At 45.6% G+C, this 1063336-nt stretch overlaps 1 protein-coding gene across 2 annotated transcripts; it reads right to left on the reverse strand.

Moving 5' to 3' along the window:
• Positions 1-76443: 76443 nt before the first annotated feature.
• On the reverse strand, positions 76444-807237 carry LOC143808071 (putative cation-transporting ATPase 13A4). 2 transcript variants are annotated; one of them, XM_077290327.1, is made up of 30 exons: positions 807104-807237; positions 657316-657489; positions 653773-653907; positions 562526-562596; positions 562214-562294; positions 562036-562105; positions 550131-550265; positions 479988-480060; positions 410445-410576; positions 373605-373775; positions 348718-348875; positions 341367-341555; positions 336333-336394; positions 335531-335681; positions 312443-312529; positions 311399-311555; positions 295561-295678; positions 295301-295425; positions 293908-294071; positions 181493-181597; positions 170461-170540; positions 168031-168073; positions 158755-158864; positions 158096-158192; positions 157616-157688; positions 149928-150102; positions 143058-143230; positions 119779-119867; positions 113214-113294; positions 76444-77115 (listed from the first exon to the last, which is right to left on the reverse strand). In XM_077290327.1, the coding sequence occupies exons 1-30, from the start codon at positions 807161-807163 to the stop codon at positions 76867-76869; spliced, it is 3588 nt and encodes a 1195-aa protein (XP_077146442.1). In that variant the 5' UTR covers positions 807164-807237; the 3' UTR covers positions 76444-76866. The 2 variants fall into 2 exon arrangements, with proteins under 2 accessions (XP_077146442.1, XP_077146443.1); XM_077290328.1 differs by lacking the exons at positions 168031-168073; positions 170461-170540; positions 181493-181597.
• Positions 807238-1063336: the final 256099 nt, after the last annotated feature.

A 1063336-nucleotide genomic window follows, 5' to 3' on the forward strand; every position in this document is an offset into this window, starting at 1 on the left:
CCAGAATGGGAATATAGTCTGTCAATCCCAGAATATATGTGGCAATGAGCCCAAAGCCCCCAGGCATCTCCAGCATTTATCCAACGTGGCAGGGTAAATATTATGCAAAACCTCCAGCGTATGATACCAATGCATCAGTATCTTGTACTGATTTTCCTTTTGTGTTATCCATGGTGACGATTTAGCTTCCTTAGACCATATGACCTGCCAGATAGGAAGCAGAAGTTCCCTCCCCAGGTATCTCTCCCACTTTATCATGTAAGCATGTTTAGGAGGGGGGTCTGATGGCGGAGTGAACAGTATACTATAAATGTCCGTGATCAAACCCTTTGAAGAGGGATTCCCTTTACAGAGTCGCTCAAAGGGAGTGGGGGTGGAGCACGTTGTGTTTTTATATAAAGTTAAGGCCAGGTGGCGGATTTGTAAGTATGAGATGTAGGTCCTAAGTGGGAGTTTAAACCACTCTCTAAGAGTCTGAAAAGGAAGAATATTTCTATTAAAGGGGTCTACAATATCCGCGTAATAAAATAATTGAGCTTGAAGCCATGGTTCTGTCATAGCTTCAGTAAGACTATCAGGTATGGAGGGTGTAAAAAGGAAGGAGATCTGTTGTGAATTTACTTTTTGCTCCCTCTAGTGGTTACTAGTTTTTTGACTCTGGTTTTTCTGTCATTTCTTTTATCCGCACCTGGGTCGTTAGTTAAGGGTGCTGCTATTTAAGCTCCCTGGACCTTCAGTTCAATGCCTGGCAACGTAGTTATCAGAGCTAGTCTGCTGTGCTCTTGTCTACTGATCCTGGTTCCAGTTATATCAGCTAAGTCCGCTTTTTGCTTTTTGCTATTTTGTTTTGGTTTTGTATTTTTGTCCAGCTTGTTCCAAATATATATCCTGACCTTTGCTGGAAGCTCTAGGGGGCTGGTGTTCTCCCCCCGGACCGTTAGATGGTTCGGGGGTTCTTGAATTTCCAGTGTGGATTTTGATAGGGTTTTTGTTGACCATATAAGTTACCTTTCTTTATTCTGCTATCAGTAAGCGGGCCTCTCTGTGCTAAACCTGGTTCATTTCTGTGTTTGTCATTTCCTCTTACCTCACCGTTATTATTTGTGGGGGGCTTCTATCCAGCTTTGGGGTCCCCTTCTCTGGAGGCAAGAAAGGTCTTTTGTTTTCCTCTACTAGGGGTAGCTAGATTCTCCGGCTGGAGCGTGTCATCTAGAATCAACGTAGGAATGATCCCCGGCTACTTCTAGTGTTGGCGTTAGGAGTAGATATATGGTCAACCCAGCTACCACTGCCCTATGAGCTGGATTTTTGTATTCTGCAGACTTCCACGTTCCTCTGAGACCCTCGCCATTGGGGTCATAACAGTTTGCCAGGCCAGTATTAAATGTTTAATGCATTGCAGAAGAGGGATTATAAGAAAGAAGATTCTGAGTTTTTTTTTTTTTTTTTCTTTCTTCTTCCCCTTTACCTCAGAGTGGCTATGCTTGCTGCAGACATGAATGTCCAGACCTTGATTACAAGTGTGGACCAGCTGGCTACTCGTGTGCAGGGCATACAAGACTATGTTATCAGTAATCCTAGGTCAGAACCTAAAATACCGATTCCTGAACTGTTTTCCGGAGACAGGTTTAAGTTTAGGAATTTTGTGAATAATTGTAAATTGTTTTTGTCCCTGAGACCCTGTTCATCTGGAGACTCTGCTCAGCAAGTAAAAATTGTTATTTCGTTCTTACGGGGCGACCCTCAGGATTGGGCTTTTTCGCTGGCGCCAGGAGATCCGGCATTGGCTGATATTAATGCGTTTTTTCTGGCGCTCGGTTTACTTTATGAGGAACCCAATCTTGAGATTCAGGCAGAAAAGGCCTTGCTGGCTATGTCTCAGGGGCAGGACAAGGCTGAAGTGTACTGCCAAAAATTTCGGAAATGGTCCGTGCTGACACATTGGAACGAGTGTGCACTGGCCGCTAATTTTAGAAATGGCCTTTCTGAAGCCATTAAGAATGTTATGGTGGGTTTTCCCATTCCCACAGGTCTGAATGATACTATGGCACTGGCTATTCAAATTGACCGGCGGTTGCGGGAGCGCAAAACCGCAAATTCCCTCATGGTGTTGTCTGAACAGACACCTGATTTAATGCAATGTGATAGAATCCTGACTAGAAATGAGCGGAAAATTCATAGACGCCGGAATGGCTTGTGCTACTACTGTGGTGATTCTACACATATTATCTCAGCATGCTCTAAACGTATAGCTAAGGTTGTTAGTCCTGTCACCGTTGGTAATTTGCAACCTAAATTTATTCTGTCTGTAACTTTGATTTGCTCACTGTCGTCTTTTCCTGTCATGGCGTTTGTAGATTCAGGTGCTGCCCTGAGTCTTATGGATCTGTCATTTGCTAAGCACTGTGGTTTTACTCTTGAACCATTAGAAAATCCTATTCCTCTTAGGGGTATTGATGCTACGCCATTGGCAGCAAATAAACCGCAGTATTGGACACAGGTTACCATGTGCATGACTCCTGAACACCGCGAGGTGATACGTTTCCTGGTTTTACATAAAATGCATGATTTGGTTGTTTTAGGGCTGCCATGGTTACAGACCCATAATCCAGTCCTGGACTGGAAGGCTATGTCAGTCTCAAGTTGGGGCTGTCGTGGTATTCATGGGGATTCCCTGCCTGTGTCTATTTCTTCTTCTACGCCTTCGGAAGTTCCGGAGTATTTGTCTGATTATCAGGATGTCTTCAGTGAGTCTGAGTCCAGTGCACTGCCTCCTCATAGGGACTGTGACTGTGCTATAGATTTGATCCCAGGCAGTAAATTTCCTAAGGGAAGACTGTTTAATCTGTCAGTACCTGAACATACCGCTATGCGTTCATATATCAAGGAGTCTCTAGAGAAAGGACATATTCGTCCGTCTTCTTCCCCTCTTGGTGCAGGATTCTTTTTTGTGGCAAAAAAGGACGGATCTTTGAGACCTTGTATTGATTATCGGCTTTTAAATAAGATCACTGTCAAATTTCAGTATCCTTTACCGCTGTTGTCTGACTTGTTTGCCCGGATTAAAGGTGCCAAGTGGTTCACCAAGATAGATCTTCGTGGTGCGTACAACCTTGTGCGCATTAAGCAAGGTGATGAATGGAAAACCGCATTCAATACGCCCGAAGGTCATTTTGAGTACTTGGTGATGCCTTTTGGGCTCTCCAATGCGCCTTCAGTTTTTCAGTCCTTTATGCATGACATTTTCCGGAAGTATCTGGATAAATTTTTGATTGTTTATCTGGATGATATTTTGGTTTTTTCTGATAATTGGGATTCGCATGTGGAGCAGGTCAGGTTGGTCTTTAAAATTTTGCGTGAAAATTCTTTGTTTGTCAAGGGCTCAAAGTGTCTCTTTGGTGTACAGAAGGTTCCCTTTTTGGGGTTCATTTTTTCCCCTTCTGCTGTGGAGATGGACCCAGTCAAGGTCCGAGCTATTCTTGATTGGACTCAGCCCTCGTCAGTTAAGAGTCTACAGAAGTTCTTGGGTTTCGCTAACTTCTACCGTCGTTTTATCGCTAATTTTTCTAGCATTGTGAAACCTTTGACGGATATGACCAAGAAGGGCTCCGATGTAGCTAACTGGGCTCCTGCTGCCGTGGAGGCTTTCCAGGAGTTGAAACGCCGGTTTACTTCGGCGCCTGTTTTGTGCCAGCCCGATGTCTCACTTCCCTTTCAGGTTGAGGTGGATGCTTCAGAGATTGGAGCAGGGGCCGTTTTGTCGCAGAGAGGCCCTGGTTGCTCTGTTATGAAACCTTGTGCCTTTTTCTCTAGGAAGTTTTCGCCTGCCGAGCGAAATTATGATGTGGGCAATCGGGAGTTGTTGGCCATGAAATGGGCATTTGAGGAGTGGCGTCATTGGCTCGAGGGTGCTAAGCATCGTGTGGTGGTCTTGACTGATCACAAAAATCTGATGTATCTCGAGTCTGCTAAACGCCTTAATCCGAGACAGGCCCGCTGGTCATTGTTTTTCTCCCGCTTTGATTTTGTTGTCTCGTATTTACCAGGTTCAAAGAATGTGAAGGCCGATGCTCTTTCTAGGAGCTTTGTGCCTGATGCTCCTGGAGTCGCTGATCCTGTTGGTATTCTTAAAGATGGAGTTATCTTGTCAGCTATTTCTCCGGATCTGCGACGTGTGTTGCAGAGATTTCAGGCTGATAGGCCTGAGTCTTGTCCACCTGACAGACTGTTTGTCCCGGATAAGTGGACCAGCAGAGTCATTTCCGAGGTTCATTCCTCGGTGTTGGCAGGTCACCCGGGAATTTTTGGCACCAGAGATCTGGTGGCCAGGTCCTTTTGGTGGCCTTCCTTGTCAAGGGATGTGCGGTCATTTGTGCAGTCCTGTGGGACTTGTGCTCGAGCTAAGCCTTGCTGTTCTCGTGCCAGCGGTTTGCTCTTGCCCTTGCCTGTCCCGAAGAGACCTTGGACACATATCTCCATGGATTTCATTTCTGATCTTCCGCTATCCCAGGGCATGTCCGTTATCTGGGTGATATGTGATCGCTTCTCAAAGATGGTCCATTTGGTTCCTTTGCCTAAGCTGCCTTCCTCTTCCGATCTGGTTCCTGTGTTTTTCCAGAACGTGGTTCGTTTGCACGGCATCCCTGAGAATATTGTGTCAGACAGAGGATCCCAGTTCGTTTCCAGATTCTGGCGATCCTTTTGTAGTAGGATGGGCATTGATTTGTCGTTTTCGTCTGCTTTCCATCCTCAGACTAATGGACAGACGGAGCGAACCAATCAGACTTTGGAGGCTTATTTGAGGTGTTTTGTCTCTGCTGATCAGGACGATTGGGTGACATTCTTGCCGTTGGCTGAGTTTGCCCTTAATAATCGGGCTAGTTCCGCCACCTTGGTTTCGCCTTTTTTCTGCAACTCTGGTTTCCATCCTCGCTTTTCTTCGGGTCATGTGGAGCCTTCTGACTGTCCTGGGGTGGATTCTGTGGTGGATAGGTTGCAGCGGATCTGGAATCATGTGGTGGACAACTTGAAGTTGTCACAGGAGAGGGCTCAGCGCTTTGCCAACCGCCGCCGCGGTGTGGGTCCCCGACTACGCGTTGGGGATTTGGTATGGCTTTCTTCCCGCTTTGTTCCTATGAAGGTCTCCTCTCCCAAATTTAAACCTCGTTTTATTGGGCCTTACAAGATATTGGAAATCCTTAATCCTGTATCTTTTCGTCTGGATCTTCCTGTGTCGTTTGCTATTCACAATGTATTTCATAGGTCCTTGTTGCGGCGGTACATTGTGCCTATAGTTCCTTCTGCTGAGCCTCCTGCTCCGGTGTTGGTTGAGGGCGAGTTGGAGTACGTGGTGGAGAAGATCTTGGATTCTCGCCTCTCCAGGCGGAGGCTTCAGTACCTGGTCAAGTGGAAGGGCTATGGTCAGGAGGATAATTCCTGGGTGGTCGCCTCTGATGTTCATGCGGCCGATTTAGTTCGTGCCTTTCATGCCGCTCATCCTGATCGCCCTGGTGGTCGTGGTGAGGGTTCGGTGACCCCTCACTAAGGGGGGGGTACTGTTGTGAATTTACTTTTTGCTCCCTCTAGTGGTTACTAGTTTTTTGACTCTGGTTTTTCTGTCATTCCTTTTATCCGCACCTGGGTCGTTAGTTAAGGGTGTTGCTATTTAAGCTCCCTGGACCTTCAGTTCAATGCCTGGCAACGTAGTTATCAGAGCTAGTCTGCTGTGCTCTTGTCTACTGATCCTGGTTCCAGTTATATCAGCTAAGTCCGCTTTTTGCTTTTTGCTATTTTGTTTTGGTTTTGTATTTTTGTCCAGCTTGTTCCAAATATATATCCTGACCTTTGCTGGAAGCTCTAGGGGGCTGGTGTTCTCCCCCCGGACCGTTAGACGGTTCGGGGGTTCTTGAATTTCCAGTGTGGATTTTGATAGGGTTTTTGTTGACCATATAAGTTACCTTTCTTTATTCTGCTATCAGTAAGCGGGCCTCTCTGTGCTAAACCTGGTTCATTTCTGTGTTTGTCATTTCCTCTTACCTCACCGTTATTATTTGTGGGGGGCTTCTATCCAGCTTTGGGGTCCCCTTCTCTGGAGGCAAGAAAGGTCTTTTGTTTTCCTCTACTAGGGGTAGCTAGATTCTCCGGCTGGAGCGTGTCATCTAGAATCAACGTAGGAATGATCCCCGGCTACTTCTAGTGTTGGCGTTAGGAGTAGATATATGGTCAACCCAGCTACCACTGCCCTATGAGCTGGATTTTTGTATTCTGCAGACTTCCACGTTCCTCTGAGACCCTCGCCATTGGGGTCATAACAGAGATCATAGGGGACTTGAGGGGAGATCAAAGGCCTTGCTGCTTATCCTCCAAATTTTAATTGTAAATGCCATAGAGCCCAGCAGAGGCATTGAAGGGCATGTACTCCCATCTCCCCATAGCAATGAATTGGGATGCGCTGGAGCCATCCAAAGTTTATCGATTTCTACCCATTTTCTATAAGCCCGCAAGGAGGCCCAAGCTGGTATCCTTCTAAGGTGCACTGCCAAGTAATATCTCCAGATGTCTGGAAAGGCAATACCCCTTGCGTTTTTGGAGATGTGAGGACTGATTTAGATATTCGATGTCGTCTCTGACCCCCCAAAAAATTAAGAAGCACAGTCTGAAACCTCCTCAACACCGGTCGTGCAATCGGCACCGGCAAAACCTCCATCATGTATAAGAACTTAGGTATAATAGACATCTTTATCACATTTGCTCTGTCAAAAAGTGAGAGAGGAAGTTTAGACCATCTAGAAAGTAACCCATTAATCTCTTGAAAGAAGGCTGGGAAATTATGTCTATAAAGGGAGTTGTAAAAGCCAGTCAGGAAAATGCCCAAATATTTAATTTTGGTGTCCTTCCAAGCAAATTTGAACTTTGTTTTCAGAGCGTCCACCATTGCGCACAGTAAGTAAATTGGGAGAGCTTCAGTCTTTATTGTATTTACCTTGTACCCTGAGAGTAGTCCATATTCTGTCAAGGTAGATTAGAGATTAGGGAGGGAAATGTGTGGGTTGGTGAGGGTTAGGAGAATATCATCCGCAAATAGAGACAACTTGAACTCTCTCTCCTGTACCTTAATGCCCTGGCTATCTGGATTATTCCTTATTTTGGAAGCCAAGGGCTCTATACAGAGGACAAACAGCAGGGGAGAGAGAGGACACCCTTGTCTAGATCCATTTGAGATATTGATACGAGAGGAAGATGCATGGGGAGTTTAACCACAGCATTGGGCAAGGAATATAAAGCTTGTATAGCCTGACAAAATGGACCCGATAGGCCATACCTGCGTAAAGATGCAAATAAAAAGGCCAACTCAGTTGGTCGAATGCCTTCTCAGCATCTAAACTGAGCAGAAGACCAGATTACCCATTTCTTTCAAGGACATCAACAAGATCTATAGTACGTCTAGTGTTATCACCCGCTTGCCGATTTGCCACAAAACCGACCTGATCTTTATGGATTAAATCCGGAAGAAGCAAACTCAATCTATTAGCCAGGATTTTAGTAAATATTTTAAGATCAGCATTTAGTAGGGATATAGGACGATAGCTTGCGCAATCAGCAGGGTCCTTTTCCTGTTTATGTATTACTGTGATATGTGAACTCAGCATAGAGGGGGGGAAAGGGAGAACCCGACATGAAGGAATTAAAGAGCGGTAACATAAAGGCCATTAATTCTTTCTGGAATGTTTTGTAGTATAAATATGTGAACCCATTAGGTCCTGGGGCTTTACCCTGGGGCAATTCTTTAATTGTATTCTCCAGTTCTTCGGTTATTATGTTGTTTAGTGTTAAAAGGGATTCCGCACTCAAGGTTGGTAATTGACAGGAGTCCAAGTAAGTTTTGAGTCTTTCAGATCTATCAATCTGGTCTATGGGCAGAGTGGAGGGTAATGAATATAGACGGGAATAGTAATCCTGAAATATGTTTGCTTGTTTCTGTGGGTCATATATGAGGTGTCCCTGTTTATTTTTGATGGCAAAGGGGGAAGCCTGAACCAATCTCTCCCTCAACTGAGCTGCCAAGAGAGAGTGGACCTTATTACCCCTCTCATAGTATTTTTGCTTAGTATACACCATCATTTTTTCAACTTTCTGGATAGCGAGATCCCTCAGCCCACCCCTTACCTCAACAATTTTTTTAAGTGTGCGTTTAGAGGGTTGCACAGACATTCTTTGTTCCAACATTTTGAGACATGCCAAAAGAGTCATCTGTTGATGATTAGTGTTGTGGATTCTGTTTTTGGGCTCCCTCTGGTGGTTACAAGTGGTACTGGGTGACTTTGGTGGGTTGCGGTCTCTGGTTTCCACCTGTCCATCATAGGCTGGGTGTTTCCTATTTAACCTGGCTTTCCTGTCATTCCCTTGCCGGCTATCAATGTAATCAGAGTGTCTCTGTTTGCCTCTGCTACCTGCTCCTATAATCTGCTGGACAAGCTAAGTTCTGATTTTCCTGTTTTTTGTGTTCTGCCTTATCATGTTTTTAGTCCAGCTTGCATACATTGCTGGTTGCTCTAGTGGGCTGAAATTACTCCCCATGTACCATGAGTTGGCACATGGGTCCCAGTAATTTCAGGATGGTTTTTTGAAGAAAGGGTTTTTCGCTGACCGCCTAGATCTCTTTTGTATCCTTCTGCTATCTAGCTGTAGCGGGCCTCATTTTGCTAAAACTGTTTTCATACCTGCGTATGTGCCTTCCTCTTAATTCACCGTCATTATATGTGGGGGGCTACTATCCCTTTGGGGTATTTCTCTAGGAGGCAAGAGAGGTCTGCTTTTCATCTTCTAGGGGAAGTTAGTTCTCCGGCTGGCGCGAGACGTCTAGAGTCCCCGTAGGTACGTTCCCCGGCTGCTGATAGTGTTTGTGTTAAGTTCAGGATCGCGATCAGCTCAGGTTCCATCACCCTAGAGCTTGTCCTATTTTTGTGCTTGCCCTTTTGGTGATTCCCTGCCATTGGAATCATGACAGTATAGCCGGCCCGAAAGTTTGGGCTGAAGCAGGAGAAAAAGAAGTGTTGAGGGGGATTTTTTTTTTTCTTTCCTCAGAGTTTTGCTGCCTAGCCCTTAATTGCTGTCTAGCTGCTTCTTACCTCCTCTTAACCCTTGAATGGCTCTGACCTTAGCTGTTTAACATGGATGTCCAGAGTTTGGCTTCCAGCCTGAATAATCTTGCTGCTAAGGTTCAAAACATACAGGATTTTGTTGTTCACACTCCTATGTCTGAACCTAGAATTCCTATTCCAGAGTTTTTTTTCTGGAGATAGATCTACCTTCTTGAATTTCAGGAACAATTGCAAATTGTTTCTTTCTTTGAAATCTCGCTCCTCTGGAGACCCTGCTCAGCAGGTCAAGATTGTTATATCTTTCCTGCGGGGTGACCCTCAGAATTGGGCATTTGCATTGGCACCAGGGGATCCTGCATTGCTCAGTGTGGATGCGTTTTTTCTGGCACTGGGATTGCTCTATGAGGAACCTAACCTGGAGATTCAGGCTGAAAAGGCTTTATTGGCCCTTTCTCAGGGGCATGATGAAGTGGAAGTATATTGTCAAAAATTTCGGAAATGGTCGGTGCTTACTCAGTGGAATGAGTGCGCCCTGGCTGCAAACTTCAGAAATGGTCTTTCTGAGGCCATTAAGGATATTATGGTGGGGTTCCCTGCGCCTACAGGTCTGAATGAGTCTATGACTATGGCCATTCAGATTGATCGGCGTTTACGGGAGCGCAAACCTGTGCACCAGTTGGCGGTGTCTTCTGAACAGGCACCTGAGACTATGCAATGTGATAGAATTCAGTCCAGAAGTGAACGGCAAAATTATAGGCGGAAAAATGGATTGTGTTTTTATTGTGGTGATTCAGCTCATGTTATCTCAGCATGCTCTAAACGCACAAAAAAGGTTGATAAATCTTTTGCCATTAGTACTCTGCAGTCTAAGTTCATTTTGTCTGTAACTCTGATTTGTTCACTGTCATCCATTTCCGTCGATGCCTATGTGGATTCGGGCGCTGCCCTGAGTCTTATGGATTGGTCATTTGCCAAACGCTGCGGTTTTAGTCTGGAGCCTCTGGAAGTTCCTATTCCTTTGAAGGGAATTGACTCTACACCATTGGCTATGAATAAAACGCAGTACTGGACACAAGTGACCATGCACATGACTCCCGTTCATCAGGAGGTGATTCGCTTCCTTGTACTGTATAATTTACATGATGTACTAGTGCTTGGTCTGCCATGGTTACAAACTCATAATCCAGTCCTGGATTGGAAAACAATGTCTGTGTTAAGCTGGGGATGTCAGGGGGTTCATGATGATGCACCTCTGAGTTCAATCGCTTCATCTACTCCTTCTGAGGTCCCTGCGTTCTTGTCTGACTATCGGGATGTTTTTGAGGAGCCTAAGCTCAATTCGCTCCCTCCTCATAGGGATTGTGACTGTGCTATAGATTTAATTCCTGGCAGTAAGTTCCCTAAGGGTCGTTTATTTAATCTGTCAGTGCCAGAGCATACTGCTATGCGGAATTATATTAAGGAGTCCTTGGAAAAGGGACATATTCGTCCATCTTCGTCCCCTCTGGGAGCAGGTTTTTTTTTTGTGGCTAAAAAGATGGTTCCCTGAGGCCTTGTATAGATTATCGCCTTCTGAATAAGATTACAGTCAAATATCAGTATCCATTGCCATTATTGACTGATTTGTTTGCTCGCATTAAGGGGGCTAGGTGGTTCACTTAGATAGATCTTCGCGGTGCGTATAATCTTGTGCGGATAAAGCAGGGTGATGAGTGGAAAACCGCATTTAATACGCCTGAGGGCCATTTTGAGTATTTGGTAATGCCTTTTGGACTTTCTAATGCTCCTTCAGTCTTTCAGTCCTTTATGCACAATATTTTCCGTGAATATCTGGATAAGTTTATGATTGTGTATTTGGATGATATTTTGGTTTTTTCTGATGACTGGGAGTCTCATGTTCTACAGGTCAGGAAGGTGTTTCAAGTCCTGCGGGCCAATTCTTTGTTTGTGAAGGGCTCAAAATGTCTCTTCGGAGTTCAGAAGATTTCTTTTTTGGGGTACATTTTTTCTCCTTCTACTATTGAGATGGATCCCGTCAAGGTTCAGGCGATCTGTGACTGGACACAACCTACATCTGTTAAGAGTCTTCAGAGGTTCTTGGGTTTTGCTAATTTTTATCGTCGTTTCATTGCTAATTTTTCCAGTGTTGTTAAACCTTTGACTGATTTGACTAAGAAAGGTGCTGATGTTGCTGATTGGTCTCCTACGGCTGTGGAGGCATTTCAGGAACTTAAGCGCCGGTTTTCTTCTGCTCCTGTGTTATGTCAACCAGATGTTTCACTTCCTTTTCAGGTTGAGGTTGATGCTTCCGAGATTGGAGCGGGGGCGGTTTTGTCACAGAGAAGTTCCGATGGCTCGGTGATGAAGCCATGTGCGTTCTTTTCTAGAAAATTCTCGCCCGCCGAGCGGAATTATGATGTGGGTAATCGGGAGCTTTTGGCCATGAAGTGGGCATTTGAGGAGTGGCGTCATTGGCTTGAGGGTGCTAGACATCGTGTGGTGGTCTTGACTGATCACAAAAATCTGATTTACCTTGAGTCTGCCAGGCGTCTGAATCTTAGACAGGCTCGTTGGTCATTGTTTTTTTCTCGTTTCAATTTTGTGGTTTCATACCTGCCAGGTTCAAAGAATGTGAAGGCAGATGCTCTTTCCAGGAGTTTTGTGCCTGACTCTCCTGGAGACTCTGGGCCTACTGGTATCCTTAGGGATGGGGTAATATTGTCCGCCATCTCCCCAGACTTGCGACGTGCATTGCAGGAGTTTCAGGCGGATAAACCTGATCGTTGTCCACCAGAAAGACTGTTTGTTCCGGATGATTGGACCAGTAGAGTCATCTCCGAGGTCCATTCTTCTGCATTGGCTGGCCATCCTGGAATATTTGGTACTAGAGACTTGGTGGCCAGGTCTTTTTGGTGGCCTTCCTTGTCAAGGGATGTGCGTACCTTTGTGCAGTCTTGTGAAGTGTGTGCTCGGGCTAAGCCTTGCTGTTCTCGGGCCAGTGGGTTGTTGTTATCCTTGCCTGTCCCGAAGAGGCCTTGGACGCACATTTCCATGGATTTTATTTCAGATCTCCCTGTCTCACAGAAAATGTCCGTTATCTGGGTTGTGTGTGACCGCTTTTCTAAGATGGTTCATTTGGTACCCTTGCCTAAGTTGCCTTCCTCCTCTGAGTTGGTCCCTTTGTTTTTTCAGAACGTGGTTCGTTTGCATGGGATTCCGGAGAATATCGTTTCTGACAGGGCATCCCAGTTTGTGTCTAGATTTTGGCGGACGTTTTGTGCTAAGATGGGCATTAATTTGTCTTTCTCGTCTGCATTCCATCCTCAGACGAATGGCCAGACGGAGCGAACTAATCAGACCTTGGAAACTTATTTAAGGTGTTTTGTTTCTGCTGATCAAGATGACTGGGTTGCCTTTTTGCCGCTGGCCGAATTTGCCCTTAATAATCGGGCTAGTTCTGCCACTTTGGTTTCTCCTTTCTTTTGTAATTCGGGGTTTCATCCTCGTTTTTCCTCTGGTCAGGTGGAGCCTTCGGATTGTCCTGGAGTGGACGTGGTGGTGGACAGGCTACATCAGATTTGGAATCAGGTGGTGGACAATTTAAAGTTGCCTCAGGAGAAGGCTCAGCAGTTTGCTAATCGCCGTCGCCGCGTGGGTCCCCGACTTCGTGTTGGGGACTTGGTGTGGTTGTCTTCTCGTTTTGTCCCTATGAAGGTCTCTTCTCCTAAGTTCAAGCCTCGGTTCATCGGTCCTTATAAGATCTTGGAGATTCTTAACCCTGTGTCTTTTCGTTTGGATCTCCCAGCATCGTTTGCTATTCATAATGTGTTCCATCGGTCGTTATTGCGGAGGTATGAGGTGCCCGTTGTTCCTTCGGTTGAGCCTCCTGCTCCGGTGCTGGTGGAGGGAGAATTGGAGTATGTTGTTGAGAAGATCTTGGATTCTCGTGTTTCCAGACGTAGACTCCAGTATTTGGTTAAGTGGAAGGGTTATGGTCAGGAGCATAATTCCTGGGTGGTCGCCTCTGATGTTCATGCGACTGATTTGGTCCGCGCCTTCCATAGAGCTCATCCTGATCGGCCCCGGGGGTTCTCGTGAGGGTTCGGTGACCCCTCCTCAAGGGGGGGGTACTGTTGTGGATTCTGTTTTTGGGCTCCCTCTGGTGGTTACAAGTGGTACTGGGTGACTTTGGTGGGTTGCGGTCTCTGGTTTCCACCTGTCCATCATAGGCTGGGTGTTTCCTATTTAACCTGGCTTTCCTGTCATTCCCTTGCCGGCTATCAATGTAATCAGAGTGTCTCTGTTTGCCTCTGCTACCTGCTCCTATAATCTGCTGGACAAGCTAAGTTCTGATTTTCCTGTTTTTTGTGTTCTGCCTTATCATGTTTTTAGTCCAGCTTGCATACATAGAATCTTTGCTGCTGGTTGCTCTAGTGGGCTGAAATTACTCCCCATGTACCATGAGTTGGCACATGGGTCCCAGTAATTTCAGGATGGTTTTTTGAAGAAAGGGTTTTTCGCTGACCGCCTAGATCTCTTTTGTATCCTTCTGCTATCTAGCTGTAGCGGGCCTCATTTTGCTAAAACTGTTTTCATACCTGCGTATGTGCCTTCCTCTTAATTCACCGTCATTATATGTGGGGGGCTACTATCCCTTTGGGGTATTTCTCTAGGAGGCAAGAGAGGTCTGCTTTTCATCTTCTAGGGGAAGTTAGTTCTCCGGCTGGCGCGAGACGTCTAGAGTCCCCGTAGGTACGTTCCCCGGCTGCTGATAGTGTTTGTGTTAAGTTCAGGATCGCGATCAGCTCAGGTTCCATCATCCTAGAGCTTGTCCTATTTTTGTGCTTGCCCTTTTGGTGATTCCCTGCCATTGGAATCATGACAGATTAGTGTCTCTTTTTAAGTGTGATGCTAATGAAATGCAGTTCCCTCTCATTACAACTTTATGCACCTCCCAAATTCTTGGAGTTTGGCTTTATGCATTGGATGTTTAGGTAAATAATCATTTAGCCTCCAATGACATTCCTATCTTGGTGAGGAGGCCGAGCGGAGATCCAGTATAACTGGTGCATGATCCGACCACGTAATTTGGCCAATGTCTGCTGTTGCAGTACCTCGCAAAGCCAAGAGATTGCCAAAGAAAGAGTCTATCCGCATGTGGGTTGAGTGTGGATGTGAATAGAATGTGTATTGCTTGGCTGTCGGGTTAGAGGTACGCCACAGGTCATAGAGGCCATGCTTTCGAATTAGCGCATTGAACGCCTTCATTTGTCTAGTCAAAGTCAATGGGGTTGGGGCGCCCTTACAGAAAGCCTGTCCCTTAATGCTGAAAAAATCTAATTAAAATCACCCCCCAAATATAGCGCATGTGATGGGGTTTGATGTAATTTAGCTAATACCTGATTTAGGAAAAGAAACTGTTTCAGAATTTTGGACATATACGTTACATAGTATCACAAGGACTCCCTTCAAAGTTCCCGTAAGGATCAAGTATCGTCCATTAGGGTCTGAGTCCAAGCTAATAACCTGGAAAGGGCAATTTTGAGCTACCATAATCGCCACTCCCGCTTTTTTCCTATTTTGGGTGGCTGTATATACTATTGGAAATCTTCCCCATCTTCCTGCCTTTGAAGACTTCAATTCTCGTAGGAGGAGGCGTCTCTTAACATTTGAGTTGAGCCCCTTAACATTTAATGACATGAGACGCACCATGATAGAGCCATTGTCTCCAAAAAAACAATATATACGAGATGAAGCAATATATCTCACCCCCTTCCAGGTCCACTGGCCCCCTCTCTTGATCAAGTAGTGGCCCACCAAGCTGCCCACTCCATACTGGGATAGATACATGATGCCGTTACCTAGGAAAAAGAAAAAGAAAAGAAGGAAGACAAGAAGGGAGGAGGGAGAAGGGAAGGTAGGGAACAAACAAACTCTTGGTCACATTACAAACACTCTAAAAACAAGTCCAGAGCCTGATTACTTTTTGAACCGTGGTAAAAATCCCACATTGACCATATTCCTTCTCTGACTCCAGAACTGACATCAGGAAACTGGAAATGTCAATACAGGGATAAAAAAAATGAACTAGAAGATTCTGGAGATTTCAAGTAGTCTGAGCCGTTAGAGTGCCTTCTTGCACTCCCTGCCAGCCTTGCAGTTGAGGCAGCATTATTTTATGTGGTCATATTTCTGTAGGTATAAGATGATCCATAGTGCAAGTCCCAGGGTCTGTTCATGTTGACAACACAGGTAAAATAATCCTCTTAATTTTCTATCAGTGCCTAGAAGGGTGGTGGTTTTTCTCCTGAGATAGGACCGTGGGAGGCATGCCGTTTTTTAGCTGAAACTTGCTGCCAAGCTGGGGATGGCGGTGGAGCAGGGGGGGGTCAGTTCCCAGTTTGGTAGTTTTGGGACCAGAATTTCTAAGGCTGAGCAAAACTGGTGCAGGTCAGCTGCAACTCTAAGGGTGGATGAGCGGCCATTTTTTCTGGCTGTAAGGCTGAATGGGAACCCTCATCTGTACATGATTTGGTTATCTTTCAATGTTGTTAGAAGAGGACGTAGCAGACTCCTCCTTTGCAGAGTGACCCAGGAGAGGTCTGGCAGAATCTGGAGTAAATTTCCCTCAAACTAAATGCACCATTTTCTCCTGGCATGGAACATTATTTCTTCCTTTAGTCCATAATCTGTGACACAGCATATGATATCACGAGGCAGTGGGGATGATTCTTTAGGACGTAGTGCTCTATGTGCCCTATCAAGTTTGATCCGTTGAGCAGGAGGAGCGTCCATTATTTTGTTAAAAATATTCTGTAAAATCTTAGGAAGATTTTCCTTGCCGTGAGGTTCTGGCAAGCCACGAACCCTAATATTATGTCTGCGACCCCTATTGTCCAAATTCTCCAGGTGTCTTTGATTGTCACAAATTGCTTCATGCTGCGCCATAACCGTGGAATGGAGCTGAGAAATATATGTACGGGTTAGATCATGGTCATCTTCTAGGGTCTCATCTCTGTGTGAAATAAGTTGAATATCCCTCCTTACAGTCGCAATCTCCACTCTGCATGCATCACACACTTCAGCTATAAGCAATTTAGAATTTGCTTTTGTGGGATGTTGTTTCATATATGAGCTCCATTTATCATGAGCATCATCAGGTGCTGTAAACTCAGAGTCTGAAGAGAATTCCTGGTCTGTATTCCTGGCAAATTGAGAAAGACAGGGAGTACATGATACATCAGCCTTATTCCCTTCTGAATCTGCTATACATGGATCTTGCCTGTAGTTAGAGCGCTGACCTGGCTCTGGGATGGGAGATGTCTCCTGTACTGCAGGCTGATCTAGTACACAGCTCTGCTTGGAAAGTTCCTTTTGCATGTGTAACTCTGGGAGGGGGGTCAGGGGTGGACCTGAGGGGGGCTGCAGACTCTTCTGCTCCTTTCTCTCTCTGAGGTGTCTGGCTGTAAATAAACATCCAGCGGTCCCTGGGTCACGGTGCCAGCATTAAGTGTCATCATTCTTGTCTGTGCAGGCTGAGCGGTCTTTCTGACCATAATTTATGGTCCTGGGGCTGCCTTTTCAGATAAAAAAACATTATTTTAGGGCTGGCAGGGAGCAGAACTCAGCACCATGCGTCCTACTCCATCCACTTGGAACGCCCCCCCCCGGGCCCTCTTCTTTTTAACATATTTATTAATGACATTGTAGGGGGCATATAGAGCAGAATTTCAATATTCGCAGATGACACTAAACTCTGCAGGGTAATCAATACAGAGGAGGACAATTTGATATTACAGGAGGATTTATGTTAACTAGAAGCTTGGGCTGATAAATGGCAAATGAGCTTCAATGGGGATAAATGTAAGATCATGCACTTGGGCAGAAGTAATAAGATGTATAACTATGTGCTTAATTGTAAAACACTAGGCAAAACCGTCAATGAAAAAGACCTGGGTGTATGGGGTCAAGTTCCCGCATCTGCACAGAGGGAATCTCAGGCCATCTCCGCTGCGGTCTCCCATTCTTCTCCTGCCGCAGTGGAAGCTGCTCAGCAGAGACGTTGGTCTCAGCATCTTGCTCAATCTGACTCTGTGAAGAGGATTACTGCTGCTTTTCCAGTTTCTGCCATTGAAGTCAGTGCTGGGCAGCGGCGAGCAGACGCTTTTGGGACTAAGTCCTGCTTTTCTCCTTCTGAGCATGCCCAGGGTAAGATCTCTCATTGGAGATCGAGGGTCACATGCTTGGATACTGCAGCAAAGCCCATTTGTCCTCCAGGAAGGTCCTGAAGGTGCTCAGGCTTTGTGGCAGCTTCTCATTGGTCCTTCTAGGAAGGTCTTGTTCTGACTGCAGCTATAAAAGACTTGCATGGCCGCATGGCCATGTGCTAGTATCTTTCTAAGTTATGTGCTTTGCGCCAGTGTGGTCATGTAAGATTGTGTTCAGGGACCTGGCTGAAATAAGCCCCTAGAATGCTGGCACCTCCGGCGAGGAGTTTGTGTGTATTCAGGGACCTGGCTGAAATAAGCCCCTAGAATGCTGGCACCTCTGGCGAGGAGTTTTGTGTGCATGCATGACCACTAACTGCTCTCTGTTGAGCAGTTAGCCTGTGCTCCTGTGAAGTCTAACAGGGCACAGTGCTTTGCTTTCATGGCTGTTCTGTGAGTTAACAGAGCTAGCCAATACTGCCATATAGTGCTGTCATTTGCTAGCAGCAGGTTTTCCTGCACGGTGGACCCTGGGCTGCGAACGCACCAATAGCGATGAAGTTGGCTTTCTCTGAGTGGAGATATCTCTTGTAGGGGGCTCGTTTTCCCTTTCAAGTCTTCACGGACCACAAAAATTTATCATTTGCAAACAGCTCAGCGGCTAAATTCTCGCCAGGCCAGATGGTCCTTGTTCTTCTCCCGGTTCCATTTCATTCTCCATTATCTCGCTGGGGAGAAGAACATTCGTGCTGACGCCCTCTCTCGCTCTGTTGTGTCATCTGAGGAGGAGGAAGGAAAGCCTCGGCTTATTGTCCCTTCTGAGAGTCTGAGAACCGTAGCTCTGGTTTCGCTAGAGTCTGTGCCTCCGGGCAAGACTTTTGTACCCATTAATTTGTGAGGTTCTCTCTTGGGCTCATTCGTCCAGGGTGGGTGGACACTTTGGGACAAAGAGGACATCTGAGCTGTTGGCGAGGACTTTGTGGTGGGTTTGCCCAAGTCTCATGACTGTACCATCATTTGGGTTATCACTGATCATTTTTCCAAAATGGTGCATTTGGTGCCGCTTCCACGGTTACCTTCTGCACAGGCCTTGGCAGCGTTGTTCATAAAACACATCTTCCGCCTACACGGTATGCCAGACAAAATTGTCAGTGACTGGGGTCCCCAGTTTGCATCTCGGTTCTGGAGAGAGCTTTGTCGTCTTCTCAGCATTGAGTTAAATCTCTCTTCCACATATCATCCCGAGACGAATGGGTTGGTAGAGAGGGCCAACCAGACCTTGGTCACATATCTGCAACATTTTGTCTCAGCCAGGCAGGATGATTGGGCATCCTTGCTACAGTGGGTGGAGTTTGCGCTGAACAACGCTGTAGCCGACTCCACTGGACAGACCCCATTCCTCCTTAACTATGGTCAGCATCCGCGGGTACCATTTGGGACTGCACTCAGGATGCCATTCGGGCCTCCAAGGAGATAATGAGGTCCTCCGCCGATGCATATTGGTGCCCCGCTCTGACCTTTGCTCCTGGCGACTTAGTGTGGCTTTCCGCCTGTAACATCAGGCTGTGAGTTGAGTCCACTAAGTTTGCACCTCGCTACTTGGGCCCCTTCAAAGTGCTCGAACCGGCTAACCCAGTGGTCTACCGTCTGGCCCTTTTGCCACGCCTGGGTATCACCGACACCTTTCATGTGTCCCTCTTGAAGCCCGTATATATGTCCCAGTTTTCTGAGTCATCTGCCGGGACATCAGGTTCGTCTACGGATGATTACGAGGTGAATGCTATTTTGGGGTGCAAGGTGGTACGTGGCAAAAATTTTTATTTGGTGGACTGGAAGGGTTATGGACCTGAGGACAGGTCCTGGGAGCCTGCTGAGAATATTCGGGCTCCACAGCTCATTGCTGCCATCGAGCGTAGCGAGTTCCAATGAGGGGGCCCTAGAAGGGGGGGTAATGTTAGGGGTCGAGTTCCCGCTTCTGCAAAAGGGGAATCTCGGGCCATCTCCGCTGCGGTCTCCCATTCTTCTCCTGCCGCATTGGAGTCTGCTCAGTGGAGATGTCGGTCCCAGCGTCTTGCTCAGTCTGATTCTGTGCAAAGGGTTACTGCTGCCCTTCCAGCTTCTGCCATTGAAGCCAGTACTGGGCAGCGGCGAGCAGACGGTTTTGGGACTAAGTCATACTTTTCCCCTTCTGAGCATTCCCAGGGTAAGATCTCTCGTTGGAGATCAAGGGTCACATGCTCAGAAACTGCAGCAAATCCCATTGGTCCTCTAGGAAGGTCCTGAAGGTGCTCAACATCTGTAGCAGCCTCCCATTGGTCCTTCTGGGAAGGTCCTGTACTTGCCTCAGCTATAAAAGGTTCACATGACTGCACGGCCATGCACTAGTGTACATTTGAAAATGTGTGTGTGTTGATGAGTGCAGGTTGTTCTTTAAACATCCCCTCCCTTGTGTATGACTGCTCGCATAAGATGGATGTCTGCTGTCTAGCGCCCGACTAAGCTATCAACATTAAACATACAATACAGCATCTATTGCTATGACCGCCAGTGCGGCGCCGTGCGCTAATAAAGCGCTTCTCTAACCCAAGTCTGGGTGGTTGGTGGCGTCCGCCAGTGCGGCACTGCTCGCACTCTTGTGCTTAAATATACTATTATTAGTTATAGTCTGACATCCAGTAGCGGTGTCAAGCGCAAGTGATTTAGACAAACTCTATTCCCGAGTCTTGGGATTGAGTTCTGTGACTCCTTGCTTGCGCTCTTTGTGCGGTACAGTGACCCTGTGACGTAACAGAGTTCACTTCCACCGCCATATAGTGCCGCCATTTGCCAGTAGCAGGTTCTCTCCTGCACGGTGGACACCGAGCTGCGAACGCACCAAATATCATCTCACTATTTACTCGGTGCATTCCGCCAGTCCTAACCCTATTCATTCCATTCCCGTCGGAGAAGCTCTTAGAGCAAGAAGAAATTGTGAATGAATTATCCTTCAGCCGTGAAAAATCCATCATTAAAAAAGGTCTCACTTATAGAAAATATGCTAATTGGACTATAGAGAGAGCCTTTAACATAGCTAATTCCAAACAGAGGTCAGAACTTTTAGACTCGGAAACAATAGATAACCGCATTAATGTTACTGAGGAATTGATGAGAAACTCGAAAAATAATACATATTTAGAACAACTGGTTTTAGTACTCACTTATAGTACTTTTTTCAAACCTATTTCTCAAATTGTCTCCCGTAACCTGAACCTTTTGAGAGACGATCAAGTTATGGACTCTATCTTAAAGAATGGTGTTAAAATAGTTCCTAGATGGGCTCCCACCCTTGGTAATGTTTTGTCTCCCAGTTTTTTGGATCCTAAAAAAATTGAAAAATCCTTCAAATTGGTTATCTACTATAGGTTTTTTTAGATGTGGATCGTATCCATGCAAAACATGTTCGTACACCAAAAAAACGTTTTCTTGTTCACAAAATCAAACCATTTTTTCTATAAAGAAATTTCTTAATTGTAATTCAGACTATGTAGTCTATATTATTGAATGTGTTGAATGTAAATTATTTTACGTAGGTTCCACCATTAGAAAGCTTAAAGATAGATTCAGAGAACATCTTTATGATATAATACATCCTACATTCCGCCATGTTTCTAATGTGCCTAATCATTTTATAAGAAATCATAATAGACAAACTATACACCTGAAAACTTATGCTATTGAACAGATTCATAAGGATTTACAGGGTGGGAACAGGGAAAGTAAATTATGAGATAGAGAAGCCTTTTGCATTTACCATTTGAATACCAAGGTTCCTTTAGGATTAAATCTCAAAAGAGAAATCATGTTACATTATTAATTGGTTATGTTCTTCTTTTATTCCCTTTTCCGGAGAATTATTTATTCATATATTTACAATGTTGCTTGCTTCTTCACCAGAACTTTTGAAATTATTGTTAATGTCATGTTTTGTTTTTTATAGTCTTGTGTAATGTTATTCCATTCATGTCTTTGCATGTCTCAGCGCACGATGACCATGTGACTATCTCTAACTGTATCCACCTGCTGAGAACAGTTTTAATGGTATTGCAGCCTTCCCACCAACACACTGAAGATTAAGAACACCGGAGCTGTTCGAAACACGTTCAGTGGGTTCTGGCTGTTCTCTTCCACTAATCATGTTGGTCGCTTACTAACAGCTTTTTAATATGTTCAAATAAAAGGTTTTTTATATTTTATTCCGGAGCTGGAGCCTTTTTCTATTTTGATCATAAATACCGTGTGTCTTACTGCTGTGCTCAGTCTTGCCATGGTGTATGACCTATGACATTAACCTATCTTCCACAACCTCACCTTTTTTAGCAGAATTTAGACGTTCTTCACTCAGTTTAAGCCTCTGTTTTAACTAATGAGTATGTTTAAACCTGTGTGTGAAAATTATGATCATTACCTCCTGTTTGGCATAATCAGTTATTCTGCTATTTATATATGTGTCTATACTTCTACAAAATCTACAACTTTCTGCAAGTGAACTTAGTAGAATAAATGCCTTTTTTAAGACAAAGGGCGGTCACACCAAATATTCAAATCCACATCTGTTGTTTATATTTCTCTTTTTTAAATCCATATACTGATGAGAAAAAAGGGTGGCACTCACCGTTTCTAAAACACAATCATTATTGTGACGATTTAACACATTTCAGCAGGGGGGGGGTGTAGAACGGGAAGAAAAAATCGGACGACGTCTGTTTCACGCTCCCTTGTGCTTATACAGGACTTGTAGAAGCGCAAGGGAGCGCGAAACAGTGATAACCGTGTCGTTCCAAGGTGGAGATAGTCATCACTGCTCCCTGCTTCTTTAACTGTGATTTATTAAGGATCTTTTGCGGTGGTGAAAGAAGTGAACAAAGCGCCGGCCCAAATGGTGTCCTATTTCAAGGGTAATGATCAAATATATGAGGAAATGGATGCAGGTCCATCAAACTGATACAGTACCATTTGAAGATCCCTAGTGGATGCTAAGACTTAAACGGAACATCACAGAAATGAAAATAAAAAAATGTCATTGGGATTAGATGCATAGGGAGAACAGTAAGGCATTTTCAAATAAAGAAAACTCCAAAAGAGTGTAGGATATTTTTTTATATAGGACAACAATTTTAAGGACTTCAATTTCTCATTAAGTGAATGCAGTATTTCAACAAGGTAGCAAAACGCTTGACAGGCTGCAATTCAAATCATAACCACTGGGTGGCCACACATAACCACTCATAGGATAGGCATAGTGTGATGTCTGTACTACTGTATATGAGTTTAACAATGTCATTTTTTGTTTGTTTGGAAGTTTTGTGAGAACATTCTTGGACCTGTTGAACCAAAAGGAACAATAAGGAAGAATAACACGTGTTCTTTTTCAGGCCAACAGAGCTATCAGTGCCATCGGGTTTGTGACCGCAGCTGCTGGAGCTTTCTCACTTCTTGGCATATTTCAAAATAAATCAAGACAAGGACAATATTGACATAGAATAAATAAACTGAAACTTGGCACAATAAAAACATAGAACAAAGCTGTTTTAATTGATCAAGATTTTTTTTAAGAACATCCTTACAGCTCATGCTTCTGTAACTTGTGAAGCACAAGAAAAACTTATTTTTTTTAATTTAATATATGCATTATAGTAACATTGGCTCCGATCAATTACTGAATGCTATAATGGTAGTGCCTCTCACCAATCATCCTCCCAAGCAAAGTTAAGAATATTTTCCCCTCTAATCCAACCATCATTATGACTTTTAGAAGAAAAAAACAGTATAAAGTTGACACTAATTGAAATATTTCACAAAATGTCAGTTTCTTTTTAGAGAAAGACACTATGAAGAGCCTCTCTAATCTATCTTCATCCTTTCCATTTTTTACATGTAATGCCCATTGATGTCAACATGTATTCATAAGCCCTTTCCTTTAGCAATAACATCTAATCATCAATCATCTAATCATGTTCTTTAAAAGGTCAAAACACTTTACACGTGGATGTATATTTTTGTAAATAATACACTTAGGCAACATGGACTAGATTGCAATATTACAGAAGAGACTGTACACAATGATTGGAATGCCAGAAAAATGAGCAATGCTCAGAGCGTGGGAAAATTGCACAGCATTGGTCATTCTTCTCAATACATTTCAGATCATAAAGCTCTTGTGATTACTTCAATCCCAACATAGCGATTTTGCATTTTTCCATTTTTGCTTTTTTCCTCCTCTTTTACTAAGAGTCATAAGTTTTTTTTTTATTTCTCCATCCACATAGTCATATGAGGGCTTAGATTTTTTGTGATTTTGAATATCACCATTCATTTTACCATTCAATGTAATGGAACACAAGAAAAATTACAAGTCAAGTGAGGTGAAATTCTACACACACAAAAAAAAAACAATTACACAATTGTTTTATATGTTGTTTAATTACAGCAGTCATTGTTTGGCTGTATCGCCGTGTGTTAGGAGTCAAGTTTCCTCTGCTGCACAGGGGGAATCTTGATCCGTGTCTGCTGCGGTCTCCCATTCTCCATCGGCCGCGGTGGAGCCTGCTCAGCGGAGACGTCAGCCCCAGCGTCTCACTGAGACTGATTCTGTGCAAAGGGTTGTTGCTGCCTCTCCAGGCTCTGCTATTGTACCCTGCACTGATCTGCAGTGAGCAGGCTTTTCTGGGACTAAGTCCTGCATTGCACACACTGAGCATGCCGAGGGCAAGATCTCTCAGTGGAGATCAAGGGTCACATGCTCAGGTACTGCAGCTTATATCTATATTTGTTAGCCAGCTTGTTATGCAATTGTTTTTGTTTCTAGATATTTAATTCTCTTCTGCTTGTCCTTATGCCAAGAGTTCGCATAACTGTTTTTCAAAGGGGTTTATGATCCATGTAGACCTGGACATTTGTTTATCTGATCACTACATTTATTGTGCCCTGCTGTCTCAATTGAGTTAGATTGATTGGTAACGAGAGGGGGGAAGACCAAAAAAAAAAAAAAAAAGTGAGATCTAAGAGCTGGCCACCTATAAATGTAGATATAGCTTGGGGAAGCATTCATGCAGGGGGCATTCGTGCACTATTATTCGTGTACATTTTTTTTTTTTTTCAAAGTACTTTTTTTTCTAAGTATTCAGCAGTTATAACATGGCAGTTAGACAGGGCAGGAGACAGGTAAGACAATCAAAATCTATTCCCTATTCAGTTGGCACACAGCAAATACTCACCATATGTATGTGTATAATCTATATCATGGCTGCTGCTTTCACACACAATCACCGCCCTTGCATCAACTCTTTACACTCCATCCATATTGGCCCCTCTGTCCTGGCCTCTCCTATGTATAGCACTCATGCTCTGTTCACATTGCTTAACAGTACAGATCCATTCAGTCCCACCATCCAACACAAGAGACGCTCTCACAAATCACTTAACCATCTGCTCACTCTTTCTATCCTCCTTCTCCTAGTTGCTGGAGACATCTCTCCGAACCCCGGCCCCCCATGTTATAGCCAGTCAAACCTCCCAACTGCTACACCCAGAAACCCCTCTAACCTTATTAATATTCCATGCATGCCTTCTGTCTCTTTCAATTGTGCTCTTTGGAATTCTCGCTCTGTGTGTAATAAACTCTCCTTCATTCATGACTTCTTCCTTTCTAACTCTCTTAATCTCCTGGCTCTTACTGAAACCTGGATCCAGCAGTCAGACACCACCGCTGCTGCTGCTCTCTCATTTGGTGGACTACACTTTTCTCATACCCCAAGATCAGACAACAGAGCAGGTGGAGGCGTTGGTCTGCTCCTTTCACCCAAATGTACCTTCCAAGTTATCCCCCAAGTACCCTCACTTGTATTCCCTTCCTTTGAGGTCCATGCTGTCAGATTCTACGTCCCCTTCTCCATGCGAGTGGCGGTGGTGTATCGTCCTCCCGGCCCCTCTCACCAGTTCCTGGATCATTTTGCCACCTGGCTTCCACACTTTCTCTCTTATGACACCCCCACCCTCATCATGGGTGATTTCAATATCCCAATTGCTTCTCCCCTCTCCCCATCTGCTTCTCACCTTTTATCTCTAACCTCCTCTTTCGGCCTCTCGCAGCATACTAACTCTCCAACACATGATGATGGAAACTCCCTTGATTTGGTCTTCTCCCGGCTTTGCTCACTGGATGATTTCACAAACTCCCCTCTCCCGCTCTCTGACCACAACCTTCTTTCATTCTCTATCAAGAACTGCCATCCCGCTCAGGTCACCCCCACTTTCCACACTTATAGAAACATACAGGCCATTAACACCCAGAAACTTATGAAGAACTTGCAGTCTTCATTGGCCCCAATCTCCTCCATCTCTTGTCCTGATTCTGCTCTGAAGCATTACAATGAAACCCTGCAAAGTGCCCTGGAAGAAGCTGCACCTCCTATACATAGAACAACTCGGCACAGACGGCGACAACCGTGGCACACGCTGCAAACACGTTTCCTGCAGCGGTGCTCCAGGTGCGCCGAACGTCTGTGGAGAAAATCTAATCTGCCCGAAGATTTCATCCATTATAAGTTCATGTTAAAAACATACAACTCTGCCCTTCACCTCTCCAAACAAACCTATTTCAACACCCTCATCACCTCGCTGTCCAATAACCCTAAACGTCTCTTTGACACTTTCCGGTCCCTACTCAACCCAAGAGAGCAGGCCCCAACCACCGATCTCCACGCTGACGATCTGGCCAATTACTTCAAAGAAAAAATTGACCACATTCGACAGGAAATCATTTCCCAATCTCTTCATACCAAGCACTGTCCTCCCTCCCCCACTGCATCTAGTTCACTCTCTGACTTTGAACCAGTTACAGAAGAAGAAGTAAGCAGGCTCCTTGCATCTTCTCGCCCGACCACTTGCACCAGCGACCCCATTCCGTCGCATCTCCTCCAGTCCCTTTCCCCGGCTGTCACCTCTCACCTAACAAAAATATTCAACCTTTCCCTCACTTCCGGTATTTTTCCCTCCTCATTTAAGCATGCCATCATACATCCACTACTTAAAAATCCCTCCCTCGATCAAAATTGTGCCGCTAATTATAGACCTGTCTCTAATCTTCCCTTCATCTCTAAACTCCTGGAACGCCTGGTCCACTCCCGTCTTACCCGCTATTTCTCAGATAATTCTCTTCTCGACCCTCTTCAATCTGGTTTCCGCTCTTTACACTCTACTGAAACTGCCCTCACTAAAGTCTCTAATGACCTACTAACAGCTAAATCTAATGGTCACTATTCCATGCTAATTCTCTTGGATCTCTCCGCAGCATTCGACACTGTGGATCATCAGCTCCTCCTCACTATGCTCCGCTCCATCGGCCTCAAGGACACCGTTCTCTCTTGGTTCTCCTCCTATCTCTCTGGCCGATCCTTCACTGTTTGTTTTGCTGGTTCCTCCTCCTCTCACCTTCCCCTTACTGTTGGGGTTCCTCAAGGATCAGTCCTAGGCCCCCTCCTCTTCTCTTTGTATACTGCCCCTATTGGACAAACAATCAGTAGATTTGGTTTCCAGTACCATCTCTATGCTGACGACACCCAATTATATACCTCTTCTCCTGTTATCACGCCGACCTTTTTAGAAAACACCAGTGATTGTCTTACCGCTGTCTCTAACATCATGTCCTCCCTCTATCTGAAACTGAACCTGTCAAAAACTGAACTCCTCGTGTTCTCTCCCTCTACAAACCTACCTTTGCCCGACATTGCCATCTCTGTGTGCGGTTCCACCATTACTCCAAAGCAACATGCCCGCTGCCTTGGAGTCATCCTTGATTCCGAGCTTTCATTCACCTCCCACATCCGATCACTGGCTCGCTCTTCTTATCTGCATCTCAAAAACATTTCCAGAATTCGCCCTTTTCTTACTTTCGACTCTGCAAAAACTCTTACTGTCTCACTTATTCATTCTCGTCTGGACTATTGTAACTCTCTACTAATTGGCCTACCTTTTACCAGACTCTCCCCGCTCCAATCTGTCCTGAATGCTGCTGCCAGGATCATATTCCTCGCCAACCGTTACACCGATGCCTCTACCTTGTGCCAGTCATTACACTGGCTACCCATCCAATCCAGAATCCAGTACAAAACTACTACCCTCATCCACAAAGCACTCCATGGCTCAGCACCACCCTACATCTCCTCTCTGGTCTCAGTCTACCAACCTACCCGTGCCCTCCGCTCTGCTAATGACCTCAGGTTAGCATCCTCAATAATCAGAACCTCCCACTCCCGTCTCCAAGACTTTACACGTGCGGCGCCGATTCTTTGGAATGCACTACCTAGGTTAATACAATTAATCCCCAATCCCCACAGTTTTAAGCGTGCACTAAAAACTCATTTGTTCAGATTGGCCTACCGCCTCAACGCATTAACCTAATTATCCCTGTGTGGCCTATTAATAAAAAACAACAACATAATCACGTTCCTCCATCATGTTCTCATACACTTTATGCAGTTAATAGCCTCTGTGTCTGTACTGCTACATACTTAGGCAGTTAACTGGTTCATGCAGCTTTACATGAACACCCGAGCCTTACACTATGGCTGGTCCAAATAACTAAAGAAATTGTTACCATCCACCTCTTGTGTCTCCCCATTTCCTCATAGTTTGTAAGCTTGCGAGCAGGGCCCTCATTCCTCCTGGTATCTGTTTTGAACTGTGATTTCTGTTATGCTGTAATGTCTGTTGTCTGTATAAGTCCCCTCTATAAGTTGTAAAGCGCTGCGGAATATGTTGGCGCTATATAAATAAAATAATTATTATTATTATTATTATTATTAATCTATTGGTCTTTCTAGGAAGGTCCTGTAGGTGCACAGGCTCTGTAGCAGTCTCTCATTGGTCCTTTTAGGAAGGTCCTGTATGTGATGCAGCTATTTAAGGCTCGCATGGCCCCACGGCCATGCGCTAGTATCTTCCAAAGTTACATGCTTTGCGCCACTGTGGTCATGTGTTTGAATGTGTTCAGGTACCTGGCTGAAATAAACCCCTAGAATGCTGGCACCTCCGGCGAGGAGTGTTGTGTGCATGCATGACCACTGACTGCTCTCATCTGGGTAGTTGTGTAAAAATAGGAGCGCGTGCACCACCGGATAGAGGTGCAAAGGTAGGTTCCCAAACCTTATGATAAACGAAATGAAAAAACCTTGCACTCAACTTAGATGCTCAAGTGAGAAATTTAATGTAGTACACCACAAAACGTTTCGGTCCAACATGCAGGACCTTCATCAGTTACTACAACAAAAGGTGAGACACCACCATTATATACATAAATGTAGAAACCAAAAAAGAAAGCAAATAGAACAAAAAACAAAGTATATACATTAACAGGGTTACAGTTATAGTGTCTCTGAGCAAAATAGAAATATGTCATGGTTTGATCATGGAATTTATTATATGGACCAGTCGTCCATGTGAGAAGAGAGAAACCCAATATCTGGCACCGATATATATAGGGCGTGAGTATGGGTTGAAAAATAACATACCGTACTGCTAGAGAAGTAGTGGGTAGACACGACTGGCGTGTCACAAGGCACATGTGTACTTAGCGTCTGAGATAGATAAAAAGATCGTGGTGACCTCAATTACGTGATTAACATATATATGTGTTGACAGAAAGTCAGTGGAGAGGCATACCTGTACTAGGAGGTTTAAGAGAAATAACCAGACCTTCTGTGAAGGAACAAATAAGACTTGTTATGAACAAGATCTTTAAGCGGTGTGTACCGCTGGTGGGGTGCACTTCCTAAAGCGTCATACCTGGTATCCGTAGTTGCTTGTATAAGTGCCCGAATCAGACGCGGTATCCACCGCTCGTCTGAAGTGTTTGGTGGGCGTGCGCGCTAAAAACGGAGAGGGGGCGTTCCCAGTCGCGTCCATGGGCGAATAGGAGAGTAAAAGTCAAAGCGGAAATGACGTGGAAAGACGTGTTAGTATGTGTCAGTCAAGACGCTGGGTGTATCTGAAAAAATGGCCGTACAGGCGGATGCATCAGGTCCGGACAAGAATAGTGTCCGTGTGGAGCCTGAGAACGGCGGTACTAGTTCCGCCCAGACGGGATACATACATGAAACAGGGAGGTATGCTAGTAGGGAGGTGCAGCATAGTAGAATAATGGATGAGAGTACGTGAGGCACAGTGGATGTAGGTGAACCATGCCTGTGGACCAGAGTTCATGCAGGGAGGTGACAGCGAGAATGGTGCGCAAAGAGGCTTCAGTAGAGATGACTCTAGAACAGAGAAAACAGTATATTAATGGAGAAAATAGATTCAATAAGCCAAAACTTGAATGAATTAAGTAGATAACTTGTGTCAGTCCTATAAGAAATACAAATAGAGAATATGATATAGGCAGATAACTATTAGAATAATATTATAGCAGAATAATAGCTAAGGGCAGGTTATGTTGTGGCCGGAGGTATACAACGATCCATTAAACAGATGGTTAACACAGATAAATAACATAGACACTGCGCTGGTACTGAGAGAAACTGCTGTAGGGATGTGGTACCTGGATATATAAAGAATAGTGGTGTCGAAGTCCCATCATATGGCTGGAATCTAGAGTATAGCATAGTCAAAAAGCAGAAAATCTAGACAGTTTACATGCTATTACAGAAAGGCTGCCAAATCATAGTCCCTGTTGAGGCCCTTTGGATGGAGTGTTTCCAAGGTATGAATCCAGAAAGCCTCCCTACGCTTGAGTCGGGATAGCCTGTTGCTATTGCCTGTTCTTGGTGGAGGTATGTGTTCTAAAACCTGGAATTTGAGTTGAGAGATGCTATGGCCTGCAGTGATGAAATGTGAGGGAATGGGTAGCAGTAACTGTTTGCAGCGAATAGTAGATTTGTGTTTGGAGATTCGATCGCGGACGGCCTGCGTCGTCTCTCCCACATACAGCAGGCCACATGGGCACTTTATAAGATAGACAACCCAAGAGGAGTCACAGGTGAAGAAATCGGAGACATGAAATATTTTTCCGGAATGGGGATGATGGAATGTAGGGCCTTTGAGGACATTGTGACATTGGGAACAATGGAGACAGGGAAAGGTACCCTTACGTGGGTTTTGTAGGAATCGTTGGCGTGGTAAAGATTTATTGGTGCCGATATCTGCTCTAACAAGGGAATCTTTAAGATTGGGGGCTCTTCTGAAGCAGGGGAGAAACGGCTCCCGAAATTCAGGGACCTCTGGATGGCCATTGGAAAGCAAGTGCCAATGTTTGCGTATGGATTTGTGCAGAACATAGGCAAAAGGGTGAAAGGAATGGACGAAGGGGACCCGATTAGGACTTCTGTCAGGTCTGGGTAGTGAAGGTGCTAGCGCGTTTTGGAGTACTGTAGTAGGGTAGCCTCTTCGGGAAAATTTGGACGCCATTTCTTGTAGTCTACTAGAGCGGAGGTCAGGGTCAGAAACTATCCTATTGACTCTGTGAAATTGAGACTTAGGTATAGCTCTTTTTGTGGAAGGAGGGTGGAAACTGGAAAAATGTAGTAAACTATTGCGATCAGTGCTTTTAATGTACAGATCCGTGGCAACAGTACCATCTGGTTTAAGTACCACCAATGTGTCCAGGAAGTTTACCTTATGAGGGTCATGTGACATCGTAAATGAGATGCCTGGCCAGGCCGTGTTAAGCCACTCAAAAAAGGAAGCGAGGGCTTCCAATGTGCCCCCCCATATGCAGAAGATGTCATCTATGTAGCGTCTCCAAAGGAGAACATTGGAGACAAAGAGAGGGTTCTTGTAGATGGTACTCTCCTCGAAGTCCGCCATGTAGCAATTTGCATAGGGGGTCGCTACATTGGAGCCCATCGCGGTGCCACGGACCTGGAGATAGAAGTCATCCTGGAACATAAAATGGTTGTATGTGAGGATGATGGTTAGGAGTTCTATACATAGGTTGACCTGATCATCTAGTAGGCCTGAATGGGAAAGAAGCTTATGTACCGAATTGATGCCCTCAACGTGTGGGATTGACGTATAGAGATCTTTAACGTCCATGGTGACAAGGAGCGCATCGGATGGTATAATGGGCAGATCCTTCAGGACTCCGAGGAACGCCCCTGTGTCAAGAATAATGGATTTGGATCTTTGTATTATCGGTGTGAGGATTTTTTCAAGATACACGGCCAAAGGAGAAAGGATAGAGTCTGCGGACGCCACTATGGGCCTCCCTGGGGGTTTTTCCAGGTTTTTATGTATCTTGGGGATGGTATAAAATACCGGAATGACTGGATTCAAGTTGGTGAGAAAATCGCAAGTCTTAGTGTCTAAGACTCCCAGAGATGTATATCTCAGGAGGACATCAGAGATTTTAAGGCGTATAGAAGCTGTGGGATCCCTTGGGAGTTTGTGATAGATGGAAGTGTCACTCAACTGTCGGGAAATTTCACATAAGTAGTCAGTTCTGTTCATAACCACAAGGGCACCCCCCTTATCGGCTGGTTTGATAACTATACTATTGTCCTCCTGAAGGCCTCGTAGGGCCTGTCGCTCGGTAGTAGTCAGATTCTGTGGGTAAAAAAGTCTACCTCTATCTATGTCCTCCCTTAGTTGGTGGAAGGAGTCCTGGATGAACCCTATGAACGTCTCCATGGCGTGTGAGCCATGTGGGGGCCTAAAATGGCTTTTCTTATGTAGCCCCAGACTTTGTGAGGACAGAATATTTGGAGAGGTGGTTACTGGAGTGGAAGTTTGAGCAGTGTCTGGGATGTGAGAAAAATATGCTTTTAGTCTAAGTGAACGAAAAAAACGTTGGAGGTCCATCTCTAAGTCAAAGGTGTGACACCGGTATGTGGGACAGAAGGACAACCCCTTCTGTAGGACCTTATACTCTGCCACCCCCAGAGTCCTGTCCGAAATGTTGATTACCAATAGGTTGGTACCTGAGATCTCGTGATCCTCATGGGGTCTGGGGTTCGTCCTGTGTCCATGGCCCCGCCTCGTTGTCTTCTTCTTGGAGGACGTTGTCGTAGACCTAAAAAACGGGGAGGGCCTGTAGAGGATGCGGCCTGCTCCTGTTCCGAACCGGAGGTGGAATAGTCGACTGAAGAGCGAAGAATAGGGCGAGATTGCTGTCGCCGAGTTGAGGAGCTGTCCTGCCATCTGTAGACCTGTTTAGAATCTTAGTCCTCAGTGTCTCTATTGAATTTGGCCCGTTTTCTCTCCTCAGTCTCCCGGCGATGTTTATCAATGTTCTTGGAGATCTGATCTTTGAGGGAGCGAAGTTCCTCTGGAGAACCGGTTGATGCTAGCTGTGCCTCAATGGTTTTGATATGCTCCGTACTCGTCGTGATAGCCTTCTGTAAATGCTCAATCGTCAAAGTAATTATATCGAAAGAACATTTATTTAGTATTTGTTCATACTTTGTACAATAGTCTAGACAGTCCCGAAAGAGTGTGGGACGGAGTGGTACCCGAAGACCCCTAGGGATCCGTTGGACCCGAAGATATTCCGTGAGTGTGGCACAATGTAGCTCTATGTTAGTAAAATGACGGAGCTCACGCTCTAGGTCACGTCCCCGTGTTTCCCTGGGTGGTGCCTTAAGAAAATCACAATTCAAAGTGGATCGTGCCAGAATATTGGAGGTCTCTTCTGCATTGTACGAGAAGGTTGTCATGACAAACCAGTGTGCTACGCGTAAGGGGATGCCGTGTAAAAATAGGAGCGCGTGCACCACCGGATAGAGGTGCAAAGGTAGGTTCCCAAACCTTACGATAAACAAAATGAAAAAACCTTGCACTCAACTTAGATGCTCAAGTGAGAAATTTAATGTAGTACACCACAAAACGTTTCGGTCCAACATGCAGGACCTTCATCAGTTACTACAACAAAAGGTGAGACACCACCATTATATACATAAATGTAGAAACCCAAAAAGAAAGCAAATAGAACAAAAAACAAAGTATATACATTAACAGGGTTACAGTTATAGTGTCTCTGAGCAAAATAGAAATATGTCATGGTTTGATCATGGAATTTATTATATGGACCAGTCGTCCATGTGAGAAGAGAGAAACCCAATATCTGGCACCGATATATATAGGGCGTGAGTATGGGTTGAAAAATAACATACCGTACTGCTAGAGAAGTAGTGGGTAGACACGACTGGCGTGTCACAAGGCACATGTGTACTCAGCGTCTGAGATAGATAAAAAGATCGTGGTGACCTCAATTACGTGATTAACATATATATGTGTTGACAGAAAGTCAGTGGAGAGGCATACCTGTACTAGGAGGTTTAAGAGAAATAACCAGACCTTCTGTGAAGGAACAAATAAGACTTGTTATGAACAAGATCTTTAAGCGGTGTGTACCGCTGGTGGGGTGCACTTCCTAAAGCGTCATACCTGGTATCCGTAGTTGCTTGTATAAGTGCCCGAATCAGACGCGGTATCCACCGCTCGTCTGAAGTGTGTGGTGGGCGTGCGCGCTAAAAACGGAGAGGGGGCGTTCCCAGTTGCGTCCATGGGCGAATAGGAGAGTAAAAGTCAAAGCGGAAATGACGTGGAAAGACGCGTTAGTATGTGTCAGTCAAGACGCTGGGTGTATCTGAAAAAATGGCCGTACCGGCGGATGCATCAGGTCCGGACAAGAATAGTGTCCGTGTGGAGCCTGAGAACGGCGGTACTAGTTCCGCCCAGACGGGATACATACATGAAACAGGGAGGTATGCTAGTAGGGAGGTGCAGCATAGTAGAATAATGGATGAGAGTACGTGAGGCACAGCGGATGTAGGTGAACCATGCCTGTGGACCAGAGTTCATGCAGGGAGGTGACAGCGAGAATGGTGCGCAAAGAGGCTTCAGTAGAGATGACTCTAGAACAGAGAAAACAGTATATTAATGGAGAAAACAGATTCAATAAGCCAAAACTTGAATGAATTAAGTAGATAACTTGTGTCAGTCCTATAAGAAATACAAATAGAGAATATGATATAGGCAGATAACTATTAGAATAATATTATAGCAGAATAATAGCTAAGGGCAGGTTATGTTGTGGCCGGAGGTATACAACGATCCATTAAACAGATGGTTAACACAGATAAATAACATAGACACTGCGCTGGTACTGAGAGAAACTGCTGTAGGGATGTGGTACCTGGATATATAAAGAATAGTGGTGTCGAAGTCCCATCATATGGCTGGAATCTAGAGTATAGCATAGTCAAAAAGCAGAAAATCTAGACAGTTTACATGCTATTACAGAAAGGCTGCCAAATCATAGTCCCTGTTGAGGCCCTTTGGATGGAGTGTTTCCAAGGTATGAATCCAGAAAGCCTCCCTACGCTTGAGTCGGGATAGCCTGTTGCCACCCCTTCTTGGTGGAGGTATGTGTTCTAAAACCTGGAATTTGAGTTGAGAGATGCTATGGCCTGCAGTGATGAAATGTGAGGGAATGGGTAGCAGTAACTGTTTGCAGCGAATAGTAGATTTGTGTTTGGAGATTCGATCGCGGACGGCCTGCGTTGCAATTTTAGGCCCCCACATGGCTCACACGCCATGGAGACGTTCATAGGGTTCGTCCAGGACTCCTTCCACCAACTAAGGGAGGACATAGATAGAGGTAGACTTTTTTACCCACAGAATCTGACTACTACCGAGCGACAGGCCCTACGAGGCCTTCAGGAGGACAATAGTATAGTTATCAAACCAGCCGATAAGGGGGGGTGCCCTTGTGGTTATGAACAGAACTGACTACTTATGTGAAATTTCCCGACAGTTGAGTGACACTTCCATCTATCACAAACTCCCAAGGGATCCCACAGCTTCTATACGCCTTAAAATCTCTGATGTCCTCCTGAGATATACATCTCTGGGAGTCTTAGACACTAAGACTTGCGATTTTCTCACCAACTTGAATCCAGTCATTCCGGTATTTTATACCATCCCCAAGATACATAAAAACCTGGAAAACCCCCCAGGGAGGCCCATAGTGGCGTCCACAGACTCTATCCTTTCTCCTTTGGCCGTGTATCTTGAAAAAATCCTCACACCGATAATACAAAGATCCAAATCCTTTATTCTTGACACAGGGGCGTTCCTCGGAGTCCTGAAGGATCTGCCCATTATACCATCCGATGCGCTCCTTGTCACCATGGACGTTAAAGATCTCTATACGTCAATCCCACACGTTGAGGGCATCAATTCGGTACATAAGCTTCTTTCCCATTCAGGCCTACTAGATGATCAGGTCAACCTATGTATAGAACTCCTAACCATCATCCTCACATACAACTGCGGCGCGCCCCCACACCGCCGCAGGGTTGAGGGGTACCCGGAGCCGGGCCTCTAGTTCTCAGTCTCGGGGTTGTCACGGTGGCTAGGCCCGGTCCGTGGCCCTGTCCATCAGTGGGGGACGTCCGGTGTAATAGGTGGTAGTAATGGTAGCGATGTAGCGGTGCGGTTGTGGGGTGTAAGTCGCGGTAAATAACGAGGACACCAGGTTGCAGTCTCTTTACCTCTTTACTGGAGATCTCTGAGTCCTCAGTCCAGAACACGGTTCACCAGGCTACGCAAGTCCGGCCGGTCCAATGGCACCTCCAGAGTTCTCCTCTCAGGTGGAAATCTGTGCCTTCCTTCTAGCGCTATGTGTTGTAGTCCTTCCCTGCTGTGCTCACGGAAAGTAACCCCACAACGGTTGTGTCTGTTTCTTAAGTTCCCTCACAACTCGATTTGATGTTCCTCTGTGATCCACCCCTTCCCTGTATTCAGGTTGGAATGGCACCCGTTTGTCAGGTAGGCCTGGAGTTCTTCCGGGACCCTAGAGTCGCCCCTCTCCCGCAATTGCCCCCCAAGACTTCATAGGTGATATGTGGTAGACAGCCCGCCTGAGACCGACTGTCCTGCCGCTGTTTGGAGTATGGCTTGAAGCTGTATTCTCATCCACTCCCTCGGCGTTCCGGCCACCGGTATTGCACCTCAGCAGGGTGCTGCCTCTTTCAACAAAACCCCTGCTGGTATTCTCCTTCTGCTTGATCTCGTTTCTCACTCAGCACAATCTATCTCGCTTCTAGTCCTTTCTTGAGTCCCGCCGCTTCCAGGAGCCTGCGCGGACCCGTTACATTCTTTCCATGCCAAGCCTCTGCCAGGATCCCACCCCTGGCAGAGACCCTACAGTCTCTCCCTTCACAACACCCCCTGCCACAGGGTGTTGCTCCGTTCAATCCCGTCAGCGTTCTCTCTAACTTCCTGCCTGACCCCCAGTTTACCCACCATGGTGGGGAGTGGCCTAATGAATAGCACCCTTAGCTCCCCCCGGAGGCCCAGCTGTGAAACATATTGGTGTCTGTGATACCTGATTGGAGGAACTCCTTCGGTGCCATCGAACGTACCATGGCTCCCCTTAGCGGCGAAGCCACAGCACTGCAACGACCAGGACTCTGGGGCGCTGCACAACCATTTTATGTTCCAGGATGACTTCTATCTCCAGGTCCGTGGCACCGCGATGGGCTCCAATGTAGCGACCCCCTATGCAAATTGCTACATGGCGGACTTCGAGGAGAGTACCATCTACAAGAACCCTCTCTTTGTCTCCAATGTTCTCCTTTGGAGACGCTACATAGATGACATCTTCTGCATATGGGGGGGCATATTGGAAGCCCTCGCTTCCTTTTTTGAGTGGCTTAACACGGCCTGGCCAGGCATCTCATTTACGATGTCACATGACCCTCATAAGGTAAACTTCCTGGACACATTGGTGGTACTTAAACCAGATGGTACTGTTGCCACGGATCTGTACATTAAAAGCACTGATCGCAATAGTTTACTACATTTTTCCAGTTTCCACCCTCCTTCCACAAAAAGAGCTATACCTAAGTCTCAATTTCACAGAGTCAATAGGATAGTTTCTGACCCTGACCTCCGCTCTAGTAGACTACAAGAAATGGCGTCCAAATTTTCCCGAAGAGGCTACCCTACTACAGTACTCCAAAACGCGCTAGCACCTTCACTACCCAGACCTGACAGAAGTCCTAATCGGGTCCCCTTCGTCCATTCCTTTCACCCTTTTGCCTATGTTCTGCACAAATCCATACGCAAACATTGGCACTTGCTTTCCAATGGCCATCCAGAGGTCCCTGAATTTCGGGAGCCGTTTCTCCCCTGCTTCAGAAGAGCCCCCAATCTTAAAGATTCCCTTGTTAGAGCAGATATCGGCACCAATAAATCTTTACCACGCCAACGATTCCTACAAAACCCACGTAAGGGTACCTTTCCCTGTCTCCATTGTTCCCAATGTCACAATGTCCTCAAAGGCCCTACATTCCATCATCCCCATTCCGGAAAAATATTTCATGTCTCCGATTTCTTCACCTGTGACTCCTCTTGGGTTGTCTATCTTATAAAGTGCCCATGTGGCCTGCTGTATGTGGGAGAGACGACGCAGGCCGTCCGCGATCGAATCTCCAAACACAAATCTACTATTCGCTGCAAACAGTTACTGCTACCCATTCCCTCACATTTCATCACTGCAGGCCATAGCATCTCTCAACTCAAATTCCAGGTTTTAGAACACATACCTCCACCAAGAACAGGCAATAGCAACAGGCTATCCCGACTCAAGCGTAGGGAGGCTTTCTGGATTCATACCTTGGAAACACTCCATCCAAAGGGCCTCAACAGGGACTATGATTTGGCAGCCTTTCTGTAATAGCATGTAAACTGTCTAGATTTTCTGCTTTTTGACTATGCTATACTCTAGATTCCAGCCATATGATGGGACTTCGACACCACTATTCTTTATATATCCAGGTACCACATCCCTACAGCAGTTTCTCTCAGTACCAGCGCAGTGTCTATGTTATTTATCTGTGTTAACCATCTGTTTAATGGATCGTTGTATACCTCCGGCCACAACATAACCTGCCCTTAGCTATTATTCTGCTATAATATTATTCTAATAGTTATCTGCCTATATCATATTCTCTATTTGTATTTCTTATAGGACTGACACAAGTTATCTACTTAATTCATTCAAGTTTTGGCTTATTGAATCTATTTTCTCCATTAATATACTGTTTTCTCTGTTCTAGAGTCATCTCTACTGAAGCCTCTTTGCGCACCATTCTCGCTGTCACCTCCCTGCATGAACTCTGGTCCACAGGCATGGTTCACCTACATCCACTGTGCCTCACGTACTCTCATCCATTATTCTACTATGCTGCACCTCCCTACTAGCATACCTCCCTGTTTCATGTATGTATCCCGTCTGGGCGGAACTAGTACCGCCGTTCTCAGGCTCCACACGGACACTATTCTTGTCCGGACCTGATGCATCCGCCTGTACGGCCATTTTTTCAGATACACCCAGCGTCTTGACTGACACATACTAACACGTCTTTCCACGTCATTTCCGCTTTGACTTTTACTCTCCTATTCGCCCATGGACGCGACTGGGAACGCCCCCTCTCCGTTTTTAGCGCGCACGCCCACCAAACACTTCAGACGAGCGGTGGATACCGCGTCTGATTCGGGCACTTATACAAGCAACTACGGATACCAGGTATGACGCTTTAGGAAGTGCACCCCACCAGCGGTACACACCGCTTAAAGATCTTGTTCATAACAAGTCTTATTTGTTCCTTCACAGAAGGTCTGGTTATTTCTCTTAAACCTCCTAGTACAGGTATGCCTCTCCACTGACTTTCTGTCAACACATATATATGTTAATCACGTAATTGAGGTCACCACGATCTTTTTATCTATCTCAGACGCTAAGTACACATGTGCCTTGTGACACGCCAGTCGTGTCTACCTACTACTTCTCTAGCAGTACGGTATGTTATTTTTCAACCCATACTCACGCCCTATATATATCGGTGCCAGATATTGGGTTTCTCTCTTCTCACATGGACGACTGGTCCATATAATAAATTCCATGATCAAACCATGACATATTTCTATTTTGCTCAGAGACACTATAACTGTAACCCTGTTAATGTATATACTTTGTTTTTTGTTCTATTTGCTTTCTTTTTTGGTTTCTACATTTATGTATATAATGGTGGTGTCTCACCTTTTGTTGTAGTAACTGATGAAGGTCCTGCATGTTGGACCGAAACGTTTTGTGGTGTACTACATTAAATTTCTCACTTGAGCATCTAAGTTGAGTGCAAGGTTTTTTCATTTTGCTCATCTGGGTAGTTAGCCTGTGCCTCTGTGAGAGTCTAACAGGGCACAGAGTTTTGCTTCTTCGGCCGCTCTGTGAAGCTAACAGAGCTGGTTCATACCGCCATATTGTTCCGCCATTCACTTAGCAGCAGGTTCTTTCCTGCACGGTGGATCCCGGGTTGCGAACGCACCAATCCCATCAATAAATATATTCGGTGCGTTCCGCAAACCCTAACAGTATATTAGCGCCAGGATCTGACTAAGTAATGGCGAACGAACAGCGATTGCAGGGGTACATCCAGCTGCTGGACGGTCGGTTGACGTCTCTTGAGCGTGCAGCCTCGGCGGTGGATGTTACCGCAATAGCTGTTCAGGCTGCTAGCGTGGCTGCAGCAGCTTTACCCACTGCCACCTCTGTTCTGACCATATCTCACCTCCCATTGCCTGAGAGATACTCTGGGGACAGTAAGTCCTGTAGGGGTTTCGTGAGCCAGTGTGGTATACACCTCGACCTCCTGGCTGCACGTTTTCCCACAGAGCGGGCAAAGGTGGGATTCATAATCTCTCTCTTGTCGGACAGGGCGTTGGAGTGGGCTACGCTGCTGTGGGAGCGCAACGATCATGTGGTGCGGAGTGTTCCTCGGTTTCTGGACACTCTGAAACAGGTCTTTGTAGGACCTCAAGTCACCCATGATACAGCACTCCAGCTGCTGGCTTTGACTCAGGGTTCAGACATGGTCAGCCATTTTGCAGTTAACTTCTGGACGTTAGCGTCTGAGTTGGAATGGCCAGATAAAACCCTCATTCCTGTATTTTGGAGGGGGCTGGCTGATCATGTGAAGGATGCTTTGGCTACTACGGAGATTCCCGCCACACTGGAGGAGGTCATAGCTGTATCAACTCGCATAGACCTTTGTTTTCACGAGCGAAGGTTGGAGCGAGCCCAGTGTAGGCAGAGGTTTCGGCTAGCTTCCACCTTCACCAGACCTCTGGAATCTCCAGTCCAGGCGTCCAAATCACATGAGGCCATAGAGGTGACAAGAGCGGGACCCAAGTTCCAGTCCGCTCATGCACATAAGGTCTGTCATGTTTGCCGGCAGTCAGGACATCTTGCCTCCAAGTGTCCTCAGCGGTCGGGGAAACGTCAGCGTCTAGTGGCAGTAGGAGGAGGTACACTAGACACGGCGATGTTTGCCTCAAAGTTGTCCTTCAAGGGGCAATTACCTTTGGCCCAGCCACTCTTATGGTAGAGCTATGCATGGACTCTGGGGCGGAGGGTAATTTTATGTCATCAGCTTTCACCCAGCGTCACGCAATACCCCTGGTTATGCTCACCAAACCAGTAACCGTTCGAGTGGTAAATGGGTCGACACTACCCTCTCAGATTACCCACCAAACCATTCCTATCACGCTTTCTGTGTCTCCATCACATCAGGAGATTATCTACCTATTAGTCATTCCTGTGGGAATTGATGAGGTCCTGTTGGGGATACCATGGCTACGCTACCATTCTCCTCATATAGAGTGGTCCTCAGGGAGAATTTTGGGATGGAGTAAATCCTGCAAGGGTAGATGTCAGAGGGAGTGTGTTCAGGTTGCTACAACTCAGGTACCCGCAGATCTTTCCTCTCTCCCCAAACACTATTGGCCCTATGCAGGCATGTTCTCCAAAAGTGCTGCGGAGACCCTTCCGCCTCAACACCCCTATGACTGTTATGATCCGGTGACCTTGGAGCCGCATGAGAGACTTTCTCAGGAGTAGGTGGTACCTGTACAGACCGCAAACCCTAAACTGACACAGCAACTAGAAGTAGCCGTGTGGTGTACCTAACATGTCCTAGACACCTCGACACAGCCGGAGGACTAAATACCCCTATAGGTGGAAATGGGAATTCTATCTTGCCTCAGAGCAGAACCCCAAAGGATAGGCAGCCCCCCACAAATATTGACTGTGAGTATAAGAGGAAAGACACACGCAGGCAGAAAAACAGAATTTAGCAACAGAGGCACTTCTAGCTAAATAGAAAAGGATAGGACAGAATTCTAAGCGGTCAGTATTAAAATCCTAAAAATATCCACAGCAGAAAATACAAATATACTACATCTAACTAAAGACATAGCAAGTATATCTGCAACTCCTGAGAATCCAGCATGACTGAAAAATCCAAACAAAGTCTAAGCTGGACAAAAACACAATGAATTGCACTGAATTGCAAAGCACACTGCATGTGTGCACAGAGACAAAAAAACAGACACTTAGCTGAATTGGCAGCAGAGCATGAGGAACCAGAGAGAGATGCAATCCCTCCAAGAACAATGGACAACTGGCCAGGAGTAATGGATCCTGCACACCTAAATACCTAGTAAAGCTGCAAATCAGCAGAAACACATGCCCTGATTACAACCCCAAGACAACTGCACTACCACTAACAACCACCGGAGGGAGCCCAAGAGCAGAATTCACAACAGTACCTCCCCCTTGAAGAGGGGTCACCGAACCCTCACCAGAGCCCCCAGGCCGATCAGGACGAGCCAGATAAAAGGCACGGACCAAATCAGCAGCATGGACATCAGAGGCAAAAACCCAAGAATTATCCTCCTGGCCATAACCCTTCCATTTGACAAGGTACTGAAGCCTCCGCCTCGAAAGGCGAGAATCCAAAATCTTCTCAACCACATACTCCAACTCCCCATCAACCAACACAGGAGCAGGGACAGAAGTAGCGGTCAATCAAATAAATGAAAATAATAAAGCCACAGTTGGGCTACAATAGTAATAATGCAAGGATTGTGTAGAAATGTACACTTACAAGAAGACCACTACTTATTAGATGAATGGCAAACCATTCGGTGTACGAGTAAAACAGAGAACCTAAAACTATGGAAACCAAGATATATGATAAAACTTAAAATAAATATATAAAAATCTAGAAAATTTGAGAATTAATAATGAGGAAAGGTACAATGCACTAAAATGCCTTTATTACATAGATATATATTTATACAGGGCAACAATAGGCAACTCAAAAGTGTGCCTGTAACTGGAGGACAAATTGATAAAATTTAACAGCAAAAATAGCACCAATATTGTAACGGACACAGAGAGGGCAGAGTATAAAAGAAAAAAGTAATACATATATGTAAGACAGTATAAAAACATATATATATGTATATATTATGTATATAAATAACAATTTTAATAAAAAATCTGTATATAAGAAGATGGCCGCAAAAAAAGGGGGGGATACTAGCACTGAGCAAACTAAACAAAGTACAATCATAAAATATATATGCAAAAGCGTGTATAATAAACGCATACTACATATAAGGTGCACACAATGAGTAATAAGGTGCAAATGAAAGTGCAAAGTGTAATAACAAGCTGGTTTAAACAAAAAATATATATATATAAAACCAACTAAGTGATAAAATATAAAAGAACACACAAAGTGTTGGAGTGGTGAGGGATGAACCCTAAATCACAAAACTTGCTCAATGTGAAGATTACATGCGGCCACAAAAAAATATATTATATATATATATTTACCAATGCCAGCTAAGTGTCCGGTCCTCCAGATACAGCGCACCCCGACGCGCGTTTCGGACTGTGTCCTTCGTCAGGGGGTGGCATACTGGAAGAACCGGGGGTCTATATATACACGTGGAGGGACATACCGCCGATGAGCGAGGTCGGCGCTGGAGCGGCGCATGCGTAGCCCGAAGGACCCGGAAGTGCGTGGAGCCCGCACCACGCGACCCGGCAGAGAAGCGTTGCCAAGGCAGCGAGGATGCAGGACACGCAATAAGAGGGACCCGAGCGGCGCATGCGCACGGCGACGGCCCCGTGTCATCGGAGGAAGATAAGCTGTCGATGAGGGAGCAGAAGCAGAACGGCGCATGCGTCATCGGTGGTCTCAAAGATGTGCGAACCAAGGCCCGGAACCGGCGGCAATTAGCCACCACAGTACCAGGGACCCGGGACGCACAACCACAAGAGTCACAGACAGCGCATGCGTACAGCAACAGCCCCCAACCATGGGCAGACAAGGGGTACATGCTATGTGTAGTAAATAAAAGATGGTGCTAACGGGGGAAAAATAATGTAGAAAATGAAAAAAGGGGGGGGTATGATTGAAAAAATAAAAATATGAAATAATAATTCATTAAAAACAGGACCAGAATGTGCAAAATAATTATGTACAAATAAATAAGATTATCCGTTTATGCTTGAAAGGGTTATATAGTATGCATGCAAATGCACAGAAAAATAAGTAGATGGACATGCCAAAAACGTATGTGTAAATGTAAACAAAACACCGTGCAGATATATGATAAAAAAACAACAATTAAATAAATACTAACAAAACTGATATTAATATACAGACATATACGGACAGAAACAAAGAAGGAAAAAAATAATATGTAAAAGAAAAAGCCAAATACAAATAATAGAGATAAGCAAAAATTATATGAAAATATATATGTACAAAATGGTCCAGTGAAGAAAAAGAGTTTTTTGACATCCGGCAGATCCTGGAAGAGATGAAAAATATGAGCCAGAAAGCTTCAACTGGACTGATGGCCATATTGATGTAGGTACACAGGAGGGTCCAGGATGAATATCTTGATGTCAGATGAAATACAGATCAATAGATCGCCATACGATAAACTAGATAGACAATATGGAAAAGAAAATTTAAAAAGGGGGGAAGGAAAACCGTAGCAACCATAAATATACCCTATATCGGGATAAATAGTTATTATATATAATTCGAAAAAGTAGGGTAAAATATAATGTAAAATTAAAATTAAATGCACATATGAGCATAAAATAGTGAAAAATGGAAAAATGATAAAAAATTGCATATACATAACCACATGTCCATATATATATATACATATCCATATATACACGTGCGCATAGATAATTAGAAAAACAATAAAAAAAGAGATGCAAATACATGGCCACGTGCCATAAAATATATACATACATGAAAAGAGTTAAAAGACCATACCGGTTAGATTAAAAGGGGGATAAAAAGGTTCACAGAAGGGATTCACAAAAAAGATGCAAAGTTAAAATTCTCATTAAGGCCTAATGGAGCAATTGTTTTAAGGGTCCAAATCCATTTGGATTCTAATCTCGCTAATGGTATACTCACCTTACCTTCTCTCAAAGTGGGTTTAATGACATCGATACCCATAATCCGTAGCAACGATGCATCAGATTGGTGATGTAATTTAAAGTGTTTTGGGAGAGTTTTAAGTGTAGATAGATCTTCGACTTCCTTAGCGGCACTAATTCCCAGGACGTGTTCGCGAACTCGAACTTTAAATTGGCGAGTGGTTAGCCCGATATAGATGAGAGAACAGGGACAAGTAGCATAATATATTACTGCCTTCGTAGTACACGTAATTGATGACATAATTTTGAACGTATTACGGCCGTCAGAGCTGGTGAAATTATGTGCCCTGACTATATTGGGGCATGCCACACATTTGCCGCACGGACGGCATCCTACAGAGGGTTTAAAATTAGATAAAAAAGAGCGGGGTTCACTAACATAATGGCTTTTTACAAGTTTATCACCCAGGTTGGTAGCTCTTTTGAAGGTCATATTAGGTTTGGGTCCAATATACTGTGATATAATAGGATCCGCTTGAAGGATAGGCCATGATTTTTCCAAATATTTAATCATTAATTCAATCTGTCCATTATATTGTGTAATGTATCGGACCAATTTGTTAGAAGTAACAGGTCTCGTAGTATACAGAGCCTCATGTCTGGTAGTATTCCTGGCACGATTATATGCCCTTTTAATTGACCTGTGGCTGTAACCTCTATCCAGGAATCTCAATCTGAGGTCAGCAGCCTGTTTTTCAAAATCCTCATTAGTTGAGCATACCCTGCGAAGTCTTAAAAATTGACCAATGGGAATGGAACGTATCATCGCTGGTGGATGAGAAGAGGAAGCGTGTAAAAAAGAATTCACAGATGTCTTCTTGCGATATAAGTCCGTTTGGAGGCAATTATCAGTACCCCTGTATATCCTGATATCAAGAAAATCAATTTGATCCTGATTAAATTGGTGAGTCAGTCGTATATTGTATTGATTTTGGTTTAAACAATTCATAAATTCATTCAAGGACTCTATGGGCCCCTGCCAGATCAGAAAAATGTCGTCAATGTACCGCGTCCAAAATAGGACGCGGTCCATTGACGACGATCGATCCGACAGGAAGAGGTCCCTCTCCCACAGCCCCAGGAACAAATTGGCATATGAAGGTGCAAAAGAAGCACCCATCGCCGTTCCCTGGAGCTAAAGGTAGAAGGACCCCTTAAAAAGAAAAAAATTGTGTGTTAGCGTAAAGGCCAGTAGTTGTTCCACCAAAATATTGGTACGGGTGGACGACATAGAAGACTCTAAAAAGAATTGGGCAGCCCGTAGTCCATCCTCATGGCGGATATTGGTGTACAGAGACTCTATGTCACAAGTGACTAATAGAGTGTCTGTACCGATATACAAACCATCAATTTTCTTTAAAAAATCATTCGTGTCCTTGATAAAAGAAGGTAGTGTTTCCACTAATGGCTGTAATTCGGACTCCACAAACTTATTGACATTTTCAAGGTAGTTGCCGCAACCTGAAATAATCGGTCTACCAGGAGGGGTTGCCCTGTTTTTGTGGACCTTAGGCAGCAAGTAAAGGGTGGGAATGGAAGGTTCGCATGCCTGTAAAATGTTAAATACTTCATTAGTAATAGATCCATCATCCCTAGCCTTCATCAGGATGTGCAACAGTTCAGTTTGAAATTTGGTTAAAGTATGTCAGTTTTTTATAACAGGTAGCATCATGGAGCTGACGAAAGGCCTCAGTCTCATATTGTAATTTGGGCCAAATTACCACATTCCCACCCTTATCTGCTGGTTTGTAAACCACATCCTGGAGTCCCTGAAGTCTTTTCAAGGCAAGATCCTCATCCCTGGTAAGGTTGATGGCTGACGGGTAACGAGGAATATTCTCGAAATCTTTGCTAACCGTCCTAACAAATACCTCAACCGTTGGGCAGGATGACAGGGGGGGAATTTTTTTGATTTGGGTCTAATGGATAGGGGTATCTTACCTCCTGGGGGAGTATCATGTTCGCGTTTCAATTCCTCGAGGATAGCTAGCGTCTCTTGTTCTGTCTCTGTTGGAAACAATTTGAGGAGAGATTCATCATGGAAATGTCGTTTAAAGATGAGTTTGCGAGCAAAAAGGTGTAGGTCCTTAATAGCCAAAAAATGGTCAAAATGTGCTGTTGGACAGAACATAAGGCCCTTGCACAGTAGGTTGCTTTCAATAGGTGAGATATCATGAGTACTTAAGTTGATTACCTTAAGACCATTCCTATGGTTGTCCGGAGAATATCCAAAGACCCTCTTAGCTGGAGGGAAGCGCAAGTTCCGCTTGCGTTTAGGGGTCAGACTCATAGGATTCGAGTTCAAGGCAGCGGATGAAGTATCCGACACATCACTTATAGATGGATAAGACGACATTGATGCAGTCCGACTTCTGCCAGAATCCCGTGTATTATCTCCTGGTGTTTGTTTCCGCCATTTATATACCCTTCCCTGATTAAAGTCCTTCAAATCTCTAGCGAGTTAATTGGCTTGATTAATTTGTATATCCTTGACCCACTGAGTGATTAGTTTGTCCAATTGTGTGTCAATAGAATTCAATTGTTCCATGGATAATTTAGTCTTCGCCTCCGTATATGCAGCATCCAGAGAATTGTCAATCTCCAATATGTTATTAGAATGAAATTTAATCAGGAGCTCCATCAATTTTCTTGAGGTATCATTGCAAATGTGTTCCCAGTCTTTAATAAAATTGTCGTCTTTAACCAAAAATGCAGGTGTTACCTGGACCCTTAGACCCCTAGGGATCAGTTGTCTCTGGATATAATTATCCAAAAAGGCCTGGTTCCACCATGTGCGAGTTCTTCTATATGTCAAATTCTTTATGGACTTAAAAAAATCATCTATATGTGAACCATTGGGTGTAGATACACTAATACTATTGTTACCAAATACTTCATTGATCTGGCCTTTCCAAGACATTTCTCTCGTCTTGAAATCCATACTAAGGAACAGAAGCGAGCCTGTGCAAAACACAGAAAATTAGTGGGACAGAAGTAGCGGTCAATCAAATAAATGAAAATAATAAAGCCACAGTTGGGCTACAATAGTAATAATGCAAGGATTGTGTAGAAATGTACACTTACAAGAAGACCACTACTTATTAGATGAATGGCAAACCATTCGGTGTACGAGTAAAACAGAGAACCTAAAACTATGGAAACCAAGATATGTGATAAAACTTAAAATTAATATATAAAAATCTAGAAAATTTGAGAATTAATAATGAGGAAAGGTACAATGCACTAAAATGCCTTTATTACATAGATATATATTTATACAGGGCAACAATAGGCAACTCAAAAGTGTGCCTGTAACTGGAGGACAAATTGATAAAATTTAACAGCAAAAATAGCACCAATATTGTAACGGACACAGAGAGGGCAGAGTATAAAAGAAAAAAGTAATACATATATGTAAGACAGTATAAAAACATATATATATGTATATATTATGTATATAAATAACAATTTTAATAAAAAATCTGTATATAAGAAGATGGCCGCAAAAAAAGGGGGGGATACTAGCACTGAGCAAACTAAACAAAGTACAATCATAAAATATATATATGCAAAAGCGTGTATAATAAACGCATACTACATATAAGGTGCACACAATGAGTAATAAGGTGCAAATGAAAGTGCAAAGTGTAATAACAAGCTGGTTTAAACAAAAAATATATATATATAAAACCAACTAAGTGATAAAATATAAAAGAACACACAAAGTGTTGGAGTGGTGAGGGATGAACCCTAAATCACAAAACTTGCTCAATGTGAAGATTACATGCGTCCACAAAAAAATATATTATATATATATTTACCAATGCCAGCTAAGTGTCCGGTCCTCCAGATACAGCGCACCCCGACGCGCGTTTCGGACTGTGTCCTTCGTCAGGGGGTGGCATACTGGAAGAACCGGGGGTCTATATATACACGTGGAGGGACATACCGCCGATGAGCGAGGTCGGCGCTGGAGCGGCGCATGCGTAGCCCGAAGGACCCGGAAGTGCGTGGAGCCCGCACCACGCGACCCGGCAGAGAAGCGTTGCCAAGGCAGCGAGGATGCAGGACACGCAATAAGAGGGACCCGAGCGGCGCATGCGCACGGCGACGGCCCCGTGTCATCGGAGGAAGATAAGCTGTCGATGAGGGAGCAGAAGCAGACATTTTTCTGATCTGGCAGGGGCCCATAGAGTCCTTGAATGAATTTATGAATTGTTTAAACCAAAATCAATACAATATACGACTGACTCACCAATTTAATCAGGATCAAATTGATTTTCTTGATATCAGGATATACAGGGGTACTGATAATTGCCTCCAAACGGACTTATATCGCAAGAAGACATCTGTGAATTCTTTTTTACACGCTTCCTCTTCTCATCCACCAGCGATGATACGTTCCATTCCCATTGGTCAATTTTTAAGACTTCGCAGGGTATGCTCAACTAATGAGGATTTTGAAAAACAGGCTGCTGACCTCAGATTGAGATTCCTGGATAGAGGTTACAGCCACAGGTCAATTAAAAGGGCATATAATCGTGCCAGGAATACTACCAGACATGAGGCTCTGTATACTACGAGACCTGTTACTTCTAACAAATTGGTCCGATACATTACACAATATAATGGACAGATTGAATTAATGATTAAATATTTGGAAAAATCATGGCCTATCCTTCAAGCGGATCCTATTATATCACAGTATATTGGACCCAAACCTAATATGACCTTCAAAAGAGCTACCAACCTGGGTGATAAACTTGTAAAAAGCCATTATGTTAATGAACCCCGCTCTTTTTTATCTAATTTTAAACCCTCTGTAGGATGCCGTCCGTGCAGCAAATGTGTGGCATGCCCCAATATAGTCAGGGCACATAATTTCACCAGCTCTGACGGCCGTAATACGTTCTGTCATGATCTCCATGGCCAGAGAACTAGCATAAGCCTCAATAGGAACAAGCTCTTGGAAGATGTAACTATACTGACCATGAACTAAACCTACCGCATCATCTAGAAGTAGCCAGGTAGCATGTCCTACTTTTTATCCCTATATGCCCAGCGCCGGCCGGAGAACTAAATAATGCTAGCAGAGGGAAATATAAGACCTGACTCACCTCTAGAGAAATGCCCAAAAAGGAGACAGAAGCCCCCCACATATATTGGCGGTGATATGAGATGAAACAACAAACGCAGCAGGAAAATAGTTTTAGCAAATTTGAGGTCCGCTTTCTAGATAGCAGAAGACAGAAAGCATACTTTCATGGTCAGTAGAAAACCCTAACAAAACACATCCAGAAATTACTTTAGGACTCTGGCATTAACTCATAATACCAGAGTGGCAATTCCTGATCAACAAGAGCTTTCCAGACACAGTAACGAAACTGCAGCTGTGAACTGGAACCAAAATACAAAAACAAAACATGGACGAATGTCCAACTTATCTAGTAGATGTCTGGGAGCAGGAACAAGCACAGAGAGGCTTCTGATAACATTGTTGACCGGCAAGCATCTAACAGAGAAGCCAGGTTATATAGCGACACCCAGATCTAATCAGAACAGGTGAACAGGGAAGATGATGTCACAAGTTCAATTCCACCAGTAGCCACCGGGGGAGCCCAGAATCCAAATTCACAACAGTACCCCCCCCTCAAGGAGGGGGCACCGAACCCTCACCAGAACCACCAGGGCGATCAGGATGGGCCCTATGAAAGGCACGAACCAGATCAGAGGCATGAACATCAGATGCAGTGACCCAAGAATTATCCTCCTGGCCGTATCCCTTCCACTTGACCAGATACTGGAGTCTCCGTCTGGAAACACGGGAGTCTAGGATTTTTTCCACAACGTACTCCAACTCACCCTCAACCAACACCGGAGCAGGAGGCTCAACGGAAGGCACAACCGGTGCCTCATACCTGCGCAATAACGACCGATGAAAAACGTTATGAATAGAAAAGGATGCAGGGAGGTCCAAACGGAAGGAAACAGGGTTAAGAATCTCCAATATTTTATACGGACCGATGAACCGAGGCTTAAACTTAGGAGATGAGACCCTCATAGGGACAAAACGAGAAGACAACCACACCAAATCTCCAACACAAAGCCGAGGACCAACACGACGGTGACGGTTGGCAAAAAGCTGAGTCTTCTCCTGGGACAACTTTAAATTGTCCATCACCTGCCCCCAGATATGATGCAATCTCTCCACCACCGCATCCACTCCAGGACAATCCGAGGATTCCATCTGACCGGAGGAAAATCGAGGGTGGAACCCCGAATTACAGAAAAACGGGGACACCAAAGTGGCAGAGCTGGCCCGATTATTGAGGGCGAACTCCGCCAATGGCAAAAAAGCAACCCAATCATCCTGGTCAGCAGACACAAAACACCTCAGATATGTCTCCAGGGTCTGATTAGTCCGCTCGGTCTGGCCATTAGTCTGAGGGTGAAAAGCAGACGAAAAAGACAAATCTATGCCCATCCTAGCACAGAATGCCCGCCAAAATCTAGACACAAATTGGGTTCCTCTGTCAGAAACGATACTCTCAGGAATACCATGCAAACGAACAACATTTTGAAAAAACAGGGGCACCAACTCGGAAGAAGAAGGCAATTTGGGCAGGGGAACCAAATGGACCATCTTAGAAAAACGGTCACACACCACCCAGATGACAGACATCTTCTGAGAAACAGGCAGATCTGAAATAAAATCCATCGAGATGTGTGTCCAAGGCCTCTTAGGAATAGGCAAGGGCAACAATAATCCACTAGCCCGAGAACAACAAGGCTTGGCCCGAGCACAAACGTCACAAGACTGCACAAAGCCTCGCACATCTCGTGACAGGGAAGGCCACCAGAAGGATCTTGCCACCAAATCCCTGGTACCAAAAATTCCAGGATGACCTGCCAATGCAGAAGAATGTACCTCAGAGATGACTCTACTGGTCCAATCATCAGGAACAAACAACCTATCAGGCGGACAACGATCCGGTCTATCCGCCTGAAACTCCTGCAAGGCCCGCCGCAGGTCTGGAGAAACGGCTGACAAGATAACTCCCTCCTTAAGAATACCTGTGGGGTCAGAGTTGCCGGGTGAATCAGGCTCAAAACTCCTAGAAAGGGAATCCGCCTTAACATTCTTAGAACCCGGTAGGTACGATACCACAAAATTAAACCGAGAGAAAAATAATGACCAGCGCGCCTGTCTAGGATTCAGGCGCCTGGCGGTCTCAAGATAGATCAAATTTTTGTGGTCAGTCAATACCACCACCTGATGTCTGGCCCCCTCGAGCCAATGGCGCCACTCCTCAAACGCCCACTTCATGGCCAAAAGCTCCCGATTCCCAACATCATAATTCCGCTCAGCGGGCGAAAATTTACGGGAAAAGAAGGCACAAGGCCTCATCACGGCGCAGTCAGAACTTTTCTGCGACAACACTGCCCCAGCCCCGATCTCAGAAGCGTCGACCTCAACCTGAAAAGGAAGAGTCACATCAGGCTGACGCAACACAGGGGCAGAAGAAAAACGGCGCTTAAGCTCCTGAAAGGCCTCCACAGCATCAGGGGACCAATTAGCAACATCAGCACCCTGTCTAGTCAAATCGGTCAATGGCTTAACGACATCCGAAAAACCAGAAATAAATCGACGATAAAAGTTGGCAAAGCCCAAAAATTTCTGAAGACTTTTAAGAGAAGAGGGCTGCGTCCAATCACAAATAGCTTGAACCTTGACAGGATCCATCTCAATGGAAGAGGGAGAAAAAATATATCCCAAAAAGGAAATTCTCTGAACCCCAAAAACGCACTTAGAACCCTTGACACACAGAGAATTAGACCGCAAAACCTGAAAAACCCTCTTAACTTGCCGGACATGAGAGTCCCAATCATCCGAAAAAATCAGAATATCATCCAGATACACTATCATAAATTTATCCAAAAAATCGCGGAAAATATCATGCATAAAGGACTGGAAGACTGAAGGGGCATTAGAAAGACCAAAAGGCATCACCAAATACTCAAAGTGGCCCTCGGGCGTATTAAATGCGGTTTTCCACTCATCCCCCTGCCTGATCCGCACCAAATTATACGCCCCACGGAGATCAATCTTAGAGAACCACTTGGCCCCCTTTATGCGAGCAAACAAATCAGTCAGCAACGGCAATGGGTATTGATATTTAACCGTGATTTTATTCAAAAGCCGATAATCAATACATGGTCTCAAAGAGCCGTCTTTTTTTGACACAAAGAAAAAACCGGCTCCTAAGGGAGATGACGATGGACGAATATGTCCCTTTTCCAAGGACTCCTTTATATATTCTCGCATAGCAGTATGTTCAGGCACAGACAGATTAAATAAACGACCCTTTGGGTATTTACTACCCGGAATTAAATCTATAGCACAATCGCACTCACGGTGCGGAGGTAGTGAACCCAGCTTGGGTTCTTCAAAGACGTCACGATAATCAGACAGGAACTCAGGGATTTCAGAGGGAATAGATGATGAAATGGACACCAAAGGTACGTCCCCATGAGTCCCCTTACATCCCCAGCTCAACACAGACATAGCTCTCCAGTCAAGGACTGGGTTGTGAGACTGCAGCCATGGCAATCCCAGCACCAAATCATCATGTAGATTATACAGCACCAGAAAACGAATAGTCTCCTGGTGATCCGGATTAATACACATAGTCACTTGTGTCCAGTATTGTGGTTTATTATTAGCCAATGGGGTGGAGTCAATCCCCTTCAGAGGAATAAGAGTCTCCAAAGGCTCTAAATCATACCCACAACGATTGGCAAAGGACCAATCCATAAGACTCAAAGCGGCGCCAGAGTCGATATAGGCGTCCGTAGTAATAGATGACAAAGAGCAAATCAGGGTCACAGACAAAATAAATTTAGACTGTAAAGTGCCAATGGGAACGGATTTATCAAGCTTTTTAGTACGCTTAAAGCATGCTGATATAACATGAGTAGAATCCCCACAATAGAAACACAACCCATTTTTCCGTCTAAAATTCTGCCGCTCGCTTCTGGACAGAATTCTATCACACTGCATGTTTTCTGGCGTCTTCTCAGTGGACACCGCCAGATGGTGCACTGGTTTGCGCTCCCGCAGACGCCTATCGATCTGAATGGCCATTGTCATGGACTCATTCAGACTTGCAGGCACAGGGAACCCCACCATAACATCCTTAATGGCATCAGAAAGACCCTCTCTGAAAGTAGCCGCCAAGGCACACTCATTCCACTGAGTAAGCACAGACCATTTACGGAATTTTTGGCAGTAAATTTCAGCTTCATCTTGCCCCTGCGATAGGGACATCAAAGTTTTTTCTGCCTGAAGTTCCAAATGAGGTTCCTCATACAGCAAGCCCAAGGCCAGAAAAAACGCATCCACATTGCGCAACGCAGGATCCCCTGGTGCCAATGCAAAAGCCCAATCTTGAGGGTCGCCGCGGAGCAAGGAAATCACAATCCCAACCTGCTGTGCAGGGTCTCCAGCAGAACGAGATTTCAGGGACAAAAATAACTTACAATTATTTCTAAAATTCTGAAAGCTAGATCTATTCCCTGAGAAGAATTCCGGCAAAGGAATTCTCGGCTCTGATACCGGAGCATGAACAACAAAATCTTGCAAACTTTGTACTTTCGTGGCGAGATTATTCAAACCTGCAGTTACACTCTGTAGATCCATTATAGACAGGTGAACATAGAGCCATTCAAAGATTAGAAGGAGAGAGAAAAAAAAGAAAGACTGCAGCATAGACAGACTGGCAAGTGATCCAATTAAGAGCACACTAACTACTAGAGAAAAAAAAAAAAAAAAAAAAAAAAAAAATTTTTCAGCAGACTTCTTATTTCTCTCCTTTCTCAGCCAAGGATTTTAACCCTTTAGTGGGCCGGTCAAACTGTCATGATCTCCATGGCCAGAGAACTAGCATAAGCCTCAATAGGAACAAGCTCTTGGAAGATGTAACTATACTGACCATGAACTAAACCTACCGCATCATCTAGAAGTAGCCAGGTAGCATGTCCTACTTTTTATCCCTATATGCCCAGCGCCGGCCGGAGAACTAAATAATGCTAGCAGAGGGAAATATAAGACCTGACTCACCTCTAGAGAAATGCCCAAAAAGGAGACAGAAGCCCCCAACATATATTGGCGGTGATATGAGATGAAACAACAAACGCAGCAGGAAAATAGTTTTAGCAAATTTGAGGTCCGCTTTCTAGATAGCAGAAGACAGAAAGCATACTTTCATGGTCAGTAGAAAACCCTAACAAAACACATCCAGAAATTACTTTAGGACTCTGGCATTAACTCATAATACCAGAGTGGCAATTCCTGATCAACAAGAGCTTTCCAGACACAGTAACGAAACTGCAGCTGTGAACTGGAACCAAAATACAAAAACAAAACATGGACGAATGTCCAACTTATCTAGTAGATGTCTGGGAGCAGGAACAAGCACAGAGAGGCTTCTGATAACATTGTTGACCGGCAAGCATCTAACAGAGAAGCCAGGTTATATAGCGACACCCAGATCTAATCAGAACAGGTGAACAGGGAAGATGATGTCACAAGTTCAATTCCACCAGTAGCCACCGGGGGAGCCCAGAATCCAAATTCACAACAACGTTCAAAATTATGTCATCAATTACGTGTACTACGAAGGCAGTAATATATTATGCTACTTGTCCCTGTTCTCTCATCTATATCGGGCTAACCACTCGCCAATTTAAAGTTCGAGTTCGCGAACACGTCCTGGGAATTAGTGCCGCTAAGGAAGTCGAAGATCTATCTACACTTAAAACTCTCCCAAAACACTTTAAATTACATCACCAATCTGATGCATCGTTGCTACGGATTATGGGTATCGATGTCATTAAACCCACTTTGAGAGAAGGTAAGGTGAGTATACCATTAGCGAGATTAGAATCCAAATGGATTTGGACCCTTAAAACAATTGCTCCATTAGGCCTTAATGAGAATTTTAACTTTGCATCTTTTTTGTGAATCCCTTCTGTGAACCTTTTTATCCCCCTTTTAATCTAACCGGTATGGTCTTTTAACTCTTTTCATGTATGTATATATTTTATGGCACGTGGCCATGTATTTGCATCTCTTTTTTTATTGTTTTTCTAATTATCTATGCGCACGTGTATATATGGATATGTATATATATATATGGACATGTGGTTATGTATATGCAATTTTTTATCATTTTTCCATTTTTCACTATTTTATGCTCATATGTGCATTTAATTTTAATTTTACATTATATTTTACCCTACTTTTTCGAATTATATATAATAACTATTTATCCCGATATAGGGTATATTTATGGTTGCTACGGTTTTCCTTCCCCCCTTTTTAAATTTTCTTTTCCATATTGTCTATCTAGTTTATCGTATGGCGATCTATTGATCTGTATTTCATCTGACATCAAGATATTCATCCTGGACCCTCCTGTGTACCTACATCAATATGGCCATCAGTCCAGTTGAAGCTTTCTGGCTCATATTTTGCATCTCTTCCAGGATCTGCCGGATGTCAAAAAACTCTTTTTCTTCACTGGACCATTTTGTACATATATATTTTCATATAATTTTTGCTTATCTCTATTATTTGTATTTGGCTTTTTCTTTTACATATTATTTTTTTCCTTCTTTGTTTCTGTCCGTATATGTCTGTATATTAATATCAGTTTTGTTAGTATTTATTTAATTGTTGTTTTTTTATCATATATCTGCACGGTGTTTTGTTTACATTTACACATACGTTTTTGGCATGTCCATCTACTTATTTTTCTGTGCATTTGCATGCATACTATATAACCCTTTCAAGCATAAACGGATAATCTTATTTATTTGTACATAATTATTTTGCACATTCTGGTCCTGTTTTTAATGAAGTATTATTTCATATTTTTATTTTTTCAATCATACCCCCCCTTTTTTCATTTTCTACATTATTTTTCCCCCGTTAGCACCATCTTTTATCTACTACACATAGCATGTACCCCTTGTCTGCCCATGGTTGGGGGCTGTTGCTGTACGCATGCGCTGTCTGTGACTCTTGTGGTTGTGCGTCCCGGGTCCCTGGTACTGTGGTGGCTAATTGCCGCCGGTTCCGGGCCTTGGTTCGCACATCTTTGAGACCACCGATGACGCATGCGCCGTTCTGCTTCTGCTCCCTCATCGACAGCTTATCTTCCTCCGATGACACGGGGCCGTCGCCGTGCGCATGCGCCGCTCGGGTCCCTCTTATTGCGTGTCCTGCATCCTCGCTGCCTTGGCAACGCTTCTCTGCCGGGTCGCGTGGTGCGGGCTCCACGCACTTCCGGGTCCTTCGGGCTACGCATGCGCCGCTCCAGCGCCGACCTCACTCATCGGCGGTATGTCCCTCCACGTGTATATATAGACCCCCGGTTCTTCCAGTATGCCACCCCCTGACGAAGGACACAGTCCGAAACGCGCGTCGGGGTGCGCTGTATCTGGAGGACCGGACACTTAGCTGGCATTGGTAAATATATATATAATATATTTTTTTGTGGCCGCATGTAATCTTCACATTGAGCAAGTTTTGTGATTTAGGGTTCATCCCTCACCACTCCAACACTTTGTGTGTTCTTTTATATTTTATCACTTAGTTGGTTTTATATATATATATATTTTTTGTTTAAACCAGCTTGTTATTACACTTTGCACTTTCATTTGCACCTTATTACTCATTGTGTGCACCTTATATGTAGTATGCGTTTATTATACACGCTTTTGCATATATATATATATTTTATGATTGTACTTTGTTTAGTTTGCTCAGTGCTAGTATCCCCCCCTTTTTTTGCGGCCATCTTCTTATATACAGATTTTTTATTAAAATTGTTATTTATATACATAATATATACATATATATATGTTTTTATACTGTCTTACATATATGTATTACTTTTTTCTTTTATACTCTGCCCTCTCTGTGTCCGTTACAATATTGGTGCTATTTTTGCTGTTAAATTTTATCAATTTGTCCTCCAGTTACAGGCACACTTTTGAGTTGCCTATTGTTGCCCTGTATAAATATATATCTATGTAATAAAGGCATTTTAGTGCATTGTACCTTTCCTCATTATTAATTCTCAAATTTTCTAGATTTTTATATATTTATTTTAAGTTTTATCATATATCTTGGTTTCCATAGTTTTAGGTTCTCTGTTTTACCCCAACACAGGAGCAGGAGGATCAACAGAGGGGACAACGGGCACCACATATTTCCGCAATAAAGATCTATGGAAAACATTATGGATGGCAAAAGAGGCCGGAAGGGCCAAACGAAAAGACATAGGATTTCTGAGATTATCAATCCGGTAAGGACCAATAAACCGAGGCTTAAACTTAGGGGAAGAAACCTTCATAGGAACATGACGGGAAGTGTTGTGAACTCTGTTTTTGGGCTCCCTCTAGTGGTCACAAGCGGTACTGTGTAGTGTTGTCTTTCTGCAGGTTGGCAGCATCAGCTGGTTCGTTATCCTTGGTTGGTTTCCTATTTAGCTCACCTGGATACTCAGTTCCTTGCCTGCTCTCAATGTATTCAGTGCTCTTCAGATTCCTTGTGACTACCTTGCTCCCAGTCTCTCCAAGACAAGCTAAGTTTTTGTTTGATCATTTTTTGATTATCAGCATTTATTATGTTTTTAGTCCAGCTCGCTAAAATGTGATTTCCTCGCTTGCTGGTTGCTCTAGGGGACTGAGTTTCTCCCCCCACACCGTTGGTGCGGGGTTTCTTGAAATCTCAGTGTGGATATTTTGTAAGGGTTTTTTACTGACCGCACAGACCCCTTTACTATTTTCTGCTATCTAGTATTAGTGGGCCTCATTTGCTTAATCTGTTTTCACCCCTGTGTATGTGCCTTCCTCTTACCTCACCATTATTATATGTTGGGGTCTTCTATATCTTTGGGGATTATTTCTCCGGAGGCAAGAGAGGTCTTTCTTTCTCTCTAGGGGTAGTTAGTTCCTCAGGCTGGCTCGAGACATCTAGGATTTTTAGGCACGTTCACCGGCTACTTCTAGTGTGTTTGGATAGGTTCAGATTTGCGGTCAGTAAAGTTTGCCACCTCCCTAGAGCTTGTCCTATGTATGTTACTTAGCTGGAGTAATTTGTGATCCTCAACCACTAAGGATCATAACAGGGAAGACAACCAGACCAAATCCCCAACCCGAAGCCGGGAACCAACACACCGATGACGGTTAGCAAAACACTGAGCCTCCTCCTGAGACAACACCAAATTGTCCACCACATGAGCCCAAATCTGCTGCAACCTGTCAACCACAGAATCCACACCAGGACAATCAGAAGGCTCAACCTGCCCCGAAGAAAAACGAGGATGAAAACCAAAATTACAAAAGAAGGGCGAAACCAAGGTAGCCGAACTAGCCCGATTATTAAGGGCGAACTCGGCCAATGGCAAGAAAGCCACCCAATCATCCTGATCAGCAGACACAAAGCATTTCAAATAAGTTTCCAAAGTCTGATTAGTTCGCTCGGTCTGGCCATTTGTCTGCGGATGAAATGTGGAAGAAAAAGACAAATCAATGCCCAGCCTAGCACAAAAGGCCCGCCAAAACCTAGAAACAAACTGGGAACCTCTGTCGGGCACAATATTCTCTGGAATACCATGCAATGGAACCACATGCTGAAAAAACAACGGAACCAAATCAGAAGAGGAAGGCAATTTAGGCAAAGGCACTAAATGAACCATCTTAGAGAACCGGTCACAAACCACCCAGATAACAGACATCCTCTGGGAAACCGGAAGATCTGAAATAAAATCCATAGAAATATGCGTCCAGGGCCTCTCAGGGACCGGCAAAGGCAAAAGCAACCCGCTAGCACGAGAACAACAAGGCTTGGCTCGCGCACAAGTCCCACAGTACTGCACAAAAGAACGCACATCACGTGACAAAGAAGGCCACCAAAAGGACCTACCAACCAAATCTCTGGTACCAAAAATACCAGGATGGACTGCCAACACAGAACAATGAACCTCAGAAATCACTCTACTAGTCCATCTGTCAGGAACAAACAGTTTGCCCACTGGACAGCGGTCAGGTTTGTCAGCCTGAAATTCCTGCAAAACCCGTCGCAAATCAGGGGAAATGGCCGAAAGGACCACCCCTTCCTTCAGAATGCCGACCGGTTCCAGTACCTCAGGAGAATCAGGCAAAAAGCTCCTAGAGAGGGCATCAGCCTTAACATTCTTAGAACCCGGAAGATACGAGACCACAAAATCAAAATGGGAGAAAAACAAGGACCATCCAGCCTGTCTAGGATTCAGCCGTTTGGCAGACTCGAGGTAAATCAGATTTTTATGATCGGTCAAGACCACAATACAGTGCTTGGCTCCCTCAAGCCAATGTCGCCATTCCTCAAACGCCCACTTCATAGCCAACAACTCCCAATTGCAGACATCATAATTGCGTTCAGCAGGCGAAAACTTACGGGAAAAGAAGGCACACGGTTTCATCAAGGAACCAACAGAATTCCTCTGAGACAAAACGGCCCCTGCCCCAATCTCAGAAGCGTCAACCTCAACCTGAAACGGAAGAGAAACATCCGGCTGACGCAACACCGGGGCAGAAGTAAATTGGCATTTAAGCTCCTGAAAGGCAGAGACAGCCACAGAGGACCAATTCGTTACATCAGCGCCTTTCTTCGTCAAATCGGTCAAGGGTTTAACCACACTGGAGAAGTTAGCAATGAAACGGCGATAAAAATTGGCAAAGCAAAAAATTTCTGAAGGCTCTTCACGGATGTGGGCTGAATCCAATCATGAATGGCCTGAACCTTAACTGGATCCATCTCCATAGATGAAGGAGAAAAAATGAAGCCCAAAAAAGAAACCTTCTGCACTCCAAAGAGACACTTAGACCCCTTCACAAACAAAGCATTATCACGAAGGATCTGAAATACCATCCTGACCTGTTTCACATGAGACTCCCAATCATCGGAAAAAATCAAGATATCATTCAAATATACAATCATGAATTTATCAAGATAATTCCGGAAGATATCATGCATGAAGGACTGGAAAACAGATGGAGCATTAGAGAGTCCGAATGGCATCACAAGGTATTCAAAATGGCCTTCGGGCGTATTAAACACAGTTTTCCATTCATCACCCTGCTTAATACGAACAAGATTATAAGCCCCCCGAAGGTCAATCTTAGTAAACCAACTAGCCCCCTTAATCCTAGCAAACAAATCAGAAAGCAAAGGTAAAGGGTATTGAAACTTGACCGTGATCTTATTCAAGAGGCGATAATCAATACAGGGTCTCAAGGAGCCATCCTTCTTAGCAACAAAAAAAATCCCGCTCCCAACGGTGAAGAAGATGGCCGAATATGTCCCTTCTCCAAAGACTCCTTAACATTACTCTGCATGGCGGTATGTTCAGGCACAGACAGGTTGAAAAGTCGGCCCTTGGGAAACTTACAGCCTGGAGTCAATAGCACAATCACAGTCCCTATGCGGTGGAAGGGAACTGGACTTGGGCTCATCAAATACATCCTGAAAATCAGACAAAAACTCTGGAACCTCAGAAGAGGTGGAAGAGGAGATTGACATCAAAGGAACGTCATTATGAACCCCCTGACAACCCCAACTAGTCACAGACATAGACTTCCAATCCATCACAGGATTATGTATCTGCAACCATGGAAAACCCAGCACAATAGCATCATGCAAATTATGCAACACCAGAAAACGACAATCTTCCTGATGGACTGGTGCCATGCACATGGTCACCTGTGTCCAAAACTGGGGTTTATTTTTAGCCAAAGGTGTAGCATCAATGCCCCTTAAAGGAATAGGGTTCTGCAAAGACTGCAAGGGGAAATCACAACGCCTGGCAAATTCAAAGTCCATTAAGTTCAAAGCGGCGCCTGAATCCACAAACGCCATGACAGAAAATGACGACAATGAGCAGATCAAGGTCACAGACAACAGAAATTTAGGTTGTACAATACTGATGGTAACTGAACTAGCGATTCTCTTTGTACGCTTAGGGCAAACTGAAACGACATGAGAAGCATCGCCACAATAAAAACACAACCTATTCTGACGTCTGAATCCTTGTTGTTCCATTCTAGACAGAGTCCTATCACACTGCATAGGCTCAGGCATCTGCTCTGAGGACAACGCCACAGCGCGCACAGTTCTGCGCTCCTGAAAGCGCCGATCAATCTGAATGGCCAGAGACATAAAATCATTCAGACCAACAGGCGTGGGAAACCCAACCATAACATCTTTAACAGATTCAGAAAGACCCTTTCTGAAAATTGCAGCCAAAGCATCATCATTCCATTTAGTCAGCACAGACCATTTTCTAAATTTATGACAATACAATTCTGCCGCTTCTTGACCCTGAGACAGGGCCAACAAGGTCTTCTCCACTCGATCCACATAATTTGGTTCATCATATAATAATCCTAGAGCCTGAAAAAAGGCGTCTACATTAAGCAAGGCCGGATTCCCAGATTCCAGTGAAAATGCCCAATCCTGAGGGTCGCCACGCAACAGGGAGATGACAATTTTAACCTGCTGAATGGAATCACCAGAGGAACGAGGTTTCAGAGCAAAAAACAGTTTACAGTTGTTTTTAAAACTCAAAAATTTGGACCTGTCCCCAAAAAACAAATCAGGAGTAGGAATCCTAGGCTCTAAAAGTGGAGTCTAAACAACATAATCAGAAATGCCCTGTACCCTAGCAGCAAGCTGGTCTACACGAGAAACTAATCCCTGAACATCCATGCTAGCACAAGTCTCCTCAGTCACCCAGAGGAAAAGAGGGAAGGAAAGAAAAAACAGGCTACAGAAAAAAAAAATGACTCAACACCTTTCTTCCCTGCTTTTGAGATGCATTTAACTAATTGTTGGCCAGTTGTACTGTTATGATCCGGTGACCTTGGAGCCGCATGAGAGACTTTCTGAGGAGTAGGTGGTACCTGTACAGACCGCAAACCCTAAACTGACACCGCAACTAGAAGCAGCCGTGGGGTGTACCTAACATGTCCTAGACACCTCGACACAGCCGGAGGACTAAATACCCCTATAGGTGGAAATGGGAATTCTATCTTGCCTCAGAGCAGAACCCCAAAGGATAGGCAGCCCCCCACAAATATTGACTGTGAGTATAAGAGGAAAGACACACACAGGCAGAAAAACAGAATTTAGCAAAAGAGGCACTTCTAGCTAAATAGAAAAGGATAGGACAGAATTCTAAGCGGTCAGTATTAAAATCCTAAAAATATCCACAGCAGAAAATACAAATATACTACATCTAACTAAAGACATAGCAAGTATATCTGCAACTCCTGAGAATCCAGCATGACTGAAAAATCCAAACAAAGTCTAAGCTGGACAAAAACACAATGAATTGCACTGAATTGCAAAGCACACTGCATGTGTGCACAGAGACAAAAAAACAGACACTTATCTTAGCTGAATTGGCAGCAGAGCATGAGGAACCAGAGAGAGATGCAATCCCTCCAAGAACAATGGACAACTAGCCAAGAGTAATGGATCCTGCACACCTAAATACCTAGTAAAGCTGCAATCAGCAGAAACACCTGCCCTGATTACAACCCCAAGACAACTGCACTACCACTAACAACCACCGGAGGGAGCCCAAGAGCAGAATTCACAACATATGACTGTCCTACTGACCTCTTGCCTGGTGCTGAGCCTCCCCGGGGTCGAGTTTATCCGTTATCTCTCCCAGAGATGGAGGCAATGTCTCAGTACATCCAAGAGAATCTGGCAAGAGGATTCATTAGGAAGTCAGTGTCACTTGCAGGGGCAGGGTTCTTCTTCATACAGAAGAAGACAGGTGACTTACGTCCATGCATAGATTACCGGGGTCTATCACCGTTAAGAACAAGTACCCATTACCCCTGATTTCTGAGCTTTTTGATAGGCTACGGGGAGCAAGGGTATTTACAAAATTAGATCTGCAGGGTGCCTACAACCTGATTCGCATCCGTGAGGGGGACAAATGGAAGACGGCTTTTAACACCAGGGATGGGTATTATGAATACCTGGTGATGCCCTTTGTGCTCTGTAATGCGCCAGCCGTTTTCCAAGACTTTGTGAACGACATTTTCCGGGATATGCTCACCACCTCGGTCGTACTCTATCTGGATGATATTCTCATCTACTCTCCAGATATTGACTCCCATCGGAGAGATGTTCGCAAAGTCTTCGACCTCTTACGGGCAAACTCCCTCTACGCCAAGTTGGAGAAGTGTGTGTTTGAGCAGGAGTCCTTGCCTTTCCTTGGTTATATCATCTCTGCCCAGGGTTTGGCTATGGATCCTGCCAAGCGACTGGCTGTGATGGACTGGCAGGAACCCCATTCTCTTAAAGCGGTGCAGCGCTTTATGGGGTTCATTAATTACTATCGCCAGTTCATTCCACACTTTTCAACTTTGGTGGCTCCCTTGGTTGCTCTCACCAAGAAGGGAGCAAATCCCAAGTTGTGGTCAGAGGAGGTCTCCAAGGCCTTTCTCTCGATTAAGTCACACTTCGCTAGCGCTCCCATCCTACATCGCCCCTATGTAGATAAGCCATTTATCATAGAGGTGGAAGCCTCATCCGTTGGTGCTGGAGCAGTCCTTTTCCAAAAGGATGCTCAAGGTCGGAAGCATCCTTGCTTCTTTTTCTCCAAGACATTCACACCAGCGGAGAGGAATTATTCCATCGGGGACAGGGAGTTGCTAGCCATGAAGTTTGCTTTTTCAGAGTGGAGACACCTCTTGGAGGGAGCTTGTTTTCCCTTCCAAGTGTTCACTGACCACAAGAACTTGGTGTATATACAGACGGCCCAGCGGCTGAATTCTCGCCAGGCTAGATGGTCCCTGTTCTTCTCCCGGTTCCATTTTACTCTCCATTTTCTCTCCGGGGAGAAGAACGTTCGTGCCGACGCTCTCTCCCGCTCCGTAGTGTCATCTGAGGAGGAGGAGCCTCGGCGTATTTTCCCTTCTGAGAGCCTGAGAACTGTGGCTCCAGTTTCGCTTGAGTCCGTGCCCCCGGGCAAGACCTTCGTACCAGCAAATTTGCGACCGGAGGTTCTCTCTTGGGCTCACTCGTCCAGATTGGGTGGACATTTTGGGACCAAGAGGACATCTGAGCTTTTGGCGAGGACGTACTGGTGGCCACATATGGCTTGTGACGTCGCGGACTATATTCGGGCGTGTGTCTCCTGCGCCCAGAATCGGTCTCCTCGGCAACAGCCTGCTGGGTTACTTTACACCATGCTGGTGGCAGATAGGCCCTGGGAAATGGTCGGGATGGACTTCGTGGTGGGCTTACCCAAGTCTCGTAGCTGCACCGTTATCTGGGTAGTCACCGATCATTTTTCTAAGATGGTGCATTTGGTGCTGCTTCCACGGTTACCTTCTGCACGGGCCTTGGCGGGCGTTGTTCATTAAACATATTTTCCGCCTACATGGAATGCCTGATAAAATTATCAGCGACCGGGGTCCCCAGTTTGTGTCTCAGTTTTGGAGAGAGCTCTGCCGTTTACTCAGCATAGAGCTGAATCTCTCCTCTGCATATCATCCTGAGACGAACGGGTTGGTAGAGAGAATCAACCAGACTCTGGTGACATATTTGCGCCATTTTGTCTCTGCTAGGCAGGATGACTGGGCATCTTTGCTACCTTGGGCGGAATTTGCCTTGAACAACGCCATAGCCCATTCCACAGGTCAGACTCCTTTTCTCCTCAATTACGGCCAGCATCCGTGTGTCCCTGTGCCCATGCCCGTGTCATCCACCGATTCTAGGGTGGCAGACTGGGCGGTGGAGGCACATGACATCTGGGATCGCACACAGGATGCCATCCGGGCCTCCAAGGAGAGAATGAGGGTTTCGGCCGATACACACCGGCGCCCCGCTCCGACCTTTGCTCCTGGCGACTTAGTGTGGCTCTCCGCCCGTAACATCAGGCTGCGAGTTGAGTCCACTAAGTTTGCGCCTCGCTACATTGGCCCTTTCAAGGTTCTGGAACAGGTCAACCCTGTGGTCTACCGTTTGGCTATTCCTCCACGCCTTGGTATCACCGATACCTTTCACGTTTCCCTCTTAAAGCCCGTTCATTTGTCCCGGTTTTCTGAGTCATCTGCCGGGACATCGGGTTCATCCACGGATGAGTTTGAGGTGAATGCTATCATGGGGTGCAAGGTGGTACGTGGCAAGAAATTTTATCTGGTGGATTGGAAGGGTCACGGTCCAGAGGATAGAACCTGGGAGCCTGTGGAGCATATTCGGGCTCTGTTGCTCATTGCAGCTTTTGAGCGTAGCGAGGCTCAGGGAGTGGGGGGCCCTAGGAGGGGGGTAATGTTAGGAGTCGAGTTTCCTCTGCTGCACAGGGGGAATCTCGATCCATGTCTGCTGCGGTCTCCCATTCTCCATCGGCCGCAGTGGAGCCTGCTCAGCAGAGACGTCGGCCCCAGCGTCTCACTGAGACTGATTCTGTGCAAAGGGTTACTGCTGCCTCTCCAGGCTCTGCTATTGTAACCTGCACTGATCTGCAGTGAGCAGGCTTTTCTGGGACTAAGTCCTGCTTTGCACACACTGAGCATGCCCAGGGCAAGATCTCTCAGTGGAGATCAAGGGTCACATGCTCAGGTACTGCAGCCAAATCTATTGGTCCTTCTAGGAAGGTCCTGTAGGTGCACAGGCTCTGTAGCAGTCTCTCATTGGTCCTTTTAGGAAGGTCCTGTATGTGCTGCAGCTATTTAAGGCTCGCATGGCCGCACGGCCATGTGCTAGTATCTTCCAAAGTTACGTGCTTTGCGACACTGTGGTCATGTGTTTGAATGTGTTCAGGTACCTGGCTGAAATAAACCCCTAGAATTCTGGCACCTCCGGCGAGGAGATGTGTTTGAGTGTATTCAGGGACCTGGCTGAAATAAGCTCCTAGAATGCTGGCACCTCCGGCGAGGAGTGTTGTGTGCATGCATGACCACTGACTGCTCTCATCTGGGTAGTTAGCCTGTGCCTCTGTGAGAGTCTAACAGGGCACAGAGCTTTGCTTTCTCGGCCGCTCTGTGAAGCTAACAGAGCTGGTTCATACCGCCATATTGTGCCGCCATTCACTTAGCAGCAGGTTCTTTCCTGCACGGTGGATCCCGGGTTGCGAACGCACCAATCCCATCAATAAATATATTCGGTGCGTTCCGCAAACCCTAACACCGTGTAAGGTCTGTAACTTTTTCATTTTTGGTCAATGGAGCTTTATGAGGGCTTGTTTTTTGCACCGTGACCTGATGTTTTTATTGATACCATTTTGAGGTGAATACATTTTGATTTTCTCTTATTGCATTTTTTGCTGCTTTTCAGAAACCAAAAAACTGCTATTCTGGAATTTTTTTTTTTAATCACACCATTTACTGATTGGGTTATTGCTAGTGTTGAGCGATACCGTCCGATACTTGAAAGTATCGGTATCGGAAAGTATCGGCCGATACCGGCAAAGTATCGGATCCAATCCGATACCGATACCCGATACCAATACAAGTCAATGGGACTCAAGTATCGGACGGTATTCCTGATGGTTCCCAGGGTCTGAAGGAGAGGAAACTCTCCTTCAGGCCCTGGGATCCATATAAATGTGTAAAAGAAAGAATTAAAATAAAAAATATCGCTATACTCACCCTCCGACGCAGCCTGGACCTCAGCGAGGGAACCGGCAGCGTTGTTTGTTTAAAATTCGCGCTTTTACTTGGTTACGTGAAGTCCCGGCTTGTGATTGGTCAGGGTGGCCATGTTGCCGGGACGCGGACCAATCACAGCAAGCCGTGACGAAATTACGTCACGGCTTGCTGTGATTGGTCCGCGTCCCGGCAACATGGCCGCCATTAACCAATCACAAGCCGTGACGTCACGGGAGGCTGGACACGCGCGCTTTTTAAAATGGGCGCGTGTCCAGCCTCCCGTGACGTCCCGGCTTGTGATTGGTTGCGCCGCGGTCAACCAATCACAAGCCGGGAGGCTGGACACGCGCGCATTTTAAAATTTTAAAATGCGCGCGTGTCCAGCCTCCCGGCTTGTGATTGGTTGACCGCGGCGCAACCAATCACAAGCCGGGACGTCACGGGAGGCTGGACACGCGCCCATTTTAAAAAGCGCGCGTGTCCAGCCTCCCGTGACGTCACGGCTTGTGATTGGTTGCGTCTCCCATGTGACTGCGACGCAACCAATCACAAAGCCGGGACGTAATTTTAAAATCCTTAAGGACCTGAAATTACGTCACGGCTTGCTATGATTGGTTGCGTCGCCCATGTGACTGCGACGCAACCAATCACAACGCCGGAACGTAATTTTAAAATCCTGAAGGACCTGAAATTACGTCACGGCTTGCTGTGATTGGTTGCGTCCCGGTCACATGGGCGGCACGCAACCAATCACAAGCCGGGACTCACGTAAAGGAAAGAAAAGCGCGAATTTTAAACAAAGAACGCTGCCGCTTCCCTCGGTAAGGTGCAGGCTGCGTCGGAGAGGTGAGTATAGCAATATTTTTTATTTTAATTCTCTCTTTTACACATTTTTACATTAATGTTGTTTCGATACCGATACCCGATATCACAAAAATATCGGATCTCGGTATCGGAATTCCGATACAGCAAGTATCGGCCGATACCCGATACTTGCAGTATCGGAATGCTCAACACTAGTTATTGCTATATAATTGTCTAAGGGTCACTTCCGTCTGTCTGTCTGTCACGGATGTTCATTGGTCGCGGCCTCTGTCTGTCATGGACATCCAAGTCGCTGATTGGCAAAACAGCCACGACCAATCAGCGACGGGCACAGTCCGGTGGAAAAATGGCCGCTCCTTCCTCCCCGCAGTCAGTGCCCGCTCTGTAGTCCCCTCCAGTCAGCGCTCACACAGGGTTAATGGCAGCGTTGACCGCGGTGTAACGCACTCGGTTAATGCTGCTATTAACCCTGTGTGACCACATTTTTACTGTTCATGCTGCCTATGCAGCATGAATAGTAAAAATATCTAATGTTAAAAATAATAAAAAAAATAAAAAATAGTTACATACTCACCCTCGGTTGGCCCCCAGATCGAAGAGGCCGGTTACCGATGCTCCTCGCGACGCCCCAGTGACCGCTCCATGCATTGCGGTCTCGCGAGATGATGACGTGCGGTCTTGCGAGACCGCTATGTCATCATCTCGCGGGACCACAATGCACTCTTCAGACTGGAGTGCGCGAGGAGCATCGGTAACCGGCCGCTTCGATCCGGGGGCCAACCGAGGGTGAGTATGTAACTATTTTTTATTTTAATTCTTTTTTTTAACAGGGATATGGTGCATACTATGTGGCTGGGCAATATACTATGTGGCTGGGCAATATACTATGTGGTTGGGCAGTATACTACGTGTCTGTGCTGTATACTATGTGTCTGTGCTGTATACTACGTGGCTCTGTGCTGTATACTATGTGACTGGGCAATATACTACATGGTTGGGGCAATATACTACATGGTTGGGCAATATACTGCGTGTCTGTGCTGTATACTACATGGCTGGGCAATATACTACATCGCTGGGCAATATCCTACGTGGTTGGGCAATATACTACGTGGTTGGGCAATATACTGCGTGGCTGGGCAATATAATACGTGGCTGGTAGTGTTGAGCGATAACTTCCAATACTTGAAAGTATCAGTATCGGATAGTATCGGCCGATACCCGAAAAATATCGGATATCGCTGATACTGATACCAATACAAGTCAATGGGACACAAGTATCGGAAGCTATCCTGGATGGTTCCCAGGGTCTGAAGGAGAGGAAACTCTCCTTCAGGCCCTGGGATCCATATTCATGTAAAAAATAAAGAATTAAAATAAAAAATATGGATATACTCACCCGTCCGGTGGCCCCTGGACCTTACCGATTGTAACCGGTAGCCTCCGTTCCTAAGAATGAGGAGTTTAGGACCTGCGATGACGTCGCGGCTTGTGATTGGTCGCGTGAGCGGTCACATGAGTGGCACGCGACCAATCACAAGCCGCGACGTCATCGAGGGTCCTAAACGCCTCATTCTTAGGAACGGAGGCTGCCGGTTACAATCGGTAAGGTCCAGGGGCCGCCGGACGGGTGAGTATATCCATATTTTTTATTTTAATTCTTTATTTTTTACATGAATATGGATCCCAGGGCCTGAAGGAGAGTCTCCTCTCCTCCACACCCTGGGAACCATACACTGGGAACTTCCGATTCCGATACCACAAAAATATCAGAACTCGGTATCGGAATTCCGATACCGCAAGTATCGGCCGATACCCGATACTTGCGGTATCGGAATGCTCAACACTAGTGGCTGGGCAATATACTACGTGGCTGGGCAATATACTACGTGGGCTGTGCAATATACTACGTGGACATGCATATTCTAGAATACCCGATGCGTTAGAATCGGGCCACCATCTGGTTATTTTATATTTAGATATCTTCCATAAAAGTCTATCAAATGGAGAAGAAAATCGGTGACATGTCCAAATGTGACCCAAGTGTTGGATCAAAATCAGTAATGCCAGTCTATTGGTCCATTGAAGACATTGCCTATACTCAGATGACATCCGATCCGATTTTCACAGACTGACAGACTTGATAAGGTGGGAAAACTTTTTTTTCCTCTCCACCACCAAGAAAAAATTATCCCCCTCTAATCAAACTCTAATCAGAGTCTGATCAGCATAATAGAACTGCTTTTCTCGGATTGAGAGAAAACGGTTGTGTGCCCCTGGCCTTGTAAGGGAGAAAAGGATGGTTTATCTCTTGGAAGAACAAAGGATCAGAATGATTAAACCCAACAATGTCTGATATTAATTCAGGGCTGGCCTAAAACAGATAAGCTTGCTCTACCATAATGAAGTCCGAAACATGTTAGCACTACAATTAAGAGGGTTTCAGGATCTTTATTAACATTGTAGTCACATCATAATGGTTCAGCACTGACCCAAGTGGAAAAAATGTCAATCTGTTTCTGGAGATTAGAAAAACATTGATGCAATTGCAGAACCAATGCACCAGTGAATCCCACAATGGTTTTTCTTGTTGCAGCAAACACATGCCTGTCTATTTGACCACTGTAGCCAATCACTGGCCTGTGCATGCATAGTGTATGTAGTAGGTGTGGTGTATGCTGTGTGTATAGTGTATGTATAGTGTATGCCATGTATGTTGTCTATTGTTTTTGTAGACTATGATGTCTACAGCGCCAAATAAACCGCACATTCATAAGAGACTGTGTCAAAAACTCACTGATGCAATATATAAACATTTAAAATAGCACATAAAATGATGCTTCAACCATAACATGGACTTCAAGTAAAATCATAGAACTCCCACACACAATAAACAAATAATAAAGAATGAACTGCATTTCTACAAATAACCATTTTTATACAATATTAACCTATATAAAAAGGTATACGAGGGGCGTTCATTAAAGATTTCTCCTGACCCACTTCATGTGGACAGAGAGCAATAAAACTTGGCACTGATATTAGTCCTTCTCTACATAGGTGCCACCTAGGGACACACACTTCTGCCATCTCTTTAAGCAACTGTAAACACCTCGCTTGTAGAAGTTGACAGGTTGCTCCAAAAGCCACGTTGTCATTTCAGAATTCAGACTCTCATCATCTGGAAAATGCTTGCCCTTCAAAAATAACTTCATTGTTGGTTAGAGGTGGAAGTCCGATGGTGTGAGGTCGGGTGAATAAGGGGGATGCGGTAGAATTTCAAAAGCCACAGGAGCATGCTTCCATTTAGGCAACATGCAAGTTGTGAACTGGTGCATTGTCTTGCAGAATGCGGACACCATTGATGAGCATGCTACATCTCTTCATTTTGATGGCCTCCCGCAATTTCCGCAGCAGTTAAGCATAGTATGCCCCAGTGATCATTGTACCCTTTGCTAGGAAATCCATCATTACAACTCCATTCTGGTCCCAAAATACTGTGAGAATGTCCTTGCCTGCAGAGGGTTGGGCACGTGCCTACTATGGAGGCGGTGAGTCTTGATGCTTCCATTGCATTGACTGGACTTTTGTCTCAGGAACATAGTGATGGACCCAGCTTTCATCCTGTGTGATCAGTCTTATGAAGAAGTCCTTCTGGTTTCCATGACACATTGTCAATAGAGCCTGAGAGCATTCGACTCATTCCTTCTTTCTGGAAAGGTGAAAGCAGCCAGCTGATATCTTATGCATGTGAAGATGGTGTTGGTTGATTTTTTTCCATGGACCCTACACTAATCTTGACATTTTGGGCTAGGTGGCGAAAGGTTATACAGTGACATTCCAAAATGGCGACCTCCACTGGCTGGATGATGTGTTCATCAATAGCAGAGTGGGGTCACCCTGGAATTGCAGCTGTTTGCACTGAATTCGACCACATTTGAATTGACAATGCCAGTTCTTGACTACATCATATCATGGGGAATTATCAACATAAACCTCTTTCATCTCATCGAATGGCCTTGTGGATGTTCAAGTAAAGGAACTTGATGACTGTATTCCACTGGGTCCTTTATCAAACCTCACACCACTTCAACACCTGTAAAATCAAGTTCGTTATCAGTTCTGAGTTGCAAATTGGCACGTAACCTATAGAGACATATCATTACAAGTGCAGTTTCAGCATCTTGTGATAAATAGAAGTGGGTCAGGAGAAATCTTTAATGAACGCCCCTCGTATAAAGCATGTAAGGGTCCTAAAAGCCCAAACATAAACTTGTATCTGCCAAAAAGCATTTTAATATAAAAAGGAAAGCTTTTCGGAAAGACGCATGAAACTATGGAATCCCCATGTCTATCTCTGTTAAAAGAACCTCATAGCTAAAACCAATCTTTTTTATATTGATAAAGTACAAAATAATAAAGTGTGGGCTTAAAAACTCTGCTGTGTAGGGATGAGCGAACCTGAACTAACATTCAGGGTTTGTATGTCCAAATGCAGACTTTGTACCAGAAGTCTGTTTTTCTGCTCAGATTCGGTGTCAAATTAAGTTTGTTAAAAGGCTCTAGCACAGACAATCAACACGCTTTTAGGCTGTGAGCACTTCTGGAGGGAGTACTTCGTGGGAGTACTGTGCCAAAAACTCCCTGTGTACTCTGCACCCATGTCTGTGGGAGTACTGTGCCAAAAAGCCTCTGTGTACTATGCATCCATGTCAGTGGCAGGACTGTGCCAAAAAGCCTCTGTGTACTCTGCACCCATGTCAGTGGGAGTATTGTGCCATAAAGTCTCTGTGGGACTACTCTGAAAAAAAGCCTCTGTGGGCGTACTCTGCAAAAAAAAATAGTGTGTGTGTCTGTACTCTACAAGGGTGACTACTATGCACAAAAGTCTGTGTGTGAACTCTGCAGGCATCTCTATGGGAGTACTCTGAAAAACGCCTTTGTGGTGGTACTCTGAAAAATGCCTCTGTGGGGGTGCTCTGCAAAAAAGCCTCTGCGTGTGTAATATGCACCGTCTCTGCGGGAGTAGTCTGGAAAAATGCCTGGAAAAAGTCTTGTGGGATCCACACCAGGTTCATTTTGATGAATATGAGCTTGCCCACTGTGTCTGTAAACAGTTGGATGCGCCGGTCCACAGATCACAACCCCTGCTGCGCTAAACACAAGTTCCGAAAGTACACTTTCCACAGGGCAGGCCAAAACCTCCAAGGCGTAACAGGCAAGCTCAGGCCATGTGTCCAATTTGGAGATACCAATGTTTAACGGGACAGATTCATTATTAGATTGTTGAAACTGTCTGTGGTTGGCATCTCTTTCTGCCGAGCTACAGGAGACACATGTTTCTCTGGGTATTTGGGTTCTGTTTTCTGGCTCCAGTCTATGTATACAGCAAAGACGTGAAGTATAAAAGTTAACTTTTAATAAGTGCTGCTTGAAAAAAACTAAAAAGGGGCTAACACAAGAGGCCCATTTCCCATAAAATAGTCAGATATACCATAATAGGTGTTCAGATTATAGTGGTTAATCTGAGCAACTCCTAAGCTGTCTATTTTGTGGAAAACACTATTATGCTTATGGTCAGGTACTTCCAATGTATTCTAATTATGGTTCGATAGGATACCTGCTGACCTCAAGGCTGGTATTTAGTATTTGGAGCACAGTGCGGTCCATGGACCGGATATGATGTCACAAGTTAACCTCAATGTAGGAAGCAAGCACAATGCATTCCACAGATCGAATGTGATGTCACCGGTCAGCCGGATATAGCATTTGGTGCACATTTCCGGTCCAAAGACCGGATGTGATGTCATCCGGCAGACTGGAAATAGGAGAGAGGGGTGCTTGTGAATGCACTGCATTCCAAAAGGATGATGTGGTGGCATGCATTCCAGTGAAGGTAATACATGGATTCTAACTGATCTTGTGGCTTTCCCTTGGGGATTGGACTAGCCTAAATGATACGGAAGCGTTTTTTCAAGCAGGCATTGCTGTGGGGTAGTGACACTGATGATGGCGTCATCAGCACTGGCCATGTTGGTGGAGTACTTGAAGCAACACAACACCGCACAGTTGTCCTGCTTGGAGGATCACTCTTTGGTGGTGATGTTGCTCAGCAGAGCGACTCACCCATGCATGCTGCAGCTGAAATTCCAGTATCGCCTGCTGCTGCTCAGTTTCTCCTTCATATGCAAGGTGGATTTCCCCCTTGTGGGTATGTCACATATGAGGTGGTTAGTAAAAAGGCAGGAGTGATGCTGCAGCGTAGGCAGGCGAGCAGTAGCAGCAGGTTGAGAACACCGAAAGAGCCTGCACTTTCTGCAGCAGCTCTGACATCTCAGGGTAATTTTTCAGGAAGCTCTGCACCACCAAATTCAGGCAAGGCATGTGCATGAAACCGACTAGGCCCAAACTACTACAAGATTTTGCCCGTTATCACACTCCACCAGGCCAGGCTTGAGATTCAGCGGCACCAACCACTCATCAATTGGTTTCACAACAGCCTACTTTTGTTTTACCCTGTGTGTGCAGAAGTTGGCCCTGCAGATGAGGAAACAGTGGAGGAAGCAGAGAAGGAGGTAGAGACAACATAGAGAAAGAAACATAAAAAAAAAATCCAACAATCCTCGGTGGTGGTAGGGCATGCATCAAAAAGCTTTCTACCTCAGGCCCAGCCACCACAACATTTACAAAGTGTTCAGTTAGAGAGATATAACTTTTCTGACCATGCTTACAGGTCCACGTTTTGGTGGTTATGTTGACCTTTACACTGATGGCGTTGTGCAGCACCCGATTTTGCACGCAACTTGTTCGTGATCGACAGGGATAGCCCACCTGGAAAAGTAGTGGCAGCTGGAACCACATACTGTGGTTCCCTGTGATCTCAATGTATATTTAGCCTTTGTGAGGCCACATGTAAAAAATCTAATGTTTAGAGGATGTACAGCCGAATGCTTCAATGGGATGTTATGGAGATGTTCGGTGACACGGCTGATGGTGATGCTGTCACCGTCTCTCTTTGGTGGAGCCAGGAGGCCCTGTTGCTAGGGAGAATCATTAAGAGGCTAAGACCGCAGCAGAAGAGGGAACGGGAGGAGGCTCAGATATTTCATTGTTTTCAGGTGTGTACTCCACTACAGTTCGTGCTTTGCATTCAGATGCCTAGTCATGCAGGTGGTGCTCAGGTTAAGAACATTTATGCCTTGCTTCAGTCTCTGATAGCACTGCATGCAAACCACCCATGTCTTGTTAGGGAGCTCCTTTGAGCTGGTTTGGTGTGCTCAGTTTGTCAGCGCGGTGGGCAGTAGCAAACAACACACTGGCTAGGGGCTGCCCCAGGTAGATATAGAAAAAAAACCTGAAATATAAAATGTAGATTTTATTCAAAGTTATCAAACATAACAGTTTAAAACTAATTACTATAAACATATTTTTAATATTTTTATTAAATAAATATCACAACAGTAAATGAAAACTTACACAGTACAGTAAAAAGGTTGCTCTAACACCTCGCCTCCTAATCTTATCTTTTATTCTGGAAAAACAGTTCAAATCAGTTTTCGTCAAATCAATATTTACTGACAGCTGAATGAAGAGTGTCCATCCTTTTACAGTTTCAAGTAGAACCTTTGGAGAGGGGATGAGGAGGAAGAGACACTGACACAGGTGAAGAAACAGATCACAGTTGCAGCATTCAGCAATTAATTTATCTCACTCTAGTGCTGGATTCACAACTACACTACTCAATACTGCTGTATAATATCTTCCATGCTGCTGCATCTGCTTGTGTGCTACACAAAGAGAAGAGCAGGATTATTGTTTCTGTGTGTACAGTGTATGTGAGACATCATAGTATCTAGTTTCAGCCCACTAGCTCATAGACAACTGAAAATTATAGATGGAGCATGAATATGTAGGGAAGACTGATGAAAAATACTGCTGGTAAGGGGAACTGTTATCTGTCTTGACGTGTGTTTTAGTAATTCACCTCATTTTCCACAATACAAGTCTGAAGGTTCATTTCTTAGATCTATGTAATGTTCAGCTCCTTTGTTAGTCCTACTAAACATTTATGAAGAAATTGACAGCTAAAGTGGTGGAAATAAGTATTTGATCCCTTGCTGATTTTGTAAGTTTGCCCACTGACAAGAACATGAACAGTCTATAATTTTAAGGATAGGTTAATTTTAACATTGAGAGATAGAATATCAAAAATAAAATTCAGAAAATCATATTGTATAAATGATATATATTTATTTGCATTTCGCAGTTAGAAATAAGTATTTGATCCCCAACCAACCATTAACAGTTCTGGCTCCTACAGACCAGTTAGACGCTCTTTTGCCAGTGTGTTCTTTCATTGTCTCACACTGTCCAATCAGAGCTTACAATATCAAACTTTGTGGAGACACGCCCTTTTGACAAGGGGAATGGTATCTCCTAGTTGTCATTGAATCCATTAATTTTTGAAAGGAAATATAAGAAGAATGGCACAAACCAATGTTCGAAAAAAAGATACTTTAAACTGGTATTTGGTAAAACAGTTATATCAGGAAAGCCGACAAGTCTTTTCTAACCCGCTTTGTATATGTGCAAACAGTTCCAATTGCAGACAGATTTTTGGCATTGCTTCTGCTCTGTGCAGTGTAGGCATTGATTATGGTCGATGCTCAGTTCCATTGTAAAGAGCTTGCTCTGTTTCGGCAACAAACATTGGGTTATCATATACACATTTCTGTACATCTTTTCCAAGTTCTGATTGGTTAGAGTAGTAAGTTTGGCTTATTGGGGGCCACATTGGGTCATCACACAAAGCTCTTTCTAATACTCTATATTGGCTCCTTGATCGGTAGTTAAAACATGATTTTATCCTTAGCCACAGTCTTCGGTTTTCAATAAATCCTTCCTGTAAGATAGTGGAATATATTATTGTTACCGCTTGACTTGCATCCATAGATTGTCTCTATATGTGCACAGATATGTAAAAATACATTTATCCCTATGTGTGTTTGACTAGGCTGCAACTATCCGAATACAGATTTATCCAAATCCTAGTCCACTTTATAGGGAAGTATAAATCCAACTTCAGTTTGCTCCCCCTAGTGGTAACGTTGTGGTGCACATACTTAGCTGTGTGCGCTGTATAAAGGGAACAATCTTTGTATCATAGATAGATGAGAACCATGTCACAAAATAGTATTACATTTATCTATTTGGCTCAGGTTATACATTTGAAAAAATATAATGAAAATGACACTTTTCCCATTCCCTGATATCAATTTAAGGTACAATTTTTAGTTGTTTAATATTTTCCATGGACATTGTTCATTTTAATGGAATTTGAATTAATATTTATTTTATTTATTGGATGGATGTGCTGTTTTCCCTCTCGTTCTATCATTTGCTACTTCACCGGCTGGATCTAACACCCACCTGTCACAAGTTTTCCAGCTATCTGCACAACCAGAAAACATGGTGAGCTCTCTCTTGCCCCTACAATTTTATTTGGCTTAAATGCATATATTTTGACAAAAAAATATTTTTGCAAAAGGATTTTTGACTTCTATGGCTTCTAATTATAACGACAACATACATAGCAAACTGTGGAATGCAATAACACTACCTCTATCAGAGATCTAGCAAAGGGTTTGCAACCCTTACATTCCTTCTCCTATGCTATGTTAGAAGATAATATCTGCCCACATCAAAGTTCCAGTTTGATGCGGTTATAGATCATTTTAAAATTTAAAAATCTAAAATCAATAACCTTAGCGTGACTGGGGTCCGTGCTGCAAATATTGAGACAATACCACCCTTTTGTCACAGTGTGTCTAGATGAATGAAAAAGATATATATTTGTGCTCAGATATGCCCCTAGTAAATGCCAAAACTTGAATGGAAGATACAAACACGGTCAGTGAACCTTGACAGCCATTAATGGTAGTGTGGCAATGAGCCGTTTGGCTCAGGGCACTTAGGTTAGAAATTGGTACCGCCGTGGAACAGGTATTTGTATCTATCTATTTGTAACCTAAGTGCCCTGATTTACCCAAATTGTATTTCAGACATTTATCTACGACGTGGGGCACAGGATAAATACGACTTTTACTCTTTGCTGTCAGCCAAATGTCTCATTGCCACACTACCATTACTGGCTGTCAAGGTTCACTGACCGTGTTTGTATCTTCCATTCAAGTTTTGGCATTTACTAGGGGTATATCCGAGCACAAATATATATATATGGAAAAGAAAAATTGAGCGGGCACCACTACAAATGCATAAACAAAATTAGAAGGGAGGGTGCAACTAATGCGCCAAGAAACATGCATAAAGAAAAAAAGAAGAAAAGAAGCGCAAATAAAGTGCACACACAACCCATGTAGAGTGAACATGGCTTTTATTGAGACCAAAAAGTGCTAACAAGACATAAAAAGTTTTTATATCTTGTTAGCACTTTTTGGTTTCAATAAAAGCCGTGTTCACTCTACATGGGTTGTGTGTGCACTTTATTTGCGCTTCTTTTCTTCTTTTTTTCTTTATGCATGTTTCTTGGCGCATTAGTTGCTCAATTTTTTATTAAAAACATTTAAAAATGCATGTAAAAAACATACCCAAACAACAAGAACATCCCCTGTATATGAGGATGCAACTCAAGCAGACTCAAGGAAATGAATAACCCCAAGAATGATGTCAGATGAGAAGTGATGATCCGTAAATGAGAATGAATACGAAGATAAAATGCACACCCACCAACATGCTCAAGTGAAAGAACCCCTATGGACCTTGAGGTAAAAATTTATAATGAACAATGTCGCCACATAGTGGCCATGAGAAGGCATGAAAATCTATAAACAACAATGTTCTATTTGGAAGACAATAATAGTAAGCCACTGAGGAATATATAGGTATATAGTAGTACTAGCTATTGAACCCGTTCTACGCCCGGGTGGCGAGCATTTATATTGGAATATGGTCTCCATCCTGGTATGTGCTGCTCCTATCCTGTCATATGCTGCTCCATCCTGGCCCCCATCCTGTCATGTGCTGCTCCACCGTGTCATGTGCTGCTCCATCCTGCATCCCCATCCTGTCATGTGCTGCTCCACCGTGTCATGTGCTGCTCCAGCCTCATCCCCATCCTGTCATGTGCTCCCATCCTGCGCCCCCATCCTATCACGTGCTGCTCCATCCTGCACCCCCATCAGTGCGGGCGGCTGTGCTGAGTGCGGGCGGCTGTGCTGAGTGCGGGCGGCTGTATGTGGCTGTGCTGAGTGCGGGCGGCTGTATGTGACGTGGCTGTGCTGGGTGCGGGCGGCTGTGCTGGGTGCGGCAGCTGTGGACGGCTGTGCTGGGTGCGGTGGCTGTGCTGGATGCAGCGGCTGTGCTGGGTGCAGCGGCTGTGCATGGCTGTAGGCGGCTGTGCGTGGTTGTGGGAGGCTGTGCTGGGTGCGGCGGCTGTGCGTGGCTGTGGGCGGCTGTGCTGGGTGCGGCGGCTGTGCTGGGTGCGGCGGCTGTCCGTGGCTGTAGGCGGCTGTGCGTGGCTGTGCTGGGTGCGGAGGCTGTGCATGGCTGTGGCGGCTGTGCGTGGCTGTGCTGGGTGCGGCGGCTGTCCGTGGCTGTAGGCGGCTGTGCGTGGCTGTGCTGGGTGCGGCGGCTGTGCTGGGTGCGGCGGATGTGCTGGGTGCGGCGGCTGTGCTGGGTGCGGCGGCTGTGGGTGGCTGTGCTGGGTGCAGTGGTTGTGCGTGGCTGTGCTGGGTGCGGCGGCTGTGGGCGGCTGTGCGTGGCTGTGCTGGGTGCGGCAGCTGTGCGTGGCTGTGGGCGGCTGTGCGTGGCTGTGGGCGGCTGTGCTGGGTGCGGCGGCTGTCCGTGGCTGTGGGCGGCTGTGGGAGGCTGTGCGTGGCTGTAGGCGGCTGTGCGTGGCTGTGCTGGGTGCGGCGGATGTGCCGGGTGTGGCGGCTGTGCTGGGTGCGGCGGCTGTGGGTGGCTGTGCTGGGTGCGGCGGCTGTGCGTGGCTGTGGGCTGTGTGTGGCTGTGGGCGGCTGTGCTGGGTGCGGCGGCTGTGGTCGGCTGTGCTGGGTGCGGCGGCTGTGCGTGGCTATGGGTGGCTGTACGTGGCTGTGGGCGGCTGTGCTGGGTGCGGCGGCTGTGCGTGGCTGTGGTCGGCTGTGCTGGGTGCGGCTGTGGGCGGCTGTGCGTGGCTGTGGGCGGCTGTGCTGGGTGCGGCGGCTGTGGTCGGCTGTGCTGGGTGCGGCGGCTGTGCGTGGCTGTGGGCGGCTGTGCTGGGTGCGGCGGCTGTGCGTGGCTGTGGGCGGCTGTGCTGGGTGCGGCGGCTGTGCGTGGCTATGGGTGGCTGTACGTGGCTGTGGGCGGCTGTGCTGGGTGCGGCGGCTGTGCGTGGCTGTGGTCGGCTGTGCTGGGTGCGGCTGTGGGCGGCTGTGCGTGGCTGTGGGCGGCTGTGCTGGGTGCGACGGCTGTGGTCGGCTGTGCTGGGTGCGGCGGCTGTGCGTGGCTGTGGGCGGCTGTGCTGGGTGCGGCGGCTGTGCGTGGCTGTGGTCGGCTGTGCTGGGTGCGGCGGCTGTGCGTGGCTATGGGTGGCTGTGCGTGGCTGTGGGCAGCTGTGCTGGGTGCGGCGGCTGTGCGTGGCTGTGGGCGCCTGTGCGTGGCTATGGTCGGCTGTGCTGGGTGCGGCGGCTGTGCGTTGCTGTGGGCGGCTGTGCGTGGCTGTGCTGGGCGCGGCGGCTGTGCTGGGTGCGGCCATTTTCTTGGTCCTGCTCCCGGAGTCGGCGCCTGCACAGTCCGCGCTTTCCGGCGCCATTTTCTTGAAGACACTGCAATGTGTCTTCAAGAAAATGGCGCCGGAAAGCGCGGACTGCGCAGGCGCCGATTCCGGGAGCAGGGGGACAGTCACGGCCCGGAAGCGCGTCGGTGGAACGGGTCAGGTAAGTATACTCACCCTCCGCCTCCTGGCTCGTCCCTGCTTGTCCGGTGGAGATCGCGGTGTGCGTTCAGCGCTTACGCATACCGCGATCTCCTGGGAGCGTCGCTCTGTGCGGTCCAGACTGCGCCGGCGCTTGCGCTTGCGCAGTCTATAGAGGCTTCGGACAGAGTGACGCTCCCAGCGTTATATTAGAGATAATTTACCGTCCATAATATAAATAATGGCAAATCACATCAACCTATGGCGACATTGTTCATTATAAATTTTTACCTCAAGGTCCATAGGGGTTCTTTCACTTAAGCATGTTGGTGGGTGTGTATTTTATCTTCGTATTCATTCTCATTTACGGATCATCACTTCTCTTCTGACATCATTCTTGGGGTTATTCATTTCCTTGAGTCTGCTTGAGTTGCATCCTCATATACAGGGGATGTTCTTGTTGTTTGGGTATGTTTTTTACATGCGTTTTTAAATGTTTTTATGTCTTGTTAGCACTTTTTGGTCTCAGTAAAAGCCGTGTTCACTCTACATGGGTTGTGCGTGCACTTTATTTGCGCTTCTTTTCTTCTTTTTTTCTTTGTGCAAATATATATATATATCTTTTGCATTTTAAAATATAGTTCAAGAGAAGAAAGATAAAGATTACAAACCCTTGAGATTGAGCTCATTTTTAAATTTAATTATAAACCCATTCTGCAATATGCTATGCACTGTGTGTTAGAGTTGGTGGAACGCACCGAATATATATATATATCAGAAGTAGTAGGTGCGTTCGCCACCCGGGGTCCACCGTGCAGGAAACATCTACTGCTAGTAAAGGCGGTACTATATGGCGGTATAAACGAACTCTGCTACTTCAAAGTCCGTTAGCAAAGAGAACGCTGTGCCCTGTTAAGTTCACAGAGGAACACAGCTACTTAGTAGAGCGGATAGTGGTCATGCAGTCAATAGCAAACACGCAGCTCCTCTCTGGTGGAGCCGGAATTCTAATGGCTATACGCCAGCCCTGAATCCACACACACAAAACTCCTCGCCGGAGGTGCCAGCATTCTAGGGGCTTATTTCAGCCAAACCCTGACCGCATACAAACATGACCACACTGGCGCTGAGCTCATACATAAATTGACACTAGCACATGGCCGTGCAAACGTTTTATAGTTGCAGCACTACAGGACCTTCCTGGAGGACCAATGGGAGCTTTTACAGGGCCTGAGCGTGTGACCCCTGACCTCCAATGAGAGGTCCTCTCGTGGGCATGCTCAGTGTCTGCAAAGCAGGACTTAGTCCGAGAAAAGCCTGCTCACCACAGACCAGTGCAGGGTACAATAGCAGAGCCTGGAAAGGCAGCAGTAACCCTTTGCACAGTATCAGGCAGAGCAAGACGCTGGGACCGACGTCTCTGCTGCAGAATGGGAGACCGCAGCAGACATGGTTCGAGATTCCCCCTGTGCAGAGGCGGGAACTCGACCCCTAACATTACCCCCCTCCTTGAGCCTCGCTATGCTCAAAGGCTGCAATGAGTAACGGAGCCCGAATGTGCTCCACAGGTTCCCAGGTTCTGTCCTCTGGGCCGTGGCCCTTCCAGTCCACCAGATAGTATTTTTTGCCACGTACTACCTTTGACCCCATGAAAGCATTCACCTCATACTCGTCCGTGGACAAACCCGATGTCCTGGCAGATGACTCGGAAAACTGGGACATATAGACGGGCTTTAACAGGGAAACGTGGAAAGGTGTCGGTGATATCAAGGCGCGGAGAAAAAGCCAAACGGTAGACCACAGGGTTAATCTGTTCCAGAACCTTAAAAGGACCAATGTAGCGAGGCGCAAACTTAGTGGACTCTACTCGCAGCCTGATGTTACAGGTGGAGAGCCGCACTAAGTCACCAGGAACAAAGGTTGGAGCAGGGCGCCAGTGAGCATCGGCAGAAACCCTCATTCTCTCCTTGGAAGCCCGAATGGCATCCTGTGTGCAGTCCCAAATGTCACGTGCCTCCACTGCCCAGTCTGCCACCGTGGAATCAGTGGATGACATGGGCATGGGCACAGAGACATGTGGATGCTGGCCGTAATTAAGGAGAAAAGGAGTCTTTCCAGTGGAATCGGCTACGGCGTTGTTCAGAGCAAATTCCGCCCAAGGTAGCAAAGATGCCCAGTCATCCTGTCCAGCAGAGACAAAATGTCACAAATATATCACCAGAGTCTGGATGGCCCTCTCTACCAACCCATTCGTCTCGGGATGATATGCAGAGGAGAGATTCAGTTCTATGCTGAGTAAACGACAGAGCTCTCTCCAAAACAAGACGCGAACTGGGGACCCCGGTCACTGTCAATTTTATCAGGCATGCCATGTAAACGGAAAATATGTTTTACGAACAATGCCGCCAAGGCCCATGCAGAAGGTAACTGTGGAAGCGGCACCAAGTGCACCATCTTAGAGAAATGATCAGTGACTACTCAGATAATGGTGCAGTTACGAGGCTTGGGTAAGCCCACCACGAAGTCCATTCCGACCATCTCCCAGGGCCTGTCTGCCACCGGTAGGGGGTAACATAGCCCAGCAGGCCGTTGACAAGGAGACCGATTCTTGGCGCAGGAGACACATGCCCAAAAATAGTCCCTGATGTCACGGGCCATATGCGGCCACCAGTACATCTTCGCCAAAAGCTCAGGTGTCCTCTTGGTCCCAAAATCTCCACCCACCCTGGACGAGTGAGCCCAAGAGAGAACCTCCGGTCGCAAATTGGATGGAACGAAAGTCTTGCCTGGGGGCACAGACTCTAGCAAAACCGGAGCCACAGTTCTCAAGCTCTCTGAAGTTCTCTGATGTTCTTCTCCCCGGAAAGAAAATGGAGAGTAAAATGAAACCGGGAGAAGAACAGGGACCATCTAGCCTGGCGAGAATTCAGCTGCTGGGCCGTCTGTAAATATACCAAGATCTTGTGGTCTGTGAACACTTCGAAGGGAAAGTGGGCTCCCTCCAAGAGGTGTCTCCACTCTGAAAAAGCCAACTTCATGGCTAGCAACTCCCTGTCCCCAATGGAGTAATTCCTCTCCGCTGGTGAAAAGGTCTTGGAGAAGCAGAAGCAAGGATGCTTCCGACCTTGAGCATCCTTTTGGAAGAGGACTGCTCCAGCACCAACGGATGAGGCATTCACCTCCATCCATAATAATTGGCTTATCTACATCGGGGCGATGTAGGAAAGGGAGCGCTAGTGAAGTGTGAATTAATCGAGAGTAAGGCCTTGGAGACCTCCTCCAACCACAACTTGGGATTTGCTCCCTTCTTGGTGAGGGCAACCAAGGGAGCTACCAAAGTTGAGAAGTGTGGGATGAACTGGCGATAGTAATTAATGAACCCCATAAAGGGCTGCACCGCTTTAAGAGAATGGGTTCCTGCCAGTCCATCACAGCCTGTAGCTTGGCAGGATCCATTGCCAATCCCTGGGCAGAGATTATATAACCAAGGAAAGGCAAGGACTCCTGCTCAAACACACACTTCTCCAACTTGGCGTACAGGGAGTTTGCCGTAAGAAGTCAAAGACTTTGCGAACATCTCTCCGATGGGAGTCAATATCTGGAGAGTAGATGAGGATATCATCCAGATAGACTACGACCAAGGTGGTGAGCATATCCCAGAAGATGTCGTTCACAAAGTCTTGGAAAACGGCTGGGGCATTACAGAGCCCAAAGGGCATCACTAGATATTCATAGTGCCCATCCCTGGTGTTAAAAACCATCTTCCATTCGTCCCCCTCAAGGATGCGAATCAGGTTGTAAGCACCCCGCAGATCTAATTCATCAAAAACCCTTGCTCCCTGTAGCCTATCAAAGAGCTCAGATATCAGGGGTAATGGGTACTTGCTCTTAATGGTGATGGTGTTAAGACCTCTGTAGTCTATGCATGGACGTAGTTCTCCACTCTTCTTCTGCACGAAGAAGAACCCAGCCCCTGCAGGTGACACTGACTTCCTAATGAATCCTCTTGCCAGATTCTCTTGGATATACTGAGACATTGCCTCTGTCTCCGGGAGAGATAACGGATAGACTCGACACCGGGGAGGCTCTGCACCAGGCACGAGGTCAATAGCACAGTCATGGTGTGGTGAAGTGGAAGGGTCTCCACAGCCCTTTTGGAGAGCACATCCACATAGGGCCAATAGTGCTTGAGGAGAGAGGAAAGATCTGTGGGTACCTCTATTGTAGCAACTTGAACGCACTCCCTCTGACATCTACCCTCACAGGATTTACTCCATCCCTGAGGACCATTCTATATGAGGAGAATGATAGCGTAGCCATGGTATCCCCAACAGGACCTCATCAATTCCCTCAGGAATGACTAATAGAGAGATAATCGCCTGATGTGACATAGAAAGAGTGAAAGGAATGGTTTGGTGTGTAATCTAGGAGGGTAGTGTGGACCCATTTACTACTCGGTTACTGGTTTGGCGAGCATCACCAGGGGTAATGCGTGTCGCTGGGCAAAAGCGGATGACATAAAACTACCCTCCGCCCCAGAGTCCACGCAAAGCTCTACGATCAAAGTGGATGGGCCTATGGTAATTGTCCCATTGAAGGACAACTTAGAGGAAAACATCGCCGTGTCTAGTGTACCTAATCCAACTGCCACAAGATGCTGACGTTCCCCCGACCGCTGAGGACACCTGGAGGCAAGATGTCCTGACTGCCAGCAAACATGACAGACCTTAAATGCACGAGCGGACCGGGACTTGGATCCCGCTCGTGACACCTCTATGGCCTCATGTGACTCGGGCGCCTGGACCGGAGATTCCAAAGGTTTGGCGAAGGTGGAAGCCAGCCGAAACCTCTGCCTACACTGGGCTCGCTCCAACCTTTGCTCGTGAAAACGAAGGTCGATGCGAGTTGACATAGCTTTGAGCTCCTCCACTGTGGCGGGAATCTCCCTAGTGGCCAAAGCATCTGTTAGGTGTCGAGTTCCCGCCTCTACACAGGGGGAATCACAAACCATCTACGCTGTGGTCTCCCATTCTTCTCCAGCCGCAGTGGAGCCTGCTCAGCGAAGTCGTTGGTCCCAGCATCTGGCTCGGGCTGATACTGTGCGACTGGTTACTGCTGCCCTTCCAGGCTCTGCCTTTGTAGCCAGCACTGATCAGCAGCGAGCAGGTCTTTCTGGGACTAAGTCCTGCTTTTCCCATACTGAGCATGCCCACGGGACGACCTCCCATTGGAGGTCGGGGGTCACATGCTCAGGTCCTGTTGATGCTCCTATTGGACCATCTGGAAGGTCTTGTAGCACTGCTGCTATAAAAGGTTTGCATGGCCGCTCGGCCATGCGCTAGTGTATACTTGAAAACGTGTGTGTGTTGATGTGTAAAAGTTGCTCATTAATCATCCCCTTCCTTGTGTATGACTGCTTGTGTAAGGAGGATGATTGCTATCTAGCACCCGACTGAGCCATCACTACTTAACACACGATACAGCGTATATTGCGGTGACCGCTAGTGCGGTGCCATGCGCTATTAGAGCGCTTTCCTGACCCAAGTCTGGGTGGTTAGTGGCGTCCGCCAGAGCGGCACTGCACGCACTCTTGTGCATAAAGATTATTATTTAAGTTATATTTTGACACCCACTAGCGGTGTCGAGTGCAAGTGGTCTAGATGAACTCTAATCCTGAGTCTTGGGATTGAGTTCTGTCACTCCTTGCTTGTGCTTTTTGTGTGGTACCGTGGCCCTGTGACACAACAGGGTTCGCTTCTTTCATACAGGGTGAAGCTAACCCGTGTGTGTATCCTCATTGTACAGCAATATAGTCTGTCATTACTCAGCAGCAGGTTCCATCTCTGCAAGGTGGACCCGGGGCTGCGAATGCACCTTTTACCATCTCTCTAATTATTTGGTGTGTTCCGCTAGCCCTAACAGCGTCCTTCACATGGTCAGCCAGCCCCCTCCAAAATACTGGGATGAGGGCTTTATCCGACCACTCCAGCTCAGACGCTAATGTCTGGAAGTGGACGGCAAAAAGGCTGACCATGGTCGAACCCTGAGTCAATGCCAGCTGTTGGAGCGCTATATCTTAGGTGACTCAAGGTCCCAAAAAGACCTGTTTCAGAGTGCCCAGAAACCGAGGAACACTCTGCACCACATGATTGTTGTGCTTCCACAGCGGCGTAGCCCACTACAAAGCTCTGTCCAACAGAAGAGAGATTATGTATCCCACCTTTGCGCGCTCCATGGGAAAACGTGCAGCCAGGAGCACGAGGTGTATACTGCACTGGCTCATGAAACCCCTACAGGATTTACTGTCACCAGAGTATTTTTCGGGTAGCGGGAGGTGAGATAAAATCAGAACAGAGGTGGCAGTGGGTAAAGTTGCTGCAGCCACGCTAGCAGCCTGAACAGCTATTGCAGTAACATCCATCGCTGAGGTTGCACGCTCGAGAACCATCAACCTGCCCTCCAGCAGCTGGATGTACCTCTGTAATCGCTCTTCATCTGCCATTACTTAGCCAGACCCTGGCGGAACGCAACGAATGTATATATCAGAAGCAGTAGGTGCGTTCGCAACCCGGGGTCCACCGTGCAGGAAAAAAACCTACTGCTAGTAAAGGCGGTACTATATGGCGGTATAAACGAACTCTGCTACTTCAAAGTCCGTTAGCAAAGAGAATGCTGTGCCCTGTTAAGTTCACAGAGGAACACAGCTCCTTAGTAGAGCGGATAGTGGTCATGCAGTCAATAGCAAACACGCAGCTCCTCTCCGGTGGAGCCGGAATTCTAATGGCTATACGCCAGCCCTGAATCCACACACACAAAACTCCTCGCCGGAGGTGCCAGCATTCTAGGGGCTTATTTCAGCCAAACCCTGACCGCATACAAACATGACCACACTGGCGCTGAGCTCATACATAAATTGACACTAGCACATGGCCGTGCAAACGTTTTATAGTTGCAGCACTACAGGACCTTCCTGGAGGACCAATGGGAGCTTTTACAGGGCCTGAGCGTGTGACCCCTGACCTCCAATGAGAGGTCCTCTCGTGGGCATGCTCAGTGTCTGCAAAGCAGGACTTAGTCCGAGAAAAGCCTGCTCACCACAGACCAGTGCAGGGTACAATAGCAGAGCCTGGAAAGGCAGCAGTAACCCTTTGCACAGTATCAGGCAGAGCAAGACGCTGGGACCGACGTCTCTGCTGCAGAATGGGAGACCGCAGCAGACATGGTTCGAGATTCCCCCTGTGCAGAGGCGGGAACTCGACCCCTAACATTACCCCCCTCCTTGAGCCTCGCTATGCTCAAAGGCTGCAATGAGTAACGGAGCCCGAATGTGCTCCACAGGTTCCCAGGTTCTGTCCTCTGGGCCGTGGCCCTTCCAGTCCACCAGATAGTATTTTTTGCCACGTACTACCTTTGACCCCATGAAAGCATTCACCTCATACTCGTCCGTGGACAAACCCGATGTCCTGGCAGATGACTCGGAAAACTGGGACATATAGACGGGCTTTAACAGGGAAACGTGGAAAGGTGTCGGTGATATCAAGGCGCGGAGAAAAAGCCAAACGGTAGACCACAGGGTTAATCTGTTCCAGAACCTTAAAAGGACCAATGTAGCGAGGCGCAAACTTAGTGGACTCTACTCGCAGCCTGATGTTACAGGTGGAGAGCCGCACTAAGTCACCAGGAACAAAGGTTGGAGCAGGGCGCCAGTGAGCATCGGCAGAAACCCTCATTCTCTCCTTGGAAGCCCGAATGGCATCCTGTGTGCAGTCCCAAATGTCACGTGCCTCCACTGCCCAGTCTGCCACCGTGGAATCAGTGGATGACATGGGCATGGGCACAGAGACATGTGGATGCTGGCCGTAATTAAGGAGAAAAGGAGTCTTTCCAGTGGAATCGGCTACGGCGTTGTTCAGAGCAAATTCCGCCCAAGGTAGCAAAGATGCCCAGTCATCCTGTCCAGCAGAGACAAAATGTCACAAATATATCACCAGAGTCTGGATGGCCCTCTCTACCAACCCATTCGTCTCGGGATGATATGCAGAGGAGAGATTCAGTTCTATGCTGAGTAAACGACAGAGCTCTCTCCAAAACAAGACGCGAACTGGGGACCCCGGTCACTGTCAATTTTATCAGGCATGCCATGTAAACGGAAAATATGTTTTACGAACAATGCCGCCAAGGCCCATGCAGAAGGTAACTGTGGAAGCGGCACCAAGTGCACCATCTTAGAGAAATGATCAGTGACTACTCAGATAATGGTGCAGTTACGAGGCTTGGGTAAGCCCACCACGAAGTCCATTCCGACCATCTCCCAGGGCCTGTCTGCCACCGGTAGGGGGTAACATAGCCCAGCAGGCCGTTGACAAGGAGACCGATTCTTGGCGCAGGAGACACATGCCCAAAAATAGTCCCTGATGTCACGGGCCATATGCGGCCACCAGTACATCTTCGCCAAAAGCTCAGGTGTCCTCTTGGTCCCAAAATCTCCACCCACCCTGGACGAGTGAGCCCAAGAGAGAACCTCCGGTCGCAAATTGGATGGAACGAAAGTCTTGCCTGGGGGCACAGACTCTAGCAAAACCGGAGCCACAGTTCTCAAGCTCTCTGAAGTTCTCTGATGTTCTTCTCCCCGGAAAGAAAATGGAGAGTAAAATGAAACCGGGAGAAGAACAGGGACCATCTAGCCTGGCGAGAATTCAGCTGCTGGGCCGTCTGTAAATATACCAAGATCTTGTGGTCTGTGAACACTTCGAAGGGAAAGTGGGCTCCCTCCAAGAGGTGTCTCCACTCTGAAAAAGCCAACTTCATGGCTAGCAACTCCCTGTCCCCAATGGAGTAATTCCTCTCCGCTGGTGAAAAGGTCTTGGAGAAGCAGAAGCAAGGATGCTTCCGACCTTGAGCATCCTTTTGGAAGAGGACTGCTCCAGCACCAACGGATGAGGCATTCACCTCCATCCATAATAATTGGCTTATCTACATCGGGGCGATGTAGGAAAGGGAGCGCTAGTGAAGTGTGAATTAATCGAGAGTAAGGCCTTGGAGACCTCCTCCAACCACAACTTGGGATTTGCTCCCTTCTTGGTGAGGGCAACCAAGGGAGCTACCAAAGTTGAGAAGTGTGGGATGAACTGGCGATAGTAATTAATGAACCCCATAAAGGGCTGCACCGCTTTAAGAGAATGGGTTCCTGCCAGTCCATCACAGCCTGTAGCTTGGCAGGATCCATTGCCAATCCCTGGGCAGAGATTATATAACCAAGGAAAGGCAAGGACTCCTGCTCAAACACACACTTCTCCAACTTGGCGTACAGGGAGTTTGCCGTAAGAAGTCAAAGACTTTGCGAACATCTCTCCGATGGGAGTCAATATCTGGAGAGTAGATGAGGATATCATCCAGATAGACTACGACCAAGGTGGTGAGCATATCCCAGAAGATGTCGTTCACAAAGTCTTGGAAAACGGCTGGGGCATTACAGAGCCCAAAGGGCATCACTAGATATTCATAGTGCCCATCCCTGGTGTTAAAAACCATCTTCCATTCGTCCCCCTCAAGGATGCGAATCAGGTTGTAAGCACCCCGCAGATCTAATTCATCAAAAACCCTTGCTCCCTGTAGCCTATCAAAGAGCTCAGATATCAGGGGTAATGGGTACTTGCTCTTAATGGTGATGGTGTTAAGACCTCTGTAGTCTATGCATGGACGTAGTTCTCCACTCTTCTTCTGCACGAAGAAGAACCCAGCCCCTGCAGGTGACACTGACTTCCTAATGAATCCTCTTGCCAGATTCTCTTGGATATACTGAGACATTGCCTCTGTCTCCGGGAGAGATAACGGATAGACTCGACACCGGGGAGGCTCTGCACCAGGCACGAGGTCAATAGCACAGTCATGGTGTGGTGAAGTGGAAGGGTCTCCACAGCCCTTTTGGAGAGCACATCCACATAGGGCCAATAGTGCTTGAGGAGAGAGGAAAGATCTGTGGGTACCTCTATTGTAGCAACTTGAACGCACTCCCTCTGACATCTACCCTCACAGGATTTACTCCATCCCTGAGGACCATTCTATATGAGGAGAATGATAGCGTAGCCATGGTATCCCCAACAGGACCTCATCAATTCCCTCAGGAATGACTAATAGAGAGATAATCGCCTGATGTGACATAGAAAGAGTGAAAGGAATGGTTTGGTGTGTAATCTAGGAGGGTAGTGTGGACCCATTTACTACTCGGTTACTGGTTTGGCGAGCATCACCAGGGGTAATGCGTGTCGCTGGGCAAAAGCGGATGACATAAAACTACCCTCCGCCCCAGAGTCCACGCAAAGCTCTACGATCAAAGTGGATGGGCCTATGGTAATTGTCCCATTGAAGGACAACTTAGAGGAAAACATCGCCGTGTCTAGTGTACCTAATCCAACTGCCACAAGATGCTGACGTTCCCCCGACCGCTGAGGACACCTGGAGGCAAGATGTCCTGACTGCCAGCAAACATGACAGACCTTAAATGCACGAGCGGACCGGGACTTGGATCCCGCTCGTGACACCTCTATGGCCTCATGTGACTCGGGCGCCTGGACCGGAGATTCCAAAGGTTTGGCGAAGGTGGAAGCCAGCCGAAACCTCTGCCTACACTGGGCTCGCTCCAACCTTTGCTCGTGAAAACGAAGGTCGATGCGAGTTGACATAGCTTTGAGCTCCTCCACTGTGGCGGGAATCTCCCTAGTGGCCAAAGCATCTGTTAGGTGTCGAGTTCCCGCCTCTACACAGGGGGAATCACAAACCATCTACGCTGTGGTCTCCCATTCTTCTCCAGCCGCAGTGGAGCCTGCTCAGCGAAGTCGTTGGTCCCAGCATCTGGCTCGGGCTGATACTGTGCGACTGGTTACTGCTGCCCTTCCAGGCTCTGCCTTTGTAGCCAGCACTGATCAGCAGCGAGCAGGTCTTTCTGGGACTAAGTCCTGCTTTTCCCATACTGAGCATGCCCACGGGACGACCTCCCATTGGAGGTCGGGGGTCACATGCTCAGGTCCTGTTGATGCTCCTATTGGACCATCTGGAAGGTCTTGTAGCACTGCTGCTATAAAAGGTTTGCATGGCCGCTCGGCCATGCGCTAGTGTATACTTGAAAACGTGTGTGTGTTGATGTGTAAAAGTTGCTCATTAATCATCCCCTTCCTTGTGTATGACTGCTTGTGTAAGGAGGATGATTGCTATCTAGCACCCGACTGAGCCATCACTACTTAACACACGATACAGCGTATATTGCGGTGACCGCTAGTGCGGTGCCATGCGCTATTAGAGCGCTTTCCTGACCCAAGTCTGGGTGGTTAGTGGCGTCCGCCAGAGCGGCACTGCACGCACTCTTGTGCATAAAGATTATTATTTAAGTTATATTTTGACACCCACTAGCGGTGTCGAGTGCAAGTGGTCTAGATGAACTCTAATCCTGAGTCTTGGGATTGAGTTCTGTCACTCCTTGCTTGTGCTTTTTGTGTGGTACCGTGGCCCTGTGACACAACAGGGTTCGCTTCTTTCATACAGGGTGAAGCTAACCCGTGTGTGTATCCTCATTGTACAGCAATATAGTCTGTCATTACTCAGCAGCAGGTTCCATCTCTGCAAGGTGGACCCGGGGCTGCGAATGCACCTTTTACCATCTCTCTAATTATTTGGTGTGTTCCGCTAGCCCTAACAGCGTCCTTCACATGGTCAGCCAGCCCCCTCCAAAATACTGGGATGAGGGCTTTATCCGACCACTCCAGCTCAGACGCTAATGTCTGGAAGTGGACGGCAAAAAGGCTGACCATGGTCGAACCCTGAGTCAATGCCAGCTGTTGGAGCGCTATATCTTAGGTGACTCAAGGTCCCAAAAAGACCTGTTTCAGAGTGCCCAGAAACCGAGGAACACTCTGCACCACATGATTGTTGTGCTTCCACAGCGGCGTAGCCCACTACAAAGCTCTGTCCAACAGAAGAGAGATTATGTATCCCACCTTTGCGCGCTCCATGGGAAAACGTGCAGCCAGGAGCACGAGGTGTATACTGCACTGGCTCATGAAACCCCTACAGGATTTACTGTCACCAGAGTATTTTTCGGGTAGCGGGAGGTGAGATAAAATCAGAACAGAGGTGGCAGTGGGTAAAGTTGCTGCAGCCACGCTAGCAGCCTGAACAGCTATTGCAGTAACATCCATCGCTGAGGTTGCACGCTCGAGAACCATCAACCTGCCCTCCAGCAGCTGGATGTACCTCTGTAATCGCTCTTCATCTGCCATTACTTAGCCAGACCCTGGCGGAACGCAACGAATGTATATATCAGAAGCAGTAGGTGCGTTCGCAACCCGGGGTCCACCGTGCAGGAAAAAAACCTACTGCTAGTAAAGGCGGTACTATATGGCGGTATAAACGAACTCTGCTACTTCAAAGTCCGTTAGCAAAGAGAATGCTGTGCCCTGTTAAGTTCACAGAGGAACACAGCTCCTTAGTAGAGCGGATAGTGGTCATGCAGTCAATAGCAAACACGCAGCTCCTCTCCGGTGGAGCCGGAATTCTAATGGCTATACGCCAGCCCTGAATCCACACACACAAAACTCCTCGCCGGAGGTGCCAGCATTCTAGGGGCTTATTTCAGCCAAACCCTGACCGCATACAAACATGACCACACTGGCGCTGAGCTCATACATAAATTGACACTAGCACATGGCCGTGCAAACGTTTTATAGTTGCAGCACTACAGGACCTTCCTGGAGGACCAATGGGAGCTTTTACAGGGCCTGAGCGTGTGACCCCTGACCTCCAATGAGAGGTCCTCTCGTGGGCATGCTCAGTGTCTGCAAAGCAGGACTTAGTCCGAGAAAAGCCTGCTCACCACAGACCAGTGCAGGGTACAATAGCAGAGCCTGGAAAGGCAGCAGTAACCCTTTGCACAGTATCAGGCAGAGCAAGACGCTGGGACCGACGTCTCTGCTGCAGAATGGGAGACCGCAGCAGACATGGTTCGAGATTCCCCCTGTGCAGAGGCGGGAACTCGACCCCTAACATTACCCCCCTCCTTGAGCCTCGCTATGCTCAAAGGCTGCAATGAGTAACGGAGCCCGAATGTGCTCCACAGGTTCCCAGGTTCTGTCCTCTGGGCCGTGGCCCTTCCAGTCCACCAGATAGTATTTTTTGCCACGTACTACCTTTGACCCCATGAAAGCATTCACCTCATACTCGTCCGTGGACAAACCCGATGTCCTGGCAGATGACTCGGAAAACTGGGACATATAGACGGGCTTTAACAGGGAAACGTGGAAAGGTGTCGGTGATATCAAGGCGCGGAGAAAAAGCCAAACGGTAGACCACAGGGTTAATCTGTTCCAGAACCTTAAAAGGACCAATGTAGCGAGGCGCAAACTTAGTGGACTCTACTCGCAGCCTGATGTTACAGGTGGAGAGCCGCACTAAGTCACCAGGAACAAAGGTTGGAGCAGGGCGCCAGTGAGCATCGGCAGAAACCCTCATTCTCTCCTTGGAAGCCCGAATGGCATCCTGTGTGCAGTCCCAAATGTCACGTGCCTCCACTGCCCAGTCTGCCACCGTGGAATCAGTGGATGACATGGGCATGGGCACAGAGACATGTGGATGCTGGCCGTAATTAAGGAGAAAAGGAGTCTTTCCAGTGGAATCGGCTACGGCGTTGTTCAGAGCAAATTCCGCCCAAGGTAGCAAAGATGCCCAGTCATCCTGTCCAGCAGAGACAAAATGTCACAAATATATCACCAGAGTCTGGATGGCCCTCTCTACCAACCCATTCGTCTCGGGATGATATGCAGAGGAGAGATTCAGTTCTATGCTGAGTAAACGACAGAGCTCTCTCCAAAACAAGACGCGAACTGGGGACCCCGGTCACTGTCAATTTTATCAGGCATGCCATGTAAACGGAAAATATGTTTTACGAACAATGCCGCCAAGGCCCATGCAGAAGGTAACTGTGGAAGCGGCACCAAGTGCACCATCTTAGAGAAATGATCAGTGACTACTCAGATAATGGTGCAGTTACGAGGCTTGGGTAAGCCCACCACGAAGTCCATTCCGACCATCTCCCAGGGCCTGTCTGCCACCGGTAGGGGGTAACATAGCCCAGCAGGCCGTTGACGAGGAGACCGATTCTTGGCGCAGGAGACACATGCCCAAAAATAGTCCCTGATGTCACGGGCCATATGCGGCCACCAGTACATCTTCGCCAAAAGCTCAGGTGTCCTCTTGGTCCCAAAATCTCCACCCACCCTGGACGAGTGAGCCCAAGAGAGAACCTCCGGTCGCAAATTGGATGGAACGAAAGTCTTGCCTGGGGGCACAGACTCTAGCAAAACCGGAGCCACAGTTCTCAAGCTCTCTGAAGTTCTCTGATGTTCTTCTCCCCGGAAAGAAAATGGAGAGTAAAATGAAACCGGGAGAAGAACAGGGACCATCTAGCCTGGCGAGAATTCAGCTGCTGGGCCGTCTGTAAATATACCAAGATCTTGTGGTCTGTGAACACTTCGAAGGGAAAGTGGGCTCCCTCCAAGAGGTGTCTCCACTCTGAAAAAGCCAACTTCATGGCTAGCAACTCCCTGTCCCCAATGGAGTAATTCCTCTCCGCTGGTGAAAAGGTCTTGGAGAAGCAGAAGCAAGGATGCTTCCGACCTTGAGCATCCTTTTGGAAGAGGACTGCTCCAGCACCAACGGATGAGGCATTCACCTCCATCCATAATAATTGGCTTATCTACATCGGGGCGATGTAGGAAAGGGAGCGCTAGTGAAGTGTGAATTAATCGAGAGTAAGGCCTTGGAGACCTCCTCCAACCACAACTTGGGATTTGCTCCCTTCTTGGTGAGGGCAACCAAGGGAGCTACCAAAGTTGAGAAGTGTGGGATGAACTGGCGATAGTAATTAATGAACCCCATAAAGGGCTGCACCGCTTTAAGAGAATGGGTTCCTGCCAGTCCATCACAGCCTGTAGCTTGGCAGGATCCATTGCCAATCCCTGGGCAGAGATTATATAACCAAGGAAAGGCAAGGACTCCTGCTCAAACACACACTTCTCCAACTTGGCGTACAGGGAGTTTGCCGTAAGAAGTCAAAGACTTTGCGAACATCTCTCCGATGGGAGTCAATATCTGGAGAGTAGATGAGGATATCATCCAGATAGACTATGACCAAGGTGGTGAGCATATCCCAGAAGATGTCGTTCACAAAGTCTTGGAAAACGGCTGGGGCATTACAGAGCCCAAAGGGCATCACTAGATATTCATAGTGCCCATCCCTGGTGTTAAAAACCATCTTCCATTCGTCCCCCTCAAGGATGCGAATCAGGTTGTAAGCACCCCGCAGATCTAATTCATCAAAAACCCTTGCTCCCTGTAGCCTATCAAAGAGCTCAGATATCAGGGGTAATGGGTACTTGCTCTTAATGGTGATGGTGTTAAGACCTCTGTAGTCTATGCATGGACGTAGTTCTCCACTCTTCTTCTGCACGAAGAAGAACCCAGCCCCTGCAGGTGACACTGACTTCCTAATGAATCCTCTTGCCAGATTCTCTTGGATATACTGAGACATTGCCTCTGTCTCCGGGAGAGATAACGGATAGACTCGACACCGGGGAGGCTCTGCACCAGGCACGAGGTCAATAGCACAGTCATGGTGTGGTGAAGTGGAAGGGTCTCCACAGCCCTTTTGGAGAGCACATCCACATAGGGCCAATAGTGCTTGAGGAGAGAGGAAAGATCTGTGGGTACCTCTATTGTAGCAACTTGAACGCACTCCCTCTGACATCTACCCTCACAGGATTTACTCCATCCCTGAGGACCATTCTATATGAGGAGAATGATAGCGTAGCCATGGTATCCCCAACAGGACCTCATCAATTCCCTCAGGAATGACTAATAGAGAGATAATCGCCTGATGTGACATAGAAAGAGTGAAAGGAATGGTTTGGTGTGTAATCTAGGAGGGTAGTGTGGACCCATTTACTACTCGGTTACTGGTTTGGCGAGCATCACCAGGGGTAATGCGTGTCGCTGGGCAAAAGCGGATGACATAAAACTACCCTCCGCCCCAGAGTCCACGCAAAGCTCTACGATCAAAGTGGATGGGCCTATGGTAATTGTCCCATTGAAGGACAACTTAGAGGAAAACATCGCCGTGTCTAGTGTACCTAATCCAACTGCCACAAGATGCTGACGTTCCCCCGACCGCTGAGGACACCTGGAGGCAAGATGTCCTGACTGCCAGCAAACATGACAGACCTTAAATGCACGAGCGGACCGGGACTTGGATCCCGCTCGTGACACCTCTATGGCCTCATGTGACTCGGGCGCCTGGACCGGAGATTCCAAAGGTTCGGCGAAGGTGGAAGCCAGCCGAAACCTCTGCCTACACTGGGCTCGCTCCAACCTTTGCTCGTGAAAACGAAGGTCGATGCGAGTTGACATAGCTTTGAGCTCCTCCACTGTGGCGGGAATCTCCCTAGTGGCCAAAGCATCTGTTAGGTGTCGAGTTCCCGCCTCTACACAGGGGGAATCACAAACCATCTACGCTGTGGTCTCCCATTCTTCTCCAGCCGCAGTGGAGCCTGCTCAGCGAAGTCGTTGGTCCCAGCATCTGGCTCGGGCTGATACTGTGCGACTGGTTACTGCTGCCCTTCCAGGCTCTGCCTTTGTAGCCAGCACTGATCAGCAGCGAGCAGGTCTTTCTGGGACTAAGTCCTGCTTTTCCCATACTGAGCATGCCCACGGGACGACCTCCCATTGGAGGTCGGGGGTCACATGCTCAGGTCCTGTTGATGCTCCTATTGGACCATCTGGAAGGTCTTGTAGCACTGCTGCTATAAAAGGTTTGCATGGCCGCTCGGCCATGCGCTAGTGTATACTTGAAAACGTGTGTGTGTTGATGTGTAAAAGTTGCTCATTAATCATCCCCTTCCTTGTGTATGACTGCTTGTGTAAGGAGGATGATTGCTATCTAGCACCCGACTGAGCCATCACTACTTAACACACGATACAGCGTATATTGCGGTGACCGCTAGTGCGGTGCCATGCGCTATTAGAGCGCTTTCCTGACCCAAGTCTGGGTGGTTAGTGGCGTCCGCCAGAGCGGCACTGCACGCACTCTTGTGCATAAAGATTATTATTTAAGTTATATTTTGACACCCACTAGCGGTGTCGAGTGCAAGTGGTCTAGATGAACTCTAATCCTGAGTCTTGGGATTGAGTTCTGTCACTCCTTGCTTGTGCTTTTTGTGTGGTACCGTGGCCCTGTGACACAACAGGGTTCGCTTCTTTCATACAGGGTGAAGCTAACCCGTGTGTGTATCCTCATTGTACAGCAATATAGTCTGTCATTACTCAGCAGCAGGTTCCATCTCTGCAAGGTGGACCCGGGGCTGCGAATGCACCTTTTACCATCTCTCTAATTATTTGGTGTGTTCCGCTAGCCCTAACAGCGTCCTTCACATGGTCAGCCAGCCCCCTCCAAAATACTGGGATGAGGGCTTTATCCGACCACTCCAGCTCAGACGCTAATGTCTGGAAGTGGACGGCAAAAAGGCTGACCATGGTCGAACCCTGAGTCAATGCCAGCTGTTGGAGCGCTATATCTTAGGTGACTCAAGGTCCCAAAAAGACCTGTTTCAGAGTGCCCAGAAACCGAGGAACACTCTGCACCACATGATTGTTGTGCTTCCACAGCGGCGTAGCCCACTACAAAGCTCTGTCCAACAGAAGAGAGATTATGTATCCCACCTTTGCGCGCTCCATGGGAAAACGTGCAGCCAGGAGCACGAGGTGTATACTGCACTGGCTCATGAAACCCCTACAGGATTTACTGTCACCAGAGTATTTTTCGGGTAGCGGGAGGTGAGATAAAATCAGAACAGAGGTGGCAGTGGGTAAAGTTGCTGCAGCCACGCTAGCAGCCTGAACAGCTATTGCAGTAACATCCATCGCTGAGGTTGCACGCTCGAGAACCATCAACCTGCCCTCCAGCAGCTGGATGTACCTCTGTAATCGCTCTTCATCTGCCATTACTTAGCCAGACCCTGGCGGAACGCAACGAATGTATATATCAGAAGCAGTAGGTGCGTTCGCAACCCGGGGTCCACCGTGCAGGAAAAAAACCTACTGCTAGTAAAGGCGGTACTATATGGCGGTATAAACGAACTCTGCTACTTCAAAGTCCGTTAGCAAAGAGAATGCTGTGCCCTGTTAAGTTCACAGAGGAACACAGCTCCTTAGTAGAGCGGATAGTGGTCATGCAGTCAATAGCAAACACGCAGCTCCTCTCCGGTGGAGCCGGAATTCTAATGGCTATACGCCAGCCCTGAATCCACACACACAAAACTCCTCGCCGGAGGTGCCAGCATTCTAGGGGCTTATTTCAGCCAAACCCTGACCGCATACAAACATGACCACACTGGCGCTGAGCTCATACATAAATTGACACTAGCACATGGCCGTGCAAACGTTTTATAGTTGCAGCACTACAGGACCTTCCTGGAGGACCAATGGGAGCTTTTACAGGGCCTGAGCGTGTGACCCCTGACCTCCAATGAGAGGTCCTCTCGTGGGCATGCTCAGTGTCTGCAAAGCAGGACTTAGTCCGAGAAAAGCCTGCTCACCACAGACCAGTGCAGGGTACAATAGCAGAGCCTGGAAAGGCAGCAGTAACCCTTTGCACAGTATCAGGCAGAGCAAGACGCTGGGACCGACGTCTCTGCTGCAGAATGGGAGACCGCAGCAGACATGGTTCGAGATTCCCCCTGTGCAGAGGCGGGAACTCGACCCCTAACATTACCCCCCTCCTTGAGCCTCGCTATGCTCAAAGGCTGCAATGAGTAACGGAGCCCGAATGTGCTCCACAGGTTCCCAGGTTCTGTCCTCTGGGCCGTGGCCCTTCCAGTCCACCAGATAGTATTTTTTGCCACGTACTACCTTTGACCCCATGAAAGCATTCACCTCATACTCGTCCGTGGACAAACCCGATGTCCTGGCAGATGACTCGGAAAACTGGGACATATAGACGGGCTTTAACAGGGAAACGTGGAAAGGTGTCGGTGATATCAAGGCGCGGAGAAAAAGCCAAACGGTAGACCACAGGGTTAATCTGTTCCAGAACCTTAAAAGGACCAATGTAGCGAGGCGCAAACTTAGTGGACTCTACTCGCAGCCTGATGTTACAGGTGGAGAGCCGCACTAAGTCACCAGGAACAAAGGTTGGAGCAGGGCGCCAGTGAGCATCGGCAGAAACCCTCATTCTCTCCTTGGAAGCCCGAATGGCATCCTGTGTGCAGTCCCAAATGTCACGTGCCTCCACTGCCCAGTCTGCCACCGTGGAATCAGTGGATGACATGGGCATGGGCACAGAGACATGTGGATGCTGGCCGTAATTAAGGAGAAAAGGAGTCTTTCCAGTGGAATCGGCTACGGCGTTGTTCAGAGCAAATTCCGCCCAAGGTAGCAAAGATGCCCAGTCATCCTGTCCAGCAGAGACAAAATGTCACAAATATATCACCAGAGTCTGGATGGCCCTCTCTACCAACCCATTCGTCTCGGGATGATATGCAGAGGAGAGATTCAGTTCTATGCTGAGTAAACGACAGAGCTCTCTCCAAAACAAGACGCGAACTGGGGACCCCGGTCACTGTCAATTTTATCAGGCATGCCATGTAAACGGAAAATATGTTTTACGAACAATGCCGCCAAGGCCCATGCAGAAGGTAACTGTGGAAGCGGCACCAAGTGCACCATCTTAGAGAAATGATCAGTGACTACTCAGATAATGGTGCAGTTACGAGGCTTGGGTAAGCCCACCACGAAGTCCATTCCGACCATCTCCCAGGGCCTGTCTGCCACCGGTAGGGGGTAACATAGCCCAGCAGGCCGTTGACGAGGAGACCGATTCTTGGCGCAGGAGACACATGCCCAAAAATAGTCCCTGATGTCACGGGCCATATGCGGCCACCAGTACATCTTCGCCAAAAGCTCAGGTGTCCTCTTGGTCCCAAAATCTCCACCCACCCTGGACGAGTGAGCCCAAGAGAGAACCTCCGGTCGCAAATTGGATGGAACGAAAGTCTTGCCTGGGGGCACAGACTCTAGCAAAACCGGAGCCACAGTTCTCAAGCTCTCTGAAGTTCTCTGATGTTCTTCTCCCCGGAAAGAAAATGGAGAGTAAAATGAAACCGGGAGAAGAACAGGGACCATCTAGCCTGGCGAGAATTCAGCTGCTGGGCCGTCTGTAAATATACCAAGATCTTGTGGTCTGTGAACACTTCGAAGGGAAAGTGGGCTCCCTCCAAGAGGTGTCTCCACTCTGAAAAAGCCAACTTCATGGCTAGCAACTCCCTGTCCCCAATGGAGTAATTCCTCTCCGCTGGTGAAAAGGTCTTGGAGAAGCAGAAGCAAGGATGCTTCCGACCTTGAGCATCCTTTTGGAAGAGGACTGCTCCAGCACCAACGGATGAGGCATTCACCTCCATCCATAATAATTGGCTTATCTACATCGGGGCGATGTAGGAAAGGGAGCGCTAGTGAAGTGTGAATTAATCGAGAGTAAGGCCTTGGAGACCTCCTCCAACCACAACTTGGGATTTGCTCCCTTCTTGGTGAGGGCAACCAAGGGAGCTACCAAAGTTGAGAAGTGTGGGATGAACTGGCGATAGTAATTAATGAACCCCATAAAGGGCTGCACCGCTTTAAGAGAATGGGTTCCTGCCAGTCCATCACAGCCTGTAGCTTGGCAGGATCCATTGCCAATCCCTGGGCAGAGATTATATAACCAAGGAAAGGCAAGGACTCCTGCTCAAACACACACTTCTCCAACTTGGCGTACAGGGAGTTTGCCGTAAGAAGTCAAAGACTTTGCGAACATCTCTCCGATGGGAGTCAATATCTGGAGAGTAGATGAGGATATCATCCAGATAGACTATGACCAAGGTGGTGAGCATATCCCAGAAGATGTCGTTCACAAAGTCTTGGAAAACGGCTGGGGCATTACAGAGCCCAAAGGGCATCACTAGATATTCATAGTGCCCATCCCTGGTGTTAAAAACCATCTTCCATTCGTCCCCCTCAAGGATGCGAATCAGGTTGTAAGCACCCCGCAGATCTAATTCATCAAAAACCCTTGCTCCCTGTAGCCTATCAAAGAGCTCAGATATCAGGGGTAATGGGTACTTGCTCTTAATGGTGATGGTGTTAAGACCTCTGTAGTCTATGCATGGACGTAGTTCTCCACTCTTCTTCTGCACGAAGAAGAACCCAGCCCCTGCAGGTGACACTGACTTCCTAATGAATCCTCTTGCCAGATTCTCTTGGATATACTGAGACATTGCCTCTGTCTCCGGGAGAGATAACGGATAGACTCGACACCGGGGAGGCTCTGCACCAGGCACGAGGTCAATAGCACAGTCATGGTGTGGTGAAGTGGAAGGGTCTCCACAGCCCTTTTGGAGAGCACATCCACATAGGGCCAATAGTGCTTGAGGAGAGAGGAAAGATCTGTGGGTACCTCTATTGTAGCAACTTGAACGCACTCCCTCTGACATCTACCCTCACAGGATTTACTCCATCCCTGAGGACCATTCTATATGAGGAGAATGATAGCGTAGCCATGGTATCCCCAACAGGACCTCATCAATTCCCTCAGGAATGACTAATAGAGAGATAATCGCCTGATGTGACATAGAAAGAGTGAAAGGAATGGTTTGGTGTGTAATCTAGGAGGGTAGTGTGGACCCATTTACTACTCGGTTACTGGTTTGGCGAGCATCACCAGGGGTAATGCGTGTCGCTGGGCAAAAGCGGATGACATAAAACTACCCTCCGCCCCAGAGTCCACGCAAAGCTCTACGATCAAAGTGGATGGGCCTATGGTAATTGTCCCATTGAAGGACAACTTAGAGGAAAACATCGCCGTGTCTAGTGTACCTAATCCAACTGCCACAAGATGCTGACGTTCCCCCGACCGCTGAGGACACCTGGAGGCAAGATGTCCTGACTGCCAGCAAACATGACAGACCTTAAATGCACGAGCGGACCGGGACTTGGATCCCGCTCGTGACACCTCTATGGCCTCATGTGACTCGGGCGCCTGGACCGGAGATTCCAAAGGTTCGGCGAAGGTGGAAGCCAGCCGAAACCTCTGCCTACACTGGGCTCGCTCCAACCTTTGCTCGTGAAAACGAAGGTCGATGCGAGTTGACATAGCTTTGAGCTCCTCCACTGTGGCGGGAATCTCCCTAGTGGCCAAAGCATCTGTTAGGTGTCGAGTTCCCGCCTCTACACAGGGGGAATCACAAACCATCTACGCTGTGGTCTCCCATTCTTCTCCAGCCGCAGTGGAGCCTGCTCAGCGAAGTCGTTGGTCCCAGCATCTGGCTCGGGCTGATACTGTGCGACTGGTTACTGCTGCCCTTCCAGGCTCTGCCTTTGTAGCCAGCACTGATCAGCAGCGAGCAGGTCTTTCTGGGACTAAGTCCTGCTTTTCCCATACTGAGCATGCCCACGGGACGACCTCCCATTGGAGGTCGGGGGTCACATGCTCAGGTCCTGTTGATGCTCCTATTGGACCATCTGGAAGGTCTTGTAGCACTGCTGCTATAAAAGGTTTGCATGGCCGCTCGGCCATGCGCTAGTGTATACTTGAAAACGTGTGTGTGTTGATGTGTAAAAGTTGCTCATTAATCATCCCCTTCCTTGTGTATGACTGCTTGTGTAAGGAGGATGATTGCTATCTAGCACCCGACTGAGCCATCACTACTTAACACACGATACAGCGTATATTGCGGTGACCGCTAGTGCGGTGCCATGCGCTATTAGAGCGCTTTCCTGACCCAAGTCTGGGTGGTTAGTGGCGTCCGCCAGAGCGGCACTGCACGCACTCTTGTGCATAAAGATTATTATTTAAGTTATATTTTGACACCCACTAGCGGTGTCGAGTGCAAGTGGTCTAGATGAACTCTAATCCTGAGTCTTGGGATTGAGTTCTGTCACTCCTTGCTTGTGCTTTTTGTGTGGTACCGTGGCCCTGTGACACAACAGGGTTCGCTTCTTTCATACAGGGTGAAGCTAACCCGTGTGTGTATCCTCATTGTACAGCAATATAGTCTGTCATTACTCAGCAGCAGGTTCCATCTCTGCAAGGTGGACCCGGGGCTGCGAATGCACCTTTTACCATCTCTCTAATTATTTGGTGTGTTCCGCTAGCCCTAACAGCGTCCTTCACATGGTCAGCCAGCCCCCTCCAAAATACTGGGATGAGGGCTTTATCCGACCACTCCAGCTCAGACGCTAATGTCTGGAAGTGGACGGCAAAAAGGCTGACCATGGTCGAACCCTGAGTCAATGCCAGCTGTTGGTGCGCTATATCTTAGGTGACTCAAGGTCCCAAAAAGACCTGTTTCAGAGTGCCCAGAAACCGAGGAACACTCTGCACCACATGATTGTTGTGCTTCCACAGCGGCGTAGCCCACTACAAAGCTCTGTCCAACAGAAGAGAGATTATGTATCCCACCTTTGCGCGCTCCATGGGAAAACGTGCAGCCAGGAGCACGAGGTGTATACTGCACTGGCTCATGAAACCCCTACAGGATTTACTGTCACCAGAGTATTTTTCGGGTAGCGGGAGGTGAGATAAAATCAGAACAGAGGTGGCAGTGGGTAAAGTTGCTGCAGCCACGCTAGCAGCCTGAACAGCTATTGCAGTAACATCCATCGCTGAGGTTGCACGCTCGAGAACCATCAACCTGCCCTCCAGCAGCTGGATGTACCTCTGTAATCGCTCTTCATCTGCCATTACTTAGCCAGACCCTGGCGGAACGCAACGAATGTATATATCAGAAGCAGTAGGTGCGTTCGCAACCCGGGGTCCACCGTGCAGGAAAAAAACCTACTGCTAGTAAAGGCGGTACTATATGGCGGTATAAACGAACTCTGCTACTTCAAAGTCCGTTAGCAAAGAGAATGCTGTGCCCTGTTAAGTTCACAGAGGAACACAGCTCCTTAGTAGAGCGGATAGTGGTCATGCAGTCAATAGCAAACACGCAGCTCCTCTCCGGTGGAGCCGGAATTCTAATGGCTATACGCCAGCCCTGAATCCACACACACAAAACTCCTCGCCGGAAGTGCCAGCATTCTAGGGGCTTATTTCAGCCAGACCCTGACTGCATACAAACATGACCACACTGGCGCTGAGCTCATACATAAATTGACACTAGCACATGGCCGTGCAAACGTTTTATAGTTGCAGCACTACAGGACCTTCCTGGAGGACCAATGGGAGCTTTTACAGGGCCTGAGCGTGTGACCCCTGACCTCCAATGAGAGGTCCTCTCGTGGGCATGCTCAGTGTCTGCAAAGCAGGACTTAGTCCGAGAAAAGCCTGCTCACCACAGACCAGTGCAGGGTACAATAGCAGAGCCTGGAAAGGCAGCAGTAACCCTTTGCACAGTATCAGGCAGAGCAAGACGCTGGGACCGACGTCTCTGCTGCAGAATGGGAGACCGCAGCAGACATGGTTCGAGATTCCCCCTGTGCAGAGGCGGGAACTCGACCCCTAACATTACCCCCCTCCTTGAGCCTCGCTATGCTCAAAGGCTGCAATGAGTAACGGAGCCCGAATGTGCTCCACAGGTTCCCAGGTTCTGTCCTCTGGGCCGTGGCCCTTCCAGTCCACCAGATAGTATTTTTTGCCACGTACTACCTTTGACCCCATGAAAGCATTCACCTCATACTCGTCCGTGGACAAACCCGATGTCCTGGCAGATGACTCGGAAAACTGGGACATATAGACGGGCTTTAACAGGGAAACGTGGAAAGGTGTCGGTGATATCAAGGCGCGGAGAAAAAGCCAAACGGTAGACCACAGGGTTAATCTGTTCCAGAACCTTCAAAGGACCAATGTAGCGAGGCGCAAACTTAGTGGACTCTACTCGCAGCCTGATGTTACAGGTGGAGAGCCGCACTAAGTCACCAGGAACAAAGGTTGGAGCAGGGCGCCAGTGAGCATCGGCAGAAACCCTCATTCTCTCCTTGGAAGCCCGAATGGCATCCTGTGTGCAGTCCCAAATGTCACGTGCCTCCACTGCCCAGTCTGCCACCGTGGAATCAGTGGATGACATGGGCATGGGCACAGAGACATGTGGATGCTGGCCGTAATTAAGGAGAAAAGGAGTCTTTCCAGTGGAATCGGCTACGGCGTTGTTCAGAGCAAATTCCGCCCAAGGTAGCAAAGATGCCCAGTCATCCTGTCCAGCAGAGACAAAATGTCACAAATATATCACCAGAGTCTGGATGGCCCTCTCTACCAACCCATTCGTCTCGGGATGATATGCAGAGGAGAGATTCAGTTCTATGCTGAGTAAACGACAGAGCTCTCTCCAAAACAAGACGCGAACTGGGGACCCCGGTCACTGTCAATTTTATCAGGCATGCCATGTAAACGGAAAATATGTTTTACGAACAATGCCGCCAAGGCCCATGCAGAAGGTAACTGTGGAAGCGGCACCAAGTGCACCATCTTAGAGAAATGATCAGTGACTACTCAGATAATGGTGCAGTTACGAGGCTTGGGTAAGCCCACCACGAAGTCCATTCCGACCATCTCCCAGGGCCTGTCTGCCACCGGTAGGGGGTAACATAGCCCAGCAGGCCGTTGACGAGGAGACCGATTCTTGGCGCAGGAGACACATGCCCAAAAATAGTCCCTGATGTCACGGGCCATATGCGGCCACCAGTACATCTTCGCCAAAAGCTCAGGTGTCCTCTTGGTCCCAAAATCTCCACCCACCCTGGACGAGTGAGCCCAAGAGAGAACCTCCGGTCGCAAATTGGATGGAACGAAAGTCTTGCCTGGGGGCACAGACTCTAGCAAAACCGGAGCCACAGTTCTCAAGCTCTCTGAAGTTCTCTGATGTTCTTCTCCCCGGAAAGAAAATGGAGAGTAAAATGAAACCGGGAGAAGAACAGGGACCATCTAGCCTGGCGAGAATTCAGCTGCTGGGCCGTCTGTAAATATACCAAGATCTTGTGGTCTGTGAACACTTCGAAGGGAAAGTGGGCTCCCTCCAAGAGGTGTCTCCACTCTGAAAAAGCCAACTTCATGGCTAGCAACTCCCTGTCCCCAATGGAGTAATTCCTCTCCGCTGGTGAAAAGGTCTTGGAGAAGCAGAAGCAAGGATGCTTCCGACCTTGAGCATCCTTTTGGAAGAGGACTGCTCCAGCACCAACGGATGAGGCATTCACCTCCATCCATAATAATTGGCTTATCTACATCGGGGCGATGTAGGAAAGGGAGCGCTAGTGAAGTGTGAATTAATCGAGAGTAAGGCCTTGGAGACCTCCTCCAACCACAACTTGGGATTTGCTCCCTTCTTGGTGAGGGCAACCAAGGGAGCTACCAAAGTTGAGAAGTGTGGGATGAACTGGCGATAGTAATTAATGAACCCCATAAAGGGCTGCACCGCTTTAAGAGAATGGGTTCCTGCCAGTCCATCACAGCCTGTAGCTTGGCAGGATCCATTGCCAATCCCTGGGCAGAGATTATATAACCAAGGAAAGGCAAGGACTCCTGCTCAAACACACACTTCTCCAACTTGGCGTACAGGGAGTTTGCCGTAAGAAGTCAAAGACTTTGCGAACATCTCTCCGATGGGAGTCAATATCTGGAGAGTAGATGAGGATATCATCCAGATAGACTACGACCAAGGTGGTGAGCATATCCCAGAAGATGTCGTTCACAAAGTCTTGGAAAACGGCTGGGGCATTACAGAGCCCAAAGGGCATCACTAGATATTCATAGTGCCCATCCCTGGTGTTAAAAACCATCTTCCATTCGTCCCCCTCAAGGATGCGAATCAGGTTGTAAGCACCCCGCAGATCTAATTCATCAAAAACCCTTGCTCCCTGTAGCCTATCAAAGAGCTCAGATATCAGGGGTAATGGGTACTTGCTCTTAATGGTGATGGTGTTAAGACCTCTGTAGTCTATGCATGGACGTAGTTCTCCACTCTTCTTCTGCACGAAGAAGAACCCAGCCCCTGCAGGTGACACTGACTTCCTAATGAATCCTCTTGCCAGATTCTCTTGGATATACTGAGACATTGCCTCTGTCTCCGGGAGAGATAACGGATAGACTCGACACCGGGGAGGCTCTGCACCAGGCACGAGGTCAATAGCACAGTCATGGTGTGGTGAAGTGGAAGGGTCTCCACAGCCCTTTTGGAGAGCACATCCACATAGGGCCAATAGTGCTTGAGGAGAGAGGAAAGATCTGTGGGTACCTCTATTGTAGCAACTTGAACGCACTCCCTCTGACATCTACCCTCACAGGATTTACTCCATCCCTGAGGACCATTCTATATGAGGAGAATGATAGCGTAGCCATGGTATCCCCAACAGGACCTCATCAATTCCCTCAGGAATGACTAATAGAGAGATAATCGCCTGATGTGACATAGAAAGAGTGAAAGGAATGGTTTGGTGTGTAATCTAGGAGGGTAGTGTGGACCCATTTACTACTCGGTTACTGGTTTGGCGAGCATCACCAGGGGTAATGCGTGTCGCTGGGCAAAAGCGGATGACATAAAACTACCCTCCGCCCCAGAGTCCACGCAAAGCTCTACGATCAAAGTGGATGGGCCTATGGTAATTGTCCCATTGAAGGACAACATCGCCGTGTCTAGTGTACCTAATCCAACTGCCACAAGATGCTGACGTTCCCCCGACCGCTGAGGACACCTGGAGGCAAGATGTCCTGACTGCCAGCAAACATGACAGACCTTAAATGCACGAGCGGACCGGGACTTGGATCCCGCTCGTGACACCTCTATGGCCTCATGTGACTCGGGCGCCTGGACCGGAGATTCCAAAGGTTCGGCGAAGGTGGAAGCCAGCCGAAACCTCTGCCTACACTGGGCTCGCTCCAACCTTTGCTCGTGAAAACGAAGGTCGATGCGAGTTGACATAGCTTTGAGCTCCTCCACTGTGGCGGGAATCTCCCTAGTGGCCAAAGCATCTGTTAGGTGTCGAGTTCCCGCCTCTACACAGGGGGAATCACAAACCATCTACGCTGTGGTCTCCCATTCTTCTCCAGCCGCAGTGGAGCCTGCTCAGCGAAGTCGTTGGTCCCAGCGTCTGGCTCGGGCTGATACTGTGCGACTGGTTACTGCTGCCCTTCCAGGCTCTGCCTTTGTAGCCAGCACTGATCAGCAGCGAGCAGGTCTTTCTGGGACTAAGTCCTGCTTTTCCCATACTGAGCATGCCCACGGGACGACCTCCCATTGGAGGTCGGGGGTCACATGCTCAGGTCCTGTTGATGCTCCTATTGGACCATCTGGAAGGTCTTGTAGCACTGCTGCTATAAAAGGTTTGCATGGCCGCTCGGCCATGCGCTAGTGTATACTTGAAAACGTGTGTGTGTTGATGTGTAAAAGTTGCTCATTAATCATCCCCTTCCTTGTGTATGACTGCTTGTGTAAGGAGGATGATTGCTATCTAGCACCCGACTGAGCCATCACTACTTAACACACGATACAGCGTATATTGCGGTGACCGCTAGTGCGGTGCCATGCGCTATTAGAGCGCTTTCCTGACCCAAGTCTGGGTGGTTAGTGGCGTCCGCCAGAGCGGCACTGCACGCACTCTTGTGCATAAAGATTATTATTTAAGTTATATTTTGACACCCACTAGCGGTGTCGAGTGCAAGTGGTCTAGATGAACTCTAATCCTGAGTCTTGGGATTGAGTTCTGTCACTCCTTGCTTGTGCTTTTTGTGTGGTACCGTGGCCCTGTGACACAACAGGGTTCGCTTCTTTCATACAGGGTGAAGCTAACCCGTGTGTGTATCCTCATTGTACAGCAATATAGTCTGTCATTACTCAGCAGCAGGTTCCATCTCTGCAAGGTGGACCCGGGGCTGCGAATGCACCTTTTACCATCTCTCTAATTATTTGGTGTGTTCCGCTAGCCCTAACAGCGTCCTTCACATGGTCAGCCAGCCCCCTCCAAAATACTGGGATGAGGGCTTTATCCGACCACTCCAGCTCAGACGCTAATGTCTGGAAGTGGACGGCAAAAAGGCTGACCATGGTCGAACCCTGAGTCAATGCCAGCTGTTGGAGCGCTATATCTTAGGTGACTCAAGGTCCCAAAAAGACCTGTTTCAGAGTGCCCAGAAACCGAGGAACACTCTGCACCACATGATTGTTGTGCTTCCACAGCGGCGTAGCCCACTACAAAGCTCTGTCCAACAGAAGAGAGATTATGTATCCCACCTTTGCGCGCTCCATGGGAAAACGTGCAGCCAGGAGCACGAGGTGTATACTGCACTGGCTCATGAAACCCCTACAGGATTTACTGTCACCAGAGTATTTTTCGGGTAGCGGGAGGTGAGATAAAATCAGAACAGAGGTGGCAGTGGGTAAAGTTGCTGCAGCCACGCTAGCAGCCTGAACAGCTATTGCAGTAACATCCATCGCTGAGGTTGCACGCTCGAGAACCATCAACCTGCCCTCCAGCAGCTGGATGTACCTCTGTAATCGCTCTTCATCTGCCATTACTTAGCCAGACCCTGGCGGAACGCAACGAATGTATATATCAGAAGCAGTAGGTGCGTTCGCAACCCGGGGTCCACCGTGCAGGAAAAAAACCTACTGCTAGTAAAGGCGGTACTATATGGCGGTATAAACGAACTCTGCTACTTCAAAGTCCGTTAGCAAAGAGAATGCTGTGCCCTGTTAAGTTCACAGAGGAACACAGCTCCTTAGTAGAGCGGATAGTGGTCATGCAGTCAATAGCAAACACGCAGCTCCTCTCCGGTGGAGCCGGAATTCTAATGGCTATACGCCAGCCCTGAATCCACACACACAAAACTCCTCGCCGGAAGTGCCAGCATTCTAGGGGCTTATTTCAGCCAGACCCTGACTGCATACAAACATGACCACACTGGCGCTGAGCTCATACATAAATTGACACTAGCGTATGGCCGTGCAAATGTTTTATAGTTGCACCACTACAGGACCTTTCTGGAGGACCAATGGGAGCTGCTACAGGGCCTGAGCATGAGAGGTCCTCCCGTGGGCATGCTCAGTGTGTGCAAAGTAGGACTTAGTCCCAGAAAAGCCTGCTCGCCGCAGACCAGTGCAGGGTACAATAGCAGAGTCTGGAAAGGCAGCAGTAACCCTTTGCACAGTATCAGGCTGAGCAAGACGCTGGGACAGACGTCTCTGCTGAGCAGACTCCACTGCGGCTGATGCAGAATGGGAGACTGCAGCCGACATGGTTCGAGATTCCTCCTGTGCAGAGGAGGGAACTCGACCCCTAACACTGTGGTACATAGAGGCTGCAGAAGCCAAATGGTCCAAAACTTTTAATGAACCTCAATTGCAAATATTATGTTCAGCCAAAAATACATATATTTAAGTAAAATAAATGCCCCAAAGGAATCCATATCATTTAAGCACAGGTTTCTGTATTCATTCTAGCAATAAAATAAATCAAATATCCAAAAACAAAAGAAGAAAAGAGGATTACCTCCCCGCACCCTCTCGTTTTACCTGCAGCCCAAAAGGCATGTCCTTACTCTGATACATGGAAGAATTAAGGATTTTTAATACATCGCTTGGTGAGTGCCACCTTTTCTTCTTTTCTTTTTGGATATTTAATACGAAGTACTGTTTTGTAGAGCACCACAGCGCAATTGCTGACCATTGCTCACTTGAAGACCATCTAAACCCATCTATCCTGGTGCCGTCATACTTTTTTCTTTTATATGGAATAAAATAAATCAATCTCAAATGTGCACATGTATCCTTTTAGAACTATTATTTATTTGTTATAACTGATTATGCTATTATAGCATATGAAGATTTATTTTGTATTTTTATTTTGTTTTATGTTATTTTTTTTCTCCAAGGGTGCACACATGTATTTTGTTATTGATCTAAATATTCTATCTGGCATATATATTGTGTGTCACAGAAACATGTAAACTGTGCTTATCGTTCCACTATAATAATTGAATTGATTTCATACAGCAAAGGAACAGTGGATGCTAAAGGAAGACAATAAAAATAGACCATTGCTCACATTTGAGCAAAGTATAAAGAAGCTTTGTTGAAATGCAGAAATGGAATGTAAACCTGAGCAAGGATGACTGACCATTGCTACTAATCAAAAACATCTAATCTCCAGAATACTGGAAAACTAATGTCAGTTTAAACCAGCACAAATTACTACAAAATAGCATGGGGTACCCAGGCTTTGACTGGCCCTCAGGAGAACATGAGAATCCTCTGGTGGGCCCCTGTGCAGGAGTGGACCACCATCCTCTTATATGAGCAGTACTTGGTACTATATTCTTGAATCACTATGTACAGACATAGGCAGCATCGTATTCATTTAACAATGTACCCAGTTTATTGTTAGATACATTTGAGATTGAGGATAATGTCACATTTGCATGTAGCTGAAAAGTGGGGCCCTAGACTTGGTTACTGGTGGGCCCTTGGCACCCCAGTCCGACACTGGATATACCACTAATAGACCGTGCGGCTGCTATGGGGCCCGTGAGTCTGGGGTGCCTGATGCCAGCACCGTGCCCTGTCAGCCCAACTTTCAACTGTATCTGCATCCTGAATGCAGATACAGCTGAAAACAATAATGATTATGTATCTTTTAAATCAATGAGCACTTTGTGGGGCCATCATACTATGTGAATGGTTATTTATGAGGCCATCATATTATGGGGAGGGCTATTCATGGGGCCATCATAATATGTGGAGGACTAGTAATGGAGCAATCGTACGTCATACTATGTGGAGGACTATTTATGGGTCTACCATACTATGTGGAGGACTATTTGTTGGGCCATCAGACTATGTGGAGAGAAATGGGGTTATTTATGGGGTCATCATAATATGTTGAGAACTCTTTTGCTATAGGGCCCCATGATTTCTATGTACGTCCCTGACAAAATATGTCCATTTAAGAACAACAGGAATAATAACAATAAAAATAACAAAAATAATTGCATAGTTGAACTGTGTTAAAATAAATAAAATAAGAAGTATTACCTCAACTAGATATGAAACCACAAATAGAGCAGCCACCATTATTATGGTATTCCTCCTCCAGTAATATGGTGTGCAGACAAGCTGAGTAGGAAAATAAACAAGACTAATATAATATGTTTCATTATTCTCGCAATTAACACAATTGTCACTTATGTCATTTGCTGGTTTAATTAGATGTTTGATCAGATCCTGATCAAAAGTTCACATACGCTGGTAATTTTGGCCTGATAACATGCACAGAAGTTGACACAAATTTGTGTGAATGGCTACTCAGGTAACATCCTCACCTGAATAATTCTGGAAATGCTCGGTGCTCACTGTGTAGACTGAGCACAGTGATACTCGGGCAAGTATCGAGTAGTGGCGAGCACATTCGCTCATCACTAATGAACATGTGTTCTTTTTCAGACCAGCAGAGCTATCAGTGCCATCGGGTTTGTGACCGGAGCTGCTGGAGCTTTCTCACTTCTTCGCATATTTCAAAATAAACAAGACAAGGACAATATTGATAAGGAATAAATAAACTAAATAAACTGAAACTTAGCACAATAAAAACGTAGAACAAAGCAATTTAATTGATCAATATTTTTAAAGAACATCCTTACGGCTCATGCTTCTGTACACCTGTGAAGCACAAGAAAAACTTATGTTTTTAATTTAATGCATGCATTATACTTTGTTCATTTCTTTGCTTTTCCTGCTGATCTGCCATGTTGCTTTACATTAGTTATTTTACTTCTTTTCCAGATGTCATATGAATAAATCAAAACCTTTGAAAAAGAAACCAATCAGCCAAACAAGAATTGTCTAAATGTTAATGCTACAGAGGAACAGAAAATTGCAAAAGCATGCAACATTGGCTCCGATCAATTACTGAATATTATAATTACTCGATAATGGCGATGCCTCTCACCAATCATCATCCCAAGCAAAGCTAAGAATATTTTCCCCTTTAATCTAACCATCATTATGACTTTTAGAAGAAAAAAAAAAAAAAAAGTATAAAGTTGACACTAATTGAAATATTTCACAAAATGTTAGTTTCTTTGGAGAGAAAGCCACTATGAAGAGCCTCTCTAATCTATCTTCATCCTTTCCATTTTTTACATGTAATGCCCATTGATGTCAACACTTATTCATAAGCCCTTTCCTTTAGAAATAACATCTAATCACCAATCATCTAATCATCTTCTTTAGAAGGTCAAAGCCTTTACACGTGGATGTATATTTTTGCAAATAACACGGTTAGGAAGCATGGACTAGATTGCAATGTTACAGAAGAGACTGTACACAATGCTAGGAATGCGAGAAAAATGAGCAATGCTCTGAGCATGAGAAAACTGCTCAACATTGGTCATTCTTCTCAATACATTTCTGATCATAAAGCTCTTGTGATTACTCCCTTCCCAAATGTAATGTGCTGCTGCAGTGCAGTATAGTGCGACCTCCACGGGAAGGTGCTGGGGAGGGAAGAGATGTTGCACACACAGCGTAGCAACACTGAGCAGCAGCACAAGTGCCACAGGTAACAAAAGAGCAGTCAGACAAGCCAAATCCCAAACTGTCAGGAGCCAAAGTACCAAAGATAACAGCAAAACACGTAGTCAGAGACAAGTAAGAAGTCAGAGCCTACCGGGAATGAGGTAACCAAAACGTGAGATGAAAGATGAAGTGAGGGTACAGGCCAGAGTCGAAGCCAGTCAGGGAGAGTGGTATCAGAGACGGAAAACAAAGGGCAAAGTCCAGAGATCAGGTTGAGTCATACATGGGTACAGGCAGTCAGAAGCATAAGGAAAACTAAGGTTTTCAGATTAGAGGCTCAAGCCAGGAAGCATGAACTATAGCTGACACTGGCCTGCAGGCTGCAGAGGACTGAATTAGCTCAGCCAGAGGGAGGCAGAGGGGATTAACTCCTGTATGAGGATTCCAGATACATGACAGCTGAAAACAAGCTCAGGACTGGATAATGACTCCAACATAGTGATTTTCCGTTTTTTGCATTTCTGCTTTCTTCCTCCCCTTCTACTAAGATCATAAGTTTTTTCATCACTCAATTCACATTGTCATATGAGGGCTTTGATTTTTGCCAAATGTTTTGAAATTTTTAATGTCACCATTCATTTTACCATTTAGTGTAATGGAACACAAGAAAAATTACAAGTCAAGTGAGCTGAAATTCTACACACAAAAAAAACCAATTACACAATTGTTTTATATGTTGTTTATTTACAACAGTCATTGTTTGGCTGTGTCACCGTGTTTAAAGGTCTGTAACATTTTCATTTTTGGTCAATGGAGCTTTGTGAAGGCTTGTTTTTTGCACCGTGACCTGATGTTTTTATTGATACAATTTTGAGGTAAATACATTTTGATTTTCTCTTATTGCATTTTTTGCTGCTTTTTGGCTACCAAAAAATATGCTATTATGGAATTTTCTTTTTTATCATACCGTTTACTGATTTTGATATATTATTTTATATTTAGATAGACTTTTATGGAAGATATCAAATGGAGAAGAAAATCGGTGACATGTCCAATTTTGACCCAAGTTTTAGATCAAAATCAGCAATGCCAGTCTATGGGTCCGTGGAAAACATCAGACAGCACTCAGATGACATCTGATCTGATTTTCACAGACTGACAGAATTGAGAAGGTGGGAAAACTTTTTTTTCTCTCCACCTCCAAGAAAAAATTATCCCACTCTGATCAAACTCTAATCAGAGTCTGATCAGCATAATAGAACCGGTTTTCTCTGATTGAGAGAAAAACGGTTGTGGGCCCCTGACCTTGTAGAGGTGAAGAGGATGGCTAATTTCTTGGCAGAAAAAGGAGCAGAATGATTAAACACAACAATACCTGTTATTCATTCAGGACTGGTCCTACTAGTGTGTGCCATTTACCACAAAACAGAGAACCTTGATCATGCACAGAAGTTGACACAAATTTGTGTGAATGGCTACTAAAGGTAACATCCTCACCTGTGACCTTTCTGCTTGTAATCAGTGTGTGTGCATAAAAGCTGAGTGAGTTCTGGGATGCAGAAAGACCCTTGCATCTTTCATTCAGTCACTGACATTTCTGAATTGTGAATCATGGGGAAAGCAAAAGAATTGTCAATGGATCTATGGGAAAAGGTAGTTGAACTGTATAAAACAGGAAAGGGATACAAAAAGATATCCAAGGAATTGATAATTCCAGTCAGCAGCATTTAAAATGTGATTAACAAATGGAAAATCAGTGGCTCTGTAAAAACAAAACCATGGTCAGGAAGACCAACAAAAATGTCATCCACATCTGCCTGTCGTCCACATCTGCATGTCGTCCACAGGAAAATTGTTTGGGATTCAAAGAAAAGCCCACAAATAACATCAGCTGATATACAGGACTCTCTGAAAACTAGCAGTGTGGCTGTTTCAACATGCACAATAAGGAGGCACTTGAAGAAAAATGGGCTGCATGGTCAATTCGCCAGGAGAAAGAAATTACTGCGCAAATGCCACAAAGTATCTCACCTAGAATACGGAAAACAGCACATAGACAAGCCTCAAAACTTCTGAAACAAGGTAATATGGAGTGATGCAACCAAAATTAAACTTTTTGGCCACAACCAAAAATTTGACATTTGGAGGGAGGTCAACAAGGCCTATGAAGAAAGGAACAACATTCCTACTGTAAAGCACGGAAGTGGATGGCTGATGTTTTGGGGATGAGTGAGCTACAAAGGCACAGGAGACTTGGTCAAAGTTGAAGGAAAGATGAATGCAGCATGTTATCAGCAAATGGTAGAGGCAAATTTGCACTCATCAGCTTGGAAGCTGCGCACAGGACGCACTTGGACGTTCCAACATGACAACGATCCAAAACACAAGGCCAAGTCGACCTGTCATTGGCTACAGCAGAACAAAGTGAAGGTTCTGGAGTATCCACCTCAGTCTCCTACCTCAATATCATTGAGACACTCTGGGGAGACATCAAGACTGCAGTTCATGCTATACAGCCCAGAAATTTACAGTAACTGGAGGCTTTTTGCCAAGAAGAGTGGGCAGCTTTACCATCTGTGAAAATAAAGAAGTTCATCCACAACTACAACAAAAGACTTTAAGCTGTTATTGATGTTAGAGGGGGCAATACACGGTATTAAGAAATGGGGTATGTGAACTTTTGGTCAGGGTTATTTGGATGCTTTGGGTTGTCATTATGATGTAAAAAGAGAAAACACTGTAGTTTGACAATAAATGGTTTCACCCAAACACTAACCATGAGTGGAGAAAAAGTTTTGGTGTTATCATTCATATTCTCTGAAAAACTGCCAAGAAAGCAAACATTTTGCCGGGGTATGTAAACTTCTGAGCACAACTGTATATATATTCATGTATTTCATACATAAACATATGCATATATGTATAGATTTGAACACATAGCTACAGATCTATGGAACATAATTCATTTTTCAAAAAATAGATACTATGGACAGGCTAAGCCACTCTATCGACCAGATCCCGGGGCTTGCCCTGGCCTTCACACTTAAGCCCCTGTACAGGGAGCTAGACTTACACAGGGGCCCCTGTTATGATCCTAGTGGCAAGGATCGCAGGTCGGACTAGCTAAGTAACTGAACAGACTACTAGCTCTGGGGAAGTGGTAACTAGATTGACCGCAACCTGATCCTATCCGCAAACAACTATAGGCAGCCGTGGAACGTTACCTAAAAATCCTAGACGTCTCTTCACGGCCTGAGAAACTGACTATTCCTGGAGGGAAAGAAAGTCCTCTCTTGCCTCAGTGGAATGACCCCAAAGATATAGAATAGCCCCCCACAAATATTAACGGTGAGTTAATTGGAAAGCACAAACGCAGAGATGAAATAAGATTTAGCAAATGAGGCCCGCTAATACTAGATAGCAGAAAATAGGAAGGGAACTGTGCGGTCAATAAAAAACCCTATTCAAAATATCCACGCAGAGATTGCTCGAGCCCCCGCACCAACTAACGGTGTGGGGGAAGCAACTCTGTACCCCAGAGCTTACCAGCAAAATGAAATCACATATTAGCAAGCTGGACTAGACACATCATACACAGAAATCATATTGCAGGCAGATGAGCAAAAAATATTCAAACAGAACTTAGCTTATCCTGAAGAGGCAGAAAACGGGATAATCAGGAGTAATCAGAATAGCACTGAATACATTGACAGCCGGCCACAAGTGGAAGTGAAGCAGAGCGAAATAGGAGCCTCCCTGGTGAATAACGAGGCAGCTGATCCAGCCAGACCCGCAGGATAATAAACCAAACCACCAGGGGGAGCCAAAAAACCAAAGTCACACAATACCATCTGTGACCACAAGAGGGAGCCTGAAAACGGAGTTCACAACAGGCCCCAGGGTTAAGGTCACAGGACAGGCTGCTGGTTGATGATGCATGCTGGCAGAAAGCATAGTCTGGTAGCCAGGTAAGCACAGGGCATACATGTAGGGACAAAATCGTAAGGCAAGAGAATAGTCAGTAAACAAGTCAAGGTCAGAAACAGGAATATCCATTGGAAATACTAGTAAAGCACACAGTCATTCTCCAAATTAAAATGGAGAGCAACATTTCAGGAGCTCAAATCAGCCTAGGCAACATAGCAGAGAGTAAACACTGACATAAATTAACTATTGAACTCCTGAACTCCCAGCCTGGGTGGAACTACAAATCCCAGAAATCAAATAAATAAAGTTGTTGCCCATGTTGCCCTCGATGTGAGCACAGTGCCGCCCGGCGAAAGAAAAGACAGGAAGCGCAGGGACCAATACCGATGTCACTCCAGTGTTTTAATCCTCAACATTTAGAAGATAGTGGGCAGTCAAGAAAAAATCTCTACTATTAGTTACTGTAAGTTAGTGGAATAAGCAAAAAACACAAATAGGCACATTACACTCTATATAAGATACAAAAATATTTAGAATTGAGAGTCCTCAGTGGTTGATACCTTTTAATGGCTAACTGAAAAGATGGTAACAAATTGCAAGCTTTCGAGACTACACAGGTCTCTTCATCAGGCAAAGACTAAAACAAATTCTGAAGAATCACATATTTATGCACAACAGCATAGAAAAAAAGAAAAAAAAAAAAAAGGGAAAAACCATGGATAAGACAGGTGGCATGAAGCAGAATTACCATGGGTGATAAACCGTTATGTCCATAAATATTGGGCCAGTTCTTAGATAAGGATTGTTTTATTGGGGTCTCTGTTGTGATGACCCCACATGGTCTGAGGGGCAAGTTCCTTAGTTGATGTAAAAAGACATAAATACATGCGACACATTCATTCCTGCAGTGAAAGTGTCAAAGGTCGTCATCAGTTTATATTCCCAGACTCTTCTGTCTCTCTGTGTTTTGAAGTTACCTTTCAATACAAGTAATTTCATGTCCATAATGTTATGATTTGGGAGACAAAAATGTATTGCCACAGGTAGATCCATTCTTTTTTCTCTTATTGTGTGGCGGTGAGAATTCATTCTTGTTTTAAGCTTTTGCCCTGTCTCCCCAAGATATAAGATACACAAATTTAAAAGTGGTTCTCACCTGCATATCTTGATACAAGGATTCAATATTCGCAAAATAGAGAAATAAATAGGCAATCAGTTGTGCAATCATTATTATGGTAAACACATCTACAAAAGAAAAATGGAAATATAAAACATTGAAATTATAGAATGGAGATTAGTACTTTAAATTTCAATCTAGAACAACTGTGGTATTGTTGACCTGTACAATAAGAAGATATAATGTACCTTCTGCTTAGAATATTGTAACAAAAATTCATTAGATATAAAAAGAATTACAATGGAGCCATTACTCAATATGTAAAAATAACAAATAAAATCTAATACCTACAATACAGTACTATACTGTGCTTAAGTAAATGCCATTATGGATTAACTAAATAACTCCTAATAGCTCCAATTATAAAGTAATATGTTATCAGTAGGGTTGAGCGATACGGATCGAACAATTTCAAAAGTCGCCGACTTTTGGCAAAGTCGGGTTTCGTGAAACCCGACCCGATCCCAGCGTGGGATCGGCCACGCGGTTGGCGATCTTCATGCCAAAGTCGCGTTTCGTATGACGCTTTCAGCGCCTTTTCTCAGCCAATGAAGGTGGACGCAGAGTGTGGGCAGCGTGATGACGTAGGTCTCGGTCCCCACCATCTTAGAGAAGGGCATGGCAGTGATTGGCTTGCTTTCTGCTGCGTCACAGGGGCTATAAAGGGGCGTTCCCGCCGACCGCCATCTTACTGCTGCCGAGCTGAGCATAGGCAGAGGGTGCTGCAGCTTCGTCAGAAGCAGGGATAGCGTTAGACAGGGTACATTAACCCCCAAACCGCTTGTGCTGTAGCGATTTCCACTGTCCAACACCACCTTTTCTTTGCAGGGACAGTGGAGGCTGGATTTCTGTGCATCAGCTCTGTAGCTTATAAGGCTCCCTGATAGCTGCGTTGCTGTGTGTACGCCGCTGTGCAAACCAACTGCTTTTTTCAAAGCACAAATCCTGCTGCTCCTTCCTTTCTGCACAGCTATCTTGTTTGTTTGTCCACACTTTTGTGTGCAGCAGTCCTTTTTATTGCTGCCTGCCATACTTTTCTGAGATTATTGTAGGAAGATAGTAATTATAGTACAGTCCCTTATTTATTTTTTTTTTAATATATATCTTCAAGCCACTTTCTGCCCCAGAAACTGTGTAGTGTAAAACAGTGGGCCTGTATTTTTCTGCACTGTCCCACACCTAAAAAGAGAGTTTTATATTGCCAATCAGTGCATCTGCGCCAGTCCTGTCTGTGGTATCTGTCAGTCATTTTAAGCCACAGAAACTATACTGTAATACAGTGGGCCTAATTTATCGACTAGTCTCCCATTTAAAAAAAAAAAAAAAGAGGGAGATTAATATTGCCTAATCTGTGGCAGTCCTGTCTGTGGTATCTGTCAGTCATTTTCTGTTCTGCCACAGAAACTATACTGTCATACACTGGGCCTGATTAATTCACCAGTCTCCCATATAAAAAAAGATGGAGATTAATATTGCCTAATCTCTGCCAGTCATGTCTGTGGTATCACTGTCAGTCATTTTCAGCCACAGAAACTATACTGTCATACATTGGGCCTGATTAATTCACCAGTCTCCCATATAAAAAAAAGAGGGAGATTAATATTGCCTAATCTGTGGCAGTCCTGTCTGTGGTATCTGTCAGTCATTTTCTGCCACAGAAACTATACTGTAATACAGTGGGCCAGATTTATTGACTAGTCTCCCATTTAAAAAAAAGAGGGAGATTAATATTGCCTTATCTGTGCCAGTCCTGTCTGTGGTATCTGTCACTCATTTTCAGCCGCAGAAACTATACTGTAATACAGTGGGCCTGATTTATTGACTAGTCTCCCATTTTAAAAAAAAGAGGGAGATTAACATTGCCAAATATGTGCATCTGTGCCAGTCCTATCTGTGGTATCTCTGTCAGTAATTTTCAGCCACAGAAACTATACTGTAATACAGTGGGCCTGATTTATTGACTAGTCTCCCATTTAAAAAAAGAGGGAGATTAATATTGCCTAATCTGTGGCAGTCCTGTCTGTGGTATCTGTCAGTCATTTTCTGCCACAGAAACTATACTGTCATACATTGGGCCTGATTTATTTACTAGTCTCCCATATAAAAAAAAAATAATAAAGGGAGATTAACATTGCCAAATCTGTGCATCTGTGCCAGTCCTGTCTGTGGTATCTCTGTCAGTCATTTTCAGCCACAGAAACTATACTGTAATACAGTGGGCCTGATTAGTTCACCAGTCTCCCATATAAAAAAAGAGGGAGAATAATATTGCCAAATCTGTGCACCTGTGCCAGTCCTGTCTGTGGTATCTCTGTCAGTCATTTTCAGCCACAGAAACTATACTGTAATACAGTGGGCCTGATTTATTGACTAGTCTCCCATTTAAAAAAAAAGAGGGAGATTAACATTGCCAAATATGTGGCAGTCCTGTCTGTGGTATCTGTCAGTCATTTTCTGCCACAGAAACTATACTGTCATACATTGGGCCTGATTTATTTACTAGTCTCCCATATAAAAAAAAAATAATAAAGGGAGATTAACATTGCCAAATCTGTGCATCTGTGCCAGTCCTGTCTGTGGTATCTCTGTCAGTCATTTTCTGCCACAGAATCTAGATTGTCATACATTGGGCCTGATTAATTCACCAGTCTCCCATATAAAAAAGAAGGAGCTTAATATAGCCTTATCTGTGCCAGTCCTGTCTGTGGTATCTCTGTCAGTCATTTTCAGCCACAGAAACTATACTGTCATACATTGGGCCTGATTAATTCACCAGTCTCCCATATAAAAGAAAGAGGGAGATTAATATTGCCTAATCTGTGCCAGTCCTGTCTGTGGTTTCTCTGGCAGTCATTTTTAGCCACAGAAACTATACTGTAATACAGTGGGCCTGATTTATTGACTAGTCTCCCATTTAAAAACAAAGAGGGAGATTAATATTGCCTAATCTGTGGCAGTCCTGTCTGTGGTATCCGTCAGTCATTTTCTGCCAGAGAAACTATACTGTCATACATTGGGCCTGATTAATTCACCAGTCTCCCATATAAAAAAAGAAGCATATTAATAGTGCCTTATCTGTGCCAGTCCTGTCTGTGGTATTTCTGTCATTCATTTTCTGCAACAGAAACTATACTGTCATACATTGGGCCAAATTTATTCAGCACTCACCCACACATAAAAAGGGAGATTTATATTCACAACAAGTTAACATACACCTTCTACCTTGTTTTTCAGTACCATATAACGGTTATTAGTTTGGTTACATTTTCCCAAGAATGAGGAAGGCTGGTGGAAGAGGTTGTGGCCTTGGGCTGTCATTGCCATCTGGTAATGCTGATGGTGGTGGTGGTGGTGCTGGTGGAGCTTCGGGTGGTAGAGGGAAAATCAAAATAGCACCTAAGTCTCAAGTTTTTGAGCCAGCGTCATCGTCCGGCTACACAAGGCCTCAAACGCTACCTTTTCTGGGAGTAGGAAAACCGCTGTTAAAGCCGGAGCAGCAGGAAAAAGTTTTGGCTTTCCTTGCTGACTCTGCCTCTAGCTCTTTCGCCTCCTCTTCAGATAGTTCAAAATTGAAAAGTTGCCCTGTCCCAAATGCTATAGCACCTTACACGGTGACACAGAGATAGCTGAAAATGAGATTGAAGAGGAGGTGATAGATGACCCAGTTGTTGACCCAGATTGGCAGCCATTGGGGGAAGAGGGAGCCGCTGGCAGGAGCTCAGAAGCGGAGGAGGAGGATCGTCAGCAGCCATCTACATCACATTTGCATTCATCTGGCAGGCCCGTCTCTGGCCAAAAAAGTTCAGCAAAGCCAAAACCATTTTTCGGACAGCGTGGCCATCCGGTTAAAGTAGCACAGTGTGCAATGCCTGAAAAGGTATTCAATAGTAGGAAGAGTGCAGTCTGGCAATTTTTTAACCAAGATCCGAAAGATCAGTGCAAAGTGATCTGTAAGAAATGCTCAAGGACATTTAGCAGATGTCAGAATGTCAAAAGTTTAAATACAACTTACATGCATAGACATTTAAACACCATGCACTTGCAAGCCTGGACTAGCTACCAAACGTCCCGTAACGTTGTTGCACCCGCTCACAATGAAGCTAGTCAGCAACGCTACATTCCTTCCCTCACTGTAAGCCCACCGGTTAGAACAACAACAGCAGCAAATGTGGAGGTGTCGTCGCTAGGGCAAAGCAGTCAGGGAATCACAAGTTTATTGGTAGGAAACACAGCATGTAGGCCTACATCGAGAATACCATCACCAACCCTCTCTCAATCTGCCATGTCCACCACCACCACCACCGCAAGTCCCACCATATGCACCTCGCCAGTCCAGCTCACCCTCCAAGAGACTCTCATTAGGAAAAGAAAGTACTCACCCTCTCATCCGCGTACACAGGGTTTGAACGCCCACATTGTCAGACTTTAGGGCCTACTAGGTTCAGAATAGGCATATTATATGTAATGTTTTCATTTTTTTTATATTTTTTTCATTTTTTCGTTTTTTTTATTGTTTTCTTTTTTGTTTTGTTTTTTAGTTTTTCTATTGTGTTTCTTTTTGGTACAAAAATGACATCTATTTAAGTGTATATATATATATATATATATATATATATATATATATATATATATATATATATATATATATATATATATATATATATATATATATATATATATATATATATATATATGCTGTGTCCCTAATTCCAGGAATTTGGTCCCTAATAGGGATGTTTTTTATCCAGATTTTTGATGATTATTTGTATTGTACTAGATGATTAATAAAGATTGATGGTTTTAAGGGGTAGGTTTGTTTTTTCGGTTGTTGTTTTGCTGTAGTTGTTCGCCACACCTCCTCCTCCTCCTCTTCCAGCCGAAGCGAAAGGTCATCCACAGACCGCAGTCGCACAACCACTCCATCCGCAGCTGCCAGTGTTGCACACGAGGTGTCCCATTATGGAACAGCTAGTGGTAAGCCTCAGCAGGCTGTGTTGGAAATGAAGTGTTTGGGCGACAACAGACACACCGCGGAAGTTCTGGCCGAGTTCTTGCAGCAAGAAACTCAGTAATGGCTGGGCAGTGTACATCTTGAGGCAGGCAAGGTAGTCAGTGATAACGGGAGGAATTTTATGGCTGCCATAGCCCTTTCAGAACTGAAACACATACCTTGCCTGGCTCACACCTTGAACCTGGTGGTGCAGTGCTTCCTGAAAAGTTATCCGGGGTTACCAGCCCTGCTCCTGAAGGTGCAAAGTCTTTGCTCGCATATCCGCCGTTCGCCCGTACACTCCAGCCGTATGCAGAACCATCAGCGATCGTTGAAGCTTCCCCAGCACCGCCTAATAATCGATGTTGCAGCAAGGTGGAACTCTACACTGCACATGCTTCAGAGGCTGTGTGAACAGAGGCGTGCTGTCATGTATTTGTGGGAGGATACACACACACGGGCAGGCAGTTGGATGGCAGACATGGAGTTGTCTGCTGTGCAGTGGTCGAAGCTCCAAGACCTCTGTCAAGTCCTTCAGTGTTTTGAGGAATGCACACGGCTGGTCAGTGCGGACGACGCCATCATAAGCATGAGCATTCCACTAATGCATCTGCTGATGCAATGTTTGACGCACATTAAGGAGCAGGCGTTTGCAGCCGAGGAGGAGGGAAGCCTTGATGACAGTCAGCCATTGTCTGCTAAGGGAAGTCTCGGGGACTAGGTTGCGGACGAAGAGGAGGAGGAGGAGGAAGATGGGGATGATTATTTATGGGAGGAGGAAGCTTCTCAGGGGGGAATAGAAAGTGTTGGTGGTGCAAGGTCAGGTACAGGTTTTTTTGCGGGAGACAAGTAAGGTGGATTTGCCAGAAAGTGCTCCTCAACCCAGCACAAGCATTGATTTGACACCTGGAACATTGGCCCACATGGCTGATTATGCCTTGCGTATCCTAAAAAGAGACCCCCGCATTTTCAAAATGATGACCGATGACGATTACTGGTTGGCCTGCCTCCTGGATCCACGTTATAAAGGGAAATTGCAAAATATCATGCCACATGAGAACCTTGAGCAAATATTGGCTACCAAACAAGCAACTCTTGTTGACCGTTTGGTTCAGGCATTCCCAGCACACGGCGGCGGTGATGGTTCTCACATGAGGGGGCAACATGCAAGAGGTGTTAGAGGGGCACAAATCAGAAGTGGCTTTGGACAGAGGGGTTTTATGACCAGGTTGTGGAGTGATTTCGCAATGACCGCAGACACGACAGGTACTGCTGCCTCGATTCAAAGTGACAGGAGACAACATTTGTCCAGTATGGTTACGAACTATTTTTCCTCCCTTATCGATGTTCTCCCTCACACGTCATTCCCCTTTGAATACTGGGCATCTAAAATAGGCACCTGGCCTGAATTGGCAGAATATGCATTACAGGAGCTCGCTTGCCCAGCTGCTAGTGTGCTATCAGAAAGAGTATTCAGTGCTGCTGATTCAATACTGACTGAAAAAAGGACTCGTCTGGCTACCCAAAATGTTGATGACCTAACCTTCATTAAAATGAACCAATCATGGATTTCTAATTATTTTGCCCCACCTTCCCCTGCTGTTGTCCTCCACTGAACAAAGCTAGGCCGCCTGCGTACTCCTGTAACCGATTTTTAGCTGCATTTTGCCTATTACTTTTTTGGCCCTACTAACTGTCTGCCCCTCGGTGCAATCGTCCTCCGCTGACCACACCAATGCTGCCTGTGTACCCCTGTAACCTATTTTAAACTGCATAGAGCCTACTTTTTATTTTATGCCTACTACCTGTGTCTGTCTCAGCCAGTCCTTACAGTTGTCCTCCACTGAACAAAGCTATGCCGCCTGTGTACTCCTGTTACCAATTTTGAACTGCATTTAGCCTACTTACTTATTTGTGCCTAGTAACTGTGTAAGCCTCTCATAACAGTTGTCCTCCCACGCTGAAACAAGCTAGGCCGCCTGGTTAGTCCTGCTAGCAGTTTTGAACTGCATTTAGCCACCTTTTTTATTTTAGGCCTCAGTCTGTCTGTCTGTCCGCGCCATACATTACAACTGTCCTCCGCTGTAACAAGCTAGGCCGCCTGGTTAGTCCTGCTAGCAGTTTTGAACTGCATGAAGCCACCTTTTTATTTTAGGGCTCTGACTGTCTGTCTGTCTGCGCCACAAATTACACTTACAACTGTCCCCCGCTGGAAAAAGCTAGGCCGCCTGTGTACTCCTCTTACCAATTTAGAACAGCATTTAGCCTACTTACTTATTTGGGCCTAGTAACTGTGTCAGACTCTCACAACAGTTGTCCTCCACCGCTGAACCCAGCTATGCCACCTGTGTACTCCTTTTACCAATTGTGAACTGAATATAGCCTTCCTTTTTATTTTAGGCCTACTCAGTGTTTCAGAGCCACTAATTACACATGCCCTCCTCCGCTGAACCACCCTACGCCGCCTGTGTACTCCACTTACCAATTTTGAACTGCATTTTGCCTAATTACTTATTTAGGCCTACTTATTGTGTCTGTCTCCCATTACAGTTGTCCTCCACTGAATAAAGCTGAGACTCAATTTTCAGGCTTTCGGCCTATATCAGATATTAAACTGCATTAGGCCTACTAGTGTGGTTGGGCCCTACTAACGGTGTCTGCCGCTCCAAGTTGTTCTCCAGGTTTACTTTCCTGAGCTTCAATCTTCAGGCTCTCATTAAGTAGTTGTTAATATAACACTGCAGTTGGCCTACTAGTTTGGTTGGGGCCTACTAACGGTGTCTGCCGCTCCTGGGTTTTCTCCTGTTTGGTTTTTTTGAGCTTCAATCTTCAGGCTCTCATTAAGTAGTTGTTAATATAACACTGCAGTTGGCCTACTAGTTTGGTTGGGGCCTAGTAACGGTGTCTGCCGCTGCTTGGTGTTCTCCTCCACTTTACAAAGCTGAGCTTCAATCTTCAGGCTTTCGGCCTATATCAGATATTAAACTGCATTTGGGCTACTAGTTTGGGTGGGCCTACTAACGGTGTCTGCCGCTCCTTGCTGTAATCCTCCTCTGAACAAAGCAGTGCCGCCTGTTTACTCCTGTTACCAATTTTAAACTTTATTTGGCCCACTTTATTATCTGGGCCTACTAACTGTGTCTGCCTTTCATTACAGTTGTCCTCCACTGAACAAAGCAATGCCGCCTGGTTAGTCCTGTTACCAATTTTGAACTGCATTTAGCCCACTTTATTATTTGGGCCTATATCTGTGTTTCCTCTGCATCCTGCCCATTGCCCAGCCAGTGCTAGATGAGTCTGCTGGTACATTGACCCAGACCACTACATTCCCTGTCATGTTCTCAATGGCAAGAGAACATAGCATCAGCATATATAGGAACTAGCTCTTGGAAGATGGGAACTGAGCTGACCATGAACTAAACCTAACGCACAACTAGCAGTGGCCGGGTAGCATGCCTACGTTGATTCTAGATGCCCAGCACCAGCCGGAGGACTAAATAATGCTAGCAGAGGAAAATATTAGTCCTAGCTCACCTCTAGAGAAATACCCCGAAAGGAGACAGAGGCCCCCCACATGTATTGGCGGTGAATTAAGATGAAATAACAAACGTAGTATGAAAATAGGTTTAGCAAATTTGAGGTCCACTTACTACATAGCAGAAGACAGAAAGGACACTTTCATGGTCAGCTGAAAACCCTATCAAAATACCATCCAGGAATTACTTTAAAACTCTGGCATTAACTCATAACACCAGAGTGGCAATTCCTGTTCACAAGAGCTTTCCAGACACAGTAACGAAACTACAGCTGTGAACTGGAACAAAAATGCAAAAACAAACATGGACAAGAGTCCAACTTATCTAGTAGTTGTCTAGGAGCAGGAACAAGCACAGAGAGGCTTCTGATAACATTGTTGACCGGCAAGCAACTAACAGAGCAGCAAGGTTATATAGCGACTCCCACATCTTGATGGGAACAGGTGAACAGAGAAGATGAAAACACCAGTTCAATTCCACCAGTAGCCACCGGGGGAGCCCAGAATCCAAATTCACAACAGTACCCCCCCCTCAAGGAGGGGGCACCGAACCCTCACCAGAACCACCAGGGCGATCAGGATGGGCCCTATGAAAGGCACGAACCAGATCAGAGGCATGAACATCAGATGCATTCACCCAAGAATTATCCTCCTGGCCGTATCCCTTCCACTTGACCAGATACTGGAGTCTCCGTCTGGAAACACGAGAGTCTAAGATTTTCTCCACAACGTACTCCAACTCACCCTCAACCAACACCGGAGCAGGAGGCTCAACGGAAGGCACAACCGGTACCTCATACCTGCGCAATAATGACCGATGAAAAACGTTATGAATAGAGAAGGATGCAGGGAGGTCCAAACGGAAGGAAACAGGGTTAAGAATCTCCAATATCTTATACGGGCCGATGAACCGAGGCTTAAACTTAGGAGAAGAGACCCTCATAGGGACAAAACGAGAAGACAACCACACCAAATCCCCAACACAAAGCCGAGGACCAACACGACGGTGGCGGTTGGCAAAAAGCTGAGTCTTCTCCTGGGACAACCTCAAATTGTCCACCACCTGCCCCCAGATCTGATGCAATCTCTCCACCACAGCATCCACTCCAGGACAATCCGAAGATTCCACCTGACCAGAGGAAAATCGAGGATGAAACCCCGAATTACAGAAAAACGGGGACACCAAAGTGGCAGAGCTGGCCCGATTATTGAGAGCGAACTCTGCCAATGGCAAAAAAGCAACCCAATCATCCTGGTCAGCAGACACAAAACACCTCAGATATGTCTCCAGGGTCTGATTAGTCCGCTCGGTCTGGCCATTCGTCTGAGGATGGAAAGCGGACGAAAAAGATAAATCTATGCCCATCCTAGCACAGAATGCCCGCCAAAATCTAGACACGAATTGGGTCCCTCTGTCAGAAATGATATTCTCAGGAATACCATGCAAACGAACAACATTTTGAAAAAACAGAGGAACCAACTCGGAAGAAGAAGGCAACTTGGGCAGAGGAACCAAATGGACCATCTTAGAGAAACGGTCACACACCACCCAGATGACAGACATCTTCTGAGAAACAGGCAGATCTGAAATAAAATCCATCGAGATGTGCGTCCAAGGCCTCTTAGGAATGGGCAAGGGCAACAATAATCCACTAGCCCGAGAGCAACAAGGCTTGGCCCGAGCACAAACGTCACAAGACTGCACAAAGCCTCGCACATCTCGTGACAGGGAAGGCCACCAGAAGGACCTTGCCACCAAATCCCTGGTACCAAAAATGCCAGGATGACCTGCCAACGCAGAAGAATGAACCTCAGAGATGACTCTACTGGTCCAATCATCAGGAACAAACAGTTTATCAGGTGGGCAACGATCCGGTCTATCCGCCTGAAACTCCTGCAAGGCCCGCCGCAGGTCTGGAGAAACGGCTGACAATACCACTCCATCCTTAAGGATACCTGTGGGCTCAGAGTTACCAGGCGAGTCAGGCTCAAAACTCCTAGAAAGGGCATCCGCCTTAACATTCTTAGAACCCGGTAGGTATGACACCACAAAATTAAACCGAGAGAAAAATAATGACCAGCGCGCCTGTCTAGGATTCAGGCGCCTGGCGGTCTCAAGATAAATCAAGTTTTTGTGGTCAGTCAATACCACCACCTGATGTCTGGCCCCCTCAAGCCAATGGCGCCACTCCTCAAAAGCCCACTTCATGGCCAAAAGCTCCCGATTCCCAACATCATAATTCCGCTCAGCGGGCGAAAATTTACGGGAAAAGAAGGCACAAGGCCTCATCACGGAGCAGTCAGAACTTTTCTGCGACAACACTGCCCCAGCTCCGATCTCAGAAGCGTCGACCTCAACCTGAAAAGGTAGAGCAACATCAGGCTGACGCAACACAGGGGCAGAGGAAAAACGGCGCTTAAGCTCCCGAAAGGCCTCCACAGCGTCAGGGGACCAATCAGCAACATCAGCACCCTTCTTAGTCAAATCGGTCAATGGCTTAGCAATATCCGAAAAACCAGCAATAAATCGACGATAAAAGTTAGCAAAGCCCAAAAATTTCTGAAGACTCTTAAGAGAAGAGGGCTGCGTCCAATCACAAATAGCTTGAACCTTGAAAGGATCCATTTCAATGGAAGAGGGAGAAAAAATATATCCCAAAAAGGAAATCCTCTGTACCCCAAAAACACACTTAGAACCCTTCACACACAAAGAATTAGACCGCAAAACCTGGAAAACCCTCCTGACTTGCTGGACATGAGAGTCCCAGTCATCCGAAAAAATCAGAATATCATCCAGATACACAATCATAAATTTATCCAAATAATCGCGAAAAATATCATGCATAAAGGACTGGAAAACTGACGGAGCATTTGAAAGACCAAAAGGCATCACTAAATACTCAAAGTGGCCCTCGGGCGTATTAAATGCGGTTTTCCACTCATCCCCCTGTCTGATTCGCACCAAATTATACGCCCCACGAAGGTCAATCTTAGAGAACCACTTGGCCCCCTTTATGCGAGCAAACAAATCAGTCAGCAATGGCAATGGGTATTGATATTTTACAGTGATTTTATTCAAAAGCCGATAATCGATACATGGTCTCAAAGAGCCGTCTTTTTTTGACACAAAGAAAAAACCGGCTCCTAAGGGAGATGACGATGGACGAATATGTCCCTTTTCCAAGGACTCCTTTATATATTCTCGCATAGCAGCATGTTCAGGCACAGACAGATTAAATAAACGACCCTTTGGGTATTTACTACCCGGGATTAAATCTATGGCACAATCGCACTCTCGGTGCGGAGGTAATGAACCAAGCTTGGATTCTTCAAAGACGTCACGATAGTCAGACAGGAACTCAGGAATTTCAGAGGGAATAGATGATGAAATGGAAACCACAGGTACATCCCCATGAGCCCCCTTACATCCCCAGCTCAACACAGACATAGCTCTCCAGTCGAGGACTGGGTTGTGAGATTGCAGCCAAGGCAATCCTAGCACCAAATCATCATGTAGATTATACAGCACCAGAAAGCGAATAATCTCCTGGTGATCCGGATTAATACGCATAGTTACTTGTGTCCAGTATTGTGGTTTATTATTAGCCAATGGGGTGGAGTCAATCCCCTTCAGAGGAATAAGAGTCTCCAAAGGCTCTAAATCATACCCACAGCGTTTGGCAAAGGACCAATCCATAAGACTCAAAGCGGCGCCAGAGTCGACATAGGCGTCCGTGGTAATAGATGACAAAGAGCAAATCAAGGTCACAGATAGAATAAACTTAGACGGTAAGGTGCAAATGGAAACAGATTTACCAAGCTTTTTAGTGCGCTTAGAGCATGCTGATATAACATGAGTAGAATCACCACAATAGAAACACAACCCATTTTTCCGTCTAAAATTCTGCCGCTCGCTTCGGGACAGAATTCTATCACACTGCATACTCTCTGGCGACTTCTCAGTGGACACCGCCAGATGGTGCACTGGTTTGCGCTCCCGCAAACGCCTATCGATCTGAATAGCCATTGTCATGGACTCATTCAGACCCGCAGGCACAGGGAACCCCACCATAACATCCTTAATGGCATCAGAGAGACCCTCTCTGAAAGTCGCCGCCAGGGCGCACTCATTCCACTGAGTAAGCACAGACCATTTACGGAATCTTTGACAGTAAATTTCCGCTTCATCTTGCCCCTGAGATAGGGACATCAAAGTTTTTTCTGCCTGAAGCTCCAAATGAGGTTCGTCATAAAGCAACCCCAAGGCCAGAAAAAACGCATCCACATTGAGCAACGCAGGATCCCCTGGTGTCAATGAAAAAGCCCAGTCTTGAGGGTCGCCCCGGAGCAAGGAAATCACAATCCTGACCTGCTGTGCAGGGTCTCCGGCAGAGCGAAATTTCAGGGACAAAAATAATTTGCAATTATTTCGAAAATTCTGAAACCCAGATCTATTCCCCGAGAAAAATTCCGGCCAAGGAATTCTCGGCTCAGATACAGGTGCATGACAAACAAAGTCTTGCAAATTTTGTACCTTCGTGGCGAGATTATTCAAACCTGCAGTTACACTCTGAAGATCCATTACAAACAGGTGGACACAGAGCCATTCAAGGGTTAAGAGGAGGTAAGAAGCAGCTAGACAGCAATTAAGGGCTAGGCAGCAAAACTCTGAGGGGAAAAAAAAAAAAAAAATTCCCTTAAACACTTCTTTTTCTCCTGCTTCAGCCCAAACAATTAACACTTTGTGGGCCGGTCAAACTGTCATGTTCTCAATGGCAAGAGAACATAGCATCAGCATATATAGGAACTAGCTCTTGGAAGATGGGAACTGAGCTGACCATGAACTAAACCTAACGCACAACTAGCAGTGGCCGGGTAGCATGCCTACGTTGATTCTAGATGCCCAGCACCAGCCGGAGGACTAAATAATGCTAGCAGAGGAAAATATTAGTCCTAGCTCACCTCTAGAGAAATACCCCGAAAGGAGACAGAGGCCCCCCACATGTATTGGCGGTGAATTAAGATGAAATAACAAACGTAGTATGAAAATAGGTTTAGCAAATTTGAGGTCCACTTACTACATAGCAGAAGACAGAAAGGACACTTTCATGGTCAGCTGAAAACCCTATCAAAATACCATCCAGGAATTACTTTAAAACTCTGGCATTAACTCATAACACCAGAGTGGCAATTCCTGTTCACAAGAGCTTTCCAGACACAGTAACGAAACTACAGCTGTGAACTGGAACAAAAATGCAAAAACAAACATGGACAAGAGTCCAACTTATCTAGTAGTTGTCTAGGAGCAGGAACAAGCACAGAGAGGCTTCTGATAACATTGTTGACCGGCAAGCAACTAACAGAGCAGCAAGGTTATATAGCGACTCCCACATCTTGATGGGAACAGGTGAACAGAGAAGATGAAAACACCAGTTCAATTCCACCAGTAGCCACCGGGGGAGCCCAGAATCCAAATTCACAACAATTCCCCTTGCACGCTACACAGCCAGAATCTGACCCTGCTGAAAGTCAGGTTCCCCTTCCCGCATACTATACCACCTTACATGGGGACAAAGAGGAAGGTGCAGGTGAAAGTGCAGGTTCCTTCATCAGGTGGGGGGGCATAGTCGTTGGCGACGTCACTGGCACAGGGCCCCTCATGGTACGCAAAAGTGTTGCTGCCGGTGGGAGGCGCGCACGCCGTGCAAACACACCGCCGCACTTTGAGGGGCCCTGTGCCAGTGCCAATGCGAACGAGTGGCCCCCCCCTGCTTGCTCAGGATCATAGCACTTGCAAAGTTGAAATACTTACCTGTCCCTGCTCCACCGCCGTGACGCAGTCCACATTTCCTGGGCCCACTAAAAACTTGAACCAGCCCTACCCCCCACAACTTTAGCCAAATGATCCCCAATTTCCAATGCCTAACTATTATTATAAAGTAAATTAAGATTGACAAGCTTCAGTAACAAGAATGGATGTTTTTGCCATTAAAATGGGCACTGTAGGTGTTTTCCTGGCCTCCACTCTCTGCCGACTATGCTTTCCCATCGACTTGCATTGGGTTTCGTGTTTCGGTCGATCCCCGACTTTTGGCGATAATCGGACAATTTCACTCGACTCGACTTTTGACAAAGTCGGGTTTCGCAAAACCCGACTCGATCCTAAAAAAGTGAAAGTCGCTCAACCCTAGTTTCAGCCATTTCTAAATCGAAATAATCCTACTATAATATGATTAATTTTGAAGGTAATACATCTTGGATGCCAGGTGAGCATAAATTTCACTTTCAGTTGGGGAGGTTGATGGGCTCTTGTACACATGCATGTGTTTCCCCAAAAACAAGACCTACCTCGACAATAAGCCCTAGTATGATTTTATAGGATGTTTGGAGTATGTTTAAAATATAAGCCCTGTTCAAAAAATAAACCCTAGTTACAGTCATGGCAGGCATAAGAGGGGTACAAACTAGAAAATTGCCCAAGGTCCTCACTCTCTTAGGAGGGCCCAGCATTTCTATTCCGAGGTAAAACTACTTAAAGATCTTTGGTGGCATCATGGTCATGTGACCTTCATGTCACCAAAGGTCTTTTACGTGCATGAATCTAGAGGAATTGAAGTGAAGACAGGCTAGAAATAGGGGCCGGTGTTAGGTGGGGAATTGGGAAATTACCCAAGGTCCTCACTCTCTTAAGGGCCTCCAGCATTTCTATTCCAAGGTTAAGACTACTTAAGGATCTTTGGTGACATCATAGTCATGTGATGTGACCATGATGTAACCAATGGTATTTTAACTCCAAAAGTCTAGAGGAACTGAACAGGAGACAGGCTGGTATGTATGTGCAGTGTGTGTATAAACATTTGTATGTGCAGCTTGTGTATGTATATACATGTGTATGTGCAGTGTGTGTATATAAATGTGTATGTGCAATGTGAGTACATACATGTGTATGTGCAGTGTGGGTATATAAATGTGTATGTGCAGTGCTTCCTCTTTCAGAGCAAAAATAATATAAGGCCTTGTCTTAATTATGGGGAAACGCAGTATGACAATGAATTGTCCAGTGCACAAATATTCCACAACTAGATGGTGGCCCGATTCTAACACATCGGGTATTCTAGAATATGTATGTATGTATGTACGTACATCGCCCTGTGAGTGGGCTTAAATTCTGCGCCAATATTGCGGATTGGTCACACCCGGCTGGCGGATCAGCGAAGCTTGGTTCAAATCCAGCGCCAATTCGTGGCCGGACTGCACCTGCCGCTGATTGGTCGTGGTCGGCCGGGCACGACCAATCATCAAATCGGTGTTTAAATACTGTGCCAATATCGCTGATTGGTCGTGGCTGGCCGTGCGCAACCAATCACTGAAGCGGTGTTTAAATCCGCGACCAGTCAGTGAGCGTGGTTTAAGGATGTCGGGGGTTCAGGGTGCTGGATGTCGGGGGTTCGGGGTGCAGGATACAGTACAGCCACATAGTATATAACACAGCCACGTAGTATATAGCACAGCCACGTAGTATATAGCACAGCCTGTAGTATATAGCGCAACATAGTATATAGCACAGCCACGTAGTATATAGCACAGCCACGTAGTATATAGCACAGCCACGAAGTATATAACACAGCCACGTAGTATATAGCACAGACACGTAGTATATAACGAAGTCTCTGTGTGTGAGTGCAGCTTACGTTGTAGTGTGTTCTGCAGCCACCTCCGGTTGTAGTCCGCTCAGCGTGCGTCACTGCCTCATACATTGTCCTTTTTTGCATTAGTGCTGCTCATTTTTCCTGCTTTCTCCTATTAGTGTGGTTCCATCCGATCCGTATCCAGCTAGATTGCTTGCAAAAAACTATATAGGAGTAGATAGAGGAGCCTTTCTGTAGCTTTGCAGCGCTAGTGCACAGTTCTCTGCACTGTTCACGGCTGTCTGTGAGGTCTCTGTCTGTGAGTGCAGCTCACACTGTAGTGTGTTCTGCAGCCACCTCCGGTTGTAGTCCGCTCAGCATGCATCACTGCCTCATACATAAATAGTGCTGCTCATTTTTCTTGATTTCTCCTATTAGTGTGGTTCCATCAGTATCCAGCTAGATTGCTTGCAAAAAACTATATAGGAGTAGATAGAGGAGCCTTTCTGCTGGCTTGTGCCCTGCAGCCCCAGCCAGATTAGTATTAGCCTAGTTTTTGGAGCCTCATCTATTGCATTGTAGGTTACCTTCCTGCATTGTAATAGCTACAAAAAGTCTGTGATACTATCGGTTTTACATCTTTGGGCACATCCAGTGTCTTTTTATGAAAAAAAAAGAGTTAATAAAGTTCACCAAACACTCTACTTTACAGTTGTGTAGGCCACATTAGCTCATATTAAAATCTAGTCCACACTTTATAAAATTAGTGTTTATTATACCTGTTAGCAGCTGTTCAGGAATAAGCACAGTAAGCCCTTAGTACTTTTCTGCCTATTTTTATCAGTCTACCAAGATGAAGAAGGCAGGGAGTAAGGCACATGGTCGTGGGCGTGGAGTTTTTGCAGGGAGAGGACGTGGGGATTCTGTGCCTGCTGCGAGCACCAGTGACTCAGCATTCCCCAGTTTTACCAGGGAACAGTCCTTTATGTGCAGCTTTGTAGGAGCTCGCCGTACCCCACTGCTGCGGGAGGAACAAATTGAAGCCGTTGTCGGATGGATGGCAGCTAACGCATCGACTTCAATTAGTTACAGATCCTCTCAGGTCCAGAGCACTGAAGAGCACCCATCTGTCTCTTCACCACCTGCCAAATTGCCCAGGCAGTCAGAGAGCCCAGGACAGGAGCCATCTCTACTTCTGTTCTCTGAATCTCTTGACTTGTGGAAAGAGGGGGCCAGCCAAGCAGAATTCTAGAATTTGAAGAAGAGGTAGTATGCAGTGATGCGCAACAGCTTTGTCTCTCTGAATCTGAAGAGGCGGGTGGGCCAGTGCCTATGGTCAGCACACCTCAGTACGCATCTGATGAGACTCAGGTGCCACTTTCTGTTGTGTACTGTGCTGTCAAGACTACCCAGGAGAAGCAGTTGTTTGAAGAGGGTAGTGTAGATGATGAGGTCCTTGACCCATCATGGCGTGAGGTACAGGAAGGTGGTGGGAGCGGCTCTGAGGAAGAGATTCCCCAAGCGGCCCAAAAAGGAGAGAGAGGGAGGGGGCAGACTTGGTTGCCTGTAGCCTCCACTTTGGCACCCATTAGAAGCATGTATCTTCCAAAACCCAAAACGGGCGCTCCCAAGACTTGCTGTGCCCTGTCCTTTTTTGACACAGTTGCAGATGACATTTGCTTTGTCAAATGTAAGCTGTGTAATCAGAAAGTGAAAAGAGGGAAAAGTGTCAGCAGCCTCAATACCACAAATATGTGGAAACATGTGCGGACCAAGCACGTGGTGGAGTTACAAAGACACACTGAAGACCTAGGCCAACCTACAGCGCCACCTACCACCTCTTCAGCTCGTGTTGTAGCCTCTTCCTCCAGCTCACAAACAGCTGGTTCGGCTTCCTCACAGGATTGCCATGGAAGAACCTCTGGCACTGTTGTACAGAGACACAGTGTCATTCCACCCGCAGCACCACATTCCCTGTCATCCTCACACTCCCAGGCCAGTCTACAGCCATCAGTAGCACAGGCATGGGAGAAAAGGTGCCCATACTCGGGAAACCAGCCCCAAGCACAGGCTCTGAATGTTAGCATTGCAAAATTACTGTCCCTTGAAATGCTCTCATTCAGGCTGGTGGAGACTAACACCTTCCGTAACTTCATGGCATTGGCAGTCCCACAATACAACGTGCCCAGACGCTTTTATTTCAGCAGGCAAGCCGTCCCTGCCCTGCAAAAGCATGTGGAGGGAAAATTAAGCATGCGCTACTAAACGCCGTCAGTAGCAAGGTCCACCTGACCACCGATGCGTGGACCAGTAACCATGGACAGGGACAATACTTTCCCTTACTGCCCACTGGGTAAATGTTGTGGAGCCAGGTACAGATCTTGAGAATGGCGCTGTATGTGTTCTGCCAACTCCAAGGAATCCAGTCTGTACACATTGACTCCTCCTCATACTCCAGTTCCTCTGAATCAGCGCTGCAGGAGCTGTCACAGTCTACCTCCACATGGACCTGTGAACGCTTACCTGTTACGACCGATATGAGCACAGCCGTGGCCAAACGTCAACGTCATTATTGAAATTAATTTCTTTGGGGAATCGAAGCCACACAGTGCAGGAGCTCTGGAATGCCATCAAGCAGCAGAGCAACGTGTGGTTTGTGCCAGCAAATCTCCAGCCAGGCATGGTAGTGTGTGACAATGGCCGAAATCTGGTGGCAGCTTCTGGGCCTAGGCAACCTCACTCACATCCCATGTCTGGCACATGTGCTCAACTTGGTCGTGCAGAGTTTTTTGAGGGACTATCCAGATCTTGATGCACTGCTGCACAAGGTCCGCCTAGAGTGCGCTCACTTGCGGCGTTCCAGCATGGCAAGATCGCGCATTGCAGCTCTGAAGTGCCGATTCCGCCTTTCGGAACATTGCATCATATGTGACCTACCCACCAGGTGGAATTCAATGTTACATATGTTGGAGAGGTTGTGTGAGCAGCAGGCAGCAGTAATGGAGTACCAGCTGCATCAGGCGCAAACAAGTCGCACTGTGCGCCTTTCACACTTCACCACCACTGAGAGGGCCAGTATGAAGGACATCTGCCACGTTTTGCGTGCCTTCGATGATTCCACGCGGATGGCGAGTACAGATGATACACTAGTCAACATGACTATCCCCCTTATCTGCCTTCTTGAAAAAATACTGCAACCACTAAGTGAGGAGGTTTTGGAAGAGGTGGAGGATGAGGAGTCACAAATGCCATCTGCTTCTGGACAGTCTGCGCAACGTGGTTCCTCACAAAGGCCTAGGCAGGGGACACTTTGTGAGGAGGATGAGGAGGAGTCAATGGAGGAGGAAGACATCTGTCCAGAGGAGGGAGGTACACAATGCTCTAGTAGTCAGTATGTAGAGCGAGGGTGGGGTGATGCAGAGCAGGCAGAGATGACGCCTCAAGCAGGGGACAGCATTTCTTGGCCAGTTCGCAGTCTGCAGCACATGGTTGATTTCATGCTGCAGTGCCTGAGAAACAACTGCCGCATCGCCCACATTCTCAACACGGCTGATTATTGGGTGTCCACCCTCCTAGATCCTCGCTACCAGGACAACTTACAAAGCCTCATAACACCGTTGAACCGGGAGCGTAAAATGTGGGAGTACCAAGACACACTGGTGCAGTCCATCATGTTCTCCATTCCACCCGAGAGCAGTGCTGCTAGTGCTTTACAAAGCAGCTAATTGCGTTGAGACAGTGGAGGAAGCTCTGCACAAAGAGGGAGCAGAAGCAGCGCCTCAGCACAAGGCAAGGCCAGTATGGCCCAAATGTGGCAAAGTTTTGTGTCCTCGCCACAAATGTCTACACCATCACTGACAGCTCCAGTCAGCATGAGGCAACGTTTCCATCAGATGGTGACAGACTACATGTCTTGCCATCTCAGTGTTCTCCCAGACGGCTCTTCCCCCTTCAAGTTTTGGGTCTCTAAGCTGGATACATGGCCAGAGCTTAGCCAGTATGCATTGGAGGTGCTGGCTTGCCCTGCTGCTAGTGTATTATCGTAACGCATCTTTAGTGCCACAGGTGGTGTACTAACAGACCGTCGCATGCAACTATCCTCCGATAACGTTGACCGGCTTACTTTTCTGAAAATGAACAATATGAAAATGATGGGTCACAAGGGCCCCAAAAAAACGACCACCACGTCCGATTTAGAACAATGTATAAAACAATAATCTTTGTTAATATATAGATATTGTAAAACCTATACAAATATACATCGTATTATCAAAAACAGGTGAAGTGCAGTACCACATGGTGTACATGGACACCGCATATATATCAGTACCAGGGAAATACCCATTGTCATGTATAGTTAGATATATAAAACCACCTTGCTGGAACCGTAGACCTTGTAAATCCAATGTAAATGACAATTACCTCTAAATGAAGAGACGGGTGGGATGAACACAGGCTCCGTGCGCCTTCCCCGACGCACGTTTCAGTTGTCACACCTTCCTCGGGGGGCATGCATTGGATTTACAAGGTCTACGGTTCCAGCAAGGTGGTTTTATATATCTAACTATACATGACAATGGGTATTTCCCTGGCGCTGATATATACCCCTGTGGAATAGGAGTTTAATTAACCCCTTGCTGACTATGTCTAATACGGGTGTATGTGTTCCAGGCTCCAGGCGCCCTTAATCTGTTTTTATGTCTATGCGGTGTCCATGTACACCATGTGGTACTGCACTTCACCTGTTTTTGATACAACGATGTATATTTGTATAGGTTTTAAAATGTCTATATATTAATAAAGATTATTGTTTTATACATTGTTCTAAATCGGATGTGGTGGTCGTTTTTTTGGGCCCTTGTGACCCATCATTTTCTTGTTGTATTCTTTAGCGACTTGTATGTATTCTTGGTCCCTTTTTTTCAGTATAAGTATTAAATTTCTTAACGATAGTCTAATAAGGATTTATTCTAGCTATGCTGATGTTTGTTGTGCTTCTTGTTACTCATGAAAATGAACAAGGCCTGGATCTCACAGGAATTTGCCAGTCCTCTTCCAGATTAAATAATTGGTTGGCAACAGTATCCAGGTCTCCTGTTGTGTTCATGTTTCTACCACCTGAACTGTAATCCCTGGGCTTCAACACCACCAGTTGCTGCTCAGAAGTGCCGTCTGCACAGTCAACACATGCTTCAGTGTTATTGGGGTTCAGTAATGTCAGCTGATCCCCTGCTGTGTGCCCGGCAATTTTTTCTGCTCTGTCCACATTCACACTACTACTGATTTTAAACTTGCTCCAATTAGGCCTCTGGCTACACTCTGTTTCTAGTATTTACCCTGGGCTCCATCACCGCCAGTTGCTGCTCAGAAGTGCCATCTGCACAGTCAACACATGCTCCAGTGTTATTGGGGTTCAGTAATGTCAGCTGATCCCCTGCTCTGTTACCGGCAATTTCTCCTGCTCTGTCCACATTCACACTACTACTGATTTTAAACTTGCTCCAATTAGGCCTCTGGCTACACTTTGTTTCTAGTATTTACCCTAGCAGTGTCTTTGGCATGGGTACTCCCTCCTGCCCAGCCTGGTTCCAGCACACCAGCTGTTTCCGGGTAGTGTCAACGTCACTTTGCCTCCAATACGTTGTCCTGTCATGTTGCGGTTGGGTTAGCCGACTCTATGGTGCCTGCAGTTTAGGTGCTTCCTATGTGGGCTGCGGGATCTGGCAATGGAGGCTGGTTCCGTAGTGCCAATAGGACAAACACCCCCTGTAGGACTGTGGGTTTCAGTAACTCCAGCCGGCTCGCGGCTTTGCAACTTGTTTTTTTTCATGTGTACCTTCTGCTGCCTATATGAGTTCCAGTACCATTAGCTGGTTCTTTGGAAGTCAACCTTGAATATGTCCCCCTGGGTTCCAGTAACATCAGCTGGTTCCAAGCAGTGCCTTTGGCTTAGGTGCCTCCTTCTCGGTATCCGAGTTCCACCAATGTCTGCTGGTCCTTGGTAGTGCTTTCTGGCACAGATACCTCCTGCTTAGTAACCAGGTTCCAGTACCATCAGCTGGTCCTCGGTAGTTCCATTGGCTCTTGTACCTTCTGCTACCCATCTGGGTTCCAGTACCGTCAGCTGGTTCTCGGCAATTCCTCAGCCTTCTTGTACCTTCAGCTACATTTCCAAGTTCAAGCTTTTTGAAATGTTTTTTGGTAATCACTCTGGATCTCCCTGACAATAACTCTGAAGACGACGACCCTGAAGATGATGACCCTGAAGACGACAACCCTGAAGACCACCTCAAAGAAGACGACGACTCCAAAGACGACGACCCTGAAGACCACCCCAAAGAAGACGACGACCCCAAAGACGATGACCCTTTAGACGACGACCCTGAAGACCACCCCAAAGAAGACCAAGAAGATGACCCTGAAAAAGATGAAGAAGATGAATATGAAGAAGAATAATAGTTGAATAAGAAGAATATGAAGAATGTAAATAAAAAGAATAATAGGAAGAAGGTGAAGAAGAAGAAGATGAATAAGGTGAAGAAGAAGTTGATGAAAAAGATGCTGCTGCTGAGGATGATGAAAGAGAAAGTGTGGGAGAAGTAAAAAAGAAGGTGAAGAGCATGGAAGTAATGAAACATAAATATCTGACAAAATATAAAAAAGCTTAACATAGTCAATATCTTTGTAACTCCGAATGTCTTAAAAAAATTGATTCCTGCTATTCCATTTGATTGGGCTAAACCTCTATGCCTTTAATGTCTCCTCCACCTCTCCCAATACATTCTACATTATTCTTAGTTGTTTTCCTTCATGTAGAATTAACCTACAAGGAAAGAAAGGGTTTATTTTAATTCCGATATTTGTGTCCCATTGACTTGCATTGGTTTCCGGTATCAGAATCGGCGATATCTGATATTTTTGAGTATCGGTCCGATCCAATCCGATCTGATATTTCCCGATATCGGAAGGTATCGCTCAACACTAGCCACGACCAATCAGCGACTTGGGATTTCCGTGACAGACAAACAGACAGACAGACAGACAGAAGGAAGTGCCCCTTAGACGATTATATATAGATAATTGCTTTGTCACATTTCATACTTACAGTTAGTGTAGATTGGCTTCCTGAAAGGTTTTCCTTTACAAAATACAAATTCTACAGTCATGAGATTCATCCCACTTATGAACCACATTGTGGTTGTTAAAAAATTTTGACTAACCAAGATAGCCTCATCTACAGTATTGTTCAGTGCACTGTGATTCGAAGTAAGACATCCACTGCAAAAGAGAATGGATCTCAAAATAGGTAAAATAATTTATAAATATACCACAGTGCAAAAGTTTTAGGCAGGTATGAAAGAAATGCTGCATAGCTAAAACTCTTAAATAAAAATAAATAAGTAAATAAAAGTTTTAATACTTTGTATTTTGCTAATTAATGAAAGCAAAGTGAATTAACAAAACAGAAATCTAAATCAAATCAATATTGGGTGAAACCACCTTTTCCCTTCCAAACAGCATCAAAGCATCAATTCTTCTAGGTTTACTTTGATTAAATTTTTGAATGAACTCTGCAGAGAGGTTGTTCTAAATATCTTGGTGAACTAAACACAGATTTTTTTTGTCAACTCAGGCTTGAGCAAATCCATCTGTATCTTCATTTAATAAATACAGACTTTATTATTTTGGGATCAGAGTTCTGTGAGGGTCATATCATCACTTTCAGAACTTTGTATTCTTATTTACTCTAAAGATTGTTCTTAATGACACCTGCCTAAAATGTTTCCACAGTAAAGTTTACAAATAAAATAGTAGTCAATAGTTTGGACACACCTCTTCATGCAATGGTTTTCCTTACTCTTATTGTAATGTGAGTGTTGTAGATTCAGACGAAAGCAGTAAACCACAAAGGAAAACCAAGAATTACCTTTGCTGTGGCAGATAAGTTCATCAGAGTTCCCAGCCTCAGAAAATACAAATTAACAGCACTTCAGATACAGGCCATCATAAATGATGCAAGTAGCAAAAATTTATCAACATCAATTGTGCAGAGGAGACTGCGAGAACAAGGCTTTTATGGTTAAATTGCGGCAAAGAAACCACTACTGAGGACCACAAACAAGAAGAGACAAGCCACACAAGGACTAGACATTAGATAACTGGAAATTTGTAGTGTGGTCTGATGAGTCAAAATTTGAGATTTTTGATACCACCTGCCATGTCTTTGCGAGATGTAGGAAAGGTGAGCAGATGGTTTCTCCATCTATGGGGCCCACTGTGAAGCCTTCAGTCTGTATCTGCAATGTTTCAATTATGAACACAGAAAACCACTGGATGAGCAGGTGTGTCCAAACTTTTGATAAGTGCAGTAAATAATTTTGTTAACAATGCATGCTGGCTAAATTGTATTCAGGTGATTCTCACAAAATTAGAATATCATCAAAAAGGTCCTTTATTTCAGTTCTTCGATACAAAAAGTGAAACTCTCATATTATATAGAGTCATAAACAAATACCTCACTTTATTTGTAATTTCTGTTAATGTTGATGATTATGGAATACAGCCAACCCAAAAGTCATTATCTCAGTTAATTAGAATAACTAACAAAAAACACCTGCAAAGGCTTCATAAGCATTTACAAAGATCATTTATTCTGTTTCAGTAGGCTCCACAATCATGGGGAAGACTGCTGTCTTGACAGATGTCCAGAAGGCAGTCATAGACACACTCCACAAGGAGAGTAAGCCACAAAAGGCCATTGCTAATGAAGCTGGCTATTCATAGAGTGCTGTATTTAAGCATATTAATGGAAAGTTAAGTGGAAGGAAAACATGTGGTAGAAAAAAAGTGCACAAGCAACCAGGATAGCCGCAGATTTGAAAGGATTGTTAAGAAAAGGCCATTCAAAAATTTTGGGGAGATTCATAAGGAGTGGACTGCTGCTCAATTCATTGCTTCAAGAGACACCACACACAGACATATCCAGAACATGGGCTACAAGTGTCACATTCCTTTTGTCAAGCCACTCATGACCAGTAGACAACGTTAGAAGCATCTTACCTGGGCCAAGGAGAAAAAGAGCTAGGCTGTTGCTCAGTGGTCTAAGGTGTTGTTTTCAGATGAAAGTAAATTTTACATTTCATTTGGAAATCAAGGTCCCAGAGTCTGGAGTAAGAGTGGAGTGGCACACAATCCAAGTTTCCTGAGATCTAGTGTGAAATTTCCACAATCAGTGATGGTTAGAGGAGCCATGTAATCTGCTGGTGTAGGTCCACGGTGTTTTATCAAGACCAAAGTCAGCGCAGCCATCTACCAGGAAATTTTAGAGCACTTCATGCTTCCCTCTGCCAACAAGCTTTTTGGAGATGGAAATTTCATTCTCCAGCAGGACTTGGCACCTGTCCACACTGCCAAAAGTACCAATACTTGGTTTATAAACAACCTTTCTTCTGGGTTTGGTAGCCATTGTGTATGGCTGTATTCATGAATATGCGGTTGTTGTTTTTTTTTTTTGTTTGTTTTTTTTTCAATAGCAGTAACAGCCTGTAAATATCAACTGCTTGGACTCCTTAAACTATGTCACCTAGAGTGCAATAGCTTTGGTATTGCTAAGGCTCGCAGATAACATATCGCAGGCAACTGGTTACTGTATGCAGTAAGCACTTACTGTACTTTTTTTTTTTTTTTGCTAGCTGTAAAGTCTGGCGAGGACTTTTGCCAGTCCCAGCGGTGCTCGCTGGTAAAATCTCTATCTTGCTCATTTATCTTTGTTGCACGTATCATCCGTAACTGGCTGTTCGTACTTTTGGTATCAGCAGTGTTCTCGAGCCAGACTCCTCCCTTTTGTTTTATTTGACCTTAGGTCCTCCTTCTTATGGCTTTTGTTTGCTATTACCGACTGCGCAAGCGCAATTTACTATATGGATAGATGTAGGCACAGTTTTTCGCGGAGAAATCCTTTAGTGGAACTGGGCACACCCTTATGGATTTACATAGAGCATAGGCACAACAGCTTTTTAGCTGATACTTTACTACAAGGAGTGGAAACACTCAGATCGTTATTCATGTGCCTTGGCTACCATGGTAACATGTCCGCATGCGCAGTGCTTTTTAAGTGTGTTGACGGATGGTATCCGTACATCAGGTGGCTGGAAGATACCGACTTCGCACACACTAGTGAATAGGTGCCGCGCCAGTGTGAGAATATTAGGGTCAATCTGTTGTGAATTCTGCTTTTGGGCTCCCCCCGGTGGTTGTAGGTGGTAATGCAGTTGCCCCTGAGTTGCAGCCCTGGTCAGGTGTATCTGCTGATTGCAGTTCTGACTGGGGTATTTAGGTGTGCAGGATTCATTTGTCCTTGCCAGTTGTCAATTGTTCTTGGGAGGTTATGGACCTCTGCCTGGTTCCTCCTGCCTTTCTGCCAAATCAGCAAAGATAAGTGTCTGGTTTTTTTTTCCTGTGGCACACATGCTGTGTGCTTCACAATTCAGTGCTATTCTTTGTGTTTTCTTGTCCAGCTTAGATTGTGTCAGTATTTTCTCTGTCTTGCTGGATTCTCTGGAGTGGCAGATATACATTCCATGTCTTTAGTTAGATTGTGGAACTTTTTGTATTATCTGCTGTGGATATTTTTGGAAGGGTTTTAATACTGACCGCCTAGTAATCTGTCCTATCCTTTCCTATTTAGCTAGAGTGGCCTCTTTTGCTAAATCCTATTTCTACCTGTGTGTGTCTATTCTTCTCCTACTCACAGTCATTATTCGTGGGGGGCTGCCTATCCTTTGGGGGTCTGCTCTGAGGCAAGGTATCATTCCTATTTCCCTCTATAGGGGTATTTAGTGCTCCGGCTGTGTCGAGGTGTCTAGGTTCGTGTTAGGCACACCCCACGGCTACTTCTAGTTGCGGTGTTAGTTCAGGATTGCGGTCAGTACAGGTTCCACCGACTCCAGAGAAAGTTTCATGCGGCTCAAAGGTCACCGGATCATAACATCAATCTCTGTGACAGATCGCGTTCAGTGATCTGACTTTGGGTTGGCCTGCATGGGATCTTTTACTTATGCGGGTTGCTATGGTAACTCACGTCGTGGTCTTACGCATGCGCAGTGCATAATAATTTTTGAGATCATGGCGCCTGCGCATTGGTGATTCAAACACGCCACCCCTATTGATTGCTCCCGAGCCCTGCCGCCATTTTACTGCACACCTGGTATGTATTATTGTTCGTAAGTTTGTGTATTTAAAGGGTGACGACACCACCAGTGGACTGTGGACCTTGAGGAAGACGCCTCCAGCGTCGATACGCGTGGGTCATACATTGCGAGAGTCCTTTTTGTTTACCTAGTCGGTGACCTGCTTTATGGTGGGAGGCAAGATATTGTATCCATGGGGGCTCCTTATTTGGCAGCTGCTTCAGACTAGGCCCCCTTGGACATTTTGCAAATCCACATGAGTTCGCATGGGAGTTTGCTTTATAGGTAGGCAGGCTGCTACTTTAACAACGGATTGCATTATTGGATATGCTTGGGTGGATAGGAGATACAGCATGCCTACAGTTATAACCCACATCATTTTTTGTATGGTCACAACCTAATTGGTATTTATAGTTGTTACATGACTCTGCAATGTTTTACAAGTATTGACTTTTTGTATTATATGGACCCTTATCTCCCTTTGTTTTTGGGAGTTTTTAATTGTTTTTACTACAGTTCTTTGTGTGGTGTTGTCTAAATAAAATTTGTGATTTTTCTACATTATTGGTGTGGTGATCCCATTCATATGATGCTGGTTCTTTTCTCTGTGTAGTGGTGGTTTATAAACAACCGTGTCACTGTACTTGATTGCTCAGGAAACTCACCTGACCATAACCACATAGAGAATCTATGAGGTATTGTCAAGAGGAAAATGAGAGACGCCAGACCCAACAATGTATATGAACTGAAGGCTGCTATCAAAGCAACGTGGGCTTCCATAACACCTCAGCAGTGCCACAGGCTGATCGCCTCCATGCCACGCCATATTGATGCAGTAATTGATGGAAAAGGAACCCCGACCAAGTATTGAGTGCATTTACTGAACATACATTTCAGTAGGCCAACATTTTGGATTTTACAATCATTTTTAAAGCTGGTGTTATAAAGTATTCTAATTTACTGAGATATTGACGTTTAGGTTTTCATTGGCTGCAAGCCATAATCATCAACATTAACATAAATAAATACTTGAAATAGATCTCTCTATTTGTAATGACTCTATATAAGATATGAGTTTCACTTTTTGTATTGAAGACCTGAAATAAATTAACTTTTTGATGATATTCTAATTTTGTGAGAAGCACCTGTATGTAACTTCACTGCACACTCCCAAAATGATACAACTAAAAGAATCTTTATTTTGTAATTCCACAGGGTATTTTAAAATTAATTCAGTACTGTTCGATGTTTCGACTCTCCTGAATCTTTGTCACGGTGTTGCATTTTTGGAATTGAATAAACTTCGGGTTGATTGTGGCTGCACTGATGTGAAGAGAGAGACGCTGTGCAGTGTTGGGAGATTCACAACAATTTATCTGGTCACCTATGTAACTGAATTATTTTTTATTCATCCTGTGTTATTATGAAATAAAGATCAATTTATTTGCATAATTTTGGGAGTGTGCAGTGAAGTTTCTTATATGTGTCGTGGGACCCATTCTGATCTGCTTGCACCCCCGTCCCATTGACACAGAGTGCACCCCAAATTATTCTTACTTGCTATGCTCCTCTGAGATATTAAATATGCAAATTGCCTCTTCTGAGAAAAAGAGGACTTAACTCTATAGCGCCACCTGTTGGTAGTAGCGATCCTACAAGTCACAATCAACCCTTTAACGAGTCATGCAATATGACTTCGCTACTACCAACAGGTGGCGCTATAGAGTTAAGTCCTCTTTTTCTCATTTGAGGCAATTTGCATATTTAATTTCCCAGAGGAGCATTGCACGGCGAATAAGCCTCCTTACCTTGACAAGCCAGCTGGTATGTCACTCTCCTTAAGGAGAAATGTTACCCCTTAGACCCCAGTTCAGAGCCTCTCACCTAGCCAAATCAGTTCTCATGCTTCGCACTGACGAGGGCCAACAGCCCGAAAGACCGTGTCTGCGAATTGAGAAACTGATTTGGCTTTTATCCTAAGTCATATTGCACGACTCGTTAAAGGGTTGATTGTGACTTGTAGGATCCCTACTACCAACAGGTGGCGCTATAGAGTTAAGTCCTCTTTTTCTCAGAAGAGGCAATTTGCATATCTTACTTGCTATCAATATTATTATAGAAAGTATTAGACAATCTCAGCTTACAGGGGTTATGTTTCATGTTCCATTGATTTACAGTTTAGCCACCTACCCACAATTAAATAAATGTATTATTCTTTGTGGAGAACATCAAATTTGCATAATTGTTAGTGAAAGATTAAATTCTAATACAAATTTAACGTCCAGCTTGTTCTGGTGTAATTTTAATTTAGTATCACAGAAACAACAAATGTAAGTGCCCCAAAGGAACAATCAATTCACCGACTAAAGCACTAAATACTCAATTAAATATAATACACATAAAATGTAACATTTACTAATATTTTAAGATAAAAGACAGGGTTGTTTTAGGGTGAGTTAGGACGAGTCCACGTTGAGCGGGGGCGCAATTGCGCAGGTTTCATAGGGTGCCAACCTCCGCAGCAAGGTAGGGCACAGACAGCCTATGCATTAGGGATTTAGAGCACCCTGTATCTTTATATAGCCAAACAGTAGCCTTTTTAGGTCGTGTATGTTGTCTTTTATCTTAAAATATTAGTAAATGTTACGTTTTATGTGTATTATATTTAATTGAGTATTTAGTGCTTTAGTCGGTGAATTGGTAATTTTAATTTAGCATATAATAAAGGTTAACACAATCAGTGCCATACTATGTCTCCATCTGTAGACAGGGTAATATAAATTTACCTGAAGACATCATAATCATCATAAAATGGCTGCGTCTGAACCACTGTGAAAGCAATTGTTTGCACAATCAAACAAAAGATGGTGTGCAGAACAATTGACAATAGCAAAGGTGGAGAAATGAGCTGTCCAGAAGGCCGATAAGGAGCCAATTTCTGAGCTGGGCCAGTTAAACTCACTGAAAAAGAATATTATCTGATAAGTAAATGACAGAACAATTTAATTAGAAACACAAATTTCCATCAACCATCTACTGGGTTATGGCATAAAAGTAATCGATTTACTTTTGAGGCATACAAAAAATTCAAAATATTACAACATTAGATGAGAGAATTGATTTAAAAAATGGAACTAGAGTCCGTTTCAAAAGCATTTGTTAATTTTCCTGAATCCAGTGGCAGATAGCCACACTTTTGTTAGATTAGTTGTAGGTTTAGAAATAGATAAACAAATAAATAAATATACCTCTTTCTGGCCTTCACCTGTCCTACTGTGCAGCTCCCTCTGGTTCTAGTCACTCTTCCGGACTCTTCTGCAACTACGGCCCTGATTAGGCCTCAACTCTTTAACTTGGCATCATGCAATATCACAACGTCATGAGGCCTGATTAGCGCCAGAGCCTAAAAAGCCCTGATGAGTAACTGGATCAAAAACTTTGTGCAGTGGTACAAGTGAAGGCCAAGGCCAAGAAGAGGTATTTTGCTAATGTTCTTTTAACCCTTTGTCTATTATGCGCCATGGTCTGAGTGACCTCAGATCATAATAAACGTTTGTTTTCACATCTAATCTAATTTAGGCAGATTTGCTCATTATAATTACAAATATCATAAATCATTATTAAAAAAAAAGTTCACTTTATTCCCACGAAAATTAAGATACCTAGATATACAATAAAGATATAAAATTTATGTGAAAAAGATGAATGTAGAACATATGTTTATAGCTACTGTACATTATTTTATTAAAGTGTGTGTAAGGTTGGTTGATTGCGCTAAATAAAATAAATAAAAAAGCACAATCGCCACCCGGGGTCCACCGTGCAGAGATGGAAAACTGCTGCTAGTAAATAATGATGGAATACACGGCAAGCGATTACCCGTACACACTGGGTTAAATGCCGCTCAGAGTGAACAGCAAGTGAACTGAACTCGCACACAGAAACAAAACAGATGCGCTGAGCTTAATACCCTGACTAGGGTTGTGCTTGCTCTGGAACTCTACTGTGCTAACTGCACACATGTAGGAACCAGATGCCAAGCCAACTGCTAAATGCCCCCAATGACGCTAGCTGCCTGCCCACATGTACAGTCCCAAGCTAGACAGACACAAAACACTTACAGACAGAGTGGTAATAATAATTTTATTTATATAGCACCAACATATTCCGCAGTGCTATAGAGATTCCACTCACATAGCCATACATAAAATGATACTAGTGCACCCGTGTGTGCCACTGAGGGCTTTTTATACATAAGGCTCCACCTCAAACACTTGTACCCAGTCAGGAGAGTCATCGCACGTGGGACAATCTGGAGCTGCCACATGACCAGAGCTGGAGATGTCCGACAACCAATAGGAAGACACCACATCACGGACATGCTCAGTAGGGTGATTTCTGGACTTAGACTCAAGAGCATCTGGTCGCCACTGCCTATTGCTGGTTATGATAGACTTAGCTGGAGAGCCAGCAGTAACTAAACGAGCAGCACGAGCCTGAAAAAGACACTGGGACCGACGTCTATGGTCAGCAGCACCCGCAGTGTCATGAATCCCAATGGCTAGGGATAGCACAGGACAAGCAAAGTACAAAAATATTACGGACGAGCTCTAGGATGATGGAACCTGGGCTGACCGCTGCCCTACGCCTGACAAACGCAACTAGAGATAGCCAGGGAGCGTGCCTACGTTGGTTCTAGACGCCACGCACCAGCCTAAGAGCTAACTAGCACTGCAGAGAAAATAAAGACCTCACTTGCCTCCAGCGGAATGAACCCCAAAAGATATAGTTGCCCCCCACATGTATTGACGGTGAAATGAGAGGAAGGCACACACATAGAGATGATATATATAGTTTTAGCAAATTGAGGCCCGCTGTAAACTAGAAAGCAGAACGATACAAAAGGGGACTGAGCGGTCAGCAAAAAACCCTAATCAAAAAAACCATCCTGAGATTACAAGAACCCATGTGCCAACTCATGGCACATGGGGAGAACCTCAGTCCACTAGAGCTACCAGCTAGCATAGAGACATAATAAGCAAGCTGGACAAAAAACCAAACAACTGAAAATCAGCACTTAGCTTATCCTGAAAGATCTGGGAGCAGGTAGGCAGGAACCAAACAGAGCACATCTGAATACATTGATAGCCGGCAAGGGAAATGACAGAAAGGCCAGGTAAAATAGGAAACACCCAGCCACTGATGGACAGGTGGAAACCAAAGGCCGCAACCCACCAAAGTCACCCAGTACCAGCAGTAACCACCAGAGGGAGCCCACAAACAGAATCCACAACAGTACCCCCCCCTTGAGGAGGGGTCACCGAACCCTCACGAGAACCCCCAGGGCGATCAGGGTGAGCTCTATGGAAGGCGCGGACCAAATCAGTCGCATGAACATCGGAGGCGACCACCCAGGAATTATCCTCCTGACCATAACCCTTCCACTTAACCAAATACTGGAGTTTGCGTCTGGAAACACGAGAATCCAAGATCTTCTCAACAACATACTCCAATTCTCCCTCCACCAGCACCGGAGCAGGAGGCTCAACCGAAGGAACAACGGGCACCTCATACCTCCGCAACAACGACCGATGGAACACATTATGAATAGCAAACGATGCTGGGAGATCCAAACGAAAAGATACAGGGTTAAGAATCTCCGAGATCCTATATGGACCGATGAACCGAGGCTTGAACTTAGGAGAAGAGACCTTCATAGGGACAAAACGAGAAGACAACCACACCAAATCCCCAACAAGAAGTCGGGGACCCACGCGGCGACGGCGATTAGCAAACTGCTGAGTCTTCTCCTGAGATAACTTCAAATTGTCCACCACCTGATTCCAAATCTGATGTAGCCTGTCCACCACCACGTCCACTCCAGGACAATCCGAAGGCTCCACCTGACCAGAGGAAAAACGAGGATGAAACCCCGAATTACAAAAAAAAGGAGAGACCAACGTGGCCGAACTAGCCCGATTATTAAGAGCAAATTCGGCCAGTGGCAAAAAAGCAACCCAGTCATCTTGATCAGCAGAAACAAAACACCTCAAATAAGTTTCCAAGGTCTGATTAGTTCGCTCCGTCTGGCCATTCATCTGAGGATGGAATGCAGACGAGAAAGACAAATCAATGCCCATCTTGGCACAAAACGTCCGCCAAAATCTAGACACAAACTGGGATCCCCTGTCAGAAACGATATTCTCCGGAATCCCATGCAAACGAACCACGTTCTGAAAAAATAAAGGGACCAACTCAGAGGAGGAAGGCAACTTAGGCAAGGGCACCAAATGAACCATCTTAGAAAAGCGGTCACACACAACCCAGATAACGGACATTTTCTGTGAAACCGGGAGATCAGAAATAAAATCCATGGAAATGTGCGTCCAAGGCCTCTTCGGGATGGGCAAGGACAACAACAACCCACTGGCCCGAGAACAGCAAGGCTTAGCTCGAGCACACACTTCACAAGACTGCACAAAGGTACGCACATCCCTAGACAAGGAAGGCCACCAAAAAGACCTGGCCACCAAGTCTCTAGTACCAAATATTCCAGGATGACCAGCCAACACAGAAGAATGGACCTCGGAGATGACTCTACTGGTCCAATCATCCGGAACAAACAGTCTTTCTGGTGGACAACGATCCGGTTTATCCACCTGAAACTCCTGCAATGCACGTTGCAAGTCTGGGGATACGGCGGACAATATTACCCCATCCCTAAGGATACCAGTAGGCCCAGAGTCTCCAGGAGAGTCAGGCACAAAACTCCTGGAAAGAGCATCTGCCTTCACATTCTTTGAACCTGGCAGGTATGAAACCACGAAATTGAAACGAGAAAAAAACAACGACCAACGAGCCTGTCTAGGATTCAAACGCCTGGCAGACTCAAGGTAAATGAGATTCTTGTGATCAGTCAAGACCACCACACGATGTTTAGCACCCTCAAGCCAATGACACCACTCCTCAAATGCCCACTTCATGGCCAAAAGCTCCCGATTACCCACATCATAATTGCGCTCGGCGGGCGAGAATTTTCTAGAGAAGAATGCACATGGCTTCATCACCGAGCCATTAGAACTTCTCTGTGACAAAACCGCCCCCGCTCCAATCTCGGAAGCATCAACCTCAACCTGAAAAGGAAGTGAAACATCTGGTTGACACAACACAGGAGCAGAAGAAAACCGGCGTTTAAGTTCCTGAAAGGCCTCCACGGCCGCAGGAGACCAATCAGCAACATCAGCACCCTTTTTAGTCAAATCAGTCAAAGGTTTAACAATACTGGAAAAATTAGCAATGAACCGACGATAAAAATTAGCAAACCCCAAGAACTTCTGAAGGCTCTTAACAGATGTAGGTTGTGTCCAGTCACAAATCGCCTGAACCTTGACGGGATCCATCTGAATAGTAGAAGGAGAAAAACTGTACCCCAAAAAAGAAATCTTCTGGACTCCGAAGAGACACTTTGAGCCCTTCACAAACAGAGAATTGGCCCGCAGAACCTGAAACACCTTCCTGACCTGTAGAACATGAGACTCCCAGTCATCAGAAAACACCAAAATATCATCCAAATACACAATCATAAACTTATCCAGATATTCACGGAAAATATTGTGCATAAAGGACTGAAAGACTGGCGGAGCATTGGAGAGTCCAAAAGGCATTACCAAATACTCAAAATGGCCCTCAGGCGTATTAAATGCGGTTTTCCACTCATCACCCTGTTTTATCCGCACCAGATTATACGCACCGCGAAGATCTATCTTAGTGAACCACCTAGCCCCCTTAATGCGAGCAAACAAATCAGTCAATAATGGCAATGGATACTGATACTTGACTGTAATCTTATTCAGAAGGCGATAATCTATACAAGGCCTCAGGGAACCATCTTTTTTTGCCACAAAAAAAAAACCTGCTCCCAGAGGGGACGAAGATGGACGAATATGTCCCTTTTCCAAGGACTCCTTAATATAATTCCGCATAGCAGTATGCTCTGGCAGTGACAGATTAAATAAACGACCCTTAGGGAACTTACTGCCAGGAATCAATTCTATAGCACAGTCACAATCTCTATGCGGAGGGAGCGAATTGAGCTTAGGCTCCTCAAAAACATCCCTATAGTCAGACAAAAACGCAGGGATCTCAGAAGGAGTAGATGAAGCGATTGAAATCGGAGGTGCATCATCATGAACCCCCTGACATCCCCAGCTTAACACAGACATTGTTTTCCAGTCCAGGACAGGATTATGAGTTTGTAACCATGGCAGACCAAGCACTAGTACATCATGTAAATTATAAAGTACAAGGAAGCGAATCACCTCCTGATGAACGGGAGTCATGCGCATGGTCACTTGTGTCCAATACTGCGGTTTATTCATAGCCAATGGTGTAGAGTCAATTCCCTTCAGAGGAATAGGAACTTCCAGAGGTTCCAGACTAAAACCGCAGCGTTTAGCAAATGACCAATCCATAAGACTCAGGGCAGCGCCCGAATCCACATAGGCATCGACGGAAATGGAAGACAGTGAAAAAATCAGAGTCACAGACAAAATGAACTTAGGCTGCAGAGTACCAATGGCAAAAGATTTATCAACCCTTTTTGTGCGTTTAGAGCATGCTGATATAACATGAGCTGAATCACCACAATAGAAACACAATCCATTTTTCCGCCTATAATTTTGCCGTTCACTTCTGGACTGAATTCTATCACATTGCATAGTCTCAGGTGCCTGTTCAGAAGACACCGCCAACTGGTGCACGGGTTTGCGCTCCCGTAAACGCCGATCAATCTGAATGGCCATAGCCATAGACTCATTCAGACCTGTAGGCGTAGGGAACCCCACCATAATATCCTTAATGGCCTCAGAAAGACCATTTCTGAAGTTTGCAGCCAGGGCGCACTCATTCCACTGAGTAAGCACCGACCATTTCCGAAACTTCTGACAATATATCTCCGCTTCATCATGCCCCTGAGAGAGGGCTAATAAAGCCTTTTCAGCCTGAATCTCCAGGTTAGGTTCTTCATAGAGCAATCCCAATGCCAGAAAAAACGCATCCACACTGAGCAATGCAGGATCCCCTGGTGCCAATGCAAATGCCCAATTCTGAGGGTCGCCCCGCAGGAAAGATATTACAATCTTGACCTGTTGAGCAGGGTCTCCAGAGGAGCGAGATTTTAAAGAAAGAAACAATTTACAATTGTTCCTGAAATTCAGGAAGGTAGATCTATCTCCAGAAAAGAACTCTGGAATAGGAATTCTAGGTTCAGACATGGGAGTGTGAACAACAAAATCCTGTATGTTTTGAACTTTTGCCGCGAGATTACTCAGGCTGGAAGCCAAACTCTGGACATCCATGTTAAACAGCTAAGATCAGAGCCATTCAAGGGTTAAGAGGAGGTAAGAAGCAGCTAGACCGCAATTAAGGGCTAGGCAGCAAAACTCTGAAGGGAAAAAAAAAAAAAAAAAAAAAAAATTTCCCTTAAACACTTCTCTTTCTCCTGCTTCAGCCCAAACAATTAACACTTTGTGGGCCGGCTATACTGTCATGAATCCCAATGGCTAGGGATAGCACAGGACAAGCAAAGTACAAAAATATTACGGACGAGCTCTAGGATGATGGAACCTGGGCTGACCGCTGCCCTACGCCTGACAAACGCAACTAGAGATAGCCAGGGAGCGTGCCTACGTTGGTTCTAGACGCCACGCACCAGCCTAAGAGCTAACTAGCACTGCAGAGAAAATAAAGACCTCACTTGCCTCCAGCGGAATGAACCCCAAAAGATATAGTTGCCCCCCACATGTATTGACGGTGAAATGAGAGGAAGGCACACACATAGAGATGATATATATAGTTTTAGCAAATTGAGGCCCGCTGTAAACTAGAAAGCAGAACGATACAAAAGGGGACTGAGCGGTCAGCAAAAAACCCTAATCAAAAAAACCATCCTGAGATTACAAGAACCCATGTGCCAACTCATGGCACATGGGGAGAACCTCAGTCCACTAGAGCTACCAGCTAGCATAGAGACATAATAAGCAAGCTGGACAAAAAACCAAACAACTGAAAATCAGCACTTAGCTTATCCTGAAAGATCTGGGAGCAGGTAGGCAGGAACCAAACAGAGCACATCTGAATACATTGATAGCCGGCAAGGGAAATGACAGAAAGGCCAGGTAAAATAGGAAACACCCAGCCACTGATGGACAGGTGGAAACCAAAGGCCGCAACCCACCAAAGTCACCCAGTACCAGCAGTAACCACCAGAGGGAGCCCACAAACAGAATCCACAACACCGCAGCGGCCGAAGCTGAATGGGAGACCACAGAGGCAGATAAGGCTTGGGATCTATCCCGTGCAGCAGGAGAATCCTGATGCCTAACAGTGTGAACACAGTTTATCATAAAGTACAGCAAAATTATAATAATTCACATACATGCATTCATTTTTCATGGATTTCCCTCAGCATACTTACTTGTTAAAGTGACGGCAATGGTTATAGCCACATCTTGCATCATATCAAGATAGACTCCAAGATACTTGCTTTTCTACATAAATAGAAAAAGTAAAAGGTATAAACTTTTTAGCAAAACTAGAGCAAAAAAAGATAACCGAAAGTTTGGGAGCAAGATTATTATGCAACCTATAATATTATTATGCAGAAATCTGCAATGTAAGTTACACATCTACAATGTTAGTTTTTAGTTGTAATATACCCAGTGTGCATGCCCTATTGTTGAAGCTCTCATATAAGGGCCTAGTGTTGTTTTCCGATAATTTTCAAGTTAGGAAAGTAGCAGAAATGTTAAAGGTTTATTCACTATATTGAAAATGATCACTTGTCCACTTATATGCTCCGTTCACCCTTTATTTTTAATGGGACTGTTGGGAAAAAAACAATCAATTGCCATCAAAAGATGGCAACAATTTAACATATTATAGTATATAATCATACCCAAAACAGAATCAGCGCACATATGCATCCAATGATAGCATACATCGCTATATACTTGAACACGCAGAATGATGTTACAAGGCAGTTTCTTCCTTCTCTGAAAAGAAAAATAAATACGTAACTAAATAGAAATAAGTGGCATAATTGATTAGTTTTTATTTACCAATTAATAAACTGCCATACTTTTATCTTGAAGGTAATAAACATTTTATCTTGAAGATAACTAGTGGTGTTTTGCTGAAATGAAATGCATATTGTAGACAATAGTTGCTAATTTATACCGTATATGATCTATTAGTGCTATATTTATGACTCATAATTGTATGAGTGCTATAAGTATGCTCTTAAATAAAACTTGATATAATATCATGGTGAGAAAAATAATTAATTGCTTTGTGATTCAAATAAAAAAAAATGACTAAAGTTTGCACACTAAATTTGTAGTAAGGTAAAGAAAATAATATCTATGAGACTAGAAAACATGAACTGGCAAACCTGAAACTGTATTTGTGTTTAGTCTGTTAAATTGAATGTCTACTGTTTACATTTTTTAATAGCTCAAAACAGTGGCTGCAACTCAATACAGAAAATTTGGAATGATCTTTGTTAAAATGGTACTTTCTATAGTTATTAGAGGCCTTCACTTTAGTAAAACTCACTTGATCAGTTTTGGCACACATTCAATATTGGGGATTTTCGAAGTAAATGGCGAGGCTACAGAGGCCTCCAGTTCTGATAAAGAGATTCCAGCATGAGCCACCTTTAAGGCCTGAAAAAATACAACAATGTTTAACTGAGAAAGTGAATATTTAGGTAGTGCCATATTCCTCTCACATGCTGCTCGTGCCAGTTGGTATTGAGGGCACCTTAATTATTCTTAATTATTCTTAATCTGAAACTGTTGTACTGATACATCACCCATTAATTCTCTTGTAGTTATCAATAAATGCCTCCATATTTATTACAGCTCAATAAACATCTACGTAATGTTCTGACAGTAAGAATCAACATAGCTAATAATTCATTTACTTGAAGGGGTTGTTCAGACTTTTCACCAAAGTGTTTAGTGACTCTATGTAATTGAATCCTCCCAGAGTGCGTTAGCGGTGAAACTGAGGAGTCACATGATTGTAAGTATGAGATATGGCACTTTCCAACTAGACATGTGTGGTAGCACTGAGTGCAAGTGAATTGAGCACTTCAAGTTGGAATGTGGCTGGGAGTAAACATATGGCACACTTTCATGATAAACCTGTACAACCCCTTTAAAGAATAACTGTACTTTCATGTAACTTTTCAAAATAAGCTGTCCCACATGTGTACATGAAGAACAACACTATCTTTGGCTGGTATATAACTTGAATTTTCGAAATTTTCCCTTCTGCAGGCTCTATTCCTAATTTGCTATTGACTCTGAGCTGGTGGGAGGATACAAGCTGCTATGATGTCTCCCATACACAGAACAGCACAGAACAGCGCATAGACAGTTCTGCAATGTTGATAGTCAAGTAAAATACATGTAAGAAATCTCTACATGATATTTATTTGATCTGCTGTCATGAATGTGCCACACCCTGCTGGAACCTGTGGTGCTTCTGGGATTAGAAGATCATGGCGTTTAGCTGATCACAGGTCCACTTTGGTATCAGAGTGGCCATTTATGAGTTAAACAGGTTTATGGTTTCTTGTGGTAGGAAAGTTGTTAAGAATTCCTTGTTTAAACTCTGCTGAGTTTTCCATTGGCTTCTGTCTCAGCAGCGGCATATTGGGACTATTCCCTTTCATTATTTAAACCCTCTCCTAGCTTCTTTTTAGTCCAGCTATAGAGTTTCTATCCTGTGCATTACTTCTCTGGAGACGGTGATCCTGCAGAAGCCGTTGTGTTCCTTTTGAAACCAGTGTAGTTCAAAAAATGTATAATAATAATAATAATTTGTTTGTGTGTTTGTCAATTGTCTATCTCTTTCCCGTTGTTGTCTTATCATAGTAGTAAGACAAGTGTCTTGCTGTACTTCCACTATCTGAGGCTAAGCCCAGGGTCAGCCAGGGCTTAGGCACATGATGGTGCACGGGGGGAAGGACCCATTTAGGGTGATTAGGTGAGTGTTTAGGGGTCACCATCCTTTCCCTCTCTCTATCGTCAGTGCTCGTCTTGTGCTGTTTCCCCACCTCTTTGCGTAGTACATCGGGCATCTATCAGTACCATTTATTATATATTATACAAAAAAAATTACCATTTATTATTTTATTTTTTGAGGAAAGTGGAGTTTAGAACATTTGTTGTGATTCTGTTAGAACAATGAGACTAGAACTCTCTGTTAGAGGAAATTATCATGTAATTATCAATTACTCAAAATAATAAAAAAATGGAATGAATGCCTTTTGTGAAGAATAATAATACAAATGTTATGCACTAAATTGCAGAGATGGGTTGATGATGAATAGATTTTTTCTTATTCTGTGATACTGTGATATTTGGAGTCAGGAAGGAATGTTTCCCTACAATATGTCTTCTGTCTTACTCAGTAGCGTAGCTACCGGGCGGGCAGAGGGTGCGGGCACCCCGGGCCCGGAGCTCAGAGGGGGCCCATCCGGAGCTATGCTACTGTAACTGTTTCGGCGTGCGCAACGCGCTGCTACAGTTACATTCTGCTGCAGAGCAGGGAGAATCGATCTCCCTGCTCTGCCCCTGGCCGCTATGGGGCCCCTGAGCAGGCGGGGGGACCCCGGTGCCAGCAGTGGGCCCCCCGCCATCATCGGAAGATCATCTGTACCGGCATTTAGCTGATACAGCTGATTGCATTGATGGGTGAAGAAGCGCTATGCTCCTTCTCCTATCATCCTCCTGTCAGGGTCGGCGTCTGACGTCACCGACACTGACAGCTGGCGCGATGACATGACTGCCCGTCGCCCGCTGTCAGGAAATCAGCGGGAGCAGCACAGGAACCAGGAAGAAGAGAGGTGAGTATTTATTAATTTTTTATGGGTGCTGCTGCCTTATTGCAGGGTCTGCCTATGGGGGGCTGCCTTATCACAGGGTCTGACTATAGAGGGTGCTGCCTTATTACAGGGTCTGACTATAGGGGTGCTACCTTATTACAGGGTCTGCCTATAGGGGTGCTGCCTTATTACAGGGTCTGACTATAGGGGTGCTGCCTTATTACAGGGTCTGCCTATGGGTGGACTGCCTTATCACAGGGTCTGACTATCCTGGGGCTGCCTCATTACAGGGTCTGAGTATGGGGGTGCTGCCTTATTACAGGGTTGACCTATAGGGGGCTACCTTATTACAGGGTCTGACTATGGGGGTGCTGCCTTATTACAGGGTTTGACTATAGGGGTGCTGCCTTATTACAGAGTCTGAATATGGGGGTGCTGCCTTATTACAGATTCTGCCTATAGGGGTGCTGCCTTATTACAGGGTCTGACTATAGGGGCTGCCTTATTACAGGGTCTGACTATGGGGGTGCTGCTTTATTATGGTGTCTGCCTATAGGGTTGCTGCCTTATTACAGGGTCTGACTATGGGGGTGCTGCCTTATTACATGGTCTGCCTATAGGGTTGCTGCCTTATTACAGGGTCTGACTATAGGGGCTGCCTTATTAAATGGTCTGACTATGGGGGCTGCCTTATTACAAGGTCTAACTTTGCGGGTGCTGCCTTATTACAAGGTCTGAATATGGGGGTACTGCCTTATTACAGAGTCTGCCTATAGGGGTGCTGCCTTATTACAGGGTTTGACTATAGGGGCTGCCTTATTACAGGGTCTGACTATAGGGGCTACCTTATTACAGGGTCTGACTATGGGGGTGCTGCTTTATTACAGAGTCTGCCTATAGGGGTGCTGCCTTATTACAGGGTCTGTCTATAGGGGCTGCCTTATTACAGGGTCTGATTATGGGGGTGCTGCCTTATTACAGGGTCTGACTATAGGAGCTGCCTTATTACAGGGTCTGACTATGGGGGCTGCCTTATTACAGGGTCTGACTATGGGGGTGCTGCCTTATTACAGGGTCTGACTATTGGGGTGCTGCCTTATTACAGGGTCTGACTATAGGGGCTGCCTTATTACAGGGTCTGACTATGGGGGTGCTGCCTTATTACAGGGTCTGACTATAGGAGTGCTACCTTATTACAGGGTCTGACTATAGGGGCTGCCTTATTACAGGGTCTGACTATGGGGTGCTCCCTTATTACAGGGTCTGCCTATAGGGTTACTGCCTTATTACAGGGTCTGACTATAGGTGCTGCCTTATTACCGGTTCTGAATATGGAGGCTGCCTTATTACATGGTCTGATTTTGAGGGTGCTGCCTTATTACAGGGTCTGACTATAGGGGTGCTGCCTTATTACAGGGTCTGACTGTATGGGTGCTGCCTTATTGCAGGGTCTGACTATAGGGGCTGCCTTATTACAGGGTCTGACTATGGGGGTGCTGCCTTATTACAGAGTCTGCCTATAGGGGTGCTGCCTTATTACAGCGTCTGACTATAGGGGCTGCCTTATTACAGGGTCTGACTATGGGGGTGCTGCCTTATTACATGGTCTGCCTATAGGGTTGTTGCTTTATTACAGGGTCTGATGTTGTGAACTCCATTTTTGGGCTCCCTCTAGTGGTCACAAGCGGTACTGTGTAGTGTTGTCTTTCTGCAGGTTGGCTGCATCAGCTGGTTCGTTATCCTTGGTTGGTTTCCTATTTAGCTCACCTGGATACTCAGTTCCTTGCCTGCTATCAATGTATTCATTGCTCTTCAGATTCCTTGTGTCTACCTTGCTCCCAGTCTCTCCAAGACAAGCTAAGTTTTTGTTTGATCATTTTTTGATTATCAGCGTTCATCATGTTTTTAGTCCAGCTTGCTAAAATGTGATTTCCTCACTTGCTGGTTGCTCTAGGGGACTGAGTTTCTCCCCCCACACCGTTAGTTGTTGTGGGGGTTCTTGAAATCTCAGCGTGGATATTTTGTAAGGGTTTTTTTCTGACCGCATAGATTCCCTTTTCTATTTTCTGCTATCTAGTATTAGTGGGCCTCATTTGCTGAATCTGCTTTCACCCCTGTGTATGTGCCTTCCTCTTACCTCACCGTTATTATTTGTTGGGGGCTTCTATATCTTTGGGGATTATTTCTCTGGAGGCAAGAGAGGTCTTTCTTTCTCTCTAGGGGTAGTTAGTTCCTCAGGCTGGCTCGAGACGTCTAGGATTTTTAGGCACGTTCACCGGCTACCTCTAGTGTGTTTGGATAGGTTCAGATTTGCGGTCAGTCCAGTTTGCCACCTCCCTAGAGCTTGTCCTATGTTTAGTTTCTTAGCTGGAGTAATTTGTGATCCTCAACCACTAAGGATCATAACAGTCTGACTATAGGGGCTACCTTATTACATGGTCTGACTATGGGGGCTGCCTTATTACAGGGTCTGACTTTGCGGGTGCTGCCTTATTACAAGGTCTGACTATAGGGGTGCTGCCTTATTACAGGGTCTGAATATGGGGGTACTGCCTTATTACAGAGTCTGCCTATAGGGGTGCTGCCTTATTACAGGGTTTGACTATAGGGGTTGCCTTATTACAGGGTCTGACTATGGGGGTGCTGCTTTATTACAGAGTCTGCCTATAGGGGTGCTGCCTTATTACAGGGTCTGTCTATAGGGGCTTCCTTATTACAGGGTCTGACTATGGAGGTGCTGCCTTATTACAGGGTCTGACTATAGGGGCTGCCTTATTACAGGGTCTGACTATGGGGGCTGCCTTATTACAGGGTCTGACTATGGGGGTGCTGCCTTATTACAGGGTCTGATTATAGGGGTGCTGCCTTATTACAGGGTCTGACTATAGGGGCTGCCTTATTACAGGGTCTGACTATGGGGGTGCTGCCTTATTACAGGATCTGACTATAGGAGTGCTACCTTATTACAGGGTCTGACTATAGGGGCTGCCTTATTACAGGGTCTGACTATGGGGTGCTGCCTTATTACAGGGTCTGCCTATAGGGTTACTGCCTTATTACAGGGTCTGACTATAGGGGCTGCCTTATTACAGGTTCTGAATATGGAGGCTGCCTTATTACATGGTCTGATTTTGAGGGTGCTGCCTTATTACAGGGTCTGACTATAGGGGTGCTGCCTTATTACAGGGTCTGACTGTAGGGGTGCTGCCTTATTACAGGGTCTGACTATAGGGGCTGCCTTATTACAGGGTCTGACTATGGGGGTGCTGCCTTATTACAGAGTCTGCCTATAGGGGTGCTGCCTTATTACAGGGTCTGACTATAGGGGCTGACTTATTACAGGGTCTGACTATGGGGGTTGTTGTGAACTATAGTTCTTGGCTCCCTCTTGTGGTCATTAGCGGTATGGCACTTGGAGTGTCTTTCCCCAGGTTGGCAATCACCTGCTTCGTTTGGCCTGGGTGTGCCTATATAAACTTCCTGGATACTCTGTATTGTGCCTGGATTCGTTGTTATCAGACCTTGTCTGTTTTCTCCTGTCTCCTGGTCTCCTGATTTTGCAAGATAAGCTAAGTCCTGCTTTCTTATTTTTGTGCATTTGAATTTCCCTTATTTTGTTCCAGCTTTGTTTAAAATGTGATTCCTGTTTTTGCTGGAAGCTCAAGGGGGGCTGTTATCCTCCCCCCACACCGTTAGTCGGTGCGGGGGTTCTTGGATATTCAGCGTGGATATTTTGTAGGGTTTTTTGCTGACCGTATAAGTCATCTTTCTATTTTCTGCTATTAGTCAGTGGGCCTCTCTTTGCTAAATCTAGTTCATTCTTACGTTTGTCATTTATTCTTACCTCACCATTATTATTTGTTGGGGGCTTGTATTTTACTTTGGGGTCCTTTCTCTTGAGGCAAGAGAGGTCTTATTTTCTCTGAAAGGGTTAGTTAGTTCTCCGGCTGGCGCGAGACGTCTAGAACCAACGTAGGCACGTTCCCCGGCTGCTGCTAGTTGTTTGTGCTAGGATCAGGTATACGGTCAGTCAAGTTACCACTTCCCTATGAGCTGGTTTTTTTGTGTTTGCAGACTTAGCTGGTACTCCTGAGATCCTCTGCCATTAGGATCATAACAGGGGGTGCAGCCTTATTACAGGGTCAGCCTATAGGGGTGCTGCCTTATTACAGGGTCTGACTGTAGGGGCTGCCTTATTACAGGGTCTGACTATGGGGGTGCTGCTTTATTACAGGGTCAGACTATAGGGGCTGCTTTATTACAGGGTCTGACTATGGGGGTGCTGCCTTATTACAGAGTCTGCCTATAGGGGTGCTGCCTTATTACAGGGTCTGACTATAGGGGCTAACTTATTACAGGGTCTGACTATGGGGGTGCTGCCTTATTACAGTTTCAGCCTATAGGGGTGCTGCCTTATTACAGGGTCTGACTATAGGGGCTGCCTTATTACAGGGTCTGACTATGGGGGTGCTGCTTTATTACAGGGTCTGCCTATAGGGTTGCTGCCTTATTACAGGGTCTGACTATGGGGGTGCTGCCTTATTACAGGGTCTGCCTATAGGGCTGCTGCCTTATTACAGGGTCTGACTATAGGGGCTGCCTTATTACAGGGTCTGACTATGGGGGTGCTGCTTTATTACAGAGTCTGCCTATAGGGGTGCTGCCTTATTACAAGGTCTGACTATAGGGGTGTTGCCTTATTACAGGGTGTGACTATAGGGTGCTGCCTTATTACCGGGTGTGACTATAGGGTGCTGCCTTATTACAGGGTTTGAATATGGGGGTGCTGCCTTATTACAGGGACTGACTATAGGGGCTGTCTTATTACAGTGTCTGACTATGGGGGTGCTGCCTTATTACAGGGTCAGCCTATAGGGGTGCTGCCTTATTACAGGGTCTGACTATAGGGGCTGCTTTATTATAGGGTCTGACTATGGGGGTGCTGCTTTATTACAGGGTCTGCCTATAGGGCTGCTGCCTTATTACAGGGTCTGACTATGGGGGCCTGCCTTATTACAGGGTCTGCCGCCTTATTACAGGGTCTGCCTATGGTGTGCTGCCTTATCACAGGGTCTGACTATGGGGGCTGCCTTTATTACAGAGTCTGACATTGGGGATGCTGCTTTATTACAGGGTCTGCCACCTTATTACAGGGCCTGCCTATGGTGTGCTGCCTTATCACAGCGTCTGACTATGGGGGCTGCTTTATTACAGTGTCTGCCTGTGGTGGCTGCCTTATTACAGGGTCTGACTATGGGGGCTGCCTTTATTACAGAGTCTGACATTGGGGATGCTGCCTTATTACAGGGTCTGCCACCTTATTACAGGGCCTGCCTATGGTGTGCTGCCTTATCACAGCGTCTGACATGGGGGCTGCTTTATTACAGTGTCTGCCTGTGGTGGCTGCCTTATTACAGGGTCTGACTATGGGGGCTGCCTTATGCTATAGAGTCCGCCTATGAGGAGTGCATTAAATTATATTGTGGACTATTTGGTGCATTATGCTACTGTATATGGAGGCTATCTAGGAGGCCATCATACAGTATGGAGATTACAGTGAAGGGGCCATCATACAGTGTTGGAACCATCAAACAGTTTTGGGGCTAATAAGGGGTCAGTATACTGTGTGGGTGGTACTATACAGTGAGGGGGGGCATTATACTGTGTATATGAGAGCATCATGCTGTGTATAGGGGAGCTGTACAGGGGGAGACTCGGGACATTATTAAATGTAAAGTGAGCACTTATTGTTTTAGGGGAACTCAGGTTACTGTGACTATCAAAGGGGCACACAGGGCAATATTATTTTCTAGGGGGCAAAATATGGGCACTGTTTTCTGGGGCACTTGCACCCTGCATTACTACATTATAGGGGGCTGCTTTAGAATTTAGAGGGCACAGAGAACCACACAGCAGGTGTAGTAATTGGGACACATAAGGCAGCAGCGGCTCAGTATTGGGGTATAAGGTGCAGTAATAGGGACACATGCAGCAGCAGCAGCAGCTCAGTATTGGGGTATCAGGGGCAGTAATAGGGACACATACGGCAGCAGCGGCTCAGTATTGGGTTATCAGGGTCATTAATAGGGACATACAGCAGCAGTGGCTCAATATTGGGGTATCAGGTGCAGTAATAGGGACACATACGGCAGCAGCAGCTCAGTATTGGGGCATCAGGTGTAGTAATAGGGACACATACGGCAGCAGCGGCTCAGTATTTTGGTATCAGGGGCAGTAATAGGGACACATACGGCAGCAGCACTCAATATTGGGCTATCAGCAGGATGAGGAGTTTGTGCAGGTTGGGAATAGATGGTGATGGGGCTGGAATATGAGAAGTTAAATGTGTCTTTGTTGCAGACGAGTTGTACAGGAAGAAGTTGTCATGTCGGTCTGGGCCAGATGGAAAAGACGGGAAAAATGAACGATTCCACCAGAAAGAATGTCAGCGGTAAGACATTATCTGTAACTGTGCTGTGATCCCTTATATGTTCTGTAGGGCTGGTATCTACCACTGACCATATGGCGGTAATATCCATGTTGGTCTTTATATAGAGATCATTTTCAGTAACAGCGCGGTCATCTGCTGAGGCTCTCCTCCACTATTAGGGTGCGTCACCCAGTTATAATCAAGGTTACCTGGTTAGGGGCCCACTCAGAAGTTTCGCTCCCTCTGAACCAAAACCCTAGCTATGCCTCTGGTCTTACTGAAGGAAAGAGGGGTTGTCTTCCACTGAATCAACATTGCAATAGAATAGGTTGCAATAGATGCACTTTTTTCAGGTTTATAGACTGAATTGCTATGTTTGTTATTGTTAATGATAATTTTATTCATTGCATAGTTCACTGTTAATATGACCCATATTTATTGATTAATATTAGTTTGACGAGATTCAGAAAACTATGGATCACTCCATTTAGAATGAAAAACAAATGGAAGAACTTATGGAAAATCTAAGCATAAGTTATAACAAAGAATTCTAAATGTTACTCACCCCGCAGTCATTTGCTCCATCACCACACATTCCAGCATAATAACTAAAGAAAATTGGATATTAATTTATTTCATATTTGTGTAATGTACTGCAAGTTTTTGCTAAGTTTCTTCTTTAAAATCTTAAACATATAAACCAGGGGTCCCAAACCTATGGCTTGGAACCACATGTGGCTTGCGGGCTTATATTGTGTGCATTGTGGCTGTTCTCCAGCTTGGTGTATTAGCACCAGGATTAGCAAATAATTATGAGGAACAGGTTTACAGATGGTGACTTTTGTGAGTAGCCCTGCACAGAAGGGCAGAACTGGATGCACATATACTGAAGAGAGGATGATACTTCCAGTTAGAGGGCTGCATGAAGCTAGATGCAATGGTGTGATGACTGTGCTTAATGCCAGAATGCCAAAAGGGAGCAAAGTGGAAACCCCTGGTTGTAAATATACTGCATATAAGGGAAGAGAAGAGATAGGGTTTTGTTGTGTTTCCTGTGAGGAATCTTTCGCTGTCATTATATTGGGTCTGTAGGGCTCTTGGTCTCACAATGGCATAAGTGGGAGGAGGGTTCCTGCTTAATGTGACTTGCTCTATCTACAGTTGTGCTCAAAAGTTTACATACCAAGGCAGAATTTTTGCTTTCTTTGCCTTTTTTCAGAGAATATGAATGATAACACCAAACCTTTTTCTCCACTCATGGTTAGTGGTTGGGTGCAGCCATTTATTGTCAAAATACTGCGTTTTCTCTTTTTAAATCATAATAACAACCCAAAACATCCAAATTACTCTGATCAAAAGTTCACATACCACATTTCTTAATATTGTGTATTGCCCCCTCTAACATCAATGACAGCGTTAAGTCTTTTGTGGTAGTTGTTGACGAGTTTCTTTATTTTCTCAAATGGTAAAGCTACCCACTCTGCTTGGCAAAAAGCCACCAGTTTCTGTAAATTCCTGGGCTGTTTAGCATGAACTGCGCTCTTGAGATCTCTCTAGAGTGGCTCAATGATATTGAGGTCAGGAGACTGAGATGGCCACTCCAGAACCTTCACATTCATGTCAGCACGTCAAAGAACGTCCAATTCGTAGCTTTTGGGCTGATGAGTGCAAATTTGCCTCCAGAATTTGCGTGCTGCATTCATCTTTCCTTCAACTTTGACCAGGTTTCCTGTGCCTATGTAGCTCACACATGTCCAAAACATCAGCGATCCACCTGTTTTACAGTAGGAATGGTGTTCCTTTCTTCATAGGCCTTGTTGACCTCTCTCCAAATGTAACGTTTATAGTTGTGGCCAAAAAGTTCAATTTTGGTCTCATTACTCCAAACTACCTTGTTCCAGAAGTTTTGAGGCTTGTCTCTGTGCTGATTTGGGTATTGTAGGTGAGATACTTTGTGGCATTTGTGCATTAATGGCTTTCTTCTGGCTACTCAACGATGCAGCCCATTTTTCTTCAAGTGCCTCCTTATTGTGCATCTTGAAACAGCCACACCACTAGTTTTCAGATTGTCCTGTATTTCACCTGGTGTTATTTGTGAGTTTTTCTTTGCATCCCGAACAATTTTCCTGGCAGTTGTGGATGACATTTCTGTTGGTCTACCTGAACTTGGTTATGTTTTTACAGAGCTCATGATTTTTCATTTGTTAAACAGTTTGAACACTGCTGACTGGCATTACCAATTCCTTGGATATCGTTTTGTATCTCTTTCCTGTCTTATACAGTTCAACTACATTTTCCTGTAAATCCATTGACAATTATTTTCCTTTCCCTATGACTCACAATCCAGAACCAACAGTGGCTGGATGAAAGATGCAAAAGTCTGTCTGGATCACAGAAACTCACTCAGCTTTTATGCACACACACTGAATACAAGCAAACAGGTCACATATGAGGATGTTACATTTAGTAGCCATTCAAACCCATTTGTGTCAACTTCTGTGCATGTTATCAGGCCAAAATCACCAGAAAACATGAACTTCTCATCAGGGTCATTTGGATGCTTTGGGTTGTCATTATTATTTTAAAAAGATAAAACAAAGTAGTTTGACAAGAAATGGCTTCACCCAACCACTAACCATCAGTGAAGAAAACGTTTTGGTGTTGTCATTCATATTCTCTGAAAAAAAGGCCAAGAATGCACAAATTCTGAAAGTGTATGTAAACTTTTGAGCACAATTGTATCGAAGATGAATGTGGCTCGAGGTAAAAAAAATTGTGAGCCACTGATATACACATGTTCATTTGCAGTATTATGGTACATTGATGTGTTTTAGTAAAGCTGTCTCATCCATGTAGTAATTCTTACGTCATTTGAATATGTAGCATTCATGCTCCCAGCAAAGTCATGCCTTTTGTGAATATGTGTTAAAAGGTAAATTGCATAAACATACAATCTCCTATATATCTGCTTGTTAACATCACTAACTAAACTTACTCTATTTTTTGTAATTCTTCAACAAGACTGGATTTTTGTCCTGGACTCATTCTAGCAAAAATTGTGCCTTTGAGAAGGATCTGTAAAATAATGATATGTTATACTTAATACGTAAATTATTGATCTAGCACAAAAAGGTTAAGTGGATTTCATATTTAAGCATTGCAATCATCCGGCTGAAAAAATTAAAGAGAAAAAGGAACGCACTTACCCTTGTTCAAGAATAGTTCACTTTATTAGGACATACTTAAAAACAGATTGCAGGGAGGGATGAAAGCAGCTCTGGACGAGCTGGAATCATCCGGCTGATGTTTCTGTGGATAGGCAAGAAATGCTATTTTCGGGACAGCTGATTTAAAGCGGTTGTCCACTACTTTAACATTGATGACCTATACTTGGGTATCTTGTTGTTTTTTTTCCTTGATAACCGTGATTCATTTATTTTAATTGATTTCATTAAATGTTGTATTTTAACTTCTCACATTTTGCTGGATATATAGGGATAGAAAGACATAAAAGACAGTATGATGTATTACTGCTAGAAAGTATCGGCCGATACCGGCAAAGTATCGGATCTAATCCGATACCGATACCCGATACCAATACAAGTCAATGGGACTCATGTATCAGACGGTATCCCTGATGGTTCCCAGGGTCTGAAGGAGAGGAAACTCTCCTTCAGGCCCTGGGAACCATATTAATGTGTAAAATAAAGAATTAAAATAAAAAATATTGCTATACTCACCTCTCCGACGCAGCCTGGACCTCACCGAGGGAACCTGGAGCCTTCTTTGCTTAAAATGCGCGCTTTTCCTTCCTTCCGTGACGTCACGGCTTCTGATTGGTCGCGTGCCGCCCATGTGACCGCGACGCGACCAATCACAGCAAGCCGTGACGTAATTTTCAGGTCCTTCTAGGCATTCAGTATTTTAAAATTACGTTCCGGCGTTGTGATTGGTCGCGTCGCGGTCACATGGGCGACGCGACCAATCACAAGCCGTGACGTCACGGGAGGCAGGAGACGCGCGCATTTTAAAATGCGCGTGTGTCCAGCCTCCCGTGACGTCACGGCTTGTGATTGGTCGCGTCGCCCATGTGACCGCGACGCGACCAATCACAACGCCGGAACGTAATTTTAAAATCCTGAATGCCTAGAAGGACCTGAAAATTACGTCACGGCTTGCTGTGATTGGTCGCGTCGCGGCCACATGGGCGGCACGCGACCAATCAGAAGCCGTGACGTCACGGAAGGAAGGAAAAGCGCGCATTTTAAGAAAAGAACGCTGCCGGTTCCCTCGTTGAGGTCCAGGCTGCGTCGGAGAGGTGAGTATAGCAATATTTTTTATTTTAATTCTTTCTTTTACACATTAATGTTGTTTCGATATCGATACCCGATACCACAAAAGTATCGGATCTCGGTATCGGAATTCCGATACCCGCAAGTATCGGCCGATACCCGATACTTGCGGTATCGGAATGCTCAACACTAATTACTGCAGCACTTAAGAACATACATAGAAAATGGAAGTTTTAGTCCCAGTCTGTGAATAATAATACGCAGATTAAAGTTCTAGGGAGGTGCAGGACCCATAGAGTCTGTGTGACTGTGTTGATTGATATGTGAAATACTGCATTTTAGCACCTTCATAATACAGTTTTTTTCATTCTTGATGAAGTACAGAAAAAGAGAACAATTAAAGAACTCTTAGGTTTAATTTTTCCACTGAAGAAAAATACTGAAAACAAGGATTGAATGGCACAGAAAATATTATTCCTGACTTGTGAGGAAGACAAGCCATAAGCTTTATAATGTTTTGCATTTCTTTTGCACTTTATTTGTAAAGTTTGTAAAGTTGTTTTTTGTTTTGTTTAATTTATTTACCTATTTATTTATTTAAGACAATATAAGACAAATGAAAAATCTCAACATTCCAGAAATCTAAATGTAAATGTCTACCGCAAAAATTTAAATAGTATAACAGTAAAATATTTGATTCCCGAATACAGTAGCATGTTACAGGCGCTTGCTGTTGGGACGTAAGCCTACCTAGTTTTCCTTGTCATATCCTTTTTCGTAAAGGACTAAGGGGATGTTTTTTTTAATTATTTTTAATCTTTAAAAAATTTGCCATCTTAATATTTGCATATACAGTGGGGCAAAAAAGTATTTAGTCATTCAGCAATAGTGCAAGTTCCACCACTTAAAAAGATGAGAGGCGTCTGTAATTTACATCATAGGTAGACCTCAACTATGGGAGACAAACTGAGAAAAAAAAATCCAGAAAATCACATTGTCTGTTTTTTTATCATTTTATTTGCATATTATGGTGGAAAATAAGTATTTGGTCAGAAACAAAATTTCATCTCAATACTTTGTAATATATCCTTTGTTGGCAATGACAGAGGTCAAACGTTTTCTGTAAGTCTTCACAAGGTTGCCACACACTGTTGTTGGTATGTTGGCCCATTCCTCCATGCAGATCTCCTCTAGAGCAGTGATGTTTTTGGCTTTTCGCTTGGCAACACGGACTTTCAACTCCCTCCAAAGGTTTTCTATAGGGTTGAGATCTGGAGACTGGCTAGGCCACTCCAGGACCTTGAAATGCTTCTTACGAAGCCACTCCTTCGTTGCCCTGGCGGTGTGCTTTGGATCATTGTCATGTTGAAAGACCCAGCCACGTTTCATCTTCAATGCCCTTGCTGATGGAAGGAGGTTTGCACTCAAAATCTCACGATACATGGCCCCATTCATTCTTTCATGTACCCGGATCAGTCGTCCTGGCCCCTTTGCAGAGAAACAGCCCCAAAGCATGATGTTTCCACCACCATGCTTTACAGTAGGTATGGTGTTTGATGGATGCAACTCAGTATTCTTTTTCCTCCAAACACGACAAGTTGTGTTTCTACCAAACAGTTCCAGTTTGGTTTCATCAGACCATAGGACATTCTCCCAAAACTCCTCTGGATCATCCAAATGCTCTCTAGCAAACTTCAGACGGGCCCGGACATGTACTGGCTTAAGCAGTGGGACACGTCTGGCACTGCAGGATCTGAGTCCATGGTGGCGTAGTGTGTTACTTTTTTTCTTTCAACGTTCTTTTTATTGAAAAGCATGTTTATACAAACAAAACAATGAATTTCCATCAATACAAGGTAAATGCAACATATGGAAAAAATATACAGAAAACCACCAATATTCCATTCCTTAAGCGCCACAGTAAAATGAGTAACTACATACACATATCTTCATATTAATAAATGAAAATAATAGACTAAACTGCATTCTTGGCGTACATATGACAATCATTTCTGGTTTAAAGAGCATTCACCTGTAAAATAACAGGAAGAGGGAGGAAGAAACAAAGAATTGAAAATTAGGGTCAAAGAGTAGAAATGGGAGAGGGGGAGGTGGGGGGGGGGGGAAAGGGACTACGGCACCTGTGATATCCATTAGTAGGTTTATGATATTTTTTCTGTTATTTCAGAAATAAAGGGTTGTTGCGTTCTGTATAGGGTCCAAGGTTTCCAGACGCAGTTGAAATTTTCAAGATTATGATTGACTTTGGCAGCCAATTCTTCTATGTGATACAATTGTTCTATTTTTAGAAGTAGTTGGGTATTAGTGGGTATTGTTTTGGAGTTCCAGTGTTGAGGAATCAAAGATTTCCCCGCTGCTATAATGAATTGAGCTAGTTTGTCAGTTGTTTTGTCACCTGTCGCAGTTGGGAAGTGGAGGAATACGTTCTCTGGTTCGCACATAATGCGCTTATGTAATAGTTTGCTTAATACTGAGTTAACATCTTTCCAGAGGGGGGCTAATGCCGAGCAGGACCACCATATGTGCAGATAATTTCCTTCCTCCACTCCGCACCTCCAACAGTCTGAAGAAGCAGCAGGGTTCCATCCCTGGATTTGTTTGGGCGTGATATACCATCTGGTGAGTAGTTTAAATGAATTTTCTTGAATTCTCACACATTTTGAGAGGCCATGTGAGTTTCTATAAATGTGTTTGATTTGTGAGTCAGAAAAGGAGCAACCTAGGTCTCTCTCCCATCTGGCTAAGTATGCGCGTTTTAACGTTGTGTCGATTTTGATTAATGATTGATAAATGGTTGACAAAATTTTGGTAGGGGGTCTCAGTTCAGCACATAATCTTTCGTAAGCGGTTAATGATCTATTAAGATCGGCTTGACGGGCATATTGATTGATTATATGGGAAAGTCTTCTATGCTGCAGAAATGTAAGGCTTGAAAGACCTGGGATTTTGTGCAATTTTTCTAATGATAAAAGGGCACCATCTTCTAGTATGTGCTCCAACGAGATATGCGAAGCCTGTTTTGGGAGAGATTCTAGCAAGTCTGTAAGTGCTGCCAAGGGAGATATGGGAGGAGCTAAACTATGGCGATATTTTCCCCATACTTTAATTGTGGCTGAGGTATGAATGTTTTGTATTTTTGTTGGGTACAGAGCAACATTTTGTCCTAATAATATAGAACGCAGAGGATAGGGCGACATTTCCTGTTCTATATTTAGCCATTGTTTGTTTTCAGTCGATCTGATCCAATGAATTGTTCTGGAGATGTGTGCAGCATGATAATACCTTATTATGTCTGGAGCGTTCATCCCTCCCATCTCTCTTGGCAGTGTTAGGGTTTTTGAATTAATACGTGGCTTATTATTTTGCCAAATATAACTAAAGAAGATTGAATGCACTTTAGAGAGGAAGGAGGAAGGGACTTGAATTGGGAGCATGTTAAATACATATAGGAATTTTGGCAGAATTATGCTCTTTAGTATATTTTTTCTGCCCACCCATGACAAATGTGCGTCCTTCCAGGAGTGGAGGGTTCTCGTTATATTCTTTAATAGCTGATTGAAATTAAGCTCAAATAGGTCCTTTTCTGACGCACACAGTTGTATACCTAAGTATTTAAGACTTTCTGTTTGCCAAGGGAATGAGTACATTTGTTTAAGCTTATTTACTACATGTATGGGGAGGCCTAAATTTAAGAATTCAGACTTTGTTTCATTTATTTTGAAATTCGATAGTTTGCTAAACTTTTCTAAAATTGCAAGTATGGCTGGGATAGTCTTCAGAGGTCTAGTGATTATCAATAAAAGGTCGTCCGCAAACGCTACAGTTTTATAGTGGGCTCCTTGGATCTGTAGGCCTGTTATTTCAGTGCATTGTTGTATGGCTTGTATAAGCGGTTCAATCGACAATACAAAAAGTAGCGGGGAAAGGGGGCAACCCTGCCTCGTGCCATTGTGTATTTGAAATGAGTCTGTCAAAGAACCATTTAATTTAATTCTCGCTGAGGGGCATGAGTACATTCCCATGATAGCTATAATTACTGATAAGGGGAAGCCGAATCGTGACAATGTTTCCTGTAAGAAAATCCAGTCGACCCTGTCGAACGCCTTCTCCGCATCAATACCCATTAGTGCCATTGGTAATTTTCTCCATTTAGCAAATTGTATCAAGTGTAAAATTTTGTAAGCGTTGTCCTTCCCCTCTCTTCCCTTTACAAACCCAGATTGGTTCAAGGAAATTAACTGGGGGAGCACCGCCGCAACTCTATCCGCCATCATTCTCGCATATATCTTCAGATCTGTATTCAGCAATGATATGGGTCTATAACTGCCACATTGCTCTGGATCTTTACCTTCTTTGAATATCAAAGAGATTCTGGCTTCAAGTAGCTGCCGCGGCGCCACCCCTCCTTCCCGGAGACCATTACACATGTTAAGCAAATGAGGAAGTAATAGCTCAGAATTGACACTGTAGTAATGAGTCGAAAAGCCGTCTGGGCCTGGAGCTTTCCCTCTAGGACATTTCGACAGGGTCGACCGGAGTTCTGCCATAGTAAAAGGCTTAAGTAATCGATCTTGTTGGGATTTAGATAAGGTTGGGAGCTTTAAATGTTTTAGAAAGGATTGGATATCCTGTCTCTTTTGGCTCTTTTCATTTTCATCATCTTCAGGGCGCAAATGATATAAAGACTTATAGTAGGACAAGAATTCTCTCTCTATTTCAGAGTAATTTTGGGTCTTTAAACCTGACTTCGTTTTAATAACATGAACGAACGTGCGGGCTTGTCTTTTTTTAATTAGTGACATAGTTAGCTTTGAAGCCTTATCACCATGTACATATATTCGGTTTTTAAGAGAGGCAAAGAACTTAACTGATTGCTCCCTCAGAATATCTTTTAGTCTCTGTCTCTTGGCTGTAAGTTCTAACAGGACCTGGGATAGTAGAGTTTTTTTGTGTTGTGACTCTAAGAGTTTTATCTCTTCATACAGAGAGTCAATCTCCTTTCCTTCCAATTTTTTCAAATAAGATGCTATTGATATAAATTCGCCTCTGATTACAGACTTATGTGCCTCCCAAATTATTAGCGGCGATGTTTCCGCATTATTGTTCAACTCAAAATATGTTGTTATGGCTTTTTGGATACGTTTTTTATTTGTAGTATTATCAAGCAATGAGTCATTGAGTTGCCATGATCTGCATGTGGAAAATTGTTTGGATAGTGCTAATTCGGTCACTACATAAGAATGATCAGAAAATAATGAGGGAGCTATCTCCACATGTTTAATATTGGGCAGCAAGGATCGTGGTGCGAGCAGGTAGTCAATACGGTGGTATGAGCCGTGCGGGAAAGAGTAAAAGGTATAGTCTCGAGTTGACGGGTGCATATAACGCCATATGTCTACCATATTCAGAGAGTGCAGTGAATGCTTTAATCTGGACAAGTCCCTTAAGGATATCGCACTTTTTTTCTTTGTTGTATCTATACTTGGTTCAAAGGCTAAATTAAAGTCACCACCCAATAATAGTATACCTTCCCTAAAGTCTCTTATTTTTTTAAACGTAGCGAGCAGCCATTTCAGCTGTTTCGTGTTTGGGGCATAAATATTGCATATGGTTACAACTACTCCCGCTAGAATCCCCTTCACCAAGATATAACGACCATTTGTATCTGTCATCTGATCATGAAGTTGAAAGGGAATGTCTTTGGCTATGGCCACCGATACTCCCCTTGACTTTTTTTGTGGTGAGATGGCATGAAACCATCTGTTGTAGTGGGCTTTGTCAAATGTAGGAACCTTTTTGTCTATAAAGTGCGTCTCCTGTAATAGGAGAATATCGATACCTTTTTTCTTAAAGTGCGAGAGTGTTTGACCTCTGGTTGCCGGTGAGTTGAACCCTTTAGTGTTGAGAGTCAGTAGTTTGAATGTTCTCTGGTTAACCGCCATCTGGACATGTCGGTATTTGCAGGATATCCTCACGAGATGCCTGGGGAAATAAAGAAGGGGGAGGGACCAGGGAAGGAAAAGGAGGGGAAAGCGTTAAAAGTAGGAAAGTGTTAAACAACAAAGGGGGATTTAGAACAACAATACACTCGTGTGAGTGCAACATATCTGAGCACTTGTCTTGGATTAAAGACATACTATCAGCTAGTTTGGAGGAAAGCTAACTAAACAAAAAATGCATTAAATAACTGAAACATTGTTTTAAACTAAAACAGTAAACTTGTACCCAATTAGTATATGAGTAAGAGCTCGATCTCTATGAAAATCATTAAGGATCAAGTCTTTTAAAAATATCCACTCAAATTAATGTTTTCTCAAGTAACCTGATCCTTGGTGGGAGTCGTTTTGAGGCTCTTGCGTTTAGTCTTTTGAGCTTTGGGTGTGGAGACAGACTGCCATGGCGTCGGAAGAGGAAGGGGGTGCAATGTGGAGGCCGCATGAAAGGACTCAATGTCCGGATACTGGGCCAGGGTGATGTTTAATTCCCCACAGATTTTCTTGATGTCCGCTGATGATCTGGCTTGTAGTCTCTTGTCCTCAGCGATGACTTGTATCCCAAATGGGTAGAGCCAGCGGTACTGTAGTTTCTTCTGGATGAGAGCCTCTGTAAACGGTTTGAGAATATAACGCTTCCTCAGAGTTATTGCTGATAAGTCCTGGAACAATTTAATCAGTGAGCCTTCAAATTTAATTTCCTGCACTTCTCTTGCTCGTCTTAAAATTAAATCTTTAGTACGGAAATCAAGAAACCTACATAAAACATCTCGAGGAGGGTCCCCTTGTTTGGGCTTGGGACGGAGTACTCTATGGATCCTAATAATTTCTATATCCTGAGGATCTTGATCTGTAAGGATAGAGCGGAATATTTCTGTAGCCGCTTTGGTTAGGGCCTCAGCTGCCACAGATTCTGGTAAACCTTTAACTCTGATGTTGTTCCTGCGCTCTCTATTCTCGTGATCCTCTAGAGTGGAGTGTACAATTTGTATCTGTTCCTCTTGTGTTTTAAGACAGGTCAAAATGGCATTGGAGTATTCTACGTGACTGCTTTGGGCATTTTCTAAGGACTCCAGTCTGTGGCCCTGTTGGGAAATCTCATGCTTAATGTCAGTCAGCTCTTTTCCAATGGGTTCCAGTACCTTAGACAATATTCGTTTAATAAAGGAACGCGTTACTGGCTGTTCTTTGCTCTCTGATCCCATATCCGAATCACTCTCCATATCTGTATCTGTCTCCCCATCCGGGGCTGGGTCAGAAGGGTAGTTTGTTTTAATAGCACTAGCAGCAGTTAACCGCTTTTTTAAATACTTGTCCATATCTGATTGCAAAGCGAGAGTATTTGTTTTAGTTGATCTAGGCGTTTTGGTGCTGGACCTAACCATCGTGCACTGTTTCAGGTTATAAAGAATGCTTCTAATTCCTCCTCCAGCTGCTTTAGGAGATATTATAGTTCCATTTTTTTGGGGTTTTCAACCGTCCCTAAGTTTGACAGATTTGCTACTTCAATCAGGGCGAAAGGGCACAAGATTCCTGTAGTTCTGAGGAAATATTAAAGATGATATTCACTTGTGCGGCCAATAGGTGTCAGTGCAGGTCTGCTTAAATATATAAGAGGAATCTAGTGTCTTTTGCAGAAGCTTAGAGGTTAATTGAGCTTTTAAGTACTAGTACTGAGAATTGATCATGTAGTACCAAGGAAAGACAACAAATCCCCCAGATAATGTCGCAAAAGCCCAACACTGATGATATCACCGTCTGATTTTGGCACTATATTCAGCCGACCCTTCAATGCAACCCACAGTCAGAATTCTGAGGGATTTGTGTTGAATAGGTGGGTATGGGGTAGCTGGTAGGGAGGAGCAGACTAGAGCAGAAGGGAAGGAGCGATCTTACTTTGAGTGCAGCCCTCAGGGAATCCCCCCTGCACTATGCGGATGAGTCAAAATGGCGCCGGGCTTGGCGGGAAATCCCCGGGTCCCTCGCTTCTCTCTCAGAGGCGCGTTGTCCTGTCAAGGCAATCGCAATCGCCGGGTTGCGGAGAGCATGGAGCGCCACCGAGGACGAAGATCTCCTCCAGCGGTCCCGGCAGCAGACGCGACACCCCTCTCTCACTCAAGGCACCACAGGTGGGCAGCAGCACCGGGGGCCCAGCAGCGACAGCCCGGAGCACCGCAGGAGGCGTTAGAGCCAGACCGCGCCAATACAGGTAAGCGGTGAATCGTGCGAGCGGTGTGCTGAGGCGGGGGAGGAAATCCAGGGAGAGGGCCAGCCGTACCTTCCCGGAGCCGCTGCGTTCAATAGCGCTCACAGGCTGAAGAAAATCCAAGATGGCGACGTCACTATCGCCTCTCTTCTTCCCCTCCGAAGCCCGCAGGTCCTGCGCCGGAATAAAGTGCAGCGCTCGTCCTCAAATGCCCCTAGGGCTAAGCACTGTGTTTTTGACCGCCTCTGGTATTATTAATATCTCCGTGGGTCTTATAAGTTTGATGGGGATCCAGAGCCAGGCAGGAGCTCACAAGATGTGCGACCGCTCTCTTCCACAGTCAGGCCACGCCCCCGGCGTAGTGTGTTACTTATGGTAGGCCTTGTTACATTGGTCCCAGCTCTCTGCAGTTCATTCACTAGGTCCCCCCTTGTGGTTCTGGGATTTTTGCTCACCATTCTTGTGATTATTCTGACCCCACGGGGTGGGATTTTGCGTGGAGCCCCAGATCGAGGGAGATTATCAGTGGTCTTGAATGTCTTCCATTTTCTAATTATTGCTCCCACTGTTGATTTCTTCACTCCAAGCTGGTTGGCTATTGCAGTTTCAGTCTTCCCAGCCTGGTGCAGGGCTACAATTTTGTTTCTGGTGTCCTTTGACAGCTCTTTGGTCTTCACCATAGTGGAGTTTGGAGTCAGACTGTTTGAGGGTGTGCACAGGTGTCTTTTTATACTGATAACAAGTTTAAACAGGTGCCATTACTACAGGTAATGAGTGGAGGAAAGAGGAGACTCTTAAAGAAGAAGTTACAGGTCTGTGAGAGCCAGAAATCTTGATTGTTTGTTTCTGACCAAATACTTATTTTCCACCATAATATGCAAATAAAATGATAAAAAAAACAGACAATGTGATTTTCTGGATTTTTTTTTTCTCAGTTTGTCTCCCATAGTTGAGGTCTACCTATGATGTAAATTACAGATGCCTCTCATCTTTTTAAGTGGTGGAACTTGCACTATTGCTGAATGACTAAATACTTTTTTGCCCCACTGTATGTATTACTAGGCCAATTTTGCAACTGTATGCGCAACAACAATACTGTTTGACTTTTGTTGCATCTTACTTTCTGTGTGTATGCAACAATGTAGGTTTCATGGGTTAAATAATTTTTTCAAGGGAGAAGATAATTTAATAGAAACAACAATATATGCAATGAAGGGCAAATCTCTTGGTGGGAATCAGATGGCGGGGCAAGCAGCTCCTGCCATTTTCCACAAAGAGGCAATTTTCAACCAAATCAGGGATGACTATGATGATGATGATGATTCTGTGGTGGCCAAGACTTATAAACCAGATAGGGGAACTATTTTTGTGCAGTTGAGAGTTATGTCCTTCTCTTGAACACATTTGTGGCTTTTGCCTTAAAAATGCATTAAAAACTTGAAGGCGAGAACACAGACTAAGCCAATATTTCTTTATTGAAAATAGTGCAAGTGATACAAATGTTGTTATACTCACTTTAGGAAGTAATTCATAGAAATGATTTACAATAACCTGATATGATTTTCCAGTCATAGCAAAATGAAAACTCGTTTTTGTGTCACAGATACTGATGCATGAGTCCTGGATTTCAAAATAAAAAACAAATATTATCAACTTGACAACAAAATCTGTTGAAATTGTAATTTACTGGCTTTGCTGAGGTCTTCTAAAAAATGTGATTTGTAGCAGATCAACTCACCTAGAATTACAAGTATTCAATCACCCAGAAAAGACACAAATAACACTCAGGTCCTTTAGCCCTGTGTCCAATCCCTTAGTAATGTAAAAGTGACCTCAACATATTTGCCTATGGGTAAATGGAGGGTTAGTGTTCTTCACTGCTCTGCTATCACAAACACAACCTGCACAGGTCTACCTAAGTTGACAGCAAAAGCCACTCAGTGCTGCTGAGCTCACCTATTAGGTGCAGCACTGTCGACTTGATGTCAGTGCTAGAGATAAGCAAATTTTCAATGTTTGGTTTAGATTATGATTGCCAAATTTGAAATATTCGCCAATTAATTCTTCAAATATTTGCATAACATTACCAAACGCCATTCATCTCAATGGGAGGAAAAAACAAATGCATGCACAACACCTAAGTTATAACGGCTTCAACACATGCAGCCAAAACACATCAAATGAGGGACAGACACCAGGAAAGTGACCTCAATTCACCCACAGTACAAATTGCAGCATGGCACTGCAGCATTCAGCCAGGCATGAGGTATCGGGGTCTGGAAGAGCATTTACAGCTTTCAATTGAAAGTCACAGTAAGACTAGGTCATGATACCACATCAGGGCATTACTGCTTTGAGTGGCATATGGGGCCCAATCAACAGAGGGCCTACATCAAGCCCTGTCTCTTCTGCTTCGGGCCCCAGGACTCTGCCTGTGCAGTAACTGAACCTGTGTCAAGAGATGCAGGTTCAGTTACTCTATTGCCGTGAGGAATCTTATGGCCAAAACAAAAGCTGCTGGCTATATGTGTGATCTGGTGATGGGAAATGTTAATGTGCGATTGGTGAGAAGTGGAATTTTTCAAAGAGAGAGCGGTGGGACTGTGGACATTTCGGGGGGTGGAGGTGGGGCTGGGGTGGAGCCTGGGTGGAGTCTCAAGGGGGCCCTGAAAATTTTGCCATTATTATCGGGCCCCGAAATTCCTAGTGGCAACCCTGACCACATACAACACCTCTACCTGCTTTCATGCTGAGCCACACTCATGTGGCACAAATTTCAGTTTTGTAGACTACCATTGTTAGAAAAATTTAAGGGTAGTAACATGGGTAGTTGAATCCAAGAAAGTGGAGGCTTGAGGGTCTCGGAGGCCTACTACTACAGGCAACAAGCATGAAGGAGGTCCAATGTTGTGAACTATACCTTTTGGCTCCCTCTTGTGGTCACTAGTGATTTGGCACTTGGATTGTCTTTTACCAGGTTGGTACTCACCTGCTTCGTTAGACCATGGGTGTTGCTATTTAAACTTCCTGGATTCTCAGTCCAGTGCCTGGCATCGTTGTAATCAGTTCACTTCTGTTTGCTCCTGTCTTCAGGTCCCGGTTCTTTGCAACATAAGCTAAGTCCTGCTTTCGTACTTTTGATCATTTGCATTGTTCTTATTTTTTGTCCAGCTTGTACAAAATGTGATTCCTGATATCGCTGGAAGCTCTAGGGGGCTGATATTCTCCCCCCACACCATCAGTCGGTTTGGGGGTTCTTGGATATTCAGCGTGGATATTTTGCAGGGTTTTTTGCTGACCATATAAGTCTTCTTACTATATTCTGCTATTAGTCAGTGGGCCTCTCTTTGCTAAATCTAGTTCATTCTTACGTTTGTCTTTTCTTCTTACCTCACCGTTATTATTTGTTGGGGGCTTGTATTACTTTGGGGTCTTTTTCTCTGGAGGCAAGAGAGGTCTTATTTTCCCTGATAGGGTTAGTTAGTTCTCCGGCTGGCGCGAGACGTCTAGGATCAACGTAGGCACGTTCCCCGGCTGCTGTTAGTGTTTGCGCTAGGATCAGGTATATGGTCAGCCTAGTTACCACTTCCCTATGAGCGAGTATTTATGTTTTGCAGACTTTGCGGTAATCTCTGAGGTCCCCTTCCATTGGGACCATAACAGCCCAACCAGGAGTGTTTACATTTACAAAAATTATTGACAGACAATACCAAAGTGGCATCAATTTCACCACAGTATAGATAGTATAATAGAGACCGACAGGTCTTCCACTACACCCAATCCAACAGATGGACACACAACCAGTAGCGTTCATGTTTCAAAAAATTACTGGCAGACACCACAAAAGTGGCATCAATGGCACCACATTAGAAATAGTATAACAGGGACAGACAGGTCTTTCACTTCACCCAATCCAGCAGATGGACACCCAACCAGGAGTGTTCACATTTCCAAAAATTACTGGCAGACACCACAAAAGTGGCATCAATTTTACCACAATAGAAATAGTATAATAAGGACCGACAGGTCTTCATCTACACGCAATCAAGCAGATGGACATGCAACCAGGAGTGTTCACATTTAAACAAATGTTGGCTTTAAACCACAAGTGGCTTCAATTTTACGAAAGTAAAATAGTATAATACGACTGACATGTCTTCCAAAACACCCAATCCAGCAGATGGACATCCAACTAGGAGTTTTCACATTTAAACAAATGTGGGCCTTACAGCACAGAAGTGGCATCAATTTCACGAGAGTAGAAATAGTATAATAGGGACCTACAGTTATTCCACTACACCCAATCCATCAGAAGGACACCCAACCAGGAGTGTTCACATTTTAACCCCTTCCTGCCGCGGACCATTTTCATTTTTGTGTTTTCAATTTTCACTCCCCTCCTTCCCAGAGCCATAACTTTTTTATTTTTCCGTCAATATGGTCATGTGAAGGCTTATTTTTTGCAGAAAGAGATGTACTTTTGAACAACACCATTGATTTTACTATGTCTTGCACTAGAAAACGGGAAAAAAATTCCAAGTGCGGTGAAATTGCAAAAAAAAAGTGCAATCCCACACTTGTTTTTTGCTTGGCTTTTTTGCTAGATTCACTAAGTGCTAAAACTGACCTGCCACTATGATTCTCCATGTCATTACAAGTTCATAGATACCTAACATGTCTAAGTTATTTTTTATTTAAGTGGAGAAAAAAAATTCTAAACTTTGCTAAAAAAAAAGTGCCATTTTCCAATACCCGGCCGTAGCGTCTACATTTTTCGTGATCTGGGGACAGGTGAGGGCTTATTTTTTGTGTGCCGAGCTGACATTTTCAATGATACCACTTTTGTGCAGATACGTTCTTATTTTCGCCTGTTATTGCATTTTAATGCAATGTCGCGGCAACCAAAAAAAGTAATTCTGGCGCTTCAAATTTTTTTCTCACTACGCCATTTAGCAATCAGGTTAATCCTTTTTTTATTGATAGATTGGGCGATTCTGAATGGGACAATACCAAATATGTGTAAGTTTGATTTTTTTTTATTGTTTTATTTAGGATGGGGCGAAAGGGGGGTGATTTAAACTTTTATTTTTTTTTATGTTTTTCATATTTTTAAAAACATTTTTTTAACTTGTGCCATGCTTCAATAGCCTCCATGGGAGACTAGAAGGTGGCACAACTCGATCGGCTCAGCTACATAGCAACGATCATCAGATCACTGCTATGTAGCTGAAATGCAGGTTTGCTATGAGCGCCGACCACATGGGGGCGCTCACAGCAGGCCGGCATCATAGAGGTCTCAAGGACATCTATGGTTACCATCCTGATGCATCACTGACCCTGATCATGTGACGGGGTCAGCGATGAGGTCATTTCCGGCCTCGCGGCCGGAAGCGCCGGTTAAATGCCGCTGTCAGCATTTGACAGCGGCATTTAACAGGTTAATAGCGGTGGGTGAATCGCGATTTCACTTGCGGCTATTGCGCACACATGTCAGCTGTACATAACAGCTGACATGTCGCGACTTTGATGTGGGCTCACCGCCGGAGCCCACATCAAAGCAGGGGACCCGACATGCGCCGTACTAATACGGGGCATGTCAGGAAGGGGTTTTAAAAAATGAGGGCCTGACACAACCAAAGTGGAATAACTGTCACGGGAATAGAAAAAGTATAATTGGGACCGAGATGTCTTCCACTACAGTTACACCAGCAGTAGACCAACCGTGACTGTTCACATTTTCATAAATTTGAGTTAACATCAGTAACAGCAGCAGCCACAGCAGGCACAGTAGCCACACTAAAGATATCACAGAGTGCAGTTACGTGATTAATGCATCACACTAAATAATGCAATATCACCTAGTCTGTATGGTCTGCGATTGGGGTACAAAAGTCCTTGGTGATCCATGATGTGTTCATAATGATGAAAGTTAGGTGGTCTACACTTTCAGGGGACAGCTGGCTGCACTTATCCATCAGGATACCACCAGCAGCGCTGAAGACTCGTTCTGAGGAAACGCTGGCTGCCAGGCACGATAAAACCTCCAAGGCATGTGAAGCGAGCTCAGGCCTCTAATCCATTTTGGAAGACCAAAGTGTAAAAGGGTCCAAACCCTCCCTGATGGTATTTATACTCTAGATACTCCTTCACCATCCTCTCCATTCGTTCACCAAGTGTAAGACTTGGACTCTGTTGTGCTGGTGCACGAGTTGGTCTAAAAACATGTCAAAGGACTCACAGAAATTTCTTCTTCCACTTCCACCACTACTGTTGCTGCTGCTGCTAATGTTTTGGCATTGACGAATTGACATGCTGGAGGTTGGAAATCTAGAGCTGCGATGTAAACTGTGTGCTTCACTGCTGTCTTGGGTGGAAGCTCTCTTAATGACCGCTGATACGCCATTTAACGGCGGTAGTTAAGGGTACTTAAGATTCTTCCTCTTGTTTCATTTTGGTCACTGTGATAGATCCTATCACAGTGATCAAAATGAAAAAAATAGTAAATTAACCCCTCCTTTATCACCCGCTTAGTTAGGAAAAAATAACAAAATAAAAAAAGGATATATTTCCATTTTACAATTAGGGTTAGGGCTAGGGTTAGGGTTGGGGCTAAAGTTAGGTTTAGGGTTGGGGCCAGGGTTAAGGTTATGTCTAGGGTTAGGGTTGGGGCTAAAGTTAGGGTTAGGGTTGGGGCTAAAGTTAGGGTTAGGGTTGGGGCTAAAGTTAGGGTTAGGGCTAGGGTTGGGCTAAAGTTAGGGTTAGAGTTGGGATTGGGGTTAGGGTTGGGATTAGGGTTTTGTTTAGGGTTGCCATTAGGGTTAGGGTTGGCATTAGGGTTACGTTTGGAATTAGGGTTAAGTTAGGGATTAGGGTTAAGGTTAAGGTTGGATTTGGATTAGGGGTGTATTGGGTTTAGTGTTAGGTTTGAGGTTAGTGTTGAGATTAGGATTAGGGGTGTGTTGGGCTTAGGGTTTTGATTAGAGTTATGGTTAGGGTTGGGATTAGGGTTAAGGGTGTTTTGGGGTTAGGGTTGTGATTGGGGTTATGGTTAGGGTTGTGATTAGAATTATGGATCAGGTTGGGATTAGGGGTGTGTTGGGGTTAGGGTTGGAGTTAGAATTGGGGGGTTTCCACTGTTTAGGTACATCAGGGGGTCTCCAAAGGTGACAGCCAATTTTGCGCTCAAAAAGTGAAATGGTGCTCACTCCCTTTTGAGCTCTGCCATGCGCCCAAACAGTGGTTTAACCCACATATGGGGCATCAGCGTACTAAGTACTAATTGGACAACAACTTTTGGCATCCAGTTTCTCCTGTTACCGTTGCAAAAATAAAAAAAAATTGGGGGCTAAAAAATCATTTTTGTGGGAAAAAAATGATTTTTTTTAATTTCACAGCTATGCGTCAAACTTCTGTGAAACACTTGGGAGTTCAAAATGCTCACCACATATCTAGATTAGTTCCTTGTGGGGGTCTAGTTTCCAAAATGGGGTCACTTGTGGGGAGGTTTCTACAGTTTAGGTACATCAGGGGCTCTGAAAATGCAACATGACACCCACAAACTATTCCATCAAAGTCTGCATTTTAAAATGTCACTACTTCCCTTCCGAGCCCCGATATGTGACTAAACATTGGTACCCCCACACATGGGGTATTAGCGTACTCAGGACAAATTGGACAACAACTTTTGGGGTCCAATTTCTCCTGTATCCCCTGGGAAAATAAAAAATTGGAGGCTAAAAAAATCATTTTTGTGGAAAAAAAATATTTTTTATTTTCACGACTCTGCATTTTAAACTTCTGTGAAGCACTTGGGCATTCAAAATGCTCACCACATATCTAGATAAGTTCCATGGGGGGTAGTTTCCAAAATGTGGTCACTTGTGTGGGGTTTCTACCATTTAGGTACATCAGGGGCCCTTCAAACGCAACATAATGCCCGCAGACCATTCTGTCAAAGTCTGCATTCCAAAATGGCGCTCCTTCCCTTGCGAGCTCTGCCATGCACCCAAACAGTGGTCCCCCAACATATGGGGTATCAGTGTAGTCAAGACAAGCTGGATAACAAATTCTGGGGTCAAATTTCTCCTGTTACCCTGGAAAAAATAAAAAATTGCAAGCTAAAAAAATCATTTTTGAGGGAAAAAAGGATTTTTTATTTTCACAGCTCTACGTTATAAATTTCTGTAAAGCACTTGGGGGTTCAAAGTGCTCACCACACATCTAGATGAGTTCCTTAATGAATCTAGTTTCCAAAATAGGGTCATTTGTGAGGGGTTTCCACTGTTTAGGCACATCAGGGGCTCTCCAAAAGCGACATGATGTCCAATCTCAATTCCAGCCAATTCTGCATTTAAAAAGTCAAAGGGAACTCCTTCTCTTCCAAGCTCTGTCATGCGCCCAAACTGTGGTTTACCCCCACATATGGGGTATCAGCGTACTCAGGACAAATTGCACAACTTTCGTGGTCTAAATTCTCCTGTTACCCTTGTGAAAATAAAAATTTGGGGGCAAAATATAATTTTTGTGTAAACAATGTGATTTTTTATTTTCACGGCTCTACGTTATAAACTTCTGTGAAGCACTTGTTGGGTCAAAGTGCTCACCACACATCTAGATAAGTTCCTTAAGGGGTCTAGTTTCCAAAATGGTGTCACTTGTGGGGGGTTTCCACTGTTTAGGCAAATCAGGGGCTCTCCAAATATGACATGGCGTCCGATCTCAATTCCAGCCAATTCTGCATTGAAAAAGTCAAATGGTGCTCCCTCTCTTCCAAGCCCTGCCGTGTGCCCAAACATTAGTTTACCCCCATATATGGGGTATCGTCGTATTCAGGAGAAATTGCACAATAAATTTTGTGGTTCATTTTCTCTTTTTAAACTTGTAAAAATAAAAAAATTGGTTCTGAATTAAAATGTTTGCAAAAAAAAGTTAAATGTTCATTTTTTCCTTCCACATTGCTTCAGTTCCTGTGAAGCACATAAAGAGTTAATAAACTTCTTGAATTGGTTTTGATCATGTTGAGGGGTGTAGTTTTTAGAATGGTGTCATGTTTAGATATTTTCTGTCATGTACACCCCTTAAAGTGACTTTAAATGTGAGATGGTCCCTAAAAAAATTGTTTTGTAAATTTTGTTGCAAAAATGAGAAATCGCTGGGCAACTTTTAACCCTTATTACTTCCTAACAAAAAAAGTTCCTAAAAATTGTGCTGATATAAAGTAGACATGTGGGAAATGTTATTTATTAACTATTTTGTGTGACATATATTTCTGATTTAAGAACATAAAAATTCAAAGTTTGAAAATTGCAAAATTTTAATTTTTTTTGCCATATTTCCATTTTTTTTAATAAATAATTGTAAGTAATATCGAATAAATGTTACCAATATCATGAAGTACCATATGTTATGAAAAAATATTCCCAGAATCAGCAGGATCCGTTAAAGTGTTCCAGAGTTATAACCTCATAAAGTGACAGTGGTCAGAATTGTAAAAATTGGCTCGGTCATTAAGTACCAAATTGGCTCTGTCACTAAGAGGTTAAGGGTGTGTAAAAGTGTGTTTTGATACTCCAGCATTTGCGGGTCCTTTCTAGTGTGGGAATCATCTGGCAGAATTTGGTTTTATAACGTGCATCTAACAGATGGCAGGGCTAACACTAGGAATTTCTGGGCCCCATACTGGCAAAATTTTCAGGGCTCCCTTGAGACTCCGGTCAGGCTAAACTCCAGCCCCGCCTCCACCCCTTGAACTGTCCACAGTCAAACGATTTTTAAAGCCGCCACCACGACAAGGTCGGGCCCTACCCTACTCTAAAATAGATACCCAAAGAGAAGAGGAGTACCAACCAAATATAAAATATAAAATATTTTATTGATAATATTTAAAAACAAAATAGTAAAGGGTTTACATAGTACAAGAAAAAATGGGGACAAGGCAGAGTAGCCCCAAAGCAATCCATATAAAAATTAATCAAATGCAGACATAAAAAGAGTCATACCCAGTAGGTGAAAAAGATATATAATATATAAATACGCCAGCAGGGGTCAGTATTGCTCCAAAAGAAACGTATAGGTCAATAATCCCAAAATGGTTTTAAGGAGCAGTAATGGTGTGCTGAAAAAAGGCTACACCAAAGGGAAGGTTGAAAAGGGTATCAATGTTGATACAATTATATTAGCAGTGGTAACCATAGATATACATAAAGTGCCCGTGCATGTGCGAATATGAAGCCTATATAGACTAATATAGTGCAAAAAAGGGGCTATGGGTTAACTATAGAATACCACATAAATACCTGCTGTTAGAAGGATTGCAGTGGGAAAGGAAACCCCGACGCGCGTTTCGCAGCGTAGCTTCTTCCTGGGGGTTGACCCACAACCCACAACCCCCAGGAAGAAGCTACGCTGCGAAACGCGCGTCGGGGTTTCCTTTCCCACTGCAATCCTTCTAACAGCAGGTATTTATGTGGTATTCTATAGTTAACCCATAGCCCCTTTTTTGCACTATATTAGTCTATATAGGCTTCATATTCGCACATGCACGGGCACTTTATGTATATCTATGGTTACCACTGCTAATATAATTGTATCAACATTGATACCCTTTTCAACCTTCCCTTTGGTGTAGCCTTTTTTCAGCACACCATTACTGCTCCTTAAAACCATTTTGGGATTATTGACCTATACGTTTCTTTTGGAGCAATACTGACCCCTGCTGGCGTATTTATATATTATATATCTTTTTCACCTACTGGGTATGACTCTTTTTATGTCTGCATTTGATTAATTTTATATGGATTGCTTTGGGGCTACTCTGCCTTGTCCCCATTTTTTCTTGTACTATGTAAACCCTTTACTATTTTGTTTTTAAATATTATCAATAAAATATTTTATATTTTATATTTGGTTGGTACTCCTCTTCTCTTTGGGTATCTGTGATTTTTTTGGTAGTACGCCATATGTAATTATTGGTCTATATACTTTGGATGAAAGACCTACCCTACTCTAACCTATTAAACATTAGTTAAAGTGTCCAATACAATTTAGGTATATTTCTATTTTTCAATTTTTAAAATGACCAATACCACATACGGGGACAAATACCACTGCACCATGACCAGATCACATATTACCACCACATAGTAACCAAATAATAGCACATATAAGGAACAAATACTGCCACACCCTGGCCGGACAACATATTACCACCACATAGTGACTCAATACTACAATACTGGTCAGAAATAAAAAACCCCACAATACTAATATCACCTTAAGTGCCAGTATTCACAGGAGATCTGCAGTTAGTATGCAGTGTCTGTGTACAGGTAATACAGTGATCACCGGTGACATTATACACTGGTGCTCTGTATATAGTGTATAATGTAAAGGTAATTCAGTGATTACTGGTGACTAGTGTTGAGCGATACCATCCGATATGCAAAGGTATTGTATCGGATTGTATCGGCCGATATCCAAAAAATATCGAATATCGCCGATACCGATACCCGATACCAATGCATATCAATGGGACACAAAGTATCGGAATGGTTCCCAGGGTCTGAAGGAGAGTAAACTCTCCTTCAGGCCCTGGGATCCATATTCATGTATAAAATAAATAATGAAAATAAAAAATATTGATATACTCACCCCTCCGGCGGCCCCTGCTCTTAGCGGTGCCTCCGCGCCTAAGAATGCAGCGTTAAGGACCTTCGATGACATCGCGGCTTGTGATTGGTCGCGTGACCGCTCATGTGACCGCTCACACGACCAATCACAAGCCGTGATGTCATCGAAGGTCCTTCACTCCCCGCATTCTTAGGAACGGAGGCACCGCTAGGAGCAGGGGTCGCCGGAGGGGTGAGTATATCAATATTTTTTATTTTTATTATTTATTTTTTACATGAAAATGGATCCCAGGGCCTGAAGGAGAGTCTCCTCTCCTCCAGACCCTGGGAACCATACGCACCGCACACTTCCGATTCCGATTTCCGATATCACAAACATATCGGAACTCGGTATCGGAATTCCAATACCGCAAGTATCGGCCGATACCCGATACTTGCGGTATCGGAATGCTCAACACTACTGGTGACATTTTACACAGGACCATAGCATCAGTGTACAGGTAACACACTGACTCACCAGTGATGTCTCTAGGTGAAGTCCTTCATCTTTGCCTTTAATCTTCATCCAGCACAGACTGCCGTCACTTCATCCAGCCAGGGCTCGTGTCTGCAGGAAATAGCAGTTATCTAGAGCACCGCAATCAGAACACATTATTTATTTTTTTCACCAAATTCTAAACTACAACAGAAGAAGAAAAAAATCGACAGTGTTGGTCTGCACAGTAACAGGACTGCCCCCCCCATTTAAAACAGTATCCTCAAAAGATAAAATAAATACATTACTGCAGTAATAATATCCATTAATTAGCCCCTATGGTAACAATATCCCCCTTCCTGGCCCCCGTGTGTCTCATTCCTGGCACCAGCCATATGTTCTCCTATCCTGTCCTCATGTGATGTCTGTTGTGAATTCTGCTCTTAGGCTCCCTCCGGTGGTCGTAGATGGTAATACAGTTGTCTCTAGATTGCAGCTCTGGTCAGGTGTATCCGCTGATTGCAGTTCTGACTGAGGTATTTAGTCGTGCAGGATTCAGTAGCCATTGCCAGTTGTCCATTGTTTTTGGAGGTTATGTCCTTGCCTGGTTTCATCTGCCTTGCTGCCATATCTACAAAGATAAGTGTCTGGCTTTGTGCCTTTTTGCACACATGCTGTGTGTTTAATGGTTTCGTGCTGTTCATTGTTTTTTTTTGTCCAGCTTAGATTGTGTCAGTATTTTCTCAGTCTGGTTGGATTCTCAGGAGTGGCAGATATACATTCCATGCCTTTAGTTAGGTCATTAAACTTTTGTATTTTCTGCTGTGGATATTTTTTGAAGAGTTTTTAATACTGACCGCTTAGTATTCTGTCCTATCTTTCCCAATTTAGCTAGAGTGGCCTCTTTTGCTGAAATCTGGTTTCTGCCTGTGTGTGTCCTTCCTCTCCTATTCACAGTCAATATTTGTGGGGCTGCCTATCCTTTGGGGGTCTGCTCTGAGGCAAGTTAGTGTTCCCATTTCTATCTATAGGGGTATTTAGTCCTCCGGCTGTGTCGAGGTGTCTAGGGCTTGTTAGGTACACCCCACGGCTACTTCTAGTTGCGGTGTTAAGTTCAGGGTTGCGGTCAATATAGATTCCACCTCTCCTGAGAAAGTCTCATGCAGCTCCAAGGTCACTGTATCATAACAGTACAACTGGCCACGAATGAGTTAAATGCATCTCAGAAGAAGGGAAGAAAGGTGTTGAGCCATTTTTTTTCTGTAGTCTGTTTTGCCTTTTCCTCCCTCTTTATCCTGGGGTGGCTGAGGAGTTTTGTGCTAGCATGAATGTTCATGAATTGGCTTCTCGTGTTGACCAGCTTGCTGCTAGGGTGCAGGGAATTTCTGAATATATTGTTCAGACTCCTGTATTGGAGCCGAAGATTCCTACTCCTGATTTGTTTTTTGGTGATAGATCTAAATTTTTGAGTTCTAAAAACAACTGTAAACTATTTTTTGCTTTGAGACCTCGATCCTCTGGTGATTCCATTCAGCAGGTTAAAATCATTATCTCCTTGCTGCGTGGCGATCCACAGGAGTGGGCATTTTCTCTGGAATCTGGTAGTCCGGCCTTGCTTAATGTAGATTCCTTTCTGCAGGCTTTAGGATTACTATATGACGAACCTAATTCTGTGGATCAAGCGGAGAAGACCTTGTTGGTCCTGTCTCAGGGTCAAGAGGCGGCAGAATTGTATTGTCAGAAATTTAGAAAATGGTCTGTGTTGACTAAATGGAATGATGATGCTTTGGCGGCAATTTTCAGAAAGGGTCTTTCTGAATCCGTTAAAGATGTTATGGTGGGGTTTCCCATGCCTGTCGGTCTGAGTGATTCTATGTCTCTAGCCATTCAGATTGATCGGCGCTTGCGGGAGCGCAGATCTGTGCATGCTGTGGCGTTGTCCTCAGAGCAGAGACCTGAGCCAATGCAGTGTGATAGGATTCTGTCTAGAACAGAACGACAAGGATTCAGACGTCAGAATGGGTTGTGTTATTATTGTGGTAAATCTTCTCATGTTATTTCAGTCTGCCCTAAGCGGATAAAGAAAACCGCGAGTTCATTTACCATCAGTACTGTACAACCTAAATTTCTGTTATCGGTGTCCTTGATCTGCTCATTGTCATCATTTTCTGTCATGGCGTTTGTGGATTCAGGTGCTGCTTTGAATTTAATGGACCTAGAGTTTGCCAGGCATTGTGGGTTTCCCTTGCAGCCTTTGCAGAACCTTATTCCTTTAAGGGGAATTGATGCTACACCCCTGGCTAAAAATAAGCCCCAGTTTTGGACACAGGTGACCATGTGCATGACGCCAGCCCATCAGGAAGATTGTCAATTTCTGGTGTTGCATAATTTACATGATGCTATCCGTGCTGGGTTTTCCGTGGTTGCAGTTACATAATCCTGTGTTGGATTGGAAGTCTATGTCTGTGACTAGTTGGGGTTGTCAGGGGGTTCATAATGATGTTCTGTTAATGTCCATCTCCTCTTCTTCCTCTTCCAAAGTTCCAGAGTTTTTGTCTTATTTTCAGGATGTATTCGATGAGCCCAAGCCCAGTGCTCTTCCGCCGCACAGGGACTGTGATTGTGCTATTGATTTGATTCCAGGCTGTAAATTTCCTAAGGGCCGACTTTTCAATCTGTCTGTGCCTGAACATACCGCTATGCGGAGTTATGTTAAGGAGTCTTTGGAGAAAGGGCATATTCGGCCATCTTCTTCATCGATGGGAGCAGGTTTTTTTTTTTGTTGCTAAGAAGGATGGCTCCTTGAGACCCTGTATTGATTATCGTCTCTTGAAAAAGATCACTTTCAAGTTTCAATACCCTTTACCCTTGCTTTCTGATTTGTTTGCTAGGATTAAGGGGGCTAGTTGGTTTACAAAGACTGACCTTCGGGGGGCGTATAATCTTGTTCGTATTAAGCAGGGTGATGAATGGAAAACTGTGTTCAATACGCCCGAAGGCCATTTTGAATACCTTGTGATGCCGTTCGGGCTCACTAATGCTCCATCTGTTTTTCAATCTTTCATGCATGATATCTTCCGGAATTATATTGATTAATTCTTGATTGTATATATGTACGATATTTTGATTTTTTCTGATGATTGGGAGTCTCATGTGCAGCAAGTCAGGATGGTGTTTTAGATCCTTCGTGACAATGCTTTGTTTGTGAAGGGGTCTAAGTGTCTCTTTGGGGTGCAGAAGGTTTCTTTTTTGGGTTTTATTTTTTGTCCTTCATCTATTGAGATGGACCCGGTTAAAGTTCAGGCCATTCATGATTGGATTCAACCCACGTCCGTAAAGAGCCTTCAGAAATTTTTGGGTTTTGCAAATTTTTATCGCCGTTTCATTGCTAACTTTTCCAGGGTGGTTAAACCCCTGACCGATTTGACAAAGAAAGGTGCTGATGTGGCGAATTGGTCCTCTGCGGCCGTTTCTGCCTTTCAGGAGCTTAAACGTCGATTTACTTCTGCTCCGGTGTTGCTTCAACCTGATGTTTCTCTTCCGTTTCAGGTTGAGGTTGACGCTTCTGAGATTGGGGCAGGGGCCGTGTTGTCTCAGAGGGATCCTGTTGGTTCTTTGATGAAACCGTGTGCCTTCTTTTCCCGTAAGTTTTCGCCTGCTGAACGCAATTATGATGTCGGTAACCGGGAGTTGTTGGCTATGAAGTGGGCGTTTGAGAAGTGGCGACATTGGCTTCAGGGAGCTAAGCACCGTATTGTGGTCCTGACAAATCATAAGAATCTGATTTACCTCGAGTCTGCCAAGCGGCTGAATCCTAGACAGGCTCGATGGTCTTTGTTTTTTTCCCGTTTTGATTTTGTGGTCTCGTATCTTCCTGGTTCTAAGAATATTAAGGCTGATGCCCTTTCTAGGAGTTTTTTGCCTGATTCTCCTGAGGTCCTGGAACCGGTCGGCATTCTGAAAGAAGGGGTGGTTCTTTCTGCCATTTCCCCTGATTTACGACGGGCTCTTCAGGAATTTCAGGCTGACAAACCTGACCGCTGTCCAGTGGGGAAATTGTTTGTTCCTGACAGATGGACTAGTAGAGTGATTTCTGAGGTTCATGGTTCTGTGTTGGCTGGTCATCCTGGTATTTTTGGTACCAGAGACTTGGTTGGTAGGTCCTTTTGGTGGCCTTCTTTGTCGCGTGATGTGCGTTCTTTTGTGCAGTCCTGTGGGACTTGTGCGCGGGCCAAGCCTTGTTGTTCCCATGCTAGTGGGTTGCTTTTGCCGTTGCCGGTCCCTGAGAGGTATGGGACGCATATTTCTATGGATTTTATTTCTGATCTTCCGGTTTTCTAAGATGGTTCATTTGGTGCCTTTGCCTAAATTGCCTTCCTCCTCAGATTTGGTTGCGTTGTTTTTTCAGCATGTGGTTCGTTTGCATGGTATTCCAGAGAATATTGTGTCTGACAGAGGTTCCCAGTTTGTTTCTAGATTTTGGCGGGCCTTTTGTGCTAGGCTGGGTATTGATTTATCTTTTTCCTCTGCGTTTCATCCTCAGACAAATGGCCAAACCGAGCGAACTAATCAGACCGTGGAGTCTTATTTGAGATGTTTGTGCCGCTGATCAGGATGATTGGGTGGCCTTTTTGCCATTGGCCGAGTTTGCTCTTAATAATCGGGCTAGTTCGGCTACTTTGGTTTTGCCTTTTTTTGTAATTTTGGTTTTCATTCTCGTTTTTCTTCTGGGCAGGTTGAGCCTTTTGAGTGTCCTGGTGTGGATTCTGTGGTAGACAGGTTGCAGCAGATTTGGACTCAGGTAGTGGACAATTTGGTGTTGTCTCAGGAGAGGGCTCAACGTTTTGCTAACCGTCATCGGGGTGTTGGTTCCCGGCTTCGGGTTGGGGATCTGGTCTGGTTGTCTTCTCATCATGTTCCTATGAAGGTTTCTTCTCCTAAGTTTAAGCCTCGGTTTATTGGTCCTTATAGGATTTCTGAAATTATTAATCCGGTGTCTTTTCGATTGGCACTTCCGGCTTCTTTTGCTATCCATAATGTCTTCCATAGATCTTTATGGCGGAAATATGTGGAACCCGTTGTTCCCTCTGTTGATCCTCCGGCCCCTGTGTTGGTTGATGGGGAGTTGGAGTATGTGGTTGAGAAAATTTTGGATTCCTGTTTTTCGAGGCAGAGGCTTCAGTACCTTGTCAAATGGAAGGGTTATGGCCAGGAGGATAATTCTTGGGTTTTTGCTTCTGATGTCCATGCTGCTGATTTTGTCCGTGCCTTTCATCTGGCTCGTCCTGATCGGCCTGGGGGCTCTGGTGAGGGTTCGGTGACCCCTCCTCAAGGGGGGGTACTGTTGTGAATTCTGCTCTTGGGTTCCCTCCGGTGGTTGTTAGCGGTGTTAAGTTCAGGGTTTGCGGTCAGTACAGGTTCCACCTGCTCCAGAGAAAGTCTCATGCTACTCCTAGGTCACCGGATCATAACAATTAACCCTTCATTACCCCATATCCCACCGCTACATGGGAATGGGAAGAGAGAGGCCAAGTGCAAGAATAGGCGCATCTTCCAGATGTGCCTTTTCTGGGGTGGCTGGGGGCAGATGTTTGTAGCCAGGGGGGGCCAATAACCATGGACCCTCTCTAGGCTATTAATATCTGCCCTCAGTCACTGGCTTTACCACTCTGGCGTAGAAAATTGCGCGGGAGCCCACGCCAATTTTTTCCGCGATTTAACCCTTAAATTTAATAGCTACAGCGCCAAAATTTTGCACATACACACTACTAACATTAGTAGTGTGGAATATCCAAAAAAAGGGGGATATGACATGGTTTACTGTATGTAAACCATGTCTCATATCATGTCAGGTTTAGGCAGGAGAAATGAAAAGCCGGCAATTGAATTACCAGCTTTTCAACATTATCGCGCTGAAGCAAATATTTAAAAAGTATGCTTCCCCATTGACTTTCATTGGGTTTCATGTTTTGGCCGATCCCCGACCCCGACTTTTCAATAAGATCGGCCGATTTCACTCGACCCGACTTTTGAGACCCCAAAAGTTGTTGTACAATTTGTCCTGAGTACGCTGATACCCCATATGTGGGGGTAAACCACTGTTTGGGCGCATGGCAGAGCTCGGAAGGAAAGGAGCGCCATTTGACTTTTCAATGCAAAATTGACTGGAATTGAGATGGAACGCCATGTTGAATTTGGAGACCCCCTGATGTGCCTAAACATTGAAACCCCCACAAGTGATACCATTTTGGAAAGTAGACCCCCCTAAGGAACTTATCTAGATGTGTGGTGAGCACTTTGACCCACCAAGTGCTTCACAGAAGTTTATAATGCAGAGCCGTAAAAATAAAAAATCATATTTTTTCACAAAAATGATTTTTTCGCCCCCAATTTTTTATATTCCCAAGGGTAAGAGAAGAAATTGGACCACAAAAATTGTTGTGCAATTTGTCTTGAGTACGCTGATACCCCATATGTGGGTGTAAACCATTGTGTGGGCGCATGGCAGAGCTCGGAAGGGAAGGAGCGCCATTTTACTTTTCAATGCAAAATTGACTGGAATTAAGATGGGACGCCATGTTGCGTTTGGAGAGCCCATGATGTGCGTAAACATTGAAACCCCCACAAGTGACACCATTTTGGAAAGTAGACCCCTTAAGGAACTTATCTAGATGTGTGGTGAGCACTTTGACGCAACAAGTGCTTCACAGAAGTTTATAATGCAGAGCCGTAAAAATAAAAAATGATATTTTTTTCACAAAAATGATCTTTTCGCCCCCAATTTTTTATTTTCCCAAGGGTAAGACAAGAAATTAGATGCCAAAAGTTGTTGTGAAATTTGTCCTGAGTATGCTGATACCCGATATGTGGGGGTAAATGACTGTTTGGGCGCATGGCAGAGCTCGGAAGGGAAGGAGCGCCGTTTGACTTGGAAAGTAGACCCCCTAAAGAACTTATCTAGATGTGATTTGAGAGCTTTGAACCCCCAAGTGTTTCACTACAGTTTATAACGCAGAGCCATGAAAATAAAAATGATTTTTTTTCACAAAAATGATTTTTTAGCCCCCAGATTTGTATTTTCACAAGGGTAACAGGATAAATTGGACCACTATAGTTGTTGTCCAATTTGTCCTGAGTACGCTGATACCCCAAATGTAGGGGGGAACCACTGTTTGGGCGCATGGCAGAGCTTGGAAGGGAAGAAGTGCCATTTGGAATGCAGACTTAGATGGATTGGTCTGCAGGGATCACTTTCCATTTGCAGAGCCCGTGATGTACCCAAACAGTACAACCTCCCCACAAGTTACCCCATATTGGAAACTAGACCTCCCAATGAACTTATCTAGATGTGTTGTGAGAACTTTGAACCCCCAAGTGTTTCACTACAGTTTACAACGCAGAGCCATGAAAATAAAAAAATCCTTTATCCCAGGATGCAGCCCCGCGGCCATTTTGGATCTGGGGCCTGCAGGGACGAGACACTCGGTACAAGGTGAGTACATCGCCTTGTACCGATTGTTTCAGGGAAGCTCGCAGGGAGCCCCCTCCCTGCATGATGCTTTCCTATACTGCCGGAACACTGCAATCATGTTTGATCGCAGTGTGCCGGGGGTTAATGTGCCGGGGGAGGTCCGTGACCACTCCTGGCACATAGTGCCGGATGTCAGCTGCGATAGTCAGCTGACCCCCGGCCGCGATCGGCCGCGCTCCCCTCGTGAGCGCGGCCGATCGCATATGACATACTATCCTGTCACTGGGAATTAAGTCCCAGGTCACCTTGACGGGATAGTACGTCATATGGGATTAAGGGGTTAAGCCCAAGAAGCACAATCTACTCCCTCTTTTGCTGGCGGCTGCAAAGCACCTATTCTCTGTACATTGGAGACAACCTCCCCCCCCCCCCACAGTTGCCGAGCGGTTAGCTAAAGTTCAAGATATCTACAGAATGGAGGAGCTATCAAGCTGGGAGTCGCGCTCACATAATAATTTTCTATCAACTTGGCATCCTTAGATTAACAGACCTCTCGCTTCTTGTTAGTTATCAGTTTTTGCGTCACACCTACTGTACATCCCCTCCCCCCTTCCGGGTCCAGTATTTTCTGATGCCGAGATCCCATGTTATCACAATGCCGAAGTGACGGAGCCCGACCTCAAATTTACCTCAAAGTTTTTACAAACATATCTAATCCAGTTAGTGCTAATTCCCCCCCCCCTTTTATTTATTTACCAATACTGCTTTATTTTTTGCACTCTTTACTCCTAATGTCTCATCTTTGCATGCTTCCAGAAGATGCATGCGTGTCTTTTGGAGCCGTTTTCTATATTTACCAAACTGATAATACCTGAATCTAGTTACTTATACTGTTTAGATCTATTTATTGGTTTTACTTGTTCTTATGGTTTATGCCAGTACGATTTCATTGAATTGTATTTGCTGATTTACCAAATTTGTTTATTTGCTTTTTTTTTTTATGGAGCATTGTTGATTAACAGGCTGAGCCATAATTTTCTTGTTGTATTTTATACAAAACTTTCCTTAAATAAAGAATTAAAAAAAAAGAAATATGGCTTGCTGTATCGTGTTAGTCACAGAAAAAAATTAATTTTTGAGTGTCGATGAGGCCTGTATGACAAAGAAATTATGCTACAAGCAATTTGAAAGTCAGGTCCCCTACTTTATGACACAAGGAAGAGAAGAATCATTATGTGGCAAATGGATCAGGCCTTTCTAACAAACTAGAAGCTAGAAAACTATTTTAAAGTCAGGTCCCCTACTATATGACACAAGAAACAGAAGAATTTTTATGTGGCCTATGGATCAGGCCTCCATTACACACTAGTTGGTACAAACTATTTTAAAGTCAGGTCCCCTAATGTATGACACAAGGAGCAGAATAATTTTTTTGTGAACTATGGATCAGGCCTCTATAACACACTAGATGCTACAAACAATTTGAAAGTCAGGTCCCCTAATGTATGACACTAGGAACAGAAGAATTTATTTGTGGCTTATGGATCAGGCCTCTGTAACACACTAGATTCTACAAAATTAGATTTTAAACTCTGCACCACCTCTGCAAACAGCTGAATTTCAGCGACAGTAAATTCAAAGTTGAAGTATGACATGTTGTATCATGTTAGTCACAGAACAAAAACTGCTTGAGTGTGAATGGGGCTAGTATGACAAAGATTTTATGCTACAAACAATTTTAAAGTTAGGTCCCTTACTGTATGATGTTAATAACAGAGGACTTTTTTGTGGTCTATGGATCAGGCCTCGATAACAATCTAGATGCTACAAACTATTTTAAAGTCAGGTCCCCTACTGTATGACACTAGGAACAGAATAATTTGTTTGTGGCCTATGGATCAGGCCTCCGCAACACACTAGATGCTGCAAACTATGTTAAAGTCAGGATGCCTACTGAATGACACTAAATACAAAAAGGGATGTGAAAACCACAAACAAACACGTGACCGTATAGTCCAAAATATAAAATATAAACTATATTAGGAACATTCAAGTTTAAGTAAATGACAGGGACGGTACTGCATAAAGTGCTAACACTGAAAAACATGCAACATTAAAAGAGATACCCCAGCCCACATAATTAACATGACATGTGTCGAATGCAATCCAATATTTATATAGCTAGAGTCAAAACAAAAAGCCCCTACAAATGGGCTCAACAGATGTTCACAAAGTAATGCTAGAATATCAAGGTCCATAAGGTCCATTGCAGGGCTAGTGCATTGGGGTGATGCGCTAGCCCTGCAATCCTGGTGTGCCACATTTAGGAGGTAAACATATACAGGTCCTTCTCAAAAAATTAGCATATAGTGTTAAATTTCATTATTTACCATAATGTAATGATTCCAATTAAACTTTCATATATTATAGATTCATTATCCACCAACTGAAATTTGTCAGGTCTTTTATTGTTTTAATACTGATGATTTTGGCATACAACTCCTGATAACCCAAAAAACCTGTCTCAGTAAATTAGCATATTTCACCCGACCAATCAAATAAAAGTGTTTTTTAATACCAAAAAAAAAAAACATCAAATAATAATGTTCAGTTATGCACTCAATACTTGGTCGGGAATCCTTTGGCAGAAATGACTGCTTCAATGCGGCGTGGCATGGAGGCAATCAGCCTGTGACACTGCTGAGATGTTATGGAGGCCCAGGATGCTTCAATAGCGGCCTTAAGCTCATCCAGAGTGTTGGGTCTTGCATCTCTCAACTTTCTCTTCACAATATCCCACAGATTCTCTATGGGGTTCAGGTCAGGAGAGTTGGCAGGCCAATTGAGCACAGTAATACCATGGTCAGTAAACCATTTACCAGTGGTTTTGGCACTGTGAGCAGGTGCCAGGTCGTGCTGAAAAATGAAATCTTCATCTCCATAAAGCATTTCAGCCGATGGAAGCATGAAGTGCTCCAAAATCTCCTGATAGCTAGCTGCATTGACCCTGCCCTTGATGAAACACACTGACTGTGGGTACTTGACACTGGACTTCAGGCATTTTGGCATTTCCTTCTCCCCAGTCTTCCTCCAGACTCTGGCACCTTGATATCCGAATGACATGCAAAATTTGCTTTCATCAGAAAAAAGTACTTGGGACCACTTAGCAACAGTCCAGTGCTGCTTCTCTGTAGCCCAGGTCAGGCGCTTCTGCCGCTGTTTATGGTTCAAAAGTGGCTTTACCTGGGGAATGCGGCACCTGTAGCCCATTTCCTGCACACACCTGTGCACGGTGGCTCTGGCTGTTTCCACACCAGACTCAGTCCACTGCTTCCTCAGGTTCCGGTCACCTCTTCTCGTTGTACAGCGTTTTCTGCCACATTGTTTCCTTCCAACAGACTTACCATTGAGGTGCCTTGATACAGCACTCTGGGAACAGCCTATTTGTTGAGAAATTTCTTTCTGGGTCTTACCCTCTTGCTTGAGGGTGTCAATGATGGCCTTCTTGACATCTGTCAGGTCGCTAGTCTTACCCATGATGGGGGTTTTGAGTAATGAACTAGGCAGGGAGTTTTTAAAAGCCTCAGGTATCTTTTGCATGTGTTTAGAGTTAATTAGTTGATTCAGAAGATTAGGGTAATAGGTCATTTAGAGAACCTTTTCTTGATATGCTAATTTATTGAGACAGGTTTTTTGGGTTATCAGGAGTTGTATGCCAAAATCATCAGTATTAAAACAATAAAAGACCTGACAAATTTCATTTGGTGGATAATGAATCTATAATATATGAAAGTTTAATTGTAATCATTACATTATGGTAAATAATGAAATTTAACACTATATGCTAATTTTTTGAGAAGGACCTGTAAATACCGTTGTTTATTATACACCCCCCATTTACTATGTGGCGCTGGTTGGTTGAAAAAATATTAATTGGAATGCTACACTCATGCATGGAGCACAATAGAAGCAGTGCACAACACACTTGTAGGACATGTGCCCTCCTTGCTTTGCCTGTGTACCTCAGTATTGGACAAAAAAAAATATTGCTGGAAGGTAAATTTAACAGCCACACTAGACACTAGCTAGCTGCACTATTTCACTGATATACAACCACATAACTAGCTAAAATCTTGCTGTTAACAGTGCCAGAATCAGGAGAAACCTCTTTGCGCTGTTGTAAAGAGAAGAACCGGATAAGGTGTACCTACTCCGTGACAGATCCGGAACTGTCGGGGCTGTCACCCAGGTTGCATGGGGGAAAACATAAGGCCCAGGACCAACCTTTGCATCTGGGTGTAGGGGACATGACTAAGTTAAAAGAGCTGCAGCACACGGGAAAGCAGTCAGTTAGAGCAGGAATGCACAGTGCATAGGAGGGCAATGTCAGGGCTCTTACTCTCGGACCTCCAGGCAAGGCAGACCACAATCAGATGGGTTTGCGAGCCATAACCAGACACTGCAAACAAGGTTGTAGCCAGTCGTCCCTGACCATGAGTGACAAGCTCCGTAGTCAGGACATAGACGCACGCATTTTTCTTTGGGGAAGTCAGGACACCAGCCATGAGTGTTTTCCCCCTACACGTGCTTCCAACCAGTTACTGTCTCTGGACTCTGACAAGACAAAGTACTGTGTTCCTTACTGCTCACCACTTCTAGACTCACTGATCGCAGACCGGATCACAAGGATTCACCGCCGCCAGGATCCAGGACGCCATCTTCTCCAGAACTGCATTGGACCCCTCATGCACCAGGGCTTTGGCACCAACATACACCGCCTAGAAACTGTGTTCTAAAGTCATCGGACTGATAAATTTTGCCTTACTGGAACTTACTATCCTATCCCCTACACTTATTACTCTGAGTTTCAATCCCTTGTTCATATATGCTGTTTATTATATTTTCTCCCTGCGAGGAGTATATCTGTTAAAGTAAACCCCACATTAACCCTTGCTCTGCCTTCGACCCGTTAATGCATCCCGCAACCTGCTTACACTCTTATAGTGTCAAGATGGTGCTAAAACAAGATGTCTGCTATTTATATGGACACGGACATGTGATTTCAGCAGCCAATGACACAAGCCGCTATGTCAGGACATTGGGGGTGTTTCCTGCGCCCTGATTGGCTAGCTGCAATGTGCACACATAAAGTTATGAAAAAAATGACTATTTACAAGAACACCGAGCCTCCAAGCTCTGCAAATCCCCTTCCCTCATCAAACACGTGCCAAAGGCTCATGATACACCACCATTATCAATGCTAAAATGCTGAAAATAGTTCTGTGGCAAAGCAAATACTTTCCCGCACTTTTCCCGAATTTTACTGTTTTTTCTCAATGTTATAAAATTTTGCTTGGGTTTCCGATCACGAATCCAAATGTGCCATATTGGTGCCGAATTTATGTTTGGTGATCGTTTTCGCAACAAATTTGCTCACCACTAGTCAATACTGCAAATAATAACAGTCAATTAGAACAGCTGCGAAGACTAGGGTTGAGCGAAACGGGTCGATCATTTTCAAAAGTCGCCGACTTTTGGCTAAGTCGGCGTCTCATGAAACCCGATCCGACCCCTGTGCTTGTCGGCCATGCGGTACGCGACTTTCGCGCCAAAGTCGCGTTTCAATGACGCGAAAAGCGCCATTTCTCAGCCAATGAAGGTGAACGCAGAGTGTGGGCAGCGTGATGACATAGATCCTGGTCCCCACCATCTTAGAGAAGGGCATTGCAGTGATTGGCTTGCTGTCTGCGGCGTCACAGGGGCTATAAAGGGGCGTTCCCGCCGACCGCCATCTTACTGCTGCTGATCTGAGCTTAGGGAGAGGTTGCTGCCGCTTCGTCAGAAGCAGGGAGAGCGTTAGGCAGGGTCCACTAACCACCAAACCGCTTGTGCTGCAGCGATTTCCACTGTCCAACACCACCTTCGGTGTGCAGGGACTGTGGAAGCTATTTTTTTTTTTTTTTCCCCTCAGCGCTGTAGCTCATTGGGCTGCCCTAGAAGGCTCCGTGATAGCTGTATTGCTGTGTGTACGCCACTGTGGAAACCAACTGCTTTTTTCAAAGCACATATCCTCTTGTTCCTTCCTTTCTGCACAGCTATCTTTTTTGTTTGTCCACACTTTTTATTTAATTTGTGCATCAGTCCACTCCTATTGCTGCCTGCCATACCTGGCTTACATTACTGCAGGGAGATAGTAATTGTAGGACAGTTTTTTTTTTTTTTTTTTTTTTTTTTTGTGGGAGATTAAGATTGGCATTTCTGCTACAGTGCCATCCCTGTGTGTGCCATCTCTCACTGAGTGGGCCATAGAAAGCCTATTTATTTTTTCCGTGATTTGTGTTCTAAAATCTACCTCAACACAAAAACACTACATCAATCAGTGGGAGAAAAATATTGGCCTCAGTCAGGGCTTGTGTGCCACTGCTGTGTGTGCTATCTCTCATTCAGTGGGCTATAGCAAGCCTATTTTTTTTTTTTTTTTTTAATATTATTTGGTTTCTAAAGTCTCCCTGAAAAAAAAAAAAAACCTAAAAAAACAGTGGGAGAGTAATATTGCCCTTTCAGCTTGTGTGCCAGTCTTGACTCCTGGGTGTGCCACCTCTCTCCCTCTCATTCAGTGGGCCATAGAAAGCCTATTTATTTTTTTTAAAAAATATTATTGGGTTTCTAAAGTCTCCCTGAAAAAACAAAAAATACATAAAAAAACAGTGGGAGAGTAATATTGCCCTTTCAGCTTGTGTGCCAGTCTTGACTCCTGGGTGTGCCACCTCTCTCCCTTTCATTCAGTGGGCCATAGAAAGCCTATTTATTTTTTCCGTGATTTGTGTTCTAAATTCTACCTCAACACAAAAACACTACATCAATCAGTGGGAGAAAAATATTGGCCTCAGTCAGGGCTTGTGTGCCACTGCTGTGTGTGCTATCTCTCATTCAGTGGGCTATAGCAAGCCTATTTTTTTTTTTTTTTTTTATATTATTTGGTTTCTAAAGTCTCCCTGAAAAAAAAAAAAAAACCTAAAAAAACAGTGGGAGAGTAATATTGCCCTTTCAGCTTGTGTGCCAGTCTTGACTCCTGGGTGTGCCACCTCTCTCCCTCTCATTCAGTGGGCCATAGAAAGCCTATTTATTTTTTTTTTTAAATATTATTGGGTTTCTAAAGTCTCCCTGAAAAAACAAAAAATACATAAAAAAACAGTGGGAGAGTAATATTGCCCTTTCAGCTTGTGTGCCAGTCTTGACTCCTGGGTGTGCCACCTCTCTCCCTTTCATTCAGTGGGCCATAGAAAGCCTATTTATTTTTTCCGTGATTTGTGTTCTAAATTCTACCTCAACACAAAAACACTACATCAATCAGTGGGAGAAAAATATTGGCCTCAGTCAGGGCTTGTGTGCCACTGCTGTGTGTGCTATCTCTCATTCAGTGGGCTATAGCAAGCCTATTTTTTTTTTTTTTTTTTATATTATTTGGTTTCTAAAGTCTCCCTGAAAAAAAAAAAAAAACCTAAAAAAACAGTGGGAGAGTAATATTGCCCTTTCAGCTTGTGTGCCAGTCTTGACTCCTGGGTGTGCCACCTCTCTCCCTCTCATTCAGTGGGCCATAGAAAGCCTATTTATTTTTTTTTTAAAATATTATTGGGTTTCTAAAGTCTCCCTGAAAAAACAAAAAATACATAAAAAAACAGTGGGAGAGTAATATTGCCCTTTCAGCTTGTGTGCCAGTCTTGACTCCTGGGTGTGCCACCTCTCTCCCTCTCATTCAGTGGGCCATAGAAAGCCTATTTATTTTTTTTTTTTAATATTATTTGGTTTCTAATTCTCCCTGAAAAAAAAAAAAAAACCTAAAAAAACAGTGGGAGAATAATATTGCCCTTTCAGCTTGTGTGCCAGTCTTGACTCCTGGGTGTGCCACCTCTCTCCCTCTCATTCAGCGGGCCATAGAAAGCCTATTTATTTTTTTTTAAAAATATTATTGGGTTTCTAAAGTCTCCCTGAAAAAACAAAAAATACATAAAAAAACAGTGGGAGAGTAATATTGCCCTTTCAGCTTGTGTGCCAGTCTTGACTCCTGGGTGTGCCACCTCTCTCCCTCTCATTCAGTGGGCCATAGAAAGCCTATTTATTTTTTTTTTAAAATATTATTGGGTTTCTAAAGTCTCCCTGAAAAAACAAAAAATACATAAAAAAACAGTGGGAGAGTAATATTGCCCTCTCAGCTTGTGTGCCAGTCTTGACTCCTGGGTGTGCCACCTCTCTCTCTCTAATTGTGGGCCATAGAAAGCCTTTTTTTTTTTTTTTTTTAATATTATTTGGTTTCTAAAGTCTCCCTGAGAAAAAAAAAAAAATAAATTAGGTGGGAGATTAATATTGACATTAGTGCTTGAGTGACAGTCCTGCGTGTGTGTCATCTCTGTGATTTTGTGCCACAGAAAACAGAGTGTGTAACATTGTGCCTGATTTTCCTTGTGGTCTCACCAACCTGTTAAGGGATATTGAAATCATACTGAAGTTATAGCTCACCGTGTAAGTTGTTTGACAGCAACAAATAAAGTTACTTTGGTTAAGATTTTAAAACAATGAGGAAGTCTGGTGCAAGAGGTCGTCGTGGGCGTTCATTGTCAGCTGGTAATGATGGTAGTGGTAGAGGAGCATCAGGTGGTCGTGGGGATAAAAATATTCCACCTAAGTCTGGAGCTGTGGAGCCAGTTTCGTCGTCAGGCTACACAAGGCCTCGAACGCTCTCTTTTCTGGGAGTAGGAAAACCGCTTTTAAAGGCGGAGCAGCAACAGCAAGTTTTGGCTTACATTGCAGACTCAGCCTCTAGCTCTTTTGCCTCCTCTTCCGAAACTGGTAAATGTAAAAGCAGCGCGTCGCTTGTGGATGTTCACGGTCAGGGACAAGTCGCTTCCTTGTCCTCCTCAGCAAAAACTACAACAAGAGAGAAGGATGCAGCAGGCGACACAACGGGTCACTCCATGGAGCTCTTTACACATACCGTCCCTGGCTTAGAAAGTGAAACATTTAACAGGCCATGCCCATTACAAGTATATTCTGACATGGAGTGCACTGATGCACAGCCACAGCCAGAGTACTATGCTGCTCCTTTGACTCAGACCACCACATTGCCCTCTCAGGGTACAGATCCACAATCAGACCCTGATGAGACTATGTTGCCCCGCCACGAACGCTATACCACCGACCGACACAGTGACACAGACGAAGTTGCACACGAGCTCGAAGAGGAGGTAATAGATGACCCAGTTATTGACCCCGATTGGCAGCCATTGGGGGAACAGGGTGCAGGCGGCAGTAGTTCAGAAGCGGAGGTGGAGGAGGGGCCGCAGCAGGCATCAACATCGCAACAGGTTACATCTGCCGGGCCCGTATCTGGCCCAAAACGCGTGTCAAAGCCAAAACCTGTTGGAGCACAGCGTTGCCATCCGGTTAAAGCTCAGTCTGCAATCCCTGAAAAGGGATCCGAGTCTAGGAAGAGTGCAGTCTGGCATTTTTTTAAACAACATCCAACTGATCAGCGCAAAGTCATCTGTCAAAAATGTTCAACTAGCTTAAGCAGAGGTCAGAATCTGAAAAGTCTAAATACTAGTTGCATGCATAGACACTTAACCACCATGCATTTTCAAGCCTGGACTAACTACCAAACGTCCCTCAAGGTTGTAGCACCCTCGGCCAATGAAGCTAGTCAGCAACGCAACATCCCTTCCGTCACTGTAAGGCCACCATTTTCCGCACCACAGGCAGTATCTGTGCAGGTTTCTTTGCCAGCCAAAAGCAGTCAGGGTCAGGGAATCACCAGTTTTGTAGGAGGAAATATTGCATCTAGGGCACCGGCGGAAACAATACCGTCTCCAACCGTCTCTCAGTCTGCCATGTACACCGGCACACCCGAAAGTTCCACGATCTCCAGCTCTCCAGTCCAGCTCACCCTACATGAGACTCTGGTTAGAAAAAGGAAGTACTTATCCTCGCATCCGCGTACACAGGGTTTTAACGCCCACATAGCTAGACTAATCTCGTTAGAGATGATGCCCTACCGGTTAGTTGAAAGCGAAGCTTTCAAAGCCCTGATGGAGTACGCTGAACCACGATACGAGCTACCCAGTCGACACTTTTTTTCCAGAAAAGCCATCCCAGCCCTGCACCAGCATGTTAAACAGCGCATCGTCCATGCACTCAGGCAATCTGTGAGTACAAAGGTGCACCTGACTACAGATGCATGGACCAGTAGGCATGGCCAGGGACGTTATGTGTCCATCACGGCACACTGGGTGAATGTGGTGGATGCAGGGTCCACAGGCGACATCAATTTAGGGACAGTTGTGCCTAGCCCACGGTCTAGGAAACAGTTGGCTGTAGGCGTTCGCACCCCCTCCTCCTCCTCCTCCTCGTCCTCCTGCAGAAGCTACAGCTCTTCCACAGAACGCAGTCTGCCAACCACTCCATCGGCAGATGACACTGTTGCACACCAGTTGTCCCATTATGGGCCAGCTACTGCCAAGCGTCAGCAGGCTGTATTGGCTATGAAGTGCTTGGGCGACAATAGACACACCGCGGAAGTTCTGTCCGAGTTCTTGCAACAAGAAACGCAGTCGTGGCTGGGCACAGTAGATCTTGAGGCAGGCAAGGTAGTGAGTGATAACGGAAGGAATTTCATGGCTGCCATCTCCCTTTCCCAACTGAAACACATTCCTTGCCTGGCTCACACCTTAAACCTGGTGGTGCAGTGCTTATTGAAAACTTATCCTGGGTTCTCCGACCTGCTCCTCAAAGTGCGTGCACTTTGCTCACATATCCGACGTTCGCCTGTACACGCCAGCCGTATGCAGACCTATCAGCGGTCTTTGAACCTTCCCCAGCATCGCCTAATCATAGACGTTGCAACAAGGTGGAACTCAACACTGCACATGCTTCAGAGACTGTGCGAACAGAGGCGTGCTGTTATTTATTTGTGGGAGGATACACGGGCAGGCAGTAGGATGGCAGACATGGAGTTGTCAGGTGTGCAGTGGTCTAAGATACAAGACATGTGTCAAGTCCTTCAGTGCTTTGAGGAATGCACACGGCTGGTTAGTGCAGACAACGCCGTAATAAGCATGAGCATCCCCCTAATGCGTCTGCTGATGCAAAGTTTGACGCACATAAAGGAGCAGGCGTCTGCACCAGAGGAAGAGGAAAGCCTTGATGACAGTCAGCCATTGTCTGGTCAGGGCAGTGTACAGGACGAGGTAGCGGGCGAAGAGGAGGTGGAGGACGAGGAGGATGATGGGGATGAGTATATTTTTAATGCCGAACCTTTCCCGGGGGCACAGGAATTTGGTTGCGTGTCACGGCCGGGTTCTGGTTTTTTGAGGGACACAAGTGACGTAGATTTGCCTGCAACTGCCCCTCAACCAATCACAACCGGAGATTTGACAACTGGAACTTTGGCCCACATGGCGGATTATGCCTTACGTATCCTAAAAAGGGACACACGCATTACGAAAATGATGAACGATGACGATTACTGGTTGGCCTGCCTCCTTGATCCACGCTATAAAGGCAAATTGCAAAATATTATGCCACATGAGAACTTGGAACTAATATTAGCAACCAAACAATCAACTCTTGTTGACCGTTTGCTTCAGGCATTCCCAGCACACAGCGCACGTGATCGTTCTCACACGAGCTCCAGGGGGCAGCAGACTAGGAGTGTTAGGGGTGCACACATCAGAAGTGGCATTGGACAGAGGGGTTTTCTGACCAGGTTGTGGAGTGATTTTGCTATGACCGCAGACAGGACAGGTACTGCTGCATCAATTGAAAGTGACAGGAGACAACATTTGTCCAGTATGGTTACTAACTATTTTTCATCCCTTATCGATGTTCTCCCTCAACCGTCATTCCCATTTGATTACTGGGCCTCCAAATTAGACACCTGGCCAGAATTGGCAGAATATGCATTGCAGGAGCTTGCTTGCCCGGCAGCAAGTGTCCTATCAGAAAGAGTATTCAGTGCTGCAGGTTCAATATTAACCGAAAAAAGGACTCGTCTGGCTACCCAAAATGTTGACGATCTAACATTCATTAAAATGAACCACAACTGGATTTCGAAATCTTTTGCCCCACCTTGCCCGGCCGACACCTAGCTTTCCTATGAAAAGCTCTTGCCTGTGAATTACTTTTCTAATGTCTAATTTGCTGCAGCTGATTGTACAGCATACGACATGTTTACACCTCCCTAAATGGCAAAACTCCCCACACGGGGCCGTGGTATCGCGACTTGGCGCAAGCACCCGTGAGACTGCTGTTTGTCTGAAGAGGTGGGTGTGCTCGCTTTTGGTTGACGGCATTGCTACTGGGTCCCTCATAGTACAATGTAGTGTCTCTGGCGGTGGTGGTGCGCACCCAACGTCAGACACACCGTTGTAACATGAGGGGCCCTGGGGCGGTCCCGCCGGCCTCAAGAGAGTTCCCCCCTACCCCAGCTCAAAATGTGCTCTACCACGTGCAAAATTATGTCGCACAGCTCCACCAATCTTTAGTCTATTCGCTGACATCATTCAATGTCTGGCACTGACAATACAAATTTGTAGACATCTATGATGCAACTTAAAGTAGTCTGTGTCTGTGTCCTATATTGGCACCATTAAATAGTTACTGCCAAATTACTATGTCAGAAACTCAGTAGATGAGCCCACCCCTGTACCTAAGTATGCCACCTTTTTTTTTTGTTTTGGTTGTTTTGCGAGACATTAACATCTATTTATATTTTGGGAGTACTGGGACAGACACTCCTTGCACTACTCCTCCACTCACCACCAAGCTGCCTGTGTATCCATGTAACCGCTGTAAAACTGCCATGAGCCTATTGTTTGTTATTTTAGGCCTTTGATAGCCTGTCTGCGGCCCCTACTTGCAATACTCCTCCACTGACCACCAAGCTGCCTGCCCGTGTATCCATGTAACCGCTGTGAAACTGCCATGAGCCTATTGTTTGTTATGTTAGGCCTTTGATAGCCTGTCTGCGGTCCCTACTTTAAATACTCCTCCACTGACCAGACCACTGCTGCCCGTGTACCCCTGGAACCAATTATAAAGTGCCTACAGCCAGCCCATTTTCTTATGTTAGGCCTTTGAAGCCTGTCTGCGGTCCCTACTTTAAATACTCCTCCACTGACCACCAAGCTGCCTGCCCGTGTATCCATGTAACCGCTGTAAAACTGCCATGAGCCTATTGTTTGTTATTTTAGGCCTTTGATAGCCTGTCTGCGGCCCCTACTTGCAATACTCCTCCACTGACCACAATGCTGCCTGGAGTGCCTGCCTGTGTATCCATGTAACCGATGTAAAACTGCCATGACTGCCTACTGTTTGTTATTTTAGGCCTTTGATAGCCTGTCTGCAGCCCCTACTTGCAATACTCCTCCACTGACCACCAAGCTGCCTGCCCGTGTATCCATGTAACCGCTGTGAAACTGCCATGAGCCTATTGTTTGTTATGTTAGGCCTTTGATAGCCTGTCTGCGGTCCCTACTTTAAATACTCCTCCACTGACCAGACCACTGCTGCCCGTGTACCCCTGGAACCAATTATAAAGTGCCTACAGCCAGCCCATTTTCTTATGTTAGGCCTTTGAAGCCTGTCTGCGGTCCCTACTTTAAATACTCCTCCACTGACCACCAAGCTGCCTGCCCGTGTATCCATGTAACCGCTGTAAAACTGCCATGAGCCTATTGTTTGTTATTTTAGGCCTTTGATAGCCTGTCTGCGGCCCCTACTTGCAATACTCCTCCACTGACCACAATGCTGCCTGGAGTGCCTGCCTGTGTATCCATGTAACCGATGTAAAACTGCCATGACTGCCTACTGTTTGTTATTTTAGGCCTTTGATAGCCTGTCTGCAGCCCCTACTTGCAATACTCCTCCACTGACCACACCAATGCTGCCCGTGTACCCCTGGAACCTATTTAAAAGTTCATAGAGCCTAGTTATATATTTTATTTACTATTAATAAGGCCATGATGGACTACGCTGTACCACGCTACAAGCTAACCAGTCGACACTTCTTTTGCGAGAAAAGCCATCCCAACCCTCCACCAGCATGTAGAAGACCGCATTGTCCATGCACTCTGGCAATCTGTGAGTACAAAGGTGCACCTGACAACAGACGCATGGACCTGTAGGCATGGCCACGGAAGATTACGTGTCCATTACGGCGCAATGGGTTAATGTGGTGGATGCATGGTCCACAGGGGACAGCCTACTAAGTCTGTCTGCAGTCCCTAATTCAAATTGTCCTCCACTGTCTAAATCGGAACTTCCACCTTCTGGCTTTCGGCCTATAGTATCAGAAATTAAACTGCATTTGGCCTTCAACTTTGGTTAGGGCCTACTAACGGCTTCTGCCCCTCCCTGGTGTTGCCCTCAACTAAATAAAGCTGAGCTTCAACCTTCCGGCTCTCATTATGTGGTTTAAAAAAAAAAAATGGTGGTTAGGGCCTACTAACGGCTTCTGCCCCTCCCTGGTGTTGCCCTCAACTAAATAAAGCTGAGCTTCAACCTTCTGCTCCAAATTACCATTTTAAAAAATGCAATAGGCTTTTCAGGCCTACTAAAGGTGTCTGTCTGTGTGCCCCTCCCTGGTGTTGTCCTCAACTAAATAAAGCTGAGCTTCAACCTTCCGGCTCTCATTATGTGGTTTTAAAAAAAAAAATGGTGGTTAGGGCCTACTAACGGCTTCTGCCCCTCCCTGGTGTTGTCCTCAACTAAATAAAGCTGAGCTTCAACCTTCCGGCTCTCATTATGTGGTTTTAAAAAAAAAAATGGTGGTTAGGGCCTACTAACGGCTTCTGCCCCTCCCTGGTGTTGTCCTCAACTAAATAAAGCTGAGCTTCAACCTTCCGGCTCTCATTATGTGGTTTTAAAAAAAAAATGGTGGTTAGGGCCTACTAACGGCTTCTGCCCCTCCCTGGTGTTGCCCTCAACTAAATAAAGCTGAGCTTCAACCTTCTGCTCCAAATTACCATTTTGAAAAATGCAATAGGCTTTTCAGGCCTACAAAAGGTGTCTGTCTGTGTGCCCCTCCCTGGTGTTGTCCTCAACTAAATAAAGCTGAGCTTCAACCTTCCGGCTCTCATTATGTGGTTTTAAAAAAAAAAATGGTGGTTAGGGCCTACTAACGGCTTCTGCCCCTCCCTGGTGTTGTCCTCAACTAAATAAAGCTGAGCTTCAACCTTCCGGCTCTCATTATGTGGTTTTAAAAAAAAAATGGTGGTTAGGGCCTACTAACGGCTTCTGCCCCTCCCTGGTGTTGTCCTCAACTAAATAAAGCTGAGCTTCAACCTTCCGGCTCTCATTATGTGGTTTTAAAAAAAAAATGGTGGTTAGGGCCTACTAACGGCTTCTGCCCCTCCCTGGTGTTGCCCTCAACTAAATAAAGCTGAGCTTCAACCTTCTGCTCCAAATTACCATTTTGAAAAATGCAATAGGCTTTTCAGGCCTACTAAAGGTGTCTGTCTGTGTGCCCCTCCCTGGTGTTGTCCTCAACTAAATAAAGCTGAGCTTCAACCTTCCGGCTCTCATTATGTGGTTTTAAAAAAAAAAATGGTGGTTAGGGCCTACTAACGGCTTCTGCCCCTCCCTGGTGTTGTCCTCAACTAAATAAAGCTGAGCTTCAACCTTCCGGCTCTCATTATGTGGTTTTAAAAAAAAAATGGTGGTTAGGGCCTACTAACGGCTTCTGCCCCTCCCTGGTGTTGCCCTCAACTAAATAAAGCTGAGCTTCAACCTTCTGCTCCAAATTACCATTTTGAAAAATGCAATAGGCTTTTCAGGCCTACAAAAGGTGTCTGTCTGTGTGCCCCTCCCTGGTGTTGTCCTCAACTAAATAAAGCTGAGCTTCAACCTTCCGGCTCTCATTATGTGGTTTTAAAAAAAAAAATGGTGGTTAGGGCCTACTAACGGCTTCTGCCCCTCCCTGGTGTTGTCCTCAACTAAATAAAGCTGAGCTTCAACCTTCCGGCTCTCATTATGTGGTTTTAAAAAAAAAATGGTGGTTAGGGCCTACTAACGGCTTCTGCCCCTCCCTGGTGTTGTCCTCAACTAAATAAAGCTGAGCTTCAACCTTCCGGCTCTCATTATGTGGTTTTAAAAAAAAAATGGTGGTTAGGGCCTACTAACGGCTTCTGCCCCTCCCTGGTGTTGCCCTCAACTAAATAAAGCTGAGCTTCAACCTTCTGCTCCAAATTACCATTTTGAAAAATGCAATAGGCTTTTCAGGCCTACTAAAGGTGTCTGTCTGTGTGCCCCTCCCTGGTGTTGTCCTCAACTAAATAAAGCTGAGCTTCAACCTTCCGGCTCTCATTATGTGGTTTTAAAAAAAAAAATGGTGGTTAGGGCCTACTAACGGCTTCTGCCCCTCCCTGGTGTTGTCCTCAACTAAATAAAGCTGAGCTTCAACCTTCCGGCTCTCATTATGTGGTTTTAAAAAAAAAATGGTGGTTAGGGCCTACTAACGGCTTCTGCCCCTCCCTGGTGTTGCCCTCAACTAAATAAAGCTGAGCTTCAACCTTCTGCTCCAAATTACCATTTTAAAAAATGCAATAGGCTTTTCCGGCCTACTAAAGGTGTCTGCCCCTCCCTGGTGTTGCCCTCAACTAAATAAAGCTGAGCTTCAACCTTCTGCTCCAAATTACCATTTTAAAAAATGCAATAGGCTTTTCCGGCCTACTAAAGGTGTCTGCCCCTCCCTGGTGTTGTCCTCAACTGAACAAAGCTGAGCTTCAACCTTCCGGCTCTCATTATGTGGTTTTAAAAAAAAAATGGTGGTTAGGGCCTACTAACGGCTTCTGCCCCTCCCTGGTGTTGCCCTCAACTAAATAAAGCTGAGCTTCAACCTTCTGCTCCAAATTACCATTTTGAAAAATGCAATAGGCTTTTCAGGCCTACTAAAGGTGTCTGTCTGTGTGCCCCTCCCTGGTGTTGTCCTCAACTAAATAAAGCTGAGCTTCAACCTTCCGGCTCTCATTATGTGGTTTAAAAAAAAAAAATGGTGGTTAGGGCCTACTAACGGCTTCTGCCCCTCCCTGGTGTTGCCCTCAAGTAAATAAAGCTGAGCTTCAACCTTCTGCTCCAAATTACCATTTAAAAAAATGCAATAGGCTTTTCCGGCCTACTAAAGGTGTCTGCCCCTCCCTGGTGTTGTCCTCAACTGAACAAAGCTGAGCTTCCACATTCTGGCTTTCGCCCTATACTATCAGATATTAAACTGCATTTGGCCTACTAGTGTGGTTAGGCCCTTGAAACAGTGTCTGCTGCTCTTGGGTTTGCTACTCCACTGAACAAAGCAATGCCGCCTGTTTAGTCCTGTTACCAATTTTGAACTGCATGTAGCCTACTTTATTCTTTGGCCCTATATCTGTTTCCTCCTCATCCTGCCCATTGCCCAGCCACTGCTAAATGAGTCTGCTGGTACATTGACCTAGACCACTACATTCCCCTTGTACTCTACACAGCCAGAATCTGTCCCTGCTGAAAGTAAGGTTCCCCTTCCCGCATGTTATACCACCTTACACAGGGACAAAGAGGAAGGTGCAGATGAAAGTGCAGGTTCCTTCATCAGGTGGGGGGGCATACTCGTTGGCGACGTCACTGGCACAGGGCCCCTCAGAGTACGCAAAAGTGTCGCTGCTGGTGGGAGGCGCCCCCGCCATGCAAACACACCGCCGTACTTTGAGGGGCCCTGTGCCAGTGGCAATGCGAACGAGTGGGCCCCCCCTGCTTGCTCAGGATCACAGCACTTGCAACTTTTAAATACTTACCTTTCCCTGCAACACCGCCGTGACGTAGTCCGCATTTCCTGGGCCCACGAAAAACTTGAGCCAGCCCTACTCCCCCCACAACTTTCCCCCAATTCCCTATGCCCAACTATTATTATACAGTTAATTAAGATTGGCAAGCTTCAGAAACAAGAATGGATGTTTTTGGCATTAAAATGGGCACTGTAGGTGTTTTCCTGGCCTCCACTCACTGCCGACTATGCTTCCCCATTGACTTGCATTGGGTTTCGTGTTTCGGTCGATCCCCGACTTTTAGCGATAATCGGCCGACTGCACTCGACTCGACTCTGGACAAAATCGGGTTTCCCAAAACCCTACTCGATCTTAAAAAAATGAAAGTCGCTCAACCCTAGCGAAGACTCATTGCTGGACTCGGGAATGAAAAAAAAAGTAAAATCTCCAGAATTACAGTTTATTTGTCGCCACAACATTGCATTAAAATGCAATAATGGGTGCGATCAAAACATGATATCTACACCAAAATGGTATAAAACAAAATCAGCTTGGCAAGTAAGCCCTCACTCAGATGCAGATCCCAAAAAACAGAGATGCTATGGGTCTCGGGAAATTAAGCTTTTTTTTATAACAAATTTTGGAATTTTTTTGCACTACTTAAATAAATAAGAATCTATATATGTCTGCTATCTATGAAGTCACAATGACCTGGAGAATCATAATGGCAGGTCAGTTTTAGCATTTGGTGAACACGGAGAAAAAAAACAGTAGTGAAATTGCACTTTTTTTGCAATTTCACTGCACTTGGATTTTTTCCCCCATTTTACAGTACACCATATGGTAAAACCAATGGTGCTATTCAAAAATAAAGTTATGGCTATGGGAAGAAGGAGAGCAAAAAGAAGAAACGCAAAAACAGAAAATGGCTCAGGGGTGACATACCATAAAACAGTGTGACCATAATTAATGAATTGGAAAATGCAGTGGTTCAGCGGTTGAGAGAATCTCTATGTAGAGCCTATTCAGGGATGGACTGACTTACTAGAAGTCTAGCACATCCAACATCATGTTCATATGGAGTATTTGTTAGAGTGGGTACAGAAAGTATTGAGACTAGTGATGAGCGAATATACTCGTTGCTCTGGTTTTCCCGAGCATGCTCGGGTGGCCTCCGAGTATTTATGACTGCTCGGAGATTTAGTTTTCCTTGCCTAAGCTGCATGATTTGCGGCTATTAGACAGCTTGATTACATGTGGGGATTCCCTAGCAACCAGGCAACCCCCATATGTACTCAGGCTGGCTAGCAGCCGTAAATCATGCAGCTGCGTCAACAATAACTAAATCTCTGAGCACTCACAAATACTCGGAGACCACCCGAGCATGCTCAGGAAAACCCGAGCAACGAGCACACTTGCTAATCACTAATTGAGACGCCTTTAAATTTTTCACTCTTTGTTTCATTGTAGCCATTTGGTAAATTTAAAAAAGTTCATATTTTTCTCATTAACCCCTTCCCGACCCATGACGCCACGTAGGCGTCATGAAAACCTGTGCCAATCCGACCCATGATGCCTATGTGGCTTCATGGAATGATCGCGTCCCTGCAGATCGGGTGAAAGGGTTAACTCCAACTTCACCCGATCTGCAGGGACAGGGGGAGTGGTACTTCAGCCCAGGGGGGGTGGCTTCACCCCCCCGTGGCTATGATCGCTCTGATTGGCTGTTGAAAGTGAAACTGCCAATCAGAGCGATTTGTAATATTTCACCTGGAAAACTGGTGAAATATTACAATCCAGCCATGGCCGATGCTGCAATATCATTGGCCATGGCTGGAAACACTGATGTGACCCCCCCACCCCACCGATCACCCCCCCAAGCCACCGATCTCTTGTCCGCTCCCCTCCGTCTTGTGCTCCGCTCCCCCGTCCTCCTGTCCGCTCACCCCGTGCTCCTATGCAAACCCCCGTGCTCCGACGCCCCCCCCCGTGCCCCGATATACACCCCCTTATACACACCGAGGCTCCCGGTGTCCGTCCGTCTTCTCCATGGGCACCGCCATCTTCCAAAATGGCGGGCGCATGCGCAGTGCGCCCGCCGAATCTGCCGGCCGGCAGATTCGTTACAAGTACATTTTGATCGCTGTGATACGTTCTATCACAGTGATCAAAATAAAAAAAATAATAAATTAACCCCCCCCTTTATCACCCCCATAGGTAGGGACAATAATAAAATAAAGAAAATATTTTTTTTTCTTTTTCCACTAGGGTTAGGGTTAGAACTAGGGTTAGAACTAGGGGCAGGGTTAGGGTTAGGGGTAGGGTTAGGGTTATGGCATGTGCACACAGTGCGGATTTGGCCGTGGATCCGCAGCGGATTGGCCGTGGATCCGCAGCAGATTGGCTGCTGCGAATTCGTAGCAGTTTTCCATCAGGTTTACAGTACCATGTACACCTATGGAAAACCAAATCCGCTGTACCCATGGTGCTGAAAATTCCGTGCAGAAACGCTGCGTTGTATTTTCCGCAGCATGTCAATTCTTTGTGCGGATTCCGCAGCGTTTTACACCTGTTCCTCAATAGGAATCCGCAGGTGAAATCCGCACAAAAAAACACTGGAAATCCGCTGAAAATCCGCATGTAAAACGCAGTGCCTTTTACCTGCAGATTTTTCAAAATCGTGCGGAAAAATCTCACACGAATCCGCAACGTGGGCACATAGCCTTAGGGTTAGGGTTGGAATTAGAGTTAGGGTTGGAATTAGGGCTAGGGTTGGAAATAGGGTTAAGATTAGGCTTGTGGTTAAGGTTACGGATAGGGTTAGGGGTGTGTTGGGGTTACAGTTGTGGTTAGGGTTAGGATTAGGGTTAGGATTAGGGTTAGGGTTGGAATTAGGGTTACGGGTGTGTTGGGGTTAGGGTTGTGGTTAGGGGTGTGTTGGGTTTAGGGTTGTGATTAGGGTTATGGCTACAGTTGGGATTAGGATTAGGGGTGTGTTGGGGTTAGTGTTGAAGTTAGAATTGAGGGGTTTCCACTGTTTAGGCACATCAGGGGTCTCCAAACGCAACATGGCGCCACCATTGATTTCAGCCAATCTTGCGTTCAAAAAGTCAAATGGTGCTCCCTCCCTTCCAAGACCCGACGTGCGCCCAAACAGTGGTTTACCCCCACATATGGGGTACCAGCGTACTCAGGACAAACTGGGCAACAATTGATGGGGTCCAATTTCTCCTGTTACCCTTGCAAAAATAAAAAAATACTTGCTAAAACATAATTTTTGAGGAAAAAACAATTATTTTTTATTTTCACGGCTCTGCGTTATAAACTTCTGTGAAGCACTTGAGGGTTGAAAGTTCTCACCACACATCTAGATAAGTTCCTTGGGGGGTCTAGTTTCCAAAATGGGGTCACTTGTGGGGTGTTTCTACTGTTTAGGCACATCAGGGGCTCTGCAAATGCAATGTGACGCCCGCAGACCATTCCATCAAAGTCTGCATTTCAAATGTCACTACTTCCCTTCCAAGCCCTGACGTGTGCCCAAACAGTGGTTTACCCCCACATATCTGGTATCAGCGTACTCACAACAAACTGGGCAACAAATATTGGGGTCCAATTTCTCCTGTTACCCTTGTGAAAATAAAAAATTGCTTGCTAAAACATCTTTTTTGAGGAAAGAAAAATGATTTTTTATTTTCATGGCTCTGCGTTGTAAACTTCTGTGAAGCACTTGGGGGTTGAACGTGCTCAACACACATCTAGATAAGTTCCTTGGGGGGTCTGGTTTCCAAAATGGGGTCACTTGTGGGGGGTTTCTACTGTTTAGGCATATCAGGGGCTCTGCAAACGTAACCTGATGCCCGCAGACCATTCCATCAAAGTCTGCATTCCAAAACGTCACTACTTCCCTTCCGAACCCCGGCATGTGCCCAAACAGTGGTTTACCCCCACATATGGGGTATCAGCATACTCAGAAGAAACTGTTCAACAACTTTTGGGGTCAAATTTCTCCTGTTACCCTTGCAAAAATAAAAAATTCTGGGCTAAAAAAATATTTTTGAGGAAAGGAAACACATTTATTATTTTCATGGCTCTGCGTTATAAACTTCTGTGAAGCACTTGGGGGTTCAAAGTGCTCACCACACATCTAGATAAGTTCCCTTGGGGGTCTAGTTTCCAAAATAGAGTCACTTGTGGGGAGTTCCTACTGTTTAGGCACATCAGGGGCTCTGCAAACGCAACCTGACGCCCGCAGAACATTCCATCAAAGTCTGCATTTCAAAACGTCACTACTTCCCTTCCGAACCCCGACATGTGCCAAAACAGTGATTTACCCCCACATATGGGGTATAAGCGTACTCAGGAGAAACTGGACAATAACTTTTGGGGTCCAATTTCTCCTGTTACCATTGGGAAAACAAAAAATTTTGGGCTAAAAATCATTTTTGAGAAAAGAAAAATTATTTTTTATTTTCATGGCTCTGCTTTATAAACTTCTGTGAAGCACTTGGGGGTTCAAAGTGCTCACCACACATCTAGATTAGTTCCTTGGGAGGTCTAGTTTCCAAAATTGGGTCACTTGTGCGGGAGCTCCAATGTTTAGGCACACAGGGGCTCTCCAAACACGACATGGTGTCCGCTAATGATTGGAGCTAATTTTCCATTCAAAAAGCCAAATGGCGTGCCTTCCCTTCCGAGCCCTGCCGTGCGCCCAAACAGTGGTTTACCCCCACATATGGGGTATCATCGTACTCAGGACAAACTGGACAACAACATTTGGGGTCCAATTTCTCTTATTACCCTTGGGAAAATAAAAAATTCTGGGCTAAAAATCATTTTTGAGGAAAGAAAAAATATTTTTTATTTTCATGGCTCTGCGTTATAAACTTCTGTGAAGCATCTGGGGGTTATAAGTGCTCACTATGCATCTAGATAAGTTCCTTGGGGGGTCTAGTTTCCAAAGTGGGGTCACTTGTAGGGGAGCTCCAATGTTTAGGCACGCAGGGGCTCTCCAAACGCGACATGGTGTCCGCTAATGATTGGAGCTAATTTTCCATTCAAAAAGTCAAATGGCACGCCTCCCCTTCCGAGCCTTGCTGTGCACCCAAACAGTGGTTTACCACCACATATGAGGTATCGGCATACTCAGGAGAAAATCCCCAACAAATTTTAGGATCCATTTTATCCTGTTGCCCATGTGAAAATGAAAAAATTGAGGCTAAAATAAATTTTGTGTGAAAAAAAAAGTACTTTTTCATTTTTACGGATCAATTTGTGAAGCACCTGAGGGTTTAAAGTGCTCACTATGCTTCTAGATAAGTTCATTGGGGGGTCTAGTTTCCAAAATGGGGTCACTTGTTGGGGAGCTCCAATGTTTAGGCACACAGGGGCTCTCCAAACGTAACATGGTGTCCGCTAGCGATGGAGATAATTTTTCATTCAAAAAGTCAAATGGCGCTCCTTCCCTTCCGAGCCTTACCATGTGCCCAAACAGTGGTTTACCCCCACATGTGAGGTATCGGTGTACTCAGGAGAAATTGTTCAACAAATTTTAGGATCCATTTTATCCTGTTGCCCATGTGAAAATGAAAAAATTGAGGCTATAATAATTTTTTGGTGAAAAAAAGTACTGTTTCATTTTTACGGATCAATTTGTGAAGCACCTGGGGGTTTAAAGTGCTCACTATGCTTCTAGATAAGTTCCTTGGGGGGTCTAGTTTCCAAAATGGGGTGACTTGTGGGGGAGCTCCAATGTTTAGGCACACGGGGGCTCTCCAAACGCGACATGGTGTCCGCTAAAGATTGGAGCCAATTTTTCATTCAAAAAGTCAAATGGCGCTCCTTCCCTTCCGAGCCCTGCCGTGCACCCAAACAGTGGTTTACCCCAAAATATGAGGTATCAGCGTACTCAGGAAAAATTGGACAACAACATTCGTGGTCCAGTTTCTCTTTTTACCCTTGGGAAAATAAAAAAATTGTTGATAAAAGATCATTTGTGTGACTAAAAAGTTAAATGTTCATTTTTTACTTCCATGTTGCTTCTGCTGCTGTGAAACACCTGAGGGGTTAATAAACTTCTTGAATGTGGTTTTGAGCACATTGAGGGGTGCAGTTTTTAGAATGGTGTCACTTTTGGGTATTTTCAGCCATATAGAAAATGACTTCAAATGTGAGGTGGTCCCTAAAAAAAATGGTTTTGTAAATTTTGTTGTAAAAATGAGAAATCACTGGTCAAATTTTAACCCTTATAACTTCCTAGCAAAAAAAAAAATTGTTTCCAAAATTGTGCTGATGTAAAGTAGACATGTGGGAAATGTTATTTATTAACTATTTTGTGTCACATAACTCTCTGGTTTAACAGAATAAAAATTCAAAATGTGAAAATTGCAAAATTTTCGCCAAATTTCCGTTTTTTTCACAAATAAACCCAGAAATTATCGACCTAAATTTACCACTAACATGAAGCCCAATATGTCACGAAAAAAAAATCTCAGAATCGCTAGGATCCGTTGAAGCGTTCCTGAGTTATTACCTCATAAAGGGACACTGGTCAGAATTGCAAAAAACGGCAAGGTCATTAAGGCCAAAATAGGCTGGGTCATGAAGGGGTTAATGTACACTCTGCACCCCATCTTGACTTAAAAAAAAAACATAAATTTAGTAATTTTTGCTAATTTTTAAAAAAAGAAAACTGAAATATCATATGGTCATAAGTAGTGTTGAGCATTCCGATACTGCAAGTATCGGGTATCGGCCGATATTTGCTGTATCGGAATTTCCGATACCGAGATCCGATACTTTTGTGGTATCGGGTATCGGTATCGAAACAACATTAATGTAATAATGTGTAAAAGAGAGAATTAAAATAAAAAATATTGCTATACTCACCTCTCCGACGCAGCCTGTACCTCAGCGAGGGAACCGGCAGCGTTGTTTGTTTAAATTTCGCGCTTTTACTTGGTTACGTGAAGTCCCGGCTTGTGATTGGTCAGGGCGGCCATGTTGCCGGGACGCGGACCAATCACAGCAAGCCGTGACGAAATTACGTCACGGCTTGCTGTGATTGGTCCGCGTCCCGGCAACATGGCCGCCATTAACCAATCACAAGCCGTGACGTCACGGGAGGCTGGACATGCGCGTATTTTAAAAAGCGCGCGTGTCCAGCCTCCAGTGACGTCCCGGCTTATGATTGGTCACGGTGCCATGTTGCCGGGACGCGGACCAATCACAGCAAGCCGTGACGAAATTACGTCACGGCTTGCTGTGATTGGTCCGCGTCCCGGCAACATGGCCGCCATTAACCAATCACAAGCCGTGACGTCACGGGAGGCTGGACATGCGCGTATTTTAAAAAGCGCGCGTGTCCAGCCTCCAGTGACGTCCCGGCTTATGATTGGTCACGGCGCCATGTTGCCGGGACGCGGACCAATCACAGCAAGCCGTGACGAAATTACGTCACGGCTTGCTGTGATTGGTCCGCGTCCCGGCAACATGGCCGCCATTAACCAATCACAAGCCGTGACGTCACGGGAGGCTGGACATGCGCGTATTTTAAAAAGCGCGCGTGTCCAGCCTCCCGTGACGTCACGGCTTGTGATTGGTTAATGGCGGCCATGTTGCCGGGACGCGGACCAATCACAGCAAGCCGTGACGTAATTTCGTCACGGCTTGCTGTGATTGGTCCGCGTCCCGGCAACATGGCCGCCCTGACCAATCACAAGCCGGGACTTCACGTAACCAAGTAAAAGCGCGAATTTTAAACAAACAACGCTGCCGGTTCCCTCGCTGAGGTCCAGGCTGCGTCGGACAGGTGAGTATAGCAATATTTTTTATTTTAATTCTTTATTTTACACATTTATATGGATCCCAGGGTCTGAAGGAGAGTTTCCTCTCCTTCAGACCCTGGGAACCATCAGGAATACCGTCCGATACTTGAGTCCCATTGACTTGTATTGGTATCGGGTATCGGTATCGGATTGGATCCGATACTTTGCCGGTATCGGCCGATACTTTCCGATACCGATACTTTCAAGTATCGGACGGTATCGCTCAACACTAGTCATAAGTATTCAGACCCTTTGCTCAGTATTGAGTAGAAACACCCTTTCGAGCTAGTACAGCCATGAGTAGTGTTGAGCATTCCGATACCGCAAGTATCGGGTATCGGCCGATACTTGCGGGTATCGGAATTCCGATACCGAGATCCGATACTTTTGTGGTATCGGTATCGAAACAACATTAGTGTGTAAAAGAAAGAATTAAAATAAAAAATATTGCTATACTCACCTCTCCGACGCAGCCTGGACCTCACCGAGGGAACCGGCAGCGTTCTTTGCTTAAAATGCGCGCGTTTACTTCCTTCCGTGATGTCACGGCTTGTGATTGGTCGCGTGCTGCCCATGTGGCCACGACGCGACCAATCACAGCAAGCCGTGACGTAATTTCAGGTCCTGAATGCCTAATTCTGCATTCAGGACCTGAAAATTACGTCACGGCTTGCTGTGATTGGTCGCGTCGCGATCACATGGGCGGCACGCAACCAATCACAAGCCGTGACGTAATTTTAAAATGCGAGCGTTTCCTGCCTCCCGTGACGTCACGGCTTGTGATTGGTCGCGTCGCTCATGTGACCGTGACGCGACCAATCACAAGCCGGAACGTAATTTTAAAATCCTGAATGCCTAGAATTAGGCATTCAGGACCTGAAAATTACGTCACGGCTTGCTGTGATTGGTCGCGTCGCGGCCACATGGGCGGCACGCGACCAATCACAAGCCGTGATGTCACGGAAGGAAGTAAACGCGCGCATTTTAAGCAAAGAACGCTGCCGGTTCCCTCGGTGAGGTCCAGGTTGCATCGGAGAGGTGAGTATAGCAATATTTTTTATTTTAATTCTTTCTTTTAAACATTAATATGGATCCCAGGGCCTGAAGGAGAGTTTCCTCTCCTTCAGACACTGGGAACCATCAGGGATACCGTCCGATACTTGAGTCCCATTGACTTGTATTGGTATCGGGTATCGGTATCGGATTAGATCCGATACTTTGCCGGTATCGGCCGATACTTTCCGATACCGATACTTTCAAGTATCGGACGGTATCTGTCATGGTTCTCAATGGCAAGAGAACATAGTAAAGCATACAAAAAGGACTAGCTCTTGGAAGATGGGAACTCGAGCTGACTGTGAGCTAAACCTACCGCACAACTAACAGTGGCCGGGTAGCGTGCCTACGTTTTATCCCTAGACGCCCAGCGCCAGCCGGAGAACTGACTGACCCTAGCAGAGAAAAATACAGACCTGGCTTACCTCTAGAGAAATTTTCCCCAAAAGGCAGACAGTAGCCCCCACATATATTGTCGGTGATTTCAGAGGAAATTGACATACGAAGTATGAAGATAGGTTTAGCAAATTGAGGTCCGCTAACTAGATAGTAGGAAGACAGAAAAGGGAACTTCACAGTCAGCTGAAAACCCTTTCAAAACACCATCCTGAAATTACTTTAAGACTCTAATATCAACTCATGACACCAGAGTGGCAATTTCAGCTCACAAGAGCTTCCAGCCTCAGAAATAATCAATCACAGAGTACTGGAACAAAAATGCAAAACAAACTTAGGACTACAAGTCCAACTTAGCTGATAGTAGTCTAGGAGCAGGAACATGCAACAGAAAGGCTTCTGGTAACATTGTTGGCCGGCATAGAAATGACTGAGGAGCAAGGTTAAATAGAAAACTCCCACATCCTGATGGAAACAGGTGAACAGAGGAGATGAAGCACACAAGTGCAGTACCACCAGAAACCACCGGGGGAGCCCAGAAACCAAATTCACAACAGTACCCCCCCCTCAAGGAGGGGGCACCGAACCCTCACCAGAACCACCAGGGCGATCAGGATGAGCCCTATGAAAGGCACGGACCAAATCGGAGGCATGAACATCAGAGGCTGTCACCCAAGAGTTATCCTCCTGACCGTAGCCCTTCCACTTGACCAGATACTGAAGTCTCCGTCTGGAAACACGGGAGTCCAAGATCTTCTCGACAACGTACTCCAACTCACCCTCAACCAACACCGGAGCAGGAGGCTCAACGGAAGGCACAACCGGTACCTCATACCTGCGCAACAATGACCGATGGAAGACATTATGAATAGAAAAAGATGCAGGGAGGTCCAAACGAAAGGACACAGAGTTAAGAATCTCCAATATCTTGTACGGGCCGATGAACCGAGGCTTAAACTTAGGAGAAGAAACCTTCATAGGGACAAAACGAGAAGATAACCACACCAAGTCCCCAACACAAAGACGAGGACCAACACGACGACGGCGGTTGGCAAAATACTGAGTCTTCTCCTGGGACAACTTCAAATTGTCCACCACATGCCCCCAAATCTGATGCAACCTCTCCACCACAGCATCCACTCCAGGACAATCCGAAGACTCCACCTGACCGGAAGGGAAACGAGGATGAAACCCCGAATTACAGAAGAAAGGAGAAACCAAGGTGGCAGAACTAGCCCGATTATTGAGGGCAAACTCCGCCAAGGGCAAAAAGGCAACCCAATCATCCTGATCCGCAGACACAAAACACCTCAAATAAGTCTCCAAGGTCTGATTAGTTAGCTCGGTCTGGCCATTAGTCTGAGGGTGGAAAGCAGACGAAAAAGACAAATCAATGCCCATCCTAGCACAGAACGCTCGCCAAAATCTAGACACGAATTGGGTTCCCCTGTCAGAAACGATATTCTCCGGAATACCATGCAAGCGCACCACATTTTGAAAAAACAGAGGAACCAGCTCGGATGAGGAAGGCAATTTAGGCAAGGGAACCAAATGGACCATCTTAGAGAAACGGTCACACACCACCCAGATGACAGACATCTTCTGAGAAACAGGGAGATCAGAAATAAAATCCATGGAGATGTGAGTCCAAGGCCTCTTCGGAATAGGCAAGGATAACAACAATCCACTAGCCCGAGAACAACAAGGCTTGGCCCGAGCACAAACATCACAAGACTGCACAAAACCTCGCACATCTCGCGACAGGGAAGGCCACCAGAAGGACCTAGCCACCAAATCCCTGGTACCAAAGATTCCAGGATGACCTGCTAACGCAGAAGAATGGACCTCCGAGATGACTCTACTGGTCCAATCATCAGGAACAAACAATCTACCAGGCGGGCAACGATCAGGTCTATCCGCCTGAAACTCCTGCAAGACCCATCGCAAATCTGGGGAAACAGCAGATAATATCACTCCATCCTTAAGGATACCTGTAGGTTCAGAATTACCAGGGGAATCAGGCTCAAAACTCCTAGAAAGGGCATCCGCCTTCACATTTTTAGAACCCGGTAGGTAAGAAACCACAAAATTAAACCGAGAGAAAAATAACGACCAGCGCGCCTGTCTAGGATTCAGGCGCCTGGCGGACTCAAGATAAATCAAATTCTTGTGGTCGTTCAATACCACCACCTGATGTCTAGCCCCCTCAAGCCAATGACGCCACTCCTCAAAAGCCCACTTCATAGCCAAGAGCTCCCGATTACCAATATCATAATTTCGCTCAGCGGGCGAAAACTTACGAGAAAAGAACGCACAAGGTCTCATCACGGAGCAGTCAGAACTTTTCTGCGACAAAACCGCCCCAGCTCCGATTTCTGAAGCGTCGACCTCAACCTGAAAAGGAAGAGTAACATCAGGCTGACGCAATACAGGGGCGGAAGAAAAGCGGCGCTTAAGCTCCCGAAAGGCCTCCACAGCAGCAGGGGACCACTCAGCAACATCAGCACCCTTCTTAGTCAAATCAGTCAACGGTTTAGCGACATCAGAAAAACCAGTTATAAATCGACGATAAAAATTAGCAAAACCCAAAAACTTCTGAAGGCTCTTAAGAGAAGAGGGTTGCGTCCAATCACAAATAGCCTGAACCTTGACAGGGTCCATCTCAATGGAAGAGGGGGAAAAAATGTACCCCAAAAATGAAATCTTTTGAACCCCAAAAACGCACTTAGAACCCTTTACACACAAGGAATTAGAGCGCAAAACCTGAAAAACCCTCCTGACCTGTTGGACATGAGAGTCCCAGTCATCCGAAAAAATCAAAATATCATCCAGATACACAATCAAAAATTTATCCAAATATTCACGGAAAATGTCATGCATAAAGGACTGAAAGACTGAAGGGGCATTTGAAAGACCAAAAGGCATTACTAAATACTCAAAATGGCCCTCAGGCGTATTAAATGCGGTTTTCCACTCATCCCCCTGCTTAATTCGCACTAAATTATACGCCCCACGAAGATCAATCTTAGAGAACCACTTGGCCCCCTTTATTCGAGCAAACAAATCAGTAAGCAGTGGCAAAGGATACTGATATTTAACCGTGATTTTATTCAAAAGCCGATAATCAATACACGGCCTCAAAGAGCCATCTTTTTTAGATACAAAGAAAAAACCGGCTCCTAAGGGAGATGACGAAGGACGAATATGTCCCTTTTCCAAGGACTCCTTAATATATTCCCGCATAGCAGCATGTTCAGGCACAGATAGATTAAATAAACGACCCTTTGGAAACTTACTGCCCGGAATCAGATCTATAGTACAATCGCACTCTCTGTGCGGAGGTAGTGAACCAATTTTAGGCTCCTAAAAAACGTCACGATAATCAGATAAAAATTCCGGAATCTCAGAGGGAATAGATGACGAAATGGAAACCAAAGGTACGTCCCCATGAGTCCCCTGACATCCCCAGCTTAACACAGACATTGCTTTCCAGTCGAGGACTGGGTTATGAGATTGCAGCCATGGCAATCCAAGCACCAACACATCATGTAGATTATACAACACAAGGAAGCGAATAATCTCCTGGTGATCCGGATTAATACGCATATTTACTTGTGTCCAGTATTGTGGTTTATTACTAGCCAATGGCGTGGAGTCAATACCCTTCAGAGGTATAGGAACTTCCAGAGGCTCTAAATCAAACCCACAGCGTTTGGCAAAGGACCAATCCATAAGACTCAAAGCGGCGCCAGAGTCGACATAGGCGTCCGCGGTAATAGACGATAAAGAGCAAATCAGGGTCACAGATAGAATAAACTTAGACTGTAAAGTGCCAATTGAAACAGACTTATCAACCTTCTTAGTACGTTTAGAGCATGCTGATATAACATGAGTTGAATCACCACAATAGAAGCATAACCCATTTTTTCGCCTAAAACTCTGTCGTTCGCTTCTGGACAGAATTCTATCACATTGCATAATCTCTGGCGCCTTCTCAGTAGACACCGCCAAATGGTGCACAGGTTTGCGCTCCTGCAAACGCCGATCAATCTGAATAGCCATTGTCATGGACTCATTCAGACCTGTAGGCACAGGGAACCCCACCATAACATCCTTAATGGCATCAGAGAGACCCTCTCTGAAATTCGCCGCCAGGGCGCACTCATTCCACTGAGTAAGCACAGACCACTTACGAAATTTTTGGCAGTATATTTCAGCCTCATCTTGCCCTTGAGACAGGGCCATTAAGGCTTTTTCAGCCTGAATCTCTAAATGAGGTTCCTCATAAAGCAACCCCAAAGCCAGGAAAAACGCATCCACATTGAGCAACGCAGGATCCCCTGGTGCCAAAGCAAATGCCCAGTCCTGAGGGTCGCCCCGGAGCAAGGAAATTACAATCCTGACCTGCTGTGCAGGATCTCCAGCGGAGCGAGATCTCAGAGACAAAAATAATTTACAATTATGTTTGAAATTCTGGAAGCGAGATCTATCCCCGGAGAAAAATTCAGGTAAAGGAATTCTAGGTTCAGATATAGGAGCATGAATAACAAAATCCTGTAAACTTTGAACCTTCACAGCGAGATTATCCAATCCTGTAGCTAAACTCTGAGGATCCATATTAATCAGGTGAAATCAGAACCATTCAAGGATTAGAAGGAGAGAGAGACGAAGGCTGCAGTAAGCAGAGATGCAAGTGAATCAACTAATGAGCAAACTCCGGAAAAAAAAAAAAAATTCTCTGCAGAGTTCTTTTCTCTCCTTTCTTCTGCCAATTATTTTAACCCTTGGCCGGCCAAACTGTCATGGTTCTCAATGGCAAGAGAACATAGTAAAGCATACAAAAAGGACTAGCTCTTGGAAGATGGGAACTCGAGCTGACTGTGAGCTAAACCTACCGCACAACTAACAGTGGCCGGGTAGCGTGCCTACATTTTATCCCTAGACGCCCAGCGCCAGCCGGAGAACTGACTGACCCTAGCAGAGGAAAATACAGACCTGGCTTACCTCTAGAGAAATTTTCCCCAAAAGGCAGACAGTAGCCCCCACATATATTGTCGGTGATTTCAGAGGAAATTGACATACGAAGTATGAAGATAGGTTTAGCAAATTGAGGTCCGCTAACTAGATAGTAGGAAGACAGAAAAGGGAACTTCACAGTCAGCTGAAAACCCTTTCAAAACACCATCCTGAAATTACTTTAAGACTCTAATATCAACTCATGACACCAGAGTGGCAATTTCAGCTCACAAGAGCTTCCAGCCTCAGAAATAATCAATCACAGAGTACTGGAACAAAAATGCAAAACAAACTTAGGACTACAAGTCCAACTTAGCTGATAGTAGTCTAGGAGCAGGAACATGCAACAGAAAGGCTTCTGGTAACATTGTTGGCCGGCATAGAAATGACTGAGGAGCAAGGTTAAATAGAAAACTCCCACATCCTGATGGAAACAGGTGAACAGAGGAGATGAAGCACACAAGTGCAGTACCACCAGAAACCACCGGGGGAGCCCAGAAACCAAATTCACAACAGGTATCGCTCAACACTAGCCATGAGTCTTCTTGGGAATGATGCAACAAGTTTTTCACACCTGGATTTGGGGATCGTCTGCCATTCTTCCTTGCAGATCCTCTCCAGTTCTGTCAGGTTGGATGGTGAACGTTGGTGGACAGCCATTTTCAGGTCTTTCCAGAGATGCTCAATTGGGTTTAGGTCAGAGCTCTGGCTGGGCCAGTCAAGAATGGTCACAGAGTTGTTCTGAAGCAACTCCTTTGTTATTTTAGCTGCGTGCTTAGGGTCATTGTCTTGTGGGAAGGTGAACCTTCGGCCAAGCCTGAGGTCCAGAGCACTCTGGAAGAGGTTTTCATCCAGGATATCTCTGTACTTCGCCGCATTCATGATTCCTTCAATTGCAACTAGTCGTCCTATCCCTGCAGCTGAAAATTACCCTCATAGCATGATGCTGCCACCACCATGTTTCACTGTTGGTATTGTATTAGGCAGGTGATGAGCAGTGCCTCGTTTTCTCCACACATACCACTTAGAACATTTTTTCTGATAATTCTATCTTTATCTCATCAGACCAAGGAATCTTGTTTCTCATAGTCTGGGAGTCCTTCTTGTGTATTTTAGCAATCTCTATGCGGCCATTTATATGTCTTGCACTGAGGAGAGGCTTCCATCAGGTCACTCTGCCATAAAGTCCTGACTGGTTGAGGGCTGCAGTGATAGTTGACTTTGTGGAACTTACTCCCATCTCCCTACTTTATCTCTGGAGCTCAGACACAGTGATCTTGGGGTTCTTCTTTACCTCTCTCACCAAGGCTCTTCTCCCACGATTGCTCAGTTTGACTAGACGGCCAGGTCTAGGAAGACTTCTGGTGGTCCCAAACTTCTTCCATTTAAGGATTATGGAGGCCACTGTGCTCTTAGGAACCTTGAATACAGCAGAAATTATTTTGTAACCTTGGCCAGACCTGTGTCTTTCCACAATTCTGTCTGAGCTCCTTGGCCAGTTCCTTTGACCTCTTGATTCTCATTTGGTCTGACATGCACTGCGAGCTGTGAGGTCTTAAACAGACAGGTGTGTGCCTTTCCAAATCAAGTCCTATTAGTTTAATTTAACACAGCTGGACTCCATTGAAGGAGTAGAACCATCTTAAGGAGGATCACAAGGAAATGGGAAGCATGTGACCTAAATATGAGTGTCTGAGCAAAGAATCTGAATACTTATGACCATGTGATATTTCAGTTTTTCTTTAATACATTTGCAAAAATTTCTACATTTCTGTTTTTTCAGTCAAGATCAGGTGCAGAGTGTACATTAATGAGAAAAAAAAACTTTTTGGAATTTACCAAATGGCTGCAATGAAACAAAGAGTGAAAATTTTAAAAGGGTCTGAATACTTTCCATAGCCAATGTATATCTGATGAAGAAGTTTACACTTTAAAATACATTTAAAGCTTAAAGGTACTCTGTCACTGGACTGCTTATTGTTGTTTTGATAGAATCCCTGATTTATCTGCTATAGATGTAGCAGCGTAGCAGCACTCAGAATGCTGAGCTATGTAAAACCCCTCCCACAACTCTGATTGGAAGCTGTCTGACAATGTAGAGTGTAAACAGGAAGCGGCCAATCAGTGGTGGGGGCGGGGTTACACAGATTAGTGCTACTATCCAGCACATGAGATCTATTCAGGTAGTGACAATCTAATACTGATCAAACACTCATTCTATTAAAACTACAACACTCAGCCTAATAAGTGATACATCACTGGAATCAGGATTTATTGCAGTATTTTATGTTGCTCTCAGATTATATAACAAAAACCTGCTGACATATTCCCAAATACCTGCTGACAGACCTAATTCAGAAGTCTGTGAATTTTGTCATACATAAAAACATGGACTGCAGTTTATCAGTGTTTTGGATGCGAGTTTCATCAGTTTTTGGTCTTTGTTTCAGTTTTCATTATCAGTGTTTCATCAGTGATTTTTCGCTGGTTAAAAAAATAAATAAACTGTAATGCCTCTGCTATATATTTAAATGTTAACCACAGACATCTCATTCTGTCCGTGATTTTTATGGACCCATACATTTGCATGGGTAATTGTTGTCTGTGACTTGGATTTAAAAATATATATATTTTGCTGTGAATTTTTGTGGTAACAGTCATGTGAAAAGTACCACAGACTTTAATGGTTATGTGGTCTATCAGGGAAAATCATTACTTGAAATTGTACATGATTCACAGGCATCTAAAACATATCACTAAAACATTTTTACATGGGTCAAAAATCGACCCTGACAAATGTTTGTAAGAATTCTGGTTCTGATTATTGGCTCAAGTAAAAACATCACCAAACAACCAGCAAATGCAAATCTACTTGCCAACTGGCTGATCATATCTTTTATATAGCCTTCAAATCAATCATCGGCAACAAGTCTCCCTTTTTAAACAAGGGATCTGCTTCCGACCATATGCTGTCTGGGGAACGAACAAACAATTGTAATAACAATTGTCCTGTTAGCAGCGGGTTAAGACCATCAAGAGATTTTTGTAGTTTCCAAACAAGATTCTGTTCACCTTCCTTTATATAGCCTTCAGGTTGAGTCATGTATAAGTCCTCCTCAATGTCACCATTTAAAAATGCAGTTTTGATATCCAAATGTCTGACAAACATCCTTTGTACTGCAGCTACTGCCAACAATGCTCTAAATGTTGTCTGCTTAGCGACCGGGGAAAAAGTAGCATCATAGTCTTCGTCATATTTTTGAGAATATCCTTTTGCGACCAACCTCACTTTAAATCTGTGGACTTTACCTTCAGAATCATATTTGGTTTTAAATACCCACTTGCACTTAATTGCCTTTTTATCCTGTGGTAACTCAGTGAGTTTCCAAGTTTGAAGTTGATGAAGCGAGTTCATTTCTTCATTCGCGGCATTGATCCACTTTGTTCTTTCATGGGCGGGTAGTTTCTGCATTTCATCCCATGACTGTGGCTCTGACTCAGGCAGTGTCTTCACAACGCAGGATAAATGTTTAGCTGGTATTCCTTTGTTTGATCTTGATGACCGTCTAATTTCAGGTTCACTTAGGCCTTTTGTTGTTCCTTCAGTGGTTGAAGAGTCCAGCCAGACTTCTACATTCTTTTCTTCGTTGTCTTGTAATTGTGATTGAGATTGTTGTTGTTGCTTCATCTGGACTACTGGCATAATATCATAAAACTTGGGTGACACGAAGTTTTCATCAAACACTACATCTTTACTTATTGTGAACTTGTTTGTCTCTGGGTGTAAAATTCTATAACCTTTCTGGGTTTCACTGTAGCCTTCCAGGATGCCTTCCTCAGCATGAGATTCCCACTTAGTTCGTTTTTCTTTGGGAGCATGTGCAAATGCTTTACTTCCGAAAATCCTTATGTGTTGTAGTTTTGGTTTTGTACCATTCCATTGCTCAAATGGAGTCTTCTCTGTCGCTTTACTTGGTAGTCTGTTCTGAAGATAACAAGCCATCATAATAGCTTCGCCCCAATATTCTGTAGGCAAATTTGCATCAAATAACATACTCCTTGCGCTTTCACATAGTGTCCGGTTCCTTCTTTCTGCTATACCATTTTGCTCAGGGTTGTATGGTACAGTAGTTTGAAATATGATTCCATTTTTCTTTAAAATGCTCTGTGTTTCATTACTTGTATACTCAGTTCCATTATCTGCACGTAAAGTTTTTGGCATTCTTCCAAACTTGTTATGCACTTCAGCTAGATATATTCCAAGTTTCTCTGGAACTTCATTTTTGCTGTGAAGTAAATAGACAACTGTATATCTTGAATTGTCATCAATAAATGTAAGAAAATATCTCTTCTTTCCAGGGGTACGCATTGGACCACAGATATCCGTGTGTACTAAATCTAGTGGTTGTTCTGTTCTTGTAGTACTTTTCTTAGGAAAGGCCTTTCTGGACATTTTCCCTTTGATACAGCTGGAACACTTCATTGTCTGATTACATGAATCAATTGTAATATTGTCAGCTAATTGCTCTTGAAATAACTTTCTTATTGCTTCTGGGTCTCTATGCGCAAGGCGCCTGTGCCATACATGAATACAGTTCTTGTGCAGTTCTTGCTTAGCTGTGCATGCACACTCTTTACATGTCAACTGATACAGTTCATCTCTGATTTTTCCTTTTGCTAATGTGTGACCCTCTTTTGAGATGATGCAGCTATCTTCCTTAAATGTAACTTCATTACCCTGTTTTGTGAGCTTTTTCACAGATAATAGATTACTTTCAAGACTAGGCACATATAGTACATCTTTTACATGGATCCTTCTACTTTGTGTTGCAGAGATGTTACAATCAATATAACAGTCTCCTATACCTTCTGAGTTCATATAGTGACCGTTCGCCATTATCACTTTCTCTGACTTACTTTGGTTAAGCTTAGTAAAGAAGTCTCTGTCATTGGTCATGTGACTGGTTGCACCAGAATCTATACACCATGCATGCTTTGATTTAAATGCATTGACTGATGTGAATGCAGCTTCAGTATTCACTGAATCATTGTTTCTAGATACAGCACTCTTAACTCTCTGTTGACTGTTTTGCTTTTTCAGCTGATTCATTTTAGCTTTCCATACTCTGCATTCAGCTTTTAAATGACCTGGCTTCTTGCATACAAAACATTCACGTGTCTCTTTAGGGTGGTTTCTGCTGGTGGGTATATCATGTGTTTGTAAAGCAGTTTCCTTGTTACATATCTTGCTGCTCACATTTTCTGCCTTTCTCTTATATTCATCTACAAGCTTTCCTCTGATGTACTCCAATGTCAGCTCATCATCTGGGCGTGCATCTAATGCAGTTACAAGCGTATCATAGCTTTCTGGGAGACCACTAAGTAATAGTGCTGCTACATGGAAGTCCTTCATATCTTCCCCAATGCCCCGCAGGCGCTCTACAGTCTCTAGAGTATTTCTAATGTAGTCCTGCATGTCCTGGTCATTGTGTAGCTTAGACTGATACAGCTTTCTCATTAGATAGAGTTTATTGCTTAAATTTATTCTCTCATGTACTTTCTGCAGCTGCTCCCACATTTCCTTTGCAGATTCACACTTGCACACATGCACAATCTGATCATCCTCTATACTGAGTGATATGGTGCTCTGTGCTTTCTGATCCATCTCTAGCCATTCCTGTGGTACTGGGTCAGGCTTAGGGTCCTGAGTGTATTTCCACGTACCTTCTCTTATCAGCAGCATCTTCACCTTGAATTTCCAGGATTGGTTATTCAGGCTTGGCACTGTAAACATTGTTGAGCTGCTGCTGGCAGCCATTTTACTTCGTCTCAGTTTGCTGTTGTCTTTCTATCTCTGTGCTCTGGAGGTTTGGGACTGCCTTGACTTCTGGGCCCATAACCTGTTAGCAGCGGGTTAATCAGCATGATGTCCTCAACGAGCAACAGAGAATGTTTATTTATTGACAATTAAGAACATCCAGCATACAACATGAGAACAGGATCAATCTGGTTTCTGAGAGAGAGATCTGCTGTGACTTTCTGCTTCAGCTGCAGACACTAGACTGTGCTCACAGGGAAGGAGGAGGAGGAACATCCTGTCTGTAAATGAGGACTTCTTTTTTTTTTTTTAAACTTTGTTGACATGTGAACAATATGCATGCAGATATATAAATCACATCATATTAAACAAACAATAGTTGTTGCAATACATACAGATCAATATGCATTAGGCCAACATGTCCCCATACAGATTGCATTGGACTGCATAAAATGGCTTTTAAATTATATAATCATTGATTGATGATCTTTATGTTGGCAGATATGCAACAGATACAGACTTATTTGTGTGCAGAAGGAGTTTACACTTTTCTGACAGTAGATGGTGATGTTTTTACTGTTATATGCTTAGTTGAATGTAATGGATATACTTGTACTTTGGTTTCATTTTCTCTCTGGTAAAAGGTCTTTTCAGACTACCTGTTATGCTGCATAAAGAAGTTAATGCATGTACTTCATGTTCTGTGAAGATAAAACTTGAATTATCCCATATAATCTACTCTCACAAGTTTCTTCTGGGACCAAACTATGCAACAGGTTATGGGCCCAGCATAGAAGACAAAATGGACTTGATGAATGCAAAATAATACTTCAGAGCAATTCTCTCCCCCCAAAAAATAAGACAAGTTAAAGATGAGCAGCAGTTCAGAGCTAAGACTCACAGTAACTAAGCTGAAAAATGAGAACTATCAGTTATGGAAGTTCAAAGTGGAGATGTTATGGTTTAAAGATGATTTATGGGAGGTAATCACTACAGACAGACCCAATGATAATAATCAAACATGGGATAAGAAAAACAGACTAGCAAGAGCCACTATCAGCTTATAAGTGGAGGATGATCAGTTAATCCACATAAAGAATGAGAATACAGCAAAGGGAATGTGGGAAGCATTGAGAAAGCTATATGAAAGATCCCACTTAAATCACAAACTATTCCTGCAAAGACAACTTTACAAGATGATATTAAGTGCAAGGAAAGACATGAATGAGCATATAAACTCCATGATGGAGATGGTAACACAGCTGAAATCAGTCGGTGAAGACATTAATGAAAGCCATATAGCAGCAATATTATTGTGCAGTTTACCAGATTCATACACTGCTCTGATAAATGCACTAGAGACAAGACTTGAAGCAGACATTACACTATAGTTTGTAAAGAGCAGACTTATAGATGAATATCATAGGAGAAAAGAGCAAACGATTCCACTGAAAGGGATAGTGAAAATTCTCTTAAAGTGACAGACAAGAAGCCCCATAATACAGAGACAAGAGAATGTTTTAGATGTAAGAAAAAGGGACATTTAAAGAAAGAGTGTACCATATGGAAAGCAGAAATTACACCAAAAGGAGAATAAACAGAAAGTTAAAAGCATAATTTCTAACCCTCATGCAGATCACTGGAATGGTACATTCAAAGTAACTGATAATGAGTCATTGTCAGGCTGGTTTATTGACTCAGGAGCAACAAGTCACATGACTAGTAATAAAAGCTTCTTTACTGAACTTGATGAAAATAAGAAGGAAGCAATGTATCTTGCAGATGGGAGTAAAATAACCGCAGAAGGTATTGGACAAGGAATGCTAATCTGTCCTGATAGATCTGGGCATAATTCAAAATTACTAGTAAAGGATTTGTTATATGTTCCAGGACTAGAAGGAGGATTGTTATCCTTAAAGCATCTGACAACCAAAGGACTTACTGTAAAATTCAAAGATGATAATTGTACAATCCTAGCGGTAGTTAAGGTAATAATTAATATCAAAGCAGGTGAACAATTATATAATCTAGACACATTAAACAGATGAATTTATGTACACATGATCACAAGAATTGTATTCACATGTTACATAGATGTCCAGGACACAGACATTCTGAAAGTATAATGGCGTTACAAAAGAAGAATTTGACAAAAGACCTATTGATATCTGATTGCTCAATTACCGTAAAATGTGAATGTTGAGACAAAAAGCACAAGAAAACTTGACTTGGTACACACGGATGTATGTGGACCCATGAAAGTGACCACATCAGGAGGTAATAGATATATAGTGACCTTCATAGATAACTACTCAAGATATACAGTCACGTACTTGATAAAGAACAAGAGTGAAGTTTTTGAAAAATTAGAAGACTATGTGACAGTCAAATAACATGTTTCATGGTATGTGCACATGTTCAGACTTTTTTGCGTTTTTTCGCGATAAAAACGCTATAAAAAGTCATTAGAAACGCATACATTATGCATCCTATCATTTAGAATGCATTCTGCATGTTTCGTGCACATGGTGCTTTTTTTCAGCGAAAAAAACGCATCGCGGTAAAAAAAGCAGCATGTTCATTAATTTTGTGGTTTTTTCGCGTTTTTCCCACTATTCTATGCATTGGGAAAAACGCACAAAAACGCGTCTAAAACGCGTTAAAAACATGGTAAATCGCGGTAAAAACGCATGCGGATTTCTGGCAGAAATGTCCGTTTTTTGTCAGGAAAATGTCTGCCAGAAATCCTGACGTGTGCACATAGCCTCAGAAGAACCCAGTCATCATCAGAAGTGATAATGAAGGTGAATTTACAAGGCACCAAATAGAAAACTACTTAAAACAGAATGGAATAGAGCATCAAAAGACTGTTCCATACACACCTGAATAGAACGGGGTAGAAGAAAGAAAAAAACAGAACTCTTACTGAAATGATAAGATGTATGCTAACAGACTCCAAACTACCAGAGAAATACTGAGGTGAAGCAGCAAAGACAGGTACTTGTCAGCAAAACAGACTTTTTTAAAGAAAACTAAAAAAAAACCCATGAACTGTTTCAAGGTAATAAACCAAGTGTAAATCATTTAAGAGATTTTGGTTGCAAAGTTTTTGTGTTTATTCCAGAATAAAAACACTCCAAACTTCAAAACAGAGCCATTGAAGGAATATTTGTCGGATATAGTGACAATTGCAAAGGCTACAGAATCCTAGATCCCAAGACAACAGAATCACAGTGAGTAACAGTGTAACATTCATTGAAGATCTAAATGATGACAGAACGACATCACTGGAAATGAAAAATGAGAAAAGACAGTGATATTGTAATAGTATGCACTATGCAGGTACTGAGTATGTCACCACGGAACAGACAGACCAACTGTTGGAGGGAATTTATTAACAGGGGTAAAATTCTCCTCGCAGGGAGGAAGCAGGGGGTGAGCAAAGATAAAGCAAGCAGTATAACAGTACACAACAAGTTAACTGAAGGTGTGAAACAGTTCAGCAGAATAGAAATGGCAAACAAGTGTTCTTGTAACTTATCAGTCCAGGGAAATCCTGACTGGAGGGTCCTTATTCCAATGTGGGTACAGTCACCAGCAGCACTTGAAGAGTCTGAAGTCTTTCCTGTCTTCTGAGAACTGGAGACTTCGGGGTTAAAACTTTGCAGTCTGTTCTTCTCAAAGTGAAACTGGAACCAGGAAGTAGCACAGTCTCCATCACTGCTGCAGGAGTCTCTGTATGTTTGCCTGGCAGCTTCTCTGTAGTAATGATGTCACACACACACTGGGCAGTTACTTATCACACGCAGGGATCTTTGCTTGTCACTGCGGTCACCGGGGCTGCGCTCAAGTCACGGTCTCTGCGCTGTCAGGTGAAGAGTCTTTTCTGATTCAGAAAGCTTCCGAGTCTACACCCTCACATACAGCCTTCACTAAGGTGGGTATCTCAGTCTCAGTGCCCTCACGGGGAGCACTACCTTTAGGGGAGCACAGCGCTGCAGCCTGCCCTCTCTCCTTGGCGCGCTGCCCTCTCTGCTCTCCCGCACTTTTTCTGACCACACCCCTCTCTCTTCCCAGCAGTCACCTGGTCCCCTCTGTCCAGGGCAGAAAGTCTTCCCCCCAACAACCCAGCTGTCTGACTAAGTGGTTCCAGGCAAGGAGCAGGGAAAGCAACCTCCTTACAGTATAACTGTAGAAACATCTGATGAGAAAAGTGGAAATCGATGAAAATAAAAAAAAAATGAAAGTCAAGAGACACAGCTCCATACATACGCAGAACCAAGACACTCATTAAGAGAAAACAAGGGAAGAGCACCTCAACGTCTTTCATGCAAGGCAAGTACAAATAAAATTTATGAACCTACATCTTGGGAGGACATATATCAAGAGATGCCAGCTGGAGTATCTGAAGAATAACCTCATGACCCAATATCAATATGGGTTTAGTAGGGACCGTTCATGTCAAACTAATCTGATAAGCTTCTATGAAGAGAAATGTTACAGACTGGACGCAGGGAATGCAGTGGACATGGTATATATGGACTTTTTGAAAGCTTTTTAAACAGTGCCACACAAAAGCATGTTCCTTAACATATTTCCCAGGAATCCATTTTGGTTTAGTTTTTGTATGTTTTATTGTGCGCCTGTAAAAGTGGCGTAAGACTGTGACAACATTATTCACAGCAGTGATCTGTGAGTCAGAAATGCTTCCAGGGGTCTTTCCCATGATGTTCCCATGTCATTTGAGCACTTTCCAGCGAATTCTGCCGTCTTTAGTCCATCAAAAGACCCCCGGGAAAGGATGCGGCAAAAATGCTTGAGTTTCCCATAGACATACATTGGGCTCTTTGCTCAGGTCGAGCACCCAAGCATTTCAATTTGCTCGACCTGAGCAACGAGCACCCGGGCATTTTAGTACTTGCCCATCACTACTGACAACATTAATAAATGAGTCATTACTACTTAAAGATACTAAGATATTTTCTTGAAACCTAATGTCAGCCAAATTTGGATAGAGACATTGGGTTTATACCCTTCTATGGACAGTATCTTCATCCTGTGCCATTTTGATGGATCCAATTTTTTTTCTCCAGCGAAATATTGGCTGTGGGGCATGCGCTGTAGCATCTATCGGAATGCAATAGATGCTACTGCGCAGGTGACAGCTCGGTCATCTTGATGAGTTTTTTTTTTTTCCCTCCTCAATACTATATGACTAATTCATAAATAAATATATGTATACTAGATGGTAGCCCGATTCTAACGCATCGGGTATTCTAGAATATGTATCTAGTTTATTTATGAAGATTTTAGAACAATACATTGAATACACAGGATTCGGCCGGCTGTGACCAATTAGTGAAGCGTGGTTCAAATCCTGCACCAATTCGCGGCCGGACTGCACCTGTCACTGATTGTTCACGGCTGGCCACATAGTGTATAGCACAGCCACGTAGTATATAACAGCCCATGTAGTAAATAGCAGCCACGTAGTAAATAACAGCCATGTAGTATATAACACAGCCCACAGAGTATATAGCACAGCCACGTAGTACAGTATATAGCACAGCCCACGGAGTGTATAACAGCCCACATAGCATATAACACAGCCACGTAGTATATAACAGCCCATGCACACGGCATATAACACAGGCCACGTAGTGTATAACACAGGCCACATAGTGTATAACACAGGCCACGTAGTGTATAATAGCCCACGTAGTACATTGCACAGCCCACGTAGTACATTGCACAGCCCACGTAGTACATTGCACAGCCCACGTAGTACATTGCACAGCCCACGTAGTATGTTGCACAGCCCACGCAGTATATTGCACAGCCCATGCAGTATATCGCACAGCCACGTAGTAGATTGTCCAGCCCACATAGTATATTGCACAGCCCATGTAGTATATAGCACAGCCACGTAGTATATTGCCCAGCCCATGTAGTATATTGCACAGCCCACGTAGTATATAGCAATGTGGGCATCATATTCCTATTAAAAAAAATGTAAATAAAAAAGTTATATACTCACCTTCTGGAGCCCCCGGATCCAGGCGAAGCGGTTATCGACGCTCCTCGCGCGCTCTGGTCTGAAGAGTGCATTGCCGTGTCACGAGATGATGACGTAGCAGTCTGGCGAGACCGCTACGTCATCATCTCGCAAGATCGCAATGCATGGAGCGGTCACCAGAGCGTCGTGAGGAGCGGGAAAGGCCTGTTCTGCATGCGGGGGGCCGACGGACGGTGAGTATATAATGATTTTTTTATTATTATTTTTAACATTAGATGTTTTTACTATTGATGCTGCATATGCAGCATCAATAGTAAAAGGTTGGTCACACAGGGTTAATAGCAGCGTTAACGGAGTGCGTTACACCGCGCTCCGTTAGCGCTGCCATTAACCCTGTGTGAGTCCTGACTGGAGGGGAGTATGGAGCGGGCACTGACTGTGGGGAGGAAGGAGCGGCCATTTTTCCGCCGGACTGTGCCCATCGCTGATTGGTCATGGCTGTTTTGCCGCGACCAATCAGCGACATGGATTTCCTTGACAGACAGAGACTGCGACCAATGAATATCCGTGACAGACAGACAAACGGAAGTTACCCTTAGATAATTATATAGTAGATTAGCCATTGTAACATGAATCATGATACTGCCACAGCCATTTTGATGAAATTTTTTTTTTTTCCGCACAATATTTAATCAACTAAGGTATCATTTTAATCGTATAACGGCACCAACCTGACAATATCTGTAGTTTACTGAGTAAGATTCTGCTGACAGGTTCACTTTAACCATTCTATTACCTGTATATCCATAGTAAAGCGTCCAGGGGGGACAGATTTAAAGGGAATCTATCACCAAGTTTGAGCAACCTCATCTGAGATCAGAATGCTATAGGGGCAGGGAAACTGATTCCTGCAATGTATCACTTAATAGTCTGCTTGCTGTATTTTTTATAAAATACTGTTTTATCTATTACAGATTTATCATTTCTCAGAATGCTGAGCTGTGAATAACCCTTCCAACGTCACTGATTGGCAGCTCTCTACCCATATTCAGTGTGCACAGACAGCTGCCAATCAGTGGTGAGGTGTGCTTACACAGAGCTTATGAATATGGAGGACTATATGGCAGCAGGTTTACTATTCCTCTTTTATAATCTGCTGAAAAAATTGTGATTTTATTAAAAGTATAGCAAGCAAACCATTACACAATATATCGCATGAATTAGTGTGTCTGCCCTTATATCATTCTGCTCTCAGATGGGGTAGCAAAATCCTGGTGACAGATACCCTTTAAAGTATTATAAACTGCAGTTGGCCGCTATGACATTTTTGGTGTATGAAAATGGATTTCAGGTGCAACCCACTCTTGTAGTTGGGAGAAGACAAATCCACAATGTGTAGACTACATTGATTTCTAAGGGTCCTTTTCACAGATTTCTGCCCATAAAGTGTTGTGTAGTTTGGTCGCAGAAAAATCTTGTGAGTAGATTATATGGGGTAATTCAACTTTTATCTTCACAGAACATGATGTACATGCATTAGCTTCTTAATACAGCATAACAGGAAGTCTGAAAAGATCTTTTACGAGAGAAAAAATGAAACCAAAGTACAACAAGTATATGAATTACATTCAACTAAGCAAATAACAGTAACTACATCACCATCTACTGTCAGAAAAGTGCAAACTCCTCCTGCACACAAATAAAACTGTATCTGTTGCATATCACCAACACCCTTTCTCTACAGTAAGGAGTAGGACTTATTCAGTTAAGCCTTATTTCTTCATCAGTCTTTGATGTCTTTCAGCATTCAATGCCATTGTGAAAATATCTGCTGTCATATCTTCAGTTGAGCAGTTCTCCAAATTTAGGATTCCTTGGTCGTGGTAATCTCTCAAGAAGTGAAACTTCACATCAATGTGTTTAGTTCTTGGATTAACTCTTTCAATCTGAGCAAGAACTAGACATCCTTGATTGTCCTCAGACATCATTGTAGGTCCCAATTGTTGTCTTATGTCTGTTGGCAGTTGGCTTATCAATATAACTTCTTGACTGGAATGTACTACCGCGACATATTCTACTTCTGTCGGTGACAGTGTTACTATAGATTGTTTCTTACTAGTCCAACTAATTAGTCTGCCTGAGAGCAAGAAAAGAAAGCCACTGGTAGATTTCCTGTCAATTGGATCTCCAGCCCTGTCTGCATCAACGTATCCGGTTAAAATTAATTTCTCCCTTGCAGGTAGTTTCAGTTTAACACTACTAGTCCCTTTCAAATAACGGATTACTCTCTTTACTGCATTCCAATCCATTTTGTTTGGCTTTGACACCTTCCTGCTCAAAATTCCCACTGCTGCTGCAATGTCTGTCCTTGTAACAGTTGCAAGATATAATAATTTTCCCATTACCTTTCTGCATTGTTCATTATTCGATAACGGATTCTGTTCACTCTTTATTTCCTTCAGATAGTTGGTTTCCATTGGAGACTTTACTGGTTTTGCATCTTTCAATCCAAATGTTTCGATTATTCTTTCTATCTGTATTCCTAGGTACTGTTTCACATTTCCCAGATCTTTGATCTCGAAGTGTTCATCCAAAATTTTCTCTATATCTGCTTCATCCCTTTCTTTTTCAAAACAAACAAAAATATTGTCCACATATATCAGCACTTAGATCCATCTATCTGTCAGTCTCTTTTTATATAGACAAGGATCCACTTTGCATAGTTGAAAATGCTCATTTATAAGTACTTCTGTGATTTTACCATTCTACGCTTTAGCGGCTTATTTTAAACCACATATACTTTTCTGTAACTTACAAACCATATTTGGTTTCCTTTTATCCTTGAATCCTGGGGGTTGTTCCATGTAAATGTCTTCTGATAACCACTTAACAACCGCCAATACTCATCTTAACAGCGGCAGTTAAGGGTACTTAAACCACAGTGCCATTAGTTAACGGCGCAGTGAAAGAAGTGTATAGCACCCCAAAGAGTCAGATTTTCTCCGGGGTCTCGGCTGCTGACTACCAGGTTGCAATCATAATTCTTAATCGTATAACGGCAACCGCAAAAACAAATGCACCATTTGCCATTTAATTTCTCTGTCCTCTGATGTGATCACACATCAGAGGACAGAGAAATAGGATCCCCGATCCCCACACCAATACTTACCAGTGTCTCCTGGAGTCCCTGGGTCCTCCTGCTTCCCCCACGGCCGCTGGTGTCTTCTTCTGGTAAGAAAATGGTGGGCGCATGTGCAGTGCGCCCCCGCCGAGATCTGCCGGCCGGCACCCGGCAACAATAGGAAGATTTTTCCTATTAGTTCATTTTGGTCACTGTGATAGACCCTATCACAGTGATCAAAATAAAAAAATATAGTAAATAAACTCCCCCTTTATCACCTCCTTAGTTAGGGAAAAATAATAAAATAAAGAAAATGTATTTCCATTTTCCCATTAGGGTTAGAGTTGGGCTAAAGTGAGTTGGGCTAAAGTTAGGGTTAGGGTTAGGTTTGGGGCTAAAATTAGGGTTAGGGTTGGGGCTAAAGTTAGGGATAGAGTGGGATTAGGGTTAGGGTTGGGATTAAGGTTAGTGTTGGGATTAGGGTCTGGATTAGGGTTAGGGTTGGGATTAGGGTTAGGTTTGTGGTTAGGGTTATGGTTAGATTTGGGATTAGAGTTAGGAGTATGTTGGGATTAGGGTTGGGATTAGGGTTATGGTTGGGATTAGGGTTAGGGTTGGGATTAGGGTTAGGGGTGTGTTGGGGTTAGGGTTGTGATTAGGGTTATGGTTAGGGTTGGGATTAGGGTTAGGGGTGTATTGGGGTTCAGGTTGGAGTTAGAATTGGGGGATTTCCACTGTTTAAGTACATCAAGGGGTCTCCAAACGCGACATGGCGCCACCATTGATTGCAGCCAATTTTGCGTTCAAAAAGTAAAATGGTGCTCACTCCTTTCTGAGCTCTGCCGTGCGCCCAAACAGTGGTTTACCCCCATATATGGGGCATAATCCTACTCAGAGTAAATTGGAAAGCAACTCATGGGGTTCAATTTCTCCTGTTACCCTTGGAAAATAAAAAATTGGGGGCTAAAAAATCATTTGTGAAAAAAATGACTTTATTTTCACGGCTCTGTGTCATAAACTTCTGTGAAGCACTTGGGCATTCAAAGTGCTCAACACACATCTAGATAAGCTCCATGGTGGGTATAGTTTCCAAAATGAGGTCACTTGTACGGGTTTCTACTGATTATGCACATCAGGGGCTCTGCAAATGTAACATGACATCCGTAGACCATTCCATCAAAGTCTGCTTTCCAAAACATCACTACTTCCCTTCCGAGCCCCGATTTGTGCCCAAAAAAGTAGTTTTCTCCCACATATGAGGTATCGGCATACTCATGACAAATTGGACAACTTTTGGGGTCCAATTTCTCCTGTTACCCTTGGGAAAATAAAAAATTGCAGACTAAAAAATAATTTTTGTGGAAATAAAATGATTTTTTATTTTCACGGCTCTGCGTTATAAACTTTAGCGAAAGACTTGGGGGTTGAAATTTCACATAACACATCTAGATAAGTGCCATGGGGGGTCTAGTTTCCAAAAAGGGGTAATTTTTTTGGGGGGTTACTGTTTAGGCATATCAGGGGCTCTGCAAATGCAACATGATGCCCGCAGACCATTCTATCAAAGTCTACATTCCAAAATGGCGCTACTTCCCTTCCGAGCTCTGCCATGTGCTCAAGCAGTGGCCCCCTCACATGTAGAATATCAGAGTACTCAGGATAAACTGGACAACAACTTTTGTGGTCCAATTTCTCCTGTTACACTTATGAAAATAAAAATCTGCTGGCTAAAAAATCATTTTTGAGGAAAAAAAGATTTTTTATTTTAATGGCTCTACGTTATAAAAATCTGTGAAGTACTTGGGTGTTCAAAGTGCTCACCACACATCTAGATAAGTTCCTTAAGGGGTCTAGTTTCCAAAATGGTGTCACTTGTGGGGGGTTTCCACTGTTTAGGCACATCTGGGGCTTTCCAAATGCAACATGGCGTCCGATCTAAATACCAGTCAATTCTGCATTGAAAAAGTCAAACGGCGCTCCTTCTCTTCCAAGCTCTGCCGTGCGCCCAAACAGTAGTTTTCTCCCTCATATGGTGTATCAGCGTATTCATTAGAAATTGCACAACAAATTTAGTGGTTCATTTTCTCTTTTTGCACTTGTGAAAAAAAAACAAAACTAGTTCTCAAGTAAAATGTTTGTAAATAAAGTTAAATGTTAATTTTTTCCTTCCATATTGCTTCAGGTCCTGTGAAGCACGTAAAGGGTTAATAAACTTCTTGAATGTGGTTTTGAGCACCTTGAGGGGTGCAGTTTTTAGAATGGTGTCACTTTTGGGTATTTTCTGTCATTTACACTCCTCACAGTGACTTTAAATGTGGTCCTTAAAAAAATGTGTATTAGCAACTGGATAAAATATAACCTTTAATAAGGTATCTATAAAAGCCAATTATTGGCAAGCAACAAGCAATGTTGAAAAAAACACAAATACACGCTTTCCATAGCACATAAATTTCCATACCGGGGTGAACACGAGGTGGATGGTGATAGAACAATAGCTGACGATGAACATGCGGTGAGATCTACCCAATCATATGGGTTTCATTTATATATGTGATCCCGTATTTGTCAGCAACATCCTACCTGCCTTAACCCTTTAAAGTGCCATAGATGAACCCATTCGGGAACACACATGTAATTAAATGTGAAATATATGTATCCCATAGGTATGGATGGGTAATTGTTTACATATGGCATATCTTTAGGTTGGATATATGTGCTGCTACTTATCATTGACAGGGTTCCAATCTAGAATACAACATGTATATTCCTACTGTACTCCATATGCTGTGTTTAGGTAATTGCATGAAACATAGCACTTAATGGATTATACGGCTCTGGAGGCCATTTAATAGTACACCAAAAATAGGATATTGCACATACTGCTTAGTCAGGCGGACACAGTCACGGAGAGTACCCTAATTTCATAATAGAGTCATCTGTGTCCAACACACTGCAGCTTTGAGTTGTACATATAATCATTGGCCTACAGGCAGTTAGCCTATGGAAACTATTGTTGATTGGTAGCCATTCTATACTGTCAATGTTTATTTGTCATTTGTTTTGTATTGTTTCCCCTTTTCTGTGAAGGTAATAGGGCACTGAGCACTTAGGTTTTTGTGTATTTGTGTTTTTTTCAACATTGTTTGTTGCTTGCCAATAATTGGCTTTTATAGATACCTAATTAAAGGTTATATTTTATCCAGTTGCTAATACATATTTACAGATCCATTGGATAAGCACACCACGCTAAGAATATATCCTTAAAGAAATGGTTTTATAAATTTTGTTGTAAAAATGAGAAATCGCTGGTCAAATTTTAACCCTTATAACTTCCGAACAAAAAAAAAGTTTTTTCCAAAATTGTGCTGATGTAAAGTAGACATGTAGATAATGTTATGTATTAACTATCTTGTAAATCTCTCTGATTTAAGGGCATAAAAATTCAAAGTTTGAAAATTGCAAAATCTTAAATTTTTTTAGCATATTTCCATTTTTTTCATAAATAAACACAAGAAATAGCAAAGAAATGTTACCACTAACACGAATACAATATGTCACGAAATAACAGTCTCAGAATCATCAGGATCCATTAAAGCGTTCCAGAGTAATAACCTCATAGAGTGACAGAGGTCAGAATTGTAAAAATTGGCCTGGTCATTAAGCTGCAAATTGGCTCCGTCACTAAGGATTAAGCCTCCATTCAGAAATGCTGCCTTTACATCCAGATGTTTCAAATGAATTTATTCGTTGCTGCAACTGCAAACAAAGTTCTGATTGTGGTATGTTTGAGAACTGGAGCAAATGTCTCATCATAGTCGTCTCCATGTTTCTGAGAATAGCCTTTAGCTACGAGTCTTGCTTGATATCGATCAGCTGTGCTGTCTCCTTGGTCTCTTACTTTAACCCCTTTCTGTCATTAGACGTACTATTCCGTCCATGTGGGGTGGGCCCTACTTCCCAAGGACGGAATAGTACGTCCAGCATGATCGGCCACGCTCACGGGGGAGCGCGGCCGATCGCGGCCGGGTGTCAGCTGACTATCGCAGCTGACATCCGGCACTATGTGCCAGGAGCGGTCATCAAACATGATCGCAGTGTGCCGGTGGTATAGGGAAGCATCGCGCAGGGAGGGGGCTCCCTGCGGGCTTCCCTGAGACCCCCGGAGCAACGCGATGTGATCGCGTTGCTCCGAGGGTCTCCTACCTCCTTCCTCGCTGCAGGTCCCGGATCCAAGATGGCCGCGGCATCCGGGTCCTGCAGGGAGGGAGGTGGCTTACCGAGTGCCTGCTCAGAGCAGACGCTTGGTAAGCCTGCAGCCCTGCACAGCAGATCGCCGATCTGACAGAGTGCTGTGCACACTGTCAAATCACCGATCTGTAATGTCCCCCCCTGGGACAAAGTAAAAAAGTAAAAAAAAAATTCCCACATGTGTAAAAAAAAAAATTTAAAAAAAATTCCGAAATAAATAAATAAAAAAAATTATTCCCATAAATACATTTCTTTATCTAAATAAAAAAAAAATCAAACAATAAAAGTACACATATTTAGTATCGCCGTGTCCGTAATGACCCCACCTATAAAACTATATCACTAGTTAACCCCTTCAGTGAACACCGTAAAAAAAAAAAAAAAAGAGGCAAAAAACAACGCTTTATTCTCATACCGCCAAACAAAAAGTGGAATAACACGCGATCACACAGACGGTTATAAATAACCATGGTACCACTGAAAACGTCATCTTGTCCCACAAAAAACGAGCCGCCAAACACCATCATGAGCGAAAAATAAAAAAGTTATAGTCCTCCGAATAAAGCGATGCCAATATAATTATTTTTTCTATAAAATAGCTTTTATCGTATAAAAGCGCCAAAACAAAAAAAAATTATATAAATGAGGTATCGCTGTAATCGTACTGACCCGAAGAATAAAACTGCTTTATCAATTTTACCAAACGCGGAACGGTATAAACACCTCCCCCAAAAGAAATTCATGAATAGCTGGTTTTTGGTCATTCTGCCTCACAAAAATCGGAATAAAAAGCGATCAAAAAAATCTCCCGTGCCCGATCATGTTACCAATAAAAACGTCAACTCGTCCCACAAAAAACAAGACCTCACATGACTCTGTGGTCTCAAATATGGAAAAATTATAGCTCTCAAAATGTGGTAACGCAAAAAATATTTTTTGCAATAAAAAGCGTCTTTCAGTGTGTGACGGCTGCCAATCATAAAAATCCGCTAAATAACCCGCTATAAAAGTAAATCAAACCCCCCTTCATCACCCGCTTAGTTAGGGAAAAATTTAAAAAATGTAAAAAATGTATTTATTTCCATTTTCCCATTAGTGTTAGGGCTAGGGTTAGGGTTAGGGCTAGGGTTGATGCTAAAGTTAGGGTTAGGGTTTGGATTGCATTTACGGTTGGGAATAGGGTTGGGATTAGGGTTAGGGGTGTGTCTGGGTTAGAGGTGTGGTTAGGGTTACCATTGGGATTAGGGTTAGGGGTGTGTTTGGATTAGGGTTTCAGTTATAATTGGGGGGTTTCCACTGTTTAGGCACATCAGGGGCTCTCCAAATGTGACATGGCGTCCGATTTCAATTCCAGCCAATTCTGCGTTGAAAAAGTAAAACAGTGCTTCTTCCCTTCCAAGCTCTCCCGTGCGCCCAAACAGGGGTTTACCCCAACATATGGGGTATCAGCGTACTCGGAACCCATTGGAGAATAACTTTTGGGGTCCAATTTCTCCTGTTACCCTTGGGAAAATACAAAACTAGGGGCTAAAAAATAATTTTTGTGGAAAAAAAAATAAATTTTTATTTGCATGGCTCTGCGTTATAAACTGTAGTGAAACACTTGGGGGTTCAAAGCTCTCACAACACATCTAGATGAGTTCCTTAGGGGGTCTACTTTCCAAAATGGTGTCACTTGTGGGGGGTTTCTACTGTTTAGGTACATTAGGGGCTCTGCAAACGCAATGTTACGCCTGCAGACCATTCCATCTAAGTCTGCATTCCAAATGGCGCTCCTTCCCTTCCGAGCCCTCCCATGCGCCCAAACGGTGGTTCCCCCCCACATATGGGGTATCAGCATACTCAAGACAAATTGGACAACAACTTTTGGGGTCCAAATTCTCCTGTTACCATTGGGAAAATACAAAACTGGGGGCTAAAAAATAATTTTTTGGGGAAATTTTTTATTTTTTTATCTTCACAGCTCTGCGTTATAAACTGTAGTGAAACACTTTGGGGTTCAAAGTTCTCACAACACAACTAGATAAGTTTCTTGGGGGGTCTAGTTTCCAATATTGGGTCACTTGTGGGGGGTTTCTACTGTTTAGGTACATTAGGGGCTCTGCAAACGCAATGTGACGCCTGCAGACCAATCCATCTAAGTCTGCATTGCAAATGATGATCCTTCCCTTCCGAGCTCTGCCATGCGCTCAAACGGTGGTTCCCCCCCAGATATCAGGTATCAGCGTACTCAGGACAAATTGGACAACAATATATAGGGTCCAATTTCTCCTGTTACCATTGGAAAAATATAAAACTGGGGGCTAAAAAATAATTTTTGTGGAAAAAAAATATTTTTTATTTGCACAGCTCTGCGTTATAAACTGTAGTGAAACACTTGGGGCTTCAAAGCTCTCACAACACATCTAGATGAGTTCCTTAGGGGGTCTACTTTCCAAAATGGGGTCACTTGTGGGGGGTTTTCTGTTTAGGTACATTAGGGGCTCTGCAAACGCAATGTGACGCCTGCAGACCATTCCATCTAAGTCTGCATTCCAAATGGCGCTCCATCCCTTCCGAGCCCTCCCATGCGCCCAAACGGTGGTTCCCCCCACATATGGGGTATCAGCGTACTCAGGACAAATTGGACAACAACTTTTGGGGTCCAATTTCTCCTGTTACCCTCGGGAAAATACAAAACTGGGGGCTAAAAAATAATTTTTGTGGGAAAAACTTTTTGTTTTATTTTTACGGCTCTGCATTATAAACTTCTGTGAAGCACTTGGTGGGTCAAAATGCTCACCACACATCTAGATAAGTTCCTTAGGGGGTCTACTTTCCAAAATGGTGTCAATTGTGGGCGGTTTCAATGTTTAGGCACATCAGTGGCTCTCGAAACGCAACATGGCGTCCCATCTCAATTCCTGTCAATTTTGCAGTGAAAAGTCAAACGGCGCTCCTTCCCTTCCGAGCTCTGCTATGCACCCAAACAGTGGTTTACCCCCACATATGGGGTATCAGCGTACTCAGGACAAATTGTAAAACAACTTTTGGGGTCCAATTTCTCCTGTTACCCTTGGTAAAATAAAACAAATTGGAGCTGAAGTAAATTTTGTGTGAAAAAAGTTAAATGTTCATTTTTATTTAAACATTCCAAAAATTCCTGTGAAACACCTGTAGGGTTAATAAACTTTTTGAATGTGGTTTTGAGCACCTTGAGGGGTGCAGTTTTTAGAATGGTGTCACACTTGGGTATTTTCTATCATATAGACCCCTCAAAATGACTTCAAATGAGATGTGGTCCCTAAAAACAAATGGTGTTGTAAAAATGAGAAATTGCTGGTCAAATTTTAACCCTTATAACTCCCTAACAAAAAAAAATTTTGGTTCCAAAATGGTGCTGATGTAAAGTAGACATGTGGGAAATGTTACTTATTAAGTATTTTGTGTGACATATCACTGTGATTTAATTGCATAAAAATTCAAATTTGGAAAATTGCGAAATTTTCAAAATTTTCGCCAAATTTCCATTTTTTTCACAAATAAACGCAGGTAATATCAAAGAAATTTTACCACTGTCATGAAGTATAATATGTCACGAGAAAACAGTGTCAGAATCACCATGATCCGTTGAAGCGTTCCAGAGTTATAACCTCATAAAGGGACAGTGGTCAGAATTGTAAAAATTGGCCCGGTCCATAACGTGCAAACCACCCTTGGGGGTGAAGGGGTTAAAAACTCATTTACATCCTATAGCTTTTTTTTCCTTTGGTAGTTCGGTCAGTATCCATGTCTTTGAATCATGCATTGATTTTATTTCTGTTTCCTCAGCCTTTATCTATTTGTTGGCCTCTTCTTCTGAAAGTTTTAGTTACCATAGTTTTATTTTGTTTGTTTTTTTTAAGGTTGAAGGAAGACTTTAAGTCCATCTAGTTCAACCCATAGCCTAATATGTTGATCCAGAGGAAGTAAAAAAAAAAACATGTGGCAAACAGTAAGCTCCACATTGGGGAAAAAATTCCTTCCCGACTCCACATACGGCAATCAGACTAGTTCCCTGGATCAGCGCCCTATCAAGGAATCTAGTGTATATAACTTGTAACATTACAATTTTCAAGAAAGGCATCCAGTCCCTTCTTAAATTTTAGTAATGAATCACTCATTACATTATCATACGGCAGATAGTTCCATAGTCTCACTGCTCTTACAGTAAAGAATCTTCATCTGTTATTATGATTAAACTTTCTTTCCTCCAGACGTAGAGGATGCCCCTTTGTCCCCACCTCAGGTCTACGAGTAAGAAGATCATTAGAAAGGTCTTTGTACTGTCCCCTCATATATTTATACATTAACATAAGATCACCCCTTAGCCTTCCTTTTTCCAAACTAAATAACCCCAAGTGTAATAACCTGTCTTGGTATTGCAGACCCCCCAGTCCTCTAATAACCTTGGTCGCTCTTCTCTGCACCCGCTCCAGTTCAGCTATGTCTTTCTTATACGCCGGAGTTTCAGAACTGTACACAGTATTCTAAGTGTGGTTGAACTAGTGACTTGTATAGAGGTAAAATTATGTTCTCCTCATGAGCATCAATGCCTCTTTTAATGCATCCCATTATTTTATTTGCCTTTGTAGCAGCGGCCTGACACTGGCCACTAAATGTGAGTTTGTCATCCACCCGTACACCCAGGTCTTTTTCAGTGACAGTTTTGCCCAGAGTTTTACAATTAAGCACATAATTATACATCTTATTTCTTCTGCCCAAGTGCATAACCTTATATTTAACCCCTTTAAAGCTCATTTGCCATTTATCAGCCTAAGCTTCTACTTTACATAAATCCTCCTGTAATAAAAAATTGTCCTCCTCTGTATTGATTACCCTGCAGAGTTTAGTGTCATCTGCAAAAATTGAAATTCTACTCTGCATGCCCCCTACAAGATCATGAATAAATATGTTAAAAAGAGGGCCTAATACTGACCCCTGTAGTACCCCATTTTTAACTGTGACCCCTTTCTGTACTATCCCTGAGCCAGTTCTTAACCCACTTATAGATATTTTCCCTATTCTCATTGTTCTCAAGTTATGTATCAACCTTTCCAGGATGAGATGTACATAAGGAAAAATAATTAACCAAAAACAATAATGCTCCTCCACCACTTGGGCTATGTTCACTCATAGCGTTTTTGATGCATTTTTCAACTTCAGCATTGCTTTCAACCAAGACAAATGCATTCATTGGGAAATGTCATTTTAACATTTTACAACCTTATATGGCCTTGTGAGGTGTGACACATCATCTGACACATCCTGTTTCATTTATGAAGGAGGGACTCTGAAAGTCACAAAGCCTATTTTTAGAGGGCCATCAGGTGGCCTTTACTATTCTTAAAGGCCCAGCAGTCGGTCCTCACTATTCTTAGAGAGCCATCAGCCTGCTATGCTTTGTTGTTCCCACTGTTAGAAATTGGGTCTCCTACACTGTTATTGCCTATACATTGAATGCAAGGCCTGCCCCAATAACACTTTGAACAGACATCTTGGATGGCCACCTGAAACCAAAGTTCCATTATTAGTCATTTGGTACTCCCATACTGTTTACCTATGCATTGAATGCAAGGCCTACCCAGCCCCAAAGTTACACGCACCCAAATAACCCTTTGAACAGACGTCCTGGATGGTTACATGAAAACAAAGTTCCCATTTTTACTCATTTGATACTCCCATACTCTTTGCCCAGGCTGAAAAACCTGCAGTGGAGAATTTCAGTGTTGAGGCTGAAGAAAATGCAGTGGAGAATTTCAGTGTTGAGGCTGAAGAACATACAGTGGACAATTGCAGTGTTGAGGCTGAACACCCGGCAGTGGAGCATTGCAGTGTTGAGGCTGAGCACCCGGCAGTGGAGCATTTCACTGTTGAGCCTGAAGAACGTGCATTAAAGAATTGCATTGTTGAGGATGAAGACCCGGCAGTGGAGAAAGTCAGTGTTGAGGCTGAAAAACCTGCAGTGGAGAATTTCAGTGTTGAGGCTGAAGAAACTGCAGTGAAGTATTGCAGCTTTGAGGCTGAAGAACCTGCATTGGTGAATTGCACTGGTGAGCCCGAAGAACCTGCAGTGGACAATTGCAGCGTTGAGGCTGAACACCTGGCAGTGGAGCATTGCAGTGTTTAGGCTGAACACCCAGCAGTAGAGCATTTCAGTATTGAGCCTGAAGAACCTGCATTGGAGAAGGTCAGTGTTGAGGCTGAAGACCCGGCAGTGGAGAATTGCATTGTTGAAAATGACCAACCCCTACATTTCCCATTATTAGGAAGTGGGTATCCCGTACTGTTGCCTACCGTGCTTATGCAGTGAATGCAAGGCCTGCCCCAAATTTGGACATACCCCAATACCCCTAAGAAGAGATGTGGAGGAGGACCTCCTAAAAATATTTTCCCATTACAAACATTATACGCATAATGCCCATGCAGTAATTGTATGGGCTGACAAACATTTTCCCCTGGGGGGTATACATCAACATACTGTATTAAAAAAAATTATTTACGGGCATCATAAACACCCTTTACAACACTAATGTGGGTGTTGCATCATGGAGCACGGTCAGCATGATGATCTAGTGGTGGAGTGGATGATGAGGATGAGGAGAAGGAAGAGGACAACAACAAATTGCCAAAATCAGGAAGCATATACCCATGTGTGGGTGTGAAGACCTCCCAAAAAAGACACTGGATTTTAGTTTATAATGCTATCATTCAATAATGTGGTGAACTATGGCCCAATCCGGCCCTTGTTCATAAGAGTCAGCCTGTCAGCATTTTCAGTTGACAGGCAGATGCACTTATCAGTTATAATTCCACAAGCGGCACTAAAAACTCACTCTGACAAAACGCTAGTGGCAGGGCAAGCCATGCCTTCCAAGACATAGAGAGCCAGTTCATGTCACGTGTCCAGCTTGGATACCCAATAATTATAAGGCACAGAGGAATCATAGAGGACGTTGGTATGGCCAGCAATGTACGCCCTCAGCATCTTCCAAAACTTTGCACTCCTTGTGAGAGTACACCGCGCCTCAGGGATAGTGTGATGGGAGGGTCTGAGAAAGTCTCCCAGAACTTTGCCAGTGTTCCCCTGCCTCTGCTGGATTGGAGTTGTGTCTCTTTCGCCTGTACTCCTTGGTTTTCCAACAAAGTGTGACCTCTGCAGCCAGCGCTTTCAGATGGAATTTTTTTTAATTATTCCGTAACAAGGGTTCTCTGGTACTGCACCATTTTAGTACACCTGTCTGCCTCTGGAATAAGAGATAGAAAGTTATCCTTGTAGCCTAAATCAAGAAGTGTCACCAACCAGTAATGACTGTCACCAAAAATTTTGAGAATGTGAGGGTCACGAGAAAGGCAGCATAACAAACTCAGCCATGCGTGCCAGACTGCTAACAGGCAAGACTTCCGTGTCCTCATCAAAAGGACAACCGACCATGCACTCCTCCTTTTCTTCTTCCCTGTCCTCAGACCATCCATGCTGAACAAACGGTATGACAGTTGTGCTTGTTGTACCATAGTATATAGCACATGAAACTAACTCCTGTTCTTCCTCCTCCTCCTCTTCCTGATTGTCATCCAATCCACACTAGGAGGAGATGAGGCTGGGCTGTGTGTAATCCCCCTGTATGGTTTCTTGCTCCATCTCATCATGCTCCAGCAGCAATGCACCCTCTTTGATTGTGAGCAGAGAGCATTTCAGAACACAGAGAAGCAGGATGGTGTGACGCCCGAGGAGACGGCAGAGAGTGGACCCTCTGGGTCACGGTACTGACGCACCCGAGGGCGAGCGAACCCGGGGAGCTACCCCTATACAGGGACAGTTGGGAGCAGGCCAGAGGGGGTCAAGTACCGCAACAGCTGGTGCCAAGAGGGGCGGCTCTAGGAGAGGCAGGGTAGGAGAAGACAACAGAACAGGTGGGAAGGAGGAACGGAGAACAGAAGGCAGGGCTAGGGAATGGAAGGAGGAAAAGGGAAAATAAGGGAATAAGCCTGCGAGGGCAGACCGGTACGGCTAGGAGACCGAACCAGAAAGGACCTGAGCAAAGCACTAACTGCACAATAATAATCAGGCGCCTCCATTATGGAGGAACCGCCTGATATAGCCAGAGGAAGCATCTGATTGGAGGACACGGAGGCGCGGAAGGGGTTAAGAAGAGCAAGGATCGCGCGCCCGCGTCCTAAGGTGCATGTGCGGGGCAGACACAGGACGGGGGAGAGAGGAAGCGCGGACACCACGCCAGAATCCCCGGGCAGCAGGAGGAGGAACCGGGGAACCGGTGCGGCGCTGAGAGCGGCGACTGCAGCGAGAAGAGCCGGCAGGATCAGGGGCTGCAGCAACAGGAAAAGCGGGTATGACAGTACCCCCCCTCTTAAGACTCCCCCCTCTGAGGTTGGCCAAGAATCTACTCAGAATCCGTGGGGCGTTAACGTTCTCCCTAGGTTCCCAAGACCTCTCCTCAGGACCAAACCCCTTCCATTCAATAAGATAAAAGACTCTTCCTCTAACCCTCTTCATGGCCAGAATATCCCTTACTTCGAAATCCTTGTCACTGCTTAAAGGCAGAGGGGAGTCAAGTGGTGCAGGACAGAACCGATTAAGGATGAGAGGTTTCAGGAGCGAGACATGGAAGGCATTAGGGACTCGGAGCGATGCTGGCAATCTCAGTTTATAGGCGACGTCGTTAATACGACCCAAAATCTCGAAGGGGCCGATGTATCGAGGACCCAACTTGTAAGAAGGGATCTTCAAATGGATATGTTTAGTCGAAAGCCAGACTTTGTCACCAGGACGGTATGGTGGAAGATCTCTTCTCCTCTTATCAGTGTGTCTCTTCATTTGGGCAGAGGCCCATACGAGCGCCTCCTTGGTCTCTCTCCAGATTTGGGAAAATTCAGAAGAAAGAGCATCCGCAGCAGGTACACCAGAAGGAGAAGATATAGGAAGAGGTACTCCTGGGTTTAGACCAGAGACCACAAAAAATGGAGATTTAGAAGTAGCCTCACTAGAATGATTATTATGGGCAAACTCAGCCCAAGGAAGAAGAGTCACCCAATTATCGTGATGAGCGTTTGTAAAGTTGCGTAGATAGGAGGTCAAAATTTGATTTATCCTCTCCACTTGGTCTGAGGAAGGTAGGCGGAGGAGAAATCCAGCGATATGCCTAAGAGCTTACAGAGTGCTCTCCAGAACTTAGAGGTAAATTGAACCCCCCGATCGGACACAATTCGCAGAGGAAGTCCATGTAATCTGAAAATATGATGGAAGAAAATTCTTGCCAATTCTGGAGCTGAAGGTAGTCCCGGTAAGGGAATGAAATGGGCCATTTTGGAGAAGCGATCCACTACCACAAGGATGGTTGTACACCCAGAGGAGCGAGGCAGATCTGTAACGAAATCCATGGCTATATGTTGCCAATGGGCTTCAGGAACGGGTAATGGATGCAAGAGACCAGAAGGCAATTCTCTGGGTACATTGTTTCTAGCACAGGTCATGCAGGAGGCTATGAAATCCGAAACATCTTGTCGTAGAGATGGCCACCAATAATATCGGGAGAGAAGAGAAAACGTCTTCTTAGTATCGACATGTCCGGCAATCTTGGAGGAATGTCCCCAATGCAATACCTCTGTTCTCTTGTCACACAGGACAAAAGTTCTGCCAGGCGGAACAGAGAGGAGATTTGAGGGAGCTACCATGATTAGTGTTGAGCATTCCGATACAGCAAGTATCAGGTATCGGCTGATACTTGCGGGTATCGGAATTCCGATACCGAGATCCGATACTTTTGTGGTATCGGGTATCGGTATCGAAACAACATTAATGTGTAAAACAAAGAATTAAAATAAAAAATATTGCTATACTCACCTCTCCAACGCAGCCTGGACCTTACCGAGGGAACCGGGAGCCTTCTTTGCTTAAAATGCGCGCTTTTACTTCCTTCCGTGACGTCACGGCTTGTGATTGGTCGCATGCCGCCCATGTGGCCGCGACGCAACCAATCACAGCAAGCCGTGACGTAATTTTCAGGTCCTCAATGCCAAATTCTAGGCATTCAGGATTTTAAAATTACGTTCCGGCTTGTGATTGGTCGCGTCGCGGTCACATGGGCGACGCGACCAATCACAAACCATGACGTCACGGGAGGCAGGAAACGCGCGCATTTTTAAAATTACGTCACGGCTTGTGATTGGTTGCGTGCCGCCCATGTGACCGCGACGCGACCAATCACAGCAAGCCATGACGTAATTTCAGGTCCTGATGCCTATTTCTGCATTCAGGACCTGAAATTACGTCACGGCTTGCTGTGATTGGTCGCGTCGCGGTCACATGGGCGGCACGCAACCAATCACAAGCCGTGACGTAATTTTAAAAATGCGCGCGTTTCCTGCCTCCCGTGACGTCACGGCTTGTGATTGGTCGCGTCGCCCATGTGACCGCGACGCGACCAATCACAAGCCGGAACGTAATTTTAAAATCCTGAATGCCTAGAATTAGGCATTGAGGACCTGAAAATTACGTCACGGCTTGCGGTGATTGGTCGCGTCGCGGCCACATGGGCGGCACGCGACCAATCACAAGCTGTGACGTCACGAAAGGAAGTAAAAGCGCGCATTTTAAGCAAAGAAGGCTCCCGGTTCCCTCGGTAAGGTCCAGGCTGCGTCGGAGAGGTGAGTATAGCAATATTTTTTATTTTAATTCTTTATTTTACACATTAATATGGATCCCAGGGCCTGAAGGAGAGTTTCCTCTCCTTCAGACCCTGGGAACCATCAGGAATACCGTCCGATACTTGAGTCCCATTGACTTGTATTGGTATCGGGTATCGGTATCGGATTAGATCCGATACTTTGCCGGTATCGGCCGATACTTTCCGATACCGATACTTTCAAGTATCGGACGGTATCGCTCAACACTAACCATGATGAATTTGGCAGAATCGATAATGTGAGAAGGGACCTCTTCCGTCTCGGGAGATTGCAAGGACCGGGAAAGCGCATCTGCTTTAGAGTTCTTGTTTCCGGGTCGAAAATGAAGTTTAAAATCAAAACGAGAAAATAACAAGGAACACCTGGCTTGCCTTGAATTGAGTCTCTGAGCGGATTGAATGTAGGCTAAGTTCTTGTGATCAGTGAAAATTATAAAGGGGTGAATGGCCCCTTCCAAGAGGTAACGCCACTCCTGTAGAGCCAATTTTATAGCCAGCAATTCTCGATCTCCAATAGAGTAATTGCATTCTGCGGGAGAAAACGACTTTGAGAAGAACCCACAAGGGACCAGACGACCAGAGAGAGACCGTTGGGAGAGGACCGCCCCGGCACCTGTAGAGGAGGCATCCACCTCAAGGACGAAGGGTCTGCTGGCTACAGGCCGATGAGAACAGGAGCAGAAGCGAAGGCCTGTTTCAAGGAAAGAAAGGCGTCTTTCCGGGTAAGGGCGACGAGAGGTTTAGTTACTGAAGAGAAATGCGGGACAAACTGTCTGTAGTAGTTTGCGAAGCCTAAAAATCGTTGGATGGCCTTGACTCCAAAGGGACGGGGCCACTTGAGTACAGCTGACAATTTCTCTGGGTCAATCTTCAGCCCCATGTCAGAAATAATGTACCCCAGGAAAGGCAGGGAAGTTTGTTCGAACAAACACTTCTCGATTTTTGCGTAGAGACGATTCTCCCAAAGTCGTTGGAGAACCAGACGAACGCTTCTCCTGTGAGAAGATAAGTCGGGAGAAAAAATAAGGATGTCATCTAGGTATACTACCACGCAGGAATACAGTAAGTCACGGAAGATCTCATTCACAAATTCCTGGAAGACCGCTGGAGCGTTACAAAGACCAAAGGGCACGACCAGGTATTCATAATGACCATCCCGAGTGTTAAAGGCGGTCTTCCACTCATCTCCAGCGCGAATTCGGACCAAATTATAGGCCCCTCATAAATCAAGTTTGGAAAAAATTCGGGCTCCCCTCAATCGGTCGAAAAGCTCGGGAATCAGCGGTAGAGGATATCTATTCTTGACCGTGATGGCGTTCAGACCTCGGTAGTCTATACAAGGCCGAAGGGATCCATCTTTCTTCCAGACGAAGAAAAAACCGGCTCCAGCCGGGGAAGAGGACTTTCGGATGAAACCCTTGGCTAGATTCTCTCGGATGTATTCTGACATGGCTACGGTCTCTGCTGGAGACAAAGGATAGGTTCTTCCCGTAGGAAGGGAAACTCCAGGAATTAGCTCGATAGGGCAGTCAAAGGTTCGATGTGGAGGAAGGGACTCTGCATCCTTCTTATCAAAGACATCGGCAAACGAGTGATAGGCTGAAGGAAGACTTGGAAGATTGACGGACGCTTGAGGAAGGGCTGAACGGGAAACGGACTGCAGACAACGTTCATGACAACCATGACCCCATCGGAGAATCTCTCCAGAGCGCCAATCCAGAACTGGCTCGTGCGACCTGAGCCAGGGTAGACCTAAAAGCAGAGCATGAGATAGGTAGGGCAAAACATAAAATGCAATCTTCTCCCGATGTAGAGCACCAATCTGCATTTCCAACTCGAGAGTAACCATTTTAATGGGTACAGATAATGGTTTGTCGTCTACTGCAGAGATTTGACGCGGAGTCTCAAGGTCAACCACTGGTATCTGAAACTTGTTCACCTCCTCCTCCTCTCGAATGAAATTACCAGCCGCACCCGAGTCCACATATGCCTCCACAGACCTACGCTCCAGACCTAAAAAAAAATCAATGCTGAGATAGTTAGGGGTAGAGAGGGATTAGAGTCACCTAGGAAGGCCTCTCTTACCTGGCCTAGGTGGAGGAGTTTCCCGGCCTCTCTGGGCAGGAACGCAGGAAATGATTGACCCCTCCGCAGTAGAGACACAAGCCCTGTTCCAACCTCTCTTTACGTCGCTGCTCCGACAATCTAACATGATCCACCTGCATAGGCTCTGGGGCGGGAAAAGCGGGAGACTTGATCGGAGGAGAACCGGATGCCAAATTGGTTTTAAAGGACCTCCTCTCCCTGACTAACTCCCGAGAGCATTCCTGGAAGCGTAAATCAATACGCGGGGCCAGGGATATGAGATCCTCCAAGGTAGTGGGGGTATCCCGACCAGCGAGCTCGTCCTTAATCTTGGACGAAAGCCCTCTCCAAAAAGCCCCTACCAATGCCTCATTATTCCACCCGAGCTCTGAGGAAAGGGTCCGGAAGCGGATGGCGTATTGCCCAACTGTGAGGTTTCCTTGTTGCAGGTTAAAGAGGGATTCAGTAGTAGAAGCCACCCGACCTGGCTCATCAAAGACTCTACGAAAAGTGTCTAAGAAAACCTGTATGCTGGCAACTACCGGATCATCCCGCTCCCACAAAGGGTTTACCCAGGACAGGGCCTCTCCCTCAAGATGAGAGACAATGAAGGCCACCTTTGCACGGTCAGATGGGTACTGCTGGGGTAGAAGCTCGAAGCGAAGGCGGCACTGGTTCAAAAAACCCCGACACAATTTGGGGTCACCGCTATACCTAGGGGGCTTTCCCAAACGAGGAGGGGGAAGAGGTACAGGATCACGGTGAGAGACTGAAGCAGCGGCCGTAGATTGTAGAGAGAGTAGACGGTCATCAATGGACGCCATATAGGTGAGGATATGGGACTGGGTATCTCGCTGCTGCGCAAGCTCCTGCTGGAGCCCTGCCAGCAGTGGAGCGTTACTAGGGTCAGATGGTCTGCAGGGCTGTCAACCGGGCGTCCATAGACTTCATGACAGACATGATCTGGGTCTGATTTTCCCGTAAGAACAACAACTCTTTCTGAGTTGCTGCAGAGGCACCAGCGGGGTCCATGGCCTGATTATACTGTGACGCCCGAGGAGACGGACAGAGATTGGACCCTCTGGGTCATGGTACTGAGGCACCTGAGGGCGAGCGAACCCGGGGAGCTACCCCTATACAGGGACAGTTGGGAGCAGGCCAGAGGGGGTCAAGTACCGCAACAGCTGGTGCCAAGAGGGGCAGCTCTAGGAGAGGCAGGGTAGGAGAAGACAACAGAACAGGCGGGAAGGAGGAACAGAGAACAGAAGGCAGGGCTAGGGAATGGAAGGAGGAAAAGGGAAAATAAGGGAATAAGCCTGCGAGGGCAGACCAGACAGGTACGGCTAGGAGACCGAACCAGAAAGGACCTGAGCAAAGCACTAACTGCACAATAATAATCAGGCGCCTGCATTATGGAGGAACTGCCTGATATAGCCAGAGGAAGCATCTGATTGGAGGACACGGAGGCGCGGAAAGGGGTTAAGAAGAGCAAGAAGCGCGCGCCCGTGTCCTAAGGCGCATGTGCGGGGCAGACACAGGACAGGGGAGAGAGGAAGCGCGGACACCACGCCAGAATCCCCGGGCAGCAGGAGGAGGAACCGGGGAACCAGCACGGCGCTGAGAGCGGCGACTGCAGTGAGAAGAGCCGGCAGGAGCAGGGGCTGCAGCGACAGGAAAAGCAGGTATGACAGATGGTGCTGCTAATTATGGCATCATCGCCGCTCACCATCTTGGTGGAGTCCTCAAAGTTTTGGAGCATGGTACATTTGTTTGACATCTATGTCCACTCCTGAGGTCTTATGTGTGGAGTCTGTACTGAATACCGACGGCCTTGTTGATGCTGGTAGTCAACAACTGCCCTCTTCTGCTCACAAATCCTTTCCAACATATGCAGTGTAGAGTTCCAACATGTGGGGACATCACATAACAGTCGGTGAGCAGAAAGCTGCAAAAGCTGCTGAAGCACAGCAAGGGTGGTGGAAGCTGTAGCTGATTTTCCAAAATGGGTACACAGTTAGCGTACTTTCACAAGCAGATCTGGTAGCTATGGGCAGCTTTTGAGAAACTGTTGTACAATGAGGTTAAGAACATAAGCCAGGCACGGTATGTGTGTGAGCTAGCCTCTCTTCATAGCTGCCATAAGGTTTCGGCCATTGTCACACAAGACCATGCCTGGCAGGAGGTTCAGTGGTGTCAGCCACAGATCTGCCTGATCTTTCAGAGCTGTCCACAACTCTTCAGCATTGACTGAGGCATTTGCTGCAGTGCTTTCAGCTTGATTGATGTGGTCATTTCGGATATGGAGGCTGAAGAGGAGGAGGTGCAAGAGCTGTGGTTTTTTGAGGCAACCCTGATTGACATAGGACCTGCAAGGGATGATGTGTTCCATTCCAAGGTCCGACAGGGTCCCGACTTCCACTATGTAAACCTAGTGTGTTGTCAGCGAGATGTACCGGCCCTGGCCACTAGTACTTGTCCACATGTCCATGGTTAGGTGGACTTTCCCAGTAACTGCATTGTTGAGGGCATGGCTAATGTTGTGGGACACGTGCTTATGTAGTGCGGGGATGGCAGACTGGGAGAAATAGAGGTGACTGGTTACCAAGGACCGATGGATGGCCACTTCCATTAGGTTGTGGAAAGCGTCCGTCTCCACGAGCATAAAAGGCAAGATTTCGAGAGCAAGCAGATGAAAAATGTGTGAATACAGTATTGTGGCCTGTGGGGCATTGGCTGCATATTTGTGCTTGCATTCCAAGTACTTAGGTATGGACAACTGAACGCTGAGCTGGGAAAAGGACGTGGATGTGCCTGTTAATGGTGCTAACAGGTGCAGAGCAGGAGGTATCTTCACATGCACCATGGACAGGGGATTGGCTTTCATGCACAACAGCAGAAGAAGCAGTGGTGTCACCCATAGATACTGTTCGTGGATCCTGGGGTTTGGCCCAAAATGTGCTTTGCTGCTATGTGCCTGAGCATGCTGGTGGTGGTGAGGCTGGCAGTTTTGCTCCCCTGCTGATGCTTGCCTGGCAGGTGGTGCAAATGGCCTTTTGGGGTTATCAGCAGAGCCTTTAAAAACCAACCAGACTTGGGAAGACCTATCAGTTGGACTGGCAACTTCCGACATGTTGGTGTTACGGGGAATGGTTGCCCACCTTCTGTCTGCGGCCACCACACTGCTTCTTCCTGCCTGTTGGGGTCCTATGCCTCCCTCCCTCTGTGTGTTGCTGTCTTCGCTCTGCATGTCCTCCTGCCAGCTTGGGTCACTTACTATATCATCCACCACCTTGTCCTCCCCTTCCGCACCATGGTCCTCCTCCTGGCTTCCTGGCAATTGTGTCTCATCATCGTCCACCTCTTCTGACACTTTCCCACCGTCGCCTTCGTGTCACTGTGCCTGCTCAAATATTTGGGCATTGCTACATGTGATCTCCTCTTGCCCTGCTTCAACCAGGCGAGAAGCCAGAATTTATAAATGGAAAAGTGAACAGCTCTTCGGAGTGTCCAAGTGTGGAATCATTTGTCTCCGGGCACTCAGCATTGTTGGAGGAAGGAGGATCAGGGTGAGAAATATGTGGTCCAGACCACGGATACGCAGACTTGACCATGTGGAAGACAGGGTGGTGGTGTGGTGGCAGCAAAGTGACTGGAAGCATTGACACTGCTCTGGGTTCAATAGTGGTGTGCTGCTGCGGTCCTCTTGGGACAGAAAGGTCAGGCGAGAAGATGTGGGTGTTGGTTGTGGCACAATTTCAGCTTGCCCACGGACTTGGCTTCAGCCTCTGCATGCACCAACACTGATATGTGAGGCCTGTGACTGAGATACGCCACTTTAAAATATCTAGCCTGTATTTTTTTCCAGCAAACGGATGTCAATAACTAGGCTAAGACTGTAATGATGCTGCCTGGTTTAGTAGAGAGGTAACCTAAGGGGGTACGCAGTGCACACAGGACCTGAATTAGGCAGGTCACATGATCACTCCAGAGATGATGGGGCAAAGCTACCGCACAAGAACAGAGGGTCTACCAAAAAAATGCAGGACACAGAGTACTAAGACAAAGACATATTTGTCACGATATTGTATGAAATATCATATAAGTTTAGTTTCTCTTGCTAGCATGCTAAGCCCCCCTTCTTGGAGTGATTCTGCAACAGCTTTTATGGCTTGTAGCTGCAAATTCCTGACTTTCAGCTCCCAATTCCCTCATACCCGTCCCAAAAGAATTTTTACGACCACTAAACGTAGCTGCATAGACAGTTGTACCAGCTTAAACTGGTAGAGAAGCTTCCAGAATCCATTAAAGTCCTTTGTTCTGTTTTTGTAAGACACAAGAATGGGCCCGATACCTGACACCAGGGCTGAGAGGCAAAGCTCTGGAGGCATTGGCTGCCCTCCCTCAAGAACAAGATGGAGACTATGAGGCCATCAAGCAGGCTCTGATAGCCAAGCCAGCTTACACACGAGGTGTACCGTAGAAAGTTCCGGACCCTCCAACGTGGCCCACAAGACAGTTACAGTGATGTGGTGCATGGACTGGGGACCCACTTTGACCAGTGGACCCAAGGACTGTCAGTGACCACCTTTGCACAGCTGCGAGACCTGATGATCAAAGACCAGTTCTTCCATCTTTGCCCAGCTGAGGTGCGACAGTTCGTGATGGACAGAGACCCCAAAGACGTGACGAAAGCAGCGCAGATTGCCGATGCCTATGAGGCCAACCGTAGATCGGAAGTGCGGAAGCCAGTCACCACCAGCTGGAGAGGGGGTAAGCCTGCATCCAACGACAGTACCCCTGCCAGCCAACACACCAGAGGTCCTGTCCCCGTGGCCAACAGCACCAGACCTACCACCGACCCTCGCCTGTGTTACCACTGCAAGCGGCTTGGTCATATCAGTCACTACTGTCCAGACAAGCCGAAGAACCCCCTCATCCAAGGCTCCAGGGCCTAATGCAGCAGTTCTTTTGGTGGGTTGTGTGGCTGGGAGGGTGTGTGACAATGTACAGCACGTCACCGTGGGAGGCCATGTTGCTACAGGCCTCAATGACACTGGGGCTGAACGAACCCTCATCCGACCTGAACTGGCGGCCCCTGAAGAAATCATTCCGGGGAAAGCCCTAACTGTCACTGGGATTGGGGGCATCAGCTGTCCCTTGCCAATGGCCCGGGTTTATATTGATTGGGGTGCTGGGAGCGGGGTGAAGGAAGTGGGGCTGTCTGATAATTTGCCCACTGATGTTTTATTGGGGACTGATTTGGGGAGGATGGTTGCATACTACGTCCCGGACACCCATCCCCAATCTGCTAATAATGGTAACCTTAACCCTGATGTTGATGATGATGATGAGGGGAGATCGCATGTGTTACCTGACCATGCTTTATCTTATAATGATGCATCTGATAACCATTTTTTCCCTAGGATTGATGGTGAAAATGTTGTACCTGTGCCAACTGAATCTGATAATGATTTTTCTGTGAAAGTCGATGTGTCCATAGGTACAGGAGTGCTCAGCCACGTCGCTCTGTGGAGTGAGACGGCTGAGGAACCCCTAGCAGGGGCAAGTGTTGGTGCTACAGGAAATGGGGAGATACATGGGAACCGTGAGGAAGGTGATGCCATGCAATTGACCAGTGCCACCGAGGAAGGTAATTGGCCCATAAGTGGCAATGCTCCTGAGGTAATGGGGGTGGATGGGGAGGTAGAACCCATAGCAGCGTTGGCTGATGGGTCTGTAGAAACCCCCGGGGAGACAGCCTACATAGCTGCTGTCACCCGCAGTAAGAGTGCCCGGAACGCAGATAACTGTCTGCATCCCGGACCCTCCTCTGTCATCAGTGTGACTGAACCAGAGGTGGACCCAGAGCAGGTCCAAGAGGGTTCCCGTGGGGAATGGACCCTGACGTCACTTCTGGCTTCCCCTAGCCAGGAGTTTCAGGCCGCTCTGCACACAGATGCGAGCCTAGAGAGTTTGAGACAACTCGCCAGGATGCCCTTCTCCGAGACTGGTAAGGAGAAGGTGTTCTGGGAACGAGGAAGGTTGTACCGGGAGACAGTACCCGGAAAATCGCAAAAGGGGTGGTTGAGGGAAAGACAGCTGGTCGTCCCGCAGCAATTCCAGGGTGAGTTGTTACGGATTGCCCATGAGATCCCGCTAGCTGGACACTTGGGGATCAGCAAAACAAAGGCCCGGCTGTCTCATCACTTCTATTGGCCTAAGATGGGGACAGATGTGTCAAACTACTGTCGCTCCTGTGTCACCTGTCAAAGAGTGGGGAAGGCAGGACCTGCTCTTAAGGCTCCCCTGATCCCTTTGCCAGTGATAGAGGAGCCTTTCCAGAGGATCCCGGTGGACATTGTGGGCCCGCTGGCCATCCCCAGCAGCTCTGGAAAGCGATATATCCTTACTGTGGTAGACTAGGCTACCCGGTACCCAGAGGCAGTAGCTCTGTCGTCAACTAGGGCAAATAAGGTGGCGGATGCCCTGTTGGCTATCTTTGTACATGTAGGATTTCCCAGGGAGATGCTCACTGATCAAGGGACCCAATTCATGTCTCGCCTAATGGAGGTTCTCTAAGAAAATGCAGGTGAAGCACCTGGTATCGAGTGCGTATCACCCACAGACCAATGGCTTGTGTGAATGCTTCAATGGTAAACTCAAACAGATGCTACGCATGCTGGTTGAGACCCAAAGGCCTGACTGGGAGTGGTACCTCCCACACCTGCTATTCGCTTACCGAGAGGTTCCGCAGGCCTCAACGGGGTTCTCCCCCTTCAAGCTCCTGTATGGCAGGCGAGTCCGGGGACCCCATGGGTTAGTCAGAGAATCCTGGGAAGAGGAGCCGAACCCTTCTGAAGTGTCCATAGTGGAGTATGTCATGCGCGTCCGTGACAAGATGCAGACCTTGACACAGTTGGTGCATGACAACATGACGCAGGCTCAGGCTGATCAGAAGCACTGGTACGACCAGAACGCCCGAGAGAGGACCTACCACGTGGGTCAAATGGTGTGGGTGCTGGTCCCCGTGCCAACGCATAAGCTTCAGGCAGCCTGGGAGGGCCCGTACGTCGTCCACCAACAGCTCAACCCGGTCACCTACGTGGTCACGCTTGACCACGCTCGGGGTAGGCGAAAGGCCTTTAACTTCAACATGATGAAGGCTCATCACGAACGTGAACCTTTTGTCCTACCGGTCTGCAGCTTACCCAAAGACGGGGAGGAAGACACCCTCCTGGACATGCTGGCCCAAGCCAAGGCCCGTGAGTCCATTGAGGACGTGGAGGTAAGCGCCTCGCTAACTGAACCACAGCGGTTGCAGTTGCAAACCACACTGCAGCCCTTCCGGGTCGTGTTCTCCAACCAACCTGGGAGGACTGAGTTAGCAGCCCACGAGGTGGACACCGGGAATCACGCCCCACTACGGCGAACACCCTATCGAATCTCTGACCAGGTGCAGCAGATTATGCGCCAGGAGATCGATGAGATGTTACAGCTGGGGTGATTCGACGGTCAAAGAGCACGTGGGCCTCACCTGTAGTTCTCGTGCCAAAGAAGGACCGGACCACCCGGTTCTGCGTGGACTACAGGGGGCTCAACACCATTACAGCCTCTGACATGCACCCAGTGCCGCATATCGAGGAGCTGCTTGAGAAGTTAGCTGGTGCAAAATACCTGACAATAATGGATCTGAGTCGAGGATACTGGCAGATTCCCCTGAGCCCCGAGGCGCAGGAGAAGTCCACCTTTATTACACCCTTTGGACTGGACGAGTCCACGGTCATGCCCTTCGGCATGAAGAATGCCCCTGCCACTTTCCAGTGGATGGTCAACCTCCTGCTTCAGGGGCTCCACGTATCGAGGAGCTGCTTGAGAATTTAGCTGGCGCAAAATACCTGACAATAATGGATCTGAGTCGAGGATACTGGCAGATTCCCCTGAGCCCCGAGGTGCAGGAGAAGTCCACCTTTATCACACCCTTTGGACTGGACGAGTCCACGGTCATGCCCTTCGGCATGAAGAATGCCCCTGCCACTTTCCAGCGGATGGTCAACCTCCTGCTTCAGGGACTGGAGAAGTAAAATGGATGACATTGCCATCTTCAGTCCCTCCTGGGAGGAACACCTGAAGCATCTCGAGGAGGTGCTCAGGTGAATTCACCGAGCAGGATGGACTATCAAGCCGGGAAAGTGCCAGATGGGCATGAGTGAGGTTCACTACCTGGGACACCAGGTAGGTGGAGGCACCATGGAGCCAGAGCATGGCAATGTTGATGGGTTGGCCCACCAGGATGAACCTGCTGAGGTGCGCATGGAGGAGCACCATGAGGTTCTGCCTCCGTAGCGCACTCCAAAAGGAGGAGGTGTCACGATATTGTATGAAATATCATATAAGTTTAGTTTCTCTAGCTAGCATGCTGTGGGCTAAGACCCCCTTCTTGGAGTGATTCTGCAACAGCTTTTATGGCTTGTAGCTGCAAATTCCTGACTTTCAGCTCCCAAATCCCTCATACCCATCCCAAAAGAATTTTTACGACCGCTAAACGTAGCTGCATAGACAGTTGTACCAGCTTAAACTGGTAGAGAAGCTTCCAGAATCCATGAAAGTCCTTTGTTCTGTTTTTGTAAGATAGTAGGCAAACCAATTAAGATAGGAACAGGAAAATGCATATTCTTAATCTCCCTCGGTGGATCCATCCGCCACGGTAAGCACGGGCTTCTAACTCCATCTGGTAAAGAAGTAGGGATTTCGCTGTAATTATGCATGACAAATAGGATATATTTGATCTCATTAGAATGCCAACGTTAATACGAGATGAATGCTGGGTTTGTTATGATTATGACATGTTCTGTAGCGGAGATACAGCCATTAGAGTAACTTGTGTTAGAGTTACCAAGACTGAAGAAAGAGAAGGGCGATCTTAACCCAGCCCTTTCTGTGATGTCACAGGCTGCAGGTTATAAGTTTCTGGCAGGCTTCCAGCAGTCAGGTTTTTTTACCTGAAGAGCCCTGAGCAAGTCCTAATGCATTGTGACGTATGGGAACTCCACTAGCCTGGTTGCCTGCAATGCTCTGAGAACATGTGAGTGTTATCTTTTCTCCTTTAATCCCTTTATGTTATAATTACCTTTGTACATATTTGCAATTGTCTCTTTTGTAACATCCTTGTAATATTTTTCGATAAACACTGCCTAAACTTTCTGGAGTATAATATTTAATATACTAGATTCGTTCTCCTGTTCTAAAACGTACCCTGTCTCTGGAAGGGAAATACGCTACTGTGTTGGGTTAGCTTCGGACCTGTTTAATCGAAGCTGGTGGCAGCGTACCGTGCAGGCCTTTGGGTATTGTTGTAGCAACTGCGGCGTTGATAATTATTGTTCCTGCCTGAGTGGGAGTAATTTATCGCATCACTGCAGCATGCCCAATAGCCAGTACATAACAGTCAGCCTTTCTGGCGACTAATTACCCAAGGTGCAGTACCTAATCTGATCGGACAGAAAGGGGGGCGCCAGAGAGCTGCAAGGTTTAAGTGGAACTGTACGCGGGATATTCATAGATCCCTGCAGTTCATGGTATATTGAAGAGCAGTGGGATACCTAAAATAAGCCCCTGCTGTAAACAAGAGGTCAATAGCCATGTGTGTTTTTTTATCACATTGTAGCAGTGGAGGGATAACTAAGATAAGCCCCCTGCACATGTGATAGCCGTCTGTTGGCCAAAAGTCACCCCAATCCGTGACGTAGGGGTGACGGTCACGGTGTGAATTGTGACAAATTGGTGGCAGCAGTCAGGGAATCCTGACAATATTCAAAGGACAAGCCGAGAGTCGGGAGACAGATGGGAGCGAGGTACCAAGGAGAAAAACAGCAGATTGGTCAGACACCAAGGGGCCAGAAAGCCAGGATAGACAGAGAAGTACCAAGCTGAAAACAGGGGCAGTATTCAGGGGGCAAACCAGGTCATACACAGCAAGGCACACACGCACAGATGCACAACGATTACCGAGGAATAACCTGGTGTCATGATATGTACTTTTGCCCTGTCCTGTATTTGAATAATATGCCATTTGATGTATGTAACTGTTCTATGGTTTCTATTAGCTGTAATTTATTTTGTTTTCTTGTGCTGGGAGTCACCTGTACCAATGTCTCCTTCCCCCAATACTTGCAGCCCTAAGCTATAATGTAATTAAGCTTTGTCAACTAGTGAAGGAATAGCCATTCTTCCTCTCAGCAGGTGGCTAGTCAAATGTACATACAACATAGACTAAGTGGAGCCGACCAGAATAGAATCTTCTGGTGGACTCAGCCATTGAATAGAAGGTGTGACCCCTACCCCCTTCATGGGCGGATCCCAAGAGCTCAGACAATCCATTCTTATTTTTTGAGATGAGATGTGAGTTGATGCTGGAAGGAGAAGGAGTGGGGATTCTTAGCTGAGGCAAGACCCCATGTCCATCTGTGACTGCGGAAGCGAACGGGGCGAGACTTGAGCTGAGGACATATCTCGTCGTTCGTGAGATTGTTTGGGATCCCTTAGACTCGTGTGGACTATTGCTTTGTTAGCGGGCACAAGGATTATTGGGAGGTGCCCCGAACCTGTTCCGTGGACTAATTGTGGACTCTGTAGATCTACCTGCATGTGTTGTTCCAGCGTTCTTGATAATAAATCTGTGGAATCATCCCTTGGCCTGTTGTCCCTTCTTGCTCTGCCGTACACCCCGTCACACCTGGGTCAGCTATCTCAAACCGAGTAGATGGAAGTATAACCAACTCAGAACCCAGGAACTACCAGCCGCCCCAGAACCAAAGAGAGGTGGACTAATTTAATGCAGACCTTACCAGGAAAGAGACAGAACCAGCCCATCCAGAGTGATGACAAAGACACAGCAAAAAAATGCAACGGAGCCCTGAATTGGCACAATTTTGAGCACACTAATATGTGAGGTCTGTGACGGAGATACCCTACTGTCAAATATCTAACATAGTTATTAAGGTTGAAGGAAAACTTTAAGTCCATCTAGTTCAACCCAAAGCCTAATCTAACATGCCCTAACATGTTGATCCAGAGGAAGGCAAAAAAAAAAACCATGTAGCCAAGAGTAAGCTCCACATTGGGGAAATAAAAATTCTTTCCCAACTCCACATACGGAAATCAGACTAGTTCCCTGGATCAACACCCTAGCAAGGAATCTAGTATACATAACCTGCAACATTATACTTTTCCAGAAAGGTATCCAGTTCCCTCTTAAATTTTAGTAATGAATCACTCATTGCAACATCATAAGGCAGAGAGCTCCATAGTCTCACTGCTGTTACAGTAAAGAATTTGCATCTGTTATTATGCTTAAACCTTCTTTCCTCCAGACGTAGAGGATGCCTCCTTGTCCCTGTCTCAGATCTATGATTAAAAAGATCATCAGAAAGGTCTGTGTACTGTCCCCTCATATATTTATACATTAAAATAAGATCACCCCTTAGCCTTCATTTTTCCTAACTAACTAGCCCCAAGTGTAATAACCTATCTTGGTATTGCAGACCCCCCAGTCCTCTAATAACCTTGGTCGCTCTTCTCTGCACCCGCTCCAGTTCAGCTATGTCTTTCTTATACACCGGAGACCAGAACTGTACACAGTATTCTAAGTGTGGTCGCACTAGTGACTAGTGTTGAGCATTCCGATACCGCAAGTATCGGGTATCGGCCGATACCTGCGGGTATCGGAATTCCGATACCGAGATCCGATACTTTTGTGGTATCGGGTATCGGTATCGAAACAACATTAATGTGTAAAAGAAAGAATTAAAATAAAAAATATTGCTATACTCACCTCTCCGACGCAGCCTGGACCTCACCGAGGGAACCGGCAGCATTCTTTGCTTAAAATGCTCGCGTTTACTTCCTTCCGTGACGTCACGGCTTGTGATTGGTCGCGTGCCGCCCATGTGGCCGCGACGCGACCAATCACAGCAAGCCGTGACGTAATTTTCAGGTCCTCAATGCCTAATTCTAGGCATTCAGGATTTTAAAATTACGTTCCGGCTTGTGATTGGTCGCCTCGCGGTCACATGGGCGACGCGACCAATCACAAGCCGTGACGTCACGGGAGGCAGGAAACGCGCGCATTTTAAAATTACATCCCGGCTTGTGATTGGTTGCGTGCTGCCCAAGTGACCGCGACGTGACCAATCACAGCAAGCCGTGACGTAATTTCAGGTCCTGAATGCCTAATTCTGCATTCAGGACCTGAAATTACGTCACGACTTGCTGTGATTGGTTGCGTCGCGGTCACATGGGCGGCACGCAACCAATCACAAGCCGTGACGTCACGGAAGGAAGTAAACGCACGCATTTTAAGCAAAGAACGCTGCCGGTTCCCTCGGTGAGGTCCAGGCTGCGTCGGAGAGGTGAGTATAGCAATATTTTTTATTTTAATTCTTTATTTTACACATTAATATGGATCCCAGGGCCTGAAGGAGAGTTTCCTCTCCTTCAGACCCTGGGAACCATCAGGGATACCGTCCGATACTTGAGTCCCATTGACTTGTATTGGTATCGGGTATCGGTATCGGATTAGATCCGATACTTTGCCGGTATCGGCCGATACTTTCCGATACCGATACTTTCAAGTATCGGACGGTATCGCTCAACACTAGGGTTGAGCGACTTTCATTTTTTTAAGATCGAGTAGGGTTTTGGGAAACCCGATTTTGTCCAGAGTCGAGTCGAGTGCAGTCGGCCGATTATCGCTAAAAGTCGGGGATCGACCGAAACACGAAACCCAATGCAAGTCAATGGGGAAGCATAGTCGGCAGTGAGTGGAGGCCAGGAAAACACCTACAGTGCCCATTTTAATGCCAAAAACATCCATTCTTGTTTCTGAAGCTTGCCAATCTTAATTAACTGTATAATAATAGTTGGGCATAGGGAATTGGGGGAAAGTTGTGGGGGGAGTAGGGCTGGCTCAAGTTTTTCGTGGGCCCAGGAAATGCGGACTACGTCACGGCGGTGTTGCAGGGAAAGGTAAGTATTTAAAAGTTGCAAGTGCTGTGATCCTGAGCAAGCAGGGGGGGCCCACTCGTTCGCATTGCCACTGGCACAGGGCCCCTCAAAGTACGGCGGTGTGTTTGCATGGCGGGGGCGCCTCCCACCAGCAGCGACACTTTTGCGTACTCTGAGGGGCCCTGTGCCAGTGACGTCGCCAACGAGTATGCCCCCCCACCTGATGAAGGAACCTGCACTTTCATCTGCACCTTCCTCTTTGTCCCTGTGTAAGGTGGTATAACATGCGGGAAGGGGAACCTTACTTTCAGCAGGGTCAGATTCTGGCTGTGTAGAGTACAAGGGGAATGTAGTGGTCTAGGTCAATGTACCAGCAGACTCATTTAGCAGTGGCTGGGCAATGGGCAGGATGAGGAGGAAACAGATATAGGGCCAAAGAATAAAGTAGGCTACATGCAGTTCAAAATTGGTAACAGGACTAAACAGGCGGCATTGCTTTGTTCAGTGGAGTAGCAAACCCAAGAGCAGCAGACACTGTTTCAAGGGCCTAACCACACTAGTAGGCCAAATGCAGTTTAATATCTGATAGTATAGGGCGAAAGCCAGAATGTGGAAGCTCAGCTTTGTTCAGTTGAGGACAACACCAGGGAGGGGCAGACACCTTTAGTAGGCCGGAAAAGCCTATTGCATTTTTTAAAATGGTAATTTGGAGCAGAAGGTTGAAGCTCAGCTTTATTTAGTTGAGGGCAACACCAGGGAGGGGCAGAAGCCGTTAGTAGGCCCTAACCACCATTTTTTTTTTTTTTAAAACCACTTAATGAGAGCCGGAAGGTTGAAGCTCAGCTTTATTTAGTTGAGGACAACACCAGGGAGGGGCAGAAGCCGTTAGTAGGCCCTAACCACCATTTTTTTTTTAAAACCACATAATGAGAGCCGGAAGGTTGAAGCTCAGCTTTATTTAGTTGAGGACAACACCAGGGAGGGGCAGAAGCCGTTAGTAGGCCCTAACCACCATTTTTTTTTTAAAACCACTTAATGAGAGCCGGAAGGTTGAAGCTCAGCTTTATTTAGTTGAGGACAACACCAGGGAGGGGCAGAAGCCGTTAGTAGGCCCTAACCACCATTTTTTTTTTTTTTAAAACCACATAATGAGAGCCGGAAGGTTGAAGCTCAGCTTTATTTAGTTGAGGACAACACCAGGGAGGGGCAGAAGCCGTTAGTAGGCCCTAACCACCATTTTTTTTTTAAAACCACTTAATGAGAGCCGGAAGGTTGAAGCTCAGCTTTATTTAGTTGAGGACAACACCAGGGAGGGGCAGAAGCCGTTAGTAGGCCCTAACCACCATTTTTTTTTTTTAAACCACATAATGAGAGCCGGAAGGTTGAAGCTCAGCTTTATTTAGTTGAGGACAACACCAGGGAGGGGCAGAAGCCGTTAGTAGGCCCTAACCACCAATTTTTTTTTTTTTAAAACCACTTAATGAGAGCCGGAAGGTTGAAGCTCAGCTTTATTTAGTTGAGGACAACACCAGGGAGGGGCAGAAGCCGTTAGTAGGCCCTAACCACCATTTTTTTTTAAAAACCACTTAATGAGAGCCGGAAGGTTGAAGCTCAGCTTTATTTAGTTGAGGACAACACCAGGGAGGGGCAGAAGCCGTTAGTAGGCCCTAACCACCATTTTTTTTTTAAAACCACTTAATGAGAGCCGGAAGGTTGAAGCTCAGCTTTATTTAGTTGAGGACAACACCAGGGAGGGGCAGAAGCCGTTAGTAGGCCCTAACCACCATTTTTTTTTTTTAAACCACATAATGAGAGCCGGAAGGTTGAAGCTCAGCTTTATTTAGTTGAGGACAACACCAGGGAGGGGCAGAAGCCGTTAGTAGGCCCTAACCACCAATTTTTTTTTTTTAAAAACCACTTAATGAGAGCCGGAAGGTTGAAGCTCAGCTTTATTTAGTTGAGGACAACACCAGGGAGGGGCAGAAGCCGTTAGTAGGCCCTAACCAAAGTTGAAGGCCAAATGCAGTTTAATTTCTGATACTATAGGCCGAAAGCCAGAAGGTGGAAGTTCCGATTTAGACAGTGGAGGACAATTTGAATTAGGGACTGCAGACAGACTTAGTAGGCTGTCCCCTGTGGACCATGCATCCACCACATTAACCCATTGCGCCGTAATGGACACGTAATCTTCCGTGGCCATGCCTACAGGTCCATGCGTCTGTTGTCAGGTGCACCTTTGTACTCACAGATTGCCAGAGTGCATGGACAATGCGGTCTTCTACATGCTGGTGGAGGGTTGGGATGGCTTTTCTCGCAAAAGAAGTGTCGACTGGTTAGCTTGTAGCGTGGTACAGCGTAGTCCATCATGGCCTTATTAATAGTAAATAAAATATATAACTAGGCTCTATGAACTTTTAAATAGGTTCCAGGGGTACACGGGCAGCATTGGTGTGGTCAGTGGAGGAGTATTGCAAGTAGGGGCTGCAGACAGGCTATCAAAGGCCTAAAATAACAAACAGTAGGCAGTCATGGCAGTTTTACATCGGTTACATGGATACACAGGCAGCTAGGTGGTGAGTGGAGGAGTATTTAAAGTAAGGACCGCAGACAGGCTATCAAAGGCCTAACATAACAAACAATAGGCTCATGGCAGTTTTACAGCGGTTACATGGATACACGGGCAGGCAGCTTGGTGGTGAGTGGAGGAGTATTTAAAGTATGGACCGCAGACAGGCTTCGAAGGCCTAACACAATAAAATGGGCTGGCTGTAGGCACTTTAAAATTGGTTCCAGGGGTACACGGGCAGCAGTGGTCTGGTCAGTGGAGGACTAGTGGAAGTATGGACCGCAGACAGGCTTCGAAGGCCTAACACAATAAAATGGGCTGGCTGTAGGCACTTTAAAATTGGTTCCAGGGGTACACGGGCAGCAGTGGTCTGGTCAGTGGAGGCCTAGTGGAAGTATGGACCGCAGACAGGCTTCGAAGGCCTAACACAATAAAATGGGCTGGCTGTAGGCACTTTAAAATTGGTTCCAGGGGTACACGGGCAGCAGTGGTCTGGTCAGTGGAGGCCTAGTGGAAGTATGGACCGCAGACAGGCTTCGAAGGCCTAACACAATAAAATGGGCTGGCTGTAGGCACTTTAAAATTGGTTCCAGGGGTACACGGGCAGCAGTGGTCTGGTCAGTGGAGGCCTAGTGGAAGGAGGGACCGCAGACAGGCTTCGAAGGCCTAACACAATAAAATGGGCTGGCTGTAGGCACTTTAAAATTGGTTCCAGGGGTACACGGGCAGCAGTGGTCTGGTCAGTGGAGGCCTAGTGGAAGGAGGGACCGCAGACAGGCTTCGAAGGCCTAACACAATAAAATGGGCTGGCTGTAGGCACTTTAAAATTGGTTCCAGGGGTACACGGGCAGCAGTGGTCTGGTCAGTGGAGGCCTAGTGGAAGTATGGACCGCAGACAGGCTTCGAAGGCCTAACACAATAAAATGGGCTGGCTGTAGGCACTTTAAAATTGGTTCCAGGGGTACACGGGCAGCAGTGGTCTGGTCAGTGGAGGCCTAGTGGAAGTATGGACCGCAGACAGGCTTCGAAGGCCTAACACAATAAAATGGGCTGGCTGTAGGCACTTTAAAATTGGTTCCAGGGGTACACGGGCAGCAGTGGTCTGGTCAGTGGAGGCCTAGTGGAAGGAGGGACCGCAGACAGGCTTCGAAGGCCTAACACAATAAAATGGGCTGGCTGTAGGCACTTTAAAATTGGTTCCAGGGGTACACGGGCAGCAGTGGTCTGGTCAGTGGAGGCCTAGTGGAAGGAGGGACCGCAGACAGGCTTCGAAGGCCTAACACAATAAAATGGGCTGGCTGTAGGCACTTTAAAATTGGTTCCAGGGGTACACGGGCAGCAGTGGTCTGGTCAGTGGAGGCCTAGTGGAAGGAGGGACCGCAGACAGGCTTCGAAGGCCTAACACAATAAAATGGGCTGGCTGTAGGCACTTTAAAATTGGTTCCAGGGGTACACGGGCAGCAGTGGTCTGGTCAGTGGAGGACTAGTGGAAGGAGGGAGCGCAGAAAGGCTTCAAAGGCCTAAAATAACAAACAATAGGCTCATGGCAGTTTTACAGCGGTTACATGGATACACGGGCAGGCAGCTTGGTGGTCAGTGGAGGAGTAGGGACCGCAGACAGGCTATCAAAGGCCTAAAATAACAAACAATAGGCTCATGGCAGTTTTACAGCGGTTACATGGATACACGGGCAGGCAGCTTGGTGCTGAGTGGAGGAGTAGTGCAAGGAGTGTCTGTCCCAGTACTCCCAAAATATAAATAGATGTTAATGTCTCGCAAAACAACCAAAACAAAAAAAAAGATGGCATACTTAGGTACAGGGGTGGGCTCATCTGCTGTGTTTCTGACATAGTAATTTGGCAGTAACTATTTAATGGTGCCAATATAGGACACAGACACAGACTACTTTAAGTTGCATCATAGATGTCTACAAATTTGTATTGTCAGTGCCAGACATTGAATGATGTCAGCGAATAGACTAAAGATTGGTGGAGCTGTGCGACATAATTTTGCACGTAGTACAGCCCAGTTTGAGCTGGGGTAGGGGGGAACTCTCTTGAGGCCGGCGGGACCGCCCCAGGGCCACTCATGTTACAACGGTGTGTCTGACGTTGGGTGCGCACCACCACCGCCAGAGACACTACATTGTACTATGAGGGACCCAGTAGCAATGCCGTCAACCAAAAGCGAGCACACCCACCTCTTCAGACAAACAGCAGTCTCACGGGTGCTTGCGCCAAGTCGCGATACCACGGCCCCGTGTGGGGAGTTTGGCCATTTAGGGAGGTGTAAACATGTCGTATGCTGTACAATCTGCAGCAGCAAATTAGACATTAGAAAAGTAATTCACAGGCAAGAGCTTTTCATAGGAAAGCTAGGTGTCGGCCGGGCAAGGTGGGGCAAAAGATTTTGAAATCCAGTTGTGGTTCATTTTAATGAATGTTAGATCGTCAACATTTTGGGTAGCCAGACGAGTCCTTTTTTCGGTTAATATTGACCCTGCAGCACTGAATACTCTTTCTGATAGGACACTTGCTGCCGGGCAAGCAAGCTCCTGCAATGCATATTCTGCCAATTCTGGCCAGGTGTCTAATTTGGAGGCCCAGTAATCAAATGGGAATGACGGTTGAGGGAGAACATCGATAAGGGATGAAAAATAGTTAGTAACCATACTGGACAAATGTTGTCTCCTGTCACTTTCAATTGATGCAGCAGTACCTGTCCTGTCTGCGGTCATAGCAAAATCACTCCACAACCTGGTCAGAAAACCCCTCTGTCCAACGCCACTTCTGATGTGTGCACCCCTAACACTCCTAGTCTGCTGCCCCCTGGAGCTCGTGTGAGAACGATCACGTGCGCTGTGTGCTGGGAATGCCTGAAGCAAACGGTCAACAAGAGTTGATTGTTTGGTTGCTAATATTAGTTCCAAGTTCTCATGTGGCATAACATTTTGCAATTTGCCTTTATAGCGTGGATCAAGGAGGCAGGCCAACCAGTAATCGTCATCGTTCATCATTTTCGTAATGCGTGTGTCCCTTTGTAGGATACGTAAGGCATAATCCGCCATGTGGGCCAAAGTTCCACTTGTCAAATCTCCGGTTGTGATTGGTTGAGGGGCAGTTGCAGGCAAATCTACGTCACTTGTGTCCCTCAAAAAACCAGAACCCGGCCGTGACACGCAACCAATTTCCTGTGCCCCCGTGAAAGTTTCCGCATTAAAAATATACTCATCCCCATCATCCTCCTCGTCCTCCACCTCCTCTTCGCCCGCTACCTCGTCCTGTACACTGCCCTGACCAGACAATGGCTGACTGTCATCAAGGCTTCCCTCTTCCTCTGGTGCAGACGCCTGCTCCTTTATGTGCGTCAAACTTTGCATCAGCAGACGCATTAGGGGGATGCTCATGCTTATTACGGCGTTGTCTGCACTAACCAGCCGTGTGCATTCCTCAAAACACTGAAGGACTTGACACATGTCTTGTATCTTCGACCACTGCACACCTGACAACTCCATGTCTGCCATCCTACTGCCTGCCCGTGTATCCTCCCACAAATAAATAACAGCACGCCTCTGTTCGCACAGTCTCTGAAGCATGTGCAGTGTTGAGTTCCACCTTGTTGCAACGTCTATGATTAGGCGATGCTGGGGAAGGTTCAAAGACCGCTGATAGGTCTGCATACGGCTGGCGTGTACAGGCGAACGTCGGATATGTGAGCAAAGTGCACGCACTTTGAGGAGCAGGTCGGAGAACCCAGGATAAGTTTTCAATAAGCACTGCACCACCAGGTTTAAGGTGTGAGCCAGGCAAGGAATGTGTTTCAGTTGGGAAAGGGAGATGGCAGCCATGAAATTCCTTCCGTTATCACTCACTACCTTGCCTGCCTCAAGATCTACTGTGCCCAGCCACGACTGCGTTTCTTGTTGCAAGAACTCGGACAGAACTTCCGCGGTGTGTCTGTTGTCGCCCAAACACTTCATAGCCAATACAGCCTGCTGACGCTTGGCAGTAGCTGGCCCATAATGGGACAACTGGTGTGCAACAGTGTCATCTGCCGATGGAGTGGTTGGCCGACTGCGTTCTGTGGAAGAGCTGTAGCTTCTGCAGGAGGACGAGGAGGAGGAGGAGGGGGTGCGAACGCCTACAGCCAACTGTTTCCTAGACCGTGGCCTAGGCACAACTGTCCCTAAATTGATGTCGCCTGTGGACCCTGCATCCACCACATTCACCCAGTGTGCCGTGATGGACACATAACGTCCCTGGCCATGCCTACTGGTCCATGCATCTGTAGTCAGGTGCACCTTTGTACTCACAGATTGCCTGAGTGCATGGACGATGCGCTGTTTAACATGCTGGTGCAGGGCTGGGATGGCTTTTCTGGAAAAAAAGTGTCGACTGGGTAGCTCGTATCGTGGTTCAGCGTACTCCATCAGGGCTTTGAAAGCTTCGCTTTCAACTAACCGGTAGGGCATCATCTCTAACGAGATTAGTCTAGCTATGTGGGCGTTAAAACCCTGTGTACGCGGATGCGAGGATAAGTACTTCCTTTTTCTAACCAGAGTCTCATGTAGGGTGAGCTGGACTGGAGAGCTGTAGATCGTGGAACTTTCGGGTGTGCCGGTGGACATGGCAGACTGAGAGACGGTTGGAGACGGTATTGTTTCCGCCGGTGCCCTACATGCAATATTTCCTCCTACAAAACTGGTGATTCCCTGACCCTGACTGCTTTTGGCTGGCAAAGAAACCTGCACAGATACTGCCGGTGGTGCGGAAAATGGTGGCCTTACAGTGACGGAAGGGATGTTGCGTTGCTGACTAGCTTCATTGGCCGAGGGTGCTACAACCTTGAGGGACGTTTGGTAGTTAGTCCAGGCTTGAGAATGCATGGTGGTTAAGTGTCTATGCATGCAACTAGTATTTAGACTTTTCAGATTCTGACCTCTGCTTAAGCTAGTTGAACATTTTTGACAGATGACTTTGCGCTGATCAGTTGGATGTTGTTTAAAAAAATGCCAGACTGCACTCTTCCTAGACTCTGATCCCTTTTCAGGGATTGCAGACTGAGCTTTAACCGGATGGCAACGCTGTGCTCCAACAGGTTTTGGCTTTGACACGCGTTTTGGTCCAGATACGGGCCCGGCAGATGGAACCTGTTGCGATGTTGATGCCTGCTGCGGCCCCTCCTCCACCTCCGCTTCTGAACTACTGCCGCCTGCACCCTGTTCCCCCAATGGCTGCCAATCGGGGTCAATAACTGGGTCATCTATTACCTCCTCTTCGAGCTCGTGTGCAACTTCGTCTGTGTCACTGTGTCGGTCGGTGGTATAGCGTTCGTGGCGGGGCAACATAGTCTCATCAGGGTCTGATTGTGGATCTGTACCCTGAGAGGGCAATGTGGTGGTCTGAGTCAAAGGAGCAGCATAGTACTCTGGCTGTGGCTGTGCATCAGTGCACTCCATGTCAGAATATACTTGTAATGGGCATGGCCTGTTAAATGTTTCACTTTCTAAGCCAGGGACGGTATGTGTAAAGAGCTCCATGGAGTGACCCGTTGTGTCGCCTGCTGCATCCTTCTCTCTTGTTGTAGTTTTTGCTGAGGAGGACAAGGAAGCGACTTGTCCCTGACCGTGAACATCCACAAGCGACGCGCTGCTTTTACATTTACCAGTTTCGGAAGAGGAGGCAAAAGAGCTAGAGGCTGAGTCTGCAATGTAAGCCAAAACTTGCTGTTGCTGCTCCGCCTTTAAAAGCGGTTTTCCTACTCCCAGAAAAGAGAGCGTTCGAGGCCTTGTGTAGCCTGACGACGAAACTGGCTCCACAGCTCCAGACTTAGGTGGAATATTTTTATCCCCACGACCACCTGATGCTCCACTACCACTACCATCATTACCAGCTGACAATGAACGCCCACGACGACCTCTTGCACCAGACTTCCTCATTGTTTTAAAATCTTAACCAAAGTAACTTTATTTGTTGCTATCAAACAACTTACACGGTGAGCTATAACTTCAGTATGATTTCAATATCCCTTAACAGGTTGGTGAGACCACAAGGAAAATCAGGCACAATGTTACACACTCTGTTTTCTGTGGCACAAAATCACAGAGATGACACACACGCAGGACTGTCACTCAAGCACTAATGTCAATATTAATCTCCCACCTAATTTATTTATTTTTTTTTCTCAGGGAGACTTTAGAAACCAAATAATATTAAAAAAAAAAAAAAAAAAGGCTTTCTATGGCCCACAATTACAGAGAGAGAGGTGGCACAACCAGGAGTCAAGACTGGCGCACAAGCTGAAAGGGCAATATTACTCTCCCACTGTTTTTTATGTTTTTTTTGTTTTTTTCAGGGAGACTTTAGAAACCAAATAATATTAAAAAAAAAAAAAAAAAAGGCTTTCTATGGCCCACAATTAGAGAGAGAGAGGTGGCACACCCAGGAGTCAAGACTGGCACACAAGCTGAAAGGGCAATATTACTCTCCCACTGTTTTTTATGTTTTTTTTGTTTTTTTCAGGGAGACTTTAGAAACCAAATAATATTAAAAAAAAAAAAAAAAAAGGCTTTCTATGGCCCACAATTAGAGAGAGAGAGGTGGCACACCCAGGAGTCAAGACTGGCACACAAGCTGAAAGGGCAATATTACTCTCCCACTGTTTTTTTAGGTTTTTTTTTTTTTTTCAGGGAGAATTAGAAACCAAATAATATTAAAAAAAAAAAAAATAGGCTTTCTATGGCCCACTGAATGAGAGATAGCACACACAGCAGTGGCACACAAGCCCTGACTGAGGCCAATATTTTTCTCCCACTGATTGATGTAGTGTTTTTGTGTTGAGGTAGAATTTAGAACACAAATCACGGAAAAAATAAATAGGCTTTCTATGGCCCACTGAATGAAAGGGAGAGAGGTGGCACACCCAGGAGTCAAGACTGGCACACAAGCTGAAAGGGCAATATTACTCTCCCACTGTTTTTTTATGTATTTTTTGTTTTTTCAGGGAGACTTTAGAAACCCAATAATATTTTAAAAAAAAAAAAAGGCTTTCTATGGCCCACAATTAGAGAGAGAGAGGTGGCACAACCAGGAGTCAAGACTGGCGCACAAGCTGAAAGGGCAATATTACTCTCCCACTGTTTTTTATGTTTTTTTTTGTTTTTTTCAGGGAGACTTTAGAAACCAAATAATATTAAAAAAAAAAAATAAATAGGCTTTCTATGGCCCACTGAATGAAAGGGAGAGAGGTGGCACACCCAGGAGTCAAGACTGGCACACAAGCTGAAAGGGCAATATTACTCTCCCACTGTTTTTTTATGTATTTTTTGTTTTTTTCAGGGAGACTTTAGAAACCCAATAATATTTAAAAAAAAAAATAAATAGGCTTTCTATGGCCCACTGAATGAAAGGGAGAGAGGTGGCACACCCAGGAGTCAAGACTGGCACACAAGCTGAAAGGGCAATATTACTCTCCCACTGTTTTTTTATGTATTTTTTGTTTTTTCAGGGAGACTTTAGAAACCCAATAATATTTAAAAAAAAAAAAAAGGCTTTCTATGGCCCACAATTAGAGAGAGAGAGGTGGCACAACCAGGAGTCAAGACTGGCGCACAAGCTGAAAGGGCAATATTACTCTCCCACTGTTTTTTATGTTTTTTTTTGTTTTTTTCAGGGAGACTTTAGAAACCAAATAATATTAAAAAAACCAAAAAAAAAAAAGGCTTTCTATGGCCCACTGAATGAGAGGGAGAGAGGTGGCACACCCAGGAGTCAAGACTGGCACACAAGCTGAAAGGGCAATATTACTCTCCCACTGTTTTTTTATGTATTTTTTGTTTTTTTCAGGGAGACTTTAGAAACCCAATAATATTTAAAAAAAAAAATAAATAGGCTTTCTATGGCCCACTGAATGAGAGGGAGAGAGGTGGCACACCCAGGAGTCAAGACTGGCACACAAGCTGAAAGGGCAATATTACTCTCCCACTGTTTTTTTAGGTTTTTTTTTTTTTTCAGGGAGACTTTTGAAACCAAATAATATTAAAAAAAAAAAAAAAAAAAAAAATATAGGCTTGCTATAGCCCACTGAATGAGAGATAGCGCACACACAGCAGTGGCACACAAGCCCTGACTGAGGCCAATATTTTTCTCCCACTGATTGATGTAGTGTTTCTGTGTTGAGGTAGATTTTAGAACACAAATCACGGAAAAAATAAATAGGCTTTCTATGGCCCACTCAGTGAGAGATGGCACACACAGGGATGGCACTGTAGCAGAAATGCCAATCTTAATCTCCCCCAAAAAAAAAACAAAAAAAAAAAAAAAACTGTCCTACAATTACTATCTCCCTGCAGTAATGTAAGCCAGGTATGGCAGGCAGCAATAGGAGTGGACTGATGCACAAATTAAATAAAAAGTGTGGACAAACAAAAAAGATAGCTGTGCAGAAAGGAAGGAACAAGAGGATATGTGCTTTGAAAAAAGCAGTTGGTTTCCACAGTGGCGTACACACAGCAATACAGCTATCACGGAGCCTTCTAGGGCAGCCCAATGAGCTACAGCGCTGAGGGGAAAAAAAAAAAAAAATAGCTTCCACTGTTCCTGCACACCGAAGGTGGTGTTGGACAGTGGAAATCGCTGCAGCACAAGCGGTTTGGTGGTTAGTGGACCCTGCCTAACGCTCTCCCTGCTTCTGATGAAGCGGCAGCAACCTGTCCCTAAGCTCAGATCAGCAGCAGTAAGATGGCGGTCGGCGGGAACGCCCCTTTATAGCCCCTGTGACGCCGCAGACAGCAAGCCAATCACTGCAATGCCCTTCTCTAAGATGGTGGGGACCAGGATCTATGTCATCACGCTGCCCACACTCTGCGTTCACCTTCATTGGCTGAGAAATGGCGCTTTTCGCGTCATTGAAACGCGACTTTGGCGCGAAAGTCGCGTACCGCATGGCCGACAAGCACAGGGGTCGGATCGGGTTTCATGAGACGCCGACTTAGCCAAAAGTCGGCGACTTTTGAAAATGATCGACCCGTTTCGCTCAACCCTACTCAACACTACTAGTGACTTGTATAGAGGTAAAATTATGTTCTCCTCATGAGCATCTATGCCTCTTTATTAAATGCATCCCATTATTTTATTTGCCTTTGTAGCAGCTGCCTGACACTGGCCACTGAATATGAGTTTGTCATCCACCCTTACACCCAGGTCTTTTTCATTGACAGTTTTGCCCAGAGTTTTAGAATTAAGCACATAGTTATACATCTTATTACTTCTACCCAAGTGCATGACCTTACATTTATCCCCATTAAAGCTCATTTGCCATTTATCAGCCCAAGCTTCTAGTTTACATAAATCCTCCTGTAATATAAAATTGTCCTCCTCTGTATTGATTACCCTGCAGAGTCTAGTGTCATCTGCAAATACTGAAATTCTGCTCTGTAGGCCCCCTACAAGGTCATTAATAAATAGGTTAAAAAGAAGAGGGCCCAATACTGACCCCTGTAGTACCCCACTGCTAACCGCGACCCAGTCAGAGTGTGCTCCATTAATTACCACCCTATGTTTCCTATCCCTGAGCCAGGTCTTAACCCACTTACACATATTTTCCCCTATCCCCATTATTCTTATTTTATGTATCAACCTTTTGTGTGGCACCATATCAAAAGCTTTTGAAAAGTCCATATACACTACGTCCACAGCATATCCTTGGTCCAGTCTGGAACTTACCTCTTCATAGAAGCTGATCAGATTAGTCTGACAGGAACGGTCCCTAGTAAACCCATGCTGATACTGGGTCATGAGGTTATTCCTCTTCAGATACTCCAGTATAGCATCTCTTAGAAAACCCTCCAGGATTTTACCCACAGTAGAGGTTAAGCTTACTGGCCTATAATTAACGAGTTCAGTTTTTGTCCCCTTTTTGAATATTGGCACCACATTTGCTATACGCCAGTCCTGTGGTACAGACCCTGTTAACATGGAGTCTTTAAAGATTAAAAATAATGGTCTATCAGTGACTGTGCTTAATTCCTGCAGTACTCGGGGGTGTATCCCATCCGGGCCCGGAGATTTGTCAATTTTAGTGATTTTTAGACGACGCCATACTTTCTGCTGGGTTAAGCAGGTGACACTTAATGGGGAATTTTTGTTATCACTGATCATATTGTCTGCCATGGGATTTTCTGGTGTAAATACTGATGAAAAAAAGTCATTTAGCATATTGGCTTTTTCCTCATCCTCATCGACCATTTCACCCAGACTATTTTTAAGGGGGCCAACACTATCATTTTTTAGTTTCTTACTATTTATGTAGTTAAGGAATATTTTGGGATTATTTTTACTCTCTCTGCCAATGAGTCTCTCTGTCTCAATCTTTGCTGCCTTGATTTGCTTTTTACAGAATTTATTTAATTTTCTGTATTTACTTAATGCCTCATCACTACCTACTTCCTTTAATTCTCTAAATGCTTTCTTTTTGTCACTTATTGCGCCCCTTACAGCTCTATTTAGCCATATTGGTTTCCTCCTATTTCGAGTATGTTTATTCCCATATGGTATATACTGTGCACAGGTCCTATCCAGGATGCTAGTAAACGTCTCCCATTTTCTTTGTGTATTTTTATGTATCATTATATCGTACCGGTTAGTTGCACCAAGATCCTCTCTCACCTGTTGGAAATTTGCCCTCGTGAAGTTTAGTGTCCTTGTAACCTCTACTACATATCTTATTAAAGGATATATGAAAACTTATTATTTTGTGATCACTATTCCCCAAGTGACCCCCAACCCTTATATTTGATATGCGGTCTGGCCTGTTGGTTAATATTAGGTCTAGCAGTGCCCCCCTTCTTGTTGGGTCCTGAACCAGTTGTGAAAGATAATTGTCTCTCATAGTTGTCAAAAACCGATTACCTTTGCTGGAACTGCAGGTTTCTGTTCCCCAATGTATTTCAGGGTAGTTGAGTGCCCCCATAATAATGACTTCTTCTTGAGTCGCAGCTTCATCTAGTTGCTTTACTAGGATATTCTCTGTTGCTTCCATTATTTTTGGAGACTTATAACAAACCCCTATCAGTAATTTATTATAGTATCACGCAGGATGGGTTTTAAGGACGATTTTACATTTAGACACACACCTCCCCCTCGCTTATCTGTATGGTCATTTCTGAACAGACTATAGCCCTGCAAGTTAACAGCCCAGTCATGGCTCTCGTCCAGCCATGTCTAAGATATCCCCATCATGTCATAATTATGCTCCAACAACATTAATTCTAATTCTTCCATTTTGTTGGTGAAGCTCCTGGCATTAGTATACATGCACTTTATGTATCTCTCTTATCTCTATTCTTTCTTAAATTAATTGTTCTAACCCCACCCCCCATGCCACCGCCACCCCCAACTTCCTTATTTGTGCCCAGGTCTCTATCTGCACTATCTTCCCCTACTATAAAATGAATACCCTCCCACCAATCCCTAGCTTAAACATTCCTCCAATCTTCTAGCCATTTTCTCCCCCAGCACAGCTGCACCTCCCCCATTGAGGTGCAGCCCGTCCCTAGCGTAGAACCTGTAGCCAACTGAGAAGTCGGCCCAGTTCTGCAGGAACCCAAACCCCTCCTTCCTACACCAATTCTTGAGCCACTTATTAACCTCCCTAATCTCCCATTGCCTCTCTGGCGTGGCACATGGTACAGGCAGTATTTCGGAAAATAACACCTTGGAGGTCATTTCTTGCAGCCTAATTCCCTGAAATCATCTTTAAGGACCTTCCACCTACCTCTAACTTTGTCATTTGTGCCAATGTGCACCATGACCGCTGGGTCCTCACCAGCCCCTCCCAGTAATCTGTCCACCCAATCAGCGATGTGTCGGACTCGAGCACCAGGTAGGCAGCACACCGTTCGACGATCCCTGTCTTTGTGACAGATTGCCCTATCTGTTCCCCTAATAACTGAGTCCCCCACTACCAGCACCTGTCTGGCCTGCCCTGCTCTCCTATTTCCCTCCTTAGTGTAGCAGTCACTCCTCCGGCTTTCAGAGGACACCCCTGGCTGCAGCAGTGCTACCCCTGTACTGGCACCCCCCTCATCTGCCAACTTAGCAAACTTATTGGGGTGTGCCAGATCAGGACTAGCCTCCCTGGCACTCTTCCCTCTACCCGGCCTTCTAACTGTCACCCAGCTTGCTGCTTCACTGTCCTGCAGCTCCATCCTACCCCCCCCCTCATCTATCCCATTGAGAGTCTGCTCAGTGAGCAGAAGACTCCTTTCCATATTGTCTATGGATCTCAGTGTTGCCAGCTGCACATTTCGATCCAGAATCTGGGCTTCCAAATGCACAACGTGCTCATGTCACGCCCGGGAGACCGAAGTACCCAGCACAAGATCAAAGAGGTCCGTCTCTTGAGGGGGATGTCACTAGTGGCTTGACCCGGTGCTGTGGTCTCAGGCGATGCACAGTGTAAGGGATATCATGAAGGAACAGACACTTACTTGATCAGCAGCAGGTCCTCTCAGCTGCAATGACCCCGATCCCGGATCGATGGCTATTGTCCAAATGAAAGACTTAGGCGCTGAAACGTTTAACCAGTTTACTTCCACAAAAAGGGATTTACAACCAATACTGTCACCGGAGTCTGTATAAGAACTCTGAATTGCTTTGACCCTGTCAGGATTTCCACCTCTTATTATGCGCAGTTTCTGTATGGCCCTGCTGCTGTGTGTGAACTGGCTGCCGACCCAATCTGTCTCTTCTGTGCTCTGGTTCGACGGACAACCCGAGTCCTTTTTGTCGGCTTACCCCCTCTGGGAGTACCGCTGAACTCTGTGTCTGTTGCTGCGTCTTACCCTGGTGAAGCTGATATCACCTCACTTCCTTCCGGTTGCTGTATTATATATAATGAATATAGCCCCGGATCCGGTATCCATCTCTGCGCCTATTCTGGGTAGAAATTATTGCTACCCGGTTCTCACAATGTCCTTTTTCTCTATTCCTCTTTTCCTACTATGGGTACTATGGGCCTATAATCCGTCATAGGGCTGTTAGGAGTTCAGTTATACGACCTCTCGCTTTCAGCTCCTCAACCCAACTGCCCGTCCTTTTCTCAGACCAGAATAGATCAAGGGGAGTCTCTGGAGCTCCCCCTTCTGGCCGGAGATGGTAGTGCAGTCTTGCTATTTTAGTATTTGTATTTGATGTCAATAACTATTTTTGTGGCAAATACCCCTAGGGGCGCCACACTCAAATCTCGCACAGCAGTATGCACCCTCGACCGGCTGATCAAGGACTGCATACATGTGGCAAGATGTGCACTGGATGGCATTAACAATAGTGGAGCACATTTCCTAATGGGGATTGCATTAAACAGAAAAGTTAAATGAAAAATAAATGCAAAGTATTAATAAAATACAGACAGCAATTCAGTTATTCCTCCCTTGGAAACTCCCTGAATCCAAAGTCACAGAATCACAAGTCACACACATACCGCCATTCGCACTTACGCTCAGGTCACACTCAGCTCGTTCACACTCGCTAAGCTGAAGATTTAAAGATTTTTTTTCTTTTTCCCCTCTGCAGCAATCCACCTTGCTGTTCAATGCACTTCCAAATGGGGCCTGTATGTTTTTTTTGCAGCAAATGGATGTCAATAACTAGGCTAAGACACAGCAAAAAAAAAGGAATGGAGTTCTGAAACGGCACAATTTTGAGCTCACTGATATGTGAGGACTGTTACAGAGATACTTTCAAATATCTGGCCTGTATTATTTTTTTTCTCCAAACGAGTGTCAGTAACTTGGCTAAGACACAGCAAAAAAAAATGCAATGGAGCCCTTAAATGGCACAATTTTGACCACACTGATATGTGAGACGTGTGACTCACACAACCCAGTGAAAAATACCTGCCCTCTAGTTAACTATTTTTTTCACCAAACTGGTGTCAATAAATTGTATCACACACACCAACAAAATTTTACAGTAGCACAGAAATGGCAGAATTTTCTGCACACTCAGATGTGATTGCTGTGACGGCAAAACCCGTTTAAAATAGCTGGATTTTCACGCAGTACTATGGAAAGGATCTGGCTGTATTTTGCAGTGCCAAGAAGCTAATGGATAAAATAAACCGTGTGCTTTGGATTGCTTTTTTAGAAAATAATCAGGATTAAGATACAAAAATTGTTTTTCCTGGCCACTGATACCTGGGGCTATGTATATACAGTAAATTTATGTAATAGGCAGCAGCAGACAGTAATGGAATGGACCATCTTGCTGCATGCAATGAAGTCTGCCACATACACTGCCTGTCTAGCACTGATACATATATATACCATAATTAGTCCTCAGAAGGACTTTTGGTTTAGCTGGATTTGTGTATTCTATATGGTATACCCACACTAACTTATACACCACCAAATCTGTCTGTATCTCAGCAGCACCTCTCCCTACACTGCCCGATTCCGGAGTAGACTGTGACGAGCAGGACGGCACCAAGTCTGATATAGACCTGATGACACTGTGCAGGCAGCCAATCACTGTATTTCACAACCAACATGGCTGCGGCATTACAGTGCCTGGCAGACAATTCCGAGCTACCGATGAATAAACCAGGAAATGCTCGGTGCTTGCCCATCACTAGTTATTAGTTCTGTAAGAAGACTTTGGGACTTTATTGGTACGCGAATAAGTGGTAACTTAAAATACTGGACCATACCTGTGGAGCTTTACTCTTGTCTTGGATCTTCTCACTACTTCCCCAAGTAATCGATGCAGGAGAACTTTCTTTTGGAGCATTCGCTTCTACGACAATCAACTCACTCCCTGGAGGAATCATGTCTGAAGCTTTCCCAATAGTACAAGCAGTCTGGAGGTTGTCACCTAAGAAAAACAACTGCAAGTAAATAGAATGTCCTACTTGCTCTTGACTCTGTCACTGCTGATGTGCTGTAATTGTTTAGCCAAAAGAACATGGTTTGAATGCAATCCAGAGGATAGAAACGTATCTTATTTTTTAGTCATATTATTATTTATTTATTTATATAGCACCATGGTGCCGTATATTATTTATATTATATTATTAATGTTATATATTATTTGCTTCAGTAGATAACACTTTGGACAATTGTCAAATATTACATAATGAAATATTCAATGGCGCCACAGTGAAACTTCAAGCCAATCACATACAATAATGAGCCATTCTTATAATATATACGATACGATGCGATACACTTTATTGATCCCGGGGGAAATTACGGTATTACAGCAGCAATACAAACAGCAGTACATAAGATATTAGGACACAAATCTTGCACAAGTATACCAACATTACATAACAAATAAATGTGGGTAGTTCAGGTATGTGAGTCGCTGTTAATTGAAATTAGTACACCTGCAATCAGTCATTGTTGTCTACCACTCTTAGGAAATTATTATACATTCCTGAATTTCTCCTTCTTACACCTTAGTAGGATTAGACGGCTACTGAATGTGCTCTTCTGCTTCAAGAACAGCTCGTATAGTGGGTGTGTATTATTGTTCATTGTAGCCCTACACTTCTTCTGAGTCCTATCCTCCAATAACTCCTCAAAAGAGTCCAGATGGAAGCCAATAAACGCGCTTGCCTTCCTGATAAGTTTGTTGAGCTTATTAGCATCAGATACTAGCACCATACTGCCCCAGCATATGATAGCAAAAAAATGGCACTTGCCACAAATGGACTGGTAGAACATTTCCAGCATTTTACTGCACACATTGAATGACCTGAGCTTCCAAACAAAGTAGAGTCTGCTCATTCCCTTATTGTAAATCTTCTCTGTATGATACCTCCAATCGAGTTTACTGTCAAGGTGAACCCCCAAATATTTGTAGCTCTCAACCATCTCCACCTCCTGGCCTGCAATATTGATCAGTAAGTAATCCTCCTTTTTCCTTCTATAACTCACCACCAACTCCTTGGTTTTCTTAACATTTAGTTCTGGACACTTAGTCCAGGACCAATCCGCAAAGTCAGAAACCACCCTTCTATATTCCTCTTCCCCCCAACCTCCCACAATGTCCCCCACAATCTTATTATATAGATTTGTAGTAGTAAAATACAAATGTACCAGTTATCATGACAGTCCTTATTTTTGCTTCCGTAAGTTCCTGAATCACCAGTTTTGTCTCAGGTTTTATTTTATTTTCCATTATAAGAAATCCAAGAAACACTAAATCAGACTCTACTTCTTCCCTAAGAAAACATAATAAGAATTAATGAGTAAATAAATAAATAAAATGGTATGGAAGGTACTGATAATATGTTAAGACGATGATCATTTCTGACAAACGTTAAAAGCTTATAATTACTCGTATTGTATTACTTTACCTTTCTAAGCTTTCTATGAACTCGGCATTATTTGTAGCTAGCGTCTTGTATGCCAGCGCAATCACTCGGAAACCTTGTGAAGTATAAAGTTCAAGTTCTCTGTGGTAATTTAGTGGCACTGCACAGCAAAAAATATATATTCTTGGAGTTATTAACATTAAATATGTTATTTTTAAAAAAAAAATTCTTTATTTAAGTGAAAGCTGGAAACATTACAAACACTTTATAGTAGCGTAATGAAACCATGTCCGTTTCATTAAAGACATTGAGCAAACCGAAACTAACATCATTAGGGAAGGGTAGGAGGGGGGGAGGAGAGGCGAGGCAAGGGGGGGTCAGAGGGGTAAAGTCGAGGATGGGAAAACAAGGAAAGAGGAACAAATAAATATAACATTACAAGTACGCGTGTGGATATCACTCTAGAGCAAAGAATACGATCGCATAAAATTCGCGAAAGAGCAAAGATAAGTAAGAGACAATATTTAGGTGCAACAGATCGAAATGTTCTCCAGGAGAGCCAATTGGATACAAAACGCTCATGAGCATGCATTTCCCAACTTGATAGTTCCTCTAATCTGTAGATACGTTCAATTTTGTTAAACGATTCCCCTAACGTTGGAGGGGTCTCGCTCTTCCAATGAATAGTTATTAAGTGTTTTGCAGCACATAACATCAAGGGGAGAAGACCATGTTTGGATGGTCTGAAGTTATTTGTTGGGCACGAGAGATGGTCTCAAAGGCCAACAAGTTGGTTTTAATTAGGTTTAGCTTTTTAAGTGTGAAGTTTATTCCCTCCCAGAAATTTCTAATCCGAGAACATTCCCAGAATATATGTGCATGGTTCCCTTGCGTGGCCTGGCACCGCCAACATAAGCCGGAGTCCGATAAGCCTAGATGATGGAGTTTGACTGGGGTCATATGCCATCTGGTTAGTATCTTGCATGAATTTTCCTGTAGCAGAATACAGCGAGAAAACCCCCGGGCAAACATCAACATCTTGGAGATCTGATCGTCTGAAAACGTGATATTGAATTCAGATTCCCAGGAATAAATAAAAGAGGGTTTAGAGTATTGAGAAGGGGTAATAAGTCGGGAGTATAAGCGAGATTTTACTCTATATCTGGCCGAACCCGTTTTAAGCATGAGATCCAGCCATGACCAGCTGGACGTATGCGGGAATTGTTTTTCTGAATTGCATAAGAATACGTTTAGTATGGCATTCTTGAAGGAAATTTTTTGGTGAGGTCAGAGCATTGCTAGGCCAAATATTGTTTTTAAAAGTTTTTTCATCATAAAAATTATTAAGAGAATCCATAGGGAGCTTCGACCATAGGTTATATGAATCCTTGAAGTTAGGGTTAATTAGATATGGAATGACTGCAATGGGAATTAATGATGAAGGGAATGACTCTGTTGGTAATTCATTTAAAATGGAGCGTTTGATATGCAGGGTAGCTAAGGTTATAACGTCCAGACCCAACGAATCCATCGGTTTTGAACGCGACCATAGGAATGGAATTCCCCTATTGCCCAATAAAGCCATATCCATCGTGTCAAGTGTGCCCCTCTCGAAGCCGAATGCAATTCTCAGCCATCTACTTAAGTGTATAGCTTTGCAATAGATATAAGGATCAGGAACTCCCAAACCACCGCAGGAGGTGGGATAAGTTAACAATTTGAAAGGTAGCCTGGCTGGTTTATTTCTCCATATGAATTTGGATATTAAGGACCTTATATTTTTGAAAAAAGGAAGGGGAAGACTAATGGGGATCATGTTCATACAGTATAATAATATAGGCATCAGATATGCTTTAACCCCTTTCTGACATTGGACGTACTATCCCGTCGAGGTGGGGTGGGCCCGTATGACCACCGACGGGATAGTACGTCCAGCGAGATCGGCCGCGGTCACGGGGGAGCGCGGCCGATCGCGGCCGGGTGTCAGCTGACTATCGCAGCTGACATCTGGCACTATGTGCCAGGAGCAGTCACAGAATGACCCCGGCACATTATCCCCCGGCACACTGCAATCAAACATGATCGCAGTGTTCCGATGGTATAGGGAAGCATCGCGCAGGGAGGGGGCTCCCTGCGTGCTTCCCTGAGACCCTCGGAGCAACGCGATATGATTGTGTTGCTCCGAGCGTCTCTTACCTCCTATCCCTGCAGGCCCCGGATCCAAAATGGCTGCGGGGCTGCATCCGGGTCCTGCAGAGACTACTTCCGGGTCCAGAGCAGGCACCAGTAAGCCTGCAGTGCTGTAAGTGCTGGGCAAACTGTCAGATCAGCGATCTGTGATGTCCCCCCCTGGGACAAAGTAAAAAAAAAAAAAAATTCCACATGTGTAAAAAAATAAATAAATAAATTCCTAAATAAAGAAAAAAATAAATAAATATTATTCCCATAAATATATTTCTTTATCTAAATAATAAAAAAAAACAATAAAAGTACACATATTTAGTATCGCCACGTCCGTAACGACCCAACCTATCAAACTGTCCCACTAGTTAACCCTTTCAGTGAATACCGTAAGAAAAAAAAAAACGGGGCAAAGAACAACGCTTTATTATCATACCGCCAAACAAAAAGTAGAATAACACGCGATCAAAAAGACGGATATAAATAACCATGGTACCGCTGAAAACGTCATCTTGTCCCGCAAAAAACGAGCTACCATACAGCATCGTAAGCAAAAAAGCAAAAAAGTTATAGTCCTCAGAATAAAGCGATGCCAAAATAATTATTTTTTTTCTATAAAATAGCTTTTATCGTATAAAAGTGCCAAAACTTAAAAAAATGATATAAATGATGTATCGCTGTAATCGTACTGACCCGACGAATAAAACTGCTGTATCAATTTTACCAAACGTGGAACGGTATAAACGCCTCCCCCAAAAGAAATTCACGAATAGCTGTTTTTTGTTCATTCTGCCTCACAAAAATCGGAATAAAAAGCGATCAAAAGCTGTCATGTGTCCGAAAATGTTACCAATAAAAACGACAACTCGTCCCGCAAAAAACAAGACCTAACATGACTCTGTGGACCAAAATATGGAAAAATTATAGGTCTCAAAATGTGGAGACGCAAAAGCTTTTTTGCTATAAAAAGCGTCTTTTAGTGTGTGACAGCTGCCAATCATAAAAATCCGATATAAAAACCGCTATAAAAGTAAATCAAACCCCCCTTCATCACTCTCTTAGTTAGGGAAAAATAATAAATAAAAAAATGAATTTATTTCCATTTTCCCATTAGGGTTAGGGCTAGGGTTAGGGTTAGGGCAAGGGTTAGGGTTAGGGCTAGGGTTGGGGCTAGGGTTGGAGCTAAAGTTAGGGTTAGGGTTGGGGCTAAAGTTAGGGTTAGGGTTGGGGCTAAAGTTAGGGTTAGGGTTTGGATTACATTTACGGTTGGGATTAGAGTTAGGGGTGTGTCAGGGTTAGGCGTTTGGTTAGGGTAACCGTTGGGATTAGGGTTAGGGGTGTGTTTTGATTAGGGTTTCAGGTAGAATTGGGGAGTTTCCACTGTTCAGGCACATCAGGGGCTCTCCAAACGGGACATGGCATCCGATCTCAATTCCAGCCAATTCTGCGATGAAAAAGTAAAACAGTGCTCCTTCCCTTCCGAGCTCTCCCGTGCGCCCAAACAGGGGCTTACCCCAACATATGGGGCATCAGCGTACTCGGGGAAAAATTGGACAACAATTTTTGGGGTCCAAGTTCTCTTTTTATCCTTGGGAAAATAAAAATTTGGGGGCTAAAAATAATTTTTGTGGGACAAAAAAGATTTTTTTATTTTCACGGCTCTGCGTTGTAAACTGTAGTGAAAGACTTGGGGGTTCAAAGTTCTCACAACACATCTAGATAAGTTCCTTGGGAGGTCTAGTTTCCAAAATGCGGTCACTTGTGGGGGGTTTCTACTGTTTGGGTACATCAGAGGCTCTGCCAATGCAACGTGACACCTGCAGACCAATCCATCTAAGTCTGCATTCCAAAATGTCACTCCTTCCCTTCCGAGCTCTGCCATGTGCCCAAACAGTGGTTCCCCTCCACATATGGGGTATCAGCGTACTCAGGACAAATTGGACAACAACTATTGTTGTCCAATTTATCCTGTTACCCTTGTGAAAATACAAAACTGGGGGCTAAAAAATCATTTTTGTGAAAAAAAAAATTATTGTCACGGCTCTGCGTTATAAACTGTAGTGAAACACTTGGGGGTTCAAAGCTCTCAAAACACATCTAGATAAGTTCCTTTGGGGGTCTACTTTCCAAAATGGTGTCACTTGCGGGGGGTTTCAATGTTTAGGCACATCAGGGGCTCTCCAAATGCAACATGGCGTCCCATCTCAATTCCAGTCAATTTTGCATTGAGAAGTCAAATGGCGCTCCTTACCTTCCGAGCTCTGCCATGCGCCCAAACAATGGTTTATACCTACATATGGGGTATCAGCGTACTCAGGACAAATTGCACCACATTTTTTGTGGTCTAATTTCTTTTCTTACCCTTGGGAAAATAAAAAATTGGGGGCGAAAAGATCATTTTTGTGAAAAAATATGATTTTTTATTTTTATGGCTCTGCACTATAAACTTCTGTGAAGCACTTGTTGGGTAAAAGTACTCACCACACATCTAGATAAGTTCCTTAAGGGGTTTACTTTCCAAAATGGTGTCACTTGTGGGGGGTTTCAATGTTTACGCACATCAGGGGCTCTCCAAACGCAACATGGCGTCCCATCTCAATTCCAGTCAATTTTGCATTGAAAAGTAAAATGGCGCTCCTTTCCTTCCAAGCTCTGCCATGCGCCCAAACAGTGGTTTACCCCCACATATGGGGTATCAACGTACTCAGGACAAATTGTACAACAACTTTGGGGTCCATTTTCTCCTGTTACCCTTGGTAAAATAAAACAAATTGGAGCTGAAATAAATTTTGTGTGCAAAAAAGTTAAATGTTCATTTTTATTTAAACATTCCAAAAATTCCTGTGAAACACCTGAAGGGGGTTAGTAAACTTCTTGAATGTGGTTTTGAGCACCTTGAGGGGTGCAGCTTTTAGAATTGTGTCACACTTGGGTATTTTCTATTATATAGACCCCTCAAAATGACTTCAAATGAGATGTGGTCCCTAAAAAATAGTGTTGTAAAAATGAGAAATTTCTGGTCAACGTTTAACCCTTATAACTCCCTAACAAAAAAAAAAAACTTGGTTCCAAAATTGTGCTGATGTAAAGTAGACATGTGGAAATGTTACTTATTAAGTATTTTGCGTGACATACCTCTGATTTAAGGGCATAAAAATTCAAAGTTGGAAAATTTTTTCCAAATTTTCACGAAATTTCCGTTTTTTTTTTCACAAATAAACGCAGGCAATATCAAAGAAATTTTACCACTATCATGAAGTACAATATGTATCAAGAAAATAATGTCAGAATTACCGGGATCCGTTGAAGCGTTACAGAGTTATAGCCTCATAAAGGGACAGTGGTCAGAATTGTAAAAATTGGCCTTGTCATTAATGTGCAAACCACCCTTGGGGGTAAAGGGATTACATACATTGATACGACCCATCCACGATAGAGTGGGTAAATTATACGATTTCATCAACGTGTCTAATTTCTTTTTTTAAGGGTGAAAAGTAAGAACGGAATAAGTCCATGGGGTCTTTGGTAACCCAAATTCCCAAATATTTTATAGAGGATGCAGACCAAGAGAAGGGGGTTAGTTTATGTAAATTAGCTAGCTGAAAGTTTGATAACATAATATTGAGAGCTTCCGATTTAGAGTTGTTAATTTTAAAGTTTGATAATTTACCAAAATAATTAAGTATATTAAGGAAATGCTTTAAAAGGATTAGAAATAAGGAAAAGCAAATAATCTGCAAATGCTAACGGTTTTATTTCCATTCCACCTATCTGCAGTCCCTTGACCTGTTCTTCCTGTCTAATTCTCTGTATCAGCATTTCGATAACCAGTATAAACAAATAAGGAGACAACGGCACCCCTGCCTGGTACCATTACTAATATTAAAAGTGTCCGATAAAATACCAATCACCCGGACATTGGCAGTGGGAAAGGAATACAAGGAAAAAAACGCTGTAATAAACTGTGGAGGAAAACGAAACCTGTGCAAGACCCTCTCCATATATCTCCAACTCACTCTATCAAAAGCCTTCTCGGCATCAGTAGATTGGAGGGTCAGCAGCAAATTTCGCCTTCTAGCATACATTATGGATTGGAGAACTTTAGTTGAATTATCCTTACCCTCCCTTCCTCGTACAAAACCTGCCTGGTCCGAGTGGATCAATCTAGGGAGGATGTTACCCAGCCAGGTCGCTAAGAGTTTTGCCCATAGCTTCGTATCTGTGTTAAGGAGGGATATCGGTCTGTAGCTGGAACAAAGATTGGGGTCTTTACCCTCCTTTGGCAACACCGTGATAAAAGCTTCTAAAGGTACCTTCACACGAAACGACTTTGTAACGATATCGCTAGCGATCCGTGACGTTGCAGCGTCCTGGCTAGCGATATCATTTAGTTTGACACGCAGCAGCGATCAGGATCCTGCTGTGATGTCGCTGGTCGCTGAATAAAGTCCAGAACTTTATTTGGTCGTCCGATCGCCGTGTATCGTTGTGTTTGACAGCAAAAGCAACGATAGCAGCGATGTTTTACACTGGTAACCAGGGTAAACATCGGGTTACTAAGCGCAGGGCCGCGCTTAGTAACCCGATGTTTACCCTGGTTACCAGCGTAAAAGTAAAAAAAACAAACAGTACATACTCACCTGCGCGTCCCCCAGCGTCTGCTTCCTGACACTTACTGAGCGCCGGCCCTAAAGTGAAAGTGAAAGCACAGCGGTGACGTCACCGCTGTGCTGTTAGGGCCGGAGCTCAGTCAGTGTCAGGAAGCAGACGCTGGGGGACGCGCAGGTGAGTATGTACTGTTTGTTTTTTTTACTTTTACGCTGGTAACCAGGGTAAACATCGGGTTACTAAGCGCGGCCCTGCGCTTAGTAACCCGATGTTTACCCTGGTTACCCGGGGACCTCGGCATCGTTGGTCGCTGGAGAGCGGTCTGTATGACAGCTCTCCAGCAACCAAACAGCGACGCTGCAGCGATCGGCAGCGTTGCTTCGGGTGAAGGTACCTTTAGGCTTGTTTCGGGAGGGATTGCCCTGCCAGATAAGAATTCAATAGTGTTACTAAATGGGGTAATAGGGATTTTATTAATTTTTTATAGTAGATGATTGGGAGGCCATCAGGGCCCAGGGCTTTCCCATTGGGAATGTTGGATAAAATTTCTAGTACCTCTTCAGGTGTAATTGGGGCAATGTCATCTGCAGTGTCATCTGCAGTCAATGAAGGGAGTCTCAAAGAGGAAAGGAAGGTGTCTATTGTTTCCGAGACTGTCCCAGGATCTCCCATGTCTTCTGGTATATCTAGATTATAAAGGTTTTCGTAAAAATGTTTAAATTCCCTAGCAACATCCTCAGTCTCAGAAATAATTGATCCATTCGTATCTTTTAGTTGTGTGATAAAGGTACGCCCACTACGTTTTCTCAGGAGAGAAGTCATGAGTTTACTCCCTCTATTGCCATGGAGGTAGAACTGCTGTTGGCTTCTCATATAAAGCTTAGCTGAATGTATGTTCAAAAGATCCTTCAAAGTTCCGTCTGGGTTTCATCTGTCTGAGTGCATTTGTGCAACTTTTCAATAGTATTAATCTAATGAAGGATAGACATTACTTCTTTTGACTCTTTTTTCAAATAGGAGCCCAGTGCCATAAATTCTCCTCTCAAGACAGCTTTATGGGTCTCCCAAACCAGGGGCATGGGAGTACCCGGAAGACAGTTTTCTTTAAAGAAAGATTAATGGAGGTTGAAAATTTAGTCACATGGGAACTAGAGCCTAGCAGTGTTTTGTTTAGCGTCCAAGTAAATGAAGGGAGGGGGATTGATTTGATGTTCATCTCTAAGAAAATCGGGGCATGGTCTGAGAGGGAAATAACATATATTTTCACAGATTTCAGTAGTTGAAGGTGACAAAAATGAGTTAGGAGGTAGCCTAATCTATGATAGTTATTATGGGGAGAGGAAAAGAAAGTGAAATCTTTAGTCGACGGATATAGCGTTCTCCATGTGTCAATTAATTTTAAAGATTGTAGGCTAATATGTAATTTTCTTAGTGCTTTTTGTGATATAGAAGATTTTCCTGAGGAGGAATCTATCGCTGGGTTGAAAGAGACATTGAAGTCCCCTCCTATTATTATGATCCCTTCTTTGAATAATTGAAGGGTATTCAATACCAACCAATTTGATTTTGACTTGGGGCGTAAATGTTACAAAGGGTAACTTTTGTATTGGCTAGCAGCCCTTTTACCATGATATATCTTCCATCAGCATCTGATAAGGTATCTTTCAAAGTAAAAGGAACATTTCTTTTGAGTGCTATACTGACTCCCCTTAAGCCCTTAAGCCCTGAGGGTGGTTTGCACGTTAATGACCGGGCTAATTTTTACAATTCTGACCACTGTCCCTTTATGAGGTTATGACTCTGGAATGCTTCAACGGATCTTGGCGATTCTGACATTGTTTTCTCGTGACATATTGTACTTCATGTTAGTGGTAAAATTTATTCGATATAACTTGCGTTTATTTGAGAAAAAAAACGGAAATTTGGTGAAAATTTTGAAAATTTTGCAATTTTCCAACTTTTAATTTTTATGTGTGGTGAGCACTTTGACCCAACAAGTGCTTCACAGAAGTTTATAGTGCAGAGCCGTAAAAATAAAAAATCATATTTTTTCACAAAAATGATCTTTTTGCCCCCAATTTTTTATTTTCCCAAGGGTAAGAGAAGAAATTAGACCACAAAAAATGTGGTGCTATTTGTCCTGAGTACGCTGATACCCAATATGTGGGTATAAACCATTGTTTGGGCGCATGGCAGAGCTCGGAAGGGAAGGAGCGCCATTTGACTTTTCAATGCAAAATTGACTGGAATTGAGATGGGACACCATGTTGCGTTTGGAGAGCCCCTGATGTGCCTAAACATTGAAACCCCCTCAAGTGACACCATTTTGGAAAGTAGACCCCCTAAGGAACTTATCTAGATGTGTTTTGAGAGCTTTGAACCCCCAAGTGTTTCACTACAGTTTATAACGCAGGACCGTGAAAATATATATATTTTTTTTCACAAAAATGATTTTTTAGCCCCCAGTTTTGTATTTTCACAAGGGTAACAGGATAAATTGGACCCCAAAAGTTATTGTCCAATTTGTCCTGAGTACGCTGATACCCCATATGTGGGGGGAATCACTGTTTGGGCGCATGGCAGAGCTCAGAAGGGAAGGAGCGCCATTTGGAAAGCAGACTTAGATGGATTGGTCTGCAGGCGTCACGTTGCATTTGCAGAGCCCCTGATGTACCCAAACAGTAGAAACCCTCCACAAGTGACCCCATATTGGAAACTAGACCTCCAAAGAAACTTATCTAGATGTGTTGTGAGAACTTTGAACCCCCAAGTGTTTCACTACAGTTTACAACGCAGAGCCGTGAAAATAAAAAAATCTTATTTTTCCCTCAAAAATGATTTTTAGCCCCCAAATTTTTATTTTCCCAAGGATAAAAAGAGAACTTGGACCACAAAAGTTGTTGTCCAGTGTGTCCTGAGTACGCTGATACCCCATATGTTAGGGTAAACCCCTGTTTGGGCGCACGGGAGAGCTCGGAAGGGAAGGAGCACTGTTTTACTTTTTCAACGCAGAATTGGCTGGAATTGAGATCGGACGCCATGTCGCGTTTGGAGAGCCCCTGATGTGCCTGAACAGTGGAAACTCCCCAATTCTACCTGAAACCCTAATCCAACAACACTCCTAACCCTAATCCCAATGGTAACCCTAACCACACCCCTAACCCTGACACACCCCTAATTCTAATCCCAACCCTAATCCCAACCGTAAATGTAATCCAAACCCTAACTTTAGCCCCAACCCTAACCCTAACTTTAGCCCCAACCCTAACCCTAACTTTATCCCCAACCCTAACCCTAACTTTAGCCCCAACCCTAACCCTAACTTTAGCTCCAACCCTATCCCCAACCCTAACCCTAGCCCTAACCCTAGCCCTAATGGGAAAATGGAAATACATTTTTTTAATTTTATTATTTTTCCCCAACTAAGGATTTTTATAGCGTTTTTTTATATCAGATTTTTATGATTGGCAGCTGTCACACACTAAAAGACGCTTTTTTATAGCAAAAAAGTTTTTGCGTCTCCACATTTTGAGAGCTATCATTTTTCCATATTTTGGTCCACAGAGTCATGTGAGGTCTTGTTTTTTGCGGGACGAGTTGACATTTTTATTGGTAACATTTTCGGACACGTGACAGCTTTTGATTGCTTTTTATTCTGATTTTTGTGAGGCAGAATGACCAAAAACCAGCTATTCATGAATTTCTTTTGGGGGAGGCGTTTATAACGTTCCGCGTTTGGTAAAATTGATAAAGCAGTTTTATTCGTCGGGTCAGTACGATTACAGCGATATCTCATATTTTTTTTATGTTTTGGCGCTTTTATACGATAAAAGCTATTTTATAGAAAAAATAATTATTTTGGCATCGCTTTATTCTGAGGACTTTAACTTTTTTATTTTTTTGCTTATGATGCTGTGTGGCAGCTAATTTTTTGCGGGACAAGATGATGTTTTCAGAGGTACCATGGTTATTTATATCCGTCTTTTTGATCGCGTGTTATTCCACTTTTTGTTTGGCGGTATGATAATAAAGCGTTGTTTTTTGGCTCGTTTTTTTTTTTTCTTACGGTGTTCACTGAAGGGGTTAACTAGTGGGACAGTTTGATAGGTTGGGTCGTTATAGACGCGGCGATAATAAATATGTGTACTTTTATTGTTTTTTTTTTTTTTAGATAAAGAAATGTATTTATGGGAATAATATATATTTTTTCTTTATTTAGGAATTTCTTTTTTTTTTTTTTTTTAAACAGGTGAACATTTTTTTTTTTTACTTTTTTACTTTGTCCCGGGGGGGACATCACAGATCGCCAATCTTACAGTTTGCATAGCACTCTGAGATCGGTGATCTCACTCATCACTAGTGTTGAGCATTCCGATACTGCAAGTATCGGGTATCGGCCGATACTTGCTGTATCGGAATTTCCGATACCGAGATCCGATATTTTTGTGATATCGGGTATCGGGTATCGCAACAACATTAATGTAATAATGTGTAAAAAAGAGAATTAAAATAAAAAATATCGCTATACTCACCTGTCCGACGCAGCCGGGACCTCAGCGAGGGAACCGGCAGCGTTGTTTGTTTAAATTTCGCGCTTTTACTTGGTTACGTGAGGTCCCGGCTTGTGATTGGTCAGGGCGGCCATGTTGCCGGGACGCGGACCAATCACAGCAAGCCGTGACGAAATTACGTCACGGCTTGCTGTGATTGGTCCGCGTCCCGGCAACATGGCCGCCATTAACCAATCACAAGCCGTGACGTCACGGGAGGCTGGACATGCGCGTATTTTGAAAAGCGCGCGTGTCCAGCCTCCAGTGACGTCCCGGCAACATGGCCGCCATTAACCAATCACAAGCCGGGACGTCACGGGAGGCTGGACATGCGCGTATTTTGAAAAGCGCGCGTGTCCAGCCTCCAGTGACGTCCCGGCAACATGGCCGCCATTAACCAATCACAAGCCGGGACGTCACGGGAGGCTGGACATGCGCGTATTTTGAAAAGCGCGCGTGTCCAGCCTCCCGTGACGTCACGGCTTGTGATTGGTTAATGGCGGCCATGTTGCCGGGACGCGGACCAATCACAGCAAGCCGTGACGTAATTTCGTCACGGCTTGCTGTGATTGGTCCGCGTCCCGGCAACATGGCGCCGTGACCAATCATAAGCCGGGACGTCACTGGAGGCTGGACACGCGCGCTTTTCAAAATACGCGCATGTCCAGCCTCCCGTGACGTCACGGCTTGTGATTGGTTAATGGCGGCCATGTTGCCGGGACGCGGACCAATCACAGCAAGCCGTGACGTAATTTCGTCACGGCTTGCTGTGATTGGTCCGCGTCCCGGCAACATGGCCGCCCTGACCAATCACAAGCCGGGACCTCACGTAACCAAGTAAAAGCGCGAATTTTAAACAAACAACGCTGCCGGTTCCCTCGCTGAGGTCCCGGCTGCGTCGGACAGGTGAGTATAGCGATATTTTTTATTTTAATTCTTTCTTTTACACATTAATATGGTTCCCAGGGCCTGAAGGAGAGTTTCCTCTCCTTCAGACCCTGGGAACCATCAGGAATACCGTCCGATACCTGAGTCCCATTGACTTGTATTGGTATCGGGTATCGGTATCGGATTGGATCCGATACTTTGCCGGTATCGGCCGATACTTTCCGATACCGATACTTTCAAGTATCGGACGGTATCGCTCAACACTACTCATCACTGCAGGCTTACAGAGCTGCAGCTGCAGCCTGCCCCATGACCCGGAAGTACTCCCTGCAGGACCCAGATGCAGCCCCGCGGCCATTTTGGATCCGGGGACTGCAGGGAGAAGACTCTCGGTACAAGGTGAGTACATTCCCTTGTTCCAATCGTCTCAGGGAAGCACGCACGGAGCCCCCTCCCTGAGCGATTCTTCCCTGTACTGCTGGTACACCGCGATCATGTTTGATCACGGTGTGCCGGGGGTTAATGTGCCGGGGGTGGTCCGTGACCGCTCCTGGCACATAATGCCGGATGTCAGCTGCGATAGGCATCTGACACCTGGCCGCGCTCCCCCCGTGAGCGAGGCCGATCGCTATGACGTACTATCCCGTCGGTGGGAATTAAGGCCCACCCCACCTCGACGCGATAGTCTGTCATATGGGATTAAGGGGTTAAAGCAGTGGTACCTGTATTATGATACCATGTAGGGAATTGTGTTCTTGACATATCAGGGGTCCTATCTTTTTTAAAATGGGTTTCCTGAAAAAATGCAATTCCAGAATTTTTAGATTGCAGAAATCTCATCAGTTGTCCTTTTTTTCCTTGGTGAGCGCATGCCCTTCACAATATATGAGGCCACTACTAAGGTGGCTGACTTTAAATCACTGCCGGTCATGAACTAAAAAAGAGGTTAGGAGGACATCTGCACACGTGTACCAACCTAACAAAATAACCATAACAACAGTAAAAATATTATGGAGGGAAAAGTATAACATATAAGCTTCAAAAATCCCATCTGTGGCGGAGGTAGGGGCCCAAAACATCCTCCCAAAACAGACAGAACAGTCCATTACAGGCCTACAAGTGACAATCAAGATACTTAGGTGTAAGAGGGGGGAAAAAAAAAAAAGCAAAAAAAAAACACCCTCTCATTTACATTTACTAATTCTCTAACAACGACAATGTAGGGGACGAATTCCATTGTCCAATCGAACTTTGAGCTGTACCCGATCCAATCACACCAGTAAGATCAGGTCTATTAACCGACCGAAGGTCAGGAGCAGAAGATACACACAAGCATCTCAAGGAGGTAGTTTCTTTTTAGCTCCAGTTTTGCCTTGTTTCGGGGATGCGAGTCTCTTGGCAGGAGACCATTTGCCATGATCCTACAAGGGGCGAAGACTGGAGGGAACATTTAGCATCATATCCAAGGTCAGCCAGGAAGGGACATCCACTGCCTCGATGTTGAATGTAGCCCAGACTTTGGCAAGGTCATCTGGATGGCAAATTGTAGCTTGTTTTCCTCCGCCGTGTATAGCCAGGCCAAAAGGAAATAACCATTTATAAAGTATCTTGTTCACACGAAGTGTGTCAAGAAGAGGCTTCAAAACCCTTTGTTTAGCAAGAGTCGATGGTGCTAGGTCTTGATATAGCTGAATTGATGATCCTTCGTAGGATAGATTTTTATTATCCCTGGCAGCATTTAAAATTGCCGAGGTATCCAAATAGTCCAGGAGACCACATATCACATCCCTCGGGGGATCTGCGGGCTTGGGTTTAGGCCTGAGCGAGCGATGTATCCTCTCAATGACCATTTGATCACATCTTTCTTGGGACAGCAATAATGCAAATATTTCAAGGATCTCATTAGAGACACTTTCAGGTATTCCTTTAATTCTGATATTTTTTCTGCAGCTCTGGTTTTCCTGGTCCTCTATGGATAGAGACACCATGTTTAGTTGAGACTTGTGGAAGTCTAGATGGTCCTTTATATGCTGTGTATAACAGACCAAGAAGAGGATGACGGTTTTTAAAGGGAGGATGTAATAAGGAAGCAGAGGTCTCTTCTCTCTATAAGCGGTAATAAAGCTACTAAACATTAACCTCCGTCTCATATGTGTATCTCTTCCCCAGCCCCCGTCAGGGTTAGCAAGTCTCACTCCATCTTCTCCTCCCAGGCCCTGGTCCGCTCCCAAGTGTCCTGAACCTGCTCTGTGGACACTCCCAGGATGCGTATGTTAAAAGCTGGAGCCCTATATATTCAGAGGGGGGGACCTCCGGTGAGCCGGCAGTTGAAGTGGTTTGTGCCCCCGCAGCCACACGGAGCAGGCACCGCTGTGTGCTTCCCTTATTCAGGCAGCAAGGTGGATCATGCGCGCCACAAAATGGCGTCACCGCCTGCTGCAGACTCACCCCTGGGACACAGACTCCGCCGATGCACCTCGCCCGGAAGAACTCCGCCACCACAGAAGGTGAACCCGCTCTCTCCGGTAAGTATTATGGAGCAGGTGTCGCTGCGTATCTCCCGTCCTGGGAGGCAGGTCTAGTCATGCCGGCAGGAAGATGGCGCCTGTGCTCACAGATGGAACAAGTCCTCCCCAGATAACTGAGCACCGCCGGGATCCAGAGTCCTTTGGGGTTTGCAGGGAGGATCCTCCGGTGTACCGGTAACTGTTCCGGTCTCCAAGGGTTTATTTATAACAGCTCTAATTAAGAGTAAAATGGCCTGATTCCAGGAGCCGTTCTGAAACACGTCTTTCCAAGCTGGAGTTCAGGCCACGCCCCCATTAAAGATGTTATTTCTGATCGATTTACACATATACTAATTTGCACTGTCACAGGCCCCATGTTATTTCTACACAATGATATCTGATCTTGATTGGCCTGCACAGTTCATGCTGAAGATCAATAAATCATTTATGCAATAGTTTAACACTACACTACAAATTTTGATATATTGAATTTATTAAACTGAAAGCTATACACAGATAAAACCAGAAGTTTACATTCACTGTATAAAAAGACACATGTTTTTCTCAATATCTGACATGAAATCAGAATAAATCTTTCCAGTTTTACGTCAATTACGATTACCATAATTATTAAATATTTGCCAAATGCCAGAATAATGAGAGGGGGAAATAATGTTTTAAGACATTTTTATTACTTTAAAAGGGAAATCATAACCATTCTTACATTTTTTATATTTATTGTTTTTTTCCATAAAAATAGTTTTCCCTATTTTCCTTGATTCTTTAATTTTAATCATGTGTTAAATGGGTGAGATCTATGATAAAATTGTAATTAGACACAACCTGTATTTTAGCTCATTTCTTGGACTGGGTTAGTTGCTATGAGTGGTAACGGTAAAGCTTAAATCGTATATTCAGTAAAAAGCCTGCACCTTTTCACTTTTGGATTTAAAAAAAGTGTTACTAATAAAATAGGGTTTTTTAATCTTCTGGATGCTGGACTCAACTTTCTACTTTTAAGAAAAGTGTATATTCTTGCATTCTACACAAGCTAAATTTCTTATATTGGTAAAAGTGCATTCACTGCTGTACAAAAAATGTGCTTAAAGAGGTCAATGGCTTCAGTTTTTGTTCTTGGAACAATACCTGTGTCTGGTGTACAAAACTGCGCTACCATTTCCGGAGCTCCTTTCATAAAAATGAGAAATTCATCTTCTCCCATGATCTCAACAATGACTGACATGCGCTGTAGGCTGGATGAGAAAGGAAACTGGTGCAGGATGGCAATACCTTCCACTGGAACCTGATCGATGATAATCAGCTTTGTCACTAAATATGTTTCTCAATAAGGTTTTCACAGCTTTGTTCTATTAAGTTCATGCTTAGACATGTAGAATAATATTGTCTAATCTAACCCATCTGTTAATGTAACAAATGCATTCAGACATTAGACCAGCCAATTTGTACAGCGAGACATTAATTAAAACGTGCAAAATTGTGCCAAATTTTAGTAAGCAAATAAGATTGCCAACAGGCTGTGTAAATTTAAATGCAAATGTCTGAAGATGCTCCTAGTATATCATCCTGCACGAGCCACTACAATGAATTTATATTTATTTTAAAGATAACATATGATGTCAGAAAATACCAATAACCTGCATATATGGGGTTAATCTTCAGGTTTATAGTGTTCTGAAGCTGTGCGGCCACCACACTGAAAGCCCAGCTAGCAAGAGGAAATTAACTTTATTTTTCTCCCACAAATCTTGGGCTTTCAGTCAAAGAGGTGCAGCCAGTGTGGCTTCAGTCACCCCTCAATCCATAGTGAGAGGTGGCTGAAACCATGTCCCAGCACTGACTGACCGCCAGCTCTTCAGTGCATCAGTGCAGAGACAGCTGTCAGTGCCAAGTTGTGGTTTCAGCCATCGCTCATGATCACTGAAGCTACGTGTCTATGACTGAAAGCCCAAGGCTCCCAGTAGGAATAATACTGATTACCTATTGCAATTATTAATCTTCACCATTGTTTAAATAATCTAAATAATAATTACCGTACATTTTATATAAAATCATCAACATACTATAAAACTATGAATAAGAAACAATTATATCATACTGCTATATGTACATTTGCAAAGCTATATGCAATAGAAGAACATGTTTGAACAAGGTGCGTTCTGGAGAATTTACCTTTTCAGAATCTAATCCAGGTTTAACAATTTTATATGACTGCGAGTCCTCATCTTCTTTGGTTTTTATGTCAGCATCTTGTAAAATCTAAACATATAATCACATATTATTAATATGTACATAGTATATACTGTGCTGACATCATCACACACTTGTTTTGCTAACCTAATTGTTTTATGAACTTTAAATAAGCACCCATAAATGTAAAAGCAGAAATTATGAAACAGAAGTTTTACAAAATAGATAACTTTTTTTTACATAGTAAGGATACTGAATGCTTGCATTCAGGCATTACTTTGTATGTTCCACTTTTAGGAGCAAGCAAATAAAATACATTTTCAAAATTTATACTTGATGCAACTGATCCAGGGAGACCCCATTCATTATTGTGGGGTCAGCCTTGGTTCCATTATGTGTCCCTTTTTAGAATGGAAGAAAATGTACATGTTACAGAACCTTTTTTTCCCTTTCTAAAAACTGACATAAATGAATCCAAATCCTTTAAACTGAAGTGCACTGAATCATCTGGTGAATAGAGGTGCTAGTAGACAGAGGTGCAGCCCCAACATACATAGAAATGAACTTCACTGTACAATCCCAATTGTTAATGGTTTGTTTAGTGCACTAAGTACCTATCATGAATACATAGAAATATTCAGTGCTTCAGGTGACAATGAATATGAAACGTTTTGACTCTCCTGAGTCTTTGTTTAGATGCCACATAGAAGTCCTCTATGTCTAAAATCCACAGGACCAGTGTATGTATGGGGTTGTACTGGTGTAATATGCTTTAAGCAGTGCTATAAGTAGGAGTTCCCACTCATCACCGCTTAGAGCCCATTACACCCAAACTCCTCCTTAGGCCAATTTCAGACATCAGTGTGTCCAGTACATGTAGTGACCATTTCTACACATAGCAGAGACACTTACACATGTAGACCCATTCAAGTGTAGAGTTTTGTGGACATGTCAGTGTGTTTCCATAGACCATGTATCCACTGGCAAAATGCATGTCCATTTTTTAACAGCTGCAAAACGTCCTGCACACATGCACACTGGTGACACATAGATGACATCCAAGTGTCATCAATGTGACATGCACCGGCGCCTAGGACGCAGCAGTACAGTTAGCGCTGTTACCCAGCACCAAATACTGAAGACGATCAGCGTGAGCAGGGGAGAAAGATGAGATTTATATTCATGTGACAACAGCGAGAGAAATCGGTGGCTGAAGGGACTATAACTCCCATCGGCTTACACCTGCTGCCGCTAGTAACAGTGAGAACAGGAGGCGGCTGATGGCAGTATTCATCAGCCGCTGACTGCGCTTTAAATAAATAATATAGAAATATATAAAATTATAAATAAAATGGCGTCGGTTCCCTTGTATTTTTGCTAACCAGACAGGCAAACAGACAGCTGTGGGCTGCAACCTTCAGCTGTCAGCTAAGAGGGGTCCCCACGCTGTTTTTCTTTATAATTTGAAAAAAATAATCAAAACAAAAAGGGATGTGGTACCCCCATTTTTGACAACCAGCCTTGCTAAAGCAGACAGCTGGGGGCTGGTGTTCTCAGGCTATTAAGGAGACATGGACATTGACCCCCCCAGCCTTAAAATAGCAGCCGGCATCCAGCCCAGAAAAGGCAAATCTATTAGATGCGCCAATTCTTGAGCTTTGTCTGGCTCTTCCCACTTGCCCTGTAACAGTGGCAATTGGGGTAATATTTGTGGGGTTGATGTCACTTTTGTATTGTCTGGTGACATCAAGCCCACGGGTTAGTAATGGACACCTATCCATTACTAATCCTATAGTTGTATTGTAAATAAAGACACAGCAATATAAAGTCTTTTGTTAGAAGTAAAACAAAACACAATTTTTCATTTTTGTTTAAAAATAATAAACATAGTTATACTCACCTATCACTCATTTCTATTGAAGCTCTCATCTCCTGTAATAAAATAAAAATAAAAACAACAATATTCCTCACCTGTCCGACATTCTGTCCCACGCTGAAATCCATGTCTGGGGATTAATAGCTTTCAACTTGAATGGTGTCACGATGCGACTGTCCAGTCGGAGAACCACTGGTGAATGAGCTGCTGAGAGTGCAGCATCAATGACTAGCGGTGACCTCATCACGGTTACCATGAGTCACTGAGGCTGCGTTCCCAGTCGGGCTGCAGTGCTGTGACTTCAGCACTGTGATAAAAAGTCAATGAGTTCAACGCAGTTCAGCTCAGTGAGTTCAGCGCAGATCACTGTGGGAATTTACCATGAGAATTCACGGTGATCTACGCTGAACTCACTGAGCTGAACTGTGGTGAACTCAGTGACTTTTTCTCATGGTGCTGAAGTCACTGCAGTTCAGCCCAGCTGGGAATGCAGCCTCAGTGACCTGCAGTAACCTAGATAATGTCACCGCTAGTCATTGATGCTGCGCTAAGTGCCAGGAGCGGTCACACACCGCTTCCGACACTATTACCCCCTAAATGCTGTGATCGAATGTGATTACAGCATTCCAGGAACCAGAAGAGAGATGACAGCCCCTCTGCCCTAGGATTGGAGACCACGCGATGTGACGCGGGGTCCCGATCATTGCCATGGTGATACGATGTCATCATGACGACATCCGGGTGACCAGAGGTAGGAACATTGCTTTATCATGCGCAGTGCATGATCTGCAACTTTCTATGTCAGTGCAGAGCTGACAGTTTGCAAATTCATGGGAATGCTGCTGCATCCCCATGCTGTACAAGCAATCAGCCTTCAAAAATTTACAGTCCCATAGTGGGACAAAGTAAAAAAGTAAATAAAAAGTATAAAAAATAAATGTTTTAAATAATTGTAAAAATATATATATTTTTAAATATAAAATAGTAATAAAATTCAAAAGTTATTGTATCCATAAATAAATATCTGTATGAAAAAAAATATATAAACAATAAAAGTAAACATTTTTGGAATCGCCACGTCCGCAACGACCCGACCTATAAAACTTTCCCACTACTTAGCCCCTTTAGTGAGCACCATAAAAAATAAATAAAAAACAAAGCAAAAAACAATGCTTTATCATCATTCCACCAAACTAAAAAGTGGAATAAAACGCGATAAAAAAGATGGATATAAATACCCATTGTGCCGCTGAAAACATCATCTTATCCCTCGAAAAACAAGCCACCATACAGCTCCATCAGCAGAAAAATAAAAAGTTATAGCTCTCAGAGTAAAGCAATGCAAAAATAACTATTTTTTCTATAAAACACCTTTTAATGTGTAAAAGCTCCAAAGCATAAAAAAATACAAATATGGTATCGCTAAAATTGTACTGATCCAAACAATAAAACTTATCCATTTTACTACACATGGAATGGCATAATCCCACAAAAAAATTCCTGAATTGCTGGGTTTTGTTCATTCTGTCTACCTAAAATCGAATTAGAAAGCAATAAAAAAAAGTAATGTGCTCGAAAATGGAACCAATAAAAACGTCAACTTGTCCCGCAAAATACAAGCCCTCACAAGACTGTGTGGACCAATCGTATATTGGAAAATTATAGCTTGCAAAATATGGTGATACAAAAACTATTTTTTTCAAATAAAAAGTGCCTTTTAGTGTGACAGCAACCAAACATAAAAACCCAATATAAATAAGTATCTCTGTAATCGCACCGACCTGAAGAATAAAGTCGCCTAATCACTTATACCAAAAGAGGAATGGCATAAAAAAAATTCTTCACCTGCGGTTATTTTTTTCATTCTGCCTTCTAAAGATCGCAGTAATGCTCGGCGCACATTTATCATGCACTATGCACTGAGCGCTTGCACCTGGGTTTTCATGTAAATCTCTGAAATACATCAATCAGATGGAACCCTTGGATGAAGATTCAATATATGAGGCAGATGAAGGTTTGAGTCTTTATAGGACTGCATAAAAATGCCGTCGGCCACAGTTTTGTGCATTTCTGAAAAGAAAGACACCGCTGAACAGAGGTTAGATGGAATCCAAAAGTAACTCTGGTGCCTCATTATAGTGAATGTATCCCCCAGGGGTTTCATCTGAATCACATCACTCAAGAGATTTAGATGGAAACCCCAAAGTAAGTGGTCAGTGTAGAGCACTGGATAAATGTGATCCCAAATGTTATGTAAAATGTTCCCAATAAAATCTTCAATTTAATCCACAAAAAAAGCAAATCCCCACTGAGGTCTGTCATCTGTTAACAGAATTATAGGGGGCTTCCACGTTAGTGGTAGCACAAAGGATTTGGAAAAGCGAAATGGCTCCTCACAAGCCAAAAGAAATTCAGCAAATTCTCTGCTCCCAAATCCAAATGCCCCTTCTCTTCTGAGCCCCATAGTGTACCTAAACTACATATACTGGTTATTGCAATGTACTGGTGACTGCAATGTACTGGTCATTACAGCATACTGGTCACTACAACGGCAGTTTGCAATTTTCACTAGGCAACATTAATTGCTGCCTGTTTCTGGAAAATGCCCATGGAGTCAAAATCATCAGTACACCTGTAGATACATTCTCCACGGGGTATATTTTCAAAAATGGGTCATTGAGGGGGAATTTTGCTTTTCAAGCAATCAGGTTGTCACGTGGCAGAAATAGGAAAACAGGAGATGAGGAATCTGGGCCCCTGAACTGCCCCTCAGGCTAGGGGAAGGTCTGTCTTTCCTTAACTTGGGGGTAGGGAGGCCCAAGTCACCGACCTGTCCCTGTCTCCTGTTAAACCCTAAACTAAACCCCCAACCCCCACCCCAGGAGGTGAACAGTGTAAACAGCACCACAAAGCAAATAAACAGGAATAAACAATATGAGAGTGAGGGGAACACGATACCAAAAGGTGAATGCACAAACTACAAAGAAACAAAACTCAGAACTTAGCTTGTGCACGCTGCTGCAGACTCCACAACACAGATAGTAAAGCAACAGAGCTCCAAACACCAGACTTGGCTGACACCAGGGAGCTGCTACTGTGAGGTTGGTCTCCTAAAAGGACCTGTATAAGCAACAGTCAGCTGATGCACCAAGTGACCGTATAAAGGATGGTGGGAGTGGTCACAAACATCAGCTGACCCAGCAGCAATGCAATGCAATGCAATAACACCAGCGGCCATCGGGGGGGGGGGAAACTGTTGTGGATTCTGTTTTTGGGCTCCCTCTGGTGGTTACGGCTGGTACTGGGTGACTTTGGTGGGTTGCGGTCTCTGGTTTCCACCTGTCCATCAGAGGCTGGGTGTTTCCTATTTAACCTGGCTTTCCTGTCATTCCCTTACCGGCTATCAATGTACTCAGATGTGCTCAGTTTGGTTCCTGACTACCTGCTCCCAGATCTCTCAGGATAAGCTAAGTTTTGTTTTTCAGTTGTTTGGTTTTTTGTCCAGCTTGCTAATTATGACTCTATGCTAGCTGGTAGCTCTAGTGGGCTGAGGTTCTCCCCATGTGCCATGAGTTGGCACATGGGTTCTTGTAATCTCAGGATGGTTTTTGATTAGGGTTTTTTGCTGACCGCTCAGACCCCTTTTGTATCATTCTGCTTTCTAGTTATAGCGGGCCTCATTTTGCTAAATCTATTTTTCATCTCTATGTGCGTGCCTTCCTCTCATTTCACCGTCAATACATGTGGGGGGCAACTATACCTTTTGGGGTTCATTCCTCTGGAGGCAAGCTAGGTCTTTATTTCCTCTGCAGTGCTAGTTAGCTCTTAGGCTGGCGCGTGGCGTCTAGAATCAACGTAGGCACGCTCCCTGGCTATTTCTAGTTGTGTTTGTCAGGAGTAGGGCAGCGGTCAGCCCAGGTTCCATCACCCTAGAGCTCGTCCGTTATTTATGTTATTTTGCTTGTCCAGTGCGATCCCCAGCCATTGGGATCCATGACAGTATAGCCGGCCCACAAAGTGTTAATTGTTTGGGCTGAAGCAGGAGAAAAAAAAGTGTTTAAGGGAATTTTTTTTTTTTTTTCCCCTCAGAGTTTTGCTGCCTAGCCCTTAATTGCTGTCTAGCTGCTTCTTACCTCCTCTTAACCCTTGAATGGCTCTGACCTTAGCTGTTTAACGTGGATGTCCAGAGTTTGGCTTCCAGCCTGAGTAATCTTGCTGCAAAAGTTCAAAACATACAGGATTTTGTTGTTCACACTCCCATGTCTGAACCTAGAATTCCTATTCCAGAGTTCTTTTCTGGAGATAGATCTACCTTCCTGAATTTCAGGAACAATTGTAAATTGTTTCTTTCTTTGAAATCTCGCTCCTCTGGAGACCCTGCTCAGCAGGTTAAGATTGTAATATCTTTCCTGCGGGGCGACCCTCAGAATTGGGCATTTGCATTGGCACCAGGGGATCCTGCATTGCTCAGTGTGGATGCGTTTTTTCTGGCACTGGGATTGCTCTATGAGGAACCTAACCTGGAGATTCAGGCTGAAAAGGCTTTATTAGCCCTCTCTCAGGGGCATGATGAAGCGGAAGTATATTGTCAAAAATTTCGGAAATGGTCGGTGCTTACTCAGTGGAATGAGTGCGCCCTGGCTGCAAACTTCAGAGATGGTCTTTCTGAGGCCATTAAGGATATTATGGTGGGGTTCCCTGCGCCTACAGGTCTGAATGAGTCTATGGCTATGGCCATTCAGATTGATCGGCGTTTACGGGAGCGCAAACCTGTGCACCAGTTGGCGGTGTCTTCTGAACAGGCACCTGAGACTATGCAATGTGATAGAATTCAGTCCAGAAGTGAACGGCAAAATTATAGGCGGAAAAATGGATTGTGTTTTTATTGTGGTGATTCAGCTCATGTTATATCAGCATGCTCTAAACGCACAAAAAAGGTTGATAAATCTTTTGCCATTAGTACTCTGCAGTCTAAGTTCATTTTGTCTGTAACTCTGATTTGTTCACTGTCTTCCATTTCCGTCGATGCCTATGTGGATTCGGGCGCTGCCCTGAGTCTTATGGATTGGTCATTTGCCAAACGCTGCGGTTTTAGTCTGGAGCCTCTGGAAGTTCCTATTCCTTTGAAGGGAATTGACTCTACACCATTGGCTATGAATAAACCGCAGTACTGGACACAAGTGACCATGCGCATGACTCCCGTTCATCAGGAGGTGATTCGCTTCCTTGTACTGTATAATTTACATGATGTACTAGTGCTTGGTCTGCCATGGTTACAAACTCATAATCCTGTCCTGGATTGGAAAACAATGTCTGTGTTAAGCTGGGGATGTCAGGGGGTTCATGATGATGCACCTCTGATTTCAATAGCTTCATCTACTCCTTCTGAGGTCCCTGCGTTTTTGTCTGACTATCGGGATGTTTTTGAGGAGTCTAAGCTCAATTCGCTCCCTCCTCATAGGGATTGTGACTGTGCTATAGAATTAATTCCTGGCAGTAAGTTCCCTAAGGGTCGTTTATTTAATCTGTCAGTGCCAGAGCATACTGCTATGCGGAATTATATTAAGGAGTCCTTGGAAAAGGGACATATTCGTCCATCTTCGTCCCCTCTGGGAGCAGGTTTTTTTTTCGTGGCAAAAAAAGATGGTTCCCTGAGGCCTTGTATAGATTATCGCCTTCTGAATAAGATTACAGTCAAATATCAGTATCCATTGCCATTATTGACTGATTTGTTTGCTCGCATTAAGGGGGCTAGGTGGTTCACTAAGATAGATCTTCGCGGTGCGTATAATCTTGTGCGGATAAAACAGGGTGATGAGTGGAAAACCACATTTAATACGCCTGAGGGCCATTTTGAGTATTTGGTAATGCCTTTTGGACTTTCTAATGCTCCTTCAGTCTTTCAGTCCTTTATGCACAATATTTTCCGTGCATATCTGGATAAGTTTATGATTGTGTATTTGGATGATATTTTGGTGTTTTCTGATGACTGGGAGTCTCATGTTCTACAGGTCAGGAAGGTGTTTCAAGTCCTGCGGGCCAATTCTCTGTTTGTGAAGGGCTCAAAATGTCTCTTCGGAGTCCAGAAAATTTCTTTTTTGGGGTACATTTTTTCTCCTTCTACTATTGAGATGGATCCCGTCAAGGTTCAGGCGATTTGTGACTGGACACAACCTACATCTGTTAAGAGTCTTCAGAAGTTCTTGGGTTTTGCTAATTTTTATCGTCGGTTCATTACTAATTTTTCCAGTGTTGTTAAACCTTTGACTGATTTGACTAAAAAGGGTGCTGATGTTGCTAATTGGTCTCCTACGGCTGTGGAGGCATTTCAGGAACTTAAGCGCCGGTTTTCTTCTACTCCTGTGTTATGTCAACCAGATGTTTCACTTCCTTTTCAGGTTGAGGTTGATGCTTCCGAGATTGGAGCGGGGGCGGTTTTGTCACAGAGAAGTTCCAATGGCTCGGTGATGAAGCCATGTGCGTTCTTTTCTAGAAAATTCTCGCCCGCCGAGCGCAATTATGATGTGGGTAATCGGGAGCTTTTGGCCATGAAGTGGGCATTTGAGGAGTGGCATCATTGGCTTGAGGGTGCTAGACATCGTGTGGTGGTCTTGACTGATCACAAAAATCTGATTTACCTTGAGTCTGCCAGGCGTCTGAATCCTAGACAGGCTCGTTGGTCGTTGTTTTTTTCTCGTTTCAATTTTGTGGTTTCATACCTGCCAGGTTCAAAGAATGTGAAGGCAGATGCTCTTTCCAGGAGTTTTGTGCCTGACTCTCCTGGAGACTCTGGGCCTACTGGTATCCTTAGGGATGGGGTAATATTGTCCGCCGTCTCCCCAGACTTGCGACGTGCATTGCAGGAGTTTCAGGCGGATAAACCTGATCGTTGTCCACCAGAAAGACTGTTTGTTCCGGATGATTGGACCAGTAGAGTCATCTCCGAGGTCCATTCTTCTGTGTTGGCTGGTCATCCTGGAATATTTGGTACTAGAGACTTGGTGGCCAGGTCTTTTTGGTGGCCTTCCTTGTCAAGGGATGTGCACACCTTTGTGCAGTCTTGTGAAGTGTGTGCTCGGGCTAAGCCTTGCTGTTCTCGGGCCAGTGGGTTGTTGTTATCCTTGCCTATCCCGAAGAGGCCTTGGACGCACATTTCCATGGATTTTATTTCAGATCTCCCTGTCTCACAGAAAATGTCCGTTATCTGGGTTGTGTGTGACCGCTTTTCTAAGATGGTTCATTTGGTACCCTTGCCTAAGTTGCCTTCCTCCTCTGAGTTGGTCCCTTTATTTTTTCAGAACGTGGTTCGTTTGCATGGGGTTCCGGAGAATATCATTTCTGACAGGGGATCCCAGTTTGTGTCTAGATTTTGGCGGACGTTTTGTGCTAAGATGGGCATTGATTTGTCTTTCTCGTCTGCATTCCATCCTCAGACGAATGGCCAGACGGAGCGAACTAATCCGACCTTGGAAACTTATTTAAGGTGTTTTGTTTCTGCTGATCAAGATGACTGGGTTGCCTTTTTGCCACTGGCCGAATTTGCCCTTAATAATCGGGCTAGTTCTGCTACTTTGGTCTCTCCTTTCTTTTGTAATTCGGGGTTTCATCCTCGTTTTTCCTCTGGTCAGGTGGAGCCTTCGGATTGTCCTGGAGTGGACGTGGTGGTGGACAGGCTACATCAGATTTGGAATCAGGTGGTGGACAATTTGAATTTGTCTCAGGAGAAGTCTCAGCAGTTTGCGAATCGCCGTCGCCGCGTGGGTCCCCGACTTCTTGTTGGGGACTTGGTGTGGTTGTCTTCTCGTTTTGTCCCTATGAAGGTCTCTTCTCCTAAGTTCAAGCCTCGGTTCATCGGTACTTATAAGATCTTGGAGATTCTTAACCCTGTGTCTTTTCGTTTGGATCTCCCAGCATCGTTTGCTATTCATAATGTGTTCCATCGGTCGTTATTGCGGAGGTATGAGGTGCCCGTTGTTCCTTCGGTTGAGCCTCCTGCTCCGGTGCTGGTGGAGGGAGAATTGGAGTATGTTGTTGAGAAGATCTTGGATTCTCATGTTTCCAGACGTAAACTCCAGTATTTGGTTAAGTGGAAGGGTTATGGTCAGGAGGATAATTCCTGGGTGGTCGCCTCTGATGTTCATGCGACTGATTTGGTCCGCGCCTTCCATAGAGCTCATCCTGATCGCCCTGGGGGTTCTCGTGAGGGTTCGGTGACCCCTCCTCAAGGGGGGGGTACTGTTGTGGATTCTGTTTTTGGGCTCCCTCTGGTGGTTACGGCTGGTACTGGGTGACTTTGGTGGGTTGCGGTCTCTGGTTTCCACCTGTCCATCAGAGGCTGGGTGTTTCCTATTTAACCTGGCTTTCCTGTCATTCCCTTGCCGGCTATCAATGTACTCAGATGTGCTCAGTTTGGTTCCTGACTACCTGCTCCCAGATCTCTCAGGATAAGCTAAGTTTTGTTTTTCAGTTGTTTGTTTTTTTGTCCAGCTTGCTAATTATGACTCTATGCTAGCTGGTAGCTCTAGTGGGCTGAGGTTCTCCCCATGTGCCATGAGTTGACACATGGGTTCTTGTAATCTCAGGATGGTTTTTGATTAGGGTTTTTTGCTGACCGCTCAGACCCCTTTTGTATCATTCTGCTTTCTAGGTATAGCGGGCCTCATTTTGCTAAATCTATTTTTCATCTCTATGTGCGTGCCTTCCTCTCATTTCACCGTCAATACATGTGGGGGGCAACTATACCTTTTGGGGTTCATTCCTCTGGAGGCAAGCTAGGTCTTTATTTCCTCTGCAGTGCTAGTTAGCTCTTAGGCTGGCGCGTGGCGTCTAGAATCAACGTAGGCACGCTCCCTGGCTATTTCTAGTTGTGTTTGTCAGGAGTAGGGCAGCGGTCAGCCCAGGTTCCATCACCCTAGAGCCCGTCCGTTATTTATGTTATTTTGCTTGTCCAGTGCGATCCCCAGCCATTGGGATCCATGACAGGAAACTGCATTAACCCCCAATGACCAGAAAGGAAAAAAGATTTAAATCAGAGGGAAACCAGATCTGCCACAGATCCAAACATGGATCGTGACACAGGTGCTCTGTATATGGAGTCTGCAAGCTGTTCTAGGAACATCTGCGCTCCATGAGGCAAGAGTGATCCATCCATCCCGAGTCTCTCCGTATGGCTAAGTAGTACTGTACAGCCACATATGGGGTATTGCCAAGTTCAGTAGAAATTGTGGGACAAATTTTGCTGCCATTTTTACCCACTTTTTTGTGACAATGAAAAATCCGGGGCTAAACTAAATTTTTGTGGTAAAAATGTAGTTATCTTTTTTTTCACTGACCAATGGTATACAATTATATGACACACCCGTGGTGTCAATATGATCATTGCACCCCTAGATAAATTCATTGAGAGGTGCAGTTTACAAAATGGGGTCACTTATGGTTCTGCTGTGAGGGCATCTCATGGGCTCTACCAGTGTGTCATGTTACTTGCAAACCATAACAGTAAAATCTGTTGCCTTCTGAGCTCTGAACTGTGCCTGAAAAATATTTCCTGAATACATGTAGAAAAACATGTACCTCAGTTGATTGTGAAAAATAATCATATTAGCCCTTAGAAAATGAAAAACGTGGGGCTAAAACATTTTACTGGTAAAAATGTAATTTATTATTTCTTTACCGCTCAATGGTATAAAATTCTGTGAGGAACATGTGTTGTCAATATGATCATTGCACTACTAGATGAATTCATTGGGAAATGTAGTTTGCAAAATGAGTTCACATAAAGGGGGTTTCTGTTGTTCTGGCATCTCTGGGGCTCTGACAATGTGACATGGCACCCTCAAACCATTGCAGCAAAATCTGCACTCCAATATGGCGCCTATTCCCTTCTGAGCTTTGCACTGTGCCTCAAAAGTAGTATTCCGCCACATATGAGGTAGCTGCATACTCAGGAGAAATTGCACAACAAATTGTATGGTTCAATTTCTCCTGTTCCCCTTATGAAAATGCATAATTTGGGGCCAAAATAACATTTTTGTAGAGAAATTTGATTTTTTTATTTTCATGGCTCAATGTTATAAACTTTTATGAAGCACCCTGGGATTCAAGGTGCTCACCACTCATCTAAAAACATTCCTTAAGGGGTATAGTTTCCAAAATGGGGTGACTTTTGGGGGGTTTCCACTGTTTAGGGACATCAGAGGCTCTTCAAATGCGACATGGGGGCCGCCAATTGTTCCAGCAAATTTTGCATTCAAAAAGTCAAATGGCGCACCTTCCCTTCTGAGCTCTGCAGTGTGCTCAAACAGTGTTTTTCTCCCCCATATGGGGTATTGTCATGCTCAGGAGAAATTGCACAAAAAATATTGGGGTCCATTTTTTCTTGTTAACAAAATAATAAATAACAAAAAAAAATTAAAAAAATTGGATCTGACGTAAATATGATGTGAAAAAAGTTAAATGTTTATTTCTTTTTCCACATCCCAAAAATTCCTGTGAAGCACCTGAAGGGTTAATAAACTTCTTGAAATTGGCATTGAGCACCTTGAGGGGTGCAGTTTTTAAAATGGTGTCGCTTTTGGGTATCTTCTATCATATAGACCCTTTCAAAGTTATTTCGAATATGATGTGGTCCCTAAAAAAATGTTTTTGTAAATTTTGTTGGAAAAATGACAAATTGCTGGTCAAATGATAACCGTTATAACTTCCTAACAAAAAAAATTGGGTTCCAATATTGTAAAGTAGACATGTGGAAAATGTTACTTATTAACTATTTTGTGTGACATATTTCTGTGATTTTAGGGCATAAAAATTTAAGAAATATTAACACTATCATAAAGTACAATGCATTCTGAAAAATAAATCTCAGAATCAGTGAGATCTATTGAAGCGTTCCAGAGTTATTACTTGATAAAGTGACAGTGGTCAAAATTGTAAAAATTGGTGTGGTCATTAAAGTCAGGGCCGGCCCGAACATATAGGCGAACTAGGTGGCCGCCTAGGGCGCCGACCCTAAGGGGGCGCCAGAGAAAAAATAGAAAAAATTAAAAAAAATCTTTTCAAAAGGCAAAAAGTTTTAGGGATGGAAAGAAAAGCGCACATAAATTTTTTTACCATAAATTTAAAAGAAAAACCGTTGAGCTACAATTTACGCACGGAAAGGAAGCGCTAAACTACGGATGTGAGTCGTTTGCATCGTCTGCTGACAGGTGTTTGATCCTACGCGTTTATTTTGCTCCTAAGTTTTCAAATGTTGGCAAAGCAAAGCAAACATCCAAAAATGCACACTTAGCACACACTACACTAAGGGGGCGCCCGAGAGAAAAAAATAGGTATACTTAACCCTCCATCAGGAACAATGGATCTGACAGGCGCAGCTCTTCTACTTTCATTTCTCCTTTCTCACCAGATTTTCAGGAAAGCCCCTCCCTCTAGATAGTCTCCTGGCTCTAGCTGCTGTGTGAAACCTGATACCACAGTTGGTCTGCAGAGCTTCAGGAAGGAAGATATAGCTGTGTGCTGGCTTCTCAGGTTCATTGGAAGAATAGTAGGGGCACAACAAAATAGCTTCACCTAGGGTGCCGGAATCTCTCGGGATGGCCCTGATTAAAGTGCAAGCCACCTTCGGGGGCAAAGAGGTTAATCATCAGACATAGATTACACCATGAGACAGAACAACGGAGATGTGAGGGTTATTTTTTTATTTTTGTTTTATTAAAGGAGACAAGGGTTTCAATGGAATGGACCCAAGGTGAGTATAACGGTGTTCGTTATTTTTAAATAAAAATGAAAAAGTGTGTTTTGTTTTATTTCAAATAAAAGACTTTATACTGGCTGTGGCTTTATTTACAATACAACTATAGGACTATAGGATTAGTAATGGAAAGACGTCTCATAGATGGCTCTCCATTACTAACCCGTGAGCTTTATGTCACCAGACAATACAAAGGTGACATCAACCCCACAAATATTACCCCAACTGCCACCGCTATAGGGCAAGTGGGAAGAGCCAGACAAAGCTCCAGAATTAGTGCATCTATTGGATGTGCCTTTTCTGGGTGGCTTTTGGCTGCTATTTTTAGGCTGTGAGGTCAATATCCATGGTCCCTTACCAGCCTGAGAATACTAGCCTCCAGTTGTCTGCTTTAGCAAGGCTGGTTGTTAAAAATGCGAGGACCCACATCATTTTTAAAAATTATGTATTTAAATAATTAAAAAAAAAAAAGCATAGGGACCCCTCTATTCTTGATAACTACCCTTGCTAATGCTGCAGCTGGGGGTTGCAGCCCCCAGCTGTCAATTCTGTTGTGCTGGTTCTCAAAAAAATAGGAGAACCCAAGCTGGATTTTTAATTAATTTATTTATAGCACAGGTGATGGCTGATGAATGCTCCCACCAGCTATAAAGGCACGGATGATTGACCTCATGGAGACCAAAACATCCAACACCGCGGAGACACCATCACGTGTTTCTCAACGCAGTGATCCAGAACACTGCCCCCAAATATGCAAATGCCAGTAGAGGAGCTGCGGAGACTGTTGTGAATTTGCTTTTTGCTCCCTCTAGTGGTTACTAGTTTTTTGACTCTGGTTTTTCTGTCATTCCTTTTATCCGCACCTGGGTCGTTAGTTAGGGGTGTTGCTATATAAGCTCCCTGGACCTTCAGTTCAATGCCTGGCAACGTAGTTATCAGAGCTAATCTGCTGTGCTCTTGTCTACTGATCCTGGTTCCAGTTATATCAGCTAAGTCTGCCTTTTGCTTTTTGCTATTTGTTTTGGTTTTGTATTTTTGTCCAGCTTGTTCCATATCTACATCCTGACCTTTGCTGGAAGCTCTAGGGGGCTGGTGTCCTCCCCCCGGACCGTTAGACGGTTCGGGGGTTCTTGAATTTCCAGTGTGGATTTTGATAGGGTTTTTGTTGACCATATAAGTTACCTTTCTTTATTCTGCTATCAGTAAGCGGGCCTCTCTGTGCTAAACCTGGTTCATTTCTGTGTTTGTCATTTCCTCTTACCTCACCGTCATTATTTGTGGGGGGCTTCTATCCAGCTTTGGGGTCCCCTTCTCTGGAGGCAAGAAAGGTCTTTGTTTTCCTCTACTAGGGGTAGCTAGATTCTCCGGCTGGCGCGTGTCATCTAGAATCAACGTAGGAATGATCCCCGGCTACTTCTAGTGTTGGCGTTAGGAGTAGATATATGGTCAACCCAGTTACCACTGCCCTATGAGCTGGATTTTTGTATTCTGCAGACTTCCACGTTCCTCTGAGACCCTCGCCATTGGGGTCATAACAGTTTGCCAGGCCAGTATTAAATGTTTAATGCATTGCAGAAGAGGGATTATAAGAAAGAAGATTCTGAGTTTTTTTTTTTTTTCTTCTTCCCCTTTACCTCAAAGTGGCTATGCTTGCTGCAGACATGAATGTCCAGACCTTGATTACAAGTGTGGACCAGCTGGCTACTCGTGTGCAGGGCATACAAGACTATGTTATCAGAAATCCTATGTCAGAACCTAAAATACCGATTCCTGAACTGTTTTCCGGAGACAGGTTTAAGTTTAGGAATTTCGTGAATAATTGTAAATTGTTTTTGTCCCCGAGACCCTGTTCATCTGGAGATTCTGCTCAGCAAGTAAAAATTGTTATTTCGTTCTTACGGGGCGACCCTCAGGATTGGGCTTTTTCGCTGGCACCAGGAGATCCGGCATTGGCTGATCTTGATGCGTTTTTTCTGGCGCTCGGTTTACTTTATGAGGAACCCAATCTTGAGATTCAGGCAGAAAAGGCCTTGCTGGCTATGTCTCAGGGGCAGGACGAGGCTGAAGTGTATTGCCAAAAATTTCGGAAATGGTCCGTGCTGACACATTGGAACGAGTGTGCACTGGCCGCTAATTTTAGAAATGGCCTTTCTGAAGCCGTTAAGAATGTTATGGTGGGTTTTCCCATTCCCACAGGTCTGAATGATGCTATGGCACTGGCTATTCAAATTGACCGGCGGTTGCGGGAGCGCAAAACCGCAAATTCCCTCATGGTGTTGTCTGAACAGACACCTAATTCGGTGCAATGTGATAGAAAAACCGCAAATTCCCTCATGGTGTTGTCTGAACAGACACCTGATTTAATGCAATGTGATAGAATCCTGACTAGAAATGAGCGGAAAATTCATAGACGCCGGAATGGCTTGTGCTACTACTGTGGTGATTCTACACATGTTATCTCAGCATGCTCTAAACGTATAGCTAAGGTTGTTAGTCCTGTCACCGTTGGTAATTTGCAACCTAAATTTATTCTGTCTGTAACTTTGATTTGCTCACTGTCATCTTATCCTGTCATGGCGTTTGTAGATTCAGGTGCTGCCCTGAGTCTCATGGATCTCTCATTTGCTAAGCGCTGTGGTTTTACTCTTGAACCATTAGAAAATCCTATTCCTCTTAGGGGTATTGATGCTACACCATTGGCAGTAAATTTCCTAAGGGAAGACTGTTTAATCTGTCGGTACCTGAACATACCGCTATGCGTTCATATATCAAGGAGTCTCTGGAGAAAGGACATATTCGTCCGTCTTCTTCCCCTCTTGGTGCGGGATTCTTTTTTGTGGCAAAAAAGGACGGATCTTTGAGACCTTGTATTGATTATCGGCTTTTAAATAAGATCACTGTCAAATTTCAGTATCCTTTACCGCTGTTGTCTGACTTGTTTGCCCGGATTAAGGGTGCCAAGTGGTTCACCAAGATAGACCTTCGTGGTGCGTACAACCTTGTGCGCATTAAGCAAGGTGATGAATGGAAAACCGCATTCAATACGCCCGAAGGTCATTTTGAGTACTTGGTGATGCCTTTTGGGCTCTCCAATGCGCCTTCAGTTTTTCAGTCCTTTATGCATGACATTTTCCGGAAGTATCTGGATAAATTTTTGATTGTTTATCTGGATGATATTTTGGTTTTTTCTGATAATTGGGATTCGCATGTGGAGCAGGTCAGGTTGGTCTTTAAAATTTTGCGTGAAAATTCTTTGTTTGTCAAGGGCTCAAAGTGTCTCTTTGGTGTACAGAAGGTTCCCTTTTTGGGGTTCATTTTTTCCCCTTCTGCTGTGGAGATGGACCCAGTCAAGGTCCGAGCTATTCTTGATTGGACTCAGCCCTCGTCAGTTAAGAGTCTTCAGAAGTTCTTGGGCTTCGCTAACTTCTACCGTCGTTTTATCGCTAATTTTTCTAGCATTGTGAAACCTTTGACGGATATGACCAAGAAGGGCTCCGATGTAGCTAACTGGGCTCCTGCTGCCGTGGAGGCTTTCCAGGAGTTGAAACGCCGGTTTACTTCGGCGCCTGTTTTGTGCCAGCCTGACGTCTCACTTCCCTTTCAGGTTGAGGTGGATGCTTCGGAGATTGGGGCAGGGGCCGTTTTGTCGCAGAGAGGCCCTGGTTGCTCTGTTATGAAACCTTGTGCCTTTTTCTCTAGGAAGTTTTCGCCGGCCGAGCGAAATTATGATGTGGGCAATCGGGAGTTGTTGGCCATGAAATGGGCATTTGAGGAGTGGCGTCATTGGCTTGAGGGTGCTAAGCATCGTGTGGTGGTCTTGACTGATCACAAAAATCTGATGTATCTCGAGTCTGCTAAACGCCTTAATCCGAGACAGGCCCGCTGGTCATTGTTTTTCTCCCGCTTTGATTTTGTTGTCTCGTATTTACCAGGTTCAAAGAATGTGAAGGCCGATGCTCTTTCTAGGAGCTTTGTGCCTGATGCTCCTGGAGTCGCTGATCCTGTTGGTATTCTTAAAGATGGAGTTATCTTGTCAGCTATTTCTCCGGATCTGCGACGTGTGTTGCAGAGATTTCAGGCTGATAGGCCTGAGTCTTGTCCACCTGACAGACTGTTTGTCCCGGATAAGTGGACCAGCAGAGTCATTTCCGAGGTTCATTCCTCGGTGTTGGCAGGTCACCCGGGAATTTTTGGCACCAGAGATCTGGTGGCCAGGTCCTTTTGGTGGCCTTCCTTGTCAAGGGATGTGCGGTCATTTGTGCAGTCCTGTGGGACTTGTGCTCGAGCTAAGCCTTGCTGTTCTCGTGCCAGCGGTTTGCTCTTGCCCTTGCCTGTCCCGAAGAGACCTTGGACACATATCTCCATGGATTTCATTTCTGATCTTCCGCTATCTCAGGGCATGTCCGTTATCTGGGTGATATGTGATCGCTTCTCCAAGATGGTCCATTTGGTTCCTTTGCCTAAGCTGCCTTCCTCTTCCGATCTGGTTCCTGTGTTTTTCCAGAACGTGGTTCGTTTGCACGGCATCCCTGAGAATATTGTGTCAGACAGAGGATCCCAGTTCGTTTCCAGGTTCTGGCGATCCTTTTGTAGTAGGATGGGCATTGATTTGTCGTTTTCGTCTGCTTTCCATCCTCAGACTAATGGACAGACGGAGCGAACCAATCAGACTTTGGAGGCTTATTTGAGGTGTTTTGTCTCTGCTGATCAGGACGATTGGGTGACATTCTTGCCGTTGGCTGAGTTTGCCCTTAATAATCGGGCTAGTTCCGCCACCTTGGTTTCGCCTTTTTTCTGCAACTCTGGTTTCCATCCTCGCTTTTCTTCGGGTCATGTGGAGCCTTCTGACTGTCCTGGGGTGGATTCTGTGGTGGATAGGTTGCAGCAGATCTGGAATCATGTGGTGGACAACTTGAAGTTGTCACAGGAGAAGGCTCAGCGCTTTGCCAACCGCCGCCGCGGTGTGGGTCCCCGACTACGCGTTGGGGATTTGGTATGGCTTTCTTCCCGCTTTGTTCCTATGAAGGTCTCCTCTCCCAAATTTAAACCTCGTTTTATTGGGCCTTACAAGATATTGGAAATCCTTAATCCTGTATCTTTTCGTCTGGATCTTCCTGTGTCGTTTGCTATTCACAATGTATTTCATAGGTCCTTGTTGCGGCGGTACATTGTGCCTGTAGTTCCTTCTGCTGAGCCTCCTGCTCCGGTGTTGGTTGAGGGCGAGTTGGAGTACGTGGTGGAGAAGATCTTGGATTCTCGCCTCTCCAGGCGGAGGCTTCAGTACCTGGTCAAGTGGAAGGGCTATGGTCAGGAGGATAATTCCTGGGTGGTCGCCTCTGATGTTCATGCGGCCGATTTAGTTTGTGCCTTTCATGCCGCTCATCCTGATCGCCCTGGTGGTCGTGGTGAGGGTTCGGTGACCCCTCACTAAGGGGGGGGTACTGTTGTGAATTTGCTTTTTGCTCCCTCTAGTGGTTACTAGTTTTTTGACTCTGGTTTTTCTGTCATTCCTTTTATCCGCACCTGGGTCGTTAGTTAGGGGTGTTGCTATATAAGCTCCCTGGACCTTCAGTTCAATGCCTGGCAACGTAGTTATCAGAGCTAATCTGCTGTGCTCTTGTCTACTGATCCTGGTTCCAGTTATATCAGCTAAGTCTGCCTTTTGCTTTTTGCTATTTGTTTTGGTTTTGTATTTTTGTCCAGCTTGTTCCATATCTACATCCTGACCTTTGCTGGAAGCTCTAGGGGGCTGGTGTCCTCCCCCCGGACCGTTAGACGGTTCGGGGGTTCTTGAATTTCCAGTGTGGATTTTGATAGGGTTTTTGTTGACCATATAAGTTACCTTTCTTTATTCTGCTATCAGTAAGCGGGCCTCTCTGTGCTAAACCTGGTTCATTTCTGTGTTTGTCATTTCCTCTTACCTCACCGTCATTATTTGTGGGGGGCTTCTATCCAGCTTTGGGGTCCCCTTCTCTGGAGGCAAGAAAGGTCTTTGTTTTCCTCTACTAGGGGTAGCTAGATTCTCCGGCTGGCGCGTGTCATCTAGAATCAACGTAGGAATGATCCCCGGCTACTTCTAGTGTTGGCGTTAGGAGTAGATATATGGTCAACCCAGTTACCACTGCCCTATGAGCTGGATTTTTGTATTCTGCAGACTTCCACATTCCTCTGAGACCCTCGCCATTGGGGTCATAACAGGAGACACCATCACGTGTTTCTCAACGCAGGCAGTGAATAGCCAGGCCTTTCCCCGGGAAGGAACAACCAAGGGAAGGTGTTATGACCTGGTGGTTAAGGAGCAACATGGGACGAGCCCTGAGGAGGTGGTATCTGTACTGACCGCAGTTCCTGATCCTAACACCAACACTAGAAGTAGCCGTGGAATGTTCCTGTCACTCCCTAGACATCTCGTCACAGCCGGAGAGATAACTACCCCTAAAGATGGAAACAGAAAGCTATCTTGGCTCAGAGAAATCCCCAAAGGAAAGACAGCCCCCCACAAATATTGACTGTGAGTGGAGAGGGAAATGACATACACAGAATGAAAACAGAATTTAGCAAAGGAGGCCACTACTACCTAAATAGACAGAATCGAAAAGAATACTGTGCGGTCAGTATTAAAAGCTAACAAAAATCCACACAGAGTATACAAAAAATCTCCACACTGACTCACGGTGTGGAGGGCAACTCTGCTTTCACCAGAGCTTCCAGCTAAGTTGAATATATCATACTGACAAGCTGGACAAGAAAAAACATAATATGAGCAACATGATTAAGTCCACAGTAAGTGGACCACAAATGAACAACAAGGACTTATCTTTGCTGAACTGGACAACCTATCAGAGAAATCCAAGAAGAGGTCTGAATCCAACCAAGAAACATTGACAGCTGGCACGGGCTGAAGACTAGAGCCAGGCTAAATAGCAGAGCAGGAGAGACGATCAGTGGAAGCAGCTGCTAATGCTAAACCCAAGGAGCAGCAGTTCCACTTAAAACCACCGGAGGGAGCCCAAGGGCAGAATTCACAAAAGTGCCATTTACAACCACCGGAGGGAGCCCAAGAACGGACTTCACAACAGGAAGGGCAGCATCCAATAAAGGAAAAAAATCCAATAAAGGAAAACCACCTATGCCAAGCATGGTATCCATCCACAGACAGCTGTTTCGGGGTTTTTGCCCCTCATCAGTGTGGAGTAGGAAACTGGCTATCAGGAGCAGTGCCTAGTAGAAAGACTATAAAGGCACGGATGAAATACCTCATGGAGACCAAAACATCCAACACCGCAGAGACACCATCACGTGTTTCTCAACGCAGTGATCCAGAACACTGCCCCCAAATATGCAAATGCAAGTAGAGGAGCTGCGGAGACGTGTTTCTCAATGCAGGCAGTGAATAGCCAGGCCTTTCCCCCAGCTGTCTGTGGATGGATACCATGCTTGGCATAGGTGGTTTTCCTTTATTGGATGTTTTCCTTTATTGTATGCTGCCCTTCCCTTGGTTGTTCCTTCCCGGAGAAAGGCCTGGCTATTCACTGCCTGTGTTGAGAAACATGTGATGGTGTCTCCACAGCTCCTCTACTTGCATTTGCATATTTGGGGGCAGTGTTCTGGATCACTGTGTTGAGAAACACGTGATGGTGTCTCCGCGGTGTTGGATGTTTTGGTCTCCATGAGGTATTTCATCCGTGCCTTTATAGTCTTTCTACTAGGCACTGATCCTAATAGCCAGTTTCCTACTCCACACTGATGAGGGGCAAAAACCCCGAAACAGCTGTCTGTGGATGGATACCATGCTTGGCATAGGTGGTTTTCCTTTATTGGATGTTTTCCTTTATTGGATGCTGCCCTTCCCTTGGTTGTTCCTTCCCGGGGAAAGGCCTGGCTATTCACTGCCTGCGTTGAGAAACACGTGATGGTGTCTCCGCAGCTCGTCTACTTGCTCCCACCAGCTGCCACCTGCTCTGACTATTATCAACAGCAAGTGTAGGCTGAAGGGAGTAATTTTCCCATCAGCCTACTCCTGCTCTAGCTGTTATCACTTGAATAAAACTCTCATCATTCTACCCTGCTCTCACGGATCGCTGGCAGAGCAGGGGAGAATGATGAGAGCTAACTGTACCACTGCTTCCCTGGCACCGGTATGTATGGTACTGATGTGGCTCTCGAGTGGTATACGGTTGCCACATGTGTGCCGTAAGTTTTACACATGGACACACGGACGCGAATATCTCAGTACCATTTTTTTATGGTACCGGAAATATTAGAACTTGTGAAACAGGCCTTACATTTATTGTGCTGTTGCATTTAGACAAAAACTCGGGAGAGTCAAAATGTCTCTTATTCAGTGTCTCCTGAAGCACTAAATATTTTTAGCCATTCATGATATATACATGCTGCACTAAGTATATCCCTCAGGATTGCATTTACTTGGGAGTGTGCATTGAATTTATTTTCCACATAATGGAATCGAGACAACTAGTAGCGTCCTTCTGATTTTGTTTACATCAGTTATGCAAGGGATCTATTGAGGACCTGCATTCTGTTTGTTTTTTTTTTCACAAAAAAAGAATTCAGCTAGTGTGGTGCTAGAGGGGCTTGTGCTGTAAGGGCTAAAGGTACCGTCACACTAAGCGACGCTGCAGCGATAGCGACAACGATGCCGATCGCTGCAGCGTCGCTGTTTGATCGCTGGAGAGCTGTCACACAGACCGCTCTCCAGCGACCAACGATGCCGAGGTCCCTGGGTAACCAGGGTAAACATCGGGTTGCTAAGCGCAGGGCCGCGCTTAGTAACCCGATGTTTACCCTGGTTACCAGAGTAAAATGTAAAAAAAACAAACAGTACATACTTACATGCGTCCCCCGGCGTCCGCTTCCTGCAATGACTGAGCGCCGGCAGTAGCAGGGCACAGCGGTGACGTCACCGCTGTGCTGTGGTTTCACTTTCACTTTGCGGCGCTCAGTCAGTGTGGGAAGCGGACGCTGGGGGACGCATGTAAGTATGTACTGTTTGTTTTTTTTACATTTTACGCTGGTAACCAGGGTAAACATCGGGTTACTAAGCGCGGCCCTGCGCTTAGTAACCCGATGTTTACCCTGGTTACCAGTGTAAAATATCGCTGGTATCGTTGCTTTTGCTGTCAAACACAACGATACACGGCGATCGGACGACCAAATAAAGTTCTGAACTTTATTCAGCGACCAGCGACATCACAGCAGGATCCTGATCGCTGCTGCGTGTCAAACTAAACGATATCGCTAGCCAGGACGCTGCAACGTCACGGATCGCTAGCGATATCGTTTAGTGTGACGGTACCTTAAGTGGCATAGGGAGAATATAACAAGACCCTCTGTCTTAAATAAGAAATTTAGATACTGAGCAGGTATATCAGAAAACATTTCCAGAAACTTAATTTTTGATTTTTTTTTTTTATAGAGAACATACCCAGCCTGTACCTTCGAACATTTTCAGGTCTAGTGGGTCTCCCTGTGTTTTGCCATCCAGGAAAATCAATGAATGACAACTGACCATTCCTACTAGAACCGGACTCCATGGCAAGCTACTCCCTGGTGTAAATAAATAAACTTCCTGGAAGCTACAAGACAATTCAAATGTTATCACGAAAATATTTTGGACATACAGCAAAATGTTGCATTAAATCAGTCAAAAATGATGAGTGATTGTTGATCTAAAATAACTTCTGCGTTTTTAACATTAAAGTACAGGAAAAATATTTTTATTTCCGTCTATTCTAGTCAACTACATATTTTCCAAAGAAATGTTAATGATCCAAACACTTCCCAATACTGACCCAATATTGCTGTTTCTGATTTCTAAGCTATTCGACTTACACATTCTATTAGGATATTATTTCTATTAGTTTTATTAGGCTCAGATCACAGAGCTCACTGGTTGGGAAAATACAGATGAAGAGAGAATGGGACTCATGATGTTAAGTGTTAGGCGTTAGGCAGTGGACATTCACCCTCATAGCTAAAGTAGTGATATTGAGTGGCCTGATATACTATTAATGTCTTTTATCAATGAAAATTGAGCAAAACTGATAAAGGTCAATCAGAATGTAACTCTAATGTAAGTATTGAGAAAGTATTTCTACTAATGAATGTTGTGGATTGTGTCAATGGACTTTTTCTCTATTTTACCATATTTCTTGTTTCTTCTCCCACTTACTCAAACACATACTGTATATTGTTAATCTGTGTCCTATTATGCAGTACAAACTTACCTTCTCTTATCAGAAGGAACAATACCCCATAATTCCATTCCATCTTCTGTTAAAGTGCCTGTCTGTATAAAAAAAAATCATTATCTAATATATAAAGCTGAATGTGTGTGTGTGTGTATGTATGTATGTATGTATGTATGTCCGGGATTGGCATCTGAACCGTAGCAGCTACAGCCACAAAATTTTGCACAGTCACACGTCTGGACCCCGAGAGCGTCATAGGCTATGTTGTGAGGTGAAATTTTAACCCCGCGCTTTCCAATTCACCAAACAATTTTGCCCCTATCTACATAATGGGGAAAAAGTGAAAGGAAAAGTGTTGGAGGCGTCGCAGCTACAGGCACAAAATTTTGCACAGTCACACGTCTGGACCCTGAGAGCGTCAAAGCTATATTGTGAGGTGAAATTTTAACCCCGCGCTTTCCAAGTCACCAAACAATTTTGCCCCTATCTACATAATGGGGAAAAAATGAAAGGAAAAGTGTTGGAGGCAAATTAACAGCTGCCAGATGTGAACAAGGGGGACTTAAAGAATGACAGCGATGGCACCAAAGAGTATATACTGTACAGTTGCTAAGGTGGGGCCCCAACATGGGATAATCACACCACCACGGGGATATGAACACACACACAAAATGCGCCACACACTACCACGTGCTCGAACACATATACCACCCTCAGTGCACATTTCACCACACATACACCAACCTCGCCACATAAAAGTAGAAACACAAAAGTCGCCGCTCAAAACTCGCCACGCGCAAAACTCTCCACATGCAAAACTCGCCACACGTGCAAAACTCGCCACACGCAAAACTTGCACACGCAGAAAAATTGCCACACGCAGAAAAATTGCCACATGCACAAAAGTTGCAACACATGCAAAAGTTGCCTCACACAAAACTTGCACATACTCAAAAGGCACCACACATAAAACTCGCCACGCGCAAAACTCGCCATGCGCAAAACTTGCTGCACACAACTTGCTACACTAACCTGTCACATGCAACTCGACACACAAAAAGTTGCTACACGCATGTCGCCACACAAAACTCATCTCACAAAAGTCCCTACATGCATGTCGCCACACGCAACTCAACACACACAACTTGACACACGAAACTCGCCCTAAAACACACACAAGTCTGGTATCCTTCAAAAATAAAAATCTGATTAATAAGCAGACAAACTACAAGAGCAACAAATGTACCATATAGGAATCCGGCAGCTGTCAGTCACATGACCAGTCTATTATGTGTATGTGTGAGCTAATATATACTGCCAGGGGGTGGGCTTACTGTTGGCTGGGGATTTATCAGGCTGCCATTTTAGCTTACAAATACTGAGGTAAAAATACTGACCAAATAACGTGTGAACGAGGGCTAATACAGGAGGAGATGGCATACAGCTATATACTATATACAGGAGATGACACACAGGTATATACTATTTACAGGGGAGATGACACACAGGTATATACTATATACAGGAGGAGATGACACACAGATATATACTATATACAGGAGAGATGACACACAGGTATATACTATATAGAGGAGGAGATGACATACAGGTACATACTACATACAGGAGGAGATGACATACAGGTATATACTATATACAGGAGGAGATGACACACAGGTATATACTATATACAGGAGCAGATTACCTACAGGTATATAGTATATACAGGAGGAGATGACACAGGTATATGCTATGTATAGGAGGAGATGACATACAGGTATATACTATATACAGGAGATGACACACAGATATATACTATATATAGGTGAGATGACACACAGGTATATACTATATACAGGAGATTACATACAGGTATATCTAATATATAAAGCTGAATGTGTGTATGTATGTATGTGTGTATGTCCGGGATTGGCATCTGTACCGTCGCAGCTACAGCCACAAAATTTTGTACAGTCACACGTCTGGACCCCGAGAGCGTCATAGGCTATGTTGTGAGGTGAAATTTTAACCCCGTGCGTTCCAATTCACCAAACAATTTTGCTCCTATCTACATAATGGGGAAAAAGTGAAGGGAAAAGTGTTGGAGGAAAATTGACAGCTGCCAGATGTGAACAATGAGGACTTAAAGAATGAGAGCGATGGCGACAAAGAGTATATACCGTACAGTTGCTAAGGTGGGGCCCCGACATGGGATACTCACCACACACGGGGATATGAACACAAACACAAAATGCGCCACACACTACCACGTGCTTGAACACATATACCACCCTCAGCACACATTTCACCACACACACACACCAACCTCGCCACATAAAAGTCGAAACACAAAAGTCACCACTCAAAACTCGCTACATGCAAAACTCGCCATATGCAAAACTAGGCTCACGCAAAACTCGCCACACGTGCAAAACTCACCTCATGGAAAACTCACCTCATGCAAAACTTGCACACACAGAAAAATTGCCACATGTACAAAAGTTGCACCACATGCAAAAGTTGCCTCACACAAAACTTGCACATACTCAAAATGCACCACACATAAAACTCGCCACGCGCAAAACTCGCCATGCACAAATCTTGCTGCACACAACTTGCTACACTAACCTGTCACATGCAACTCAACACACAAAATGTTGCTACACGCATGTCGCCACACAAAACTCATCTCACAAAAGTCGCTACATGCATGTCGCCACACGCAACTCAACACACACAACTTGACACATAAAACTCGCCCTAAAACACACACAAGTCTGGTATTGTCCTTCAAAAATAAAAATCTGATTAATAAGCAAACTGCAAGAGCAACAAATGTACCATATAGGAAATACGGCAGCTGTCAGTCACATGACCTGTCTATTATGTGTATGTGTGAGCTAATATATACTGCCAGGGGGGAGGGCTTCCTGTTGGCTGGGGATTTATCAGGCTGCCAATAGCAACCAATCACAGCTCAGCTTCTATTTTGCTACAGTTAATTAACCTGAGCTCTGATTGGTTAATATAGGCAACAAAGACATTCTCAGTATAACAAAGCTAATATATGTTGTGAAATGCTTCTATTTGCTTAGTTTTTGCCTTTTAATAATTACATTTCTATCTATTTGTTTTGTGGTTTTTGTGTGCAGAATAAATTTTTGTTAACACATTCTATTTTGCTAACAGCAGTCATTAACCCGGGCGAAGCCGGGTAGTACAGCTAGTTAAATATAAAAATGTTCATGGATATCTGAAAAAGGGAAGTCGCAAAAGTTCTTAAAAAGTGGGTTGACAATCAAAACCATAGCTCAAAAACATTTAATTTCATTGGTATAAAAATTAGCATTTTTTAAATTTATTGAAATTAAATATTTGCCACTATTCTCCACCTAACTTTTGGCTGTCAGTACTGGTTCTAATTCTGATGATACTCCACTTGTAATCTCAAGCATGCCTAGTGTAGTCTCAAATAGAATGCCATTACTGCCGTCAGATTTTAAAGGCTGGCTATTGCATTTAGCAGTGAGCATTCAAATTACCAGTCAGGTATTACGACATAAGCTCAGTGGAGTCACTCTCCATTTTAGTATGAAATACTCTTCATTACCAGTGCCAGTGCAGTCTGTGTCTAAGGCAGGCAGACAGGACAAAGGAGAAGAGTGATAGAAAGTTAGAAAAGTAGGCTTGACCAGACCGTACAAACACTGCATGAAAACAAGCACTTAGCTTTATGAGAAATCTGATCAATTGAGTGGCAAGAAAGCCTGTGTGTAGACAAGCTGACCTCTAACACTGATATGGAGGAAAGGGGTGAGTACAGTATAAAACGAAAACACTTTGGGGGACATTAATAAGTATCTTAGAAAATAGATTGTGGTTTTGAAAAATGGATAATTGTTTAATGCCCATTGATTTCGAGGTGGCTGTAACAATATGGTCATTTGTCCATCATCAATGTCTGAACTATAAGCTCTAAAGATCTATAAAGGATCAGCTAAGCTCACAGCTTATCTAAAATGTGTATGACTAGCTGTAGAGGCCTAGCTCCTAGCTTGTTACTTTATTTTTAAGAGCACGTTAAAAAACACAAAGAACCCTGTAAACGGCAAGTATAACTTTACATCTGGTCATTATTTAGAAAATTGCACTTAATTCTCTAACATATGTCTAAGTCAAATCAAACGAATCAGACTTATTTTAATACCACAGTGTGCATGGCTCATGTGTTTGTTTTAACCCATTTTTTTCTTGTTTCTACAAGACTAGGGGGGTTCCCACCCCTCCTTTATGAGCCATGCACATAAAAGCCGTTCTATACTACATGTCCACATTGGACATTTCCTTTCTGCATCCTACTCACACAGGTACTATACATATGACCAGGTTTTAAAATACATCAGATAGGGATTACATACATTAGTTAGGACTGCTCTAGTACGGATATGCCTTGACGTTTGGTAGAGTGGCTTAATATACATTTTTTGCAAAAACTTATTAACCAAATACCCTGTGATTTTCCATCTTTTTACTAGCACTTGCTGTTTACTGATATTTTCTGCAACAGAGTGTTTTTTGGTTTTACTGTGCCTTTTTTGTGCTTCAGTTTCTTGGTGGTGTGAACGGTGTCCCTACAGGCCTGTTCACAGTGTGAATGGCTCATGTGTTTGTTTAATTTTAATATCAGTACAATTTAAATTTTCAGCTATACAAATTGTTTGCAAAAAAAAATTCTCAAGCAACTGGTCAATAAACATACCTACATATACTGTATAGTATGCCAAACATGTACAGTACAGACCAAAAGTTTGGACACACCTTCTCATTCAAAGATTTTTCTGTATTTTCATGACTAAGAAAATTGATCATTCACACTGAAGGCATCAAGACTATGAATTAACACATGTGGAATTATATACTTAACAAAAAAGTGTGAAACACCTGAAAATATGTCTTACATTTTACGATTTTTAAAAGTTAGAATTCTGATATAAAATCATTGATGAATAGGGGCCAATATATGTTTGATCATAAAATAATTAGACAACAAAACACATAATGATAATTTACCTTATCAAAACAAATAATGTTTAGTTGTCCGCACATATTAATCCGCTGTGCACTTAGACAAAATATGCCATTCCTCTGAAGCCTTACTTGGGAATAAAGTATACAGACTTGGACAGCTGCTGGCAGAGCTGCAGGAATGCCGCCACTAATGATATTTAATGTCCAGATGACAATTTCGAAAGTGGAAGCCTAAATCATAAACATGAGACTAAATTTATCAAAATCGTAAATTAAATATCTTATACTCACATCATAATTCACATAATAAGTTTATACGGCTTTATAGCTGCAAAAACACTAATGGATGATAAAATACTAAATATCATGGCTCTACCATGTATTATAATAATACTGATAGTCAATATAGAAACTGTTTTATTAGGCTGGGTTCACTTTGCGTTCCTGGCATCCGTTAGACAGACTACGTTACACCGCGGCATAATGTGGTGTAACGTAGTCCGTTAACGCCGCCATTGAATGCAATGTCTGACGCATCGCAAGCGCACGCCCACAATGGTCGTGCGCTAGCCATGTGCCATCAGTGAGTGACCGACCCTGAGATGCGGGCTGCTGCGTTTCCGGATCCGTCACTGCTAGCACAGATAGAGCATCTGCTAGCTCTATCTGCGCTAGCGCGATGGTAACGTCGGCACTTGCGTTAACAGCAGCCCGTTAGCGTATGTGCTGAATGGGCTGCTGCTAACGCAGTGTGAACCTAGCCTTACCATTGTCAGAAATGATAGTAGGAGAAAATTCTATGTAAACTCTATAGTATGTCCTGAAAAGAAAGACGTTTGTTTTGTTATGTTATGTATAAACTTCTTCATCTACAGCCAAGTAGAGAGCAACATAGGATCTCGAAAAATGCGCCATGAATGTAAGTAAAAATAGTGTAAACTCCGTATGTCTGGACACAAGCTAAAATGTAACTGTTGGATAACTAAAAAAATTTTTTTTTTCCAGATGGAGTTTCTCCTTAATCCCTTTACCTCTGAGGGTGGTTTGCATGATAATGACAGGGCCAATTTTTTTTACAATACTGACCACTGTCCTTTTATTAAGTAATAACTCTGGAACGCTTTAATGGATCAAGGCGATTCTGAGATTTTTATGGTGGGACATATTGTACTTCACGTTAGTGGTAAAATTTCTTTGATATTACTTGAGTTTGTATAAAAAATGGAAATTTGGTGAAAATTTGGAACATTTTGCAATTTTTAAATTTAGATTTTGTATGCCCTTAAATCAAATTAAATATGTCACACAAAACAGTTCATATATAACATTTCCCACATGTCTACCTTACATCAGAACAATTTTGCAAACAAAACTTCTTTTCATTAGGAAGTTATACCGGTTGACCAGCGATTTCTAATTTTTACAACAAAATTTACAAAACCATTTTTTTAGTGACCACCTCACATTTGAAGTCACTTTGAGGGGATCTATATGGCAGAAAATACCCAAAGTTACATCATTCTAAAAACTGCACCCCTCAGTCTGACTAAAGCCACATTCAAGAAGTTTATAAAACCTTCAGGTGCTCCACAGGAATTGATGGAATGTGAAAGGAAAAAATAAAGATTTAACTTTTTTCACTAAAATGTAACTTTAGACTAATTTTTTTTATTTTCACGAGGGTAAGAGGGAAAAATTAACCCCAAAATTTATAATGCAATTCCTCCTGAACATTCCAATTTCCAATATATGGGGAAAAACCACTGTTTAGGCACATGGCGAAGCTCAGAAAAGAAGGAGCGACGTTTGACTTTTTCAACGCAAAATTGGCTGGAATTGAGATCAGATGCATGCATGTCGCATTTGGAGAGCTCCTGATGTGCCTAAACAGTGGAACGCCCCCACAATTGACCCCATTTTGGAAACTAGACCCCCTAAGGAACTTATCTAGATGTGTGATGAGAACTCTTAGCCCCAAGTGTTTCATTAAAGTTTATAATGTAGAGTCGTGAAAATAAAAAAATCATACAGCTCTGGCAAAAATTAAGAGACCACCACATCAAAAACCTGTCATTGGCAGCCCAATCTCCAGACCTGATCCCCATTGAAAACCTCTGGAATGTAATCAAGAGGATGATGGATAGTCACAAGCCATCAAACAAAGAACTGCTTAAATTTTTTGCACCAGAAGAAGTGTGAGACTGGTGGAAAGCATGCCAAGACGCATGAAAGCTGTGATTAAAAATCATGGTTATTCCATAAAATATTGATTTCTGAACTCTTCCTGAGTTAAAACATTAGTATTGTTGTTTCTAAATGATTATGAACTTGTTTTCTTTGCATTATTTGAGGTCTGAAAGCGCTGGGTTCATTTTGTAATTTTGACCATTTCTCCTTTCCGGAAAAAAATATCCAAAATGTATTGCTTGGATATTCGGAGACATATTGTCAGTTGTTTATAGAATAAAAGAAAATAAATTACATTTTACTCAAAAATATACCTAAAAAGAGAAAAATCAGACAAACTGAACATTTTACAGTGGTCTCTTAATTTTTGCCAGAGCTGTATTTTTCCACAAAATATGATCTTTTAGCCCCTTTTTCACAAGGGTACCAGGAGACATTTGAGCCCAAAAGTTGTCCAATTTGTCCTCGGTATGCTGATACTCCATATGTGGGCGAAAACTACTGTTTGGGCACACGTCCGGGCTCGGAAGGGAAGTAGTGACGTTTTGAAATGCAGACTTTGATGGAATGGTCTGCGGACATTATGTCGCATTTGCAGAGTCCATGATGTGCCTAAACAGTAAAAAAAATCCACCAGTGACCCCATTTTGGAAACTAGACCCCATAAGAAGCTTACCTAGGGGTGCCTAAACAATGCCCAACAAGTGCCCCTTTTTGGAACTAATCTACTGTTTCCTGGTATGGGAATTTTCTAATGTAGTGGAATACGTGAGTTGTGCAGTATTTGTCAGGTTGTCATACGTCAGTTGTGTAGTGTTTGTCAGGTTATGATACGTCAGTTATGTATGTCAGAATTGAATTTAGTAGTGTATGGAGGTGTTGTACAGTCTGGAGCATTCTTTCATACTCGGGCCAGGTTTCTTGGGGCAGGTGTCACATTGATAAATGGTTTCCTTGCGCATTCTCCTTTTGTAACACACTCGGCACCACTTTTGCGACTTGCCTTTTATTTCCACTTCAAGGGACCTCCCCCCGGGAAATGTTGACCTGGTACGATCCGAGCACCTTCAGTTCCAGAAGTACTGGGGCCCGCTCCTTCCTGATCTTCAATGATTAAGGCCTTACTCACTACCTCCTGGAACTGAGGGTATGGCGTAACGGTCTGGCCTGCACATCATGACAGCAGTAAAGCGTTGAGCATTGCCATCTGTACGATGTGCATGGCCAGCTTCTTGTACCACACCTTGGCCTTTCTCAAATCACTGTATGACAGGAGGAGTTGATTACAGAGATCAACACCCTCCATGTTTTTGTTGTACCCCAGTGCACAGTCCGGTTTGCAGACCTGCACAGAGGTACCTCATACAGTGCCAAGGACGCTGCCATCACCGTGTAAATTGGTAAAAAAAAGACATCCCTCTTGTCCTTTTACTTGACCACCAGTAGGTGGTTGCTACATTGGCTCTGCTGTCACCCCTTCTGCGCATCTGCCCAATTAGCTTTTTTGGAGGCCTCTGATTTTTGAGGACAGTACCGTAGGCTGCGGTACTTCATGCAGAGAGTGATTTGACGAGTGGGAACCCCGTATAAATGTTATCCACGTAATGGTGATAACCTTTATCCAGCAGTAGGTGCACTAAATCCCACACAATTTTTCTACTCACTCCCAGGACAGGGGGGCATTCAGGGGGTTCAATTTGAGTGCCCTTCCCTTCATAAACTCTAAACCTGTGGGTGTACCTTGAGGTACTCTCAAACAGCTTATAGAGTTTAATTCCATACCTGGCCCTCTTACTGGCAGGTACTGATGGAATTTAAGCCTCCCCTTGAAATGAATTAGGGACGCTTCCACGCAGATGTCCCTTTGGGGCATGTACACTTCACCAAACTTTTTGTTGAAGTGTTAGATGACCGGCCGAACTTTGAACAGACGTCAAAGTTGCGGTCATCTCAGGGAAGACACCGAGCATTATCGTTATAATGCAGGAATTTGTGGATGGCCTCAAAACGTGTCCGGGTCATACTCATTCGGAACACTGGATTGTTGTATAAAACATCAACACTTCAATATAGCTGCATTTCTGGCTTCTTCAGGATCTCCATGTTAGGACCAGGCCTCAAAACTGCATCATTTTAACTACAGGAGACCAGTTAGAAACTGTTGAATCGGGGTTTTGTGTCAAAAATTGATGAGCATGCAAATTAGTATGACCCACCATGAGGTTAACAAAATCCTCAGAGAAAAAGACTTTGAAAAAGGCTAGTTCTGTGAGGCCGGTGGTGTCAAACTTGATTCCTGATTTTGCCACAAAATCAGGAATCAGTGGCTCATAATTTTCAAGGGGGCGAGGTCCATATGGGATTAGGAATGAGGGGCACTGGTTCATCTTCTCGAATGGGGAGCGCTGGTTCATCTTCTTTCCTGGGACATCTGTGTGACGGTCCAGCAGCACGTGAAGAGGAAGATGATGAGGAGGAAGATTAAGAGGACGAGGAGGATGAATCTGAAAAATAAAGAAATATAGGATCCTCTCTCTCGCTATCAGTGTTGTCGGCAAGGAAAGCATATGCCTCCTCCCCTGAATAGCGTTTTTGGGATGAACAGGATAAGCTAGACAACATTTTTTTTATGTATGTTGTGATTATTTATACTTAACTGTTGGTGTGTGTGTGAGATAGTGCTTGGTGTAAACTTTTTTGTTTGAAAAGAAAACCTGAAAGAAAAAAGCAGCAACCAGGAAAAAAAAGAAAGTGAAAAGAAAAGTGTAAAATAGCAGCAGGCATGAGCTCTGATGAGTGAACTGTGTCATTAATCAAAGCTCGGCAGCTGCTGGATGTGCATATGGGGGTGGAGAAAAAGAAAAGTGTTTGTGTGTGTGAGATAGTGCTTGGTGTAAACTTTTTTTTTCAAAAGGAAAAGCTGAAAGAAGCTGAAAAAAGCAGCAACCAGGGAAAGTAAGTGAAAAGAAAAATATAAAACAGCAGGCACGAGCTCTAAAGAGTGAGCTGCATCACCAATCAAAGCTCAGTGACTGCTGTATGTGTGCAAGAGGGTGGCACAAAGGGGAGTGAAAAAGAAAAGTGGAAAACAGTGAGCACGAGTGCTGAGTGAACTGTGTCACCAATCAACGCTCGACGGCTACTGGATGTGCGCACTAGGGTGGTGCAAATGGGGGTGAAAGAAAAGTGGAAGACAGCAAGCACAAGTGCCGATCAGTGATCTGCGTCACCAATCAATGCTTGGTGGCTGCTGGATGTGCACATGGGGGTGGCACAAAGGGGGTGAAAGAAAAGTGGAAAACAGTGAGCATGAGTGTTGATCGGTGAACTGCGTCACTAATCAGTGCTCGGCGGCTGCTGGATGTGTACACGGGGTGGCGCAAAGTGGGATGGAGGGTGGTAAAAAGTGGAGGAAGGGGGATGGGAAAGGGGGAGAGATCGGGCAGGGATCAGGGATCAAAACACTTACACTTGTTGTCTTTCTTCTTTCTTCTGTCTTGTCTTCTTTCTTCTTCTTTCTTCAGCAGGAATGGTGGTGTCACAGGCTTATTTGGCACCACATGGCCCAGCACAGTGCAGATCCTGTAGATTGAACAATCTGCAGAAATCCTCAGCTACTGTGAGGACCTGCAGAGCGATCACAAAAAAGTCATAGAGCAGTCACACCGCTGCTGTGCCCTGTCCTTGGTGCAATCAATGATGATATTGATTGCACCAATCAGAGCTGGCCCTGGTGACGCTGGCATTGCATGGCAACAGCCTAGAACTAGAGCTCTCACAGCTCTGATCCTAGGCAGGTCACATCCAGAGCACAGCCATGTCACAGCACGGTCACACCGCGGCTGTGCCCTGTGATTCCCGCGATCGATGTAATCATCGATCTCTCCAATCAGAGTCGGTTCAGGCAATGTCTGACATTGCAAGACACCAGCCTAGGAACGGTGCTCCTGAAGTACCTATCGTGGGCTGGGACATCAGTGTTTCAGGCAATCTGATTGCTTGAAATGCTGAAAAATGAACAGCCAATCACAGTGATCTTGGTTGCGGGAGAGCGGCGACACTCCCAGGATGATGGCACCATCTATCTAGAGGTAAGAAGGTGGCTGGAATTTTTATGCATTCACCGCCACTTCAGTCGCAGTGTTGCAATAAACAATTACGTAATTTTCTGTCCACAGACAGCTAGGCCCAGGTCACATGGACGGAATATTACATCAATGTCAGAAAGGGGTTAAAGGAGCATTTTTAAGTTGTCTCTTAACAGCAGACAACTTTCACATTTTTTGTTTTTACTTCCTAGATTCCTTCTTGAGTGACAATTCTTGTGAGTAACTTAGCTGTAGTATTAGTATAAAGGGACAGACAGATGGCAGTAAAACCTGTGCCATGATCGCATCAAAGTGCATGGACTAGTCCAGCACTTCTCCTGATCTGAACATGACAGGATAATATATTTCTATGCAGCTGTCAAGCTCAGGTCAGGAGAGCAGGCAGCCAGAATGAGGATGTGATGCTATCCTCGCAAGAGTTATACGATGTCTGTCTGTGCATGAAGAATTAAGCTCAGCACAAACTCTGCTGTTCAGCCCTCAGTGGCTTTTATGGGTCCATAATGTTATCATCGTATTGATATAGTAACAACAGGGCATTTGAACAAGCACATAGCTCAGTGAGATCTGTGATTATGAGACCTGTTCTGAAAGCTAGTGTAGGTGGGGACTGTTCATTTTGCAAAGTTCAAAACCATAACTTAGGGACAGTTTTAAGTGTATGAAATGTTTGACAAACATATCTAAATCTAATGGAATAAAACATTTTATTTTTTTCATCTCTGACAGCTCTAATCTGCTGGTCTGTAATTGTTTGTAATATGAACTAGATAAACTCAGCTGCACTGCCCCCCCCCCCCCCCACTGAATACTGCAAGAGGTTAGAAAAGGAGATAAATTCTGCCTGTCATATCTCACACACTGCTTATGAATGGTCAGCAATGTATCATACAGAGAGACAAAAAAAATATTACATTGTGTGCCCAGTTCAACATGAACAATTTGGTGAATTGAACTCATTAATTTTATTATTATGGAAGGTTCTTTTGAGAATGCACATAAGTAGTGCTTTGAGAATACCTATTTCAGTCTGAAAAAAACCTTTTAGTTATTACCTGCTAGAACAATTTATTATCACAAAACTGAAAGCAACTTACTCCATTGTTTTTAAAGACAATAGGTGTGTAAATTAATCCAATCAATGTAAATGCCACAAGCCCCAGTAAAAATCTGATTGCATCTCTATGAAGTTTAAAGTTTACTGGTTTGGGGTAGAGGATAGACCTGACAAGATCACCTTTTGCTGTATTGAATCCTAAAATATAAAAAGAGTGTTAGCTAAAAATAGAGAATTATTTGAAGAGTTTATACATGAATCATTTTACAACTTGGTACCTAAAATACAATTTGTTGCTAATTATTTGATAAGTCATTGACAAGTCTACTTAAACAATAGTTTTCTTAAGCCTTAACCCAATGATTACCACATAATATAAATTTACGGCATGTGGTCGCATTGGTTATATTGAGTGGTTCAAGAATTGAGCCTGCACCTTACCCGACAAATGCTCACTGTGTTATATATAGTGGCGTCTGCCTATAACAGCTGGAGTTAGTGCCGCCTGGGGCTGTTTAACAATTTAAATGCCACTGTCAGTCTTTGACAGCAGCATTTAAAGGGAGTCTGTCACCCCAAAAATCGTATCTGAGCTAAGCCCACTGGCATCAGGGGCTTATCTACAGCATTCTGTAATGCTGTAGATAAGCTCCCGATGTAACCTGAAAGATGAGAAATAAAGGTTAGATTATACTCACCCAGGGGCGGTCCCGCAGCGGTCCGGTCCGATGGGCGTCGCGGTCCTGGTCCGGCACCTCCTATCTTCATTTGATGACTTCCTCTTCTTGTCTTCTTCCGGTGGCTCCGGCACAGGCATACTTCGTCTGCCCTGTTTAGGGCAGGGCAAAGTACTGCAGTGCGCAGGCGCCGAGAAAGGTCAGAGAGCCCTGGCGCCTGCGCATTGCAGTACTTTGCCCTGCCCTCATCAGGGCAGACAAAGTACACCTGCGCCGGACATGGACAGCAATGCCCATCGGACCCGGACCGCAGCGGGACCGCCCCTGGGTGAGTATAATCTAACCTTTATTTCTCATCTTTCAGGTTACATCGGGGGCTTATCTACAGCATTGCAGAAAAAATACAGGTAAATGTAAAAAAAGTATTAAAAAAGACACAGATAAAATAAAAAAGTACAAAAAAAGTTTAAAAGGAAAATAAAAATAACATATTTTCTATCACCACATCCATAACATTTCAATCAAGATACAAAATTATTTTCAGCATTTGTTAAACACACCCTAAAAAGAGTTAAAAAGCAAGGATAACTGTTTTCTGTCCATGCACTTCAAAACCAATTTTACCAAATAATGGATGCATAAATACAAACCCAAAAAACAATGGGGAAATTGTGTTCTTTTGACTTTTTTTTCTGTTTTCATTACATGGTAAAGTGAAAGGAATCATTCAAACCTAGAACTCATCCTGCAAAAACCAAGCCCTCATACCACTATATTGATGCAGAAATAAATAGTTGTGGAAGAACCAATATAAAAACTGAAATCTCCCAAACTGAAAATTTACTGATTTTGAAAATGGTCCATTTAAACTGCACGATTATTGTGAATGACAGGACTAAGGACTGCTTGCTTACAATGATCATGCAGTTTAAAAAGGCTGCCAATCATCCTCTGAATGAGAAAAATGATCATCATTCATTCATTGGTTTACACAAAAGATCATCATTCTCGGCAGCACATGGACCTGAGCTGCCAAAGACAATGGCAGCCTACATGCACTTGTGAGAGGCAGAGCCAGAGCCGTAGTCATGGCTGAGCATATCTGGTTACGCACGCCTTGGCCTCCTGACACATATAAACAATGAATAATGTCCCTTTTCTTGCATACCCTCTGCATCGTCAGGGTCCCATCAGGGTTGCTGATGTTCGACTGCTGGTGTTGTTGAGCAAAAAGAGACAGAGTCTGTTTCAAACTTCAAATGCAAAACTTTACTCTCTTGTTTTCGCAGCACATCCATCTTTGTTACAGCTTCAACAACAGATTTCAAATTACACGTTTCTTTCTCTTTCCCTGTAATTCTCTCCTTGTCACACAGCGTTTGCCCGGGTCAGACTGTATAATATGGTTCCTCAGTCTCCTCCCTATTCAGACTCTCTGCACTTGGGGGTCCCCTCAGCTGGATCTGAGTGCATCAGCCCATGCGATCATCTGCCACATGGTGAGCGACCTGCCCTTCTGTACTGACATGACTTCTCCTGCAGCTCCAGTTCCTACTACCGCTATTACTGCTGTCTCTGCTGCTGTTCTGGCTTACTGGCCCTGGGTGGCTGGGCTTCTCCCTTGGTAACATTATGTAGTCACTGTGTTGTCCCAGGCTCTGAAGCCCTACGGGATGATTGGGCTCTCTGCCCTTCTGAGCTGTACCAGTTCCCTGTCTTCACTGACTCTAATGAGGAAATACTCCTGGCTTATCCACAGCAGACTCCACCTATTAGTTGTCTATATAAACTACTGTACCTGAAGTGGAAACAACCAATGTAAACAGGCTATTAAATGACCATGAATTGGGAAATATTTATTGATCAGAGGGTGAATTGACAATGCAAAATTGGTTAATGTAAATCTATGTTTGGCATTAAGCCTTAGGTCTTTTGCCCAGGCTTTTACCTTTCACTAGTTTTAGGATTTCAAATTTACCACATCATAAAAAATAAAGGCTGGAGAGCTGAATAACCTGTCTTTTTCAGTTTTTAATTTTTCATCTCCGCTGCCCTAGTTATTTTGGTAAGAATGATCATCACAATCACTTTTATCTATGTTCTCCCCTTCTGAGCCAGGCATTTTCAAAATCTACACTCCACTGTTTTTTTTTAATACTTATCAAGCATTCCCCTTTTCTCCACAGAATCTTGGCTGCCTTTTATTAGTGCTATGGTAGGTGAAAATCCGAATGTATTTATATACAGCAGGAACCTGTCACATTGGAAAATGCTATTAACCTGCTGAAATAGGGCTAAAAGTAGGTTAGTCTAGTTAGAAAAGTTCTCGTCCACCATACTGAAAGTACGGCACCCAGAAGCAAGCAAACTTTTCTCTTCTTTTCATTTTCAGTTACATAGGTTTGTTGGTGCAGCTACAGTCAGGGCCGTATTTAGAGTTTCTGCTGCCCTAGGCACTTTTCGTGCTGCCTCCCCCAATGTTGAGTATGACTAATGCAGACACTATCGGCAGTGACTTAGGCTACTTTCACATCAGCGATTTTTGACATTTGCGGCAGATCCGGCAGTTTTTCCACATCCGTAGCGGATCACTTATGGCAACACTGTGTTCGGCCTCATTTATTCCCTATGGGACTTGCGGTTTTACTGCGATCTGGCAAATGCGGGAAAACAGGAAAAAAAAATGCTGCTAGCAGTGTTTTTTTTGTCTCACCTCAAGTGTCGCACATGTCCACAAGTCCCATAGGGAATGACTGAGGCCGAACGCAGAGTTGCCGGCCTGTAAGTGATATGTTACGCGACAGATGCGGAAAAACTGCAGTATCAGCCGCGAACGGAGAAAATCGCTGATGTGAAAGGAGCCTTAGCAAACCTTTCCATTAGTTGTCATGTGAGAATCTGGTGGATCTCATACACTGTACATGGTCAGTTGATTCTGCCACGGTTGCAAGGTTTGGCTGACAGATTTTTAAGGTGAACCTGTCCGTCGATTCATACTACCAAAACCACGGGCAGCATCACTCAGACTGCAAGCAGGAAAGTTTATCTCTGCAATGCTCAGACATTTCAGAGAGAATAGTTTGATGAGCTGGATGGGTCATTTAGTGAGGGAACGGACTAAGGCTAGGGTCACATTGCATTAGGGCAATCCGTTTAGCGCTAAGCGCTAGCGGATTGCGCTAACGCAATGTCTTTTTCGGGGTCGCGTTAAACGTCCCCGCTAGCGCAGATCCCCGATCTGCGAGAGCGGGGAACGGACCTCGGGCACGCTGCGGACGCTGCAAGCGGCGTCCGAGGCGCGCTACAAAAGACCGGCACATCGCTAGCGCGTGCCAAAAATGACACGCGCTAGCAATGTGCTTTAACATTGCGGGCAATGGGAGCGCTAACGGACGCGTTGCACGGCGGTAATTTCGCAGTGCAACGCTGTCCGTTAGCGCTCTCACTAAAACGCAATGTGACCCTAGCCTTATCTGTTGCTATCGTCTGCGGGCTTCTCACTCCATGTCTCTAGATCAGGGGTGGGCAATTTATTTTCCCGAGGGGCCAGATGAAAGACCATGACGGTTGTGGAGGCCGAACCAATAGCATGAAAATAATTCTACTCAATATTAATTAATATTAATTGTATCACTTAATATTGAGCAGAATTAAGTATGCTGACACCCCCTATATATCTTTAAACCCCCCACAGTCCCTTATATACAGCATGAGCCCCACACAGCCTCCCTATATACTGCATGAGCCCCACACAGCCTCCCTATATACTGCATGAGCCCCACATAGCCTCCCTATATACACTGAATGAGCCCCACACAGCCTCCCTATATACAGCATAAGACCCACACAGCCTTCCTATATACACTGCATGAGCCCCACACAACCTCCCCATATACACTGCATGAGCCCCACACAGCCTCCCAATATACAGCATGAGCCCCAAACAGCCTCCCCATATACAGCATGAGCCCCACACAGCCTCCCCATATACAGCAAGAGCCCCACACAGCCTCCCCATATACAGCCTCCCCATAGACAGCATGATCCCCACACAGCCTCCCCATATACACTGCATGAGCCCCACACAGCCTCCCCATATACAGCATGAGCCTCACACAGCCTCCCCATATACAGCATGAGCCTCACACAGCCTCCCCATATACAGCAAGAGCCCCACACAGCCACCCCATATACTGCATGAGCCCCACACAGCCTCCCCATATACACTGCATGAGCCCCACACAGCCTCCCCATATACAGCATGAGCCCCAAACAGCCTCCCCATATACAGCATGAGCCCCACACAGCCTCCCCATATACAGCAAGAGCCCCACACAGCCTCCCCATATACAGCCTCCCCATAGACAGCATGATCCCCACACAGCCTCCCCATATACACTGCATGAGCCCCACACAGCCTCTCCATATACAGCATGAGCCTCACACAGCCTCCCCATATACAGCAAGAGCCCCACACAGCCACCCCATATACTGCATGAGCCCCACACAGCCTCCCCATATACACTGCATGAGCCCCACACAGCCTCCCCATATACAGCATGAGCCCCAAACAGCCTCCCCATATACAGCATGACACCCACACAGCCTCCCCATATACAGCATGAGCCCCACACAGCCTCCCCACATACAGCATGAGCCCCACACAGCCTCCCCATATACACTGCATGAGCCCCACACAGCCTCCCCATATACAGCCTCCCCATAGATGGCATGATCCCCACACAGCCTCCCCATATACACTGCATGAGCCCCACACAGCCTCCCCATATACAGCATGAGCCTCACACAGCCTCCCCATATACAGCATGAGCCTCACACAGCCTCCCCATATACAGCATGAGCCCCACACAGCTTCCCCATATACTGCATGAGCCCCACACTGCCTCCCCATATACTGCATGAGCCCCACACAGCCTCCCCATATACAGCATGAGCCTCACACAGCCTCCACATATACAGCATGAGCCTCACACAGCCTCCCCATATACAGCATGAGCCACACACAGCCTCCCCATATACTGCATGAGACCCACACAGCCTCCCCATATGCTGCATGAGCCCCACACAGCCTCCCCATATACTGCATGAGCCCCACACAGCCTCTCAATATACAGCATGAGCCCCACACAGCCTCCCCATATACAGCATGAGCCCCACACAGCCTCCCCATATACAGCATGAGCCCCACACAGCCTCCCCATATACAGCCTCCCCATAGACAGCATGATCCCTACACAGCCTCCCCATATACACTGCATGAGCCCCACACAGCCTCCCCATATACTGCATGAGCCCCACACAGCCTCCCCATATACAGCATGAGCCTCACACAGCCTCCCCATATACAGCATGAGCCTCACACAGCCTCCCCATATACAGCATGAGCCCCACACAGCCTCCCCATATACTGCATGAGACCCACACAGCCTCCCCATATACTGCATGAGACCCACACAGCCTCCCCATATGCTGCATGAGACCCACACAGCCTCCCCATATACTGCATGAGACCCACACAGCCTCCCCATATACTGCATGAGACCCACACAGCCTCCCCATATACAGCATGAGCCCCACACAGCCTCCCCATATACTGCATGAGACCCACACAGCCTCCCCATATACTGCATGAGACCCACACAGCCTCCCTATATGCTGCATGAGCCCCACACAGCCTCCCCATATACAGCATGAGACCAGCCTCTCATCTGCTCTCCTCAGCAGCCTCCCCTCTCCAGCCTCTCATTCCCTCTCCTCACCAGCCTCTCATATTCTCCCCTTAGCAGCCTCCCCTCTCCTCACTCACATCAGCAGCCTCTCATCTTCTCACCAGCCTCTCATCTCCTCTCCTCAGCAGCCTCCCCTCACCGGCCTCTCATCTCCTCTCCTTTCCAGCTTCTCATCTCCTCTCCTTTCCAGCCTCTCATCTCCTCTCCTTTCCAGCCTCTCATCTCCTCTCCTTTCCAGCCTCTCATCTCCTCTCCTTTCCAGCCTCTCATCTCCACTCCTTTCCAGCTTCTCATCTCCTCACTTTTCCAGCCTCTCATCTCCTCTCCTTTCCAGCCTCTCATCTCCTCTCCTTTCCAGCCTCTCATCTCCTCTCCTTTCCAGCCTCTCCTCTCCTCTCCTTTCCAGCCTCTCCTCTCCTCTCCAGCCTCTCATCTCCTCTCCTTTCCAGCCTCTCATCTCCTCTCCAGCCTCATCTCCTCTACTTTCCAGCCTCTCATCTCCTCTCCAGCCTCTCATCACCTCTCCATTCCAGCCTCTCGTCTCCTCTCCTTTCCAGCCTCTCATCTCTTCTCCTTTCCAGTCTCTCATCTCCTTTCCAGCCTCTCCTTTCCAGCCTCTCCTCTCCTCTCCAGTCTCTCATCTCCTCTCCTTTCCAGCCTCTCATCTCCTCTCCTTTCCAGCCTCTCATCTCCTCTCCTTTCCAGCCTCTCATCTCCTCTCCTTTCCAGCCTCTCATCTCCTCTCCTTTCCAGCCTCTCATCTCCTCTCCTTTCCAGCCTCTCATCTCCTCTCCTTTCCAGCCTCTCATCTCCTCTCCTTTCCAGCCTCTCATCTCCTCTCCTTTCCAGCCTCTCATCTCCTCTCCTTTCCAGCCTCTCATCTCCTCTCCTTTCCAGCCTCTCATCTCCTCTCCTTTCCAGCCTCTCATCTCCTCTCCTTTCCAGCCTCTCATCTCCTCTCCTAACCAGACTCTCATCTCCTCTCCTAACCAGACTCTCATCTCCTCTCCTAACCAGACTCTCATCTCCTCTCCTTACCAGATTCTCATTCCCTCTCCTCACCAGCCTCTCATATTCTCCCCTTAGCAGCCTCCCCTCTCCTCACTCACATCAGCAGCCTCTCATCTTCTCACCAGCCTCTCATCTCCTCTCCTTACCAGACTCTCATCTCCTCCCCTTACCAGATTCTCATCTCCTCTCCTTACCAGACTCTCATCTCCTCTCCTTACCGGACTCTCATCTTTCCTGCCTCTCATCTCCTCCCCTTAGCAGCCTCCCCTCTCCTCACTCACATCAGTAGACTCCCGTCTCCTCTCCCACCTCACTCCTCTCTGCAGCTTCCTCTGAGTCCTCACACACTGCCCGCCTCCTCTCCCTGCTCACCACTGGCTTCAGTATCTTCTCTCACAAACATGACCTGCTTCTCTGCAGTCTGCTCCAGTGCTCCTACATTAAGAAGAGTGCGCAGTGTGTCACATGACCGGCGTCAGGACCATGATGCACTTGGGCCTGCTGCAGCTTAAAGGTACAGCACCCATTTCTGTCCCATACAGTAGTCAGGGCAGTAAAACCCTGATGGCAGCCCTGCGCCCGAGACCCCCTCCCCCCGCAGCAGCCGGGACTGAGGTGGGTGGGCGGGGCGACCCCAGACTTTAAAAAAAATATATATTTTTTTTTCAAACTTGCTCAGGTGCCGCCTCCTGCATTGTCCCAGCCCTAGGCAGGTGCCCTCAAGTGCCTAGTGGCAAATGCGGCCCTGGCTACAGTCACCACTCTCAAAAATGTGATCGGACACTAAAAGCACACATTGGCACTTTGACTTGACTGACAGATGGTTCTGCTCTAATATGTTGCGGAGGCGGCTGGCAGTCATAGCACTGGGGCATGTTTAAAGGGAAGGTGCCATCAAAAAAAAATTTTTTCCAGCGATTGAAAAAATTTAAAGAATTAATGTTTACATTTTCTTAAAAAATATTATCATTTGTTTTTAATTTAGTAAAATATGAAAAATAATTTTAAAAGGTTTGGCATTTCCACTTTTAAACACTAGGGGGAGCAGCTAATGAAATTTGACAAAAACCTAGTGTACATCTAGCTCACATTACTGCACTGCAGTAATTATGGGCGGAGTCTGCTGACATGGGTGTGATGTCACTCCTCTCCTCCCCTTCTGGTGTTTGCTAGGGGATGAGAGGATTCAGGAACACAGTGTGCAGCCATTTTGTTGGTGACTGCAAAGTTATACTGACAAGTAGACAGTCACCGAAGATGGCAGGCAGCAAGGATTCTGGGAGATATATGGTGGAGGGAGCAGGGTGACAGGGTGCCAGGGTGCCGAAAATGACACGCGCTAGCAATGTGCTTTAACATTGCGGGCAATGGGAGCGCTAACGGACGCGTTGCACGGCGGTAATTTCGCCGTGCAACGCTGTCCGTTAGCGCTCTCACTAAAACGCAATGTGACCCTAGCCTTATCTGTTGCTATCGTCTGCGGGCTTCTCACTCCATGTCTCTAGATCAGGGTTGGGCAATTTATTTTCCCGAGGGGCCAGATGAAAGACCATGACTGTTGTGGAGGCCAAACCAATAGCATGAAAATAATTCTACTCAATATTAATTAATATTAATTGTATCACTTAATATTGAGCAGAATTAAGTATGCTGACACCCCCTATATATCTTTAAACCCCCCACAGTCCCTTATATACAGCATGAGCCCCACACAGCCTCCCTATATACTGCATGAGCCCCACACAGCCTCCCTATATACTGCATGAGCCCCACATAGCCTCCCTATATACACTGAATGAGCCCCACACAGCCTCCCTATATACAGCATAAGACCCACACAGCCTTCCTATATACACTGCATGAGCCCCACACAACCTCCCCATATACACAGCATGAGCCCCACACAGCCTCCCCATATACAGCAAGAGCCCCACACAGCCTCCTCATATACAGCCTCCCCATAGACAGCATGATCCCCACACAGCCTCCCCATATACACTGCATGAGCCCCACACAGCCTCCCCATATACAGCATGAGCCTCACACAGCCTCCCCATATACAGCATGAGCCTCACACAGCCTCCCCATATACAGCAAGAGCCCCACACAGCCACCCCATATACTGCATGAGCCCCACACAGCCTCCCCATATACACTGCATGAGCCCCACACAGCCTCCCCATATACAGCATGAGCCCCACACAGCCTCCCCATATACAGCATGAGCCCCACACAGCCTCCCCACATACAGCATGAGCCCCACACAGCCTTCCCATATACACTGCATGAGCCCCACACAGCCTCCCCATATACAGCCTCCCCATAGATGGCATGATCCCCACACAGCCTCCCCATATACACTGCATGAGCCCCACACAGCCTCCCCATATACAGCATGAGCCTCACACAGCCTCCCCACATACTGCATGAGCCCCACACAGCCTCTCAATATACTGCATGAGCCCCACACAGCCTCCCCATATACAGCCTCCCCATAGATGGCATGATCCCCACACAGCCTCCCCATATACACTGCATGAGCCCCACACAGCCTCCCCATATACACTGCATGAGCCCCACACAGCCTCCCCATATACAGCATGAGCCTTACACAGCCTCCCCATATACAGCATGAGCCCCAAACAGCCTCCCCATATACAGCATGAGCCCCACACAGCCTCCCCATATACAGCATGAGCCCCACACAGCCTCCCCACATACAGCCTCCCCATAGACAGTATGATCCCCACACAGCCTCCCCATGTACACTGCATGAGCCCCACACAGCCTCCCCATATACAGCATGAGCCTCACACAGCCTCCCCATATACATCATGAGCCTCACACAGCCTCCCCATATACAGCATGAGCCCCACACAGCCTCCCCATATACTGCATGAGCCCCACACAGCCTCCCCATATACACTGCATGAGCCCCACACAGCCTCCCCATATACAGCATGAGCCCCAAACAGCCTCCCCATATACAGCATGAGCCCCACACAGCCTCCCCATATACAGCATGAACCCCACGCAGCCTCCCCACATACAGCATGAGCCCCACACAGCCTCCCCATATACACTGCATGAGCCCCACACAGCCTCCCCATATACACTGCATGAGCCCCACACAGCCTCCCCATATACAGCTTCCCCATAGACAGCATGATCCCCACACAGCCTCCCCATATACACTGCATGAGCCCCACACAGCCTCCCCATATACAGCATGAGCCCCAAACAGCCTCCCCATATACAGCATGAGCCCCACACAGCCTCCCCATATACAGCATGAGCCCCCCACAGCCTCCCCACATACAGCATGAGCCCCACACAGCCTCCCCATATACACTGCATGAGCCCCACACAGCCTCCCCATATACACTGCATGAGCCCCACACAGCCTCCCTATATACAGCCTCCCCATATACACTGCATGAGCCCCACACAGCCTCCCCATATACAGCATGAGCCTCAAACAGCCTCCCCATATACAGCATGAGCCCCACACAGCCTCCCCATATACAGCATGAGCCCCCCACAGCCTCCCCACATACAGCATGAGCCCCACACAGCCTCCCCATATACACTGCATGAGCCCCACACAGCCTCCCCATATACAGGTCCTTCTCAAAAAATTAGCATATAGTGTTAAATTTCATTATTTATCACAATGTAATGATTACAATTAAACTTTCATATATTATAGATTCATTATCCACCAACTGAAATTTGTCAGGTCTTTTATTGTTTTAATACTGATGATTTTGGTATACAACTCCTGATAACCCAAAAAACCTGTCTCAATAAATTAGCATATTTCACCCGGCCAATCAAATAAAAGTGTTTTTTAATAACAAACAAAAAAACCATCAAATAATAATGTTCAGTTATGCACTCAATACTTGGTCGGGAATCCTTTGGCAGAAATGACTGCTTCAATGCGGCGTGGCATGGAGGCAATCAGCCTGTGACACTGCTGAGATGTTATGGAGGCCCAGGATGCTTCAATAGCGGCCTTAAGCTCATCCAGAGTGTTGGGTCTTGCTTCTCTCAACTTTCTCTTCACAATATCCCACAGATTCTCTATGGGGTTCAGGTCAGGAGAGTTGGCTGGCCAATTGAGCACAGTAATACCATGGTCAGTAAACCATTTACCAGTGGTTTTGGCACTGTGAGCAGGTGCCAGGTCGTGCTGAAAAATGAAATCTTCATCTCCATAAAGCATTTCAGCCGATGGAAGCATGAAGTGCTCCAAAATCTCCTGATAGCTAGCTGCATTGACCCTGCCCTTGATGAAACACAGTGGACCAACACCAGCAGCTGACATGGCACCCCACACCATCACTGACTGTGGGTACTTGACACTGGACTTCAGGCATTTTGGCATTTCCTTCTCCCCAGTCTTCCTCCACACTCTGGCACCTTGATTTCCGAATGACATGCAAAATTTGCTTTCATCAGAAAAAAGTACTTGGGACCACTTAGCAACAGTCCAGTGCTGCTTCTCTGTAGCCCAGGTCAGGCGCTTCTGCCGCTGTTTATGGTTCAAAAGTGGCTTTACCTGGGGAATGCGGCACCTGTAGCCCATTTCCTGCACACGCCTTTCCACACCAGACTCAGTCCACTGCTTCCTCAGGTTCCCCAAGGTCTGGAATCGGTCCTTCTCCACAATCTTCCTCAGGGTCCGGTCACCTCTTCTCGTTGTACAGCGTTTTCTGCCACATTGTTTCCTTCCAACAGACTTACCATTGAGGTGCCTTGATACAGCACTCTGGGAACAGCCTATTTGTTGAGAAATTTCTTTCTGGGTCTTACCCTCTTGCTTGAGGGTATCAATGATGGCCTTCTTGACATCTGTCAGGTCGCTAGTCTTACCCATGATGGGGGTTTTGAGTAATGAACCAGGCAGGGAGTTTTTAAAAGCCTCAGGTATCTTTTGCATGTGTTTGGAGTTAATTAGTTGATTCAGAAGATTAGGGTAATAGGTCATTTAGAGAACCTTTTCTTGATATGCTAATTTATTGAGACAGGTTTTTTGGGTTATCAGGAGTTGTAGGCCAAAATCATCAGTATTAAAACAATAAAAGACCTGACAAATTTCAGTTGGTGGATAATGAATCTATAATATATGAAAGTTTAATTGTAATCATTACATTATGGTAAATAATGAAATTTAACACTATATGCTAATTTTTTGAGAAGGACCTGTACACTGCATGAGCCCCACACAGCCTCCCCATATACAGCTTTACCATAGACAGCATGATCCCCACACAGCCTCCCCATATACACTGCATGAGCCCTACACAGCCTCCCCATATACAGCATGAGCCTCACACAGCCTCCCCATATACAGCATGAGCCTTAAGGCCCCGTCTCACATAGCGATTTACCAACGATCACGACCAGCGATACGACCTGGCCGTGATCGTTGGTAAGTCGTTGTGTGGTCGCTGGGGAGCTGTCACACAGACAGCTCTCTCCAGCGACCAACGATCAGGGGAACGACTTCGGCATCGTTGAAACTGTCTTCAACGATGCCGAAGTCCCCCTGCAGCATCCGGGTAACCAGGGTAAACATTGGGTTACTAAGCGCAGGGCCGCGCTTAGTAACCCGATGTTTACCCTTGTTACCAAAAAAACAAACAGTACATACTCACCATCTGATGTCCGTCAGGTCCCTTGCCGTCTGCTTCCTGCTCTGACAGTGCCGCCGTACAGTGAGAGCAGAGCGCAGTGGTGACGTCACTGCTGTGCTGTGCTCTCACTGTACGGCCGGATCTCAGTCAGAGCAGGAAGCAGACAGCAAGGGACCTGATGGAAATCAGATGGTGAGTATGTAGTGTTTGGTTTTTTTTACATTTACGCTGGTAACCAGGGTAAACATCGGGTTACTAAGCGCGGCCCTGCGCTTAGTAACCCGATGTTTACCCTGGTTACCAGTGAAGACATCGCTGGATCGGTGTCACACACACCGATTCAGCGATGTCAGCGGGACCTCAACGACCAAAAAAAGGTCCTGGCCATTCCGACACGACCAGCGATCTCACAGCAGGGGCCTGATCGCTGGTACGTGTCACACATAGCGAGATCGCTACTGAGATCGCTGTTGCGGCACAAAACTTGTGACTCAGCAGCGATCTCGCTAGCGATCTCGCTATGTGAGATGGGGCCTCTACACAGCCTCCCCATATACAGCATGAGCCCCACACAGCCTCCCCATATACTGCATGAGCCCCACACAGCCTCCCCATATACAGCATGAGCCTCACACAGCCTCCCCATATACAGCATGAGCCTCACACAGCCTCCCCATATACAGCATGAGCCCCACACAGCCTCCCCATATACTGCATGAGACCCACACAGCCTCCCCATATACTGCATGAGACCCACACAGCCTCCCCATATGCTGCATGAGCCCAACACAGCCTCCCCATATACAGCATGAGACCAGCCTCTCATCTGCTCTCCTCAGAAGCCTCCCCTCTCCAGCCTCTCATTCCCTCTCCTCACCAGCCTCTCATATTCTCCCCTTAGCAGCCTCCCCTCTCCTCACTCACATCAGCAGCCTCTCATCTTCTCACCAGCCTCTCATCTCCTCTCCTCAGCAGCCTCCCCTCACCGGCCTCTCATCTCCTCTCCTTTCCAGCTTCTCATCTCCTCTCCTTTCCAGCCTCTCATCTCCTCTCCTTTCCAGCCTCTCATCTCCTCTCCTTTCCAGCCTCTCATCTCCTCTCCTTTCCAGCCTCTCATCTCCTCTCCAGCCTCTCATCTCCTCTCCTTTCCAGCCTCTCATCTCCTCTCCTTTCCAGCCTCTCATCTCCTCTCCTTTCCAGCCTCTCATCTCCTCTCCTTTCCAGCCTCTCATCTCCTCTCCTTTCCAGCCTCTCATCTCCTCTCCTTTCCAGCCTCTCATCTCCTCTCCTTTCCAGCCTCTCATCTCCTCTCCAGCTTCTCATCTCCTCTCCTTTCCAGCCTCTCATCTCCTTTCCAGCCTCTCATCTCCTCTCCAGCCTCTTATCTCCTCTCCTTTCCAGCTTCTCATCTCCTCTCCTTTCCAGCCTCTCATCTCCTCTCCTTTCCAGCCTCTCATCTCCTCTCCTTTCCAGCTTCTCATCTCCTCTCCTTTCCAGCCTCTCATCTCCTCTCCTTTCCAGCCTCTCATCTCCTCTCCTTTCCAGCCTCTCATCTCCTTTCCAGCCTCTCATCTCCTCTCCAGCCTCTCATCTCCTCTCCTTTCCAGCTTCTCATCTCCTCTCCTTTCCAGCCTCTCATCTCCTCTCCTTTCCAGCCTCTCATCTCCTCTCCTTTCCAGCCTCTCATCTCCTCTCCTTTCCAGCCTCTCATCTCCTCTCCTTTCCAGCCTCTCATCTCCTCTCCTTTCCAGCCTCTCATCTCCTCTCCTTTCCAGCCTCTCATCTCCTCTCCTTTCCAGCCTCTCATCTCCTCTCCTTTCCAGCCTCTCATCTCCTCTCCTTTCCAGCCTCTCATCTCCTCTCCTTTCCAGCCTCTCATCTCCTCTCCTTACCAGACTCTCATCTCCTCTCCTTACCAGATTCTCATTCCCTCTCCTCACCAGCCTCTCATATTCTCCCCTTAGCAGCCTCCCCTCTCCTCACTCACATCAGCAGCCTCTCATCTTCTCACCAGCCTCTCATCTCCTCTCCTTACCAGACTCTCATCTCCTCTCCTTACCAGATTCTCATCTCCTCTCCTTACCAGATTCTCATCTCCTCTCCTTACCAGACTCTCATCTCCTCTCCTTACCGGACTCTCATCTTTCCTGCCTCTCATCTCCTCCCCTTAGCAGCCTCCCCTCTCCTCACTCACATCAGTAGACTCCCGTCTCCTCTCTCACCTCACTCCTCTCTGCAGCTTCCTCTGAGTCCTCACACACTGCCCGCCTCCTCTCCCTGCTCACCACTGGCTTCAGTATCTTCTCTCACAAACATGACCTGCTTCTCTGCAGTCTGCTCCAGTGCTCCTACATTAAGAAGAGTGCGCAGTGTGTCACATGACCGGCGTCAGGACCATGATGCACTTGGGCCTGCTGCAGCTTAAAGGTACAGCACCCATTTCTGTCCCATACAGTAGTCAGGGCAGTAAAACCCTGATGGCAGCCCTGCGCCCGAGACCCCCTCCCCCCGCAGCAGCTGGGACTGAGGTGGGTGGGCGGGGCGACCCCAGACTTTAAAAAAAATATATATATTTTTTTCAAACTTGCTCAGGTGCCGCCTCCTGCATTGTCCCCGCCCTAGGCACGTGCCCTCAAGTGCCTAGTGGCAAATGTGGCCCTGGCTACAGTCACCACTCTCAAAAATGTGATCGGACACTAAAAGCACACATTGGCAGTTTGACTTGACTGACAGATGGTTCTGCTCTAATATGTTGCTGAGGCGGCTGGCAGTCATAGCACTGGGGCATGTTTAAAGGGAAGGTGCCATCAAAAAAAAAATTTTTTCCAGCGATTGAAAAAATGTAAAGAATTAATGTTTACATTTTCTTAAAAAATATTATCATTTGTTTTTAATTTAGTAAAATATGAAAAATAATTTTAAAAGGTTTGGCATTTCCACTTTTAAACACTAGGGGGAGCAGCTAATGAAATTTGACAAAAACCTAGTGTACATCTAGCTCACATTACTGCACTGCAGTAATTATGGGCTGAGTCTGCTGACATGGGTGTGATGTCACTCCTCTCCTCCCCTTCTGGTGTTTGCTAGGGGATGAGAGGATTCAGGAACACAGTGTGCAGCCATTTTGTTGGTGACTGCAAAGTTATACTGACAAGTAGACAGTCACCGAAGATGGCAGGCAGCAAGGATTCTGGGAGATATATGGTGGAGGGAGCAGGGTGACAGCAGCACAGAGTATTTTAGGAGAGCAGTGTGCTGGTCTATGGGGGGCACCCTGTTTGGTGCGCAGAGCAGCCAGGGATTGTACATAGAGCGCTGTCTTTTATACACATGGATGGACCGTCTCCTCAGAAATCCAGGAAACATTTCTGCTGATTGATGGCCTGTTCTGATCCAGGCTTTGCATGCAAAGACCCCATTCCCCTCCTCAGATCCTGTCCTGGCGATGTGTGAAAGCGAGGCAACAGGCGAAGTACGGGGTGATGCTGGGAAGGAAATGTAGCCATATAGTAACGATAAACATGAGACCCCTCTCTTCAGCTGCCTTACCAGCCCTCCCCTGAAGGCACCTAACTGGAGGTCATGCTGCCCCCTCTATTACCCCAGACCCGCGTGCAGCTGCTCAACCGGAACCACCCTAGATTTGGTCCCCTTTCTGCAGATAATACTTCCATAGTGTTCTCACATAATACCGCCATATAGAGCACACATAATACTGTCCTATAGTTCTCACATAATACTATCGCAAATAACGACGCCAGAGTGTTCTCACATAATACCGCCATATAGAGCACACATAATACCGCCATATAGAGCACACATAATACAGAGCACACAATACCACAATATACTTCACACAATACCGTCATATAGATCTCACATAATACCACCAGTGTTCTCACTTATCGCCATATAGATCACACATAATACCGCCATATATATCAAACATAATACCGCCATATACATCACATAGTACCGCCATATACTTCTCACATAACGACGCCATATAGATCTCACATAATACTGCCATATAGAGCACACATAATACTGCCATATAGAGCACACATAATACCGCCATATAGAGCACACATAATACCGCCATATAGAGCACACATAATACCGCCATATAGAGCTCACATAATACCGCCATATAGATCATACATAATACCGCCATATATATCAAACATAATACCGCCATATACATCACATAGTACCGCCATATACTTCTCACATAACGATGCCATATAGATCTCACATAATACTGCCATATAGAGCACACATAATACTGCCATATAGATCTCACATAATACCGCCATATAGAGCACACATAATACCGCCATATAGAGCACACATAATACCGCCATATAGAGCACACATAATACAGAGCACACAATACCACAATATACTTCACACAATACCGTCATATAGATCTCACATAATACCACCAGTGTTCTCACATATCGCCATATAGATCACACATAATACCGCCATATATATCAAACATAATACCGCCATATACATCACATAGTACCGCCATATACTTCTCACATAACGACGCCATATAGATCTCACATAATACTGCCATATAGAGCACACATAATACTGCCATATAGAGCACACATAGTACCGCCATATAGAGCACACATAATACAGCCATATAGAGCATACCACCATATAGATCTCACATAATACCGCCATATAGATCACACATAATACCTCCATATATATCAAACATAATACCGCCATATACATCACATAGTACCGCCATATACTTCTCACATAACGACGCCATATAGATCTCACATAATACTGCCATATAGAGCACACATAATACTGCCATATAGAGCACACATAATACCGCCATATAGAGCACACATAATACCGCCATATAGAGCACACATAATACCGCCATATAGAGCATACCGCCATATAGATCTCACATAATACCGCCATATAGATCTCACATAATACCACCAGTGTTCTCACATATCGCCATATAGATCACACATAATACCACCATATACATCACATAGTACCGCCATATACTTCTCACAGAACGCCGCCATATAGATCACACATAACGGGGGAGAGGACTGCATAGGAGAGGATTAGATACACAGCTCAGTCAGTATCATACAGGATAGGATTAGATACAAGGCTCAGCACAGTATCACACAGGGTAGGATTAGATACATGGCTCAGCAGACTATCACACAGGAGAGGATTAGGTACACAGCTCAGCACAGTATCCCACAGGAGAGGATTAGATACATGGCTCAGCAGTCAGTATCACACAGGATAGGATTAGATACATGGCTCAGCAGACTATCACACAGGAGAGGATTAGATACACAGCTCAGACAGTATCACACAGGAGAGGATTAGATACACAGCTCAGTCAGTATCACACAGGAGAGGATTAGATACACAGCTCAGTCAGTATCACACAGGAGAGGATTAGATACACAGCTCAGTCAGTATCACACAGGAGAGGATTAGATACACAGCTCAGTCAGTATCACACAGGAGAGGATTAAGGCCCCGTCTCACATAGCGAGATCGCTAGCGAGATCGCTGCTGAGTCACAAGTTTTGTGACGCAACAGCGACCTCCATAGCGATCTCGCTATGTGTGACACGTACCAGCGATCAGGCCCCTGCTGCGAGATCGCTGGTCGTGTCAGAATGGCCTGGACCTTTTTTTGGTCGTTGAGGCCCCGCTGACATCGCTGAATCGGTGTGTGTGACACCGATCCAGCGATGTCTTCACTGGTAACCAGGGTAAACATCGGGTTACTAAGCGCAGGGCCGCGCTTAGTAACCCGATGTTTACCCTGGTTACCAAAAAAAACAAACAGTACATACTCGCCTTTCGGTGTCCCTTGCCGTCTGCTTCCTGCTCTCACTGACTCCCGGCCGTACAGTGAGAAGTGAGAGCACAGCAGTGACGTCACCGCTGCGCTCTGCTCTCAGTGTACGGCGGCTCAGTCAGAGCAGGAAGCAGACGGCAAGGGACCTGGACACCGAAAGGCGAGTATGTACTGTTTGTTTTTTTTGGTAACCAGGGTAAACATCGGGTTACTAAGCGCGGCCCTGCGCTTAGTAACCCGATGTTTACCCTGGTTACCCGGGTGCTGCAGGGGGACTTCGGCATCGTTGAAGACAGTTTCAACGATGCCGAAGTCGTTCCCCTGATCGTTGGTCGCTGGGGAGAGCGGTCTGTGTGACAGCTCCCCAGCGACCACACAGCGACTTACCAACGATCACGGCCAGGTCGTATCGCTGGTCGTGATCGTTGGTAAATCGCTATGTGAGACGGGGCCTTTAGATACACAGCTCAGCAGACAGTAACACACATGGGAGGAGATACACTGCTCAGAGTCAGCACCACAAGGGATAGGAATAGATTCCCTCTCCCCCTCCCCACTGATACTTACGGCTCCCTGCTGAGTCCTTTCTTCTCCCTCCCCTCCTTGGTCTTCTTCTCCTCCTCCTATAGCTGCAGGGCTCCTGCGATTATCCTGGGAGCTGGAGCTCACAGCTGCAGTGTGAGCTCCAGGAAGATGGCGCTGATCTCCTGCCTTTGCTGTGCAGGACGGCTCAGGGGGCGTGGCCAGACACAGCAGAAAGCAGCTTATAATGCAAGCTATAGAGTCGGCTCCCGACCGCAGATCTCTATGCCCTGGGCTGCCGTAAATGCAGAGTGTAAGTGACGTGCAGCTTCACTTACACTCCTGCAAAGCAAAATGGCGGCGCCCAGTGGCTGAAAAAAAAATTAATAATAAAAAAAATGTTAAAGTTAAAAAAAGGAAGTTTGTATGAAAAATAATTGTTTATATAAACAATTATTTTTAATACAAAAAATAAAATGTGGCACCTTTCCTTTAAAGGTGTGATTGGTAACTGCAGCAGCATTGGCTGGGAATCTTTCTTTCACTACAGCTACTGAGTACCCTCCTAACATTATAAAACTGCAAACTAACCCTATATCTGTAGGTTACCAGTGTTACTTGATGTGACATGTTCCCTTTAAAGGGAATCTGTCAGCATAAAAAAACTCCTTTATTCAAATATTCTAATGAGATACTTGATATACCCCTTTGAATGGCAGAAGAGTTCAGTGCACATTCCCGCTTACTTATATTTTTTGTACTTCTATGTCCACCCCATGCTCATTGATTGACAGCACAATCTCAAGCACAAATACCAAATCTGTACATATCATTGCTGGAAACCGGCACAGATTGGCCACAGGGATCACGTGGCATTGCTATTCCCGGGAGAGCCAGTGACAACACTATGGGAATGGCATCGAAGGTGAGTATAAGTGTTTTTATTCTACTATGGAGAAAAATAGGGACTGAGAAGGGGTTTTCTGAGCAGTAGATAGCCCCCTTAACCCCTTTCTGCCATTGGATGGAATAGTACTTCTGATGGCAGAACCCCTGCTTTAATGTGGGCTCCGGCAGTGAGACCACATCAAAGCTGGGACATGTCAGCTGTTTTGAACAAAAGGCGAGGGTGAAATTGCGTTCCGCCTGTGCCTATTAACTAGTTAAATGCCACTGTCACGTGATCGGGGTCATTTGTGCATCGGCATGACAACCAGAGGTTTCCTGAAGACTTCTATAGTTGTTGATGCCAGATTGCTATGAGCCCCACACTGTGGTCAGCGCTCAGAGCAATGCTGTAAATCTACTACATAGAGTTGATCTGAGCAGAGGAGATCGAGTTATGGGGCAGCATCTAGCCTCCCATGGAGGCTACTAAAGCATGCCAAAATTTTTAAAAAAGTTTTTAAAAATATGAAAAAAATAAAAAAATATAAAAGTTCAAATCACCCCCCTTTCGACCCATTCAAAATAAAACAATAATAAAATCAAACCAACACATATTTGGTATCGCCGGGTTCAAAATCACCCGATCTATCAATAAAAGAAAACGATTAATCTGGTCACTAAACGGCAAAGAACATATCTGCACCAAAATGGTATAATTAAAAAAGTTAGCTCAGCACTAGTGTTGAGCGATACCGTCCGATACTTGAAAGTATCGGTATCGGAAAGTATCGGCCGATACCGTCACAGTATCGGAATCCAATCCGATACCGATACCCGATACCAATACAAGTCAATGGGACTCATGTATCGGACGGTATCCCTGATGGTTCCCAGGGTCTGAAGGAGAGGAAACTCTCCTTCAGGCCCTGGGAACCATATAAATGTGTAAAAGAAAGAATTAAAATAAAAAATATCGCTATACTCACCTGTCCGACGCAGCCGGGACTTCAGCGAGGGAACCGGCAGCGTTGTTTGTTTAAAAATCGCGCTATTACTTGGTTACGTGAATTCCCGGCTTGTGATTGGTCAGGTCGGCCATGTTGCCGGGACGCGGACCAATCACAGCAAGCCGTGACGAAATTACGTCACGGCTTGCTGTGATTGGTCCGCGTCCCGGCAATATGGCCGCCCTGACCAATCACAAGCCGGGACGTCACGGGAGGCTGGACACGCGCCCATTTCAAAATGAGCGCGTCCAGCCTCCCGGCTTGTGATTGGTTGATCGCGGCGCAACCAATCACAAGCCGTGACGTCACGGGAGGCTGGACACGCGCCCATTTCAAAATGAGCGCGTCCAGCCTCCCGGCTTGTGATTGGTTGATCGCGGCGCAACCAATCACAAGCCGTGACGTCACGGGAGGCTGGACGCGCTCATTTTGAAATGGGCGCGTGTCCAGCCTCCCGTGACGTCACGGCTTGTGATTGGTTGCGCCGCGATCAACCAATCACAAGCCGGGAGGCTGGACGCGCTCATTTTGAAATGGGCGCGTGTCCAGCCTCCCGGCTTGTGATTGGTTGACCGCGACGCAACCAATCACAAGCCGTGACGTCACGGGAGGCTGGACACGCGCCCTTTTTAAAATGAGCGCGTTTCCAGCCTCCCGTGACGTCACGGCTTGTGATTGGTTAATGGCGGCCATGTTGCCGGGACGCGGACCAATCACAGCAAGCCGTGACGTATTTTCGTCACGGCTTGCTGTGATTGGTCCGCGGCCCGGCAACATGGCCGCCCTGACCAATCACAAGCCGGGACTTCGCGTAACCATGTAAAAGCGGGAATTTTAAACAAACAACGCTGCCGGTTCCTGCGCTGAGGTCCCGGCTGCGTCGGACAGGTGAGTATAGCGATATTTTTTATTTTAATTCTCTATTTTACACATTTTAACATTAATGTTGTTCCGATACCCGATACCCGATACCACAAGAGTATCGGAATCCCGGTATCGGAATTCCGATACAGCAAGTATCGGCCGATACCCGATACTTGCAGCATCGGAATGCTCAACACTACTCAGCACACAAAAAATAAGCCCTCATCCAACCCCAGATCACGAAAAATAGAGACACTACGGGTAATGGAAAATTGCACAATTTTTTTCTTTTTTAGCAAAGTTTGGAATTTTTTTCACCACTTAGATAAAAAAGAACCTAGACATGTTTGGTGTCTATGAACTTGTAATGAACTGCAGAATCATAATAGCAGGTCAGTTTTAGCATTTAGTGAACCTAGCAAAAAAGTCAAGCAAAAAACAAGTGTGGGATTGCAATTTTTTTTGCAATTTCACCACATTTCAAAAGTACAACTCGTCCTGCAAAAAATAAGCCCTCACATGGCCATATTGACAGAAAAATAAAAAAGTAATGGCTCTGGGAAGGAGGAGAGCAAAAACCAAAAACACAAAATTGAAAAAAGCTCCATAGGTTAAGGGGTTAAGACTGGTGATGAGCAAGTATACTCGTTACTCAGGTTTCCCAGAGCATGCTCGGGTGGTCTCTGAGTATTTTGTAGTGCTTGGAGATTTAGTTTTCATAGCTGCATCTGCATGATTTGTGGCTGCTAGACAGGCTGAATACATGAGGGGATTCCCTAACAAACAGGCATTCCTCACATGTATTCAGCCTGGCTAGCAGCAGTAAATCATGCAGCTGAGGCAAGGGAAACTAAATGTCCAAGCACTACAAAATACTCGGAGATCACCCGAGCAACGAGTATACTCTCTCATCACTAGTTAAGACCTACCCAAAATACGAAATGTTGAATGGTCAGTCCTCATGATATACTGCACACTCAGTTTGCTTATATGCTTACACTAGCTGTTTCCAGCCAGCTAACGCTCGGCACGCTCATTGCTATCTAATTAAGGTTGCTGGTGATTAAGCCTCGTGAGGTAACGTGTGGGGACAAAGCCTCGTGTGGTAATGTGGAGGGACGGACCCTCGTGTGTTAATGTGTGAGGACGGAGCCTCGTATGGTAATGTGTGGGGACAGAGCCTTGTCTGGTAATGTGTGGGGATGCAGCCTCATGTGGTAATGTGTGGGGATGAAGCCTCATGTGTTAATGTGGGGGAACGGAGCCTTGTGTGGTAATGTGTGGGGACGGAGCTTCGTGTGTTAATGTGTGAGGACAGAGCCTTGTATGGTAATGTGTGGGGACGCAGCCTCGTGTGGTAATGTGTGGGGACGGAGCCTTGTGTGGTAATGTGGGGGGATGGAGCCTCGTGTGGTAATGTGTAGGGACGGAGCCTCGTGTGGTAATGTGTGGGGATGGAGCCTCGTGTGCTAATGTGTGGGGACGGCGCTTCATGAGGTAATGTGGCGGGACGGAGCCTCGTGTGGTAATGTGGGGGAACGGAGCCTTGTGTGGTAATGTGTGAGGACGGAGCCTCGTGTGGTAATGTGTGGGACCGAAGCCTCATGTGGTAATGTGTGGGGATGGAGCTTCATGTGGTAATGTTGGGGATGGGGCATCGTGTGGTAATGTGTGGGGACGGAGCCTCGTGTGGTAATGTGTGGGGACGGAGCCTCATGTGGTAATGTGTGGGGACAGAGCCTCGTGTGGTAATGTGGGGGAATGGAGCCACGTGTGGTAATGTGTGGGGATGAAGCCTCGTGTGGTAATGTGGGGGAACGGAGCCTCGTGTGGTAATGTGTAGGGACGGAGCCTCGTGTGGTAATGTGGGGGAATGGAACCTCGTGTGGTAATGTGTGAGGATGGAGCCTCGTGTGGTAATGTGTGGAGACGGAGCCTCATATGGTAATGTGCAGGGACGGAGCCTCGTGTGGTAATGTGGGGGGATGGAGCCTCGTGTGGTAATGTGTGGGGAAGGAGCCTCGTGTGGTAATGTGCGGGGATGGAGCCTCGTGTGATAATGTGGGGGAACAGAGCCTCGTGTGGTAATGTGGTGGCGGGGCGGGATTTTGTGTGGTGATGTGGTAGGGGTCCGGATTATGTGTGGTGATGTGGTGGGGGGCGGATTATGTGTGGTGATGTGGTGGGGGGTGGGATTATGTGTGGTGATGTGGTGGGGCGGGATTAAGTGTGGTCATGTGGTGGGGAAGCGGGAATATGTGTGGTGATGTGGTGGGAGGGCGGGATTATGTGTGGTTATGTGGTGGGAGGGCGGGATTATGTGTGGTGATGTGGTGGGGGGCAGGATTATGTGTGGTGATGTGGTGGGGGCGGGATTGTGTGTGGTGATGTGGTGCGGATTGTCTGTGGTGATGTGGTGCGGATTGTGTGTGGTAATGTGGTGGTTGCGGGATTGTGGGTGGTCATGTGGTGGGGGCGGGGCTACTGTGCAAGGGGCGGGATTAGCGAGTAATCACGATGCCTCTTATACACATAGATTACTTTTTGTATTTATAGTATTTCATATTATATTGTATCTTATCATTTAAAATTGAATCTGTTCTTAGTACATTAGCAAGAATCAATAAAATTATCAGTTTATCTTTTTTTGAATATGTATCCTCCTTAATATAGAATAGTTATCTTATATTCTTATACCTGTTTTTAATACGACAGCTTTCACCAGACTTTTGTTAGGAGCTTGAGTTTGGATGACCTCTGTGCCACAGAAGAGGACATGTCTCTTGTAATCTTCACCACTGTGTATTTTCCAAGGAATGGAATTATCAACATTTGGCAATGGTGTCTTAGTCACAGGAACACTTTCCCCTGAAATACAACTCTATTTATATAAAAACATACAAATATTGCTTGCGGAACAAATTACATTTTCTGATGCCAAAAACTGACTGTAAACTATAATTTTACATCTTGTGTAGATACAAAGTAGCATCTCAGCCATTGTTACATTATCCATGTTGTCATAAAATATCCAACTGTAATACAATGCATTAGTTCTACAAAGTGGACAGACTAAGAGTTGTTGGTACTGTAAATCCTTGGAGCTTTCTATAGATAATAACCAATATATTTTCATCTTTTAGGCTGTGTGCACACGTTGCGGATTTTGAGGCAGATCCGCAGTGTTTTTGGACATGCAGAATTGCATCAAATCCACAGTGTAGTGCACAAGCAATGTTAGTCAATGTCAAATTGACATTTGGTATGCACATGCTGCGGAAAAAAAAACGCAGAATCGCAGCTTTTTTTTCCCCGCAGCATGTCAATTCTTTTTGTGGATCTGCAGCGTTTCTGCACCCATTGACTTCCATTGTGTCAGGCCAATCCGCAGCAAAACCGCAGGTTTAAAAAGGATATGCGGATTTGGTGCGGATGTGCCTGTGCGAAATGCAGATCGGGAGGGGGAAGAGTGTGTGGGTGGAGTGTGGGGGGGATACTGTGTGTGTGGGCGGAGACTGTGTGTGTGCGGAGAAGATGTGCCGGGCTGTGTGCGGGTGTGTGTGTGTGGGTGTTCGAGGCTGTATGTGTGTGTGTCCGGGCTGTATGTGTGTGCGTGTGGGTCTGTGTGTAGACAGGCATCATCCGATGGGACTACTAGTCCCATCCAGCTATGCCTGCTAATGTGACAGGTAACCAGATGATAGGACAGTAGTAGTCCCATCATCCGGCTACTGTGTTCAAGTGTTAACAAAAAAAAACACATACACACATATACACATAAGTACATAGATATACACATACAGTACATACAACATACAGTACATAATCACCATACAGCTAATCCCCGAAGCCCTCAATCACCTGTAAAAAAAAAAGTAAAATAATAAACCAACAGTATACTCCCTGATCCAATGTGTTATGAACTGGTGGCCTAGGAGCTGCATGAGACGTACTCTGGAGAATGTGGTAACTGTACTGACCGCAGACCCTGGACTTAACACCGCAACTAGAAGTAGCCGTGGGATGTACCTACCAATCATAGACACCTCGACACAGCCGGAGGACTAATTAACCCTATAGATAGAAAAGGGAAAACTATCTTGCCTCAGAGAAAATTCCCAAAGGATAGGCAGCCCCCCACAAATATTGACTGTGAGAGGAGAGGGAAAAACATACACAGGCTGAAAACAGAATTTAGCAAAGGAGGCCAATCTAGCTAGATAGAAAAAATAGGACAGAGAACTATGCGGTCAGTATTAAAATACTAAGAAATGTCCACCACAGATAATACAAAAAAAACTCCACATCTAACTAAAGACAGAGGGTAAATCTGCCTCTCCAGAGATTCCAGCTTGGCTGCATAAATCCTTACACAGATTAAGCTGGACAAGAAAAAAACATGTAATGCACTGAACAATGAGGCCCACAACATGTGGGCAGAAAAACAAGCAGAACTTATCTTGAAGAAATGAACTGCAAGCAGGAGCGACCAGGAAGGGATGTGAATCCTCCAGAACAATGAACAACTGGCACTCACAAAAGGGTGAAGCCAGACTAAATAGCCCCGTCCAAACTGGGTGCAACTGATGACTGCTGTGAAGGATAAACAGCAGCACTACCACTTATAACCACCGGAGGGAGCACAAGAGCAGAACCCACAACAGAATTCACAACACGATTGTAATCCATTTAATAACGAGTGTCCCATGATAATCTCCCGTAGAGAGCTCTCACATTGGCAGAAGCAACCGCTCTTCAGGGGCCCCGGGATACAATGACGGAAGGTATCCTTCCGCACTGTATCCCTCTGCCGCTGTGAGTACAGTATAGTTCATATTGTCACTTGCGGCACTGCTGCATGGGAAAATTCTCACGGTCTACTGTCAGTGTGTCACTGGAGGCCTATAGAGCTGTCACATCAAGGCCTCTATAGGGGAGATCGTCGTGGGACACTCCTTGTTAAATGGACTGCGTCGGACCAGGGAGTATTTGGGTTGGTTTATTATTTTTTCTTTTTTACAAGGGGATCGAGGGTGTCGGATGGATTGGCAGAAAAATAAGGAAGGCAAAATTGTGTGGTGTTTTATTTCATTAAAATACTTTATTCTTTATGTGTGTGTGTGTGCGTGTGTTTATTTTAACCCCTTTACCCCCAAGGGTGGTTTGCATGCTATTGACCAGGCCAATTTTTACAATTCTGACCACTGTCCCTTTATGAGGTTATAACTTTGCAACTAGGGTTGGGCGACTTTCATTTTTTTAGGATCGAGTCGGGTTTCGCGAAACCCGACTTAGTCAAAAGTTGAGTCGAGTGAAATCGTCCGATTATCGCCAAAAGTCAGGGATCGACCGAAACACAAAACCCAATGCAAGTCAATGGGGAAGCATAGTCGGCAGTGAGTGGAGGCCAGGAAAACACCTACAGTGCCCATTTTAATGGCAAAAACATCCATTCTTGTTACTGAAGCTTGTCAATATTAATTTACTTTATAATAATAGTTAGGCATTGGAAATTGGGGTCCTTTGGCTAAAGTTGTGGGGGGTAGGGCTGGTTCAAGTTTTTAGTGGGCCCTGGAAACGTGGACTACGTCACGGCGGTGGAGCAGGGAGAGGTAAGTATTTAAACTTTGCAAGTGCTGTGATCCTGCGCAAGCAGGGGGGGCCCACTCGTTCGCATTGGCACTGGCACAGGGTCCCTCAAAGTACGGCGGTATGTTTGCACGGCGGGGGCGCCTCCCACCGGCAGCGACACTTTTGCGTACCAAGAGGGGCCCTGTGCTAGTGACGTCGCCAACGAGTATGCCCCCCCACCTGATGAAGGAACCTGCACTTTCACCCGCACCTTCCTCTTTGTCCCTGTGTAAGGTGGTATAGTATGCGGGAAGGGGAACCTGACTTTCAGCAGGGTCAGATTCTGGCTGTGTAGCATGCAAGGGGAATGTAGTGGTCTGGGTCAATGTACCAGCAGACTCATCTAGCGCTGGCTGGGCAATGGGTAGGATGCAGAGGAAACACAGATATAGGCCCAAATAATAAAGTGGGCTAAATGCTTTTCAAAATTGGTAACAGGACTAACCAGGCGGCATTGCTTTGTTCAGTGGAGGACAACTGTAATGAGAGGCAGACACAGTTAGTAGGCCCAAATAATAAAGTGGGCCAAATAAAGTTTAAAATTGGTAACAGGAGTAAACAGGCAGCACTGCTTTGTTCAGTGGAGGAGAACACCTTGGAGCGGCAGACACCGTTACTAGACCCCAACCAAACTAGTAGGCCTAATGCCGTGTTATATTAACAACTACTTAATGAGAGCCTGAAGATTGAAGCTCAGGCAAGGAAACCTGGAGAACACCTTGGAGCGGCAGACACCGTTACTAGGCCCCAACCAAACTAGTAGGCCTAATGCCGTGTTATATTAACAACTACTTAATGGGAGCCTGAAGATTGAAGCTCAGGCAAGTAAACCTGGAGAACACCTTGGAGCGGCAGACACCGTTACTATGCCCCAACCAAACTAGTAGGCCTAATGCCGTGTTATATTAACAACTACTTAATGAGAGCCTGAAGATTGAAGATAAAGAAAACCAAACAGGAGAAAACCAAGGAGCGGCAGACACCGTTAGTAGGCCCCAACCAAACTAGTAGGCCAACTGCAGTGTTATATTAACAACTACTTAATGAGAGCCTGAAGATTGAAGCTCAGGCAAGTAAACCTGGAGAACACCTTGGAGCGGCAGACATGATTACTAGGCCCCAACCAAACTAGTAGGCATAATGCCGTGTTATATTAACAACTACTTAATGAGAGCCTGAAGATTGAAGCTCAGGCAAGTAAACCTGGAGAACACCTTGGAGCGGCAGACACCGTTACTAGGCCCCAACCAAACTAGTAGGCCTAATGCCATGTTATATTAACAACTACTTAATGAGAGCCTGAAGATTGAAGCTCAAGAAAACCAAATAGGAGAAAACCCAGGAGCGGCAGACACCGTTAGTAGGCCCCAACCAAACTAGTAGGCCAACTGCAGTGTTATATTAACAACTACTTAATGAGAGCCTGAAGATTGAAGCTCAGGCAAGGAAACCTGGAGAACACCTTGGAGCGGCAGACACCGTTACTAGGCCCCAACCAAACTAGTAGGCCTAATGCCGTGTTATATTAACAACTACTTAATGAGAGCCTGAAGATTGAAGCTCAGGCAAGGAAACCTGGAGAACACCTTGGAGCGGCAGACACCATTACTAGGCCCCAACCCATCTAGTAGGCCTAATGCCATGTTATATTAACAACTACTTAATGAGAGCCTGAAGATTGAAGCTCAAGAAAACCAAACAGGAGAAAACCCAGGAGCGGCAGACACCGTTAGTAGGCCCCAAACAAACTAGTACGCCAACTGCAGTGTTATATTAACAACTACTTAATGAGAGCCTGAAGATTGAAGCCCGGGCAAGTAAACCTGGAGAACACCTTGGAGCGGCAGACACCGTTACTAGGCCCCAACCAAACTAGTAGGCCTAATGCCATGTTATATTAACAACTACTTAATGAGAGCCTGAAGATTGAAGCTCAGGCAAGTAAACCTGGAGAACACCTTGGAGCGGCAGACACCGTTACTAGGCCCCAACCAAACTAGTAGGCCTAATGCCATGTTATATTAACAACTACTTCATGAGAGCCTGAAGATTGAATCTCAGGAAAGTAAACCTGGAGAACACCTTGGAGCGGCAGACACCATTACTAGGCCCCAACTAAACTAGTAGGCCTAATGCCGTGTTATATTTACAACTACTTAATGAGAGCCTGAAGATTGAAGCTCAAGAAAACCAAACAGGAGGAAACCCAGGAGTGGCAGGCACCGTTAGTAGGCCCCAACCAAACTAGTAGGCCAACTGCAGTGTTATATAAACAACTACTTAATGAGAGCCTGAAGATTGAAGCTCAGGCAAGTATACCTGGAGAACACCTTGGAGCGGCAGACACCGTTACTAGGCCCCAACCAAACTAGTAGGCCTAATGCCCTGTTATATTTACAACTACTTAATGAGAGCCTGAAGATTGAAGCTCAAGAAAACCAAACAGGAGAAAACCCAGGAATGGCAGACACCGTTACTAGGCCCCAACCAAACTAGTAGGCCTAATGCCGTGTTATATTAACAACTACTTAATGAGAGCCTGAAGATTGAAGCTCAAGAAAACCAAACAGGAGAAAACCCAGGAGCGGCAGACACCGTTACTAGGCCCAAACCAAACTAGTAGGCCAATTGCGGTGTTATATTAACAACTACTTAATGAGGGCCTGAAGATTGAAGCTCAGGCAAGTAAACCTGGAGAACACCTTAGAGTGGCAGACACCGTTACTAGGCCCCATCCAAACTAGTAGGCCTAATGCCGTGTTATATTAACAACTACTTAATGAGATCCTGAAGATTGAAGCTCAGGCAAGTAAACCTGGAGAACACCTTGGAGCGTCAGACACCGTTACTAGGCCCAAACCAAACTAGTAGGCCTAATGCCGTGTTATATTAACAACTACTTAATGAGAGCCTGAAGATTGAAGCTCAGGCAAGTAAACCTGGAGATCACCTTGGAGCGGCAGACACCGTTACTAGGCCCCAACCAAACTAGTAGGCCTAATGCCGTGTTATATTAACAACTACTTAATGAGAGCCTGAAGATTGAAGCTCAGGCAAGTAAACCTGGAGATCACCTTGGAGCGGCAGACACCGTTACTAGGCCCCAACCAAACTAGTAGTCCTAATGCCGTGTTATATTAACAACTACTTAATGAGAGCCTGAAGATTGAAGCTCAAGAAAACAAAACAGGAGAAAACCCAGGAGCGGCAGACACCGTTAGTAGGCCCCAACCAAACAAGTAGCCCAAATGCAGTTTAATATCTGATAATACAGGCCGAAAGCCTGAAGATTGATGCTCAGTTTTGTTCAGTAGAGGACCACACCAGGGAGCGGCAGACACCGTTAGTAGGGCCCAACCAAACCAGTAGCCCAAATGCAGTTTAATATCTGATATAGGCCGAAAGCCTGAAAATTGAGTCTCAGCTTTATTCAGCGGAGGACAACTGTAATGGGAGACAGACACAATAAGTAGGTCTAAATAAGTAATTAGGCAAAATGCAGTTCAAAATTGGTAAGTGGAATACACAGGCGGCATAGGGTGGTTCAGCGGAGGAGGGCATGTGTAATTAGTGGCTTTGACACACTGCGTAGGCCTAAAATAAAAAGGAAGGCTATATTCAGTTCACAATTGGTAAAAGGAGTACATAGGTGGCATAGCTGGGTTCAGCTGTGGAGGACAACTGTTGTGAGAGTCTGACACGTTTACTAGGCCCAAATAAGTAAGTAGGCTAAATGCTGTTCTAAATTAGTAAGAGGAGTACACAGGCGGCCTAGCTTTTTCCAGCGGGGGACAGTTGTAAGTGTAATGTGTGGCGCAGACAGACAGACAGACAGAGGCCTAAAATAAAAAAAGTTGGCTTCATGCAGTTCAAAACTGCTAGCAGGACTAACCAGGCGGCTTAGCTTGTTTCAGCGGGGGACAGTTGTAATGTGTGGCACAGACAAACAGACAGACAGAGGCCTAAAATAAAAAAGGTGGCAAAATGCAATTCAAAACTGCTAGCAGGACTAACCAGGCGGCCTAGCTTGTTTCAGCGGGGGACAGATGTAATGTGTGGCGCAGACAGACAGACAGACAGAGGCCTAAAATAAAAAAAGGTGGCTAAATGCAGTTCAAAACTGCTAGCAGGACTAACCAGGTGGCCTAGCTTGTTTCAGCGGGGGACAGTTGTAATGTGTGGCGAAGACAGACAGACAGACAGAGGCCTAAGGCTAGTTTCACACTAGCGTCGGGAACAACCCGTCGCTGTGCGTCGGGCCGACGTTCCCGACGCTAGGGTGGTCTCCGCCGCACAACGGGGGCAGCGGATGCATTTTTCCCACGCATCCGCTGCCCCATTGTGAGGTGCGGGGAAGTGCGGGGAGGTGGGGGCGGAGTTCCGGCCGCGCATGCGCGGTCGGAAAAAGTGGACCGTCGGGAGCAAAAAACGTTTTTTTCTCCCGACGGTCCGCTACCACACGCCCAAGCGTCGCAAAACGGACGCGACGTTTTGCAATGCATCGCAAATGCGTCGCAAATGCGTCGCTAATGTTAGTCTATGACGAAAAAACGTATCCAGCAAGAACTTTTGCTGGATGCGTATTTTCGGCAAAACTACGCATTTGCGACGTATTGCAGTTAACGCTAGTGTGAAACTAGCCTAAAATAAAAAAAGGTGGCTAAATGCAGTTCAAAACTGCTAGCAGGACTAACTAGGCGGCCTAGCTTGTTTCAGCGGTGGACAGTTGTAATGTGTGGCGCAGACAGACAGACAGACAGACAAAGGCCTAAAATAAAAAAGGTGGCTAAATGCAGTTCAAAACTGCTAGCAGGACTAACCAGGCGGCCTAGCTTGTTTCAGCGGGGGACAGTTGGAATGTGTGGTGAAGACAGACAGACAGACATACAGACAGAGGCCTAAAATAAAAAAAGGTGGCTAAATGCAGTTCAAAACTGCTAGCAGGACTAACCAGGCGGCCTAGCTTGTTTCAGCGGGGGACAGTTGTAATGTGTGGCGAAGGCAGACAGACAGACAGAGGCCTAAAATAAAAAAAGGTGGCTAAATGCAGTTCAAAACTGCTAGCAGGACCAACCAGGTGGCCTAGCTTGTTTCAGTGGGTGAGGACAACTGTTATGAGAGGCTTACACAGTTACTAGGCACAAATAAGTAAGTAGGCTTAATGCAGTTCAAAATTGGTAACAGGAGTACACAGGCGGCATAGCTTTGTTCAGTGGAGGACAACTGTAAGGACTGGCTGAGACAGACACAGGTAGTAGGCCCATAGCTCCCAACCGTCCCTCATTGTGCGGGATTGTCCCGGTTTTCAGCCTTTGCCCCGCACTAATCCCGCGGCGCAGACAGCAGGACCGACACGCCCTCTTGTGTAGTTAAGCCATGCCCCGGGCCCTTACCCTTCTGTACGGCTGCCTGCTTTCTGCGCACAGGACCTGTGATGAGGTCACAGAAGGGGAGGAGTCAGGGGTCACATGATCGGCAGATCGGGACCTCCGTGGATTGCAGGACTTGGCTGTGCTGCTGCTGCCACCTTGCCACATGGTCCTCCAGGAGGTAAGTAATGCCTTGTATGGGGTCAGGAGGTGTACAGTGTGGATGCAACAGAGCCGTGTGTGTACGAGGTGTGCGGAGCGGAGCCGTGTGTATACGAGGTGTGCGGAGCGGAGACGTGTGTTTACGAGGTGTGCGGAGCGGTGTGTGTACGAGGTGTATGGAGCGGAGCCGTGTGTGTATGAGGTGTATGGAGCGGAGCCGTGTGTGTACGAAGTGTATGGAGCGGAGCGCGTGTGTACGGAGCAGAGCCGTGTGCAAAGTGTACGGAGCACAGCCGCGTGTGTAGGAGTAGCTATGTGTGGCCATTATATGGTACAAAGTATGGAGCATCATGTGCGGTCAGTATACAGTATGGAGCATCATGTGGGGCCATTATACAGTATGGAGCATCATGTGGGGCCATTATACAGTATGGAGCATCATGTGTGGCCATTATACAGTATGAAGCATCATGTGCAGTCATTATACAGTATGGAGCATCATGTGCGGTCATCATATGGTATGGAGCATCATGTGCGGTCATTATACAGTATGGAGCATCATGTGTGGCCATTATACAGTATGGAGCATCATGTGTGGCCATTATACAGTATGGAGCATCATGTGTGGCCATTATACAGTATGGAGCATCATGTGCGGTCATTATATGGTATGGAGCATCATGTGCGGTCATTATACGGTATAGAGCATCATGTGCAGCCAGTATACAGTATGGAGCATCATGTGCAGCCAGTATACAGTATGGAACATCATGTGCAGCCAGTATACAGTATGGAGCATCATGTGCAGCCAGTATACAGTATGGAGCATCATGTGCAGTCATTATACAGTATGGAGCATCATGTGTGGCCATTATACAGTATAGAGCATCATGTGCAGCCAGTATACAGTATGGAGCATCATGTGCAGCCAGTATACAGTATGGAACATCATGTGCGGTCATTATACAGTATGGAGCATCATGTGCGGTCATTATACAGTATGGAGCATCATTTGCAGTCATTATACAGTATGGAGCATCATGTGCGGTCATTATACAGTATGGAGCATCATGTGTGGCCATTATACAGTATGGAGCACTGTGTGGCCATATTTTTTTGTTTATAATTATTGCATATGAAACAGTGTGATCAGCAGTGCTAAATGGGTGTGGTTGGGACGTGGATATTGGTTTGACTAATTATGAATGGGTGTGGTCAGAGGCGTGGCCTAAAATGTGCCGCGGCGCGAGTTGCGCACCGCAAACTTTGTCCCTCTTTCCCATCTTCAACAGTTGGTTAGGTATGGTGGGCCTAAAATAAAAAAGCAGGCTCTATGCAGTTTAAATTAGGCTACAGGGGTACACAGGCAGCATTGGTGTGGTCAGCGGAGGACGATTGCAAGGAGGGACCGCAGACAGACTTCCTAGGCCTAAAATAAAAAAGAAGGCTCTATGCAGTTTAAAGTAGGCTACAGGGGTACATAGGCAGCATTGGTGTGGTCAGCGGAGGACAATTGCACCAAGGGGCAGACACAGTTAGTAGGGCCAAAAAAGGAATAGGCAAAATGCAGCTAAAAATCGGTTACAGGAGTATGCAGGCGGCCTAGCTTTGTTCAGTGGAGGACAACTGTAAGGAGTGTCTGACACAGTTAGTAGGCCAAAATAATAAAGTGAGGTTAATGTCTGGCAAAAAATTTTTTAACAAATAAACAGGTGGCATACCTAGGTACAGGGGTGGGCTCTTCTGCTGACTTGCAGACAGTGGTAGTTGGCGCAAAGTATTAACTGGTGTAAATGTAGGACAGGGCCCCTGAATATTTTAACTAGCATCAATCATGTCAACAAATTGGTATTGGCAGTGCCATTGAAGGATTTAACAGCACAGACTAAACAGTGGTGGAGCAGTGAGAGGTAATTTTGCAAATGGTAGAGCACTGTTTGAGCTGGGGGGGAACACTCTCTCGTGGGTGGCGGTACTGGCCCAGGGCCCCTCATGTTACGACGGTGTGTCTGATGTTGGGTGTGCACCACCACCGCCAGAGACACTTCATTGTACTATGAGGGACCCTGTGCCAGTGCCGTCGCCCAACAGTGGGCACACCCACCTGTCCAGGCAAACGGCACTCGCACGGGTGCTTGCGCCACATGGTGACCAGGGCCCCGTGGGGGAATTAGCCCATTTAGGGAGGTGTAAAAATGGCCTATGGTGGACATACAGCAGCTGCAAATGGAGAAATTGGAGCAGTCAGTAAGACGAGTCCAAAAGCAAGATCTTTTTACAGGAAAGCTAGGTGTCAGCAGGGGAAGGTGGAGCAAAATAATTAGAAATCCATGATTGGTTCATTTTAATGAAGGCTAGATCATCAACATTTTGGGTAGCCAGACGAGTCCTTTTTTCGGTCAGTATTGAACCAGCAGCACTGAATACTCTTTCTGATAGCACACTAGCAGCTGGGCAAGCAAGCTCCTGTAATGCATATTCTGCCAATTCAGGCCAGGTGTTTATTTTAGATGCCCAGTAATCAAAGGGGAATGACGTGTGAGGGAGAACATCGATAAGGGAGGAAAAATAGTTCGTAACTAGTATTGAGCATTCCGATACCGCAAGTATCGGGTATCGGCCGATACTTGCGGTATCGGAATTCCGATACCGAGTTCCGATACTTTTGTGGTATCGGGAATTGGTATCGGAACCATATTCATGTGTAAAATAAAGAATTAAAATAAAAAATATGGATATACTCACCTCTCCGGCGGCCCCTGCACCTTACCGCTGTTAACCGGCAGCCTGCTTTGCTTAAAATGAGCGCGTTTAGGACCTTCCATGACGTCACGGCTTCTGATTGGTTGCGTGACGCTCATGTAACTGCCACGCGACCAATCACAAGCCGCGACGTCATTCTCAGGCCCTAAACTCCTCACTCTAGGAATTTTGGACCTGAGAATTACATCGCGGCTTGTGATTGGTCGCGTGGAGGTCATATGAGCGGCACGCGACCAATCAGAAGCCGTGACGTCATGGAAGGTCCTGAACGCGCTCATTTTAAGCAAAGCAGGCTGCTGGTTAACAGCAGTAAGGTACAGGGGCCTCCGGACGGGTGAGTATATCAATATTTTTTATTTTAATTCTTTATTTTACACATTAATATGGATCCCAGGGCCTGAAGGAGAGTTTCCTCTCCTTCAGACCCTGGGAACCAACAGGATACCTTCCGATACTTGGTGTCCCATTGACTTGTATTGGTATCGGGTATCGGCCGATACTATCCGATACCGATACTTTCAAGTATCGGATGGTATCGCTCAACACTATTCGTAACCATACTGGACAAATGTTGTCTCCTGTCACTTTGAATCGAGGCAGCAGTACCTGTCGTGTCTGCGTTCATTGCGAAATCACTCCACAACCTGGTCATAAAACCCCTCTGTCCAACGCCACTTCTGATTTGTGCCCCTCTAACACCTCTTGCATGTTGCCCCCTGCAGCTTGTGTGAGAACAATCACCGCCGCCGTGTGCTGGGAATGCCTGAACCAAATGGTCAACAAGAGTTGCTTGTTTGGTAGCCAATATTTGCTCAAGGTTCTCATGTGGCATGATATTTTGCAATTTCCCTTTATAGCGTGGATCCAGGAGGCAGGCCAACCAGTAATCGTCATCGGTCATCATTTTGATAATGCGGTGGTCCCTTTTTAGGATACGCATGTGGGCCAATGTTCCAGGTGTCAAATCAATGCTTGAGCTGGGTTGAGGAGCACTTTCTGGCAAATCCACCTCACTTGTCTCCCGCAAAAAACCTGTACCTGACCTTGCACCACCAACACTTTCTATTCCCCCCTGAGAAGCTTCCTCCTCCCATAAATAATCATCCCCATCTTCCTCCTCCTCCTCTTTGTCCGCAACCTCGTCCCTGAGCAGACAATGGCTGACTGTCATCAAGGCTTCCCTCCTCCTCATCTGCAGACCCCTGCTCCTTAATGTGCGTCAAACTTTGCATCAGCAGACGCATTAGTGAAATGCTCATGCTTATGATGGCGTCGTCCGCACTGACCAGCCGTGTGCATTCCTCAAAACACTGAAGGACTTGACAGAGGTCTTGGAGCTTCGACCACTTCACAGCAGACAACTCCATGTCTGCCATCCAACTGCCTGCCCGTGTATGTGTATCCTCCCACAAATACATGACAGCACGCCTGTTCGCACAGCCTCTGAAGCATGTGCAGTGTAGAGTTCCACCTTGTTGCAACATCGATTATTAGGCGGTGCTGGGGAAGCTTCAACGATCGCTGATGGTTCTGCATACGGCTGGAGTGTACGGGCGAACGGTGGATGTGTGAGCAAAGACTTCGCACCTTCAGGAGCAGGGCTGGTAACCCCGGATAACTTTTCAGGAAGAACTGCACCACCAGGTTCAAGGTTTGAGCCAGGCAAGGTATGTGTTTCAGTTCTGAAAGGGCTATGGCAGCCAAAAAATTCATCCCGTTATCACTGACTACCTTGCTTGCCTCAAGATGTACACTGCCCAGCCATGACTGAGTTTCTTGCTGCAAGAACTCGGCCAGAACTTCCGCGGTGTGTCTGTTGTCGCCAAAACACTTCATTTCCAACACAGCCTGCTGACGCTTACCACTAGCTGTTCCATAATGGGACACCTCGTGTGCAACACTGGCAGCTGTGGATGGAGTGGTTGTGTGACGGCGGTCTGTGGATGACCTTTCGCTTTGGCTGGAAGAGGAGGAGGAGGAGGTGGTGTGGCAAACGCCTACAGCCAACTGTTTCCTAGACCGTGGGTTAGGCAGAACTGTCCCACTGTGGCTGTCCCCTGTGGACCCTGCATCCACCACATTAACCCAGTGTGCCGTGATGGACACGTAACGTCCCTGACCATGCCTACTTGTCCATGCATAAGTTGTGAGGTGCACCTTTCTACTGACTGATTGCCTCAGTGCATGGAGAATGCGCTCTTTGACATGCTGGTGGAGGGCTGGGATGGCTTTTCTCGAAAAGAAGTGTCGACTGGGTAGCTCATAGCGCGGTACTGCGTAGGCCATCAAGGCTTTGAAAGCTTCGCTTTCAACCAAGTGGTAGGGCATCATCTCTAACAATATAAGTCTAGCAATGTGGGCGTTCAAACCCTGTGTACGCGGATGAGAGGGTGAGTACTTTATTTTCCTAATGAGAGTCTCTTGGAGGGTGAGCTGGACTGGCGAGGTGCATATGGTGGCCTTGCGGTGGTGAGAGAGGGTTGGTGATGGTATTCTCGATGTAGGCCTACTTGCTGTGTTTCCTACCAATAAACTTGTGACTCCTTGACTGCTTTGCCCTAGCGACGACACCTCCACATTTGCTGCTGTTGTTGTTCTAACCGGTGGGCTTACAGTGAGGGAAGGAATGTAGCGTTGCTGACTAGCTTCATTGTGAGCGGGTGCAACAACGTTACAGGATGTTTGGTAGCTAGTCCAGGCTTGCACGTGCATGGTGTTTAAATGTCGACGCATGCAAGTTCTATTTAAACTTTTGACATTCTGACCTCTGCTAAATGTCCTTGAGCATTTCTTACAGATCACTTTGCACTGATCATTCGGATCTTGGTTAAAAAATTGCCAGACTGCACTCTTCCTACTATTGAATACCTTTTCAGGCATAGCACACTGTGCTACTTTAACCAGATGGCCACGCTGTCCGAAAAATGGTTTTGGTTTTGCCGAAACTTTTTTGGCCAGAGACGGCCCTGCCAGATGAATGCAAATGTGATGTAGATGGCAGCTGCTGATCCTCCTCCTCCGCTTCTGAGTCACTGCCAGCGGCACCCTCTTCCCCCAATGGCTTCCAACCTGGGTCAACAACTGAGTCATCTATCACCTCCTCTTCAATCTCATGTTCAGCTATCTCTGTGTCACCATGTAAGGTGCTATAGCGTTCGGGACGGGGCACCATAGTCTCATCAGGGTCAGATTCTGGCTCAGTACACTGCGAGGGCAATGTTGTGATCTGATTCAATGGAACAGCATAATGATCTAGCTGTGGCTGTGCATCTGTGCACTCCGTGTCCGAATCATCTTCTAGTGGGCTGTTAACTATTTCCCTTTCTAACTCAGGCACGGTATGTGTAAAGAGCTCCATGGAGTAAACTGCTGTGTCACCTGACGCATCCTTCACTGTTGTTTTGGGGGAAGGACACAAGGAATCAACTTGTTCCTGACCGGGACCATCCACCGACGACTGGCTACTTTTCAATTTTAAACTATCCGAAGAGGAGGTGAAAGAGCTAGAGGCAGAATCAGCAAGGAAAGCCAAAACTTTTTCCTGCTGCTCTGGCTTTAACAGCGGTTTTCCTACTCCCAGAAAAGGTAGAGTTTGAGGCCTTGTGCAGCCGGACGATGACGCTGGCTCAACAACTTGAGACTTAGGTGCTATTTTGATTTTCCCTCTACCACCCGATACTCCACCAGCACCACCACCATCAGCATTACCAGATGGCAATGACCGCCCACGGCCACGACCTCTTCCACCAGCCTTCCTCATTCTTGGGAAAATGTAACCAAACTAACAACCGTTATATAGTACTGAAAAACAAGGTAGAAGGTGTATGTTAACTTGTTATGAATATAAATCTCCCTTTTTATGTGTGGGTGAGTGCTGAATAAATTTGGCCCAATGTATGACAGTATAGTTTCTGTGCAGAAAATGACTGACAGAGATACCACAGACAGGACTGGCACAGATTAGGCAATATTAATCTCCCTCTTTTTTATATGGGAGACTAGTGAATAAATCAGGCCCAATGTATGACAGTATAGTTTCTGTGGCTGAAAATGACTGACAGAGATACCACAGACAGGACTGGCGCAGATGCACAGATTTGGCAATATTAATCTCCCTCTTTTTTATATGGGAGACTGGCAAATAAATTGGGCCCACTGTATGACAGTATAGTTTCTGTGGCAGAAAATGACTGACAGATACCACAGACAGGACTGCCACAGATTAGGCAATATTAATCTCCCTCTTTTTTTTTAAATGGGAGACTAGTCAATAAATCAGGCCCACTGTATTACAATATAGTTTCTGTGGCTGAAAATGACTGACAGAGATACCACAGAGAGGACTGGCACAGATTAGGCAATATTAATCTCCCTCTTTTTTATATGGGAGACTGGTGAATTAATCAGGCCCAATGTATGACAGTATAGTTTCTGTGGCTGAAAATGACTGACAGAGATACCACAGACAGGACTGGCACAGATAAGGCAATATTAATCTCCCTCTTTTTTTATATGGGAGACTGGTGAATTAATCAGGCCCATTGTATGACAGTATAGTTTCTGTGGCAGAAAATGACTGACAGATACCACAGACAGGACTGCCACAGATTAGGCAATATTAATATCCCTCTTTTTTTTTTAATGGGAGACTAGTCAATAAATCAGGTCCACTGTATTACAGTATAGTTTCTGTGGCTGAAAATGACTGACAGATACCACAGACAGGACTGGCACAGATGCACTGATTGGCAATATAAATCAACCTTTTTAGGTGTGGGACAGTGCAGAAAAATACAGGCCCACTGTTTTACACTGCACAGTTTCAGGGGCAGAAAGTGGCTTGAAGATATATATATAAAAAAAAAAAATATATAAGGGACTGTGCTACAATTACTATCTCCCTACAATAATCTCAGAAAAGTATGGCAGGCAGCAATAAAAAGGACTGCTGCACACAAAAGTGTGGACAAACAAACAAGATAGCTGTGCAGAAAGGAAGGAGCAGCAGGATTTGTGCTTTGAAAAAAGCAGTTGGTTTGCACAGCGGCGTACACACAGCAATGCAGCTATCAGGGAGCCTTATAAGCTACAGAGCTGATGCACAGAAATCTAGCCTCCACTGTCCCTGCAAAGAAAAGGTGGTGTTGGACAGTGGAAATCGCTACAGCACAAGCAGTTTGGGGGTTAATGTACCCTGCCTAACGCTATCCCTGCTTCTGATGAAGCTGCAGCACCCTCTGCCTATGCTCAGCTTGGCAGCAGTAAGATGGCGGTCGGCAGGAACGCCCCTTAATAGCCCCTGTGATGCCGCAGAAAGCAAGCCAATCACTGCTATGCCCTTCTCTAAGATGGTGGGGACCGAGACCTATGTCATCACGCTCCCCACACTCTGCGTCCACCTTCATTGGCTAAGAAAAGGCACTGAAAGCGTCATACGAAACGTGACTTTGGTGCGATGATTGCCGACACTGTTCGAAACGCGTAGCCTGCTGCTACTCACTCTCTTGTTCACCACGTTTTTGGACTTTGCATTTTACTCTTAATAAATTGGACTATTTTTGGAAGCTGGATTTTTTCTTGTTCTGTTCTAAAATTGATAAAGCAGTTTTATTCTTCGGGTCAGTACCATTACAGCGATATCTCATTTATGTAATTTTTTTATGTTTTGGCGCTTTTATACAATAATGCTATTTTATAGAAAAAATAATTATTTTGGCATCGCTTTAGTCTGAGGACTATAACTTTTTTAGAACGTTTTCAGCGGTACCATGGTTATTTATATCCGTCTTTTTGATCGCGTGTTATTCCACTTTTTGTTCGGCGGTATGATAATAAAGCATTGTTTTTTGCCTCGTTTTTTTTTTTTTCTTACGGTGTTCACTGAAGGGGTTAACTAGTGGGACAGTTTTATAGGTTGGGTCGTTACGGATGCGGCAATACTAAATATGTGTACTTTTATTGTTTTTTTTTAATTTAGATAAAGAAATGTATTTATGGGAATAATATTTTTTTTTCTTTCTTTAGGAATTTTTATTATTTTTTTTTACACATGTGGATTTTTTTTTTTTTTACTTTTTTATTTTGTCCCGGTGGGGACATCACAGATCGCTGATCTGACAATTTGCACAGCACTCTGTCAGATCAGCGATCTGACTTACATCGCTGCAGGCTTACCAGCGCATGCTCTGGACCCGGAAGTAGTCCCTGCAGGACCCGGATGCAGCCCCGCGGCCATTTTGGATCCGGGGCCTGCAGGGATAGGAGGTAAGAGATGCTCGGAGCAGCGCGATCACATCGCGTTTCTCCGGGAGTCTCAGAGAAGCCTGCAGGGAGCCCCCTCCCTGCGCGATGTTTCCCTATACCGCTGGAACACTGCGATCATGTTTGATCGCAGTGTGTGTCGGGGGTTAATTTGCTGGGTGTGGTCCGTGACCGCTCCTGTCACATAGTGCCGATGTCAGCTGTGATAGTCAGCTGACACCCGGCCGCGATCGGCCGCTCTCCCCCCGTGAGCGCGGCCGATCGCGCTGAACGTACTATCCCATCGGTGGTCATACGGGCCCACCCCACCTCGACGGGATAGTATGTCCAATGTCAGAAAGGGGTTAACGCATTAACAACCATAGGATTAGTAATGGATAGGTGTCTTATATCAATGGTCCCTTCCTAGGCTATGAATATCGGCCTGCAGTTGTCTGCATAGCTTTTTATGGCTATTAATTATAGTGGGACCCCACGTTGTTTTTTTGGGGGGATTCACCTATTTTAATAGCCAGTAAAGGCTAAATATACAGCTGTGGGCTGATATTCATAGCCTGGGAAGATCCATGGGTATTAACCCCTTCCTAGGCTATAAACATTGGCCCGTAGTCGCTGGCCTTCCCTCTCTGGAGCAGAAAATTGCGCCGGAGCCCACACCATTTTTTTAATAAATTAAACAGACATTGCGTTTAAGGCTGGTGTCACACTTGTGAGAAACTCGCACGAGTCTCTTGCATCAATACCCGGCACTGCCACTGGTACTTGGGACCAGAGCGTGCGGCTGCATGTATTTCTATAAATATCTATAGCTAGATGGATAAAAAAAAGTATAGATAGATGGATAAATATATCTATAGATAGATAGATAATAGATATAGATAGATATATCTATAGATCTATAGATCTATCTATCTATTTATCTTTCTGTGTGTGTAAACATTATTCTTCAATGGAGTATGTAAATGAAGAGGTTGGGCAAGAAATTACATCACATTTCTTTTTTTTGCTTAATAATAGATCTCTATTTAGCTTTCAAAAAACGCATTCAAATTCGCATGAAAATCCACATCAAAAACGCATAAAAAATGCATCAACTCCACACAGATTTTTACCTGCATTTTCTGAGCAGAATCTGAGCAGAAAATTCCACAGACAAATCTGCAATGTGTGCACATACCCTCAAAGAGGACCTTTTACTACTTTTAGCACGACAAACTGACCACATCATAAAAAATAATGGCTGGAAAGCTGAATAAACCATCTTTTTTATTTTTTTATTTCTCATCTCCATTGTGGAGATATTAGCTTACAAAATTTATATTCTAATTTATGTTAAGTCTAAGGACATATTATCATAGAATTGTCTCTGTGTGTATGTACTTTTTTCCCTGAATGATGTGGATCAATTATAAGCAGAAGGTGTCATGTATAGAAGAAAAAAAGAATATGCCTCCAGAGAAGGTCAGCACGGTCTTTCCTGTGAAACATGCAAAGACACAGCCATTTTATATCTTACTGCCAGCAACTACTGCATCTTGTAGAATAGAGCAGAGCTGAATGTCTGTAATGAGATGGATAAGAGAGACTGAGTAACTGTAAGCTAACACTGCCATCTGCTGGACCAAACTGAAAGTGAAAGTAAAAAAATAAATAATTCTGTTAGCAGGAGCCAAATTGTGCTGGGAGATTTGCACTTGCAGGGGAAGTGAATTAACATGCTGAACCTTAGCAGTTAAAACACAGGAAGGACTTCCTGAATATAAAAGGCCTGGCCAAGCTGAGAAGGGGAGTTGCCACCAGAACCTCATAGCTCCCAACCGTCCCTCATTGTGCGGGACTGTCCCGGTTTTGATGTTTTGCCCCCCTGTCCAGCACGGGATGCTCTGATCCCGCAGACAGCAGGAGAAGCAACTGACACGCCCCCTTGTGTTAAGCCACGCCCCCTGCAGTCTGTTTCTCTTCCAGTGTGCATGGTACAGCTCAGAGGGAGAGAGTGGAGACATGTTTGAGGTATGTGCCACGCCCCCTTGTGTTAGGCCACGCCCCTTTCCCTTCTAGTATGTTCCTGAGTGAGTCTCCAGTGTGCGTGCGGTACAGAACTTCGGAGAGGGAGACTGTTATGACCCCAATGGCGAGGGTCTCAGAGAAATAGGTAAGTCTGCGAAGTACAAAAATCCAGCTCATAGGGCAGTGGTAACTGGGTTGACCATATATCTACTCCTAACTCCAACACTAGAAGTAGCCGGGGAACATGCCTACGTTGGTCGCTAGATGTCTCGCGCCAGCCGGAGAACTAACTACCCCTAGAAGAGGAAAACAAAGACCTCTCTTGCCTCCAGAGAAAGGAGCCCAAAAGTAGGATACAAGCCCCCCACAAATAATAACGGTGAGGTAAGAGGAAATGACAAACATAGAAATGAACTAGGTTTAGCAAAGAGAGGCCCGCTTACTAATAGCAGAATGTAGTAAGATAACTTATATGGTCAACAAAAACCCTATCAAACATCCACGCTGGAAATTTAAGAACCCCCGAACCGTCTAATGGCCCGGGGGGAGAACACCAGCTCCCTAGAGCTTCCAGCAAGGACAGGATACAGATTAAGTACAAGCTGGACAAAAATGCAAACAAAAACAAATAGCAAAAAGCAAGAAAGCAGACTTAGCTTAATCTAGCAGGAACCAGGATCAGTAGACAAGAGCACAACAGATTAGCTCTGATTACAACGTTGCCAGGCATTGAACTGAAGGTCCAGGGAGCTTATATAGCAACACCCCTGAACTAACGGCCCAGGTGAGCATACAAGGGATGACTGACATACCCAGAGTCAAATCACTAGTAACCACTAGAGGGAGCCAAAAAACAAATTCACAACAGTACCCCCCCCTTAGTGAGGGGTCACCGAACCCTCACCAAGACCACCAGGGCGATCAGGATGAGCGGCGTGAAAGGCCCGAACTAAATCGGCCGCATGCACATCAGAGGCGACCACCCAGGAATTATCCTCCTGACCATAGCCCTTCCACTTGACCAGGTACTGAAGCCTCCGCCTGGAGAGACGAGAATCTAAGATCTTCTCCACCACGTACTCCAACTCGCCCTCAACCAACACCGGAGCAGGAGGCTAAGCAGAAGGAACCACAGGCACAACGTACCGCCGCAACAAGGACCTATGAAATACGTTGTGAATGGCAAACGACACCGGAAGATCCAGGCGAAAGGACACAGGATTAAGGATTTCCAATATCTTGTACGGACCAATGAAGCGAGGCTTAAATTTGGGAGAGGAGACCTTCATATGAACAAATCGAGAAGACAGCCATATCAAATCCCCAACACGAAGTCGGGGACCCACACCGCGGCGGCGGTTGGCAAAACGCTGAGCCTTCTCCTGTGACAACTTCAAGTTGTCCACCACATGATTCCAGATCTGCTGCAACCTATCTACCACGGAATCCACCCCAGGACAGTCAGAAGGCTCCACATGTCCCGAGGAAAAACGAGGATGGAAACCAGAGTTGCAGAAAAAAGGCGAAACCAAGGTGGCGGAACTAGCCCGATTATTAAGGGCAAATTCAGCCAACGGCAAGAAGGTCACCCAATCATCCTGATCAGAAGAGACAAAACACCTCAAATAAGCCTCCAGAGTCTGATTAGTTCGCTCCGTTTGTCCATTAGTCTGTGGATGAAAAGCGGACGAAAACGACAAATCAATGCCCATCCTACCACAAAAGGATCGCCAGAACCTGGAAACAAACTGGGATCCTCTGTCCGACACAATATTCTCAGGAATGCCGTGTAAACGGACCACGTTCTGGAGGAACACAGGAACCAGATCGGAAGAGGAAGGCAGCTTAGGCAAAGGAACCAAATGGACCATCTTGGAGAAACGATCACATATCACCCAGATGACAGACATGCCCCGAGACACCGGAAGATCAGAAATGAAATCCATAGAGATGTGTGTCCAAGGTCTCTTCGGGACAGGCAAGGGCAAGAGCAACCCACTGGCACAAGAACAGCAAGGCTTAGCTCGAGCACAAGTCCCACAGGACTGCACAAAAGACCGCACATCCCTTGACAAGGACGGCCACCAAAAGGACCTGGCCACCAGATCCCTGGTGCCAAAAATTCCCGGATGCCCTGCCAACACCGAGGAATGAACCTCGGAAATGACTCTACTGGTCCACCTAGCAGGCACAAACAATCTGTCAGGTGGACAAGAGTCAGGCCTACCAGCCTGAAATCTCTGCAACACACGTCGCAGATCCGGAGAAATAGCTGACAAGATAACTCCTTCCTTAAGAATACCCACAGGTTCAGCGACTCCAGGAGCATCAGGCACAAAGCTCCTAGACAGAGCATCGGCCTTCACATTCTTCGAACCTGGTAAATACGAGACCACAAAGTCAAAACGGGAGAAAAACAATGACCAGCGGGCCTGTCTAGGATTCAGGCGTTTAGCAGACTCGAGATACATCAGATTTTTGTGATCAGTCAAAACCACCACACGATGCTTAGCACCCTCGAGCCAATGACGCCACTCCTCAAATGCCCACTTCATGGCCAACAACTCCCGATTGCCCACATCATAATTTCGCTCTGCAGGCGAAAACTTCCTAGAGAAAAAGGCACAAGGTCTCATAGTAGAGCAACCAGGACCTCTCTGAGACAAAACGGCCCCTGCCCCAATCTCCGAAGCATCCACCTCAACCTGAAAGGGCAGTGAGACATCAGGCTGGCACAAAACAGGCGCCGAAGTAAACCGGCGTTTCAACTCCTGGAAAGCCTCCACGGCAGCAGGAGCCCAGTTAGCTACATCAGAGCCTTTCTTGGTCATATCCGTCAAAGGTTTAACAACGCTAGAAAAATTAGCGATAAAACGACGGTAAAAGTTAGCAAAACCCAAGAACTTCTGAAGACTCTTAACTGACGAGGGCTGAGTCCAATCATGAATAGCTCGGACCTTGACTGGGTCCATCTCCACAGCAGAAGGGGAAAAAATTAACCCTAAAAAGGGAACCTTCTGTACACCAAAGAGACACTTTGAGCCTTTAACAAACAAAGAATTTTCACGCAAAATCTTGAAAACCATCCTGACCTGTTCTACATGCGAGTCCCAATCATCAGAAAAAAACAGAATATCGTCCAGATAAACGATCAAAAATTTATCCAGATACTTCCGGAAAATGTCATGCATAAAGGACTGAAAAACTGAAGGCGCATTAGAGAGCCCAAAAGGCATCACCAAGTACTCAAAATGACCTTCGGGCGTATTGAATGCGGTTTTCCATTCATCTCCTTGCTTAATGCGCACAAGGTTGTACGCACCACGAAGATCTATCTTGGTGAACCACTTGGCACCGTTAATCCGGGCAAACAAGTCTGACAACAGCGGCAAAGGATACTGAAATTTGACAGTGATCTTATTTAAGAGCCGATAGTCAATACAAGGCCTCAAAGATCCGTCCTTTTTGGCCACAAAAAAGAATCCCGCACCAAGAGGGGAAGAAGAAGGACGGATATGCCCCTTCTCCAGAGACTCTCTAATATATGAACGCATAGCGGTATGTTCAGGTACCGACAGGTTAAATAATCTTCCCTTAGGAAACTTACTGCCTGGAATCAACTCTATTGCGCAGTCACACTCCCTATGAGGAGGCAGTGCACTGGACCTGGACTCGCTGAAAACATCCTGATAATCAGAAAAATACTCCGGAACTTCCGAAGGCGTAGAGGAAGCAATAGACACGGGCAGGGAATCCCCATGATTTCCACGGCATCCCCAACTTGACACTGACATGGCCTTCCAATCCAAGACTGGATTATGGGTCTGCAACCATGGCAACCCCAAAACAACCAAATCATGCATTTTATGCAAAACAAGAAAACGTATAACCTCCCGATGTTCAGGAGTCATACACATGGTAACCTGTGTCCAAAACTGCGGTTTATTTTCTGCCAACGGCGTAGCATCAATACCCCTAAGAGGCATAGGATTTTCTAATGGCTCAAGAACAAAACCACAGCGCTTGGCAAATGACAGATCCATAAGACTCAGGGCAGCACCTGAATCTACAAACGCCATGGCAGGATAAGATGACAGTGAACAAATCAAAGTTACAGATAGAATAAATTTAGGTTGCAAATTACCAACGGTGACAGGACTAACAACCTTAGTTAGACGTTTAGAGCATGCTGAGATAACATGTGTAGAATCACCACAGTAGTAACACAAGCCATTCTGGCGTCTATGAATTTTCCGCTCATTTCTAGTCAGGATTCTATCACATTGCATTAAATCAGGTGTTTGTTCAGACAGCACCATAGGTGAATTTGCGGTTTTTCTATCACATTGCCTTAAATCAGGTGCCTGTTCAGACAACACCATAAGGGAATTTGCGGTTTTGCGCTCCCGCAACCGCCTGTCAATTTGAATAGCCAGGGCCATGGAATCATTTAGACCTGTGGGAATAGGGAAACCCACCATCACATTCTTAATGGCTTCAGAAAGGCCATTTCTAAAATTTGCGGCCAGTGCACACTCGTTCCACTGAGTCAGCACGGACCATTTCCGAAATTTTTGGCAATACACTTCAGCCTCGTCCTGGCCCTGAGACATAGCCAGCAAGGCTTTTTCTGCCTGAATCTCAAGATTGGGTTCCTCATAAAGTAAACCGAGCGCCAGAAAAAACGCATCAATATCCTCCAATGCCGGATCTCCTGGCGCCAGCGAGAAGGCCCAATCCTGAGGGTCGCCCCGTAAAAAAGAAATAACAATTTTCACTTGCTGAGCGGAGTCTCCAGATGAACAGGGTCTCAGGGACAAAAATAATTTACAATTATTCCTGAAATTTCTAAACTTAAATCGGTCTCCGAAAAACAATTCAGGAATCGGTATCTTAGGTTCTGACATAGGATTTCTGGTAACATAATCTTGTATGCCCTGCACACGAGCAGCAAGCTGGTCCACACTTGTAATCAAGGTCTGGACATTCATGTCTACAGCAAGCTTGAGCCACTCAGAGGTAAAGGGGAAAAGAAAAAAAAAAAATGAGAGAGAGGAAAAAAAAAAACTCAGAATTTTCTTTCTTATAATCCCGCTTCTGCAATGCATTTAACATTTAATACTGGCCTGGCAAACTGTTATGACCCCAATGGCGAGGGTCTCAGAGAAATAGGTAAGTCTGCGAAGTACAAAAATCCAGCTCATAGGGCAGTGGTAACTGGGTTGACCATATATCTACTCCTAACTCCAACACTAGAAGTAGCCGGGGAACATGCCTACGTTGGTCGCTAGATGTCTCGCGCCAGCCGGAGAACTAACTACCCCTAGAAGAGGAAAACAAAGACCTCTCTTGCCTCCAGAGAAAGGACCCCAAAAGTAGGATACAAGCCCCCCACAAATAATAACGGTGAGGTAAGAGGAAATGACAAACATAGAAATGAACTAGGTTTAGCAAAGAGAGGCCCGCTTACTAATAGCAGAATGTAGTAAGATAACTTATATGGTCAACAAAAACCCTATCAAACATCCACGCTGGAAATTCAAGAACCCCCGAACCATCTAACGGCCCGGGGGGAGAACACCAGCTCCCTAGAGCTTCCAGCAAGGACAGGATACAGATTAAGTACAAGCTGGACAAAAATGCAAACAAAAACAAATAGCAAAAAGCAAGAAAGCAGACTTAGCTTAATCTAGCAGGAACCAGGATCAGTAGTCAAGAGCACAACAGATTAGCTCTGATTACAACGTTGCCAGGCATTGAACTGAAGGTCCAGGGAGCTTATATAGCAACACCCCTGAACTAACGGCCCAGGTGAGCATACAAGGGATGACTGACATACCCAGAGTCAAATCACTAGTAACCACTAGAGGGAGCCAAAAAACAAATTCACAACAGGAGACACTGAGTGGGACACTTCTGTTCTTTGAGGTACATAAGTTACAACACAGTCAGTCACCACCTCCAGGGCTTATCTGCCGAACACAGCCCTGGGTGCCGCAATAAGCAGCAGACCAGTGGACTGCTGAGCTCATCATGCCTGGCTAGTAAACTAATCGTGCGTGGAATGAGTGGGGCTGTGCAGGGTGGTATGGACACTGACAGCCTCCTCTGTTACTGGCCTCTGCTGCTGTGATTGCAGATCGACGTATCAGATATGGAGAAGTCTGTGCAGTTAGCCGTGTGTGTACGAGGTGTATAGAGCGGAGCTAAATGTGTATGAGGTGTATGGAGCGGAGCTGTGTATGTATGAGGTGTATGGAGTGGAGCCGTGTGTGTATGAGGTGTATGGAGCGGAGCCATGTGTGTATGAGGTGTATGGAGCGGAGCCGTGTGTACGAGGTGTACGGAGCGGAGCCATGTGTGTACGAGGTGTACGGAGTGGAACCTTGTGTGTACGAGGTGCATGGAGCAGGGCTGAATGTGTACGAGGTCTACGGAGCGGAGCCGTGTGTGTACGAGGTGTACAGAGCGGAGCCGTGTATGTATGAGGTGTATGGAGTGGAGCTAAATGTGTATGAGGTGTATGAAGTGGAGCCATGTGTGTATGAGCTGTATGGAGCGGAGCCGTGTGTGTATGAGGTGTATGGAGCAGAGCCGTGTGTGTACGAGGTGTATGGAGCGGAGCCGTGTGTGTATGGAGTGGAGCCGTGTGTGTATGAGGTGTACTGAGCGGAGCCGTGTGTACGAGGTGTACGGAGCGGAGCCGTGCATGTATGAGGTGTATGGAGTGGAGCTGAATGTGTACGAGGTGTACAGAGTGGAGCCGTGTGTGTATAATAATAATAATAATTTTTATTTACATAGCGCCAACATGTTCCGCAGCACTTTACAAATTATAGAGGGGACTTGTACAGACAATAGACATTACAGCATAACAGAAATCACAGTTCAAAATAGATACCAAGAGGAATGAGTGCCCAAACTATGAGGAAAAGGGGAGACACGAGAGGTGGATGGTAACAATTACTTTAGTTATTTGGACCAGCCATAGTGTAAGGCTCGGGTGTTCATGTAAAGCTGCATGAACCAGTTAACTGCCTAAGTATGTAGCAGTATAGACACAGAGGGCTATTAACTGCATAAAGTGTATGAGAACATGATACGAGGAACCTGATTATGGGTTGTTTTTTTTTTTTTTTTTGAATCGGCCACACAGGGACAGTTAGGTTAATGCGTTGAGGCGGTAGGCCAATCTGAACAAATGAGTTTTTAGGGCACACTTAAATCTGTGGGGATTGGGGATTAATCATATTAACCTAGGTAATGCATTCCAGAGAATCGGCGCAGCACGTGTAAAGTCTTGGAGACGGGAGTGGGAGGTTCTGATTATTGAGGATGCTAACCTGAGGTCATTAGCGGAGCGGAGGGCACGGGTAGGGTGGTAGACTGAGACCAGAGAGGAGATGTAGGGTGGTGCTGAGCCATGGAGTGCTTTGTGTATGATGATAGTAGTTTTGTACTGGATTCTGGAGTAGATGGGTAGCCAGTGTAAAGACTGGCACAAGGTAGAGGCATCGGTGTAACGGTTGGTGAGGAATATGATCCTGGCTGCAGCATTCAGGACAGATTGGAGCGGGGAGAGTTTGGTAAGAGGGAGGCCGATTAGTAGAGAGTTACAATAGTCCAGAGGAGAATAAATAAGTGAAACAGTAAGAGTTTTTGCAGAGTCGAAAGTAAGAAAAGGGCGAATTCTAGAAATATTTTTGAGATGCAGATAAGAAGAGCGAGCCAATGATCGGATGTGGGGGGTGAATGACAGCTCGGAATCGAGGATGACCCCAAGGCAGCGGGCATGTTGCTTTGGAGTAATGGAGTAGCCGCACACGGAGATGGCAATGTCAGGCAAAGGTAGATTAGTAGAGGGAGAGAACACGAGTTCAGTTTTTGACAGGTTCAGTTTCAGATAGAGGGAGGACATGATGTTAGAGACAGCGGTAAGACAATCACCGGTGTTTTCTAAAAAGGTCGGCATGATAACAGGAGAAGAGGTGTATAATTGGGTGACATCAGCATAGAGATGGTACTGGAAACCAAATCTACTGATTGTTTGTCCAATAGGGGCAGTATACAAAGAGAAGAGGAGGGGGCCTAGGACTTATCCTTGAGGAACCCCAACAGTAAGGGGAAGGTGAGAGGAGGAGGAACCAGCAAAAGATACAGTGAAGGAGTGGTCAGAGAGATAGGAGGAGAAGCAGGAGAGAACGGTGCCCTTGAGGCCGATGGAGCGGAGCATAGTGAGGAGGAGCTGATGATCCACAGTGTCGAATGCTGCGGAGAGATCCAAGAGAATTAGCATGGAGAAGTGACCATTAGATTTAGCTGTTAATAGGTCATTAGAGACTTTAGTGAGGGCAGTTTCAGTAGAGTGTAAAGAGCGGAAGCCAGATTGAAGAGGGTCGAGAAGAGAGTTATCTGACAGATAACGGGTAAGACGGGAGTGGACAGGTGTTCAAGGAGTTTAAAAGATGAAGGGAAGATTAGAGACAGGTCTATAATTAGCGGCACAGTTTTGATCGAGGGATGGTTTTTTAAGTAGTGGATGTATGATGGCACGCTTAAATGAGGAGGGAAAAATACCAGAAGTGTTTGTTGTGTATGAGGTGTATGGAGCGGAGCTGAATGTGTACAAGGTGTACGGAGCGGAGCCGTGTGTGTATGAGGTGTACGGAGCAGAGCCGTGTGTGTTTGAGGTGTACGGAGCGGAGCCGTGTGTGTATGAGGTGTATGGAGTGGAGCCGTGTGTGTACAAGGTGTATGGAGTGGAGCCGTGTGTGTACGAGGTGTACAGAGCAGAGCCGTGTGTGTATGAGGTGTATGGAGTGGAGCTAAATGTGTATGAGGTGTATGCACTGGAGCCGTGTGTGTATGAGCTGTATGGAGCGGAGCCGTGTGTGTATAAGGTGTATGGAGCAGAGCCGTGTGTGTATGAGGTGTACGGAGCGGAGCCGTGTGTGTTTGAGGTGTACGGAGCGGAGCCATGTGTGTATGAGGTGTATGGAGTGGAGCCGTGTGTGTACGAGGTGCATGGAGCGGAGCCGTGTGTGTACGAGGTGTACGGAGCGGAGCCATGTGTGTACGAGGTGTATGGAGCGGAGCTGAATGTGTACGAGGTCTACGGAGCGGAGCCGTGTGTACGAGGTGTACAGAGCAGAGCCGTGTGTGTATGAGGTGTATGGAGCGGAGCTAAATGTGTATGAGCTGTATGGAGCGGAGCCGTGTGTGTATGAGGTGTATGGAGCAGAGCCGTGTGTGTATGAGGTGTATGGAGCAGAGCCGTGTGTGTATGAGGTGTACGGAGCAGAGCCGTGTGTGTTTGAGGTGTATGGAGCAGAGCCGTGTGTGTATGAGGTGTATGGAGTGGAGCCGTGTGTGTACGAGGTGTATGGAGCGGAGCCCTGTGTGTACGAGGTGTACGGAGTGGAGCCGTGTGTGTACGAGGTGTACGGAGCGGAGCCCTGTGTGTATGAGGTGTATGGAGCGGAGCTGAATATGTATGAGGTCTACGGAGCAGAGACGTGTGTGTACGAGGTGTACAGAGCGGAGCCGTGTATGTATGAGGTGTATGGAGTGGAGCTAAATGTGTATGAGGTGTATGGAGTGGAGCCATGTGTGTATGAGCTGTATGGAGCGGAGCCGTGTGTGTATGAGGTGTATGGAGCAGAGCCGTGTGTGTACGAGGTGTATGGAGCGGAGCCGTGTGTGTATGGAGTGGAGCCGTGTGTGTATGAGGTGTACTGAGCGGAGCCGTGTGTACGAGGTGTACGGAGCGGAGCCGTGCATGTATGAGGTGTATGGAGTGGAGCTGAATGTGTACGAGGTGTACAGAGTGGAGCCGTGTGTGTATAATAATAATAATAATTTTTATTTACATAGCGCCAACATGTTCCACAGCACTTTACAAATTATAGAGGGGACTTGTACAGACAATAGACATTACAGCATAACAGAAATCACAGTTCAAAATAGATACCAAGAGGAATGAGTGCCCAAACTATGAGGAAAAGGGGAGACACGAGAGGTGGATGGTAACAATTACTTTAGTTATTTGGACCAGCCATAGTGTAAGGCTCGGGTGTTCATGTAAAGCTGCATGAACCAGTTAACTGCCTAAGTATGTAGCAGTATAGACACAGAGGGCTATTAACTGCATAAAGTGTATGAGAACATGATACGAGGAACCTGATTATGGGTTGTTTTTTTTTTTTTTTTGAATCGGCCACACAGGGACAGTTAGGTTAATGCGTTGAGGCGGTAGGCCAATCTGAACAAATGAGTTTTTAGGGCACACTTAAATCTGTGGGGATTGGGGATTAATCATATTAACCTAGGTAATGCATTCCAGAGAATCGGCGCAGCACGTGTAAAGTCTTGGAGACGGGAGTGGGAGGTTCTGATTATTGAGGATGCTAACCTGAGGTCATTAGCGGAGCGGAGGGCACGGGTAGGGTGGTAGACTGAGACCAGAGAGGAGATGTAGGGTGGTGCTGAGCCATGGAGTGCTTTGTGTATGATGATAGTAGTTTTGTACTGGATTCTGGAGTAGATGGGTAGCCAGTGTAAAGACTGGCACAAGGTAGAGGCATCGGTGTAACGGTTGGTGAGGAATATGATCCTGGCTGCAGCATTCAGGACAGATTGGAGCGGGGAGAGTTTGGTAAGAGGGAGGCCGATTAGTAGAGAGTTACAATAGTCCAGAGGAGAATAAATAAGTGAAACAGTAAGAGTTTTTGCAGAGTCGAAAGTAAGAAAAGGGCGAATTCTAGAAATATTTTTGAGATGCAGATAAGAAGAGCGAGCCAATGATCGGATGTGGGGGGTGAATGACAGCTCGGAATCGAGGATGACCCCAAGGCAGCGGGCATGTTGCTTTGGAGTAATGGAGTAGCCGCACACGGAGATGGCAATGTCAGGCAAAGGTAGATTAGTAGAGGGAGAGAACACGAGTTCAGTTTTTGACAGGTTCAGTTTCAGATAGAGGGAGGACATGATGTTAGAGACAGCGGTAAGACAATCACCGGTGTTTTCTAAAAAGGTCGGCATGATAACAGGAGAAGAGGTGTATAATTGGGTGACATCAGCATAGAGATGGTACTGGAAACCAAATCTACTGATTGTTTGTCCAATAGGGGCAGTATACAAAGAGAAGAGGAGGGGGCCTAGGACTTATCCTTGAGGAACCCCAACAGTAAGGGGAAGGTGAGAGGAGGAGGAACCAGCAAAAGATACAGTGAAGGAGTGGTCAGAGAGATAGGAGGAGAAGCAGGAGAGAACGGTGCCCTTGAGGCCGATGGAGCGGAGCATAGTGAGGAGGAGCTGATGATCCACAGTGTCGAATGCTGCGGAGAGATCCAAGAGAATTAGCATGGAGAAGTGACCATTAGATTTAGCTGTTAATAGGTCATTAGAGACTTTAGTGAGGGCAGTTTCAGTAGAGTGTAAAGAGCGGAAGCCAGATTGAAGAGGGTCGAGAAGAGAGTTATCTGACAGATAACGGGTAAGACGGGAGTGGACAGGTGTTCAAGGAGTTTAAAAGATGAAGGGAAGATTAGAGACAGGTCTATAATTAGCGGCACAGTTTTGATCGAGGGATGGTTTTTTAAGTAGTGGATGTATGATGGCACGCTTAAATGAGGAGGGAAAAATACCAGAAGTGTTTGTTGTGTATGAGGTGTATGGAGCGGAGCTGAATGTGTACAAGGTGTACGGAGCGGAGCCGTGTGTGTATGAGGTGTACGGAGCAGAGCCGTGTGTGTTTGAGGTGTACGGAGCGGAGCCGTGTGTGTATGAGGTGTATGGAGTGGAGCCGTGTGTGTACAAGGTGTATGGAGCGGAGCCGTGTGTGTACGAGGTGTACAGAGCAGAGCCGTGTGTGTATGAGGTGTATGGAGTGGAGCTAAATGTGTATGAGGTGTATGCACTGGAGCCGTGTGTGTATGAGCTGTATGGAGCGGAGCCGTGTGTGTATAAGGTGTATGGAGCAGAGCCGTGTGTGTATGAGGTGTACGGAGCGGAGCCGTGTGTGTTTGAGGTGTACGGAGCGGAGCCATGTGTGTATGAGGTGTATGGAGTGGAGCCGTGTGTGTACGAGGTGCATGGAGCGGAGCCGTGTGTGTACGAGGTGTACGGAGCGGAGCCATGTGTGTACGAGGTGTATGGAGCGGAGCTGAATGTGTACGAGGTCTACGGAGCGGAGCCGTGTGTACGAGGTGTACAGAGCAGAGCCGTGTGTGTATGAGGTGTATGGAGTGGAGCTAAATGTGTATGAGGTGTATGCACTGGAGCCGTGTGTGTATGAGCTGTATGGAGCGGAGCCGTGTGTGTATGAGGTGTATGGAGCAGAGCCGTGTGTGTATGAGGTGTATGGAGCAGAGCCGTGTGTGTATGAGGTGTACGGAGCAGAGCCGTGTGTGTATGAGGTGTATGGAGTGGAGCCGTGTGTGTACGAGGTGTACGGAGCGGAGCCCTGTGTGTATGAGGTGTATGGAGCGGAGCTGAATATGTACGAGGTCTACGGAGCAGAGACGTGTGTGTACGAGGTGTACAGAGCAGAGCCGTGTGTGTATGAGGTGTATGGAGCAGAGCTAAATGTGTATGAGGTGTATGCAGTGGAGCCATGTGTGTATGAGCTGTATGGAGCGGAGCCATGTGTGTATGAGATGTATGGAGCAGAGCCGTGTGTGTACGAGGTGTATGGAGCGGAGCCGTGTGTGTATGAGGTGTATGGAGCGGAGCCATGTGTGTATGAGGTGTACGGAGCAGAGCCATGTGTGTATGAGGTGTACGGAGTGGAGCCGTGTGTGTACGAGGTGTATGGAGCGGAGCCCTGTGTGTACGAGGTGTACGGAGTGGAGCCGTGTGTGTACGAGGTGTACGGAGCGGAGCCCTGTGTGTATGAGGTGTATGGAGCGGAGCTGAATATGTACGAGGTCTACGGAGCAGAGACGTGTGTGTACGAGGTGTACAGAGCAGAGCCGTGTGTGTATGAGGTGTATGGAGCAGAGCTAAATGTGTATGAGGTGTATGCAGTGGAGCCGTGTGTGTATGAGCTGTATGGAGCGGAGCCATGTGTGTATGAGATGTATGGAGCAGAGCCGTGTGTGTACGAGGTGTATGGAGCGGAGCCGTGTGTGTATGAGGTGTATGGAGCGGAGCCATGTGTGTATGAGGTGTACGGAGCAGAGCCATGTGTGTATGAGGTGTACGGAGCGGAGCTAAATGTGTATGAGGTATACGGAGTGGAGCCGCGTGTGTACGGAGTGGAGCCGCGTGTGTATGGAGCGGAGCGCGTGTGTATGGAGTGGAGCCGTGTGTGCAAAGTGTACAGAGCGCAGCCGCGTGTGTAGGAGTAGCTATTTGTGGCCATTATATGGTATGAAGTATCATGTGCAGCCAATATACAGTATGGAGCATCATGAGCGGTCATTATACAGTATGGAGCATCATGTGTGGTCATTATACAGAATGGAGCATCATGTGGGGCCATAATACAGTATGGAGCATCATGTGTGGTCATTATACAGAATGGAGCATCATGTGGGGCCATAATACAGTATGGAGCATCATGTATGGTCATTATACTGTATGGAGCATCATGTGCGGTCATTATACAGTATGGAGCATCATGTGCGGTCATTATACAGTATGGAGCATCATGTGCAGTCATTATACAGTATGGAGCATCATGTGTGATCATTATAAAGTATGGAGCATCATGTGCGGTCATTATAAAGTATGGAGCATCATGTGCGGTCATTATAAAGTATGGAGCATCATGTGTGGCCATTATACAGTATGGAGCATCATGTGCGGTCATTATACAGTATGGAGCATCATGTGTGGTCATTATACAGTATGGAGCATCATTCGCGGTCATTATACAGTATAAAGCATCATGTGTGGCCATTATACAGTATGGAGCATCATGTGTGGCCATTATACAGTATGGAGCATCATGTGCGGTCATTATACAAAATGGAGCATCATGTGCGGCCATTATACAGTATGGAGTATAATATGCGGTCATTATACAATATGGAGCATCATGTGCAATCATTATACAGTATGGAGCACCATGTGTGGTCATTATACAGTATGGAGCATCATGTGTGGCCATTATACAGTATGGAGCATCATGTGTGGCCATTATACAATATGGAGCATCATGTGTGGCCATTATACGGTATGGAGCACTGTGTGGCCATATTTTTTTGTTTATAATTATTGTATATGAAACAGTGTGATCAGCAGTGCTAAATGGCTGTGGTTGGGACGTGGATATGGATGTGACTAATTATGAATGGGTGTGGTCAGAGGCGTGGCCTAAAATTTGCCCCTCTTTCCCATCTTCAAAAGTTGGGAGGTATGAGACCTGCACCAGGGCAGGCTGTATGACTGCGAGATGTGCTTGCAGCTACCATAGGCACAGAAGAGTCAGAGCAATCAGATGCTGGAGAAGGCCTAAGTTGTGAGGAAGATCCATGCCCCACTTCAGTGGAGGGCCGTGATCAGAGCTAAGCTAGGCCCTAGAGACTGGGACATGCTTGGAGAGCGAGACAGGCAGGACATTGTGAGTCAGTGGGCGAGTTTCGGACGGCTCCAGAACCCAGACGACGCCAGTTAAGAGTTGAGGACCAGTCCCCCACTCTACCAGATCAAGGAGATTCCCGTCGGTGGTCAAGCACCGAAAAAATCTGAAGAAAACACAAAAGGAGACTCTCACCTCAGCTGGTGATCAGAGGATGAGAGTGAGCAGGGTCGTTGCTTTAATCACAGAATCACGGTTCCGGGCGTGGGCAGGGGGAGGCTGCAAATGAGACGGGGCCTGACTGATGATAAAGAGCCCCAGAAAGCATTATTAGACTTTGGCAGGACCTGGAAAGCTGCAAGGGTGCCCTAGAGAATGTTCCTGCTAAATACAGCGTTTGCCCCCTTCCTGGATAGACCAAGATTGTACTGTAGACCCCAAGTTGATCTTGAGGACATATCTCTTCTAATGCAGTAACCAATATATCTCTATGCATATAATCGCCTGTTGCTTGTAAATGATACTGTGACTATTGTTCTTGTGAATTTACCTGTAATAATAATCTTTCCCGCATTTATCCCTGTTAAGTGAATAAAGTAGAAGTAAATTGTTGATCCCACCAGTTGTCTCCGCTGTTGCATTAAGATCAGCTGCATTACATTTGGCATAGTCATCAGGATGCAACAATCTAGTGCAGAGCTGGCAGATCAGTCTGAGTCCGAACCCACCAAGGGAGGCATTCCCCATTGGATCTATGCTTAGCAATATATACTGGGTTGAGTGTTTGAGAAGTATGTTACGTATGTACCGCATGACACCTGCCTTACAGAAAGAGTTAGCCTTGTTGACTTTGGATGGAGAGGCCCAACAGATGATCATGTTCACCCTGTTAATTGACTAAAGTAGAAGTAGATTGTTGATCCCACCTGTTGTCTGCGCTGTTGCATTCAGATCACCTGCATTACATGTCAATGGAAAAACTTCTTGTGATTGTCCGATTGCCTGTGCTATACATAGCTAAATTTATGACCTCCTATGAATGCCAGCCACAAGCCAGCATTCACAGGAGATTCATAATGACAGGCACGGGGGTCTTTGGTAGAATAATGGCTATCATGGCAGGCTTTGTGACGCGCTTCCAGCTGATGCATGTTACATCCCACTGTCAGTAATTGACTGCGAGATTTAACTGCTTAACAGCCACAAGTGAAGCCAGTCAGCATCATTAGATTAGCCACCTAGTGCGCGGATAGATGCGGGACTAGCGTTGAACCCCGCATCAAAGTCAGGAATAATACTTTTTTGACGTGAATATCCCTCAAAGCTCATAAAGGGGTTAATTACAGTATTTAGAAACAGCCTCACTTCCACTCTGAAGGACATTCATGTATTTTGCCATTTATTTAATTATTACATTAAAACAAACTCTTCACCATAGTTTAGATCATAGAACAGACCTCCATACACTCATCACTGCTACATAATTGCCAGTGGCTAATACATGGTCTAATAAATTCATGGCTAAAAAAGTTATTAAGAAAAAGCTTTAAAGGTGGTGCAATATTTTGTGTCAATTCACCAAATTTTCTCCAAATAGAGATGAGTGGATTAGCCAAATTCGAGTTCGCCTGTTCACAAGGATGTTCGATTCTCAGAGAAGTTATACTCTGGAAATTTAATGCCTCTTATTATGTACTGAATTATGCTCTACATTTTGCTTATTCTCCCTTACACTCACTTCAACGCTCACTTTTACAGACCCCTGTCTCCTCATCATCACCCATCCGATCCTCTCCTCATCTTCATATTATCTCTGCTCACGCAGTATCTCACATGCTGAACTGTGACTTCTGGCTTTGATAGGGTCCAGGAAGGTTCTCCTCATGCATGCTCATGACAGAGTGACCTTTTGCATAGAACTCTCCTGAGCCCTGATCAAAGCCAGAAGTCTCTTACCAGTATGAGAGGGCCCAGGGATTTCAGCACAAAATTAGATGATCTGGAGATATGACAGGGACCAGACTGGTGACATGGAGAGCCCGGAGATGTGAGTAAAATGATTTTTTTAATATTTTTATACCCTTTAATGGTTGAGAAATGGTCTTTTATGGTCCAATTTGCTGAATCGGCATGGAAGCAATTCATAAAAAAAAACTGCATTCTGGCAATTGCTAATTTTTGTACAATTCAAGTAGAATTCAAATCCACTCAAATTTATCTGCTCATCTCTATCGCCAACCTCAACAGTAACTCATTGCTGGAGAGTTTGTTTTGCTTGTTGCTACCTGATACCTGATACATAACATGCACAATAGTTAATGCTAGGGCTGAGCCATAACTTTATGCTTTGTTTTTAACTTTCATTGTACTGATATTACTTATACTAGATTGTGGCCCGATTCTAACACATCGGGTATTCTAGAATATGCATGTCCCCGAAGTATATGGACAATGATGATTCCAGAATTTGCGGCAGACTGTGCCCGTCGCTGATTGGTCGAGGCAACCTTTATGACATAATCGTCGCCATGGCAACCATTATGACATCTACGTCGATACTGTGCCCGTCGCTGATTGGTCGAGGCGAATTCGCGGCAGACTGTGCCCGTCGCTGATTGGTCGAGGCAACCTTTATGACATCATCGTCGCCATGCTGTGCCCGTCGCTGGCCTGGCGGCCTCGACCAATCAGAGACGCGGGATTTCCAGGACAGACAGACAGACAGAAAAACCCTTAGACAATTATATATATAGATACCATTGTTTTATATGTAAAGTATACAGAAAACAAGAAGGCATCTGTCCATGCAGACGTTTTTACCTGTTAGCATTCCTTCATTAACAACGCAGCTTCCTGTAATTAATATGGAGTCACAGGGCAAATAGAATTTCCTTCCAGTTAAAACAATAACATCTCCAGGTACCAAATCCTGAGATTCTACTTCTTGTACATCTGAAGAAAAATGTAATTACCATCATTACTTCCACTGCCGAAATTGTGCAATTTATGCAAAATAATGTTTAAATCATACACTTTAGGATACATATAAAGCATATTGTTGAGTTACAAATAACAAACAAATTTTCTGGTTTTATATAAATAAAGCTTAATCACTGTTATGAGTGTCATCACTAGTGTTGAGCATTCCGAGTGCAAATATTGGGTATCGGCAATTGGAAGTTTCTATAAGTTCCCAGGCGTGTGCGGTGCGTATGGTTCCCAGGGTCTGGAGGAGAGGAGACTCTCCTTCAGGCCCTGGGATCCATATTCATGTAAAAAATAAAGAATAAAAATAAAAAATATGGATATACTCACCCCTCCAACGAACCCTGCTGTCACCGCTGCAAGCTTCTGCCTCCGTTCCTAAGAATGCAGTGAGTGTAGGACCTGCGATGACGTCGCGGCTTGTGATTGGTCGCGTGAGCGGTCACATGAGCGGTCACGTGACCAATCACAAGCCGCGATGTCAGGTCCTTCACTCTGCATTCTTAGGAACGGAGGCAGACTCTTTCAGCGGTGACAACCAGGGGCCGTCCGAGGGTGAGTATATCCATATTTTTTATTTTTATTCTTTATTTTTTACATGAATATGGATCCCGGGGCCTGAAGGAGAGTTTCCTCTCCTTCAAACCCTGGGAACCATCCAGGATCACTTCCGATATTTGTGTCCCATTGACTTGTATTGGTATCGGGTATCGGTATCGGCGATATCCGATATTTTTTGGATATCGGCCGATCCAATCCGATACCGATACTTTCAAATATCGGAAGGTATCGCTCAACACTAGTCATCACTTTTAATTTTTTAGCCCATAGGCATTCTCTAGTAAACAATATCAAATTGAACCATAATGTCTGCAGTGCCAGCACCGCCTCACCACCGTTGCCTTGGTCTTTGCTGACAGCTACAGACTTGTGACACCATGTCTACAGCATGTCACAATGTTGTTTGAATATTTATATACTATAAAATTGTTCTGTAAAAAAAAAATGCTGGACTATAATGGTCAGGCAAATATACCATGTTTGTTGCACATCCACTTTGCTTATTCATCTATCAGTATTTATATACCGTATTTTTCGGATTATAAGACGCACTTTTGTTCCCCCAAATTTTGGGGGAAAGTCAGGGGTGCGTCTTATAATCCGAATCTGTGTGCTGTGCTGTAGAGGAGGGGGAGCAGCTCTGGAGTGGTGTCAGGGGGTTGGGGTGGGCTGCCTGCGGGCTGCAGAGACAGCAGGAGGTCCTGTGCTCCCACTTATTAGCCTCATGTAATATTCACTGCACCCGCTGTCCATCACCTCGGTGCTGAAGCTGCGCAAGTTGATTCACAGGGGAGCAGCGAATATTACATGTGCCTGCATCTCCCCCCATCAGGATATGGCCCCCTGGTCACTCTTATATGCCCCCCTTTGCTGCTGGCAGGCACATGCCCCCCCGTGCTTCTGGCAGGCTCATGCACCCCCCTGTGGTGCTGGCAGGCACATGCCCCCCTGTTGTGAATTTGGTTTCTGGGCTCCCCCGGTGGTTTATGGTGGTACTGCACTTGTGTGCTTCATCTCCTCTGTTCACCTGTTTTCCATCTGGATGTGGGAGTTTTCTATTTAGCCTTGCTCCTCAGTCATTTCTATGCCGGCCAACAATGTTACCAGAAGCCTTTCTGTTGCATGTTCCTGCTCCTAGACAACTATCAGCTAAGTTGGACTTGTTGTCCTAAGTTTGTTTTGCATTTTTGTTCCAGTTCTCTGTGATTGAATATTTCTGAGGCTGGAAGCTCTTGTGAGCTGAAATTGCCACTCTGGTGTCATGAGTTGATATTAGAGTCTTAAAGTAATTTCAGGATGGTATTTTGAAAGGGTTTTCAGCTGACCGTGAAGTTCCCTTTTCTGTCTTCCTACTATCTAGTAAGCGGACCTCAATTTGCTAAACCTATCTTCATACTTCGTATGTCAATTTCCTCTAAAATCACCGCCAATATATGTGGGGGCTACTGTCTGCCTTTTGGGGAAAATTTCTCTAGAGGTAAGCTAGGTCTGTGTTTTCCTCTGCTAGGGTCAGTCAGTTCTCCGGCTGGCGCTGGGCGTCTAGGGATAAAACGTAGGCACGCTACCCGGCCACTTTTAGTTGTGTGGTAGGTTTAGCTCATGGTCAGCTCGAGTTCCCATCTTCCAAGAGCTAGTCCTTTTGTATGCTTTATTACGTTCTCTTGCCATTGAGAACCATGACAGTTTGGCCGGCCAAAAGTTAAAATAATTGGCAGAAGAAAGGAGAGAAAAGAAGTCTGCAGAGATTTTTTTTTTTTTTCCTGAGTTTGCTCATTAGTTGATTCACTAGCATCTCTGCTTACTGCAGCCTTCGTCTCTCTCTCCTTCTAATCCTTGAATGGTTCTGATTTCACATGATTAATATGGATCCTCAGAGTTTAGCTACAGGTTTGAATAATCTCGCTATGAAGGTTCAAAGCTTACAGGATTTCGTTATTCATGCTCCTACATCTGAACCTAGAATTCCTTTACCTGAATTTTTCTCTGGGGATAGATCTCGCTTCCAGAATTTCAAACATAATTGTAAATTATTTTTGTCTCTGAGATCTCGCTCCGCTGGAGATCCTGCACAGCAGGTCAGGATTGTAATTTCCTTGCTCCGGGGCGACCCTCAGGATTGGGCATTTGCTTTGGCACCAGGGGATCCTGCGTTGCTCAATGTGGATGCGTTTTTCCTGGCTTTGGGGTTGCTTTATGAGGAACCTCATTTAGAAATTCAGGCTGAAAAAGCCTTAATGGCCCTGTCTCAAGGGCAAGATGAGGCTGAAATATACTGCCAAAAATTTCGTAAGTGGTCTGTGCTTACTCAGTGGAATGAGTGCGCCCTGGCGGCGAAATTCAGAGAGGGTCTCTCTGATGCCATTAAAGATGTTATGGTGGGGTTCCCTGTGCCTACAGGTCTGAATGAGTCCATGACAATGGCTATTCAGATTGATCGGCGTTTGCGGGAGCGCAAACCTGTGCACCATTTGGCGGTGTCTACTGAGAAGACGCCAGAGATTATGCAATGTGATAGAATTCTGTCCAGAAGCGAACGACAGAATTTTAGGCGAAAAAATGGGTTATGCTTCTATTGTGGTGATTCAACTCATGTTATATCAGCATGCTCTAAACGTACTAAGAAGGTTGATAAGTCTGTTTCAATTGGCACTTTACAGTCTAAGTTTATTCTATCTGTGACCCTGATTTGTTCTTTATCGTCTATTACCGCGGACGCCTATGTCGACTCTGGCGCCGCTTTGAGTCTTATGGATTGGTCCTTTGCCAAACTCTGTGGGTTTGATTTAGAGCCTCTGGAAGTTCCTATACCTCTGAAGGGTATTGACTCCACGCCATTGGCTAGTAACAAACCACAATACTGGACACAAGTAACTATGCGTATTAATCCGGATCACCAGGAGATTATTCGCTTCCTTGTGTTGTATAATCTACATGATGTGTTGGTGCTTGGATTGCCATGGCTGCAATCTCATAACCCAGTCCTCGACTGGAAAGCAATGTCTGTGTTAAGCTGGGGATGTCAGGGGACTCATGGGGACGTACCTTTGGTTTCCATTTCGTCATCTATTCCCTCTGAGATTCCGGAATTTTTATCTGATTATCGTGACGTTTTTGAGGAGCCTAAACTTGGTTCACTACCTCCTCACAGAGATTGCGATTGTAGTATAGATCTGATTCCGGGCAGTAAGTTTCCAAAGGGTCGTTTATTTAATCCATCTGTGCCTGAACATGCTGCTATGCGGGAATATATTAAGGAGTCCTTGGAAAAGGGACATATTCGTCCTTCGTCATCTCCCTTAGGAGCCGGTTTTTTCTTTGTAGCTAAAAAAGATGGCTCTTTGAGGCCGTGTATTGATTATCGGCTTTTGAATAAAATCACGGTTAAATATCAGTATCCTTTGCCACTGCTTACTGATTTGTTTGCTCGAATAAAGGGGGCCAAGTGGTTCTCTAAGATTGATCTTCGTGGGGCGTATAATTTGGTGCGAATTAAGCAGGGGGATGAGTGGAAAACCGCATTTAATACGCCTGAGGGCCATTTTGAGTATTTAGTAATGCCTTTTGGTCTTTCAAATGCCCCTTCAGTCTTTCAGTCCTTTATGCATGACATTTTCCGTGATTATTTGGATAAATTTTTGATTGTGTATCTTGATGATATTTTGATTTTTTCGGATGACTGGGACTCTCATGTCCAACAGGTCAGGAGGGTTTTTCAGGTTTTGCGCTCTAATTCTTTGTGTGTAAAGGGTTCTAAGTGCGTTTTGGGGGTTCAAAATATTTCGTTTTTGGGGTACATTTTTTCCCCCTCTTCCATTGAGATGGACCCTGTCAAGGTTCAGGCTATTTGTGATTGGACGCAACCCTCTTCTCTTAAGAGCCTTCAGAAGTTTTTGGGCTTTGCTAATTTTTATCGTCGATTTATAACTGGTTTTTCTGATGTTGCTAAACCGTTGACTGATTTGACTAAGAAGGGTGCTGATGTTGCTGATTGGTCCCCTGCTGCTGTGGAGGCCTTTCGGGAGCTTAAGCGCCGCTTTTCTTCCGCCCCTGTATTGCGTCAGCCTGATGTTACTCTTCCTTTTCAGGTTGAGGTTGACGCTTCAGAAATCGGAGCTGGGGCGGTTTTGTCGCAGAAAAGTTCCGACTGCTCCGTGATGAGACCTTGTGCGTTCTTTTCTCGTAAATTTTCGCCCGCTGAGCGAAATTATGATGTTGGTAATCGGGAGCTCTTGGCTATGAAGTGGGCTTTTGAGGAGTGGCGTCATTGGCTTGAGGGGGCTAGACATCAGGTGGTGGTATTGACCGACCACAAGAATTTGATTTATCTTGAGTCTGCCAGGCGCCTGAATCCTAGACAGGCGCGCTGGTCGTTATTTTTCTCTCGGTTTAATTTTGTGGTTTCTTACCTACCAGGTTCTAAAAATGTGAAGGCGGATGCCCTTTCTAGGAGTTTTGAGCCTGATTCCCCTGGTAATTCTGAACCTACAGGTATCCTTAGGGATGGAGTGATATTATCTGCTGTTTCCCCAGACTTGCGACGGGTCTTGCAGGAGTTTCAGGCAAATAGACCTGATCGTTGCCCGCCTGGTAGAATGTTTGTTCCTGATGATTGGACCAGTAGAGTCATCTCGGAGGTCCATTCTTCTGCGTTAGCAGGTCATCCTGGAATCTTTGGTACCAGGGATTTGGTGGCTATGTCCTTCTGGTGGCCTTCCCTGTCGCGAGATGTGCGAGGTTTTGTGCAGTCTTGTGATGTTTGTGCTCGGGCCAAGCCTTGTTGTTCTCGGGCTAGTGGATTGTTGTTATCCTTGCCTATTCCGAAGAGGCCTTGGACTCACATCTCCATGGATTTTATTTCTGATCTCCCTGTTTCTCAGAAGATGTCTGTCATCTGGGTGGTGTGTGACCGTTTCTCTAAGATGGTCCATTTGGTTCCCTTGCCCAAATTGCCTTCCTCATCCGAGCTGGTTCCTCTGTTTTTTCAAAATGTGGTGCGCTTGCATGGTATTCCGGAGAATATCGTTTCTGACAGGGGAACCCAATTCGTGTCTAGATTTTGGCGAGCGTTCTGTGCTAGGATGGGCATTGATTTGTCTTTTTCGTCTGCTTTCCATCCTCAGACTAATGGCCAGACCGAGCGAACTAATCAGACCTTGGAGACTTATTTGAGGTGTTTTGTGTCTGCGGATCAGGATGATTGGGTTGCCTTTTTGCCCTTGGCGGAGTTTGCCCTCAATAATCGGGCTAGTTCTGCCACCTTGGTTTCTCCTTTCTTCTGTAATTCGGGGTTTCATCCTCGTTTCTCTTCCGGTCAGGTGGAGTCTTCGGATTGTCCTGGAGTGGATGCTGTGGTGGAGAGGTTGCATCAGATTTGGGGGCATGTGGTGGACAATTTGAAGTTGTCCCAGGAGAAGACTCAGCATTTTGCCAACCGCCGTCGTCGTGTTGGTCCTCGTCTTTGTGTTGGGGACTTGGTGTGGTTATCTTCTCGTTTTGTCCCTATGAAGGTTTCTTCTCCTAAGTTTAAGCCTCGGTTCATCGGCCCGTACAAGATATTGGAGATTCTTAACCCTGTGTCCTTTCGTTTGGACCTCCCTGCATCTTTTTCTATTCATAATGTCTTCCATCGGTCATTGTTGCGCAGGTATGAGGTACCGGTTGTGCCTTCCGTGGAGCCTCCTGCTCCGGTGTTGGTTGAGGGTGAGTTGGAGTACGTTGTCGAGAAGATCTTGGACTCCCGTGTTTCCAGACGGAGACTTCAGTATCTGGTCAAGTGGAAGGGCTACGGTCAGGAGGATAACTCTTGGGTGACTGCCTCTGATGTTCATGCCTCCGATTTGGTCCGTGCCTTTCATAGGGCTCATCCTGATCGCCCTGGTGGTTCTGGTGAGGGTTCGGTGCCCCCTCCTTGAGGGGGGGTACTGTTGTGAATTTGGTTTCTGGGCTCCCCCGGTGGTTTCTGGTGGTACTGCACTTGTGTGCTTCATCTCCTCTGTTCACCTGTTTTCCATCTGGATGTGGGAGTTTTCTATTTAGCCTTGCTCCTCAGTCATTTCTATGCCGGCCAACAATGTTACCAGAAGCCTTTCTGTTGCATGTTCCTGCTCCTAGACAACTATCAGCTAAGTTGGACTTGTTGTCCTAAGTTTGTTTTGCATTTTTGTTCCAGTTCTCTGTGATTGAATATTTCTGAGGCTGGAAGCTCTTGTGAGCTGAAATTGCCACTCTGGTGTCATGAGTTGATATTAGAGTCTTAAAGTAATTTCAGGATGGTATTTTGAAAGGGTTTTCAGCTGACCGTGAAGTTCCCTTTTCTGTCTTCCCACTATCTAGTAAGCGGACCTCAATTTGCTAAACCTATCTTCATACTTCGTATGTCAATTTCCTCTAAAATCACCGCCAATATATGTGGGGGCTACTGTCTGCCTTTTGGGGAAAATTTCTCTAGAGGTAAGCTAGGTCTGTGTTTTCCTCTGCTAGGGTCAGTCAGTTCTCCGGCTGGCGCTGGGCGTCTAGGGATAAAACGTAGGCACGCTACCCGGCCACTGTTAGTTGTGTGGTAGGTTTAGCTCATGGTCAGCTCGAGTTCCCATCTTCCAAGAGCTAGTCCTTTTGTATGCTTTATTACGTTCTCTTGCCATTGAGAACCATGACACCCCCCTGTGCTGCTGGCAGGCTCATGTACCCCCTGTGCTTCTGGCAGGCACATCCCCCCTGTGCTGCTGGCAGGCACATGCCCCCCAGTGCTGCTGGCAGGCACATGTCCCCCTGTGCTGCTGGCAGGCACATGCACCCCCTGTGCTGCTGGAAGCCTTGTGCACCCCCTTGTGCTGCTGGCAGGCACATGCCCCCCTGTGCTGCTGGCAGGCACATGCAACCCCTTGTGCTGCTGGCAGGCTCATGCACCCCCCTGTGCTGCTGGCAGACACATGTCTGTTATGATCTGGTGGCCTAGGAGCAGCATGAGACGTACTCTGGAGAAGGTGGTGCCTGTACTGACCGCAGACCCTGAATGTTGTGAATTCCGTTCTCGGGCTCCCTCTTGTGGTCATGAGTGGTACTGTGTGAGTACTGTTCTTGGGCTCCCTCTGGTGGCTTTTAGCGATATGGCTGGTCTGTAGCTGGGCTCCAGCTGCCTCGTTTTCTGCTAGTCTGGCTGCCTATTTAACTCCACCTGGACCTTTACTTTTTGCCTGCTGTCGTTGTATTCAGTACTGGTCCTGATCTCTCTTGGACTTCACTAGTGACCTGTCTCCTCCTGGAGAAGCTAAGTCTTGCTAGTTCATGTTTGCTCATTGTTTTCTTGAAAATGTTTCTCACATTATGATGATTTCAGTCCAGCTTGCTTATATGTGATTTTCTCGCTTGCTGGAAGCTCTGGGGTGCAGAGTTGTGCCCCTCACATCGTGAGTCGGTGTGGGGGTTTTTTGTATTCTCTGCGTGGATAATTTTGATAGTATTTTATACTGACCGCACAGATTCCTTGCTATCTTCTGACTATTTAGTGTTAGCGGGCCTCATTTGCTAAAACCTGTTTTCATTTCTACGTTTGTGTTTTCCCCTTAACTCACCGTTATTATTTGTGGGGGGCTGTCTAAACTTTGGGGTAATTTCTCTGAGGCAAGTCAGGCTGTGTTTCTCTCTAGGGGTAGCCAGTTTCTCAGGCTGTGAAGAGGCGTCTAGATTTTTAGGAACGCTCCACGGCTGCCTATAGTGTGTGTTGATAGGATCAGGGTTGCGGTCAGTAAAGTTCCCACATCCCCAGAGCTTGTCCCTAATCTCTGGTTTACTTATCAGGTCAGTTTTTGTGATCCTAACCACCAGGATCATAACAGTACAGCAGGCCCGTAAAGTGTTAATGCATCGCAAAAGAGGGATAAGAGAAGTCCTGAGTTCATTTTTTTTCTTCCTCTGCAGTGTGTCTAGCTTCTCTCCTCCCCTTAATCTCTGGGTGGTTCAGAATTCAGCTGCAGATATGGACATTCAGAGTCTGTCTTCTAGTGTGGATCATCTCACTGAAGGGTACAAAGCATTCAGGATTTTGTAGTTCACAGTCCTATGTCAGAGCCTAAAATACCAATTCCTGAGTTGTTCTCTGGAGATAGATCTAGGTTTTTGAACTTCAAAAATAATTGCAAATTATTCCTTTCTCTGAGACCTCGTTCCTCTGGTGAACCCGTTCAGCAAGTTAAAATTATTATTTCTTTGTTACGTGGTGACCCTCAAGATTGGGCATTCTCCCTGATGCCAGGAGATCCTGCATTGCTAAATGTGGATGCGTTTTTTTCTGGCGCTTGGATTGCACTATGAGGAACCTAATCTAGTAGACCAGGCAGAAAAGGTTTTGCTGGCTCTCTCTCAGGGTCAGGATGAAGCAGAGGTTTACTGTCAGAAGTTTAGGAAATGGTCTGTGCTCACTCAATGGAATGAGTGCGCCCTGGCAGCGATTTTCAGAAAGGGTCTTTCTGAAGCCCTTAAGGATGTTATGGTGGGGTTCCCCACGCCTGCGGGTCTGAATGAGTCAATGTCTTTGGCCATTCAGATTGATCGGCGTTTGCGGGAGCGCAAACCTGTGCACCATCTGGCGGTGTTTTCTGAGCAGAAGCCTGAGTCTATGCAATGTGACAGGATTCTGACCAGAATTGAACGGCAAAATCACAGATGTCAGAATGGGCTGTGCTTTTACTGTGGTGATTCTGCTCATGTTATCTCAGATTGTTCTAAGCGCACAAATAGGTTCGCTAAGTCTGTCACCATTGGTACTGTACCGCCTAAATTCATTCTGTCTGTTACTTTGATTTGCTCTCTGTCATCCTACTCAGTTATGTGTCATGATTCCCCAATGGCATGGGAACATCAGAAACACAAAATAACAGACTAGCCCTCGGGTGATGGAAACTCAAGCTGACCGTGACCTAAATCTACCACACAACTAACAGTAGCCAGGAAGCATTCCTACGGCTGCCTAGATGCCATGCGCCAGCCGGAGAACTAACTACACCTGGAAGTGGAAGGAACAGACCTGGCTTACCTCTAGTGAAATTCCCCAAAGATGATAGTAGCCCCCACATATATTAACGGTGAGTTCAGAGGAAAAGACATACACAGTATGAAGGTAGATTTAGCAAAGCGAGGTCCACTTACTAGATAGAGGAAGGATACAAAAGAGGACTTCACGGTCAGCTGAAAAACCCTTTCAAAAACCCATCCTGAAATTACTTTAAGACTCCTGTGTCAACTCATGACACAGGAGTGGCAATTTCAGTCCACAAGAGCTTCCAGTAACAGGAAATGACAAACTGTAAACTGGACAAAAAATACAAAACAAAAAGGACAAGAGTCCACTTAGCTGATCAGCAGACTGGTAGCAGGAACATGCAACTGAAAGACTCAGGTTACAATGATGACCGGCAAGGAAGTGACTGGAGAGCAAGGCTAAATAGGGAACTCCCAAAACTGATGGAAGCAGGTGAGCTGAGGCAGAAAAGAACACACAAGTCTCCAGTACCACCAGCCACCACTAGGGGAGCCCAAAAAGCAGATCACAACAGTACCCCCCCCCTTAAGGAGGGGGCACCGAACCCTCACAAGAACCGCCAGGGCGACCTGGATGAGCCCTATGAAAGGCACGAACCAAATCCGAGGCATGAACATCAGAGGCAGTTACCCAAGAATTATCTTCCTGACCATAGCCCTTCCATTTAACCAGATACTGGAGTCTCCGCCTGGAAATACGGGAGTCCAAGATCTTCTCTATAACATACTCCAATTCACCCTCAACCAGCACAGGAGCAGGAGGCTCAGCAGAAGGAACCACCGGCACCTCGTATCTCCGCAACAACGACCGATGGAACACATTATGGATAGCGAAAGATGCCGGGAGGTCCAAACGAAAGGAAACAGGGTTAATAATCTCCAAAATCCTATAGGGACCGATGAACCGAGGCTTAAATTTAGGAGAAGAAACCCTCATTGGGACAAAACGGGAAGACAACCACACCAAGACCCTAACACGAAGGCGAGGACCAACCGGACGCTGGCGGTTAGCAAACCGCTGAGTCCTCTCCTGGGACAAATTCAAATTGTCCACCACTTGTTCCCAAATCCGATACAACCGATCCACCACAGCATCTACTCCAGGACAATCCGAAGACTCCGCCTGACCAGAAGAAAAACGGGGATGAAACCCCGAATTGCAAAAGAAAGGGGAAACCAAAGTGGCCGAACTAGCCCGATTATTAAGAGCAAACTCCGCCAACGGCAAAAAGGCAACCCAATCATCCTGATCCGCAGACACAAAACACCTCAAATACGTCTCCAAAGTCTGATTAGTTCGCTCCGTCTGGCCATTAGTCTGAGGATGGAAGGCAGACGAAAAAGACAAATCAATGCCCAACCTGGCACAGAATGCCCGCCAAAATCTAGAAACGAACTGGGTACCCCTATCAGAAACGATATTTTCAGGAATACCATGCAAGCGAACCACATTTTGAAAAAACAAAGGAACCAACTCAGACGAGGAAGGCAACTTCAGCAATGGCACCAAATGAACCATCTTAGAAAAACGGTCACACACCACCCAGATAACAGACATCCTCTGAGAGACAGGAAGATCAGAAATAAAGTCCATCGAGATGTGCGTCCAAGGCCTCTTCGGAATAGGCAAGGGCAACAACAACCCGCTAGCCCTAGAACAACAAGGCTTGGCCCGAGCACACACATCACAAGACTGCACAAAAACACGCACATCTCGAGACAGAGATGGCCACCAGAAGGATCTAGCCACCAAATCCCTGGTACCAAAAATTCCAGGATGACCCGCCAGCGTAGAAGAATGAACCTCCGAGATGACTCTACTGGTCCAATCATCAGGAACAAACAGTCTACCAGGTGGACAGCGATCAGGTCTATCCGCCTGAAACTCTTGCAAAGCACGTCGCAGATCTGGGGAAATAGCGGATAATATCACCCCATCCTTAAGGATACCTGTAGGTTCCGAATCACCAGGGGAATCAGGCTCAAAACTCCTAGAAAGGGCATCTGCCTTCACATTCTTAGAACCTGGTAGATATGAGACCACAAAATTAAACCGAGAGAAAAACAACGACCAGCGCGCCTGTCTAGGATTCAGGCGCCTGGCAGACTCAAGATAAATCAGATTCTTGTGATCAGTCAAAACCACCACCTGATGTCTAGCACCCTCAAGCCAATGACGCTACTCCTCAAATGCTCACTTCATGGCCAAAAGCTCCCGATTACCAACATCAAAGTTTCGCTCGGCGGCCGAAAATTTTCGAGAAAAGAACGCACAAGGTCTCATCACTGAGCAATCGGAACTTTTCTGCGACAAAACCGCCCCCGCTCCGATCTCGGAAGCATCGACCTCAACCTGAAAGGGGAGAGAGACATCAGGCTGGCGCAACACAGGGGCAGACGAAAAGCGGCGCTTAAGTTCCCGAAAGGCCTCCACAGCGGCAGAGGACCAATTGGCAACATCAGCACCCTTCTTAGTCAAATCCGTAAGAGGCTTAGCAACACCAGAAAAACCAGTTATAAATCGACGATAAAAATTAGCAAAGCCCAAGAACTTCTGAAGACCCTTTAGAGAAGTAGGCTGCGTCCAGTCACAAATAGCCCGAACCTTGACAGGGTCCATCTCAACAGAAGAAGGGGAAAAAATGTACCCCAAAAAGGAAATCTTTTGAACCCCAAAAACACACTTAGAACCCTTTACACACAGAGAATTCTCCCGCAAGACCTGAAAAACCCTCCTGACCTGCTGAACATGAGACTCCCAGTCCTCAGAAAAAATCAAAATATCGTCCAAATACACAATCATAAATTTATCCAGATATTCACGGAAAATATCATGCATAAAGGACTGAAAAACTGAAGGTGCATTAGAAAGGCCGAAAGGCATTACTAAATACTCAAAGTGGCCCTCAGGCGTATTAAATGCGGTTTTCCACTCATCCCCTTGCTTAATTCGCACCAAATTATACGCCCCACGGAGATCAATCTTGGAGAACCACTTAGCCCCCCTTATGCGAGCAAACAAATCAGTAAGCAGCGGCAACGGATACTGATATTTGACAGTAATTTTATTCAGGAGTCGATAATCAATACAAGGCCTCAGCGAGCCATCCTTTTTAGAGACAAAGAAAAACCCAGCTCCTAAAGGTGATGAAGAAGGACGAATATGTCCCTTTTCCAGGGACTCCTTAACATACTCTCGCATGGCAGCATGCTCAGGTACAGATAGGTTAAACAAACGACCCTTTGGAAATTTACTGCCTGGAATCAGATCTATGGCGCAATCACACTCTCTGTGGGGAGGGAGAGAACCAATTTTAGGCTCTTCAAAAATATCCCCAAAATCCGACAAAAATGCCGGAACCTCAGAGGGAATAGATGACGAGATAGGAACCAAAGGTATGTCCCCATGAGCCCCCCGACATCCCCAGCTTAACACAGACATAGTTTTCCAGTCCAGTACTGGGTTATGAGATTGCAACCATGGTAATCCAAGCACTAAGACATCATGTAAATTATGCAACACGAGGAAGCGAATCATCTCCTGATGGTCTGGAGTCATACGCATAGTCACTTGCGTCCAGAACTGTGGTCTATTACAAGCCAGAGGTGTAGAATCAATACCCTTCAGAGGTATAGGAACTTCCAGAGGCTTCAAATCAAACCCACAGCGCCTGGCGAAGGACCAATCCATGAGACTCAGAGCGGCGCCAGAGTCCACATAGGCATCCACGGTAATAACTGATAATGAACAAATCAGAGTTACAGACAGAAGAAATTTAGACTGTAAAGTGCCAATAGAAACAGACTTGTCAACCTTCCTAGTACGTTTAGAGCATGCTGATATAACATGCGCGGAATCACCACAGTAGAAGCACAAGCCATTTTTGCGCCGATAATTCTGCCGCTCGCTTCTTGACAGAATTCTGTCACATTGCATTTTCTCTGGCGTCCCTTCAGAAGATACCGCCAAATGGTGCACGGGTTTGCGCTCCCGCAAACGCCGATCAATCTGAATCGCCATTGTGATGGACTCATTCAGACCTGTGGGCGTAGGAAACCCCACCATGACATCCTTAACGGCATCAGAAAGGCCTTCTCTGAAAATTGCCGCTAGGTCACACTCATTCCACTGAGTAAGCACAGACCATTTACGAAATTTTTGGCAGTATATCTCAGCTTCATCTTGCCCTTGAGACAGGGCTATTAAAGCTTTTTCAGCTTGAATCTCCAAATTAGGTTCCTCATACAGCAACCCTAAAGCCAGAAAAAACGCATCCACATTGAGCAACGCAGGATCCCCTGGTGTCAATGAAAATGCCCAATTTTGAGGGTCACCTCGCAGCAAAGAAATCACAATCTTAACCTGCTGAACAGGATCTCCAGAGGAGTGAGGTCTGAGAGAAAGGAATAATTTACAATTACATTTGAAATTCTGAAACCGAGATCTATCTCCGGAAAATACCTCTGGTGTAGGAATCTTAGGTTCAGAAATAGGAGTACGTATAACATAATCTTGTAAATTCTGAACCTTCGTAGCAAGATTATTTAAACCTGCAGCCAAACTCTGAGAGTCCATCCTTAAACCGGAGAGATCAGAGCCATTCAAGGATTAGAAGGAGAGAAAGGCAAGGCTGTAAATAGAGCAGAAATACAACTGAGCCAACTAAGTAGCAAACATGTGAGGAAAAAAAAATAAAAAATCTACAGACTTCTTTTACTCTCCTTTCTTCTGCCAATTACTTTAACAGCGGCCGGTCATACTGTCATGATTCCCCAATGGCATGGGAACATCAGAAACACAAAATAACAGACTAGCCCTCGGGTGATGGAAACTCAAGCTGACCGTGACCTAAATCTACCACACAACTAACAGTAGCCAGGAAGCATTCCTACGGCTGCCTAGATGCCATGCGCCAGCCGGAGAACTAACTACACCTGGAAGAGGAAGGAACAGACCTGGCTTACCTCTAGTGAAATTCCCCAAAGATGATAGTAGCCCCCACATATATTAACGGTGAGTTCAGAGGAAAAGACATACACAGTATGAAGGTAGATTTAGCAAAGCGAGGTCCACTTACTAGATAGAGGAAGGATACAAAAGAGGACTTCACGGTCAGCTGAAAAACCCTTTCAAAAACCCATCCTGAAATTACTTTAAGACTCCTGTGTCAACTCATGACACAGGAGTGGCAATTTCAGTCCACAAGAGCTTCCAGTAACAGGAAATGACAAACTGTAAACTGGACAAAAAATACAAAACAAAAAGGACAAGAGTCCACTTAGCTGATCAGCAGACTGGTAGCAGGAACATGCAATTGAAAGACTCAGGTTACAATGATGACCGGCAAGGAAGTGACTGGAGAGCAAGGCTAAATAGGGAACTCCCAAAACTGATGGAAGCAGGTGAGCTGAGGCAGAAAAGAACACACAAGTCTCCAGTACCACCAGCCACCACTAGGGGAGCCCAAAAAGCAGATCACAACAGTTATGGCTTTTGTGGATTCAGGTGCTGCCCTGAATTTGATGGATTTGTCATTTGCCAGGCGCTGTGGTTTTATCTTGGAGCCTTTGCAAGTCCCTATTCCACTAAAGGGAATTGATGCTACGCCATTGGCCAAGAATAAGCCTCAGTACTGGACTCAAGTGACCATGTGCATGACTCCTGCACATCAGGAGGTGATTCGCTTTCTTGTGTTACATAATTTGCATGACGTTGTCGTGTTGGGTCTGCCATGGCTGCAGGTTCATATTCCAGTCCTGGATTGGAAAGCATTGTCTGTGTCAAGTTGGGGTTGCCAGGGGATTCATGGCGATGCTCCTTTGGTGTCAATTGCTTCTTCTACTCCTTCTGAAGTCCCTGAATTTTTGTCGGACTACCAGGATGTATTTGATGAGCCCAAATCCAGTGCCCTACCTCCTCATAGGGATTGTGATTGTGCTATAAATTTGATTCCTGGTAGTAAGTTCCCTAAGAGACGACTTTTTAATTTATCCGTACCAGAACATGCCGCTATGCGGAGTTATATAAAGGAGTCTTTGGAGAAAGGGCATATTCTCCCGTCCTCGTCCCCTTTGGGTGCGGGGTTCTTTTTTGTGGCCAAGAAGGATGGTTCTCTGAGACCCTGTATAGATTATCGCCTTCTAAATAAAATCACGGTCAAATTTCAGTATCCTTTGCCACTGCTGTCCGATCTGTTTGCTCGGATTAGGGGGGCTAGTTGGTTCACCAAGATAGATCTTCGAGGAGCTTATAATCTTGTGCGTATAAAGCAGGGCGATGAATGGAAAACAGCATTTAATATGCCCGAAGGCCATTTTGAGTACTTGGTGATGCCTTTTGGGCTTTCTAATGCCCCTTCCGTGTTTCAGTCCTTCATGCACGACATCTTCCGAGAGTATCTGGATAGATTTATGATTGTGTACCTGGATGATATTTTGGTCTTTTCTAATGATTGGGAATCTCATGTGAAGCAGGTCAGGATGGTATTTCAGGTCCTGCGTGCCAATGCCTTGTTTGTGAAGGGCTCTAAATGTCTCTTCGGAGTCCAGAAGGTTTCCTTTTTGGGCTTTATTTTTTCTCCTTCTACTATTGAGATGGATCCAGTCAAGGTCCAGGTTATTTATGACTGGACTCAACCTACGTCAGTGAAGAGTCTTCAGAAGTTCTTGGACTTTGCTAATTTTTACTGTCGCTTCATCACTAATTTTTCTAGTGTGGTTAAGCCTTTGACGGATTTGACCAAGAAGGGTTCTGATGTTACGAATTGGTCTCCTGCGGCCGTGGAGGCCTTTCAGGAGCTGAAACGTCGGGTTTCTTTGGCTCCTGTCTTGCATCAGCCGGATGTCTCTCTTCCTTTCCATGTCAAGGTTGATGCTTCTGAGATTGGAGCAGGGTCTGTCTTGTCGCAGAAAAGCTCTGATGGCTCTGTGATGAGGCCATGTGCTTTCTTTTCAAGAAAGTTTTCGCCTGCCGAGCGGAATTATGATTTTGGTAATCGGGAGTTGTTGGCAATGAAGTGGGCATTTGAGGAGTGGCGACATTGGCTTGAGGGAGCTAAGCATTGTGTGGTGGTCTTGACTGATCACAAGAATTTGACTTATCTCGAGTCTGCCAAACGGTTAAACCCCAGACAGGCTCGATGGTCGCTGTTTTTCTCCTGTTTCGATTTCGTGGTCTCATACCTTCCGGGTTCGAAGAACGTGAAGGCTGATGCCCTCTCTAGGAGTTTTGTGCCTGACTCTCCGGGAGTTTCTGAACCGGCTGGTATCCTCAGAGAGGGGGTGATTTTGTCTGCCATCTCCCCTGATTTGCGACGGGTGCTGCAGGAATTTCAGGCCAATAGACCTGACCGTTGTCCACCGGAGAGACTGTTTGTCCCGGATAGATGGACCAGTAGAGTTATTTCCGAGGTTCATTCTTCGGTGTTGGCGGGTCATCCTGGGATTTTTGGTACCAGGGATTTGGTGGCTAGGTCCTTTTGGTGGCCTTCCTTGTTGCGGGATGTGCGTTCCTTTGTGCAGTCCTGTGGGATTTGTGCTCGGGCCAAGCCTTGCTGTTCTCGTGCCAGTGGATTGCTTTTACCTTTGCCTGTCCCGAAGAGGCCCTGGACGCATATTTCCATGGATTTTATTTCGGATCTTCCAGTCTCTCAGAGGATGTCTGTCATCTGGGTGGTTTGTGATCGTTTTTCTAAAATGGTCCATTTGGTGCCCTTGCCTAAGCTGCCTTCCTCCTCCGATTTGGTTCCGCTGTTTTTTCAGAATGTGGTTCATTTGCATGGTATTCCGGAGAACATTGTGTCTGACAGAGGATCCCAGTTTGTGTCCAGATTTTGGCGGTCCTTTTGTGCTAAGATGGGCATTGATTTGTCTTTTTCGTCGGCCTTCCATCCTCAGACGAATGGTCAAACCGAACGAACTAATCAGACCTTGGAAACTTATCTGAGATGTTTTGTTTCTGCTGATCAGGATGATTGGGTGACTTTTTTTGCCATTGGCTGAGTTCACTCTCAATAATCGGGCTAGTTCTGCTACTTTGGTTTCCCCTTTTTTTTGTAAATCTGGTTTCCATCCTCGTTTTTCCTCAGGTCAGGTTGAGCCTTCTGACTGTCCTGGGGTGGATTCTGTGGTGGATAGGTTGCAGCAGATTTGGAACCATGTAGTGGACAATTTGACGTTGTCACAAGAGAAGGCTCAGCACTTTGCTAACCGCCGTCGCTGTGTGGGTCCCCAACTTCGTGTGGGGGATTTGGTATGGTTGTCTTCTCGTTATGTTCCTATGAAGGTTTCCTCTCCTACGTTCAAGCCTCGTTTCATCGGTCCTTAAAAGATTTTAGAAATCCTCAACCCTGTGTAATTTCGTTTGGACCTCCCAGCATCGTTTGCCATTCATAATGTGTTCCATAGGTCATTGTTGCGGAGGTATGTGGTGCCTGTGGTTCCTTCTGTTGATCCTCCTGCTCCGGTGTTGGTCGAGGGAGAATTGGAGTATGTGGTGGAGAAGATCTTGGATTCTCGTATTTCGAGACGGAAGCTTCAGTACTTGGTTAAATGGAAGGGCTATGGTCAGGAGGATAATTCCTGGGTTGTCGCCTCTGATGTCCATGCGGCCGATTTGGTTCGTGCCTTTCATTTGGCTCGTCCTGATCGGCCTGGGGGCTCTGGTGAGGGTTCGGTGACCCCTCCTCAAGGGGGGGTACTGTTGTGAATTCCGTTCTCGGGCTCCATCCTGTGGTCATGAGTGGTACTGTGTGAGTTCTGTTCTTGGGCTCCCTCTGGTGGCTTTTAGCGATACGGCTGGTCTGTAGCTGGGCTCCAGCTGCCTCGTTTTGTGCTAGTCTGGCTGCCTATTTAACTCCACCAGGACCTTTACTTGTTGCCTGCTGTCGTTGTATTCAGTACTGGTCCTGATATCTCTTGGACTTCACTAGTGACCTGTCTCCTCCTGGAGAAGCTAAGTCTTGCTAGTTCATGTTTGCTCATTGTTTTCTTGAAAATGCTTCTCAGCATTTGAGTTCAGTCCAGCTTGCTTATATGTGATTTTCTCGCTTGCTGGAAGCTCTGGGGTGCAGAGTTGCAGCCCTCATATCGTGAGTTGGTGTGGGGTTTTTTTTGTATTCTCTGCGTGGATAATTTTGATAGTATTTTATACTGACCGCACAGATTCCTTGCTATCTTCTGACTATTTAGTGTTAGCGGGCCTCATTTGCTAAAACCTGTTTTCATTTCTACGTTTGTGTTTTCCACTTAACTCACCGTTATTATTTGTGGGGGGCTGTCTAAACTTTGGGGTAATTTCTCTGAGGCAAGTGAGGCTGTGTTTCTCTCTAGGGATAGCCAGTTTCTCAGGCTGTGAAGAGGCGTCTAGGTTTTTAGGAACGCTCCATGGCTGCCTATAGTGTGTGTCGATAGGTTCAGGGTTGCGGTCAGTAAAGTTCCCACATCCCCAGAGCTTGTCCCTAATCTCTGGTCTACTTATCAGGTCAGTTTTTGTGATCCTAACCACCAGGATCATAACACCTGAACTTAACACCGCAACTAGAAGTAGCTGTGGAATGTAACTAAGACTCCATAGACATCTCGACACAGCCGGAGGACTAAATACCCCTAGAGATAGAAACGGGAAAACTATCTTGCCTCAGAGAAAATCCCCAAAGGATAGACAGCCCCCCACAAATATTGACTCTGAGAGAAGAGGGAAATAACATACGCAGACTGAAATCAGGATTTAGCAAAGGAGGCCGCTCTAGCTAAATAGAAAGGATAGGACAGAGTACTATGCGGTCAGTATTAAAACACTAGAAAATATCCACCACAGAAAATACAAAATCTCCACATCTAACTAAAGATATGGAGGGTATATCTGCATCTCCAGAGATACCAGCTTGGCTGAACAAATCCTTATACAGACCAAGCTGGACAAGACAAAACATGGAAATGAACTGAACTATAAGGTCCACAGCATGTGGACTGCAAAAAACAAAGCCAGAACTTATCTTTGTTGAAATGAACAGCAAAGCAGGAGAAACCAGGCAGGGATGTGAATCCTCCAGGAACAATGGACAACTGGCACTGACTAAAGGGTAAAGCAAGACTAAATAGCCCAGTCAGAATTGCACTAAGTGGACACACCTGATGAATGCTGTGATCCAAAGACAGCAGTGCTACCACTTATAACCACCAGAGGGAGCCCAATAGCAGAATTCACAACACATGCCCCCCTGTGCTGCTGGCAGGTACATGCACCCCCCCTGTGTTGCTGGCAGTTTCATGCACCCCTTGTGCTGCTGGCAGGCTCATGCACCCCACCTGTGCTGCTGGCAGGCTCATGCACCCCCCTGTGCTGCTGGCAGACACATGCCCCCCTGTGCTGCTGGCAGGCACATGCCCCCCATGCTGCTGGCAGGCACAGAATAAAATAACAAACACTTAACTCAGCTTCCGATGATGGCTCCATGCTCACAGCTCCTCAGTTGCACTTCCTGTGTCTGTGGCTCTGTGCTGACATCCGATCATGTGATCGGCACAGTACAGTGATACCATCACTGTGTGACCATGATCCGATGCCTGGGAAACAGGAAGCACAACCAGCAGCACAGGGGGGCATGTGTCTGCCAGCTGCACAGGGGGGCATGTGTCTGCCAGCAGCACAGGGGGCATGTGTCTGCCAGCAGCACAGGGGGGCATGTGTCTGCCAGCAGCACAGTGGGGCATGTGTCTGCCAGCAGCACAGGGGGTATAAAGTGACTGGGGGCTGTACCTGTCAGCAGCACAGGGGGGCATATTGTGACCGGGGGGCATGTGCCTGCCTGCACGGGGGGCATATAGTGACACAGGGTAGCATGTGCCTGCCAGCAGCACAGGGGGAATGTCCCTGCCAGCAGCACAAGGGAACATATTGTGACCAGGGGGCATGTGCCTGCCAGCACAGGGGGCATACAGTTACCTGGGAGGCATGTGCCCGCCAGCAGCACAGGGGGCATATAGTGACCCGGGGGGGGGCTGTTGTGAATTTGCTTTTTGCTCCCTCTAGTGGTTACTAGTTTTTTGACTCTGGTTTTTCTGTCATTCCTTTTATCCGCACCTGGGTCGTTAGTTAGGGGTGTTGCTATATAAGCTCCCTGGACCTTCAGTTCTATGCCTGGCAACGTAGTTATCAGAGCTAGTCTGCTGTGCTCTTGTCTACTGATCCTGGTTCCAGTTATATCAGCTAAGTCTGCCTTTTGCTTTTTGCTATTTGTTTTGGTTTTGTATTTTTGTCCAGCTTGTTCCAAATCTATATCCTGACCTTTGCTGGAAGCTCTAGGGGGCTGGTGTTCTCCCTCCGGACCGTTAGACGGTTCGGGGGTTCTTGAATTTCCAGTGTGGATTTTGATAGGGTTTTTGTTGACCATATAAGTTACCTTTCTTTATTCTGCTATCAGTAAGCGGGCCTCTCTGTGCTAAACCTGGTTCATTTCTGTGTTTGTCATTTCCTCTTACCTCACCGTCATTATTTGTGGGGGGCTTCTATCCAGCTTTGGGGTCCCCTTCTCTGGAGGCAAGAAAGGTCTTTGTTTTCCTCTACTAGGGGTAGCTAGATTCTCCGGCTGGCGCGTGTCATCTAGAATCAACGTAGGAATGATCCCCGGCTACTTCTAGTGTTGGCGTTAGGAGTAGATATATGGTCAACCCAGTTACCACTGCCCTATGAGCTGGATTTTTGTATTCTGCAGACTTCCACGTTCCTCTGAGACCCTCGCCATTGGGGTCATAACAGTTTGCCAGGCCAGTATTAAATGTTTAATGCATTGCAGAAGAGGGATTATAAGAAAGAAGATTCTGAGTTTTTTTTTTTGTTTTTTTTTCTCCTTCCCCTTTACCTCAGAGTGGCTATGCTTGCTGCAGACATGAATGTCCAGACCTTGATTACAAGTGTGGACCAGCTGGCTACTCGTGTGCAGGGCATACAAGACTATGTTATCAGAAATCCTAGGTCAGAACCTAAAATACCGATTCCTGAACTGTTTTCCGGAGACAGGTTTAAGTTTAGGAATTTCGTGAATAATTGTAAATTGTTTTTGTCCCTGAGACCCTGTTCATCAGGAGATTCTGCTCAGCAAGTAAAAATTGTTATTTCGTTCTTACGGGGCGACCCTCAGGATTGGGCTTTTTCGCTGGCGCCAGGAGATCCGGCATTGGCTGATCTTGATGCGTTTTTTCTGGCGCTCGGTTTACTTTATGAGGAACCCAATCTTGAGATTCAGGCAGAAAAGGCCTTGCTGTCTATGTCTCAGGGGCAGGACGAGGCTGAAGTGTATTGCCAAAAATTTCGGAAATGGTCCGTGCTGACACATTGGAACGAGTGTGCACTGGCCGCTAATTTTAGAAATGGCCTTTCTGAAGCCATTAAGAATGTTATGGTGGGTTTTCCCATTCCCACAGGTCTGAATGATACTATGGCACTGGCTATTCAAATTGACCGGCGGTTGCGGGAGCGCAAAACCGCAAATTCCCTCATGGTGTTGTCTGAACAGACACCTAATTTGGTGCAATGTGATAGAAAAACCGCAAATTCCCTCATGGTGTTGTCTGAACAGACACCTGATTTAATGCAATGTGATAGAATCCTGACTAGAAATGAGCGGAAAATTCATAGACGCCGGAATGGCTTGTGCTACTACTGTGGTGATTCTACACATGTTATCTCAGCATGCTCTAAACGTATAGCTAAGGTTGTTAGTCCTGTCACCGTTGGTAATTTGCAACCTAAATTTATTCTGTCTGTAACTTTGATTTGCTCACTGTCATCTTATCCTGTCATGGCGTTTGTAGATTCAGGTGCTGCCCTGAGTCTCATGGATCTCTCATTTGCTAAGCGCTGTGGATTTACTCTTGAACCATTAGAAAATCCTATTCCTCTTAGGGGTATTGATGCTACACCATTGGCAGCAAATAAACCGCAGTATTGGACTCAGGTTACCATGTGCATGACTCCTGAACACCGCGAGGTGATACGTTTCCTGGTTTTACATAAAATGCATGATTTGGTCGTTTTAGGGCTGCCATGGTTACAGAACCATAATCCAGTCCTGGACTGGAAGGCTATGTCAGTCTCAAGTTGGGGCTGTCGTGGTATTCATGAGGATTCCCTGCCTGTGTCTATTGCTTCTTCTACGCCTTCGGAAGTTCCGGAGTATTTGTCTGATTATCAGGATGTCTTCAGTGAGTCTGAGTCCAGTGCACTGCCTCCTCATAGGGACTGTGACTGTGCTATAGATTTGATCCCAGGCAGTAAATTTCCTAAGGGAAGACTGTTTAATCTGTCGGTACCTGAACATACCGCTATGCGTTCATATATCAAGGAGTCTCTGGAAAAAGGACATATTCGTCCGTCTTCTTCCCCTCTTGGTGCGGGATTCTTTTTTGTGGCAAAAAAGGACGGATCTTTGAGACCTTGTATTGATTATCGGCTTTTAAATAAGATCACTGTCAAATTTCAGTATCCTTTACCGCTGTTGTCTGACTTGTTTGCCCGGATTAAGGGTGCCAAGTGGTTCACCAAGATAGACCTTCGTGGTGCGTACAACCTTGTGCGCATTAAGCAAGGTGATGAATGGAAAACCGCATTCAATACGCCCGAAGGTCATTTTGAGTACTTGGTGATGCCTTTTGGGCTCTCCAATGCGCCTTCAGTTTTTCAGTCCTTTATGCATGACATTTTCCGGAAGTATCTGGATAAATTTTTGATTGTTTATCTGGATGATATTTTGGTTTTTTCTGATAATTGGGATTCGCATGTGGAGCAGGTCAGGTTGGTCTTTAAAATTTTGCGTGAAAATTCTTTGTTTGTCAAGGGCTCAAAGTGTCTCTTTGGTGTACAGAAGGTTCCCTTTTTGGGGTTCATTTTTTCCCCTTCTGCTGTGGAGATGGACCCAGTCAAGGTCCGAGCTATTCTTGATTGGACTCAGCCCTCGTCAGTTAAGAGTCTTCAGAAGTTCTTGGGCTTCGCTAACTTCTACCGTCGTTTTATCGCTAATTTTTCTAGCATTGTGAAACCTTTGACGGATATGACCAAGAAGGGCTCCGATGTAGCTAACTGGGCTCCTGCTGCCGTGGAGGCTTTCCAGGAGTTGAAACGCCGGTTTACTTCGGCGCCTGTTTTGTGCCAGCCTGACGTCTCACTTCCCTTTCAGGTTGAGGTGGATGCTTCGGAGATTGGGGCAGGGGCCGTTTTGTCGCAGAGAGGCCCTGGTTGCTCTGTTATGAAACCTTGTGCCTTTTTCTCTAGGAAGTTTTCGCCTGCCGAGCGAAATTATGATGTGGGCAATCGGGAGTTGTTGGCCATGAAATGGGCATTTGAGGAGTGGCGTCATTGGCTCGAGGGTGCTAAGCATCGTGTGGTGGTCTTGACTGATCACAAAAATCTGATGTATCTCGAGTCTGCTAAACGCCTTAATCCGAGACAGGCCCGCTGGTCATTGTTTTTCTCCCGCTTTGATTTTGTTGTCTCGTATTTACCAGGTTCAAAGAATGTGAAGGCCGATGCTCTTTCTAGGAGCTTTGTGCCTGATGCTCCTGGAGTCGCTGATCCTGTTGGTATTCTTAAAGATGGAGTTATCTTGTCAGCTATTTCTCCGGATCTGCGACGTGTGTTGCAGAGATTTCAGGCTGATAGGCCTGAGTCTTGTCCACCTGACAGACTGTTTGTCCTGGATAAGTGGACCAGCAGAGTCATTTCCGAGGTTCATTCCTCGGTGTTGGCAGGTCACCCGGGAATTTTTGGCACCAGAGATCTGGTGGCCAGGTCCTTTTGGTGGCCTTCCTTGTCAAGGGATGTGCGGTCATTTGTGCAGTCCTGTGGGACTTGTGCTCGAGCTAAGCCTTGCTGTTCTCGTGCCAGCGGTTTGCTCTTGCCCTTGCCTGTCCCGAAGAGACCTTGGACACATATCTCCATGGATTTCATTTCTGATCTTCCGCTATCTCAGGGCATGTCCGTTATCTGGGTGATATGTGATCGCTTCTCCAAGATGGTCCATTTGGTTCCTTTGCCTAAGCTGCCTTCCTCTTCCGATCTGGTTCCTGTGTTTTTCCAGAACGTGGTTCGTTTGCACGGCATCCCTGAGAATATTGTGTCAGACAGAGGATCCCAGTTCGTTTCCAGGTTCTGGCGATCCTTTTGTAGTAGGATGGGCATTGATTTGTCGTTTTCGTCTGCTTTCCATCCTCAGACTAATGGACAGACGGAGCGAACCAATCAGACTTTGGAGGCTTATTTGAGGTGTTTTGTCTCTGCTGATCAGGACGATTGGGTGACATTCTTGCCGTTGGCTGAGTTTGCCCTTAATAATCGGGCTAGTTCCGCCACCTTGGTTTCGCCTTTTTTCTGCAACTCTGGTTTCCATCCTCGCTTTTCTTCGGGTTATGTGGAGCCTTCTGACTGTCCTGGGGTGGATTCTGTGGTGGATAGGTTGCAGCAGATCTGGAATCATGTGGTGGACAACTTGAAGTTGTCACAGGAGAAGGCTCAGCGCTTTGCCAACCGCCGCCGCGGTGTGGGTCCCCGACTACGCGTTGGGGATTTGGTGTGGCTTTCTTCCCGCTTTGTTCCTATGAAGGTCTCCTCTCCCAAATTTAAACCTCGTTTTATTGGGCCTTACAAGATATTGGAAATCCGTAATCCTGTATCTTTTCGTCTGGATCTTCCTGTGTCGTTTGCTATTCACAATGTATTTCATAGGTCCTTGTTGCGGCGGTACATTGTGCCTGTAGTTCCTTCTGCTGAGCCTCCTGCTCCGGTGTTGGTTGAGGGCGAGTTGGAGTACGTGGTGGAGAAGATCTTGGATTCTCGTCTCTCCAGGCGGAGGCTTCAGTACCTGGTCAAGTGGAAGGGCTATGGTCAGGAGGATAATTCCTGGGTGGTCGCCTCTGATGTTCATGCGGCCGATTTAGTTCGTGCCTTTCATGCCGCTCATCCTGATCGCCCTGGTGGTCGTGGTGAGGGTTCGGTGACCCCTCACTAAGGGGGGGATACTGTTGTGAATTTGCTTTTTGCTCCCTCTAGTGGTTACTAGTTTTTTGACTCTGGTTTTTCTGTCATTCCTTTTATCCGCACCTGGGTCGTTAGTTAGGGGTGTTGCTATATAAGCTCCCTGGACCTTCAGTTCTATGCCTGGCAACGTAGTTATCAGAGCTAGTCTGCTGTGCTCTTGTCTACTGATCCTGGTTCCAGTTATATCAGCTAAGTCTGCCTTTTGCTTTTTGCTATTTGTTTTGGTTTTGTATTTTTGTCCAGCTTGTTCCAAATCTATATCCTGACCTTTGCTGGAAGCTCTAGGGGGCTGGTGTTCTCCCCCCGGACCGTTAGACGGTTCGGGGGTTCTTGAATTTCCAGTGTGGATTTTGATAGGGTTTTTGTTGACCATATAAGTTACCTTTCTTTATTCTGCTATCAGTAAGCGGGCCTCTCTGTGCTAAACCTGGTTCATTTCTGTGTTTGTCATTTCCTCTTACCTCACCATCATTATTTGTGGGGGGCTTCTATCCAGCTTTGGGGTCCCCTTCTCTGGAGGCAAGAAAGGTCTTTGTTTTCCTCTACTAGGGGTAGCTAGATTCTCCGGCTGGCGCGTGTCATCTAGAATCAACGTAGGAATGATCCCCGGCTACTTCTAGTGTTGGCGTTAGGAGTAGATATATGGTCAACCCAGTTACCACTGCCCTATGAGCTGGATTTTTGTATTCTGCAGACTTCCACGTTCCTCTGAGACCCTCGCCATTGGGGTCATAACAGGGGGCATGTGTCTGCCAGCAGCACAGAGGGGCATATAGTGACCAGGGGGCATGTGCCTGACAGCAGCACAGGGGGGCATGTGCCAGCACAAGGATGGGGGTTATATAGATACTAGGATGATGGATATATGATTTGTAAGACGGACACTGGGATTGTAAGACAGACCCCCCTTTAACATAAAAAATTATATTTTTCTCTGTTTCTTCACCAAATTTGGGGGTGTCTTATAATCAGGTGCGTCTTGTAAAGAGAAGAATATGGTATGTATTATTCATTATATATAATTTTTTATTTTACAAATGCACTTTTTGTATATATTTGGTCTCGATCCACAGACCTTCCATTGCATTGGGACTCCGTGCTTCTGTTCTCTCCTCTATCCCCTTGTCTGTTTTGCTGGGTGGTATGGGGTTTGGCGCCGACCTTATTCCTCAGCTGCAGTACATGGGTTAGGGAGTTTTCAGAGCAAGGACTTGTGCTTTTTAAATACATGACATGCTATTGGCTGCATCCGACCATGTGATCAGGTCAGCTGGCTATTTAAGATCAGTGAGTTGGCGATTTAGACCATGCCCCCTTGAGGAAACGAGTATTTATACTGGTGAAATGTACGTCGGGTTTGCGGTCACATCGTGGAAAAGAGGAGACACAATATGGGTAATTAACCCTTGATTTATTGATGCATATCTTATGCTACTTATGTCTGATACATTGTAATTGTTTTTAGCAATGCATGCTAGCACTAAACATGGTGATAGATATAGGTGGAACTCATTAGTCTTGGTACAAACAAGTGACTAACTGACTGTCCTACCTGTTTAAGTTACATTGCTTATATAGATACCAGGATGCTTATGTGCATTGCTTTTTACATGTATATGTAATTATTTAGCATAATATGTTGTCCTAATCCACCCTGTGACTGTTACTACTCTTTTTTGGGATCACACTATTTTATCATATTCTATTATATGTAATTGTATTTAGTCTGTGGTAAATATCTACCCTTAATAAAATATTTATATTTTGAGATACATTATGACTCAAGTTCTCCTCATGTTCAATTGATCTTTTTCAGTCGGGTTTCTTATATCTTTGTGTGTATATATTGCTGACCTATATAATCAGTTGTCTTTCTGTGTTTTTCACAGCTGTAAAACCCAGTTCTAATTTGGATTTTAAAGCCCGTGAACAGACGTGGCTTTCTCAACTAAAAGATGTTTTTAGTGATGATCCTAAAATATCATCTTCTGGAGGTTGTAAAGATACGCAAGAACTTATTAAGAAATTAAAAGATTTATTACATAAGTGCACACGCACTTGGTGGAATTGTGCTTTTTTAAATAAATATCTGGAGAGGGGTCTCATACCCAGGGGACTTTGAGTTCAAGTGTTCCCGTCATTTAATGTCGAGAATATTGTTTTCCGTGAAAAATGGGAGGATTTGGTCAATACTTGTTCCAGGGGATTTATGGGATTATTGGCACAAATGAACCAGACATCTTTAAATGATTTGGATAGGGACATTGAGGATATACAAGTTAAATTAAAACAGGATTTATCTAATGAAGCTTTGATTATCCTCAATAAGGAATTGGAAGTCGAATTCTCAAAATGGGGAAAAAAAATATCTGAAGTTAAAGCAAAAAAATTCCAATGTGATATTAACCCCTTCCCGACCCATGACGCCACGTAGGCGTCATGAAAACCCGTGCCAATCCGACCCATGACGCCTATGTGGCGTCATGGAATGATCGCGTCCCTGCAGATCGGGTAAAGGGGTTAACTCCTATTTTACCCGATCTGCAGGGAGAGCGGGAGTGGTGCTTCAGCCCAGGGGGGGTGGCTTCACCCCCCCGTGGCTACGATCGCTCTGATTGGCTGTTGAAAGTGAAACTGCCAATCAGAGCGATTTGTAATATTTCACCTAAAAAACAGGTGAAATATTACAATCCAGCCATGGCCGATACTGCAATATCATCGGCCATGGCTGGAAACACTAATGTGACCTCCCCCCACCCCACCGATCGCCCCCCCAGTGCGCCGTTATAGGGTCCGGTCCCCTCCGTCCGCCTGCCGGCTCCCCTGTCCTGCTGTCCGCTCCCCCGTCCTCCTGCCCGCTCCCCCCCTGCTCCTATGTCACCCCCCCGTGCTCCGACGCCCCCCTCGTGCCCCGATCTCCCCCCCCTTATACTTACCGAGGCTCCCGGTCCCCGTCCGCCTCCATCATGGGCGCCGCCATGTTCCAAAATGGCGGGCGCATGCTCAGTGCGCCCGCCGGCCGGCAGATTCTTAGAGGTACATTTTGATCGCTGTGGTAGGTTCTATCACAGCGATCAAAATAAAAAAATAATAAATAACCCCCCCCCCCTTTATCACCCCCATAGGTAGGGACAATAATAAAATAAAGAAAATATTTTTTTTTCTTTTTCCACTAGGGTTAGGGTTAGAACTAGGGTTAGAACTAGGGGTAGGGTTAGGGGTAGGGTTAGGGTTACGGGTAGGGTTAGGGTTAGGGGTAGGGTTATGGCATGTGCACACAGAGCGGATCCGCCGCGGATCCGCAGCGGATCGGCCGCGGATCGGCAGCGGATCGGCAGCGGATCGGCAGCGGATCGGCCGCGGATCCGCAGCGGATCGGCAGCGGATCGGCCGCGGATCCGCAGCGGATCGGCCGCGGATCGGCAGCGGATCCGCAGCGGATTGGCCGCGGATCCGCAGCGGATTGGCCGCGGATTGGCAGCGGATCCGCAGCGGATTGGCCGCGGATCCGCAGCGGATTGGCCGCGGATTGGCAGCGGATCCGCAGCGGATAGGCTGCGGATTGGCAGCGGATCCGCAGCGGATTGGCCGCGGATCCGCAGCGGATTGGCCGCGGATTGGCAGCGGATCCGCAGCGGATTGGCCGCGGATTGGCAGCGGATCCACAGCGGATTGGCCGCGGATTGGCAGCGGATCCGCAGCGGATTAGCCGCTGCGAATTCGAAGCAGTTTTCCATCAGGTTTACAGTACCATGTACACCTAAGGAAAACCAAATCCGCTGTGCCCATGGTGCGGAAAATTCCGTGCAGAAACGCTGCGTTGTATTTTCCGCAGCATGTCAATTCTTTGTGCGGATTCCGCAGCGTTTTACACCTGTTCCTCAATAGGAATCCGCAGGTGAAATCTGCACAAAAAAACACTGGAAATCTGCTGTAAATCCGCAGGTAAAACGCAGTGCCTTTTACCTGCAGATTTTTTAAAAATCGTGCGGAAAAATCTCACACGAATCCGCAACATGGGCACATAGCCTTAGGGTTAGGGTTGGAATTAGAGTTAGGGTTGGAATTAGGGCTAGGGTTTGAAATAGGGTTAAGATTAGGCTTGTGGTTAGGGTTACGGATAGGGTTAGGGGTGTGTTGGGGTTACAGTTGTGGTTAGGGTTGGGATTAGGGTTACGGTTGGGATTAGGGTTAGGATCAGGGTTGGAATTAGGGTTACGGGTGTGTTGCGGTTAGGGTTGTGGTTAGGGGTGTGTTGGGGTTAAGGTTGTGATTAGGGTTATGGCTACAGTTGGGATTAGGATTAGGGGTGTGTTGGGGTTAGTGTTGAAGTTAGAATTGAGGGGTTTCCACTGTTTAGGCACATCAGGGGTCTCCAAACGCAACATGGCACCACCATTGATTCCAGCCAATCTTGCGTTCAAACAGTCAAATGGTGCTCCCGCCCTTCCAAGCCCCGACGTGCGCCCAAACAGTGGTTTACCCCCACATTTGGGGTACCAGCGTACTCAGGACAAACTGGGCAACAACTGTTGGGGTCTAATTTCTCCTGTTACCCTTGCAAAAATAAAAAATTACTTGCTAAAACATAATTTTTGAGGAAAGAACAATTATTTTTTATTTTCACGGCTCTGCGTTATAAACTTCTGTGAAGCACTTGGGGGTTGAAAGTGCTCACCACACATCTAGATAAGTTCCTTCGGGGGTCTAGTTTCCAAAATGGGGTCACTTGTGGGGTGTTTCTACTGTTTAGGCACATCAGGGGCTCTGCAAATGCAATGTGACGCCCGCAGACCATTCCATCAAAGTCTGCATTTCAAATGTCACTACTTCCCTTCCGAGCCCTGACGTGTGCCCAAACAGTGGTTTACCCCCACATATGGGGTATCAGCGTACTCACAACAAACTGGGCAACAAATATTGGGGTCCAAATTCTCCTGTTACCCTTGTGAAAATAAAAAATTGCTTGCTAAAACATCTTTTTTGAGGAAAGAAAAATGATTTTTTATTTTCACGGCTCTGCGTTGTAAACTTCTGTGAAGCACTTGGGGGTTGAACGTGCTCACCACACATCTAGGTAAGTTCCTTGGGGGGTCTAGTTTCCAAAATGGGGTCACTTGTGGGGTGTTTCTACTGTTTAGGCACATCAGGGGCTCTGCAAATGCAATGTGACGCCCGCAGACCATTCCATCAAAGTCTGCATTTCAAATGTCACTACTTCCCTTCCGAGCCCTGACGTGTGCCCAAACAGTGGTTTACCCCCACATATGGGGTATCAGCGTACTCACAACAAACTGGGCAACAAATATTGGGGTCCAAATTCTCCTGTTACCCTTGTGAAAATAAAAAATTGCTTGCTAAAACATCTTTTTTGAGGAAAGAAAAATGATTTTTTATTTTCACAGCTCTGCGTTGTAAACTTCTGTGAAGCACTTGGGGGTTGAACGTGCTCACCACACATCTAGGTAAGTTCCTTGGGGGGTCTAGTTTCCAAAATGGGGTCACTTGTGGGGGGTTTCTACTGTTTAGGCATATCAGGGGCTCTGCAAACGTAACATGATGCCCGCAGACCATTCCATCAAAGTCTGCATTCCAAAACGTCACTACTTCCCTTCCGAGCCCCGCCATGTGCCCAAACAGTGGTTTACCCCCACATATGGGGTATCAGCGTACTAAGGAGAAACTGGACAACAACTTTTGGTGTCCAATTTCTCCTGTTACTCTTGCAAAAATAAAAAATTCTGGGCTAAAAAAATATTTTTGAGGAAAGGAAACACATTTATTATTTTCACGGCTCTGCGTTATAAACTTCTGTGAAGCACTTGGGGGTTCAAAGTGCTCACTACACATCTAGATAAGTTCCCTTGGGGGTCTAGTTTCCAAAATGGAGTCAATTGTGGGGAGTTCCTACTGTTTAGGCACATCAGGGGCTCTGCAAACGCAACCTGACGCCCGCAGAGCATTCCATCAAAGTCTGCATTTCAAAACGTCACTACTTCCCTTCCGAACCCCGACGTGTGCCAAAACAGTGGTTTACCCCCACATATGGGGTATCAGCGTACTCAGGAGAAACTGGACAACAACGTTTGGGGTCCAATTTCTCCTGTTACCCTTGGGAAAATAAAAAATTGTGGGCTAAAAAATCATTTTTGAGAAAAGAAAAATTATTTTTTATTTTCATGGCTCTGCGTTATAAACTTCTGTGAAGCACTTGGGGGTTCAAAGTGCTCACCACACATCTAGATTAGTTCCTTGGGAGGTCTAGTTTCCAAAATGGGGTCACTTGTGCGGGAGCTCCAATGTTTAGGCACACAGGGGCTCTCCAAACGCGACATGGTGTCCGCTAATGATTGGAGCTAATTTTCCATTCAAAAAGCCAAATGGCGTGCCTTCCCTTCCGAGCCCTGCCGTGCACCCAAACAGTGGTTTACCCCCACATATGGGGTATCATCATACTCAGAACAAACTGGACAACAACATTTGGGGTCCAATTTCTCCTATTACCCTTGGGAAAATAAAAAATTCTGGGCTAAAAATCATTTTTGAGGAAAGAAAAATTATTTTTTTATTTTCACGGCTCTGCGTTATAAACTTCTGTGAAGCACCTGGGGGTTATAAATGCTCACTATGCATCTAGATAAGTTTCTTGGGGGGTCTAGTTTCCAAAATGGGGTCACTTGTAGGGGAGCTCCAATGTTTAGGCACACAGGGGCTCTCCAAACGCGACATGGTGTCCGCTAACGATTGGAGCTAATTTTCCATTCAAAAAGTCAAATGGCACGCCTCCCCTTCCGAGCCTTGCCGTGCACCCAAACAGTGGTTTACCCCCACATATGAGGTATCGGCATACTCAGGAGAAATTGCCCAAAAAATTTTAGGATCCATTTTATCCTGTTGCCCATGTGAAAATGAAAGAATTGAGGCTAAAAGAAATTTTGTGTGAAAAAAAAAATACTTTTTCATTTTTGCGGATCAATTTGTGAAGCACCTGGGGGTTTAAAGTGCTCACTATGCCTCTGGATGAGTTCCTTGGGGGGTCTAGTTTCCAAAATGGGGTCACTTGTGGAGGAGCTCCAATGTTTAGGCACACAGGGGCTTTCCAAACGCGACATGGTGTCCGCTAACGATGGAGATAATTTTCCATTCAAAAAGTCAAATGGCGCTCCTTCCCTTCCGAGCCTTACCATGTGCCCAAACAGTGGTTTACCCCCACATGTGAGGTATTGGTGTACTCAGGAGAAATTGCCCAACAAAATTTAGGATCCATTTTATCCTGTTGCCCATGTGAAAATGAAAAAATTGAGGCTAAAATAATTTTTTTGTGAAAAAAAAGTACTTTTTCATTTTTACGGATCAATTTGTGAAGCACCTGGGGGTTTAAAGTGCTCACTATGCTTCTAGATAAGTTCCTTGGGGGGTCTAGTTTCCAAAATGTGGTCACTTGTGGGGGAGCTCCAATGTTTAGGCACACGGGGGCTCTCCAAACGCGACATGGTGTCCGCTAAAGATTGGAGCCAATTTTTCATTCAAAAAGTCAAATGGCGCTCCTTCCCTTCCGAGCCCTGCCGTGCGCCCAAACAGTGGTTTACCCCCACATATGAGGTATCAGCGTACTCAGGACAAATTGGACAACAACGTCCCTGGTCCAGTTTCTCCTTTTACCCTTGGGAAAATAAAAAAATTGTTGCTAAAAGATCATTTTTGTGACTAAAAAGTTAAATGTTCATTTTTTACTTCCATGTTGCTTCTGCTGCTGTGAAACACCTGAAGGGTTAATAAACTTCTTGAATGTGGTTTTGAGCACCTTGAGGGGTGCAGTTTTTAGAATGGTGTCACTTTTGGGTATTTTCAGCCATATAGAACCCTCAAAATGACTTCAAATGTGAGGTGGTCCCTAAAAAAAAATGGTTTTGTAAATTTTGTTGTAAAAATGAGAAATCACTGGTCAAATTTTAACCCTTATAACTTCCTAGCAAAAAAAAAAATTGTTTCCAAAATTGTGCTGATGTAAAGTAGACATGTGGGAAACGTTATTTATTAACTATTTTGTGTCACATAACTCTCTGGTTTAACAGAATAAAAATTCAAAATGTGAAAATTGCGAAATTTTCAAATTTTTTGCCAAATTTCCGTTTTTTTCACAAATAAACTCAAAAATTATCAACCTACATTTACCACTAACATGAAGCCCAATATGTCACGAAAAAACAATCTCAGAATCGCTAGGATCCGTTGAAGCGTTCCTGAGTTATTACCTCATAAAGGGACACTGGTCAGAATTGCAAAAAACGGCAAGGTCATTAAGGCCAAAATAGGCTGGGTCATGAAGGGGTTAAGGATTATCAGTCCATCTCTATGTATTGATGGAATAGGAGGCATTATCAACATAGAGGGTCCTCGCGTGCTCGATCTGCCTCCACTGTCTCTATAACCTCGAGTGAGGAGTCATCTAGATCCAAATCAAAAACATCTGATATGGGTTTTCATCAGGAAAGGATGAATACCAGATTTGGGAAATCCTTGATTGATATTAATGATAAGAAAGGAAAATAGGGATCTGAGGTAATTAATTTATCAACTCATGTTTTATCTCAGGCACATTTAGAGGTACTTCAAAGAGGATTGACATTTTCACCTACTAATAATTTTGATCCATTTACAGCTACCAAAAGACCTTTTCCTCTTCTCGAGGAAATTAATTATGAAAAAACTTATGACCAAAGACAGCGTGCAGTCGGTTGCAACTGATTCTACTGTATAGAGCAGGAGGCATTGAGAGCTCTTGAGGACCTCCTACAGGAACAGACTCCCGAACGTGCAGGTGGGTTTCCACATTATCTCTGCCCCAGATCCACAAAATTCCCCCCCCCCTTGTCAGTGGTTCCTGCCGTTGATATTTTTACACGTCTCGTTGTACAAGATTTTCAACAAATTACAACAAGACGTAAATTTGACAATTTAACAGCAAAACAATGGAAAGCTTTGCAGGAATTAAGATCATTTGATGACATTGTCATCAAACCAGCTGACAAGGGTGGGAATGTGGTTCTGTGGCCGACAATTATGTATGAATGTGAGGCTAGCAGACATCTGAAGGATACTGACACTTATCAAAAGTTGGATTCTAATCCACTTAATGGTTTTTCAATCTGAACTTGAATAAAATTCTAACTGCAGCTTTTGAGAGGGGTATTGTTCCTAAGAAAATTGTTGATAGCCTTCTTACAAAATATCCAAAGGTCCCTACCCTATATTTCATTCTGAAAGTACATAAGGACCCCGTCTTTCCTCCTGGATGTCCAATTGTCTCTGGTTTGGGAGGGTTATGCGATCCAGTATGCAAATTCATTGATTACTATCTCAAACACTTGATGGAGTCTCTCCCCTCCTACGCCAGAGACACTACCGATGTCCTTATCAGAATTAATGGCATTCAATTGGAATCAGATATGATTTTAGTGACTGCCGATATCGAGGCATTATACACGACATGAGGATGGTTTGGAGGCGGTCCGCTTCTTCCTGGGAACCAGCAGCTTGGATGGCCTTGTTTGTGATCTCATTATGGAACTTTTACATTTTATTCTGGCAAAGAATTTTTTTGTATTTAAAAACATTTTTTATTTACAGAAACGTGGCACTGCCATGGGCGCGGCCTGTGCGCCCTCTTTCGCCAGCCTCTTCCTGGGATTCTGGGAGCGGGGGGAATTTGGCAAGGAGGGCGCGCTGGGTGCGGACCCTGTGCAGTGCTGGTTACGTTATATCGATGACTTGTTCATCATCTGGCAAGGATCTGAATCACAACTCCATAACTTCATGCAGCAGTTGAATTCAAATAATTATAATATCAAACGTTCATATGTTATGAGTGGTTCTTCTGTTGACTTCTTCGACATAAAAATCCAAGTGGATCAGAATCTTTTTTTGCAAACTGATGTACACAGGAAACCAACTTCAACTAATTCACTGCTTCATGCAGAATTAAGTCATCCTTACAGCACGATCAGGGCCATCACTGTTGGTCAATTTCTTAGGATGAGGCGGATCTGCTCTACCGAACCAAAATTTGATCTACAAGCTAAAGATCTCCGTGATAGATTTCGGACAAGAGGGTATTCACATAGATGCATCAAGGCAGGGTCCAATAGGGCTAAAAGATGTTCTCGGGATGATCTATTGTGTCCAAGGGCCAAAAAAAACCTGGTGGAGGATAAAATCCGGTATATCTCCACATACAACGTTGAGTGGCCTACAATGTGTGCATGTTTACAGAAGCATTGGGATATATTAAAAACGGACCCATCCCTAGCCAAATGTATTACTGATGTTCCCTTTATGACCTTAAGACGAAGTAAAAACATAGGAGATATCTTGATGAGTAGTCATTATGTTCCTAAATTGATCAAAGAAAAAAACCCTTTTGGTACCCATGGAAGAGTTAAAGGATGTTTTCAATGTGGGAACTGTATTGCACGTGTGAATATTGTTTGCTCTTCAACATTCGAATCTACTAATGGTAAAAAACAGTTTTGTATCAAACAATATATAACATGCAATATGACTCAAGTGATTTATTATGTCACTTGCACATGTCCCAAAACCTATATTGCGTTAACATCAAGGCGTCTTGGTACTCTAACACAAGAACATGTTCGGGACATTATAACAGCAAAAACAGAAACGGATGTTTCTCAATTAAGAACACTGCCTAGACATTTTCATCAATTTCACAATTGTGATCCCAAACAATTTTTTTGTAAAAGGTATTGAGCATGTGCAATGTGGCATTTGCGGTGGTGATATCCACCGCTTGTTAGCGCAAAAAGAGTGTAGGTGGATTTCTGTTCTAGATTCTATGGTGCCCAAGGGGTTATACGAGATAATGGGCTACTCTTCCTTTTTGTAATTCTTGTGCCTTGGTATCCTTAAATGCATGGTGTGGGCCCCTTCTCCAGATATATTCTTACCACCTTTTGGTTGGTCTCTTTATTATATTTTAATATTTTATGTTTTTTAACACGTTTGTCTTCTGATGTTTAGTTTTATATGTGATTCGTGTTGGAATTGGACAACAAGGACGATCTGTGGTAAAATTTTTTCACTTGCAAGTCACTACACCGTCAAGTCTGGCATAATTAACCATAATGGACAAAGTAATCTTTGTATCACTTTTTAAATATATATTGTTGTGTAACTTATAAGTATGCACAATGTTAGGGGTTGAGTTCCGGCCTCTGCACAGGGGGGAATCTCGAACCACATCTGCTGCGGTCTCCAATTCTGCATCAGCCACAGTGGAGTCTGCTCAGCGGAGACGTCGGTCCCAGCATCTTGCTCAGCCTGATACTGTGCAAAGGGTTACTGCTGCCTTTCCAGGCTCTGCTATTGTACCCTGCACTGGTCTGCAGCGAGCAGGCTTTTCTGGGACTAAGTGCTGCTTTGCACACACTGAGCATGTCCACGGGAGGACCTCTCATTGCAGGTCGGGGGTCACACGCTCAGGCCCTGTAGCAGCTCCCATTGGTCCTCCAGGAAGGTCCTGTAGTGCTGCAACTATAAAACGTTTGCATGGCCGCACGGCCATGCGCTAGTGTCAATTTATGTATGAGCTCAGTGCCAGTGTGGTCATGTTTGTATGTGGTCAGAGTTTGGCTGAAATAAGTCCCTAGAATGTTGGCACCTCTGGCGAGGAGTTTTGTGTGTGTGTGTATTCAGGGCTGGTGTATAGCCATTAGAATTCCAGCTCCACCGGAGAGGAGCTGCGTGTTTGCTATTGACTGCATGACCACTATCGGCTGTACTAAGTAGCTGTGTTCCTCTGTGAACTTAACAGGACACAGCGTTCTCTTTGCTAACGGACTCTGTGAAGTAGCAGAGTTAGTTTATACCACCTTTACTAGCAGCAGGTTCTTTCCTGCACTGTGGACCCCGGGTTGCGAACGCACCTACTACTTCTGATATATATATTCGGTGCGTTCCGCTAACCCTAACAGTACACTAGTGCCAGGGTCTGGCTAAGTAATGGTGGATAAACAGCGATTGCAGGGGTACATCCAGCTGCTGGAGGGCAGGTTGGCGGCTCTCGAGCTTGCAACCTCAGCGGTGGATGTTACCGCAATAGCTGTTTAGGCTGCTAGCGTGGCTGCACAACTTTACCCACTGCCACCTCTGTTCCAACTCTATCTCACCTCCCGCTGCCCGAAAAATACTCTGGTGACAGTAAATCCTGTAGGGGTTTCGTGAGCCAGTGCGGTATACACCTCGAGCTCCTGGCTGCATGTTTTCCCACGGAGTGGGTAAAGGTGGGATTCATAATCTCTCTTCTGTCAGACAGAGCTTTGAAGTGGGCTACGCCGCTGTGGGATTTCAATGATCATGTGGTGCAGAGTGTTCCTCGGTTTCTGGGCACTCTGAAACAGATCTTTTTGGGACCTCGAGTCACCCATGATACAGCGCTCCAACTGCTGGCATTGACTCAGGGTTCGACCATGGTCAGCCATTTTGCCATCCACTTCCAGACATTAGCGTCTGAGCTGGAGTGGTCGGATAAAGCACTCATCCCGGTATTTTGAGGGGGCTGGCTGACCATGTGAAGGACGCTTTGGCCACTAGGGAGATTCCCACCACACTGGAGGAGCTCAAAGCTATATCAACTTGCATCGACCTTCCTTTTCACGAGCGAAGGTTAGAGCGAGCCCAGTGTAGGCAGAGGTTTCGGCTGGCTCCCACCTTCGCCAAACCTTTGGAATCTCCGGTCCAGGCGCCCGAGTCACATGAGGCCATAGAGGTGTCACAAGCGGGATCCAAATCCCGGTCCGCTCGTGCACTTAAGGTCTGTCATGTTTGCCGGCAGTCAGGACATCTTGCCTCCAGGTGTCCTCAGCGGTCGGGGGAACGTCAGCATCTAGTGGCAGTTGGAGGAGGTACACTAGACACGGCGACGTTTACCTCTAAGTCGTCCTTAAAGGTCACAATTAAAATAGGCCCATCAACTCTGATGTAGAGCTTTGCATGGACTTTGGGGCAGAGGGTAATTTTATGTCATTCGCTTTCGCCCAGTGACACGCAATACCCCTTGTGATGCTCGCCAAACTAGTAACTGTTCGAGTGGTAAATGGATCGACACTACCCTCCCAGATTACACACTAAACCATTCCTTTCACTCTTTCTATGTCTCCATCACATTAGGAGATTCTTTCTATTATTCATTCCTGAGGGAACTGATGAGGTCCTGTTGGGGATACCATGCCTACGCTATCATTCTCCACATACAGAGTGGTCCTCAGGGAGAATTTTGGGATGGAGTAAATCCTGTGAGGGTAGATGTCAGAGGGAGTGCATTCAGGTTGCTACAACAGAGGTACCCGCAGATCTTTCCTCTCTCCCCAAGCACTATTGGCTCTATGCGAACGTGTTCTCCAAAAGGGCTGCGGAGACCCTTCTGCCTCACCGCCCCTATGACTGTCCTTTTGACCTCGTGCCGAGCCTATCCGTTATCTCTCCCGAAGATGGAAGCAATGTCTCAGTACATCCAAGAGAATCTGGCAAGAGGATTCATTAGGAAGTCAGTGTCACCTGCAGGGACTGGGTTCTTCTTCATGCAGAAGAGTGGAGAACTACATCCATGCATAGACTACAGGGGTCTTAACGCCATCATAGTTAAGAACAAGTACCCACTGCCCCTGATATCTGAGCTCTTGATAGGCTACAGGGAGCAAGGGTATTTACTAAATTAGATCTGCGGGGTGCTTACAACCTGATTTGCATCCGTGAGGGGGACAAATGGAAGACTACTTTTAACACCAGGGATGGGCACTATGAATATCTGGTGATGCCCTTTGGGCTCTGTAATGCCCCAGCCATTTTCCAAGACTTTGTGAATGACATCTTCTGTGATATGCTCACCACCTCGGTCGTAGTCTATCTGGATGATATTCTCATCTACTCTCCAGATATTGACTCCCATCGGAGAGATGTTTGTAAAGGTTTCAACCTCTTACGGGCAAACTCCCTCTACGCCAAGTTGGAGAAGTGTGTGTTTGAGCAGGAGTCTTTGCCTTGCCTTGGTTATATCATCTCTTTCCAGGGATTGGCTATGGATCCTGCCAAGCTACAGGCTGTGATGGACTGGCAGGAACCCCATTCTCTTAAAGCAGTGCAGCGCTTTATGGGGTTCATTAATTACTATCACTAGTTCATCCCACGCTTCTCAACTTTGGTAGCTCCCTTGGCTTTCCTCACCAAGAAGGTAGCCAATCCCAAATTGTGGTCTGAGGGGGTCTCCAAGGCCTTTCTCTCGATTAAGTCACACTTCGCTAGCGCTACCATCCTACATCGTCCCGATGTAGTTAAGCCATTTATTATGGAAGTGGATACCTCATCAGTTGATGCTGGAGCAGTCCTCTTTCAAAAGGATGCTCAAGGTCGGAAGCATCCTTGCATCTTCTTCTCCAAGACCTTTTCACCAGCGGAGAGAAATTACTCCATCGGGGACAGGGAGTTGCTAGCCATGAAATTGGCTTTCTCAGAGTGCAGACACCTCTTGGAGGGAGCCCGCTTTCCCTTCCAAGTGTTCACAGACCACAAGAATTTGGTATTTTTACAGACGGCCCAGCAGCTGAATTCTTGCCAGGCTAGATGGTCCCTGTTCGTCTCCCGGTTTCATTTTACTCTCCATTTTTTTTTTTTCCGGGGAGAAGAACATTTGTGCTAATGCTCTCTCCCGCTCCATAGTGTCATCGGAGGAGGAGGAGCCTCGGCTTATTGTCCCTTCAGAGAGCTTGAAAACTGTGGCTCCGGTTTAGCTAGAGTCTGTGCCCCCAGGCAAGACTTTAGTTCCATCCAATTTGTGACTGGAGGTTCTCTCTTGGGCTCACTCATCTAGTGTGGGTGGACATTTTGGGACCAAGAAGACATCTGAGCTTTTGGCGAGGATGTACTGGTGGCCGCATATGACCCGTGATGTTGAGGATTATATTCAGGCGTGTGTCTCCTGCGCCAAGAATCGGTCTCCTCAGCAACAGCCTGCTGGGCTACTTTACCCCCTGCTGGTGGCAGACAGGCCCTGGGAGATGGTCGGGATGGACTTCGTGGTGGGCTTACCCAAGTCTCGTAACTGCACCGTTATCTGGGTAGTCACCGTTCATTTCTCTAAGATGGTGCACTTGGTGCCGCTTCCAAGGTTACCTTCTGCACGGGCCTTGGTGGCGTTGTTCGTAAAACATATTTTCCGTTTACATGGCATGCCTGATAAAATTGTCAGTGACCGGGGTCCCCAGTTTGCGTTTCGGTTTTGGAGAGAGCTCTGTCGTTTACTCAGCATAGAACTGAATCTCTCCTCTGCATATCATCCTGAGACAAATGAGTTGGTAGAGAGGGCCAAACAGACTCTGGTGACATGTTTGCAACATTTTGTCTCTGCTGGGCAGGATGACTGGGCGTCTTTGCTACCTTGGGCGGAATTTGCTCTGAACAACACCGTAGCTGATTCCACTGGGCAGACTCCTTTTCTCCTTAATTACGGCTAGCATCCGTGTGCCCATGCCCGTGTCATCCACTGATTCCAGGGTGGCAGACTGGGCAGTGTAGGCACATAACATTTGGGACCGCACACAGGATGCCATTCGGGCTTCCAAGGAGAGAATGAGGGTTTCTGCAGATGCTCACCGGCGCCCCACTTCGAACTTAGCTCCTGGCGACTTAGTGTGGCTCTCTGCCCGTGACATCAGGCTGCGAGTAGAGTCCACTAAGTTTGCGCCTCGCTACATTGGTCCTTTCAAGGTTCTGGAACAGGTTAATCCTGTGGTCTACCATTTGGCTATTCCTCCGCGCCTTGGTATCACCGACACCTTCCACGTTTCCCTCTTAAAGCCCATCTATATGTCCCGGTTTTCCAAGTCATCTGCCGGGACATCGGGTTCGTCCACGGATGAGTACGAGGTGAACGCTATCATGGGTTCAAAGGTAGTACGTGGCAAAAAATACTATCTGGTGGACTGGAAGGGCCATGGCCCAGAGGACAGAACCTGGAAACCTGTGGAGCACATTTGGGCTCCGTTGCTCATTGCAGCCTTTGAGCATAGCAAGGCCCAAGGAGGGGGGGTAATGTTAGGGGTCCAGTTCCCACCTCTGCACAGGGGGAATCTCGAACCATGTCTGCTGCGGTCTCCCATTCTGCATCAGCCACAGTGGATTCTGCTCAGCGGAGATGTCGGTCCCAGCATTTTGCTCAGCCTGATATTGTGAAAAGGGTTACTGCTGCCTTTCCGGGCTCTGCTATTGTACCCTGCACTGGTCTGCGGCGAGCAGGCTTTTCTGGGACTAAGTCCTGCTTTGCACACACTGAGCATGCCCACGGGAGGACCTCTCATTGGAGCTCGGGTCACACGCTCAGGCTCTGTAGCAGCTCCCATTGGTCCTCCAGGAAGGTCCTGTAGTGCTGCAACTATAAAACGTTAGGGGATTTATAGAAAAATAGGGAGCACCACAGCTGGGCAAATGCAATGTTATGCTAATAGTAGATCTATAAAGGGGTGCAGCACGATGCATAGCTAAAAGGACATAATGGAGCAACCAAGAAAAGCAGACATGCAAATGGAGCGCACACCAAGAAAAATACAAGCTGAGTAGCAACAGATACAAAAAGTTTATTGAAAACAGAGACACATACACTAGAGTAGAAGCATATTAAAATATAACAACCACACCACTAGTCCCATGGTGAATACTCATGAAAGACAGCCCAAAATACAAATAGTAATATACACTCACCGGCCACTTTATTAGGTACACCTGTCCAACTTCTTGTTAACACTTAATTTCTAATCAGCCAATCACATGGCGGCAACTCAGTGCATTTAGGCATGTAGACATGGTCAAGACAATCTCCTGCAGTTCAAACCGAGCATCAGTATGGGGAAGAAAGGTGATTTGAGTGCCTTTGAACGTGGCATGGTTGTTGGTGCCAGAAGGGCTGGTCTGAGTATTTCAGAAACTGCTGATCTACTGGGATTTTCATGCACAACCATCTCTAGGGTTTACAGAGAATGGTCCGAAAAAGAAAAAAAATCCAGTGAGCGGCAGTTCTGTGGGCGGAAATGCCTTGTTGATGCCAGAGGTCAGAGGAGAATGGGCAGACTGGTTCGAGCTGATAGAAAGGCAACAGTGACTCAAATCGCCACCCGTTACAACCAAGGTAGGCCTAAGAGCATCTCTGAACGCACAGTGCATCGAACTTTGAGGCAGATGGGCTACAGCAGCAGAAGACCACACCGGGTACCACTCCTTTCAGCTAAGAACAGGAAACTGAGGCTACAATTTGTACAAGCTCATCGAAATTGGACAGTAGAAGATTGGAAAAACGTTGCTTGGTCTGATGAGTCTCGATTTCTGCTGCGACATTCGGATGGCAGGGTCAGAATTTGGCGTAAACAACATGAAAGCATGGATCCATCCTGCCTTGTATGGAGCATCTTTGGGATGTGCAGCCGACAAATCTGCGGCAACTGTGTGATGCCATCATGTCAATATGGACCAAAATCTCTGAGGAATGCTTCCAGCACCTTGTTGAATCTATGCCACAAAGAATTGAGGCAGTTCTGAAGGCAAAAGGGGGTCCAACCCGTTACTAGCATGGTGTACCTAATAAAGTGGCCGGTGAGTGTATATGCTATACACCACAACAATAATGGCAACCAAAAAATACCTATATATATATATATATATATATATATATATATATATATATATATATATATATATATATATATATATATATATATACCGTATTTTCTGGTGTATAAGACGACTGGGCGTATAAGACGACCCCCAACTTTTCCATATAAAATATGGAATTTGGGATATGCCCGCTGTATAAGACTGGGGTCATCTTATACGCCCAGTCATCTTATACAGCGTGTGGTTCCCAGGGTCTGAAGGAGAGGAGACTCTCCTTCAGGCCCTGGGATCCATATTCATGTTAAAAATAAAGAATAAAAATAAAAAATATGTATATACTCACCCTTCCGAGAAGCCTGGCTCTCACCGGTGTAAGCGTCTGCCTCCGTTCCTAAGAATTGCAGCATGAAGGACCCTCGATGATGTCACGGTCAGGTGACTGGCCTGTGATTGGTCCGTGACCGCTCATGTGACCAGTCACCTGACCGTGACGTCATCGAAGGTCCTTCATGCTGCAATTCTTAGGAACGGAGGCAGACGCTTACACCGGTGAGAGCCAGGCTTCTCGGAGGGGTGAGTATATACATATTTTTTATTTTTATTCTTTATTTTTAACATGAATATGGATCCCAGGGCCTGAAGGAGAGTCTCCTCTCCTTCAGACCCTGGGAACATCCAGGATCGCTCCCTGCACACGCCGTACCCGGCGTATAAGACGACCCCCGACTTTTGGGACAATTTTTAGGGGTTAAAAAGTCGTCTTATACGCCGGAAAATACGGTATATGAAAATCAATAATTAGACAGCATATAAGGAAGACCTGTAAGGTGGGGAATAAAACCCCCTAAGCCCTATAAAAATGTAATGTGATTCAATAATTCAATAATACAGATGTAATAGTGCAAACAAATAAAAGAGCACAAGGTATGAGTATAAGTATAAATCACCCGATCAGGTAATCCAGTCTGCGGTCTGGGCTGTCAGCTGTCAGAAGTCAGGAGTAAAGGAAGATGATCCCGGGATCCAGAAGATGTGGGGAGGCCCCACGCGTATCGCTGCTGAGCGCAGCTTCGTCAGGGGACTGTATAGCATATATATTACTATTTGTATTTTGGGCTGTCTTTCATGAGTATTCACCATGGGACTAGTGGTGTGGTTGTTATATTTTAATATGCTTTTATTCTAGTGTATGTCTCTCTGTTTTCAATAAACTTTTTGTATCTGTTGCTACTCAGCTTGTATTTTTCTGTGTGTGTGCTCCATTTGCGTGTCTGCTTTTCTTGGTTGCGCAACTATAAAAAGTTTGCATGGCCATGCGCTAATGTCAATTTATGTTTGAGGTCAGCACCAGTGTGGTCATGTTTGTATGCAGTCAGGGTTTGGCTGAAATAAGCCCCTAGAATGCTGGCACCTCCGGTGAGGAGTTTTGTGTGTGGATTCAAGGCTGGCGTATAGCCATTAGAATTCTGGCTCCACCGGAGAGGAGCTGCGTGTTTGCTATTGACTGCATGACCACTATCGGCTCTACTAAGTAGCTGTGTTCCTCTGTGAACTTAACAGGGCACAGCGTTCCCTTTGCTAACGGACTCTGTGAAGTAGCAGAGTTAGTTTATACCGCCTTCACTAGCAGTAGGTTCTTTCCTGCACGGTGGACCCCGGGTTGCGAACACACCTACTACTTCTGATATATATATATATTTATTCGGTGCCTTCCACCAACCCTTACATAGTACCAGGTTTCAGGGGCCAGGAATATTTTTTGGGGGATCTTAATACTGAAAAAAATAAATAAATAAATATATATATATATATATATATATATATATATATATATATATATATATATATAGATTGTGGACCGATTCTAACGCATCAGGTATTCTAGAATATGCATGTCCCCGTAGTATATGGACAATGATGATTCCAGAATTCACGGCAGACTGTGCCCATCGCTGATTGGTCGAGGCAACATTTATGACATCATCGTCGCCATGGCAATCATTATGACATCTACATCGATACTGTGCCCATCGCTGATTGGTCGAGGCGAATTCGTGGCAGACTGTGCCCGTCGCTGATTGGTCGAGTCAACCTTTATGACATCATCGTCGCCATGCTGTGCCCGTCGCTGATTGGTCGAGGCCTGGCGGCCTCGACTAATCAGAGACGCGGGATTTCCAGGACAGACAGACAGACAGACAGAAAAACCCTTAGACAATTATATATATAGACTAGATTGTGTCCCGATTCTAACGCATCGGGTATTCTAGAATATGCATGTCCCCGTAGTATATGAAATAGATCAATGGCCGCACTGATCTGTGCTAAAATAAGGAAATGTGAAATATATGGAATGTGAATAGCATAATGGCTTATGAACTTTATGAAAAAACACATGAGATTTTTAGCACAAGATTTGGCCAAACGTTGTGAGCCCATTCACCAAACGTCAAGGTAATCTCAGATCGAATGGGTAACTAACCTGACTGCCTGATGTGAACACTTACCTATGGCTAATAACAGGATAAAGCCTACTTATATAGGAGGCTCAGAACCAACTGTGTTGAGATGTAATTACAATCACAGCATGGTGAAGGGCGGGACGTAGTATATGGACAATGATTCCAGATTCGTGGCAGACTGTGCCCATCGCTGATTGGCCAAGGCAACCTTTATGACATCATCGTCGCCAGCGACGGGCACAGTCTGCCGTGAATTCACCTCGACCAATCAGCGACGGGCACAGTATCGACGTAGATGTCATAATGGTTGCCATGGTGACGATGTCATAAAGGTTGCCTCGACCAATCAGCGACGGGCACAGTCTGCCGCGAATTCTGGAATCATCATTGTCCATATACTACGGGGACATGCATATTCTAGAACACGGATCCCCAACTCCAGTCCTCAAGGCCCACCAACAGATCATGTTTTCAGGATTTCCTTTGTATTGCACAGGTGATGCAATTATCACCTGGGCAAGACTAAGGAAATCCTGAAAACATGACCTGTTGGTGGGCCTTGAGGACTGGAGTTGGGGACCCGTGTTCTAGAATACCCGATGCTTTAGTAGAGTCGGGCCACAATCTAGTGTACATATATATAATATATATATATTTTAATGCAATCCAGACCACACAGTTTTTCTACTCAATTTACTTGTTGGCACTGAAGAATACAGCCAGATCCTTTCTATATTGCAGCGTAAAAATCCAGCTATTTTAAACAGGGTTTTGGCTGTCACAAGGATCACATCTCTGTGCGTTGAAAATTCTGCCATTTCTGGCCTACTGTTAAATTTTGTTGTAGTATCTTAGATAAAACACCAGTTTGCTGAAAAAATTGTTACTGAAAATATTTACTTACAGGCCACATATGTTACACTGGGGTTTGTCCACCACACAGATCGCATATCAGTGCGCTTAAAATTGTGCCATTTCAGGCCTCAATTTAAATTTTGTTGCAGTGTCTTAGGCAAGTTATTGACACCAGTTTGCTGAAAAAAGGAATTGTTATCTACAGGCCAGATATTTTAAACTGGGGTTTTCCCTCACACGGCTCACATGTAAGTTCGCTCCAATTTCAGCCATTTGTAGTGAGCGTGGAAAATATTGTACTCCATTTAAAATCAGTAAGGTGCGTGGCAAGGGATGGGGAAGTGGACGTGAAGGTGATGGTGCATGCAGAGGCCAAGCCCGAGGATGTGGGCATGCTGAAATTGTGCCACAACTAGTGCTGAGCATTCCGATACTGCAAATATCGGGTATCGGCCGATATTCGCTGTATCGGAATTCCGATACCAAGTTCCGATATTTTTGTGATATCGGAAGTTCCCAGTCATCTTTGGCGTGTGCGGTGCGTATGGTTCCCAGGGTCTGGAGGAGAGGAGACTCTCCTTCAGGCCCTGGGATCCATATTCATGTAAAAAATAAAGAATAAAAATAAAAAATATGGATATACTCACCCCTCCGACGGACCTGGCTCTCAGCGGTGCAAGCGTCTGCCTCCGTTCCTAAGAATGCAGTGAGTGTAGGACCTGCAATGACGTCGCGGTCTTGTGACTGGTCACTGGTCATTATTTAAGGCTTCAGGACTGAGCCTGAAGGAACGGACATTTGTTTCCCTATGCCTGAGCCAAAGGCTATTTGTTTCCTGTTTTTTTTTTTTTTTTTTTGCTGTGGTTTATGGAGCAATAAACCTTTGAACTTTTGTTGGAATGTGCCTCCTGTTTCATCCTACGCATCTGAGCGAGTGAATCCCTACAATTGGTGCTCGAAGTGGGCAAAGATCCAAGGAGCACGTCTTGCAGCGCCGGCTGGTCTGAGCCAGAAGATTGGACGGTATTGACAACCGTGAGTAAAATACTGACCGGGGTCAGTGAGAACTGCAGTTTGTGGATACCTCTGAGGAGAAGAGGGATCCGGGAACCTGTGTGGCCACCACCAACAGGTAACGGTCTGGAAACCGTGTGATACTGACCGGGGTCAGTGATAAACTGTGTTTGGGCTGTAAAGCCGGGTGTGTAACAGACCGTAGTCTGTGAGCTGTACTGACCGGGGTCAGTGAAAGACTGTGTTTTTTTTCTATAAAGCACGTTTGCAGGTGCTTGCTGTGGACCGGTGAGTCCATGTATTTCTTTTTTTCTTCTGTGATCAACTTGCTGTGACTCGACGGGGCCACGAAGACTGAAGGCGTCTGGTGGTAACTCGGCGGGGTTACGAAGTTTGCTGTGGATCGGCGGGTCCACGAAGGTGACAAGCGGCTTGCTGTGGATGGGCGGGTCCACGAAGTCTACGGTTGAGCTGTGCAGTGTAGCTGAAAGTGCAGCAAAAAGAGAAAAAAAAAAGACATTGCTGGTTTAGAGTGTGCAGACTCTTAAAGGGCCAGAGTCACATTGGTGTGCTCTGCAAACTGGGGCCTGAGAGTACTGTTGGAAGTCCACGGGGTGTACCCCAGAGTGGGATGGTGTCCCTAAAGGGGGTGGGGTCCCAAAAACAGAGCGGTGACCCAAATAATTATGGTTGGCCAAAAAGGGACCGGGCATCCCAAAGAAGGGGCTGCGTCCCAAAAGGAGGTAGTTGCCCAAAAGGAGGTGGAGTCCCTAAATGGGCTGGTGGCCCTAAAGGAGAAAATAGCCCACAAGGGGATGGTGGCCCTAAAAGGGGCGGAATCCAAAAAGGGGATGGTGACCCAAAAAGGGGTGGAGCTTTCAAAAGGGGAACAGCAATGTTTGTGCTTTGTGTATTCCGAGTGCGGCATAGACTTCCTGTTTGATGACAGTCCGCAGGTGTGTACTGTTATGTTACACCATGAAGGAGTATCTGGACTGCTGGACTCAAAGAGTGACTCTGACGGGAACTCCTCTCGTTCTCTGTCTAAGGCCGGCATCACACTCAGCGTAAGACAATACGGAACGTATTATACGTCCGTAATACGGCCAAAATACGGAGAAATGTTCCCAAAATAGTCATCCGTAGTCAGGGTGTGTCAGCGTATTTTGCGCATGGCATCCTCCGTATGTAATCCGTATGGCATCCGTACTGCGAGATTTTCGCGCAGGCTTGCAAAACTGACATCTAATGGATTTATGTGCTCAAATGTTCGGTAAATCATATATATATATATATATATATATATATATATATATATATATATATATATATATATACACACATACTGTATGTCATTGAGACACACATATATATAGTCTGTATTTATATTTACTTCAGCGCGATCTATGTGAAAAGTCGGTAATTCAATTGCCGGCTTTTCATTTCTCCTGCACAAACCCGACAGGATATGAGACATGGTTTACATACAGTAAACCATCTCATATCCCCATTTTTTTTTGCATATTCCACACTACTAATGTTAGTAGTCAAAAACCAGTAGAAAGAAAGCAGCATAAAGTCCAGATAAATATATAAAATAAACTTTATTAATGATAATTCCAGGTTTAAGAATGACAGGGGGAGATAATCCCCGTGCTGTACTCAGCACGCACCTACATGAACAGGGGACAGGTGCCTACAGTATAAATATATCCACATTGTAACCGAGACCGGTATCACGTAAAAAATCAAGGTGACTGTGCAAGTAGATAAAGTTCAAACACCTGCATTAAACCCACAGGTCCAAAGAATTGTATAACAAAGCACATACACAATGAATAAAACTAACATACATACCAGTCAGTATGAAGAAAATCGCGGCGTGGAGAGGCACCTCACCCCTGTCCCCCCCGACGCGCTTTCAGCTATTGCCTTTCTCAAGGAAACCCTCGCTTGGCAAAACATAAACACACAATATACATACCTTCTGATGAACCGTCTCGTCCCACGAGGTTATCCATCTGAAGGGGTTAAAATAATTTACAAGCAGGAGCCCTGCTAATGCAGCGGTGTGCTCGTGCTTGTAATTCCCCGGAGAATGAAGGAAATGTAGGTCAATGACCTACATTTCCTTCAGTCGCGGTGATGCGCCCCCTGGTGGATGTCCTCATATGACCTGGAGCGTGGGAAAAAGTTCCCAGGCTGCAGTTCATGAGAACATCCAGCAGGGGCGCATCACCGTGACTGAAGGAAATGTAGGTCATTGACCTACATTTCCTTCATTCTCCGGGGAATTACAAGCCCGAGCACACCGCTGCATTAGCAGGGCTCCTGCTTGTAAATTATTTTAACCCCTTCAGATGGATTACCTCGTGGGACGAGATGGTTCATCAGAAGGTATGTATATTGTGTGTTTATTGTTTTGCCAAGCGAGGGTTTCCTAATGGATTGAGAGAGCAATAAAATATTAAAACAACCGCTGTGTTTATTTCATTAAAATACTTTTTAATAATGTGTGTGTGTGTTTTTTAACCATTTCGTACTATTGGATTAAGAATGGATAGGTGTCATAATTGACGCCTCTCCATTATTAATCTGGCTTAATGTCACCTTACAATAGCAAGGTGGCATTAACCCTTCATTACCCCATATCCCACCGCTACAGGGAGTGGGAAGAGAGTGGCCAAGTGCCAGAACAGGCGCATCTTCCAGATGTGCCTTTTCTGGGGTGGCTGGGGGCAGATGTTTTTAGCCACGGGGGGGCCAATAACCATGGACCCTCTCCTGGCTATTAATATCTGCCGTCAGTCACTGGCTTTACCATTCTGGTGGAGAAAATTGCACGGGAGCCCACGCCAATTTTTTCTGCCATTTAACCCTTTATTTTAGCAGCTACAGAGCTGAAATTTTGCACATACACACTACTAACATTAGTAGTGTGGAATATGCAAAAAAATGGGGATATGAGATGGTTTACTGAATGTAAACCATGTCTCATATCATGTCGGGTTTAGGTAGGAGAAATGAAAAGCCGGCAATTGAATTACCGACTTTTCACTAACACCGCTGCGTATTTCTCACAAGTCACACTGCTGGTCCGTGTGGAATCCATATTTTTCTCGCCCCCATAGACTTTCATTGGCAATTTTTTTTTTTGGGCAATACGCTGACAAACGCAGCATGCTGCGATTTTGTACGGCCGTAGAAAGCCATATATTACGGATCCTTAATATACGGCTGATAGGACTAGACCCATTGAGAATCATTGTGCCGTATGTTATGCGAGTTTTACGCACGTAGTTTCTGCGCTCTTATGTCCATAAAACTCGCATGTGTGACGGCGGCCTAACTGAGAAAAAGGTCAATGTTCGCTGCATTCATGGGGTCACTGTTGACTATACTGTGGACAGAGTGATCATTGATGGGTCCAAAAATGTAAAGTGCCAAGATGGCGGTATAACACCAGACTTGTTCTACCCATTTGAGAGGGGCCGGGACTTTGTGATCTTTGAAGACATATGGGAAATTGACGCAGTGTGGGGTTGTTCAGAGGAGAGACGGAAAGGTCATATTGAAGCCCCACTACAGCAGAAGCCGTGGGTATTCCTGGTAATGGGATGTGTAAAGAGGAAGTAGCGCCACCTAATGTCAATAGTCCAGAGTTATGGGTGACCGGAAGAAAGTGTGGGTCTGACACCTGTTTAAGTGGGGAATTGCTGTTCCAGGATGACAGAGTGAGAGGGGGTGACTCCTATCCTGACTGTGACTCGAGCGCAAAGGGAAAAGAGTGCAGTAAGGAGGAGCCCAGTAAAAATCACAGATCTTCATCTCGTCGCGGGGGGGGGGCGCAGAAAGGCGGGACAAGTTACACCCTCTGAGAAGAGAGATGATGAGGAAGAGACAGGGTCAGGTGCAGATAGCGTTATTGTCCTTGATGAGGAGGTCACTTTATCTCTGACAAACCCTAGCACTGAGGTAGTTAGTGACGGGCTGGAGTTAGAACAGACCTGTAGTAGACCCACATCTGCAATACCCGGAAAGAGTGAACTGGCTCAGTATGATGAAGTACCTGATGCTGAAGAGATGGAGAACTCTGAAGTTACCAAGAGTCCAGAGGTACCTAAGAGTAAACAGACAGAGAGCCCAGGAGAGACCATGGAGGTGGATGCAGAAGCAGGTGGAACTCTGAAGAGTCAGAGTGTGGGTGGGCAAGAGACCCCGTCTGAAAGTTTAATTAAAGAACTGGTGGTGCGACGTGTGCTAGCCAAAAGAGAGCAGGACCATAACATAGAGCTGCTTAATGAAACAGTCGAACAAGAAAGGGTCCTGAGGCAAGCAATTGAGCACAAAGTGGGTGACCTAGAGAAGGAGGTCTTTGAACTCAGACGTCACCTGTCGGTGTGTCAGGCCATGAATAGGGCCATATTGAAAGCTATGGATGTGCTCAGAATGGCCCAAGAGAAGAATCAGCAGGAGCTTCTCCAGAGAGAGGATGAGCGTCGCTGCCTGGCAGAGGAGTTGCCAGTGCCCATCTTGGCGAAGGCTCAAGCAGAAGAAAAGACTGAGGAGGAGTTTGTGCTAAAAGCGGAACAAGACAGTCACCCGGTTGTGGCTGGTGTCCATGAAGATGAGACCCCGCTTTTCAAGAGCATAATAGAAGTACCCAAAGACGGGCGAGACGCGTTCGCCAGGAAGGGTGTGCATGAGGCATTTAGAAAGGCAGTAGAGGCATGTAGTGTGCACTGGGCGCCTGAGACTCAGCAATTGGTCATACTGTCGACTAGGGAAGTCACAGTGAAGCGAGTGGTTGTCCTGAGGGATATGCACCTACACTGCCTCCGTACAAAACAGAGGATCATTTTGAAGAATGATGAAGCCGTTCGACGTTTGGAGCGTGAAAGGAAAGCTCTTAGTCGGCTGGGCTTAGTGTAAGACACAGTCCAAGTACCCAAAGTTTTGGTGGCAAAAGTCATTGGGAAACTTGGGAGAGTGATGCAGGAGATGGTGGATAAATCCGTTCTGAAGAGACTGAGGATACCGGCTGATGAAGAGGTCCAGGTCATGGGTGAAGATGGGATGGTTCCGTTCCTGGTTGTCGGATCCAGAGAGAGTCTTAGGAATATCCGCATGCTTCTGAAATATCGCATGGCATACCTAAGGGAGGTAAAACAGCTGAGACTTGAGAGACGGAAAGTTAATAAACAGCTGCCAGAGAGGGGAAAAAGTTTGCGTAAGACCGGAAGTCCTCAAGCTGAAGCTAACAGAGGACATAGAGAAAAGTGGATGGATTGCTCTCCAGGCAATAAAGACCATGGGAGAAGGTGGCCTGATGAAACAGGTAGAAGCAGTGATACCTCAGTCAGCTCAGGGTTAAGTGACCTAAGCAGGAGATCCTGTAGCAGACGAGATGACAAGGGTTCAATAACAGGCCCTGACTTAGACAGACGGTTTGACTGTCAGGGATGACTGAGAGGGGTCTCTAGTCGGTTAAGGACAAGTGCCAAGCCCCACGGCTTTAGGCAGAGGGGGGAGGTATGTAGCATGGCTAAAGGGTGTCTAATCGACGGGAGATCTCTCCTTCAAACCACATATCCAAGCCCTTTCCACTTCCTGCCGACTTCAACTCAAAAATATTGCACGAATCCGTTCATTCCTCAACCAAGAATCTGCAAAAACCCTAGTCCATGCCCTCATCATCTTTCGCCTTGACTACTGCAACCTCCTGCTCTGTGGCCTCCCCTCAAACACTCTCGCACCCCTCCAATCTATTCTAAACTCTGCTGCCTGACTAATCCACCTGTCCCCCCGCTATTCTCCGGCCTCTCCCCTCTGTCAATCCCTTCACTGGCTCCCCATTGCCCAGAGACTCCAGTACAAAACCCTAACCATGACGTACAAAGCCATCCACAACCTGTCTCCTCCTTACATCTGTGACCTCATCTCCCGGTACTTTCCTACACGCAACCTCCGATCCTCACAAGATCTCCTTCTCTACTCCCCTCTTATCTCCTCTTCCCACAATCGTATACAAGATTTCTCTCGCGTATCACCCCTACTCTGGAACCCTCTACCATAACACATCAGACTCTTGCCCACCATCGAAACTTTCAAAAAGAATCTGAAGACCCACCTCTTCCGACAAGCCTACAACCTGCAGTAATCACCGATCGACCAAACCGCTGCATGACCAGCTCTACCCTCACCTACTGTATTCTCACCCATCCCTTGTAGATTGTGAGCCTTCGCGGGCAGGGTCCTCTCTCCTACTGTACCAGTTATGACTTGTATTGTTCAAGATTATTGTACTTGTTTTTATTATGTATACCCCTCCTCACTTGTAAAGCGCCATGGAATAAATGGCGCTATAACAATAAATAATAATAATAATAATAATAACATAGATGGCTTGCCGCTGTGATGTAACCATAGCTACCTATATGTGTGTAAGGACCTGTGGTGAGGTCACAACCACATGTCTGATCATGTGATGGGTTCTGGGTGTGGTTAGACCTATTAAAGAAAGCCTAATGCTTAACACAGGGGATATGTGTGGAGGTGCTAGCCTCCAGAGTGAGTGTTTTGGGAGTCTGTGAGTGTGGACAGAGATCCCTGTGTCCAGGCGGGACACTACAGACAGGAGTCTGTGTGTGTGGAGGAGAAAGCCTCCACAGTGTGTTAAGGCTTCAGGACTGAGCCTGAAGGAACGGACATTTGTTTCCCCATGCCTGAGCCAAAGGCTATTTGTTTCCTGTTTTTTTTTTTTGCTGTGGTTTATGGAGCAATAAACCTTTGAACTCTTGTTGGAATGTGCCTCCTGTTTCATCCTACGCATCTGAGCGAGTGAATCCCTACTATATATATATATATATATATATATATATATATATATATATATATATATATATATATATATATATATATATATATATATATATATATATAAAATTTACTTCAGCGCGATCTAGCACTAAAGCCGGTAATTCAACTGCCTGTTTTTCATTTCTCCTTCTCAAACCCGACATGAGACATTGTTTACATACAGTAAACCATCTCATATCCCTTTTTTTTTGCATATTCCACACTACTAATGTTAGTAGTGTGTATGTGCAAAATTTGGGCGCTGTAGCTGCTAAAATAAAGGGTTAAATGTCGGAAAAAATTGGCGTCGGCTCCCGCGCAATTTTCTCCGCCAGAGCGGTAAAGCCAGTGACTGAGGGCAGATAGTAATAGCCTAGAGAGGGTCCATGGTTATTGCCCCCCCCTGGCTACAAACATCTGCCCCCAGCCACCCCAGAAAAGGCACATCTGGAAGATGCGCCTATTCTGGCACTTGGCCACTCTCTTCCCACTCCCGTGTAGCGGTGGGATATGGGGTAATGAAGGGTTAATGTCACCTTGCTATTGTAAGGTAACATTAAGCCAGATTAATAATGGAGAGGCGTCAATTACGACACCTATCCATTATTAATCCAATAGTACGAAATGGTTAATAAAACACACACACATTATTACAAAGTATTTTAATGAAATAAAGACACAGGTTGTTGTAATATTTTATTATACTGGTAATCCATCTGAAGACCCTCGTTCTGTAACAAAGGAAAAATAAAAAAACAACAATATCTCATACCTTCCGTTGCTCAGGTCAGGTTTTTTTGCGCAATACGTTGACAAGCGCAGCATGCTGCGATCTTTCTACGGCCATACAAGACTGTATATTACGGATGCATAATATGCGGCAGATAGGAGCTGGGCCATAGAGATTCATTGGGCCGTGTGTAATGCGTATTTTACGGACGTAGTTTATGCGCTCAAACGTCCGTAAAACTCGCTAGTGTGACGCCGGCCTGACTCTGAGCAGTGTATCTCCTCCCATGTGTGTTACTGTGCTGAGCCATGAATCTAATCCTACCATGTGATACTGTGCTGAGCCATGTATCTAATGCTACCCTGTGTGATACTGTGCTGAGCTGTGTATCTAATCCTCTCCTGTGTGATGCTGTCTGCTGAGCCGTGTATCTAATCCTCTCTTGTGTTATACTGTCTGCTGAGCCATGTATCTGATCCTACCCTGTGTGATACTGTGCTGAGACATGTATCTAAATCCTACCCTGTGTGATACTGTGCTGAGACATGTATCTAATCCTACCCTGTGTGATACTGTGCTGAGACGTGTATCTAATCCTCTCCTGTGTGATGCTGTCTGCTGAGCCATGTATCTAATCCTTCCCTGTGTGATACTGTGCTGAGACATGTATCTAATCCTTCCCTGTGTGATACTGTGCTGAGACATGTATCTAATCCTACCCTGTGTGATACTGTGCTGAGACATGTATCTAATCCTACCATGTGTCATACTGTGCTGAGCCGTGTATCTAATCCTATTCTGTGTGTTACTGTATGCTGAGCCGTGTATCTAATCCTACCCTGTGTGATACTTTGCTGAGAGGTGTATCTAATCCTCATCTATGTGATCCAGACTGCTGAGCTGTGTATCTAATGCTATCCTGTGTGATACTGACTGCTGGGCCGTTTATCTAATCCTCTCCTATACACTCCGCTTCCCCGTTATGTGTGATCTATATGGCGGTATTATGTGTGATCTATATGGCGGTATTATGTGAGAAGTATATGGCGATATTATGTGAGAAGTATATGGCGGTATTATTTGATAAGTATATGGCGGTATTATGTGAGATCTATATGGCGGTATTATGTGAGAACACTATGTATGGCATCATTTTTTACGATCTATATGATGGTATTATGTGAGAACTATAGGACAGTATTATGTGAGAAGTATATGGCGGTATTAAGTGTGAAGTATATGGCGGTATTAAGTGTGAAGTATATGGCGGTATTATGTGTGATCTATATGGAGGTATTATGTGAGAACACTGGCGTCGTTATTTGCGATCTATATGATGGTATTATATGTGATCTGTATGGCGGTATTATGTGAGAACAATATGGCAGTATTATATTCAGAAAGGGGACCCAATCTAGGGTGGTACTGGTTTAGCAGCTGCACACGGGTCTGGGGTAATAGAGGGGGCAGCATGACCTCCAGTTAGTTGCAGTCAGGGGAGGGCTGGTGAGGCTGCTGAAGAGAGAGGTCTCATTTTCATCGTTACTATATGGCTACATTTCCTTCCCAGCGTCACCCCGGACTTCGCCTGTCGTCTCGCTTTCACACATCGCCAGGACAGGATGGAGAAGACAGGATGGAGAAGACAGGATCTGAGATCTGAACAGGCCATTAATCCACAGAAATGTTTCCTGGATTACTGTGGAGCAGACAAGCAGACGGCCCATCCATGTGTATAAAAGACAGCGCTCTATGTACAATCCCTGGCTGCTCCGTGCACCAAACAGGGTGCCCCCCATAGACCAGCACACTGCTCTCCTGAAATACTCTGTGCTGCTGTCATCCTGCTCCCTCCACCACATATCTCCCAGAATCCTTGCTGCCTGCCATCCTCGGTGACTGTCTACTTGTCAGTATAAGGCCGGCGTCACACTTGGCGTAAGACAATACGCCACGTATTATACGTCCGTACTACGCGTTCAATACGCCAAAATGTCTCCGTAATCGACTTCCGTAGTTACTGCATTGCTTAGGTGTGGTCACGTATTTTGCGCATGTGCTTGTGCGTGTGTAATCCGTATGTGATCCGTATGGCGTATTTATCACGCACCCTCACAAAATGGACATTTAACGGTTTTCAGGCCTGCAAATCATTTAAACCATCATTAACCACACTATTTAAGACCTCTACAACAGGTGGAGCCCTCCCATCTGCCCTATATGTTCTCTAGCATATTTTGGCTGTGTTGCTTTGAGATTACAAACATGTCTGGCCCTGTGTATTTAAGCACAACTCAGCGGGTGTTGCTTCACTGGGTGTTGTCTTGTCGCTTTGGCCAGCCATATCCGGTCAATGTGGATCCGCGAAGGAGGAGACGAAGAAGATTGTGGGTACATCCTCTATTGACCCAACGCCAGACTAAAGGCCATTTCCAGAGACTATATTCAGCTTTGAGGGCACATCCAGAGAAGTTTTACCTGTATACTCGCATGTCCATCCGGACTTTTGACATGTTGTTGGAGATTTTAAGTTCTGGGATCACCTTTCAGGACACCTGGATGAGAAAAGCCATCTCTGCTGAGGAGCGTCTGCTCCTACCCTTACGGTATGTATTCCACATTCGCACATACTGTTTTGTTATTTTGTTTTCTGTCAAAATGTGTGGTGTCCTACTATGTTTCATTAACTTAACTTGGACATGAAGCCACAAGCACATATAAAAGAATGGTGTCAATATTCTAGTCTATTTAGAATTTCAAATGAAACTTTTTCTATTGTAAATAATGTAATAGTAAATGAAATATACACTTGTGCTTATTCCTTTTTTCGTAGTCCTCATGTTTTTTTTTTTTTTCCCTTTTTGTTGTATTGCAGCTTCCTGTCCACAGGCTTGTCCTATGCGGATCTACACCTGGAGTTTCTGATTGGGCGGTCGACCATTTCAGGCATTATTAGGACAACCTGTTCACAAATCTGGCAGAAACTACATGAAGTTGTGTTGCCTGAGCCAAAACAGGACGATTGGCTTAAAATCGCCACAGGTTTCCAAAATAATTGTGACTTCCCTAATTGCATTGGAGCTGTGGATGGGAAACATATCAGGGTGCGTAAGCCGCCGAACTCTGGTTCCCAATTCTACAATTACAAGCAGTTTTTCTCTGTAGTTCTGTTAGCAGTTGCTGACAGTAACTACAGGTTTATAATTGTAGACATTGGGGCCTATGGGCGAACTGGAGACTCTAGGGTCTTCAATTTGTCCATAATGGGTCGGCAGCTACGTGACAACCAGTTGAACCTCCCACCACCACAACAACTCCCAGGCTCCAATGCGGAAGCAGTGCCTTTTGTTTTGGTTGGAGATGAGGCCTTCCAACTGTCGAGGCACATCATGAGGCCTTACCCCAGGCGCAACCTTGACCACCGGCGGAGGGTGTTTAATTTGAGACTTGCCAGGGCACGGAGACTGGTTGAGTGCGCCTATGGGATTCTTGTTGCCAAATGGCGTGTTCTTCAGTCTGCATTCCAGCTGAGTGAGGCTACAATCAACGAAGTGATAAAAGCCTGTGTAATTCTACATAATTTCACAAGAATGATTGTTCCTCTCCAAATTTTGAAGATAACCTCATGAACAATGTTAGTAGGCCTACCCCATATGTCCCTCCTCCGCGTCGTCCACTTTCTGGTCTTAAAGTTCGTGATATCTTTACAAATTATTTTTTGACTCCTCAAGGTGCTACTCCCTGGCAAGACTATGCATTTTTGCATGTGTAATTAATTAGCTCTATAAAGTATGTGTTAACCAAGTTAAAAACTCGGTCTGTTGTATTTTATTATTTCACATATGGTTATCAGCATATCGTGTGTGTGATGGAAGAATGAATACAGCGCATCCAGACGTTGATTGTTATTAATATAACGTTTTACTGTATAACTTTTTTAAATGTCTAGGTTATTTTTTTGACATAACCATTTTTTGGCCTCTCAAAGGCCTATTTTTGTGGGCCCCCAAAAATCGTAACAACATCCACAGTAAACAATGCTCTGTAGGGACAATACAAACGAAAATTGTGTATAAAAATCATATAAAAAAAAAAAACAAAATGGTAAAAGAAACATAAAAAAAAAAAAAAAAGAAAAGAAAAAAATTACAAGTCCTGGTAGGTTGGTGCAGGAGAAGTAGCTTGCTCAGGGTCTGCATCGGGTGGCCTTTGTAGGCCCAATTGTCCAGCACCCTGTGCAGATGTTGTAGTGGCCTGAGGAACATTAGCCCAGCTATGATGCTGGGAACTTGGAAGAGTGGGCCAAGGATTTGGGAGATACCCCTGCTGTTGATGACCATATGGCCGGGAATCATAACCCAACCCAAAATGACCATATTGTCCATACCCAGGTTGGGACCAGCCTCCAGCACTGGGTGTGGACAAGTGGCCATATTGGGATGGTTGATATCCCGCCATATGTTGCTGAGGTGGCCATTGTGTGTTCGTTGTGGGTTGGGGCTGAGGTGTTGGCTGACGTGGAGGGGGTGCTTCAGATCCTTGTTGAGCAGCCAGGCCTTGTAATCTCTGAGGCCGCAGAATATTTTCAGGTGACATCTGCCACTGTTCAATCATCAGCATGAGATTGTATGGGTTATTTGGGGGGTGCATGCGTCAACAAGGATCTGAAAACAGCCTCTCACACGAAGCCTTAACTCCCGCTCTATGGACCTTAAGTACTGGGCAAGGCTCCTGGTAAAGCCCTCCTCCCCATCATCCTCTCGAACACGTGCCAAAATACAGTAGCTCATGACCCCAGCATCCACGTTTCGCCGGCTTTGGATCAGCTCTCTTCTGCGGCGTGCACGCTGTGGTCTGACTGCAGCCTGTGGGGATGGATCCAGGGCAACAGTTGGGCTGCTGCTATTTCCAGGGTCATCCTGGCTAGGTGGTGGTGCTGCTGATGATGCTGCGGCGGAAGAGGCAAACTGTGGGTCCTCTTGGTGTGGTAAGCATGCAGATGGAGCTGCCTGACCAGATGAGGAGGATCCAGGAGGGATGGAGCCTGAGGGAGCAGCAGATGGACCAGCCACCTCTTCACCTTCCCCAACTGGGTCAATGACCAGTTCCGAGTCAGACCCTGTCCCCCTGTCAGTGAGGTTAGACTGAGTTCTGAAAAAGAAAAATGTTTTATGTTCCAAATTTCTAACTAAAAATTTACTCAAAAAAATATAGTATAAAAAGTTATTGATGTTGTCACTTACGGCCTGAGGTCCATGCTGGGATTCAGAAAGTTTAGGCGGTCAAAATATATATATTTCTTTTTTTTGGGAGGTGCCCCGGCTCCACTTCTCTCCCGCTGCTGCCTCTCCCTCCTGTACTGATCGCGGATACTCCGCCACCTTGTTGTAACATCACCCACTGAAACAACAAAAATTAAACACATTCATTAGCCCATTAAGCAGAGTGCTCACAAAAGGTGTAATTGACTACACAGATTTAAGTGTAGCATCCAAATAGGCATTTGGGGAGCACATTTAATATTAAATTTAAAAAACACACACAATTAGCAAGCAAGGCCACAAGGACAGAGTCCCCTGTCATGATCTCCATGGCCAGAGAACTAGCATAAGCCTCTATAGGAACAAGCTCTTGGAAGATGTAACTGTACTGACCATGAACTAAACCTACCGCATCATCTAGAAGTAGCCAGGTAGCATGTCCTACTTTTTATCCCTATATGCCCAGCGCCGGCCGGAGAACTAAATAATGCTAGCAGAGGGAAATATAAGACCTGACTCACCTCTAGAGAAATGCCCAAAAGGAGACAGAAGCCCCCCACATATATTGGCGGTGATATGAGATGAAACAACAAACGCAGCAGGAAAATAGTTTTAGCAAATTTGAGGTCCGCTTTCTAGATAGCAGAAGACAGAAAGCATACTTTCATGGTCAGTAGAAAACCCTAACAAAACACATCCAGAAATTACTTTAGGACTCTGGCATTAACTCATAATACCAGAGTGGCAATTCCTGATCAACAAGAGCTTTCCAGACACAGTAACGAAACTGCAGCTGTGAACTGGAACCAAAATACAAAAACAAAACATGGACGAATGTCCAACTTATCTAGTAGATGTCTGGGAGCAGGAACAAGCACAGAGAGGCTTCTGATAACATTGTTGACCGGCAAGCATCTAACAAAGAAGCCAGGTTATATAGCGACACCCAGATCTAATCAGAACAGGTGAACAGGGAAGATGATGTCACAAGTTCAATTCCACCAGTAGCCACCGGGGGAGCCCAGAATCCAAATTCACAACAGTACCCCCCCCTCAAGGAGGGGGCACCGAACCCTCACCAGAACCACCAGGGCGATCAGGATGGGCCCTATGAAAGGCACGAACCAGATCAGAGGCATGAACATCAGATGCAGTGACCCAAGAATTATCCTCCTGGCCGTATCCCTTCCACTTGACCAGATACTGGAGTCTCCATCTGGAAACACGGGAGTCTAGGATTTTTTCCACAACGTACTCCAACTCACCCTCAACCAACACCGGAGCAGGAGGCTCAACGGAAGGCACAACCGGTGCCTCATACCTGCGCAATAACGACCGATGAAAAACGTTATGAATAGAAAAGGATGCAGGGAGGTCCAAACGGAAGGAAACAGGGTTAAGAATCTCCAATATTTTATACGGACCGATGAACCGAGGCTTAAACTTAGGAGATGAGACCCTCATAGGGACAAAACGAGAAGACAACCACACCAAATCTCCAACACAAAGCCGAGGACCAACACGACGGTGACGGTTGGCAAAAAGCTGAGTCTTCTCCTGGGACAACTTTAAATTGTCCATCACCTGCCCCCAGATATGATGCAATCTCTCCACCACCGCATCCACTCCAGGACAATCCGAGGATTCCATCTGACCGGAGGAAAATCGAGGATGGAACCCCGAATTACAGAAAAACGGGGAAACCAAGGTGGCAGAGCTGGCCCGATTATTGAGGGCGAACTCCGCCAATGGCAAAAAAGCAACCCAATCATCCTGGTCAGCAGACACAAAACACCTCAGATATGTCTCCAGGGTCTGATTAGTCCGCTCGGTCTGGCCATTAGTCTGAGGGTGAAAAGCAGACGAAAAAGACAAATCTATGCCCATCCTAGCACAAAATGCCCGCCAAAATCTAGACACAAATTGGGTTCCTCTGTCAGAAACGATATTCTCAGGAATACCATGCAAACGAACAACATTTTGAAAAAACAGGGGCACCAACTCGGAAGAAGAAGGCAATTTGGGCAGGGGAACCAAATGAACCATCTTAGAAAAACGGTCACACACCACCCAGATGACAGACATCTTCTGAGAAACAGGCAGATCTGAAATAAAATCCATCGAGATGTGTGTCCAAGGCCTCTTAGGAATAGGCAAGGGCAACAATAATCCACTAGCCCGAGAACAACAAGGCTTGGCCCGAGCACAAACGTCACAAGACTGCACAAAGCCTCGCACATCTCGTGACAGGGAAGGCCACCAGAAGGATCTTGCCACCAAATCCCTGGTACCAAAAATTCCAGGATGACCTGCCAACGCAGAAGAATGCACCTCAGAGATGACTTTACTGGTCCAATCATCAGGAACAAACAGCCTATCAGGCGGACAACGATCCGGTCTATCCGCCTGAAACTCCTGCAAGGCCCGCCGCAGGTCTGGAGAAACAGCTGACAAGATAACTCCCTCCTTAAGAATACCTGTGGGGTCAGAGTTGCCAGGTGAATCAGGCTCAAAACTCCTAGAAAGGGCATCCGCCTTAACATTCTTAGAACCTGGTAGGTACGATACCACAAAATTAAACCGAGAAAAAAATAATGACCAGCGCGCCTGTCTAGGATTCAGGCGCCTGGCGGTCTCAAGATAAATCAAATTTTTGTGGTCAGTCAATACCACCACCTGATGTCTGGCCCCCTCGAGCCAATGGCGCCACTCCTCAAACGCCCACTTCATGGCCAAAAGCTCCCGATTCCCAACATCATAATTCCGCTCAGCGGGCGAAAATTTACGGGAAAAGAAGGCACAAGGCCTCATCACGGCGCAGTCAGAACTTTTCTGCGACAACACTGCCCCAGCTCCGATCTCAGAAGCGTCGACCTCAACCTGAAAAGGAAGAGTCACATCAGGCTGACGCAACACAGGGGCAGAAGAAAAACGGCGCTTAAGCTCCTGAAAGGCCTCCACAGCATCAGGGGACCAATTAGCAACATCAGCACCCTGTCTAGTCAAATCGGTCAATGGCTTAACGACATCCGAAAAACCAGAAATAAATCGACGATAAAAGTTGGCAAAGCCCAAAAATTTCTGAAGACTTTTAAGAGAAGAGGGCTGCGTCCAATCACAAATAGCTTGAACCTTGACAGGATCCATCTCAATGGAAGAGGGAGAAAAAATATATCCCAAAAAGGAAATTCTCTGAACCCCAAAAACGCACTTAGAACCCTTGACACACAGAGAATTAGACCGCAAAACCTGAAAAACCCTCTTAACTTGCCGGACATGAGAGTCCCAGTCATCCGAAAAAATCAGAATATCATCCAGATACACTATCATAAATTTATCCAAAAAATCGCGGAAAATATCATGCATAAAGGACTGGAAGACTGAAGGGGCATTAGAAAGACCAAAAGGCATCACCAAATACTCAAAGTGGCCCTCGGGCGTATTAAATGCGGTTTTCCACTCATCCCCCTGCCTGATCCGCACCAAATTATACGCCCCACGGAGATCAATCTTAGAGAACCACTTGGCCCCCTTTATGCGAGCAAACAAATCAGTCAGCAACGGCAATGGGTATTGATATTTAACCGTGATTTTATTCAAAAGCCGATAATCAATACATGGTCTCAAAGAGCCGTCTTTTTTTGACACAAAGAAAAAACCGGCTCCTAAGGGAGATGACGATGGACGAATATGTCCCTTTTCCAAGGACTCCTTTATATATTCTCGCATAGCAGTATGTTCAGGCACAGACAGATTAAATAAACGACCCTTTGGGTATTTACTACCCGGAATTAAATCTATAGCACAATCGCACTCACGGTGCGGAGGTAGTGAACCCAGCTTGGGTTCTTCAAAGACGTCACGATAATCAGACAGGAACTCAGGGATTTCAGAGGGAATAGATGATGAAATGGACACCAAAGGTACGTCCCCATGAGTCCCCTTACATCCCCAGCTCAACACAGACATAGCTCTCCAGTCAAGGACTGGGTTGTGAGACTGCAGCCATGGCAATCCCAGCACCAAATCCTCATGTAGATTATACAGCACTAGAAAACGAATAGTCTCCTGGTGATCCGGATTAATACACATAGTCACTTGTGTCCAGTATTGTGGTTTATTATTAGCCAATGGGGTGGAGTCAATCCCCTTCAGAGGAATAAGAGTTTCCAAAGGCTCTAAATCATACCCACAACGATTGGCAAAGGACCAATCCATAAGACTCAAAGCGGCGCCAGAGTCGATATAGGCGTCAGTAGTAATAGATGACAAAGAGCAAATCAGGGTCACAGACAAAATAAATTTAGACTGTAAAGTGCCAATGGAAACGGATTTATCAAGCTTTTTAGTACGCTTAGAGCACGCTGATATAACATGAGTAGAATCCCCACAATAGAAACACAACCCATTTTTCCGTCTAAAATTCTGCCGCTCGCTTCTGGACAGAATTCTATCACACTGCATGCTTTCTGGCGTCTTCTCAGTGGACACCGCCAGATGGTGCACAGGTTTGCGCTCCCGCAGACGCCTATCGATCTGAATGGCCATTGTCATGGACTCATTCAGACCCGCAGGCACAGGGAACCCCACCATAACATCCTTAATGGCATCAGAGAGACCCTCTCTGAAAGTAGCCGCCAAGGCACACTCATTCCACTGAGTAAGCACAGACCATTTATGGAATCTTTGGCAGTAAATTTCAGCTTCATCTTGCCCCTGCGATAGGGACATCAAAGTTTTTTCTGCCTGAAGTTCCAAATGAGGTTCCTCATACAGCAAGCCCAAGGCCAAAAAAAACGCATCCACATTGCGCAACGCAGGATCCCCTGGTGCCAATGCAAAAGCCCAGTCTTGAGGGTCGCCGCGGAGCAAGGAAATCACAATCCCAACCTGCTGTGCAGAGTCTCCAGCAGAACGAGATTTCAGGGACAAAAATAGCTTACAATTATTTCTAAAATTCTGAAAGCTAGATCTATTCCCTGAGAAGAATTCCGGCAAAGGAATTCTCGGCTCAGATACCGGAGCATGAACAATAAAATCTTGCAAATTTTGTACTTTCGTGGTGAGATTATTCAAACCTGCAGTTACACTCTGAAGATCCATTATTAACAGGTGAACACAAAGCCATTCAAAGATTATAAGGAGAGAGAAAAAAAAAAAAAGACTGCAGCATAGACAGACTGGCAAGTGATCCAATTAAGAGCACAGAGGAAAAAAAAAAAAAAAAAAAAACTCTCAGCAGACTTCTTATTTCTCTCCTTTCTCAGCCAAGGATTTTAACCCTTTAGCTGGCCGGTCAAACTGTCATGATCTCCATGGCCAGAGAACTAGCATAAGCCTCTATAGGAACAAGCTCTTGGAAGATGTAACTGTACTGACCATGAACTAAACCTACCGCATCATCTAGATGTAGCCAGGTAGCATGTCCTACTTTTTATCCCTATATGCCCAGCGCCGGCCGGAGAACTAAATAATGCTAGCAGAGGGAAATATAAGACCTGACTCACCTCTAGAGAAATGCCCAAAAGGAGACAGAAGCCCCCCACATATATTGGCGGTGATATGAGATGAAACAACAAACGCAGCAGGAAAATAGTTTTAGCAAATTTGAGGTCCGCTTTCTAGATAGCAGAAGACAGAAAGCATACTTTCATGGTCAGTAGAAAACCCTAACAAAACACATCCAGAAATTACTTTAGGACTCTGGCATTAACTCATAATACCAGAGTGGCAATTCCTGATCAACAAGAGCTTTCCAGACACAGTAACGAAACTGCAGCTGTGAACTGGAACCAAAATACAAAAACAAAACATGGACGAATGTCCAACTTATCTAGTAGATGTCTGGGAGCAGGAACAAGCACAGAGAGGCTTCTGATAACATTGTTGACCGGCAAGCATCTAACAAAGAAGCCAGGTTATATAGCGACACCCAGATCTAATCAGAACAGGTGAAACAGGGAAGATGATGTCACAAGTTCAATTCCACCAGTAGCCACCGGGGGAGCCCAGAATCCAAATTCACAACAGTCCCCTAACCTCTATCACAGAAAGGACAAATAATGGGAAACACTGTGTAGTAAAAGGGACACCGATTCTAATCATTAATGAAATCCGTTTATCATGTACAACACCATGTATCTACTGGTGTGCTTTCTATTTCCTTCATGAATATTTTAGAAATTCTTGATGAGAAATTCAAAGTAGTAAGCACCTGATGATTCACAATAACATTACATTTCAAACATGGGTGTACTTACTTATCTGTCGCTGTGCCGCACGTGGCTGCTGGTCATAATGTGGGAAGAGGGACCCACACACACTCCTCCATGCTGCCTCTTTTTGTGCCCTGTTGGCATAATTTGGGTCTCTTTGGTCCCAGATGACAGGCCTCTCTTGTACCAAAATGATCAGCATGTCTGCGTTCACAATGTTTGCCATGCTGAATATCACTCCGTGGAGGCGTGCAGCAGACTTCCGGGTTCACTGTCTGGCTTTTTCAGCTAATTAGCATGTCTCACCTGCCTGATTGAGGCCTTTGGACATTTCAGGACATCTGCCAGTAAGTTGCGTATTTCTCGCAAGTCACACGCATGGTCCGTAAGCATTCCGTATTATACGCTCTCCCATAGACTTGCATTGGCGTATTTTTTGCGCGATACCCTGACATACGCAGCATGCTGCGATTTTCTCCGCCCGTAGAACGCCGTATATTACGGATCCGTAATATATGCCTGATAGGACTAGACCCATTGAGAATCATTGTGCCGTATGTAATGTGAGTTTTACGCACGTAGTTTCTGCGCTCTTACGTCCGTAAAACACGCATGTGTGACGCCGGCCTAACTCTGCAGTCACCAACAAAATGGCTTCTCACTGTGTTCCTGAATATCATCGTCTCTTATCCCTTAGCAAACACCCAGAAGGGGAGGAGAGGAGTGACATCACACACGTCAGCAGACTCCGCCCATAATTACTGCAGTGCAGTAATGTGAGCTAGTTGTACACTAGGTTTTTGTCAAATTTCAGTAGCTGCTCCCTCTAGTGTAAAGTGGGTATGCCAAACCTTTTAAAATTATTTTTCATATTTTACTAAATTATAAACAAATGATAATATTTTTAAAGAATATGTAAACATTAATCCTTTCCGTTTTCTCAACCGTTGGAATTTTTTTTTTTTATGGCACCTTCCCTTTAATATGTAACATTTCCTACATGTCTACTTTACATCAGCACAATTTTGGAACCAAAATTTTTTTTTTTTTTTAGGAAGTTATAAGGGTTAAAAGTTGACCAGCGATTTCTCATTTTTACAACACCATTTTTTTTAGGGACCACATCACATTTTAAGTCACTTTGAGGGGTCTATATGAAAGAAAATACCAAAAAGTGACATCATTCTAAAACTGGACCCCTCAAGGTGCTCAAAACCACATTTAAGAAGTTTATTAACCCTTCAGGTGCTTCACAGGAATTTTTGGAATGTTTAAAAAAAAAAAAAGCACAAGTGACACCATTTTGGAAAGTAGACACCCTAAGGAACTGGATCTAGATGTGTGGTGAGCACTTTAAACCCCCAAGTGCTTCACAGAAGTTTATAATGTACAGCCGTAAAAATAAAAGACCTTTTTTTCACAAAAATGATATTTTCGCCCCCAATTTTTTATTTTCCCAAGGGTAACAGGAGAAATTGGACCCAAAAGTTGTTGTCCAATTTGTCATGAGTTCTCTAATGCCCCATATGTGGGGGTAAGCCACTGTTTGGGCGCATGGCAGAGCTCGGAAGGGAAGGAGTACCATTTGACTTTTTCAACGCAGAATTGGCTGGAACTGAGATCAGATGCCTTTTCGCATTTAGAGAGCCCCTGATGTTCCTAAACAGTGGAAACCCCCTACAAGTGACCCTATTTTGGAAACTAGACCACCTAAGGAACTTATCTAGATGTGTAGTGTGCACTTTCAACCTGCAATTGTTTCACTAAAGTTTATGATGTAGAGCCATGAAAGTTAAAAAATCATTTTTTCCCACAAAAATTATCTTTTAGCCCCCATTTTTGTATTTTCCCAAGGGTATCTGGAGAAATTGGACCCCAAAGTTGTTGTGCAATTTGTCCTGAGTACGCTGATACCCCATATGTGGGAGAAAACTACTGGAAGGTGTCGGCGATGTTCAGATGTGGAGGAAGGCAGAGATGACATACCACAGGATTACCCTTTTCCTGAACAATGAATGGACCCAGATAGCGGGGAGCAAATTTAGTGGACTCTACATGCAGCCTGATGATACGAGCAGAGAACCACTAAATCGCCAGGGGCAAAAACCGGAGCGGGACAACGATGCACGTTGGTGGAGACCCTCATTCTTTCCTTAGAGGCATTAATAGCATCCTTCATGTGATCCCAGATGTCACACGCCTCCACTGCCCAATCCACCACCCTAGGATCGGAGGACAAGACGGGCATAGGCACAGGTACCTGTGGGTGCTAATCGTAATAAAGGAGGAACGGCGCCTGCCCAGTGGAATCAGCGATGGAGTAGTTCAAAGCAAACTGCACACAGGGCAGCAAGGATGCCCAGTGGTCATGCCTGGCAGAAACAAAGTGCTGTAAATATGTGATAAGAGTCTGGTTGGCACTCTCCACAAGCCCATTTGACTTGATGGTACGCTGAAGAGAGACTGAGCTCTATGCTTAGCAGCCGATAAAGCTCCCTCCCAATTAAAGATGCAAATTGGGGACCCTGATCGCTGAAAATCTTATCAGGCATCCCATGAACATGAAAGATATGTTGGTACATATGCTCTATAAAAATTGTACAAAAATTATACATTTAACATGAATAGTTTGCTTTTATTTTTTTAGCTAAATGTTGAAAATCAGGTGTTTGTCACTCACCTCCATTTTTGTTAAGTATAGTAACCTTCATACTGTTATGAGATGAAACCATCTTGTGCAATTTTACGGATTGCTAGTAAAAAATATATTGATAACGTTAATTGCAACATACACACACAAGTTATACACATACTCTTATCATTAGAGATGAGCAGATTGAGCTGCGGAAGATCGTGTTTGAGATGAATATCTCGAAATTTGCGTTTTCACAATAATTCAAACATCTTAAGACTCTATTTGTGGTATGACAAAAAAAACCTTGTCTGGCACCATCTCTCAGACTGCTTCATCAGAGAGTGGACTCACATTGTTTGTGTGATCGCATGGGCCTCCCCATAATGCTCTGCAGGTAATGAAGTTTTACTGATAACTAGTGTTGAGCATTCCGATACCGCAAGTATCGGGTATCGGCAGATATTTGTGGTATCGGAATTCCGATACCGAGTTCCGATACTTTTGTGATATCGGGAATCGGTATCGGGATCAATATTAATGTGTAAAATAAAGAATAAAAATAAAAAATATTGATATACTCACCTCTCCGACGCAGCCTGGACCTTACCGATGTAACCGGCAGCCTCCGTTCCTAAGAATGAGCGCTTGAAAGACCTTAGATGATGTCGCGGCTTGTGATTGTTCGCGTGGCAGTCACGTGACCGCTCACGCGACCAATCACAAGCCGCGAAGTCATCTAAGGTCTTTCAAGCGCTCATTCTTAGGAACGGAGGCTGCCGGTTACATCGATAAGGTCCAGGCTGCGTCGGAGAGGTGATTATATCAATATTTTTTATTTGTATTCTTTATTTTAAACATTAATATGGATCCCAGGGCCTGAAGGAGAGTTTCCTCTCCTTCAGACCCTGGGAACCATACAGGATATCTTCCGATACTTGGTTTCCCATTGACTTGTATTGGTATCGGGTATCGGTATCGGCGATATCCGATACTTTTCGGGTATCGTCCGATACTATCCGATACCGATACTTTCAAGTATTGGACGGTATCGCTCAATACTACTGATAACACTGGTCTACAAAAAAAAAATAATTCTGGCATGGACTTTAAGAACAGTTTTAGACTAATTTGAGGGTGCTGAATTCAAATCTGATCTTATAATTTCTCTATCACATCACGTTTTTGCGCTACAGGTATATAGCCCATTTTCAAGAATTTCATGATAAATATAAGTAGTGCATGAAAAGTGCCGGTTTATACGGTTCACTAAGGTAAATTTAGTTTTCATTTAGTCTCCCAATAAATGTGAGAATATCTTTGTTTTCTTTGAACATGCATAATTCCCATTTGTTATAATAACACCCTTGTTTTCTGTGCTACTGGACAGTAGAGCTACAGCAGAGCATTGGGTAAAAACCAAATGGCCTCAGCGACAGAGTTTGGCATCTGGTGATAAGAATGTCATCCATGATCCTCTAGTGAATAGGAAGGACATTGTCTTTCCTCCCTTACACATAAAACTTGGATTGATGAAGCAGTCCGTCAAAGCTCTCAATTACAGGGGAGAATGCAATATATGCTCAACTTTTCCTGGTCTTAGTGAAGAGAAGACAAAGGCTGGAATATTTGATGGACCTCAAATGAGAACAGTTATGAGAGACCCAAATTTTATCACATCAATGAATGAGACAGAAGAATGAGCTTGGAATGCATTTTGTAATGTGGTGCAGAATTTTCTAGGGAATAAGAAAGAAGACAACTATGAAGAGATCGTGGAGGAGCTACTAATGAGTCTGCAAAATCTTGGATGTAGAATGAGCATCAAGATTCACTATTTACACAGCTATATGGACTTTTTTCCAGAGAACCTTGGGGATGTGAGCGAGGAACAAGGGGAGCGTTTTCATCAGGACATTAAAACAATGGAAGGATGGTATCAAGGCCGGTGGGACTCACATATGATTGCTGACTATTGCTGGAGATTGATGAGAGACAACCCAGAAGCTGTACATCACAGATCAGCCAAGAAAAGAAAGTTCAAATAACTGCCATTTGTCATTCATCTGTGTGCCATATGTGTTTTTATATTTTGTAGTTTAATTCTGTAAGTATATTTGATTTGCTGTACATAGACTTTGTAATCTTTGTTATTCCTTGATTAAAAATATACAATGTAGCATCGAAAATCATGTGTTTTATCATAAAACATTAGGAGTAATTTTAATCAAAAATTGAAAATATCTCGAAATCCTGATGTGATAGCCAAAAACGGAGTTCATATTCGTAATCAGCAGCCAAAATTGACTTGAAATATGTTTTAAAACCTTTTGCCAGAAAAATTGCGTTGAACAGTGTAATAATAACTTGTACAGTGCTGGTTAGCACTTGAGCCATCCCAGATCAGCGATTCCCAGAGGAGCACAACTTATGTGGAAGAGTCTTTTTTTTTTATCTCCAGAATCACTGGGCAAATCTCCCTGTCCTTTAGGGTATGTGCACACGTCAGGATTTCTTGCAGAAATTTCCTGAAGAAAACCAGAAATTTTCTTCAAGAAATCCGCATTTTTTTTTTGCATTTTTTTCCCGTTTTTTTTTTTTTGCTTTTTTTTGCATTTTGCAAGCGAAATTAGCTTGCAGAATGCTAAAGTTTTCCAAGCGATCTGTAGCATCGCTTGGAAAACTGACTGACAGGTTGGTCACACTTGTCAAACATAGTGTTTGACAAGTGTGACCAACTTTTTACTATAGATGCTGCCTATGCAGCATCAATAGTAAAAGATAGAATGTTTAAAAATAATAAAAAAATAAAAAAAAAGGTTATACTCACCTGCAGACAGCCGATCTCCTCAGCGGCGTCCGTTCCAATAGATGGTGTGTGTGCAGGACCTTCGATGACGTCGCGGCTTGTGATTGGTCGCGTGAGCGGTCACATGAGCGGTCACACGACCAATCACAAGACCGCGACGTCATCGCAGGTCCTTCACACAGAGCATCTATAGGAATGGAAGCGGTAGCATGCACCGTAGAGGCGGGAAGACTCCGGGGGCCATCAGAGGGTGAGTATATGACTATTTTTTATTTTAATTCTTTTTTTTTTACCAATTATATGGTGCTCAGTCCGTGGAGGAGAGTCTTCTCTCCTCCACCTTGGGTACCAACCGCACATAATCTGCTTACTTCCCGCATGGTGTGCACAGCCCCTTGCGGGAAGTAAGCAGATCAATGCACTCCTAGGTGTGCGGAATCCCAGCAATTCCGCAAATTTAATGAACATGTTGCTTTTTTTTCCGCGATGCAATTTTTTCGCGGAAAAAAATGCAACATTTGCACAAAAAATGCGGAATACCCTGTAAATAATAGGAGGCATATGTTAGCGTTTTTTTTGCGTTTTTGTCACGTTTTTATAGCGAAAAAATGCGAAAAAAACACGAAAAAACCTGAACGTGTGCACATGGCCTTAGAGTGTAAGATCTTATTATGAGCAGGATCCTCTTTCTCTCGCCTGTAAAGTATAATCTCTTATGATCAGCAGGGTCCTTTGTCTTGTAGAGTGTTAGCTCTTATGGACAGTGGCGTTCTCTCTCTCTCCCCTCTTCCCTTATATGTGTTTTCTGAGCAATTAAAAGTAGAGATGGGTGGACACCTGGAAGTTCAGGTCTGGCGGGTTAAAAAATTTCGGGTTCGGAGGACCAGAACGATACCCGGACCTGAACCGGACTCTATTCACTTGAATGGGGGGCATGAACATCAACTGTTTTCCATGCTTTCTTATGCATGACAGCGTGGCAACCACTGCTTCTGATCTGCGGTAAATCATTAAGGTCGATCAGAGAACCGTGGTTCTCACGCTGTGAAATGACAGCATGAGCCCGCAGCTGTGACAGATGTGTAAAATTTACCTCTGGTCACTGGTGTGGACTGATGGGACTACCATTCCCATAAGCCTACGCCTGCTGCCGCTAGTAACAGCAGAGTGGCTGATGGGAGTATTCATCAGACAGCTCCTGTGCTCTAAATAAATAATATGTAAAAAAAAACTGCATGGGTTCCCCTGTATTTTTGATAACCAGCCACGAAAAACTGATAGCTGTGGGCTGCAATCCTCAGCTGTCAGCTTCAGAAAGGTTGGTTGTCAATAATGGAGGGGTGCCCATATTGATTTTTAATTATTTTAAATAAATCCTTTTAAAAAACGGCATGATGTCTCCCCATTTTTGACAACCAGCTTTGCTAAAGCAGACATCTGGGGACTGGTATTCTCAGGCTGGTAAGGAGCCACAATATTGATCCCCCGGACTAAAAATATCTATTAGATGTGCCAATTCTAAATACTTCCCACTTTCCCTGTAGTGGTGGCAAGTGGGGTTCACAGTTGTGGGGATAATGTCACCTTTGTATTGTTTGGTTGCATCAAGCCCATGGATTAATAATGGAGAGGCATCTATTACTAATTCAATAGTTGGGGTCTAAGGGGTAACGATACCAGCTCTGGCTTGTCAAGGTAAGGAGGCTTATTCGCCGTGCAATGCTCCTCTGGGAAATATAATATGCAAATTGCCTCTTCAGGGAAAAAGAGGACTTAAATTCTATAGCGCCACCCATTGGAAGTAGCGATCCTACAAGTCACAATCAACCCTCCAATGAGTCGTGCAATTGACTTAGGATAAAAGCCAAATCAGTAGCTCAATTCGCATACACGGTGCCCCTTAGACCCCAGTACAGAGCCTCTCACCTAGCCAAATCAGTTCTCATACTTCGCACTGACGAGGGCAAACAGCCCGAAACACCGTGTCTGCGAATTGAGATACTGATTTGGCTTTTATCCTAAGTTATATTGCATGACTCGTTGAAGGGTTGGTTGTGACTTTGTATGATCGCTACTTCCAATAGGAGGCGTTATAGAGTTTAAGTCCTCTTTTTCCCTGAAGAGGCAATTTGCATAATTCAATAGTTATATTGTAAATAAACACAAAGCCAGACTTAAGTCTTTTACTTGAAATAAAAACAAAACACACTTTTCCTTTTTATTTAAAAATAACACATTCCATTGAGTCCCTCGTCTCCTATAATAAAACTAAATTTAAAAAACAACAATATCCCTCATCTGTCCATCATTCTGTTTCACGCCGTAATCCATGACTAGGACTAAATAGCTTTCAACCTGGATGGTGCCAAGATGTGACCATCCAGGTTGAGAACTATTGATGAATGAGCTGCTGCGAGCGCAGCATCAGTGACTAGCGGTGACTAGAGATGAGCGAATATTTCAATGTTCGGTTCGGATTACGCTCGCCGAATTTGCAATATTCGCCGATTAATTTGCTGAATATTCACAGAACATATCCGAACGACTTTCACGTCAATAGGAGGCAAAAACAAACGCATGCACAACACCGCCTTAAATGCTGCCAAAACACATGAAATTAGGGGCAGAAACCAGGAAAGTGGCCTCAATTTACCCACAGTACAAACTGTAGCATGGCACTGCAGCAATCAGCCAGGCATGAGGTATCGCAGTCTGGGACAGCATTTACAGCTTTCAATTGAATGTCACAGTAAGACGAGCTGGGCGATTGATCAGTGTAGGCCCCCTTTGCTGGGAGCCCTGATACCACATGCAGCAACTCTACCTGCTTTCATGCTGAGCCACATTCAGGTGGCACAAATATCAGTTTTGTAGACTACTATTGTCAGAAAACGTGAAGGACAGTAACACGGGTAGTTGAGTCCAATAGGTACCGGTAGGTCTTTCACTACACCAAATCCAGCAGATGGACACCCCACCAGGAGTGTTCACATTTCCAAAAATGATTGGCAGACACCAACAAAGTGGCATCAATTTCACCACAGTAGAAATAGTATAATAGGGACTGATAGTTCTTTCATTACACCAAATCCAGCAGATAGAAACCCACCAAGGAGTGTTCAATTTTAAAGAAATGAGGGCCTTACACCACAGAAGTGGCATAAATTTCACCACATTACAAATAGTATAATAGGAAGCGACAGTTCTTTCACCACACCTAAACCAGCAGATGAACACCCAACGAGGAGTGTCCACATTTAAAGAAATGAGGACCTTACACCACAGAAGTGGCATCATTTTCATCACAGTAGAAATAGTATAATAGTGACCGACAGTTCTTCCACTACACCTAATACAGCAGATGGACACCCAACCAGAAGTGTTCACATTTTAAAAAATGAGTGGTTTTACACCACTGAAGTGGAATAACTGTCACGAGAATAGAAATAGTATAATTGGGACCAAGACATCTTCCAGTACAGCTAACCCAGCAGATGTAGACCAACCATGACTGTTCACATTTCCACAAACTTGTGTTAACAGCAGCAAGCACAGAAGCCACACTAAAGATATCACAAATCTCAAATACAGATACCATACTATATCAAGAAAGACGGTCCCAAGGTCGTCAGCTGGGACCAAAGTGGATAGTATCCAATGGAGCTCCCAAACAATATGTATCCACCACAAAAATGGAGCATATCACCACAAGAAAAAAAGTATCATAAGAACATGTTTTAAGTTCAAAATCAATTATGACACATAATAAATATACATCACAGAGTAATCATTTAGAAACAGAGCAATTGACTAAGGTTAAGGGTGCACCAAAAAATAAGGTGTTACCCCAGGAACACAGACATGGGAAGAAAATATCTCACAGGACCAAAAAAGCTCATGCATAAATATACAATGTAAAGTGACAGTGCACTAAGTACCATCCATGCTATATAGTCCTGAATAAGGTGGGCCACATTATTAATAAGCTAAAATATAATCATAAAAATTATTACTGGTCACTGTCAGTGACCATATAGAAATTGTAGCCTAAATAATGAAAAAAAGACACGGTCCCAGCCATTCATTCTTACCCATATTAGCGTCCATGCATATAAACATGCGTCATGTCCCCTAGTGTATGACACTAGGGACAGAATAATTTTTGTGGTGTCTAGATCAGGCCTCTATAACACACTAGATGATACAAACTATTTTAAACTTAGGTCCCCTACTGAATGACATTAATAACAGAAGGAATTTTGTGGTCTATGTATCAGGCCTCTATAACATACTAAATGCTGCAGACAATTTTAAAGTCAGATCCCTTACTGTATGACATTAATAACAGAAGAATTTTATGTGGCCTATGGATCAGGCCTCTATAAAACACCAAATGCTTCAAACTATTTTAAAGTCAGGTCCCTTACTGTATGACGTAAATAACAGAAGAATTCTTTGTGACCTATGGATCAGGCCTCTGTAACACAGTAGATGCTATAAACTATTTTAAACTCAGGTCCCCTACTGTATGACACTAGGAACAGAATAAGTGTTGTGGCCTTTTGATCAGGCCTCTATAACACACTAGATGATACAAACTATATTAAAGCAAGGTCCCCTACTGAATGACGTTAATAACAGAAGAATTTTTTGTGGTCTGTGGATCAGGCCTCTATAACACACTAGATGCTACAAACTATTTTAAAGTCAGGTCCCCTACTGTATGACGTACATAATGTAAGAGTTATTGTGGCATATGGATCAGGCCTCTTTAACACACTAGATGCTACAAAGTATTTTAAAGTGAAGTCCCCTACTGAATTTAGATAATAACAGAATATTTTTTGTGGCCTATGAATCAGGCCTCTATAACACAATAGATGCTACAAACTGTTTTAAAGTCAGGTGCTTTATTGTATGACACTAGGAACAGAAGAATTTTTGTGGCCTCTAGAACAGGCCTCTATAACACACTAAATGCTACAAATTATTTAAAATTTAGGTCCCCTACTGTATAACATTAATAGTAGATGAGGGTTTTTTGGCCCATGGATCAGGCCTTTATAGCACACTAGATGCTGCAAACTATTTTAATGTTAAGTCCCTTACTGTATGAAGTTAATAGCAGAACAATTTTTTGTGGCCTATGGATCAGGCCTCTATAGCACACTAGATGCTACAAACTATTTTAAAGTCAGGTCCCTTACTTTATGACGTTAATAACAGAAAAAAATTTTGTGGCTTATGGATCATGCCTATTTAACACACTAGATGCTACAAACTATTTTAAAGTCAGGTCCCTTACTGTATGACATTAATAATAATGATGAGCAAACGAGCTCGCCACTATTTGTTACTCGTCCGAGTATCGTGGTACTCGCCGAGCAGCGAGCATTTCCGGGATTATACAGCGGTAACTGCAGTCTCCACCCCATGTTTTTGGCGGATTTTAGAGACCCAATTACGGTGCAGGGATTGTCTGCCAGGCCATGAAACCCCGCAGCCATCTTTATTGTGGTCGTGTAGTGATTGGCTGGGCCGCACAGCATCATCCTGAGTATAAGAGACCTGTCGCCGCCCTGCTCGCCGCATTCATCTCCGGATTCAGCGAGAGTAGGGAGAGCTGCTGCTGAGATAGGGTCAGAATCGTGGTTTTAGAGTTAGTGTAGGTCTGCAACTCTTACATCCACAACTCCTCAGAAACCAAAAGTCCTTTTTAGGGCTAATTCGTGGGTCCCGATATTGCAGCGCTAGGTAGGCAGGGCACAGCATATCCACATCAGTGCAAGGGCTGCAGGCACTGTATGTCCGTCCATTGCTCCCACTGCATCCTTCCCAAAGATCCACAACTGCCTGCTGCTGCTGCAGCTTATTAACTGTCTATATACAGTACCTTTTTTTTCTTTTTCCAAAAATTCCCCCCCAGCCCCCCAAAAAATATACAGTCTATTTTGTCAGACTGAGGCATGTTGAAAAATTACAGTTTGTCAGGCATACGTAGCATAGTTGTGTGTGCTAGCCTTGTGCCCCCTTTTTTCGGTGTGTTTTAAATTCACCGAAAAAAGCCGTCATATATCTCTGCTCCAAGTTTTTTCCATTGGAGGCTGGTGTACTTATTTTGTGGCTGTGTGATACTCCAATTCTGTACAGTGCTATTTAGCCCCAAAAATTGTTTTAAAGGGCACAGATTTGCCAGTGTGGTATTTCAGTTACAGCCGTCATATATCTCTGCTCCAAGTTAAGCCATTGGAGGCCGGTGTACTTACTTTGTGGCTGTGTGATACTTAAATTCTATAACGACGCTATTCAGCCTAAACCAAATATTAAAGGCCACAGATTTGCCAGTGTGGTATTTCTGTTACAGACGTCATATATCTCTGCTCCACGTTTTGCCATTGGAGGCCGGTGTATTTATTTATGGGCTGTGAGATACTCAAATCCTATACAGCGCTATTTTGCATAAATTAACTTTAATAATACAGTCTGTTAGGTCAGGCTGAGGCCTGCCTGGTGTTTGGGTTTGAAAAGTCGTAGATTTGCAGGCATACTGATCACATATTATTTCGCTACTAATAAAGACATTTGTGTTGAGCATTTGAAATACTGCAGTAGTCCATTTAAAATGGGCAAGGCAAGGGGCAAGGGACGGGGAAGTGGACGTGATGCTGATGTTGCACCCAGAGGACAAGGCCGTGGGCAAGGTGAAAGTGGACAACAACAAAGACCCACATCTTCTCGCTCGACTTTCCTGTCCCAGTTTCTAGGAGACCGCAGCACACCACTATTGAAGCTAGAGCAGTGTGAAACGGTTGTTGGTTGGATAGCGGATAATGCTTCCAGCCACTTAGCCACCACCACCACCTTGTCTTCCACATGGTCAAGTCTGAGTAGCCGTAAATGTGGCCAGGATATTCCTCACCCTGATCCTCCTTCCTCCCACCATGCTGAGTGCCGTGAGTGCCCTGATCCCACACTTTTCCATTTCAAAATTCAGAAACTCTGCCGGTCAACTTGATCGCATGTACAGCTGCCCAAAGCTTTTACCAGCCTCGGCCATACGAAGGCGATGGTGGGAAAGTGTCACAAGACATGGACGATGATGAGACACAATTGCCAGAAAGTCAGGAGGAGGAGCAGGGTGCGGATGTGGAAGACAAGGTGGTGGATAACATAGTAGTGACTGACCCAACCTGGCAGGAGGACATGCCCAGTGAGGACAGCAGCACAAATGGGGAGGAAGGCATATCCCCCCAACAGGCAGAAAGAAGCAGTGTGGTGGCCACAGACAAGGCGTCATGCATCCCTTCCCCGTAACACCAACATGAGTCAAATTTCCATTCCACCTGTGAGATCTTCCCGAGTCTGGTTATTTTTTAAAGACTCTGCCAATAACCCCAAACAGGCCATTTGCAGCACCTGCCATGCCCACATCAGCAGGGATAGCAAAACAACAAGCCTGACCACCACCAGCATGATCAGGCACATACAAGCCCATACTTTGTGGGCCGAACCCCAGGCTCCAGGAACACTGCCTGCTGGTCCCACCACTGCTTCTTCCACTGTTTTGTGTAGAAGCCAATCCCCAGTACACTGTGCATGTGAAGAGGCCTCTAACCCTGCACCTGTTGTGGCCCAAAGTCAAGCAGCACCATCATCAAGCACGTCCACGTCCTTGTCCCAGCACAGCGTTCAGTCGTCTATAACCCAGTCTTTGGAACGCAAGCGGAAATACCCTGCCAACGCACCACAGGCCACAGTCCTCAATTCTAATATTTCTCTTCTGCTTGCGCTAGAAATGCTGCCTTTTAGGCTTGTTGAGTTGGAAGCTTTCTGCAACCTGAAGGCGGCGGCCATCCCAAGGTACTCGGACCCCAGTCGCCACTATTTCTCTCGGTGGGCCGTACCGGTATTACCCCAGTCTGTGTCCCACAACATTAGCCGTGCTCTCAACAATGCTGTTACCGGGAAAGTCTACCTAACCATGGACACGTGGACAAGTGCTAGTGGGCAGGGATGGTACATCTCAATGATGGCACACTGGGTTAACATAGTGAAGCTGGGACCCAGTCGGACCTTGGGATGGAACACATCCTCCCCACGCCGAGGATTGCTGGCCCTACATCAGTCAGGGTTGCCCCCACAGTATACAGCTCCTGCACCTCCTCCTCCTCTTCATTCTCCATGTCTGAAATCAACATATCAGTCAGAAGCTGGAAGCACTGCAGCACTGCCTCAGCCAAGCTGCGACAGGCTGTGCTGAAGCTAATCTGTATAGGTGACAAACCGCACAATGCAGAAGAGTTATGGACAGCGCTGAAAGAGCAGTCAGATGTTTGGATGGCATCGCTGAACCTACAGCCAGGCATGGTCGTGTGACATTGGCCATAACCTGGTGGTGGCTCTGAGGCAAGGTGAGCTCACACACTTGCTTGGCCCATGTGCTTAACCTCATGGTTCAACGTTTTCTGAAAAGCTACTCAGAGCTGCCGGATCTGATAGTGAAAGTACGCCGTCTGTCTGCCCATTGTAGAAAGTCAGCTACAGCTTCATCCGCCCTTGCTGTGTTCCAGCAGCATTTTCAGCTTCTAGCTCACCGACTGTTGTGTGATGTCCCACGTGCTGGAACTCTGCGCTGCATATGTTGGAAAGGATTTGTGAGCTGAATAGGGCCGTTGTTGACTGACAACATCAACAAAGCCGTTGAATTTCAGGTCAGACTCCACACATAAGACCTCTGGAGTGGACATGGATTTCAGACATATGTAACATCCTCCAAAACATTGAGGACCACCAATATGGTGAGCGGCGATGACGTCATAATTAGCACCACCATCCTGCTTCTCAGCATTCTAAAAAACTCTCTGCTCAAAATCAAAGAGGATGTATTGCAGGCAGAGCATGACGACAAGGAGGAGAAGGAGGAAGAACAGGAGCTAATATCATGCTCTATGGACGGTACTACCAACACATCTGTATTCGCGTCTATTCAGCAGGGATGGCCTGAGGACAGTGAGGAGGAGGATGAAGATGAGCAGGAGGACAGCATGGTCAGTCGTCCTGTTGGTGAGGACACGGAAGTTTTGCCTGTTAGCGGTCTGGCACGCATGGCTGACTTTATGTTGCACTGCATTTCACGTGATGCTCGGATTATCAAAATTTTGGGTGACACTCATTACTGGTTGGTGACACTTCTAGACCCACGCTACAAGGAGAACTTTCAACCTCTTCTTCCTGAGGCAGAGAGGTGTACAAAAATGTTGCAGTACCACAGGGCCCTTGTAGCAGAATTACTTACAAAATTCCCATGTGAGAACGCTGGCAGCAGATGTCAGAGTTTGTTGTACAACCAAGGACTCCAATCAATAGAGACAGAAGTACAATCCAGCTCAGGCAGGGGAACAATGGCCAAGTTCTGGGACAGTTTTCTCAGACCCTCCCATTGTGGCGGCACAGAGGCAAGGGGTGCTGTCACAAGAAGAGCAATGTTTGGGAAGATGATGAGGGAGTACCTTGCAGATCATACAAACGTCCTCCTTGATTCCTCTGTGTCTTTTAATTATTGGGTATCCAAGCTGGACACGTGGCATGAACTGTCTCTCTTCACCTTGGAGGTCCTAGCCTGCCCTGCTGCTATTGTTCTGTCAGAGAGGGTTTTTAGTGTCGCTGGTGGAATTATAATGTAAGCAAATCTGCTTTTCAAATGAAAATGCTGACAGGCTGACTCTTATCAAAATGAACAAGGCCTGGATTGGGAAAAACTTCTGTATACCACCAAGTGAAACCAGCGAAACATAATCTCAAATACATTTTCTGTTTTAGGGAGGTGTATTCTCATGCACCTCTTCACAACCACACATGGGATACGCTTCCAGATTTGGTCTGTTTGTTTTTATCATCCTCTTTATCCTCATTCTCCTCATCCAGAACCACTATATCACCAGGGTGAACATGCTTTGTACGGTGCATGTTGGCCAAGGGGCCTGCGATGGATCTTTTTTCTTTAAAAAAAAAAAAAAGAGTTTTACATTGGGGAATTGGGCCTGACGCTACGTTCGGCCAACTTCTTAAGTCTGTCTCCAGCAATCTGTCCTGTATCTGCCAGTAGATCACCAGGGTCAATGTGCTCTGTACGGTGCATGTTGGCCAAGGGGGCTGTAATAGCACTATTTTAATCAGTCCAAAAAGGACACCACATTGGGTAATTGGGCATGGCTTTCCATGGGGCCTACTTCTTAACTCTGTCTCCTGTAATGTGTACTTTAACTGCCACTAGATGACCAGGGTGCATGTGCTCAGTACTGTTATAGGCCGGTGAATTTTGGGCAAGTGAGCTGTGAAGGCCCTATATTTTTAAGTCTAAAAAGGACAATACATTGGGGAATTGGGCATGACATTTCTTTGGGCCTACTTCTTAACTCTGTCTCCTGCAATCTGTCCAGTTCCTGCCAGTAGATCACCAGGGTGAACGTGGTCTGTAGGGGGCATTTAGGGCTAGGGGGCTGTGATGGTACTATTTTAATCAGTCCAAAAAGGACCCCACATTGGGGAATTGGGCCTACTTCTTTACTCTGTCTCCTGTAATGTCTCTTGTTTAACTACCACTAGATCACCAGGGTGAACGTGCTTTGTACTGTTATAGGCCGGTAAAGTTTGGTCAAGGGGGGCTGTGATGGCACTAGTCTATTTTTACAAAAGGTACCCCCCATTGGCGAAACCACATCCTTGTTGGCAAACACTTCATAACATTTGTGTACCTTAAAGAGCTCACTTGAAAAGCTCCTTTTTGTGTTGCCAGGTTGCTAACATTGGACCCAATACACTTCCTATAAATTAGATAAAGCAATGCTGTTACTTTGCTTCAGTAGTTCATTAAAAATATAGCTTTGTCCACTATATTTGTTTCTTTCCTTGTGAGCTTTAACTTTGTATGCCTCTAATGTAGAAATGGAGAATATAAAAATGGCGATTTGTAAACAAGATTGAAATACTGTATACCAAATGCATTCAGACAATCACGTAGCTGCATTTCTTGTAAAACATTTAGAGAAGTGATAGACAATGCTCATAGTGAGTGACACAATCTTGATAAATGTTCTAAGCCTCTATATGTTTGCTGTTTGTCATTGTAAAACATTAGGTTTACTGAAACAATGCAGATATACCCTCCATCTTGGATTTATTTGTCTGTATTGTTGTCTGTGTTTTCACAGTAGCCATTTTGGAAGGAATGGATTTCCGTGAACGCGAAAAAGCGTGGCTAAATCAGCTTGATCAGGTGTTCAGCGGGAGTGCTGGGGGCACAGTTGATTTTAAAATCGGAGACACTAGTGGTCTCACTAATAAATATAAGGAGCTGCTTAATAAGCGCACACGCCTATGGTGGAACAAGGCTTTTTTGGATCGTTACATCAGCTGTGGGTTGGTTCCACGGGGCCTACGAGTCCAAGTTTTCCCCTCCTTTGTGGTGAATGATACTGATTTTATACAACAGTGGGAGGACGCAGCATCTGTGTGTTCTAGGAAATTTATGGAACTACTATCTAAGAATAATGATAAACAATTGAAAGAATTGGATACGGAACTTAATACTATTCAGGAAGAGATTAACAAGTGTCTAGTGGGCGAATTAGGGATAAAATTTAAAGAAGAGATATATGTACTTCTTAAGAAGTGGGAGAGTGACGTGGTACAAAATAAAACGAGGAAGTACCAGCGTGATCTGACTGACCGTCAACAAGGCCAAATGTATAAATGGCACAACAGAAGGCTTTTTAATAAAACATTGCCCAGAAGTCGTTCCACTTCTATCTCTTCGGTATCCTCCGTTGAAGATAGAACACAGAGAATTGATAGTGTAAGACCCACTTGGACTAAACGGGATCATGAGAGGAACAATGAGTGGAGAAATGGAAGACTGAGAAATAAACGAAAAACGAATATATCTCCTGCAATGGAGAAAAAATTGAAAACCAATGTTATGGAGGTAATCAATTTGTCCACTCATGTTCTTTCTGACCCACAAAGAGAGGTGTTGGGTTTGGGTTTGTCTTTTTCTCCATGCAATAACTTTGATTCTTTCATAGCATTGAAGGATCTTCATCTTTATGCTCGGAAGATTATCCTTAAAAGACTGCACCTACGTTCTTCAGGAAATGAGGAAATAACTGATCCCATTGAATTAGAAACATTAAAAAATCTGGAAGAATTGGAACAGGAGTCTCTTGCTGAAGAGGTAAGTGCGTCTCCACCCCCTATTATGGCCAGATGTACCACCTTTCCCCCTTTGTCACTTTGCCCCCAGGTCGAGATTTTCGTTAAGTTAGTGATGGATGATTTCAACAAAATATCTAACTATAAAAAATGTGATAATCTCACAGTCAAACAGAGGGAGGCACTTGATGAAATCAAAAAGTGGGACGATATTGTGATAAAACCAGCTGACAAGGGGGGAAACGTGGTCATCTGGCCAGTGGAGAGGTACGAAAAAGAAGCATTCAGACAACTGAGAAATAGGGACACTTATACTCCATTGCCACATAATCCTCTCCCTGTTTTCCAGACTCAATTACAAAACATCCTTGAAATGGCGTATGAGAGGGGAATCATAAATAAGAAAACACTGGGTGGCCTCCTCACACAATGCCCAGTAATTCCCACTTTCTATCTGCTCCCCAAGGTCCACAAAGATCCAGCCTCACCTCCGGGGCGTCCTATTGTCTCTGGCATAGGAGGGCTGTGTGATATGGTATGTAAATTCATTGAACACTACTTGAAACCACAGGTTGAAACCTTGCCCTCTTATGTCAGGGACACTACGGACGTCCTGAGACGTGTGGATGGCCTTGTCGTGGAGAAGGACATGTTACTCGTAACGGCGGATGTTGAATCCCTTTACACCAGCATCCGCCATGTGGATGGGATGCGGGCCTCCAGGTTTTTCCTGGAGTCTAGTAATTTGGATCCTGACCTCCGTGAGCTGGTGTTGGAGCTGTTGGAATTCATCCTTACAAAAAAATTTTTTGTTTTTAAAGATCGTTTTTTTCCACCAGCGACAGGGCACCGCCATGGGAGCGGCCTGTGCGCCTTCGTACGCTAATTTATTTTTTGGGTTTTCGGGAACGTGAAATTTTCCAGAATGGCGCACAGGCCGCCCCCCAAGTACTAGGGTGGTATAGATATATTGATGATGTGCTCTTTATATGGCATGGCCCTGTCCTGGAGCTACAGAAGTTTATGGTGGGATTGAATGACAACGGCTCCAACATCAGGCTCACATATAAATTTCATCCTTATGAGATCTCCTTCCTTGATATTACATTATGAGTTCAAGACAACGGTTATATCTATACAGATATGTATAGGAAGGAGACCTCAGTGAATGCACTCCTACATTCTACCTCATCCCATCCACCCTCCACGATAAGGGCCATCCCCATAGGACAGTTCCTTCGGGCTCGAAGGATCTGTGCCTCTGACACATTGTTTGAGGAACAGGCTGTGGACCTTGGGGAACGCTTTAAACAACGCGGTTATAGCAAACGTGCCGTTAAAAAAGGTTATATTAGAGCCAAAAAAACACCCAGGAGTGATCTCCTGGCTGAGAAGAGGAAGACAAAATCCAAACCATGGGACAATCAACCCAGGTTTATGTCCACCTTTAACCACAAATGGGAGGAAATGAGACACATTCTAAAAAAACATTGGCCTGTATTAACCACGGATCCACTGCTCGGGAGACACCTGTCTAATCAGCCCTTAATGACAGCACGTAGGAGTAGCAATATGAGAGACATACTTGTACACAGTCACTACGTGGCCCGAACACCAGACCCATTTAAAGCAGGGAGACCACAAAATGGTTTCTTTCCATGTGGTGACTGTCTCGGGTGTCAAAATATGGTTAGAGCAGTATCATTTGTCTCATCAGATAGAAAAAGGGTTTTCCAAATTAAAGAACACATCACATGTAAGACAACTCATGTAGTATACTACGCCACCTGCACATGTAATTTAGTGTACATTGGATTACCGTCTAGGGAATTACGTGTTCGCATACGCGAACACGTTCGAGACATTATAGCAGCACGTGATGTGGTGGAAGAAAGTGAACTCAAACCCATTCCAAAACATTTTCGTCAACATCATAAGTGTAATCCCAAAGATTTTAAGGCTTGGGGTATAGATAGAATTAGGCTGGGTATTAGAGGTGGTGACGCAAAAAAAAGGCTGGCACAGAGAGAATGCTGTTGGATCTCGGTACTGAACACCATGGCCCCTGCTGGCTTAAATGAACAATTAAGCTTTAGCTCCTTTTTATAATACTTACCAAGAACGTCTCCGATATTTTGTCATATGTTTGTGCTGCTGTTTGTTTTTTTGTTTTTGTTTTTATCCTCTTTTTAAATATCATATCCAAATTATTATTATCTTTTATGTATTTAGTGTCCTTTATGTATCTATTCATGATACTATTGAGGTGGTCCCCCTTGTGGAGAAGGCATCTGAATTTGTGATCTGAAATATGGACAGTCGGTCGTCTTCTACCCCAAAATCTCTCAAATAGCACGTGGTGAAATCGTTTTTTGATGTGGATGGAGCCTTTTAGCATTCATGCTTTATATGCTAACATGTCACTGATATTGTCACAATATTAGCATTCAGTTATGTTTGAAATTTAATATACCTCTCACTTGTATGTTCATTAATTATTATATGTCCTTTTTAATCTGGTTATATAAATTGATCTTAGCACAATCTATTTATGTATTTCTGTATATTTTTATGCAGTTGTTGTTGCACCTCTTATATATATTTATATATTTATATATTTAAGTAGACTTAACACTGTACTGTTGTATCAGTGATTTTTTGTTTTTTATACCATTGTAAAATGTATTTCTGCACTTTGACTGCCCTTCCCCTATTTATCTGTATTGGGACTACTTGAAGATAAGTAGATATCCCTCCACGAATGGGTTAAATATATCCCCTCTTGTATATTTGGATGTTCGGCACTTTCTCTCCATCTGCTCCATAGTGCGCATGTCTCCTGCCGTCCATGTCCCGAGGCATCGCGGGTGGCGCTAGTTGATGACGTGTGCGGTGCAGTGACATCATCGCGACGGAACTGTGAACCGCATCGCCATCTTGGGCGCCTTTTGCGATGCATCACCTGGCCGGACGAGCGGCTCACATGCGCCGCCACAAATGGAGGCATTTACCACTGATGGGGGACCTATAAATATAGCCTGTGAACATCTAGCAGCACCGCCCCCCGAAGAAGCCAATGCGAAACGCGCGTTGGGGCGTTGGTGTGGACCCTTATCTGACGCCTGCATTGGGGTAAGAACCTGGTAGCTATTTACGATGCATACGTTTTCTCTGAGCCTGTGTACAGGGCTCATGTGAGCGGATATACTATTTTAGCAGCATACCCCAGGGTTGCACTATGCACTTTACGTTATATAGCAGGTGTCCATTTGGTTCCACACCAGTTTTGATCTGTGCTACCCGGCTCCCTTTAGCTGAATGAATCTGTAAAACTATTTATGTATATTAATTGTTTGGACTAATTTGTTGTGATTTATTGAACTAATAAATATATCATTTAAATGATTGTTGGACATTTACTCCGTTTTTTCTCCTGCTATAATTACTGAAACAATGCCGGTGGTGGTTTGATCTAAATCCTTGTGCCTTTTATTTTCTAGGGGTTTATGGCCCCTCGTCTGATGACTCCATGATATCTCAGTTTCATCCAACCTTGAAAAGTGGCCACTTGAAGGTGTGGATACAACTAGAGTTACAACATAGTGTTATTCACTAAACAAGACCAGAGAAACATGACTAAAACAGATGCCAAAACTGGGGTACCTGTACATGTACAGTGTGCTGATGCCTGCATAATTGGGCACGCCAATGCAGTGTAGGTAATCTCCCAGGGGTTCTTTGTCTTGGTGTTGCTTCTCTGATATTCCAGACAGATGATGTTTAAAAGCCTCTTGGTGAGGATCTAACTATACTGTATGTAGGTAATCTTCATATACACGTAATCACTATATTTATTTAATCCTTATTTGTACGTATTAACCTGTGTATGTTAACACATACAAAAATGTACGCACTCACACTATTCAATCATACTATTCCTTGAATTTTGTAGTTTGCGATAAAAGTGCCTTGTATTGCAACTATTTGCCTTTTTTAAAGCCGTATCTGTACCTTAGTTTTAAAAACATGTCAAATAAAACTGCAAAATTCGCCTATAAATAATTGTGCAAAAAGGGAACCATAATACCATTAAAAAATACGAGTGATTTTTCCTGGGCCCATCCACTATATGGGTTCCAAGGCCTAATGGGGTGCATATGACTATGCAGCAGGGCTCGCCTTCCTGCCAATCTATAAAATAAAGGAGTATGGAGCACAAAATGCATATTGTGAAGTGGATTTTCAGGAGTGCCCCCTGGACATTTTATGACAGGGGTATTGTGGTGCGTCGTAATTCTTGGCAGCCCATCCACTCACAGTATAGGCTACAACAGCTTAGGAGACCCACTGTTTCACAATGGCCCTTTAAGAAAATTAATGCCGCCTAATGCACCAGTAAAAATAGGCCCTGTGACTTTAAGAGTCCCTCCTTCATAAATGAAACAAGATGGGTCTGCTTATGTGTCGCACACCACATGGCCAGCTAGGGTTGTTAAATGTTACAATTACATTTCCCAGTGAATGCATTTGTAGTGGTTGAAAGCAATATTAAAGTTGAAAAACGCTTCAAAAATGCAGCGTCTGAACTAAGCCTAAGTGGAAGAGGAAATTTTTGGTCTGGGGTGAAATATTTGGCCTTACAGGCAAGTCATTAACCTGCAAAGGATGTACCTTGACATATTTCCCAGGAAAACCCGTTTTGGTTTTGTTTTCATGTGTTTTTTGTGGTGCCAGGAAAAATGGCATGAATCTCGGGAAAAAAATGATTAAGGCTGTGAACTAGGAGTCAGGAATGCTTCCAGGGGCAATCCCCATGAGGTCCCTCTGTCCCTCTGAGCAGTGTTTTTATCATTTTCAGATGTTTTTAGACCTTAAAATCCCCCCCGGGGGGATTGAGGTAAAAATACTTGGGTCTCCCATAGACTTACATTGAGCTCATTGCTCTGGCCGAGTACTCGAGTATTCCAATTTGCTTGACCCGAGCAACGAGCTCCAGAGCATTTTAGTGCTCGTCCATCACTAGTTAATAACAGAATTATTTTTTGTGGCCTCTGGATCAGGCCTCTAGTGTTTAATTTCAACCCAACCAAATGACAAAGTTTGATACGGCGCGTTGTCTAACTTTTTGCAACTGAAAAATTATATATTTTTTTAATGTGCCTTATGTCTGCAGACAGGTTCATATCACCGCCAAAAGATGATAGCAGGCTGTTTAACAGTTAGCAACAGAAAAAATATAACTTTTTTTAATGTGCCTTAGGTCTGAAGACATTTTTATATCACCACAGCACCAAATGACAAGGTGGGATACAGCCGGCTGTTTAATATTTTTTCACATGTGAATTGGAATGCTACACTCGTGCATGAATCACAATAGAAGCAGTGCACAACATGTGCCCTGCTGGCTTTCTTTTTGGAGCTCAGTAATGTCCAAAAATGAAAAAAAAATGATATAAGGTAAATTTAACAGCCACATTGGACAGCAGCTCTCTCCACTATCTGACTGGTATACAACCACCTAGCTAACTACACAGGTCAACAAAAAAAAATTTTTTTTCTGGTGTCCAAAATATTTTAATGAATTTGGGGTATTTTTGGGGTGCTGATTCTGAATATGCTATCAGTTTTGCCAGATTGGCTCAAGTTTTTGACATTTTTGGTATCTTATTTATAGCACTTGTTGGTAAATGCGACGCATCATCTCATTAATTTCTTTGGATTAGTACTTGAACTGAGCAGTTCTCAATATAGTTTTGTGTTAATTAGTGTTCTAAAAGTTTGTTCATAGCTTGATTTTTGCACTAACTTTATGTTGTTGTCTGTTTTCCAGTGAAAAGCATGAACTCATCAAGAAGAAGTTGTCTTAACGATCCAGACTCATTCTGTTACATTTGTGGTGAATACACACTGCCAAAACATAGAAGAAACATAACAGACTTCGTAAAAAAAGTGTATTTTGCCTATTTTGGGGTTATGCTTGGGGACCAAGACAAGTTTTGGGCACCACACATAGTGTGCAAAGCATGTATCGAATTATTACGAAAATGGAGCAAAGGACAAAGAAAAAGCTTCAAATTTGGTGTTCCAATGGTGTGGAGAGAGCCAAAAAATCATCATGATGACTGTTATTTCTGTGCAGTGCAAGTGCAAGGATTCAATAAGCATAAGAAACGAAAATGGGAGTAACATGGAATCTGCAAGAAGGCCTGTCCCTCATTGTGAAGATGTGCCTGTACCTGTGTTTACCATAAATAACAGTCATCATGATGATTTTTTGGCTCTCTCCACACCATTGGAACACCAAATTTGAAGCTTTTTCTTTGTCCTTTGCTCCATTTTCGTAATAATTCGATACATGCTTTGCACACTATGTGTGGTGCCCAAAACTTGTCTTGGTCCCCAAGCATAACCCCAAAATAGGCAAAATACACTTTTTTTACGAAGTCTGTTATGTTTCTTCTATGTTTTGGCAGTGTGTATTCACCACAAATGTAACAGAATGAGTCTGGATCGTTAAGACAACTTCTTCTTGATGAGTTCATGCTTTTCACTGGAAAACAGACAACATAAAGTTAGTGCAAAAATCAAGCTATGAACAAACTTTTAGAACACTAATTAACACAAAACTATATTGAGAACTGCTCAGTTCAAGTACTAATCCAAAGAAATTAATGAGATGATGCGTCGCATTTACCAACAAGTGCTATAAATAAGATACCAAAAATCTCAAAAACTTGAGCCAATCTGGCAAAACTGATGACATATTCAGAATCAGCACCCCAAAAATACCCTAAATTCGATGAAATATCTTTGGCACCAAAAATGCTGTTGACCAGTGCTAGCTAAAATGTGGGATACAGAAGGCTTTTTCACATTTAACTACTGAAAAAATATTATTTAGAATACTAGGCTCATGCATGGAGCACTATAAAAGCAGTGCACAACACACTTGTAGAACATGTGCCCTGCTAGCTTTGTCTGTGGACCTCAGTAATGGCCCCCCCAAAAAAAAATTCCGGAAGGTAAATTTTACAGCCACACTGCACAGTAGCTAACTACACTATCTGACTGATATATAACCGCCTAACTAACTAGCTAAAATCTTGCTGTTAACAGTGACAGTGTCAGGAGCAGCCTCTCTGTGATGTTACAGTGTCAAAATTTTGCTAAAACAAAATATTTATATTGAGATGGACATGTGATTTCAGCAGCCAGTGACACAAGCTGTAGTGTCAGGACATTGTGGGTGTTTCCTGCACCCTGATTGGCTAACCACAATGTGCACACAAAAAGTTAGGGAAAAAAATGACGACTGTGCTATGCTTACAAGAACGCCGCACCTCTGAGCTCTGCAAACCACCTCCCCTCATCAAACACGTGCCAAATGATCATGATACACCATAATTGTCATTGCTAAAGTGCTGAAAATATTTTTGTGGCAATGCAAATATTTTTCTGCACTTTTACCGAATGTTACCAATTTATTTTTATAAAATGTTGCTCAGGTTTCCAATCATGAATCCGCATGTGCCATATTCAGATCAAATTTATGTTTGGCGATCGTTTTCCAAACATTTTTGCTCATCATTAGTGGTGCCATCATTCAGGCTACCGCAGGTAACTGAGGCTGTGTTCCCAGCCAAGCTGAACTGCGGTGACCTCACTCCAGTGAGATCACAGTTAGCACAGTGAGAAAAAGTCTCAGTGCAGAGGCAAGTTCACCACAATTCAAATTCACTGCAGTGAAATTCTCGTGGTGAACTTGCCTCTGCACCATGAGACTTATTCTCACTACACTAGCGGTGATTTCACCAGAGGGAGGTCACCTCCGTTCATTGTCCCGGCTGGGAACACAGACTCAGTGACCCATGGTATCTTTGATTAGGTCAATGCTAGTCACTGATGCCACACTCGCAGCAGCTCATTCTCCAGTGGTTCTCAGCCTGGAACGTCGCATCTTGGCACTGTTCAGGTTGAAAGTTATTTATCCCGAGACATGGATTACGGCATGAGACAGAAGGGATATTGTTGCTTTGTATTATTATTTTATTACAGGGGACAAGGGATTCAATGGAATGAGTATTACCTGAGTATAACTGTGTTTGCTATTTTTAAGTTAAAAAAAAATGTGTTTTGCTTTTATTTCAAATAAAAGACTTTATACTTCCTGTGTCTTGATTTACAATATAATTAAAGTATTAGTAATGAATAGGTGTCTTAAAGACCTCTCTCCATTACTAACCCATGGACTTGATGTCACCGGGCAATACAAAGGTGACATCAAGTCCACGAATATGAACCCCACATTTCCCTTCTACAGGGCAAGTGGACAAAGCACCAGAATTTGTGCATCTAATTGATGCACCTTTTCTGGGTGGCTGCAGGCTGCTATTTTTAGGCCAGTTTTCAAAAATGGAGGAGCATTTTATTATTTGTTTATTTAAATAGTTAAAAAAACCAATGTGGGAACAAGAGATGAGCGAACATGTTCGGAGAAAAGTTTGTCAATCTCAAATTCGGCATAAAGGTAGCACATTCGGATTCGTGTTTGCTTTCACATTTATACTCAAAGTCAGCAAAAGTCGGTCTCAGTTTGCTAAATTAATGATAGTGGTACTGTATGATGAGCAGAAGGGCAGGTGAATGAGTTTGATGAGGTGAGGGGAGTATGTGGAGAGGTTGCAGCAGCAGCACCAGCTTTTTTTTTCTTACGCCTAATGTAGTGTTGCAGCCACTAGGCCCAATTAGCTACTCCAAATTGTTTCTTCTAAAACTGTGTTTCAGTGGCAAATGAGAAGGCCAGATTTCTACTTAATAATTGCTAGGCCTAATATAGTGGTGCAGCTACTAGACGCAATTGGCTACTCCAAATCGTTTGTGCTAAAGCTGTGTTCCAGAGGCAAATCAGGAGGCTATATTTCCACTTAAAAATCATTAAGCATAACAGTGTTGTTCAGGCACACTATCCAAAAAAATAAATAGTGAGTGTTCACTTAGTGACAGGTGACTAACTGCTGTGGACCTAAGGTTGAGAAAACAGCAGGGTACAAGAAGGGAAGGCTACTTACAACATGAATGGGAAAAAGCATGCTTGGTGTTCGATGTGTATGTGTACGTGGATTAGTTGTTAATGTGAATGAAAGCTCAAGTGAACAAACACCAAATCGTCCTATCCAAAGACCACTGACAACATCTGGTAAAGGTCGGCCTATTTGACTCACTTTTTTTGCAGCCACACAGGGGTATGCATTGTAGATGAGGCTAAGAAAGAGCATGTGCTCAAGTGGATGGCCTTAAATGGCCTCTACTCCTCTTCCTCTACCTTAACATCACACACAGTACAATCCTCAGAGGTGGCACACCCCCTCGTCAAAAATTTCCAAACACCCTACTGACTGTGGGGAACCTCAGATAGACCATTCTATAGAGCTGTTCACACATTGTATTCCTTGGACATCAGAGGTCTGTTCCAAAGAATCACAGAATCCAGAGGAGGTAAGCATCTGCATCAATGCCAACATTTTTTTCATGTTGCATCCAGGGCCGGACGAAGTAGGGTCCAAGCAAAATCCAGAACCTCGTTATAAGATGTTAACAATCAAGGGTGGAGGTGATCCTGATGAGACTCTCATACCAAAACTACACACGTACTGTACTGAGATGTCAAGGCAGGAAGAGGAGGAGGGTGAGGAGGGTGAGAACAGAGAGGATGACAATGAGGTTGTAGACCCCACTTGGTATGAACCCAGAGGTATGCAGCTGAGTAGCTCAGCAGAGGAGATGGAGGAGGAGGAAGATAAGGGGGTTACATTGCGGCTTCCCACACAGACACAAAGTGACGCAACCACGACAAGCACTCCATCCTCAGCCCTAACTCTACCTGTGGCCAGCACCAGTCGAGAGAGTGCAGTTCGCAGGGGCAGCTACAGTTGCATAGCCTGGGCATTTTATGAGACCGCAAATTATGACTTAACACACATTATCTGTCAAATTTGCAAAAAATATCAGCAGGTTCAAAAATTGCAATAATTTGACAACTACATGCATGAACCGACACATGTGCAATCAACATGTCTTAGTATGGGAATCTCACTGCGCTAAAATGTGGACAAGTGGGCCTTACCAACCACTGACCATCCCATCAACCCCATCTGCTGCTTCTTTCTCCTCCGTCACCATTCCAAGTGTTCACACACAGGTCTCCAGCCACAGAAATTATAATTTTTTTTACCCACCACAGTTGTTGGCGTGAGTGAGAGATGGTCAGCTGTTACAGAAGTAGGCATGACTGCTGCTATTGTGTCACTTAGCACAACACATATTTTTCAATCCACCATAACCTCTCCATCTGCACCTCACTCACAGTCTAGGAGTTTGTCCTGTTCTCCGTACTCCGCCCTCTCTCAGCACAGCAGCCAGTTCTCAGTCCTGCAGTTGTGCTCACGTAAATGAATGTTTCCTACATATGACAAAGCTAAGAGCTTGAACTCCATCATCTGCAATCTGTTTGCACGAAAATGTTGCCTTTCCATCTGGTGGATACAGACGGTTACCGAAAGTTGATGGCCATCACAGTACCCCATTACCAGTTGCCCAATTGCCATTACTTCTCAAAGAAAACTGTGCCTGCGCTATACCAGCATGTCACCGACAACATCACCTGTTCCTTGAAAAAAATCTATGTCTGCCAGGGTGCATTTCACCACTGACACCTAGATGAGCAAACATGAGCAAAGGCATTACATCTCGATGACTGGGCACTGGTTGACTCTGGTGGCTATGGGGGCAGGCGGTCAAGGGGCTGCTCCACAAATCTTTGAATTCCCAAGGCTTGCAGGCCAAACCCCTGTATCTAACAGTTCCTCCATTGCTTCTGCCTCCTCCACCTGCTCTAGGGTCTCCTCCTGTGCCCTCAACCTCTCCCTTAATCAGACTCACATTAAAACAGTGTGGATAGAATATCCCACACCTCTGTATTTCACAGCCATGGCTCACTGCAGTGAGGCAGTGTTCAAATTGATATGCCTTGGAGATCATAGTCAGTTGTCAACGGGTATACAGACTGAGTTAGAGCAATGGCTGTCTCCATTAAACCTGGAGCCAAGGAAGGCTGTGTGCAATAATGGTGTAAACCTGATGGTGGCCCTACACCGCGGCAACCTCACACACGTGCCTTGCATGGCTCACGTCCTCAACCTGGTGGTACAGCAATTTCTACATCACTATCCCTGCCTTGATGGGCTGCTGCAGAAAGCACAGTCGCTGCATGCTCACTTCCGACGATCGCACCCTGCAGGTCATTGATTTGCATTGCTACAGACATCTTTTGGCCTACCAGTTAACCATTTGATTAGCGATGTTCCGACATGGTGGAATACCAAACTGCACATGTTGCATCGGCTGTGGCAGCAGCGACGAGCCCTGGTGCAGTATGTCGTTTTGCATAGCCTGGGCCAACGCAGTCTGGATGTGGTTCAAATCATGCTTGCGGAGTGGGCACAGGTGAAGGACCTCTGCACCCTTCTGCACAGTTTTGAAATATCTACTAAGATGGTTAGCATCACAATTCTGATCATTTACTGGAGCACACTTTAATTAGTCTGTGAGAAGATGTTGATCCCGGAGGAAGAGTTGGAATCAGAGGAGGATGCAGAAGGGATAACAATATCTCAAATTTCCGGATTGCCGTCACTCATGTGGGTTCCATGCGAGGGTGGCTTACAGCAATCAAGGGGGGCTCATGGACCTGACAAACTGTTAGAAAAGATGCAGGAGCTGAGGAACAAATTGAGGAGGACTAGGTGCTAGATGTGCAACAGTTAGAAGATGTAGAGTATAATTATACGCTCTCTGTTTTCCGTGGTTGGTGGGAGGGGATGGAGGAAGCAACTTTGAGTGTTACCCCACACCAACACAGCATGGACGTGGACCTCATGGAAGCGCCCAACACATGAGCGCCTTCTTACTGCACTATCTCATGATGCCCATATTCTTAGGGTTAGAAATAGCGCTGACTACTGGATTGCCACTCTGCTAGATTTTTCTACCAAAATAGTCTATAAAACTGATGTATGTGCCATCTGAATGTAGCTAAAATAAATATATATATATATATATATATATATATATATTGGAGATGTTGTATGAGGTGTGGGGTCTTTCAACTTAGAAGGCTTACACCGCTCCCCTAACCACCATGTCCTCATTAAAAGTTCAATTTCAAGCTGTAAATTCTGTGCCATAGTCTGATACTTCATACATAACCCATGGCTGACTGCTGCTGTGCCATTTGCAAATTTCTACTATGGGTACACGGTACCAAGATATATATCTTTCCTGTACTGTGGGTCAAGTCATTACACTTATCCTGGTGTCTGCCCCTAATTTTAACTGTTTGGGAAGTTTTTGTCTCCCCTTAAGGCGTTGTATATGCGTTTGTTTTTGCCTCCCATTGAATCTAATGGGGTTCGGGTACCATTCTTTGAACTGTTCAGCAAAGTAAAGTCCGTGCGGTGAACCTGAACCGAGCTGAACCTGGAAGGGTTTGCTCATCTCTAGTGGGGACCCCTCTATTCTTGATAAAAAGCCTTAATAATGCTGACAGCCGAGAGTTTAAGCCCCAAGCTGTCAGTTTTGCCGGCTGGTTATCAAAGATACTGGGGAACCCAGCCTTTTTTTATTTATTAATTTATTTAGAGCACAGGCTGATGAATACTCCTATAAGCCTCTCCTGCTCTCGCTGTTATTAGTGGCAGCAGGGGTAGGCTAATGGGAGCAGTAGTCTCATCAGTCCATTCCAGTGACTGGAAGCAAACTTTACAGCTCTGACCAGAGCTGCCGGATCATGCTGTCATGTGACAGCGTGGGAACCGTTGCTTCAACCAGCGGTAATGGTTTTACCGCCGATCAAAAGCAGCGTTTGTCGCCCTGTCATGCACAGTGGGGGGACAAACTCGAAAAGTAACACCGACTTCATGGTGAAGTCCATGTTCAGTGTCAACAGTACGTGTTCGGTAAGGATGCCAAGCTTTATTGTTCGGGTTCGCCCATCTCTAATTACAAGCATTTAAGTATTGCGATTTGTGCAAATTATTATCTGCAAATAAAATTTTGTGGAAAATTAAGCAAAGTCGGCAAATTTGAATTTCAAAAGATCCACTCATCTCTGCTCCACAACATTGAAATTGCAGCACCAAGAAGGAAAAGTTGTGGAATTATAAAAGTTTGCAAGATCGATATACATGTTTATGATATGTAAATGATGAGAAATGGAAATAAATATTTAAAGATATCTTCATTTATTCAGCATCAAGTATCGGTACCAAACACAGAAATACACACACTTACATGCCTTGGCATGTTGGGCAGTACGGTTGCTCAATGGATAGCACTGCAGCCTTGCAGCGCTGGAGTCCTGGGTTCAAATCTCATCAAGGACAACATCTGCAAGGAGTTTGTATGTTCTCCCTGTGTTTGCGTCAGTTTCCTTCAGGTTCTACAGTTTCCTCCCACATTCCAAAGACATACTGATAGGGAATTTAGATTGTGAGCCCCATTGGGGACAGCAATGATAATATGTGCAAACTGTAAAGCACTGTGGAATATGTTAGCGCTATATAAAAAAAAATGTTGTTATAAATGGTTCTCTGAGGAATATCTTGCTACTATAAATGTAAGACAGAACTCAAATCATCAAGATCTGGTGCTGCCAGTTCCTTTTACAATTTCTGCCCAATGATGGCCCAAATGTGCCCGATTCAGGTCATGCAGGATGCTCACAGCAGCACAAGTGTAAAGCGATATGGCAATGTGTTGAAAAATGCCTACTTAGACACTTTGATGAAATGAACAACCATTTGTACTACAACCAAATCAAAGTAACTCCGAGCTAATAGTGTACACAGTGTAAGATGGCAGCTGGACAAGTTCTTGATGGCATATATATGTCACACAGGTGCCTAGCCTTGGTGATGTAAAACCCAGAAAGAAGGCTCCAGCACTGATAGTAAGTGCTGAGAAGTTTATTTAATGGGCCCAGATTCTGTATCCGGGCTTTAGAAGCAGCTGAGAGAGCTGGGTGTGACTGGCTGATCTAATATCTCCAATCTAGTCCTGGCAGCTGATATACGAGGACAGCTTAGGCTGGTTTCACACTTGCGTTTTTGTAAGCTGCGTTTTAGCGCTAAAAAACGCATGCGTTTTTTCCCTATACTTAACATTAAAAACGCATGCATTTTTCGCATGCGTTCTGACGCATTTTCGGCAACGCACGCGTTTTTTGACGCCTGCGTTCATTTGCAGAAATGCTACCTGTAGTATTTTCTTGCGGCGTTTTTTTGCCGCGAAAAAAAGCATTCGTTTTTTCGCTGCAAAAAAATTCATTGTTGTCAATGTAAACGCATGCGTTTTTAAGCACCTGCGTTTGCGTTAAAAACGCATGCGTTTTTATAGAAAAACACAAGGAAACAAAAAAAACAAGAAAACCCTAACCCTACCCCTAACCTCACCCCTAACCGTTTAATGAACATTTTCTGACAGTCATAGTGCCACGTATTTCAGTGCCACGTATTTCAGTGCCACGTACTATAAATACTATAACTACGTGGTTATACGTGGCACTGAAATATCGTGGCACGTAAATACGTGGCACTTAAATGCGTGGCACTGAAATACGTGGCATTGAAATATCGTGGCATTTATGTGAAATACGTGGCACTTAAATACGTGGCACTTAAATCCGTGGCACTTAAATACGTGGCACTGAAATACGTGGCACTGAAATACGTGGCACTGAAATACGTGGCACTGAAATATGTGGCACTTAAATATCATGGCACTTAAATATCGTGGCATTTACGTGAAATACGTGGCACTTATATACGTTGGACTTAAATACGTGCCACTTAAATACGTGGCACTTAAATACGTGGCACTTAAATACGTGGCACTTATACACGTGGCACTTATACACGTGACACTTAAATACGTGGCACTTATACACGTGGCACTTATACACGTGGCACTTATACACGTGGCACTTAAATACGTGGCACTTAAATACATGGCACTTAAATATCGTGGCACTTAAATATCGTGGCACTTAAATATTGTGGCATTTACGTGAAATACGTGGCACTTATATACGTGGGACTTAAATACGTGGGACTTAAATACGTGGCACTTAAATACGTGGCACTTAAATACATGGCACTTATACACGTGGCACTTAAATACGTGGCACTTATACACGTGGCACTTATACACGTGACACTTAAATACGTGGCACGTAAATACGTGGCACTTAAATACGTGGCCACTGAAATATCGTGGCACTTATATACGTATATACGTATATAAACGTATTTCAGTGCCACGTATTTCAGGTTAGGGTTAGGGTTAGGGGTGGGGTTAGGGTTAGGGGTAGGGTTAGGGTTTGGATCCCTTTATCACCTTGATGGTGGGGGTGGCTTAGGGGTAGGGGTAGGGGTAGGGTTAGGGTTAGGGGTAGGGTTAGGGTTGGGGTAGGATTAGGGGTAGGGTTAGGGGTAGGGTTAGGGTTTGGATCCCTTTATCACCTTGATGGTGGGGGGTGGCTTAGGGGTAGGGGTAGGGTTAGGGTTAGGGTTTGGATCCCTTTATCACCTTGATGGTGGGGGGTGGCTTATCAGTGACCTGGTGACCAGGACATTCTAATAAAAAGCTACCCCTAACCCTAACCCTAGGGATCCTAACCCTAACCCTAACCCTAGCTAATTCTATTAATAGTGTGTTTTCTAGTTGATTTTGATGTTTTGCAGCTGTCACACACTTCTCAGCATGCGTTTCAAAAACGCAAACGCGGGAAAAAACGCATGTAAACGCGGGAAAACGCCGCGTTTTGCCGCAAATTTTTTTTTGGCGCAAAAACGCATGCGTTAAAAAAACGCGGCGTTTTGCCGCGTTTACATGCGTTTTTTCACACATGCGTTTTTTTTAAAAACGCATGCAGATAAAAACGCAAGTGTGAAACCAGCCTTAGCTGCTACATAATATTCTGGGACAAAAAAACTGGAGTAAAAGTCCAAATCAATATCCTTTATTAACGTACACAAATATATACATCTATAAAACAATAGTTAAGTAATCTACTACGCTTCACCAGCTCGTCTGAGTGGCACTATTATGGGTAAGACTCGGCGAAGGTGTTGTGGCACTTATTGTTTGACAGTATACAGTATATGTGTCAATAGGTAGTATGTTACTTGAAAGATATGTTGTGGAATTTTGTTTGTCTTCCACGTGATGTGGATTATTAATTGAGGCATTCTGCATTATATAACTACCTATGCTGATAGCTAGATCTATTTGCAACTCGTAAATAACCCACTGGGTATTAGAGAAATATACATTTTAAATTTCTTTTTCTGCTGGTTCCTCCCATATCCACTTTAACATAATTGTGACCTGTGTTTTTTTTACTCTCACTTTTTGCCCTCTCTTGTCATCTAGTGTCTTTACACGTAGTAGATTACTTAATTACTGTTTTATAGATGTATATATTTGTGTACTTTAATAAAGGATATTGATTTGGACTTTTACTCCAGTTTTTTTTTTTGTTTGTTTCTGCAATGGAGTGTCCTGAAACATTGGGCTGGTTCAGACATTATGTCTTAGTATCGTTCCCAATGTAATTTTGCAGCATCATGTGTTCTGCTTTAGTATTATTGTTTCATAATATTTTTTTTCCTTCTCTCTCTCTCCGTGTGGGGGGGGGGGCAGGATGGATACACATACTGTATGTGAGCCAGGGGAACGACAAGGGGCCAAGGTGGATACACCTATGAGGGGGCCAGGGGCAGGACAAGGGGCCAAGATGGATGCACATACGGGGAGGCCACGATGGATACACATGGGGGCAGGACAAGGGGCAAGGATGGATACACATACGGGGCAGGATGGATACAAATATGGGGGAAGGATGGATGCACTTACGGGGGAGCCAGGGTGGATGCATATGGGTAGCAGGATGGATACACATGGGGACCGGGATGGATACATGTGGAGGGCCAGGATGGAGATATGGGGGCAGGACAAGGGGTCAGATGGATACATATGGGGACAAAATGGAGATATAGGGGCAGGACAAGGGGCCGGATGGATACATATGGGGGCCAGGATGGAGTTATGGGGGACCAGGACGGATATATGGGGGCAGGACTGGGGGCCAGATGGATACATATGGGGGCCAGGATGGAGATATGGGGAGGCAGGACAAGGGGCCAGATAGATACATATGGAGGGCCAGGATGGAGATATGGTGGGCAGGACAAGGGAGCAGGAAGGATACATATGGGGGGCCAGGATGGATATATGGGGGTGGCAGGACAAGGGACCATGGTGGATATATGGGGGAGCCAGGATGGGTTTATGGGGGTAGGATGGATATATATACAGGTCCTTCTCAAAAAATTAGCATATAGTGTTACATTTCATTATTTACCATAATGTAATGATTACAATTAAACTTTCATATATTATAGATTCATTATCCACCAACTGAAATTTGTCAGGTCTTTTATTGTTTTAATACTGATGATTTTGGCATACAACTCCTGAAAACCCCAAAAACCTGTCTCAATAAATTAGCATATCAAGAAAAGGTTCTCTAAACGACCTATTACCCTAATCTTCTGAATCAACTAATTAACTCTAAACACATGCAAAAGATACCTGAGGCTTTTAAAAACTCCCTGCCTGGTTCATTACTCAAAACCCCCATCATGGGTAAAGGTACCGTCACACTAAACGATATCGCTAGCGATCCGTGACGTTGCAGCGTCCTCGCTAGCGATATCGTTTAGTTTGACACGCAGCAGCGATCAGGATCCTGCTGTGATGTCGCTGGTCGCTGAATAAAGTCCAGAACTTTATTTGGTCGTCCGATCGCTGTGTATCGTTGTGTTTGACACCAAAAGCAACGATACCAGCGATGTTTTACACTGGTAACCAGGGTAAACATCGGGTTACTAAGCGCAGGGCCGCGCTTAGTAACCCGATGTTTACCCTGGTTACCAGCGTAAAAGTAAAAAAAACAAACAGTACATACTCACCTGCGCGTCCCCCAGCCTCTGCTTCCTGACACTGACTGAGCTCCGGCCCTGAAGTGAAAGTGAAAGCACAGCGGTGACGTCACCGCTGTGCTGTTAGGGCCGGAGCTCAGTCAGTGTCAGGAAGCAGAGGCTGGGGGACGCGCAGGTGAGCATGTACTGTTTGTTTTTTTTTACTTTTACGCTGGTAACCAGGGTAAACATCGGGTTACTAAGCACGGCCCTGCGCTTAGCAACCCGATGTTTACCCTGGTTACCCGGGGACCTCGGCATCGTTGGTCGCTGGAGAGCGGTCTGTGTGACAGCTCTCCAGCGATCAAACAGCGACGCTGCAGCGATCAGCATCGTTGTCGCTATCGCTGCAGCGTCGCTTAATGTGACGGTACCTTTAGACTAGCGACCTGACAGATGTCAAGAAGGCCATCATTGACACCCTCAAGCAAGAGGGTAAGACCCAGAAAGAAATTTCTCAACAAATAGGCTGTTCCCAGAGTGCTGTATCAAGGCACCTCAATGGTAAGTCTGTTGGAAGGAAACAATGTGGCAGAAAACGCTGTACAACGAGAAGAGGTGACCGGACCCTGAGGAAGATTGTGGAGAAGGACCGATTCCAGACCTTGGGGAACCTGAGGAAGCAGTGGACTGAGTCTGGTGTGGAAACATCCAGAGCCACCGTGCACAGGCGTGTGCAGGAAATGGGCTACAGGTGCCGCATTCCCCAGGTAAAGCCACTTTTGAACCATAAAGAGCGGCAGAAGCGCCTGACCTGGGCTACAGAGAAGCAGCACTGGACTGTTGCTAAGTGGTCCCAAGTACTTTTTTCTGATGAAAGCAAATTTTGCATGTCATTCGGAAATCAAGGTGCCAGAGTCTGGAGGAAGACTGGGGAGAAGGAAATGCCAAAATGCCTGAAGTCCAGTGTCAAGTACCCACAGTCAGTGATGGTGTGGGGTGCCATGTCAGCTACTGGTGTTGGTCCACTGTGTTTCATCAAGGGCAGGGTCAATGCAGCTAGCTATCAGGAGATTTTGGAGCACTTCATGCTTCCATCGGCTGAAATGCTTTATGGAGATGAAGATTTCATTTTTCAGCACGACCTGGCACCTGCTCACAGTGCCAAAACCACTGGTAAATGGTTTACTGACCATGGTATTACTGTGCTCAATTGGCCTGCCAATTCTCCTGACCTGAACCCCATAGAGAATCTGTGGGATATTGTGAAGAGAAAGTTGAGAGACGCAAGACCCAACACTCTGGATGAGCTTAAGGCCGCTATTGAAGCATCCTGGGCCTCCATAACATCTCAGGAGTGTCACAGGCTGATTGCCTCCATGCCACGCCGCATTGAAGCAGTCATTTCTGCCAAAGGATTCCCGACCAAGTATTGAGTGCATAACTGAACATTATTATTTGATGGTTTTTTTGTTTGTTATTAAAAAACACTTTTATTTGATTGGACGGGTGAAATATGCTAATTTATTGAGACAGGTTTTTTGGGTTTTCAGGAGTTGTATGCCAAAATCATCAGTATTAAAACAATAAAAGACCTGACAAATTTCAGTTGGTGGATAATGAATCTATAATATATGAAAGTTTAATTGTAATCATTACATTATGGTAAATAATGAAATTTAACACTATATGCTAATTTTTTGAGAAGGACCTGTATATATATATATATATATATATATATATATATATATATATATATATATATATATATATATATATATATATATATGGGCTAGAATGCATATACGGGGGTCAGGATGGATATTTGGGGAGGGGAAGGACAAGAGACCAGGATATATGCATATATATGGTACAGCCATGATGCGTATATATGGGGGGGTTAAGATGGATTTATGCGGGAGGGGGAAAGGACAAGGGACCAGGATGGATGTATGGGGTGCCAAGATGGATATATGGGGGAGCCAGGATGCATATATATGGGGGGTTAGGATGGATTTATGGGGACAGGACAAGGGACCAGGATGCATATATGAGGCGGCTAGGATGGATATATCGAGGGGCTGGGATGGATATATCGGGGGTAGGATGGATATATGGGGGGAAGGATGGATATATAAAAGAGGCAGGATGGATATACAGTACAGACCAAAAGTTTGGACACACCTTCTCATTCAAAGATTTTTCTGTATTTTCATGACTATGAAAATTGTACATTCACGCTGAAGGCATCAAAACTATGAATTAACACATGTGGAATTATATACTTAACAAAAAAGTGTGAAACAACTGAAAATATGTCTTATATTCTAGGTTTTTCAAGGTAGCCACATTTTGCTTTGATTACTGCTTTGCACACTCTTGGCATTCTCTTGATGAGCTTCAAGAGGTAGTCACCAGAAATGGTCTTCCAACAGTCTTGAAGTAGTTCCCAGAGATGCTTAGCACTTGTTGGCCCTTTTGCCTTTACTCTGCGGTCCAGCTCACCCCAAACCATCTCGATTGGGTTCAGGTCTGGTGACTGTGGAGGCCAGGTCATTTGGCGTAGCACCCCATCACTCTCCTTCTTTGTCAAATAGCCCTTACACAGCCTGGAGGTGTGTTTGGGGTCATTGTCCTGTTGAAAAATAAATGATGGTCCAACTAAACACAAACCCGATGGAATAGCATGCCGCTGCAAGATGCTGTGGTAGCCATGCTGGTTTAGTATGCCTTAAATTTTGAATAAATCCCCAACAGTGTCACCAGTAAAGCACCCCCACACCATCACACCTCCTCCTCCATGCTTCACGGTGGGAACCAGGCATGTAGAGTCGATCCATTCACTGTTGTGAAATTGGATTTTGGGCTCCCCCGGTGGCCACTGGTGGAATTGAACTGGTGTGCATCATCCTCTCTGTTCACCTGTTTCCATCAGGATGTGGGAGTCGCTATTTAGCCTTGCTCCTCTGTCACTTCCATGCCGGTCAACATTGTAATCAGAAGCCTTTCTGTGCATGTTCCTGCTGCTAGACAACTCCCAGTTAAGTTGGACTTTAGTCCTTGTTTGTTTTTGCATTTTGTTCCAGTTCACAGCTGTAGTTTCGTTTCTGTGTCTGGAAAGCTCTTGTGATCTGAAATTGCCACTCTGATGTTATGAGTTAATACTAGAGTCTTAAAGTAATTTCAGGATGGTTTTTTGATAGGGTTTTCAGCTGACCATGAAAGTGCCCTTTCTGTCTTCCTGCTATCTAGTAAGCGGACCTCAATTTTGCTAAACCTATTTTCATACTACGTTTGTCATTTCATCTAAAATCACCGCCAATATTTGTGGGGGCCTCTGTCTGCCTTTCGGGGAAATTTCTCTAGAGGTGAGCCAGGACTATATTTTCCTCTGCCAGGATTAGTTAGTCCTCCAGCCGGCGCTGGGCGTCTAGGGATAAAACGCAGGCTACGCTACCCGGCTACTGTTAGTTGTGCGGCAGGTTTAGTTCATGGTCAGTTTAGCTTCCATCCTTCCAAGAGCTAGTTCTTATGTTTGCTGGGCTATGTTCTCTTGCCATTGAGAACCATAACAATTCACCTTTTCTGTGTCGCACAAAGACACGGTGGTTGGAACCAAATATCTCAAATTTGGACTCATCAGACCAAAGCACAGATTTCCACTGGTCTAATGTCCATTCCTTGTCTTCTTTAGCCCAAATAAGTCTCTTCTGCTTGTTGCCTGTCCTTAGCAGTAGTTTCCTAGCAGCTATTTTACCATGAAGGCCTGCTGCACAAAGTCTCCTCTTAACAGTTGTTGTAGAGATGTGTCTGCTGCTATAACTCTGTGTGGCAATGACCTAGTCTCTAATCTGAGCTGCTGTTAACCTGCGATTTCTGAGGCTGGTGACTTGGATAAACTTGTCCTCAGAAGCAGAGGTGACTCTTGGTCTTCCTTTCCTGGGGAGGTCCTCATGTGAGCCATTTTCTTTGTAGCGCTTGATGGTTTTTGCAACTGCACTCGGGGACACTTTCAAAGTTTCCCAATTTTTCAGACTGACTGACCTTCATTTCTTAAAGTAATGATGGCCACTTGTTTTTCTTTACTTAGCTGCTTTTTTGTTGCCATAATACAAATTCTAACAGTCTATTCAGTTGGACTATCAACTGTGTATCCACCAGAATTCTGCACAACACAACTGATGGTCCCAACCCCATTTATAAAGCAAGAAATCACACTTATTAAACCTGACAGGGCACACCTGTGAAGTGAAAAACATTTCCGGTGACTACCTCTTGAAGCTCATCAAGAGAATGCCAAGAGTGTGCAAAGCAGTAATCTAAGCAAAAGGTGGCTACTTGGAAGAACCTTGAATATAAGACATATTTTAAGTTGTTTCACACATTTTTGTTAAGTATATAATTCCACATGTGTTAATTCATAGTTTTGATGCCTTCAGTGTGAATGTACAGTTTTAATAGTCATGAAAATACAGAAAAATCTTTGAATGAGAAGATGTGTCCAAACTTCTGGTCTGTACTGTATATGAGGGGGCCAGAATGCATATATGGGGGGCCAGGATGGATATATGGGGGAGAGGCAGGACAAGGGACCAGGATGGATATATGGGGAGCCAGGATGCATATACATGGTAGAGCCAGGATGCATATATATATAGGAGGCCAAGATGGATTTTGGGGGAAGGGGGGCAGTACAAGAGACCAGAATGCATATATATGGGAGGCAGGATGGATACATGGGGAGGGGCCAGGATGGATATATATGGGGGGAGCATAGTTGCATATATGTGGGGCAAGGATGTATATATGCAGGGGCAGGACAAGAGACCAGGAAGCATATATATGGGGGGCCAGGATGGATATATTGGGGTGGCAGGACAAGGGATCAGGATGGACATATGGGGTGCAAAGGTGGATATATGGGGGAGCCAGGATGCATATATTTATGGGGGGCGAGGATGGATTTATGGGGGGGGCATTACAAGGGACCAGGATGCATATATATGATGAGGGGGCAGGACAAGGGACCAGGAGGCATATGTATGGAAGGAGGCAGGATGGATATATAGGGAGGGACCAGGATGGATATATATGGGGGGCAGGTTGCATATATGTGGGGCAAGGATGTATATTTGGGGGGCAGGACATGTTCTCTTGCCATTGAGAACCATAACAGTTTGACCGGCCAGTAAAGGGTTAAATTAATTGACAGAGAAAGGAGAGAAAAGAGAAGTCTGCTGAAGATTTTTTTTTTTTTTTTTTTTTTCCCTTCAGTTCTGAGTGTGCTTGTAATTGAATCTCTTGCAAGTCTGCCTATATTGCAGCCTTTCTCTCTCTCTCTCTCTCCTTCTAATCCTGGAATGGCTCTGTGTTCACCTGTTTAAAATGGATATTCAGAGTTTAGCTGCAGGTTTGAATAATCTCACCACGAAAGTTCAAAATTTACAAGATTTTGTTGTTCATGTTCCTATATCTGAACCTAGAATTCCTTTGCCTGAATTTTTCTCGGGGAATAGATCTTGCTTTCAAAATTTCAAAAATAATTGCAAGTTGTTTTTGTCCCTGAAATCTCGCTCTGCTGGAGATCCTGCTCAGCAGGTCAGGATTGTGATTTCCTTGCTCCGGGGCGACCCTCAGGATTGGGCTTTTGCATTGGCTCCAGGGGATCCTGCGTTGCTCAATGTGGATGCGTTTTTTCTGGCCTTGGGGTTGCTTTATGAGGAACCTCAGTTAGAACTTCAGGCGGAAAGGGCCTTGATGTCCCTATCTCAGGGGCAAGACGAAGCTGAAATACAGGTCCTTCTCAAAAAATTAGCATATAGTGTTAAATTTCATTATTTACCATCATGTAATGATTACAATTAAACTTTCATATATTATAGATTCATTATCCACCAACTGAAATTTGTCAGGTCTTTTATTGTTTTAATACTGATGATTTTGGCATACAACTCCTGAAAACCCAAAAAAACCTGTCTCAATAAATTAGCATATCAAGAAAAGGTTCTCTAAACGACCTATTACCCTAATCTTCTGAATCAACTAATTAACTCTAAACACATGCAAAAGATACCTGAGGCTTTTAAAAACTCCCTGCCTGGTTCATTACTCAAAACCCCCATCATGGGTAAGACTAGCGACCTGACAGATGTCAAGAAGGCCATCATTGACACCCTCAAGCAAGAGGGTAAGACCCAGAAAGAAATTTCTCAACAAATAGGCTGTTCCCAGAGTGCTGTATCAAGGCACCTCAATGGTAAGTCTGTTGGAAGGAAACAATGTGGCAGAAAACGCTGTACAACGAGAAGAGGTGACCGGACCCTGAGGAAGATTGTGGAGAAGGACCGATTCCAGACCTGGTGTGGAAACATCCAGAGCCACCGTGCACAGGCGTGTGCAGGAAATGGGCTACAGGTGCCGCATTCCCCAGGTAAAGCCACTTTTGAACCATAAACAGCGGCAGAAGCGCCTGACCTGGGCTACAGAGAAGCAGCACTGGACTGTTGCTAAGTGGTCCCAAGTACTTTTTTCTGATGAAAGCAAATTTTGCATGTCATTCGGAAATCAAGGTGCCAGAGTCTGGAGGAAGACTGGGGAGAAGGAAATGCCAAAATGCCTGAAGTCCAGGGTCAAGTACCCACAGTCAGTGATGGTGTGGGGTGCCATGTCAGCTGCTGGTGTTGGTCCACTGTGTTTCATCAAGGGCAGGGTCAATGCAGCTAGCTATCAGGAGATTTTGGAGCACTTCATGCTTCCATCGGCTGAAATGCTTTATGGAGATGAAGATTTCATTTTTCAGCACGACCTGGCACCTGCTCACAGTGCCAAAACCACTGGTAAATGGTTTACTGACCATGGTATTACTGTGCTCAATTGGCCTGCCAACTCTCCTGACCTGAACCCCATAGAGAATCTGTGGGATATTGTGAAGAGAAAGTTGAGAGACGCAAGACCCAACACTCTGGATGAGCTTAAGGCCGCTATTGAAGCATCCTGGGCCTCCATAACATCTCAGCAGTGTCACAGGCTGATTGCCTCCATGCCACGCCGCATTGAAGCAGTCATTTCTGCCAAAGGATTCCCGACCAAGTATTGAGTGCATAACTGAACATTATTATTTGATGTTTTTTTTGTTTGTTATTAAAAAACACTTTTATTTGATTGGACGGGTGAAATATGCTAATTTATTGAGACAGGTTTTTTGGGTTATCAGGAGTTGTATGCCATAATCATCAGTATTAAAACAATAAAAGACCTGACAAATTTCAGTTGGTGGATAATGAATCTATAATATATGAAAGTTTAATTGTAATCATTACATTATGGTAAATAATGAAATTTAACACTATATGCTAATTTTTTGAGAAGGACCTGTATACTGCCAGAAATTCCGTAAATGGGCTGTGCTTACTCAGTGGAATGAGTGCGCCCTGGCGGCGAATTTCAGAGAGGGTCTCTCTGATGCCATTAAGGATGTTATGGTGGGGTTCCCTGTGCCTGCGGGTCTGAATGAGTCCATGACAATGGCTATCCAGATCGATAGGCGTCTGCGGGAGCGCAAACCTGTGCACCATTTGGCGGTGTCTACTGAGAAAACGCCAGAGAATATGCAATGTGATAGAATTCTGTCCAGAAGTGAACGGCAGAATTTTAGACGAAAAAATGGGTTGTGCTTCTATTGCGGTGATTCAACTCATGTTATATCAGCATGCTCTAAGCGTACTAAGAAGCTTGATAAGTCTGTTTCAATTGGCACTTTACAGTCTAAGTTTATTCTATCTGTGACCCTGATTTGTTCTTTATCATCTATTACCGCGGATGCCTATGTCGACTCTGGCGCCGCTTTGAGTCTTATGGATTGGTCCTTTGCCAAACGCTGTGGGTATGATTTGGAGCCTCTTGAAACTCCTATACCCCTGAAGGGGATTGACTCCACCCCATTGGCTAGCAATAAACCACAATACTGGACACAAGTAACTATGCGGATTAATCCGGATCACCAGGAGATTATTCGCTTTCTTGTGCTGTATAACCTACATGATGTGTTGGTGCTTGGATTGCCATGGCTGCAATCTCATAACCCAGTCCTTGACTGGAAAGCTATGTCTGTGTTAAGCTGGGGATGTAAGGGGACGCATGGGGACGTACCTGTGGTTTCCATTTCATCATCTATTCCCTCTGAGATTCCTGAATTCTTGACTGAATACCGTGACGTTTTTGAAGAACCTAAGCTTGGTTCATTACCTCCGCACCGGGAGTGCGATTGTGCCATAGATTTGATTCCGGGTAGTAAATACCCTAAGGGTCGTTTATTTAATCTGTCTGTGCCTGAACATGCTGCTATGCGAGAATATATAAAGGAGTCCTTGGAAAAGGGACATATTCGTCCTTCGTAATCTCCCTTAGGAGCCGGTTTTTTCTTTGTGGCTAAGAAAGATGGCTCTTTGAGGCCGTGCATTGATTATCGGCTTTTGAATAAAATCACGGTTAAATATCAATATCCGTTGCCACTGCTGACTGATTTGTTTGCTCGCATAAAGGGGGCCAAGTGGTTCTCTAAGATAGATCTCCGTGGGGCGTATAATTTGGTGCGAATTAAGCAGGGGGATGAGTGGAAAACCGCATTTAATACGCCCGAGGGCCACTTTGAGTATTTGGTGATGCCTTTTGGTCTTTCAAATGCCCCTTCAGTTTTTCAGTCCTTTATGCATGACATTTTCCGTGATTATTTGGATAAATTTATGATTGTGTATCTGGATGATATTTTGATTTTTTCGGATGACTGGGACTCTCATGTCCAGCAGGTCAGGAGGGTTTTTCAGGTTTTGCGGTCTAATTCCTTGTGTGTGAAGGGTTCTAAGTGCGTTTTTGGGGTTCAAAAGATTTCCTTTTTGGGATATATTTTTTCCCCCTCTTCCATCGAGATGGATCCTGTCAAGGTTCAGGCTATTTGTGATTGGACGCAACCCTCTTCTCTTAAGAGTCTTCAGAAATTTTTGGGCTTTGCTAACTTTTATCGTCGATTTATTGCTGGTTTTTCTGATGTTGTTAAACCATTGACTGATTTGACTAAGAAGGGTGCTGATGTTGCTGATTGGTCCCCTGCTGCTGTGGAGGCCTTTCGGGAGCTTAAGCGCCTCTTTTCTTCCGCCCCTGTGTTGCGTCAGCCTGATGTTGCTCTTCCTTTTCAGGTTGAGGTCGACGCTTCTGAAATCGGAGCTGGAGCGGTTTTGTCGCAGAGAAGTTCCGATTGCTCCGTGATGAGACCTTGTGCTTTTTTCTCGCGTAAATTTTCGCCCGCCGAGCGGAATTATGATGTTGGGAATCGGGAGCTTTTGGCCATGAAGTGGGCTTTTGAGGAGTGGCGTCATTGGCTTGAGGGGGCTAGACATCAGGTGGTGGTATTGACTGACCACAAAAATCTAATTTATCTTGAGTCCGCCAGACGCCTGAATCCTAGACAGGCGCGCTGGTCGTTGTTTTTCTCTCGGTTTGATTTTGTGGTGTCCTACCTGCCGGGGTTCTAAGAATGTTAAGGCGGATGCCCTTTCTAGGAGTTTTGAGCCTGACTCCCCTGGTAATTCTGAACCTACAGGTATCCTTAAGGATGGAGTGATATTGTCTGCCGTTTCTCCAGACCTGCGGCGGGCCTTGAAGGAGTTTCAGGCGGATAGACCTGATCGTTGCCCACCTGGTAGACTGTTTGTTCCTGATGATTGGACCAGTAAAGTCATTTCTGAGGTTCATTCTTCTGCGTTGGCAGGTCATCCTGGAATCTTTGGTACCAGGGATTTGGTGGCAAGGTCCTTCTGGTGGCCTTCCCTGTCTCGAGATGTGCGAGGCTTTGTGCAGTCTTGTGACGTTTGTGCTCGGGCCAAGCCTTGTTGTTCTCGGGCTAGTGGATTGTTGTTGCCCTTGCCTATCCCGAAGAGGCCCTGGACGCACATCTCGATGGATTTTATTTCGGATCTTCCTGTTTCTCAGAAGATGTCTGTCATCTGGGTGGTGTGTGATCGTTTCTCTAAGATGGTCCATTTGGTTCCCCTGCCTAAGTTGCCTTCTTCTTCCGAGTTGGTTCCTCTGTTTTTTCAAAATGTGGTCCGTTTGCATGGTATTCCGGAGAATATCGTTTCTGACAGAGGTACCCAATTCGTGTCTAGATTTTGGCGAGCATTCTGTGCTAGGATGGGCATAGATTTGTCTTTCTCGTCTGCTTTCCATCCTCAGACTAATGGCCAGACCGAGCGGACGAATCAGACCTTGGAGACATATTTGAGGTGTTTTGTGTCTGCAGATCAGGATGATTGGGTTGCTTTTTTGCCTTTAGCGGAGTTTGCCCTCAATAATCGGGCCAGCTCTGCCACCTTGGTGTCTCCCTTTTTCTGTAATTCGGGGTTTCATCCTCGATTTTCTTCTGGTCAGGTGGAATCTTCGGATTGTCCTGGAGTGGATGCTGTGGTGGAGAGGTTGCATCAGATTTGGGGGCAGGTAGTGGACAATTTGAAGTTGTCCCAGGAGAAGACTCAGCTTTTTACCAACCGCCGGCGTCGGGTTGGTCCTCGGCTTTGTGTTGGGGACTTGGTGTGGTTGTCTTCTCGTTTTGTCCCTATGAGGGTTTCTTCTCCCAAGTTTAAGCCTCGGTTCATCGGCCCGTACAAGATATTGGAGATTCTTAACCCTGTGTCCTTCCGTTTGGACCTCCCTGCATCTTTTTCTATTCATAATGTTTTTCATCGGTCATTATTGCGCAGGTATGAGGTACCGGTTGTGCCTTCCGTTGAGCCTCCTGCTCCGGTGTTGGTTGAGGGCGAGTTGGAGTACGTTGTGGAAAAAATCTTGGACTCCCGTGTTTCCAGACGGAAACTCCAGTATCTGGTCAAATGGAAGGGATACGGTCAGGAGGATAATTCTTGGGTGACTGCCTCTGATGTTCATGCCTCCGATTTGGTCCGTGCCTTTCATAGGGCTCATCCTGATCGCCCTGGTGGTTCTGGTGAGGGTTTGGTGCCCCCTCCTTGAGGGGGGGTACTGTTGTGAAATTGGATTTTGGGCTCCCCCGGTGGCCACTGGTGGAATTGAACTGGTGTGCATCATCCTCTCTGTTCACCTGTTTCCATCAGGATGTGGGAGTCGCTATTTAGCCTTGCTCCTCTGTCACTTCCATGCCGGTCAACATTGTAATCAGAAGCCTTTCTGTGCATGTTCCTGCTGCTAGACAACTCCCAGTTAAGTTGGACTTTAGTCCTTGTTTGTTTTTGCATTTTGTTCCAGTTCACAGCTGTAGTTTCGTTTCTGTCTGGAAAGCTCTTGTGATCTGAAATTGCCACTCTGATGTTATGAGTTAATACTAGAGTCTTAAAGTAATTTCAGGATGGTTTTTTGATAGGGTTTTCAGCTGACCATGAAAGTGCCCTTTCTGTCTTCCTGCTATCTAGTAAGCGGACCTCAATTTTGCTAAACCTATTTTCATACTACGTTTGTCATTTCATCTAAAATCACCACCAATATTTGTGGGGGCCTCTGTCTGCCTTTCGGGGAAATTTCTCTAGAGGTGAGCCAGGACTATATTTTCCTCTGCCAGGATTAGTTAGTCCTCCGGCCGGCGCTGGGCGTCTAGGGATAAAACGCAGGCTACGCTACCCGGCTACTGTTAGTTGTGCGGCAGGTTTAGTTCATGGTCAGTTTAGTTTCCATCCTTCCAAGAGCTAGTTCTTATGTTTGCTGGGCTATGTTCTCTTGCCATTGAGAACCATAACAATTCACCTTTTCTGTGTCGCACAAAGACACGGTGGTTGGAACCAAATATCTCAAATTTGGACTCATCAGACCAAAGCACAGATTTCCACTGGTCTAATGTCCATTCCTTGTCTTCTTTAGCCCAAATAAGTCTCTTCTGCTTGTTGCCTGTCCTTAGCAGTAGTTTCCTAGCAGCTATTTTACCATGAAGGCCTGCTGCACAAAGTCTCCTCTTAACAGTTGTTGTAGAGATGTGTCTGCTGCTATAACTCTGTGTGGCAATGACCTAGTCTCTAATCTGAGCTGCTGTTAACCTGCGATTTCTGAGGCTGGTGACTTGGATAAACTTGTCCTCAGAAGCAGAGGTGACTCTTGGTCTTCCTTTCCTGGGGAGGTCCTCATGTGAGCCATTTTCTTTGTAGCGCTTGATGGTTTTTGCAACTGCACTCGGGGACACTTTCAAAGTTTCCCAATTTTTCAGACTGACTGACCTTCATTTCTTAAAGTAATGATGGCCACTTGTTTTTCTTTACTTAGCTGCTTTTTTGTTGCCATAATACAAATTCTAACAGTCTATTCAGTTGGACTATCAACTGTGTATCCACCAGAATTCTGCACAACACAACTGATGGTCCCAACCCCATTTATAAAGCAAGAAATCACACTTATTAAACCTGACAGGGCACACCTGTGAAGTGAAAAACATTTCCGGTGACTACCTCTTGAAGCTCATCAAGAGAATGCCAAGAGTGTGCAAAGCAGTAATCTAAGCAAAAGGTGGCTACTTGGAAGAACCTTGAATATAAGACATATTTTAAGTTGTTTCACACATTTTTGTTAAGTATATAATTCCACATGTGTTAATTCATAGTTTTGATGCCTTCAGTGTGAATGTACAGTTTTAATAGTCATGAAAATACAGAAAAATCTTTGAATGAGAAGATGTGTCCAAACTTCTGGTCTGTACTGTATATGAGGGGGCCAGAATGCATATATGGGGGGCCAGGATGGATATATGGGGGAGAGGCAGGACAAGGGACCAGGATGGATATATGGGGAGCCAGGATGCATATACATGGTAGAGCCAGGATGCATATATATATAGGAGGCCAAGATGGATTTTGGGGGAAGGGGGGCAGTACAAGAGACCAGAATGCATATATATGGGAGGCAGGATGGATACATGGGGAGGGGCCAGGATGGATATATATGGGGGGAGCATAGTTGCATATATGTGGGGCAAGGATGTATATATGCAGGGGCAGGACAAGAGACCAGGAAGCATATATATGGGGGGCCAGGATGGATATATTGGGGTGGCAGGACAAGGGATCAGGATGGACATATGGGGTGCAAAGGTGGATATATGCGGGAGCCAGGATGCATATATTTATGGGGGGCGAGGATGGATTTATGGGGGGGGCATTACAAGGGACCAGGATGCATATATATGATGAGGGGGCAGGACAAGGGACCAGGAGGCATATGTATGGAAGGAGGCAGGATGGATATATAGGGAGGGACCAGGATGGATATATATGGGGGGCAGGTTGCATATATGTGGGGCAAGGATGGATATATGGGGGGCAGGACAAGAGACCAGGAAGCATATATATGGGGGGCCAGGATGGATATATGGGGGAGCTAGGACAAGGGACCAGGAAGAATATATGGGAGTCCAGAAGTGATATATGGTGGAGCAGGACATGGGACATATGAGGGCCAGTATGTAGAGGTGGGGAAGCGGGATGGATATCTAGGGGCCAGGCTGGACAAGGGACATAGGGGGCCAGGCTGGAGCATATTATAAAATATAGGAGGCCAGGCTGGGAGAGATTATTAAATAAAGGGGGCCAGGATGAGGGACTTAATTACTGTTCAAGGACCAGATTGAGGAACATGCTATATTAGTTTATGGTGACAAGTGGGGAACATAATTTATTTAGGGTCCAATTAGGGATATTATTACTACATTATTACGACTGTAATATAATTTACTTTTTAGGAAACTGTTTTCCATAGAGGGAACAAAAAGGAGGTCCTGTTACTGTGCAGGGCGGCACAATGACGCTTTTCTTCTTCATCTGATGTAGTATAGAAGTCAGGGGAAAAGTAGGGAAAGTGCTCTGGAAGCAATTAGCTAGTGATGACTGTTATTTTTTGCAGAGACGAGTCCTATCTGGAAGAAGTGATGGAAGACTGTGCTGGTTGAAGAAGAAAAGCGAAGATGAAGGACTTCAACTAGAGACATCACTGGTGAGTCAGTGTATTACATGTACACGCACACTATACACTAAATACTGTGTACAGGGCTCCTGTATATCATGTCACTGGTGATCACTACTACCTGTGAATTGACACTATATACAGAGCTCCTGTGTATAATGTCACTGGTGATCTCTGTATTACCCAAACACTAGAGTTGAGCGACTTTCATTTGTTTAAGATCGAGTCGGGTTTTGTGAAACCCGATTTTGTCCAGAGTCGAGTCGAGTGCAGTCGGCCGATTATCGCTAAAAGTCGGGGATCGACCGAAACACGAAACCCAATGCAAGTCAATGGGGAAGCATAGTCGGCAGTGAGTGGAGGCCAGGAAAACACCTACAGTGCCCATTTTAATGCCAAAAACATCCATTCTTGTTTCTGAAGCTTGTCAATCTTAATTAACTTTATAATAATAGTTGGGCATAGGGAATTGGGGGTCATTTGGCAAAAGTTGTGGGGGGAGTAGGGCCGGCTCAAGTTTTTCGTGGGCCCAGGAAATGCGGACTACGTCACGGCGGTGTTGCAGGGAAAGGTAAGTATTTCAACGTTGCAAGTGCTGTGATCCTGAGCAAGCAGGGGGGGCCCACTCGTTCGCATTGGCACTGGCACAGGGCCCCTCAAAGTACAGCGATGTGTGTTTGCATGGCGGGGGCGCCTCCCACCAGCAGCGACACTTTTGCGTACTCTGAGGGGCCCTGTGCCAGTGACGTCGCCAACGAGTATGCCCCCCCACCTGATGAAGGAACCTGCACTTTCATCTGCACCTTCCTCTCTGTCCCTGTGTAAGGTGGTATAACATGCGGGAAGGGGAACCTTACTTTCAGCAGGGTCAGATTCTGGCTGTGTAGAGTATAAGGGGAATGTAGTGGTCTAGGTCAATGTACCAGCAGACTCATCTAGCAGTGGCTGGGCAATGGGCAGGATGAGGAGGAAACAGATATAGGGCCAAAGAATAAAGTAGGCTAAATGCAGTTCAAAATTGGTAACAGGACTAAACAGGCGGCATTGCTTTGTTCAGTGGAGTAGCAAACCCAAGAGCAGCAGACACTGTTTCAAGGGCATAACCACACTAGTAGGCCAAATGCAGTTTAATATCTGATAGTATAGGGCGAAAGCCAGAATGTGGAAGCTCAGCTTTGTTCAGTTGAGGACAACACCAGGCAGGGGCAGACAGACACCTTTAGTAGGCCGGAACAGCCAATTGCATTTTTAAAAATGGTAACTTGGAACTGAAGGTTGAAGCTCAGCTTTATTCAGTTGAGGACAACACCAGGCAGGGGCAGACAGACACCTTTAGTAGGCCGGAACAGCCAATTTTTTAAAAAAACAGCAGTTAGTAAGAGGCAGAAGGTAGAAGCTCAGCTTTATTCAGTTGAGGACAACACCAGGCAGGGGCAGACAGACACCTTTAGTAGGCCGGAACAGCCAATTGCATTTTTAAAAATGGTAATTTGGAACAGAAGGTTGAAGCTCAGCTTTATTCAGTTGAGGACAACACCAGGCAGGGGCAGACAGACACCTTTAGTAGGCCGGAACAGCCAATGGCATTTTTAAAAATGGTAATTTGGAACTGAAGGTTGAAGCTCAGCTTTATTCAGTTGAGGACAACACCAGGCAGGGGCAGACAGACACCTTTAGTAGGACGGAACAGCCAATTTTTTAAAAAAACAGCAGTTAGTAAGAGGCAGAAGGTAGAAGCTCAGCTTTATTCAGTTGAGGACAACACCAGGCAGGGGCAGACAGACACCTTTAGTAGGCCGGAACAGCCAATTGCATTTTTAAAAATGGTAATTTGGAACAGAAGGTTGAAGCTCAGCTTTATTCAGTTGAGGACAACACCAGGCAGGGGCAGACAGACACATTTAGTAGGCCGGAACAGCCAATTGCATTTTTAAAAATGGTAATTTGGAACTGAAGGTTGAAGCTCAGCTTTATTCAGTTGAGGACAACACCAGGCAGGGGCAGACATTCACCTTTAGTAGGCCGGAACAGCCAATTGCATTTTTAAAAATGGTAATTTGGAACAGAAGGTTGAAGCTCAGCTTTATTCAGTTGAGGACAACACCAGGCAGGGGCAGACAGACACCTTTAGTAGGCCGGAACAGCCAATTGCATTTTTAAAAATGGTAATTTGGAACAGAAGGTTGAAGCTCAGCTTTATTCAGTTGAGGACAACACCAGGCAGGGGCAGACAGACACCTTTAGTAGGCCGGAACAGCCAATTGCATTTTTAAAAATGGTAATTTGGAACTGAAGGTTGAAGCTCAGCTTTATTCAGTTGAGGACAACACCAGGCAGGGGCAGACATTCACCTTTAGTAGGCCGGAACAGCCAATTGCATTTTTAAAAATGGTAATTTGGAACAGAAGGTTGAAGCTCAGCTTTATTCAGTTGAGGACAACACCAGGCAGGGGCAGACAGACACCTTTAGTAGGCCGGAACAGCCAATGGCATTTTTAAAAATGGTAATTTGGAACTGAAGGTTGAAGCTCAGCTTTATTCAGTTGAGGACAACACCAGGCAGGGGCAGACAGACACCTTTAGTAGGCCGGAACAGCCAATGGCATTTTTAAAAATGGTAATTTGGAACTGAAGGTTGAAGCTCAGCTTTATTCAGTTGAGGACAACACCAGGCAGGGGCAGACAGACACCTTTAGTAGGCCGGAACAGCCAATTTTTAAAAAAAACAGCAGTTAGTAAGAGGCAGAAGGTAGAAGCTCAGCTTTATTTAGTTGAGGACAACACCAGGCAGGGGCAGACATTCACCTTTAGTAGGCCGGAACAGCCAATTGCATTTTTAAAAATGGTAATTTGGAACAGAAGGTTGAAGCTCAGCTTTATTCAGTTGAGGACAACACCAGGCAGGGGCAGACAGACACCTTTAGTAGGCCGGAACAGCCAATGGCATTTTTAAAAATGGTAATTTGGAACTGAAGGTTGAAGCTCAGCTTTATTCAGTTGAGGACAACACCAGGCAGGGGCAGACAGACACCGTTAGTAGGCCGGAACAGCCAATGGCATTTTTAGAAATGTTAATTTGGAACAGAAGGTTGAAGCTCAGCTTTATTCAGTTGAGGACAACACCAGGCAGGGGCAGACAGACACCTTTAGTAGGCCGGAACAGCCAATTTAAAAAAAAAACAGCAGTTAGTAAGAGGCAGAAGGTAGAAGCTCAGCTTTATTCAGTTGAGGACAACACCAGGCAGGGGCAGACAGACACCTTTAGTAGGCCGGAACAGCCAATTGCATTTTTAAAAATGGTAATTTGGAACAGAAGGTTGAAGCTCAGCTTTATTCAGTTGAGGACAACACCAGGCAGGGGCAGACAGACACCTTTAGTAGGCCGGAACAGCCAATTGCATTTTTAAAAATGGTAATTTGGAACTGAAGGTTGAAGCTCAGCTTTATTCAGTTGAGGACAACACCAGGCAGGGGCAGACATTCACCTTTAGTAGGCCGGAACAGCCAATTGCATTTTTAAAAATGGTAATTTGGAACAGAAGGTTGAAGCTCAGCTTTATTCAGTTGAGGACAACACCAGGCAGGGGCAGACAGACACCTTTAGTAGGCCGGAACAGCCAATGGCATTTTTAAAAATGGTAATTTGGAACAGAAGGTTGAAGCTCAGCTTTATTCAGTTGAGGGCAACACCAGGCAGGGGCAGACAGACACCTTTAGTAGGCCGGAACAGCCAATTGCATTTTTAAAAATGGTAATTTGGAACTGAAGGTTGAAGCTCAGCTTTATTCAGTTGAGGACAACACCAGGCAGGGGCAGACATTCACCTTTAGTAAGCCGGAACAGCCAATTGCATTTTTAAAAATGGTAATTTGGAACAGAAGGTTGAAGCTCAGCTTTATTCAGTTGAGGACAACACCAGGCAGGGGCAGACAGACACCTTTAGTAGGCCGGAACAGCCAATGGCATTTTTAAAAATGGTAATTTGGAACTGAAGGTTGAAGCTCAGCTTTATTCAGTTGAGGACAACACCAGGCAGGGGCAGACAGACACCTTTAGTAGGCCGGAACAGCCAATGGCATTTTTAAAAATGGTAATTTGGAACTGAAGGTTGAAGCTCAGCTTTATTCAGTTGAGGACAACACCAGGCAGGGGCAGACAGACACCTTTAGTAGGCCGGAACAGCCAATTTTTTAAAAAAACAGCAGTTAGTAAGAGGCAGAAGGTAGAAGCTCAGCTTTATTCAGTTGAGGACAACACCAGGCAGGGGCAGACATTCACCTTTAGTAGGCCGGAACAGCCAATTGCATTTTTAAAAATGGTAATTTGGAACAGAAGGTTGAAGCTCAGCTTTATTCAGTTGAGGACAACACCAGGCAGGGGCAGACAGACACCTTTAGTAGGCCGGAACAGCCAATTGCTTTTTTAAAAATGGTAATTTGGAACTGAAGGTTGAAGCTCAGCTTTATTCAGTTGCAGCTTCTTGGCAATAATATAAAGAAGACGAGACAGGACAACACTCGTTGGATGCCATATCTGTGTTTTCACTGGAAAAAAAACTGTCAGTTAACTACTTGTAGGAGAAAGTTTTTGTAGCTGGAGGCCACTTTTTGTATTGTACCAGTTTTCTGTTGTATGTTTGGAACTGAAGGTTGAAGCTCAGCTTTATTCAGTTGAGGACAACACCAGGCAGGGGCAGACACCTTTAGAAGGACGGAACAGCCAATTTTTTTAAAAACAGCAGTTAATCAGAGCCAGAAGGTAGAAGCTCAGCTTTATTCAGTTGAGGACAACTTGAATTAGGGACTGCAGACAGACTTTGCAGGCTGTCCCCTGTGTGGACCATGCATCCAATACATTAACCCATTTAGCCACAAAGGACACGTAACCTTCCGTGGCCAGGCCTACAGGTCCATGTGTCTGTTGTCAGGTATACCTTTTGACTGACAAATTGACAGAATGCAAGGACAATGCGGTCTTTAACATGCAGGTGGAGGGGTGGGATGGCTTTTCTCGCAAAAGAATTGTCAACTGGGTAGCTCATAGCGTGGTATATCGTAGTTCATCCTGGCTTTATTAATATTAAATTAAATAAAAAAATAGGCTCTAGGCACTTTATTATTGGTTCCAGGGGTACACGGGCAGCAGTGGTCAGGTGAGTGGAGGCCTAGTGGAAGGAGGGACCTTAGACAGGCTTCGAAGGCCTAACATAAAAAAATGAGCTGGCTGTAGGCACTTTATAATTGGTACCAGGGGTACACGGGCAGCAGTGGTCTGGTCAGTGGAGGCCTAGTGGAAGGAGGGACCGCAGACAGGCTTCAAAGGCCTAACATAATAAAATGGGCTGGCTGTAGGCACTTTATTATTGGTTCCAGGGGTACACGGGCAGCAGTGGTCTGGTCAGTGGAGGCCTAGTGGAAGGAGGGACCGCAGACAGGCTTCGAAGGCCTAACACAATAAAATGGGCTGGCTGTAGGCACTTTAAAATTGGTTCCAGGGGTACACGGGCAGCAGTGGTCTGGTCAGTGGAGGCCTAGTGGAAGGAGGGACCTTAGACAGGCTTCGAAGGCCTAACACAATAAAATGGGCTGGCTGTAGGCACTTTATTATTGGTTCCAGGGGTACACGGGCAGCAGTGGTCAGGTGAGTGGAGGCCTAGTGGAAGGAGGGACCTTAGACAGGCTTCGAAGGCCTAACATAAAAAAATGAGCTGGCTGTAGGCACTTTATAATTGGTTCCAGGGGTACACGGGCAGCAGTGGTCTGGTCAGTGGAGGCCTAGTGGAAGGAGGGACCGCAGACAGGCTTCGAAGGCCTAAAATAACAAACAATAGGCTCATGGCAGTTTTACAGCGGTTACATGGATACACGGGCAGGCAGCTTGGTGGTCAGTGGAGGAGTATTTAAAGTAGGGACCGCAGACAGGCTATCAAAGGCCTAAAATAACAAACAATAGGCTCATGGCAGTTTTACAGCGGTTACATGGATACACGGGCAGGCAGCTTGGTGGTCAGTGGAGGAGTATTTAAAGTAGGGACCGCAGATAGGCTATCAAAGGCCTAAAATAACAAACAATAGGCTCATGGCAGCTTTACAGCGGTTACATGGATACACAGGCAGCTTGGTGGTGAGTGGAGGAGTATTTAAAGTAGGGACCGCAGACAGGCTATCAAAGGCCTAAAATAACAAACAATAGGCTTATGGCAGTTTTACAGCGGTTACATGGATACACGGGCAGGCAGCTGGTGATGAGTGGAGGAGTATTTAAAGTAGGGACCGCAGACAGGCTATCAAAGGCCTAAAATAACAAACAATAGGCTCATGGCAGTTTTACAGCGGTTACATGGATACACGGGCAGGCAGCTTGGTGGTCAGTGGAGGAGTATTTAAAGTAGGGACCGCAGACAGGCTATCAAAGGCCTAAAATAACAAACAATAGGCTCATGGCAGCTTTTCAGCGGTTACATGGATACACAGGCAGCTTGGTGGTGAGTGGAGGAGTATTTAAAGTAGGGACCGCAGACAGGCTATCAAAGGCCTAAAATAACAAACAATAGGCTTATGGCAGTTTTACAGCGGTTACATGGATACACGGGCAGGCAGCTGGTGATGAGTGGAGGAGTATTTAAAGTAGGGACCGCAGACAGGCTATCAAAGGCCTAAAATAACAAACAATAGGCTTATGGCAGTTTTACAGCGGTTACATGGATACACGGGCAGGCAGCTGGTGATGAGTGGAGGAGTATTTAAAGTAGGGACCGCAGACAGGCTATCAAAGGCCTAAAATAACAAACAATAGGCTTATGGCAGTTTTACAGCGGTTACATGGATACACGGGCAGGCAGCTGGTGATGAGTGGAGGAGTATTTAAAGTAGGGACCGCAGACAGGCTATCAAAGGCCTAAAATAACAAACAATAGGCTTATAGCAGTTTTACAGCGGTTACATGGATACACGGGCAGGCAGCTGGTGATGAGTGGAGGAGTATTTAAAGTAGGGACCGCAGACAGGCTATCAAAGGCCTAAAATAACAAACAATAGGCTTATGGCAGTTTTACAGCGGTTACATGGATACACGGGCAGGCAGCTTGGTGGTCAGTGGAGGAGTATTTAAAGTAGGGACCGCAGACAGGCTATCAAAGGCCTAAAATAACAAACAATAGGCTCATGGCAGTTTTACAGCGGTTACATGGATACACGGGCAGGCAGCTTGGTGGTCAGTGGAGGAGTATTTAAAGTAGGGACCGCAGACAGGCTATCAAAGGCCTAAAATAACAAACAATAGGCTCATGGCAGCTTTACAGCGGTTACATGGATACACAGGCAGCTTGGTGGTGAGTGGAGGAGTATTTAAAGTAGGGACCGCAGACAGGCTATCAAAGGCCTAAAATAACAAACAATAGGCTTATGGCAGTTTTACAGCGGTTACATGGATACACGGGCAGGCAGCTGGTGATGAGTGGAGGAGTATTTAAAGTAGGGACCGCAGACAGGCTATCAAAGGCCTAAAATAACAAACAATAGGCTCATGGCAGCTTTACAGCGGTTACATGGATACACAGGCAGCTTGGTGGTGAGTGGAGGAGTAGTGCAAGGAGTGTCTGTCCCAGTACTCCCAAAATATAAATAGATGTTAATGTCTCGCAAAACAACCAAAACAAAAAAAAAGGTGGCATACTTAGGTACAGGGGTGGGCTCATCTACTGAGTTTCTGACATAGTAATTTGGCAGTAACTATTTAACCCCTTCACCCCCAAGGGTGGTTTGCACGTTAATGACCGGGCCAATTTTTACAATTCTGACCACTGTCCCTTTATGAGGCTATAACTCTGGAACGCTTTGACGGATCTTGGCGATTCTGACATTGTTTTCTCGTGACATATTGTACTTCATGTTAAAGGTAAAATTTATTCGATATAACTTGCGTTTATTTGTGAAAAAAATGGAAATTTGGCGAAAATTTTGAAAATTTTGCAATTTTCCAACTTTGAATTTTTGTGCCCTTAAATCACAGACATATGTCACGCAAAATACTTAATAAGTAACATTTCCCACATGTCTACTTTACATCAGTACAATTTTGGAACCAAAATTTTTTTTTGTGACGGAGTTATAAGGGTTAAAAGTTGACCAGCAATTTCTCATTTTTACAACACCATTTTTTTTTAGGGACCACATCTCATTTGAAGTCATTTTGAGGGGTCTATATGATAGAAAATACTCAAGTGTGACACCATTCTAAAAACTGCACCCCTCAAGGTGCTCAAAACCACATTCAAGAAGTTTATTAACCCTTCAGGTGTTTTACAGGAATTTTTGGAATGTTTAAATAAAAATGAACATTTAACTTTTTTTCACACAAAATTTATTTCAGCTCCAATTTGTTTTATTTTACCAAGGGTAACAGGAGAAAATGGACCCCCAAAGTTGTTGTACAATTTGTCCTGAGTACGATGATACCCCATATGTGGGTGTAAACCATTGTTTAGGCGCATGGCAGAGCTTGGAAGGGAAGGAGCGCCATTTGACTTTTCAATGCAAAATTGACTGGAATTGAGATGGGACGCCATGTTGCGTTTGGAGAGCCCCTGATGTGCCTAAACATTGAAACTCCCTACAAGTGACACCATTTTGGAAAGTAGACCCCCTAAGGAACTTATCTAGATGTGTGGTGAGCACTTTGACCCACCAAGTGCTTCACAGAAGTTTATAATGCAGAGCCGTAAAAATAAAAAATCATATTTTTTCACAAAAATGATCTTTTCGCCCCCAATTTTTTATTTTCCCAAGGGTAAGAGAAGAAATTGGACCCCAAAAAATGTTGTGCAATTTGTCCTGAGTACGCTGATACCCCATATGTGGGTGTAAACCATTGTTTGGGCGCATGGCAGAGCTTGGAAGGGAAGGAGCGTCATTTGACTTTTCAATGCAAAATTGACTGGAATTGAGATGGGACGCCATGTTGCGTTTGGAGAGCCCCTGATGTGCCTAAACATTGAAACTCCCTACAAGTGACACCATTTTGGAAAGTAGACCCCCTAAGGAACTTATCTAGATGTGTGGTGAGCACTTTGACCCACCAAGTGCTTCACAGAAGTTTATAATGCAGAGCCGTAAAAATAAAAAATCATATTTTTTCACAAAAATGATCTTTTCGCCCCCAATTTTTTATTTTCCCAAGGGTAAGAGAAGAAATTGGACCCCAAAAAATGTTGTGCAATTTGTCCTGAGTACGCTGATACCCCATATGTGGGTGTAAACCATTGTTTGGGCGCATGGCAGAGCTTGGAAGGGAAGGAGCGCCATTTGACTTTTCAATGCAAAATTGACTGGAATTGAGATGGGACGCCATGTTGCGTTTGGAGAGCCCCTGATGTGCCTAAACATTGAAACTCCCTACAAGTGACACCATTTTGGAAAGTAGACCCCCTAAGGAACTTATCTAGATGTGTGGTGAGCACTTTGACCCACCAAGTGCTTCACAGAAGTTTATAATGCAGAGCCGTAAAAATAAAAAATCATATTTTTTCACAAAAATGATCTTTTCGCCCCCAATTTTTTATTTTCCCAAGGGTAAGAGAAGAAATTGGACCCCAAAAAATGTTGTGCAATTTGTCCTGAGTACGCTGATACCCCATATGTGGGTGTAAACCATTGTTTGGGCGCATGGCAGAGCTTGGAAGGGAAGGAGCGCCATTTGACTTTTCAATGCAAAATTGACTGGAATTGAGATGGGACGCCATGTTGCGTTTGGAGAGCCCCTGATGTGCCTAAACATTGAAACTCCCTACAAGTGACACCATTTTGGAAAGTAGACCCCCTAAGGAACTTATCTAGATGTGTTTTGAGAGCTTTGAACCCCCAAGTGTTTCACTACAGATTATAACGCAGAACCGTGAAAATATATATTTTTTTTTTCTCAAAAATGATTTTTTAGCCCCCAGCTTTGTATTTTTACAAGGGTAACAGAATAAATTGGACCCCAAAATTTGTTTTCCAATTTGTCCTGAGTACGCTGATACCCCATATGTGGGGGGGAACCACTGTTTGGGCGCATGACAGAGCTCGGAAGGGAAGGAGCGCCATTTGGAATGCAGACTTAAATGGATTGGTCAGCAGCCGTCACGTTGCATTTGCAGAGCCCCTGATGTACCCAAACAGTACAAACCCCCCACAAGTGACCCCATATTGGAAACTAGACCTCCCAAGGAACTTATCTAGATGTGTTTTGAGAACTTTGAACCCCCAAGTGTTTCACTAAAGTTTATAGCGCAAAGCCGTGAAAATAAAAATTCTTTTTTTTTTTTCACAAAAATGATTTTTTAGCCCCCAGTTTTGTATTTTCACAAGGGTAACAGGATAAATTAGACCCCAAACGTTGTTGTCCAATTTGTCCTGAGTACGCTGATACCCCATATGTCAGGGGGAACCACTGTTTGGGCGCATGACAGAGCTCGGAAGGGAAGGAGCGCCATTTGGAATGCAGCCTTAAATGGATTGGTCTGCAGGCGTCACGTTGCATTTGCAGAGCCCCTGATGTACCCAAACAGTACAAACCCCCCACAAGTGACCCCATATTGGAAACTAGACCTCCCAAGGAACTTATCTAGATGTGTTGTGAGAACTTTGAACCCCCAAGTGTTTCACTACAGTTTATAATGCAGAGCCGTGAAAATAAAACATCTTTTTTTTCCCACAAAAATGATTTTTAGCCCCCCAAATTTTTATTTTCCTAAGGATAACAAGAGAACTTGGACCCCAGAAGTTGTTGTTCAATTTGTCCCGAGTACGCTGATAACACATATGTTGGGGTAAACCCCTTTTTGGGCGCATGGGAGAGCTCGGAAGGGAAGGAGCACTGTTTTACTTTTTCAACGCAGAATTGGCTGGAATTGAGATTGGACGCCATGTTGCGCTTGGAGAGCCCCTGATGTGCCTGGACAGTGGAAACCCCCCAATTCTACCTGAAACCCTAACCCAAACACACCCCTAACCCTAATCCCAACGGTAACCCTAACCACACCCCTAGCCCTGACACACCCATAATTCTAATCCCAACCCTAATCCAAACGTAAATGTAATCCAAACCCTAACCCTAACTTTAGCCCCAACCCTAACTTTAGCCCCAACCCTAACTTTACCTCCAACCCTAGCCCTAACCCTAACCCTACCCCTAACCCTAAACGTGACTGAAATACGTGGCACTGAAATACGTGGCACTGAAATACGTGGCACTGAAATACGTGGCACTGAAATACGTGGCACTGAAATACGTGGCACTGAAATACGTGATACGTGGCACTTAAATACGTGGCACTGAAACACGTGGCACTGAAATACGTGGCACTGAAATACGTGGCACTGAAATACGTGGCACTGAAATAAGTGGCACTGAAATATGTGATATGTGGCACTGAAATACGTGGCACTGAAATACGTGGCACTGAAATACGTGGCACTGAAATACGTGGCACTGAAATACGTGGCACTGAAATACGTGATACGTGGCACTTAAATACGTGGCACTGAAACACGTGGCACTGAAATACGTGGCACTGAAATACGTGGCACTGAAATACGTGGCACTGAAATACGTGGCACTGAAATAAGTGGCACTGAAATAAGTGGCACTGAAATATGTGATATGTGGCACTTAAATACGTGGCACTGAAATACGTGGCACTGAAATACGTGGCACTGAAATACGTGGCACTGAAATACGTGGCACTGAAATATGTGATACGTGGCACTTAAATACGTGGCACTGAAACACGTGGCACTGAAATACGTGATACGTGGCACTGAAATACGTGGCACTGAAATACGTGGCACTGAAATACGTGGCACTGAAATACGTGCAACTGAAATATGTGGTACTAAAATATGTGGCACTGAAATACGTGATACGTGGCACTGAAATACGTGGCACTGAAACACGTGGCACTGAAATACGTGATACGTGGCACTGAAATACGTGGCACTGAAATACGTGGCACTGAAATACGTGGCACTGAAATACGTGGCACTGAAATACGTGGCACTATGACTGTCAGAAAATGTTCATTAAACGGTTAGTGGTGAGGTTAGGGGTAGAGTTAGGGTTAGGGTTTGGATCCCTTTATCACCTTGATGGTGGTGGGTGGCTTTTCAGTGTGTTTTCTGTTTTTTTTGATAAAAATGCATGCGTTTTTAACGCAAACAAACGCATGTGCTTAAAAACGCAAGAAAATACTGCAGGTTGTATTTCTGAAAATGAACGCATGCAGAAAAAAACCGCATGCGTTTGAAAACGCGACCAAACGCGTACAAAAAAACCGCATGCGTTTTCAATGTTAAATATAGGGAAAAAACGCATGAGTTTTTTTGTGCAAAAAACGCTGCAGACAAAAACGGAAGTGTGAAACCAGCGACGCTTTTTATAGCAAAAAAGTTTTTGCGTCTCCACATTTTGAGACCTATAATTTTTCCACATTTGCTCCACAGAGTCATGTGAGGTCTTGTTTTTTGCGGAACGAGTTGACGTTTTTATTGGTAACATTTTCGGACACGTGACCGTTTTTGATCGCTTTTTATTCCGATTTTTGTGAGGCAGAATGACCAAAAACCTGCTATTCATGAATTTCTTTTGGGAGAGGCGTTTATACCGTTCCGGGTTTGGTAAAATTGATAAAGCAGTTTTATTCGTCGGGTCAGTACGATTACAGCGATATCTCATTTATATCATTTTTTTTATGTTTTGGCGCTTTTATACGATAAAAACTATTTTATAGAAAAAATAATTATTTTGGTATCGCTTTATTCTCAGGACTATAACTTTTTTATTTTTTTGCTGATGATGCTGTATGGCGGCTTGTTATTTGCGGGACAAGATGACGTTTTCAGCGGTATCATGGATATTTATATCAGTCTTTTTGATCGCGTGTTATTCCACTTTTTGTTCGGCGGTATGGTAATAAAGCGTTGTTTTTTGCCTCGTTTTTTTTTTTTTTTTTCTTACGGTGTTTACTGAAGGGGTTAACTAGTGTGGCAGTTTTATAGGTTGGGTCGTTACGGACGTGGCAATACTAAATATGTGTACTTTTATTGTTTTTTTTTTTTAATTTAGATAAAGAAATGTATTTATGGGAATAATATATATTTTTTTTTTTCATTATTTTGGAATATTTTTTTTTTATTTTTTTTTACACATTTGGAAATTTTTTTTTTACTTTTTTACTTTGCCCCAGGGGGGGACAATACAGATCGGTGATCTGTCAGTTTGCATAGCACTCTGACAGATCACCGATCTGCGAGAAGTACAGGCTGCTTCACAGTGCCTGCTCTGAGCAGGCTTCTGTGAAGCCACCTCCCTCCCTGCAGGACCCGGATCCGCGGCCATCTTGGATCCGGGTCTGGAGCAGGCAGGGAGGGAGGTAAGACCCTCGCAGCAACGCGATCACATCGCGTTGCTGCGGGGGGCTCAGGGAAGCCCGCAGGGAGCCCTCTCCCTGCGCGATGCTTCCCTGCATCTCCGGCACATCGCGATCATGTTTGATCGCGGTGTGCCGGGGGTTAATGTGCCGGGGGCGGTCCGTGACCGCTCCTGGCACATAGTGCCGGATGTCAGCTGCGATATGCAGCCGACACCCGGCCGCGATCGGCCGCGCTCCCCCCGTGAGCGCGGCCGATCGGCTATGACGTACTATCCCGTCGGCGGTCATACGGGCCCACCCCACCTCGACGGGATAGTACGTCAAATGTCGGGAAGGGGTTAATGGTGCCAATATAGGACACAGACACAGACTACTTTAAGTTGCATCATAGATGTCTACAAATTTGTATTGTCAGTGCCAGACATTGAATGATGTCAGCGAATAGACTAAAGATTGGTGGAGCTGTGCGACATAATTTTGCACGTGGTAGAGCACATTTTGAGCTGGGGTAGGGGGGAACTCTCTTGAGGCCGGCGGGACCGCCCCAGGGCCCCTCATGTTACAACGGTGTGTCTGACGTTGGGTGCGCACCGCCACCGCCAGAGACACTACATTGTACTATGAGGGACCCAGTAGCAATGCCGTCAACCAAAAGCGAGCACACCCACCTCTTCAGACAAACAGCAGTCTCACGGGTGCTTGCGCCAAGTCGCGATACCATGGCCCCGTGTGGGGAGTTTTGCCATTTAGGGAGGTGTAAACATGTCGTATGCTGTACAATCAGCTGCAGCAAATTAGACATTAGAAAAGTAATTCACAGGCAAGAGCTTTTCATAGGAAAGCTAGGTGTCGGCCGGGCAAGGTGGGGCAAAAGATTTCGAAATCCAGTTGTGGTTCATTTTAATGAATGTTAGATCGTCAACATTTTGGGTAGCCAGACGAATCCTTTTTTTCGGTTAATATTGAACCTGCAGCACTGAATACTCTTTCTGATAGGACACTTGCTGCCGGGCAAGCAAGCTCCTGCAATGCATATTCTGCCAATTCTGGCCAGGTGTCTAATTTGGAGGCCCAGTAATCAAATGGGAATGACGGTTGAGGGAGAACATCGATAAGGGATGAAAAATAGTTAGTAACCATACTGGACAAATGTTGTCTCCTGTCACTTTCAATTGATGCAGCAGTACCTGTCCTGTCTGCGGTCATAGCAAAATCACTCCACAACCTGGTCAGAAAACCCCTCTGTCCAACGCCACTTCTGATGTGTGCACCCCTAACACTCCTAGTCTGCTGCCCCCTGGAGCTCGTGTGAGAACGATCACGTGCGCTGTGTGCTGGGAATGCCTGAAGCAAACGGTCAACAAGAGTTGATTGTTTGGTTGCTAATATTAGTTCCAAGTTCTCATGTGGCATAATATTTTGCAATTTGCCTTTATAGCGTGGATCAAGGAGGCAGGCCAACCAGTAATCGTCATCGTTCATCATTTTCGTAATGCGTGTGTCCCTTTTTAGGATACGTAAGGCATAATCCGCCATGTGGGCCAAAGTTCCAGTTGTCAAATCTCCGGTTGTGATTGGTTGAGGGGCAGTTGCAGGCAAATCTACGTCACTTGTGTCCCTCAAAAAACCAGAACCCGGCCGTGACACGCAACCAATTTCCTGTGCCCCCGGGAAAGGTTCGGCATTAAAAATATACTCATCCCCATCATCCTCCTCGTCCTCCACCTCCTCTTCGCCCGCTACCTCGTCCTGTACACTGCCCTGACCAGACAATGGCTGACTGTCATCAAGGCTTTCCTCTTCCTCTGGTGCAGACGCCTGCTCCTTTATGTGCGTCAAACTTTGCATCAGCAGACGCATTAGGGGGATGCTCATGCTTATTACGGCGTTGTCTGCACTAACCAGCCGTGTGCATTCCTCAAAACACTGAAGGACTTGACACATGTCTTGTATCTTAGACCACTGCACACCTGACAACTCCATGTCTGCCATCCTACTGCCTGCCCGTGTATCCTCCCACAAATAAATAACAGCACGCCTCTGTTCGCACAGTCTCTGAAGCATGTGCAGTGTTGAGTTCCACCTTGTTGCAACGTCTATGATTAGGCGATGCTGGGGAAGGTTCAAAGACCGCTGATAGGTCTGCATACGGCTGGCGTGTACAGGCGAACGTCGGATATGTGAGCAAAGTGCACGCACTTTGAGGAGCAGGTCGGAGAACCCAGGATAAGTTTTCAATAAGCACTGCACCACCAGGTTTAAGGTGTGAGCCAGGCAAGGAATGTGTTTCAGTTGGGAAAGGGAGATGGCAGCCATGAAATTCCTTCCGTTATCACTCACTACCTTGCCTGCCTCAAGATCTACTGTGCCCAGCCACGACTGTGTTTCTTGTTGCAAGAACTCGGATAGAACTTCCGCGGTGTGTCTGTTGTCGCCCAAACACTTCATAGCCAATACAGCCTGCTGACGCTTGGCAGTAGCTGGCCCATAATGGGACAACTGGTGTGCAACAGTGTCATCTGCCGATGGAGTGGTTGGCAGACTGCGTTCTGTGGAAGAGCTGTAGCTTCTGCAGGAGGACGAGGAGGAGGAGGAGGAGGGGGTGCGAACGCCTACAGCCAACTGTTTCCTAGACCGTGGGCTAGGCACAACTGTCCCTAAATTGATGTCGCCTGTGGACCCTGCATCCACCACATTCACCCAGTGTGCCGTGATGGACACATAACGTCCCTGGCCATGCCTACTGGTCCATGCATCTGTAGTCAGGTGCACCTTTGTACTCACAGATTGCCTGAGTGCATGGACGATGCGCTGTTTAACATGCTGGTGCAGGGCTGGGATGGCTTTTCTGGAAAAAAAGTGTCGACTGGGTAGCTCGTATCGTGGTTCAGCGTACTCCATCAGGGCTTTGAAAGCTTCGCTTTCAACTAACCGGTAGGGCATCATCTCTAACGAGATTAGTCTAGCTATGTGGGCGTTAAAACCCTGTGTACGCGGATGCGAGGATAAGTACTTCCTTTTTCTAACCAGAGTCTCATGTAGGGTGAGCTGGACTGGAGAGCTGGAGATCGTGGAACTTTCGGGTGTGCCGGTGTACATGGCAGACTGAGAGACGGTTGGAGACGGTATTGTTTCCGCCGGTGCCCTAGATGCAATATTTCCTCCTACAAAACTGGTGGTTCCCTGACCCTGACTGCTTTTGGCTGGCAAAGAAACCTGCACAGATACTGCCGGTGGTGCGGAAAATGGTGGCCTTACAGTGACGGAAGGGATGTTGCGTTGCTGACTAGCTTCATTGGCCGAGGGTGCTACAACCTTAAGGGACGTTTGGTAGTTAGTCCAGGCTTGAAAATGCATGGTGGTTAAGTGTCTATGCATGCAACTAGTATTTAGACTTTTCAGATTCTGACCTCTGCTTAAGCTAGTTGAACATTTTTGACAGATGACTTTGCGCTGATCAGTTGGATGTTGTTTAAAAAAATGCCAGACTGCACTCTTCCTAGACTCGGATCCCTTTTCAGGGATTGCAGACTGAGCTTTAACCGGATGGCCACGCTGTCCTCCAACAGGTTTTGGCTTTGACACGCGTTTTGGGCCAGATACGGGCCCGGCAGATGGAACCTGTTGCGATGTTGATGCCTGCTGCGGCCCCTCCTCCACCTCCGCTTCTGAACTACTGCCGCCTGCACCCTGTTCCCCCAATGGCTGCCAATCGGGGTCAATAACTGGGTCATCTATTACCTCCTCTTCGAGCTCGTGTGCAACTTCGTCTGTGTCACTGTGTCGGTCGGTGGTATAGCGTTCGTGGCGGGGCAACATAGTCTCATCAGGGTCTGATTGTGGATCTGTACCCTGAGAGGGCAATGTGGTGGTCTGAGTCAAAGGAGCAGCATAGTACTCTGGCTGTGGCTGTGCATCAGTGCACTCCATGTCAGAATATACTTGTAATGGGCATGGCCTGTTAAATGTTTCACTTTCTAAGCCAGGGACGGTATGTGTAAAGAGCTCCATGGAGTGACCCGTTGTGTCGCCTGCTGCATCCTTCTCTCTTGTTGTAGTTTTTGCTGAGGAGGACAAGGAAGCGACTTGTCCCTGACCGTGAACATCCACAAGCGACGCGCTGCTTTTACATTTACCAGTTTCGGAAGAGGAGGCAAAAGAGCTAGAGGCTGAGTCTGCAATGTAAGCCAAAACTTGCTGTTGCTGCTCCGCCTTTAAAAGCGGTTTTCCTACTCCCAGAAAAGAGAGCGTTCGAGGCCTTGTGTAGCCTGACGACGAAACTGGCTCCACAGCTCCAGACTTAGGTGGAATATTTTTATCCCCACGACCACCTGATGCTCCACTACCACTACCATCATTACCAGCTGACAATGAACGCCCACGACGACCTCTTGCACCAGACTTCCTCATTGTTTTAAAATCTTAACCAAAGTAACTTTATTTGTTGCTGTCAAACAACTTACACGGTGAGCTATAACTTCAGTATGATTTCAATATCCCTTAACAGGTTGGTGAGACCACAAGGAAAATCAGGCACAATGTTACACACTCTGTTTTCTGTGGCACAAAATCACAGAGATGACACACACGCAGGACTGTCACTCAAGCACTAATGTCAATATTAATCTCCCACCTAATTTATTTTTTTTTTTTTTCAGGGAGACTTTAGAAACCAAATAATATTAAAAAAACCAAAAAAATAAATAGCCTTTCTATGGCCCACTGAATGAGAGAGAGAGGTGGCACACCCAGGAGTCAAGACTGGCACACAAGCTGAAAGGGCAATATTACTCTCCCACTGTTTTTTTATGTATTTTTTGTTTTTTAAGGGAGACTTTAGAAACCCAATAATATTTAAAAAAAAAAATAAATAGGCTTTCTATGGCCCACTGAATGAGAGAGAGGTGGCACACCCAGGAGTCAAGACTGGCACACAAGCTGAAAGGGCAATATTACTCTCCCACTGTTTTTTTTTTTTGTTTTTTTTTCAGGGAGACTTTAGAAACCAAATAATAAGAAAAAAAATAAATAAATAAATAGGCTTTCTATAGCCCACTGAATGAGAGATAGCACACACAGCAGTGGCACACAAGCCCTGACTGAGGCCAATATTTTTCTACCACTGATTGATGTAGTGTTTTTGTGTTGAGGTAGATTTTAGAACACAAATCAAGGAAAAAAAAAAAAATGCTTTCTATGGCCCACTGAATGAGAGATAGCACACACAGCAGTGGCACACAAGCCCTGACTGAGGCCAATATTTTTCTACCACTGATTGATATAGTGTTTTTGTGTTGAGGTAGAATTTAGAACACAAATCACGGAAAAAATAAATAGGCTTTCTATGGCCCACTCAGTGAGAGATGGCACACACAGGGATGGCACTGTAGCAGAAATGCCAATCTTAATCTCCCACAAAAAAAAAAAAAAAAAAAAAAACAGGGACTGTCCTACAATTACTATCTCCCTGCAGTAATCTAAGCCAGGTATGGCAGGCAGCAATAGGAGTGGACTGATGCACAAATTAAATAAAAAGTGTGGACAAACAAAAAAGATAGCTGTGCAGAAAGGAACAAGAGGATATGTGCTTTGAAAAAAGCAGTTGGTTTCCACAGTGGCGTACACACAGCAATACAGCTATCACGGAGCCTTCTAGGGCAGCCCAATGAGCTACAGCGCTGAGGAAAAAAAAAAAAAAAAATAGCTTCCACTGTTCCTGCACACCGAAGGTGGTGTTGGACAGTGGAAATCGCTACAGCACAAGCGGTTTGGTGGTTAGTGGACCCTGCCTAACGCTATCCCTGCTTCTGACGAAGCGGCAGCAACCTCTCCCTAAGCTCAGATCAGCAGCAGTAAGATGGCGGTCGGCGGGAACGCCCCTTTATAGCCCCTGTGACGCCGCAGACAGCAAGCCAATCACTGCAATGCCCTTCTCTAAGATGGTGGGGACCAGGATCTATGTCATCACGCTGCCCACACTCTGCGTTCACCTTCATTGGCTGAGAAATGGCGCTTTTCGCGTCATTGAAACGCGACTTTGGCGCGGATCGGGTTTCATGAGACGCCGACTTAGCCAAAAGTCGGCGACTTTTGAAAATGATCGACCCGTTTCGCTCAACCCTACCAAACACTATGCACTATATACAGAGCTCCTGTGTATAATGTCACTGGTGATCACTGTATAACCTGTACACTGACACTATATCCCAGATCTCCTGTGTATAGTGTAACTGGTGATCATCACTGCATTACCTATACACTGACACTATATTCAGAACTCCTGTGTCAGTATAGCGTCAGACCAGGGTATGCTGCCCCTCTGGAAGGCAGAAATTAGAGACATAGGATACAGGTGCAGACCAGGGTACAGAGCCCCCTAGGTGGCACAAACGAGAGACACATCAGGAAAGGACCTGGCAACTCAGCAGCAAAACACAAACTGAGAAAGTACATTGCTCAGGCATCCCCCTATGGGTGGGGATGCCTTAAGTACCTGAGGCTTCTTGGCAATTGGCTAGGGACACCTTAGGCAGGTGCACATTGTATCTATAAGAAACAGGAAGTGCCGGGACCACCGCCCTAAGCATACAGCCAGGAAATATGCAGCAAGCAAAGACATGAGGCCCAGAGCATGAAGCTGTCAGAGGACAGAACTCACAGCATGGCCCAAAGTGGTGAGTAAGAGGGGAGATGGGAAGCCATACATTGAAGCTGGCAGGGATGTTACACAATGCATAGGCTAATTGTACGGGATTGCCAAATTACTAATAATGGGAACTTTGGTTCCATGAGGCCATTCTGTACATCTCGACAAACGGCTATTGGAATGCTTCCAAACTTTTGGCAGCCCTGCCACTCACTGCATAAGGAATAACATGATAGGAGACCCACTGTTTAATAATGGGAACAACAAAGCATAGCCAGCTGATGGCTCTCTAAGAATAGGGAGGGCTGACTGCTGACCCTTTAAGAATAGCAAAGGCCGCCTGATGGCTCTATAAAAATAGGCTTTGTGACTTTCAGAGTCCCTCCTTCATAAATGAAACAGGATGTGTCTGTTCATGTGTCAAAGACCACATGACCAGATAAGGCAATGCTAAAGTTGAAAAACACATAAAAAACGCTACATGTGAACATAGTCCAATTGGTGGAGGAGCATTTTTGTTTGGAGTTATTTATTTTGCCTTATATACAAAGCACTACCCTGGAAAGGATGTCCTTAACATATTTCCCAGGAAAATCCATTTTGGTTTCCTTTTTGTATGTTTTATTGTGTCTGTAAAAGTGACGTAACACTCTGAAAACATTGTTCACAGCAGTGACCTGGGAGTCAGAAATGTTTCCAGGGGTCTTCTGCATGATGTTCACATGTCATTTGAGCACTGTTCCCATTGATTTATGCAGTTGTTTGACCCTCTAAAGAACCTGGGGGGGGGGCCAACGGCAAAAATTCTCGAGTTTCCCATAGACTTACATTGGGCCTGTTGCTTGGGTCGAGCACCCGAGCATTTCAAAATGCAAGACCCGAGCAACGAGCACCTGAGCATCACTATTTATAATGTTTATCTGTCCTGTAATTTCAATAATTTACAATGCCTTGCGAAAGTATTCATCCCCCTGGAACTTTTCAACCTTTTCCCATAAATCATGCTTCAAACATAAAGATACCAAATGTAAATTTTTAGTGAAGAATCAACAAGTGGAACACAATTGTAAAGTTGAACTAATTTTTTTCCGTCATTTTAAATTTTTGTGGAAATTCAAAAACTGAAAAGTGGGGCGTGCAATATTATTAGGCCCCTTTAACTTAATACTTTGTTGTGCCACCTTTTGCTGTGATTACAGCTGCAAGTCGCTTGCGGTATGTCTCTATCAGTTTTGTACATCGAGAGACTGAAATTCTTGCCCATTCTTCCTTGGCAAACAGCTCGAGCTCAGTGAGGTTTGATGGAGATCGTTTGTGAACAGCAGTTTTCAGCTCTTTCCACAGATTCTCTATTGGATTGAGGTCTGGACTTTGACTTGGCCATTCTAACACCTGGATACTTTTATTTGTGAACCATTCCATTCATCATACCCTGATCCGTTGCATTCCGAAACGCGTACCCTGATGAAGGAATCCGTTGCATTCCGAAACGCGTTGGTTTTTTGGCTCCAACAGTTTTCCATACTGCTCACAGGAGCACCACGTGACCTCTGAGGCACGTGACCTGAACGCTACGCAGGTCCTGCCAACTGCAGTGAAACCAAGCATTGCACACCGCTCTCTTCACTTCCTACCGCTCGAGCGCCTGTCACTGGCCGGGACAGTGCGCTCAGGACATTTACACCAGCCAGCTGATGTTTTGGTCACTTTTGAATGTTGGTTGTGCTTTCACACTCGTGATAGCATGAGACAGACTCTACAACTCACACAAGTGGCTCAGGCAGTGCAGCTCATCCAGGATGGCACATCAATGTGAGCTGTGGCAAGAAGGTTTGCTGTGTCTGTCAGCATAGTGTCCAGAGGCTGGAGGAGCTACCAGGAAACAGGCCAGTACACCAGGAATTGTGAATGGGGCCGTAGGAGGGCAACAACCCAGCAGCAGGACTGCTTCTTCAACCTTTGTGCAAGGAGGAACAGGAGGAGCAATGCAAGAGCCCTGCAAAATAACCTCCAGCAGGCTACAAATGTGCACATGTCTGCACAAATGGTTAGAAACTCCATGAGGATGGTCTGAGTGCCCAATGTCCACAGATGGGGTTGTGCTCACAGCCCAACACTGTGCAGGACGCTTGGCACTTGCCACAGAACACCAGGATTGGCAAATTCGCCACTGACGCCCTGTGCTCTTCACAGATGAAAGCAGGTTCACACTGAGCACATGTGACAGATGTGAGTCTGGAGACGCTGTGGAGAGCGATCTGCTGCCTGCAACATCCTTCAGCATGACCTGTTTGGCAGTGGGTCAGCAATGATGTGTCTAGGTGCTTGCCAAAGGTAGCCTGACTGCCATTAGGGACTGCCATTAGGTACCGAGATGAGATTCTCAGACCCCTTGTGAGACCATATGCTGTTGCGGTTGGCCCTGGGTTCCTCCTACTGCAGGACAATGCCAGACCTCATGTGGCTGGAGTGTGTCAGCAGTTCCTGCAAGATGAAGGCATTGAAGCTATCGACTGACCTGCTCTTTTCCCAGACCTGAATCCGATTGAACACATCTGGGACATCATGTCTCCCACCTTCTACCAACGTCACGTTGCACCACAGACTGTCCTAGAGTTGGCGGATGCTTTAATCCAGGTCTGGGAGGAGATCCCTCAGAAGACCATCCGCCGCCTCATCAGGAGCATGCCCAGGTGTTGTAGGGAGATCATACACGCACGTGGAGGACGCACACACTACTGAACATCATTTCCTTGTCTTGAGGCATTTCCACTGAAGTTGGATCAGCCTGTAACTTAATTTTCCACTTTGATTTTGAACATCATTCCAACTCTTGACCTTCGTGGGATATTAGTTGTGATTTAGATTGTTCATTTTTAGGTTTTATTGTTCTCAACACATTCCACTTTATAATGAATAAAGATTTACAACTGGAATATTTCATTCAGTGATATCTATATGTGGGATTTTAGTGTTTCCTTTATTTTTTTGAGAAGTGTATATAGATTTAGGTTTAGATATTAGTTTATAATTTATCGTATATACTGTATATGTATATATCTATATATTTATGTATATATATATGATGCCTAGACATTACAGCTATAGGATCACTTACCTTCCTCATATTAAATATTGTGGCAGCAATGGAAAACAAGGTTATCACAAGAAGAATTGCAGTATACTGATAGTAGGCAACAGCAAACCATAAACTCAAAGAATAAGCTTGAAAAATGTAATATGGATTCAAAACCTATACAAAATAAAATAAAGGGAATAAGAATTATTTGAAAATAGTTACTTAGTAACAATGCATAGCTATACTGCATACCATGAATAGGGGAAAAGCTGCAATAACAAATACAGTACTGAATAACACCGTCCTGCTGTGAAACATGCTTCATGGTCACCAAGAAATCTAAGCTCTTAAAACTTGAAACACTTCCCCTTGAGAAAGCAAAAGTGAAATGCACATCGGGGAAGTGTGGGGCGTTCCATCTCCATACACCATAGGTAAGTTACAAATCTTACTACCGATTTGCGATTATGATTGACATTATTATATATATGGACACTTTTTTTTGTGAATTCATAAAATTCAAGTAACTTGTAGTTCATATTACGTCGGCACATCTATAGTTACTCTTTCTATTCTCTCTTTTACCCTTCTGATTTTCTATGTGAACTGAATTTTTCATATGCTTTAATCTATGAACGTCTAGTTATCTTGTCACCTGACACCTATATATTTGACTTCAGTACTTGGTGATTTTCACTTCCATATATGATGTCTTTGATGGATAGGAACGCCCCTTTATATTTTTTGTTCCTCCTTTTGCTATAAGACCTATTTTGTAATGTTAATTGTTTTTTATGTATCTGTGGTGCCTCTGTGGTGCCTCTGAGGGTCCAGTCACCACAGAGGTACTGCAACTCAGCCAGAGGTGTGGTACCCCACGCTACCCAGGACCCGCACACTAGCATCTAACACCACACCACTCCAGGCCAGGGGATCTGGGTGGACCCTATTTAGGGAGGGCTCCATCTCAGGCTGGAGTGTGGAACTAGGTAGAGGGTGTGGGTGGAGGAAGGAGATAAGGGTAGGACGTCGGTCCCATCGTCTGGCTCAGGCTGATACTGGGCGACTGGTTACTACTGTTCTTCTAGGCTCTGACTTTGTAGCCAGTACTGGTCAGCGGCGAGCAGACATCTCTGGGACTAAGTCCTGCTTTTCCCTTTCTGAGCATGCTCAGTGTTAGACCTCTCATTGGAGGTCGGGGGTCACATGTTCAGATACTTCAGCAGCTCCCATTGGTCCTCTAGGAAGGTCCTGAAGTTGCTCAGGTACTGCAGCAGCTTCCATTGGTCCTCTAGGAAGGTCCTGAAGTTGCTGCAGCTATAAAAGGTTTGCATGGTCGCACGGCTAGTATCAAACCATCTATAAGCAAGCTCAGCGCCAGTGTGGTCATATCTGGTTGCAGTTAGGTTTTGGCTGAAATAAGCCCCTAGAATACCGGCACCTCCAGTGGGAGTTTGTATAAGTGTATTCAGGGCCTTGGCTGAAATAAGCTGCTAGAATACCGTCACCTCCGGTTAGGAGTTGTTTGTCTGTTTTCTCTGACTGCATGACCACAGTTTGCTCTGGTTGGTAGCTGTGTACCTCTGTGAGGTTAACAGGGCACATCATCTTGTTCCTAGCGACTCTGTGGAGTTAACAGAGTTCGCTTATACCGCCATATAGCGGCCAGCAGCATTTGCCAGCAGCAGGTTCCTCTCCTGCATGGTGGACCTCAGGTTGCGAACACACCTAATAATATATATATACTTGGTGCGTTCCACCAATCCGAACACCAGGGAAGTGAAGAATCCACCCGTGGCGCCCGAATCCATGCCGACCATAGTCGGGTGGAGGTACCAGGTCGCAGTGGGGACCGGCCCCAGACTAGTGGAGAGACTGTAGGACTCAGCTAGCAAACCGGAGGCTGTGATGTCTGTATGTGCCATAGCCAAGTCTACAAACATGGAAGCCACATAGGGTCAAGGGGACCACAAGGACGTCGCCCGACAGGACCTAAGGCTGCTGGCTTGAGACACTGTATGTAAGGCGCAGGGCAGGAGAGCATGAGCCAGCGCAGGGAGAGACAACCTGGAAAGGTACACAAGAAGGGGGTCCCAGAAAAGTACACCCCAAACTACCCGAGAGCTGGATGGACCACTGACCCAGAGGACAAAGAACGCGGCTGGTGATTGTAACCCACAAAGTGTGAGTAAAATGTGAAGACTGCACCCTACTGTGTCCTCAGAATTATTTACTGCATCCCCTGCCCAGTACTGCAATTATTTAACCCCTTACTGACCTCGGACGGGATAGTACGTCCGAGGTCAGCTCCCCTGCTTTGATGCAGGGCTCCGCGGTGAGCCCGCATCAAAGCCGGGACATGTCAGCTGTTTTGAACAGCTGACATGTGCCTGCAATAGCGGCGGGTGAAATCGTCTTTCACCCACCACTATTAACTAGTTAAATGCCGCTGTCAAACGCAGACAGCGGCATTTAACTACCGCATCCGGCCGGGCGGCCGGAAATGACGTCATCGCCGACCCCCGTCACATGATCAGAGGTCGGCGATGCTTCAGAATGGTAACCATAGAGGTCCTTTAGACCTCTATGGTTACTGATCCCCAGCAGCTGTGAGCGCCACCCTGTGGTCGGCGCTCACAGCACACCTCCATTTCTGCTACATAGCAGCGAACAGCAGATCGCTGCTATGTAGCAGAGCCGATCCTGCTGTGCCTGCTTCTAGCCTCCCATGGAGGCTATTGAAGCATGGCAACAGTTAAAAAAAAAGTAAAAAAAATGTGAAAAAAATAAAAAAAATATAAAAGTTTAAATCACCCCCCTTTCGCCCCAATCAAAATAAATCAATAAAAAAAAAATCAAACCTACACATATTTGGTATTGCCACGTTCAGAATCGCCCGATCTATCAATAAAAAAAAGCATTAACCTGATCGCTAAACAGCGTAATGAGAAAAAAATTCGAAACGCCAGAATTACGTTTTTTTGGTCGCCGCGACATTGAATTAAAATGCAATAACAGGCGATCAAAAGAACGTATGTGCACCACAATGCTATTATTAAAAACGCCAGCTTGGCACGCAAAAAATAAGCCCTCACCTGACCCCAGATCACAAAAAATAGAGACGCTACGAGTATCAGAAAATGGCACATTTTTTTTTTTTTTTTGCAAAGTTTGGAATTTTTTTTCACCACTTAGGAGAAAAATAACCTAGTCATGTTAGGTGTCTATGAACTCATACTGACCTGGAGAATCATGATGGCAGGTCAGTTTTAGCATTTAGTGAACCTAGCAAAAAAGCCAAACAAAAAACATGTGTGGGACTGCACTTTTTTTGCAATTTCACTGCACTTGGAATTTTTTTCCCGTTTTCTAGTACACGACATGGTATAACCAATGATGTCGTTCAAAAGTACAACTCGTCCCGCAAAAAATAAGCCCTCACATGGCCAAATTGACGGAAAAATAAAAAAGTTATGGCTCTGGGAAGGAGGGGAGTGAAAAACGAACATGGGAAAACGGAAAATCCCAAGGTAATGAAGGGGTTAATTTACCCTATATCTGCCCTGGGACTCGCTCTACCCGTGGAGAGCTGAAATATCTTTGCTGCGTCATCATCGGCCCCAGTGGACCTGAACCGCAGCATCGGCAATCCCATGCCGAACACCACGGGTGGCATCTCGAATCAATCCCCTATAAACTTTCCCCCTTACACATTTTTATTGCACGCCCAGGGCCATAGAGCCGGGTCACGGCCCCCTGACTTCCCCAAAGAACTGTCTGACCCGGTTCCGAGTGCCCCATGGCCCTGGTGGGCATCGCATCTCTTACTAAATAAATTTTGCTTTTTATTCTATTCGGGTGGTTTATGGCTACTCCATGTTTTCATCTTAGTTTGTAATAACCCATACAGTATTGAATAACAGAGTACTGCGGTGAAACGTGCTACATGGTCACCAAGATATCTAATCTCCTAAAACTTGTTTTTCACAAAAGTAGAGAATGAAAGTATGACATAAATATTATTAACTTGTGAGAAAGAAAATGAGTGGGTAGAAATCTGCACTTAATAACAACAATAGGGTCTTATTCAGGTTAAAAAGGGAAGGTAAAAAGTGACTCATGCTCACCATATGGGGTTGTGAGAGTCATCCTATAGCAGCATAGAAAGTTGGCTGCTGCAGATCCACAACTTGTGAGACTGGAAGTGAGTGGGTATAAATCCATGCTGCCAATGGTCCAGAATGAATTAGGAGACCGGAAAGGTTTAAATGTAGTTTTTATTTGTCAATGCAGTTGGTCCTGATGAAGAAGCATGTTTTCTTCAAAACAAGTTGATAAATAAAAATCACATTTAAAACTGTCCTGTCTCCTACTCCATTGTGGACCATTGGCAGCATGGATTTATATCCACTCACTTCCAGTCTGTACGTGCTGCAACTATTTAAGGCTCGTATGGCCGCACGGCCATGCGCTAGTATCTTCCTATGTTATGTGCTTTGTGCCAGTGTGGTCATGTGAGTTTGTGTTCAGGGACCTGGCTGAAATAAGCCCCTAGAATGGTGGCACCTCCGGCGAGGAGTTTTGTGTGCATGCACGACCATTGACTGCTCTCACTTGGGTAGTTAGCCTGTGCCTCTGTGAATCCAAACAGGACGCAGTGCGTTGATTTCACAGCTACTCTGTGAAGTAACAGAGTTAGCGCATACCACCATATAGTGCAGCAGGTTGTTCTCCTGCAAGGTGGACCCCGGGCTGCGAACGCATCAACTACAATAAAACTTCTATATTTACTCGGTGCGTTCCGCTAGCCCTAACAGAATACTAGCGCCAGGGTCTGGCTAGTAAATGGCGGACATTCAGCAATCCTTGTGGTATATCCAGCAGCTGGAGGGTAGGTTGGCGGCTCTTGAGAGCACAACCTCAGCTGTGGATGTTACCGCAGTTGCTGTACAGGCTGCTAGCATGGCTGCAGCAACTTTGTCCACTGCCACCCCTGTTCCGACATTATCTCGCCTCCCGCTGCCAGAAAAATTTTCTGGAGATAGTAATTCTTGTAGGGGATTCGTAAGTCAGTGCTCTATTTACCTCGAGCTCCTGGCTGCACGTTTCCCTACTGAGCGGGCTAAGGTGGGATTTATTGTGTCTCTCTTGTCAGACAGGGCGTTGGAATGGGCTACGCCGCTGTGGGAGCATGGCGATCATGTGGTGCAGAGTGCTCCGCTGTTCCACTCTAAAACAGGTCTTTTTAGGACCTCGAGTCACCCATGACACGGCGCTCCAACTGCTGGCATTAACTCAGGGTGTGTCCTTGGTCAGCCAGTTTGCCGTCCACTTCCGTACTTTAGCATCTGAGCTGGAGTGGTCGGATAAAGCCCTTATCCCTATATTTTGGAGGGGGCTGGCTGATCACGTGAAGGACGCTCTGGCCACTAGGGAGATTCCTGCCACACTGGAGGAGTTAATAGCTGTCTCCACTCGTATTGACCTCCGTTTTAACGAGCGTAGGTTAGAGCGAGTCCAGTGTAGGCAGAGGTTTCAGCTGGCTCCCACCTTCGCCAAACCTCTGGAATCTCCGGTCCAGGTTCCTGAGTCACATGAGGCCATGAAAGTGTCATGAGCGGGATCTAAGTCCCGGACCGCTTGTGCACTCAAGGTCTGTCATGTTTGCCAGCAGTCAGATTCCTGCCACACTGGAGGAGTTAATAGCTGTCTCCACTTGTATTGACCTCCATTTTAACGAGCGGAGGTTAGAGCGAGTCCAGTGTAGGCAGAGGTTTCGGCTGGCTCCCACCTTCGCCAAACCTCTGGAATCTCCGGTCCAGGTTCCTGAGTCACATGAGTCCATGAAAGTGTCATGAGCGGGATCTAAGTCCCGGACCGCTTGTGCACTTAAGGTCTGTCATGTTTGCCAGCAGTCAGGACATCTTGCCACCAGATGTTCCCAGCGGTTGAGGAAACGTCAGCATCTAGTGGTAGTAGGTGGAGGTATTGCCCCTCTGGTTTTGAAGAAGTTGAAAGGCGAAACAGCGCTCGTCGGGCACAGGAGGTGACCTGCCCTCCCACCCCTATCTTCACCCATCTCCACTCATCGTTAGGTAAATACCTCTTGGCAGGGGCGTAACGACCGCGGTCGCAGCGGTCGCCATTGCGACCGGGCCCCGCAGGTCAGGGGCCCCGGGCCGGCAGGTCAGGGCAGGGCCGGGCTGGACATCGGGCACTTCTGGCAAATGCCAGAAGAGCCGATGCCAGTAGTGGGCCGCTGCACTGTTCCTCGCCGCCGCCGCCGCCGCATTTAACTATACCGGCGTCTATGACACCGGTATAGTTCAATGCAATGATGGAGGAGAGCGTCACCTGACGCTCCCTCTCCCATCATTCCCCGCTCTGCCTCTGACAGTACACTGCGGGTGCGCGATGACGTCATATCATCGCGCACCTGCAGTGTCCTGGGCAGACTGCAGCCACCAGGAGCAGCGCGGGCACAAGGAAAGGTGAGGAGAGTTTTTTTTTTTCTTTTTCACCGGACTGTGGGGCCATTATCGGGGGGGGGGGGAGATGAGATGCGGGCTGTGCTCTATATACCCCTGTGCTGGCTGTGCTCTATATACCCCTGTGCTGGCTGTGCTGCATATACCCCTGTGCGGGCTCTGCTGTATATATCCCTGTGCGGGCTGTGCTGTATATATCCCTGTGCGGGCTGTGCTGTATATATCCCTGTGCTGGCTGTGCTCTATATACCCCTGTGCGGGCTGTGCTGTATATACCCCTGTGCGGGCTGTGCTGTATATACCACTGTGCGGGCTGTGCTGTATATACCACTGTGCGGGCTGTGCTGTACATACCACTGTGCGGGCTGTGCTGTATATACCACTGTGCGGGCTGTGCTGGATATACCACTGTGCGGGCTGTGCTGGATATACCACTGTGCGGGCTGTGCTGGATATACCACTGTGCGGGCTGTGCTGGATATACCACTGTGCGGGCTGTGCTGTATATACCACTGTGCGGGCTGTGCTGGATATACCACTGTGAGGGCTGTGCTGGATATACCACTGTGCGGGCTGTGCTGGATATACCACTGTGCGGGCTGTGCTGGATATACCACTGTGCGGGCTGTGCTGGATATACCACTGTGCGGGCTGTGCTGGCACCCAACACCATGTTGCAGTGCAGGAGATTCCTGCAACAGTCCGAGGCGTATCTAGGGGAAGGGGGTGGGGGGGCGTCACGGAGGTGGGGGGGGGGGCCCCCATTTGGAAGTTCGCACCGGGGCCCATAACTTTGTAGTTACGCCACTGCCTCTTGGCTTTGTGATCATCTTTTCCTTGTTCCTTCTCTCAATCTGGCCGTCTGCCATAGGAACCCAAGCCTTCCCTTCTGTGTATCACACTGCCATCTAGTGGCTAATCTTCTTTATGGCATCTTTGCCATTATTTTCCTATGCACAGCAGTAATTACCATTGCCATCTCTGTGTTATTATGAAATCTACTGTTACTGCAACCAAAGCCTTTCTTTATTTTCTGACGTGAGGGCATTACTAATATACATATATATCACACTATTAAGGAGTTAATAGCTGTCTCCACTCGTATTGACCTCAGATTTAACGAGCGGAGGTTAGAGCGAGTCCAGTGTAGGCAGAGGTTTCGGCTGGCTCCCACCTTCGCCATGTTAGGGCGAGTCACATGAGGCCAAGTGTCATGAGCAGGATCTAAGTCCCGGACCGCTTGTGCACTCAAGGTCTGTCATGTTTGCCAGCAGTCAGGACATCTTGCCACCAGATGTTCCCAGCGGTCGAGGAAACGTCAGCGTCTAGTGGTAGTAGGTGGAGGTACACTAGACACGGCGACGTTTGCCTCCAAATTGTCCTTTAAGGAGACAATTACTGTAGGCTCATCCTCCCACTCGGTAGAGCTCTGCGTGGATTCTGGGGCAGAGGGCAATTTTATGTCTTCTGCCTTCACCCAACGTCACGCAATACCCCTGGTTATGCTAGCTCAACCAGTAACGGTACGAGTGGTGAATGGGTCGACACTGCCCTCACAGTTAACACACCAGACCATCCCTTTTACTCTGTCCATGTCGCCATCCCATCAGGAGATTATATCTCTGCTCGCCATTCCTGAGGGAATTGATGAGGTCCTGTTGGGGATACCTTGGCTGCGGTACCACTCTCCTCATATCGAGTGGTCCTCAGGCAGAATTCTAGGATGGGGTGAATCTTGTGGGGGTAGGTGTCAGAGGGAGTGTGTTCAGGTTTCTACTACAGAGGTACCCGCAGATCTATCCTCTCTCCCCAAGCAATATTGGTCCTATGCGGACATGTTCTCCAAAAAGGCGGCGGAGACCCTTCCGCCCCATCGCCCCTATGACTGTCCTATTGTCCTCTTGCCTGGTGCTGAGCCTCCCCGGGGTTGAGTCTATCTGTTATCTCTCCCGGAGATGGAGGCAATGTCTCAGTAGATTCAAGAGAATCTGGCAAGAGGGTTCATCAGGAAGTCAGTGTCACCTGCTGGGGCTGGGTTCTTCTTCGTGCAGAAGAAGAATGGGGAACTGCGCCCATGCATAGACTACAGGGGTCTTAATGCGATCACCGTTAAGAATAAGTATCCTTTGCCCCTGATATCTGAGCTCTTTGATAGGCTTCGAGGAGCAAGGGTATTTACTAAATTAGATCTGCGGGGTGCTTACAACCTGATTCGCATCCGTGAGGGGGACGAATGGAAGACTGCTTTTAACAACAGGGATGGGCACTATGAATATCTGGTGATGCCCTTCGGACTCTGTAATGCCCCAGCCGTTTTCCAAGACTTTGTGAACGACATCTTCTGGGATATGCTCTCCACCTCGGTCGTAGTCTATCTGGATGATATTCTCATCTACTCTCCAGATATTGACTCCCACCGGAGAGATGTTTGCAAAGTCTTCGACCTCCTACGGGCAAACTCCCTCTATGCCAAGTTGGAGAAGTGTATGTTCGAGCAGGAGTCCTTACCTTTCCTAGGCTATATCATCTCCGCCCAGGGTTTGGCTATGGATCCTGCCAAACTACAGGCTGTGATGGACTGGCAGGAACCCCATTCTCTTAAAGCGGTGCAGCGCTTTATGGGGTTCATTAATTACTACCGCCAGTTCATTCCACACTTCTCAACTTTGGTAGCTCCCTTGGTTGCCCTCACCAAGAAGGGAGCAAATCCCAAATTGTGGTCTGAGGAGGTCTCCAAGGCCTTTGACTCCATTAAGTCACACTTCACTAGCGCTCCCATCCTACATCGCCCCGATGTAGATAAGCCATTTATAATGGAGGTGGATGCCTCATCTGTTGGTGCTGGAGCAGTCCTCTTCCAAAAGGATGCTCAAGGTTGGAAGCATCCTTGCTTCTTCTTTTCTAAGACCTTCTCACCAGCAGAGAGGAATTATTCCATCAGGGAGAGGGAGTTGCTAGCCATGAAGTTGGCTTTCTCAGAGTGGAGACATCTCTTGGAGGGAGCTCGTTTTCCCTTCCAAGTCTTCACAGATCACAAAAATTTGGTGTATCTGCAGACAGCCCAGCGGTTAAATTCTCGCCAGGCCAGATGGTCCTTGTTCTTCTCCCGGTTTCATTTCACCCTCCATTTCCTTTCTTGGGAGAAGAACATTCATGCTGACGCTCTCTCTTGCTCCGTTGTGTCATCTGTGGAGGAGGAAGAGGAGCCTCGGCTTATTGTCCCCACCGAGAGCCTGAGAACTGTGGCCTCGGTTTCGCTAGAGTCTGTGCCTCCGGGCAAGACTTTTGTACCATCCAGTTTGCAACTGGAGGTTCTCTCTTGGGCTCACTCGTCCATGGTGGGTGGACATTTTGGTTCTGAAAGGACATCTGAGTTACTGGCGAGGACATACTGGTGGCCGCATATGGCTTGTGATGTCGCAGACTATGTTCGGGCGTGTGTATCTTGCGCCAAGAACAAGTCCCCTTGGCAATGGCCATCTGGGTTGCTTTACCCTCTGCCAGTGGCGGACAGGCCCTGGGAGCTGGTTGGGATGGACTTTGTGGTGGGCTTACCCAAGTCTCGTAGCTGCACCATTATCTGGGTAATTACCGTCATTTTTCCAAAATGGTTCATTTGGTGCCTCTTCCACGGCTACCTTCTGCACGGGCTCTGGCAGCATTGTTCATCAAACATATCTTTCACTTACACGGTATGCCGGACAAGATTGTCAGTGACCGGGGTCCCCAGTTTGCATCTTGATTCTGGAGAGAGCTTTGTCGTCTACTCAGTATTGAGTTAAATCTTTCCTCGGCTTATCATCCGGAGAAAAATGGGTTGGTTGAGAGAGCCAATCAGACTCTGGTCACATATCTATGACATTTTGTTTCTGCCAGGCAGGATGACTGGGCATCCTTGTTACCGTGGGCAGAGTTTGCCCTTAACAAAGCTGTAGCCGACTCCACCGGTCAGACTCCTTTCCTCCTTAATTACGGCCAGCATCCGCGGGTTTATGTGCCTATGCCTGTGTCCTCTGCTGACTCCAGGGTGGCAGAATGGGCAGTGGAGGCATGAGACATTTGGGACCGCACTCAGGATGCCATCCGGGCCTCCAAGGAGAAAATGAGATCCTCCGCCGATGCGCCATGCCACGACTTTTGCTCCTGGTGACTTAGTGTAGGTCTCGGCCCGTAACATCAGGCTGCGTGTTGAGTCCACTAAGTTTGCACCTCACTAATTGGGTCCCTTCAAGGTCCTCGAACAGGTTAATCCTGTGGTCTACCACCGTCTAGCCCTTCCTCCACGCCTAGGTATCACCGACACCTTTCATGTGTCCCTCCTTAAGCTTATATACATGTCCCGTTTTTCTGAGTCATCTGCCGGGACATCGAGTTTGTCTATGGACGATTACGAGGTGAACGCTATTTTGGGGTGCAAGGTGGTACGTGGCAAAAAATTTTATTTGGTGGACTGGAAGGGTTACGGTCCTGAGGATAGGTCCTGGGAGCCTGCTGAGCACATTCGGGCTCCGCAGCTCATTGCTGCCTTCGAACGTAGCGAGGCCCTAGGAGGGTGGGTAATGATAGGGGTCGAGTTCCCACCTATGCACAGGGGGAATATCGGGCCAACTCCGCTGCGGTCTCCCATTCTTCTCCTGCCGCAGTGGGGCCTGTTCAGCAGAGACGTCGATCCCGCTCAGCAAAGACGTCGGTCCCAGCGTCTCGCTCAGTCTGACTCTGTACAAAGAGTTACTGCTGCTTTTCCTGCTTCTGCCATTGAAGTCAGTGCTGGGCAGCGGCGAGCAGACACTTCTGGGACTAAGTCCTGCTTTTCTCGTTCTGAGCATGCCCAGAGTAAGATCTCTCAGTGGAGATCGAGGGTCACATGTTCGGATACTGCAGCTAAAGCCATTGGTCCTTCAGGAAGGTCCTGTAGGTGCTCAGGCTCTGTGGCAACCTCTCTTTGGTCTTTCTAGGAAGGTCCTGTACGTGCTGCAACTATTTAAGGCTCGTATGGCCGCACGGCCATGCGCTAGTATCTTCCTATGTTATGTGTTTTGCGCCAGTGTGGTCATGTGAGTTTGTGTTCAGGGACCCGGCTGAAATAAGCCCCTAGAATGCTGGCACATCCGGCGAGGAGTTTTGTGTGCATGCATGACCACTGACTGCTCTCACTTGGGTAGTTAGCCTGTGCCTCTGTGAAGTCAAACTGGGTGCAGTGCGTTGATTTCACGGCTACTCTGTGAAGTAACAGAGTTAGCTCATACCGCCATATAGTTCCACCGTTTGCTAGCAGCATGTTCTCCTGCACGGTGGACCCCGGGCTACGAACGCATCAATTACAATAAAACTTCTAGATTTACTCAGTGCGTTCCGCTAGCCCTAACACAAAGTTCACAGCATTTCTGTCATATTTCTGTCCCTTAATTTAGAAAGTGAAGACCAGTATTAGGAGAAAAGAAACATAAATCCCTCACCTCTTTGAAAAACAGCTTCCAGATTGGAGGAACTTCTACCTCAAGTTTGTTCAATCCACATATTTGTTTTCTGTATTTCAAAATTAAGCATAATGAAATATTGACATATTAGTAAACCTTGAACAACAAAGTAACAAACATCTAATACAAAATGTTGTAATGTAATGTCTACACATACCGGATTTCCTGCTCTTCTTGAGATAAACCAGAGCCAAACCTTGCTTGAATATCTGAACAAGAGTATTCATCTTCTAGAACCCTAAAGAAAAAAGGAAAATTATTCTCAAATGTATTAAAAAAAACAATTAAATATAAATCAGGAAAATAATAAATTTAAAAAAATCTATATTTTTAAAATATTATTATTTTTATTCAATATAGACAAACATTTGCTTGAATAACTTTTGTGCTTTGTTTGACCAAAGACAACTTTTTGGTAAATCTGTTTGTCATTGGTTCTTCCTAAATATTATATATTTCTGAGACTTACCCAATTTTTTGAAAATGTCCTTCTAATGTATTCCAAACATATCTAATTTTCTGTACTCTTAAACAGCGCACCTAAAAAAAAAGAATTGATGTGAAATATAGACTCTGTACTGTTAATTAGACACACCACCAGTGGACCCTCAGTGCATCAAAAGGTAGATTTACAAATTATTTCTACATTAGATTTCTGATGACGGTCACATCAGATCTCTATAAAAAAGGTAACATTTTATTGGGTGCAAGCCCTGATACAGCCATACTTCTACTTCTTTATGTAAAAAATGTTCTGACAGGTTGACTTCAACATCATAGCAGGGCACATTATTTTAATAAGCGAACAGGGGAGTAACGGCCGGACCCATGGAGGATGGAGGCACACCGATGCCAGCTCTATTTCCACCTGAATGGGTGTTCTCCACAAGTCTCAAGCCTTTCACAGGTCATTAGGTGGTGCAATGACATCAGTGCATTGCACCACCCGCCTGCATCAGAATTGGAGGAGGAAGAAGAAGATGCTGCTATTTGTGGTTGCAGAGTTATGTGAGAAGAATCTTTGTTTTATTCCAAGGAGAGGGACATTATACTATACTAGAGCAAGGATGGGGGGCATTATTACAGTATTGGAGCCAAAATTAGAGACATTATTAGTGTATAGGACCAATTGGCAGGCAATATTACTGTATGGGGCAAACTGGGGACATTATTATTATATGATGCCAATTGGCTGGACATTATTACAATATAGTTCCAATTTGGGATATTATTACTACATGAGGTCAATTGAAAGACATTATTACTGTATGGGGCCAATTGGGGTAAATTATTATTGTATAGGGTCAATTGGGGACATTATTACTTTATGGGGACAATTGAGGAACACTATGTATCTATAGAATAGTGGCCAGAATAGGCCTCACTATTGCTCTACAATGAGGGTTAATGATATTATTCCTCATTGTGGTACAAACAATATTTTAAGCTATTTCAACTGTATCTAGGAACAAGAGGTGTACGCTATTACTGTATTGGTGCCACAGCGGGGGAGTATTACTGCTGTATTTGAGTATAAAGACAGACATTACTACTTTGGGGGGGGCAAAGGGGAAATATTACTAATTTATGGGTGCCACATACAAGGACAAATGCAGACATCATCTGTGAGTCATTGTACTATATACTCTTACACTATCTACAGAGCTTCTGTGTATATTTATCACTAGTGTATATATTAATGTCAGAATCAGCACAGTAATTTTTGTTAATGAAAACTGTGGTGATATTAGGTGGTCAGTATGTGGTGGTAATATGTGGCCTGGCCATCGTGTGGTCGTTCACAGTTGTGCTCTAAAAATGCCTAAAATAATACAACACCGCTGGAACAAAGACCAAAGTGGCTCCATCTTCCTCATAAGTGAGTGGTTTCAATGAGGATATTGTCTGAATTCGCGTTGTTTTGGGATTTACACCAAAACCCTAATACAAGCACTCAGGGGAGAGCACAGGATAAATGTGATCAATTTGATAGATGCTACTCCGCAGGCGCCGGTGGTGCCATTTTGGAGAAGGCATTTTTTTTCTGTCTCTAGCAAGAGAGATGCTTGTGCAGTAGCATCTATTGCATCGCCGATAGCTGGAACTGCGCAGGCACGGCCAGTGCAATTTTGTGACAATTTTTTTTCTTATGAATTTATTTATACCAGCAACAAAATTAGTAAAATGCACATTATACATGCGATCAAGCTGCAGCGCAGGAGCCGCCACTGCTGCATGACTCCTGAAGATGATTTTTTTTGTTCAATATATATTATATATATATTCATTATGTAAAATAGGGAGCAGCAGAAAACTGAAAATAAAGATTACACAACCACAAGATGGATTTCATCAACAAAGGTATCATTTTAATCGACAGGAGCGTCAGGAGGAAGACAGGAGAATTGAACCATTAAAAATTCATGTGGGTTTATTACTTCATAAACCCAGAAGCAAAACAGAAAACAAACAGCCTTCAGGTCAGGCAAACAAAATCCAAATGTCCATAGCAGGGCTCTGCTCCATCGGGCCTGTGGGCATTCAGGCTGGGGTAGTGTCCCGCACTCAGGCTCGGTCTGGAGTCAAACACACATAGGAGGCCTTCTCCCTCCCAACATACCGACCATGTGCCAAACAACAGCCTCCATTACATAGGCTGTTAACCACACGCAGAGATGAGGTATGTGGGTAGCTAGACCCGCCTATCTTTCACAGCTACCCATAACCCAGTCCCAGGTGCAACAAACGAACCTCTTAGTGCTTTCATGCACTAGAGAAAATACTCCAGGTTACATCACAGTGACAAGCCATCTGTCAAGAGCCCTGCTGCAGACTTACAGCAGGAGTCTGTGCACGTATTACAGAAGGACAAAGAGAGAGTAAGGAGCACTGCAATGAGTTTACCTGCCGGAGAGCAGTACCTGAAGCACATGACCTCCAGGGAGTGGACAGAAGCGGTGTCAGATGCCAAATAGCGGGGGATACTCGCGAAGATGAAGTGCCAGAAGGGTGAGACATAAGCGTGGTCGAGATGAAGCAAAAAGGAGGGGATGTGGAGATAGCAGTGCAGTACATACGGGACAGACAGGAGGGAAGTTAGAGTACCAAGCCAAAGGCCAGAGCCAGAAACAGACAATAAGCATGGAGTCACAAGCCAAAGCACAGAACGAAAAAACAGACCGAGTCATACACAAGAAAGCAAATGGACTGAACAGTATGCAAGCACACCAGGGGGTCAGACACACCACCAAGACAGAGGTATCACTGACGAGGATCCCCAGATGAAGGCGGGTAGATGTAGCCCTCCTCAAACCAAATGGAGGCTATACAAATTAACCCCAAAAGAACAGGGAAGGAACCCTGTCCACAACCATGATAGCACCCCCTCTTATTGGGGGGTCACTGAACCCCCAGGCTTCTCAGGATTCTTGGCATGAAAAGCTTGACCAAACTGATTGGCATGCACTGAATCAGTTGAGACCCATGACCGATTCTCCAGACCACACACCTTCCAGTGCACCAAATACTGCAGATTCCGGTGCACCCACCGAGAATCAACAATATGACCCATCTCATACTCCAGATGACCTTCCACCAACACAGGAGGAGTGAAAAATGAGGAGTCCTCCTCCCCTGCTCAAAATGGTTTCAAAAGGGACCTGTGAAAAACATTGATTTTGACAACCTTAAAAATTTTATATGGGCCAATGAACTTAGGACCCAATTTGGCCGAAGGGTCTTTAAGCTTAATGTTGCGGGTGGATAACCACACCTTCTCGCCCACTCGGAATGGAAGACCCGACATGGTAGTTATACTGTATTCAGACTTTGTATGGTGATAATAATATATGATTTTGTTGTGACATCATTTCTTTTTATGCAGTGTTATTGGTATATTAGATTTGGCATAACAATATAGTGATAATCTTTGCTTTTTGGTAACTGTATGACTTTATTATTTAGATGTATTACTTACAAAATGATCTTAATACTGCATTTTCTGTGAGATCAAAATTTTTTATCTGTAATCTTTTTTACTTTAACTGCTTAGTGACAATCAATTTGACCTTTATGACTATGCCAAATTTTTAAATCTGACCAGTGTCAATTCATGTGGCAATAAAACTGGAACGCTTCAAAGTATTCAAGTAAATCTGATGTTATTGTTTTCATGACACATTGCACTTTATGATTGTCATAAACTTAGGTGGATATGTTTTGTGTTTATTTGGAAAAATATTGGAAATTTGGTGAAAATATAGAAAAATTTGCAATTTTCAAACTTTCAATTTTTATTTTCTTAATTAAGGGAGACATGCTGTACAAATTAATTAATAAATAACATTTTACATATGTTTACTTTACATCTACATCATTTTTCAAATATTGTTTTATTTTGTTAGGATGTTTGAAGGGTTAAAAGTTGAGCAGCAATATCTCATTTTTTCAATTCATTTCCAAAACCTGTTTCTTTAGGGAACGATCTACATTTACATTTGCTTTAAGGGGCCTATATATTGGAAGCTGTCCAAAAATGATAACATCTTAAAATCCGCACCCCTCAAATATTTCAAAACTGTTGTCAGGAAATTTTTCAAGACTTCAGATGTCACACCTGAATTAAATCAAAGTGGAATGCAAAAAAAAATTTAATTTCTCCTTTAAAATGTTACTTTATCCCCATTTTTTTCACTTTTACAAGGAATAGCATGAGAAAATGGACCTCACAATTTGTTACCCACTTTCTTCTGACAGTGCTGATACCAAACATGTGGTCAGTAGTGTTGAGCATTCCGATACCACAAGTATCGGGTATCGAACGATATTTGCGGTATCGGAATTCCGATACCGAGATCCGATACTTGCCGCATATCGGATACCGGAATCGGAAGTTCTCAATTCAAACAGCACAAATTCAGCGAATGAAGAATGATTGCAAGTGTGGGCACATCCTGTTCAGCATGGTGGGCATGAAACTACTGGCAAGGCTGTGATTGGCTGCTGAAATGATGTCATGCTGCAATTTAAAAGTCGCTGGCGCCATTTTGGGCTCACTCTGCTGTGAATTCATTTAGGCATAGGACGCTGTGTTCTGACTGAGGGCCAGTTGAGATAGCGATTTGCTTCTTTGTGCTTTTCCCAGGCTAATTTAGCAACCGCTGTGTGTTCACCTTGCTTTTGCCTTGCAGCGCTGTTTTCACAGCGATCTGCAAGGTCTCTGTGTGTGTGTGTGTGTGTGTGTGTGAGTGCAGCCCACTCTCTAGTCTGTGTGCAGCCATAGCTGGTTGTATTCAGGTCAGGGTGGTTCACTGCCTCATACTGTTCTATCCATTCCATTGTCCTTTTTTGCAAGTAGTGCAGGCTGCTGCACATTTTTTTCAAATAATTCCTATTAGTGGCTTTCCACCCGTATCCAGCTAAATTGTGGAAAAACACTACATAGGATAACCTAGAGTAGTTTTTTTGGGCCTTGCAGTGCCGTTTACGACTGTCTGCATGGTCTCCGTGTGAGTGCAGCTCGCCCTGTAGTCTGTGTGCAGCCACAGCCGGTTGTATCCAGCTCAGGGTGGTTCACTGACTCATACAGTTCTATCCATTCCATTGTCCTTTTTTGCAAATAGTGCAGCCCGCTGCACATTTTTTCAAATAATTCCTATTAGTGGTTTTCCACCCGTATCCAGCTAAATTGTGGAAAAACACTACATAGGATAACGTAGAGGAGGTTTTTGGGGCCTTGCAGCGCCGTTTACGGCTGTCTGCACGGTCTCCGTGTGAGTGCAGCTCTCCCTGTTGTCAGTTCAGCCCCAAAAAAATAAATAAATAATAAAGTTCACCAAACACACCACTTTACAGTTGTGTAGGCCACATTAATATGAGCTAAAGTCTAGTCCACACTTTAGAAAATTTGTGTTTCTTATACCTGTTAGGAGCTGTTCAGGAATAAGCACACTAAGCCGTTAGTACTTTTCTGCTTATCTTTATCAGTCAACCAAGATGAAGAAGGCAGGGAGTAAGGCACGTGGTCGTTGGCGCGGAGCAGGGAGAGGACGTGGGGATTCTGTGCCTGCTGCGGGCACCGGTGACTCATCATCACCCAGTTTCAGCAGGGAACAGTCCTTCATGCGCAGCTTTGTCAGAGAGCGCCGTACACCGCTGTTGCGTGAAGACCAAATTGAAGCCGTTGTCAGATGGATGGAAGCTAACGCATCGACTTCAATTAGTGCCACATCCTCTCAGACACAGAGCACTGGAGAGCACCCATCTGTCTCTTCACCACCTGCCAAATTGCTCAGGCAGACAGAGAGCCCAGGACAGGAGCCGTCTCTACTTCTATTCTCTAAATCTCTTGGCTTGGAAACAGGGGGCCAACCAAGCAGCATTGGAGAAATGGAAGAAGAGGCAGTGTGCAGTGATGCCCAACAGCTTTTTCTCTCTGAGTCTGAAGAGGCGGGTGGGCCAGTGCCTCCGGTCACCACACCGCAGAAAGCATCCGCTGATGACACTCAGGTGCCACTTTCTGGTGCATGCTGTGCTGCTGAGACTACCGAGGAGCAGTTGGTGGCAGAGGGTAGTGTAGATGATCAGGTCCTTGACCCATCGTGGCGTGAGGGACAGGAAGGTGGTGGGAGCAGCTCTGAGGAAGAGATTCCCCGAACGGGCCAAAGAGGGAGAGGGAGGGGGAAGACTGCGGATCCTGTATCCTCCACTTTGGCACCCGTTAGGAGCATGTCTCTTCCAAAAGCCAAAAAGGGCGCTCCCAAGACTTGCAGTGCCTGGGCCTTATTTGACACAGTTGCAGATGACATTAGCTATGTCAAATGCAAGGTGTGTCATCATAAAATCAAAAGAGGAAAAAATGTCAGCAACCTCAATACCTCTAACATGTGGAAACATGTGCGGGCCAGGCACGCGGTGGAGTTACAAAAACACACTGAAGACCTAGGCCAACCAACAGCGGCAGCTACCACATCTTCAGCTCGTGTTGCCTCTTCCTCCAGCTCACACACAGCTGGTTCAGCTTCCTCCCAGGATCGCCATGGAAGAACCTCTGGCACTGTTGTCCAGAGACCCACTGTAATTCCACCCGTAGCACCACATTCCCAGTCATCCTCACACTCCCAGCCCAGTCTACAGCCATCGGTAGTACAGGCATGGGAGAAAAGGCGGCCTTTCTCGGCAAACCACCCACGAGCACAGGCTCTGACTGCAGGCATTGCCAAACTTCTGTCACTGGAAATGCTGTCATTCAGGCTGGTGGAGACTGACAGCTTCTGTGACTTGATGTCATTGGCAGTACCACAGTACAATGTGCCCAGTCGCTTTTATTTCAGTAGGCAAGCCATCCCTGCCCTGCACAAGCATGTGGAGGGACACATAAAACACGCGCTACTGAACGCTGTCAGTAGCAAGGTCCACCTCACCTCCGATGCGTGGACCAGTCAACATGGACAGGGGAGATACCTTTCCCTCACTGCCCATTGGGTTAATGTTGTTGAGCCGGGTACAGATCGTGCGAGTGGCGCAGGACGTGTCCTGCCCACTCCAAGGATTGCAGGAATCCAGTCTGTACACATTGACTCCTCCTCTTACACAAGTTCATCAGAATCATCGCTGCAGGAGCCGTCACAGTCCACCTCCACATGGACCCGTGAACGTTTACCTGTTACGACCGACATGAGCACAGCCGTGGCCAAATGTCAACAGGCCATCTTGAAATTAATTTCTTTGGGGAATCGAAGCCACACAGCGCAGGAGCTCTGGAATGCCATCAAGCAGGAGAGCGGTGTGTGGTTTGTGGCAGCGAATCTCCAGCCAGGCATGGTAGTGTGTGATAAAGGCCGAAATCTGGTGGCAGCTCTGGACCTCGGCAACCTCACTCACATCCCATGTCTGGCACATGTGCTCAACTTGGTCGTGCTAAAACCAAAAACAATACAGGAAGGATCCAACTCCAGATGGAAAAACCGAAGCAAGAATTATTATTAAAATATGCCTTTATTTATGGGTATGGCAGTGGCTACAGAATTTTTTAAAAAATATTTGTTTACAAATTAATACAAACATATAAAAAATATATAGCGCGGCACCAGGATTATAAGGTATATCTAATATTCCTATTCCCCCTCCTATATCGGGATACTATCAATTGTGCTACATATAAATCAATCTATGTGGTAAAATTCATTAGTGAACAATAAATCCGTGGAAAAACTAAATAAATGAAAAAAAGGTATAATAGAGTATACCAATATAACTCTTTGCATTAATAAAGTGACCGAGTGCATCAAATCCAAATATTGATCATTTAAAGTGCCAAAGTGAAAGGGGTTTAGGAACCACTCACTGGGTATAATTAGTGACAGCCCGTGCTGAACCCACGTGTATAGATAACCTATATAGTAGCAATATGTTCGTATTACCTGAGGGGGATACAGCCTGTGCCTGCGTCTCGCCCGACGCGCGTTTCGGAAAACCGTTGTCCTTCGTCAGGGGGAGTACCTGACGAAGGACAACGGTTTTCCGAAACGCGCGTCGGGCGAGACGCAGGCACAGGCTGTATCCCCCTCAGGTAATACGAACATATTGATCTCGGCCAGCGCGGCCGCACAGGCGCAGCCGGCCTGACACCAAATGATGTCAGAAGATGGGCAGCGCTAAGTGTGCCAGGCCAAGGGATAACATAACAGCGCAGGCTCTGGGACAGAATCAAACAACGCTGAGGAGGCGGCGCACGGCGCCAAGGGGGTAGGAATGACGGCTGTCCTGCGTCACATTACAAAGGAAAGTCCCACCTCCGGGACGGTTAAACGGTGTGAGGAGACACATTTCATAAGTGTGTAGTTCAGCCTTTGAAAGGAGCATAATTAAAAGAGCCACCTTTTCCTTCTGCATCATTAGTGCTGTACAAGATGGCTCTTACAGCAACAAACGCCTGTGGTGGGGGTTAAAGATTCCCTTTCAACTTGCTCCAGTGAAGGCTTCGGCCTACACTCTGCTCCTCCTGCTGACCCCGGGCTCTAACGCCGCCAGTTGGCGCCCGGAAGTGCTGGCTGCACAGAGAAAAACACCAACCAATGTGTCAGTGGGGTTCAGCAACGCCAGCCCTGCCCCTGCTGTGTAGCCGGCAACGTGTCCTGCAAACGCCACGCAGACACAAAGCTGCCGCCAGTGCAGGCTTCGGCCTACACTCTGCTCCCTCTGCTCCTCCTGCTGACCCCGGGCTCTAACACTGCCAGTTGGCACCCGGAAGTGCTAGCTGCACAGAGAAAAACACCAGCCAATGTGTCATTGGGGTTCAGCAACGCCAGCTGTTTCCCTGCTGTGTAGCCGGCAACGTGTCCTGCAAACGCCACGCAGACACAAGAACTGAAATTGAAGAGAACCTGTCCCCCCCAGGCGTTTGTATGTATAACAGCCACCTTGTACAGCAGTAATGCTGCATTTGTACAAGGTGGCTCACTAAGTTATTCTCCTTGCACACGTCAAACTCAACAAGTATAAAATGTGTCCCCTGAGACCATTAAAACGTCCCAGAGGTGTGACTTTCCTTTGTAATGACACGCAGCGACCCCCTTGGTAGCGCAGCCCTTCTTCTGACATCATTGTTTGGCTGGGTGCGCCTCTGTGGTCGCCCTGCCTGACACAACGCCCCTCGGTGTCTTATTTATTTTGACTGCGAGGGTGTGATTGACGGGCATGAGCAGTGCATATCTTCGCCTGTAGTCACTCATCTCCTACCGCCTTCTTCAGACTGTACGGCTTCATGGCCATGGCATGCGATAAGGGATCAGCTGACGCCGCACAGTCTGAAGCAGGTGTAAGGACACGAGTGTGAGAGGTGAACATATTGACTGCGCAAGGCCATGAATCCCAGCCCCGCAGTGTGAATTAAGGAAAAGACACTGCGGGGTTGGGATTCATGGGCAACGCGAACCGCACCGGCTGACATGAAATGATGTCAGAAGACGGGCAGCGCTAACAGCGCATGGCCAAGGGATAACACAACAGCGCAGACTCCTGTACAGCTAATAACGACGCTCAGGAGGCTGCGCCCAGCACCAAGGTGGGATTCTTGACAGCTGTGCTGCGTCTCATTAAGAAGGAAACTCCCGCCTCCAAGACAGTTTTGACTGTATAAGGGGCTAAATGTTATACGTGTTTCATTCAGCATGTGCAAGGAGCAAAATTAAAAGAGCAACCTTTGACTTGTGCAGCATTACTGCTGCCCAAGGTGTGGCTCTTCTAGTTTGTAACATCTGAGGGGGGGTTAAAGGTTACCTTTAAAATTGGTTCAATTAGGCTTCAGCCTACACTCTGCTCCTCCCGCTGACCTTGGGCTCTAACACCGCCAGTTGGTGCCCGGAAGTGCTGGCTGCACAGAGAAAAACACCCGTCAATGTGTCAGTGGGGTTCAGCAACACCAGCTGTGCCCCTGCTGTGTAGCCGGCAACGTGTCCTGCAAACGCCACGCAGACACAAAGCTGCCGCCAGTGCAGGCTTCAGCCTACACTCTGCTCCCTCTGCTCCTCCTGCTGACCCTAGGCTCTAACACCGCCAGTTGGTGCCCGGAAGTTCTAGCTGCACAGACAAAAACACCAGCCAATGTGTCAGTGGGGTTCAGCAATGCCAGCTGTTCCCCTGCTGTGTAGCCGGCATCGTGTCCTGCAAACGCCACGCAGACACAACAGACCTAAAACTGCCTCCAGTGCAGGCTTCGGCCTACACTCTGCTCCTCCTGCTGACCCTGGGCTCTAACACCGCCAGTTGGTGCCCGGAAGTGCTAGCTGCACAGAGAAAAACACCAGCCAATGTGTCAGTGGGGTTCAGCAACGCCAGCTGTTCCCCTGCTGTGTAGCCGGCAACATGTCCTGCAAACGCCACGCAGACACAACAGACCTAAAGCTGCCGCCAGTGCAGGCTTCGGCCTACACTCTGCTCCCTCTGCTCCTCCTGCTGACCCCGGGCTCTAACACCGCTAGATGGTGCCCAGAAGTGCTAGCTGCGCAGAGAAAAACACCAACCAATGTGTCAGTGGGGTTCAGCAACGCCAGCTGTTCCCCTTCTTCAGACTGTCCGGCTTCATGGCCGTGGCATGCGATAAGGGATCAGCTGACGCCACAAAGTCTGAAGCAGGTGTAAGGACCCGAGTGAAAGGCAAACATATGGACTGCGCAAGGCCATGAATCCCAGCCCCGCAGCGTGAATACATGAAAAGACACTGCGGGGCTGGGATTCTTGGGCATCGCGAACCGCACCGGCCGACATTAAATGAAGTCAGAAGACGGGCAGCATTAACAGCGCAAGGCCATGGGATAACACAACAGACTCCTGTACAGCAAATAACGACGCTCAGGAGGCCGCGCCCAGCACCAAGGTGGCATTTTTGACAGCTGTGCTGCGTCTCATTACGAAGAGAACTCCCGCCTGCAAGACAGTTTGACTGTATAAGGGCCTAAATGTTGTACGTGTTTCATTCAGCGTGTGCAAGGAACAAAATTAAAAGAGCAACCTTTGACTTGTGCAGCATTACTGCTGCCCAAGGTGTGGCTCTTCTAGTTTGTAACACCTGAGGGGGGTTAAAGGTTACCTTTAAAATTGGTTCAATTAGGCTTCGGCCTACACTTTGCTCCTCCTGCTGACCCTGGGCGCTAACACCGCCAGTTGGTGCCCGGAAGTTCTGGCTGCACAGAGAAAAACACCCGTCAATGTGTCAGTGGGGTTCAGCAATGCCAGCTGTGCCCCTGCTGTGTAGCTGGCAACATGTCCTGCAAACACCACGCAGACACAAAGCTGCCGCCAGTGCAGGCTTTGGCCTACACTCTGCTCCCTCTGCTCCTCCTGCTGACCCTGGGCTCTAACACCGCCAGTTGGTGCCCGGAAGTGCTAGCTGCACAGAGAAAAACACCTGCCAATGTGTCAGTGGGGTTCAGCAATGCCAGCTGTTCCCCAGCTGTGTAGCCGGCATCGTGTCCTGCAAACACCACGCAGACACAACAGACCTAAAACTGCCTCCAGTGCAGGCTTCGGCCTACACTCTGCTCCTTCTGGTCCTCCTGCTGACCCTGGGCTCTAACACCGCCAGTTGGTGCCCGGAAGTTCTAGCTGCACAGACAAAAACTCCAGCCAATGTGTCAGTGGGGTTCAGCAACGCCAGCTGTTCCCCAGCTGTGTAGCCGGCAACGTGTCCTGCAAACGCCACGCAGACACAAGAACTGAAATTGAAGGGAACCTGTCCCCCCCCAGGCGTTTGTATGTATAACAGCCACCTTGTACAGCAGTAATGCTGCATTTGTACAAGGGGGCTCATTAAGTTACTCTCCTTGCACACGCCGAATGCAACACCTCTAAAATGTGTCCCCTGAGACCATTAAACCGTCCCTGAGGTGTCACTTTCCTATGTACTGACACGCTGCAACCCCCTTGGTAGTGCTGCCCATCTTCTGACATTATTGGTTGGCTGGGTGCGCCTCTGCGGCCGCCCTGCCCGACACAACGCCCCTCGGTGTCTTATTTATTTTGACTGCGAGGGTGTGATTGACGGGCATGAGCGGTGCATATCTTCGCCTGTTGTCACTCATCTCCTTCCGCCTTCTTCAGACTGTACGGCTTCATGGCCATGGCATGCGATAAGGGATCAGCTGACGCCGCACAGCCTGAAGCAGGTGTAAGGACACGAGTGTGAGAGGCGAACATATTGACTGCGCAAGGCCATGAATCCCAGCCCTGCAGTGGGAATAAATGAGAAGACACTGCGGGGCTGGTATTCATGAGCACCTTGAACCGCACCAGCCGACATTAAATGATGTCAGAAGATGGGCAGCGCTAACAGCGCATGGCCAAGGGATAACACGACAGCGCAGACTCCTGTACAGCAAATAACGACGCTCTGGAGGCTGCGCCCAGCACCAAGGTGGCATTTTTGACAGCTGTGCTGCGTCTCATTACGAAGGGAACTCCCGCCTCCAAGACAGTTTGACTGTATAAGGGCCTAAATGTTGTACGTGTTTCATTCAGCATGTGCAAGGAACAAAATTAAAAGAGCAACCTTTGACTTGTGCAGCACTACTGCTGCATAAGGCGTGGCTCTTCTAGTTTGTAACACCTGAGGGGGGGGTTAAAGGTTACCTTTAAAATTGGTTCAATTAGGCTTCGACCTACACTCTGCTCCTCCTGCAGAGCCTGGGCTCTAACAAAGCCAGTTGGCACCCGGAAGTGCTGGCTGCACAGAGAAAAACACCCGTCAATGTGTCAGTGGGGTTCAGCAACGCCAGCTGTGCCCCTGCTGTGTAGCCGGCAACGTGTCCTGCAAACGCCACGCAGACACAAAGCTGCCGCCAGTGCAGGCTTCGGCCTACACTCTGCTCCCTCTGCTCCTCCTGCTGACCCTGGGCTCTAACACTGCCAGTTGGTGCCCGGAAGTGCTAGCTGCACAGAGAAAAACACCAGCCAATGTGTCAGTGGGGTTCAGCAACGCCAGCTGTTCCCCTGCTGTGTAGCCGGCATCGTGTCCTGCAAACGCCACGCAGACACAACAGACCTACAAATGCCTCCAGTGCTCCCTTTGCTCCAACACCACTAGTTGGGGCTTTAAGAAGACAAGCTTGAATAGGTCCCCATCCTGGTTCCAGTACCGTCAGCTGGTTCCGGGTAGAGCCTTTGGCTTAGGTGCCTCCCTCTGGGTATCCGAGTTCCACCAACGTCATGTAGTATTTGGTAGTGCTCTCAGGCATGGGTACCTCCTGCTTAGTAACCGGGTTCCAGTAACGTCAGCTGGTCCTCGGTAGTTCAATTGGCTCTTGGACCTTCGGCTACCCATCCGGGTTCCAGTACCGTCAGCTGGTTCTTGGCAGTGTCTTTTGCTCTTGTACCTTCTGCTCCCCATCCTGGTTCCAGTACCGTCAGCTGGTTCCGGGCAGAGCCTTTGGCTTAGGTGCCTCCCTCTGGGTATCCGAGTTCCACCAACGTCAGGTGGTCCTTGGTAGTGCTTTCAGGCACGGGTACCTCCTGCTTAGTAACCAGGTTCCAGTAACGTCAGCTGGTCCTCGGTAGTTCCATTGGATCTTGGACCTTCGGGTAGCCATCCGAGTTCCAGTTCCATCAGATGTTTCTCGGCATTTTCTCAGCCTTCTTGTACCTTCTGCTACATTTCCAAGTTCAAGACCCTAAAGACGATGACCCGGAAGACCACCCCTAAGATGACGACGACACCAGAGACGACAACCACTGAGATGACGACGACCCTGGAGATGACGACGACATGGGAGACCGAGAAGCAGAAGAACAAGAGGCTGCAGAACAAAGAGCAGAAGAACATTAAGCATAACACAAAATAGCAGAGCAAAAGATATTATCTAAATTATAAGCAGAAGACTAAGCAGTGTATGGGGGTGAGTCCGTTCCTCCTCGTGGTGCCCCTGGATAAAGCCTGATGCTGCAGGCCAAACTGAACGCGGACAAATGTAACTCTTTTGTGACAGGCAGAACGGAAGGTGTAATCTTCAAATTTTTATAGATAACAACTACGGGAATGCCTATCACAAATAAGAACTTGATGAAGAACTTGAATATGAAGAAGAATAATAGTTGAATAAAAAGAATAGGAAGAATGTAAAAAAAAAATAATAGGTAGAAGATGAAGAAGAAGATGAATAAGGTGAAGAAGAACTTGATGTCAAAGATGCTGATGATGATGAAGAACAAAGTGTGGGAGAAGTAAAAAAGAGGGTGAAGGGCGTGGAAGTAGTGACACATCAATATCTGACAAAGTAAAAAAATTCTTAACATAGTCAATATCTTTGTAAATCCGAACGTCGTGAAAAAAAAAAAAAAATTCCTGCTATTCTATTTGATTGGGCTAAACCTCTGTGCTTTAATGTCTCCGCCACCTCCCCCAATACATCCTACATTATTCTTAGTTGTCTTCCTTCATGTAGAATGAACCTACAAGGAAAGAAAGGGTTTATTTTAATTCCGATATTTTCGTCCCATTGACTTGCATTGGTATCGGGTATTGGTATCGGCGAGATCCGATATTTTGCCGGTATCGGCCGATACTTTCCGATACCGATACTTTCCGATATCGGAAGGTATCGCTCAACACTAGAATTGAGCGAAACGGATCGCTCATTTTCATAAGTTGCCGACTTTTGGCAAAGTCGGCGTCTCATGAAACCGAGCCGATCCCTGTGTGGGGTCGGCCATGCGGTACGCGACTTTCGCGCCAAAGTCGCGTTTCAATGACGCTAAAAGCACCATTTCTCAGCCAATGAAGGTGGATGCAGAGTGTGGGCAGCATGATGACATAGATCTCAGTCCCCACCATCTTAGAGAAGGGCATTGCAGAAATTGGCTTGCTTTCTGCGGCGTCACAGGGGCGTTCCCACCGACCGCCATCTTACTGCTGCTGATCTGAGCGTAGGGAGAGGTTGCTGCCGCTTCTTCAGAAGCAGGGATAGTGATAGGCAGGGTACATAAAGCTACAAACCGCTTGTGCTGTAGCGATTTCCACTGTCCAACACCACCTTTTCTTTGCAGGGACAGTGGAAGCTACATTTTTTTTCCTCAGCGCTGTAGCTCATTGGGCTGCCCTAGAAGGCTCACTGATAGCTGCGTTGCTGTGTGTGTACGACGCTGTGCAAATCAACTGCTTTTTTCAAAGCACAAATCCTGTTTTTCCTTCCTTTCTGCACAGCTATCTTGTGTGTTTGTCCACACTTTTGTGTGCAGCAGTCCTTTTTATAGCTGCCTGCCATACTTTTCTGAGATAACTGCAGGGAGATAAATATTGGCAAGTCTGCCTCCGTGCCATTGCTATGTGTGGCATCTGTCTCTCATTGTGTGCCACCGAAAACCACTGTGTAATACTTGGCCATTTTTTTTGGGGGGGTACATTCTCCCTTTTCCAAAAAAAAAATTAGTGGGAGATAAATATTGGCAAGTCTGCCTCCGTGCCATTGCTGTGTGTGGCATCTGTCTCTCATTGTGTGCCACCGAAAGCCACTGTGTGATACTTGGCCATTTTTTTTTTTTTTATAAATTCTCCCTTTTCTAAAAAAAAAAAATTAGTGGGAGATAAATATTGGCAAGTCTGCCTCCGTGCCATTGCTGTGTGTGGCATCTGTCTCTCATTGTGTGCCACCGAAAGCCACTGTGTAATACTTGGCCTTTTTTTTTGGGGGGGGTAAATTCTCCCTTTTAAAAAAAAAATAATAGTGGGAGATTAAGATTGGCATTTCTGCTTGAGTGCTGGTCCTGTGTGTGCCATCTGTCTCAAATTATTGGGGCACAGAAAACCTAGTGTGTAACATTGGGCCTGATTTTCCTTTCAGTGTCAGGCACCTATAAAGGTATATATAAATCCTACAGAAGTTTGAGTTCACCTTATAAGTTGTTTTACAGTAAGAAATAGCGTTACTTTGGTTACGTTTTGCAAACAATGAGGAAGTCTAGTGGAAGAGGTCGTGGCCGTGGGCGGTCATTGTCATCTGGTAATGATGGTAGTGGTGGTGGAGCATCAGGTGGTCGTGGTAAAAGCAGTACAGCACCTCGGGTTGTTGAGACAGGTTCGTCGTCTGGCTGCACAAGGCCTCGAACGCTCCCTTTTCTGGGAGTAGGAAAACCACTTTTGAAGCCGGAGCAGGAGGAACAAGTATTGGCTTTCATTGCTGACTTTGCCTCTAGCTCTTTCGCCTCCTCCTCGGAAAGTGCCAAATGTCAGAGCAGTGCATCGTCAGTGGATGCTCCCGGTCAGGAACAAGTCGCTTCCTTGTGTCCTTCACTCAGAACAACAGTGAAGGATGCGTCAGTCGACACAACAGGTTACTCCATGGAGCTCTTTACACATACCGTTCCTGGGTTAGACAGTGAAACAGTTAACAGGCTATGCCCATTAGAAGTTGAATCGGACATGGAGTGCACAGATGCACAGCCACAGCCAGATTACTATGCTGTTCCTTTGACTCAGACCAGAACATTGCCCTCGCAGTGTACTGAGCCAGAATCAAACCCAGCGGAGACTATGGTGCCCCGTCACGAATGCTATACCACCGGCTTACACGGTGACACAGACGAAGTTGCACACAACGTAGAAGAGGAGGTCATAGATGACCCAGTTGTTGACCCCGATTGGCAGCCATTGGGGGAACAGGGTGCAGGCGGCAGTAGTTCTGAAGCGGAGGAGAAGGAGCCGCAGCAGGCATCAACATGACAACAGGTTCCATCTACCGGGCCCGTATCTGGCCAAAAACGCATGGCAAAACCAAAATCAGTTGGAGGACAGCGTGGCCATCCGGTTAAAGAAGCTCAGTCTGCAATGCCTGAAAAGGTATCCGATAGTAGAAAGAGTGCAGTCTGGCATTTTTTTAAACAACATCCAAATGATCAGCGCAAAGTCATCTGTCAAAAATGTTCAACTACCTTAAGCAGAGGTCAGAATCTTAAAAGTCTAAATACAAGTTGCATGCATAGACATTTATCCACCATGCATTTGCAAGCCTGGACTAACTACCAAACGTCCCTAAAGGTTGCAGCACCCTCGGCCAATGAAGCTAGTCAGCAACGCTACATCCCTTCCCTCACTGTAAACCCACCATTTCCCACACCACCTGCAGTATCTGTGCAGCTTTCGTCGCCAGGCCAAAGCAGTCAGGGAATCATCAGGTTTGCAGTAGGAAACACTGCATGTAGGGCACCGGCAAGAATACCATCTCCAACCCTCTCTCACTCACCCATGTCCACCGGCACCACCGCTAGTTCCACGATCTCCAGCTCTCCAGTCCAGCTCACCCTACATGAGACTCTTGTTAGGAAAAGGAAGTACTCATCCTCGCATCCGCGTACACAGGGTTTGAACGCCCACATTGCTAGACTAATCTCATTAGAGATGATGCCCCACCGGTTAGTTGAAAGCGAAGCTTTCAAAGCGCTGATGGACTACGCTGTACCACGCTACGAGCTACCCAGTCGGCACTTCTTTTCTAGAAACGCCATCCCAGCCCTCCAACAGCATGTTAAAGACCGCATCGTCCATGCACTCAGGCAGTCTGTGACTACAAAGGTGCACCTGACAACAGATGCATGGACCAGTAGGCATGGCCAGGGACGTTACGTGTCCATCACGGCACACTGGGTGAATGTGGTGGATGCAGGGTCCACAGGGGACAGCAATATTGGGACAGTTCTGCCTAGCCCACGGTCAAGGAAAGAGTTGGCTGTAGGCGTTCGCCCCCCCTCCTCCTCTTCCTCCTCCTCATGCAGAAGCGAGAGTTCATCCACAGACCGCAGTCGCACATCCACTCCATCCGCAGCTGCCACTGTTGCACACCAGGTGTGCCATTATGGGACAACTAGTGGCAAGCGTCAGCAGGCTGTATTGGCAATGAAGTGTTTGGGCGACAACAGACACACCGCGGAAGTTCTGTCCGAGTTCTTGCAGAATGAAACTCAGTCATGGCTGGGCACTGTACATCTTGAGGCAGGCAAGGTAGTGAGTGATAACGGAAGGAATTTCATGGCTGCCATAGCCCTTTCCCAACTGAAACACATTCCTTGCCTGGCTCACACCTTAAACCTGGTGGTGCAGTGCTTCCTGAAAAGTTACCCGGGGCTACCCGACCTGCTCCTCAAAGTGCGCAGACTTTGCTCGCATATCCGCCGTTCGCCCGTACACTCCAGCCGTATGCAGAACTATCAGCGGTCTTTGAACCTTCCCCAGCATCGCCTAATCATCGACGTTGCAACAAGGTGGAACTCCACACTGCACATGCTTCAGAGACTGTGCGAACAGAGGCGTGCTGTTATGTTTTTGTGGGAGGATACACATACACGGGCAGGCAGTTGGATGGCAGACATGGAGTTGTCAGGTGTGCAGTGGTCGAAGCTACAAGACCTGTGTCAAGTCCTTCAGTGTTTTGAGGAATGCACACGGCTGGTTAGTGCAGACAACGCCATAATAAGCATGAGCATCCCCCTAATGCGTCTGCTGATGCAAAGTTTGACGCACATAAAGGAGCAGGCGTCTGCAGCCGAGGAAGAGGAAAGCCTTGATGACAGTCAGCCATTGTCTGGTCAGGGCCGTGTAGAGGAAGCGGTAGCGGGTGAGGAGGAGGAGGACGAGGAGGATGATGGGGATGAGTACTTTTTGAATGAGGAAGCTTCTCCTGGGCCAACAGAAATTAGTGGCGTTGCAAGGCCGGGTTACGTTTTTTTAAGGGAGACAAGTGACATAGATTTGCCTGTAACTGCCCCTCCAACCAGCACAACCGCAGATTTGACAACTGGAACTTTGGCCCACATGGCGGATTATGCCTTACGTATCCTCAAAAGGGACACACGCATTATTAAAATGATGAGCAATGATGATTACTGGTTGGCCTGCATCCTTGACCCTCGCTATAAAGGCAAATTGCAAAATATTATGCCACATGAGAACCTCGAACAAATAGCAACCAAACAAGCTACTCTTGTAGACAGTTTGATTCAGGCATTCCCAGCACACAGCGCCGGTGATGGTTCTCACACAAGCTGCAGGGGGCTACATGGCAGAGGTGTTAGAGGTGCACAGATCAGAAGTGGCGTTGGACAGAGGGGTTTTCTGACCAGGTTGTGGAGTGATTTCGCAATGACCGCAGACAGGACAGTTACTGCAGCATCTATTCAAAGTGACAGGAGACAACATTTGTCCAGTATGGTTACTAACTATTTTTCATCCCTTATCAATGTTCTCCCTCAACCGTCATTCCCATTTGATTACTGGGCATCAAAATTAGACACCTGGCCTGAATTGGCAGAATATGCATTGCAGGAGCTTGCTTGCCCAGCAGCTAGTGTGCTATCAGAAAGAGTATTCAGTGCTGCTGGTTCAATATTAACCGAAAAAAGGACTCGTCTGGCTACCCAAAATGTGGATGATCTCACCTTCATTAAAATGAACCACTCCTGGATTTCAAATTATTTTGCCCCACCTTTCCCAGCTGACACCTAGCTTTCCTATAAAAAGTGCTTGCTTGTGGACTGGTCTTACTGAGTGTTCCAATCTCTTAATTTGCAGCAGCTGTTTGTCCAGCATACGACATGTTTACACCTCCCCCAATGGGAAAACTCCCCCCACGGGGCCGTGGTCTCGCCACTTGGCGCGAGCACCCGTTACAGTACTGTTTGTCTGAAGAGGTGGGTGTGCCCGCTTTTGGTCGATGGCACTGCCACTGGGTCCCTCATAGTACAATGTAGTGTCTCTGGCGGTGGTGGTGCGCACCCAAAGTCAGACACACTGTTGTAACATGAGGGGCCCTGGGGCGGTACCGCCGGCCACAAGAGAGTTCCCCCCCCCAGCTCCAACTGTGCTCTACCACGTGCAAAATTATCTCGCACAGCTCCACCAATGTTTAGTCTATGCGCTGACATCATTCAATGCCTGGCACTGACAAACAATAACAAATTGTTGGCATCTATGATGCTAGTTAAAGTAGTCTGGGTCAGTGTCCTATATTGACACCAGTAAATACTAATTTACTGCCAAATTACTTTGTCATAAACTCTGCAGATGAGCCCACCCCTGTACCTAAGCATGCCACCCTTTTTTATTTATACTTGTTTTGCGAGACATTAACATCTATTTATTTTTTTGGAGTACTAACTGTGTCAGACACTCCTTGCAATACTCCTCCACTGACCACAATGCTGCCTGTGTATCCATGTAACCGATTTAAAACTGCCATGAGCCTATTGTTTGTTATGTTAGGCCTTTGTTAGCCTGTCTGCGGGCCTTCGTTAGCCTGTCTGCGGTCCCTCCTTGCAATACTCCTCCACTGACCACAATGCTGCCTGTGTATCCATGTAACCGATTTAAAACTGCCATGAGCCTATTGTTTGTTATGTTAGGCCTTCGTTAGCCTGTCTGCGGGCCTTCGTTAGCCTGTCTGCGGTCCCTCCTTGCAATACTCCTCCACTGACCACAATGCTGCCTGTGTATCCATGCAACCGATTTAAAACTGCCATGAGCCTATTGTTTGTTATGTTAGGCCTTCGTTACCCTGTCTGCGGTCCCTCCTTGCAATACTCCTCCACTGACCACAATGCTGCCTGTGTATCCATGTAACCGATTTAAAACTGCCATGAGCCTATTGTTTGTTATTTTAGGCCTTCGTTAGCCTGTCTGCGGTCCCTCCTTGCAATCCTCCTCCACTGACCACAATGCTGCCTGTGTATCCATGTAACGGATGTAAAACTACCTTGAGCCTATTTTTTGTTATTTTAGGCCTTCGTTAGCCTGTCTGTGGTCCCTCCTTGCAATCCTCCTCCACTGACCACAATGCTGCCTGTGTATCCATGTATCGGATGTAAAACTACCTTGAGCCTATTTTTTGTTATTTTAGGCCTTCGTTAGCCTATCTGCGGTCCCTACTTGCAATACTCCTCCACTGACCACACCAATGCTGCCCGTGTACCCCTGGAACCTATTTAAAAGTTCATAGAGCCTAGTTATATATTTTATTTACTATTAATAAGGCCATGATGGACTACGCTGTACCACGCTACAAGCTAACCAGTCGACACTTCTTTTGCGAGAAAAGCCATCCCAACCCTCCACCAGCATGTAAAAGACCGCATTGTCCATGCACTCTGGCAATCTGTGAGTACAAAGGTGCACCTGACAACAGACGCATGGACCTGTAGGCATGGCCACGGAAGGTTACGTGTCCATTACGGCGCAATGGGTTAATGTGGTGGATGCATGGTCCACAGGGGACAGCCTACTAAGTCTGTCTGCAGTCCCTAATTCAAATTGTCCTCCACTGTCTAAATCTGAGCTTCAACCTTCAGGCTCTCAATAAGTGCTTTTGTAATCAAAAATTGGTGGTTAGGCCCTATTAACGGTGTCTGCCCATCCCTGGTGTTTGTCCTCAACTGAATAAAGCTGAGCTTCAACCTTCTGGCTCTCATTAAGTGCTGTTTTTTAAAAAAATTGGTGGTTAGGCCCTAGTAACGGTGTCTGCCCCTCCCTGGTGTTGTCCTCCACTGTATAAAGCTGAGCTTCAGTCTTTAGGCTTTTGGCCTAAAGTATCAGATATTAAACTGCATTTGGCCTTCAACTTTGGTTACGGCCCTACTAACGGTGTCTGCCCCTCCCTGGTGTTTGCCCTCAACTGAATAAAGCTGAGCTTCAACCTTCTGGCTTTCGGCCTATAGTATCAGATATTAAACTGCATTTGGCCTTCAACTTTGGTTACGGCCTACTAACGGTGTCTGCCGCTCCCTGGTGTTGTTCTCCACTGTATAAAGCTGAGCTTCAACCTTCTGGCTCTAATTTTTTTTTTTTTAATTGCTGGTTGGGGCCTAATACCTCTGTTTGCTGCTCCCTGGTGTTGACCTCAACTGAATAAATCTGAGCTTCAACCTTCTGGCTCTCATTAAGTGCTGTTTTTTAAAAAATTGGTGGTTAGGCCCTACTAACGGTGTCTGCCCCTCCCTGGTGTTTGTCCTCAACTGAATAAAGCTGAGCTTCCACCTTCTAGCTCTCATTAAGTGCTGTTATTTTAAAAATTGGTGGTTAGAGCCTACTAACGGTGTCTGCCCCTGCCTGGTGTTTTTCCTCAACTGAATAAAGCTGAGCTTCAACCTTCTGGCTCTCATTAAGTGCTGTGTCTTTAAAAATTGGTGGTTAGGGCCTACTATTGGTGTCTGCCCCTGCCTGGTGTTTTTCCCCAACTGAATAAAGCTGAGCTTCAACCTTCTGGCTCTCATTAAGTGCTGTGTCTTTAAAAATTGGTGGTTAGGGCCTACTAACGGTGTCTGCCCCTGCCTGGTGTTTTTCCTCAACTGAATAAAGCTGAGCTTCAACCTTCTGGCTCTCATTAAGTGCTGTGTTTTTAAAAATTGGTGGTTAGGGCCTACTAACGGTGTCTGCCCCTGCCTGGTGTTTTTCCTCAACTGAATAAAGCTGAGCTTCAACCTTCTGGCTCTCATTAAGTGCTGTTTTTAAAAATTGGTGGTTAGGGCTTACTAACGGTGTCTGCCCCTGCCTGGTGTTTTTCCTCAACTGAATAAAGCTTAGCTTCAACCTTCTGGCTCTCATTAAGTGCTGTGTTTTTAAAAATTGGTGGTTAGGGCCTACTAACGGTGTCTGCCCCTGCCTGGTGTTTTTCCTCAACTGAATAAAGCTGAGCTTCAACCTTCTGGCTCTCATTAAGTGCTGTGTTTTTAAAAATTGGTGGTTAGGGCCTACTAACGGTGTCTGCCCCTGCCTGGTGTTTTTTTTCAACTGAATAAAGCTGAACTTCAACCTTCTGGCTCTCATTAAGTGCTGTGTTTTTAAAATTGGTGGTTAGGGCCTATTAACGGTGTCTGCCCCTGCCTGGTGTTTTTCCTCAACTGAATAAAGCTGAGCTTCAACCTTCTGGCTTTTGGCCTACAGTAGCAGATATTAAACTGCATTTGGCCTATTAGTGTGTTTGGGCCCTTAAAACGGTGTCTGCTGCTCCTGGGTTTGCTACTCCACTGAACAAAGCAATGCCGCCTGTTTAGTCCTGTTACCAATTTTGAACTGCATTTAGCCTACTTTATTCTTTGGCCCTATATCTGTTTCCTCCTCATCCTGCCCATTGCCCAGCCACTGCTAGATGAGTCTGCTGGTACATTGACCTAGACCACTACATTCCCCTTGCACTTTACACAGCCAGAATCTGACCCTGCTGAAAGTAAGGTTCCCCTTCCCGCATGTTATACCACCTTACACAGGGACAAAGAGGAAGGTGCAGATGAAAGTGCAGGTTCCTTCATCAGGTGGGGGGGCATACTCGTTGGCGACGTTACTGGCACAGGGCCCCTCAGAGTACGCAAAAGTGTCGCTGCTGGTGGGAGGCACCCCGCCATGCAAACACACCGCTGTACTTTGAGGGGCCCTGTGCCAGTGCCAATGCAAACGAGTGGGCCCCCCCTGCTTGCTCAGGATCACAGCACTTGCAACATTGAAATACTTACCTCTCCCTGCTCCACCGCCGTGACGTAGTCCACGTTTCCTGGGCCCACTAAAACCTTGAACCAGCCCTACCCCCCACAACTTTTGCCAAATGACCCCCAAGTTCCAATGCCCAACTATTATTATAAAGTTAATTAAGATTGACAAGCTTCAGAAACAAGAATGGCCTCCACTCACTGCCGACTATGCTTCCCCATTGACTTGCATTGGGTTTCGTGTTTCAGTCGATCCCCGACTTTTAGCGATAATCGGCCGACTGCACTCGACTCGACTCTGGACAAAGTCGGGTTTCACAAAACGCGACTCGATCTTAAAAAAATGAAAGTCGCTCAACCCTACTCAACACTAGTGGTTAGTGTTGAGCATTCCGATACCGCAAGTATCGGGTATCGGCCGATACTTGCGGGTATCGGAATTCCGATACCGAGATCCGATACTTTTGTGGTATCGGGTATCGGTATCGAAACAACATTAATGTGTAAAAGAAAGAATTAAAATAAAAAATATTGCTATACTCACCTCTCCGACGCAGCCTGGACCTCACCGAGGGAACCGGCAGCATTCTTTGCTTAAAATGCGCGCGTTTACTTCCTTCCGTGACGTCACGGCTTGTGATTGGTCGCGTGCCGCCCATGTGGCCGCGACGCGACCAATCACAGCAAGCCGTGACGTAATTTTCAGGTCCTGAATGCCTAATTCTAGGCATTCAGGATTTTAAAATTACGTTCCGGCTTGTGATTGGTCGCGTCGCGGTCACATGGGCGACGCGACCAATCACAAGCTGTGACGTCACGGGAGGCAGGAAACGCGCGCATTTTAAAATTACGTACCGGCTTGTGATTGGTTGCGTGCCGCCCATGTGACCGCGACGCGACCAATCACAGCAACCCGTGACGTAATTTCAGGTCCTGAATGCAGAATTCTATTTTTATTTTTATCTATTTTTATATATTTTAAGCAAAGAACGCTGCCGGTTCCCTCCGTGAGGTCCAGGCTGCGTCGGAGAGGTGAGTATAGCAATATTTTTTATTTTAATTCTTTCTTTTACACATTAATATGGATCCCAGGGCCTGAAGGAGAGTTTCCTCTCCTTCAGACCCTGGGAACCATCAGGGATACCGTCCGATACTTGAGTCCCATTGACTTGTATTGGTATCGGGTATCGGTATCGGATTAGATCCGATACTTTGCCGGTATCGGCCGATACTTTCCGATACCGATACTTTCAAGTATCGGATGGTATCGCTCAACACTACTAGTGGTCAGAAACCTCTAATTGGACAAATGGCAGAACTCAGAAGGGAAGGAGCATCATTTGAATTTGTTGTCCCATGTGCCACAGCCCTAAGATGCCTAAACAGCAGAAACCCCAAACAAGTGACCCATTTTGGAAACTACACCCCCCCAAGAAATGTAATCTGGGGGGTATAGTGAGTATTTTGAACTCTCAGTTACTAAACAGAATTTGACAACATTAGGTTGTCATATTGAAAATGTATGCTTTTATTCACAAAAAAGTTGCTTTATCCCAACACTTTTTTCACTTTTGCAAGAGAAAACCAGAAAAAGTGCCATTGGCGCTTCACAGAACTTTTTAAAATTAGAAGTGAAAATGAAAATTATGTTTTTTTCCAATAAAATGTTATTTTAGCCCCCACATTTTTAATTTTGACAATGGATAATAGAAGCAAAGAGACTCCATAATTTGTTGTGCAATTTCTCCTGAACATGAAACTACCCCATATATTGTTAAAACCTGCTGTTTGGGCACATGGCATGGTTCAGAAATGCAAGAATCATTTGAAATTTGATTTTTGTAGCGTAAGATTTTCAGAAATCAATTGTGAATCCCCTGATGAATTTGCTGACCTCCTCACATAACAAAACAGTAGAAACTCCCCAAAACTTGCCCCATTTTGTTAAACTAGACCCCTCAAGGAATTCTGCTTAGGTGTGGGATAAGTTAGGTTTTTAATTGGTAACATTATGGGGTACATAATAATTTTTGCTCACTTTCAGTATAGGGCTGGGATCATATTCTTGTGTTCTATGCTGATCACGTATTTCAGGGTTTCCGTTTAAATCCCACAATATTGCAATTCAGACGAAACCCTTAATGGAACCGCTTTCTATAATAGGGCTAATACAGACTCTTTGGAAACTGTTTGGCATCTGTTATGGTGGTATCCATCTTTTTAGGCATGTATAGAAGTGTGGACGTCCACACTTGTGCTCTAAAAATGCCTAAAATAACATGACACCACTGGAACAAAGGCCAAAGTGTCTCCATCTTCCTCATTAGTGAGTGGTTCCATTGAGGATATTGTCTGAATCGCGTTGTTTTGGGATTTACACCGAAACAACAATATAAGCACTCAGGGGAGAGCGCAGGATGAATGTGATCGATCTTATAGATGCTACTCCGCAGGCGCCGGTGGTGCCATCTTGGAGAAGGTGTTTTTTTTTCTTTCTCTAACAAGAGAGATGCTTGCGCAGTAGCATCTAGTGCATCGCCAATAGCTGGAACTGCGAAGGCACGGCCGGTGTCATTTTGTGACAATTTTTTTTTCTTATGAATTTTTTTATACCAGCAACAAAATTAATAAAATGCACATTACACATGCGATCAAGCTGCAGCACAGGAGCAGCCACTTGGGCCTGACTCCTGGAGGTGATTTTTTTTGTTCAATATATATAAAATTCATTATGTAAATTAGGGAGCTGGTCACTGAGGGAGCACCACATGAAGACCCCCCGCACAGCCCCACCCCAGAGTACGAGCATATAATTTACTGAAAACTGAAAATAAAGATTATACAACAACCACAAGACGAATTTCATCAACAAAGGTATAATTTTAATCAGTATAACGGCACCAACCTGACAATGTCTGTAGGTTACTGTGCACAATCCTGCTGACAGGTTCCCTTTAATCAACTTCTTGGGAGACAGAATGAACAAATAGACAGCAACACAAGAATAAGTTCTATTTTTATTTTTGCTGAATTTTCTGTGAGATACTAGTGAACAGACGGATTTATTCTTCTTGTTTGTGTAATTATAATGATATCAGATTAATATTTTTTTAATGTTTTTGCTGCTGTCACAATAATTTCTTTTTTATAAAAAAAATAGCTAATTCATCATCATATTCTAAGAGCTGTAACTTTTATTTTTTTTGTTGAACAGAGCTGTATGAGGATTTATTTTTTGCGCAACGAGTTGGACATTGTTTTATTTTGATTTTGGGATGTTTTTGGCTCACCTTTTGTTCAGATTTTTCAGACACTGAATGAACAAAAACCAGCAATTCACTTTTAGTTTTTACACATTCTGTGCCAGGGGCAGACACTGACAGCTCGGGGCTCTGTGCAAGAAATGTGCTTGGGACCCCCTACTTTTACAGCAACCAAGATACAGATATATGTATATACTAGCTGAAGAGCCCGGCGTTGTCTGGGCATAGTAAATATCTGTGGTTAGTTATAGCACCTCACTTCTCTTATTTTCCCATCACCCCTCTCATTTAGCACCTCACTTCTCTCATTTTCTCCCTCACACCTCTCATTTTCCCCCTCACACCTCTCATTCCCCCTCACTCTTCTCATTCCCCCCTAACACTTGTCATTTCGACCTCACAACTGTCATTTTCTAATCACTACACTATTTTCCCTCACTCCTCTCATTTTGCACTCACACCTTTTCATTTTCACCTCACACCTTTCATTTTCCCCTCAGTATATACATGTTTGTCATCTCCCTTATATATAGTATACACCTGTATGTCATCTCCTGTATATAGTATATACCTGTATGTCATCTCTTCTGTATATATATACCTGTGTGTCATCTCCTCTATATAGTATATACCTGTATGTCATCTCCCCTGTATATAGTATATATCTGATGTATGTCATCTCCTCTTTTATATAGTATATACCTGTATGACATCTCCTCCTGTATATAGTATATACCTGTATGTCATCTCCTATATAGTATATACCTGTATGTCATCTCCTCCTGTATATAGTATATACCTGTAAGTCATCTCCTCCTGTATATAGTATTTACCTGTGTGTCATCTCCTCCTGTATATAGTAGTATATATTTGTGTCATCTCCTCCTGTATATAGTATATACCTGTATGTCATCTCCTCCTATATATAGTATATACCTGTTTGTCATCTCCTGTATATAGTATATACCTGTAAGTCATCTCCCCCTGTATATAGTTTATACCTGTATGTCATCTCCTCCTGTATATAGTATATACCTGTATGTCATCTCCTATATATAGTATATACCTGTATGTCATCTCCTCCTGTATATAGTATATACCTGTATGTCATCTCCTCCTGTATATAGTATATACCTGTGTGTCCTCTCCTGTATATAGTATATACCTGTATGTCATCTCCTCCTATATATAGTATATACCTGTTTGTCATCTCCTGTATATAGTATATACCTGTAAGTCATCTCCCCCTGTATATAGTTTATACCTGTATGTCATCTCCTCCTGTATATAGTATATACCTGTATGTCATCTCCTATATATAGTATATACCTGTATGTCATCTCCTCCTGTATATAGTATATACCTGTATGTCATCTCCTCCTGTATATAGTATATACCTGTGTGTCATCTCCTGTATATAGTATATACCTATAAGTCACCTCCTCCTGTATATATTATATATGTGTGTCATCTCCTCCTGTATATAGTATATACCTGTATGTCATCTCCTATATATAGTATATACCTATTTGTCATTTCCTCCTGTATATAGTATATACCTGTGTGTCATCTGCTCCTGTATATACTGTATACCTGTGTGTCATCTCCTCCTGTATCTAGTATATATCTGTGTGTCATCTGCTCCTGTATATAGTATATACCTGTGTGTCATGTCCCCTGTATATAGTATGTACAGTACAGACCAAAAGTTTGGACACACCTTCTCGTTTAAAGATTTTTCTGTATTTTCATGACTATGAAAATTGTACATTCACACTGAAGGCATCAAAACTATGAATTAACACATGTGGAATTATTTACTTAACAAAAAAGTGTGAAACAACTGAAATTATGTCTTAAAGTCTGGTGGACACACAGCTGATAGACCTACTGAATAGACTGTTAGCTGTTTTTTTCTTGCCATCATACACATTCTAAGTAAAGAAAAATGAGTGGCCATCATTACTTTAAGAAATGAAGGTCAGTCAGTCTGAAAAATTGGGCAATCTTTGAAAGTGTCCCCAAGTGCAGTGACAAAAACCATCAAGCGCTACAAAGAAACTGGCTCACATGAGGACCGCCCCAGGAAAGGAAGACCAATAGTCACTTCTGCTTCTGAGGATAAGTTTATCTGAGTCACCAGCCTCAGAAATTGCAGGTTAACAACAGCTCAGATTAGAGACCAGGTAAATGCCACACAGAGTTCTAGCAGCAGACACATCTCTATAACAACTGTTAAGAGGACACTTTGTGCAGCAGGTCTTCATGGTAAAATAGCTGCTAGGAAACCACTGCTAAGGACAGGCAACAAGCAGAAGAGATTTGTTTGTGCAAAAGAACACAAGGAATGGACATTAGACCAGTGGAAATCTGTGCTTTGGTCTGATGAGTCCAAATTTGAGATCTTTGGTTCCAACCACCGTGTCTTTGTGCGTGATGCATGGAGGAGGAGGTGTGATGGTGTGGGGGTGCTTTGCTGGTGACACTGTTGGGGATTTATTCAAAGCTGAAGGCATACTGAACCAGCATGGCTGCCACAGCATCTTGCAGCGGCATGCTATTCCATCCGGTTTGCGTTTAGTTGGACCATCATTTATTTTTCAACAAGACAATGACCCCAAACACACCTCCAGGCTGTGTAAGGGCTATTTGACCAAGAAGGAGAGTGATGGGGTGGTATGCCAGATGACCTGGCCTCCAAAGTCACCAGACCTGAACCCAATCAAGATGGTTTGGGGGAGCTGGACCGCAGAGTGAAGGTAAAAGGGCCAACAAGTGCTAAGCATCTCTGGGAACTCCTTCAAGATTGTGACTACCTCTTAAAAGCTCATCAAAAGAATGCCAAGAGTGTGCAAAGCAGTCATCAAAGCAAAAGGTGGCTACTTTGAAGAACCTAGATTATAAGACTTAATATGTCATCTCCTCCTTTATATAGTATGTATCTGTGTGTCATCTGCTCCTGTATATAGTATGTACCTGTGTGTCATCTCCCCTGTATATAGGATGTACCTGTGTGTCATCTGCTCCTGTATATAGTATATACGTGTGTCATATCCTCCTGTATGTAGTATGTACCTGTGTGTCATCTTCCCTGTATATAGTATATACCGGTGTCATCTCCCCTGTATATAGTATATACCTTTGTGTCATCTGCTCCTGTATATAGTATATACCTGTGTGTCATCTCCCCTGTATATAGTATATAACTGTGTGTCATCTCCTCCTGTATTAGACCTCGTTCACACGTTATTTGGTCAGCATTTTTACCTCATTATTTGTAAGCTAAATTGGCAGACTGATAAATCCCCAGCCAACAGGAAGCCCTCCCCCCTGGCAGTATATATTATGTTGTGAATTCTGCTTTTGGGCTCCCTGCGGGGGTTGTAGGTGGTAATGCAGTTGTCCCTGAGTTGCAGTCCTGGGCAGGTGTATCTGCTGATTGCAGTTCTGACTGGCGTATTTAGGCTTGCAGGATTCATTAGTCCTTGCCAGTTGTCCATTGTTTTTGGAGGGGTTGGTCCTTGCTTGGTTCCTCTGCCTTGCTACCAAATTCAGCAAAGATAAGTGTCTGGTTTTTGTTTCTTTGGCACACATGCTGTGTGCTTAATATTTCAGTGCTATTCATTGTTTTTTGTCCAGCATAGATTGTTTCAGTATCGTCTCAGTCTTGTTGGATTCTCTGGAGTTGCAGATATACATTCCATGTCTTTAGTTAGATTGTGGATCTTTTTGTATTATCTGCTGTGGATGTTTTTGAATACCGCTTAGTATTCTGTCCTATCTTTCCCTATTTAGCTAGAGTGGCCTCTTTTGCTGAAATCTGTTTTTCTGCCTGCGTGTGTCTTTCTTCTCCTACTCACAGTCAATATTCGTGGGGGGCTGCCTATCCTTTGGGGTTCTGCTCTGAGGCAAGACAGTATTCCTATTTCTATCTATAGGGGTATTTAGTCCTCCGGCTGTGTCGAGGTGTCTAGAGCTTGTTAGGCACACTCCACGGCTACTTCTAGTTGTGGTGTTAGTACAGGGTTTGCGGTCAGTACAGGTTCCACCTACTCCAGAGAAAGTTCCATGCGGCTCCAAAGTCACCAGATCATAACAATATTAGCTCACACATACACATAATAGACAGGTCATGTGACGGACAGCTGCCGTGTTTCCTACATGGTACATTTGTTGCTCTTGTAGTTTGTCTGCTTATTAATCAGATTTTTATTTTTGAAGGATAATACCAGACTTGTGTGTGTTTTAGGGCGAGTTTCATGTGTCAAGTTGTGTGTGTTGAGTTGCGTGTGGCGACATGCATGTGACTTTTGTGAGATGACTTTTGTGTGGCGACATGCGTGAAGCAACTTTTTGTGTGTCAAATTGCATGTGACAGGATAGTGTAGCAAGTTGTGTGCAGCAAGTTTTGCACATGGCGAGTTTTATGTGTGGTGCGTTTTGAGTATGTGCAAGTTTTGTGTGAGGCAACTTTTGCATGTGTTGCAACTTTTGTGCATGTGGCAATTTTTCCGCGTGTGCAAGCTTTGCGTGTGGCGAGTTTTCCATGAGGTGAGTTTTGCACGTGTGGCTAGTTTTGCACGTGTAGCTAGTTTTGCCTGTGGCGAGTTTTTCATGTGGTGAGTTTTGCGAATGGCGAGTTTTGAGTGGCGACTTTCGTGTTTCGACTTTTATGTGGTGAGGTTGGTATATGTGTGGTGAAATGTGTGCTGAGGGTGGTATATGTGTTCAAGCACGTGGTAGTGTGTGGCGCAATTTGTGTGTGTTCATATCCCCATGTGTGGTGAGTATTCCATGTCGAGGCCCCACCTCAGCAACTGTACGATACATACTCTTTGGCGCCATCTCTCTCACTCTTTAAGTCCCCCTTGTTCACATCTGGCAGCTGTCAATTTGTCTCCAACACTTTTCCTTTCACTTTTTCCCCATTATGTAGATAGGCGCAAAATTGTTTGGTGATTTGGAATGCGCGGGGCTAAAATTTTGCCTCACCACATAGCCTATGACGCTCTCGGGGTCCAGACATGTGACCGTGCAAAATTTTGTGGCTGTAGCTGCGACGGTGCAGATGCCAATCCCAGATATACACACACACACATTCAGCTTTATATATATATATATATATATATATATATATATATATATATATATATATATAAATTTTATAGGGGTTGTTCTCACTTTGGTGCGTCAGGATGAAGACAGGAGGCTTGTTCCATTAAAAATCCAAGTGGGTTTATTACTTCATAAACCCAGAAGCAAAACAGAAAACAAACAGCCTTCAGGTCAGGCAAACAAAATCCATATGTCCATAGCAGGGCTCTGCTCCATCAGGCCTGTGGGCATACAGGCTGGGGTAGTGTCCCACACTCATGCTCATTCTGGAGCCAAACACACACAGGAGGCCTTCTACCTCCCAACATATAGACCATGTGCCAAACAACAGCCTCCATTATATTGGCTGTTAACCACACGCAGAGGTAAGGTATGTGGGTAGCTAGACCCGCCTATCTCTCACAGCTACCCATAACCCAGTCCCAGGTGCAACAAACGAACCTCTTAGTGCTTTCATGCACTAGAGAAAATACTCCAGGTTACATCACAGTGACAAGCTATCTATCAAGAGCCCTGCTGCAGACTTACAGCAGGAGTCTGTGCACGTATTACAGAAGGACAAAGAGAGAATAAGGAGCCAAGTAGTGGCTGTGACTGGCGAAGCTGGAGAGTAGTCCGAATGTGCCAAGGTCATTCTGGGAGGTAGATGAAGTGCCAGAAGGGTGAGATGCAAGTGTGGTCGAGACGCAGCAAAAAGGTTGGGGATGCAAAGATAGCAGTGCAGTACATACGGGACAGACAGGAGGGAAGTTAGAGTACCAAGCCGAAGGTCAGAGCCAGAAACAGACATTAAACATGGAGTCACAAGCCAAAACACAGAATGAGAAAACAGGCCGAGTCATACACAAGAAAGCAAATGGACTGAACAGTGTGCAAACACACCAGGGGTTCAGACACACAGCCAAGACAGAGGTATAAGTGACAAGGATCCCCAGATGAAGGCAGTGGGTAGATGTAGCCCTCCTCAAACCAAAAGGAGGCTATGCAAATTAACCCCGAAAGAACAAGGAAGGAACCCTGTCCACAGCCATGACAATACCCCCCTCTTAATGGGGGGTCATTGAACCCCCAGGCTTCTCAGGATGCTTGGCATGAAAAAATTGACCAAACTGATCGGCATGCACTGAATCAGTTGAGACCCACGACCGATTCTCCAGACCATACAGCTTCCAGTGCACCAAATACTGCAGATTCCGGTGCACCCACCGAGAATCAACAATACGCCCCACCTCATACTCCAGATAACCTTCCACCAACACAGGAGGAGTGACGAATGAGGAGTCCTCCTCCACTGCTCCCAATGGTTTCAAATGGGACCTGTGAAAAACATTGATTTTGAAGGAGGCGGTAAGCTTTAACTTTTAGGCCACCAGGTTGACAACCTCAAAAATTTTAAATGGGCCAATGAACTTAGGACCCAATTTGGCTGAAAGGACTTTAAGCTTAATATTGCGGGTGGATAACCACACCTTCTCGCCCACTCGGAATGCAGGACCCGACATGGTAGTTATACTGTATTCAGTATGATTATATTGTGACATCATTTCTTTTTTATGCAGTGTTATTGGTATATTAGATTTGGCATATCAATATAGTGATATTTGCTTTTTGGTAACTGTATGACTTTATTATTTAGATGTATTACTTACAAAATGATCTTAATACTGCATTTTCTGTGAGATCAAAATGTTTTATCTGTAATCTTTTTTACTTTGACTGCTTAGTGACTGAACCAGTTTTGACGTTTATGATTATGCCAATTTTTTTAAATCTGACCAGTGTCAATTCATGTGGCAATAACACTGGAACACTTCAACGCATTCAAGTGAGTCTGATGTTATTGTTTTCATAACACATTGTACTATATGATTGTGGTAAATTTAGGTGGATATGTTTTGTGTTTATTTGTAAAAATATTGGAAATTTGGTGAAAATATAGAAAAATTTGCAGTTTTCAAACTTTCAATTTTTATTTTTTTAAGTAAGGGAGACATGCTGTACAAAATGATTAACTAATAAATAACATTTTACATATGTCTACTTTACATCTGCATCATTTTTCAAACATTTTTTATTTTGTTAGGATGTTTGAAGGGTTAAACGTTGAGCAGCAATATCTCATTTTTTCAATTCATTTCCAAAACCTGTTTCTTTAGGGAACTATCTACATTTACATTTGCTTTAAGGGGCCTATATATTGGAAACTATCCAAAAGTATTTCAAAACTGTTGTCAGGAAATTTTTCAAGACTTCAGATGCCACATCTGAATTAAAGCAAAGTGGAATGCAAAAAAAAAAATATTTTTTCCTATAAAATGTTACTTTAGCCCCATTTTTTCACTTTTACAAGGAATAGCATGATAAAATGGACCTCACAATTTCTTACCAATTTTCTTCTGACAGTGCTGATACCAAACATGTGGTCAGAAACCTCTAATTGGACAAATGGCAGAACTCAGAAAGGAAGGAGCATCATTTGAATTTGTTGTCCCATGTGCCGCGGCCCTAAGGTGCCTAAACGGCAGAAACCCCCAACAAGTGATCGCATTTTGGTAACTCGAACCCATAAGAAATTTAATCTGGGGGGTATAGTGAGTATTTTGAACTCCCAGTTAATAAACAGAATTTGATAACATTAGGTTGTCATATTGAAAATGTACGCTTATATTCACAAAAATGTTGCTGTATCCCTAAATTTATTTCACTTTTGCAAAAGGAAACCAGAAAAAGTGCCATAGGCGCTTCACAGAACTTATTAAAATTAGAAGTGAAAATGAAAATTATGTTTTTTTTCAATAAAATATTATTTTAGCCCCCCCATTTTTAATTTTGACAATGGATAATAGAAGCAAACAGACTCTATAATTTGTTTTGCAATTTCTCCTGAGCATGAAACTACCCCATATATTGTTAAAAACTGCTGTTTGGGCACATGGCAGGGTTCAGAAATGCAAGAATCATTTGAAATTTGATTTCTGTAGCGTAAGATTTCAGAAATAAATTGTGAATTTCCTGACATATTTGTTGACCTACTGACATAACAAAACAGCAGAAACTCCCCAAAAGGTGCCCCATTTTGGTAAACTAGACCCCTCAAGGAATTCTGGTTACGTGTGGGATAAGTTACGTTTTAAATTGGCAACATTATTGGGTACATAATAATTTTTGCTCACTTTCAGTATAGGGCTGGGATCATATTCTTGTGTTCTATGCTGAGCACGTACTTCAGGGTTTCCGTTTAAATCCCACGATATTGCAATTCATTTGAAACCCTTGATGGAACCAGTTACTATAATATGGCTAATACAGACACTTTGGAAACTGTTTGGCATGTGTTCTGGTGGTATCCATCTTTTTAGGCATGTATAGAAGTGTGGACATCCACGCCTGTGATCTAAAACGCCTAAAATAATACAACACCACTGGAACAAAGACCAAAGTGTCTCCATCTTTCTCATAAGTGAGTGGTTCCATTGAGGATATTGTCTGAATCGAGTTGCTTTGGGATTTACACTGAAACCTAGATATAAACTCAGGGGAGAGCGCAGGATAATTGTGATCGATTTGATAGATGCTACTATGCAGGCGCCGGTGACGCCATCTTGGAGAAGTACTTTTTTTCTTTCTCTAGCATGAGAGATGCTTGCGCAGTAGCATCTATTGCATCGCCATTAGCTGAAACTGCGCAGGAATGGCCAGCGCCATTTTGAGACAGATTTTTTTTTCTTATGAATGTATTTATACCAGCAATTAAAATAATTAAATGCATTTTATACATGCGCTCAAGCTGCAGTGCAGCATTATGTAAAATAGGGAGCAGGTCACTGAGGGATCAGGGAGCAGGTCACTGAGGGATCAGTGACCTGTCAGAAACCATGCAGATGAACAGCTAAGCAGATTACCACAAGAAGATCCCCCGCACAGCCCCTCCCGAAAGCATGAGCATATAATTTTACTGAAAACTGCAAATTAAGATCAACTCCTTAATCCCATATGACGTACTATCCCGTCAAGGTGACCTGGGACTTAATTCCCAGGGACGGGATAGTACGTCATATGCGATCGGCCGCGTTCACGGGTGGAGCGCAGCCGATCGCGGCCAGGTGTCAGCTGCCTATCGCAGCTGACATCCGACACTATGTGCCAGGGGCTTTCACGGACCACCCCCGGCACATTAACCCCTGGCACACCGTGATCAAACATGATTGTGGTGTGCCGGCGGTACAGGGAAGCAGCGCGCAGGGAGGGGGCTCCCTGCGGGCTTCCCTAAGACCCCCGGAGCAACGCGATGTGATCACATTGCTGCGAGGGTCTCTTACCTCCTCCTCGCTGCAGGTGCCCGGATCCAAGATGGCCGCCGCATCTGGGTCCTGCAGGGAGGGAGGTGGCTTACCGAGTGCCTGCTCAGAGCAGGTGCTGGTAAGCCTGCAGCACTGTAAGTCAAATCGCCGATCTGACAGAGTGCTGTGCAAACTGTCAGATCAGCGATCTGTGATGCCCCCCCCGGGACAAAGTAATAATTTTAAAAAAAATTTCCACATGTGGAAAAAAAAAAATTCCTAAATAAGGAAAAAAAAAATATATTATTCCCAGAAATACATTTCTATATCTAAATTAAAAAAACAATAAAAGTACACATATTTAGTATCACCGCGTCCGTAACGACCCAACCTATAAAACTGTCCCACTAGTTAACCCCTTCAGTGAACACTGTAGGGAAAAAAAAATGAGGCAAAAAACAATGCTTTATTATCATACCGCCGAACAAAAAGTGGAATAACACGCGAACAAAAAGACTGATATAAATAACCATGGTACCGCTGAAAATGTCATCTTGTCCCGCAAAAAACGAGCCACCATCCAGCATCATCAAAGAAAAAAGAAAAAAGTTATAGTCCTCAGAATAAAGCGATGCCAAAATAATTATTCTATAAAATAGTTTTTATCGTATAAAAGCGCCAAAACATAAAAAAAGATATAAATGAGATATTGCTGTAATCGTACTGACCCGAAGAATAAAACTGCTTTATCCATTTTACTAAAGGCGGAATGGTATAAATCGCCTCCCCCAAAAGAAATTCATGAATAGCTGTTTTTTTGTCATTCTGCCTCACAAAAATCGGAATAAAAAGCGATCAAAAAAGTCTCATGCCCGGAAATGTTACCAATAAAAACGTCAACTCGTCCCGCAAAAAAACAAGACCTCACATGACTCTGTGGACCAAAATATGGAAAAATCTATAGGTCTCAAAATGTGGAGACACAAAAACTTTTTTGCTATAAAAAGCGTCTTTTAGTGTGTGAGACGGCTGCCAATCATAAAAATCTGCTATAAAAAAGCTATAAAAGTAAATCAAACCCCCCTTCATCACTCCCTTAGTTAGGGAAAAATAATAAAATTAAAAAAAATGTATTTATTTCCATTTTCCCATTAGGGTTAGGGCTAGGGTTAGGGCTAGGGCTAGGGTTAGGGCTAGGGTTAGGGCTAAGGTTAGTGCTAGGGTTAGGGTTAGGGCTAGGGTTAGGGCTAGGGTTAGGTTTAGGGCTAGGGTTAGGGCTAGGATTAGGGCTAGGGTTAAGGTTGGGGCTAGGGTTGGAGCTATAGTTAGGGTTAGGGTTGGGGCTAAAGTTAGGGTTAGGGTTGGGGCTAAAGTTAGGGATAGGGTTTGGATTACATTTACGGTTGGGATTAGTGTTAGGGGTGTGTTTCAATTAGGGTTTCAGTTAGAATTGGGGAGTTTCCACTGTTTTGGCACATCTGGGGCTCTCCAAACGCGACATGGCGTCTGATCTCAATTCCAGCCAATTCTGCATTGAAAAAGTAAAACAGTGCTCCTTCCCTTCCGAGCTTTCCCGTGCACCCAAATAGGGGTTTACCCCAACATATGGGGCATCAGCGTACTTGGGACAAATTGGTCAACAACTTTTGGGGTCCAAGTTCTCTTGTTTCCCTTGGGAAAGTATAAATTTGGGGGGCTAAAAATCATTTTTGTGGGAAAAAAAAAAGATTTTTTATTTTCCTGGCTCTGCGTTGTAAACTGTAGTGAAACACTTGGGGGTCCAAATCTCTCACAACACATCTAGATAAGTTCCTTGGGCGGTCTAGTTTCCAATATGGGGTCACTTGTGGGGGGTTTCTACTGTTTGGGTACATCAGGGGCTCTGCAAATGCAACGTGATACCTGCAGACCAATCCATCTAAGTCTGCATTCCAAATGGCGCTCCTTCCCTTCTGAGCTCTGCCATGCGCCCAAACAGTGGTCCCCTCCACATATTGGGTATCAGCATACTCAGGACAAATTGGCCAACAACATTTGGGGTCCAATTTCTCCTGTTACCCTTGTGAAAATACAAAACTGGGGGCTAAAAAAATTTTTGTGAAAAAAAAAGAATTTTTATTTTCTCGGCTCTGCGTTATAAACTGTAGTGAAACACTTGGGGGTTCAAAGCTCTCAAAACACATCTAGGTAAGTTCCTTAGGGGGTCTACTTTCCAAAATGGTGTCACTTGTGGGGGGTTTTAATGTTTAGGCACATCAGGGGCTCTCCAAACGCGACATGGTGTCCCATCTCAATTCTAGTCAATTTTGCATTGAAATGTCAAACGGCGCTCCTTCCCTTCCGAGCTCTGCCATGCGCCCAAACAGTCGTTTATCCCCACATATTGGGAAACAGCATACTCAGGACAAATTGCACAACAACTTTTGGGGTCCTATTCCATCTCTTACCCTTGGGAAAATAAAAAATTGGGGGCGAAAAGATCATTTTTGTGAAAAAATATGATTTTTTATTTCTACGGCTCTGCATTATAAACTTCTGTGAAGCACTTGGTGGGTCAAAGTGCTCACCTCACATCTAGATAAGTTCCTTAGGAGTAGGGTTGAGCGACTTTCATTTTTTTAAGATCGAGTAGGGTTTTGGGAAACCCGATTTTGTCCAGAGTCGAGTCGAGTGCAGTCGGCCGATTATCGCTAAAAGTCGGGGATCGACCGAAACACGAAACCCAATGCAAGTCAATGGGGAAGCATAGTCGGCAGTGAGTGGAGGCCAGGAAAACACCTACAGTGCCCATTTTAATGCCAAAAACATCCATTCTTGTTTCTGAAGCTTGCCAATCTTAATTAACTGTATAATAATAGTTGGGCATAGGGAATTGGGGGAAAGTTGTGGGGGGAGTAGGGCTGGCTCAAGTTTTTCGTGGGCCCAGGAAATGCGGACTACGTCACGGCGGTGTTGCAGGGAAAGGTAAGTATTTAAACGTTGCAAGTGCTGTGATCCTGAGCAAGCAGGGGGGGGCCCACTCGTTCGCATTGGCACTGGCACAGGGCCCCTCAAAGTACGGCGGTGTGTTTGCATGGCGGGGGCGCCTCCCACCAGCAGCGACACTTTTGCGTACTCTGAGGGGCCCTGTGCCAGTGACGTCGCCAACGAGTATGCCCCCCCACCTGATGAAGGAACCTGCACTTTCATCTGCACCTTCCTCTTTGTCCCTGTGTAAGGTGGTATAACATGCGGGAAGGGGAACCTTACTTTCAGCAGGGTCAGATTCTGGCTGTGTAGAGTACAAGGGGAATGTAGTGGTCTAGGTCAATGTACCAGCAGACTCATTTAGCAGTGGCTGGGCAATGGGCAGGATGAGGAGGAAACAGATATAGGGCCAAAGAATAAAGTAGGCTAAATGCAGTTCAAAATTGGTAACAGGACTAAACAGGCGGCATTGCTTTGTTCAGTGGAGTAGCAAACCCAAGAGCAGCAGACACTGTTTCAAGGGCCTAACCACACTAGTAGGCCAAATGCAGTTTAATATCTGATAGTATAGGGCGAAAGCCAGAATGTGGAAGCTCAGCTTTGTTCAGTTGAGGACAACACCAGGGAGGGGCAGACACCTTTAGTAGGCCGGAAAAGCCTATTGCATTTTTTAAAATGGTAATTTGGAGCAGAAGGTTGAAGCTCAGCTTTATTTAGTTGAGGGCAACACCAGGCAGGGGCACACAGACAGACACCTTTAGTAGGCCGGAAAAGCCTATTGCATTTTTTAAAATGGTAATTTGGAGCAGAAGGTTGAAGCTCAGCTTTATTTAGTTGAGGGCAACACCAGGGAGGGGCAGAAGCCGTTAGTAGGCCCTAACCACCATTTTTTTTTTTAAAAACCACTTAATGAGAGCCGGAAGGTTGAAGCTCAGCTTTATTTAGTTGAGGACAACACCAGGCAGGGGCACACAGACAGACACCTTTAGTAGGCCGGAAAAGCCTATTGCATTTTTTAAAATGGTAATTTGGAGCAGAAGGTTGAAGCTCAGCTTTATTTAGTTGAGGACAACACCAGGCAGGGGCACACAGACAGACACCTTTAGTAGGCCGGAAAAGCCTATTGCATTTTTTAAAATGGTAATTTGGAGCAGAAGGTTGAAGCTCAGCTTTATTTAGTTGAGGACAACACCAGGCAGGGGCACACAGACAGACACCTTTAGTAGGCCGGAAAAGCCTATTGCATTTTTTAAAATGGTAATTTGGAGCAGAAGGTTGAAGCTCAGCTTTATTTAGTTGAGGGCAACACCAGGCAGGGGCACACAGACAGACACCTTTAGTAGGCCGGAAAAGCCTATTGCATTTTTTAAAATGGTAATTTGGAGCAGAAGGTTGAAGCTCAGCTTTATTTAGTTGAGGACAACACCAGGCAGGGGCACACAGACAGACACCTTTAGTAGGCCGGAAAAGCCTATTGCATTTTTTAAAATGGTAATTTGGAGCAGAAGGTTGAAGCTCAGCTTTATTTAGTTGAGGGCAACACCAGGCAGGGGCACACAGACAGACACCTTTAGTAGGCCGGAAAAGCCTATTGCATTTTTTAAAATGGTAATTTGGAGCAGAAGGTTGAAGCTCAGCTTTATTTAGTTGAGGACAACACCAGGCAGGGGCACACAGACAGACACCTTTAGTAGGCCGGAAAAGCCTATTGCATTTTTTAAAATGGTAATTTGGAGCAGAAGGTTGAAGCTCAGCTTTATTTAGTTGAGGACAACACCAGGCAGGGGCACACAGACAGACACCTTTAGTAGGCCGGAAAAGCCTATTGCATTTTTTAAAATGGTAATTTGGAGCAGAAGGTTGAAGCTCAGCTTTATTTAGTTGAGGGCAACACCAGGCAGGGGCACACAGACAGACACCTTTAGTAGGCCGGAAAAGCCTATTGCATTTTTTAAAATGGTAATTTGGAGCAGAAGGCTGAAGCTCAGCTTTATTTAGTTGAGGACAACACCAGGCAGGGGCACACAGACAGACACCTTTAGTAGGCCGGAAAAGCCTATTGCATTTTTTAAAATGGTAATTTGGAGCAGAAGGTTGAAGCTCAGCTTTATTTAGTTGAGGGCAACACCAGGCAGGGGCACACAGACAGACACCTTTAGTAGGCCGGAAAAGCCTATTGCATTTTTTAAAATGGTAATTTGGAGCAGAAGGTTGAAGCTCAGCTTTATTTAGTTGAGGACAACACCAGGCAGGGGAACACAGACAGACACCTTTAGTAGGCCGGAAAAGCCTATTGCATTTTTTAAAATGGTAATTTGGAGCAGAAGGTTGAAGCTCAGCTTTATTTAGTTGAGGACAACACCAGGCAGGGGCACACAGACAGACACCTTTAGTAGGCCGGAAAAGCCTATTGCATTTTTTAAAATGGTAATTTGGAGCAGAAGGTTGAAGCTCAGCTTTATTTAGTTGAGGGCAACACCAGGGAGGGGCAGAAGCCGTTAGTAGGCCCTAACCACCATTTTTTTTTTTAAAAACCACTTAATGAGAGCCGGAAGGTTGAAGCTCAGCTTTATTCAGTTGAGGACAACACCAGGCAGGGGCACACAGACAGACACCTTTAGTAGGCCGGAAAAGCCTATTGCATTTTTTAAAATGGTAATTTGGAGCAGAAGGTTGAAGCTCAGCTTTATTTAGTTGAGGACAACACCAGGCAGGGGCACACAGACAGACACCTTTAGTAGGCCGGAAAAGCCTATTGCATTTTTTAAAATGGTAATTTGGAGCAGAAGGTTGAAGCTCAGCTTTATTTAGTTGAGGGCAACACCAGGGAGGGGCAGAAGCCGTTAGTAGGCCCTAACCACCATTTTTTTTTTTAAAAACCACTTAATGAGAGCCGGAAGGTTGAAGCTCAGCTTTATTTAGTTGAGGACAACACCAGGCAGGGGCACACAGACAGACACCTTTAGTAGGCCAGAAAAGCCTATTGCATTTTTTAAAATGGTAATTTGGAGCAGAAGGTTGAAGCTCAGCTTTATTTAGTTGAGGACAACACCAGGCAGGGGCACACAGACAGACACCTTTAGTAGGCCGGAAAAGCCTATTGCATTTTTTAAAATGGTAATTTGGAGCAGAAGGTTGAAGCTCAGCTTTATTTAGTTGAGGACAACACCAGGCAGGGGCACACAGACAGACACCTTTAGTAGGCCGGAAAAGCCTATTGCATTTTTTAAAATGGTAATTTGGAGCAGAAGGTTGAAGCTCAGCTTTATTTAGTTGAGGGCAACACCAGGCAGGGGCACACAGACAGACACCTTTAGTAGGCCGGAAAAGCCTATTGCATTTTTTAAAATGGTAATTTGGAGCAGAAGGTTGAAGCTCAGCTTTATTTAGTTGAGGGCAACACCAGGCAGGGGAACACAGACAGACACCTTTAGTAGGCCGGAAAAGCCTATTGCATTTTTTAAAATGGTAATTTGGAGCAGAAGGTTGAAGCTCAGCTTTATTTAGTTGAGGACAACACCAGGCAGGGGCACACAGACAGACACCTTTAGTAGGCCGGAAAAGCCTATTGCATTTTTTAAAATGGTAATTTGGAGCAGAAGGTTGAAGCTCAGCTTTATTTAGTTGAGGGCAACACCAGGGAGGGGCAGAAGCCGTTAGTAGGCCCTAACCACCATTTTTAAAAAAAAAAACCACTTAATGAGAGCCGGAAGGTTGAATCTCAGCTTTATTTAGTTGAGGGCAACACCAGGGAGGGGCAGAAGCCGTTAGTAGGCCCTAACCAAAGTTGAAGGCCAAATGCAGTTTAATTTCTGATACTATAGGCCGAAAGCCAGAAGGTGGAAGCTCCGATTTAGACAGTGGAGGACAATTTGAATTAGGGACTGCAGACAGACTTAGTAGGCTGTCCCCTGTGGACCATGCATCCACCACATTAACCCATTGCGCCGTAATGGACACGTAATCTTCCGTGGCCATGCCTACAGGTCCATGCGTCTGTTGTCAGGTGCACCTTTGTACTCACAGATTGCCAGAGTGCATGGACAATGCGGTCTTCTACATGCTGGTGGAGGGTTGGGATGGCTTTTCTCGCAAAAGAAGTGTCGACTGGTTAGCTTGTAGCGTGGTACAGCGTAGTCCATCATGGCCTTATTAATAGTAAATAAAATATATAACTAGGCTCTATGAACTTTTAAATAGGTTCCAGGGGTACACGGGCAGCATTGGTGTGGTCAGTGGAGGAGTATTGCAAGTAGGGGCTGCAGACAGGCTATCAAAGGCCTAAAATAACAAACAGTAGGCAGTCATGGCAGTTTTACATCGGTTACATGGATACACAGGCAGGCACTCCAGGCAGCATTGTGGTCAGTGGAGGAGTATTGCAAGTAGGGGCCGCAGACAGGCTATCAAAGGCCTAAAATAACAAACAGTAGGCAGTCATGGCAGTTTTACATCGGTTACATGGATACACAGGCAGGCACTCCAGGCAGCATTGTGGTCAGTGGAGGAGTATTGCAAGTAGGGGCCGCAGACAGGCTATCAAAGGCCTAAAATAACAAACAGTAGGCAGTCATGGCAGTTTTACATCGGTTACATGGATACACAGGCAGCTAGGTGGTGAGTGGAGGAGTATTTAAAGTAAGGACCGCAGACAGGCTATCAAAGGCCTAACATAACAAACAATAGGCTCATGGCAGTTTTACAGCGGTTACATGGATAGACGGGCAGGCAGCTTGGTGGTGAGTGGAGGAGTATTTAAAGTAGGGACCGCAGACAGGCTATCAAAGGCCTAACATAACAAACAATAGGCTCATGGCAGTTTTACAGCGGTTACATGGATACACGGGCAGGCAGCTTGGTGGTGAGTGGAGGAGTATTTAAAGTAGGGACCGCAGACAGGCTTCAAAGGCCTAACATAAGAAAATGGGCTGGCTGTAGGCACTTTATAATTGGTTCCAGGGGTACACGGGCAGCAGTGGTCTGGCCAGTGGAGGACTAGTGGAAGGAGGGACCGCAGACAGGCTTCAAAGGCCTAACATAAAAAAATGGGCTGGCTGTAGGCACTTTATAATTGGTTCCAGGGGTACACGGGCAGCAGTGGTCTGGCCAGTGGAGGACTAGTGGAAGGAGGGACCGCAGACAGGCTTCAAAGGCCTAACATAAAAAAATGGGCTGGCTGTAGGCACTTTATAATTGGTTCCAGGGGTACACGGGCAGCAGTGGTCTGGTCAGTGGAGGACTAGTGGAAGGAGGGACCGCAGACAGGCTTCAAAGGCCTAACATAAAAAAATGGGCTGGCTGTAGGCACTTTATAATTGGTTCCAGGGGTACACGGGCAGCAGTGGTCTGGTCAGTGGAGGACTAGTGGAAGGAGGGACCGCAGACAGGCTTCAAAGGCCTAACATAAAAAAATGGGCTGGCTGTAGGCACTTTATAATTGGTTCCAGGGGTACACGGGCAGCAGTGGTCTGGCCAGTGGAGGACTAGTGGAAGGAGGGACCGCAGACAGGCTTCAAAGGCCTAACATAAAAAAATGGGCTGGCTGTAGGCACTTTATAATTGGTTCCAGGGGTACACGGGCAGCAGTGGTCTGGCCAGTGGAGGACTAGTGGAAGGAGGGACCGCAGACAGGCTTCAAAGGCCTAACATAAAAAAATGGGCTGGCTGTAGGCACTTTATAATTGGTTCCAGGGGTACACGGGCAGCAGTGGTCTGGCCAGTGGAGGACTAGTGGAAGGAGGGACCGCAGACAGGCTTCAAAGGCCTAACATAAAAAAATGGGCTGGCTGTAGGCACTTTATAATTGGTTCCAGGGGTACACGGGCAGCAGTGGTCTGGCCAGTGGAGGACTAGTGGAAGGAGGGACCGCAGACAGGCTTCAAAGGCCTAAAATAAAAAAATGGGCTGGCTGTAGGCACTTTATAATTGGTTCCAGGGGTACACGGGCAGCAGTGGTCTGGCCAGTGGAGGACTAGTGGAAGGAGGGACCGCAGACAGGCTTCAAAGGCCTAACATAAAAAAATGGGCTGGCTGTAGGCACTTTATAATTGGTTCCAGGGGTACACGGGCAGCAGTGGTCTGGCCAGTGGAGGACTAGTGGAAGGAGGGACCGCAGACAGGCTTCAAAGGCCTAACATAAAAAAATGGGCTGGCTGTAGGCACTTTATAATTGGTTCCAGGGGTACACGGGCAGCAGTGGTCTGGTCAGTGGAGGACTAGTGGAAGGAGGGACCGCAGACAGGCTTCAAAGGCCTAACATAAAAAAATGGGCTGGCTGTAGGCACTTTATAATTGGTTCCAGGGGTACACGGGCAGCAGTGGTCTGGCCAGTGGAGGACTAGTGGAAGGAGGGACCGCAGACAGGCTTCAAAGGCCTAACATAAAAAATGGGCTGGCTGTAGGCACTTTATAATTGGTTCCAGGGGTACACGGGCAGCAGTGGTCTGGCCAGTGGAGGACTAGTGGAAGGAGGGACCGCAGACAGGCTTCAAAGGCCTAACATAAAAAAATGGGCTGGCTGTAGGCACTTTATAATTGGTTCCAGGGGTACACGGGCAGCAGTGGTCTGGCCAGTGGAGGACTAGTGGAAGGAGGGACCGCAGACAGGCTTCAAAGGCCTAACATAAAAAAATGGGCTGGCTGTAGGCACTTTATAATTGGTTCCAGGGGTACACGGGCAGCAGTGGTCTGGCCAGTGGAGGACTAGTGGAAGGAGGGACCGCAGACAGGCTTCAAAGGCCTAAAATAACAAACAATAGGCTCATGGCAGTTTTACAGCGGTTACATGGATACACGGGCAGCTTGGTGGTGAGTGGAGGAGTAGTGCAAGGAGTGTCTGTCCCAGTACTCCCAAAATATAAATAGATGTTAATGTCTCGCAAAACAACCAAAACAAAAAAAAAGGTGGCATACTTAGGTACAGGGGTGGGCTCATCTGCTGAGTTTCTGACATAGTAATTTGGCAGTAACTATTTAATGGTGCCAATATAGGACACAGACACAGACTACTTTAAGTTGCATCATAGATGTCTATAAATTTGTATTGTCAGTGCCAGACATTGAATGATGTCAGCGAATAGACTAAAGATTGGTGGAGCTGTGCGACATAATTTTGCACGTGGTAGAGCACATTTTGAGCTGGGGTAGGGGGGAACTCTCTTGAGGCCGGCGGGACCGCCCCAGGGCCCCTCATGTTACAACGGTGTGTCTGACGTTGGGTGCGCACCACCACCGCCAGAGACACTACATTGTACTATGAGGGACCCAGTAGCAATGCCGTCAACCAAAAGCGAGCACACCCACCTCTTCAGACAAACAGCAGTCTCACGGGTGCTTGCGCCAAGTCGCGATACCACGGCCCCGTGTGGGGAGTTTTGCCATTTAGGGAGGTGTAAACATGTCGTATGCTGTACAATCAGCTGCAGCAAATTAGACATTAGAAAAGTAATTCACAGGCAAGAGCTTTTCATAGGAAAGCTAGGTGTCGGCCGGGCAAGGTGGGGCAAAAGATTTCGAAATCCAGTTGTGGTTCATTTTAATGAATGTTAGATCGTCAACATTTTGGGTAGCCAGACGAGTCCTTTTTTCGGTTAATATTGAACCTGCAGCACTGAATACTCTTTCTGATAGGACACTTGCTGCCGGGCAAGCAAGCTCCTGCAATGCATATTCTGCCAATTCTGGCCAGGTGTCTAATTTGGAGGCCCAGTAATCAAATGGGAATGACGGTTGAGGGAGAACATCGATAAGGGATGAAAAATAGTTAGTAACCATACTGGACAAATGTTGTCTCCTGTCACTTTCAATTGATGCAGCAGTACCTGTCCTGTCTGCGGTCATAGCAAAATCACTCCACAACCTGGTCAGAAAACCCCTCTGTCCAACGCCACTTCTGATGTGTGCACCCCTAACACTCCTAGTCTGCTGCCCCCTGGAGCTCGTGTGAGAACGATCACGTGCGCTGTGTGCTGGGAATGCCTGAAGCAAACGGTCAACAAGAGTTGATTGTTTGGTTGCTAATATTAGTTCCAAGTTCTCATGTGGCATAATATTTTGCAATTTGCCTTTATAGCGTGGATCAAGGAGGCAGGCCAACCAGTAATCGTCATCGTTCATCATTTTCGTAATGCGTGTGTCCCTTTTTAGGATACGTAAGGCATAATCCGCCATGTGGGCCAAAGTTCCAGTTGTCAAATCTCCGGTTGTGATTGGTTGAGGGGCAGTTGCAGGCAAATCTACGTCACTTGTGTCCCTCAAAAAACCAGAACCCGGCCGTGACACGCAACCAATTTCCTGTGCCCCCGGGAAAGGTTCGGCATTAAAAATATACTCATCCCCATCATCCTCCTCGTCCTCCACCTCCTCTTCGCCCGCTACCTCGTCCTGTACACTGCCCTGACCAGACAATGGCTGACTGTCATCAAGGCTTTCCTCTTCCTCTGGTGCAGACGCCTGCTCCTTTATGTGCGTCAAACTTTGCATCAGCAGACGCATTAGGGGGATGCTCATGCTTATTACGGCGTTGTCTGCACTAACCAGCCGTGTGCATTCCTCAAAACACTGAAGGACTTGACACATGTCTTGTATCTTAGACCACTGCACACCTGACAACTCCATGTCTGCCATCCTACTGCCTGCCCGTGTATCCTCCCACAAATAAATAACAGCACGCCTCTGTTCGCACAGTCTCTGAAGCATGTGCAGTGTTGAGTTCCACCTTGTTGCAACGTCTATGATTAGGCGATGCTGGGGAAGGTTCAAAGACCGCTGATAGGTCTGCATACGGCTGGCGTGTACAGGCGAACGTCGGATATGTGAGCAAAGTGCACGCACTTTGAGGAGCAGGTCGGAGAACCCAGGATAAGTTTTCAATAAGCACTGCACCACCAGGTTTAAGGTGTGAGCCAGGCAAGGAATGTGTTTCAGTTGGGAAAGGGAGATGGCAGCCATGAAATTCCTTCCGTTATCACTCACTACCTTGCCTGCCTCAAGATCTACTGTGCCCAGCCACGACTGCGTTTCTTGTTGCAAGAACTCGGACAGAACTTCCGCGGTGTGTCTGTTGTCGCCCAAGCACTTCATAGCCAATACAGCCTGCTGACGCTTGGCAGTAGCTGGCCCATAATGGGACAACTGGTGTGCAACAGTGTCATCTGCCGATGGAGTGGTTGGCAGACTGCATTCTGTGGAAGAGCTGTAGCTTCTGCAGGAGGACGAGGAGGAGGAGGAGGAGGGGGTGCGAACGCCTACAGCCAACTGTTTCCTAGACCGTGGGCTAGGCACAACTGTCCCTAAATTGATGTCGCCTGTGGACCCTGCATCCACCACATTCACCCAGTGTGCCGTGATGGACACATAACGTCCCTGGCCATGCCTACTGGTCCATGCATCTGTAGTCAGGTGCACCTTTGTACTCACAGATTGCCTGAGTGCATGGACGATGCGCTGTTTAACATGCTGGTGCAGGGCTGGGATGGCTTTTCTGGAAAAAAAGTGTCGACTGGGTAGCTCGTATCGTGGTTCAGCGTACTCCATCAGGGCTTTGAAAGCTTCGCTTTCAACTAACCGGTAGGGCATCATCTCTAACGAGATTAGTCTAGCTATGTGGGCGTTAAAACACTGTGTACGCGGATGCGAGGATAAGTACTTCCTTTTTCTAACCAGAGTCTCATGTAGGGTGAGCTGGACTGGAGAGCTGGAGATCGTGGAACTTTCGGGTGTGCCGGTGTACATGGCAGACTGAGAGACGGTTGGAGACGGTATTGTTTCCGCCGGTGCCCTAGATGCAATATTTCCTCCTACAAAACTGGTGATTCCCTGACCCTGACTGCTTTTGGCTGGCAAAGAAACCTGCACAGATACTGCCGGTGGTGCGGAAAATGGTGTCCTTACAGTGACGGAAGGGATGTTGCGTTGCTGACTAGCTTCATTGGCCGAGGGTGCTACAACCTTGAGGGACGTTTGGTAGTTAGTCCAGGCTTGAAAATGCATGGTGGTTAAGTGTCTATGCATGCAACTAGTATTTAGACTTTTCAGATTCTGACCTCTGCTTAAGCTAGTTGAACATTTTTGACAGATGACTTTGCGCTGATCAGTTGGATGTTGTTTAAAAAAATGCCAGACTGCACTCTTCCTAGACTCGGATCCCTTTTCAGGGATTGCAGACTGAGCTTTAACCGGATGGCAACGCTGTGCTCCAACAGGTTTTGGCTTTGACACGCGTTTTGGGCCAGATACGGGCCCGGCAGATGGAACCTGTTGCGATGTTGATGCCTGCTGCGGCCCCTCCTCCACCTCCGCTTCTGAACTACTGCCGCCTGCACCCTGTTCCCCCAATGGCTGCCAATCGGGGTCAATAACTGGGTCATCTATTACCTCCTCTTCGAGCTCGTGTGCAACTTCGTCTGTGTCACTGTGTCGGTCGGTGGTATAGCGTTCGTGGCGGGGCAACATAGTCTCATCAGGGTCTGATTGTGGATCTGTACCCTGAGAGGGCAATGTGGTGGTCTGAGTCAAAGGAGCAGCATAGTACTCTGGCTGTGGCTGTGCATCAGTGCACTCCATGTCAGAATATACTTGTAATGGGCATGGCCTGTTAAATGTTTCACTTTCTAAGCCAGGGACGGTATGTGTAAAGAGCTCCATGGAGTGACCCGTTGTGTCGCCTGCTGCATCCTTCTCTCTTGTTGTAGTTTTTGCTGAGGAGGACAAGGAAGCGACTTGTCCCTGACCGTGAACATCCACAAGCGACGCGCTGCTTTTACATTTACCAGTTTCGGAAGAGGAGGCAAAAGAGCTAGAGGCTGAGTCTGCAATGTAAGCCAAAACTTGCTGTTGCTGCTCCGCCTTTAAAAGCGGTTTTCCTACTCCCAGAAAAGAGAGCGTTCGAGGCCTTGTGTAGCCTGACGACGAAACTGGCTCCACAGCTCCAGACTTAGGTGGAATATTTTTATCCCCACGACCACCTGATGCTCCACTACCACTACCATCATTACCAGCTGACAATGAACGCCCACGACGACCTCTTGCACCAGACTTCCTCATTGTTTTAAAATCTTAACCAAAGTAACTTTATTTGTTGCTGTCAAACAACTTACACGGTGAGCTATAACTTCAGTATGATTTCAATATCCCTTAACAGGTTGGTGAGACCACAAGGAAAATCAGGCACAATGTTACACACTCTGTTTTCTGTGGCACAAAATCACAGAGATGACACACACGCAGGACTGTCACTCAAGCACTAATGTCAATATTAATCTCCCACCTAATTTATTTATTTTTTTTTCTCAGGGAGACTTTAGAAACCAAATAATATTAAAAAAAAAAAAAAAAAAAAGGCTTTCTATGGCCCACAATTAGAGAGAGAGAGGTGGCACACCCAGGAGTCAAGACTGGCGCACAAGCTGAAAGGGCAATATTACTCTCCCACTGTTTTTTTAATTTTTTTTTTTATTTCAGGGAGACTTTAGAAACCAAATAATATTAAAAAAACCAAAAAAAAAATAGCCTTTCTATGGCCCACTGAATGAGAGAGAGAGGTGGCACACCCAGGAGTCAAGACTGGCACACAAGCTGAAAGGGCAATATTACTCTCCCACTGTTTTTTTATGTTTTTTTTTTTTTTTTCAGGGAGACTTTAGAAACCAAATAATAAGAAAGAAAATAAATAAATAAATAGGCTTTCTATAGCCCACTGAATGAGAGATAGCACACACAGCAGTGGCACACAAGCCCTGACTGAGGCCAATATTTTTCTCCCACTGATTGATGTAGTGTTTTTGTGTTGAGGTAGATTTTAGAACACAAATCAAGGAAAAAAAAAAAAATGCTTTCTATGGCCCACTGAATGAGAGAGAGGTGGCACACCCAGGAGTCAAGACTGGCACACAAGCTGAAAGGGCAATATTACTCTCCCACTGTTTTTTTATGTATTTTTTGTTTTTTAAGGGAGACTTTAGAAACCCAATAATATTTAAAAAAATAAATAAATAGGCTTTCTATGGCCCACTGAATGAGAGAGAGAGAGGTGGCACACCCAGGAGTCAAGACTGGCGCACAAGCTGAAAGGGCAATATTACTCTCCCACTGTTTTTTTATGTTTTTTTTTTTTTTTTCAGGGAGACTTTAGAAACCAAATAATAAGAAAAAAAATAAATAAATAAATAGGCTTTCTATAGCCCACTGAATGAGAGATAGCACACACAGCAGTGGCACACAAGCCCTGACTGAGGCCAATATTTTTCTCCCACTGATTGATGTAGTGTTTTTGTGTTGAGGTAGATTTTAGAACACAAATCAAGGAAAAAAAAAAAAATGCTTTCTATGGCCCACTGAATGAGAGGGAGAGAGGTGGCACACCCAGGAGTCAAGACTGGCACACAAGCTGAAAGGGCAATATTACTCTCCCACTGTTTTTTTATGTTTTTTTTTTTTTTTTCAGGGAGACTTTAGAAACCAAATAATATTAAAAAAAACAAAAAAAAAAATAGCCTTTCTATGGCCCACTGAATGAGAGAGAGAGGTGGCACACCCAGGAGTCAAGACTGGCACACAAGCTGAAAGGGCAATATTACTCTCCCACTGTTTTTTTATGTTTTTTTTTTTTTTAAGGGAGACTTTAGAAACCCAATAATATTTAAAAAAAAAAATAAATAGGCTTTCTATGGCCCACTGAATGAGAGGGAGAGAGGTGGCACACCCAGGAGTCAAGACTGGCACACAAGCTGAAAGGGCAATATTACTCTCCCACTGTTTTTTTATGTTTTTTTTTTTTTTTTCAGGGAGACTTTAGAAACCAAATAATAAGAAAAAAAATAAATAAATAAATAGGCTTTCTATAGCCCACTGAATGAGAGATAGCACACACAGCAGTGGCACACAAGCCCTGACTGAGGCCAATATTTTTCTCCCACTGATTGATGTAGTGTTTTTGTGTTGAGGTAGATTTTAGAACACAAATCAAGGAAAAAAAAAAAAATGCTTTCTATGGCCCACTGAATGAGAGAGAGGTGGCACACCCAGGAGTCAAGACTGGCACACAAGCTGAAAGGGCAATATTACTCTCCCACTGTTTTTTTAGGTATTTTTTTTTTCAGGGAGACTTTAGAAACCAAATAATATTAAAAAAAAAAAATAAATAAATAGGCTTTCTATAGCCCACTGAATGAGAGATAGCACACACAGCAGTGGCACACAAGCCCTGACTGAGGCCAATATTTTTCTCCCACTGATTGATGTAGTGTTTTTGTGTTGAGGTAGAATTTAGAACACAAATCACGGAAAAAATAAATAGGCTTTCTATGGCCCACTCAGTGAGAGATGGCACACACAGGGATGGCACTGTAGCAGAAATGCCAATCTTAATCTCCCACAAAAAAAACCAAAAAAAAAACAGGGACTGTCCTACAATTACTATCTCCCTGCAGTAATCTAAGCCAGGTATGGCAGGCAGCAATAGGAGTGGACTGATGCACAAATTAAATAAAAAGTGTGGACAAACAAAAAAGATAGCTGTGCAGAAAGGAAGGAACAAGAGGATATGTGCTTTGAAAAAAGCAGTTGGTTTCCACAGTGGCGTACACACAGCAATACAGCTATCACGGAGCCTTCTAGGGCAGCCCAATGAGCTACAGCGCTGAGGGGAAAAAAAAAAAAAAATAGCTTCCACAGTCCCTGCACACCGAAGGTGGTGTTGGACAGTGGAAATCGCTGCAGCACAAGCGGTTTGGTGGTTAGTGGACCCTGCCTAACGCTCTCCCTGCTTCTGACGAAGCGGCAGCAACCTGTCCCTAAGCTCAGATCAGCAGCAGTAAGATGGCGGTCGGCGGGAACGCCCCTTTATAGCCCCTGTGACGCCGCAGACAGCAAGCCAATCACTGCAATGCCCTTCTCTAAGATGGTGGGGACCAGGATCTATGTCATCACGCTGCCCACACTCTGCGTTCACCTTCATTGGCTGAGAAATGGCGCTTTTCGCGTCATTGAAACGCGACTTTGGCGCGAAAGTCGCGTACCGCATGGCCGACAAGCACAGGGGTCGGATCGGGTTTCATGAGACGCCGACTTAGCCAAAAGTCGGCGACTTTTGAAAATGATCGACCCGTTTCGCTCAACCCTATCAACAAAGGTATCATTTTAATCAGTATATCGGTGCCAACCTGAAAATGTCTGTAGGTTACTGTACACAATCCTGCTGACAGGTTCCCTTTAATCAGATTCTTGGGAGGCAGAACAAAAAAATAGACAGCAACACAAGAATACGTACTATTTTTATTTTTGCTCAATTTTCCATGAGATACTAGGAAATAGACGGATTTAGTCTTCCTGTCAGTATGATTATAACGATACCAGATTAATATTTTAATGTTTTTGCTGCTGTCACACACTAATAATGCCTTTTTTTATTTTAAAAAAAAGTGCAATTCGTCGTCATATTCTGAGAGCTGTAACTTTTTAATTTTTTGGGTGAACAGAGATGTATGAGGATTTATTTTTTGCGCATCAAGTTGGAAATTATTTTGTTACTGTTTTGTGACATTTAAGGTTTTTTGCTCACCTCTTGTTCAGATTTTTCAGACACTGAATGAACAAAAACCAGCAGTTCACTTTTTGTGTTTATACATTCTGTGCAGGGGCAGACACTGACAGTTTGGGACCCTGGTCGTTGCAGTACTGACGCCCCACCGCTAAGGGGAGTGATGGTACATCTGATGGCACTTAAGGAGTTCACCTGACCAGGTATCACAGTCACACATTACACTTCACACTCCGGCCACCAGGGGGAGCAAAGGGTTCTATGTATTAGGCCACTCCTCACAATTTGGTTAAACTGGGGGCCGGACAGAAAGTTAGTCAGAAGCTGACTGGGTTGGATCCAGGAAACACCCTGTGGCAGAGGGTGCTGCGGGGGAAGATTCAGGGGGGTCTCTGTCAGGGGTGGAATCCTGACAGTGGCCTAGCGAACAGAACAGAACGTTACGGAACCGCGCCTGCACTTCATTGCGGCGGTATCTTAAGAAAGGATAAGAAGCGAGGTTTACTGTGGAGAAGTGAGAAACGAGATTGCAGCAAAAAGGAGATAAAGCCAGTAGGAGTCGTGCCTCAAGATCAGCAACATCCTACTGAGGCGCGTAGCCGGTGGCCGGAACGCCGAGGAAGTATTGGGCTCCAAGCATTACTTCAAACAGCGGCAGCACAGTGATAGGGAATTCAGGGACCCTCATAGTTTATCCTCACATATATGAATCCTTACATGACTTATGTTTCACCTCTGTATCTGAATTACTACATTCTTCATGGTTACGTGAGCTACTGACAAACCCTATACTGCTTAAGGGAATAGTTAATAACGGTGTTGGTGGTGGGAGCTATCAGTTAGGAATGATTAATGAGCATTGTCCACCTTAATGATACTAATTATCTACTTTCTGTATAAGAACGGTACTTTTCCATGTGAGAATATGCGTTTATCCAATCAATGATGTGTATACCACTTATACGTGAACACCCTTTGGAGAGAGGGTATATAATATCACAAAAAGAATGACTAAAATAATCGTCTATATGACAAGGTTTTGAATGGAATATGTCAAAGGGGGGATTGTGAAGAGCAGAACAAAAATGGTTACCTCAATGAACCATTTTAAAAAGAATTTGTGATAAATATTGACCTGTCCATTCAAGGACATTTTAGCTATAGTATGAAATCCTGTTTTTCTTGTCTGTGGAATTGCCTTTGTACTGTTTGTTGTGAAACTGCCGCCCACGAAACTGTTTTTTTTCTTTCTTTCCTGTTTTGTCTGTTTGTTTAAACATGCAAAACTTGTATAACCACTGAACCTACCGATACAACTATATAAAGAAGGGATAGCACCTTGAAGGGAGGCGTGCTTCAGAGACTTCCCAGTGATACACTATACAAGACGTGTCTTGTGTATTATTTCTGGTGATTCCCCACTTCCAAAGGCTACTCCGACTGAGTGTGATCCTGACATTTCCTGGCGCCCGAACAGGGACCCGATGTCTGTGTATTCCTTCAAGAACACCGGCAGAATACGAACGAAAAGAGAATCTGGGATAATGGACGGCAGATGAACAAAAACCTGGCCAGGTAAGAGACACTGTTAGATCTCTTATATCTGCCCTGCACTGTCCGTAAGATTTTCTGTGTCGTGTTCTTTAGCGGGTAGTTCTAGTAGAGGAGGATACCTATAGCTCGGGTTCTTGAACTATTTAGGAATTGATCACCTCACGGAGTACGGCATTGAATGAGAGTGAATGTGAATAGAAGGTGTGTGGAAGTTGGGAATAGCCCTATAAGCCGCCCAGGGTGTTGAAACAGAAGAAGTGACTGTCCCACTGGGCAACGTGGTTGCGTCCTTTCGGGGAGACCTCCGCGCCTATGTTCAATCTCTGATCCTGTCTTTGACGAAAACCTGGTGACGGATAAGTGTATGAGAGTATGAGCCCAGGACAGATAAATTAGCCTGGGACAAGAATACGTTGTGTATGATAGTATGAGCCCAGGACAGATAAATTAGCCTGGGACAAGATACGTTGTATGTTCTTTTTCTTTTTCTGTCTGGTTGCATTTGTGTTGTTTGCTATAGGTGTAGGAATCAGGATTTTCTTACATCAACACAGTAGCTCCTTAGGAAGAAGGTAACGAGGTATTCTCATACCCAAACGCCACCTAGGGCAAGAAAAGACATCCTAGCTCCTTAGGAAGAAGGTAACGAGGTATTCTCATACCCAAACGCCACCTAAGGCAAGAAAGCTCAGGATAAGAAAATGGGGAATAAGCAAACAAAGTCGGAACCAGAAGAATTAGATATCTATACTATCATAAAGGAGAGAAGTGGTGAAGATGCCACTAAGGGGCTGAGAAAGATACTGACGATCATTGTATGGAATAATTGTGTATGTTTCAGAAAATTAATAGATGAAAATAATGTCCATTATGATAGGTGGAAATTAACTAAAGTATTAGGTAGGACCACAGGTGAGAACAAGATTTATGCAAAGAAGGAATACTAGATGGGAATTTAGGTTTGTGAATACCCATACCCATATAAGTGATTCTTATTTAAACCAAACTCCAAGAGCTTTGCTAAATAATTCTCTGTATGTACGTCAAAGTCCAGATGGACAGGTCCTTCATATCAAGTGCATATGTGTTAGAAACAGAGCTTGTGATAGAAATATATATATCATGTAGATCTCACTTGCATGTATACTCCTCTATAATCAAATATATACTTATATGCTCACAGCTAATATATACATTATAATCAATGGTTTAAAATGGCTGACACAAACTGAACTGATATAAGCCTGATATAACCCAGACAGATCATATGGTGTTTTTCCATCTTAAAAACAGGAAATCGGGTCAGATGTCTGAGATAATGCCTAGAATCTAGCTGAATCTTGCTGAAACGGCAGACCAACAGTGTCAGGTGTCTCCACTTTGTCCTAGACAGAGAACTCGAGTTTAGTTGCTTGATCAGCAGTCATATGAGCATTAATCACAATATTCCATATATGTTTAGATAACCAATGACAGAGGAGCTAGACAATATGGTAATTAACTAACCACCCCTGACAACCCCTAACCACTCCTTTCTATGTGAAAATATAAAACTATGTATGTACAATAAAGTATCAGTATTGATGGAATGTTGTTCTGTCACAGTTGTGTACAGTCCATTCTTGATGAGCGCTCAAAATACTCAGTCTAATTGGGAGCGGCCACAGCACACACAGGGATATATTTATCCAACCCTAATATTTCCATAACATTAATGGCCCCCAACAGCGAGGCCCGGATGAAAAGCACGTGATCCTTCTTACCGGAGATACGGAAGTTATGGCCGTGGCTTTGGCACAGGGGCAGGAGACTGCGCAGCTCCATAAGTAAGGTAAGAAAATGTTATCATCTTACCTGAAAGTCCCCTGTGCCCAGTCCTTGTCTATGCTTCTTGCCGGTAAGATGTGGTCACAAATTCCCAGGTAGTGTAAAAAATCCGGAGCCACGAATCCACCCTGGGAGGTGTCTGCTGTGGACCGTGTATGTGTTTGTGTAAAATCCGAGAGAGGAAGGAAAAAGTGACTTTTGTTTGTGGTTGCTGAGAAACAGACCGCAGGAGTTCAAATCGCTCGATAAGTTATTGCAGGATTCCCGTGCATAGGAGGAACACGCAGAGTTCCGGGGCAGGTGGTCCCATGATCCAGGCACGGGTAGTGATAACTTAGAGGGGCTACTGCAGATTCCCGTAGTGCCGGCGATCCAGTCTGGACGTCCGGACCGGGGTGGTAGAACCCGGGCGCAGGTGCGTCCAGTGCGATTGGCAGTAGTCTGTTCCCAGCGCAACCTGCATGTGTCACAGAATTTAAAAGGGCGTCTCTCGGATTGTCTATCTGTGTCTGTTTGTGTCATGTACTATTGCCGCTTTAAGAAGCATGAAATAGTGAAAAGAAAGTTTTGGTTTTTTTTTCCTTCTTTCATGAACTTCCTCTTTTTCAGCTGAGAGGAGAGATATGCATTGTAAATCAAACTGTCACATTTTTTTTCCGGACTGTTTTCAGCTGCAGTGCTGGGTATGTGTAGTTTTTTTTGTGAAGAAGTGAAATTTAAGTTGTATCTATCATTTTTGATGTGACATAAATGTTTTCAGAAACGTGATTTTAGTGACATTTGATATTATTGCAATTTCATACGGAAAAAAGAGGAAGTATGTCTCTGACTGCATTTGAGCGCAGAGATTTTTACTCTCTTAAAGGGTCTTTTTCTTTTTGCGGCATTTTAAAGTTTTTTTTAATTAAGTTTTCCTCAATCTTCAATCTCTTTACCTTTTTATTTTTTATTTATTTATTTTTTTTTGAAAAAAGTTTTTCTTTCCTTTTGTATCAAAATTTTGAGTTTTTGGTTGTGAACTAAGTTTTTGACGGTTTTTCTTATCGTTTTGGGTTTTTCTTAGTGTTTTATATACTCATTTTTAGAAGTTTTTTCTTTTTCTTAGTACTGTTTTTTTTTTTTTCATTTTTGTGTGTTTTTTTCATTTTTTGCTTTTGCCATGGGGAATAGAGTGGCCGAGCAACAGGAAAGTCTTTTTACTTCCTGATGAGAAAACAGCCCCTAGATAGTGACAGAATACGAAGGTGTTAAGTATGTGAAGATTTTTGGAAGGTATAAAGTACGTGAAATTCATTAGAATGGCAGATTTCAAGCTGCGGAGTGGCATGACGTAGAAAGGAAAATAGGGGAAGTTAGCTGATGTTAGATTGCTGAAAACTAATACATGGTATGAAGTGGCAGCAGAGCTTACATCGTTTAGGTGGTACAGAAAATTATGTGAGCAAACCAGGAAGTGATTTTTGTGGGTATGAGACGGGAGAATCTGCGCAGTAGGCAGTTATTTTTGCACAGTATGTGGCGCGCCCCGTCTCTCCCTACAGGGAGAAGGCATCATTGCTCCACTCTATTGTTCTCATTCTGTTGTCAGTCTTTTCTCTCTGCATTCTTCTCTCTCGCTCTCTTTTCCTCTCCTCTTCCTCCACATGTTTCTCTTCTCTCTCTCTCTCTCTCTCTCCTTCACATCCTCCCTCTTCTCCTCACCCTCTCTCTCTCCTCCTTCTCCACTCCTCCTTATCCACACCCTTCTCCACTCATCTCTCCTCCTCCCTCTTTTCCTCACTCTCTCTCTCTCCTCTTTCTCCACTCCCCCACCACACCTATCTCCTCCTTCTTTTCCTTCTCCACACCCATCCCTCCTCCTCTCTCTCTCTCCACATTCTCTCTCCCCTCCTACTATTCCTTTGTCTCACTCATCACCCCCTCCTCCTTCTTCTTCCTCTTTTTTCCTCCGTGTTGCCGGCTGGGCCAACGCCCAATTCAAACAATATGGTGCTTACAGCACAGTCCAGCCATTGCCAGTTGTGATGTCGGGGAAGGAAGGTGAAAGCCCCCCCTACAGTGGGCAGCCCCAGACATATCAGGCAGCAGTCAGCTCAGCCCTGGGTGCAGAGGGGGGAGGAGTGATATCAGAACGAGCTCACTGACAGATCCTCCGTTACCTCATTTCACAGTCAACAATATTGTAACCCTTAAGGTTTTACATGAACTTTGATATCACTATGTATTGATAATGTACAGCTTCAGCACCGGTCAGAGCTGCCTACATCCACATTCACACCAACATGAAACTATAATCCTAATCCATCATAGCTTCAGCAAGGGGGGAGACATCCTCACACAAAAAAGCAACTTCTAAGTTCAAAATCAGTCAGTGTATGACCCCAGTACAAGCTGTCACAACTATTCCTCTGATGAAGATGAAGAGGGAACATCATACATGCTGTCTAGTACTAGAAAAGAAACCCACAGGCACCAAGAATGCAGGGGCAGACAGAAGCACCACCATTACACTATGTGCACTGCACTTCAAGTCAGGTGACAATAGTCCAGACCCAGGGATGCATCCTATGCCATTTTACCGAAGAATGTAGCAGAAGCAGCAAACATATGCAGCCAGCTGGAATGATCTCTGGGCCATGAATGAAAATAGAAGCAGGTGATGCACTCTGGCCAATCATGAAGGAACAATTCAAACTTCCAGCAGAATCAGACATACACGCTTGGGAGTCAGGGCCACAGCTAATTGAACAACTCAGAGAGTGGGCCAAAGGCAGATTGGCAGGAGAAGCCATGACATGAGCCAAGATAAGACAGAGTCTGTAAAGAAGTTTCAGTGCAGAGTAATGCAAGTATTCCAAGACTTGGGCTTCACCATTGATGACCAGATACACAGGCCTTTGTGCATGGACTGAGACAGCCAATCAGGAAACCACTGATAGTGGCTAGGCCTAGGAACAGGTCAATAGCAGTGGACTGACCCAGAAAAAATGTTTTATGTGCGCCTAGGAGACTGTCTATTGCCGATTGTCACCAAAACTGCCACCATTATAGCACCACAAAGAGCGCGAAGAAGGAAACGGGTGCCGTGCTGCTGAGAACGCTCGAAGGGGAGCCAGAGGTGAAGACGCTGCAAAGTGCCGACCAACACACCACCAGAAGAACCGCTGCAGACTCCAGAGAGGAGACACCGACCTCAATAAGGTTAGCAAAGGGGAGAAGCTATGTCGGAGCAGGAGGAAGAAGTGATGGCAGATGCAGCCACAGCCCCTGTAACGCCCCAAGACCTTGGGTTGGATGCAGCCGCCGGTCTCATGGCACCCTGGGCCTCGCCACGAATGCACCTGCAGGCCCCGTCTTACCACCGCAGCTTCAATCAGCAGGCCGGACCCCGCTGCCGCTACAGTACCCATCATGCCGTTGTCCACAGTAGCCAAAGGGATTGAGTCCCAACCAGGGGTGCAGAAGACAGCCCCTCTCATGGTGACCACTGACCTGAAAGCGCAACCACCCTACAAAGACAGAAAAAGTGTCAAGTGTTACATCTGTGGCAAGTTTGGCCATTTCCAGAACCAGTGCAAAGCACTCACGCCCCCGAAGAGACTGGACCCATGCAATCCAAGAGTTGGTCCAGAGAAACAGGTCAAGGAGGAAGTGCAGAAAGCAGTGAAGTACCCCGTCCATAGGACAGAGGCAAGCAAGCCAGGTCTGCAAGACACTACGCTCCTGACATGTAAAACTTCATCTGCAAGACCAGTACCTCAAATTACCCTTAAAATGGATGGCGTTGTCAGATCCAAAGTGGTGCAGCCAGAAGTGTGATGACACCTGTGGCCTGGCGACCCAGTGGAACTCGCTGATCCCACCTGCCTATCAGAATTCTCTGTGTCTCGCATGGGCATTGATGGTCAAGTCAGACATTCTCAGCTTACAAAGCCACTGAGCGTGTGCACTCAGCCAGGACACTCTATCCTGTCCCAGTTTGTGGTGTAAAGGACCTGCCACTCAACCTGCTGGGAGCGAACCTACTGCAGAAGCTGAAGACAACCACAGTGTTCCAGGAAGATGGGACAGTGACACTTTCTTCATCCCTGACCCGAGAAGAGTCATGCTGGCGGCCCTACAAGAACATTAAACAATCGATGAGGCCTACCCAAGGAGGTACTGGATGTAGTACCAGAAAGTCTATGGTCTAAGGGACCCCAGCACGTGAGAAAACCTCAAGTTGCCCCAGTACGGGTGTCACTCAAGCCATGTACCCCGTACCCTCGTAAGGCCCAGGCCAGGCCTAGAGTCAAGCTGCCTGTGACCAACTGAAGGTCTACCTGGAAATAGGAATCATTGTTCCTCGCAAATCGCCTTGCAATACCCCGCTTTTCCCCATCAAGAAAAAGACTGTAAAAGGAGAGCCAGCCAAGTTCAGAATGGTATATAACCTGAGAGCTGTGAATGACGCCACAGAGTTTGAAACAATTATGCCGAATCCGCACACTCTGCTCTCAAATGTGCCTGCCACAGCAAAAGTGTTCACAGTGACCGACCTGGCTAATGTTTTCTTCAGTGTTCCCCCTCATCCGGAAGACCAGTTCCTGTTTGCCTTAATGCACCAGGGGGGACACCACACATGGACAGTGATGCCACAGTGGGCCCAGAACAGCCCTTCACAGTTCACCAAAGCAATGTCCACAGTTCTCACCAACTGAGTCACAGAACGAGCAGAAGTAACCCTGCTACAATACATGGACAATCTACTCCTTTGTGCAGTTGACTTTGACACGTGTAAAGCCCATTCCTTGTATCTCCTACTCTACCTGGCGGAGCAGCACTGCAAGATCTCAAAGAACAAAGTCCAGTGGTGTCTGAAGCAAGTTACGTTCCAGAGACACTGTATTGCTCACCAGGTGAAACACCTGACAGATGACCGGAAGACCACAGTGGAGAAGATGGTCCTACAGGTCTTCCTTGGCCCCGTTCCTCCTGACTGATGCAGTCTTCAGCTCGTTCAATAAGTTAAAAGGCACAGTAGTCTCAGCACCAGCACTAGGCCCATCCGACTACAAGAAGCCATTCCATCTCTACTTGATGAGAAAAGAAGGCCTTGCTACTGGAGTCCTGACACAGCTTCAGGGGGGAAAGCAGAGACTTTCGGACTACTTTTCAGCTTGCCTGGATCCAGTTGCAAGGGAAGCCTCTTCCTCCCGCATGAAGGCAGCAGTTGCAGCACACGCCCTCCTGGACAGGACTACTGACATCAGTGGAAAAACCATTGGAAATCCTGGCTCTGCATGACATCTCAGCAATCCTCAACCAAACCCAGCTAAAACATTTCTCCACCGCCAGGCATCTTCGCCTCCAGTGCTCTCTACTCCTGCCCAACAATGTCACCATCTCCAAATGCACAGTCCTCAATCCGCCCACTCTACTCCCACTCCCAAGGGGGGATACAGATACGGATCCTCAGATAAAAAGTCTGATCAAAATCTGCATGATACCTTCTGCAGGGATCTGAATTTGCTCCGGACGGATGTCCATGATTGCTTCAGCATCATGCAACAGGAAACAGCAGGACTACCCAAAGTGGCAGAAGAGCCACTGACCAACCCAGAGTTGATCCTCTATGTGGATGGCTCCAGATTTGCAGATGATGAAGGAAGATTCCACACGGGAGGTGCAGCGACCAGCAATCAAGAGATCCTGTGGTCCAGAAGTCTGCCGCCCAGTCTGTCAGCCCAGGAAGCAGAACTGATAGCGCTGATGAAGGCCTACCAGATGGCAGAAGACAAGACTGAGAAAATGTTTACCGATTCAAGGTACTTGCATGGCATAGCACACGACTTCGGACCCATCTGGGCTGCAAGGGACTTCCTCACAGCAAGCGGAACAACCGTGAAGCATCAATGGAGCCATTAAGGACCTGCTGAACACACTTCAACTTCCAAAAGTGGTGACAATGCTAAAAGTCAAAGCGCATGGAAAACTGAACACAGTAGGGGCACGAGGCAACAACATGGCGGATATGGCAGCCAAAGAAACAGTCAAGGGAAGACAATATGGACAAGTGGAAGAGGTCGTAGAGCCGGACGGCTACTACAGGACGGCTGAAGACAGGAAACCTGACAAGATGACATCCTGGGATCTGCTCAAAAAAGTTGCAAGAGCAAGCCCCAAAGGACAAGAAGGAATGCTGGGTGCAGAAGTGAGCAACACATGAAGAAGGAAGGGTATACTAAATGGACTACAAACCCTGTTTACCCCGAAGCATGTACCCTATGGTGGTCCAGTGGGCACATGGGCCCACACACAGATTAAAGACACAGATGAATGATCCGATTGGTGCTTACTGGTTCGCTCCAGAAATCTCCACCCTAACAGCCAAGTTCATAAACAGCTGTCTGACCTGTGGCAAATGCAACCCTGGAAGAATGAAGAAAGTTCCCACACATCGTCTTGCCAGACCACTGTACCCCCTTCCAGAGGATCCAGATAGACCACATCAAGATGCCGCCAAGTGGAGGATTCGAATATGCCCTTGTGGCCATGGACATGTTCTCAGGATGACAGCCAGAAGCTTTCCCAGTGAAGAACCGGTCAGCAAAGACTACTGCAAAGAAGCTACTCTCAGATACGAGATATGCAGCTATGGGGTCCCAGAAGTGATAGAGAGTGACCAGGGACCCACATTCACAGCAAACCTCACATGAGAGATCTAGTCAGCAGTAGGGTCAGACTTAGGCCTACACACTCCCAATCACACTACTCAGTGTTAGGCATACTCCCAGAGGCCCAGCAAAGCTGTCACCATATGAAATTTTGTTTGTGTCTAGTCCCAGGTTAGGGGTATCCTTTCCCTTAGCAGCTGATTATGCAATATGATACTTTGTCTGCTTATGTAATTGAAATCACCAAGAAACTTGCTAACATCCATTCTCGAGTTTTTTTCTTCATTGCCAGATCCAGATTCAGTGTCCGGTATGCACTCCTAGAAGCCAGGAGACCGGGTGTTGGTGAAAAAGCTTGTAAGGAGAACACCACTCGATCCCAGATTTGATGGTCCTGCTCAAGTGCTGCTGATGACACCAAACTCTGTGAAACTGGAGGGAAGACTCGCTTGGATCCACTCATCGCATGGCAAGAAAGCTCCCCTACCAGAAGATGACACCCAAGCCAGAATGATGTTGCGGCCTGACCGAAAAGATGACCTACCTGATAAAGACTGCACATCGCTCACTACACATGCTATTGACTAAGAGACTGATTGCAACGAACCCCCGTTAGGGACAGATCTCCTGACCGCCCATTTGCGAAAAGTCTGTATGGAGTGGGGCACAGGCGTTAGGCTTGTGTCAGTTCGCCAACAGCACAAAAGAGTTGCAGCGCTTTGGGACAGGAGGCTAGGATTAGGGCAAGTGATATCTAAGGGGGGCTTGTGATAGAAATATATATATCATGTAGATCTCACTTGCATGTATACTCCTCTATAATCAAATATATACTTATATGCTCACAGCTAATATATACATTATAATCAATGGTTTAAAATGGCTGACACAAACTGAACTGATATAAGCCTGATATAACCCAGACAGATCATATGGTGTTTTTCCATCTTAAAAACAGGAAATCGGGTCAGATGTCTGAGATAATGCCTAGAATCTAGCTGAATCTTGCTGAAACGGCAGACCAACAGTGTCAGGTGTCTCCACTTTGTCCTAGACAGAGAACTCGAGTTTAGTTGCTTGATCAGCAGTCATATGAGCATTAATCACAATATTCCATATATGTTTAGATAACCAATGACAGAGGAGCTAGACAATATGGTAATTAACTAACCACCCCTGACAACCCCTAACCACTCCTTTCTATGTGAAAATATAAAACTATGTATGTACAATAAAGTATCAGTATTGATGGAATGTTGTTCTGTCACAGTTGTGTACAGTCCATTCTTGATGAGCGCTCAAAATACTCAGTCTAATTGGGAGCGGCCACAGCACACACAGGGATATATTTATCCAACCCTAATATTTCCATAACAAGCTCCTAATTAAATATGTGTATTTTGATGTTTATGTCTATATATGGAATACAGTATTAAGTGTTGTAAACAAGATGAAATATGTTAATTTATATTGTGCTGAAGGAATTTTGATATTTGCATTGTGTGTAGGCAGTTAGGATTATTTTGAATATTATAAAAGGCCGGTCTCTGGCAAATATCTTGTATATGTTGTGCCCTGAGTATAAATATGGATTAATGCTAGTTATATCATCCAAGTGTAAATTGTTAAAATTATTCACAAAGTTATAGTCAAGAGTTTATTGGGTTTGGACCTCTGTCAGAAAAAAAATGTCTAAATTTTAGAGTATTCCGACTTAATGTTCATGGGACTGTTCAATGGACCCCAGGAACATTGTTGGATCACATGGAGGAGCATAATTTCTGGTATTCTAAAAACTATCATTCAGGTGTCCTCTAGATAATGGGAAAAACATAGGATCACACCCAGTCTATAAAACTTTGTGCTCTCCGCAGTGGATTTGAAATATAAAATGGGACTGTTTTGATGTCTGTCATAAGGACAGATTACTAGAAGGTAATGTTAAGTTGATTCAGAATGTGTAAAGTATGTCGATAGGTGGGATAAAAAGAAATGGTTATAAAGGGATGTTCAGTTTAAGAAAGTGAAATATGGATGAAAGGAATTAGAAAGTGCAATGAGAAGGATAAAAGTAAAGTTGTTAGTTGAAGATAGGAACTCGGAGAGGGATAAGATATATCCCAGATGAAAAAACAAAATGTTGTGAAATATCACGGTTTAACTTGGCATTTTGCCAAGTGTCAAAAATTTGCATATAAGTTCTATACCCCAAGTACATGTTACCCTATAGACAAAATTGTCTGCATTTATTTGCTTAAAAAGTTATCGAAGTTTTAAAACTTTGGCTTTTTGCCAAAAACCTTTTTTTCTTTCTTAGTCTCTATCTCCTTTTTACTTCTGTAGTCAGAAGGTACAATTAAATTGTCAGCTGAGATTCCAGAATCTGCATTATGCAAAGGTTTGATGTGTTTGCACAAGTCGGGTTCCAGCTCCCTACCTGATAATGAAGTTCTGGCACAAGTCCCAGAAATTATGGGCAAAGTCAAAAATTGATATTAGATATATGCCAGTCCCTCCAGTAATGATTTATTTGAAATCAAGGTCAAAAGCCCCTCAAGACCCAATGCAATAAATGACTACTCTTCTGTATTTCTACATTCAGCCTGCTAATATTTGTTTGTTTTTATTTTCAGGGGCCAGTAGTATACGTGGATGGTGTTACCACAGGGAGTGTATAATTCTCCAACTCTGTATACTGCTGCATTGCAACTTGTTTTGCAGGACTGGGTCCTTACATATGCTAAGGGGGTTCTTTCTAGTATGTGGATGACCTACTCCTTTGTGCCCCAAACAGAGATGTGTGCTGTGAAGCCACAGTCTCACTGCTTCAAAAACCTTCAAAGGGTGTGAAGCCTTTAGGGAAAAATTACAGTTTTGTCAGCTAAAAGTTGTATTTTTTGAGTAATTGCATATCTCAGGAAGCATTAGATGGTTTTTTTACTCACTCAAACTGGCAATTGTTTCCTCTCCAGCCCTGGGCACACCATGCTATGCAAACATTTTCCTCCTCTTCTGTACAGAAATACAAAGGGTCCTAGCTCAAAAATATGGCCACTAGAACAGGCTTGTTGTACATTAATCAGGCCGGTTGGATTCTGCTGCCAGAGGAGCCCCACATGTTCGAGCAGTGGTAGAAGCTGTCTCACTTCCACTAGATAAAGTATTAGAAATTGTGCTGGATCATCCAGTAACTATCTATATTCCATATGATGTAAACAGTATTTTGTTAGTCAGGTTTAACTAGAATATTGCAGTGACTAGATATTTATTAAAAAAAAAAAAAAAAAATAGAAATACATATTCAAAAATGTTTTGTTTTTTTTATGTTTTTCAATGCAACTTTTAAACAATGCATGACTTTGAACCCAGCTACTTTAATTTCAATTGATGTAGTGGATTCAAAGGGGGGAGGGAAAGGGGAACAAGGCAAACCACTGTTTTTGCAAAATTTAACAGAAGATGAAATATTTGATGTGTACCATGAACATGATTGTATAGCCCTTATGGCACCAGAAACTGCAGGGTTTTCACATGTTTCTGATGTACCTCTCATTAATCCAGATGTTGAGCTTTTAGTAGATGGTTCAAGAAGCATCGGTGAGGATGGCCGGTTCTACACTGGGTATGCAGTGGTCACACAGCATGAGGTAGTGAAAGCAAAACCACTCCCTCCTCATATGTCTGCACAAGAGGTGGAGATGATGGCACTCATTGAAGCGCTTAGAGGGGCAGAAGGTAAGCATAAAACACATACATTTATTTTAGATGTTGTTTTTGGGATGACCCACCACTATGGTCCTATATGGAAGGAGAGAGACTTCCTTACATCAACAGACACTCTTATTAAACATGAGTACCTCATCAAACAGTAAATAGAGGCATCACTGCTTCCAAAAGAGGTTGCCATAGAGAAGGTAAAGGCACATACGAAACTTGTTACCAATGAAGCAGGAGGCAATGACACCGTGGACCAAGCAGCCAAGGAAGCTGCAAGAATGTCTGGGCAACACGAAACCCCTGGGGCACCTCCACTGGTCATGGTAAGCACTGAGGTTAACCAGAGGGACTTAAGTATCTTGCAGGCTCTGACTCGGCGAGCAACCGGGGAAGAGACGAAGGTTTGGTCGGAATCTGGAACTCGGGACCATGAAGGTTTGTGGAAGGTGGGACAGCGGGTGTGTCTGCCAAAAATCTCTGTACCCTGTGATGGCCCAAGCGGCTCACAGTCCAGCGTACTGGTCCAAGAATGTCATATGTGCTTTGATAGATGGGAGATGGATCATCCCTGGATCTACAATGGTTGCTACTAGATTTACACAGGCATGTCTAACATGTGCACAACATAAGTAGTATAGAGAAGGCACTACAAACACATGCCTAAGCCCTCTACCCATTTCAACGACTGCAGACTGACTTCATACAACTACCTCAGGTAGGAATGTATGTGCTTGTGTGTGTCGATCTCTTTTCAGGATGACTGGAAGCCTTTCCGATGCAAAAAGCCACTACAGCAGAGAGGTAATGCAGAATGTTATTCAAATGTTGGGGGTCACACAAGCATTTCACACCCCCTATAGACCACAAGCAAGTGGGAAAGTTAAGAGAATGAATGATACACTTAAGCTAAAGATTCAAAAAGCTAGTGAGGAATTGGGGAAATCTTGGACAGAGTGTTGCTATTGGCTCTGCGTTCCATTAGGTATATATGTAATAGGAAAATACCAAGGCTAGGCCTGTACTTTCCACAAATATTGCAACTACAATGTGACAATCTCACCAGCTATGTCCAGAGCCTCCAAAGGAGACTCCTGCTTGTGCATAAACAAGTCTTTTGATTCTATTCCAGACCCAGAGAGTCAAGAGGGAACCCATTCTCTCCAGCCAGGAGATTGGGTAGTGGTTAAAAGACACACAAAGAAACCACTGGAGCCAAGATTTGACGGCCCCTTCTAAGTCCTCCTCACTACAGCCATATCAGTAAAGCTTGTGGGAAAGCCTACTTGGATCCATGCAAGCCACTGGAAGAATGATGATCCTGCTACTAATGATGATGACAACCTCACCTCAGGAGGGACAAATGGCTAAGATAACACAAAAGGATACAATAATAACTATGCGGTTTGACACCTCAAAGAACCTCGCAACTTTTAGATTTGATTTTGGTAAAATAGGAAAATGCCAATGGAATCTTAACATTGGTAGAAAAAGTAGTAATGCTAACTGTGAATTTCTCATAGAAACTGAAGGGGTGGTAAACAATAAAAATGTGGATTGGATAAACTTTATCTATTATAATCAGAAAAGGTTTATAAGAGCTACAAGAGATGCACTAAGCGGAATAGCAGAACAACTAGGCCCAATTTCTTGGATAGCATGGCAGAATAGAATGGTTTTAGATACGTTACTAGAAGAAAAAGGGGAAGTTTGTCAAATGTTTGGTACTTATAGCTGTACTTTTATTCCTAATAATACAGTTTCTGACGAACGCATCACAAAGGCATTGGAGGATCTTACATCATTATGTGATGAGCTAACAGAAAATTCTGGTATCAGCAACCCGTGTTCAGAATGGCTTGAGTCGTGGTTTGGAGAATGGAGTCATCTGGTGTCCAGCATCTTCATTTCTCTGGCAGTTGTGACCGTGATCTTTGTTACCTGTGGATGCTGCTGTATACCCTGCATAAGAGGACTGATTCAGAGACTGATCGATGCGACTATTACTAAAACTATGTATATTGAGGTGAAAGCCTGTAATGAGGAATATGATCAATTGCTGTAGTTGAGAAGGAATATGATCTTCTCAGCCCCATGGGGAATTCGGCCGAAGAAAAGAAGAAAGTAAAAATAGGAAGTCCGACACTGGCATTAGGCCTTTGATATACCTGTGGGGGGAGGAAGAATCATATTTATTCTCAAAAGGGGGGACTGATAGGGAATTCAGGGACCCTCATAGTTTATCCTCACATATATGAATCCTTACATGACTTATGTTTCACCTCTGAATCTGAATTACTACATTCTTCATGGTTACGTGAGCTACTGACAAACCCTATACTGCTTAAGGGAATAGTTAATAACGGTGTTGGTGGTGGGAGCTATCAGTTAGGAATGATTAATGAGCGTTGTCCACCTTAATGATACTAATTATCTACTTTCTGTATAAGAACGGTACTTTTCCATGTGAGAATATGCGTTTATCCAATCAATGATGTGTATACCACTTATACGTGAACGCCCTTTGGAGAGAGGGTATATAATATCACAAAAAGAATGACTAAAATAATCGTCTATATGACAAGGTTTTGAATGGAATATGTCAAAGGGGGGATTGTGAAGAGCAGAACAAAAATGGTTACCTCAATGAACCATTTTAAAAAGAATTTGTGATAAATATTGACCTGTCCATTCAAGGACATTTTAGCTATAGTATGAAATCCTGTTTTTCTTGTCTGTGGAATTGCCTTTGTACTGTTTGTTGTGAAACTGCCGCCCACGAAACTGTTTTTTTTCTTTCTTTCCTGTTTTGTCTCTTTGTTTAAACATGCAAAACTTGTATAACCACTGAACCTACCGATACAACTATATAAAGAAGGGATAGCACCTTGAAGGGAGGCGTGCTTCAGAGACTTCCCAGTGATACACTATACAAGACGTGTCTTGTGTATTATTTCTGGTGATTCCCCACTTCCAAAGGCTACTCCGACTGAGTGTGATCCTGACAACAGTTAATTATAGGTTGGCTGTCTCACCTAAATCACCTAAGCAGACATAGGGGGCAATTGTGGGAGAGGGGCGACTCTAGGGTCCCAGAAGAACTCCAGGCCTACCCGTCATACGGGTGCGTCCTAGCCATATCATCTGGGGGATGGAGAAGAACATCAGAACAGATACGAGTTGTGAGAAAGAACATCAGAAACAGACACAACAGTTGTGAGGACTATCCCGTGGTGCTCAGCAGGGAGGTACCACAACACACAGGCACTAGAAGGTAGGCACTGATTTCCACCTGCAAAGAGAACTCTGGATGTGCCTTTGGACCGGCCGGTCTCAGCCAGCCCTGTTAGCAGTGCTCTGGATTGCGGATCCTGAAGCCTTCAGTAAAGAGGTAAAGAGACTGCAACCCTGTGTCCTCATTATTCATCGCACCTCGCACCGCGCACCACCACCATACCTTTCATTGGATGCCCCTTAGCAGGGTCACGGACTGAGCCTAGCCACCATGACAACCCCAGAACCGAGACAGAGAGGCCTGGTACCGAGTACCCCGCGGCCCTGTGTCTGGGGGCGCTCCAACTTGGCATCACAAACAGGATCTACTCAAGCCTGAAAAATCAGTTCATGTGTGCCTTGGAAGTGTGTCTGAATTGTGCTTGAACTGTGACTTATTGCAAAGACTGTGTATTGCCACTTGCCGCCAAAGATTCCCACCAAAACCGCTGCCATTACAGCTCTAAGAGGAGCGCAGGAGAAGAAGAAGGGCGTGGAAGTGGGCGTAGACAAGCTGAAGAGCGCGAAAGACAATGGCCGCCCAGTCTAAATATTTCTGTACCTTGAGAACGTGTCAGTCAGCAGCCGAGATCCGCCTCCTCATCCTCAATGGAGGGCGGAGACAAAGAAAAAGAAACCGCCCACGAAGGAGAGAGCGGGAAAAAGATCAGGAAGTGACCAACGTGGAGGATGCGATGGCTGACCGCTCAGACCCAGAGTGTGGTGTTGAAGTGGACAACTCCCCCAGCTACCCGGAAGAGCATGGCAGCCCAGTCTCCACAACCGATGCGGGTCTCCTGCAGCTCGAGATACAGGACTTAATTGAACAGCTCCTCCAACTGCGGGTGGAGACCAAGGCCGCACCCCAGGAGACGCCAGTGGAGGATTCCCTGACATCAATTCCTGTACCGCTGCTCGAGTGGCTGCCAATGCCTCCACCGACGTCACCACCAGCGGAGCCAGTCACGAGGGAGGACGCCGAACCGGCCGGTAAGGCTGCCGACCCTGCCCCGCTAACGGAGGACCTGCTGATAGGCCCAGTTGCAGCACCACCTCCCCCTGGGACCTATCGACTCCAGCACCTCCTTCCCTGAGACCAGGCCACGGGCATGGAGCACCTCCTAAAGGCCCCGATCTCGCCAATCACCTTGCCGGGTGCAGTCTATGCAGAGCGCACGGTGTGCTGCTGGGTGAACCCAGGGTCCAACTTCATGGGGTTCCCCGGGGTGAAGACGCAGGAAGGGGAGATGGTGGAGGCCCTCAGCTGGGAAGAGTACCACGCCCAACTAAACCAAAAGTGGGAGAAGAAGGAGAAGGAGTACCAGGCCGGGTGGGAGGCCCATCTCTAGCGGGACCTAGCGTTGAAGGACCGGGCCCGCAAGGACAGCACCACTCACCAGGCCCCGTGTCGGCAGGGCATTATCATCACCTTTAAGCTCCGTGGGGGCTGGGGCTTTATTAAGAAGCCGGGCTTGTACGACTAAGTGTTGGTGCTGGTGAAACCGTCGCCTGTGGTTAAGGCGCCCTCTTGTGACCGGTACACCATTACCACAAAGACCACGGTGGTTACCCCAACCTGCACCGTTGTCAAGACCACCACCTGCACTGTTGCTACCACTGTGGTAGCTGGAAGCTTGGCCGCAGTGATGACCAGTACCCAGGTCATTTCAGGATCTAAGACTGTGGGTACCCAGACCCCTGTCTGGAGAGAGGGGGCTTCTGGTACAACACCTGGCAGCCGCAGGTATCTGGGCGGATGGCCCCGCCCACTGTTGCATGCAGAGCTACGGCCACCAGAACCAGAGTAGATCCTAAAGCTCTGCAACTGTACATAGTTATGTAACTGTTTGTTTCTCTGCTTTTTGCTGCTAATACCCAACGCGGGTTATTCTTAAAAGGATCCCTTTGTTTACCCGGGATCCCTATTGCTTTTTATTTTTGCTCTTGTTTTTATTTTTTGGTTTTGTTCAACAATGTTACAAAGACTGCCGAATCATGGATGGTGAATGGTTCACAAACTGTATTGTAAATAGTTTGCACCTTCTTAAAGGTGCCCTTTACTGGTTTTACAAGAAGGAGAGCTTTGTGAAGTACAGCATGGAAGCTCTTGCCTTAACCGGACTTGCAGATAGAGAACGTCTGCATTACCTCAAAGAGACTTGGTTCCCTCTTAAAGGGAACGTTCACTAGTTGCACTTAAAGTATAATGTGGCCTTAAAGAAAGTAGATGGTAATAATGTTTTACATAGAAGTAATATGTAGTTAGTTAGTTAGATAGTTATAGAGAATGTATGATAATGTTACTAGAGAACGAGGACAGGAAAGAGTTGAAAGCCAAATTTCAATAAAGTAAACCCGTAGGGGTAAGTTAGTGAAGTCCTCCTGAGAGCCATTTAGAGATGGCTCGGTGATCCTGTACTAAGAAAAGAGGCAGTAGGCCTGGGCAGATAGGCAGGCGGTCCTGCATATGAAAAATCAGAGAGTAGAAGAGGAGTGTTGCACTTAGAAGAGAGAAAAAAAACAAAAAACAAGTTAATTTATATTTTAGCGTTTTATAGTAAGCCTTTAGTGGGTTCAGCCTATACGCCCTTAAAGGAAAAGTTAAATTATTGTTCAGAATTTGCACCTAGTAGAATACCCAGCTGGGTAATGGATCTTATTTATAGTATGTTATTTAAAATATTTAACCATGTTTTTGTTTGTAACGTTCAAGAGTCCTCACCTCCCATAAAGGGAAGCACTGTTATGTTTACTTGTTCATTGCATTTCAAAATTTTGTATGTCTTTTGCTGACATGTATTGTTGTTTTCTTCCCAGTCCGGGAGTACTGGATTTAACCGGGGGGAGTGCAGTGCCCTAGAGTCCTGGTCGTTGCAGTACTGACACTCCGCCGCTAAGGGGAGTGATGGTACCTCTGATGGCACTTAAGGAGTTCACCTGACCAGGTATCACAGTCACACATTACACATCACACTCTGGCCACCAGGGGGAGCAAAGGGTCCTATGTATTAGGCCACTCCTCACAATCTGGTAAAACTGGGGGCCGGACAGTAAGTTAGTCAGAAGCTGACTGGGTTGGATCCAGGCAACACCCTGTGGCAGAGGGTATTGTGGGGGAAGATTCAGGGGGGTCTCTGTCAGGGGTGGGATCCTGACAGTGGCCTAGCGAACAGAACAGAACGTTACGGAACAACCATGACAACCCCAGAACCGAGACAGAGGGCCCGGCCCTGCGTCTGGGGGCGCTCCATATATATACAGCTCTGTCAAAAATTAAGAGACCACTGCAAAATTTTCAGTTTGTCTGATTTTTCTCTTTATAGGTATATTTTTGAGTAATATGTAAATTGTTCTTTTATTCTGTAAACTACTGACAATGTCACCGAAGTTCCAAGCAATACATTTTTATTTTCTGAAAATGGGAAATGCTCAAAATAACAAAAAATGCATTGCTTGCAGACCACAAATAAAAAAAACAAATTCATAATCATTTAGAAACAGCAATACTAATGTTTTAACTCAAGAAGAGATCAGAAATCAATATTTTGTGGAATAACCATGATTTTTATTCCCAGCTTTCATGTGTCCTGGCATGCTTTCCACCAGTCTTTCACACTGCTTTTGAGTGACCTTATGCCACTCCTGGTACACAAATTAAAACAGCTTCTTTGTTTAAATGGCTTATGACTATTCATCTTCCTCTTGATTACATTCCAGAGGTTTTAAATGGGGTTCAGGTCTGGAGATTGGCCTGGCCATGACAGGGATTTGATGTGGTGGTCCTTCATCCACACCTTGATTGACCTATTTTTGTGACATGGTGCATTGTCCTGCTGGAAAAAAACAGTACTAAGAGTTGGGGAACATTGTCTGAGCAGAAGGAATCGACTGTTTTTCCAGGATAACCTTTTATGCGGCTTGATTCATACGTCCTTCGCAAAGAACAACCTGCCCAATTCCAGCCTTGCTGAAGCATCTCTAGATCATCACCGATCCTTCACCAAATTTCACAGTGGGTGCAAGACACTGTGGTTTGAATGCCTCTCCAAGACTCTGTCTAAATAATGATAAAATAATAATAATAATAATAATAATAATAATAAATAATAATAATAAAGATGACCAGGTGTTGATCTGTGAATGCTTCAGCATTTGTTATTTTGACCATATACTGTACAAAATGTATTGCTTGAAATGTCAGAGACATGTTGTCAGTAGTTAATAGAATAAAAGAACAATTTACATTTTACTCAAAAATATACCTATAAAGAGAAAAATCAGACAAACTGAAAATTTTGCAGTGGTCTATTAATTTTTGCCAGAGTATATACATAGAGCTCTGGCAAAATGTAAGAGACAATCATATCAAAACCCTGTCATTGGCAGCCCAATCTCCAGACCTGAACACCATTGAATATGTCATGACTCAGGACGGGGTGTTTCTGGCTCCATCCTGATCAAGTCAGGGTTAAGTTGGTTCGCCTCTCTTTGGCTTCTGGGGCGACTATTTAATGCTTATAGTCCCTGGGTCCAGTGTTGGTTATACTTCCTTTTACTCGGCTAGAGGTAGCTGACTCTGGTGACTAGTGTGGAGCGATACCTTCCGTTATTCGAAAGTATCGGTATCGGATTGGATCGGCCGATACCGGCAAAATATCGGATCTCGCCGATACCGATACCCGATACCAATACAAGTCAATGGGACACAAATATCGAAAGATATCCTGGATGGTTCCCAGGGTCTGAAGGAGAGGAAACTCTCCTTCAGGCACTGGGATCCATATTCATGTAAAAAATAAAGAATAAAAATAAAAAATATGGATATACTCACCCCTCCGGCTGACCCTGGACCTTAGCGATGTAACTGGCAGCCTCCGTTCCTAAGAATGCAGAGTGAAGGACTTTCGATGACGTCGCGGCTTGTGATTGGTCGCGTGACTGCTCATGTGACCGCTCATGCGACCAATCACAAGCCGCAACGTCATCACAGGTCCTACACTTACTGCATTCTTAGGAACGGAGGCTGCCGTTTACATCGCTAAGGTCCAGGGTCCGCCGGAGGGGTGAGTATATCCATATTTTTTATTGTCATTCTTTATTTTTTACATGAATATGGATCCCAGGGCTAGAAGGAGAGTCTCCTCTCCTCCAGACCCTGGGAATCATACACTGGGAACTTCCGATTCCAATTTCCGATATCACAAAAATATCGGAACTCGGTATCGGAATTCCGATACAGCAAATATCGGCCGATACCCGATACTTGAGGTATCGGAATGCTCAACACTACTGGTGACTCATCTGTAATTGTTGTGCGTCTGCGTGTGTGAGCTTTTGCTGTGCATGGCCTGGTTTATCCCTTTTACTACTGCCTCTGTCTACTGCTCTGTACCGCTCTGTCCTTCCTGGTTCTCTGACCCCTTGGCTAGTCTCTGTTTACACTTCTGTCTTACCCCTGGTTACCTCACTCCCATCTGGCTTCTGACCCTCAGCTCACCTTTGACTATGTTATCGTCTTCAGTTGTTCTCTGTATTCTGCGCCATCGACCAGTTTCCCGTCCTCATGCGTGGTAATTCTGCCCCATCATTTCTCCTGGAATTACGTGACCAGCTAGGCTCAGATTCTGTGTGCACAGTGCTCCACGGTCTCTCCACTTCCTGCGTGTGGGCCTGCGTCCCCTGCTAGCACCCCCTAGGCTTACCTCCAGTGACACTTTCCCAGGGTCATTACATTATAACCAACCAGACATTTTGCGAGGGCTTTGCAAATCACTGTATGCCATGGACCCACTCCATGCTCTGTCGGATCAGGTGGCTAAAATGATGCAGAACCTCTCTGTTGAGAAAAGAGATTTTGTCGCTTTTCACCAACAGGTGCAAACGGAGTTGGCTGATACAGTTAAATCTGTTCGAGGTGCCTCTTTTCTGTCTGGCAATGTGCTGTGTCAGATATTTCCTTGTCCTCTACTGAACTCTCTGTCAAACTTCTGGATACCTTTTCTGGGGATAAAAGTACATTTTGGGTGTTTAGAGAGAGTTGCAAATTACTGTCTACCCTGCGCCCTCGGTCCTCGGTTGATGAGAATAAGAGGGTGGGGATAGTGATAATTCTGTTACGCAAGGGGCCGCAGTCTTGGGTTTTCTCCCTACCCCCCACCTCCCCTGACAGATTGTCTGTTGATCGGTTCTTCGAGGCCTTCGGTCTGATTTACGATTAACCCGATCGAGTGAGATTGGCTGAAGACACGATTATGGGTCTCACCCAGGGAAAGCTCTCTGCTGAGTTACACTGTTCTGAGTATAGGTGATGGGCACCAGAAGTGTCTTGGAACGATTAAGCACTCAGAGGGTTTTTCTGCAGGGGTCTATCTGAGCACTTAAAGGATGCATTGGTCCTACATCCACCACCCAACTCTCTGGAGGAGGCTATGACACAGGCTGTCCATATGGATTGCAGGCTGTGGGAGAAAGGAGTGGTGCAACGTGAGGCTTCGTTGTTGCCAGTTAAACATGAACCTTCATCATCGGTTGAGCCCATGGAGATGGGGTCTGTCTCCATGAAAGAAAGAGAGAGAAGACGTCAAAGGAAAAACAAACTCTACTCTTATTGTGAAGCTCCAGGCCATTGGAGAATGGACTGTCTCTCCTGTCAACAGGTTTCCAAGGTCTCGGAAAATGCCTAGGTCTGGGTAGCTGCCGAGGACATTACCCAGACCTACCCTCAGGTACAATTTTCTTCAGTCTCCAAGTTACTGCTAAAAGTGGAAGTTGGTGTGAACAATTGTTTTTTTTTTTCCTCTTCAGCTTTTGTGGACTGTTGATCTTCTGTAAATATGATTGACTCGAAATTGGTTTCCAATTGTGAGATAGGGACATTCAGGTTGGGAAACCCATGAAGGTTGTGGCCATTGACTCTACAGCTTTCACCAAGGATGGGATTTATTCCATTACTGAGGAACTCATCCTTAAGGTGGGCCCTGTTCTTTTGGAGCATATAGCCTGTTTCATTCTTGACAACCTCCCTGCCGGGTTGGTTTTGGGATTCCCGTAGTTACAATGTCATAATCCAGTTCATTGACTGGGAGGCTCAGGATATTGTTAAATGGTGGATGAATTGTCAAAATAAATGATTTCTGCTTCTGTGTCGTCCATCGGTCTGGAGGGTATTCCGGAGTACCTAAATGACTTCGAGGATGTGTTCTCTGAAAGTCAGGCCAAGGGGTTAGCACTGCAACGCCCTTTTGATTGTGCCATCGACCTGATTCCAGGGGCAAAATTGCCTAAAGGTACCTTCACACGAAGCGACGCTGCAGCGATAGCGACAACGATGCCGATCGCTGCAGCGTCGCTGTTTGATCGCTGGGGAGCTGTCACACAGACCGCTCTCCAGCGACTAACGATGCCGAGGTCCCCGGGTAACCAGGGTAAACATCGGGTTGCTAAGCGCAGGGCCGCGCTTAGTAACCCGATGTTTACCCTGGTTACCAGCGTAAAAGTAAAAAAAACAAACAGTACATACTCACCTGCGCGTCCCCCAGCGTCTGCTTCCTGACACTGACTGAGCTCCGGCCCTAACAGCACAGCGGTGACGTCACCACTGTGCTTTCACTTTCACTTTAGGGACGGCGCTCAGTAAGTGTCAGGAAGCGGACGCTGGGGGACGCGCAGGTGAGTATGTACTGTTTGGTTTTTTTACTTTTACGCTGGTAACCAGGGTAAACATCGGGTTACTAAGCGCGGCCCTGCGCTTGGTAACCCGATGTTTACCCTGGTTACCAGTGTAAAACATCGCTGGTATCGTTGCTTTTGCTTTCAAACACAACGATACACGGCGATCGGACGACCAAATAAAGTTCTGGACTTTATTCAGCGACCAGCGACATCACAGCAGGATCCTGATCGCTGCGGCGTGTCAAACTAAACGATATCGCTAGCGAGGACGCTGCAACGTCACGGATCGCTACCGATATCGTTACAAAGTCGTTTCGTGTGAAGGTACCTTAAAGCTCGGTTGTTCAACCTTTCTGGTCCCAAGCGGGCCGATATGATGGAATATATATCTGAGAATCTCCACAAGGGACATATCGGCCCTTCTGTGTCTCCTTTTGCTGCAGGATTCATTTTTGTAAAAAAAAAAAAGATGGTGGTCTTTGCCCATGCCTTGACTTTTGGGAACTTAATAAGATTACTATAAGAAACACATAACCCCTTCCACTCATTCCTGATTTGTGTAATCAATTGTCTGGGGCCAAATGGTTTTCTAAGCTGCACTTGCGGGGGACATATTACCTGATCTGGGTACGGGAGGGGGATGAGTGGAAGTCTGCGTTTCTCACCTCTGATGGGTTTTCGAAAATCTAGTTATGCTTTTTGGTTTGACCAATGCTCCTGCGGTCTTCCAGAAATTCATCAACTATGTGTAGTCTGATTTCATTGGGCAGTTTGTGATTATATACGTAGATGATATTCTGGTTTATTCATCTGGCAAACAAGCCCATATTGGTCATCTTCGGCCAGTTCTCCAGAGACTCAGGGAGAACAAGCTCTTCACTAAATTAGAGAAATGCTCATTTTTGGTCCAGAAACTGTCTTTTTTGGGGTTCATTGTCTCTGGGGAAGGGTTCCGTATGGATTCCAAGTAGGTTGAGACCATTAGGGATTGGGTGCAGCCCTGTGACCTAAAGGGTCTTCAGCGCTTCTTGGGATTCACCAATTATTACTGGAGGTTTATTAAGGGGTTTTCACAAATGGTCAAACCCCTCACCAACTTGACGCAGAAAGGGACTGATGTTAAGAACTGGTGAGCCTAAGCGGCAGCAGCGTTTCTGTCTTTGAAAAAATGTTTCATGACTGCCCCGGTTCTGGTTTAACCAGATCCATCAGAACCCTTTGTGGTAGAGGTTGATGCATTGTAGGTGGGGGAGGGGGCGGTGTTGTCCAAGGGGCCCACCACGCTGACCAATCTGAAACCATACACCTTTTTCTCGAAGAAGTTCTTCCCGGCAGAAAGAAAGCCAACCACTGGTGGTTAAGTTGGCTTTTTAGGAATGGAGGCATTTTTTTGAGGGGGAGGCTCATCCCATTACAGTGGTTACTGATCACAAGGACCTGGCGTACATTTAGTCTGCTAAAAGGTGAACCACTAGGCTGGCTAGATGGTCTCTTCTTTTTCCCGGTTCCAGTTCTCGATTACTTTTCGTCCAGGATCCAAGACTGTAAGCAGGGGTGGATTAAGGGTAGCCAGGGCCCTGGGCTGTTCAGACACTGTGGGCCCCCCCCCGGTCATGTGACGGGGGTCATGTGACGGGGGTCATGTTATACCCGAACCAGATTATTCCAGAAAAATGGCCGGGCCCTACTCTACTGTAAACTATTAAATATTTGTTAAAATCTGCAATACAATTTAGGTATATTTTGACCAATAATATCACATACAAGGAACAAATACCACCGCGCCATGACCAGACCACAAATTACAACCACAGCGATCGAATAATATCACATACAAGGAACAAATACCACTGCACCATGTCAAGACCACATATTACCAACACTTGGTGACCAAATAGCACATTCAAGGGACAAATACCACAACACCATTTCCAGACCACATATTACCACCACATAGTGACTGAATTAAAACAAAAAAAAAAACACAATACTATCACCATAAGTGCCAGTATTCACAGGAGATCTGTACTTAGTATGCAGTGTATGTGTAGAGGTAATACAGAGATCACTGGTGACATTGTACACAGGACCTCTGTATATAGTATACAGTCAATAGTGTCAGTGTATAGGTAACAAAGACTCACCAGTGACTTCTCTAGGTGAAGTCCTTCATCTTTCATCCAGCACACACTGCCATCATTTCTTCCAGCCAGGACTCGTTTCTGCAGGAAATAACACCGTTATCTCGAGCTCCGCTTGCAGAACACATTACTTAATTTTTCACAACTTCTACATTACACCATATGGAGAAAAAAAGGCGACATAGTGTCACTCTGCACAGTAACAGGACCGCCCCCCCCATTTAAAACAGTATACTCAAAAAATAAAATAAATACATCACTGCAGTAATAATATCCCTTAATTAGCCCCTATGGTAATAATATTCCCCACCCTGGCCCTGTGTGTCTCATTCCTGGCTCCAGCCATATGTTCTCCCATCCTGCACTCATGAGTATCCATTCTACACCATATGATCTCCCCATCCTGCCCCATCTACCCCGTGTCTCCAATCATGCCCCGTGTCTACATTCTGCCCATGCCTCCAGTCCTGCCCCCAGTGTGTCCAGCAATCTGCCCCAGTGTGTCCAGCATATTACCCCCAGTGTGTCCAGCATATTACCCCCAGTGTGTCCAGCAATCTGCCCCAGTATGTCCAGCAATCTGCCCCAGTGTGTCCAGCATTGCCCCCAGACAGTGTCTTCAGCAATCTGCCCCAGTGTCTGACTCCAGCATATTGCCCCAGTGTGTCCAGCAATCTGCCCCAGTGTGTCCAGCATATTACCCCCAGTGTGTCCAGCATATTACCCCCAGTGTGTCCAGCAGTCTGCCCCAGTATGTCCAGCATATTGCCCCAGTGTGTCCAGCATTGCCCCCAGACAGTGTCTCCAGCAATCTGCCCCAGTGTCTGACTCCAGCATATTGCCCCCAGACAGTTTGTCCAGCAATCTGCCCCAGTGTGTCCAGCAATCTGCCGCAGTGTGTCCAGCATATTACCACCAGTGTGTCCAGCAATCTGCTCCAGTATGTCCAGCATTGCCCCAGTGTGTCCAGCATATTACCACCAGTGTGTCCAGCAATCTGCCCCAGTATGTCCAATTGTCCAGCATTGCCCACAGTGTGTCCAGCATTGCCCCAGTGTCTCCAGCATTGCCCCAGTGTCTCCAGCATTGCCCAGTGTCTCCAGCATTGCCCCAGACAGTGTGTTCAACAATCTGCCCCAGTATGTCCAGCATATTGCCCCAGAGTATCCAGCATTGCCCCCAGTGTGTCCAGCAATCTGCCCCAGTGTCTCCAGCATTGCCCCAGTGTCTCCAGCATTGCCCCCAGACAGTGTGTTCAACAATCTGCCCCAGTATGTCCAGCATATTGCCCCAGAGTATCCAGAATTGCCCCCAGTGTGTCCAGCAATCTGCCCCAGTGTGTCCTCCAGCATTGCCCCAGTGTGTCCAGCAATCTTCCCCAGTGTCACCACCAGCATTGCCCCAGTGTGTCCAGCATTGCCCCAGTGTCTCCAGCATTGCCCCCAGTGTGTCCAGAAATCTGCCCCAGTGTCTCCAGCATTGCCCCAGTGTCTCCAGCAATCTGCCCCAGTTTCTCCAGCATTGCCCCCAGTGTGTCCAGCAATCTGCCCCAGTGTCACCACCAGCATTTCCCCAGTGTGTCCAGCATTGCCCCAAATGTGTCCAGCGTTAGCTTATAAAAAAACAGAAAAAAAAAAAACAGTCTCCTCACCTGACCTGTGCGCTCCAGCGGCGAGCTCCCTCCAGCAGCGCACACTCTCCGGCGACTGACAATGACGTCAGACGCCGGCTACCTGTGAGCTGCGGCCGACTTCAGCTGCCAGCCTACAATTGGCTGGCGGCTGTTGTTAACTATTGACGAGCGGGCGCGCGCCCGCATGTCAATAGGAAACCGCCGCAGCGCCGGAAGGGGCCCGGTGAGCAGATGAGAAGGGGCCCGATGCGGGCCACCTCTCTCTGCCCACCGGGTCCAGGGGCACATAAATGCCGGCGCCTGGCGGGCATTCACAGCAGTCACACTCTGGCGGATTATCAGAGGGTCAATCTGTGCGGTAGCCCAGGGCCCCCCCACACCACTGGGCCCTGGGCTACCGCCCAAATTGACCCTCTGATAATGCGCCCCTGACTGTAAAGGCCGATGCCTTGTCCCACAGTCTGGATCCGGTTTCCCCACCCAAACCTCCCTCCTTCAATCCTCAACCTGGGGTGGTGGTGGCTGATGTGTCATCAGGGTTGGAACAGGAGATTCAAGAAGCTCAGTCTCAAGCTCCCCCGTCCAAACTGGTTGATAAACTGTTCTTTCCAAATTCAGTTTCACCTCAGTGTTCCTCAGGAGTTCCATGATTCAGCTCTGAGTGGACATCCTGGGACCTCGGCTACACGTGGGGCAGTCACTAGGGTTTTCTGGTGGTCCTTGCTTACGTCTGATGTGAAGAAGCTTGTGTCTGCCTGTGAAATTTGTGCCCACGCTAAGGGCTCTCATAACCAGCCGGCCAGGAAATTGGTGTCTTTGCCAGTTCCTGATAGACCATGGACACATTTGTATATGGATTTTATGACCAATCTTCCCCTTCCAAGGGTAATACTGTCATATGGATGGTGGTGGACAAGTTTACTAAACAAGAACACTTTGTACCCTTGGTGGCATTGCCTTCTGCGGAAACCTTGTCCAGGTTGTTTGTACAGCATATGGTTTGTTTTCATGGTGTGCCCTTGAGAGTTGCATTGTAATATCCTTTTTATCTGCTTACCATCCAGAGACCAATGGTTAGACTAAATGGACCAACCTGTCGTTGGAGCAAATTTTGCACTGTCTTTCCACTTCCAGACAGGGTGATTGGTGTGATGCCTTGCCATTAGCAGAGTTTGCATTCAAAAACCATGTTAATCACGCCACAGCCATCTTGTCTTTCTTCTGCAACTACAGGTTCAATCCACACTTCGGGGAGTTCTCCTGTTTGGACTCCAGTTGCACTGGGGTTGATGTAGCGGTACAGCAGTTTGGGGAGTTATGGCAGGAGGTCCGGAGGAATATTGGGGAGGCTCAAAGGAAGTTCAAGGCTTTTGCAGACAGGACTGTGGGACCTTCTCTCTGGGTTGGGGACAAAGTTTGGCTGTCTACTAAGAACATTAAGCTTATGGTTCCTTCGGTGAAATTGGGGCCTAAGTTTATTGGCCCCTATGAGATAACGGATGTAGTTAACCCAGTGGCGTTACGGTTGCACCTCCCATCGTTTTTTAGGATATCCAATGTATTCCATAGGGCCCTGTTGAAACCTTTGGGGGCTGTTGAGGAAGGGTCATTTGGTCCTTCTCCACCCGTTTCAGTTGGCGGTCAGATGGAGTAAGAGGTGGAATGCATCGTGGATTCTCGGATGGTCCATCATACCATTCAGTATCTTGTGCACTGAAAAGGGTATGGTTCGGAGTACCGATTGTTGTGAATTCCGTTCTTGGGCTCCATCCTGTGGTTACTAATGGTATTTTTGGGAGTTCTGCTCTTGGGCTCCCTCTGGTGGTTTCGAGTGGAACTTAGCAGCTGCTTTCACTAATCATTCCCTGGCCTTGTTATTTAACTGGGTTCTAGTCTGTAGTCGATGCCAGCTGTCAATGTTTTCCTGTTGGATTCAGTCCTCTCTTGGAAGTTCTCTGTTGGCCAGTTCATCTCAGCTTAAGATAAGTTCTGCTAGTTCTTGGGTGTTTCCCTGCTTCTGACCTTCTGTTCAAGTTTAAGTTATGTCTCTTTTGTCCAGCTTGTCACTACGAAATATTCTGGCTAGTTGGAAACTCTGGGGTAGCAAATTTGCCCCTCCACACCGTGAGTCTATTTAGATAGTATTGGCCTCCTTTGCTAAAATCTAGTTTCATTTCTGAGTTTGTCATTTCCCTCTCCACTCACCGTCAATATTTGTGGAGGGCTATCTTTCCTTTTGGGGGTTTCTCTGAGGCGAGATAGTTTTCCGTTTCCATCTTCAGGGGTAGTTAGTTCTTAGGCTGTGACGAGGCGTCTAGGCAGAGATAGGAACATCCCACGGCTAATTCTAGTGTTGGTGTTAGAAGTAGGGATTGCGGTCAGTAAAGCTACCACCTCCTCAGAGCTTGTACATTATTTGTTTTACCCACCAGGTCATTTCAGTGCTGCTCCGTAATCACCAGATCATAACAGTGATTGCTGTCGGTGGAGCTGCCACCTCCTCTGAGCGTGTCGATGATTGGTTTTACCCACCAGGTCATCTCAGTGCTGCTCCGTAACCACCAGGTCATAACAACCGATCTTGGGTTCCTGCCCGTTGTGTTAATGCTGATCGCCTGGTGTGGTCCTTTCATGACCAGTTTCCTGGGAGGCCTGGGGGTCCAATGGCTCCCCATTGAGAGGAGGGTACTGTCATGACTCAGGATGGGGTGGTTCTGGCTCTGTCCTAGTCAGGTCAGGGTTAAGTTAGTTTGCCTCTCTTTGGCTTCTGGGGTGGCTATTTAATGCTGATAGTCCCTGGGTCCAGTGTCGGATATACTTCCATTTACTCGGCTAGAGATAGCTGGCCCTGGTTACTCATCTGTAATCGTTGTGCCTCTCGTGTGTGAACTTTTGCTGTGTATGACCCAGTTTGTCCCTTTAACCTCTGCATTTGTCTACTGCTCTGTACTGCACCATCTATCCTTCCTGGTTCTCTGAATCCTTGGCTAGTCTCTATTTACTATGCTGTCTTGCCCTTGGTTACCTTGCTCGTGTCCTGGCTTCTGACCCTCAGCTCACCTATGACTACGTTATCATCTTGTTCCCTGTATTCGGTGCCATCAGCCGGTTTCCTGTCCTAATGCGTGGTAGTTCCACCCCCATCGTCTCTCCTGGAATCACGTGACCAGCTAGGCTCAGGTCCTGTGCGCATGGTGCTCCAAGGTCTCTCGACTCGTGCGTGCGGGCCTGCTTTCCCTGCTAGTGCCCCGTAGGCTTACCTCCAGTGACACTTTCCCAGTGTCATTCCAAAAAACCTCTGGAATGTAATCAAGAGAATGATAGATAGTCACAAGCCATCAAACAAAGACGAACTGCCTACATTTTTGTGCCAAAAGCAGTTTGAAAGACTGGTGGAAAGCATGCCAAGTCGCATGAAAGCTGTGATTAAAATCTTGGTTATTCCACAAAATATTGATTTCTGAACTCTTCCTGAGTTAAAATATTAGCATTGTTGTTTTTAAATGATTATGAACTTGTTTTCTTTGCATTTTTTGAGGTCTGAAAGTACTTTATTTTTATTTTGACCATTTTTCTTTTTCAGAAAAAATGCAAAAATTTTTGCTTGGAAATTCAGAGACATGTTGTTAGAAGTTTATAGATTCAATGAACAATTTACATTTTACTCAAAAATATACCAATTAAAAGAAAAATCAGACAAGCTGAACATTTTGCAGCGGTCTCTTAATTTTTGCCAGAGCTGTATATAAATATATACACTACCGTTCAAAAGTTTAGGGTCACTTAGAAATGTTCTTATTTTTGAAAAAAAAGCACAGTTTTTTCCAATGAAGCTAACATTAAATGACTCAGAAATACACTTTATACATTGTTAATGTGGTAAATGACTATTTTAGCTGCAAAGGTCTGGCTTGTAATACAATATCTTCATAGGTGTGTAGAGGCCCATTTCCAACAACCATCACTCCAGTGGTCTTATGGTACTTTGTGCTTGCTAACTGTGTAAAAAGGCTAATGGATGGTTAGAATACCCTTGAAAACCCTTGTACAAGTGTGTTAGCACAGCTGAAAACAGTTTGGCTGATTAGAGAACCTATAAACCTGACCTTCCTTTGAGCTAGTTGAGAATCTGGGGAATTACATTTGTTGGTTCCATTAGACTCTCAGAATGGCCAGAAAAAAGAACTTTCATGTGAAACTCGACAGTCTATCCTTGTTCTTAGAAATTAAGGCAGTTCCATGTGAGAAATTTCCAAGAAACTGAAGATTTCCTACAACGATGTGTGCTACTCCTTTCAGAGGAGAGCACAAACAGGCTCTAACCAGAGTAGAAAGAGAAGTGGGAGGCCCCGCTGCACAACTGAGCAACAAGACAAGTACATAAAAATCTGTAGTTTGAGAAATCGATGACTCACAGGTCCTCAACTGGCAGCTTCATTAAATAGTACACACAAAACACCAGTGTCAACGTCTACAGTGAAGAGGCGACTCTAGAATGCTGGCCTTCAGGGCAGAGTAGCAAAGAAAAAGCCATATCTGAGACTGGCTAATAAAAGGAAAAGATTAATATGGGCAAAATAACACAGACATTGGACAGAGGAAGACTGGAAAAAAGTGTTATGGACAGGCGAATCCATGTTTGAGATGTTTGGATCACACAGAAGAACCTATGTGAGACGCAGGACAGCTGAAAAGATACTGGAACAGTGCCTGACGCCATCTGTCAAGCATGGTGGAGGTAATGTGATTGTCTGAGTTTGCTTTGGTGCTGGTAAAGTGGGAGATTTGTACAAGGTAAAAGGGATTTTGAATAAGGAAGGCTATCACTCCATTTTGCAACACCATGCCATACCCTGTGGACAGCGCTTGATTGGAGCCAATTTCATCCAACAACAGGACAATGACCCAAAGCACACCTCCAAATTATGCAAGAACTATTTAGGGAAGAAGCAGGAACCTGGTATTCTATCTGTAATGGAGTGACCAGCGCAGTCACTAGATCTCAACCTCATTGAGCTGTTGTGGGAGCAGCTTGACCGTATGGTACGCAAAAAGTGCCTATCAAGCCAAACCAACTTGTGGGAGGGGCTTCTGGATGCATGGGGTGAAATTTCTCTAGGTTACCTCAGCAAATCAACTGCTAGAATGCCAAAGGTCTGCAATGCTGTATTTGCTGCAAAGGGTGCATTCTTAGACGAAAGCAAAGTTTGAAGAAGAAAATTATTATTTCAAATAAAAATCTTTTTTTCGAACCTTGTCAATATCTGGACTAGATTTTCAATTCATTTGGCAACTCATTTGATTAATAAAAGTATGAGTTTTGGGGCACACAGGCTGGGGTAGTGTCCAGTTCTCTGGCTCTGTCTGGAGCCAAACACACACACAGGAGGCCTTCTCCCTCCCAACATACAGACCATGTGCCAAACAGCCTCCATTATATAGGCTGTTAACCACACCCAGAGGTGAGATATGTGGGTAGCTAGATCCGCCCATCTCTCACAGCTACCAGTAACCCAGTCCCAGGTACTACAAACGAAACTGTTAGTGCTTTCATACCCTAGAGAAAATACTTCGGGTTACATCACAGAGACAAGCCATCTCTGCGACACACAGGGGCGGATTATAATAGGGTCAATCTGGGCGGTAGCCCAGGGCCCTGCGGTGTGGGGGGCCCTCGGCTACCACTCAGATTGCCCGCCGCCAGTCAGGGCATCACTGCCCTGACTGGCGTATGGGCCCGGTGGGCAGAGAGGGGGCCAGCATCGGGACTCGTTTCATCTGCTCACCGGGCCCCTTCCGGCGCTGCGGCAGTTTCACCTATTGACGCGCGGGCGCGCGCCCGCATGTCAATGGTTAACAACAGCCGCCAGCCAATTGGAGGCTGGCAGCTGAAGTCTGCCGCAGGCGCAGCTCACACATTGCCGGCGTCTGACATCATTGTCAGTCGCCGGCGAGTGCGTGCTGCTGGAGGGAGCTTGCCGCTGGAGCGCACAGGTCAGGTGAGGAGAACTCGTTTTTTTTTTTCTTTGTGAATGGCCAGATTGCTGGTCACACTGGGGGCAATGCTGGAGAGAAGACACTGGGGCAGATTGCTGGACAGACTGGGGGCAATATTGGAGACACTGGGGCAGAATGCTGGACACACTGGGGGCATATTGCTGGAGACACTGGGGGCAGATTGCTGGAGACACTGGGGGCAATATGCTGGAGACACTGGGGGCAATATGCTGGAGACACTGGGGGCAATATGCTGGAGACACTGGGGCAGAATGCTGGACACACCGGGGTAGAATGCTGGACACACCGGGGCAGAATGCTGGACACACTGGGGGCAATATGCTGGACACGCTTGGGGAAGAATGCTGGACACTCTGGGGCAGAATTCTGGGCACACTGGGGGTAATATGCTGGACACACTGGGGCAGATTGCTGGACACACTGGGGGCATGACTCGAGGCATGGGCAGAATGTAGATATGGGGCATGATTGGAGACATGGGGCAGAATGAAAGACATGGGGCAGGATAGGATCATGGGCCAGGATGGATGCGATGGAGACAGATGGGGCAGGATGGGGAGATCATATTGGGTAGAATGGATACTCATGAGGGCAGGATGCGAGAACATATGGCTGGAGCCAGGAATGAGACACACGGGGCCAGGATGGTGAATATTATTACCATAGGGGCTAATTAAGGGATATTATTACTGCAGTGATGTATTTATTTTATTTTGAGTATATTTTTTTAAATGAGGGGGCGGTCCTGTTACTTTGCAGAGTGACACTATGTCGCCTTTTTTTCTTCATGTGGTGTAATGTAGACGTTGGGAAAAATTAAGTAATGTGTTCTGCAAGCGGAGCTCTAGATAACTGTGTTATTTCCTGCAGAGACGAGCCCTGGCTAGAAGAAATGATAGCAGTCTGTGCTGGATGAAAGGTGAAGGACTTCACCTAGAGACGTCACTGGTGAGTCAGTGTTACCTATACACTGACACTATACACTGTATACTATATACAGAGGTCCTGTGTATAATGTCACCGGTGATCACTGTATAACCTCTACACAGACACTGCATACTAAGTACAGATCTCCTGTGAATACTGGCACTTATGGTGATAGTATTGTGTTTTTTTTGTTTTTTATCACTGATCAGTATTGCAGTATTCAGTCACTATGTGGTGGTAACATGTGGTCTGGAAATGGTGTTGCGGTATTTGTCCCTTGTATGTGCTATTTGGTCACCATGTGGTGGTAATATGTGGTCTTGACATGGTGTAGCGGTATTTGTACCTTGTATGTGATATTATTCGATCACTGTAGTTGTAATATGTGGTCTGGTCATGGTGCGGTGGTATTTGTTCCTTGTATGTGATATTATTGGTCATTTTAAAAATTGAAAAATAAATCAAAATATACTTAAATTGTATTGCATATTTTAACAAATATTTAATAGGTTACAGTAGAGTAGGGCCCGGCCAAAAGTGCCTACCGTGTTATGGTGGTGGCTTACAAAATATTTGTCACATGACCCCGTCACATGACCCCGTCACATGACCCCGTCACATGACGGGGGGGCCCACAGTGTCTGAACAGCCCGGGGCCCTGGCTACCCTTAATCCACCCACTGGCGACACATACCTCCCATCGACTACGTAACCTTTAGTCACACTACACTATATATATATCTGATTGGCCGGCAGTGTGTATTGAAGCACATCCAGCTGAAATAGTCTCTAGTACCTGCAGACCCCCTCCAGCTTTGGTGCAGCTGCATAGGTTGCACTGACGATATGTCCTTCATTGTTTTGTGCGGTTTACCATATGTTGAAGTTATAAGCCAGATTGATTCTTCAGGTCATGAAGATTACAGCCATACCAGATTCAAGTTTTTTCTGCTTTGAAACTTTTACAGTCTATTAACAATATTTGAGGATAGTGAATTTGTTTTTGCATCACCATATTCTGAAAGCTGTAACTTTATTTTTTGGCTGAATGGGCCGTAATAGGGCTTGTTTTTTTGTGGGACAGTTTAGTGTTAACATTTGTACCATTTATTTTTTACATATGATTTTTAGATCTCTTTCTTTTAAATTTTGTTTGTGTCATGATGATGAAAAAGATACATTTTTGCCAGGTCTGTTTTTAATATTTTGAATGTGTTCGCTGTACAGAATAAATAATGCAACATTTTTATAGATCGAGTCATTTCAGAAGCGGCGATACCAATTATGTGTGCATTTTTTTTTGTATTATCACAAAGGCTGTATTTTTAGTGACGAATTGGCTTTTTAAACAATTTTTTTTGTTACATATTTTATTTAACATTGTTTTACTTTTTCACTAAGTAACACTGTGAGACATGAATATTTTTTACTTTATCCTTTGGTCTTATGCATTGCAGTAATCATATACTGCAGTGCCAGAGACTTGTCAGTGTCTCACCCAGCCTGTTAGACTCAAAGTCAGTGAGATCTAACAGGCCACCAGATCTTGAGGGTCATCAGATTATCTCAGTGAACTATGGCAATGATCAGCAGCACCCATGATTACAAATGCAGGTGGTTAATCCTGTCAAAGGGAGTCTTTTAACCCCCATTTAACCACTTAGATAGCGCTGTCAATTGCGACAGCAGTATTTGAGGGATTAATCAGCCCCAATCAGTTCCAAAACTGTCCAGGGCTTATACCGTAGGGTGTCAGCTGTCACGTACAGCTGTTACCAGGGGGAATTTCATCTGCGGGCAGCGTTATTCACTTATTCCCGATCATTGTTTTAACACGGTGATGAGGAAATAAGGCATGATAACGACCGTCGTTTTAATGTGTATCGGCGGTCGATAAGGGGTTTAACACATATGTTTGTATAAGGTCAAAAATATTACAAAGGCCCATGCATCTGGCCAACATGCTGGAGGGGTAGAAGCAGGTTTAAATTTTTCAATGGGGTCCATAGAACTCTACAGTAGTTACGCTTTTGTGTGTGAATGGCATATTCATAATTTCTAGCAACATTTACTTACTGCCCAATCTGTCTAACAAATGTCAAATTGTTCATGATAAACATCTAGTGTGAATAATCTATAGTGTGTTAATTATGAACATACAGTATAATGTTATGATTAATTAAAGAACAAACCTTGCATTCTGGCATGATCAAAGCTTTGTTGATTAGAGATTTCACATCAGAGTTCAACTCTTCTGATCCTTTATTTGTTGTTTTTAAAGGTTTTACCCAAAATACTTTTTTCTTGACATGTTTTTTAAAATTGTCCTAAAAGGAAGACAAATTGTGGTGAAGTCAGAAAATATTGGAGAAAGGGTATTCAGATATAATTAAAATGTATACATGTATACATGTGGTAAATATATTTTTATATCTATTCCTCATGCCTTACAAGAGTTTTGACTTTGTGTTATTCAATGGATTGCATTGTTCTCTCTCGGAGAATAAAAGTTTGTCCTGACAATGTGATGACACAGATGTGATTAGGGCATCATCATACAAATCTCTGATATCTATATTGAAATTGGTATCAGTTTCCTGTTTCAATCATCAAATATAAAGCTGCCAACGGTCTAAATTTGCAAAGATTTTTTTTGTAATCCAGACAAATTCAGGGTTGTGCAGGGTGGAAAATAAAAAGAGCTTATGTAAACCTCAACCAGTGTTGGCTGCGCAAAAAAGTTTTGGTTGCTCCTTGTTGGAACAAGGGTTATTTCTGGGCAGGACTTAAACATTCTTCTTCTGCAAGCTGTTATATTTGTAAAAGCCATATATATTAGGCAAAGGTAGGCTGGTGAACAATCATTCATCTGTCAGTTGAACAGCCATTCATTGTTAGTATTAAAAAAGAAAAAAAAAAAAAAAAAAGGATATCAGACTACATTGGACAGGTTGGATTTTCTGACCAAAAATACAACAGTTTACGATCAACTGAAAAACTTCAAGTTGACTGATAGATTTTTGAAATGATAGTGAATGTTTACTGATTAGCAATAGTCTAAATCAAGGGTGGGGAAACTCAGGTCCATGGACTGTTAACGGTCCTCGATGAGCTTTTATCTGTCCCCTGGGCAGATTCCTGGGGACCACACTGCTTGGGCCTGCAGCTTAATTTTAATGTCCTCCGGCCCATTAATTTCTGTTAGCATGCTCAAGCAGTCTTCACTACTGAACACTGAGTAGCGTGCAATGAAAGATTACGTCCTGACATGACTACCAGGGTCAGGATGTATTTTGTTGGTGGAGATAGCGTGCAATTTTGTACAGCCCCCAAAGGATGGCCGAAATATCCAAAATAGATCCCCCACTCTGGTCTAAATGAACACATGATCATTTCATCTTGGTATCTGAAATCCATTCATTATGGTTGAAATCAGCCATTTTGTCTCAATAGCAGCTGATGTGGATGGAGGCTTTAGTGTTGTGATTAAAAATCTTGATACACACAAGGAAGTGAGACAGAAAATGTATTGGAAATAGTTAAGAAATACTTTATGAGAATTCCATATTCCAGTTTCCTACAATTAATGAACAACCATGTGTAGTATATATGCATTTTTGATACAGGAAAGATATATATCTTGGTACCGTGTTAGCCAGTGGATAGAAAAATATTTAGAATTGAGAGTCCTCAGTGGTGGATACCTTTTAATGGCTAACTGAAAAGATGGTAACAAATTGCAAGCTTTCCAGACTACTCAGGTCTCTTCATCAGGCATAGACTAAAAGAAATTCTGAAGAATCACATATTTATGGACAACACAGCACAGAAAAATGCCATAGATAAGACAGGTGACATGAAGCAGATGCATACATGCAGTATGCGTCTAACTAAGGTCAAGTGCAATGTTTGCTTATTTTTTGGGATTTGGCCTGGCCTACTGATGCAAAATGCAGACACACTAATGCACACTTAGTGGAAGTTTTAGGGTATGCGCTAGGTGACTTATATAACTATGTGATCAAGTGATTTCCACCTCCAGAATTGAAGCCATGTCCAGAGCAGTTTGAGAGCCCAAGGTACAGACATGCTCCAAGAGTGAGGACCCTGGGGTGCCTTAAGTCACTGAGTGTGAGACCCCATTTGAATTATTAGCACATTTGCATGCACTTCACTTTCATTCTTTGCAGAGCATGTTCTTTTTTCAAGCCTTTTGCCTAAAATGGGGAATTTTTAATTTTCCCAGTTGAAGGTACAGTCACATTTTAACTGTAAAACCTTAACTGTAAAACTGTTTAAAACCTTGTCACAAGGACTTTTCAGAGCATGGTTCCACTATGAGTTCCCTCATGATTGGCATAAGAGGGAAATGTGTGGCTTTCAGGTTCTGCTTCTCCCTTGAAACCTCTGGCTCTCCTACTGAAAGAGAGATTGAGCTCCTAGTTTCACTAGTGAGATAGGGCAAATGGATGCTGGGAGCACCCTAACTTCTGCAATAGAAGGCTACTGATCCCTTATTCTTATTGTGGCATCTTTGGGGCCTTTCTTTTTAGACAGTGGACTGTAATATAATACATCCTTTTTTGTTGTCCTAGACAATATTTGAAGCACTCTTGGGTTCTTAAAGAAAAAAATAACCCTGAAACAGCTGTCTATGGATAGGTAAGTGCATGTGTTTAAATAACATACCTTACTTTTTAAAATATCAGATATTGATGTATAGAGTAGTTCTCTCCAATAGAGAGCAATAGCGAGCTAGGATTATTCACTTTAGAGAAGAACTAATTTACAAGGAAGTCTTGCCTGGCCTTTGACAACTTGTCACAAGAAAAAACTGTATCCACTAGACCCCAGGTTGTGTCATTAAGGGTACCGTCACACAGTACCATTTTGATCGCTACGACGGTACGATTCGTGACGTTCTAGCGATATCGTTACGATATCGCAGTGTCTGACACGCAGCAGCGATCAGGGATCCTGCTGAGAATCGTACGTCGTAGCAGATCGTATGGAACTTTCTTTCGTCGCTTGATCACCCGCTGACATCGCTGGATCGTTGTGTGTGACAGCGATCCAGCGATGTGTTCGCTTGTAACCAGGGTAAACATCGGGTAACTAAGCGCAGGGCCGCGCTTAGTAACCCGATGTTTACCGTGGTTACCAGCGTAAACGTAAAAAAAACAAACAGTACATACTCACATTCCGGTGTCTGTCCTCCGGCGTCTCAGCTTCTCTGCAGTGTGAGCGCCGGCCGGAAAGCGAGCACAGCGGTGACGTCTGACGTCACCGCTGTGCTTTCCGGCTATGGCGCTTACACAGTGGAGAGAAGCAGAACGCCGGGGACAGACACCGGAATGTGAGTATGTACTGTTTGTTTTTTTTACGTTTACGCTGGTAACCAGGGTAAACATCGGGTTACTAAGTGCGGCCCTGCGCTTAGTTACCCGATGTTTACCCTGGTTACCGGGGACTTCGGCATCGCTCCAACGCCGTGATTGCAACGTGTGACCGCAGTCTACGACGCTGGAGCGATAATCATACGATCGCTGCGACGTCACGGATCGTGCCGTCGTAGCGATTAAAATGGTACTGTGTGACGGTACCCTAACAAAGGACTAAACAATTGAAAAAACAGGTTTCATTGCTGTTATATAGTCAACAAACAAAACAACAGTATTTAAATAAGTACACAGTGTCATTGTCCAAGAAACATAAGAATAAGCATAAATACACACCGTGGTTCTCAGTAAAATAACATTAGCTTTCTCAAGGGCACATGGAGCACATTGACACCAGACGTCCCATTCAGGTTTCCAATAAAATAGGAGTAGAAGAAATCCTAGGGAAAAAATGTACCCAATAATGCAAAGTGCTTGTCTCCACATCAGTGTTCTGTATCCAAACAGCTCCTGGAAATTAAAGAAACAACTTTTTAGCAAAGTTCTTAACATAAGGCACTTTTTTTTAATCTTAAACTTCTTATAGCAAATGGTTTTTCTAGTCGATATTTTTACATATATATATGGATACTATTAAGAGATGGTTGCTGTGATAAATTAAACAATAATTACATTAAATATATCTTTTTAAAAACTAAACCTGTAATAGAAATCACACTGCATTATACACTGCATACTAACGCTGAACTGTGCATCTCATTTAATGCAGATGTAGAAATCGCAGGAACGTTAGATGTCGTCACAGACATGAGGCAGATCAAGAGTTAACAGGTTTATTAATAGCAACACATATACTCCACGCAGGAAGTAGCAGGACTTGGGAGGTGTGTTAGGAAGAAGTGCAGAACTGGGAGCTAAGACGGAGTAGAGCAGGAATGAACGATAGTTTGATGAGAAGAAGCAAAGGCAAAAAAACTTATCAGTCTGTAGTATTCTTGATTGCAGCATCTCAGTTCTCCAAAGGTGGCACCGACAACAGCGGCATGTGAAGTCTCGTAGGTGTCTGTAGAGGACAGGGCTCCAAACCATGGAATGGGTGAAGAGTCTCTGAAGGGCTGAATGCCAAATGTTGTGCTCAGTACAGTATGTAGTACCGCCAGAACAAGGCTTTGCTCCACGGTGTATACAGGTACCTGGCTAAGGAGCTCTGGCCTAGTCACCTGCTTCTCACTGCGCTACGTGCACGTTACAGTCTCTGGTTTCAAACATGAGTCACCTCCTGGTGTGGAGGTTAGTGGGAAACTGGCAGTCTGACATCCATTTACAGTAGACCGGTACGCAGGAGATATGTCAAGTCTGCCTGCGCTCAAGGGATGCACTACTTTCACAGCTGACACTGCACCCCACTGTCCGCTTAGCTTTCCTGCCTGGACTCTGACCTTTTTCTCACGTGCAGCGCTTTTTTACATGGCCCCGCCTACTGCAGTCACATGCAAGGGTCAGTCCTTGTCTGAAAATCTTCCCTGCTGCAACATTAGTGACAGTCCCGGTAGTTCCTGAACCAGTGTGAGAATGGTATACCCGATCTCGTTCTTCCTCATACATTCCCCCTTTCTTTTAGCTCACCATTCCACAGGTGAGAGTCTTCTTAGCTCACGCTGACAGTCTTCTAGTCCTTGAAATATTTGCCCCCAAAACAAACTGATCCTGATTGTATTGGTTAGGGGTTACGCCTACTGTAGATCGTTCGGAGTGCAGTAGGATAAAAGGAGCAATAGATTCCATTGGAGCAACTGCATCAGGTTGTCCTCAGTGCATGGAAGACACATTTTCCCCGAATGAACCATCGGCATCGGATTTTTCCTCTTCATATTCACTCAGGACTGGCGGAACCACATTTGTAGCATCCAGTGTCTCCTATTCTTGTCAGGATCTCTTGATAAGCAGGGTCGTAACATGTTTTGATGGACTGTGTGAGTGTGGGCACCTTCCACTCCCTCAGGCGGAATCTCATAGACGAGTCCCTTAGCGTCGACTCTACGCTTCACCCGATACGGGTCCTTTTCCCACTGGGACTCCAGCTAATTTTGAGGGCACCTTTCTCGTACCAGGACATGGTCTCCAGCCTGGAGAGCTGTCCCTCACAGAGGAGCAGCCCTGGGATGTTCCAATTCTTGAAACTTGGTCCATACCAGATGATGCAAAGTCTGCAACCTATGTCGATGTTTTCGAACTCAAGTGCCCCCCGTCCGTCCGTGGGTAGTCTTCCTCAGGCTCTAGCTCCAGTTCAGTAATTTCTTTCCCTGTTGACCAAACAGGAGAGTATATGGCATGTAACCGGTGGTGGTATGTATTCTATTGTTATACACCCATACCAACTTGGCCACAAACTCGGACCATTGGGCCTTCCTATCCTCTTCCAAGGTCCTCAACATTTGGATCAGAGAATGGTTGAACCATTTGCAGGCCCCAATTCTCTGGGGGTGGTATGGCATCATCCAAGACTTCCTGATCTTGTACAACCGATGTAACTCTTCCATCACCCTTCCAAGAAAACAGGCGCCTTGATCTGAGTGTATGCACTTTGGTCACCCGCACACCTGGATGAAGTTCTTACAGATGGCGTATGCCACGGATTCAGCAGTCTGATCTTGCATTGAAATCACAATGGCAGACTTTGTGAAGTGATACGTCATCACCAAGCAATGTTCATATCCCTGATGCACTGGGCTAACGGTCATATAATCTATTATTAGCAACTCTAGAGGAGCAGACGTCACTATGGCCTGTGTGGGGGCCCTTTGTTCAGGTGGCTTGGCCAACTCACAGCTCCGACATAGTGGACAGATTTCCTCCACTCCAGTTTTTAATTGAGGATGATAAAGTGGTCGTTGTAGCCACTGGAAGGTTTTTTCTGGTCTGAAGTGAGCTTTTCTTTCATATGCCTCTGTAGCCGCCTGGGGCAGCAACGTTTCAGGGACCACCATTTGCCAGGTGACCCCAAGCTCCCGAGGCAGTAGAACTTTCCGTTACAGAACTAAATCACACAGCTGTAGTTTCTCCCAGTGCCGTAGCATCCGCAGAGCACCATAGGACAGAGCATATCTTTCTTGCTGGCTGGGCAGTTGTTTGGATGACACCCACTGCCTCAATCGAGCCAATTCTCATCATTGGATTTTCTCAGTAGACCCTCACGAGTCGGCATCTGTACTTGCTCCAGGCCCTGAATCTAGGAACCTCTTCAGCCTCCAGTTCCTTATCATGATTAGTCCACTCAGGACAAAGCATCGGCATTGGTATTCTCTGGTCCTCTCTTGTAAGTGATTTTATAATGAAACTTTGCCATCTGAGCTCCCCAGCGTTGTCCCAGGGCCCCAAGTTTTGCTCTTTCCAGATGAGCCAACAGATTGTTAGCCGTGCGCACGTGAACTTCAGAACCGGACAGATATTCAGCAAACTTTTCCATCATGGTCCACACCAATGCCAACAACTCCAGCTTGAAGGAACTGTAATTATGCAGGTTCTTCTCAGAGTCATGAAGAGATCGACTTGCATAAGACATCACTCGCTCCTCTCCAATCTGAATCTGGGACAGAACTGCTCCGTGTCCATGCAAGCTTCCATCCATATGTAGAATGAACAGCTGTGTAAAGTCGGCATTGGCCTTGACGGAGGCCCCAGTGATGGCCTATTTCAGGGCTTGAAATGCTCCCTCTTGTTGCTCGCTACCATTGTACAGTGCTGTTTTTAGCACCAGTTGGTACCCCCTTCAATAGTTCCAGCAGCGGGTTCATGATGCAGGTAAAGTTCTTCATAAAACGTCTGAAATACCCTGTGAGTCCTAGGAAAGCCCACACGTGTTTCATGGTTTTCAGGGTAGGCCAATCTTGTACTGCAGCAATCTTTTCTTCAGAGACAACGTGTACCAGATACTCAATTTGAGTGCGAAACAGTGAGACTTCTGAGGCTTCACCTTTAGACCATGCTGTTGTAGATGACTCAATACCTGTTCCAGTCTCCGAAGATGTTCTTCAAATGAGGGATCAAAGACAATAATGTCATCCAGATAAATCAGAGCGGCCTCAAAGTTTAAATCTTCCAAACTCCTCTCCATGAGTCGCTGAAACATACCTGGGGCATAGGCCAGGCCAAATGGCATTCAATCAAACTCAAATAATCCCATGGCAATTATGAAGGCTGTTTTGGCTTGGTCTTGCTCGGACCTCAGCACTTGCCAGTAGCCACTGGCAAGGTCCAACGTGGAAAAGTATTTAGCATTCCCCAGGGTGGACAGCGACTCCTCAATCCTTGGCAGCAGATAAGAATCCCATACCGTACAGGCATTGAGTTTCTGGTTATCCACATAGAAGCGTAACGTCCCATCTTTCTTCCGCACCAGCATGATGAGGGCAGCCTATGGGCTCTGACTCTATCAAATTACCCCCTTATGTAACATCTGGGTCAGTATTCCTTTCACCTCCTGGTGCATTTGGGGAGGAATTTGACAATAGTGCTCTCTTTTGGGCATAGCACTTCAAATTGGAGCCTCATGTGTGATTGCCATCATGTACCCAAAGTCATCCTCGTGTCTCGCGAACACATCCTGGTATCTTCCCAAATATGCCTCCAACTGCTGTACCTGTTGTGATGTGAGTTGAGTAAGCTCAGCTCTCATCTATTCCCAGATTCGTCATCCCTCCTTCAAATGTCGAGGGTAGGGTGACAAAGCAGTGTCCACGGTCACCATCCTAGGATTCCCTTGTTAACTCTTCTGGCATACACAGAAGATGTGAGCCACTTTGCTTCTGGGGGTAGTATGACATCATTTTTCCCAAAATTCACACAGCGTACAAGAACTGATCTGTCACGCAAAGTAGCTAATGTCCAGGCCACAAGAATTCCTTGTGGTAACTGGTCAGCATTACTCAGCTCGATCTGAACCTTGACACCTTCCAGGAGGGTACATGCTCGGATAAGCAGGGTAAGCACTGTTTGACCAGGTGGTAGGACCCCATTGATTGAAATGGGGCAATTACTTTCCCCAGTGTTTTTCCACTGCTGGAGGTCTTTTGGGCTTGGGCCGCCCTAATCAGGTGTTGGAAGACTCGTTTGTGATGTATGGGTACTCCATTGTTTAAGGAACCTGTCTGGGGACTCATTAATAAAAAGACTGATGAAGTCTCTCAACACATTCATGCCTAGCTTGACAGTATGTATGCTCCTCTCCATCTGTTGGCACCACTCCTTTTCATCCTAAGTCTTTCCCACAGACCACTTTAGTCATCCAGACCACCCCTGTGACCGGGATGGGCAATTGATGGGCGGCCGTGAGCTTGATCACTGGTTACTATTCAGGCCGCATTGCTTCAGTAAAGTGCGGGCGGAAGTATACTTTGGGCATTGTAGTCACCTGTGAGCCGGTATTGACCAGACAACGTACAGCTCGACTGTTCATCTCTGCCCAGACAATGGGGTACATGGAATCAAGATTTGTGGGACTTCTAGTACTCCTTCTTACTGGTACAGGCTCCAGGTGGAGTCTCTCAGGCTCGGAGCTCTGTAGTTTACCGGACGGAGCTGGAGAGGCCTACCCCATCGGGTGCACCACCGGGCTACGTGTCCTACTTCTCCACAGTTATAACATGTGTGGGGGGGTTCCTTCTCTGTGGGACATTCTCATCTCATGGCGGGGAGCAGGCTCACATCGATTTTCAGATGGGCTTGCAGCTACTATGGGTACTTTCTTTGAATCAGCCAACTCTTCACATATTTGCTATATCTCCTGTCGCAGTTGTTCTACCCATTGAGGTGCAGTAACCATGGTTGTGAACACCTCCCCACTCCGGCCTTCCTCATGGGAACTGTCATCCCCTGCTCTTGCTCGCACATGCACACTTATCTCCCTATTTCAGAGAAAGTCATGCTGGGTTTTACTTTCAAACGCTCCCACAGAGCCTGCTTCAGCAGCACGTCCCATAGACCCATCAATAATTGGTCTTGCAGCACTACATCAATAGACCCTATTCCTACGCTGTCATTGCGAGCAATGGCAGTATGAAGTTCCGGCAGCACATTCATAAACTCGGTGACTATCTCCCCCTCTCTTTAAACTCGGCCAAACAGGTGCATATGCAACTTCCCTATGTCTCTAGGGTCACCATGCGCTTCCTCAAGTTTGAGCATAACTTTATCCAGGGTATCTCTCATCTGTAGAGGCCGAAGCATGACAGAGTCCCTGGCCTCCCCATCTATTGCCATCATAGCCACCTCTGCTTCTACGGCCAGAGTCATGGGATGCATCCTCATCATCCCACTTATACGTTCAGTCCAACTCCAAAGCATCGTGTTATTCCCAGTGAACTTCGTAAGGTTGCTTAACATGGCCCCCAGGGAGATACTGGATCTAGGGCCCCCTCCAACTGCTTGATCTTCTGCCTCAGCACCATTGAACGACATCCTGCTAACTACGCCAAATGTACAAATCGCAGGAACGTGAGATATCGTCATGGACAGGAGGCAGATCACGAGTTAATAGGTTTATTAACAACACATATACTCCGCACAGGGAGTGGCAGGACTCAGGAGGTGTGTTAGGGAGAAGGGCAGAACTGGGAGCTAGGAAGAGGTAGGCCAGGAAGGAATGATAGTTCGATAAGAAGAAGCAAAGGCAATAAAACTTATCAGTCTGTAGCATTATTGATTGCAGCATCTCAATTCTCGAACAGTGGCACCAACGACAGCGGCACGTGAAGTCTCGGAGGTGTCTGTAGAGGACAGGGCTCCAATCCACAGAACAGGTGAAGAGTCTCTGAAGGGTGCAGAGTGCTCCTGCACTCAAGAATGCCAAACGCTATGCTCAGTCCAGTACATAGTACCACTGGAACAAGGCTTTGCTATACGGTGAATACAGGTACCTGGCCAAGGGACTCTGGCCTAGTTACCTGCTTCTCACTCTGCTGCGCGCACCTTACAGTCTCTGGTTTCAAACGTGAGTCACCTCCTGGCGTGGAGGTTAACGGGAAACTGGCAGTCTGTCATCCACTTGCAGCAGACTGGTACGCAGGGGATCTGTCAAGTCGGCCTGCACTCAAGGGATGCACTGCTTTCACAGCTGACACTGTACCCCACTGTCCACTTAGCTATCCAGCCTGGACTATGACCCTTTTCCCGCACGCAGCTCTTTTTAACATGGCCCCGCCTACCACAGTCACATGCAAGGGTCAGTCCTTGTCTGAAAATCTTCCCCCCTGCAACATTGGTGACAGTCCCAGTAGTTCTGGAACCGTTGTGAGAATGGTATACCCGATCTTGATCTTCCTCTTACACAGAGCCCAACAACCCTATTCACACTCTCTTTTTCTACTTTTAAGTTAAAGATATTCTGTTACAAAATCTAAAAGTTCTAACAGTCCTGTCAGGCAAAACTGCATGTGAAAGAAAGTTCATACGTTAGACAGTTATTATAGGTATTATATATATAGTTATTATACAGTGGAGAAAATAAGTATTTGATATACTGCCGATTTTGCAAGTTTTCCCACTTACAAAGAATTCAACTGTGAAAGACAGAATATAAAAATAAAAACCAGAGACTCACATTGTATGATTTTTATTTAATTAAATTGCATTTTATTGCAAGAAATAAGTATTTGATCACCTACCAATAGTCACGAATATAAAAAGGATTTCCTTTATTTAAATATATCCTTCAAACAACATATACATTTTTCATTATTAATAAATTAAAAATGGGGTAAAGCTGCACAGAAAAAACCACCGCCAAATATCACAGAGATGACAAGTAAATGACATAGATGCCGAAAGTTATATTCCTAGGAGTAAATATAAATATTGTTCACCTAGTATTGCACCTATTCCACAGTATGTCCTATAATATGGATTGCACACATGCACTAGAAGCCTAGATCTTTATTCACTGCCTACATAACCTTTGTGGTATCAAAGTGATAAATATCAGATTCAGGGTTCAAGTGCCCTAAAGAAGTCTGACTAATAAGAGCATGGGAGTGCAAATATAAAGAGTCAATTACCTGCGAGAAGTGGCGGTGACTCAACCCGGACGCGCGTTTCGCCTGTGGCTTCGTCTGCGGGGAAAGTGTGTAGTGGCTTGGAGCGTGAGATTGCTTTAAATAGTGCCGGGTTTATTATGGGCGGCAGCAGCTGAATGGCGGCGCTTCCGCCGGTTACACCGCGTGACGCCGCCACAGATCAGCGTCATGTGATCGCGGGCCGCTTCCCCTCCTGACGCGTCAAGGAGGGGGGCGTGCCCGGGACCACTTCTCGCAGGTAATTGACTCTTTATATTTGCACTCCCATGCTCTTATTAGTCAGACTTCTTTAGGGCACTTGAACCCTGAATCTGATATTTATCACTTTGATACCACAAAGGTTATGTAGGCAGTGAATAAAGATCTAGGCTTCTAGTGCATGTGTGCAATCCATATTATAGGACATACTGTGGAATAGGTGCAATACTAGGTGAACAATATTTATATTTACTCCTAGGAATATAACTTTCGGCATCTATGTCATTTACTTGTCATCTCTGTGATATTTGGCGGTGGTTTTTTCTGTGCAGCTTTACCCCATTTTTAATTTATTAATAATGAAAAATGTATATGTTGTTTGAAGGATATATTTAAATAAAGGAAATCCTTTTTATATTCGTGGCTAAATGCTTCTGTTTCTCTACATTGGATGTTTGCTGTTTTTGAAGCATGCCATATTACTAGGCGATATTTTTTGCTCTCTTTTGAAGTATTTGCACCTACCAATAGTGTTGAGCATTCCGATACCGCAAGTATCGGGTATCGGCCGATACTTGCGGTATCGGAATTCCAATACCGAGATCCGATACTTGCCACATATCGGATACCGGAATCGGAAGTTCCCAGGATTCAAACTGCACGAATTCAGCCAATGAGGAATGATTCCAAGTGTGGGAACATCCTGTTCAGCATGGTGGGCATGTAACTACTGGCAAGGCTGTGATTGGCTGCTGAAATGATGTCATGATGCACTATAAAAAACGCTGCCGCCCTTTCTGGCTCACTCTGCTGTGAAATCAGTTAGGGTACCATCACACAGTGCAATTTTGATCGCTACGACGGCACGATTCGTGACGTTCTAGCGATATCATTACGATCTCGCAGTGTCTGACACGCTACTGCGATCAGGGACCCTGCTGAGAATCGTACGTCGTAGCAGATCGTTTGAAACTTTCTTTCGTCGCTGGATCTCCCGCTGTCATCGCTGGATCGTTGTGTGTGACAGCGATCCAGCGATGCGTTTGCTGGTAACCAGGGTAAACATCGGGTTACTAAGCGCAGGGCCGCGCTTAGTAACCCGATGTTTACCGTGGTTACCAGCGTAAAAGTAAAAAAAAACAAACCGTACATACTCACCATCTGATGTCCGTCAGGTCCCTTGCCGTCCGCTTCCCGCTCTGACTGTCTGCCAGCCGGAAAGTGAGAGCAGATCACAGCGGTGACGTCACTGCTGTGCTGTGCTCTCACTGTACGGCGGCACTCAGTCAGAGCAGGAAGCAGACGGCGGGGGACGTGACGGACATCAGATGGTGAGTATGTACGGTTTTTTTTTTTTTACTTTTACGCTGGTAACCACGGTAAACATCGGGTTACTAAGCGCGGCCCTGCGCTTAGTAACCCGATGTTTACCCTGGTTACCCGGGGACTTCGGCATCGCTCCAGCGCCGTGATTGCAAAGTGTGACCGCAGTCTACGACGCTGGAGCAATAATCATACGACGCTGCAACGTCACGAATCGTGCCGTCGTAGCGATCAAAATTGCACTGTGTGACGGTACCCTAAGGCATAGGATGCTGTGTTCTGACTGAGGGCCAGGTGAGATAGCGATTTGCTTCATTGTTCTTTTCCCAGGCTAATTTAGCAACCGCTGTGTGTTCACCTTGCTTTTGCCTTGCAGCGCTGTTTTCACAGCGATCTGCAAGGTCTGTGTGTGTGTGTGTGTGTGAGTGCAGCCCACTCTCTAGTCTGTGTGCAGCCATAGCTGGTTGTATTCAGGTCAGGGTGGTTCACTGCCTCATACTGTTCTATCCATTGTCCTTTTTTGCTAATAGTGCAGGCTGCTGCACATTTTTTCAAATAATTCCTATTAGTGACTTTCCACCCGTATCCAGCTAAATTGTGGAAAAACACTACATAGGATAACCTAGAGTAGTTTTTTGGGGCCTTGCAGCGCCGTTTACGGCTGTCTGCACGGTCTCCGTGTGAGTGCAGCTCGCCATGTAGTCTGTATGGAGCCACAGCCGGTTGTATACAGCTCAGGGTGGTTCACTGCCTCATACCGTAAAATCCATTGTCCTTTTTTGCAAATAGTGTAGCCTGCTGCACATTTTTTCAAATAATTCCTATTAGTGACTTTCCACTCGTATCCAGCTAAATTGTGGAAAAACACTACATAGGATAACCTAGAGTAGTTTTTTTGGGCCTTGCAGTGCCATTTACGGCTGTCTACACGGTCTCCGTGTGAGTTTAGCTCGCCCTGTAGTCGGTTGTGCCCCAAAAACAAAAAAAAATAATAAAGTTCACTAAACACACCACTTTACAGTTGTGTAGGCCACATTAGCTCATATTAAAGTCTAGTCCACACTTTAGAAAATTAGTGTATCTTATACCTGTTAGGACCTGTTCAGGAATAAGCACACAAAGCCCTTATTACTTTTCTGCTTATCTTTATTAGTCAACCAAGATGAAGAGGGCAGGGAGTAAGGTACATGGGTGTGGGCGCGGAGCAGGGAGAGGACGTGGGGATTCTGTGCCTGCTGCGGGCACCGGTGACTCATCATCACCCAGTTTCAGCAGGGAACAGTCCTTCATGCGCAGCTTTGTAGGAGAGCGCCGTACACCGCTGCTGTGTGAAGACCAAATTGAAGCCGTTGTCGGATGGATGGCAGCTAACGCATAGACTTCAATTAGTGCCACATCCTCTCAGGCACAGAGCACTGGAGAGCACCCATCTGTCTCTTTACCACCTGCCAAATTGCCCAGGCAGTCAGAGAGCCCAGGACAGGTGCCGTCTCTACTTCTGTTCTCTGAATCTCTTGGCTTGGAAACAGGGGGCCAGCCAAGCAGCATTGGAGAAATGGAAGAAGAGGCAGTGTGCAGTGATGCCCAACAGCTTTTTCTCTCTGAGTCTGAAGCGGCGGGTGGGCCAGTACCTCCGGTCACCACACCACAGTACGCATCCGCTGATGATGATGACACTCAGGTGCCACTTTCTGGTGCGTGCTGTGCTGCTGAGACTACCCAGGAGGAGCAGTTGGTGGCAGAGGGTAGTGTAGATGATGAGGTCCTTGACCCAATGTGGCGTGAGGGACAGGAAGGTGGTGGGAGCAGCTCTGAGGAAGAGATTCCCCGAACGGGCCAAAGAGGGAGAGGGAGGGGGAAGACTGCGGAGCCTGTAGCCTTCACTTCTGCACCTGTTAGGAGCATGCCTCTTCCAACAGCCAAAAAGGGCGCTCCCAAGACTTGCAGTGCCTGGGCCTTTTTTGACACAGTTGCAGATGACATTTGCTTTGTCAAATGCAAGGCGTGTCATCAGAAAATCAAAAGAGAGAGAAATGTCAGCAGCCTCAATACCTCAAATATGTGGAAACATGTGCGGACCAGGCACGCGGCGGAGTTACAAAAACACACTGAAGAGCTAGGCCAACCAACAGCGGCAGCTACCACCTCTTCAGCTTGTGTTGCCTCTTCCTCCAGCTCACACGCAGCTGGTTCGGCTTCCTCCCAGGATCGCCATGGAAGAATCTCTGGCACTGTTGTCCAGAGACCCACTGTAATTCCACCCACAACACCACGTTCCCAGTCATCCTCACACTCTCAGCCCAGTCTACAGCCATCGGTAGTACAGGCATGGGAGAAAAGGCGGCCATTCTCGGCAAACCACCCCCGAGCACAGGCTCTGAATGCAGGCATTGCCAAACTTCTGTCACTGGAAATGCTCTCATTCAGGCTGGTGGAGACAGACAGCTTCCGTGACTTGATGTCATTGGCAGTCCCACAGTACAATGTGCCCAGCCGCTTTTATTTCAGCAGGCAAGCCGTCCCTGCCCTGCACAAGCATGTGGAGGGACACATAAAACACGTGCTACTGAACGCCGTCAGTAGCAAGGTCCACCTCACCACCGATGCGTGGACCAGTCACCATGGACAGGGGCGATACCTTTCCCTCACTGCCCATTGGGTTAATTTGTTGAGCCGGGTACAGATCGTGCGAGTGGCGCAGGCCGTGTCCTGCCCACTCCAAGGATTGCAGGAATCCAGTCTGTACGCATTGACTCCTCCTCATACACAAGTTTCGCAGAATCATCGCAGGAGCCGTCACAGTCCACCTCCACATGGACCCGTGAACGTTTACCTGTTACGACCGACATGAGCACAGCCGTGGCCAAACGTCAACAGGCCATCTTGAAATTAATTTCTTTGGGGAATCGAAGCCACACAGTGCATGAGCTCTGGAATGCCATCAAGCAGGAGAGCGATGTGTGGTTTGTGCCAGCGAATCTCCAGCCAGGCATGGTAGTGTGTGACAATGGCCAAAATCTGGTGGCAGCTCTGGGCCTCGGCAACCTCACTCACATCCCATGTCTGGCACATGTGCTCAACTTGGTCATGCAGAGTTTTTTGAGGGACTATCCATATCTTGATGCACTTCTGCACAAGGTCCGCCTAGAGTGTGCTCACTTGCGGCCTTCCAGCATGGCAAGATTGTGCATTGCAGCTCTGCAGCGCCAATTCCACCTTCCGGAACATCCTATCATATGTGACCTACCAACCAGGTGAAATTCAACGCTACATATGCTGGAGCGGTTGTGTGAGCAGCAGCAAGCAGTAATGGAGTACCAGCTGCATCAGGCGCAAAGAAGTCGCACTCCGCACCGTTCAGACTTCATAACCACAGAGTGGGCCACTATGAAGGACGTCTGCAAGGTTTTGCATCCCTTTGATTATTCCACGCGGATGGCGAGTGCAGATGATGCACTAGTCAGCATGACTGTCCCCCTTATCTGCCTGCTTCAACAAACACTGCAAGCGCTAAGGGATGATGTTGTGGAAGAGGTGGAGGATGAGGAGTCTCCATTTCCATCAGCTTCTGGACAGTCCGCACCATGTGGTTCCTCACAAAGCCGTAGGCAGGGGACACTTTGTGAGGAGGATGAGGAGGAGTCAATGGAGGAGGAAGACATCCGTCCAGAGGAGGGAGTTACACAATTGTCCAGTACTCAGTGTGTACAGCGAGGGTGGGGTGATGAAGAGTGGGCAGAGATCACGCCTCAAGCAGGGGACAGCGTTTCTTGGCCAGCTGGCAGTCTGCAGCACATGGTGGATTACATGCTGCAGTGCCTGAGAAACGACCGCCGCATCTCCCACATTCTCAACATGGCTGATTACTGGGTGTACACCCTCCTCGAACCTCGCTACCGGGACAACGTACAAAGCCTCATCACACCGTTGAACCGGGAGCGTAAAATGTGGGAGTACCAAGACACACTGGTGAATTCCATCATCTTCTCCAGTCCAACTGAGAGCAGTGCTGCTAGTGCTTTACAAAGCAGCTCAGTGGAGGAGGCTCTGCACAAAGAGGAAGCAGAAGCAGTGCCTCTGCCCAAGGCAAGACCAGTATGGCCCAACTGTGGCACAGTTTTCTGTGCCCGCCACAAATGTCTACACCATCACAGGGGGATCCAGTCAGCAGGAGGCAACAGTTCCGTCAGATGGTGACAGACTACATGTCTTGCCCTCTTACTGTACTCCCAGACGGCTCTTCCCCTTTCAAGTTTTGGGTCTCTAAGCTGGATACATGGCCAGAGCTAAGCCAGTATGCATTGGAGGTGCTGGCTTGCCCTGCGGCTAGTGTATTATCGGAGCGCGTCTTTAGTGCTGCAGGTAGTGTACTAACAGACCATCGCATGCGACTATCCTCCGATAACGTTGACCGGCTTACTTTCCTGAAAATGAACCAGGCCTGGATCTCACAGGAATTTGCCACTCCTCTTCCTGATTAAATAATTGGGTGACTGTCTACAGTATCCAGGTCTCCTGTTGTGTTCATATTTCTACCACCTGAACTGTAATTCCTGGGCTCCAACATCGCCAGTTGAGGCTCAGAAGTGCCGTCTGCACAGTCAAAACATACGACCCAGTGTTATTGGGTTTCAGTAACATCAGTTGATCCCAGGCTGTGTAGCCGGCAATGTGTCCTGCGACTGCCATGCTGACACAACAACTTAAATTTAAGGGAACCTGTCCCCCCCTTAAGGCGTTTGTTACTGAAAGAGCCCCCTTGTGCAGCGGTAATGCTGCACAAGGAAAACGTAGCTCTTTTACTTTTGCTCCTTGCACATGCAGAACTTAACACTTATTATAAAATTTGTCCACTGATACCGTGAGACCGTCCCGGAGGTAGGACTTTCCTTCGCAATGGGATGCAGCACAGCCGGCATTTCTACCCCCTTGGTGCCGTGCGCCGGCACTCCTCAGCGTGGTTTGAATCTGTCCCGGAGCCTGCGCTGTTATGTTATGCCTTGGCCATGCACACTTAGCGCTGCCCATCATCTGACATTATTTGGTGTCAGGCTGGCTGCGCCCGTGCGGCCGCGCTGGCCAAGATCCCGCCTCGCAGTGTCTTCTGATTTAATCACACTGCGTGCCTGGGATCCATGGGCATGTGCAGTGCATATCTTAACCTCAGGCTCTCACTCTTCTCCCTCCGCCTTCTTCAGACTGTGCGCCGTCACCTGATCCCTAATAGCATGCCATGGCCGTGACGCCGCACAGTCTGAAGAAGCTGGAAGGAGGGGAGTGAGAGGCGAGGATATGCACTGCGCTTGCCCATGGATCCCAGGCATGCAGTGGGATTATATTGGACGACACTGCGAGGTGGGATCTCGGCCAGCGTGGCCGCACAGGCGCTGCCAGCCTGACACCGAAATGATGTCAGAATACGGGCAGCGCTAAGTGCGCCTGGCCAAGGGATAACATAAGAGTGCAGGCTCCGGGACAGAATCAAACAATGCTGAGGAGGCGGCGCACGGCACCAAGGGGGTAGGAATGACGGCTGTGCTGCGTCCCATTATGAAGGAAAGTCCCACCTCCGGGACGGTCTCACGGTATCAGGGGACACATTTTATAAGTGTTTAGTTCTGTGTTTGCAAGGAGCATAATTAAAAGAGCCACCTTTTCCTTTTGCATCCTTAGTGCTGCACAAGATGGCTCTTTCAGCTACAAACACCTTGGGGGGGTTAAAGGTTCCCTTTCGACTTGCTGCAATCTGGCTTCGGCCTACTCTGTGTTCCTCTGCTCCTCCTGCTGTCCCTGGGCTCCAACACCGCTAGTTGCTGCCCGGAAGTGCTGTCTGCACAGTCAACTGTTGTGAACTCCGTTTTCAGGCTCCCTCTTGTGGTCACAGATGGTATTGTGTGACTTTGGTTTTTTGGCTCCCCCTGGTGGTTTGGTTTATTATCCTGTGGGTCTGGCTGGATCAGCTGCCTCGTTATTCTCCAGGGAGGCTCCTATTTATCTCTGCTTCACTTCCACTTGTTGCCGGCTGTCAATGTATTCAGTGCTATTCTGATTACTCCTGATTATCTCGTTTTCTGCCTCTTCAGGATAAGCTAAGTTCTGTTTGAATATTTTTTGCTCATCTGCCTGCAATATGATTTCTGTGTATGATGAGTCTAGTCCAGCTTGCTAATATGTGATTTCTTGTTGCTGGTAAGCTCTGGGGTACGGAGTTGCTTCCCCCGCACCGTTAGTTGGTACGGGGGCTCGAGCAATCTCTGCGTGGATATTTTGAATAGGGTTTTTTATTGACCGCACAGTTCCCTTCCTATTTTCTGCTATCTAGTATTAGCGGGCCTCATTTGCTAAATCTGATTTCATCTCTGCGTTTGTGCTTTCCCCTTAACTCACCGTTAATATTTGTGGGGGGCTATTTTATATCTTTGGGGTCATTCCACTGAGGCAAGAGAGGACTTTCTTTCCCTCCAGGAATAGTCAGTTTCTCAGGCCGTGAAGAGACGTCTAGGATTTTCAGGTAACGTTCCACAGCTGCCTATAGTTGTGTGCGGATAGGATCAGGTTGCGGTCAATCTAGTTACCACTTCCCCAGAGCTAGTCTTCTGTTCAGTTACTTAGCTAGTCCGACCTGCGATCCTTGCCACTAGGATCATAACAGTACAGCCGGCCAGTAAAGTGTTAATTGTATGGCAGAAGCAGGAGAAAAGAAGCTTGGAGAAATTTTTTTTTTTTTTTTTTGCCGTGTGTCTAGCTGCTGTGTGTCTGGCTTCTCTCCTCCTCTTAATCTTGGTGTGGCTCTGAGTTCAGCTGCTGATATGGATATCCAGAGTTTAGCCTCCAGTGTAGATCATCTTGCTGCAAGGGTACAAAGTATTCAGGATTTTGTTGTGCACAGTCCTATGTCAGAGCCTAGAATACCTATTCCGGAGTTGTTTTCTGGAGATAGATCTAGGTTCCTGAATTTTAAGAACAATTGCAAATTGTTTCTTTCTTTGAAACCTCGTTCCTCTGGGGATTCTGTTCAGCAAGTTAAGATTATTATTTCTTTCTTGCGTGGCGATCCTCAAGATTGGGCTTTCGCATTGGCTCCAGGGGATCCTGCATTGCTCAGTGTGGATGCGTTTTTTCTGGCCCTTGGATTGCTCTATGAGGAACCTAATCTTGAGAACCAGGCTGAAAAAGCGTTGTTGGCCCTCTCTCAGGGGCAAGATAATGCAGAGGTGTACTGCCAGAAATTTCGGAAATGGTCGGTGCTTACTCAATGGAATGAGTGTGCCCTGGCTGCAAATTTCAGAAAAGGTCTTTCTGAAGCCATTAAGAATGTCATGGTGGGGTTCCCTACGCCTGCAGGTCTGAATGAGTCAATGACTCTGGCCATTCAGATTGATCGGCGTTTGCGGGAGCGCAAACCTGCGCACCATTTGGTGGTGTCTTCTGAACAGACACCTGAGTCTATGCAATGTGATAGAATTCTGACCAGAAGTGAACGGCAAAATTATAGACGGCAAAATGGGTTGTGCTTTTACTGTGGTGACTCAGCTCATGTTATCTCAGCATGCTCTAAGCGCACAAAAAAGATTGATAAATCTGTCACCATCGGTACTTTACAGCCTAAGTTTATTTTGTCTGTTACCCTGATTTGTTCCCTGTCATCTTACCCGGTTATGGCTTTTGTGGATTCAGGTGCTGCCCTGAGTCTGATGGATTTGTCATTTGCCAGGCGCTGTGGTTTTGTTTTGGAGCCTTTAAAATTCCCTATTCCACTAAGGGGAATTGATGCTACACCATTGGCTACGAATAAACCTCAGTACTGGACACAAGTGACCATGTGCATGACTCCTGTTCATCAGGAGGTGATTCGCTTTCTTGTATTGCATAATTTGCATGATGTTGTCGTTTTGGGCCTGCCATGGTTGCAGACTCATAATCCAGTCCTGGATTGGAAAGCAATGTCTGTGTCAAGTTGGGCTTGTCAGGGAATTCATGGCGACGCTCCTGTGGTGTCAATTGCTTCATCCACTCCTTCTGAGGTCCCTGCGTTTTTGTCAGATTACCAGGATGTATTTGATGAGCCCAAACTCAGTTCTCTACCTCCTCATAGGGATTGTGATTGTTGTCATGATCTCAATGGCAAGAGAACATAGCATCAGCATATATAGGAACTAGCTCTTGGAAGATGGGAACTGAGCTGACCATGAACTAAACCTAACACACAACTAGCAGTGGCCGGGTAGCATGCCTACGTTGATTCTAGATGCCCAGCACCAGCCGGAGGACTAAATAATGCTAGCAGAGGAAAATAAGTCCTAGCTCACCTCTAGAGAAATACCCCGAAAGGAGACAGAGGCCCCCCACATGTATTGGCGGTGAATTAAGATGAAATAACAAAACGTAGTATGAAAATAGGTTTAGCAAATTTGAGGTCCACTTACTACATAGCAGAAGACAGAAAGAACACTTTCATGGTCAGCTAAAAACCCTATCAAAACACCATCCAGAAATTACTTTAAAACTCTGGCATTAACTCATAACACCAGAGTGGCAATTCCTGTTCACAAGAGCTTTCCAGACACAGTAACGAAACTACAGCTGTGAACTGGAACAAAAATGCAAAAACAAACATGGACAAGAGTCCAACTTATCTAGTAGTTGTCTAGGAGCAGGAACAAGCACAGAGAGGCTTCTGATAACATTGATGACCGGCAAGCAACTAACAAAGCAGCAAGGTTATATAGCGACTCCCACATCTTGATGGGAACAGGTGAACAGAGAAGATGAAGACACCAGTTCAATTCCACCAGTAGCCACCGGGGGAGCCCAGAATCCAAATTCACAACAGTACCCCCCCCTCAAGGAGGGGGCACCGAACCCTCACCAGAACCACCAGGGCGATCAGGATGGGCCCTATGAAAGGCACGAACCAGATCAGAGGCATGAACATCAGATGCATTCACCCAAGAATTATCCTCCTGGCCGTATCCCTTCCACTTGACCAGATACTGGAGTCTCCGTCTGGAAACACGAGAGTCTAAGATTTTCTCCACAACGTACTCCAACTCACCCTCAACCAACACCGGAGCAGGAGGCTCAACGGAAGGCACAACCGGTACCTCATACCTGCGCAATAATGACCGATGAAAAACGTTATGAATAGAAAAGGATGCAGGGAGGTCCAAACGGAAGGAAACAGGGTTAAGAATCTCCAATATCTTATACGGGCCGATGAACCGAGGCTTAAACTTAGGAGAAGAGACCCTCATAGGGACAAAACGAGAAGACAACCACACCAAATCCCCAACACAAAGCCGAGGACCAACACGACGGTGGCGGTTGGCAAAAAGCTGAGTCTTCTCCTGGGACAACCTCAAATTGTCCACCACCTGCCCCCAGATCTGATGCAATCTCTCCACCACAGCATCCACTCCAGGACAATCCGAAGATTCCACCTGACCAGAGGAAAATCGAGGATGAAACCCCGAATTACAGAAAAACGGGGACACCAAAGTGGCAGAGCTGGCCCGATTATTGAGAGCGAACTCCGCCAATGGCAAAAAAGCAACCCAATCATCCTGGTCAGCAGACACAAAACACCTCAGATATGTCTCCAGAGTCTGATTAATCCGCTCGGTCTGGCCATTCGTCTGAGGATGGAAAGCGGACGAAAAAGATAAATCTATGCCCATCCTAGCACAGAATGCCCGCCAAAATCTAGACACGAATTGAGTCCCTCTGTCAGAAACGATATTCTCAGGAATACCATGCAAACGAACAACATTTTGAAAAAACAGAGGAACCAACTCGGAAGAAGAAGGCAACTTGGGCAGAGGAACCAAATGGACCATCTTAGAGAAACGGTCACACACCACCCAGATGACAGACATCTTCTGAGAAACAGGCAGATCTGAAATAAAATCCATCGAGATGTGCGTCCAAGGCCTCTTAGGAATAGGCAAGGGCAACAATAATCCACTAGCCCGAGAACAACAAGGCTTGGCCCGAGCACAAACGTCACAAGACTGCACAAAGCCTCGCACATCTCGTGACAGGGAAGGCCACCAGAAGGACCTTGCCACCAAATCCCTGGTACCAAAAATGCCAGGATGACCTGCCAACGCAGAAGAATGAACCTCAGAGATTACTCTACTGGTCCAATCATCAGGAACAAACAGTTTATCAGGTGGGCAACGATCAGGTCTATCCGCCTGAAACTCCTGCAAGGCCCGCCGCAGGTCTGGAGAAACGGCTGACAATACCACTCCATCCTTAAGGATACCTGTGGGCTCAGAGTTACCAGGCGAGTCAGGCTCAAAACTCCTAGAAAGGGCATCCGCCTTAACATTCTTAGAACCCGGTAGGTATGACACCACAAAATTAAACCGAGAGAAAAATAATGACCAGCGCGCCTGTCTAGGATTCAGGCGCCTGGCGGTCTCAAGATAAATCAAATTTTTGTGGTCCGTCAATACCACCACCTGATGTCTGGCCCCCTCAAGCCAATGGCGCCACTCCTCAAAAGCCCACTTCATGGCCAAAAGCTCCCGATTCCCAACATCATAATTCCGCTCAGCGGGCGAAAATTTACGGGAAAAGAAGGCACAAGGCCTCATCACGGAGCAGTCAGAACTTTTCTGCGACAACACTGCCCCAGCTCCGATCTCAGAAGCGTCGACCTCAACCTGAAAAGGTAGAGCAACATCAGGCTGACGCAACACAGGGGCAGAGGAAAAACGGCGCTTAAGCTCCCGAAAGGCCTCCACAGCATCAGGGGACCAATCAGCAACATCAGCACCCTTCTTAGTCAAATCGGTCAATGGCTTAGCAATATCCGAAAAACCAGCAATAAATCGACGATAAAAGTTAGCAAAGCCCAAAAATTTCTGAAGACTCTTAAGAGAAGAGGGCTGCGTCCAATCACAAATAGCTTGAACCTTGACAGGATCCATTTCAATGGAAGAGGGGGAAAAAATATATCCCAAAAAGGAAATCCTCTGTACCCCAAAAACACACTTAGAACCCTTCACACACAAAGAATTAGACCGCAAAACCTGAAAAACCCTCCTGACTTGCTGGACATGAGAGTCCCAGTCATCCGAAAAAATCAGAATATCATCCAGATACACAATCATAAATTTATCCAAATAATCGCGAAAAATATCATGCATAAAGGACTGGAAAACTGACGGAGCATTTGAAAGACCAAAAGGCATCACTAAATACTCAAAGTGGCCCTCGGGCGTATTAAATGCGATTTTCCACTCATCCCCCTGCCTGATTCGCACCAAATTATACGCCCCACGAAGGTCAATCTTAGAGAACCACTTGGCCCCCTTTATGCGAGCAAACAAATCAGTCAGCAACGGCAATGGGTATTGATATTTAACAGTGATTTTATTCAAAAGCCGATAATCAATACATGGTCTCAAAGAGCCGTCTTTTTTTGACACAAAGAAAAAACCGGCTCCTAAGGGAGATGACGATGGACGAATATGTCCCTTTTCCAAGGACTCCTTTATATATTCTCGCATAGCAGCATGTTCAGGCACAGACAGATTAAATAAACGACCCTTTGGGTATTTACTACCCGGGATTAAATCTATGGCACAATCGCACTCTCGGTGCGGAGGTAACGAACCAAGCTTGGATTCTTCAAAGACGTCACGATAGTCAGACAGGAACTCAGGAATTTCAGAGGGAATAGATGATGAAATGGAAACCACAGGTACATCCCCATGAGCCCCCTTACATCCCCAGCTCAACACAGACATAGCTCTCCAGTCGAGGACTGGGTTGTGAGATTGCAGCCAAGGCAATCCTAGCACCAAATCATCATGTAGATTATACAGCACCAGAAAGCGAATAATCTCCTGGTGATCCGGATTAATACGCATAGTTACTTGTGTCCAGTATTGTGGTTTATTATTAGCCAATGGGGTGGAGTCAATCCCCTTCAGAGGAATAGGAGTCTCCAAAGGCTCTAAATCATACCCACAGCGTTTGGCAAAGGACCAATCCATAAGACTCAAAGCGGCGCCAGAGTCGACATAGGCGTCCGTGGTAATAGATGACAAAGAGCAAATCAGGGTCACAGATAGAATAAACTTAGACGGTGAGGTGCAAATGGAAACAGATTTACCAAGCTTTTTAGTGCGTTTAGAGCATGCTGATATAACATGAGTAGAATCACCACAATAGAAACACAACCCATTTTTCCGTCTAAAATTCTGCCGCTCGCTTCGGGACAGAATTCTATCACACTGCATACTCTCTGGCGACTTCTCAGTGGACACCGCCAGATGGTGCACTGGTTTGCGCTCCCGCAAACGCCTATCGATCTGAATAGCCATTGTCATGGACTCATTCAGACCCGCAGGCACAGGGAACCCCACCATAACATCCTTAATGGCATCAGAGAGACCCTCTCTGAAAGTCGCCGCCAGGGCGCACTCATTCCACTGAGTAAGCACAGACCATTTACGGAATCTTTGGCAGTAAATTTCCGCTTCATCTTGCCCCTGAGATAGGGACATCAAAGTTTTTTCTGCCTGAAGCTCCAAATGAGGTTCGTCATAAAGCAACCCCAAGGCCAGAAAAAACGCATCCACATTGAGCAACGCAGGATCCCCTGGTGTCAATGAAAAAGCCCAGTCTTGAGGGTCGCCCCGGAGCAAGGAAATCACAATCCTGACCTGCTGTGCAGGGTCTCCGGCAGAGCGAGATTTCAGGGACAAAAATAATTTGCAATTATTTCGAAAATTCTGAAACCCAGATCTATTCCCCGAGAAAAATTCCGGCAAAGGAATTCTCGGCTCAGATACAGGTGCATGACAAACAAAATCTTTCAAATTTTGTACCTTCGTGGCGAGATTATTCAAACCTGCAGTTACACTCTGAAGATCCATTACAAACAGGTGGACACAGAGCCATTCAAGGGTTAAGAGGAGGTAAGAAGCAGCTAGACAGCAATTAAGGGCTAGACAGCAAAACTCTGAAGGGAAAGAAAAAAAAAAAAAAAAAAAATTTCCCTTAAACACTTCTCTATCTCCTGCTTCAGCCCAAACATTAACACTTTGCTGGCCGGTCAAACTGTCATGATCTCAATGGCAAGAGAACATAGCATCAGCATATATAGGAACTAGCTCTTGGAAGATGGGAACTGAGCTGACCATGAACTAAACCTAACACACAACTAGCAGTGGCCGGGTAGCATGCCTACGTTGATTCTAGATGCCCAGCACCAGCCGGAGGACTAAATAATGCTAGCAGAGGAAAATAAGTCCTAGCTCACCTCTAGAGAAATACCCCGAAAGGAGACAGAGGCCCCCCACATGTATTGGCGGTGAATTAAGATGAAATAACAAAACGTAGTATGAAAATAGGTTTAGCAAATTTGAGGTCCACTTACTACATAGCAGAAGACAGAAAGAACACTTTCATGGTCAGCTAAAAACCCTATCAAAACACCATCCAGAAATTACTTTAAAACTCTGGCATTAACTCATAACACCAGAGTGGCAATTCCTGTTCACAAGAGCTTTCCAGACACAGTAACGAAACTACAGCTGTGAACTGGAACAAAAATGCAAAAACAAACATGGACAAGAGTCCAACTTATCTAGTAGTTGTCTAGGAGCAGGAACAAGCACAGAGAGGCTTCTGATAACATTGATGACCGGCAAGCAACTAACAAAGCAGCAAGGTTATATAGCGACTCCCACATCTTGATGGGAACAGGTGAACAGAGAAGATGAAGACACCAGTTCAATTCCACCAGTAGCCACCGGGGGAGCCCAGAATCCAAATTCACAACAGATTGTGCTATAAATTTGATTCCTGGTAGTAAGTTTCCTAAGGGATGACTTTTCAATTTGTCAGTGCCGGAGCATGCTGCTATGCGGAGTTATATAAAGGAGTCTTTGAGGAAAGGACTTATTCGCCCCTCCTCCTCCCCTCTTGGTGCGGGGTTCTTTTTTGTGGCTAAGAAGGATGGTTCCCTGAGACCTTGTATTGATTATCGCCTTCTAAACAAAATCACGGTCAAATTTCAGTATCCTTTGCCATTGTTATCTGATCTGTTTGCTCGCATTAGGGGGTCTAGTTGGTTCACGAAGATAGATCTTCGTGGTGCGTATAACCTTGTGCGTATTAAGCAGGGTGATGAATGGAAAACTGCATTTAATACGCCCGAAGGCCATTTTGAGTACTTGGTGATGCCTTTTGGACTTTCTAACGCTCCTTCTGTCTTTCAGTCCTTTATGCACGACATCTTCCGCGAATATCTGGATACATTTATGATTGTGTATCTGGATGATATTCTGGTTTTTTCGGATGATTGGGAGTCCCATGTTAAGCAGGTCAGGATGGTGTTTCAGGTCCTGCGTGCCAATGCTTTATTTGTGAAGGGCTCAAAATGTATTTTTGGAGTCCAGAAGGTTTCTTTTTTGGGTTTCATTTTTTCTCCTTCTGCTATTGAGATAGACCCAGTCAAGGTTCAGGCTATTCATGACTGGACGCAGCCTACATCTGTTAAGAGTCTTCAGAAGTTCTTGGGTTTTGCTAATTTTTACCGTCGCTTCATCGCTAATTTTTCTGGTGTTGTTAAGCCATTGACGGATTTGACCAAGAAGGGTTCTGATGTTACTAATTGGTCTACTGCGGCTGTGGAGGCCTTTCGGGAGCTGAAGCACCGGTTTTCTTCGGCTCCGGTCTTATGTCAGCCAGACGTCTCCCTTCCTTTCCAGGTCGAGGTTGATGCTTCTGAGATTGGAGCGGGGGCTGTTTTGTCGCAGAGAAGCTCTGATGGCTCTGTGATAAAGCCATGTGCTTTCTTTTCAAGAAAGTTTTTGCCTGCTGAGCGGAATTATGATGTTGGTAATCGGGAGTTGTTGGATATGAAGTGGGCATTTGAGGAGTGGCGACATTGGCTCGAGGGAGCTAAGCATCGTGTGGTGGTCTTGACTGATCACAAGAATTTGATTTATCTCGAGTCGGCCAAGTGGCTGAATCCTAGACAGGCTCGTTGGTCAATGTTTTTCTCTCGTTTTGATTTCGTGGTCTCATACCTGCCTGGTTTGAAGAATGTGAAGGCTGATGCTCTTTCTAGGAGTTTTGTGCCTGACTCTCCTGGTGATTCAGAGCCAGCTGGTATCCTCAGAGAAGGGGTGATTTTGTCTGCCATCTCCCCAGATTTGCGACGAGTGCTGCAGGAGTTTCAGGCGGATAGACCTGACCGTTGTCCACCGGAGAGACTGTTTGTCCCGGATAGATGGACCAGCAGAGTTATTTCCGAGGTTCATTCTTCGGTGTTGGCAGGCCATACTGGGATTTTTGGTACCAGAGATTTGGTGGCTAGGTCCTTCTGGTGGCCTTCCTTGTCACGGGATGTGCGTTCCTTTGTGCAGTCTTGTGGCATTTGTGCTCGGGCTAAGCCTTGCTGTTCTCGTGCCAGTGGCTTGTTGTTACCTTTGCCTGTCCCGAAGAGGCCTTGGACGCACATTTCCATGGATTTTATTTCAGATCTCCCTGTCTCTCAGAGAATGTCTGTCATTTGGGTGGTGTGTGATCGTTTTTCTAAGATGGTCCATTTGGTGCCCTTGCCTAAGTTGCCTTCCTCCTCCGAGTTGGTTCCTCTGTTTTTTCAAAATGTGGTTCGTTTGCACGGGATCCCTGAAAATATTGTTTCCGACAGAGGATCACAGTTTGTGTCTAGATTTTGGCGGACCTTTTGTGCTAAGATGGGCATTAATTTGTCTTTTTCGTCGGCCTTCCATCCTCAGACGAATGGCCAAACCGAGCGCACTAATCAGACTTTGGAAACCTATTTAAGATGTTTTGTTTCTGCTGATCAGGACGACTGGGTGACTTTTTTGCCATTGGCCGAGTTTGCCCTTAATAATCGGGCTAGTTCTGCTACTTTGGTTTCGCCTTTTTTTTGTAATGCAGGGTTTCATCCTCGTTTTTCCTCGGGTCAGGTGGAGCCTTCTGACTGTCCTGGAGTGGATGTTGTGGTGGATAGGTTGCATCAGATTTGGAATCATGTGGTGGACAATTTGAAGCTGTCACAAGAGAAGGCTCAGCGCTTTGCCAACCGCCGTCGCTGTGTGGGTCCCCGACTTCGCGTTGGGGACTTGGTGTGGTTGTCTTCTCGCTTTGTTCCTATGAAGGTCTCCACTCCTAAGTTTAAGCCTCGGTTTATCGGTCCTTATAAGATTTTGGAAGTCCTTAACCCTGTGTCTTTTCGTTTGGACCTCCCGGCATCATTTGCTATTCATAATGTGTTCCATCGGTCGTTGTTGCGGAGGTATGTGGTGCCTGTGGTTCCTTCGGTTGAGCCTCCTGCCCCTGTGCTGGTTGAGGGAGAATTGGAATACGTGGTGGAGAAGATCTTGGATTCTCGTATTTCTAGACGGAGGCTTCAGTATTTGGTTAAGTGGAAAGGCTATGGTCAGGAGGATAATTCCTGGGTTGTCGCCTCTGATGTTCATGCGGCCGATTTGGTTCGTGCCTTCCATGTGGCTCACCCTGATTGCCCTGGGGGTTTTGATGAGGGTTCGGTGACCCCTCCTCAAGGGGGGGGTACTGTTGTGAACTCCTTTTTCAGGCTCCCTCTTGTGGTCACAGATGGTATTGTGTGACTTTGGTTTTTTGGCTCCCCCTGGTGGTTTGGTTTGTTATCCTGCGGGTTTGGCTGGATCAGCTGCCTCGTTATTCTCCAGGGAGGCTCCTATTTAGCTCTGCTTCACTTCCACTTGTTGCCGGCTGTCAATGTATTCAGTGCTATTCTGATTACTCCTGATTATCTCGTTTTCTGCCTCTTCAGGATAAGCTAAGTTCTGTTTGAATATTTTTTGCTCATCTGCCTGCAATATGATTTCTGTGTATGATGAGTCTAGTCCAGCTTGCTAATATGTGATTTCTTGTTGCTGGTAAGCTCTGGGGTATGGAGTTGCTTCCCCCGCACCGTTAGTTGGTACGGGGGCTCGAGCAATCTCTGCATGGTTATTTTGAATAGGGTTTTTTATTGACCGCACAGTTCCCTTCCTATTTTCTGCTATCTAGTATTAGCGGGCCTCATTTGCTAAATCTGATTTCATCTCTGCGTTTGTGCTTTCCCCTTAACTCACCGGTAATATTTGTGGGGGGCTATTCTATATCTTTGGGGTCATTCCACTGAGGCAAGAGAGGACTTTCTTTCCCTCCAGGAATAGTCAGTTTCTCAGGCCATGAAGAGACGTCTAGGATTTTCAGGTAACGTTCCACGGCTGCCTATAGTTGTGTGCGGATAGGATCAGGTTGCGGTCAATCTAGTTACCACTTCCCCAGAGCTAGTCTTCTGTTCAGTTACTTAGCTAGTCCGACCTGCGATCCTTGCCACTAGGATCATAACAGTCAACAATTGCTGCTGTGTTATTGGGGTTCAGTAACGTTAGCTGTTCCCCAGCTGTGTGTGCGGCAATCCCTCCAGTCTGCTCCTCCTGCTGTCCCTGGGCTCCAACACTGCCAGTTGGTGCCCGGAAGTGCGGTCCGCACAGTCAACAGTTGCTCCTCTGTTATTGGGGTTCAGTAACATCAGCTGTTCCCCAGCTGTGTGTGCGGCAATCCCTCCAATCTGCTCCTCCTGCTGTCCCTGGGCTCCAACAGCGCCAGTTGGTACCCGGAAGTGCTGTCCACACAGTCAACAGTTGCTCCTCTGTTATTGGGGTTCAGTAATGTGAGCTGTTCCCCAGCTGTGTGTGCGGCAATCCCTCCAATCTGCTCCTCCTGCTGTCCCTGGGCTCCAACACCGCCAGTTGTTGCCCGGAAGTGCTGTCCGCACAGTCAACAGTCGCTCCTCTGTTATTGGGGTTCAGTAACATCAGCTGTTTCCCAGCTGTGTGTGCGGAAATCCCTCCATCTGCTCCTCCTGCTGTCCCTGGGCTCCAACAACGCCAGTTGGTGCCCGGAAGTGCTGTCCGCACAGTCAACAGTCACTCCTCTGTTATTGGGGTTCAGTAACGTCAGCTGTTCCCCAGCTGTGTGTGCGGCAATCCCTCCAATCTGCTACTCCTGCTGTTCCTGGGCTCCAACACCACCAGTTGTTGCCCGGAAGTGCTGTCCGCACAGTCAACAGTCGCTCCTCTGTTATTGGGGTTCAGTAACATCAGCTGTTTCCCTGCTGTGTGTGCGGCAATCCCTCCAATCTGCTCCTCCTGCTGCCCCTGGGCTCCAACAACGCCAGTTGGTGCCCGGAAGTGCTGTCCGCACAGTCAACAGTCGCTCCTCTGTTATTGGGGTTCAGTAACGTCAGCTGTTTCCCAGCTGTGTGTGCAGCAATCCCTCCAATCTGCTCCTCCTGCTGTCCCTGGGCTCCAACAACGCCAGATGGTGCCCGGAAGTGCTGTCCGCACAATCAACAGTCGCTCCTCTGTTATTGGGGTTCAGTAACGTCAGCTATTCCCTAGCTGTGTGTGCGGCAATCCCTCCAATCTGCTCCTCCTGCTGTCCCTGGGCTCCAACAACGCCAGATGGTGCCCGGAAGTGCTGTTTGCACAGAGCCAAACACCTCGCCAATGTGTTAGTGGGGTTTAGTAACGCCAGCTGCTCCCCTGCTGTGTATACAGCAATGTGTCATGCGACCACCACGCTGGCACAACTAATTAAATTAAAGGGAACCTGCCCCCCCCCCCCCCGGCGTTTGTTACTGAAAGAGCCACCTTGTGCAGCAGTAATGATGCACAAGGAAAAGGTGCCTCTTTTCGTGGTGCACCTTGCACACGCTGAACCTAACACTTATGAAATGTGTCCCCTCACACCGTTAAACCGTCCGGTAGGTGGTACTTTCCTTTGTAATGTGACGCAGCACAGCCGTCATTCTTACCCCCTTGGCGCCGTGCGCCACCTCCTCAGCGTTGTTTGAATCTGTCCCGGAGCCTGCGGTGTTATGTTATCCCTTGGCCATGCACATTTAGCGCTGACCGTCTTCTGACATTATTTGGTGTCAGGCTGGCTGCGCCTGTGCGGCCGCGCTGGACGAGATCCCGCCTCGTAGTGTCTTCTGATTTAATTCCACTGCGGGCCTGTGATCCATGGCCATGCGCAGTGCATATCTTCACCTCCGCCTCTCACTCATCTCCCTACGCCTTCTTCAGACTGTGCGCCGTCAGCTGATCCCTAATAGCCGCACAGTCTGAAGAAGCCGGAGGGAGGGGAGTAAGAGGCGAGGATATGCACTGCTCATGCCCAAGGATCCCAGGTCCGCAGAGTGATTACATTAGACGACACAACGAGGTGGGATCTCGGCCAGCGTGGCCGCACGGGCGCAGCCAGCCTAACACCAAATGATGTCAGAAGACGGGCAGCGCTAAGTGTGCATGGCCAAGGGAAAACATAACACCGCAGGCTCCGGGACAGATTCAAACAACGATGAGGAGGGGGCGCACGGCGCCAAGAGCGTAAGAATGACGGCTGTGCTGCGTCACATTACAAAGGAAAGCCCCACCTACCGGATGGTTTAACGGTGTGAGGGGACACATTTCATAAGTGTCAAATTCAGCGTTTGCAAGGACCATAATTAAAAGAGCTAACTTTTCCTTTTTCAGCATTAGTGCTGTACAAGATGGCTCTTTCAGCAACAAGCGCCTGGGGAAGGGGTTAAAGGTTCCCTTTCAACTTGCTCCAGTGCAGGCTTCGGCCTACACTCTGCTCCACCTGCAGACCCAAGGCTCTAACACCGCCAGTTGGTGCCCGGAAATGCTAGCTGCACAGACAAAAACACCCATCACTGTGTCAGTGGGGTTCAGCAACGCCAGCTGCTCCCCTGCTGTGTAGCCGGCAACGTGTCCTGCAAACGTCACGCAGACACAACAGACCTAAAGCTGCTGCCAGTGCAGGCTTCAGCCTACACTCTGCTCCCTCTGCTACTCCTGCTGACCCTGGGCTCTAACAACGCCAGTTGGCGCCTGGAAGTGCTAGCTGCACAGACAAAAACGCCCGTCACTGTGTCAGTGGGGTTCAGCAATGCCAGCTGTTCCCCTGCTGTGTAGCCGGCAACGTGTCCTGCAAACGCCATGCAGACACAAGAACTGAAATTGAAGGGAACCTGCCCCCCCCCAGGCATTTGTATGTATGACAGCCTCCTTGTACAGCAGTCATGCTGCATTTGTGCAAGGTGTCTCATAAACTTATTCTCCTTGCGCACGTGGAACTGAACATGTCTAAAATGTGTCCCCTGAGACCATCAAAACGTCCCTCAGGTGTGACTTTTCTTTGTAATAACACGCAGCAACCCCCTTGGTAGCGCTGCCCGTCTTCTGACATCATTGTTTGGCTGGCTGCGCCTCTGCGGCTGCCCTGCCCGACACAACGCCCCTCGGTGTCTTATTTCTTTAGAGTGCGAGGGTGTGATTGATGGGCATGAGCAGTGCCTATCTTCGCCTGTCACTCATCTCCTTCCGCCTTCTTCACACTGTGCGGCCTCATGGCCGTGGCATGCCATAAGGGATCAGCTGACGCCGCACAGTCTGAAGCAGGTGTAAGGACCCGAGTGAGAGGCGAACATATGTACTGCGGAAGGCCATGAATCAAAGCCCCGCAGTGTGAAACAATGTATAGACACTGCGGGGCTGGGATTCATGGGTATCGCGAACCGCACCGGCTGACATCAAATGATGTCAGAAGAATGACAGCGCATGGCCAAGGGATAACGCAACAGCGCAGATTCCTGTACAGCAAAATGCGATGCTCAAGAGGCTGCACCAAGCACCAAGGTGGTATTTTTGCCAGCTGTGCTGCGGCTCGTTAAGAAGGGAACTCCCGCCTCCAAGACAGTTTTGACTGTATAAGGGGCTAAATGTTATACGTGTTTCATTCATCGTGTGCAAGGAGCAAAATTAAAAGAGCAACCTTTGACTTGTGCAGCATTACTACTGCCCAAGGTGTGGCTCTTCTAGTTTATAACACGTGAGGGGGGGTTAAAGGTTACCTTTAAAATTGGTTCAATTAGGCTTCGGCCTACACTCTGCTCCTCCTGCAGAGCCTGGGCTCTAACACCGCCAGTTGGTGCCCGGAAGTGCTGGCTGCACAGAGCAAAACACCCGCCACTGTGTCAGTGGGGTTCAGCAATGCCAGCTGTTCCCCTGCTGTGTAGCCGGCAACGTGTCCTGCAAACGCCACGCAGACACAACAGACCTAAAGATGCCGCCAGTGCAGGCTTCGGCCTACACTCTGCTCCCTCTGCTCCTCCTGCTGACCCTGGGCTCTAACACCGCCAGTTGGTGCCGGAAGTGCTAGCTGCACAGACAAAAACACCCGTCACTGTGTCAGTGGGGTTCAGCAACGCCAGCTGTTCCCCTGCTGTGTAGCCGGCATTGTGTCCTGCAAACGCCACTCAGACACAAGAACTGAAATTGAAGGGATCCTGTCCCCCCCAGGCGTTTGTATGTATTACAGCCTCCTTGTACAGCAGTCATGCTGCATTTGTTCAAGGTGTCTCATAAACTTATTCTCCTTGCGCACGTGGAACTGAACACGTCTAAAATGTGTCCCCTGAGACCATTAAAACGTCCCTCAGGTGTGACTTTCCTTTGTAATGACACGCAGCAACCCCCTTGGTAGCGCTGCCCGTCTTCTGACATCATTGTTTGGCTGGCTGCGCCTCTGTGGCCGCCCTGCCCGACACAACGCCCCTCGGTGTCTTATTTCTTTAGAGTGCGAGGGTGTGATTGATGGGCATGAGCAGTGCCTATCTTCGCCTGTCACTCATCTCCTTCCGCCTTCTTCACACTGTGCGGCCTCATGGCCGTGGCATGCCATAAGGGATCAGCTGACGCCGCACAGTCTGAAGCAGGTGTAAGGACCCGAGTGAGAGGCGAACATATGTACTGCGGAAGGCCATGAATCAAAGCCCCGCAGTGTGAAACAATGTATAGACACTGCGGGGCTGGGATTCATGGGCATCACGAACCGCAGCAGCCGACATTAAATGATGTCAGAAGACGGACAGCGCTAACAGCGCAAGGCCAAGGGATACACAGCACAAATGCCTGTACAGCAAATAACGACGCTCAGGAGGCAGCGCCCAGCGCCAAGGTGGGATTTTTGACAGCTGTGCTGCATCTCATTAAGAAGGGAACTCCCGCCTCCAAGACAGTTTGACTGTATGAGGGGCTAAATGTTATACGTGTTTCATTCAGAGTGTGCAAGGAACAAAATTAAAAGAGCAAACTTTGACTTGTGCAGCATTACTGCTGCCCAAGGTGTGGCTCTTCTAGTTTATAACACCTGAGGGGGGGTTAAAGGTTACCTTTAAAATTGGTTCAATTAGGCTTCGGCCTACACTCTGCTCCTCCTGCAGAGCCTGGGCTCTAACACCGCCAGTTGGTGCCCGGAAGTGCTGGCTGCACAGAGCAAAACACCCGCCACTGTGTCAGTGGGGTTCAGCAACGCCAGCTGTTCCCCTGCTGTGTAGCCGGCATCGTGTCCTGAAAACGCCACGCAAACACAACAGACCTCCAAATGCCTCCAGTGCAGGTTTCGGCCTACACTCTGCTCCCTCTGCTCCTCCTGCTGACCCTGGGCTCTAACAACGCCAGTTGGTGCCCGGAAGTACTGGCTGCACAGAGAAAAACACCCACCAATGTGTCAGTGGGGTTCAGCAACGCCAGCTGTTCCCCTGCTGTGTAGCCGGCATCGGGTCCTGCAAATGCCATGCAGACACAACAGACCTCCAAATGCCTCCAGTGCAGGTTTCGGCCTACACTCTGCTCCCCCTGCTGACCCTTTGCTCCAAAACCACTAGTTGGGGCTCTAGGAAGACAAGCTTGAATAGGTCCCCATCCTGGTTCCAGTACCGTCAGCTGGTTCCGGGTAGAGCCTTTGGCTTAGGTGCCTCCTTCTGGGTATCCGAGTTCCACCAACGTTAGGTGGTCCTTGGTAGTGCTTTCAGGCACGGGTACCTCCTGCTTAGTAACCGGGTTCCAGTAACGTCAGCTGGCCCTCGGTAGTTCCATTGGCTCTTGGACCTTCGGCTACCCATCCGGGTTCCAGTACCATCAGCTGGTTCTCGGCAGTGTCTTTTGCTCTTGTACCTTCTGCTCCCCATCCTGGTTCCAGTACCGTCAGCTGGTTCCGGGCAGAGCCTTTGGCTTAGGTGCCTCCCTGTGGGTATCCAAGTTCCACCAACGTCAGGTGGTCCTTGGTAGTACTTTCAGGCACGGGTACCTCCTGCTTAGTAACCGGCTTCTAGTAAAGTCAGCTGGTCCTCGGTAGTTCCATTGGCTCTTGGACCTTCGGCTACCCATCTGGGTTCCAGTACCGTCAGCTGGTTCTCGGCAGTGTCTTTTGCTCTTGTACCTTCTGCTCCCCATCCTGGTTCCAGTACCGTCAGCTGGTTCCGGGCAGAGCCTTTGGCTTAGGTGCCTCCCTGTGGGTATCCGAGTTCCACCAACGTCAGGTGGTCCTTGGTAGTGCTTTCAGGTACGGGTACCTCCTGCTTAGTAACCGGGTTCCAGTAACGTCAGCTGGTCCTCGGTAGTTCCATTGGCTCTTGGACCTTCACGTAGCCATCCGAGTTCCAGTTCCATCAGCTGTTTCTCGGCATTTTCTCAGCCTTCTTGTACCTTCTGCTACATTTCCAAGTTCAAGACCCTAAAGACGATGATCCGGAAGACCACCCTTAAGATGACGACGACACCAGAGACGACAACCACTGAGATGACGACGACCCTGGAGACGATGACCCTGAAGACCACCCCGATGACGACGACCCCGGAGACGACGACCCTGGAGATGACGACATGGGAGACCGAGAAGCAGAAGAACAAGAGGCTGCAGAACAAAGAGCAGAAGAACATTAAGCATAACACTAAATATCAGAGCAAAAGATATTATCTAAATTATAAGCAGAAGAAGACTAAGCAGTGTATGGGGGTGAGTCCGTTCCTCCTCGTGGTGCCCCTGGATAAAGCCTGATGCTGCAGGCCAAACTGAACGCGGACAAATGTAACTCTTTTGTGACAGGCAGAACGGAAGGTGTAATCTTCAAACTTTTAGAGATAACAACTACGGGAATGCATGTCACAAATAAGAATATGATGAAGAAGTTGAATATGAAGAAGAATAATAGTTAAATAAAAAGAATATGAACAATGTAACAAAAAAAAATAATAGGTAGAAGATGAAGAAGAAGATGAATAAGGCGAAGAAGAACTTGATGTCAAAGATGCTGATGATGATGAAGAAGAAACTGTGGGAGAAGTAAAAAAGAGGGTGAAGGGCGTGGAAGTAGTGAAACATCAATATCTGACAAAATAAAACAAATCTTAACATGTAACGTTTTTTGCTCACGACGGTCCGCTTTTTCCGACCGCGCATGCGCGGCCGGAACTCCGCCCCCACCACCCCGCACTTCCCCGCACCTCACAATGGGGCAGCGGATGCACTGGAAAAATGCATCCGCTGCCCCGTTGTGCGGCGGAGACAACGCTAGCGTCGGGAACGTCGGCCCGACGCACAGCGGCGGGCCGAGCCCAACGCTAGTGTGAAAGTAGTGTAAGGCCGCTGGAGTGCACTGCAGTCACAGGTATAACTGTGTTTGCAATGCAGAATAAAAGTAATTTTGGTCTTGGACAAGCTATCTGCCCAAGGCAGATTCAAGAAAACCCGGCATGGGCTTTTATTTTTGGAGCGAACTACAGAATGGTAGTGAGGCAGTTCATTCCCTCCAGCTGGTTCTTACAAGTGGTCCACGGCCACAGATTCCATTTAAAAACCCTGCAGTAAAGGGGTTGGGTGTGTCAGTGTTTGATTGCAAGCGGCAGAGCAGGTAGCTCTGCAGCAGCTGACTGGTGTGAGGTAACACAGATCCAAGAGCAACGAACGTCTGACACCTCTCAGCATGACATGGTGGTGCAGTCACCTTCGGCAACTGGTCTCTGATATGCAATTTTTGTGCACATGATACATTTTTTTCCGTGAAAAAGACACATCACGGTAAAAAAAAGCAGCATGTTCCTTAATTTTGTGGATTTTTTGCGTTTTTACGCTATTCTATGCATTGGGAAAAATGCACAAAAATGCAAAAAAAAAAAAATGCGCAAAAATGCAAAAAAAAACATGCGGATTTCTGGCAGACATGTCCGTTTTTTGTCTTGAAATTTCTGCAAGAAAACCCTGACATGTGCACATACCCTCAATACGTTAGCTTTGAACTTTCCTAGATCACTAAATCATTACTGCATGGTATGAACACCTCTGCACTGCAGCACTCATTACTTGTATTAATTGCACCTGTTTGAATTCATGAACTGTATAAAAGATGCCTGTCCAGACAATCAATCACACTCCAACCTCTCTACTATGGCCAAAACATGAGATCTGTCTAAGGAAACCAGGGACAAAATTGTAGTCGTGCACAAGGCTGTGATGAGCTACAGGACAATAGGCAAACAACTTGGTGAAAAAGAAACAACTGTTGGCTCAATTAGAAAATGGAAGAAACACAAGATGACTGTCAATCTTCCTCGCTCTTTGGCTCCATGTAGGATCTTGCCTCCAGGGGTAAGGATGATTCTGTGAAAAGTTAGGAATCAACCCACAACTACTCGGGATGACCTGGTCAATGACTTGAAGAGAGCTGAGACTACAGTCTCAAACATCACCATAAGTTACACAGTATGATGTCATGGATTAAAATCCTGCAGGGCAAACAAGGTCCCCCTGCTCAAGCCAGAACATGTTCAGGCCCATTTAAAGTTCCCCAGAAGTTGAAGAAGAAGAAGAAGAAGAGGATACATGGGAGAAGGTCAAGTGGTCAGATGAGACCAAATTAGAACTTTTTGGTATCAACTTAATTCGCCATAAATACAACCCCAAGAACACTGTCCCAATCAAGAAGCATGGTAGGGAAAACTTTGGGTGTGCTTTTATGCAAAGTAGGAGGAATGCACCATATTGAAGGGAAGGATGGGGTCAGGTATCGCGAGATTTTGGCCAACAACCTCATTCCCTCAGTAAGATTGTTGAAGATGGATTGTGGCTGGGTCTTCCAACATGACAATGACCCAAAATACACAGACAGAGCAACAAAGAAGTGGCACCGAAAAAAGCATTTCAAGGTCCTGGAATGGCCTAGCCAGTTTCCAGACTTGAACCCAATAGAAAATCTTTGGAGGGAGTTGAAACTCAGTGTTTCCCATCTACAGCCCAGAAACCTGAAAGATCTGGAGAAGATCCATTTGGAGGAGTGGGCCAAAAACCCTGCTGCAGAGTGTGCAAACTTGGTCAATAACTACAGGAAACGTTGGACCTCTGTAATGGCAAACAAAGGTTTCTGTACCAAATATTAAGTTCTGTTTTGCTATTTAATCAAATGCTTATTTCATGCAATAAAATGCAAATTATTTATTTAAATATCATATCATGATCATATCATCATGTGATTTTCTGTTTTTTATTTTTAGATTCTGTCTTTCACAGTTGAAGTGTACCAATTATAAAAATTACAGACCTCTCCATTCTTTATAGCTTGAAAAATTGGCAGTGTATTAAATACTTATTTTTCCTGCTGTATAAGTATTACAGAATATATGGGAGTGTTTATATTTTACCTGAGTCAATCCAATGCTAGAATAATTGGACACACTCCTAACTTACTGTAATGATGGTTGTTGTGTTAATGTAATGATACTTAGCAGAACGCAAAGTAATAAAAATGCAAAATGAAGAAGAAAAAGTACTAGGAGCTATGTTACATATTACTTAATCTGAGTTACTCATAGTATGAGACGGCTTGAAACTTTAGTTATGTCAAAAATCTACTAGCTTTATGCAAATGCCATGACTGTCCAGGTCAGTGTTTCTCATCCCTGCTTTCCAAGAAATCCCCAATAAGTAAATATTGCTCTGTCCCTGGTGCTTACAAGTGCTGCCGCCGCGGTCTGTCTCCCGATGCTTGCTGCCACCGCGCGCTCTGTCTCATGCTGCGTGGGGGGCTCTGTCATGCTTTCCTGTGCGTGGGCGATGGATTCCTTCTGGGAAAATGGCCGCCATGCACAAGAAAGCATGTATGGAATAGCAGAGCCCCCCCACGCAACACGGGACAGAAAGCGGCGGCGGTAAGCACCGGGGGACAGAGCGTGGCAGCAACACCCGGCAGCACCCTGGACAGAGCACGGCGGCAGCAGCACTCGGTAGCACCAGGGACAGAGCGAGGTGACAGCAACACCTGGGACAGAGCACAGCGGCAGCATTGGACACCCGCAGCGGCATGCCGCACATCAGAACACCCAATCATCCCAGCCTGCATCCTGCAGCAACATTCCACTCCTGCCTTCACCAGCAGCAACCCTGGGACCCCGCTTCACCGCAGCCACCACCCCCGGGAAGCAATAAGACGCATGGATTATAAGAAGCACCATTTTATTAAAAAGAAGGTTTTTCCCTATTTTTCTCCTCAAAATTTGGGGTGCGTCTTATAATCCGGAGCGAAAAACATGGTAATTGACTGCTAGGATTACTGTAGTTCAGTTAACACAGTAAGGCTACTTTCACACTAGCGTCGTACTCGGCCCGTCGCAGTGCATCGGGCCGACGTACCGACGCTAGCAGTGAATGCGCCGCACAACGGGGGCAGCGGAAGCTGTTTTTCCACACATCCGCTGCCCCATTGTGAGGTGCAGGGAGGTGGGGGCGGAGTTCCGGCCGCGCATGCGCGGTCGGAAATGGCGGACCGTCAGCACAAAAAAATGTTACATGTAACGATTTTTGCTGCCGGCGGTCCGCCAAAACACAACGCAACCGTCGCACGACGGTTGCAACGTGTGTGCATACGTCGCAATGCGTCGCCAATGTAAATCTATGGGGAAAAAAAGCATCCTGCAGACAACTTTGCAGGATGCGTTTTTTCGCCAAAACGACGCATTGCGACGTATGCAAAAAAACGCTACTGTGAAAGTAGCCTAAGTAAAATTGAAAATTATGCAGCATACACAATTTCATCAATGTCATCGGTCTAACAGATATGGCCCATGAGTTCTGGCCCATTCTACCTGGTCAATAGCATCAATAATCTGGATAGGGTACTAATCCAAAGTTAAAGATCATTTAGTGGTGTTTGGATCACTGAGAGCGCGGTTTAAATGCTTCCGGACTGACTTTAAATGTCTGGGCAGTTCTGCTCCTACTCTGCAGTAACATTAGAAATTGTAAGTGTATAGGAGCTTAGCTACAAGTGATCATGTAGCTTCGGGACTGGATATTTGGCTGTCGGAGACAACAAGAGAAAATAAATTGGGAAAAACAGACACTTATTTCCTTTTTTTTTATTGATATTGCCGGACACCAGCTAATATGAAAGTGACATAAACATGAAGCCGCAAGTGTCACAAAAAAATGCACAAAATTTACTTGATTATCCTAAAGTGATGAAATGTTATAGCTCTTTAAACCATATGTATAATATATATATATATATATATATATATATATATATATATATATATATATATATATATATATATATATACACTCACCGGCCACTTTATTAGGTACACCATGCTAGTATCGGGTTGGACCCCCTTTTGCCTTCAGAACTGCCTCAATTCTTCGTGGCATAGATTCAACAAGGTGCTGGAAGCATTCCTCAGAGATTTTGGTCCATATTGACATGATGGCATCACACAGTTGCCGCAGATTTGTCGGCTGCACATCCCAAAGATGCTCCATACAAGGCAGGATGGATCCATGCTTTCATGTTGTTTACGCCAAATTCTGACCCTACCATCCGAATGTCGCAGCAGAAATCGAGACTCATCAGACCAAGCAACGTTTTTCCAATCTTCTACTGTCCAATTTCGATGAGCTTGTACAAATTGTAGCCTCAGTTTCCTGTTCTTAGCTGAAAGGAGTGGTACCCGGTGTGGTCTTCTGCTGCTGTAGCCCATCTGCCTCAAAGTTCGACGCACTGTGCGTTCAGAGATGCTCTTAGGCCTACCTTGGTTGTAACGGGTGGCGATTTGAGTCACTGTTGCCTTTCTATCAGCTCGAACCAGTCTGCCCATTCTCCTCTGACCTCTGGCATCAACAAGGCATTTCCGCCCACAGAACTGCCGCTCACTGGATTTTTTTTCTTTTTCGGACCATTCTCTGTAAACCCTAGAGATGGTTGTGCGTGAAAATCCCAGTAGATCAGCAGTTTCTGAAATACTCAGACCAGCCCTTCTGGCACCAACAACCATGCCACGTTCAAAGGCACTCAAATCACCTTTCTTCCCCATACTGATGCTTGGTTTGAACTGCAGGAGATTGTCTTGACCATGTCTACATGCCTAAATGCACTGAGTTGCCGCCATGTGATTGGCTGATTAGAAATTAAGTGTTAACAAGAAGTTGGACAGGTGTACCTAATAAAGTGGCCGGTGAGTGTATATATATATATATATATATATATATATATATATATATATATATATATATATATATATATATATATCTATATAATCGTCTAAGGGGTACTTCCTGTCTGTGACAGAAATCCCGCGCCGCTGATTGGTCACAAGGGCACAGTCTGGCCATGAATTTGCCCCTCCCTACTTCTGTCCAGTCAGTGCCGCTCCATACTAGCGGTCAGCGCTCACACAGGGTTAATAGCAGCGTTAACGGACCGCGTTGACGGACTGCTATTAACCCTGTGTGACCAACTTTTAACTATTGATGCTGCCTATGCAGTATCAATAGTAAAAAGATTTAATTTTAAAAATAATAAAAAATAAAAAATCGTGCTATTCTCACCTTCCGTCGTCCACCGATCCGCGCGAGGCTACCGCCAGCTTCCATTCCCAGCGATGCATTGCGAAATTACCCAGATGACTTAGCGGTCTCACGAGACCACTAAGTCATCTGGGTAATTTTGCAATGCATCGCTTGGAACAGAAGCTGGCGGCCGCATCACGCGCATCGGGACAGCTTCGCTGGATGCCGGAGAGTGAGTATATAACTATTTTTTATTTTCATTCTTTTTAACAGGGATATGGTGCCCACACTGCTATATACTACGAGGGCTGTGTTATATACTGCCAGGCTGCTATATACTACGTGGGCAGTGTTATATACTACGTGGCCTGTTTTATGTACTGCGTGGGCTGTGCTATATACTATGTGGGCAATGCTATATACTATGTGGGCTGTGTTATATACTATGTGGCTGTGCTATATACTAGGTGGCTGTGCTATATACTATGTGGCTGTTTTATATACTATGTGGCTGTGCTATATACTACGTGGACTGTGTTATATACTGCGAGGCTGCTATATACTACGTGGCCTGTGTAATATACTGCATGGGCTGTGTTATATACTTCATGGTTAATGTTATATACTATGTGGGCGATGTTATATACTACATGGGCAATCTCGCAAGACTGCAATGTATTCTTCGGAGCGGAGCGCCACGAGGAGCACTGTGTAATGCCTCACCTGGATCCATGGGCCTCAGGAAGGTGAATATATAATTATTTTTTTATTATAATTATTTTTTTAACAGGGATATTGTGCCCACATTGCTATATACTATGTGGACTGTGTTATATATTATGTGGGCTGTGTTATATACTGCGTGGGCTGTGTTATATACTGTGTGGGCTGCGTTATATACTACTTCGCTGTGCTATATACTACATGGGCTGTGCTCTATACTATGTGGCTGTGCAATATATTACGTGGCTGGGCAATATACTACGTGGCTATATTATATTCTATGTGGCTGTGTTATATACTATGTGGGCTGTGCTATATACTATGTAGCTTTGCAATATATGTGGCTGGGCAATATACTATGTGCCTGTGCTATATACTACGTGGGCTGTGCTATGTACTACGTGGCTGTGTTATATACTACATGGGCTGTGCTATATACTACATAGCTGTGCAATATACATGGCTGGGCAATATACTAGGTGGCTGTGTTATATACTACATGGCTGTGTTATATACTACGTGGGCTGTGTTACATACTACGTCGCTGTGCTATATACTATGTGGGCTGTGCTCTATACTACGTGGCTGTTCAATATATTACATGGCTGGGAAATATACTACATGGCTGTGTAATATACTTTGTGAGCTGTGCTATTTACTTCGTGGGCTGTGCTATATGCTACGTGGCTGTGCAATATATTATGTGGCTGGGCAATATACTATGTGGCTGTGTTATATACTGCGTGAGCTGTGCTATATACTACATGTGCTGTGCTATATACTACGTGGCTGTTTTATATACTATGTGGGCTGTGCTATATACTACGTAGCTGTGCAATATACGTGGCTGGGCAATATACTACGTGTGCTGTGCTATGTACTTCGTGGCTGTGTTATATACTACGTGGGCTGTGCTATATACTACATAGCTGTGCAAGATACAAGTCTGAGCAATATACTATGTGGCTGTGTTATATACTATGTGGATATGTTATATACTACGTGGGCTGTTATGTACTACGTGGGCTGTGTTATATACTACGTGTCCTGTGCTATATGCTACGTGGCTGTGCTATATGCTAGGTGGGCTGTGTTATATGCTACTTGGCTGTGGTATATTTCTCTGCTGTATCTGAGCATCATGAATCGTGGTATGTGTTAAAGAGGGGGGCCCATTAAGACTCTTTCGCCTGGGGCCCTCAAAAACCTGGAGCAGGCCCTGGCTTCACTGATTGTTCATGGCCTGCTGGACGTGACCAATCAGTGACAGGTGAAGTCTGGCTTCGAATTGGCGTGGAATTTGAACCACGCTTCGTCTTTAACTGGTTAATAATAGAGAACTAACAAGCTGCTTTCTGATAAATATAGCCATGAATTAATAATAATTATAGTAATTTTAATATATGTAGTGCCAACATATTCTTCATCACTTTACAATTAAGCGGGGACATGTACAAGCAATGAAGACAATACAAAATAAGTCATAGTTCAACAGATACAGGTGGAGTGAAGGCCCTGATGTCAACATTTTAGGATTTGTTCACTTGAGATGAATAAACGCGCCTTAAAGAGGTTTTCCAAGCTTCTGATTGTGATGACCTCTCATTAGGAAAGGTCATTAATATCAGATTGTTGGTGGTCCAACACCTTGCACACCCACTGCTAATTGATATCAGCTCTGGAGGCAGCTAGAGATACACAAGGAAAAGAGCCCAACAGCACAGCTCCTTTCACTGTATAGTGGCTGTTCTTGGATACAGCAGCTTAGCTCCAATTTCCTTCAATAGAAGCAGAGCTGCGACACCTGAACAATGTATAGAGCTCTGGTGTTCCAGCTCTATTCAGTGTTTTATATCCAGACACTGCTGGAGCTGATTACGTCTGATAAGTGAGGCTGCAGGGTGTCGGACCCAGGCCAGCATTAAAGGCAGGCAAACTAGGCATTGCCCAGGGCCACCACACCCCAGGGGCCCCCAGCAAGTGGCATGCCACTAATAGTGGCAGACCACACAGCTGCTATAGGACCTGTGAGTCATGGGGCCTGCTGCCAGAGCCTGCTTCACCTCCACCTCTCTCCTGCACCCAGCACTGCACATTCAACTGTATCAGAATCCTAGATGCTGATACAGTTGAAAGGAATGATGCTTTCAGGTGATACTTCCTCTCCCATTATTCCCCCTCTGCGTCGGACATCTCATCCAGTGGGTGCAATAACATCACTTCATTGTGCCATGCTGTGTCAGGTGGTGGAACTGTTGAGGAGGTACACTGCAAAGACCAGAGCAGTGGGGGAAGAGGAAGGAAGAGGAGGAAGAGGTGAGTGTTTTTTTTTTAATCAGTGACTACATGGTGGCTGCATTATACTATATGGGTGCTGCATTATACTATATGGGAACTGCAGTATACTATATGGGACTGCATTATACTATATGGGAGCTATATTATACTATATGACGAAGCCGTGGGTGGTGAAACGCGCGTCGAGGCACAGCGTGACTCACAGACGCGGCTGCACACCGAGAGGATTATGTCACAAGGTAAACGCATTGTTATTTGACTATGACTACTACTTGTCTTGGCACTACTGACAGGTGTAAGGGCTCACCTTTGAAACATATTATGTTACTGCATTTGACATTGGATAATTGAGCCGTTTCACTGCTGTTAGCCACTTAGATCAGCACTTGCTTTCTTGCAGCTATGTGTGCCAATAGTAGTAACTGGTGAATCTGGGTATATAGCGGCATAGCTGGCAGCCTGTAGCCCATTTTGGGTCGGACTGTGGACTAGTAGGAGATTAAGAATAATTTAAGGCCTTTTTGACCAGCATGTAACCACCTGTCACTATATTGTATTTATTTACCACTAACCGGATACAACATTAGTAGTTAGCCTCTCTTAACAACTGTGTGCGGCCGTGTCGTTTGAGACGTGTATATATTTTTTTTTCTTTTCTGACACCAACTTTTGTCATCTCTTTTGGTGCCAGAATCTTTTTAGCTGCTCTTTTTCCATTTCCATTGCTTTTTGCACTTTGTCCCTATTTTGTATATTATACATGTTCAATAAAATAAATTGTTCTTTACATTTACCCCCATCTTGGCAGTCTGTTCTAGGATATAATATTTATGTGGGCTTCCATGAGGTCGCCCGTTGATTATCTGATCATAGATTGCGTTGCTCCTGTTGAGCAAACCCCTTCTTTTCGGTATACATGTATTAGCCACTAGGGGGTATTTTTTCCGTGTTGGCTATGGATTCGATGTAGGTTTATATATTATACTGTATGGGGGCTGCACTATACTTTATGGGGCTGCATTATACTATGTGGGGACTGTAGTATACTATATGGGACTGCATTATACTATATGGGAGCTGCATTATACTATATAGGGCTGCACTATACTATATAGGAGCTGCATTATACTATGTGGGGACTGCAGTATACTATATGAGACTGCAATATACTATATAAGAGCTGCATTATACTGAATGAGGCTGCATTATACTATATGAAGCTGCATTACGCTATATAGGGGCTGCATTATACTATATGCAGGGCTGCATTATACTATATGCAGGGCTGCATTATACTATATGGGGCTGCATTATATCATATGACGGCTGCATTATACTATATGCATGGCTGCATTATACTATATGGGGGCTTCAGTACACTATATACGGGGCTACATTATACTATATGGGGTCTGCATTATACCATATGGGGCTGCATGATAATCTATAGGGGCTGCATTATACTATATGGTGCTGCATTATACAGTATGGGGTCTGCATTGTACTTTATAGGGGCTGCACTATATTATATGAGGGCTGCATTATACTATGTGGCGACTGCCGTATACTATATGGGACTGCATTGTACTATATGGGACTGCATTGTCAGGTGACATCAAGCCCCGAGGTTAGTAATGGAGAGGCGTCAAAAAGACACCACCATTACTAACCCCATAGTAACATTGTATGAAAACACAGCTACCCAAAATAAAGCCATATAATTTAAAGAATTATACAGACTCCTTTATTAAATCTTAATTAAACCATACTTACGACCTTGCCTGTCATGATCTCAATGGCAAGAGATCATAGCATAAGCATATATAGGAACTAGCTCTTGGAAGATGGGAACTGAGCTGACCATGAACTAAACCTAACGCACAACTAGCAGTGGCCGGGTAGCATGCCTACGTTGATTCTAGATGCCCAGCACCAGCCGGAGGACTAAATAATGCTAGCAGAGGAAAATATAAGTCCTAGCTCACCTCTAGAGAAATACCCCGAAAGGAGACAGAGGCCCCCCACATGTATTGGCGGTGAATAAAGATGAAATAACAAACGTAGTATGAAAATAGGTTTAGCAAATTTGAGGTCCACTTACTACATAGCAGAAGACAGAAAGGACACTTTCATGGTCAGCTGAAAACCCTATCAAAACACCATCCAGAAATTACTTTAAAACTCTGGCATTAACTCATAACACCAGAGTGGCAATTACTGTTCACAAGAGCTTTCCAGACACAGTAACGAAACTACAGCTGTGAACTGGAACAAAAATGCAAAAACAAACATGGACAAGAGTCCAACTTATCTAGTAGTTGTCTAGGAGCAGGAACAAGCACAGAGAGGCTTCTGATAACATTGATGACCGGCAAGCAACTAACAGAGCAGCAAGGTTATATAGCGACTCCCACATCTTGATGGGAACAGGTGAACAGAGAAGATGAAAACACCAGTTCAATTCCACCAGTAGCCACCGGGGGAGCCCAGAATCCAAATTCACAACAGTACCCCCCCCTCAAGGAGGGGGCACCGAACCCTCACCAGAACCACCAGGGCGATCAGGATGGGCCCTATGAAAGGCACGAACCAGATCAGAGGCATGAACATCAGATGCATTCACCCAAGAATTATCCTCCTGGCCGTATCCCTTCCACTTGACCAAATACTGGAGTCTCCGTCTGGAAACACGAGAGTCTAAGATTTTCTCCACAACGTACTCCAACTCACCCTCAACCAACACCGGAGCAGGAGGCTCAACGGAAGGCACAACCGGTACCTCATACCTGCGCAATAATGACCGATGAAAAACGTTATGAATAGAAAAGGATGCAGGGAGGTCCAAACGGAAGGAAACAGGGTTAAGAATCTCCAATATCTTATACGGGCCGATGAACCGAGGCTTAAACTTAGGAGAAGAGACCCTCATAGGGACAAAACGAGAAGACAACCACACCAAATCCCCAACACAAAGCCGAGGACCAACACGACGGTGGCGGTTGGCAAAAAGCTGAGTCTTCTCCTGGGACAACCTCAAATTGTCCACCACCTGCCCCCAGATCTGATGCAATCTCTCCACCACAGCATCCACTCCAGGACAATCCGAAGATTCCACCTGACCAGAGGAAAATCGAGGATGAAACCCCGAATTACAGAAAAACGGGGACACCAAAGTGGCAGAGCTGGCCCGATTATTGAGAGCGAACTCTGCCAATGGCAAAAAAGCAACCCAATCATCCTGGTCAGCAGACACAAAACACCTCAGATATGTCTCCAGGGTCTGATTAGTCCGCTCGGTCTGGCCATTCGTCTGAGGATGGAAAGCGGACGAAAAAGATAAATCTATGCCCATCCTAGCACAGAATGCCCGCCAAAATCTAGACACGAATTGGGTCCCTCTGTCAGAAATGATATTCTCAGGAATACCATGCAAACGAACAACATTTTGAAAAAACAGAGGAACCAACTCGGAAGAAGAAGGCAACTTGGGCAGAGGAACCAAATGGACCATCTTAGAGAAACGGTCACACACCACCCAGATGACAGACATCTTCTGAGAAACAGGCAGATCTGAAATAAAATCCATCGAGATGTGCGTCCAAGGCCTCTTAGGAATAGGCAAGGGCAACAATAATCCACTAGCCCGAGAGCAACAAGGCTTGGCCCGAGCACAAACGTCACAAGACTGCACAAAGCCTCGCACATCTCGTGACAGGGAAGGCCACCAGAAGGACCTTGCCACCAAATCCCTGGTACCAAAAATGCCAGGATGACCTGCCAACGCAGAAGAATGAACCTCAGAGATTACTCTACTGGTCCAATCATCAGGAACAAACAGTTTATCAGGTGGGCAACGATCCGGTCTATCCGCCTGAAACTCCTGCAAGGCCCGCCGCAGGTCTGGAGAAACGGCTGACAATACCACTCCATCCTTAAGGATACCTGTGGGCTCAGAGTTACCAGGCGAGTCAGGCTCAAAACTCCTAGAAAGGGCATCCGCCTTAACATTCTTAGAACCCGGTAGGTATGACACCACAAAATTAAACCGAGAGAAAAATAATGACCAGCGCGCCTGTCTAGGATTCAGGCGCCTGGCGGTCTCAAGATAAATCAAGTTTTTGTGGTCAGTCAATACCACCACCTGATGTCTGGCCCCCTCAAGCCAATGGCGCCACTCCTCAAAAGCCCACTTCATGGCCAAAAGCTCCCGATTCCCAACATCATAATTCCGCTCAGCGGGCGAAAATTTACGGGAAAAGAAGGCACAAGGCCTCATCACGGAGCAGTCAGAACTTTTCTGCGACAACACTGCCCCAGCTCCGATCTCAGAAGCGTCGACCTCAACCTGAAAAGGTAGAGCAACATCAGGCTGACGCAACACAGGGGCAGAGGAAAAACGGCGCTTAAGCTCCCGAAAGGCCTCCACAGCGTCAGGGGACCAATCAGCAACATCAGCACCCTTCTTAGTCAAATCGGTCAATGGCTTAGCAATATCCGAAAAACCAGCAATAAATCGACGATAAAAGTTAGCAAAGCCCAAAAATTTCTGAAGACTCTTAAGAGAAGAGGGCTGCGTCCAATCACAAATAGCTTGAACCTTGACAGGATCCATTTCAATGGAAGAGGGAGAAAAAATATATCCCAAAAAGGAAATCCTCTGTACCCCAAAAACACACTTAGAACCCTTCACACACAAAGAATTAGACCGCAAAACCTGGAAAACCCTCCTGACTTGCTGGACATGAGAGTCCCAGTCATCCGAAAAAATCAGAATATCATCCAGATACACAATCATAAATTTATCCAAATACTCGCGAAAAATATCATGCATAAAGGACTGGAAAACTGACGGAGCATTTGAAAGACCAAAAGGCATCACTAAATACTCAAAGTGGCCCTCGGGCGTATTAAATGCGGTTTTCCACTCATCCCCCTGCCTGATTCGCACCAAATTATACGCCCCACGAAGGTCAATCTTAGAGAACCACTTGGCCCCCTTTATGCGAGCAAATAAATCAGTAAGCAACGGCAATGGGTATTGATATTTTACAGTGATTTTATTCAAAAGCCGATAATCGATACATGGTCTCAAAGAGCCGTCTTTTTTTGACACAAAGAAAAAACCGGCTCCTAAGGGAGATGACGATGGACGAATATGTCCCTTTTCCAAGGACTCCTTTATATATTCTCGCATAGCAGCATGTTCAGGCACAGACAGATTAAATAAACGACCCTTTGGGTATTTACTACCCGGGATTAAATCTATGGCACAATCGCACTCTCGGTGCGGAGGTAATGAACCAAGCTTGGATTCTTCAAAGACGTCACGATAGTCAGACAGGAACTCAGGAATTTCAGAGGGAATAGATGATGAAATGGAAACCACAGGTACATCCCCATGAGACCCCTTACATCCCCAGCTCAACACAGACATAGCTCTCCAGTCGAGGACTGGGTTGTGAGATTGCAGCCAAGGCAATCCTAGCACCAAATCATCATGTAGATTATACAGCACCAGAAAGCGAATAATCTCCTGGTGATCCGGATTAATACGCATAGTTACTTGTGTCCAGTATTGTGGTTTATTATTAGCCAATGGGGTGGAGTCAATCCCCTTCAGAGGAATAAGAGTCTCCAAAGGCTCTAAATCATACCCACAGCGTTTGGCAAAGGACCAATCCATAAGACTCAAAGCGGCGCCAGAGTCGACATAGGCGTCCGTGGTAATAGATGACAAAGAGCAAATCAGGGTCACAGATAGAATAAACTTAGACGGTAAGGTGCAAATGGAAACAGATTTATCAAGCTTTTTAGTGCGCTTAGAGCATGCTGATATTACATGAGTAGAATCACCACAATAGAAACACAACCCATTTTTCCGTCTAAAATTCTGCCGCTCGCTTCGGGACAGAATTCTATCACACTGCATACTCTCTGGCGACTTCTCAGTGGACACCGCCAGATGGTGCACTGGTTTGCGCTCCCGCAAACGCCTATCGATCTGAATAGCCATTGTCATGGACTCATTCAGACCCGCAGGCACAGGGAACCCCACCATAACATCCTTAATGGCATCAGAGAGACCCTCTCTGAAAGTCGCCGCCAGGGCGCACTCATTCCACTGAGTAAGCACAGACCATTTACGGAATCTTTGACAGTAAATTTCCGCTTCATCTTGCCCCTGAGATAGGGACATCAAAGTTTTTTCTGCCTGAAGCTCCAACTGAGGTTCGTCATAAAGCAACCCCAAGGCCAGAAAAAACGCATCCACATTGAGCAACGCAGGATCCCCTGGTGTCAATGAAAAAGCCCAGTCTTGAGGGTCGCCCCGGAGCAAGGAAATCACAATCCTGACCTGCTGTGCAGGGTCTCCGGCAGAGCGAAATTTCAGGGACAAAAATAATTTGCAATTATTTCGAAAATTCTGAAACCCAGATCTATTCCCCGAGAAAAATTCCGGCAAAGGAATTCTCGGCTCAGATACAGGTGCATGAAAAACAAAGTCTTGCAAATTTTGTACCTTCGTGGCAAGATTATTCAAACCTGCAGTTACACTCTGAAGATCCATTACAAACAGGTGGACACAGAGCCATTCAAAGATTAGAAGGAGAAAAAAAAAAAAAAAAAAAATTCTCAGCAGACTTCTTATTTCTCTCCTTTCTCAGCCAAGGAATTTAACCCTTTAGTGGGCCGGTCAAACTGTCATGATCTCAATGGCAAGAGATCATAGCATAAGCATATATAGGAACTAGCTCTTGGAAGATGGGAACTGAGCTGACCATGAACTAAACCTAACGCACAACTAGCAGTGGCCGGGTAGCATGCCTACGTTGATTCTAGATGCCCAGCACCAGCCGGAGGACTAAATAATGCTAGCAGAGGAAAATATAAGTCCTAGCTCACCTCTAGAGAAATACCCCGAAAGGAGACAGAGGCCCCCCACATGTATTGGCGGTGAATAAAGATGAAATAACAAACGTAGTATGAAAATAGGTTTAGCAAATTTGAGGTCCACTTACTACATAGCAGAAGACAGAAAGGACACTTTCATGGTCAGCTGAAAACCCTATCAAAACACCATCCAGAAATTACTTTAAAACTCTGGCATTAACTCATAACACCAGAGTGGCAATTACTGTTCACAAGAGCTTTCCAGACACAGTAACGAAACTACAGCTGTGAACTGGAACAAAAATGCAAAAACAAACATGGACAAGAGTCCAACTTATCTAGTAGTTGTCTAGGAGCAGGAACAAGCACAGAGAGGCTTCTGATAACATTGATGACCGGCAAGCAACTAACAGAGCAGCAAGGTTATATAGCGACTCCCACATCTTGATGGGAACAGGTGAACAGAGAAGATGAAAACACCAGTTCAATTCCACCAGTAGCCACCGGGGGAGCCCAGAATCCAAATTCACAACACTTGCCCATTCCACCAATGACTTTGTCATCTGCAAAAGAGTTAAAAAATAGAAAACAACCATATTCCTCACCTTTCCACAGAGATGCTGCTAATCCATTTGTCCCACGACGGGTCTAGCTTTGTTACATTTAGATAGCAGGCTGCATGGTTGCATGATGTGACCTTACAGACTGTCATCCAGCAAAGACACTGAGCAGCGTCAGCTACTGCTGCCCAGTATCTTGCGGTGAACTGATAAGTCTTGTCTGACATCACCACCAGATTTTTTTTGCAAATTATGGTCATTAACAAAAGTTCATCTCAATATTTTGTTATATATCCTTTGTTGGCAAAGACAGAGGTCAAACGTTTTCTGTAAGTCTTCACAAGGTTGGCACACACTGTGGGTGGTATGTTGGCCCATTCCTCCTTGCAGATCTCCTCTAGAGCAGTGAAGTTTTGGGCATGTCGCCCAATTTTATTAATGCTGACTACAAACAACAATTAAAAACACTTAAAAGTCACACATGTGACTGAACACATACCCACCAGATGAGGGTGATGGGCCCTGCCACATAGGACATATGAAATATACTGAGCTAATAATGTTAAACTGAAGTAAATTCAAATGTAATACAATATCCAGATAGTCAAAATATATATATATGAATAGAAAGTCCAAATATGATTTAGACAATAAATCACCAAGCAAAATATTGCATGAGTCAGAATATTAGCATTGCCCCATGGCTGATAGCCTAAAAGTCCTCCTGCAGTGTATTATGCACTCCTTACTCATACCCTTTTCTTTATTATGGGCAACAAAACTCTATCATTGCTTTTGTTTTATTTACATCTAGGTTTAGGTTTTCAATAATTGTTATTTTTTTACAGGTGTATACACGTGGGTAAGGAGAGGGGAAAGAAAAAATTAGGAATAGGGGTTAAGGAAATATTTATTAGGGGAGGAACAAGGCAAACAGAGGAAAGTGAAAGGAAGAGAGGGAAAACTCAGATTTATACAATCAGATATAAACATAAGATTTTCATCTGTTATATAATGATAATAGCTTCAGGAAATATATAACATACTTCCACAGTGATGCAATCAAAAATATACATAGATCATAATTGTGCAAGTTAATGACTAACATGAAATGTTTCCAAGTATTGAATTCCAAAATCAATTTGTTTCAATAAAACTTTCCCTCAGTGATATAAACATGACCTAGCTTCCCATTTAGTTTTGAATTTGTCATACCTATTATTTGCTATGGCATATGTGCAGTGTCGGGCTGAGGTGCCAAGGGCCCATCAGTAACATTGACTTTGGGGGCCCACTTTTACCTGCATACAAATATTACACTACCCTCGTTCACAAATGTACCTATATCTATATAATAATAAACTGGGTAGTTTGGTTAATGAATGTTGCTTTTTTCTTTACAGAGTGAATCAAGTGAATTATGCCAAGTACTGCCCATACAATGGGTTTGGTGGCCTAGATCTGCATAGGGGTCCACCGGGGAATTCCTCTGTTCCCTATGGGCCAGTCCAAGCCTGCAAATTTGTATTCATAAAACTTATGAGAAGAAATTGTCTTAATAATTTCTGAAAATTTTGGATTATAAATTTTTTCTTTCAATATTGAAAATTTTATGAATTACAAACATCTTCAGAAGAAAGTAATCGTTACATAGTATAGACATTCAGTTTCTTAACTGGTAAAGTAGTCTCTAAATATCTATCATTTAAGAACTTAAGTACCATTATTATTGAGTTTACAGACACTTTCAATTTTGTTGAGGAATAATTGTCTTAAACACTGAGTAGAGAGCGAATAGGAAAGAGGAATATACATTTTTTCCAGAAAAAAAGCTATAGATTTTTTGACTATAAGGCATATGTGGATCAATATAGATTTCAGAGCAGGATCAACTCTTCCCATATCAAGCGTGAGTAGAGTCATTTCTGGAGTAATAGTCACTTTGTTTCTTGATAAATTATTAACTAAGACTACTTTCACATTTGCGTTAAAATCCGCAGCGTATCATCCGCAACTGCAAACGCATGCAAAAATGCATGTAAACGCCTGATAACGCAGCGTTTTTTATCCGCATCAGCTTACGCATGATGGTAAAAAAAATGCAGCGTTTGCATGCGTTTTTACATGTGTTTGTGCTTTTTATGCGCATGTGTTTGATATTTCCAGGAGGGTGTGTTTTTAATGGGCATGTGCAGTTCGAAGTACGTAAGCGCATCAAACGCAAAGACATGTGTATGCATGCATTCCCATAGATAGTAATGCGTTTTTTTGCCACATTCCTTGCGCTAACAACCGCATACATTTCTAGGCGGCAAATTGGCGCCTCTAAAATTACTACATGTTACGACGACAAAACGAAGCATGTGTCGTCAAACGCGGCAAAACGCAACCGATCGCAGACTCATGCGTCCCTAATGTTAAATATAGGAAAAACACAACGCATGTGGATAATTGCAGAAGAAACGCTGCGGACACAACCGCAAATGTGAAACCGGCCTAAGATTGATAATTTTTACCAGAAGGATTTAATTTTGGGGCAATCCCAATATATGTGGATCCGATCACCAATGTGACCACATTTTCTCCAGCAATTAGGTGATTGATTAGGAGATATTTGAGCTGGTCTCAATTGGGTATACTACCATCTAGTAAGAATTTGATAAAATGATTCATGTAATGCCATGCAAATATTAGATTTATATATATATATTACAGACGATTCTCCCAATTATCTTCAGTGAAAGATTTTTTCAATTCTAGCTCCAATTTCACCATATGAGAATTTTTTTCAAAACTGGTGTCATTGTTTAGGGTTTGATATGTATTTCTAGTTTTCCACAGGGTTTTGTTATTGATATTTGTCAAAAGTAAGCTGACCGTTTCAGAAAGATTGAATTTACCATTCAAAATTGTTTTGATTGCATCTTTAATTAACATATCATATAAAAAATCGGAATTACCCAGGTTGTACTTTTGTTTAATAATCCGAAATGGATAGAAATTTTTGCCATTATACAAATCTTTAACTTTCTTTAATTCAGCCCGGGTCCAAATTTCTGAAAGTTGTTCATTAAACGAAAATTCTATTAGAGATAATGGTAAATTATTAACTTGCTTAACCTTTGACTATTTAAAATTTGATTTAGCTAAAACTTTCCATGCTTTAATTGTAGCCTGAATAGTAGGGTGTGTCGGTTCCTGCAGAGAAGGATTAAATATATGTTTCAAGAGTAGTTCTTGAAGAGGTCTATTATTATTTGTTGAAAATTCTAGGTCAAGCCATGAAGGTAAGGCATCATTTCTGAGCCAATATCTACCGTATATATTTGAGTATAAGCCGACCCGAGCATAAGCCGAGACCTCTAATTTTACCACAAAATACTGGGAAAACTTATTGACTTGAGTACAAGCCTAGGGTGGGAAATGCAGCAGCTACTGGTAAATTTTAAAAATAAAAATAGATACCAATAAAAGTAAAATTAATTGAGACATCAGTAGGTTAAATGTTTTTGAATATCCATATAGAATCAGGAGCCCCATATAATGCTCCATACAGTTCATGATGGGCTCCAAAAGATGCTCCATACAAAAAGTATGCCCCATATAATGCTGCACAAAGGTTAATAATGGCCCCATAAGATGCTCCATAGAATATTATGGCCCATATAATGCTCCATAAAAGTTTATGGCCCCATAAGATGCTCCATAGAATAATATGCCCCATATGCTACTCCATAAAGGTTGATGCCCCCATAACGTGCTCCATAGAATAATATGCCCCATATGCTGCTCCATAAAGGCTGATGGCCCCATAAGATGCTCCATATAATAATATGCCCCATATACTGCTCCATAAAGGTTGATGGACCCATAAGATGCTCCATAGAATAATATGCCCCATATGCTGCTAGTAGTAAGAGTACCCCCTCTCGTCAAAACGCCCACTTCCGGTTTTTGACAGGTGCCCCACCCCTTTTTGCCACCTTCTAACACTAACCCCGACCTACTTCCGGTCTTAACCCCTCCCCTCTCCTCCCCATTTGCCGCCCACTCTCCGCCCCTCTGTGTGTCACTATCTGTGACGTCAGTTCCGCGCCCGCCCCGGAAGCCCCCCTGAGTGTGTCAAAACCTGTTATATCAGTTCCGTCCCCGCCCTGGAAGCCGCCCTGTCCAGCCTCTGTTACATCCCCCATGACAGCCCAATCGCCGCCCATCTTGTGGGCTTATGTGGCATTCCTTGATAGGTGGAGAGGCCGTCCTCCCCACTTCCTGTCTAAACCTCTCCAGTGTGTTAGAATGGGCTTATGTGGCATTCCTTGATAGGCGGAGAGGTAGAGCCCTCCCCACTTCCTGTCTAAACCTCTTCAGTGTGTTAGAATGGACTTATGTGGCATTCCTTGATAGGCGGAGAGGTAGAGCCCTCCCCACTTCCTGTCTAAACTTCTCCAGTGTGTAAGATTGGGCTTATGTGGTAGTTCTTGATAGGTGAAGAGCCCAGGTCCTCCCCACTTCCTGTCTAAACCTCTCCAGTGTACAGAAAACATGTCATGACATGTTTTATGTGAGAAGACAGTCCATGGGTTAATGACAGCTGTCTGTAGCTTTCATAGCCCTCCAGGGGGTGTAGGAAAACTTGTCAAGACGTGTTTTGTGTGAGAAGGAAGTCTCAGGATTCCAAGGTTCATAATAATGACGTAATAAAACAACGCTTAAAAAATAAAATACATTTATTGTAGCTACACGTAGAGGTATACACAAATCATGAAAGGAAAAAAGATGTAAATAGATCTAAAAAATACAGCGATATACAAACACGCCTATAGGTTACAATACAGTCATAGGTTGTAGCTTTCATAATAAAGTAATAAAAACAACGCTTAAAAAATAAAATACATTTATTGTAGCTTCACATAGAGGTATACACAAATCATGAAATGAAAAAGGTGTAAATAGATCTAAAAAATACAGCAATATACAAACATGGCTATAGGTAACAATACAGTCATTTCAAAGCTAATATTTAAAGAAATGAAAAAAGTTCCAGGGTCGCTCAACTAGTTCTAGATAGCAAGTGCAGCTAATCAGTTTTTCAGCAAACTGTTTATTAGTACTCACAGCCTTATACCTTCGGGTCAGTAATTCAGAGTTAGCTGAAGCATCGCAATACCCCGACTCACAGGAGCTATTGACCGAATCTCAGCAATTGTACGCTGAAGTGATGGCCGAGTGGCGCCGGGACAATTCCACTCTAACCGAAGATCCTCATAATAACACACCTATGTATGGTAAGTCCGGTAACAAACTCTTTGTACTCTACATTACTGTGTGCAGTTTTGCCGTAATTTGACGTCTATCTATTTCAGAGAGTTTCATAGACTGTACAGGCTCTGACGATGACCTGTCGGCCGTCACCATCAGCGACGATGAAGCTTGTCCGGTACAGCTGCTATATTCATTCACAGAACGGGATACCTGGAGCCCTACGTTCCCGACAGCCTCTACTGAAGGTAATTTCAACCACAAATGGCGCTGCGCTCTGCAATTGAGCGGGCTGATGTGTGGTAAATCAACGGTTATTTATTTCAGAGACCATCATCGATTTGACAGGATCAGACGATGAAACAAAAGACAAAGAAAATACATCACCGGGAGACAACGGTAAAAGAACTGAAGAAAAATCAGAAGAAAAATATACAACACCGTCCACATCTTATTCTTCACCCACCCAATCGCTCTGGAGACCTACCAACATACCGTGTAAGTTTTTAAACATTGCTAAGCTGCAACAACAATGTTTACTACCACTTTCCTATTTTGTTAGGATGCATCGTAGATTAATTACTAGCTCTCCATTTTCTTACACAGGCTACATCATATATTAATAACGAGCTCTCCATTTTCTTACGCAGGATGCGTCGTATATTAATAACGAACTCTCCATTTTCTCACGCAGACGCTCCGAGAAAGACAACCCTTCAGAACTATTTTTGAGAAAAAGGAATTTGACCACTGGCCACCGCTGGGCCGTCTGTGGAATCAATCCACTCACAGTACAGAAGTAAACCCTCGGTCCCTCTCAGAACGAAAAGCTGCAAACGACTCACTTCATTCAAAGCCTAAAAGCAGATGTGTCAGAAGCGGAAATCTAAATGCAGGAACCTCGACATCCCACGATTCTGAAACTAGCGGTGCGGGAACCTCAGGTATGCCAGCGAGTAACGAACCAAATGTATTACTGGTTTGTGACACTATAGCTACAGCACATAAGCCTAAAGTTCAGAAACGTATGCGTAACTCCACAACACGCCCAATAAAACATAAAAAGCTGAAAACTCACGATAGTATAGCAGCGTACAAACAATGGCCCCTAGACGTAAAAAGAGTATTTGACGATCTATACAGTAATACCATGACACTTATCAACACTCGTAATCATTTAGCTTACCTGCTGGATCGCTGTACAGAACTGTCCGCCCAGCACCCGGATAGAGGGTCCATTTCAGAAATAATGGCTTTAGAGCCTCTGTACACTGAGGCTGTTGAAGCCGTTAAAAACTTTCCAAGGGCTCGTACATTATGACTAGGCATGACGGGTCGCGGTGTGAAACGCACCCCCCCGCGTAAAGGTTTTTTCAATAAAACACGTGTCATAAAACGATGTATTAAAAATACAACATACGCTAAACGAGCGTTAAAGAGGCCAAAAAACCGCAAGAATAGGGTAAAATGCTCTGCTATTCGCTCAACACACATTACGCAGGACCTAATCCCACTAAACACTACGGCTCTTCAGGTTTTATCGACTGCCGACGCTGTGGCGTCAGATCACGAATCCTCGATAGATTCGCAATTCCCAGATGCGCCGCAGAATTCAGCGCCGGAGACACCTACAGTCTCCGACGTTGAAATCTCGAGCGAAGACCGCCAAGGAGCGGTGTCACAGTTTTCACAGCCTCATACACCGGCCATAGGCGAGCATTCGCCGTTTTTGGAACACTTATTTCACGTTCGTAGGGAGATGAGTAACCTCAACGCCTATCAGTATATCGACCATTTTAGATTTGTGAACGTAGACCGTATACAATCCTTGAAGAAAGTTTGGAGATCATACATGGTTCTATGCAAAAGTTACTGGATAGGATCATGAGGGATATCGACCCGGGCGACTTTATACAATTAAGATTAGAAGGGGATGGTAGACTAAACCCAGTCTACGGTTTTAAACAATGTAGAGATAATTTTGACGCGACTGCTTTCCTAAATGCCATGAGCAAAGTGTTGCAAAGCAACTCCGAGTGCATCGCCGGTGACTGCTTGAAATTAATAGTAAGCGTCGTGAGGAATAGACGGGGAGGTACAAAACACAGACGATTGAGATCTATAGTTTACACGCGAATTATTCATCAGAAACGCCAGATGTTGTTTGATTTTAACAATTACGGTTCTAATCAGTGTTTGGCAGCGTCTCTCTACACATTACTGGCTGAAGAAGACACGCCTGACACTGATTTAATGAAAAGTGCAACGGAGTTGCACAGAAATTTGAAACTACCCGACGATCAACTAGTGAGCTTTAGCGACATTAGCGCGTTTGAGACGTATTTGAACGTTACCATTAAAGTTCTATACTTTAGTCAGGGAGACTGGCGCTATTTTCACACGGATAGAGAACCCTCAGGCAAAATATTGTATATTCTGCATCATGAAAATCATTATTACGGCATAAAAAATATAAAAGGATTCATAGGAGCAAAATTCTTTTGTGAAAAGTGCAGTTCCGCATTTCATCACAAAAATAATCACTCTTGTCAATACTTTTGCGCCGCGTGTCAGAGGTCTGATTGCGCTGACACAGTTGCGGAGCAGCTGAGATGTCCCCGCTGTCGAGTATTTTGTCGTTCGGCGAATTGCTTAGAACTCCACAGAAGTCTCGCTGAGACTGACTGGTCATTTTGTAAACTTAAATTTTTCTGCGAGCGGTGCTATCGTTACATCCCCCAAACAGCGGATGACGAACACCGATGCGTCGGTGTACGATGCACCGTTTACGGCGTTCCGGTGAACAGATTCGATAGTCATCTATGTTACATGCAGCGCTATATGCCGAAGAAATCTACGGAACAATACATTTTTTACGATTTTGAATGTACGCAAGAGACTGGAACGCACCAGCCCAATTACGTTTTTGCCACGGATTTGCACGGTGTATCTAGCTGGGAGTTTGAGGGTAAAACGTGTACTACCGATTTTGTACATTTTTTTACAAAGGGAGGACATGTAGGCTACACTTTGATAGCTCACAATGCGGCTCGATACGATTCCTACTTTATCATTAAAGAGCTGATCCGTGAGAAGCTACGCGTTAACATCATAGCCCAAGGCGGTCGTCTTTTGTGCGCATCATTACCAGATTTAGACATGAGATACATCGACTCTTTAAATTTCATTCCCATGAAGCTCAGTAAGTTGCCGCAAGCTATGGGATTTTCAGGCGCTAAAGGTCACTTTCCACATTTTTTTAACACCGATGAAAATCAGTCCTATGTAGGGCCTATGCCGGATTCTAGCTATTACGGCGTAGAGTACATAACGCATAGTGAGAAAAAGGAATTCACAACGTGGTACGAATCGGTGAAAAACAATATGTTTGATTTGCAGGCTGAGCTCAAAGCTTACTGTCAACAGGACGTAGAGGTCTTGAGACGCGCGTGCATTGTGTATCGCGAGTGCATCATGGAAATGACGGCCAAAAAACAAATACAATTCTGTAAGCGTGAAAATAACTTTACTGAAAAACTCATCAGTATAGATCCGTTTCAGCTCACGACGCTAGCAGCTGTTTGTTTGGCTATGTACCGCTTTAAATTTCTCCCCGAAGACAAAATAGCCATTTTGCCAGGGGATAATTATCACAAAAAGCACAAACGTTACTCGTCCCCTGCTATTCAATGGTTAATGTACATAGCACGTACAGAGAACCTAGATCTGCAACACGCTTTGAACGGCGGTGAGAAAAGAGTAGGAAACTTTTTTCTAGATGGCTATGCTCTCGTCAACGGATGCCCCACGGCTTTTGAATTTCAGGGGTGCTTTTACCACGGTTGTCCCGTTTGCTATAACGAGAATGACACAAACAAACTCACAAAGACCACTTACGGGCAATTGTATTGCATGTTTGAGGTGAAGAAATGTTTCTTACTTCAACAGGGGTTCGCCGTCCGCGTATTGTGGGAGCACGAATGGCGTGAGATGGTTGAAAAAAACTCTGCCCTACAAGCGTTTCTGTGCCACATGCACTTCCCAGAACCGTTAGAGCCTCGTGACGCTCTGTACGGGGGTCGTACTAACGCCATCAAACTCTATCACAAACAAGAACCTGGTGAAACTATAGAGTACTACGATTTCACCAGTTTATACCTGTACGTCAATAAAACAAAAGTGTACCCGGTAGGACATCCTAAAATAATCTATGAACACTTTGGATATATCAAGCAGTACTTTGGCATAGCCAAAGTGAAAGTCTATCTGCCCAGGGATCTGTTTTTCCCTGTGCTCCCTGTTAAAATGAACAAAAAATTGCTCTTTTCCCTCTGTCACACATGCGCTTTGCATTCAGAATCTGCTCCCTGCGCTCATTCGGAGGAAGAGAGGGCACTGACGGGTACCTGGTGCACGATAGAGTTAGAAATGGCAGTAGAGAAGGGTTACAGGCTAGCGCACATTTACAAAGTGTGGCATTTTGAGGAGACGACGACAGATCTATTTGCGCAATACATCGATTTACATCTTAGACACAAACAGGAAGCCACGGGTTACCCCGCGTGGTGCACGGATGATACCATGAAAAAAGACTATGTAGCCGCCTATCTTGAAAAGGAAGGTATAAAGTTAGACCCCGATCATATAGAGACCAATTCGGCTAAAAGACAAAACGCTAAACTATTCTTAAACTCTTTATGGGGTAAGTTTGCGCAGCGCTCTAACCTACCTACCACCAGCGTCGTGAACAGCGCCGATGAACTCTTTGAGTACGCCTTTCTCCCGTACTATGAGGTTTCAGAGCTAAACTTTATCAGCGATGATACGGCGACTGTCAATTGGAAATACACAAAAGAACACCGCACCGCAAACAAAAACACCAACATTTTCATCGCATGCTTCACGACAGCTTATGTGCGCTTAGAATTGTATACCCTTCTAGACAAATTGCAAGAGCGGTGTCTTTACCACGACACGGACTTCGTCATTTTTGTAAGTCGTGACGGCGAGTGGCAACCGCCCTTAGGAGACTACCTGGGTGAACTAACCAGCGAAATACCCCCGGGGAGTCACATCACAGAATTTGTATCCGCCGGGCCGAAAACTTACGTCTACAAATTAAACACGGGTGACACTGTCTTGAAAGTGAAAGGTATAACCCTTAATATCGCTAATGCCGGCGTTATCAATTTTGAGAGTCTAAAAGATTTAGTGTTAGCTTACACTTCCTCTACAGCTCCTGAAAATGAAAAGACACTTGTCGTAGAGCAGAATGGTATTGTGCGGGTCAAAAAGTACTGGGACATTGTAACTTGCCCCTACGCAAAACTCAACGCTGCGTCTATACCAAGAGGCAGTTGTTTGATGACTTTACTTCTTTACCCTATGGTTATTAGAGCTGAATTCCCCTTTTCTTCAAACAACTGATGTCCCTTTATCTCCGCTACAGGTGCAGAATACGATACAGACTACAGCACCATCAAACGACCGAAGCGTAGCTATAGACAGAGCCGTGACGTATAAAGAGAAACGTGCTCTGGAATTTACACAGCCGCGCCACTGTTCTTAAACATTCAACATCATGGACCCCCGGTTACAGCACCCCTTCTCGTGCATTCTAGCGGGTCCTTCTAACTCTGGAAAATCCTATTTTTTCAAACAGATTTTAGCTCATGCGACGACACATTTATCTCACAAACCTGATAATATTGTTTGGTTTTATTCTTGCTGGCAAAAAATGTACGATGAACTGAGCCATTCCTTCCCCAGTATTCGTTTTATAGAAGGTTTGCCACAGACGTTTGTAGATGATGAACTATTCCCGCCTGACAAGATCAACTTGGCGGTGGTGGACGATCTCATGGAGGCCGGTAGCTGTAATTCAGAACTGGAAAAAGCATTTACTAAGTACGTTCATCATAGAAGCTTAAGCCTATTCTATTTGGTTCAAAATGTTTTTTGTCTGTGGAAAAAGAGTAGAACCATCACCTTGAATACCAAGTACATGGTTCTATTTAAGAACCCCCGCGATAAAATACAAATTGTCACGCTGGCCCGGCAGATGTACCTGAGGAACTCGCGTTTCTTCTTAGAAGCTTTCGAAGATGCTACGCGAGAGCCTTACGGATTTTTGCTCGTAGATTTGAGAGGTGATACGCCAGAGGAATATCGCTTAAGAACGGGGTTGTTTCCACCAGCTTTACCTGCAGCGTACGTTCAAAAAGAAAAAATTCATTCTAAAAAGTTAATTTTTTCTCTGCGGTGATTATTCAACCCCGTAACCTTCATTCTATCAACATGTCTAAGAGAGTGAGGCGTAACTGGGGATTCTTGAAAAAGCTGATGAAAGCATCCTCGGCGGAGAGAAAGTTTATTCTGAAGACCGCCGGAAGAGATTTAATTGCTGCCATCGCGGAAATAGCTCTCAATATTCTGAAAGAGCTGCTTCCTCTCAAAGAGCGCCAAAGAAATATATTACAGAAATGGCGTAGAGCTATAAGAAATCTGAGTGACAAAAAAGTTTCCATTCGGAGAAAACATCTGCTGAATCAGTCTGGAGGTTTCATAGGGCCGCTTCTAGCTATCGCTATACCGCTAATAATGAGTTTAATAACCGGTAGATGATGGAACATGCAGAGAAAATGTACTTGGTTCCTGCGCGTGAAATTAACAGACTTAAAAACATTGGTGCGTCTGGTCCTATCGTACGTCAGACGACCCTCCAAAGGTTAGACGACAAAATCGGCGCCATTCTACAACGTACTGATTTGCCTGACGATGTAAAGATTAAAAGGTACACCGAAATACTACAGAGAAGTTTGCTGCATGCTAAACGAGACGTTTCTGAACTTATGCGTATAAATCTTGTGATCCCTCCTGATGGTGAACAATCACCATTGCCAGCGGACGAAATAGAGATACGACCCTCTGCCCCTGAGCTTATAGAACACATCAATCCCCGTTTCCGAAAAAATGCAGATATACTACTTGGTAGCTTCTTGCAACACAAAGATATTGTTACATGGACTGAGAAAGGTGAATTTGTCTACAAAGGTTCCGTCGTTCCCGGCACCCATTTGTTGGACCTTGTACGGACCACGCTGCAAACTCACGGACTAACCAAAAAGAACGCCCCACACGGATGGGACATTTTTATGAGGGCTATGGCCGAATTAAACATACCTTCGTCCGTGATCGGCCACCATATGACCAGAGCCGCTCTGAACGAATTAAAAACGATGTTGAGCACCGCGTCAAACCCCTTTAAAAAAATATCACAAGTACTCGCTACCTCAACTCTGGCAACTAGAGGGCGTTTGCTGCCGTAACAGAGAATCTCGCCGCTGTCGCCAAGCACATGGTTAACTTTGTAAATGTTAAATTTGAAATGAGTGTATTGTAACCTATAGGCGTGTTTGTACATCGCTGTATTTTTTAGATCCATTTACCTCTTATTTCATTTCATGATTTGTGTATACCTCTACGTGTAGCTACAATAAATGTATTTTATTTTTTAAGCGTTGTTTTATTACGTCATTATTCTGAACCTTGGAATCCTGAGACTTCCTTCTCACACAAAACACATCTTGACAAGTTTTCCTACACCCCCTGGAGGGCTATGAAAGCTACAGACAGCTGTCATTAACCCATGGACTGTCTTCTCAGATAAAACATGTCAAGACATGTTTTTTGTACACTGGAGAGGTTTAGACAGGAAGTGGGGAGGACCTGGGCTCTTCACCTATCAAGAACTACCACATAAGTCCATTCTAACACACTGGAGAGGTTTAGACAGGAAGTGGAGAGGGCTCTACCTCGCCGCCTATCAAGGAAAGCCACATAAGCCCATTCTAACACACTGGAGAGGTTTGGACAGGAAGTGGGGAGGATGGCCTCTCCACCTATCAAGGAATGCCACATAAGCCCACAAGATGGGCGGCGAATGGGCTGTCATGGGGGATGTAACAGAGGCTGGACAGGGCGGCTTCCGGGGCGGGGACGGAACTGACATAACAGGTTTTGACACACTCAGGGGGGCTTCCGGGGCGGGCATGTAATGCGTACTATACATTGCTTAGATTTAATTATTTCTTGTTCACATGTCAATAGCCTGTTGAAAATCTTGTTTAGTGGTGTCTTCTAGCTAAAAATACCTGAAGCTATAGAAAAACTTGTTTAGCTTATATTTCTAGATAAAATCTGACCCGAAGGTATAAGGCTGTGAGTACTAATAAACAGTTTGCTGAAAAACTGATTAGCTGCACTTGCTATCTAGAACTAGTTGAGCGACCCTGGAACTTTTTTCATTTCTTTAAATATTAGCTTTGAAATGACTGTATTGTTACCTATAGCCATGTTTGTATATCGCTGTATTTTTTAGATCTATTTACACCTTTTTCATTTCATGATTTGTGTATACCTCTACGTGAAGCTACAATAAATGTATTTTATTTTTTAAGCGTTGTTTTTATTACGTTATTATGAGAGCTACAACCTATGACTGTATTGTAACCTATAGGCGTGTTTGTATATCGCTGTATTTTTTAGATCTATTTACATCTTTTTTCATTTCATGATTTGTGTATACCTCTACGTGTAGCTACAATAAATGTATTTTATTTTTTAAGCGTTGTTTTATTACGTCATTATTATGAACCTTGGAATCCTGAGACTTCCTTCTCACACAAAACACGTCTTGACAAGTTTTCCTACACCCCCTGGAGGGCTATGAAAGCTACAGACAGCTGTCATTAACCCATGGACTGTCTTCTCACATAAAACATGTCAAGACATGTTTTTTGTACACTGGAAAGGTTTAGACAGGAAGTGGGGAGGACCTGGGCTCTTCACCTATCAAGAACTACCACATAAGCCCAATCTTACACACTGGAGCAGTTTAGACAGGAAGTGGGGAGGGCTCTACCTCTCCGCCTATCAAGGAATGCCACATAAGCCCATTTTAACACACTGGAGAGGTTTAGACAGGAAGTGGGGAGGGCTCTACCTCTCCGCCTATCAAGGAATGCCACATAAGCCCATTCTAACACACTGGAGAGGTTTAGACAGGAAGTGGGGAGGGCTCTAACTCTCCGCCTATCAAGGAATGCCACATAAGCCCATTTTAACACACTGGAGAGGTTTAGACAGGAAGTGGGGAGGGCTCTACCTCTCCGCCTATCAAGAAATGCCACATAAGCCCATTCTAACACACTGGAGAGGTTTAGACAGGAAGTGGGGAGGACGGCCTCTCCACCTATCAAGGAATGCCACATAAGCCCACAAGATGGGCGGCGAATGGGCTGTCATGGGGGATGTAACAGAGGCTGGACAGGGCGGCTTCCGGGGCGGGGACGGAACTGACGTAACAGGTTTTGACACACTCAGGGGGGCTTCCGGGGCGGGCATGGAACTGACATCACAGGTAGTGACAAACAGAGGGGCGGAGAGTGAGCGACAAATGGGGAGGAGAGGTGAGGGGTTAAGACCAGAAGTAGGGTGGGGTTAGTGTTAGAAGGTGGCAAAAAGGGGCGGGGCACCTGTCAAAAACCGGAAGTGGGCATTTTGACGAGAGGGGGTACTCTTACTACTACTGCTGCTGCTGCGGTTAAAAAAAAATGACATACTCACCTCTCGTTGCTGGGGGCCAGGTGCTGATGTCGTCAATGGCTTGGGCACTTGTGATATTCTTCTGTTTCCGTTCCACCGCCGCATGCCGCTGTGTCTTCTGGGTCCTCTGGTGGCTGTGACTGTTCAGGCAGAGGGTGCACACTAAACACCTCATTGCGCCCTTTGACCTAAACATCACAGCTAGAGGATGCAGAAGACAGAGCCTGGCAGTGAAATGGAGACAGGTGAATATCACATGGATCACCCTCCCCGTCATACTCAACCCCTCCTGGCATGGTCTCTGCACATCCCTGCTTCTCTGATGGTCTCCGGCACCAGCAGCTTGTTCCTGTGTTCAGCCGTCATGTGGTACCACTCATTAAAGTAATGAATATGCGCTCCACATATATGGAAGTGGAGTCGCGTGCATATTCATTACTTTAATGAGCGATACCATGTGACCGCTGAACACAGAAAGAGCTTCCAGCATCGGAGACCATCTGAGAAGCAGGGACTTGCAGAGACCATGCCAGAAGGGGATGAGTATGATGTGACAGCCGCCACTGCTGCTGCTCCCCCTCCCCCACCAACCCCCTGGGACTGTGACTGGAGTATAAGCCAAAAGGGGCACTTTCAGCCTAAAAAAATGGACTGAAAATCTCAGCTTATACTCGAGTATATGCAGTATTTTGAGTTATGAGATTTTATAATAGCACATTAAATGTGGGAGTCCCAAACCTCCTTGATACTTACTGTTCCAAAGGATCTTTTTCAAAAATTTTTCCCTTTTGTTATTCCAAATAAAATTACTAAGCATAATCTGAAGTTTACAAATATAGTTAAAATGAATTGGAATAAGTAAGGCCCTGAAAATATATAACATTTTTGGAAGAGAAAACATTTTAAAAGATATAATTCTTCCCATCTAGGTAAGGTCAGAATTTCCCAAATTATATAGTTCTTTTGAAATATTGCTACATAGCAAATCTAAATTGGATGAAATAATTGTTTTAAAATTTTTAGTCAATAAAATCCCTAAATATTGGATTGAATCATTCTCCCAATCCAACGCTGAAAAATCCTTAATTTTACTTATTAAGTGATCATCGATATTGAACCATAATATTTTAGATTTCTCCAAGCTTATTTTAAAATAGGATGCTCTAGTGAAACTGTCCATACTTCCTGAACTGCTTTTATTTAGTTTCATTGTCAGTTAGAGAAAGGAATATACTGTCTGCAAATTGATTAATTTTGAAGATTTGATTAGTAGTATGTTAGGTGTCAAGTTCCCGCCTCTGCACAGGGGGAATCTCAAACCATCTCTGCTGCAGTCTCCCATTCTTCTGCAGCCGCAGTGGAGTCTGCTCAGCTCTGTCCTTGTAGCCAGCAATGTTCAGCAGCGTGCAGGTCTTTCTGGGACTAAGTCCTGCTTTTCACATACTGAGCATGCCCAGGGAACGATCTCTCGTTGGAGATCAAGGGTCACATGCTTAGATACTGCAGCAAATCCCATTGGTCCTCTAGAAAGGTCCTGGAGGTGTTCAACTTTTGTGGCAGCCTCCTATTGGTCCTGCTGGGACGGTCCTGTACTTGCTGCAGCTATAAAAGGTTCGCATGACCGTACGGCCATGCGCTAGTGTATACTTGAAATCGTGTGTGTGTTGATGTGTGAAAGTCGCTCATTAATCATCCCCTCCCTTGTGTATGACTGCTTGTGTAAGGTGGATGTTTGCTATCTAGCACCCGACAGAGCCATCAGTACTAAACACACGATACAGCGTCAATTGCTGTGACCGCCAGTGCGGCGCCGTGCGCTATTAGAGCGCTTTCCTATCCCAAGTCTGGGTGGTTAGTGGCGTCCACCAGAGCGGCATGGCACGCACTCCTGTGCATTTAAATTATATACCATCTCTCTTTTAATTTGGTGCGTTCCGCTAGCCTAACATTACACTAGCGCCAGGGTCTGGCTAGTAATGACGGACAAACAGCTATCCTTGCTGTACATCCAGGAGCTGGAGGGTAGGTTGGCGGCTCTCGAGGGCACAACCTCAGCTGTGGATGTAACCACAGATGCTGTTCAGGCTGCTAGCGTGGCTGCAGCAACCTTATCTACTGCCACCCCTGTTCTGACTATCTCGCCTCCCGCTGCCAGGAAAATGTTCTGGTGATAGTAAGTCTTGAAGGCGTTTCGTGAGTCAGTGCTCTATACATCTCGAGCTTCTGGATGCTCATTTCCCCACAGAGCAGGCTAAGGTTGGATTTATTGTGTCTCTCCTGTCGGACAGGGTGTTGGAGTGGGCTACGCCACTGTGGGAGCGTGGCGATCATGTGGTGCAGAGTGCTTCGTTGTTCCTGAGCACACTGAAACAGGTCTTTTTAGGACCTCGTGTCACCCATGATATGGCGCTCCAACTGTTGGCATTGACTCAGGGCTCGTCCTTGGTCAGCCACTTTGCCGTCCACTTTCAAACCCTAGCATCTGAGCTGGAGTGGTTGGATAAAGCCCTTATTCTGATATTTTGGAGGGGGCTGGCTGTCCATGTGAAGGATGCTCTAGCCACTAGGGAGATTCCTGCTACACTGGAAGAGTTAATAGCAGTGTCCACTCGTATTGACCTCCGTTTTCACGAGCGGAGGTTAGAGCGAGTCCAGTGTAGGCAGAGGTTTCGGCTGGCTCCCACCTTCGCCAAACCTTTGGAATCACCAGTCCAGGCCCCTGAGTCACATGAGGCCATGGAAGTTTCACAAGCGGGATCTAAGTCCCAGACCGCTCGTGCACTCCAGGTTTGTCATGTTTGCCAGCAGTCAGGACATCTTTCCACCAGATGTTCCCAGCGGTCGAGGAAATGTCAGTCTAGTGGTAGTAGGTGGAGGTACACTAGACACGGTGACGTTTGCCTCCAAATTGTCCTTTAAGGGGACAATTACTATTGGCTCATTTACCCACTCAGTGGAGCTCTGTGTGGTTTCTGGGGCGGAGGGCAATTTTATGTCTTCTGCCTTCGCCCAACGTCACGCAATTCCCCTGGTAATGTTAGCTTAACCAGTAACCATACGAGTGGTAAATGGGTCGACACTGCCCTCACAGATAACACACCAGACCATCCCTTTTTCTCTGTCCATGTTGCCATCTCATCAGGAAATCATATCTCTGCTCGTCATTCCTGAGGGAATTGATGAGGTCCTGTTAAGGATACCTTGGCTACGGTACCACTCTTCTCATATTGAGTGGTCCACAGGCAGAATTTTGGGATGGGGTGAATCTTGTGGGGGTAGATGTCAGAGGGAATGTGTTCAGGTTGCTACTTCTGAGGTATCTGCAGATCTATACTCTCTCCCCAAGCAATATTGGCCCTATGCTGACGTGTTCTCCAAAAGGACTGCAGAGACCCTTCCGCCTCACCGCCTCTATGACTGTCCTATTGACCTCTTGCCTGGTGCTAAGCCTCCAGGGGTCGAGTCTATCCATTATCTCTCCCGGAGATGGAGGCAATGTGATAGTACATACAGGAAAATCTTTCAAGAGGATTTATTAGGAAGTCAGTGTCACCTGTAGGGGCTGGGTTCTTCGGACAGAAGAATAACGGGAAATACTTCCATGCATAGATTACAGAGGTCTTAACGCCATCACCGTTAAGAACAAGTATCTCATGCTCCTGATATCTGAGCTCTTTGATAGGCTTCGAGGAGCAAGGGTATTTACTAAACTAGATCTGCGGGGTGCTTACAACCTGATTCGCATACGTGAGGGGGACAAATGGAAGACGGCTTTTAACACCAGGGATGGGCACTATGAATATCTGGTGATGCCCTTCGGGCTCTGTAATGCCCCGGCCGTTTTCCAAGACTTTGTGAACAACATCTTCTGGGATATGCTCTCCACCTCGGTCGTAGTCTATCTGGATGATATTCTTATCTTCTCTCCAGATATTGACTCCCACTGGAGAGATGTTTGCAGAGTCTTCGACCTCATACGGGCAAATTCCCTCTACGCAAAGTTGGAGAAATGTGTGTTTGAGCAGGAGTCCTTACCTTTCCTGGGCTATATCATCTCCGCCCAGGGATTGCCTATGGATCCTGCCAAACTGCAGGCTGTGATGGACTGGCAGGAACCCCATTCTCTTAAAGCGGTGCAGCGCTTTATGAGATTCATTAATTACTATCGCCAGTTCATTCCAAACTTCTCAAGTTTGGTAGCTCCCTTGGTTGCCCTCACCAAGAAGGGAGCAAATCCCAAATTGTGGTCTGAGGAGGTCTCCAAGGCCTTTGACTCCATTAAGTCACACTTCGCTAGCGCTCCCATCCTACATTGCCCCGATGTAGATAAGCCATTTACAATGGAAGTGGATGCCTCATCCGTTGGTGCTGGAGCTGTCCTTTTCCAAAAGGATGCTCAAGGTCGGAAGCAACCTTGCTTCTTCTTTTCCAAGACATTCTCACCAGCGGAGAAGAATTATTTCATCCCGGACAGGGAGTTGTGTCATGATTCTCAATGGCGAGAGAACATAGCCCAGCATATATGAGAACTAGCTCTTGGAAGATGGAAACTATACTGACCATGAACTAAACCTGCCGCACAACTAGAAGTGGCCGGGTAGCATGCCTATGTTTTTTAACCCTAGATGCCCAGCGCCAGCCGGAGAACTACCTAATCCTAGCAGAGGAAAAGACAGTCCTGGCTCACCTCTAGAGAAATTTTCCCAAAAGGCAGACAGAGGCCCCCACATATATTGGCGGTGATTTTAGATGAAATGACAAACGTAGTATGAAAATAGGTTTAGCAAAATCGAGGTCCGCTTTCTAGATAGCAGGAAGACAGAAAGGACACTTTCATGGTCAGCAGAAAACCCTATCAAAACACCATCCAGAAATTCCTTTAAGACTCTAGCATTAACTCATAACACCAGAGTGGCAATTTCCGATCACAAGAGCTTTCCAGACACAGTAACGAAACAGCAGCTGTGAACAGGAACAAAATGCAAAAACACACAAGGACAAAAGTCCAACTTAGCTGGGAGTTGTCTAGTAGCAGGAACAAGCACAGAAGGCTTCTGATTACATTGTTGACCGGCAAGAAACTGACAGAGGAGCAAGGTTATATAGCGACTCCCACATCCTGATAGGAGCAGGTGAACAGAGGGGATGATGCACACAAGTTCAATTCCACAAGTGGCCACCGGGGGAGCCCAGAATCCAATTTCACAACAGAGTTGCTAGCCATGAGGTTGGCCTTCTCAGAGTAGAGACATCACTTGGAGGGGGCTCTGTTATGATCCTAGTGGCGGAGGATCACAGGAATAACTAGCTAAGTTACTGAACATAGAACAAGCTCTAGGGAGGTTGTAACTGGAATGACCGCAAACCTGATCCTATCCAAACACACTAAAGGTAGCCGGTGAACGTGCCTAAAATCCTGGACGTCTCGACGCAGCCTGAGGAACTAGCTACCCCTAGAGAGAAAGCAAGACCTCACTTGCCTCAAGAGAAATAACCCCAAAGATATAGGAAGCCCCCAACAAATAATAACGGTGATGTAAGGGGAAAACACATACGTAGAAATGAAAACAGATTCAGCAAACGAGGCCCGCTAATACTAGATAGCAGAAGACAGATAGAGAACTGTGCGGTCAGTAGAAAACCCTACAAAATATCCACACTGAGAATTCAAGAACCCCCACACCAACTAACGGTGTGAGGGGAGAAACTCAGCCCCCTAGAGCTACCAGCAAGCAAGGAAATGACATATTAGCAAGCTGGACAAGAAACATATTGAACACTGATGATCAAAAATGAGCAAACGGAAACTTAGCTTCTCTTGAAGAGACTGGTAGCAAGGTAGTCAGAAGGAATCAGAATAGCACTGAATACATCGACAGCAGGCATCAACTGAGAGTCCAGGTGAGCTAAATAGGAAACCAACCCACAGATAACGAGACAGCTGATGCCAGCCACAAACCTGCAGAAAGACAGCTCTCACACAGTACCACTTGTGACCACAAGAGGGAGCCCAGAAATAGAGTTCTCAACAGTACCCCCCCCTTGAGGAGGGGTCACCGAACCCTCATCAAGACCCCCAGGGCGATCAGGATGAGCCACATGGAAGGCATGAACCAAATCGGCCACATGAACATCAGAGGCGACAACCCAGGAATTATCCTCCTGACCATAGCCCTTCCACTTAACCAAATACTGAAGCCTCCATCTAGAAATACGAGAATCCAAGATCTTCTCCACCACGTACTCCAATTCGCCCTCAACCAGCACCGGAGCAGGAGGCTCAACAGAAGGAACCACAGGCACCACATACCTCCGCTACAAAGACCTATGGAACACATTATGAATGGCAAACGATGCTGGGAGGTCCAAACGAAAAGACACCGGGTTAAGGATTTCCAAAATCTTATAAGGACCGATGAAGCGAGGCTTGAATTTAGGAGAGGAGACCTTCATAGGAACATACCGAGAAGACAGCCACACCAAATCCCCAACACAAAGTCGGGGACCCACACCGCGACGGCGGTTGGCAAAGTGCTGAGCCTTCTCCTGTGACAACTTCAAATTGTCCACCACATGGTTCCAAATCTGCTGCAACCTATCCACCACAGAATCAACCCCCGGACAGTCAGAAGGCTCCACCTGACCCGAGGAAAAACGAGGATGAAAACCAGAATTGCAGAAAAAAGGCGAAACCAAAGTAGCAGAACTAGCCCGATTATTAAGGGCAAACTCGGCCAATGGCAAAAAAGTCACCCAATCATCCTGATCAGCAGAAACAAAACATCTTAAATAAGTTTCCAACGTCTGATTAGTTCGCTCGGTTTGGCCATTCGTCTGAGGATGGAAGGCCGACGAAAAAGACAAATCAATGCCCATCTTAGCACAAAAAATCCGCCAAAATCTGGACACAAACTGGGATCCTCTGTCAGACACAATATTTTCAGGGATGCCGTGCAAGCGAACCACATTCTGAAAAAATAAAGGAACCAAATCGGAGGAGGAAGGCAACTTAGGCAAGGGCACCAAATGGACCATTTTGGAAAAACGATCACACACCACCCAGATGACAGACATTCTCTGAGATACTGGAAGATCCGAAATAAAATCCATGGCAATGTGCGTCCAAGGCCTCTTCAGGACAGGCAAGGGCAAAAGCAAACCGCTGCCACGAGAACAGCAAGGCTTAGCCCGAGCACAAATCCCACAGGACTGCACAAAAGAACGCACATCCCGCGACAAGAAAGGCCACCAGAAGGACCTAGCCACCAAATCTCTGGTACCAAAAATCCCAGGATGACCTGCCAACACAGAAGAATGAACCTCGGAAATAACTCTGCTGATCCATCTATCTGGGACAAACAGTCTCTCTGGTGGGCAACGGTCAGGTCTATCCGCCTGAAATTTCTGCAGCACTCGTCGCAAATCTGAGGAAATGGCAGACAAAATCACTCCCTCTTTGAGGATACCAGCCGGCTCTGAAACTCCCGGAGAGTCAGGCACAAAACTCCTAGAAAGAGCATCAGCCTTCACGTTCTTCGAACCAGGCAGGTACGAGACCACGAAATCGAAAAGGGAGAAAAACAACGACCAACGAGCCTGTCTAGGATTCAGGCGCTTGGCAGACTCAAGATAAATCAGATTTTTGTGATCAGTCAAGACCACCACACGATGCTTAGCTCCCTCGAGCCAATGTCGCCACTCCTCAAATGCCCACTTCATAGCCAACAACTCCCGATTACCAACATCATAATTCCGCTCGGCAGGCGAAAACTTTCTTGAAAAGAAGGCACAAGGCTTCATCACAGAGCAATCAGAGCCTCTCTGCGACAAAACAGCCCCTGCTCCAATCTCAGAAGCATCCACCTCGACCTGAAAAGGAAGAGAGATATCAGGCTGACATAAGACTGGAGCTGAAAAAAAACGGCGCTTCAGCTCCCGAAAGGCTTCCACGGCCGCAGGAGACCAATTAGTCACATCAGAACCCTTCTTGGTCAAATCCGTCAAGGGCTTAACCACGCCAGAAAAATTAGCGATGAAGCGACGGTAAAAATTAGCAAAACCCAAGAACTTCTGAAGACTCTTAACAGATGTAGGCTGAGTCCAGTCATGAATAGCCTGGACCTTGACTGGGTCCATCTCAATAGTAGAAGGAGAAAAAATAAAACCCAAAAAGGAAATCTTCTGTACTCCGAAGAGACATTTTGAGCCCTTCACAAATAAAGCATTAGCACGCAGGACCTGAAACACCATCCTGACCTGCTTCATATGGGACTCCCAATCATCAGAAAAGACCAAAATGTCATCCAGATACACAATCATAAATTTATCCAGATATTCTCAGAAGATGTCATGCATGAAGGACTGAAACACAGAAGGAGCATTAGAGAGTCCAAAAGGCATCACCAAGTACTCAAAATGGCCTTCGGGCGTATTAAATGCTGTTTTCCATTCATCCCCCTGCTTAATACGCACAAGGTTATACGCACCACGAAGATCTATCTTGGTGAACCAACTGGACCCCTTAATCCGAGCAAATAGATCAGACAATAATGGCAAAGGATACTGAAATTTGACCGTGATTTTATTTAGAAGACGATAATCTATACAAGGTCTCAGAGAACCATCCTTCTTGGCCACAAAAAAAATCCTGCACCAAGAGGGGAGGAGGATGGGCGAATATGTCCTTTCTCCAAAGACTCCTTTATATAACTCCGCATCGCGGCATGCTCTGGTATAGACAAATTAAAAAGTCGTCCCTAAGGGAACTTACTACCAGGAATCAAATTTATAGCACAATCACAATCCCTATGAGGAGGCAGGGCACCGGATCTGGGCTCATCAAATACATCCTGGTAGTCCGACAAAAACTCAGGGACCTCAGAAGGAGTGGAAGAAGCAATCGACACCAAAGAAGCATCGCCATGAATCCCCTGACAACCCCAACTTGACACAGACATAGCTTTCCAATCCAAAACTGGATTATGGGCCTGCAGCCATGGCAGACCCAAAACAACAACATCATGCAAATTATGCAGCACAAGAAAGCGAATCACCTCCTGATGTACAGGAGTCATGCACATGGTCACATGGTATTGAGTCCAATACTGAGGCTTATTCTCAGCCAATGGTGTAGCATCAATTCCCCTCAGTGGAATAGGGAATTCTAAAGGCTCCAGGACAAAACCACAGCACCTGGCAAACGACAAATCCATCAGATTCAGGACAGCACCTGAATCCACAAAAGCCATAACCGAGTAGGATGACAAAGAACAAATTAAAGTAACAGACAAAATGAATTTAGGCTGTATAGTACCAATGGTGACAGGTTTAGCGATTTGTTTTAAGCGCTTAGAGCATGCTGAGATAACATGAGTAGAATCACCACAGTAAAAGCACAACCCATTTTGACGTCTATGACTTTGCCGCTCATTTCTAGTCAGAATTCTGTCACATTGCATTGACTCAGGTCTCTGTTCAGAGAACACCGCCAGAGGATGCGCAGATTTGCGCTCCCGCAAACGCCGATCAATCTGAATGGCCAAAGCCATTGAATCACTCAGACTTGTAGGCGTGGGGAACCCCACCATAACATTCTTAATGGCTTCAGAAAGACCTTCTCTGAAATTTGCAGCCAGGGCACACTCATTCCATTGAGTAAGCACTGACCATTTCCTAAATCTTTGACAGTACACCTCTGCTTCATCCTGACCTTGAGAGATAGCCAGCAAAGGCTTTTCTGCCTGGTTCTCAAGATTAGGTTCCTCATAAAGCAGTCCAAGCACCAGAAAAAACGCATCCACATTCAGCAATGCAGGATCTCCTGGCGCCAGAGAGAAAGCCCAATCTTGAGGGTCGCCGCGTAACAAGGAGATAACAATTTTAACTTGCTGAGCGGAATCACCAGAGGAACGAGGTCTCAAAGATAGAAATAATTTACAATTATTCTTAAAATTCAGAAACCTAGATCTATCTCCAGAAAACAACTCAGGAATAGGTATCTTTGGCTCAGACATAGGGCTATGAACAACAAAATCCTGAATGTTTTGCACCCTTGCAGCAAGATGATCCACACTAGAAGTCAGACTCTGAATATCCATGTCTGCAGCTGAGCTCAAAACCACCCAGAGATTAAGGGGATGAGAGAAGCTGGACAGACTGCAGCAAAGGAAGAGAGAGAAAAAAAAAATTGTACTCAGGACTTCTTTTATCCCACTTCTGCGATGCATTAAACACTTTTTTGGCCTGCTGTACTGTTATAATCCTAGTGGCTGAGGATCACAGGAATAACTAGCTAAGTTACTGAACATAGAACAAGCTCTAGGGAGGTGGTAACTGGACTGACCGCAAACCTGATCCTATCCAAACACACTAAAGGTAGCCGGTGAACGTGCCTAAAATCCTGGACGTCTCGACGCAGCCTGAGGAACTAGCTACCCCTAGAGAGAAAGCAAGACCTCACTTGCCTCAAGAGAAATAACCCCAAAGATATAGGAAGCCCCCAACAAATAATAACGGTGAGGTAAGGGGAAAACACATACGTAGAAATGAAAACAGATTCAGCAAACGAGGCCCGCTAATACTAGATAGCAGAAGACAGATAGAGAACTGTGCGGTCAGTAGAAAACCCTACAAAATATCCACACTGAGAATTCAAGAACCCCCACACCAACTAACGGTGTGAGGGGAGAAACTCAGCCCCCTAGAGCTACCAGCAAGCAAGGAAATGACATATTAGCAAGCTGGACAAGAAACATATTGAACACTGATGATCAAAAATGAGCAAACGGAAACTTAGCTTCTCTTGAAGAGACTGGTAGCAAGGTAGTCAGAAGGAATCAGAATAGCACTGAATACATCGACAGCGGGCATCAACTGAGAGTCCAGGTGAGCTAAATAGGAAACCAACCCACAGATAACAAGACAGCTGATGCCAGCCACAAACCTGCAGAAAGACAGCACTCACACAGTACCACTTGTGACCACAAGAGGGAGCCCAGAAATAGAGTTCACAACAGGGCTCCCTTCCAAGTCTTAACAGACCACAAGAATTTGGTGTACTTGCAAGCAGCTTAGTGGTTAAATTCTCGCCAGGTCAGATGGTTCTTGTTCTTCTCCCAGTTCCATTTCACCCTCCATTTTCTTTCTGGGGAGAAGAACATTCGTGCCGACGCTCTCGTTTCGTTATATCCGTTATATCATCTGAGGAGGAAGAAGAGGAGCCTCGGCTTATTGTCCCTACCGAGAGCCTGAGAACTGTGGCCCCAGTTTCGCTAGAGTATGTGCCTCCGTGCAAGACTTTTGTACCATGCAGTCTGCATCCGGAGGTTCTCTCTTGGGCTCACTCGTCCAGGGTGGGTGGACATTTTGGGTCCAAAAGGACATCTGAACTTTTCGCGATGACACACTGGTGGCTGCATATGGCTCATGACGTCGCAGTCTATGTTCGGGCGTGTGTCTCCTGTGCCAAGAACATGTCTCCTCGGCAATGGCCAGCTGGGTTGCTTTACCCCCTGCCAGTGGCAGACAGGCCTTGGGAGATGGCCTGGATGGATTTTGTGGTGGGCTTACCCAAGTCTCGTAGCTGCACCATTATTTGGGTGATCACCGACCATTTTTCCAAAATGGTGCACTTGTTGCCTCTTCCACAGCTACCTTCTGCATGGGTTCTGGCAGTGTTGTTTATTAAACATGGTATGCCGGACAAAATTGTCAGTGACCGGGGTCCCCAGTTTGCGTCTCGGTTCTGGAGAGAGCTTTGTCGTCTACTCAGCATTGTGTTGAATCTCTCTTCAGCATATCATCCCGAGACGAATGGCTTGGTAGAGAGGGCCAACTAGACCCTGGTCACATATCTACTACATTTTGTGTCAGCTAGGCAGGATGACTGGGCATCCTTGCTACCGTGTGCGGAATTTGTGCTAAACAATGCCATAGCCGGGTCAGACCCCATTCATCCTTAATTAAGGCCAGCATCCGCGGGTTCCTGTGCCTATGCCCGTGTCTTCCGCTTACTCCAGGGTGGCAGACTGGGCTGTGGAGGCACAGGACATTTGGGACCACACTCAGGATGCCATCCGGGCCTCCAAGGAGAGAATGAGGTCCTCTGCCGATGCACATCGGCGCCCCGCTTCGACCTTTGCTCTTGGTGACTTGATGTTACATAGTTATTAAGGTTGAAGGAAGACTGTAAGTCCATCTAGTTCAACCCATAGCCTAACCTAACATGCCCTAACATGTTGATCCAGGGGAAGGCAAAAAAACCCCATGTGGCAAAGAGTAACTCCACCATGGGGAAACAAATTCCTTCCCGACTCCACATACGGCAATCAGACTAGTTCCCTGGATCAACGCCTTATCAAGGAATCTAGTGTATATACCCTGTAACATTATACTTTTCCAGAAAGGTATCCAGTCCCCTCTTAAATTTAATTAATGAATCACTCATTACAACATCATACGGCAGAGAGTTCCATAGTCTCACTGCTCTTACAGTAAAGAATCCGCGTCTGTTATTATGCTTAAACCTTCTTTCCTCCAGACGTAGAGGATGCCCCCTTGTCCCTGTCTCAGGTCTATGATTAAAAAGATCACCAGAAAGGTCTTTGTACTGTCCCCTCATATATTTATACATTAAAATAAGATCACCCCTTAGTCTTCGTTTTTCCAAACTAAATAGTCCCCAAGTGTAATAACCTATCTTGGTATTGCAGACCCCCCAGTCCTCTAATAACCTTGGTTGCTCTTCTCTGCACCCGCTCCAGTTCAGCTATGTCTTTCTTATACACCGGAGACCAGAACTGTGCACAGTATTCTAAGTGTGGTCGAACTAGTGACTTGTATAGAGGTAAAATTATGTTCTCCTCATGAGCATCTATGCCTCTTTTAATACATCCCATTATTTTATTTGCCTTTGTAGCAGCTGCCTGACACTGGCCAATGAATATGAGTTTGTCATCCACCCATACACCCAGGTCTTTTTCATTGACTGTTTTGCCCAGAGTTTTAGAATTAAGCACATAGTTATACATCTTATTACTTCTACCCAAGTGCATGACCTTACATTTATCCCCATTAAAGCTCATTTGCCATTTATCAGCCCAAGCTTCTAGTTTACATAAATCATCCTGTAATATAAAATTGTCCTCCCCTGTATTGATTACCCTGCAGAGTTTAGTGTCATCTGCAAATATTGAAATTCTACTCTGAATGCCCCCTACAAGGTCATTAATAAATATGTTAAAAAGAAGAGGGCCCAATACTGACCCCTGTGGTACCCCACTGCTAACCGTGACCCAGTCCGAGTGTGCTCCATTAATAACCACCCTTTGTTTCCTATCCCTGAGCCAGCTCTCAACCCACTTACACATATTTTCCCCTATCCCCATTACTCTCATTTTATGTAACAACCTTTTGTGTGGCACTGTATCAAAAGCTTTGGAAAAGTCCATATATACTACATCCACTGGGTTCCCTTGGTCCAGTCCGGAACTTACGTCTTCATAGAAGCTGATCAAGTTAGTCTGACATGAACGGTCCCTAGTAAATGGAGCGCCCCCACACCGCCGCAGGGCCTAGGGGTACCCGGAGCCGGGCCTCTGGGTCTCAGTCCTGGGGTTGTCACGGTGGCTGGACCCGGTCCGTGGCCCTGTCCGTCAGTGGGGGACGTCCGGTGCAATAAGTGATGATGATGGTGCAGTAACGGTGGTGTAGCGGTGCAGTTGTGGGGTGCAGGTCGCGGAAAATAACGAGGACACCAGGTTGCAGTCTCTTTACCTCTTTACTGGAGATCTCTCAGTCCGCAGTCCAGAATACGGTTCACCAGGCTGCGCAAGTCCGGTCGGTCCGATGGCACCTCCAGAGTTCTCCTCACAGGTGGAAATCAGTGCCCTCCTTCTTAGCGCTATGTGTTGTAGTCCTTCCCTGCTGTGCTCACGGAAAGTACCCCACAACTGTCGTGTCTGTTTCTTAAGTTCCCTCACAACTCGATTCACTGATGTTCTTCTCGTATTCCATCCCTCCCTGTTATTCAGGTTGGAACGGCACCCGTTTGTCAGGTAGGCCTGGAGTTCTTCCGGGACCCTAGAGACGCCCCTCTCCCGCAATTGCCCCCCAAGACTTCATAGGTGATATGTGGTAGACAGCCCGCCTTAAACTGACTGCCCTGCCGCTGTTTGGAGTATGGCTTGAAGCTGTATGCTATTCCACTCCCTCGGCGTTCCGGCCACCGGTAATGCGCCTCAGTAGGATGTTGCTCCGGTCCTACAGCATGACCCCTACTGGTATTCTCCTTTTTGCTTGATCTCGTTTCTCACTCAGCACAATCTATCTCGCTTCTAGTCCTTTCTTGGGCACCGCCGCTATGCTGAGCAGGCACGGTCCCGTTACGTTCTTTCCAATGCCAAGCCTCTGTCAGGATCCCACCCCTGACAGAGACCCTACTGTCTCTTCCTCCACAACACCCTCTGCCACAAGGTGTTGCTTCGTTCAATCCAGTCAGCTTTCTCTCTAACTTCCTGCCTGACCCCCAGTTTACCCACTATGGTGGGGAGTGGCCTAATGAATAGCACCCTTAGCTCCCCCCGGAGGCCCTGCTGTGAAACATATTGGTGTCTGTGATACCTGGTCAGATGAACTCCTTCAGTGCCATCGAACGCACCATGGCTCCCCATAGTGGCGGATCCACAGTACTGCAACGACCAGAACTCTGGGGCGCTGCATAAACCCATGCTGATACTGGGTCATGAGGTTATTCCTCTTCAGATACTCCAGCATAGCATCCCTTAGAATGCCCTCCAGGATTTTACCCACAGTAGAGGTTAAGCTTACTGGCCTATAATTACCGAGTTCAGTTTTTGCCCCTTTTTTGAATATTGGCACCACATTTGCTATACGCCAGTCCTGTGGTACAGACCCTGTTATTATGGAGTCTTTAAAGATTAAAAATAATGGTCTATCAATGACTGTACTTAGTTCCTGCAGTACTCGGGGGTGTATCCCATCCGGGCCCGGAGATTTGTCAATTTTAGTTATTTTTAGACGCCGCTGTACTTCCTGCTGGGTTAAGCAGGTGACATTTAATGGGGAATTTTTATCACTAGTCATTTTGTCTGCCATGGGATTTTCTTTTGTAAATACTGATGAAAAAAAGTCATTTAGCATATTGGCTTTTTCCTCATCCTCATCCACCATTTCACCCAGACTATTTTTAAGGGGGCCAACACTGTCATTTTTTAGTTTCTTACTATTTATATAGTTAAAGAATATTTTGGGATTATTTTTACTCTCTCTGGCAATGAGTCTCTCTGTCTCAATCTTTGCTGCCTTGATTTGCTTTTTACAGAACTTATTTAATTTTCTGTATTTATTTAATGCCTCCTCACTACCTACTTCCTTTAATTCTCTAAATGCTTTCTTTTTGTCCCTTATTGCGCCCCTTTCAGCTCTATTTAGCCATATTGGTTTCCTCCTATTTCTAGTATGTTTATTCCGATACGGTATATACTGTGCACAGGTCCTATCCAGGATGCTAATAAACGTCTCCCATTTTCTTTGTGTATTTTTGTGTCTCAGGATATCGTCCCAGTTAATTGCACCAAGATCCTCTCTCATCCGTTGGAAATTTGCTATCCTGAAGTTTAGTGTCCTTGTCACCCCCCTACTACCCATCTTATTAAAGGTTACATGAAAACTTATTGTTTTGTGATCACTATTCCCCAAGTGACCCCCAACCCTTATATTTGATATGCGGTCTGGCCTGTTGGTTGATATTAGGTCTAGCAGTGCCCCCCTCCTTGTTGGGTCCTGAACCAGTTGTGAAAGGTAATTGTCTCTCATAGTTGTCAAAAACCGATTACCTTTGCTGGAACTGCAGGTTTCTTTTCCCCAATCTATTTCAGGGTAGTTGAAGTCCCCCATAATAATGACTTCTCCTTGAGTCGCAGCTTCATCTATTTGCTTTACGAGGATATTCTCCATTGCTTCCATTAGTTTTGGAGATTTATAACAAACCCCTATCAGTAATTTATTATTTTTCCCCCTCCCCTTATCTCCACCCACAGGGACTCTACATTTTCATTAAATTCACCTATATTATCATGCAGGATGGGTTTTAAGGAAGATTTTACATATAGACACACCCCTCCCCCTCGCTTATCTGTACGGTCATTTCTGAACAGGCTATAGCCCTGCAAGTTAACAGCCCAGTCATGGCTCTCATCCAGCCACGTCTCAGATATCCCCACCATGTCATAATTATGCTCCAACAACATTAGTTCTAATTCATCCATTTTGTTGGCGAGGCTTCTGGCATTAGTATACATGCACTTGATGTTACTCTCTGTACCTCTATTCTTTCTTAAATTACTAACTGTTCAAACCCCACCCCCCATGCCACTGCCACCCCCAACTTCCTTATTTGTGCCCAGGTCTCTATCTGCACTATCTTCCCCTCCTATAAAATGAATACCCTCCCCCCCAATCCCTAGTTTAAACACTCCTCCAACCTTCTAACCATTTTCTCCCCCAGCACAGCTGCACCTTCCCCATTGAGGTGCAGCCCGTCCCTAGCGTAGAGCCTGTAGCCAACTGAGAAGTCGGCCCAGTTCTGCAGGAACCCAAACCCCTCCTTCCTACACCAATTCTTGAGCCACTTATTAACCTCCCTAATCTCCCGTTGCCTCTCTGGCGTGGCACGTGGTACAGGCAGTATTTCGGAAAATACCACGTTGGAGGTCCTTGCTTTCAGCTTGCAGCCTAATTCCCTGAAATCATCTTTAAGGACCTTCCACCTACCTCTAACTTTGTCATTTGTGCCAATGTGCACCATGACCGCTGGGTCCTCACCAGCCCCTCCCAGTAATCTGTCCACCCGATCAGCGATGTGTCGGACTCGAGCGCCAGGTAGGCAGCACACCGTCCGACGATCCCTGTCTTTGTGACAGATTGCCCTATCTGTTCCCCTAATAATTGAGTCCCCCACTACCAGCACCTGTCTGGCCTGCCCTGCTCTCCTTTTTCCCTCCTTACTGGAGCAGTCACTCCTCCGGCTTTCAGAGGACATGCCTGGCTGCAGCAGTGCTACCCCTGTACTGGCACCCCCCTCATCTGCCAACTTAGCAAACTTATTGGGGTGTGCCAGATCAGGACTAGCCTCCCTGGCACTCTTCCCTCTACCCCGCCTTCTATCTGTCACCCAGCTAACTGCCACACTGTCCTGCAGCTCCATCCTACCATCCCCCTCCTCATCTATCCCATTGAGCGTCTGCTCTGTGAGCAGAAGACTCCTCTCCATATTGTCTATGGATCTCAGTGTTGCCAGCTGCACATTTAGATCCAGTATCTGGGTTTCCAAATGCACAATGTGCTCACATCTCGCACAGCAGTATGCACCCTCGACCGGCTGGTCAAGGACTGCATACATGTGGCAAGATGTACACTGGATGGCATTAACAATTGTGGAGCACATTTCCTAATGGGGATTGCACTACACAGAAACGTTAATTAAAAATAAATACAAAGTATTAATTAAACCAAAAAAAAAAAAAAAAAAAAAAAAAAAAACAGAAGCAATTCCTCCCTTGGAAACTCCCTGATTCCAAAGTCACTGAATCACAAGTCACACACTTACCGCCGTTCACACTTACGCTCAGGTCACACTCAGCTCGCTCACACTCGCTATGCTGAAGATTTATAGATTTTTTTTTTTCTCTCTCTATCTCCCCTCAACAGCAATCCACCTTGCTGTTCAGATGCACTTCCAAAAAGGAGCTCCTTGGCCAGTTCCTTTGACCTCATGATTCTCATTTGGTCTGATGTGGCTCTCCGCCCATAACATCAGGCTGCGAGTTGAGTCCACTAAGTTTGCACCTCGCTACTTGGGTCCCTTCAAGGTCCTCGTACAGGTTAACCCAGTGGTCTACCGTCTGGCCCTTCCTCCACACCTAGGTATTACCAACATCTTTCATGTGTCCCTCTTGAAGCCCATATACATGTCCCGATTTTCCAAGACATCTGCCGGGACATCAGGTTTGTCTACGGATGATTACAAGGTGAACGCTATCTTGGGGTGTAAAGTGCTACATGGTAAAAAAATGTATTTTGTGGATTGGAAGGGTTATGGCCCAGAGGACAGGTCCTAGGAGCCTGCTGAGCACATTCGAGCTCCACAGCTCATTGCTGCCTTCAAGCATAGCGAGGACCAAGGAGGGGGGCCCTAGGAGCGGGGGAATGTTAGGTGTCAAGTTCCTGCCTCTGCACAGGGGGAATCTCGAACCATCTCAACTGCAGTCTCCCATTCTTCTCCAGCCGCAGTGGAGTCTGCACAGTGGAGACGTCGGTCCCAGTGTCTAGCTCAGGCTGATACTGGACGACTGGTTACTACTGCCCTTCCAGGCTCTGTCCTTGTAGCCAGCAATGTTCAGCAGCGAGCAGGTCTTTCTGGGACTAAGTCCTGCTTTTCACATACTGAGCATGCCCAGGGTAAGATCTCTTGTTGGAGATCAAGGGTCACATGCTTAGATACTGCAGCAAATCCCATTGTCCTCTAGGAAGGTCCTGAAGGTGCTCAACTTCTGTGCCAGCCTCCAATTGGTCCTTCTGGGAAGGTCCTGTACTTGCTGCAGCTATAAAAGGTTCGCATGACTGCACAGCCATGAGCTAGTGTATACTTTAAATCGTGTGTGTGTTGATGAGTGAAAGTCACGCATTAATCATCCCCTCCCTTGTGTATGACTGCTTGTGTAAGGTGGATGTTTGCTATCTAGCACCCGACAGAGCCATCAGTACTAAACACACGATACAGCGTCAATTGCTGTGACCGCCAGTGCGACGCCGTGCGCTATTAGAGCGCTTTCCTATCCCTAGTCTGGGTGGTTGGTGGCGTCCGCCAGAGCGGCACGGCACGCACTCTTGTGCATTTAAATTATATTTTCAGTTACTCTGACACCCCAGTTGCGGTGTCAAGCGCAAGTGGTCTGAACGTAGTCTAATCCTGTGTCTTGGGATAGAGTCCTGAGACTCCTTGCTTGCGCTCTTGGTGCGGTACCGTGGCCCTGTGATGCAACAGGGTTGCTTACTTCACACAGGGTGAAGTTAACCTGTGTGTGTATTCACATTGTACCGCCATATAGCCCGTCATTACTCAGCAGCAGGTTCGATCTCTGCACGGTGGACCCCATCTGCGAACGCACCTTATACCATCTCTCTTATAATTTGGTGCGTTCCGCTAGCCCTAACATAGTATTGACCCCTTTTATTATATCTAACTTTTTCTACTAGTGGTTATAATGCTATAATGCTAATTAATTTAGGGAGAATATTTTTTAGTCTATTAGCAATGATTTTTTAATATATTTTAACATTCAAATTTATAAATGAGATTGGTCTGTAGTTTTTAACGGAGACAGAGTCCCCTTTAGGTTTGAGAATAAGATTGATGGATGCCTGCAACATTTCAGAATGGATGGATCCTGTTTGAGATGCTTTATTAAAAATTCTATGCAGAGTAAAGATAGAATAAAATCTTTTATAGTATTCATTACTAAATCCATCAGGACCAGGTGACTTTTTCAGTTTCAAATTTTTAATTGCGTCTGATATTTTTATTTCTGTAAATGTGGCAGTTAATAGACTTAACTCGTCTTGTGGCATAGTTGGAATACTGATTTTGAAAAGAAATTTGTTAATGCTCTCTTCATTTGGTTGAGGGCAATATTCATATTTAATATTATATAAATTATGATAATAGTCAGCAAAAGAATTCGCAATTTCCTTTGGTTAATACCATCTGAGAGTGTAAGCTTATTAACTTTATTTTAAATTCTAGCTTGTTTTATTCTATTAGCCTGTTTTATTCTATTAGCCATGAATCTATTAGGTTTATTAATTGAAGCATAACATTTGGATTTTGAATATTTTGATTAAGCATCAAACTCAATGAAGTTTTCATTTTTGATATCACTCATTAGTTTAAGAATTTCAAGATGTAATGATTAAGATGGAAAAGGAAGACTTTGTTGGAGTTTTTCTTTGTTTTTTAGATCTAATTGTATTTTTTTTAATTCTTCCTCTTTTCAATCTTTTAATTCTGGGTGACACTTACATTAACCCCTTACTGACCTCGGACGGGATAGTACGTCCGAGGTCAGCTCCCCTGCTTTGATGCAGGGCTCCGCGTGTTTTGAACAGCTGACATGTGCCCGCAATAACGGCTGGTGAAATCGCGATTCACCCGCCGCTATTAACTAGTTAAATGCCCCTGTCAAACGCAGACAGCGGCATTTAACCGGCGCTTCCAGCCGGGCGGCCGGAAATGAGCGCATCGCCGACCCCCGTCACATGATCGGAGGTCGGCGATGCTTGTATATTGTAACCATAGAGGTCCTTGAGACCTCTATGGTTACAGATCCCCAGCAGCTGTGAGCGCCACCCTGTGGTCGGTGCTCCCAGCACACCTGATTTTCTGCTACATAGCAGCGAACATCAGATCGCTGCTATGTAGCAGAGGTGATCGTGCTGTGCCTGCTTCTAGCCATGGAGGCTATTGAAGCATGGCAAAAGTTAAAAAAAAGTTTAAAAAAAATGTGAAAAAAAGTTTAAATCACCCCCCTTTCGCCCCAATCAAATTAAATCAATAAAAAAAAAATCAAACCTACACATATTTGGTATTGCCACGTTCAGAATCGCCCGATCTATCAATAAAAAAAGCATTAACCTGATCGCTAAACGGCGTAAGGAGAAAAAAAATCAAAACGCCAGAATTACGTTTTTTGGTCGCCGCGACATTGCATTAAAATGCAATAATGGGCGATCAAAAGAACGTATCTACATTGAATTGGAATAATTAAAAACGCCAGCGCGGCATGCAAAAATAAGCCCTCAACCGACCCCAGTTCATGAAAAATGGAGACGCTACGAGTATCGGAAAATGGCGCAATTTTTTTTTTTTAGCAGTTTGGATTTTTTTTTCACCACTTAGGTAAAAAATAACCTAGTCATGTTAGGTGTCCATGGAATGTCTGCGGTGTCTGAAATCTGTTGCTGGTCTTCAGTGATGAGTGAGGTATAGTCACCTTGCTCTGCCATGAGTAACAGCTCTTTAGAAACTTCTCCAAAGGTGTTATTTGGTGCTATACTCAATCTTTAGGTCTTCTGTTTCCTATGGCATCTAGGACGATCGTAAAATCAGCATGCTCATCACTGATTGACAGCCTGTGTAATTCTGCAGAGGCTCTTCTGATGATGATGATGATGATGATGGAATCCTTGGGTCTTTTGTTGCTGCAGTGGAACATTTGTGGTATCGGTGGAAAGTTATTTTTATGGCAAATGGAGTTGCTGTGTGCTTTATTGAGTTACAGCTCTAATGCTTCTTCAGCGTCTCTTACTGAGGCGATGTCAGGGAGAGACTAGGTGAGCGAGAGCTAATAACCCAGGCCCCTGCAATTTCCCTAAGACTAGGGAAATCCTGACTGACCCTCTACCTGAAGTTTACACTGATGGTGTGCATGTTCAGGCCTCGAACCTCACCCTAAGGCCGGCGTCACACTGGCGAGTTTTACAGACGTAAGAGCGCAGAAACTACGTCCGTAAAACTCGCATTACATACGGCACAATTATTCTCAATGGGGCTGCTCCTATTAGCCGTATATTACGGTTCAGTATTATACGGCTTTCTACGGCCGTACAAAATCGCAGCATGCTGCGTTTGTCAGCGTATTGCGCTAATAATACGCCAATGAAAGTCTATGGGGGCGAGAAAAATACGGATTCCACACGGACCTGCAGTGTGACTTGCGAGAAATACGCAGCGGTGTTAGTGAAAAGTCGGTAATTCAATTGCTTTTTCCTTCTCCTTCACAAACCCGACATGATATGAGACATGGTTTACATACAGTAAACCATCTCATATCCCCATTTTTTTTGCATATTCCACACTACTAATGTTAGTAGTGTGTATGTGCAAAATGTGGGCACTGTAGCTGCTAAAATAAAGGGTTAAATGGCGGAAAAAATTGGCGTGGGCTCCCGCGCAATTTTCTCCGCCAGAGTGGTAAAGCCAGTGACTGAGGGCAGATATTAATAGCCAGGAGAGGGTCCATGGTTATTGGCCCCCCCGTGGCTAAAAACATCTGCCTCCAGCCACCCCAGAAAAGGCACATCTGGAAGATGCGCCTATTCTGGCACTTGGCCACTCTCTTCCCACTCCCTGTAGCGGTGGGATATGGGGTAATGAAGGGTTAATGTCACCTTGCTATTGGAAGGTGACATTAAGCCAGATTAATAATGGAGAGGCGTCAATTATGACACCTATCCATTATTAATCCAATTGTAGGAAAGGGTTAAAAACACACACACACACATGATTAAAAAGGATTTTAATGAAATAAACACAGCGGTTGTTGTAATAATTTATTGTTCTCGCAATCCATTTGCAAACCCTCGCTTGGCAAAATAATAAACGCACAATATACATACCTTCTGATGTCAGATCACGTCGCACGATGTAATCCATCTGAAGGGGTTAACTAATATTACAGGCAGGAGCCCTGCTAAATGCAGCTGTGCTCCGTGCCTGTAATCCCCCGGCGAATGAATGAAATGTAGGTCAATGACCTACATTTCCTTCAGTCGCGGTGATGCGCCCCCTGGTGGATGTCCTCATATGACCTGGAGCGTGTGAAAAAGTTCCCAGGCTGCAGTTCATGAGAACATCCACCAGAGGGCGCCTCACCACGACTCAATGTAAGTACAGATCACTGCTTTCCTTTCAGCACCCGGGGATTACAGGCACGAGCGAGTGGTTTATCGCAGCTGTGCCTGTAATATTAGTTAACCCCTTCAGATGGATTACTTCGTGGGACGTGATCTGACATCAGAAGGCATGTATCTTGTGCGTTTATTATTTTGCCAAGCGAGGGCCTGGAAATGGATTGCGAGAACAATAAATTATTACAACAACCGCTGTGTTTATTTCATTAAAATCCTTTTTAATCATGTGTGTGTGTGTTTTTTAACCCTTTCCAACAATTGGATTAATAATGGATAGGTGTCATAATTGACGCCTCTCCATTATTAATCTGGCTTAATGTCACCTTCCAATAGCAAGGTGGCATTAACCCTTCATTACCCCATATCCCACCGCTACAGGGAGTGGGAAGAGAGTGGCCAAGTGCCAGAATAGGCGCATCTTCCAGATGTGCCTTTTCTGGGGTGGCTGGGGGCAGATGTTTTTAGCCACGGGGGGGGCAATAACCATGGACCCTCTCCTGGCTATTAATATCTGCCCTCAGTCACTGGCTTTACCATTCTGGCGGAGAAAATTGCGCGGGAGCCCACGCCAATTTTTTCCGCCATTTAACCCTTTATTTCAGCAGCTACAGCCCTGAAATTTTGCACATACACACTACTAACATTAGTAGTGTGGAATATGCAAAAAAAAAAGGGGATATGAGATGGTTTACTATATGTAAACCATGTCTCATATCCTGTCGGGTTTGTGCAGGAGAAATGAAAAGCCGGCAATTGAATTACCGGCTGTTCACAGATATCGCGCTGAATGAAATCTAAATACAGAATATATATATATGTGTCTCAATGACATATATATATATATATATATATATATATATATATATATATATATATATATATATACTGTATATATGTTTTAATGAACATTTGAGCACATAAATCCATTAGATGTCGGTTTTGCAAGCCTGCGCGAAAATCTCGCAGTACGGATGCCATACGGATTACATACGGAGGATGCCATGCGCAAAATACGCTGACACACCCTGCCCACGGATCACTATTTTGGGAACATTTCACCGTATTTCGGCCGTATTACGGCCGTAAAATACGGACCGTATTGTCTTACGCCAAGTGTGACGCCGGCCTAACTCCTGAGCTCAGCCCTAGGCTGAAAACTCCACCCACCACCCAGTTAAGAGGTAATACTTAAATACCCACAGAAAACACAAACAAGGATAAAGGAAAATATACACCATGCCGCAGACACTCAGGAATACACTATAAATGTGCAGGGCAAAATAAACACAAATATAGGAAGGAGTAAATAAGACAAAGTTAAATACACCACCAGCAACAAATCTCCAACTACCAGCTCTCCACTCCAGACCGAGATAACAACGCAAGACAGAAGCTATAATCGACGACGCCCAATGATCAGGAGAACTATTTAAAGGCCATGGAAATGGTCCAGCTTCCAATCCGAGGATCAGGTAAATTAACCCCAGAACAGCTAGACAAAATCTAGCAGACGCCAATGAGCAAATAGTGGTCAAAAGCGGAATTACCGCTGTCTGTCGGATGACCTGGTCTGAACAGCGTCCGACATGACAGGCGATGTAGGGCCAGTCACCCAATCCACACGGCCCCTGGACTCACCTCACATAACTTTTCTTGCTGGTGAAAACAGCTGCTCTAAGCACTGAGTAGCCAAAGATTCTCTGCATTCTCTTCAGTAAACAGCACAGAGAAATGCTGAGTCATAGCTCCGCATGATATTTACCTTAATATCTCTGGTTTACTTTAACTCAAAGAGATGGTTAAAGGGGTTGTTACTTTCAATTACCCCCCCTATGCATCCCCCCGGGGCCCCTGATGATTTGTGTAAATACCTTCTTTAGCCGTTTTCGCCTGTGAGCGGCGCTATGCTGGTGCCTGAGTCCGGGTCACGTGACCCCCAGGCTTCAGCCGCCGCTCATTTCCGCCGACGTCACGTCAATTTCCAGACTCTGGAAATTGACGTGACGTCAGTAGCAGGCGTGTCCCCAGGCTCCACAGACAGCAGTCACTCATAAAGAGTGACTGGGCTGTGGGCAGGGCTGAGGCTGCCTGCAGGACTGTGCTGGGGCGGGCGGGCTAGGCAGGGAATCGATGTGCGGGCAGTCCCCGGCGCTATGCGGTCCCGGGCGTTTGTGTGCGTGTGTGTCTGTCTCTGTGTGCAGGCATCGTCCGATGGGACAACAAGTCCCATCGGGCTCTGCCTGCTACAGTGGCAGTGAGTGACACATTAGCCAATGATGGGACAGTAGTATTCCCATCATCTGGCTAATGTGTTGAATGTAATAAAAAAATACACATATACATATACAGTACATACATACAACACACACCATGCGACGACATGCGCCATGCGACGACACTCACCATGCGACGACATGCAGCATGCGATGACATGCACCATGCAACTACATGCACCATGCGACGACATGCAGCATGCAACGACATGCACCATGCGGCGACATGCACCATGCGGCGGCATGCACCATGCGATGGCATGCAACATGTACCATGCAATGACATGCGACATGCGACGGCATGCAACATGTACCATGCAATGACATGTGACATGTGATGATATGTGACATGCAGCATGCGACGAAATGCGCCATGCAACGTCATGCGCCATGCGAGACATGCAGCATGCGACATGCACCATGCGACGACATGCGCCATGCGACTACATGCGCCATGCAACTACATGCGCCATGCGACTACATCAGCCATGCGACGACATGCAGCATGCGACAACATGCGCCATGCAACAACATGCGCCATGCAACAACATGCGACATGCACCATGCGATGGCATGCACCATGCGACAGCATGCACCATGAGGCGACATTCACCATGCAACGACACCATGCGGCGGCATGCGCCATGCGACGGCATGCAACATGTGCCATGCAATGACATGCGACATGCGGCGACATTTGCCATGCGACGACATGCGCCAACATGCGACATGCAGCATGCGATGACATGCGCCATGCAACAACATGCGACATGCAGCATGCGACGACATGCAGCATGCAACTACATGCAGCATGCGAAGACATGCGACATGTGCCATGCGACAACATGCAACATGCAAGACATGCAGCATACGACATGCACCATGCGACGACATGCGCCATGCGACGACATGCAGCATGCGACGAAATGCGCCATGCAACGACATGCGACAACATGTGACATGCACCATGCGACGCCATGCACCATGCGACAACATGCACCATGCAACGACATGCGCCATGCAACAACATGCGACATGCACCATGCGATGGCATGCACCATGCGACAGCATGCACCATGAGGCGACATTCACCATGCAACGACACCATGCGGCGGCATGCGCCATGCGACGGCATGCAACATGTACCATGCAATGACATGTGACATGCGGCGACATGTGGCGACATGCAACAACATGCACCATGCAACGACATGCGCCAACATGCGACATGCAGCATGCGACTATATGCGCCATGCAACAACATGTGACATGCAGCATGCGACGACATGCACCATGCAATGACATGCGCCATGAAGCATGTGACGAAATGCGCCATGCGACAACATGCACCATGCGACAACATGCGACATGCGAGACATGCAGCATGTGACGTGCGCCATGCGACGACATGCGCCATGCGACGACATGCGACATGCTGCATACAGTACATACATACAGTACATACATACAGTACAGACATACAACATACATACAGACATACAGTACATATAACATCGAGTACATACTCACCATCACTTGTCACTTTGATCCCCGAAGCCATTGTCATCTGTAAAAAATATTAAAATAATAAACAAACACTATACTCCCTGATCCGCAGAAATCCAATTAAAACGAGTGTCCCTCGACGATCTCCCGTGGAGAGCAGGAGCATCTGCTGATGCGACTGCTCTCCAGAGGCTCCAGGAACACAATGAGGGGAGGAAGGTATCCTTCCACAATGTATTCCCCACAATGTATTCCTACGCCCCTGTGAGAAAATAGTCCCTAGTCTCACTTTATGCCATTGCTGTGCCATAAAGTGAGATTTGTCTTAAGGTAACCTCTCAGTGATGCACTGCAGGAGCCATTGTCTCCTGTCAGTGTGTCACTGAGGGTCCTATAGAGCAGTGACATCACCCGATGTCACTGTGCTATAGGGGAGATCATCGTGGGACACTCGTTATTAATTGGACTACGGCGGACAGGTAGTATACGGTTTATTATTTTACGTTTTTTGCAGGCGCTGAAGTATGGTAAGTATGGTTAAATGAAGAATAATAAAATAATTTTTCCTAATGTGTGCGTGTTTTTTTAACCCTTTATTAATATTGGATTAGTAATGGATAGGCGTCTTATTGACGCCTCTCCGTTATTAACCCGGCTTAATGTCACCTTACAATAGCAAGGTGACATTAACCCCTTATTACCCCATATCCCACCGCTACACGGGAGTAGGAAGAGAGGGGCTAAGTGCCGGAATTGGCGCATCTTACAGATGCGCCATTTCTGGGGCAGTTGCGGACTGGTATTTGTAGCCGGGGGGGGGGGCCAATATCCATGGCCCCTCTCTAGGCTATGAATATCAGCCGGCAGCTGTCTGCGTAGCCTTTCTGGCTACAAAATATAGGGGGACCCTATGTCATTTTTTTTTGGGGGGGGTCCCCCTATTTTAATAGCCAGTAAAGGCTACGCAGACAGCTATGGGCTGATATTCATAGCAGGCTACAGATATTGTCCCCCGGCCGTCGGCTTTCCCCCTCTGGCGCAGAAATTGCACGGGAGCCAATTTTTTAATTACATAAACACATAGTTTATTAACTGCCAGCTGATTGAACAATGCACAAAGTCATAAAATATCTGTCAAAATTATGGATAATTGGTGATGACACAACAATCTGAAGCAGCAGTACACAAGCCTCCAGAAGAAGCAAATATTGCAGAACATGCGTTGGAGCTACGTACTCAGCGAGCACCATACCCACATGAGTAAGCACTATATTTATCACCTTATTAGCACTATGCAATTTATCACAGCGTTAACACTTGTTCCTGCCTAGTATTTTGCCATTTAGTTTTCAACTGGGAAACGCGGCGTGAATAAGATTTACTAGATGTTGGACTGATTGTAACGCATCGGGTACTCTAGAATATGTATGTAGTATATAATACAGCCCACGTAGTATATAACAAAGCCCACATAGTATATTGCAATGTGGGCACCATATCCCTGTTTATAAAAAATAAAAAAAATAAAAAATTATATACTCACCTTCCAGAATCCCTCGCATCCAGTCCATGCCCTTAAGCGATGCTTGTTGTGACGCTCCATTGCCAGTAATGCCATGCGGCCATAACACGTGATTATGTAGCGGTCTTGTGTGAACGCTATGTTATTTTCGGGCATTGCCGCAATGCATTATTTGGACCGGATTGTTGTAAGTAGTGTTAAAGGCTGTTGAGAATATAATTTTTTTTTATTATTATTAATTTTAACATCATATGTTTTAATTATTGATGCTGCATAGGCAGCATCAATAGTAAAAAATTAGGGACACTAAGGCTTCTTTCACACTTCAGTTGTTTGGCGTCAGTCACCTCCGACACAGTGATGGATCTACGGATCCGTCACAATTGTTGAGAAAACTGTTTTAATGTATCGTTTTTTTGGACGGATCCGTTAGGCTACTTTCACACTAGCGTCGTGCACTGCACGTCGCTATGCGACATTGCGACGTACCCACGCATAGTGTGGAAGCGCCGCACAACGGGGGCAGCGGATGCATTGAACAACAGCCATTGTGAGGTGCGGGGAGGCGGTCGGAAATGCTGCAGACGATGCACCAAAAAACGTTACATGCAACGTTTTTTGGAAGCGACGGTCCGATGCAACCGTCGCACGACGGTTGCGACGTGTGCCAATGCGTCGCTAATAAAAGTCAATGGAGAAAAAAAGCATCCTGCAAGCACTTTTGCAGGATGCATTTTTTCTTCAAAACGACGCATAGCGATGTGCAGTGCACAACGCTAGTGTGAAAGTAGCCTTAGGCCTTTTTCACACTTCATTCTTTTGGTGTCAGTCCAAAACCACCATTTTCCTCAAATAGAGGATCCGCCATTTTTTTTTTTGGATCCGCTATTTTCCCATAGACTTTCATTAGCGATGCAGTGCTACGCATTGACACACGTAGCAACCGTCGTGCGACGGTTGCGTCGTGTTGCGTAGGTCCATCGCCAACAAAAAAGTTGCATGTAACGTTTTTTGGTGCGTCGTCTGCAGCATTTCCGACCGCGCATGTGCGGCCTGAACTCCGCCACCTCCTCCCCGCACCTCACAATGGTGCAGCGGATGCGTTGAAAAACTGCATCCGCTGCCCCCGTTGTGCGGCACTTCCACACTATGCGTCGGTACGTCGCAACGTTGCATTGCGACGTGCGTCGTACGACGCTAGTGTGAAAGTAGCCTTATTCTCCGGTGGTCTCTATATGTATTATTTAAAAAGGGAGTTCTCTTTTTGTCCAGTGATAACTTTGTCATATTTCATATATTTCATATATTTAGTATCATATGTATACTAAACTATATATACTATGAAATAGATGAGAAAGAAAAAAGCTAAAAGCTTGATCACCATGGTTGTGCAGTTCTTGGTGCTGCTTTACAGCTTGTGACCAAGATGTGACCTCTCCTCATCAGCCTGAAGATAGAGGGGGAAGAGGAGGGAGGGGTTTGGGTGTGTTTTGGAGTGGGTGTGCTGGGTTCCTGCTTAGTGGCAGTGCAAAGCATCATGGAACTTGTAGTATTAGAGCACAGTAACTCAGGAGAAAGGAAGTTGTCGATTAACCCCATGAGAGCTAAATCCAGCACTAAAGATGCTGCTACAGCATGATAAAAGGTAATATTGCTAAAATAAACACAGTAGATGTTTTCAGTGGCACATAATAGCAAGATTTATGAAAAAAAAAAAAGTTATAGTAGTGGACAACTTCTTTAAGTTCTCTAATTCATCCTTATGATGTCCTAAGTCCTTCCTGATGTAAATGGGAACTGGCAATCCTCTCTTAGTTGCTTTTATGTGTGCTATTACAGATGTGTCTTCAGAGCTCTAGTATTCAGCTGCTCACATGTCCAGGAACCCAGGCCACGCCCCGTGGACATAGGTTTAGACTATTCTGTGAAAGAGTTGGAATCTCTGTGTTTTGGCATCTTCATCACTAGAATACCTTTATGATGCTATTAGGATCTGGCATTAGTTTTGCTTTAAAGGGAACCTGTAAGCAGGATTGTGCACAGCAACCTACAGACAGTGTAAGATTGGTGCCGTTATACTGATAACAATCATACCTTGGTTGATAAAATCCATCTTGTGGTTGTTGTTTAATCTTTATTTTCAGTTTAGAGTTAATGATATGCTCGTGCTCCGGGGTGGCCTGTGGGGGGATCTTTATGTCATGCTTCGATCAGATATTCATACAGAAGACTGCTGACAAGTCACTGATCCCTCACGGACCTACCCCCTAGTTTACATAATGAGAATATATATATATATATATATATATATATATATATATATATATATATATATCTTGAAATAATAATAATCTTTATTTTTCTATAGCACTAACTAGGGTTGAGCGAAACGGGTCGATCATTTTCAAAAGTCGCCGACTTTTGGCTAAGTCGGCGTCTCATGAAACCCGATCCGACCCCTGTGCTTGTCGGCCATGCGGTACGCGACTTTCGCGCCAAAGTCGCGTTTCAATGACGCGAAAAGCGCCATTTCTCAGCCAATGAAGGTGAACGCAGAGTGTGGGCAGCGTGATGACATAGGTCCTGGTCCCCACCATCTTAGAGAAGGGCATTGCAGTGATTGGCTTGCTGTCTGCGGCGTCACAGGGGCTATAAAGGGGCGTTCCCGCCGACCGCCATCTTACTGCTGCTGATCTGAGCTTAGGGAGAGGTTGCTGCCGCTTCGTCAGAATCAGGGAGAGCGTTAGGCAGGGTCCACTAACCACCAAACCGCTTGTGCTGCAGCGATTTCCACTGTCCAACACCACCTTCGGTGTGCAGGGACAGTGGAAGCTATTTTTTTTTTTTTTTCCCCTCAGCGCTGTAGCTCATTGGGCTGCCCTAGAAGGCTCCCTGATAGCTGTATTCCTGTGTGTACGCCACTGTGGAAACCAACTGCTTTTATCAAAGCACATATCCTCTTGTTCCTTCCTTTCTGCACAGCTATCTTTTTTGTTTGTCCACACTTTTTATTTAATTTGTGCATCAGTCCACTCCTATTGCTGCCTGCCATACCTGGCTGAGATTACTGCAGGGGAGATAGTAATTGTAGGACAGTCCCTGTTTTTTTTTTTTTTTTTTTTTTTTTGTGGGAGATTAAGATTGGCATTTCTGCTACAGTGCCATCCCTGTGTGTGCCATCTCTCACTGAGTGGGCCATAGAAAGCCTATTTATTTTTTCCTTCATTTGTGTTCTAAAATCTACCTCAACACAAAAACACTACATCAATCAGTGGGAGAAAAATATTGGCCTCAGTCAGGGCTTGTGTGCCACTGCTGTGTGTGCTATCTCTCATTCAGTGGGCTATAGAAAGCCTATTTATTTATTTTTTTTTTTAAAATATTATTTGGTTTCTAAAGTCTCCCTGAAAAAAAAAAAAAACATAAAAAAACAGTGGGAGAGTAATATTGCCCTTTCAGCTTGTGTGCCAGTCTTGACTCCTGGGTGTGCCACCTCTGTCCCTCTCATTCAGTGGGCCATAGAAAGCCTTGTTTTTTTGTTTTTTTTTTAATATTATTTGGTTTCTAAAGTCTCCCTGAAAATAAAAAAAAAATACATAAAAAAACAGTGGGAGAGTAATATTGCCATTTCAGCTTGTGTGCCAGTCTTGACTCCTGGGTGTGCCACCTCTGTCCCTCTCATTCAGTGGGCCATAGAAAGCCTTGTTTTTTTGTTTTTTTTTTAATATTATTTGGTTTCTAAAGTCTCCCTGAAAATAAAAAAAAAATACATAAAAAAACAGTGGGAGAGTAATATTGCCATTTCAGCTTGTGTGCCAGTCTTGACTCCTGGGTGTGCCACCTCTCTCTCTAATTGTGGGCCATAGAAAGCCTTTTTATTTTTTTCCTTCATTTGTGTTTTAAAATCAACCTCAACACAAAAACACTACATCAATCAGTGGGAGAAAAATATTGACCTCAGTCAGGGCTTGTGTGCCACTCCTGTGCGTGCCATCTCTCATTCAGTGGGCCATAGAAAGCCTTGTTTTTTTTTTTTTTTTTTAATATTATTTGGTTTCTAAAGTCTCCCTGAAAATAAAAAAAAAAATACCTAAAAAAACAGTGGGAGAGTAATATTGCCCTTTCAGCTTGTGTGCCAGTCTTCACTCCTGGGTGTGCCACCTCTGTCCCTCTCATTCAGTGGGCCATAGAAAGCCTTGTTTTTTTTTTTTTTTAATATTATTTGGTTTCTAAAGTCTCCCTGAAAATAAAAAAAAAAAAAACATAAAAAAACAGTGGGAGAGTAATATTGCCCTTTCAGCTTGTGTGCCAGTCTTGACTCCTGGGTGTGCCACCTCTGTCCCTCTCATTCAGTGGGCCATAGAAAGCCTTGTTTTTTTTTTTTTTTAATATTATTTGGTTTCTAAAGTCTCCCTGAAAATAAAAAAAAAAATACATAAAAAAACAGTGGGAGAGTAATATTGCCATTTCAGCTTGTGTGCCAGTCTTGACTCCTGGGTGTGCCACCTCTGTCCCTCTCATTCAGTGGGCCATAGAAAGCCTTGTTTTTTTGTTTTTTTTTTAATATTATTTGGTTTCTAAAGTCTCCCTGAAAATAAAAAAAAAATACATAAAAAAACAGTGGGAGAGTAATATTGCCATTTCAGCTTGTGTGCCAGTCTTGACTCCTGGGTGTGCCACCTCTCTCTCTAATTGTGGGCCATAGAAAGCCTTTTTATTTTTTTCCTTCATTTGTGTTTTAAAATCAACCTCAACACAAAAACACTACATCAATCAGTGGGAGAAAAATATTGGCCTCAGTCAGGGCTTGTGTGCCACTCCTGTGCGTGCCATCTCTCATTCAGTGGGCCATAGAAAGCCTTGTTTTTTTTTTTTTTTTTTAATATTATTTGGTTTCTAAAGTCTCACAGAGAAAAAAAAATAAATAAATTAGGTGGGAGATTAATATTGACATTAGTGCTTGAGTGACAGTCCTGCGTGTGTGTCATCTCTGTGATTTGGTGTCACAGAAAACAGAGTGTGTAACATTGTGCCTGATTTTCCTTGTGGTCTCACCAACCTGTTAAGGGATATTGAAATCATACTGAAGTTATAGCTCACCGTGTAAGTTGTTTGACAGCAACAAATAAAGTTAGTTTGGTTACGATTTTTAAACAATGAGGAAGTCTGGTGCAAGAGGTCGTCGTGGGCGTTCATTGTCAGCTGGTAATGATGGTAGTGGTAGTGGAGCATCAGGTGGTCGTGGGGATAAAAATATTCCACCTAAGTCTGGAGCTGTGGAGCCAGTTTCGTCGTCAGGCTACACAAGGCCTCGAACGCTCTCTTTTCTGGGAGTAGGAAAACCGCTTTTAAAGGCGGAGCAGCAACAGCAAGTTTTGGCTTACATTGCAGACTCAGCCTCTAGCTCTTTTGCCTCCTCTTCCGAAACTGGTAAATGTAAAAGCAGCGCGTCGCTTGTGGATGTTCACGGTCAGGGACAAGTCGCTTCCTTGTCCTCCTCAGCAAAAACTACAACAAGAGAGAAGGATGCAGCAGGCGACACAACGGGTCACTCCATGGAGCTCTTTACACATACCGTCCCTGGCTTAGAAAGTGAAACATTTAACAGGCCATGCCCATTACAAGTAGATTCTGACATGGAGTGCACTGATGCACAGCCACAGCCAGAGTACTATGCTGCTCCTTTGACTCAGACCACCACATTGCCCTCTCAGGGTACAGATCCACAATCAGACCCTGATGAGACTATGTTGCCCCGCCACGAACGCTATACCACCGACCGACACAGTGACACAGACGAAGTTGCACACGAGCTCGAAGAGGAGGTAATAGATGACCCAGTTATTGACCCCGATTGGCAGCCATTGGGGGAACAGGGTGCAGGCGGCAGTAGTTCAGAAGCGGAGGTGGAGGAGGGGCCGCAGCAGGCATCAACATCGCAACAGGTTCCATCTGCCGGGCCCGTATCTGGCCCAAAACGCGTGTCAAAGCCAAAACCTGTTGGAGGACAGCGTGGCCATCCGGTTAAAGCTCAGTCTGCAATCCCTGAAAAGGGATCCGAGTCTAGGAAGAGTGCAGTCTGGCATTTTTTTAAACAACATCCAACTGATCAGCGCAAAGTCATCTGTCAAAAATGTTCAACTAGCTTAAGCAGAGGTCAGAATCTGAAAAGTCTAAATACTAGTTGCATGCATAGACACTTAACCACCATGCATTTTCAAGCCTGGACTAACTACCAAACGTCCCTTAAGGTTGTAGCACCCTCGGCCAATGAAGCTAGTCAGCAACGCAACATCCCTTCCGTCACTGTAAGGCCACCATTTTCCGCACCACCGGCAGTATCTGTGCAGGTTTCTTTGCCAGCCAAAAGCAGTCAGGGTCAGGGAATCACCAGTTTAGTAGGAGGAAATATTGCATCTAGGGCACCGGCGGAAACAATACCGTCTCCAACCGTCTCTCAGTCTGCCATGTACACCGGCACACCCGAAAGTTCCACGATCTCCTGCTCTCCAGTCCAGCTCACCCTACATGAGACTCTGGTTAGAAAAAGGAAGTACTTATCCTCGCATCCGCGTACACAGGGTTTTAACGCCCACATAGCTAGACTAATCTCGTTAGAGATGATGCCCTACCGTTTAGTTGAAAGCGAAGCTTTTAAAGCCCTGATGGAGTACGCTGAACCACGATACGAGCTACCTAGTCGACACTTTTTTTCCAGAAAAGCCATCCCAGCCCTGCACCAGCATGTTAAACAGCGCATTGTCCATGCACTTAGGCAATCTGTGAGTACAAAGGTGCACCTGACTACAGATGCATGGACCAGTAGGCATGGCCAGGGACGTTATGTGTCCATCACGGCACACTGGGTGAATGTGGTGGATGCAGGGTCCACAGGCGACATCAATTTAGGGACAGTTGTGCCTAGCCCACGGTCTAGGAAACAGTTGGCTGTAGGCGTTCGCACCCCCTCCTCCTCCTCCTCGTCCTCCTGCAGAAGCTACAGCTCTTCCACAGAACGCAGTCGGCCAACCACTCCATCGGCAGATGACACTGTTGCACACCAGTTGTCCCATTATGGGCCAGCTACTGCCAAGCGTCAGCAGGCTGTATTGGCTATGAAGTGTTTGGGCGACAACAGACACACCGCGGAAGTTCTGTCCGAGTTCTTGCAACAAGAAACGCAGTCGTGGCTGGGCACAGTAGATCTTGAGGCAGGCAAGGTAGTGAGTGATAACGGAAGGAATTTCATGGCTGCCATCTCCCTTTCCCAACTGAAACACATTCCTTGCCTGGTTCACACCTTAAACCTGGTGGTGCAGTGCTTATTGAAAACTTATCCTGGGTTCTCCGACCTGCTCCTCAAAGTGCGTGCACTTTGCTCACATATCCGACGTTCGCCTGTACACGCCAGCCGTATGCAGACCTATCAGCGGTCTTTGAACCTTCCCCAGCATCGCCTAATCATAGACGTTGCAACAAGGTGGAACTCAACACTGCACATGCTTCAGAGACTGTGCGAACAGAGGCGTGCTGTTATTTATTTGTGGGAGGATACACGGGCAGGCAGTAGGATGGCAGACATGGAGTTGTCAGGTGTGCAGTGGTCGAAGATACAAGACATGTGTCAAGTCCTTCAGTGTTTTGAGGAATGCACACGGCTGGTTAGTGCAGACAACGCCGTAATAAGCATGAGCATCCCCCTAATGCGTCTGCTGATGCAAAGTTTGACGCACATAAAGGAGCAGGCGTCTGCACCAGAGGAAGAGGGAAGCCTTGATGACAGTCAGCCATTGTCTGGTCAGGGCAGTGTACAGGACGAGGTAGCGGGCGAAGAGGAGGTGGAGGACGAGGAGGATGATGGGGATGAGTATATTTTTAATGCGGAAACTTTCACGGGGGCACAGGAAATTGGTTGCGTGTCACGGCCGGGTTCTGGTTTTTTGAGGGACACAAGTGACGTAGATTTGCCTGCAACTGCCCCTCAACCAATCACAACCGGAGATTTGACAACTGGAACTTTGGCCCACATGGCGGATTATGCCTTACGTATCCTAAAAAGGGACACACGCATTACGAAAATGATGAACGATGACGATTACTGGTTGGCCTGCCTCCTTGATCCACGCTATAAAGGCAAATTGCAAAATATTATGCCACATGAGAACTTGGAACTAATATTAGCAACCAAACAATCAACTCTTGTTGACCGTTTGCTTCAGGCATTCCCAGCACACAGCGCACGTGATCGTTCTCACACGAGCTCCAGGGGGCAGCAGACTAGGAGTGTTAGGGGTGCACACATCAGAAGTGGCGTTGGACAGAGGGGTTTTCTGACCAGGTTGTGGAGTGATTTTGCTATGACCGCAGACAGGACAGGTACTGCTGCATCAATTGAAAGTGACAGGAGACAACATTTGTCCAGTATGGTTACTAACTATTTTTCATCCCTTATCGATGTTCTCCCTCAACCGTCATTCCCATTTGATTACTGGGCCTCCAAATTAGACACCTGGCCAGAATTGGCAGAATATGCATTGCAGGAGCTTGCTTGCCCGGCAGCAAGTGTCCTATCAGAAAGAGTATTCAGTGCTGCAGGGTCAATATTAACCGAAAAAAGGACTCGTCTGGCTACCCAAAATGTTGACGATCTAACATTCATTAAAATGAACCACAACTGGATTTCAAAATCTTTTGCCCCACCTTGCCCGGCCGACACCTAGCTTTCCTATGAAAAGCTCTTGCCTGTGAATTACTTTTCTAATGTCTAATTTGCTGCTGCAGATTGTACAGCATACGACATGTTTACACCTCCCTAAATGGCCAAACTCCCCACACGGGGCCGTGGTATCGCGACTTGGCGCAAGCACCCGTGAGACTGCTGTTTGTCTGAAGAGGTGGGTGTGCTCGCTTTTGGTTGACGGCATTGCTACTGGGTCCCTCATAGTACAATGTAGTGTCTCTGGCGGTGGTGGTGCGCACCCAACGTCAGACACACCGTTGTAACATGAGTGGCCCTGGGGCGGTCCCGCCGGCCTCAAGAGAGTTCCCCCCTACCCCAGCTCAAACTGGGCTCTACCACGTGCAAAATTATGTCGCACAGCTCCACCAATCTTTAGTCTATTCGCTGACATCATTCAATGTCTGGCACTGACAATACAAATTTGTAGACATCTATGATGCAACTTAAAGTAGTCTGTGTCTGTGTCCTATATTGGCACCATTAAATAGTTACTGCCAAATTACTATGTCAGAAACACAGCAGATGAGCCCACCCCTGTACCTAAGTATGCCACCTTTTTTTTTGTTTTGGTTGTTTTGCGAGACATTAACATCTATTTATATTTTGGGAGTACTGGGACAGACACTCCTTGCACTACTCCTCCACTCAGCACCAAGCTGCCTGCCCGTGTATCCATGTAACCGCTGTAAAACTGCCATGAGCCTATTGTTTGTTATTTTAGGCCTTTGAAGCCTTTCTGCGCTCCCTCCTTCCACTAGTCCTCCACTGACCAGACCACTGCTGCCCGTGTACCCCTGGAACCAATTTTAAAGTGCCTACAGCCAGCCCATTTTATTGTGTTAGGCCTTCGAAGCCTGTCTGCGGTCCATACTTCCACTAGGCCTCCACTGACCAGACCACTGCTGCCCGTGTACCCCTGGAACCAATTTTAAAGTGCCTACAGCCAGCCCATTTTATTGTGTTAGGCCTTCGAAGCCTGTCTGCGGTCCATACTTTAAATACTCCTCCACTCACCACCAAGCTGCCTGCCCGTGTATCCATGTAACCGCTGTAAAACTGCCATGAGCCTATTGTTTGTTATTTTAGGCCTTTGATAGCCTGTCTGCGGTCCCTACTCCTCCACTCAGCACCAAGCTGCCTGCCCGTGTATCCATGTAACCGCTGTAAAACTGCCATGAGCCTATTGTTTGTTATTTTAGGCCTTCGAAGCCTTTCTGCGCTCCCTCCTTCCACTAGTCCTCCACTGACCAGACCACTGCTGCCCGTGTACCCCTGGAACCAATTTTAAAGTGCCTACAGCCAGCCCATTTTATTGTGTTAGGCCTTCGAAGCCTGTCTGCGGTCCATACTTTAAATACTCCTCCACTCACCACCAAGCTGCCTGCCCGTGTATCCATGTAACCGCTGTAAAACTGCCATGAGCCTATTGTTTGTTATTTTAGGCCTTTGATAGCCTGTCTGCGGTCCCTACTCCTCCACTGACCACCAAGCTGCCTGCCCGTGTATCCATGTAACCGCTGTAAAACTGCCATGAGCCTATTGTTTGTTATTTTAGGCCTTTGAAGCCTTTCTGCGCTCCCTCCTTCCACTAGTCCTCCACTGACCAGACCACTGCTGCCCGTGTACCCCTGGAACCAATTTTAAAGTGCCTACAGCCAGCCCATTTTATTGTGTTAGGCCTTCGAAGCCTGTCTGCGGTCCATACTTTAAATACTCCTCCACTCACCACCAAGCTGCCTGCCCGTGTATCCATGTAACCGCTGTAAAACTGCCATGAGCCTATTGTTTGTTATTTTAGGCCTTTGATAGCCTGTCTGCGGTCCCTACTCCTCCACTCAGCACCAAGCTGCCTGCCCGTGTATCCATGTAACCGCTGTAAAACTGCCATGAGCCTATTGTTTGTTATTTTAGGCCTTCGAAGCCTTTCTGCGCTCCCTCCTTCCACTAGTCCTCCACTGACCAGACCACTGCTGCCCGTGTACCCCTGGAACCAATTTTAAAGTGCCTACAGCCAGCCCATTTTATTGTGTTAGGCCTTCGAAGCCTGTCTGCGGTCCATACTTTAAATACTCCTCCACTCACCACCAAGCTGCCTGCCCGTGTATCCATGTAACCGCTGTAAAACTGCCATGAGCCTATTGTTTGTTATTTTAGGCCTTTGATAGCCTGTCTGCGGTCCCTACTCCTCCACTGACCACCAAGCTGCCTGCCCGTGTATCCATGTAACCGCTGTAAAACTGCCATGAGCCTATTGTTTGTTATTTTAGGCCTTTGAAGCCTTTCTGCGCTCCCTCCTTCCACTAGTCCTCCACTGACCAGACCACTGCTGCCCGTGTACCCCTGGAACCAATTTTAAAGTGCCTACAGCCAGCCCATTTTATTGTGTTAGGCCTTCGAAGCCTGTCTGCGGTCCATACTTTAAATACTCCTCCACTCACCACCAAGCTGCCTGCCCGTGTATCCATGTAACCGCTGTAAAACTGCCATGAGCCTATTGTTTGTTATTTTAGGCCTTTGATAGCCTGTCTGCGGTCCCTACTCCTCCACTGACCACCAAGCTGCCTGCCCGTGTATCCATGTAACCGCTGTAAAACTGCCATGAGCCTATTGTTTGTTATTTTAGGCCTTTGAAGCCTTTCTGCGCTCCCTCCTTCCACTAGTCCTCCACTGACCAGACCACTGCTGCCCGTGTACCCCTGGAACCAATTTTAAAGTGCCTACAGCCAGCCCATTTTATTGTGTTAGGCCTTCGAAGCCTGTCTGCGGTCCATACTTTAAATACTCCTCCACTCACCACCAAGCTGCCTGCCCGTGTATCCATGTAACCGCTGTAAAACTGCCATGAGCCTATTGTTTGTTATTTTAGGCCTTTGAAGCCTTTCTGCGCTCCCTCCTTCCACTAGTCCTCCACTGACCAGACCACTGCTGCCCGTGTACCCCTGGAACCAATTATAAAGTGCCTACAGCCAGCCCATTTTATTATGTTAGGCCTTTGAAGCCTGTCTGCGGTCCCTACTTTAAATACTCCTCCACTCACCACCAAGCTGCCTGCCCGTGTATCCATGTAACCGATTTCAAACTGCCATGACTGCCTACTGTTTGTTATTTTAGGCCTTTGTGAGCCTGTCTGCGGCCCCTACTTGCAATACTCCTCCACTGACCACAATGCTGCCTGGAGTGCCTGCCTGTGTATCCATGTAACCGATTTCAAACTGCCATGACTGCCTACTGTTTGTTATTTTAGGCCTTTGTGAGCCTGTCTGCGGCCCCTACTTGCAATACTCCTCCACTGACCACAATGCTGCCTGGAGTGCCTGCCTGTGTATCCATGTAACCGATTTCAAACTGCCATGACTGCCTACTGTTTGTTATTTTAGGCCTTTGTGAGCCTGTCTGCGGCCCCTACTTGCAATACTCCTCCACTGACCACACCAATGCTGCCCGTGTACCCCTGGAACCTATTTAAAAGTTCATAGAGCCTAGTTATATATTTTATTTACTATTAATAAGGCCATGATGGACTACGCTGTACCACGCTACAAGCTAACCAGTCGACACTTCTTTTGCGAGAAAAGCCATCCCAACCCTCCACCAGCTTGTAGAAGACCGCATTGTCCATGCACTCTGGCAATCTGTGAGTACAAAGGTGCACCTGACAACAGACGCATGGACCTGTAGGCATGGCCACGGAAGATTACGTGTCCATTACGGCACAATGGGTTAATGTGTTGGATGCATGGTCCACAGAGGACAGCCTACTAAGTATGTCTGCAGTCCATAATTCAAATTGTCCTCCACTGTCTAAATCGGAGCTTCCACCTTCTGGCTTTCGGCCTATAGTATCAGAAATTAAACTGCATTTGGCCTTCAACTTTGGTTACGGCCTACTAACGGCTTCTGCCCCTCCCTGGTGTTGCCCACAACTAAATAAAGCTGAGCTTCAACCTTCCGGCTCTCATTAAGTGGTTTTGAAAAAACAAAATGGTGGATAGGGCCTACTAACGGCTTCTGCCCCTCCCTGGTGTTGCCCTCAACTAAATAAAGCTGAGCTTCAACCTTCCGGCTATCATTAAGTGGTTTTGAAAAAACAAAATGGTGGATAGGGCCTACTAACGGCTTCTTCCCCTCCCTGGTGTTGCCCTCAACTAAATAAAGCTGAGCTTCAACCTTCCGGCTATCATTAAGTGGTTTTGAAAAAACAAAATGGTGGATAGGGCCTACTAACGGCTTCTTCCTCTCCCTGGTGTTGCCCTCAACTAAATAAAGCTGAGCTTCAACCTTCCGGCTCTCATTAAGTGGTTTTGAAAAAACAAAATGGTGGATAGGGCCTACTAACGGCTTCTGCCCCTCCCTGGTGTTGCCCACAACTAAATAAAGCTGAGCTTCAACCTTCCGGCTCTCATTAAGTGGTTTTGAAAAAACAAAATGGTGGATAGGGCCTACTAACGGCTTCTGCCCCTCCCTGGTGTTGCCCTCAACTAAATAAAGCTGAGCTTCAACCTTCCGGCTCTCATTAAGTGGTTTTGAAAAAACAAAATGGTGGATAGGGCCTACTAACGGCTTCTGCCCCTCCCTGGTGTTGCCCTCAACTAAATAAAGCTGAGCTTCAACCTTCCGGCTCTCATTAAGTGGTTTTGAAAAAACAAAATGGTGGATAGGGCCTACTAACGGCTTCTGCCCCTCCCTGGTGTTGCCCTCAACTAAATAAAGCTGAGCTTCAACCTTCCGGCTCTCATTAAGTGGTTTTGAAAAAACAAAATGGTGGATAGGGCCTACTAACGGCTTCTGCCCCTCCCTGGTGTTGCCCTCAACTAAATAAAGCTGAGCTTCAACCTTCCGGCTCTCATTAAGTGGTTTTGAAAAAACAAAATGGTGGATAGGGCCTACTAACGGCTTCTGCCCCTCCCTGGTGTTGCCCTCAACTAAATAAAGCTGAGCTTCAACCTTCCGGCTCTCATTAAGTGGTTTTGAAAAAACAAAATGGTGGATAGGGCCTACTAACGGCTTCTGCCCCTCCCTGGTGTTGCCCTCAACTAAATAAAGCTGAGCTTCAACCTTCCGGCTCTCATTAAGTGGTTTTGAAAAAACAAAATGGTGGATAGGGCCTACTAACGGCTTCTGCCCCTCCCTGGTGTTGCCCTCAACTAAATAAAGCTGAGCTTCAACCTTCCGGCTCTCATTAAGTGGTTTTGAAAAAACAAAATGGTGGATAGGGCCTACTAACGACTTCTGCCCCTCCCTGGTGTTGCCCTCAACTAAATAAAGCTGAGCTTCAACCTTCCGGCTCTCATTAAGTGGTTTTGAAAAAACAAAATGGTGGATAGGGCCTACTAACGGCTTCTGCCCCTCCCTGGTGTTGCCCACAACTAAATAAAGCTGAGCTTCAACCTTCCGGCTCTCATTAAGTGGTTTTGAAAAAACAAAATGGTGGATAGGGCCTACTAACGGCTTCTGCCCCTCCCTGGTGTTGCCCACAACTAAATAAAGCTGAGCTTCAACCTTCCGGCTCTCATTAAGTGGTTTTGAAAAAACAAAATGGTGGATAGGGCCTACTAACGGCTTCTGCCCCTCCCTGGTGTTGCCCTCAACTAAATAAAGCTGAGCTTCAACCTTCCGGCTCTCATTAAGTGGTTTTGAAAAAACAAAATGGTGGATAGGGCCTACTAACGGCTTCTGCCCCTCCCTGGTGTTGCCCACAACTAAATAAAGCTGAGCTTCAACCTTCCGGCTCTCATTAAGTGGTTTTGAAAAAACAAAATGGTGGTTAGGGCCTACTAACGGCTTCTGCCCCTCCCTGGTGTTGTCCTCAACTGAACAAAGCTGAGCTTCCACATTCTGCCTTTCGCCCTATACTATCAGATATTAAACTGCATTTGGCCTACTAGTGTGGTTAGGCCCTTGAAACAGTGTCTGCTGCTCTTGGGTTTGCTACTCCACTGAACAAAGCAATGCCGCCTGTTTAGTCCTGTTACCAATTTTGAACTGCATTTAGCCTACTTTATTCTTTGGCCCTATATCTGTTTCCTCCTCATCCTGCCCATTGCCCAGCCACTGCTAAATGAGTCTGCTGGTACATTGACCTAGACCACTACATTCCCCTTGTACTCTACACAGCCAGAATCTGACCCTGCTGAAAGTAAGGTTCCCCTTCTCGCATGTTATACCACCTTACACAGGGACAAAGAGGAAGGTGCAGATGAAAGTGCAGGTTCCTTCATCAGGTGGGGGGGGCATACTCGTTGGCGACGTCACTGGCACAGGGCCCCTCAGAGTACGCAAAAGTGTCGCTGCTGGTGGGAGGCGCCCCCGCCATGCAAACACACCGCCGTACTTTGAGGGGCCCTGTGCCAGTGCCAATGCGAACGAGTGGGCCCCCCCCTGCTTGCTCAGGATCACAGCACTTGCAACGTTTAAATACTTACCTTTCCCTGCAACACCGCCGTGACGTAGTCCGCATTTCCTGGGCCCACGAAAAAATTGAGCCAGCCCTACTCCCCCCACAACTTTTGCCAAATGACCCCCAATTCCCTATGCCCAACTATTATTATAAAGTTAATTACGATTGGCAAGCTTCAGAAACAAGAATGGATGTTTTTGGCATTAAAATGGGCACTGTAGGTGTTTTCCTGGCCTCCACTCACTGCCGACTATGCTTCCCCATTGACTTGCATTGGGTTTCGTGTTTCGGTCGATCCCCGACTTTTAGCGATAATCGGCCGAATGCACTCGACTCGACTCTGGACAAAATCGGGTTTCCCAAAACCCTACTCGATCTGAAAAAAATGAAAGTCGCTCAACCCTAGCACTAACACATTCCGCAGCACTTTACAGTTTGCACACATTATCATCACTGTCCCCATTGGGGATCACAATCTAAATTCCCTATCAGTATGTCTTTGGAATGTGGGAGAAAACCGGAGAACCCGGAGGAAACCCACGCAAACACGGAGAGAACATACAAACTCCTTGCAGATCTACAAATATGTCCAAAAGCATATCAGTAATACATAGGGACCTTCACTAATAGAGTGAATCCCAAGGTGCATTTACACAGGGGGTGTGTCAAAATTTAACAACCTAAAAAATGGATAACTAGTTCCACACACGCCACTCACCAAAGAGATATATATATATATATATATATATATATATATATATATATATATATATATATATATATATATATACCGTATTTTCCGGCGTATAAGACGACTGGGCGTATAAGACGACCCCCCAACTTTACCAGTTAAAATATAAAATCTTCTTAAAAGTCGGGGGTCTTCTTATACACCCTATGTCGTCTTATAGGGCCGGTGAATATGTGCCTTTTGGGGGGGGGGGAGTGATCCTGATGACGAGGGGGCGTCTCACAGGAAAGTGAGTATCCCCCATTACCTTATCGTAGCGGTGCAGCGTGGGGGTCTCAGTGCTGGGAGTGGCGGCGGCGGCTGCTGTGCTCTGGTGCGGCGGCTGCTGTGCTCTGGTGCGGCGGCTCCTCTTCTGTGTGGGGCCTCTGTGCTGTGAGGTGGCGGTGGCGGCGGCATATCTTTATCCAGTTGGGGCTCCTCCGGCATCTCCTTAGCCCTGGAGGCCCCGCCGCAACTCCATCGGTGCAATGCAGCGGCCATTTTCCCGGAGGCAGCTCAATAGGTGCGATGCGGTGGCCTCCGGGAAAATGGCCGCTGCTCAGATTCAGATCTCGTCCCGAAATCTCGGGACACGAGATCTGAATCTGAGCAGCGGCCATTTTCCCGGAGGCCACCACATTGCACCGATGGAGTTGCGGCGGGGCCTCCAGGGCTAAGGAGATGCCGGAGGAGCCCCAACTGGATAAAGATACGCCGCTGCCGCCGCCACCCCACAGCACAGAGGCCCCACACAGAAGAGGAGCCGCCGCACCAGAACACAGCAGCCGCCGCCGCTCCCAGCACTGACACCCCCACGCTGCACCGCTAGGATAAGGTAATGGGGATTACTCACTTTCCTGTGAGACGCCCCCTCGTCATCAGGATCACTCCCCCTCCCCACCCACCATATACACCGGCGTACAAGACGATTCCCGGTGTTCTGAAATTTGTCGGCATGTCGTAGATAGTAGGGATGGGCGAGGCTACGGAGTCACGTGGCGCAAACTGACCAATCACGGCCAAGCAACAGCTGAAGATGCAGGGGTGGAGAGAAGAGGAGCTCTGGGCGGCAACATGCCTGAAAATTTCAGGGACGGGCGTGAGTATGGCACCTGGGGGCCTGGTTAAAACCACAATAGTGAGGGAGGGGGCGTGACAAAGGGAGGGGGGCGTTACTATGCTCAGAAATGTCACGCCCCCTCCCTCACTATTGTGGTTTTAACCAGGCCCCCAGGTGCCATACTCACGCCCGTCCCTGAAATTTTCAGGCATGTTGCCGCCCACAGCTCCTCTTCTCTCCACCCTGCATCTTCTGCTGTTGCTTGGCCGTGATTGGTCAGTTTGCGCCACGTGACTCCGTAGCCTCGCCCATCCCTACTATCTACGACATGCCGACAAATTTCAGAACACCGGCGTATAAGATGACCCCCGACTTTTAAGAAGATTTTCGGGGGTTAAAAAGTCGTCTTATACGCCGGAAAATACGGTATATATATATACACACTATATATATACATACATATATAATATTAAAGTTTATTATGTTGCAAAAAATCTGGACAATCCACACATTGAATACAATCTCATACAGTCACAGTGGACATGAAAAGATAGGTAAAAGGAAAAGAGTTTAACTCATGTAAGACACATGTGGTGGCAAGGTGGAAAACAACAGGCACTGGGTCAAACTATCTAACATGATGCAGACCTATCCCCATCAACCCAGCAAGTGCTGCTCAGATAACATAGTAAAGTTCTAACAGTGCAAATATATAGGTCTGCAGAGTATGTAATAAAATATTCAAAGCATACTACTTCCGCCAGATAGGATTGTTAAAACGAAACCTAACTCCCCAAGAAGTCCTGCTGTCACTCCCTACAAAGGCATATAACCCTCAGAAACATGACTTGCTTCTCCTTCTGATAGCCGCAGCTAAACATTTGATTTCCTTACATTGGCAGCAAACGTCTCCCCCCCATATTAACGAATGGATTAGAAAGGTTCAGGACATTTGTAGGATGGAAGAGTTATCCAGCTGGGATGCACAGACACACGACAAATTTTTTCGTACCTGGCTTCCATGGCAACTTGCCTCTCCGGCCACCCCATAGCATTGCACTGTGATGGATCCGGGCTCAATTAAAGGGCTCAATTAACGGAGATGACCTGTAGAATATCTCTCACCTTTGTTTCTCTGACGACCCTGATTGTTAAATGCATGTTTAGTAGGTTACTCGCTGCTTCACCTGCTCATTTTTATTCTCATTTCTAGAAGTTTAATTACGGAGTTTTTTCTCTGTTTTTTCCCCCTGGTACACCCATTTTTGTTTAATATTTGTGTTTTTTTTTTTTTTTTGTTCTAGTTATAGATTTTTGTTTTTCAACCTATTGTCCTACTAGGAATGCATGGACTGATATATGTATTCTATTAGCCTTTACCGGAATTTCTTAAATGTTCATGGAGAATTATGGATGCTCCTGGTATACGTACTAAAGGCAGGATGTTTCTAGTTTGGTCTCATATGCATCTATTGTCAATTATTTCCTGTATGATTAATGTTCCATGTATTTGATGTACCGTTTTTGTATTTTGAAAATTTGAAAACAATAAAAAAAAAAAAGATTCACAGCATACCCATATGTGTAGAAGCCCATCCACGATGCCACAGAGACCCCGACACACGTTTCACTGCTCTCTTCCTTGCAGATGTTGTCCTTGGTGGGATTTGACCCCAGAAAAAAATAGGATCAGACTGCCAGTGTCTACATGAAGTAACCAACAGTTTCCCACCATCAAGGAGAGTGCAGCAGTTTGTGGAGCGCGCTCCTCACTCAGTGCAACAGAGCCAAGATGTGCCGCAACCAGGCTTACCCGAATGCTCCAGTAGGACAGTGAAAGGATAAATGTCAGGCACTGCTCATAGTGTGGGCCAGTAACAGGACTCTGAGGTGCGGTTCTCTCTGCTGGCTAGCACGCATCAGCTCACTATTGATACAGGTACACCTGCAGCTTCCTTCACTTTGGCTGCACAAGCTTATGAACTAGTGGCTCAGTGGGTAAAACTGGAGACCGCCTGCTGCCACCAGAAGTTAGACCATTGACAGGGGACCCCATTTCAGGACTCTATGCCAGCCGTTGCTGGTATTACAAACACCATCGGACTGTATATCAAGGAGGACCAGTGGGAGTTATAACTGCTGTTTAAACCTCAGACTGTCACATTAATCTTTGTTTTCCCTTTAATTCTTGTTTTACTGTTTACTAACTCCCTGTGAGGAGATTACTTTCATCTTTACTGTTAAATTCAATAATATTGTTATACCGCGTTGCTCTGCGATCCCTGCTTACTGCATCTCAGCACCTGCTTACATTTGATGTAGTCAGCAGGATGCAGTCTACGAGCGAAGAGGCATAGGTGCCCCAAGGACTATTGACCATTGACCTACATTTCCTTCAGTCGCGGTGATGCGCCCCCTGGTGGATGTCCTCATATGACCTGGAGCCTGGGGAAAAGTTCCCAGGCTGCAGTTCATGAGAACATCCAGCAGGGGCGCATCACCGCGACTGAATGTAAGTACACATCACTGCTTTCCTTTCAGCACCCGGGGATTACAGGCACGAGCGAGTGGATTATCGCAGCTCTGCCTGTAATATTAGTTAACCCCTTCAGATGGATTACTTCGTGGGACGTGACAGTTCATCAGAGAGGGTATGTATATTGTGTGTTTATTGTTTTGCCAAGCGAGGGTCTGAAAATGGAATGAGAGAGCAATAAAATATTAAAACAACCGCTGTGTTTATTTCATTAAAATACTTTTAAATCATGTGTGTGTGTGTTTTTTAACCCTTTCAAACAATTGGATTAATAATGGATAGGTGTCATAATTGACGCCTCTCCATTATTAATCTGGCTGAATGTCACCTTACAATAGCAAGGTGGCATTAACCCTTCATTACCCCATATCCCACCGCTACACGGGAGTGGGAAGAGAGTGGCCAAGTGCCAGAATAGGCGCATCTTCCAGATGTGCCTTTTCTGGGGTGGCTGGGGGCAGATGTTTGTAGCCACGGGGGGGCAATAACCATGGACCCTCTCCTGGCTATTAATATCTGCCGTCAGTCACTGGCTTTACCGCTCTGGCGGAGAAAATTGGGCGGGAGCCCACGCCAATTTTTTCCGCCATTTAACCCTTTATTTGAGCAGCTACAGCGGCCAAATTTTGCACATACACACTACTAACATTAGTAGTGTGGAATATGCAAAAAAAAGAGGATATGAGATGGTTTACTGTATGTAAACCATGTCTCATATCCTGTCGGGTTTGTGAAGGAGAAATGCAAAGCCGGCAATTGAATTACCGGCTTTTCTATAGAACACCGCTGCGTATTTCTCGCAATGCACACGCATGGTCCGTGTGTAATCCGATTTTTTCTCGCACCCATAGACTTGCATTGGCGAGTCTCGGCCGAGATACGCTGACAATCGCAGCCTGCTGCGAGTTCCCTCGGATCCGAAATATGGTGGAGAAAATATCGGATGATGGGAGCTGCACCATAGATTAACATTGGGCCGAGTGCTATGCGATTTTTTATCGCATAGCACTCGTCCGTATTACGGTCTAGTGTGACCCCGGCCGTATGAAGAGTATATAGCGCTTGTGGTTGGAACTGTGTTGTTTATTGTGATATATATCTACTTGTTCAGGAAAGTGTGCATCAGCATCAGGACAGAACAGAGAGTTGTGGTTCAGCTTATTGCTTTGAAAGCAGGATTGCTAGCTATCATAGTAGACCAGTGGGATCCAGCTAATACATAACAGGGCTGAAGATAGGGGTCGCTACCTTTGACAGCTTTTATGGGTGATAGGCACACCAGGTCAGGACAGACTACGGATTCCCAGATATAAGATGAAGGACCTGGTGGGTCTTGACCATAGTCAGAAAGCAGTTAAGAAATACCTATGAAATCCAGGGGTGGGATCCTGACAGAGGCTTGGCAACAAGAACGAACGTAACGGGACCGTGCCTGCTCCGGGTAGCGGCGGTGCCCAAGAAAGGATTAGAAGAGAGATAGATTGTGCTGAGTGAGAAATGGGATCACGCAAAGGAGAAATACCAGTAGGAGTCGTGCTGTAAGACCGAAGCAACATCCTACTGAGGCGCACTACCGGTGGCCGGAACGCCGAGGGAGTAGAATAACATTCAGCTTCAAGCAATACTCCAAACAGCGGCAGGACAGTCAGTCTCAGGCGGGCTGTCTAACTCAAATCACCTATGAAGTCTTGGGAGGCAATTGTGGGAGAGGGGCGTCTCTAGGGTCCCGGAAGAACTCCAGGCCTACCCGTCAAACGGGTGCCGTTCCTACCCGAACCTCAGGGAGGGACGGAGGATTAGCAGAACATCATCTAGTCGAGTTGTGAGGGAACATCAGAAACAGACACAACAGTTGTGGGGTACTTTCCGTAAGCACAGCAGGGAAGGACTACAACACATAGCGCTAGGGGGAAGGCACAGATTTCCTCCTGTGAAGAGAACTCTGGAAGTGTCATTGGACCGGCCGGACTTGCGCAGCCTGGTGAGCCGTATTCTGGATTGAGGACCCAGAGATCTTCAGTAAAGAGGTAAAGAGACTACAACCTGGTGTCCTCATTATTTACCGCGACCTGCACCCCACAACTGCACCGTTACAACACCACTTATTGCACCGGACGTCCCCCACTGACAGACAGGGCCACGGACCGGGTCTAGCCACCGTGACAACCCCAGAACTGAGACTCAGAGGCCCGGCTCCGGGTACCCCTCGGCCCTGCGGCGGTGTGGGGGCGCTCCAACTTGGCGTCACGAACAGGATCTACTTAAGCCTGAAGAATCAGGTCATGTGTGCCTTGGAACTGTGATTTATAGTGCTTGGACTGTCCTTTATTAGAAGGGCTGTGTATTGCCGCTTGCCGCCAGAAGTTCCCACCAAAACCGCCGCCATTACAGCGCTAAGGAGAGCGCAGGAGAAGAAGAAGGGCGTGGAAGTGGGCGTGAACAAGCTGAAGAGCGCAAAAGACAATGGCCGCCCAGTCTAAATATCTCGGCCCCTTGAGGACGTGTCCGTCAGCAGCCGAGATCCGCCTCCTGATCCTCAATGGTGGGCAGAGACAGAGAAAACGAAACCACCCACGAAGGAGAGAGCGGGAAAAGGACCAGGAAGAAGGAGTGAGCGACATGGAGGACGCCATGGCGAGCCGCCCGGAGCCGGAGCGTGGGGTCGGAGCAGAGGACTTCCCCAGCCACCCGGAGGGGCACCGCAACCAGGCCTCCACCGCTGATGCTGAATTCCTGCAGGCCGGAGTGGACGAGCTCAGCGACCGACCCCGGCGGACGCAGCTGAGCACTGAGGCCGGGTGGAAGAAGGCCATCATCAGGAGCCTCACCGGACATCTGTCGGCAGCCTCATCTGGTCCGGAGCAGGGAAGAAGTCCCAGCGCCCCGAAGCTGGAAAGCAAGGCCCTGCCGGAAAGGGGTATGCTGCAAGCAGAGATGACAATGTCGCAGCACAAGGCCCTGCAACCAGCGTTCCAGACCCCAGCGGAGGCAGAGCAGACCGGCACCGGAGGGACCGCATCTGAAGCAGGTATGAAAGACGACCCTGCCCTGACGACCGACACCCCTCCAGTGACTGCTAGTGCCACAGCTGCTGACTCCGTTCCAGTGACTGATCTTGCAGCATCCGCTGCCTCTGCTGCCGCAAATGCCCCTACTCAAGCTGCGCAGACCTCCATCGCTGTGCATGACCTAACCGTACATGAGAGACGGGTTAACGGCGTTTGTCCAGCACTGGGTGCAACCCTGGACTTCACCCTTCCCGGGCCAAGAGGGGTTAAGTGCCAGGTGCAGCCCTGGAAGCCGTCCAACTAAGCCTCGGAAACCTGAAACTGTAAATAGTTAACTGCTTATTTCCTTGCTGTTTTGCTGCTAAAACCCATCCTGGGTTAACTCTTAAAGGGATCCCTTTGTTTACCCGGGATCCCTATTGCTTTTTATTTTTGCTTTCACTTTCATTTTTGCTTTTTTGTTCCACAATGTTATAAAAACTGCTGAATCATGAACAATGCATGATACAAACTTCTTGTAAATAGTTCGCACCTTATTAAAGGCGCTTCCTACTGGTTTTACTTAGAAAGAGACTCTTTGCGAAGATACCACACTGGAACCTTTGCTGAGTATGGACTGGTAGCTTGAGAAGATACGCTACCTCATAGAGACTTGGTCCCCTCTTAAAGGGGATGTTCATTTGTTACGCTTAAACTGTGATATTGCTTTAAGACAGGAAGCAATAATGTCTTGACCAGAGAAAAGTGATGATAATGTTGTACGAGAAAGTTATATGTGTTTAATTAGTTAAATGTGAAGAAATACTGATGATGTGCTCTGAGAAGTAAAAAGGTGAAAGATAGAAGAAGGATGCAGTGGACCCGTAGGGATAGATGTGGAGTCCAGCATGCATGATAGAAAGAAAGATAATGAGAAGGCTTAATGTTCAGAAGAAAATGCTTGATAATGTTGATAGATAGTTAGGATAGAAGGTAAACCCTAAGTCCTCATAGGAGTCATGTAGAGATGGCTCAGTGCTCTTAAACTGAAAGTAATGTTATGTTCTATACTGTGTATAGTAGTTGAAAAGGCAGTAGGCCCTGGCTGAACGGGGCGGTCCTGTAACAGAAAGGAGAGGCAGTAGGTCTGGTGCCGATAGGACAGGCGGTCCTGCAGATTTAAAGAAGGAGAATGAAAAAGTTAAAATACCTTATAATGTGATTATAGGAAGGTCTTTAGTGGACTAAGAGTGTATGTCCTTAAAGGCGATGTTAAATTATTGTCCAACAATTTTGCACTTAGTAGAATACCCGGTTGGGTAACAGGAGTTATTTATAGCCTGTAATTTATAATGTTAACCATGTTTGTAACGTTCAAGTGTCCTCACCTCCCATAAAGGGAAGCTTGTTCAAGTATACTTATTGTTATTGCACTCAACCAAACTGTATGTCTTTTTGCTAAACTTGTATTGTTGTTTTCTTCCCAGTCCCGGAGTACTGTGTTTAACCAGGGGGGAGTGCAGCGCCCCAGAGTCCTGGTCTTGCAGTACTGTGGCTCCGCCACTATGGGGAGCTATGGTGCGTCCGATGGCACTGAAGGAGTTCATCTGATCAGGTATCACAGACACCAATACATTTCACAGCCGGGCCTCCGGGGGGAGCTAAGGGTGCTATTCATTAGGCCACTCCCCACCATAGTGGGTAAACTGGGGGTCAGGCAGGAAGTTAGATCAGAAAGCTGACTGGGTTGGAACCAGGCAACACCTTGTGGCAGAGGGTGTTGTAGGGGAAGATACAGTAGGGTCTCTGTCAGGGGTGGGATCCTGACAGAGGCTTGGCAACAAGAACGAACGTAACGGGACCGTGCCTGCTCCGGGTAGCGGCGGTGCCCAAGAAAGGATTAGAAGAGAGATAGATTGTGCTGAGTGAGAAACGGGATCACGCAAAGGAGAAATACCAGTAGGAGTCGTGCTGTAAGACCGAAGCAACATCCTACTGAGGCGCACTACCGGTGGCCGGAACGCCGAGGGAGTAGAATAACATTCAGCTTCAAGCAATACTCCAAACAGCGGCAGGACAGTCAGTCTCAGGCGGGCTGTCTAACTCAAATCACCTATGAAGTCTTGGGAGGCAATTGTGGGAGAGGGGCGTCTCTAGGGTCCCGGAAGAACTCCAGGCCTACCCGTCAAATGGGTGCCGTTCCTACCCGAACCTCAGGGAGGGACGGAGGATTAGCAGAACATCATCTAGTCGAGTTGTGAGGGAACATCAGAAACAGACACAACAGTTGTGGGGTACTTTCCGTAAGCACAGCAGGGAAGGACTACAACACATAGCGCTAGGGGGAAGGCACAGATTTCCTCCTGTGAAGAGAACTCTGGAAGTGTCATTGGACCGGCCGGACTTGCGCAGCCTGGTGAGCCGTATTCTGGATTGAGGACCCAGAGATCTTCAGTAAAGAGGTAAAGAGACTACAACCTGGTGTCCTCATTATTTACCGCGACCTGCACCCCACAACTGCACCGTTACAACACCACTTATTGCACCGGACGTCCCCCACTGACAGACAGGGCCACGGACCGGGTCTAGCCACCGTGACAACCCCAGAACTGAGACTCAGAGGCCCGGCTCCGGGTACCCCTCGGCCCTGCGGCGGTGTGGGGGTGCTCCAAATGCATACATGCTACTTTAGAGCAATCCCTTCTCAAGTTCAGGGTAATAGAGGAGCAGATTAACAGTAGGAAAGCAAAGAAGCAGCAAAAGCCAATTCCTGTTATGGTGAATATTCCTCTAGATGCATTTAATAATGCTGCTAAAGGTACCTTCACACGAAGCGACGCTGCAGCGATAGCGACAACGATGCCGATCGCTGCAGCGTCGCTGTTTGATCGCTGGAGAGCTGTCACACAGACCGCTCTCCAGCGACCAACGATGCCGAGGTCCCCGGGTAACCAGGGTAAACATCAGGTTGCTAAGCGCAGGGCCGCGCTTAGTAACCCGATGTTTACCCTGGTTACCAGCGTAAAATGTAAAAAAAACAAACAGTACATACTTACATGCGTCCCCCGGCGTCCGCTTCCTGCAGTGACTGAGTGCCGGCAGTAGCAGGGCACAGTGGTGACGTCACCGCTGTGCTGTGCTTTCACTTTCACTTTGCGGCGCTCAGTCAGTGTGGGAAAAGACGCCGGGGACGCATGTAAGTATGTACTGTTTGTTTTTTTTACATTTTACGCTGGTAACCCGGGTAAACATCGGGTTACTAAGCGCGGCCCTGGTTACCAGTGTAAAATATCGCTGGTATTGTTGCTTTTGCTGTCAAACACAACGATACACGCCGGTCTGACGACCAAATAAAGTTCTGAACTTTATTCAGCGACCAGCGACATCACAGCAGGATCCTGATCGCTGCTGCGTGTCAAACTAAAAGATATCGCTAGCCAGGACGCTGCAACGTCACGGATCGCTAGCGATATCGTTACAAAGTCGTTTCGTGTGAAGGTACCTTAAGGCCGGTTTCACACGTCAGTGGCTCCGGTACGTGAGGTGACAGTTTCCTCCCGTACCGGAGACACTGACACACGTAGACCCATAAAAATCAATGCATCTGTTCAGATGTCATTGATTTTGTGCGGACCGTGTGCGGACCGTGTCTCCGTGTGCCAAACACGGAGACATGTCAGTGTTCGTGGGAGCGCACGGATTACACGGACCCAATAGAGTCAATGGGTCCGTGTAAAACACGCACCTCACACGGACATTCTCCGTCTGGGGTCCGTGTGGCGTGCCGGAGACAGCGCTACAGTAAGCGCTGTCCCCCCCACATGGTGCTGAAGCCGCCATTCATATGTTCCCTGTAGCAGCGTTTGCTACAGAGAAAATATGAATGATAGTGTTTAAAATAAAGATCCATGTGTCCGCCGCCCCCCCACCCCCTGTGCGCCCCCCCCGCTGGTCAGAAAATACTTATCCGGGTCCCCCGTCGGCAGTCGCTCCTTCCTGGTCTGGCCGCGCCTCCTACTGTATGCGGCCGATTACACTCATGAATATGTGGCTCCACCTCCAATAGGGGCGGAGCCGCCTATTCATGAGTGTAAATGAGCGGCCCCACGTGACCGCATACAGTAAGAGGCGGCCAGACCAGGAAGGAGCGACTGCCGACGGGGGATCCGGGTGAGTATTTTCTGACCAGCGGGGGGGGCGCACAGGGGGTGGGGGGGCGGCGGACACATGGATCTTTATTTTAAACACTATTCTTCATATTTTCCCTGCAGCAAACGTTGCTGCAGGGATGATATGAATCGCAGCTTCAGCACCATGCAGAGTGGGTACCACACGCTCCGTGTGGTACCCACTCGCCATACGGGCGGCACACGTGTGCCGCAGGTATGGCCTCGGTGAGTTCCCAGGCACACGGACACGGATAACTCCGGTACCGATTTATTCCGGTACCGGAATTATCTGGACGTGTGGGACAGCCCTAAGGCTGCTAAAACTCCTGTGCATGCGGCAGGCATACATCACAGGGGAATGGGGGGGAGGAAGGAAAGATTAGATAATTCACCCAGAGAAGTGTAAACAAAAAGAGCTTTGCTTTGAATTTGGTAACAAAGGTAGGAAACACATCAAACTAGGAATTTGGCAGCCCCCAACATAATACTGTAATTGCAGTTCCCCCATGGAATGGTCCAATGGCTATCACACAATTACAACTATCTAATGGGAAACTAAATGCCTAATTTATATGGGGCGAGCCATACTATTATAAGAAAAAAGGATATGCCACAATGATTCATGGCAGGAAAAAACGGTCCAGGGTTTAGGAGCAGGTGGAACAGTCCATCCCTTGCATGAAACAGAACCCATGAATGTGCGAATCACGCGTACCACAGACTTGTATACCCAATTGCTAATCTCAGATAAATGTCCTCTAAACTTGATAGGTGCTGATATCCTGAGTGCTATGAATGCAGTTATTAAGTTTGGAAGAAAGGCATTACTGTTACAGGCCCATTGTCAGAAGCTATTATCTCCACCATGATGTCGCTAATTCATCTAGGTGACTAAAAACTGCAAATTGACCAAGATGAGGACATTCAGCAAATGCTCAAGCAAATAGCAGCTGCAGTATAGGTAATGGATAAGACAGACGTTGGTTTTGTTAAGGATAACACCAGTATCCATCAAATTGAAACCAGGAATTGTACAGTACGTATTGGACAATATCCTCTGAGCAAAGAGCAAACAGGTATGTCTAATAAATACAGCTTCCTTGCCAATCTTTTTGTACCATGAAGGATGCAGTGTCAAAAGATAAACTACAAATAGCAAAAGATTGCTTTCTAAGTGTATGTGCACACGTCAGGATTTCTTGCAGAAATTTCCTGAAGAAAAATGGAAATTTTCTGCAAGAAATCCACTTTTTTTTTTTTTGCGTTTTTTTTCCCATTTCTTTCGCGTTTTTTTTTAGCATTTTGCAAGCGTAATTAGCTTGCAGAATGCTAAAGTTTTCCAAGCGATCTGTAGCACCGCTTGGAAAACTGACTGACAGGTTGGTCACACTTGTCAAACATACTGTTTGACAAGTGTGACCAACTTTTTTACTATAGATGCTGCTTATGCAGCATCAATAGTAAAAAGATATCATGTTAAAAATAATAAAAAAAATAAAAAATGGTTATACTCACCCTCTGCAGACAGCCGATCTCCTCAGCGGCGTCCGTTCCTATACATGGTGTGTGCAGGACCTTCGGTGACATCGCGGTCACGTGACCTGCGGTCATGTGACCGCAACGTCATCGCAGATCCTTCACACACCATCTATAGGAACGGAAGCGGCAGCATGCACCGCTGAGAGGCGGGAAGACTCCAGGGGCCATCGAAGGTGAGTATATGACTATTTTTTATTTTAATTCTTTTTTTTTTACCAATTATATGGTGCCCAGTCCGTGGAGGAGAGTCTCCTCTCCTCCACCCTGGGTACCAACCGCACATGATCTGCTTACTTCCCGCATGGTGTGCACAGCCCCGTGCAGGAAGTAAGCAGATCAATGCATTCCTAGGTGTGCGGAATCCCCGCAATTCCGCAAATTTAATGAACATGTTGCTTTTTTTTCCACGATGTGATTTTTTCGCGGAAAAAAATGCAACATTTGCACAAGAAATGCGAAATAGACTTAAAATAATGGGAGGCATATGTAAGCATTTTTTTCGCGTTTTTATCACGTTTTTATAGCGAAAAAACACGAAAAAATGCGAAAAATACTGAACGTGTGCACATGGCCTAAGGTCGTTGCGTTTCTCCTCAGCTGAAACACATAACACCAGAAAGGAAAACGGCCATAAGCCAAGCAATACAGCCCACTTCAATCAGTAAACTGAGAACATTCCTAGGGCTGATCGGCTACTGTAGAGAATGAATTCCTGCTGCATCACAATTGATGCAGCCTCTCTTTCATGCGTTGTTCATGTGCAACAAGAGACAGCCATACCAACTGACCCCAGAAGCTAAAGAGGGGTTCAAGGACCTGAAGGAAGCCATTCTCTCAGCCCCAGCACTAGGAATTCCAAATTATTACCTCCCTTGACGTTTGTACTGTCATGAATCGGGGGGACATGCTAAAGGTGTACTGTTCTTAACCCAGCCACTTTGTTACCAGACACAGATGATGACAAAGAAACTGAAGCTTAGCATGATTGCTTTGAGCTAATGGATGCAGAAACAAAGCCACTTGCCAATGTGCAAGAGACACCAATTCCTAATGCAGATCTAGAGTTTTATGTAGATGGGTCACAGTTTTACCAGGATGGTTTACTGTACCTCATATAGGTTATGCACTAGTTTATCCAATTTTTAGGTGGTAAAAAGTGAAGCTTTGCCTTCTAGGAAATCTGCACAGGAAGCTGAATTGAAAGCTCTCGTTGAGGCATGTATAATGGCAGTGCATTTACCGATAGTCGCCATGTTTTTGGCATCTGCCATGATTGCGGTCAAATATGGAAGAGCAGAAAATTTATTGGTTCTTCTGGTAAACCCATTAAAAATGCAGGCTTTGTGGCTCAATTCCTCAAAGCACTGGAACTGACCCCCAAAAATTGCTATAGTCAAGGTGCAAGCTCACACTAAAGAGCACACTAGAGAAGATGAAGGTAATAACTGAGCTGACAGTGCAGCAGAAGCTGCTGCTTTGGTTTACCTCCCCGCAGAAATATACACTATGCAGGTGTCCAGGGGATGGACCTACAACTACTTCAGAGCCTGCAAGATCAGGCCTCTGCACTGGAAAAAGAAAAATGGCAGAAGCATTCAGGTGCTAAAGAAGAGGATTGACTGTGGAAAGCAGCAGGTCCGCCATCAGGGCATTACTGCCCTTAGTGCTGTATGGGGCCTGGTGAGCAGCAGTAAACAGAGGGGCCCACATGTCCGGGGCCCTGCTCTTATGCTTCTCTGATTGAGCTCCATCATCCACTAAAATAATGTGCACTGCAGCGCACACATCGGCCGTGGGGCCCGGGAGCCTTTTTGGAGCTGTGCTCGCTCGTCTAACATAGTCGGCTGCGCAGCTCTTGCTCGGCTGTAGCTAGAATGTATGGGCTCCTTTCCGGTCCTGACTATAGCCCATACATTCTAACTGCTTCACTGCTGAAAACACTAGACACCCCTGGAATGACTGTGGCACGTATAAAAAAAGTTTTAGTTTTTTTAAATGGGGGAGGTGGGGGGAGTGAGACTGCACATGATGACATGTATATGAGAGGGTACTGCACATGGTGAAATGATAGGGGGATAGGGGGCTTCAAATAATGAAGTAAGGGGGATTGCAGATGAAATGAAGGGAGGATAAGGGGCTGCAAATGATGAAGTAAGGGGGACTGCAAATGAAGTGAAGGGGGATAGAGGACTGTAAATGATGAAGTAATATGGACTGCAAATTATGAAGTGGGGGTGATGGGAATTGCAAATGATGATGTGGGGGTGATGGCGACTGCAAATGATTATGTGGGGGTGATGGGGACTAAACATGATGACGTGGGGGTGATGGGGACTGTGTCATGATTCTCAATGGCGAGAGAACATAGCCCAGCATATATGAGAACTAGCTCTTGGAAGATGGAAACTATACTGACCATGAACTAAACCTGCCGCACAACTAGAAGTGGCCGGGTAGCATGCCTACGTTTTTTATCCCTAGATGCCCAGCGCCAGCCGGAGAACTACCTAATCCTAGCAGAGGAAAAGACAGTCCTGGCTCACCTCTAGAGAAATTTTCCCAAAAGGCAGACAGAGGCCCCCACATATATTGGCGGTGATTTTAGATGAAATGACAAACGTAGTATGAAAATAGGTTTAGCAAAATCGAGGTCCGCTTACTAGATAGCATGAAGACAGAAAGGGCACTTTCATGGTCAGCAGAAAACCCTATCAAAACACCATCCAGAAATTACTTTAAGACTCTAGCATTAACTCATAACACCAGAGTGGCAATTTCCGCTCACAAGAGCTTTCCAGACACAGTAACGAAACAGCAGCTGTGAACAGGAACAAAATGCAAAAACACACAAGGACAAAAGCCCAACTTAGCTAGGAGTTGTCTAGTAGCAGGAACATGCACAGAAGGCTTCTGATTACATTGTTGACCGGCATGAAACTGACAGAGGAGCAAGGTTATATAGCGACTCCCACATCCTGATAGGAGCAGGTGAACAGAGGGGATGATGCACACAAGTACAATTCCACAAGTGGCCACCGGGGGAGCCCAGAATCCAATATCACAACAGTACCCCCCCCCTCAAGGAGGGGGCACCGAACCCTCACCAGAACCACCAGGGCGATCAGGATGAGCCCTATGAAAGGCACGGACAAGATCGGAGGCATGAACATCAGAGGCAGTGACCCAAGAATTATCCTCCTGACCGTATCCCTTCCATTTGACCAGATACTGGAGTTTCCGTCTGGAAACACGAGAGTCTAAGATCTTTTCCACAACGTACTCCAACTCACCCTCAACCAACACCGGAGCAGGAGGCTCAACGGAAGGCACAGCCGGTACCTCATACCTGCGCAACAATGACCGATGAAAAACATTATGAATCGAAAAGGATGCAGGGAGGTCCAAACGGAAGGACACAGGGTTAAGAATCTCCAATATCTTGTACGGGCCGATGAACCGAGGCTTAAACTTAGGAGAAGAAACCCTCATAGGGACAAAACGAGAAGACAACCACACCAAGTCCCCAACACAAAGCCGAGGACCAACACGACGACGGCGGTTGGCAAAAAGCTGAGTCTTCTCCTGGGACAACTTCAAATTGTCCACCACATGCCCCCAAATCCGATGCAACCTCTCCACCACAGCATCCACTCCAGGACAATCCGAAGATTCCACTTGACCGGAGGAAAATCGAGGATGAAACCCCGAATTACAGAAAAACGGGGACACCAAGGTGGCAGAGCTGGCCCGACTATTGAGGGCGAACTCCGCCAAAGGCAAAAAAGCAACCCAATCATCCTGATCCGCAGACACAAAACACCTCAAATATGTCTCCAAGGTCTGATTAGTCCGCTCGGTCTGGCCATTAGTCTGAGGATGGAAAGCAGACGAAAAAGACAAATCTATGCCCATCCTAGCACAGAATGCCCGCCAAAATCTAGACACGAATTGGGTCCCTCTGTCAGAAACGATATTCTCCGGAATACCATGCAAACGAACAACATTTTGAAAAAACAGAGGAACCAACTCGGAAGAAGAAGGCAACTTAGGCAAGGGAACCAGATGGACCATCTTAGAGAAACGGTCACACACCACCCAGATGACAGACATCTTCTGAGAAACAGGCAGATCCGAAATAAAATCCATCGAGATGTGCGTCCAAGGCCTCTTCGGGATAGGCAAGGGTAACAACAATCCACTAGCCCGAGAACAACAAGGCTTGGCCCGAGCACAAACGTCACAAGACTGCACAAAGCCTCGCACATCTCGTGACAGGGAAGGCCACCAGAAGGACCTTGCCACCAAATCCCTGGTACCAAAGATTCCAGAATGACCTGCCAACGCAGAAGAATGAACCTCAGAGATGACTCTACTGGTCCAATCATCAGGAACAAACAGTCTACCAGGTGGGCAACGATCAGGTCTATCCGCCTGAAACTCCTGCAAGGCCCGCCGCAGGTCTGGAGAAACGGCAGACAATATCACTCCATCTTTAAGGATACCTGTGGGCTCAGAATTACCAGGGGAGTCAGGCTCAAAACTCCTAGAAAGGGCATCCGCCTTAACATTCTTAGAACCCGGTAGGTAAGACACCACAAAATTAAACCGAGAGAAAAACAACGACCAGCGCGCCTGTCTAGGATTCAGGCGCCTGGCAGACTCAAGGTAAATTAAATTTTTGTGGTCAGTCAATACCACCACCTGATGTCTGGCCCCCTCAAGCCAGTGACGCCACTCCTCAAAAGCCCACTTCATGGCCAAAAGCTCCCGATTCCCAATATCATAATTCCGCTCGGCGGGCGAAAATTTACGGGAAAAAAAGGCACAAGGTCTCATCACGGAGCAGTCGGAACTTCTCTGCGACAACACCGCCCCAGCTCCGATTTCAGAAGCGTCGACCTCAACCTGAAAAGGAAGAGCAACATCAGGCTGACGCAACACTGGGGCGGAAGAAAAGCGGCGCTTGAGCTCCCGAAAGGCCTCCACAGCATCAGGGGACCAATCAGCAACATCAGCACCCTTCTTAGTCAAATCAGTCAATGGTTTTACAACATCAGAAAAACCAGCAATAAATCGACGATAAAAGTTAGCAAAGCCCAAAAATTTCTGAAGACTCTTAAGAGAAGAGGGTTGCGTCCAATCACCAATAGCCTGAACCTTGACAGGATCCATCTCGATGGAAGAGGGGGAAAAAATGTATCCCAAGAAGGAAATCTTTTGAACCCCAAAAACACACTTAGAACCCTTCACACACAAGGAATTAGACCGCAAAACCTGAAAAACCCTCCTGACCTGCTGGACATGAGAGTCCCAGTCATCCGAAAAAATCAGAATATCATCCAGATACACAATCATAAATTTATCCAAATAATCGCGGAAAATGTCATGCATAAAGGACTGGAAGACTGAAGGGGCATTTGAAAGACCAAAAGGCATCACCAAATACTCAAAATGGCCCTCGGGCGTATTAAATGCGGTTTTCCACTCATCCCCCTGCTTGATTCGCACCAAATTATACGCCCCACGGAGATCAATCTTAGAGAACCACTTGGCCCCCTTTATACGAGCAAACAAATCAGTAAGCAGTGGTAACGGATATTGATATTTAACCGTGATTTTATTCAAAAGTCGATAATCAATACACGGCCTCAAAGAGCCGTCTTTCTTAGACACAAAGAAAAAACCGGCTCCTAAGGGAGATGACGAAGGACGAATATGTCCCTTTTCCAAGGACTCCTTTATATATTCTCGCATAGCCGCGTGTTCAGGCACAGACAGATTAAATAAACGACCCTTAGGGTATTTACTACCCGGGATCAAGTCTATGGCACAATCGCACTCCCGGTGCGGAGGTAGTGAACCAACCTTGGGTTCTTCAAAAACGTCACGAAAGTCAGACAAGAATTCAGGAATCTCAGAGGGAATAGATGATGAAATGGAAACCAAAGGTACGTCCCCATGAGTTCCTTTACATCCCCAGCTTAACACAGACATAGCTCTCCAGTCGAGGACTGGGTTATGAGATTGCAGCCATGGCAATCCCAGCACCAAAACATCATGTAGATTATACAGCACCAGAAAGCGAATAACCTCCTGGTGATCCGGATTAACACGCATAGTCACTTGTGTCCAGTATTGTGGTTTATTACTAGCCAATGGGGTGGAGTCAATCCCTTTCAGAGGTATCAGAGCCTCCAATGGCTCCAAATCATACCCACAGCGTTTGGCAAAGGACCAATCCATAAGACTCAAAGCAGCGCCAGAGTCGACATAGGCGTCCGCGGTAATAGATGACAAAGAACAAATCAGGGTCACAGATAGAATAAACTTAGACTGTAAAGTGCTAATTGAAACAGACTTGTCAGGCTTCTTAGTACGCTTAGAGCATGCTGATATAACATGAGTTGAATCACCACAATAGAAGCACAACCCATTTTTTCGTCTAAAATTCTGCCGCTCGCTTCTGGACAGAATTCTATCACATTGCATATTTTCTGGCGTTTTCTCAGTAGACACCGCCAAATGGTGCACAGGTTTGCGCTCCCGCAGACGCCTATCGATCTGAATAGCCATCGTCATGGACTCATTCAGACTCGCAGGCACAGGGAACCCCACCATAACATCCTTAATGGCATCAGAGAGACCTTCTCTGAAAATCGCCGCCAGGGCGCACTCATTCCACTGAGTAAGCACAGACCATTTGCGGAATTTTTGGCAGTATATTTCAGCTTCATCTTGCCCCTGAGACAAGGACATCAAGGCCTTTTCCGCCTGAAGCTCTAAATGAGGTTCCTCATAAAGCAACCCCAAGGCCAGAAAAAACGCATCCACATTGAGCAACGCAGGATCCCCTGGTGCCAATGCAAAAGCCCAGTCCTGAGGGTCGCCCCGGAGCAAGGAAATTACAATCCTGACCTGCTGTGCAGGGTCTCCGGCAGAGCGAGACTTCAGGGACAAAAACAATTTGCAATTATTTTTAAAATTTTGAAAGTGAGATCTATTCCCCGAGAAGAATTCAGGCAAAGGAATTCTAGGCTCAGACATAGGTGCATGAACAACAAAATCTTGCAAATTTTGTACCTTTGTGGCGAGATTATTCAAACCTGTAGCTACACTCTGAAGATCCATTTGAAACAGGTGAACACAGAGCCATTCAAGGATTAGAAGGAGAGAAAGAGAGGAAGGCTGCAGTATAGGCAGACTAGCAAGTGATTCAATTAAGAGCACACTCAGAACTAGAGGGAAAAAAAAAAAAAAAAAAATTGTAGCAGACTTCTTTTTTCTCTCCTTTCTCAGCCAGTAATTTAACCCTTTTTTGGGCCAGTCAAACTGTCATGATTCTCAATGGCGAGAGAACATAGCCCAGCATATATGAGAACTAGCTCTTGGAAGATGGAAACTATACTGACCATGAACTAAACCTGCCGCACAACTAGAAGTGGCCGGGTAGCATGCCTACGTTTTTTATCCCTAGATGCCCAGCGCCAGCCGGAGAACTACCTAATCCTAGCAGAGGAAAAGACAGTCCTGGCTCACCTCTAGAGAAATTTTCCCAAAAGGCAGACAGAGGCCCCCACATATATTGGCGGTGATTTTAGATGAAATGACAAACGTAGTATGAAAATAGGTTTAGCAAAATCGAGGTCCGCTTACTAGATAGCATGAAGACAGAAAGGGCACTTTCATGGTCAGCAGAAAACCCTATCAAAACACCATCCAGAAATTACTTTAAGACTCTAGCATTAACTCATAACACCAGAGTGGCAATTTCCGCTCACAAGAGCTTTCCAGACACAGTAACGAAACAGCAGCTGTGAACAGGAACAAAATGCAAAAATACACAAGGACAAAAGTCCAACTTAGCTAGGAGTTGTCTAGTAGCAGGAACATGCACAGAAGGCTTCTGATTACATTGTTGACCGGCATGAAACTGACAGAGGAGCAAGGTTATATAGCGACTCCCACATCCTGATAGGAGCAGGTGAACAGAGGGGATGATGCACACAAGTACAATTCCACAAGTGGCCACCGGGGGAGCCCAGAATCCAATCACAACAGGACTGCAAATGATGAAGTTGGGGTCATGGGGACTGCAAATGATGATGTGGTGGTGATGTGGTGTTAGGGTTGGCGGAACGCACCAAATAAATATAAAGATAGTTCGCAGCCCAGGGTTCACCGTGCAGAGATGTTAACTGCTGCTCGGTAATGGCCGACACTAAGTGGCCGTATCGCACTGGACACATGTGGATTAACATCCACAGGGTGTGTAGTTGCGACCGACTCTATTACTTCACAGAGCTACAATAACGCAGAATACGGATACCGTACCCTGTTAGCCGTCACAGGGCACAGCGGTATCAGCGCTAGTGTAAGGTCACAAGACTCAGCCACAAGATGCAGGGGTTAGAGTCTATCCAGACCCACTAGATGCTCAGCATCGCCCTAGCGATGCCTGTATGAGCACTAAACAAAGAAGCCCTGGTGAATGCCACTAATAAGGACCAAACTAAGCCCTCCGCACTGGGTGCGTGCAGCATCACACTGGCGAACGCCATTAACCTAGACTTGGTTAGAACCCTGTGCATGGAGTGCACGCGGCATCGCACTGGTGATATGGAAATTATATTTCTATCACACTGGCATACGACTCTAATGGACGCTGAGTATTATGTTCAGTGCAGACACACATACACCACAATAAGGATATACTAGCGCACGGCCGAGCGATCCTTTTATAGCTGCAGCCTTCTGGGACTTTGCTGATGACCCAATCCAAGATGCTTGCGGACCTGAGCATGTGATCTCCGACCACCAATGAGCGGTCGTCTCACGGGCATGCTCAGATGGAGAAAAGCAGGACTTCATCCCAGGAGCGTCTGCTCGCCTCTGACAAATCCAGGTTGCTCTAGCTGGACCTGGGACGGCAGCAGCAACCAGACATACAGTATTAGCCTGAGCAAGATGCTGGGACCGACGTCTCTGCTGAGCAGGATCCTCTATGGCTGAAGAAAAACGGGAGACCGCAGAGGATATGGTTCTAGATTCCTCCTGTGCAGCGGTGGGAACTCAACGCCTAACATTACCCCACCTCAGGCAGATGACTTAGAAAAGCGGGACATGTGAATGGGTTTTAGGAGGGACACATGAAAGGTGGGGGTGATACCTAGGCATGGAGGAAGAACCAGAAGATAGACCACAGGGTTGATCTGTTCGAGGGCTTTGAGGGGACCTATTTAGAGAGGAGCAAACTTAGTGGACTCAACTCACAGCCTGATGTTACGGGTGGAGATCCACACTAAGTCGACAGGGGCAAAAGTCAGAGAAGGGTGCAGATGCGCATTGTCGGAGACCCTCAATCTCTCCTTGGAGGCCCAGATGGCATCCTGTGTGCTGTCCTAAATATCACATGCCTCCACCACCCAGTCTGCCACCCTAGAGTCGATGAACGATACGGGCATGGGCACAGGAACATGCGGATGCTGGCCATAATTAAGGAGGAACGGGGTCTGCCCAGTGGAGTTGGCTATGGTGTTGGTCAGTGCAAACTCCGCCCACAAGAGCAGAGATGTCCAGTCATCCTGCCTGGTGGAGATAAAATGTCACAGATATGTGACCAGGGTCTGGTTGGCCTTCTCTACCAACCCGTTCCTCTCGGGATGATAAGCTGAAGAGATTTAGCTCAATGCTGAGCAAACGACAAAGCTCTCTCCAGAACCGAGATGCGAACTGGAGACCCAGGAAACTAGCTATTTTGTCAGGCATGCCGTGTAGGCAAAAGGCATGTTTGATGAACAATGCCGCCAAAGCCCGTGGAGAAGGTACCTGTGGAAGTGGCAACAAGTGCACCATTTTAGAGAAATGGTCGTTGACTACCCAGATAACGATGCAGTTACGGGACTTGGGTAAGCCCACTACAAAGTCCATCCCAACCATTTCCCAGGGCCTATCTGCCAACAGCAGGGAGTACAGTAAACCAGCAGGCTGCTGCCGAGGAGACCGATTCTTGGTGCAGGAGACACACGCCTGAATATAGTCTCCGACTTTGTGAGCCATATGCAGCCAACAGTACGTCCTCACCAGGAGCTCAGATGTCCTCTTAGTCCTAAAATGTCCACTCACCCTGGACGAATGAGCCCAAGAGAGAACATCCGGTCGCAAATTAGGTGGAACAAAAGTCTTGCTCGGGGGCACTAACTTCAGCGAATTCGGAGTAACAGTTCTCAGGCTCTCTGAAGGGACAATAAGCTGAGGCTCCTCTCCCTCCTCAGATGACACCACGGAGCGGGAGAGAGCATCTGCATGAGTGTTTTTGATGAGAGAAGAACAGGGACCATCTGGCATGGCAAGAGTTCAGTTGCTGGGCAGTATGCAAATCCACCAAATTCATGTGATCAGTGAAGACCTGGAAGGGATAATGGGCCCCCTCCAGTACAAATCTCCACTCAGAAAAGGCCAACTTCATTGCTAATGTGGCGCCCCTAGGGGCATTTGCCACAAAAATAGTTATTGACACCAAATACAAATACTAAAATAGCAAGACTGCACTACCATCTCCGGCCAGAAGGGGGAGCTCCAGAGACTCCCCTTGATCTATTCCGGTCTGAGAAAAGGACTGGGAGTTGGGTTGAGGAGCTGAAAGTGAGAGGTCGTATAACTGAACTCCTAACAGCCCTATGACGGATTATAGGCCCATAGTACCCATAGTAGGAAAAGAGGAATAGAGAAAAAGGACATTGTGAGAACTGTGTAGCAATAATCACTACCCAGAATAGGCGCAGAGATGGATACCGGATCCATGGCAATATTCATTATATATAATACAGCAACCGGAAAAGGAGGTGAGGTGATATCAGCTTCACTAGGGTAAGACGCAGCAACAGACACAGAGTTCAGCGGTAGTCCCAGAGGGGGTAAGCCGACAAAAAGGACTCGGGTTGTCCGTCGAACCAGAGCACAGAAGGGACAGATTGGGTCGGCAGCCAGTTCACATACAGCAGGAGGGCCGTACAGAAACTGCGCATAATAAGAGGTGGAAATCCTGACAGGGTCAAAGTAATTCAGAGTTCTTATACAGACTCCGGTGACAGTATTGGTTGCAAATCCCTTTTTGTTGAAGTAAACTGGTTAAACGTTTCAGTGCTTCAGTCTTTCATTTGGACAATAGCCATCGATCCTGGATCGGGGTCATCACAGCTGGGAGGACCTGCTGCTGATCAAGTAAGTGTCTATTCCTTCACAATACCCTTTATACTGTGCATTGCCTGAGGCCACAGCACCGGGTCAAGCCACTAGTGACATCCCCCTAAAGAGACAGACCTCATTGATCTGGTGCTGGGTACCTCGGTCTCCTGGGCGTCACACTAGCAACTCCCTATCCCCTATGGAATAATTCCTTTCTGCCAGTGAGAAGGTCTTGGAGAAGAAGAAGCAAGGATGCTTTCGACCTTGAGCATCCTTCTGAAAGAGGACAGCTCCAGCACCGATGGAAGAGGCATCCACCTCCATAATAAATGGCTTATCGACATAGGGGCGGTGAAAAATGGGAGCACTAGTGAAGTGTGTCTATATGGACCAAATGGCCATGGAGACCTCTTCCGACCATAATTTGGGGTTAGCTCCCTTCTTGGTGAGGGCAACAAGCAGAGCTACCAAAGTTGAGAAGTGGAGAATGAACTGGCGGTAATAATTGATGAACTCCATAAAGCGCTGCACCGCTTTAAGAGTGCCAGTTCATTACAGACTCTAGTTTGGCTGGATCCATGGCCAATCAATGGACCAAGATGATATAGCCCAGAAAAGGCAAGGACTCCTGCTCAAACACACACTTCTCAAGCTTGGCATAGAGGGAGTTTGCCCATAGGAGGTCGAAGACTTTGCAAACATCTCTCCGGTGGGAGTCAATATCTGGAGAGTAGATGAGAATATCATCCAGATAGACTGCGACTGAGGTAGATAGCATATCCCAGAAGATATCGTCCACAAAGTCTTGGAAAACAACAGGGGTATTACAGAGCCAGAAGGGCATCACCAGGTATTCATAGTGGCCATCCCTGGTGTTAAATGCCATCTTCTACTCGTCCCCCTCACAGATGCGCATCAGGTTATAGCCGCCCCGCAGATCTAATTTTGTAAATACACTTGCTCCCCCCAACTTATCAAAGAGTTTGGAGATTAGAGGCAGAGGTTATTTATTTTTGATGGTAATAGCATTAAGACCACTGTAGTCAATGATTGGACGTAATTCCCCGTTCTTCTGCACGAAGAAGAAACCAGCCCCTTCTGGTGACACTGACTTCCTAATGAATCCGTTTGCCAGATTCTCCTTGTTGTACTGAGACATTGCATCCATCTCCGGGAGAGATAATGGGTAGACACGACCCTGGGGAGGCTCAGTACCAGGCAAGAGGTTAATAGGACAGTCATATGGGCGGTGTGGCAGAAGGATCTCCGCAACTCTCTTGGAGAAAACGTCCGCATATGAAAATAGTATTTGATGAGAGAGGATAGATCTGCGGGCCCTGCTGTAGAAGCCACCTGAATGCACTCCCTCTGACATCTACCCTCACAAGACTCACTTCATCCCAAAAGGACCAATCAATATGAGGAGAATGGTGGCGTAACCAAGGTACCTCTAAAAAAGCCTCATCAATACCCTCGGGTACTACTAATAGGGAGATTATCTCCTGATGGGGTGGAGACATGGTGAGAGAAAGTGGGATGGTCTGGTGTGTTATCTGTGAGGGCAGTCTCTACCCATTTACCACTCGTACAGTCACTGGCTTGGTGAGCATCACCAGAGATATTGCGTGTCATTGGGTGAAGGCAGAAGATATAAAATTGCCCTTTGCCCCGGAATCCGCACAAACCTCTACCGAATGAGTGGATGGGCCTATTGCAAGTGTCCCCTTGAAGGACAATTTGGAGGAAAACACCGCTGTGTCTAGTGAGCCTCCTACTATGGCCACTAGACATGGTTGTTTCCCGACCGCTGAGGACATTTGGTAGCAAAATGTCCTGACTGCCGGCAGATATGACAGACCATGGGTGCACGAGCGATCCAGTACTTAGATCACGCTCAAGAAAACTCCATGGCCTCTTGGGGCTCGGATGCCTGAGTTGGGGATTCCAGATGTCTGGTGAAGTTACTAGCCAGCTGAAACCTCTGCTGACACTGGGCTCACTTTAACCTTCGTTCGGAGAAATGAAGGTCAATGCAAATGGAGACAGATATTAGCTCCTCCAGTGTGGCCGGAATCTCCCTTGTGGCCAGAGCGTCCTTCACATGGTAGCCAGCCCCCTCCAAAAGACAGGGATGAGGACTTTATCCGGCCACTTCAGCTCAGATGCTAAAGTCTGGAAGTGGACGGCAAAGTGACTGAGCATGGATGAGCCCTGTGTCAATATCAGCAGTTGGAGCGCCGTATCATGGGTGACTCGCGGTCCCAAGAAGACATGCTTCAGAGTGCTCAGAAACCACGGAGCACTCTGCACCACATGAGCGTTGCAATCCCACAGTAGCGTAGCCCACACTAACGCCTTATCCAACAGAAGGGATGTAATAAACGCCACTTTAGCCCGCTCTGAGGGGAAACGTGCAGCCAGTAGCTCCAGGTGTATCGCACACTGGTTCACAAATTCCTCTACACGACTTGCTATCGCTTGGGAACCTCTCTGGCAGAAGGAGGCGGGATAAGGTCAGAACAGTGGTGGCAGAGGACATACAGGCTGCAGCCTCACTAGCTGCATGAACAGCTACTGCAGTCACATCCACAGCCGAGGTTGTGAACTCGAAAGCCACCAACCTGCCCTCCAGCTGCTGAATATACCGCTGTAGTGGCTGTTCGTCCACCATTACTAGTCAGACCCTGGCGCTAGTATAATATTAGGGTTGGCGGAATGCACCAAATGAATATAAAGATAGTAATTAGGTGCATTCACAGCCCGGGGTCCACCGTGCAGAGATGTTAGCTGCTGCTCGGTAATGGCGGACACTAAGTGGCAGTATCGCACTGGACACACGTGGGTTAACAGCCACCCGGTGTAAAGTTGAGAAGGACTCTGTTACTTCACAGAGCTACAATACCACATAATATGGATTTTGAGGGTGGGGGAGTAAATGATTTTCTGAATGTGGGGAAGAGCAGTTGATAATGAATAGAGTGTGGGAGAGAAAGAAGACATGACAATGAATTGAGGCAAAGGGGGCATGTAACTATAACGAATAAGGGTAAGGTTTAGAGTGGGAGGTACATAGTGGAGGGCGTTGAGGATAAAGTGACTGGTAATGAATTGGGGGAATAAGTACAGGTGATAATTAATTTATATATTAAATGAGAAAAGTGGCTATGTATAGATAGTGGGGGCACAGTGGCGGATTACAATTTATAGTTGGAATGGTGGGTTGCATAATAACCAATTATATATTAATGGTGGGTGCACGTCTGTATCCAGATGTGTAGTGTAGAAGAAAGGGAAAAAGTGGGGAATGTGCTCTGGAAGCAGTGTTCTAGATCACTGTGCTATTTTATGCAGAGATGAGTCCTAGCTGAAAGAAGTGAAGGCGGTCTGCGTTGGATTAAAAAGAAACGCAAAGATGAAGGACCTCAGCTAGAGACCAGAGTGTTACCTGTACACTGACACTATACACTGTATACTGTATACTGAGCGCCTGTGTATAATATCACTGGTGATCACTGTATTACATGTACACTATACACTATATGCAGAGCTCTTGTGTATAATGTCACCAGTGATCACTGTATTACCTGTACACTATTCACTATATACAGAGCTCCTGAGTATAATGTCACCGGTGATCACTGTATTACCTGTACACTATTCACTATATACAGAGCTCCTGAGTAGAGTTGAGCGACTTTTACTTTTTTCGGATCAGGTCGGGTTTCGCGAAACTTGACTTTGTCAAAAGTCGGGTCGGTTGAAATCGGCCGATTATTGCAAAAAGTCGGGGGCCGACTGAAACACGAACCCAATGCAAGTCAATGGGGAATTAAAGTCGGCAGTGAGTGGAGGACAGGAAAACACCTACAGTGCCCATTTTAATGCCAAAAACATCAATTCTTATTACTGAAACTTGTCAATCTTAATTCACGTTGTAATAATAGTTAGGCATTGAAAACTGGGGGTCATTTGGTCAAAGTTGTGGGGGGTAGGGCTGGCTCAAGATTTTCGTGGGCCAAGGAAACGCGGAAAACGGCGGTGGAGCAGGGAGAGGTAAGTATTTCAACTTTGCAAGTGCTGTGATCCTGAGCAAGCAGGGGGGCCCACGCATTGACACTGGCACAGGGCCCCTCAAAGTACGGCGGTGTGTTTGACGGCCAGTGATGTCGCCAACGAGTATGCCCCCCATCTGATGAAAGAACCTGCACTTTCATCTGCACCTTCCTCTTTGTCCCTGTGTAAGGTGGTTTAGTATGCGGGAAGGGGAACCTGACATTCAGCAGGGTCAGATTCTGGCTGTGTAGAGTGCAAGGGGAATGTAGTGGTCTGGGTCAATGTACCAGCAGACTCATCTAGCAGTGGATGGGCAATGGGCAGGATGAGGAGGAACCACAGACATAAGCCCAAATAATAAAGTAGGCTGAATGCAGTTCAAAATTGGTAACAGAACTAAACAGGCGGCATTGCTTTGTTCAGCGGAGGACAACTGTAAGGAGTGGCAGACACAGGAAGTAGGCCCAAATAATAAAGTGGGCTAAATGCAGTTCAAAATTGGTAACAGGATTAAACTGGTGGCATTGCTTTGTTCAGCAGAGGACAACTGTAATGAGAGGCTGACATAATTAGTAGGCCCAAAAAAGTAAGTAGGCTAAATGCAGTTCAAAATTGGTAACATGACTAAACAGGTGGCATTGCTTTGTTCAGCGGAGGACAACTGTAAGGAGCGGCAGACACAGTTAGTAGGCCCAAATAATTAAGTAGGCTAAATGTCCACCAAAAAATTGTTCATAAATAAACAGGTGGCATAGCTAGGTACAGGGGTGGGCTCCTCTGCTGAGTAGCAGACAGTGGTAGTAGGCGCAAAGTATTAACTGGTCTAAATGGAGGCCAGGGCCCCTGTATATTTTAACTATCATCTATCATTTCAACAAATTTGTATTGGCAGTGCCATTGAAGGATTTAAAAGCACAGTCTACACAGTGATGGAGCAGGGAGAGGTAAGTATTGCAAGTGGTAGAGCACTGCTCGAGCTGAGGGGAACACTCTCGTGAGCGGCCCTACTGGCACAGGGCCCCTCATATTACGACGGTGTGTCTGACGTTGGTTGTGCACCACCATCGTCAGACACTTCATTGTACTATGAGGGACCCTGTGCCAGTGCCGTCGCCCAAGAGTGGGCACACCCACCTGTCCAGGCAAACGGCACTCGCACGGGTGCTTGCACCAGGTGGTGACCACGGCCCTGTGGGGGGAGTCAGCCCTTTTAGGGAGGTATACAAATGGCCTATGGTGGACATTCAGCAGCTGCAAATGGAGGAATTGAAGCAGTCAGTAAGAGGAGGCCAAAAGCAAGACATTTTTCAGGCAAGCTACGTGTCAGCAGGGGAAGGTCGGGCCAAATAATTTTAAATCCATGATTGGTTCATTTTAATGAAGGTTAGGTCCTTGACATTTCGGGTAGCCAGACGTGTCCTTTTTTTAGTCAGTATTTAACCAGCAGCACTGAAGACTCTTTCGGATAGCACACTAGCAGCAGGGCATGCGAGCTCCTGTAATGCATATTCTGCCAATTCAGGCCAGGTGTCTATTTTAGATGCCCAGTAATCAAAGGGGAATGACCTGTGAGGGAGAACATCGATGAGGGAGGAAAAATGCTGTGTCCTGTCACTTTGAATCGATGCAGCAGTACCTGTCGTGTCAACAGTCATTGTGAAATCACTTCACAACCTGGTCATAAAACCCCTCTGTCCAACGCAACTTTGGATTTGTGCACCTCTAACACATCTGCCATGTTGCCCCCTACGGCTTGTGTGAGAACCATCACCGCCGCTGTGTGCTGGGAATGCCTGAACCAAACGGTCTACAAGAGTTGCTTGTTTGGTAGCCAATATTTGCTCAAGGTTCTCATGTGGCATGATATTTTGTAATTTTCCTTTATATCGTGGATCCAGGAGGCAGGTTAACTAGTAATAGTCATCGGTCATCATTTTGATAATGCAGGGGTCCCTTTTTAGGATACGCAAGGCATACATGTGGGCCAATGTTCCAGGTGTCAATTCACTGCTTGTGCTGGGTTGAGGAGCACTTTCTTGCAAATGAACATCACTTGTGTCCCGCAAAAACCCTGTACCTGACCTTGCAACGCTACCTGTTTCTATTGCCCCCTGAGAAGCATCTTCCTCCCATAAATATTCATCTCCATCATCCTCCTCCTCCTCCTCTTCATCCGCCACCTCGTCCAGGAGAGTTCCCTGAGCAGACAATGGCTGACTGTCATCAAGGCTTCCCTCCTCCTCGGATGCAGACGCCTGCTCCTTAATGTGCGTCAAACTTTGCATCAGCAGACGCATTAGTGGGATGCTCATGCTTATGATGGCGTCGTCTGCACTTACCAGCCATATGCATTCCTCAAAACACTGAAGGACTTGACAGAGGTCTTGTAGCTTTGACCACTGCACACCAGACAACTCCATGTCTGCCATCCAAGCGGCTGCCCGTGTATGTGTATCCTCCCACAAATAAATCACAGCACGCCTCTGTTCGCACAGCCTCTGAAGCATGTGCAGTGTGGAGTTCCACCTTGTTGCAATGTCAATTATTAGGCGGTGCTGGGGAAGATTCAGCGATCGCTGATGGTTCAGCATACGGCTGGAGTGTACGGACGACTGGCGGATGTGCGAGCAAAGTCTTCGCACCTTCAGGAGCAGGAATGGTAACCCCGGATAATTTTTCAGGAAGCACTGCACCACCAGGTTCAAGGTGTGAGCCAGGCAAGGTATGTGTTTCAGTTCTGAAAGGGCTATGGCAGCCATAAAATTCCTTCCGTTATCACTGACTACCTTGCCTGCCTCAAGATGTACACTGCCCAGCCATGACTGAGTTTCTTGCTGCAAGTACTCGGCCAGTACTTCCGCGGTGTGTCTATTGTCGCCCAAACACTTCATTTGTAACACAGCCTGCTGATGCTTACCACTAGCTGTTCGATAACGGGACACGTCGTGTGCAACACTGGCAACTGTGGATGGAGTGGTCATGTGACTGCGCTCTGTGGATGAGCTTTTGCTTCTGGAGGAGGAGGAGCGGTGGCGAACGCCTACAGCCAATTGTTTCCTAGACCGTGGGCTAGACGGAACTGTCCCACTATGGCTGTCCCCAGTGGACCCTGCATCTACCACATTAACCCAGTTTGCCGTGATGGACACATAATGTCCCTGGCCATGCCTACTGATCCATGGATCTGTTGTGAGGTGCACCTTTCCACTGACTGATTGCCTCAGTGCATGGACAATGCAGTCATTGACATGCTGGTGGAGAGCTGGGATGGCTTTTCTCACAAAGAAGTGCCGACTGGGTAGGTCATAGCGTGGTATGCGTAGGCCATCAGGTCTTTGAAAGCTTGGCATTCAATCAATCGGTAGGGCATCATCTCTAACGAGATTAGTCTAGCAATGTGGGCGTTCAAACCCTGTGTATGCGGATGAGAGGAAGCGTACTTTCTTTTCCTAATGAAAGTCTCTTGTAGGGTGAGCTGGACTGGAGAGCTGCATATGGTGGAACTAGCGGGGGTGGTGGTGGTGGACATGGCAGATTGAGAGGGTTGGTGATGGTATTCTTGATGTTGGCCTACATACAGTGTTTCCTACCAATAACCTTGTGATTCCCTGACTGCTTTGGCCTTGCGACGATACCTCCACATTTGCTGCTGGTGGTGTCCTAAGCGGTGGGCTTAAAGTGAGGGAAGCAATGTTGCGTTGCTGACTACCTTCATTCTGAGCAGGTGAACCAACGGTACGTGATGTTTGGTAGTTAGTCCAGGCTTGCAAGTGCATGCTGGTTAAATGTCTACGCATGCACGTTGTATTTAACGTTAAATTTTAGGCCACGCCACTGACCACACCCATTTCACAATTAGTCACACCCATATCCATGTCCCAACCACAGCCATTTAGCATTGCAGATCACACTGTTTTATATACAATAATTATAAACAAAAAAATATGGCCACACAGTGCTCCATACTGTATAATGGCCACACATGATGGTCAATACTGTATAATGGCCACACATGATGATCAATACTGTATAACGGCCACCACACATGATGCTCCATACTGTATAATGGCCACGCATGATGCTCCATACTGTATAATGGCCACATACAGTTCTCCATACTGTATAATGGCTACACATGATGCTCAATACTGTATAATGGCCACACATGATGCTTCATAGTGTATAATGGCCACACATGATGCTCCCTAATGTATAATGGCCACACAGTGCTCCATACTGTATAATGGCCACACATAGTGCTTCATACTGTATAACGGCCACACACAGTTCTCCATACTGTATAATGATCCCACATGATGATCGATACTGTATGACGGCCACACATGATGCTCCATAATGTATAATGGCCATTGGCCACACATGATGCTCCATACTGTATAACGGCCACACATGATGCTCCATACTGTATAATGACCCCCCCTCTTGTATGCATGGCTCATCTCCCTCCCATCCCATATGCATGGCTCATATCCCCCCTCCTGTATGCATGGCTCATATTCCCCCTCCTGTATGCATGGCTCATATCCCCCCTGAATGCATGGCTCATATTCCCCCCCTGTATGCATGGCTCATATTCCCTTCCCCCCTGTATGCATGGCTCAAATTCCCCCACTGTATGCATGGCTCATTCCCCCCCCAGTATGCATGGCTCATATTCCCCCCCTGTATGCATGGCTCATATTCCCCCTCCTATATGTATGGCTCATATTCCCCCCTGTATGCTTGGCTCATATTCCCCCCCGAATGCATGGCTCATATTCCCGCCCTGTATGCATGGCTCATATCCCCCCCTGAATGCATGGCTCATATTCCCCCCCCGAATGCATGGCTCATTTTCCCCCCCATATGCATGGCTCATATTCCCCCCTGAATGCATGGCTCACATTCCCCCCCTGAATGCATGGCTCATATTCCCCCCCCCTGAATGCATGGCTCATATTCCCGCTTGTATGCATGGCTCATATCCCCCCCGTATGCATGGCTCATATTGCCCCCTCTATGCAGGGCTCATATTCCCCCCCCCTGTATGCATGGCTCATATTCTTTCCCCTGTATGCATGTCTCATATTCCCTCCTGTAGGCATGTCTCATATTCCCCTTGTATGCATGGCTCATATTGCCACCTGTATGCATGGCTCATATTCCTCCCCTGAGTGCATGGCTCATATTCCCCCCCTGTATGCATGGCTCATATCCCCCCCCTGTATGCATGGCTCATATTCCCTCCTGTATGCATGGCTCATATCCCTCCCTGTATGCATGGCTCATATTCCCTCCTGTATGCATGGCTCATATCCCCCCTGTATGCATGGCTCATATCCCCCCTGTATGCATGGCTCATACTGCCCCCTGTATGCATGGCTCATATTCCCCCCCTGTATGCATGGCTCACATTCCCCCTCCTGTATGCATGGCTCATATCCCCCCCCGTATGCATGGCTTATCTCTCCATCCCTCCGTTCTTGCTCCCATCTTTCATGGCGTGCCGGCTTATGTCCTCCTTCATCCCCCCGTCCTTCATACTCACCTGTCCCTCGCTGCGCCGACATCCCTCTGGCTCTATCCTGACTCCCGTCGCAGCAACTTCTTCCTGCGTGAGCGGTCATGTGATACCGCTCATTAAGGTCATGAATATGCGCATATTCATGACCTTAATGAGCGGTACCACATGACTGCTCATTCTGGACGAGCTCCAGACCCCGAGACCAGGCATCGCTAGAGCAGGGTGAGTATCGTGTTCAAGGAGGGTGGGAGGCAGGCGGGCAGGCGGGTGGCCGAGGGAGGGGGGCTGGGTGGGGAGTGGGGCTGCGCGGGCGGGGGGGCAGTCGGTGACTCAGGACTAATTTAAAAAAAAAAACAACAAACCTTGCTCAGGTGCCGCCCACTGCATGGTCCCCGCCCTAGGCACGTACCCTCAAGTGCCTAGTGGCAAATATGGCCCTGTGTACACTATACACTATATGCAGAGCTCCTGTGTATAATGCCACTAGTGATCACTGTATTACCTGTACACAGACACTGCATACTAAGTACAGATCTCCTGTGTATATTGGTACTTATGGTGATATAATTTGTTTTTTATTAATGATCAGTATTGTAGTATTCAGTCACAATGTGGTGGTAATATGTTGTCCGGCCATGATGTAGTGGTATTTGTTCCTTGTATGTGCTATTATTTGGTCACTATGTGGTGGTAATATGTGGTCTGGTCATGGTGTGGTGGTATTTGTTCCTTGTATGTGCTAGTATTCGGTCACTGTGTGGTGGTAATATGTGGTCTGGTCATGTTGTGTTGGTATTTGCTCCTTGTATGTGGTATTATTGGGCACCATGTGGTGGTTATATATGGTCTGGACATGATGCGGAGGTATTTGTCCCTTGTATGCGATATTATTCGGTCACTGTGGTGGTGATATGCTGTCTGGACATGGTGTGGTAGTATTTGTCAGTTGTAAGTGATATTGCTTGGTCACTGTGGTGGTAATATGTGGTCTAGACATGGTGTGGTGGTATTTGTTCCTTGTTTGTGGTATTATAGGTCACTATGTGGTGGTAATATGGTGTCTGGTCATGGTGCGGTGGCATTTGTCCCTTGTATGCGATATTATTTGTAATTTTAAAAATTGAGAAAAAAAATATATATACCTAAATTGTATTGCATATTTTAACAAATGTTTAAAGGGAACCTGTTACCCCCAAAATCAAGGGTGAGCTAAGCCCACCGGCATCAGGGGCTTATCTACAGCATTCTGTAATGCTGTAGATAAGCCCCGATGTATCCTAAAAGATGAAAAATGAGGTTAGATTATACTCACCTGGGTGGGCGGTCCGATGCGGTGGGCGTCGTGGTCCGGTCCGGGGCCTCCCATCTTGTTACGATGACGTCCTCTTCTGGTCTTCATGCTGCGGCTCCAGCGCAGACGTACTTTGTGAAGACCAGAAGAAGGTGTCATCGTAAGAAGATAGGATGCCCTGGACCGGACCGCGATGCCCACCGGATCAGACCGCCCACCCAGGTGAGTATAATCTAACCTCTTTTTCTCATCTTTTAGGATACATCGGGGGCTTATCTACAGCATTGCAGAATACTGTAGATAAGCCCCTGATGCTGGTGGGCTTAGCTCACCCTCGATTTTGGGGGTGACAGGTTCCCTTTAATAGGTTAGAGTAGAGTAGGGCCCGGCCAATAAAGGCTACCTTGTCGTCATGGCAGATTAAAAAAATATTTTGGCCAAAACAAAAGCTGCTGGCTATGTGTGTGATCTGGTGAACTGTTAATGTGTGATTGGTGAGAAGTGGAGGATTTCCAAGAGAGAGCGGTGGGACTGTGGACAGTTCGAGGGGTGGAGACAGGGCTAGGGTGGAGCCTGGGAGGAGTCTTAAGGGGGCCTCGAAAATTCTGCTAGTATGAGGCCCCAAAATTCCTAGTGGCATCCCTGGAAAGCAGACAGTAAGTACGGCCTGCTTAGGGCACTTTTCTTCATTATGTGTGCCCTTTCTCATGGACTGACGCATCAGTCTAAGGATGGAATGGTAAGTCAGATAAAAGCTAATTGGGTAGCCCCAGAATTCCTTTAAGCTGCTGATGAATTCGTACAGGGATGCATAATCTGTGTATGCCTAAATGTGAGAAAAAAATGGGGAAAGTGCCACCAAAGTGCACAGCCAGACAATTGTACCCATTTCAGCTACCTCAAATCGATTTCATACAGCTTCCAAAGGTAAGCATCTATGAATATGTGTTGTTATACATCGACTTGGTGACTTTTTTAACACAACTGATTATTATCATTGTTATTACTAATCAGCATTCCATGATACATAATTGTCTCACATCATCTCACGGAGGTTTTGGTCAGGTGATAGTGAGTCACCCGGTAGGGCCGTGGGGTACTCGGAACCGGGTCCGTTACTTAAAGGGATGTGTCACGGTGGCAGCGACCTGGTCCGTGGCCCTGGGCACCCATGTTAAAGGGAATGTATTTAAAGGGGTTGTGGAAATAAGGAAAGTTCATGACGCCACTTGTGTTATTCGGTCAGTGGGGACCAATGCTGTTTAAAGGGGTCCTCTGGGGTGATGTTATGGCAGTCGGATGGTATATATAACTTCCCACAGGTGAAGTAGGTTATCAGGGCTCCTGTGTGTAGATGGAGATGTGTAATAAGAAACAGAGGACACAAGGTTGCAGTCTTTTTACCTGTTTACTGGAGCAATTCAGGCAGCCACAGTCCAGGGTACTGGATCACAGGTGCTGGTGGTTGTCCGGCCGGCTTGGAAGCAGATTGGGATTTCCCCCTTACCAGGTGGGGTTAGAAGCCTTCCCTCTAGCGCTGTGTGTAGTTCCTTGCTGCCTATAGCTGTCCAACAAGGTACTCACAAGGTTTGACCTAGTGACCTATATTCAGTTGTCCTGCTGGTTTCTGCTGTGAGTCTTAGAGCCCCTCACAACCTCAGTGTCCCGGCCACCGGTGTCTGTGCTCTGTCAAGTGGTAGCTAAATTGCAGCTATTCTCCTCTGGTAATAACTTCACCTTTGCCTCTTTTCCCTTTCAGTCTCCTTATCAGTTGTTCTGCTCTGTCTTTCCTTCCCAGGAGCCGCACGGCTCCCGCTTTCCTTCCTCACATGTCGCTCTCCTCTCACCAACTAACTCTTCCTAACTGCCTAGCAACGGCATTGCAACTGACTACTCCTCCTGACCAGAGAGAGCAGCTCCCCTGAAGTCGGGTATAGAGCTCCCCCTTCTGGCCTGAAGTCAGAATAGTGTTGTATGTTCTGATTACCTGATAAATGGATCCTTCCCTGCTTTCAAGTGTGACATCACTCTCCCCATGAGGAAAGCAATGCCACTGCAACAATCGGTTACCTGGGGTGTTACACTCCCCCCTGATAAATCCAGTACTCTCGGACTGGGAAAACAAAAAGACAATAAATGGTTAAAGACATGCAAATTTTTGAAATGCATGTAAACATGTTTAACTATGGCTTCCCTTTATGGGAGGTACTTTGCTTAAACGTTGCAAACATATTTACTTAAATATATGACTAACTTTTCATAAATAGACTATAAACAGGAACCACTGTTTACGGGTATACTATCTTTAGGACTTTCTTTAATCAAAGTGCAAAACATTAGCTTTATTTTTATTTTACCAATTCACACTATAATTCTCAACACTATCTGTATAAAACACTACCTACTTCCCTTACAGGGTAACCTTTCTAACTACATTAAACACTATCACTTAAATAAAGTGCAACAAATTCAGCTTTCATTTAAAGGTGCAACAGATATTCAAGTCATTTATCAACATTTTAACAGCCTCATTATATATGGTCATTGACCATAATAAGGGGTGCAATGCTGCTAAATATTTTTTAAATAAGTTTTCCACTATCCCTAGTGAACAGGTTGATTTTTTATGTAATTTAATGCAATTTATTTTAACTCATAATTATTTTTTATACGAGAAAGACTACTACTCTCAGCAGTGGGGTACTGCTATGGGGACCAGGTTCGTGCCCAGTTACGCCAACTTTTTTGTGGGTAGGTGGGAAGAGACTACCTGGTCCTCTGGCAACGGTTTATTGATGACATTGTTTTTATCTGGTCAGATGGGCCAGACACTCTTAATAATTTTTTAATGGATTTAAATAAAAACGAGTTTTTTTTAAAATTCACTTCTAACATTAGCACAAGTGTCATCAATTTTTTTTTGAGATTTGAATATTTTTATCAAAAACTGTACTATCCAGACTCGGACCTTTTATATACCCATGGACACTAATAGTTTCATCCCCCTGGATAGTTGTCACCTCCCAAGCTGGCTGCTTAATATCCCCAAAAGCTAGTTTATGCGGTTATATTGCAACTGTTCAAGAACTCAAGACTTTGATATGGAGGTAGAGACAAAGACTAACAAATTCCTGGTAAAAGGATATAAGAAAGATAAACTAATAACATCCAAAGCTAGTCTTCTGACAAAATTACACCAAGATTTGATTAATCCCAATGTGGAGCGGAAAGAAACAAATGAGTCTATCCCCATTATTACTCAATACAATACCAATTCATATCTGCTACGTAACATAGTAAAGAAGTATTGGCACTTATTAAAAGACGATAAGGTTATAGGGGACCAAATACCTACCCATCCTAGATTTATATATAAGAAAGCTCTCAATCTGGGGAATGTAGTTGCTCCCACTATTCAGAACAAATCCCCTTCTGTAAAGAATACCTTTTTTGATAATTTATTGAAGGGTTTTTTCCCTTGTCGCAGATGCAACATGTGTAAGCCAACCAATACACGCAAGTCAACTAGTATTGATAAAGGGGCTTTGAAGTTTAAAATTAAGGATTTTATAACCTGCTCCACTACAGGAGTAATATATACTATTAAGTGCCCATGTAAAAAATTATACGTGGGGCGTACAAAAAGACCTCTAAAGGTTAGAATCAATGAGCATATTCGCAACATAAACAAAAAATTCACGGGTCACCATCTCTCCAAACACTTTATTGATATGCATGGCGGATTGGTTCAAGATATGGAAATCTCTGGTATTGAAGTTGTTCATCCACAATGGAGAGGTGGGAACTACATAAAATCTATGTCTAGGACTGAGAGCAAATGGATCTTTTTATTAGATACGTTGATCCCCAGAGGTCTCAAAAGTGAAGTCGAATTATTCAGCTTCTATTGACAATCAGGATCGCTGAATACATATAAGGGCCTTGGAGCAGGGCAGGGACCAGCCCTGAGGAAGGAAACCGTTGTTTCTGAAACGCGTTGGATTTTTGGTCCTTACCGTGATCCGTACCCAATCTCTCAGTCACGTGGGCGGTCACCTGATTCACTATGTCACACACATCCTAGTCGCATCGCTCTCACTACTCGCACCTTGCGACGTCTTTGACCTAGGACGTGGTATCTCCGCCTCTCACTGGAGTGCACATACGGAGACGCTGCCACCGGCTGGGGCAGCCCTCCGGTTGTGTGCCTCTAAAGATTTTCTTCGCCTGACACGGCATTTTGGCAAATATTTTGGAGACCTTCCATCTACATTCACCAAGGTACTGATTACTCTTATATGAATTGACTCTATGCATTTAGTACTTTTATTATCTATTTTTTAAGTACTGCAGATGCAGCAGGAGGCTGTATTAATGCCCAATACGACATTTCACATGCTCATCTGGTGAAATCTTTTACTCAAAGTGACCTTTTTCGATACACACAGGATATACCAGTGCAAATTTTTTATATTGTTATCTGATATTAATAGCCTGGGAAGCTCCATGGGTATTATCCCCTTCCCAGGCTATAAACATCTGCCCTCACTCATTTGCTTTCCCTCTGCCCACGCCCTTTTTTCCATAAAATAATCTTTTTTAATTAAATACATGTCCAGTAATTTGCAAACACAATGTACTAATTGTATTTGTCACTTGACATCTATATATCTACATATTCTATATGTATTTACTGTATGTAGTCCATTTCTTCTATCCTGTCGGTTCCTGCTGTGAATTTACAGTACCCAACAGATGTATTTCCGGCTTGTCTTCTATCTATCTCTCTATGCAATATAATCAAAAGTATATATATATATATATATATATATATATATATATATATATATATGTGTGTGTCACTGACATCTATATATATATATACAGTACAGACCAAAGGTTTGGACACAGCTTCTCATTTAAAGATTTTTCTGTATTTTCATGACTATGAAAATTGTACATTCACACTGAAGGCATCAAAACTGTGAATTAACACATGTGGAAATATATACTTAACAAAAAGTGTGAAACAACTGAAATTATGTATTATATTCTAGGTTCTTCAAAGTAGCCACCTTATGCTTTGATGACTGCTTTGCAAACTCTTGGCATTCTCCTGATGAGCTTCAAGAGGTAGTCACCGGGAATGGTCTTTCAACAATCTTGAAGGAGTTCCCGGAGATGCTTAGCACTTGTTGGCCCTTTTGCCTTCACTCTGCGGTCCAGCTCACCCCAAACCATCTCGATTGGGTTCAGGTCTGGTGACTGTGGAGGCCAGGTCATCTGGTGTGGCACCCCATCACACTCCTTCTTTGTCAAATAGCCCTTACACAGCCTGGAGGTGTGTTTGGGGTCATTTTTCTGTTGAAAAATAAATGATGGTCCAACTAAACGCAAACAGGATGGAATAGCATGCCGCTGCAAGATGCTGTGGAAGCCATGCTGGTTCAGTATGCCTTCAATTTTGAATAAATCACCAACAGTGTAACCAGCAAAGCAACCCCACACCATCACACCTCCTCCTCCATGCTTCACGGTGGGAACCAGGCATGTAGAGTATATCCGTTCACCTTTTCTGCGTCGCACAAAGACACGGTGGTTGGAACCAAAGATCTGAAGTTTGGACTCATCAGACCAAAACACAGATTTCCACTGGTCTGATGTCCATTCCTTGTGTTTTGTAGCCCAAACAAGTCTCTTCTACTTGTTGCCTGTCCTTAGCAGTTGTTTCCTAGCAGCTATTTTACCATGAAGGCCTGCTGCACAAAGTCTCCTCTTAACAGTTGTTGTAGAGATGTGTCTGCTGCTAGAACTCTGTATGGCATTGACCTGGTCTCTAATCTGAGCTGCTGTTAACCTGTGATTTCTGAGGCTGGTGACTCGGATAAACTTATCTTCAGAAGCAGAGGTGACTCTTGGTCTTCCTTTCCTGGGGCGGTCCTCATGTGTGCCAGTTTCTTTGTAGCGCTTGATGATTTTTGCAACTGCACTTGGGGACACTTTCAAAGTTTTCCCAATTTTTCGGACTGACTGACTGACCTTCATTTCTTAATGTAATTGATGGCCACTCGTTTTTCTTTACTTAGCTGCTTTTTTCTTGCCATAATACAAATTCTAACAGTCTATTCAGTAGGACTATCAGCTGTGTTTCCATCAGACTTCTGCACAACACAACTGATGGTCTCAACACGATCTATAATGCAAGAAATCCCACTTATTAAACTTGACAGGGCACACCTGTGAAGTGAAAACCATTTCTGGTGACTAGCTCTTGAAGCTCCTCAAGAGAATGCCAAGAGTGTGCAAAGCAGTCATCAAAGCAAAAGGTGGCTACTTTGAAGAACATAGAATATAAGACATAATTTCATTTTTTTTCACATCTTTTTGTTAAGTATATAATTCTACATGTGTTAATTCATAGTTTAAATGCCTTCAGTGTGAATGTACAATTTTCATAGTCATGAAAATACAGAAATATCTTTAAATGAGAAGGTGTGTCCAAACTTTTGGTCTGTACTATATATATATACATACATATATATGTGTGTGTGTGTGTGTGTGTGTGTGTGTGTGTGTGTGTGTGTGTGTGTGTGTGTGTGTGTGTGTGTTTTGACGAACATTGCCTTTGAAAATGATGTGTAAATGACCGAGAGCTGCTGTATGTAAAAGCTCATGTTAAAATCGCATAGCCATTGGATAGCAATTGCAATGCACTGGGGTCTAAATCGGATGCTAGGTGTGAAAATCGCATTGTACTCGCATGACACTCGCATGGCACTTGCACGGCACTTGTCCTTTTTTTCGGTCCAGATTATGGAACTTTTTTTTCACATATATGGGTATGCACCCTTTCACTCATTTCTGGATTAGTTGCTTCAAAGAGTTTTCACTATAGACATCACATATATTTTTTGGGGGACGAACACAGGCAGAAGAGCGCCTTTGTGCAAGAACAGTATGTTGGCCCTTTGCAGTCCGATAATGTGTTCATGACAGAAGCTGCTTTCTGCTTTGGAGGTAGAAATGGGCCCCTGTGCAGCTGCCAAGGTTGCAACAATATTATGTCCACACCTGTTTATAATACATGACTATGACAATATTCATCTTACTTAACTTTACCCAAGACTCTAGTAATCAATATTAGTAAATTGAAGATGTTTATTATGATACTGTGATCTTGATTTCATATTGAATGTCATCTTACCATTTCATTCTCCTCCCCCGGGTTCAGCAGGGCACGTGTTCCTGTCTTCTTGGCATCCATCTCTTGGGTCTTCTGTATAACTAGGACACCAGGAGCTTCGGTATGTGCACAGCTGTCTCTCAGGGCTCAGAGTGGATATCTTCAGTAGCTCCTATTCTTTTAACATTTCTACTAAGAACACACCCTTCTTTAAATCCTTTCCACTAAATGACCAATAGGCTTTGGTGTTGCACTTCACTCTATTGTATTCATACAGAAATTTTTCCGTCAGACTGGCGTGTGCTGAAACTATTAATACACTTGTTCTGTGTTATGCTGATTTCCCTGGTAAATCATGAAAAGTTCTTAGCTTCTTCAACATTTGAATTATAATACTACAGATTACAGAAATAATTGGGTCAGAGAAGAAAACTACAGCACAATGCTGGAATCGAACAGTGTTTGAATGAAAATGTCTTAAAGAGGCTTTACGCTTTCTCCCCAGTTCAACTTTTAAAAAAATGCACTTCATTTTACCCTCAGTGGCTTAAAGGGGTTGTCCACTACTTTTAGTTAACCCCCCCAATGTATCCCCCCGGGGCCCCTAATCAATTTTATAAATACCTTCAGTTGCCGTTATCACCTGTAAGCGGCGCTATGGCGCCACTAATTTCCGCTGATGTCACATCAATTTCCAGACTCTGGAAATTGACGTGACGTCAGCAACAGGCATGACCCAGCCTCCACAGAAAGCAGTCACTCAAGAGTGACTGGGCAGTGGGCGGGGCTGGGGACTGCCTGCAGGGCTGTGCTGGGGGCGGGCGGGGCTGTGCTGGGATCTGCTGGGCAGCCATGCTCATGTCCTGAGATGTGCGGCCGGTGCGGTGGCGTCGGCGGTGGCCGGTGCGGTGGCATCGGCGATAGCCGGTGCGGTGGCTTCGGCAGCCGGTGCGGTGGTGGTGGCGGCAGTGGGGGTCTGCACGGTGAATCTGCGGGGCTGTGCGGTGGTGGTGGTGGCGGCGTCTCTGTGTTTAGGCATCGTCCGATGGGATTACAAGTCCCATCGGGCTCTGCCTGCTAAAATGACAGGGAGTGACACATTAGCCAATGATGGGACAGTAGTAGTCCCATCATCCGGCTAATGTGTTGAATGTAAAAAAAACACATACACACATATACAGTACATACATACAACATACATTACACACATACGGAACATACACCATGCAACATGCAACATATGACAACATGCAACATGTGACAACATGTGACATGCAACATGCGACAACATGTGAAATGCAATGACATGTGACAACATGTCACATGCAACATGTGACAACATGCGACATGCAACATGTGACGACATGCGACATGCAACGACATGTGACAACATGCGACATGCAGCATTTGACAACATGTGGCATAAACCATGCGACATGCAGCATGTGACATGCAACATGTGACAACATGTGACATGCAACATGAGACATGCACCATGCAACAACATGCGACAACATGCGACATGCACCATGCGACAACATGCACCATACGACAACATGCAACATGTGACATGTGTCATGTGATGACATGTGCCATGCAACATGACATGCACCATGTGACAACATGCACCATGTGACAACATGTGCCATGCGACAACATGAACCATGCGCCATGCGACAACATGTGACATGCACCATGCGACATGCAACATGTGACAACATGCAACATGTGACATGCAACATGTGACAACATGCGACATGCAACATGTGACAACATGCGACAAAATGCGACATTCATCATGCGACAACGTGCACCATGCTACAACATGCTCCATGCGACATGAGACATGCAACATGTGACAACATATGCCACGTGATGACATGTGCCATGCGACAACATGTGACATGCACCATGCGACAACATGCACCATGTGACAACATGCGCCATGCGACAACATGCACCATGCGTCATGCGACAACATGTGATATGCACCATGCGACAGCATGCAACATGTACCATGTGACAGCATGCGACATGCACCATGCAACATGAGACATGCAACATGTGACCTGCGCCATGCGACATGCACCATGCGACATGCACCATGCGACAACATGCAGCATGCGGCATGTGCTATGCAACAACATGTGACATGCACCATGCGACATGCGACATGATGCGACATGCACCGTGTGACATGCACCATGCGACATGCACCATATAACATGCCACATACAGTACATACATGCATACAACATACAGTACATATAACAGAGTACATACCATCACTTGTCACTTTGATCCCTGAAGTCAGTGTCACAAGCCAGTGTCACCTGTAAAAAATATTAAAATAATAAACAAACAATATACTCCCTGATCCGCAGAAATCCAATTAAAATGAGTGTCCCTTGATGATCTCCCGTGGAGAGCAGCAGCAGCAGCTGATGCGACTGCTCTCCAGGGGCTCCAGGATTACAATGATGGAAGGTATCCTTCCACAATGTATTCCTCACAATGTATTCCTACGCCCCTGTGAGAAAATAGTCCCTAGTATCACTTCTGGCACTGCTGTGTTGAAAAATTCTTACACAGCTTTGCCATAAAGTGAGCCCCTGCCCTGAGGTAACCTCAGTGATACACTACAGGAGCCATTGTCTCCTGTCAGTGTGTCACTGAAGGTCCTATAGAGCAGTGACATCACCCGATGTCACTGTTCTATAGGGGAGATCTTCATGGGACTCTCGTTATTAATTGGACTACAGCGGACAGGTAGTATACGGTTTATTATTTTACGTTTTTTGCAGGTGCTGAAGTATGGTAAGTATGGTTAAATGAATATTAAAATACTTTTTTCCTAATGTGTGTGTGTTTTATTAACTCTTTACTAGTATTGGATTAATAATGGATTGACGCCTCTCCATTATTAACCCGGCTTAATGTCACCTTACAATAGCAAGGTGACATTAACCCCTTATTACCCCATATTACCCCATATCCCACCGTTACTCAGGAGTGGGAAGAGAGGGGCTAAGTGCTGGAATTGGCGCATCTCACAGATGCGCCATTTCTGGGGTGGCTGCGGACTGGTATTTGTAGCCGGGGGGGCGATATCCATGGCCCCTCTCTAGGCTATGAATATCAGCCTGCAGCTGTCTGCGTAGCCTTCCTGGCTATAAAATATAGGGGAACCCCACGTCATTTTTTTGGGGGGTCCCTCTATTTTACTAGCCAGTAAAGGCTATGCAGACAGCTGCGGGCTGATATTCATAGCCTGGGAGGAAGCCATGGATATTACCCCCTTCCCAGGCTACAAATATCGGCTTTCCCCCTCTGGCGCAGAAAATTGCGTGGAAGCCCATGCCGTTTTTTTTAACTGAAACATATTGTTCATTAACCCCTTTCTGCCGGCTGACGGAATAGTACATCAGCTGGCAGTATCCCCTGCTTTGAGGTGGGCTTCGGAGGTGAGCCCACTTGAAAGCCGCCACATGTCAGCTGTTTTCAGTACAACAAAAAAATTTACATGATCGCTAAACGGCGTAGCGAGAAAAAAAAATTAAAAGCCAAAATTATGTTTTTTTGTTCACTGGACACTGCATTAAAATGCAATAATGGGCGATCAAAAGAACATATCTGCACAGAAGTGGTGTCATTAAAAACGACAGCTCGGCATGCAAAAAATTAGCCCTCACCCGACCCAATATCTCAGAAAATATAGACGCTACGGGTATCTGAATATGGTGCAATTATTTTATTTCTTTTTAGCAAAGTTTGGAATTTGTTTTCACCACTTAGATAAAAAATAACCTAGACGTGTTTGGTGTCTATGAACTCGTAATGACCTGGAAAATCATAGTGGCAGGTCAGTTTTATGCTGTGTGCACAAGTTGCAGATTTGGGTGCAGAATTTTCTGCACAAAATCTGCATCTCCTTGCAGATAACGCAGCTGTGTTTTTTATGCTTTTTTTTCACTTTTTTTACGGTCTTTTTGATGCTGGTTTTTTGTACAGTTTTGATGCAGGTCTTGGTTCCGTTTTTTTGTGCATTTTTTGCACGGTTCTGATTCAGTTTTTGCTGCAGTATTTGGTGCGTTTTTTGCGTGGTTTTGATTCAGGTTTTTTATGCTTTTTTATGCAGTTTTTGGTGAAGTTTTGATGCAGTTTTTGGTGAAGTTTTGATGCAGTATTTGTTGCAGTTTTGATGCAGTTTTTGGTGCGCCTTTGATGCAGTTTTTGGTGCAGTTTTCATGCGTTTTTGATGCAGTTTTTGCTGCGGTTTTGATGCAGTTTTTAATGCAGTTTTGATGTGTTTTTGATGCAGTTTTGATGTGTTTTTGGTGCATTTTTTGCGCGGTTTTGATGCTTTTTTTTTGGTGCGGTTTTTGTATGCTTTTTTGAAAGCTAAATAAAGATGTATTATTGAACAAAAAAAAAGATTTGTAATATCATTATTGTCCAACCTCCTCTTTTACATTTGTTCAACCCACACTCAATTTCACACAGATAGACAGACAGAGAGATGATAGATGAAATGCATAGACAGAGCTACATATAGATAGATCTATGGATGCATACATCTATCTATTCATATATCTATCTATAGATATATCTGGATAGATATATCTATTGATAGATGTATGGATAGTGTAGGGTGCGCGTCCACTGTCCGGATTACATCCAAATTAGCTACAGATTGGATGCTGCGTACTTGTAGTCCCATTGGATGATGCCTGCACACACACCCCAAAAGACCCCCCGCACGGCCCGCACACACCCAAACAGTCCTGCACAAACCTGAACAGTCCCGCACAGCGTCGCACACATCTGAACAGTCCCACACACATCCAAACAGCCCGCAGAACCTGCACACACCCGAACAGTCCCGCACACATCCGAACAGCCCGCAGACCCCGCCCACACACACATACACGTACACAGTCACCGCCCACATACTTCCCTCCCGAACTGCAGCATTTCTCAGACCCACATCCGCAGCAAAACTGAAGATCTTTTTTACATCTGTGGTTTTGCTGCGGATGTGCCTGATTCAATGAAAGTCTAAGGGTGCAGAAACACTGCAGTTCGGCACAAAAGAAGTGACATGCTGCGGGAAAAAAAGCTGAATTTCGGTGCGGCTTTTTCCGCAGCATGTGCACAACAAGTCTGTGACTTCCATAGACTTACATTGGTTGTGCACTACACTGCACATTTGATGCAATTCCGTGCAGCAAAAAATTCTGTGGATCTGCAATCAAATCCGCAACATGTGCACACAGCCTTAGCATTTAGTGAACCTAGCAAAAAAGCCAAGCAAAAAACAAGTGTGGGATTGCACTTTTTTGCAATTTCTTCGCACTTTGACTTTTTTTCACATTTTCTGTTACACGACATGGTAAAACCAATGGTGTCGTTCAAAAGTAGAACTTGTCCCGCAAAAGATAAGCCCTCACATGGCCATATAGATGGAAAAATTATGGCCCTGGAAAGAAGAGGAGCGATAAACGAAAAAAGCTCCAGGGGTGAAGGGATTTAGAAACATGGATATGGTGGACATATCTATGGAAATCTATCTTTCTGTCTATCTATCTATCTATCTATCTATCTATGCCCTAGCTATCTATCTATCTATCCATCCATCCATCTTTGTGTAATGGAGTGTGGGTTGGACAAATGTAAAAGAGGAGGTTGGACAGAAATGACATCGCAAATCTTTTTGAAGAGAGAGGAGGGAGAGGAGGGAGGGGTTTGGGTGTGTTTTGGAGTGGGTGTGGTAGGTTCGAGCTTAGTGGCCAGTGCAATGCATCATGGAACTTGTAGTATTAGAGCACAATAACTCAGGAGAAATGAAGTTGTCGATTAACCCCATGAGAGCTGGATCCAGCACTGAAGATGTGCTGCTACAGCATGATAAAAGGTAATATTGCTAAAATAAATATAGTGGATGTTTTCAGTAGCACATAATAGCAAGATTTATGAAAAAAAAAATATTGTAGTGGACAACTTCTTTAACTAGAGTCCATTGGGTCCCAGGGCTAAATATGGACCTGTTTCCCCCTCCTCACTTGCACACACTAGCTTGTTCCTTAGACATGTGAGTTCCAGTAGCATTGGTAGTATCTGTGTTTGGTTCTCAAAATAATATAAGTACCATAATTAAATCTGAAAGAAATCCATGGCAATAAGATCATTTTCTAAGTAATACTTGTAAATAATTCAGTCATCTAATTACCAAATATCAGATGTTATCCCCTGTGAGAGAGTGACTGGCGTTATTGTGAATGGTCGGTATGTGTCGCAGTGGCGGAGGTCCTCTGCGCTGTGAGCCTGGATTGTTGCTCTGGGACTTCTAGTTCTATGAGCTTTATTTAGTTTATAAGGGGCTGGACTTGCAGGTTAGCTGGAGAGCTGGGTGGGCCTGGCAAACTGTCACGGACGTGGTTTGTGGAACCACTGTTCCGCGGACCGAGGAGAGCCTGGAGGGGCATGACTAAGCGAGTACCTGACTTTTCACTAGAGCCTCTGATGGGGAGGTTAGACTTGGTTTCCGATGAATGCTAGGTGCCACTCCAGGACAGACGTACGGATGCATAGCAGCTGGACCCAGAGGACAGACTGAATGGATGTTGGCCTAATGCATATTGATCTGTATGTATTGCAACAACTATTGTTTGTTTAATATGATGTGATTTATATATCTGCATGCATATTGTTCACATGTTAACAAAGTTTTTTTTTTTAAAAAAAGGGTCCTCATTTACAGACAGGATGCTCCTCCTCCTCTTTCCCTGTGAGCACATTTTCTTGTGTGTGGAATTGAAACTGAAAGTAACAGCAGATCTCTCTCTCAGAAACCAGATTGATCCTGTTCTCATATTGTAATGCTGAATGTTCTTAGTTCTTAATAAATGAACATTCTCTGTTGCTCGTTGTGGACATCATGCTGATTAACCCGCTGCTAACAGGTTATGGGCCCAGAAGTCAAAGCAATCCCAAACCTCCAGAGCACAGAGATAGAAAGACAACAGCAAACTGAGAAGAAGTAAAATGGCCGCCAGCAGCAACTCAACAAAGTTTACAGTGCCAAGCCTGAATAACCAGAACTACCAATCCTGGAAATTCAAGGTGAAGATGCTGCTGATAAGAGAAGGTACATGGAAATACACTCAGGACCCTAAGCCTGACCCAGTACCACAGGAATGGCTAGAGATGGATCAGAAAGCACAGAGCACCATATCACTCAGTATAGAGGATGATCAGATTGTGCATGTGTGCAAGTGTGAATCTGCAAAGGAAATGTGGGAGCAGCTGCAGAAAGTACATGAGAGAATAAATTTAAGCAATAAACTCTATCTAATGAGAAAGCTGTATCAGTCTAAGCTACACAATGACCAGGACATGCAGGACTACATTAGAAATACTCTAGAGACCATAGAGTGCCTGCGGGGCATTGGGGAAGATATGAAGGACTTCCATGTAGCAGCACTATTACTTAGTGGTCTCTCAGAAAGCTATGATACGCTTGTAACTGCATTACATGCACGCCCAGATGATGAGCTTACATTGGAGTACGTCAGAGGAAAGATTGTAGATGAATATAAGAGAAAGACAGAAAATGTGAGCAGCAAAACATGTAACAAGGAAACTGCTTTACAAACACATGATGTGCCCACCAGCAGAATCCACCCTAAAGAAACACGTGAATGTTCTGTATGCAAGAAGCCAGGTCATTTAAAAGCTGAATTCAGAGTCTGGAAAGCAAAAATGAATCAGCTGAAAAAGCAAAACAGCCAACAGAGAGTTAAGAGTGCTGTATCTGGAAACAATGATTCAGTGAATACTGAAGCTGCATTCACATCAGTCAATGCATTTAAATCAAAGCATCCGTGGTGTATAGATTCTGGTGCAACCAGTCACATGACCAATGACAGAGACTTCTTTACTAAGCTTAACCAAAATAAGTCAGAGAAAGTGATAATGGCGAACAGTCACTATATGAACTCAGAGGCATAGGAGACGGTTATATTGATTGTAACATCTCTGCAACACAAAGTAGAAGGATTCATGTAAAAGATGTACTATATGTGCCTAGTCTTGAAAGTAATCTATTATCTGTGAAAAAGCTCACAAAACAGGGTAATGAAGTTACATTTAAGGAAGATAGCTGCATCATCTCAAAAGAGGGTCACACATTAGCAAAAGGAAAAATCAGAGATGAACTGTATCAGTTGAAATGTAAAGAGGGTGCATGCACAGCCAAGCAAGAACTGCACAAGAACTGTATTCATGTATGGCACAGGCGGCTTGCGCATAGAAACCCAGAAGCAATAAGAAAGTTATTTCAAGAACAATTAGCTGACAATATTACAATTGATTCATGTAATCAGACAATGAAGTGTTCCAGCTGTATTAAAGGGAAAATGTCCAGAAAGGCCTTTCCGAAGAAAAGTACTACAAGAACAGAACAACCACTAGATTTAGTACACACGGATATCTGTGGTCCAATGCGTACTCAGACCCCTGGAAAGAAGAGATATTTTCTTACATTTATTGATGACAATTCAAGATATACAGTTGTCTATTTACTTCACAGCAAAAATGAAGTTCCGGAGAAACTTGGAATATATCTAGCTGAAGTACATAGCAAGTTTGGAAGAATGCCAAAAACGTTACGTGCAGATAATGGAACTGAGTATACAAGTAATGAAACACAGAGCATTTTAAAGAAAAATGGAATCATATTTCAAACTACTTTACCATACAACCCTGAGCAAAATGGTATAGCAGAAAGAAGAAACCGCACTCTCTGTGAAAGTGCAAGGAGTATGTTATTTGATGCAAATTTGCCTACAGTATATTGGGGCGAAGCTATTATGATGGCTTGTTATCTTCAGAACAGACTACCAAGTAAAGCGACAGAGAAAACTCCATTTGAGCAATGGAATGGTACAAAACCAAAACTTCAACACATAAGGATTTTTGGAAGTAAAGCATTTGCACATGTTCCCAAAGAAAAACGAACCAAGTGGGAATCTCATGCCAAGGAAGGCATCCTGGTAGGCTACAGTGAAACCCAGAAAGGTTATAGAATTCTACACCCAGAGACAAACAAGGTCACAATAAGTAAAGATGTAGTCTTTGATGAAAACTTTGTGTCACCCAAGTTTTATGACATTATGCCAGTAGTCCAGATGAAGCAACAACAACAATCTCAATCACAATTACAAGACAACAAAGAAAAGAATGTAGAAGTCTGGCTAGACTCTTCAACCACTGAAGGAACAACAAAAGGCCTAAGTGAACCTGAAATTAGACGCTCATCAAGATCAAACAAAGGAATACCAGCTAAACGTTTATCCTACATTGTGAGGACACTACCTGAGTCAGAGCCACAGTCATGGGATGAAATGCAGAAACTACCCACCCATGAAAGAACAAAGTGGATCATTGCCACGACCTAGGTTCCAAGAATTGAGAACCACTATGGGACTCACAGAATAAGTAGTTCTTGAGTGGGGGTGTTGGCCTAATGCATATTGATCTGTATGTATTGCAACAACTATTGTTTGTTTAATATGATGTGATTTATATATCTGCATGCATATTGTTCACATGTTAACAAAGTTTTTTTTTAAAAAAAAGGGTCCTCATTTACAGACAGGATGCTCCTCCTCCTCTTTCCCTGTGAGCACATTTTCTTGTGTGTGGAATTGAAACTGAAAGTAACAGCAGATCTCTCTCTCAGAAACCAGATTGATCATGTTCTCATGTTGTAATGCTGAATGTTCTTAGTTCTTAATAAATGAACATTCTCTGTTGCTCGTTGTGGACATCACGCTGATTAACCCGCTGCTAACAATGGAGAAGCAGGAAGAGCTTATATCAGAGTGCAGCGGACCAAGTTCGTATCCGAGTGCAGCAGACAGGATCTGCATCAGAATGCAGCAAGCAGGATTTGCACTTAGAGTGCAGCAGGACAGATTTGCCTCAGAGTGCAGCAGGCATGAATTGCATCAGAGTGTAGCAGGGAGGATTTGCACTTAGAGTGCAACAAGGAAGAATTGCATAATAGTGCAGCAGGCAGGATTTGTACCAGGGTGCAGCAAACAGGATTTGCACTGGTATGCAACCTTACACAACTTAGACTGTAAACAGGAAGGTTGCTCAGACACCTCAGTGGGGAGGAAGCAATATATGCATACTGCCACACAGCTATTGGCTTGGGAGGATATAGCAAGTGAAAGCGTTGGCCGTTTAAGTGTACAGTAGCGCACACACATGCTCTAAGAATATGGCTAGAGGCCCAGTTGGAAGCTCTGCTGGTAGCATGCGGAGCACCAGAAAGGGGAGAACTGACTGCAGCGTGTGTGAGTGAAGTGACACGCCGGAAGCCCTGCTAACACTAACCACCTACCTCCCATCAATGCGTGTGTCTCATGGGATATAATGAGACTGTTATTTGGTCACATGATCTCTGTGTTGGAAGGTCCTGGAAGGCGCCAGGTTTCCTGGATAGCACATATAAGAGGACGTGCCTGCAGAGTCCGTGATGGCTGTCTAAGTTGAGGAAAGCTACTGTCCTTCTGAGGGTCTAGAACTGACAGGTTGAAGCTTGTCAAGCAATTCAGAGTACGGGTCAGTTATCCCAGTAAGGCCGGGGTCACACTAGACCGTAATACGGACGAGTGCTATGCGATAAAAGATCGCATAGCACTTGGCCCAATGTTAACCTATGGTGCAGCTCCCATCATCCGATATTTTCTCCACCGTATTCAGGATCCGAGTGAAATCGCAGCATGCTGCGATTGTCAGCGTATCTCGGCCGAGACTTGCCAATGAAAGTCTATGGGGGTGAGAATAAATCGGATTACACACGGACCATGCGTGTGCATTGCGAGAAATACGCAGCGGTGATCTATAGAAAAGCTGGTAATTCAATTGCCGGCTTTTCATTTCTCCTTCACAAACCCGACAGGATATGAGACATAGTTTACATACAGTAAACCATCTCATATCCCCTTTTTTTTGCATATTCCACACTACTAATGTTAGTAGTGTGTATGTGCAAAATTTGGGCACTGTAGCGGCTAAAATAAAGGGTTAAATGGCGGGAAAAATTGGCGTGGGCTCCCGCGCAATTTTCTCCGCCAGAGTGGTAAAGCCAGTGACTGAGGGCAGATATTAATAGCCTAGAGAGGGTCCATGGTTACTGCCCCCCCCTGGCTACAAACATCTGCCCCCAGCCACCCCAGAAAAGGCACATCTGGAAAATGCGCCTATTCTGGCACCTGGCCACTCTCTTCCCACTCCCGTGTAGCGGTGGGATATGGGGTAATGAAGGGTTAATGCCACCTTGCTATTGTAAGGTGACATTAAGCCAGATTAATAATGGAGAGGCGTCAATTATGACACCTATCCATTATTAATCCAATTGTATGAAAGGGTTAAAAAAGCACACACAGATTATTATAAAGTATTTTAATGAAATAAACACACAGGTTGTTTTAATATTTTATTGCTCTCTCAATCCAGCTAAAGACCCTCGCTTGGCAAAATAATAAACCCACAAGATACATACCCTCTCATGACCTGTCACGTCCCACGAGGTAATCCATCTGAAGGGGTTAAAATATTTTACAAGCAGAAGCCCTGCTAATGCAGCTGTGCTCGTGCTTGTAAGCCCCGGTGAATGAAGGAAATGTAGGTCAATGACCTATAGTTACCTTCAGTCGCGGTGATGCACCCCTGCTGGATGTCCTCATGAACTGCAGCCTGGGAACTTTTTCCCACGCTCGAGCTCATATGAGGACACTTCAACGGATCCCACCAATTCTGATACTGTTTTTTTCATCATGTTACATTTGTAGAGCCCCTGATGTGCCTAAACAGTAGAAAACCCCCACAAGTGACATCACTTTGGAAACTAGACTCCCCAATGAACTTATCTAGATGTGTGGTGAGCACTTTTTACCCCCAAATGCTTCACAGAAGTTTATTACGCAAAGCCATGAAAATAAAAAATCATTTTTTTCTCAAAAATGATTTCTTAGCCCGCAATTTTTTATTTTCACAAGGGTAATAGGAGAAATTGGACCCAAAAAGATGTTGACCAGTTTGTCCTGAGAGCGCTGGTACCCCATATGTGGGGGGAACCACTGTTTGGGCACTGTCAGGACTCTGAACATTTTGATTACCTTTTGTGCATTACTGCCCTTTTCCAAGATGGCGTCTTTGGTCTCATGTGCACTGTGTCTTCCTGCTATATAACTCCACCCCAGCCTTTAGTCTGTGCTAGAGTATTCTGCCTTGCATCCAGCTCCTGATGACTCCCTGGCTTTGAACCTGCACCTGCTCCTGTGAACCTGTGTGGAGATCCTGCTACTCAGCTCTGAGTTTCTGCTGCATACATCGGTTTCCAGTAATCCTCCATCTGGCTGCTTGTGTTTGTTTCCATCTGCATTTGCTGGACATGTAAGTTGTTGCTGCTCTAACCTGAGACTTTTACCCAGGCCTCCCTGGTTGTGCTAAGATATTACTTGAACTGCCTTATAAGCATATCTGTGTTTGGACTACCAAGGACTTATTCGTGTCAAGTATCCTCAAGAATAATTGTGCTTCATAGACTTTCTGTGTGATTGCATTTTCCTCTGAAGTTTCCTATAGACTGCTAAGCTGCATTTAATATTTACTCCAAGTGTTAAGGACTTGAGTTTCTCTCTGCACCTGTTTGAATCACCGTGTGATAATATAGACTTTACGACTTATAAAACTGTGTCCTGTAGTTGTCTTGTTCCATGCAAAGAGTCTCCTGAGTTATCCCTTATAATCATTACAGGCACACGTCAGGGCTCGTAAGGGAAGTAGTGACGTTTTGGAATGCAGACTTTGATGAAATGGTCCGTGGGCATCATGTCATGATTGAAGAGCCCCTGATGTGCCTAAATAGTGGAAACCCCCAATTCTAACTCCAACCCTAACCCCAACACACCCCTAACCCTAATCAGAACCCTAACCATAAACCTAACCCTAACACACCCCTAACCCTAATCCCAACCCTAACCCTACCCCTAACCCTACCTCTATTCCCAACCCTAACTTTAGCCCCAACTCTACACTAACTTTAGCCCCAACCCCAAACCTAATTTTAGCCCCAACCCTAACCCTAACTTTAGCCCAACTCACTTTAGCCCAACTCTAATGGCAAAACTGGGGGGAGGGTGATCACTGGGGCAGGGGGTGATCACTAGGGCAGGGGGTGCTCACCGGGGCAGGGGGAGATCAGCGGGGCAGGGGGCGATCACCGGGGTAGGGAGAGATCACTGTGGCAAATGGAGGATCACCGGGGCAGGGGGCAGATCAGCGGGGCAGGGGGCAGATCAGCGGGGCGGGGGTGATCTGCAGGGAAGGGGGCAGATCCGTGAGGCAGGGGGGAGATCAGCGGGGCAAGGGGCAGATCAGTGTGGCAGGGGGCAGATCTGTGGGGCAGGGGAGAGATCAGCGAGGCAGGGGGCAGATTGGAGGGGCAGGGGGCAGATCTGTGGGGCCGGGGGGAGATCAGCAGGGCAGGGGGCAGATCCGCAGGGCAGATCCATGGGGCAGGGGGCAGATCCGTGGGGCAGGGGCAGATCCATGGGGCAGAGGGAGATCAGCGGGGCAGGGGGCAGATCAGTGGGGCAGGTGGGAGATCAGCAGAGCAGGGGGCAGATCAGCGAGGCAGGGGTGATCAGCAGGGCAGGGGGTAGATTCATGGAGCAGGGGCAAGATCAATGGGGCAGAGGCAAGATTAGTGGGGCAGGGGGCAGATCAGCAGGAAAGGGTGAAGATCAGGGGGATCGGGGGCAGACCAGTGGGGCAGAGATGATCAGAGAGGCAGGGGGTAGATCCGCTGGGCAGGAGGAGATCAGGGGGCAGGGGCAAGATCAGCGAGGTTGGGGGGAGATATGCAAGGCAGGAAGGATGATTAGCGGGGCAGGGGGCAGATCAGCGGGGCAGGGGGCAGATCAGATGGGCATGGGGGTGATCAGGGGGAAGGGGGGTGATCGGGGGAAAGGGGGGCAGAAGGGCAATCAAGGGGGCAGGGGTTGATCAGGGTGATCACTGGGGCGGGGGTGAGGTGATCGCTGGGGCAGGAGGGGGCTGTCAGGTGCGGAGGGCTGAGATGCAGCAGCAGATGGAGCTGACAGCAGCAGCAGAAGGGGGGGTGATCAGGGGGTGAACACCAGGGCAGAGAGAAGGGAGCAGACGGAGTGGGGAGTGGAGGGCAGCAGAGTGGAGTACCTAGCGGCGGTGGCGATGATGGTGGTGATCGCGTTTTGTGGCAGGGCAGCAAGCAGGCACCTCACTGTTCAGCTTCCATGGACGGCACGAAGCTCCAATCGTTAGAGGACACCATGTCGCATTTGGAGAGCCCCTGTGTGCATAAACATTGGATCTCCCCCACAAGTGACACCATTTTGGAAACTAAACCCGTCAAGAAACTTATCTAGATGTGTGCTGAGCACTTTCAACTCCCAAGTGTTTCACAGAAGTTTATAACGCAGAGCCGTGAAAATACATTTTTTTTTCCTCAAAAATGATGTTTTTAGTCAGCAATTTTTTAACAGAACATGAGAAATTGGACCCCAAAAGTAGTTGCCCAGTTTGTCCTGAGTACGATGGTACCCCATATGTGAGGGGAACAACTGTTTGGGCACATGTCGGGCTTGGAATGTAAGTAGTGACGTTTTGAAATGCAGACTTTGATGGAGTGGTCTGCGGGCGTCATGTTACATTTGCAGAGCCCCTGATGTGCCTAAACAGTAGAAAACCCCCACAAGTGACATCATTTTGGAAACTAGACTCCCCAATGAACTTATCTAGATGTGTGGTGAGCACTTTTTACCCCCAAGTGCTTCACAGAAGTTTATTACGCAGAGCCATGAAAATAAAAAAACATTGTTTTTCTCAAAAATGATTTCTTAGCCCGCAATTTTTTATTTTCACAAGGATAACAAGAGAAATTGGACCCCAAAAGATGATGTCCAGTTTGTCCTGAGTACGCTGGTGCCCCATATGTGGGGGGAACCACTATTTGGTAACATGTCGGGGCTTGGAAGGTAAGTAGTGACATTTTGGAATGCAGACTTTGATGAAATGGTCTGCGGGCTTCATGTCACGTTTGAAAAGCCCTTGATGTGCCTAAATAGTGGAAACCCCCCTAATTCTAACTCCAACCCTAACCCCAACACACCCCTAACCCTAATCCGAACCCTAACCATAAACCTAACCCTAACACACCCCTAAACCTTATCCTAACCCTAACCTTACCCCTAACCCTACCCCTATTTCCAACCCTAACTTTAGCCCCACCCCTACCCTAACTTTAGCCCCAACCCTAACCCTAACTTTAGCCCAACTCACTTTATCCCAACTCTAATAGCAAAACTGGGGAGAGGGTGATCACTGGGGCAGGGGGTGATCACCGGGTGAGGGGGGCGCTCAACAGGGCAGGTGGAGATCAGCGGGGCAGGGGGCGCTCAACGGGGCAGGTGGAGATCAGCGGGGCAGGGGGCGATAACCGGGTTAGGGAGAGATTATTGTTGCAGGGGGAGATCACAGGGGCAGGGGGTGATCAGAGGGGCAGGGGCAGATCAGCAGGGCAGGGAGTGGATCATCGGGGTGGAGGTAGATCATCAGGGCAGGGGGCAATCAGCAGGGCAGGGGGCAGATCTGCAGGGCAGGGGGCAAATCCACGGGGCAGGGAGCAGATCCATGGAACAGAGGGAGATCAGCGGGGCAGGGTTGAGATCAGAGGGGCAGGGTGAGATCAGTGGGGCAGGGGGCAGATCAGTGGGACTGGTGGGAGATCAGCAGAGCAGGGGGCAGATCAGCGGGGCAGGGGTTATCAGCGGTGCAGGGGATAGATTCGTGGGGCAGGAGTGAGATCAGTGGGGCAGGGGTGAGATTAGTGGGGCAGGGGGCAGATAAGCAGGGAAGGGTGGAGATCAGCGAGATTGAGGGCAGACCAGTGGGGCTGGGATGATCAGAGGGGCAGGGTGAGATCAGTGGGGCAGGGGGCAGATCAGTGGGGCTGGTGGGAGATCAGCAGAGCAGGGGGCAGATCAGCGGGGCAGGGGTTATCAGCGGTGCAGGGGGTAGATTTGCGGGGAAGGGGCAAGATCAGTGGGGCAGGGGCGAGATTAGTGGGGCAGGGGGCAGATAAACAGGGAAGGGTGGAGATCAGCGAGATCGAGGGCAGACCAGCGGGGTAGGGATGATCAGAGAGGCAGGGGGCAGATCTGCGGGGCAGGGGGAGATCAAGGGTCAGGGGAGAGATCAGTGAGGCTGGGGGGAGACCTGCGGGGCAGAAAGGATGATTAGCGGGGCAGGGGGCAGATCAGAGGGGCATGAGGGTGATCAGAGAAAAGGGGGGTGATTAGGGGGGAAGGGGGGTGATCAGGGGGGTAGGGCTTGATCAGGTTGATCATTGGGGCGGGGGTGAGGTGATCATTGGGGCAGGAGGGGGCTGTCAGGTGCGGGGGGCTGAGATGCAGCAGCAGATGGAGCCGGCAGCAGCAGAAGGGGGGTGATCAGGGGGTGAACACCGGGGCAGGGAGAAGGGAGCAGATGGTGGGGGGAGTGGAGGGCAGCAGAGTGGAGTAACTAGAGGCAGTGGCAATGATGGCGGCGATTGCGGTATGTGGCAGGGCAGCAAGCAGGCAAGTCACTCTTCAGCTTCCATGGACGGCACGAAGCTGGACAGCACGAAGCTGGACAGCGAGGCAGCAATGGTTTTCTCCGCCCTCCACATCTGAATGGAGAGATAGCGTCACATGGATGCTATCTCCAACCAGATTTGAGGGGTGGTGACAAAGTGGTCACAAGAGCGATCGTAGCCACGGGGGGCAAAGCCACACCCCCGGGCTCAAGTACAAGTCACCCTGTTCCTGCGGGTCGGGTGAAATTTCAGTTAACCCTTTCACCCGACCCGTAGGAACGCGATCCCACCATGATGCATACTCAGGTTGGATTGGCACCGACTTTCATGACGCATACGCTGTTTCCTAGATCGCGAAGGGGTTAATCATGCTGTCAAGTGAGTGTCCCCTAACACATTCATTGAGCACTATCCCACACCTCATACCATTACGTTAAAAGTCCAATCTACTAAGACCAATATACCAATTATACCACATACAAGAGACGAATACCAACACACCATGACCATGTAGTCCTACCATTGAGTATCTGAATATAACCACAATCCTGATACACAGCAAAACTCACTATACAAAGACCAATAAGACAACATGCAAGAAACAAATAATGTCAACACTCTATTAACATATATTACCACCACACAGTATCTGAATATAACCATCATCCTCTTACTGAGCAAAAGTCATTGCACCAAAATCAATATATCAATAATACCACATAAATGGAACAAATACCATCACATCATGACCATATACAGTCATGGCCGAAAGTGTTGACACCCTTGAAATTGTTCCAGAAAATTAAGCATTCTCCCAGAAAATTATTGCAATTGCTCATGTTTTGTTATAAACATTTATTTCCTTTGTGTTTATTAAAAGTTAGAACCCACTGAGAGATTCACCGTGACGTGGCAGTGGATTTCATATAGTCTGATCAGAATGTAAAACTAAGAACCCGCATGTTCAGCTATATACAGCGCTGGCAAAAATTAAGAGACAACCACATCAAAATCTTGTCATGGGCAGCCCAATCTCCAGACCTGAATCACATTGAAAACCTCTGGAATGTAATCAAGAGGATGATAAATAGTCACAACCCATAAAACAAAGAACTGCTTACATTTTTGCGCCAGAAGCAGTGTGAAAGACTCGTGGAAAGCATGTCAAGACGCATAAAAGCTGTGATTAAAAATCTTGGTTATTCCACAAACTATTGATTTCGGAACTCTTCCTGAGTTAAGACATTAGTATTGTTGTTTCTAAATGATAATGAACTTGTTTTCTTTGCATTATTTGAGGTCTGAAAGCCCTGGGTTTTCTTTTAATTTTGACCATTTTTATTTGTCAGAAATTTTTTTTTACAAAAATGAGACATGTTGTCGGAAGTTTATAGACTAAAATAACAATTTACATTTTACTCAAAAATATACCTTTAAAGAAAAAATCTGACAAACTGAACATTTTGCAGTGGTCTCTTAATTTTTGCCAGAACAGTATATTTTGCCTAGTGGCATTAGATCAATGAGTGATTTTTTGACTTGCTGTCTCTTCTCTTTTATGGCATATTACTACCACACAGTATCTGAATATAACTAACATCCTGGTACTGAGCAAAGGACATTGCACCAAGATAAATATATCAATAATACCACATAAATGGGACAAATACCACCATGTCATAACCATATACAGTCAAGGACAAAAGTGTGGACACTGTGAATGCCTTGACTGAATTGCAGTCCTTGTCCTTGGAGTTGGCAGCCAAAAAAACAGCAGGAAAAACAGCAGTTCAGACACTGGGCAGTGGAAACCTGAAATGACCTAGCACTCTGCCGTCAATTGTGCCAGGGTTTTTCTAGCCAGATATGAGGTATTTTGTTTTCTACCTCTTCCCTGTTGTCCCTGGATGACACCGTGTCACTGCATTTAGACGGTCTTAGGGATAAGAAAACATTCAAGAATGTTTTTGTGACTTCTACCTCTCACCATATTGAAGCAGATGAAGCGATGCAACTTGTGGCGTGCAGAAAGTGCAAGGAAGGAATTAAACTTGAAACACCTGTTCTTTTCAGGCTATACTGCCTTTGGAAAGGTCTTGTAATAACTCAGTGTATCAGAAACAATAATTAAATTCTTAACATTAAAGAGAAAGCAGAGAGTCATCAATATGTAACAATGTTGATTCTAAAGGTTTGAGGTTATATCTCATGCATATTTCTGGTTATTTTTTGCAAGCGTCCTTTGTTACCAAATCTATAGTGATAGTTATGTCTGCATTTGACATGCCCACCAGGGCAGGGGGATACACGGAACCGGGCTGGACAGTTCTTTGGGGGAGGTCACCGGGCTGTGATCCGTCTCTGTGGCTCTGGCCATGTCATAAAATGGGGGATAGATATATGGGATTGCGTCATGATGCCACCCGTGATGTTCGGCAATGGGTGGCCGACGCTGCGGTTCAGGTCCACTGGGGCTGATGGTGATGCAGCAAATATGGTACAGCTCCCCACAGGTAGAGCAGGCCCCAGGGCAAATATTTTTGGCTGTTCAGGTGGTGGTGAACGTTGAGGTGCAGAGAATAAGTAAGGACACAGAAAAGTGCAGTTTTCTTTACCTTTTACTTCTTGGTAGATGCAAATGCAATCTGGGGAACCAGTTACAGATGACAGAAGGAGTCCGGCTAGCCTGGAAGCATTCAGGGGGTCCACCCTGCCAGGTGGGGTTGGGGACCTTCCTGCTGCGCTCTCTTTTCGGGTCCCTGCTGCCTGTAGCTAAGCAGCGGCCCTCTCCTGCGCATTGGTTTTAACCTGTATGGCAGACAGCATAAGCTTATCATGGGCACTGCCTTTTCACTGACAGTCCCGGGCTCTTGGTCTGCTGTAGTGCCTCCAGGTGTTTGGTGTGGCCAAGGAGCTAGCAGTCCCCAGCCCTCCAGATTCGGCTTTCAGGGCGTACAGCACCCACACAGCCAAGGACTCTGGTGTCCTTCTTGTCATTGCTCCGATCCGGGGTCAGCTCTGATGCAGCTGCAATTCCCCAGAGCCCTTGTCTCCACTCCTGTCCCTTCCCTGTCCCCAGACTAACTGACCAACAGACTTAACTGACTCCTCCTGCCGACTAGAGAGAACAGCTCCCCTGAAGTCAGGTCTAGGGCTCCCCCTTCTGGCCTGGAGCAGGTACCGTGATGCACGCTGTGTATTACCTGGCATGGGGACCACTTCCTGCCTCCAGGCATGACATCACCCCTCAGAGGGAGGCAATGTCACCGTGGCAACTGGACTCTGGGATGCCACACATTTGTTGACTCAGGTTTCACTATTGATCTTTTTGACAGTGATTTTGCAATTAAGTGTTGGTACACAGCTTCAACTCTTGGTCAACCTTTTCAAGTATCCGCAATTGATAATTCTTCCCCTTCTCAAAGACATGTTACTTCTAAGGTTGAGAATTTGTGCATGAATGTGGGTGTGTTACACACAGAATATATTTCATTCATCGGGCTTGCTTCCTTGCCAGCTAACATTGTGTTGGGTACGCCCAGGTTGCTAAAACAAAATCCTACCATCAATTGGGAGACTTGTGAAGGTAAGTCTCTGAGACAGCTTTGTTTTTTCCAGTCAAAATTCTTAGTGAATGGGTGCTGATGGGTGCTCTGGGGATTGATCTCAGACAGCGCATTATGGAGGCTCAGGTTGGTGTACAAGTGGGCTTATGCAGCGCCCCAGGGTCCTGGTCATTGCAGTAATATCATTCTCCTCTAGGGGGAGTGATGTTACGTTTGAAGGCAATAAAGGAGCTCTCTTTACCAGGTATCACAAACCATACAACACACTTCACACTCCAGTCCACCAGGGGGAGCTACGCTCCTATTTATTAGGGCACTCTTCACAATTAGGTAAAACTGGTGGTCTGGAAAGGAAGTTAGTCAGTTCCTGTCAGGCAATCAGAGAGGAAGGAGGCACATCTAGTAGTTGCTGACAGAGTGGTCCCTGACAGGGGTGGGATCCTGTAAGAGGCCTAGACAGAAGGTCACGGAGCTGCGCCTGCCCCACGTGTGGCAGCATCCTAAGAGAGAGACACAAACAGCGAATTGTATTGTAGAGGGTGAGAAACAGTCATAGCAAAAGGAGAGGAAACCAGAAGGAGTTCTGCCCTGCACAGGCTGCCTCCTTCTGAGGCGCAGGATCCAGTAGCCCGAACACCGAGGGAGCAACAGTCTCTATGCCTTGCTCCAGAGACTGGCAGGACAGCTAATTCCAAGTTACTGATCAGCCCTATACCCAGGAGGCATGGTGGCAACTTGTGGGGGCCGGGGCGTGCTAGAGTCCCTGTAAAAAGCCTCAGGCCACCTGTCATATGGGTTTGTTCCTATCCATCCAGGGGACAGAGAGAGACATAACATCTAGAACATCTACAACAGTTGTGAGGACCTTACCGAGAAGCCCATCAGGAAGGTACTACAATACCCAGGCGCTAGGGGAAGGCTACTGATTTCCACCTGGATAGGGGGACTCTGGATTTGCCTTCAAACTGGCCGGACTCTGTCTGCCCTGTGATCTGTGCTCTGGACTGTGGATACTGAAGCCTTCAGTAAAAAGGTAAAGAGACTGCAACCTTTTGTCCTCATTCTTCCCTGCGCCTCACACCATCCATCATCTTACACACTTCACCTGTGGGAAGGTATACCATCTAGCTGCCATAACATCACCCCAGCGGACCCCTAAGCAGCGTCGGTCACCCTGACCGAATACCACAGGTGGCGTCATGAACATCTCCCCTTTAAAGACCTTGCCCTTTTATCAACGGACCTCCCGAGGGCTACGGACCGGGTCAGCCACCGTGACATCCCCCTTGAGAACCGAAGGGCCCGGTACCAAGTAACCCTAGCCCTTGGGGGCATTCCACTTACCACCTTGTAGGCTTTGCGTGCCATCCTTGCTTCGCACTGATCGTATTAATTAAGTGCATGACTCTGTCTTGACTGGGAATCCTGGTTCCTCTGGCACATGGAAAGCTGTTTCCAGGTCATTTTGGTGGCAGAGTGCTCAAAAGGATGTTGATATGTAAGGTCTAAAGCCTCTTGCCAGGCCCTGACAGGGTTTATTTTGCGTAATTAAGTAAATTTGGATGAGAACAAGGAGTATGAAGTGGAATAAGAGTTGGGTTCCAGACGTCTCAAACATTGACTGCAACATGGCATTTAACAGAAAGGTTTTGCTACAGAGGATAGATCCTGGGTAGTGTTGAGCGATACCATCCGATATGCAAAGGTATCGGTATTGGATTGTATCGGCCGATATCCAAAAAATATCGGATATCGCCGATACCCATACCCGATACCAATGCATATCAATGGGACACAAAGTATCGGAATGGTTCCCAGGGTCTGAAGGAGAGGAAACTCTCCTTCAGGCCCTGGGATCTATATTCATGTATAAAATAAATAATAAAAATAAAAAATATTGATATACTCACCCCTCCGGCGGCCCCTGCTCTTAGCGGTGCCTCCGTTCCTAAGAATGCAGAGTTAAGGACCTTCGATGACGTCGCGGCTTGTGATTGGTCGCGTGACTGCTCATGTGACCGCTCACGCGACCAATCACAAGCCGCGACGTCATCGAAGGTCCTTCACTCCCTGCATTCTTAGGAACGGAGGCACCGCTAAGAGCAGGGGCCGCCGGAGGGGTGAGTATATCAATATTTTTTATTTTTATTATTTATTTTTTACATGAATATGGATCCCAGGGCCTGAAGAAGAGTCTTCTCTCCTCCAGACTCTGGGAACATACGCACTGCACACTTCCGATTCCGATTTCCGATATCTCAAAAATATCGGAACTCGTATCGGAATTCCGATACCGCAGGTATCGGCTAATACCCGATACTTGGGGTATCGGAATGCTCAACACTAATCCTGGGTTGATCCGGAAGACTTGCTTGAAGGTCGTGTAGTGAGGGAGTTCTTTCAGCAGCATCAGTGGTTGGAGATCTATGTGGGTCCAGTGGCCCCTCTAAGAAGTTACTGACATGTTCCTAGGTCCGAATCCTTGAGCCTTATTTTTGTGGTTGGCTTCTCTTCTGCTCAGCCACAGCAGACACTCCTTTTCTCCATGTGTTTAGGTTCTGTTATTCTGGCTACAGTCTGTTTAGCAAAACACAGGTGTTTTCATTTGTCTGCCTACCACCTTATGGGTGCGGCTTTATATTCTTCCCATCTGCTGACATTTCCTGCTGGTGATAGTCTTTTGGGTATCCAGCCATTCTGCTGTAGTTTAAAGCCAGTCAGTGAAAATGTAGCTAAGGATCATTACATTTTCAGCACATGTCCCCTTTTGAAGGTAATTCACAATATGCTTTGCCATCTGGTTCTTTAGGAGAAGAGATGACCGAAAATGTCAATGTTCCGTTTGGATAAAGACTGACAAACTTGCAATATTCGCCAATTAATTAATTAAATATTCGCCGAACATAGCCAAACGCCATTGGAATCAATGAACGGCAGAAACAAACACATACATAATACCTTCAAACAGGCCCAAAACCTGCCAAAACACATCAAATGAGGGGCAGAAACCAAGTAAGTGGCCTCAATTCATGCACAAAACACATTTTAGAATGGCATGACAGCAATCAGCCATCCATGAGGTATCAGGGTCTGGGCCAGCATTTACAACTTTCAATTGAATTTCAAATTAAGATGAGGTGGGTGATTTATCAGTGTTGGCCTGCTCTGCTGGGAGCCCAGATACCACATGCAACAGCTCAATCTGCTTTCATGCTCATCCACACTCAGGTTGCACAAATTTCAGTTTCATAGACTACTATTGTCTGAAAAACCTAAGGATAGTAACACGAGTAGTTGACTCAAAGATGGAGGAGGCCTGCAGGTCTCGGAGGCCTACTGCTACAGGCAACACACATGAAGGTGACCCAATCAGGAGTCTACACATTTAAAAAAAATTAGTGGCAGACGAGAATAAAGTGGCATAGATTTCATCACAGTAGAAATAGTATAATAGGAAGTGATATCTCTCCCATGTTAGCCAACCCAGCAGTTGGACACACAACCAGGAGTGTATTTAATAGGGTTTATTTCAGGAATGGAAGTGGCCAAGTCATTGTTCTTTCATCTTTATGGCCTTTACTGGCAAAGCAGTTGAGACATTAACCCCTCTTTGACCTTAGACATACTGTCCCATCGAGGTGATCTGGGTCTGTCTGACCCTAGATGGGATAACCCGTCATACGCGATCAGCCGCGCTCACTGGGGGAAGGCAGCAGATCGCAGCCAGGTGTGCATAGTGCCTACAATGTATGAGGGCATGCTCCAGAATTATGTGCTTGTCACAACCAAATGGTTAATGGCTATAAAAGTATATAAAGAGCAGCGCTTACCAATGTCAAAGTCGTGGGGGAGGTGGTACCGAATTGCATCCCAGAGTGCCCCAACGCACGTTTCGCCTGTTGGTATCCTGGCTTTATCAAGGGGATAACTCTTTTGCCCTGCAAGGACCTTTTATATCCCATTAGAGGCGTCTCCCAAGCCGATCACATGTTGTGATTCAGCGAATTGCTCCAGCGTTCGCAGCGTGTGCGCATTGTGTGCCACAGGTCCTGAACTGTCATGGTTCCCAATGGCAGGGACATAGGCAAAAACAGGACTAGCTCTAGGAAGATGGAATCTAAGCTGACCGCGATGCTGAACCTCACGCACAACTACCAGTGGCCGGGGAACGTACCTGCGTTTTATCCCTAGACGTCTCGCACCAGCCGGAGATCTAGCTACCCCTAATAGAGGAAACACAGACCTGGCTTGCCTCTAGAGAAAACCCCAAAGTGATAGTAGCCCCCAACATATAATGACGGTTAGTTAAGAAGAAAACACATACGTAGTATGAATACAGGTTCAGCAAAGAGAGGCCCACTAACTAGATAGCAGAAAATACAAAAGTGGACTGCGCGGTAAACTCAAAACCCTACAAAATACCATCCTGAAATAACTTTAAACTCCGGTATCAACTCATGACACCGAAGTGGTCATATCAGTTCACTAGAGCTTCCAGCAGCAAGATTCATATAAATGCACGCTGGACAAAAGATACAAATGATCCAAATGAGCGCTGGACAAAACTTTCACCAAAGGTACAGATGATCCAACTTATCTGAATCAGCAGACTTGGAGCAGGTAGCAAGTAACAGAGGAGCTCTGGTAACATTGATAGCCGGCAAGTAAATGACTGAAAAGCCAGACTAAATAGGAAACTCCCATTTCCTGATGGGAACAGGTGCACTGGAGATAAAGGACAGAAGTCAACCAGTACCACCAGTCGCCACCAGAGGGAGCCCACAAACAGAATTCACAACAGTACCCCCCCTTGAGGAGGGGGCACCGAACCCTCATGAGAACCACCAGGGCGATCTGGATGAGCCCTATGAAAGGCGCGAACCAAATCAGAGGCATGAACATCAGAGGCAGTCACCCAAGAATTATCCTCCTGACCGTATCCCTTCCATTTAACCAAATATTGAAGTCTCCGTCTGGAAATGCGAGAGTCCAAAATCTTCTCCACAACATACTCCAATTCACCCTGCACCAGCACAGGAGCAGGAGGCTCAACAGAAGGAACAACCGGTATATCGTACCTCCGCAACAAAGACCGATGGAAGACATTATGAATAGTGAAAGATGCTGGTAGGTCCAAACGAAACGATACAGGATTAAGAATCTCCAAAATCTTATAAGGACCTATGAACCGAGGTTTAAACTTAGGAGAAGAGACCTTGATAGGGACAAAACGAGAAGATAACCACACAAAGTCCCCAACACGAAGACGATTACCAGCACGACGACGACGATTAGCAAACTGCTGAGTCTTCTCCTGGGACAACTTCAAGTTGTCCACCACATGACTCCAAATCTGGTGCAATCTATCCACCATAGTGTCCACTCCAGGACAATCCGAAGATTCCACCTGGCCAGATGAAAAACGAGGGTGAAACCCCGAATTGCAAAAGAAAGGAGAAACCAGAGTGGCAGAACTAGCCCGATTATTAAGGGCAAACTCCGCCAACGGCAAAAAGGCGACCCAGTCATCCTGATCAGCAGACACAAAACACCTCAAATAAGTCTCCAAGGTCTGATTAGTTCGCTCTGTCTGGCCATTCGTCTGAGGATGGAAGGCAGACGAAAAAAACAAATCAATGCCCATCCTGGCACAGAACGCCCGCCAAAATCTAGACACAAATTGGGATCCCCTGTCAGAAACGATGTTTTCCGGGATACCATGTAAACGAACCACATTCTGAAAAAACAGAGGAACCAACTCAGATGAAGAAGGCAACTTGGGCAAGGGTACCAAATGAACCATTTTAGAAAAACGGTCACACACCACCCAGATGACGGTCATTTTCTGAGAAACCGGGAGATCCGAAATAAAGTCCATAGAGATGTGCGTCCAAGGCCTCTTTGGAATAGGCAAGGGCAACAACAATCCACTAGCCCGAGAACAGCAAGGCTTGGCCCGAGCACAAACATCACAAGACTGTACAAAAGTACGCACATCCCGAGACAAGGAAGGCCACCAGAAGGACCTGGCCACCAAATCTCTGGTACCAAAGATTCCAGGGTGGCCTGCCAACACAGAAGAATGAACTTCCAAGATGACTCTACTGGTCCACTCATCTGGAACAAACAGTCTCCCAGGCGGACAACGATCAGGCCTATCCACTTGAAACTCCTGCAAAGCACGTCGCAAGTCTGGAGAGACAGCAGACAATATCACCCCATCCTTAAGGATACCCGTAGGCTCAGAATCACCAGGGGAGTCAGGCTCAAAACTCCTAGAAAGGGCATCTGCCTTCACATTTTTTGAACCCGGCAGATACGAGACTACGAAATTAAACCGGGAGAAAAACAACAACCAGCGCGCCTGTCTAGGATTCAGACGCCTGGCTGACTCAAGGTAAATCAGATTCTTGTGATCAGTCAAGACCACCACCTGATGCCTAGCACCCTCAAGCCAATGACGCCACTCCTCAAAGGCCCACTTCATAGCCAATAGCTCCCGATTACCAACATCATAATTTCGCTCGGCGGGCGAATATTTTCGAGAAAAGAACGCACATGGTCTCATCACCGAGCAATCAGAACTTCTCTGCGACAAAACCGCCCCCGCTCCGATCTCTGAAGCATCAACTTCAACCTGAAAAGGAAGTGAAACATCAGGCTGGCGCAACACAGGAGCAGAAGAAAAGCGGCGCTTAAGCTCCCGAAAGGCCTCCACAGCCGCCGAGGACCAATTGGAAACATCAGCACCCTTCTTAGTCAAATCCGTTAGAGGCTTAACAACACTTGAAAAACCAGTTATAAATCGACGATAGAAATTAGCAAAGCCCAAGAATTTCTGAAGACTCTTAAGGGAAGTCGGTTGCGTCCAATCACAAATAGCCCGAACCTTGACAGGATCCATCTCAATAGAAGAAGGGGAAAAAATGTACCCCAAAAAAGAGATCTTCTGAACCCCAAAAATACACTTTGAACCCTTTACAAACAAAGAATTGGCCCGCAAAACCTGAAAAACCTTCCTGACCTGTTGAACATGCGACTCCCAGTCATCAGAAAAAATCAAAATATCATCCAAATACACAATCATAAAACCATCCAGATAATCACGGAAAATATTGTGCATAAAGGACTGAAAGACTGAAGGGGCATTAGAAAGACCAAAAGGCATTACCAGATACTCAAAATGGCCCTCGGGCGTATTAAATGCAGTTTTCCACTCATCTCCCTGCTTAATCCGCACCAAATTATACGCACCCCGAAGGTCAATCTTAGAGAACCACCTTGCCCCCTTAATACGAGCAAACAAATCAGTCAACAGTGGCAAAGGATACTGATATTTGACTGTAATCTTATTCAACAGCCGATAATCAATACAAGGCCTCAGGGAACCATCTTTTTTACCAACGAAAAAAAAACCTGCTCCTAAAGGGGATGAGGATGGACGGATATGTCCCTTTTCCAAGGACTCCTTAATATACTCTCGCATAGCAGCATGCTCTGGCACAGACAGATTGAACAAACGACCCTTAGGAAACTTACTGCCAGGAATCAAATCTATAGCACAATCGCAATCCCTGTGAGGAGGGAGCGAACTAAGTTTAGGCTCCTCAAAAACATCACAATAGTCAGACAAAAATGCCGGAACCTCAGAGGGAGTAGATGAAGCAATGGAAACCAAAGGTACTTCCCCATGAACCCCCCGACATCCCCAGCTTAATACGGACATTGTTTTCCAGTCAAGAACTGGGTTGTGAGTTTGTAACCATGGCAATCCAAGCACTAAGACATCATGCAAATTATGCAACACAAGGAATCGAATCACCTCCTGATGGTCTGGAGTCATACACATAGTCACTTGTGTCCAGTATTGAGGTTTATTCCTAGCCAATGGTGTGGAGTCAATACCCTTCAAAGGAATAGGGACCTCCAGAGACTCTAGACTAAACCCACAGCGCCTGGCAAAGGACCAATCCATAAGACTCAGGGCGGCGCCAGAGTCCACATAGGCATTCACGGTAATAGATGATAACGAACAAATCAAAGTCACAGACAAAAGGAACTTAGACTGCAAAGTGCTAACTGCAAAAGACTTATCAACCCTTTTTGTGCGTTTAGAGCATGCTGATATAACATGAGCAGAATCGCCACAATAGAAGCACAACCCATTTTTACGCCTATAATTCTGCCGTTCACTTCTGGACAGAATTCTATCACATTGCATATTCTCCGGTGCCTGCTCAGAAGACACCGCCAAATGGTGCACAGGTTTGCGCTCCCGTAAACGCCGGTCAATCTGAATAGCCATTGTCATGGACTCATTCAGACCTGTGGGCGTAGGAAACCCCACCATGACATCTTTAACGGCGTCAGAGAGACCCTCTCTGAAATTCGCCGCCAGGGCGCACTCATTCCACTGAGTCAGCACAGACCATTTTCGAAATTTTTGACAATATACTTCAGCTTCATCATGCCCTTGAGAGAGGGCTATCAAGGCTTTTTCAGCCTGAATCTCCAAATTAGGTTCCTCATAGAGCAACCCCAGCGCCAGAAAAAACGCATCCACATTGAGCAGCGCAGGGTCCCCTGGCGCCAATGCAAATGCCCAATTCTGGGGGTCACCCCGCAGCAAGGAAATAACAATCTTAACCTGCTGAGCGGGGTCTCCAGCGGAGTAAGATCTCAGAGAAAGATACAATTTACAATTGTGCTTAAAATTCAAAAAACGAGATCTATCTCCAGAAAAAAACTCTGGTATAGGAATTTTAGGTTCAGACATAGGAGCATGTATGACAAAGTCTTGTATATTTTGAACCTTAGAAGCCAGATTATTCAGATTTGAAGCTAAACTCTGGATATCCATTTCTCAGCAGCTGAGATCTGAGCCATTCAGGGATTAAGAGGAGGGGAAAGAAGCAGACTGCAATTATGGCTAGACAGACTTCAGAGTAAAAAAAAAAAAAAAAAAAAAAAAAAGTGTCAAAGACTTCTTTTCTCTCCTTCTTCAGCCAATACTTAACACAGTCGGGCCGGCTATACTGTCATGGTTCCCAATGGCAGGGACATAGGCAAAAACAGGACTAGCTCTAGGAAGATGGAATCTAAGCTGACCGCGATGCTGAACCTCACGCACAACTACCAGTGGCCGGGGAACGTACCTGCGTTTTATCCCTAGACGTCTCGCACCAGCCGGAGATCTAGCTACCCCTAATAGAGGAAACACAGACCTGGCTTGCCTCTAGAGAAAACCCCAAAGTGATAGTAGCCCCCAACATATAATGACGGTTAGTTAAGAAGCAAACACATACGTAGTATGAATACAGGTTCAGCAAAGAGAGGCCCACTAACTAGATAGCAGAAAATACAAAAGTGGACTGCGCGGTCAACTCAAAACCCTACAAAATACCATCCTGAAATAACTTTAAACTCCGGTATCAACTCATGACACCGGAGTGGTCATATCAGTTCACTAGAGCTTCCAGCAGCAAGATTCATATAAATGCACGCTGGACAAAAGATACAAATGATCCAAATGAGCGCTGGACAAAACTTTCACCAAAAGTACAGATGATCCAACTTATCTGAATCAGCAGACTTGGAGCAGGTAGCAAGTAACAGAGGAGCTCTGGTAACATTGATAGCCGGCAAGTAAATGACTGAAAAGCCAGACTAAATAGGAAACTCCCATTTCCTGATGGGAACAGGTGCACTGGAGATAAAGGACAGAAGTCAACCAGTACCACCAGTCGCCACCAGAGGGAGCCCACAAACAGAATTCACAACACTGAACCGGCCGAAGGCATCAGGCGATCCACGCATGCGCGGGGACCGATCATCACCACACACACACAGAAAGCCGAAGAGACGCTGCGGCAGGAGGAGCCGCCGCAGCAACAGTGCGCATGCGCTCAGCTGAGCAAGCCCGACCCACAGATATCCCTGAATAGATCAGCCCCACATCGAAACCTGCGGCACACAATGTGCACGCTCATACATTGTAGGCACTATGCATAGTACTAGGGGGTAGGGGGTGCTGGTGATCTTGCACATCATCCTGTTACTTTTTACCTTTTGTATGATATTTTTGTCACTTGATTCATGTTTAATAAAGTATTCTGTTTTTAACCCTGTAAACTCAATTGTTCTCCTATTTGTCTAAACTAACAGTGTGTACTGGACTATGGCGCCATTATTGGGGGGAGGGGGGCTGTGCTGTATACTACAAGTCTGTGCTATCTACTATATGGCTGTTCTATATACTACATGGCTGTTCTATATACTACTTGAGCCGTGTTATATACTATGTGAGCTGTTCTATGCTACGTGGGCTGTGCTATATACTAAATGGCTGTTCTATATACTACGTGGGCCGTGTCATATACTACGTGGGCTGTTCTATGCTATGTGGGCTGTGCTATATACTACATGGCTGTTCTATATACTACGTGGGCCATGTTATATACTACGTGGGTTGTTATATGCTACGTGGGCTGTGCTATATAGGGCTGAGCGACTTTCATTTTTTTAAGGTCGAGTCGGGTTTTGTGAAACCCGACTTTGTCCAGAGTCGAGTCGAGTGCAGTCGGCCGATTATCGCTAAAAGTCGGGGATCGACCGAAACACGAAACCCAATGCAAGTCAATGGCGAAGCATAGTCGGCAGTGAGTGGAGGCCAGGAAAACACCTACAGTGCCCATTTTAATGCCAAAAACATCCATTCTTGTTTCTGAAGCTTGTCAATCTTAATTAACTTTATAATAATAGTTGGGCATTGGAACTTGGGGGTCATTTGGCAAAAGTTGTGGGGGGTAGGGCTGGTTCAAGGTTTTAGTGGGCCCAGGAAACGTGGACTACGTCACGGCGGTGGAGCAGGGAGAGGTAGTATTTCAACGTTGCAAGTGCTGTGATCCTGAGCAAGCAGGGGGGGCCCACTCGTTCGCATTGGCACTGGCACAGGGCCCCTCAAAGTACAGCGGTGTGTTTGCATGGCGGGGCCGCCTCCCACCAGCAGCGACACTTTTGCGTACTCTGAGGGGCCCTGTGCCAGTGACGTCGCCAACGAGTATGCCCCCCCCACCTGATGAAGGAACCTGCACTTTCATCTGCACCTTCCTCTTTGTCCCTGTGTAAGGTGGTATAACATGCGGGAAGGGGAACCTTACTTTCAGCAGGGTCAGATTCTGGCTGTGTAGAGTGCAAGGGGAATGTAGTGGTCTAGGTCAATGTACCAGCAGACTCATCTAGCAGTGGCTGGGCAATGGGCAGGATGAGGAGGAAACAGATATAGGGCCAAAGAATAAAGTAGGCTAAATGCAGTTCAAAATTGGTAACAGGACTAAACAGGCGGCATTGCTTTGTTCAGTGGAGTAGCAAACCCAAGAGCAGCAGACACTATTTTAAGGGCCCAACCACACTAGTAGGCCAAATGCAGTTTAATATCTGCTACTGTAGGCCAAAAGCCAGAAGGTTGAAGCTCAGCTTTATTCAGTTGAGGACAAACAACATGGAGGGGCAGACACCGTTAGTAGGCCGTAACCTAAGTTGAAGGCCAAATACAGTTTAATATCTGATACTATAGGCCGAAAGCCAGAAGGTTGAAGCTCAGCTGTATTCAGTTGAGGGCAAACACCAGGGAGGGGCAGACACCGTTAGTAGGCCGTAAGCAAAGTTGAAGGCCAAATGCAGTTTAATATCTGATACTATAGGCCGAAAGCCAGAAGGTTGAAGCTCAGCTGTATTCAGTTGAGGGCAAACACCAGGGAGCAGCAAACAGAGCTATTAGGCCCCAACTAGCACTTAAAAAAAAATATATATATATATATATATATATATATATATATATATATATATTAGAGCCAGAAGGTTGAAGCTCAGCTGTATTCAGTTGAGGTCAGACTCAACACCAGGGAGGGGCAGACACCGTTAGTAGGCCGTAACCAAAGTTGAAGGTCAAATGCAGTTTAATATCTGATACTATAGGCCGAAAGCCAGAAGGTTGAAGCTCAGGTGTATTCAGTTGAGGGCAAACACCAGGGAGGGGCAGACACCGTTAGTAGGCCATAACCAAAGTTGAAGGCCAAATGCAGTTTAATATCTGATACTATAGGCCGAAAGCCAGAAGGTTGAAGCTCAGCTGTATTCAGTTGAGGGCAAACACCAGGGAGGGGCAGACACCGTTAGTAGGCCGTAACCAAAGTTGAAGGCCAAATGCAGTTTAATATCTGATACTTTAGGCCAAAAGCCTAAAGACTGAAGCTCAGCTTTATTCAGTTGAGGACAAACACCAGGCAGGGGCAGACACCGTTAGTAGGCCCTAAACACCAAGTTTTTAAAAAACAGCACTTAATAAGAGCCAGAAGGTAGAAGCTCAGCTTTATTCAGTTGAGGACAAACACCAGGGAGGGGCAGACACCGTTAGTAGGCCGTAAGCAAAGTTGAAGGCCAAATGCAGTTTAATATCTGATACTATAGGCCGAAAGCCAGAAGGTTGAAGCTCAGATTTATTCAGTTGAGGACAAACACCAGGCAGGGGCAGACACCGTTAGTAGGCCCTAAACACCTATTTTTTTTAAAAAAAAAAAGCTTAATAAGAGCCAGAAGGTTGAAGCTCATCTTTATTCAGATGAGGACAAACACCAGGGAGCAGCAAACAGAGGTATTAGGCCCCATCCAGCAATTAAAAAAAAAAAAAAAATTAGAGCCAGAAGGTGGAAGCTCAGCTTTATTCAGTTGAGGACAAACACCAGGCAGGGGCAGACACCGTTAGTAGGCCCTAAACACCAAGTTTTTTAAAAAAAAAAACAGCACTTAATGAGAGCCAGAAGGTTGAAGCTCAGATTTATTCATTTGAGGACAACTTGAATTAGGGACTGCAGACAGACTTACCAGGCTGTCCCCTGTGTGGACCATGCATCCAATACATTAACCCATTGCGCCACAAAGGACACGTAACCTTCCGTGGCCATGCCTACAGGTCCATGTGTCTGTTGTCAGGTGTACCTTTGGACTCACAGATTGACAGAGTGCATGGACAATGCGGTCTTTTACATGCTGGTGCAGGGGTGGGATGGCTTTTCTCGCAAAAGAATTGTCAACTGGGTAGCTCATAGCGTGGTACAGCATAGTCCATCATGGCTTTATTAATATTAAATAAAATAAAAAAATAGGCTCTATGCACTGTAAAATAGGTTCCAGGGGTAAACGGGCAGCATTGGTGTGATCAGTGGAGGAGTAATGGAAGTAGGGACCGCAGACAGGCTAACAAAGGCCTAAAATAACAAACAATAGGCTCATGGCAGTTTTACATCGGTTACATGGATACACAGGCAGGCAGCATTGTGGTCAGTGGAGGAGTAATGGAAGTAGGGACCGCAGACAGGCTAACAAAGGCCTAAAATAACAAACAATAGGCTCATGGCAGTTTTACATCGGTTACATGGATACACAGGCAGGCAGCATTGTGGTCAGTGGAGGAGGATTGCAAGGAGTGTCTGACACAGTTAGTACTCCAAAAAAAAAAAATACATGTTAATGTCTCGCAAAACAACTATAAGTAAAAAAAGGGTGGCATGCTTAGGTACAGGGGTGGGCTCATCTGCAGAGTTTATGACAAAGTAATTTGGCAGTAAATTAGTATTTACTGGTGTCAATATAGGACACTGCCCCAGACTACTTTAACCCCTTAGTGACAGAGCCAATTTGGTACTTAATGACCGAGCCAATTTTTACAATTCTGACCAGTGTCACTTTAGGAGGTTATAACTCTGGAACGCTTTATCGGATCCCACTGATTCTGAGATTGTTTTTTCGTGACATGTTGTACTTCAAGATAGTGGTAACATTTCTTCGATATTACTTGCAATTATTTATGAAAAAAATTGAAATATGGCGAAAATTTTTAAAATTTTGCAATCTTCAAACTTTGTATTTTTATGCCCTTAAATCAGAGAGATATGTCACAAAAAATAGTTAATAAATAACATTTCTCACATGTCTACTTTACATCAGCACAATTTTGGAAACAATTTTTTTTTTTGTTAGGGAGTTATAAGGGTTAAAAGTTGACCAGCAATTTCTCATTTTTACAACACCATGTTTTTTTTAGGGACCACATCACCTTTGAAGTGATTTTGAGGGGTCTATATGATAGAAAATAACCAAGTGTGACACCATTCTAAAAACTGCACCCCTCAAGCTGCTCAAAACCACATTCAAGAAGTTTATTAACCCTTTACGTACTTCACAGGAACTAAAACAATGTGGAAGAAAAAAATGAACATTTAACTTTTTTTTGCAAACATTTTACTTCAGAGCCATTTTTTTAATTTTCACAAGTGTAAAAACAGAAATTTAACAACAAATTTTGTTGTGCAATTTTTCCTGAGTACGTCGATACCCCATATGTGGAGGTAAACCACTGTTTGGGCGCACCGCAGAGCTTGGAAGTGAAGGAGCACCGTTTGACTTTTTCAATGCAGAATTGGCTGGAATTGAGATCGGATGCCATGTCGCGTTTGGAGAGTCCCTGATGTGCCTAAACAGTGGAAACCCCCCACAAGTGATACCATTTTGGAAACTAGACCCCTTAAGGAAATTATCTAGATGTGTGGTGAGCACTTTGAACCCCCAAGTGCTTCACAGAAGTTTATAACGTAGAGCCGTGAAAATAAAAAATCTCATTTTTTCTACAAAAATGATCTTTTTGCCCCCAAATTTTTATTTTCACAAGGGTAACAGGAGAAATTAGACCACAAAAGTTGTTGTGCAATTTCACCTGAGTACGTCAATACCCCATATATGGGGGTAAACCACTGTTTGGGCGCACCGCAGAGCTTGGAAGAGAAGGAGTGTCGTTTTACTTTTTCAATGTAGAATTGGCTGGAATTGAGATCGGACGCCATGTCACGTTTGGAGAGCCGCTGATATGCCTAAACAGTGGAGACCCCCCACATATGACACCATTTTGGAAACTAGACCCCTTAAGGAACTTATCTAGATGTGTGGTGAGCACTTTAAACCCCCAGGTGCTTCACAAAAGTTTATAACGTAGAGCCATGAAAATAAAAAAATCGCATTTTTTCTACAAAAATGATCTTTTTGCCTCCAAATTTTTATTTTACCAAGGGTAACAGGAGAAAATGGACCCCAGAAGTTGTTGTACAATTTGTCTTGAGTACGCCGACACCCCATATGTGGGGGTAAACCACTGTTTGGTCGCATGGCTGAGCTCGGAAGCAAAGGAGCGCCATTTGACTTTTCAATGCAAAATTGACTGGAATTGAGATCGGACGCCATGTCGCGTTTGGAGAGCCCCTGATGTGCCTAAACAGTAGAAACCCCCCAAAAGTGACCCCATTTTGGAAACTAGACCCCCCATGGAACTTATCTAGATGTGTAGTGAGAACTTTGAATGCCCAAGTGCATCACAGAAGTTTATAATGCAGAGTCGTGAAAATAAAAAATATATATTTTTTAGCAATAAAGATTTTTTAGCCCCCAAGTTTTTATTTTCACAAGGGTAACAAGAGAAATTGGACCCCAAAAGTTGTTGTACAATTTGTCCTGAGTATGCTGGTACCCCATATGTGGGGGTAAACCACTGTTTGGGCGCACGGCAGAGCTCGGAAGGGAAGGAGCGCCATTTTGGAATGCAGACTTTGATAGAATTGTCTGCGGGCGTTATGTTGCGTTTGCAGACCCCTAATGTACCTAAACAGTAGAAACCCCCAACAAGTGACCCCATTTTGGAAAATAGACCCCCCAAGGAACTTATCTAGATATGTGGTGAGAACTTTGAATGCCCAAGTGCTTCACAGAAGTTTATAATGCAGAGTAGTGAAAATAAAAAATATTTTTTTTCCCACAAAAAAGATTTTTTTAGCCTCCAAATTTTTTTTTTCACAAAGGTAACAAGAGAAATTGGATGCTAATATTTGTTCTCCAATTTGTCCTGAGTATTCTGGTACCCCATATGTTGGGGTAAACCACTGTTTTGGCACACGGCAGAGCTCGGAAGAGAAGGAGCGCCATTTTGGAATTCAGACTTTGATAGAATTGTCTGTGGGTGTTATGTTGCGTTTGCAGAGCCCCTGATGTACCTAAACAGTAGAAACCCCCACAAGTGACCAAATTTTGGAAACTAGACCCCCTAAGGAACTTATCTAGATATGTGGTGAGAACTTTGAAAGCTCAAGTGCTTCACAGAAGTTTATAATGCAGAGTAGTGAAAATAAAAAAATATTTTTTTTTCCAACAAAAAAGATTTTTAGCCCCCAAGTTTTTATTTTCACAAGGGTAACAGGAGAAATTGGACCCCAAAAGTTGTTGTCCAATTTATCCCAAGTACGCTGATGCCCCATATGTGGGGGTAAACCACTGTTTGGGCGCACGGCAGAGCTCAGAAGGGAGGGAGTACCATTTGACTTTTTTAGCGCAAAATTGGCTGTCGTGTTTGGAGACCCCCTGATGTACCTAAACAGTGGAAACCCCCAAATTATAACTCCAACCCTAACTCCAACACACCCCTAATCCTAATCTCAACCCGATCCATAATCCTAATCACAACCCTAACGATAATCACAACCCTAACCCCAAAACAGCACTAATCTCAACCCTAACCATAACCCTAATCAAAACCCTAAATCCAACACACCCCTAACCCTAATCCTAACCCTAATCCCAACTCTAACCCTAACTTTAGCCCCAACCCTAACTTTAGCCCTAACCCTAACCATAACTTTAGCCCCCGTCGTCACAAAAAAAGTTCAATGTAACCTTTTTTTTGTACGTCGCGTCCGCCATTTCCGCGCATGCGTGGCCGTAACTCTGCCCCCTCCTCCCCAGGACATAGACTGGGCAGCGGATGCGTTGAAAAACTGCATCCGCTGCCCACGTTGTGCACAATTTTCACAACGTGCGTCGGTATGTCGGGCCGACGCATTGCGACCGCCCCGTACCGACGCAAGTGTGAAAGAAGCCTAAGGCTACTTTCACACTAGCGTCGTACTTGGCCCATCGCAGTGTGTCGGGCCGACGTACCGATGCTAGCGTTGTAAGCGCCGCACAACGGGTGCAGCGGATGCTGTTTTTTCAACGCATCCGCTGCCCCATTGTGAGGTGCGGGGAGGCGGGGGCGGAGTTCCGGCCACGCATGCGCGGTCGGAAATGGCGGGCACGTCGCACAAAAAAGTTACATGTAGTTTTTTTTGTGCCGACGGTCCGCCAAAGCACGACGCATCCGTCGCACGACGGATGCGACATGTGGCAATCCGTCGCAATGCGTCACTAATGCAAGCCAATGGAGAAAAAACGCATCCTGCAAGCACTTTTGCAGGATGCGTTTTTTCTCCAATGACGCATTGCGACGGAAGCCAAAAAACGCTAGTGTGAAAGTAGCCTAACCCTAACCCTAACCCTAACCCTAAATTTAGCCCCAACCCTAACCCTAACTCTAACCCTAACCCTAACCCTAACTCTAACCCTAACTCTAACCCTAACCCTAACCCTAACTCTAACCCTAACCCTAACCCTAACCCTAACTCTAACCCTAACCCTAACCCTAACCCTAATTTTAGCCCCAACTCGTCTTCTCCTGCCGGCCGGCAGATGGCAGCAGATGGCGGGCGCACTGCACATGCGCCCGCCATGATGAAAAAGCCGGCTGGCAGGAGAAGACAGTAGAGGACCCAGGGACACTGGGTGAGTATGTTAGGGTCCCCGAATCCACCCAATTTCAATGTCCTCTGATGTGCGATCACATCAGAGGACAGAGAAATAACTGATCGCTTTTTTTTTTTTTTTGCGGTCGCCGGTAAACTGTTAATTACCGGCGATCGCAAAGCAGGGGTCGGTGCAAACCGACCCCGATCATGTTCTTTGGGGTCTCGGCTACCCCCGGCAGCCGAGACCCCAAAGATCTTCCGGGTGCCGGGCGGCGTGCGTACTGCGCGTGCGCCCGCCATTTTTTCCCGGAAAAAAGATGGCGGCGCCCATCGGGAGCCACGAGGAGCACCGGGGGAGGTGGGTAAGTATTGGGGGGCTATTGGGAGCCATCGGGGACCACATTTCTCTGTCCTCCGATGTGCGATCACATCGGAGGACAGAGAAATTAAACGGCAAATCACGTTGTTTTTTTTTTGTTGCGACCGCCGGTAAACGGTTAATTACCGGCGATCGCAACTCGGGGGTCGGTAAAACCCCCCCGAATCATGTTCTCTGGGGTCTCGGCTACCCTCGGCAACCGAGACCCCAGAGAAAATCCGACTCTGGGGGGCGCAATTCACTTTTTCCACAGCGCCGTTAATTAACGGCGCTGTGGATTAAGTACCCTTAGCGGCCGCCGTTAAAAGGCGTATCGGCGGTCGTTAAGGGGTTAACTAGCATCATAGATGCAAACAAATTGGTATTAATTGTCAGTGCCAGGCATTGAATGATGTCAGTGCATAGACTAAACATTGGTGGAGCTGTGTGAGATAATTTTGCACGTGGTAGAGCACAGTTTGAGCTGGGGGGGGGAACTCTCTTGTGGCCGCCGGTACCGCCCCAGGGCCCCTCATGTTACAACGGTGTGTCTGACGTTGGGTGTGCACCACCACCGCCAGAGACACTACATTGTACTATGAGGGACCCAGTGGCAGTGCCATCGACCAAAAGCGGGCACACCCACCTCTTCAGACAAACAGCACTGTAACGGGTGCTTGCGCCAAGTGGCGAGACATCGGCCCCGTGGGGGGATTTTTCCCATTGGGGGAGGTGTAAACATGTCGTATGCTGGACAAACAGCTGCTGCAAATTAAGAGATTGGAACACTCAGTAAGACCAGTCCACAAGCAAGACCTTTTTATAGGAAAGCTAGGTGTCAGCCGGGAAAGGTGGGGCAAAATAATTTGAAATCCAGGAGTGGTTCATTTTAATGAAGGTGAGATCATCCACATTTTGGGTAGCCAGACGAGTCCTTTTTTCGGTTAATATTGAACCAGCAGCACTGAATACTCTTTCTGATAGCACACTAGCTGCTGGGCAAGCAAGCTCCTGCAACGCATATTCTGCCAATTCAGGCCAGGTGTCTAATTTTGATGCCCAGTAATCAAATGGGAATGACGGTTGAGGGAGAACATCGATAAGGGAAGAAAAATAGTTAGTAACCATACTGGACAAATGTTGTCTCCTGTCACTTTGAATAGATGCTGCAGTATCTGTCCTGTCTGCGGTCATTGCGAAATCACTCCACAACCTGGTCAGAAAACCCCTCTGTCCAACGCCACTTCTGATCTGTGCACCTCTAACACCTCTGCCATGTAGCCCCCTGCAGCTTGTGTGAGACTGAGAACCATCACCGGCGCTGTGTGCTGGGAATGCCTGAATCAAATGGTCTACAAGAGTAGCTTGTTTGGTTGCTAATATTTGTTCGAGGTTCTCATGTGGCATAATATTTAGCAATTTGCCTTTATAGCGAGGGTCAAGGATGCAGGCCAACCAGTAATCGTCATCGCTCATCATTTTAATAATGCGTGTGTCCCTTTTGAGGATACGTAAGGCATAATCCGCCATGTGGGCCAAAGTTCCAGTTGTCAAATCTGCGGTTGTGCTGGTTGGAGGGGCTGTTACTGGCAAATCTACGTCACTTGTCTCCCTTAAAAAAACAGAACCCGGCCTTGCAACGCCACTAATTTCTGTTGGCCCAGGAGAAGCTTTCTCATTCAAAAAGTACTCATCCCCATCATCCTCCTCGTCCTCCTCCTCCTCTTCGCCCGCTACCGCGTCCTCTACACGGCCCTGACCAGACAATGGCTGACTGTCATCAAGGCTTTCCTCTTCCTCGGCTGCAGACGCCTGCTCCTTTATGTGCGTCAAACTTTGCATCAGCAGACGCATTAGGGGGATGCTCATGCTTATTATGGCGTTGTCTGCACTAACCAGCCGTGTGCATTCCTCAAAACACTGAAGGACTTGACACAGGTCTTGTAGCTTCGACCACTGCACACCTGACAACTCCACGTCTGCCATCCAACTGCCTGCCCGTGTATGTGTATCCTCCCACAAAAACATAACAGCACGCCTCTGTTCGCACAGTCTCTGAAGCATGTGCAGTGTGGAGTTCCACCTTGTTGAAATGTCGATGATTAGGTGATGCTGGGGAAGGTTCAAAGACCGCTGATAGTTCTGCATACGGCTGGAGTGTACGGGCGAACGGCGGATATGCGAGCAAAGTCTGCGCACTTTGAGGAGCAGGTCGGGTAACCCCGGGTAACTTTTCAGGAAGCACTGCACCACCAGGTTTAAGGTGTGAGCCAGGCAAGGAATGTGTTTCAGTTGGGAAAGGGCTATGGCAGCCATGAAATTCCTTCCGTTATCACTCACAACCTTGCCTGCCTCAAGATGTACAGTGCCCAGCCATGACTGAGTTTCATTCTGCAAGAACTCGGACAGAACTTCCGCGGTGTGTCTGTTGTCGCCCAAACACTTCATTGCCAATACAGCCTGCTGACGCTTGCCACTAGCCCACCTTGTGTGCAACAGTGGCAGCTGCGGATGGAGTGGATGTGCGACTGCGGTCTGTGGATGAGCTCTCGCTTCTGCATGAGGAGGAGGAAGAGGAGGAGGGGGGGCGAACGCCTACAGCCAACTCTTTCCTTGACCGTGGGCTAGGCAGAACTGTCCCAATATTGCTGTCCCCTGTGGACCCTGCATCCACCACATTCACCCAGTGTGCCGTGATGGACACGTAACGTCCCTGGCCATGCCTACTGGTCCATGCATCTGTTGTCAGGTGCACCTTTGTAGTCACAGACTGCCTGAGTGCATGGACGATGCGGTCTTTAACATGCTGTTGGAGGGCTGGGATGGCTTTTCTAGAAAAGAAGTGCCGACTGGGTAGCTCGTAGCGTGGTACAGCGTAGTCCATCAGCGCTTTGAAAGCTTCGCTTTCAACTAACCGGTAGGGCATCATCTCTAATGAGATTAGTCTAGCAATGTGGGCGTTCAAACCCTGTGTACGCGGATGCGAGGATGAGTACTTCCTTTTCCTAACAAGAGTCTCATGTAGGGTGAGCTGGACTGGAGAGCTGGAGATTGTGGAACTAGCGGTGGTGCCGGTGGACATGGGTGAGTGAGAGAGGGTTGGAGATGGTATTCTTGCCAGTGCAAGCTGCCAGTGAAAGCTGCACAGATACTGTTGGTGGTGCGGGAAATGGTGGGTTTACAGTGAGGGAAGGGATGTAGCGTTGCTGACTAGCTTCATTGGCCGAGGGTGCTGCAACCTTTAGGGACATTTGGTAGTTATTCCAGGCTTGCAAATGCATGATGGATAAATGTCTATGCATGCAACTTGTATTTAGACTTTTAAGATTCTGACCTCTGCTTAAGGTAGTTGAACATTTTTGACAGATGTTTTTGCGCTGATCATTTGGATGTTGTTTAAAAAAATGCCAGACTGCACTCTTTCTACTATCGGATAACTTTTCAGGCATTGCAGACTGAGCTTCTTTAACCGGATGGCCACGCTGTCCTCCAACAGGTTTTAGTTTTGCCACGCGTTTTTGGCCAGATACGGGCCCGGTAGATGGAATCTGTTGTGATGTTGATGCCTGCTGCGGCTCCTCCTCCTCCGCTTCTGAACTACTGCCGCCTGCACCCTGTTCCCCCAATGGCTGCCAATCGGGGTCAACAACTGGGTCATCTATGACCTCCTCTTCTATGTCATGTGCAACTTCGTCTGTGTCACCATGTAAGCCGGTGGTATAGCGTTCGTGACGGGGCACCATAGTCTCCGCTGGGTTTGATTCTGCCTCAGTACACTGCGAGGGCAGTGTTCTGGTCTGAGTCAAAGGAACAGCATAGTAATCTGGCTGTGGCTGTGCATCTGTGCACTCCATGTCCGATTCAACTTCTAATGGGCATGGCCTGTTAACTGTTTCACTGTCTAACCCAGGAACGGTATGTGTAAAGAGCTCCATGGAGTAACCTGTTGTGTCGACTGACGCATCCTTCACTGTTGTTCTGGGTGAAGGACACAAGGAAGCGACTTGTTCCTGACCGGGAGCATCCACTGATGATGCACTGCTCTGACATTTGGCACTTTCCGAGGAGGAGGCGAAAGAGCTAGAGGCAGAGTGAGCAATGAAAGCCAATACTTGTTCCTCCTGCTCCGGATTCAAAAGTGGTTTTCCTACTCCCAGAAAAGAGAGCGTTCGAGGCCTTGTGTAGGCAGACGACGTTTTTGGCTCAACAACTCGAGACTTAGGTGCTGTACTGCTTTTACCACGACCACCTGATGCTCCACCACCACTGCCATCATTACCAGCTGACAATGACCGCCCACGGCCACGACCTATTCCATTAGACTTCCTCATTGTTTGCAAAACGTAACCAAAGTAACGCTATTTGTTACTGTAAAACAACTTATAAGGTGAACTCAAACTTCTGTAGCATTTATATATACCTTTATAGGTGTCTGACACTGAAAGGAAAATCAGGCCCAATGTTACACACTAGGTTTTCTGTGCCCCAATAATTTGAGACAGATGGCACACACAGGAGCAGCACTCAAGCAGACTTGCCAATATTTATCTCCCACTAATTATTTTTTTTTGAAAAGGGAGAATGTACCCAAAAACAAAAAAAATGGCCAAGTATCACACACTGGTTTTTGGTGGCACACAATGAGAGACAGATGCCACACACAAGACTGGCACAGAGGCAGAGTTGCCAATATTTATCTCTCACTTATTATTTTTTTTTTAAATGGGATAATTTACCAAAAAAAACAAAAAGGCCCAGTATCACACAGTGCTTTTCGGTGGCACACAATGAGAGACAGATGCCACACACAGGACTGGCACAGAGGCAGAGTTGCCAATATTTATCTCCCACTTATTATTTTTTTTTTAAATGGGAGAATTTACCCCCCCCCAAAAAAAAGGCCCAGTATTACACAGTGCTTTTCGGTGGCACACAATGAGAGACAGATGCCACACACAGGACTGGCACGGAGGCAGACTTGCCAATATTTATCTCCCACTTTTTTTTTTTTTGAAAAGGGAGAATGTACCCAAAACCAAAAATATAGCCAAGTATCACACAGTGGTTTTCGGTGGCACACAATGAGAGAGAGATGCCACCCACAGCAATGGCACGGAGGCAGACTTGCCAATATTTATCTCCCACTTTTTTTTTTTTTTTTAAAGGGAGAATGTACCCAAAAACAAAAATATAGCCAAGTATCACACAGTGTTTTTCGGTGGCACACAATGAGAGACAGATGCCACACACAGGACTGGCACGGAGGCAGACTTGCCAATATTTATCTCCCACTAATTAATTTTTTTTGAAAAGGGAGAATGTACCCCCCCCACAAAAGAGGCCAAGTATCACACACTGGTTTTCGGTGGCACACAATGAGAGAGAGATGCTACCCACAGCAATGGCACGGAGGCAGACTTGCCAATATTTATCTCCCACTAATTATTTTTTTTTGAAACGGGAGAATGTACCCAAAAACAAAAAAAATAGCCAAGTATCACACACTGGTTTTCGGTGGCACACAATGAGAGACAGATGCCACACACAGGACTGGCACGGAGGCAGACTTGCCAATATTTATCTCCCACTACTTATTTTTTTTTGAAAAGGGAGAATGTACCCAAAAACAAAAAAAAGGCCAATTATCACACAGTGGTTTTCGGTGGCACACAATGAGAGAGAGATGCCACCCACAGCAATGGCACGGAGGCATACTTGCCAATATTTATCTCCCACTAATTTTTTTTTGAAAAGGGATTATGTACCCAAAAACAAAAAAAATAGCCAAGTATCACACACTGGTTTTCGGTGGCACACAATGAGAGAGAGAGATGCTACCCACAGCAATGACACGGAGGCAGACTTGCCAATATTTATCTCCCACTAATTTTTTTTTTTTGAAAAGGGAGAATGTACCCAAAAACAAAAAAAATAGCCAAGTATCACACACTGGTTTTCGGTGGCACACAATGAGAGACAGATGCCACACAAAGGACTGGCACGGAGGCAGACTTGCCAATATTTATCTCCCACTAATTTTTTTTTGGGAAAAGGGAGAATTTAGAAAAAAAAAAAAATGGCCAAGTATCACACATTGTTTTTCGGTGGCACACAATGAGAGACAGATGCCACACACAGGACTGGCACGGAGGCAGACTTGCCAATATTTATCTCCCACTTTTTTTTTTTTGAAAAGGGAGAATGTACCCAAAAACAAAAATATAGCCAAGTATCACACAGTGTTTTTCGGTGGCACACAATGAGAGACAGATGCCACACACAGGACTGGCACGGAGGCAGACTTGCCAATATTTATCTCCCACTAATTAATTTTTTTTGAAAAGGGAGAATGTACCCCCCCCACAAAAAAAGGCCAAGTATCACACACTGGTTTTCGGTGGCACACAATGAGAGAGAGATGCCACACACAGCAATGGCACGGAGGCAGACTTGCCAATATTTATCTCGCACTTTTTTTTTTTGAAAAGGGATTATGTACCCAAAAACAAAAAAAATAGCCAAGTATCACACACTGGTTTTCGGTGGCACACAATGAGAGAGAGATGCTACCCACAGCAATGGCACGGAGGCAGACTTGCCAATATTTATCTCCGACTAATTATTTTTTTTTGAAAAGGGAGAATGTACCCAAAAACAAAAAAAATAGCCAAGTATCACACACTGGTTTTTGGTGGCACACAATGAGAGACAGATGCCACACACAGGACTGGCACGGAGGCAGACTTGCCAATATTTATCTCAGACTAATAATTATTTTTTTTTGAAAAGGGAGAATGTACCCAAAAACAAAAAAAATAGCCAAGTATCACACACTGGTTTTCGGTGGCACACAATGAGAGACAGATGCCACACACAGGACTGGCACAGAGGCAGACTTGCCAATATTTATCTCCCACTAATTATTTTTTTTTGAAAAGGGAGAATGTACCCAAAAACAAAAAAAATAGCCAAGTATCACACACTGGTTTTCGGTGGCACACAATGAGAGACAGATGCCACACACAGGACTGGCACGGAGGCAGACTTGCCAATATTTATCTCCCACTAATTATTTTTTTTTGAAAAGGGAGAATGTACCCAAAATCAAAAAAAATAGCCAATTATCACACACTGGTTTTCGGTGGCACACAATGAGAGACAGATGCCACACACAGGACTGGCACGGAGGCAGACTTGCCAATATTTATCTCCCACTAATTACTTTTTTTTGAAAAGGGAGAATGTACCCAAAAACAAAAAAAAATAGCCAAGTATCAAACAGTGTTTTTCGGTGGCACACAATGAGAGACAGATGCCACACACAGGACTGGCACGGAGGCAGACTTGCCAATATTTATCTCCCACTAATTATTTTTTTTTGAAAAGGGAGAATGTACCCAAAACCAAAAAAAATAGCCAAGTATCACACACTGGTTTTCGGTGGCACACAATGAGAGACAGATTCCACACACAGGACAGGCACGGAGGCAGACTTGCCAATATTTATCTCCCACTTTTTTTTTTTTGAAAAGGGAAAATGTACCCAAAGACAAAAATATAGCCAAGTATCACACAGTGGTTTTCGGTGGCACACAATGAGAGAGAGATGCCACCCACAGCAATGGCACGGAGGCAGACTTGCCAATATTTATCTCCCACTAATTATTTTTTTTTGAAAAGGGAGAATGTACCCAAAACCAAAAAAAATAGCCATGTATCACACACTGGTTTTCGGTGGCACACAATGAGAGACAGATGCCACACACAGGACTGGCACGGAGGCAGACTTGCCAATATTTATCTCCCACTAATTATTTTTTTTTGAAAAGGGAGAATGTACCCAAAAACAAAAAAAATAGCCAAGTATCACACACTGGTTTTCGGTGGCACACAATGAGAGACAGATGCCACACACAGGACTGGCACGGAGGCAGACTTGCCAATATTTATCTCCCACTAATTATTTTTTTTTGAAAAGGGAGAATGTACCCAAAAACAAAAAAAAATAGCCAAGTATCAAACAGTGTTTTTCGGTGGCACACAATGAGAGACAGATGCCACACACAGGACTGGCACGGAGGCAGACTTGCCAATATTTATCTCCCACTATTTTTTTTTTTTTTAAAGGGAGAATGTACCCAAAAACAAAAAAAAATAGCCAAGTATCAAACAGTGTTTTTCGGTGGCACACAATGAGAGACAGATGCCACACACAGGACTGGCACGGAGGCAGACTTGCCAATATTTATCTCCCACTTTTTTTTTTTTTTGAAAAGGGAGAATGTTCCCAATAACAAAAATATAGCCAAGTATCACACAGTGGTTTTCGGTGGCACACAGTGGTTTTCGTTGGCACACAGTGGTTTTCGGTGGCACACAATGAGAGAGAGATGCCACCCACAGCAATGGCACGGAGGCAGACTTGCCAATATTTATCTCCCACTAATTTTTTTTTTTTTAAAAGGGAGAATGTACCCAAAACCAAAAAAAATAGCCAAGTATCACACACTGGTTTTCGGTGGCACACAATGAGAGACAGATGCCACACACAGGACAGGCACGGAGGCAGACTTGCCAATATTTATCTCCCACTATTTTTTTTTTTTTTAAAGGGAGAATGTACCCAAAAACAAAAAAAAATAGCCAAGTATCAAACAGTGTTTTTCGGTGGCACACAATGAGAGAGAGATGCCACCCACAGCAATGGCACGGAGGCAGACTTGCCAATATTTATCTCCCACTTTTTTTTGGGGGGGAAAAGGGAGAATTTAGAAAAAACAAAAAAAATGGCCAAGTATCACACAGTGTTTTTCGGTGGCACACATTGAGAGACAGATGCAACACACAGGACTGGCACGGAGGCAGACTTGCCAATACTTATCTCCCACTAATTTTATTTTTTTGAAAAGGGAGAATGTACCCAAAAACAAAAAAAATGGCCAAGTATCAAACAGTGTTTTTCGGTGGCACACAATGAGAGACAGATGCCACACACAGGACTGGCACGGAGGCAGACTTGCCAATATTTATCTCCCACTAAATATTTTTTTTTGTAAAGGGAGAATGTACCCAAAAACAAAAAAAATAGCCAAGTATCACACACTGGTTTTCGGTGGCACACAATGAGAGACAGATGCCACACACAGGACTGGCATGGAGGCAGACTTGCCAATATTTATCTCAGACTAATAATTATTTTTTTTTGAAAAGGGAGAATGTACCCAAAAACAAAAAAAATAGCCAAGTATCACACACTGGTTTTCGGTGGCACACAATGAGAGACAGATGCCACACACAGGACTGGCACAGAGGCAGACTTGCCAATATTTATCTCCCACTAATTTTTTTTTTTTGAAAAGGGAGAATGTACCCAAAAACAAAAAAAAATAGCCAAGTATCACACACTGGTTTTTGGTGGCACACAATGAGAGACAGATGCCACACACAGGACTGGCACGGAGGCAGACTTGCCAATATTTATCTCAGACTAATAATTATTTTTTTTTGAAAAGGGAGAATGTACCCAAAAACAAAAAAAATAGCCAAGTATCACACACTGGTTTTCGGTGGCACACAATGAGAGACAGATGACACACACAGGACTGGCACGGAGGCAGACTTGCCAATATTTATCTCCCACTAATTATTTTTTTTTGAATAGGGAGAATGTACCCAAAAACAAAAAAAATAGCCAAGTATCACACACTGGTTTTCGGTGGCACACAATGAGAGACAGATGCCACACACAGGACTGGCACAGAGGCAGACTTGCCAATATTTATCTCCCACTAATTATTTTTTTTTGAAAAGGGAGAATGTACCCAAAAACAAAAAAAATAGCCAAGTATCACACACTGGTTTTCGGTGGCACACAATGAGAGACAGATGCCACACACAGGACTGGCACGGAGGCAGACTTGCCAATATTTATCTCCCACTAATTATTTTTTTTTGAAAAGGGAGAATGTACCCAAAATCAAAAAAAAATAGCCAATTATCACACACTGGTTTTCGGTGGCACACAATGAGAGACAGATGCCACACACAGGACTGGCACGCAGGCAGACTTGCCAATATTTATCTCCCACTAATTATTTTTTTTTTGAAAAGGGAGAATGTACCCAAAAACAAAAAAAATGGCCAATTATCACACAGTGGTTTTCGGTGGCACACAATGAGAGAGAGATGCCACCCACAGGACTGGCACGGAGGCAGACTTGCCAATATTTATCTCCCACTAATTTTTTTTTTTTTAAAGGGAGAATGTACCCAAAACAAAAAAAAATAGCCAAGTATCACACACTGGTTTTCGGTGGCACACAATGAGAGACAGATTCCACACACAGGACAGGCACGGAGGCAGACTTGCCAATATTTATCTCCCACTTTTTTTTTTTTGAAAAGGGAGAATGTACCCAAAAACAAAAATATAGCCAAGTATCACACAGTGGTTTTCGGTGGCACACAATGAGAGAGAGATGCCACCCACAGCAATGGCACGGAGGCAGACTTGCCAATATTTATCTAGCACTAATTAATTTTTTTTGATAAAGGAGAATGTACCCCCCCCAAAAAAATAGCCAAGTATCACACACTGGTTTTCGATGGTACACAATGAGAGAGAGATGCCACACACAGCAATGGCACGGAGGCAGACTTGCCAATATTTATCTCCCACTAATTATTTTTTTTTGAAAAGGGAGAATGTACCCAAAAACAAAAAAAATAGCCAAGTATCACACACTGGTTTTCGGTGGCACACAATGAGAGACAGATGCCACACACAGGACTGGCACAGAGGCAGACTTGCCAATATTTATCTCCCACTAATTATTATTTTTTTAAAAGGGAGAATGTACCCAAAAATAAAGAAATAGCCAAGTATCACACACTGGTTTTCGGTGGCACACAATGAGAGACAGATGCCACACACAGGACTGGCACGGAGGCAGACTTGCCAATATTTATCTCCCACTAATTGTTTTTTTTTGAAAAGGGAGAATGTACCCCAAAAAAAAAAATAGCCAAGTATCACACACTGGTTTTCGGTGGCACACAATGAGAGACAGATGCCACACACAGGACTGGCACGGAGGCAGACTTGCCAATATTTATCTCCCACTAATTATTTTTTTTTGAAAAGGGAGAATGTACCCAAAACCAAAAAAAATAGCCAAGTATCACACACTGGTTTTCGGTGGCACACAATGAGAGACAGATGCCACACACAGGACTGGCACGGAGGCAGACTTGCCAATATTTATCTCCCACTAATTATTTTTTTTTGAAAAGAGAGAATGTACCCAAAAACAAAAAAAATAGCCAAGTATCACACACTGGTTTTCGGTGGCACACAATGAGAGACAGATGCCACACACAGGACTGGCACGGAGGCAGACTTGCCAATATTTATCTCCCACTAATTTTTTTTTTTTGAAAAGGGAGAATGTACCCAAAAACAAAAAAAAAATAGCCAAGTATCAAACAGTGTTTTTCGGTGGCACACAATGAGAGACAGATGCCACACACAGGACTGGCACGGAGGCAGACTTGCCAATATTTATCTCCCACTATTTTTTTTTTTTTAAAGGGATAATGTACCCAAAAACAAACAAAAATAGCCAAGTATCAAACAGTGTTTTTCGGTGGCACACAATGAGAGACAGATGCCACACACAGGACTGGCACGGAGGCAGACTTGCCAATATTTATCTCCCACTTTTTTTTTTTTTTTGAAAAGGGAGAATGTTCCCAATAACAAAAATATAGCCAAGTATCACACAGTGGTTTTCGGTGGCACACAGTGGTTTTCGTTGGCACACAGTGGTTTTCGGTGGCACACAATGAGAGAGAGATGCCACCCACAGCAATGGCACGGAGGCAGACTTGCCAATATTTATCTCCCACTAATTTTTTTTTTTTTAAAAGGGAGAATGTACCCAAAACCAAAAAAAATAGCCAAGTATCACACACTGGTTTTCGGTGGCACACAATGAGAGACAGATGCCACACACAGGACAGGCACGGAGGCAGACTTGCCAATATTTATCTCCCACTTTTGTTTTTTTGAAAAGGGAGAATGTACCCAAAAACAAAAATATAGTCAAGTATCACACAGTGGTTTTCGGTGGCACACAATGAGAGAGAGATGCCACCCACAGCAATGGCACGGAGGCAGACTTGCCAATATTTATCTCCCACTTTTTTTTGGGGGGGAAAAGGGAGAATTTAGAAAAAACAAAAAAAATGGCCAAGTATCACACAGTGTTTTTCGGTGGCACACATTGAGAGACAGATGCAACACACAGGACTGGCACGGAGGCAGACTTGCCAATACTTATCTCCCACTAATTTTTTTTTTTTGAAAAGGGAGAATGTACCCAAAAACAAAAAAAATGGCCAAGTATCAAACAGTGTTTTTCGGTGGCACACAATGAGAGACAGATGCCACACACAGGACTGGCACGGAGGCAGACTTGCCAATATTTATCTCCCACTATTTATTTTTTTTTTTTAAAGGGAGAATGTACCCAAAAACAAAAATATAGCCAAGTATCACACAGTGGTTTTCGGTGGCACACAATGAGAGAGAGATGCCACCCACAGCAATGGCACGGAGGCAGACTTGCCAATATTTATCTCCCACTTTTTTTTTTTTTGGAAAAGGGAGAATTTAGAAAAACGAAAAAAAATTACCAAGTATCACACAGTGTTTTTCGGTGGCACACATTGAGAGACAGATGCCACACACAGGACTGGCACGGAGGCAGACTTGCCAATATTTATCTCCCACTAATTATTTTTTTTGAAAAGGGAGAATGTACCCCCCCCAAAAAAAAGGCCAAGTATCACACACTGGTTTTCGGTGGCACACAATGAGAGAGAGATGCCACACACAGCAATGGCACGGAGGCAGACTTGCCAATATTTATCTCCCACTAATTATTTTTTTTTTGAAAAGGGAGAATGTACCCAAAAACAAAAGAAATAGCCAAGTATCACACACTGGTTTTCGGTGGCACAGAATGAGAGACAGATGCCACACACAGGACTGGCACAGAGGCAGACTTGCCAATATTTATCTCCCACTAATTATTTTTTTTTGAGAAGGGAGAATGTACCCAAAAACAAAAAAAATGGCTAATTATCACACAGTGGTTTTCGGTGGCACACAATGAGAGAGAGATGCCACCCACAGCAATGGCACGGAGGCATACTTGCCAATATTTATCTCCCACTAATTTTTTTTTTGGAAAAGGGAGAATTTACAAAAAACAAAAAAAATGGCCAAGTATCACACAGTGTTTTTCGGTGGCACACAATGAGAGACAGATGCCACACACAGGACTGGCACGGAGGCAGACTTGCCAATATTTATATAGCACTAATTAATTTTTTTTGATAAAGGAGAATGTACCCCCCCCCAAAAAAAAGGCCAAGTATCACACACTGGTTTTCGGTGGTACACAATGAGAGAGAGATGCCACACACAGCAATGGCACGGAGGCAGACTTGCCAATATTTATCTCCCACTAATTTTTTTTTTGGAAAAGGGAGAATTTAGAAAAAACAAAAAAAATGGCCAAGTATCACACAGTGTTTTTCGGTGGCACACAATGAGAGACAGATGCCACACACAGGACTGGCACGGAGGCAGACTTGCCAATATTTATCTCCCACTAATTATTTTTTTTTAAAAGGGAGAATGTACCCAAAAACAAAAAAATAGCCAAGTATCACACACTGGTTTTCGGTGGCACACAATGAGAGACAGATGCCACACACAGGACTGGCACGGAGGCAGACTTGCCAATATTTATCTCCCACTAATTATTTTTTTTTGAAAAGGGAGAATGTACCCAAAAACAAAAAAATGGCCAATTATCACACAGTGGTTTTCGGTGGCACACAGTGAGAGAGAGATGCCACACACAGCAATGGCACGGAGGCAGACTTGCCAATATTTATCTCCCACTTTTATTTTTTTTTGAAAAGGGATTATGTACCCAAAAACAAAAAAAATAGCCAAGTATCACACAGTGGTTTTTGGTGGCACACAATGAGAGAGAGATGCTACCCACAGCAATGGCACGGAGGCAGACTTGCCAATATTTATCTCCCACTAATTATTTCTTTTTGAAAAGGGAGAATGTACCCAAAAACAAAAAAAATGGCCAATTATCACACAGTGCTTTTCGGTGGCACACAATGAGAGAGAGATGCCACCCACAGCAATGGCACGGAGGCAGACATGCCAATATTTATCTCCCACTAATTTTTTTTTTGGAAAAGGGAGAATTTAGAAAAAACAAAAAAAAATGGCCAAGTATCACACAGTGTTTTTCGGTGGCACACAATGAGAGACAGATGCCACACACAGGACTGGCACGGAGGCAGACTTGCCAATATTTATCTCCCACTAATTATTTTTTTTTGAAAAGGGAGAATGTACCCAAAAACAAAAAAAATGGCCAATTATCACACACTGGTTTTCGGTGGCACACAATGAGAGAGAGATGCCACACACAGCAATGGCACGGAGGCAGACTTGCCAATATTTATTTCCCACTTTTTTTTTTTTTTAAAAGGGATTATGTACCCAAAAACAAAAAAAAATAGCCAAGTATCACACACTGGTTTTCGGTGGCACACAATGAGAGAGAGATGCTACCCACAGCAATGGCACGGAGGCAGACTTGCCAATATTTATCTCCCACTAATTATTTTTTTTTGAAAAGGGAGAATGTACCCAAAAACAAAAAAAATAGCCAAGTATCACACACTGGTTTTCGGTGGCACACAATGAGAGACAGATGCCACACACAGGACTGGCACGGAGGCAGACTTGCCAATATTTATCTCCCACTAATTATTTTTTTTTGAAAAGGGAGAATGTACCCAAAAACAAAAAAAATAGCCAAGTATCACACACTGGTTTTCGGTGGCACACAATGAGAGACAGATGCCACACACAGGACTGGCACGGAGGCAGACTTGCCAATATTTATCTCCCACTACTTATTTTTTTTTGAAAAGGGAGAATGTACCCAAAAACAAAAAAAAGGCCAATTATCACACAGTGGTTTTCGGTGGCACACAATGAGAGAGAGATGCCACCCACAGCAATGGCACGGAGGCAGACTTGCCAATATTTATCTCCCACTAATTTTTTTTTGGGAAAAGGGAGAATTTAGAAAAAACAAAAAAAATGGCCAAGTATCACACAGTGTTTTTCGGTGGCACACAATGAGAGACAGATGCCACACACAGGACTGGCACGGAGGCAGACTTGCCAATATTTATCTAGCACTAATTAATTTTTTTTGATAAAGGAGAATGTACCCCCCAAAAAAAAGGCCAAGTATCACACACTGGTTTTCGGTGGTACACAATGAGAGAGAGATGCCACACACAGCAATGGCACGGAGGCAGACTTACCAATATTTATCTCCCACTAATCATTTTTTTTGAAAAGGGAGAATGTACCCAAAAACAAAAAAAATAGCCAAGTATCACACACTGGTTTTCGGTGGCACACAATGAGAGACAGATGCCACACACAGGACTGGCACGGAGGCAGACTTGCCAATATTTATCTCAGACTAATAATTATTTTTTTTTGAAAAGGGAGAATGTACCCAAAAGCAAAAAAAATAGCCAAGTATCACACACTGGTTTTCGGTGGCACACAATGAGAGACAGATGCCACACACAGGACTGGCACAGAGGCAGACTTGCCAATATTTATCTCCCACTAATTATTTTTTTTTGAAAAGGGAGAATGTACCCAAAAACAAAAAAAATAGCCAAGTATCACACACTGGTTTTTGGTGGCACACAATGAGAGACAGATGCCACACACAGGACTGGCACGGAGGCAGACTTGCCAATATTTATCTCAGACTAATAATTATTTTTTTTTTGAAAAGGGAGAATGTACCCAAAAACAAAAAAAATAGCCAAGTATCACACACTGGTTTTCGGTGGCACACAATGAGAGACAGATGCCACACACAGGACTGGCACGGAGGCAGACTTGCCAATATTTATCTCCCACTAATTATTTTTTTTTGAAAAGGGAGAATGTACCCAAAAACAAAAAAAATAGCCAAGTATCACACACTGGTTTTCGGTGGCACACAATGAGAGACAGATGCCACACACAGGACTGGCACAGAGGCAGACTTGCCAATATTTATCTCCCACTAATTATTTTTTTTTGAAAAGGGAGAATGTACCCAAAAACAAAAAAAATAGCCAAGTATCACACACTGGTTTTCGGTGGCACACAATGAGAGACAGATGCCGCACACAGGACTGGCACGGAGGCAGACTTGCCAATATTTATCTCCCACTAATTATTTTTTTTTGAAAAGGGAGAATGTACCCAAAATAAAAAAAAAATAGCCAATTATCACACACTGGTTTTCGGTGGCACACAATGAGAGACAGATGCCACACACAGGACTGGCACGGAGGCAGACTTGCCAATATTTATCTCCCACTAATTATTTTTTTTTGAAAAGGGAGAATGTACCCAAAAACAAAAAAATGGCCAATTATCACACAGTGGTTTTCGGTGGCACACAGTGAGAGAGAGATGCCACACACAGCAATGGCACGGAGGCAGACTTGCCAATATTTATCTCCCACTTTTATTTTTTTTTGAAAAGGGATTATGTACCCAAAAACAAAAAAAATAGCCAAGTATCACACAGTGGTTTTTGGTGGCACACAATGAGAGAGAGATGCTACCCACAGCAATGGCACGGAGGCAGACTTGCCAATATTTATCTCCCACTAATTATTTCTTTTTGAAAAGGGAGAATGTACCCAAAAACAAAAAAAATGGCCAATTATCACACAGTGCTTTTCGGTGGCACACAATGAGAGAGAGATGCCACCCACAGCAATGGCACGGAGGCAGACATGCCAATATTTATCTCCCACTAATTTTTTTTTTGGAAAAGGGAGAATTTAGAAAAAACAAAAAAAAATGGCCAAGTATCACACAGTGTTTTTCGGTGGCACACAATGAGAGACAGATGCCACACACAGGACTGGCACGGAGGCAGACTTGCCAATATTTATCTCCCACTAATTATTTTTTTTTGAAAAGGGAGAATGTACCCAAAAACAAAAAAAATGGCCAATTATCACACACTGGTTTTCGGTGGCACACAATGAGAGAGAGATGCCACACACAGCAATGGCACGGAGGCAGACTTGCCAATATTTATTTCCCACTTTTTTTTTTTTTTAAAAGGGATTATGTACCCAAAAACAAAAAAAAATAGCCAAGTATCACACACTGGTTTTCGGTGGCACACAATGAGAGAGAGATGCTACCCACAGCAATGGCACGGAGGCAGACTTGCCAATATTTATCTCCCACTAATTATTTTTTTTTGAAAAGGGAGAATGTACCCAAAAACAAAAAAAATAGCCAAGTATCACACACTGGTTTTCGGTGGCACACAATGAGAGACAGATGCCACACACAGGACTGGCACGGAGGCAGACTTGCCAATATTTATCTCCCACTAATTATTTTTTTTTGAAAAGGGAGAATGTACCCAAAAACAAAAAAAATAGCCAAGTATCACACACTGGTTTTCGGTGGCACACAATGAGAGACAGATGCCACACACAGGACTGGCACGGAGGCAGACTTGCCAATATTTATCTCCCACTACTTATTTTTTTTTTAAAAGGGAGAATGTACCCAAAAACAAAAAAAAGGCCAATTATCACACAGTGGTTTTCGGTGGCACACAATGAGAGAGAGATGCCACCCACAGCAATGGCACGGAGGCAGACTTGCCAATATTTATCTCCCACTAATTTTTTTTTGGGAAAAGGGAGAATTTAGAAAAAACAAAAAAAATGGCCAAGTATCACACAGTGTTTTTCGGTGGCACACAATGAGAGACAGATGCCACACACAGGACTGGCACGGAGGCAGACTTGCCAATATTTATCTAGCACTAATTAATTTTTTTTGATAAAGGAGAATGTACCCCCCAAAAAAAAGGCCAAGTATCACACACTGGTTTTCGGTGGTACACAATGAGAGAGAAATGCCACACACAGCAATGGCACGGAGGCAGACTTACCAATATTTATCTCCCACTAATCATTTTTTTTGAAAAGGGAGAATGTACCCAAAAACAAAAAAAATAGCCAAGTATCACACACTGGTTTTCGGTGGCACACAATGAGAGACAGATGCCACACACAGGACTGGCACGGAGGCAGACTTGCCAATATTTATCTCAGACTAATAATTATTTTTTTTTGAAAAGGGAGAATGTACCCAAAAGCAAAAAAAATAGCCAAGTATCACACACTGGTTTTCGGTGGCACACAATGAGAGACAGATGCCACACACAGGACTGGCACAGAGGCAGACTTGCCAATATTTATCTCCCACTAATTATTTTTTTTTGAAAAGGGAGAATGTACCCAAAAACAAAAAAAATAGCCAAGTATCACACACTGGTTTTTGGTGGCACACAATGAGAGACAGATGCCACACACAGGACTGGCACGGAGGCAGACTTGCCAATATTTATCTCAGACTAATAATTATTTTTTTTTTGAAAAGGGAGAATGTACCCAAAAACAAAAAAAATAGCCAAGTATCACACACTGGTTTTCGGTGGCACACAATGAGAGACAGATGCCACACACAGGACTGGCACGGAGGCAGACTTGCCAATATTTATCTCCCACTAATTATTTTTTTTTGAAAAGGGAGAATGTACCCAAAAACAAAAAAAATAGCCAAGTATCACACACTGGTTTTCGGTGGCACACAATGAGAGACAGATGCCACACACAGGACTGGCACAGAGGCAGACTTGCCAATATTTATCTCCCACTAATTATTTTTTTTTGAAAAGGGAGAATGTACCCAAAAACAAAAAAAATAGCCAAGTATCACACACTGGTTTTCGGTGGCACACAATGAGAGACAGATGCCGCACACAGGACTGGCACGGAGGCAGACTTGCCAATATTTATCTCCCACTAATTATTTTTTTTTGAAAAGGGAGAATGTACCCAAAATAAAAAAAAAATAGCCAATTATCACACACTGGTTTTCGGTGGCACACAATGAGAGACAGATGCCACACACAGGACTGGCACGGAGGCAGACTTGCCAATATTTATCTCCCACTAATAATTTTTTTTTGAAAAGGGAGAATGTACCCAAAAACAAAAAAAAATAGCCAAGTATCAAACAGTGTTTTTCGGTGGCACACAATGAGAGACAGATGCCACACACAGGACTGGCACGGAGGCAGACTTGCCAATATTTATCTCCCACTAATTATTTTTTTTTGAAAAGGGAGAATGTACCCAAAAACAAAAAAAATAGCCAAGTATCACACACTGGTTTTCGGTGGCACACAATGAGAGACAGATGCCACACACAGGACTGGCACGGAGGCAGACTTGCCAATATTTATCTCCCACTAATTATTTTTTTTTTGAAAAGGGAGAATGTACCCAAAAACAAAAAAAATAGCCAATTATCACACAGTGGTTTTCGGTGGCACACAATGAGAGAGAGATGCCACCCACAGGACTGGCACGGAGGCAGACTTGCCAATATTTATCTCCCACTAATTATTTTTTTTTAAAAGGGAGAATGTACCCAAAACCAAAAAAAATAGCCAAGTATCACACACACACTGGTTTTCGGTGGCACACAATGAGAGACAGATTCCACACACAGGACAGGCACGGAGGCAGACTTGCCAATATTTATCTCCCACTTTTTTTTTTTTGAAAAGGGAGAATGTACCCAAAAACAAAAATATAGCCAAGTATCACACAGTGGTTTTCGGTGGCACACAATGAGAGAGAGATGCCACCCACAGCAATGGCACGGAGGCAGACTTGCCAATATTTATCTAGCACTAATTAATTTTTTTTGATAAAGGAGAATGTACCCCCCCCAAAAAAATAGCCAAGTATCACACACTGGTTTTCGATGGTACACAATGAGAGAGAGATGCCACACACAGCAATGGCACGGAGGCAGACTTGCCAATATTTATCTCCCACTAATTATTTTTTTTTGAAAAGGGAGAATGTACCCAAAAACAAAAAAAATAGCCAAGTATCACACACTGGTTTTCGGTGGCACACAATGAGAGACAGATGCCACACACAGGACTGGCACAGAGGCAGACTTGCCAATATTTATCTCCCACTAATTATTTTTTTTTTAAAAGGGAGAATGTACCCAAAAATAAAAAAATAGCCAAGTATCACACACTGGTTTTCGGTGGCACACAATGAGAGACAGATGCCACACACAGGACTGGCACGGAGGCAGACTTGCCAATATTTATCTCCCACTAATTATTTTTTTTTGAAAAGGGAGAATGTACCCAAAAAAAAAAAATAGCCAAGTATCACACACTGGTTTTCGGTGGCACACAATGAGAGACAGATGCCACACACAGGACTGGCACAGAGGCAGACTTGCCAATATTTATCTCCCACTAATTATTTTTTTTGAAAAGGGAGAATGTACCCAAAACCAAAAAAAATAGCCAAGTATCACACACTGGTTTTCGGTGGCACACAATGAGAGACAGATGCCACACACAGGACTGGCACGGAGGCAGACTTGCCAATATTTATCTCCCACTAATTATTTTTTTTTGAAAAGGGAGAATGTACCCAAAAACAAAAAAAATAGCCAAGTATCACACACTGGTTTTCGGTGGCACACAATGAGAGACAGATGCCACACACAGGACTGGCACGGAGGCAGACTTGCCAATATTTATCTCCCACTAATTATTTTTTTTTGAAAAGGGAGAATGTACCCAAAAACAAAAAAAAATAGCCAAGTATCAAACAGTGTTTTTCGGTGGCACACAATGAGAGACAGATGCCACACACAGGACTGGCACGGAGGCAGACTTGCCAATATTTATCTCCCACTTTTTTTTTTTTTTGAAAAGGGAGAATGTTCCCAATAACAAAAATATAGCCAAGTATCACACAGTGGTTTTCGGTGGCACACAGTGGTTTTCGTTGTCACACAGTGGTTTTCGGTGGCACACAATGAGAGAGAGATGCCACCCACAGCAATGGCACGGAGGCAGACTTGCCAATATTTATCTCCCACTAATTTTTTTTTTTTAAAAGGGAGAATGTACCCAAAACCAAAAAAAATAGCCAAGTATCACACACTGGTTTTCGGTGGCACACAATGAGAGACAGATGCCACACACAGGACAGGCACGGAGGCAGACTTGCCAATATTTATCTCCCACTTTTGTTTTTTTGAAAAGGGAGAATGTACCCAAAAACAAAAATATAGTCAAGTATCACACAGTGGTTTTCGGTGGCACACAATGAGAGAGAGATGCCACCCACAGCAATGGCACGGAGGCAGACTTGCCAATATTTATCTCCCACTTTTTTTTTGGGGGGAAAAGGGAGAATTTAGAAAAAACAAAAAAAATGGCCAAGTATCACACAGTGTTTTTCGGTGGCACACATTGAGAGACAGATGCAACACACAGGACTGGCACGGAGGCAGACTTGCCAATACTTATCTCCCACTAATTTTTTTTTTTTGAAAAGGGAGAATGTACCCAAAAACAAAAAAAATGGCCAAGTATCAAACAGTGTTTTTCGGTGGCACACAATGAGAGACAGATGCCACACACAGGACTGGCACGGAGGCAGACTTGCCAATATTTATCTCCCACTAATTTTTTTTTTTTTTGAAAAGGGAGAATGTACCCAAAAACAAAAAAAATGGCCAAGTATCAAACAGTGTTTTTCGGTGGCACACAATGAGAGACAGATGCCACACACAGGACTGGCACGGAGGCAGACTTGCCAATATTTATCTCCCACTATTTATTTTTTTTTTTACAGGGAGAATGTACCCAAAAACAAAAATATAGCCAAGTATCACACAGTGGTTTTCGGTGGCACACAATGAGAGAGAGATGCCACCCACAGCAATGGCACGGAGGCAGACTTGCCAATATTTATCTCCCACTTTTTTTTTTTTTGGAAAAGGGAGAATTTAGAAAAACGAAAAAAAATTACCAAGTATCACACAGTGTTTTTCGGTGGCACACATTGAGAGACAGATGCCACACACAGGACTGGCACGGAGGCAGACTTGCCAATATTTATCTCCCACTAATTATTTTTTTTGAAAAGGGAGAATGTACCCCCCCCAAAAAAAAGGCCAAGTATCACACACTGGTTTTCGGTGGCACACAATGAGAGAGAGATGCCACACACAGCAATGGCACGGAGGCAGACTTGCCAATATTTATCTCCCACTAATTATTTTTTTTTGAAAAGGGAGAATGTACCCAAAAACAAAAAAAATAGCCAAGTATCACAGACTGGTTTTCGGTGGCACAGAATGAGAGACAGATGCCACACACAGGACTGGCACAGAGGCAGACTTGCCAATATTTATCTCCCACTAATTATTTTTTTTTGAAAAGGGAGAATGTACCCAAAAACAAAAAAAATGGCTAATTATCACACAGTGGTTTTCGGTGGCACACAATGAGAGAGAGATGCCACCCACAGCAATGGCACGGAGGCATACTTGCCAATATTTATCTCCCACTAATTTTTTTTTTGGAAAAGGGAGAATTTACAAAAAACAAAAAAAATGGCCAAGTATCACACAGTGTTTTTCGGTGGCACACAATGAGAGACAGATGCCACACACAGGACTGGCACGGAGGCAGACTTGCCAATATTTATCTAGCACTAATTAATTTTTTTGATAAAGGAGAATGTACCCCCCCCAAAAAAAAAGGCCAAGTATCACACACTGGTTTTCGGTGGTACACAATGAGAGAGAGATGACACACACAGCAATGGCACGGAGGCAGACTTGCCAATATTTATCTCCCACTAATTTTTTTTTTGGAAAAGGGAGAATTTAGAAAAAACAAAAAAAATGGCCAAGTATCACACAGTGTTTTTCGGTGGCACACAATGAGAGACAGATGCCACACACAGGACTGGCACGGAGGCAGACTTGCCAATATTTATCTCCCACTAATTATTTTTTTTTAAAAGGGAGAATGTACCCAAAAACAAAAAAATAGCCAAGTATCACACACTGGTTTTCGGTGGCACACAATGAGAGACAGATGCCACACACAGGACTGGCACGGAGGCAGACTTGCCAATATTTATCTCCCACTAATTTTTTTTTTTTTGAAAAGGGAGAATGTACCCAAAAACAAAAAAATGGCCAATTATCACACACTGGTTTTCGGTGGCACACAATGAGAGAGAGATGCCACACACAGCAATGGCACGGAGGCAGACTTGCCAATATTTATCTCCCACTTTTATTTTTTTTTGAAAAGGGATTATGTACCCAAAAACAAAAAAAATAGCCAAGTATCACACAGTGGTTTTCGGTGGCACACAATGAGAGAGAGATGCTACCCACAGCAATGGCACGGAGGCAGACTTGCCAATATTTATCTCCCACTAATTATTTCTTTTTGAAAAGGGAGAATGTACCCAAAAACAAAAAAAATAGCCAAGTATCACACACTGGTTTTCGGTGGCACACAATGAGAGACAGATGCCACACACAGGACTGGCACGGAGGCAGACTTGCCAATATTTATCTCCCACTAATTATTTCTTTTTGAAAAGGGAGAATGTACCCAAAACCAAAAAAAAATGGCCAATTATCACACAGTGCTTTTCGGTGGCACACAATGAGAGAGAGATGCCACCCACAGCAATGGCACGGAGGCAGACATGCCAATATTTATCTCCCACTAATTTTTTTTTTGGAAAAGGGAGAATTTAGAAAAAACAAAAAAAATGGCCAAGTATCACACAGTGTTTTTCGGTGGCACACAATGAGAGACAGATGCCACACACAGGACTGGCACGGAGGCAGACTTGCCAATATTTATCTCCCACTAATTATTTTTTTTTAAAAGGGAGAATGTACCCAAAAACAAAAAAATAGCCAAGTATCACACACTGGTTTTCGGTGGCACACAATGAGAGACAGATGCCACACACAGGACTGGCACGGAGGCAGACTTGCCAATATTTATCTCCCACTAATTTTTTTTTTTTTGAAAAGGGAGAATGTACCCAAAAACAAAAAAATGGCCAATTATCACACACTGGTTTTCGGTGGCACACAATGAGAGAGAGATGCCACACACAGCAATGGCACGGAGGCAGACTTGCCAATATTTATCTCCCACTTTTATTTTTTTTTGAAAAGGGATTATGTACCCAAAAACAAAAAAAATAGCCAAGTATCACACAGTGGTTTTCGGTGGCACACAATGAGAGAGAGATGCTACCCACAGCAATGGCACGGAGGCAGACTTGCCAATATTTATCTCCCACTAATTATTTCTTTTTGAAAAGGGAGAATGTACCCAAAAACAAAAAAAATAGCCAAGTATCACACACTGGTTTTCGGTGGCACACAATGAGAGACAGATGCCACACACAGGACTGGCACGGAGGCAGACTTGCCAATATTTATCTCCCACTAATTATTTCTTTTTGAAAAGGGAGAATGTACCCAAAACCAAAAAAAAATGGCCAATTATCACACAGTGCTTTTCGGTGGCACACAATGAGAGAGAGATGCCACCCACAGCAATGGCACGGAGGCAGACATGCCAATATTTATCTCCCACTAATTTTTTTTTTGGAAAAGGGAGAATTTAGAAAAAACAAAAAAAATGGCCAAGTATCACACAGTGTTTTTCGGTGGCACACAATGAGAGACAGATGCCACACACAGGACTGGCACGGAGGCAGACTTGCCAATATTTATCTCCCACTAATTATTTTTTTTTGAAAAGGGAGAATGTACCCAAAAACAAAAAAAATAGCCAAGTATCACACACTGGTTTTCGGTGGCACACAATGAGAGACAGATGCCACACACAGGACTGGCACGGAGGCAGACTTGCCAATATTTATCTCCCACTAATTATTTTTTTTTGAAAAGGGAGAATGTACCCAAAAACAAAAAAAATGGCCAATTATCACACACTGGTTTTCGGTGGCACACAATGAGAGAGAGATGCCACACACAGGACTGGCACGGAGGCAGACTTGCCAATATTTATCTCCCACTAATTATTTTTTTTTAAAAGGGAGAATGTACCCAAAAACAAAAAAAATAGCCAAGTATCACACACTGGTTTTCGGTGGCACACAATGAGAGACAGATGCCACACACAGGACTGGCACAGAGGCAGACTTGCAATATTTATCTCCCACTAATTATTTTTTTTTGAAAAGGGAGAATGTACCCAAAAACAAAAAAATGGCCAATTATCACACACTGGTTTTCGGTGGCACACAATGAGAGAGAGATGCCACACACAGCAATGGCACGGAGGCAGACTTGCCAATATTTATCTCCCACTTTTATTTTTTTTTGAAAAGGGATTATGTACCCAAAAACAAAAAAAATAGCCAAGTATCACACAGTGGTTTTCGGTGGCACACAATGAGAGAGAGATGCTACCCACAGCAATGGCACGGAGGCAGACTTGCCAATATTTATCTCCCACTAATTATTTCTTTTTGAAAAGGGAGAATGTACCCAAAAACAAAAAAAATAGCCAAGTATCACACACTGGTTTTCGGTGGCACACAATGAGAGACAGATGCCACACACAGGACTGGCACGGAGGCAGACTTGCCAATATTTATCTCCCACTAATTATTTTTTTTTAAAAAGGGAGAATGTACCCAAAAACAAAAAAAAATGGCCAATTATCACACAGTGCTTTTCGGTGGCACACAATGAGAGAGAGATGCCACCCACAGCAATGGCACGGAGGCAGACATGCCAATATTTATCTCCCACTAATTTTTTTTTTGGAAAAGGGAGAATTTAGAAAAAACAAAAAAAAATGGCCAAGTATCACACAGTGTTTTTCGGTGGCACACAATGAGAGACAGATGCCACACACAGGACTGGCACGGAGGCAGACTTGCCAATATTTATCTCCCACTAATTATTTTTTTTTGAAAAGGGAGAATGTACCCAAAAACAAAAAAAATGGCCAATTATCACACACTGGTTTTCGGTGGCACACAATGAGAGAGAGATGCCACACACAGCAATGGCACGGAGGCAGACTTGCCAATATTTATTTCCCACTTTTTTTTTTTTTTTAAAAGGGATTATGTACCCAAAAACAAAAAAAAATAGCCAAGTATCACACACTGGTTTTCGGTGGCACACAATGAGAGAGATGCTACCCACAGCAATGGCACGGAGGCAGACTTGCCAATATTTATCTCCCACTAATTATTTTTTTTTGAAAAGGGAGAATGTACCCAAAAACAAAAAAAATAGCCAAGTATCACACACTGGTTTTCGGTGGCACACAATGAGAGACAGATGCCACACACAGGACTGGCACGGAGGCAGACTTGCCAATATTTATCTCCCACTAATTATTTTTTTTTGAAAAGGGAGATTGTACCCAAAAACAAAAAAAATAGCCAAGTATCACACACTGGTTTTCGGTGGCACACAATGAGAGACAGATGCCACACACAGGACTGGCACGGAGGCAGACTTGCCAATATTTATCTCCCACTAATTATTTTTTTTTGAAAAGGGAGAATGTACCCAAAAACAAAAAAAATAGCCAAGTATCACACACTGGTTTTCGGTGGCACACAATGAGAGACAGATGCCACACACAGGACTGGCACGGAGGCAGACTTGCCAATATTTATCTCCCACTAATTATTTTTTTTTGAAAAGGGAGATTGTACCCAAAAACAAAAAAAATAGCCAAGTATCACACACTGGTTTTCGGTGGCACACAATGAGAGACAGATGCCACACACAGGACTGGCACGGAGGCAGACTTGCCAATATTTATCTCCCACTAATTATTTTTTTTTGAAAAGGGAGAATGTACCCCAAAACAAAAAAAATGGCCAATTATCACACAGTGGTTTTCGGTGGCACACAATGAGAGAGAGATGCCACCCACAGCAATGGCACGGAGGCATACTTGCCAATATTTATCTCCCACTAATTTTTTTTTTGGAAAAGGGAGAATTTACAAAAAACAAAAAAAATGGCCAAGTATCACACAGTGTTTTTCGGTGGCACACAATGAGAGACAGATGCCACACACAGGACTGGCACGGAGGCAGACTTGCCAATATTTATCTAGCACTAATTAATTTTTTTGATAAAGGAGAATGTACCCCCCCCCAAAAAAAAGGCCAAGTATCACACACTGGTTTTCGGTGGTACACAATGAGAGAGAGATGACACACACAGCAATGGCACGGAGGCAGACTTGCCAATATTTATCTCCCACTAATTTTTTTTTTGGAAAAGGGAGAATTTAGAAAAAACAAAAAAAATGGCCAAGTATCACACAGTGTTTTTCGGTGGCACACAATGAGAGACAGATGCCACACACAGGACTGGCACGGAGGCAGACTTGCCAATATTTATCTCCCACTAATTATTTTTTTTTAAAAGGGAGAATGTACCCAAAAACAAAAAAATAGCCAAGTATCACACACTGGTTTTCGGTGGCACACAATGAGAGACAGATGCCACACACAGGACTGGCACGGAGGCAGACTTGCCAATATTTATCTCCCACTAATTTTTTTTTTTTTGAAAAGGGAGAATGTACCCAAAAACAAAAAAATGGCCAATTATCACACACTGGTTTTCGGTGGCACACAATGAGAGAGAGATGCCACACACAGCAATGGCACGGAGGCAGACTTGCCAATATTTATCTCCCACTTTTATTTTTTTTTGAAAAGGGATTATGTACCCAAAAACAAAAAAAATAGCCAAGTATCACACAGTGGTTTTCGGTGGCACACAATGAGAGAGAGATGCTACCCACAGCAATGGCACGGAGGCAGACTTGCCAATATTTATCTCCCACTAATTATTTCTTTTTGAAAAGGGAGAATGTACCCAAAAACAAAAAAAATAGCCAAGTATCACACACTGGTTTTCGGTGGCACACAATGAGAGACAGATGCCACACACAGGACTGGCACGGAGGCAGACTTGCCAATATTTATCTCCCACTAATTATTTCTTTTTGAAAAGGGAGAATGTACCCAAAACCAAAAAAAAATGGCCAATTATCACACAGTGCTTTTCGGTGGCACACAATGAGAGAGAGATGCCACCCACAGCAATGGCACGGAGGCAGACATGCCAATATTTATCTCCCACTAATTTTTTTTTTGGAAAAGGGAGAATTTAGAAAAAACAAAAAAAATGGCCAAGTATCACACAGTGTTTTTCGGTGGCACACAATGAGAGACAGATGCCACACACAGGACTGGCACGGAGGCAGACTTGCCAATATTTATCTCCCACTAATTATTTTTTTTTGAAAAGGGAGAATGTACCCAAAAACAAAAAAAATAGCCAAGTATCACACACTGGTTTTCGGTGGCACACAATGAGAGACAGATGCCACACACAGGACTGGCACGGAGGCAGACTTGCCAATATTTATCTCCCACTAATTATTTTTTTTTGAAAAGGGAGAATGTACCCAAAAACAAAAAAAATGGCCAATTATCACACACTGGTTTTCGGTGGCACACAATGAGAGAGAGATGCCACACACAGGACTGGCACGGAGGCAGACTTGCCAATATTTATCTCCCACTAATTATTTTTTTTTTAAAAGGGAGAATGTACCCAAAAACAAAAAAAATAGCCAAGTATCACACACTGGTTTTCGGTGGCACACAATGAGAGACAGATGCCACACACAGGACTGGCACAGAGGCAGACTTGCAATATTTATCTCCCACTAATTATTTTTTTTTGAAAAGGGAGAATGTACCCAAAAACAAAAAAATGGCCAATTATCACACACTGGTTTTCGGTGGCACACAATGAGAGAGAGATGCCACACACAGCAATGGCACGGAGGCAGACTTGCCAATATTTATCTCCCACTTTTATTTTTTTTTGAAAAGGGATTATGTACCCAAAAACAAAAAAAATAGCCAAGTATCACACAGTGGTTTTCGGTGGCACACAATGAGAGAGAGATGCTACCCACAGCAATGGCACGGAGGCAGACTTGCCAATATTTATCTCCCACTAATTATTTCTTTTTGAAAAGGGAGAATGTACCCAAAAACAAAAAAAATAGCCAAGTATCACACACTGGTTTTCGGTGGCACACAATGAGAGACAGATGCCACACACAGGACTGGCACGGAGGCAGACTTGCCAATATTTATCTCCCACTAATTATTTTTTTTTAAAAAGGGAGAATGTACCCAAAAACAAAAAAAAATGGCCAATTATCACACAGTGCTTTTCGGTGGCACACAATGAGAGAGAGATGCCACCCACAGCAATGGCACGGAGGCAGACATGCCAATATTTATCTCCCACTAATTTTTTTTTTGGAAAAGGGAGAATTTAGAAAAAACAAAAAAAAATGGCCAAGTATCACACAGTGTTTTTCGGTGGCACACAATGAGAGACAGATGCCACACACAGGACTGGCACGGAGGCAGACTTGCCAATATTTATCTCCCACTAATTATTTTTTTTTGAAAAGGGAGAATGTACCCAAAAACAAAAAAAATGGCCAATTATCACACACTGGTTTTCGGTGGCACACAATGAGAGAGAGATGCCACACACAGCAATGGCACGGAGGCAGACTTGCCAATATTTATTTCCCACTTTTTTTTTTTTTTTAAAAGGGATTATGTACCCAAAAACAAAAAAAAATAGCCAAGTATCACACACTGGTTTTCGGTGGCACACAATGAGAGAGAGATGCTACCCACAGCAATGGCACGGAGGCAGACTTGCCAATATTTATCTCCCACTAATTATTTTTTTTTGAAAAGGGAGAATGTACCCAAAAACAAAAAAAATAGCCAAGTATCACACACTGGTTTTCGGTGGCACACAATGAGAGACAGATGCCACACACAGGACTGGCACGGAGGCAGACTTGCCAATATTTATCTCCCACTAATTATTTTTTTTTGAAAAGGGAGATTGTACCCAAAAACAAAAAAAATAGCCAAGTATCACACACTGGTTTTCGGTGGCACACAATGAGAGACAGATGCCACACACAGGACTGGCACGGAGGCAGACTTGCCAATATTTATCTCCCACTAATTATTTTTTTTTGAAAAGGGAGAATGTACCCAAAAACAAAAAAAATAGCCAAGTATCACACACTGGTTTTCGGTGGCACACAATGAGAGACAGATGCCACACACAGGACTGGCACGGAGGCAGACTTGCCAATATTTATCTCCCACTAATTATTTTTTTTTGAAAAGGGAGAATGTACCCCAAAACAAAAAAAATGGCCAATTATCACACAGTGGTTTTCGGTGGCACACAATGAGAGAGAGATGCCACCCACAGCAATGGCATGGAGGCAGACTTGCCAATATTTATCTCCCACTAATTTTTTTTTTGGAAAAGGGAGAATTTAGAAAAAACAAAAAAAATGGCCAAGTATCACACAGTGTTTTTTGGTGGCACACAATGAGAGACAGATGCCACACACAGGACTGGCACGGAGGCAGACTTGCCAATATTTATCTCCCACTTTTTTTTTTTTTGAAAAGGGAGAATGTACCCAAAAACAAAAAAAATGGCCAATTATCACACAGTGGTTTTCGGTGGCACACAATGAGAGAGAGATGCCACCCACAGCAATGGCACGGAGGCAGACTTGCCAATATTTATCTCCCACTAATTTTTTTGGGGGAAAAGGGAGAATTTAGAAAAAACAAAAAAAATGGCCAAGTATCACACAGTGTTTTTCGGTGGCACACAATGAGAGACAGATGCCACACACAGGACTGGCACGGAGGCAGACTTGCCAATATTTATCTCCCACCAATTTTTTTTTTTGAAAAGGGAGAATGTACCCAAAAACCAAAAAAAATAGCCAAGTATCACACACTGGTTTTCGGTGGCACACAATGAGAGACAGATGCCACACACAGGACTGGTACGGAGGCAGACTTGCCAATATTTATCTCCCACTAATTATTTTTTTTTGAAAAGGGAGAATGTACCCAAAAACAAAAAAATGGCCAATTATCACACACTGGTTTTCGGTGGCACACAATGAGAGAGAGATGCCACACACAGCAATGGCACGGAGGCAGACTTGCCAATATTTATCTCCCACTTTTTTTTTTTTTTTGAAAAGGGATTATGTACCCAAAAACAAAAAAAATAGCCAAGTATCACACAGTGGTTTTCGGTGGCACACAATGAGAGAGAGATGCTACCCACAGCAATGGCACGGAGGCAGACTTGCCAATATTTATCTCCCACTAATTATTTCTTTTTGAAAAGGGAGAATGTACCCAAAAACAAAAAAAATAGCCAAGTATCACACACTGGTTTTCGGTGGCACACAATGAGAGACAGATGCCACACACAGGACTGGCACGGAGGCAGACTTGCCAATATTTATCTCCCACTAATTATTTTTTTTTTAAAAGGGAGAATGTACCCAAAAACAAAAAAAATAGGCAGGTATCACACACTGGTTTTCGGTGGCACACAATGAGAGACAGATGCCACACACAGGACTGGCACGGAGGCAGACTTGCCAATATTTATCTCCCACTAATTATTTTTTTTTGAAAAGGGAGAATGTACCCAAAAACAAAAAAAATGGCCAATTATCACACACTGGTTTTCGGTGGCACACAATGAGAGACAGATGCCACCCACAGCAATGGCACGGAGGCAGACATGCCAATATTTATCTCCCACTAATTTTTTTTTTGGAAAAGGGAGAATTTAGAAAAAACAAAAAAAAATGGCCAAGTATCACACAGTGTTTTTCGGTGGCACACAATGAGAGACAGATGCCACACACAGGACTGGCACGGAGGCAGACTTGCCAATATTTATCTCCCACTTTTTTTTTTTTGAAAAGGGAGAATGTACCCAAAAACAAAAATATAGCCAAGTATCACACAGTGGTTTTTGGTGGCACACAATGAGAGAGAGATGCCACCCACATCAATGGCACGGAGGCAGACTTGCCAATATTTATCTCCCACTAATTTTTTTTGGGAAAAGGGAGAATTTAGAAAAAACAAAAAAAATGGCCAAGTATCACACAGTGTTTTTCGGTGGCACACAATGAGAGACAGATGTCACACACAGGACTGGCACGGAGGCAGACTTGCCAATATTTATCTCCCACTAATTATTTTTTTTTGAAAAGGGAGAATGTACCCAAAAACAAAAAAAATAGCCAAGTATCACACACTGGTTTTCGGTGGCACACAATGAGAGACAGATGCCACACACGGGACTGGCACGGAGGCAGACTTGCCAATATTTATCTCCCACTAATTATTTTTTTTTGAAAAGGGAGAATGTACCCAAAAACAAAAAAATGGCCAATTATCACACACTGGTTTTCGGTGGCACACAATGAGAGAGAGATGCCACACACAGCAATGGCACGGAGGCAGACTTGCCAATATTTATTTCCCACTTTTTTTTTTTTGAAAAGGGATTATGTACCCAAAAAAAAAAAATGGCCAAGTATCACACAGTGTTTTTCGGTGGCACACAATGAGAGAGAGATGCTACCCACAGCAATGGCATGGAGGCAGACTTGCCAATATTTATCTCCCACTAATTATTCCTTTTTGAAAAGGGAGAATGTACCCAAAAACAAAAAAAATAGCCAAGTATCACACACTGGTTTTTGGTGGCACACAATGAGAGACAGATGCCACACACAGGACTGGCACGGAGGCAGACTTGCCAATATTTATCTCCCACTAATTATTTTTTTTTGAAAAGGGAGAATGTACCCAAAAACAAAAAAAATAGCCAAGTATCACACACTGGTTTTCGGTGGCACACAATGAGAGACAGATGCCACACACAGGACTGGCACGGAGGCAGACTTGCCAATATTTATCTCCCACTCATTTTTTTTTTTTGGAAAAGGGAGAATTTAGAAAAAACAAAAAAAATGGCCAAGTATCACAGTGTTTTTCGGTGGCACACAATGAGAGACAGATGCCACACACAGGACTGGCACGGAGGCAGACTTGCCAATATTTATCTCCCACTAATTAATTTTTTTTGAAAAGGGAGAATGTACCCCCCCAAAAAAAAGGCCAAGTATCACACACTGGTTTTCGGTGGCACACAATGAGAGAGAGATGCCACACACAGCAATGGCACGGGGGCAGACTTGCCAATATTTATCTCCCACTTTTTTTTTTTTGAAAAGGGATTATGTACCCAAAAACAAAAAAAAATAGCCAAGTATCACACACTGGTTTTCGGTGGCACACAATGAGAGAGAGATGCTACCCACAGCAATGGCACAGAGGCAGACTTGCCAATATTTATCTCCCACTAATTATTTTTTTTTTGAAAAGGGAGAATGTACCCAAAAACAAAAAAAATAGCCAAGAATCACACACTGGTTTTCGGTGGCACACAATGAGAGACAGATGCCACACACAGGACTGGCACGGAGGCAGACTTGCCAATATTTATCTCCCACTAATTATTTTTTTTTGAAAAGGGAGAATGTACCCAAAAACAAAAAAAATAGCCAAGTATCACACACTGGTTTTCGGTGGCACACAATGAGAGACAGATGCCACACACAGGACTGGCACGGAGGCAGACTTGCCAATATTTATCTCCCACTAATTATTTTTTTTTGAAAAGGGAGAATGTACCCAAAAACAAAAAAAAATGGCCAATTATCACACAGTGGTTTTCGGTGGCACACAATGAGAGAGAGATGCCACCCACAGCAACGGCACGGAGGCATACTTGCCAATATTTATCTCCCACTAATTTTTTTTTTGGAAAAGGGAGAATTTAGAAAAAACTAAAATATAGCCAAGTATCACACAGTGTTTTTTGGTGGCACACAATGAGAGACAGATGCCACACACAGGACTGGCACGGAGGCAGACTTGCCACTATTTATCTAGCACTAATTAATTTTTTTTGATAAAGGAGAATGTACCCCCCCCCAAAAAAAAGGCCAAGTATCACACACTGGTTTTCGGTGGTACACAATGAGAGAGAGATGCCACACACAGCAATGGCACGGAGGCAGACTTGCCAATATTTATCTCCCACTAATTATTTTTTTTTGAAAAGGGAGAATGTACCCAAAAACAAAAAAAATAGCCAAGTATCACACACTGGTTTTCGGTGGCACACAATGAGAGACAGATGCCACACACAGGACTGGCACAGAGGCAGACTTGCCAATATTTATCTCCCACTAATTATTTTTTTTTTTAAAAGGGAGAATGTACCCAAAAACAAAAAAAATAGCCAAGTATCACACACTGGTTTTCGGTGGCACACAATGAGAGACAGATGCCACACACAGGACTGGCAAGGAGGCAGACTTGCCAATATTTATCTCCCACTAATTATTTTTTTTTGAAAAGGGAGAATGTACCCAAAACCAAAAAAAAATAGCCAAGTATCACACACTGGTTTTCGGTGGCACACAATGAGAGACAGATGCCACACACAGGACTGGCACGGAGGCAGACTTGCCAATATTTATCTCCCACTAATTATTTTTTTTTTAAATGGGAGAATGTACCCCCCCCAAAAAAAAGGCCAAGTATCACACACTGGTTTTCGTTGGCACACAGTGAGAGAGAGATGCCACACACAGCAATGGCACGGAGGTAGACTTGCCAATATTTATCTCCCACTTTTTTTTTTTGAAAAGGGATTATGTACCCAAAAACAATTAAAATAGCCAAGTATCACACACTGGTTTTCGGTGGCACACAATGAGAGACAGATGCCACACACAGGACTGGCACGGAGGCAGACTTGCCAATATTTATCTCCCACTTTTTTTTTTTTTGAAAAGGGATTATGTACCCAAAAACAAAAAAAATAGCCAAGTATCACACACTGGTTTTCGGTGGCACACAATGAGAGAGAGATGCTACCCACAGCAATGGCACGGAGGCAGACTTGCCAATATTTATCTCCCACTAATTATTTTTTTTTGAAAAGGGAGAATGTACCCAAAAACAAAAAAAATAGCCAAGTATCACACACTGGTTTTCGGTGGCACACAATGAGAGACAGATGCCACACACAGGACTGGCACGGAGGCAGACTTGCCAATATTTATCTCCCACTTTTTTTTTTTTTGAAAAGGGATTATGTACCCAAAAACAAAAAAAATAGCCAAGTATCACACACTGGTTTTCGGTGGCACACAATGAGAGAGAGATGCTACCCACAGCAATGGCACGGAGGCAGACTTGCCAATATTTATCTCCCACTAATTATTTTTTTTTGAAAAGGGAGAATGTACCCAAAAACAAAAAAAATAGCCAAGTATCACACACTGGTTTTCGGTGGCACACAATGAGAGACAGATGCCACACACAGGACTGGCACGGAGGCAGACTTGCCAATTTTTATCTCCCACTAATTATTTTTTTTTGAAATGGGAGAATGTACCCCAAAACAAAAAAAATGGCCAATTATCACACAGTGGTTTTCGGTGGCACACAATGAGAGAGAGATGCCACCCACAGCAATGGCATGGAGGCAGACTTGCCAATATTTATCTCCCACTAATTTTTTTTTTGGAAAAGGGAGAATTTAGAAAAAACAAAAAAAATGGCCAAGTATCACACAGTGTTTTTCGGTGGTACACAATGAGAGACAGATGCCACACACAGGACTGGCACGGAGGCAGACTTGCCAATATTTATCTCCAACTAATTAATTTTTTTTGAAAAGGGAGAATGTACCCCCCCCCAAAAAAAAGGCCAAGTATCACACACTGGTTTTCGGTGGCACACAATGAGAGAGAGATGCCACACACAGCAATGGCACGGAGGCAGACTTGCCAATATTTATCTCCCACTTTTTTTTTTTGAAAAGGGATTATGTACCCAAAAACAAAAAAAATAGCCAAGTATCACACACTGGTTTTCGGTGGCACACAATGAGAGACAGATGCCACACACAGGACTGGCACGGAGGCAGACTTGCCAATATTTATCTCCCACTAATTATTTTTTTTTTAAAAGGGAGAATGTACCCAAAAACAAAAAAAATGGCCAATTATCACACAGTGGTTTTCGGTGGCACACTGTTGTGGATTCTGTTTGTGGGCTCCCTCTGGTGGTTACTGCTGGTACTGGGTGACTTTGGTGGGTTGCGGCCTTTGGTTTCCACCTGTCCATCAGAGGCTGGGTGTTTCCTATTTTACCTGGCCATTCTGTCATTCCCTTGCCCGCTATCAATGTATTCAGATGTGCTCTGTTTGGTTCCTGCCTACCTGCTCCCAGATCTTTCAGGATAAGCTAAGTGCTGATTTTCAGTTGTTTGTTTTTTTGTCCAGCTTGCTTATTATGTCTCTATGCTAGCTGGTAGCTCTAGTGGACTGAGGTTCTCCCCATGTGCCATGAGTTGGCACATGGGTTCTTGTAATCTCAGGATGGTTTTTTTGATTAGGGTTTTTTGCTGACCGCTTAGTCCCCTTTTGTATCTTTCTGCTTTCTAGTTTACAGCGGGCCTCAATTTGCTAAAGCTATATATATCATCTCTATGTGTGTGCCTTCCTCTCATTTCACCGTCAATACATGTGAGGGGGCAACTATATCTTTTGGGGTTCATTCCTCTGGAGGCAAGTGAGGTCTTATTTTCTCTGCAGTACTAGTTAGCTCTTAGGCTGGTGCGTGGCATCTAGAACCAACGTAGGCACGCTCCCTGGCTATCTCTAGTTGCGTTTGTCAGGCGTAGGGCAGCGGTCAGCCCAGGTTCCATCACCCTAGAGCTCGTCCGTTATTTATTTGTACTTTGCTTGTCCTGTGCTATCCCTAGCCATTGGGGATTCATGACAGTATAGCCGGCCCACAAAGTGTTAATTGTTTGGGCTGAAGCAGGAGAAAAAGAAGTGTTTAAGGGAATTTTTTTTTTTTTTTTTTCCTTCAGAGTTTTGCTGCCTAGCACTTAATTGCTGTCTAGCTGCTTCTTACCTCCTCTTAACCCTTGAATGGCTCTGATCTTAGCTGTTTAACATGGATGTCCAGAGTTTGGCTTCCAGCCTGAGTAATCTCGCGGCAAAAGTTCAAAACATACAGGATTTTGTTGTTCACACTCCCATGTCTGAACCTAGAATTCCTATTCCAGAGTTCTTTTCTGGAGATAGATCTACCTTCCTGAATTTCAGGAACAATTGTAAATTGTTTCTTTCTTTAAAATCTCGCTCCTCTGGAGACCCTGCTCAACAGGTCAAGATTGTAATATCTTTCCTGCGGGGCGACCCTCAGAATTGGGCATTTGCATTGGCACCAGGGGATCCTGCATTGCTCAGTGTGGATGCGTTTTTTCTGGCATTGGGATTGCTCTATGAGGAACCTAACCTGGAGATTCAGGCTGAAAAGGCTTTATTAGCCCTCTCTCAGGGGCATGATGAAGCGGAAATATATTGTCAAAAATTTCGGAAATGGTCGGTGCTTACTCAGTGGAATGAGTGCGCCCTGGCTGCAAACTTCAGAAATGGTCTTTCTGAGGCCATTAAGGATATTATGGTGGGGTTCCCTACGCCTACAGGTCTGAATGAGTCTATGGCTATGGCCATTCAGATTGATCGGCGTTTACGGGAGCGCAAACCCGTACACCAGTTGGCGGTGTCTTCTGAACAGGCACCTGAGACTATGCAATGTGATAGAATTCAGTCCAGAAGTGAACGGCAAAATTATAGGCGGAAAAATGGATTGTGTTTTTATTGTGGTGATTCAGCTCATGTTATATCAGCATGCTCTAAACGCACAAAAAGGGTTGATAAATCTTTTGCCATTGGTACTCTGCAGCCTAAGTTCATTTTGTCTGTGACTCTGATTTTTTCACTGTCTTCCATTTCCGTCGATGCCTATGTGGATTCGGGCGCTGCCCTGAGTCTTATGGATTGGTCATTTGCTAAACGCTGCGGTTTTAGTCTGGAGCCTCTGGAAGTTCCTATTCCTCTGAAGGGAATTGACTCTACACCATTGGCTATGAATAAACCGCAGTACTGGACACAAGTGACCATGCGCATGACTCCCGTTCATCAGGAGGTGATTCGCTTCCTTGTACTGTATAATTTACATGATGTACTAGTGCTTGGTCTGCCATGGTTACAAACTCGTAATCCTGTCCTGGACTGGAAAACAATGTCTGTGTTAAGCTGGGGATGTCAGGGGGTTCATGGTGATGCACCTCCGATTTCAATCGCTTCATCTACTCCTTCTGAGATCCCTGCGTTTTTGTCTGACTATAGGGATGTTTTTGAGGAGCCTAAGCTCAATTCGCTCCCTCCTCATAGAGAGTGTGACTGTGCTATAGAATTGATTTCTGGCAGTAAGTTCCCTAAGGGTCGTTTATTTAATCTGTCACTACCAGAGCACACTGCTATGCGGAATTATATTAAGGAGTCCTTGGAAAAGGGACATATTCGTCCATCTTCGTCCCCTCTGGGAGCAGGTTTTTTTTTCGTGGCAAAAAAAGATGGTTCCCTGAGGCCTTGTATAGATTATCGCCTTCTAAATAAGATTACAGTCAAATATCAGTATCCATTGCCATTATTAACTGATTTGTTTGCTCGCATTAAGGGGGCCAGGTGGTTCACTAAGATAGATCTTCGCGGTGCGTATAATCTGGTGCGGATAAAACAGGGTGATGAGTGGAAAACCGCATTTAATACGCCTGAGGGCCATTTTGAGTATTTGGTAATGCCTTTTGGACTCTCCAATGCTCCGTCAGTCTTTCAGTCCTTTATGCACAATATTTTCCGTGAATATCTGGATAAGTTTATGATTGTGTATTTGGATGATATTTTGGTGTTTTCTGATGACTGGGAGTCTCATGTTCTACAGGTCAGGAAGGTGTTTCAGGTTTTGCGGGCCAATTCTCTGTTTGTGAAGGGCTCAAAGTGTCTCTTCGGAGTCCAGAAGATTTCTTTTTTGGGGTACATTTTTTCTCCTTCTACTATTGAGATGGATCCCGTCAAGGTTCATGCTATTTGTGACTGGACACAACCTACATCTGTTAAGAGCCTTCAGAAGTTCTTGGGGTTTGCTAATTTTTATCGTCGGTTCATTGCTAATTTTTCCAGTATTGTTAAACCTTTGACTGATTTGACTAAAAAGGGTGCTGATGTTGCTGATTGGTCTCCTGCGGCTGTGGAGGCCTTTCAGGAACTTAAGCGCCGGTTTTCTTCTGCTCCTGTGTTGTGTCAACCAGATGTTTCACTTCCTTTTCAGGTTGAGGTTGATGCTTCCGAGATTGGAGCGGGGGCGGTTTTGTCATAGAGAAGTTCTAATGGCTCGGTGATGAAGCCATGTGCATTCTTCTCTAGAAAATTCTCGCCCGCCGAGCGCAATTATGATGTGGGTAATCGGGAGCTTTTGGCCATGAAGTGGGCATTTGAGGAGTGGCGTCATTGGCTTGAGGGTGCTAAACATCGTGTGGTGGTCTTGACTGATCACAAGAATCTCATTTACCTTGAGTCTGCCAGGCGTTTGAATCCTAGACAGGCTCGTTGGTCGTTGTTTTTTTCTCGTTTCAATTTCGTGGTTTCATACCTGCCAGGTTCAAAGAATGTGAAGGCAGATGCTCTTTCCAGGAGTTTTGTGCCTGACTCTCCTGGAGACTCTGGGCCTACTGGTATCCTTAGGGATGGGGTAATATTGTCCGCCGTATCCCCAGACTTGCGACGTGCATTGCAGGAGTTTCAGGTGCATAAACCGGATCGTTGTCCCCCAGAAAGACTGTTTGTCCCGGATGATTGGACCAGTAGAGTCATCTCCGAGGTCCATTCTTCTGTGTTGGCTGGTCATCCTGGAATATTTGGTACTAGAGACTTGGTGGCCAGGTCTTTTTGGTGCCCTTCCTTGTCTAGGGATGTGCGTACCTTTGTGCAGTCTTGTGAAGTGTGTGCTCGAGCTAAGCCTTGCTGTTCTCGGGCCAGTGGGTTGTTGTTATCTTTGCCCATTCCGAAGAGGCCTTGGACGCACATTTCCATGGATTTTATTTCTGATCTCCCGGTTTCACAGAAAATGTCCGTTATCTGGGTTGTGTGTGACCGCTTTTCCAAGATGGTTCATTTGGTGCCCTTGCCTAAGTTGCCCTCCTCCTCTGAGTTGGTCCCTTTATTTTTTCAGAACGTGGTTCGTTTGCATGGGATTCCGGAGAATATCGTTTCTGACAGGGGATCCCAGTTTGTGTCTAGATTTTGGCGGACGTTTTGTGCCAAGATGGGCATTGATTTGTCTTTCTCGTCTGCATTCCATCCTCAGACGAATGGCCAGATAGAGCGAACTAATCAGACCTTGGAAACTTATTTGAGGTGTTTTGTTTCTGCTGATCAAGATGACTGGGTTGCTTTTTTGCCACTGGCCGAATTTGCTCTTAATAATCGGGCTAGTTCTGCCACGTTGGTCTCTCCTTTTTTTTGTAATTCGGGGTTTCATCCTCGTTTTTCCTCTGGTCAGGTGGAGTCTTCGGATTGTCCTGGAGTGGACGTGGTGGTGGACAGGCTACATCAGATTTGGAATCAGGTGGTGGACAATTTGAAGTTATCTCAGGAGAAGACTCAGCAGTTTGCTAATCGCCGTCGCCGCGTGGGTCCCCGACTTCTTGTTGGGGATTTGGTGTGGTTGTCTTCTCGTTTTGTACCTATGAAGGTCTCTTCTCCTAAGTTCAAGCCTCGGTTCATCGGTCCATATAGGATCTCGGAGATTCTTAACCCTGTATCTTTTCGTTTGGATCTCCCAGCATCGTTTGCTATTCATAATGTGTTTCATCGGTCGTTGTTGCGGAGGTATGAGGTGCCCGTTGTTCCTTCGGTTGAGCCTCCTGCTCCGGTGCTGGTGGAGGGAGAATTGGAGTATGTTGTTGAGAAGATCTTGGATTCTCGTGTTTCCAGACGCAAACTCCAGTATTTAGTTAAGTGGAAGGGTTATGGTCAGGAGGATAATTCCTGGGTGGTCGCCTCCGATGTTCATGCGACTGATTTGGTCCGCGCCTTCCATAGAGCTCACCCTGATCGCCCTGGGGGTTCTCGTGAGGGTTCGGTGACCCCTCCTCAAGGGGGGGGTACTGTTGTGGATTCTGTTTGTGGGCTCCCTCTGGTGGTTACTGCTGGTACTGGGTGACTTTGGTGGGTTGCGACCTTTGGTTTCCACCTGTCCATCAGAGGCTGGGTGTTTCCTATTTTACCTGGCCTTTCTGTCATTCCCTTGCCGGCTATCAATGTATTCAGATGTGCTCTGTTTGGTTCCTGCCTACCTGCTCCCAGATCTTTCAGGATAAGCTAAGTGCTGATTTTCAGTTGTTTGGTTTTTTGTCCAGCTTGCTTATTATGTCTTTATGCTAGCTGGTAGCTCTAGTGGACTGAGGTTCTCCCCATGTGCCATGAGTTGGCACATGGGTTCTTGTAATCTCAGGATGGTTTTTTTGATTAGGGTTTTTTGCTGACTGCTCAGTCCCCTTTTGTATCTTTCTGCTTTCTAGTTTACAGCGGGCCTCAATTTGCTAAAGCTATATATATCATCTCTGTGTGTGTGCCTTCCTCTCATTTCACCGTCAATACATGTGAGGGGGCAACTATATCTTTTGGGGTTCATTCCTCTGGAGGCAAGTGAGGTCTTATTTTCTCTGCAGTACTAGTTAGCTCTTAGGCTGGTGCGTGGCGTCTAGAACCAACGTAGGCACGCTCCCTGGCTATCTCTAGTTGCGTTTGTCAGGCGTAGGGCAGCGGTCAGCCCAGGTTCCATCACCCTAGAGCTCGTCCGTTATTTATTTGTACTTTGCTTGTCCTGTGCTATCCCTAGCCATTGGGGATCCATGACAGCACACAATGAGAGAGAGATGCCACCCACAGCAATGGCACGGAGGCATACTTGCCAATATTTATCTCCCACTAATTTTTTTTTGGGAAAAGGGAGAATTTAGAAAAAACAAAAAAAATGGCCAAGTATCACACAGTGTTTTTCGGTGGCACACAATGAGAGACAGATGCCACACACAGGACTGGCACGGAGGCAGACTTGCCACTATTTATCTAGCACTAATTAATTTTTTTTGATAAAGGAGAATGTACCCCCCCCAAAAAAAAAGGCCAAGTATCACACACTGGTTTTCGGTGGTACACAATGAGAGAGAGATGCCACACACAGCAATGGCACGGAGGCAGACTTGCCAATATTTATCTCCCACTAATTATTTTTTTTTTAAAAGGGAGAATGTACCCAAAAACAAAAAAAATAGCTAAGTATCACACACTGGTTTTCGGTGGCACACAATGAGAGACAGATGTCACACACAGGACTGGCACAGAGGCAGACTTGCCAATATTTATCTCCCACTAATTATTTTTTTTTTAAAGGGAGAATGTACCCAAAAACAAAAAAATAGCCAAGTATCACACACTGGTTTTCGGTGGCACACAATGAGAGACAGATGCCACACACAGGACTGGCACGGATGCAGACTTGCCAATATTTATCTCCCACTAATTATTTTTTTTTGAAAAGGGAGAATGTACCCAAAAACAAAAAAAATAGCCAAGTATCACACACTGGTTTTCGGTGGCACACAATGAGAGACAGATGCCACACACAGGACTGGCACGGAGGCAGACTTGCCAATATTTATCTCCCACTAATTATTTTTTTTGAAAAGGGAGAATGTACCCAAAAACAAAAAAAATGGCCAATTATCACACAGTGGTTTTCGGTGGCACACAATGAGAGAGAGATGCCACCCACAGCAATGGCACGGAGGCAGACTTGCCAATATTTATCTCCCACTAATTATTTTTTTTTTAAAGGGAGAATGTACCCAAAAACAAAAAAAATAGCCAAGTATCACACACTGGTTTTCGGTGGCACACAATGAGAGACAGATGCCACACACAGGACTGGCACGGATGCAGACTTGCCAATATTTATCTCCCACTAATTATTTTTTTTTGAAAAGGGAGAATGTACCTAAAAACAAAAAAAATAGCCAAGTATCACACACTGGTTTTCGGTGGCACACAATGAGAGACAGATGCCACACACAGGACTGGCACGGAGGCAGACTTGCCAATATTTATCTCCCACTAATTATTTTTTTTTGAAAAGGGAGAATGTACCCAAAAACAAAAAAAATGGCCAATTATCACACAGTGGTTTTCGGTGGCACACAATGAGAGAGAGATGCCACCCACAGCAATGGCACGGAGGCAGGCTTGCCAATATTTATCTCCCACTAATTTTTTTTGGAAAAGGGAGAATTTAGAAAAAACAAAAAAAATGGCCAAGTATCACACAGTGTTTTTCGGTGGCACACAATGAGAGACAGATGCCACACACAGGACTTGCACGGAGGCAGACTTGCCAATATTTATCTAGCACTAATTAATTTTTTTTTAAAAGGGAGAATGTACCCCCCCCAAAAAAAAAAGGCCAAGTATCACACACTGGTTTTCGGTGGCACACAATGAGAGACAGATGCCACACACAGGACTGGCACGGAGGCAGACTTGCCAATATTTATCTCCCACTATTTTTTTTTTTTTGAAAAGGGAGAATGTACCCAAAAACAAAAAAAATGGCCAAGTATCACACAGTGTTTTTCGGTGGCACACAATGAGAGAGAGATGCCACCCACAGCAATGGCACGGAGGCAGACTTGCCAATATTTATCTCCCACAAATTTTTTTTTTGGAAAGGGAGAATTTAGCAAAAAAAAAAATGGCCAAGTATCACACAGTGGTTTTCGGTGCCACACAATGAGAGAGAGATGCCACCCACAGCAATGGCACAGAGGCAGACTTGCCAATATTTATCTCCCTGCAGTAATCTCAGAAAAGTATGGCAGTCAGCTATAAAAAGGACTGCTGCACACAAAAGTGTGGACAAACACACAAGATAGCTGTGCAGAAAGGAAGGAGAAACAGGATTTGTGCTTTGAAAAAAGCAGTTGGTTTGCACAGCGTCGTACACACACAGCAACGCAGCTATCAGGGTCAGGGAGCCTTCTAGGGCAGCCCAATGAGCGACAGCGCTGAGGAAAAAAAATTTAGCTTCCACTGTCCCTGCAAACAAAAGGTGGTGTTGGACAGTGGAAATCGCTACAGCACAAGCGGTTTGTAGCTTTATGTACCCTGCCTATCACTATCCCTGCTTCTGAAGAAGCGGCAGCAACCTCTCCCTACACTAAGATCAGCAGCAGTAAGATGGCGGTCGGCGGGAATGCCCCTTTTTAGCCCCTGTGACGCCGCAGAAAGCAAGCCAATCACTGCAATGCCCTTCTCTAAGATGGTGGGGACTGAGATCTATGTCATCACGCTGCCCACACTCTGCGTCCACCTTCATTGGCTGAGAAATGGCGCTTTTAGCGTCATCGAAACGCGACTTTGGCGCGAAAGTCGCGTACCGCATGGCAGACCCCACACAGGGATCGGCTCGGTTTCATGAGATGCCGACTTTGCCAAAAGTCGGCGACTTATGAAAATGAACGATCCGTTTCGCTCAACCCTAGTGCTATATACTACATGGATGTTCTATAAACTACGTGGGCCGTGTTATATAATATGTGGCTGTGCTTTATACTATATGGGCTGTTATATGCTACGTGGGCTGTGCTATCTACCACATGGCTGTTCTATATACTACGTGGGCCGTGTTATATACTACATGGGCTGTTATATGCTATGTGGGCTGTGCTATATACTACATGGCTGTTCTATAAACTACGTGGGCTGTGTTATATACTATGTGGCTGTGCTATATACTATGTAGCTGTGCTATATACTATGTGGCTGTGCTATATACTATATGGGCTGTTATATGCTGTGTGGGCTGTTCTATATACTATGTGGCTGTGTTATATGCTACGTGGGCTGTTATATACTTCATGGCTGTGTTATATGCTACGTGGCTGTGCTATATACTACGTGGGCTGTGTTATATACTACATGGCTGTGTTTATATGTGATCATGAATTGTGTTATGTGTTAAAGGGGGGGCCCACTGAGACTCTTTTGCCCGGGACCCTCAAAAACCTGGAGCCAGCCCTGCTCCCTTGACTCTGTGGGCCAAACTATGGAAAAATTGTAGCTCTCATAATGTGGTGACGCAAAAACAATTTTTTTGCAATAAAAAGCGTCTTTTAGTGTGTGATAGCTGCCAAACATAAAAACCCGATGTAAAAACCCACTATAAATAGTAAATCAAGCCCCCCTTTATCATCCCCTTAGTTAGCAAAAAATAATAAAATAAAAAAAAAATATTTCCATTTTCCCATTAGGGTTAGGGTTGGGGGCTAAAGCTAGGGTTAGGGCTAAAGTTAAGGTTAGGATTGGGCCTAAAGTTAGGGTTAGGGTTGGGGCAAAAGTAGGGTTGGGGCTAAAGTAGGGTTGGGGCTAGAGTTAGGGTTAGGGTTTGGATTACATTTATGGCTGGGATTAGGGTTAGTGTTGGGATTAGGGTTGGGATTAGGGTTAGGGGTGTGTCAGGGTTAGGGGTGTGGTTAGAATTATGGTTAGAATTAGGTTAGGGTATGTTGGGGTTATGGGTTTGTTGGGGTTAGGGTTGTGGTTAGGGTTGGGATTAGGGTTAGGGGTGTGCTTGTGTTAGGGGTGTGTTTATGGTTAGGGTTGGCATTACGATTAGGGGTGTGTTGGGGTTACGGTTGGATATAGAATTGAGGGTTTCCACTGTTTAGGCACATCAGGAGCACTCCAAACGCGACATGGCATCCAATCTCAATTCCAGCCAATTTTGCACTGTAAAAAGTCAAATGGCGCTCCTTTCCTTCCAAGCTCTGCCATGCGCCCAAACAATGGTTTACCCCCACATATGGGGTATCAGCTTACTCAGGACAAATTGTTCAACAATGTTTGCAGTTAAATTTCTCCTGTTAACCTTGGTAAAATAAAACAAATTGGATCTGAACTAAATTTTTTGTGAAAAAAAAGTTAAATGTTCATTTTTTTTAAACATTCCAAAAAGTCCTGTGACGCACCTGAAGGGTTAATAAACTTCTTGAATATAGTTTTGAGCACCTTGAGGGGTGCAGATTTTGGAATTGTGTCACTTTGGATATTTTCTATTACATAGACCCCTCAAAGTGGCTTCAAATGTAATGTGGTCCCTAAAAAAAATGGTGTTGTACAAATTAAAAATCGCTGGTCAACTTTTAACCCTTATAACTCCCTAACAAAAACAAAATTTGGTTCCAAAATGATGCTGATGTAAAGTAAACATGTGGGAAATGTTACTGATTATGTATTTTGTGTGACATATCTATGTGATTTAAGAGAATGAAAACTCAAATTTGGAAAATTTTTCAAAATTTTGGCCAAATTTATGATTTTTTCACAAATAAACGCAAGTCATATCAAATAAATTTTACCACTGTCATGAAGTACAATATGTCTCGATAAAACATTGTCAGAATAATTAGGATCCGTTGAAGCATTCCAGAGTTATAACCTCATAAAGGGACAGTGGTCAGAATTGTAAAAATTGGCCGGGTCAATAACCCCATTCTGACATTAGACGTACTATCCCGTCAAGGTGGGTTGGGCCCATATGACCACCGACGGGATAGTACGTCATATGAAATTGGCCGCGCTCACGGGGGAAGCGAGGCCGATCGCGGCCAGGTGTCAGCTGACTATCACAGCTGACATCCAGCACTATGTGCCAGGAGTGGTCACGGACTGCCCCCGGCACATTAACCCCCGGCACACTGTGATAAAACATGATCGCAGTGTTCCGGCGGTATAGGGAAGCATTGCACAGGGAGGGGTCTCCCTGCGTGCTTCAATGAGACTCCCGGAGCAACGCGATGTGATAGCGTTGCTCTGAGGGTCTCTTACCTCCTCCTCTCTGCAGCAGGCCCGGATGCAAAATGGCTGCTGCATCCGCGTCCTGCAGGGAGGTGGCTTCACAGCACCTGCTCAGAGCAGACGCCTGTAAAGCCTGGAGCTGTGCACTGCAAAGTGTCAGATCAGTGATCTTACACTATAACATGATGCCCCCCCCGGGCAATGTTATAGTGTAAAAAAAAATAGTCACATGTGTAAAAAAAATGTAAAGGAATAACCCCCCCCCTCAAAAATATATTCTTCCTATAAATACATTTCTTTATCTAAATAAAAAAAACAATAAAAATACACATATTTAGTATCGCCGCATCTGTAACGACCCGATCTATAAAACTGCCCCACTAGTTAACCCCTTCAGTGAACACCGTAAAAAAAAAATGAGGCAAAAAATGCTTTTTTATCATACCGCCAAAGAAAATACGCGATCAAAAAGACGAATATAAAGAAAAATGGTACTGCTGAAAACGTCATCTTGTCCCGCAAAAAATGAGCCGCCATATAGCGTCATCAAAGAAAAAATAAAAAAGTTATGGTCCTCAGAATAAAGCGATGCAAAATTAATTATTTTTTCTATAAAATAGTTTATATATATAAATGAGGTATCGCTGTAATCGTACTGACCCGAAGAATAAATCTGCTTTATCAATTTTAGCAAAGGCGGAACGGAATAAACGCCTCTCCCAAAAGAAATTTATGAATAGCTGGTTTTTGTTCATTCTGACTCACAAAATCAGAATAAAAAGCGATCAAAAAATGTCACATGCCCAAAAATGTTACCAATAAAAACGTCAACTCGTCCCGCAAAAAACAAGACCTCACATGACTATGTGAACTATAATATGGAAAAATTATAGCTCTCAAAATGTGGTAACACAAAAAATATTTTTTTGCAATAAAAAGCGTCTTTCAGTGTGTGACTGCTGCCAATCATAAAAATCCGCTAAAAAACGCTATAAAAGTAAATCAAACCCCCCTTTCATCACCCCCTTAGGGTTAGGGCTAGGGTTAGTGGTTAGGGCTAGGGTTAGGGGTTAGGGCTAGGGTTAGGGTTAGGGCAAGGGTTAGGGTTAGGGCCAGGGTTAGGGCTAGGGTTAGGGCTAGGGTTAGGGTTAGGGTTGGGGCTAGGGTTATTGCTACAGTTAGGGTTGGGGCTAAAGTTAGGGTTAGGGTTGGGGCTAAATTTAGGCTTAGGGTTTGGATTACATTTAGCATTAGGAATAAGGTTGGGATTAGGGTTAGGGGTGTGGTTAGGGTTACAGTTGGGATTAGGGTTAGGGATGTGTTTGGATTAGGGTTTCAGTTATAATTGGGGGGTTTCCTCTGTTTAGGCACATCAGGGGCTCTCCAAATGCGACATGGCGTCCGATCTCAATTCCAGTCAAGTTCTGTGTTGAAAAAGTAAAACAGTGTTCCTTCCCTTCCAAGCTCTCCCGTGCGCCCAAACAGGGGTTTACCCCAACATATGGGGTATCAGTGTACTCATGACACATTGGACAACAATTTTTGTGGTCCAATTTCAACTGTTACCCTTGGGAAAATACAAAACTGGGGGCTAAAATATATTTTTTGTGGAAAAAAAAGATTTTTTATTTTCATGGCTCTGCGTTATAAACTGTAGTGAAACACTTGGGGGTTCAAAGTTCTCACAACACATCTAGTAAGTTCCCTTGGGGGTCTAGTTTCCAATATGGGGTCAATTGGTTTTTTTTACTGTTTAGGTACATTAGGGGCTCTGCAAACGCAATGTGAGGCCTGCAGACCAATCCATCTAAGTCTGCATTCCAAATGACACTCCTTCCCTTCAGAGCTCTGCCATGCGCTCAAATGGTGGTTCCCCCCCACATAGGGGGTATCAGCGTACTCAGGACAAATTGGACAACAACTTTTGTGGTCCAATTTCAACTGTTACCCTTGGAAAAATACAAAACTGGGGGCTAAAATATAATTTTTGTGGAAAAAAAAGAATTTTTATTTTCACGGCTCTGCGTTATAAACTGTAGTGAAACACTTTGGGGTTCAAAGCTCTCGCAACACATCTAGATGAGTTCCTTAGTGGGTCTAATTTCCAAAATGGTGCCACTTGTGGGGGGTTTCAATGTTTAGGCACATCAGTGGCTCTCCAAACACAACATGGCGTCCCATCTCAATTCCTGTCAATTTTGCATTGAAAAGTCAAACGGCGCTCCTTCCCTTCCGAGCTCTCCCATGCACTCAAACAGTGGTTTACCCCAACATATAGGGTATCAGCGTACTCAGAACAAATTGGACAACAACTTTTAGGGTCCTATTTCTTCTCTTACCCTTGGGAAAATAAAAAATTGGTGGCGAAAATATAATTTTTGTGAAAAAATATGATTTTTTATTTTTACGGCTCTGCATTATAAACTTCTGTGAATCACTTAATGGGTCAAAGTGCTCACCACTAGTGTTGAGAGATACCTTCCGATATCAAAAAGTATCAGTATCGGATTGGATTGGCCGATATTCGAAAAATACCGGATATCGCCGATACCGATACCCGATACCAATGCAAGTCAATGGGACCAAAATATCGGAATTAAAATAAACCCTTTCTTTCGTTGTAGGTTCATTCTACATGAAGGAAAACAACAAAGAATAATGTAGGATGTATTGGAGGATGTCTCCAGACATTAAAGGCATAGAGGTTTAGCCCAATCAAATGGAGTAGCAGGAATAAAAAAACATTTTTTAAGACGTTCGGAGTTACAAAGATATTGACTATGTTAAGATATTTTATATTTTGTCAGATATTGATGTTTCACTAATTCCATGCTCTTCACCTTCTTTTTTACTTCTCCGACACTTTCTTCTTCATCATCCTCAGCAGCAGCATCTTTTACATCTACTTCTTCTTCACCTTATTCATCTTCTTCTTCACATTCTTCCTATTATTCTTTTTTGTTACATTCTTCATATTCTTTTTATTAAACTATTATTCTTCTTCATATTCTACTTCTCCAACATATTCTTATTTGTGACAGGCATTCCTGTAGGAGGTACCTAAGCCAAAGGCTCTGCCCGGAACCAGCTGACGGTACTGGAACCAGGATGGGGAGCAGAAGGTACAAGAGCAAAAGACACTGCCGAGAACCAGCTGACGGTACTGGAACCCGAATGGGTAGCCAAAGGTACAAGAGCCAATGGAACTACCGAGGACCAGCTGACGGTACTGCAACCCGGTTACTAAGCAGGAGGTACCCATGCCAAAAAGCACTACCAAGGACCACCTGAAGTTGGTGGAACTCAGATACCCAGAAGGAGGCACCTAAGCCAAAGACTCTGCCTGAAACCAGCTGACGGTACTGGAACCAGGGGGACCTATTCAAGATTGTCTTCCTAAGAACCAGCTAATGGTGCTGGAACTCAGATAGGCAACAGAAGGTCCACAGGAGAAACAAACGTTGCTAGGCCGCGAGCTGGCCATAGTTACCGAATATCCACAGTCCTACAGGGGGAGCTTGTCCTATTGGCACTGCGGAACCAGCCATGATTGCCAATTCCCGCAGCCCACATAGGAAGCACCTAAGCTGCATGCACCATATAGTTGGCTAACCCGACCGCAACATGACAGGACAATGTATTGGAGGCAAAGTGACCTTGACACTACCCAGAAACAGCTGGCATGCTGGAACCAAGCTGGGCAGGAGGGAGTACCCGTGCCAAAGACACTTCAGAACAGCAACTGGCGGTGTTGGAGCCCAGGCATCACATGACAAACAGAGTGTAGGCTGAGGCCTAATTGGAGCGATTTGAAAGGGAACCTTTAACCCCCTTGGCGCCGGGCGCAGCCTCCTGAACATTGTTTGCTTGTGTACCGGAGTCTGCGCTGTTATGTTATCCCTTGGCCATGCGCAGTTAGTGCTGCCCGTCCTCTGACATCATTTGATGTCAGCCTGACTGCGCCTGTGCAGTCGTGCTGCCCGAGATCACGCCCCGCAGTGTCTTCTGATTTATTCACACTGCGGGGCTGCAATTGATGGCCTTGCGCATTGCATATCTTCACCTCTCACTCATCTCCTTCCGCCTTCTTCTGACTGTGCGGCGTCAGCTGATCCCAAATCACATGCCACGGCTGTGATGCCGTACAGTCTGAAGAAGGCGTAAGGAGATGAGTGAGAGGTGAAGATATGCACTGCGCATGCCCATGAATCCCAGCCCCGCAGTGTCTTCTGATTTATTCACACTGCGGGGCTGGGATTCATGGCCTTGCGCAGTAAATATCTTCGTCTCTCATTCATCTCCTTATGCCTTCTTCAGACTGTGCAGCGTCAGCCGATCCCTAAACACATGCCACGGCTGTGACGCCGCACAGTCTGAAGAAGGCGGAAGGAGATGAGTGAGAGGCAAAGATATGCACTGCACATGCCCATGAATCCCAGCCCCGCAGTGTCTTCTGATTTATTCACACTGAGGGGCTGGGATTCATGGCCTTGCGCAGTGCATATCTTTGCCTCTCACTCATCTCCTTCTGCCTTCTTCAGACTGTGTGGCGTAAGCTGATCCATAATCACATGCCACGGCCATGACGCCGCACAGTCTGAAGAAGGCAGAAGGAGATGAGTGAGAGGTGAAGATATGCACTGCGCATGCCCATGAATCCCAGCCCCACAGTGTCTTATGATTTATTCACACTGCGGGGCTGGAATTCATGGCCTTGCACAGTGCATATCTTCGCCTCTCACTCATCTCCTTCCGCCTGCTTCAGACTGTGTGGCGTCAGCTGATCCCTAATCACATGCCACGGCCGTGACGCCGCACAGTCTGAAGAAGGTGGAAGGAGATGAGTGGGAGGCGAAGATATGCACTGCACATGCCCATGAATCCCAGCCCCTCAGTGTCTCCTGATTTATTCACACTGAGGGGCTCAGATTCTTGGCCTTGTGCAGTGCATATCTTCTCCTCTCATTCATCTCCTTCCACCTTCTTCAGACTGTGCGGCGTCAGCTGATCCCTAATCACATGCCAAGGCCGTGACGCTGCACAATCTAAAGAAGGCGGAAGGAGATGAGTGAGAGGCGAAGATATGCACTGCGCATGCCCATGAATCCCAGCCCCACAGTGTCTTCTGATTTATTCACACTGCGGGGCTGGAATTCATGGCCTTGCGCCGTGCATATCTTCGCCTCTCACTCATCTCCTTCCGCCCTCTTCAGACTGTTTGGTGTCAGCTGATCCCTAATCACATGCCACGGCCGTGACGCCGCACAGTCTGAAGAAGGTGGAAGGAGATGAGTGAGAGGCGAAGATATGCACTGCGCATGCCCATGAATCCCAGCCCCGCAGTGTCTTCTGATTTATTCACACTGCAGGGCTGGAATTCATGGCCTTGTGCCGTGCATATCTTCGCCTCTCACTCATCTCCTTCTGCCCTCTTCAGACTGTGCAACGTCAGCTGATCCCTAATCACATGCCATGGCCGTGACACCGCACAGTCTGAAGAAGGCAGAAGGAGATGAGTGAGAGGCTAAGATATGCACTGTGTATGCCCATGAATCCCAGCCCCACAGTGTCTTCTGATTTATTCACACTGCGGGGCTGGGATTCATGCCCTTACACAGTAAATATCTTCGTCTCTCATTCATCTCCTTATGCCTTCTTCAGACTGTGCAGCGTCAGCTGATCCCTAATCACATGCCATGGCTGTGACGCCGCACAGTCTGAAGAAGGCAGAAGGAGATGAGTGAGAGGCGAAGATATGCAAAGCGCATGCCCATGAATCCCAGCCCCGCAGTGTCTTCTGATTTATTCACACTGCGGGGCTGGGATTCATGGCCTTGCACGGTGCATATCTTCGCCTCTCACTCATCTCCTTCCGCCTTCTTCAGACTGTGCGGCGTCAGCTGATCCCTAATCACATGCCAAGGCCGTGACGCTGCACAATATAAAGAAGGCGGAAGGAGATGAGTGAGAGGCGAAGATATGCACTGCGCATGCCCATGAATCCCAGCCCCGCAGTGTCTTCTGATTTATTCATACTGCGGGGCTGGAATTCATGGCCTTGTGCCGCGCATATCTTCGCCTCTCACTCATCTCTTTCCTCCCTCTTCAGACTGTGCGGCGTCAGCTGATCCCTAATCACATGCCACGGCCGTGATGCTGCACAGTCTGAAGAAGGCGGAAGGAGGTGAGTGAGAGGCGAAGATATGCACTGCGCATGACCATGAATCCCAGCCCCACAGTGTCTTCTCATTTATTCACACTGCTGGGCTGGGATTCATGGCCTTGTGCAGTAAATATCTTTGCCTCTTAAGGCCCCGTCTCACATAGCGAGATCGCTAGCGAGATCGCTGCTGAGTCACAAGTTTTGTGACGCAACAGTGACCTCAGTAGCGATCTCGCTGTGTGTGACACGTACCAGCGACCAGGCCCCTGCTGTGAGATCGCTGGTCGTGTCGGAATGGCCTGGACCTTTTTATGGTCGTTGAGGTCCCGCTGACATCGCTGAATCGGTGTGTGTGACACCGATCCAGCGATGTCTTCACTGGTAACCAGGGTAAACATCGGGTTACTAAGCGCAGGGCCGCGCTTAATAACCCGATGTTTACCCTGGTTACCAGCGTAAATGTAAAAAAAAACAAACACTACATACTCACCATCTGATGTCCGTCAGGTCCCTTGCCGTCTGCTTCCTGCTCTGACTGAGTGCCGCCGTACAGTGAGAGCAGAGCACAGCAGTGACGTCACCGCTGCGCTCTGCTCTCACTGTACGGCGGCACTCAGTGAGAGAGGGAAGCAGACGGCAAGGGACCTGACGGACCCCGAAAGGCGAGTATGTACTGGTTTTTACCAGTTTTTTGGTAACCAGGGTAAACATCGGGTTACTAAGCGTGGCCCTGCGCTTAGTAACCCGATGTTTACCCTGGTTACCCGGGTGCTGCAGGGGGACTTCGGCATCGTTGAAGACAGTTTCAACTATGCCGAAGTCGTTCCCCTGATCGTTGGTCGCTGGAGAGAGCTGTCTTTGTGACAACTCCCCAGCGACCACACAACGACTTACCAACGATCACGGCCAGGTCGTATCACTGGTCGTGATCGTTGGTAAATCGCTATGTGATACGGGGCCTTTACTCATCTCCTTATGCCTTCTTCAGACTGTGCGGCGTCAGCTGATCCCTAATCACATGCCACGGCCGTGATGCCGCACAGTCTGAAGAAGGCGGAAGGAGATGAGTGAGAGGCGAAGATATGCACTGCGCATGACCATGAATCCCAGCCCCGCAGTGTGAATAAATAAGACATGCAGGGCGTGATCTCGGGCAGGGCGGCCGCACAGGCGCAGCCAGCCTGACAACAAATGTCAGAAGACGGGCAGCGCTAACTGTGCATGGCCAAGGGATAACATTACAGCGCAGGCTCTGGGACAGATTCAAACAATGCTGAGGAGGCGGCACCCAGCGCCAAGGGGGTAGGAATGACGGCTGTGCTGCATGTCATTACGAAGGAAAGTCTCACCTCCGGGACGGTTTCACGGTATCAGGGGACACATTTTATAAGTGTTTAGTTCTGCGTGTGCAAGGAGAATAACTAAAAGAGCCACCTTGTCCAAATGCAGCATTAGTGCTGCACAAGGTGGCTCTTTTAGTTACAAACGCCTGGGGGGGACAGGTTCCCTTTAATTTCTGTTGTTGTGTCAGCAGGACACATTGCCGGATACACAGAAGGGGAGCAGCTGACGTTACTGAACCCCAATAACATGGCAGCAAGTGCTGACTGTGCAAACAGCACTTCTGGGCAGCAACTGGTGGTGTTGGATCCCAGGGATTACATGAGAAACACAGTGTAGGCCGAGGCCTTATTGGAGCAAGTTTCAAATCTGTAGTAGTGTGAATGTGGAGGGAGCAGGCGAAATTGCCGCACGCACAGCTGGGGATCAGCTGACGTTAGTGAACCCCAAAACACTGGAGCAGGTGTTGACTGTGCAGACAGCACTTCCGGGCAGCAACTGGCGGTGTTGGTGTCCAGGGTCAGTAGGAGGAGCAGACTTGACTTATTGCCGCACACACAGCAGGGGAGCAGCTGGCATTACTGAACGCCAATAACAGAAGAGCAACTGTTGACTGTGCAGACAGCACTTCCGAGCAGCAACTGGCAGTGTTGGAGCCCAGGGACAGCAGGAGGAGCAGACTAGATTTACTGCTGCACACACAGCAGGGTAGCAGCTTGCGTTACTGAACCCCAATAACACGGCAGCAAATGAGACGTGACTTATTGCCGCTAACACAGAAGGGGAGCAGCTGATGTTAGTGAACCCTAAACACACTGGAGCAGGTGTTGACTGTGCAGACAGCACTTCCAGGCAGCAACTGACGGTGTTGGAGCCCAGGGACAGCAGCAGGAGCAGGCTTGACTTATTGCTGCACACACAGCAGGGGAACAGCTGGCATTACTGAACCCCAATAACAGAGGAGCAACTGTTGACTGTGCAGACAGCACTTCTGAGCAGCAACTGGCGGTGTTGGAGCCCAGGGACAGCAGGAAGGGCAGACTTGACTTATTGCCCCTCTCACGGAAGGGGAGCAGCTGATGTTAGTGAACCCCAAACACACTGGAGCAGGTGTTGACTGTGCAGACATCACTTCCAGGCAGCAACTGGCGGTGTTGGAGCCCAGGGACAGCAGGAGGAGCATACTTGACATATTGCCGCACACACAGCAGGGGAGCAGCTGGCGTTACTGAACGCCAATAACAGAAGAGCAACTGTTGACTGTGCAGACAGCACTTCTGAGCAGCAATTGGCGGTGTTGGAGCCCAGAGACAGCAGGAAGAGCAGACTTGACTTATTGCCGCTCACACAGAACGGGAGCAGCTGATGTTAGTGAACCCCAAACACACTGGAGCAGGTGTTGACTGTGCAGACAGCACTTCCAGGCAGCAACTGACGGTGTTGGAGCCAAGGGACAGCAGGAGGAGCAGACTTGACTTATTGCTGCACACACAGCAGGGGAACAGCTGGCATTACTGAACCCCAATAACAGAGGAGCAACTGGTGACTGTGCAGACAGCACTTCTGAGCAGCAACTGGCATTGTTGGAGCCCATGGACAGCAGGAAGAGCAGACTTGACTTATTGCCGCTCACACAGAACGGGAGCAGCTGATGTTAGTGAACCCCAAACACACTGGAGCAGGTGTTGACTGTGCAGACAGCACTTCCAGGCAGCAACTGACGGTGTTGGAGCCAAGGGACAGCAGGAGGAGCAGACTTGACTTATTGCTGCACACACAGCAGGGGAACAGCTGGCATTACTGAACCCCAATAACAGAGGAGCAACTGTTGACTGTGCAGACAGCACTTCTGAGCAGCAACTGGCATTGTTGGAGCCCATGGACAGCAGGAGGAGCAGACTTGACTTATGTCCGCACACACAGCAGGAGAGCAGCTGGCGTTACTGAACCCCAATAACAGAGGAGCAACTGTTGACTGTGCAGACAGCACTTCTGAGCAGCAACTGGCATTGTTGGAGCCCATGGACAGCAGGAGGAGCAGACTTGACTTATGTCCGCACACACAGCAGGAGAGCAGCTGGCGTTACTGAACCCCAATAACAGAGGAGCAACTGTTGACTGTGCAGACAGCACTTCTGAGCAGCAACTGGCATTGTTGGAGCCCATGGACAGCAGGAGGAGCAGACTTGACTTATGGCCGCACACACAGCAGGAGAGCAGCTGGCGTTACTGAAACCCAATAACAGAGGAGCAACTATTGACTGTGCAGACAGCACTTCTGAGCAGCAACTGGCGGTGTTGGAGCCCAGGGACAGCAGGAAGAGCAGACTTGACTTATTGCCGCTCACACAGAAGGGGAGCAAATGATGTTAGTGAACCCCAAACACACTGGAGCAGGTGTTGACTGTGCAGACATCACTTCCAGGCAGCAACTGGCGGTGTTGGAGCCCAGGGACAGCAGGAGGAGCATACTTGACTTATTGCTGCACACAGCAGGGGAGCAGCTGGCGTTACTGAACGCCAATAACAGAAGAGCAACTGTTGACTGTGCAGACAGCACTTCTGAGCAGCAATTGTCGGTGTTGGAGCCCAGGAACAGCAGGAAGAGCAGACTTGACTTATTGCCGCTCCCACAGAACGGGAGCAGCTGATGTTAGTGAACCCCAAACACACTGGAGCAGGTGTTGACTGTGCAGACAGAACTTCCAGGCAGCAACTGGCGGTGTTGGAGCCCAGGGACAGCAGGAGGAGCAGACTTGACTTATTGCTGCACACACAGCAGGGGAGCAGCTGGCATTACTGAACCCCAATAACAGAGGAGCAACTGTTGACTGTGCAGACAGCACTTCTGAGCAGCAACTGGCATTGTTGGAGCCCATGGACAGAAGGAGGAGCAGACTTGACTTATGTCCGCACACACAGCAGGAGAGCAGCTGGCGTTACTGAACCCCAATAACAGAGGAGCAACTGTTGACTGTGCAGACAGCACTTCTGAGCAGCAACTGGCGGTGTTGGAGTCCAGGGACAGCAGGAAGAGCAGACTTGACTTATTGCCGCTCACACAGAAGGGGAGCAAATGATGTTAGTGAACCCCAAACACACTGGAGCAGGTGTTGACTGTGCAGACATCACTTCCAGGCAGCAACTGGCGGTGTTGGAGCCCAGGGACAGCAGGAAGAGCATACTTGACTTATTGCCGCACACACAGCAGGGGAGCAGCTGGCGTTACTGAACGCCAATAACAGAAGAGCAACTGTTGACTGTGCAGACAGCACTTCTGAGCAGCAATTGGCGGTGTTGGAGCCCAGGAACAGCAGGAAGAGCAGACTTGACTAATTGCCGCTCACACAGAACGGGAGCAGCTGATGTTAGTGAACCCCAAACACACTGGAGCAGGTGTTGACTGTGCAGACAGCACTTCCAGGCAGCAACTGGCGGTGTTGGAACCCAGGAACAGCAGGAGGAGCAGACTTGACTTATTGATGCACACACAGCAGGGGAGCAGCTGGCATTACTGAACCCCAATAACAGAGGAGCAACTGTTGACTGTGCAGACAGCACTTCTGAGCAGCAACTGGCATTGTTGGAGCCCAGGGACAGCAGGAGGAGCAGACTTGACTTATGGCCACACACACAGCAGGAGAGCAGCTGGCGTTACTGAACCCCAATAACAGAGGAGCAACTGTTGACTGTGCAGACAGCACTTCTGAGCAGCAACTGGCGGTGTTGGAGCCCAGGGACAGCAGGAAGAGCAGACTTGACTTATTGCCGCTCACACAGAATGGGAGCAACTGACGTTAGTGAACCCCAAAACACGGGAGCAGGTGTTGACTGTGCAGACAGTACTTCTGAGCAGCAATTGGTGGTGTTGGAGCCCAGGGACAGCAGGAGGAGAAGACTAGAGTTATTGCCGCACATACAGGAGGGGAGCAGCTTGCGTTACTGAACCCCAATAACAGAGGAGCAACTGTTGACTGTGCAGACAGCACTTCCGAGCAGCAACTGGCGGTGTTGGAGCCCATGGACAGCAGGAGGAGCAGACTTGACTTATTGCCACACACACAGCAGGTGAGCAGCTGGCGTTACTGAACCCCAATAACAAAGGAGCAACTGTTGACTGTGCAGACAGCGCTTCCGAGCAGCAACTGGAGGTGTTGGAGCCCAGGGACAGCAGGAGGAGCAGACGTGACTTATTGCCGCACACAGCAGGGGAGCAGCTGGCGTTACTGAACCCCAATAACAGAGGAGCAACTGTTCACTGTGCAGACAGCACTTCCGAGCTGCAACTGGCAGTGTTGGAGCCCAGGGACAGCAGTAAGAGAGAACCACAATGCAGTCATAGAATCCAAAACCCAGTAGAACTTTATTAATTGATAAACAGAGATATAACATCAGACAGATAATGCTCAGCAGGGCTAAAAGTTGACAGTGGATGCCATCAACAACATGTAGAAACCCAAGGTACGGCATTCCCCAACTATAGAATCATAAGTAAATAGTTGAGTTATAGAGTGCAGCTTACAGTAATTAGCAATAAAACAAACCACCAGTTAGCAATAATACAATCAATGACACCAACATTGTCACCCAAACAAAAAGCAGGATGGTGGCTGTATATCTGTAAATAAGTATAAACTAATGCACATCACCTGATCGTAGTATCAATAGTGCAGGGACCCCGGTCCACCCCGACACGCGTTTCGGTTAGGATACCTTCCTCAGGGACAATTCTGGGTGGCAACTGGCAGTGTTGGAGCCCAGGGACAGCAGGAGGAGCAGACTTGACTTATTGCCACACACACAGCAGGGGAGCAGCTGGCGTTACTGAACTCCAATAACAGAGGAGCAACTGTTGACTGTGCAGACAGCACTTCCGAGCAGCATCTGGCGGTGTTGGAGCCCAGGGACAGCAGGAGGAGCAGACTAGAGTTATTGCCGCACACACAGCAGGGGAGCAGCTGGCGTTACTGAACCCCAATAACACAGTAGCAGTGTTGACTGTGCAGATGGCACTTCCGAGCAACAACTGGCAGTGTTGGAGCCCAGGCGTCATGGCCTTGGCATGTGATTAGGGATCAGCTGATGCCACACAGTCTGAAGAAGGCGGAAGGAGATGTGTGAGAGGCGAAGGTATGCACTGCACAAGGCCATGAATCCCAGGCCCGCAGTGTGATTAAATCAGAAGAAACTGAGGCTGGATCTCTGGCAGCGCGGCCGCACAGGCGCAATCATCCTGACACCAAATGATGTCAGAAGACGGGCAGCGCTAACTGCGCTTGGCCAAGGTTTAACATAACAGCGCAGGCTCCGAGACAGATTCAAACAACGCTGAGGAGGTGGCGCCCAGCGCCAAGGGGGTAAGAATGACGGCTGTGTTGCGTCTCATTATGAAGGAAAGTCCCACCTCTGGGACGGTTTCACGGTATGAGGGGACACATTTTATAAGTGTTAATTTCAGCAGGTGCAAGGAGCATAAGTAAAAGAGCCACCTTTTCCTTGTGCAGTATTACTGCTGCACAAGGTGGCTCTTTCAGATACAAATGCCTGGGGGGAGGGGACAGGTTCTCTTTAATATCTGTTGTAGTGTCAGCGTGGCGGTTGCAGGACACGTTGCCGGATACACAGCAGGGGAGCAGCTGGCGTTACTAAACCCCACTAACACAGGAGCAAGTGTTTTTCTCTGTGCAGACGGCACTTCCGAGCAGCAACTGGCGGTATTGGAGCCCAGGGTCAATCTGGGTGTAGGCTGAGGCCTAACTGGAGCAAGTTTAATATCTGATGTAATTTGTGCTTGTGGAGGTGGACTGTGACGGCTCCTGCAGCGCTGATTCAGAGGAACTTGAATACGAGGAGTTGTCATTGAGTACAGACTGGATTCCTGCAATCCTTGGAGTTGGCAGAACACGTCCTGCACCACTCGTACGATCTTTACCCGGCTCCACAACATTTACCCAATGGGCAGTGAGGGAAAGGTATTGCCCCTGTCCATGGTGACTGGTCCACGCATCGGTGGTGTGGTGGACCTTGCTACTGACGGCGTTCAGTAGCACGTGTTTTATGTTTCCCTCCACATGCTTTTGCAGGGCAGAGACAGCTTGCCTGCTGAAATAAAAGCGGCTGGGCACATTGTATTGTGGGGCTGCCAATGCCATCAAGTTACGGAAGGTGTCAGTCTCCACCAGCCTGAATGACAGCATTTTAAGGGACAGTAGTTTTACAATGCCAGCATTCAGAGCCTGTGCTCGGGGGTGGTTTGCCGAGAATGGCCACCTTTTCTCCCATGCCTGTGCTATCGATGGCTGTAGGCTGGGCTGGGAGTGTGAGGATGACTGGGATGACCGCACATGTTTCCACATATTTGTGGTATTGAGGTAGCTGACACTTTTCCCTCTTTTGACTTTCTGATGACACACCTTGCATTTGACTAAGCAAATGTCATCTGCAACTGTGTCAAAAAAGGACCAAGCACTGCAGGTCTTGGGAACGCCCTTTTTGGCTTTTGGAAGAGGCATGCTCCTAACGGGTGCCGAAGTGGAGGCTACAGGCACCGCAGTCTTCCCCCTCCTTCTCCCTCTTTGGGCTGTTCGGGGAATCTCTTCCTCAGATCTGCTCCCACCACCATGATGGGTCAAGGACCTCATCATCTACACTACCCTCTTCCACCAACTGCTTTTCCTGGATAGTCTCAGCAGCACAGTACGCACATGACAGTGGCACCTGAGTCTCATCATCAGATGCGTATTGAGGTGTGCTGACAGGCGGCACTGGCCCACCCGTCTCTTCAGAGTCAGAGAGACAAAGCTGTTGGGCATCACTGCATACTGCCTCTTCTTCCATTTCTCCAATGCTGCTTGGCTGGCCCCCTCTTTCCAAGCCAAGAGATTCAGAAAACAGAAGTAGAGATGGCTCCTGTTGTGAATTCTGCTCTTGGGCTCCCTCCGGTGGTTGTAAGTGGTACTGCTGCTGATCTCAGCAGTCATCAGGTGCTTTCACTTACTACCAATTTTGACTGGGCTACTTATTCTGGCTAGATCCTTTAGTCAGTGCCAGTTGTTCATTGTTTTCTGGAGGATTCACATCTCTGCTTGGTTTCTCCTGTTGGATTGTCCAAATCATCAAAGATAAGTCCTGGCTTTGTTTTTGCATTCCACATGCTGTGGACTTTATAGCTCAGTGCATTGCTATGTTTTTTCTTGTCCAGCTTTGTCTGTGTAAGGATTTATTCAGCCAAGCTGGAAGCTCTGGAGTTGCAGAGTTACCCTCCATGCCTTTAGTTAGGTGTGGAGATTTTTGTATTCTCTGTGGTGGATTTTTGTAGTATTTTAATACTGACCGCATAGTACTCTGTCCTGTCTTTTCTTTCTAGCTAGAGTGGCCTCCTTTGCTAAATTCTGTTTTCAGTCTGCATATGTAATTTCCCTCTCCTCTCACAGTCAATATTTGTGGGGGGCTGTCTTTCCTTTGGGGATTTTCTCTGAGGCAAGATAGTTTTCCTGTTTCTTTCTTTAGGGGTAATTAGTCCTCCGGCTGTGACGAGGTGTCTAAGGAGTGACAGGAACATCCCACGGCTACTTCTAGTTGCGATGTTAAGTTCAGGGTCTGCGGTCATTATAGAGGCCACTTTCTCCAGAGCTCGTCCATGCTGCTCCTTGGCCACCAGATCATAACAGTACAACTGGCCCACAAAGAGTTAAATGCATCTCAAAAGAAGGGAGGAAAAGTGCTGAGCCATTTTTTTTGTAGTCTGTTTTGTCTTCTCTTCCCTCTTAAACCCTGGGTGGTTCAGGAGTTTGGCACGGGCATGGATATTCAGGGACTGGCTTCTCGTGTGGATCAACTTGCTGCAAGAGTACAGGATATTTCCGATTATATTGCCCAGACTCTGGTTTTGGAGCCTTGAATTTCAAATCCTGATTTGTTTTTTGGGGACAGGTCCAAGTTTTTGAGCTTTAAAAATAACTGCAAACTGTTTTTTGCACTGAAACCTCGTTCCTCTGGTGATCCCATTCAGCAAGTTAAAATTGTCATCTCTTTGCTGCGTGGTGCTCCTCAGGATTGGGCATTTGCCCTGGTGTCTGGGAATCCAGCCTTGCTTAATGTAGACACCTTTTTTCAGGCGCTAGGGTTATTGTATGATGAACCTAATTCAGTGGATCATGCAGAAAAGACCCTGTTGACCCTGTGTCAAGGTCAAGAAGCGGCAGAATTATACTGCCAGAAATTTAGAAAGGAGGATGCTTTGGCGGCAATTTTCAGAAAAAGTCTTTCTGAATCCGTTAAAGATGTTATGGTGGGGTTCCCCACGCCTGCTGGTCTGAGTGATTCTAGGATTTTGTCTAGAGCTGAACGACAAGGATTCAGAGATCAGAATAGGTTGTGTTTTTACTGCGGCGATTCTGCTCATGTTATTTCTGATTGTCCTAAGCGTACAAAGATAATCGCTAGTTCCGTTACCATCAGTACTGTACAACCTAAATTTCTGTTATCTGTGACCCTGATCTGCTCATTATCGTCTTTTTCTGTCATGGCATTTGTGGATTCAGGCGCCGCTTTGAACTTGATGGATTTAGAATTTGCCAAGCGTTGTGGTTTCTCATTGCAGCCTTTGCAGGATCCTATTCCTTTAAGGGGCATTGATGCTACACCTTTGGCTAAAAATAAACCTCAGTTCTGGACACAGCTGACTATGTGCATGGCGCCAGCACATCAGGAAGATTGCCATTTTCTGGTGTTGCATAATTTGCATGATTCTATTGTACTGGGTTTTCCATGGTTACAGGTACATAACCCGGTACTGGATTGGAAATCTATGTCTGTGACTAGTTGGGGTTGTCAGGGGGTTCATGATGACATTCCTGTGATGTCAAGTTCCTCTTCCCCCTCTTCTGAAATTCCTGAGTTTTTGTCAGATTTCCAGGATGTATTTGATGAGCCCAAATCCAGTTCCCTTCCGCCGCATAGGGACTGTGATTGTGCTATTGACTTGATTCCAGGCTGTAAGTTCCCTAAGGGCCGACTCTTCAACCTGTCTGTGCCAGAACATGCCGCCATGCGGAGTTATGTTAAGGAGTCCTTGGAGAAAGGGCATATTCGGCCATCTTCTTCACCTTTGGGAGAGTGTTTTTTTTTTGTTGCCAAGAAGGATGGCTCATTGAGACCCTGTATTGATTATCGCCTCTTGAATAAGATCACGGTCAAATTTCAATACCCTTTGCCTTCGCTTTCTGACTTCTTTGCTAGGATTAAGGGGCCTAGTTGGTTTACTAAGATTGACCTTCGAGGGGCGTATAATCTTGTTCGTATTAAACGGGTGATGAATGGAAAACTGCGTTTAATACGCCTGAAGGTCATTTTGAATACCTTGTGATGCCATTCGGGCTCTCTAATGCACCATCGGTGTTTCAGTCCTTCATGCATGATATCTTCCGCAATTATCTTGATAAATTCATGATTGTATATTTGGATGATATTTTGATTTTTTCCGATGATTGGGAGTCTCATGTGAGGCAGGTCAGGGTGGTATTTCAGATCCTTCGTGAGAATGCTTTGTTTGTGAAGGGGTCTAAGTGCCTCTTTGGAGTACAGAAGGTTTATTTTTTGGGTTTCATTTTTTCTCCCTCGTCTATGGAGATGGATCCGGTTAAGGTTCAGGCCATTCATGATTGGATTCAACCCACGTCTGTGAAGAGTCTTCAGAAATTTTTGGGTTTTGCTAATTTTTATCGCCGTTTCATTGCCAACTTCTCCAGTGTGGTTAAACCCTTGACCGATTTGACAAAGAAAGGCGCTGATGTGACGAATTGGCCCTCTGCGGCTGTTTCTGCCTTTCAGGAACTTAAACGTCGATTTACTTCTGCCCCTGTGTTGCGTCAGCCGGACGTTTCTCTTCCTTTTCAGGTTGAGGTTGACACTTCTGAGATTGGGGCAGGGGCCATTTTGTCTCAGAGGAATTCTGATGGTTCCTTGATGAAACCATGTGCTTTCTTTTCCCGAAAATTTTCGCCTGCGGAACGCAATTATGATGTCGGCAATCGGGAGTTGTTGGCTATGAAGTGGGCATTTGAGGAGTGGCGACATTAGCTTGAGGGGGCCAAGCACCGTGTTGTGGTCTTGACTAGGGTTGAGCGACCTTTACTTTTATAGGATCGGGTCGGGTTTCACGAAACCCGACTTTTTCAAAAGTCGGGTCGAGTGAAATCAGCCGATCCTATAAAAAAGTCGGGGTCGGCCGAAACTCAAAACCCAATGCAGTGCATTGGGTTTCCAATGGTTCCCAGGGTCTGAAGGAGCGGAAACTCTCCTTCAGGCCCTGGGATCCATATTTAAGTGTAAAATAAAGAATTGAAATAAAAAATATCGCTATACTCACCCTCTGACGGGCCCTGGTACTAACCGGGAACCTTCTTTCCTTAGAATCAGCCTTCCAGGACCTTGCAGTGACGTCGCGGTGACGTCGCGGCTTGTGATTGGTCACGCGGCCGCCCATGTGACCGCTCGCGCGACCAATCACAAGCCGCGACGTCACCGTGACGTCACCGAAGGTCCTGGAAGGGCTGATTCTTAGGAAGGAAGGCTGCCGGAAAGAAGCAGGGCGTGTCCGAGGGTGAGTATATACCTAATAGGAATATACCCACCCTCGGCTTCGTTCCGGCAGCCTTCCTTCCTAAGAATCAGCCCTTCCAGGACCTTCGGTGACGTCACGGTGACGTCGCGGCTTGTGATTGGTCGTGCGAGCGGTCACATGGGCGGCCGCGCGACCAATCACAAGCCGCGACGTCACCGCGACGTCACCGCGATGTCACCGCGACGTCACCGCAAGGTCCTGGAAGGCTGATTCTAAGGAAGGAAGGTTCCCGGTTAGTACCAGGGCCCATCAGAGGGTAAGTATAGCGATATTTTTTATTTTAATTCTTTATTTTACACTTAAATCTGAATTCCGATACCAATTCCCGATATCTTAAACATATCGGGAATCGGTATCGGAATTCCGATTCCAGATTCAGAAGATCGCCGACTTCATGGCCGAACCCACACAGGGGTCGGGTTGGGTTTCATGAAACCCGACTTTGTCAAAAGTCGGCGACTTCTGAAAATTGCCGACCCGTTTCGCTCAACCCTAGTCTTGACCGATCATAAGAATCTGATTTACCTCGAGTCTGCCAAGCGGCTGAATCCTAGACAGGCTCGTTGGTCCCTGTTTTTCTCCCGTTTTGATTTTGTGGTCTCGTATCTTCTGGGTTCTAAGAATGTTAAGGCTGATGCCCTCTCTAGGAGCTTTTTGCCTGATTCTCCTGGGGTCCTTGAGCCGGTCGGCATTCTGAAAGAAGGGGTGATTCTTTCTGCCATCTCCCCTGATTTACGACGGGCTCTTCAGGAATTTCAGGCTGATAAACCTGACCGCTGTCCAGCGGGGAAACTGTTTGTTCCTGATAGATGGACTAGTGAGGTTCATTGTTCTGTGTTGGCGGGTCATCCTGGGATTTTTGGTACCAGAGATTTGGTTGGTAGGTCCTTTTGGTGGCCTTCTTTGTCACGGGATGTGCGTTCTTTTGTGCAGTCCTGTGGGACTTGTGCGCAGGCCAAGCCCTGCTGTTCTCGTGCTAGTGGGTTGCTTTTGCCTTTGCCGGTCCCTGAGAGGCCTTGGACGCATATTTCTATGGATTTTATTTCTGATCTTCCTGTTTCCCAGAAGATGTCTGTTATCTGGGTGGTTTGTGATCGGTTTTCTAAGATGGTTCATTTGGTACCCTTGCCTAAGTTGCCTTCCTCCTCTGATTTGGTTCCGCTGTTTTTTCAGCATGTGGTTCGTTTGCATGGCATTCCTGAGAATATTGTGTCTGACAGAGGTTCCCAATTTGTTTCTAGGTTTTGGCGGGCCTTTTGTGCTAGGCTGGGCATTGATTTGTATTTTTCTTCCGCATTTCACCCTCAGACAAATGGCCAGACCGAGCGTACTAATCAGACCTTGGAAACTTATTTCAGATGCTTTGTGTCTGCTGATCAGGATGATTGGGTGACCTTTTTGCCATTGGCTGAGTTTGCCCTTAATAATCGGGCTAGTTCGGCTACTTTGGTTTCGCCTTTTTTTTTTGCAATTCTGGCTTTAATCCTCGTTTTTCTTCTGGACAGGTTGAGCCTTCTGACTGCTCTGGTGTGGATTCTGTGGTGGACAGGTTGCAGCAGATTTGGAACCATGTGGTGGACAATTTGGTATTGTCTCAGGAGAAGGCTCAGCGTTTTGCTAACCGTCGTCGGGGTGTTGGTTCGCGGCTTCGGGTTGGGGATTTGGTCTGGTTGTCTTCCCGTCATGTTCCTATGAAGGTCTCTTCCCCTAAGTTCAAACCTCACTTTATTGGTCCCTATAAGATTTCTGAGATTATTAATCCGGTGTATTTTCGTTTGGCCCTTCCAGACTCCTTTTCCATCCATAATGTTTTCCATAGATCTTTGTTGCGGAAATATGTGGTGCCCGTTGTTCCTTCTGTTGATCCTCCTGCTCCGGTGTTGGTTGATGGGGAGTTGGAATATGTGGTTGAGAAAATTTTGGATTCTCGTTTTTCGAGGTGGAGGCTTCAGTATCTTGTCAAGTGGAAGGGTTATGGCCAGGAGGATAATTCTTGGGTTGCTGCCTCCGAAGTTGATGCTGACGATTTGGTTCGTGCTTTTGATTTGGCTCATCCTGATCGGCCTGGGGGCTCTGGTGAGGGTTCGGTGACCCCTCCTCAAGGGGGGGTACTGTTGTGAATTCTGCTCTTGGGCTCCCTCTGGTGGTTGTAAGTGGTACTGCTGCTGATCTCAGCAGTCATCAGGTGCTTTCACTTACTACCAATTTTGACTGGGCTACTTATTCTGGCTAGATCCTTTAGTCAGTGCCAGTTGTCCATTGTTTTCTGGAGGATTCACATCTCTGCTTGGTTTCTCCTGTTGGATTGTCCAAATCATCAAAGATAAGTCCTGGCTTTGTTTTTGAATTCCACATGCTGTGGACTTTATAGCTCAGTGCATTGCTATGTTTTTTCTTGTTCAGCTTTGTCTGTGTAAGGATTTATTCAGCCAAGCTGGAAGCTCTGGAGTTGCAGAGTTACCCTCCATGCCTTTAGTTAGGTGTGGAGATTTTTGTATTCTCTGTGGTGGATTTTTGTAGTATTTTAATACTGACCGCATAGTACTCTGTCCTGTCTTTTCTTTCTAGCTAGAGTGGCCTCCTTTGCTAAATTCTGTTTTCTGTCTGCGTATGTAATTTCCCTCTCCTCTCACAGTCAATATATGTGGGGGGCTGTCTTTCCTTTGGGGATTTTCTCTGAGGCAAGATAGTTTTCCTGTTTCTTTCTTTAGGGGTAATTAGTCCTCCAGCTGTGACGAGGTGTCTAGGGAGTGACAGGAACATCCCACGGCTACTTCTAGTTGCGGTGTTAAGTTCAGGGTCTGCGGTCATTATAGAGGCCACTTTCTCCAGAGCTCGTCCATGCTGCTCTTTGGCCACCAGATCATAACAGGCTCCTGTCCTGGGCTCTCTGACTGCCTGGGCAATTTGGCAGGTGGTGAAGAGACAGATGGGTGCTCTCCAGTGCTCTGTGCCTGAGAGGATGTTGCACTAATTGAAGTCAATGCGTTAGCTGCCATCCATCTGACAATGGCTTCAATTTGCTCATCCCGCAGCAGCGGGGCACGGCGAGCTCCTACGAAGCTGCGCATGAAGGACTGTTCCCTGCTAAAACTGGGGGATGATGAGTCACCGGTGCCCACAGCAGGCACAGAATCCCCACGTCCTCTCCCTGCTCCACCTCCACACCCATGCCCACGTGCCTTACTCCCTGCTTTCTTCATCTTGTGGACTGATAAAGATAGGCAGAAAAGTACTAAGGGCTTAGTGTGCTTATTCCTGAAAAGCTGCTAACAGGTATAAGGAACACTAATTTTATCAAGTGTGGACTAGACTTTAATATGAGCTAATGTGGCCTACACAACTCTAAAGTGCAGAACAGACTACAGAGTGAGCTGCAATCACACAGAGACCGTGCAGACCGCTGCAAGGCCAAAAAAGCTCCTCTATGTAATCCTATATAGTGTTTTTCCACAATCTAGCAGGATACGGATGGAAAGCCACTAATAGCATAAATTTGAAAAAATGTGCAGCAGGCTGCACTAATTGAGAAACGGACAATGGAACAGTATGAGGCAGTGACGCACCCTGAACTGACTACAACTGGCTGTGGCGGCAGAACAGACTACAGAGTAAGCTACACTCACACAGAGACCATGCAGACAGCCGTAAACAGTGCTGCAAGGCCCAAAAAACTCCTCTATGTAATCCTATATAGTGTTATTCCACAATCTAGCAGGATTCGGATGGAAAGCCACTAATAGGATAAATTTGAAAAATTGTGCAGCAGGCTGCACTAATTGAGAAATGGACAATGGAACGGTATGAGGCAGTAACACACCCTGAGCTGACTACAACCGGCTGTGGCGGCAGAACAGACTACAGAGTGAGCTGCACTCACACAGAGACCGTGCAGACAGCCGTAAATGGCTTTGCAAGGACAAAAAAACTCCTCTATGTAATCCTATATAGTGTTTTTCCACAATCTAGCAGGATACGGATGGAAAGCCACTAATAGGTTACATTTGAAAAAATAAGCAGCAGGCTGCAATAATTGAAAAACGGACAATGGAACGGTATGAGGCAGTGACGCACCCTGAGCTGACTACAACCGGCTGTGGCAGCAGGACAGACTGCAGAGTGAGCTGCACTCACACAGAGACCGTGCAGACAGCCGTAAATGGCGCTGCAAGGACAAAAAAAGGTCCTCTATGTAATCCTATATAGCGTTTTTCCACAATCTAGCTGGATACGGATGGAAAGCCACTAATAGGTTACATTTGAAAAAATAAGCAGCAGGCTGCACTAATTGAAAAATGGACAATGGAATGGTATGAGGCAGTGATGCACCCTGAACTGACTGCAACCAGCTATGGCTGCAGACCAGACAACAGAGTGAGCTGCACTCACACAGACACCTTGCAGACAGCCGTGAACAGCGCTGCAAGGCAAAAACAAGGTTCTCACACAGCGGTTGCTAAATTAGCCTGGGTAGAGCACAAAGAAGCAAATCGCTTTATCTAAACTGGCCCTCAGTCAGAACACATCATCCTGTCCCTAACTTGAATTCACAGCAGAGTGAACCCAAAATGGCGGCAGCGACTTTTATAGTGCATCATGACATCATTTCAGCAGCCAATCACAGCCATGTCAGTAGTTACATGCCTACCATGCAGAACAGGATGTGCCCACACTTCTAATCATTCCTCATTGGCTGAATTCTGGCTCTTTGGATTATGGGAACTTCCGATTCCGGTATCCAATATGCTGGAAGTTTCGGAACTCGGTATCGGAATTCCGATACCGCAAATATCGGCTGATATCCGATACTTGCGGTATCGGAATGCTCAACAGTACTCACCACACATCTAGATAAGTTCCTTAGGGGGTCTACTTTCCAAAATGGTGTCACTTGTGGGGGGTTTCAATGTTTAGGCACATCAGTGGCTTTCCAAACGCAACATGGCGTCCCATCTCAATTCCTGTCAATTTTGCATTGAAAAGTCAAACTGCGCTCCTTCCCTTCCGAGCTCTTCCATGCACCCAAACAGTGTTTTCCCCCCACATATGGGGTATCAGCGTACTCAGGACAAATATGACAACAACGTTTTGGGTCCAATTTCTTCTCATACCCTTGGGGAAATAAAAAATTCATGGCGAAAAGATCATTTTTGTGGAAAAACATGATTTTTTTATTTTTACGGCTCTGCATTATAAACTTCTGTGAATCACTTAATGGGTCAAAGTGCTCACCACTAGTGTTGAGCATTCCGATACCGCAAGTATCGGGTATCAGCCGATACTTGCGGTATCGGAATTGCGATACCGAGATCCGATACTTTTGTGGTATCGGGAATCGGTATCGGAACCACATTAATGTGTAAAATAAAGAATTAAAATAAAAAATATTGATATACTCACCTGTCCGGAGGCCCCTGCACCTTACCGCTGTTAACTGGCAGCTTCCGCTGCTTAAAATGAGCACGTTTAGGGCCTTCCATGATGTCACGGCTTCTGATTGGTCGTGTGCCGCTCATGGGACTGCCACGCGACCAATCACAAGCCGTGACATCATTCTCAGGTCCTAAACTCCTAGAATTAGGAATTTAGGACCTGAGAATGACGTCACGGCTTGTGATTGGTCGCGTGGCGGTCACATGAGCGGCACGCGACCAATCAGAAGCCGTGACATCATTGAAGGCCCTAAACGCGCTCATTTTAAGCAACGGAAGCTGCCGATTAACAGCGGTAAGGTGCAGGGGCCTCCGGACAGGTGAGTATATCAATATTTTTTATTTTAATTCTTTATTTTACACATTCATATGGATCCCAGGGCCTGAAGGAGAGTTTCCTCTCCTTCAGACCCTGGGAACCATAAGGGATACCTTCCGATACTTGAGTCCCATTGACTTGTATTGGTATCGGGTATCGGTATCGGCGATATCCGATACTTTTCGGGTATCAGCCGATACTATCCGATACCGATACTTTCAAGTATCGGAAGGTATCGCTCAACACTACTCACCACACATCTAGAAAAGTTCCTTAGGGGGTCTACTTTCCAAAATTGTGTCACTTTTGGGGGGGTTCAATGTTTAGGCACATCGGGGGCTCTCCAAATGCAACATGGTGTCCCATCTCAATTCCAGTCAATTTTGCAATGAAAAGTCAAATGGCGCTTCTTTGCTTCCGAGCTCTGCCATGTGCCCAAACAGTGGTTTACCCCCACATATGGGGTATTGGCGTACTCAGGACAAATTGTACAACAACTTTTGGGGTCCATTTTCTCCTGTTACCCTTGGTAAAATAAAACAAATTGGAGCTGAAGTAAATTTTTTGTGAAAAAAAGTAAAATGTTCATTTTTATTTAAACATTCCAAAAATTCCTGTGAAACACCTGAAGGGTTAATAAACTTCTTGAATGTGGTTTTGAGCACCTTGAGGGGTGCAGTTTTTAGAATGGTGTCACACTTGGTTATTTTCTATCTTATAGACCCCTCAAAATGACTTCAAATGAGATGTGGTCCCTAAAAAAAAATGGTGTTGTAAAAATGAGAAATTGCTGGTCAAATTTTAACCCTTATAACTCCCTAACAAAAAAAAATTTTGGTTCCAAAATTGTGCTGATGTAAAGTAGACTTGTGGGAAATGTTACTTATTAAGCATTTTGTGTGACATATCTCTGTGATTTAATTGCATAAAAATTCAAATAAGGAAAATTGCGAAATTTTCAAAATTTTCCCCAAATTTCCATTTTTTTCACAAATAAACGCAGGGAATATCAAATACATTTTACAAATATCATGAAGTACAATATGATACGAGAAAACAGTGTCAGAATCACTGGGATCCGTTGAAGCGTTCCAGAGTTATAACCTCATAAAGGGACAGTGGTCAGAATTGTAAAAATTGGCCTGGTCATTAACGTGCAAACCACTCTTGGGGGTAAAGGGGTTAACAAGCAAATCACACTTGGAGGTAAAAGCGTGAATGCATGTGTTGGAGGATTGTCCTGCATAAAAAAATTTCCTCAAAAGATGCAGACATTTTTCTGTACCATTGCTTGAAAAAGGTGATTCTAAAAACTGGTACTAGGTTTGGAAGTTTATTATGAGTCTTCAACCCTAAAATGTGCAACTAGCTCCGGTCACATGTGTGTCAGAGGCTGTAGATCGTCGCACTGCATCTGGCTGCAGAAGGTCTCAGCACTTTGCTTTGCAAGCATCTTCCTGATCCTTCTGACTCTATGACCCAGTGGCCACCTTCCCCCGGCTCTAATGGACACACCTGGATCTGGGTGTTTATAACTCCCAGCTTGCTTATGGGAGTTGCCAGTGATATTTCTATTTGCATTTCTCCTTGTTGAGGCTTGGAGCTATAGCAGCCATCTATCTTCCTCTTTGGTTTTGCTGGAGGATGTCTGTGTTTCTTCTCTGAGTCTTCTCCAGCTTTGTGTTCCCCTTGTTTGTCTACCTCAGCTGTCATTAGTGGTAGTGGGGATTGACTAGTGAATATCCTGTCCTTCCCTATGGAGGGCTTATCCCCTGGGTGAGGCAGGGATTAGGTTCCTGCTCAGTGATAGGTGCAGAACCTATATAGGGATGCTAGGGAAGACAGGGTTACGATATATCTGCCTAGGGGTCTCCACTCCCCGTTTGCCTAATGTTTGGACCTCCTTCCCCTCATCCCTTTGTGTTGCACTTAGTCTTTTCTACATCGTGCGTGACAGCTCCTCTTTAATATTACAAAACTACTGAAGTACTCCAGCTACAGGCCCACTCATCTGGTCTATCAAAGTCACTCTCATTTCATCAGCCAATAACACCTTTGATAAATCTGCCTTTCGATATTTCTTGGCCCAATCATGACGTTTCACCTTCTGTGTCTTGTTCGGTGGTGATTGCATTTGAGCCTTCCTTATGTTGGCCATATAAGGGATGAACATCTTGCACTTCTTACCATTTCAGGAACGTTGCAGTTCTGGAATATGACAACACTGGAGGGTAAGGGGTTAATGGTCATTTCACATTTGATTCTTCTCGAATCTTTGGCAGTTGATGAGTGTCTTTTTCTCAATGGTTTTTTTTGCAAGCCTGTTGATTATTTGTGTTAAATATTAATTAATTGACTTATTCTTGGTCTCGATGCAGTACAGAGCACAGTGCTTCTTGCTGACAGTACAAAGAGCTATTTATGTATATAGGAGCTCAGAGCATAAGTCCACTCCATATACAGGGAACGCGTGATCTGTAGAGAAGATATATACGCGTCTCTTAGGAGGGTGTGGGGGCCTTTTGTCATCTCCTACCTTCACCCTCATTCTCTCAATGGATGTCCGAGAAGGAAGGAACAACAGCTGTTGGCAGCCATCATGACCTTCAAACTTCACACAAAGAGACGGCTTCCATTCAGGACTTGGGAAAGATGAGTAACCAATGCTGATATCTACACATGGACAATATGTTCATAACCATTTCGTCTATTTTTATGTTTTGCTGCAATATGATTTTTCTATGGACAATCAATAAACCACTATACTTTTTATGAGAATATGACGACATTTTTCTTTTAAGAATAACACACCTGGTTAAGTCCTGATTTAAATAAATGTACAAAATAAGCTTATTTAACAATTTGCATCACAACATTTGATGGTTTTGTGATCACTATTCAGTATCTTAGCAATTATAAGAGTGCTGCATCCCTCTGTAATAATTTTTAATAATCTTTGACTTTTCAGATTCAGTTATATCTTTTTTAGCCTTTTGTCTGAGGAAATCAAGTTGCCTAAAAATTCTGTGCACCTTGATAAAGGGAGTTGATATCCTTAGGCAACATCCTCCCTCGTTACACAAATACACATCAACTCAGTTTCTTTAGCTGATAAGTTTATACAGTTTGAAGTAGGAACATGTACAGAAAAATGATCATATGTTAAAAATACTCACTTGCCTAATGTGCAAATGACGTAGCATGGTCTGCTTGTGTAAACAGACTGTTAAATGATCGCCAATTGGTAAATATTTACTGATTGGTCGTGGTTTAATGCTGCTAAATTGTGTGATGTATATATAGTATACAAATTATCCAAAGTATTTGAAAAAAACTTGCTACTTACACTAAGAGTGGAAGACAAGACAATGAAAAAACAATAGTACTTTTTTGATGTCTCTTCTTTGGAGTCATCAAACAGACAAGGAACTGATCCAAGCACCATAGATGATCTAATATTCTAACATCATGTTATTCTTAGCATACAGTTGTGCTCAAAAGTTTACATACCCATGCAGAATTTTTGCTTTCCTGACCTTTTTTCAGAGAATATGAATGATAACACCAAAACGTTTTCTCTGCTCATGTTTAGTGGTTGAATGAACCATTTATTGTCGAACTACTGTGTTTTCTCTTTTAAAATCATGACAACCCAAAATATCCAAATGACCCTGATTAAAAGTTCACATACCCTGGTGATTTTGGCCTGATAACATGCACAGAAGTTGACACAAATGGGTTTGAATGGCTACTAAAGGTAACATCTTCACCTGTGACCTGTTTGCTTGTAATAGGTGTACATAAAAGTTGAGTGGGTTTCTGGGATCCAGACAGACTCTTGCATCTTTCATCCAGCCACTGACTTTTGTGGATTGTGATTCATGGGAAAGCAAAAGAATTGACATCAGATCTATGAGAAAAGGTACCTGAACTATATAAAACAGAAAAGGAATATGAAAAGATATCCAAGTTATTGATAATGCCAGTCATCAGCGTTCAAACTGTGATTAACAAATGGAAAATCAAGGGCTCTGTAAAAACAAAACCACTGTCATGTGAAACAGCAAAAATTTTGTCTACAACTGCCTGATGTGCCTAAATAGTGGAAACCCCCCAATTCTAACTCCAACCCTAACCCCAACACACCCCTAATCCTAAACCCAACCCTAACCATAAACCTAACTCGAACACACCCCTAACCCTGATCCCAACCCTAACCCTAACCCTACCCCTATTCCCAACCCTAACTTTAGCCCCACCCCTACCCTAACTTTAGCCAAAACCCTAAACCTAATTTTAGCCCCAACCCTAGCCATAACTTTAGCCCAATTCACTTTAGCCCAATTCTAATGGCAAACTGGGGAGAGGGTGATCACTGGGGCAGGGGGAGAACACTGGGGCAGGGGGTGATCAGTGGGGCAGGGGAGTGATCAGCAGAGCAGGGGGTGATCACTGGGGCAGGGGGTGATCAGCAGGGAAAGTGGCAGAGCAGAAGGGGCAGATCAGTGGAGCAGGGGATGATCAGCGGGGCAGGGGGCATATCACCAGGGTGGAGGAAGATCACCGGGGCAGGGGGTAGATCAGCCGGGCAGGGGACAGATCAGCAGGGAAGGGGGCAGATCTATGGGGCAGGGGGCAGATCCATGAGGCAGGGGGAGATCAGCGAGGCAGGGGGCAGATCCACAGGGCAGATCCACGGGGCAGGGGGCAGATCCGCGGGTCAGGGAGCAGATCTGTGGGGCCAGGGGAAGATCAGCAGATCAAGGGGCAGATCAGCAAGGCGGGGGTGATCAGCGGGGCAGGGGGCAGATCCACAGGGCAGATCCACGGGGCAGGGGGCAGATCCGCGGGGCAGGGGGCAGATCCACGGGGAAGAGGGAGATTAGCGGGGCAAGGGTGAGATTAGCAGGGCAGGATTGAGATCAGCAGGGCAGGGGGCAGATCAGCGGGGCAGAGGGGAGATAAGCAGGTTAGGGGGCAGATCAGTGGGGTGGGGGTGATCAGCAGGGCAGGGAATAGATCCACGGGGCAGAGGAGAGATCAGTGGGGTAGGGGCAAGATCAGCGGGGAAGGGGCAAGATTAGCAGGGCAGGGGGCAGATCAGCAGGGTAGGGGGGAGATCAGCGGGATCGGGGCAGACTAGCGAGGCAGGGGTGATAAGAGGGGCAGGGGGCAGATCCGTGGGGCAGGGGGAGATCAGCAAGGCAGGGGGAGATCTGCGGGGCAGGAGGGATGATTAGCGGGACAGGTGGCAGATCAGCGGGGCAGTTGGCAGATCAGCAGGGCATGGGGGTGATCAGGGGGAAAGGGGGTGATCAGGGGGAAGGGGGGCATGGGGGCGATCAAGGGGGCAGGGGGTGATCAGGGTAATCACTGGGGCATGGGTGAGGTGATCACTGGGGCAGGAGAGGGCTATCAGGCGTGGGGGCAGCAGGGGGTGATCAGCGGGTGAACACCGAGGCAGGGGGAAGGGAGCAGATGGTGGGGGGAGTGGAGGGCAGCAGAGTGGAGTACCTAGCGGCGATTGTGATGATGGCGGCGATCACGGTATGTGGCAGGGCAGCAAGCAGGCACCTCGTTGTTCAGCTTCCATGGACGGCATGAAGCTGGACAGCAAGGTAGCCATGGTTTTCTCTGCCCCTCCACATCTGAATGGAGAGATAGTGTCACATGGACGCTAGCTCCAACCAGATCTGGGGGGTGGTAACAAAGTGGTCTCCAGAGCCAGAGCGATCGTAGCCACGGAGGCAACCCCCCCCCCCCCCCCCCGGGCTCAAGTACAAGTCCCCCTGTTCCTGCGGGTCTGGTGAAATTTCAGTTAACCCTTTCACCCGACCCACAGAAACGCGATCCCACCATGATGCATACTCTGCATCCCAGGTTGGATTAGCACTGACTTTCATGACGGACACACTGTGTCATAGGTCGGGAAGGGGTTAATCCTGCTGTCAAGTGAGTGTCCCCTAACACATTCAGTGAGCATTATCTCACACTTCATACCATTACGTTAAAAAGTCCACTCTACTAAGACCAATATACCAATTATACCACATACAAGAGACAACCATGTAGTCTTACCATTGAGCATCTCAATATAACCACAATCCTGATACAGAGCAAAACTCACTATACAAAGACCAATATACCAATAAAACAACATGCAAGAAACAAATAATGCCAACGCTCCATTACATATACACCACACAGTATCTGAATATAACCATCATCCTGTTACTGAGCAAAAGTCATTGCACCAAAATCAATATACCAACAATACCACATAAATGGAACAAATACCATCACATCATGACCATATACAGTCATGGCCGAAAGTGTTGACACCCTTGAAATTGTTCCAGAAAATTAAGCATTCTCCCAGAAAATTATTGCAATTGCTCATGTTTTGTTATAAACATTTATTTCCTTTGTGTTTATTAAAAGTTAGAACCCACTGAGAGGTTCAACGTGATGTGGCAGTGGACTTCATACAGTCTGATCAGAATGTTAAACTAAGAACCTCATGTTCAGTTATATACAGCGCTGGCAAAAATTAAGAGACAACCACATCAAAACCCTGTCATGGGCAGCCCAATCCCCAGACCTGAATCACATTGAAAACCTCTGGAATGTAATCAAGAGGATGATGGATAGTCACAAGCCATCAAACAAATAACTGCTTACATTTTTGTGCCAGAAGCAGTGTGAAAGACTTGTGGAAAGCAAGTCAAGACGCATGAAAGCTGTGATTAAAAATCTTGGTTATTCCAGAAACTATTGATTTCTGAACTCTTCAAGAGTTAAGACATTAGTATTGTTGTTTCTAAATTATTATGAACTTGTTTTCTTTGCATTATTTGAGGTCTGAAAGCCCTGGGTTTTCGTTTAATTTTGACCATTTTTATTTGTCAGAAAAAAAACAAATTTACAAAAATGAGACATGTTGTCGGAGGTTTGTAGACTAAAAGAACAATTTACATTTTACTCAAAAATATACCAATAAAGAGAAAAATCAGACAAACTGAACATTTTGCAGTGGTCTCTTAATTTTTTGCCAGAGCTGTATATTTTTGCCTAGTGGCATTAGATCAATGAGTGATTTTTGGACATGCTGTCCAGGGCTGCCACTAGAAATTTCGGGGCCCCATACTGGCAAAATTTTCGGGGCTCCCTTAAGACTCTACCCAGGCTCCACCCCAGCCCCGCCTCCAACCCTCGAACTGTCCACAGCACCACCGCTGTCTCTTGGAAAAACTCCACTTCTCACCAATCACACATTAACAGTTGCCATCACCAGATCACACACATAGCCAAGAGATTTTGTTTTGGCCAAAAGGTTTTTTTAATCTGCCACGATGACAAGGTAGAGTCTTTTGGCCGGGCCCTATTCTACTCTAACTTATTAAACATTTGTTAAAATGTGCAATACAATTTAGGTATATTTTTATTTATTTTTCAATTTTTCAAATGACCAATAATACCACATACAAGGGACAAATACCACAATACCATGACCAGACACCACATTATCACCACATAGTGACCTATAACACTATCTACAAGGAATAAATACTGCCACACCATGTGCAGACCACATATTACCACCAGAGTGACCGAACAATATCGCATACAAGGGACAAATACCACCGCAGCTGGTACAGACCACATATTACCACCACATGGTGACCAACTACATACAAGGAACAAATACCGCCACACCATGGCCGGACAACATATTACCACCACATTGTGACTGAATAGTACAATACTGATCATTAATAAAAAAAAATACTATCACCATAAGTGCCATTATACATAGGAGATCTGTACTTAGTATGGAGTGTCTGTGTACAGGTAATACAGTGGTCACTAGGGTTGAGCGAAACGGGTCGATCATTTTCAAAAGTCGCCGACTTTTGGCTAAGTCGGCGTCTCATGAAACCCGATCCGACCCCTGTGCTTGTCGGCCATGCGGTACGCGACTTTCGCGCCAAAGTCGCGTTTCAATGACGCGAAAAGCGCCATTTCTCAGCCAATGAAGGTGAACGCAGAGTGTGGGCAGCGTGATGACATAGGTCCTGGTCCCCACCATCTTAGAGAAGGGCATTGCAGTGATTGGCTTGCTGTCTGCGGCGTCACAGGGGCTATAAAGGGGCGTTCCCGCCGACCGCCATCTTACTGCTGCTGATCTGAGCTTAGGGAGAGGTTGCTGCCGCTTCGTCAGAATCAGGGAGAGCGTTAGGCAGGGTCCACTAACCACCAAACCGCTTGTGCTGCAGCGATTTCCACTGTCCAACACCACCTTCGGTGTGCAGGGACAGTGGAAGCTATTTTTTTTTTTTTTCCCCTCAGCGCTGTAGCTCATTGGGCTGCCCTAGAAGGCTCCCTGATAGCTGTATTCCTGTGTGTACGCCACTGTGGAAACCAACTGCTTTTATCAAAGCACATATCCTCTTGTTCCTTCCTTTCTGCACAGCTATCTTTTTTGTTTGTCCACACTTTTTATTTAATTTGTGCATCAGTCCACTCCTATTGCTGCCTGCCATACCTGGCTGAGATTACTGCAGGGGAGATAGTAATTGTAGGACAGTCCCTGTTTTTTTTTTTTTTTTTTTTGTGGGAGATTAAGATTGGCATTTCTGCTACAGTGCCATCCCTGTGTGTGCCATCTCTCACTGAGTGGGCCATAGAAAGCCTATTTATTTTTTCCTTCATTTGTGTTCTAAAATCTACCTCAACACAAAAACACTACATCAATCAGTGGGAGAAAAATATTGGCCTCAGTCAGGGCTTGTGTGCCACTGCTGTGTGTGCTATCTCTCATTCAGTGGGCTATAGAAAGCCTATTTATTTATTTTTTTTTTTTAAATATTATTTGGTTTCTAAAGTCTCCCTGAAAAAAAAAAAAAACATAAAAAAACAGTGGGAGAGTAATATTGCCCTTTCAGCTTGTGTGCCAGTCTTGACTCCTGGGTGTGCCACCTCTGTCCCTCTCATTCAGTGGGCCATAGAAAGCCTTGTTTTTTTGTTTTTTTTTTAATATTATTTGGTTTCTAAAGTCTCCCTGAAAATAAAAAAAAAAATACATAAAAAAACAGTGGGAGAGTAATATTGCCATTTCAGCTTGTGTGCCAGTCTTGACTCCTGGGTGTGCCACCTCTGTCCCTCTCATTCAGTGGGCCATAGAAAGCCTTGTTTTTTTGTTTTTTTTTTAATATTATTTGGTTTCTAAAGTCTCCCTGAAAATAAAAAAAAAATACATAAAAAAACAGTGGGAGAGTAATATTGCCATTTCAGCTTGTGTGCCAGTCTTGACTCCTGGGTGTGCCACCTCTCTCTCTAATTGTGGGCCATAGAAAGCCTTTTTATTTTTTTCCTTCATTTGTGTTTTAAAATCAACCTCAACACAAAAACACTACATCAATCAGTGGGAGAAAAATATTGGCCTCAGTCAGGGCTTGTGTGCCACTCCTGTGCGTGCCATCTCTCATTCAGTGGGCCATAGAAAGCCTTGTTTTTTTTTTTTTTTTTTAATATTATTTGGTTTCTAAAGTCTCCCTGAAAATAAAAAAAAAAATACCTAAAAAAACAGTGGGAGAGTAATATTGCCCTTTCAGCTTGTGTGCCAGTCTTCACTCCTGGGTGTGCCACCTCTGTCCCTCTCATTCAGTGGGCCATAGAAAGCCTTGTTTTTTTTTTTTTTAATATTATTTGGTTTCTAAAGTCTCCCTGAAAATAAAAAAAAAAAAAACATAAAAAAACAGTGGGAGAGTAATATTGCCCTTTCAGCTTGTGTGCCAGTCTTGACTCCTGGGTGTGCCACCTCTGTCCCTCTCATTCAGTGGGCCATAGAAAGCCTTGTTTTTGTTTTTTTTTAATATTATTTGGTTTCTAAAGTCTCCCTGAAAATAAAAAAAAAAATACATAAAAAAACAGTGGGAGAGTAATATTGCCATTTCAGCTTGTGTGCCAGTCTTGACTCCTGGGTGTGCCACCTCTGTCCCTCTCATTCAGTGGGCCATAGAAAGCCTTGTTTTTTTGTTTTTTTTTAATATTATTTGGTTTCTAAAGTCTCCCTGAAAATAAAAAAAAAATACATAAAAAAACAGTGGGAGAGTAATATTGCCATTTCAGCTTGTGTGCCAGTCTTGACTCCTGGGTGTGCCACCTCTCTCTCTAATTGTGGGCCATAGAAAGCCTTTTTATTTTTTTCCTTCATTTGTGTTTTAAAATCAACCTCAACACAAAAACACTACATCAATCAGTGGGAGAAAAATATTGGCCTCAGTCAGGGCTTGTGTGCCACTCCTGTGCGTGCCATCTCTCATTCAGTGGGCCATAGAAAGCCTTGTTTTTTGTTTTTTTTTTTAATATTATTTGGTTTCTAAAGTCTCACAGAGAAAAAAAAAAAAAATAAATTAGGTGGGAGATTAATATTGACATTAGTGCTTGAGTGACAGTCCTGCGTGTGTGTCATCTCTGTGATTTGGTGTCACAGAAAACAGAGTGTGTAACATTGTGCCTGATTTTCCTTGTGGTCTCACCAACCTGTTAAGGGATATTGAAATCATACTGAAGTTATAGCTCACCGTGTAAGTTGTTTGACAGCAACAAATAAAGTTAGTTTGGTTACGATTTTTAAACAATGAGGAAGTCTGGTGCAAGAGGTCGTCGTGGGCGTTCATTGTCAGCTGGTAATGATGGTAGTGGTAGTGGAGCATCAGGTGGTCGTGGGGATAAAAATATTCCACCTAAGTCTGGAGCTGTGGAGCCAGTTTCGTCGTCAGGCTACACAAGGCCTCGAACGCTCTCTTTTCTGGGAGTAGGAAAACCGCTTTTAAAGGCGGAGCAGCAACAGCAAGTTTTGGCTTACATTGCAGACTCAGCCTCTAGCTCTTTTGCCTCCTCTTCCGAAACTGGTAAATGTAAAAGCAGCGCGTCGCTTGTGGATGTTCACGGTCAGGGACAAGTCGCTTCCTTGTCCTCCTCAGCAAAAACTACAACAAGAGAGAAGGATGCAGCAGGCGACACAACGGGTCACTCCATGGAGCTCTTTACACATACCGTCCCTGGCTTAGAAAGTGAAACATTTAACAGGCCATGCCCATTACAAGTATATTCTGACATGGAGTGCACTGATGCACAGCCACAGCCAGAGTACTATGCTGCTCCTTTGACTCAGACCACCACATTGCCCTCTCAGGGTACAGATCCACAATCAGACCCTGATGAGACTATGTTGCCCCGCCACGAACGCTATACCACCGACCGACACAGTGACACAGACGAAGTTGCACACGAGCTCGAAGAGGAGGTAATAGATGACCCAGTTATTGACCCCGATTGGCAGCCATTGGGGGAACAGGGTGCAGGCGGCAGTAGTTCAGAAGCGGAGGTGGAGGAGGGGCCGCAGCAGGCATCAACATCGCAACAGGTTCCATCTGCCGGGCCCGTATCTGGCCCAAAACGCGTGTCAAAGCCAAAACCTGTTGGAGGACAGCGTGGCCATCCGGTTAAAGCTCAGTCTGCAATCCCTGAAAAGGGATCCGAGTCTAGGAAGAGTGCAGTCTGGCATTTTTTTAAACAACATCCAACTGATCAGCGCAAAGTCATCTGTCAAAAATGTTCAACTAGCTTAAGCAGAGGTCAGAATCTGAAAAGTCTAAATACTAGTTGCATGCATAGACACTTAACCACCATGCATTTTCAAGCCTGGACTAACTACCAAACGTCCCTTAAGGTTGTAGCACCCTCGGCCAATGAAGCTAGTCAGCAACGCAACATCCCTTCCGTCACTGTAAGGCCACCATTTTCCGCACCACCGGCAGTATCTGTGCAGGTTTCTTTGCCAGCCAAAAGCAGTCAGGGTCAGGGAATCACCAGTTTAGTAGGAGGAAATATTGCATCTAGGGCACCGGCGGAAACAATACCGTCTCCAACCGTCTCTCAGTCTGCCATGTACACCGGCACACCCGAAAGTTCCACGATCTCCTGCTCTCCAGTCCAGCTCACCCTACATGAGACTCTGGTTAGAAAAAGGAAGTACTTATCCTCGCATCCGCGTACACAGGGTTTTAACGCCCACATAGCTAGACTAATCTCGTTAGAGATGATGCCCTACCGTTTAGTTGAAAGCGAAGCTTTTAAAGCCCTGATGGAGTACGCTGAACCACGATACGAGCTACCTAGTCGACACTTTTTTTCCAGAAAAGCCATCCCAGCCCTGCACCAGCATGTTAAACAGCGCATCGTCCATGCACTTAGGCAATCTGTGAGTACAAAGGTGCACCTGACTACAGATGCATGGACCAGTAGGCATGGCCAGGGACGTTATGTGTCCATCACGGCACACTGGGTGAATGTGGTGGATGCAGGGTCCACAGGCGACATCAATTTAGGGACAGTTGTGCCTAGCCCACGGTCTAGGAAACAGTTGGCTGTAGGCGTTCGCACCCCCTCCTCCTCCTCCTCGTCCTCCTGCAGAAGCTACAGCTCTTCCACAGAACGCAGTCGGCCAACCACTCCATCGGCAGATGACACTGTTGCACACCAGTTGTCCCATTATGGGCCAGCTACTGCCAAGCGTCAGCAGGCTGTATTGGCTATGAAGTGTTTGGGCGACAACAGACACACCGCGGAAGTTCTGTCCGAGTTCTTGCAACAAGAAACGCAGTCGTGGCTGGGCACAGTAGATCTTGAGGCAGGCAAGGTAGTGAGTGATAACGGAAGGAATTTCATGGCTGCCATCTCCCTTTCCCAACTGAAACACATTCCTTGCCTGGCTCACACCTTAAACCTGGTGGTGCAGTGCTTATTGAAAACTTATCCTGGGTTCTCCGACCTGCTCCTCAAAGTGCGTGCACTTTGCTCACATATCCGACGTTCGCCTGTACACGCCAGCCGTATGCAGACCTATCAGCGGTCTTTGAACCTTCCCCAGCATCGCCTAATCATAGACGTTGCAACAAGGTGGAACTCAACACTGCACATGCTTCAGAGACTGTGCGAACAGAGGCGTGCTGTTATTTATTTGTGGGAGGATACACGGGCAGGCAGTAGGATGGCAGACATGGAGTTGTCAGGTGTGCAGTGGTCGAAGATACAAGACATGTGTCAAGTCCTTCAGTGTTTTGAGGAATGCACACGGCTGGTTAGTGCAGACAACGCCGTAATAAGCATGAGCATCCCCCTAATGCGTCTGCTGATGCAAAGTTTGACGCACATAAAGGAGCAGGCGTCTGCACCAGAGGAAGAGGGAAGCCTTGATGACAGTCAGCCATTGTCTGGTCAAGGCAGTGTACAGGACGAGGTAGCGGGCGAAGAGGAGGTGGAGGACGAGGAGGATGATGGGGATGAGTATATTTTTAATGCGGAAACTTTCACGGGGGCACAGGAAATTGGTTGCGTGTCACGGCCGGGTTCTGGTTTTTTGAGGGACACAAGTGACGTAGATTTGCCTGCAACTGCCCCTCAACCAATCACAACCGGAGATTTGACAACTGGAACTTTGGCCCACATGGCGGATTATGCCTTACGTATCCTAAAAAGGGACACACGCATTACGAAAATGATGAACGATGACGATTACTGGTTGGCCTGCCTCCTTGATCCACGCTATAAAGGCAAATTGCAAAATATTATGCCACATGAGAACTTGGAACTAATATTAGCAACCAAACAATCAACTCTTGTTGACCGTTTGCTTCAGGCATTCCCAGCACACAGCGCACGTGATCGTTCTCACACGAGCTCCAGGGGGCAGCAGACTAGGAGTGTTAGGGGTGCACACATCAGAAGTGGCGTTGGACAGAGGGGTTTTCTGACCAGGTTGTGGAGTGATTTTGCTATGACCGCAGACAGGACAGGTACTGCTGCATCAATTGAAAGTGACAGGAGACAACATTTGTCCAGTATGGTTACTAACTATTTTTCATCCCTTATCGATGTTCTCCCTCAACCGTCATTCCCATTTGATTACTGGGCCTCCAAATTAGACACCTGGCCAGAATTGGCAGAATATGCATTGCAGGAGCTTGCTTGCCCGGCAGCAAGTGTCCTATCAGAAAGAGTATTCAGTGCTGCAGGGTCAATATTAACCGAAAAAAGGACTCGTCTGGCTACCCAAAATGTTGACGATCTAACATTCATTAAAATGAACCACAACTGGATTTCAAAATCTTTTGCCCCACCTTGCCCGGCCGACACCTAGCTTTCCTATGAAAAGCTCTTGCCTGTGAATTACTTTTCTAATGTCTAATTTGCTGCTGCAGATTGTACAGCATACGACATGTTTACACCTCCCTAAATGGCCAAACTCCCCACACGGGGCCGTGGTATCGCGACTTGGCGCAAGCACCCGTGAGACTGCTGTTTGTCTGAAGAGGTGGGTGTGCTCGCTTTTGGTTGACGGCATTGCTACTGGGTCCCTCATAGTACAATGTAGTGTCTCTGGCGGTGGTGGTGCGCACCCAACGTCAGACACACCGTTGTAACATGAGTGGCCCTGGGGCGGTCCCGCCGGCCTCAAGAGAGTTCCCCCCTACCCCAGCTCAAACTGGGCTCTACCACGTGCAAAATTATGTCGCACAGCTCCACCAATCTTTAGTCTATTCGCTGACATCATTCAATGTCTGGCACTGACAATACAAATTTGTAGACATCTATGATGCAACTTAAAGTAGTCTGTGTCTGTGTCCTATATTGGCACCATTAAATAGTTACTGCCAAATTACTATGTCAGAAACACAGCAGATGAGCCCACCCCTGTACCTAAGTATGCCACCTTTTTTTTTGTTTTGGTTGTTTTGCGAGACATTAACATCTATTTATATTTCGGGAGTACTGGGACAGACACTCCTTGCACTACTCCTCCACTCAGCACCAAGCTGCCTGCCCGTGTATCCATGTAACCGCTGTAAAACTGCCATGAGCCTATTGTTTGTTATTTTAGGCCTTTGAAGCCTTTCTGCGCTCCCTCCTTCCACTAGTCCTCCACTGACCAGACCACTGCTGCCCGTGTACCCCTGGAACCAATTTTAAAGTGCCTACAGCCAGCCCATTTTATTGTGTTAGGCCTTCGAAGCCTGTCTGCGGTCCATACTTCCACTAGGCCTCCACTGACCAGACCACTGCTGCCCGTGTACCCCTGGAACCAATTTTAAAGTGCCTACAGCCAGCCCATTTTATTGTGTTAGGCCTTCGAAGCCTGTCTGCGGTCCCTCCTTCCACTAGGCCTCCACTGACCAGACCACTGCTGCCCGTGTACCCCTGGAACCAATTTTAAAGTGCCTACAGCCAGCCCATTTTATTGTGTTAGGCCTTCGAAGCCTGTCTGCGGTCCATACTTTAAATACTCCTCCACTCACCACCAAGCTGCCTGCCCGTGTATCCATGTAACCGCTGTAAAACTGCCATGAGCCTATTGTTTGTTATTTTAGGCCTTTGATAGCCTGTCTGCGGTCCCTACTCCTCCACTCAGCACCAAGCTGCCTGCCCGTGTATCCATGTAACCGCTGTAAAACTGCCATGAGCCTATTGTTTGTTATTTTAGGCCTTCGAAGCCTTTCTGCGCTCCCTCCTTCCACTAGTCCTCCACTGACCAGACCACTGCTGCCCGTGTACCCCTGGAACCAATTTTAAAGTGCCTACAGCCAGCCCATTTTATTGTGTTAGGCCTTCGAAGCCTGTCTGCGGTCCATACTTTAAATACTCCTCCACTCACCACCAAGCTGCCTGCCCGTGTATCCATGTAACCGCTGTAAAACTGCCATGAGCCTATTGTTTGTTATTTTAGGCCTTTGATAGCCTGTCTGCGGTCCCTACTCCTCCACTGACCACCAAGCTGCCTGCCCGTGTATCCATGTAACCGCTGTAAAACTGCCATGAGCCTATTGTTTGTTATTTTAGGCCTTTGAAGCCTTTCTGCGCTCCCTCCTTCCACTAGTCCTCCACTGACCAGACCACTGCTGCCCGTGTACCCCTGGAACCAATTTTAAAGTGCCTACAGCCAGCCCATTTTATTGTGTTAGGCCTTCGAAGCCTGTCTGCGGTCCATACTTTAAATACTCCTCCACTCACCACCAAGCTGCCTGCCCGTGTATCCATGTAACCGCTGTAAAACTGCCATGAGCCTATTGTTTGTTATTTTAGGCCTTTGATAGCCTGTCTGCGGTCCCTACTCCTCCACTCAGCACCAAGCTGCCTGCCCGTGTATCCATGTAACCGCTGTAAAACTGCCATGAGCCTATTGTTTGTTATTTTAGGCCTTCGAAGCCTTTCTGCGCTCCCTCCTTCCACTAGTCCTCCACTGACCAGACCACTGCTGCCCGTGTACCCCTGGAACCAATTTTAAAGTGCCTACAGCCAGCCCATTTTATTGTGTTAGGCCTTCGAAGCCTGTCTGCGGTCCATACTTTAAATACTCCTCCACTCACCACCAAGCTGCCTGCCCGTGTATCCATGTAACCGCTGTAAAACTGCCATGAGCCTATTGTTTGTTATTTTAGGCCTTTGATAGCCTGTCTGCGGTCCCTACTCCTCCACTGACCACCAAGCTGCCTGCCCGTGTATCCATGTAACCGCTGTAAAACTGCCATGAGCCTATTGTTTGTTATTTTAGGCCTTTGAAGCCTTTCTGCGCTCCCTCCTTCCACTAGTCCTCCACTGACCAGACCACTGCTGCCCGTGTACCCCTGGAACCAATTTTAAAGTGCCTACAGCCAGCCCATTTTATTGTGTTAGGCCTTCGAAGCCTGTCTGCGGTCCATACTTTAAATACTCCTCCACTCACCACCAAGCTGCCTGCCCGTGTATCCATGTAACCGCTGTAAAACTGCCATGAGCCTATTGTTTGTTATTTTAGGCCTTTGATAGCCTGTCTGCGGTCCCTACTCCTCCACTGACCACCAAGCTGCCTGCCCGTGTATCCATGTAACCGCTGTAAAACTGCCATGAGCCTATTGTTTGTTATTTTAGGCCTTTGAAGCCTTTCTGCGCTCCCTCCTTCCACTAGTCCTCCACTGACCAGACCACTGCTGCCCGTGTACCCCTGGAACCAATTTTAAAGTGCCTACAGCCAGCCCATTTTATTGTGTTAGGCCTTCGAAGCCTGTCTGCGGTCCATACTTTAAATACTCCTCCACTCACCACCAAGCTGCCTGCCCGTGTATCCATGTAACCGCTGTAAAACTGCCATGAGCCTATTGTTTGTTATTTTAGGCCTTTGAAGCCTTTCTGCGCTCCCTCCTTCCACTAGTCCTCCACTGACCAGACCACTGCTGCCCGTGTACCCCTGGAACCAATTATAAAGTGCCTACAGCCAGCCCATTTTATTATGTTAGGCCTTTGAAGCCTGTCTGCGGTCCCTACTTTAAATACTCCTCCACTCACCACCAAGCTGCCTGCCCGTGTATCCATGTAACCGATTTCAAACTGCCATGACTGCCTACTGTTTGTTATTTTAGGCCTTTGTGAGCCTGTCTGCGGCCCCTACTTGCAATACTCCTCCACTGACCACAATGCTGCCTGGAGTGCCTGCCTGTGTATCCATGTAACCGATTTCAAACTGCCATGACTGCCTACTGTTTGTTATTTTAGGCCTTTGTGAGCCTGTCTGCGGCCCCTACTTGCAATACTCCTCCACTGACCACAATGCTGCCTGGAGTGCCTGCCTGTGTATCCATGTAACCGATTTCAAACTGCCATGACTGCCTACTGTTTGTTATTTTAGGCCTTTGTGAGCCTGTCTGCGGCCCCTACTTGCAATACTCCTCCACTGACCACACCAATGCTGCCCGTGTACCCCTGGAACCTATTTAAAAGTTCATAGAGCCTAGTTATATATTTTATTTACTATTAATAAGGCCATGATGGACTACGCTGTACCACGCTACAAGCTAACCAGTCGACACTTCTTTTGCGAGAAAAGCCATCCCAACCCTCCACCAGCTTGTAGAAGACCGCATTGTCCATGCACTCTGGCAATCTGTGAGTACAAAGGTGCACCTGACAACAGACGCATGGACCTGTAGGCATGGCCACGGAAGATTACGTGTCCATTACGGCACAATGGGTTAATGTGTTGGATGCATGGTCCACAGAGGACAGCCTACTAAGTATGTCTGCAGTCCATAATTCAAATTGTCCTCCACTGTCTAAATCGGAGCTTCCACCTTCTGGCTTTCGGCCTATAGTATCAGAAATTAAACTGCATTTGGCCTTCAACTTTGGTTACGGCCTACTAACGGCTTCTGCCCCTCCCTGGTGTTGCCCACAACTAAATAAAGCTGAGCTTCAACCTTCCGGCTCTCATTAAGTGGTTTTGAAAAAACAAAATGGTGGATAGGGCCTACTAACGGCTTCTGCCCCTCCCTGGTGTTGCCCTCAACTAAATAAAGCTGAGCTTCAACCTTCCGGCTATCATTAAGTGGTTTTGAAAAAACAAAATGGTGGATAGGGCCTACTAACGGCTTCTTCCCCTCCCTGGTGTTGCCCTCAACTAAATAAAGCTGAGCTTCAACCTTCCGGCTATCATTAAGTGGTTTTGAAAAAACAAAATGGTGGATAGGGCCTACTAACGGCTTCTTCCCCTCCCTGGTGTTGCCCTCAACTAAATAAAGCTGAGCTTCAACCTTCCGGCTCTCATTAAGTGGTTTTGAAAAAACAAAATGGTGGATAGGGCCTACTAACGGCTTCTGCCCCTCCCTGGTGTTGCCCACAACTAAATAAAGCTGAGCTTCAACCTTCCGGCTCTCATTAAGTGGTTTTGAAAAAACAAAATGGTGGATAGGGCCTACTAACGGCTTCTGCCCCTCCCTGGTGTTGCCCTCAACTAAATAAAGCTGAGCTTCAACCTTCCGGCTCTCATTAAGTGGTTTTGAAAAAACAAAATGGTGGATAGGGCCTACTAACGGCTTCTGCCCCTCCCTGGTGTTGCCCTCAACTAAATAAAGCTGAGCTTCAACCTTCCGGCTCTCATTAAGTGGTTTTGAAAAAACAAAATGGTGGATAGGGCCTACTAACGGCTTCTGCCCCTCCCTGGTGTTGCCCTCAACTAAATAAAGCTGAGCTTCAACCTTCCGGCTCTCATTAAGTGGTTTTGAAAAAACAAAATGGTGGATAGGGCCTACTAACGGCTTCTGCCCCTCCCTGGTGTTGCCCTCAACTAAATAAAGCTGAGCTTCAACCTTCCGGCTCTCATTAAGTGGTTTTGAAAAAACAAAATGGTGGATAGGGCCTACTAACGGCTTCTGCCCCTCCCTGGTGTTGCCCTCAACTAAATAAAGCTGAGCTTCAACCTTCCGGCTCTCATTAAGTGGTTTTGAAAAAACAAAATGGTGGATAGGGCCTACTAACGGCTTCTGCCCCTCCCTGGTGTTGCCCTCAACTAAATAAAGCTGAGCTTCAACCTTCCGGCTCTCATTAAGTGGTTTTGAAAAAACAAAATGGTGGATAGGGCCTACTAACGGCTTCTGCCCCTCCCTGGTGTTGCCCTCAACTAAATAAAGCTGAGCTTCAACCTTCCGGCTCTCATTAAGTGGTTTTGAAAAAACAAAATGGTGGATAGGGCCTACTAACGACTTCTGCCCCTCCCTGGTGTTGCCCTCAACTAAATAAAGCTGAGCTTCAACCTTCCGGCTCTCATTAAGTGGTTTTGAAAAAACAAAATGGTGGATAGGGCCTACTAACGGCTTCTGCCCCTCCCTGGTGTTGCCCACAACTAAATAAAGCTGAGCTTCAACCTTCCGGCTCTCATTAAGTGGTTTTGAAAAAACAAAATGGTGGATAGGGCCTACTAACGGCTTCTGCCCCTCCCTGGTGTTGCCCACAACTAAATAAAGCTGAGCTTCAACCTTCCGGCTCTCATTAAGTGGTTTTGAAAAAACAAAATGGTGGATAGGGCCTACTAACGGCTTCTGCCCCTCCCTGGTGTTGCCCTCAACTAAATAAAGCTGAGCTTCAACCTTCCGGCTCTCATTAAGTGGTTTTGAAAAAACAAAATGGTGGATAGGGCCTACTAACGGCTTCTGCCCCTCCCTGGTGTTGCCCACAACTAAATAAAGCTGAGCTTCAACCTTCCGGCTCTCATTAAGTGGTTTTGAAAAAACAAAATGGTGGTTAGGGCCTACTAACGGCTTCTGCCCCTCCCTGGTGTTGTCCTCAACTGAACAAAGCTGAGCTTCCACATTCTGCCTTTCGCCCTATACTATCAGATATTAAACTGCATTTGGCCTACTAGTGTGGTTAGGCCCTTGAAACAGTGTCTGCTGCTCTTGGGTTTGCTACTCCACTGAACAAAGCAATGCCGCCTGTTTAGTCCTGTTACCAATTTTGAACTGCATTTAGCCTACTTTATTCTTTGGCCCTATATCTGTTTCCTCCTCATCCTGCCCATTGCCCAGCCACTGCTAAATGAGTCTGCTGGTACATTGACCTAGACCACTACATTCCCCTTGTACTCTACACAGCCAGAATCTGACCCTGCTGAAAGTAAGGTTCCCCTTCTCGCATGTTATACCACCTTACACAGGGACAAAGAGGAAGGTGCAGATGAAAGTGCAGGTTCCTTCATCAGGTGGGGGGGCATACTCGTTGGCGACGTCACTGGCACAGGGCCCCTCAGAGTACGCAAAAGTGTCGCTGCTGGTGGGAGGCGCCCCCGCCATGCAAACACACCGCCGTACTTTGAGGGGCCCTGTGCCAGTGCCAATGCGAACGAGTGGGCCCCCCCCCTGCTTGCTCAGGATCACAGCACTTGCAACGTTTAAATACTTACCTTTCCCTGCAACACCGCCGTGACGTAGTCCGCATTTCCTGGGCCCACGAAAAAATTGAGCCAGCCCTACTCCCCCCACAACTTTTGCCAAATGACCCCCAATTCCCTATGCCCAACTATTATTATAAAGTTAATTACGATTGGCAAGCTTCAGAAACAAGAATGGATGTTTTTGGCATTAAAATGGGCACTGTAGGTGTTTTCCTGGCCTCCACTCACTGCCGACTATGCTTCCCCATTGACTTGCATTGGGTTTCGTGTTTCGGTCGATCCCCGACTTTTAGCGATAATCGGCCGAATGCACTCGACTCGACTCTGGACAAAATCGGGTTTCCCAAAACCCTACTCGATCTGAAAAAAATGAAAGTCGCTCAACCCTAGTGGTCACCGGTGCCATAATACACAGGAGCTCTATATATAGTGTCAGTGTACAGGTAATACAGGGATCACCAGTGACATTATACACAGAAGCTCTATATATAGTGTCAGTGTACAGGTAATACAGTAATCACCAGTGACATTATACACAGGAGCTCTGTATATAGTATATAGTGTACAGATAATATAGTGATCACCAGTGACATTATACACAGGAGCTCTGTATATAGTGTACAGATAATATAGTGATCACCAGTGACATTATATACAGGAGCTCTGTATACAGTATACAGTGTATGGTGTCAGTGTACAGGTAACACTGACTCACCAGTGATGTCTCTAGCTGAAGTCCTTCATCTTTACGTTTCTTTTTAATCCAGCGCAGACCGCCATCACTTCTTTCAGCCAGGACTCATCTCTGCATAAAATAACACAGTTATCTAGAGCACCGCTTCCAGAGCACATTCCCCACTTTTTCCCTTTCTTCTACACTACACATCTGAATACAGACATTCACCCACCATCAATATATACTGTAATTGGTTATTATGTAACCCACCATTCCAAATATAAATTATAATACACCACTGAGCCCCTACTAGCTATACATAGCCATTTTCCCCATTTAATATATAAATTAATTAGCACATGTACTCTTTCCCCCAATTTATTTCCAGTCACTTTATCCTCAACGATCCCACTATGTGCCTCCCGCTCTTACACTAACTCTGATTCATTATAGTTACATGCCCCTTCTGCCTCAATTCATTGTCATGTCTTCTCTCTCTCCCACCCTCTATTCATTATCAACTGCTCTTCCCCACCCTCAAAATTCATTATTTGCTCTCCCTACCTTCAATACACCATTGGCTCTCCCCACCCCCACCTTCAATTCAATTGCTGTCCACCGTCCCTTACACTCACTTGATGTGCAGTCCCCATCACCCCCACTTCATCATTTGCAGTCCACCTTATTTCATCATTTAGTCCCCTATCCCCTTTCACTTCATCTGCAGTCCCCCTTACTTTATCATTTGCAGCCCCCTATCATTTCATCATGTGCAGTACCCCCTCAAACACAATTCATCATCTGCAGTCTCCATCACTCCCACATCATCATTTGCAGTCCCCATTACTTGCAATCCCCATCACCATCACTTCATCATTTCCAGTCCCCACCACCCCTGCATCATCATTTACAGTCCACATCACCCCCACATCATCATTTGCAGTCCCCATCAACCCCACTTCATCATTTGCAGTCCCCATCACCCTCACTTCATCATTTGTAGTCCCCTATCATTTCATCATGCGCAGTGCCCCCTCAAACACACTTCATCATCTGCAGCCCCCTATCATTTCATCATGCGCAGTGCCCCCTCAAACACACTTCATCATCTGCAGCCCCCTATCATTTCATCATGCGCAGTGCCCCCTCAAACACACTTCATCATCTGCAGCCCCCTATCATTTCATCATGCGCAGTGCCCCCTTAAACACACTTCATCATCTAATTACTAAAGAGAACCAAAGGAAGCTTTGTTTAGGTTTATAAAATAGATAGATTTATTCGTTACAAAAACACTCCATAAAAACACTTATAAAAAATACACAAAATACAAAAATACAAGCACATTATATGTAAATAACCGTGCATATAACAAAAAAGTGTAAAGAAAGACACCAGGACTAACGGAACGTCCCACATAGATCATGAGCTGTATATATCCTTATGTATACAATTACTGCGGTGCAGCCAAGCTTTTGACTCCATATGCTGCTTCAAATAGACAGAAGATTTTTCTGATATCTCAATCGCCCTTTGTATATTCTGATAAGTATGGGCTAGAGTATCAGAAAAAATAATGCCCCAGCGCTAATCCTAAAGTAAGGTCCTAGATACCATAACCCTATGGACCCTGGTAACGCTGGTAACACTGAATATAGAAGTTGTGCAAGCTGAACATATGGAGAGCATGTCTCACCTAATATAGGGACGCTCCAGCACGCATCCCTATATTAGGTGAGACATGCTCTCCATATGTTCAGCTTGCACAACTTCTATATTCAGTGTTACCAGCGTTACCAGGGTCCATAGGGTTATGGTATCTAGGACCTTACTTTAGGATTAGCGCTGGGGCATTATTTTTTCTGATACTCTAGCCCATACTTATCAGAATATACAAAGGGCGATTGAGATATCAGAAAAATCTTCTGTCTATTTGAAGCAGCATATGGAGTCAAAAGCTTGGCTGCACCGCAGTAATTGTATACATAAGGATATATACAGCTCATGATCTATGTGGGACGTTCCGTTAGTCCTGGTGTCTTTCTTTACACTTTTGTGTTATATGCACGGTTATTTACATATAATGTGCTTGTATTTTTGTATTTTGTGTATTTTTTATAAGTGTTTTTATGGAGTGTTTTTGTAACGAATAAATCTATCTATTTTATAAACCTAAACAAAGCTTCCTTTGGTTCTCTTTAGTAATTATTATATATTTTAAGGGAGATGATAATGGTATTTTGTGATAAACAGTGGTCACAATGATAATTCTGGAAAATTTGTTAATAACACTTCATCATCTGCAGCCCCCTATCATTTCATCATGCGCAGTGCCCCCTCAAACACACTTCATCATCTGCAGTCTCACTCTCCCCCACCTCACCCATTTAAAAAAACAAAATAAAAATGTTTTTTATACTTACCTCAGTCGTTCCGGGGAGTCTAGTGTCTCCAGCAGTGAAGCAGCAGCTAGAATGTATGGGCTGTAGTCAGGACCTGCAGGGAGCCCACACATTCTAGCTACAGCCGAGCAGGAGCTGCGCAGCCGACTAGGTAAGACGGCCGTGCACAGCTCCAAAACGGCTCCCGGGCCCCAGCGCCGACATGTGCACCGCAGTGCACAGTATTTTAGTGCACGATGGGGCCCGGTCAGTAGAAGCACAACAGTGGGGCCCCGGATCTGCGGGCCCCTCTGTGTACTGCTGCTGACCGGGCCCCATACAGCAGTAACGGCTGTAATGCCCTGATGGCGGCCCTGATGCTGTCTATTTTCTTTTATGGCATATTACTACCACACAGTATCTGAATATAACGAATATCCTGGTACTGAGCAAAGGACATTGCACCAAGATTAATATACCAATAATACCACATAAATGGGACATATACCACCATGTCATAACCATATACAGTCATGGACAAAAGTGTGGACACTGTGAATGCCCTGACTGAATTGTGGTCCTTGTCCTTGGAGTTGGCAGCCATCAAGCAGGAACAACAGCAGTTCAGACACTGGGCAGTGGAAACCTGAAATGACCCAGCACTCCGAAGTCAATTGTGCCAGGGTTTTTCTAGCCAGATATGAGGTATTTTGTTTTATATTTCCTCCCTGTTGTTCCTGGATGGCACCGTGTCACTGCATTTAGACAGACGTCTTAGAGATAAGAAAACATTCAAGAGCGTTTTGGTGACTTCTACCTCTCACCCTATTGAAGCAGATGAACTGATACAACTTGTGGCGTGCAGAAAGTGCAAGAAAGGAATTAAACTTGAAACACCTGTTCGTTTTAGGCTATACTGCCTTTGGAAAGGTCTTGTAATGACTCGGTGTATCAGATACAAAATTAAATTCTTAACATTAAAGAGAAAGAAGCGAGTCATCAATATGTAACAATGCTGATTCTAAAGGGCTGAGGTTATCTCTCATGCATATTTCTGGTTATTTTTTGCAAGCGTCCTTTGTTACCAAATTTGTAGTGATAGTTACGTCTGCATTTGACATGCCCACCAGGGCAGAGGGGTACTCGGAATCGGGCTGGACAGTTCTTTGGGGGAGGTCACCTGACTGTGATCCATCTCTGTGGCTGTGGCCATGTCATAAAATGTGGGATAGTTATATGGGATTGAGTCCTGAAGCCACCCATGGTGTTCGGCAATGGGTGGCCGACTCTGCAGGTCAGGTCCACTGGGGCCGATGATGACGCAGCAAAGGTGGTACAGCCCCGACGGGTAGAGCGGGCCCCATGGCAAATATTTTTGGCTGTTCAGGTGGTGGTGAACGTTGAGGTGCAGAGAATAAGTAATGGACACAGAGAAGTGCAGTTACCTTTTACTTCTTGGTAGATGAAAATGCAATCTGGGGAACCAGTTACAGATGACAGAAGGAGTTAGGCTAGCCTGGAAGCATTCATGGGGTCCACTCTACCAGGTGGGGTTGGGGACCTTCCTGCTGCGCTCTCTTTTAGGGTCTCTGCTGCCTGTAGCTATGCAGCTGCCTCTCCTGCGTGTTGGTTTTAACCTGTATGGCAGACAGCATAAGCTTATCATGGGCACTGCCTTTTCACTGACAGTCCCGGGCTCTTGGTCTGCTGTGATGCCTCCAGGTGTTCGGTGTGGCCAGGAAGCTTGCAGTCCCCTGCCCTCCAGATTCGGCTGTCGGACCGTACAGCACCCGCACAGCCAAGGACTCTGGCGTCCTTTTTGTCAGAGCTCTGCTCTGGGGTCAGTTCTGATGCAGCTGCATTTCGCCAGAGCCCTTGTCTCCACTCCTGTCCCTTCCCTCTCCTCAGACTAACTGCCCAAAAGACTTAACTGACTCCTCCTCCCGACCAGAGAGAACAGCTCCTCTGAAGTTTGGTCTAGAGCTCCCCCTTCTGGCCTGGAGCACACTGCAGCGCTAAAACATGCAAACATGAAACATGAAAACTGAACTGCATTACTGCACTAGAAATATGAAAAATGAGAGTGTTTAGCGCGTATAAGAGAGATGCCGTAAAGTGGCTACCAGGTACACATAAAATTGGCCATTTTTATGCGCTAAACGCTCTCATTTTTCATATTTCTAGTGCAGTAATGCAGTTCAGTTTTCATGTTTCATGTTTGCATGTTTTAGCGCTGCAGTGTGTTGCCTTATTTACTTGACTGTATATGAGATGGTTACTCTAGGTTCAGCACCTGTTCACACTTAGTCTATGTTTGGATGTGACGGTCAGTTTTTTCAAATGTATTATTTAACCTACTGACCGAGCACTCCGCCTCCTAGTCACAGGTGTTTTAATTGCAACAGGTCCAATACCCCTCCACAGAGAGAGAGAATGTAGTCTAAGAAGAGGTTTTCATAGGTACCCATTCACATGGAGACGTTTATTCTCAGCGAGGAAAGGAAGCATAGGACCTGGTATAAGAGAGATGCCGTAAAGTGGCTACCAGGTACACATAAAATTGGCCATTTTTATGTGCTAAACGCTCTCATTTTTCATATTTCTAGTGCAGTAATGCAGTTCAGTTTTCATGTTTCATGTTTGCGTGTTTTAGCGCTGCAGTGTGCTGCCTTATTTACTTGACTGTATATGAGTTGGTTACTCTAGGTTCAGCACCTGTTCACACTTAGTCTATGTTTGGATGTGACGGTCAGTTTTTTCAAATGTATTATTTAGCCTTCTGACCGAGCACTCCGCCTCCTAGTCACAGGTGTTTTAATTGCAACAGGTCCAATACCCCTCCACAGAGAGAGAGAATGTAGTCTAAGAAGAGGTTTTCATAGGTACCCATTCACATGGAGACGTTTATTCTCAGCGAGGAAAGGAAGCATAGGACCTGGTATAAGAGAGATGCCGTAAAGTGGCTACCAGGTACACATAAAATTGGCCATTTTTATGCGCTAAACGCTCTCTTTTTCCATATTTCTAGTGCAGTAATGCAGTTCAGTTTTCATGTTTCATGTTTGCATGTTTTAGCGCTGCAGTGTGCTGCCTTATTTACTTGACTGTATATGAGTTGGTTACTCTAGGTTCAGCACCTGTTCACACTTAGTCTATGTTTGGATGTGACCGCCAGTTTTTTCTCAAAAGGATGTTGACATGTAAGGTCTAAAGCCTCTTGCCAGGCCCTGACAGGGTTTATTTTGCCTAATGAAGTCAATTTGGACGAGAACAAGGAGTATGAAGTAGAATAAGAGTTGGGTTCCAGACATCTCAGACATTGACTGCAGCATGACATTTAACAGAAAGGTTTTGCTACAGAGGATAGATCCTGGGTTGATCCAGAAGACTTGCTTGAAGGCTTGTCAGCAGCATCAGCGGTTGGGGATCTATGTGGGTCCAGTGGCCCCTCTAAGAAGTTACTGACATGTTCCTATGTCCGAATCCTTGAGCCTTTTTTTGTGGTTGGCTTCTCTTCTGCTCAGCCACAGCAGTGTCATGATCTCTGCAGGCAGAGATCATAGCAAGCCTATAGAGGGACAAGCTCTCGGAAGATGGAACTATACTGACCATGAACTAAGCCTGCCGCGCAACTAGAAATAGCCAGGTAGCATTTCCTATTTAACGCTAGATGCCCAGCTCTGGCCTAAGACCTAAATAGCTAGCAGAGGGAAATATAAGACCTGGCTCACCTCTAGAGAAATATTCCAAAGAAGACAGTAGCCCCCCACATATAATGACGGTGAGTTCAGATGAAACAACAAACGCAGCAGGAAAATAGTCTTAGCAAATTTGAGGTCCGCTTACTAGATAGCAGAAGACAGATAGTATACTTTCATGGTCAGCAGAAAAACACTAACAAAACACCATCCAGAGATTACCTTAAACTCTGGCATTAACTCATAACGCCAGAGTAGCAATCCCTGATCAACGAGAGCTTTCCAGACACAGTAACAAAACTTCAGCTGTGAACTGGAAGAAATAGGCAAAACAAAACATGGACAAAAGTCCAACTTATCTAGTAGTTGTCTAGAAGCAGGAACAAGCACTGAGAGGCATCAGATAACATTGTTGACCGGCAAGAAACCACCAGAGAAATGAGCTTAAATAGCGACACCCACTACTGATGGAATCAGGTGAAACAGGAAAGAGGATGACAAGTCCAATTCCACAAGCGGCCACCGGGGGAGCCCAGAATCCAAATTCACAACAGTACCCCCCCCTCAAGGAGGGGGCACCGAACCCTCACCAGATCCACCAGGGCGACCAGGATGAGCCCTATGGAAGGCACGAACAAGATCAGAAGCATGAACATCAGATGCATTGACCCAAGAATTATCCTCCTGGCCGTAACCCTTCCAGTTGACCAGATACTGGAGTCTCCGTCTGGAAACACGAGAGTCCAAAATTTTCTCCACAACGTACTCCAACTCACCCTCAACCAACACCGGAGCAGGAGGCTCAACTGAAGGTACAACAGGTACCTCATACCTGCGCAATAACGACCGATGAAAAACGTTATGAATGGAAAAGGACGCAGGGAGGTCCAAACGGAAAGAAACAGGATTAAGAATCTCCAATATTCTATAAGGGCCGATGAACCGAGGTTTAAACTTAGGAGAAGAGACCCTCATAGGGACAAAACGAGAAGACAACCACACTAAATCTCCAACACAAAGCCGAGAACCAACACGACGATGACGGTTGGCAAAACGCTGAGTCTTCTCCTGGGACAACTTCAAATTGTCCATAACCTGCCCCCAGATGTGATGCAATCTCTCCACCACCGCATCCACTCCAGGACAATCCGAGGATTCCACCTGACCGGAGGAAAATCGAGGGTGAAACCCCGAATTACAGAAAAACGGGGACACCAAGGTGGAAGAACTGGCCCGATTATTGAGGGCGAACTCTGCCAATGGCAAAAAAGCAACCCAATCATCCTGGTCAGCAGAGACAAAACACCTCAGATATGTCTCAAGGGTCTGATTAGTCCGCTCGGTCTGGCCATTAGTCTGAGGGTGAAAAGCAGATGAAAAAGACAAATCTATGCCCATCCTAGCACAGAATGCCCGCCAAAATCTAGACACAAATTGGGTACCTCTGTCAGAAACAATATTCTCAGGAATACCGTGCAATCGGACAACATTCTGAAAAAACAGAGGAACCAACTCAGAAGAAGAAGGCAACTTGGGCAGAGGAACCAAATGGACCATTTTAGAGAAACGGTCACAGACCACCCAGATGACAGACATCTTCTGGGAAACAGGCAGATCTGAAATAAAATCCATCGAGATGTGTGTCCAAGGCCTCTTAGGAATAGGCAAGGGCAACAGCAGTCCGCTAGCCCGAGAACTACAAGACTTGGCCCGAGCACAAACGTCACATGACTGCACAAAGACTCGCACATCTCGTGACAGAGAAGGCCACCAGAAGGATCTTGCCACCAAATCCCTGGTACCAAAAATTCCGGGATGACCTGCCAATGCAGAAGAATGTACCTCAGAGATGACTCTGCTGGTCCAATCATCCGGAACAAACAGTCTATCAGGCGGACAACGATCCGGTCTATCCGCCTGAAACTCTTGCAAGGACCGCCGCAGATCAGGAGAAACGGCCGACAAAATTACTCCCTCCCTAAGGATACCTGTGGGTTCAGAATTACCAGGAGAGTCCGGGTCAAAACTCCTAGAAAGGGCATCTGCCTTAACATTCTTAGAACCCGGTAGGTATGACACCACAAAATTAAAGCGAGAAAAAAATAAAGACCAGCGCGCCTGTCTAGGATTCAGGCGTCTGGCAGTCTCAAGATAAATCAAATTTTTGTGGTCAGTCAATACCACCACCTGATGCCTAGCCCCCTCGAGCCAATGGCGCCACTCCTCAAACGCCCACTTCATGGCCAAAAGCTCCCGATTCCCAACATCATAATTCCGCTCTGCGGGCGAAAATTTGCGAGAAAAGAAGGCACAAGGCCTAATGACGGAGCAGTCGGAACCTTTCTGCGACAACACTGCCCCAGCTCCGATCTCCGAAGCGTCAACCTCAACCTGAAAAGGCAGATTCACATCAGGCTGACGCAACACAGGGGCAGAGGCAAAACGGCGCTTAAGCTCCTGAAAGGCCTCTACAGCATGAGGGGACCAATTAGCAACATCAGCGCCTTGTCTGGTCAAATCAGTCAGTGGTTTAACGACATCCGAAAAACCAGCAATAAATCGGCGGTAAAAGTTGGCAAAGCCCAAAAATCTCTGAAGACCCTTAAGAGAGGAGGGCTGAGTCCAGTCACAAATAGCTTGCACCTTGACGGGATCCATCTCAATGGAAGAGGGAGAAAAAATATACCCCAAAAAGGAAATTTTCTGGACCCCAAAAACGCACTTAGACCCCTTCACACATAAAGAATTAGACCGCAGAACCTGAAAAACTCTCCTGACCTGCTGGACATGAGAGTCCCAGTCATCAGAAAAAATCAGAATATCATCCAGATATATTATCATAAATTTATCCAGAAAATCGCGGAAAATATCATGCATAAAAGACTGGAAAACTGAAGGGGCATTAGAAAGACCAAAAGGCATGACCAAATACTCAAAGTGGCCCTCGGGCGTATTAAATGCGGTCTTCCACTCATCCCCCTGCCTGATCCGCACCAAATTATACGCCCCACGAAGATCAATTTTAGAGAACCACTTAGCACCCTCTATACGAGCAAACAAATCAGTAAGCAATGGCAATGGGTATTGATACTTAACAGTGATCTTATTCAGAAGCCGATAATCAATACATGGTCTCAAAGAGCCGTCTTTTTTTGAGACAAAGAAAAACCCAGCTCCCAAGGGAGAAGAAGATGGACGAATATGTCCCTTTTCCAAAGACTCCTTTATATATTCCCGCATAGCAGCATGTTCCGGCACAGACAAATTAAACAAACGACCCTTTGGATATTTACAACCCGGTATCAAATCTATGGCACAATCGCACTCACGGTGCGGAGGTAACGACCCAAGCTTGGGTTCGTCAAAGACGTCTTGATAATCAGAGAGGAACTCAGGGACTTCAGAGGGAATGGACGACGAAATAGAAACCAAAGGTACGTCCCCATGGATACCCTTACATCCCCAGCTCAACACAGACATTGCTCTCCAGTCCAAGACTGGGTTGTGAGACTGCAACCATGGCAATCCCAGCACCAAATCGTCATGTAAATTATACAGCACCAGGAAACGAATAATCTCCTGGTGATCCGGATTGATACGCATGGTTACTTGTGTCCAGTATTGTGGTTTATTATTAGCCAATGGGGTGGAGTCAATCCCCTTCAGAGGAATAAGAGTCTCCAAAGGCTCTAAATCAAAACCACAACGATTGGCAAAGGACCAATCCATAAGACTCAGAGCGGCGCCAGAGTCAACATAGGCGTCCGTGGCAATGGATGACAAAGAGCAAATCAGGGTTACAGACAAAATAAACTTAGACTGAATGGTGCCAATGGAAACAGACTTATCAAGCTTCTTTGTACGCCTAGAGCATGCCGATATAACATGAGTAGAATCCCCACAATAGAAACACAATCCATTCTTCCGTCTAAAATTCTGTCGCTCGCTCCTGGACAGAATTCTATCACACTGCATACTTTCTGGCGTCTTTTCAATAGACACCGCCAGATGGTGCACCGGTTTGCGCTCCCGCAGACGCCTATCAATCTGAATAGCCATTGTCATGGACTCATTCAGACCTGCAGGCAAAGGGAACCCCACCATAACATCCTTAACGGCATCAGAGAGACCTTCTCTGAAAGTTGCCGCCAAGGCGCACTCATTCCACTGAGTAAGCACAGACCATTTACGGAATTTTTGGCAGAAAACTTCAGCTTCGTCTTGCCCCTGAGATAGTGCCATCAAAGTTTTTTCTGCCTGAAGTTCCAAATGAGGTTCCTCATAAAGCAAGCCCAAGGCCAGAAAAAACGCATCCACATCGCGTAACGCAGGATCCCCTGCTGGCAATGAGAAGGCCCAATCTTGAGGGTCACCCCTGAGCAAGGAAATCACAATCCTAACCTGCTGAGCAGGGTCTCCAGCTGAACGAGACTTCAGGGACAAATAAAGCTTACAATTATTTCGGAAATTCTGGAAGCTAGCTCTATTCCCTGTGAAGAACTCCGGCAAAGGAATTCTCGGCTCAGATACCGGAGCATGTACCACAAAATCTTGTAAATTTTGTACTTTCGTGATGAGATTATTCAAACCCGCAGTTACACTCTGGAGATCCATTATAGTCAGGTGCACACAGAGCATACAGAGATTAGGAGGAGAGAGAGAAAAAAGACTGCAGCAAGGCAGACTGGAGGAAAAAAAAAAAAAAAATTCCAGCAGACTTCTTATAACTCTCCCTTTTCAACCTGGGTCTTTAACACTTTACTGGCCGGTCAAACTGTCATGATCTCTGCAGGCAGAGATCATAGCAAGCCTATAGAGGGACAAGCTCTCGGAAGATGGAACTATACTGACCATGAACTAAGCCTGCCGCGCAACTAGAAATAGCCAGGTAGCATTTCCTATTTAACGCTAGATGCCCAGCTCTGGCCTAAGACCTAAATAGCTAGCAGAGGGAAATATAAGACCTGGCTCACCTCTAGAGAAATATTCCAAAGAAGACAGTAGCCCCCCACATATAATGACGGTGAGTTCAGATGAAACAACAAACGCAGCAGGAAAATAGTCTTAGCAAATTTGAGGTCCGCTTACTAGATAGCAGAAGACAGATAGTATACTTTCATGGTCAGCAGAAAAACACTAACAAAACACCATCCAGAGATTACCTTAAACTCTGGCATTAACTCATAACGCCAGAGTAGCAATCCCTGATCAACGAGAGCTTTCCAGACACAGTAACAAAACTTCAGCTGTGAACTGGAACAAATAGGCAAAACAAAACATGGACAAAAGTCCAACTTATCTAGTAGTTGTCTAGAAGCAGGAACAAGCACTGAGAGGCATCAGATAACATTGTTGACCGGCAAGAAACCACCAGAGAAATGAGCTTAAATAGCGACACCCACTACTGATGGAATCAGGTGAAACAGGAAAGAGGATGACAAGTCCAATTCCACAAGCGGCCACCGGGGGAGCCCAGAATCCAAATTCACAACACAGCAGACACTCCTTTTCTCCATGTGTTTAGGTTCTGTTATTCTGGCTACAGTCTGTTTAGCATAACACAGGTGTTTTCATTTGTCTGCCTACCACCTTATGGGTGCGGATTTATATTCTTTCCATCTGCTGGCATTTCCTGCTGGTGATAGTCTTTTGGGTATGTATGCTAAGGATCATTACATTTTCAGCACAAGTCCCCTTTCGCAGGTAATTCACTGTCTGCTTTGCCATCTGGTTCTTTAGGAGTAGAGATGACCGAAAATGTCAATGTTCTGTTTGGATAAAGACTGCTGAACTTGCAATATTCGCCCATTAATTCATTAAATATTTGCCGAACATAGCCAAACGCCATTAGACTCAATGAATGGCAGAAGCCAACACATACATAATACCTTCAAACAGGCCCAAAACCTGCCAAAACACATCAAATGAGGGGCAGAAACCAAGTAAGTGGACTCAATTCAAGCACAAAACACAGTTTAGAATAGCACGGCAGCAATCAGCCATGCATGAGGTATCAGGGTCTGGGCCAGCATTTACAGCTTTCAATTGAAATTCAAATTAAGATGAGGTGGGTGATTTATCTGTGTTGGCCTGCTCTGCTGGGAGCCCAGATACCACATGCAACAGCTCAACCTGCTTTCATGCTCATGCACACTCAGGTGGCACAAATTTCAGTTTCATAGACTACCATTGTCTGAAAAATCTAAGGATAGTAACATGGGTAGTTGACTCAAAGGAAGTGGAGGCCTGCAGGTCTCAGAGGCCTACTGCCACAGGCAAAACATATGAAGGAGACCCAATCAGGAGTCTACACATTTACATAAATTAGTGGCAAACACAAATAAAGTGGCATAAATTTCACCACAGTAGAAATAGTATAATAGGAAGTGATGTCTCTCCCATGTCAGCCAACCCAGCAGTTGGACACACAACCAGGAGTTTACGCATTTCCAAAAATTATTGGCAGACACCAACAAAGTGGTATCAATAGAAATAGTAGAATAGTGACTGACACTTCTTCCACTACAGCCAACACAGCAGATGGACACCCAACCAAAAGTATTCACATTTCCAAACATTATTAGCAAACATCACCAAAGAGGCATCAATTTCACCATAGTATAAAAAGTACAATAGGGACTGACACATCTTCCACTTCAGCCAACCCAGCACATGGAGAGACCCAATCAGGAGTGTTCACATTTCAAACAATTACACAGGTCAACAAAAAATTTTTTTTTTTCTGGTGTCCAAAATATTTTAATGAATTTGGGGTATTTTTGGGGTGCTGATTCTGAATATGTCATCAGTTTTGCCAGATTGGCTCAAGTTTTTGAGATTTTTGGTATCTTATTTATAGCACTTGTTGGTAAATGCGACGCATCATCTCATTAATTTCTTTGGATTAGTACTTGAACTGAGCAGTTCTCAATATAGTTTTGTGTTAATTAGTGTTCTAAAAGTTTGTTCATAGCTTGATTTTTGCACTAACTTTATGTTGTTGTCTGTTTTCCAGTGAAAAGCATGAACTCATCAAGAAGAAGTTGTCTTAACGATCCAGACTCATTCTGTTACATTTGTGGTGAATACACACTGCCAAAACATAGAAGAAACATAACAGACTTCGTAAAAAAAAGTGTATTTTGCCTATTTTGGGGTTATGCTTGGGGACCAAGACAAGTTTTGGGCACCACACATAGTGTGCAAAGCATGTATCGAATTATTACGAAAATGGAGCAAAGGACAAAGAAAAAGCTTCAAATTTGGTGTTCCAATGGTGTGGAGAGAGCCAAAAAATCATCATGATGACTGTTATTTATGGTAAACACAGGTACAGGCACATCTTCACAATGAGGGACAGGCCTTCTTGCAGATTCCATGTTACTCCCATTTTCGTTTCTTATGCTTATTGAATCCTTGCACTTGCACTGCACAGAAATAACAGTCATCATGATGATTTTTTGGCTCTCTCCACACCATTGGAACACCAAATTTGAAGCTTTTTCTTTGTCCTTTGCTCCATTTTCGTAATAATTCGATACATGCTTTGCACACTATGTGTGGTGCCCAAAACTTGTCTTGGTCCCCAAGCATAACCCCAAAATAGGCAAAATACACTTTTTTTACGAAGTCTGTTATGTTTCTTCTATGTTTTGGCAGTGTGTATTCACCACAAATGTAACAGAATGAGTCTGGATCGTTAAGACAACTTCTTCTTGATGAGTTCATGCTTTTCACTGGAAAACAGACAACAACATAAAGTTAGTGCAAAAATCAAGCTATGAACAAACTTTTAGAACACTAATTAACACAAAACTATATTGAGAACTGCTCAGTTCAAGTACTAATCCAAAGAAATTAATGAGATGATGCGTCGCATTTACCAACAAGTGCTATAAATAAGATACCAAAAATCTCAAAAACTTGAGCCAATCTGGCAAAACTGATGACATATTCAGAATCAGCACCCCAAAAATACCCTAAATTCGATGAAATATCTTTGGCACCAAAAATGCTGTTGACCAGTGTTATTGGCAGACAACACCAAAGTGGCATCAATTTCACAAGAGTAGAAGTAGTATAATAGGGACTTACACCTCTTCCAATAGAGCCAACACAGCAGATGGACACCCAACCAGGAGTGTTCACATTTCCACAAATTATTAGCAAATATCACCAAAGAGGCATCAATTTCACCATCGTAGAAATAGTATAATAGGGACCGACACACCTTCCACTACAGCCAACCCAGCAGATGGGCATCCAAGCAGGAGTGCACAGATTTCCAAAAAATAGTGGCAGACACCAAGAAAATGGCACCAATTTCACCACTGTAGAATTAGCATAATGGAGAGAACATTTTGATAGTACCAACTACAGCCTCTCAGACTCTATTCAGACAATTGTATGGTTTTTCCTCACCACAAATCTCCCACTTAAGAAGGTCCCACAATTTCTTAATAGGGTTTATTTCAGGTATGGAAGTGGCCAAGTCATTATTCTTTCATCTTTATGGCCTTTACTGGCAAAACAGTTGAGACTTTAACCCATTTCTGACCTTAGATGTACTGTCCCACAGAGGTGATCTGGGTCTGTCTGACCCTAGATGGGATAACCCGTCATACGCGATCAGCCGCGCTCACGGGAGGAGTGCGGCTGATCGCAGCCGGGTGTCAGCTGATTATCACAGCTGATATCTGGCACTATGTGCCAGGAGCAGTCATGGACCGCTCCTGCCACTTTGACCCCGGGAACACTGCTATCAAACAAGATTGCAGCATTCCGATGGCATAGAGGAGCATCGCGCAGGGAGGGAGCTCCCTGAGTGCTTCCCTGAGACCCTCATAACAATGCAATGTGAGCACATTGTTGTGTGGCCCTCCTCCATGCAGGCCCCTGGATCCAAGATGGCCGTGGGGTCCTTCTGGGTCCTGCAGGGAGGTGGCTTGTCAGTGCCTTTTGAGTGCAGGCGCCGGCAAGTCTCCTGCACTGCCTGTCAGATCACTGATCTAACACAGTGCTGTGCAAAGTGTCAGATCAGCGATATCTGACACTATATAGTGATGTCCCACCCTGTGACAATGTAAAAAAGTAAAAAAAAATGTACATGTGTAAAAATATATTTTTTTAATTCCTAAATAAATAAATAATAATATATATATATTGTTCCAATAAATATATTTCTTTATGTAAAAAAGTACACATATTTGTATCCCCATGTCCATAACAACCCTACCTATAAAACTTTCCCACCAGTCAACCCCCTCAGTGAACAGTGTAAAAAAATAAATAAAATACAATGCTTTATCATCATCATAACGCCGAACAAAAGTGGAATAACACGTGATAAAAAAGACAGATATAAATAATCATGGTACTGCTGAAAATATCATCTTGTCCCCCAAAAAATGAGCGACCATACAGCATCTTCAGCGAAAAAATAAAAAAGTTATAGCTCTCAGAATAAAGCGATGCAAAAACAATTATTTTTTATGTAAAATAGTTTTTATTGTATAAAAGTGCCTAAAAATTTTTTATAAATGAGATATCGCTGTAAACGTACTGACCTGAAGAATAAAACTGCTTTATCAATTTCACATGCAGAACAGGATAAACGCCTCACCCAAACAAATTCATGAATTGCTGGTTTTCGTTCATTCTGACTTCTAAAAATCATAATAAAAAGCGATCAAAAAATGTCATGTGCCGGAAAATGGTACCAATAAAAACAGCAACAGTCCTGCAAAAAACAAGACCTCACATGACTCTGTGGGCCAAACTATGGAAAAATTATAGCCCTCAAAATGTGGTGACACAAAAATTTTTTTTGCAATAAAAAGCGTCTTTTAGCGTGTGACAGCTGCCAAACATAAGAACCCGATATAAAAATCCACTACAAATAGCAAATCAAACCCCTCTTTATCACCTCCTTAGTTAGGAAAAAATAATAAAACAAAAAAATGTATTTCCATGTTCCCATTAGGGTTAGGGTTAGGGTTGGGGCTAAAGTTAGGGTTAGGGCTAAAGTTAAGGTTAGGATTGAGGCTAAAGTTAGGGTTGGGGCTAGAGTTGGGGTCAGGGTTTGGATTACATTTACGGCTAGGATTAGGGCTAGGGTTGGGATTAGGGTCAGAGGTGTGTCAGGGCTAGGGTTGTGGTTAGGGTTATGGTTGGGATTAGGGTTAGGGCTGTGTTGGGGTTAAGGGTTTGTTGGGGTTAGGGTTGCGTTTAGGGTTGGGATTAGGGTTAACGGTGTGTTTGGGTTAGGCATGTGGTTATGGTTAGGGTTGGGATTAGGGTTAGGGGTGTGTTGTGGTTACGGTTGGATATAGAATAAGGGGTTTCCACTGTTTAGGCACATCAGGAGCTCTCCAAATGTGCCATGGCATCCGATCTCAATTCCAGCCAATTTTGCACTGTAAAAAGTCAAATGGTGCTCCTTCCTTTCCAAGCTCTGCCATGCGCCCAAATAGTGGTTTACCTAAACATATTGGGTATCACCTTACTCACAACAAATGATTTAACAACTTTTGGGGTTCAAATTCTTCTATTACCCTTGGTAAAATAAAACAAATTGGATCTGAAGTAAATCTTTTGTGAAAAAAAGTTAAATGTTCATTTTTTTTAAACATTCCAAAAATTCCTGTGAAGCACCTCAAGGTTTAAAAAAACTTTTTGAATGTGGTTATGAGCACCTTGAGAAGTGCAGTTTTTGGAATGGTGTCACTTTGGGAATTTTCTATCACATAGACTCCTCAAAGTGGCTTCAAATGTAATGTGGTCCCTAAAAAAAATGGTATTGTAAAGATGAAAAATCGCTGGTCAACTTTTAACACTTGTAACTCTTTAATAAAAAAAAATGTGGTTCCAAAATTGTGCTAATGTAAAGTAGACATGTGGGAAATGTTACTTATTATGTATTTTGTGTGATATATCTATGTAAATAAAGGGCATGAAAATTCAAATTTGGAAAATTGCGAAATTTTCAAAATTTTGGCCAAATTTCAGATTTTTTCACAAATAAACGCAAGTTACATCAAATAAATGTTACCACTGTCATGAATTACAATATGTAAGACTCATCAGGATCTGTTGAAGCATTCCAGAGTTATAACCTCATAAAGGGACAGTGGTCAGAATTGTAAAAATTGGCCGGGTCATTAATGTGCAAATCTGTCACGAGAGACCTAGGCAGGAACGAACAAATAACCCGGGCCCCTGCGATTTCCCTCAGACTAGGGAAACCCTGACTGACCCTCTACCTAGAGTTTACACTGATGGTGTGCATGTCTAGGCCTCCACCCTCTCCCTGTCTCCTGTTTCAACCCTAGGCTGAAAACACCACCCTCCACCCAGTGAAGTGATAATACACCAATACCCACAGTTAGCACAGACAAGGATAACGGAAAATATACACCACGCCGCAGTCACTCAGGAATACACTATAAGTGCACAGGGCAAAATAAATACAAATATAGGAAGGAGTAAATAAGACAAAGGGAAATACACCACCAGATACGATACTCCAACTCCTAGCTCACCACTCCAGACCAAGATAACCAAGCACTAGACAGAAGCTATAATCGGCGACGCCCAATGTTCAGGAGAACTATTTAAAGGCAATGGGCATGGCCCAGCTTCCAATCCGAGCACCAGGTAAATTAACCCCGGACCAGCTAGATAAAATCTAGCCGACGACAATAAGCGCATAGTGGTCAAAAGCGGAATTACTGCTGTCTGTCGAACGACCTGGTCTGAACAGTGTCCGACATGACAAAATCACCCTTGGAGGTAAATGGGTAAATGCATGTGTTTGAGGATTGTCCTGCATAAAAATGTTTTCTCGAAAGATGCAGACATTTTTCTGTACCATTGCTTGAAAAAGGTAATTCTAAAAACTGGCACTAGGTTTTGGAGTTTATTATGAGTCCATCTTTAACCCTAAAATGTGCAACTAGCTCATGTCACATGTGTGTCAGAGGCTGCAGATTGTCGCACTGCATCTGGCTGATGAAGGTCTCAGCACTTTGCTTTGCAAATGTCTTCCTGATCCTTCTGACTCTATGACCTAGTGGCAACCTTCCCTCGGCTCTAATGGACACACCTGGATCTGGGTGTTTATAACTCCCAGCTTGCTGATGGGAGTTGCCAGTGATATTTCTATTTCCATTTCTCCTTGTTGAGGCTTGGAGCTATAGCAGTCATCTTTCTTCCTCTTTCGTGTTGCTGGAGGATGTCGGTGTTACTTCTCTGAGTCTTCTCCAGCTTAGTGTTCCCCTTCTTTGTCTACCCCAGCTGTCATTAGTGGTAGTGTGGTAGTGGGGATTGACTAGTGCAAACCTGTCCTTCCCTATACAGGGCTTATCCCCAGGGATTAGGTTCTTGCTCAGTGATAGGTGCAGAACCTGTATAGGGACGTTAGGGCAGACAGGATTATGTTAAATCTGCCTAGGGGTCTCCACTCCCTGTTTCCCTAGTGTTTGGGCATCCATCCCCTCATCCCTTTGTGTTACACTTAGTCTTTTCTACACTGTGCGTGACTGCTCCTCTTTAATACTACCAAACTACTGAAGTACTCCAGCTACAGGCCCAGTCATCTGGTTTATCAGGGTCACGTCATCTCATCAGCCAATAACACCTTTGAAAAATATGCCTTTAGATATTTCTTGGCCCGCTCTTAACGTTTCACCTTCTGTGTCTTGTTCAGTGGTGATTGCGTTTGAGCCTTCCTTATGTTGGCCATATAAGGACTGAACATCTTGCACTTCTTACCATTTCAGGAACGTTGCAGTTCTGGAATATGACAACACTGGAGGATAATCGGTTCCTGGTCATTTCACATTTGATTATTCTCAAATCTTTGGCAGTTGATGAGCATCTGTTTTCTCAATGGGTTTTTTTGCAAGCCTGTTGATTATTTGCATCACAACTAGTGTTGAGCGATACCGTCCGATACTTGAAAGTATCGGAATCAGAAAGTATCGGCCGATACCGGCAAAGTATCGGATCTAATCCGATACCGATACCGATACCAATACAAGTCAATGGGACTCAAGTATCGGACGGTATCCCTGATGGTTCCCAGGGTCTGAATTAGAGGAAACTCTACTTCAGGCCCTGGGATCCATATAAATGTGTAAAATAAAGAATTAAAATAAAAAATAGGGATATACTCACCTGTCCGGAGGCCCCTGGACTTTACCGCCGTAACCGGGAGCCTTCTTTGCTTAAAATGCGCGCGTTTAATGGCTTCCGTGATGTCACGGCTTCTGATTGGTCGCGTGCCGCCCATGTGACCGCGACACGACCAATCACAACAAGCCGTGACGTAATTTTCAGGTCCTGATGCCTAATTCTAGGCATTCAGGATTTGAAAATTACGTCACGGCTTGTGATTGGTTGCGTCGCGGTCACATGGGCGACGCGACCAATCAGAAGCCATGACGTCACGGAAGGCAGTAAACGCGCACATTTTAAAATTATGTCACGGCTTCTGATTGGTCGCGTGCCGCCCATGTGACCGCGACGCGACCAATCACAAGCCGTGACGTAATTTTCAGGTCCTGAATGCCTAGAATTAGGCATCAGGACCTGAAAATTACGTCACGGCTTGTTGTGATTGGTCGCGGAAACCATTAAACGCGCGCATTTTAAGCAAAGAAGGCTCCCGGTTACGGCGGTAAAGTCCAGGGGCCTCCGGACAGGTGAGTATATCCCTATTTTTTATTTTAATTCTTTATTTTACACATTTATATGGATCCCAGGGCCTGAAGGAGAGTTTCCTCTCCTTCAGACCCTGGGAACCATACACTGGAAACTTCCAATTCCGATTCCCGATACTACGAAAGTATCGGATCTCGGTATCGGAATTCCGATACAGCAAGTATCGGCTGATACCCGATACTTGCGGTATCGGAATGCTCAACACTAATCACAACATTTGATGGTTTTGTGATCACTCTTCAGTATCTTAGCAATTATAGGAGTGCTACATCCCTCTGTAATAATTTTTAACAATCTTTGACTTTTCAGATTCAGTTATATCTTTTTTGGCTTTTTTATCTGATGAAATCAAGTTGACTAAAAATTCTGTACACGTTGATAAAGGGCGTTGATATCCTTAGGCCACATCCTCCCTCATTACACAAATACACATCAACTCAGCTTCTTCATCTAATAAGTTTATACAGTTTGAAGCAGGAACATGTACAGAAAACTGATCATATGGTTAAAATACTCACTTGCCTAATGTGCAAATGCCGTAGCATGATCTGTGTAACGCCGCTGGGTTTATACCTTGCTTCTTCGGCGTTACTTTTGCATGTCTCTGCTTTAACCCTTGCTCCTCTCCCCCTAATGTGCAGGGATACTGTTGTCTGTTACCTGTATGGATTCTGCTCAGTTCCCTGCCACCGCTGCGTAGCTGTACATGTGCTGTGATGACTTTGCTCTGCTGCATGGCCACTCGCATGTGCGGTCTTTGGCTGCTGCTTGGAAGCTATCCACGGCTTGCGAGGTCCTCTGCAGCTGGTGCATGGCTTTCCGTGTGTGTCCAGGCTAGCAGCCACTGCCAGGTGCCCTAAGCCACAGTTCCTGTGCTGTCAGTGCTGTAATGGTTTCTGTTTGTGCTAAGGGTGCGCGCGGCCACACCTACCCTGCTTTTATCAGGGTTTGAGTGTGCACCTGTGTTGCTTCCTCAGCCTATTGCTGAGGAGCAGCTCCTATATAAACGTCCTCTTTGCTGCTGGGCGTTGCCAGAGCATTGCATTGTGTTTCTGTGTCTTGCCTTGTGAGGTATCCAGCTCCCTTTCTGTCTGCAGTATTTTCTGGGAGACCTGATACCTGTCTATCGCCTGTTCTGGGGGCAGAGTACCCAGATCCGCCTATCCTGGAGGCTGTATATCCAGATCTGTTTATGTCTTGTTTACCCGCCTGTTCTGGGGGCAGAGTACCCAGGTCCGCCTATCCTGGAGGCTGCATATCCAGTACCTGATGCTGTCTGAACCTGCCTGTGTTGTTTCTGAAGTCCTATTGTGTCTGACACCCCGCACCCAGTGACTGAACTTTCTGGGCTCATCATTTAAAGATGGAGTTCGGTGTTCTTGCTGAGCTCTTACTATTCTGTGCTCAGCCTTCCATGCGGTGCTAACCCTGTCTGGCCCAGTTCCAGTCCAGCGGAGCTAGCACCATCATGCTTGAGTTCCTTCCTAGGTCTGATGACCGGAGCCTGATGGCCATAGTTACGAACCTGATGACCTCCGCTACCTGGTCCTGTGCCTTCTGTGTCCCAGCCGATGACCTGGGCTGCCATGCCAGTGTCCCAGATGTTTTTTTTCCGGTATTCCTGATGTCCAGCCTGTGTCTGATGTCCTTCCGGTGTCCGATGTCCTGATTCCTGGGCTGCCACGCCAGTGTCCCAGCCGATGACCTGGGCTGCCACGCCAGTGTCCCAGATGTCTTTCCGGTATTCCCGATGTCCTTTCGTTGTCCGATGTCCTGATTCCTGGGCTGCCACGCCAGTGTCCCAGCCGATGACCTGGGCTGCCACGCCAGTGTCCCAGATGTCTTTCCGGTATTCCTGATGTCCTTATTTCCTGGGCTGCCACGCCAGTGTCCCAGCCGATGACCTGGGCTGCCACGCCAGTGTCCCAGATGTCCTGCCTGTGTCCAGATGTCCTGCCTGTGTCCATATGTCCTGCCTGTGTCCAGATGTCCTGCCTGTGTCCTGAGGTCCACCCTGAGATGACGTCCTTCTGGGATCGGTGTCTGATGTTCTCTGTTGTGAAATTGGATTTTGGGCTCCCCCGGTGGCCACTGGTGGAATTGAACTGGTGTGCATCATCCTCTCTGTTCACCTGTTTCCATCAGGATGTGGGAGTCGCTATTTAGCCTTGCTCCTCTGTCACTTCCATGCCGGTCAACATTGTAATCAGAAGCCTTTCTGTGCATGTTCCTGCTGCTAGACAACTCCCAGCTAAGTTGGACTTAGTCCTTGTTTGTTTTTGCATTTTGTTCCAGTTCACAGCTGTAGTTTCGTTTCTGTGTCTGGAAAGCTCTTGTGATCTGAAATTGCCACTCTGATGTTATGAGTTAATACTAGAGTCTTAAAGTAATTTCAGGATGGTATTTTGATAGGGTTTTCAGCTGACCATGAAAGTGCCCTTTCTGTCTTCCTGCTATCTAGTAAGCGGACCTCAATTTTGCTAAACCTATTTTCATACTACGTTTGTCATTTCATCTAAAATCACCGCCAATATTTGTGGGGGCCTCTGTCTGCCTTTCGGGAAAATTTCTCTAGAGGTGAGCCAGGACTATATTTTCCTCTGTCAGGATTAGTTAGTCCTCCGGCCGGCGCTGGGCGTCTAGGGATAAAACGCAGGCTACGCTACCCGGCTACTGTTAGTTGTGCGGCAGGTTTAGTTCATGGTCAGTTTAGTTTCCATCCTTCCAAGAGCTAGTTCGTATGTTTGCTGGGCTATGTTCTCTTGCCATTGAGAACCATAACAGTTTGACCGGCCTAAAGGGTTAAATTAATTGACAGAGAAAGGAGAGAAAAGAGAAGTCTGCTGAAGATTTTTTTTTTTTTTTTTTTTCTCAGTTCTGAGTGTGCTTGTAATTGAATCTCTTGCAAGTCTGCCTATATTGCAGCCTTTCTCTCTCTCTCTCTCCTTCTAATCCTGGAATGGCTCTGTGTTCACCTGTTTAAAATGGATATTCAGAGTTTAGCTGCAGGTTTGAATAATCTCACCACGAAAGTTCAAAACTTACAAGATTTTGTTGTTCATGTTCCTATATCTGAACCTAGAATTCCTTTGCCTGAATTTTTCTCGGGGAATAGATCTTGCTTTCAAAATTTCAAAAATAATTGCAAGTTGTTTTTGTCCCTGAAATCTCGCTCTGCTGGAGATCCTGCTCAGCAGGTCAGGATTGTGATTTCTTTGCTCCGGGGCGACCCTCAGGATTGGGCTTTTGCATTGGCTCCAGGGGATCCTGCGTTGCTCAATGTGGATGCGTTTTTTCTGGCCTTGGGGTTGCTTTATGAGGAACCTCAGTTAGAACTTCAGGCGGAAAAGGCTTTGATGTCCCTATCTCAGGGGCAAGACGAAGCTGAAATATACTGCCAGAAATTCCATAAATGGGCTGTGCTTACTCAGTGGAATGAGTGTGCCCTGGCGGCGAATTTCAGAGAGGGTCTCTCTGATGCCATTAAGGATGTTATGGTGGGGTTCCCTGTGCCTGCGGGTCTGAATGAGTCCATGACAATGGCTATCCAGATCGATAGGCGTCTGCGGGAGCGCAAACCTGTGCACCATTTGGCGGTGTCTACTGAGAAGACGCCAGAGAATATGCAATGTGATAGAATTCTGTCCAGAAGTGAACGGCAGAATTTTAGACGAAAAAATGGGTTGTGCTTCTATTGCGGTGATTCAACTCATGTTATATCAGCATGCTCTAAGCGTACTAAGAAGCTTGATAAGTCTGTTTCAATTGGCACTTTACAGTCTAAGTTTATTCTATCTGTGACCCTGATTTGTTCTTTATCATCTATTACCGCGGATGCCTATGTCGACTCTGGCGCCGCTTTGAGTCTTATGGATTGGTCCTTTGCCAGACGCTGTGGGTATGATTTGGAGCCTCTTGAAACTCCTATACCCCTGAAGGGGATTGACTCCACCCCATTGGCTAGCAATAAACCACAATACTGGACACAAGTAACTATGCGGATTAATCCGGATCACCAGGAGATTATTCGCTTTCTTGTGCTGTATAACCTACATGATGTGTTGGTGCTTGGATTGCCATGGCTGCAATCTCATAACCCAGTCCTTGACTGGAAAGCTATGTCTGTGTTAAGCTGGGGATGTAAGGGGACGCATGGGGACGTACCTGTGGTTTCCATTTCATCATCTATTCCCTCTGAGATTCCTGAATTCTTGACTGAATATCGTGACGTTTTTGAAGAACCTAAGCTTGGTTCATTACCTCCGCACCGGGAGTGCGATTGTGCCATAGATTTGATTCCGGGTAGTAAATACCCTAAGGGTCGTTTATTTAATCTGTCTGTGCCTGAACATGCTGCTATGCGAGAATATATAAAGGAGTCCTTGGAAAAGGGACATATTCGTCCTTCGTCATCTCCCTTAGGAGCCGGTTTTTTCTTTGTGGCTAAGAAAGATGGCTCTTTGAGGCCGTGCATTGATTATCGGCTTTTGAATAAAATCACGGTTAAATATCAATATCCGTTGCCACTGCTGACTGATTTGTTTGCTCGCATAAAGGGGGCCAAGTGGTTCTCTAAGATAGATCTTCGTGGGGCGTATAATTTGGTGCGAATTAAGCAGGGGGATGAGTGGAAAACCGCATTTAATACGCCCGAGGGCCACTTTGAGTATTTGGTGATGCCTTTTGGTCTTTCAAATGCCCCTTCAGTCTTTCAGTCCTTTATGCATGACATTTTCCGTGATTATTTGGATAAATTTATGATTGTGTATCTGGATGATATTTTGATTTTTTCGGATGACTGGGACTCTCATGTCCAGCAGGTCAGGAGGGTTTTTCAGGTTTTGCGGTCTAATTCCTTGTGTGTGAAGGGTTCTAAGTGCGTTTTTGGGGTTCAAAAGATTTCCTTTTTGGGATATATTTTTTCCCCCTCTTCCATCGAGATGGATCCTGTCAAGGTTCAGGCTATTTGTGATTGGACGCAACCCTCTTCTCTTAAGAGTCTTCAGAAATTTTTGGGCTTTGCTAACTTTTATCGTCGATTTATTGCTGGTTTTTCTGATGTTGTTAAACCATTGACTGATTTGACCAAGAAGGGTGCTGATGTTGCTGATTGGTCCCCTGCTGCTGTGGAGGCCTTTCGGGAGCTTAAGCGCCGCTTTTCTTCCGCCCCTGTGTTGCGTCAGCCTGATGTTGCTCTTCCTTTTCAGGTTGAGGTCGACACTTCTGAAATCGGAGCTGGGGCGGTTTTGTCGCAGAGAAGTTCCGATTGCTCCGTGATGAGACCTTGTGCTTTTTTCTCGCGTAAATTTTCACCCGCCGAGCGGAATTATGATGTTGGGAATCGGGAGCTTTTGGCCATGAAGTGGGCTTTTGAGGAGTGGCGTCATTGGCTTGAGGGGGCTAGACATCAGGTGGTGGTATTGACTGACCACAAAAATCTAATTTATCTTGAGTCCGCCAGACGCCTGAATCCTAGACAGGCGCGCTGGTCGTTGTTTTTCTCTCGGTTTAATTTTGTGGTGTCCTACCTGCCGGGTTCTAAGAATGTTAAGGCGGATGCCCTTTCTAGGAGTTTTGAGCCTGACTCCCCTGGTAATTCTGAACCTACAGGTATCCTTAAGGATGGAGTGATATTGTCTGCCGTTTCTCCAGACCTGCGGCGGGCCTTGCAGGAGTTTCAGGCGGATAGACCTGATCGTTGCCCACCTGGTAGACTGTTTGTTCCTGATGATTGGACCAGTAAAGTCATTTCTGAGGTTCATTCTTCTGCGTTGGCAGGTCATCCTGGAATCTTTGGTACCAGGGATTTGGTGGCAAGGTCCTTCTGGTGGCCTTCCCTGTCTCGAGATGTGCGAGGCTTTGTGCAGTCTTGTGACGTTTGTGCTCGGGCCAAGCCTTGTTGTTCTCGGGCTAGTGGATTGTTGTTGCCCTTGCCTATCCCGAAGAGGCCCTGGACGCACATCTCGATGGATTTTATTTCGGATCTTCCTGTTTCTAAGAAGATGTCTGTCATCTGGGTGGTGTGTGATCGTTTCTCTAAGATGGTCCATTTGGTTCCCCTGCCTAAGTTGCCTTCTTCTTCCGAGTTGGTTCCTCTGTTTTTTCAAAATGTGGTCCGTTTGCATGGTATTCCGGAGAATATCGTTTCTGACAGAGGTACCCAATTCGTGTCTAGATTTTGGCGAGCATTCTGTGCTAGGATGGGCATAGATTTGTCTTTCTCGTCTGCTTTCCATCCTCAGACTAATGGCCAGGCCGAGCGGACGAATCAGACCTTGGAGACATATTTGAGGTGTTTTGTGTCTGCAGATCAGGATGATTGGGTTGCTTTTTTGCCTTTAGCGGAGTTTGCCCTCAATAATCGGGCCAGTTCTGCCACCTTGGTGTCTCCCTTTTTCTGTAATTCGGGGTTTCATCCTCGATTTTCTTCTGGTCAGGTGGAATCTTCGGATTGTCCTGGAGTGGATGCTGTGGTGGAGAGGTTGCATCAGATTTGGGGGCAGGTAGTGGACAATTTGAAGTTGTCCCAGGAGAAGACTCAGCTTTTTGCCAACCGCCGGCGTCGGGTTGGTCCTCGGCTTTGTGTTGGGGACTTGGTGTGGTTGTCTTCTCGTTTTGTCCCTATGAGGGTTTCTTCTCCCAAGTTTAAGCCTCGGTTCATCGGCCCGTACAAGATATTGGAGATTCTTAACCCTGTGTCCTTCCGTTTGGACCTCCCTGCATCTTTTTCTATTCATAATGTTTTTCATCGGTCATTATTGCGCAGGTATGAGGTACCGGTTGTGCCTTCCGTTGAGCCTCCTGCTCCGGTGTTGGTTGAGGGCGAGTTGGAGTACGTTGTGGAAAAAATCTTGGACTCCCGTGTTTCCAGACGGAAACTCCAGTATCTGGTCAAATGGAAGGGATACGGTCAGGAGGATAATTCTTGGGTGACTGCCTCTGATGTTCATGCCTCCGATTTGGTCCGTGCCTTTCATAGGGCTCATCCTGATCGCCCTGGTGGTTCTAGTGAGGGTTCGGTGCCCCCTCCTTGAGGGGGGGGGTACTGTTGTGAAATTGGATTTTGGGCTCCCCCGGTGGCCACTGGTGGAATTGAACTGGTGTGCATCATCCTCTCTGTTCACCTGTTTCCATCAGGATGTGGGAGTCGCTATTTAGCCTTGCTCCTCTGTCACTTCCATGCCGGTCAACATTGTAATCAGAAGCCTTTCTGTGCATGTTCCTGCTGCTAGACAACTCCCAGCTAAGTTGGACTTAGTCCTTGTTTGTTTTTGCATTTTGTTCCAGTTCACAGCTGTAGTTTCGTTTCTGTGTCTGGAAAGCTCTTGTGATCTGAAATTGCCACTCTGATGTTATGAGTTAATACTAGAGTCTTAAAGTAATTTCAGGATGGTATTTTGATAGGGTTTTCAGCTGACCATGAAAGTGCCCTTTCTGTCTTCCTGCTATCTAGTAAGCGGACCTCAATTTTGCTAAACCTATTTTCATACTACGTTTGTCATTTCATCTAAAATCACCGCCAATATTTGTGGGGGCCTCTGTCTGCCTTTCGGGAAAATTTCTCTAGAGGTGAGCCAGAACTATATTTTCCTCTGTCAGGATTAGTTAGTCCTCCGGCCGGCGCTGGGCGTCTAGGGATAAAACGCAGGCTACGCTACCCGGCTACTGTTTGTTGTGCGGCAGGTTTAGTTCATGGTCAGTTTAGTTTCCATCCTTCCAAGAGCTAGTTCGTATGTTTGCTGGGCTATGTTCTCTTGCCATTGAGAACCATAACAGTTCTCCTGCTGAGCCTGTGCTATGCCTGAGGCCTGAGAGAGAGGCCGTCCTAGTATGCCCGTGCCAGATGACCCTGGACTGCATCAACCCGTGATGACTCCTGCCATCGTCAGACGTCCATCTAAGCCTGTGGTCCTGATGTCCTGCCTGTGTTCCTGATGTCCTGTCTGTGTTCCTGATGTCCTGCCTGTGTTCCTGATGTCCTGCCTGTGTTCCTGATGTCCTGCCTGTGTTCCTGATGTCCTGCCTGTGTTCCTGATGTCCTGAGGTTCACCCAGTGATGACGTCCTTCTGGGGTCGGTGTCTGATGTTCTCCTGCTGAGCCTGTGCTACGCTTGAGGCCTGAGAGAGAGGCCGTCCTAGTATGCCCGTGCCAGATGAACCTGGACTGCATCAACCCGTGATGACTCCTGCCATCGTCTGACGTCTGTGTCCTGTACCCTTCCTTGACACGTGGAATCGGGATCCTGACATCATTATGTTTTGTTATGTACTGTGCTGTCATTTAAGTAAACTTTGTTTCTTCATACCTGAAGTTGTGCGGTGTAGTCTAGTTCTGCATATCGACATCTTGTTCACATGCTCAGCTGCCACAGACCTTGCTCGCTGCCCTTTCCTAGTCTGGGTAGGTCCAGGTTACTCTGTGGTCCAGTGGGTCCACATTGCGTTCCTTTTTGGGACGCTCGCCCACGTCGTCATGGTCTGGCGACGTGGAGGTGTCGGCTCGGCCACGTTTGTGGTCGCAGCCGTAGCAGAATGCTCTGGCCATGGACTCCGCTGAGCATGTGTGGACTGCAGAACTTTCCTGAGCCCCGTTTTGTCAGCGGATTAGACTGCTCGGATCTCACTTGGTAGTGGACTATATTGTTCAATCCAGCGCTTGGTCAGCGGTTGAATTGTTTGAGCTATGAACTCTGCTGCCATATTGTGAACTGTGGGACTTACCGCCTTACCCAAAAGAATATTCTTTGAAACTTTTTTTTTTGGGGTCTTCAGCAGAGGGGGCCTGAGGAGGGGATACTGTAACGCCGCTGGGTTTATACCTTGTTTCTTCGGCGTTACTTTTGCATATCTCTGCTTTAACCCTTGCTCCTCTCCCCCTAATGTGCAGGGATACTGTTGTCTGTTACCTGTATGGATTCTGCTCAGTTCCCTGCCACCGCTGTGTAGCTGTACATGTGCTGTGATGACTTTGCTCTGCTGCATGGCCACTCGCATGTGCGGTCCCTGGCTGCTGCTTGGAAGCTAGCCACGGCTTGCGAGGTCCTCTGCAGCTGGTGCATGGCTTTCCGCGTGTGTCCAGGCTAGCAGCCGCTGCCAGGTGCCCTAAGCCACAGTTCCTGTGCTGTCAGTGCTGTAATGGTTTCTGTTTGTGCTTAGGGTGCGCGCGGCCACACCTACCCTGCTTTTATCAGGGTTTGAGTGTGCACCTGTGTTGCTTCCTCAGCCTATTGCTGAGGAGCAGCTCCTATATAAACGTCCTCTTTGCTGCTGGGCGTTGCCAGAGCATTGCATTGTGTTTCTGTGTCTCGCCTTGTGAGGTATCCAGCTCCCTTTCTGTCTGCAGTATTTTCTGGGAGACCTGATTCCTGTCTATCGCCTGTTCTGGGGGCAGAGTACCCAGATCCGCCTATCCTGGAGGCTGTATATCCAGATCTGTTTGTCTTGTTTACCCGCCTGTTCTGGGGGCAGAGTACCCAGGTGTCACGATATGGTATGAAATATCATAAGTTAGTTTTCTTGCTAGCATGCGGGGGCTAAAACCCCCCTCTCTCTTTTTCTCTTTCCTTCCCTGTGTTTCTATCTGTCTGTGTAGAAGAGCTTGCCTTGTGGGGGAGTTTTATTGATGAAAGGTATTTACGACTGGCATAGCTGCAAGGGAAATTTGTACTAGCAGGAACTGTTATAGAAACTTCTAGAACCATGCGGTCCTTTGTTCTGTTATTGTGAGATATTAGACAAACTATTTAGGATAGTAGAATGATAAATACATATTCTTGATCTCCATCGAAGCATCTACCCATCACTCTAAACACAGTCGTCTAACTCCATCGGGGGAAGAAGTAGGGATTGCTCTGTAAATAATAGGACATATTTGATATCATAAGAAAGCTCATGTTAATACAAGCTGAATGCTGGGTGTGATATGATTCTGATATGTACTGGAGCGGAGTTATAAGCATTAGACCAATTTGTATTCAAAGTACTCAGACTGAAAGGTAGGAGGATCTGGAAAAGCCAGCCCTTTCTGTGATGTCACTAGCTGTAGGTCTTAAGTTTGTGGCCAGATCCCCAGCTCCTTCTTCTTGTCTTTTCCTGTGAGGCCTGAGCAGCACGACCAATGAGCTGGGATGTCTGGTTGCCTGCAATGCAATGATCTGAGAATATGTGAGTGTTATCTTTTCTTCATTTAATCCTTTTATTTTCATAATTACCTTGTACATATTTGCAATTGTCTCATTTGTAACATCTTTGTAAAATATTTTATAAACACTGCCTAAAAATCATTTATGGGGTATAATATTTAATACTAGTTCGTTCTTCCTGCCCTAAACCGTACCCTGTCTCTGAAGGGAACTACGCTACTGTTGTGGGCTTAGCTCCAGACCCGTTCAATTGGAGCTGGTGGCAGCGACCGTGTGCAGGCTTTTGGGGGTCCCTGTAGCGACTGCGGCTTGATAATTATTGTTCCTGCCTGAGTGGGAGTAGTTATCGCATCACTGCAGTGTACCCAATAGCCAGTACATAGCAGGCAGCGTTTCTGGCGACTAATCACCCTAGGTGCAGTACCTAATCTGACCTGAGAGGAAGGGGGGCGCCAGAGAGCTGCAAGGTTTAAGTGGAACTGTAAGCGGGATATACACAAATCCCTGCAGTTCATGGTATACTGAAGAGCAGTGGGATACCTAAAATAAGCCCCTGCTGTAAACAAGAGGTCAGTAACCTCGTGTGTGTTTTTTTTCATCACATTGTGGCAGTGGAGGGATAACTAGGATAACCCCCCTGCACATGTGATAGCCGTCTGTTGGTCTAAAGTCACCCCAATCCGTGACATATTGTGGGCAGCGGCTAAGGGACCTTGACAATTGGTGACAGTCACGGTGTGAATCGTGACATATTGGTGGCAGCAGTGGGATATTAGAGCATTAGTGATTTGGTTTGAGCAATCATTCCTCTCACTAAAAACTTGCAGAAAGTTCTTGCGAGAACTCTGCGCAAATAAGTTTGGAGAACGAACTCAGTGTTTATTAGTTGTGAGACAATTGTGTACTGGTAATTATCCCTTCCCTTTTTCTTCGTTTTTCTATCCTATCTTTTATTTGGCAACCATGGTTGTGCTGGGAGAAACCTTTTATGAGCAGCAGACCAAAGACACCCTTGTTGCCTTATGCAAGTCACAGCACATTGACTATGCAAACAAAAACAAAAGCCAACTGGTCGCAGTCCTGATGCAATGGGAAGCCGCTCTAGACCACTCACAGAGCCCAGAAGCCGCAGATGCCAGCACCAGCGAACATGGTGCTGCAGCAGAGGTCCAACCACTGAATGCTCGCCCCGTTAGCAATCCGGGCGAATTGGACCCCCACCTGCAGGCAGCCTTGAAAGAATTCCCCGCTGACGACCATGAGGGACGGCGACAGCTGATCCAGCAATACCAGGAGCGAGCCGAGGCCCGAGCCGAGCGGGAGGCCCAAGCGGAGCGGGAGTACCGGCTGCAGATGGCCCAACTGCAAATGCAGAGGTCGTCCCAGTCCAGCCGTGAGCCCAGCAGCGCTCCGACACCAAAACCCCGGCCCGACCACTTTCCTGTTATGGAAAAGGATGGGGACTTGGACACTTTTCTGCGGGCCTTTGAGAAAGCCTGCAGACAGTACCAGCTGCCTACACAAGAATGGGCACGATACCTGACACCAGGGCTGAGAGGAAAAGCTCTGGAGGCGTTTGCTGCACTCCCTCAAGAACAAGATGGTGACTATGAGGCCATCAAGCAGGCTCTGATAGCCAAGTACCAGCTTACACCCGAGGTGTACCGTAAAAAGTTCCGGACCCTCCAACGTGGCCCACACGACAGTTACAGTGATGTGGTGCATGGACTGGGGACCCACTTTGACCAGTGGACCCAAGGACTGTCAGTGACCACCTTTGCACAGCTGCGAGACCTGATGATCAAAGACCAGTTCTTCCGTCTTTGCCCAACTGAGGTGCGACAGTTCGTGATGGACAGAGAACCCAAAGACGTGACGAAAGCAGCGCAGATTGCCGATGCCTATGAGGCCAACCGTAGATCGGAAGTGCGGAAGCCAGTCACCTCCAGCTGGAGAGGGGGTAAGCCTGCAGCCAACGCCAGTACCCCTACCAGCCAACACACCAGAGGTCCTGTCCTCGTGGCCAACAGCACCAGACCTACCACCGAACTTCGCCAGTGTTACCACTGCAGGCAGACTGGACACCTCAGTCACCAATGTCCAGCCAAGCAGAAGAACCCCTCATCCCAGGCCCCAGGGCCTAATGCAGCTGTTATTTTGGTGGGTGGTGTGGTTGGGAGGGTGTGTGACAACGTACAGCCCGTCACTGTGGGAGGTCGTGTTGCTACCGGCCTCAAGGACACCGGGGCTGAACGAACCCTCATCCGACCCGAACTGGCGGCCCCTGAAGAAATTATTCCGGGGAAAACCCTAACTGTCACTGGGATTGGGGGCATCAGCTGTCCCTTACCGATGGCCCGGGTTTTTATTGATTGGGGTGCCGGGAGCGGGGTGAAAGAAGTGGGGCTGTCTGATAATTTGCCCACTGATGTTTTGTTGGGGACTGATTTGGGGAGGTTGTTTGCATACTACGTCCCTGACACCCCTCCCCAATCTGCTAATAAGGGTAACGTTAACCCTGATGATGATGATGATGATGGGAAATCGCATGTGTTACCTGACCATGCTTTATCTTGTAATGATGCATCTGTTAACCATTTTTTCCCTAGGATTGATGGTGAAAATGTTGTACCTGTGCCAACTGTACCTGATAACGCTGTTTCTATGAAAGTTGATGTGTCCGTAGGTACAGGAGTGCTCAGCCACGTCGCTCTGCGGAGTGAGACGGCTGAGGAACCCCTAGCAGGGGCAAGTGTCGGTGCTACCGGAAATGGGGAAATACATGGGAACCGTGAGGAAGGTGATGCCATGCAATTGACCAGTGCCACCGAGGAAGGTAACTGGCCCATAAGTAGCAATGCTCCTGAGGTAATGGGGGTGGATGGGGAGGTAGAGCCCATAGCAGCATCGGCTGATGGGTCTGTAGAAACCCCCGGGGAGACAGCCTACATAGCTGCTGTCACCCGCAGTCAGAGTGCCCGGAACGCAGATAACTGTCTGCCTCCCGGACCCTCCTCAGTCATCAGTATGACTGAACCAGAGGTGGACCCAGAGCAGGTCCCAGAGGGCTCCCGTGGGGAAGGGACCCTGACGTTGCTTCTGGCTTCCCCTAGCCAGGAGTTTCAGGCCGCTCTGCACACAGATGCGAGCCTAGAGAGTTTGAGACAACTCGCCGGGACGCGCTTCTCCGAGACTGATAAGGAGAAGGTGTTTTGGGAAGGAGGAAGGTTGTACCGGGAGACAGTACCCGGAGAATCACAAAAGGAGTGGTTGAGGGAAAGACAGCTGGTCGTCCCGCAGCAATTCCGGGGTGAGTTGTTGCGGATTGCCCATGAGATCCCGCTAGCTGGACACTTGGGGATCAGCAAAACCAAGGCCCGGCTGTCTCAACACTTCTATTGGCCTAAGATGGGGACAGATGTGTCAAACTACTGCCGCTCCTGTGTCACCTGTCAAAGAGTGGGGAAGGCGGGGCCTGCTCTTAAGGCTCCCCTGATCCCTTTGCCAGTGATAGAGGAGCCTTTCCAGAGGATCGCGGTGGACATTGTGGGCCCGCTGGCCGTCCCCAGCAGCTCTGGAAAGCGATATATTCTTACTGTGGTAGACTACGCTACCCGGTACCCAGAGGCAGTAGCTCTGTCGTCAACTAGGGCAGATAAGGTGGCGGATGCCCTGTTGGCCATCTTTTCACGTGTAGGATTTCCCAGGGAAATGCTTACTGATCGAGGGACCCAATTTATGTCTCACCTAATGGAGGCTCTCTGTAAGAAAATGCAGGTGAAGCACCTGGTATCGAGTGCGTATCACCCACAGACCAATGGCTTGTGTGAACGCTTCAATGGTACCCTCAAACAGATGCTACGCATGCTGGTTGAGACACAAGGGCGCGACTGGGAGCGGTACCTCCCACACCTGCTATTCGCTTACAGAGAGGTTCCGCAGGCCTCGACGGGGTTCTCCCCCTTCGAGCTCCTGTACGGCAGGCGAGTCCGGGGACCCCTTGGGTTGGTAAGAGAATCCTGGGAAGAGGAGCCGAACCCTTCTGAAGTGTCCATAGTGGAGTATGTCATGCGCTTCCGTGACAAGATGCAGACCTTGACGCAGTTGGTGCATGACAACATGACGCAGGCTCAGGCTGATCAGAAGCACTGGTACGACCAGAACGCCCGGGAGCGGACCTACCACGTGGGTCAAAAGGTGTGGGTGCTGGTTCCGGTACCAACGGATAAGCTTCAGGCAGCCTGGGAGGGCCCGTACGTCGTCCACCAACAGCTCAACCCGGTCACCTATGTGGTCACGCTTGACCACACTCGGGGTAGGCGAAAGGCCTTTCACGTCAACATGATGAAAGCTCATCACGAACGTGAACCTTTCGTCCTACCGGTCTGCAGCGCACCCGAAGACGGGGAGGAAGACACCCTCCTGGACATGCTGGCCCAAGCCAAGGCCCGTGGGTCCATTGAGGACGTGGAGGTAAGCGCCTCGCTAGATGAACCACAGCGGTTGCAGTTGCAAACCATGCTGGAACCCTTCCGGGTCGTGTTCTCCAACCGGCCTGGAAGGACTGAGTTAGCCGTCCACGAGGTGGACACCGGGAATCACGCCCCACTACGGCGAACACCCTATCGAATCTCTGACCAGGTGCAGCAGATTATGCGCCAGGAGATCGATGAGATGTTACAGCTGGGGGTGATTCGACGGTCAAAGAGCGCGTGGGCCTCACCTGTAGTTCTCGTGCCAAAGAAGGACCGGACCACCCGGTTCTGCGTGGACTACAGGGGGCTCAACGCCATTACAGCCTCTGACGCGCACCCAATGCCGCGCATCAAAGAGCTGCTTGAGAAGTTAGCGGGCGCAAAATACCTGACAATCATGGATCTGAGTCGCGGATACTGGAAGATTCCCCTGAGCCCCGAGGCGCAGGAGAAGTCCGCCTTTATCACGCCCTTTGGACTGTACGAGTCCACGGTCATGCCCTTCGGCATGAAGAATGCCCCTGCCACTTTCCAGCGGATGGTCAATCTCATGCTTCAGGGACTGGAGAAGTACGCCGTGGCGTACTTAGATGACATTGCCATCTTCAGTCCCTCCTGGGATGAACACCTGCAGCATCTCGAGGAGGTTCTCGGGCGAATTCACCGAGCAGGACTGACTATCAAGCCGGGAAAGTGCCAGATGGGCATGAGGGAGGTTCACTACCTGGGGCACCGGGTAGGCGGAAACACCCTAAAACCAGAGCCTGACAAAGTGGGCGTGATCGTGAACTGGCCCACTCCCAGGACCAAGAAACATGTGATGTCCTTCCTGGGCACTGCAGGGTACTATAGGCGCTTCGTGCAGCACTATAGTAGCCTGGCAAAACCTTTGACGGACCTCACCAGGAAGAAGCTACCCCACATCGTCAACTGGACAGATGGCTGTGAGGGGGCCTTCCAGGCGTTGAAAACAGCACTGTGCAACGCCCCTGTGTTGAAAGCAGTCGACAGCAGTCGACCGTTCTTGGTACAGACCGACGCCAGCGAGTTTGGCCTTGGTGCTGTGCTCAGCCAGGTTGACTCGGAGGACCAAGAGCACCCCGTGTTGTACCTGAGCCGGAAACTTTTGCCGAGGGAAGTGGCCTACTCCACCATTGAGAAGGAGTGCCTGGCCATAGTCTGGGCCCTGCAGCGCTTGCAGCCCTACTTGTACGGTCGCAACTTCACCGTGGTGACCGACCACAACCCTCTGCGCTGGCTAAGCACCATGTGTGGAACCAATGGCAGGTTGCTGCGCTGGAGCCTTGCCCTTCAGCAATTTGACTTCACCATTAAACACAAAGCGGGCAGAGAGCATGGGAATGCAGATGGACTCTCCCGCCAGGGTGAACCCACGGAGGTGCGCATGGAGGCATACCGAGAGGTTCTGCCACCGTAGCGCACGCCAAAAGGGGGAGGTGTCACGATTAGTGTTGAGCGATACTTTCCGATATCGGAAAGTATCGGTATCGGAAAGTATCGGCCGATACCGTCAAAATATCGGATCTAATCCGATACCGATACCCGATCCCAATGCAAGTCAATGGGACGAAAATATCGGAATTAAAATAAACCCTTTATAAACTTGTAGGTTCATTCTACATGAAGGAAAACAACTAAGAATAATGTAGGATGTATTGGGGGACGTGGCGGAGACATTAAAGGCACAGAGGTTTAGCCCAATCTAATAGAATAGCAGGATTTTTTTTTTTTTATGACGTTCGGCGTTAGAAAGATTTTGACTATGTTCATTTTTTTTTTATTTTGTCAGATATTGATGTTTCACTACTTCCACGCCCTTCACCTTCTTTTTTACTTCTCCCACACTTTCTTCTTCATTATCCTCATCATCAGCTTCTTTGACATCAACTTCTTCACCTTATTCATCTTCTTCTTCATCTTCTACCTATTATTTTTTTGGTTACATTGTTCATATTCTTTTTATTTTACTATTATCTTCTTCATATTCTACTTCTTCATCATATTCTTATTTGTGACAGGCATTGCCGTAGTTGTTATCTATAAAAGTTTGAAGATTACACCTTCCGTTCTGCCTGTCACAAAACAGTTACATTTGTCCGCGTTCAGTTTGGCCTGCAGCATCAGGCTTTATCCAGGGGCACCACGAGGAGGAACGGACTCACCCCCATACACTGCTTTGCTTAGTCTTCTTCTGCTTATAATTTAGATAATATTTTTTGCTCTGATATTTTGTGTTATGCTTAATGTTCTTCTGCTCTTTGTTCTGCAGCCTCTTGTTCTTCTGCTTCTCGGTCTTCCAGGTCGTCGTCGTCTCCAGGGTCGTCGTCTCCGGGGTCGTCGTCATTGGGGTGGTCTTCAGGGTCGTCGTCTCCGGGGTCGTCGTCATCGGGGTGGTCTTCGGGGTCATCGTCTCCAGGGTCGTCGTCATCACGGTGGTTGTCGTCTCTGGTGTCGTCGTCATCTTAGGGGTGGTCTTCCGGGTCATCGTGTTTAGTCTCTTGAACTTGGAAATGTAGCAGAAGGTACAAGAAGGCTGAGAAAATGCCGAGAACCAGCTGATGGAACTGGAACTCGGATGGCTACCCGAAGGTCCAAGAGCCAATGGAACGACCGAGGACCAGCTGACATTACTGGAACCCGGTTACTAAGCAGGAGGTACCCGTGCCTGAAAGCACTACCAAGGACCACCTGACGTTGGTGGAACTCGGATACCCAGAGGGAGGCACCTAAGCCAAAGGCTCTGCCCGGAACCAGCTGACGGTACTGGAACCAGGATGGGGAGCAGAAGGTACAAGAGCAAAAGACACTGCCGAGAACCAGCTGACGGTGCTGGAACCCGGATGGGTAGCCGAAGGTCCAAGAGCCAATGGAACTACCGAGGACCAGCTGACGTTACTGGAACCCGGTTACTAAGCAGGAGGTACCCGTGCCTGAAAGCACTACCAAGGACCACCTGACGTTGGTGGAACTCGGATACCCAGAGGGAGGCACCTAAGCCAAAGGCTCTGCCCGGAACCAGCTGACGGTACTGGAACCAGGATGGGGAGCAGAAGGTACAAGAGCAAGTGTCTGCGTGGCTGTTGCAGGACACGTTGCCGGCTGCACAGCAGGGGAACAGCTGGCGGTGCTGAACCCCACTGACACATTGGCTGGTGTTTTTCTCTGTGCAGCTAGCAGTACCGGGCCCCAACTGGCGGTGTTAGAGCCCGGGGTCAGCAGGAGGAGGATATGGAGCCGAGTGTAGGCCGAAGCCTGCACTGGCGGCAGCTTTGGGTCTGTTGTGCCTGCGTGGCTGTTGCAGGACACGTTGCCGGCTGCACAGCAGGGGAACAGCTGGCGGTGCTGAACCCCACTGACACATTGGCTGGTGTTTTTCTCTGTGCAGCTAGCAGTACCGGGCCCCAACTGGCGGTGTTAGAGCCCGGGGTCAGCAGGAGGAGGAGATGGAGCCGAGTGTAGGCCGAAGCCTGCACTGGCGGCAGCTTTGGGTCTGTTGTGCCTGCGTGGCTGTTGCAGGACACGTTGCCGGCTGCACAGCAGGGGAACAGCTGGCGGTGCTGAACCCCACTGACACATTGGCTGGTGTTTTTCTCTGTGCAGCTAGCAGTACCGGGCCCCAACTGGCGGTGTTGGAGCCCGGGCTCTGCAGGGGGAGCAGAGTGTAGGCCGAAGCCTAATCGAACCGATTTCAAAGGTAACCTTTAACCCCCCCTCAGGGGTTACAAAGTAGAAGAGCCACAGCTTATGCAGCAGTAGTGCTGCACAAGTCAAAGGTTGCTCTTTTAATTTGGCTCCTTGCACACGCTGAATGGAACACGTATAACATTTAGCCCTTTATACAGTCAAACTGTGTTGGAGGCGCGAGTTCCCTTTGTAATGAGACGCAGCACAGATGTCAAGAATCCCACCTTGGTGCTGGGTGCAGCCTCCTGAGCGTTGTTATTTGCTGTACAGGAGTCTGCGCTGTCGTGTTATCCCCTGGCCTAGCGCTGTTAGCGCTGCCCATCTTCTGACCTCATTTAATGTCGGCCGGTGCGGTTCGCGATGACCATGAATCCCAGCCCCGCGGTGTCTTAACATTGTTAAAACACTGCGGGGCTGTGATTCATGGCCTGGCGCAGCACATATGTTCGCCTCTCGCACTCGGGTCCTTACACCCGCTGCAGACTGTGCGGCGTCAGCTGATCCCTTATCGCATGCCACGGCCATGAAGCCGCACAGTCTGAAGAAGGCGGAAGGAGATGAGGGACAGGCGAACTGATGCACTGCTCATGCCCATCAAACACACCCTCGCAGTCCCAAGAAATAAGACACCGAGGGGCGTTGTGTGGGTCAGGGCGGCCGCAGAGGCGCAGGCAGCCAAACAATGATGCCAGAAGACGGGCAGCGCTACCAAGGGGGTTGCAGCGTGTCATTACAAAGGAAAGTCACACCCCCGGGATGGTTAAATGGTCACACAGAGGACACATTTCAGACGTGTTTTCAGTTCCACATGTGCGAGGAGAATACGTTTATGAGCCACCTTGCACACATGCAGCATTACCGCTGTACAAGGTGGCCTTAAAAACGTACAAACGCCTGGGGGAGGGGGGACAGGTTCCCTTCAATTTCAGTTCTTGTGTCTGCGTGGCTTTTGCAGGACACGAAGCCGGCTGCACAGCAGGGGAACAGCTGGTGGTGCTGAACCCCACTGACACATTGGCTGGTGTTTTTCTCTGTGCAGCTAGCAGTACCGGGCCCCAACTGGCGGTGTTAGAGCCCGGGGTCAGCAGGAGGAGGAGATGGAGCCGAGTGTAGGCCGAAGCCTGCACTGGCGGCAGCTTTGGGTCTGTTGTGCCTGCGTGGCTGTTGCAGGACACGTTGCCGGCTGCACAGCAGGGGAACAGCTGGCGGTGCTGAACCCCACTGACACATTGGCTGGTGTTTGGCTCTGTGCAGCTAGCAGTACCGGGCCCCAACTGGCGGTGTTGGAGCCTGGTCTCTGCAGGGGGAGCAGAGTGTAGGCCGAAGCCTACTTGAACCAATTTCAAAGGTAACCTTTAACCCCCCCTCAGGGGTTACAAAGTAGAAGAGCCACAGCTTATGCAGCAGTAGTGCTGCACAAGTCAAAGGTTGCTCTTTTAATTTGGCTCCTTGCACACGCTGAATGGAACACGTATAACATTTAGCCCTTTATACAGTCAAACTGTGTTGGAGGCGCGAGTTCCCTTTGTAATGAGACGCAGCACAGATGTCAAGAATCCCACCTTGGTGCTGGGTGCAGCCTCCTGAGCGTTGTTATTTGCTGTACAGGAATCTGCGCTGTCGTGTTATCCCCTGGCCTAGCGCTGTTAGCGCTGCCCATCTTCTGACCTCATTTAATGTCGGCCGGTGCGGTTCGCGATGACCATGAATCCCAGCCCCGCGGTGTCTTAACATTGTTAAAACACTGCGGGGCTGTGATTCATGGCCTGGCGCAGCACATATGTTCGCCTCTCGCACTCGGGTCCTTACACCCGCTGCAGACTGTGCGGCGTCAGCTGATCCCTTATCGCATGCCACGGCCATGAAGCCGCACAGTCTGAAGAAGGCGGAAGGAGATGAGGGACAGGCAAACTGATGCACTGCTCATGCCCATCAAACACACCCTCGCAGTCCCAAGAAATAAGACACCGAGGGGCGTTGTGTGGGTCAGGGCGGCCGCAGAGGCACAGGCAGCCAAACAATGATGCCAGAAGACGGGCAGCGCTACCAAGGGGGTTGCAGCGTGTCATTACAAAGGAAAGTCACACCCCCGGGACGGTTAAATGGTCACACAGAGGACACATTTCAGACGTGTTTTCAGTTCCACATGTGCGAGGAGAATACGTTTATGAGCCACCTTGCACACATGCAGCATTACCGCTGTACAAGGTGGCCTTAAAAACGTACAAACGCCTGGGGGAGGGGGGACAGGTTCCCTTCAATTTCAGTTCTTGTGTCTGCGTGGCTTTTGCAGGACACGATGCTGGCTGCACAGCAGGGGAACAGCTGGCGGTGCTGAACCCCACTGACACATTGGCTGGTGTTTTTCTCTGTGCAGCTAGCAGTACCGGGCCCCAACTGGCGGTGTTAGAGCCCGGGGTCAGCAGGAGGAGGAGATGGACCGAGTGTAGGCCGAAGCCTGCACTGGCGGCAGCTTTGGGTCTGTTGTGCCTGCGTGGCTGTTGCAGGACACGTTGCCGGCTGCACAGCAGGGGAACAGCTGGCGGTGCTGAACCCCACTGACACATTGGCTGGTGTTTTTCTCTGTGCAGCTAGCAGTACCGGGCCCCAACTGGCGGTGTTAGAGCCCGGGGTCAGCAGGAGGAGCAGGGGGAGCGGAGTGTAGGCCGAAGCCTGCACTCGTGCAAGTTGAAAGGAAACCTTTAACCCCCCCCCCCAGGCGTTTGTAGCTGAAAGAGCCATCGTGTACAGCACTAATGCTGGAAAAGGTAAACTTAGCTCTTTTAATTATGGTCCTTGCACATGTTCAACCTAACACTTATGAAATGTGTTCCCTCACAGCGTTAAACCGTCCGGTAGGTGGAACTTTCCTTTGTCGTGTGACGCAGCACAGCCATCAGTTTTACCCCCTTTGCGCCGTGCGCCGCCTCCTCAGCGTTGTTTGAATCTGTCCCGGAGCCTGCGCTGTTAGGTTAGCCCTTGGCCATGCACACATTTTGCGCTGCCCGTCTTCTGACATCATTTGGTGTCAGGCTGGCTGCGCCTGTGCGGGTGCGCTGGCCGAGATCCCACCTCGCAGTGTCGTCTAATGTAATCCCACCGCGGGCCTGGGATCCGTGGCCATGCGCAGTGCATATCCTCGCCTCTCACTCCCCTCCCTACGGCTTCTTCAGACTGTGCGGTGTCACGGCCGTGGCATGCTATTAGGGACCAGCTGACACCGAACAGTCTGAAGAAGCCATAGGGAGATGTGTGAGCGGTGGAGGTTCAGATATGCACTGCGCATGTCCATGGATCCCAGGCCCGCGGTGGGATTACATTAGACGACACTGCGAGGCGGGATCTCGGCCAGCGCACCCGCACAGGCGCAGCCAGCCTGACACCAAATGATGTCAGAAGACGGGCAGCGCAAAATGTGTGCATGACCAAGGGCTAACCTAACAGCGCAGGCTCTGGGACAGATTCAAACAACGCTGAGGAGGCGGCGCACGGCGCCAAGGGGGTAAAAATGATGGCTGTGCTGCGTCACACGACAAAGGAAAGTTCCACCTACCGGACGGTTTAACGCTGTGAGGGGACACATTTCATAAGTGTTAGGTTGAGCATGTGCAAGGAGCACCACGAAAAGAGGCACTTTTTCCCTTTGCATCATTCATTACTGCTACACAAGGTGGCTCCTTCAGTAACAAACGCATGGGGGGGGGGGGGGACAGGTTCCCTTAAATGTAACTTGTTGTGCCTGCGTGGCGGTCGCAGTACACGTTGCCGTATACACAGCAGGGGAACAGCTGGCGGTGCTGAACCCCAATAACACATTGGCGAGGTGTTTGGCTCTGTGCGTACAGCACTTCTGGACGGCAACTGGCGGTGTTGGAGCCCAGGGACAGGTGGAGGAGGAGGAGGTGGAGGAGGTAGGAGGGATTGCCACACACACAGCAGGGGAACAGCTGACGTTACTGAACCCTAATAACAGTGGAGGGACTGTTGACTGTGCGTACAGCACTTCTGGACGGCAACTGGCGGTGTTGGAGCCCAGGGACAGGAGGGGGAGGTGGAGGAGGTAGGAGGGATTGCCACACACACAGCAGGGGAACAGCTGACGTTACTGAACCCCAATAACAGAGGAGCGACTGTTGACTGTGCGTACAGCACTTCTGGACAGCAACTGGCGGTGTTGGAGCCCAGGGACAGGAGGGGGAGGTGGAGGAGGTAGGAGGGATTGCCACACACACAGCAGGGGAACAGCTGACGTTACTGAACCCCAATAACAGTGGAGGGACTGTTGACTGTGCGTACAGCACTTCTGGACGGCAACTGGCGGTGTTGGAGCCCAGGGACAGGAGGGGGAGGTGGAGGAGGTAGGAGGGATTGCCACACACACAGCAGGGGAACAGCTGACGTTACTGAACCCCAATAACAGAGGAGCGACTGCTGACTGTGCGTACAGCACTTCTGGACGGCAACTGGCGGTGTTGGAGCCCAGGGACAGGTGGAGGAGGAGGAGGTGGAGGAGGTAGGAGGGATTGCCACACACACAGCAGGGGAACAGCTGACGTTACTGAACCCCAATAACAGAGGAGCGACTGTTGACTGTGCGTACAGCACTTCTGGACGGCAACTGGCGGTGTTGGAGCCCAGGGACAGGTGGAAAAGCAGAGGAACACAATGTAGGCCGAAGCCTGAGAAAGTCGAAAGGGAACCTTTAACCCCCCCCACGGCGTTTGTAGCTGAAAGAGCCAGCTTGTGCAGCACAAAAGATGCAAAAGGAAAAGGTGGCTCTTTTCATCAGGCTCCTTGCAAACACAGAACTAAACACTTATAAAATGTGTCCCCTGAAACCGTGAAACCGTCCCGGAGGTGGGACTTTCCTTCGTAATATGACGCAGCACAGCCGTCATTCCTACCCCCCCGGCGCCGTGCCCCGGCTCCTCAGCGTTGTTTGATTCCGTCCCGGAGCCTGCGCTGTTATGTTATCCCGTGGCCAGGCACACTTAGCGCTGCCCGTCTTCTGACATCATTTGGTGTCAGGATGGCTGCGCCTGTGCGGCCGCGCTGGCCGAGAGCCCGCCTCGCAGTGTCTTCTGATTTAATCCCACTGGGGGCCTGGGATCCATGGACATGCGCAGTGCATATCTGAACCTCCACCTCTCACTCATCTCCCTATGGCTTCTTCAGACTGTTCGGTGTCAGCTGGTCCCTAATAGCATGCCACGGTGGACTGCAGAACTTTCCCGAGCCCCGTTTTGTCAGCGGATTAGACTGCTCGGATCCCACTTGGTAGTGGACTATATTGTTCAATCCAGCGCTTGGTCAGCGGTTGAATTGTTTGAGCTAGGAACTCTGCTGCCATATTGTGAACTGTGGGACTTACCGCCTTACCCAAAAGAATTTTCTTTGAAACTTTTTTTTTGGGGGTCTTCAGCAGAGGGGGCCTGAGGAGGGGATACTGTAACGCCGCTGGGTTTATACCTTGTTTCTTCGGTGTTACTTTTGCATATCTCTGCTTTAACCCTTGCTCCTCTCCCCCTAATGTGCAGGGATACTGTTGTCTGTTACCTGTATGGATTCTGCTCAGTTCCCTGCCACCGCTGTGTAGCTGTACATGTGCTGTGATGACTTTGCTCTGCTGCATGGCCACTCGCATGTGCGGTCCCTGGCTGCTGCTTGGAAGCTAGCCACGGCTTGCGAGGTCCTCTGCAGCTGGTGCATGGCTTTCCGCGTGTGTCCAGGCTAGCAGCCGCTGCCAGGTGCCCTAAGCCACAGTTCCTGTGCTGTCAGTGCTGTAATGGTTTCTGTTTGTGCTTAGGGTGCGCGCGGCCACACCTACCCTGCTTTTATCAGGGTTTGAGTGTGCACCTGTGTTGCTTCCTCAGCATATTGCTGAGGAGCAGCTCCTATACAAACGTCCTCCTTGCTGCTGGGCGTTGCCAGAGCATTGCATTGTGTTTCTGTGTCTTGCCTTGTGAGGTATCCAGCTCCCTTTCTGTCTGCAGTATTTTCTGGGAGACCTGATACCTGTCTATCGCCTGTTCTGGGGGCAGAGTACCCAGATCCGCCTATCCTGGAGGCTGTATATCCAGATCTGTTTGTCTTGTTTACCCGCCTGTTCTGGGGGCAGAGTACCCAGGTGTCACGATATGGTATGAAATATCATAAGTTAGTTTTCTTGCTAGCATGCGGGGGCTAAAACCCCCCTCTCTCTTTTTCTCTTTCCTTCCCTGTGTTTCTATCTGTCTGTGTAGAAGAGCTTGCCTTGTGGGGGAGTTTTATTGATGAAAGGTATTTACGACTGGCATAGCTGCAAGGGAAATTTGTACTAGCAGGAACTGTTATAGAAACTTCTAGAACCATGCGGTCCTTTGTTCTGTTATTGTGAGATATTAGACAAACTATTTAGGATAGTAGAATGATAAATACATATTCTTGATCTCCATCGAAGCATCTACCCATCACTCTAAACACAGTCGTCTAACTCCATCGGGGGAAGAAGTAGGGATTGCTCTGTAAATAATAGGACATATTTGATCTCATAAGAAAGCTCATGTTAATACAAGCTGAATGCTGGGTGTGATATGATTCTGATATGTACTGGAACGGAGTTATAAGCATTAGACCAATTTGTATTCAAAGTACTCAGACTGAAAGGTAGGAGGATCTGGAAAAGCCAGCCCTTTCTGTGATGTCACTAGCTGTAGGTCTTAAGTTTGTGGCCAGATCCCCAGCTCCTTCTTCTTGTCTTTTCCTGTGAGGCCTGAGCAGCACGACCAATGAGCTGGGATGTCTGGTTGCCTGCAATGCAATGATCTGAGAATATGTGAGTGTTATCTTTTCTTCATTTAATCCTTTTATTTTCATAATTACCTTGTACATATTTGCAATTGTCTCATTTGTAACATCTTTGTAAAATATTTTATAAACACTGCCTAAAAATCATTTATGGGGTATAATATTTAATACTAGTTCGTTCTTCCTGCCCTAAACCGTACCCTGTCTCTGAAGGGAACTACGCTACTGTTGTGGGCTTAGCTCCAGACCCGTTCAATTGGAGCTGGTGGCAGCGACCGTGTGCAGGCTTTTGGGGGTCCCTGTAGCGACTGCGGCTTGATAATTATTGTTCCTGCCTGAGTGGGAGTAGTTATCGCATCGCTGCAGTGTACCCAATAGCCAGTACATAGCAGGCAGCGTTTCTGGCGACTAATCACCCTAGGTGCAGTACCTAATCTGACCTGAGAGGAAGGGGGGCGCCAGAGAGCTGCAAGGTTTAAGTGGAACTGTAAGCGGGATATACACAAATCCCTGCAGTTCATGGTATACTGAAGAGCAGTGGGATACCTAAAATAAGCCCCTGCTGTAAACAAGAGGTCAGTAACATCGTGTGTGTTTTTTTTTTCATCACATTGTGGCAGTGGAGGGATAACTAGGATAACCCCCCTGCACATGTGATAGCCGTCTGTTGGTCTAAAGTCACCCCAATCCGTGACATATTGTGGGCAGCGGCTAAGGGACCTTGACAATTGGTGACAGTCACGGTGTGAATCGTGACACCAGGTCCGCCTATCCTGGAGGCTGCATATCCAGTACCTGATCCTGTCTGAACCTGCCTGTGTTGTTTCTGAAGTCCTATTGTGTCTGACACCCCGCACCCAGTGACTGAACTTTCTGGGCTCATCATTTAAAGATGGAGTTCGGTGTTCTTGCTGAGCTCTTACTATTCTGTGCTCAGCCTTCCATGCGGTGCTAACCCTGTCTGGCCCAGTTCTAGTCCAGCGGAGCTAGCACCATCACGCTTGAGTTCCTTCCTAGGTCTGATGCCCGGAGCCTGACGGCCAAAGTTACGGACCTGATGACCTCCGCTACCTGGTCCTGTGCCTTCCGTGTCCCAGCCGATGACCTGGGCTGCCATGCCAGTGTCCCAGATGTCTTTCTGGTATTCCTGATGTCCAGCCTGTGTCTGATGTCCTTCCGGTGTCCGATGTCCTGATTCCTGGGCTGCCACGCCAGTGTCCCAGCCGATGACCTGGGCTGCCACGCCAGTGTCCCAGATGTCTTTCCGGTATTCCCGATGTCCTTTCGTTGTCCGATGTCCTGATTCCTGGGCTGCCATGCCAGTGTCCCAGCCGATGACCTGGGCTGCCACGCCAGTGTCCCAGATGTCTTTCCGGTATTCCCGATGTCCTTATTTCCTGGGCTGCCACGCCAGTGTCCCAGCCGATGACCTGGGCTGCCACGCCTGTGTCCCAGATGTCCTGCCTGTGTCCCAGATGTCCTGCCTGTGTCCCAGATGTCCTGCCTGTGTCCCAGATGTCCTGCCTGTGTCCCAGATGTCCTGTCTGTGTCCAGATGTCCTGCCTGTGTCCAGATGTCCTGCCTGTGTCCAGATGTCCTGCCTGTGTCCTGAGGTCCACCCTGAGATGACATCCTTCTGGGATCGGTGTCTGATGTTCTCCTGCTGAGCCTGTGCTACGCCTGAGGCCTGAGAGAGAGGCCGTCCTAGTATGCCCGTGCCAGATGACCCTGGACTGCATCAACCCGTGATGACTCCTGCCATCGTCAGACGTCCATCTAAGCCTGTGGTCCTGATGTCCTGTCTGTGGTCCTGATGTCCTGTCTGTGTTCCTGATGTCCTGTCTGTGTTCCTGATGTCCTGTCTGTGTTCCTGATGTCCTGTCTGTGTTCCTGATGTCCTGCCTGTGTTCCTGATGTCCTACCTGTGATCCTGATGTCCTGAGGTTCACCCAGTGATGACGTCCTTCTGGGGTCGGTGTCTGATGTTCTCCTGCTGAGCCTGTGCTACGCTTGAGGCCTGAGAGAGAGGCCGTCCTAGTATGCCCGTGCCAGATGAACCTGGACTGCATCAACCCGTGATGACTCCTGCCATCGTCTGACGTCTGTGTCATGTACCCTTCCATGACACGTGGAATCGGGATCCTGACATCATTATGTTTTGTTATGTACTGTGCTGTCATTTAAGTAAACTTTGTTTCTTCATACCTGAAGTTGTGCGGTGTAGTCTAGTTCTGCATATCGACATCTTGTTCACATGCTCAGCTGCCACAGACCTTGCTCGCTGCCCTTTCCTAGTCTGGGTAGGTCCAGGTTACTCTGTGGTCCAGTGGGTCCACATTCCGTTCCCACTAGGAACGCTCACCCCACGTCGCTGTCAGGCGACGTGGAGGCGTCGGCTCGGCCGCGTCTGCGGTCGCAGCCGAAGCAATCTGCTTGTGTAAGCAGACTGTTAAATGATCGCCAATTGGTAAATATTTACTGATCTGTCATGGTTTAAGGCTGCTAAATCGTGTCATGTATATACAGTATACAAACTATCCAAAGTATTTGAAAAAAACTTGCTACTTACACTAAGGGTGGAAGACAAGAAAATGAAAAAACAATTGTGCTTTTTTGATGTCTCATCTTAGGAGTCAACAAACAGACAAGGAACTGATCCAAGCACCATAGATGGTCTAATATTCTTACATCACGTGATTCTTAGCATACAGTTGTTCTCAAAAGTTTACATACCCATGCAGATTTTTTGCTTTCTTGGCCTTATTTCAGAGAATATGAATGATAACACCAAAACTTTTTCTCCGCTCATGATTAGTGGTTGGGTGAACCATTTATTGTCAAACTACTGTGTTTTCCCTTTTAAAATCATAATGACAACCCAAAACTTTCAAAAGACCATAATCAAATGTTCACATACCCGGTGATTTTGGCCTGAAAACATGCACAGAAGTTGACACAAATGGGTTTGAATGGCTACTAAAGGTAACATCCTCACCTGTGACCTTTTTTCTTGTAATCGGTGTGTGTACATAAAAGCTGAGTGAGTTTCTGGGATCCAGACAGACTCTTGCATCTTTCATCCAGCCACTGACGTTTATGGATTGTGAGTCATGGGGAAAGCAAAAGAATTGACATCAGATCTATGGGAAAAGGTACTTGAACTGTATAAAACAGGAAAGGGATATGAAAAGATATCCAAGGAATTAATAATGCAAGTCAGCAGCGTTCAAACTGTGATTAACAAATGGAAAATCAAGGGCTCTGTAAAAACAAAACCACGGTCATGTGGAGCAGCAAAAATTTTGTCCACAACTGCCTGGAATATTGATACAAAGAAAAACCCAGGAATAACATCAGCTGAAATACTGGACTCTCTGAAAACTAGCGGTGTGGCTGTTTCAAGATGCACAATAGGGAGGCACTTGAAAAAAAAAATAGGCTGCATGGTCGAGTCACCAGAAGAAAGCCATTATTGCGCATATGCCACAAAGTATCTCACCTATAATTTGCAACAGCAAAGAGAGAAGCCTCAAAACTTCTGGAACAAAGTAATTTGGAGTGATGAGATCAAAATTGAACTTTTCGGCCACAACCATAAACGTTACATTTGGAGAGAGGTCAACAAGGTCTATGATGAAAGGAACACCATTTCTACTGTAAAGACCGGCCGTGGATCACTGATGTTTTGGGGATGTGTGAACTACAAAGGCACAAGAAACTTGGTTAAAGTTGAAGGAAAGATGAATGCAGTACGTTATCAACAAATAATTGAGGCAAATTTGCAATCATCATCCCTTAAGCTGTGTATGGGACGTACTTGGACATTCCAACATGACAACGATCCAAAAACACAAGGCCAAGTCGACCTGCCACTGGCTACAACAGAACAACATGAAGGTTGTGGAGTCTCAGTCTCCTGGCCTCAATATCATTGAGCCACTCTGGGGAGATCACAAGCAAACAGTTCATGTTAGACAACCCAGTAATTTACAGGCACTGGAGGTAGTGATGAGCAAAGTATCAGTGTATTCGGTGTACTCACCGAGCACCGAGCATTTCTGGGACTACTCTGCGGGAACACGTGTCTCCACCCAGCATTTTTGGTGGACTTTAGAGACCCAATCACACTGCAGGGATTGTCTGCAGGCCATGAAATGCCACAGCCATCTTTGTTGTGGTCGTGCAGTGATTGACTTGGCCTCACAGCATCATCACGAGTATAAGAGACCTGGGGCTTCCCTGCTCGCCGCATTCATCTTTGGATTCAGCGAAAGTAGGGAGAGCTGCTGCAGAGATAGGGTCAGAATCGTGGTTTTAATAGTTAGTGTAGGTCTGCAACTGTTAAATCCAAAACTCCTGAGAAACCAGCAGTCCTTTTTAGGGCTAATTCGTGGGTCCCGAGATTGCAGCGCTAGGTAGGCAGGGCACAGCATATCCACATCAGTGCAAGGCCGGCCTGCAGGCACTGTATGTGCATATATAGCTCCCACTGCATCCCTCCAAAAGCTCCATAACTTTCTGCTGCTGCTTATTTTCTATATACCTATTTGCAGTTTTAATTTTTTTCCCAAAATTTCACCCCACAAAAAAATACACACTGCTCTGTCTGACTGATGCCTGTTTAAAAATCATAGTTTGTCAGGCATACGTAGCATAGTTGTGAGTGCTAGCCTTGTGCCACTGTTTTCTTTTTTTTTTTAAATTCATCCAAAAGCCAAAAAAAAATAATACAGTCTGTTATATCAGGCTGAGTCCTGTTGTATCTGTTTTTCAAAAACCGTATTTCCACAGGCATACGTAGCATAGTTCTGTGTGCTAGCCTTGGTCAAATTTTTTTTGTTTACATTCACCAAAAACCAAAAAACACATTAATACAATCTGTTAAGTCAGACTGAGTCCTGGTGTATCTGTTTTTGAAAAATCTAATTTCCTCAGTGGCATAGTTTTGTGTGGTAGCCTTGTGCCACTCTTTTTACGTTTGTTTGTTCTAAATTCACCAAAAAAAAAAAAAGGCTTCATATATCTGCATGCTCCAAGTTTGGTCATTTTAGGCCAGTTTTCAACTGTTTTGGTGTCTGTTACTCTAGTTATATAAAGCACTATTTTGCATTTAAAAAATACAGGCCACATATTTGGCAGTGTGGTATTTCTGTGACAGGCTTCATATATTTGCGTGCTCCAAGTTTGGGCATTTTAGGCAGGTTTTCCACTGTTTTTGCTGTCTGTGACTCTACTTATATAAAGCACTATTTTGCATTTAAAAAATACAGGCCACATATTTGGCAGTGTGGTGGTGCAAGGTCAGGTACAGGTTTTTTGCGGGAGACAAGTGATGGGGATTTGCCAGAAAGTGCTCCTCAACCCAGCACAAGCATTGATTTGACACCTGGAACATTGGCCCACATGGCTGATTATGCCTTGCGTATCCTAAAAAGGGACCCCCGCATTATCAAAATGATGACCAATGACGATTACTGGTTGGCCTGCCCCCTGGATCCACGCTATGAAGGGAAATTGCAAAATATCATGCCACATGAGAACCTTGAGCAAATATTGGCTACCAAACAAGCAACTCTTGTAGACAGTTTGGTTCAGGCATTGCCAGCACACGGTGGTGGTGATGGTTCTCACACGAGCTGCAGGGGCTAACCTGGCAGAGGTGTTAGAGGGGCACAAATCAGAAGTGGCGTTGGACAGAGGGGTTTTATGACCAGGTTGTGGAGTGATTTCGCAATGACCGCAGACACGACAGGTACTGCAGCATCAATTCAAAGTGACAGGAGACAACATTTGTCCAGTATGGTTACCAACTATTTTTCCTCCCTTATCGATGTTCTCCCTCACACGTCATTCCCATTTGATTACTGGGCATTAGTGTTGAGCATTCCGATGCTGCAAGTATCGGGTATCGGCCGATACTTGCTGTATCGGAATTCCGATACCGGGATTCCGATACTCTTGTGGTATCGGGTATCGGAACAACATTAATGTTAAAATGTGTAAAATAGAGAATTAAAATAAAAAATATCGCTATACTCACCTGTCCGACGCAGCCGGGACCTCAGCGCAGGAACCGGCAGCGTTGTTTGTTTAAAATTCCCGCTTTTACATGGTTACGCGAAGTCCCGGCTTGTGATTGGTCAGGGCGGCCATGTTGCCGGGCCGCGGACCAATCACAGCAAGCCGTGACGAAAATACGTCACGGCTTGCTGTGATTGGTCCGCGTCCCGGCAACATGGCCGCCATTAACCAATCACAAGCCGTGACGTCACGGGAGGCTGGAAACGCGCTCATTTTAAAAAGGGCGCGTGTCCAGCCTCCCGTGACGTCACGGCTTGTGATTGGTTGCGTCGCGGTCAACCAATCACAAGCCGGGAGGCTGGACACGCGCCCATTTCAAAATGAGCGCGTCCAGCCTCCTGGCTTGTGATTGGTTGATCGCGGCGCAACCAATCACAAGCCGTGACGTCACGGGAGGCTGGACACGCGCCCATTTTAAAATGAGCGCGTGTCCAGCCTCCCGTGACGTCCCGGCTTGTGATTGGTCAGGGCGGCCATATTGCCGGGACGCGGACCAATCACAGCAAGCCGTGACGTAATTTCGTCACGGCTTGCTGTGATTGGTCCGCGTCCCGGCAACATGGCCGACCTGACCAATCACAAGCCGGGAATTCACGTAACCAAGTAATAGCGCGATTTTTAAACAAACAACGCTGCCGGTTCCCTCGCTGAAGTCCCGGCTGCGTCGGACAGGTGAGTATAGCAATATTTTTTATTTTAATTCTTTCTTTTACACATTTATATGGTTCCCAGGGCCTGAAGGAGAGTTTCCTCTCCTTCAGACCCTGGGAACCATCAGGGATACCGTCCGATACTTGAGTCCCATTGACTTGTATTGGTATCGGGTATCGGTATCGGATTAGATCCGATATTTTGCCGGTATCGGCCGATACTTTCCGATACCGATACTTTCAAGTATCGGACGGTATCGCTCAACACTACTGGGCATCCAAAATAGACACCTGGCCTGAATTGGCAGAATATGCATTACAGGAGCTCGCTTGCCCAGCTGCTAGTGTGCTATCAGAAAGAGTATTCAGTGCTGCAGGTTCAATACTGACAGAAAAAAGGACTCGTCTGGCTACCCAATATTGATCTAACCTTCATTAAAATGAACCAATCATGGATTTCTAATTATTTTTCCCCACCTTCCCCTTCTGACACCTAGCTTTCCTGTTGTGAACTCTGTTTTTGGGCTCCCTCTTGTGGTCACAAGTGGTACTGTGTGAGTGCTATCTTTGGGCTCCCTCTGGTTACTCTTTTTGTCATTCTGCGGGTCTGTGGCTGGGATCAGCTGTCTCGTTATCTGCTAGTTGGTTTCCTATTTAGCACACCTGGACTTTCAGTTGTTGCCTGCTGTCGATGTATTCAGTGCTATTTTGATCTCCTCTGACTACCTTCGTTATCAGTCTCTCCAAGAGAAGCTAAGTTTCTGTTTGTTCATTTTTTGCTTATCAGTGTTCAAGATGTTTCCTGGTTTATTATTAGTCTTTGTCCAACTTGCTTGTATGTGATTTCCTCGCTTGCTGGTAGCTCTAGGGGGCTGAGTTTCTCCCCTCACACCGTTAGTTGGTGTGGGGGTTCTTGAATTCTCAGCGTGGATATTTTGTATAGGGTTTTTTACTGACCGCACAGTTTCCTATCTATCTCCTGCTATCTAGTGTTAGCGGGCCTCATTTGCTGAATCTGTTTTCATTTCTACGTTTGTATTTTCCCCTTACCTCACCATTATTATTTGTTGGGGGCTTTTCTATATCTTTGGGGTTATTTCTCTGAGGCAAGTGAGGTCTTTGCTTTCTCTCTAGGGGTAGCTAGTTTCTCAGGCTGCGTCGAGATGTCTAGGAATTCAGGCACGTTCACCGGCTACCTTTAGTGTGTGCGGTTAGGATCAGGATTGCGGTCAGTCCAGTTACCACCTCCCTAGAGCTCGTCCTATGTTCAGTTACTTAGCTAGTCAGTTCTGTGATCCTCAGCCACTAAGGATCATAACACTTTCCTGTAAAAATATCTTGCTTTTGGACTCGTCTTAATGACTGCTCCAATTTCTCAATTTGCAGCTGCTGTATGTCCAGCATGGGCCATTTTGACACCTCCCTAAATGGGCTGACTCCCCCCACGGGGCCATGGTCACCACTTGGCGCAAGCACCCATGCGACTGCTGTTTGGCTGAACAGGTGGGTGTGCCCACTTTTGGGCGATGGCACTGGCACAGGGTCCCTCATAGTACAATGAAGTGTCTCTGGCGGTGGTGGTGCACACCCAATGTCAGACACACCGTCGTAACATGAGGGGCCCTGGGCCAGTACCGCCGCCCACGAGAGAGTGTTTCCCCCCAACTCAAACTGTGCTCTACCACTTGCAAAATTACCTTTCACTGCTCCACCACTGTTTAGTCTGTGCTGTTATATCCTTCAATAGCACTGCCAGTAACAATTTCTTGACATGATTGATGCCAGTTAAAATATTCAGGGGCCCTGTCCTACATTTACACCAGTTAATACTTTGCGCCAACTACCACTGTCTGCAAGTCAGCAGAAGAGCCCACCCCTGTACCTAGGTATGCCACCAGTTTGTTTCTTAAATTTTTTTTGCCAGACATTAACCTCCCTTTTTTGTTTTGGCCTACTAACTGTGTCAGACACTCCTTACAGTTGTCCTCCACTGAACAAAGCTAGGCCACCTGCGTACTCCTGTAATCGATTTTTAACTGTATTTTGCCTATTCCTTTTTTGGCCCTACTAACTGTGTCTGCACCTCGGTGCAATCGTCCTCCGCTGACCACACCAATGCTGCCTGTGTACCGCTGTAGCCTAATTTAAACAGCATAGAGCCTGATTTTTAAGTTTAGGCCTAGGAAGTCTATCTGCGGTCCCTCCTTGCAATCGTCCTCTGCTGACCACACCAATGATGCCTGTGTACCCCTGTAGCCTATTTTAACCCCTTCATGACCCAGTCTATTTTGGCCTTAATGACCTTGCCGTTTTTTGCAATTCTGACCAGTGTCCCTTTATGAGGTAATAACTCAGGAACGCTTCAACGGATCCTAGCGATTCTGAGATTGTTTTTTCGTGACATATTGGGCTTCATGGTAGTGGTAAACTTAGGTCGATAATTTCTGAGTTTATTTGTGAAAAAAATGGAAATTTGGCAAAAATTTTTAAAATTTCGCAATTTTCACATTTTGAATTTTTATTCTGTTAAAACAGAGAGTTATGTGACACAAAATAGTTAATAAATAACATTTCCCACATGTCTACTTTACATCAGCACAATTTTGGAACCAATTTTTTTTTTTGCTAGGAAGTTATAAGGGTTAAAATTTGACCAGTGATTTCTCATTTTTACAACAAAATTTACAAAACCATTTTTTTAGGGACCACCTCATATTTGAAGTCAGTTTGAGGGTTCTATATGGCTGAAAATACCCAAAAGTGACACCATTCTAAAATCTGCACCCCTCAAGGTGCTCAAAACCACATTCAAGAAGTTTATTAACCCTTTAGGTGTTTCACAGCAGCAGAAGCAACATGGAAGTAAAAAATGAACATTTAACTTTTTAGTCACAAAAATGATCTTTTAGCGAAAATTTTTTTATTTTCCCAAGGGTAAAAGGAGAAACTGGACCACGAACGTTGTTGTCCAATTTGTCCTGAGTATGCTGATACCTCATATGTGGGGGTAAACCACTGTTTGGGTGCACGGCAGGGCTCGGAAGGGAAGGAGCGCCATTTGACTTTTTCAATGAAAAATTGGCTCCAATCTTTAGCGGACACCATGTCGCGTTTGGAGAGCCCCCGTGTGCCTAAAAATTGGAGCTCCCCCACAAGTGATCCCATTTTGGAAACTAGACCCCCCAAGGAACTTATCTAGAAGCATAGTGAGCACTTTGAACCCCCAGGTGCTTCACAAATTGATCCGTAAAAATGAAACAGTACTTTTTTTTCACAAAAAAATTATTTTAGCCTCAATTTTTTCATTTTCTCATGGGCAACAGGATAAAATGGATCCTAAAATTTGTTGGACAATTTCTCCTGAGTACACCGATACCTCACATGTGGGGGTAAACCACTGTTTGGGCGCATGGAAAGGCTCGGAAGGGAAGGAGCGCCATTTGACTTTTTGAATGAAAAATTATCTCCATCGCTTGCAGACACCATGTCACGTTTGGAGAGCCCCTGTGTGCCTAAACATTGGAGCTCCCCCACAAGTGACCCCATTTTGGAAACTAGACCCCCCAAGGAACTTATCTAGAAGCATAGTGAGCACTTTAAACTCTCAGGTGCTTCACAAATTGATCCGTAAAAATGAAAAAGTACTTTTTTTTCACACAAAATTTATTTTAGCCTCAATTTTTTCATTTTTACATGGGCAACAGGATAAAATGGATCCTAAAATTTGTTGGGCAATTTCTCCTGAGTACGCCGATACCTCATATGTGGGGGTAAACCACTGTTTGGGTGCACGGCAAGGCTCGGAAGGGGAGGCGTGCCATTTGACTTTTTGAATGGAAAATTAGCTCCAATCGTTAGCGGACACCATGTCGCGTTTGGAGAGCCCCTGTGTGCCTAAACATTGGATCTCCCCTACAAGTGACCCCATTTTGGAAACTAGACCCCCCAAGGAACTTATCTAGATGCATAGTGAGCACTTATAACCCCCAGGTGCTTCACAGAAGTTTATAACGCAGAGCCATCAAAATAAAAAATAATTTTTCTTTCCTCAAAAATGATTTTTAGCCCAGAATGTTTTATTTTCCCAAGGGTAATAGGAGAAATTGGACCTTAAATGTTGTTGTCCAGTTTGTCCTGAGAACGATGATACCCCATATGTGGGGGTAAACTACTGTTTGGGCGCACCGCAGGGCTTGGAAGGGAAGGCACGCCATTTGGCTTTTTGAATGGAAAATTAGCTCCAATCATTAGCGGACACCATGTCGCGTTTGGAGAGCCCCTGTGTGCCTAAACATTGGAGCTCCCACACAAATGACCCCATTTTGGAAACTAGACCTCCCAAGGAACTAATTTAGATGTGTGGTGAGCACTTTGAACCCCCAAGTGCTTCACAGAAGTTTATAACGCAGAGCCATGAAAATAAAAAATAATTTTTCTTTTCTCAAAAATGATTTTTTAGCCCACAATTTTTTATTTTCCCAAGGGTAACAGGAGAAATTGGACCCCAAAAGTTGTTGTCCAGTTTCTCCTGAGTATGCTGATACCCCATATGTGGGGGTAAACCACTGTTTTGGCACACGTCGGGGTTTGGAAGGGAAGTAGTGACGTTTTGAAATGCAGACTTTGATGGAATGCTCTGCGGGCGTCAGGTTGCGATTGCAGAGCCCCTGATGTGCCTAAACAGTAGGAACTCCCCACAAGTGATTCCATTTTGGAAACTAGACCCCCAAGGGAACTTATCTAGATGTGTGGTGAGCACTTTGAACCCCCAAGTGCTTCACAGAAGTTTACAACGCAGAGCCGTGAAAATAAAAAATCATTTTTCTTTCCTCAAAAAAGATGTTTTAGCAAGCAATTTTTTATTTTCACAAGGGTAACAGGAGAAATTGGGCCCCAATATTTGTTGCCCAGTTTGTTGTGAGTGTGCTGGTACCCCATATGTGGGGGTAAACCACTGTTTGGGTGCACGTCAGGTGTTATGACCCCAATGGCGAGGGTCTCAGAGATATCAGCAAGTCTGCGAAGCACAAAAATCGAGCTCATAGGGCAGTGGTAACTGGGTTGACCATATAACTACTCCTAACGCCAACACTAGAAGTAGCCGGGGAACATGCCTACGTTGGTCGCTAGATGTCTCGCGCCAGCCGGAGAGCTAACTACCCCTAGAAGAGGAAAACAAAGACCTCTCTTGCCTCCAGAGAAAGGACCCCAAAAGTAGGATACAAGCCCCCCACAAATAATAACGGTGAGGTAAGAGGAAATGACAAACACAGAGATGAACTAGATTTTAGCAAAGAGAGGCCCACTTACTAATAGCAGAATGTAGTAAGATGACTTATATGGTCAACAAAAACCCTATCAAAATCCACGCTGGAGATTCAAGAACCCCCGAACCGTCTAACGGCCCGGGGGGAGAATACCAGCCACCCTAGAGCTTCCAGCAAGGTCAGAAAACAGATTATATACAAGCTGGACAAAAAATGCAAACAAAAACAAATAGCAAAAAGCAAGAAAGCAGACTTAGCTTAATCAAGCAGGAACCAGGATCAGTAGACAAGAGCACTACAGATTAGCTCTGATATCAACGTTGCCAGGCATTGAACTGAAGGTCCAGGGAGCTTATATAGCAACACCCCTGACCTAACGACCCAGGTGAGCATACAAGGGATGAATGACATACCCAGAGTCAAATCACTAGTAGCCACTAGAGGGAGCCAAAAGGTAAATTCACAACAGTCAGGGCTCAGAAGGGAAGTAGTGACATTTGAAATGCAGACTTTGATGGAATGGTCTGCGGGCATCATGTTGCATTTGCAGAGCCCCTGATGTGCCTAAATAGTAGAAACACCCCACAAGTGACCCCATTTTGGAAACTAGACCCCCTAAGGAACTTATCTAGATGTGTGGTGAGCACTTTCAACCCCCAAGAGCTTCACAGAAGTTTACAACGCAGAGCCGTGAAAATAAAAAATCATTTTTCTTTCCTCAAAAAAGATGGTTTAGCAAGTAATTTTTTATTTTTGCAAGGGTAACAGGAGAAATTGGACCCCAACAGTTGTTGCCCAGTTTGTCCTGAGTACGCTGGTACCCCAAATGTGGGGGTAAACCACTGTTTGGGCGCACGTCGGGGCTTGGAAGGGAGGGAGCACCATTTGACTTTTTGAACGCAAGATTGGCTGGAATCAATGGTGGCGCCATGTTGCGTTTGGAGACCCCTGATGTGCCTAAACAGTGGAAACCCCTCAATTCTAACTTCAACACTAACCCCAACACACCCCTAATCCTAATCCCAACTGTAGCCATAACCCTAACCACAACCCTAAACCCAACACACCCGTAACCCTAATTCCAACCCTAACCCTAATTCTAACCCTAATCCCAACCCTAACCCTAATCCCAACCCTAACCACAACTGTAACCCCAACACACCCCTAACCCTATGCGTAACCCTAACCACAAGCCTAATCTTAACCCTATTTCCAACCCTAGCCCTAATTCCAACCCTAACTCTAATTCCAACCCTAACCCTAAGGCTATGTGCCCACGTTGCGGATTCGTGTGAGATTTTTCCACATGATTTTTGAAAAATCTGCAGGTAAAAGGCACTGCGTTTTACCAGCGGATTTACAGCAGATTTCCAGTGTTTTTTTGTGCGGATTTCACCTGCGGATTCCTATTGAGGAACAGGTGTAAAACGCTGCGGAATCCTCACAAAGAATTGACATGCTGCGGAAAATACAACGCAGCGTTTCTGCACGGAATTTTCCGCACCATGGGCACAGCGGATTTGGTTTTCCATAGGTGTACATGGTACTGTAAACCTGATGGAAAACTGCTACAAATTCGCAGCGGCCAATCCGCTGCGGATCCATGGCCAATCCGCTGCGGATCCGCGGCCAATCCGCTGCGGATCCGCGGCCAATCCGCTGCGGATCCGCGGCCAAATCCGCACTGTGTGCACATGCCATAACCCTAACCCTACCCCTAACCTTAACCCTAATCCTAACCCTACCCCTAGTTCTAACCCTAGTTCTAACCCTAACCCTAGTGGAAAAAGAAAAAATATATATATTTTCTTTATTTTATTATTGTCCCTACCTATGGGGGTGATAAAGGGGGGGTTTATTTATTATTTTTTTTATTTTGATCGCTGTGATAGAACCTACCACAGCGATCAAAATGTACTTTGCAATGAATCTGCCGGCCGGCAGATTCGGCGGGCGCACTGCGCATGCGCCCGCCATTTTGGAAGATGGCGGCGCCCAGGGAGAAGACGGACCGACTTCGGGAGGCTCGGTAAGTATGAGGGGGTGGTGGGGGGGTGTATCGGAGCACAGGGGGGGGATCGGAGGACGGGGGGAGCAGACAGGAGCACGGGGGAGCGGACAGGGGGACGGAGGGGGGTACCGGACAGAACGGAGGACTGGGGAGGAGATCGGGGGCGGTGGGGGGGGCAGAACATGATTTCCAGCCATGGCAGATGCTATTGCAGCATCGGCCATGGCTGGATTGGAATATTTCACCATTTTCATAGGTGAAATATTGCAAATTGCTCTGATTGGCTGTTGCACTTTCAACAGCCAATCAGAGCGATCGTAGCCACGTGGGGGCAAAGCCACCCCCCCTGGGCTGAAGTACAACTCCCCCTCTCCCTACAGATCGGGTGAAATAGGAGTTAACCCTTTCACCCGATCTGCAGGGACGCGATCATTCCATGACGCCACATAGGCGTCATGGGTCGGATTGGCGCAGACTTTCATGAAGCCTACGTGGCGTCAAAGGTCGGGAAGGGGTTAAACTGCATAGAGCCTACTTTCTATTGTAGGCCTACTACCTGTGTCTCTCTCAGCCAGTCCACTCCTTACAATTGTCCTCCACTGAACAAAGTTATGCCGCCTGTGTACTCCTGTTACCAATTTTGAACTGCATTTAGCCTACTTACTTATTTGTGCCTAGTAACTGTGTAAGCCTCTCATAACAGTTGTCCTCCCATGCTCAAACAAGCTAGGCCGCCTGGTCAGTCCTGCTAGCAGTTTTGAACAGCATTTAGCCACCTTTTTTTATTGTAGGCCTCTGTCTGTCTGTCTGTCTGTCCGCACCACACATTACACTTACAACTATCCCCCGCTGTAAAAAGCTAGCCAGCCTGTGTACGCCTCTTACCAATTTAGAACAGCATTTAGCCAACTTACTTATTTGGGCCTAGTAACTGTGTCAGACTCTCTCAACAGTTGTCCTCCACTGCTGAACCCAGCTATGCCACCTGTGTACTCCTTTTTTACTCAATTTTTAAATGAATATAGCCTTCCTTTTTATTTTAGGCCTACTTAGAGCCACTAATTACACATGCCCTTCTCTGCTGATCCACGCTATGCCGCCTGTGTACTTACCAATTTTGAACTGCATTTTGCATAATTACTTATTTTGGCCTACTTATTGTGTCTGTCTCCCATTACAGTTGTCCTTCACTGTACAAAGCTGAGCTTCAGTCTTCATGATTTCGGCCTATAGTATCAGATATTAAACTGCATTTGGCCTACTTGTCCGGTTGGGGCCTACTAACGGTGTCTGCCGCTCCTGGGTTTTCTCCTGTTTGTTTTTCCTGAGCTTCAATCTTCAGGCTCTCATTAAGTAGGTGTTGTTAATGTAACACTGCTGTTGGCCTACTAGTGTGGCTGGGGCCTACTAACGGTGTCTGCCGCTACTTGGTGTTCTCTACTGAACAGACCTGAGCTTCAATCTTCAAGCTCTCATTAAGTAGTTGTTTATCTAACACTGCAGTTGGCCTACTATTTTGGTTGTGGCCTACTAACGGTGTCTGCAGCTCCAAGGTGTTCTCCAGGTTTACTTGCCTGAGCTTCAATCTTCAGGCTCTCATTAATTAGTTGTTGTTAATATAACACTGCAGTTGGCCTACTAGTGTGGTTGGGGCCTACTAACGGTGTCTGCCGCTCCAAAGTGTTCTCCAGGTTTACTTGCCTGAGCTTCAATCTTCAGGCTTTCGGCCTATATTTGAAATATGAAACTGCATTTGGGATACTAGTTGGGTTGGGCCTACTAACGGTGTCTGCCGCTCCCTGGTGTTGTCCTCCACTGAACAAAGCTGAGCTTCAATCTTCAGACTCTCATTAAGTAGTTGTTAATATAACACTGCATTTGGCCCACTAGTTTGGTTGGGCCCTACTAACGGTGTCTGCCGCTCCAAGGTGTTCTCCAGATTTACTTGCCTGAGCTTCAATCTTCAGACTCTCATTAAGTAGTTGTTAATATAACACTGCAGTTGGCCTACTAGTTTGGTTGGGGCCTACTAATGGTGTCTGTCGCTCCAAGGTGTTCTCCAGGTTTACTTGCCTGAGCTTCAATCTTCAGGCTCTCATTAAGTTGTTGTAAATATAACACGGCATTAGGCCTACTAGTTTGGTTGGGGCCTACTAACGGTGTCTGCCGCTCCAAGGTGTTCTCCAGGTTTACTTGCCTGAGCTTCAATCTTCAGGCTCTCATTAAGTTGTTGTAAATATAACACGGCATTAGGCCTACTAGTTTGGTTGGGGCCTACTAACGGTGTCTGCCGCTCCAAGGTGTTCTCCAGGTTTACTTGCCTGAGCTTCAATCTTCAGGCTCTCATTAAGTTGTTGTAAATATAACATGGCATTAGGCCTACTAGTTTAGTTGGGGCCTACTAACGGTAAAAAAAGGAGAAGCCAGCACTGCTTATGGTCAGAACACAATACAAAAGGTGCACATGCACATACTGAATTCTAACTGCATTTCAAATATGAGACATTTAGAAAATAATTGATCAATTCTTTGAGCTACCCCGCCACTTCACGGCAATCTCACAATAGGGCAGTACTACTCAACGTATTTTATTAACATTGTGCCATTATGGCCTCCTAAATGTATAAAGAGTATAAAAAGAAAGACACCATTACATTACTATAACATGCAAACTGTACCTGAAGCATTTTGAGAATCACTCCCTTGGTGCCAGGGAGGACAAGTGCAGGTAAAGGCCGATCAGGTCCTGTGCGGACATTTCAGATCTGGCTTCCACACTGCCAAACCAGCACCAAAGTTAAAGGGTGAGACAGGCTGAGACACAGCTGCAAAATTAACTAGAGCCTGAGGCAGGGCAGGGCTGCTGTGTGTTGGAACAGCAGCCTATCAATCACAATGAAACAGAAAGAATGGCGTACCTAACCCAGTGTGTGCGGCAACAGTGATGGTCAGCCACTTACCAATGTAAAAGCAAAAAAAAAGGAGAAGCCAGCACTGCTTATGGTCAGAACACAATACAAAAGGTGCACATGCACATACTGAATTCTAACTGTATTTCAAATATGAGACATTTAGCAAATAATTGATCAATTCTTTGAGCTACCCCGCCACTTCACGGCAATCTCACAATGGGGCAGTCCTTCTCTACGTATTTTATTAACATTGTGCCATTACGGCCTCCTAAATGTATAAAGAGTATAAAAAGAAAGACGCCATTACATTACTATAACATGCAAACTGTACCTGGAGCATTTTCAGAGTCACTCCCTTGGTGCCAGGGAGGACAAGTGCAGGTAAAAGCCGATCAGGTCCTGTGCGGACATTTCAGATCTGGTAGGACTGCCCCATTATGAGATTGCCGTGAAGTGGCGGGGTAGCTCAAAGAATTGATCAATTATTTGCTAAATTTCATATTTGAAATATAGTTAGAATTCAGTATGTGCAGGTGCACCTTATGTATTGCGTTCTGACCATAAGCAGTGCTGGCTTCTCCTTTTTTTTGCTTTTACATTGGTAAGTGGCTGACCACCACTGTTGCCGCGCACGCTGGGTTAGGTACGTCATTCTTTCTGTTTCATTGTGATTGATAGGCTGCTGTTCACACACACAGCAGCCCTGCCCTGCCTCAGGCTCTAGTTAATTTTGCAGCTGTGTCTCAGCCTGTCTCACCCTTTAACTTTCGTGCTGGTTTGGCAGTGTGGAAGCCAGATCTGAAATGTCCGCACAGGACCTGATCATCCTTTACCTGCACTTGTCCTCCCTGGCACCAAGGGAGTGATTCTCAAAATGCTCCAGGTACAGTTTGCATGTTATAGTAATGTAATGGGGTCTTTCTTTTTATACACTTTATACATTTAGGAGGCTGTAATGGCACAATGTTAATAAAATACGTAGAGTAGGACTGCCCCATTATGAGATTGCCGTGAAGTGGCGGGGTAGCTCAAAGAATTGATCAATTATTTGCTAAATGTCTCATATTTGAAATACAGTTTGAATTCAGTATGTGCAGGTGCACCTTTTGTATTGCATTCTGACCATAAGCAGTGCTGGCTTCTCCTTTTTTTTGCTTTTACATTGGTAAGTGGCTGACCATCACTGTTGCCGCGCACGCTGGGTTAGGTACACCATTCTTTCTGTTTCATTGTGATTGATAGGCTGCTGTTCACACACACAGCAGCCCTGCCCTGCCTCAGGCTCTAGTTAATTTTGCAGCTGTGTCTCAGCCTGTCTCACCCTTTAACTTTGGTGCTGGTTTGGCAGTGTGGAAGCCAGATCTGAAATGTCCGCACAGGACCTGATCGGCCTTCAACTGCACTTGTCCTCCCTGGCACCAAGGGAGTGATTCTTAAAATGCTCCAGGTACAGTTTGCATGTTATAGTAATGTAATGGTGTCTTTCTTTTTATACTCTTTATACATTTAGGAGGCCGTAATGGCACAATGTTAATAAAATACGTAGAGTAGTACTGCCCATTATGAGATTGCCGTGAAGTGGCGGGGTAGCTCAAAGAATTGATCAATTATTTGCTAAATGTCTCATATTTGAAATACAGTTTGAATTCAGTATGTGCAGGTGCACCTTTTGTATTGCGTTCTGACCATAAGCAGTGCTGGCTTCTCCTTTTTTTTGCTTTTACATTGGTAAGTGGCTGACCATCACTGTTGCCGCGCACGCTGGGTTAGGTACACCATTCTTTCTGTTTCATTGTGATTGATAGGCTGCTGTTCACACACACAGCAGCCCTGCCCTGCCTCAGGCTCTAGTTAATTTTGCAGCTGTGTCTCAGCCTGTCTCACCCTTTAACTTTGGTGCTGGTTTGGCAGTGTGGAAGCCAGATCTGAAATGTCCGCACAGGACCTGATCGGCCTTCACCTGCACTTGTCCTCCCTGGCACCAAGGGAGTGATTCTTAAAATGCTCCAGGTACAGTTTGCATGTTATAGTAATGTAATGGTGTCTTTCTTTTTATACTCTTTATACATTTAGGAGGCCGTAATGGCACAATGTTAATAAAATACGTAGAGTAGTACTGCCCATTATGAGATTGCCGTGAAGTGGCGGGGTAGCTCAAAGAATTGATCAATTATTTGCTAAATGTCTCATATTTGAAATACAGTTAGAATTAAGTATGTGCATGTGCACCTTTTGTATTGCATTCTGACCATAAGCAGTGCTGGCTTCTCCTTTTTTTTGCTTTTATATTGGTAAGTGGCTGACCACCACTGCTGCCGCGCACGCTGGGTTAGGTACGCCATTCTTTCTGTTTTTGATAAGCTGCTGTTCACACACTCAGCAGCCCTGCCCTGCCTCAGGCTCTAGTTAATTTTGCAGCTGTGTCTCAGCCTGTCTCACCCTTTAACTTTCGTGCTGGTTTGGCAGTGTGGAAGCCAGATCTGAAATGTCCGCACAGGACCTGATCAGCCTTTACCTGCACTTGTCCTCCCTGGCACCAAGGGAGTGATTCTGAAAATGCTCCAGGTACAGTTTGCATGTTATAGTAATGTAATGGTGTCTTTCTTTTTATACTCTTTAAACATTTAGGAAGCCGTAATGGCACAATGTTAATAAAATACGTAGAGTAGGACTGCCCCATTATGAGATTACCATGAAGTGGCGGGGTAGCTCAAAGAATTGATCAATTATTTGCTAAATGTCTCATATTTGAAATACAGTTAGAATTCAGTATGTGCATGTGCACCTTTTGTATTGTGTTCTGAACATAAGCAGTGCTGCATTCTCCTTTTTTTTGCTTTTACCTTGGTAAGTGGCTGACCACCACTGTTGCCGCGCACGCTGGGTTAGGTACGTCATTCTTTCTGTTTCATTGTGATTGATAGGCTGCTGTTCACACACACAGCAGCCCTGCCCTGCCTCAGGCTCTAGTTAATTTTGCAGCTGTGTATCAGCCTGTCTCACCCTTTAACTTTGGTGCTGGTTTGGCAGTGTGGAAGCCAGATCAGAAATGTCCGCACAGGACCTGATCGGCCTTTACCTGCACTTGTCCTCCCTGGCACCAAGGGAGTAATTCTGAAAATGCCCCAGGTACAGTTTGCATGTTATAGTAATGTAACGGTGTCTTTCTTTTTATACTCTTTATACATTTAGGAGGCTGTAATGGCACAATGTTAATAAAATACGTAGAGTAGGACTGCCCCATTATGAGATTGCCGTGAAGTGGCGGGGTAGCTCAAAGAATTGATCAATTATTTGCTAAATGTCTCATATTTGAAATACAGTTAGAATTCAGTATGTGCATGTGCACCTTTTGTATTGCGTTCTGACCATAAGCAGTGCTGGCTTCTCCTTTTTTTTGCTTTTACATTGGTAAGTGGCTGACCATCACTGTTGCCGCGCACGCTGGGTTAGGTACGCCATTCTTTCTGTTTCATTGTGATTGATAGGCTGCTGTTCACACACACAGCAGCCCTGTCCTGCCTCAGGCTCTAGTTAGTTTTGCAGCTGTGTCTCAGCCTGTCTCACCCTTTAACTTTGGTGCTGGTTTGGCAGTGTGGAAGCCAGATCTGAAATGTCTGCACAGGACCTGATCGGCCTTTACCTGCACTTGTCCTCCCTGGCACCAAGGGAGTGATTCTCAAAATGCTTCAGGTACAGTTTGCATGTTATAGTAATGTAATGGTGTCTTTCTTTTTATACTCTTTATACATTTAGGAGGCCGTAATGGCACAATGTTAATAAAATACGTAGAGTAGGACTGCCCATTATGAGATTGCTGTGAAGTGGCGGGGTAGCTCAAAGAATTGATCAATTATTTGCTAAATGTCTCATATTTGAAATACAGTTAGAATTCAGTATGTGCATGTGCACCTTTTGTATTGCGTTCTGACCATAAGCAGTGCTGGCTTCTCCTTTTTTTTGCTTTTATATTGGTAAGTGGCTGACCACCACTGCTGCCACGCACGCTGGGTTAGGTATGCCATTCTTTCTGTTTCATTGTAATTGATAAGCTGCTGTTCACACACACAGCAGCCCTGCCCTGCCTCAGGCTCTAGTTAATTTTGCAGCTGTGTCTCAGCCTGTCTCACCCTTTAACTTTGGTGCTGGTTTGGCAGTGTGGAAGCCAGATATGAAATGTCCGCACAGGACCTGATCGGCCTTTACCTGCACTTGTCCTCCCTGGCACCAAGGGAGTGACTCTGAAAATGCTCCAGGTACAGTTTGCATGTTATAGTAATGTAATGGTGTCTTTCTTTTTATTCTCTTTATACATTTAGGAGGCTGTAATGGCACAATGTTAATAAAATACGTAGAGTAGGACTGCCCCATTATGAGATTGCCGTGAAGTGGCGGGGTAGCTCAAAGAATTGATCAATTATTTGCTAAATGTCTCATATTTGAAATACAGTTAGAATTCAGTATGTGCATGTGCACCTTTTGTATTGCGTTCTGACCATAAGCAGTGCTGACTTCTCCTTTTTTTTGCTTTTACATTGGTAAGTGGCTGACCACCACTGTTGCCGTGCACGCTGGGTTAGGTACGCCATTCTTTCTGTTTCATTGTGATTGATAGGCTGCTGTTCACACACACAGCAGCCCTGCCCTTCCTCAGGCTCTAGTTAATTTTGTAGCTGTGTCTCAGCCTGTCTCACCCTTTAAACTTGGTGCTGGTTTGGCAGTGTGGAAGCCAGATGTCACGATTCACACCGTGACTGTCAAGATCCCTTAGCCGCTGCCCACAATATGTCACGGATTGGGGTGACTTTAGACCAACAGACTGCTATCACATGTGCAGGGGGCTTATCCTAGTTATCCCTCCACTGCCACAATGTGATGAAAACACACAAACGAGGTTAGGGACCTCTTAGTTTCAGCAGGGGCTTATTTTAGGTATCCCACTGCTCTTCAATATACCATGAACTGCAGGGATTTGTGTATATCCCGCTTACAGTTCCACTTAAACCTTGCAGCTCTCTGGCGCCCCCCTTTCTGTCAGGTCAGATTAGGTACTGCACCTAGGGTAATTAGTCGCCAGAAAGGCTGCCTGCTATGTACTGGCTATTGGGCACGCTGCAGCGAGGCGATATAGCTACTCCCACTCAGGCAGGAACAATAATTATCAAGCCGCAGTCGCTACAGTGACACCCAAAGGCCTGCACAGTACACGGTATCACTGCCACCAGCCTCGATTAAACGGGTCCGAAGCAAACCCAAAACAGTAGCGTAATTTCCCTTCAAGAGACTTAGGGTACGTTTTTAGAGCAGGGAGGAAGAACTGGCATGAAATAATATAGCCCACAGAATGTAGGCAGTGCTTTATAAAAATATTTTACAAAGATGTTACAAATGAGACAATTGCAAATATGTACAAGGTAATTATAAAATAAAGAGGATTAAAGGAGAAAAGATAACACTCACATATTCTTAGTCCATATCAGTTCAGGCAAACACCATGCTGGTGGGCGGACCTCCCAAAAATCCCAATGCATGAGGTACACCTCTTCAGATCAGACTCCCATGTTCTTCCAGCAACAGACTGACTGCTGGGGTCTGGCCAAAACAGTTATAGCTTAGCTTGGTGACATCACCAAAAAGGCTGGCTATCCCAGACCCTCCTACCTTTTCCATCTGACTAAGTGTGCATTAAATATATCTGATGCCCGTAACTTCGCTACAGGACATGTCATAGTCGTAATAAAACCAGCATTCATCTCGGAGTAACGTGGGCTTTCTAATGAGATCAAATATGTCCTATCTGGGATACATATTTGCAGAGAAATCCCTACTTCTTCAACAGATGGAGTTAAAAGCTGATGCTTAGAGTGAGGGGTAGGTCTACCGAGGGAGATTCCAAATATGTATTTATTATTCTCCTATCTTAACTAGTTTGCCTAATATCTTCCAAAAACAGAACAAAAGACTTTCAAGATTCTAGAAGTTTCTAATCCAGTTAAAGCTGGGCACTTTCCACTACAGGAAATCCCAATCGTAAATACCTTGGTGCGGGGGATGCGGGCTTGTGAGCTGAAAGTCAGGTATTTGCAGCCACAAGCTGCCGCAGAATCACTCCAAGAAGGGGGGCTTAGCCCCCAGCAGGCTAGCAAGGGAACTAAACTTATATGGATTTTTCATACCATATCGTGACACCAGATCTGAAATGTCCGCACAGGACCTGATCGGCCTTTACCTGCACTTGTCCACCCTGGCACCAAGGGAGTGATTCTGAAAATGCTCCAGGTACAGTTTGCATGTTATAGTAATGTAATGGTGTCTTTCTTTTTATACTCTTTATACATTTAGGATGCCGTAATGGCACAATGTTAATAAAATACGTAGAGTAGGACTGCCCCATTATAAGATTGCCGTGAAGTGGCGGGGTAGCTCAAAGAATTGATCAATTATTTGCTAAATGTCTCATATTTGAAATACAGTTAGAATTCAGTATGTGCATGTGCACCTTTTGTATTGCGTTCTGATCATAAGCAGTGCTGGCTTCTCCTTTTTTTTGCTCCTACTAATGGTGTCTGCCGCTCCAAGGTGTTCTCCAGGTTTACTTGCCTGAGCTTTAATCTTCAGGCTTTCTGCCTATATTTGAAATATGAAACTGCATTTGGGTTGAGCCTACTAACGGTGTCTGCCGCTCCCTGGTGTTGTCCTCCACTGAACAAAGCTGAGCTTCAATCTTCAGACTCTCATTAAGTAGTTGTTAATATAACACTGCAGTTGGCCTACTAGTTTGGTTGGGGCCTTCTAACGGTGTCTGCCGCTCAAAGGTGTTCTCCTCCACTGAACAAAGCAGTGCCGCCTGTTTACTCCTGTTACCAATTTTAAACTTTATTTTGCCCACTTTATTATTTGGGCCTACTAACTGTGTCTGCCTCTCATGACAGTTGTCCTCCACTGAACTAAGCAATGCCGCCTGGTTAGTCCTGGTACCAATTTTGAACTCCATTTAGCCCACTTTATTATTTGGGCTTATATCTGTGTTTCCTCCTCATCCTGCCCATTGCCCAGCCAGTGCTAGATGACTCTTATGGTATATTGACCAAGACCACTACATTCCCCTTGCACGCTACACAGCCACAATCTGACCCTGCTGAAAGTCAGGTTCCCCTTCCCGCATACTATACCACCTTACACAGGGACAAAGAGAAAGGTGCAGATGAAAGTGCAGGTTCCTTCATCAGGTGGGGGGCATACTCGTTGGCAACGTCACTGGCACAGGGCCCCTCATAGTATGCAAAAGTGTCGCTGCCGGTGGGAGGCGCCCCCGCCATGCAAACACACCGCCGTACTTTGAGGGGCCCTGTGCCAGTGCCAATGCGAACGAGTGGGCCCCCCCTGCTTGCTCAGGATCACAGCGCTTGCAAAGTTAAAATGCTTACCTCTCACTGCTCCACCGTCACGTAGTCCACGTTTCCTGGGCCCACTAAAAACTTGAACCAGCCCTACCCCCCACAACTTTAGCCAAATGACCCCCAATTTCCAATGCCTAACTATTATTATAAAGTAAATTAATATTGACAAGCTTCAGTAACAAGAATGGATGTTTTTGCCATTAAAATGGGCACTGTAGGTGTTTTCCTGGCCTCCACTCACTGCCGACTATGCTTCCCCATTGACTTGCATTGGGACCCGTGTTTCGGTCGATCCCCGACTTTTGGCGATAATTGGACGATTTCACTCGACTCGACTTTTGACAAAGTCAGGTTTCGCGAAACCCGACTCGATCCAAAAAAAGAGAAAGTCGCTCAACCCTAGTGCAGAGTGCCCAAGGTTCTTGGACACTCTGAAACGGGTCTTCATGGGACCTCGTGTCACCCATGATACGGCGCTCCAACTGCTGGCATTGATACAGGGTTCATCCATGGTCAGCCATTTTGCTACCCATTTCCGGACATTGACATCTGAGCTGGACTGGTCGGATAAAGTCCTTATCCCAGTGTTCTGGAGGGGACTGGCTAATCATGTGAAGGACACCTTGTCCACTAAGGAGATTCCTGCCACACTGGAGGAACTAATAGCTATACTTACCTGCATTTATCTTCGTTTTAATGAGTGAAGGTTGGAGCGAGCCAATGTACGCAGAGGTTTCGCCTGGCTCCCACCTTCACCAAACCTCTGGAATCTCCGATCCAGGCGTCTGAGCCACCTGAGGCCATGGAGGTGTCACGGGTGGGGTCTAAGTCCCAGACCGCTCGTGCACCCAAGGTCTGTCCTGTATGCCAGCAGTCTGGACATTATGCTAGGAAATGTCCCCAGCGGTCGGGAAAATGTCAGCGTCTAGTGGTTGTAGGAGGAGCTACACTAGACATGGCAACGTTTTCCTCCAAACTGTCCTTCAAGGGGACAATTATTATAGGCCCATCCACTCATATGGTAGAACTTTGTGTGGATTCCGGTGCGGAGGGCAACTTCATGTCTTCTGCCTTCACTCAACGACATGCAATACCCTTGGTGATGCTCGCCAAACCAGTGACAGTAAGAGTGGTGAATGGGTCGACACTGCCCTCACAAATAACACACCAGACTATCCCATTTACCCTTTCTATGTCACCATCCCATCAGGAGATTATTTCTTTACTGGTCATTCCAGAGGGGATAGACGAGATCCTGCTTTGGATACCCTGGTTACATTACCACTCCCCACATATAGAGCTGTCCACAGGGAGAATTTTGGGATGGAGGGAATCTTGTGAGGGTAGATGCCTGAGGGAGTGCATTCAGGTTGCTACTACTGAAGTACCCGCAGATCTTTCCTCTCTCCCCAAGCACTATTGACCCTATGCGGACGCATTCTCCAAGAGGGCTGCGGCGACCCTTCCGCCCCACCGCCCCTATGACTGTCCTATTGACCTCTTTCTGGGTGCAGAGCCTCCCCGGGGTTGAGTCTATCCCCTGTCTCTCCCTGAGACAGAGGTGATGTCCCAGAACATCAAGGAGAATCTGGCAAGAGGATTCATTAGGAAGTCAGTGTCACCTGCAGGGGCTGGGTTCTTCTTCGTGCAGAAGAAAAATGGAGAACTACGTCCATGCATTGATTATAGGGGTCTTAACGCCATCACCGTTAAGAACAAATACCCCCCGTAACATCAGGCTGCGAGTTGAGTCCACTAAGTTTGCACCTCGCTACTTGGGTCTCTTCAAGGTCCTGGAACAGGATAAGCCTGTGGTCTACCATCTGGCCCTTCCTCCATGCCTAGGCATCACCGACACCTTTCATGTGTCCCTCTTGAAGCCCTTTCACATGTCCCGGTTTTCTGAGTCATCTGCTGGGACATCGGGTTAATCTACGAATGATTACGAGGTGAACACCATCATGGGGTGTAAAGTGGTATGTGGAAAAAGATTCTATTTGGTAGATTGGAAGGGTCATGGCCCAGAGGACAGGTCTTGGGAGCCTGAGGAGCACATTAGGGCCCCGCACCTAATTGCAGCCTTTGAGCGTAGCGAGGTCCAAGGAGGGGGTTAATGTTAGGTGTTGAGTTCCTGCCGCTGCACGGGGGAATCTCGAACCATGTCTACTGCGGTTTCCCATTCTCCTCCATCTGCAGTGGAACCTGCTCAGCAAAGACATAGATACCAGCGTATGGCTGAAGCTGATACTGTGCGCTTGGTTACTGCTGCCTTTCCAGGTTCTGCCTTTGTAGCCAGCACTGATCAGCAGCGAGCATGCGTTTCTGGGACTAAGTCCAGCTTTTCCCATACTGAGCATGCCCATGGGTCGACCTCCCATTGGAGGTTGTGGGTCACATGCTTAGGTCCTGTTGCGGCTCCTATTGGACCATCTGGAAGGTCCTGGAGCGCTACTACTATAAAAGGTTCTCATGGCCGCTTGGTCATGCGCTAGTATAAACCTGTTATTGTGTGTGTGTGGTTGTGTGCCTGTTCTTGTGATTGCTCCTTAATCTTTCGCATTCCTAGTGATGTTGAATGCTCACGAATGTTTGAGTTAACTAGCGCCTGACAGGGCTAATCTACGCACAATAGAACTATCTGTACTGCGTCTAACCAGCAGTGACTGCCAGTGCAGCGCTGTACACACTCTATGTGGCTATCCTTCAATTACTCCTGACAATCGGTCAGTGTAGGGTGGGAACTCCCGCTTGATCCCAGCATCTGACTCAGGGTGTCCTCTGGTGTGGGCTCAAAAGCCACCGAGGGTCAGAGCGGAATCAATCACCACCATAGTGGGTGTGAATTGCAACAGAGTTCACTCCTATGCAGACCGGGTGACCGAACTCATGTCTATTCGGGCGTTGTACCGCCATGTAGTGCTGCCATTAACTAGCAGCAGGTTACATTCCTGCACGGTGGACCTGGGGCTTCGAAAGCACCTTTGCTATTGCTATATTTACCTGGTGCGTTCCGCCAGCCATAACACCATATTTCCCAGTGTGGTATTTCCGTGACAGCCCTCATATATCTGTGATATCCAAGTTTGGGCATTGTAGGCCATTTTGCCACTGCTTGTGCTATATGTTACTCTAATTATATACAGCACTATTTGGCATTTACAAAAAAAACAGGCCACATATTTGCCAGTGTGGTAATTCAGTGACAGCCCTTATATATCTGTGTGCTTCAAGTTTGGGCATTGTAGGCCGGTGTACCATTTTTTTTGCTGTCTGTTACTCTAATTATATACAGCACTATTTAGCATAGAAAATATAAAAAGGCCACATATTTGCCAGTGTGGTATTTCCATGACAGCCATCATATATCTGTGTGCTCTAAGTTTGGGCATTGTATGCTGGTGGACCACTTTTTTTCTGTCTGTTACTCTACTTATATACACCACTATTTTGCATAAATTAACTTCACAAAAAAGCCCCCCAAAATTGAATACAGTCTGTTATGTCAGGCTGAGACCTGCCTGGGGTTTGGGTTTGAAAAATTGTAGGTTTGCAGGCATACTGATCAGATATTATTTCGCTACTAATAAATATATTTGTGTTGAGCATTTCAAATAGTGCAGTAGTCCATTTAAAGTGGGCAAGGCAAGAAGAAAGGGATGGGGAAGTGGACGTGATGCTGATGGTGCATGCAGAGGATGATGCCATGGCCAAGGTGAAAGTAGGCAACAACAAAGACCCACATCTTCTCGCTCGACCACTAATGAAGCCAGAGCAGTGTGAACCGGTTGTTGGTTGGATAGCGGATAATGCTTCCAGTCACCTAGACACCACCACCACGACCATGTCTTCCACATGGTCAGGTCTGAGTAGCCGTGAGTGTAGCCCAGATATTCCTCACTCTGATCCTCCTTCCTCCAACCATGCAGATTGCCCTGAGACCACTGATTCCACACTTGGACACTCTGAAGAGCTGTTCAGTTTTACATTTCAACATTCAGAACTCTCGGCCTGTCAACTTGAAGTGGGGACAGGTGAGATCACATATATAGATGCCCAAAGTTTTGACCAGCCCCGGTCACGCGAAGGCGATGGTGGGAAAATGTCAGAAGAGGTGGATGATGATGAGACACAATTGCCAGAAAGTCAGGAGGAGAAGCAGGGTGCAGATGTGGAAGACGACGTGGTGGATGACATAGTGACTGACCCAACCTGGCAGGAGGACATGCAGAGCGAGGGCAGCAGAACACATGAGGAAGGAGGCATATCATCCCAACAGGCAGCAAGAAGCAGTGTGGTGGCCACAGACAGAAGGCGTGTATCTGTTCCCCGTAACACCAACATGAGGGAAGTTGCCATTCCAACTGTTAGATCTTCCCAAGTCTGTTTTTTTTTAAAAGACTGCCAATAACCCCAAACAGGCCATTGGCAGCACCTGCCATGCCCGCATTGGCAGGGGTAGCAAAACAACCAGCCTGACCACCACCAGCATGATCAGGCACATGGCAGCAAAGCACCCGAATTTGTGGGCCAAACCCCAGACTCCAGGACCACTGCCTGCAGGTCACACCACTGCTTCTTCCACTATTTTGCGTAGAAGCAATCCCCAATACACCGTGCATGTAAAGATGCCTCTAGCCCGGCACCTGTTGTGGCACACAGTCAAGCAGCACCATCATCAAGCCCGTCCACATCCTTGTCCCAGCACAGCCTTCAGTTGTCTATACCCCAGTCTTTGGAATGCAAGCAGAAATATCCAGCCAACGTCCCACAGGCTACCGGCCTAAATTCTAACATTTCTCTTCTGCTTGCGCTAGAAATGCTGCCTTTTAGGCTCGTTGAGATGGAAGCTTTCCTCAACCTGTTGGCGGCGGCCATCCCAAGGTACTCGGTCCCCAGTCCCCAGTCGGTCTTCCAAACAAAGAAGATATAGTAGGGTAGAATAAAAACTTACAGAGCAAAGTACTGTGTGCCTGGTCTCCTGGAATGGCGCCCTACACCCGACGCGTGTTTCGGCATGTTGCCTCCTCTTTGTTTGGAAGTTAGAATGTAAATACTTTACCTTACAGCTGCTTGGTGTCCTGGTCATATAATTATGTTTGTGGAGACACTGACCTCTGGTGGTTGTCTGGTTGATTGCACTGTTGCATTTTGAATATCTCTTATATATATTTTTTGTAGTAATTTGGTTGACAATTTTTTGCACATGCATTTTACAATTTTTGTATTAGATATTGCACCTTTTTGATTATATATATTTCTGATATTTGTTCAGCACTTTATATATATACACTCACTGGCCACTTTATTAGGTACACCTGTCCAACTTCTTGTTAACACTTAATCTCTAATCAGCCAATCACATGGCGGCAACTCAGTGCATTTAGGCATGTAGACATGGTCAAGACAATCTCCTGCAGTTCAAACCGAGCATCAGTATGGGGAAGAAAGGTGATTTGAGTGCCTTTGAACGTGGCATGGTTGTTGGTGCCAGAAGGGCTGGTCTGCGTATTTCAGAAACTGCTGATCTACTGGGATTTTCACGCACAACCATCTCTAGGGTTTACAGAGAATGGTCCGAAAAAGAAAAAAAATCCAGTGAGCGGCAGTTCTGTGGGCGGAAATGCCTTGTTGATGCCAGAGGTCAGAGGAGAATGGGCAGACTGGTTCGAGCTGATAGAAAGGCAACAGTGACTCAAATTGCCACCCGTTACAACCAAGGTAGGCCTAAGAGCATCTCTGAACGCACAGTGCGTCGAACTTTGAGGCAGATGGGCTACAGCAGCAGAAGACCACACCGGGTACCACTCCTTTCAGCTAAGAACAGGAAACTGAGGCTACAATTTGCACAAGCTCATCGAAATTGGACAGTAGAAGATTGGAAAAACGTTGCTTGGTCTGATGAGTCTCGATTTCTGCTGCGACATTCGGATGGTAGGGTCAGAATTTGGCATAAACAACATGAAATCTTTGGGATGTGGTGGAACGGGAGATTCGCATCAGGGATGTGCAGCCGACAAATCTGCGGCAACTGTGTGATGCCATCATGTCAATATGGACCAAAATCTCTGAGGAATGCTTCCAGCACCTTGTTGAATCTATGCCACGAAGAATTGAGGCAGTTCTGAAGGCAAAAGGGGTCCAACCCGTTACTAGCATGGTGTACCTAATAAAGTGGCCAATGAGTGTATATATATATATATATATATATATATATATATATATATATATATATATATATATATATATGCTGTATATGCATTATATATATCAATATATTTTTATAAACCACTTATAAACTTCAGTGCAATCCACAATTGTATAATTACTTTGATACTAACTGGATTTGTTTGCATCCCTTTAAAAATATATAGACATTTGATTTATGTACTTATGATTATTATATGTATGGATATTTTTTGATCTCATTGTTTTTAAATCTGTCATTTAATAAAAATTATACAGTATATTAATTCTGTAACATAATACCTCAGGAGAGAACATGGATGTCTGACATATGTACCATCCTCCAAAACTTTGAGGACTGCACCAAGATGGTGAGTGGCGATGACGCCAAAATTAGCATCACTATCCCGATTCTCAGCATTCTGAAAACCTCCCTGCTCACAATTAAAGAGGATGCATTGCAGGCAGAGCACAAGGACTTGGAGCAAGGAACCATACAGGGTGATTACACTCAGCCTAGCCTCATGTCTTCTCAATGTGGATTGGTAGTCAATGAGGAGGAGGAGGAAGAACAGGAGATACTTTCATGTGCTATAGACGGTACTACAAACACAGCTGTCATACCGTCTGTACAGCGGGGATGGCATGAGGACAGGGAGGAGGAGGATGAGGATGAGGAGGAGGACAGCATGGTCAGTCATCCTGTTGGTGAGGACACGGAAGTCTTGCCTGTTAGCAGTCTGGCACGCATGGCTGACTTTATGTTTTGCTGTGTTTCACGTGACCCTCGCATTATAAAAATTTGGGGTGACACTCATTACTGGTTGGTGACACTACTAAACCCACGCTGCAAGGAGAACTTTCAATCTCTTCTACCAGAGGCAGAGAGGTGTACTAAAATGTTGCAGTACCAGAGGGCCCTAGTAGCGGAATTACTTAGAAAATTCCCATGTGAGAACACTGGCAGCAGACGTCAGAGTTTGTTGTACAACCAAGGAGTCAAAGCGAGAGAGACAGAAATACAATCCAGCTCAGGAAGGGGAACAATGGCAAAGTTCTGGGACAGTTTTCTCAGACCCTCCCATCGTGACGGCACAGAGGCACGGGGTCCTGTCATAAGAAGTGCAATGTTTGGAAAGATGGCGAGGGAGTACCTTGCAGATCGTACAAACATCCTCCGTGATTCATCTGTGCCTTTTAATTATTGGGTATCAAAGCTGGACATGTGGCAGAACTGGCTGTCTACGACTTGGAGGTCCTGGCCTACCCTCCTGCTAGCGTTCTGTCACAGTGGGTTTTTAGTGCCGCTGGTGGAATTATAACAGATAAGCGCATCCGGCTGTGAGCTGAAAATGCTGACAGGCTGAATCTTATAAAAATGAACATGGGCTGGATTGGGAAAGACTGAGTGAAATCAGCGAAACATTACATCAAATACATTCTCTCTTTTGGGGAGGTGCATTCTCATACACCTCTTCACAACCACTCATTGGTATAAGCTTCCAGATTTGATCTGTTTGTTGTTATCCTCCTCCTTATCCTCATCCTCATCATCCAGAACCACTAGATCACCAGGGTGAATGTGCTGTGTACGGTGCATTTTGGGCAAGGGGGCTGTGATGGCACTATTTTATTTAGTAAAGAAAGAACCCCACATTGGCGAATTGGGCATGATATTACATTGGGCCTACTTCTTAATTCTGTCTCCTGCAATGTGTCCTTTAACTGCCACTAGATCACCAGGGTGAATGTGCTGTGTACGGTGCATTTTGGGCAAGGGGGCTGTGATGGCACTATTTTATTTAGTAAAGAAAAGACCCCACATTGGCGAATTGGGCATGACAGTACATTGGGCCTACTTCTTAACTCTGTTTCCTTCAATATCTCTTCCTTATCTCCGATGACATGACCTGTGTGAATGTGTTCTGTACTTTTAGAGGCCCCAGAATTTTGAGCAAGGGGGGCTGTGATGGCAATAGTATGTTTTTAAAAAATGTACCCCTCATTGATGAAACCACATCCTTATTGGCAAAGACTTCATAACATTTGTGTACTTTAAGGAGCTCCCTTGAAAAGCTCCTTTTTGTGTTGTCTGGTTGCTCACATTGGACACAATACACTTCATTTAAATTTGATAATGCAATGCTGTTAGTTTGGCTCAGTAGTTCATTACAAATATTTATTTGTCGACTATATTAGTATCTCTCCTTGAGACCCATAACTTTGGCTGCCTCAAATGTACAAATGGCGAATATACAAATGGCGATTTGGAATCCAGATTAAAATACTGTATACTGAATGCATTCAGACAATCACATAGCTGCATTTCTTGTAAAACATTTACAGATGTGACAGACAATGCTCATAGTGACACATCTTGAGAAATGTTTGTTTATTCATTTCACAAACAGTTCTAAGCCTCTATATGTTTGCTGTTTGTCATTGTAAAATATTAAGGTTTACTGAAACTATGCCTGTGATGGTTTGACCAATATCCTTGTGGCTTTTATTTTCTAGGGGATTATAACCCCTCATCTGATGACTCCATGATATCTCAGTTTCATACAACCGTGAAGACTGGCCACTAGAAGGTCTGAGTGAAACTAGAGTTTCTACATAGTGTAAATCATTAAATAAGACCAGAGAAACATGACTAAGACAGATGCCAAAACTGGGGTGCCTGTACCCGTACAGTGTGCTGATACCTGCATAATTGGGGATGCCCATGCAGTGTAGGTAATCTCCCAGGGGTTCTCTGTCTTGGTGTTGCTTCTCTGATATTGCAGACAGATGATGTTTAAAAGCCTCTTGTGGATGATGTAAGTATACTGTGTGTAGTTAATCTTCATATATGCTTAATCACTATATGTATTTAATCATTATATGTACTTTTTAACCTTTGTATGTTAACACTAGCTGTTTCCAGCCAGCTAACGCTCGACATGCTCATTGCTATCTAATTAACGCTGCTAGTGATTAAGCTAAAGTAAATAATGACAACATTCAATAGCGCTTACGCATGTGGTAAATTAACTTAAAATGAAGTTAATAACAATAATAATAATTAAAAATCAGAATAATACTAATACATTTTATTCACAGTGTAAAATCAAAAGCAAACTGGATTTGTGTGGTAATGTGTGGGTACAGAGCCTCGTGTGGTAATGTGTGGGGACACAGCCTCATGTGGTAATGTGTGAGGACGGAGTCTCGTGTGTAATGTGTGGGGACGGAGCCTCGTGTAGTAATGTGGAGGGACAGAGCCTCGTATGGTAATATGTGGGGACAGAGCCTTGTGTGGTAATGTGGGAGGACGAAGCCTAGTGTGGTAATGTGTGGGGATGCAGCCTCATGTGGTAATGTGTGAGGACGGAGCCTCGTGTGGTAATGTGTGGGGACAGAGCCTCGTGTGGTAATGTGTGAGGACGGAGCCTTGTGTGGTAATGTGTGGGGACAGAGCCTCGTGTGGTAATGTGGGGGGTGGGATTATGTGTGGTAATATGGTGGGGGGTGGGATTATGTGTGGTAATGTGGTGGGGGGTGGGATTATGTGTGGTAATGTGGTGGGGGAGCGGGATTATGTGTGGTAATGTGGTGGAGGGCGGGATTATGTGTGGTGATGTGGTGGGGGGCAGGATTATGTGTGGTAATGTGGTGGTGGGGTGGGATTATGTGTGGTAATGTGGTGGGGGGCGGGATTATGTGTGGTAATGTGGTGGGGGGCGGAATTATGTATGGTAATGTGGTGGGGGGCGGGATTGTGCATGGTAATGTGGTGGGGGCGGTATTGTGCATGGTAATGTGGTGGGGGTGGGATTATGCGTGGTAATGTGGGGAGCGGGATTGTGTGTGGTAATGTGGTGGGGGGGCGGGATTGTGTGCATTGATGTGGGGGGCAGAGCTACTGTGAAGGGGGCGGGATTAGCGAGTAATCACGATGCCTCTTATATATAGATGTACAAAAGTGTACACACTCACACTATTCAATCATACTATTCCTTGAATTTTGTAGTTTGCAATAAAATTGTGTTGTATTTCAAGAATTAGCCTTATTTAAAGCTGTATCTGAAACTTAGTGTTAAAAACATGGCAAATAAAATTGCCAAATTCTCCTGTAAATAATTCGGCAAAGAGGGAATCATCATACCATTAAAAAATTCTAGTGGATTTTCTTGGGCCCATCCAGTATGTGGGTACCAAGGCATAATGGGATGCATATGACTGACTATGCAGCAGGGCTGGCCTTGCTGCCAATGTATAAAGCAAAGGAGTACAGGAGTATAAAATGCATATAGTGAAATGGATTTTCAGGGGCCCATCCAGTATGTGGGTTCAAAGGCTTATTGGAGTGCATATGAATTGGTAGCAGGGCAGGCCTTGAATTCAATGCAACACTTTTTCAGGAGTCCCCCCTGGACATCTTGTGGTGCGTCGTAATTCTTGGCAGCCCATCCACTCACAGCATAGGCTACAACAGCTTAGGAGATCCACTGTTTCATAATGGCACTTTAAGAAGACTAATGCCGCCTGATGAACCAGTAAAAATAGGCTCTGTAACTTTAAGAGTCCCTCCTTCATAAATGAAACAAGATGGGTCTCCTTATGTGTCACACACCACATGGCCAGCTAGGGGTGTTAAATGTTACAATGACATTTCCCAGTGAATGCATTTGTAGTGGTTGAAAGCAATGCTAAAGTTGAAAAATGCTTCGAAAAATGCTTCAAAAAATGCTGAGTCTGAACTAAGCCTGAGTGGGGGAGGAAATTTTCGGTCTGAGGTTAAAATTTTGGCCTTACAGGCAAGTCATTAACCCCTTAAGCCCCAAGGGTGGTTTGCACATTAATAACCGGGCCAATTTTTACAATTCTGACCACTGTCCCTTTATGAGGTTATAACTCTGGAACGCTTCAACGGATCTTGGCGATTCTGACAATGTTTTCTCATGACATATTGTACTTCATGATATTGGTAAAATTTTCTTCAAAATAACTTGTGGTTTTTTGGGAAAAAAACAGAAATTTGGCGAAAATTTTGAAAATTTTGCAATATTTCAACTCTGAATTTTTATGCCCTTAAATCACAGAGATATGTCACACAAAATAATTAATAAGTAACATTTCCCACGTCTACTTTACATCAGCACACTTTTTGAACCACCATTTTTTTTTTGTTAGAGAGTTATACAGGTTAAAAGTTAATCAACATTTGCAATCAGCTCTTGTGATCAAATTGAATGTTAATATATAGCTTGATTGGAGAGTAATTCAACTTTTTAACATTGTGGTTTAGAGAATTTTGATATAGTGCAGTATAGAATATGAGCTGATAGACATGGTGTCCTATTGTATATCCTACTCCTACCTACAGCAGAAAGCCACTATGCAGAGCCTCTCTAATCTATCTTTCCATTTTTAATGTCAACTTTGATGTCAACTCTTTCCTATAGCAATAACATCTATTCACCAATCATCTAATCATGTTCTTTAAAAGGTCAAAACACTTTACACGTGGATTTATATTTTTGCAAATAACACACTTAGGCAACATGGACTAGATTGCAATATTACAGAAGAGACTGTACACAATGCTAGGAATGCCAGAAAAATGAGCAATGCTCAGAGCGTGGGAAAATTGCACCGCATTGGTCATTCTTCTCAATACATTTCTGATCATAAAGCTCTTGTGATTACTCCCTTCCCGACGTAGCGATTTTCCGTTTTTGCATGTTTGCTTTCTTTCCTCCCCTTTTACTAAGAGTCATAAGTTTTTTTATTTCTCCATCCACATACTCATATGAGGGCTTTGATTTGTTGCCAAATGTTTTGTAATTTTGAATATCACCATTCATTTTACCATTCAATGTAATGGAACACAGAAAAAATTACAAGTGAGGTGAAATTCTACACAAAAAAAAACTATTACACAATTGTTTTATGGGTTGCTTATTTACCTAATGTACCTAAACAGTAGAAACCCCTAACAAGTGACCCCATTTTGGAAAATAGTCCCCCCAAGGAACTTATCTAGATATGTGGTGAGAACTTTGAATGCCCAAGTGCTTCACAGAAGTTTATAATGCAGAGTAGTGAAAATAAAAAATATTTTTTTTCCCACAAAAAATATTTTTTTAGCCTCCAAATTTTTATTTTCACAAAGGTAACAAGAGAAATTGGATGCCAATATTTGTTCTCCAATTTGTCCTGAGTATTCTGGTACCCCATATGTGGGGGTAAACCACTGTTTTGGCACACGGCAGAGCTCGGAAGAGAAGGAGCGCCATTTTGGAATTCAGACTTTGATAGAATTGTCTGTGGGTGTTATGTTGCGTTTGTAGAGCCCCTGATGTACCTAAACAGTAGAAACCCCCACAAGTGACCAAATTTTGGAAACTAGACCCCCTAAGGAACTTATCTAGATATGTGGTGAGAACTTTGAAAGCTCAAGTGCTTCACAGAAGTTTATAATGCAGAGTAGTGAAAATAAAAAAATATTTTTTTTTCCAACAAAAAAGATTTTTAGCCCCCAAGTTTTTATTTTCACAAGGGTAACAGGAGAAATTGGACCCCAAAAGTTGTTGTCCAATTTATCCCGAGTACGCTGATGCCCCATATGTGGGGGTAAACCACTGTTTGGGTGCACGGCAGAGCTCAGAAGGGAGGGAGTACCATTTGACTTTTTTAGCGCAAAATTGGCTGTCGTGTTTGGAGACCCCCTGATGTACCTAAACAGTGGAAACCCCCAAATTATAACTCCAACCCTAACTCCAACACACCCCTAACCCTAATCTCAACCCGATCCATAATCCTAATCACAACCCTAACGATAATCACAACCCTAACCCCAAAACAGCCCTAATCTCAACCCTAACCATAACCCTAATCAAAACCCTAAATCCAACACACCCCTAACCCTTATCCCAACCCTAACCCTAACCTAACCCTAATCCCAACTCTAACCCTAACTTTAGCCCCAACCCTAACTTTAGCCCCAACCCTAACCATAACTTTAGCCCCCGTCGTCACAAAAAAGTTCAATGTAACCTTTTTTTTGTACGTCGCGTCCGCCATTTCCGCGCATGCGTGGCCGTAACTCTGCCCCCTCCTCCCCAGGACATAGACTGGGCAGCGGATGCGTTGAAAAACTGCATCCGCTGCCCACATTGTGCACAATTTTCACAACGTGCGTCGGTACGTCGCATTGCGACCGCCCCGTACCGACGCAAGTGTGAAAGAAGCCTAAGGCTACTTTCACACTAGCGTCGTACTCGGCCCATCGCAGTGTGTCGGGCCGACGTACCGACGCTAGCGTTGTAAGCGCCGCACAACGGGTGCAGCGGATGCTGCTTTTTCAACGCATCCGCTGCCCCATTGTGAGGTGCGGGGAGGCGGGGGCGGAGTTCCGGCCACGCATGCGCGGTCGGAAATGGCGGGCACGTCGCACAAAAAAGTTACATGTAGTTTTTTTTGTGCCGACGGTCCGCCAAAGCACGACGCATCCGTCGCACGACGGATGCGACATGTGGCAATCCTTCGCAATGCGTCGCTAATGCAAGCCAATGGAGAAAAAACGCATCCTGCAAGCACTTTTGCAGGATGCGTTTTTTCTCCAATGACGCATTGCGACGGAAGCCAAAAAACGCTAGTGTGAAAGTAGCCTAACCCTAACCCTAGCCCTAACCCTAACCCTAAATTTAACCCCAACCCTAACCCTAACCCTGACCCTAACTCTAACCCTAACCCTAACCCTAACCCTAACTCTAACGCTAACTCTAACCCTAACCCTAACCCTAACAATAACTCTAACCCTAACCCTAACCCTAACCCTAATTTTAGCCCCAACTCGTCTTCTCCTGCCGGCCGGCAGATGGCAGCAGATGGCGGGCGCACTGCGCATGCGCCCGCCATGATGAAAAAGCCGGCTGGCAGGAGAAGACAGAAGAGGACCCAGGGACACCGGGTGAGTATGTTAGGGTCCCCGAATCCCCCTATTTCTCTGTCCTCTGATGTGCGATCACATCAGAGGACAGAGAAATAACTGATCGCTTTTTTTTTTTTTTGCGGTCGCCGGTAAACTGTTAATTACCGGCGATCGCAAAGCAGGGGTCGGTGCAAACCGACCCCGATCATGTTCTTTGGGGTCTCGGCTACCCCCGGCAGCCGAGACCCCAAAGATCTTCCGGGTGCCGGGCGGCGGGCGTACTGCACGTGCGCCCGCCATTTTTTCCCGGAAAAAAGATGGCGGCGCCCATCGGGAGCCACGAGGAGCACCGGGGGAGGTAGGTAAGTATTGGGGGGCTATTGGGGGCCATCGGGGACCACATTTCTCTGTCCTCCGATGTGCGATCACATCGGAGGACAGAGAAATTAAACGGCAAATCACGTTTGTTTTTTTTTTGTTGCGACCGCCGGTAAACGGTTAATTACCGGCGATCGCAACTCGGGGGTCGGTAAAAACCCCCCGAATCATGTTCTCTGGGGTCTCGGCTACCCTCGGCAACCGAGACCCCAGAGAAAATCCGACTCTGGGGGGCGCTATTCACTTTTTCCACAGCGCCGTTAATTAACGGCGCTGTGGATTAAGTACCCTTAGCGGCCGCCGTTAAAAGGCGTATCGGCGGTCGTTAAGGGGTTATTGATACCATTTTAAAGGTAAATACATTTTGATTTTCTCTTGTTGCATTTTTTGCTGTATTTCAGCAACCAAAAAAAAATCACAATTATGGAATTTTCTTTTTTTTATCATACCATTTACTGATTGGGCTATATCATTTTATCTTTTGATAGACTTTTATGGAAGATATCAAATGGAGAAGAAAATCGGTGACATACCCAATTTTGATCCAAGTGTTGGATCAAAATCAGTAATGCCAGTCTATGGGTCTGTAGAAAATATCGGACCGCACTCATATGACATCCGATCCGATTTTCACAGACTGACAGAATTGAGAAGGTGGAAAAAAGTTTTTTTTCTCTCCACCTCCAAGAAAAAATTATCCCACTCTGATCAAACTCTAATCAGAGTCTGATCAGCATAATAGAACTGTTTTTCTCAGATTGAGAGAAAAATTGTTGTGGGGCCCTGACCTTGTAAGGGAGAAAAGGATGGCTTATCTCTTGGCAGATCAAAGGAACAGAATGATTAAACCCAACAATGCCTGTTATTCATTCAGGACTGGCCCTACTAGTGTGTGCCATTTGCCACAAACAGAGATCCTTGCTCTACCACTATGAAGGGGGAAACATGTTAACACTACAATTAAGAGGGGCTCAGGATCTTTAGTGACATTGTAGTCACATCATAATGGTTCCGCACTGGAAAAAATGTCAATCTGTTTCTGGAGATTAGAAAAACATTGATGCAATTGCAGAACCAATGCGCCAGTGCATCCCACTTTTGTTTTTTTTGTTTTGCTGCAGCAAACACATGCCTGTCTACCTATTTGACCACTGTAGACAATCACTGGCCTGTGTGAGCATAGTGTATGTAGTAGGAGTGGTGTTGGTGTATGCTGTGTGTATAGTGTGTGTGTGTCTATTATCATTATTATTATTATTTATTATTATAGCGCCATTTATTCCAGGGCGCTTCTATATTGTATGCCACATATGTTGTCTATTGTTTTCGTAGACTATGATGTGTACAGCGCCAAATACACCACACATTCATAAGAGACTGAATGTCAAAAACTCACTGATGCAATATATAAACATTTAAAATAGCACATAAAGTGATGCTTCAACCACAACCCGGACTTAAGGTGTAATCATAGACCTCCCAAACAGTATGCTACATTTTAATCAAATAATAAAGAATGAACTGGATTCCTACAGATAACCATTTTTATACAATATTAACCCATATATCAAGGTATAAGAGGGGCGTTCATTAAAGATTTCCCCTGACCCAATTCCTGTGGACTGAGAGCAATGAAATTTGGCACTGTTATCAGTCCTTGTCTACATAGGTGCCTCCCATGGACACACACTTATCACATCTCTTAAATGGTAAGGAGGTCAACGAGGCAGCGGGTACCTGCATGCTGGGTCCAGAACTAGAGAGGCTGCATCCACTGTTCCTTGGGGGAAGACTGAGCAAGGCAGACTTCCCCCGGTTGCCTGGAAGAAGCTCTAGAGAGAAGGGGCATCATGCTATGAGAGGGGTGGAAGAAGAGAGGAAAAAGCGCACGAAGCGGGGCAGTGTGGGGCCAGCAAAGAGCAGTAAGGAGCTTGCTCTGCTTCCCCCTACAGAGTGTGCTGCAGCAGGCCTTAAGGACAGGGACTGCTACATTGAGGGGTGTAGTGTGCTCAGCCACAACCTGGAGAGTCAGAGCCGGGCAGAGCAGAGCAGTGAAGAGCTGGGCAGAGCAGAGCCAGGCAGAACTGTGTATACAGAGCAGAGCCAAGCCGGGTATTGCAGCAGCCACAGAGAGTAGTGCTGCCACCAGGAGCACCAGCACCAAGTAGATAAGTGTTGCCCACCATCAACAGCATGGACCAAGGAAAGTGGGACATGCAGTGTGTTTCCAGTGACTGCCAGAGAGAACAAGGTGCTGCACGCTATGTGACCGTGAGTACAGCACCTGCACTGCCCCAAGAGAGTAAAGGCGGGAAAGCTAAGCAGACAGTTGGGTCCAGTGTGGTGACTGCAGAGCACCCCTTGAGCGCAGGACGATTAGACAGATCCTCTGAGTACTGGTCTACTGTGAGTGGACGACAGGCTGTCAGTTTCCCGCTAACCTCCATGCAAGGAGGTGACTGAGTTGAGACCAGTGACTGTAATGTGCACGCAGCACAGTGAGAGGCAGGTGACTAGGCCAAAGCCTCTTAGCTAGGAAACTGTGTACACAGCAGAGTGAGGCTTCATTCCGATGGTACTACGTACTGGACTGAGCACAGCATTTGGCGTTCAGCAATGCAGGAGCACTTCACATCCTTCTCTGTGGATTGAAACCCCATCCTCTACAGACACCTCTGAGATTTTACATGCCGCTGTTGTCGGTGCCAACATTGGAGAACCGAGATGCTGCAATCAAAAAAACAACAGACTGATGAGTTTAATTGCCTTTGTTTCTTCTTATCAAACTATCGTTCGTTCGTCCCTGTCCCTTCCTAGCTCCCAGTTCTGCCCTACTCCCTTACACACCTCCTGAGTCCTTACACTCCCTGTGTGGAGTAGTCGTATTGTTAATAAACCTGTTAACTCTCGATCTGCCTCCTGCCCATGACGACATCTCATGTTCCTGCAATTTCTTCACTAGCAACTGTAAACACCTCGCTTGTAGAAGTCGACAGTTTCAGTTCAGAAATCAGAGTCTCATCATCTGGAAAATGCTTTCCCTTTAAAAATAACCTAATTGTTGAAAAGAGGTGGAAGTATGATGGTGCGAGATAGGGTGATTAAGGGGGATGTGGTAGAATTTCAAAGCCACAGGAGCATGCTTTCATTTGGGCAACATGTGAGTTGTGAACTGCTGCATTGTCTTGCAGAATATGGACACCTTTTGTGAGCATGCCACATCTAGTAGTTTTGATTGCCTCCCACAGCAGTTAAGCATAGTATGCCCCAGTGATCATGGTACTCTTTGCTGGGAAATCCATCAATACTACTCTATGCTGGTATCAAAATACTGTGAGCCTGACCTTGCCTGCCGAGGGTTGAGAATGTGCTTTCTTTGGAGGTGGTGTGTCATGATGCCTCCAGTGCATTGACTGCACTTTAGTCATAGGATCATAGTGATGGGCCTAGCTTTCATCCTGTGTGATCAGTCTGATGAAGAAGTCCTCTTGGTTTCCATGGCACATCGTCAATTGAACCTGAGAGCATTCGACTCGTTCCTCCTTGTGGAAAGGTGTGAGCAGCCAGGAAACCCAGATACCTTATGCATGTGAAGATGGTCTTGGATGATTTTTAACATGGTCCCCACATTAATCTTGACATTTTGGGCTAGGTGGGGAATGGTTACGCTGCGATATTCCAAAATGGTGACCTCCACTTTTTGGATGGTGTGTTCATTAGGGTTGAGCGAAACGGGTCGATCATTTTCAAAAGTCGCCGACTTTTGGCTAAGTCGGCGTCTCATGAAACCCGATCCGACCCCTGTGCTTGTCGGCCATGCGGTACGCGACTTTCGCGCCAAAGTCGCGTTTCAATGACGCGAAAAGCGCCATTTCTCAGCCAATGAAGGTGAACGCAGAGTGTGGGCAGCGTGATGACATAGATCCTGGTCCCCACCATCTTAGAGAAGGGCATTGCAGTGATTGGCTTGCTGTCTGCGGCGTCACAGGGGCTATAAAGGGGCGTTCCCGCCGACCGCCATCTTACTGCTGCTGATCTGAGCTTAGGGACAGGTTGCTGCCGCTTCGTCAGAAGCAGGGAGAGCGTTAGGCAGGGTCCACTAACCACCAAACCGCTTGTGCTGCAGCGATTTCCACTGTCCAACACCACCTTCGGTGTGCAGGAACAGTGGAAGCTATTTTTTTTTTTCCCCTCAGCGCTGTAGCTCATTGGGCTGCCCTAGAAGGCTCCGTGATAGCTGTATTGCTGTGTGTACGCCACTGTGGAAACCAACTGCTATTTTCAAAGCACATATCCTCTTGTTCCTTCCTTTCTGCACAGCTATCTTTTTTGTTTGTCCACACTTTTTATTTAATTTGTGCATCAGTCCACTCCTATTGCTGCCTGCCATACCTGGCTTACATTACTGCAGGGAGATAGTAATTGTAGGACAGTTTTTTTTTTTTTTTTGTTTTTTTTGTGGGAGATTAAGATTGGCATTTCTGCTACAGTGCCATCCCTGTGTGTGCCATCTCTCACTGAGTGGGCCATAGAAAGCCTATTTATTTTTTCCGTGATTTGTGTTCTAAATTCTACCTCAACACAAAAACACTACATCAATCAGTGGGAGAAAAATATTGGCCTCAGTCAGGGCTTGTGTGCCACTGCTGTGTGTGCTATCTCTCATTCAGTGGGCTATAGCAAGCCTATTTTTTTTTTTTTTTTTTTTAATATTATTTGGTTTCTAAAGTCTCCCTGAAAAAAAAAAAAAAACCTAAAAAAACAGTGGGAGAGTAATATTGCCCTTTCAGCTTGTGTGCCAGTCTTGACTCCTGGGTGTGCCACCTCTCTCCCTCTCATTCAGTGGGCCATAGAAAGCCTATTTTTTTTTTTTTTTAAATATTATTGGGTTTCTAAAGTCTCCCTTAAAAAACAAAAAATACATAAAAAAACAGTGGGAGAGTAATATTGCCCTTTCAGCTTGTGTGCCAGTCTTGACTCCTGGGTGTGCCACCTCTCTCCCTCTCATTCAGTGGGCCATAGAAAGCCTATTTATTTTATTTTTTTAATATTATTGGGTTTCTAAAGTCTCCCTTAAAAAACAAAAAATACATAAAAAAACAGTGGGAGAGTAATATTGCCCTTTCAGCTTGTGTGCCAGTCTTGACTCCTGGGTGTGCCACCTCTCTCCCTCTCATTCAGTGGGCCATAGAAAGCCTATTTATTTATTTTTTTAAATATTATTGGGTTTCTAAAGTCTCCCTTAAAAAACAAAAAATACATAAAAAAACAGTGGGAGAGTAATATTGCCCTTTCAGCTTGTGTGCCAGTCTTGACTCCTGGGTGTGCCACCTCTCTCTCTCATTCAGTGGGCCATAGAAAGGCTATTTTTTTTTTTGTTTTTTTAATATTATTTGGTTTCTAAAGTCTCCCTGAAAAAAAAAAAAAAAATACAAAAAACAGTGGGAGAGTAATATTGCCCTTTCAGCTTGTGTGCCAGTCTTGACTCCTGGGTGTGCCACCTCTCTCCCTTTCATTCAGTGGGCCATAGAAAGCCTATTTATTTTTTTTTTTAAATATTATTGGGTTTCTAAAGTCTCCCTTAAAAAACAAAAAATACATAAAAAAACAGTGGGAGAGTAATATTGCCCTTTCAGCTTGTGTGCCAGTCTTGACTCCTGGGTGTGCCACCTCTCTCTCTCATTCAGTGGGCCATAGAACGGCTATTTTTTTTTTGTTTTTTTAATATTATTTGGTTTCTAAAGTCTCCCTGAAAAAAAAAAAAAAACATGCAAAAAACAGTGGGAGAGTAATATTGCCCTTTCAGCTTGTGTGCCAGTCTTGACTCCTGGGTGTGCCACCTCTCTCCCTTTCATTCAGTGGGCCATAGAAAGCCTATTTATTTATTTTTTTAAATATTATTGGGTTTCTAAAGTCTCCCTTAAAAAACAAAAAATACATAAAAAAACAGTGGGAGAGTAATATTGCCCTTTCAGCTTGTGTGCCAGTCTTGACTCCTGGGTGTGCCACCTCTCTCTCTCATTCAGTGGGCCATAGAAAGGCTATTTTTTTTTTGGTTTTTTTAATATTATTTGGTTTCTAAAGTCTCCCTGAAAAAAAAAAAAAACATACAAAAAACAGTGGGAGAGTAATATTGCCCTTTCAGCTTGTGTGCCAGTCTTGACTCCTGGGTGTGCCACCTCTCTCCCTTTCATTCAGTGGGCCATAGAAAGCCTATTTATTTTTTTTTTTAAATATTATTGGGTTTCTAAAGTCTCCCTTAAAAAACAAAAAATACATAAAAAAACAGTGGGAGAGTAATATTGCCCTTTCAGCTTGTGTGCCAGTCTTGACTCCTGGGTGTGCCACCTCTCTCCCTCTCATTCAGTGGGCCATAGAAAGCCTATTTATTTTTTTTTAAATATTATTGGGTTTCTAAAGTCTCCCTTAAAAAAAAAAAAAAACATAAAAAAACAGTGGGAGAGTAATATTGCCCTTTCAGCTTGTGTGCCAGTCTTGACTCCTGGGTGTGCCACCTCTCTCTCTCATTCAGTGGGCCATAGAAAGCATTTTTTTTTTTTTCCTTGATTTGTGTTCTAAAATCTACCTCAACACAAAAACACTACATCAATCAGTGGGAGAAAAATATTGGCCTCAGTCAGGGCTTGTGTGCCACTGCTGTGTGTGCTATCTCTCATTCAGTGGGCTATAGAAAGCCTATTTTTTTTTTTTTTTTTTTTAATATTATTTGGTTTCTAAAGTCTCCCTGAAAAAAAAAAAATACCTAAAAAAACAGTGGGAGAGTAATATTGCCCTTTCAGCTTGTGTGCCAGTCTTGACTCCTGGGTGTGCCACCTCTCTCCCTCTCATTCAGTGGGCCATAGAAAGCCTATTTATTTTTTTTTTTAAATATTATTGGGTTTCTAAAGTCTCCCTTAAAAAAACAAAAAAACATAAAAAAACAGTGGGAGAGTAATATTGCCCTTTCAGCTTGTGTGCCAGGCTTGACTCCTGGGTGTGCCACCTCTCTCCCTCTCATTCAGTGGGCCATAGAAAGCCTATTTATTTTTTTTTTTAAATATTATTGGGTTTCTAAAGTCTCCCTTAAAAAACAAAAAATACATAAAAAAACAGTGGGAGAGTAATATTGCCCTTTCAGCTTGTGTGCCAGTCTTGACTCCTGGGTGTGCCACCTCTCTCTCTCATTCAGTGGGCCATAGAAAGCCTTTTTTTTTTTTTTTTTTAATATTATTTGGTTTCTAAAGTCTCCCTGAGAAAAAAAATAAATAAATTAGGTGGGAGATTAATATTGACATTAGTGCTTGAGTGACAGTCCTGCGTGTGTGTCATCTCTGTGATTTTGTGCCACAGAAAACAGAGTGTGTAACATTGTGCCTGATTTTCCTTGTGGTCTCACCAACCTGTTAAGGGATATTGAAATCATACTGAAGTTATAGCTCACCGTGTAAGTTGTTTGACAGCAACAAATAAAGTTACTTTGGTTAAGATTTTAAAACAATGAGGAAGTCTGGTGCAAGAGGTCGTTGTGGGCGTTCATTGTCAGCTGGTAATGATGGTAGTGGTAGTGGAGCATCAGGTGGTCGTGGGGATAAAAATATTCCACCTAAGTCTGGAGCTGTGGAGCCAGTTTCGTCGTCAGGCTACACAAGGCCTCGAACGCTCTCTTTTCTGGGAGTAGGAAAACCGCTTTTAAAGGCGGAGCAGCAACAGCAAGTTTTGGCTTACATTGCAGACTCAGCCTCTAGCTCTTTTGCCTCCTCTTCCGAAACTGGTAAATGTAAAAGCAGCGCGTCGCTTGTGGATGTTCACGGTCAGGGACAAGTCGCTTCCTTGTCCTCCTCAGCAAAAACTACAACAAGAGAGAAGGATGCAGCAGGCGACACAACGGGTCACTCCATGGAGCTCTTTACACATACCGTCCCTGGCTTAGAAAGTGAAACATTTAACAGGCCATGCCCATTACAAGTATATTCTGACATGGAGTGCACTGATGCACAGCCACAGCCAGAGTACTATGCTGCTCCTTTGACTCAGACCACCACATTGCCCTCTCAGGGTACAGATCCACAATCAGACCCTGATGAGACTATGTTGCCCCGCCACGAACGCTATACCACCGACCGACACAGTGACACAGACGAAGTTGCACACGAGCTCGAAGAGGAGGTAATAGATGACCCAGTTATTGACCCCGATTGGCAGCCATTGGGGGAACAGGGTGCAGGCGACAGTAGTTCAGAAGCGGAGGTGGAGGAGGGGCCGCAGCAGGCATCAACATCGCAACAGGTTCCATCTGCCGGGCCCGTATCTGGCCCAAAACGCGTGTCAAAGCCAAAACCTGTTGGAGCACAGCGTTGCCATCCGGTTAAAGCTCAGTCTGCAATCCCTGAAAAGGGATCCGAGTCTAGGAAGAGTGCAGTCTGGCATTTTTTTAAACAACATCCAACTGATCAGCGCAAAGTCATCTGTCAAAAATGTTCAACTAGCTTAAGCAGAGGTCAGAATCTGAAAAGTCTAAATACTAGTTGCATGCATAGACACTTAACCACCATGCATTTTCAAGCCTGGACTAACTACCAAACGTCCCTCAAGGTTGTAGCACCCTCGGCCAATGAAGCTAGTCAGCAACGCAACATCCCTTCCGTCACTGTAAGGCCACCATTTTCCGCACCACCGGCAGTATCTGTGCAGGTTTCTTTGCCAGCCAAAAGCAGTCAGGGTCAGGGAATCACCAGTTTTGTAGGAGGAAATATTGCATCTAGGGCACCGGCGGAAACAATACCGTCTCCAACCGTCTCTCAGTCTGCCATGTACACCGGCACACCCGAAAGTTCCACGATCTCCAGCTCTCCAGTCCAGCTCACCCTACATGAGACTCTGGTTAGAAAAAGGAAGTACTTATCCTCGCATCCGCGTACACAGGGTTTTAACGCCCACATAGCTAGACTAATCTCGTTAGAGATGATGCCCTACCGGTTAGTTGAAAGCGAAGCTTTCAAAGCCCTGATGGAGTACGCTGAACCACGATACGAGCTACCCAGTCGACACTTTTTTTCCAGAAAAGCCATCCCAGCCCTGCACCAGCATGTTAAACAGCGCATCGTCCATGCACTCAGGCAATCTGTGAGTACAAAGGTGCACCTGACTACAGATGCATGGACCAGTAGGCATGGCCAGGGACGTTATGTGTCCATCACGGCACACTGGGTGAATGTGGTGGATGCAGGGTCCACAGGCGACATCAATTTAGGGACAGTTGTGCCTAGCCCACGGTCTAGGAAACAGTTGGCTGTAGGCGTTCGCACCCCCTCCTCCTCCTCCTCGTCCTCCTGCAGAAGCTACAGCTCTTCCACAGAACGCAGTCTGCCAACCACTCCATCGGCAGATGACACTGTTGCACACCAGTTGTCCCATTATGGGCCAGCTACTGCCAAGCGTCAGCAGGCTGTATTGGCTATGAAGTGCTTGGGCGACAACAGACACACCGCGGAAGTTCTGTCCGAGTTCTTGCAACAAGAAACACAGTCGTGGCTGGGCACAGTAGATCTTGAGGCAGGCAAGGTAGTGAGTGATAACGGAAGGAATTTCATGGCTGCCATCTCCCTTTCCCAACTGAAACACATTCCTTGCCTGGCTCACACCTTAAACCTGGTGGTGCAGTGCTTATTGAAAACTTATCCTGGGTTCTCCGACCTGCTCCTCAAAGTGCGTGCACTTTGCTCACATATCCGACGTTCGCCTGTACACGCCAGCCGTATGCAGACCTATCAGCGGTCTTTGAACCTTCCCCAGCATCGCCTAATCATAGACGTTGCAACAAGGTGGAACTCAACACTGCACATGCTTCAGAGACTGTGCGAACAGAGGCGTGCTGTTATTTATTTGTGGGAGGATACACGGGCAGGCAGTAGGATGGCAGACATGGAGTTGTCAGGTGTGCAGTGGTCTAAGATACAAGACATGTGTCAAGTCCTTCAGTGTTTTGAGGAATGCACACGGCTGGTTAGTGCAGACAACGCCGTAATAAGCATGAGCATCCCCCTAATGCGTCTGCTGATGCAAAGTTTGACGCACATAAAGGAGCAGGCGTCTGCACCAGAGGAAGAGGAAAGCCTTGATGACAGTCAGCCATTGTCTGGTCAGGGCAGTGTACAGGACGAGGTAGCGGGCGAAGAGGAGGTGGAGGACGAGGAGGATGATGGGGATGAGTATATTTTTAATGCCGAACCTTTCCCGGGGGCACAGGAAATTGGTTGCGTGTCACGGCCGGGTTCTGGTTTTTTGAGGGACACAAGTGACGTAGATTTGCCTGCAACTGCCCCTCAACCAATCACAACCGGAGATTTGACAACTGGAACTTTGGCCCACATGGCGGATTATGCCTTACGTATCCTAAAAAGGGACACACGCATTACGAAAATGATGAACGATGACGATTACTGGTTGGCCTGCCTCCTTGATCCACGCTATAAAGGCAAATTGCAAAATATTATGCCACATGAGAACTTGGAACTAATATTAGCAACCAAACAATCAACTCTTGTTGACCGTTTGCTTCAGGCATTCCCAGCACACAGCGCACGTGATCGTTCTCACACGAGCTCCAGGGGGCAGCAGACTAGGAGTGTTAGGGGTGCACACATCAGAAGTGGCGTTGGACAGAGGGGTTTTCTGACCAGGTTGTGGAGTGATTTTGCTATGACCGCAGACAGGACAGGTACTGCTGCATCAATTGAAAGTGACAGGAGACAACATTTGTCCAGTATGGTTACTAACTATTTTTCATCCCTTATCGATGTTCTCCCTCAACCGTCATTCCCATTTGATTACTGGGCCTCCAAATTAGACACCTGGCCAGAATTGGCAGAATATGCATTGCAGGAGCTTGCTTGCCCGGCAGCAAGTGTCCTATCAGAAAGAGTATTCAGTGCTGCAGGTTCAATATTAACCGAAAAAAGGACTCGTCTGGCTACCCAAAATGTTGACGATCTAACATTCATTAAAATGAACCACAACTGGATTTCGAAATCTTTTGCCCCACCTTGCCCGGCCGACACCTAGCTTTCCTATGAAAAGCTCTTGCCTGTGAATTACTTTTCTAATGTCTAATTTGCTGCAGCTGATTGTACAGCATACGACATGTTTACACCTCCCTAAATGGCAAAACTCCCCACACGGGGCCGTGGTATCGCGACTTGGCGCAAGCACCCGTGAGACTGCTGTTTGTCTGAAGAGGTGAGTGTGCTCGCTTTTGGTTGACGGCATTGCTACTGGGTCCCTCATAGTACAATGTAGTGTCTCTGGCGGTGGTGGTGCGCACCCAACGTCAGACACACCGTTGTAACATGAGGGGCCCTGGGGCGGTCCCGCCGGCCTCAAGAGAGTTCCCCCCTACCCCAGCTCAAAATGTGCTCTACCACGTCCAAAATTATGTCGCACAGCTCCACCAATCTTTAGTCTATTCGCTGACATCATTCAATGTCTGGCACTGACAATACAAATTTGTAGACATCTATGATGCAACTTAAAGTAGTCTGTGTCTGTGTCCTATATTGGCACCATTAAATAGTTACTGCCAAATTACTATGTCAGAAACTCAGTAGATGAGCCCACCCCTGTACCTAAGTATGCCACCTTTTTTTTTGTTTTGGTTGTTTTGCGAGACATTAACATCTATTTATATTTTGGGAGTACTGGGACAGACACTCCTTGCACTAATCCTCCACTCACCACCAAGCTGCCTGTGTATCCATGTAACCGCTGTAAAGCTGCCATGAGCCTATTGTTTGTTATTTTAGGCCTTTGATAGCCTGTCTGCGGTCCCTACTTTAAATACTCCTCCACTCACCACCAAGCTGCCTGCCCGTGTATCCATGTAACCGCTGTAAAACTGCCATAAGCCTATTGTTTGTTATTTTAGGCCTTTGATAGCCTGTCTGCGGTCCCTCCTTCCACTAGTCCTCCACTGACCAGACCACTGCTGCCCGTGTACCCCTGGAACCAATTATAAAGTGCCTACAGCCAGCACATTTTTTTATGTTAGGCCTTTGAAGCCTGTCTGCGGTCCCTCCTTCCACTAGTCCTCCACTGGCCAGACCACTGCTGCCCGGGTACCCCTGGAACCAATTATAAAGTGCCTACAGCCAGCCCATTTTCTTATGTTAGGCCTTTGAAGCCTGTCTGCGGTCCCTACTTTAAATACTCCTCCACTGACCACCAAGCTGCCTGCCCGTGTATCCATGTAACCGCTGTAAAACTGCCATGAGCCTATTGTTTGTTATGTTAGGCCTTTGATAGCCTGTCTGCGGTCCCTACTTTAAATACTCCTCCACTCACCACCAAGCTGCCTGCCCGTCTATCCATGTAACCGCTGTAAAACTGCCATGAGCCTATTGTTTGTTATTTTAGGCCTTTGAAGCCTGTCTGCGGTCCCTCCTTCCACTAGTCCTCCACTGACCAGACCACTGCTGCCCGTGTACCCCTGGAACCAATTATAAAGTGCCTACAGCCAGCCCATTTTTTTATGTTAGGCCTTTGAAGCCTGTCTGCGGTCCCTCCTTCCACTAGTCCTCCACTGGCCAGACCACTGCTGCCCGGGTACCCCTGGAACCAATTATAAAGTGCCTACAGCCAGCCCATTTTCTTATGTTAGGCCTTTGAAGCCTGTCTGCGGTCCCTACTTTAAATACTCCTCCACTGACCACCAAGCTGCCTGCCCGTGTATCCATGTAACCGCTGTAAAACTGCCATGAGCCTATTGTTTGTTATGTTAGGCCTTTGATAGCCTGTCTGCGGTCCCTACTTTAAATACTCCTCCACTCACCACCAAGCTGCCTGCCCGTCTATCCATGTAACCGCTGTAAAACTGCAATGAGCCTATTGTTTGTTATTTTAGGCCTTTGATAGCCTGTCTGCGGCCCCTACTTGCAATACTCCTCCACTGACCACAATGCTGCCTGGAGTGCCTGCCTGTGTATCCATGTAACCGATGTAAAACTGCCATGACTGCCTACTGTTTGTTATTTTAGGCCTTTGATAGCCTGTCTGCAGCCCCTACTTGCAATACTCCTCCACTGACCACACCAATGCTGCCCGTGTACCCCTGGAACCTATTTAAAAGTTCATAGAGCCTAGTTATATATTTTATTTACTATTAATAAGGCCATGATGGACTACGCTGTACCACGCTACAAGCTAACCAGTCGACACTTCTTTTGCGAGAAAAGCCATTCCAACCCTCCACCAGCATGTAGAAGACCGCATTGTCCATGCACTCTGGCAATCTGTGAGTACAAAGGTGCACCTGACAACAGACGCATGGACCTGTAGGCATGGCCACGGAAGATTACGTGTCCATTACGGCGCAATGGGTTAATGTGGTGGATGCATGGTCCACAGGGGACAGCCTACTAAGTCTGTCTGCAGTCCCTAATTCAAATTGTCCTCCACTGTCTAAATCGGAGCTTCCACCTTCTGGCTTTCGGCCTATAGTATCAGAAATTAAACTGCATTTGGCCTTCAACTTTGGTTAGGGCCTACTAACGGCTTCTGCCCCTGCCTGGTGTTGCCCTCAACTAAATAAAGCTGAGCTTCAACCTTCCGGCTCTCATTAAGTGGTTTTAAAAAAAAAAATGGTGGTTAGGGCCTACTAACGGCTTCTGCCCCTCCCTGGTGTTGTCCTCAACTAAATAAAGCTGAGCTTCAACCTTCTGCTCCAAATTACCATTTTAAAAAATGCAATAGGCTTTTCCGGCCTACTAAAGGTGTCTGTCTGTGTGCCCCTGCCTGGTGTTGTCCTCAACTAAATAAAGCTGAGCTTCAACCTTCCGGCTCTCATTAAGTGGTTTTAAAAAAAAAAATGGTGGTTAGGGCCTACTAACGGCTTCTGCCCCTCCCTGGTGTTGTCCTCAACTAAATAAAGCTGAGCTTCAACCTTCCGGCTCTCATTAAGTGGTTTTAAAAAAAAAAATGGTGGTTAGGGCCTACTAACGGCTTCTGCCCCTCCCTGGTGTTGTCCTCAACTAAATAAAGCTGAGCTTCAACCTTCTGCTCCAAATTACCATTTTAAAAAATGCAATAGGCTTTTCCGGCCTACTAAAGGTGTCTGTCTGTGTGCCCCTGCCTGGTGTTGTCCTCAACTAAATAAAGCTGAGCTTCAACCTTCTGCTCCAAATTACCATTTTAAAAAATGCAATAGGCTTTTCCGGCCTACTAAAGGTGTCTGTCTGTGTGCCCCTGCCTGGTGTTGTCCTCAACTAAATAAAGCTGAGCTTCAACCTTCTGCTCCAAATTACCATTTTAAAAAATGCAATAGGCTTTTCCGGCCTACTAAAGGTGTCTGTCTGTGTGCCCCTGCCTGGTGTTGCCCTCAACTAAATAAAGCTGAGCTTCAACCTTCTGCTCCAAATTACCATTTTGAAAAATGCAATAGGCTTTTCCGGCCTACTAAAGGTGTCTGTCTGTGTGCCCCTGCCTGGTGTTGCCCTCAACTAAATAAAGCTGAGCTTCAACCTTCCGGCTCTCATTAAGTGGTTTTAAAAAAAAAAATGGTGGTTAGGGCCTACTAACGGCTTCTGCCCCTCCCTGGTGTTGTCCTCAACTAAATAAAGCTGAGCTTCAACCTTCTGCTCCAAATTACCATTTTAAAAAATGCAATAGGCTTTTCCGGCCTACTAAAGGTGTCTGTCTGTGTGCCCCTGCCTGGTGTTGCCCTCAACTAAATAAAGCTGAGCTTCAACCTTCTGCTCCAAATTACCATTTTAAAAAATGCAATAGGCTTTTCCGGCCTACTAAAGGTGTCTGTCTGTGTGCCCCTGCCTGGTGTTGTCCTCAACTAAATAAAGCTGAGCTTCAACCTTCCGGCTCTCATTAAGTGGTTTAAAAAAAAAAAATGGTGGTTAGGGCCTACTAATGGCTTCTGCCCCTCCCTGGTGTTGTCCTCAACTAAATAAAGCTGAGCTTCAACCTTCTGCTCCAAATTACCATTTTATAAAAAAACCAATAGGCTTTTCCGGCCTACTAAAGGTGTCTGTCTGTGTGCCCCTGCCTGGTGTTGTCCTCAACTAAATAAAGCTGAGCTTCAACCTTCCGGCTCTCATTAAGTGGTTTTAAAAAAAAAAATGGTGGTTAGGGCCTACTAACGGCTTCTGCCCCTCCCTGGTGTTGTCCTCAACTAAATAAAGCTGAGCTTCAACCTTCTGCTCCAAATTACCATTTTAAAAAATGCAATAGGCTTTTCCGGCCTACTAAAGGTGTCTGTCTGTGTGCCCCTGCCTGGTGTTGTCCTCAACTAAATAAAGCTGAGCTTCAACCTTCTGCTCCAAATTACCATTTTAAAAAATGCAATAGGCTTTTCCGGCCTACTAAAGGTGTCTGTCTGTGTGCCCCTGCCTGGTGTTGCCCTCAACTAAATAAAGCTGAGCTTCAACCTTCTGCTCCAAATTACCATTTTAAAAAATGCAATAGGCTTTTCCGGCCTACTAAAGGTGTCTGCCCCTCCCTGGTGTTGTCCTCAACTGAACAAAGCTGAGCTTCCACATTCTGGCTTTCGCCCTATACTATCAGATATTAAACTGCATTTGGCCTACTAGTGTGGTTAGGCCCTTGAAACAGTGTCTGCTGCTCTTGGGTTTGCTACTCCACTGAACAAAGCAATGCCGCCTGTTTAGTCCTGTTACCAATTTTGAACTGCATGTAGCCTACTTTATTCTTTGGCCCTATATCTGTTTCCTCCTCATCCTGCCCATTGCCCAGCCACTGCTAAATGAGTCTGCTGGTACATTGACCTAGACCACTACATTCCCCTTGTACTCTACACAGCCAGAATCTGTCCCTGCTGAAAGTAAGGTTCCCCTTCCCGCATGTTATACCACCTTACACAGGGACAAAGAGGAAGGTGCAGATGAAAGTGCAGGTTCCTTCATCAGGTGGGGGGGCATACTCGTTGGCGACGTCACTGGCACAGGGCCCCTCAGAGTACGCAAAAGTGTCGCTGCTGGTGGGAGGCGCCCCGCCATGCAAACACACCGCCGTACTTTGAGGGGCCCTGTGCCAGTGGCAATGCGAACGAGTGGGCCCCCCCCTGCTTGCTCAGGATCACAGCACTTGCAACTTTTAAATACTTACCTTTCCCTGCAACACCGCCGTGACGTAGTCCGCATTTCCTGGGCCCACGAAAAACTTGAGCCAGCCCTACTCCCCCCACAACTTTCCCCCAATTCCCTATGCCCAACTATTATTATACAGTTAATTAAGATTGGCAAGCTTCAGAAACAAGAATGGATGTTTTTGGCATTAAAATGGGCACTGTAGGTGTTTTCCTGGCCTCCACTCACTGCCGACTATGCTTCCCCATTGACTTGCATTGGGTTTCGTGTTTCGGTCGATCCCCGACTTTTAGCGATAATCGGCCGACTGCACTCGACTCGACTCTGGACAAAATCGGGTTTCCCAAAACCCTACTCGATCTTAAAAAAATGAAAGTCGCTCAACCCTAGTGTTCATCAATAGCAGAGTGGGGTCGCCCTGGAATTGGAGCTGTTTGCAACGAAGTCCAACCATATTTGAAATGACAATGCCATTTCTTGACTACATCATATGATGGGGAATGATCACCATAAACCTCTTTCAGCTCATAGAATGGCCTTGTGGCCTTTCGAGTAAAGGAAGTTGATGACTGCTCTGTATTCCAATGGGTCCATTATCAAACCTCACACCACTTAAGCACCTGTAAAATCAAGATCGTTATCAATTCTGAGTTGCAAACTGGCACATAACCTATAGAGACTTATATCATTAGTAGTGATGAGCGAGTGTACTCGTTGCTCGGGTTTTCCCGAGCACGCTCCGGTGGTCTCCAAGTATTTATGACTGCTCGGAGATTAAGTTTTTATCGCCTCAGCAGCATGATTTACAGCTGTTAGCCAGCTTGATTACATGTGGGGATTACCTAGCAACCAGGCAACCCCCACATGTACTCAGCCAGGCTAATAGCTGTAAATCATTCAGCTGCCGTAATGAAAACTAAATCTCCGAACACTAACAAATACTCAGAGTTCATCCGAGCAACGAGCACACTTGCTCATCACTAATCATTACACATTTGCAGTTTCAGCATCCTGTGATAAACAGAAGTGGGTCAGGGGAAATCTTTAATGATCACCCCTCGTATAATGCATGTAAGGGTCCTAAAAGCCCAAACAAACTGATGTATCTGTAAAAATGCATTTTATTATAAAAAAGAAAGCTTTTCAGAAAGATCCATGAAAGTATGGCATCCCCTTGTCTATCTCTGGTGAAATAACCTCATAGCTAAAACCAATCTTTTTTTTATTGATAAAGCACAAAATAATAAAATGTGGGTTTAAAAACACTGCTCTGTAGACATGAATATGTCCGGTACCGAACTCCGAATATGGACTTTGTACCAGAAGTCTGTTTTCTCAGTCCCCCATGACAGCACGACCAGAGAGAGGGGATCTACCCTTCAGGGACATGAAACCTACAGGATAAAAGGGCGGTACCTCTCCCCTGCATCAGTTTGGTTTCCTGTCCCTGACGGGGAACCTTCTAGGACGGTACCTGCATTTAAAGCCGAAGACTGACTGAGGAATCTGAAAACTGGCCGAGGAATCCAGAGCTAGCCAGTCCAAGTTCTGGCAGCGGGGACGCCCCTGCCACGGCTGGTGCGGTATCCGAGGCCACCACGGCTACGACTGATGGGTCCGGAGTGTGAGCGGGGGGAAGTGCAGCCACCACTCCGGATAGGAGTTAGGGGCTTCCGGGACCTACCGCGCAGAGGACGCCTGCATTCCAAGATGGCACCGCACCAGAAGTGGTGAGAAGACTTCCGATTTGGGGGCGCAGTGAGTGAGGTGCACCAAGATGTACTGCTTCATTTCCGGGTCCCTGACAGCGTGTGCATGCGCAGAAGAGTTTTTTTTTTTTTTTTTTAAAAGGAGCGCTTCCTCAGTAATGCAGCCACGGGGGGGTGGGGCTGGCAATAAGCGCCAAGCTTTAAAAGGATGGTGGATATGGAAGCTCCTCATTGCATGTCGTCCCAAGGTAGTACCATGGAAGACAGTGACCAGCAGGTCCAGCTGCCGCCACAGCAGCAGCAGCGCCACCACCAGCGACCGAAGCCAGACGCACAGAAGAAACGAACTTCTGCTGACACCTGGAGTTCTCAGTCCGGTAGCCATTCCACGCAGCATAGCAAGAACTCCAGTGTGGTGAACCAGCTACCGCCTACTGAACTCACACTTCAGGATCCTTTCCCTCCTCAAGAACCAGTACCTGTGGCTGCATCAGATGGGTGAGTGATCTTCGTGAAAGTTCACTTTTGTAATTGGGGTTCCCTCTTCTCCTTTTATATTAGGCAAGAAAAAGAACGGGGAAAACAAAACACAGAACCTGCCGCTTGTGCAAAAAAACTTTACCACAATCTTGGGATAAGAAGTTGTGTGACTCCTGTATAGGACAAGTCCTCTATGAGGAGACCCCATACTTCGCCTCTTAGTTACCATCCGTAATTAAACCAGAGGTGGAAACTGTGTTTAATTCCCTTAAAGGTGAAAAGAAAGTTAATAGGAAAGAACCTATTGCTTATATGAACTCTTGACTCTTCCAGCTCTGAGAGTAGAAACCCGGATACACAGGACTCCTCCTTCTGTTCTTCGGATAATGAGAGTGGAGGTCGTCAGAGCTTCCCCCTAGATGAGGTTGACACCCTTGTAAAGGCAGTAAGATCGACTATGGACAACAGAGTCGCTCAGGGGGTATGGACAAGTCAGGAACTCGGGGCTTCCTCAAGCCAAAAAGAACTGAGGAAAGTGAGTCATGCATTACTATTCTTTCTAGACAAATTAGAAAGGCATCATGTCTGAATAATTTCGGACAACAGAGTAGTAGTAGCCTACTTAAACCATCAGGGGGGGCAGGTCTCAAATATTAATGAAAACCACCTCCGAAATTTTCGGCTTGGTACAGAACAACATTCTATCCTTAGCGGCCCTACATATAAAAGGTGTAGAGAACCAGAAAGCGGACTTCCTGAGTCGTACCCAACTAAAGCAAGGGGAATGGTCTCTAAATCAGGACATCTTCGACAAAATTACAGATCTGTGGGGAATCCCTGTAATAGACCTCTTTGCAAACATGCACAACAGAAAGGTGAAAACCTTTTATTCCCTAGATCCCAGGGGGAACCCTCAGGCTGTAGATGCATTCATGATTCCCTGGACACAGACTCTTGCGCATGCATTTCCTCCCACTATCCTCATTCCAGCAGTTCTGTGAAAAGTCAGACCGGACAGATGCAGACTCATCCTAATAGCCCCCTTCTGGCCCAAAAGGCCTGGTTCTCCTGGCTGAGGATGCTATCGGTCACCAATCCCTGTGTTCTTCCAGATCTTCCGGACCTCCTGTCTCAGTGACGGGTGTTCCACCCTCAGTCAGAGAATCTCCACCTGACAGCGTGGAATTTAAGAGGTCACTATTGAAGGAAAGAGATTTTTCTGACAAGTTAGTTTCTACACTAATGAAAAGTAGAAAACCTGTGACCACAAAAATTTATGGCAAAACCTGGAAAAAAATTTTGTCCTCCTCCATAGTAAAGGTACTTACTTAAAGGCACTTAGCGACTTACCAACGATCACGACCAGCGATCGTGATTGTTGGTAAGTCGTTGTGTGGTCGCTGGGGAGCTGTCACACAGACAGCTCTCTCCAGTGACCAACGATCAGGGGAACGACTTTGGCATCATTGAAACTGTCTTCAACGATGCCTAAGTCCCCCTGCAGCACCCGGGTAACCAGGGTAAACATCGGTTTACTAAGCACAGGGACGCACTTAGTAACCCGATATTTACCCTGGTTACCATTGTAAAAGTAAAAAAAAAAACACTAAATACTCACCTTCTGATGTCTGTCACATCCCCCGGCGTCCACGCGCTGCTGCAGAGAGCTTTCCCTGCACTGAATGTGTCAGCGGCGCCGGCAGTAACAGCGGTGATGTCACTGCTGTGCTCTGCTTTACGGCTAGCCAGCGCTGATACAGTCAGTGCAGGGAAAGGTCTCGACAGCAGCGCGTGGACGCCAAGGGACGTGACAGACATCAGAAGGTGAGTATGTAGTGTGTTTTTTTTAAACTTTTACAATGGTAACCAGGGTAAATATCGGGTTACTAAGTGCGGCCCTGCACTTAGTAACCCGATATTTACCCTGGTTACAAGTGAACACATCGTTGGATCGGTGTCACACACACCGATCCAGCGATGACAGCGGGTGATCAGCGATGAAATAAAGGTCTGGACTTCTAGCTCCGACCAGCGACATCACAGTGGGATCCAGATCGCTGCTGCGTGTCAAACACAACAAGATCGCTATCCAGGACGCTGCAACGTCACGGATCGTTGTGTAGAGATCAGATTGAAGAATCCATTTTGTCTTCCTATTCAGAAACGTCTGGCTCATATGAGCCAACTTGAGCAAGGTAGACATTTCCTTTTATGGACGCATTCCTTCTTGTTATTGTGACCTTTAACCTACATTCCAGAAGTTGAACGTTATCAGTAGAATAGATACTCTTTTGTTAGAGAATATGAGCACTTGTACGCATGTCTGTAAATGCTTATCTCATTCCTATATAAACAGGAGGGGTGAGCCCAGTGAGTCAGAGGCGAGCTCCTGGGCGATCCCTGCATATGATCACACAACTCTTGTGCTGCGTGTCATTACTTGGATTCCTATATTAGTAAGCCGGGGACTGATAAGGACTCAACATTTCCTGGCGCTCGAACAGGGACCCGAGGTGAGAGTATTTACTCAAGATTTACCTGCGGATACGGACAACGGAGATCTGGGATAATGGACGGCAAATGAAAAAAACCTGGCCAGGTAAGAGACATTATTAGTTCTCTTTTATCTGCCCTGTATTATCCGAAAGATCTCTATGAGCCGTGTCACGCTGGGTTAGTCTAGTAGTGAGTAGATACCTATAAAACTCGGGTTACCATATTGTATAGATTTATGAGTCTAGTCCCTGGCAGTGTGTGAACAGTGTGTGAACAGTGTGTGAACAGTGTGTGAACAGTGTGAAGGTTGTGACATGTTGTGAAAGAAGAATAGAAGTACGTAGAACAATAAGCCACGATTGTTAGAACAAGGTTATTGGTGAAGTCAGCCTAACTGGGTTATGAGGTAGCGTCCTTCTGGGAGACCTCCGCCCATGCTTGACTCTCCTATAGAACTTGTTTCTACATTCCCTGGATAAGGTGTGATAGAATGAGCCCAGGACGCGGTTTTCATGAGCCTGGGACAAGTATGCTAACTGACACAGAAAGTTTTGTGATCTGTATGGTGTTGCTGGGTCTGTGTGCATAATAGCACTTAAGTACGTCCTGCATATTAGAAGAAACGGAGCAGACAAGCCCTTCAATATTTTAGCTCCCTAGGAGAGAAGGCAACGAGACGCCACCAACAGAGGAAGTGGTTGTCCAAACGTCACCTGGGGTAGAAATAGCAAATATTGAAAGGATATTTTAGCTCCCTAGGAGAGAAGGCAACGAGACATCACCACAGTGATTGTCCAAACGTCACCTGGGGTAGAAATAGCTAAAATGAGAAATAAACAGACCAAAACTGTCTTAGGACAAGTGGAAGCAGCAGATATCATACAGGAAAGATGTGGAAAGGCAGTCAGAAAGCAGATTAGAAGGGTAAGAGGAAAATTGGGAATTTCAGAAGCACTTATGTTCAGTACAGAATGGGAAAGACTGAGTAAAGAACGAGGTGGAATTATTAAAGACAATGGGTGGGAAGAAATCATACACTGTATGATAGAGGTCTCAAAAACAGCTAAAGAGGAGAATTGGAAGTATGATCCAGACACTTCCAAATGGATCATGGGAAAGGGAAAAAGTTGTGATATAATCCCACCACCTTACCTAGATCCAAAAGCCCAATCATTTGTACCATCTGGAAGAGCAGAAGGAGGAAAACAGAGGGAAAGGGGATCAACAGGTGTGATTATGCAGAAATTTGGGCAAAGTATTGAAGAATATAGTCAAGAACTAGAAAATAGCTTTAGGGATGAAGGATTGGATTTGACTGATGCTTCAGTAAGGAGACTTTTTTACAAAACAATTAATAGAGGGGCTAGATCCGAAAATCAGAGAAAAATTTAAATCCTCTACTCCAGATTGGAGAACAATTGAACAACCAAATATTGTGAAACAACGATGTTTAGGAATAGCCATGGATATGAGAGAGAATCGTAAGCCTGTTAGAATAGCACAAGCTAATACAGGAGGAAGAGTGAGACACAATTTTCCTTGCCACTACTGTAAAAAGCCAGGTCATTTTCAAAGAGAGTGCAGGAAGAAGTTGGCAGATATAAAGTCAGGCAAATTTGTTCCCAGAAATAACCCTCTCCAAACGGACAATCAGCAGAAATCTACCATCATAGATGGTCCCATACCAGATTCAGATTGACTCGATGTGTTACAAACTTCCCTACCAGCTAGGAGACCTATGATACAGGTGAATGTGGGGGGGAGAGAGATTCCATTTTTGATAGATACAGGTGCAACTTCCTCAATTTTGAATCAAGATTTTCTTCCAAATCCGGAAGATATTTCAGAACAAACAACTTTTGCTGAGGGTTATGATGGGGTAATTCGAACACTGCCATATACTGTGCCCCTAGAGGTCTCATTAGGACCTAAATGTTTTGCATCCAGATTTTTGTATGCCAGAGGTGCCCCAACATGTCTGTTAGGAACTGATGTACTAAAGAAATTAGAAGCTAACATCAATTTTAGGGAAGATGGCACAGTTATGTTGACTATCCCTGATGATGCAGAAACATTAGAACAATATGTCAGAATTCAGGCTTTTGAGGATTATGCTGAAGAAAAAGAGTACACCACAGATCTAGACCTCTCAATGGTCCCAGAAACACTGTGGGCACAGGGTGACACTGATGTGGGATTATTACATATCTCTCCTGTAAAATTATCTGTGCAACCAGGAACTGTTCTCCCACAGCTCAGACAATACCCTGTGAGTGCCCAGCAGGAATTAGCAATTACAAAACAGATAGAGGGATATAGAGAGAAAGGAGTTTTGGTAGAGATACAATCACCTGCTAACACCCCTCTGTATCCAGTCAAAAAGAGAACTCTTGATAAGAGTTCTATGCCCAAATATCGTATGGTACATGATCTAAGAGAAATAAACAAAGTTCTAGATCCAATCACCCCAGTTGTACCCAATCCTCATACGTTACTATCACAGATACCAGCCAGTTCTCAAGTGTTTACTGTAATAGATCTTTCAAATGCATTTTTCTCGGTTCCTTTACACCAAGATAGTTGGCATTTGTTTGCATTTACATTTTAGGGCAAACAGTTGGCGTGGACACGCCTTCCACAGGGAATGATACACTCCCCTACTCTTTATTCAAATGCCCTACAAACAGTTCTTCAAAGGTTTGAACCTGAATCACAGGTAGTAATTTTGCAGTATGTGGATGACCTACTACTTTGCTGCCCAGATCTAGAAACTGCAGAAAGGTCCACTGTAAGTTTACTATGTTTTCTAGGAAAAGAAGGGTGTAAAGTGAATAGACAAAAGCTACAAGTTTGTCAGACCAAAGTGGTCTTTCTAGGTCATTGCATTTCTCAAGGTAAAAAGCATCTTACACCTCAAAGAACTGAAGCAATAAGACAGATGAATGAGCCTAGAAATCATAAACAGCTACGAGCATTTTTAGGAATAGTGTCTCATTGTAGACAATGGATTATACATGCCAGTCAACTAATGCAACCACTGTATGACTGTGTAAAAAGTGAACCTTACTTGTTGACAAAAGAAGGTCAGATTTCGTTCCAACAATTAAAAGATGCCCTTGTTTCAGCTCCAGCGTTAGGGCTACCAGACTATCACATTTGCTAGGCTTCAGACTCTTAATTTAGCAACACTGCTACCTCTCGAGTCTGAAGGGGGGAATAAGGACACTGATCCACACGCAAATTTTTTCCCTACAGACACACATGATTGTACAGAGCTCATTTTACAAGAAACGGTAGGCTTACCCAATGTATCCGAAACACCACTTCAAAATCCAGATTTAGAGCTGTTTATAGATGGTAGTAGGTTTGCAGATGACACAGGTAACTTCCATACAGGGTATGCAGTTGTGTCAGAATCTGAAACTCTCAAAGCAGAACCTCTTCCACCGAAACAGTCTGCACAAGAAGCAGAACTAACAGCATTGATTGAAGCGCTAAAAATAGCTGAGAATCAGACAGCTAATATATACACTGATTCTAGGTATGCACATGATATTGTGTTTGATTTTGGAGTAATCTGGAGAGCTAGAGGTTACATGACAGCGTCAGGACAACCTGTAAAACATGCTTCTCTGATCAAACAGATCTTAGAGGCTGCACAAGAAACAAAAGAAGTAGCAGTAATTAAGGTAGCTGCACATGTGAGACTCGACACTAGGGAATCTAGGGGAAATGATAGGGCTGATAAAGCAGCCAAAGCAGCAGCGGTCAAACCCTTACAGCAGGTTCATACTGTAAACCCCACAGAAAATACTGAAGATAGACTGAGACAAGCACAGGAAGATGCAGGAGAAGAGGAGAGGGACAGGTGGAAAAAGGAAGGGGCAGAAGAACAAGCAGGAATTTGGAAGAAAGATGGACTAATATGTCTACCTAGAGCCTGGTACCCGATTGTAGTTGGTGGACTGCACCACCCTACTCATGTGTCTGCAAATGCAATGACACTACTGGCAAAGCAAGTCTGGTTGGCTCCAGGTTTTGGCAACTATGCAAGAGACTATTGTGCAACATGCGTTATATGCCTGGCACATAATCCCGGACAGACAACAAAGACCCCTATGAAGCATCACGTCCGACCTCTCTATCCATTTCAGCGATTACAAATAGACTTTATCCAGCTGCCAAAAAGTAATGGGTATGAGTATGTGTTGGTATGTGTGGACATGTTCTCGGGGTGGCCAGAGGCCTATCCAGTTCGGAAGGCTTCAGCTAAAAACACTGCTGTAAAGCTAGTTGCCGAACTGATACCCCGTTACGGTCTCCCTGAAGTGATCGAGTCAGATAGGGGTACTCATTTCACTGGAGAAATATTTCAAAATGTACTGAAAATGTTGGGTGTTGAAAGTTAGTTACACACTCCGTACCATCCTCAAAGTTCTGGTAAGGTGGAACGCATGAATGGAACTTTAAAATTAAAAATACAGAAAGCCATGGCTGAAACAGGAAAGCCTTGGACAGAATGCCTTCCACTGGCCCTTTACTCAATACGCAATACCCCAAGGGGTAAGACTAAACTGTCTCCATATGAAATTTTGTTTGGCAGGACTGCCAATTTAGGATGTTATTTTCCACAACAACTTGTGTTAAATATTGAATCATTGACTTCTTATGTGCAAAATCTTCAGAAACAATTAACTAAGGTGCATGCACAAGTTTTTGCTTCCCTTCCAGATGCTGACAACATTGAAGGAAGTCACAAGTTGGAACCAGGTGATCAAGTCTATGTAAAAAGACACACCAGAAAGGCTCTTGAACCAAGATTTGACGGACCCTTCCAAGTCCTGTTAACAACACCTACATCAGTCAAGCTTGAAGGAAAGGCATCATGGATACATGCAAGCCATTGCAAAAGAGCAGTATAAAACTCATAACATTGATGTTAATAGTATTAACCTCAACGGAGGCATGGGATAGACTAAATTCTCTAACCCCTTTGAACAATAGATTCGTACAACATCATAGAAAATTAGTACATGACATTTAAATTAAAGGACGTACAACGACTCAGAGATCAGTATGACAAAGATAATGACCAGAATAAGGATAGCTGGTGGTCAGATACCTTTTCTTTTCTTAACCCAGCCAACTGGTTCAGAGGAATCGGTGGGTGGGTTGCTGGGATCATGCAGAGCATAATACATATAGTTATGATTATTGTAGTCATATACGTACTATTCCAGATTGTGCTCAAGGGTATCTCAGTATGCACAGATAAACTTTGTGTAATAGATGCAAGAGTATAAATTTTTTTCTTTATTCTTATGTTATCCTCTAGTGATTCTAATTAATATTACCGTACTAATTTTTGTTTTTATATTTTAGTATACTTATTGCAGAACAAAGAAAAGGTTGTGAGAGTTAAACGGAAGAATTGATAGTAGATTTGATTTTCTTATTAATAATATAAGTGTGTACATGTGTAATACCAAAAATAAAGGCTTTGTCTTTGGCCCTGTGGTAATCTAAAATATGGATATGTTAAAGGGGGATTTGTGATAGATTATAAAAGGAATATGTCAAAGGGGGAATTGTAGAGATCAGATTGAAGAATCCATTTTGTCTTCCTATTCAGAAACGTCTGGCTCATATGAGCCAACTTGAGCAAGGTAGACATTTCCTTTTATGGACGCATTCCTTCTTGTTATTGTGACCTTTAACCTACATTCCAGAAGTTGAACGTTATCAGTAGAATAGATACTCTTTTGTTAGAGAATATGAGCACTTGTACGCATGTCTGTAAATGCTTATCTCATTCCTATATAAACAGGAGGGGTGAGCCCAGTGAGTCAGAGGCGAGCTCCTGGGCGATCCCTGCATATGATCACACAACTCTTGTGCTGCGTGTCATTACTTGGATTCCTATATTAGTAAGCCGGGGACTGATAAGGACTCAACAGTTGTCATTCTCATTGTAAAGTTGCTCAGTGTGAAGGTACCTTATGGTTGCAAGACGGGGTCCCAGTTGCTGAAATATTACAATTTCTACAAAAGGGGTTAGACCTAGGCCTTTCAGTAAGTACTTTAAAAGTGCAGATAGCAGCTCTAGGAGCATTGCACTGTGAAAACATAGTGGCCAACCCTTGGGTAATACAGTTTGTCAGAGCAGCCACAAGGTCTAAACCTGTAACTATTCATAGATTACCAACCTGGGATTTGAACCTAGTCTTGTAAGCTTTAACAGAATCCCCGTTTGAGCCTATAGAATCAATACCCCTTAGGATTCTATCACTTAAAACTGCCCTCTTGATAGCCCTGACATCGGCCCGCAGAATAAGTGATCTCCAAGCCTTGTTTGCAAACCTTCCCTTTACACAAATCCTGGATGATAAGGTTGTACTAAAAACAGACCCTGCCTATCTACCAAACGTTGCATCCACATTCCATAGGTCTCAGGAAATAATCCTTCCTTCCTTCTGTCCAGACCCTAGAAATAGGAAAGAAGAAAAATTTGACACATTAGATGTGAGAAGGTGTCTAGTTCAGTATATAAATTCCACCCAGCAGCATAGGAAGGAAGGGTCTCTTTTTGTCTGCTTCCAGGGACCCAGGAAAGGACTCAGGGCCTCTAAAGGCACTATAGCACATTGGATAACAGACGCGATAGCCTTGGCGTACTCATCCACCGGGAACGCAGTTCCAGAGGGTCTGAAGGCCCACTCTACAAGGGCTATGGTGACCTCCTGGGCCGAAAGGTCGGAGGTACCATTAGATCAAATTTGTAAGGCGGCCACCTGGTCATCACCTTCAACCTTTTTTAGACACTACCGCTTAGACCTAGCCTCTTCATCTGACTTAACCTTTGGAAGAAGGGTTCTGCAGGCTGTGGTCCCTCCCTAAGCAACAATCTCTGCAATTCTCTCTGGTGGTGCTGTCATGGGGGAATGAGAAAAGTGTAGTTACTCACCGATAACGGTGTTTCTCAGAGCCCATGACAGCACCTGCTTATTTCCCCCCTCATCACGTGTGCAGTGAGCACATTCTCTTGTCTGAAATGTGTTTTTTCTATATAGACACGGTGTTCCCTTGTTAAGCAATATGATAAAATTGTATATTTTTTGTTGTGACTAACCTGGAGGACCTCCGATGCTCTGTAAACAAAACTGATGCAGGGGAGAGGTACCGCCCTTTTATCCTGTAGGTTTCCTGTCCCTGAAGGGCAGATCCCCTCTCTCTGATGGTGCTGTCATGGGCTCTGAGAAACACCGTTATCGGTGAGTAACTATGTTTTTTCTGCTCGGACTCAGAGCTGAATTAAGTATGCTCAAAGGCTCTAGCACAGCCAATCAACAAGGTTTTATTCTGTGGGCACTTCTGGAGGGAGTACTCGGTGGGAGTACTGTGCCTAAAAAACCCTATGTACTCTGCACCTGTGTCTGTGGGGGTACTGTGCCAAAAAGCCTCTGTGTACTCTGCCTCCATGTCAGTGGGAGGACTGTGCCAAAAAGCTTCTGTGCACTTTGCACCCATGTCTGAGGGAGTATTGTGCCAAAAAGTCTCTGTGGGAGTACTTTGAAAAATGCCTCTGTGGGGGTACTCTGAAAAAAAGCCTCAGGAGGATGACCCTGCAGTCACTTCTCCGCAGCGTTGATCGCCCTCCAACCCACCTGATCAAGGACATCATCAGCGGGCAGTGATGTGTCCACAACCCTCTGATGGTGTCGCAAATCAATTTCTTTTAAAAAAAAAAAAGCAAGAAGTGACTGCAGCGCTGTTCCTCAGTTTCTATCACTGTCCTGAAATGAATGGTCATCAGGGGGCAGCGGTGATAATAGTGGGGGTAGAAATTGCATTACTGCCTCCTGATAACGTGTAACTCCAAGGTGGAGATAGTCATCACTGCTCCCTGCTTCTTTAACTGTGATTTATTAAGGATCTTTTGCGGTGGTGTAAGAAGTGAGCAAAGCGCCGCCCCAAATGGTGTCCTATTTCAGGGGTAATGATCAAACATATGAGGAAATGGATGCAGGTCCATCAAACTGATACAGTACCATTTCAAGATCCCCAGTGGATGCTGGGACTTAAACGGAACATCACAGAAATGAAAATAAAAAAAAGTCTTTGGGATTAGATGCATAGGGAGAACAGTAAGGCATTTTAAAATAAAGAAAACTCCAAAAGAGCTTAGGATATTTTTTATATAGGACAACAATTTTAAGGACTTCAATTTCTCATTAAGTAAATGCAGTAGTTCAACAAGGCAGCAAAACGCTTGACAGGCTGCAATTCAAATCATAACCACTGGGTGGCCACACATATCCAGTAATAGGATAGGCATAGTGTAATGTCTGTATTACTGTATATGAGTTTAACAATGTCATTTTTTGTTTGTTTGGTTGTTTTGTGAGAACATTCTTGGACCTGTTGAACCAACAGGAACAATAAGGAAGAATAGCACGTGTTCTTTTTCAGGCCAACAGAGCTATCAGTGCCATTGGGTTTGTGACCGCAGCTGCTGGAGCTTTCTCACTTCTTGGCATATTTCAAAATAAATCAAGTTATGCTTCTGTAACTTGTGAAGCACAAGGAAAACTTATGTTTTTAATTTAATATATGCATTATAGTAACATTGGCTCCGATCAATTACTGAATGCTATAATGGTAGTGCCTCTCACCAATCATCCTCCCAAGCAAAGTTAAGAATATTTTCCCCTTTAATCCAACCATCATTATGACTTTTAGAAGAAAAAAACAGTATAAAGTTGACACTAATTGAAATATTTTACAAAATGTCAGTTTCTTTGGAGAGAAAGACACTATGAAGAGCCTCTCTAATCTATCTTCATCCTTTCCATTTTTTACATGTAATGCCCAGTGATGTCAACACGTATTCATAAGCCCTTTCCTTTAGCAATAACATCTAATCACCAATCATGTAATCATGTTCTTTAAAAGGTCAAAACACTTTACACGTGGATGTATATTTTTGTAAATAACACACTTAGGCAACATGGACTAGATTGCAATATTACAGAAGATACTGTACTCAATGCTAAGAATGCGAGAAAAATGAGCAATGCTCAGAGCGTGAGAAAATTGCACAGCATTGGTCATTCTTCTCAATACATTTCTGATCATAAAGCTCTTGTGATTACTCCCTTCCCAACATAGTGATTTTCCATTTTTGCATTTTTGCTTCTTTCCTCCCCTTTTACTAAGAGTCATAAGTTTTTTTTTATTTCTCCATCCACATAGTCATATGAGGGCTTAGATTTTTTGCCAAATGTTATATGATTTTGAATATCATCATTCAGTTTACCATTCAATGTAATGGAACACAAGAAAAATTACAAGTCAAGTGAGGTGAAATTCTACACACACAAAAAAAAAATAATTACACAATTGTTTTATATGTTGTTTATTTACAGCAGTCATTGTTTGGCTGTGTCGCCGTGTAAGGTCTGTAAGATTTTCATTTTTGGTCAGTGGAGCTTTATGAGGGCTTGTCTTTTGCACTGTGACCTGATGTTTTTGTTGATACCATTTGGAGGTGAATACATTTTGATTTTCTCTTATTGCATTTTTTGCTGCTTTTCAGAAACCAAAAAATAACCATTTTAACCATTTTTAATATTAACCTATATAAAAAGGTATACGAGGGGCGTTCATGAAAGATTTCTCCTGACCCACTTCATGTGGACAGAGAGCAATAAAACTTGGCACTGATATTAGTCCTTCTCTACAGTCTCTACATAGGTGCCACCTAGGGACACACACTTATCTCATCTCTTTAAGCAACTGTAAACACCTCGCTTGTAGAAGTTGACAGGTTTCTCCAAAAGCCACGTTGTCATTTCTGAATTCAGACTCTCATCATCTGGAAAATGCTTGCCCTTCAAAAATAACGTCATTGTTGGTTAGAGGTGGAAGTCCGATGGTGCGAGGTCAGGTGAATAAGGGGGATGTGGTAGAATTTCAAAGCCAAAGGAGCATGCTTCCATTTGGGCAACATGTAAGTTGTGAACTGGTGCATTGTCTTGCAGAATGCGGACACCTTTGATGAGCATGCTACATCTCTTCGTTTTGATGGCCTCTCGCAATTTCTGCAGCAGTTAAGCATAGTATGCCCCAGTGATCATTGTTCCCTTTGCTAGGAAATCCATGAATACTACTCCATTCTGGTCCCAAAATACTGTGAGCATGTCCTTGCCTGCCGAGGGTTGGGCACGTGCCTACTTTGAAGGCGGTGAGTCTTGATGCTTCTATTGCATCGACTGGACTTTAGTCTCAGGAACATAGTGATGGACCCAGCTTTCATCCTGTGTGATCAGTCTTATGAAGAAGTCCTCCTGGTTTCCATGGCACATCGTCAATAGAGCCTGAAAGCATTCCACTCATTCCTTCTTTCTGGAAAGGTGAAAGCAACCAGCTGATATCTTATGCATGTGAAGATGGTTTTGGTTGATTTTTTTCCACGGACCCCACACTAATTGTAACGCCGCTGGGTTTATACCTTGTTTATTCGGCGTTACTCTGCATGTCTTTTCTTTAACCCTTGCTCCTCTCCCCCTAATGTGCAGGGATACTGTTGTCTGTTACCTGTATGGACGCTGCTCAGTTCCCTGCCACCGCTGCGTAGCTGTACATGTGCTGTGATGTCTTTGCTCTGCTGCATGGTCACTCACATGTGTGGTCCCTGGCTGCTGCTGTGGAAGCTAGCCACGGCTTGTGAGGTCCTCTGCAGCTGGTACATGACTTTCCACTTATGTCCAGGCTAGCAGTTGCTGCCAGGTGCCCTAAGCCACAGTTCCTGTGCTGACTGTGCTGTAATGGTTTCTGTTTGTGCTTAGGGTGCGCGCCGCCACATCTACCCAGCTTTTATTAGGGTTTGAGTATGCACCTGTGTTGCTTCCTCAGCCTATTCCTGAGGAGCAGCTCCTATATAAACTCCCTCTTTCCTGTTGGGCATTGCTAGAGCATTGCATTGTATTTCTGTGTCTTGCCTAGTGAGTTAGGTATGCAGCTACCGTTCTGTCTGCAGTCTGTTCTGGGAGAGCTGTACCTGTCTACCGCCTGCTCTGGGGGCAGAATACCCAGATCCGTTAGTATCTTGTTTTGTCCGCCTGTTCAGGGGGCAGAGTACCCAGATTCGCCTATCCTGGAGGCTGCATATCCACTACCTGATCCTGTCTTAACTGTGTCCTTTGTGTTATGTGTTATGAACCTGGTGGTTAGGAGCACCCGGAATGACCTGATGAGTAAACTCAAAATCGGGACTAGCTCTGGGGAAGTGGGAACTCTGCTGACCGCAAACCCTACTCCTATCACACACACTAGAAATAGCCGTGGAGCGTACCTAACTCTCCCTAGATGCCTCTTCACAGCCTAAGAGCTAACTACCCCTAAAGATAGAAATAGAAGCCTTACCTCAGAGAAATTCCCCAAAGGTAAAGGCAGCCCCCCACATATATTGACTGTGAGTTAAGAGGAAAGTCACAAACACAGGAATGAAACAGGTTTTAGCAAAGGAGGCCAGACTTAACTAAATAGTCAGAGGAAAGAAAAGGGAACTATGCGGTCAGCACAAAAAACTACAAAAAAAGCCACGCAGAGTAAGCAAAAAGACTCCCCACACCGACTCACAGTGTGGAGGTGCCACTCTGCACCCCCAGAGCTTCCAGCTAGCAAGGGAATGTCATGATAGCAAGCTGGACTAGAATTTAGCAGTACTAAGAAATATATTCAGGAAGCAGTAACAACAAATGAACTAGCAAAGACTTAGCTTCTGCTGGAGTAGACAGGTCCTCAGAGAAGTCCAAGAGAGATCTGAACCAATACTGAGACATTGACAGCTGGCATGAAGTAACGATCTGAGTGGAGTTAAATAGGGAAGCCAACATAGCAATAAACGAGGGCAGCTGATAAAGCCAACCTCAGTGACCAGCAGTTCCACTCGAAGCCACCAGAGGGAGTCCAAGAGCAGAACTAACCAAAGTACCATTCATGACCACAGGAGGGAGTCCGAGAATGGAATTCACAACAGTACCCCCCCCTTGAGGAGGGGTCACCGAACCCTCACCAGGGCCCCCAGGCCGATCAGGACGAGCCAAATGAAAGGCACGAACTAAATCGGCAGCATGGACATCGGAGGCAACAACCCAGGAATTATCCTCCTGACCATAGCCCTTCCACTTAACCAGGTACTGAAGCTTCCGTCTCGAAATACGAGAATCTAAAATTTTTTCCACCACATACTCCAACTCCCCCTCAACCAACACTGGAGCTGGAGGATCAACGAAGGGAACCATAGGCGCCACGTACCTCCGCAACAACGACCTATGGAACACATTATGGATGGCAAAAGAAGCTGGAAGGACCAAACGAAATGACACAGGGTTGAGAATTTCAGAAATCTTATAAGGACCAATGAAACGAGGCTTAAACTTAGGAGAAGAAACCTTCATAGGAACATAACGAGAAGACAACCAAACCAAATCCCCAACACGAAGTCGGGGACCAACACAACGACGGCGGTTAGCGAAACGTTGAGCCTTCTCCTAGGACAACGTCAGACTGTCCACTACGTGAGTCCAAATTTGCTGCAACCTGTCCACCACAGAATCCACACCAGGACAGTCAGAAGGCTCAACCTGCCCCGAAGAAAAACGAGGATGAAAACCAGAATTGCAAAAAAAAGGTGAAACCAAAGTAGCAGAACTAGCCCGATTATTAAGGGCGAACTCAGCCAATGGCAAGAAGGTCACCCAATCATCCTGATCAGCAGAAACAAAGCATCTCAGATAGGTTTCCAAAGTCTGGTTGGTTCGTTCGGTTTGGCCATTTGTTTGAGGATGAAAAGCCGAAGAAAAAGACAAATCAATGCCCATCTTAGCACAAAAGGACCGCCAAAACCTAGAGACAAACTGGGAACCTCTGTCCGACACAATGTTCTCCGGAATGCCATGCAAACGAACCACATGTTGAAAAAATAATGGCACCAAATCAGAGGAGGAAGGCAATTTAGGCAAGGGTACCAAATGGACCATTTTAGAAAAGCGATCACAAACCACCCAGATGACAGACATCCTTTGAGAGACAGGAAGATCTGAAATAAAATCCATGGAAACATGCGTCCAAGGCCTTTTCGGGACTGGCAAGGGCAAAAGCAACCCACTGGCACAAGAACAGCAGGGCTTAGCCCTAGCACAAGTCCCACAGGACTGCACAAAAGAATGCACATCCCGTGACAAGGAAGGCTACCAAAAGGACCTAGCCACCAAATCTCTGGTACCAAAAATCCCAGGATGACCGGCCAACACCGAGCAATTAACCTCAGAAATAACTCTGCTAGTCCACCTATCAGGGACAAACAGTTTCTCCGCTGGACAATGGTCAGGTCTATCAGCCTGAAACTCCTGCAGCACCCGCCGTAAATCAGGGGAGATGGCAGACAGAATTACCCCCTCTTTGAGAATACCAGCCGGCTCTGGGACTCCCGGAGAATCAGGCACAAAACTCCTAGAAAGGGCATCCGCCTTCACATTCTTAGAACCTGGAAGGTATGAGACCACAAAATCGAAACGGGAGAAAAACAGCAACCATCGAGCCTGTCTAGGATTCAACCGCTTGGCAGACTCGAAATAAGTCAGATTTTTGTGGTCCGTCAGGACCACCACGTGGTGCTTGGCTCCCTCAAGCCAATGTCGCCACTCCTCGAATGCCCACTTCATAGCTAGCAGCTCCCGATTGCCAACATCATAATTACGTTCAGCAGGCGAAAACTTTCTAGAAAAGAAGGCACATGGCTTCATCACCGAGCCATCAGAACTTCTTTGAGACAAAACAGCCCCTGCTCCAATCTCAGAAGCATCAACCTCGACCTGAAAAGGGAGCAAAACATCTGGCTGACGCAACACAGGGACCAAAGAAAAAAGATGTTTCAGCTCCTGAAAAGCCTCAACGGCCGCAGAGGACCAATTCACCACATCAGCACCTTTCTTTGTCAAATTAGTCAAAGGTTTAACCACACTAGAAAAATTAGCGATGAAGGCTAATTTCTGGAGGCTCTTCACAGATGTAGGTTGAGTCCAATCATAAATGGCCTGAACCTTAACAGGATCCATCTCGATAGTAGAAGGGGAAAAAATGAAGCCCAAAAAGGAAACCTTCTGAACTCCGAAGAGACATTTAGACCCCTTCACAAACAAGGAATTAGCACGAAGGACCTGGAATACCATTCTGACCTGTTTCACATGAGACTCCCAATCATCCGAAAAGACCAAAATATCATCCAAATATACAATCATGAATCTATCCAGATACTTTCGGAAGATGTCATGCATAAAGGACTGAAACACAGATGGAGCATTTGAAAGCCCGAATGGCATTACCAGGTACTCAAAATGGCCCTCGGGCGTATTAAATGCTGTTTTCCATTCATCGCCCTGTTTAATACGCACAAGGTTATACGCCCCTCGAAGATCTATCTTGGTGAACCAACTAGCCCTGTTGTGAATTCCGTTCTCGGGCTCCCTCCTGTGGTCATGAGCGGTACTGTGTGAATTTGTTCTAGGGCTCCCTCTTGTGGCCTTTAGCGATATGGCTGGTCTTGGCTGGGCTCTGCTGATTCATTTCCTGCTATGCTGGGCCTATTTAATTCACCTGGCCCTTCATTTGTTGCCTGCTGTCGGTGTATTCAGTCCTGTTTCTGAGTTCTCCTGAATATTCCTTGTGACCAGTCTCCTGCTGGAGAAGCTAAGTTTGTTTGCTCATTATTTCCTTGAAAACGTTTCTTAGTATATAATGAGTTCAGTCCAGCTTGCTTTTATGTGATTTTTTGCTGGCTGGTTAGTTCTGGGGTGCAGAGTGCGCCCCTCACATCGTGAGTCGGTGTGGGGGTTCTTGCATTCTCTGCGTGGTTTATTTTTGATAGTTTTTGTACTGACCGCACAGACTCCTATCTATTTTCTGTCTATCTAGTATTAGCGGGCCTCATTTGCTTAACCTGTTTCATTTCTACGTTTGTCTTTTCCCCTTAACTCACCGTTATTATTTGTGGGGGCTATCTATAACTTTGGGGTTATTTCTCTGAGGCAAGTGAGGTCTTTGCTTTCTCTCTAGGGGTAGTCAGTTTCTCAGGCTGTGAACGTGGCGTCTAGGATTTTAGGAACGCTCCACGGCTGCCTTTAGTGTGTGTGGATAGGATCAGAATTGCGGTCAGTATAGCTGCCACATCCCCAGAACTTGTCCTATATTCTGGTCATATGTGTCAGGTCAGTTTTGAGGTCCTATCACCGGACCATAACATAGCCCCCTTAATCCGAGCAAACAAATCAGACAGCAGAGGCAAAGGGTACTGAAATTTGACCGTGATTTTACTGAGAAGGCGGTAATCTATACAGGGTCTCAGAGAACCATCCTTCTTGGCCACAAAAAAGAACCCTGCTCCCAACGGTGATGAAGACGGGCGAATATGCCCTTTCTCCAAGGACTCCTTTATATAACTCCGCATAGCGGCGTGCTCTGGCACAGATAAATTGAAAAGTCGGCCCTTAGGAAACTTACTACCAGGAATCAAATTTATTGCACAATCACAATCCCTATGAGGAGGTAGGACACTGGATTTGGGCTCATCAAATACATCCTGGTAATCCAACAGAAACTCAGGGACTTCAGAAGGAGTGGAAGAAGAAATTGACACCAACGGAACATCGCCATGTACCCCTTGACAACCCCAACTAGACACAGACATTGATTTCCAATCCAAAACTGGATTATGAACCTGTAGCCATGGCAAACCCAACACGACCACATCATGCAAATTATGCAACACCAAAAAGCGAATATGTTCCTGATGTGCAGGAGCCATGCACATGGTCAACTGAGTCCAGTACTGAGGTTTATTCTTGGCCAACGGCGTGGCATCAATTCCCCTTAATGGAATAGGATACTGCAAAGGCTCCAAGAAAAAACCACAGCGCCTGGCAAACTCCAAGTCCCTCAAATTCAGAGCAGCTCCTTAATCCACAAATGCCATAACCGAGTAGGATCAAGCAAAAAAGGCAGCACACTGCAGCGCTAACACATGCAAACATGAAACACAGAAATTTAACTGCATTACTGCACTAAAAATATGAAAAATGAGAGCGTTTAGCGCATAAAAAAGGCCAATTTTATGTGTACCTGGTAGCCACTTTACGGCATCTCTCTCATACCAGGTCCTACGCTTTCCTTCCTCGCTGAGAATAAACGTCTCCATGTAAATGGGTACCTATGAAAACCTCTCATGAGACTACATTCTCTTTCTCTGTGGAGGGGTACTAGACCTGCTGCAATCAAGACACCTGTGACTAGGAGGCGGAGTGCTCGGTCAGAAGGTTAGACAATACATTTTAAAAAACTGACCGTCACATCCAAACATAGATGTATTGTCTAACCTTCTGACTGAGCACTCCGCCTCCTAGTCACAGGTGTCTTGATTGCAGCAGGTCTAGTACCCCTCCACAGAGAAAGAGAATGTAGTCTCATGAGAGGTTTTCATAGGTACCCATTTACATGGAGACGTTTATTCTCAGCAAGGAAGGAAAGCGTAGGACCTGGTATGAGAGAGATGCCCTAAAGTGGCTACCAGGTACACATAAAATTGGCCTTTTTTATGCGCTAAACGCTCTCATTTTTCATATTTTTAGTGCAGTAATGCAGTTAAATTTCTGTGTTTCATGTTTGCATGTGTTAGCGCTGCAGTGTGCTGCCTTTTTTGCTTGACTGTATAGGAGTTGGTGACTCTAAGGTTCAGCACCTGTTCACACTTGATCTATGTTTGGATGTGACGGTCAGTTTTTTCAAATGTATTGTCTAACCTTCTGACCGAGCACTCCGCCTCCTAGTCACAGGTGTCTTGATTGCAGCAGGTCTAGTACCCCTCCACAGAGAAAGAGAATGTAGTCTCATGAGAGGTTTTCATAGGTACCCATTTACATGGAGACATTTATTCTCAGCGAGGAAGGAAAGCATAGGACCTGGTATGAGAGAGATGCTGTAAAATGGCTACCAGGTACACATAAAATTGGCCTTTTTTATGCGCTAAACGCTCTCATTTTTCATATTTTAGTGCAGTAATGCAGTTAAATTTCTGTGTTTCATGTTTGCATGTGTTAGCGCTGCAGTGTGCTGCCTTTTTTGCTTGACTGTATAGGAGTTGGTGACTCTAAGGTTCAGCACCTGTTCACACTTGATCTATGTTTGGATGTGACGGTCAGTTTTTTCAAATATAACCGAGTAGGATGACAAAGAGCAAATCAGAGTAACAGACAAAAGAAATTTAGGCTGTACAGTACCAATGGTGACAGACCTAGCGAACCGCTTAGGGCTCTTAGGACAATCAGAGATAGCATGAGTGGGGTCACCACAGTAAAAACACAGCCCATTCTGACATCTGTGTTCTTGCCGTTCAGTTATGGTCAAAGTTCTATCACATTGCATAAGCTCAGGCCTCTGCTCAGAGGACACCGCCAAATGGTGCACAAGCTTGCGCTCATGCAAACGCCGATCAATTTGAATGGCCAAGGACATTGATTCATTCAGACCAGCAGGCGTGGGGAACCCCACCATAACATCCTTAAGGGCTTTAGAAAGACCCTTTCTAAAAATTGCTGCCAGGGCACACTCATTCCATTGAGTAAGCACAGACCATTTTCTAAACTTCTGACAATATACCTCCGCTTCATCCTGACCCTGACACAAAGCTAGCAAGATTTTCTCTGCCTGATCCACTGAATTTGGTTCGTCATAAAGCAATCCAAGCGCCAGAAAAAACGCATCTACATTAAGCAATGCAGGGTCTCCTGGCGCAAGAGAGAATGCCCAGTCTTGAGGGTCGCCACGCAACAAAGAAATAATAATTTTTACTTGCTGAATGGGGTCACCAGAGGAGCGGGGTTTCAAAGCAAGAAACAGTTTACAATTATTTTTGAAATTCAGAAACTTAGATCTATCCCCAGAAAACAAATCAGGAATTGGAATTCTTGGCTCTAACATCGGATTCTGAACTACATAATCTTGAATGCTTTGTACCCTTGCAGTGAGTTGATCCATACAAAAGGACAGACCTTGAATATCCATATCTACACTTGAGTCCTGAACCACCCAGAGGTTAAGGGGAAAAGAGAGACAAAACACACTGCAAAGAAAAAAAAATGGGTTCAGAACTTCTCTTATCCCTCTTTTGAGATGCATTAACACTTTGTGGCCAGCTGTACTGTTATGAACCTGGTGGTTAGGAGCACCCGGAATGACCTGATGAGTAAACTCAAAATCGGGACTAGCTTTGGGGAAGTGGGAACTCTGCTGACCGCAAACCCTACTCCTATCACACACACTGTGAAATAGCCGTGGAGCATACCTAACTCTCCCTAGACGCCTCTTCACAGCCTAAGAGCTAACTACCCCTAAAGATAGAAATAGAAGCCTTACCTTGCCTCAGAGAAATTCCCCAAAGGTAAAGGCAGCCCCCCACATATATTGACTGTGAGTTAAGAGGAAAGTCACAAACACAGGAATGAAACAGGTTTTAGCAAAGGAGGCCAGACTTAACTAAATAGTCAGAGGAAAGAAAAGGGAACTATGCGGTCAGCACAAAAAACTACAAAAAAAGCCACGCAGAGTAAGCAAAAAGACTCCCCACACCGACTCACGGTGTGGAGGTGCCACTCTGCACCCCCAGAGCTTCCAGCTAGCAAGGGAATGTCATGATAGCAAGCTGGACTAGAATTTAGCAGTACTAAGAAATATATTCAGGAAGCAGTAACAACAAATGAACTAGCAAAGACTTAGCTTCTGCTGGAGTAGACAGGTCCTCAGAGAAGTCCAAGAGAGATCTGAACCAATACTGAGACATTGACAGCTGGCATGAAGTAACGATCTGAGTGGAGTTAAATAGGGAAGCCAACATAGCAATAAACGAGGGCAGCTGATAAAGCCAACCTCAGTGATCAGCAGTTCCGCTCGAAGCCACCAGAGGGAGTCCAAGAGCAGAACTAACCAAAGTACCATTCATGACCACAGGAGGGAGTCCGAGAACGGAATTCACAACAGTTATGTTCCTGATGTCCTGCCTGTGTCCTGATGTCTTGCCTATGACCTGATGTCCTGTCTATGACCTGATGTCCTGCCTTCATCCTTATGTCCTTCCTGTGTCTGATTTCCTGATGCCCTGGGCTGCCATGTCAGTGTCCCAGCCGATGACCTGGCCTGCCACGCCAGTGTCCCAGATGTCTATCCTGTGTCCTATGACCTGATGTCCTGCTTTTGTCCTGATGCCCTGGGCTGCCACGTCAGTGTTCCAGATGTCTATCCAGTGTCCGATGTCCTGATTTCCTGCCTGTGTCCTAATGTCCTGCCTGTGTCCTGATGTCCTGAGGTCCACTCTGTGTCGACGTCCTTCTGGGATCAGTGTCTGATGTTCTCCTGCTGAGCCTGTGCTATGCCTGAGGCCTGAGAGAGGCTGTTCCAGTAAGCCCGTGCCAGATGACCCTGGACTGCATCAACCTGTGATGACTCCTGCCATCGTCTGACATCTGACCTGATGTCCTGCCTGTGTCCTGATATCCTGCCTGTGTCCTGATGTCCTGCCTGTGTCCTGATGTCCTGAGGTCCACCCTGTGACGACGTCCTACTGGGATCTGGAATCGGTGTCTGATGTTCTTTTGCTGAGCCTGTGCTACGCCTGAGGCCTGAGAGAGAGGCCGTTCTAGTAAGCCCGTGCCAGATGCCCCTGGACTGCATCAACCCGTGATGACTCCTGCCATCATCTGACGTCTGTCCTGATGTCCTGCCTGTGTCCTGATGTCCTGAGGTCCACCCTGTGATGATGTCCTTCTGGGATCGGTGTCTGATGTTCTCCTGCTGAGCCTGTGCTACGCCTGAGGCCTGAGAGAGAGGCCGTTCTAGTAAGCCCGTGCCAGATGCCCCTGGACTGCATCAACCCATGATGACTCCTGCCATCATCTGATGTCTGTCCTGATGTCCTGCCTGTGTCCTGATGTCCTGCCTGTGTCCTGATGTCCTGCCTGTGTCCTGACGTCCTGAGGTCCACCCTGTGTCAACGTCCTTCTGGGATCAGTGTCTGATGTTCTCCTGCTGAGCCTGTGCTATGCCTGAGGCCTGAGAGAGGCTGTTCCAGTAAGCCCGTGCCAGATTACCCTGGACTGCATCAACCCGTGATAACTCCTGCCATCGTCTGACGTCTGTCCTGATGTCCTGCCTGTGTCCTGATGTCCTGCCTGTGTCCTGATGTCCTGAGGTCCACCCTGTGCCGACGTCCTTCTGGGATCTGGAATCGGTGTCTGATGTTCTCCTGCTGAGCCTGTGCTACGCCTGAGGCCTGAGAGAGAGGCCGTTCTAGTAAGCCTGTGCCAGATGCCCCTGGACTGCATCAACCCGTGATGACTCCTGCCATCATCTGACATCTGTCCTGATGTCCTGCCTGTGTCCTGATGTCCTGCCTGTGTCCTGATGTCCACCCTGTGATGATGTCCTTCTGGGATCGGTGTCTGATGTTCTCCTGCTGAGCCTGTGCTACACCTGAGGCCTGAGAGACAGGCCGTTCAAGTAAGCCCATGCCAGATGACCCTGGACTGCATCAACCCGTGATGACTCCTGCCATCGTCTGACATCTGTCCAGATGTTCTGCCTCTGTCCTGATGTCTTGCCTCTGTCCTGATGTCCTGCCTGTGTCTTGATGTCCTGCCTGTGTCTTGATGTCCTGCCTGTGTCTTGATGTCCTGCCTGTGTCGTGATGTCTAGCCTGTGACCCGATGTTCCAGTGGTTCCCCGGGGTTCACCCAGTGACGACGTCCTTCTGGGATCAGTGTCTTATGTTCTCCTGCTGTGCCTGTGCTACGCCTAAAGCCTGAGAGATAGGCCGTCCTAGTACACCCATGTCAGGTGATCCTGGACTGCATCAACCCGTGATGACACCTGCCATTGTCTGACGTCTGAGACATATACCCTTCCTAGACGTGTGGAATCGGGATCCTGACATCATTATGTCTTTTTTTGTACTGTGCTTTCATTTAAGTAAACTTTGTTTCTTCATACCTGAAGTTGTGCGGTGTAGTCTAGTTCTGCATATCGACATCTTGTTCACATGCTCAGCTGCCACAGACCCTGCTCGCTGCCCTTCCCTAGTCTAGGTGGGTCCAGGTTGCTCTATGTGGTCCAGTGGGTCCACATTG

This window comes from Ranitomeya variabilis, chromosome 2 (genome assembly GCF_051348905.1).
Source record: "Ranitomeya variabilis isolate aRanVar5 chromosome 2, aRanVar5.hap1, whole genome shotgun sequence".
NCBI lineage: Eukaryota > Metazoa > Chordata > Amphibia > Anura > Dendrobatidae > Ranitomeya > Ranitomeya variabilis.

Excerpts from the sequence above, each read along its gene's own strand:
- LOC143808071 (XM_077290327.1), bottom strand. The coding sequence starts at position 807,163 with ATGGATGCCAAGAAGACAGGAACACGTGCCCTGCTGAACCCGGGGGAG. Across the intron at positions 348,876-373,604 it reads AGCTGTCGTATTAAAAACAG|GATTCAATACAGCAAAAGGT; the intron begins GTATAAGAATAT and ends TTTATATTTTAG. Across the intron at positions 311,556-312,442 it reads CTGGATTAGATTCTGAAAAG|GTTCCAGTGGAAGGTATTGC; the intron begins GTAAATTCTCCA and ends ATCATCGATCAG.